The 985,572-nt window shown below is 36.4% G+C and overlaps 1 protein-coding gene, 5 long non-coding RNA genes, 1 other non-coding gene and 1 pseudogene across 12 annotated transcripts; 4 read left to right on the top strand and 4 right to left on the bottom strand.

The window, feature by feature from the left end:
* Nucleotides 1-45,118: 45,118 nt before the first annotated feature.
* On the top strand, nucleotides 45,119-51,355 carry LOC128316296 (uncharacterized). The gene is made up of 3 exons (XR_008299943.1): nucleotides 45,119-46,030; nucleotides 47,471-47,570; nucleotides 50,098-51,355. It is a non-coding gene; the product is annotated as an uncharacterized LOC128316296 (long non-coding RNA).
* A 31,205-nt stretch (nucleotides 51,356-82,560) lies between these two features.
* On the bottom strand, nucleotides 82,561-837,241 carry MALRD1 (MAM and LDL receptor class A domain containing 1). Of its 3 annotated transcripts, none has more exons than XM_027074220.2 (41): nucleotides 836,876-837,241; nucleotides 818,077-818,217; nucleotides 802,595-802,689; nucleotides 802,345-802,506; nucleotides 792,491-792,587; nucleotides 772,743-772,844; nucleotides 771,959-772,105; nucleotides 764,046-764,212; nucleotides 758,716-758,808; nucleotides 755,406-755,613; nucleotides 744,962-745,108; nucleotides 738,542-738,639; nucleotides 730,599-730,772; nucleotides 720,902-721,022; nucleotides 718,555-718,695; nucleotides 677,977-678,129; nucleotides 677,462-677,567; nucleotides 676,408-676,775; nucleotides 672,556-672,968; nucleotides 601,072-601,159; nucleotides 590,901-591,077; nucleotides 587,528-587,690; nucleotides 532,014-532,170; nucleotides 528,142-528,252; nucleotides 523,842-524,055; nucleotides 493,648-493,895; nucleotides 489,770-490,061; nucleotides 414,292-414,537; nucleotides 412,552-412,709; nucleotides 342,768-342,951; nucleotides 313,157-313,285; nucleotides 304,076-304,237; nucleotides 275,038-275,195; nucleotides 249,711-249,912; nucleotides 234,047-234,310; nucleotides 222,547-222,672; nucleotides 215,249-215,315; nucleotides 121,304-121,383; nucleotides 121,114-121,210; nucleotides 85,588-85,663; nucleotides 82,561-82,874 (listed from the first exon to the last, which is right to left on the bottom strand). In XM_027074220.2, the coding sequence occupies exons 1-41, from the start codon at nucleotides 837,051-837,053 to the stop codon at nucleotides 82,794-82,796; spliced, it is 6,591 nt and encodes a 2,196-aa protein (XP_026930021.1). In that variant the 5' UTR covers nucleotides 837,054-837,241; the 3' UTR covers nucleotides 82,561-82,793. The 3 variants fall into 3 exon arrangements, with proteins under 3 accessions (XP_026930021.1, XP_053081342.1, XP_053081343.1); XM_053225367.1 differs by having other exon boundaries at nucleotides 718,555-718,653; XM_053225368.1 differs by lacking the exons at nucleotides 755,406-755,613; nucleotides 758,716-758,808; nucleotides 764,046-764,212; ... (5 more) ...; nucleotides 818,077-818,217; nucleotides 836,876-837,241 and adding an exon at nucleotides 751,167-751,417.
* LOC128316295 (uncharacterized) lies at nucleotides 106,721-165,240 on the top strand. Of its 4 annotated transcripts, XR_008299940.1 has the most exons (7): nucleotides 106,721-106,777; nucleotides 108,705-108,809; nucleotides 118,875-118,957; nucleotides 119,698-119,796; nucleotides 132,229-132,322; nucleotides 133,296-133,340; nucleotides 134,182-134,510. It is a non-coding gene; the product is annotated as an uncharacterized LOC128316295 (long non-coding RNA). The 4 variants fall into 4 exon arrangements; XR_008299942.1 differs by lacking the exons at nucleotides 106,721-106,777; nucleotides 108,705-108,809; nucleotides 134,182-134,510 and adding an exon at nucleotides 163,734-165,240 and having other exon boundaries at nucleotides 116,398-118,957; XR_008299941.1 differs by lacking the exons at nucleotides 106,721-106,777; nucleotides 108,705-108,809; nucleotides 134,182-134,510 and adding an exon at nucleotides 163,775-165,238 and having other exon boundaries at nucleotides 116,400-118,957.
* LOC128316298 (uncharacterized) lies at nucleotides 181,734-188,280 on the bottom strand. Its single transcript, XR_008299945.1, has 2 exons — nucleotides 185,811-188,280; nucleotides 181,734-185,572 (listed from the first exon to the last, which is right to left on the bottom strand). It is a non-coding gene; the product is annotated as an uncharacterized LOC128316298 (long non-coding RNA).
* LOC113603766 (U6 spliceosomal RNA) lies at nucleotides 279,993-280,095 on the bottom strand. The gene has a single exon (XR_003425453.1). It is a non-coding gene; the product is annotated as a U6 spliceosomal RNA (small nuclear RNA).
* Nucleotides 535,829-544,059, top strand: LOC106979860 (ribosome biogenesis protein NSA2 homolog; annotated as a pseudogene).
* LOC128316297 (uncharacterized) lies at nucleotides 726,414-731,803 on the top strand. The gene is made up of 3 exons (XR_008299944.1): nucleotides 726,414-726,476; nucleotides 728,469-728,539; nucleotides 731,180-731,803. It is a non-coding gene; the product is annotated as an uncharacterized LOC128316297 (long non-coding RNA).
* Nucleotides 837,242-866,022: 28,781 nt separating the features above from the next.
* On the bottom strand, nucleotides 866,023-898,556 carry LOC128316293 (uncharacterized). Its single transcript, XR_008299938.1, has 4 exons — nucleotides 898,267-898,556; nucleotides 893,760-893,863; nucleotides 874,829-874,910; nucleotides 866,023-866,945 (listed from the first exon to the last, which is right to left on the bottom strand). It is a non-coding gene; the product is annotated as an uncharacterized LOC128316293 (long non-coding RNA).
* Nucleotides 898,557-985,572: the final 87,016 nt, after the last annotated feature.

Raw genomic sequence — 985,572 nt, 5'->3', positions numbered from 1 at the left:
CAATTCTATCCCATTAATCTATATGCCTAGCCTAGTGCCAGTACCAAACTGTTTTGGTTACTGTGCAAAAATGGTAGTTGGAATTCTAGTAGGGATTACATTTAATCTGTAAATTAATTTGGAGACAACTGCCATTTTGACAATATCAAATCTTGTAATCCATTTACATGGGATGTTTTTCCCCTCTTTCAAAATTGTTCTGAAGTTTCAGTGCATTTGACCTTGCACTTACTTGCTATATTTATTGCTAAGTGTTTCATTATTTTGCTACTATTATGAATGACATTGTTTTCTTAATTTCACTTCTAAAGTGTTCATGGCTAATATATTAGTTTCCTAGGCAGCCAAAACAAAATTGCTACAGACTGGGTGGCTCAAACAACATAAATTGATTTCCTCACAGTTCTGGAAATGAGAAGTCCAAGATCAACATCTCAGCAGGTTTCATTTTCTCTCAGGCCTCTCTCTCCTTGGCTTGCAGCTAGCCATGTTCCGTACCCTCATGTGGTCTTTGGTCCATGCAAGTACATCCCTAGTTTCTCTCTGTGTGTCCAAATACCCTCCTCTTATGAAGACACTAGTCAGATTGGATAAGGGCCAGGGATGCCCGGCTGGCTCAGGCAGTAGAGCATGTGACTCTTATCTCCAGGTATAAGTTAGAGTCCTCTTAAGGTGTCGAGATTATTTGAAAATAAAATCTTGGGGCGCCTGGGTGGTTCAGTTGGTTAAGCGGCCGACTTCAGCTCAGGTCACGATCTCACAGTCCCTGAGTTCGAGCCCCGCGTCGGGCTCTGGGCTGATGGCTCAGAGCCTGGAGCCTGTTTCCGATTCTGTGTCTCCCCCTCTCTCTGCCCCTCCCCCATTCATGCTCTGTCTCTCTCTGTCTCAAAAATAAATAAAACGTTAAAAAAAATTTTTTTTAAAATAAAAATAAAATCTTAAAAAAAAAAAACTGGATAAGGGCCTACCCTCCAGGCCTCATTTTAACATTAATATCCTTTTTAAAGGACCTATCTCCAAATATAGTCACATTCTGAAATACGGGGATTAGTATTTCAACATATGCATTGAGGGAGGGGATACAATTCAGCCAATAACAGCTAGTATATAGCAATAGAAATGATACTTGCTTATTGTTTCTTTATCCTGCAACCAACCTTACTGAACTCACTAATTAGCTCTAATAGTTTTTTTTAATGTGTGTATATTTTTTTAGAGTTTTCTATATGTAATATCATTCTATCAGCAAATATAGTTTAACATCTTCCTTTCCCAAATGAATGCCTTTTATTTTCTTGCCTAGTTACCCAGGCTAGAATCTCCAGAATATGGAGTAGAAACGTTGAGTGGGCACCTTGTCTTGTTTTTAATCTTAGAGAGAAAGCTTTAGTTCTTTCACCAGTATATGTTATGCTAATTGCAGGTTGTTCATTGATGCCCTTTATCAAGTTGAGCAAGATACCTTCTATTCCAGTTTTTCTTTTATTATGAATAGGTCCTAGATTTTGTCAAATTCCTTTTTCTATATTTGTTGATATGACTATGCATTTGTTCCCTTTGTTCTATTGGTATAACATTGCTTACTTTTTGTAAGTTGAACAAACCTTGCATTCATGAGATAAATTCCACTTAGTAATGAGAAACACTACTTTTACTAAGATTCTGTAATCAATTTTCTAGTATTTTGAGGATTATTGTAACCATATTCCTAAGGGATATTGGTCTGTATTTTCTTTGTTTTGTGTGGTCTTTTTCTCATTTAGTATCAGGAAAAAAATGAACTCATAGAATGAGTTAGGAAGTTCTCCCTCTCCTATTTTTCACAAAGTTTGAAGAAGTGCTATTAAGTTTTGAAACACTTGGTTGACTGCACCAATGAAGCTACCTGAGTCTGGGTTTTTCTTTGTGTAAAGTTATTTTGATTAATAATTCAGTGTTCATAAGGGAAGGGAAACAAACATAATATAAAAACAGGGAGGGGGACAAAACAGAAGAGACTCTTAAATATGGAGAACAGGGTTACTAGAGGGGTTGTGGGAGGGGGGATGGGCTAAATGGGTAAGGGGCATTAAGGAATCTACTCCTGAAATCATTGTTGCACAATATGCTGACTAATTTGGATGTAAATTAAAAAAATAAAATTAAAATTATTTCTGTAAGTTGGGTGGTAATGTCTACTTTTTCATTACTGATACTAGTAACAAATCTTTTATTACTGGTCAATGGAGCTAAAGGTTTGTCAATTTTGATCATCAAAAAAGAAACTTTTGGTTTTGTTGATTTTCTCTATTTTTCTCTACATTTAATATTTTTTCATTTATTTCCTTCTAATATTTAGTATTTACTTCATTCTGTTTCCTTTGGGTTTAACGTACTTTCTTTCTCTAATTTCCTATGGTAGAAAGTTAGATAATTGATTTTTGGTATTTTTTCAGCTTATTGAGATATACTGACATATAACATTGTGTAAATTTAAGATGTACAGTGTGATGATCTAAGAATATACTGAGAAATGTTGGGTATGTCATACCCAATGATGAGTATCTTCCTCATTTCACCTAACCCTCAGTTCCTGGCAATGACCACTCTACTCTGTTTCATGAGTTTGACTTTTAAAATTCCACAAATAAGCAGAATCATACATTATTTGTATTATTCTCTGACTTCTATCACTTTTATCACTTAGCATAATGCCCTCAAGTTTCATCTATGTTGTTGCAAATGATAAGATTTTCTTCTTAAGGCTGTATGATATTCCAGTGTGTGTGTGTGTGTGTGTGTGTGTGTGTACATACACATTTCCTTTATTCATCCATTTACTGACAGACATTTAGGTTGTTACTATATCTTGGCCATTGTGAATAATGCTGCAATTAACATCAGGGTATAGATACCCCTTGAAGATCTTGATTTCATTTCCTTTGGATATATATCCAGAAGTGGAATTGCAGGATCATATGGTAGTTTTCTATTTAATATTTTAAGAAGCCTCCATACTGTTTTCCTAATGGATATTCTAATATATATTCTCATCAACAGTGCACAAGGATTTCATTCCATTTTCTCCATATCCTAGCCAATACTTATCATTTACCATTTTGATAAATGCCTTTCATACAAGTATGAAGGGATATCTTATGGTTTTAATTTGCATTTCCCTGATCATTAGTGATGCTCAGCACCTATTCATGCAACTGTTGGCCATTTATGTCCTCTTAGAGAAAATATCTACTCAAATCCTTTGTCCATTTTTAATCTCATTATTTATTTTTGTTTTGCCTTTTTTTTGGCTAATAAATTGTATAAGTCCCTTAAATATTTTGGATATTAACTCCTTATCAGATATATGATTTGCAAGTACTTTCTCCCATTACATAGGTTGCCTTTTCATTTTGTTGATCATATCTTTCACTGCACAGAAGCTTTTTCTTTTAATGGAGTCCCACTTGTCAATTTTTTTTATTATTATTTTGTTGCTTGTGCTTTAGGTATCATTTCCAAAAACATCATTGTCAAGACCCGTATCAAGAAGATTTTTCCCTATGTTTTCTTGGAGTTTTATAGTTTCAGGTCTTACATTTAATTCTTCAATCCATATCGAGTTATTGTTTGTAAGATAGGTATCTAGTTTCATTCTTTGCTACGAATATCCAATTTTTCTAGCACCATTCATTAAAAAGACTGTCTTTTTTTTCGTTGAGTCTTCTTGGATCATTTGTCAAATACTAGTTGACCATACATGTGCAGGTTTATTTCTGAGTATCAGTTATGTTCCACTGGTTTATGTGTCTGTTTTAATGCCAATGCAATATTGTTTTGATGACTATAGCTTTGTAATATAGTCTAAAATCAGGAAGTATGATGCCTCCAGCTTTGTTCTTTCTCACGATTGCTGTGGAAACATGGGGCCTTTTGTGTTTCCATCTGAATTTTAGGATTGTTTTTTCTATTTCTGTGAAAAATGCCATTGGAATTTTGTGTGGAACCCATAGATGGCTTTGGGTAGTATGGACTTTTTATTTATTTTTTAAACTTTATTTTATTTTTTATTTAAACATTTTTTAAATGTTTTTTGATTTTTGAAAGAGTGGGGGGGAGGTGCAGAGAGAGGGAGACACAGAATCCGAAGCAGGCTCCAGGCTCTGACCTGTCAGCACAGAGCCTGGCATGGGGCTCTTTGCTCACGAACTCACAAACCATGAGATCATGACCTGAGCCAAAGTCAGATATTTAACCTACTGAGCCACCCAGATGCCAGATGCCCCTAGTATGGACTTTTTAAATGTTAACTCTTCTGAACCATAAACACAGGATATCTTTCCACTTATTTGTAGTTTCTTCAATTTCTTTCATTCATGTCATAGTTTTCAGACATTTGATTTATTGCTATTTTATTGTTTTTGACTCTACTGTAAATGGCTTAAAATTTTTTTTAATGTTTATTTATTTTGGGGAGAGAGAGACATAAAGAGACAGAGTGCAAGCCGGGGAGAGGCAGAGAGGGAGACACAGAATCCAAAGCAGGCTCCAGGCTCCGAGCTGTCAGCACAGAGCCTGATGAAGAGCTGAAACCCACGAACTGAGATCATGACCTGACCTGAAGTTGTACGCTTAACCAACTGAGCTAAACAGGTGTCCCTATTTTCCAAATTTATCTTTTACAGATAGTTTATCATAAGTATATAGAAGTATCATAAGTATATAGAAAAGGATATATAGAAAAGGATATCAATCATATGTTCATTTTGTATCTTGAAACTTTACTGAATTTGTTTATTAGTTCTAACAGTTTTTTTGGTGGAATCTTTGCACTTTTCTATATGCAAGATTATGCCAGAGACAATTTTACTTCTTCCTTTATGGTTTGGATGTCTTTTACTTCTTTTTCTTGCCTAATTTCTCTTAGGACTTCCAGTACTAGGTTGAATAGAAGTTGTAAAAGTGGGCACCATTGTCTCGTTCCCGATCTTAGAGGAAAAGCTGTCAATTTTTCATCATTGAGTATGATGTTAGCTATGGGCTTACTGTGTATGAATTTTATTATGTTATGTTTCTTCTATATACACTTACTGAGTTATTATTATCAAAGAATGTTGGGGGTGCCTGCGTGGTTAAGTCAGTTAAGCATTGGTCTTGTGATTTTGGTTCAAATCATGATCTCACAGTCTTGAGATCCAGCCTCATGTCAGGCTCTGTGCTGGGCTCTCTTTCAAAAAACAAAAACAAAAACAAAAACAAAAAACAAAAAACAAAAATCAAAACATGAAATTTGCCTTTAAAAAATGTTGAATTTTGTCAAATGCTATTTCTGCATCTATTGAGATGATCATCTGATTGTTACCTTCCATTCTATTAATGTGGTATACTGTATTTATTGATTTGCATATTGTAAATAACCTTGCATCCCAGGGATAAATCCCACTTGATCATAGTACATGTTCCTTTTAATATGATGTTGAATTCAATTTGGTAATATTTTGTTGAGAATTTTTGCATCTATATTCATCTGGGATATTGTCTGTAGTTTCTTTTCTTGCAGTATGTTTACCTGCCTTTGTTATCAGGGAAAGTCAAGCCTCTTAACATGAGTTTGGGAGTAATCCCTATTCTTCAATTTTTGGAAGAGTTTGCAAATAATTGGTGTTTACCCATGGAATTCACCCATGAAGCCATCTGGTCCTGGTTTTTTTGTTTTGTTTTGTTTTTTTGGTGGTTGTTGTTGCAAAGTTCTTGATTACTGATTAAATCTCTTTACTTATTGATCTATTTAGATTTTCTATTTCTTCATGATTTAGACTTGCTAAGTTATATGTTTGTTGGGATATATCCATTTCTTCTGGACTGTTAAATTTATTGACATATAATTGCTCATAGTAGTCCAGTATGATCTTTTGTATTCTTGTGCTATCAATTGTAATGGCTCCTCTTTTTTTCTAATTTTTTTTTTGAGTTCTCTCTTATTTTTTGGTGAGTCTAGTTAAAAGTTTGTCAGTTTCGTTATTTTTTTTTTTAAAGCTCTTAGTTTCAATGCTCTTTTCAATTTTTTTTCTATTCTTTAGTTCACTTATTTTTGCTCTGATCTTTGTTACCTTTTTTGGCTAACTTTGGTCTTCTTTTTATATTTCCTCAAAGTATAAAGTTAGATTATTTAAATTTTTTTCTTCATATAGGGATTTATCACAAAATTTCCCTCTTAAAATGGTTTTTGCTGCATTCCATCAGTTTTGATCTGTTGTGTTTCCATCTTCATATAAGGTATTTTTTTGATTTCCTTTTTTATTTCTTCTTTGACCTATTGGTTTTTCAGTAGTGCATTGTTTAATTTCCTCATAATTGCTAACTTTCCCATTGTCTGCCTATTATTGATTTCTAGTTTCTTATCATGTGATTGGAAAAGATACTTAGCATAATCTCAGTCTTTAAAAATATACTCGGACCTGTTTTGTGACCTAACACATCATCTCATCTAGACAATGTTCCATGTGTGCTTGAGAGGAATGTATATTGTGCTTCTATTGGAAGAATTATCCTCTACCTGTTAGGTTCATTTGATCTACAGTATAGTTCAAGTCCATTATTTCTTTATTCTGTCTGATCTATCCACTGTTGAAAGTGAATACTGAAGCCCCCTATTATTATTGTATTATTATCTGTTTCTCCCTTCAGATTTGTTAGTATCTGCTTAATATATTTAGGTGTTCTAACATTGTGTATATCCGTATATACAACTGTTATATCCACTTGATGAATTTGCCTCTCTACGATTCTATTGTAATTTTTAATTAAACAATTTTTGTCTGATATGATATATGCATCTCTGCTCTTTTAAACTTTCCATTTCCATGGAATATCTTTGTCTATCCTTTCACTTTGAGCCTATGTTTATCCTTAATCTGAAGTGACTCTTTTGTAGGCAGCATACAGTTGGCTTTTGTGTTTTTATACATTGATCCATTCTATACTTTTTGATTGGAGAATTCAACAAATCCATTTACATTCAGAGTAAATACTAATATGTTAGGACTTACTATACCATCTTGTTTTCTGGCTGATTTGTAATTCCTTTCTTCTTTTCTTGTCTTTCTTTGTGATTTGATGATTTTCTGCAGTGGTAGATAATGATTGCTTCCTCTTTATCTTGTGTATATCTACTGTAGGTATTTGCTTTATGGTTACCCAGAAGCTTACATAAAACATTTTATAAATATAACTGTGTTTTAAGCTACTAACAACTTAGATCATGTTCAATAATTGCTCTTTTACTCCACCCACCATATTTTATGTTTTCATGTCACAAAATTTACATTTTTATATTGTATATCCATTAATAATTGTAGATGTAGCTATTTTTAATACATACCTCTTATAATCTTTATGCTGGAGTTAAGTGATTAACACACCCCCATATTACAACATTGGAGTGCACATTTTGAATTTGACTATACACTTTACCAGTATGTTTCCTACTTACACTCGTTTTCATGTTACTAATTAGTATTCTTTCATTTTAGCTTGAATAATTCCTTTCAGCATTTCTTATAAGACCGGTTTAGGGGTGATGAACTCCTTCAGCTTGTATTTGTCTTGGAAAGCTTTTATCTCACCTTCATTTCTGAAGGACAGCTTTTCCAGATATTACTGGTTGGCACATTTTTCTTTTCAGCACTTTGAATATATTATCCCAGTCACTCCTGACCTGTATGGTTTCTGCTGAAAAACTCTCTGATAGCTTCACAGAGTTGGTTCTCTTGTAAGTGACAAACTTCTGTTGCTACATTTAAGATTCTCTCTTTGATTTGTGACAGTTTGATTATAATGTGTTTTTGAGAAGATCTCTTTAATTTACTTGGGGATCTATGAGCTTCATGAACTCGAATGTGCAAATCTCAGATTGATAAATTCTCAGCCATTATTTCTTTTTTTTAATTTAATTTTTGTAATATTAATTTTTGAGCGAGAGAGACAGAGTGTGAACAGGGGAGGGGCAGAGAGAGGGGGAGACAAAGAATCCGAAGCAGGCTCCATGCTCTGAGCTGTCAGCACAGAACCCAACACAGGGCTCTAACTCACAACCATCAGATCATGACCTGAACCAAAGTCGGTTGTCTAACTGACTGAGTCATCCAGCCATTATTTCTTTAAATAAGCTTTCTGTCTTTTTCTCTTTACCTCTCTTCCTCTTTTGGATCTCCAATAATGCATAGATTGTTTCTCTTGTCAGTGCCCTATAAGTCCCAGAAGCTTTCTTCATTCTTGTTCATGCTTTTGTCTTTTTGATCCTCAAACACAATAATTTCAAATGATGTCTTTTGGAGTTCACTGATTCTTTCTTCTGCTTGATTCAGTCTGTTGTAGCTCCCTACTGAATTCTTTAGTCATTGTATTCTTTATTATAAAATTTTTTTCTTGCTTTATTATGTTTTCTATTTCTTTGTTGAACTTCTCACTGTGTCCTTCTATCAATTTCCCGATTTTGTTAAGTTGTTTATTTGTGGTTTCCTATAGCCCTTTGGGCAGCGTTAACACAATTACTTTGACTTATTTGTTGGCAATTTGTATATCTCCATTTGTTTGGGGTCAGCTACTACAAGTTTATTCCATTCATTTGGTGGTGTCACGTCTTTGTGGTTCCTCTAGCCTTGCATAGGTATCTGTGCATATGAAGAAGCATTCACCTCTTTCAGATTTCAGGGAATAACTTTGGTAAGGAAATATCTTCACCCGTGGATGGGGAGCATGCTGGAGTATGCTGTGACCCCTGGTTTAGTGGTGTAGAGCACCAAGTGCAGGGGTGCACGATAGCTTTGGATCCAGAGGTGAGTGTGCGATGATTTGTTGGCTCAGACCACTGTGGTCCACAGCATTGATAAAGCAGGATCCCTATTGAGAGCTGTTGAGGTTCCCATTAGCAGCAAAGGCTACTGGAGTCCTCAGCAGCACCTCTAGTTCCAGTAACTGGGGTCTAGCAGGCAACAATGTTGCCTGGAGTTGGTGACGTGCACATGGCGGGCTGTGAGGGCCAGCTGTGGGAGCCACTGTGTAGTAGCAGGGACTGGCTGTAGACACATACTAAGTAGTGTTTATTTGTTCATTTGATTTTCATTTGTTTTCTTAAATTCCACATGAATGAAATAACATGCTATTTGCCTTTGAGTTATTTCACTTTGCGTTATATATTCAAGTTCTATCCATGTTGTCACAAATGGCAAAATTTCATTCTTCTTTATGGCTGAGTAGTGTTCCATTGTGTGTTTGTGTATCTCACTTCCTCGTTATCCATTCATCTGTGGATGGGCACTTCAGTTGTTTCCGTATCTTGCTTATAAATAATGCTGCAGTAAACATAGGGGAGCACATATCTTTTCAGATTAGTGTTTTCATATTCTTTGGATAAAAATCCAGAAGTGGAATAGCTTGATCATATGGTAGATCTATTCTCAATTTTTTGAGGAACCTTCATACTAGTTTTCAGAGAAGCTACATCAATTTACATTTCCAACAAGAATGTACGAGGGTTTGCATTTCTTCACATTCTCTCCAACATTCGTTATTCCTTGTCTTTTTGATAATAGCTATTCTAACAGATGTAAGATGGTATCTCATTGTGGTTTTGATTTGGATTCCTCTAATAATTAGTGATGTTGAACATCTTTTCATGTGCCTTTTGGCCATCTCTATGTCTTCTTTGGAAAAATATCTAGATCCTGTGCACATTTTTCAATTGAGTTGTTTGGGTTTTTATTGAGTTGTATGTGTTCTTTATATATTTTGGATATTATTGGATATATCATTTGCAAATATCTTCTTCTATTCAGTAGGTTGCCTTTGCAATTTGATGATGGTTTCCTACATTGTGCATAAGACTTTTAGTTTGATTCAGTTCCATCGTTTATTTCTGTTTTGTTTCCATGCCTTTAGGTCAGATTCACAAAAATATCACTAAGACCATTGTCAAAGAGTTTACCACCTACATCTTTTCTTCTAGGAATTTTAAGGTTTCAGTTTTACAGTCTTCAATTTTGTGTTAATTTTTGTTTATAGTGTAAGACAATGGTCTACTTTCATTAATTTTTATGTGGCTGTCCAGTTTTTCCCAACACCATTTATTCAAGACACTGTCTTTTCTCCATTGTATGTTCTTATGTATGTTCTTAGGTTCCTCTGTTGTAAATTATTTGTCCGTGTGTGTGTGTGTGTGTGTGTGTGTGTGTGTGTGTGTGTGTGTATACATACACACACACACACACACACACAGATTTATATACAGGCATATTTTCTGGGTTCTCCATTCTAGTCTATTGATCTATATGTTGGTTTTCATGCCAATACTACATTGTTTTGATTACTGTAGCTTTGTAATATATTTTGATTAGGGAGGGTGATGGTGATACTACCAGTTTTGTTCTTCTTTCTCAAGAATGCTTTGTCTAGGGGCATCTGGGTGGCTCAGTCAGTTGAGCATCTGGCTTTGGCTCAGGTCATGATCCAACGGTTTTGAGTTCGAGCCCCGTGTCAGGCTCAGGTCATGATCTCACGGTTTTGAGTTCGAGCCCCGTGTCAGGCTCTGTGCTAACAGCTCAGAGCCTGAAGCCTATTTCGGATTCTGTGTCTCCCTCTTTCTCTGCTCCTCCCCTGTTCGTGCTCTGTCTCTCTCTCTCTCTCAAAAAATAAATAAACATTAAAAAAATAAAAAAAAAAGAATGCTTTGTCTATCCAGGAACTTTTGTGGTTCTATACAAATTTCAGAATTATTTGTTCTACTTTTGTGAAAAATCCTGTTGGAATTTTGATAGGAACTGCCACTGAATCTCCAGAAGGTTTTGGGTAGTATGAACATTTTAACAATATTAATTCTTCTAATCCATGAACATGGAATATCTTCTATTCATCTGCATCTTCTTTAGTTTCTTTCATCAGTACCTTATAGTTTTCAGGGTACAGGTCTTTCACTTCCTTGTTTAAATGTATGCTTATAGGGGCACCTGGGTGGCTTGGTCGGTTGGGCGTCAGACTTCGGCTCAGGTCATGATCTGATGGTCCGTGAGTTCAAGCCCCGTGTCGGGCTCTGTGCTGACAGCTCAGAGCCTGGAGCCTGTTTCAGATTCTGTGTCTCCCTCTCTCTCTGCTCCTCCCCAGTTCATGCTCTGTCTCTCTCTGTCTCAAAAATAAATAAACGTTAGGGGCGCCTGGGTGGCGCAGTCGGTTAAGCATCCGACTTCAGCCAGGTCACGATCTCGCAGTCCGTGAGTTCGAGCCCCGCGTCGGGCTCTGGGCTGATGGCTCAGAGCCTGGAGCCTGTTTCCGATTCTGTGTCTCCCTCTCTCTCTGCCCCTCCCCCATTCATGCTCTGTCTCTCTCTGTCCCAAAAATAAATAAACGTTGGAAAAAAAATTTAAATAAAAATAAATAAATAAATAAACGTTAAAAAAATTTAAAAAAATGTATGCTCATATATTTTGTTTGATGCAACTGTAAATGGGATTGTTTTCTTCACTTCTGTTTGATAGTTCATTACTGTATAGAAACACCACAGATTTCACATATTGATTTTATGGCATGCAACTTATTAATTTTAACAGATTTTTGGCAGGACTTTAGGGTTTTCTATATATATAGTATCATTTCATTTACAATTAGTGACAGTTCTACTTCTTCCTTTCCAACTTGGAAGATTTTTATTTCTTTTTCTTTCCTTATTGCTGTGGCTAGGACCTAGAGTAGTATGTTGGGTAAAAACGGCAAGAGTGGGCAACCTTATCTTATTCTTGATCTTAGAGGAAAAGCTTTCAGTTTTTCACCATAAAGTGTGGTGTCAGCTGTGTCTGTCAAATATGTCCTTTATTATGTTGAGGTACATTGCCTTTATACCCACTTTGTTGAGAGTTTTTATCATAAATGGATGTTGAATTTTTTCAAATGTTTTTTTTCTGTATCTATTGAGATGATCTTTTCATTTTTAGCCTTCATTTTGTTAACGTGGCACATTATGTTGTTTTTCAGATGTTGAACTACGTTTGCATCCCTGGAATGAATACCAGTTGATATGGGTATATGATTATTTTACTGTATTATTGAATAGCCTTTGCAAATTCTCTTTGAGGATTTTTACATCAATGCTAATAAATGATATTGTTCTGTATCTTTTTTTTTTGTAGTGTTCTTCTCTTTGTAACAGGGTAATGTTGGCCTTGTAAAATGAGTTTGGAAGCATTCCCTCCTCTTCAATTTTTTAGAAGAATTTGAGAGGGATAGGTATTCAATCTTTGAATGTTTGACAAATTAACCACCGAAACTATACGGTTCTGAACTTCTGTTTGTCGAGAGATTTTTCATTACTGATTCAATCTGCTTAGTAGAAATTGGCCTATTTAGATTTTATATTTCTTCATGATTCAGTCTTCAAAGATTATATGCATCTAGGAATTTATCCATTTCTTCTAGATTGCCCAATTTGTTGGCATATAATTCATCATAGTAATTTATAATGATCCTTGGTATTTGTTTGGTGGCAGTTGTGACTTCTCTTTCATTGCTGATTTTATTTAAGTCCTTTTTATTTCTTGATGAGTCTAGCTAAAGATTTGTCAACTTTGTATTTTCAAAGAACTAGCTCTTAGTTTCATTGATTTTTTTCAATTTTCTTTTTAGTCTGTCCTTCATTTATTTCTGCTCTGATCTTGATTTCCATTCTTCTTCTAACTTTAGACTCTGTTTGTTCTTCTTTTTGGAGTTCCTTTCAGTGTAACATTAAATGGCCTACTTTTTATCTTGTTTGTTTGTTTCTGGAGGTAGGCCTGCATTGCTATGAACTTCCCTCTTAGAACCATTTTTGCTATATTCCTTGGATGTGGTACACTCTATTTGTTTTTATTTGTCTCTAGGAATTTTTTTATTTCTCCTTTCATTTCCTTGATGACTCAATTGTTCAGTAGCATGTTGTTTAATTTCCACATTTTTGTGTTTTTCTTTCCTGTTTTCTTGTAATTTCTACTTTCTTACCATTATGGTTAGAATGTTCCATGCACACTTAAGAAGAGTATGTATTTTGCTCCTTTTGAATGGAATGTTCTTTATGTATCTATTAAATTATCTATTAAGTCTATCTGGCTTAATGTATCATTTAAAGTTGATGTTCCCCATTGATTTTCTGTCTGGATGATCTATTCAGTGATGTAAATATTGTGTGAAATTACCTTGCTATTATTTTATAGCTGCCAATTTCTCCCTTTAAGTCTGTTAGAATTTGCTTTATATATTTTGGTTCTCCTATGTGAGGTGCACATATATTTGTAAATGTTGTATCTTCTTGCTGGACTAACTCTTTTCTCATTATGTAATGAGAAAATTTTAGTACGGTGTTTGTTTTAAAGTCTATTTTCTCTGATATGAGTATAGCCATGCTGTCTTTCTTTTCACTTCCACTTGCATGGTATCAATTTCTCCATCCCTTCACTTTCAGTGTGCATGTATGTGTCTTTACTTCTAAAGTGAGTCTCTTGGAGGCAGCATATAGATGAGTCATGTTTTTTAATCCATTTAGCCACTCTGTCTTTTGATTGGAGAATTTACTCCCTTTACATTTCAAATAATTCTTGATAGTTTTGTACTTACTGCCATTTTGTTGTTTTGGAGCTGTTTTTTTAGTTACTCTCTTTCCTTTCTTCTTTTCTCTCTTCCCTTGTGTTTTGATGGCTTCCTTTGGTGTTATCGTTTTCTTTCTCATTTTCTTTTGTATATTTATTAAAGTTGTTGCTTTGTGGTTAACTAGGAGGTTGGTGTACAGCATCCTATACACACATGCATGCAGATATGTGTGTGTGTGTGTGTGTGTGTGTGTGTGTGTGTGTGTGTAGGTCAACTTTAGTTGACAGGGATTTAATTTGAACCCATTAAAACGTACATTTTTAGACCCCACATACTATATTTTTGATGTCACATTTTACATGTTTTTATTTTATGTATCTCTTCAGTAATTATTATAGTCTTAGTCAACTTTACTACTATTGTCTTTTAACCTTCATACTTTCGCTGTAAGTGGCTGATCTTACTATGTTACTATATTTATCTTCACCAGTGAGATTTTTACTTTCCTATGTTTTCTTGTTATTAATTAATGACTTTTACTTCTGGTTGAAAAAAAGTACCTTAAACATTTCTTGTAACGCTGGTTTAGGGGTGATGAACTACTATAGTTTTTGCTTATTTGGAAAACTTTTAATCTCCCCTTGAGTTCTAAGTGATAACCTTGCCAAATAGTGAATTCTTTTTGTTTTTAATGTTTATTTATTTTTTGAGAGAGAGAGAAAGAGAGAACATGTGAATGTGCACACAAGCAGGGGAGGGGCAGACAGAGGGAAAGAAAGAATCCTAAGCAGGCTCTGTGCTGTCAGTGCAGAGCCTGATGAGAGGCTCAGTCTCACAAACTTTGAGATATAACCTGAGCTGAAATCAAGAGTCAGACACCACCCAGGAACCCTGGTAGTGAATTCTTGGTTGGAAGTTTTTTTTCGTTTGGTTTAGCATTTGAAGTATGTCGTGCCATTCCCTTCTGACCAGCAAAGTTTCTGCTAATAAATCTATTGACAACTTTATGGGGTTTCCCTTCTAGCCCTTAGTGCTTTCATTTATTATTATTATTTTTTTAATGTTTATTTATTTTTGAGAGACACACAGAACCCAAGTGGGGAAAGGGGGGAGAAAGAGGGAGACACAGAACCCAAAGCAGGCTCCAGGCTCTGAGTTGTCAGCACAGAGTCAGATGTGGGGCTCAAACTCAGGAACTGTGAGATCATGGCCTGAGCTGAAGTTCAATGCTTAACTGACAGCCATCCAGGTGCCCTCACTTGGTGTTTTTAAATTATCTCTTTAACTTTTACCATTTTACCACTTTTCCTTTAGCTCTTTGAACATATTTAAAATAGCTGATTTAAAGTATTCATCTAGTAAAATAAACATTTGAGCTTCCTAATATATTGATTTTATTGATTGCTTTTTAATCTACGCATGGACTATTTTCTTGCTTCTTGGCATGTCTCGTATTTTTTTTTGTTGCTACAACCTGATTTTTAAATAATCTATTGTGACAACTCTGTAAATTAAGATATCTACCCTCCTCAGGGTTTGTTGTTACTATTTTTATATAGCTATTATTTGGTTAGTAATTTTCCTGAATTAATTCCATAAATCTGTATTCTCTGTCATGTGTGACCACTTAAGTCTTTACTCAGCTCAGGGATGGCTAATGATTGAACAGAGATACATTTAAACAAATGGAACCAAAAATGCTCTCATTTTTTGCTGAGTGGCTCTATGTGCCTGTTGTATGCCTTCAAACCTAGCCAGGGCAGTTTACAATTCCATCTCAAGTCTTCATTTCCTGCTTGTTCATGCCCTTATGTTCAGCCAAAGGTAAGCAGTTATAGCCTGGTAAGGACTCTCCTCAGCAGGCACACAGTTCTACATATGCATTTGGCCTTCTAGATTCCCAGGAATATGTTGGAATTTTATGAAACCAATATAGATATATCATTTTCCAGTTTTCCTTTTTAAGATTTTTGGTTAGTCTATGGTTTGTCCCAACAGTTATCAATCTTCCCAGACAGCTGTGATGGTAAAACCCATGCCTGTAATTGTTTCTGATAAATGCTCCTTTACCCACCCTCTACAGTGCCACAAGGGAGAAGGCTTTTAGTACAGAGTGTGTCTCCCAAGTCAGCCTTGTAAGTCAGTCTCCCAGGGACCCTTTAGACAGATAAGATAATACAAATTCTTGGGAAATGAGGCTTTGAAAGAGATCCGGCTATATTTACTCATCCATTCCTGTGCTGGGAATGCAGACTGTTATTTTTCGTGGCTACCACTGAGCTAGAGAGCTGGGGATTATACTAAAGCAAGATAAAATGCCAAAAAACTGTACTGTTCTTGTTGAGATTCAACCACTTTTTCTTGAATAGACACTCTCTAACTGCTGCAAACCTTTAGTTAATTTTCAGAATTCTAAAAAGATTCTTCTGATAATTGTAGCAGTTGCTATTATGGAAGAGCAAATTTGTGGAGGTCTTTACTCCACTGTTTCTGCTGATATCCACCTCTGCACATTTTACAATAGTCTAAAGATGTCTGAGATCATGAAGGGTTATAAATAAATAAATCTGAAAGAAATTAAATATCACAGAAGAATATTATGTAAAGTCTAAAATACCTGATTTAAATTTTAAGTAAGTTAATTCTTTTAAAATGTGGGAAAGGAAAATGGGATTACACTTATGTATTTTTATTTGAGAAAGCTTGTTAAGAGATTTACAACATACACTGATTTTCTCTTACCTTTACTATACTTTGCTTTAAAAAATTTTATGTATGTCACAGTGCTAAATGTTCATATCTTTAAACTCAGCGGCCTCATGGAGTCTGCTCCCGTACTACGCAGCTTTGCCATCTACTGCTTAGCCCTCCTTGCATAATTTTTAATTAGTTGTTCACTTTTAATCCTTAAAAGAGAAATAAACTACATGCACGGAACTTATTTGTTATTAGACATCCCAGCATATAATTGAATTAAATTTATAAATTTTATCTTTTCACTTGGCTTTTTCTGAAAATATCTTCTTTAGCAAATAAAAATCTTTTCCTAGTCCAGTTTCAACAAGTGAACAGATAAAGAGCACAATACAGGATTCTGAATATTTCTTTTGAGATAGGTGTTTCTTTATATGCAAATTTTCATTAAAATGATCAATTTTATTAGATCGCAGCTATTTTAAGCTAACTGTTGTGGACTTTGGCCCATTCTTTTGTGTTTCTGCACGCGTTTCCCAGTTGGATTTCACCAGGTCCTTGAAATGGCTTTAAAATCTCAAATAAGCTCAAGATGCTTCAAGGTGTCAAACTCCTTTTTTTAAAAACTGTGGTAAGATACATATATAACATAAAATTCCCATATTAACCCTTTTTCAACGTATGAATCAGTGGCATTAAGTACATTCACACTGTTGTACAGTCAATACTGCTATTTATATCCAGAACTTTTTCATCATCCCAAACTGGAACTCTGAATCTATTCAACAATAATTCCCACTCTTCCTTCCCTACAACTTCTACTGACCACTATTCTATTTTTTGTCTTACGAATCTGCCTGTACTAGGCACCTCACTGAAGTGAAATCATACAGTATATGTTCTTTTACATCTGGCTTATTTCACTTAGCATACTGTATTGAAAGTTCATCCATATTGTAGCATGTGTCAGAACTTCATTCTTCTTAAAGCGGAATAATTTTATTGTGAACATATATACTCTAATATATACGTGTGTGTGTACATATATACACACACATGCCACTTTTTTAATCCATTCATTGCTCACAGATATTGGAGATTATTTCAACAAGGACATATAATAAGTCTATATACACAATCAAAAACTCAGTTGGAAAAAAAAGAAAATTACAATCAGCAAGTTAAAAATCACACTGAATATAAATCTCTTAGGAGACATTCATGTATTATGATACCACATCTACATGGCTACTATGTAGAAAAAATGGAATTTTCATCTATTCGGCTGGATATGGATGCAATACTGATTTGCTGGCTGAAATGCAACTCTTACCTGTTTTTTGTTTGTTTCATGTTAATATACTCTATGTAAAAATCTGTAATTATTCTCAACATTAAGATTCACAAAACACACACCAGAAGTCTTAAGGACAACTTGATAATATATCCTGTTTGGCACCGATTTTGCAATAAGCATGTTTTGTTCTGTATCCTGTTAGTCCGGTTTCATCTTTTATTCTAACCTAGGTTTCCAATGACATGTTTCAAAATTTTCCTGGCAATCTGGTTTCCCCCTGAAGCTCTGTTTTGCTTCCTAAAACATTACTATTTTTTTCTTTCTAGAGATTCTATTTCCATTTCTAGTCTCTCTTTTCTTTTATTCTTCAACAAGAAAATATCATAAGGTTGGTTTACTATAAACACTTTATCACAATTAGGAAAAAAAAACTCATAATACAAGTACGCACTAAATTTAAGAAGTGTTAATGGGTTATCACAACTACTGCAACCTTTACTGAGGAATGAAGGCCAAACCTTCCGGAATTTGGATGATTAAAATCAACATATGTTACAGGCAGGATTGCTCATGCAATGTGATGTAAAAGCTTGAAAAGTCAAGAAAGGGTGTGGTGAAAACTCTTTTCAGCTGTACACTCAGTCAGCTGAAACTTGATGGCTCCAGCAAGTTTCTACACACCCACATAAATAAGCTAATGTCAACCAGTAGCTGCCCTTTTTTGGTCAGAATGAAAGTAAAGCCACTATTTTTTAAGAGATCATATTCACTTCACATGCAATCCTCAGCAGATCTGAACTAAAATTTCAAAAGTTAAAGACAGTATATTTTTATTCCTTCTTGCTCTGTTAAATAAATATTCGATAGATACTATCATCCTGGAAGAGGATTAGGAGACAAATATATAGGAAATTAGTTCAAGTAATCTAGTGGGCAATCCCCATTTTAATGGAAAAGAAGTTTCAAATAGGTTTCAAATAGGACTGATGAAGACGGTATGGTCAATTGAGTAGAGGATTCCTTCCACCATGTTTTACAACCAGGTAGATGTAGCCAGCATCTTTCAAGAGAGGAAGATGCAAAATCCTGGTAAGAAGGCATTGTGTTCGAAAGGTCCAAGCATGTCATTTTAAAATTTTAATCTAGAAAAAAATATTCCTACAGCATATACATTGTGAAGTATGTTAATATCATAAATAAATTGCCAGGACAGTATAAAATACCTTTTTATTTCATTATACAATTGAAATTGTATGTATTAAAAAAGAAAAAAAAGATTGTCAAAAGAAAAACATAACAAGCATTAGTATTATATATTGAATGCCTATCTAAGAGCAGACTATTAATAACCAGAACTTTAGGGTGAAGGGTGTTTCAGAGAGCTACATGGCATAATAGTACAGTGATTTAATAACTACTTTAACTATAAACAACAAGAGCAACCAAAGTAATCTCTAAGTATTGTCCACTTTGAGATTTCCAACAGATTTCTGCTGAGTTTGTCACAGTAAGTTACTTTCAAACATATAGGTTTTGTTGTCACTGTATTTTTGTGATAGAACATTAGTATTATTTAATTGTGGCCGATTCACTGAAATATGCAGTATTTATTGAAATTCTGCAAAAAAAAAGAATGATGGAACATTCAAATTCAGGTATTTTATGACCTACTTAAAATGACAGAGAAATCACAGTATAGTTTGTATAGTGAAAAGCAAATGGAAGCTTTAGAAACTCTTAGAGCATCAAAAAAAACTTTTTTAATGAATGCTAATGTGCTATTCTTAATGAATGCTTTTTGCACACAACTGGAAAAGTCTATTAATTCCTTTTAATACTTAGAAGATTCCATTTATTATTAAAGAATCCAATAAACCATTTTTTTCCCAGCTCTACAGAATTTGGTCTAACATATTTTACTACCTGTGTGTGTTCTCTTCTACTGATTTAATTCTAGTTGTCCTGATTAAATCATCCATCATTTTTAGGAAGATTTTTCTTATTGGTTTTCTGGTACTGCCTCACTGGTTTTAGCTATTTGCTCCTTTCTCTTCCTGATATGTCACTTTGAAAATATTTCAGTGACTTTCTTATATTAAATTGTCTAATAGCATTTTAGTTTCATTTTAGTGTCAGTTCATTTTTCTATTTCTTATCCTTCATGCTTCCTGTATCTTTTCATCAGGTGTTGAAATTTTGGATTTCTATTTCTATTTGGGAACCTTCGTTAAAATAAGCACCCCTCCCCCCATAATAAATGTTATGCCATACTATCATTACATAGCTTGTAAATATTCCATAAACCTTAAATCCTGTGACACTTAGGAGTAAGAATTTTCTAATGTATTGGATTTGGATGATTATAGTAGCTGCTTCTTTTTCCTTCTTTTATTGACTAAGGAATGTTTTATATTAACCCTGAAAAGACCATACAAATTTTGTGTTTTGTGCAACATGGCAAGTAAAGAGATATACTTTATGGGGATGGAGGATTAACTCTTCAACTTACCCAATGAAGGTCAACCAAGATCAAAATCCACACCAGAAATGTGTGTTTGGCAGTACACAGGATACATGATAATTAGGTTGGCAATATCTAAACATGGACCCAGAAAATGTGTGGAGGTAGAGGAGTAGAAGAACTCATGCCTCAGTGAAGAGAAGTACAGGGAAAGGTAAAAATCGAGAGGTTGCATTTTAAAGACTCAGAAGATCTTAAGAAGATACGAGGATGGATGGTGGTTTAGGTAACACATACACATTAGCAAATGGTGCCCATGGGTGACTGACATGTGAAATAGTATACAGCGAGTTTCTGGAAATGGCACCAAAGAATGATTCCAGGTAAAGGACAAAAAGATATACAGAGAAAACATCATTAAAGATAGTCATGAAGTTACAACAATATGGTATTTTTTTCTCTTTCTCTCTTCCAAGTGATACCCCAAAGTCCTAGCATCATCAACTAACCTCATGACTTGTGGAGTCAATCTTGTGAACTGTAACACTGGGTCCAAGATTAATAATTGCAACTTGAATCAATATCTGTATTCTAAGCTGATAGTATTTTATATAAATGTAATTCTCAATAGGATGAGCTTATTATTATTTCTTGTGAGACTAAAGGATATTTGAAGAAAGAAGGCTGTAATGGCAGAAAAAATAATTAATTCTGTATTGGGGAAGCGAAGAAAATCTACTTTTAAAAATACAAACTACAGAAGTAATATCTTCTCAGCCAACTGGAATATAAAAAAAGGTCATGATCCTTCACTGGGGCACAGCTGGCACACACTGGAAAGGGTCATATCAGAATTTTCATGGGAAAAGAATAAGGTTCTTGTTTATCAAAGGAAGTCATGAAATAAAGAAGAAAATAATATCAGTGTTGCATAATGACTAACTCAGTGTTGTCACTCAAATTACAGCAGTCAACAATTGAGTGGCTTGGATTGGCCTAATGATCAAAGTAGAAATTGGGCTCATTTAGTGGTACTTAAGAATCCGTAATTATCATCATCATTATAGGTAGTTCCACAAATTGTCAATCCTCAGTTTAAAACTGATACCCACAAAATATACGACAGACACACAACTGACATTATATGAAAGTGTACTTTAAAGATCTATAGAATGTGGGGCACCTGGGCGGCTCAGTCAGTTAAGCCTCTGACTTTGGCTCAGGTCAGGATCTTGCGTTAGAGAGTTCGAGCCCCACACAGGGCTTTGCGCTGACAGCTCAGATTCTGGAGCCTGCTTCGGATTCTGTGTCTCCCTCTCTCTGTGTCCCTCCCCTGCTTGCGTTCTGTCTCTCTCTGTCTCAAAATTAAATAAATATTATAAATAAATAAACAAACATTAAAAAATAAAGATCTATAGAATAAACGTTAGAAAAATGTGACATTAGCTCCTAAAGCAGTGTTGCTTTGAGATCTCTCCTTGAACTCTATCAGTATCGTCAAGTATGCTGGGTGTGCACACAAATTTCTGATCCATGCCTCTGCCTGCTGAGTTGGCTCAATGAACGTGAGTTGGGGTGGAAGGGTGGAAACTCATTCTTTAAGAAGCCTTTTAGGTGATTAAGTGAAGCAAGTTACCCTGACCCCGCATTTGGAGAACACTGGCCTAGAGTAAGGGATGACAGTAAACATCCCTTTCATTGTACATGTGTATATAAATGCATTTTTTTACTACCTGTCAATTGTTCGTGCAAACAACAGTAAGCTTAAAAGAAAAAAAAAGAAATTGTACCCTTATATTATAATAATACACAATATATTTTTTAAAAGATCTTCTCTAGCATCTAAATTTCTGAAGTCAGTTTTATTAGTCAGATGAGACAGTAAGAAGCACAAATTAAAAATTAACTATAAAGCACATTCCTCTAAGATTAACTTCATTTATATAATGAGGTGTTGTAATTCAGAATTTAGAAAGTAACAGCCAAGTTGAGGACAAGCCCTTCTCATTTAATTGCCCCTCCTTGGTTGGTTATCAGTCAGAGCTTAAATCCTTTTGCTTCTAAAACAATAGTTTCACTTTCAGGGCTTTTTAGAGATATTTGTGGGAACTTTTCTCCCTCTTGTTTCATTGATCAGCATAAAGAGAAAATATCTATATGGGGCAGGCCATTATTCATATGTTTTAATTATTTTAAAGAGAAATATAATTTCTGTCTAGCAAAAAGATTACCCTCTTAATTACAAATAAAATCTCTCACTGTGTGTATATGTATAGCATGTAGACAGACATCTATTTAGCTATTATTCATTTTGACTCTTAAAAATTTTTTATTAGTGAAGTTGTTAATAAAGCACATTGTTCATATCTTTATCTGAAAAGATAGTACTTACTGGTTTTATTGTGAACTATAAGAAATAAAGTATTTTGTGTTTCTAGTGTTGCACAAAAACCACTTTTAGCCTTACTAATTTTTTTTTTTGCTCATTTGCTATTCTATAGGGATTAATGCCAAATGTGTACCATTCCAATGATGTATTTCCTACTTTGTGGTTCTTATATAATTTCTATTATGTAAAAATTTAAGTGTGAGAATATTTTTACATTGGCCAGGGTGAAAGAATTGCTCTTCAAAATAAATCAAAATGATTGTTTCAATAAAAACTGACAACATCATACATACAATTTGGAATGTAAAAGCTATTAAAAATTACAGACCTTAAAAATATCTTTTATTTGAGACATTTTTATTTGGTGGGTCTATTAAGTCAAACTTCTAGTTTTGTGATATCTTACAATAAGAATGAATCTTCATCCTCACAACTGAGTTGTGTTCCGTTTAAGTAGAGGGTTTGCCCAAATTATGACCAGGCTTGACAAAGAGACCTATTCTCAAACTGGATTGTAAAGTAGCCACTGGGACACCCTAACAAAACAGTAGAGTTACAGTAAGGGAAACAATACCCTTTTCTTCCCAGTTCAGAACACAAGCCAATTTGACTAATTTGGGAACTGTGACAAAATTAGTAATGGCTTGTACGTGCATAATCTGAGGATTTCATATGTTTAACTTATATTTTAATACTTTGAATGTAAGGTAAAATAAACAGAAAATCAAGAAGATTCACATATTGCTGAGTCCCAAAGTGTTATTGTAATAAACAAGCTATAATTATAACTGTGGCTATGCGTCTTCAAGTTTTACTTGAAAGAAGAAAATCCCGGTGCTTGCTTTATCAATATATGCATACATACATACACACACACTAAAATTGGAACAGTACACGTAAGATTAACAGAGCCGTGTGCAAGGATGATTCACACATTTGTGAATCATTTTGTATTTGTCACTCTTTGTCCTAGAAGAGATGGGGGTGGGGACGCAGGATGACAAGGGTGATTAAAGGGTAACTAATCTCTACAACTTATATTTCATTCATTCTAACATATAAAACACCAGTGCTACACCACCTTGGTGTATGAATACAGTGTTGTATGATTCTCTTTACTTTCTCTGTACTTTTAAATATAAAAATCTATCACCATAGTTGTCAATTTCCAAACCTATGAAAATTATCAGAAGTGCATATTAAGATTTATTCTTAATGATACTCTATCCTGCAATATCTGTAATAGGGAAAATTGGAAACAATCTAAAATTTGAATACAGGAATGGCTAAGTAAATTAGAGTAGATTAACATGATTATTGTGTATTTATTTGGAAATCTTATTTTCTATACTAGTTCCCTATTGCCACTATAAAAAATTACCACTGACTTAGCGGCTTAAAATAACACAAATTTATTACCGAACAATTCTGGAGATTGCAAGTCTGAAATGGACCTCACTGGGAAAAATGAAGATGTCAGTGGGGCTGAATTCTTTCTGGGGAGAATTCTTTTCCTTGCCTTTTTCACCTTTTAGAGGCTACTGCATGTGCTGCCTCTTGGCCCTTTGCTCACATCACTCCAACCTTTTGTTTCCATCCTCACTTCTCCTACCACGGACTCTGACCCTCGCGTCTCCCTCTTAGAAAGATCCTTGTGATTACACTGTGCCCACTAGAAATATCCAGGAGAAGGTCCCCATCTCCAGGTGCATTAAATTCACCACATGTGCAAGGCCCCTTTTGCCACGTAAAGTAACATATTCACAGGTTCTGGGGACTAGGATGTGGGCACCCTTCAATGGCCGGCGGGGGTGAGGGGGGTTGGTTGGTATCCAGCCTACCGCATTTTGTAAGCAAATAAGAGCGTGTGAATATTTGAAGTGTTTAGAACAGTGCCTGGAACAAAATACCATCCACTGTGATTTGTAAAAGGAATGGGTGGATACATGAACTTCTCACTGCTTTCACAGACTGATCTAAACCATCATCTCTTGCCTCAATAATTCCAGCAGTCTCCTCACATGCCTCCCTGCTTCTACCCTCACCTTCATCTAGTCTCAGCAAAACAGCCAGTGATCTGTTTAAAACATAAGCCAGATTGCATTTCTCCTTTGCTTAAAACCCTGCACTGTTTTCCCCCATTTAATTCATCTCTTTGGGTGACCTCCATAGCCCTACACCATGTGCTCCCTCTAATGTGACCTATTTAAACAAACTACACTTTTATTTGGTCTGCTACACAGTCCCCTTGTTGTTTCTCCAAAACACTAGCCTCATCCCCACCTCACGACTTCTTCACTTGTGGTTTCCCCTGCCTAGAATACACTTCTCCTAGATACTCATTTGGCTCATACCCCATTTCTTCATATCTACTCACTGAGGCCTACCCTGGCCACCCATTTCTATGCTCCTAATCCTCTTCTATTATTTTTCCATAGCACAACACCTTTTGGTATTCTATACATTTTTTTATTTTTTTTAATTTTTAATTTTTATTTTTTTTTAACATGTATTTATTTTTGAGACAGAGAGAGACAGAGCATGAACGGGGGAGGGTCAGAGAGAGGGAGACACCGAATCTGAAACAGGCTCCAGACTCTGAGCTGTCAGCACAGAGCCTGACGCGGGGCTTGAACTCACAGACCGCGAGATCATGACCTGAGCCGAAATCGGACGCTTAACCGACTGAGCCACCCAGGCGCCCCTCTCTCTATATTTTTTAAAGCTTGTATTTCCATATCCCTGACTGAAATATAAATTCCAAAGGACAAGAAATGTTGCATGCTTTGTTCAATGATGTATTTTCATTTCCTTGAATACTGTGTGGCACACAGTAAGCACTCAGTAAATAACTGCTGAATGAGTGATAAGATCCTACTACATGCCAGGTTCTGTCTTAAGTCCTGAAGGGCCACATGAATAAACTCGACAGAGAATTTCTCCTTTACTGGAATTGATTTCAAGTTGTCTATCAAAATCTACTCTGCCCAAGTCTCCACGTTGACCGAGAGAAGAAAACACTTGATGGGTAGTGGTAAGACTGGAAATTATTAATTAGCCTTGCTTTCTTTACAAACCATCACCACCCTTACCACTCCTATACTTCTGTCCCAATTACTGGATATTGTTTTACTGATGTTTTGGAGATTAATTTTAATGGATGTAGTTGTTAATTGATGGCTCCACCAAAAACAAACAAAAAACAACATGGTAATCTGTCTAAGTGTCACAGAATAAACCAGTGGTAAAATAGTCTCTTTAACATTACATTATTTTACACACACACACACACACACACACACACATACACAGAGACACACATATTTTATATATACACATATATATCTTACTTATCAGATATATATATATATATATATATATATACCTTACTTATCAGATATATTCACATATTGAGGTAGAATTGACTACAAAGTGAATTAGCCGTTTTCAAAAAATATGTTCTTATGGACTATCATATTTAAACTGCATAAGTATACTGGGGTGCCTGGGTGGCGCAGTCGGTTAAGCGTCCGACTTCAGCCAGGTCACGATCTCGCGGTCCGTGAGTTCGAGCCCCGCGTCAGGCTCTGGGCTGATGGCTCAGAGCCTGGAGCCTGTTTCCAATTCTGTGTCTCCCTCTCTCTCTGCCCCTCCCCCGTTCATGCTCTGTCTCTCTCTGTCCCAAAAATAAATAAACGTTGAAAAAAAAAATTAAAAAAAAAATAAACTGCATAAGTATAAACCTCTGTCTGAAGTGCATCCTTTAGTAAGTTACATCAGTCCTGACACTTGTCAGGTGACTTTAGGTTGGGATTTTTTCATGTGTTTTTCCACACACCACACAGATAGCAGCTGTCTTTAGAAGTCAAGCAAAGCAGGGAAATAAATCATTAGTAAGCAAAATGTTTAAACCAGCTGATTCACACTTTGCCATTCATTTCTATATATCAAATACAGTTAAATTTTAGAAGAAAAAGGCTGACGCTGCATCATTCCAAAATTTCTTTAAAGGTTATTATCTTTTAAAATTTACTTTGAGAGAGAGTGAGAGAGTGGGGGAGGGGTGGAGAGGGAGGGAGGATCCCAAGCAAGCTCCACGCTGTCAGCACAGGGCTCAACATGGGACTCGAACCCATGACCATGAGATCATGACCTGAGCCAAATTTAGAAGTTGGACACTTAACCCACTGAACCACCCCAAGCACCTCCCAAAATTTCTTTAAATCAGAGAGTGCAGGGCCAGAATACATTGAATGATTGTCATGCAACTTCCAACTTTCTGATCTCAACCATCAGGCTTCCCACAGATGAGATTAACAAAGACCAAAGAATTTAATGTGCTGTTCTACTCAGTTTTAATTTTTTGTATTGCAATCAATGTCTTATTCAAGTTGCCAAGTGTAGGTATCAAAGAATACTATGTTTTAAAGATTCACTAAAAAGCAAAATTTGAAGAAATTCAACACTATGGTTACTACAGCCAGTCATGTCCTCTTGGTTTAAAATACTCACCAAGACATTCCCTTCACATTTTGTGAGAAAATATGAGCAAGTATCAGTATCTCCTCTAATACTCATCAGACATTTGAAAACTATGAAATCTTAAAGGGTGTCCATTATTTTATGTACTTTTGTTCCACGAAAATTACTCTTTTTAAAAAAATATTATTGAGGACTTTTAAAAAATAAGATTTGAGAAGGCACCTATATTTTTGAAATGTTGGTAAATTCTGACTCATTCTATCATCAACTATAATTTTAGTATTTTCATATGTAGATATTTTCTAATTACACTCCCAAGGCAATAACAATAGTGTAATTAAATAAGGGACAGTTAAATACTCATCAGATAAATTCGTTTTAACTTTTTTATGTAGTGATATTTTATAGTTTTATACAGAAATTATATCTTGCTTATAAACTCAAAATGGATGAAAGGCCTAACTGTGAGACAAGAAACCATCAAAACCCTAGAGGAGAAGGCAGGCAACAACCTCTTTGACCTCAGCCACAGCAATTTCTTACTCGACACATCTCCAAAGGCAAGGGAATTAAAAGCAAAAATGAACTATTGCAACTTCATCAAGATAAAAAGCTTCTGCACTGCAAAGGAAACAATCAACAAAACTAAAAGGCAACCGACGGAATGGGAAAAGATATTTGCAAATGACATACCAGATAAAGGGCTAGTATCCAAAATCTATAAAGAACTTACCAAACTCAACACCCAAAAAACAAATAATCCAGTGAAAAAATAAGCAGAAGTGATGAATTTAGACACTTTTCCAAAGAAGACATCCAGATGGCCAATAGACACATGAAAAGATGCTCAACATCACTCATCATCAGGGAAATACAAATCAAAACCACACTGAGATACCACCTCACACCGGTCAGAGTGGCTAAAATGAACAAATCAGGAAACTACAGAGGCTGGCAAGGATGTGGAAAAACGGGAACCCTCTTGCATTATTGGTGGGAATGCAAACTGGTGTAGCCGCTCTGCAAACACGTGTGGAGGTTCCTCAAAAAAATTAAAAATACAACTACGCTATGACCCAGCAATAGCACTACTAGGAATTTATCCAAAGCATACAGGAGTGCTGATGCATAGGGGCACATATACCCCAATGTTTATAGCAGTGCTTTCAACAGTAGCCAAATTATGGAAAGAGCCTAAATGTCCATCAACTGAAAACAGATAAAGAAGATGTGGTTTATATATACAATGGAAAACTACTTGGCAACAAGAAAGAATGAAATCATGCCATTTGCAGCAATGTGGATGGAACTGGAAGGTATTATGCTGAGTGAAATAAGTCATTCAGGGAAGGACAGATATCATATGTTTTCACTTGTATGTCGATCTTGAGAAACCTAACAGAAGACCATGGGGGAAGAGAAGGGGAAAAAAATAGTTACAAACAGAGAGGGAGGGAGGCAAACCCTTAAATACAGAGAATAAACTGAGGGTGGATGATGGGTTTGGGGAGAGGAGAAAATGGGTGATGGGCACTGAGGAGGGCACCTGTTGGAATGAGCACTGCGTGTTGTATGTAAGTGATGAACCCTGGGAATCTACCCCAAAAACCAAGAGCACACTTTACACACTGTATGTTAGCCAATCTGGCAATAAATTATATTTAAGAAAAAAGAAATTATATCTTGCTTGAAAACACAAATGCTAAAGTCCACAACTTTTTTTTTTAATTTTTTTTTTAACGTTTATTTATTTTTGACACAGGGAGAGACAGCATGAATGGGGGAGGGTCAGAGAGAGAGAGGGAGACACAGAATCTGAAACAGGCTCCAGGCTCTGAGCTGTCAGCACAGAGCCCGACGCGGGGCTCGAACTCACGAACCGCGAGATCATGACCTGAGCCGAAGTCGGATGCTTAACCGACTGAGCCACCCAGGTGCCCCATAAAGTCCACAGCTTTATCAATCACTGATATCGTCTAAATAACTGACCATGATTATTCATGTTTGTTTTTGTTTTTTCCTTATTTTCTAGTTTCAATAAAGAAATCTGAGAGTAATTTATTAGTAATGTGTCGCAGAATAAGCCACTCAGTATCTCTGAGCATCACTTCATCTATGATATGCAGATAATTACTTCTGACCTACTTCACAGGAGGGTTGTAAAAATGTAGCAATATGGAGGCATGTTATAAGCGCTACAATAACTAGAAATACCATATTATTTTCTATCAGAGATATTAAATGCTTGGGTAAGTGTTCTCAGCTTAAGTATAACTAAAATGTTCTCCCCCCTCCTTTTTTTCAGATTACCTTTTTTTAGAAAATGGGATGTCATGAGATACATAAAGACAACTATTGCATAATTCCACTTATATGAGGTAACTAAAATAGTTGAATTCATAAAATCAAAGACTGGGATGGTGATTATCAGGGGCTAAGAAGGAATGGGAAGTTATTAACTAACAGACACAAAGTTTCAGTTAAGGAAGATGAATAAGCTCTAGAGATCTGCTGTACAACATTGTGACTTTAGTCAACAATACTGTATTATACACACAAAATTTGTTAAGAGGACAGATCTCATGTCAAGTATTCTTACCATGATAAAATAAAAAAGAAAATACACTATTGTGTGATTATATGATTCCACTGATATGAAATATCCAGAACAGGCAAATCCATAGAAACAAAAAGCAGATTTGAGGTTATCAGAGACTGGGAAGAGGGAATAATGGGGGGTTAATCAGTATAGAGTTTCTGTTTGGGGTGATAAAAATGTTCTGGAAATAGTGATGATTGTACAATACTGTGAATGTAATAAATGCCATGGAATGGTACTTTTAAAAATGATTAAAGTGGTAAATTTTAGATTATGTATATTTTACCACAATAAAAAAGGAAAGAAATTAGGGGGTCATGAGGGGCTCCTGGGTGGCTGTCGGTTAAGCATCTGACTCTTGATTATGGCTCAGGTCATGATTTCACACTTCCTGAGATAGAACCCCATGCTGGGCTCTGTTCTCAAAGTGTGGAGCCTGCTTCAGCTTTTTCTATCTCTCTCTCTCTCTGCTCGTCCCCTGCTCATGCTCCCTCTCTCTCTCAAAAACAAATAAACTTAAAAAAATAAAAGGAAAATAGGGGGCCATGAAATTCCTTTTTTTCTCCTCGATCAATTATCCGACCTTAAAATAAACACAAACATGCATCCACTCAACAAATATTGAGTGCTGATTTTCAGCTGGCCTTTCTTTAAAGATACCCTAAGCAGCCACTGTTTTCCTATGTGGGGAATACAAATGCTTTAAGTTAGAGGTATTCACAAATTCTAACTCTAGTGCTAAAGCAAGAATTTCTCACTTTGATGCTGACTCTGTATTTAATGATTTTTGATAATAAAGATCCATGTCCCTCACCTGTTTCTTGCTTCACTCTCACCTTTACTATGATTTTCACAATGGCGAAACCATACTGACTCTAAGAAGCTCATGGTCACTAAAAGAAAATGTAAGTTTACATACTTTTTGTACCACAACTCTCCCAAGGTCTATAGTTCCACTTGGTTACTCTGTTGATGTCTCAGCATCAATAGGACTCAGACTGCCCTTATCACCTCCCTTTCCCACCCTTAAGCTCCTCTTTCTGATTTCACTATCCCTATTAATGTCAACACCATTCCCCATGGCCCCCTAGTTTGAGAAGTTTTTGTGTCTCTGACCTCACATTTTTGCTTTCCTCTTCCTTCCATTCTATCACTAACATTGTTTCCCATTTTATGAATTTCATATTTGGGGCACATAAAATCTTGGGCCTGGATTATTTGCAAGTATTAATAATGATAGTTCTTCCTACAATTCTTCTCCACTCTATTGCTATGGTAATTTCTTGGAGAATTTATGCTCTTTCCCATCTCAGAAACCTTCACTACAGCTGAGCCTCCTTAGACTGCATTCAATGCTATCCTTAGGATTGACCATCTTTCTAGGCTCTTCTCCCAGTAGCCCTGAAACTTGACTACCTGTTCTTTGTGCCAAAACCTGTTATTTTTTCTGTTTTTATTTGCTCTTGTCATTAACTTTTCCCAAAATGTACATCCAACCTCTTATTGCATCTTTGCTTCTTACTCTACTCATTACTGAAGATCTAATCCATCACCTTTATGAAAGAAATCCTGGTGCAGACTGATTTTTCTCTATCTGTCCATTGCTTTTTAAATGATCAATGGTTTGCATGCATAGGATTTGCTTTTCAGAACTCATATTTTATCTGATTGACAATATTGGTGCTAGGCTTAGGACATATCTTACAGTGTAGAACCAACAGATTGACTACAAATGAAAAAAAGAAAAGTCATGAGGGAGGATGAAAACAAAAGTTGAGAGAGAGTTTTGATATACTGGGGAAATAAGTCATTATCTGAGACAGAGGAGAAGACAATTTTGGGGAGAGAAAAAAATATATTGAAGAAAGCAGTAAGTATGTATAACAAAGAAATGAAAAGATCTACATTCTTCCCTTGACTGTTGGATTTTGTTTGTTTTAACAGTTACCCTTTGTGTTCCCTGGAATATTTAAAGGTTTTTACAGTGCTAGGTAAATGAAAGAAGTGGGCATTCAATACTAATTGTTGGTTCATTTTCAGATAGAAGTCCTTTGAATCTTACTATTTCTGGGGAGTTTTCTTGTTTCACCAAGTAAAGATAATAAGAGTAGTCACGAGTCAGTACCAATTTTAATCTTTGGATTATAAGAAAATCTATAAATATCTTGTTCATTGTCTTATTCTTTTAAAGTTCTTATTTAAACTCTAATTAGCTAACATACAGTATAATATACATTGTTTTACTTTTTTTTTTGTTTGAGAGAGAGAGAGAGAGAGAGCGAGAGAGAGGAGAGAGAGAGCACGAGTGGGGAAGAGGGGCTGAGGGAGATGGAGAGCGAGAATCCCAAGCAGCCTCCATGCTCAGCACAGAGCTGGACTCGGGGCTCAATCTCACGACCCTGGGATCATGACCTCAGACAAAATCGAGAGTCAGATGCTCAGTCGACTGAGCCACGCAGGTGCCTTACTTTTAAGAAAGAGCTGTGGTTTAATAATTAACTTACTCATTGTTTTAATTATTTGAGTAATTGTCACAGATTCCCAAGACTCCATTGTTGTACACTTAGAAACTGATTAATGCTTTCTTAAGGACCAGGAAAAAATATGGAAAGGAAGTTATTCTTGCTTTTAATTTTTAAGGTGTTTTGAAGGGAGAACGTTTACTTTCATTAGACTGTATCCATGTTTTAAACACAACAGTAATTTGCTCCAATACATTATAACTAGTATAACAATACCTATTGAATGTCTGCTATATGCCAGATGCTCCATGTAACATAAGTCTTCACAATTTTCACAATGATACTGATTGATCATCTGCACATTTTATAAATGAGGAAACTGACTTTCTATGTAGCTAAGAAACTAGCACAAGGTTATGTGGATGAACAAATTTGTAAGCACACATACACATTTCCCAGGATGCCATGTTATGCTAGTCAGGCTATATCTAAGGTTAACAAATCTCAAGTCGCTGGAGCTTTCTACAAATGGGAGAAAAAGCATACAGGTTCAAGAATCTCTGAATATTTACGGTCCACAGCAGATGTCAACCCACTCTAGGTCCTCTCACTCTACCCACAGGTGTGCATTGCCTGAGGGCACCTTTAGGTGTCGCTAGCAGGCCTAACGTATGAGTGAGGAAAAAAAAAAAAAGCAGAGAGGAACAATAAAGGTGAGAGAAAAAAAAAAAGAAAAGAAAGAGATAAAGGGGAGGGATACTTTTGGTGAGAAGTGAGACTACCACAACCAACTAGCTACTAGATACCCCCATTTGTAGGTTACTTTCATACCTAATGCATTTCTGCAAAAAGCGTATCAAAAGTCTCATGTGCAGTACCCAAATAATAATTAAACATAGTGAGTTTGTCTTCCCAGAGAGTTTAAGCAGGGAAAAAACTACCTCTTTTTTGTTAGATCTAATTTTAAATGGTAAAATTCCAACATTACATAAACGCTCTTAATTTTTTTTTTTTTGCTTTAATTTGGCAATCAGACGCATAGTAGACTTGCTTAAATCTCATGAGAATCTGGTTATAATGTGATTTTTTAAAACTGTTATCTAAAACCTATTAATTAGGTTTATAAGAGTCGTACTTCTTGTCAGCTGAGCCAGCACATTTGTTTCCGGTTTTCGTATTTTTCATAAAGTGATAAGGACAAAATGCAATGATATTAAAATAATTACAAATACTGTTGCACATAAATGGTGATGTTACTGAAATTAAACTATAGCCTAAGAAGAGTTCCTTTTTGTGACAGCTTGAAATGTTTGTCAGCTGATCATGAAGGTCTAAATTCAGAATACTAAAGGCTGTTAGGGATGCTGATGTGTAATTTGTGATGATGAAATTTCTATAGAAGAACGATGAACAAGTGAAACAACAAACTGCCTCTCATCACCTACCCTTTGTCCTCTTGGTTTAATCTGAGGCCATCCAGTGTTCCTTTAATTATAATTCATCAAGGACAGGGCTGCTTTTTCAAATCTGAAGGGGTCAAAAGTTCACTTCATCTCTCTTTCTTTCTTTCCTTTCTTTTCTACATTCATTAAGGTGGTTTTTGTTTTGTTTTGTTGTTGTTTTTGTTGTTGTTTTTGCCATGAAGTTACCAACAGAGTAAATGCCCTCCTCCAGGCACCATGGAAGAACATATGAATGAGGAAGCAGTCTCCCCTCAAGGGACTACAAACTCTGAAGTCCACAAGAATGCAAAGACTTGGTTGTTCACTGCTTGTTCTTATCTCCTTCACTGTTGAATCCCAGTAAGGAACAATGGCTGATATACTAGCAGCAGGCACTCAACAGATACTTGTTGAATGGATGAATATATCTAAAAATAGGAGAATGTGCTCATAGATAAAGAAAGGAAGGAAAGAAGGAAGTGGGAAGGAAGGGAGAGAGGGAGGGAAAGAAGAAAGTTTCTTTAGAAACTTCCCTTCGTTTCCTTAGAAAACTATAGGATCTTCACCTGGGGAAGCAGGTTATATAGCAGTTATATAGTCTATGTAAACCAAACAGGTTATTCCATCTAGTAAGTGAGAGTTAAGATAAAATTTTATTTATAGTTCTCAATACAGCATTTTCTCAACATTACAGTGGAATAAACAAATATGTATTAACTACTTAAGAAGCACCCAACCAGAATTAGGCTTTATAAAGGATATAGGAAGAATAAGATATTAACTATATTCTAATCTCTGCATTGTACAGTGTTTCACAATAAATGGAATCTATTATTATTAAGTAGTTTATACCTAGAATTCTGAGAATGCTTCATATTAATAAAACTGTAGCTACAAATACCTGTCAAGAAGTAACTAGGAAAATAAAAGATGAAAGAATCATCAAAGCTAATTTAAAATAGCACCATAACATTACTAAATTTTGCAATGCTTAATATGATATTAGTCTTGGTTCTTATAAATAAACAGCTTACTAAACATCTTTCAATATCATGAAGCATTTATTCTTTCAGATAAACTAGAGCTATTAACTGTTTCCTTGTTGAATTCACTTATACCTTATCTTTAGAGCACTGTGGAGTCCTTAAAGTTTTTCTGCTTTGATTTTCTAAAGGTGTCTTTTACTGAGGCTGCTACCTTGTAAAAAGGCAGATTAATCAGCATACATCACTTACTGCTCACTTTCTCTGAAGTAAGCTAAGTAGAATCCCTAAATTAGACGGAGTGTTGGAAAGGAACTTCCTCAATAACTACACAGTAATGGCAGAAATGCTTGGAAACTTGCTTCAGAGAAGGTGGTTTTCTTTATTAATTGCTTTGTTTGCTTTTTTGTGGGTTATTTTGGTATTTTTTGGTTTTGGATTTGTTCTTGGTGTAAGTACTAACAAAAAAGGTGAATCGGGATGGAAGGAACTTTTTACTGTGAGAAAAAGTGACTACATGAATTGGTCTATACAGCAACTACACAGAAGGTCATGATTATATCTAGTATAATATACTAGCTGTATAAAGTGTGGGGGCAGATTATATAGCATTTATAGTAGTAACTCACATCTAATTTATGTATCTTTGTTAATGCTTACCAAAGTCTGGGCTAAAATACAGAAAATGTAGTTTTCTCTAGTTCCCATTTTGGATTGTGAACTCCTTGAGGTTACAGTGAATGCCTAATTTGTTTGCTACCTGATGTTCCTAGCTCATTTCTTATATATTATAAGTGCTGGTGCAAAATATTAGTAGACTTTAACTATTTAACTTCGGACTTCATAATTATATATTACAAATTATTTAATGGTGTCACTAAAAGAAATTTTTTAACATTCAGAAGCAATCCATGTTTGATACAGAATATTCAAAATATAGTATAAACCATAATAAGAAATAATAATAAAAAAAACCCCTCATAGCCTCACAAATAAGAGGTGCACTTGTTCATTCAACAGTATTGAGCACTACCAGGGTTTAGGCAGATGCTATTCCAGGTGTGAGTGAAATGGGGCGGGTGGGGGGGAGTTCCAGCAAGGCACTGTCTTCATGATGCCTATGTTTCAGTGGTGGGAGACAGACCATAGAGAAAACAAACAAACAAAACCTGAAACAGGTAGAAGGAGGTGGCACAAAGGTCGGAAGTGGAAAGAACTTGATGTGTATGAAACTTTGTGGCTAGAAAAGGTGAACAGAGGGCAAGAACACAGGATGCTCAGGCAGGCTGGCTGCTATAAGGATGACAGGGGATCCAAACTGGCAGAAGAAAAGCCTACAGGAGGCCCCTGCAATAATATATCTACCCAAGCAATGAGAATGGTTTATATTAAGCGAGCAGAAGAAAAGAAGGAGAAAAGATGATAGATTCAAGATGATACTTTGATAATAGAACTAAGAGGACTATCTGACAGATAGGACTCGGGAAGGAATCATGAATGGTCCTAGGGTTTTTATTTGAATAGACAGATGGATGATAGTTCTATTTACTGCGATGGCAAGGATTAAAAGAAAAATAGTGAGTAGGAAACCTCTACTTGCCACAAAGTACCAATTTTCCCTTCTTTCTTGGTAACACAATTCAAATTTTATTAATGATGGAAATAGGTCCAGCTACATTTTTCCATTACCTTCCTTGCAGCTAGGTGTGTGCCCTTTGGCCAAAGGGATATATTTGGAAATATTGTGTAAGAGTTTGGAAAGGTTGCTTCAATCTGAGTGATGTGCCCTTTTCACCCTGTTATCTTTCCTGACTTCCCTCCTGAAACTTTGGCAGGATGGGCAGCATGCCAAGACAACCATGGATACTGAAGTGATCTGACAGATGGAAGCACCTGCTAAGACAGTGAATCAGAAACATAAAAAGAAACCAGATGACCAAGGAGACTTCATAATATCTCTGAACGCAGACCTTCACCATATAAGAGTAACTATATATATATATATAACTATATATAACTATATAACTATCTATATATAACTATCTATATATAACTACCTATCTATATCTATATATATATAACTATATATATATATATAGCTATATATATATATATATATATAGCTGCGAGTAAAATATATATATATATAACTACCTATCTATATATATATATAACTATATATATATAGCTATATATATATATATATATATATAGCTGCGAGTAAAATATATATATATATATATATATATATATATATATATATATATATAACTACCTATCTCTATATATATAGAGAGAGAGATAGGTAGTTATATATATATATATATTTTACTCGCAGCTAAATTCAGACCCACTGATACCAAATGGCTTAAGGAAGAGAGATGAAGAAAATCAAGAACGATGTTTTAAAATGCTAATTTGAGGGGCACCTGGATAGCTGGGTGGGCTAAGCGTCTGACTCTTGGTTTCAGCTCAGGTCATTATCGCATGCTTATTTCATGGGATCAAGGCCTGTACTGGGCTCGGCACTGACAGTATGAAGCCTGCTTGGGATTCTCTCTCTCTCCCTCTGTCTCTCCCCTGTGAACACATTTTTTTCTGTCTAAATAAATAAATAAAAATAAATAAACATTTTAATAAATAAAATGTTAATTTGAGAGGTCTATTTTAGACACTCAGATAGGATGTCAAGTAAAGCAACTGGATATAGAAATCTTATCCTAAAATGGAAACAAAGGTGGAAGACGTAAATTTAGAAAACACTGGGCAAGTTAAAGCAATGGGACTGATGAGATCTTGTAGGAAAAAAGCGTAGATAGAAAAAAGAGTCCAGCATTGAGCCCTGGGTCTCCTGACACTGAAGTAGGAGCACAAGAGGAGGCAGGGAATGAGGCTAATAAAAGTTCAGCAAAGTAGTTTAAGAATTTAGAAATTGTGGTTTCGTATCAGCAAAGAAGATACACCAAGATCCAGGAAGTTGTCAAATGTACTGAATGGAGAGAAAGAAAATATCTGTAAGACTGGCTAATGGGGAAGACATTTTATCTTTGACAAGAACAGCTGCAATGGGATGGGGTAGTGGAGAGAGGGAGAAGGAGTGATGGGAGGGCTTTAGTTTCCTGCAATGTGGAAACACCCAAGTCTTACAAAGCCTCTCAACAAAAAACTTAGAAATGCTGAACAAAGCATAACAAACACCTTCTTAAATGTACAGCTAAGCTATAAGAAACTAAGGAGAATCCTAAAGGGCAGAGCATGAAGAAGGATGAAGAGGGACCTAGTTGCCAGAGAGAGAAGCTGCAACTGTAACTGTATAGTTGCCCTTGGGTAATTAGCCAATCACTATTTAATTTTTTCCCTCAAATATTAAAGAGATAATGAAACTATTTATTAGCATTGGTAATGTATGGAAATAATCGTGATAAAATGAATACTTAGGACATCTTTTAAAGTCTCCTTTTTGCCCCCTGTTAATACTACCCCTCTCTATCCCCGCTCTGAATTAACCCAGTCCTGAATATTTTATTACTACCTTCACTTTCTTTATAGGTTCATCAGAGTCGTAACCCCAAACAAGTTACTGTTTATCACTTATTCATAACAAGCTTTAATCTATATTTAAACAAATTCACAGTCTTTATCTTCTAATGCAACTTGCTTTCTTGGGCTTACTAGTACTTCCCTGGTGTTTATTGATGCTGTTACATGAAGACATAATTCAATAGCTAATGACAAAAGTAACATTGCAGAGCTGTGGAAAAAGGTGTTTTTGTCCATAAATGCATAGGCAAAATGGAAAATAAAAATGTAACCCCTACTTCACTCATCTCACAAAAAAATAAAAATGGTGGATTCAAGATCTAAATATAAAACAATGAGATTCTAAAAGATTACACAGGAGAAAATCTTCATAACATTGGGTATGAATATATTTCCTAAATCAGATGCAAAAATCATTGGTCATAAAGAAAAAGACTGATAAAAAGGAACACATTAAAATTAGAAATTTTTGTTCATCCAAAGACTACTAAGAGTGAGACAGTGGAGAAAAGCATTTGCAACATATGTATCCAACAATGAGTTTCTAATGAAAAATATTTAAAGAATTTTTACAAACCAATAAGAGTCTGGCAACCCAACAGAACATTTAGTAGTAAGTCTGACTAAGAACTATAAAAGAAAAGAGAAAAGAAAAATAAGGGTACCTGGTGGGTCAGTAGGTTAAGCATCCAACTCTTGATTTCAGTTCAGGTCATGATCTCACGGTTGTGAGATTGAGTCTGCGCTGGGCATGAAGCCTGCTTGAAATTCTCTCCCTCTCTCTCTGCTCCTGCCCAACTTACTTTCTCTCTTTTGCTCTCTTGCTCTCTCTAAAAAATATAAAATAAAATGAAATGAAAATAAAATAAAATAAGATAAAATAACATAACATAAAATAAACTATAAGAGAGTAACTGAATGGCCAAAATTTATAGCCAAAGGTTTTGACCTCTTTACTCATCAGGCAAATACAAATGAAAACCTCATGAGTTACACAACAGAATATATACAATTTCAGATGACAATTCTAAATGTTAGAGAAGATGTGGAACAACAGAAATTGCTATGTTGGTGGGATAATAAATTAATACAGAAACTTCAGAATGCTCATTGGCAATTTGTATTAAAGTTAAGCATCCATTTATCCTCATACATGGTGTTTCCATTCTTGGGCACATACCTAGCAAAATGTATATATATGTTTACCAAGAGGTATATCCAAGAATGATCAGAGAAGCATTACTCACAACTCCAAACCAAAAATATCCATGAATGGTAAAACGGATAAATAATTTTTGATATATCCCTATATCCAATACTTTACAATGGAAACTGTTGTAAAATTTGACAAATGAATAAATGTCACAAATAAAACGTTGAACAAAAAGACACAAGAAGTCAAAAGATTAGTTACCTTTGGGAAGAAGGCAAGGCTAATGATTGGAAAAAAAACCATGAGGGATATTTCTGAGTGCTGGTGATGTTTTGATCTGAGTGATATTTACATGAATTGTCTTATTCATTTCTGCAATTGTAGCAACTTATATAGGATCCAATATTACAGGTGTTCATTAAATAAGTTTGTTGAATACATTTTGTTGAATTTAAGGTGAGAAGGAGGAGTCTTATCACTGAGATCACAGTTGTATTATTAGTCATATTATTTCAGCACTCCATAATATTTCCCTTTACTGAAACTAAGAAACCCAAAATGGTTAGACTGTGATTCACATATCTTTCTTAAAGCAAGAAAATATTTGTCAATCACATATATTTTTCAAAATCTAAATATTTAAATTAGAAAGCTTAAAGTTTCTGGGAATTTTCTTATTCTGATTATTTTTTTCCCTGACAATTCCAGATAAATGAGGTAGTAGAAGTGAAAATATGTGCATTTGGTTACTAAATTGGTTTCTAGAGGGGATAACCAAGAATTAAATACTTTTCACTGAATTTCAGGAATGGAGTATTAACGTTAACTCTGGAAGGTTAGAAGGTGCCAAGAGAGAAAAATAGAGAAACTTAAATATGTCCCTAAAATAATAAGGCTTCCAACTTCACAATAATGGGGTCTAAAGAATAAATTAAAAAGCTTAGAAAGCGTGACAACATAACAAATTAAAGTATTTCCTTCTTCTAAATTCTCTCAGAAAAACACACAAAAGTAAGCACTTCCCTAAGAACTACCAAGCCATAAAAATTCAGAAGATTCAAATTTATGAAATATGAAAGCCAGTAAGTTTTACACATGAAACAAAAAAAGTTTTCTAATAATCTTTTGTCTCCATAGGAAAGATGAAGTTCAAAGGGAAGGGGAAAAAAACAAGTTTGCATTATTATGCTCTTTTCCTATAATCAAATTTCAGGTTTTCTACTTGTAGGTAAAGAGTGGATTCCCTTGTATAGTATCATGTTGAGGGAGAAGGAAGAACTCCAGTTACACTTTGGAGTAGACTCAGATTGTAATACTACTTTATATTCAAATATATAGAGATTGTTAATAGATAAATGCCTGAGATTTAACAAGAAAACCTAACGCTCCATAGCTACAGCCCATTCTTCCAGCTCCAGGCAGCCATCTCCATGAGGGTGCTGCTATTCAGAGGAACCAGGAGAGAGAGTGTAAATGATGTATGTTAGAGCATCAATTAAACTCATTTAAAAATATATTGTCATTTATTATCATTACTATCACAAAATGCACACTGTAAGAGGCAGCTAAGTCTCATGGCTCAGAGTACATTCTCTAGAGACAGACTGAGTTTGAATCTTGCCATAGGGGGCCAAGATTAAACACTATTGTTGGGAATGCCTGTGGGGGTATTTCTGGATGAGATTAGCATTGGGATTGGTGAACTCAGTAGACTGCACTTCTCAATGTGTGTGGGCATCATCTGATCCACTGAGGGCCTGAACAGAACGAAAGACAGAAGAAGCAAGGATTTGTCCCTTTTCTTGGGATCTCATCTTTTCCTGCCCTCAGACTGGGATTCATACTACCAGCTGCCCTGTATCTCAGGCCTTTGGACTCAAAATGAATTACATCACTGATTTCCCTGGGTCTCTAGCTTGCAGACAGCACATTATGGGACTTCTCAGACTTCAAAATCATATGATCTATTTTTTTCATAATACACATAGTATGAAACAGAACCAATAGGAGGTATATGCCTGGAGGACGCTGACTAACACAGGGGTTAATCAGTTAATATATGTAAAAAAGTATATGCTTAGTATCTAGCTTTTAGAAAGTCCTCAATACATGTTAATTACCATCATTATTATTTTTATTACTACTACCGTGTAAGCAAGATAGTAGGACAAGCTTAAAGACACAAGCAAGCATTGCACTGGAAACTAGGGCTGCTGTGGGGCTTGAATGTGCAAGATTCAGTATCCAAAAAGGCTTTCTCCGTTATTTCCTGGTCTTTAAGGCAGATATTCTACTAGCATGGAAGCAATTTCAACTCTTTCTTGTGCACAGAGAGTGGAAAAAGAAATGGAAACCTCGGTCATAAGATTCTACCCAATACCCATGTGAAAGGAGACAAATAAATTGTAAGGCTGGTGGTAATGCCTTGAGGTCAGGTAGTATGAAAGCCGCCCAGACTGAAGAGTGAGAAATGAGGCACGGGTGAGACCAGTGGAGGGAAACTGGGGCACACATTCAGAGTCTGACATTGCTGTAGCAACTTGCATAAGTTTTAACGTTTTTGTCACACTTAGACCATCTCTTCTGTGCACCCTCCCATCCCCTGCCTAGGTGATGGCAGATGCCTCAAGCCTTCCATTGGTAGCTATGGGGTTAAGATCCAACCTCGGTAGCTATCTGCTTGAGTTCCTGACTCTCCCATGCAACTTTGCCAAAGACTTCAGGTTTAAGACTTGTGGTAGGAAAAAAAATGCCTCATTAGGAGGGAACTGCAAAGTGTCTAGACTTAATGAAGTTTGACTTTCATTAAAGGTAGTGGCAAACGGGAATTTCGGCAATCTGTTTTTTAGCACTTGGGACACAATACTCTCCTCAGTTATGCATTACTGAAACAATGTGCTACTAGTGGAGGGTGAAGGGCAGGTGTGAGGGTAGATGTCCTGTCTCTGGCCCAGCATCTGTTAAAGATCTCCCTTTTTGGCTCAAAATGTCAGAACATCTTGTGAATATTTAAAAGGAAACACTTTTTTTTTTTTTTTTTTTTGGATACAGATTCAAATAAATAACTTTATTGTAGAGCAGTGAACTCTTTTTTTTTTTTTTTGGCCAGGATCCCTTACCTTTCCCCCTGTTCCCCATAGACTCCAGGTGCTTTTGTATGCATTTACTTGTGCTACAGTTTTAAGTACAGTGTGAGTGTATATATCTCCAGTTCTTTTGTTGTGTGTGGTAGAGAGGGATGGCATGGGGTTATAAAAATGTGCCTTATTCTGTTTTAAAAAATTGTAAACTGTATCAATTTTCTAAGCTTCTTGCCCCATTTCTATTTGTTTTGACACAGAATTTGTTTCATCAAATGAATGAGTTGTGGTGAAACTGTCAAAATATATAGATACACGGTTGCCAAAGAGCCTTGAAAAAAACAACTATGTGTTCATCACGGGGGAGTGCATTAGCAGAAACATCTCTCTATCAAATCATTGAGCAAGTATTTTTAAAATCTATAGTGGGATGCATGTTTTATATCAAGATTACAACAAAACAACAAAAACCCCAGAATGTAATATATACAAGGCACCATGCTTAGCACATGGGCATGAAGATACATGCAAAGACCCATATTCACCAGGTATGCAAAACAAAGCAGAAGCAATGGGAAACGAGAGGTTTTCATTCCTGCTGTGTAAGGCTATGAATTTGGGCTATCTGCTTAATCTCTCTGGATGGGCCTCAGTTTCCAGTTTCATACAAAACAAGGTTGAACACCTCTGTGATTGTTTTTACTCTGCTAATCAGTCTAACCAGAATGGTCCAGTGTGTGCACAGAAAACTTAGCCAACAATGTCAAGATATAAAGAATGGCACCTGTACGGTGAGTGAGTTCAGAGGAGAGTTTGCTGCAAGCTGAGTGCCGGAGGGAGGACTTCGGCTGGATAGTAAAGACAAGGTACGAACTGGACGGCAGTGAAGACAAGACGCGGAGTTTTAATTGGTAATCATGGCAGTGATTTTTAGTGATGAAGGCCAGATGCAGTAACATGAAAAAAAACAAAAGTTTTAAGGAGAATTAGAAAGCACAAGAAAAGTTTGGGCAAGTATGTTGCAGTGTGCCCACTATCCATCCGTTCCCCACTCTCCTGTGAAAAAAATCTCAAACTAAGAAACAGAGTGCTCTATGGAATGAACTCATTCTGGCAATGGTATAAATTGCTTGTTTTTGTAGTTTTCTAATTGCATTATGTACTTAATGGAATATGAAACTGAAAAAATCACTATAACATTTTCCATTTTGGATTAATTTCATACAGTAAACAAATGGTATCTCTGTACTAAAACCCCTTAAAGCACTGGATGATATTAAATATCAAATAAAAATAATTTTGTGATATATATAATTGGTCTCCTAGCAAAAATTCATTTGGTACCTACTATGTGCTAGGCTCTGTGGTAGATGTGGGGGCAGATATAAATAAATGGTCTCTGAGCAGAATAAGAAACACTAGTTTTGGTTATTGACAATGCGTCAATCAATAAAATAATATAAATAGGTCTTTCTAGGAACTGAAGAGTATTGCAATTTATATTTACTTACTTTATCCCCTCCCAAAATCTGAAAATTTTTTTACATTGATTTATTAACATTGAATCTTTCTTGATACATGATTATTACTTTCATTAAACAAATACATTTTTATAATTGTCAGTCAGGATATTTAAATTATATTGATTATTCCTAGCTTACAGAGGTGACCAAATTTATCATGTAACTATTTATTTAGAATTTATAATATTCATTTATTGGAAGCAAAGGAATAAAAACTTTAGAAGATTCATAAATGCCAATGAGCTACTTGTTTCCTTGTCTACAAACTAAAAAAGGTGGTGACAGAATTCTGACATTACTTCCTGTGAGAAATTTTTACAATGTGAAATTGACAGTGCATAAACCCAATGTCATCAATTTTCAGAGTGTTTTGAATTTTCCTCGTAAAAATAAAAACGACAGCAGTAGTCACACACAACCTGAAGTGCCATAATTTCTTCTCTAAGAAGAATTTGTTAAAGGTGATGGCTCTAACCAAGATTTGGTCCTTTGACTTGTTCCTACATCCCTTTCCTTCCCCCACTTTTCTAGGGACTTTTCTTCTGTAATTAACTTCTCTGAATTAACAAAAAACTTCATCATTTTTATCCTACAAGTGACTAAATGTTCAAATTCTAATTATTTTATGTAAGTGTTTAAAGTTGGCATCAATAATGGTGGTTATTTGTGTTGGGGGGAGTGAATGGGACTGAGAAGATGGGAGAGAGGGGTGACTTGGCTGTTTTGGGGACAGAGATGGGACAGAGACTTCTCACTTATATGTCTTTTTTTCTTTTTTTTTTTTTTTTTGAGAGAGTACAAGCAGAGCAGAGGCAGAGAGAGGGGGACAGAGAGGATCTGAAGCCGGCTCTGCGCTGACACAGACTGACAGCAGAAAGCTCGATGTGGGGCTGGAACTCACAAACCATGAGATCACGACCTGAGCCCAGCCGGAGACTCAACGACTGAACCACCCAGGTGTCCCCTCACTATATACCTTTCAATGCTTTTTGGTGTTTGAAGCACATAATTGTAGCCACTTAATCAGACAACAGCAGCAGTAACAATAACATAACTGGAAAGAACAAAATTATCCTTCAATTTCAATGAGAATTTTAGAGTGGAACTTTGTAGGAGCTGCAACATGTAGCAAATGTTGCTGGTTATGTGTGTATCAATTAGACAAGATACTTGAACTGCAGGCTTTTCCCGCAGAATATTGAGCTGACGCATTTTAAAATTTCTGCTTAGCATGTTTTTAAATATTTGCTTATTTGCCACATTAGTAGCATTAGCCACCTTTCCCTACACCAACTTCCTCAGACCATACAGCTATCACTATATTTACATGGGAAGCACCAACACAATGTCTCAAGGCTTGAACCAAGGTTATAGGTTGCATTGCATACTTAACTGGAGTCCAGACGCAGGTGCCGGCAGGAGCGGAGACAGCAGCGCTCAGGACACCAGCCAGGTAGGGATACCTGCGAGCCAGGCAGACCACGGGTCAGGCTCCTGGGACGAGAGGACACGTGGACAGGTGTCTACGGCAACAGGTGAACGATCGGCTCCAGTAGGACTTCTGCAAGGGTGTGGAGGCCACCCACTACATAATGCAGGTGACTACTTGGGATTGGCCTGCCCCTCTCAACCATCGTCCGGGCCTAGGCCACACCAAGACATGGTTCCCTGTCCCGGATCTGCCGCGAGGGAGCGGGAGGAGCTTGCCGTCTCACAGCTTTGGGCACCCAGCGCAAGCCATCCTGAAGTGGCTGTCCTCGTCCGGCACCAGCTCCGAGGAGCTGTGCAACACGGCGTTTGCAGGCGCGAAGCTGACCCTGCGGCTCCCAGCTGCGCTGAGGAAGGCGAGTCCTCGGCCGAGGGCGGGACTCCGCGCTGAGTGCGCACGTGGTGCTTCCGGTTCCTCACGCCGCGGGCGCCATCTAGGCTGGCCGTGCCTGTGCCGAAGTGGGTTACTTCCGCCTCCGTGGCTGGAGGCCTAGGGCTCACGGCCGTTCCTTTCGCCTTCTTCCCCATTTTCCTTCTCTGGAAGCCGAAGCCCATCTCGGCCCGCTGCCCTTGCTAGCTGTGCTCTGAGTGGAGAAGGGCCGCCCGGAGAGCATGCCGGAGAGCAGGGACGCGGGGCTCCTCCGAGAACACCCCAGTGCTTGCCACTAGCCGCGGGACTCCAGAAGAAGGTGGCAGAGGGGATACCCGAGTGAAGGCCGGGCCAGGAGCTGCAGACGCACCTGGCGAGGCCCTGCGCCTGGGTGGATGGAAACTGGATGGATGGAAACACAGCCAGAACGGTTCTTAGTTCAAAAGACGCCGAGGGGAGCCTACTCTGTGATCATGTGTGATGGTAATTTCAGATTTTTTTCGGGCACACGGTTGTACGTGAGAGGAAAGACGGATGTGGGTCTGAGCTTGTTTGGAGGTCCGATTGGCCCCTTCCAGCGGCTGCGGCCACAGGGAATTGAGGGTACCAATTGGGCCAGGAGGTTCCACAAGCTCCTCTTGTTTCTGTGCACGTGGCAGGCTCACTCTCCTGGAACCCTCCGCTCTAAAACTGCACCGTGTTTCAAAAACCCACTCGAAATGAGGAAAAGAAGTCCCTCCTGGCCAAAAAGAAAAGTGTTCAAACCAGGAGCGTCCATACATCACTCAGTATGGTTTTCTATGTGTTAATTCACAAAGAAAATAAATATTTCCCAGGTGTTTTCTATTGAAAAAGAAATTATCAGGGGGTCTGGGTGCCTTAGTTGGTTAAACATGGGACTTTGGGCTCAGGTCATGATCTCATGTTTTGTGAGTTTGAGCCCAGCATTAGGCCCAGTGCTGACAGTGTAGAGCCTGCTTGGGATTCTCCCTCTCTCTCTCTCTCTCTCTCTCTCTCTCTCTCTCTTCCCCTCCCCTCCCCCACTTGTGTGCACCTGTGTGTGGTCTCTCTCAAAATAAACCTTAAAGAAATAAATAAAAATTTAAAAATAATAAAAAGTAAAAAATTCACTTTCAATGATATCTTAAGGGAGGAATCTTTCTCATCCTGTTACATACTAGTGTTCTAGTAAAGGTAACAGTTTAAGAACGTTTGCCTTTCTTGGATCCAAAGGAAAGTGCTAGATTAACAAGCACCGGGTTATCGTGCCTGCTATACTGCCTTACATCTCTAGAGTCTTCCATGTGAAACTTTAGATACTTCACATTTATAGTACTGTAGTACTATTCTTATTTTATGAATAGTGAAACAAAGGCTGAAGACTAAGGGACTATCCATGATCACAGATCATGGAATCATAGTAAGGAAGTAAATTCTCAAGAGTGGATCCTCACTCAGTCATTTTGTTGAGATCATCTGACCACAGGGTAGAGAAAATGACTTGTACAAATATGACAATGAGTTTGCCTACAAGGATTAATAAATGCTCTTATTTGAGAGGTTTTCTGACTCAAATATACATTTTCTTAGAGCAACCGAGGCTGGTAGGCATATTCTCCCTAGTCATTATTTTTCACGAGGTACCGCAGGAACAGCGCTTAGAGACTATGGGTATTCCAAGAGTCTAAGAAAATGTTTGAGAAAGGGGACAATATATATGGGAAAATCACAAAATTAGTCAACTTTTAATTCATTGTCTGCAAAATGTAGCATTACGGTATTTTGGCAAACGTGGTTTGACTCATGATTTTGTGTCAGTTATAAAGTGTATTTTAATATCTGATGAGTACATTTGAAACATGTTTGATGTGACATTATGCGTTTCAAAGAATGCCTAGAGCTTATGAAGGACCTCTTTCCTAGTGCCACCTGGAGACAATTATTCATCAAATGCCAGCTCAAGTGCCACTTCCTCTGAGAGCCGCTCACTATTCTGCATTTCTGCTTCCTCTGGGCTAAAGAGGTAAGCACTTACTTCTTGGTGTCCTGATGATAATTTGTTCAGACTGCTATTGTAATAGTTGATTATAGTTTTGGATTGTTTGTTGGTTGGTATGCTTTAACATACTGCCTGGATTCTTAGTTTATCAAGGGGAGGGACCAAATATTACTCCTCTCTATTCCCAGTATTGAGAACAGTACTGGTAACATGATAGGTGCCCCACGGTTGTTTAATGATTTAAATTACTTTTCTGTGCAAATAACAGAGTATCTAGAAGTCTCCCAGTACAATTATACTTCTTGGGGAATCCACATGTATTTATGAAATGTACATAATTTTGAGACTTATATTGGATTGTTTTACCTGGTTCGCTTTGCATCTCTAGCAGTTTTTGCTAGAACTACCTGGGTAGACAAAGAATGTTCGAATTAGGTTCGATCATTTAACTTTCTACCAGTAGCCTGAAACTTCCCCAAAATGCCTCCCTCCTCCATTCTCTTATTCTATTTTCTCTTCCCACCATGTTTCCCCCTCTTTACTGCTTCCATTTTGGACCAATTTTGAATGAATTTTTGGACCTAGCATCAGTTCTTTTGAGAATTATTTATGTGTAAGAACTCTGAAGATTCAAGATTTTCTCTCCTATAAACCTTTTCATAATTTTCTCATTCTTCTAAGCTGTTTGTTTCCTATTTACCTGGAGGGAAAAATGCAAGAGAGAGAACATGAGTGTTCTCTTAATATTTTTACACTTACCCATTCTCGATTAATTACAATGATATGCTGCAGATGTCCAGCATAAACTGCATCATTTAATGTGTAATTACACCTTTTAGATGAATTCCACATCTTATTGCTGTTATTTTCCATGGACTGGAGCAGTTATGTGCCTGAGCAGAATTAAGTTTCCATCATCCCGTGTCATAGGATATTACCTCATGGAAGATGAGAGTGAAGGAGAAACTAGCATGAAGAAAAATTTTTCTTAAGATAGAAAAAGTGGCATTTTGGGAATTCTTTGAGGTTACTAAAAGATAGGAAACTGTCAGATACCACTATTAATTCATGTATAAAAATAATCTCCATTTTACATATAGTGAAACTGTACACATGACAGTGAGTAATATTGCCTCTAGAGAAATAGGTTTTCAAGGAATATTGTATCATGGACTTGGTAACAATACTGTTCATATGCTTCAACTTTATTCATATGTGAGAATACCTATCTTTTAAACCCAAGAAAAAAAATTTAGTGTTCAAATGATAAAAGGGTAAAAGCAATATATAACATAGGGTTTTTTTTTTTTTCTTCATCTTGAACCTCATTTTTTATGTTGTCATAGAATTAACAAGAAGTGCAATTTTGGGGTGCCTGGGTGGTGCAGTTGGTTAAGCCTCCGACCCTTGATCTTGGCTCAGGTCATGATCTCACAGTTTGTGAGCTCTATCCTGGCATTGGACTCTGTGCTGATGGAGCCTGCTTGAGATTCTCTCTCTCCTCCTCTCTGCCCCTCCCCCGCTTATCCTGGGCAGGTTCTTCTTCCTTTTCTAGCCTTGCAAAATGCTGGTAACAGACACAGGCCTGTAGGGCCCCGGGCAGGTCTGTACCTCCTCTGGCTTACTGAAGACTGTTCTCTTCTGCTCCCTTCCCCTGCCTGCCGCCCAGGAAGCTCAGGGAGCTGGTTCTGTGTGGGCGATGGGCAGCTTCCGGCATAGGGATGGGACTTCAGGGCAGGCGTGCAGTCTGTTGAGTCCCTTGGTTTTATGTCTACATGTGTTTCTTCTAGTAGACTATCATCTCTTAAAAGATAAGACTCGATATTTATTTTCTGACAACTGCAGTACAGAGCATTGTATATAGAAATGTTGCTAAATAAACAATTGAGTTAATAACACATTTCTGAATACACTAGAAATTTAAAGGACAATGAAAAACACAGATTACTTTAATAAGGTCTGGGCATATTCATACTTAATACTATTGTTTAGATGTAGAAAGCTTAGGAAGATTTTGTTGTTTTCTCCCAGTCTTCCTCCTAAACTGCACATATTGTAGTTTTACCATCGACAAAGTAGTAGAGTTAAATGCTTCTTAATGTGAAAAATAAAAACAAATTATAACTAGGGCGCCTGGGTGGCTCAGTCAGTTAAGCATCCAACTTCGGCTTAGGTAACGATCTCATAGTTCGTGAGTTTGAGCCTCACGTCGGTCTCTACTGACAGCTCAGAACCTGGAGCCTGCTTCAGAGTCTGTGTCTCCCCCTCTCTCTCTGCCCCTCCCCTGCCCATGCTCTGTCACTCTCTGTCTCAAAAATAAATAAATATTAATAAATATTTTTTAAAAAACAAATTATAACTTAGCATATATAGAAAGTAAAGAAAATATCACTCCCAACCTAACAGTGTAAAAAGTGCAGACAACCTACAAAACCAGGATTTGGGGGGAATCTACTAGAAAGCTGAGGATGTAAAGTAAAGCAAGTTGATTAAATTCCTTAGTTGTCTCTCAAAGGAGAAAGAGGACAAAACAACTATTTTGTCTTGACAGAATGAAGGTGATAGAGATGACTACCATACAAGTCGGTAAGAGGGAAAAAAAACTCTGGACATGGCCCCAAAGACAGATAGTGAGTAAAGAAACATCTATTTAAGAACATCTATGACAATTCAGTAATAAAGGTGAGAGTCTGTAGTGTTTGAACCAAGACTTGTGTCTTGCTCCCTGTTCCCAGCTCAGTGAGGCAGATACTCTGTTCCACACTACTACTTTCAAGAACACCAGACATCTTCCTCTCAGCTCCAAGAGGGAGACTTTCTTCCCAGGAGGAGTGGAGCATTGTTGTTTCCCTTTTCATCCCCAGCTGCTTGTTACTAAGGTCATGTCCTGGGTGGGTGCATTTGAGAGGCGGATAGGTCCCTTCTTCTACTCAGCCCCCACTCATGGGACAGACTCTGCCTTGGGTGCCGCACACTAAAATACTGGGGCCCGGTCAGTTTTGCCCTGACTTTGGAGCTGGTGGTTTCCCACTAAGAGAGACAAGCCAAGAGAACCCTGTGCTCCTGTTCTCACCTACCGAATGCTGAATTCCTAGAGCATGGTGTCACTCAGAAGACTGCCATTGTCCCTATCCTTAAATCCAGAACTTTGGCTCCGAAATTTTGCCTTAGCAAGAGAAACAGGCCAAAAAAACAGACAGCTACTAATTTCTTCCCAAGGCACTGACTTCATTTGCAACAGAGTGAAGAAATTCCAGGCTAAACTCAATTTCAAGAATAATGGAGGTTGTGGTGAAGCCATTTGGGAGGAGATTCAAGCTACAGGCTAAACTATAGGTCAGTTTATTTCAAGGAGAGAACTAGGGAATAATTCAGGGAGGAGAAGTCCTGGCATCAGAACAAAATGAAATGTTTATCAGAAATTGTTCCTTCAGAGGAGTCATGTTTGATTGGATTCGTTTATAGAACAAGTTATGCCCCAGGGCATTATTAACAAAATAGATCAGCTAGCTGGTAATTGGTAAAGTTTAACTTTTAGAGATGATTAGGGGAAATAGATGGAAAAAGTCCTACGAGTACCACTGTCATCTCAGTGTGACTGGGCATACCTGAATTTGTACTACCCTGGGGAACAACATCACAGGCTGACATTAAGGGTAGGGAGAGATTAACTTCACTAAAATAATCCAGTAAGTCACTAGACAAACAAACAATAATAATAACAAGCCCAATGGTAAGGGGTGGAATAATGTGCAGAGTTGCTACTATATATTATATAAAATTGCCAGTTTCCAAAAGAAAATTATGAGAATGTAGAGAAACAGGACTATATTGGTAAAAAGGTCAATCCATCAAGATAAAATGATTATAGGCATATATGCACTCAACATGAAGCAAAAACAAGAGAAGTAGGTAATTCAACAATAAGAGAGACTTGAACATCCCATTTTCAATAATGGGTAGAAAATCTAGATAGATCAGCAAATAAATAGAAAACTTGAACCACACTATAAACCAACTAGAACTTCAGACATTTTTGGAACGCTCACCCAACAAAAGCAGAATATGCATTCTTCTCAAGTGCTCACAAAACATTCCCCAGGGTAGACCATATGCTAAGTCATAAAATGAATCTCGATGACTTTAAAAGGATAGAAATAATACAAAGTATGCTCTCTGGCCACAATGGAATGAAATTAAAAACTGATAGCTGGAAAATTTTGGGAACTCATAAATATTTGGAAATTAAACATCACGCTCCTAAATATCCAATGGGTCAAAGAAGGAATCAAAAAAGAAATAAGAAAATACTATGCCATTAATAAAAATGAAGACAACATACTAAAATTTATAGAATGAGACTAACATAATAGAGGTAGATTTATAGTAGTAAATGTCTATATTAAGAAGAAAGATTGAAAATCAGTAACCTAAACTTTCACTTGTGAACACTGAAAAGATACCTAAACCTAAAAGTGAGCAGGAAAAATAAAATAATAAAGATTAGAGCAGAAATTAAGGAAATAGTGAATAGACAAACAATAGAGAAAAATCAATGAAACCAAAACGTTGGTTCTTTGAAAAGGTTGCTAAAATTAATGTCTTTATCTATATTGATCAAGAAGAAAAAGACTCAAATTATTGGAATCAGAAATGAAAGAGGGAGCTTAACTGCTGATCCTGAAGAAGTAAAATGAATTTTGGAAGAATCCTGTATAAACTTGTATGCCAACAAAATAGATAATGTAAATGAAATGGGAAAATTCCTAGAAATGCACTAACTACCAAAACTGACTCTGGGAGGAAAAAAAAAGACATTTGAACTTGATTTATGTAATATGTGAAAAGATTGAGTAAGTAATTTTTTTTAAATCCACCAAAGAAGCCCAGGTGACTTCACCACTGAATTCTACCTAATATTTCAAGAAAAATTAAATCCAATTATTCACAAACTTTTCTAAAAAAATTAGAAGAGGAGGGAATACTTCACAACTCATCTTTGAGGCCAGTATTACTATAATATCAAAATCAAAGATATATCACACAAAAAAATAAAACATAAGTATCCCTATGAATGTAGACAAAACCCTCAAAATATTAAACCAAATCCAGAAACATTAAAAAAAAAAAAAAAAGAAAAGAAAAAGAAAAACACACCATGACCAATGGGATTTATCCTGGGAACATAAGGCAGGCTCAACATTTGAAAATCAATGAATATTATATATTACAGTAGTACAATAAAAAAACAAAAATAAAAAATGGTTCTCTCAATAGATGTAGAAAAGGCGTTTGACAGAATCCAATATCTTTTGATAGAAAAGGCACTCAACATACTAGGACGAGAAGGGGATATGCCTAACTTGACAAAGAGCATCTATTGAAAAACCACAACTAATATGACATTTAATGATGAAAAACTGGATGTTTCCCTTAACATCAGAAAAACATAAGGATGTTGTCTCAGCTTTTATTCAGCATTGTACTGGATGTTTCAGGGCAGTTACGCAAGCAAAAGAAATAAAAGATACCAAGAATGGAAAGGAAATAGTAAGATTATCTCTATTTGCAGAAGACATCATTTAATACATAGAAAATCCTAAATATTTCACTAAAATGAATTAGAATAATAAATAACAAGACTAATTGAACTAAAATAATTAGAACTAATTAAATGAGTTCAGTTAAGTTTGCAGTATACATGATCGATATACAGACATCATTTGTACTTCTGGCTGCTTGGAAATAATACTTCAAAAATGAAATTAAAAATTCATTTGTGATCGTGTAGGAAATAGTAAATTATTTAAGAATGAATTTTACAAGAGAAGTACAAAACTTATAAAAGGGGAAAAGCTAAAGAAGATGTAATAATTGGAAAAATCCTATGTTCATGGATCAAAACACTTAATATTAATTTTTTTATGATGGCAGTACTCCTAAAACTAATCCACAGATGTAACATAATCCACATCGAAGTTTCAATGGACTTATTTATAGAAATTAACAATTCGATTCTATAATGCATACAGGATTTCAAGACCCCAAGAATAGTCAAAATAAATTTGAAAGAATTACATATAGAAGACTCACATTTCCTTATTTTGAAATTAACTTCAAACCTTGAGTAAACCAAGACAGTGTCATACCGGCACAAGGATATACAGATCAGTGGAATAGAACGCCTGCACATCTGTGGTCAACTGGTTTGCAACAAGGGTGCCAAGACCATTCAGTGGGAAAGCAAGAATCTTTTCAACAAAAATGGCTGATACAACTGGATTTGCAAAGAATAATTGCCCCCTTCCTCCCACCATATACAGTAATTGACTCAAAATGCATCAAAGCCTAAAGGCAAGAGCTACAGCTATGAAACTCTGAGAAGAAAACAAAAAAATAAATGGGTCAATGTATTTAATGTACAGTGTTCTATTAGTTTCAGGTGTACCATAGAGTGATTCACCAATTCTATACATTACTCGGTGCTCATCATAAGTGTATTCTTTTTTCAATTTTAATTCCGGTGTAGCTAATGTTGCGTTGTATTAATTTAAAGTGTACAGTACAGTGATTCGGCATTTCTCTATATTTAGTGCTCATGATGGTAAGTGATCACCTTCACCTATTTCACCAGTCTCCCGTCTACCTTCCATATGGTAATGCTGCAATAAACATAGGTATGCATATATGTATTTAATTGGTGTTTTTGTGTTCTTTGGGTAAATTCCCAGTACTGCAATTACTGAGTTGTAGGGTAGTTCTATGTTTAAATTTTTGAGCAACCTACATACTGTTTCCCACAGTGGCTGCCTCACTTTGCATTTCCACCAACAGTACCAGAGGATTCCTTTTTCACCACATCCTTGCCAACACCTGTTATTTCATGTGTTTTTGATTTTAGCCATTCTGACAGGTGTGGGGTGATATGGTATTTTTATTTATTTCCCTAATGATTAGTGATGTTGAGCATCTTCTTCTGTGTCTGATGGCCATCTGTATGTCTTCTTCTAGAAAACTATCTGTTCATGTCTTCTGCCCATTTTTTATTTTGATTATTTGCTTTTTTGGTGTTGAGTTGTGTGTATTTATATATATGTGTGTGTATACATATACATTACATATGTGTGTATACATATACATTTGTATACATATATACATATATACATGCATACATATATGTGTGTATACATATACATTTGTATACATGTATACAAATAAATATATGTATACACATATATATGGCAAAATATATATATATATATGTGTGTGTATATATATATTTTCTTTTTTTGGATACTAATGCCTTATCCAATATGTCATATGCAAATATCTTTGCCCACTCAGTAGATTGTCTTTTAGTTTTCTTGATTGTTTCCTTTGCTGTGCAGATGCTTTTTATTTTGATGTAGTCCCAGTAGTTTATTTTGATGTTGTTTCCCTTGCCTGAGGAGACATTTCTAGAAGAAGGTTGCTATGGCTGATGTTAGAGATATTGATGCCTATGCTCTCTTCTGGGATTTTTATGGTTTCAGGTCTCACATTTAGGACTTTAATCATTTTGAGTTTATTTTTGTGTATGGTGTAAGAAAGTGGTCCAGTTTCAGTCTTTTGCTTATAGTTGTTCAGTTTTCCCAACACTATTTGTTGAAGAGAGTGTCTTTTTCCCATTGCATACCTTGCTTCCTTTGTCATAGTTTAATTGACCATATAATTGTGGGTTTATTCTGGGCTCTCTAATCTGTGCCATTGATCTGTGTATCTATTTTTGGGCCAATACCATACTGTTTTGATAATTAAAGCTTTGTGTAGTATATCTTGAAATATGGGATTATGATGATTACTGTAGTTTTGTAGTGTATCTTGAAATCTGCAATTGTTATACTTCCCATTTTAGTTTTCTTTCTCAACATTGCTTTCTTTGGGGTCTTTTGTGGTTTCATACAAATTTTGGGATTCTTTGTTCTAGTTCTGTGAAAAATGCTGTGGGTATTTTGATAGACATTGCTTTAAATATTTAGATTTCCTTGGATAGTAGGAGCATTTTAACAATACTTGTTCTCCCAATCCATGAGCATGGAATATCGTTCCATTTGTTTGTGTTCTCTGCAATTTGTTTTATCAGTGTTAGATAATTTCCTTGGTTAAATTTACCTCTAGGTATTTTATGATTTTTGGCACTTGTAATTGGGATTTTCTTAATGTCTCTTTCTACTACTTCATTATTAGTGTGTAGAAATGAATATATTTCTATATATTGATTTTGTGTACTTAGACCTTACTGAATTCATTCATCAGTTCTAGTAGTTTTTTGGTGGAGTCTTTAGGGTTTTCTATAGATAGTATCATGTGATCATCCAATAGTGAAAGTTTCACTTCTTTGTTATGAATTTGGATGTCTTTTATTTCTTTTCTTGTCTGATTGCTGTGGCTAGGACTTTCAGTGCTATGTTGAATAAAATGGTGACATTGGACATCCTTTTCTTATTTTGTCTGTTAGGGGAAGAACTCTGTTTTTCGCCCTCCAGTTTGATGTTAGCTTCGGGTTTTTCATATATGGCCTTTATTATGTTGAGGTATGTTTCCCTAAGCCTACTTTTTTGAGGGTTTTGATCGTGAATGAAAATTAAAAACTTTTTTTGCTTATAAGAACACCATCTAGAAGTAGACAACACCCAGAATGGCAGAAAACAATTGCAAATCTTGTAGATATTGCTGAATATGAAGGTGAAGCTGGAATGCTTAGAAAAACTTTGGCACCTCAAGCCCCATTCTAAGTGCAAGGTAATAATAGCCAATAGTATTTGAAATCTGTGGCAAAGAGAAGGTTATGAGATAAGTAATAAAACCCATAAATAGTCAAACTGCTGATTAAAATAACAATCCCACATACCGGCAGCATAACAACAACAACAAAAAAGTCATGCTGCTTTGTAGGCATAAATACTACTTTGCTCAGTCTTGACTATTCCATATATGATAACCAAGAATTTAGTAAAAAATTATCAGATAAAAAGAAAGCCAATCAATAATGAAGAGACAAGGTAATCAAAAGATCCAGTTTCAGAATGACCCAGATGTTGAAATGATATGAAAATTTTATTTCTCTAACCGTGGCTTTTCCCAGAGGAGTAAAAAAAAAAAAAAGAAAATTTTAAATAACTTAATGAAGGACACCTGGGTGGCTCAGTCAGTTACGCTCCTGACTTCGGCTCAGGTCACGATCTCATGGTTTGTGAGTTCAAGCCCTGTCTGGGCTCTGGGCTGATAGCAGTCTGGAGCCTGCTTTGGGTTCTGTGTCTCCCACTCTCTCTCTCTGCCCCTACCTCACCCATCCTCTGTCTCACTGTCTCTGTCTCTGTCTCAAAAATAAATAAATATTAAAAAAATAAAATAATAGCTATTGAAAAACTGGGCATCATGTAGGAGCAGGTGGCAATTTTCAGAAGACTGGAAGAAACTTTTTTTAAGCATCAAATAAGAATACTAAAACTAAAACCTATAACATAGAGATGAAGAATTTCTCCAGTGGGCTTATAAGCAAACCAACCATAGCTGGGGAAAAAATAACTAAATTTGCAGGTAAATCAGTAGTCATTACCAAAACAGAAACCCATGGATTAAAAAAAAAGAAAGGAAAAATAGAAAGAAAAAATCATCCAAAATAGAACAGAGCATTCAAGAACTTCAAGACAATCACAAGTGGTCTAACATACATGAAATTGGAGTCGAGAGAGAGAGAGAGAGAGAGAGAGAGAGAGAGAGAGAGAATGAATCACAATGTCAAGAGATAATGTCCTCAATTTTTTCTAAAAATGTATGGGGAAAATAAAAGCCACAGATACATGAATTGCAAAAAATCTTAGTAAGATAAATTTCCCACAACACACCTATATACATCATAGTCAAATAGCTACAACTCAGTGATAAAAAGAAAAATTTGGAAAGTAAGCAAAAACAAAAACTACATACAAAGAGACAAAGGTAATAATTTCATCACTTTCATTGGAAAGTGTACACGAGAATAAAATGAAAGGACATCTTTAATAAATGAAAAATCTCTCAATTTAGACTTGGTTACTCAGAAAACGTCTTTATTTTTTTTATTTTTTTTATTATTTTTTTCAATATTTGAAGTTTATTGTCAAATTGATTTCCATACAACACCAGTGCTCATCCCAAAAGGTGCCCTCCTCAATACCCATCACCAACCCTCCCCTCCCTCCCACCCCCCGTCAACCCTCAGTTCTCAGTTTTTAAGAGTCTCTTATGCTTTGGCTCTCTTCCACTCTAACCTCTTTTTTTTTGTTTTCCTTCCCCTCCCCCATGGGTTTCTGTTAAGTTTCTCAGGATCCACTTAAGAGTGAAACCATATGGTATCTGTCTTTCTCTGTATGGCTTATTTCACTTAGCATAACACTCTCCAGTTCCATCCATGTTCAGCAAACATGTCTTTAAAAATGAATGCAAAATGGGGCACGTGGGTGGCTCAGTTGGTTAAGCATCTGACTTCTGCTTAGGTCATGATCTCATGGTTCACAGGTTCAGGCCCCGTGTCAGGCTCTGTGCTGACAGCTCAGAGCCTGGAACCTGCTTCATGGATTCTGTCTCCCTCTCTCTCTGCTCCTCCCCTGCTGATACTCTGTCTCTCTCAAAAATAAATTAAAAAAAATTAATAAAAAATGCACCATAAAGACTTTGTCAGGCAAACAAAAGCTGGGAGGATTTACTGCCTCAGGCCTGTGCTAAAAGAAATGTGTAGGCAGTTCTTTAGACAAAGGAATATTCTGTCATATAGAAATTGAGACCTCCTCAGAGAAATAGTGTAGCAGAAAGCATAAAAATCATAGTAAGATATGGGCACCTGGGTGGCCCAGTTGGTTAAGTGTCCAACTTCAGCTCAGGTCATGGTCTTGCAGTTCATGAGTTGAAGCCCTGCATTGGGCTCACTGCTGTCAGCACAATGCTCACTTTGGATCCTCTGTCCCCCTCTCTCTGCTGACCCCCTTCTCTCAAAAATAACATTAAAAATTAATGGTAAAATATAACAGATATTTTACATAATCTTAATTGCTTTAAGAGATAATGCAGTAGTAGTAACAATGCCTTACACTATATATGAAATGATATTTGAAGGTTGATTATGATACATTAATGATGTGTAGTCATTAGTCATCATTAGTGATGGCAGTCACTTAAAATAATTTAACAGTATTCCTATCTAGTATAGGAAAATCTATGGAAAAAAAAATGCTGTAGTCTAAAAACAAGTTGTTAAATAATGAAGACCTCATCGCTTCTTAAAATCCATTTGTTATGCATTGAAAATACAAATGCATTTTAATTGTCTTTAATCCCCAAATCAGTAAACTTTCCCTAAAATACCTGTGATTAATATGGCAAAGAATTTAGTGGAAAAGGTGACCACCATTTTTTTCTCTTCATACTTACAGCACTATCAAAGTTTAGAAATATTTTGTTCTAAACAGCAAGCAGTAAGATGAGGTCTTTCCATTCCTTACTATAGTAGGAAAAATAGTGAATTTGCATTATAAAATCACCTTTCAGGACATCATGTTTCAAAATATAACATCAAAAATCTGTAGACAGTGTGAAGAGCCCCAGGCGATAAGAGGAATGTTAAATGTAGAGTTTTCCATGTGAGGAAATAACACTGGTCATTTTTTCCTAATATTTTTTATTTTTACTTACACTGATATTTTGGATCCAGAAGACATTGGAGAACTAGAATATTTGTCTTTCCAGTTGTCATACAACATATTTGGTTCCAATGGAACAAAACAACAAGTTGAATTTTTAATCCTAATACAAACTTTCCTGGTTTTTAAGCTTTCAGATTATAGTTATTGTTGTAATATGATTAATAGAATCACGTCAAACATTTTTTTGGCATTAATTGAACTACAATTTATTTCAATCTTGGGTTTGATGATGTTTTTATGCTCTACATGGGAATAGTAGTGACTGGTTTTCTGCAGTGTCTTTCCATCCCCCTTTCTTTTCAGTTCTGCCTCTAGATGCTGCAGTAGATCAAAGCTTTTCAGAAGCAGCATCGTGCTCATTGTCTTTCGAGTCATGGTACGATAGAGAGTGACAAAGAAGAACAAGAATGTTTGGAACAGCTATAATAGTATCTATTATGCATCAATCATAGAAGGACAAGCTGAATTGTGTGGAATTGATATGTGCCTATTGTCAAAGCTTTTTCTGTAATATCAGATAGAAATAATCATTCTGAGGCAGGCTTTCCTGGGAAAGATATCCTCTGTCTCTTGGACGTGCATTTTCAGTGTGGTAGGTGGTTCTGTAATTACCGTAAGGCACAGAAAATGAGTAATTCAATTTCAAAGAATTGGTTTTAATTACTGTGGCAATACTAAATGATCAAGCATTGAAATGGATAATACTACGCAATGAACTGGCAGTCCTCTGAATTAGAAATTGTCTATTTTCATATATATTTTTTTTATCTGGCAAGTAGCTTAAATGTGGAGAAATGCAAATGCTTCACAGAACTGCAAGTGGGTATCTGCCAAGTAGGTATGCATTAAGAGTAAAATGTCTGACGCTCTTAAGAATCTTGAAATTTGTTTTCAGAAATCTCTAGGTCACAAATGTCCTACCTGACACATGCATAATTTGTCTTGTATACATACTTAGGGCACAGGTTACTTGGCACCATTTTCTTATGTTCACATTTATAATTTAAATGAAAATGTTAAATATTTTATTCTAATTAATCTTATAAAATATCTGATTATGGCATATGTCATCAAATGTCCTTCAAAAAGTGAAATTCAAGGTCTTTTTCTAACAGTTTTTCAGGGACTCATTAAAAAAATTTTTTTTAACGTTTAATATTGAGGGACAGAGACAGAGCATGAACATGGGAGGGGCAGAAAGAGGGGGAGACATAGATTCTGAAGCAGGCTCTAGGTTCTGAGCTGTTAGTACAGAGCCCAATGTAGGGCTTGAACCCACAAACTGCAAGATCATGACCTGAGCTGAAGTCGGATGCTTAACCAACAGAGCCACCCAGGCGCCCCTTCAGGGATTCATTTTGTAGGAAGATATACAAATTTATTAAAAACCTTTTATTAAATAAATAAAAACATTATTTAATAAATATTTTTATTAATTTAATATTTTTAAATTTAATAAATATTTATATTTATATTTATTATATTTATATGACATATCATAATATATCTATATAACATAATAATTATATTTATTATTTATTAATTTAATATTTATATGTATTTATAATTAAATATTTTATTTATTATTTATAAATGAATATTTTATTTACTTATTTATAAATATTTTTACTTATTTATAAATATTTTATTTATTTATTAAATAAAAATATTAAATTAAAAACATTATTTATACTTTTATAAGGTACAAAAAGCATAATTTTTCAATAGACACATTATTGGTTTTTTAACATTTACTCATATTTTGAGAGACAGAATGCAAGTGGGGAAGGGGGAGAGAAAAAGGGAGATAAAGAATCTGAAACAGGCTCCAAGCTCTGAGCTGTTAGCACAGAACCTGATGCTGGGCTCAAACCCATAAACCGTGAGACTGTGAGCTGAAGTTGGATGCTTCACTGACTGAGCCAACTGGGTAACCCATAAACACATAATTAAGAATGTAAATTAACTAATTTTAGATTGATGAACAGTTGTTAATAACATTGTATGTTAATTATACTTAAATAAATAACATTTTAATTTTATTTCATTTTCTAATTTTAATGAAAATAGAAAAAAGGCACAAAGATGAGTAAGTTCTGTGGATAAATTTTACAGCATGGTGATTATATTTAATACCTTATAAAACATACTCAGAAGTTGCTAAGAGGAAATATTAGGGGATCTCATCACAAGAAAAAAGTTGTAGCTACAGGAGCTGACAAATGTTAACTAAACTTAACATGGTGATCCTTTCAAAAAAATGTATATATATCAAATCATTATATATATATGTATATGTATATATGTATATGTATGCATATATGTACATGTATATATGTATACATATATATGTGTATATGTATATATGTATATGTATACATATATGTATATGTATATATGTATATGTATGTGTGTATATGTATGTATATACATACGTATATGTATGTATATGTATATATGTATTTGTATATATATGTATATGTATATATATGTATACGTATATATGTGTATATGTATATATAATGATTTGATATATATACATACATATACACATATATATATACATACATGTACATATATACATATACATATATATATCAAATCATTACATATATATACATACACACATACATATATATAGCAAATTATTATGTTATATAGTTTAATACAGTTGCTGTATGTAAATTATGACTCAATAAACCTAGCATAAACATAATTCTTCACCATAAAAAATAATTTGCGTTACTGAATGCTAACAAGCTTGAAAATCCAGATAAAATTGGTGATATTCTAGGGAAATTCCAGTCACAAAAAATTGATTCAAGAGATGATTGAAAAGTATGTAGTAACCATAGAGGAATTGATAACTCAGAAGGCACAATTGGCTTCCAAGGAAATCACATCAAATCTTCTAGGATCAGATTTCTATGCTATTTAAAATTTTCTTAACCACCTTCCCCTTTCCAGTTATAATACCTGCATTACACCGTTAACAAAACTAGAAGATGGCAAAGAAAAATATAATTTTGACTCATGTCACTTATAAAAATTGACACAAATATCTTGAATTAAATTTTATCTATTCTCAGGCCAATTTAGTTCTCTTTGATGGGAATTTACATCTTAAGCAAAGACACATGAGAATGAAAGGTGGTTGAACTGAAAGTAATAGAAATAGATAAAGCCTTGATGATTGTGGCCTCCTTCCTGCTACTAACTGTGATATTCAGAGCAACTCTGCAAATACTTCACATGTTCTTGTTATTGTCGTTTTTCTTTAATTTTGTGAACTTCCTAGTATTTTTGCAGTATACCCTTTTGTCTTGCTTAATTAAGTTGGGCACAATCAGTTTTTGTTGCTATCGTAACAATTAATCATAAATTAGGGCTTGCCTTTGTCAGCTGGAAGTGCCTTTACAAAAATACCTTACACTGGATGGCTTAAACAATGGAAATTCTTTTCCCAGTTCTGAAGGCTGGGAAGTCCAAGATCAAAGTGCTCACAAGGTAGGTTTCATCCTGAAGCCTCTGCTTTTGACTAACAGGCAGCTGCCATCTCACTATGTGCTCACATAATCTCTTCCTTGTGTGAGGGGAGAGAGCAGGAGAAGTAGGCTTTCTGTTCTGTGGAAGGGGTTCTATGAGGGTACTAGTCACATCACAAGGCCTCTACTTCATCCATATCAAATTACTTCCTAAAGGCCTCATCTCCACATACCATCAAGTTATGGTTAGGCCTTTCATATGTGAATTTTGGAAGATACAAGCAGTAATGCTGTTACTACTCTTATTATATAGAGCCTGCAATGTTGTTGTTGTTGTGTGTGTGTGTGTGTGTGTGTGTGTGTGTGTGTGTGTGCTGTTAGCTCACAGTTAATAGAGGGGGGAAGTAAACTAAGAATTGGCTGAAAATAGAATAGAATAAGAACGTAAAGTTCAGATTCTGATTTAGAGAATGACCTGTAATTACAGACCAAGGATGGATTAGGATACTTACCCCTTTAGGTTCCTAACAACTCCTTCAGTCTTCTTTACAGATAAATTCTGCACACTGTCCACTATTATGGATTAATTGTATTAATCAAAAGTTAAGTTTTTAAAAAGGAAATTAAAGTAATATAAAATATCTTTGTAGATTTTCAGAAAGCTTTCTGTGATATGAAAATAACATGTAAGAGCAGGACAGATAAAAGCAACTTTCTTTGGAAACTACTTTCAAAATGAAAACTCACTGGTGAAGGTAAATTAACACTGAATTAGTAAAGTTATTAAACTGCTTTTAAAATAAACAATGACGAATCACAGTATTTGCCAAATTTTCATAGATTAGATTTAGTAGAATATACTTCAGTTTAACTTTGCCATTGTTTTCATTCCCAACAAATACAATTCCACTTAACATTTACTTTCTAATAAACATTCTGTGGTGGAGATTTGGAAATATGTTATTCCTCAGTAACCAATTTATAGGGTCTTGCTTTTATTTCAGATGCAAATCTGTCAAGTATTGAACTACATTAAACTTGGAAGCCAAATAAATAAAGGCCTAAGGGGCACTTGGGTGCCTCAGTCAGTTGAACATCTGACTCTTGATTTTGGCTCAGGTCATGATCCCAGGGTTGTGGGATCAAGCCCTGTGTTGGGCTCCATGCTGAGCATGAAGCCTGCTTGCGATTCTCTCTCTCTTTCTTTCTCTCTTTCTCTCTCTCTCCCCCCCTTCCCTCCCTCTCCTTCTCCCTCCCTCCCTTCCTTCCTTCCTCTGTCTCTCTCTCTCTCTCCCCCTCTCCCTCTCTCCCCTTGTGCCCCTCAGCCACTCATGTGTGCATGCTGTCTCTCAAATAAAAAACAAAGGCCTTGATATTAATCTGTACATGACAATAATTTTCAAGAAACGAGGGGTATTTAATGCCAAGTTACAATTATCAAGAATGATAATTTATGTGTGTCCACAAATTAGGGATGATCTCCCAGCTTCAGTTAGCAGGAAATGTATGCATTTAAGGGACATTAGTTCTGTGCAGGTAGGTAAGTAGCCCACTTAATCCCACTAATTCTATGCTATGTCTATAATCAGGTACGACATTAAATAGAAAGAAAGGAAAAGTCTATGTCTAGACAATGTGTGATTCAATAAAGAGATTTGTAGTGATGGTACAAACTATCGATACAAGTCTAGGGCTGTCAAGAACAGTAAGGATATATATGTAGATGCAGTTATTAATAAAGGTATCTGTATCAGTGCAGATTGGTATATATAGATCTGTGTGTAGGCAGGTAAGTTGGCAAGTAAATAGATCTAGAGAGAAAAAGATCATATGCTGGTTTGTGTCTGATCTTGAGATTCAGGCCTGAATCCTCTCTTTTGATACCTTTCTTTAGTCTATCCAAATCTAAGTAAGACAGCTTTACCATGGCCTCATAGAGAGAAGTCACTTCTCCATACCTGCCTACCTGAGCCAAGACAGAAAGTGCTCTTGATGGTCAAATTCTTTTATCAATCACCTCCTCTATGTTTGCACAGTTGTTGGGTTTAAGAGCTTTGCTGCTCAATAAGGACCAATTGTGACGGTCCAGAGGCAGATCTTTCCCATATAGGTATCATAGGGAAAAATATTGAAGAACTTACAGGGAAGTTTAAGGGCAGCTTTTACAGATTTTTTCCCTTTTTAATCTAAAGTTGGTTGATTTACATCCTTAATAATGTGTCTTGGAAAATTATGTTTTTTGTAGTACCTATAAAGCTATAGAAAACCCTCTAGATTTGGCCTATAGTTTTGTTTGTTTGTTTTGTTTTTGTTTTCCCCAAGTGTCTTTAACTGGTCTTGATATCAGGGTAATGCTGGCTTTGTCCAATTAATTTGGAATCTTTTCTTCATCTTCTATTTTTTGCAATAGTGTGACAAGAATAGTATCAGCTCTTTAAATGTTTGGTAGAATTCACCTTTGAAACCATCTGGTCCTAAACTTTTATTTATTAGAAGATTTTGATTATTGATTCAGTTTCATTGGTAGTAATTGGTCTGTTCAGATTTTGTATTTCTTCCTGATTTGAAGGTTATGTGTTCCTAGGAATTTATCCATTTCTTTTAGGCTGTCCGCTTTGTTGGTGTATAATTTTTCATAAGCTCTTTGATCCTTTGTATTTCTGTGGTTTCAGTTGTTATTTCTCCTATTCATTTCTGATTTTATATATTGAGTCTTCTCTCTTATTGGATGAGTCTGGAAAAAGGTGTATCAGTTTTTTGGTATTAAAAAAAACCAGTACCTGATTTCACTGATCTGTTCTCTTTTTTTCTCAATCTCTGTTTCATTTAATTCTGCTCTAATAGTTACTATTCTGTTCCTTCACCTGGCTTTGGGCTTTGATTCTCTTTTTCCCCTCCTTTAAGTGTAGGGTTAAGTTGCTTATTTGAGAATTTTCTTCTTGAGATGGACCTGCATTGCTATAAACTTTCCTTTTAGAACAGCCTTTGCTATATCCCAAAGATTTTGGACTATTAGGTTTTCATTTCCATCTGTTTCAATGTATTTGTTGATTTTTCTTTGATTTATTGGCTGACCCATTCACTGTTTAGTAGCATGTTATTTAGCCTCCATGCATTTGTGTTCTTTCCAGATTTTTTCTTGTGATTACTGTGTACATTCAGACCATTGTGGTCAGAGAAGAGGCATAATATGATTTCAGTCCTTTTGAATTTGTTGAGATTTGTTTTGTGGCCTAACATGATCTGTTCTGGAGAATGTCCCATGTGCACTTGAAAACAATGTGTATTCTGTTGTCTTGGGATGGGATATCCTGAATATATCTATTAGATCTATCTAGTCCAATGTGTCACTGTCGATTTTCTGTCTGGATGATCTATCCACTGATGTAAGTGGGGTATTAAGGTCCCCTACTATCATTTTATTACTGTTAATTTCTTCCTTAATATCTCTTAATAGTTTCTTTCTGTATCAGGTGCCTCCATATTGGGTGCATAAATACTTACAATTGTTATATTCTCTTGTTGGATTGTTCCCTTTATCATTTGGTAATGTCCTTTTTTTATCTTGTTACAGTCTTTGTTTAAGGTCTATTCTTTCTGATATTAATTACTGTTACCCAGCTTTCTTTTGACTTCCATTTGCATGGTAAATATTTTTCCATCCCTCTGCTTTCAAGCTGCATGTATCTTTACGTCTGAAATGAGTCTCTTGTAGGTAGCATATACATAGGTCTTGTGTTTTTTTTGTTTTGTTTTGTTTCAGAGAGAGAGAGCGCGTGTGAGGCAGGGGGGTGGAGAGAGAGAGAGAGAGAGAGAGGGAACATCTTAAGTGGACTCCATGCTGAGTATAGAGCATGATGTGGGACTCAGTCTTATGACCATGAGATCATGATGGGAGCCAAAATCAAGAGTCAGATGTTTAGCCACTTAATCAGCTGTGCTGCGCAGGTGTCCCCTCGTCTCACTTTTTGTCCTTTCAGTCACCCTGTGTCTTTTGATTGGAGGTTTTAGTTCATTTACATTCATTTACATTTAGTTCATTTACATACATTATCATTGTAATGATATTTACACTATTAATAGTTGTATACTTATTGACATTTTGTTGTGTTTGTGTGTTTTTTCCCTGTGTCTTTCTTTTCTTGCTCTCTTGTAGTTTGCTGGCTTTCTTTAGTAATGTGCTTGGATTCCCTTTTCTCTATTTTTTGCATGTCTTCTACAGATTTGATTTGTGGTTACTGTGAGGTTGACATAATAGCGTTCTGTGTATAGTAGTCTACAGTAAGCTGATGGTCACTGAAGTTTGAACTCATTCTAAAAGCACTAAATTTTCAACGCCCCCAACTTTTTATACATGTAATGTCATACTTTATATCCTTTTATTTTGTGAGTCCCTTGACTGATATTCTCAATGTAATTGATTTTACTGCTTTGGGGCTTTAACTTCCGTACTGGTTTTATGCATTATTAAGCTAGTACTTATGTTTGTGTATACCCATAAAAAAATTTCTTTTAGTAATTTTCTTCTCATTATGGCCTTTTCTTTACACTTAATGTGTTCTGCAAGGCTGGTATAGTGGCAATGAACTCTTTTGTTTGGGTAATTTTGCTTCTCCTTGTATTCTGAATGATAGCCTTGGTGGGTGGAGTATTCTTGGTTTTATTTATTTATTTATTTATTTATTTATTTATTTATTCATACATACATACATACATATATACATACATACATACTTTCCATACTTTGAATCATGCCACTTTCTTCTGGCCTGCAAATTTTCTGCTGGAAAATATCCACTGATAGTTTTATAGGGTTTCCCATAAAATAGTATGTAACTATTTTCTCTTGCTGCTTTTCAAATTCTTTATCACTACTTTTTGTCATTTTAATTATTATGTATCTTGATGTAGACTTCCTTGGGTTGATTTTGTTGGGGGTTCTCTGTGCCTCTTGGATCTGGGCATCTTTTCCTTCCCAGATTATGGACATTTTCAGATATTATTTCTTGAAATAAATATTTTGCCGTATTTCTATCTCTTCTCCTTCTGAGATCCCTATAATGCAAATGTTCTTTTGTTTGATGATGTTGCTGGATTCCCTTAACCTATTCTCATTTTTAAATTACTTTTTTCTTTCTGCTGTTAAATTTGATTGTTTTCTATTACTCTGTCTTCCAGTTCACTGATTGGTTCTTCTTTCTCCTCTAATCTGTTGATTTTCACTAGTGTATTTTTAACCTCGCTTATTGAATTCTTCATCTGTGATTGGTTCTTTTTTTGTATTCTCTCTGTTGAATGTTTCATTGAGGTCTTCCACTCTTTTCTCTAGGCCAGTAAGTATCTTTATGACCGTTACTTTGAGTTCTGTATCAGGTATATTGCTTTTCTCTGTTTCATTTAGTTCTTTTGCTGTTATTTTGTCCTGTTCTTTCATTTGGAACATATTCCTTGGTCTCATTTTGTCTAACTTTGTGTGTTTGTTGCTGTGTATTAGGAAAGTCAGTTGTATCTTGTGATCTTAAAGTGGTGACTTTATAAAGCAGAGTTCCTATGGTGCCTTGTAGCTCAGTGTCCCCTGTTCATCAGAAGTAGGTGCTTCAGGGGTCTCTCCTATGTGAGTTGTATGTGCCCTCCTGTGGTGGCTGACCCTCATTTGCTTTCAGTCCAGGAGGCTGCGATGACCCACTTTGCCTATTTTGTGCACGGTTTGGTTCTTGTGCTCTTAAGAGGCTAGTCTGGGGCCACTGTGAGCTTGTACTTAGGCAGTGTCAGCAGTCAGACCAGAGGTCTTTCCCTGTCTATCTGTTGTGGCTGCAGTAGCACGGAGTGGCATGGTTTTCTCCCTACCTTTGTCCCCTGAGAGACATTTGTTGGTGGATGGAGCCAGCACTTAAATCAGATGCTGCCTGGGCTGCAGGTGCACTGACGGTCAGGGCACTTTCTGTTGTCAATTACACGATTTGGGTGTCAGGACTTCCAGGGTACTGGTATGTGGGGTTACCTTTCCCTTTCCTCAGTGCAAGAATCCCTTTGATGCCTCTGATGGGGCTGCTTGCAGTAATGGGATGTGGCAAGAGCTGCTTTGGAAGGACTCCTGCTGATTAGGCTGGTTAGATGGGGCAAATCTGCAGGAAAATTGGAGGGAGGGACAGGAACCACGCTGTTAGCAAGTTAGGTAAAGGGTGTTACTGTTATTTCCTGCAGTGTCTGGCTGTCTATGTTGGGAGTCAGGGGCAGAAATGGCATTTGTGAGCCTTTTTGTTCTTGGAGAAGGCCCCTCCAGCTTGAGTTCTGAGATTCGTAGTGAATCTACTTCCTGTGTTCTCCGGGTGCTTTTCAGATTGCTCTCTCTATGCTCTATCTTGGCAGCGTTGTTTGTTATGCTTTCTTTCTCTAAGGGCGGGACCTCAGTTTCCTGTCACCCTCCAGTTATCCCAGAGTAAGCCTGCTCATTTTTAAAGTACCCAGATTTAAGCCCTGCTTCTTTTAAACGCTGGCAAAGTTAAGCTCCACTGGTTTTCAAAGCCAAATGTTAATGGGAACTTGTCTTTCCAGTGCAGATCCCTTGTATCTGGGATGCCTACTGTTCGATCTGCTCTTCTCCCTTTTTTGTGCTGTGGTGTCCCTCCAGTTTATAGTTAGTCTTTTAGGAGTTTGGTTCATGACAGCATCTCTGCCCTTGTTACCCTTTTTGGTGTCATCCTCTCTAGGGTTAACTGTGGAAAGTCTGTTCTGCCAGTCCTTTGGTCATTTTTCAGGTTGGATGCACTGATGTACCTGTTATCTAGGTAGGTCCCTGGAGGTAGGTAAGCTTAGGGTCCTTCTATGATGTCATCTTTTCAGAAGTAGAGTTTTGTATCTTTTACCTATTTTCTGCCACCCCTAAATTCCCAACACCCCATTTCTGGCAAACAACAATCTGTTTTTTTGTTTCTGTGAGCTTTTTGTTTGTTTGGTTGGTTTTTTTCCACATTCAGTGTTGTTTTTCTTTTTGTTTTTTTGTTTTTTCTCTCCTATCTGGCTTGTTTCACTTAGCATAATACCCTAAAGGTCCATCCATGTTGTTGCAAATGGCAGGATTTTCTTATTTCTCATGGTTAAATTATAGTCCATTGTATATACACAGCACACAGCATATTTCCTTTATCATTCATCCTTCGACGAACACTTAGGTTATTTCCATGTCTTGGCTATTGTAAATAATGCTGCAGTGAACATGGGGTGCAGATAACTCTTTGAGATAGTGACTTTGTTTCCTTGAGGTATATATCCAACAGTGGAATTGCTGGATATTATGGTACTTCTGCTTTTCCTCTTTGAGGAACTTCTATACTGTTTTCCACATGACTGCATCAATTTATATTCCCACCTACAGTGCACAAGGATTCTCTTTTCTCCACATTCTCACCAACACTTGTTACCTCTTGTCTTTTTGATTACAGCCATTCTAACAGGGGTAAAGTGATAGCTCAGTGTTGTTTTAATTTGTATTTCTCTGTTGATTAGTGATGTTAAATACCTATTCATATACCTGTTGGCCATTTATCTATCTTCTTTGAAAAAAAATGTGTATTTAGTTCCTCTGTTCATTTTTTAATTCTATTGTTCATTTGTTGAGTTGTATCAGTTCTTTATATATTTTAGATATTAACCCCTTCTCAGATATATGATTTATAAATTTTTTCTCCCATTCTGTAGATTACCTTTTCATATGGGTGATTACCTTTTGCTGTGCAGAAGCTTTTTATTTTGGTATAGTCCCTCTGCCTCTCAAATTTCAAAATCTGCCCAGTATTTGTGAAAGTTTTCTCTTTCTCATTCTTCTTGTTTTCATATGTATTTTCTTTAGTTCATTAGACTAAATTAATGGCTTATTTCTTTTATTATGTTGCTGTAGTGCATGGGTTTTTTTGTCAGTTATATATATGTGTGTGTTAACAGTATTTTTAAATTGTGCAGTTAGCCTTCATTAGACACTTTTTTATAGAATTTATTGGTTCAATTTGTTGTTCTTTTTACAATTTAAATTGACTGTATAAGTAAATTCATATTTATTGGTAAAGAATAATTAAAGTAATAAAATTTCATGTGCACACAGCTTTGGGATAACTAATACAAAGTTTTATCATTGTTGTATGTGTATTTGTGTGTTTTTTTTTTCCGTCTCCATATATTACACAATTGAATAGTTATTTTTCCTCTTTTTTTACCTGGTTTTGGGTAGTGAGTCAGTTCCATCCATCTGTGCTACATGTCATATGACCCTCCCACAGTGCTTTCTGTGGGATAAATGGAACACTGGGGAGCTGGCACCTTTATCTTTTGCCTCTTGACTGCACTGTTTCAATAAGTGAGTAAAGATTTGATTGGTATTTTTAGTTGGGCTTGTTATCCTAATGGACTATTTCAACACCTGACAGCTTGACAGTAAGGTTCAAAATGTCTTTTGATTTTACCCAGAGGTCCCATTTTCAACAAAATTTATGAGGCTTGTAACGAAGAAGAAAGTATAATACAAAAAAGCAGTCAATACAAATTCCATCTGAAGAACCTTAGATGTTGGACTTACTAGACAAAGACAAAATGATTTAAACTGTGCTCGAAGAACTAAAGAAACTATGTGTAAATAACTGAAGGAAAGTATGAGAATGATATCTCACCAAATAGAATCTCAATGAAGAGATACAAATTATAAAATGGAACCAAATTGAAATTAGAAGAAACTAACTGAAAAAAAATTTACTATCAAGGCTCACCAGCAGGTTCAAGCATGCAGAAGAAAGTAGTAGTGCACTTTAACATAGGACAGTTTTCCACTATAAGAAACAGAAAGAAAAATGAAAAGCTCACAGGCCTGTGGGATACCACTGGGTATGCAAACACATACATATAGCAGGTAAAGAAGGCAAGGAAAAAGAGGAAAGGGGCAGAAAGATTATATGAAGAAATATGGGCACATTACTGAACACATTTATAAAGCTCAAGAAACTGTATAACTCTTAGAAGAAAACATAGATATAAAACTTCTTGACCTTCCAAGTGGCAAGAGTTTCTTAGATATTGCACCTAAAGCATAAACAAAGGAAAAATAGATAAGTTTGATTTCAGCATAATTAAAAAAATGTACATTGAAGGGCACTATTAAGAAAGTGAAAAGACAACACAAACAATGGCGGAAAATGTTTGCAAATCATTTATCTGATAACAGTTTATTATTCAGAACATATGAAGAATTCTTATAATTCAACAATAAAAAGAATCTATTAAAAAATGGAGAAAATATTTGAATAGACATTTCTCCAAAGAAAATACACAAATGGCCAAAAAAGACATAAAAAGATGCTCAACATTATAAATTATTCAGGAAATCCAAGGTAAAATCAGAAGTACCACCTCATAACCACTAGAGTTGCTATAATAAAATATATGGGCAATAACATATCTTTGTGAAGATGTTTCTTGGTACTTGAAAGAGTCAAACATAGAGGTACTATATGATCCAGCACTTGCACTCTTTAATATATAACAAAAGAACTGAAAGCACATATTCACACAAAAACTTATACATGAATGTTTATAGCAGTTCTATTCAGTATCAGCCAGAATATGGAAACAGTCCTGATGTCCATCAACTGATGAATGGATAAACAGGTGTGGTATAGCCATACAATGGAATTTTATTCAACAGTGAAAATCACACGTCTCTATTTTTCCTTTGTTTATGCTTCAGGTGCAATATCTAAGAAAGTCTTGCCACTTTTCTTCTAAGAGTTATACAGTTTCTTGAGCTTTATAAATGTGTTCAGTAATGTGCCCATATTTCTTCATATAATCTTTCTGTCCCTTTCCTCTTTTTCCTCGCCTTCTTTACCTGCTATATTCAACCATGAAGTATTGATAAATGGTACATAATGGATAATCTTAAAAACATTACCCTAAGTGAAAGAGCCTGACACAAAAAATCACAGATGTATTCATTTATGTTAAGTGTCTAGAATTGACAAATCAATAGAGACAGAAAGATTAATGATTGCCAAAGAATGTAAATACATAAAAAATCCTTGATTTTTGCAATTTAAAATAGAGAACTTTCATCATGCTTTTGATTTGTATTTCCCTAATGATGAGTGAGATACCATCTCACACCTGTCAGAATGGCTAAAATTAACAGAGTACGTAATAGAGTTATTGGTGAGGATGTGGAGAAAGGAGAACCTCTTACACCTTTCCAGCCATTCTGGAAAACAGTATGAAGGTTCCTCAAAAAAGTAAAAAAATAGAACTACCTATGACTCAACAATTGCACTAGTAGGTATGTATATACCCAAAGGATACAAAAATACATATTCAAAAGGGTGCATACACCCCAACGTTTATAGCAGCATTGTCAACAATAGCCAAACTATGGAAGGAGCCCAAATGTTCATTCCAGGTGAATTGATAAAGAAGATGTGGTATATATACACAATGGAATATTACTCAGCCATCAAAAGAAGTGAAATCTTGTCTTTTGTAATGTCATGGATGGAGCTAATGAAGTAAATCAATCAGAGAAAGACGGATACCAGATAATTTCACTCATGTGGAAATTAAGAAATGAAACAGATGAACCTAGAGTAAGGAAAAAAAGTGAGAAGCAAACCATCAGAAACTTTCTTAACTATAGAGAACAAACTGAGGGTTCATGGAGGGAGGTGGATGAGGGATGGGCTAAAGGGGTGATGGGGTATAAAAGAGGGTAATTAGTGTGATGAGCATTGGGTGTTACATGTAAGTAATGAATCACTGAATTCTACACCTAAAACCAATTTGACCATGTATGTTAACTAACGAATTTAAATAAAAACTTGAAAAGAAACTAATAAAATCGTGAATTTTATGGTATATAAATCATATCTCAACTAAAACATTTAAAAATGCATAGTTTATTAATTTTCACAATGATAATACTTATGTAACAATAATTAAGCCAAAAAAAAGTAGGGCATTGTCAATATTGCATATCTCCTTTTGGGGCGCCTGGGCAGCTCAGTCGGTTAAGCGTCCGACTTCTGCTCAGGTCATGATCTTGTGGCTTGTGAGTTTGAGCCCCGAGTTGGGTTCTGTGCTGACAGCTCAGAGCCTGGGACCTATTTCAGATTATGTGCGTGTGTGTGTCTCTCTCTGCGCCTCCCCTGCTTGTGCTCTTTCTCTCACACAAATAAAATAAAACCTTAAAAAAATATTGTATATCTACTTTAATGTTGTTTTCAAGGTTTTAAAATCTATGTTTGCACACCAAAGTACTGTATTACTAATATATATGATGTTTTTGCCTATACCCTATTACTCAAAATTATGCATGTGAGGTTCATTAAAGTTGTTGCAAGTAGCTATAGTATGTTCACTTTCATTGCAATATATTTTTTTCTATTTTATTATACTACATTTGATTTAATATATGCATATTCAGTTGACAGAATTTGGATTTTTTGTATTACAAATAATGCAGTAATCTTGTATATGTTTTTTGATGCACATATGCATCAGTTTTGTTGATTGCATATTTTTTTGGATGTGCATATGAATGCGATTCCTAACAGGCTGAATTGCTGGATTATGGGGTATACATAAGCCTAGCTTTAGGAGATAATGACAAGGAAATTTATACCATCACCAGCAAGTATAAAGGGTCCAGCTGCTTTATTTCTTTAGTGTTGTCAACACTTTGTTTTTGCAGAATACTTGGTATTTGCTTACTGTTTTACTCAGCTCTGGCTGCTGTATCACAGACCAGGTGGCTTAAACAACAAATTTCTCACAATTTTGGAAGCTGAAGTCCTCTATTAAGGTGCTGGAAATTTAGGTTTCATTCCGAGGCCTCTTTTCTTGGCTTGCAGGCCGCCACCATCTCACTGTATGTTTAACATGATCTCCTCTTTGTGTGCTTATGAGAGGAGAGAGAAAAGCAGGTTTTCTGGTGTCCCTTCTTAAAAGGATGCTAATTCCGTAATGAAGGACTCACACTCATACCTACTGACCTCCCAAAGGTCTTATCTCAAAATACCATTACATTGAGCATTGGAGTTTCTTTTTTTTTTTTAATATTTATATATTTTTGAGAGAGAGAGCAGGAGCAGGGGAGGGGCAGAGAGAGAGGGGAGACACAGAATCCGAAACAGGCTCCAAGCTCTGAGCTGTCAGCCCAGAGCCCAGTGTGGGGCTTGAACTCATGAAGCATGAGATCATGACCTGAGCCAAAGTCAGATGCTTAACTGACTGAGCCACCCAGGCGCCCTGAGCATTGGAGTTTCAAAGTATGGATGAGGGGAGAGGGACACAAACATTCAGTCATAGCAGTAATTAGCATTGTCAGTCTTTTTTAATTTAGCTATTCTGTCTGACATGGTAGTACATATTAACCTAATATTTACTAGTACATAGTATACATTTAATTTAGATTTACCTGATGATTTATAAGGTTGAAGATTTATTCATATGTGTATTGAATCTTTTGTGAATTTTATATTCAAATGGCTTGCCAACTTTTTGGTTGCTTTTTTTTTCTTTTTTATGTATTTTTTTAGTATGGTTACTAGAAATGTTCTTTTTAATTTTTTTAAAATTCCAGTTCAGTGAACATGCAGTGTTATATTAATTTCAGGTGTACAATAAAGTGATCAGCAACCCTATACATACATTACTCAGTGCTCCACACAATAAGTTTTCTCTTAATCCCCTTTACCTATTTCACCCATTCCCCCCACCTACCTCCCCTCTGGTAGCCATCAGTTTGTTCTCTATAGTTAAGTGTCTGTTTACTGGTTTGTCTCCTTTTTTCTTTGTTTGTTTTGTTTCTTAAATTCCACACATGAGTTAAATCATGTGGGATTTGTCTTTCTCAACTGACTTATATCACTTAGCATTATACCCTCTAGGTCTGTCCATGTTGTTGCAAATAGCAAGATTTCTTTCTTTTAATGGCTGAGTAATATTCCTGTGTGTGTGTGTGTGTGTGTGTGTGTGCGTGCGCGTGCGTGCATGTGCACATGTGCACGTGTACACGCCACATCTTTATCCATTCATCTATAGATGGACACTTGGGTTGCTTCCATAATTTGACTTTTAGAAATTATGCTGCATTAAACATCGGGGTGCATATATCTTTTTGATTTAGTGTTTTCATATTCTTTGGATAAATACCTGTGGTAAGTCTATTTTTAATTTTGTGAGAAACTTCCATACTGTTATCCACAGTGGTTGCATTAGTTTGCATTCCCACCAACAGTGCAAGAGGGTTCCTTTTTCTCCACAACCTTGCCAACACTTGTTTCCTGTGTTTTTGATTTTAGCCATTCTGACAGGTGTGAGGTGATATCTTACTGTGGTTTTGATTTACATTTCCCAGATTATTAGTGATGTTGAGCATCTTTTTTTGTGTCTGTTGGCCATCTGTATGTCTTCTTTAGAGAAATATCTGTTCATTTCTTCTTCCTCTTCTTCCTCCTCCTCCTCTTCCTCTTCCTCTTCTTCCTCCTCCTCTTCCTCTTCTTCTTCTTCCTCTTCCTCTTCCTCCTCCTCCTCCTCCTCCTCTTCCTCCTCCTCCTCCTCTTCCTCCTCCTCCTCCTCCTCCTCTTCTTCCTCCTCCTCCTCTTCCTCTTCCTCTTCTTCCTCCTCCTCCTCTTCCTCTTCTTCCTCCTCCTCTTCCTCTTCTTCTTCTTCCTCCTCCTCTTCCTCTTCTTCTTCCTCCTCCTCTTCCTCTTCTTCTTCTTCCTCCTCCTCTTCCTCTTCTTCTTCTTCCTCCTCCTCTTCCTCTTCTTCTTCCTCCTCCTCCTCTTCCTCCTCTTCTTCTTCCTCCTCCTCTTCCTCCTCTTCTTCTTCCTCCTCCTCTTCTTCTTCTTCTTCTTCTTCTTCTTCTTCTTGTTATTTGGGAGCGCCTGGGTGGCTCAGTCGGTTGGGCCTCCGACTTCGGCTCAGGTCATGATCTTGCAGTCCGTGAGTTCGAGCCCCGCATAGGGCTCTGAGCTGACAGCTCAGAGCCTGGAGCCTGTTTCAGATTCTGTGTCTCCCTCTCTCTCTGACCCTCCCCCATTCATGCTTTGTCTCTCTCTCTCTGTCTCAAAAATAAATAAACGTTAAAAAAATTATTTGGGTTATTTGGTATTGAGTTGTATAAGTTTTTTGTATATTTTGGGTACTAACCCCTTATCAGATATGTCATTTCCAAATATCTTCTCCCATTCACTAGATTGTCTTCTAGCTTTCTTGTTTCCTTTGCTCTGCAGAAGCATTTTATTTTGATATAGCCCCAGTAGTTTATTTTGATTTTGTTTCCTTTTCCTCAGGAGACCTATCTAGAAGAATGTTGCTATGCCTAACATCAGAGACATTGCTGCCTGTGCTCTCTTCCAGGGTTTTTTATGCTTTCAGGTATTATATTTAAGTTTTTAATCCATTTTGAGTTTATTTTGTGTATGGTGAAAGAAAGTGGTCCAGTTTTATTCTTTTGCATGTAGGCCATTTTTCTCAACAGTGTTTGTTGAAGAGAGTATCTTTTTTCCATTAAGTATTCTTGCGTCCTTTGTCAAACACATGGGTTTATTTCTGGGCTCTCTTCTCTTCCATTGATTTATGTATCTGTCTTTGTGCCAGTCCCTTACTGTTTTGATTACTTTATCTTTGTAATATATCTTAAAATCTGGGAGTGTGATACCTCCAGTATTCTTATTTTTCAAGATCAATCTGGTTGTTCAGGGTATTTTATGGTCCCATGCCATTTTTAGGATTCTTTGTTCTAGTCTGTGAAAAATGCTGTTGATATTTTCGTAGGGATTGAATTAAATCTGTAGATTGCATTGGGTAGTATGACATTTTAGCAATATTCATTCTCCCAATCCATGAACATGGAATATCTTTACACTAGTTTGTCATCTTCAGTTTATTTCATCAGTGTTTATAGTTTCAGAATATAAACTTTCACCTTCTTGGTTTAGTTTATCCCTAGGTATTATATTATATTTGGTGCAATTTAAACCTGATTGTTTTCTCAATTTCTTTTTCTGCTACTTCATTTTAGTGTATAGTATTGCAACAGATTTCTCTATATTGATTTTGTATCCTGAAACCTTATTGAATTCATTTATCAGTACTGGTAGTTTTTTGGTGGAGTTTTTAGAGTTTTCTATAGATAGTATCATGTCGTCAGCAAATACTCAAAGTTTTATTTTTTCCTTACCAATTTGGATGCCTTTTATTTCTTTTTCTTCTCTGATTGCTGTGGCTAGGATTTCCAGTACTGTGTTTAATACAAACGGTGAGAGTGGACATCCTTATCTCTTCCTGATCTTAGGGGAAAAGCTCTCAGTTTTTCACTACTGATTTTGGTATTAGTTGTGGTCTTTTCATATATGGCCTTTATTATTTGGGGGGAGGGCTTTATTATGTTGAGGTAAGATCCTTCTAAACCCACATTGTTGAGAGTTTTTATCATGAGTGGGTGGTGCATTTTGTCTGATGCTTTTTCTGCATCTATTGAAATGATCATGTTTTTTTTTCTTATTAAAATGGTGTATTACGTTGATTAATTTGTGAATATTGAGCCACCCTTGCATCCCTGGAATAAATCCCTCTGGATCATTGTGAATGATTATTTTAAATGCGTTGTTGGATTTGATTTGCTAATATTTTGTTGAGAATTTTACATCTATATTCATCAGGCATATTTACATATATTCCTCTTTTTTGGTATAGTTTTTATCTAGTTTTGCTATCAGGGAAATTCTGGCCTCATAGAATGACTTTGGAATAAATTTTGGTTGTTTTTTTTCTTACTGATTTGTAGGGTTTTCAAATATATTTGATGTATAGGTACTTTTTTGGTTTTATGTGTTGTAAATAACTTCTTCCGCTCTGTGGTTCATTCTCTGTTGTCTCTTAATGGTGTATTTTATTGCACAGAAATTTCTAAAGTTAATGTCTGATTTAATATTCTTTTCCTTTATTCTTAGTTATTTGATTGTTTCAGAAAGTCTTTACCTTCATGGAAATAATTATCACGTTTTTCTATATCTTCTATAACTAAGTCAGTATAGGATGTTTATTATTGTCTGTTTTGTGTTATTGTTTACCTTTATGTATACATCAAAATACACCTAGAATTTATTTGCATGTAAAATACATTGTGGGAATCAGGTTTACTCCTTTTTCTTTAAAAAAATTTCTTTAAGTTTTATTTATTTGAGAGAGAGAGAAAGAGAGAGAGCATGAGCAGGGGAGAAGCAGAAAGAGAGAGAATCTCAGGTAGGCTCCATGCTGTCAGTGTGGAGCCCAATACAGGGCTCAAACTCATGAACTGTGATCAGAATGTTAAATGACATGAATCAGTGTCCATTTTTAAGTGGATCTTTAAGTTATTTATTTATTTTTGTGACTGCTTTAACTGATTCATAGTTATAGACTTCTTCATTTCAAGATGTGTGTGTCTAGTTTCACTGAAATTTCACAGTGGGTGCTTATAGAAGTGTGTTGCCTTTCCACTTGTAATAATTAAAGAGCAGGATCTTGAGTTTGATGATGACTTAGATATTAACCCTTGCATCTGTTGATAGACACATTAGCAGTGAAATGGAGAACATTTTGCAAGTTGATACAAAGAAAACCAGAATAACATTAAGTTTCAAAAAGATGTCATTGGTTTGACAGTGAAAATACATACTTGAAGTCTTGTTTTTAAGAGGTGTGTTGGAAACAAACAAAAAATCTCACAGTCTTTTTATGGATTTTTCCTGTTTCTTATTTTTAAGAATTAAATTTAAGACTACTTACTGCAAAAGATATTGCCATGAACATAGCTGTTGGTTTACCTGAAGCACATGCCCTTAACATGCTAAACACAAGGCAGTTATTTAAAGGATGTGTGAATCTTCAGTTCTTATTGTGACATACGTGAAAAATGATTGATGGTCAAGAAGATTAATAGAGCAAAACAAATTCTTACACAGTTTCTTCAGGGTACCATCTAAATGTAGAAAAAAGAATAGGCAAAGATGAAATGGTATAATAGAATGATATATGACATTTATATGTCAAGAGAACAGTGTTAACCTGTACTTGTTTATCACATATTTGCTAGTGTGCTTACAGATAAATATGCCTTGTCTTATTTGTAATTTATTAATCTAGAAATTGGTCAGGTCTAGTTAAAATACATATATTGGGAAATATTTTTAGCACTTATTAGGTTTATAGAGATTACTGTTGTGCTATTTATAAGAAAATATTTCAACATTGTTCTAAACCAGTGCTGAGAGAACTTTATGGGATGAAAATGTTCTCAGTGTTTTCCATTATAGTGTTTACTGGCAACACATGGCTATTGAGCACTTGGCTTGTGACAAGTGCAACTGAGGAAATGCATTGTTAAAATTTTATTTAATTTTAGTTAATGTAAATTTCACATTAAATGTCCACATGTGGCTGATTAGCATAGTCAACAGCATGCTGTTTTACATTTATCTAAGTTAAAACATGTTAAAATACTTAGAACAGTATTTTTTAGATAATCAGTACTTATCACTTGTTGCTATTGTTATTAACATTATTATCTGCTTATAGTGTATTTTGGGAAATAGGTTGGTCACATGAATCCAGTTAACAAGATATTGTCTTAAATATTTGTGCACTAAAAGCTCTAAGAATCTGTCAGCAGTACTCTTTGGTATCCATTCTCCTGACATCCACTGGCTTAAAAAAAATGGTTTCATTGGATTCTCTGGTGTGAAATTTGAGATCTTTTCATGATTTAAAAGCTGAATTATATAAATTGTGAACTCTCTATACTTCTTGTTCTTTCTTTATTTTCTTATTTCTTTTATATTTTTAAAATCACAACGGAGAAGATTTGGATTTACATCAGTAAGTTAGAGGAAGAACAATGCAAATAAAAATAAGTTTTTTATTTCTGAATCTCACATTAAATGATGAAAACAACATAAGCACATACCTCTGCTATCTACTGGATAAGAAAAATCAGTTTTGTTCTTTAAGTTTCATAGAATTGCAATATTTATTTATTTATTAATGTTTATTTACTTTGAGAGAGAGTGTGTGAGCTATCAGGGGGAGGGGCAGAGAGAGGGAGAGAGAGAATCCCAAGCAGGTCCACGTTGTTAGCACAGGCCCCATGCAGGGCTTGAACTCACCAACCAGAGATGGTGACCTGAGCTGAGATCAGGAATTAGACACTGAACCGCCACTCAGGTGCCCCTGCCATATGTATTTATAAGACCTCACAAAATGTTTGATTTAAACATTTTAAGAGGCACATAACTTGCACCTGAAGATAATTTTAACTAAGAATACCCTCATTTCTAGTCTGTTGATTTTCTGTTGTTATCCTCAGTTTGGAGCTACCTCAATATGAGGTCATGAATTCCCTCAATATTCCTGTGAAACAAGCCAATTTAATTTGGATAATCATTGCTATTATCTTTTTATTTTAATTGCACTTCTGCATTTTTCATGTAGTAGCCTTGAGGTCCTTTACAAAACCATATTTAGATTTTAACCTTCTGCTGTTCTATAAGCTTAGGCAAAGATCCTGAATGTATCTGGCTGATAGTTTTAAGCTATAATAAATGCAGCTTCCCAAAATGCTTATGTCCCACAATGCCAGAGGCCAGACTTCAACAACAAGAATAACTGATCCTCTTTTGTGTGAAGTTTTCTAGGACCAGAAATTGTGATGTCAGTAGGAAAGCAGCAGTTAGGAAAAGATATTCATAGAGAGCACAACTAGAATATAGTTAATGGGCTTCAAAAAATTAACTGCGATAAAATTTGAAATTAATCTATTGCAAGGCTGATCAACAATAATATGTATTTTTTCTAGTCTGTATTCTCACAAAAGGCACTAATGTTGGTAGTACAACTTACACTGAATACAACTGACCTTATTTAGAACAGATGCTGATGGTTGCTTACTTCCTGGCTGTGTCCCCTTGATCCTAACTGTCCTCTGATTTTGTTCAAGGATCTACCTTCATATACTTGTCAGTGAGCTTCATAGGTCTATTCTCAGCCTAGAGGTGAAGGGTGTCAGCCAGCCATGTTGGCCTCATCACCTTTGAAGAGGTTGACTTGGCATGGGCTCCATGTCTCTCCTGGCCAATAAGAGTGCTGTTGCTGGGAGTGCATCCTGAGAAGGGTTTTTTTGTTGGTAAAAAGATACAAGAAAAAAATGGGCCCTGTTCTGCCTCTGAACTTCACTGGGAATACAACAGTGATGCAGCTTGTGTAGCTATCATCTAACCTGTCAGGGAGCTAATTTGAGAACATAGCCTATGAACTGAAACTTGTAAATAACCAGAGTCCTTGCTAAAGGCATGGAGCTTTTGCAATAACCAAGCAAAAGAAGTGTTCTCCCAATTTCCCGGTTTTGTGCATAATAATTGCCACATTATTTAAACCATAGGAGTAGGGATTTTCAGTTTCTTGTGGTCCAAAGTTTCATAACTCATATATTTCAGTATTATTTTTATGTTTAAATGAAGGTAGGTGTTAATAATTATTTGAATAAAGGCAAGTTTAGGATGATAATTTCACATTTTTTTCCAGATACAGAAATATCTTTTACTCATGGTTATCTGGATTAGGATTACTATGATCTGTCCATGCCTGCTAGCTTGTATGCTGAATTAGTTCACCTTTTTGTTTCTAAGTTCTATCTCATATAAATAAGAATTTTAAAACTTATTTAATGTTCAGGATATAAAGCAATTTGATTTGTGTTTTTTTAAATGACCATGATAAAATCAAAGGAAAACAAGAACATCAATTAGAACATTTTATTAAAATATTCAGATGTATAATGAACTTAAGGTTCTGATTCAGATGCCATGAAAACATTTAATATATTCAGTAAGAAAATTTATTTGTAAGTGTAATAATTAGTATTCTGAATCCCTTCTATTTCTACTATTGCATAAGATGAGTTTCCATCAGATTTCACAGACTAGAATTTTCTATAAACTACATACCCTAGATCATACTTGATCTTGATGGTACTATTTCAGATGATTAGATATGGTCTCCAGGCATCCTGATGTTGTGCCATATAACGGGTTTGAGAAGGAGTATACAGAACTCTAAAGAAAAACACATTGAAAAGGTTAGGATTTTAGGCATTAAAATAACAGACCTCTTTCTAGATCATGCAGAATGAAGTGAGCATTCCTGACTCTCCGCTAGTACCTTTAGTCCACACTGCCTGCACTGTTGACAGGCCTAATGTTGGTGTGTGTATCCAAGGCCATTGGGGCATAGGACTGCCTTATCCTCACCTCTGGTGAGACAGGGGAGTGCAGTGGCCAGAAGCTTGACTCTTTCTAGGGTGCTGGTTTCTCTAAGTCTGCTGTATTGATCACAGTTGAGTTAAACAAAACAAAAAAAAAAATACAAAACCACTACCACCGCCAACAACAAAAAACCCCAGCTTTTAGTTGAGAGACTTACAGTTTACAGAATATATTAGGAAACCTAAAATGTGGAGTTTTTTTTAGGACAGACACCTTGATTGCTTCAACAAATAAATCACAAAGAAAACATGAGAGAGAAAGAAAATGGAACCTAGAGGTTAAGAGTCTTAGGAAACATACCTGTCAATTTGGATGTATATACCATATATCTATCCTGATTTTAAAAATACAGCAACAACAGCAGTTGAACATTGAATATTTGATGATATCAAGGAATTGTTATTAAATGTTTACATGTGATATTTTCATATTTTTTAAAAGTCTTTATTCCTTAATGGTACAACTGAAGTCTTTACATGTGAAATTAAATGATACCTGGGATTTGCTTAAAAATACTCTGGTTGACACCAAGTGAGCCCTAATGTAAATTATGGACTCTGGATGATATGGAGATACAGATTTGTCTATGTAACAAATGTACCACCTCTGGTGCAGGATGTTGATAATGGGGTAGGCCATGTGTGTGTGAGGCAGGGGAGGGGATATATGAGAGCTCTGTGTGTCCTCTGCTCAATTTTGCTATGAACCTAAAACAGCTGTAAACAAAACAAAGTCTTAAGGAAAAAAAAAAAAAGCAAACCACCATCACCACTCTGATGTGTAGTGGGAATGGGTAGCAGTAGAGGTGAAACAAGAATGACCATGGGTTGGCAATTACTGAAGTTGGGTGATGGATATACAGAATTTCATTATACTGCTCTCTCTATATCAGGATATGAGAATGTTCTCTGAGTTTTTAGAGGAGTATTTTGGAGAAGTCAATTTCACTGTTACAAAGTCAGGAAAGGTACATTTGGTTTAAAATAACGTTATTGTTTCTGAAACAACAGAAATCAAAGCAGCAACAAAGTTCAAGAACTATGACAGATTTCTTCTCTAGCCTTTCTTAATGGAAAGGAAAAAAATGTGAAAGAGGAATTGTTTTTGATTAGGATAGAGAAAAGGAAATTGTTTCCAAGGTTCTCCAGAGTCACTGACTGCACTCATATGCATACATAGTAGAGTCTTGAAAGCACCTTGAAGGGTGGGTCTTTGATATGAACCCCTACCTGTGTGCCAGAGAAGCCATTTCTCAATAGAAAGAAAAAGATGTACAACACCTTCCTAGCAGCTTTTTAATTACTACAAGTTTATAAGATGTTAATATAAAAATGCTAAATTTAAAAGACTACATTTTATTTCTTATATCATTTATATCTTTCAGATACTAAATGTTAAAGATTTAAAAAAAGTAAATTTTCCTTCCTTTACTAAAAATGAAGTAGCTTTGTGTTATGCATATCTACTTTGCCAGGAAGATAAATTACATTAGGCCTCTTAAATATCCATTTATTTATTCATTGGAGGGGCTACATTTTAATTTTTGCTGTGTCTTGATTGACTTGAAGTACCATCCAAATTAATTCTCTCTGTGCTCTGTGAAATATTTTCTTGTTTTCATTCCTACCAAAACAATACTAAAAGTATGTATGACATCATTAGTAAATAAAACACACAAAAAAGCCAAGTGTTGTGTTAACCTTCAGCCATATCAACCAACTCTCCAGAACTACTAGAAACTGTCTGATCTGGCACCTTGTTACTCATTTCAGTAATGGTAACAACTGTTCATGGCTTATTTTCATTTAAAAAAAATGGGGGGGGGGAATCAACACTTTGTTTTCTATATGCTCACTTTGACAAGAGAATGAATCAGATATATTTCTAAAATCGGATGTAAGGAGGTTTTCATAGATAAGAAGTGACATGTCAGGCTAATCCTATTTTATACCCAAATGAATGCTCATATTACCTACTTAAAGAGATGAAAAAGATTTTATTGCCCATTTTCTCTCTAGACTACTTATTGCACTAAATAAGGAATGACCCTAAAAAGGCTCAAGAAAGATGTAATACACTTTAATTTTTCCTTTAGTCTTCTGAGTTATCAGGTAATAGCTCACACCTAAATTTAAAGGGAGCACAGAATGCTATCCTTCCTTTTGTTTTTGGGAATAGAATACAAAGTCAATAAAGAGTTACTACGGGTAGCTGACTAATACTCTGGGTTAAACTGATATTTTCCAGATTTGTCAGCTCTCGTTGAGTATGAATAGTGACCACAAAGCCACTTAACAGTGAACTGACTTTACAAGCAGATTGAATCTGTCCTGGAATGGAAAATTCTCACTGCACATTTAGAGCAACTGAAATTCCTTCCCATTTCCAATGAACTGACTCTGCTAAAACATTCCTCTCAGCCATGATGTGGAAACATGTCCAGATGACCCTGTGTGTGTGTGTTTCTGCTTCTGAAACAATACAGTTCACAATTAGCACTTACCTCCGTTTTCTCTGGGTCCCTCCAGTTCCCATAAACTGGATTAACAAATGCTTGGTTAACACTTGCTTTAGTTTTCCTTAAAGCACACAGGGCCATTAACAGAAAAGAAGAAGGAGAAGGGGAAGGGGAAGGGGAAGGAGAATTAAATGTAGCACCGTCCTTTTTCAGGTTATTATCTGATAGACATATTTGAGAGACACATTGTCTAAACAGCATACTTATTTTTATGAATGTATTATCATAAGTAAAGTTCTTTTTTTTCTTTTTCTCTTTTTTTTTTAAGGACTCCAAGGCAACCACATTCTTGAAAGCAAATGTAGTTTGAACTCTGGATATTTAGATCCAAATAAACACAGGCAAATAAAAAGTGGCATAAATCAGTATTAAAGTTGATTTCTTAAAATGTTACTCAAGTAATACAAAGGATACAACATTAAAAAGTGCTGCCTATATGGAAAGGCCACCTCAGACTTCAAAAGTACCAAACCACCAAATCCTGAGGACTATTTTTCATGACAGTGTCTGTTACAAAGATCTATAGCAATGAATCAGTGTTTAACATTTTAAATAGTAAATGCCAATCTGAGTGTTTTGAAGAGTTCTTAATGTTAGTGTTTTTTCTTTAATGAATCATAAGAAATATGTGTTTGATAATGTCCTTGATAATCTCACATAGTGGTCTAGGTCTGCTTAATTGACTCTGATTAACTGCACTCCTAATGATCACTTTCTTTATATTCTTAATTACTTAAGGGTCAATAGACTTATTAGAAGACAACAAGCCCTGGAATAGTTGGCCACAACTGGAATAAAAAATGTATTCATGACAGGAACAAAAAAATATAACCAGATAACTAAAGATACTTCATTAAAGATTTCTGGAAAGATCCCATACATGGCATACACACACACAATGGAGAATGGAAGACCAATTGTAGGATACTTGCCAGTGTCTTGAAGGCAGCCAGGAGGGAAAAAACAAACATATATAAATATATGTGTGTGTGTGTGTGTGTGTGTGTGTGTGTGTGTGTGTGTGTGTGAGTGAGAGAGAGAGAGAATATTTTTGCCTAGTCAGGGTATAATGGCAATAAGTCTGTCAATAATATACCTGTAAATCCTAAGGGAAAAGGTTATGAAGACGAAACTCTTATCATTTGTTTTTTCAAAAGAAATTGTCAGAGTTATAACCTCTTATTGTCATTTACCAAACCACATAATCCTCTTCTAAGAAATGACAGTATTAGTGAGTCCAGCAGCCTAATCTGGGTAATAGTGTTTATTGGCAATACATTTCTCCTGTGGATTCAGTCTTCAAAGCTTCCTCATTTCCACTATTTCTATACAATTGGCTTAAATATTCAATAGCTTAACCAGTTCACACTTACTGTGTCTGTGGCTATCAATGCATAGGGACATATATACCATCCATATTTGTGGATTATTATTTGAAAGAAATCATAGAGACACTATTAAATAGTGAGGCAACAAGTATCTGTTAATTCCTTAACTGTATCAAGTGAATACTTATGAGTTGCTACAGTTAGGTTGAATAAATGGTATTTGATTCTTTGCCTTTCCCTCCTCCAAGACTAGTAAATCAAAGTTCTCAGAGTAGTAAGCTCAGTAAATGATGTAGTTAGGCACAGGCCTCAGCAGGGCTGCTTTTAGAGTTGAGACTGGGTAGGGAGTTGAAGAGAAGTTTCAAGATGCCAAAACAAAGGCTGGAGAGAGAGAACATGGGGGTAGGGAGTAACAAAACAAAATGGAAATTAGAAACTAGATAAAGATCAGACAACTGCAGACACAGCTCAGCACAGCTCAGAAAAATTAATCTCAGCTGAAATCAGGCATGGAATCAGGAAGCAAGAGGAAATCTAAACCATAGGGTTAGACAGGACAGATGATCCAAAAGCCAGGCAGACAACCGGGAACTGAAGGAATAGGCTTGGAAGTCAATTGGATAGAAGTGAGGAACAGGCAACACAAAAGATCTTGATGTGAGACAATTATTTTTGGCTTTGCTGGGACCCCAGGTGACCTATACCAAGATTGGCAGGCAGAAGGAAGGTAAATTGATCAATCTTCCAGTCCTGTTAAATTCAGCTATGGGAGCTACTTCTGAGAGAATTTTAGGTCTTAACTAATGTTCTCTTAAAATGACAAAAGCAAAAAAAAAAAAAAAAACCGAAAAACAACTATAGGTGCCTAGCCTTTGGGGATTGGGTGACCACAAAGAAAAAAAGATGATACTTAAGGATGTGAAGTTGTAGTAAAAGAGGAAAGGGTCACAGTATGAGTAGTATGTGAGCAATGGTAAATTCTTCCTACTTTAAATTATGTTTATTAGCAACCACAGACGACTGTTTTTCCCACATCAAAGCTATGTCTCCCAACATTAGAAACTTCTGAATTGTTAGGCTTAATTCTTAATAGCTTTCCTGTTTATAGGGTAAAATATTACCCATCATCCATAGAGGTTCCATTAAGTAAATTACTAGCTAGTGTCAACTCCATACGTTTACTATTTTAAGTACTATAATTTTCCATCTGTATCAGTTACCTATGTTTGATATTCAAACATAATTTTACTTAAAATGATAGAAATGAAGAAATCTTAAAATGAAAGAAATGATTCCCTTGCCTTTGGGGATGTGTCAAGTAAGAAATTGCTATGGCTGAGGTCAGAGAGGTCTTTTCCTGCTTTCTCCTCTAGGGTTTTGAGGGTTTCCTGTCTCACATTCAGGTCCTTTATCCATTTTGAGTTTATTGTGGTTTATATACACAATGGAGTACTACGTGGCAATGAGAAAGAATGAAATATGGCCCTTTGTAGCAACATGGATGGAACTGGAGAGTGTTACGCTAAGTGAAATAAGCCATACAGAGAAAGACAGATACCATATGGTTTCACTCTTCTGTGGATCCTGAGAAACTTAACAGAAACCCATGGGGGAGGGGAAGGAAAAAAAAAAAGAGGTTAGAGTGGGAGAGAGCCAAAGCATAAAAGACTCTTAAAAACTGAGAACAAACTGAGGGTTGATGGGGGGGTGGGAGGGAGGGGAGGGTGGGTGATGGGTATTGAGGAGGGCACCTTTTCAGATGAGCATGGGTGTTGTATGGAAACCAATTTGACAATAAACTTCATATATTGAAAAAAATGATAGAAATTAAAATGAGGAAAACAAAATGTTTGATTATCAAGTTTTCTGCCATTTCTACCATTGTATGGTACAGTGATAAACCTGTATTAGGCTAAAATATGCTATGTTTAACTTACTGTATTTTTCAATAGGCAGATGGCTCTAATAAAGTTGAGGTTTCAAAGAATCTCACCACCTTCAGGAATCAGCAAGGAATTGACTTAGAATTTCAGAGTAGAGAGAAAAGGTAGCATGGATCACATGAGTTTTCCATCTATAACTTAATCTTTCATTCACTTAAATTATTATTAAGCTTCTGTATCCAATATGTACAGACACTGTATACAGTGGCATTTTGAGTGGGCTAAAGAGAGATGTCAGTGTAGAACTAGCATAATTCTGATGGAAATTTCCACTTTAAATTTAGTGAGCATATGTGTAACTCTAAAGGAATTCACTTCATGGCTTATTAACTAACAAAATTGTTTTAGTGTTGATTAAAAACATGGAAGTATTGGGGCACCTGGGTGGCTCAGTTGGTTAAACATCTGATTTCAGCTCCGCTCATGATCTGGTGGTTCGTGGGTTCAAACCCTACATTGTGCTCTGTGCTCACAGCTCAGAGCCTGGAGCCTGCTTCAGATTCTGTGTGTGTCTCTCTCTCACTGCCCTGCCCCTGCTCATGCTCTGTCTCTCTCAAAAATAAAAATAAATGTTAAAAAATTAAAAAAAAACACGGAAGTGTTTATCATAGGTATCTGAAATTATTGTAAATGGTCAATGAAGAAAAACTAAAAACAAAAACTCATCTATGTTACATCCATTAAACATGACTTTGAGATAAATGTTTATTATATGTATTTATTAACAGCTTTATTAAATTATAACTCATACACCATAAAAATTTACACATATGAACATGTAATTAAATGTTTCTTAAAATTTTATTATTAATTTTAAATACTGTGGTGTGTGTGTATATATATGTATATGTATATATATACATATATATATAACATAAAACTTGACATTTTACCATTTTTCAGTGTATAATTCAATGGCATTCATTATATTCATAGTGTTACGCAACCATCACTTCTACTCACAAAATGTTTTCATCACCAAAAATAGAAATTTTCTAACCATTAAACCATGATTTCCCATTTCTTCCCATTCTCCTTTTCTTCCAGCCCCTTTTCCTTCTTTACCCCTGCTTTACTTTCTGTCTCTATGAATTTGCCTATTCTAGGTACTTTGCATAAATAGAATCATTATAATAGTTACCTTTTTGTGTCTGCTTATTTCACTTGGTATAATGTTTTCACGATCCACCCATATCGTAGCATGTATATAAAGTTCAGTGATTTTTATGGTCGAATAATATTCCATTGTGTGCATATGTTGTACTTTGTTTACTCATTCATCAGATGATAGACACTTGAGTTGTTTTCACCTTTTGGTTATCGTGAATGATGTTACAAATGTTGGCAAAAAAATGTTTGAGTCCCCATTTAAGTTATATATCTTTTCATTTGTATGTTTGCATTTGTATATCTTTACTGAAGAAATGTCTATAAAAGTCTGCTTCTTTTAATCAGGTTGTTTTTCTCTGTTATTGAGTTGTAGGAGTTGATACATATTCTGGATATTAAACTATTATCAGATGTATGATTTCAAATATTTTCTTCTGTAGGGTGTTCTTTGACTTTTTGGATAATGTCCTTTGATATATGAAAGTTTATGATGAAGTCCAGTTTATCTTTGTTTGTTTGTTTGTTTCTTGGGCTTTTGGTATCATACCTAAGAATACATTGCTATCTTTTCATGTGTCTGTTGATCATCTGTATGTCTTCTTTGAAAAAATGTTTATTGGGGCGCCTGGGTGGCTCAGTCGGTTGGGCGTCCGACTTCGGCTCAGGTCACGATCTCACGGTCCGTGAGTTCGAGCCCCGCGTCGGGCTCTGGGCTGATGGCTCAGAGCCTGGAGCCTGCTTCAGATTCTGTGTCTCCCTCTCTCTCTGCCCCTCCCCCGTTCATGCTCTGTCTCTCTCTGTCTCAAAAATAAATAAAACGTTAAAAAAAATTTTTAAAAAAATGAAAAAATGTTTATTCATGTTCTCTAACCATTTTTTAATTGGGTTGATTTTTGGATGTTGAGTTGTATAAGTTCTTTATATATTTTGGGTATTAACCCCTTGTCAGATCATATCATTTGCAAATATCTTCCCAATCAGTAGGTTGTTTTTTTGTTTTGTTGATGGTTTCCTTCGCTATGCAAAACGCTTTTTATTTTGGTATAGCCTCAACAGCTTAATTTTGTTTTTGTTTCCCTTGCTGGAGGAGACACATCTAGAAAAATGTTTCTGTGGCTAATGTCAAAGAAATTACTGCCTGTGTTTTCTTCTGGGACTTTTATGGTGTCAGGTCTCTATCACATAACCAGGGAGATGCAAATTAAAACCACAATGAGATAATACCTCAAACTTGTCAGGATGGCTAAAATAAAAAGAAATAGCAATTGTTGGAAAGGATGTGGGGAAAAAGGAAACTTTGTGCACTCTTGATGGAAATGAAGATTGGGATAGCCACTGTGGGAAAACAGTATGGATGTTCCTGAAAACACTTAAAAAAAATGGAATTACTATATGATCCAGTAATTCCACTACTGGGTATTTACCCAAAGAAAACAAAAACACTAATTCAGAAAGATACATGCACCCTATGTTTATTTCAGCATAATTTCTAATAACCAAGATATGGAAGCTACACAAGTGTCCATACATAGATAAAGAAGTAATGTGTGTGTGTGTGTTACACATATATTGGAGTAACACAGCCATAAAAGAAAAGAATGAAATATTTTAAAAAGGGGGGATGAAATCTTGCTATTTGCAGCCATGTGGGACCTAAAAAGTATAAGGCTAAGTGAAATAAGTTAGACAAAGAGAAATACCATATCATTTTACTCATATGTGGAATTTAAGAAACAAAATGAAAAAAAAAAAAAAAGACAAAAAACCCAGACTCTTAAAGACAGAGAAAAAACTGGTAGTTACTAGAGGGGAGGTGAGTGAGGGGATAGATAGATAAAAGGGGAATAAGAGTATGCTTATCTTGGCGAACACTGAGAAATGCATAGAATTGCTGAATCATTATGTTGTACACCTGAAATTAATATAGCACTGTATAATTATGTTTGAATGAATGAATTAATAAATATCTAAATAAAAAGCACTGCTAAATACCAGGTCTTGAAGATTCACTCTTACATATTCTTCTAAATATTTTTGGTTTTAGCTCTTATATTTAGGTCTTACATCCATTTTGTGTTACTTTCTTGTGTGGTGTGAGGTAGGGGTTTAACTCCATTCTTTTGCATGTAGCAATCCAGCTGTCCCAGAACCATTTGTTGAAGAGACTGTTCTTTCCCCATTGAATGGGCTTGGTTTACATTTGTCTTCTCATTTTTAGTCCACTGATCTACATGTATATTCACTTGCCAATACCAAGTATGTTGTTTGCTGTAGCTGTGTGGTAAGGTTTGTTTGTTTGTTTGCTTGCTTGCTCGCTTGCTTTGTGGTAAGTTTTGAAATCAGAAAGTGTGAGTTCTCCAACTTTGTCCTATATCAAGACTGTTATGATTCTTTGTTGCCCTTACAATTCCAGATGAATTTGAGGATCAGTTTTCCATTTCTGCAAAGAAAGGTTGTTGGAGATTATGTTCAATCTGTAGATCACTTTGGGTAGCATTGACATCTTGACAGTATTAAGTCTTTCTGTGAATTGGAGATGTCTTTCTATTTATTTAAGTTTTCTTTAATTTCTTTTGGTAATGCTTTGTAATTTTAAGTGTAGAAATTTTTCACTTCCCTGGTTAGATTTATTCCCAGGTATTTTATTCTTTTATATGTCATTGTCAATGGGATTGCTTTCTTAATTTCTTTTTCTGCTTTTTCGTTGCTGGTTTAGGAGCACAGCTGATTCTGTGTTTTGAATTTGTATCTTGCAACATTGCTGAATTCATTTATTTGCTTTAGGTGCTTTCTTTTTTTGGATTCTTTAGGATTCTCTATGATCATGTCATTTGTAAATAGAGATAGGTAAATATTTTCCTTTCCAATTATTTTGTCTAATTTCTCTGTTTAAGTTTCTTATTGATAAATACATTTATCTCTAGCTTCTTGGGGCTATAAAACCTTTAATAATATAAAACTAAATTGTAATGATACTGTAGTAGAAAGATTATTATGGCAGTGTTTGCATAGTGTTATGGTAGAATCTGACTCACTTAATGTGACCATCTTTAGACTCGATAAGTGAGTAGTAACCTTTATGTAGGTTGAAAGTAAAGGTGACAGTGAGATTAAGTATCACTCTGAATGTTGAAGAATGGTTGTCAGGAAAATGATAGGAAAGACAGTGCCTAAGGTGTTTCTGCTGAAAAGTCTATGTTTCAAAATGAACATCTGTTTACACACATCAGAAGTTTATTAATTAGTAATTGTAATCCACTTTTATAATTAGTTTTATTGGGAGTGTCTTATATTACTTACTAAATTAATTGCTATTTTTGGCTATCAGCGGGTTAATTTCTTTTTATTAACAACAGACTGTTTTTCTCTAAGCTACTAGTATGTCATTTGTGTGTCTGACAAACTAGTCAGCCTTTTAGTCTAATCAATCAAACACCTTAGTCCCCACTACTATCTCATGGGAACAAGCTGTCACAGTTTTTTTCTCATATTAAAAAAAAAGGCTTAGAAAATGCATAGAGGAAAATGAGCTCAAAAATTTAGTACAAATTACAAAAGTAAAAGGAAATATCATTTGAGACGGCAATGCATGATGATTCCTGTTACATATATGTGGACAGTATCATAAAACTCTGTTGTACAAACCTCTATGCTAAAAAGTATGGAGAACTATTGTCTCTGAAATTGAGGTAATGCAGCTATCAAGGTGATTTGAAGGAATAAACATAATTTATTTACCAAATATATTGCTCTTTGTGTGTGTGTGTGTTCTGTTCTCATTCTTCCACTAATGAAATTATTTGTATATATTGTTTCAAAATGTTGAAGAATATTCTAAAATACAAGAAATGATCATTCTGAGTTAAGTGCCTGAAGGAAAATTATGCTCTACAAAGTGATGACTCATTTCTAAAGATGTTCGAATGATAGAATGTTGATGATGTTGTTTATATTTTATATTTATTTAAACGTGTCCAATAATTCTAGGACACATACTATGTACTAAAATATTGTGTTAGTTCCTGGACTTACAGAGTTGTTCAGTATATGGTTCCTGCCTCTAGAACTTTTTTTGGAGTGTGGCAGCTACTGGACTTCTGTCTCTCAGATGAAATTACATGTCTGCACAGTGCCTACCACAAGAAGGTGCCCAGTAATGGTTGAGTGCTATTCTCTTTACCTTTTTTTCTTACTCTTCCCTCCTTTTGTATCTGTATCTTTCTTTTAAGTTTCCTGCTTCTTTCTCCTGACCTCAAAGCCTGATTTCAATGAAGGGGCATTGGGATAAATAAAAATAATAAGGAAGTATCAAATTAGTAATAATAATCAGTGTAATACTTTTTAAAAAATATATCAATTTACTAATTTTAAGAGCTAGCAAGACCTTTGCAGTCATCTTGTTCACACCTATTTTACGGATAGGGCAAGTGAGACTCTTCTACTAAACCACAAGTGTTCTGGTAGATAAAGTCTTGTCTGGTTTACTCTTCTATCACAGTACCTAGTGCAGTAGGAATCAACTGAATATTTATAGAAAGAATAACTTAGTGAATGCATATACTCCAAAGCATTAATGATGATGGAACAAAATCCACTAACCTGCTCTCTGTTCTGTTCCCTCATGTCCACTCCCAACAATACACTTCATCAATACCCAGAGAGAAAAGGTAATCATTTTTACTATTGTTGTCATGGAGCCTTCCACTTAGCCCAAGACTTTAAGTGAGCCAGGAGCCTACTTTTGCCCTCTCTTTGCATTCGTTTTTCAGTTCATTAAGGGCCAGCCCAGAGGAGTAATTTGGGGGCTTCCCTGAAGATGAGTGGAAAAGAATAGGTGTGGACCTTCTATCTCTTTCTATGACATAGAAACTGAAACAGTCATATGATTAGAGAAAAACTAATTTGGTACAAATAACTCATATTAAAGTATTTGAAAAATACAGGTCTGAGTTCCTCATATGTCATATGTATCTCTGAAAAATGAGAGGTATGAAATATCCATGTATAAATACAAGGATCTTGAAATAAATTTCCAGGCTATGAAGTATTTGATTTGCTACTGCTGGGGAAAAATGTTTTCTAACCATAAAAGTACATGTGACCTTTTTTTAAAAAAAGGATCCATCTCAATTATGAAATACAGTCATTTAAGAGATTGAAATAGAATTAATTTATTCTGGGAATCATGCCTATTATGTTAAATTTTGCTTAGTCTGATGAATGGTGAATCTGTGGTGTCCCACAGAGGTAAATCTCAATTCTACTCTTCCTGTTTCCACCTCTGTCATTTAAAACTATTTAATTTGGTTTTTCCAAATGTTCCCAGTCTTAAGACTTTGTTAGTATGCCTCAGCCTTTCTGAGTGTGCTAATCTTCAGATAAAAGGAAAATATAAAATCTTAATAAAATAAAGTATTTCTGGGTTACCACTTTTATTCATCTATTTTTTTAAATATTCATTATTTTTGAAAGCAAGAGAGACAGAATGTGAGTGGAGTAGGGGCAGAGAGAGAGGGAGACACAGAAAGTGAAGCAGGCTCCAGGCTCTGAGCTGTCAGCACAGAGCACGACACGGGGCCTGAACCCACAAATCATGAGATCATGACGTGAACCAAAGTTGGATGCCTAACTGTCTGAACCACCCAGGCACCCCTTATTCATCTGTTTTTAATTTCATTAAACACATTTCTCTCTGTCAAGAAGAGATCTTTTTAAAGAAATACTTGTTTCTTAATTTGGGTACCACTAATTTTTTTCTCTGTCCCATCATGCAGATTAATGAATGATAATTTTTTTTGCTTCCTGATTTTAGATTGATGTAGTGTGTTTCCTATGCAGTTGTCAGTGCCATATGATTCACATATATCATCTTTTTTTTTCTCTCAAAGCCTTAAACAAGTTTTATTTTATACCTGCTGTCTGTTCATTTCCAGTTCAAATTTTAGCCAGTTTGAATAAACTGTTTTTAAGGAGAATTATTACAAATTATAAAATTTAGACCTTATTTTGTTCTTTTTGTAGTAAGGACATATTTTCCTTGCAGTTTGCAAAGATAAGTGCAATAGAAGAATGTAAAATAAGTAAGAAGTACATAGGAAGTTGAAGAAAGGAATTCTGATAACTGGAAAATAGAGCCAGAGGTGAGGAGATGGACAGTACATGAAATGGATATCATGAGAGTCAATATATTTACTAACTGAAGGATACAACTTTGACTTTCAGATTCTTCTTTAAATTATTTAAATTTAAACTTAAACAGGACAATCAGCTACATAGGTAGTACTTTCAAGAAGAAACAGACCAGGTACTTAAGTAGCACATCTCTAACTCAGGAGAAAAGACGTAAATATCTGTGTATCTTCTTGGTGTAATCTAGGCTAAAAGAGGAACAAGTCCCCACAACATTATTTAAGAGAGGACATAATGGGTTTTACTAGGTTGTTTCAGTTGATATTTTTCAAAATAATCATACTGAATGCCAAAATGTGCTTCAGTAAAAATTGTCTAGGCGAGAACACCAACTTGTGCTTCAGTAAAAACTATCTAGAAGAAGGTGGTAGCAAGGAGGGGGCTGAATTTTATGGAATCCTTGAAGCACTACAGTGTCTCAGAGAACTTGATTTGGGGGAGCATTTTCATATGTTTGTATTTATTACCAAAAAAAGTCAACACCGAGATTACTTTTGTTGTAGGTAATTATAGAGCAAACATTAAATGTGTTATAAGAATCTATTGGTAGAATGAAATCACATGACACCATGAGGCATTATAAGAATAAGTTGAGTCTGTGAAATCAACTTTTTTATTGAAAGTATACTTCTATAAAATACTATATAATCTGATTACTGCTAAAGAAAAAAAATCATGAAGTGTGGCAAATGGAAATATCAGCGATATAATAGTCTCTATTTCTAGCAATATATTGACTTTTTTTTTAAGAAGACAAACTAGGAGGGAAAAAAGGAAAAAGAAGAACCAAGCCAATTTTAAAAAAGCAGGAATAAATTAGGGGGGAATGTCTGTGACCTCAAGTTTTCATTTCCAACTCTTTAAGGAACAAGCTGAACCAAATGTTTGGGTGAAAAAGTTCAGAAAGAATTGGGTTTGCAAACATAACCAGAAATGCCACAAAAAGGAGAGGAAAGGATTAATCATCTGGGGTCACAAAACCAAACAACTGGGACACTGAATTTTGCTAAACTCATTCACATGATACAGCAGCTGCCATATTTTTCTCCTACTCTTTTCAGGCAGGAAATAAATATCACTGACTACAAAACCTGTCACTGTTCAATGCGATCTTGCTGTGGCAGAGTGCCTAAATGGGAACGTGCCCAGGAATATGGACACAATTAGTATGAATAAAGCTGACCCAGGTTCCTGTAGCTTAACCTTAAGGAGACCCCATGCTGCCAATGTGAGGTAGTCTCTACTTGGCTTCTCCTCATCCGAGTGCAGTGTTAGCACATTCACAGCTGCCTAATGCGAACCAGATGCAGACCTGGGGTTCCTGTGGAAATGTGTTTGATAGCACACTCTGAGAATCTTTCCTGACCTAGTAAAATTATTAGGAGTCAATCTTTAAGAAATAGAAAGGAAGACAAAGATTTATACAGAAAGAGGCTCATCACAAATTATTGGTAATAATGAAACATTAGATACAACCTAAATGTCTAATAATAGGAAAATGGTTAAATGATGATACATATACTTGAGAGAACATTAAATAGCTCTTTCAGGTAATAATTGTTTAAGGGCAGTGTTTCTCCAAGTGGGGTCTGTGAACTACTGGGGGTCCTAGGACCTCTTAAGGAGGTGTACAAATTCAAAGTAATAATAATAATAATAATAATAATAATACCCATTGGTAAAGATCCAAAGTGTGAGCTAGATCAATGAATTTTTATTTTAACAGACTTTTTCATTGTGTTGATATTTGCACAGATGGTGTAAATGCAGTGATGGGTAAAACTGTCAGTGGCCTTGGCAGGACATGAGGCGATGGTACCCACATGTACATTGCATTCTTCACCACCACATATTCAGAGTAAACTTTTTGAAAAGTCAGTTTCATTTCAAAATGACCTTGATGAAACAACAAAAACTGATTATATTGAATCTCAACTTGTTCAGGTAATTTTTTTAATATTATGAGAAGTATGCATAAAGTACTTTTATGCCATATTAAAGTGCATGTTACCTTGTGGAAAGCACTGCAAGATTGAGTTGCATGCTAAACTAACTTCTTTTTTCATGGAATAACATTTGTATTTAAAAGAATGACTTACAACCTGTGGTCATTCAGACTAGAGCATTTGGCAGACATTTTATTGAAAATGAACAAGAAAGGCTGATAATCTCAGAGAAAATACCTGACAAGATCTCTTGCTAATGATGAAATCTGAAGTTTCATACAAAAATTAGAATTTTGAAAAACTTACATTTTCTATCATGAGCACAACAGCTTCCCATCATTTTTAAGACTTGTCTGATGAGATTTTTTTCTTAAGTTGCATAATGAATTGTTTCAACATTTGACAAGCTACATAACTCACTGAACTGGTAATTTTCTAAATGAAAAATGTGTGACACTACAAAATCATACATAGGTAAAAGATCTATACAAACTGCTAGATAGACCAATGAATTTTTAATGTAACAATGCAAAAACTTTACTGATAGGATTTCAGATTCCACTTTACAACTACACTTAAGAAACTACCACAATGTCAAGTTTTGGTGTAGTAAAAACTATCCATGATTACTCAAAAAGATATAAAAATATACCTCCCTTTTCAAAAAAAAATATACACACACACACACACACACACACACACATATATATATACACAGATATACGTAAGATTGAATTCTTTACCTTGCTAACACATACTTTTCCTTCAGTAAGATTTTGCTATCTCTTCTAAAAATATTTCCTTTTTCTTTACCCTATAAATGTGACGCCATAAGTCCTACAGTTGATAAAGGTCACTTTTCATAAAATGCTATGTATATAACATATATATATATATAAAATTATGTTTATAATATGTGTTTTTCTTAACATTTAGTGGATGTATTTTAAAATGAATTAACATAATTTAAAATTCTTCTCAAATTTAATTTTTAATATAAATTTCCCTAGCTACAAACCACATGAAAAATTCTTTGGGGTTCTCAATAACTTTTAAAGATGTAAAAAAGGTATCTTGAGAGTAAAATATTTGAGAATGATCAGCATAGGGAAAAAAGAAAATTGCAGACAACAACTCAGATTTCAAGATGCAAGTGTGTGCACGTGTGTTTATGTGTGTGCACACTGACAAAAGTTTGGAAGAAAATCCATCAAAATGGTAACCATATGTATCTCTTAATGTGACATTACTATTTTTATTTTTTTTATTTTTTATTAACATTTATTTATTTTTGAGACAGAGAGCATGAACAAGGGAGGGTCAGAGAAAGAGGGAGACACAGAATCTGAAACAGGCTCCAGGCTCTGAGCTGTCAGCACAGAGCCCGATGTGGGGCTCGAACCCACGGACTGTGAGATCATGACCTGAGGCGAAGTCGGACGCTTAAGCGACTAAGCCACCCAGGCGCCCCTCTTAATGTGACATTAAAGATAATTTTAAGTTCTTTTCTGGCACTTTGTTGTATTTCCCAATTGATCTTCATTAAGTTGTTATGTATTAGAATCTTGCGGGAGGTGAGATGGTTTTACAATTTGCAGGATACCAGGAGGCATTTCCCCTGCTTGAGCTTTGTACCACCCTGCCCCAACCCCTGGGAAGTCATTTGCCTAAGCTAAAATCTGTCCCCCTCACCAGTTTTTCCTGATTGTCCTCTGTTAGCATTTCTTCTCAAAGTTTACAGTTCAGCCTTGCTGCACTACTTAAAGTTTTTGGAGGGCTGTGCTTTTTCATAAATCTTGCTTTTGCTCTTAAGTGCTCTCTTCACTGGCCAGACCCTTCGTTCACTCTGGAGCCAGATAAACTTCTCTTCTTTGTATTCCAGTGCGTGTGGTGCGTTTTACTGTCAGAACATATAGTACTTTTTTAATTGGAATGAAATATTTTTCCATGTAAATTGCTCTATATGAAAACTCTCTCTAATTTCCTTATTGAATTCTCTTAGATACATAATCTCTTTGATTGAAACTGATTGCAATGTTGAAGTTAATTATCAGTCTTAATGATTTCCCTTAGCAATCACCTAGCAACTTACCGCTTTTTAAATCTTTTTAGACAATTTAAAACTTACAGCATTATATGAAAATCTGTCTAGAAAAAAATGGGCTTATTTTATTATGACTCATGAGTTTCCACAAATTTTTAAAAATATACTCTATTTTGGGGGATGCCTGGGTGGCTCAGTCAGTTAAGTGTCTGACTCTTGGTTTTTGGCTCAGGTCATGATCTCATGATTCGTGGGTTCGAGCCCTGTGTCGGGCTCTGCACTGACAGTGTGGAGCTTGCTTGGGATTCTCTGTCTCCCTCTCTCTCTGCCCCTCCCTTGCTGTCTCTCTCTCTCAAAATAAATAAATAAACATTTAAAAATATATATGTACTCTATTTTGGATTTATTAATATATACAGTTAAAGCTCTCAGATCTATGAATAAGTTTAGCATATACTTTAAAAAATAGGAGGAAAATAAAATTGTATTTTGTTTATTCTCAAACAGCCTATTTTAAAAACATAATTAGAAATTATAAGCACCCAAGCATACAAATTAGCATTTTATATAGGTTTCTTGCAAATAATCATTCCCTGTTGATGCCCAATAAATTTCCCACCATTTTTTCTTACATTACCTTTGTTTTATTCACACTAACCATGCTGTTCTCTGTCACAATTTGTGCCTTTACACAAGTTGTTCTGTCTTTGTGATGTTCTTCCTCCTTTCCATCTGGTAGATTTTAGTTCATGAATTCAGATTTGATAAATACAACACACCCTTCAATCTCTCCACCATATTACTCTCACCTCTGAAGCAACATGAGCCTCTTTACCTGTGTTTCTCCATTTCTGTGCAGGAAGTGACTGTATGTGCTTAATATATGCTTCTTGAAGAATTGGAATTATTTGCTTTTCTATATTCCTTCTTCACCAGAGTATAAATTATTATTTATTTTTGTATTCCCATCTTTAGCACAATACCTACCACAAAATAGGTGCTTAATAAATGTTTGCCAACAAATACATGGATGGGTTGCTAACAGTTTATGAATTATGGGTTTCGTTTTTATAAAGATGCATATAAACTGGTCTTTTACATTCTGTTGTCATTCTGTCTTTTGATTCATTAGTGAGCTAGAAATTTTAACACAGTAAACAGATTGTTGAACTAGTAAGAGTATCCCTAAGGATGCTTTAAGGGGAAATCGTGTGAAATATGGTTTGAAAGCAGAAAAGAATCTCTCAGGAGGATAGCAAAGCAATTATTGAAGAAAAATTATGAAACTGATCCCATCCTACCCTTTAGTAAACTCTAATGAAGAAAAACATTTAGCATTCTGATTCTCCAAAGGTGCTGAATGTGTCTGCTGCATGCCGTGGTAAAACTATATGATTTACTAATAACACACCCCCTCACTTATCTTCTGCATCCTGTCCTTTCTCATTGAAACAGGCTACCTCTTTCGAGGAGCAACTCTGATTTTCCTACAACACTTTCATCCACTTTGATTTCTTGGACAAAGGAAACAAATGAAACGAGGTCTTCTTGCTATGTAAGATTTATAGTAAACAGGGACAGGTTGCTGTGAAGGTCCTTGAATCCTTCCCTGGGGACTGTTTCTACCAAACAGTCACCTGTATTAATATGGCAAAATGCCTGTCTTCAGATCAAATAATTAGAACGTGGGGCTGTTATGCAGTAGAGTGCACTTTATAAGTTTTACACAGATTTTATTAGACTAGTTGGAGTCTGTGTCCAATGACTATAGATTTGAAATAGGATAGTTAGCAACAGCAATATATACACTTATACCATAAAGCTTGCATTATTCAAGACTTGTATTACTCATAATTGCATATAAACTGATTTTGTTTAGTCAGTATCTCAAATGATCAGGGAATTAGTTATTTAAAGAATTACTAGATATTTAGTACAAATAGCAAATGTATTATAAATTCAAATGGAATTTCTAATTTTGTTCCTGTATAAAATATGAATATTACTTTCTTAAAAAGATTTCATCTATACACTCATTTGGAAAAGATTTCTCTAAGAAAATAGAATGAGAGTAATAATATAAATAAAATTGTTAATCAGATTACCAATCAGAATGATAAGATTAGGTGTCAGATACCAGGCAGTGTTTTCAGAAACTTCAGGGCAAAATCTGTCATATGGATAGACATCTCAATGAAATGGTCTAGTATGAGGACAGTATTGAGAGCGGACACAATTACTCTTTCAATTAAATTCAATTTCCTGAAATTCCCAGGCTTTTGGATGCTCAGTTTTTTCCATAAATTTTAAATGATTATACTTGTAGGTTTTTTGGTATCCTCTAATGTTTGTTATTAATATTCTGGGATTTAAGCTTCTGATTATGGACTGAATTTGTAGCCCATCATGGGCCTCACTAATGAGTCTTCCAAGGGTTACACATGTAGGCATCATTTGGTATTCCTTTATTTGCTTTCAGCTTCCACAGAATATGATACACTTCAGTCAAGCTGGATGGAAATTCTTCAGGAAAACCCAACAATGATATCCCAATGTTTAGAGTCTTCTGCAAGGATTCTAGTACAAATAAATTCTGGAGCACTAAGGCAAGTAAAATATTGCTTTGGAATATAAAATGTTCATTTGGATTCCAACACCCTATGGTAAATAGTTTGAAAGATTCAATTCAATAAAATCATTACTGAAATGAATTCCTAATTGCTACTTGTTGAATTTAGGAATATAAATATGAATAGAACAAGGATCCTGCCATCAAGAGGCTCAAAATATGTTATGAGGCATCAAACCAAAAGTCAATATGGTAAGTGAAAAACAAGGCTGAGAACAAAGCTTTGAAAGCTTAGGAGTGGTTACTTCTTTCTGTCCAAGGTGATCTGGGAAGATTCACAGAGGATGCCACTTTTGTGATTAGCCTTTGAAAGTCTTCCCTTTTACATTTTATTTCTATGGAAAGGAAGAAGTAAACATAGCATTTCTGGAAACTTGCCCTATATTTCTTTGACTAATAAGTTCTTGGCCATTATAGTATGGAAAGATGGCAACTGGAATCACTCATTCTATGTCTTGGGCGTATTTAGCCCATAGAGCCTCAGTCCAAAGACTCATATATTATTGTAAACCTACAGATCCAAACCATCTGATTTTTCATCTGCCCTACATGTTATTTATGAAATTCATAGTTTGTGTTAGGCTGGGTACAGGATAAACAAATAATGCTGTCCCTGCTTTCCAGAGATTTATCCACAAATAGAATTATGAGTGAGTTCCAGACATTGTTGTTTTTAACCATCAGTTGTTTGGTCAAGACCACCATACAAATAGATTTGTCAACTATCTTGTCTAATAGTTGAATTGTAATTTAGGAATTTTTTTAAATAAGCCTTAACCTGTCTCGGGGTGCCTGGGTGGTTCAGTAGGTTGAGTGTCCAACTTCAGCTCAGGTCATGTTCTCACAGCTTGTAAGTTCGAGCCTTGTGTTGGGCTTTGTGCTGATAGCTCAGGGCCTGGAGCCTGCTTCAGATCCTTTGTCTCCCTCTCTCTCTGCCCCTACCCTACTTGTACTCTCTCTCTCTCAAAAATAAATAAACAAATTTAAGCATTAACTATCTCAGGGAATTATAATACAAATATAAAGGTAGGACACCACTCAGATTGAAGACACCCTAATATCTGAAGGTGTAATACAGTTACATTACAACCAGAGAATAATCAGGGCCTAAAGAACCAAGTTCAATATTCTGTTTGAATAATGCAGTTTTGGAGATGGGAGAAAACTTTAAAATAATTTATTATTTCCCATTATGTAGAAGGTGTAACGTGGGTTATAAGAAGGAATAATTTGTGCAATATTAACATTTTAACCTTATAGTTATATTTTATATTAAAGGTGGGACAAAAATATATGGATGGCACTTCAAAACCATGCTTTCATGATTAGTGTTTCTTAGGAGAAGGCTCAGTACAAAAAAAAAATCTAACTAGAGATAAATATATGAATAAGAGTGATAGTAAACATAATACATAGGCCCTAAATTGTGGGGGCAGCCTGTAAATGATTATAGTTTGGGCAAGACTGACTTTTATACATAAGAAAATACAGAATATCAAAATAGTTTTCTTCCAGTTGCCCAAATCCATCTTTAGTCCTGAGTTTTTGGATCTCTGTTAGTGGTGTTACCAATCATACAGCGCCTAAGTACAATACTCTCAAATCAACTTTGACAGTTGCTTTTTTCTCATCTCCTATATTAAGGCATTCATCACTGTTTAGGTTCAAGTATTCATCATCTCTCATCTAAACCTCTTGAGTATGAAGGGTTATGTCCCAAGAGATTAGATCTTTTTCTAATCTATTCTCATGCTCTGCGTTTTGTTTTTTTTTTAAACACAGATATGATCTTGTCATTCTTCTGCTTAAAACACTTTCCTAGCTTGTATCAGTTAAGGCCTTACCAGAAAATAGCTGACATACTCAAATTGGGAAATTGAGTATTTGATAAAGGGAAAGTTTGCAAAGGTATGGCCAGGGTGTAGAGAAACAGTAAGCGATAGCACAGTAGACTGGGCCAGTCATCAGGCCTGTTATCACCGTAGGCTGGAAGGAGGAAGAAGAGAGATTACTGGAGAAGGTAGCTGCAGTTTGCATAGGGCCTTTTGACAGCCCTGTGACTTCTAGCAGCCAGCAGGAACTTCATTGCAGGAAGCAGCCAGGGTGATGAAAACCCAGCTCTTCTCTTTTTCCTCCCTCAAAGTACCTCACTTTGGCCAAACATAATGTAAATTCAGATGACAAAGAAGCCCATAAATGCAATCCCTGAAGGCCAAGTCTCCAGACTCACCTTCTACCTTTCTCTACCCTCTTTAATGGAAAAGAGTGGAGGGGTGGACCTGAGGGGAAGGACAAAATGGCCAGCACTCAGCTCTTTTTTTTTTTTCTTAAGTGAATTGAAATCTCCTAAGTAGGTATTCAAAACCCTAATCACCTCTCTACAACATACTTTACTATCTGTAATTTATTGTTCCCCTCCCATATTCTATAGGTACATGAGCCATTTTTTAAACATGAGTTTCTACATTTTCTTTTTTTTTGAACCCCTTTCCACATCTCCACCTGGTTTATCTTTCAAGTCCCCATACAAATTCCATATCCCTTTTGTAGCCCTCTTCATCTATCCATCTGAATTGCTAGCTCCCTTGAATATGCTGCCTCCATGTGATGGCTCAAGACTTGACCCGTGTACCACTCACCCCACTCACATGAGAGGAGCTCTGGCTCCAGGAAGTCTCTGGTCACAGGGTAGGAAGTGGGTTACAAGAGGAGTAGAAATGTGACAGTCTTGGGACAAATACTTTTTCCTCTAAATACTCTGTCTCTTTTCTACCATTTCAGGAAAAGAAAACAGACGAGAATTAGGGGAAAAGTATCAGGGAACAGGTGGCCTAGGCTTCTCTTTAAAATAGAGAAGAAGAGAGAGGCAGAAGAGGAGGGATCACATGTGACCCAATACCATTTTTAAGGGGAGGATTTTGTATTCATTGATTGACTCATTCATTTGTGAGAGAGCAGGGGAGAGAGGCAGAGGGAGAGAAAGAGAAAATCTCAAGCAGGCTCCATGCTCCCTGTGGAGAAGGGGAGGATTTTGAAATCCTGTTCTCATTTCCCTTTTCTAGCTCAAAGCAAACAGTTAGCAAGATTGGCAGGACATGGCTACAATATACGCAGGGACTGAGATTGGGGAGTTAGGTTCCTAGATCTTAACAGCAGTATTTCTTGTGGGCAAATGCACAGTGGAAAGAGAAAAGGTTTGCAAGAATTATGAAATGACCTTGATTGTTGCCCTGGGACCAGGGCAGGCTCACTAGTGACACCGTAGCTGTAAAAGCAACTGAATTCCTTGAGGCATAGGGTAAGTGGGGTTTCGATTTTTGTTAAGGATAAGTATTCATTCCTGGGCCCAAGTTAGGTCTATCCAGGGATTTCGAACTAGAAGAAGAGCTAAACTTTCCTCCAAAGGTACACATTATCAACATGGTGTTTGTACTGGCAAAAGGTCCGGTAGAGAGGATATAATATTATAGGGATAGATACGTTATTTAGGGGCCAGGGCCACTCATTCACCCATCTCAAACAATAAGAACATCTGCATCTCCCATGGGGTTACAGGCAGCTGATTCAGCTTTTGGGATCCTAATCACCTCCTTTCTTATCAGAAATACAAATAGCAACCATTCTCTTGATTATTCTTTCCTTCCATCTTACCCCCCAAATATTTTGGTTTACATTTCTATTACACTCATCACAGTTAAACATGTATTATGAGTCAGAAAGCAGGGGTATCATATATCTTGGAACTTTCTCAAGATTAGCACATCTTAATAAATGTTTGTGGAGTTGAATCATTAGGCATTCCCAAGATCGCATTCAGGTCACATTGTTTATTTTTAACTTTAATTAGTGTATTTATTAAATTAACACAATCCTTCATGAGTAACTACCACAGTGCAGCATAATAAACAGCTATATTGCCATTTTTCCCCAGGTAAAGAAGATATCATCTAAAATAGAAAAGAAGTGGGTGTATTATATGGCTTCAGGTAAGGTAAAAATAAATAGTCCACCATTTGTATTCTTTATACTTGATTTCTAAGTATATGTTTGATTATCACATCTACTTTTTTGATTAGTGAAACAACTCTAGAAGGCTGCCATATTTGTTACTTCCTCTAAAGTAGCAGGAGTATAAATCTGCTAGATATTGGGCCATGGGGAAAGGGATACTAGATACCTTACAGAGACCTTTCATGATGACCCCCATATGGCCCCACATTACAGTGCCTTGTATAGAGTCCCTGCAGTCATGTTTGTAGTACTGGCCCTACCTCATATCTCTTCCATAGTTAATTTGACCAGAAATGGAGTCTTGACCCCAAGTAGGCTAATCAGAAAATCTACCTTTGGAATATGTACTGGGGACAAAAAGATAAAGATTTAGTTTCTCCATATGTCTGGACATGTAATGGGTACTGATACCTAGCTACTAGGAGAAACCATTTAGTAATAAAGACAGGGAGTAGAGGAAATATGTCTTCAGAGAGAGAATCACCAAGCAGAGAACCAAAAAGAAGCAGAGATGAGAAGCAGATAAGAATACCATTGGGTCCAGGTCTTCCCATCCCCATTCATTGCTATCTTTGAGCCCTGGGAAATGTACATTTTTACACTAAATTCTTTGTTTTGATTAAGCTAGCTTGAGATTCTTTCTTCCCCTGCAAAGGGTCCTCACTAATATATTTGGTAGCAAGTAGCTAACAGAAGGATCACAGAATGTATAATAAAATCTAGGAAACAAATCTCTGAAAACAACTTTAAGAGGCTTATTGCTGTATGTAGCACTGAGCTTGCAGTGCTCCATCCTATGTTTTTAAAAAAATTAATAAAATTTCTTTCAAGTCATTGAAGGGTTTCTTATGCTACAGATTGTTTTTATAAAATCTAATGGAAAATCATAAGGTTTATTTAGAGAGAGTGACAAGTTTCCTACTTACATTTATTCCTGTGCAACGCAATTTGGTATTATTTTCAGGGAGAATCAACAGACTTAAAATTTGACATGCAACTTTTTTATTTAAATGTAATCAATAGACACAAGCAGTGTTTTTGGTGATGCTCAGAAGAAATGATGGTCAATAAAGTGTCCTGTATTGGGCACCGATTATGCATACAGAGGTAGATACTGGGGACATAAAGACTGGTTAATATGGAAATAGTTAAGTAATAACACTACATGATGATGCTGTAATTGTCTTCCTGAGGACAACATTCTGACAGCTCAGTGACTAAACCTGAAGGAATGCCAGGATGTTTTTGCTTGGTATCCAAAATATATGGGTTTTGATAGCTCTGCCAGGCAGAAGGTGTGGAAAGCCACATGTTTTGGGGAAAAGGTGAGACTTTAGTCAAGTGTAGGGGCTGGAAGGGGCGGGGTGGTGGAAAGTTAAACTTGGTACAGTGGTCTTTGAACACTGTCACTTGAGTCTAAGTAACTTAGAAGAAAAAAACTATGCATCTCCTCTTATATGTTTAAGCTAGCATCTAAAATCTTTATTGTAGGTTTCGTGGTTGCAAAGGATATAATTTCTGAAATATTTTATGTGAGCTCTTTCAAATTATTGAATTTGTCTGCCATGAAATCTAAATGACAAAGTCAGTCCTGCTTTCTAATCAAATAAAACTTGATTTTCAGAAAAAGACGGACTTCATTGTTCAACTCAAATAGATATGTTAAAATGTGTTCCAGAGCAATCATCTCAATTAATTGAAATTTCACATTCTAAGTGGGAAAGGAGAGAGAAAAGTAACTTGGCAAAAGATTTCTCTCCTGCTCCCCCTTTCAGTACTTCTTAACTCCAATATCTTGCTACACGAATCTCTTTTTGGGAGGCTATATTCTCATGTCATGCCTCTATTTGTCTGCCCCCCCCATGTCCTCTCCTGTCCTCCCCCTTATAATTTATTTTAAAGAGATTCGGGATAGGTGTGAGGTAAAGCGACCACCTGTGAAAGAAGAAAGAAGAAATGAGAGAGGAGAAGTGGCAGGCCGGATGTACCTTTCTCAGTCGGAAGAAGGTATGTGAAATTTGAACATCACCTAGAAAGTGCTTGTGGCATGTACCTTGGAGAAGTATTTGAGACTTCTGGTAAGCATCCTCCAGTCAGGAGACCCCTGGTAGAGAGAACGGGATCAACTCCAGTTCTCGTCTCTCTGGTTCCTTTGAGGGGCTTCTCTCCTCAGCCCCACAAGTGACCTCAGGGCAGATGTGTAGTGAGCAATTCAGAAGATCATTAGCAAGACTGAGAGTACAGTCCTGAGTGATATTATTGTTAGGCAGTAATAGGGAATAAAACCTTTTGAGATTTTGGAAATTAGAAGAGAAGGTACTACGAAGTGTAAAGTGGACAGGGAGGTAAATCAGAGGGTCACAGACAGAGATGCTGTCTGGAACCTCAAGCACTGGACCTTGCCTGCCTCTTCCAGAGAGGTAGTTTAAAAACATCAAAGTGCTTGTTTTCATTTACAGTCATTTACTTCTACTGTGTTCTATCATCATTCTTTGATCTTGGTCCAGTTCACATATCTTGGGCAAATTTTATAACTATATTGTCGCTTTTAATGATTAAAAGTTTTTAATGATTAAAACATAGTCCAGTCCACTTGAAAGCTGTAATATCAGATTCTAACCTCAGTTTGTGTCCTGCTCCTTTCCCATTTCACACTTGACATTTGACCATGAGACACTGCTTATAGTAAGGAAGATGATGAAGGTCATGATCTGGCTTTAAGACACCCTATCACTTTTCTCGAGGGTTAACTTTCTGGTGTGGACACAGAAAGAGAGGAAATGGGAGGCTGAAATATCCTTTTTTTTTAATGTTTATTTATTTTGTGAGAGAGAGAGATTGAGCATGTGCAGGTTGGGGAGGGGCAGAGAGAATGGGAGAACAAGAATCCCAAGCAGTCCCATGCTCAGCACTAAGCCCCACACAGGGCTCCAACTCATGAACTTGAGCCAAAATCAAGTCAGAAACTTAACCGACTAAGCCACCCAAGCAACTCTGGAATATTCTTAATATCTAGTCAACTATCAGTAGGGGGCCCCCACCCCACCCCTGCCCATTGCACAATGAGTTTTTGTAGTTCTGACTTGTTTAGGTGGACTTCCCCTGTCATGGACTCCATGGTGATAGTATATGGATTATGTGTGTTTGTGTGTATGTGTGTGTTTGTGTGTGTATAAGTCAGCTTCATTTGGACCCCTTCTATCATTAAATAAAAGAAAGAAAAGAAAGACAGTTGTGTCAGCCTTCAGCTCAGCCTGGCCCCTGCTTCCCTTCCAGGAGGGGCATTACCTCACCTAAACTGACAGGTACCCAAACAACCCTACAACTCCAGTTTATCTCCGTTCTCTGTGCTTTTTCAAATGGACTGAAGAAGGAAGTTCTAGGTTCTCTTCCATTCCTTTGGAGGGTTGTGCATAACTGTGATACAGTATAATCTCTATTCCCATCTCCTGCCCTCTTACTGTTCCAGGATATATTATGCCACAGACCTTTAAGGCCAGCAGATGCAGAATACTCCCACATGGCTATCTATTTTCAGAACACTAAGCCAAAAATTATCTTAGTGTCTTTCTGCAAAAGGTACATGTGTCAAATACTCCTAAGAACTTTTCTTCTTCTACACTTTGCTTTAATGAGCACTAGGAAGCAAATTTTGCAGATTTTTCACCTTTCTTCTGGGCATTACCAATCCGAACTGTTGATTCTCTTGGGAGCCTCCCATCGTTTGATATTGGGTAGAGCTAGTGGTTGTATATCCTTCCCTTTCTTCATAGGAAAGTGGTAAAACCTCTTACCATAAATATTGCACTACCCCAAAGACAATGACTCCAAGAATGCCTTTATCTCTTCTTTCCAGTCCTTTCTTTATGGTAGACTGGAGAGATGAAAGATTGGGTGATGGCAGTATAAATGATTCTACGTCTTCCATTAGTAAGCCTCAGTGGGTTGTATCTGACCCCAATTATTAGTAGTCTTTGAAAGTTCTTCAAAATATGTGTTCTGTGGACCCTCTTATTTGCAGAATGTAGCCAGTTCCACTGAATTTCTTGTGACTCTTCTGTGAGAGGAGTTATTATTGTCACCTAAGAGTTTGATGTGTTCAGACAGGGTGATAAAGGCAATCACTTATATCTAAGCTTTTCAGCTTAAATAATGAAGTTACCCTTTATTGTTGGGACCTCAAAGTTAGGTTCCAGAATATGGAAATGACGGATACTAATGTCTTATGATGTGTAAAGTCAATGTATCTAGAAAAAAAAAAGTCCATGTGGAAGTGTAGGAAATGGTTGAAACATAATATGGATCTGGAGCTTGGAACAGAATTTCAGGAAGAGAAAGATGATTTGAAGCCATTAGCATATAGATGGCATAAAGCCTTGGAAATGAATGACATCTCCATGGAGAATGTGTAGAAGGGGAAGGGAAGCAGATATAGAGGCAAGGCCTGAGGAACATTAATAAGGTTTGGAAAGAAGGAGAGAAGAGACCAGAAGTTGAAAAAAAAAAAAAAAAAGAAAAGAAAGAGAGAGGAAAGGTTAAGAGAGAATGAACAAGGGCTCCTGGGTGGCTCAGTGGGTTAAGTGTCCAGCTTTGGCTCAGGTCATGATCTCACCACTCCTGGGTTCCAGCCCCACATTGGGCTCTGTGCTGACAGCTCAGAGCCTGGAGCCAGCTTCACATTCTGTGTCTCCCTCTCTTGTGCGCCCCACCCCGCTTGCACTCTGTGTGTGTCTCTCTCCTAAAAATAAATGTTTAAAAAAAAAGAAAAAAGAGAATGAACAAAGAAACAGATGAAGGGAAAACAGAAATAGAGTTCCTTGAAGAAAGAGTATGAAGAACAAGGACAAAGGGAAAGTATAAAACTGAAGGACAGAAATGGGAAAGAAAAGGAGAAATGGCTGTCAGGCTGTGGCATAATGCCAACGGAATTTGCTTGAGAGATGTCTCCATAGCCCCAGTTATACAGGCTGTCCCACACACATCTGTAGGAGTGAAATTTAGGCTTCTTTTTGAATGTTCTCATGAGTTGTGTTAATATGAGAACTTATACATATTGTGATGTTTAATTTTATATGTCAGCCTGGCTAGTCTGTAATGCCCAATTGTTTATCCAAACACTCATCTGGATGTTGCCATGAAGGTCTTTTTAGGTATGATTAACATTTTCAATCAGCCAAGTTTAAGTAAAGCAGATTACTTCCATAATGTGGGTGGACCTTGTTTAATCATTTGAAGACTTTAACAGCAAAGATTGAGGTTTCCAAAGAAGGAACTCTGCCTCAGGGCTACCATGTAGAAACCTATATTTGTTTCTAGTCTGATAGTTGCCTGACAGATTTTGGACTCAAGCTGGCACCATCAACTTTTACATGAATTTCCGACTTACCAGCCTGCCCTACAAGTTTCATGCTTGGCAGCCCCCATGATCACATGAGAGAATTTTTTAAGATAAATCTGTTTCATATATTAGTATTTTAAATTATATTAATACACTTAAATGATTATGTCATAAGTATATTTTATAGAAGTATGATATAAATGAACATATCTTATAGAAATATGTTTATCTTAATATATCTTATTCTGTTAAAATGTATTAATATGTTTATGTATTAATGTCCTATATTATGTATGTTAATATATTAAGATATTTAAAGATGTACATATACACACACAAGGAGAAACGTTACAATACTCATCCAATTATTTCTGTAACTCTGGAGAACCCTAATATAAGTGTGCATTCTAGCACAAAATCAGCATTTCATTTAATAGCTTTGTGTATATCTTTCTCACTAGATTACAAATTCCTTTAAGTCCAGACTGTTTCTCATTCATGTTTGTATCCATTTTGTCTGGTATATTTTAGGCACATAAGAAATTAAAGAATTAATAGATGAGTAAGATCTTCTTGATAGTAATAGATTGAAAATGTCATATCTCTTTTTTCTGATGAACACCATAATTCTGTAATGACTTCCTTAATTGATGATGTCAAGATTGGTGCCTGCTAATTACCATGATTACAGGCTGGAGATCTGAGAAGAATTCATCAAGTAGGAGTCATACAAGTTGGCACCAACGCAAATGCAGTTATCCAGTATTCTGTGACACATTGGTGTTGCTGCAAATCTAAATCTTTGATCGCAAATTCTGGCATGCAAGAGATGATATATTTTTCTTTAATTTCTTAAACTTTCACTAAATCTAATTCTGAGTCCTTATCTTGCTCAGTTCATGGAAAAGTCAATCACTTTCATTATCTGGGTGACCTGTATCCCATATGGGTGGATAGATGGGTATTGGGTAAGAACTCCCAGGGTCCTCAGTGGCACTGTAGATTGTAAGGTCTTCTTGGTTTTTTGTTTTTGTTTTGTTTTGATTTGATTTTGAATTCAAATATGCAAAACATACAGCCTTATATTAAGTTTCAGGTATATATTATAATGAATCAAAAATGTCTACACATTTCTCAGTGCTTATTAGGATAAGTGTACTCTTCTTCCATTTTATCTATTTCACCCATTGCCCACCCACCTCCCTGCGACAACCACCAGTTTGTTCTCTGTATGAGTCTGATTTTTTTGTTTCCTTTTTCTTTGTTTTGTTTATAAAATTACACATATGAGTGAAATCATATGGTATTTGTCTTTCTCTGACAAACTTCTATCACTTAGCATTATACCCTATAGATCCATCCGTGTTGTTGCAAATGGGAAGATTTACTTCTTCCTTAAAGCTGAGAAATATGCCATTGTGTGTGTGGACAGAATACTGTCCGTCTATAATGGACACTTGGGTTGCTTTCATAATTTGGCTATTGTAAATAATGCTGCAGTAAACATAAAGATGCATATACCTTTACTGGGTAAATACTCAGTAGTGGAATTACTGGATCAGATGGTAATGCTATTTTTAATTTTTTTTGACGAACCTCCATACTGTAGAGTGGCTGCACCAATATGCATTACCACCTGCAGTGTATGAAGGTTCCTCATTCTCCTCATCCTCACCAACACTTGTTATTTTTTGTCTTTTTTTAATTTTAACTATTCTGACAGCTATAAGGTGATATCTCATTGTGGTTTCAATCTGCATTTCACTTATGATTAGTGATGTTGAACATTTCTTCACGTGTCTGTTGGCCATCTGTGTCTCCTTTGGTAAAATGTCGTGACCTGACACTGAGGACCTAAATGGTCAGATCCCCTGCCCGTTATTAAGTAGATTGTTGTTTGGGTGTTGATTTATATAAGTTCTTTATTTATTTGGATATTAACCCTTTATCACATATATCATTTGGAGATATCTTCTATTCAGTAAGTTGCCTTATTGTTTTGTCAGCTGTTTCCTTTGCAGTGCAAAAGCCTTTTTTATGGTATAGTTCCAATAGTTTAATTTTACTTTTGTTTCTCTTGCCTGAAGAGACATATCTAGAAAAATGTTTCAATGGCTGTCTTCAAAGATTACTTCCTATGTTTTCTTGTATGAATTTGTTGGTTTCAGGTGTCACATTTAGATTTTCAGTCCATTTTGAGGTTCTTTTTTGTTTGTTTTTGGTATGGTCAATTTCTTTCTTTTGCATATAACTGTCCAGTTTTCCCAGCACCATTTATTGAAGAGATGTTCTTTTTCCCACTGTATACTCTTGTCTACTTTGTTGTAGATTAATTGACCATATAAGAATGGGTTTACTTTTGGGCTCTCTATTCTGTTGATCTATGTGTCTGTTTTTATGCCAGTAGCATACTGTTTTGATTACTACAGCTTTGTAGTTTATCTTGATATCTGGGATTGTAATACCTCCAGTTTTCTTCTGTTTTCAAGATGACTTCAGCTATTTGGGGTCTTTTGTAGCGCCATATAAATTTTAGGATTATGTGTTCTAGTTCCATGAAAAATGATATTGGTATTTTGATAGTGGTTGCTTTAAAACTATAGATTACTTGGGTAGTATGGACATTTTAACAGTGTTGGTTCTCCCAGTTCATGAGCTTGGAATGTCATTCCATTTGTTTCTGTGATCTTTAATTTCATTCATGAATGTGTTAAAAGAGGTTTCAGAGTAAGGATCTTTCACTTTGGTTAAGTTCATTCTTGGTATTTTATTATTTTTGGTGCAGTTATAAACAGGATTATTTTATTAATTTCCCTTTCTGCTACTTCATTATTAGTGTATAGAAATGCAGTCGATTTCCAAATGTTAAGTATGTATCTTGTAACTTTACTGAATTAATTTATCATGTTCTGTTAGTTTTTGGTGGAGTATTTAGGGTTTTCTATAGATAGTATCCTGTCATCTGCAAATATTGAACCTTTTACTTCTTCATTACAAATTTGGATGCCTTTTATTTCTTTTTCTTGTCTGATTGCTATGGCTAGGATTTCCAGTACTCTATTGAATAAAAGTGGTGAGAGTGGACATCCTTGTCTTATTCCTTATCTAATGGGACAAGCTCTCAGTTTTTCACCATTGAGTATGTTGTAAACTGTGGGGTTTTTTTCATATATGGCCTTTATTATGTTGCGGTATGTTCCTCTAAACCCATTTTCTTGAGTTTTTATCATGAGTCAGTGTCATACTTTGTCAAATGGTTTTTCTGCATTTATTGAGATGATCCTATGGTTATTATTCTTTCTCATGTTAATGTGATAGATCATATTGATTGATTTGTAAATACTGAACCACAGTTATCTCTGGAATAAATCCCACTGGATCATGGTAAATGCATTTTTAGAGGTATTGTTGGATTTGATTTGCTAATATTTGTTGAGGATTTTTAAACCTATGTCATCAGAGAGACTGGCCTGTAGTTTGGTTTTTTTGTAGTGCCTTTAAGCTGGTCTTGTTATGAGGGTAATGCTGGCTTTGTCCAATGAATAGAAATCTTTTTTTCATCTTCTATTTTTTGGAATACTTTGAGAAGACTAGGTATTAACTTTTCATTAAATGTTTGGTAGAATTCACCTTTGAAGCCATCTGGTCCTGGACTTTTGTTTGCTGGGAATTTTTTTTTTGATTATTGAATCAATTTATTTGATAGTAATTGATCTGTTCAAATTTTGTATTTCTTCCTGATTCAGATTTGAAGGTTACATGTTCCTAGGAATTTATCCATTTCTTCTAGGTGTCCAATTTGTTGGCATATAATTTGTCATAATTGCTATAATCCTTTGTATTTCTGTGGTTTCAGTTGTTATTTCTCCTCTTCATTTTGCTTTTATATATTTGAGCCCTGTCTCTATTGGCAGAGTCTGGATCAAAGTATATAAGTTTTGTTAATCTTTTCAAAAAACAGTACCTGGTTTCATTCATGTGTTCTCTTGTTTTCTTGATCTCTCTTTCACTTAGTTCTGCTGTCATCTTTATTAATTTATTCCTTCTACTGGCTTTGGGCTTTGTTTTTCTTGCTCTTTAGGTGTAAGGTTGTTGCTTATTTGAGACTTTTATTCTTGAGGTAGACCTCTGTTGCTATAAACTTCCCTTTTAGAACAGCTTTTGCTGCATCCAAAATATTTTGGCCTGTTGGGTTTTCATTTACATTTGTATCAATGTACTTGTTGATTTTTATTTGATTTATTGGTTTAGTAGCATGTTATTTAGCTTCCATGTATTTGTGTTCTTTCCAGATTTTTTTGTAATTGATTTATACATTCATACCATTGTGGTCAGAGAAGAGGCATGATATGATTTCAGTTCTTTTTGAAATTGTTGGGACTTATTTTGCGGCCTAACGTGATCTGTTCTGGAGAATGTCCCATGTGCCCTTGAAAACAATATTTATTCTTTTGTTTTGGGATAGAATGTTCTGAATATACTTATTAGATCCATCTAGTCCAATGTGTCATTCAAAGCCACTGTTTGTATGTTGATTTTCTGTCTGGATGATCTATCCATTGATATAAATGGGGTATTAAAGTCCCCTAATATTATTTTATTACGGTAAGTTTTTTTCTTTAATATCTTTCAATAGTTGCTTTATGTATTAGGTACTTCTGTGTTGGGTACATACATTTTTTTATTTTTTATTTTTTTAAATTTTTAACATTCATTTTTGAGAGAGAGAGCATGAGTGGGGGAGGGTAGAGAGAGAGGGAGACATAGAATCCGAAGCAGGCTCCAGGCTCTGAGTTGTCAGCACAGAGCCCCGACGCAGGGCTCGAACTCATGGACTGTGAGATCATGACCTGAGCTGAAGTCGGATGCTTAACTGAATGAGTCAACCAGGCACCCTGGGTACGTACATTTTTACAATTGTTTTATTCTCTTGTTGGATTACTCCCTTTATCATTAACTAGCTAATGTTGTTGTCTCTTGTTACAGTTGTTGCTTAAGGTCTATTTTATCTAATATCAGGTACAGTTACCCAACTTTTTTAGTGCTTCCATTTGCATGGTAAATGTTTTTACATCCCTTTGCTTTCAATCTGCATGTGTCTTTAGGTCTGAAGTAAGTCTCTTGTAGGCGGCATGTATATAGGTCTTGCTTTTTAATCCAGTCACTCTATGTCTTTTGATTGGAGTTATTATTCCATTTACATTCAAAGTAATTATCAATAGGTATGTCTTTACTGACATTTTGTAACTTGTTTTATGGTTGTTTGTGTAGTTCTTCCCTGTTTCTTTCTTTGCTTGCTCTCTTCCCTTGTGGTGCTCTGGCCTTCTTTAATGATATACTTGTCTTCCTTCCTTTTTATTTTTTTGCGTATCTGCTATAGATTTGTGATTTGTGGTTACTATTTGGTTATATATAACATCTTATGCATACAGCAGTCTACATTAGATTGGCGGTTGCTTAAATTGGGATCCATTCTAAAAGCACCAGATTTTTACCCCCCTCCAAGTTTTATGTGTATATTTTAAACATCCTTTTATTTGTGAATCCCTTAACTGATGTTTATACATATAATTGATTTTACTGTTCTTCTGTTTTATCTCTGTATTTGTATCATATGTACATATCTAGTACATGTACTTATTTTATTTCACTTTAATTTTAAATTTATTTAATCTCTACACAGTGTATACAGAGCAAGAGTCATATGCAGAGATCAAGAGTCATATGCTCTTCCCACTGAGCCAGCCAGGTGCCTCAAATCTGGTACTTTTCTTGTTTTTATTTGCTTATGCCAGATTTTTTTCATATTTTCTTCTGTTTATAGCCTTTTCTTTCCACTCACAGTCCATTTTAACATTTCTTTTATGACTGATTTAGTGGTGATGAACATTTTTAACTTGTGTCTGTGAACTCTTTGTTTCTCTTTGTATTTTGAATGATAGCCTTGCTGGGTAGAATATTTTTGGTTGCAGGTTCTTTCCCTTTCAGCACTCTGAATAGATCCATCTCCCTCCTTTCTGGCCTGCAAAGTTTCTGATGAAAAAATCAGCTGACAGCCTGATGCGTTTCCCTTGTAGGTGCCTGTTTTCTTTTCTCTTGCTGTTCTTAAGATTCACTTTTTATCACTACTTTTTGCCATTCTAATTATTATATGTCTTGGTGTGAACCTCCTTGAGTTGATTTTGTTGGGGTCTCTCTGTACCTCCTAGATTTGGATTTGTTTCCTTCCCCAGATTAGGGAAGTTTTCAGCTATTATTTCCTTAAATACATTTTCTCCCCTTTTTTCTTTCTGTTCTCCTTCTAAGATCCCTATAATGTGATTGTTATTACACTTGATAATAATCCTGAGTTCCTTTAATCTGTTCTCCATTTTTATTATTATTTTTCTTACTGCTTTTCAGCTGGTTGCTGTCCTCCAGGCTGCTGATCCATTCTTCTGCTTCCTTTCTAGTCTACTATTTATTTCCTATATGTAGTTTTAAATGTTTATTTATTTTGAGAGACTGAGTGAGTGGGGGAGGGGCAGAGAGAGAGAGACTCCCACGCAGGCTCTGTGATGTCAGCATGGACAACAACGTGGGGCTCAATCCCAGGAACTGTGAGATCACAACCTGAGCTGAAACCAAGAGTCCAACACTCAACCGACTGAGCCACACGTGCGCCCCTCCCTATAGTGTATTTTAATTTCAGTTATTTAGTTCTTCATTTCTGATTGGTTGTTTGTTTATTTTAGGTTTTCTGTCTCTTTGTTGAAGGTCTCAGTGAGATCCTCCACTCTGTTCTCTCATCCAGTATCTTTATGACCATCTCTATCAGGTATATTGCTTATCTCCATTTCTTTAGCTCTTCTGTTGTCATTTTGTCCTCTTCTCTCATTTGTGATCTATTCTTCTGTCTCTTCATTTTGTCTAAGTCTTTATAATTCTTATTATGTAATAGGAAAGTCAGTTATATTCTGACTTGAAATTGGGGCCTGATGAAGAAGAGGTCCTGTGGCGCTTTGTACAGCACTGTGTCCTGTTCACCAGAGCCAGTGACTATAGAGGTGACCTATGTATTGCATATGCCCCACTGTTGTGGCTGAGCCTCATTTGCCTTCTGTCCATTCAGCTGCAGTGGTCCCCTTTCTCTTTCGTGGGTAGAATTTGGTCCTTGTGCTGTTAAGGGGCTAATCTGAGTCTGTCCTGGACATTAACTTGGGTTAGACCAAATGCCTGCCATCAGCCCATTTTCTGGGGCTGTGGAATCATGAGATTGCAGGACACTCTCCCTGCATTGTCCCCTGAGAGCTTTTCATTGGTGAGTGGGGTCTTCAGTGAGACAAAATCTCTGCCCCCTATGTATTAGGGTTGCAGTTACCCTGAACTACAGGGCTTTTTCCTTGTGCTGTCCCCTGTGAGGTTTGTGTTGGTGGGTGGTGTTGGCAGTCTGATTAGATATCTGCCCACAGTCCCCTGCTAGAGCTGCAGTGGGATTGATGTGTGTGGTAATTTTCCCTTTTCCCCAGAGCAGGAGTCACTTCGGAGTGGTGCTGTTCACAGTTGTGTTGTTTGCAGGGTGATATTCATCAGAAGCTATGGAGAGAGTCCACCCCAGTGGAGCAGGTTGAATGGAGTGAGTCTTCAGTAGAACACAGGGCGTGTGGTGTTAGCAAGGTAAGTGGAAAGTGTTACCGGTTCCTAGCAGGGCTACGTGTAGAATGAGACTTGACAGTCGCTGCTTTGGAGTGACTCCTGCCCAGTTGTGCAGGTATGATGAGGCATATCCATAGGAGGACACTGGGGCAGGGTATGTAGTGTTAGAAAGCTAGGTAAAGAGTGTTCATACTCATTCTTGAGGGTGTCTGGTTGTCTAAGATGTCAGGGGGGAGAAATGTCACCTTCTGGCTCTTATTTTCTTGGATAAGTCTCCTAATGATCCCTGCCCTTCCAACATCCATTCTGAGATTAGTAAAGATATCTACTTTATGCATACTCCAGGTAGTTTAGCATAGAAGCTGCTGCTTCTATGCTGTATATTTTGGAGGGTTGTTTGTTACACTCTGTCTTTAAGGGTGTGGACTCAGTTTCATACTGTCCTCTAGCTCTTCCAGAGTAGAGCCTGCTGATTTTTAAAGCACCCAATTTTAAGCTCTGCTGGTTATAAAAACTCCAACAGTTAAGCCCCACTGGTTTTCAAAGTCAAATACTATGGGGACTTGTCTTTCCAGTGCAGGACCACCATGTCTGGGGTGCCTATTGTGAGGTCTGTTCATCTACCTGCTTTGTGATTGTGGTATCCCTCCTGTTTGTGGTTAATCTTGTGGGAGTTTGGTTCCTGACTGTTCTCTTTCCTTTCTGCCATTTTTAATGTGGCCTCTGCTCTAGAATTAACTGCATGGGGCCTCTTCTGCCATTCTTCGGGTCATTTTCTGAGTTAGTTGTACTGATGTGGCTATTATGAAGTATATCCATGGGAGGAGGTGCACTTAGGATCCTCCTTCTCTGCTATCTTCCCAGGCTCTCCTTCCAATTGGGGTCTTGTTGGTTTTGCATTAGTTCCGTTAGGCGCAGCAGCTATTGGTCTCTGTTCTGTATATTACTTGGACCATGGGAGTCTTAGCCTGAAACACTGATGTTAAGAGTTCACTGGGAGAGCCAAGAAAATATCTGTTGTGCAGTTCCCCAGGCATCACCAGCAAGTGGGACACTCATGTCTTTTAATCTGTGCAGAATGCCACTTTCCCTTTCATGTCATTATCAAAACTACTTTTAACATAATGTGAAAAGTAAACTTAAGGCTTTTTACTGAAAAAAGAAGAATGATTATTGTTAAGGAGCTCCTACATCATGCCCAGAAAGAAAAAAATCCATAAAGTATAGAAACACAAAGTTACCTGCATATAAAATGGAGTAAAAGAAAAATAGAGCAAATGAAATGTTTCAGAAAATTGTTTTACCACAGTACCTTTTACTCAGTAATCAAAGGCTTACCTGACTGGTCCTTTTCTGTTTGCAAGAAAACACAAGACTGCAACTGTAATATGAATCATCAAGAAAGCTGATCCAATGCCCAGGAAAGCCCATATGTCTGGAATTTCAAACCAATTAAAAAGATAAATATGTAGTGAAAACCATTACAAATTCCAAATTCAAGGAAATATTTAGTCACAATGTCACCTACTATTCTGAGGGTATATGAAATCTGCAGGAGAAGGGTTAACCTTGATGTGGCATCGATTTCCTTTCCATCCTTGTCTACAACTGAAAATAAGATAAAAACTTAAGTTAAAAAAAGTAAGTGGAAACATAGTTTAGCAGTACTGTCATGTCAATAAATAATCGTACAAGGGAGTATGGGTAACTTTGATAAGAAACCAAAAATATTAAACCAAAGCAAAAGCAAAATTTTTCTGTTTTCATAATTGTATAAGATGACTTTCATAAAACTATTTATTACCTTCTTGGGGTAGCTGGGTGGCTCAGTCAGTTAAGCATCTGGCTCTTGATCTCAGTTCAGGTCATGATCTCATGGTTCATGAAATTGAGCCCCATATCAGGCTCTGCACTGACAGCATGGAGCCTACCTGAGCCTCTCTCTCTCAAAATAAATCAATAAATTAAAAATATATATTTATCACCTTCTTGATTTTATTTATAAGATAGGAGCTCAGCTTTCACATTCTCCTTTGTTGTTTTCAAAAGTGTGACTTGATTTTTGCAATCCCTATCAAAATAACACCAGCATTCTTCACGGAGCTAGCATAAACAGCCCTAAAATTTGTATGGAACCAGAAAAGAACCTGAATAGCTAAAGCAATCCCAAAAAAGAAAACCGAAGCTGGAGGCATCACAATCCCAGACTTGAAGATGTATTACAAAGCTGTAATCATCAAGACAGTATGGTACTGGCACAAAAACAGACACTCAGATTAGTGGAACAGAATAGAGATCCAAGAAATGGACCCATAAACGTATGGCCAACTAGTCTTTGACAAAGCAGGAAAGAATATCCAATGGAATAAAGACAGTCTCTTCAGCAAATGGTGCTGGGAAAACTGGACAATGATATACAGAAAAATGAACCTGAACCACTTTCTTACACCATACACAAAAATAAACTGAAAATGGATGAAAGACCTAAACATAGACAAGATGCCATAAAAATTCTAGAGGAGAAATCAGACAAAACCTCTTTGATTCAGCCACAGCAACTTCTTACTCAACATGTCTCCAGAGGCAAGAGAAACCAAAGCAAAAATGACCTATTGGGACTTCATCAAAATAAAAAGCTTCTGCACAGCGAAGGAAACAATCAGGAAAACTAAAAGGCAAGTGACAGAATGGGAGAAGATATTTGCAAACGACATATCAGATAAAGGGTTAGTATCCAAAATCTATAAAGAACTTATCAAACTCAACACCCAAAACAAAAATAATCCAGTGAAGAAATGGGCAAAAGAATGAATAGACACTTCCAAAGAAGACATCCAAATGGCAAACAGACACATGAAAAGATGCTCAACATCACTCATCATAGGGAAATACAAAGTAAAACCACAATGAGATACCATTTACTCCAGTGAAAATGGCTAAAATTAACAACTCCGGCAATGACAGATATTGGCGAGGATGCGGAGAAAGAGGATCTCTTTTGCACTGCTGGTGGGAATGCAAACTGGTGCAGCCACTCTGGAAAACAGTATGGAAAGTCCTCAAAAAATTAAAAATAGAACTACCCTACAACCCAGCAATTGAACTACTAGGTATTTAAGTGATACAGGTGTGCCGTTTTGAAGGGGCACATGCACCCCAATGTTTATAGCAGCACTATCAACAGTAGCCAAAGTATGGAAAGAGCCCAAATGTCCATCAGCAGATGAATGGATAAAGAAGATGTGGTATATATAAAGAATGGAGTATCACTCGGCAATCAAAAAGAATGAAATCTTGCCATTTGCAGCTACACGGATGGAACTGGAGGGTATTATGCTAAGTGAAATTAGCCAGAGAAAGACAAATATCATATGACTTCACTAATATGAGGACCTTAAGATACAAAACAGATGAACATAAGGGAAGGGAAGTAAAAATAATATAAGAACAGGGAGGGGGACAAAATATAAAAGACTCTTAAATACGGAGAACAAACACAGGGTTGCTGGAGGGGCTGAGGGAGGGGGATGGGCTAAATGGGTAAGGGGAATTAAGGAATCTAGTCCTGAAATCATTGTTGTACTATATGCTAACTTGGATGTAAATTAAAAACAAAAAAAGTTACTTGATTTTTACCAGTGTCCAATCCAATATTACTTTATTGATCATTTGTCTCAAACCTTAAAGCTAGCACTCTTTTCAGTAGTGAATGGATTTCTGTTTTCCAATACTGATGGGAATATTCAAATTGAAGATTTACATATCAGAGAGAACATTTATCCCCAAAATCAGGATGATCCTCCAAGTACATAGATTTGAAATCAGGTAAATAATCTCATTGGATATACCTATACTACTACTAGGATTTAATTAACTCTGCTTTATTTAGGGATGTCATAATGAAATCTAGAACACTGGGAGTATTTCTTTTATGGGTGGCTTTCTGAATGTTCAGAAATGGGATTAGTTTGTACATCAAAGGGAAATAAGGTTTATTCTTAAGCAGTAAGTATGTCATTTTTTTTTCTGGTATAAATGTGTTTGCATGGAAGTGTGAAAACTTACTCATTTTTTCCCAAAAATATCAGAATAGAAATGATTATTTGTATTTATGTTTGGTTGAATATTCTGCCAAGTTCATGGTACATGCTACAAAACAGGATTAAAAAGTAGCTTTTGAATTTTTGTGCTTTAAAGCTGTGTGTTACAAGCAATGCTTCTTCAGTACACAGTTATTGTATTTTCCCTCAATATTTTTGAATTTGAAAATTTGAATGCTTTTTAATGTTTATTTATTTGGAGAGAGAGCAAGCTGGGGAGGGTAAAAGAGAGAGGGAGGCAGTGGATCCTGAGCAGGCTCCTTGCTGTCAGCACAGAGCTCGATATGGGGCTCAAACTCATGAACCATGAGATTATGACCTGGGCCAATACCAAGAGTTGGACACTTAACCAACTGAGCCACCCAGGCGCCCCTAGAATTTGAAGGCTTAATGGCAATTCCTTCACAAAAGCAGTAGCTTCTTTAAATATAGAAAGCTTACTGATTCAAGAAAGTCCATAAGAATGCCATTTTTCCTTCACAGAACTAGAATAATACTAAAATATATATGAAACCACAAGAGACCCTGAATGTCCAAAGCAGTCTTAGAAAAGAACAATGCTGCAGGTATCACAATCCCACATTTCAAGATATACTACAAAGAAGTAGTAATCAAAACAGTATGGTACTGGCACAAAAATACATAGATGAATGGAAAAGAATAGACAGCCCAGAAATAAACCCATGCTTATGTGGTCAAGAAGTCTTTGAAAAAGGAGGCAAGAATATACATGCGGAAAAGACAGTCTCTTCAATAAATGGTGCTGGGAAAACTGAACAGTTAAAAGCAAAAGAATGAAATTGAGCACTTTCTTAAGCCATACACAAAAATAAACTCAAAATGGATTAAAGACTTAGATGTGAGACCTGAAACCATAAAACTCCTTGAGGAAAACATAAGCAATAATTTCTTTGCATTGACCTTAGCAACATTCTTCTGGATAAATCTCCTCAGGCAAGGGAAACAAAAGCAAAATTAAACTATTGGGACTATACCAAAATTAAAAAGCTTTTGCTCCGCAAAGGAAACCATCAACAAAAGGGCAAGTTACTGAGTGGGAGAAGAAATTTGCAAAAGATACATCTGACAAGTGTCTGCTTGAATGTGTCTATTAAGATAAATTCCAGTGGGAAGTACCTTGGAATACCAGTTTAAAAAAATACTGGAGAGACTTCTGGGTAAGATGGCAGTAGGAAAATCCTAAGCTCACTTCATCCCACAGATACATGTAGGTAACATCCATATCAATGTAAATAACCCAGAGAATGATCCAAAGACTGTCAGAACAGACTCTCCACAGCTAAATGTAGAGAAAAGGTCATTTTGAAGAGGGTAGGAAGGGCAGAGATCAGGTTGGAAGCCAAACTGATCCATGAATGTATGTGGGAGGGACGGATGCAGGTGTGGAGAGGGGAGAGGAACACACCAGACACCCAGACAGGGGACCTTCACTGGGAAGAGGAATCCATTTAAAATTTGGCTTTGAAAACTAGATAGGCTTAACTTCATGAGTTTTTTAACAATCACTGGGGCTCGACATCTGAAACTTTAAAAATCATTTTGTTTTGGGGCACCTGGATGGCTCAATTGGTTAAGTGTCTAAGTCTTGATTTTGGCTCAGGTCATGATGTTAGAGTTTGTGAGATCAAGTGCCACATAGGGCTCTGCGTGACAGTGCAGAGCCTGCTTGGGATTCCCTCTCCCCCCTTCCCCCCCCCCCCCGCCCCACCTCACTCACACTTTCTCCCCAAAGTAAATAAATTTAAAATAAGTTAATAAATTAGTGGGTTTGGCTTTGAGAGAGCCAGAGGGCTATAGGAAACTCAGTCCCTGCCCTTAAAGGGACGGCATAACAACCTCCCTGAGATACAACATAGAAGCAGCAGTTTGAAAAACACTGGGGTATATGCGAAGGAGATTTGTTTACTAATCTCAGAACATTTGCTGGAGGGACAGGGATCTGGGAGACTACTCCAAAAACAAAAGAACTGGTGGCACCATTTCCTTGTACCATCCCCTGCCTAGATAACAGTGATACCTCCATGAACCAGCACAGCTTGAACACTCACGACCTAGTTAGTGGCTCTACCCCCACCCACTCAGCAGTTTTCCAAAGCAGCCACAGGTCCCCTCCCACAGCTGACCAGTGCTAACCTTGCTAATACCACTTACCTTGTCCCTGCATTTTTCTCTGTACCCACCTCCTCCCTCCAAACTGGTGTTGGCAGGAGTTTCCAAAGCAATTTCAGGCCTCCTCCTACAGCCAACTTGTACAAACCTTGCTAACACTGATGTCCCTCCCTTCCCACTGTGTTCTCCTGTGGACCTGCCCCTTTCAACATGCACTTGACTGGAGTCCATCCAAAGCTGTACCAAAGCGTGCACTGTGCAAGCAGCACAGACAGGTACCAGCACCCCTTCAAAGTCCTGCACTGTGGGGAGGGGAAAAGAAAACAAAACATACCAGTTCTGTGGTCACAGCCGTAGGCTGGGGGCAGACATCTGCTCTGGATTCAGGCTCTGCCCACCAATGAAAGCTGCTGTGGGGACAGCACCAGGGTGATACCACAGCTCTGGCAAATGCCCAGTCTGATCCAACTGAAGCCCAAGGAGACCCTAGACTGGCCCTTAAACAGAAGGATCAACTCCTGTCCATAGCAAGAAAAGAGAACCATTGCAGGCAACTGGAATGAAGGTAAATGTGGTTCAGACATATTGATAGGATGTATATAACATATCAGATACACTTCTGAAGCATCAGGTTCTTACGAATGGGGGACATTGTAGTATAAAGCTCTATAGGGGTTCTTTTTAATAATGCCAGTACTTTCAAGAGAAGGAGATATATCTGAATTTTCTAACACATAGAAACAGACTCAAAGTGAGTTAGACAAAATGAGAGAAATATGTCCCATATGAAAGAACTGAACAAAATCTCAGCAAGAGAGCTAAACAAAATGGAGATAATATGCCTCATAAAGAATTCAGAATAATGGCCATAAAGATACTAAACTTGAGGGAAGAGTAGAGAATCTCATTGCCACCTTCAGCAAAGGGATAGAAAACATAAAAGAACCAATGAGAGATGAATTAATATGTGAAATTAAAAATATACCTGAGAGAATAAATTGTAGACTAGTAGAAGCAAAATAATGGATTAGCGAGCTGGAAGACAGAGTAATAGAAAGCAATGAAGCTGAACAAGAGAAAAAAAGTGAGATAGATTAAGGGAACTCAGCAACACCATCACGTGTAATACTATTCACATTATTGAGATCCTAGAAGAAAAAGAGAAAAGGGAGAAGAACATCTATATAAATAAGTAATAGCTGAAAACTTCCCTAATCTGGGGAAGGAAACAGAAAACCAGATCCAGGAGGCACAGAGAACCTGCAACAAAATCAACCCAAGGAGCTTCACATCAAGATACATAATAAACTGGCAAAAATAGTGATAAAGAAAATTCTAAAAGCAGCAAGAGAAAAGAAAATAGGTACCTACAAAGGAAACCCCATAAGCTATCAGATGACTTTTTAGCAGAAATTTTGCAGGCCAGAAGGGATGTGGCATATTCAAAGTGCTGAAAGGAAAACAACAACAACAACAACAACAACAACAACAAAACCAACCCCTAAAACCAAGAATACTTTAACCATCAGGGCTATCACGCAGAGTAGATGAAGAGTTTTCCAGACAAACAAAAGTTAAAGGAGTTCATCAACACTAAACCAGTTTTACAAGATATATTAAATTCGGACTCCTTGAGTTGAAAAGAAAGACCATAAGCAGCAGTTAGAAAAGTAGAAAGCACAAAAGCAATAAAATTAAGTATATTAATAAAAATCCATCAATGGATTCACAAAATGAAAGAATGTAAAGCATGAAAGACACCATATACCTAAAATGTGTGGAGGAGATGGGTAAAAAGTTAGTGCTTTTACAATGGGTTCAAACCTAAAGTGACCATCAACTGAATACAGTCTGCTATATGCATCAGTGTTATATATAAACCTATTGGTAAACACAAATCAAAAACTGGTTATAGATACATGAGTAAAGATAAAGGAATCCAAACAAACAACTAAAGAAAGCCAGAAAAGCATGAGAGAAGATAGCAAGAGAAGGAACAGAGGAAGAACTATAAAACAACCATAAAACAAGTAACAGAAGGATAATAAGTACCTATCAATAATTACTTTGAATGTAAATGGACTAAATGCTCCAATCAAAACACACAAGTTTGACAGAATGGATAAAAAAGCAAGACCCATCTATATGCTGCATACAGGATACTCAATTCAGACCTAAAGACGCATGCACATTGAAAGTGAAGGAATGGGAAAGCTTTTGTCATGCAAAATGTGAATGAAAAGAAATCTGGGATAGCAATACTTATATCAGAGAAAATTGACTATAAAATAAAGACTGCAACAAAAGACAAAAAAGGATAGTACATAAAGGGAAAAATCCAACAAGAAGATATAATGATTGTAAATATTTATGCACCCAACATGAAAGCACCCATATATTTAAAGCAGCTATTAACACAAAGGAAGTAATCAATAGTACAATAATAATAAGGCACTTTAACACCCCACTTGTATCAATGGACAGATCATCCAGACAGAAAATCAGCAAGGAAATGGTGGCTTTTAATGACACACTGGACTAGATGGATCTAACAAATATACTCAGAACATCCCATCTTAAAACAGAAGAAAACACATTCTTTCAAGGGCACATTTCCAGAATAGATCCCATGTTAAGCCACGAAACAAGTCTCAACAAATTCAAGAAATTGAAGTCACACCATGTGAAAATTTGGACCACAACAATATTAAAGTAGAAATGGACACCAAGAAGAAAATCTGAAAAGAACACAAATACATGGGGTTTAAATAACATACTACTAAACAATTAATGGGTAAACCAAAGGGCAAAGAGGAAATAAAAAAAAACACATGGTAACAAATGAAAATGAAACACAGTGGTCCAAAATCTTTGGGGCACAGCAAAAGTTGTTTTCAGAGAAAGGCCTACCTCAAGAAGCAAAAAGAATCTCAAACAACCTAACCTTATTTCTAATAGATCTAGAAAAAGAACAAAGAAAACACAACTAGTAGAAGGAAGGAAATAACAAAGATTAGAACAGAATTTAAAAAAAATAGAATCTAAAAAACAAACAAAAATAATAGAACAGATCAATGAAACCAGCATCTGATTTCTCAAAAAGATCAATAAAATTGATAAACCATTATTAGCCAATCTAATCAAAGAGAGAGGGAGAACTCAAGCAATATCAGAAATGAAAGAGGAAAATTAACCAATATGACGGAAGCACTAAGGATTATAAGAATATTTGTTATGAAAAATTATTTGCCAACAAATTGGTCTACATAGAAGGAACAGATGAATTCCTAGAAACAAATAACCTCCCCAAAATGAATCAGGATAGTCCAAGACCAGATGGCTTCAAAGGTAAATTCTGTCAAACATTTAAACTAATGTTAATACCTATTCTTCTAAAACTATTTCAAAAATAGAAGAGGAAGGAAACTTTTCAAATTAATTCTATAAGGCCAGTATTACCATGATATCAGATAAAGACACTATAAAGACACAGATCTACAGGTCCACATTTCTGATAAACAAAGATGCAAAAATCCTCAACAAAATACTTCCAAAGTGAATCCAACAATACATTAAAAAAATCATTCACCACAATCAAATGGGATTTATTTTTGGGATGCAAGGATGATTCATTATTCACCAATGTGATACATCACATCAGCGAGAGAATGGTTAAAAACGATATGCGCATCTCAACAGAGGCAGAAAAATCATTTGACCAAGTACAACATTCATGATAAAAGCACTCAACCATCTACATTTAGAGGGAATATATCTGAACATAACATAATAAAGATCATATGTAAAAACACCCACAGCTAACATTATACTCAGTGGTGAAAACCAGAGCTTTTCTCCTAGGATCAGGAACAAAACACATCATCAGTTTTATACAACATGATAGTGGAAGTCTAAGCCCAGCAATCAGATAAGAAAAAGAAATAAAAGGCATTCATATTGGTAAGGAAGAATTAAAACTTTCACTATTTTCAGATGACATGATAGTATCCACAGAAAATCCTGAAGATTCCACCCCCCCCCAAAAAAAGCCCTAGAACTGATAATTGAGTTCTGTAAGGTCATTGGATACAAAATCAATAAGCAGTAATCTGTTGCATTTCTACACGCTAATAATGAAGTAGCAAAGAGAAATTAAGAATACAATCCCATTTACAATTACACCAAAAATAATAAAATACCTAGAAAGAAGCTTAACTAATGAGGTGAAATATTTGTACTTTGTTTTTGTTGTTGTTTGCTTGTTCATAAGTAACCTCTACACCAAACATGGGGCTTGAACTTACAACCTTGAGATCAAGAGTCACATACTCTACCACCTGAGCCAGTCAGGTGCCACCTGAACTTCACAAGCTATTAAAACTTTGATGAAAGAAATTGAAGATGACACAAACAAGTGGAATGCTATTCCATGATCATGGATTGGGAGAACATTCTACCCAAAGCAATATACAGATTTAATGCAATCCCTCTGAAAATACCAACATCATTTTTCACACAACTAGGACAAACAATCCTAAAATTTGTGTTGAACCACAAAAGACCCTAAATAGAGTGACCTTGAGAAAGAAAAAACAAACAAACAAAAAAAAACTGGAGATATCACAATTACAAATTTCAAGATATACTACAAAGGTGTAGTAATCTAAACAGATACATAGATCAGTGTAACAGAATAGAGAGCCCAGAAATAAACCCACAGTTATATGGTGAATTAATCTCTAACAAAGGAGGCAATAATATGTAATGGGAAAAAGAAGTCTTTCAACAAATGATGCTAGGAAAACTGGACCACTTTCTTATAGCATACATAAAAATAAAGTCAAAATAGATTAAGGACCTAAATTTTAGACTTCAAACCATAAGATTCATAAAGAAAACAATGACAGTGATTTCTTTCCATTGGTCATTGAGTCTTTTCTAGGTAAAGTGCAGGCAAGGGAAACAAAACCAAAAATAAGCTACTGGGATTACATTAAAATAGAAAGCTTCTATAAAGCAAAGGAAACCCAATGAAACAAAAAGGCAACCTACTGAATGGAAGATGAAATTTACAAATGATCTATCTGATAAAAGGTTAGTATCCAAAACATATAAATAACTTCTACAACTCAACGCCAAAACCACAATAATCCAGTTTAAAGGTGGGGAGAAGACATTAACAGACATTTCTTCAAAAAAGACATACAGGCAGTCCATGGACACATGAAAAGATACACAGCATCACTAATCATCAGGGAAATGCAAATGAAAACCATAATGAGGTATCACCTCACACTTGTCAGAATGGCTAAAATAAAAAAAAAAAATACAAGAAATAGTTGGCAAGGATGTGGAGAAAAAGGAACTCCTGTGCACTGTTGATGGGAATGCAGATTGGTTCAACCACTATGAAAAACAGTATGGCGTTTCTTCAAAAAATTAAAAATAGAATTACCATAGGATCCAATAATCTTACTACTGATTATTTACCCAAAGAATATGAAAACACTAATTTGAAAAGATATAGGCACCCCTATGTTTACTGTAGCATTATTTACAATAGCCAAATTATGGAAACAACCCAATTGTCCCTCCATAGATGAATGGATAAACAAGATACATATGCACACACAGGAACATTACTCAGCCTTAAGAAAGAATGAAATCTTGCCAGTTGCAACAACATGTATGTACCTCGAGGGAATAATGCTAACTGAAATAAGACAGAGGAAGAAAAATATCATATGATTGCATTCATGTGGCATTTGAAAAACAAAACAAAGGAATAAAGGAAAAAGACAAAAACAGACTCTTAAATGAGGAGAAGCAACTGGTGGTTGTTTACTAGAGGGAAGTGTGTGGGAAGGATACAGAAATTGGTGAAGGGAATTATTTGTGCCCTTATCATGATAGGCACCGAATAATGTATAGAATTGTTGAATCACTCTATTGTACAACTGAAACTAATATAACAGTATACATTCACTGTACTGGGAATAAAAAAAAAGGGAGAAAACACAAACCATATGGGGAAGTACTATGCATCCTCCCTGTGCACCTCCTACCTATCTATATCTCTTTTATATTTAGCTATGCATATGTATTTATAGATTTATATATATAAAACCTGGTGGTGAACAAATGGGAATATTGCATGGCCTCTTCTTTGACGTTTCTTTGAGGAGTTTATACTGAAAAAATTTTGACGTTAATTCTTTTTCAGAAACAGGTATAAATGTGATGGATAAAAGGAAAAATAAAAACAGACTCAGTTGAAAGCTTACCTATGAAAATAACAGGAAATAATCTTCCTTTCAGTAAGTACATAAATATATCACTGAATTTTTTTGTTTATTTACTTATTTATTACTAAAGATCAATTTTGTTAAAGTACAGGTCAAAGTCATGTAATCATCTCAGCTAATATGAGAAAAGTAATGGGAAGGAATGTAGTTTAAGGGTCAAAATTAGTTTCAAAATTAGTTTCAAAATATGCTGAATTTTGTCACCTTTGCCAAAGGAATTTTGAATTTAAAAAGTATGAATGAAATTTTGATTTAGGCACTTACACGACAAAATCCTTCAAAGAAGATGATTATATTACAGGAAATTGAGTACACTACTACAGAAAAGTCTCACTTGTCTGCCATCCTGAAACAAATTATCTTCTATGCATGTTTCCAGCAGGGCTTATCTTCTGTAAATTTTGATAGATTTCAATTAATTTTGAAATAGTAAAAATTACTGGAAATTAAAAATTACATCATGAAGTATAATCTAATCAATAAGTGTGAATATAAATGAAGTAAAAATTATAATCTTGACACCCAAGTGATTCTCAAATGATTACTTTTTTCTCAATTGATATTTCTCAGATTAAAAATAATACATGCTTCAAGCCTTAAATGAAGTTATGCACAAACATGTTAAAACATTAATCATCCCCATATGCACTTTCATCCTCCTGATGTAATATAATATAAACAGCCAGATATGCCTCCTTCCACTTCTTTCACTTTGTCGTAGAACACACACATGCATTGTGTATATATGGGTGTTTGTGTGTGTGTGTGTGTGTGTGTCCATTGTAAGAGAAACATCTACATCTCTCTTTAAATAGCTTTTACTTTGAACAATTGGTGAACTTTTTTGAGGTCAGGTATCTATATAAACAACCCATATAGACATGTAATTTTCAGAAATTAGCATATTATATATACATTTTTAGTTCCATCTTTCTCTTATTCTTGTCCTTCCCTCTTCACCCCAATATATTGGATGGATGAAAAGGAGGAGAAAGTAGAAAAATAATTGTTGGGCTGCAGAAAGAGGCAGGTAAGAATATTTAACATTTTCATCTATTTTTATCCTAATCCTCTTCCACAGGTTATTCAGTGTTCAAAGTATTTACAGCTGTCTAAACCCTAGACTGTTTAAAAACATCCTTGAAAGGGGTAGGTAGGTCCTCAACCCTTGCAATGAAGCGGTGAGGCCAGCAGTAATGGGATACAAGAATAGCACACTGAAGTTCCATCCATCCTTTGAGCAACAACAATGAAACTAATATACTCCCCCCAATCCACCCCTTGGGACTATGAGCTGGAGGGGAAAACAGAAAATTATGTCTGCTGTAACTACAATTTGGTGGATTCTTTTCCTCCAAGGTAACCATAAATGTCTACTAAAAATCATTAAGGTGTTTTCAAAGGAAAAGGGTAGTCTTTTTCTCTATTATTTTTCATATGCAGTCTTGGTGGCGAAAGATATCATAATCAACTTCATTTTTGCTTAGCAAATCAGCAGTATCAGAATAAATGAAAATTAAGAAAATTTGTAATCCTGAAGAGAGAATGCAAAAATTGTTCCCTTTAGTACTAGCAATGTTGGGTGTTTTTAGACTTGTTGGGGGTAAAGGTTCTTGTGAGGAGAAATAGGGTAGGAGAAGTACATGAGGTATTGAACAGAACTTGGTGAGCTGTGGCTTTGTGAATGCCAACCAGAGACTGTGAGTGTGCATTCTAGACACATGTATACGGAGCTGGGTGGCCATTAATGTAGGGTAGGTGTGGAGACTGCTGCAGATTGTCTAATGCCACCAGTGAGGTACCTAAAAGAATGGGGTAATGAGATTCACCTTATTTGCTTGACAATTAAGGACCAGAATTATCCTTTCTAGGTAATCTCCTGGCTATTTTAGGACTAAACAAGGATGAATGCAATTGTGGTTTTTACCTCATATAATCCAAAAGGATCCATGAAGACCGTGAACATTATTTAATACTTGTGTTAAGATTGAAATGCATCAATCTGAATTAGAATGCTTTTTTTGTTTTAATGTCAAGAAGAATGAAAATAAATGCTGGACATGATACAGTTATTTTGGAGGGCTGTTATTTTCATAGTCATTAGAGCCAATTTAATCAATAAAATTAATTGTTAAGTTTGAGAAAGGGAAGAAAATCAGTTGTTAATTTATTCAGAAAGCACCCATAAGGAAAAAGTATATGAGGAAAGTAATTTATTGTAATATAGGGCTATTTTGTCATTTATTTCACCTACCTGATGAATATATACTGACATTGGGGTATTTCACTTTTATTTTTACAACTATGGAATTTCACAGTACTACCCAATTATAGTCCATGTTGTGGCTGCCTTTCCCAGATTCATTTAACCACCCATGTTGTTTCCTTTCCTTCCACCAAATCATAAGCATTTCTGTGGTTAGATTGGGATTGAACCCTCACTTGACCTCTAGGATTATCTCATTCCCATGGTGTAGTGTTTGGATTTAGGACCCTGTCCATCACCAAATGACATTTCTAATCAACAGGGATTGATTCACTAATATGACAAGATAGGAAGACCCTGAATTCATCTCCTTTATATAACACAGCAAATTACAATTATAGAAGAATTCCTGAAGAAGAATGGAGAGCCAACTGAACAGCTTCCACACAAGGAAAGAGAGAAGAGTAAAAAAAGAAAAGCAAGAGAGATGGAGAAATGCTAACAAAGGGAACACCCACCTTTAACACTGCAAACTGCAGTGGGGAGGGATAGTATTGAGGGACACAGGAGAGATTCCTTTGTCCTTAGGCACAGGAAAAAGAAAAAAAAAGCTGCAACTGGTTTATAAAAGAGCCAACCCTGGAACTCTATCAAATGGAGAAGCTACTAGAACTCTCTGGGTCAAAGGGACTGGAAAATGACATAATTTATGTGCCCCCCCACCCCATGTTGAAAGTGCATACTGGAGCAGGGTCAGCACACCCTAACCTGATTGAGCTTCAACAAGGCCAAGTGCCCTAGGCCACACCAGCTCTGGTTGTGGTGAGGCACAGAAAAAAAAACAAAAAAAAAAAAAAAAAAAAGAAAAACAAAACCAGGGTTTAAAAGAATAATGAGCATATAAAAGAGCCAGCCCTAGAACTCAATCAAGTGGAGGAAGCTGCTGAAATTCTCTCCGGGTAGGAGGGGCTGCTGGACACAATCTGTGCTCCCCCTATACCTTGACAGCAGGGACCAGTGGACAACCCAGGCGCCCTAACTGGCCTGGTACCTCAGTGAACCCTGGACCCCTAGCTCACACCAGCTCCAGTTATCCCACAAGAAGGCCACAGGGTGGTACACAGTGGGATACCCCTGGTTAGTGCTTACTACTGATCCAGCCTTTAAGCCAAGGTGACACAGGCACAAAGCACCATGGAACGCTCCAAGCCCACACCACTTTACTTCAGACAGCTTGCTAGGGCACCCCTGGTTCAAAGTGCTCCAGAACCTGCTGTGCTGCCAGGGTGCTCCTGTATAAAGCACCCCAAGAACCCCTGGCCCTTGCCTACATTATTTCCCTTTACCCGGCCAGGGGGTTACTTCCTGTGTGGAGTACATTGGGACACTCCCATCCACAGTGGCCTCAGCTCCAATCATATGGCTAGGGCACCACCTGTGCTGAGCATTCAAGGACATTCAGCTTTTACCCACTTCAGGTGGCCGGTCAGGGCACCCTCAGAGTGGAGAGCCCCAGGACAAGGCAGCTTGCAATCACTTCAGCTTCAGCTGTTCTGACAGGGCAGACTTTGCACAAAGAGCTCAGAGACCACACTGGCCCATACCCACTTTAGATTTAGCTGTCTTGCCAGAGTGCACCCTACACAGAGTGCCCCAGAATCCCCTGTGTGTACCCTGCCTCAGCTCTAGCCACCCACCTCTCCAGGGAACCCTCTGTGTGGAGACTCCTGGAACATGCTGGTTTACACCCACTTCACAGCTTTACTTATCCTGCCAAGGCTTCCTCTACATGGAGCGCCTAGAGGCACCCAGCTCGCATCCAGTTTAGCTTTAGCTGTCCTGCCAGGGCACCCACAGTGTGGAGAGCCCAGGGACTGCACTGCTCTGTGCCCACTTAAACTTTAGCTGCCATACTAGGATGCTCACTGGGTGGAGAGCTCCAGGATCCCCAGCCCATGCCAGCCACAGTTCTAGCCAACCAGGAAAAGTGACCAAGAACACACAGTCTACATAGGGGATGACCATACACAAGACCATTCCTTTAAGTTCAGAAGTAGCTATTATACCTAATCCACAGAGAAACAGAAAGTATAGGAAAACAGGAATATTCTGCAAAAGAATAAGACAAAGTTTCAGACAACTAAGTGAAATGGAGATAAGCAATGTACCTGATAAAAAAACTTAAAAGTAATGATTGTAAAAATGCTCACTGGGCTGCAGAGAAGACTGGGAGAAAGACCTTCAATAAAAATTATACACACACACACACACACACACGTATATAATAACCAATCAGGGGTGCCTGAGTGGCTCAGTTGGTTAAGCACTTGACTCTTGATTTTGGCTCAGGTCATGATCTCACGGTTTGTGAGAGTGAGCTCCAGGTCAGGCTCTGCACTGACCATGCAGAGTTTGCTTGGGATTCTCTCTGTCCCTCTCTCCCCACCCCCCACTCTCCCGTACACACATGCACCTTCTCTCAAAATAAATAAACATTAAAAAAAAACAATCATAGTAGAAGAATATAAAAAAAATATTCTATGGGGCATATGGGTGGTTCAGTCAATTAAGTGCCCTGACTTCAGTTTGGATATCTCACGGTTCATTGGCTAGAGCCCTGTGTTGGGCTTTGTGGAGCCTGACATTGTGGAGCTGCTTGGGATTCTCTGTCTCCCTCTCTCTCTGCCCCTCCCTACTCTCAAAAATAAACATTAAAAAAATCCTCTAGAGGGAATCAACAGATTAGTGGATGCAGAAGAATGTATCAGTTGTCTGGAAGACAAATGAATGGAAAGCACTCAAGCTGGACAGCAAAGAGAAAATCATTTTAAAACATTAGGAATGGTTAAGGGATCTCTTGGACAACATCAAATGAACAAACATTTGCATTCTAGGGGTCCCAGAACCAGAGAGGAAGAGGCAGAAAACTTATCTGAAGAAATAACTGAGTTGGTCTAACCTGGGGAAAGAAATAGACATCCAAGTTCAAAAAGCACAGAATTCCAAATAGATGAATACAAGGAAATCCACACCACAACACATATTAAAATGTCAAAGGCTAAAGTTAGAGAATTTTAAAGGCAGCAATATAGAAGCAAAAAGTTACATACAAGGGAAACCCAAGTAAGGTTCCCAGCTGATTTTTCAGTGGAAAACCTTCGCAGGAAGAAAGTGACATGATACATTCAAAGGCCTGAAAGGAAAAACCTACAACAAAGACTATTGGACCCAGAAAGGCTTCATTCAGATACGAAGAAGAAAGAGTTTCCTAAACAAAAAAGTGAAAGAGTTTATTATCCGTAAACAAGCCTCACAAGAAATGTTAAAGGGACTTCTTTAAGTGGAAAATAAATGGTCATAATCAGATATAAGAAAGTTATGAATAAAAAGATGTAAAGTATAATAACATATACATCAAATGTGGAGGAGAGTGTAAAAATAAGAGGCTTTTTTTCAGAATGTTTTTGAGCTTAAATGATCATATATTTAATACAGACTGCTGTATTCTTGGGGTGTTATATATGTACCTCATGTTAACCACAAACCCTAAACCTGTAACAGATATACACACAGACCAGAAAGCCACACATAAACACTACAGAAACCCACCAATCACAAAGAGAACACATGAATAGAAAGGAACAGAAAACTATAAATATCATTAGAAAACAAATAAAGTGGCAATAAGTACATACTTACCAATAATTACTTTAAATGGCCTAAACGTTCTAACCAAAAAACACGTTGGCAGAATGATTATTAGAGAAAAAAAAAAAAGACACATCTATATGTTGCTTACAAGAGACTCACCTCAGACCTAAAGACACAAGTGGACTGAAATTGAAGGGATAGAGAAATATTTACCATGCAAGTGGGAGGGAATAAAAGCCAGTATAGCAGTATTTATATCAGGGAAAATAGACTTTGAAACAAAGACTGTAACAAGGGACAAAGGCATTACATGATGATAAAGGGATCAATCCAGCAAGAGGATATAACAGTTGTAAATATCTATGCACCCAACAATGGAGCACCTAAACATAAAGCAAATATTAATGGACATAAAGAGAAAAATTTATAGTAATACAGTATTAGTACAGGACTTTAATACTTCATTTACATCAGTGGATAGATTATCTACGCAGGAAGTCAATATAAATGTCTGATGCTTTAGACCAGATGGACATAACATACACACACACACACACACACACACACACACATACACATACACACACACACAGAACATTTCATCCAGAAACAACAGGATTCTTTTCAAGGGCACATGGAACATTCTGCAAAATAGATCACATGTGAGGCCACAAAACAAGGCTCAACAAATTAAGAAGATTGTAATAATCCCATGTATCTTTGCCACCGCAATTGTATGAACGTAGAAATAAATCACAAGGAAAAAGAAAAAACACATGGAAGCCAAACAACGTGACACTAAACAACCAATGACTCTTTGGAGACAACAAAGAATCCAAGAGGAAATTAAAAAAAAATACATTAAGACAAATGTAAATTAAAACACGATGGTACAAAATTGTTGGGACAGAGTGAAAACAGTTCTAAGAAGGAATATATATATTAATACAGGCCTAACTCAAGAAACCAAAAAAAAAAAAAAAAGCTCAAATAACAATCTAACCTTACACCTAAAGGAACTAAAAAAGAAGAAGAAATGAAGCCCAAGGTGAAAGACAGAAATAATAAAAATCAGAGCAAAAATAAATGATATGGAGACTAAAATTAAAAAAATAAAGAAACCAGCAGCTCGTTCTTTGAAAAGATAAAATTGATCAACTTTTATCTAGACTCATTAAGAAAAAGGAGAGAAAGGACCCAAATAAAATAAGAAATGGAGGAGGAGAAGTAATAACTGACTCCACAGAAATACAAAGGATTAAAACAGAATACTATGAAAAATTATATGCCAGTAAATTAGATAACCTAGAAGAAATGTGCAAACTTCTAGAAAATACAAACTTCCAATACTAAACCATGGAGAAATAGGAAATCTGAGAAGACTGATTACTAGTAATGAAATTGAATAAATAATCAAAAACTGTCAACAAGCAAAAGTCCAGGATCAGATATCTTCACAGATGAATTCTACCAACCATTTAAAGAGGTGTTAACCAAAACTGAAAAGTCACTACAAAAATGAAAATTACAGACCAATCTCTCTGATAAACATAGATGGGAAAATGCTCAATAAAATATTATCACACCACATTTAAAAATAAATTAAAAATACTATTTGCCACAATCAAGTGGGATTTATCTTTCAGATGCAAGGATGTGTCAGTATTCACAAATCAATCAACATGATATACCATAGCAACAAAACAAAGGATAAAAATCATATGATGATTTCAATCGATGCAGAAAAAATATTTTACAAAATTCAATATCCATTCATGATAAAGATTCAACAAAGTAGCAATGAGGAAACATACCTCAATATAATATTTCATATATGAAAAACAATAGCTAACAGCCTACCTAATGGTGAAAAACTGAGAGATTGTCTCTAAGATCAGAAACAAGACAACGATCATTCTTACCAGTTTTGATCCACAAAGTACTGGAAATCATAGCCATGGAAATCAGACAAGAGAACTAAACAAAAGGCATCCATACTGGTAAAGAAGAAGTAAAACTGTCACTATTTGTAGATGGCATGGTACTATTCATAGATAACCCTAAGGACTCCACCAAAAAATTACTAGAAGTGGGGCGCTTGGGTGGCTCAGTTGGTTAAGCATCTGACTCTTGGTTTTGTCTCTGGTCATGATCTCATGGTTCGGGACACTGAGACCTGCATCAGCGCAGAGCCTGCTTGGGATTCTCTCTCTCCCTCTCTCTGCCCCTCCCACACTCATGTTTATGTTCTCTCTGTATATATATGAGTAAATATTTAAAAATTTACTAGAACTAATAAGTGAATCAATGAAGTTTCAGAAATAAGTACAGTTTCTACACACTAACAAAGTAGCAGAAAGATAAAAAAAAATTACAGTTGCACCAAAATCATGAACATATCTAGAAATAAATTTAACCAAGGAGGTAAAAGACCTATATCTGAAAACAATAAAATAGTCATGAAAACAACGAAGATGACGCACACAAGTGGAAAAACATTCCATGCTCATGAATTGCAAGAATAATTTTGTTAAAATGTCCATCCTGTGGAAAGCAATCTATAGATTTAATGCAGTCCCTATCAAAATATCAATAGTATTTTTCACAGAACTAGAACAAATGATCCTGAAATTTGTATGGAACCACAAAAGACCCCACATAGAGCAATCTTGAAAAAGAACAAAGGTGGGGGTGTCATAATCCCAGATTTCGAGATACATTACAGAGTTGTGCTAATCAGAACAGTGTGGTACTGGCACAAAAATAGACACATAGATCAATGGAACAGAATAGGGAGCTCAGAAATAAACCCAAATTTACATGGTCAATTAGTTTATGAAAAAAAGAGGCAAGAATGTACAATGAGATAAAGAGAGTGTTTTCAATAAATGGTGCTGAGAATACTGGACAGATACATGGAAAAAAGTGAAACTCAGCTACTTTTTTACACCATACACAAAAATAAACTCAACCTGGATTAAAGATCTAAATGTGAGACTTGAAGTCTTTATGAAGAGAATATAGGCATAAATTTTTCTGACATTGACTATAGCAACATTTTTCTAGATAAGTCTGAGGCAAGGGAAAGAAAAGCAAAAATAAACTACTGAGACTGTCAAAGTAAAAAGCTTTTGCACGGCAAAAGAAACAAATCAAAAAGGCGGCCTACTGAATGGGAGAAGATATTTGGAAATGATATAATGCATAAGGGGTTAATATCAAAATATATAATTTATACAACTCAACACCCAAAAATCCAATTAAAAAATGAGCAGAGGACCTGAAGAGACAGTCTTCCAAAGAAGACATACAGATGGCCAAAAGACACATGAAAAGATGCTCAACCTCATGAGGGGAATGCAAATCAAAACCACAATGAAATACCACTTCACACCTGTCACAATGGCTAAAATTAAAAAGACAAGAAATAATAACTGCTGGCAAGGATGTGGAGAAAAAGGAACCCTTATGCATTATTGGTAGGAATGTAAGTTGGTGCAGCTAATGTGGGAAATAGTGTGGAGGTTTCTTAAAACATTAAAAATAGAAATGCCATATGATCAAGTAATTTCGCTACTGGGTATTTACCCAAAGTACATGATAATACTAATTTGAAAAGATATATGCACCTCTTTGTTCATTACAGCATTATTCACAATACTGAATTATAGAAGCAATCTTAAGTGTCCATTGAGAAATGAATGGATAAAAAAGATGTGATGTATACACAGACACAGGAATTTCATGCAGCCATATAAAAGGATGAAATCTTCCATTTGAGACAACATGGATAGGCCTCGGGTGTTTTATGCTAAGCACAATAAGTCAGACTGAGAAAGACAAATACCATATGATTTCATTTACATGTGGAATCTAAAAAAGGAAACTAATAGAACAAATGGATGGTTGACAGAGGATAGCAGATGTGGAGGGATGGGCAAAATAGATTAAGGAGGGTGAGCACTATAGACTTCCAGGTATGGAATGAGTAAGTCACAGGAATAAAAACCATAACATTTGGAATATAGTCAGTGATCCTGTAATTGCATAGTCAGGTGACAGTAGCTGCACTTGTGAATGTAGCATAACATATAGAGAAGTTGAGTCACTGTGTTGTACACCTGATACTAATGTACTAATGTAGCATTGTATGTTAGCTGTTTTAAAAAAAAATAAAATAGGGATTCATTCATAGACACAGACTTACATTTTTCCAGGATCAATTTTGTCAGGTGTACATTTTGTTGGATAAATGTGGTAAAAGGCAACCTCTTTCCAACTCTGATGTGCAAAAGGAAGCATGTATCTTTGTTAAGCTCAGGAAGTACTCTTGTTACCATTTTGGTACAAAAGCCAGCCTGAAGATAAAATAATAGGAAGACAGAGACTGGGGAATCACTGAGAAATGGAGGAAAAACCTTAATGGCATTGCAAACATCTCAGTCAGTTCATCTTTCAAGAATGCTGCTCTACATTTAGACTTTTTTTGTTATACAAATTAGTAAGCGTTCTTTATTATTTATGTCAGTTTGATTTGGGTCTTCTATTATAAGCACATATAGAACTTTAATTTTTCTGCTTTTCCATTTCGATCTCTAAAGTTTTCTTCATTAAATCAATATTGATTTAGTGATTTAATCAATGATTTAATATTGATAAGATATTTATTGAATGTCTACTATGTACAGGGTACTCGACTGGATATGTAAAGAATGGAGAAGATGTGTTTGAGAATTTATAGCGTCATAAATTTAAAGAAATAAAATAATTTAAAAATTAAGACAAAGTAAAAAATATATATGACTATAAGAAATCTTTAAAAAAACTGCTAAAAATAAATAAATAAATAAATAAATAAATAAATAAATAAATAAATAAATAAAAAAAACTGCTGAAGGAGAGAATGAAAGAATTGCTTAAAGAATCTTTATTTTCTCAGACACAGAAAATTTAAAATGTGCTATCTCAACTAGACTTTTATGGAATAGGTGATATATTTATTCCAAAAATGAAGTGCCTGTATATGTATTATATAACTGTCTCAGAAAAACTGGTTATGTAATATATACATAAATCATCTATACTCATGGGATCTGAAGAGATATGTTCAAATTGTGTTCAAATTGTTAATGGGATCCTAAACTAACCTAGATTTCCCAATTCTTTATTGCAGTATATTTTTTCAGCTAGACTTACTCTAATCTTACAGTTTTTTTAATAATATAGAAAGAAAATCCCTTCAGAAGCAGCATGCATTTTGGATATATTCCAGATTAGATTTACAGTATAATAGCATGAGACTTTTTTTTCTGTTTATTAGGCATTTCTGTCATAACATCATGTATATTAAATTCATGTTTATATTTTTGTTTGTTTATAGAAACATGTTTAATTCTACATTTACATTCCATGCTTCAGAAAACTCCAATATACAAAGCCCAATAGGAATTATGTATTGAATGCCTGCCATATGCTAAAAATTTCTAAATACTCTAATATCTTATTTCTAATAGAGTAATATTACGAGATAGGAGTTATTTCCCCATTTGATAGTTGAGTAAATAAAGGCACAGAGAGGTTGAGTAGGAAGTCACCCAGAGGTATACTCTGAGTTTTATATTATGTCTCTGGCTTATCAGGATATTCTCTGTTCACTGCCTGGCTTTCCTTCCCATTATTCTTCCTGAAGTTTATAATGGTGGTTAACTTGACAATTTTTGCCTGCTAGGACAGAAACACTGGGAGAAATTTTTTGTCTCAATGGTCTGAAAATGTCCCTTTTCACATTAAGGCTCACTCTGGAAGCATCTCTAGGTGTAGAGGGCACAGATGTGGCTCAGGAAAAGAAAGTAAATAATAATATCAGGGCAAATGGATTTGAGGCTAGACTCTGCCACTTTGGTTTTGGAAGAGTCAGGTAATTTCAGTTTCCTGTTGTAAGCAATAAAAATTACAACTCACCTCATAGAATGTAGATGAAAATTAAATAAAACAGTGACAAGAGAGCATACTGTTAACTGTAAAGTGTTATCTATGCCAAGTTGTTCAACACCCAGTCTTCTACTTTCTAGTATATATCGTGGTCACGCCTGTTCCTGCTGATTTTATGCCCACATGCCCTAAACAGATTGGTCCTTCCATACCTGCCCTATTTCCCATTGTTGCCTGAGCATCAGTTAAGAATTAGGAAACAGGGAAAAGCCTTTGCCACAGACTCTGTTTTTGTGGCTTTTTAATTATGCCATTTTTTACATATGAATATGCCTAAAGATTCTTCATCCCATACAAGGGAAGAAAAAGCAGGTATTGAAGATGCTCACTGCCTGCCATGCTCATTCCTCTTCCCAATACCCCCCTGTGGTTTCTACCCATAAGAGTACTGCAGGCAAGGAGACAGGAATGCTATCTCAACGAAGCATGAAAGCCTCAGCTCAAACCAAGTGTTTTCTGGGTCATGTGCTGAGCCTGTGTCAGCAGAAGGGGAATGGGACAGTTGAGGTACATCCTTAAAAGTCTTCCTAATTACCATGGGTGAATTCATTTTAATAGAAAACAACAACAACAAAAAAGGAAAAGCCACTAAATAATCTCTGAGCCACAAAGCTCTGAAATTCCACATTGAGCACTGGTGATTAATTTGTTTGGACTAATTTCCTCTTGATTAATTAGCTCCAGCATATTTTAACCATTAAGTATTAGGTAGAGTCCACCTGAAACAGAAAGATAAATGTCCCACCCCATTCATGCATAAGGGCCTGTTTTCTTAGCACAAACAGGAGAGAAGGAGAAATAAAATATAATGAGACTCTTTCAGTCAGAGCCAACACCTTACTCTTCTCTAAATTCGAACAGGTCTTCTGCTATTAATAGGTTATAACCAAGGAGTTACGAAACAACTTACTTCTCGGTCTGTTTGGTAACACCCATTCATCACTCACTAACACCTGAAAAAAGCTCTTTCCATCCTTATTTGTGTGCCAGGCCTAGCTTAAATGTCTCATTGCCAGGGAAAACAAATGAGGACCTATACATTTTCTAAGCATGTGTTCATGGCATAATTTGGTGGGAACTGGCAGAGGCTTTACTCTGTTTTTTTAAACTATTTGCATTGTTCTGATAAGTATAAAGTAATAAAAAGACAAATCAAGTGCTAATGTAGAGGCACAGTAATTTCATAAAATTGTAGATACTGCATATTCAAATTTAGAGGAGATTATAAATATAAGTTAGCTGATGTGATCTAGTATTTTTCACTGATTCAGGATAAGGGGGAGAATGCATTTGACTGCATTTTTCCTAACAATTATGAAACTAAAGGGAATCTTAATCTGATTCTGAAATAGGACTTTCAAAGCATCAGAGATAAGAATTTTATGCTAAAAAATATGTATAAACACAATTTTTGAATTCCCATATTCATTTCTCCACGTCATCTCAGTCACAAAAATTCCATAAAATTACTTCCTGAATGTCTAATATATGGCCTCCTGCCCCATTCTTCTCCAACCATGTGGCCAAAGTCACTCATCACACTAGTAACAGGTTCGTAACTGGATGCCTTGCCTTCAGACTGATGTCACATTGTATAATTTTACTAGTTTAAGCCCTTTACCACTTTCTCATGATTTTCAGAATCCTGTCCAGATAAAGCAGTTTTACACAGAGGCTCATATCTGATACGACCTCTTGATAGCACAGCTGGTTTGATTTCAATTCTCCTCTTGCTCATCAAACCTTTACTCTAATTTGAAACCCCTTCACCTGAGAGATATAATCTTCCACACTTCTAGGACTTGCCATGACATCTATTCTTACTGGCCAAGATGGCTTCACTCCTTATCAATCTAGCTAATTTATATTTACCAATAAGGCCATAGACCAAACAGCATTTACCCTTGAAGAGCTTCTTTTGTGCCCTGAGTTAAGTGTACCATCTTTGGTCCCATGGCACCTTGCAAACTCCTATGACAGCACTTACCATACAGTACTGCAATTGTCCGTTTTCTTATAAATGCTAAATTATTGAAGGGAAGTACTGTACCTATTACACTCTTGTATAGTTAGCACAATTCTTCTCATAGATATTTGCTGAAAATATTCCTTACAGTCATCATAATAGTAGTTAACATGTGGATAATGTGTTACAGTGATCAAAGTACTTTTATTTTCACATGCATTATCTTGTTGGATCATTGGAACACTTATTTACAACTTGTAGATGCATCAAAATTACCTGGAAGTTTTGTTACATCGCAGATTCTTCAGTCAATCCCCAGAGTTTCTTATTCAGTAGGTCTGGGGTGACCCAAGAATTTCACTTTTAACAATTTGCAGGTGATGCTAACTCTGCAGGGCCACACTTTCAGAACCAGTGCCTTAGAACGTTCCTGTGTGGTTAAATATTATTATCCCCAATTTACAAAAGAAACTGAAGCTCAGAGAGCAATGACTTTGTAAGTGGTGAATTTGGTTCCTGGGAACTGCTTAGGTTGTGATCTGGTCATTGTTCCATATGAACATTTGTGAAATACTTACTATATTCCATTTCCTCATAAAAAGCAGTATATATAGTATCAGATTCTGTCCTTAGGGGAGAAAAATTTGATAATGCAAATGACATTCTGCTGTGTGACTTCTATTGCAATTCCACTTCAGCTGGTAGTCGAGTGGTAGAGGGTTGCAAATGCAGGAAGGAAGCACCTTAATTATTTCACATTATAGCACCACAGAAAACCCTAATTGCTTCACAGTAAAAACCAAGCAGATAAGAAGTGTTCTTGGGTTTTTCTTGTGTTCAAACAGATTGGTGTTTGGTGTTATAGCTAATGTAATACAAAAAAAGAAAAATCCTCAAGTTGATGTTTTGAGTTTTCCACTTCTACTTATTTTTTTCTTCATCTGTTATGAAGTAATATTTCCCTGGAGTTGAATGGAAGGGGGGAAAAAAAGGAAGAAAATAGCAAGGAAACTAGATAATTCACAAACTGGGCAACTGAAAGTGGGTTACAAATCAATAGAAAGTAGTCTTGTTCTAAGATGAAGAAGGTTAAAGATGTTATTTTGTTTTTTTTTTTTTCCTGTGGAATATAGTACTAGCAAGACATAGGTTTTTGAAAATTTTCTCTGTCATCATACAGAGTATGAAAGAATTTTTCTGTAAACCACAGGTTGTAATTTAGGACCAGCAAGATCATCTTCATGGTTCTTCTCCTTCACACTGAAATACCCACAGACACACACACAAGCACAAATGGTAGGGCTCAAAATTGGGAAGAAAAGGCAATGGGTTGTTGGGCTCTAGAAAGAACTTCCACTAACCACAGTATCCTTAAAGGCCAGGTTTAGCATCCATGGGTGTCCAAGACTCACAGTGACCTTTTGGTAAAGTAACAAGGCCCTTTATTTGCTCAGTACAAAACAAAGAATCTTCTAATGGCTTTCCATCAAACTGAGAGAAAAGACTAGACTCTGTACTCTTTATTCACTAAGTCGTTATTGAGTGTCTTCTGTTTGCTAGGCCTTTTCTAAGTGCATCACTGTCTATTAAATCCCATGCTTTCTGACCTATAAACTCACTCACTTACAATATGGTAATGTTCTTCCCTAAACACACTAAGTTTGTTCTTGTCTCAGAGACTTCATGTTTTCTGCTTCGTCTGATGGGTAAGCACCTTGCCCAAATTATGGACTAGCTTAAATTTTCATGGAATTATGTTCTTGGCTCACATTATACTCTCTCAGAAAGGCCTTAATCAACAAGTCTATCTAATATACACCACTGCCATCATTCCTACCCCATGCCTTTCCAGTAATCTGCTTACCTTAATTAATTTTCGTCATTACATTTGTTACTACCTCAATTTTATGCACACACACATGTACATCTATATGTAAACATTTAAAATGTATTTGTAAGTATTTGGAAATACAGATTATATATAATATATATGAAAAGTAAATTTATATATTATGTAAAATTATATGAATAGAAGCTTGAAAATCTCAATGAATGATTTTGCAATGATAATATAAATTATAAAATTAATGTTAGCGGTAAAAACTCAGAGTTCAATAACACTTAACACATGATACTGAAAAAGTCTTAAAAATTGTTTCAAGATGAGGCCATTTTGCAGTTTTGTTCTATCAACGTTTCAGGAAAAGGTAATTCTCATGCTTTACATGCTGTTTCAGAATATAAAAATCTACCCAAATTATTTCATAGAGCAAATGTTTGCCTGATAACAAAACCTCAAGAAATAATTTTTCTCAGGAGAAAAACTAAGAACAATGTCACTTATAGATGTCAAAATCCTAAATAAATTCCCAGAAATCTAAATACACTGTGCTATAAGGTTTAGTAAAAATTGCCTCTTCCCTGGGTTATGCAGTTATAATCCATGAAGAATAGACAAATCAATCTGTATAAGGAGCAGGAGGCATTGTGGGTTAGTAGGATAAATATAGCAGAAAACCCACTATTCTATGTTACCAGGAGATTCCTTTCAATAATGTTTCCATCTTGAAGTCACTTTACTGAATATTCTCAGGTTCTAAGTGAATAAATAATCTTTGTGTTATACAACTTCTCCTAAATATATAAAGTTGGTAATAGCATTAAACTATTTTATTATTAATGAAAAATCCTTTAACGTATTTCTTGGGCTTACATCAATTTCTTGATGAATTCTCTCAAATTTCTTAATAAACAGATAATTCCCAGATTGTATAAACCCTTCTAAACATATGAAAAGATGAAGGTTATTTAATTTGTTTCATAAAGCTACATGTATCTGGTATATAAATAACATCTAGCATATCCATAAAAGCATAGATCGATCTCACTCAAAGATGCAAAATGCAGGAAAAAAATTCTATTAAGGAGTCTAAACAGTGGACAGCTGTGTGTGTGTGTGTGTGTGTGTGTGTGTGTGTGTGTGTATGTGTATAATTCCATTGTTTATAAATATGGTAGAGTATATGATGATCTTTTAGGACTACACATTCTTGGAGAAAATGAAGAATGGTAGTCCTTAATGTGTAGCTCTGGTGTTGATGGAACTTTAGGTAACCAGCTGGAGTTGGCACAGATGCAGAATCTCTGAATAAGAATTGGCGGTGTGCCCACATACAGAAGCCCAGGACCAGATGGCTTCACAAGTGAATTCTACCAAACATTTCAAGAGTTAATACTTACTCTTCTCAGACTCTTCCAAAAACAGGAGAGTAAGGAAAGCTTCTGAATTCATTCTGTGAGGCCAGCATTACCCAGATACCAAATCCAGATAAAGACACCAAAAAGAAAAAAAAAAAAAAAAAAGAAAAGAAAAGAACTATAGGCCAATATCTCTGTTGAAAATAGATGCAAAAATCCTCTATAAAATACTACAAACCAAATCCAACAATACATTAACAAAATCATTCACCACAATCAAGTGGGATTTATTTCTGTGATACAAGAGTGGTTCACTATACACAAATCAATGTAATATATCAGTAAGAGAAAGGATAAAAACCACATTATCATTTCAATAGCTGAAGAAAAAGCATCTGCATTATCAATTCATGATAAAAACCCTCAACAAAGTAGGTCTAGAGGGAACACACCTCAACATAATAGAGGCCTTATATTAAAAGTCCACAGTACACATCATACTCAATGAGGAAAAACTGAGAGCTTCTTCTCTAAAGACAAGACAAAGATGTTCACTCTCACCACTTTTGTACCACATGCTACTGGAAGTCCTAGCCTGAGCAATTAGACAACAAAAAGAAATAAAAGGAATCAAAATCAGTAAGGAACAAGTAGAACTTTTTTTATTTTCAGATAACATGATGCCATCTATAGAAAATTCTTGGGGCTCCTGGGTGTTTCATTTGGTTCAGCATCCAACTCTTGGTTTCAGGTCATGTCATGATTTCACAGTTCATGAGATTGAGACCCACATCAGGCTCCATGCTGACAGCATGGAACCGACTTGGGATTCTCTCTCTCCCTCTTTCTCTGCCTCTCCCCTACTTGTCTCTCCATCAAAATAAATAAATAAACTTGAAAACAAAATAAAGACTACCAAAAAACTACTGGAACTGTTAGGTGAATTCACTAATGTCATAGGATGCAAAATCGATATGCAGAAATCTGTTTCATTTCTATACACTAATTATGAAATGGCAGAGAGGGAAATTAAGAAAACAACCCCACTTGTAATTGCACCAAAATAATAAAACACCTGGGGAATAAACTTAACCAAAGTGGTGAAAGACCTGTACTGTGAAAACTATAAAACGGTGATGAAAGATAATGAAGATGACACACAACAAAATGGAAAGATATTCCATGCTCGTGGATTGGAAGAACAAATATTGTTCAAAAGCAATCTACAGATTGCATTTTTCACAGAACTAGAACAAGCAATTCTAAAATTTGTATGAACACAAAAAACCCCCCAAATACCCAAAGAAATCTTGAGAGAGCATTTGGTGTTGTATGTAAGTGATGAGTTACTAAATTCTGCTCCTAAAACCAATATTTCAATGTATATAAACTAAATTTAAAAATAAAAAATGTTAAAATACCAAAAAAAAAAAAAAAAAGCTAGCAGTATCACAATTCCAAACTTCAAGTCACATTACAAAGTGGCAGTAATTAAAACAGTATGGTACTGGCACAAAAATAGATACATAGATCAGTGGAACAGAATAGCCCAGAAATAAACCTAAAATTATGTAGTCAATTAATCTTCAACAAAAGAGGCAAGAATATGCAATGGGAAAAAGTCTCTTCAACAAATGGTATCGGGAAAACTGGACAGTTACATGTAAAGAATGATACTGGACTACTTTCTTTCACCATACACAAAAATAAGTGCAAAATGGACCAAGGACCTAAATGTGAGACATGAAACCATAAAAATCCTAGAAGAGAACACAGGCAATAGTTTCCCTGACATCTGCCATAATGGCATCTTTCTAGAAGTATCTCCTAAGGTAAGGGAAACAAAACTACAAGTAAACTATGGAGACTATATCAAAATAAAAAGCTTCTCTGGAGCTCCTGGGTGGCTCAGTTGGTTAAGCATCAGACTCTTAATTTCAGCTCAGGTCATGATACTACAGTTTGTGAGGTTGAGCCCCATGGCGAGCCCCAGGACAGGCTCCACACTGACATCACAGAGCCTGCTTGGGATTCTCTCTCTCCTCCCCTATCTGACTCTCCCCCATACACTTTCTCTCAAAATAAATAAAGTTTTTTTTTTTTTAAACCTTCAGCACAGCAAAGGAAACCATCAAAAAAACTAAAAGACAGCCTACTGAATGGGAGAAGATACTTATAAATGGCATAGCCAATAAAGGATTAGTATCCAAAATATATAAAGAATTTATACAACTCAACAGCAAACCCACAAATAATCCAATTAAAAATGGGCAGAAGACATGAACAGACATTTCTCCAAAGAAGACATACAGATGGCCAACAGACATGAAAAGATACTCAACATCACTCATCATCAGGGAAATGCAAATAAGAACCACAATGTATTATCACCTCATACCTGTCAGAATGGCTAAAATAAAAAACACAGAATAAGAAGTGTTGGCGAGGATGTGGAGAAAAAGGAGCCCTCTTGTACTGTTGGTGGGAATGCAAACTGGTGCAGCTGCTGTGGAAAACAGTATGGAGATTCCTCAAAAATTAAAAATAGAACTACCCTATGATCCAGCAATCACACGACTGGATATTTACCTAAAGAATACCAGAACACTAATTTCAAGTGACATGCACTCCTATGCTTATTGCAGCATTATTGATAATAGCCAAATTATGGAAGCAGCCCAACTGTCCATCAGTTGATGAATGGACAAAGAAGTGGGTATGTGTATACACACACACACACACACACACACACATATGTACATATTATATACGTGTGTGTGTGTGTGTGTGTGTGTGTGTGTGTATAATGGAATATTATCTAGGCATAAAAAAGTATGAAATCTTGCCATTTGCAATGATATGGATAGAGCTAGAGAGTATAATGCTAAGTGAAATGCTAAGTGAAGAAACAAAATAAATGAACAAAGGATAAAAAGACAAAAAAAAATCAGACTCTTAACTATAGAGAACAAATAGATGGTTACCAGAGGGGAGGTGTGGGGGAGGGGGATGGGTGAGAGGTAAAGGGGATATACTGTTAATAGTACACTTATAGTACCCTTATTTTGATGAGCAGTGAATAGTATGTGGAGCTGTTGAATTTACTATATGGTACAGCTGAGACAAATATAATACTATATTTTACACCAGGGTTAAAAAAATAAATAAATAAAGGGTGGTGTGGCCAGTAGAAGAAAAATTACTTTTAGGGACTATTTCCTGTTGTACAAATCTCATAAACTTAAGGATAATATGTCATTAACCACCTTGCCAGGGATATGCTAGGTGCATAGGGTGAAAGAGAAAGTGTAGAAAAGAAAAAGCAAAAAGAAAAGATGCAAGGCAAGAGCCAGCTGATGATGCTGATGCATCTTTACTAGAGACATTGTCTTATAGTCTTATGTTTCAGCAGTTTTGTTACAATAAATCCTGCTAATAAATGATTTTACTGCCCTCCATCTATAGAGCAACAGGTACTTCCTGTTAAATTTGAAATGTTTAGTTTTAATTATTTCTGAGCACTTTACCACATTTGCAAGGAAACAAAGATGTGCTAAAATTCAGATTTTTAGGGATTTTTAAATAAGCATAGATTGAAAAATTTTATTTAAGTAACTGTTGCACTGTTCTCTACTGTGCACCACACAGTATGTACTAAAACATCTTTTTAAAAAATCCTTGAGTTGTTTTGAAATAAGGATTTTATACTTGATTCATTTGTTTAAAAATATTTATTGGAGGTGATGCTAAGTCCTAAGGGTTAGGATAGCAGCACAATACACAGAGTCCTGAACTCATGAAGTGTATATTTTATTGAGGAAGGTGTGTGTGGAGAAAGACAATAAGCAAATCTATAAGTAACTATGATGCAGTCAGAGAGGTTGCAATGCCAATGGAAGGACTGAGTTGGAAACAGTGAATATGAACAACCCTTTTGAGAATTTTTATTATGAGTTGGAGAAGATGACTGCTGGAAGCTGGAACAGAAAGTGGGAACAAGTGAGAGTTGTCTTCTTTTTTTCTTTTTTTTTTAAGAGTATACCTACAAGAGCATTGTTTATTAGTAATGAAGTAAACAAGAAGAGGTTGGTGTTTGATGAGAGGGGTGACATAAGAGAAATCCCTGGGATGAGAAGGAATGGGTTCCAGAGCCCATGGAGGAACAGGGTCTTTTCTGAGAGAAGACCTGGAACATGAAAACAGATCATTTGCTGATGGAACAACTTGGGAGTTCTCTGTTAATGAATCTTTTAAAGACATTGGAGGGTAATTGACAGAGATGATATAATGGGGGTGGGGACTGGAGAGTCAGGGGAGAAAGAATAAAATTGGAGGAATTTCTGACTTTGAGAAAGCACTCAATCTAGAAACACAATGGTATTTTCATGCAGTAGTGAGTGCCTGTTCGAGGTCAAAATTGTGTGTGTGTGTGAGAGAGAGAGGAGAGAGAGAGAGGGAGAGGGAGAAGGAGAGGGAGAGGGAAAGAACAGTGGGCATTTTGCTATATGTAGATTTTCATAAATTACTGCATACAAACTGTTCAGAAACTCAGACTTAGGCTCCTAAGTATTGTCCTAAGACAAATACTTTCAATTTCTGTAACTGTTTTTCCAGTGTGAACTTCCATTTTTATTATTAATATACATATGTGTTTTTTTATTTATCTATTTTATTGCATTATATAACCAGCATCTCCTTACTCTTACTCACTGCCTCTTAGAGACCTCCCTCCACCACTCAATATAATTAAATCCATATTCAGAATTTTTAATGTTATTACTAAGTAAATATTGCTGTTCATCACTGAGCCAATAGCATACGAAGAGTAAACATCCATTTCCTTTTTTTGCTTTCTTTCTGGAATTAATTATCCAGTTTATTTACATTTATTTAGTTTTCTGTGCTTTGTGGCTAATTCTTGAACCCTCCAGCCCTCCAACAACTTCTCAATACAATTTTCCACCAGATTAAAATATCAGATAGATTATTAGTACTCTATTTCTTTTGGAAACTTCCAAAACCCCCTCTTCTGTTAGGCCAGCCTGGACCACTTACTGTGTAGGCTGCTTTTCAAGAAGTTCTAAGACTTTTGTTCACCATCAACCCTGTGTCCTGGATCCCATTTTATCCTGTTCTTTAGTTTCCTCCCTCATTTCACTACGTCACAGGGTGCATGGGATGTTCATTTTTAAAAATCTATTGTTTGAAATACTATACTTGTATTCCGTTTTTGGTTTGGCTGGTTTTGGAACTCAGGTTTGAAAATCATGTCCTCTAATCAGTCAGAAGATTTACTAATTTCTAGATATTTCCATTATCTTCTAGTTTCCAGTATTTCTCTGATTATTCTTCATTCTTTGTATGCAAACTTTACATTCACATATAGTGTTGTCATCCCAGGTTTTCTGAAATTTCCCCATGGAGAATCTTAGTATAATTCTTTTTTCATTCACAGTACCTGACACTTCACAGGTTTTTTTGTTTTTTGTTTTTTGGGTTTTTTTGCATTATTTCATCAAAATTCTTTTTTCTCTGCTTTCTTTTCTCTGTTCTTTCTTTCTAGAACTCTTTGTGTTTGGATACTGAACATCTTGAATTGATCCTTAAATTTTCTTACTTTTATCACTTACTTCCTTGTTTTTATATATATTTATTTTAGAAGAATGCTCTGATTTTACATTTTTATTAATGTTCAAAAATTTTAATAATTATATTTCCTAAAGCTGTTTTTCTCTATTTTTATAGATATCATGCATACTATATTTCCTTACTTTCTGAGAACACTGAATAGAATTAAACATTTTCTTTAGATCTCCACATTGTTTGTTTCATATATGTTCTGTTTTTCTATTTGAATCTACTGATTCTGTCTTTCATATTAGTGTCTTTGCTACACATTGGTTACTCTCCAGCTTTTTAGGTGTATTTAAGAGTAAAGTCCTAAACAAGTTGATAGCTGGGTGTCTGGCATTGACTGAACTGGTTCATTGAGGGAGCTAAAGTTTAAGGCTACAGCCTCCTTTTTTTGGCACTGCCCTGTTGTAGAATTTATAGTTCTTTATTTTGCTGCCATTTAGCCTCTCACTTGAGAGAGATTTCAATCTTTCACATTGTGGTGAGGGTGGGAATTTGACATGGGGAACATATAAGATTAACTGCTGCTGCTCTGGACTCTGAAGGAAAGGAAAAATGGGGATTTCACCATGAAACATGCAAAACAGGCAATTGTCGGAGTAGCACTTCATGACTGCTCTCTGCTAAACCTGTTCTTCCTGTATCCAGAGTCTTTGGCACAATTTCTTCAGAGACTAAATCTCCTGAATGTGAGTATGCAGCTGCAGGGTCTGGATATCTTTTTTTTCTTTGTATTATTTAGATTGTTTAAAATTTAATATAATTTGTTGTCAAATTGGCTAACATACAGTGTGTACAGAGTGCTCTTGGTTTTGGGGGTAGATTCCCATGGTTCATCGCTTAATACAACACCCAGTGCTCATCCCAACAAGTGCCCTCCTCAATGCCCATCACCCATTTTCCCCTCTCCCTTACCCCCACTCCATCAACCCTCAGTTTGTTCTCTGTATTTAAGAGTCTCTAAGAACTCCTCACAGACTTTCAAAAAGTTATTTCACAGTTATTTTCCAACTGACTGTTCCATTCTGACATTGAGGTACTCAGGTACTCAGTACCTCTAACTACTGGGCATTCTAGGGTATTTGTAGAGTGAATGCACTTGCACGTCATTGGGACCTCTTCTGCATGTGCTTAGATTTCAGTTTGTTCCACTCAGGTAAGTCACCCTCCACCTATATGTTATCTCCTAAAAAGTTATCAACTTCTCTTGTTCTTTGTTGTCCATTCTTCATTGCCTTGTCCTTATAGATTTATATGACATTTAATTTTTTTTATGTATAATTTATTTTATTTTGAAAGAGAGAGTCAGGGAAGGGCAGAGAGTGAGGGAGAGAGGGAATACCAAGTAGGCTCCATGCTCTGAGCACAGAGCCCAACATAGGAATTGATCCCACAAACCTGAGATTATGACCTGAGCCGAGATCAAGAGTCAGATGCTTAATGAACTGGGCCACTCAGGCACCCCAGATTTATAGGGCTCTTATTTGCATTATTGTTGTTATGTTGGTGGGTGTGGAAAGAAGATGGGATAAATGCATCTGCTTGACCTACCAGCTTTTATAACTTTTCTTCATCTACATTTAGCTGCTCTGGTGTACTCATAGAAAAGACACATATTCAGTTTCACTCAGAAGTGAGTTTTGTCCCAACAAATGATTCAGAAAAAAAGTTGGAAAGGGAATTGACAATATCACGAAGAAAATACTTTCAATAATGGACCATGGGATTTTAAATTTGGTAAGAATGGAAGTAAAGACAGGAGGAAGATGATCAAGGATGTAAAAACTAGTTTGAGGTCAATGGTTTGGGAATCTGAATAAGAATAGAGAATACTGGAGTGAATATACTATGTAGATTCTGTGGTCTGGACATTATAGGGCACTGGTCAAAAAGAGTGTTATTTGAAATCTAAATAATGTAGCTGTAGGTGGTGACAATGTACAGAATGTGACCATAAAAATGAATAGATCTGCAAGTATATATAAAAAAAAAAGCTAATTGGGGAGAACTCAGAGAACTGAAAGGATTGCGAGTATTTTTAAGATACACTCACTGACTCTTAGCTCACCAAGAGTGAGTACGGGAATGTAAATGAATACAGCTAAAAGCCAAACCTCTTCAGGGAGGCAGATGCCAGGAACAGTGCAGAGTGGCCAATGGCGAAGCCAGATAGCACAGTTGTCAAGGGACAGTCTTTTTTCTGTTATAGCACAAAAAAAAAAAATCACTCTAGAAGATGTTGTGGTCATGGGAAAGTTTGTTGATCACACTCTGCAGATGGAACAGAAGGAAATAACCCGGGAAAATAGAGGTGGGGTTTGATTTCAATTAGCCAATATATTTCACAAAATGAGATTGAAAATCCTTGGTCATAATAGATGGAAGACAAAATGTAAAAAAGTTAAAGTTTAAACTAATGTCTTGAATGACTAAGTTTTGGTAGGGTTCTAAGCAGCTGCTCTATTCAGTAGTGTAAGGTCATGAGCTGTCTTAGGGGAGGAAGGGAATGAACATAATCAATCCAAGTAAGTGCTTGTTTATCTACCAAGACTTTGGTAATGACCTTTGGATTAAATCTAAATTCTTGATGATACATGAAATCTTAGTATTATTTAAAAATAATATTTGTAATAAAATGCAATAAAATGTTTATAATAAAATGAAAAGTAAAAATGTTTCAATAGTACACAGTATGATTTTAATTTTAAAAGTAAAGATACATCAACGTATTTATTGGTGCACTTCTGAATTTTACATTTTTCTACAATAAATACATTAAAATATTACTTTTTTTATAAGAAAGAAAAATACAGGGGGAGGGACTTAAGATGGCAGAATAGTAGGAGGATCATGGCCTTGCCTCACCCCTGGAACACAGTGAGAGCACAGCAAATCATTTTGAACACCTAGGAAACTGATCTGAGGCTTAAGAGGTCCATCTACATAATTTGAGAGAGAGAACCTGGCAGTCTTATTTTAACAAACAAATGAAAACACTCCCCACTGCAAGCAAGGAGGAGTTCTGTAAAGGACTCACCTGTGGGAAAAAGCAGCCAAATCAGAACAGCAGAGTGCACACAGCATGCACCAGAAACACTCCTGAAGTGCTAGGCCCTGGACAGTGTATCACCCCTTCTTAACATAGCATTACTCTCAGGAGCAGGAAATATAACAAGCTTTCAGGACCTGCGAAAGATAGAAACCTAGACAAAATGACAAGACAGAGGAATTCTCCCCAAAAGAAAGATCAAGAAGAAACTACAGCCAGGGATTTGCTCAAAACAGTTATAAACAATACATCTGAACAAGAATTTAAAGCAACGTCATAATACTATCTGGGCTTGAAAAAAGCCTTGCTAGGCTTGAAAAGAGAAACCTTTGCTGCAGAGATTAAAGACCTAGAAATTAGTCAGGCTGAAATTTAAAATGCTGTAACTAAGTTGGAAAACCAATTGGATGTAATCATGAGAAGAAGGAGAGGGATGAATAGGTGATATAGAAGATAAACTTATGGAAAATAATGAAGCTGAAAAGAAGAGGGACAGAAAACTTCTAGATCATGAATATAGACTTAGAGAACTCAGCAATTCCATAAAGCACAATATCTGTATCAAAAGAGTCCCAGAAGAGTGGGAACAGGGGGCAGAAAGTTTATTTGAACAAATTACAGCTGAGAACATCCCTAATCTGGAGAAGGGAACAGGAATTCAAGTCCAACAGGCACAGAGAACTCCCATTAAAATTAACAAATATAGGTCAGTATCAAGATATTTCATAGTGAAACCTGCAAAAAAGAGAGATTGTGAAAGCCGCTAGAGTCAAAAGGTCCTTACCTATAAGGGTAGACACATAAGACACACCAGGACAGCAAACCTGTCCACAGAAACGTGGTAGGCCAGAAAGGAGTGGCATGATATATTCAATGTGCTATGGGAAAAATATGTAGCCAAGAATACTTCACCCAGCAAGGCTGTCTTTCAGAATAGAAGGAGAGACAAAGAGTTTCCAAGACAATAAAAACTAAAGGAGTTCATAACACTAAACCAGCTCAGCCAGAATTATTAAGGGGGACCCTCTGAGTGGCAGAAATACCAAAAGCAACAAAGAAGGAACAGAGACAATCTACAGGAACAGCGACTTTACAGGTAATATAATGGCACTAACTTCATGTTTATCAATAATTACTCTGGATGTAAATGCTCTAAATTCTCCAATCAAAATACACAGGGTACCAGAATGGAGAAAAAAAAAAAGACCCACTGATAATGCTACTTACAGGAGACTAATTTGAGACCTAAAGACACCTCCAGATTGAAAGTGAGGGGGTGGAGACCATTTACCATGCTAATAGACAATAAAAGAAAGCTGGGGTAGTCATACTTATAAAAACTATAAAACAAAACTATAATAAGAGATGAAGAAGGGCATTATATCATAATAAAGGGGTCTATATGACAAGAAGATTTAATAATTGTAAATATTTATGTCCCCAACTTGGCATATATCTATATAAATAAACCTAAAAATATAGATATAGATATATAACAAACATAAACTCATTGATAATAATACAATAATAGTAGGGGATTTTAACACCCCATTTACAACAATGGACAGATCATCTAAGCAAATCAACAAGGAAACAATGGCTTTGAAGGACACACTGGACCAGAGGGACTTATCAGATACAGTCATAACATTTCATCCTAAAGTAGCAGAATACACATTGTTTTTGACTGCACATGGAATATTTTCCAGAATAGATCACATACTGGGTTACAAATCAGGCCTCACCAAGTACCAAAAGACAGATCATGCCATGCATATTTTCAGACCACAATGCTATGAAACTTGAAGTCAACCACAAGAAAAAATTTGGAAAGACCACAAATAATGGAAATTAAAGAACTTACTACTAAAGAATTAATGGGTTAACCAGATATTTAAAGAAGAAATTAAAAGTTACATGGAAGCAAGTGAAAATGAAAACATGACAGTCCAAAACCTTTGGGATGCAGCAAAAGTAGACATAAGAAGGAAGTATATAGTAATACAGGTCCTCCTCAAGAAGCAAGAAAAGTCTCAAATATACAAACTAAGCTTACATCTAAAGGAGATTAAAAAAGAATGGCCAAAAGATTGAAAAAGAATTGGGCTTTATAAAGCCCAAACCAATAGAAGAAAGAAAATAGTAAAAATTAGACTAGAAATAAATGATGCTGAAACAAAAAAAAAAAAAAAAAATTAAAAAAATAGAACAGATCAACAACAATAAAATAGGAGGTGGTTCTTTGAAAGAATTAACAAAAGTGATAAACCCCTAGCCAGACTTATCAAAAAGAAAAGAGAAAGGACCCAAATAAAATATGAATGAAAGAGGAGAGATCACAACCAACACCACAGCAATACAAACAATTATAAGAAAATATGATGAAAAGTTATATGCCAATAAATTGGGCAATCTGGAAAAAATTATGAAATAGAATCGAACAGTACATTAATATAATGATTCACCACAATCAAGTGGGATTTATACCTGGGCTGCAGGGGTGTCTCAGTGTCCACATATCAATCATTGTGACACACCACATTAATAAAAGAAAGAATAAGAACTATATGACCCTGTCAATAAATGAAGAAAAAGCATTTGACAGAATACAGCATTCTTTATTGATAAAAGCCCTCAAGAAAGTATGGATAGAAGGCATAAACCTCAAGATCATAAGGGCCATATATGAGAGACCCACCGCTAATATCATCCTCAGTGGGGAAAAACTGAGAGCTTTCCCCCTATGGTCAGGAACACATTAGGGATGTCCACTCTCACCACCGGTATTCAACATAGTACTGGAGGTCCTAACCATAGCAATCAGACAACAAAAAGAAATAAAAGGCATCCAAATTGGCAAGGAAAAAGTCAAACTCTCATGCTTCACAGATGACATGATATTCTATGTGAGAGACCTGAAAGAGTCCACCAAAAAATTGCCAAAACTGATGTATGAATTCAACAACACTGCAGGATATAAATTCAACATACAGAAACCTGTTGCATTTCTATACCTCAATATTGAAGCAACAGAGAAATCAAGGAATCAGTCCCATTTACAATTCCACCAAAATAGGTATTAAGATACCTAGGAATAAATTTAACCAAACAGGTAAAAGATTTATACTCTGAAAACTATAGAACACTTATGAAAGAAACTGAAGAAGACACAAAGAAATGGAAAAGTATTCCATGCTCATGGATTGTTAAAATGTGTTTACTATCCAATGCAATCTACACATACAATGCAATCCCTGTCAACATAAACCAGCATTTTTCACAGAGCTAGAACAAACAATTCTAAATTTGTATGGAACCAGAAAAGACCGTGAATAGCCAAATTAATCTTGGTAAAGCAAGAGTCATCGCAATTCCAGACTTTAAGCTGTATTACAAAACTGTAATCATCAAGATAGTATGGTACTAGCACAAAAACAGACACATAGATCAAAGGAACAGGATAAAGAACTCAGAAATGGACTCACAACTATATGGTCAACTTATCTTTGACAAAGCAAGAAAGAATATCCAGCATAAAAAAGACAGTCTCTTCAACAAATAGTGTTGGGAAAACTGGGCAGTTACATGCAGAAGAATGGCCCACTTTCTTATACCATACACAAAAATAAATTCAAAATGATTGAAAGACCTAAATATGAGACAGGAAACCACCACAATTCTAGAGGAGAACACAGGCACCAAAGTCTTTGACCTTGGCTGTAGCTACTTTGGCTGTAGCAACTCTTACTAGACAGATCTCCAGATGTGAGGAAAACAAAAGCAAAAATCAACTACTGACTTCACCAAGATAAAAAGCTTCTGCCCAGTGAAGGAAACAACAAAACTAAAAGGCAATTATGGAATGGGAGAAGATACTTGCAAATGGCATATTGGATGAAGGGCTAGTATCCAAAATCTATAAAGAGTTTCTCAAACTCAACACTCAAAAAATAAATAATCCAATTAAGAAATGGGTAGAAGACATGAACAGATATTTCTCCAAAGAAGACTTACAAATGGCTAACACATAAGTGAAAAAATGCTCAATGTTACTCATCATCAGGGAAATAGAAGTCAAAACCACAATGATGTACCATCTCACATCTATCAGTATGGATAAAAATTAACAACTCAGTTAACCACAGGTGTTGGTGAGGATGTGGAGAAAGGGGAACCTTCTTACACTGTTGGTGGGAATGCAAGCTGGTACAGCCACTCTGGAAAAGAGTATGGAAGTTCCTCAGAAAGTTAAAAATAGAACTACCTTACGATCCAGCAATTGCACTGGTAGGTGTTTATCCAAAGGGTTAAAAAATACTGATTTGAAGGGGCACATGGACCCCAATGTTTATAGAAGTAGTATCAACAATAGTCAAATTATGGAAAGAGCCCAGAAGTCCATCGAGTGATGAATGGACAAAGATGTGGTATATATATGCAATGAAATATTACTTAGCCACCAAAAAGAATAAAATCTTGTCATTTACAATGAAATGTATGGAACTAGAGTGTATTAAGTGAAATAAGTCAGAAAAAGACAACTACCTTATGATTTAACTGTGGAATTTAAGAAACAAAACAGATGAACATAGGGGAAGGGAAGGAAAAATAAGATAAAAACAGGGAAGCAAACCATAAGAGACTCTTAACTCTAGAGCAGAAACTGATGGTTGATGGAGGGAGATGAGTGGGGGATGGGCTAGATGAGTGGTAGGCATTAAGGAGTACAGTTGTTATGATGAGCACTGGGTGTTATATGTAAGTGATGAATCATTAAATTTTACTCCTGAAACCAGTACTATATGTCTATATGTTAACTGACTTGAATGTAAATAACATCTTGGGGGGAAAAAGAACTTTAAAAAGAAACAACCAGAATCTTTAAAAACATATCACACCATGAATTAAATCATTTATTTATTTATGTATTTATTTATGTATTTATTTATTTTTATCTTTTTAATATGAAATTTATTGTCAGATTGGTTTCCACATAACACCCAATGCTCATCCCAACATGTGCCCTCCTCAATACCCATCACCATACCCAATGGAATACTATCTGGCAATGAGAAAGAATGAAATATGGCCTTTTGTAGCAACGTGGATGGAACTGGAGAGTGTGATGCTAAGTGAAATAAGTCACACAGAGAAAGACAGATACCATATGTTTTCACTCTTATGTGGATCCTGAGAAACTTAACAGAAGACCGCGGGGGAGGGGAAGGAAAGAAAAAAAAAAGAGAGAGGGAGGGAGCCAAACAATAAGACTCTTAAAAATTAAATCTTTTATTTAGATACGGCCTTACTTAAAAAAAAAAAAAAGTTACTGTGTGAAACCTTCAGATTAATAAACCAGTTCACTTTGAGATACACAAAGGTCATGACACTTTCATCATAACATTGAACAAGAACTTTAAATCAATGATTTCCAAACTGGACTTAACATCAGCGTCACTAAGAAAACTTTTTTTTTTTTTAAATGAGAGAAATAGAGCACTATCTAATGGCCTCACCTGAGAATTACTGAAGTGAGGTGTCTTTCTGATGATTAGCATTTTGGAATGCTGTTATAAAACAACATAAAATGAAGAAATACAGTATAAAATGATAATTATATTGAATCTAATGAATCATTTAATGATCTAATTAGCAGGTAAACTGAACTAGTTATCATGTGGTTTTTTTCCTCCTTTTTTCTTGTTTTTTTGTTTTGTTTTAACACTAGAATCTTAGGTGGAGTAAAGGCATGTCATTTTACTCCTCCAGCTTACCACAAGAAAACACTGTGGACAAATACCAGAGTCACCTTCAGAAGATTGTAAATGGAAAAGAACAGAAGGCTGTCTGGCTAAGGAGCCAGGGATGGAGTCACCCCGTGGAGATGAGTCTCCTATTGCTTTGTTTATTTTTTCCTTGCCTCTGGTATATATCTGACTGGGAAGTAGGAAAGACCACAACCCCATAAATAAATATCCATAGTTTTAATCAGTAAAGACTCCCTGCAAAGCCTCCTCTCTCTCTATTCACAAAACTGTTTTGGCCAAAGTTGGCCCAGCAGAACAAAAACCGTTTAACCATACCGACCTGTTGCCTAGACCAATACCAGGGAAGAAATTGTGCCCTTTCCCCATCCCATGGGGTGAATTCTTTTGAAATTATCTAAAAGCACCCAGATTGTGAGCTGGGGAGCCAATGTCTCTCTGAGGGTTGGGGGAGTCCTCTGGACACTGAATATAGTCTTTGCTGTGAAACCCGGGTTCTGCTTTCCTTTTTGAGATTCCATTAAAAGTTCTGTGGTAGGACCCACTCAGCCCAGCCATGATCATGCTCTTGCCCCCCACCCCCCCCGCCATGATCAAACTCTTCTGTGGGCTGTCATATTAGATGAATATAAGACTTCTCTCTTGAGGGTTTTCACCTTGACATTTTCTAGAAAAACCTAGTCACCTCTTCACCTCATTTATCTACAAATTAAAGGCTATCATGGAGAGTTTTCAGATTAACTGATTCACTTTCTTTGCCCTTACTGCTTTTGTGACGGAGGTGACTTAGGTGACAGGAAAAGCCTGTGATGAACTGTAATCAGGAATCATGTTTTACTAAGTTATATACAGAACTGCACAAAATAGTGCTAAAGCACGAGCAGTTGGAAATGTTAAAATCTGACTTTCTTTGGGTAATTTGATGACCTTGAGTAAATCATTTAAACTCTCTCTTACCTTTGTCTGCAAATACCTACAGTATACTTTTTAAAGTCCCAGAAATGCTATGAATATATAATTGTTTCAAGAGTGGAAAACTATTCTATTTCAAAAAGAATGACAGTATAAATTCAATAAGAATGTATGATTTCGTGCAGTAATGAGTGATGAATAAAAAGATTCTCTCTCTCTTTGCCTTTTTCCGGCTGCACACTGGTACTCTGAAATGTACTTGTTATGCCTCGTCCTTCTCCACACGGAGCTGGTTAGGCACAGACTCAATGAATAGATTCACCTTTAATGTTCTTTAAGTTCCATTCAAGCCACCATTTCACTGTATGCACTTTACCTCAAATAATAAGTTCGTTTACACGTATTCAATTCTAAATACAATATAGTGCTGGTATTGAATAGTACCTAATCAGTAGCAAAAATATGTGACAAAGCCTTGTCCACTTAACTTTTTTCTCTCCAGACTGACTGTAGTAGGTACTAATTACTATACTCTTTCATATTAAAGTAATCTGTGATTCTGTTAACAGATGCTACATTTTTGACACATTTTTAAAAATGTAAAGAATAAATAAAGAGTAAAAAAATGGGCGTCACACTGAATCTGTTCACACATTAGGAAGTTATTCGAAACCTCGGATTTTCTCACAAAAGCATGTGACACTCTTTTCCTTGGTTTGTTCTCTGTGATTATATTGTTGTTAAATATTAATCTGTATTTGTTTGTCTTTCTACCAAAGAAAAATTGCTAAGTGTGGTAGGTGTGATGGGATTGGAGTAACTGAAGCCTCTACCACCTCTCCTGCATGGAAAGACAGTTTTACAGGCAAGAACAGTTCTTTAAAGAACAGTGATCACTGTTCCTAATTAGGTTTCTCTTTCATAAAAATGTAAAGAAGTATTAATGCCACTATTTTTATAGCATGCAATTTTTTTGATCAAGTGCTCATGGGAGAAAACATTCAATATTTTGAAATTTGAATTTGAAAATATTCAATATTTCAAGCAAGTGATTACAATTGCTTTGGACTCTCAAAAGCAAAGGAAACCAAAGAAAAATAAAACCGAGGGGCTTGGGTGGCTCAGTGAGTTGAGGGTCGACTTCAGCTCTGGTCATGATCTCATGGCTTGTGAGTTGGAGCCCCGCGTGGGGCTCTGTGCTGACAGCTCAGAGCCTGGAACCTGCTTCAGATTCTGTGTCTCCCTCTCTCTCTACCCTTTCCTCACTTGCACTCTGTCTCTCTCTCAAAAATAATAAACATTAAAAAAAATTAAAAAGAAAGAAAAATAAAACAACTTTTTCACATGGAGAAAGATGAAAGTAGCTTATAAAATAATTAGGACATTTTGAAATGATACCTGACTACCATAAATATGCCTAGTGTCCTGTTCTCCCATTTTCATATACTCAGAATTCAGATATAACAACTTATTAACGGTGTTTTTGGTTTTGTTTTTTGTTCCCTCCTAACCTCTAAAGCCTATGAAGGCAGCAGTAAAGTCTGTCTTGTTCACTGGTTTGTTCACCACAGCCTGAGACAAGAAGCACTGTGTGGTCATCCAGGATACACATTTTAAATTAAACTATTCTAAATGCTTGTAACTTCTTGTATTGGTATCTCTGATGACTCAGAAAAAGAAGAAAATTCAGAAACCCAAAACTAAGACTGATAACCCACCTATTGCCAGACTGGGTGAAATTTGCTCAAGTAACAAATCAGGCAGATTGAGACAAACATACCCAAGCTTTAACATCTTGTATAGGCAGACCTGAACTGTGAGTTCACAGTATGTGCCTAGCAGAGAACAAGGAGTCATTCTGTCACTGCCATGGTGTGCTTTTATCTCTCTCTGTCTTTTTCTGCGTGATTCCCCCACCCCCACCCCCAGAAAGCAACATGACACAAAGATACTGATTGGGGCACATTGTGTCCTGTGAGATAATGTCGCCACGGCTCAAGTCACTGAAGGTAGGGATGGAGTTGGGGAGAAAATCCTCACAATAACTCAGGATATGCATTGTTCCTTACACAATTCAGTAACTGTGATTCATCAATCCAACAGATCCAAGGGCCAGCTGGCAAGGATAGGAAATTCTCCAGCTGAATTTCTGAGGGGAAGCCAGAAACCAGACTGTTTGTGCCCATCAATATGTTCACAGTTTGATTTGCAATGGATTTCAAATCACTGGGGCAAAAGTGGAGAGGGGACAAGGGCAACTTATATTCTCTATTGTTCCTAATCCACAAGGAAAAATAAATATCCCTAAAAAATTACATCAGGGAAAGCTGAAGAGAACAGTATCCTAAAGATCCAGAGAATGATCTACTGAAAGAAGAAATGGCTTCTATGAAGCAAACCATTGATGAAGAGAGAAGAAAATGAAATAGAGATATAAGATAAGGAAGATTATGTGGAAATTTAAAACGAGTAAAAAAATTAAAATTAGAATACATATTGGAGGTAGTGGATATAGAAATAGATATTTCTTTTTTTTAATTTTTTTAACGTTTATTTATTTTTGAGACAGAGAGAGACAGAGCATGAACGGGGGAGGGTCACAGAGAGGGAGACACAGAATCCGAAACAGGCTCCAGGCTCTGAGCTGTCAGCACAGAGCCCGACGCAGGGCTCGAACTCATGGACTGCGAGATCATGACCTGAGCCGAAGTCAGCCGCTTAACCAACTGAGCCACCCAGGCGCCCCAGAAATAGATATTTCAAAAAATAGTTTATTGGTGGAGAGTAAACTCAAAAATCTCATCCAGTATGTAGAACATAAAGATAATTACTTAATCTATTTGTGCTTCGGTTTCCTCATCTATAAAATACATAAACATAACACCTATATTATAGAGCTTAACCAATATATATCAATGTGCTTATAATTGTACCTGGCACATATTAAAGAAGTCTATTAAAATTAGATATTATTATCACAAAGATTTTATTAAGCTCCTAATGTATGCAGTGGACAGTGCTGTTAGAAATACAAAAGCTAAAGCAACTGACATATTAATAAAAACTTAATCAAATGCCTGGAAGAGTAAATACCAAATAGGTAGGGAAGAGCTCCCTGCCCTAAAATAATACCGATGGCTTAGAAGGAGAAAGTAGGAAAATACATAGACAAGTCATTTTTATGGTCAGTTTGGCAAACAGTTTTCCACTTTGTGAGTTAAAACAGAAGATATCAAACCATTTGTTTTCCACATTAAACATTTAGATCTGCTGATTTTTCATTTTTTCCCTAAAAAAAATATGGTTTTTTAAATGCCATCTTTCTAACAAAATCAGTGCAGCAATATGATTATTTTGAGAGGTAAACCACCAAGAGAGACCTAGAGTATTTTTCAACTGTGGCTAACATTACAGTGAAAAATAAATGATACAAAATTAGAGGTCACGCCAAATACCATGGTGGGTATATAGGAGAGAGTGATAAACGTATACACTGAAAGAGCCCTGCTTGCTCTTCTGGTCTAAGTCAATACCTCTATCCCCATTTACATGTAAGGAAACTGGAGATCAGAGAAGTGAAGTAAGCAGGTAGAAATGACCCAGCTTGTGACTGAGCAGCCATCAAAACCCACAACTCTTTAAGAATCAAGATCTCTCTACTATTCCAAAGTGTTGAATGCTTTAATTGTCATTTGTTTGAAAATGGAACACAGAGACAAGAAAATTTCAGTGACCTCTTCTAACATTTATTGTGGTTCATTACATTTCTGCCTCTCACAATTAAGTGTCTGTGATGTCTGTACTCTCAGGTTTTATTTTGGACTGACAAGAATATCAACAATTTATCTACAAGATCCAGGAAAAATGACCATACAGTTATAAGGTAGTACTATTATTTTCATTGTACATAGGATTCTCAAATATATTTTGATCTTTTCTTAAAAATTTAATATCCTTTACCTGAGTATCAAAATATAACACACATATACTATTATTGTGAGTTTAATCAACAAATACTGGCTGAACACCATGAGCGGAGTGGAAAAGATATCAAGAAGTATAAAAAAAATAGACTCTTCTCTTTCAAAACCTATCATCTGTTTGATGTCCTATATCTACATAATAGAATTTTCAGAGAACTTCTGTACATGTTATTTTATTCAGTTCTTAGAATAGCCTTATGAAGCACCCAAGGCAAATACTGTCATCCCATTTTAAAGATAAATTAATATTTACAGAAGTCTCACAAATAATAATAGCAAAAGACAGGAATAATCACCTAAGCTCTTAGGTGACCATGGAGATTTTTAATGATTCATGGTTTGTTCATTCTGAAATTAGTGGTATATTTAAGCAGTTACTGAATAAATATGTATATAATCTGTAATATTTGATTACGCTTTCTTACTTCCTTTACTTCTACAGTTAAACAAAACACTATACTGTCCTTGTAGTCATATCTTGGTGACTAGGCAGGCCTCCTTTTTGACTAGGTCTGCCAGATCTCGAGATGCAGAGGCTGCTGACACAGACACTGAAATATGCTTTCTCTTGGTTTTTTGGGGGAAGTCGCTCTGAACTCTGCGTTCTGAAGAAAGAGAAAAATAAAGCCCCGAGGACTGTGTAGAAGAATATACATTGCTAGGATGTGGAAGAACAGAATTAATTCAACAAAGAATAAAAATCTAAGTGTAAAGGCCAAATCAGACAATAAAGCAGAGCTGGACAGGTCAAAGAGAAAAAGGATTGGATTGGATAACCAAGAGTGGTTGGACAACTGTGATCAAAAATATACCAAAATATAAAGGTAAAGTAGGGAAAAGATTGTGAGGGAATGTGGGGTAGCAGGTTTAATCTACAAATGGAGGCATTTGGTGATGGAAGGTAGCAGGTATACAAAAACATAACAATTTTGGCCAAATATTATTTGATCCATATCTATATTGGTATAATATACGGATTTGGCAGCAACTATCCACTTACATCTTACAAACTAAAAAAAAAAAAAATCTAAGAGCTGGTTTGCAATAGGACAGAACTACAAGGGTTTGCAAGCAGAGTGAGGAAAGCCACTGAGTGAAAAAGATTGAGGATGTCATAAAGGGAAGAGTCCCAAAGGAAAATGTTTCCTGAAGACAAGGTCAAGAGCAATATTGGGCAATCTGAGGGACAACAAATGAATAAATTGTTGCCTGCTGTAAAATCATCATGTTACTCATAAAGTATATAGCTTAGAAACATTTCCTAGAATGCCAATTTTTTGTCTCTTTAGGAAGTTTTTTATAAGACTACATGGAGGCTGCAGATAAATAAATGCATAGGGTCGAAGATTAGTTTGGGTCAGACAGAAAAAAACAAAGTTCATTGTGTGAAATATTGCCAGAGTTTTCTGGGCCACAACCAGGAAAAGGAATACTGAGAATTAATAGTGGTAATTCAGCAAGAAGTAATTGGCCCTTAATATTATTTTAATTCTATTTAATAAAGAAAAAATATTTATTTATAGAATTAGTAAATTGGAAAATTTTGGTGAATATGCCTGATTATTGTTCTCACAAATATTAATTATAACAGCACTATATTGACTATTGTGAACAATATAAAATAAAGCATTCTAAGATAATTTATCTCGTACAGATATTTTTCAAATATGATGTTAAATCTGGTTAGCATAATTAAGCATAAAAATGACCTGGAACCATTAGACACTCTAGGATATATTAGGTCTAATATATTTGGGTTAGGATATCAGATCTAGTTCTCTGTTTTTTCATAACCTCTGTAATACAGAACTTTTTCTTAATGCCAATCCACCAAAATAATTATCATAGCTGCAAGAATTGATATGTGCTAGGCATTGTTTTCAGCGTTTTACCAACATTAACCCATTTAGCCTTCACGCCTACACTATGAGGTAGGTTCTATTACAGTCTTCAATTTTCACATGATAATTTTAAAGGTAGTAATGAACTTGCCCAAGCTTATGTAGCCAATTAGCATAAGAGCCAGGGTATATCAATTCAGACACCCTAAATCCCAAACTCTATGCAGTCAATCATGATATTCTACTGTCTTAAATCAAGATTTTTTGCAAGTTAGTTCAGTATTGTGACTCTCTAGTAAAGCAGGAATCTGTGGAAATTATAAGAAGATAAATCAGAAATGTGATAGGTCTTCCTATTAGAGTCACTACCTACCTTAAAAAAATTATATCGTATTTTTTAGCAATGCCTATGTCATATGTCTAGATGTATCTCATATAGCAACCATTTTATCTCAGGTATAATGGGAATGATCTTGGATAACACCATTCATTGTCTTATTTCCACAAATATAATGACTTTTTGGATCTCTGGGTTCTTTAATATTAAGTGTATCTTCACCAACAGAAGACTGTGGGGGAGGGGAAGGGGAAAAATGTTACAGAGAGGGAGGGAGGCAAACCATAAGAGACTCTTAAATACTGAGAACAAACTGAGGGTTGATGGGGGGTGGAGGATAAGGGACAGTGGGTGATGGGCATTGAGGAGGGCACTTGTTGGGGATGAGCACTGGGTGTTGTATGGAAACCAATTTGACAATAAATTATATTAAAATAAATAAATAAATAAATAAAATCAAGTGTATCTTCAAATCATCAAAAGAGCTGACCCTTAAACAACATGAGTTTGAACTGCTTCGGTCCACTTAAAGGCAGATTTTTTTTCAATAAATACAATACAGCACTGCAAATGTATTTTCTCTTCCTTAGGATGTTCTTTATAACATTTTCTTTTCTATAGCTTTCTTTATTGTAAGAGTACAATATAAAATATATATACAAAATATGTTTTGATTGACTTTATGTTATCAGTAAGGCTTCTGGTCAATAGACTATATTGGTAAAGTTTTGGGGGAGTCAAAATTATACGTGGATTTTTGACCGTGTGGGGGGTGGCAACCCTAACCCCTAGTTTGTTCAGGAGTCAACTGTAGTTACACTGAAGGACAGGCGTAGAGTAATAAATAATATGGAGAAATTAGGGCCAGTAATGGTGTATCAAATCACTTTTCTGTGTGTATAAATGGCAAACTACTAGAAACGACCTTTCTTTCAAATCTTATTGGAGAAATTAAAAAATTCTTGGGGCGCCTGGGTGGCTCAGTCGGTTAAGCATCTGACTTCTGCTCAGGTCACAATCTCGCGGTCTGTGAGTTCAAGCCCCGCGTCGGGCTCTGTGCTCACAGCTCGGAGCCTGGAGCCTGTTTCAGATTCTGTGTCTCCCTCTCTCTGACCCTCCCCCATTCATGCTCTGTCTCTCTCTGTCTCAAAAATAAATAAACATTAAAAAAATTTAAAAAAAATTCTTTAATTTGTATTTTTAAAAATTAATTGAACAGAAGACTGGGAGAATAACCACCACCGGAAAATCCCCAGACTGATGCATAGGTTACTTTTTTTAAATCTCAAATACAGTTCTTCCCATGTTTGCAGCTTTATTCTGTCTACAGATTTTCACTATGTGTGATTTTTATCCCACAGAACATAGCAAAATATTGACCAATTGCATCATGTGTCCTTCTCTCTAAAATGAGTCTTAAGTTTCACCAACTTCCGTGAGTTTAATTTCAAGTTATTTATCAGAGGAGGACTATTCCTTTGTGTTAAAAAAAAAAAATGGAAAATGTTATAGTTCTTTACTCTTCATCTAAGCCAAATACGTCATATCTTCTTAAGACCTTTATGTAGTAGGTGTGGCAGGAACTGCAACCATCCATAAATATTCAAGAACTTAGCCCCAGTACCCACTGCTGTGTCTCTCTTTCACATTTCTTTCTTGCATCTGATTCTCTTGATAGTCACTCCCTGATTTCCCCTCTGTCTGTGGATATTTTCAGCTTCAATTTTCATGCTATCTCATTTTCTTTTTTTACTGTATTCAACGACAAAGGTAGTTTCTTATGGGAACTTTGTTCCCTAACCTCTTTTTACTTTAAGAACATTGAATTTTAGATTCAACTGAGTTATTTGTTTGCAACTGGGGGTAGTTAATGCAAAGAAACTCAGCCATTTATTACAGCAAAGGTTTCCTTTCCAGAATATAGTGAGAACAAGAAACTGCACTATTTAATAGGACTGTTCTTTTGAGTTCATCTATGTAGAAATATGAATAATGGTCATTTGTCCCAGCCAAAGACAGCCTTTATATCTATTTTCTTATATCTTCCTTACTGATGCTTACCTTATAAATCAGCAAAGCATTGATAAACAAGCCTTCACTTAAAGGCTTGAATTATGACTGTGTCTGGTGAAATGTACTATGCTGTACATCCTAATAAGATGCATAAAAAACCACAGTTTTTGATAAAATTTTTTCTTTCACTTCTCTTAATCTTGGTTTAGTTTTTATCCATCAAAATTGTTTTCTTTTGTTTTTGTTATTGGAGGGAGCCTGCCAGGGGAAGCATTACTCGTACCAGGTGGATGGCAGTGCATATGGGAGGTGATAAATCATTTTGTCATTTCAAGAAAATCACAAATTCATCTGCTCCCACAGGAGACAATATTATGCTATAAAGTCTGTGCTGCCTTTTACTAATGCTATACATGTCAGGAGGACACTCAGTATATCAATGATAATCCTACTCATTGTTAACAAAAAGCTTAATTAAACTGTTAACATGTGATTACAGTTCTACTTGGATTTGACCCTCGGGGCGACTGCTGGGATCTGGGATTGCTGCTCAGGAGCAGAAGAGTGCTCAAATCATATCCTCATTAAGGTTTCAAAAAAAAAAATAGACAAGAGAGAAAAGGCCTAAGTGATACTGAAAGTTCCTTTGTATCATCCCTATTTTTCTCTCTGTTTCTACTACCCTGTTCCTCTCATTACAAAGTTAATTAGTTAATTAATTAAACCCTAAACTAAGTGTGAGAGCTGTAACGGTGAAGAAGTCATATTTATCTTCATGGGTAGTCGGTACTTTAGCGAACTGAAAGGCACAGGGGTTTAAGGGTAGGATGTCTACAATTTGTAGAATATCCAAAGGATGTCACAGGAAAACAGACTGGATTAAGTCTTTAGACAACTGAAAACTTTATGCATACATTTATATATATATATATATATATATATATATATATATATATATATATATATATATTCATAAGGGTAATTAGGAGCCACACACAGTGGTATAGAATTTGTTTTTATTAATAATGGAAAACTATTAAAAATTTTTAATGTTTATTTATTTTAAGAGAGAGACAGCACAAGTGGAAGAGGAGCAGAGAGAGAGGGAGAGAGAGAATCTCAAGCAGGCTCCATGCTGTCAGCACAGAGTCTAACATGGGGCTTGATCTCATAATCCAGGAGATCATGACCTGAGCTGATACCAAGAGTCCAGCGCTTAAGTGAATGAACCACCCAGGTGCCTCAATAATGGAAAAACTATGTTAAAATAGATCACTATGGGCCATCAAAGAATAGCTGAGATGATATCTGAAGGTTAGACTATTTAGAAGTTGCCTTTGAATTATTTGCGTAGAGGTAAAGAAGAACTAAGTCTTCTAAGAGTACTATGAAAAAATTACAAGTGAACAAAGAAAAACTTGAATAGAAAGGGGGAAATGAACTTTAAACTCTTTCCCAAGGATTCGTCTCTATCCGCCCCCCCCACCTTTTTTTTTTCTGCTTTTAAACCTGTGGAAAATGGAACTTTGATCTGAGGGAAAATAATATTCATTACTTGTTTAGTTTTATTCTCGCCAGGGATCTAGAGGATTCTTTGCATTTTTAGGCTGAATTTTCAGTTTTCTCCTTTTTAACAAATTGTTATTAACTTCTCGTGTTTACTCCATACATTTTTTGAAACATTTATCACATCTAAATCCCGCGTACCTCCCCAGTTCACTGAGACTGCTCTAAAGTTGCTAATAGCACTGTAGTTGTTCACAAGTGGACATCTTTCTGGGCTCTTTGGACAATTCAGATGACTCCTATTGAATCTTCCCTAGGATTTCATGACACCAACTCTCCCAGTTACCTTCTTTACTCAGATTGTTCCTTATATTCTTTTCTACACTCCTTCTGTCCCTTGCATTATATTCTGATAACTTCAAAATTAAAACCTCTAGTTCTAAATGTTCAGAGCTACCTGCTTAGCAGGTATAGATTGTGATTGATACATATTTCTTCATATATATGAACGCTAAAGGTAGAAGTTATTCCCATTTTATGGTTGAAAAAAAGAAATGCAGAGAGTTTAGGTAACTTCCATAGGTCACACAGCCTGTGGTGACTCAAACCAAAAGAAGTCTGACCAAAACCATCAGCCCTTGCCACCACAATGCACTGTTTCTGATCAACCATCTCGTCTAAGCTGTTTATACTGAACTCTCCAGAAGACACCTCCATGTGGCTATTCTACAGGTGCTTCTGGGTCACTATATCCAAGGCTGAATGCAACATCACCCTGCAAAACCTTCTAATATCTGCCTCACTTTTTTCAGAGACGGTCACTCGTAGCAGCCTAGTTGTGCAAATCTGAGCATTATCTTAAGACATTTCTTTTCACTCATCCTTATACCTTATCAGTTTTCAAATCCTACTGATTACTCTTACATCTATATATCATCTTTTGTTCCCATAGTTATAACTAACCATCATCCAGTCTTTCATCTTTCCTCACCTTAATTTAGTTCAGTAATTTCCTAAAAGATCCTTCTTGCTTCTGTGAAGTACTCATCCAAACTCCATTCTCAGAGCATCCTTCACCGTGCATGTGGGGTTTTACAACATTTGCATCCAAGAATATCCCTCCTCATTTCTCACAGGGTAAGCCTTACCCTTCTTATCATGGCATATATGAACTTCCATAATCTTGATAGTGCTTGCCTTTAGAATTTTACCTTCCATGCCTCTCACACATGGGCTATGTTCTTGTAGCACATTTGAGAAAACTGTTTTTCTTAGAATATATAACTCCTTGTCTGCTTAGTAAATATCTATTTATTTTTCAAGATTCACCTCAAAAGTGCTTCCTGTCATAAGTGAGAGGCAGAACCCACATTCCATTATAGAAATTGAACACTCCAGATGCTTGTTTTTCCAGCTTCCATGGCAGCCAAGATGTCAGCCTATGACTTAGGCTCTGCCGAAGAGAGGCTCTCACTCTAGACTTTGAATTTGGAGCTAGTGATGCATCATGGGCACCCTTGCTGGAGGTGTTGGCAGTTTCATCATCTGTTAGTTTCTGGGACAATATTGTGCAACAGTGCTATAGGCTCAACGCTGGTTTTGCATGGCAGCCATGGTGATGCCCTTTTACCATCAGTTCAAGCTCATGAAGTTGGCCATTATTCCTGGCTTCATAGCCCCTGAGCAGTGTTCTTCAGCCCTTCAAGTGTTTCTGTAGATAATGCAATATTTTTAAAATAAATTCCTTTCTACTTAAATTTATCAGAGTCATTTCTGTTGCTTGCAACTAAGAGCCTTGATTGTCATGCCCAGGCAGAATTAAGTAAGCCTACCCTGATCTCATAGCATTTTTTTGCAGAGCTGTTATGCACATCTTTCATTATATTGTGTCTCTCATGCTCATCTGTTTTCTCCACTATATTAATCATTCTGAAGCTAGGATAATTGCCTTCTTTATGTTTCTGTCTACATCCTATCACAGGTCCTGATACATAATAGTGTTCAGTAAGTGTTTAAGTGTTTGTTTGTTTTGAATGAGGATACTATTTAATGAATAACCAATTATGATTCTGAAGTAGTCTGCTTTTCTACTTTATGCATTTTCTCCTTCAAATAATGACCTTCTTTTAAAAATAACAATGAAGCCTAAGTAAGCTCAATCTGCCTACATTGAATCTGATGATTTAAAGTGTTTTCTAAAGATACAAAAAGTTGAGAAATCAAACGACACTGTTTATCTTGTAAAAAATGTTTCTGAAATTAAGATATAGATTAAAATAGGACATCTCGACTAATTCAAAGGTGTTCCAGTCCCAATCAGTTTTACCAACTCTTCTTAACTAGAAATATCAATTTCTTAACCATGATAGTTAACTTTAAAAATTACTCTAATTACACTAATGCTTAAATTATTTGCACTTGTGACCATTTACTTTTTTTTTTAAATAGGAAAAGGAGAGAAATGGATTATGGAAAGTATTCCATTACTGACTTCAATTATTCCATTTGGTTCAAGAATAGAGACTGCCCTTTGATATGGACAATGCTTCTGGAGAGGATGCAGAAACGGTTTTCTACTGACCACTCAGTACATTTACAAACAACACCCAGTACAGTCTAGTAACTGTCAGGACTGACTGTCAGGTTGAACTAACACCAATTCTCACTCTCAGTAGGAACTGTTGTTGCAGATTTAACCTAATGGGACACAGAGGAAGCAGTTAGTAGAGGCCTAGCTGACTTAAAAAGATGCATATGAATTGGTTGGGAATCTGGATTGTTAAGAAATACCAAAAGGCTATTACAAAGATATTTGTTGAGGCCGAAATCTAATTTCATTGACCTTAAACAACTCTGTATTACAATTATAAATTGATGTGTCTGTCTCTGCCACAGTTTCTACCTTGAGGATAAGAATTTCATAGGATTTTGTCATTCATCTTCATATTTCTAAGAATAAGTACTGTGCTTGGCAAATTTTTAAAAGTAAATAAGCCATGATAGGATAAAGCCCATAGGCCAATTCTTACAGTTTAAAAGCTGCTTTCTACAAGTCAATTCATTTTTTTTTCTATGACCCATTTAATGGGTTAGAGACTATTCAATAATATCCACTTTATCCTTTCCAGTGATTTCTATATTGTTTTAACCTGTTTTTTTCCCTTTTATTATTCTAAGAAATGCTAAGCAATATTTTGCTTTGGTTTTGTAGCATGTGAAAAATTTAACAGTACTATGATCATAGCAGACAATAATAAACATATGCAAACTTAAAATTTTAATTAATGCTAATATATATGATAATGTTATTTATTAAACATAATAAACATCTAAAATACTTAACTGATTTTCAAAACAAAACATCTTTCTCAAATTCAAATACCATTGTAGGGCTACCCAGATGATACACAAAGAGCCCAAAGGATGAACTGTTCAAAACACCAATTTTTAAAAGAAATCTTTGTCACAAAATTTCTGAGGCACACTGACAATGTGGATTGGCCCTTCTGAATCTCAAGCCCAAATTGGATCACAGTCCTGGCTTTGCTTGCTGCTAATATTATGAACTTAAATTGTTTCATTTCCAAAAGTTTTGATTTTCTCCTCCCTAACATGGGGGTAGCCATAGTATTATTTCGTAGAGAAGCTGTGAGGATTAACTAAGATAATGCATAAAAAGGGCCCAGAAAAATGCCCAGTGCTGTAAAACACCATATATACATGTATATGTATACACATATACATGTATACACACACACACACACATACATACATACACACACATTAAATATACACACACACACACATATATATAAACCCTGCTTAGGGTTCTCTGAGCTTCCTGGATCCATGGTTTTGTGTTTCACATTAACTTGGGGAAATTCTTAGCCATTATTTTTTTCAAATATTTCTTCTGTTCCTTTCTTTCTTCACCTTTGGGTATCATTATTATGCATATGTTACAAACTTTTGGAACTGTCCTATAGCCCCCTTGGATATCTTATTCCGTTTTCTGAGTCTTTGTTTTCTTTGTTTTTTTAGTTTTTTGAGGATTCTAATGATATATCCTCCAGTTCAGAGAGTCTTTCCTCAGCTGTTTCCAGTCTACTGATAAGCCCATCAAACACATTATTTCTATGATTACTATTTTTTTTTAATTTCTAGCACTTCTTTTTGGTTCTTTCTTAGAATTTCCATCTTTCTACTTACATTTCCCCTTTGTTCTTGCATATCATGTACTTTATGCATTAGAGCCCTTAACATATTAATCATAGTTGCTTTAAATTCCTGGTATGATCATTTTAATACCCCTGTCCTGTTTGGCTCAGATGCTTGCTATGTCTCGTAAAATTGTGTTTTTGCCTTTTGGTATGCCTTATATTTTTTTCTTCCACAGAGCCAGACATTATATACTGGGTAAAATGAACTGCTGCATATAGATAGGCCTTTAGCAATGAGGTAGAGAGGCACAGGGGAATGGGAAGCATTCTACAGCCCTATGGTTACATCTCTGTCTTTTGGTCTCTGGACTTATGAACTTCACAAGTGTTTCTCAGATGTTTGGTTGTTTTTCTTACCCAATGTGACACAGGATAGCTAGAATGGGCTAGAGTTGGAGATTTCTCTCCCTCCAGGTCAGTTAGGCTCTGTTTAACTAGTTTTTCCTGAGTGTAGTCCTTGTTAAGAATAGAATGGTCTGGAGTATTTTAAAATAGTTTCTTTTTTTTTCCCCCTACCCCTGCTGGAAGATTTCTATGATATTCATCATGGGAACCATGTCAATCTCCTGGAGGTAAATCTCAGAATATTGTGAAGATTTGATATGACTATGTTTCCCTAGAGTTTTCAACTCTCAGACTTGGCCACGGTGACCTCTAGCAATTTGTCAACATAATTCAGGTTCTCCTCTACCAGCACTGATTTCTGCAGTGGTTTCTGCTCTTAAGTCTCTGCTCTAGTAAACCTAGCCTGCCTGTATCTGCCTGTCTCTTCAATCCTGGAAGCATCAGTTTCCTTTGTGTCCTACCTTCTCTTGTGGCTCCAAGAAGAGCTGTTCGTTTTTCACTCTGTTCAGCATTTAGCTTTTTTTTATAACCTAATTCATCTCAATTTTTTAACTTAGTATAGGTTCCAAATATTTGTTCTGTAGTTGTTGAGTGTACTGTTCTATGAATATCATTTAAGTTAATTTGGTTGATAGCACTGTTCAGATAATCTTTATTCTTAATTTTTGTATACTTGTCATTTACTGTGTGACTGGCATTTAAAATCTTCAACTATGGTTGTGAATTTATCTATTTCTCACTTTAGCCACTGTTGGATTTATGAATTTTGAAGCTCCGTTATCAGTTAAATTATTTATATCATTAGGCCTTCTTAGTTAATTGTCCCTTTTATCAACATAAATGTCTCTCTTTATTTCTTGCAGTACTTAAAGTCTACTTTACCTACTAACAGAGCCATTCCATTTTTATCATTCTTTCTGTTTGTATAATATATCCTTTCCTATTCTGTTACTTTCAATATAGTTGTGCCTTTAGAATTAGTATCTCTTGTAGACAGGATACAGTTGGGTCTTGCTTTTTTATCCAATCTGAGAATCTCGCTTCTAATTTGAGTGTTTAGTCCATTTACATTTAATATAATTCAATACAACTATTGACATTTTTTCCCATTCATTGCTTTTCTTGCTTTTTTGTTTGTTTTTGATTCTTGTAATGCTTCAATCCTACTTTTAGATTTTCAGGGTTAATTGAATATTTTTTGGTGGTACATTTTAGTTTTTCTATTGATTTTTTTAGTTATACCTTTTTAAAAATGTTTTAATGTTTATTTATTTTTGAGAAAGAGAGAGGGAGAAAAAGTAAGCACATGTGCCCGAGCAGAGGAGGGACAGAGAGAGAGGGGGAGAGAGAGAATCCCAAGCAGACTCCATGCTGTCAGTGCAGAGCCCAGTGCAGAGCTCGAACTCACAAACCATGAGATCATGACTTGAGCCGAAATCAAGACTAAGACATTTAACTGAATGAGCCTCCCAGGCACCCCTAGTTATACCTTTTTATATTGTTTTAGTAATTTTTCTAGGACTACAAATAATGCATTCTTATCAATTCTAATTAGGGAGGCTTCACACTTCTACTTCCCACTTAAACTTCTTATTCCCCACTTTACAAATGTAATAAACTCAAAACAGTATAATTTCATTTACACATTTCAACTTGTCCTTTTGCCATTATTATTTCTCTCACTCCCATTTTTTTAAAGTTTCCTACCTCACAATGTTACTATTTTCCTTTAAACAGTCAGTTGTCTTTTAAGGAAAAATGAGAAAAACATTGTATTTTTATTTATTATTTTCCATTCCTGATACCCTTATTTTTCTCTGTAGATGCAAGATTCCATCCCATATTTCCATCCCATTTCTCTTCAGACAGATATTCTTTTATATTTCTTATACTGCATGGCTGGTGATAATTTTTTTCAATTTTCAATTTTTGTTTATCTGAAAATGTACTGTATTTCACCTCTGCTTTGAATGATATTTTTTACTGAACAGTTTCTTTTTATTTCATCACTAGATTTTGGCCCAACATTATTTTTGCTTCTGTTACTTCTGACAGGAAGTCAGCCTTAATTTTTATTACTGTTTTTCTGTATATAATGCATTTTTTTTTCTCAAGCAGTTTTCAAGATTTTTTTCCTTTTTTTTAAATTTGATTTTCAGCACTTTTACTATGATGTACTTGATGTGGCTTTCTTCATATTTATCTTACTTGGCGTTTGCTAAGTTATTTGAATCTGTAAATTTGGTTTTCACTAAATTTGGTAATATTTTGGTCTTATGTACTTAAATATTTTTATGGGCAATTCCCATTCTCTTCATCTTGGATTCTTGTTACAAGTATGTTAAGTCATTTCATATGTCAGATTACTTAATATGTTCCTAAGGCTCTATTCATCTTATTTGTTATTTTTTTTAAGGGGATAATTTCTATCCTCACTGAATTTTTTCTTTTGCCACTTCTACTACCCAGGGAATTTTCATCCCAATTATTGGAATTTTAAGTTCTAGAATTTCCATTTTGTTCTTTTTTTAGTAGTTTCCATTTCTCTGCTGAGATGCCATGTCTGTTTACAAATTAAGACCATATTTTCCTTTAATTTCTTGAACATATTTGTAATAGTTCCATTATAGTCTTTGTTAAATGCAACAATTGGAGTATTTAGGAATTAGTTTCTACTGAGTACATTTTTCCTTGACTATGGGTAATCTTTTTTTTTTTTTTTTTATCTCTGCATTTTTGTATACTGTATGATTGTTCATCACATATTGTAGAGACCCTGGTAATTTTCTTTTGAAGAGTGTTGATCTTCTTTTGTTTTTCTTTCTTTTCTTTTTTTTTTTAGAAGACAGTTCAATTACTGTTTCATTACCTTTAAACTTGTAAAGTCTTGGTTTTAAGGTATGTTAAAGCTGATCTGCTCCTCAAAGAATTTCCCAAGCTCCTCTAACTTGGCATGTCTCTACCTTCAAACTTTCTCCTTGGCATATTTGCTAAGGTTTGGTTTTTGACTTTGTTAGAATAGAGTAGATTAGGCCTTATTTGGGAGTGTGGTCCTTAATCCTAAAATGAGGTTTTACTGAGAACAAATGGAGGGTGGATGGAGGGGAGGGGATGGAGAGAGGGGAAAATGGATGATGGACATTGAGGAGGACACTTGTTGGGATGAGCACTGGGTGTTGTATGTACAGCAATTTGACAATAAATTATATCAAAAATAAAAAAATACATTGAGGTTTTATCTCAGATCTGATTGTATGTGTTTCAGATGAATGCCAGTGGTATTAACAAGGTGTTAACAAGGTCTTTCTAATGTGGCTGAACCAGATTCATGACACTGCCATCAGCACTACTTGACCTCTATAATTTCTCTTCCATTTTTGACCCCTTAACAATTGTTCTCTGGTAATCCTTAAGTAGTTTGACACTGTGCCTATAGAGTATAACATTCACAGATTTCTGGACCTCTCCCCTTCATAGCTTCTTCTTAAGTGGTGCCCTACTTTGCAAATGCCAGTAGCTTCAAATGCTCTAAACATCATGCTCTGCTTAGACGCCTGCTTCCTGTGCCACAGTTGGGAAATTATGTCCAGGCAGAGAGTGTATGAAATCATGAGGCCTACCTCATGAGTTTCCCTTCTTCCAGGTAATATAGACTTGTGCTGCCTGTTAAGCCAATATTGAAAAAAATATTTCCATCATATTTTTTGCCCAGTTGTATCTTTGCTTACAATGAGATGGCTAGTTTGGTATCAGTTCATCCAGAATTGCTGAAAGTAAAAGTCCTAATATTTTATATTGTTGATTAAGATGTTCCACCTAGTCTACTTCCTGCAAGTATTTTTGATATATAAGATGTCTACATTCCAGTCTATGACTTTCTTGCTTAAGCAGATGTACCGAGAATTTCCATATATAACTTAGATTACTATATGTTCTGGTGTGATACAGTAGAAAATATATATGTTGGTCACTGTCCTCAGTTCCTGACACAGTTTCTAAAACTCTTGGAATTTCCTGAGTAATACAGGTGACAGGAATATCATTTGGTATTCATAACCAGACCCTTTCAACCATAACTGAGTTTATCCTAATGAGGTAACTCTTGGTAGGTTCCTAGATAGCTTCAGCCTAGAATATGGTTGCCAAAGAAACCCACCACGCGAATTTCAGCCCCATCCCTGGACCATAGGAGACAAGGGTTGCAGATTGAGTTCAAATACCAATGGCCAATGATTTAATCAATCATGACTGTGTAATAGAAACTTGATTAAAATAAAAAATACTCTTAAATGGGGTTGTGAGAGCATCTGAGTTGGTGAACACATTGAAGTGCTGTAGGATTGCACACTAAGAGAAAGCATGTGAGTTCCATGCCTCTTTTCCATACCTTGTTCAATGCATATATTCCATTTGGTTATTCCTGAATTTTATCCTTTATTACTAAATTGTTTATAGTAAGCAAACTGTTTTCCTGAGTTCTGTGAGTTATTCTAGAAAATTATTGAAACTGAGGAGGGGGTTGTGGAAAGCCCCAATTTACAGCTGGTTGGTAAGAAGTGTGGGAAGCTCAGCACTTATGCTTGGTACTGGAAGTGGGGTGCCTGGGTGGCTCAGTCAGTTAAGTGTCTGACTTTGGTTCAGGTCATGATCTCATAATTCATGGATTTGAGCCCTGTGTCAGGCTCTGTGCTGACAGCTCAGAGTCTGGAGCCTGCTTCAGATTCTGTGTCTCCCTCTCTCTCTGCCCCTCCCCTGCTTGCTCTCTGTCTCTCTCAAAAATATTAAACATAAAATTTTTTTTTAATTTTGTAGTGGGGGCCATCTTATGGGACTGAGCCCTTTAACTTGTGGGAACTGAATTGTTAGACACCCAGCTGGTGTCTGAAGAGTTGCAGAAATGGTTCGTGTGAGGAAAATACCCACACAATTGGTGTCATAAGTGTGAGCAAAAACAGGTCAGGCCTGGTTTACCTGGGACAGTCTTGGCTAGTTTATCTTGCCTAAGTGTGCCCTCTTTGATATTCAAACATGTTCTAGTTAGGAGAATAAATTATATGGTCATTCTACTTAGTGATATAACCCTGCTCATGGGTAGTTAATCCATAGTAGTGACTTTTTAATAATGTAAAGCTTAATTGTCATGTATGCCCAAAGAGACTGGGCATGTGGGACTCCTTTAGGTTAGTTTTATTCAAACACATCGGTATAAAACTGGTATGCTAAACATGATAGAAATGTCATATCTAACTTTGTGGCATCAATTATACTAAAAGAGTTTTGGAAAACATTATTATAACATAGACAGAAAACAGATATAATATGGTACATATTGTAATTTTTTCTCTTTTTAAAGATAAAGCAGGAGACTATCAGGAAATGACACACTTGCAATGAGCTGCTCCAAGCTGTACCCCTAAAACTTCTCAAGGGATACATATTTGTTTCTTTCTGCTACTAGAGGTCTTTTGGTGGGAAAAAAAATTAAGGAAGACTTACTTCTAGGTCATTTGAGGGTATTTTTCAAGTCTTACCCAGCTTTTAAAATTCTCTCTGTGCTTTTCCTCTGCCCAATAACCTCTCATAGGTCTTTTAGCACTCAGTGGTCAGCACAGCTGTTATAACTTTTCTGTTAAAGACTACGTATATACCCAGCACATTTTATGTCTTCAACAACAAAGCAATGCATACTTCTGTCCCTGGTATTCCTGAACCAGGGAGAGGGAAAGGCTATCCTAAGGTTATCTCATTCAATACAGAAAACAACTTTAGGGGGCGCTTGGGTGGCTCAGTCGGTTGAGCATCTGACTTTGGATCAGGTCATGATCTCATAATGAATTCAAGCCCCTCAATGGGCTTGCTGTGGTCATCACAGAGCCCACTTCAGATCCTCTGTCCCCCTGTTTCTCTGCCCCTCCCCTGCTTGTGCTCTCTCTCTCTAAAATATTTAAAAAAAAAGAAATTCGTGAAAAAATTTCTTCTTCTTCTTCTTCTTCTTCTTCTTCTTCTTCTTCTTCTTCTTCCTCTTCTTTTCTTCTTCTTCTTCTTTATTATTATTATTATTATTATTATTATTATTATTATTATTATTTTCTTTATTACTTTTTTAAAGCACACATGTGCCAAACACTGTCCTGAATGCCGGGGACACAGACATAAACACGTACTCAGCCCTGTAATTGAGAAACTAACAGAGGAAGCTTTAAAACCTACTTTAAACCTAAAATATTTTATATTCTACAAATATTTTGGGCCAATGGTTAACCAAAAGTTGGAAACAATGCAGTAGATGAGACATTAGAATGAGTTCCCCTATTAATAATCCCAGCCAAAAGCCACATGCCAGTACCCTTCCTAATGAAAACTGCTGAAAAAGGAAATACTAACCTTTGGATGTGTCCCAGAGAAAATAAAAGAAAAACAGTGTCATATTTTTAAAAAGAAAAGAAAGGAAAAGTGCAGGATAACTTCATCCACATTCCAGATAACAAAACTTTGCTTTTCCTTATTTACATGAGCTACAAAACTTGTATGTAGTTAACAAAAGAAATGCAAATGAAGGACAATCAGAATCTGTTTTTGTAGGAAAGAAGATACACTGTTATTTAACATACTGTTTCAGAGTTAAGAAAATAATTTGAGGGGTGCCTGGGTGGCGCAGTCGGTTAAGCGTCCGACTTCAGCCAGGTCATGATCTCGCGGTCCGTCAGTTCGAGCCCCGTGTCAGGCTCTGGGCTGATGGCTCAGAGCCTGGAGCCTGTTTCAGATTCTGTGTCTCCCTCTCTCCCTGCCCCTCCCCCGTTCATGCTCTGTCTCTCTCTGTCCCAAAAATAAATAAACGTTGAAAAAAAAATTAAAAAAAAAAAGAAAATAATTTGATTCCTACCCATATCTTATTTACTGAATTCAGAAATCATTGTCCAAGATTTTGTAAGATACAATGAAACTATTAAACATACAAAAATGATGAAAATTATTTGAAAATGTCTTTGAGTTAGAATTGATATATAATTTATGCCAAGTTCTAATCAGTAGCAGATAACTGTTTATATGCAGCTATCAACATACAACTTATTTTATACGCTCTGTTACTTACCCCTAGAGGGACAATGAATGGCTTTATAAACGGTTGCTTTTCTACAAATGCACCAAAACGCTAATCATGAGATTGATTATTAAGAGATTATTATTTAGAGTCAGTTTCAGTTTATATTCCAGTTTTGCTCCTTGTTGCTACATGATTTGAGAACGTTAATAAAATGTTTGATCCTCAGGTCCAATATCTGAGAACAACACCCTCACGGATTTTTTTCTTAAGTGAGACAGTCCATCTCATATAGGTCAGTGCTACCTGACCTAAAGTATTATAGAAAGTCATCATCATTAATTAGGTGAATACCGTCTACTAACACAAATGTTTCGGTCTTGTCATGAAGTTAAGATCTTCTTGGAAAATGCTAATTTTAAGGATTTTATCACTTAGAATCTGAAGATGTCTTGCATGTAAGCATAAAGTCATATAGGTATACATATTTACATCAGTATAAATGGCCTTCCATCACTGCACATGGCCCAAATGAATGAACTGTCTCCTTGTGTCCAACTCTGACACCCACAAGCAAAGCACCGGGAGGTGTAATTTCCTTTTAGCAAAGCAGACTGATAGGCAGTTATGGTGAGCATCTGCTGAACCTTGATACAAACTTCAATGTCTTTGTCAAATGAGTAACAACAAGGCTTCTTTACCAGACCAGGTATCTAAAATGAATTCAGGAAGGTACTATCCCACCGGATCTCTGGTTTCCATACTTAGGGGCCCTATAAGCTTACGAGCACTACGTTTGAGTGTTCTCACTCCTTCAAATCAAGAGTTTGGAGGAGAAGTGTTCAGTCAGGGGTGTAGCAAGAAACAGATGACATAGACAATTTTGTTTATTAAGGAGGGTTTGTTAAAGGGAAATTTTGTAAAAGTGAAGGCAAGGCTTAGGCAAAGCAACAAGGGGTGGAACAGTATAGGAAGACAAGTACCAGCAGAAAGTTTGAAGAGGCAGAAGCAGGGAGCTCTTTGCTGAGCTCAAAAGTAGAATTGTGGAAGGAAGGGCCCCCTGTCAGAAACTATGTCTCAGAACGGCAGTCAGTCTGCAAGATCCCAGGAGGGAGTGGGCCAGGGAAAACACTCCTTTCACCCTCTGATCCCCACTAGTGCATCCCACTGGCCGAATTCAACTAGAAGCCAAAGGGCAAGGGTACCTGTTGATGCAGTCCGTGAAGGTCAGCATCCCAGGCACACAGTGTGGGAAAAGAGGGTGGAGAATAGAGTGGGGGTGGGGGATGGAATGTATGCTTCAAGGAGGCGACAGAATATGCATATTTCTATTGTTGATACTGCATATTAATAAAAAAATCTTTTGGAAAAATCATAATGTCAAAATTTAATTTGATGTGCTAGTGGAGTCAAAGGCTAAAATTGTAAGAATGGGTGCTGACTTCTCCCCTCTGTTGTCAGAATTAATAGAAGTTTCCATTATAAAAAATACGTTAAAATTATTGGCCAGTTTAGCCAAGTACAACTGTGGTTAACTCAGTAAATATTATGCATAGTCTTATTATGACGAGTTTTTTTAAATTTTTATTTTACCAGGATTACTAGTAATTATGCTAGTTGGTATACAGAAAATTTTCCTACAAATAAGAATAAACAAAGGAAATGCAAAGGCAGAGTGGACGTGATCATTGTCCAAAAGGGAATGAGAGATAGCTAACTATAAAATCATTATAATTATTAAGTAATACTAGGAATCAAGTTCAATGAAAGCCCCAAGAAGAAGGAGCTCTCTGGAGTCAATGGTAACACCTGTGTTTATATAAATCTGAGACTACTCCCTAAAGACAATCAGAAACATTTTCTCTCATGGGTTCCCTCTAATCTCACAATCTCATATCCCTTATTAGTAATACATGGATGCCAGAAATGATGGATTCTTTCACCTTAGGCTCTCAAACTTGAGCACCTAACAAAGGACTTCAAATTTTAAAGGACCCATATTTTTAAGGAATCTTATCTAAATCGAATTTCAGGATTTCTATATAGATTGTGTTTTTCTGTTATTTGTTGCTCTTGTTGTTCTTAGATCTTTCTAAATTATTCAGAGTATGGTGCCTGTCTTAAATACAGGCTTGTCTAGTTGAATTATATGTGTACTTACAGTACTAATTATTTTGATCTCCCCTCTTCCATTCTGTTCAGTACATTTCTAGCTTGTTTATATATATATAATATATATTATGATTATATATGTTATGTTATATTATATTATACTATATTAATATATATTATATATACTATATATTATATTAATTAATCACATTAAATTAATTATATATAATTAATTTTATATAATTATTGTAATATATTATATTATATATTAATATAAATATATTTATATATTTAATATATTATATAATTTATAATACAAATATAAATTATTATATAATTAATTATATATATTATGTGTATTATATATTATATAATTATATATTATTATATAATATATATTACTTTCTCTTTTTATCTTTCTCTTTTACTGATAAAGTGGAAAGTCAACTATGCAGGTAGATTGGGTTTTAATAAACAAACTCACTATTATTGGTTGCTTAGCTTAGCATTTCATAAGTACTTTCTGTGGCTCTAAGTGGATTTCAAAAGCAAGAGCACATTTTGCTAACCCTGAAAATCATGGAATCTGATATACCAGTATAGCAGAATGACAAGACAGCTCAACAGATTTTCTGAAGTAGTCTGTTACCTGTTTCCTGAGTGAACTGAGCCAATATAGGGAGATGCATACAGAAACCAAACCAATTGTTTTGATTGACATAACCCTTAAAAACAAACTAAATTGTATAGTTAATGATAAATTTAGTATAGGATTAAGCTCAAAATCCATCATTTGAAGATCTATTTTTAAAATATGCTTCAGATGACCAACATCAGTTTTCATTTTGAGGGAGAGTACTTATTAATCTTTATTTTGCTCAAAGATAATCTCCAACTCCTACCACTATAAGCTTACTTGTTATTACCAAAAATAAAAGGACATGGCGTGGAGATATGGACTGCAACACAACTTGTGTTATTTCACATACATGAGTATTGAATTTACCATTTAACTTTGGGAAACTCATGCCTAGTGATTGGGAAATATTTTATAAAGCACACTTGTCATAAAATTTAGGCTGCTTAGAACAGGAATAAAATCAACTAATGAGCTTGCATAAGAAACGGGCAAATTCACATTAGACTGTAAGTAGAGGAACACAGCTGCAAGGTTCATTCTCTCCTAACAAAAGCTTTCCACTCTAGGAATGTAGCAAATGGTTTCTAAGATTCCTTGAAGGTATTATTATTGTTGCATTCTTTTTTTATTGGGTCCTATAATCTATAATGGAGAACTAGAGCACCCCTAACAAAAAAAATCCTAAGTAAAGTCTAATGTTGTGAAGGGAAAAATAATTTCTTCAACAGGAAAACAAATTAATAGGTTTCAAGATTCTATGCTTATAAGTACCACACTTTTTTATAAAGTATTATCCACTTCCATTTTAATTGTATTTTAGAATAAACCTTTTCCTTTTTCATGCAAAGTCTTTGATGAGAAAAGGGCAATGAATGTGCATATAGTTATTGCTTGGCACCCTAATATGTATACTTTATTTATAATATTTTCAGTGTTATGCATTATTCACTTTCATCATTTTATCTAACAATAATATTTTGAATGTTCTAATGTTCTAAATGTCAGTATGCATTACTTGTGGCTTATCACATCCATCATACTATGTATGCTACCATATCAAAACATAGCCCACCATCAAAGAAACTATACTAAATATATCTTTGGAGCAACCAGAAAACAATTAACAAAATGACAATAAGTACATAGCTATCAATAATTACTTTAAATGTAAATGAACTAAATGCTCCAATCAAATGTATAAGGTGGTTAAATGAATAAAATAAATAAGACCCATTTTTATGCTGGCTACAAGAGATTCACTTCAGATCTAAAGACACACACAAACTGGAAGTGAAGGGATGGAAAACGACATTCCATTCAAATGGAACCTAACAGAAAACTGGAATAGTAATACTCATATCAAACAAAATAAGAGTTTGAAACAAAGGCTGTAACAAAAGACAAGGATAGTACATAAAGAGTTCAATCCAAGAAGATATAATATTGTAAATATCGATGTACTCCAACATACACATTTATATGTATAAATATATATTATTCGTATATATAAAGTAAGTATATATATGTATATAAAGACTAAATATATAACACAAATAGTCATAGACGTAAAGAGAGAACTGATGTAATAAAATAATGGCAGTAGACTTTAATACCCCACTTACATCAATGGATAGATCATCCAAATAGAAAATAAGTAATGAAAATTTGGACTTAAATAACCCATTAGGCCAGATGGATTTAATAGATATATACAGAGAATTTCATCCAACAACTGCAGAATACACATTCTTTTCAAGTGCACATGGAATATTCTCCAAGACGGATCACCTGTTAAACCACAAAACAAGTCTCAATAAATTTAAGAAGACTAAAATCATATCAGGCATTTTTTCCAACCACAATGGTATGAAACTAGAAATCAATTTCAAGAAGAAAACTGGAAAAACACAAACATGTGGAAACTTAACAGTATGCTACGAAACAACCAATGAGTCAACAAAGAAACTGAAGAAAAAAATACTGTCTTGAGACAAATGAAAATGGAAATATAACTTTTAAAGATCTATGAGATATAGCAAAAACAGTTCTAAGAGGTAAGTTTATAGTGATACAGGCCTACCAAAAAAAAAAAAAAAAGAGGGGGGAGGGGGAGAAAATAAAACCTGAAGTTAGTAGAAGGAAGAAGATAATATAGATCAGAGCAGAAATACATGAACTACAGACAAAAGAAAAAAAAGGAAATATCAATACGAGTAAAAGATGGTTCTTTGAAAAGTTAAAGAAATTCACTAAATTTCTAGCCACACTCATCTAGAGAAAAGAGAGAGGGCCCAAATAAAATCAGAAATGAAAGAGAAGTTACGACTGACACTACACGAATACAGATGATTGTAAGAAACTACTAAAAACAATTACACACCAACAAATTGGAAAAGCTAGAAGAAACGAATAAATTCCTAGAAATAAACAACCTATCAAGACTGAGTCATAAAAAAATAGAAAATTGAGTAGATCATTTACAAGTGATTAAATTGTATCAGTAATTTAAAAACTCCCAGGAAACAAAGGTCTAGGACCAGATGGCTTCACAGATGAATTCTACCAAACATTTAAAGAAGAGTTAGTATCTATTCTCCCCAAATTATTGCAACAAATTGAAGAAGGAACACTTCCAAACTCATTTCATAGGCATTACCCTGATGATAAAACCGGACAGTCACCACAAACAAGGAAATTATAGGCCAATATTCCTGATGAACATAGTTGAAAAATTCCTCAACAAAATATTTATAAACTAAAGTGCAATAATAAAGTAAAAGGGTCATACGCCTTGATCAAGCAGGGCTTACTTCAGTGATGCAAGGATGGTTCAACATCTGCAAATCAGTCAATGTGATATATACCATTAGCAAAAATGAAGGATGAAAATCATCGTATGATTTTAATATATGTAGAAAAAGGGAAGTACCTAAATTCAACATCCACTTAAGATTAAAAAGAAAACTCTCAACAAAGTGGGTATAGAAGAAATGTACCTCAACATACCTCAACATAATAAAGGCCATATAAGACAAGCCCACACCTAACATCATACTCAGTGGTGAAAAACTGAGAACGTGTCCTCTAAAGAACAAGACAAGGATGCCCATCCTCACCATTTCCATTCAATACAGCACTGGAAGTCCTAGCCGTAGCAATGAGGCAAGAAAAAGAAATAAAAAGCATCCAATTTAGAAAGGAAGAAGTAAAACTGTCACTATTTGCAGTAACATGGCACTATATACAGAAAACCCCAAAGACTCAAAAAACAAAACAAAACAAAAAAACAAAAACAAAAATTAAAACCTTAGAGACTCCATCACAAAATTCCTAAAATTAATAAATGAATTCTGTAAAGGTGCAGGATACAAATCAATATACAGAATTCAGTTGCATTTCTGTGCACTTAATGATGAAGTAGCAAAAGAGAAATTAAGAAAACAACTCCATTTACAATTGAACAAAAAAGAATAAAATGCCTAGGAATAAATTTAACCAAGGAGGTGAAAGACCTATACTTTCAATACTGTAAAACACTGATGAAAGAAAGTGAACATAAGACAGGTAAATGAAATGCTTTACTGTGCTCATGGATTAGAAGAATTAATACTGTTAAAATGTCCACTCTATCCAAAGTAATCTACAAATTCATTCTAATTGTCATCAAAATACCAATGGTGTTTTTCACAGAACTAGAAAAAAATCCTAAAATGTATATGGAAACACAAAGATCCTGAATAGCCAAAAAAAAAAAAAAAATCTTAAGAGGAACAATGCTGGAAGTTTCACCATCTCAGATTATAAACTGTACTACATAGCTATAGTACTCAAAACAGGATGGTAGTGGCACAAAAACACACATAGATAGATCAATGGAATAGAACAGAGCCCAGAAATAAACTCATAAATATACAGTAAATTAATCTGTGACAAAGGAGCCATGGATATACAATGGGAAAAACATTCCCTTCAATAAATAGTACTGGAAGAATTGGACAGCTACATGCAAAATTATGAAATTATTTTCACTACCGCTACCTAACACCATATCCAAAAATAAATTCAAAATTCATTAAAGAGTTGAATGTAAGACCTGAAATTGCAAAACTTCTGGAAGAAAACAGGTAGTAAGCTGTTTGATATCAGTCTTAGCAATATCCTGGGGGGCCAGTCTCCTCAGGCAAGGGCAACAATACAACAACAGCAAGGACAACTGGGATTATATCAAACTAAAAAGCTTCTGTATAGTGAAGTAAACCATCAACAAAATGAAAAGGCAGCTTACTGAATGGGAGAAGACATTTGCAAGTCATACATTTAAAGAGAGGTTAGTATCCAAAATATATGGAATTTATACAACTTAATTTAAAAAAATAAACAATATCACTAAACAATGAGCAGAAGACTTGAATAGACATTTTTCCCCAAATAAGGTATACAGACGACCAACAGATACATGAAAAGATGCTCAACATCACTAATTATCAGGGAAATGCAAATCAAAACCACAATAAAATATCATCTCATTCCTGTCAAATTGGTTATTATCAAAAAGACAAAAAATCACAAGTACTGGCAAGTATGTGGAGAAAAAGGAACCTTTATGAACTGTTGGTGGGAATGTAAATTGGTGCAACCACTATGGAAAATATAATAGAAGTCCCTCAAAAAATTAAAAATAGCAATGCCATATGATCCAACAATTCTACTTCTGGGTATTAATCCAAAGAAAACAAGAACACAGTTAAAAAAAAAAATTTAACACTTATTTATTTTTGAGACAGAGAGAGACAGAGTGTGAGCAGGGGAGGGGTAGAGAGAGGGAGACACAGAATCTGAAGAGGGCACACAGCCTGATGTGGGGCTAGAACTCATGAACTGTGAGATCATGACCTGAGCCAAAGCTGGATGCTTAACTGACTGAGCCACCCATGTGCCCCCAAAACCACACTTTCGAAGACATATGTACTGCTCAATGTTCATTGAAGAATTATTTATAATAGCCAAGATATGGAAAACTTAAGTATCCACTGAGAAATAAATGGACACATACACATACACATAGGAATATAAATCAGCCATAAAATATAAATGAAATTTCTCCATTCGTGACAACATGGATGTACCTAGAGGGTATTATGCTAAGTGCAACAAGTCAGACAGACAAAGACATATACCATTTGATTTGATTTATATGAGGAATCTAGAAATCAAAACAAATAAACAAAACAGAAACAGACTCATGTATCTACAGGAACCAAACTGTTGGTTACCAGAGGGCAAAGGCTTTGGGGAGTGAACAAAGTGATTAATAGGTACAAATTTCCAGTTACAAAATAAATAAGGAATGGAGATGTAATGTACAGCATAAGCAATAGAGTCAATAATATTGTAACAACTTTGTATGGTGACAGGAGGTAGCTAACTTATTGTGGGCATCATTTTGTAATGTATAAAAATATTGAATCACTATGATGTACATCTGAAACTGATAGGATATTGTATGTTAACTGTACTTCAAAAAAAACTTTGGGGGGCGCCTGGGTGGCTCAGTCAGTTGAGCGGCCGACTTCGGCTCAGGTCACGATCTCGTGCTCCGTGAGTTCAAGTCCCGCGTTGGGCTCTGTGCTGACCGCTCAGAGCCTGGAGCCTGTTTCAGATTCTGTGTCTCGCTTTCTCTCTGACCCTCCCCTGTTCATGCGCTGTCTCTCTCTCTCAAAAATAAATAAACGTTAAAAAAATTTAAAAAACCCCAAACTTCGGGATGTTTAAGTCTTATAAATTTATAAGAAACATAACTTTGGGATATTTGAATCTGATAATTTTAGCCTCTTCCTCTTATTTAAGCCTATATATTTTCTTCCTTTTATTCATTAACAAAAGTGAATATCCAAGAAAAATAAATACACATGGCATTAAGATGATAATAATAGTAGAAAGCAATTCCCAGATGACTTCTAGTTGGATATGAAAACTATGTAGCACCATGATTTTTAAACAAAACTCCATTATTGTCACAAGTTCCTTATTAGTCTTTTTTGTTCTTTTTATTTGAAAAACAAAACAAAAAATTATTCTATAATTTTCACATCACAGCTCTTTTGTTGTGTAATAACATGAATGTGGTTATTTCTAGATTGTGTAGAGAGGGGAAAGGTAGAAATGAGAAAAGTGCAAGAAATGAAATGAAAGGAACTTTTTAACCACAGAATAACTGACCCAGAGAGATATGAATCAGAATTAGATGCTGTTGGATACCACATTTTCCAAAATAGTCCAGTGCTATGAAACCCCACAAAAGAATGTGATACAGATATGTTTAGGGTGGCAAGGAATATTAATAAAATGTTGGATATTCAGTTTCAATTTTTTTTGAAGACTTCATAGACATTTAATTATTAAAACAAAAACTAAGCTTTTTTTTCTTCTCCTTCTCCTTTTTCAGGATTGGAGACACCCTTGGTTACTACAATCTTAGACGTCAGAAGTAACAGCTGAGGAGCAGAAGACAAGCAGTACCCTCTGGTGGGCATCATATTCAATGGGGAATTACTGCACTGAGGGGAAGGGAAGTGACCTGAGCTAATTCCAATTTAATTTGTGCAGCTTTGCTGTAGAAATAGACTCTATCACCACTACTGCCACTCCCCCCCCCGAAAAAAACCCCATATTTTCTGATATATTGATACAAAACCACACATTGACTTTTTAAGGCAGTAGCAACTCTAAGGTTTAATTAATGGTGACTCAAACTACAGCTTGCCCTGTTGAGTTGAAACTATTTAAAGTATCTGTGTTCTGAAAGTAATACAGTGGTTAGCTTCTGGCCAGAGGCATGTACATTGCAAATATGATAGGAGAAAATATTAATGTTCAATTGTCATACATTCATACTCTCTTATTTAAGTCCCTCTGCCAATAAAATAATTTGTAAGGCATTTCTCACCCTGATTTTATGCTAAAAGACTAGAAATGCATGCTGATTTCTGTGTACTAAAGGAATGGAACACTGAGATATCAGTGGCTCCTTCAGGAATATTGTGGAAGGCCAAAGTCTGATTTTGAAGTGTTATTTTATTTCTGTTATTGATTGTTGATTGTGTATTTCCCAAAATGTATAGTATGAGCTAGGGGAAAGTTGCTTCAAAAGGGTATGGGAGCCTCCATGTGTGGTGGGCAGAGAGTTATTTCAAAGGATTCTTGTGGATGACTTCCACAAGTCATCTCTTTGACTAAGAGATGTGTCCGTTGAACTATTTCATTTCAGCCATTTTCCTAATCAAGACCATTTAAAGATGACTATACCATGCCACGGTTCTACAGAAAAATAAACATGTAAATTTCATCCACCTATATATAATTGAACCCTACCTGATGATATAATGGATGCTTTTTCTGAAATAAAAGCAGTCTTAAGACTAATTTTTTTCTTTGCTATACAGTTTCTTTTTTTTTATGAGGAGAAAAATGTTACATGTTTTTGACACTATTATCTGTCTCTGTATTTGAACTGCTGGGCCATTCCTTACTTCTATTTCCTAACTTACTTTCTGTTAGTTGTATACCTTTGAAGCTCTGAGCTATTTCTTTCTTTCTTTTCCCTTTCTTTCTTTCTTTCTTTCTTTCTTTCTTTCTTTCTTTCTTTCTTTCTTTCTTTCCCTCAGATAAAGCAAAGTTTAGGAATTTAGTTTTCATGAGGCTTCTATTAAAACAACAACAACAACAACAACAACAACAACAACAACAACAACAACAACAGACAACCAACCTTCCCATTACTCTGGTCACCCACATGACAAAAAGGAAGTTGAACTGTTTGCTGACGTGTTTCTCATGGTTTGAGTCTGGGCTTCCTTCACAAGGAGTCTTGCCAAACACTCAGCTTCCACAGACAATCTTTTGTGGGAGGTGACCTCACTGGAATCCAAGAGCAAAGGCTAAAAAAAAATATGCCATCATAATTGCAAACAAACCCTAGCTCTGGTGAAGGATTGCTTGGTTCACATTCCTGAAGTAGCTGGAAATCTACTTCCTGGATAGTTTAATAGAATAGTAGGTCTCTTCTCTTAAAAACAACTCTTCTTCCAGACATTCAAGTTCCGGCTTCAGTGCCACCATTTTCCAAGTTATTAGAAAGGGTTTAGGATAACATTTGAACGTTCCTTCTTCATCATCCCTCACTTCATATTCAATTAATTATTAAGTTCTAACATATCTTTTCCAAAATTAATCTTCTGCTACTCTTTTACCACGGTATCACTTTACTTTTAGACTAGCGGTGTGCCTGTTAAGTTTTATGATTAATTTCAATCTCTCTAAACATTCTCTCCACTTTCGTCTCCACTCTGTTTATCTTGTGCCTTTAACACATTTGACATGTTTTCATAATCCGTGGAGAGAAACCAAGAAGGAAAAAAGAAGTGACCATTGGCACATGGCCTTGTTCACTGCCTTGTCTAAATGCTGCTGGACTAACACTTTTGCCTTCTCTCCTGAATTCTTTGACCTGTCATGTGCTACTGTCTTTGTAGCACTATGTGGTTCCTCTCTATGAAAGTGATCTTAAACTTGTTTTGGAGATTGCATCTATCCAGGCATACCAGTATTAGGACTTAACGCCAGGTGCTCATCACATCATATGGCTGGTATATCCGTGGATTCATTTGCTATTTCTGTGAAGGGAATGGGACATTGACCTTCCTAAAATAGAATTTTGACGATATGGCTAATGTGGTAATAAACCATCAATGACTCCCCTTTGACTCTGATTCTGGACCCAGGTAGGCCCAGTATCCAGTCTTGTCACTCACTAACATGGTGGCAAGCTCCTGAACCTCTCTATGACTAATTACTTCGGTAACAATTGATAAATTGCTTGCAAATATTTCATTTTGGATTTTTGCTCTTGTGTCTGGAAGTAAAATTGGTCTATAATTTCTTTGCTCTATCCTTATCCACTGTTGGTATCAACATTATCCTGTCTCATAAAATCAGTAGGATGGTTTTTCACTCTCCCTTTTACATTTCTGAAACAATTGGTATAAAATTGGGATTATTGTTCCATGAAGATTTAGTAAAATTCGTTTTAAAAATCACCAGATATGGGAGTTTGCTTTGTAACTGTTTATGAAGTTAACATATATATTTTATTCAGTTTTCCTCTTTTAAATATTTTATATCCTTTAATTATGTCCTTTTCTTTACTAATTTTTACAGGTGTATTTTTTTTTGGCTTTTGTGCTTGCTAGTTTTCTTATTCTTATGTTTCTTTTCTACTTACAGAGTCTCCCTTAACATTTCTTTTTTCTCTTTTAAGTTTTCATTTAAATTCAAGTTAACATACAGTGTAATATTACTTTCAAGTGTACAAAATAGTGATTTAACACTTCCATACAATGGCCAGTGCTTATCACAATAAGTACAAGTGCACTCCTTAATCCCAATCACCTCTTTTCATCCAAAACCCCCACCCACCTCCCCTCTGGTAACCATCATTTTCTTCTCTACATTAAGAATCTGTTTCTTTCTTCTGCATGCTGCTGTCTAGAAGAAACAGACTCTTAACTATAGAGAACAAACTGAAGGTTGCTAGAAGGGAAGTGAATGGGGCGATGGGCTAAATGAATGATGGGGATTAAGGAGTGTACTTAAATGATGGGCCCTGAGTGTTACATGTAAGTGATGAATTTTACTCCTGAAACCAATATTACACTATAAGTTAAGTAACTAGAATTTAAATAAAAACTTGAAACATTAAAAAGAAAGAAAAAAAGCAGCACAATAAACAATTGAAACCTTATAGATAATGACACCCTTAAAAAAGTCTGTTTCCTGCTTTTCCTTTCTGTTTCTCTCTTTTTTTTCCCTTTTCTCATTTGTTATGTTTCTTAAATTACACGAGTGAAATCATATGGTATTTGTATTCTTCAGATTGACTTACTTTGCTTAGCATAATCCTCTCGAGCTCCATCTGTGTTGGGGTAATTGGCAAGATTTCGCTTTTTTATGGCTGAGTAATATTCCATTGTGTTAAATATTCCATGCCACATCTTCTTTATCCATTCATCAGTTAATTGGCACTTGGGCTGTTTACATAATTAGGCTATTGTAGATAATGCTGCTATAAATATCAGGGTGTGTGTGTATCCCTTTTAATTGGTATTTTTGTATTCTTTGGGTAAATACCTAGAGCGCAATTGCTAGATCGTAGGGTAGTTCTATTTTTCACTTTTTGAGGATCCTCCATACTGTTTTCTACAGTGGCTACACAAGTTTGCATCCCCACCAACAGTGCAGGATGCTTCCCCTTTCTCTACATCCTTGCCAATACCTGTTGTTTCCTATATTTTGATTTCAGCCATTTTGACAGATGTGAGGGGATATCTTATTGTAGTTTTCATTTCTATTTCCCTGATAATCAATGATGTTGAACATCTTTTCATGTATCTGTTGACCATGTGTATGTCCTTTTTGGAAAAAAATTTCTATTCATGTCTTCTGCCCATTTTTAAATTGGATTATTCATTCTTTGTTGAGTTTTATAAGTTCTCTATATATTTTGGATACTAATGACTTATCAAATATGTCATTTGCAAATATCTTTGTCAATTCAGTAGATTGTCTTTTAGTTTTCTTGATTATTCCCTTTGCCCTGCAGAAGACTTCTATTTTAATATAGTTCCAGTAGTTTATTTTGATTTTGTTTCCCTTGCCTGAGGAGGCATATCTAGAAAAATGTTGCTATTGCTGATGTCAGACATTGCTGCCTATGTTCTCTTCTAGGATTTTTATGGTTTCAGGTCTCACATTTAGGTCTTTAATCCATTTTGATTTTATTTTTGTGTATGGTGAAGAAAGTGGCTCAGTTTCATTCTTTTGCATGTTGCTGTCCAGTTTTCCCAACACCATTTGTTAAAGAGACTATCTTTTGTCATTGGATAATCTTTCTTGCTTTGTCAAAGATTTAATTACCATATAGTTGTGGGTTCATTTCCAGGTCTTCTATTCTGTTCTATTGATCTATGTGTCTATTATTTGTGCCATATTTCACATTAAAAGACATAAGAAAAATGTGTCTGGTTTCAATGGCCAATTGATAGGGACATTGTTTATCAGTTTATCTAAAGGTGATTATTTTTATTTCTTCATGTCATTTTGTAATTTTTTTCCAGATAATTCCCAATTTTATATTTAAAAATGATTAACAAAGTAATATAGTAATCTCATATTTTGAAAAATATCTACTCTATCTGTACTTATATTCTTTTTTTCAATCAGGGAAATAAATTTTCCTTTTGATCAATTTTTAATATATACATTTTGATGTTGTGTTGTCATGTGTGTTTAAGTTCATGAGGAACTGTTCTTTTATCCACTTTTATTCCTGTTATAGTTTTCCTAGCCTTTTTGTTCCTATCTTAAATTAATTTTTGCCTCATTTTTGCTTTGTCTACTGCTATAGCAGCACTATTTTTATTATTTTGTTCTTAGATATGTTTTCCAACCAATTTCTCTTCAATCTGTCTGTATGTATCTCTTTAAGCAGCAGACAGCTGATTATTTTTAAAGCAATAATTGATACGATTAGATAGCTACTTTTTACCTATTTAAATGTATTGTAATTACTGATATTTTAATATTTCTATTATTTTATTTTGTGCTTCCTATTTAGTATTTTTTAAATATTTTAAAGTTTATTTACTTACTTTGAGAGACAAAGAGAATGTGAACAGGGGAGGGGCAGAGAGAGAAGGAGAGAGAATCCCAAGTAGGCTCTGCCCAGTCAGCACAGAGCTGGATGCGGGGCTTGAACTCACCAATGGTGAGATCAAGAGTCGGACGCTTAACAGACTAAGCCACCCAGGCACCCCTGTTTAATATTTTTTTATGTTTCTTTTTTTTCTCTTCTCATGGTTTCTGTGGCTGGTAGGCTATTTTTTTCCTTTCCTTTTCTTCTGCTAATATTGGAAATTATATGTTTTATTTTTATTCTTTGGTGGTAATCTTTAAGGTTTAAAATATATTCAATATTTGAAACCAGGGACTTGAAAAGATATTTTACACCCACGTTCATGGCAATATTACCAAAAAGTGTAAGCACCAACAGTGTCCACTGATGGAGGAATGGATAAATGAAATTGTGGTAGGTGTATTAGAATATTATTTAGTCTTAAAGAGGAAGGGAATTTGGATGCATGCAATGACAAGGATGGACCTTGAGGCATTATACTTAGTGAAATAAGACAATCACAGAAGTACAAATACTATATGATTCCATTTACATAAAGTGCTTCGAGTAGTCACATTTATAGGAGGCGAAGTAGAAGGTGGTTGCCAAAGGCTGGCAGTAGGGTGGGGAGTTATTTTTTAATGAGTGGGAGTTTCAGTATTACAAAATAAAAAGTGCTCTGGAAATGAATGGTGGTGATGGTTGCACAACAGTGTGAATATACTTAATAGTCCCTAACTCTACACTTAAAAATTGTAAAATGTACATTTAATGTTATACATATTTTACTGCAATAAAAATGAAAAATGTATTTATAACATGTTTATAAATGTTATGTAAATATATTTCTCAGATTCTAATTTTGGAATGTCTATCTTCTGAAAGGAAAAAGGAATTGCAGCACATGTAACTACACTCTGAACTCAACTCTTTCCTTTTTTTCATGCTATTCCTTTCTAGATTTTAGTTCTGCCTTTTTAAAACAAATTTTAAAAATGGGTTATTATTTTTAGAGTTAATAGTTAATAAGTATATAGAAGACTTTACCAGTTTCTTTAATCATCACTGTTTTGTGCATCCTCACTTTCACTTTGGGCTAAACATTTCATTTTGCTTAAGTATTTCCCAAGGAATTATTTATTTTTTACAAAATAATTTTTCCACTTTATTTATTTTAGAGAGAGAGAGTGTGAGTTGGGGAAAGGGGTACAGGGAGCAAGAGAGAGAATCCCAAGCAGGTTGCACACTCAGCACAGAGCCCGACGCAGGGCTCAATTCCACTACCCTGGAATCATGACCTGAGCCAAAATGAAGAGTCAGTTGCTCAAACCAGCTGAGCCACCCAGATGCTCGAGGAATTATTTCTTTTATTGGAAAGTCTATGTGTAGTAAATATTCCTAATCTCTTTATGATGGAGAGTGTTTTTTATCTCAATTTACTCAAGTGTAAAATTCTAGTTTGACAATTATGTTCCCTTAGCGTTCTCTGTTATCATCTGATGTCTATATTCCTGAGAGAATTCCATGATCAGTTTACTTGCTAAAACTTCATCAGTACTATGTAGATTTTCTTCTGAATACTTTTCAAATATTCCCTTTCTCATGATATCCTACAACTTTTTCATGCCACATTAAGGTGTGGATTTTAGTTTTTTGCTTTGTTTTGCATGCACATGTGTGTGTAGCATTTTATGTGCTAAATTTGAATTCATGATTTTATTAAATCAGAAATATTCTTAGCTACTTTATTCTTTCAATATTGCTTTTCTAATATTCTATTTTCTGTTTTAAGATATTATAGTGGCATGACTAAAGTTCATTAATCTGTCCTTTATATTTCTTTATATATTTTAACAATTATTTCATATGTTTACTTTTTGTCTTTCTGTGTTATATTCTGAGTAATTGTTTTAAAATACCTTACAATTATAAATTCTCCCTTTAACTGTGTTCAACTTAGAATTAGATTTTATTTTTAATTTCCATGACTACTTTTTAGTCCAATTTTTAAAAAATCATAGATGTCTAATTACTTAAAAAACTTATTTTGCATTTTATGGATTGTATTCCTTTCTTTAGATTTTTGAGAACCTTTAACATACCTATTTTAAACATATTTTAAATTGTATTTTTCTTTTTATTTTACCAGGAGTATATTTCCCAGTATTTGATTTTGCTTACTGTGTATTCTATCATTAGATTTTCTTACTGCCTTTCAGCTTCACTTTGGGGGCTCATCTCGCATTGGAGTTTTCTCTCATGATTCTTGCCATGGAGTTGTTTTAGGTTACCTTTCTTAGGTTGTTGTCCATTGTCCAATCAGGTCTCTGGAATCAACCTGTTCTTAGTAAATTTTTATAGTTTACTTTTTTATTTCATCAATTTTTTTATAGCTGTGCAGTCATATTTGAGGTCCCCTGTCTAGTTCATCCTGCTCCATTTGTAGAGGAGTTCTATTTAAGAGACTTCTTGCTACCTAGCCATATCCATTTTCTCCTTCTTCCTCACCAGAAGAACCCTGAAAAACTCCTAGCTGAAAAATTATTAAACCTGTATCTTAAATAAGCATGGATTTTGGAATATAGTAAAAATAAAACCCATTTTGTCTTCCATAATCTTCAAATCTACATATACATCAAAATACTAATAGACCTCATGACTCTCCTGCTCAGTTTAGGTAAATTAGTAATGTGATGGTCACTTTAAGTGATAAAATCATCATGTTGGCAATTTAAATGCTCAATTTTCTGTAATAATCAAAACCCTAAACTTAAAGTTGTATTTCTTCCATTCTCTTAGCAGGAGCCAGCCAGGAGGCTGGAGGGTTGCCAAAATTTGGGAGCAGGTTGAGTTGGCATTGTCCTTCTCCCTCAACTACTTTGGTTCATCTGGCACTGGAGTCTGGGAAGCAGATAAAAAGCATCCTTCCTTGGGCTGTGCTTCCAGTTCTCCGGGCCTACCAAGCTTTTAAAGAATCTGTGGATTTTTCAGAAAGCTATTTTGTCCCTTTACTTTCAGGTTCCCTCATCTTCTGGCAAAACCACTCTGGGGAAACATGTTTTGTTTTGTTTTGTTTTGTTTTGTTTTGTCTTGTCTTGTTTTGTTTCGTGTGTCAGAGTAACATTACTGAGTAGAATTCTGTCTCCAGGATTTGCGTACTTTTGACCTACTTCTAGGGAAGGCATACAGTTGTTTTCCAATGCCCCGGCTACTGTTTCACTGCCTGCCATTATAAGGCGATAGCCACCACCAAGGACCTCTAGGTACCTCGTGCGTATGACAAACACTAGTCCCATGAGCTCTTATGACTAAGGGAACTATATCAGTGCTCTCTGAGAAGTCTCTTTGAAGCCAATCTCACTGTGCTTTTCCTTGAGGAATAGGGTGGGACTCAGTATGGCCAAGAAAGCTTCGTAAATCAACTCCCTCGAAAGTCCTCTCTAAACATTTTTAATAACCTCAGTGTTGCACAAGGTGTCCAAAAATCAGCCTCTTATAATTTGATATTCTTACTGATCTTTACCTCTTAATCCAAACTTCCACTGAAAAATCTGTCTCAGTACATTTCTTAGGAAAATGAGATATATGTGGAAATTGTCATGTGAGATTCTGGTTAAGCTCCTTTCTCCTTTCTGCCTTTTTTTTTTTTTTTGAGTTGACTAGGAAGGGGTTACGATAGAGTACCAGGCCTAGGCTGCAAGGTCAAGAGAATCACAGATTTGCTTTTGGCATCCTTGAACAGGTGAAATGATGCCAGTAATCATTTATCTCTAGAATTTTTATAAGAAAAATAATTTTCCTTAGGTTTTAATTTCACTATAGCCAGGTATCTTTTACTAGAAGCTGAATGGGCTTTCTAACTGATACACATACAGAGAGGTTCAGAGAATTGCCAAGGTCCGTCTGCTGCCTCAGACCCCTTTCTATGCTTTAATCTGTGGCCTGGGAGAAAATTGCTCAGGGTGCATCCTTATCTCTGTTTCCTTGTTGTCTTTCTTTTGGGTTTAGCCAATGGAGGACTGAAGCTGGAGTCTGGATGGTAGAAGGAGAGAAAATTTGAGTACGTTTTGTCTGTTTCCTTCAGCTTCTCTGCCAGGGCAGTGCAGCATCTTCCCCAACTGCCCTTCCTCCTTCAGCACTGCCCCCACCACCCGCACACACACCCACACCCCTCTCCCCCCCCCCCCACCACACACACACAGTTCCAGCTCTCACTGGGAACTGGTTATCCATGATCTACCCCTTGGCTCTCCAATTTTGGCTTTCTACTGCTACCAGTCTCTTGGAGTCCCAACACCCCTTGTCATTACTTCAATCTTGCCTATACCTTCATTAAAGTAAGTATTCTTCAAAGTTTTGTTATGTTAGCCATCTGGGATGAATTATCTTTTCTGGTGGGTCCCTGACTGACACTGCTATGTAAGTATTAAGTGTAGTCAAGGCAGAACTTGTAATTCCAAGCCTATTCTTCCTTTCCTTGCACCACACAGTATTTCATAAACTGGTTTTCAATGACTAAGATTTATATATTGTGATGTTTTACCACTAAAAAAAAACAAAGGACCTTGGCAAAATACTTGTCAATGTGAATACATATGTGTTCACTAGGGTGATCTAACCTGGTAAGCAATATATTCTAAAAATAATATAACATATACCATTTATCAACATACACCTTTTTATATATATAGCTTGTATTCCCTCAGCATCATAAAATGCATAACAGGAAAACATAATGCATTATAATTTACCTTGTTACAGAGAAAATTCTTATAATATCGCTTTTAATTCCTACAGAGTAGAAAAGAATAATATATGTAAAGCCTTATTTCCCATATTGAAATCTGTTTTCAAACTGAACGCATTCTCAGTCCGACACTCTAACAAGAAAATGGTGCTTTTTATTTTTTATCTACAAAATGCAAAATGCAATTATTAGAAGATATTTATTCCAAAATTAGAATTCTCCATGTATATGTTCAGCAAGCATGCCCTTTTAGTTGTCAGCATTGTTAGATGGTGGGAACCTTAAAATGAAAAAATTGGCTGTGAAGTGATCTTATGTGTTTTATTCTGGATCCTGGAGCCGTAAATTCAAAGGGTATGCATTTCTCTTTGTTCAGTACTAAAATGCGTGTTCTCTCGTTTTGTTTTTTTTGTTTTTTGCTGCTCTTGTGGCATTTGCTACAATGCATTTGTGTGTTCAGTTATTGCCTCTACACATAGAGAATGAAAAGGCAAGTACGAGCTCTATCAACACTACCACTGTAATCTCTAGACAATTATTTTTCTATATTGTGTGTTAAATTTTCCGATTTTTGTATATGTGTCTCTCAACATTCTTTATTTTTCAGTACATAGTAAACAGAAGGATAATATGGACCTATAGATGAATAGATCATATAAAATCTAGCCACTGATCATGAATAGTCATAATTTAATCTTAAACTTGAAGACATAAACAGTTTCCATTACCACCTCCTTCCTCCTTATGAAAAAAAGGAAAATAAACTAAGTCTATGAAGAAAACAAAGAGATGCACTACATCTCAGAGGTATAGATGAACAGCAGATTAAGGCAATGGCAAACATAAACTAGGGCTTTCAGAGGGGGTTTCAAAATTAAAATGCATTGAACTACTTAGATCTGTCAACATTTCACTAGTAAGAGGGATAGGTTCAAAAAGTTCTACCTCATTTGCTAGATTTTGCTTCTGTAAGGCAGAGATCAGCCACCTAGCAACAGCACAAAAGATTCTACTCTGACATAGTTAAACTCATGCTGGCTGAGCAGGAAGAAAAGCTATGTAGGATCAGGGCAGAGCTGGATGGCCCGCAGTTCCCGTGCCACTAGGGAGCCTGGTTTGGGAAATTGTGAAATCCGTTCTGAGGAATGACTTTTTCTCAGCATTCTTCCAGGCTTGGGTCTCTGAGCACCTCTACTGGGCTGTGCTTTACTCTCCCATTCAAGAGCACACATACACAGCATGCACAGCAAAGAAAGAAAAGATGCCATTTCCAATCAACTATCCCATGAAAATGTGGTCATGCACATGCTAGGAAAACTGATCAAATGAAAACTGTGTGGATGAAGAGGAACCATTTTCCTATGCAGCTATTTTAGGGGCGGTTTTTCAAGTTCCTGCTCCTTATAATATAGACAGCTATCTCTTGTTCTCTCTTCTAAAGCAAGTCCTTTGGCATTAGATACTGCCCCAGAAATAACCCACCACTTTTCTTCCAGGAGGAAAGAAATATCTACTTAACAGTCAGGTCATACCAGAGACTTTGGAAAATATCTGGATCACAAATCCCTTGTCACCAATGACCAGTAAACGAAATCTGGGCCATGTCTGTCCTTGCAGAATGCCCTCCCTGGATGAGTCAACAGGTCATTCAAGAGGCACTTACATCAGATTGTCAAAGCAATGCAGTTTTCAGCTGTGAAAACGTATGCCTGGCATGAAAAATCCAAAAACAATTCAAGTGTACAAACACGTCACAATGCTTTCTTTCTGGGAAAGGGGCAGTGAGGGAAAATTAGGTATTACTGTGCTTTTCATTTTCATGACTCTTTTGGCATATGTGACGAGAGAAGGATCCAGCTTTGGGAGTGAGACAGGGAGGGAGCCTTGGGGAGAGGGGTTATTTGCTTCATCTTCAATCACATTCCTAGTCTGTCTGGCTTGTTTGGCTCTGCACGAGGCAGAAAGTGTGTAATACTTTCTGACAACAGGGGAAAAAAACCAAGGGACAGGCCCATTTATCTTGGAGACACTGTGAAAAGCAGCCAGTTGGCTCTGCCTTTTACTGTAAGCGATGTTATTATTTTTTTAATACTGTAACTGTTTTTAAGGCCTTTTTAAAAAACTGCATTTCTAAGTTACAGAAGGAGTATTGGTTAAAATAAAAATGGAGAAACTAAAATATGAAATTGCTCTCTCTCCCAAAGCTAATCTCCTTCTGGAGAGCTCACTTACAACTATTAGTACTTTGATGTGCACACTGCTAGACTCGTTTTTCATTTTCTACACTCACATTTACTCATCTTCTTCCCCCATAGAATTTTAAAGTGCATATTATTGTGGAATTTGCATTTTTCACCTAACAATGTAGACACTTTTCTATGTCAGGATTTTTATTTTCCATTAAAAAAAATGGTTCTATCATATCCCATTACACTATTTTGAACACTGAAGTTTGTTTCCAAAACACAACCATAAAATACCAATTTCAACACATTTACCTACATATTTCTTGTAAGTATGTCAGCAGGCTAGATTCCTAGGATGGAGGTTGCTGAGTTAAACACTGTGAATATTAAAATCTTGAATGGGTATTTCCATTTGTCTTTCCTAAAAATTTCTTTACCTAAATGTTGTATATTTAGCTTCCTAAATATACAGATTATATCCCCATAATCTATGTATAAAAGTGCCAGGGCTTCTACACTCTCGTAAATAGTGGATATTATTAAACTTATTTTTTTTTTTGCCACTTTAGGTAAAACTAGGATTTTCAAGGGTTACCTTGTACTTACCTATTAATGAGGGTTGAATTTTTTTCAGGTATGTATTGACCATTTATATTCCTTCTTCTGTGAATAACCTTTGCCTAGCTGTCTATTGCCTAATTTTTATTGTTTTGAGGGAACACTTTAACATAGAAGTAAATAATTAATACAATAATGAATCCCTATCTATAGTATATACTTTATATATATTTTTGTGGCCTGTTAATTGTGTTATTAATAAAATTTATGATGTCTTTCACCATACTGTAGTTTTCATTCTGCTTAAGAATTATCCATGTGGTCAATTTTTCAAATCTCTTCATCTTTTCCTTTATGACTGCTAGTAAACTTAAAAATGACTTCCATGCTTCAAGATTTAAAAAGAGTCCTTTATTCTGTGTTTTCTCTAAAATTTTTTATAATTTTTTCCCTGTTCATCCCTTTATTAAGTCTGGGATTAATTCCTCACATGAAATATCAATAATAATTTCTATTTTAAATAAATGGCTAACCAGTCGTCCTAATATGAATTATTATTAGTCCAGCCCACCCATTCTCATCTACCTGAAATGCTACCTATTTTATCCTAATTTCACATAGCTACATTAATCTATTTGCAGAAGCTTTATTCTGTTGCAATATCCTCTTTGTCGTTGTGTCCTGGCTCCTCAATATATATTACCCATGACTTTATAGCAAACTTTAATTATCAAGTACAATAAATACCAATTCTTTATTTTGTCTTTAAATATTATATTTGTGTTCTCAGGCGAACATTAAAATCCACTGGTCTATTTGAAAAACAAGCAAAAACCTAAAACACTGAGAATGTTCTTTGGTTGTCATTTGTACACTACTGAATATTGCTAATTCTAGAAAGTAAATTCACCCATATCTTTTTCCTATCTATGGAATCAGGTCTTTGGACATCCTTCATTTGAGCTTTTCTCTTTTCTTTATGTAGGTCTTCAACATTTACTGTTAAGTGTAGGCCTGTATATATTATAATAATTGCTGCTATTTCAGAATTGAGTTCTTTTCCAATTATCTTATTCAATCATCATCCCTACTGGTAAAAAGGAAATTTACCTAGTCTTGCATACTTTTCATGTATCCATCTACCTTGCTGAACCTTTTTTTAAATATATCATTCTAAAAGTATTACAGTTAATTTACTTGAATCTCCTAGGCTGTGAGAATATGCAACAGTATTTGTGTTGCTTCTTTTTCAATACGTTTAACTCTTATTTCTTTGCGCTTGTTCATTTGGCTAAAACCTCTTAAGCAAATAGAAGAATCCCAGTGCTAAGAGACTTCTTGTTCTTATTCCCGGCTTTAAGAGAAATGCTTGAGATTTTTAAATAGATATACACATTTAAATTTTTTGGAAGAGAGGAACTACACTTTTGACTTTTAAAATTTCTACTATGTCACTCAATCTATTCAATTTTAACATCTCCTCTTCTTGGGACAATTTTGGTAATTTATATTTAACCATGAAATTGTTTCTTCCATGTGTTGGATTTGAAAAACATACACTCTCATGGCCTCTCAAGCTTATTGCACAAAAGACAGCTAAATGTCCTCCTCTTTAAATAGACTTTTTGAAATTTTGCAATGATTTTCATTTCCAAAACATTCAAGTTTACTATGAATATTTGTTAGTCCTTAGCACTTGAGTACTGTGTGTGAAAAAATAACATCAGAGGCCATGATCTTAAATGTTTATGCCTTGTTCTGTTTTTGACCTCATAAAGAACTACTGTTGGTTGCTATGGAGATGATGTTGATGATGTTAAATAAGAAATTAGCAAAAAGATTACTAATGCTTCCCACTTAGATACAACATTTTAAAAATGTTCTTAAGTAAATAAAACAATTACAAATTGTACATTTCAGTAATACAGAAGCCCTTTTCAATTTATAGCTCCATTGTGGCAGAGAACGTTAGTTCCTTAGTATATAGTCATTTTCCTTTTTCTCCATAGAAAAAGGTTAAGTAATTTATTCAAATTCATGGCATTAGTAAATGGTGGATGGAATTCATATCTAAACTCAGGTACATATGTTTTTAGATTCATATCTCTACATGGCATACAGGATATGAGTCATAAGCATGTGGGCTCAGGGAAAGTTCTAGAGAGGAGGTTTGGACATGATAGATGAATCTGGAATTTTTTCAGGTCGTCCAGGTGGGAAAGTGCAAAATGGGCAAAAAGGAACAATATGAACACTCAGAGGAATAAAAATGCACAGTGTATTAAAAAGCAGCAAACGGCCAAGTACAAATAAAGCTTAGTTCTAGATTTTCAAAATTTTTTTAATGTTTTATTTTATATTTGAGACAGAGAGAGAGAGAGAGAGAGAGAGAGAGAGCATGAGAGAGCACATGAGTGAGTGGGGGAGGAACAGAGAGAGAGGGACAGGATCTGAAGCAGGCACCAGGCTCTGAGCTATCAGCACACAGCCTGACGCAGGACTCAAACTCACAAACTGTGAGATCATGACCTGAGCTGAAGTTGGACGTTTAACTGACTGAGCCACCCAGGCACCCCTAGATTTTCTTTAAGCATTTGATTCATATCTCTACTCACAGAATCTTGCAATCATAGAATCAGGAACCATCACATCAAATCTCCAAAGAGGAAACATGCCACAGGGGGTGATAAACCTAGGAGTATAGACTTTGGCAAAAGACTTAGGTTTGAATCTGAACTCCATCATTTTCTTGCTTTATGTATCTGAGAAAATTACTTAATTTCACTTTTTTAATATTTTTTCCAAAAATTATAGTTTTATTAGATATTTCCAAGTCTCATTTCCTTTACTGCTCGGTTAGTACACGGTCATGTACCTTGCAGGTTTATGTGAAGGCCAAAGGCATGACAAATGCTTAAGAGGTTCTGACATATTATTGTCAACAATAACATACCCTCCAGATTTTTAACATTTAAGTCAAATGAAAGAACTACAGAAGAGTTCCAGGAACAATTCTACATTTCTTCATTTTCCTTTAAGCTGCCCCAGGCAATACCTTTCTTCAGCTGGCTTACAGAGCACTCCTTAACCACTCCATATTCCAGTTAGACTCCATCATGTGGTTTACTCTGCTATACGTGGGCATTTAGGTTGTTTCCAATATTTTGAAATTATAAAAATGCTGCAGTGAGTAATTCTGTGGACATACATTCTTGTAGTGTTGGAGCTGTACCAGTAATATAAATTCTAGAAATGATACTGCCAAGTCAAAAAGGATATGGATATGTAGTTTTTTTAGATATTGCCAAAATCATCTCCATAGAAATTATACCAATTTACACTTCTCCTGGCAAAATGCTTGTTTTTTCACATCCTTACCCACAGAATATGTTACTCGTCAGAGAGGCGAGAAAAAAGCGTGTTAGTACCATTTAAATGTGCCTCGCTGTTATGAGTTGAATTATTTTCAAATGTTCGATCATCATTTTATGTATTTCAAAAATAATTGTCAAATTTTTAATATGAAGGTTGGTCTTTTCCCATGTCTTAAAATAGTTCTTTAAGTATTAGGGATATTTGCCCTTTTCCTGAGATATCTGACATACGTATTTTCTTTCAGATTGCCATTTGCCTTTTGATATTGCTTATGGTATTTTTTACAATGCAAAAAATTCTTTTTAGTCAAATTTTTTATGTAGTCAAATGTATCAACATTACCTTTGATTGCATTTAGGCTTGAGTCATTGAAAAAAATCATTTTCTTACATTCAGAATATAGAGAATTTAACCATGTATTTCTCTAGTATATATGTGGTTTCAGCCTGCATTCTGCTCCACCTGAAGATTATTTTTGTGTGTGTATGATGTGAGGTATGGTTCTAATTTTACCTTTTCTAAATAGCTAACTTGTTGCCCTAACATTTCTTGCAAAAAAGTCCATCCTGTCCAATGATTTGAGATGCCACTGTTATTATTTATTAGCTTTTCATACGCACTTGAATATATTTCTAGATTTTCTACTCCGCTCCTCTAAATGCTTTCAAGTGCCTGTACCATACTGCTTTAACAAGAGGAGAGTTACTCCATTGCTTTCCTTTTTTTTTTTTTTAAAGTTTATGCATTTATTTTGAGAGAGAGAGAGAGAGACAGCATGCATGCAAGTAGGGAGGGGCAAGGAGTCTAGTGGGATAGGGTGGCTGCGGACAAGTTGTCTTCAAAGTCTATAAATTAACCCAAGCTTTAATATTTTTCTTCCTACCTTCACTAACTACCTTCCTTTTTTTTTCTTTCTGTTTTTCTTTCCTTGTAACATCTTTCTAATCCTTTAGAATTTATATTACGTAGCTCAGTTTATTTTCCAAACATATCGATATGTCAAAAAAATGTAATAATCAAGCCTCCTTAGGTGAGGGATAATTTCCCTCTTTTGGTTCATGGTTTGCTTCTTCAGGCCTCAAACATGCCGCATTATTGGTGTTCCTCAAGAAATGGAAAACCATGATTCATCTAGTAGTTTCTACTCTTGTGGATAATTGTAAACTTCTAGCATCCCAAATGGTATTTTTAAAAGTCTCTTCTACTGGATCATAGGTAAAAACTGAAGGCCTTTCTCAAGGCACCCAAGATCCAAAGAGAAAATCCAGAGGCTTTGGTGATAGGCCCCCTCTTTGTGACCATGAAGTTCTTATATTCACAATGTCCCAGATGAGAGGTGGGCTTGAGTTTTCTGGCCTTACGTCTCTGGGTGACAAAGATCTAGAATTCCCACATGTGGGAATGATAGGGGTCTGACATAAAGCCATCGTCTTTCCATGATGCCCTATATTCACTCTAAAACTTTGTATTCTAAAGCCATCCTCATTTAACCTTAAATCCAAAAAAGAACACCTGTGTGTGACAAATGACGTGGATATGGCATTTAATTGGAAATGAATTTGACACTAAATGCAATTAGAAATAATTTACATTGTTATTTTGCATTTCAGTAAGATATGTTACACTTAAAGAATTGTGCAAGGATTAGTCAAAGGATGGATGTTACCTGTAAAAGCAAATACTTAATATTGGAACTAAACAAGCATTAATAGGATTCATGAGGTTTTTAAATGATGGCACACCCTATATTACACATTGCATACTACACAGAATTTTAAAAATTATATAATAGTTCTGATGGCTAGTATTCCTGTAGTATCTTTTTAGGTCAGGCATGGTACAGAGCATCTTAAACATATTAACCCCTTTAAATTTCACAACTACTCTAGGAGGCAGGTGCTATTCTTTTCTCCAACTTGCCAAAGAAGAAGCTGAAACACAGTTAGATTAAGAAACTTGCCCAATACTACACAGCCAGTAAGTGAGAGATCTAGAGCCATATGTACCCACGTGCAACAGCAAAATATTTTATGAAGAGGAAAGAAAAACATAAACAAGGTGCAAAGTGAATGTGTAAAGTATAATTCACATTTCTGCAAGAAACAAATGCATGCTTATGCGTGTACATGTGTTTGTGAAAGGAAAACCATATTCAAGTGGATATAAACCATAATCCTAATGAGTAGGATTTAAACATCGGGGATTCTGCCCTTTGCCTGATACACTACTGAACATCTTCCAAAATTTATTATAATATACACATAGTTACTTTTGCAGTCCACAATTTTAATGTTATTAGAGTTTGTTTGGAGAAACTACCATATTATATATAATATGAAAAAAACCCTTAAGTCATTTCTCACACCTATGTTGTAAAGAACACTAATTCCATACATTTGTTTGTGTGATGGTCATTAGTTATTTCACTATTTGAAAAGTATTATTTACTATCAAAAATATGATTTTAAAATATCTGATTGGTGGATTTCTTTCTACATTTTGCTGCATCGATTTCCTGCCTCTAGTCCCTTTGCCTCTTAATCCTCCCATTGAATCTTCTCCCCCACGTTAGAGTTTTCTCATGTGAGAGAAACACATTTCAGATGTCACCATCTGGATTTCAAGTTTTAAAGTTTATTTAAGTACAAGAGGATGTTGCCAAGAATGCAAAACTCTGCTTGCTCAGCTGAGACTAGCTACAGTCGAGAACTGTATTGTCTATGTGGGCTAGAGGAGACCAAAATGCAAACCTCCTTACTGTAAACAGTTGACACTAAATAACATTATCCACTCAGCTGGCATTCAATAAATATTACTTATGGCATCATTCTCACTTTCTTTCAGAAGACATTTAGAAATTAGTACTATGTATCCTGTCCTTCCATCAACATGCAGCTTGTGACAAGTTAATTTCCATGGAAACTGATACAGGAGAAAGTATAATTTTGTGGAGATGTAAAACAAATTACATAATGAAATAGACAAAACACTTACAGAAACCCACTAATAATTCAGTTTCGACAATGTTAAGACAGTGTCTGAACTTACCTCCTCATAAAAAATTTTTGTTGTTTTAATTGGTAGAGATTTTTGCTTTTTTAAGGGATAAACAACTTTTCCTAAAATATGAGTGTTGACTCAGACGGATGTAAGTATTTAAACAACTATTAATCAGTCTTTTCCAGATACTGCAATATGTTTTGTTATGACTTGAGTATCAACCTACAATCAGTTGTCTAATAAGCAGAGCAATATATCCCTTGGTCTGCTAGATTAAAAAGTCATAAACACAAATATAATGGACTATGCATCATTTCCTTTGGAATTTATGAAACTGTTTTGCACAATTCCCTAAAGGGTGAGGGAAAAATCAAGCAATCTTTGATATGCAATATAAATAATTCCCCAAAGAAATCACAAGGACTGTTTTTGTTTATTTTTGCCTTAAGTATGCAAATATATTCCTTATCTGTACCTTAACTTTAGCTGCTCAAAAACATCCATTGCATAAACTAGAAAAAGATCTTATTTATGAATTAATTTTATCCTTTGTTGTTAGAAAAGAGAAATATGAAATGTAAAATGAAAGGGGAGTCAGGAAACACAGACACTAAGTTCATCTGAAATAGGATGACACCCATATAAAAATATAGCCTCGTATAAATATTAAAAACAAGAAATAATGGCTACTATTAAAACTATGTCCTATACAAAATGTTAAGATATAAAATCATGTTAAGTAATTGAATTTTTTTTCTAAAATATACTCATATCTTCCCTTCTCTTGTTCAGACAAATGCATAAAATGCCATTATCCACTCTGTTTACCTTAATAACTTCATGTTCATTATGATGTATTGTATCAGCTTCAAGAAAAAATAAGGAAGCCAATGGCAATAACTGGTAGGAGAAAAAGTAGATGATGTTCCTTACCGACACATAGGGCCATTCTTCTCCACTACACAATTCCCACCATTTCTGCAGTAACCCAATGGACATTCTAAAAGGAAGCGTCATAAAAACAACAGTTAATTATAAATATTATTAGGAAGGAGGAGGACATATTACTGTTAATTATTGTATTAAATCTAGTCATTGAGAGTATTTCTTCCCATTTGCTACAAGCACAAGAATTCTCCCAGACTACTTCCCTGTACCCCACAAATTTGTTCAGTGGCCCTTGCTGCCCTTGATGTGTTCATTCTCTTCACATGCCTGAGTGACCACAAGAGAAGACTTTTTTTTCCCCCCTGGATTAAGTAAAATCTACTTATTTAGAACATGTCTGCATGACATACTTGTAATTATACGGAAATTTGTTCTTTAATGGAACATTGATTGTCTTTCGTTCCACACAGCAGCCACCATCATGGCGGACACTGCCCCGGCCCTGCTCTTTGCTGCTTGTATCATTCCCTACTTCTAGGTTAGCATGAACATTTATTTTCAAAGGTAGTTTGCTTATAGACTAAAAAGAAGGTAGATATTGTCCCATAGTCATGACTCTGGAAGTGGTTAGTGCCTTTAGGTCTTCAGGGTTCTTTACAGTCTCTTTGTAACTTCACCAAACCATTCTGATCCACAAAGACCTATCACTTTCTCTACTCACTTACCCCCCAAATCGCTCTCCTTGGCTTTTTTGACACCTTCTCTCTTGCAGGATACCATGTTTCCCTAGCTGGACTATCCTAACTCTAATACTTGATGGAAGCCTCCACTTCCTTTAATTTGTAATCCAACACACCGATTCTGAACACCTATTAATGTCTGGTACTAGGCTAGGCACTGGATATGTACTATTAAATAATCTAGGAAGTTTACATAGTTGCTAAAGCTGCAGGCACCAGAGACAGACTGTCTGAGTAAGAATCTCGACTCAATTCACTTGCTGTGTAATATCAGCTAAGATTGTTAATTTCTCTATGCCTCTGGTTCTTCTCTGTCAAACAGGGTTAAAAAGAGTACCCATCTCATAGAGTTGTTGAGAATGTTTGGAAACAGCCAGCTCATAGTTTTTAAGAAATGTCAACCTAAAAAAGATACAAGTGCGGTCTTTGCTCTCATTGGTCTTCCAGCTTCATGGATAATGCAAAAAAGTGACTAGGGCATTAAAATACAGTAGTAAAGGTAATATAATTTGGGATGGATATAATAAGGTTTATGAAAATACCAAGGAGAGCACCTAAATCAAATTTGGGGAACAAAGAAAAGCTTTCCAGAAGAGAACCAGGCATTCATTTGGGGAAGGTAGGTGGTGTGTGTGTGTGTGTGTGTGTGTGTGTGTGTGTGTGTGTGTGCACGTGTAAAGATAAGCATAAAGACTCAGAGGCCCAAGAAGAGAGTGTGGTGTGTTTGAGGAACTGAAGGAAGTTCAGCCTGATTGGACTGATAATGTGAAGCAAGTATGAGAGAAGGTCACAGACACACAGGGGCCAGATCATATAGGCTCAGTGAGGAGTTTAAACTTTAACCTAGGAGGCCATAATTTGAAGACAGGAGGTGGATGTTTCACGCTTCAAAAAGACAATTCTGGATCCAGTATATAAAGTTAACAGAAGGGCTAAAACTAAAATTTGGGAGCCCAGTTAAGAGTTTTTGTAATAGTCCTATAAAAAATTATAGCTGCCTGAATGAAAGGGGTGGGGTGGGGAGTTGAGAATTGTGGGGATTGGTGAGATATTGAAATGCTGAGATCAAAACATCCTGGTGATCATTTGGAGGAATCAAGAATGATGTTCAAGTTTCTGGCTGGGCCACAGAATTGGGGGATTTGTGGGGAATGGAGAATTGTTTTTTTTTTAGGGGAATGGAGAATTTAAAGGGAAAGACACTTGTGTTTGAAGTGCCTAAGGGGACATCAAAGTGGAAGTATTCCTTGGACAATATGATTTGCAGGTATGAATTCCAGGTAAAACACAGCCTAGGGCATGGATTTGAGGCCTCAGATTTCTTCCTCTGCCTTTCAGGCTTGCCCCCTCCTCTCCCCAAATCACTTGGTATCATGTTTTTAGGTGTCATGGCATTACAAAGATACAGTGTTTGTCTTTACAGGAGCATGCAAACCTTAGCAGAGAGAGAAACCATTATTTGGGCAGAGAAAGGCTGATGATTATGAACAGTAGTAGAAAAGTAATAAGAAGAAACAGAAAGTTTATACAGGAAAATAATCCATTGGAGGAAAACTCTGAAGGTCAACTATACAGAGTCAGATTGTGGAGCCAGTCATTGAACATTAGAAGGGGATGGATGGGGCAGGAGGAAAGAGGAAAAAGCAGGAAGCAGAGAGGTTGCAGTGTGGGAACAGACTCACAATATACCATATGTCTGGTGTTCTTTTTGTTTTTAAAAGTTTCCAGTGATTTGCTTTTCCAGGGGTACACAGTTGGCCCCTGAACAATGTGGGGGTTTGGAGCATTGACCCTCACACAGTTAAAAATCTACATATAACTGGGGCTTCTGGGTGGCTCAGTCAGTTAAGCGTCCGACTTCTGCTCAGGTCATGATCTCGCGGTTCATGAGTTATAGCCCCGTGTCAGGCTCGGTGATGACAGCCCAGGGCCTGTAGCCTGCTTCAGTTGTTCTGTCTTTCTCTCTCTGCCTCTCCCCTGCTCTCACTCTGTCTCTCTCCCTTTCTCTCTCTCAAAAATAAATAACAATTAAAAAATTTTAAAATCCATATATAACTACTGATTCCCCCCCAAAGTTAACTACTAATAGCCTACTGTTAACTGGAAGCCTTAACAGATAGGTAGGGAACACATATTTAGTATGTTATATGTATCATATACTGCATTACTGCAATAAAGTAAGCTAGATAAAATGTTATCAGGAAAACCATAAGGAAGAGAAATTACATTTACAGGACTGTAAAAAATCTATGCATAAGTAGACCCACACAGTTCAACCCTGTGTTGCTTAAGAGTCAACTGTGTATCTCATCTTGCCTTCCCTTACTCTTCCCTATTTAACTAATAGGAGAGTGTGCTATTAAATATGGGAATACAGCTACATCCCTCAGGCTTCCGGGGCATGCTCTACTGAACAGAACAGATGTGAAATTTCCTTCATAAACAAGAAATTAGCTGGTTTGACTAAAAATAGCCCACTAGTATGATAAAGCATAAATATCTACAAACCTTTTAGATAAACCATTTTATGCTCATGTTTGGTCTTAAGTACAATTTTACTCTTCCTCACATAAGGGCTTTGCTTTTTTTGAAGAAAAACCAGTAGAGTGTCTGAAACTGCAGAACATCAAAATACACACAGCTGCACATTTTTTTTCCTAGGGTCATTAATATTTACTTTGACTGCTGAGAGTAAAACTGAGGCTTGCTTTACATCAAAATAATTCTGTGGAAATTTACATATATAATCTCTTACGCCAGATAATAGAACACAGTGGAAAAAACACATGCATTGGCCAGAACAAGGAATAATGCTTGGTGTTTTGGAGGTCAGACAATTTGTAGATTACCTCTACAAGAAGTTCTTTCCAGTTTCTGCTTAAACCCAGGTTCTTTGTCCATAAGATGGAAAGGCACAGTACAATGTAATATCACCTTTAATTTACTCAAAACAATTTAAAGTAGAGAACAGATAAAATGGAGGAAGGAGATACATATGAGTAGTTAGCAATGAAGAGATGTAATATTTCCAGTAGATAAGTAGAGTTTCAAATGGGAAGTAGGGATCTACGGGGTTGATACTAGAATCAGTGGCTCTTTAGCCACATCAGTGTCTCACTGCCTTGTTCCCTCTTGTGTTGGTTATTATGACCATGTATCTGCAGGCCAATATGATTCAAATGACTACACAGAAATAGCATTCTGTAAAGAATTCAAGTTCAATTCCACTCTGGCGTATCACTCTGGAAAAGCAGGAAAACATATAAATTGGACACCTATCTTTGTGTGTGTGTGTGGGGGGGGTGTCTCTTTCAGTGTATATGGAACCCAGGAAGTGACAGCTATTGTATTGTGGATTGCTGAGAAGACTGATAGTCACATGAATCCTGGTTTTCCCTCATTGATACCTTGCTCAGTTAATGTGTTATGGAACTTGGGGCTAGGTACTTCAAGTATAAAGTTTTATGTATTTAAAGTGAGGATTGTATCACCTTGCCTGCCAGGGCTGCTGAGAGGATAAAATGAAATGTATTTATAGTATTTCTATACTATTGAATGGTATGCATAACACATTAAATAATCGTTCTCACCCAGTTCTCTATACTTGGAAGTTCTTTAAATTGCCCGTGAAACCTAATTTCCATTACCATTGCTCTCTCCATCTTTTCCTTTTCTCCTTCTACCATCAGGAACACCATTACCACTCCATTTACTGAAGACCTGCTCTGTGTCAAGACTGTCCTAAGACTTGTACTGCCATTACCTCATTCAGTCCTCATAGCATTATGTGATATATCCCATATATACCTTTTTTTACATAAAAGGAAAATGGTTAATAATATAACTTGCTCAAGTGAACAGCAAGGGAACAGCTAATAATGAACTGAATTCCAGTCCTCTAACTCCAAAGCCTGTTAGTCTAAACATTTCAAATGATCTGATGCTATTCAGTTCAGAATTTCTATAACCCCTTACTGTTCCCGATATTATGATCATAAACCTCTCTGAATCATAAGGTATTTATGCACTGTCATGGATTAAATATATGCATACACAATAACTTGCATAGTTTCAGGAGCTGTACGGATCTAAGAGTCTTCCAGAAAACCAAATGTTTTGGTGCAGGAAACCAAATTCCCAGTAGGCAGGGACTGTTCTCTTTATCTTGAAATCCCAGCACAGGGACTGCAGGGAAGATTAACTATGGCTTAGAAATTTGGAATAGCTCCATAGTACTTTACATGAGAAGTTTTTATTTTGGTTTGGTGTATGCTCCAAGTACAAAAATGTTCTTGTTGAAAAAAAATAATTTTAACTGAGGGTACCCATTTAAAATAGAGCATATCAGAGGGTAGGTGGGGGGGGGTGTGTGAAACAAGTTGGGTGAAACAAGATGGGAATGAAAGAGTACACTTAACCATGATGAGCACTGAGTGATATATGGCATTGTTGAATCACTATATTGTACACCTGAAACTAATATAACACTGTATGTTGACTATACTGGAATTAAAATTAAAAAAAAACTTGATAGAAAAAAATTTTTAAAAACCTTCTGGAACGGTTTTAGGCATTATTATTATCATTATGTTGTTGTTGTTGTTGTTGTTGTATTGCATTCATAATACCCAATCCTACAAGTTTATATTTTTAATGCCTTTTCCTAATTCGCCTTCAAATGGACAGCTATCATAGTTGTAGTATCACCTTAACATAACTTTCATTAACCTCTACTACTGCAGATGACTGGAAAGTGACTCCCTATTTAAATGAGGCCAGACACATCCTGCTCAATAATTTTCTGTTACATAAGCAACCAAAACTTGAAAATAATATGCCTTTATAACATAACTTGGGGACACACAGGCCTTGTTGAAATCTACTTAACCTGAAACACCTATGCAGAGTCTGAGGTCAATGTTACTGTTAATGACTTAAACCTCAGGTGAGGAGAGACCAGATGCTCACCACCTGCTGTGTTACCAGAGATGTTATTGGACGCTGTCAGGATTGGTCTTATAAAGTCTGTGAAATGCTGACCATAAAGGGATATAATGTTTGAAAAGAAAGAGGAAGGCGTCATGGGCATTTTAGCATGGATTAAGCTTAGACGCATTCTTAAACACAGAAGTGTTGACTTCATCATATTAGTTTGGCAAACTAAGAAGTACATACAATATAAATAGAGAACAAAAAATATAATGTGGATTTTATTTCTGAAAAGTGTTTCATTAGTTCTTCATATTACTATAACCCAGTACCTGGGGCAGTATGACCCATACTTTGTAAATGAACTGTGTGAGTGAACTGGTGAATGACTAAAATAGATGGGGCAGCCAGAATGTGTTCTCTGTTATTACCTACAGGTTGTCGATCACTCAGGAAGGCTAATCACTCTTCTGTTTTTCTGGCCACATTTTAAAAAGTGGAATATGTAAAATCAGACAATAAACCATAACATGGTGTGATATATTTGTTCTCCTAGAGGACTCTGCTGAACAAAATCCCATCTTTATGAATATAAATTTGGATGCTGGACATCAGTGCTTTTTCTTAATAGTTTCAAAGAATGAAACTCATTAGTATCTTTCTTACTCTGAAAAGAAACTGAAAGCGTTTCCTTTTGGGCATCAATCTGATAGAAAAGCATGCCTGGTACAGAAATAATGGCAAAGAGCATTCATCTTTGCATATTTTATGGGACCAGATTTGCTTGCTTCTTGATTTCCTTTTGTAGTCATAAAATTCAGTGCCCTGTGAGTATTCATTTCAGCAGTACAAAAAAATAAGATTTTTTTGCACTGTGATTTGATTGTAATTACCATGTTTTTGTCACTTATAATAGTCTTCTCTCTTGAAAGATACGAAGAATATATTCTCACCTAGTTTCGATATTAAATATCTCCAATTTGTTTAGAAAATACGATTGAATATATCTTTTATTACCAATTTATATTACCCATTAGTTGTGAGAGATTTATATTGACCCTATCTATTATTTTATGCCTCCTGCATGAAATAAAAATTCAATTACTAAGGAGAGATGTTAACAATGGACTACAATAAATTAGAGAATTTAAAAGCAGTTTGATAAAAGTATAATCACAAACATCCATTATCAACTCTTATAAATATTCCAGAGTCATGAGAGAAAAATGTTTAAAAGTCAGCCTAAAGCTTAATAAATTGGCTTTTTAATCATGACTAGATCATACAAAAGGATGGCTCTTAATGAAGTGGGAAAAATTACAATGAAAAAAATTAACATGTTAGATTGCGCTTCCTTATTTCAGAAATCAAGCAATTCACATCAAAGGGACTATCAAATACCAATAACTTTAAGTTATATTGAATTAAAATTAAGGGTGTGATTTTTCTTTACTTGGAGACCTTGTTTATATAGAGTAAGCATGAGTCCATTATATTATACAAGTTTTTATACGTGTAGCCATGTTAATATCCTTCCTGCCCCCAACCAATACTAGGAATTCAGTTATCCCATGCTTGCAATTATTTAGAATTTCAGGTTTTAATATTTGCATCATCTACAAGGTTAAGTTACTGGCTTATATCGTAAAGAATATTTTACTGGAAATAGAATACCTGAGCAGCTGGACTCATCAAGCTGGAAATCCGTGCAGCTGGCAAAACCATCACAGCGCTCGTGCACTGGGATACAGCTGTTCAAGGAGGGACACCTCAACGCGCCATCAGAACAGCTCTTATTGGCTGCAAGAAGAAGAACAATAACCATTTTTTAAATGAATTTCTTCTAATGAAATAATAAGACAGTTTATTGCATCACCCTTCATCTTTCTAGTCCCCTGTTTAAGTTATATATTATAGTTGTTTTTGCTTCTTCAAAAAGAAGTGTTTTGATAGAATCGTTTCCCAGCTGTGCATCCTGCAGTATCATACAGGTATGTATGTATAAACTACACTGTGCACACTATGTAGTCTGAATTGTTCTTAGACTAAACTTTTACTCCAAGGCAGAGTTCTCTGTGCTTCTATTGCTCCCCTAAGGTCCCTGACGTTATGTGCAACTGAAATGACAGCAACCATTACTTGTTTGAATGTTTATCAATTTCCAGATTGGACGTCATGGATAGTCACTGGATACATGACGTAGGTCACTGCAGCTCAATGTAGGATGACTATGTGCCTTTATAGCATGGTGCATTGGGCTAATTCCAGAGTCTCTTGTAAGCCTGACTTCAAGAGACAAGAACAGGTCTCGCTCTTCACATTTGGGTTGCTTCAGAAAGATGACTTCACCGATGGTGATCAAGAGGGCTGATCCTTCAATAGCAATCTAGTCCTGCCAAATACTTAACTTCCCCTGGATGCTACTCTTAGTCCTGAAACTGTATTTCTCTCTTCCTCTCTCATTGACTCATTAGGACTACAATTTCCTAAAGCAGTCATAATGTTTAGGCTTTTTTTTACAAGTTAGAGCTGAATCAGAGCCCTTCACTCCAGGCTGCCATCAGGCATCTCTTGTCTCCTGTTTGCTCAAGAACCTGGCAACCAGCAGGCCTAGGTTTCAGTCCTGATCTCTGCTCTCTGGTTCTACTCCAGTTTTGTCCCATGCTGGTGTCTGTCATGTCTCTGAGCCTTTTTATGTGCCAGCTGTTCTATCTAGCATTGCTCTGTGTTTGGAATAGAGGGAATGTTGAAGCATGAACCCATTGCACCATCTCACCAGGAGTTCTGGATAGATTTGAAAAGTACTAAATAATAATGATATTAACAAACTTAATCCAAGTCCAACAAGAATGGCTGTGCTTTTCTCGACTTATCTAGTAGTGTCATGCATAATACCTTATTTGAACATTTTAATCTAAACCTGCTGTTACAATTTCAAGAAAGGATTTACCTGGGAAGTCACTGAAACAAAGACAATTAAGTTTAAACTTCTCAAGCTAAATTGATAGTTTAGAACACTTGGGAATAAATATCCTCATGGACAGGTCTTACAGATTTTGTCAGTATCATCACGATTTCTTTTCTTTCTTCAAGTATATTTATGGGCTGGAATTGTTGAGTTGTCATAGGTTACTGATACAGTTTGACAATTGTCTATCAAACTTAATTTTCAAGTTGGACATAAAATGATGCTTTTAAGAGTGTGTCTTTCTACTGACTAAAAATACCAGCTCTGAAAATTAAAGTGATGGGGTGCCTGGGTGGCTCAGTCAGTTAAGCGTCTGACTTCGGCTCAGGTCATGATCTCACAGCTTATGAGTTCAAGGCCCGCATCGGGCTCTGTGCTGATAGCTCAGAGCCTGGAGTCTGCTTTGGATTCTGTGTCTCCCTCTCTCTCTGCCCCTCCCCCGCTCACACTCTGTTTCTCTTTCTCAAAAAGTAAACATTAAAACATTTTTTTAAAAATGAATGAAAATTAAAATTAAAGTGATGCTTTTCATTGAGTCATCTTTCCTGAGGTACTAGAACATCAATTCCCACTAATAAATATTATTATTGAGCTGATGCTACATGTGAGACTATGCTTAGCACTTTAACTGGAGAGTACAGGGGACACTTTTTAGAAAGAGTGATCAGGACATATACAGCAACGAAAGCAAAATGAAAATAGAAAGCAGTTAACAGTTCAAAATAATAACAAGAGAAATGCCATAAGTCCAGGCTTCATTGGTAAAGCATTGGTACAGATAAGCATTATAAAAATAAGAGATTCCTTTATTGCATGGAAGTATATAAAGACTGAAAGAGTAGAGTCTTGAAATGTTTTAAATTTTCATGTGTCCAGTAAAAACTCATTCAGCAGAGTGAGATTAAATCTATAAATGAGGCATCAGTAAGTTTGGCATTGGAACAGTGAGCAAAGCGGTTTGCCTTTCCCTGGGAAGTTTGTGTAAGGAGGCAGCACAGACAAACTTAGAAAACAAGGCTGAAACCAGATTGCAGAAATGGCTAAGATCCCAGAAGAGATGATCTTTAAGCTTTTTCAAGAGGTCAAATAATTTTAAGATATACATTGGCAAGATAGATGATATTGCAAACCAAGTGAACTAGTATATCAAATAATCTAACTCTTATAAGAGGTATTTGTAAAAAAAATGAAAACGTATGTGCATATATATATAAATATATATATATTCATGCATTTATATGTGTGTTTGTGTATATACACACAATTTTATCACCATTATTTTGCATTGCAAGGGGCTGAGCGTTCATAAAAGATGGCAGTTTTAAGGTTTTAAATAATAGGTTGAGATTTGCATACAAAGTTGATAATACAGATCTAGTGTCGAAGCATTATTTTGAACACATCTACTTTTGAGAATACTAATCCATCCATATTCCTTCACCCAATTTCCAGGGTGACTGATAGCTTAGTTTTCAAGTTAGCTGTACAGTGAAGAGCCCTAAACTGTATGAGGTGTAAATCCTCAACTTTGGCCCAAATAGTATTGAAACACATAAAAATACGTAAGCAAATACATTGTTTCGATTTAGAAAAAGTTTTACTTTTTCCCTTTTATAGAAAGTTTACAGTTAAGAGTTAAAAAATATTATGAAATTTAAAACTAAAATCGTAGTTTCTATGGCATTTAAAACACTATAACATTAAAGCTAATGGATATTTATCAACTTCCTTCTAAAAGCAGGTGGCAAATTATGAATGCAATCAATATTTATTGAAACCCACACAGCAATGGACATTGTACTGAAAACAGAAAATAAATTAAATCATTACTTTCTTTCTCTCCTTCACTAGTACCACATAGACAACAAGGACAAAAAATAGTCTAAATCATCTATATATAAAATTTATAGGCAACTAGGATTTCAAAACGTTTCCCTGGACAATATCTACTTTCGCCACATTCAAACATAGTTAATGTCTATAAAAACACTTATTTCAATCTGTCATCATAGAGGTTGACACTCATTCATACAAAAATAAGCCAGGTAACACAGAGCATGCTGTGGCTTTTAGTTCTTTCACTCAAGTGTTAGAGATACATTAAACAGAAGCAATTCATGCATCGTTTACTGGAGTTAAATTTCCCTAAAACAAAATTCCTTTTATAGATTATAATTGCTGTTTACAAAATATACGCAAAAGTAAAGTACATGTTACTAGGGGTGTGTATCCATTTACTATTAAGATGAAAACTCACGTATGCAGCCCACATTTCTAAGAGCAGAGCGATGTGGTCTTGAAACCTGAGAATGAAGGCTATCGGTCCTTTAAGGCATATACGTACCCAGTACAGGGAAGGATGGATTTTTACTCTCTCCTTAAACTAAAACAAACTACTACTCTTACTGAACTATCTTAGCAGTTTGAGTAAATTTTGTAAAACTCTATAAACAATTTAATGGGGAAAGAGTATTAATTTATTATGAGTATTATGCAATGCACCATAATCATCCGATTCTTCAGTATCTCTGTAAAAGAGACAATCACCACAATTTTCATGCTGAATAAAACTGAGCAACACTTTTGTAAGAAGCTGTCAAATGCAGAGGGATAATCTTTACAGTATTATTGATTGGGAAGTACCATAGGATGCTGGAATCCCAGCTAGTATATTTAAAGGCTAATAATAAAAATATCCTGATGATAAAGGTTGATTCATAAATCTGAGGAGTGTGACCCATTGTAAATCCTCTAAATGGCACTCAACTACATAAGACACATCAACTACTACTGGAATATAAGTTAAAGTTAGAAAGCAGGCAGACTGTCCACTTCCCTATCCTTTTCACAGTCATATCCGTCAGTGACAGATAGCTTCTATGTGCCTCTCCTCAAACATTCTGCAACCCCTCTCTCTGTTCCGGATCTAAAGGATGAACTATAAAGATACATCAGCATGCCTCTTGCTCACTAGCTACTCGTTGGGTTTGGCTGATGTGTAGAACCAGCAAGAGATAACATGGAGGGAAGAGACTGGAAGATCGCTAGCTGTTCCCAACCTTTTATCAAGCCATACCTTTTTTTAAAATTTGTTCTAGTTTTATTTTATTTTTTAATATGAAATTTATTGTCAAATTGGTTTCCATACAACACCCAGTGCTCATCCCAACAGGTGTCCTCCTCAATGCCCAACACCCACCCTCCCCTTCCTCCCATTCCCCATCAACCCTCAGTGTGTTCTCAGTTTTTAAGAGTCTCTTATGTTTTACAAGCCACACCTTTTATCAAGTAGCTCTCTCTGATTCCAGGTTAAGACACATCTTCCCTTCTCCCACATGCTTTGGTCTATGGGTGATAACAGCTTCTGCTTTTACCATTTGTTGCAGCTTCTTTATGCATGCTAGTTCCCTATGCACAACCTCTTTATGAAAATATTTTCAAATTTTAAAACATCCATGTGCCATGTATGTCTTGTCAGGATATTGACTGACACAACATCTGATGAAATGGAGGAATATTGGTAAGAGGAGTGCTCCTAGTTTGGTGCTCTGTTCCCATATAATTAAACCATACTTACTTTTCCCTTCTTTCTTTCTTTTTTGTTTTTTTTTTAAGGGAAAGGCGATATTTTTGGTAAAGATGTACCCCTTCAGTTTATTTAAAAAAACATGTTTCCACAGGAAAGACTATGGAATATGAATTATTTTTAAATGTTGAACTCACCACAGGTTTGCATAAACGTTCTGATAACTAGAATATTTATCTTTGCAAGAATAAAAGGCCTTTAAAAACCAATTGCTATTGATTTCCCTGCTTAAACTGTAACCACTTCAGAATCCTTATTCCTACACCACATTTAAACATGTGCAGGCCTCTCCAAACCAAACAACCAACCAAAAAACCTCTTACTTTGTCCTACATCACACTGTAGGTGCAAACTTATCGAAAGGGTTGTCTACAGTTGATTTCTCTCCTTGCCTACTTTCTCTACAAAAGGTTGGCATCAGAATTCTGCCCTTTCCATCCACAGCAAGTTCTCTCTCCAAGCTCACCAGGAATTATGTTTGCTTTTCTCGATTTATATATTTTTAAGCCTAAGCTTACATGATCTCTCAGAAATATTCCAACCTGTAAATACTCTCTGTACTTAAGGCTTTCTAAATTTCATTTATGGTTATTATTCTCTTTTTTTTCTGGCTTGTGTCTGTGACCACATCTCAGTGTCTTTCAATGTTTGCTTTTTCTAAACTGTCTGCCACCTTATGTCTTCCTCTCTATATTGTCTCATCCATACCCACAGCTTCAAGCCTTGTATGTATACTGAAGGCCATGTGTCTTCTATGCCTTCCCCTCTCTCTCTCCAGAGCTCCACATATCCATCCTGAATACATTCTGAACATTTCTGTGCAGATGTGCCACAAATGTCACAAACACAACATGTTTAAAAATGAAGTCACAATCTTCCACTAAGAGGTACTTCTCCTCCCATTTTCCCCAGCTCAGGAGAAATGGCACATTAGCTGTCCTATTGCCCAAATCAGAAACTTGGAAACTCTTGATCACACACTCTTCTCTTCACCTGAGTGTCTCTAAAGCCTAGTCAAAATCTTTACACATTGTGTTACCCAGTCAATTCTTTTATACTTCAGTTGTGATATCTCCTAACCAGCCCCCTCCTTCACTCCAGTGTATTCCATGTACCACCTGAACCGCAGCTGGCAGGGGCATGATGGGCAAGGAGGGACCCTTCAAGATCTGGTCCTGCTCATCTCTCCAGACTTATTTCTACATTTCTCACCATAAACTCTACACTAGTTATACCAAATATGCTTCAGGCAAACAACTTTTTCTCTATTTCTGGAACATTCTTTTTTTTAAATACTTTTTTTTTTCATGTTTATTTATTTTTGAGACAGAGAGAAAGAGAGGGGGACAAAGGATCCAAAGCGGGCTCTGTGCTGACAGCACAGGGCCCTATGCGAGGCTCGAAGTCACAAACTGTGAGATCATGACCTGAGCTGAAGTCAGATGTTTAACCAACTGAGCCACCCTGGCACCCCTATTTCTGGAACATTCTTTAGGGGAATCAAGCATCTCTACCTCACTTGCCTAATGACAACCGTCTTTCCGAATTTGCCTCTGTGAACATTTTTCTTATTAAAATTTACAGATTCCCCAGCACCACGGTTAGGAAATACCCTATGTATTCAATAACATTTATCTCTGCATTTATCTCTGTCACAGAACTTATCACATTTTATTTTCAACTATCGCTTACTAGTCTCCTTCAGGAATATATACTGTATTTACAACCTGAGTTGGTCTAATACCACATCCATCTGTATCATTAATGGCCAATACAATATGTGGCATAAATTACGTAAATGAGAGTTTATGAATGAATAAATGAGTGTGAGTTAAAAAAACAAAACAAAACATACCCTTCTAAATCAATAGGTAAGCCCAGAATAAAACAAAACAAAACAAAAACCAAAAACCAAACACCAAAAAACATACCTTTAATTGTTTGGTAAACTGTCATCATTAGAGGCTTTTATTCTGTAAATTTGCCCTAGCATTTTTTACTGTAGTTGATTTTGACACAGTTTTTTCTATAGAGTCATAACTTAATCAAATATTTTAGAGATGGACAGAAGCAATACTCTCATGATACCAGTCTATTCCTAGCATGGGCTTATTTCCCTTTAGGAAGAGAACTTCCTATGTTCCTACTTCATCAAATGCCAATTTTGCAATGAGTGTCTGAAAGTATAAGGATACTGTACTTTCCTAAGCTTCTATTTAAATAGCATTCTTATTTGAAGTCAAATATCATATGACTATATTGAACTTAATAAGATTTCTATCAACCAAATTACATTAGAGCCCTGATGGGAATAGGGATAAATAATTTGGCAGGCTTTCTCTTCTTCATTCTCTTCCATTTGTTTACCTTTCTCTAAGAAAATATTATAAAACTTGACAGGTTGGCTTTATTACAGGAAGAATGTCACAGGAAATAACAGGAACATGGAAAACCAATCTCTAGGCCTAAACTAGGAAAAGAAGTTCACTTATTTAAGACTGAAACCTTTAAATATCCAAACGCTATCTCCTCTTTCTTGAATTTGTCTGTACTCCTTTTCCGATAGTTTTAATTCCTGATGTCCAACCTAAACAAGACACTGAAATAGCCTTATATTTCTTTCAATATCCATTCTTAACACTCACAATTCAAGCTGCTTTTTACTACTTAAAAATAAAAAGTGGCCATTAGCATGTGGTTTATGTAGTTCTATCACTGCCAACTATGCCAAAATATATAATATAGTATAATATAAAACCAAACAAACAAATAATTAAATGTTAGTGGTGCTGTGACTCACTATGCTTTCATGATCGCCTTAATGATTTGTGAAATTACTTCATAACCAATACTCTTCCTTCCCTACATGACATAGGATAGTTATAATAAAAGTAGAAAATACTGAATGCAGGACTGAGGATTTCATGTATTCTCTCAAATCCTCACAGCCCTATAAGGTAGGTATTACACGAATGATGACTGATTCTAATAACTTTTCCAAGTTTGCATAGGTAATAGGTGACAAGAATGAGATTCAAGCCTATGACCTTAGGATTTACTATTCCATGGACTCTTTTTTTTGGATTGGTAACAATTATTCTTTTTTAATGTTTATTTGCTTTGTGAGAGAGGGGGGACAGAGGAGGGACAGAGAGAGAGAGGTAGGGAGAGAATCCCAAGCAGGCTCCATGCTGCCAATGCAGAGCCTGACATGGGGCGTGATCCCACGAACCATGAGAACATGATGTGAGCCAAAATCAAGAGTTGGACACTCAGCCAACTGAGCCACCCAGGTTCTCCCATTCTATGAACATTTTTAAGTTTCTTTATTTATTTTAAGAGACTGGGGGTGGGGGCAGAAAGATGGAGAGAGAGAGAAAGAATCCCAAGCAGGTCCTGCACTGTAAGCATGGAGCCCAACACAGGGCTAGAACTCATAAACCATGATCTCATGACCTGAGCCAAAACCAAGAGTTGGACACTTAACTGACTGAGCCACCCAGGTGCCCTTCCATCCCTCCATGAACTCTTAATGACATGATATCTACCTACATAGTGGTCCAGGTCCAACCCCTAACTACATACCCCATATAATACACACACACACACACACACACACATATATATGTATATACATATATATACATATGTATGTATAACACACATACACACATATATATGTATATACATATATATGTATATACATATGTATATGTATGTATACATATATGTATGTACATATATATGTATATACATGTATATACATATGTATATGTATGTATACATATATATGTGTGTACGTACATATGTACACACACGCATGTATGTATACATATATGTATACATATGTATATATACATGCGTATGTATGTATACATATATGTGCACGTACATATGTACATACACACGTATGTGTGTATGCATGTGTATATATGTATACATATGTGTGTGTGCGTACACATGCACATACATACACATGTATGTATACATATGCATATATACATGTGTATGTGTGTATACATATATGTGTACGTACATATGTACATACATACGCATGCATGTATACATATATGTATACATATGTATATATACATGTATATGTATATACATGTATATATACATATGTATATATATGTATATACATATATATGTGTGTGTGTGAAATAAATATATATAAATTATATATATATTAAAGTGAATATTTGCCTAGAGTCCTATACTTGAGCCATCTTCATAAATATTAATAACTACATGTCCACAATCCATTTCCATAAACATTTGTTAAAAAGATATCAAGTCCCATTTACAGCTGCCTCAAAAAATACCTAAAGGGGCGCCTACGTGGCTCAGTCGGTTAAGTGTCCACCTCTTGATTTCAGCTCAGGTCATGATCCCAGGGTCATGGGATGGAGCCCCGCATCACGCTCTGTGATGAGCATAGAGTCTGCTTGAGATTCTCTCTCTTGCTCCCTTGCCTCTCACCCCTGATCATGCTCTCTCTCTCTCTCTAAAATAAAATTCAACTTAAAAAATATATCTAAAAGTAAATTTAACCAAGGAGGTGAAAGATCTGTACTCTGAAAACTATAAGATATTGATGAAAGAAATTGAAGACAATGCAAATAAATGGAAAGATATATCATGTTCATGGATTGAAAGAATTAATATTGCTAAAAGGTCCAAAATACTTAAAGCAATCTACAAATTCAATGCAATCCCTACCGAAATACCAATATTATTTTTCACAAGACTAGAACAAATAATGCTAAAATTTGCATGGAACCACAACAGACTCCAAATTGCCAAAGCAATCTTGAGAATGAAGAACAAAGCTGGAGGTATCACAATGCCAGATTTCAAACTATACTACAAAGCTATAATAATCAAAACATTAGGGTACCAGCACAAAATCAGATACACAGATCAATGGAATAGAATGGAGTTTAGCAGTAAACCCATGCATATACAGTCAACTAGTCCATGCCAAAGGAGACAAGAGTACACAATAGGGAAGAGACACTCTCTTAAATAAATGGCACGGAAAGATGGGACAGCAACATGCAAAAGGATAAATCTGGACCATTTTCTTACACCATACACAAAAATAAACTCAAAATGGATGAAGGACCTAAATTTAAGACCTGAAACCATACAGCTAAAAGAAAACATAGGCAGAAACTTTTGGACATTCGCCTTAGCATATTTTTCTGGATTTGTTTCCCCAGGCAAGGGAAACAAAAGCAAAAATTATTCATTAGGACTACAGGAAACTAAAAAGCTTTTGCACAGAGAAGAATACTACCAACAAAACTAAAAAGCAATCTATTTAATGGGAAAAGATATTTGCAAATGATATACTTGATAAGCGCTTAATATCCAAATATACAACTCAACACACACACATACACACACACGAATAATCTGATTAAAATTGGGCAGAGGACCTGAATAGAAATTTTTGCCAAAGAAGTCATCCAGATGGCTAATAGACACATGAAAAGATGCTCACCATTACTCATCATCAAGGAAATACAAATCAAAACTACAATGAGATACCACTTCACACCTGTCAGAATGTCTAGTGCAAAAAAGACAGGAAATGACAAGTGTTGTTAAGGATTTAGAAAAAAAGGAATGCTTGAGTACTGTTGGTGAGAATGTAAAATGGTGCAGCCACAATAAAACAAAAATAAAACAAAACACAACAACACAAAAAAATTCCCAAGAAACAGTACAGAGGTTTATCAAAAAATTAAAAATAGAACTATCATATATATGATCTGGTCATTTGACATCTGGGTATTTACTTAAAGAAAACAAAAACACTAATTCAAAAAAATACATGCACCCTATGTTTACTGAAGCATTATATACAATGCTTCAACGTTTTATTATATATGGAAACAAACCAAAAGCCCATCAATAGATGAATGGATAAAGAAGATGTATATATACACAATGGAATATTATGCAGCCATAAGAGAGAATGAAATCCTGCCATTTGTGACAATATGGATGCACATAGAGTGTATTAATGCTAAGTGAATTAAGTCAGACGGAGAATGACACATACCATATGATTTCACTCATATGTGGAATCCAAAAAACAAAACAAATAAAAACAGAAACAGACTGATAAACACAGAGAACAAACTGCTGGCCGCCAGAGGCGTGGGGGTTTGGGTGTTGGGCAAAGTAAGTCAAGGGGATTAAGAGGTACAAGCTTCCAGTTATAAAATAAATAAGCCACGAGGATGAAAAGTATAGGAAATAAAGCTAATAATACTATAACAACTTTGCATGGTGAAAGATGGTCATGGCAACCACAAAAAAAGATAACAAACACATAGTAGCATTCCCCCACATGAATGGCCCAGATGTAAATAAAAAAGGAAGTCAGAGAAGTTTAACAGAGATTAGAGTGACTACAAACAGAATGTTTCCAGATATGCTAAGCAAGGTCTACATGCTTTGTTTAGTAACACAATACAAACCACTATGTTATGGATGCTAGGATCATGGTAAGACTATAGAGAAGTTTGTTTCACCTGTCAAGCTCTCTTTATAATTTCTAAACTGCATTTCTTCCCTGGCACACTGAGTTAGTGAAAATAACTCACAGCAGCTGGATTCATCTTCATTAAAGTGACAGTCAGGCACTCCATCACAAAGCAGGAGGGATGGGATACATTCACCGCTCCAGCACCGGAACTCCATTTCACCACAACGCTGAGAAGGGGGGCTGAGAGAACAACCCATTTCATCAGAGCCATCTACGCAATCTTCCTGTCCATTACATTTCCCTGAGAGAGGGACACACTGGAGTGTGTAGATACAAGAAAATTGATCGGCTTCACAAGGTGATGGCTGTGGTGCCACAGGACCTAAAGAGAGAGCAAGTCATTTTCGTATTAGGAGAATCATCACCCTGTTTAGTGTTGAAACATCATAGGATACATTTATTCTTGGGTAAAAATGAAACACTTTGATAATTTAAGTAATTTAATTTCCAGTGAGGAATAACATGAGCTCTACAAAACATCCAGAGGCTATTAGAGAATATGCCTCATCTTAACCTCAGAAACAACATTCTTTTTTTTTTTTTGAAACAACATTGTTAAAAAGGGTATCATTGTCATGAAAAATGACACATTGAAATTAAAGAAGAAATTTTGGTTTGTGGATCTTAAATTTGACCACTAAGTCAGATTTTCCCTGAGAGTAAAGACATTTTACACAGCAAGTTAAGCACTTTGGAAAGCTGAATTCATCACTTTAGAGTTTTGTGAAGGGATTGTCATCTAGTAAATGACTCCGTTGGATTTGAACCACATTATCTTCAAGGTTCCTGCCAGTGCAGGATTTCATCTTGCCATCCATTATGATTTCATTGGTGCTTTAGATATGGCAGCACATGACCTTTGAGCTGTCATCAGGACCGAAGGTCAAAGAGCAGTGTGACAAACCCATAGGTGACATCTACGTCTGTGACTCAGCCCTGACCAGGGTGTCAGAAGCCAAATTTCCCAAGTTGGAGGCACAAAAGTTTTTAAAAACTTGAAGATAATGTGGTTCAAATCCAACTGACCCATTTTACACATGAGGATACTGAGTCCCATAAATTTTGGGAGTCCAAAGACATAATACTAGTTTAATAAATTTTTGACACATGAAAGTATTTTGTAGCAAAGGTTTAAATCAACTCTAAGCCAAAACTTAAAGCATGAGCAAAGAATGTTGACTTGCTGCTGTTTTCAGTGGTCAGAGAATATACATAATTACACTAACATGCTGGACCATTATTAGTGGAATGGTTCTTACACTTCATATTGCCTCTGTGACAGTTGTTGATGGGCTCATCAGTATATTAAGGGAAAAAAATAGGTAATAGCGGAGATCAGTTCAGGAATCGTTTTGTATTCTTTACATTTTAAAACAACTTTTATTTATATATTAGTTAAATTACATATAAGATTATATATTATATCTTATATAGAATATATATGTAAGCTATATATTCTATTTAATATTATATAAGAATGATCTGTTTGATGCATAAACATGGTGCTGTGAATTCATTTAAACTTAAATTTGCAAGTTCCTCTTCCTCCTCACTCACTCAGTAGTGGTAATGTATCTAGAATATATTTACACCCAAACTCTGCAGTGAAAGCCATATATTTCAGAGATCCTTTCATGGAAACCAGCATATTTAACTGGGGTAAAAGCGTGACTTTGAGACATTATTACCGTGTTCTTATTTAACGGCTAATAGGTCACAGCAGCACATACAGTTGTAGGGCTCAATGTAAACATCCTGAACTCAAACTGAGAAAGTAAGTTAGATTTAAATTTTTATACCTTCATGTATGTATGTGTGTATGTATGTATGTGTGTGTATATATCCCTTTATATATATTTTCTATACCTTTATATATATAATTATATTTATATAATACAGCTCTTATAATATTTAACCATGGTCAGATAGTTTATTTTTTTTCTTTCCACTAATTTCACATTTCAGAAAATGCGACAATCCTTTCTTTTATTTTTTTCTAAAATATTTTATACACTGAACTCTTATCTTTATGAACTCACTGAAGGTTGAGAAGTTTGGATAAACTCTGTGTATGATAAAAATTCAGAATCAGATTTAGTTATACACCTAATACTTAGCTAAGGTACTAACCCTTTCTGGAAAAAAAAAACATTAAGGAAGTAATTTTACCCCCTTCATGATTTTTTACTCTCCTGTTCAAAACAGTGTGTGTGTGTGTGTGCGCGCATGCGCGCGCGCTCTGTTACTTTTTTCTTTATATTAGATACATAAATACAAAATAATCTCTTTTATGTGGAGGCAGTGATTCCATTATTCTAGAATTATTTATATCAAAAGGTAGTCAGAACTCACTTGTCCTAGGTCCTTCTTTACAGGGAAGCTGGTGGGCTTATATTGACTTTCATGGACTCTTGTCTTGTGCTTCCCAGGTTCTAACAGCAAGATCAAGGTGTTAATTCCCACAGCTCCTGGGAAGTTTCCCAACAGTTCACAACTGAGTCCAGCCCCAGGAATTTCCCTCTAAAGTTATACACCCTCCGAGGATCATCTCCATTCACTGCCTGGTGCTCTGGGGATAAAATGGCCCGGCCCCTAAGCCTCGGTTTGGGACATCTATGAAAGGGATGGTGCAGCCCCAGAACTCCCGTGACATCGTCTGAGGCCCCTACTGCACCTGCATCTCAGTCCAACTGTCCCCCTACCCAGTCCAGTTTCCTCCACTTCGCAGGGGGTGCTGCTCACAGAATTTCCAATAACCTTGTGCATGAGAATCTGTGCCTCCGAGTCTGCTTCCCTGGGAACCCGACCTAAGATGCTCTCCAGCCATCAAAATGTATTTTGTTTTAAATTGAATTCCCCTGAATCACATCTCAAATTTTCCACTGAAGTGTTTCTGATGCAAGAGGAACATGAACTTGCATCCCTAGGGGAGTCTAAACAGGCTCTTAGCCAGAAGCAGTTTTCCATAAGCTCAGCATTTCTCTTAAGTCTCTTGTTTTCTCTAATGAAAATTCTGTATTCTACTACGTAATATATCCATGCTTTCTTCATATAAAAAAAAACTTCCTCCAGGTATTCAAATGAAACAAGTACTCAGGGAAGATGTAGTGTATTAATCTTCTGAATTCAATGCATTCTGCTCTATAATCCCTTTGAGAAGTTAAAAGAAGTTCTCCTAAAATTTTAATAACGATGTATTTATTCTTGGGTGTCACCCATGGAGTTAGCTAATCATTACAGGTAATGTAATTCTCATATGATTCTGTAAAAAAGGAACAATATTGGGGTGCCTGGGTGGCTCGTCGATTAAGTGTCAGACTTCAGCTCAGCTCATGATCTCACAGTTTGTGGGTTCGAGCCCTGCGTCGGGCTCTGTGCTGACAGCCTGGAGCCTGCTTCAGATTCTGTGTCTCCCTCTGTCTCTGTTCCTCCCCCACTCATACTCTATCTCTCTCTCGCTCTCAAAAATAAATAAACCATTAAAATTTTTTTAAATGAACAATATTAATTGTTCTCTTTTATAAACTGAATATTCTCAGTACCACCTTAAATACATATTATTAAATGAAAGAAAAAAAAAAACAAAGTCAATCTGAAAAGGCTACATATTGCCACATTCTAACTGTATGATATTCTGGAAAAGGTGAAACTGTGGAGACAGAAAAATGATCACTGGTTGCCAGGGGACCAGGGGAAAGAGGACATAAATAAGAGAAGCGCAGGGGATTTTTAGAGCAGTGAAATTATTCTGTATGACACCGTAAGGGTGGATACATGCCACATCATAGGCTGAATGTGTCCCCCCCAAATTTCATGCTGAAATGGGATGATATTTGGAAGTGGGGTCTTCCGGAGGTGATTGGCTCATGACTGATGGGCTCATGAAGGCAGAACCCTCATGAATATACAAATAGTTGGGGCGCCTGGGTGGCACAGTCGGTTAAGCGTCCGACTTCAGCCAGGTCACGATCTCGCGGTCCGTGAGTTCGAGCTCCGCGTCAGGCTCTGGGCTGATGGCTCAGAGCCTGGAGCCTGTTTCCGATTCTGTGTCTCCCTCTCTCTCTGCCCCTCCCCCATTCATGCTCTGTCTCTCTCTGTCCCAAAAATAAATAAACGTTGAAAAAAAATTAAAAAAAAAAGAAAAGAAAAAAAAACAAATAGCTCTTGCTACTTGAACCTACTGAGGACACAGTAAGAAGGCATCATCTAAGAGAAAACAGCCACAATATACCTCAGAATCTGTATTTTAGCCGGTAACTCATATTTGATGTTTGACTTCTGAAATTTCTATGTTCTGATTTCTCCTAATCCATTTAATTAAATTAAATTAATTAATTAATTTATTTATTTAAAATTTTTTTAAATGTTTATTTTGTTTTGAGAGAGCGCGAGCAGAGGATGTGCAGAGAGAGGGGGAGGCAGAATTTGAAGTAAGCACCAGCTTCTGAGCTTCCAGCCCAGAACCCAATACAGGGCTAGAACCCACGCGCTGGGAGATCGTGACCTGTGCTGAAGTTGGCCGACGGAGCCACCCAGCTGCTCCTCTCCAAATCCCTTTTAAAATTCAACATTTAGGGGCCCAGTCAGTTAAGCATCTCGCTCTTGATCTCAGCTTAGGTAAGATCTCACAGTTCGTGGGTTTGAGCCCCACATGGGCAGGCTGCTGTCAGTGCGGAGCCTGCTTAGTATCCTCTGTCCCTCTCTCTCTATCCTTTCCCCACTCATGCTCTCTCTCTGTCTCAAAAATAAATAAAAGTGCTGAAAATAAAATACAACATTTAAAATATGCGATACTTTGACAAATGTAGGGTGCATAGGTCAAGCACACTGGCCCATGACTTACCACACCCGGTGAGCTATTTAGTCAGGTTGTTTAGAAACAATGGAACTGAAGTGCAAGGCCAGTGAACACACGAGGGGAGGAATACCAGATCAGCCCCAACCCTAGGAAGCTTCCTTGGAAATGCATGTTGTTCACTATGTGAGAGAGTTACTCTGCGTGACAGCATAACGTGATCAGGGCAAAACTGAAACCAGGAAATCAAGCTGAAACAGCCCATTCAGTGCCCAGAGTGTCATTTTAATATGCCCCAAGGAGCATTGTTAGAATAGGGAAAAAAATGAAAGAAAGTAAGAGAGATAGAGGGTGGTTGCTCACAAACTGGAGACTGTGAAGGAGGGAGAGAGAGAAAAGCAGGAAGAGACACTCCAAGAAAACGTGGACTCATTTTGACAATACAATTCACTGTTGAATTTAACGTTGTTTCTTCTTGTTGTTGTTAAGCCAACATTCCTGAGGCTGTATCTGATTAGAGATATTGACCAGACCTGATGCTGGGGCAGGAAGGGGAAAAAGGCTGCTGTGAAAATTTAGTGTACATGCATGCACACACGCACACGTAGACACACTAATATACTCTCTCATATTAGCTGTAGGGGAATGGTTCTCAAATGAATTACAAGTCTAAAGTGTGCTGGGATCAATAATAAAGTCTATCTCAAGTTGTAGCTTGCAATGGATTTTCTCTCTGGATGTTAGAGCTGATTCAAACCTGTACCAACAATAAAGTTACACTCACTCGCTGTACCCCACCAAGTATGCTTCCTCTAGTGGGGAATAGGTGTGCCTTTATAGCGAGCATTATAAATTATACATAAGTCACTGCTCTCTTGTCTGTATCGCATGAGGAGTATGATAAACACATGAACACTTGCTTCTGTGTGTTTCAACGGGAAGTAAGTTAGAAACACTGCTTTAGAGTGCAGGGGATTTGTAGGCAAGCTGATTTTGAGAAAAGTGATTCTGAAACAAGCAGAAAATCCCACAATCAGAGCTATACTAGCTCCATCAAGAAGTAAAGTGAAACCAGAAAGAGAAAGAAAGAAAGAAAGAAAGAAAGAAAGAAAGAGAGAGAGAGAGAGAGAGAGAGAAAGAAAGAAAGAAAGAAAGAAAGAAAGAAAGAAAGAAAGAAAGAAAGAAAGAAGAAAGAAAGAAAGAATCTGAAACCGGCAGAAAATCCCAGAATCAAAGCTATACTAGTTCCATCAAGAAATAGCAATTCCATCCTTGCCACCATATATTTTCCAGGTCTTTGCCCATTTCTTGCTCTGACTTGTGATTTCGTGTTGAGTTTGGACATTCCAAGTCAGAGATGCAAAAGTTTCAAACTTCTCTTGAAAATACAGTGACATCTTAATGTCCAAAGAGTTAATGGCAAGAGGTATGTATTCAATAAATAGTTCTCAAATTGATGAATACTAAATCAAGGAAATTGTACTTTCCTTGATAATAGGCAGTTAAATAACAAAAATGGATAAAATAATGAATGAATCGACAAACTATTTCCATTGGTTTAATAAGCCACAAAATAGGGTAGATCAGAAAAAGAGAAACTGGGAAGTTATTTAAAAAATATCCTCCCAACAGATTTTAATAAACCTTTAGCAACTAAAGCTATCATACATTAATATGGACATTATGGGTTTTTACCAACTGCTTCAGTAATTTCATGAAATTCTACATAAAGGACTTTTGCAAACAATGCTCTCTCCAGATATGAATAAATCTGCTCTTTTTGTTTTGTAGTAAGTCTCAGGATAGGGAAAAGGAAAAACAAAAGCTAAAACACCTGAGATAAGGGGTGAGGAACTGGCATTGTTAACTAACTTTCATATTCCCAGTAACTAAGACATTCCTCTCATCACCGCCTTCTGCTTCATTCTGTGCTCTACAGAAAGTTACGATTCCTGATGTTTTGGGTCTTTCTTTGTCCTACAGGATGTTGAATTTCACTGTTCACTCACTTAGTTTGGGAAGCAGTTGAAATACCTTTCTTACAGCAATGAAAATTATTTCACACTGATAATTTATACTGAAACACAGTGAATGCTTTTATGATTTTCATAGAAGTTCAATAAGAACCTTAAGTCTCAAGGATAATCTGATGGATTTTTATCTTTATGATTAATATGTTTAATGAAAGAAAAATTGATTTCCTGTTTTGAAAGGAACTTCAGTTTTAAAGGGCAGGAATTAAGCTCTTGCCAAATATTGCCATACTCAATGACATAAATGGTAAAATGTTCATTACAAAATATATCAAATATAAATTGGTAATTGTCTCCAACATATATCTCATTAATAATACTCAAAAATATCACAAAAAGATCACTGTAGGACTATAGGAGGGGGAAAAGACTTTACACACACACACACACACACACACACACACATATATATTTCAGAATTCTTGATTGGAGGATATTTTGAGTTATAATTTTATGTTCCTATTCCCTGAAGGACCCTTCATAAAGTACAAAAATTTCCATTTCTTTTTACATTAATAATAGTTATCTCTAATTGGGAGTATAACGGAATCATTTTGGTCTTATTTAATTTCAATATCTAATAGCTGAAATATTCCCAGAAAGATGGAATGCGACCTTTGTTTGGACTAAAGGAAACAGAAGTCTGTGGCACTTATAGAGATATGTGGGGAACATGCAGAGTATTTAAGTCAGGAGGGCTAATCTGGCTTGTCAGAAGGGCTACATGAAAGAGAAAAGTCAAAAGTCTGACAGAAGAGACAAAAGTAAGGGAAATCTAAAATTTTCCAGAAGTTGGATCCAGTGTGGAAGCTGATAAGAACCCGAGATGCCAGATGCCAAACAGAAAGTAATCATTATTTTCAAAGTGAAGAGCTATAGCCACTCAAGACTAAGCTAAAATAAATACAGGAGAAAGCTGAAAGAAATTCAAAATTTATATATAAATTTTGTGCAGGCATGCACATGCACACACCGGAGGGTTGTTTGAAGCCATAAAGCTCTTCACTAGTGATAGAAAGGTGGAGAAGGCCTGGCAGGGGATATTGAGCAACAGAAGCAAAAAAACAAGAACAAAAACAAAAACAAAACAAAAACAAAACACAAAAAACCTGAGACTGTGATAGAGGAGTGAATACCCGACCGCTGGATCTCCTGCTCTCCCCCAGCTCATATGGAGGTTTTGAAAGAAACCTTGAAAGAAAATCAAGAATATATTTATGGAAAATCAAGAGCTGAGGAAACAGAACATACTTCAGAGGCCCCCAAAGAGTTATCACTTCTACTCAACATCAAGGTTTGCTACGATTATATCAAACCGCTTCCTAACTACAAAAACAGTGATAGCACGATAAATGACTGAAATTGCATAAATGAAGAATTTTCTGCCATCATATAACCCCAAATAATCTAAAACGTGTGTGAATGTGGGAACATATATAAAAATATAAAATGGTAGAGTTGCTGCTGGTCATTTGTTTTTTGTCATGAAGCCTGGAACCCAGAGAGACCCTAGTGGATAACAGATTCATTCCTATTTTATCATTTCCAGATGGTGCTACGCTCCTGGTCAGATATATCTATGCTAGCGTGACCTCTACTACACATGATGTTGGACCAGGTTACGTACTTGACCTAATTTAATGCTATTCACTTGATGGCTCTATCCCATATTAACTGCAACTTTATTTAATAGTTTAAAAATTCCCCAAATGCTGAACTCTTGACTTCTAAATTTGGGGCCATTATTATTAAATGCATTCCTTTTTAAATTCATGCTTCATATTGCTTCCAGTATACATTTCCCAAAGGAAGATTCCTGCTCAAAAATGGTTCTCTAGTGCCTTACAGGATTAAATCCACTGTCCTTACAGGATGAAGTACCACTGTCCTAATGCCTGACTCAGCCTCACCTATGTTCTCCCTATCAAATCTAAAACTGCCAAGGAATAATGAATGTGTCAGATATGACGGTATTATACTCTTTGCTGGCTGGGAAGGGACCAGGAAAGAAAATGTCATTGTCAATCCTGTGAGTGGGAAAACTTTTACTTAACAGAAATTTTGAGTATTTTGGCACCGATCAGTTACTAGATTTTTTCTCTAAGTGTAGAAGGCTTGAGATGGAGAGTGGGAAGCTCTCTCTCCATCACACTCCATATACAACTGAAGGACATCTATAAAGAGTTTTAAGCAATCTGTGAGGGAATATTGTTCAATTTCACACACACTTTGGAAATAGCTGCTGTACATGTCTCGGGAAGGTCAAGGAGAGAGAGATGATGGCTGGTGGTAGAGAAGACCAGTCAGGAGTCAAATATAATTCTACGTGGTCTTTCAGAGACCTCTCAGTTGTAGTATCTTGACCACTTCTATGAGCCAACCAGAGAAAGTGGTTGTGATACCACAACTTCCATTAATAGGGCACTGGCACTAAAGACAGAGATAAACATAGCTGTTTAATTGAATCAGTATTAACTTTTGAGAAATATTAATAAGTAGCTTTACCTAAAGTTTGTAGTGTTGAATTTTCATTACTTAAAAAACACATAATTTTTAAGACTAATTTTTGCCTTTCTGATAAAATGATTAAAAGTGATTACTAGGGGCTCCTGGCTGGCTCGGTCCGCGGAGCATGTGACTCTTGATGTTGAGGTTGTGAATCTGAGACACCCATTGGGTGTAGAGATTACTTAAAAATAAAATCTTTAAAAAAAGTGATTACTTTAAAATATATTGGGTTATCTTGTCCCATATGCGATTCTACAGAAGGCATGACTAGCATTATGTTAATTATATTACAATCAAAAAGACCAGAAGGGGCAAAAAAGCAAGGTCAGTATATTTTAGAACTTGGACTGATTTCCTAATTGATTAATCATGTGCTCCATCTGGCATAAACAATCTAGCCCACCATTTCTTTAGACCTGTTTTTACCAAAACCTGGTTATTTCTCTAACTTCATGTTTTCTATTTTAAGTTTATATTAGCGAAAATAACTCATACATATAAACCCATTTATTCTTTGTTAAACCAAGAAAGTTGTGTGTTTTATTGGTTTGTTTTCTATTTTTCCCATTTCCAACTGTTTCCACAAAGAGTGACCAGTTCTTTCTGGGTAAAATGTTCTCACATGCCAGTAAGATGTTATCAGAAAAACTGTTATCAGAATTGTTGAAGTCACCTGATTTTTAATTTAAAAAAACTTCTTAAAACAGATTTTTTAGTGAAGCAGTGTCACTTTCTTATTCAATTTCTTAGGCAACAAACAAACAAACTTGTTTTCATAAAGTCTGGATATTTTCCAGAAAACAACATATGTGTTCCAGGGAATCAGGAAAACCATAATAAAAGTAGACTCTAATAGCCCAAGAGAACAAAACAGAGCCAAATTGACCTTGGCAATGAAAAGCTCCCAAAATCTCTCAGACACACTTGGCCTGGTAAAACAGTTGGCCTGCTGAGTATTTCTGAGTGAAAAGAAAGGATTTAGCAAAGGTTATGATAATTTCCAAAAATGACTAGGAATTTAGGAATTGATTATTGTTTCCATATGATAGAGAAATTACAAAATCACCACACCATGATTATATATATACATATATATATATATATATATCACACATATACATAACACACATATATATAACACACATATATATAATGTATATATAAAACTTATACATTAAATATTATGTATACATTTATATATCATACATATATATGCATATGTTTATATGATCATAAATAAATATGTTTATATGAAAACATCAGTGTTCACATAAAAGCATTAATCTTTAAGACAGAGAGTTAGAACAGTAACTTGTGGTTTATCTTCAGGTTCAGTATAAGGTACTTGTCAAATACAGGCTAATGGAGTATGGTTCATATTGGGACTGATTTTTCTATGGTTTTCATTTGGATTTCTTCCCCCTAATTTAAAACATTCCTTCCAGCCTGACGATCAGCAGGAAATCAAGCAAGAACCATTGCATAGTATAATATTCAAGTTTCCCCAAATGTAGTGAAGGGGGAATCCGGGTCTTGCTCCCATAAGTCTGCTTGGTATTAGCTTTTAGTGCCATTTTCTGGTTCTTGTGGTGTGTGTGTGTGTGTGTGTGTGTGTGTGTGTGTGTGTGTGTGTTCCTTTAAATGTAATGTCCTTCCCAGAGTAAAACGGAATTATCCCATCCTTTGATAAACTATGAGGACTTCATGGCCCACAATAATAGATATAAAGGCTAACAATATCCAAAAGCCAGTAAGTGAACTGGGGTTGACTGATTTTCATTTTCTTTTGGCTTTTTGTACATTAATCACTCTTAATTTTAAAATTAGACCCATGATCACTAAATGAATCAAAATTATAAGAATGAACCATACATTAAAATGTTTTAAGTAATTTCTCTACAATTGCTCTACCACTTCTGATATAAAATGAATATCTACTCTGTATCATATACTGATTTAAATTTATTTTATATTTTTCTCCAGCAACCTAAAAGTTAAAGATCACTCATTGTCACTAGAATTAAAACACACACACACACACACACCACCACCACCACCAACAACAACAGCAACAATGACAGGATAATGGCAATGGGGATTTTTCAACATAGAGGACCCCAAAAATGACAGAAAATAAGCTATGCATATCACAAAATACCATGTAAGCTGTATTAGAGGAGAGCTGCAAAGTTCAAGTTAAGAGAATCTGCAAAAGGGGCTGGCTTCCTGTGGGGAGTATTAAGGATAAATTCATGAAAAAACGTGGCTTTGATCTGCCCTTGAAAGTGGAAAAGCATTTATACAAGAGGAGGTAAAGGGCAGGGCATTCCCAGCCAGAGAAGTAGTAGGACTAAAATCATGGAAGTGAGAGAATATGGGGCACAGCTGAATAGAAGCAGGAGGTCCTACTTTAAGGGATTATTTTGTGGACAGAGACAGATAAGACAGGAGTTGTACTAAAGGATAAGAAATATATTGAGTATGCAATTGAGAGCCGCTATGGATTTTTCTTCTTCTTTATAACTTGTATGAATTTGTATATTTTGATTAGTTTCCCTTTTATTTCTTCTCTCTACATTGAAGTACAGACAGATAATTTATTATTCCTGGTCAGCTTTATAATCTGGTCCATATACTGCAGACTATCCAAGCTTGATTATGATTAAAAGAAGAAGAGGAATGGCCATCATTCCTCTTGTGGATGATGTGGAGATTAGATATGAACGAGTATAGCTTTTAGGGGACTCTAAGTATGGGCTTGGTCAATGCTATGCTTCCAACCAGCTCTTTTAATTATGATGGAGTGACACAGGGACCATTAGAGATTGTTCATAGTGTGCATGGCAGGGGAGTAGATAGACCAGCTTCCTAAACAAATCTTCAAAGACAGTGGAATTAGCCAGTTTTACCCTCTGATTTAGTTCATCTTACTTGCTTCCCTCTCATTTTTCTGTGTTAGATTTTCAGTATTACGTTTAATTTTGGAACTATCCAAAATCCTTCCAATAAACTTAGCTTCTACTTAGTTAGCCCTAGTCAGATTGTGTGGCTTGTAATAAAAAAAAATTATTTTTGATGTGTTGAATAAGAAAGATGTAAGGTCTACTTTTCTGGAACTTACTTTATAATAGGTGCTAGAAGATGAATTTGGTAGCAGTATAAGTGACAGTAAATTAGATAAATCAGTTATGCAGCCATTATGGAGATTCCTGTGAATAATAAGGATGCCTTGAACTAGAGTTTGGGCAGTAAAATGGAAGCAGGGGGTGGGGCACGGGAAGAAGGCAAAATCTATAGAATTCGCTGCTTGAGGTGTGTTTAGAGTAAGGGAATGCAGGGGTAAACACACACACACACACGCACACACACACACACACACACACACACACACACACCAAAACAAAAAAACTTATATTCTTATCTTCCCTTCCAACCCCAATCCAGGAGAGCACACAGCACATTCTCGACAAACACTGACTCAATAAAGGGCAGGTCTGCTCAACTTCACAACACACTGTGCAGTGATGAGTCTTCTCTAACTACAATGACCCCTCTGCTTTCACCTGCCGGCCCTCACCCCTGAAACCTCCTTAACTGCACCCCTCCTCCTACTCCCTGGACTCTCTCCCTCTCTTGGTCATTCTCTATGCATTCTTCTGCTTTCCTGATCCTCTTGTACAAATCCAGTCCTGATCATAAAATGGCAGGTTTGGAAGGGACTTAAGAGATCATCTACTTCATTTTCCTGATGATAAAACATGGTCTCAAGAGCTAAAATGATTTTCTCAAAATTATACACTTAGGCATGATTTAGACTCATGTCTCCAATATTTTAGTACATTTGTCACCTCTCCACCATGTTTGCTCAATGTCATGTTTGCTCAACAAACTCACTCAATACATGTTTGCTCCAAATGTCAGATATAACACTTTAGGTAACTACTCTCTCCATACCTTCAAGTAGATCCAATGAGGTTGCAACTGTTTATTTGGTGGTGTTGCATGCTCCCTGGCATGTCACTATGGGGTTCCACATACCCCCATTTGAGAAACATTGGTTTAATGCAGGATTTTCTAAAAACATCTGCTTGAATCAACCATGAAGCACTGTTGTAAAAATTATGCCTAGAGATTCTGGATTTTGGATGGGGACTGGGTGGGGGGGTTGGTGGAGGCACTTCTTTTACAGAAACGTACAGAAAGAAGACAACTTGTGGTTTAATGCCAAATGTCTTACTGTTTCTTTTTTTACTACCCTTGAAAGCATAATCTGTTCTGTAATATAGTAGGCAACAACCCAATTATACTGACGAAAATGTTAGAGACCCTGCTCACACGATCAGTTATAACCATTACCGTGATTATTTAGAATACTGACGTTTCAGCCCATGTTTCCTACACCTTGTGATGGGTTCTGGAGATGAAATAGACATGTTTCTCCTGCTCTTGAGGAGCTCAAAATTAGTCAGAAGTGATTAACGCATGTATGTGTACGTACATAAATGCATGTTTGCATGTGTGTGACAAGAGCTAAGAATAAGTAGGGGAAGGAAAGAAATGGAAGGAAGGACAGAGAAGGCTTCAATGGAATGGTGACTGGGAGGAGCTAAGACTAGAAATGACCAAGAACATTTACTGTTGGAAAGACAGAGGTTTGTTTTTGTTTTTTCCTTCAGACACATGGTGACAACAAAGAGTGTGGTTATGGATACAGGCACATTTGCAGGTGGAAAAGAGGTTTAAGGGAGTTTGTTACAAATGCCAGTTATTTTCTATTCAAAGGATACGGGAACATTGGCAGAGTGAACAAAGTTCAAGGGAGCAGCTGGGAGATTTGAGAATTGTTGTAGAAAAGCAGTGCCAGGAATGGGAAAAAGATGTGTGCAGGACCCTGGACTGCCCAGCTAAGGTGATAAACCAACATTTTTAATGGCCTCAACAGCATGACTAGCAGCAGCCTGGAAAATACAAAGGGTTATAGTAACCCAGTTTCGAAGACTGGTAAGGTCATTATGACTGAGAATGACACAGATACTTGTATTTATTCTACAGAGTTGGTCTGATAAATAAATGTGTTAATACATGCAAAGTAGTCAGCACAATGCCTGGCACATAATTAGAACCCAAATTTATCTCTAAAAAATTGGACATAAAATAATTCAAAGTGCTGACTGACAGTGGAATTGAGATGTTGGATCATTAGATCTGGGATTATTAGCGGGAAAAGTATAAAGAAGCTGTTTTATTGGGGGGGCGGGAAGCAGGAAGTATTGAGAATCTGGGATTATATTTTTTCTTATTATGCTGGAAAACAGGTTTAGGAAGAGTAATCAGGAAGTAGAGGATATAATGATCAGATGAGATTTTCAGCCCTAAAATTTCAGATGGAATGATAGGACCCAGGATGTAAGTGTGGGAGCTGGTTATGGAGGAGGAAGACTTATGAGGGTGACTAGAATTGAGAAGGTTAATATTTCACATAGGCTGAATAACCTGGAAGGTGAAATTGCCCAGGATTTAGGTTCCAGAGAAAAACCATTAGTAGGATAAGAACCCATATCTGTGGCCTTAAAAAAAAACGTTTTTACGTTTTTAAATTTTTAAAAATTTTTATTTTTTTAAACTAATCTCTACACTCAATTGGGGCCCAAACTTACAACCCCAAGATCAAGAGTTGGATGCTCTACTGACTGAGCCAGCCAGGGATCCTCAAAAGAAGAAACTATTAAATAGTTCTATAAAAATAAAATTTTGAAAGAGGCATAGCATAGCCATAAAGGCAATAACCCTATTATTTAACTTTGAAAATCTGAAGACTTTATAAAGAACATATGGCTACTTCAGTGGGAGCATCATAAACAGCAGAAATTCAGATTTCAGTTCAGCGAATTATTTCTTACAAAAAGAGTTACTGACAAGATTCTAGGATTCTTTATGCAATAAAGAATTCTAGAATTCTAGATTGTACAGTAGAAACACTGAAGAGAAGGGAAATAGCCTAGAGAATGAGGGAAAGTGAATGTGGATGGAAAAGATGGTTTGGAAGATGATGGGTGACCAGAAGAATCTTTACCTTGTATACTATTGCGAACCTTCAGAAATAAAGAAAGCAGACAATAATGCTCTTTTAATAGAATTAACTTTCCTCTATGTCTCTTAAAGAACTGTAATTGAAGTAATTTGGTTGCCTAGAGGACATGAAAACTTTATGGTTAAGCTCATTGCCAGAAAAACTTTACCTCCTACAACATATTTTGTTCTTCCTTCAACGGACGAATGGTACTGTACCTGGACACAAATGTTATTCATCAGGAATTCCCAGTTCTTCTATTTTTAGATAGTAAAAACAACACTTGCACATCTCATCTACTGACAAAACTACTCACCTCCAAAGACACATTCTGGGGTGAAAGAGATGTCATCAAGGGCTATAAAAACGTCTTCACTTCCAGCCAAATCAGCTTCAAATGCCACTTTAAATGCACTGTTACTAGAGAGCGGTACATATCCATACATCCAACCAGTTCTTTTATTTCCAATCACTGACCACACCAGGATGTTCAGCCCAGATTCCTCAATGGTATATACCTAATAATGGGATGGAAAAAAAAGAAAGAAAGAAAAGAAAAGGCAACTCTTTATGGTTTGCATGTTGTACGTATATGGCATCCTGGTTTAATGAAAGAATGGAGTCTGGCAACGTGACAACACAACACCTTGACTATGATATTTCTATCTGTACATAAGGGGATTACAAAGTGAGTTGTGTTTTCTTTAAGTTGTTAGACCTTCGTTTGGTTTGGTGTTGTCACGTCAATTTCCGTGTATCATATTAGGTATGGCCAAAACCTAAACTATCTTAAGAATCTATAAGAGCTGGAGAAAATATTAAACTAGAATTTCTCATTGCTAAAGGACTTCGTCCATGTTTCACTGAGGTTGTTTTAAAAGAAGAGAACGCTTACAGTAAGTGAAGATGATCGTATACATATTTATGTATATGTACCTGTGTGTGTACATATACATACGCATTTCAGAAGCCAAAACAATGTGCAGAACATACTATTTTCACAAACAGGAAATCTTCCTGAATTAATTAACATCAGTATCTAAGACCTTTTTTTTTAAGTGCAAGGACTAACATATTTAACAAATAAAAAGTGAAACAGAAATAAAGTTAGCTTTAAAACCAACCACCATGCCAAGTCCCAATAATCTTTTTAAACTGTAAAAACAATTCAAAACAAAACAAAAAATGCCACTTCCTAGTGTTCTTCAAAAAAATCTGTATTTTAAACAACAACAAAAACAAGTAAGGTTGTAAACATATTTTTCTGTATTACCTTTTTGTACCTAACTTTCAGTTATCATTTCCCTAGAAATGATAGTTATATATATTATAGTTTGTAATATAATTTAATAATCACTTACACAACTCTTTCTTTTACACAGGAAAAAAAAATGACCCAGAGGAAAGAAAACCCATGGACAGTAATTTTCTTCTATCGCAAAGGTGTTTTTGTCCAATGACATTCCTCCCTACTAAAAAAGTCTTACTTTCTCTCTTAAGATCAAAATTTATCTAAAGATAATTTATCCTATAAAAGTTTATCCAAATTTTATACTACCAGGAAAAAATGATACCACTCATTCTGTTGCATGTAATGTTAATACTGGCATTCCACAAATATTCCCAAGAGCCACTAAATAATCTAGAGTCAGAAATTAGCATGCTGCTAATGTTCACTATTACAAAAAGTCTAAGTCAGAAATCCATAGATATTTATCCAAAGGATACAAAAATGCTGATTCGAAGGGGCACACGCACCCTGATATTTATAGCAGCACTACTGACAATAGCCAAAGTATGGAAAGAGCCCAAATGTTCATCGACTGATAAATGGATAAAGAAAATGTGCTATATATATACATACACAATGTAATATTAGTCAGTGATCCGAAAGAATGAAATCTTGCCATTTGCAATGACATGGATGGAGCCAAAGTATATTATGCTAAGCAAAATAAGTCAGAGAAAGACAAATATCATATGATTTCACTCAAATGTGGAATTTAAGAAACAAAACATATGAACATAGGGGAAGGGAAGCAAAAATAAAATAAAAACAGAGAGGGAGACAGACCTTAAGGGACTCTAAAATACAGAGAACAAATTGAGGGCTGCTGGTGAGGTGTTGGGTGGGGGGATGGGCTAAAAGGGAGATGGGCGTTAAGGAGGGCACTTGCTGGGATGAGCACTGGTGTTACATGTAAGCGACAAATCACTAAATTCTATTCCTGAAATCATTGTAACACTATATGTTAACCAACTCAGATTTAAGTTTAAAAAAAATCCACCTCTTAATGGAAGCTAAAACAATAAAAAATACATCAAGATGATCATAGACAAAGAAAAACAGAAAAAATTGCCCAAGGTTAGGAAACATGAAAAGTGAGATCTAACATCAACAGTGTGGAAAAGCACACATTTTCTAGCAAAAAATCACTTTTTATATTGATTCCTCAATAAGCGAAATAAGCTGAGTCAATATGAAAGGAATTTGGGTCATTTGAGTGTTTCCCATCTCACACCTAAGCAAACACTCATCCCAAAGAGCATTCAGTTCAAGGATCTGGTGGGTACCTATTTCTAAAACTAAATTAAAATTTTTAAAAAGAATTAAAAAGGTAAAAAGCTTCCAATTCAATATAATAACAGGACAACTTTACAAAATCAACCTAAATTGAACTGTCTCAGTCTCTCTCTCTCTTTTTTTTTCTTCATAAATCCTAGGTTACATCACAAAGATTTAAAAGGGGATGGTTTTATTTTATTTATTTTATAACTCTTTCTGGAAAAACCAATTTAGAAGATCAAATTACATGAAAATAAAACCCAATACTTCCTGTTTTTCAAAACCCTAGTATAAATGTATTTTATTAATATATCTATTTTTATTGTTTTTCACCTCATTTTTCTCTCTGCTTTCAGTCTTCTTAATCTTCAGTTGATCTTACATGCTCATGCCAAATTCCATTTCCTCCATCCTTCTTTTACTCTGCTTCTCCCAAATCCACCACCACATCCCTGCCTGTTCTCCCTCCCCCTGTGCCCCATCAAGCCTATCAACTCTCCAATAAACTTCAACCCATGTCATCTCATTATTTCACCCTAGTATAGTCCACATTAATTCTGAGCAATTTCACCAATTCATTAGTTAATGCCAGTGAGACTTTTTGACAACCTCATGGGCTGTTTCAATCGTAACATGTATTATTAAATTGAATAATTACATGTTATGTCCAGTGTTTCTGTAGCCACAATGGCCAATGGTAAAAGTAAGAGGATCATGTAAAGATTCCAGATAGTGATTTTTTTTAATATGGCCAATGAGAAACCCACAAAAGGATAACATTATGTGTTTCTGTCTTTCAATGAAAATAATGTTCACTGTCCAGAAAAATTGTTGTGATAACCATCAGCAAAATAATTATGTTTAAAAAACTTTTTAGGGGCACCTGCATGGCTCAGTCAGTTAAGTGTCCAACTCTCAATTTTGGTTCAGGTCATGGTTTCATGGTTCCTGAGATCGAGCCCCATATCGGGCTCTGATCAGCTCAGAGACTGCTTGGGATCTCTCTCACCCTCTCTCTCTGTGCTCCTGAACCACTAGTGTGCATGCACATGCACACACTCTTTCTAAATAAATAAACTTAATTTTTTTAAAAAACATTTACTTCTTTGAAAAAGTAGAATGGCTAATATCCTTGAAAAATAGTTTAATTTGTTCCTAATTTTATATTTTATCACACATATTTTACTGAAAAACAATTTATGTTGCAATAATAACTTACTATTTGAAATAGCTTCTCAAATCTGCAACTGGACAAATAATTTGGCTACTTCTATTTTGATATTCTAAATTTTGGTTGGATGCTTACCCATTGATATCATAATAGTCAACATTATACGTTATAAAACATTTTATCATGATTTTTATCACAAAACAAAATGGATTCAAAGAAATATATAAACACATTATGTTTAGACATTATAATCAAGATTATATTATATTCAAAGATGATGTCATAACTGAAACTATTTATGATACAGGGCAGGGAAAACTTGAAGAGAACTTGCTATATCAAAACACAGAATAGAATTATGTGTCATATACATACAAATATTATAATAATATCCCATTAAATTTATGTTAAGTTTTTTGAGGAGGAAACTCCTCCACATTTACTTAGTACAACCATACCTTTGGAGGAAAATATCAACAGATATAAAGAGGTAATAGAAAATATGAGTGTTAATAATTAAATTACAGGACAGTATGGAAATGAGAGAGAAGCTATTTCGATAACGTCCGAGTATGTAGGTTTTCCAGGTAAAAAAATTGGAAGAGTCTGAATAGTAGATTTTCCTGAAGTTCCTCTCCTGAAGCCAGTCAAAATCTCTAAGGGCCTACAACACAGAAGGTAGGCTGATGCTGACTTAAACTCTCTTAATGGACACTTCTGGATATTAGAAACAATTTATCTATTTCACTATATATTTATCTTATTGAAATTAGTGCATGAAATGCATAAGTAAGATGAAACCTTGCCTATACATGGTCCCAGTAATTCCCAGCTATTCTGCTAGATGTCTGTTCATTAACAACCACTGATAGCACAAAGCAGTGAACTGAGCTACACTTAATCCATATCAGTGCAGTTTCTCTTGATTCATTTGCAAACACTTTAATTTATATAATAGAAGAAAGAAAAAATCAAAAGCAATGGAAGAAGAAATTTGCCTCAAAAAGAAGTTATAGGCTATAAACTCATTTAATTAAAGATAGAAATAATCCATATTAATGAGAATTTAGTACATTTACATACATTATGTTATGTGAACCCTACTACACATGTGGGCCTATTGACTGCCCTCTACAAATCTGGATTCGAGTTGTAGAGAGATATTAAACAATTCATTAGTCGTACACAGCACAGACTTACAGTCCTCCATATAGCATGTAAGGAGATTAGAAATCATCATTCCAGTCTTCGCAACAAGGAAAAGGCTGAGCTGAAAACCAACAATTGTTCTTAGATCCATCAGATAATTATTGTCACAGAGTAATCATGACCACTGCCCCCCAATTTGGGGAGAAAAATAGGCAGACACAAAGAATCACAACTTATCAGGGCAGAAGCCCAGGCAAAGAAACTCCTGTGGGAACCAGTAGTAGGGTAGGAGAATCTGGATTGAAATTGATGAATTGCTGGACTTGTCACTATGGATAAGTTTCAAAGTCAAACATTCTTGAAGGGATCCCACACTTTTGTGAACTTGACTTCTAGGAGCCCTACCAGTCTCTCACATTGAAAATCAGAGAAAATTTTGGCAAATAAAGAGGAAAAGTAGCCATTTTGAAATACACACAAAGCATTCTGTTCTTCCTGGCAAGACTTGCCCTTAAGACAAACTACTTAAAGAAAACAACCTCACTGGAGAAAAGAAAATACCTAATTCCAACTCCTGGTACCTTTCCAGGTGGGGAAAGAGAAATTCCAGCCACGTCTACCCTTCCTGTCTTACATCAGGAGTGGAAACACAAACAAACAAACAAACAAACCAAAAACTGGAAAAGCAATTGTAAAGGATACAACCCACGGATACTAAAGGACTCACTGAGACCTAATCATAGGCTCCAAACTTACCAACACATGAGGAGGGCTTCTGTGTAAGAACAGGGAAATACAATGAAATAATAGCACACTGAAGGCCTTGTTTAGAAATAAATCTCTCTGGGAACCCCAAGATAACAGGGAAGACAAAAACAAAGACAACAGAGGAAATTATAACTGACATCTATAGTTACAACAGAGAGTAAACATATCCTAACCTCTAGCCAGATACACATAAAACCTCACATAAAAGGCCTAATTCCTTCTACCCAGTACATCATGGCAGTCTGTCAAAAAAGACAAAAAACACAGTTTGAAGAGACAGAGCAAGCATCAGAAACTGGTTTAGATATACTACAGACATGGGAATTATCAAGCAGGGAAGTAATACAAGTATCATTAATAAGATAAGGGCTCTAATGGAAAAAGTAGACAGTAGGCAAAAATAGATGGATAGTATAAACAGAGAGATGGAAACTCTAAGAAACAATCAAAAGGAAATACTGGAAATAAATAAAAACACTAAAAGAAATTAAGCATGCCTTTGATGGGTTCATCAATAGACTGTACACGGGAAAGAATCAGTAAGCTTGAAGGTATGTCAAGAGAAACCACCAAATCTGAAATGCAAACAAAAAAAAAGACTGAAAAAAAATGGAACAGAATATTTAAGAACTGTGGAATGGTTACAAAAGGTATAATATGCATAATGTAAATACCAAAAGGAGAAGAAAGAGAAAGAAAAGAAGAAATATTTCAAGTGATAATGAATGATGCTTTCCCAAAATTAATGACAAATCCCAAACCATAGATCCTGGAAGATCTCTGAACACCAAATATTTGTCTACACCTGGTCATATGATATTAAAACTGCCGATATCAAAGACAAAAGTGAAAATCTTGAAAGAAGCCAGGTTGTGGGGGAATACCTTACTTATAGAGAAGCAAGGATAAGAATTACATCAAATTCTCTTTAGAGCCATGCAAACAAAAAGACAGTGGAATAAAATATTTAAAACACTGAAAGAGAGAGAGAGAGAGAGAGAGAGAGAGAGAGAGAGAGAGAGAGAGAGACTCTAAATTAGAATTCTGTATCCAATAAAATTATTTGTCAAAATAAAGAAGAAATAAAATTTTTCTCAAACATGAGTTAAAGCAATTTTTCATTAGTACACTTGCCTTGCAAGTAACGTTAAAATAAATTCTTTAGAGAGGAGGAAAATGATATCAGTCAGAAAATCAGATCTACATAAAGAAGGATGTTAGAGAGGAATATATGAAGTTAATAAAATAGTTTATTTTTTATTATTAATTGATCTAATAAGTAAGAGTTTGTTCAAAATAATAATAGCAATATTGTATTCAGTGATTTTAGTTTTGGCATAAGTGAAATAAATGAATGGCAGCATATCTAGGAGATGGAAAGGAGGACTTGAGAACATTGTTTATAATGTACTTACACTACCTATAAAGTGGCATAGTGCTATTTGAAAGTGGACCTAGATTTACAAGGGTAAATGCATACTGCAAACTCATGGGCCAAAAATTAAAAAGAAGTTAAAAAGTATAACTGATATGCTATGAAAAGAGAAAAAAAAGGAATTCTATAAAATGCTCAATTAAGACAAAAGCAAAACAGAGTGGAGGATGAGAAAGAAAGAAAGAAAAAAAGAAAAGAAAAGAAAAGAAAAGAAAAGAAAGAGGCAAAGGAAAGAAAAGAAAGAACAACATCTCCCAGTATAAAAGAGAAACAAATACGCTAGATATTAAGCCAAGTATGAACAATCACTTTAAATGTTAGTTTTCTAAATATACCAATTAAAAGGGATTGTTATAGTGAATTTTAAAAAAAGACCCAACTATATGTTTTCTATAAGAAACCCAGGTATCAAGGCACAGATAGATGAAAAGTAAAGGGATAAAGATACACCATGCTAATATTAATGAAAACAAAGCTGGAAAACCTATCTTAACTTTGGACAGAGCAAATTCAGAGAAAGGAAAATTATCAGGGACAAACAGGGTATAACATAACGAAGACAGTGGACAAATCTCTATGAAGACATAACAGTCCTAAATGTGTATGCAGCTAATAGCACATCAAATACCTGAGGCAAAAACTGGAAGAACTACAAGGAGAAATAGATTAATCCACTCATACAGTTGGAGACTTCAACATCCCTCTATCAGCAATCAGATCAAGAAGCAGCAAATCAGTAAGGTTATAGCTGAACTGAGCAGTATCCGTCAACTTTACGTTTGTAGAATACTTCAGCAACAGCAGAACTCATATTCCTCTAAAATTCACGGGGAACACTCAGAAAGACTGATGACATTCTGAGCAATCAAATACACTGTAGTAAATTTAAAAGAATAGAAATCATACAATATATGATCTCAGATCACAGCGGAGTTTAACTAGAAAACAGTAACAGGAAAATAGCTGGGAAACCCAAATCTACTCGGAGATTACACAACATACTTCTTAATACCACATGGGTTAAAGAAGAAATTACAAGAAAAAAAAACCTAAAATTATTTCATACTAAATGAAAATGGAAGTAAAATTAATTAAAATTTGTGGGACACAGTGAAACAATGCTTATGGGGTCATTTTATAGAATTAAATGCAGGTAGTAGAAAGGAAGAAAGATCTAAAATCAAGCATCTGAGCTGCTTCTTTGAAAAGAGTGATAAAACTTCTAGTCAGGCTACCTAAGCAAGAAAAAGAAGATGCAAGAATAAATATCAGAAATGAAAGGGGAGCTATCTTTACTGATCCTGTAAAAAGATAAGAAAGGATTATTAACAACTCTATGTCCACAGATTTGATAAACTAGATGAAATGTACTAATTCCTTGAAAAGGCATATCTTGTCAAATTTCACACAAGGACGAATAGATAATCTGATTAGGCCTATAATATTAAAGAAATGAAATGAATTATTTAAAGAGAAAGCACCAAGCCCAGACAGATTCATTGGTGAATTCTACCACACATTTAAGAAATTATACCAATTATCTACGATCACAACCCCAAAACAGAAGCAAAGGAAACATTTCCAAATTCATTCTATGAGGGCAGTTTTACCCTAACATCAAAACCAGGCAAAGACATCACTAAAAATAAAACCTATACACCGAGATCTCATACAGATTCAAAAATTTCACCAAAATATTGGCAAACTGAGTCAAGTATTGTGTAAAAAAATCATAAATAACATTAGGCGAGATTTATTCCAGGTATGCTAGGCTGACAAACATTGGAAAATCAATTAATGTAATCTATTATGTCAGCAGATTATAGAAGAAAAGTCATATAATAATATTGATAGATGCACAAGAAGCAGATGACAAAATCCTATACCTATTCATGATAACAACTCTTAGGAAACTAGAAAAAGGAAAGAAGCTTCCTCAACTTGATAAAGAACATCTTTAAAGAACCTAGAGAAAACCCCATTCTTCATGGTGAGAAACTATACACTCTCCTGCTAAGATCAGGGAACAAGCAAAAACAAGTGCCTTCACTGCTTCCATTCAACATTGTACTGGAAGTTCTAGCTAATGCAGTAAGAAAAAAAAAGATATACTGATCATGAACAAATAAAAATGCCTTTGTGTGCAAGTGACATGATCGATTATATAGAAAATCCCACGGAATCAATAACAACAAAAAACTCCTAAAACTACTAAGTAATTTATAATAAAGCAAGGTTGAAGGATACAAGGTTAATATACAAAAGTCATTGATTTTCTTATAATCCAGCAATGAACAATTGGAATTGAAATTAAAAACACAATACTATTTATATTAGCACAAAAGTACATGATTCATATGAAGAGCATTATAAAACTAATGAAAAGAACATGGAAGGTCTAAATAAATGCATGATATTCCATGAGGCAGCCTCAATATTGCCAAGATGTAAGTTCTCAACGTGATATATAGATTAAAATCCCAGTCAAAACCTCAGCAAGTAAGTGTGAGGCGTCTGTCAAACTCTTTTCAAGTTTACAAGGAAAGACAAAAGACATACAACAGCCAATACAATATTGGAGAAGAAGACACAAAGTCAGAGAACTGATACTACCCGACTGCAAGACATTTTAAAGCTACAGTAATCAAGGCAAGGTGGACTGGAGAAAGAACAGATGAATGGATCAACAGAACCGAAAAGGCAGCCTGGGCACAGACCCACATATAGTCAACTGATTTTTGATAAAGGAACAAAGGCAACTCAATGAGGAGGATTAGTATTTTCAACACATGATATCAAAACAACTTATTCCAATTGCAAAAAAGGCAATCCTAGATACAGAACTTCCATATCTCACCCAAATTAATTAAAAAATGGCTTACAGACTTAAATGTCCACTGGCAAACTATAAAAATACTAAGAGATGATATAGGAGAAAATTCTGTGTGGTCTTGGGTTGTGAGATGACTTAGCTATAAAACCAGTATCATGATCTATGAGTGAAAACATTGGTAAGGCGAACCTCACTGAAATTAAAAACTTCTGAGGTGCCTGGGTGGCTTAGTTGGTTGAGCATCTGACACTTCATCTCAGCTCAGGTCTCCATCTCAGTGTTTGTGAGATAGAGCCCTGCGTCAGCAGGGAGCCTGCTTGGGATTCTCTCTCTCCCTCTCTCTCTGGCCCTCCCCCACTCACACATGCTCTCTAAATAAATAAACAAACAAACATTTAAAAAAGCAATTAAAAACTTCTCCTCTGTTAAGGACACCCTTATAACAATGAAGAGACAACACAAAAACTGAAGAAAATATTTTAAAATACAAATCTAATAAAGGCCTAGATCCAAAATACTAAACTCTTATAACTCAAAAATAAGAAAACAAACAACCCAATTACAAAAGGGACAAAAATCTGAACAGACACTTCACCAAAGCAGCAATATAGATGGCAAAAAAGCAGAGGAGAAACACTCAACATCAGATATCATCAGGGAAATACAAGTTAAAACAGCTAAAACACCTATGAGGACAGCCAAAACCCAAATCACCGAAAACATCAAATCCCAGCAAAGAACTTTTTATCATTGTGGATGGGGATGCAAAATGGTATAAATACCTTAGGAGCCAATTTTACAATTCCTCACAAAATTGAACATACTCCTACCATATGATCTAGCAATTCTGCTCCCAGAGGAGTTGAAAACTCACATCCATACAAGAAATTGCTCCTGAATGATTAGAGAAGCTTTATTTATAATTGTCAAAACTTGGAAGCAACCAAGAGGTTCAATAGGTAAATGGGCCAACAAACACTGGTGCATGTGTACAATGAAATCTTATTTAGGGATAAAAGAAAAATGAGCTATCAAGCCACACAAAGACATGAGGGAACTTAACTGTATATTTCTAAGTGAAAGAAACTAACTGGAAAAGGCTATAAAACTTCTAGAGGTAATGTAGGACAAAATCTAGGTGACCTTGGGTTTTGGTTTTGGTTTTGGTTTTTGTGTGTGTGTGTGGGGGGGGGGGGGTTGTTGTTGTTGTTGTTTCTGGTTTTGCTGGTTTTAGTTTTCGAGTAAGAGACAAGTTTATGGATAATAGTATGAAACAGAGTGGGTCGATGTCAGGGCTTGTAGTAATGAGCTTCCCAGTAATAGACAAACAGACAGGAATAGTCCAGACAGATAAGCAGACAGACAGAGGGACAGGAAAACAAAGCCGAATGGGTAAGAGGCCAGGACCAGCCTCCGCACCTGTCGATGGGCTTCAGATCCAGTTCTGCCCTAGAGACCTAGAATACGGGCAGGGCTGGCATGGGCCTCAGTTCTCATAGTGTTCTTTCTCTTCACTCTATCTCCTCACTCCTTGAAGCCAGGGGACATTGTCCCTGTGGTTTCCTAGACTATGGAACAGTTGTTCCAGGAGTACAGGGACACAAAGGGTCAAATGTCTTGGAGACTCCCTGGGGAGGTGGAGGCCTGGGTGATGTGGGGTTAACAGCAACAAGGGGGAGAATACACTCAGTAGGACCCCTGTGTCTGGAAAATGTCCCCCACACCCTGTCCACCACACCAACATGGTGGGGTAAATAAAGTTTCAAGGGTAATTCTAACTTTATAAATTTCTGGAACATGTAAAACTATAGACATAGTAAGGAAGATCAGTGATTGCCAGGGACGTGGGAGAGGGAGGGAGGGAGGGAGGGGGTGGGTGAATAGGTTGAGCATAGGGAATATTCAGGGCAATGAAACTATAGTGTATAATATTGTAGCTATAGGTCATTACACATATGTGAAAATCTGTAGAATGTACAACACCAGGAGTAAGCCCTAATGTACTCTACAGACTTTAATAATAAAATCCTAAGGGGCACCTGGGGGCCTCAGTTGAGCCTCCGACTTCAGCTCAGGTCATGATCTCACAGTCATGGGTTTGAGCCCCGCGTCGGGCTCTGTGCTGACAGCTCAGAGCCTGGAGCCTGCCTCAGATTCCGTGTCTCCCTCGCTCTCTGCCCCTCCCCCACTCGCATTTTTTTTTCTCTCTCAAATGAACATTAAAATTAAAAAAAATAATAATAATAAATAAATAATAATACTGACTCCTCAATTACAAAAACGTGTGTCAAAGTAATGTAAAATATTAATAATCATGGAAACTTGATGTGGGAGGTATATGGGAACTGTGTGCATTCTGCTCATTTTCTCTGTAAACCTAAAACTGCTAAAAAATAAAGTATTAATTTAAAAAATACTAAAAAATACAACTATACACAGTATAGAAATTATGGAGCTAATATGGAATTTTCCTTATTTTCTTTAATTCACTCAATTGCCTAGTTTTGAAAGGTTTATTTATTTTTGACAGAGAGAACAAGAGCAGGGGAGGGGCAGAGAGAGAGAGAAAGAGAGAGAGAGAGAGAGAGAGAGAGACAGGGACAGAGCATCTGAAGCTGGCTCTGTGCTCACAGCAGAGAGCCTGATGTGGGGCTTGAACTCATGAAATGTGATATCATGACCTGAGCCAAAGTCAGAAACTTAACTGACTGAGCCACCAGATGCCCCCACTCATTTACCTATTTTATTGGAAAAACATAAATGTCTCATTCATTTCAACACCAATTAAGCACTATTCAAATGGTCACTTGGTCTTCTAAACACATTCGCTCTCTCTTTTCTCCCTTGTCTCATTCCATCAAGCTTTCTACTTCCAGTATTAGACATGTAAAAAAGTCAGGTGGCACACAATCTCTTACCTTACAAAGGTCAACTACTTACCCCAATTTCCTCTAAAGAAACCAAGCATCTTTGCCTGATCAGAGGCAGATTCCCCTGATCAAAGTAGCAGGTATGTTAAGCTAGCAGTTTTCTAGAACTGGGCCTCACAACACAGGTAATAAAAATGTCCTTCCAATGGTATCAAAATCTCTTCAAGCTCTCTCTGCCCCACCCCTTCTTCCACATCTCACTACTCTCTCCATGAGGATCCCTTGCCACTCCTCCTAAACACCAGGGACACTCCCAACTTGGAGTGTTGCACTGTTGGTTTTTTTTTTTTTACTCTCTCTCTCTGTTTGAAATGTTCTCCCATCTCGGCCCCCATATTTGCATGGCTCACTCCCTGGTCTCTTTCAAGAGTTGGGTCAAAATTTACATTCTCAGTGTGGCCCCCTCTGACTATACCCAGCTCTACCAATCCTCTTACTTGGCCACACTTTTGTTACATGGTCTTTTCAAAGACTACCCAACCTACTTATTTATCACATTTCCTGTTTAATGTCTGTCTCCTCATCATAGCATATCCTCTTGGGGCAGGGAATTTGTTTTGTTTACTTAGGTATGCCTAGAATACTGTCCTGTACATAGCAAGTGCTCAGTAAACATTTGCTAAAAATGAAAGAATAGAAAAGTTCAAGATTTAAGAACTTTAGCGTTGGAAAGCCATTTCAGAGACTTGCTAGTCAATAACTTCAGAGAGGACCAGGGAGAACGCCTGACTCACTAGTCAGTGATGGAAGCAGAAACTCATGTTTCTCATTGTGCAGTTTCTACCTTAGCAGATTCACTATTTTATCTGAAAAAGAAATATATCTACTTATAAAAACCAAGATTTTTCAGGTACTGCACTGACAGTTACCAATGTTCTCATCACTAAGTTTACAAATAATTGCTTGTTCACAGTAAAACATCACCACAGCTTTTTGGGCTTGGAGGTCACTGAGTTATAAATAACTTATGGTGTCTTAAAACATGGAATTTACCATAGGTTAAGTAGAGGAATGAGTGGCTAAAAAATGAACAACAACAACAACAACAATGAACACCCCCCCAAAAAAAAACTTGGAACAATCAGAATTTGAATTGAAGAACAATCTACATTTCAGCTCTGTCTTTAAAAGTTGAAGAAACATATCACTCTTTTCTCTTTGTCTTTCTCATTTGAGATAGGAGATACAGAACCCCAGCCTGTTATCTAATATCTCAAAGAAAATAAAATAACTTAATTCACATGGAGTCCTTGTTAAAATTTAAAAGGACTACCCAAAATTGGTTGGTGATTATTTGTGCTATAGGGAGGCATTTCTGGTCATCTATTTCATATTTAAAAAGCATGAAGCCTTGCTTTAGTGTTTAAGTTACCTAGCAATAAGAAGGCTGAACCTTATTATGATCAGGGGCTAGAACCCGATTCTAATCCTGGCCATGCCAATACTAATTGGATGTCTTAGGCTGAATTATTTAATCTCTTTCAACTTTGATTTCTTCTCTATTAGTCAGAAGAAATATTAATCCTTATTTGATAAGTACAAATTAAAATAATGTATATAAAGTAAGTACCCTTCCTTTTTATGATTTATTATTCATGTGTGTGCTATTAAATATCCTATTTTGCCTATTCTAAAAAAAGATTTAATGTATCAGGATAAGTATGTTAAAGAGAATGTTAACTGGATGACTTCATTATGAAAAGCTGATACTCTTTCGTGGAATTTGAAAAAATGATTTCAGGATGCAATTTCAGGTTTTTCAGATCTTTTACAAAAGCACTTTAAATAAAGGAAACAAGAACCAGAGAGTTTTGGAAATATTCTAAGTTTCCAGTCATTAGTAACTTAGAAAGCTGGGTCTGGGACACAGGTTTCCTATATTCCAGTTGATTACTTTTCCTGAAAATCACTCAGTTTTCAATAAACAGCACAGGCTATATCAGAGAAGGATTTGCTGAGAAAAATTACAGCTACTATCCATGTAGCAATTGAAATGGCTGATTTGTATGTAGTTCTACAACATTAACTTCACTTTCTTTGCAAGGGGCAGACTATTTAGGAGTAATCAGAAATAAAGAACCAACCAAATGTTTCTTAATAGCAGAATGACCTGGGTGGCATTCAATATTAGGCTGGTACTCACACATGTTTTTCTCACCTAACAGTATCACTGTACAGATCAACTTCAAAATGCTTTCCAAATAACTTCTCTCAAAGTGAATGAGAATTTACCCTGCAGAACAGCAAAGAGGAAAAAAATGGAACTGTGACCTGATTTACTTTTAGAGTATCCTGCAAAATTGTAAATATATGGAAAAAAATGGTCTCTGGTTCTGATGGCTCACTGAAAACATATATTTACCTTATATTCCTCAAAAATATTCCACCACAAAGACAGGAAAAATCCTGAAATAAATCCACAGAACCACTGGAAAATCATGGGTACAGGTACCAATATACAAAAAAAAAAATAGTTTTTTAATGACTTTCTGCAAGTTTTAAACCAACGGGAAACTGGGGGCAGCTGGATGGCTCAGTCGGTTGAGCGTCCGACTTCAGCTCAGGTCATGATCTCACAGTTGGTGGGTTCGAGCCCCGCATCAGGCTCTGTGCTGACCTCCTGCTCAGAGCCTGGAGCCTGCTTCAGATTCTGTGTCTCCTTCTCTCTCTGCCCCTCCCCTGCTCACGCTTTGTCTCACTCTGTTTCTCAAAAATAAATAAATGTAAAAAAAAAAATTTAAATCAAAGGGAAACTGATAAAAATATACAAAATTAAGACACTTACAAACATATAGGTGAAATAAAGTTGAACAAGAAAATGTTCCCAGAAGAATTTCAGAATAACCTGAACTGGTGGAGAACAAATTGAAGGAGCTGTGCATGTGTCACCAAGTTAATCAAAGAACTTTCTAAAACCTAGATTGGGGCGCCTGGGTGGCTCAGTCGGTTAAGCGTCCGACTTCGGCTCAGGTCATGATCTCATGGTCCGTGAGTTCGAGCCCCACGTGGGGCTCTGTGCTGACAGCTCAGAGCCTGGAGCCCGTTTCAGATTCTGTGTCTCCCTCTCTCTCTGCCCCTCCCCTCTCCCCTGTTCATGCTCTGTCTCTCTCTGTCTCAAAAATAAATAAACGTTAAAAAATAAAAATAAAAAATAAATAAAAACCTAGGTCAACCCTTTGTGTGAGAAGCTGTTGATTCTAGCATTCATAGCTAGAACACCCAGGATGGGTAAACTCACTCATGAGTTTCCACGAGGGGACAAAGGGACCCCAGAAGTGAGATGATAGTCTCTTATGACTGCTATGAAGAACTTTACCTCCTCCAACAAATAAAGAAGGTACCAGTGCACCTTTACGCTAGAGCAAAAAACCAGAGATCTTGAGTCAGAACACGTATTCCCTGCTCGGGGAACAAAGTTTCTTACTGAGCCTGAGGTAATAAAATACATACAGTAATAGTATTCAGCCTAGATTTATCTACATATAGGAACAGAAAACTGATAGTAAATAACCTGAGAATTGAGAAAAATTCTTAAGGAGAGACATTATATTCAACAGAATACTGAACACCATGAGGATGGCTGCTAACAGAATAAATGGGAAAGAAAATAAAGAAATATCATTAATTTCCTTGCGATATTTGGGCATCCATCATTTCTATAAAATAGAACAGGCTGATATGAAAAAGAAGCATTTAGAGTTCCTAGAAATTAACAAAATTATTGCTAAAACAAAACCCTCAGAGAACTGACTAGCAGAATCAATGCAGATTAAATTCCAAACAGTAGATTGGAAAATGAAACAAAGCGATCCTTCTAAGACCACAATATCAGAGAACCAAGACAGGGAAACTTTGAGAATATTTACGAAGGGTTAGCAAGGATAGATACAGAATTTTCCACATGTATTTCATAGACTTTTCTAGAAGAAGATAATCAGATAAATTACAGATGAAAATCTCTCTGAGATGAAAAATAAGGACCCATCCAATTTCTGTAGGGATTTATGAACTCCAAGGATAAAAAGAATATTTACCCACTTCCTGAGAGAAAAGTAAAACATGTAAAAATCCTGGAGGAGAAATAATCAGACATTGGTCTTCTATAAGGCAGGTGGATAATGGATGTTAGAATACATTGCAGCAATGCCTTCAATTACTTAAGAAAAACTAATTTCGAACCAAGAACAATCAAATCACCTTTGTAATATAGGTGTGTGTGTGTATGTGTACATAAAAAAATGTACACATTTTTTTTTTCAATTAGGAACTAAAAAAGTGTACTACCCATGCAGTTTCTGAAATGTATGAGCAAAACATGTTAGGACTGAATATGCCCCCACACAGAGTTCATATATTGACCCCTAAACCTCAGAACTTTAAAAGATGACTGTATTTGCAGATAGGGCCTTTGAAGAGGTGAGTACATTAAAAGGAGACCATTAAGATGGGCCTTAATCTAATCTTGCTGGTGTCCTCATAAGAAGAGGAAATTTGGACACAGGAAGACATATGGGGGACACACACAGAGGAAACACAACATGAGGCCATGTCTAGAAGGCAATCATCCGTATGCCAAGGAGAGAGGACTCAAGAAATCAAACCTGCCTATACCTTGATTTTGGACCACGAGCCTCCAGAAGTGTGAGAAAATAAATTTCTGTTGCGTAAATCACCCAGTCTGTGGTATTTTGTTAAGGCAGCCCTGGCAAAGTAATATACCTTCTCAAACAAAAATGAGCTTCTAACCTCTCGCCATATATACACAAAATGAATTATAAGTGGCTTAATTAGTTAAGTCTAGAAATCAAAATTACGTCGTAATAACCAAAACTAATGAGAATATTTAGTTACTTTATGACAGGAAAGGGCTTCCTAAGCAAAGCATTAAAATCAGAGTCTATAAGACATTGACAGCTTTCTCAAAATAAAAATGTAAAAGAAGGTTGCTTTATCTTCGACTATGTTAATTTTTTTTTTAAGAAGTCATATTCAGCTTGGGACTCAGACTTCTAGGCAAAGCTGACTTTTGGTTCTTCCTCAAGGTGACTTTGCACCGAGTCTGTTTGTAGGCAGGTGTAAGAAATACCTTCTTCGGCAAATTCCCACATCTCTGTCTTAAAACTGTGACTTGATTTTAATATTTAGCAGCACAGCTCTTTGACTTGAGGTCACTCTTCTTTTGATGCTTTTATTATATTCTAAAAGGAAAGTCTAATTTGAAGGTCAGCTTAGATTAGCTCCATCTCTCAAGCGTCAACCATTGCATTCTCTGTGGTACTTTTCCAGCCTCATCATTTATGATTTAATAGCAACTTAGGTAAGTGTTTTTACCATCCCAAAGTTAATTTTTCTATATTCTACGATGGAGGATACACAGCACAAGTCAGCACAGAGCTATCAAAGTATCATTGCTGGGGCACCTGGGTGGCTCAGTCGGTTGGGCGTCCGAGTTTGGCTCAGGTCATAATCTCACGGCTTGTGAGTTCAAGCCCTGCATCTGGCTCTGTGCCGACAGCTCAGAGCCTGAAGCCTTCTTCAGATTCTAGATTCTGTGTCTCCCTATTTCTGCCCCTCCCCTGCTCACACTCTGTCTCTCAAAAATGAATAAACATTAAATTTTTTTTAAAGTATCATTGCTGTAAACATCTGCATGCCTACCTTTGCTAAGCTGTTCACATAAGCCTATGATTCTTACTATGTGAAAGGTAACACGTGTGTGTTTGACCCACTCTCCTATATGTAGCCAATCACAGGGGCCTAAGTGGTAAACTACCTAACAAAATGCCTGGCACACAGATATAATCTTACCTTTCTCTTCTAATCAATGAGACCTATCAAGTTAAAATACAGGATACTGATATTATATAGGAAGACACTTGACTATTCTCAGGGAGGACATTGTTAAAAAAATACAATGGTTCAGGGCACATGGGTGGCTCACTCAGTTGGTTAAGCGGCTAACTTCTGCTCAGGTCATGATCTTGCGGTAGGTGGGTTTGAGCCCTGCATCAGTCTCTGTGCTGACAGCTCAGAGCCTGGGGCCTGATTCAGATTTTGTGTTTCCCTCACTCTGCCCCTCCCCTGCTCACACTGTCTCTCTCTCTCAAAAATAAATAAAAATTAAAAAATTAAAGTTAATCACTAGAAACAACAGAAAAGAAGGATTAAATGATACGTAAGATAAATACCTTAGGCATTCCCCCATGGCATCTCACACACACTACACATTTAAGGAGGCACATCTGACCATTTAAATAATGATTATGTCATTTTTTTGTAAAACTTGCAATTCAATATGAATTTATTCTGAAAACTACAATATGCAGAATTAGAAAATATGCAAAGTACCTTTTAGAGAATAACTATTGGTATAAAATAAAATATGACTTTGGGTTTTTTTAATGTTCATTTTTAATGTTTGAGAGAGATAGACAGTGCAAGCAAGGGAGGGGCAGAGAAAGAGGGAGACACAGAATCTGAAGGAGGCTCCAGGCTCTGAGCTGCCAGCACAGAGCCCGATGTAAGGTTCCAACCCATGAACCGTGAGATCATGACCTGAGCCGAAGTTGGACACTTAACCAACTGAGCCAACCAGGTGCCCTGAAAATATGAGTTTTAATAATAAAAATATAGAGCATAAAATGCACCATAAAAGTAACCATCTAGTTCTAAGAGGCAGTGTAGCAGAGTAATTAAAAGTGCAGATTGGAGCCAGTGGATCTGGGGACACCCTGGCCTGCCATCTCCTAGCTCTATGACCTTTCACAAGTTCCTGGAGCTTTCTTGATCTCATTTTCCTCCTGTGTTAAAATGTACATAATGTCAGTATCTGCCTCACTGGAGGTTGTGAAGATTAGATTGATCTATCTAATCTATGTATCTAATCTATCTATCTATCTAGGACTTCAGTGTATGGCACATAGTAACCATCTGATATTTTTCCCAGTCTTTTTTTTTTCCCTCTGCTTTTACTATCTTGCTAAATGTCACATTAAAACAAAACAAGACATGGGGCGCCTGGGTGGCTCAGTCGGTTGAGCGTCCGTCCGACTTCGGCTCAGGTCATGATCTCACGGTCCGTGAGTTCCAGCCCTGCGTCGGGCTCTGTGCTGACAGCTCAGAGTCTGGAGCCTGTTTCAGATTCTGTGTCTCCCTCTCTCTGTGACCCTCCCCCGTTCATGCTCTGTCTCTCTCTGTCTCAAAAATAAATACACGTTAAAAAAAAATTAAAAAAAATAAAACAAAACAAGACAAAATTCACAAGCATGGTCCCACAAGAACAATAGTTTCCTGAGTGGAACTTCTACACGGTAATTTCCATAGGTTTTAGCAGAAATCATTTGGGTCTAAAACTCAGCTCTAAGGTAAAGATCATCTTATCACAGTAGGTTAACTTCTCTGAAATATGAACAATCGGCTCCATTCAGATGTATTGATTCATCTGTTATTGCTGAGGGAAGTTTTAGGAAGTAGTTCATTTTTTCCCCCTGAGCAATTAGAAATTTCTGTAAATGACAAAAAAATGTTATGAAAAGTACCAGTTCCAAAAGTTCCCTCATTTCCTTTCTGTGTCTTTAAAAATGAGTCTGGAATAATAAAAGGATATTGGTCATTTTTAAAGAAATTCTCTTTTCCTGTGACAAACTTTACTGCTTTTTGTAGATATTAAATAACTCACCTGAATTAGCTAAATTTCAAAACAAGCCAGAAGCTAGGAAGCTGAACTAATGGAACTAAGTAATCTCACGGGAAATTATCTGGTTCACTCAGGGCTCTATTAGCAATGTGGATCAAAATGTGACCAGCACCATTTTAAGGAGTGCTTTTAATTTTGTACGTAGGTAGGTAATTGAAAGACAGAAAAAAACTGACCTAGAAAATAAAGTATGTTTTACTATTATTCTCTTATTTCCCAAGACTTTGAATCAAAGAACACTGATGTCTATATGAACATTTTATTATTCCGAATATTATCCATTTACTATTCCAAATATTACTCCTTTAGATCAGGATTCCTAGTTTCTATAAAAAACATGCCTTCTTTATGCAGGCTATTTTGCCAACTTTGCAGGCTGGGATAAATCTGAATTGTTTGACTTTTTATCCTAAAATGTAATAAAAATCATAATTGAATTTCACCTTGATCTCATTGACTGTACATGTCTTATCTACTTTGGCTTTATATGCTACTCTTCATTAATACACTAATAAAATTAGAGCGTGTTTTATTTAGAAAATAATCTATGCCAGTGAAGATCTAAATATTCATCATGTGTAGAAATTGCTTACCAGTTTATCCCTAGACTTCACTGTAAATGAAGCCACATCTTCTCTGCTCTGGACTCCTAGAAATCATCTTCTAACTCGCCTCCTGTTGCCCTGCTGCATCTGGCCTCCTCCCACCCACCAGTCCCCACCCCTTCCCACACAGCAGCCAGACAGATCTTTTAAACTTTCAAATGAGGTTATATTATTCCACAATTTAATACTCTTGCTACGGACTGAACATGTCCCCCCAACCCCAATTCACGTATCAAAGCTCCAAACCCCAATGTTTTGATTTTTGGAGGTGGGGTTTTGGGGAGGCAATTAGGTCATTAGGGTAGAGGCCCCATGAATGGGATGAATGTCCTTATAAGAAGAGACATGTGAGAGATGATCTCTCTTTGTGTCAGGTGAGCACACAGCGAGAAGGCAACCGTCTGCAAAACAGGAAGAGGGTCCACACCAGGAACCAAATTGGTCAGTACCTTAAACTTGGACTTCTCAGCGTCTAGAAACGTGAGAAGTAAATTTCTGTTGTTTAAATCACCCAGTACGCAGTAACCTGTAATAGCAGCCCAAGAGGACTAAGACCGTCTCCAATGACTTCCTATGGTTCTTAGAATAAAATCTAATTTCCTGTGTCCCTACAAGGCCCCACACACATGAGCTGGATCTTGCCTGTTTCATCATCTCGTTCTCTCTTGTTTATTTTGCTCCGGCTATACTGGCCTTCAGATACCTTCTATGTTGAGCTTTTTCACTAGCCTGTTCTGTCTCCCTAGAACATTCTTACTCCAGATGTTCGCAAGGCTGGCTCCTTCTTTTTTTTTTAAGCCTAAAATCAAATGTCATCTTTCTCAGAGAGACTTTCCTACCATTCAGTGTAAAATAACTGTCTCAGCAGACCATGAGTAACTATTTATTGCAGAAAACTGTTTTATTTGCTCCAGAGTATTGTATCACAAATTGAGGTTTTCATATTTGCATTTTTTAAAACTGTGTTTTCTGTCTTCCCCAGCTGAAGGGCAAGTTTTTAATAAGTTAATATAAGGAGGACAAATTTAAACTGACTGGGCTTCAGTCAAATTTTTTCATTACGTTACAAGTTAATATTTTCAAAAGATTTGTGTTTTCTTTGGGGCGGGCACTTATACCAGATAGGGCCAAACTAGAAAATATAAACTAATCTAATCTATTTCTTCTTTGACACTCTAAAAATTTATTATTAATTTTTTTAATATAATTTATTGTCACATTAGCTAACATACAGTGTATACACTATGCTCTTGGTTTGGGGGTAAATTCCTGTGATTCATCACTTACATACAACACCCAGTTCTCATCCCAACAAGTGCCCTCCTTAATGCCCATCACCCATTTTCCCCTCTCCCCGCCCCCCCCCCCCCGCCACCAACCCTCAGTTTGCTCTTTGTATTTAAGAGTCTCTTATGGTTTGTCTCCCTCTCTGTTTGAAACTATTTTTCCTCTTCCCTTCCCCCATAGTCTTCTGTTAAGTTTCCCAAGCTCCACATGTGAGTGAAAACATATGATATCTGTCTTTCTCCGACTGCCTTATTTTACTTAGCAAAATACCCTCCAGTTCCATCCATGTTGCTGCAAATGACAGGATTTCATTAGAGAAATCTTAATGTAGAGAACTGGTCACAAAGCTTATGGAAAAGTTGAGAAATCACCAAGGAAATCATGAAGTACTCTAGGAACATAGTCTCACTTCTAACACTAGAGTCAAAGGGAGGTAGTCACTGAAACTGAGTTGCTTAGAAGATGGAGTCTGGCAGCCACACTTAGTGGAGGGAGGGCTTGTCTGGGTCATAAATGGAATGCAGTTAGAAACTCAGCCTAGACAAAGGACATGAGAAAGGAGGGGAAGGGTAGAACAAGAGGAGGAGGAAGAGGAGGGAGAAAGGAGGAAGAGGGGGAGGGAAGGATAGGGGGAGGAGAAAGGCCTGTCTAGTCTTCCTGCTCTCAGATCTTTGGCTAGTGCCTTCCACTGGCCAAACCCATGCAGGAAAGCAGAGAGCAAAGGAGCTTGGGAAGTGGAGTTCTCTGGGATACAGAACAAAACACAGAAGGGCTAGGGATGCCTAGCGCTTCATACAATTACATAAAATTTGTGCGGACCAGAAAGCATCCTACCACAAACTAGAATTTTAAATCTCTCTTAGGTGTGCCTTGCTATTGGTATTGCCTCCTAGGCTCTCTACTAAAAATCTTCACCTTAGGTATTTTCTTTGCCATATCCTTTCTAAAGGATTTATGTAATTAACTTAAGAAATAGTTTCAGGGGCACCTGAGTGGCTCAGTTGGTTAAGCATCCGACTTCGGCTCAGGTCATGATCTTATGGCTCGTGAGTTTGAGCCCCGCATCAGGCTCTGTGCTGACAGCTCAGAGCCTGGAGCCTGCTTCAGATTCTGTATCCCTCTCTGGCTCTGTCCCTCCCCCACTTACGTTCTGTCTCTCTCTCTCTCTGTCAAGAATAAATAAACATTAAAAAATGTTAAAAAAAAGTTTCAGATGAGCATAATTATACCATGTGCTTCAGAACCACATACATATACATATATAAATATATAAATGTATATGTGTATATATATATATACACACACACACACACACACATATATATATATATACACACAAGATTTTCCAGACCAATAGTTGAGAAAGTGAGACTTATCCTTATGTTCATCAGCGACATAAGGATACATCATGAAAACAATTTCTCTTAGATTTCTGTTACACTTAGGACTTTTCAGTAGCAAGTAACAAAAAGAGAATTTTATTGGCTCAGACACAGTAGGATCCAGGATTTAAACAGAGCAAAAACCATTCTGTTTCTTCCTCTTTCTTCAGTCAGAGTCCTTCTCCGTATTAGCTTCTTTCTCAATATCTCTCCCCACGTTGGGAAAGATGGCCTCCAATAACCCAAATCCAGCCTACAACCTTGTGCCTTATAATACAGAAGAAAGACAAATCCTCCTATCACCTGCACCAGCTATTGGAGAAGGCTATGCCTTGAGTCAGCTGTCGAGGTGGGAAAAGCAACCTACAATGATGGTCAACCCTATCAAAACAATTTGTAGTACGGAAGGGTGATTTCTCTACAAGAGCCAGATGTCAGGCTTTATAATTTCCCCTATTCTTCTCAGGAGACCTGTCTGAAGATTACCTGGAGCATAAAAGCATTGCTACACTTACCTGCCACTCTCTGGTTAGAAAAAACAATAGTCACCAAGAGCAAGGTCTCAAAAATCAAGACTTGAGGGCAATGTTTCTTTTCAAAGTTTACATATTTATAGAAACACGGCTAAAAGCAATGGGTAATGGAAATAGCTGTCTTAGGATTTCACACATGAATTTGGTGGTGGTGGGGGAGTTTTAGTCTGTAGTACTAACTAGCTGGTGAACAGCTACAAGAAATAAGGATGCTCTTTTTGAATAAAGAGCGTTTTAACATAAACAATAGACTAATCTACTGAGTTTTCATATATTGTATATAAAAACAATGAAAAAAAATCCAAAATCCTCACAAGATCTTCATTTACTCACCTTTTGAAACTGTTAATAATGAATCTCTCTCTCTGTTGTTTTTTACTGGTTTCTCTTTAGGAAAATAGACATCCATGTAGAATCAGTACAAATTCTCTATATTTTTACTTGAAAAGCTCCCTTTTCTATCAATGGCTAGTTTTTGTATTGTAAAATTGGGGAAAATACTCTACTTCATGAGGTGAATGGAAGAATCAAAAGGGGGAGCGCACACAAAGTTTAAATACCCAGCCTGAAAGATAGGAATCACTTACCAACTGCTATTGTTTACAAGGGACAATGTTTGAGATAAAGTCAATGATTCCAATTATATTTATTCAGACAACAGGTGGTTGTATAATTACAAAGCAATAACACCAGGTTCTGTGTTCTGATGTATAATCTTTCAATTAGAAATCAAGATTTCAAAATTGCTTCTGGCTGATTGAAAAGCTTGCTGATATTTCATATGATGAACGAAAAATGTAGCAACCTGCTTCTTCAAAGACATTTGTGTTTGAGGCAGATTCTTGTCTTAAATTAATCAAAAAGGGAGCAAGCCTACTGTTTTTAGGGTAAGCTGAGATATGCTGAAGATCTTAAATGTCTTTGCCTTTACCTTGTTTGGGGAAGAAAATTCTTTTTATCATTATCCCTCCCATCACAGTTCTTCATTTTCCCTATCTAAATTGTTAGTAGAGGACGCATGCACAATATGCCCATACTCTTTTATCTCTAGATGATCTTTTAAATAGCATGCACCATAATTGAGTTCAGGTGGCAGCCATGAATGAGATAAATCTTGAATGAGATTAAGATGAATGACAGGACTGCTTGCCAAAGTCCCACTGTCCCAGAAAGAAATCAGAGATTAATGGAATCAGCATTGGTGTTGTGTGATTTAAAAAGGAAAAAATGTTGAAACACATTCTATGAATATTTCAGTGAAACAGAAATCGCTCCCTTCCTTCTGTACCTTTAATATCCCCATATTCCTGGGATCAACCATGTAGAACCAGAACCGAACAGTACACACTCCGAGGCTTGCTGGAAAGTATTGGGAAGTAGTGATTCTTGCCGTGTAGCCTTCTTTGGGGCCAGATGAGTTGACATACAGGAAGTGCTGGCCACTACCTTGAAACAGATGAATACAACACTATCAGTACAATGATATGTGTTATAGCATGAGGAAGAATATATTTAAACCATGTGCAAATTTCACCCCCCCAACACACACACACAATTAAACACAACTCATTTTCTTTCTGTGGAGTCATATATCAATAGGGTTCAATTCTTTTGAACCAAAAAAGAAGAAAAAGAAAGTCACTACGATTATATGATTCACAAAATTCACCTCAATAGGTGACTCTTGAATTAAGTGATCAGATATTTCTGTTGACTCTGAAGGTCTATTCCTTTTCTTCTAATTTGCTCAAACCTGTCAGTTTCAAGTAAGTAAAATATTTTGTATGCTGTGAGTAGAGCAGGGACACAGGGTATTAGAGGCTGATTGGTATTGTATCTCATTTTCAGTTGCTCTGATTCCCACACTGATCAGAATAGTAGTGAATGTAATGGAGTACCAGTATAATTCTAAACGTGCCCATACTATTTTTTTCTTAGTGATAACTTCTTTTCTCCTCAACTGCATCAGTATGTGAAAGATCTCTTCATTTAAACACCAATGGATCTTTTTTTCTACAGACATCATTGTCATAATTCATCATAGCTACTATTCCCTTCATGGCTTTTACTATGAAAGAATGAAAAAACTATATATATATATATATATATATATATATATATATATATAGTTTTTTAACATATATATATATATATATATATATATATATATATATATATATACATACACACCTTTTCTTAGGTTAAATATTTGTAGCTTTAAATCAAAGCTATTAAAATATTTTCCAATTAAAGGTATTCCTTTTTTCCTGTGACATTTTAGTATTGTTACTGAGATACGTGGTTTCAAACCATGAATTGTGAGTTAATAGTACAAGAGGCTTCTTTTATGAAGCGTTCCTATTTAAGAGCTGGTTGTCAGGTAAATTTAGTACCCTCTGAGGAATCAGTATGTTAGTTACCTTTATCTGCCCCAACACTGAATTCTTCAATGGAAGGAACACTCATGCATTACACCCTTGAATAGAGTTAAAAATAGAAGTAGCCAGAGTGAATTGCAAAGGAGAGTTAGGTGACCACATTCGCACCAACTGATGCCCTGAGTTTTTGCCTGTTCATGTTCATAGAGAACATTATTTCACCATATGGATTGTTGGTAAATACAAATATGTGGCAAATGAGACAGCCTGGTTGTAGTCCTCATACGGCCTAAATAGAGATGAAAGTCTTAAGGGATTGCTTGATCTTGTGCCCATTAAAAAAAAGTAATAATAATGGGCTTTATGTTTTTGAGCAGTTTTAAGCTTAAAGGAAGTTGAAAGGAATCACAGAGTTCTTTATACTCCCTCCTCCTCCTCCTCCTCTTCCTCCTCCTCCCTACCACATGTAATTCACCTATTATTAACACCTTGCATTAGTGCAGTACATTTGTTACAGTTAATGAATGAGCCAACATTGATGCATAATTATTAAGTAAAGTCCATAGTTTACATTAGGGTCCATTCTTTCCCTTGTGTATTCCATGGACTTTGACAAATTTATAATGACATGCATCCACCATTACAGTATTGTACAGGATAGTTTCTCTGCTCTAAAATCCCCTGTGTTCCACCTCTTCATCTTTTCCTCCCTCTCTCCCCACCAAACACCTGGCAACTGATCTTTCAAGTATATCCATTGTTTCATCTTTTTATTCTGCCATATAGTTGGAATTATACAGTATGTAGCCTTTACAGTTAGCTTCTTTCACTTAGCAATATGCATCTAAAGTTCTTTAATATCTTCTTGTGGCTTGCTAGCTCATTTCTTTTTATCACAGACTGAATAGTATTCCTTTGTACAGATATACCACTGTTTGTTTATTCATTCACCTATGAAAAACATCTTGGTTTCTTCTAAGCTTTAGCAATTATGAATAAAGCTCTGAGAGCAACGGTGTGCACATTTCTGTGTAAACATAAGTTTTCAATTCGTTTGTGTATATAATAAGGAGCACAAGTATTGGATCTGATAGTAAGAGTATGTTTAGTTCTGTAAAAAACTGCCAACTTGTCTTCCAAAGTTGGCGGTACCATTCTGCACTCCCATGAACAATGAAGGAGAGTCCTCATTCCCCTTTATCCTCATCATCATTTGGTGTTGTCCGTGTTCTGGATTGCAGCTACTGTAATAGGTATGCACTGGTATCTCATTTTCATTTCAACTTGCATTTTCCTGATAACATCTTGTCACCATTTTTGTTCTTATACTTCTCTGCCACTTGTATATGTTCTTCAATAAGGTATGTGCTCAGATCTTTAGTCTATGCTTTATTGGGGTTGTTTTTTTATTGTTATGTTTAAGCATTCTTTTTATATTTTGGGCACAGTGCTTTCTCGGATATGTGTTTGCAAATTTTCTCCCAGTTGCTGTCTTATCTTTTATTTTTCTTAATAGTGTCTTATACAGACCAGAAGTTTTCATTTATTTTTTTTTCTAATTTTGAGAGAGAGAGAAAGAGTGCGTGTGAGCAGGGGAAAGGGGTGGAGGAAGTGAGAGAAAGAATCCTAAGGAGGCTCCATGCTCCTTGCAGAGCCTGACATAAGGCTTGATCCCACGACTCTGGGATCATGACCTAAGCCAAAAGCAAGAGTTGGATGTTCAACCGACTGAGTCACCCAGGTGCCCCTAGAAATTTTACTTTTAATGAAGTCCAACTCACAAACTCTTTTTCATTCACAACTGTGGTAATGCATCTGAAAAATCATCACCAAACCCAAAGACACCTAAATGTTCTCCAATTTTGTCTTTTAGGAGTTTTATAGTTTTACATTTTACTTTTAGGTTTATAATCCACCTTGGTTAATTTTCATGAAAATTTTAAGTTCTGTGTCAAGATTTTTTTTTTTTTTTGGCATATGGATGTTCGGTTGTTTCAATACCATTTGTTGAAAAGACAATACTTTCTCTATTGAATTACCTTTGTTCCTTTGTCAAATATCAAATGATCCTATTTGTGTAGATCTATTTCTGAGCTCTCTGTTCCATATCTTTTATCTATTTGTCTATCATTTTGCTAATATCACGCTGTCTTGATTACTATAGCCTATGGTAAGTCTTGAAATAAGGTATTATAACTCCTCCAACTTTGTTTTTATACTCCAATAGTGTGTTGGTTTTTTTGGGTCTTTTGTCTCTCCATGTAAACTTTAAAGTAAGTTTATTGATACCCACAAAATTGTGTGCTAGAGTTTTGATTGGAATTACATTATACGTATACATCAAATCAGGAAGAATTGATATCTTCAAAATATCCATTCTTCCTATCCATGAACATGGAATGTATTCCTATTTATTTAGATATTCTTGGTGAGTGAAACCATATGGTATTTGTCTTTCTTTGATTGACTTACTTTGCTTAGCATAATATAATCTAGCTCCATCCATGTCATTGAAAATGGCAAGATTTCATTCTTTTTGATGGCTGAGTAATATCCCATTCTGTGTGTGTATGTGTGTGTGTGTGTGTGTGTGTGTGTGTGTGTGTACACACATACCACATCTTCCTTATCCATTCATGAATTGATGGACGTCTGGGCTCTCTCCATAGTTTGGTTATTGTTGATATTGCTGCTGCTGTAAACACTGGGGTGAAGGTACTCCTTTGAATCTGTATTTTGTATCCCCTGGGCAAATACCTAATAGTGCAATTGCTGGATCATAGCATAGTTCTATTTTAGTTTTTTGAGGAACCTCCCTACCTCCAGAATGGTTGCACCAGTTTTCATTCCCACCAACAGTGCAAGAGGGTTCCCCTTTCTCCACATCCTGGCCAAAACCTATTGTTTCTTGTGTTCTTAATTTTAGCCAATCTGACAGGTGTGTGGTGATATCTCATTGTGGTTTTGGTTTGTATTTCCCTGATGATGAGTTATGTTGAGCGTGTTTTCATGTGCCTCTTAGCCATCTGGATGTCTTCTTTAGAAAAATGTCTGTTCATATCTTCTGCACATTTCTTAACTGGGTTGTTTATTTTTTGGTTGTTGAGTTTGATAAGTTCTTTATAGATTTTGGATACTAATCATTTATTAGATATGTCATTTGCAAATATCTTCTCCCATTCCATAGGCTGCCTTTTAGTTTTGTTGATTGTTTCCTTTGCTATGCAGAAGCTTTTTGTCTTGATGAAGTCTCAATAGTTCATTTTTTGCTTTTGTTTCCCCTGCCTTCGGTGTCGTGTCTAGTAAGAAGTTGCTGCAGCTGAGGTCAAAGAGGTTGTTGCCTGTGTTCTCCTCTAGGATTTTGATTGTTTTCTGTCTCACTTTTAGGTCTTTCATCCATTTTGAATTTATTTTTGCATATGGTGTAAGAAAGTGGTCCAGTTCCATTCTTCTACATGTTGCCATCCAGTATTCCCAACACCAATGGCTGAAGAGAGTGTCTCTTTTCCATTGGATATTCTTTTCTGCTTTGCTGAAAATGAGTTGACCATATAGTTGTAGGTTCATTTCTGGACTTTCTATTCTGTTCCATTGATCTATGTGTCTGTTTTTGTGCCAGTACCATACTGCCTTGCTGACTACACAATTGAAATATATTTAAAATGTACATGATGATTTGATACACATACACACTGTGAAAGGATTCTGACAACTGAGTTAATTCACACATCCATCCATCACCAAACATATTTATTGTGTGTGTGTGTGTGTGTGTGTGTGTGTGTGTGTGTTTGTGAATACTTAAGATATACTCTCGTAGCAAATTTCAAATATATAGTATGGTATTATCAATGATAGTCACCATAAAAATATGGAATATATATATCATGAATTCATGTGTCATCTTTATGTAGGGACCATGCTAATCTTCTCTGTTTCATTTAAATTTTACTCTGCTGCAGAAGCAAGCACTGAAGATATTCTTTATCAAGTTAGGTGCGTTCACCTTAATTCTTAGTTTATTGAGGTATTTTATCACAAATGAATGTTGGATTTGGTCAAATGCTTTTTTCTGCATTTATTGATATGACCATTACATTTTTCTGCTTTACTCTGTTGATGTAAAGGATTAAACTAATTGCATTTCAAATATTAAACCAGGCTGACATACTTGGAATAATTCCCACTTGGTTGTGCTGCATATATATATTTGTTTGCATTAGATTCGATTTGCTAATATTTTGTGGAGAATTTTTGCATCTGTGTTAATGAGAGATATTGATTTTTAGTTCTCCTTTCTTGTAAGGCCTTTGTTTTTGATGTGAAATGCCAGTCTCATAGAATAAGGTCAGAAATGTTCCCTTTGTTTGTATTTTCCGGAATATATATAGGTGGTATAATTTCTTCTTTAAATGTTTGGGAGAATTCACCAGTGAATCCATTTAAGTCTAGTGATTTCTGATTTGGAAGATTTTTAATTATGTATGCAATTTTTTATTAGATACAGGCTTGTATCAGATTATCTATTTCTCATGTGAATTTGGTAGATTGTGTCTTTGAAGGAATTCATCTACTTAGATTATCAGATTTGTGGGCATACAGTTGTACATAATATTTCTCTATTATCCTTTTAGTGCCCATGGGTAGGTAATGACGGTTTACCTTTTATTTCTGATAATTACAAATTTTTTTAAATTTATTTTTAGTTTGTATGGCAAGAAGCTCTTCAATTTTATTAATCTTTTCAAATAACTAGCTTTTGGCTTTGATTTTCTCTATGATTTTATGTTATGTTATTTTATTTTATTTTAAAGTTCAAGATTTAATTTAAATTCTAGTTAGTTAACATATAGTGCAATATTAGTTTCAGGAGTAGGATTTAGTGATTCATCACTTACATATAACACCAAGTGCTCATCACAAGTGTCCTCCTTAATACTCATCACCCATTAATCTATCCTCTCACTCACCTCCACACCTGTACCCCTCAGTTTGTTCTCTATAGTTAGCAATCTATTCTATGGTTTGCCTCTCTCTCTTTTTCCCCCTGTGCTCATCTCTTTCATTTCTTAAATTCCACTTGGGTGAATCATATGATATTTGTCTTTCTCTGAGTTATTTTGCTTAGCATAATACACTCTAGCTCCATCCACATCATTGCAAATGGCAAGATTTCATTCTTTTCATGGCTGGGTAATATTGTTATATATATATAAATGTATGTATATACACACACAACTTCTTTATCCATTCAACAGTTGATGGACATTTGAGCTCCTTCCATATTTGACTACTGTTCATAATTCTACTATAAACATCATGGTGCATGTGCCCCTTCGAATCAATATTTTTGTTCCCTTGGATAAATATCTAGTAGTACAATTGCTGGATCATAGGGTAGTTCTATTTGTAACTGAGGAACCTCCATACTGTTTTCCAGAGAGGCAGCACCAGTTTGCATGTCCACCAACAGTTTAAGAGGGTTCCCCTTTCTCCACATCCTTGCAAAACAACTGTTGTTTCCTGTGCTGTTAATTCTAGTCAATCTGACAGGTATGAGGTGGTATCACATTGTAATTTTGATTTGTATTTCCCTGATAATGAGTGATGTGGAGCATTTTTTATGTGTCTGCTAGCCATCTGGATGTCTTCTTTGGAAAAATGTCTATTCATATCTTCTGCTCATTTCTTAACTGGATTATTTTGTGATTTCCTGATTTCAGCTTTATTAATTTCTACTTTAATTTTTACTACTTCTTTTCTTCTCCTTATTTTGGATTTAAATTACTCTTATTTTCCTAGTTTCCTAAGTACAGATTATTGATTTTTATATCTTTCTTCTAATATATGCATTCAATGCTAAAAATTTCCCTCTATACACCACTTTCACTGGATCCCACACATTTGTATAAATTGTATTTGCTTTTTTATTTAATTCAAAATATTTCAAAATTTCTCTTGAGATGTTTTTCTTTGACTCATGTTATTTAGAAGTCTACTTGTTTATTCTTCAAGTATCATGGAATTTTCCAGTTATATTTCTGTTATTGATTTCTACCTTAATTCCAGTGTGGTCTGATAGCACACGTTTAGGATTTAAGTTTGTTAAGTGTGTTTTATGGCCCAAATGTGGTCTATCTTGGTGAATGTTTCATGTGAACTTGAGTAGAATGTATATTCTGCTATTGTTGGATGAAGTATTCTATAGATGCAAAAATATCCGGTTGATTGATGGTGTGGTTCAGTTTAACAAGTCCTTACTGATTTCTGCTTGGTAGCCCATTTACTGACAGAGGGATGTTGAAGTCTCCATCTATAATAGTGGAGTCATCTATTTCTCCTTGCAGTGCTATTAGTTTTTTGTGTGTGTGTTTTGAAGGTCTGATGTCACATGCTTACACCATGAAGGGTGTTTTGTCTTCTTAGAGTAATGACCTTTTTATCATTTTGTAATCCCCACCTTTATCCCTGATAATTCTCCTTCCTCTGAAGTCTTCTTTGTCTGAAATTAATGTGGCCACTGCTACTTTCTCTTTATTAATGTTGACATACTACACCTTTTTCCATTCTTTCATTTTTTTCCCCCATTCTTCACCTTTAATTTACCTATGTATTTATACTGCAAGTGGATTTCCTACTGATGATATGTGGTTCTTTAGTTTTGTTTTGGCTTCATCTTCTCTGTCTCAGTCTTTTAACTGGTGAATATAGATCAGCAACATTTAAGCTGATTATTGAGATAGTTGGAATTAACATTTACCTTATTTGTTTATTATTTGCGAATTACTGCTATTGTTCTTTTGTTGTTGTTCACTCTTTTTTGGTCTTTTCTGAATTTAATTGAGCATATGATTTCATTTTTTATCATCTCTTATTCCTACCAACTGTTTATAACCTTTTAAAACTTTTTCTAGTAGTTGAGAGTGAGTTTGCAATATACATTACCATTAACCCAAGTTCTCTTTAAAATATCACTATGCCACTTCATGAACAGTACAAGAAACAACAGAATTTCCCAGTAATCTCTCCCATCTCTTAAACATTATTGGGTATTTCTTCCCTGAGGTCAGTTAGGTGCTGGTAAAATAGCTTCTCTTGAAGGCAGGCTTTGTTATGAAGTACAGAATGCTCTGGGAAATTTTCAGAATGGCTATTTTTCCCCTCCACTTTCTGAAAGTAGAAAGGACTTTCCTCTTATCCTCACTGTGAGAAACTAACAAGACGCCTGAAGTCAAAACTGAGAAAAGTGTGGGGGCTCCCTAACACTGAATCCCCCTGGACTATCTCTCCAACTTATCCACATTGAGACTGCAGCAATCCATTGGTTACAGTTTAGGATTTCTTGCCCCATACTGACTCCTGTAGAGGTTTCTGTTCATGGGTGCCTCCTCCAGTAAGTTGTGATTTTCTGTTTCCACCTTCTCATCTCCAAGCTGGGGATTGTGGTTTGCCTTGAGACCTCAATTTTCTAATAAATCTAAAAAAAAGTTGTTGATTTTAGTTCATTCAGCTTTTTTATTATTTTTTTCTTATTAGGAAGAAGGGAATAATGACTTCCAAAATCCTTAAATGCCAGACTGGACACTGGAAGAAACTTGCATCTATTTTTTTTTAAGTTCCTTACTGAAAATATTTTCTTCACTCAGAACGCTTCATAAAGTCTGGAAAAATAAAAAAAAATCAAGAAAAATAACCAAGGAACATGACATGTGAATTATTGCTGCAAGATTTTCCTCAATATAAAATAGTGGTGGAAACAAGTTGAAAATTTTCCTGGCTTACATGAGTGAACTGTTTTCTATCCTCACTGTTTTATGAAACACATGTACTAACAAATATTGGATTAGGAAAATTGTACACAATTTTTAGTGCAGCCACAGAAAGGTATTCTTTCCTATTTCTTTCCAAAGATGTCATATGTTTGTTTTCTTATTTGGAAAATGAAAACATACACATGGCATCCACAGCCTAGATACACCTAGACTCCATCTGTCAAATCTACTAAAAACTATGGCTTATTCATTAAGAACATCCATTCTTTAAATCTATGCTATCTTTGATTAAATAAGAACATCTAAATGTTCCCTCATTTTATTGCCTTTTACACCCTTAAGGATTCCCAATGCATCTGGAATACAATATCAGACAAATTTTACATTATCCTGAATAAGGATAATACAGAATAGCCCAACTAGCTCAATTATAACTTTACTTATATAGTTAAAGCATATCATGGAATCTACTCATCCTATTTTGGGTATGAAGAAATAGCCCTGACCTAATTCCAAATAAGGCAAATTACCTTTAAGTATGTTTGTATAAAACTGCATTTCTTGGGGCGCCTGGGTGGCTCGGTCGGTTGAGTGTCCGACTTCAGCTCAGGTCATGATCTCACAGTCCGTGAGTTCGAGCCCCGCGTCGGGCTCTGTGCTGACAGCTCAGAGCCTGGAGCCTGTTTCAGATTCTGTGTCTCCCTCTCTCTGTGACCCTCCCCCGTTCATACTCTGTCTCTCTCTGTCTCAAAAATAAATAAAAATGTTTAAAAAAAATTTAAAAAAAAAAACTGCATTTCATAGCTCAGCTCTTAATTAGTATGACATACATAATGAGAACTAATATACTTCTATCTCAAAAGCAAATCATGTATAACTCGGACTTTAAATATATATCTTTCCATGCTTTACTTCTTACCTGATGTTGAAAATCAAATAGAGCAATGGAAAAAGAAATGATTGTGTTCATGGGCACAAATTTAATCTGTTTTAAAAATTAGGAATTCTGGTTTAAAACCTTGTATTATGGTAAATTTCTTCCTTTAATTGCATAAATGCATTAACCTTTCACTAACTCAGATGTCTCTTTTGAATAATTTTAATCATGTGATATTTATTTTTAAAAGGTAGGTTTTACGTTTGCATGGCAACCCGAATGCAGTCTACCCAAATTCTCCATCCTTTGTCACTGCCTATGGGCTCCTCATGTAACTCTGGTCACAGCATTCTCAGGGTCTCAGTAATTTTTTCATGGCACCCCAGATGGGAAGCAATATTTTGGTTTTGTTTATTAAGTAAGTAAGTCCAAACTACTTAATACTTGTTAATATTCTAACAACACTGCAGGCATTTGAAAGACTAATACACACAGATTGAAAAAAAAAAATCATTCCTAAATAACTACAATCACTTGCCCCTGGAGAGTGTACTTATTAGGCAAGGCCTGAACTCTCAAACCTTGAAATCAAAGTGAACATCACCACCTTTATTTCCTATCTCACTCTTATTTTCCCAAGTACTTACTTTTATCATAGTAACTACTGAAAACCAGTTTGGTAAACATATGACGCCATTGAAAGGAATGTAGAACAATGTAATGTTTGCATTTAGGGCTGTATCATACATACGTACTTAATGTAAAAAAAAAAAGTAAATTCACTGGGGATGATAATAATCCATCCATTCACTGCAGTATATTTATTTCAGCACAAGACAAACAGTGTTATGTAAGACTCAGCATCAAAGGCAGCAATTCCGATTATTAGTTAGGGGACTCTGGGTGAGTTTTCAAAGTCTACTCCACCTAGCCTCGTCTAATTTGCATATTCAATTTGGTCTAATAAAATCCTGCAGTCAAACACAAAAATTACCAAAGTTAGTTCCTGGCTGATGTATTAATGCATGCAAATGTGAACTTTTATCCATCTTAAAATTTAAGAACACAAAACTATGCCTGGCAATTTAGAAGCAACCATTGCAAATATAGTCATTGTGGATTTTTAATTCTAGAACTCTAGCATATCCAAGCTTGGTTTTGTAAGGGGAATGGATGTGTTGCAATGCCGTATTTTTTCTTCAGAATCATAAAGGTGAAAAGTTGCTTAGCCTCTTGAAATTATTAATAGAAATATATGAATTATCCAGGAACTATGTACTGTATCACAAAGTTATAAAAGCTTACATTGAATTATATTTTCAGAAATAGACTCATTTTTTATCTAGCACACTCAGACTAGACCCACTTTCAAACATTTATAAACTTTCAGTTGCTCCATTGAGAGCCACCTATTTATATATGTAGCAAAATCCTTGGGGAAGGTCAATCTAGCTTCCCACACAAAGTTCCGAATTTGTTAAAGCAGATAATAAAGCTTAAAAGTCTCAACTGCCACAACATATTTAGGATTTAATGGTAAATCATTGAACCACTTGACTTTATCTATATGTGACTCTGGAATGATCAACCACCTTCATTTCTTATACTACATTTATTTTCCCCAATGCTTACTTTTCCCAACATTCATGAAATACACTTCTATGGAAGCAGAATTTTTTGATTGTTGGTTTTTAGACAGTTTTACAGCTTTCTGCTGGCCATTTTAAAAGTTACTTAATTCTGACATATTGTATCAGAAAGTGTTCACTTAGGTTTGTAAAACTAGAATTAAATACTGCCAGATGTAGTACTCTGCAATGTGGGCATTTATTATCCATGTCTGAATGTTACCTCTCTCTATACCCAGCCTCCTGACATTTTCTTTACATTTCAGTGTAATATTTCAATTTTGCTTGTACAGGTTTTAGGATTACAAGTTCTTAAGATTCCTAGTGTACAGATTTTATATGTCAGATCTTAATTAGTTAAAATCAGGCACTGGATGGAAGCTCCTCATTAATATGCAATTTTTACCTTAAAAACTCTAAAGAATTACACACATTTTAAAAAACTGGGGCCACTTAGTGTGAAATAGTATAAATTCAGCATCACTTTGTTCGGAATACCATTGTTATTTGACGTTAGAGTGCCAAAATATATTAGCCACCTTCAGAATCTATCAGTGTGCTTCATGGCCATTCTTTCTCACTTTGGGGTTGGCATGCAGTAAAGACTCCAATTTGCCTTTTAGATGTTATTAGCTACAATCTTGAGTTTTTGAAAATGTTTCATCAGGTTATTATGTCATAAGGTAATAAATTTGACATTTCTTTTATAAAAAGACAGTTAATACCATATTTTTTTCAGCTCCAGTGCCCTCAGAAGAATCATACTCACTTGTACTAGGGTCACATCATAAAAGACAATTTCCCACTTCAAGTGATCTGAATTCACTTCCAGCTTTAAATTGTAGGCAATTTTAGTCTTTTTTTTTCTTGCTCATAAAATAAAGCTGCCTAATGGTTTTTTAAAATGTGATGCAGTATGCCTCTCTTTCAAAACAGCAAATGCTCCCTTGTTCAGAGTTAGACTTACTTAGCTTGATTCCATATCCTCTATAATTTCTGCCTGTCCCTCAATCTACAACAGAGGGGATACAATGATTATCTGTTGAAATGCCCTCAATCTCTTTTCATCTGCAAGTTTTAAAGGCTATGAAATGTAAACATGCTCAGAGAGAGAACAAAAATTTCCTTGAAGTTGTCAAAATGGCAACCACAGATACTGTGACTCTAGAGTCAAATGAAATTTTTTTCATGGTATTTGATGAAAATGTCTTTCAATATATCATTTCGATTTGCTTTTTGAAAAGCTGTATAATGAATAGATTTGGCATTTCTTTATTTCTACCTTTTCTAACAGTTTATTTTTCAGGCATCACTCTCTGTTGAGAGTAATTATTACCTATTTAAAAAAAATACTTTTCACAGGGATGTAGCATTTTAATACCATTCACCAAATTTTGGTTCTATAAACTGTCCCCTCTCAAGTAATCACTGATCTGATATAAAAATGAAGCTTATAGTTGAGACACGCCAAAATGGGATATATCCGTCTTATGGTGAAAGCTTTTAATTTGCTCAGCAGCAAGAATACCTCAATCACATGAGGGTGCTATATGAATCGAATTAGTTGGCACTTCCTATAAGTCGAGGTAGAGACAAACTATTCTGAATCTCTTAATGTTCATAATGAAAGAACCCTGAAGAACCTCTTTATATATCATGGTCTTGTCAAGATGCCTTTAGAAACGTGCATTTGCTTAATAGCATTTATGTAACTTGATTTTATTTGCCAAATTGAGATTAAAAAGAAAACTTGTTTCCTAGTCATGTAGAAAGGCAGAATTAATAAATCATAATATAATCCCTTTAGGTAATTGAGAAATGGTATGAGTTTTGCCATTTTTCGATTTCAGAGCCATTTTACCTGGAAGAGCATGAAAACATATGAGAACAGAGGAAGATTTATTTTCATTGAAACAGAAAACAGTATTGGCGGTTATTTTAATGAATATGTAATGAGCAGAAACTGTAGGCGGTGTTGTCCAATGGTTAAGCTTGCAGGCACTTTAGCTGAAGGTTTCCATTCAAATCCTGACTACACCGCTTATTAGGTATGTGACCTTAGGCAACCTATGTAAATTCTCTCAGACTGAGAAGCAAAAAGAGATTATTATAGTAAATAGATACTTGACCTCATGGGGTTTATATGTGATACACTACATGTAAAGTGCTTAGGCCAAAGGTGCAAATTAGTGCTACTCTCCTGGGAAATTCAGAAAATGGCTATAAAGATGATTCTAGTAGTACAAGAAAGATAACCCATCCCAAGTTATTGATTGGATAACTACTACAGAGAAGGCACCAAGTCCTGTATTTGGATGTTAAGGATATGGACAAGTTATAGCTGCGAAAATATGAAACACACCCGAAAGAATCTAACAACAACAAAAAAGCTAGCAGCAGATAGTATTCAGAAGACAAATTCTGGGTCAGACTATCTGGGTTCAAATCCAAACTCTGATACTTGCAAGCCTTGTGACTTTGGGAAAATCACTGAATTCCCACTATGTCTCATATTCATCATCTATCAAGTAGGATGATAATAATAATAATAATGATAATAATAATAATAATAATTATAATAAAACAGCTCACTGGGTTTATTGTGAGCCTATAACACTAAATGTTGATGTAGGTTGTAAATGCCATGTAGTTCAACTGGTAAAAGATGGCTTAAATTGGGAGACTCAGAATAGACTTTATAGAAGACATGTCATTTTATTAACATGTTAAAGAATATAATGGAGATTGTAATAGGCAAAGAAAACAGTTTAGAGTGGCAAAAGTTCATTCTTAAAAAAAAATGAGTAAGAGGATACTTCTGGTTTCCACTGTAGCATGTAAGAAGCTTAGGCAGCACACTCTCATCTTCACAACAACAAAAAAGCCAGACAAAATAAAAATTAAAAACTCTTCTTAGATCTAGCAGAGAATTAGAGTCGACATCACAGGGAAAACCACTGGAGACAGAAAGGCAGATACAGAGAATCAGAATTAGTGCAGCAAAACCACAGGAGCAGGAACCACTAATGGAGCCAGCCAGCCCTGGGTGAGGGAAACTTAACCTGTAATTAAGAAATTGCTGGAGGCTTATTGTGGAAAAGCTTGAGAGATAAGAACTCCCTGGGGATGAGTCTAAAGGGCATCTCCAAAGTGTTATCTCCAGAAGCCCTACCAAATTCCCACAGTGAAGACTGTAAAAATCCCCTCTGTTTCCTTCCCGTGGGGAGGGGAAAAGTAGCCATTTTGACATGTGTCTATTTTTCTTAAAATGGTCTGCAGAGCACCTGGGTGGCTCAGTTGGTTAAGTGTCTGACTTCAGGTCATGATCTCATGGCTCATGAGTTCAAGCCCCGCATCAGGCTGACAGCTCAGAGCCTGGAGTCTGCTTCAGATTCTGTGTCTCCCTCTCTCTCTGCCCCTCCTCCATTTTCTCTCTCCCTCAAGAATAAACATTAAAAAAAAATTTTTTTTTAAATAAAAAAAAGGTCTAGACTTCCTATCTTACCTAAGAGGGCAGGAGAACTGGGAAGCACTTGTGGAGGTCCCAATGAGAGAGCACAAGCTCACTGGAAGACTGAAAGAACATAGAATCCTGAAAGGCTTCCATTCCGATGACCTTTCCACTCACAGCCTCTAGTCTTTACCACCATGTCAATAGGATCCTATATATTAGCAGGGGGCTGCAATGGAATTAACTCCATCTCTCAGGCCTTATTTTTTATTTTAATTAAGTTTATTTATTTATTTTGAGAAAGAAGGCAAGTGGTGTAGGAGCAGAAAGAGAGACGGGAGAGAGAGAATTCCAAGCAGGCTCTGCACTGTCAGCACAGAGCATAATGTGGGGCTGGAACCCAAAACCCTAAGGTCATGACCTGAGCTGAAATCAAGAGTCCACCGGCTGCTTAACTTACTGAGCCATGTTGGCACCCCTCTCTAGCCTTATTTAAGAAGTTGCTAGGGAGGGGCACCTGGGTGGCTCAGTTGGTTGAGTATCTATCTGACTCTTGATTTTGGTTTAGGTAAAAATCCCAGGATTATAAGATCCTGTGTTGGGCTCCACACTGAGCATGGAGCCTGCTTAAGACTCTCTTTCTCTTGGGGTCCCTGGGTGGCTCAGTCGGTTAAGCATCCAACTTAGGCTCAGGTCATGATCTTACAGTTCATGAGTTAGATCCCTGGGTTGGGCTCTGTGCTGACAGCTCAGAGCCTGGAACCTGCTTCAGATTCTCTGTCTCCCTATCTCTCTGCCCCTCCCCCCCAAAAAAAACATAAAAAAAATTTAAAAAGAAGATTCTCTCTCCCTCTGCCTCCCCCCACTGCTTGTGCACGCACACACACACACTCTCTCTCTAAAATAAAGAATAGAAAATAAAAAGAAATAGAAGTTGCTAGGGAAACCAAAACACAAGGGAGATGCCAGAGGAACCAGGATGTCAGAGGACGTTATACTTTCTGACTTCTGCAGTAATAGTGTAAACAGAATATAGTAAACATGACCTTACTTCCTTAAACAGAAAAGTTCACAACGTAGGCCTGTTTACCTTAGTTCCTTTTACCTGGCACATTGCATCCACTATCAACCACAAATTACAAGTCATGCTAAAACAATGATATGACCGAAAACTGACATTTATAACACCCAGAACACATCTGAGGAACAAGAACACAGAGTTTGTGGGAGAATACAAATCAGAAATTCAACTTGGGGAAGGACTTGGAAAGCCCTTAATGATGCCCTAAAAGTCAATGAAGGGCTTCTGATCATTTGCAGGATCAGGAGTCACCATTCAAGAGTATTAATTCTGCATCTGTGTGAAGAGTGGCCTGGTTTAGGAGAGTATTTGCATTGGAGATGAGTTTCTTTGACATTTGCAATAGCCCAAGAGTGACTTAAGATGATAGAAGTGAAAATGCAGAGAAGTAAAAACACGTAAATTGAGAATAAAGAGCTGAATGAACGTGAAAATGAGGAAGAATTGTGTTAAACAATAACAATGTCAATCACAGAAATATTAGGAGCAGGAGGAGGCGATTCTATCTTAAAGGAAGGTAAGTTTGAGTTTGGATATGGGACTTGGAGACATCGGAAATTATCCAGCTGACAACTGAAAACGTGAGAGCCGAACATGGAAATAGAGACTAGAGGCAGGCAGAAATTTGCAAATTTTGAGCATGGAAAGAATAAAAACTCTGAGCCAGCAAAAAGTATAGGAAGAGGTATAAAAAGTAAAAGTCAGAATATGAGGTTAGACTCACATTTAGGTTTTGGAAGGAAGAAGAGAAAGCATCAAAGACATATGTAACATTAGGAAATACACATCACAGTCCACTGCAGGTGGAAACTTCAAGAAGATGTACTTTATCAGTAATATAAAGTGCAACATGAGAAGAATCAGTTCAGTATGGTTATAAAATCATGAAGTCTTCAAAGAAGCTAGGACATAAGCTCCATGAGACCTGGGACTATATTTGGGAAACACACCTCACTACAGTGTGAAGATCAGTGATCAAGAGGGGGTGGCCAATAATTATTTGCTGAGAAAATAATTTTTGTAGAAAACAGATTTTAGGGAACCAAAGATGTAAGTTGGTATAGAATATAAATAAATGTGTGGGGAAAGGCAATTTGAGATATGAGAAAAAAAAACAAAAACAAAAACAAAACAATAGTACTTTAAAGTGAAGTTAAGAGATTAGTTTTTTGGGTTTTTTTTTCAAGGTAAGAGAATTGTGATGCTTGAAAGCAAAAAGTATGATATGGTAATAGAGAGGCAGTTTGAGAACACTTAGAAAAAAAGGAGTTAATACAAAGAGAAAAGTTTTTGAGAAGATAGAAATGAATAAGTTTAATGGTTCATTATTTTACTGAGAAATAGTCTATAAATAAATATGAATTTGGTAAATTCCTTTTAGAGAAACTATAATGCCCAGATACTTATAAAACGATGAAATAATGAACCTGAAAATTATGGAACAAGGTAGTATCATATTTGGGCAATAATGCCAAAACCATTATTTTTGGACGTGGAAATTGCTGATATCATAAGAAGACTGTGCCACTGTTTAATGGATGTACTCTGTTAATATACATAATGAAATATTCTGAAGATAATATATTGGACTAAATTATTATAATTACACCACTTTGCTTTATAAGCAGCTTCCTCTTAAAGGAGCTTGGAAGCTGAATAGATCATCTTTGCAGGTCTTAGCTGGCAGAGTGTGAATTCATAAAAAAGAGATTGCCCGTCTTCAAAGATATCCAGAGACGTGTACTTTCCAGTATTTCTTTAGTCGAGGCTAGTGTTTTAGTCACTTTGTATACAAGAAAGTCTTCCCTATGTGTGTGTACTACAGAACAGGGCTGTCCAATAGAAACATACTGTGAGCCATATATGGAGTCTTAGAATTTTTAGTAGCCACATTTAAGAGAGTAAAAAGAGGGGCTCCTGGGTGGCTCAGTTGGTAAAACGTCTGACTTCAGCTCAGGTCATGATCTCAGGGTCCATGGGGCTCTGTGCTGACAGCTCAAAGCCTTGAGCCTGCTTTGGATTCTGTCTCCCTCTCTCTTGCCCCTCCCCCACTCGCACTCTGTCTCTCTCTCTTTCTCTCTCTCTCTCAGAACTAAATAAACATTAAAAAATTTAAAAAAATAAAAGAGTAAAAGAAATAGGTGACATTTTAGTAATATATTTTATTTAACCCAATGTATCCAAAGTGTGATTTCAATATATAATGATGAATATACAAAAAAAATTGATATATTTTTATGTTGTTTTTTTGTACTCCATCTTTGAAGTCCAATGTGTGTTTTACTCTTATAGCACATCTCAATTTGGACCAGCCACAGCTCAAGGGCTCAACAGTTTGTGTGGCTAGTGGCTATCATATTGGACAGTGTAGGCAATAGAAGAAAAGTCTTTTGAGTCAGAGAGTTTAATATTCAAGTCTCCCTGCTCAGTCACACCTGGACTTGATCAGCTTTTTAAATCTTTCTAAGAATTTATATCTTCCACATCACAATATTTTAAAAATATTAAATCAGACAACATGCCTATCTTCTTTTACACTGCCTGATTCTTAGGAGACATTTAACTGATTTTAACACCCTTTTTCTACACCCCTTTGAAATTTCTCCTCATTTTGTTTAAAAAAATTATTTTGCTTCGATTGGAATGAATGGATAAAAAGAGCAACTATTCAACATCCATTCAACCCTTTATAAAACTGAAAGCAGTAATGCAGGCCCCTTCATTCCAGTGGCTCCACATGAACATTCCTTTAATTTACCTGCCCTTCCCTCAAGCCCAAAACTCCTAAGCCACGCCCCCCTCCCCCCACCCCCCCACCCCCCGCCGGTCTCTGGCTCCTGATCGATTCTTCTTTTACCACTCTACTTTTTCCATTTTCCCCCCATGGCATTTATCAACTTCCAACAAATTATTATATATATATTATATATTATATAAATTAATTAACATATATTAATATAATGTTAATATATTAATATATTATATTAGTATAATATTAACATATCAATATAATATAATTAATATAATATGGATATATTAATACAACATAATTAATGTAATATAAATATATTAATATATTTAATTAATATAATACATTATAATATGATATAATTATATTAATTATAACAATGTAATTAATTAATATAATCAATTAACATATATTAATATAATTAATATATTAATTGATATTAATATGATTAATATATATTTAAGTATTATATATTAATATATTATATAATTTATTTATAATGCTTGATATTGATTTCCTATCCCTCTGCTACAATGTTAGCCATGTGATGGCAGAGATCATTCTCTGATTTGACCTACATGTATTCTAAGTACCTAAAACAGTGGCTGACAGAAATGGACTCAACGATTATTTGTTAAATGAATGAATAGGGGGAAAAAAAAGCCACTTTTTCACCATGCCAATGAATATCATTTTGTTTTCCATTTAGTCACATGTATTTTTAAAGTGGTGGCTGAAGCATCACACAAATCACATTTCCTCTTAATACTCTTCTCAGACTTTAATGTGATTATTATTATTACGGTACATTAGTAATTAACTCCCCTTGGAGTATCCAAAAAACATCCAATTTTAAACAGAAATCTGTTCTGACCTGGTATCATAATAAAGTCCAATGTATTACTGAAGGATTAGATAAAAGAAGGATTTACAAATTACAGTCTTTGATCTCAGTATAATTTGAAGATCTAGGGAAAAGATTAGTTTTATTATTATCATTTCTGTGTCTTCCCTTCTACCTGTTTCCAACTCCTTTGGTGTTTTCCTACTACCTAGTTCTTATTTCATGCTAGATGTCATACTGTCAGTATCTCTCACTTTGTTTATTTATTTTTTTACATATCTATTCATTTTTTCATATTTTGACTTTTTATTTTTTTAATATGAAATCTATTGCCAAATTGGTTGTTTAAGTCACATTCATATTTTGAGGGAACAATTTTTTTTAAACATCTTTTCTGGAAAATCTCAAATTTCTACCAAAGTAGAAGAAATATTATAATGAACTTCCACCTACTCAAGACCTTGCTTCAGTAATTTCAACCCACAGTCTGTCTTGCTTCCTCTATATTACCACCTATACCCTCAACACCACTAATTTTGAAGTAATCCTGGATGCCAAATTAGATCTCCTTTAAGTAAATCAGTATATAGTTCTACAAGATTAGACTTATTTTTTTCATAACTAGCATCTTATACTGAAAAATAACTATGTTTCCTTTTTATAATTACATTTTTGGTCCATAGTATGCATATTTTATTATTTAAAATTTTTTTATTTTAAGTAGGCTCTATGCCCAATGTGGGGCTTGAACTCACAACCCTGAAAGCAAGAAGAAAATATAACAAATGTCCACTACATTGAGTCATCCATTTCCTCCAGGGATAACTGTTCTTTTCACATTTTCATCTCTCTCTTTTATGATACTGCTTGTCTTTAATTGCCTGATGAGTTTTGGTTATTCAGTGAAAGTGCTGAATGAAGGCTTTTATTGCTTAATGTAGGTAACTTGAAAGAATTTCCACTGCTGTTAATACAGAACTGTTTTCCTGAAAGGCTTCTCCTTTGGGAGAAGGAAAAGCAGGTGCTATAGAGGTGGGCTGGGGATGTATGCTTTCCTGTAGGGAAGTAGTTCCTGACCTCAGCTACACACTAAAATCTTGGGACTAAGTCTTAAAAATCTTGATGCCTAGGCCATGATACTAACCAATTAACCAGGATCTTTGTGGACAGATACAGATACTAGTATTTTTTTTTTAACTCTTCATATGGTTCTGATAGGAACCCACATTTGAGAACCACGTTCTTTGGTGGGGGGACTAAGGGGTAAATTAGTAAGCAAGCAGACAGGCAAACAGCGATGCCCCTATTTTTTCTTCTTGGATGAGGTTTTCTTTCTTTATTTCCCCCTGCAAACCTATAGTGTTGATCCTGTGCAAATCCAAACATGACTTTGCCTCTTTTTTATGTTGTAATTACGTCATGATAATCTCTTCCTAGGCCCATGTCCGATTATCTTTAGATGGCAGTGATCTGATTTTACTTTATGAGTTAAAGCACTTCTGTGGTCATGGGAAGGGCACACAACGGGACCTGAGTGCTGGTTTTCAGGGAGCTCCTCTGAAGAACTCTTCACCACCTTTGTTGGTATTTGTATGTCAGTTCAGCCTGCCCCCCCCCCCCAAAATGCCACAAACTGGGTGGCTTAAAAAACAGGAAGTTATTTCCACACAGCGGTGGAGGCTAAAATTCAAGATGGAGGTGCTAGAGGGTTGGATTTTCCTGAGGCTTCTCTCTCTGGCTTGGAGGCTCCTCCTCATAGCCTCACATGGTCTTTCCTCTGTGTGTGCATATCCCTGGTGCCCCTTACTCTTTTTATAAGGACACTAGTCCTATTGGATTAGGGACCCATGGTTAAGACCTCATTTAACCTTAATTACTTTCTTGCCCTATCTCAGAATGTAGTCACATTGGGCGTTGGGGCTTCAATATATGAATTTTGGGGTGAAACAATTCTGTCCAGAACAGTATTTTTTACTTTGATCTTAGAATATCTGTGTAGCTTCCCTGGAAAGACATGTAGTGAACCATGCTTCCCTGGGCTGGAATTTCTCCTGTTTTTACTCAATTCATCCTGATCCCATCTTGCCTGTCTCTTCCTGGAATATCTCAAAAATTTCTGGTCCAATAATTAGATTTTAAATGTGATTATTTAAAAAATGTGATACAGTACAGTTATTTTATAGTCTCTTTAATAATAACTGATAACCGTGTGTGTGTGTGTGTGTGTGTGTGTGTGTGTACATGAGTGTATGCGAGTAAGATCAGTGAGTCTAGTAAACTATTGAATTAAGGTTGGCTTTAACAAATTTTTTTTATTTATTGTGAATGACAGAGAGAGAGAGAGAGACAGTGCACAAGCACACAAGCAGGGGAGAGGCAGAGAGAGAAAGAGAGAGAAAGTGAGAGAGAGGATCCCAAGCAGGCTCTGTGCTGTCAGCACAGAGTTCAACGTGGGGCGGAACCCACAGACAGTGAGATCATGACCTGAGCCAAAAGCAAGAACCAGAGGCTCAACTGACTGAGCAACCCAGGCGCCCCACAAAGGCCGAGTTTTATATATCTAACTCTGTATCCTTGACCAAGCCCCATCCCAAGCAAATGAATATGAGGGTCTCCCTCTACTCTGTCAGAGACCAGAGTGAGATGGTAATATTACCTAGACCAAAATAGAGATTAAGTGGCCCTAAATATAGAGATTAAGGAGATTCAAGCAAGAGCTTGATATATCATAATTTATAACATTATGTAATGGTAAACTCCTAAATTATTTCCTAACACTTTCACTACAGTAAACAACACAATCGTTAATACCCATTAAGGGCAAAGCATGCTACCAGATGTCCTGGAGTGGCCTTGGATTAGGCTCCATACACCAGGGATTCAGTTCTGGCTTTGATATTTGTGATACAGGCTTACACAAGTCATTTAGCTTTTCTTGTTCGTCATCTGTAGGAATAATAATAATGCCTGTACCATCTACTGAAAAGGAAGTACAATTATCCTCTGTCTAGCCCCCAAAGCTCTGTCAACCAAGTATCAAGTAAGTTATATTTGTTGAACACTCAGTACTTTAAACTGCTATTGTACACATCAAAGCATTAGTATCACTAAGATTGTTTTGGAGTATTTTTTGACCTTGTGTGGTGAATACTGAATTGCACAATAGTAACTGCATGTGGGCTATAATCAGCCAGCATATTTCATCCCAGTTATTTTACAAACATCTAGTTAATTCATACCCTCAGTTAGCAACGCGCTGTGTATTTAGCAGGCACTCAGGAAATGCTTGTTGCATTCATTAGTCCGAAATACATTGCTGTTAATAAATACAGAAAGAGACAGACAACCTGCATAAGTATTTATCAAGTGATTTTCAGTCTTAAATGCTGGAGGGAATATAAAAAGAGCAAAATATGTGACTCCTATCCTACCAGATTTTAGAGTTTAATTGTGGATATGGTCAATTATACCATTAAAAAGAAAATAAAGTAGTGAAGAAAGGGGGGAAAAAAAGAGACAGAAGCTTTTGTTTTATACCTTCATTAGTTCATGTCACCCAAATGTCACTCTTGCCATTAAGGCCTGTATATACTAAGCCTAAACACTATTCATGGGCGCACGAGAGTGGATTAATGTCTGTAGTTTCTCTCCACAGCTTCTGCAATGGCTCCAAAAAGACTCATAAATAGGCCCGTGATGGGCATTGAAAATGTCCTCCTTATGGATCTAATTCTTCATCTTGGTAACAATAAGTGAAAAGATCCATAAATACAGTTTTAATTAACAGCAACGTTGAGATGTTTAGAAATAGACTGTAGGCCCTTTGAATCTGTTTGGCCTTCTCATAAAGAATTTTGTTTTTCCCAGAGGGTCAAAATTAATTAATGTCCCTACAATTTATTTAGCAGCCCATTGTTTCAGAGATGCCTAAACAAGTTCAGTGAGCCGTATTAGTGTATCAGGGATGATATAATCAGGCTGCTTTGAAGAGACTGCTCTGTAAAAATATCCTGTCTCAAGTACTGATTAACAGGGGGGGATAATAAAGTATTCTGTCGGAATGATTACTTTTCTTTATCTGCGGACAACATTACTTGTGTACAATATTGCATAATGACCAGATTCAAAACTTTTCATGTGGCCTCTAATGAACTCACACAAGCTATAAAAGTTCAGAAAAGAAAATATAGCCATCAATAGTCTTTAATTATTCCATTAAAAGGTATTAACTGATCACTTATGTCTGTTTTTTTTTTTCTTTTGAACAATGCACAGAACTTTTCCCATGTCCACTGATTATATTATTACCTTTTCCTAAACTGAGCCTAGGATACTTTTGTGCCATTAGCAAGTGTTATACTAGCAGCCATGCTCTGTAATTTTCAAATACTGTCTTAAGATAAGGAGATATTGTCATCTAGAGACTTCACAGACATTGTATGTAAATGACACTGTCTAGATCTTGGTTGCAAAAATGAAAATTGGCTTCTTTCTCATAAGTTCTCATGGGAGAGAAACAAGTATTTATCCTCAAGAACTATCATAAAAGTAAAAAAACAAATATTCATCTAAATGTATATTCACTATTGTGATGTTTACTATAGTGAAAGTGTTGGGAAATAATTTAAGAGTTAACCATTAGATCACTTTATAAATTACACAATATCCCAAAAGTAGAATATCATGTTAAAAATATTTCATAATGTATAAACTTGTTCATGAGACATTTATCAAATCACGGAATCTAGTAGAAACCTATTTTTATTTGAAAATATGTATATTAAGAAAGAATGGCAAGATACACAAACTAAAGCTTAAAAACAATTATATTTCTCTATTGGAATTACTAGACAACTTTTTTTTTCTACTTATTTATACGTTTAAAATTTTAGAAAAAGATGTATTACCTAGTAATGTAAAATTGATGAAAAGAAATAATAAAGAAAAACTAAATATTAAAAGAGTAAAAAAGATGGTCATTCATTGTTTTTAAGTGGTAAAATTAAAAATATCCAGCACATTTTCTGTGGGGAACAAGCTTAGGGATTCCCTGAGCCGGCACTGATGGGTTAACAAGGCATAAAGAATTAGAAAGGCACATGATGAACACACCCAAGTTTGGGTAAACAAGATTAGGTAAATGGGGCAAAGGCCTCCAGTGTAGGACAAAGGTATAGGACAATAGCAGAAAGCTGTTTTCATAGGAAGGAAGGACCAAATTAGTAAACAGGTAAAAAGGCCAAAGACCATAGCAGGGCAAAGTTTCCCAGAGGGGAGCTAATTAGCAAAAGAAAGATGCCTTATTGACCCTCAGGTAGCAGGCTCTTTCTTGTTCCCTAGGCCAGTTTAGGTAATCAGAAGTGGGGCCTCTTGTTTGCTTTAAACAACCTTCCACCCAGCACTAGAATCTTGTTTTGTATTGACCCAAACCCCTAACACCGCATATCTCCAAACCGCCTTTTCCCCATGCCCATGAGTTAATATTCATGGCCATGAGTTAATGTTTACAGTTTCATTGTCTCTCTGTGCATGCCCATCACACCCATCATGCTTGTAAGCCTTCTGATCTTAATAAAAGCAGCTCAAAGACGCTTATTCGGGGCTCTCATCTTCTCCCAGACGTTAGCCTCTCTTGCACTTTTAATCCTGTGTCCTGCTCTCTTGCCGGACAAGAGAGAACTCCAGACCCAGAGTCTATGACAATTTTCCACAGACACATGTAGGTGCTACCATCATGTATGTTAGATTTTCTTTTGAGGTGCAATTCCTGTTTTTACTTCTTTTCTTTCTTTCTTTTTTTTTTTTAGACTTATTCTCCCTCTCCTCTACTCCAACCCTATCACTCATCCAAGTAATCCAAGTTAATAATATATATATCCTTTTTTAAAAAATCTTTCTCTTCATGCTTAGTTATTCATAGAAATATCTCTGTAGAATTATACACGTGCACAAATAAAGGGGCATGAGTCATTGTTTTAGAAAAAAATTGTATCATACGATAATCATTTTGCATATTGCTTTTTGCCTTTAATACATTTTGTAAATCCCTACGAATCAACTGTATAGTGCTAAACTCACTCTTTTTAGTGGCTGCATGATGTTGTATGCTTGGATTTAACAAGTTACATGGGCCTGCAGGCTGTTCCTCTAGTTCCCAACAGGGGGCAATGTTGTCCCCAGGAGATAGCTGCCAATTTCTAAAGACATTTTGAGCTGTTGATACCAGAGAGAAGAACGCTAGTAGTATCTAGTGGCTACAGGCCAGGAATACTGCCAAACACTATGTAGTGTATACGGCAGCATCTCAAAAATTAATTAAATTACCTAAAACATCACTCGTGGCCATGGGGCGCACCCGCAGACCATATTCTGATCTCAGGGCACTAGGCATTGGCTGTCTCTCTGACTGTAATCCTCCTCCCTTAGGAATCCAAATAGCTCATCTGTCACCTCCTTCAAGTCTTTTTTGAAGGGCATCTTCTCACTGCCACCTATCTAGCCAGCCTATCTACTGCAACACACACAACTATCCGTATGCCTACTCAATCCTACTTAGTCTATTCCTTTTTCCACTCAGCTTCTAACGGGGGACATAATTTATTTACTTACGATATATGTTCAATGATCTCTTCCTTTCTTCTAGAATGGGAACTCTACTGTGGAAGGTGTGTTTTATATTCACTAATGTATCCCCAGTACCTAGAACAGTGCCTTGCATGCAACAGGCGAATAAATGAATAAGAGAACAAATAACTGATTGTATGAATGAGGGACATTCATTTCTTTTCCCATTATTTTAAAAATTTTTAAAGTTTTTATTTATTTATTTTAAGAGAGAGACAGCATGAGTGGGGGGAGGGGTGGAGGGGGGCGTGGAGAGAGAGAGAGAGAGAGAGAGAGAGAGAGAGAGAGAATCCCAAGCAGGCTCCACACTGCCAGCACAGAGCCCAATGTAGGGCTTGAAATCACGAAACTGCAAGATCATGACCTGAGCTGAAACCAAGAGTTGGACACTTAACCCACTGAGGCACCCATGTGCCCCTTCCATTATTTTTAATGACAAACAATGCTGAAGTCAATATCATTATACACATGCGCTTATGTGTTGGTTTTTTATTTCTGTATGGCCAGAATGCTTTCCAAAAGGACATTTCCCCATAACTATGTATGAGTATCCTTCTCCAGCTACCGACTCTCCATTCCTCAACCATCTGCTGATGGCTTTTGAAAACCTTTCCCAGCTGCTTATTTTGATTTGAATTTTTCTGATGACATGTGGACTTGGGCATCATTTAATACTGTTGTTGATTATTTGAATTATATCATCTGTGAATCGGTTATGCAAATCTTTTCTGGTTGTTGAAATTGACACCTGTAGTTAAGTCTGTAAGTTATCCATATGTATCCTACTTGTAATTGGCACCATTTTTTTTTGTCTAAACTATCGTTTGCCTGTTGATTTTGTTTATGGAGTTTTTAGGCCACAGCTGTAATTTTATACCATCAAATATGTACATCTTTTCTTTTATAGCTTCTGGGCTTTTAGAAGTGAGATCCTGACTTTAAAGTGCATATAGTTTTTCCCTCTGTTTTCTTACAATAGTTTTATTGCTTTTATTTGTTGCATTTAAGCCTTTAATCCATCTGACTGCATTTCTGTATATAAAAGACACAAAAGAAAACCTGGGGTTTAATTTCATTTTATTTCAGCTGTATAACCAGATATGCCAAAACCATACTAAAGACTGTATCTTTTACCCCACGTAATCGACCTTTGTTACATATTAAAGTCTCCTAACTACTGACCTCAGTGTCTTAATTTTCTGTCCTGTTTGTTAACTTATAATCTAGTGTATACTAACTTCATGCTTTTTAAGGAAGGAAGGAAGGAAGGAAGGAAGGAAGGAAGGAAGGAAGGAAGGAAGGAAGGAAGGAAGGAAGGAAGGAAGGGAGGAAGAAAGAAAGAGATAAAGAAAGAAAAAACTTGGTGAGGAAGAGTAAATACAACTTGGCAGGTCAAAAGGAATAAGAATATTCAATTTGGATATGAATTAGGGACCAAATTTAAAACAAAAAAGGACAGCTACACTGTAATTGAAGGTCATATTATTTTCAAGCTGCCCAAATATAGAAATAAAAGTATTCTTCTCTTTTTACTACCATAAAACGGCTGAGACAATTACCCATACTTTTTTTTGAAAAGTCATTTTAATTAATTCCATAAAACCTTGTTCTTTTTTTCATTGGACCTATGCTTCAACTGTTTTGACTGATATTGTATTAAGTAGAGTTCTCTGGAGAAGCAGAACCGATAAAATATGTATGAATCTAGAAAGACATTTACTATAAGGAATTGGCTCACATAATTATAGAGGCTGGCAAGCCCCAAATCTGCAGTGTGGGCTGGCAGGCTGGAGACTCAGGAAAGCCAATGTGTCAGATGAAATCTTAAGGCAGGCTTGTGGGGAATTAAATCTGCTCAGGGAGGCCAGTCTTTTATGTTCTATTTAGGCCTTCAACTGATTAGATGAGGCCCACCCACATTATGAAGGGTGATCTACTCAAAGTTCACTGATTTAAATGTTCACCTCATCCAGGGTGCCTGGGTAGCTCAGTCAGTTAAGCGTCCGACTTTGGCTCAGGTCATGATCTCGAGGTTCGTGAGTTCGAGCCCCGCATTGGGCTCTGTGCTGACAGCTCAGAGCCTAGAGTCTGTATCAGATTCTGTGTCTCCCTCTCTCTCTGACCCTCCTCCGTTCATGCTCTGTCTCTCTCTGTCTCAAAAATAAATAAACGTTAAAAAAAATTTAAATGTTCACCTCATCCAAAAACACCATCCAAGTTGACACAGAAAAGTAACCGTTGCAAATATCTAAGGTCATTTTTTATCACTAGAAGAGCTAGATTTTATCCTTAAGAGAATTTAGAAAAGGTTTATCCCCTAAGAAAAGTTAGATTCCTAAGGGGGGAAAATCACAGAGTATACAAGACTTCAGGGTAAAAGTAAATAAGAATAAAAGCTGACTTCCACTCTGACTCTATTACCCATAAGACCATGAAGGATTACATTAACCTCAAATCACAAGGAAGGGGGCAAAACTTGTGAAAAGTATGCTGATGTTCATTTTTACCATCATCACTTTATGTCTCTGCCCCTACATTTCAGAGGGACTGAAACAGAATTGGTGGCTGCATCATCAGCATGAGAACTCTTATTACTGCTAATTGTACATCTTTGTACAATATGCATTAATCTGAATGCCCCTACTTGTTCCTGTCCCAACTGGACACTTTTTGACTCCACCTTTATGGGATAGTAAATAAAATCTTTGAGGCTCTTAAAACATGAGTCGTGGATTTCCTTGGTGTGGCAATGTCAGTTCTGAGTCTATTCAATAATCCAGAGTTTAAAAACAAGGACTAACTTTCTTTTCATGAGTTCTACCCACACACAGACATAAGGAATATTCTCTGATACTCATCCAAATTGTTAATACAGATTTCCATGAGTGGATTATTTGGCCTGTGTGTCTCTGGTAGACTTACCTGGTGTGTGATCAAAGTCTGGACTCAATGCCTCTGCAGGAATTCTACTGCCAATGGCCCAGTCTAAGTCATCTTGAGAGTCCTGAATAAGACTGCAGGCTGTGGTCCAGTTTCCCGAAGTTGTTTCAAAATTACAACTTCCCATTGTGCTCGTATACTGGCCTAAGGAAATGAAAATATTAACAGAATGTTCTGAAAATATATATTCTACACTTTATCACACTACACTTGTGATTATTTAAAATTAATACTTGCATATTTTAATTATTTATTAATAAATGTAAAGAACCAGGACATTTGCACCCATTGGTAATATCAATTGTACACTGTAGGTTTTTTTTTTCTTTTTTTATCATAAAGTCTAGAAGTAGTACATGAATACTGTCATTTATCCATGAAGGAGTTCTATGGGTTGACTAATAATATTATAGATGATTGATAAAACTGTGTCTACACATGAGCAATGAACATAATATTATGATAATACAGATAAGTCAGGTCAAATAGATCAACAGCTCCAGTTGTCTAGATGTTTAATTCAGTCCCTCTGTTTACTCTGGTGTTTGAACAGCACAGACCATTAGAGGGGCAAAGTCATTAACTAAAGAAAAGGTGCCTTTGGAGAAGCAGTAAACTGCAGAGGACACAAATGCTCTCGGCATACCATACCAATAATCCACATACATTTCAGAGCTAGTCACGAAATACTGAAAAAAGTTCTCTTCTAAGTGTTGATTGATAACTCATTAAAAATTATTTACAATGAGAAAAATTACTATTTAATAACTGAATGTCTACTACCTAGTCATCTATGAAAAGTACCATCATAACATGGTGATATATACTTTCATTTTTCTTTATTTTTTTCTTCTTTTCCTTGCACAACAGTTATTATTTTTGAGCATTCACTGTAAAACTGTTGTACAGACAGAATGATAGGGTTATTTAATCAGTATGAATCTATTGAGATTGTCATTGATTTTTTCCTTCCTTTTTAGAAAGATGAAGTTTGAGTTACTTTTAATATTTCTTCTCTGGAGGGTTTCTCTCCATAACTTCTTCTTAACATAAAATTGATACTAGCATATAGAAACTTCATCAGAAGAAGAACTTGCTGTTCAAATGGATGCCAAACATATAGCAAACAAAGTTTTAATATTTCTTCAGAAAATTTTCTGGATCCCTGAAAATATTTCACTAAATATCCATATTTTTACTTCTCAGGCATGATTGCATTTTATCCCTAAATTCTAGAATCATTTTTAATTATGTACATTTCTTTCATTCATTCTACATGACATATAATGCATTTAATTCTATATTCTTATTTATGGGCTCTCTATATCCCCTTTTTATGTTTATCATTCCAGTATTGTGAAAAAATAAGTTTATATTATGCTATACAATATGGCTAAAAGAAATCCAGTTCTCCAGCTGTTTAGCTAACACACCCACAAACATGCCGAATATGCCAATATAAATACAAAAAACAGCCATATGTGTTCTTTAGAATGATGTCACATACAGCTTCTGCACTATTGCATTTCTATGTAACTGACTCCCTAACACATACGACCTACAATAATTATTCTATATCCTTTTTGAGTCTCTGTAACCACTCTTGAACCTTCTGTCCCACCTTGTCTAATATATGACTTTATGTATGACTCTAAAGAGATCTATACAATCAAGATAAAATTTCTCTTATATTTCATTCTCTCTACCTCAAATTATGCCATTTTCCTTTCTCTTTTCCAGAGCTAATCTCAGTTTATGATCTCAACACCTTACCAAACACTGCTATTAGCATCCCACAGCTTCACTGATTTCAGTTAGAAAACTTTTCCAGGCCCTTCCATCTCACATTTTCTACCAACTCCTGTCTTATAACTTGCAGACATAGCCAGGTGCCCCTCTTGATTTAATTTTACATGCCTAAATTTCCCACTCTGTATAGATAGCTTCACTCACCCTGGCCCATGGTCCTTCACACTTTCATGCAGATAGCCTACAAATCTGCAGCCAGGATGAAATGGAGATGTTTATCTTCAAATGTGGGCTGAATATTCCACTTGGAATCTGCAACTGTCATCTCAAAACCAAAAGGCCTAAAGTGAACTCATCACTCACCTCTTGAAATTAGTTCTTCTCTTTGAGATTATTGCTTAGTTTCAGAGCATGAATCTTCTCTCTCTTTTTAAAGATGTTAACTTTGGAGCTATCTTTGATTCTGCTTTCCTCATTTCCATGTCCAATCTATCACCAACACTTGCAGGTTCTCCCTTCGAGAACTTAACTCACTCTTTTCCTTGAAGTTCATAACCCCTATTACAGTTCCATTGGTTCAAGCCCCTGGTTTATTTTAAGAGTCTACTTTTTTTTTTTTTTCAGTATAGCCTTCATCATATCAACTTTACAGATCCGAACCACATTAGTTATCTCTAAGAAAGCTCTTGTGTTATTTCCATTGCTTAAAATATCCAGTTTTTCACATTGTTTGAAAATACTCTCTTAAACCCCTCGCCTTGCATACAACAACCTTTCCTATGATGCAAAGTGTTCTTGAAACTCAATCTCAAAATTGTCTCTATGCCAGATAAATTTTTTTATAAAATTGTCTCTTAAATAAAAACAGATTTTTTTTCAACTTTTATGTTTAGGACTACTTTTCTCTCTTTTACGAATGTTTCTCTCACAGTGGGATCCTCATTTATCAGTCATTTCTTCCCTCTCTTGTAGAGGACAGACTGCCATTGTATTTGACTATTCATCTTCATTCACTCAGATATCTAGAGATGACTTATAATTTATTTAAGCAATTGTGAGGTGCAATGTTCTCTTCTTTCCTTGTATTGATTAGTTTAGCCATAGTCTTGGGATACAATTCTAGACAATGAGCCATATTGTGAAAAAGGGACCTAGGAAAAGTTTGCCTTGTTCTTAAGAACAAATCAAAAGAAAGAAAATCTGTTTATCCTTTCTGAGGATATCACTATAAACATGTGATCCTTGGGACTGAAGAGATTATATGGATAGCTGACTTGATTAAAAAGTCAGTTGGGGCGCCTGGGTGGCGCAGTCGGTTAAGCGTCCGACTTCAACCAGGTCACGATCTCGCGGTCCGGGAGTTCGAGCCCCGCGTCAGGCTCTGGGCTGATGGCTGATGGCTCAGAGCCTGGAGCCTGTTTCTGATTCTGTGTCTCCCTCTGTCTCTCTGCCCCTCCCCCGTTCATGCTCTGTCTCTGTCCCAAAAATAAATAAACGTTGACAAAAAAAATAAAAAAAAGTCAGTTATATGAAGATGGCAAGGATAAAGAAGGAAGGAGTCCATATAGTTCTAATATTTTGATAAGAAAAGTTGTTGCATTCACCAACTTTAAGCCTCCTTGCTTTTCACTTCTTGTTATTTGAGATAACACATTTTCCTTATTATATCAATCAAAAATGCAGTTGGTTCCCACTAATAAGTGTACTACTAAACCCAAGTAATAGTAGCTAAAACACACAGGAATTAATTTATCTCAATTAAAAATGAGTCAGGAAGTTGTCCGTGTAAGTATGGCATTGTGGTTCAACTGTGTGGTTGTAAAGCATATATTTTCCATCTTTTCTGTCATCTCGTCATCCTCAGGCTCTTCATGGTTGCATGACTGTTGTTCTTACCAGTATCACATATATTAAAGGCATTAAAAGAAGTGGGAAGAGGAGGGGTATCTGGGTGGCTTAGTTGGTTGAGCATTTGACTCTTGAATTCCACTCAGGTCATGATTCCAGGGTCGTGGATTGAGACCCACATTGGGCTCAGCACTGTGTGTGGATCCTGCTTAAGACTGATTCCCTCTCTGTCTGTGCTTCCATCCCTGCTCATTCTCTTTAGGAAGGAAGGAAGGAAGGAAGGAAGGAAGGAAGGAAGGAAGGAAGGAAGGAAGGAAGGAAGGAAGGGAGGGAGGGAGGGAGGGAGGAAGGAAAGGGAAAGGAGAAAAGCCTGTTTGTTTTTAACTATCCTGGGGCTTTTCTTTCTAAAAGGGATACCTTCTCAAAATTTCCATGTATATCTCATTAGCCTCTGATGGCTGCAGGGAAGTCTGGAAAAGATGGCATTTGTATTTGGTCACAAAGCTGCCCCAAATAAAACCAGAGTTCTGTTTTTAAGAAACAAAAAGGGGTGCTAGGCAACTAATAGGAACTACCATGATGTCTAAACTTGTTGAGGTTGAAATTTCTGCTACAAGCATATTAATTAATGTATCTTTTCCATTCCGCCTAGCAAATCCTACTCACCTTTGAATGCTCGATTTATGTCTTATCTTTCCTTTTCAGACCATTTCAGTTCTCTGATATTATGTGTACATGTGTGGTTTATGGCACTTAACAGCAACTATAGTCATTAGTATTCATTTGGAAATTCATTACTTCTTCATTGTAGATCGTCATCGTAATTGTTTATCATTGAATTACTATAAACATTTCTATGTGAGTGGTATTACTACTTAACCCTGTTACAACCATAAGTGCTTTCATATAGAACTATTAAATGATAGATGATACAAGGAACTCTGTAATATTACTTGGTGATGATTATGTGGTCAGTATTTTTTTAATGGTTACTGTTTTAGAAAAAATATTTTCTAAATTGTGACCTTTGTCATGATTCCTCGAATAGATTCAAAGCATTACTAACAACATTTAAACTACTGGCATTTTCTCAGTGGGAGGGTATTCAGCCACATGGTTGTATGGTTAGTGTAAATTTTGGTCAATTTACATTTTTTCAGAGCTGGCCCTGTAATTGATTATTTTTCATTACTCATATCCACATATTTGCCTTATTTTGCTATACCATAATGCATCATACTTGAATATTTAATACTTTCTCCTCAGTGTGAAATTGCTTCATAGAGCACTACATTGATAAGAATCTCAAAGAGTCTCGGTTCAGTGGGAAAGAAGGATCTGACTGGATAATGATGTTTGTAACTGTTGTAAAGTCAGGCGAGAGTGTTTTCACCCACACCTTGCACATCCCTAGCCTAGAATACAAAGCACACTTAATACAAGCTTTAGGTGACAATGTTCTTCCAAGTAAGAAAAGAGCACATTTTTTAAACAATTTTTTTAACGTTTATTTAGTTTTTGAGAGACAGAGAGAGACAGAGCATGAGAAGGGGAGGGGCAGAGACAGAGAGGGAGTCACAGAATCCGAAGCAGGCTCCAAGCTCTGAGCTGTCAGCAGAGAGCCCGACAAGGGCTCGAACTCAGGAGCTGTGAGATCATAATCTGAGCTGAAGTCAGACACTTACCTGACTGAGCCACCCAGGTGTCCCAAAAAGGGCACATTTTTAAACTCAACTGTTTATTTTAAAAAGAAGTGATTTCATTTTTTCTAAATGGTGCATTTTTGCAACAGAAGTTAGAGATGCAAAAGAAAATTTTATCTTTATTTATAACGTGCAGTAAAAATTTACTCATGAGGAACAGCTGCATTTAACTTCGAATAAGTATAAAGTACATGAAATATATACACTATGACTGATAAGTTTCAAGAGAATATAAAAATAATGAAATGGAAGAGGCCAACATTATTAATCCTTGAAGACTGAACAAATATGTTCTTTATGGCATTTAATTCTCAAAGCACTCTATAGGTTGGATGTGATTATACCTAATATAAAGATGAGAAAATGAATCTCTGAGAATTTAAATAATCATTCAACATGTGAGGGTCAATATCAAAATGAAGACTTCAGTTTAATAAACCAAAGGTCCATTTCTTCCTTCTATTTCTCCAAAGGTCATTTAAAAATTTTTGTCATTTATTTCATCATCCACAACAGATTATCGGATTGCAGGAATCTAACCCTGGTGCATCCAATGTATCCCAAAGACTATCAACATAAAATTCTAACGGTCAATTTGCAGAATCAATAAGTCACCTGTATACCCCTGTGTGTGGATGTGAACAACATCTATCAAAAGGTCTTTAGGAAAGTGACTATTTCATTTGTCTACATATTGTTTTAATTTTATTAAATTCAAATACAGCTTGCAGTTGTCCACCAAAGCTGTAGGTAACACGAACAAATATAAGTACATAACGGACTCAGTTTCTGAAAATCAAAACTGCCTTTGTATGGTTTCACATCAATACCTCATAGAACTGTGGGAAAAATAAAAATCACACAAAGCAGTCCGAGAAGAAAAATGAGTGAAGGCAAGGAAAAAAAAGCAACATTCATATTTGAAAACCAAAATACCTAATAACTATTTATGTTTTATAAGCCTATATTGCATGGGCACATGTAATTCTGCAACTATACTTCCAAAATAAACCATGATAACCTTATTATTATTATCACTTGTTACATTTCAAAAGTAATAAGAATTTGTAAAAATTATTACCAACTATAAAAAAAAAACAAAGAACACTATATTTTACTATATTCCCCCTGCCCTGCCGCCCCCCCCCACACACACACACCGGTTTTTCCCTCCACCGTTACTACGGTTATTGAAGTTTACCACAAAGTCTTATTCATTTTTATACATTCGTTGTTTAGAAAGTTGTTCCTAGCCCATACTAAGAATAGGAATAAATGGAAGAATATATTCTGTATGTAAATGTTTTCAAAACATTCCTCTCTTAAAATGAGAGAGAGGAAGAAAAATTTTTAATTCTTTAAATTAAATTAAATTAAATTATTTAATTAAGTAATTATTTTTCTATGTGCATGTGAGAGCTGTCCTTTCTCCTCACTGGATTATGTATATCAATGTCATAATGTTCCAAGTATTTTTCCTTAGAATCTTTCTTTGTTTTGCTGGCGGTTATTGAATACTCTACTTGTTAGGCCCGGTGGAAAATTAGTGATTTCACAAATGGTTTGGAGCATTGTTTTAGAGCACCATTGGAATCAGTTGTCTACTGTCAGCATCAAAAAAATATTTTTTGGTGCACCTAAGGAAAACAGCTGGAAAGAACAACTAACTGGAATTTAAGTAAAAACTTAAAAAAAAAGAATACTAGAAAGTATTTTTCAATGTATTACAAATTTTGTTGGAATTGCATATATATTATAAGGGAAATAAATAATAGTTTATAAAATCAAGATTATTATAGTACTGTGGCACTGACAGTACCATTTTAAGAAGTGCCTATGATTTTCACTCCCTTTTATATTTTGATTTTAAAATGAAAGTATAGGATTAATGTTGAGAAATTTATGCTAAATGAAATAAGCCAGTCACAGAAAGACAATTACTGCATGACTCCAAATACTGTGTATTTGTTGTCAAATGCATAGAACCAGGAAAGAAAATGGTGGCTTTCAGGGGCTGGGAGAGGGAAAATGGATGATTATTGTTTAATGGGCACAGAGTTTCGATTTTTCCAGATGAAGAAGTTCTGGAAATGGATAGTGGGGAAGTCTACAATAATGCAAATGCACGTAAGGCCACTGAACTGTACAGTTAGGAATGGTTAAAATGGTAAATTTTATATTATGTGTATTTTACCACAATTTAATAAATGCAATAAATGAAAACAAAGAGAAAATGAACACTTCAGAAGCATCATTACTATAAGATGCTGAGGAATAAAAACGAATTAAGTTTAAAATAAAAACTTAGACATGACTTCTGTGGTTCTCCCTTCCTATACATGCATGACATTTTCCCAGGGGTGGAGTTGAACCCTTTCTCTCTTTGACACTAAGACCCTTTGACTCTTTGACTCTAAGCTTTTTAATTTGAATGACCATTAGAAAGAACCAAGAGTGACATTCTAGACTTTCCAAGGCTAAGCCATAAGAATTCTTGTTGTTTTTTTCCTATGGATCCTAGAATGCTTGCTCTTTTTTTTAAAATTTTTTTAATGTTTATTTATTTTTGAGACAGGGAGAGACAGAGCATGAGCGGGGGAGGGACAGAGAGAGAGGGAGACACAGAATCCGAAGCGGGCCAGGCTGTGAGCTGTCAGCACAGAACCTGATGCAGGGCTAGAACCTGTCAACCGTGAGATCATGAGCTGAGCTGAAGTTGGACGCTCAACCGACTGAGCTACCCAGGCGCCCCTAGAATGCTTGCTCTTGAGATCCTTTACTCTGGTAAAAGCCAGTCCCATGCAAGATATCTGATTGTCTTGTGATAGCTATGTTATGGAAAGCCCAAGCCACATTTGATTACCCTGGAGGATGAGACGCCATGTCAAACCAAACAGACTAAAGAGAACCAATGTGCCAAACATGGAGGGGATACAGCTATCTTTAAAGTGACTCTCCCGTTTCAGCTATACTAGTTGAAGACATGTAAATCAGAGACAATTGGCATTGCTGATTCTTTTCGCAGTTAATGATCCACAAAATTAAAAGCCAAATGAAACTTTTATACGCCCCTAACTTTTAGCGTAGTTTCCTATGCAGCAAACACTGTAACAGGTAGCCTGTATGGTACCAAGATTCCATTCGAATGCTCGCCAGTAAGAAATATGAAAAAAACTTCTTTGGATTTAAATACATACTCACATTTTAAAATTACGTACTTGCTTTTATACATGACTTTTAGACATCACTTGAATTAAAGCTTCAATTGAAAAAACAAAAACAAAAACAATGTGGCCAATCTAGTCCTCTTTTCCCAGAGCAATGTAATTGATAAAATGAATCATTAAACTAGTATTTATTTAAAGTGCTCATTTTTAACCTCATGTATAAAATCAACCATCTTTTGGAAAAGGAATGGAAAAGGAAATGAAAAGCAATGAAGAAATGTAGATGGCTAGGTCAGTTTCTGGCAATTAAAATTCTGACCCCACACACAGTTCTGCACAATGACATGTTGAGAAATTTCTGTGACGAGATTTGCTGCAGTGTTTAGTATGGGGGTAAAATGGTTTAGAGAGCTGAAATTTAGATATGTGGAGAGAGAAGTTGGAGAAAAAAAAAAAAAACATTTCGGCTACTTTAAATCTACTCTAGTGCATGAAAAGAACACGTCCTCTCAGTCACCAATGTCGATATGTTACTTTCCTAATAAAATGCAAATCTGTGCTGAATGGGCTGCATTAGAGCAGCCAAGTCCACTTACCACAGTGAGCCTCATCAGACCTATCGGAGCAGTCTGGTTTATAGTCACAGACAAGGTGAGATGCAACACACTTGTTGTCATGGCACAAAAAATCAGTGGCTTCTGGGCAAATCTCAGAAGTCTCTCCCACTGGGGAAAAAAGATAAAAACAAAAAGTCATTTTTATAATATTTTATTCAATATTAGTGGTCTCTTAGTGGTTTTATAGATTCCACACTTAAATAAATGACTGATTTTAATAGTTGTCCAAGGCAGACTTCTAGACAACCCCACCCACCTCAGTACCACATCCAATTTCTCAGCAAGTTTATGTGGATTGCACTTTCAAAATCACCTTTGATCGGTCGAGGGTTGACCATTATCTATTATCTAAATAAGTCTTATTCAAGACCCTAAAAATGTTTTGCTTTGGTTCTGGCTTAGTTTTCTAGTCTCATTTTCTGCAACTGTCCTCATGAGCACCTCCAATGAAACTACCGTATAAGGTTTCACAGATAGATCACTGGCTCTTCATCCTTCCACGTGTCCACATACACTGCTTCCTTTACCTACCCTGACCATTCCCTCCTGTGCCCCTGGTGGTCTGCTCAACCTCAAGACTCAAGGAAACAGCGGCTCTGTCCCCTTGTTTTGCCTTTTCTTTGTCATCCAAGCCCCAGGTTGGGTACCTATGTTTAATGTCCCCTAAGAACCATTCTATTCCTATGTGAAATGTTTACCACCTCATATAAGAGCTGTATCACATGTCTGTCTGCCCTCCAGTCTCCAAACCCCTTGGAAACCCAAGTGGTGGATGTGTTTTCTGAGGCCAAACCCAGCATCTAATCCGTAGTTTGTACTTAATAAATGCTGGGTATAATAATTGAAGACATAATGGTTTCATCTCAAGGAAGCTTAGGAAAGTGAATTAACACACAATTTTCAAAGCAATTCACACCTTTTAATTGAACATATAATGTTCAATTAAATTAATTGAACATAATTAACATACAGTGTTATATTAGTTTCAGGTGTACGATATAAAGATTTAATAATTCTATACATTACTCCGTGCTCATCAACGTAAGTATACTTTTAATCCTCTTTATTTCTTTCACCCACATCCCCACCCACTTTCCCTCGTAATCATCAGTTTATTCTCTGTATTTAAGAGACTGCTATTTTGTTTGTCTCTTTTTTTTTGTCTGCTTGGTTTGTTTAATAAATTACACATCTTAGTGAAATCACATGGTATTTGTCTTTAGCATTATATCCTCTAGGTCCATCCATGGCTGAGTAATATTACATTTTATTTATATTCCACATCTTTATCCATTCATCTGTGGATGGATACTTGGGTTGCTTTGATATAGTTGGCTATTGTAAATAATGCTGCAATAAACATAAGTGTGAATACATCTTTGCGAATTAGTGTTTTCATTTGCTTTGGATAAATACCCAGTAGTGGAATTATGGGATACTACAGTAATTCTATTTTTCTTTTTTTTTTTAAGTTTATTTATTTATTTTGAGAGATAAAGAGAGAGAGACAGAGAGAGAATCTCAAGCAGGCCCTGGACTATCAGCACAGAGCCTGATGTGAGTCTCAAACTCACAAACTATGAGATCATGACCTGAGCTGAAATCAAGAGTCCGCTGCTTAAACCACTGAGCCACCCAGGCATCCCAATAGTTCTACTTTTAATTTGTAAATTTTTGAGGAAACTCCATACTGTTTTCTGCCATGGCTGCACCAATCTCATTCCGATCAATAATGCACAAGGGTTCTTTTTCACTGCATCCTCAAAAACATTTGCTATTTCTTCTGTGTTTTGTTGCTGTGTTATTGTTTTTTTTTTCCTTTGAGTCATTCTGACAGGTGTAAGGTGATAGCTCATTGTTTTGATTGCATTTTTCTGATGGTTAGTGATGTTGAACACTTTTTTCATGTGTCCTCAGGCCCTGTGTATATCTTGTTTGGAAAAATGTCTATGTGTCCTCTGCCCATTTTTAAAATATGATTATTATTTTTATTATTCAGTTTTTGGTGTTGAGTTGTGTAAGTTATTTATATATTTTGGGTATTAACCCCTTATTAGACATATCATTTGAAAATATCTTCTCCCATTGAGTAGATTGCCTTTTTGTTTAGTTGATGGTTTCCTTTGCGGTGCAAAAGTTTGTGGGTTTTTGTTGTTGTTTTGTTTTGTTTTTAGGTCCAATAATTTAATTTTGCTTTTGTTTCCCTTGACTATATATATATCTTCCCTTCAGGATATATATATATAGAGAGAAAAACGTTTCTATGCTTGATAGCAAAGAAATCGCTGCCCATGTTTTCTTCTAGGAGTTTGTTTCAGGTCTCATATTTAGGTCTTTAATCCATTCTGAGTTTATTTTTGTGTATGGTGTGAGAAAGTGGTACAGTTTCTTTCTTTTCCATGTAGTTGTCCAGTTTTTCCAACACCATTTGTTGAACAGACTTTTCCCCAATGTATATTGTTGCCTCCTCTATTGTATAACTGCTGGTTTATTTCTAGATTCTCCTATTTTGTTCTATTGATGTATGTGTTTATTTTTATGCCATCACCATGCTATTTTGATTACTACAGTTTTGCAGTATATCTTGAAATCTGGGATTGTGATACTCCAGCATTGTTTTTTTTTCAAGACTGCTTTGGTTACTTAGGGTATTTTGTGGTTCCATACAAATTTTAGGAATATTTTTTCTAGTTCTGTGAAAAATGTCATTGGTATTTTGATAGGGATTGCATTAAATCTGTACATTGTTTTGAGTAGTATGGCCACTTTAACAATTTTAACAAGTAAATTCAACCATTAAAACTTTTTAAAATGTTTATTTATTTTTGAGAGAGAAAGAGAACAGAGCGTGAGTGGGGGAGGGGCAGAGAGAGAGGGAGACAAGGAATCTGAAGCAGGCTCCAGACTCTGAGGTGTCAGCACAGAGCCTGACACAGTGCTCTGGCTCACAAACCATGAGATCATGACCTGAGCCGAAGTCAGATGCTTAACCAACTGAACCACCTAGGCACCCCAAATTCCACCAAAGATTTAAAGAAGTGTTAATACCAATTTTTTGCAAACTATTCAAAAAAAGAAAGAAAGAAAGAAAGGAAGGAAGGAAGGAAGGAAGGAAGGAAGGAAGGAAGGAAGGAAGGAAGAAAGAAAGAAAGAAAGAAAGAAAGAAAGAAAGAAAGAAAGAAAGTTTCCAAATTCATTCTATAAGGCCAGCTTTACCCTGATACTGAAACCAGATATAGACAATACCAAAAAAGAGAACTACAGGCCCATATCTCTGATGAACATGGATGTAAAAATCTTCAATAAAATATTAGCAAACCAGATCCAGCAATACACTAAAAAAATCATTCACCACAATCACGTGGGATTCATTTCCTGGATGCAAGGATGGCTCAATATTCAAAAATCAATTAATATGACACATTACATTAAATAGAGAAAGGACAAAAACCATACGATCGTCTCAACAGATGCAGAAAAAATTATTTGAGGAAGTACAACATAAATTCATGATAAAAACTGTCAACAAGAGTAGAACATACTTCAACCTAATAAGGGCCATATATGAAAAATCCACAGTTAACATCATACTCAATGGAGAAAAACTAAGAGCTTTCACTCTAAGATCAGGGAAAAGACAGGTTGTCCACTCTCACCACTTTTATTCAAGGTAGTACTGAAAGCCCTAGCCATAGCAATCAGACAAGAAAAAGAAATAAACAGCATCCAGACTGGTAAGTAGGTAAAATTTTCACTATTGGCAGATGAGGTGATACTATATATAGAAAACCCTAAAGACTCCACCCAACCTGCTAGAACTAATAGATGGATTCAGTAAAGTCACAGCATACAAAATTAATATACAGAAACTGTTGCATTTCTATACACTAATAATAACATTGCAGAAAGACAAATTAAGAAAACAGTTCCATTTACAATTGCACCAAAAATAGGGGCCCCTGGGTGGCTCAGTCAGTTAAGCAACTGACTCTTGCTTTTGGCTCAGGTCATGATCGCACAGTTTGTGAGCTCGAATCCTGCACTGTCAGTGAAACCCTGCTTGGGATTCTCTGTCTCCCTCTCTCTCTGCCGCTCCCCCTTTATCTATCTCTAATAAATAGAATTTAAAAAAAGCAAAAAAAAATGCACCAAAAATAATAAAATACCTAGGAAGAAACTTAACCATGGAACTGAAAGACCTGTACTCTGAAAGCTATAGAACATTGATGAAAGAAGTTGAAGATGATACCAAAAAATGGAAAGATATTCCACTCTCATGGATTGGAAGAACAAATATTGTTAAAAGTCCATATTACCCAAAGCAATCTATAGCAGTTCGCATATCTGAATATCATTGTAAATGATATTAAGTCCAATGATGATACTTCATACCTTCAAAGAAGTATGCATTAAAGGTCCCAAACTACTTTTGCCTAACTCAACAAATTAAATAAAGCTCAGCAATCCCTTTGTTACATAGATTATTATAGGTTCAGAGCCGGTGTGCCTAAGGGGAGGGTAATTCATTCAAAGGGAGGGTAATTTTCTCAAGGTTCGGTAAATCTCTAAGGATTTGATAAAAATTCATTTCCCTAGTTTTGGAATCATCCCCATAATACAATAGTTAAAGCCTGTATAATTTCTAGAAATAATTTACCAGTAAATTGCAGTATAAATATAAAGAATGAAGAGAAGGCATCTGAGAAAACAGCAAATATCTTAACTGTGGGCATCAACAAGAAGAACTAAAGGTCATGTTCATTGAGTGGTTTAGAATCTTTGCCACATAATTTTTAATTAACACTAGTGAGAATTTACAGTTAACCCAGAGCAGTATGTGGATATTATTTAGTATGCAAGTCTGTGCATTGGAGATTATTTTATTTTTCCATGCCATAGGCTGTGGAGCCATATATAATTATCCCACAGAGGAAATGTGTTTTGACTTTAAATACGTAGTTCTTTAGTTTTTAAAAATGACTCAAATAGACTACATAACTCAATGAGGCTTATTTCCTTAACAATATGGAATAGCAAAACAGGAAAAGAAATCAAGTCTGTGCTTTGAATTGCAGCAAACCAAGCAATGACTAATTTCTATAGCATATGAGTCTTACCAAGAAAAAACAAAAAAGAACCTATAATTCTTAAAAAAAGGTAGATGTTCTTTAAGACAAGAATATAATCAGACAGTTGCTACCAAAATCATTGCAATAAATAGAAAAGGTAGATTATTTTAGTGAGAATGTCTTACATGTATTTATCCATTTTCAATTTATTAATTCAGACAAACTGATAAAAGCAGTATTTACTAACCGGGTTGACAAATATACAAAAATAAAGATAATCCCACATATTCTGTATTTAATAATGTAAGAATGGAAAGAACACTGGTGTTCGGAATAGAGAGTTGAAGACAATTTGGCTGGCAGAAAATGGCATATAAAAACCACTAGATTAAATATTTATTTTAGAAAAAAAACCTGACAGAGTCCTAAAGACCTAAAACTAAAGCCTAAACTTAAAAATCCTAGAAAGAAGAACAGGTCTATAATGTACTATAGCTGTAACATAAAATATTGGATCCCATAAAAGCATGATGTATATGTAAAACTAATCCACTGTGGATTTGAACAAACTGCCACCAACCTGAAAAGAATTCCAATTTAAAACAGATTTTATTCTGCTCTGAAACAGAATTTACAACTAAGAAGCTCTTGTACCTTTAATTTTATGTATGGATTAAAATAATTTTATACACAGGGTTCATTATACATAACGAGATATAATCGTTCTATAGACTATATTTGTGGGCAAACACTAGTTTTATCATCTTTTTCAAGGCATGATATTCAATATGTTCTTAGTTTCAGACAGTAAGTTTCATGTGGGCATGTGTATTTTAAGCACCTTCATTTTTCATGCAGAATATACTTATCATATGCAAGACATAAAAGACATAATGGGCATATTCCCTGCCTTTGAAGACCATGCTATTGAGTTGGTAATGTCATGTCTTCTTAGGTGACTCTTCACTCTGACAGTTTCTCAGGTTTCCCAGGTTGCTGATGACTTACATTTGGAGAGTACTGGCCAAGTATTTTGTAGGATACCTTTCTACTGGCATTATTTTCCCCCTCCTGATAGAATTAATGGGTTTGAGGAAGAAAGAATACAGAGGTGTTATTTTCATCACCTAATGACAAGGGTACACGCTATTAATATGACTTGGCACTGTTTCTGTTGACCTTGTTCCCCTGTCTGGTGAACCATGATTCTCCACTGTAAAGTTACTCTTTTTCTATCCCTTTCCATACTGCATTCTTTGGAAGGAAATTACTGGGTGTAGGCCACATCTAAGGTGAACTATGCTCTCTTCCTTCGGGGCACAGAATCTACATTAATAATCTAAGTTAATTATTTGGAATTCTTATACATGGGAACGTTGTCTCTTCTCTCTCATTTATGTATTTATTCAGTCAATATTTATATCGGTATGGACTCAAGAACATGTATAATTTGAGTCATAATACAAGGCAACTTTGTTGCTCAAACTGTTCAAGCTTTGGCCAAGAGGAGCTCTTTTAACTGGCTCCTCTGTCTCTTTGACATACCCCATCAATGTAAACTTTTCTCCTTTTTTTACAACGTAGACTTTTCTTCTTACATACTACCTTATTTTCTAGCACTATTGGTTGCTTCACACTCATCTTGTATGTTTCCTGGCCCAGTCCTAGAATTTCTCCAAGAAGCCCTGATTCTTTTTAATGGAACATGCTATCAGAAACCAATCTCTGGGGACTACATTGCTTCTTGCCATTAAGGTGTCATTGTTCCTAAGCTATAATGACTATATGTTTACATCCAGCGATGTTATCAATTTAGAATCTTATTTATTCATCCTAGAAACACGTATTGAGCAATTGCCAGACAACATGGTGGATACTGCAACAGTTCTTACCTTCAAAGAATTTACAACCTGGTGATAAAAGTGTATTAGTAATACATGTTTAGCCCTATAATTAAACATATGCATGTGTTGCTCTCAGACAACAGTAAAAAGTAGTACTAGCTTATAGTGTCACATTAATAAATATTTAATACAGTTGATTTAATTCAGTTGATGGCCTTTCAAAGTGTCTATCATCTCAGTTGGTCATTTAACCAATTAGAAAGATAGACCAGACCACCTGACTGAGACCAAGTACTTTCTTACGAATTTCCTTTTTAAAACTCCATCCTTGTTGGTTTCCTTAACACGTCAGTTTGGCAACATGTTGAAAATATGGAAGATTCAGATCTGTTTGAAGAAAGAGCAACATCTGGTGTAGAGAAGAAATAGGCTAAAGAGTATTTTGGGAAAAAATCATGCACCTCAAACCTTCCTTCACAGATGAACTGCTTATTTCGCTTGAGTGCTCTCTGGTTCTAGAAATGCTATCAGGGGCAAGTTTGCAAGTGAAAGGAGATCTCAACACTGCTGAGGGCTTAATATCGCCTGACCTGTATTTTCAAGCATCCGGAAATTAACAATACCTTCCATAGTTTCTATTCAGCAGGAGCATTTAAATCCATCTTATGTTAGAAAAATCGCTAGGTTTTAAGAAGGTCAGTGCACATATCAGACAATTCACAGCAGGACTTCTGAAAATGCAACCTCAGTGATCTCGTGTTGAAATTATCGGAAGTGTTATCAGAGCTACTTGGCCATGTCTTAGTGTTTAGGGACACATAAAAAATGAGATTCGACTGGTGATACACAGAAGCAAGGTGCACACTAAATGGGAAATATCCTAAAGACTGATTTTTCATGTTTGTATGCAAAAAGGCGACTTTATAAACTGCTCCTATGCATGAGACTCAGATTTTCAACTTTTAAGATTTTTTTTTCTTAGATCTGGACATATGTTAAATATCCAGTTTTCTTTATGGACTCTTCATATTATTTAAGAGCAATAGAGACACCTGGGTGGCTCAGTCAGTTAAGCATCCGACTTAGCTCAGGTGATGATCTCAGTGTTCATGGGTTTGAGCCCCGCATCGGGCTCTATGCTGACAGCTCAGAGCCTGGAGCTAGCTTCGGATTGTGTGTGTCTCTCTCTCTACCCCTCCCCCACTCATACTCTGTCTCTCTATCTCTCAAAAATAAATAAATACTAAAATAAAAAAGAACAAGAGATTGCTGAACCCTACGCCATACACACATCAAGTCAGTGACTTAACGGTTTAGACAAAAATTATTATTAGAAGGCCCGAGAAGAAGGAGGGAGAAATGAGAAGAAAACAAAACACCACCAACAACAAAACTCAGAATGTGATACCTTTATGCAAGAACAAACACTTTCAGTGGTTTAGTGATTCAGACATCCTCACTCTCTCCCACCTCTTTTCTATCCTTCATATCCTTGTTCAGCTATCTGATGAGTACCTGATTGCCATTTTAAAAGAAGCATCAACCCTTTCCATTATGGACCTCACAGTTGCCTCTGATATGCCAAAAATGCCTTCTTTTTCTAAACCCTCAGTTCCTTTAGCTCCTTGGCTAAACAAATGAATCCTTTCCCGCTACTCTGCCATTTCTTCACCTTCCTTCTCATCTTGGCTCCTTTTCCAGGGCAAGTCTTTTAAATGCTAGCAGAACAAATTGTAACCCTGCTCTATTTTCCTCTGCTCTTCCTTGGGCATCATGGTTTTATGTGCCACCTGGGGGCTGATAATCTGATATCCACATCTCAATCTGAATGTTTTCCTGAGTTGAGAACCTTACGATACATTGTCTGTTGGATTTTTCTACAACATGTCAGACATGCTAAACACGACAAAAAGATGCACATGCTGCCTTCTTTTGCCTGTTACTTTATCTTTCCCTACTTCCGGCCTCACAAATATACTTCGTAATGCTCACCTATGCATGGTCCACAGATGCACATCTTTTTCACCCATTTTTTGCCTTTATTACGTTTCTATGCGCTCATCTCATAATCATTAGCAAAAATGACCTTGATTTTCTTAAGGTTGGTAAAATTGGTTTCAGAGAAAGAAACTCAAAAAGAATATAAGCAGTTAATCGCATCTATTATTGATCTATGTTGGTCTGACTGTAGAAGGAGGAGGACAACAACAACGGTCAATAATACACGTAATAAAAAATAATCCCATGTAAAAAAATATACAGCCTTCCTAAGTTTATAAGGTTCTAGCGCCTCTCTGATTTCTATATCATTAATGGACTTTAATGAAGAATAAGAGATTTTGAAATGCTGGACAATCTAATTCAGACTTTTTAATTAGCCCATCTCGTCTATTATTTATGTAGTAAGGTTACTCCAGGACACTGTTATATAATTTTCAATTTATGTGCAAATTTCAGGGTCAAACAATGATCAAGTTATGCTTTTCTGCATAAAGTGAATACAAACAAGTCTAATAACAGTAAGTATTATCTTTGACCCTTGCTATTGAACTCCCTCATATTTGTAAGATGTATAAAATTTTATTCTGCGCTCTATCGTCAATAGAGTATTTCGATCAGATCTTCAGAATTTAATAGGAGCACTGTGGACCAATGATGATTATTAAAGTTGAGACTCAAACATTTGGAGGTACTATGTAATTATAAACTAATTTACAAAAAATTTCAATATTTAAAATATTTTTTAACAAAATCTTAAAATCTGCCTGAGTAAAATCTGTAATAGCTGTGTGATTTGGTTAAATTAATTGATCTTTCTTTTAAGTTTTTTTTTAAGTTTATTTATTTATTTTGAGAAAGAGAGAGAACAGGGGAGGGGCAGAGAGAGAGAATCCCAAACAACCGTGAGATCTCACAAACCGTGAGATCATGACCCAAGCCAAAATCAAGAGTCAGATGCTTAACTGACTGACCCACTCAGCCACCCCAAGTACTTGATCTTTCTGAGGAGCAGAACCCTTCTCTGACAGATGCAGATATTCAAGTTCCTATATGGATTTGATGTGAACATTAAATGAGATAATGTATGCAAAGTTTTCAGTATACGCTGGACAGTTTGGTAAATGTTCTACTAATGTTAGCGTTTCCATATTTTCTTGATTATTGACTGCTTGCCATCTCAAAACCTTAGTTTCTTTATGTATAAAATGGGTTCTTATAAGATTTAGCTGAAATAAAATATATAAAGCTGGTGAAATTGTCCTTGATTTATAGGTGTTGGAAGTCGTAATTCATTCATCCTACGCCAGCATTCTTTCTATAACAAAACACTATTTGTGAAAACATTAATAATATTTTATATTATCATTTACTTTTTTAAAACATTTTTTAAAGTTTATTTATTTTGAGAGAGAGAGAAAGCACGAGTTAGGGAGAGGCAGAAAGAGGGAGAGAGAGAGAAAGAGAGAGAGAGAGAGAGAGAGAGAGAATCCCAAGCAAGCTACACATTGTGAGTGTGGAGCTCCATGCAGGGCTTGAACTCACAAGTCATGAGCTCATGACCTGAGCCAAAGACAGATACTTAACTAACTGAGCCACCCAGGCACCCCTATAGTATCATTTACTTTCTAAACAGAATTAGAAAATGATATCAGTATTAACAGATTGTACTAATTGTTCATTACAATATGCTATGTATTGTTTTAATTACTCTGCAAAGATTAAATCAATACATTTTCACAGTAACTGAATTTTATAGAAAAGGCACAGTGTGGTTAACTAACTTGTCCCAGTCCACACAGCTGAGAAATTGTAGCATTAAAATTCAAACTCAGGCAATGATTTCAAAGCCTATCAGGCTATATAATATCTAAGATATTGGTTTTCCAATCAAAAGAAATCAAAATGAGAATATAATTAAAGTGCATGTTCTATGCTTTTAAGGAAATTTGGAAAATGATAAAAATATTTAATAGTAGAGGTTTTCTTAGAACACAAAATAATACTTTTAGACTAGAAACACCTGGGTGATCAATCGATTCACTGTCAAACTCAACATTGTATTTAAATTGCTTAATATGTTTCATAAGTTATTTTAAAGAAAAGCTCACCAAACAGTACATTATTTCCTAAAGACTAAAGCAAGACTGACATCTGAGGAAAAGATGTACATTTTATATGGCTAAGCTTTTTAAAAAATATATTATAATTTTTCATAATGCATGTTACAAAACATCCCAAACACCTTCATGTTAATACTGTATTTGACATTTTTAAAAATATTATGGACAGAAAATCATTTTTCGACTAGCAGTTTTGGCAGTGTTAGATTTTAGTCACCTTATTAAGACCATCTAAGAGGAAATATCTACATTGTGTAACAAAATATTGAAATATGTTTTCACATATAGGAGTGTTCAAAGCCAGAAACAGAATGGATTCAGCCAATTGGAAACTGCTATTGAAATCTGCAGACAACTTCCCTGGCTCGGAACCTACTCATGGCAGGGATTTATTGGAGCCTCCCACAAAAAAGTGAATAGCCGACTTATACCTGCTGCCTTAGAGTTAATGGGAAACCTGCCCCTGAGAAGTGGTAGATGGATACATATGGACATGAATATGGATGTATATACATATGGCCATACATATATATGTATATGTATGTGTGTATATCTGTATGTGTATGTATATGTATATGTGTATGTATATGTATACGTATATATATGATATCCAGTATCATATACATATGAATAACAAAAGGCAAACAAAAAGCCAAGACACTCCTGTGAAAGATCAAAGTCAAGAGACTATATACTTCAGATAAATAAACTTAATTAAACATTATAATAAGCAAGATGGTGTGGAAATAACGAAGGGGTAGACTGACAGACCACTGAAGCATAAAAAAAGACCTAGAACTAAGCCTCATGTATTTAGGAATTTGATTTTTGGCAGACCTGACATGTAGATCGGAAGGAAAGGAATGCACAGGGACATCAGAGAGTACGTAAAGATTTTACAATAGGGATAAAGGAATAGAGTTTTAAGGAAACTGATCTTTAGAACTCCATTTCTAAATATGAAGCTTCTTAAAATGGACGTGCCCGTGAAAGCACCTGTGATCAGCCCGGCTTTCCTCTGTGCACTTCATTTTGGAACCATCCTTGACACTTTACAGAAGACAGACCTTTGCATCTTTCCCTCTATTTGATGTTCAGAAATATATATAGGCAGGCTGTGGCAGTAGAGATGTAATATTTTTAGCTCATTTAATGTCTCACACGTTTTAGCCCCTATTTTTAAAAAAATGCTTCATTTAGACGGAATTTCATGAGATTGAAATTTAAAAAATTAGCATGAAACTATTTATACAATAGTATTTACTGCCAAAGCACATAACTAAAAATAAAGCTATTTTTTTTAATTGAGAAAGCTGAAATACAAATTTAAATAAGTTTGATATTTACAGGCTCTCATCCACGTTGCCTTTGGAAGTTTATACAAATCAGCACTGCATACAGTAAAAGCTAGAGAAGTTGACACATCTATAGAAAAATGAAAATGCTCACTATATTACTAGTAGCTACAACTTGGAAGTTCAGTTCATCACCTCACAAAACTGATTCTCTATAATGACATCACTGTCCTTGAAGAATGAATATTAGAAGGCACTGTTCAACAGACTGTGTCACAGACTATGGGAGATCAAAAGAATATATGCATGAGAGCAAAGAAATTATGTTACTGACAAGAAGATAGACAAATGGCCAATTAGCACATGAAAAGGTGCTGGCCATCACTAATGGAAATTAGAAAAATGCAAATCTAAACCAAAATAAGATACCACCTCATACCCATTAGAATGACTATTATTTAAAAAAAAAATCAGGGGCACCTGATCTATTAAGCGACCGACTCTTGATTTCAGCTCAGGTCATGATCTCACCGTTTGTGAGATCGAGTCCCATGTCAGGCACAATGCTGACAGCAAGGAGGCTGCTTGAGATTCTCTCTCTCCTCTCTCTCTGCCCCTCCCCCCAGTCTTGCTTTCTCTCTCTCTCTCTCTCAAAATAAATAAACAAACATTTTTAAAGATATCAAGTTTTGGGGGGAATATGGAGAAATTGGAATGCTTGTGTGCTGCTGTTGAGAATGGCTCAGTGACCACAAGTAACAGAACGGTGGCCTTGAAAAAACTAAAATATGATTACCATATGACACCGCAATTCCACTTTTGGACATAAAACTAAAAAGCAAACAAACCAACAAAAAAAAACCAGAATGAAATCGAGGCCTCAGGTATCTATACACCCACATTCATAGCAGCATTCACCATAGCCAAAAGGTGGAAGTTATCCAAGTGCACACTGACAGAAGAATGGATAAATAAAATATGTTATATAACTAAAATGGAATATAATTCAGCCGTAAAATGAAGGAAATTCTGGTGTATGCTACAACATGGAGAAACATCTTAAGCAAGTGAAGTAAGCAAATCGCAACACCTATATGAGGCACTTAATCAAATGCACAGAAACAGAAAGTAGAATGCTGGTTGCCAGGGGCCAGGGATGGGGGGAAATGGGGAGTTACTATTTACTGGATACAGAGTTCCAGTTTTACAAGATGAGGAGTTATTAGATAGATGATGGCGATGGTAACACAACAATGTAAATATCTTAGGGTCATTGAACTGCACACTTAAAAACGATTAAGATGGTAAATTTTATGTTCTGTGGATTTTACCACAATTAAGAAAATTTTTAAAGGCAAAAATATTTGCTGATTGTCTACTGAAGGCTGGGCACTGTGCTAGGAGCAGGTGTTATGCAAAGCCTGGCTTTATGTTCAACTTAAATTTGGAAACAGTTTTACATTTTAAGTACACATAAGAAATTTCCAAAGTATAGATAATGCGCTTAATTTGTGGACAGTAACTTGGGGAATCATTTTATTCTAACATTAAGCTGAAGATATAATTTAAAATACTCTTCTTTTATATGTATAATCAGGGCTCACATTACTGGCTACACATTAGAATTACCTAAAGCCTGAAAAATTATGGAAGCCTGAACTCCATACCCAGAGATAACAGTTTAATTGGTCTGGAATGAGGTCTGGGTAGAGATATTATTTTAAGCTCCGCAAGAGATTTTAGTGTGCCGCCAGGGTTGAGTGCCACAATCACTGATGCATTTCACAAAAGGAAGTAAAATTGTTTTAGCAAGTTCAGCAAAGAAGAATGAGAGAGAAAGAGCAGGGCAAGAGAGAACCACAAAAAGAGAAAAAGAGAAAGGAAAGAAAACAAAGGTTTGCCTTTTCACAAAAACACAGTTTTCATACTAGACTATGTCTAACATTAGCATCAGAAACAATGAGAAAAAAGGCTATAAAATTACTCAGGGAGAGGACTGATTTCTGGACATGGGCTTTCTGGGATCCTGGACAACTGGAGATTCTAAATTTTTCAGGTCATCTGATCACAGGCTACAGTTGACCTTTTGTACAAGGACTCCACCTGCCTCACAGCGCATATGTCCTCATGGTCTCTTGAAGACATTCGATAACTTATGGGCAAGTGCATCCCATGCCTCCCAAAAGCTGTATTCCACTCAACTTCATTTCAAAGTACTTACAATATTTAATATGTACTGAGATAATATTCAATCAATGACTCAATTCATAAAAGTATATCTAGGCGTAAAATAGCTCATGCTAATGATGATCTAGAGATATATTAACAGTAGTAACAGATCAATTAGTGAATAATAAAATGATGAACTTAACATTTTCATTTCTTTTTGGTTTACTTTCTTTGTTTTATAATTCAGTCAACATATTTAGCTTTAGAATAGATTAAAAGAACCTTTTAATACTTTGGATTATGCTTATATTTAAAGCAATTAAGAAAATGAAAGCATCACCCTTCCAAATGAATTCCTATGAGTCCTTGATAATCAGGATAATCACCTAATTCCACATTTTAGTTTCCACCAGAGTAAGACAATTAAGAGAATTCTAATTAACCACTAAGAAATAAACAACGAAAATGAAACCAGGGTGTTCCCTCAGTGCAAAGCACAACAAATTAAAAAATAAAATAGATCACACTACTAGGAAAGTAAAATGTACCAGCATGTTGTAAAAAAGAAAACAACAACAACAACAACAACAACAACAACATGGTGAATTGTTTGGGTAGGGAACTTGGGAAAAAGGAACAACAAAATATATAAAGCATAATAAAAGTTAGACAAAATATGGTGATGGAGAAGTATGGTGCAAAGACATTTCAATATAAGCACTAAAATATAAAGATGAAAAACAGAAAAACATGAAGAACATTTTTAATTTCAGAGTATTTCTTAATGACAAAAGCAAACCTATAAAGTAAAACCTTCATTAAATTAAATTCAATTAAATAGAATAGAATTAAATTAAACCAAGTAAATGAAATGTTCTCAGTGAAAGTTCTATAAACAATATGAAAAGACAATTAAAAGCATGAAAAACATGTTTAGTATATATCTTATAAAATGGTTTATATAATCAGTGAAGAAAGAGCATGTCCCAAATAACACAAGAAAGCAAACAACTAAATAGAAATCTTTGGCAAGGAAATGAATGGGCAATTCTCTCTCTCTTTCTCTTTTTTTTTCTGATTTTATTTTTTTATGTCAATCATACCCCAATAGAGTGGTTTATTTATTTTTTGTAGATCTTTTTTTAAATATAATTTAGTGTCAAATTGGCTTACATACAACACCCAGTGCTCATCCCAACAAATGCCCTCCTCAATGTCCATCACCCATTTTCCCCTTTCCCCGACTCCCCCAACCACCCTCAGTTTTTTCTCTGTATTTAAGAGTCTCTTGTGGTTTGCCTCCCTCCCTCTCTGTTTGTAACTATTTTTCCCCCTTCCCTTCCCCCCATGGTCTTCTGTTAAGTTTATCAAGACCCACATATGAGTGAAAACATATGGTATCTGTCCTTCTCTGACTGACTTACTTCACTCAGCATAATACCTTCCAGTTCCATCCACGTTGCTGCAAATGGCATGATTTCATTCTTTCTCATTGCCAAGTAGTATAAATTGTATATATAAACCACATCTTCTTTATCCATTCATCAGTTGATGGACATTTAGGCTCTTTCCATAATTTAGCTATTGTTGAAAGCACTGCTATAAACATTGGGGTAGAAGTGCCCCTATGCAACAGCATTCCTGTATCCCTTGGGTAAATTCCTAGTACTTCTATTGCTGAGTCATAGGGTAGTTCTATTTTTAATTTTTTAAGGAACCTCCGCACTCTTTTCCAAAGTGGCTATACCAGTTTGCATTCCCACCAACAGTGCAAGAGGGTTCCCATTTCTCCACATCCTCGCCAGCATCTGTAGTTTCCTCATTTGTTCATTTTAGCCACTCAGACCAGTGTGAGGTGGTATCTCAGTGTGCTTTTGATTTGTATTTCCTTCATGATGAGTGACATTGAGCATCTTTTCATGTGTCTATTGGCTGTCTGGATGTCTTTGGAAAGTGTCTATTCATGTCTTCTGCCCATTTCTTCACTGGATTATTTGTTTTTCGGGTGTTGAGTTTGGTAAGTTCTTCATAGATTTTGGATATTAATCCTTTATCTGATATGTCATTTGTAAATATCTTCTCCATACTGTCGTTGCCTTTTAATTCTGTTGATTGTTTCCTTTGCTGTGCAGAAGCTTTTTTATCTTGACGAGGTTGCAATAGTTCATTTTTGCTTTTAATTCCCTTGCCTTTGGAGATGTGTTGAGTAAGATATTGCTGAAGCTGAGCTCAAAGAAGTTGTTGCCTGCTTTCTCCTCTAGGGTTTTGATGCTTTCCTATCTCACATTTAGGTCTTTCATCCATTTTGACTTTATTTTTGTGTGTGGTGTAAGAAAGTGGTCTAGTTTCATTCTTCTGCATGTTGCTGTCCAACTTTCCCAGCACGATTTGTTAAAAAGACTGTCTTTTTTTGAATGGACAATTCTCAAAAGAAATATGAATGACCAATAATGACCATATTGGTTAAAAAAAAGATTTAACCTCATTATTAATTGTGTATGCAAATTAAAACACTGTATCAATTCACTTACTAAATTAGAAAATATTTCCTGGTCAAGAAATTACGAAAAAGGAAAACAATCTTGAGGGAAGACAGGGGGGTTTAAGAAAGGTTTAAGGGGATGACTTACGGGGAGACACCCAAATTCTGAGAACTAAGCAGTAGTCACCCTTAGCAGAGAGCAGCATATGGAGAAACAACAAAGAACAGGAGGGTTTGACAATATACCTTTAAAGTCATAATTCTGTATGCTCTTAGGCTGAGAAATTGCCTAGTAGGAACTTCTGGTAGGCTATTAGGTCTCTATACAAATACCCACTCCCTTCTTCTTCCTTAGTTTTAAATAAACACATGCCTTGGATTTCCTCATGGTTTGAACATGCGACAGAATTTTGGCTAATTAGTTATAAGTTAAATTGATATGCAATGTTTATAAGGAAAACTTTTAAAAAATTTTAAAGTTTATTTGGTTATTTTATTTATTTTGAGAGAGAGGGAGGGAGACAGAGAGAGAGGGAGGGAGGGAGGGAGAGAGAGAGGTGGGGAGCATGGGTGGGGAAAGGGCAGAGAGAGATCCCAAGCAGGCTCAGCACTGTCAGTGCAGAGTGACACAGGGCTTGAGCCCACGAACCATGAAATCATGATCTGAGCTGAAACCAAGAGTCAGATGCTCAACTTACTGAGACACCAGATGCCCCGTCTTTTAAATTACGCTTGGTATATCCTCTTTGCCTCTTTCTCCACCTTTTTTTTCTTCCCTGCCAGCTGAAAGGTACACATAAAGACTAGAGCTGAAAGTGCCTATCCTGAACTGTCATCTTCCCCACAATTCTCCATAGACCCTTCCCCCCCTTCTCTGTTCCTACTGCATACTCTAAGTCGATAATGAATAATCTATTCATCTGTGTACTATACTTCAACACTTGTCTATGGGAAGTATTATGTTAATATTTGTTGAATGAGTGATTTGTTGCGTGAACATTCTAAGAATATTGTCAATGTGCTCCCCATGGACTTGTTTATTGTTTACCTCATTCCCTTCATGTGATGATTCCCTCTCATCCAAATGGTCACCAGGCTGGGGTCCCAGTAGGCTTATGTATACCATATGTCTGATGATGGTCATTTGACACAAGCTCAGTCAATCAGAGTCCCCTAACAGAGAACTTAGAAATATAACTAATGGGTTTCTGCAACAATTATGAGGTGTAGTCATGTGTTCTGCCTATGCATGGTGAAGCAGAGAAAGCTGCTTCCACAGAGAGAGGGCAGTGAAACAAATGTACAGAGAGATGCAGTTAAGAGACAAGAGGCCCAGAAAAAGCACAACTCAAGATCCCTCTTCAATCTTGGTTTTAGAATGTTCCTGAAGCTGGACTGTGTTCCTGATCTTGGGTTTCCTCAGATTCTTCCTATCCTTAAATAAACTCCCTTTGTGCTTAATACTATTGGCAATTAAACTAGACCTAATTAACCTAAAGACTTCCCAGAAATTATCATGAGAATGTATAAAGACCAAAAGACCAAAAAGCAAACTAGTGGAAAGAAATCCAAACCACACTTGGTTTCTTTTGCTGAGCTCCTTCCTGACCTTTGAATCAACAATTTAAAACTCTGTATTTCCCAAATCCACTGAGGCAACTCTCCAATCGGTGTGACTTATTTTGCTCAAATCCTTCAAGAACCCATTCTGTATTAAACATCTTTATTCCTTTCTTAAAAGAAACTATGTATGTGCAGGGGTCTGGTTTGACCTTGGCACCCACTAGGTGTCCAGTATGTATCAGTTTCCTTTTACTGTCTCCATTTTTACATATGCAATGCATGTTTCCGTAGAACAATGGAGATTGTATGCAAGTGGCCAGTGAGGGAATTGGGCCAATACAACACAGAAGTAGTGTTGATTCCTACATGATTTTCTTCACTAATGTCTTTGCCACCAAGGAGGTATAGCAACACAGCTGAGCCAGAGAGCCAAGAAAGGATACAGGCTGTTCAGCAAGTTCTTTACCTAGTCCACTCATTCTCCACACACTCTCTTTTGGAAGTACTTACGTACTGCATAGTTTTCCCAGTCTTTGGGCACTTTTTCCTTGTCTCCAAAATTAAATGGTCTTAATGTTTAAGTTTATTTATTTATTCTGAGGGAGAGAGCCAAGAGTGAGTGTGCATGAGTGCGGAGGGGCCGAGAGAGAGAATCCCAAGCAGGCTCCTTGCTGTCAGTGCACAGCCCAACATGGAGCTTGATGTCACGAAATGAACTGTGAAACCATGACCTGAGCTGAAACTAACAGTCTGATGCTTAACCAACTGAGCCACCTAGACACCCCTTAAACTTTTTTTATACCACCCTTCCATCACGATTTCTTGCTTGCCAACTCAACCCCCTTTTGAGGTAAAGTAATACATTTACTGAAAAGTTCCTCTATTATAATCTTAAAATGCTTTATACTGTGCTAGTATTTTTATTATGGTTGTTATTGTTTATATTAGCAGTCTACAACTCAGTTACCTATGCTTATAGTGGCTTGCCCCAATCCTATTTTCCCATAAGTCCTTTTTCTCATGTGATTATTCAAAATATGAGGTTTTTCAGAAACTCATATATGCCTCTGTGTATATGTGTTCCATCAAATAGACAAGAAATTTCGTTTCTAGCCTTGGCTTAATATATACATACAAATTTTATTGAAACTTAGTTCTTTATGTTTGATCCAATTAAGTTTCTTGAGTTCTACCTCTATTTATTTAAAGTACACCTGTAGCTTGTATATATATTTGTAATAATGTTTCAAAACTGAAGAACATACCATTCAACTGAGTAATATAAAAATTAAAAAAGATTTATCATTAATTTAAAATGGACGTCTTATTGATATGAATATTAATTTTGAATAGAAAATAATTGTTAAAATATAGTTCAGTAAAAATTGAAGTGCCATATCATCATAAATACTCTATGCAATGGTCTTACTGGCCAGGATATTAAATGTGGAAATGTTCATTGTAATTAAAACAGATTCTAATTAGAAACTACATGAACCAAGTATAATGTTAGTTTTCAGATTTATAGTGGCCTTAATAGGGGTATTTCAAAGGATATTTCAACCATACTGAAATGTATGCTCAAATAATTATTTTCCCTTAATATTATGAATGAATCAAGTTATATCATTGTGCCTGGATCATAATCAAGTATAATCACATCAATTATAGTATTTAGTTTATTGCTGTGATATGATTATAATCACAGCTTTAAATATGGACCTTTTTGACAATGGAACACTAATCTTATCAGTCATACTAAAAGATAAATATCCGATTATTTTCTAGGTATGTAATAAATGATTTCAATATAATATTGAAGTAACTGGATCTATCCATGTCTTTGATTTTTTTTAATTTAAAATAGCTGATTAAAAATATAATAAACTCAATTGCATAGTTCTGTGTTTAAAAATATGGGCATGGGACCAGGAACAAGAATCTATGCCCTGATTTTACAAGAAGCAAATAAATCAGTTCTAAGGCTTATTGAAGAACTATGTTGGTGGTTGACTGTGACAATGAAGCATCTCTCCTGAGGCCCTCTCAAATCAATTCAAGCAATAAAACAAAATGAGGGCCATAGCCGGCAATGATTGGGAGCAGGGGGTTGGTTCCAGAAAGACTCTCCACCTCTTGGTTCTGAATTTGGCTTAGTGTCAACTTTTTTTCTCCTGACTACTTTCCCCACAAGTCTAGAGCCAGGGTTGCTGAAAGTTCTTTCTTAAAATATTTAGAATATTAGAATTGGAAAGGTAAGTATCCTTCTCTTTTACATCTTCAGCTTGAGAAAATCTGCAAAGGATTGATAGCTTCGTTGTGATGTCTTTTTGCTCATTAGTCAAGCCACCACAATCCTCAGGATGTAACCTCAAAGACAGAAACGTATCTGCTCCCAAGGTTACAATGTTGGACAACCCAATGTCAAATACAACCCTACATATGTATAGTATAATTCTATGATAGCTCTAGCTATAGAAGTATTCCCCTCTGGAATACGGGAAATCACATGGCATGTTAGGTAAGACTAAGTAGATTATAGGACACAAAAAAAAATAACCCTCAAATATCAGAAACAGCATTTTTAGAGGGTCACTTAGTATACATATCTGAAAAAAAAGTGTGAGAGAGACTTTCTCCTGGGACCAGGCAGATGGAGACAAAACATCTGGAAAATAAGGCCTCCTCTACCACAGCATTAGGAGGGAGACCCAGAGGGTTGTCCACCAGCTTGTAAATGCCTCTGCCTGGAAATGACATGTCACTTACTGAGAGCACATTGGCCACCTCTTTTCACATTAATCCACATACCCAGAAGGGTCTGGGAAACATGGGAAGAAATGGATATTTTGCAAACAGTAAATAATCTCCACAACAAACAATGACAGGCTTAAAAAATCTGTAGTCTTTGTTTATAAGTCAGCAAACTGATATCACTTTTCTGTATTGATGAAGAATCAAAATTTTTGAGTCCATAAAAATCAGTTACCTTTATTCGACTGAAGAGTCAAAATGATGAGTTTTTACATTATATGGCATATATTAAATAAAATACGCATTTATATATGTCCATGTTACTAATACTGATAATTTAAGTTGGAAGTATATAAACTATGACAAAATATCTTAAAATTTGCCCTTCACACTTTTTTAAAGTTTATTTCTTTTGAGAGAGAGAGAGAGAGAGAGAGAGAGAGACAGAGAGAGAACAGGAGGTGCAGAGAGAGAGAGGGAGAGAGAAAAAATCCCAAGCAGACTCTGCACTGTCAGCGCAGAGCCTGAAGCGGGGCTCGAACTCCTGAACTGTGAACTCATGACCTGAGCCACCCAGGCACCCCCGCACTTTTTGTTTTTAATAAAAGATATTTGCAGGAATGTGAAGTATTTACTTTAAATAAGGCTAATTTTTCCATTTAAGAAACAATGGGCATTTTACCTAGCCAATAGATAAAGTTTAATTTGAAGTACCAGGTTTAAAGATATGATCTGTGCTGATATAGAGTATATTTAACAAATTTGGGGTATTTACCAAGAGGAAATGAAAACACTAATTTGAAAAAAATAGATATGGAAGCAGCCCAAGTCATCTATAGATCAATGGATGAAGAAAATGTGGTATACACACACGAAGACACACACACACACACACACACACACACACACACACACACACACATGCACGTGCTGGAATATTAGTCATAAAAAGAGAATGAAATCTTGCCATTTGCATCCACATGGATGGACCTAGAAAGTATGATGCTAAGTAAAATAAGTTAGTCAGAGAAAGACCAATACCATATGATTTCACTCATATGTGGTATTTATAAAACAAATGAACAAAGAAACAGAAGAAACAAACAAAACAAAACAAAACACAGGCTTTTAAATACAGAGAACAAATTGCCAGAGGGGAAGTAGGGAGGCAGATGGGTGAATCATTATGTTGTCCACCTGAAATTAACATAACACTGTATATTAATTAGACTTAAAGTAAAAGTTCAAAAAAGAGAATGGGATTAGCATCCCACCCCTCTCCCCACCAAAAGAGTATATTTAATAAATTTATGTCAAATCTTGGCAGAAAATTTTAGCCTTAGACACAGAAGATATGATGCAGTTATAAGGAAACCTAGAATAAAAATAGGCAGATATTATCAGATAAAGAAAGAACTTCCTTGAACTGGAACTGGTTTAGTTTCTATAACATTTGTACATCAGGTTTACTTTCTTTTCCCTCCCCCTCCTTATTGATTTTTTTAATCCAAAATAAAATAAGTCCGTAACAATAAGAATTTGTTGAATATTAAAAACTTTAAAAACAGGTTTTACAATGTTTAAAGATACTTCAATTAGTATTACTGAAACACTCCTATCAGCTGATATGCTTGATGTTATATTTTAAGAGCATTTGAAATTATAGAGAAGGTAGATATGACAGGTCCAGAGTGACTGCTTTTACCCCTACAGCATTTATCGTGATTTTAGTAATATTCCATGCTGTTGTGGCTCACTATAGCTAAGGTCCTATGCTGTTAAGCATCAGTAAGGAAATCTACCTGTCTGGTATTAGTTATTACAACCTCTGGGTACCTCAATTTTCTGGCAGTTTACTGAAAATTAAACTAAATACAATGGTGATGATTATGATGATAATCATATGCTTAGCACTTATTGACTAGTCAACATACAGCATTTCTCCTCAAAGCTCTTGGCATATATTAATTTGTTAAATCCTCACAATTACCCTATAAAGTAGGCCTCATTTTTATTGCCATAGAGAAACCGAGGCACAGAACTGATAAGCATTTATTTAAGGTCACAAGGCCAGTAAATGGCAGAGACAGAACTTAACCCTAGGGAGACCCGACTCCAGCCTGCTTGCTTAACTCCCGTACTGTCAGAAGATCCCCAGTACAGAGCAGGCATTTCTGATGACAAATTTCTGAACGCTGAGACCCATTGCTATCCCCCTACCCTTTTTTCCTTCTGCTCCAGCAATGTGCTTTTCTCCTAGTAAAACTGCCTGGCAGGTCCTGAGGCTGAGGAATGCTTCGCTGAGATGTTTGCACAGTCACCTCTTATTTCATTTAAGACCTTGTTCTACTGTTACCTCCAAAGGGACTGTTTCTTACCATTCTAGTCAGGGTAATAATTCTCCCTCACTTTCTGCCTGTATTATTCATAGCATCTATAATCACATGACACAATATTACATATAACTTTATTTATTATCCACAACTGCCACCAGAATGTAACTCAATGAAGCAGAAACTCGCTCTGATCTGAATTTTCACATATATACCAAGATTTGAGTAAATGGTTTCTATTAATCAACCTGTCTGCCCATCAATCCAGCCGTCCGTCCATCCATCCTTATGTTCTATGGTACTCCAAATTATGTATCCATTAGTTATTAAAAATGGGTGGCTTTTACATATTTCATTAGGGTGAGGTGTTTAATTATTATTATTTTTTTACTCATTGCCATCATGGCTTTCTTTTTTTTTTTTCCTTTTCTTCCTGGAAACATATACTTTAAAAGAAAATTGTTTGAGATCTAAAAGCAACACTTGCAGCACTCATATGTTGAGCAGAAATACAGCTTTTCATCTAAACTAAGTAAAGAAGGTTAAGTTTTGAAGTCAAACTCTACAGGCTTCTGTTTATAGATTTATGTATTCGTGAACTTTATATAGAGCAATCACTGTTTTGTGATCTCCCAAGTTCAATTTGAATCCAGAGTAATGCTGCACTGAAATCATCATCATCAAGCCACTATTTTTCACTCCAGATCAATTACTGTTTAAAGGACACTTAGGAGTCATACATACAGTTTTTGAGGGGAAAAAAATGAAAGGTGTGAAAGTGGTTATAATAAAAAAGAAAGCCTTTTCAGGTTTCTGTGAAGACAATTCACTAGACATCTAAAATTATAATGATGCTGGCTTCTCTTACTTTACTCCCAAGGTATTTCCTTCCATTCACATTGAGGATTATTTGGGGAGCATGATGTGTTTTGCTCTGTAGGAGTTTAGAGAAAGACAGAGTAGCTACTGTGCTACTGTCTACTTAGAAGATTTTATTGACTTCTGGAAGCATTTTCTATTCCCTAAATTACTCCTTCCTTTTCCCTGAACTAAAATCTGGTCATCATTCAGTTGAATCTTCTAGATATTTTAGTGAAAAAGGCAACATCTTACACTGTTATTGGCTTCCACCCTAAAGTATGAGGTTTATGAGTTTCTTGGAGACAAATCACAGAGCAGTCCAGGCAATACAAGGCACAGGGGGCATATAGGGAAATGCCCGCAGTCAAGAAAGGGGCACTGAGAGGAGAAATGGAAAATCAATAAAGCCAAACACTGTATAACACATGCATTCCAGCCCTGTTGTGAGGAGATGTTCATAGTACATTGCACAGAGTTTTCTGCAATCCTAGAAATCGATAAATGTTTGCTGAACATGTGAACAGAACAGAACCAGATCTTAAACGATGATACAAAAATTGTTCTGCCTAAAACAATTATCAAGTCTTCTACTCTTGTTGTTCCTTTATGCTTTCAGCTAACAAATATTCGGTGTTTACAGTATCTCATGCATTCTTGAAAGCACTTCGCATAAAGTAAACGACCTAGTTCTGTGAGAGGTCTATGAGACGGAAGCAGTATTTTTATGATTTTAGAGCTGAGAACAATGAGACAAAGGAAGATCCTGTGATTTGCCCCAAACCACAAAGCAGATAGCAAGAGGGAAACCTAGATTGCACCTAGAGGTCTTGAAGAACAGGCTCCCCAGATCTGACATAAATGCTACTTAGTATTCATGCTAAACTCTGTAAGTATTGGCTGAATGATTATACTTAATAGGTAATATTCTGCTTGAAAACTGAGTAACTATTTAAATTGAGAATTGACACTTTTATAATTACAACAATGGACTATTTCTTTCCCGTCTATATAAATTTCATTCCTACTTCTCTCTTGTATAGAATGGCAGTTTCATTTTATCAGACTTTGATTAAAAAATACCATTTTAAATCAACTTGAATTTAAAAAGAGGAGATATCAAGTTCATAATCTGTCACTTGTTTTTCTATGAATAAGCTACTTGCTTCCTTGTTCCCTTATCCAAAAAGGAGATACACTTCTTAATGTGTCCCTGGACGGACCAAAGACTAGGCCTAGGCCTGTGCTTTTGCCATATTTTTCTTTTTAGACAAACACAATAGATTTGATAGTAAATTGAAGATAGTGCCATGATGTATTCTGAATGTAAAGAAATAAAAAATAACACATAGAGCTTTATGTGGGCCATGTACTAAATATTATCTAATAAATTGAATTGTAAGTTTTTGAATGGAAAGTAAAAAGTAACTATGAAGCTCAAAAAGTTTTATTTGCGGGTAAAGTAGATAACCACCAAATATAAATATAAATATAAATATAAATATAAATATAAATATAAATATAAATATAAATATAAATATAAATATAAATACCACATATATCCTCTAACTCCTTCCACATCCACTTTTAATCAATTTTAAACTTTGTTCTCAATTATTCTGAAACTTTAAAAATATGCATAGATTCTAGAGTTGTCAGATGGTCCCAGGAAAATCTCAGAGATAGTCTATCATGATCCTGTCATTTTGCAAACGAGAAAACTGAAGCTCTGTAACAACGTAGCCAAAGTTAGAGGATTATTGCTAAACCCCTGAAAAAGATTGTGAAGCTATATAAATCTATAAGAACATATGGTGCCTTGCTTTCTGAGATTTTTCTAGCTTGTCCCCATTCCCTACTTTGATGTGGGTCTTCTCTTCCCTTCATTTTTCCCTAGTCTACTCGGTGCCATGTCTGCTCCTGTTTTCGTTGGTTGGTTTTTGAGTGTGAACTGCTGGAATGGAAGAGACTTATGGTGGCTCCAGTTTGAGAGTTCATGGCGTCAACTGCTCCAACCCCTCAGAACCTACCACAGAGCCCTCGGGCCCACTCATTCTATAAGTGAGTGAAACCCTCCAGTTCCAGCTGTTATTCTCAAACCACCTGGCTGCATTTTCCAGTGAATAGCTGCTGGCTCTTTGATGATTCTCCTCTTCTCCCTTACAGACATAAATACTACACAAGTCGTGTGGTTGTTGGTGGTTTGTCCCTATTTGCTTGTATACTGGTTTGATAGGGATGCATTTTCACTTAATTTTGTTGTCTATATTTCCCGTGACTCACTGACTAGGTGGTCTGTTTAGATGTGCGAACTTGGGAAAATCCCAGAACTACTCTGCCACCACATCCCCGTAACTCTCCTGCTTTATATATTTTTTAAAAACTTCACTGATTTATAATTTAGAATTTACATACCATTAAGGTCACCTATATTAAGTTTACAATTTAATAGCTTTGGAATATTCATGAAGTTGTGTAACAATTGTCATAAAAATAGAGAATATTGGGGCACCTGGTGGCTCAGCTTGTTGAACGTCCAACTTGGGCTCAGGTCATGAGTTTGGTTCATGAGATCGAGCCCCACACTGCACTGGCTGCTGTCAGTGTGGAGCCTGCTTTGGATCCTCTGTCCCCTCCTCTCTCTGCCCCTCCCCCACTTGGACGCACACACTCTCTCTGTTTCTCTCTCTCTGTTTCTCTCTGTCTCAAAAATAATAAACATAGAAAAAGAAAAAAATGTATTTTCATCATCCTATCAAAAAAAGGCCATATTCATTAGCAGTCACTCCCCACCCTTTTTTCCTTCAGCCCTAAGCAATTACCTCTACGCATCTGCCTGTTATGGATATTCCCTCCAAATGGTATCATATAATATATGCTCTTTTGTTAGTGGCAGTAGGTGGCAGAAAAACAAATATGACGTCATGTTTTAAGTTCTTTACTTTAAATGTCAAATAGCAACAATTCCATGATAGACTTTATGGCAACGTGTTTGCATATGATTTGAAGTAGGTTACCTAGTGCAGGACAATAAAACACCATTTGAAAATATAGCATGGCCGATACGAATGGTGACATAACTGTAACTATAAAATGTGATATGTAAGTTTCACTATGTATCTGGACTATTCCAAGCACGTCACATACACGAATGTATTTAACATTCACAGACATTTATGATGGAAGTACTACCATTATCATCTACATTTTATTGATAAGGAAACAGAGGCAAAGTAAAATAAAGAAAGTCACCCAAACTAGTCAGTGGCAAAGCTGATCCCAAACATAGTTTGACTCAAGTCTCCTAGTTCTTAACCACTCTTCTATAGTGCCTGAGTTGTAGGTGTTTAGTTAAATGCCATTCTCTTCTAAATTGGGGATAATGTCGAGCAGTTTAGGGTAACATATTCTGAGTAATTGATATTTTACTGGAAAATAATTTAAACCTAAGTGGACAAAATAATCATAATTTTTTAGTTCCATAAATATTCTTTCAAACTTTCCTGTAGTGCCTTTTTCTTCTATCTTAACTACAACATAATTTGAAAGCCTTCATTATCTGTAGCAGATGGGGCTTTAATTGTTTTCAATAAAGCAATGGCTACTTTGTCCTAAAACATATTTGATATACAACTGACCATATTTAAATACAATTGGTTACCACTGACCTCTTTATTTTGATGACATAGGAAGAACTATAGACCTAAAAGAAGTTGACCACTAAACATAAGATATTAAAATATTTCTCAGTAAGCTCAGCATTAGATTGAGTTGAACAAAATTAATTATAATCAAGTAAAATCTCATAGGACTTTACAAGAAAGGGGGAAAAATAGTGCAGACTTCATAAAACTGGCAAAGTTGGAATAACAACTCTCAGATTTCTTCTGTCCTGAATCAACCCATCTAATAACCATTCTGCCTCCCGTGGGAGGAAAGGAATCTCTCCTGTTTAATAAAAGCTTATTTCTTTCTAAAATCTTAGAAAAGGGAATTGAAGATTTCTTTTGAAGTTACCAGGATCAAGAACTAACTAAAATAGAAATTTAGCAAATTACTAGGAAGGTGACTGGCAAAGAGTGGAGGAAGCACAGTCTTCTAGAATAAGCAGATATCTTCTAAGATACATTTTCACAATAAATGTTCAGAACCTCATTTTCTGTTGTCCAGCACCCTGTTCCAAACATCCCGGAGCCCAAATCCCATCCCCTTCTTGATGCCCATGCCCAGAGCTCTGTGCTCCCTAGATCACCTGGGATCTTTGACACAGCCCTGCTCATAAAAAGAGCAGCCGCTGTAACATCGCCAAATACCGAAACACACTTTTGACCTGCCTCGGTGACATGATACTTTAACGTGGGAGCAATAATAAAATTAAACAGTACTCAAGTTTAGCTGCCAGTCCCAGGAGCTCGCCTAGAAGTGAATCAGTGTCGAATTTGTTGGCGGGGTGCACTACATGGCACTATTTTGGAAATCAGATGGAATAGTGCCTTCTCAGAAAGAACTTTGCCAGTTGTGAAATTGTGCAAGTGAATTTATAATTATTTTTGACATTTTCTGGGTAGTTCCGTAAAGAAAATCTAAGTATAGTTATACTTCACATTTGGAAGTGTGATAAATGATAGTCAAGTTTTTCAAGTTGCTGTTCACTTGCTAGAGTAGCATTTTAAATATCCAAAGCCTTGCTCTCACAAGTTCTGCCTGAATTACACCTGGTTGAATTCATTTCGCATGCATCCACTAAGTGCCAGCTCTCTGACAAGTTTTTACTAGTTCACTTCAAATTAATTTGGATAAATATATGTAAATATTAGGCATGCACTTTAAATCGTGTTGAAAAATAAATGCAACAGGGAACACTTCTACATGAAGGAAATTGATGGTCTGAAAGGAAGAAAGGAATCAAGAGCTTGGGTGGTTGCGGAATGGGGAAGCAATCCTCTCTTAACATGTCAGTTCGACAATTAGGAGATTATCTCTTTCAATTAATTTTTATGGATGCACCAAATATACAAACAGCAGGACATTTTATAAATGAGAAGATAAAATGGCTGGATGAGGAAAGTGGGTCCAAATGGAAACGAATTCCAGAAACTCACCAGTTGTGCAGTTTTCAAATCCAATGTCGTCAATGGCGGCTCCTCCTCCCAGATCCCTTGTTCTGATGCCTTGAAATATGACTTCAAAATTCCTTAACTTGCCTAGCAGGATGACTGCCTTTTGCCAATGATCACCGGAGTTCTGCTCACTTTCTTGCCACACTTTTGACAGTCCTTTCTCCGTCTGAAGGGAACAAGTTTGCATCAGAGAAAAAGAAGAAAAAAAGCCAATCGTTTAGAATGGAAGCATTTGATCAGTGAAAACTGGTGGAAAAACAGACACTGGAATGCTGACACTTTCCATAGTGTTTCCTAGCGGACGTACTGGTAACTCTGTTTGGGTGTTTTCAGAGACACCATTATTTAAAAGTATCCTACTCAGTCCATTCTGCCTCTCCCTTGTATGCACACAAGCTTCTCGATATCTGATGGGATCTGAACATTTTACAGAAGCCCTGGATTTTAGCTTGGGATGCTCACCCAAACGTCTGTTCATATTCTGTAATTATTTAGACTGCATCGCCCTTCAAAGAGCTGAAATAACTTACATGCGCAAAGAGAAAAAAGAGATGAAAGGAAGAACGTGTGGGAGAAATCATTATCTCTGATGATATGACAAAGGAATTATGAAATGAGCCATGGTGGCAAAGTGATGATTTCTAAGATCCGTAGGATTTCAAAAATACTATTATTTGTTATTTTGGCTTAAAAAAATCTATTATAATATGATTGCTATGTGAGCATCAAGTACAACTATCTCTACACCACATTTTTCACTTGCAAAGGAAAAATAAATTTTCTGAAAAAATTATATAAGTATCTCCTCTGAATGTTTAAGGTTGGTTTCATTGTTCTTTGCTATTCTGGGCCTAGCTCCTCCTGAGAATTAGATGTTTTCATAAATCATGATGATGGACACATAGCAAAGAAAGAAAGAAATAAACTATACATTTACTATATATAGCATTATACATATATATATACAGACACACACATCCATCCATCTATCCATTCATCCATCCATATATGATTATGTTTATGGTTACCCCCAAATAATTACTATCTCAACAGAAAGATGTATTGAGGGGAATGGCAATCAGAAAATCAAGCAAGCTGTTCCAACAGATTCACAGCAAACAGCTATGAAATACATAATATACAGGTTTTTTTTTAATATAGGCTAAAGAAAAAGAGAAATATTTGCAAAAAGAAGATCCAAAGGAGTTATATTTTCATAGGTTTGTGCTTTTAGGGCACTAATGTTGATAAATATGGCTGACACCTTGTTCTGCTGAGGGAGACACAATCAAGCAGTTCCTCCTCGGTTGAATTACAGAGAAAGTGGAACCACGTATCAGTTAATACAAAATTAACCTTGCAAAAACAACTAACGGTGTGTAGATAGATCTTTGAACATCTTTTCCCAAAAAGATGACAAATCTTCACACCCAGAGACTCATGTAACTTTTGCCTTGAAGGGGATGGGAAATTCACACCTAATTAATGGAATTTCATATCTTTTTTGATGACTAAAGAAGAGAAGTCTTTTTAAAAGTTAATCTTTGAATGTCAACGATGTGTTGGTGATGTGGAATCAAAGGAATGATTAGTTAAATTAAAGATTAAAGTAGAGGGGGACTGTCTGACACATAGCAACATAACAGCCATAGATATTGATAAAGTCTGTCTTAATTTACAAACTCAATTCACTTTGCTAATATTTCCTATTAATCAACTTCTGAAGTTTGCAGCGCTACTCATTAACTACGACAAGCCCCCAAAGGGTTTTCCACAAATACCATCACAGAAGATTGTGTGATCACTTTAATCAATAACATAAAAACCATTTCTTAAATCTTACAACTGACCTTCTAATAAAAAAGGATATTTGAATAATATATCCATTAGCATTTTATGTAGGAAGAAATGAAAATGAGGGTGAATTCTTTTGAAAACCAACCATGGATCAATCTAATGGCAGGTTACTGGAGAATATCATTCTAATATATTTACTATTATTTCACTTTAAATATAACATATCAAATCTTATCCACATAATTATCAAAATTATTCATCAAAATGTAAAATAGAGATTTACTTATTGACCTATATGTCCATTTATTCATTTATTCAGCAAATATTCGATGTTCACACGTACTGTAATGTTAGATATCAGGAATAAAAAGGTGGAAAAATAAAGACAGTCTAACCTGTGGAGGTAAAGATCTATTATGAGAGAGTCATAAAAATGACTTACTATAAAAGGGCAATATAAATATAAATTTTATTTATTTAATATATTTGTTTTCTGATATATATCAATATATACCAGAATACTTTCTAAAAAATTTTTAACATTCATTTATTTTTGAGAGATAGACAGATCATGAGTGGAAGATGGGCAGAGAGACAGAAAAACACAGAATCCGAAGCAGGCTCCAGGCTCTGAGCTGTCAGCACAGAGCCCAACGTGGGGCTCAAACCCATGAACTGTGAGATCATGACCTGAGCCAAAATTGGACGCTTAACTGAATGAGCCACCCAGGTATCCCAGAGTACTTTTTAAAAAAAGAAGTTAAATATCAATTTAATTTTTGTTCCACACACATTGTTGCTTTATTTATTTAGTTAATATTCTTATTTTAATTGTTTCTAAATTAAGAAATGAAAAACCTCTGGCTTTCAACTCATGACTTTGCCACTGGCCAAAGATTTATCTCATACATTCATTCATAAGGATGTTCAATTCAAGAACCCAAGGCAATATACATTAAAAATGATTGGCCATGCTAATAACAGTAAAAATAGACATTAATACAACAATGATTAAATTATAGAAATCAAAGGAATACTCTCTTCTTCTTATTTAGCCTTTTACTCAACTTTGAACTGATATTCCATGTATTACACATATTGACTCTTTATCTTATATATTGCATATTTGTTATGGCAATGTATTTGACCGCATATTTTATGTCAGCGTTTCTCTTTTGTGCTATGAAAAGTAGTAAGAAATACTAAAATGATAGAGTACCTTCAAGATATACATTAATAAGGTATACCATTTAGAATATTAGTTTCAGAGGTTTGAGGTGAATATATAAAATTTTCCTAGATATTAGCCATTTTTTCAAAACCCATGGATCAACAAATTTCTATCAGCTGACACCTTTTTCATATTTGGAATCTGTTTCTGGAGTTTCTGTATCAGTCTCTAATCTCTCAATTGCTCCATCAATGTCATACTTACTAAGTTACCATATTTTCTTTTTCTGGAAAGATTTGAACAGTTCTGTTTTCCATATCCCTCCTCCTAATAATAACAATTCAAACCCTGAACATTACATATAGTTTTATATAAACATAAGAAGGTTCTGAAAAGTAGAGAGAAGACAGACTACCTGGGAACCTCAGGACTCAAGGAATCATAAAATGGTGAGTTTCCTAAGTTTTCTTTTTGTCTCATATATTGCCAAATGAATATGTGAATCTGGCAACATGAAAATCCAACAGGCATAGACTACTCTCTCTAGGCAGAGGGCCAGGAAAAAGAAAATCAAGCAAGAAAGAAAACATTTTGATAATGACTGTTCTGTAACAGCCAGACATCATAGAAAATGTATACTCTATCCCCAAACCCAAAAGCAAAGGCTGAGCAGAGAGCCTAGACTTCCACCCACATCAGGGCCCAGGGACCCCAAGACTCCTCTTCCCAAGACTTTTTCAAATGAAGGAAAACTAAAAATCTGTCACCAGTAGACACCCCTTAAATGAATGGCTAAGGGAATTTCTTTAAGCATAAAAGAAATGATAAAAGAATGAATCTTATACTATCAAATAGTGACAAACACAGACACACACAGACAGACACACACACACACACACACAGCAAAAATGAGTAAATGCAATAAATTTCTTATCCACAGGGTTCGGATGAATGCAGATGTTGCTTGTTCTGTATCTCAAGGCCAGAAAGATGAGTTAATTCCTGAAGGAAATGACATTGAACTTACATCAAGCTCAGTTTCTTTGATTCAGCAGGCCACAACAGTTAAAAACAAGGATATCAGAAAAATTTTGGACGGTATCTATGTTTCTAAAAAAGGAACAGTTCCTCAGGTTGATGAGTAAGATCTAAGTTGTCCAGCTATAGAAACAGTAAGATGCCAGATGATTTTTCAGACTTATTTGTGATACTTTAATGATATAATAAAAACTGTATTGATTTCAGGCTTTTTCTTAAACAGTACATAGATAGATAGATAGATAGATAGATAGATAGATAGATGATAGATAATTTCTGATGGTTGAGGAAAAATTAAAACACTGTCTAATATGGTTCTTAATGTATATAAAGGAAAGAGTTAAACATTATGAATACAAGAGAGTAAACACATAAAGGGAGGTAAAATGTCTACACTTGAGTCTATTAAGTCTTAATGTTACATTATAATAGGTCACATTTTCATCCTAAATTTTTTTCTTTTGTTTTTCTCATATATTCATTCTCCCAAAATGAATCATAGAGTAATTTAATGAATAACCAAAATATTGAATTGTTTTACCCTGAGATATCATATATTTTTTGACTTGTTCAGGACTGTATGCCACTTACTAAAATTTTAGTCTTTTTAATAAATAAGTTACCTACTTATTATAATGTTTATTTAGATATATGACGACGTGTTTTACAATGGTGAGTGGAATACAGCAAATGACTGGCCTTCTTCCTTTTCATAAATTACCAGAGACAGCAACTCACATCACTATAGATGCGTGAGTTCATAGGCCACAGTTACTAGTCTCTGAGAGGCCAAATAAATATTAAAAGATGACGATAAGCTGAACAATATAATACCTAATGCAGAATTTTAAAAACAGATGGAATCAGAGTTTTAGTACTGGGTACTGTATGGAAGTGTTCAATCACTATATTGTACACTATGTTGTATGCATGAAACTAGTATTACACTATATATCAACTATCTAGATTTTAAGTAAAGACTTTAAAATATATATTAAAAAAATAAAAATAAAAGGCTTCATGCATACACCTAAGAAGAGAACTGAAGACATGGCAATATAAAATAAAACTGGAAATAATAAAAGTAACTAGAAATATTGCATATGAAAAATATAATATGTACATAAAGAACAAATAGGTATAAAATAGCAAGATGGTTACAACTGAAGAATTAATAAATGAGTAGAAAGATTCAATTCTGAAACTCAGAGAAGCCAGCAACAAAATGAAGAGTAGGAATTGTTTTAAAAAATCTAAAGAGTATTTTAAAGATAAAAATAGAAAGGCCCCTATATATATAAAAGGAGTTCTATAAAGATTAAGAAATAAGAGGAGAAATGGAAACATATAAAAATAATACAGATAATACTTCAGAAGTGAGGGAAGACTGAAAGAGATCATGAAGTGCCAAACAAGATAGAAAAGGAAGACAAATGTACTTATGTGCTTATGATAAAATTTAAGGATATGAAAGAAGAAAATGCAAAAAGTTTCCAGAAAATAAAAGGTCAATAATTATATGGAAATCAGACTTCTTCATAGTAACCTTGGATACAAGAGGATAATAAACTAATAACTGCAGGAACTGAATGAAATGATCTTGAACCTTGAGTTTTATATCCAGCCAAATTGTCAAATATGAAAGCATAAAAAAAATTACCATAAGATATACAAGAACTCAAATTGGTCATAAAAAAACACATTACAAATACTGGAGCAGATGTTAAAACAAGGAAAGAAATCCAAGGGAATCTTGCAAAAGATATAGAAAGTAAGGGTTGTCTTAAAACACAGAAGTTGGGACCAAAGAATACAGAAAGTCATCACAAATACTCCAGAGCCAAAAATCTAGAAATTACTAACATTTTCAGTTCTTCTGACAGTGGAAAGGAGCATAAGAGAAAGGAAAGGACAGAGATAACATTGTCATGAGAGCATTATAAAGGGCTTATCTAGTTAAGAGGAAGAAATTAACAGGGGTAAATAAACACAAGTATGTGTTTTTAACTCAAAGGCCAAAACCATCCTAAAAACAAAAATCAAATGTAAAACTTAAAGAGAAATGAAATAATAGCCGTAAGACTTACCATAAGAACAATAATAGAAATATAAAAAGGTTAAAGACTAAAACTAAATCATAAAAATAGCTCCAAAAAGTCAATAGGAAAAATGAAAGAGCAGAAAAAAAAATATCTAAGAGATATTTACAAACAATTTACATAAGAAGAAACTTTAAAGATCAAATGACATATACGGAGATGTTCAGACTGTGGAAATCAGGCAATGGCAGGGTGAATTGATAAAATATGATGAGTACACCTCACAGAGTGTTTTGCAGCAGTAGGAGATAATTAACTGGATGCATATACCCAAACAAAGATGGGTCTTTAAGATACAGATTGAAGGGGAAAGAGTAATAAACAGAATGAAAGTTAGGACATACTAAAAAAAAATAGGACACATATTATAAAATGCATTTAGCCAAGCGTATATATTAGACTGGTTGTCTGGAAAAGAAGATACATGAGACAAAAAATGAAGATAAAAAAATAACTAAAATAGATACAATACACAGTGAAAGGACAAACTCAAAACAATAGCACACATAAATTAAAAGTTGGCTAAACTATGATTTTTTTTAAACGTTTATTTATCATGGAGAGACAGAGAGACACAGAGAGTGAGCAGGGGAGGGGCAGAGAGAGGGGGGAGACAGAGAATCCGAAGCAGGCTCCAGGCTCCGAGCTGTCAGCACAGAGCCCGACGCGGGGCCTGAACTTACAAACTGTGAGATAATGACCTGAGCCGAAGCCAGTTGCCCAACCAACTGAGCCACCCAGGCGCCCCTATGAGTTTATTTTTATATAACTATATTGTCCTTGGGTAATGTGCTGATTCTAAGTAGTTGTACTAATTTCTCAATATACAGTATTAGCATTTTGTAATGAGACAATCATATTGTCTTTTTACATAGGTTTTATTTGATCCTTGATAATATTTATTCTTCTGTCTTTAAAATTTTTTTTAATGCTTATTCATTTTTGAAAGAGAGAGACAGAGTGTGAGTTGGGGAGGGGCAGAGAGAAAGAGAGGGAGACACAGAATCCAAAGCAGGCTCTAGGCTCTGATCTGTCAGCACAGAGCCTGATGCAGGGCTGGAAGTCATGAACTATGACCTGAGCCGAAGTTGGATCCTTAACTGACTGAGCCACCCAGGCATCCCAGTTCTTTTGTCTTTTTATGTTACTCTTACACTGCCTTGAACTTCCAGAACACTGTCAAATAATGGGCATGATAGTGGTTGTTTCAAGCCACTTTAAAAGAAATAAAAATTATCACAAACAAAAGCTTAATCTATAAGCATTTTAGAAGTATAACCTGTGAAAATTTTGAGGAAATTACACCTTGAATACACATTCATGACTTAATCACTCCCCTGGTTCCCTGAAGAAGAGGCATAACCATGAGGATAGACAACCAGTGGTGTCAGGGAAAAAGTGACCTGCCAGTGGAAGTTGGATGTATCTTCCCCATACCCAGGAGGGCACTGGGCAGACCTTGTGGGAGTTTCTATGGACCATTATTCACATTGAAATTTCCAGAATGGGTTGTCTCTCTATATGAGCTGGTATGGGTCTAGTGAGTACAAGGAAAACTCATTCATCATTGAAGAGGACTCATTAGTTTAGCTGGATATTAAAGTGAGCAATCAAAATAACATCAGGGTGACCTCACCACTATTAGAATGGCTACTATTAAATAAAAGAATAAGAAATAAATAAAATAACCAATGTTGGTAAGGATGTGGAAAAACAAAGCCTTGTGGACTGTTGTTGATAATGTGAAATGGTGCAGTCACCATGAATTACAGTAAGGCAATTCCTCAAAGACTAAAAATATAACTACAGTATCATCCAGCAATTTCTCTTCTAGCTATATACTGAAAGGTATAGATCTTGGAATCAAAGTCTTGAAGAGAAATATTTGTATATCCATGTGCATAGCAGCATTATTCACAATAACCAAGATATGGAAAAACCCAAGTGCCTATTAACAGATGAATGGATAAATAAAATGTAGCAACACATATAATGAAATATGATTTGCCCTACAAAGGAAGGGCATCTTACACATCCTATAACATGGATAAACCTTGAAGACATTATACTAAGTGAAATATGCCAATCACAAAAGGACAAAAATACTGTATGATTCCACTTACATGAGGCATCTGAAGAAGTCAAATCCAAAGAGACAGAAAGTAAAACAGTGACTACCAAGGGCTGGGGGAGGATGAAAAGGGGGTTCTTTTTAACAGGCAGAGAGTTTCAGTTTTCCAACATGAATTCTTAGATGGATGATGGTGATGGTTGCGCAATAATGTGAATGTACTAAGTACCACTGAATTGTACACTTGAAAACTGTTAAGAGCAGAGGGAGGGCACCTGGGCGGCTCAGTCATTTGAGCATCTGACACTTGATTTCAGCTCGGGTCATGATTCCAAGGTTGTGGATTGAGTCCCGCATCAGGCTCTGTGCTGAGTATGGAGCCTGGTTGGGATTCTCAATCTCCCTCTCCCCCCCGCCCCCCGCTCTCTCTCTGTCTCTCTCTCTAAAATAAAATTAAATTAAAAAGCAGAAGGAGAAGTATTCTTACAAAGAAACTATCAATGATAATGGAATACATTTTTTAGGGAGACATAACAATTCTTAACATGTGAGTGCTTAACAGTAGAGCATGCCAATTACACAAGGCAAAAACTGATAGAACTGCAAGGGGAAATGGAGGAATCCACTCTCATAGCCAGAGAGCAACACCTCTCTCAGAAACGGACAGACCCGGCAGGCAGAAAATCAGTAGAGACATACATGAACTCAACAGGAGAATCCATCAGCTGGACACACATGATATCTATAGACTACTTCATCCAAAAACAGCAGAACACAGATTTCTCTCAAGCTTACATGGAACAGTCACCAAAACAGATCATGTTGTGGGCTATAAACCAAAACTATCAAATTGAAAAACGAGGACAAAAAGAAATCATACGGTATGTTTTCATACAACAATGGCATTAAACTAGAAATCAGTAACAGAGAGATAGTAAAAAATCCTTAAACACATGGAGATTAAACAACACAGTTTTAAGTGACACATGAGTCAAAGAAGAAATGTCAAGAGAAATTTAAAAATATGTTGAACTAAATGAAATGAAAACATCAAAATGTGTACAATGCAGTGAAAACAGTGTTTACATGGAAATTTGTAGCATTAAATGCATGTGTTAGAAAAGAAGAAAGATCTAAAACTAATAACCTAACTTTTTATTTACCAATATAGATGTCTCTTATTTCTTTTTCTTGTCTGATTGCTGTGACTAGGTCTAGAAATTTCTATCTTGAAAACTAGAGCAAGAAGAGGAAATTAAATCCAAAAAACAGAGAAAAAAAAAAAAACTTCAGCAGAATTCATCGAAATTGAAAATGGAAAATGAATAGAGAAAATCAGTGAAACCAAAGCTTTGTTTTAAAAACAAAAACAAAAACTGATAAATCTTTAGCCATGGTAAGACAGAAAAGAGAGTGTACAAATACTAATACCAGAAACGAAAGAGGAGACATCACTGTAGAGGCTGTGGCAATTAAAAAGATAATAAAAGAATGCTATGAGTAACTCTTTGCCCACTAATTTCACAACCTAGATAAAATGTATCAACTCCTTGAAAGACACAATCTGCCAAAACTTACACAAGAAGAAACAGATGATCTAAAAATGCCTGTAGCTATGAAAGAAACTGAATCAATAATTAATAACATACCAAAACTGAAAGACTAACCCAAATGATTTCATTTGTGAAATCTACCATATATTTGAGAAATAAATTATATGAATTATCTACATTTTCTTTCAAAAGAAGCAAAGGGAATAGTTTCTAATTCATCCTATGAGGACAGGGCTATCCTAATAGCAAAACAGACAAAGACATTATAAGAAAAGAAAACTATAGACCAATATCTCTTGTGAACATGAATGCAAAAATCCAGAACAAAATATTAGCAAACTGAATCTCACAAAAGTATAAAAAGAATTTTATACCATGACCAAGTATAATTTATCCCAGGTATGCAAAGCTGGTTCAACATTTGAAAATAAATTAATATAATCCATCACATGAATAGACAAAAAATAAAAATCACATTATTATATCAAAAATGCAGCAACCATTTATGATAAAAACTCTCAGTAAACTAGGAATATAGGGGAACTTCAACTTGATAAAGAATATCTACAAAAAATCTACAGGAAATATACTTAATGGTGAGAAACTCAGTTTTCCCACTTAAGATCCTGTATCTTAGGCAAGAATTTTATCTCTTACCATTCCTTTTAACATTGTACTCTAAGTCTGTGTCAGTTCAATAAGGCAATAAAAGGCAATAAAAGATAATACAGATTGGGAAGGAAGTTATTAAACTGTTTTTGTTCATAGATGACATGATTGTCTATGTGAAAAACTTGAACCAATCAAAAAACAAGCAAAAACAACAAAAAACTTCCTGGAAAAAAACATGATTAAAGCATAGTTGTAGGATATCAGGTTAACATACAAAAGTCTATTGCTTTCTTATATACCAACGACAAAGTGGGATTTGAATTAAAAACACAATGCCATCTACATTAGCACTGCACCCCACTCCCCCCAAAAGAGTCTAACAAAATACATACAAGATCTATATGAGGAAAACTACAAAATTCTGATGAATGAAGTCAAAGGACTAAATAAACTGAGATATATTCCATGTTCATGGATAAGAAGACTCAATATTGGCAACATGTCATTTCTTCCAACTTGACGTATAAATTCAACGCAACCCCAATCAAAATCTCAGCAAGTTATTTTGTGGATACTAACAAACCTATTTATAAAGTTCATAAAAAGACTTAGAACAGCTAACATAATATTAAAGAAGAACAAATTTGGAAGATTGATGCTATCTGACTTAAAGACTTACTATAAAGTTATAGTAATCAAGACAAAATGGTATTGATGAAAGAATAGACAAACAGATAAATAGGACAGAACAGACTCCTGAAGTAGATTTCCACAAACAGAGTGAGCTGATCTTTGACAAAGAAACACAATCGAGCAAAAAGTCTCTTTAACAAATGGTGCTGGAACAAATTGGACATCTATATGAAAACAAATGGACCAAGACACAGACCTTACACCCATCACCAAAATTAATCCCAAATGGATAATAGACCTATATGTAAAATGTAAAACTAAAAATCTCCTCAAAGATAACATGGGAAAAATCCTAGATGAGTTTAGAGTATGGTGATACCTTCTTAGATACAACACCAAAGACAAGATCCATGAGAGTAGTTAGTTGATAAGCAGGACTTCATTAAAACTCAAAACACCTGCTCTGTAAAAGAGAATTAGAAGACAAGCCCACATTGGGAGAATACCATTTGCAGGAGATACTTCTGATAAAGGATTGTTATCCAAATTATACAAAGAACTCTTAAATTCAACAATAAAGAACTCAATTAAAAAATAGCAAAGACCTTGATAGTTTACCAAAGAAGATAGTCAGATGCCAAATAAGTATATGAAGGGGTGTTCCACATGATATGTCATCAGAGAAATGTAAATTAACACAATAGTGAGATACTACTACGCATCTATTAGAATGGCCAAAATCCACAACATGACAACACCAAATGATGGTAAGGATGTGAGCAATAGGAACTCTCATTCATTGCTTGTGGGAATGCAAAATGATACTGCTATTTTCAAGACAGTTTGGCAGTTTCTTCCAAAACTGAACATGCTCTCATAATCTAGCAATCGCGTTCCTTAGTATTTAACAAAATAAGTTGAAAATTTATGTTCACATAAAAATCTGCCCATGGATATTTAATTGCCAAAACTTGGAATAAATCAAGATGTCCTTCAGTGGGTAAATGGATAAACTTTGGTACATCCAGACAATGGAATATTATTCAGTGGTAAAAAATGGGGTGAGGGGAGTATAAAGACATGAAAAGACATGGAGGAAACTTAAACGCAAGTTACCATTAAAAGAAGTCAGTCTTCAAAGACTCCAATCCACACTGTATGATTCTAACAATATGTATTCTCAATAAGGCAAAATTAGGGAGATAATAAAAAGATCAGTGTTTCTGGGGCTAGTGGAGTGAGAAATGAATAGGTAGAGCACAGAAGATTTTTATGGCAGTGAAAATACTGTTTTATAAATGTTCCTTGTCATTATATAACTTTTGTCCAAATCTACAGAATGTACAACATCAAAAGTGAACCCTGGGTAAACTATGGGCTTTGGATGATGATGATGTGTCAATCTAGGTTTATACTTGGTCAAAAATGTACCATTCTGTTGAGTGATAATGATAATGGGGAACACTATGCATATGTAGGAGCAGGGTATATATGGGAAATCTCTGTACCATCCTCTCCATTGTATTATAAACTAAAAATTGCTTTAAAAAATAAATTCTTAACAACAAGAAACTATCAAAAATCTTAAGGAAGTTCATTAAGTAATTGAAATGGGTAATTTGAGAACATGAAGGATTGGGGGATATTAAAAAATCGTTTCAGGAAAAAGCTAAAACTAAATCAGAGCGTTAATATTTCTAGAAGCCAAATATGTTATGCAATATATGAAATGGAGTTATCTCAAAATACAGGATGTGGAATACTTATGTGTCTCCAGGCTTTGAAATCAGACTCCTAGGTTTAAACCTCAGCTCTTCCTGTTGCTAGTAGTTATTCAATCTATAAAATGCATAGTAAATGTGTTTATCTCATCAGGTTGTTGTGGGGATTAAAAGGAAGTAATTTTAATAGAGCTGCTACATTCATTATTGATATCATAATGTTTACCATTATTTTTTGAGCAAAAATGTAAAGAATTGAATACTATGAGTGAAAGAAAAGACAAGAGATGTGAAAGAGTTAGGAAACCCATATTTGAATATAAGAGTTCCAAAAAGAAAGGAAAAAGTAAATTGAGGAGAAGCAATAATCAGAAAAAATAATAAAAGAAAACTTCTGAGCTAAAGAACAACTCAAAATTTTAAGATCAAAACATTATTGTGCAACCTCTAAACTCTAAGTTTAAGAGAAACTGTCACAAACTTCCAGAAATAAGAAGTAGTTTACATACCAAAAAATGATGATTATATTGTTATCAGGGTCCTCTTAAATGAAACATTAAATATGTAAAAAAATAGAACAAAATTTTCAGGCCTCTGAGAGTCACAAACAAAAAGAAAAAGCAAGACAAGACAAAAAATTAAAAAAGGTGATCCTAGAACCTATAGCTAAGCCAACATATTTTTGTGTCAACTACAAAGATTTAAGCACATTATTGTGTTCTTGTCCTTTGGAAGTGCTTGTCATTTCCTCCTGTCATGGAACTGTGTTTAGCAAAAAAAAAAAAAAAAAAAAAAAGAAAAACCACACTCCCTTTTCCCAATATTCATAATGCCTTTAATGTTTAAAGAATCATTATAGTCACTCCAAAATGCTTCTGTAGAAGACAACTGTCATGGCATTCTGGAAAAGCCAAATCTATAATGATGGCAAACAGATCAGTGGCTGTCAGTGTGTCAGTGGTGGAGAGAACTGAATAGGGGAAGCACAGGGAATTATTTAGAGCAAAAATTTTTCTGTATGGTATAATGGTAAATGAGCATTGAGCATTTGTTAAAACCCATGGAACTTTATGGCACAAAGAGTAACCTTAATGTATGTAATTTAAAAAATCCTGTAAGAGGTTGAAATATCCCAGGAAAGAATGCATAATGTGACAAAACAACCTAAATGTATTACAAGTAGATGGAAAAAGCCCACTGAAGGGATGGGGGAATAAGGTGCTCACCCAAGTTAATTTGGAAATGAAGAGACACAATGACTAATGTGAAAGAACTGCACATTAGCACTATATTCTATTTGTTTCCTGTGGGAGTAGGGGTGAGCAATTCTAAGCTACTACACATGTATACTACAATTGAACAATTAATTAAATGTATAGAAGATGGTGGGAGTCAGGTTTCTCATGGACTGAGAGGCTACATATAAGCTAAGTGAGAAGGCTAGAATAAAGATGTAGTGATTGATTATATAGGAGACAATATAAATTTGTATTTAGATTCATATAGATATAGATGGTCACAAATAGAAATATTTATAGATATGTGTATATGTACAGATTAGTATACACACACATATCTCTTAGCTCTGTCAGCTAAGAGATCCTACAAGCAACAAAACCCCATTAGCAAGGAGCATGCCTAGTGTCCAGATCTACTTTCTTTAATAAAAGGCACCAGGGGTCCTTGGAGAAACTGGTGATTATAGGACTGGGTCAGAAAATATACAACATGAGCCTGGGGCATCTTGTAGTACCAGAAATGAAATACTCACCCACAACCCCCACCAAAAAAAGGAAAACAAAAACAGAATACCCACAATGATGGGAGCATGTCAAAGGGACACAGGAGTTCCCAATGCCCAAAGCTGGAACAGCGTGAGAACAAAATAAAGCAGTACTGGATTATAACCCACAGTCTAAAATAAATATTAATTAGTCCATACTGATATAAATAAACGGTTGAATAAATTAGACAAATCTATAGTGAAAAATCGCAAATAATTAATGTATATATTCTACCCTTAAGAAGGAGTACACTAACTTCTCACTTCTTTAATGTGAGCTGCAAGAGTGCCATTCCAAAGTTACCATACGAAAGGGGGTAAAGAGTAAATTTCACCTGCCAAACCTGCCAAACATTACCTCAAGCCATGTGATCAAAATTAACATCGCAGTGATGTTTCCTTTTGATAATACATACCTTTAATATAATAATATGTTAATCACAACACATTATGCCCAGCCTAATCATAAGAAAAACACCAGGTTAAATACTAATTGGTGGACATTTTATAAAATACCTGACCAATAATCCTCAAGATCATCAAGGTCATGAAAACCAAGGAAAGCCTGAGAAACTATCATAGCCAAGAGGAGGCTAAGAAGGCATGACTGCTGCAACAGAAAAATGATATTAGGGGAAAACTGAAGAATTCTGAATAAAGGGTGAACTTCAGTTACTAATAATATATGACATTGGTTAGTTAATTGTGACAAATGTGCCATACTAGCATGAGATATTAGTAATAGGAAAATCTAGGGTGTGGGTATACAAGAACTTTTCATACTATCTTTGCAATAATTACCATAACTCTAAAACTATTCTAATACAGTTTAATAAATGCAATTTTAAAAATCTATCTCTCTATATATAAATGTAATTATATCTGCATATATTAATATATATTAAGTATTTTATATAATTTTATATAATTCCCATGAGAAACTAGAATTTATCAAATCAAATCTATGAGGCCAGAAAAAAAAAACAACTGTAAGAACTATTTGACGTTTACTCATTTGTAAGATAACAAAGCACAGTTTCCAAATACTCTAATTAAACTTTTTGTGTCTGGTACATCCATGATTTTTTTTTTTTTTTGCTACTTTTTTTCTAATTTTATCAGTCAAAAAAAAATTTAAATATGTTTAAATAAGCATTATGCTCATAAAAGATTGAGGACATAAAAGATAGGTTAAAAGATGAAAAGTCATATAGGAATCATTTTGAACCTAACCAATACAAGAAAAATCATTTAATACATGGCTGGCCCTAATCACTGGCATAGCAGCCTAGTTTCATCCTTTGCCTCTGGACAACAGTAAAACATTGAAAATTTGAAGCCACATGGATGATTTTACTGGTATTAAAACCTTCCAGAGTTATAATGTTTTAAAATATCTTTTAAGGGATGGAAAGGAATGGTTGAAACTTAGAATAATACCTGTATCAAGCAGATAAATATATATAGTTCTGTAAAATAAAATAGAAAATATTTTCTAAAATATTCAGTATTTAAAAATAAATGCTGGAAATTTCCTTACAACTGCAAACATATTGTTTATAGTCTATATAGAGGTTAATGCTATTTTGAATTTTCAAAAATAGAATGAAATCATGTGTAGGCTATTTTTAAATTACATAAAATCTCTTCCACAGAAATATCTTACAAACAGTCATTATACTTGGGGTAATAATTTTAGTCAGTGGCTTTTGTGTTTACAGAAAGTTTTCTGCTGGGGGGCGGTGATAATACTGAGAATTAGATCAATATACTCACTGGGTAGACATATGTGGTTTTAAATGTACATTTGGTGAAACCATTTTAAAAAGAATACTGTTACATTTTTTGCTAGAATATTGTTCCTTTAAATCCAAAACATGCATTTCTTGACAAATTTCTTTAAAAGGTAAGGCAACCGATGTGTGCCACTTAAGTAAACAGTTTAATGCGAATATAGAGAGCAATGAAGCTGAAATTGTATAATTAATTTCTTATGATCACTTTCATTTTATCATACCAATTCTTCTGTTTTCCATGATTTCCTATTACAATCATAAAGTTATTTACAGTACACAACACAGAAAATTAGTTTTTCATTTGTAAAAACATATAAGTCTGATATAAATATCCTTATTTACATTCCTATGTATTTTTGCCATATCACAGCTGCTGAAAGCTCTTCCAGGATCTTCCTTTGGGACTGGGAACCACATGTTTACACAGTCTAGAGAAGTTCATGCAATGTTTGTCCCCTGTTTGTTTACAGAATGATCACAAAATCCCATGCATGACTCTTACTTGAGTTTTTCCATTTTCCACACAAATATTATTTTTTTCCATGTTCACAAGGCCACTTTCTTTCACGTTCATTGCTGAAAGTCAATAAAGTGATACCTAACAACTGTCTTTAGGTCTTCAGATATACTTAGTAGAGCTAAGGAATTTCTCTACGACAATGGCCTAAAATGAATTGTCCCTGTTCGTTGGGTTTAGACATCAAGAGTGCCACAACATATCTGAACCATGACCATTTGATCATTCAGTGAATAGGTCATTAAGATATTCTTTAACCAGGGGCATGTGGCTGGCTCAGCTGGTTAAGACATCCAAGTCAGATTTCAGTTCAGGTCATGATCTCAGCGTTGTGAGATTGAGCCCTGTGTTGGCTCTGCACTGGGTGGAGCCTGCTTAGGATTCTCTCCCCCCACCCCACCCCTCTGCCCCTCTCACACTTCCTCTCTCTCTCTCTCTCTCTCTCTCTCTCTCTCTCTCTCTCAAAACAAAACAACTTCTTTAACCAAGAAAGCATGAAGTGCTAGTGCGCCATCTTGTAGGCCAGCTGTCACATGGACACATCTATCCTGATGGTAGAGAAGATCATGAGAAGCAGTGCATACATTCAATAAGCAGTATGGCTGACATGCTGTTAAATAAAATTTGGCCCTATCAAATGATCTCATAAAACCAATGTTCACATGATGACATCAGGAGGCTGCTATGCTCGATTAGCAGACACTTTCAGTGTCAACATTAAAGTGGCTCAGAGGTGCCCTGCCCAACCTGATTTCCCACCAGGCTTCTCTTCCTTCCTTCCACTTCAGCAGTCTTCTAATGGCCCACACTCCTTCCCATTTCAACACATGTATATGAAATGCTCTTTTTCTTTCCTTCTTTCAATCTAGTTAATTCCCACTCATGTTTCAATGGAATCATCACTTCCTCCTGCAGCCCTCATTGATCTCAACTAGGATCATACCTCCCTGCCCCAGACTCTGAGAGCTCTACGCACTCCTCCTCCACGGCACTTACCACACTTTAAAATATATAAAATCGTCACAAGTGTGGTGATCAGATAAATATCTGTCTCTCCCATTAGATACATGGAATTCAATGCTGGGCAAAATCCAATAAATGGTACCTGGCACAGTGCTTTGCCTATAGTAGGTGTTCAATGAACAACCACAAATGGAATGTTGTGTCTATGTAGACATATTTGTGTGAAAAGGAAACAAAAGCACCTTATAACTGATACTGAGTATGTAATATATAGAATATATTCTAAAAATGTTTTTGTTATAAAGCATCTAATATATTTCGATTTCCTTTTCAAACTGTTGGCAAAGACCCAGAATATTTTGAGTTTGGGGGAGGAAGAAAGGAAAAAACTGTATCAGGAATCCAATTCCTGGAATTACAGAAATGCTATATCTAGTGATTGGATATTTTTCTTCCAGGATCAACTTGGAGAAGTGGATAGGACTTTCAGGGTGGGTTCTCTCCTCACTCAGTAGTATCACCCTACTTTGTCGTTGATAGTGACTTTGACTTCTCATTTTTCAATACCATCTTATGTTTTAATTACATCAGTATTTGTTCATTGTCGGTCTTTCCCACCATAATTTAAGGTCCATGGGATTGAGCTTTCTCCGTCTTATTCACCTCTGTGTCTTAAGGCCTAAAACAGAGCTTGGCATTGGGTAGGCACTAAAAAAAGCATTTCTTTAATTAATTAATACATATTTAATTTCAACTTGGTGAATTAAGATACGCATGGAATTGCTAGTACTAGCTGAAAACTGGCTCAAAATTTCCCTATAAAACTTCTATTCAATTTCAGATTCTCTGATACAGGTAAACACTAATTTTAGTATGTTTAAATTGCATAACTTACTGTAATAAACATTTAAAAACTCACCCAAATGTATGTTTTCCAAACAGTGAGTTATTACATTCATATAATTTTCCTGAGACATACTACAATTATTCTAAGTTGTAGGTGATACACAGAGGAGTAAGAATTATCCATAATAAAGAACAGGCCAGGGAGCCGACAAAGTTATCCTCACAATGATCCTTGCAAGGTCTTTACCATTCTCTTTATAGGAAAGGCTCACTAACCCAATTAAAATTCCCAGTCTATGATATTCAAGGTGATTTCCTACTTAGTGGTTGATGGCTGGTTTCTATTGTCTTTCACGCTACATTTGGTTCTTGAAGGAGAAAAACATTCATGTGGTTGAACACAGAAGAACAATGGGAAAAAATAAAAATGAGAAGTCCTTAGGAAGCATCTGACAGGAAGAATAATCAGAGGAGGCAGCAAGGTCTGGAGCAAAATGTCAGTCGTGAATGATTGTATCTGTCCCTTGGCACAGTGCTATTCATGAGAGTTGATAACCATTCAATGCAAACAGAGGAACAGCGTTTTATGACAAAATTATTGGACATAACTCAGTTTGCTGTCTTCCTTGAGGGGTGGGGAATAACGAGAGAGAAAATAAAACAAATATATGAGTGTAAAGCAGCAAATGTGCAAATGAATAGCAAACTTGAGCTAGGATCCTTGTACAGATTTTTCACCCCAAAGGAACACCAGTATACACTGTTTATAAAATATGAATACAAATCTTTCAGTAGAGTATTAAAAGTAATATCCTCAATTCAAAATCCTCTAAAAATTAATACTGTCTAATGAACACAGAATACAATGGATGAAAGTATTACTACTCAGGAAAGTATATATTATGAATATATAAAGAATGGGAGAATTTTCTTGCCTGAATAAATCAATGGATTCCCCCAAACAAGAACATTTGGTATTTAACAGACAAGTAAAAAAAAAATGCTCAAACTTTTACTCTCAAAGTATATAATAAGGAAATAAAAAGATAGATTGAAAAAAAGATTATAAACCTAAAATGTGAGCCCAAACATGAAAGACCAAACTACTATGAAAATTGAGTCAATAATAAAAGAGATAAGACTAGCCATTAATTCACACAGGATAGGAATTAAATTGGGTAAACAATGGTTTATTAATTAAAGATTAAAATCCCAACATGATAATATGAACTTACTCATTTTTCTACTTACTTAAACCATATATTGAGCACTGACTCTAAATCAGGCATCCTTCTACTTGCTGATAAAATGTTATAATGACAGAAACAAAAATTTTAAGTTTGTTTTGCATCAACTCAAAGGAGGCATGTTTAAATTGCTAACTACATTTTAATATTCCCTGATGCATGTGAGGACAAGTAATGAAATCTGAACAGATATGATTCACATGAATGCTGTATTTTAATTTCAATCAATTATTATTAGCTATCTTTTATATGCCATTAATTCAGCTGAGTGTCAAGAAGAAAACTAAGTGAAAATTTAAAGGCCTCACAAATAAAAGGGAAGAAAAACACTACATTGCACTTGAATGTGAACAAATTCCCTTGTGTGACAGAAAATGGTACAGTGCTTTGGAGAGGTTGTAGTGAAATGAAGGGGCTGTGTGAAATTAGCAAGATGCATTAAACGATGTAGGATTTCAATTGAGCTTTGAAAAGTGAGCAAGCTACTACTAAGTACATAAGGTATATGAGAACATTCCAAGCAAAGAATTACCACGTGATTAAAAGCACTACTATATAGAACTATTTGAATATTTGGGAAGCCTTGAATAGTCGGATGTAATTAGAATATCAAAAGTGAATTAAAGGGATGCCTGGGTTGCTGAACCAGTTTAGCACCCAATTCTTGATTTTGGTTTAGGTCATGATCCTAGGGTGTAGAATCGAGCTCTGAGTCAGGTTCCTCACTGAGCATGAAGCCTGCTTGGAATGTTCTCTCTCATTCCCTCTGCCTCTCTCCTCAAATCATGTGCTTCCTCTCTCTTAAAAGAAAAAAAACAAACAAAAAGACTGAGTAGTCAAGACTAGCCATATAGACCAAGTCCATATTATGGAAAGAGTCATTAATGCTATTGTGAGAATTTAAGACTCAGTCCTACAGCTAATAGGCAGCTACTAATAGCTACTAATAGCTACTAAGTAAGGGAGTAATCTAAATTACTCCCTTAAATCTCATTAATCCAGGATGGATTAATGAGAACTAGTCATGGAGTTATGGAGAAAAGAAACAGAATTACAAGTGGGTTGGGATAGGGTAAGGTCATCACGAAGGTATGAAACTTGAGGAACAATGGCTGAGGGGTCGGGGAGTAGGTACAGCTTTATAACAAACAGAAAACTGGAAGGGCTACATGGATGACCCAACTGAAATTGGGTTTCATAAATTCATTATGAAACAGATCAATATAAGTGCATGGATTTCTCAGCAGCCTGAAACTAAGAACTAGAAATCACACAAAGATTGTTGAAAATATGAAGGTAAAATGCATACAGCAGAGTTCTGAAAACTTATGGCTACAGCATTTATCAGAAGCTGCATACCTAGAGATCAGGTTCCAGAGTGACTTTGGAATCTTAGTTACGTCACTTACTAGTGTGTGACTTTGGGAAGGTCGCTCCATTTATTTCGGCCTCTTTTTCCTTAGCTGTAGAGTGGAGATGACAGCAATACTCATTCACGGTCTGTTATTTCAAACTTTTGTGCTCGAATATGTTTTTTAATTCAGAATTTTTCAGATTTTAGGAAGACGTTACAGTACGCATACCATATTTTAGGTGTATAGCCAGTGAGTTTGTATAGTCAATTCCATAATAAGATATATGAATACTTCCAAAGTAAAATATGACTATTTATGTTCAATTAATAATTAAAGACTACAAATAGCCTCTTCTCAGTTTGTGTCAGGTTTTGATGTCAGATTAGTAAAAAACATTGTTTTTAATTTTCAGAGCTTTTTAGATTTTGAATTTACAGTTAGAGAAGCGTGGACCTGTGGCATCCAATACGTAAGGTTATGATTCAAAGAGATAATACATATAAAGGATTTTGTAGACCACCAAGCATGTGGGAAACGATCCTCTTATGATGAGGATGCCTGTGGTGGTCATGATGGAGAAGAAGAGGCAGAGATTAGGAGAATGAGGAGGACTTGGGGACACCAGGAATAGAAAACAATATTTAGTGTCTTGAAAAAGAAAATGATAGATGGTAGTAATCAGAGATTAGAACTTCAGAGTTTTAAAGAATGGAGACTTAGAGGAATTTGAGGTAAAGAAATGCCTTTTGAGCAGTTGCCTTGTGGGAAATTTAAAGAGAAGGGAAAAGAGGAAGGAATCCACCAAATATGGAGCCTGCAGTTAATGGCCACTAAATCTTTTCAAAAACATCCACTCACCTCCATACTGCCAGTACTTCATCTCCCAAAGCCTGTCTCCTCACCCCAAGAAGACATAAAGGTAAGTAAAGGAAAGTAATGTGGGGTCAGAATCTGCCCACAAGGTAGGAACAATGACCTAGAACAGTTGATACTGGTCAGAGATTCTGGACAGGTGATGAGAAACAGGTGAAGTATTTATAGCTCCTGATGTTTCTAGTTCAGGAAATTACTGCATGTGATTTGATATTTTGTCTGCTTGTATGTGTATACATATAATTTTAGTGTATATATACATATATATATACACATATATATATGTGTATATATATATATATATATATATATATATATATATATATATATATGTATTTATCTTATTGGGATGAATTCCTTCATGGGAAATTCCATGTCTTATTTTTCGGCGTTCTTCTATCAAAGATGGCATGTAAAATATCTCCTACATAGAATTATAAATAAATTGAAGTTTTTGCTCTCATATATGTATATGCTATACATGAATTATAATAATATTAACATAATAATAGCTGTAGTTCTTCTGGGGTCGTAGATTCAGTCTTATAATGATAAAAACAACCATATTAATTCACTTTATTATTTATCTTTATAAATAAGAAACCGGAGTCTAGTAGTCAGGAGCCTTGAAGCAAGCAATTTCAGGGTATAACTCAGATTTGTCTGAATCTAATGCCCATGCTGACGCCTACTACCTGGAATTGGAGAGCTATGCTAAGAAGAGGCCATCTGTAAGACATGGCTTATGCCCTTTCTAAGCCAAATGTATTATTTCTCTTTAAAAAGATAGTAACAACATTCACTCTGTGATTTATTATCTGGGCACTTTAACTGTTGAAATGCTAGAGTAAGAACTAAAAATGAAAGTTTGATTTGGTTTAGCCTTTCAATTTAATATATATGCATATATATAAATTTATATATGTAAAAATACATACATTATATATAAATATAATCCCAGAGCCATACTAAGGTTTAATATTAAAGAGCTGTGTGTGTCCCTTAAAGTCTTGGGCAACAGCACTGAGACACAAATGCCCATTTGTTGTGAGTTAATTACTCAGCGATAGGTGGGAAGAAATTTACTAGGAGAAGAACACTACATGTAAGGAATAATTATAGCATTTATTTACTCGCATTCTTGTTCCAAAATTTAAAAATGGAGATACTAGGGTAAAACTAGATAAAACTAAGACATAATATTATGGTTAAGAAAAAAATTGTATTTAAAATTAAGTAGATCCTAGTACACTGACCTAGATGTCAGCCATTGACATTCCTCATGGCCACATTCATTAGTGAAAAGAAGCTGCAAATAGACACACACACACACACACACACACACACACACACACACACAATGAAATGAGGAACATAATTAGAAACATATTAGGTGAATATATTAAAGAGAATAAAAGTGATATAAAGTTCTATCCATAGAGTTGAGATGCCAAAGTTTCTTCTCATTTATCAAAAGCTGAAAATTCCAAAACTACATGTGGGCTTAGCAGAAAAAACAATTAGTGATGCCTTCCATGAGACTTAGATGGGAGGGTAGTGCTGCTGTTTCCCCTAAACCACATGGTCAACGATAGAGGAATTGGAATCTCTCACTTTTTTCAATTCTGACTCAAGTATTTTGAGCTTTATTTTGAGTTCAATGGAGTGTAACAGAAATAACCCAGTTCTCTACTAATTAGACATGTTTTTAACCACTGTGAGCCTCCTCTTCTTTATGTGAAAAATGAAAACTGTCATATTTACCTTGTCTTTTGTGAGAATTAGAGATGGAGCATTTGAAGCTTTTAACACAATGCCTGGCATGTAGAACGCATGAACATTTTACCAACATATTCACACATGAATATTTAAGATTATTATTAGTAAATGAAAAATAGATTTATAAAACAGAAATTATCATTGTGTAAACAACGTCATCTCTCATCCTATTTTCTTTCCAATGAGATGTTTTGGGAGAGAGACGAAGAAAAATAAAAATAAGAAAAACCTGTAAGTACAAATATATAAATATGAGATCTATAGATCTCTCCTCAGTCTCGAGGATTAGATTAGTGCCCTAGCATTCCTGGCAGTGGGGGTGGGGGGGTGGGGGGGGGAGGAGACTAACAAATGAGCTGGTAGCTTGTGACTTGAAGGTCACTCTAAGGACAAAACGGTTACCCTGCAATCAGCCTGCTGCGTGATGCCCTGGACCAGAGAGGTCTGCACATTTGTCCTGTCAAGAAGGAGAGCCAAATGTCAGCTGGATATCTTTTCCCTCTTACTTCCTTCTACAGTTCTAACTGTCTCAGGAGAATGCCTGCAGCTCCTTTAAAACAAGAGACCAAAGAGGCACCGGGTCATTCACTTCTGCTCTATGCTTGCAGCTTACCACAACCCGCTAAGAACATTCATATCCTCCCTCTGATCTACTCGTTCGGGTCCACTGAAAGTATATCTATGTGTACGCATGTATATACATACATGTACGCACAGACACATGTGTATATATGTATCGACTATACCATGTATGTACACATGTGTATATATCTACTACCACACCGTGTATATGTACACACACATATGTATATCCACCAGAGCCTTTTCAATGCTACTGTTCCTTGAGGGTCACCAAAGCCATTTGCTTTCTCATAAGGGTAAGTCACTAATGATGAAAGAAGAGAGAGATCATCAGTAACAGGTAAAGATCAAACTGGGGTGAAATAAAAATAAGCAGCCCAAAATCAATTATTGAGGCTAGGAATAAGACTGATTTTTTAAAGGACCGATAAAGAGGGAGGTAGATTACATTGTCATTTAACAGCTGTTTTAGGGCAGATCACTACTGCCTTGGAAACGACTCTGGCAGATGAAGAAAGGAAAGACATAGCCCCCAATCACTTTTTAATGATGTGATTATATATACAACTACAGTGTTTAAAAAGACAAACCTCAAAAGCAATTCATGTCAACCATTAATATCTTTTATGGAAAGTGGTCTTCCTGTTCTAGTCCTATCCTCTTCCCCTATGTGGCATTTTTTTTTTTGTATTCCACTCTTGGAATCTCGACCTCCAATTTTAAACAGCCACCCATTTTCACCCACACTTCCAAGATTCTCTGGTATCTGATGTTAATCTGTTTTCTGGCCAAGGAAACTCAGCTTCAAATTTTGTCGCTTTTGGATGAAGGCCATTTCAAGACTTAGAGAGCAAGAACTTGTGATTTTTAAGCCAAATGTTAATACTGAACACCAAGCACAACTAGAGGAACTTCTAAACACGAAAGAAGAAATAGTGAATTGCCAATTTCACAAAAGTATCAAATGCATTTCTGTAATATTTTAATTGCATACTGAAAATAACTTTTTGGAATGTCTCTGTAAAGAGGCAGATCTCATAGTAATGTCTCTGTCTCTCTCTGTCTCTCTGTCTCTCTCTCTCTCTCCCTCTCTTTTGGTACTGCTTGAGTTGAAATTAGTTAAGATTCCATTAAGGAACAATTGGCATAATTCCAGAAATATGAGCTAGATTTCCAAACTCTTGTTTCAATTAATTTAATTAAATATATATTCCAAACAAATTGATTTCCTTTTTTTCTTTTTTGCTCTATTTTAGACTCTACACATTCTATCAATCTCTTCTTTGACTCGTTTCATTTATATTCTTACATTGTCATCCCTAATTAGATTAATGCCAAACATAAATGATCCACATGACATGGTCATCTCATTTCATTCTTGTGATATTTGTCAGCCTCTTCCTATGTCACACTGTGTTCATTGGTAGGATGGTTGTCCTTATGCTGATTGAAATCAGATTCCCTGCTGGATCCTGGCCTTCATGAACAGCAGAAGGAGGTGCTTCAGGGTGACATGAAGCTGCCAATTATACAAGTCTCTCTTCAGCTTTGTTAAGAGTTAGGCTCTGGGCATCAGGTGTGGAAAGAATGCTCGACCTTCTTCCCATGGCCCTAATCCATTGATTTCTCTTCTCTTCATTCTTGGCGTCAGGGGCGGTTGGTTGTCTCATGGCTGTAAACACATGGCGACCTGCCATTGGGGTCTCTCAATACTGTGATACTCTTCTGTGGGCACTCAGAGTGCCACCTGCACTACATTTCTTGCAAGCAGGATACTTATGATTTAATGCATTTAGTTTAAACCTTGATATCGTCATTTGCATAGAGGACTTCATTGTAGGGTGTTTGTTTTTGGTTGCTTCTGTATCATATTAACTTTAAAGCCTACTATTCCTAAATCATGGTCAATTTGAGGTAAGATAGACTATTTTAAAAGTAGTAGAAATAATTATTATGGTATTTGTTCACAGAGTTATAGTAAATTTCTGTCTCCAAAGAAACAGATTCAGAGTAAAACTTAGGAAATAGGATTGCATTTTACCACAGAATGGCAAGAGTATAAAATATGTAGATCTATGCTTTGTTGGAACAATATAAACAATTACCACCTTATACAATCTTCTAAGCCAGATTTAGCTGAACTTCATATAGCAAACACTAGGCTTCACAAAACTTCTTCAATTGGAAGGAGCACATTATTTTTTGGCTGCATCTCTCATTGTTTCCATCCTAAGGGGCCTCTTCCGATCTGAGAGCATAACCCAGCAGCCATTGAATACAGAGTGAGCATGGCAAGGGCTTGCAAAGCTCATCAGGGGCTTTGGTGCTTAGGAGAAGATTAGTTCTGATCACAAGTGAGGGCAGAGCCTGGTTAATGATGGAATTGCCCTAAAGTGGAAGAGAAAGAAGAGTGCAGACCCAAACTACTTCCCTTGGGGGTATACTTGAAGTACAAGAGTGAAGAATGAAAATGCTATCATTATTCCACATGTGGCATTTCTCATAGAAATTTCCAGCCCAATTAGTGAGGCTTCATCAACTTCCCACATTGAAGGGAAAATGGAAACCCAGGCAAATAAACTTTAGGAAAGAATTCTGGGTAAGAAGTAAAATCTGGCTTAGAAGATTATATAATGTAGTCATTATTCTACATTGTTCCAATAAACCATAGATTCAGAATATTCTACATCTCATCATTGGGTATAAAAATGCAATTCTCATTTGTTAAATTTCGCTCTAAATCTGAATCTTTGGATTCAGAAAGCAATTACCACTCTATGCACAAATACTATGTGGTAATATGCACAAATATTATGGGGTAATGATTATCTTTGTCATTCGTACATTCTAAAGTGTTGTCTCAGAAGCGTTCAGGTTTTCATTTCATGACCTCTCCAAGTATTGTAGGTCTTCTGGTTGTAGTCTACGTGTTATGTTTATTTTCTGTATATTACATTTTAAATATCTAAGATATTTATCTTGCTAATACTTTTATTATTGTTTTGTTTGAATTAATTTCTCATGCATTGATTACTACGTTCTGGCATAAGGGTATTTTATTGATCATAAAATTGCAAAGATATTGCACAGTGACATTCCATCTCACTGGGCTTCATCGTCAATTTTACTAAATATTCTTAGTGCCAGCATGAGGTTAGAAGAGAATATAAATTGGGCAGAGCCCACATAGAAACAGTGAGTCTTCTTTAAAGGCTAAACAAATGGATTTCCTTTCTCCAAATTTCTTCCTGGAAGAAACGCTGTTTTTCTGCACCAGTATCTTTATCAGCCTTCCAGAGGATTTTGTTCACTACTGGGATCATTCACTGCTCTTTGTTGTGTTTTAATTATTTTTTGTTGCATCATCAAAGGCAATTTGCTACAGATGGGTCCAGTCATATGCTCCTTCCATCCTTCTTCTTGGCACAAACATACTAACTTTGGCTCTGGTCTTTGAAATCCCTGTAACTAAGCCAATCTTTCTACACGTCTTTCAAGTTGAGGGTTTTAACCCTGTCCTGGTTTCAAAGAAAGGAAAGACGATGCAATAACCGTCTGCCTTTGAAGACTGGGAGGAATACAATGAATTATAAAAATCTTCTTTATGAATTACTGACAAGCCAACACTCTGAGAGTGGATGAAAATCGGTGAATTTGTAACCATATTAATTTGAATAGGATATACAGGATATAGTAACAGAGCAGCAATTAGCCACTGCTACATTTGGTCAAATTTGCAATGATAAGATGTGTTTCTTTCTTATACCCTTCAGTGTATAAAGCTTTTAAACATTCTCTAACCCTGGAGTAATTATCCAGGGACACAGTAATTATAAGACTTTGGTGTCTATAATGTCTTGTACTTATTTCACTGTGGCCTCTAACCAAGAATTAAAAGTGCCCTCTTTTAAGACTGTCTTGTCCTACAACGACCCCAAGTGAATTAGGTATTACTTGTTTTTCCTTATTTAAGTTAGTGAGTTTCTTTGCACATCTCCAAAGCCACCATTATAATGTCACTGCTCGGAACCAGAGTGCATTAGAGAGCCAGGGTTCAAATCCTGGTTCTCATTAACAGAATTTCTAGAATACAGTGTGTTACAAATTTCAGGTTCAAATAATACACATGCAAACACACATGAGTGCGCGCGCGCGCGCGCGCGCACACACACACACACACACACACACACACACACCGAAAACATTTATAGTGAACAGAAAAAGATAATACTAGTTTATTATTGTTTTGATAGGTTTGGAAAGGAAGCCCTGTGAGACATGGAAATAGCACAGGATCTTTCCCATTAACTTAGCTACTGTGCCCTTCATATCTTTAGTGAGATTTATCTTCATCTTTGAGAATCCATGGTGGACCAATAGATAGAGCCATTCTGCAAGTATAAAAAAGGGTCCTCAGGTAAGTTATGTGAGTAAAATAAAAATGAAATAACAGTAGCCCTACTTTTTTTTTTTTTAAGAAAATGGAATGTACACATTTGATACTAGCGGTGAAGATAATTTCACACTCCCATATACTTTGTAGTTTCTCATAGGAGGGATGTCGTGAGCCTTTGGACACATCACTGCCCTCTTTGCACTACATTTGTTGTTTAAATCTTCATTCCTGAAAACTTCTGCAAAGAAAATGTATTCTTTTATTTTACAGTATTGCTATCCAACATGGACAGCAATGATCTGATCCGGGCAAAGAGAACAAATGCAGAGAAGACTGTAAGAGACACAATAATAACAGGGCTTTAAAGACAACATGCTCCATTTCTAGCTGAAACTTGATTAAATGACTTGTAACCCAGACCATGATTCACTGATGAACATTAAAGACAGAGATGATGTGAGAGAACACTGGTTCTTCTCTTCTTCATATTTGATGAAGAAAACAGTGATTCCACAAATAAGATACCATGGAGACAAAATGAGTGATTGCTCCTCTTTCTGCAGATAACTTCTCTATTTACATTTAATAGAGGGCAGGGAAGGGGCGCCTGGGTGGCGCAGTCGGTTAAGTGTCCGACTTCAGCCAGGTCACGATCTCGCGGTCCGTGAGTTCGAGCCCCGCGTCGGGCTCTGGGCTGATGGCTCAGAGCCTGGAGCCTGTTTCCGATTCTGTGTCTCCCTCTCTCTGCCCCTCCCCCGTTCATGCTCTGTCTCTCTCTGTCCCAAAAATAAATAAACGTTGAAAAAAAATTAAAAAAAAAATAGAGGGCAGGGAAAATAACACTTCATTTCAGGTCTTCTTTTTATTTTTTCCCTTCCTAATAACAGCATTGTATTTAGTCCACTGATCCATTCAATAAACATTCATCATGCCTGGCCCTGAGCCTATGACTATGGAAAGTTCACTGGCTTTAGGAACTCAGAGACTATGGGAGAAGATATAAACATTCTATATAATATAAAATACTACAACTAATACAACTGAAGTATGAGTAAAATGTACAGGCCACCTGTGTTTTTGGCTGGAGCATTTCATGGAAGTGGTGCTACTGAATTGGTTTTGAAGAGTAAGAGGGATGGATTTTTTTTTTCATTTGAAAGAAATAATATCATTCTGAAAGGACCATGCATAAGACTATGAACACCACAAAGGAACATCCATTGCTGAGGGAGATGTACATATTAACAGACCAGAGAGGCTGGAGTATAGACCGTGTGGGACTCAGCTGGCAGTGGAGAGAGTTGGGAAAACAAAGCAGCTAGCTAGAGAAGGTTGTGCATATTAAAACCATTTGAGTTCATCTCTAGGGCTACAGGAGTCTGCCAAACAATTCTGAACAATGAAATGAACGGATCACATATGTGTTTCCGAATCCTGCTTTCTGTGGATGGATCAGGAGGCAAATTTTGGACAGAGACTGCTATCCTGGCAGTTGAGGGACATGCGAAGACAGAACGTAGAGAGGCTAGTCTCAGAGTCTCTGTGTGATGGAGACCCGACCTAAGATGTTGGCCATAAGGAAGGAGGAAATTATAAAAGGTCTGTGGATTAAATTAATAGAAAATCGAGACCAATTTAAGAAATGAGATATACATTTGTTTTCCTTACATTCATGGATAAGGAGACATTCTCTATATGACTCTGGAAAGAAGCTTTTCATCATGTTTAATGCATAGAATATGACAAGTCTTCATTTTATAGTAATTTTAGTAACTAGAGATGGACCTAAGGAAAGCCAAATGGCCATAACAACGTGGCTACCATCCTACTCTGGAATTATTATCAGTGATACAAAAGTACTTGGACATCATGGGAGGCACTAGAAACCAACAGTTATTATAATTTTATCACACATTAGACACTAGCATGGGTATTGGAGCTTATTTGAAGAACAAAACCTTAACCCCAACCTCCAAAATGTTTATGCTAACAAACAAATTCTATAATATACAAACAAAATATAAAATATACCTAAAAATAGTGACCGAGATTGAAAACTATCATCTTTGTTTTATTTATTTTAGTTTAGAATCTTCTAAACTATGACATTAATGTTTGGAACCAGTGCACATGTATGTATAGGGGCAAGTGATGTGTATTTTATCCATCTGTCTCTATTATCTAGCTAGGTGAATCTCTCTCTCTTTTTTAATTTGAGAGAGAGAGAGAGAGAGAGAGAGAGAGAATGAATGAATGCTGGGGAGAAGGGCAGAGTGAGAAAGAGAGAGACTCTTAAACAGGCTCGAACTCAGCATGGAGCCCAACACAGGGCTCAATCCCACGACCCGAGCCGAAATCAAGAGTCGAACACTCAACCAACTGAGCCATTGAGGCACCATCCCTGAAAATATATATATATATATATATATATATATATATATATATATATATATATATATATATAATCTCACAAGCACCTACATTATGATAGTTATCTAGGGTGATCTACATTTATCCTGAATCTTTGCATTCTTTGTGATCATAATATTCATGAGGTCATGAATATAAAATTGTTAAGATCTTTCTTAGGTGACTCTATTTGCCTTAAGAAAAATTAATCCAGAGGGCAGGGGTCTATGCATGTATGTGTTTGCTGTAACCCCAGTGCCAGGCACACTGTAAGTACTTGGTAAACATTCATTGAAACACAAGGAAACGATATTAACACTAAATATTAACACTATACCACCAATGTATATGATGTGATATGTATTGTAATACATATGTCGTCTATTTTATCTATGTATCTACTATGTATGTACTATGTATGATATATCTATCATCTCTCTGTCGTAACTTTGAAATGAGATCCCTATACTCTACATTGTGGCAAAGAAATGCATAAAAATAGCAGTAAAAATAACTGCACAAGGCATAAATAAAAACGAATGGGGTCAATCTAGGAAAAGCAATTTTTACTCATTTAAGCCTATCATGAAAGCATATTCTCTCCATTCAAATCTGTTACATGTGCTTACTTTTTAGATATTTCTGCCTATGTAAATTATTACAGAAAGGTTAATTAACAACTGTACTTAGAAGTAAATTTGTTTCATTGCCTAGAGCTAAGACTGCATTTATTTTACAGTTTATTCTTCCTTGCCATATTGATACATTAATTGAATTAGAAGAATATTAAGCACCAATTTCTCCTTCTTGTTGTGTTGTATGTCATGACAAATATAAAAGTGTAAAATCCAATTTCAAAAGTAAGTATTTACAACCACTCTGGGGTAGATAAGTCATACATACATGAAGGTATTATAAAAATAAGGGAGCATAAAAGCATGCATCAAAATCAAAGCTTAATTTGGATATGCTAAACTTATTGGCAATCAAATTTTTTAGGTAGTTTGTGTGAGACCAGCAAAACAGTGGACATTTAAATTATATGAAAGGACAAAACAACATAGGGATACATGAAGAGAAAAAATGAGGACACAAGGATTATGCCCTGAGGTCGCTCAGTATTTTACAAGTTGAGCAGAAACAGAAGAATTTGGAAAAGGATATGAAAAGGAAAAGATAGAGGTGTTAGATTAAAACCATGAAGGTATCGCATCCTGTAAGCTAAGAAGAGAAAAAAAGAGAGTGTTTTTACGAAGGGATGGACACAGATGTCGAATACTGCCGAGCAGCCAAGCGATTTGGGCGTAGAAAAGTGTTAATTGGCTTCAGTGAGATAAAACTGGTAACCTTTCCAAGAGAAGATTCAGGGAAGTTTCAAGGGGTGAATACACATTGGAGAAGTGACAGCAGGGAAGCCAAATAAAGAGATGGTAACTGAAGTAAGAAACGAGATCGATAGAGGATTTTTAGAAGATATTTGCGTGCTGACTTGACGACGCAGCGAGAGGGTGAGACTGAAGGCACAGGAGGATGGATGCTGTCAAGGAAGCAAACAGAGGGAGGAGGAGAAGATTGCAATCCAGAAAAAAATACTTGGATGGAGATGAGAGCAATTGTCTGAGATGAGGAGGTGAACGATGCTTTCTGTCAAACCGCTGAGAGTGATTTGCAAGGATTACAGGTTTGAATTTTCCTTTTTTTTTTTCACCTGGGCAGGAGGCACTGATGAATATATATAAGCAAACGAGAACTGTTAGAATTTACATCAATGTAGATTAATCTGGTAGAGGTTATCAGGCCTTCCCTGTGGCAGCTAGCCTCCCGAGTGGCCCCTAATCCCCCCCCCACCTAGATGGTAAAAGACTTCTGCCTTGCTCCCTTGGGCAAACTAGTTGCCATGCAATCAGTGCTTTCTTACAAACATATAGACAATTTGTTTATAGCCAGAAACAAACAACAAAACTTCCCTTAGATTATTTTTCCTTAAAAGCCTTATTCATTTAGTAAATAAGTAGGTGAGTGTCTCTACTACATGCATTTCCTGATGCTTGGAATTTGTCGATGTCCAAAACAGACAAAAAAATCCCTGACTATGTCAAAACAAGTTAACTGCTCAAAGATCATAAAAACCATGAGCATGCCCTTTCCTACTGGCAGTATTGCATAGCCAGGGTTTTTCACTTAAAATTCTTTTGTTATCCCTATTAAATATGAAAACTATCCTAGGATCTTTTAAAAGGTAATTCTCATGTGAAAGTCTGCAGAAATCACCTACTCCCTAGGATCTCTTTCTTAAAAGAGCACACTCACGAATTAGAAAACAAACAAAAACAGCCATTAAAATGGTCTGGTAATTGGTGTAAGTCCTATTAAAACAATTCTGCTTTCCTGTCTGATCTACATGTAGAAATGCATGTTGGTTGCCATTTATCACGTTTAAATATGTGAATCAACTCAATTAGCCTGTAGGCCATGTAATAATGCATTATTTATGAGAAGACAAATCATTTTAACTAACAGAGTCTCAGAAATTGGATTGTATCTTTAAATTATAGATTTTGCCTAATAACTCAGAAGGGGGAATCCCAATACCATTAACTATTTTTCAAAAAGTTTATGCAACTAACCTTCATTTAAATGAATACGGATCTTATATTGATTTGAAGACACGATCAATGCCCAAATAGAAAAATCCCTTTATGGGGCGCCTGGGAGGCTCGGTCAGTTAAGCATCCTACTCTTGATTTTGGCCCAGGCCGTGATCTCACAGTTCATGAGTTCAAGCCCCACACTGGGCTCTGGGCAGTGCAGATCCTGCTTGGAATTCTCCGTCTCTCCCTCTCTCTCTGCCCCTCCCATACACTCTCTTGCACGCGCATGCGCACATACTCCTTTTCTCAAAAATACATAAACATTTAAAAAAAGAAAAAGAAAAATGCTTTTATGGCTGTGTCTTGTTAGTATGTGTGCTTAATTGGTCGGTCATCCATCTGGGTAGCTATTAAGGCTCTTATCATCTTCACCCAAGTTCTGCATACCCTGTCCATCTCCTGTCAGCCATTCTCTTAAGTTTAGCTGTTGGAATCAGAAGACTGGATGAGCCATCTTCCATGCCCACACACATGATTCATAGGCCTTCTTCCCATCCCAATCCTACTTCCTTGGTTTTGAGGGTATAATATTATTTTTGGTAAGAGGCCATAGTGCCCCACAATCAATAGTTTAAAGCAGTTCACTGAAACCTTCGTAACATCTTAAGTCCTATGGTTTTGTCCACAGCTCTGGGGTAGATGAATTTGAACACAGAACTAGGAAGTGCCATGATTTGAGTTTCTCAGTGAGAGACATCTGTCAATTAAAAGGGCAGTGTCATCAATGTGAAGACCTGGGACTCTGAGCTCAGATACTGAAGTCCAGTCAGAGACACAAAGCAAAACAAACAAATATGTGACAGAAAAAAGAAGAATGATGGGTCAGAAAGGACCTTCCGCTGTGGAAGCAAGGAGAAAAATAAATATGGAAAATATAACAACGTAAAATAGAGAAAATTAATCCACCGGAGAATTAGAAGAAATTTTAACCTCAAAGCGTTAGGAGAGACAGTCAGAAAAGTTTGGTGTTTTCAAATAAAAACATTTGCTTTAATTATAATTCAAATAATTAAAGTGAACCCAACTGTTGGTGTTGGCAATATTCAAAAGCCAAGGAAAAAAAGCTGAAAGTACTGAAATAAAATTAAATGAACAGAAAACTACAGTAAACGTTCAAGGACTTTGAGATTGCCCACAAATTCCTGTTAGTCTCCATATCTCTCTATTTATCACTCCCAAAATAAATTTAATTTTTTCTCAATTGTCCACATCCAAAAGTAAATCTACAAACCCATTTTACTCAGGGCATATTTTCCATTTGGTTTACTTATCTCTAATTCAACACTTTTAAAACTTATTGTATCTATTGAAGGTTATTTTGTCTGTCCCATGTGCTTCATCATATTTTTGGTATTTAAAAACAAGAAAAAGATGTTTTCTATACCTATTATTTTAACTTCAGGTATAGAACTGCATTATAGTTTCAATAGGGTTTTATAGACTGGTTTCTGAAACAAGCCATGATTTACAAGATTGTTTCTACAGAAAAATGTGTTGCAAGTTCCATTCAGCTGATTTACTGATGATCCTTTGAAAAATAAAACATCCACGCATTTGGGGCTGCCTAACATCAATGTGAAGAAGGTCTGGCTTGTAGTATAAAGACTTACAGTGTATTCAAGATGCTTTCTTCTCTTCTTACATTTATGTAGAAAGTTATGCCATTTATAAATTTTGTAAGAAATTTTATAAGACCCATGATCGTCCAGAAAATTGCTAAGCTACAGAGTTCTTAGAGGAATACGTGGCTCAGAAGATGCTGATTACAGTACTGATTGTCAAAAGCTGTCCCTTATTAACCTTTATGTCCCTTGGCACAACTTTAGTACGTTTCTGAGTTAACTACCAATTTTTCACCTCCCACTTCAGCATCTTCCTGGCCACAGCTGCACAATTCAAATTACACGTTCCATGTCATATAAGCACTAAGACAAAACCTAAAACTAATTCATCATCTTCCTTCCTAAAATTAGTTTGGTCCTCCTCTGATTTCTCTCTTCTTCCTACTTATAATTTTTACCCTGGCCACTCAAATTCAAAACGTAGGAATTTTATATTTCTCTTTACATGCCTTTCCAATTCCAAGTCACAAAACACTTATTTAACAATATATTTTAAAATCTAATTCCCATCCTATTTGTGACAAAATGGCTTATCAATAATTACTTCATGAATTTTACATTACACCTGAACAGACTTTATTCTTTCTCTCCTTCAAGTGCATCCCATGTGCTACCATTAGAACAACCATCTAGAAAAGGAGTAGAGATATTTATCCACAAGTCTAATTACTGAACACAGTATGTTATCATATAAAGGCTATACCATCAAGGAGACTGAAAAAAAATACTGAATAATAAACTATATTTAAAAGGAAATTAGCTCACTGGGAAGGAGTGGGAAGCAGTGATGAGGAAAGAAATTGGTAAATCCACAATTAAAAAAACAAACAAACAAGAAAACCAACCCACTCATTGTGCACTGGAGTAGAAAAACAAGGAGAAACCAGAGAATAGTAACCCAACAGATGAATGGAGAAAGCTGGGAATGCAAATAAACATTTTCTAAAATTCTTACATTTTTCACGATTAAAAGAGAAATAGTACAATTGAAATGTGTTCACCAAATAGAAAATCAGTATATATTTTTCTAAGCACATATCAAAAATTGTGAATAAAGAGAATCTCTCAAAACCAACCTAATAGAAAATAGGGAATTGGAAAGCATAGTAAATTGAGGATTAATATTGAAATATCATTGTGCTTTCTCTGAGAATTTTAATCTATCAATGTCTCAGAACTAAACTGAAGTAGTGTTGCAAAATGATAAAATAAGTAAAGGGATTTTATAAAATTCCAGCATAAAATTATCAATAGCTCCCAAATTTCAAAACTATTTAGTAGTTCATTGTTATCAAAAGCTATGATGTGAGATTTAAAATCTTTGTGTCTTGGGGCACCTGGTGGCTTAGTTGGTTAAGTGTCCAACTTTGGCTCAGGTCATGATCTTGCAGTTCATAAGTTCGAGTGCCACATCAGGCTCTGTGCTGACAGCTCAGAGCCTGGAGCCTGCTTCAGATTCTGTGTCTCATTCTCACTCTGTCCCTCCCCCACTGAGGCGCGCTCTCTCTCTTTCTCTCTCTCCCTCTTTCTCTCTCAAAAATAAATAATAATAAAAAAACACTCAAAATATCTGTGTTCAGTTCCACATCTGTAAAATGTAACAGATAACTGCTTCATAATGTTTTTAAGGAAATCACAATACATCACATATATTGTGCAATGTGCCTGCACAGAGAAGGTACTCCATAATTGGTATTTACTATGACTTTCTATTCAAAGATTTCAGTCTGGGTATATCAAGTGGGCTTAACATGTAAGAATAAGATTATCTTCTAAAATGCATCATACAGGAGACTCCTGGGTGGCTCAGTCGGTTAGGCATCCGACTTCAGCTCAGGTCATGATCTCATGGTTCGTGGGTTCGAGACCCGCATTGGGATCTGTGCTGACAGCTCAGAGCATGGAGCCTGTTTCAGACTCTGTGTGTGTGTGTGTCTCTCTCTCTGCCCTTCCCCCACTCATGCTCTGTCTCCCTCTGTCTGAAAAATAAACATTAAAGAAATAAAATAAAATAAAATGCATCATACAGAAATGACTTTTTTCCCTTTCTCTGTAAACTTCGAACTTGCTCAATGTTTTAAGCATCTAACATTTAACATGACCATGAGAGAGAACAGTGATACGCCAATCATGGAATTCCCCAGATGGTAGGCAAATTTTCATGGAGAAACATGGAAAGATATAATCTTGGGAACTGAAATGGCATGATAGTTCTTTGGCTTTATGACACGTGATACAGACTTGTGGTGGCTCACTTACTATCTTGGTTTGTCATTTCTTCATTGCAAATCCATCCTTTGCAGGAGGTTGTGTGTTTAAATTGTGACCACGTCCTTGTAGGACATTAAGTTTAGCCGTAAAGTTTCAAGTTGTCCTACATTCCTTTCGGTACTTATCTTTCAGTTCAGTATGTCTCCCCCTATGCAGATAATGTGCATTGAGACTTAACACTGAAGCATTTTACAAATCTGGGTTTTCAAGTTATTTCAGAGACCTTCTAGGCCCCACACACCTCCTGAGAGATGGTGAACATTTTTGTTGCCTTTCCTTGCTAGTTGATGTAGTTTTACTTGTACAATTTCTATTGATTATTGGTTAATGCAATATATGTGGGCTAATTATATGAGCCCAAACTCTTACCCTTCTTTAAAAGTGTGGATTCCAAGCTTTTTTAAATACAGTGTGAGTTACAAATTTTACTTACACAATAATCATTGTGAAATAAAGGTATCATAAATGTATCAGAAAAATGTGTGTATATCTCCCACACAGCTCATACTTTGTTTAAAATTCGTTAATATAGTTCTAAAGTTGAGTAGTAAAATGTTCCCTTACCAAACTACAACTCACTATTACACTCAAAGAATTCTAGGAAAGTACTTAGTGCCCTTTGGCTGTTTGCTAGATGTTGAGTGAAGGCTGTGTGCAGAATGCGTAAATCTCCAAGTCCTACAAGTTGAGAGGAAGCTGCGGTGATGGTTAGAAGCCTGAATCCTCAAGTTGGACTGTTTCGACTTACACTCCAACACTTACTAAGTGGAGCAAGTGAATGAGTACTCTGGAAGTTATTCCATCTAAGTAAGAATATAATAATAATGCCCTCTTCATAGAGTGATTGTAAGGATTAAATGAGATAATGGATTAAGTTAAAAGAGGGTTCAGTTAGTAAGAACAGATGACTTAGCCACCACTGTTCCATTAAGCATACATTTATTCATTGCCTATTAAGTGTTTGGAAGTCTTTGGGTAATTTCGATACCCATAGTGATAGCAATACTGGGTAAATAAATACTAGCTGCTGTTGACGCTGCTACTTGTTTTTAGAACTAGGCGCTATCTATTCGCAAACCCAAACATTTCAAGTTATGTTCTTCATATCGTTACTTAGCTCAAAATGGTAAACGGAAGGAGTCTAAACAATATCTTCTTACAAGCCTGAATTGGAGACATTGAGGGTTGCTCCACTCATCCCTGTAGACAACTGCTACAGCACACTTCAAAAATGTCCTTCTTGGGGCACCTGGGTGGCTCAGTCGGTTGAGCGTCTGCCTTTGGCTCAGGTCACGATCTCGCCGTCCGTGGGTTCGAGCCCCGCGTCGGGCTCTGTGCTGACAGCTCCGAGCATGGAGCCTGTTTCAGATTCTGTGTCTCCCTCTTTCTCTGACCCTCCCCTGTTCATGCTCTCTGTCTCAAAAATAAGTAAATGTTAAAAAAAAAAAAAAGTCCTTCTTCTACTTGCTTTTGGCTAAGAGGGTAACCCAATATTCAACTTCTTCTTAAGCAAAAAACTGTCCAATCTGATATCATATTTAATCACGTATTCACTGATAATACTTCTCTGAAAATGAAATGGTAGCACATTTACCAAAAAAGCCCAGTTATGAGAGAGTCAGTAAAATAAACCTGGAAGAAAAATCCTTATGGCCAAATCACTTATCATGAGAGACTATGTTGCTAGGAAATATTGTCACCAAGAAGGTTCTTTCTTTTTTATGTTCTTTTACACAAATTCAGTTTTCGATAGACTGGGATCCAAGTGTGAAATTTGTGAAGTACCCCAGGAACCAAAAAGAATTCTTAGAATATTAAATCTGTCATCTATTTGCTGCTGCCATGCGACATTTATTCCCACATGTGCCCAGTTTAAAGTAGGTCCTCATTAAAACACCGGAAGGAAGGAGGAAGGAAGGAAGGAAGGAAGGAAGGAAGGAAGGAAGGGAGGAAGGAAGGAAGGAAGGAAGGAAGGAAGGAAGGTGATCAGTTCATTAGCTTCTGCCTGTTTTCACCTTCTCACATCTATTACCAAGGTTATTTCCTGAAGTGCACAATGTTCACACTTAGCTGAGAGATTTAATTTAGATTTCCAGGGGTCAAGGGCTAGGCTTGTACTATGCAATTCTTTTGGTTTGAATTACCTGACTACAGATTCATCAGAAAGTGAGAATTATTTCACCTAAAATTTCAAAGAACTGAGAAAAATGTCTGTTTTCTAGACTTCACATTTGTGACAACTGCTTCGAGTTTCATTTAGAGTGACTGTATGTAATGATGAAAAAAAAAATTTCCAAACTGAACTTGGGCCATGAAATATCAAAACCATTTAGCATCTACCAGTTAAAATCTAAAACTTCATACAGGGTAATATAGATAATACGAAAAGCAGAGAGTGTGAAGATATACATTTGTAAATATGAATTGCTGAAATAAGAGTAAAATAGAAAAGACACTATAAGTAGCCAGGGATATTATCTGTGTACTAATTTCGAGACATGACCTGTAACATACACAGAGCAAGCTTCCAATTAACTAAAATCTGGAATACCATAAGCTAAAATTATTATGGTGTCCATTTTATGATATCATGAACTATAGATCCTACAGAGCTAAATCTAATGTCACAATTAAGAAGATGGAAATCCTGGGGTGCCTGGGTGACTCAGTCAGTTAAATGTCTGACTTCGTCTTAGGTCATGATCTCGTGGTTAGTGAGTATGAGACACAGGTCGGGCTCTGTCTTGACAGCTTAGAGCCTGGAGCCTGCTATGGAGTCTGTATCTCCCTCTCTCTCTGCTCCTTCCTTGTGTGCACGCGCGTGCTCTCTCTCTCTCTCTCTCTCTCAAAACTAAACATTAAATTTTTCTACATAAAAAGAAGAAGATGGAAATACCTTCAAATTGTATAAATGGCAGAGATATCTTAGTTGTACATAAGGTGAAACACAACCACCATTAGGATTTGAATTAAATACTTACAGTTCTTTTTGTTTGTTTTTGCTTTTTTTTTTTTTTTAGAGGGAGAGTGAGTGTTCATTCCACTGGGGGTGAGAAGCAGCAGGGGCTGAGAGAGAGAGAGAGAGAGAGCACAGAGGAGAGAGGGGGGAAGGAGACAGAGAGAATCTTAAGCAGGCTCCACACTTAGCAAGGAGCTGAATACAGGGATCGATCCCACAACCCTGGAATCATGACTTGAGCTGAAATCAAGTCTGACACTCAACTGACTGAGCCACCAGGTGCCCTGCCCCCCACCTTACAGTTATGTTTTTAATGTCTATTTATTTTTGAGAGAGAGAGAGAGGAGAGAGAGAGAGAGAGAAAAAGAAAGAGAGAGACAGACAGAAATCAGGGAAGGGGCAAAGAGAGAGGGGGACAGAAGATCCGAAGCAGGCTGCTGACACAGCCTGATATGGGGTTCAAACTCATGAACATGACCTAAGCCATAGTCAGACATTCAACCAACTGAGCTACTCAGGCACCCCTATAGTTATTTTTAATTGAACTTATTTTGAGATAATTATAGGTTTACATACAGTTTTAAGAAACAATGTACAGATGCCCTTTACCCAGGTCCTCTGGGAGAAACTACAGCACAGTATCTTCACCAGGATACTGCTGCTGATCCAGAATGTTTCTACCACCTCAAGGATCACTCCTATCCCTCACTGTTCTCTCCCACATCCAGCCCTCCTTATCTCTTAGCAACCACTCATCTGTTAATCATTATTTTTATAATTCTGTTACTTTGAGAACATCATATAAATGGAATCATATAGTTTATACAGTTTGAGGATTGTCTTCTTCACTCAGCATAACTCTGGAGATACATCAGTTTGCTCCATGTATCAATAATCTGTTCCTTTCCATTGTAGAGTCAGTATTCCATGGATGGGCCACAGTTCAGTTAATCATTTGCCCACTAAAAGAAACAGGAATGATTCCTAGGCTTTGACTATTACAAGTAACGCTGCTGTAAACATTTGTGTGCAACTTTTTGTGTAAACATAAGTTTTCTTTTTTCTGGGATGAATACCTGAAAGTTCAATGACGAGATCATATGGTAGGTGTATGTTTTTATAGTCAATTTGTTTCAAGAAAGTGCCAAGCTGTTTTCCAGTGTGGCTGTACCATTTCATATTCTCAGCAACACAGAATTGACCCAGTATCCCTACATGCTTCTCAGCATTTGGTGTTGACATTATTTGTTTTTATTTTAGCCATTCTGATGGGTGCGCAGTGATATTTCATTGTGGATTTAACTGGTATTTCCCTAATAGCAAGTCATATTGAAAACCATCTTGTGCTTTTTTTCCCCATCTATATATGTTCATCAGTGAAATATGTCTTCATGTCTTTTGCCTGTTACCTAATTGGATAGTTGAGTATTTTGTATGTTAATGTATTTCACTAATGTATTAACATTGTGTTTACATATCACTCATTACTTAATTGAGTCTACTTATGCATGAAGAGGACAGGTTAGGTAATTCCTTGAAAATATTCAAAGGAGGGTCAAAACTGCAGTAAAGGAGCAAGGCTGAGAACCAGAATGTGCTCAAAGAGGGAATCCATGTGTGAAAGTTTGATATTTATTTTTCCTTTTACATTAAGGGAATAGTCATATTTGATCATTCTCTTATTGTCTGATACTTGGGTCGGTCCCAGCTTACAACTTCTATAAGCTCTTGGCTTTGAATTATTTTTTCATGACTCCTGGACACATGAGCAAGTATGTTTGTGGAAAATGTATAAAAGAGAAACACAACCAAGAGAATATGCACAGCTTCAATTTTACTGAATCCAACCAAGTTATTTTCCAAAATTGTTATACCAATTTACACTCCCACCAGGAGTGTTCAAGTCTTTCATTGCCTGTTCTGCATTCTTGGCAATATGTGGCACTGCCTTTTAAATTTGTTGTTTTTGTATGGCTTTGTTATTGCTGTCATTTTGGTTCTACAATGCCTTTTGAATTTTTTCTCAACAAATGAGTATGAAATAAGATCTGCCCATGTTTTGATTTGCATTACCTTGATTACTACAGTGGTAAGCATCTTTACATATGTTCAGTGGCCATTTTGTACTTTTGCTTGGGTGGAATACCCACTTATGACTTTTGCTCATCTGGCTATCCTTCAACAATTTTAGGAGTTATTTATTTATAGATGAAATAGGATATGATGGCTAAAAATGAAGATTCCAGAGCTTAAATTTGGAGATTTAATCCAGGCTCAGGTCAAGCCAGGTTCTAGGATGGGGGCACAATCAAGACCAAAGGTGGAGGACTTAGCCTACATCAGGAGGAGATACCCCTTCACCATTTAAGACAGGAATAAAAGCCATACATGTATTTGGAAGTGGAAGATAGACACAGCGTTATACATGGAAAACCAACAAAAAAATCTAAAATAAAATTAATCATTAGATTATCCTTCTCATACTCAGTGCTTTTATGAAGAACTGGCATTCTGATAACATGTGAGCATTGTAGTTTTTTCTGGGTAGAGAGCTACTAAAAGAGTTGTCCACAGCACTATGTCATGTTAACGTTCTTCTACCTGTGAGATGTGGTGATTATTTGAAAATGCATCATGTGAGAAAAGGGAAATAATGCTTTTTTAATAGGATATGTCGACATACCTCAATGCCCTCACTTTACCTTAAAAGCAAACATCTTATTTTTACCTAGGTATGTATTTGTCATGAATAACCCACCCCACAACAACATTCTGCTTTTTTTTTTTTTAACATTATCTCATAATTGGTGGGCATCCTTAGCCAGGTTATGGGAAGCAAACAATAAAAGCTTATACTCTAAGCTTAGCACCTGACAGAATCTCATCAGGGCTCAGCTACCAGTGAGCACAGGGACAAGGTTCCATGCACACCCATCCAAGCAGACAATGTGTGAGAATAAACACAGATAATGAGTTCTGACATAAAAAAAAAAGACACTTAAATGGTACCAATAATAAAACTCTCAGTTTTTGGACTGTGTGTGTGTGTGTGTGTGTGTGTGTGTGTGTGTGTATCTTATTTTTAACAAAGTAACAAAAATAAATAATTCTGAATTATTCATTTCTATCTTTCTTATGCTTACTTTCCATTAAAAATTTTAAAAATGACCTAAAACTTATCAAATGCTTTAGAGTTTCCAAAGCACATTCTCACCCATTATTATAGCATCTAATGCTCCTAAAACTATTTTAGTTCATGTTATGACTATCATTTTATATAGAGCAACATGGATGCTAAGTGATTTGCCCAAGGTTATGAGTAATAAGTGGCACAACCAGGATTCAAATCTAAGTCTCTCCCTCTCTGGCTACATGTCCAATGTTCTTTTATCATATTCAGAAGGCCACTGTGACATTCTTGCCAGATAAACACCTCATACTTTGGAAATGAGCTGATACAGGTCATGGCACTTTTTAATTGCTCTGGAAAAAGGGAGGAAATTGCATCCCAAGTCAAGATCAATTGCTATGTTTAGGGGATGGTGTTATTTGAAACTGGAATCTATCTGTGCACTGGAAGGATAGATCATGAAATTCTTTAAAAGGCTCAAAGGAATGTCAAAAGTGAAGCAAAAAATAAGGCTCTGAACTAGTTTTGTTTCCCTTCCTATGTTCTAAAATTCAAATTAGATTCAAACGTTCTGTAAAATCTATGACATACACGTAAGACTTGTGTTGGTGGTTTAGTTTTGAATTACTGGATGGGATCAAAGGGGAATGTAATTTTCTTCCTTGGTTAAAAACAGCAAGGTGACTACAGAAGGGTATCAAGCCAGGGGCCTGAGTCTCAGATAGCAACTAGAAGAAAATAATCAATGGCCAAAAATTTTGTTGAGAGTTACAAGTAGAAGTACATAATGCTGAGAAGCAGCTTCCTGGTGAGCAACCCAGTGGTAGATATAAAAACAATACCAAAAATACTAGGAAATTGTTACCTTTTAAAGGGGTGGCCTTTCTTGTCCAACATAATTTTCTATAAAAGTAATGAATTTGTCATATAGCTTCTTATACATACTAATAGTACTCCCTTCCTTCATCAAAAATAACAAGGAAGGAGTCTCAAGTATCTTACAAAATTCACATATATAAAGAAAATTAGAGTAACATGAATATATACAAAATAATCACTAATGCCTTATTTCAAAACTCACTTTCACAAATTTTATCAAAGTACTGATTTTTTGTTGTCATTATAAAATACCTATTGAATAAGATGCTAATTGTTTTCATGAATGCATATATAGACTTTGTATTTATGAATATATTCACAGGAAACTATAAGGAAAAATCAGTAACTTTGCTTTCTTTTCTCTGTATATAGAATTTCATATATATTTGCAGTGATTATCACATATAAGAAGGCACAAAGGGACTGAGTACTGTGCCTTGTATAATGATTCTGAGCTTAGCAATTCACATTGAAGTTATTAAATTGGACAGAACTCTTATAAGTGCTAACTTAAAAGAAAATATAAGTAATTTACATTATGTGTGTACAATATAAAATATAATATGGAGCTATCATTCCCCCAGAGATCTAGGAAAACAAAATGAATCTACAGTAACCCGTCAGTCAGTCAGAATAACATCCTGCCATTTATCTGTCTTTAGCTCAATGTCTGACTATGTCTGCATTCATAAAATTTTGTTAGAAATTTGTATAGTGTCTAAACTACTCTAAAAAATTCCATATATTTGGAACTAGAGAGGTTGGAAGGAAAAATGAGATATTTTCAAAAAAGCAAGATATATCAGAAACTTCTCATAGGAAATAGAAGGTACTACCTCTTGGCTACAGATAAATTATCTGGAGCTCCAGTTCAATAATTTGCCTTTAATTGTTTTACAAAGTACAAAAACATTTTTCAAGTACTGAACTATCTGTTTAAAAGTATCATATGAGTTTTTCCTAATGATGTTTATTACTGCATGGATGGGAAAGTAAGAAATAATAATAAAAAAGCATAAATACACTCTAAAATCACTACTGCCTGCATACATATAAAGATAAACCTGTTCATAATCTCTTCACATCTAAGTAAATAAAATAAATTGCAAAAAAAATTCATTTCTATGGCCCATCGTATTTTATGCTCAAATGTAGGAAGAAAATGAAAACAAAAAAAGATTTCCTATAATTTTGACTATTTCTTTTTCTATGTATCTTCTCTTCAGACATTCTTTGGAATAAAAAAAAACCCTCAAAAGGAACAAAATTGCTTTCAAAAGCTTAGCTTATTTAATGCCATTTAAAGTTATATTTTCTACTTTTCAATTTATGTGTTTGTAGATGTATATATTCTTTTGACTACAAAGGAAAGTTAGCTCCAATTCTAATGTAGCTAAGACAGTTATTAACTTCAACATTCTACCTTATAATTTAGAGCTTTTATCAAAAGTAATTTCAATGAACTCTCTCCCCACCCCCATCGCCTCCACCAATTAAGTCCTCCCCCTATAACTTGAAGAATTTTATCACCATTCTGTCATTCAGGGACCATAGGCACTTCTAATGTTGGTGAGATTTTACTTGCTGACTGACCCCCAGTGAAGTTAAAGAGTCAAGATAACTCATTAAAAATATGACCCCTAAAATCCTTAGGGGTCCTGCATGCTGATGAAAAGAAATCCATGAATTCACAGAAAATATCATTTTACCCTTCTTTTTAACCTCAAGTATCTATGTCACTGCCACACTAGCACTCAGAATAATGATCCCTCAGCTCATAAAACTGAAGAACTAAGTACTCTCTCTTGCCACCAGCAAGTTAGCATAAAAGAGGACAGAGCGATGCAGAATGATCATCTACGGGACACAGTAAATGGCGTGTACTGAGTGAAAAATAAAATTTACCAGTGTTTGAACCCATATCAAAGTCTTCAACGAGTCATTCATGGAAATGTTATATGCATGATCTAATCCATAAAATAAATCCGCCAATAGATAGTCTAATTAATAAAAAGAACAGTGTTTCAGCTAAATACACTTTTAATATCTATTTTTTCCATTCTTAAGAGAAGGATATTAACCACAACATGAGAGAATATTTTAAATTAGGGCCACAAAAGTAGTGGTTTTATATAGCATGAACAATCTGTTTAGATTGCATAGGTGATTCTGTCTTCGCTCCCAGTCAAAATTTACCCCAAATCTTCCACTTTGCAAATTCCTGTTATTATGTATTTATATAGTGTTCTCCTTGCTTATATTTAAGCTTTTTGAGACACTGAGAATCTGGCTTATTTTTTCTAACAAGTTTTTTTTTTAATTTAAACATTTCACTGATGTACTAGGTAATAATATACTTAGGGTAATCATACACTTTATCACCTAAACTGGGATACTTTTGAGAATGAAAGGGGAGCTACTGATAATTACATGGGGACAGGTTACACAGCGGCTGTCCCATGTAAAACAGATTTCCATCATCCTATGTCTATCACAAGTCTGTGCAAATCTCTCTGAAGTAGTGCTATGATCACACTCCGAACATACATCAGACTTCCGTGGTTAGGGACTAATCTAAGTCTTCTCTATAGCAATGGTCTTAACCTAAACAACAAAATGCTAATCTAGAGCTGATATTTTAAAAATCAAGGCAGGAAGACCGGAAATCACACAGGGAAAAATACAATGTTAACAATTATGATAAAGGTTGATATAAAAACCATATGGATATGAGGTTGAAGAGCACACAAATCGTAGAGTATCTCAGACCTATTTGGGAAAGGGTGGGTGTGGGCACTAGGTCTTGATGCTGAGGTGGTATTTGTGACAGGTGGCCCATCACTGATCTTCTAGAAACCTAACAGATACAGGTCTTTCCCTTCTCCCTTACCTCACTTAGAGGATGATGACATAGAATGTTGTATTAGTTCCAGGTTTACAACATACTGATTTGACAACTCTATACTGTATGTTAATCAATGTTCACCATAACAGGTGTAGTTACCATCTGTTACCATACAATGTTATTACAGTATTATTGACTATATTCCATATGCTGTAATTTTCATCTCTATGACTTATTTATTTTATAACTGGGAAGTTGTACCTCTTAATCCCTTTTATCTATTTCACTCATCCCCCTTCCCACCTCCCCTCTGGCAACCACCAGTTTGTTCTCTGTATTAAAGAGTCTGGGTTTTCTTTGTTCACTTATTTTTGTTTGTTTGTTTAGATTCCATATATAAGTGAAATCATATGGTTTTGTCTTTTCCTGACTTATTCACTTAGTAAAATACACTCTTGATCCATCCATGTTAGTGGAAATGGGAGGATCTCTTTCTTTTTCTGTGGTGATAGATAGATAAACACATAGACAGACAGACAGACACACACACACACACACACACACACACACACACACACAATCTTCTTTACCCATTCATCTACTGATGGGGATGGGGGTTGCTTCCATACCTTGGCTGTTGTAATAATGCTGCAATAAACATAAGGTAAATAATAAGTATTTCCTCTAATAAGTATTTTACATACCTACAATGAGTCATTCATTATGAAGGACATAAAAGAAATTGTAGTTCTATCCTACCTTCAAGATAGTGGTAAAAAGTGACAAATACCAGCAGAATGTAGAAAAAGACATTGATCTTTTAAATTATGAATAATAAAAGGCATGCATAAGAGCATAAAAGATAAATGTGTATGGGGATGCTTGGGTGGCTTAGTCAGTTAAGCACTGGACTCTTGATTTTGGCTAAGGTCATGAACTCACTGTTCCTGAGTTCAAGCCCCATGTCAGGCTCTTAGCTAACAGTGTAGAGCCTGCTTGGGATTCATTCCCTCTCTCTCTCTCTCTCAAAATAAATAAATGTTTTAATTTTTTTAACGTTTATTTATTTTGAGGGAGAGAGAGAGACAGAGCATAAGCAGAGGAAGGGCAGAGACAGCGAGAGACACAGAATCTGAAGCAGGCTCCAGATTCTGAGCTGTGAGCTGTCAGCACAGCGCCCGATGTGGGACTCAAATTCACGAATCGCCAGATCATGACCTGAGCTGCAGTCAGGTGCTTAACTGACTGAGCCACCCAGACACCCCACTTATTTTTAAAAGATAAATTTGTATGATAATATGTGGCTGTATTTTCCAGATGAAAAATATTTAAAGAGCAAAAATAAATTTAGCAATGGTATTAAGTTAGAAAGCTTGTCCTGAGCAAAAATGGAAAAAGATGGCCCACAGAAGAGGAGGAGGGACATCATAATTGAGATCTTCAGAGAGGCAAGTAAAAGAGTATAACATGCTTCTTTAACGTGGCCAAAAACTGGTTCTTGGGGATTAAAATTTTAGATATCACAAAGGTTTGAGGACTTCCAAAGCTCAATGTTACCCAGAAAAATCTTATTCATTAATTACTTAATCCTATTGTTTTTTAATCACATGAATAGCATTGACATGGAGTTCTTAAAAATTACATAAAATGTAAACAAGATGGGTGTTACAAAATGTTGGTAAATTGATGGCTCTGACTAGAGAATCCTCTCTTGACTGATTTCTCAATATTAAAGTCATATCATGAGAAGTAGGCATTGTGTGTCTTTGGCTGCCATTACCTATTTTTATCAATGCTGTGTATATTTGATCTTAGGAGATTTTACCCATAATTTGAACTATGAGAACTAAAATTTATATATTTTTAAATTTAATTCTACGAAAGTTGCCCAAACCATCATGTCAATTACTAAAATAAAATTTCGACAATGCTTGGAGGAATATATAACACCTTAGTTGAAATTTGTTTTCTCATATCAAGCAAAATTTAACAGTTAAATTCATTAAAAATAATCTTTAAGAATTTAATTTTCAAGTGTTATCCTTTTGCTCTTCCAAAAGCAGTTTGAATTACCTTTAAATTTGATTTCAAGTTGTTACTAGTGTTTACACAGATTGCTAATTTCCAATTATAATTTGATGCATTACAATTTATTTATTGTGACTCGATAAACATGGTTATAAAGTTAAGTTAAAGCTACAGATGGCCCAGGCACCATATGCTCTGGAACCCTCCAGCCCCGCCTGCATCCAATCCAGCCTCTTCACAAATATGATCCTCATGTGAAGTGATCAAGGATACCCCAGGTAGTACCCATACCATCTCTAAATATCCTGCAAAACTGGCCCCAGTGCAGTGTGCCATGGGACTCTCCCACCAGACCACATCTTCATCAGCTCCAGCTGGCCTGCCAAGGTACATCAAGCAAAATGTGACCTGAGATCCTACCAAGGTGGTTCTGGCACAGCGCACCCAGTGACCTCACAGCCTACACCCACTCCAGCTGCAAGTGTCCTATCAATGTGGTACTGACCCAGTTTGCCTGCCAAAGCCACCAGGGACACCCAATCTACACAGGGGATGCTCCTACCTAAGGCGACTCCTAATTTATAGAAAAAAAAAACAAGTCAAACAAAATGAGGAAACAGAAAACTGAGTCCCAAATAAAAGAACAAGATAAAACTCAGAAAAAAAAGACAATGAAAAAGAAATAAGTAATTTTTTTGATAGTTCAAAGTAACAGTCATAAAGATGCTCACCAAACTCGGGAGAAGAATAGAGGAATACAGTGAGAATTTGAACAGAGTTAGACAGTTTATGAAAGAACCCATCAATGCTGAAAAATATAATAACTAAAATGGAAAAACAATAGATGGAATCAGCAGCAATTTAGATGATGCAAAAAAAAAATCAGTGATCTAGAAGATAGGGTAGTAGAAGTCACCCAATCAGAACAACAAATACAAAACAAAATTTTTTTTAATGAAGATAGTTTAACGGAGCTCTGGGACAACGTTAAGCATATGAGCATTCACATCATAGGAGTCCCAGAAGGAGGAGGGAGGGAGGGAGGGGCAGAAAATGTACTTTTAAGAAATAATTGCTGAAAACTTCCCTAACCTGGGTAAGGAAAAAGACATTCAAATACAGGAAGCACAGAGCATCCCAAAGAAAATGAACCCAAAGAGGTCCACACATAGTATAATTAAAATGTCAAAAATTAAAGAGATAGTCTTAAAGGAAACAAGAAAAAGCAGATAGTCACAAACATGTAAAACCCCATAAGATAGGTGATTTTTCAGCAGAAACTTTACAGGCCAGAAGGGAGTGGCATGGTACATTTAAAGTACTGAAATGGAAAGACCATCAGAAATACTATACCCAGGAAGGTTATCATTCATAACTCAGAAAGAAATAAAGGGTTTCCCAGATAAACAAAAACTAAAGGAGTCCATCGCCATTAATCAGGTCTCATAAGAAATGTTGAAGTGTCTTCTTTAAGTGGAAAAGAAAAGTCCATAAGTAGAAACCAGAAGTATATTTAAAAAATTCACTGGTAAAGAAAAATATATAGTAAAGATAGTAGGTAGGTCACTTAAAAAGCTAGTATTGAGATTAAAACACAAAAACAGTAAAATCGACTATAAGTACCTAAAATTAATAAAGTAGTGAAAGGATACACAAAATACAAAGATGTAAAATATGACATAAAAATATGGAGTAAAAAGGTAGTACTTTTAGAATGTGTTTGAACTTGTGACTATCAAATTAAACAGATACTCTATGTAAAGACTGATATACATGCACATTATGGAAACTACAAACCAAACACAATAGATGCACAAAAAATACAGAGGAAAAAAAACCCTAAACATAACACTCAAGAAAACCATCAAACCACAAATGAAAAAACCACGAGAAGACAAAAGGAACAGAGAAGAACTACAAAAGGAAAAAAAGAAAGAAAGAAAACAATTAACAAAATGCAGTAAGTACATACCTATCAATAATTACTTTAAATATAAGTGGACCAAATACTCTAATCAAAATCATTAGGTGACTGAAGGGATAAAAAGAAAATAAGATCCATCTATATACTGCCTATAAGAGATGCACTTCAGATCTAAAATACCCACAGATTACAAGTGAAGGGAGGGAAAAAGATATTCTATATAAATGGAAATAAAAAGAGTGCTGGAGTAGCAATACTCAGAGACAAAATAGTCTTTAAGACAAAGACTGTAACAAAATGCAAAGAAGAACATTTTAATAAAGAAGTCAATCAAACAAGAGGATACAGCATTTGTAAATATTTATGTGCTTACCATAGGGGCACCTAATATATAAAGCAAATATTAACAGCCATAAAGAGAGAAATTGACAGTAATGCAATAATAGAGACAATGTTAATACCTTAATTACATCAACAGATAGACTACCCAGACAGAAAATCCATAAGGAAACATTGGCCTTAAATGATACATTACACCAGATTGACTTAATGGCTGTATGGACAACACTGCACCCAAAACAAGTAGAATATACATTCTCAAATGCACAGGCAACATACTCCAGGATAGTTGTCATGAAGAAAAAAAAAACAATAAAGCAAAAACATGTAGGCTAAATAACATGCTACTAAAAAAAACCCAACGAGTCAACGAAGAAATCAAAAAATCAAAAATACCTTGAGAAAAGTGAAATGGAAATACAACTTTCTATCATCTATGGGATGCAGTAAAAACTGTTCTAAAAGACAAGTTCAGAGGAGTATAGGTCTACCTCACACAAGAAAAATCCCAAGTCAGCAATTTAACTTTACACCTAAAGGAACAACAACAAAACAAAACAAAAAAAGGCCAAAGTTAATAGAAGGAAGGTAATAATAAAGATCAGAGCAGAAATAAATTAAAGAGAGACTAAAAACAAACAAACAAAAACAAAAAAAATAGAAAAGATCCATAAAATCAAGAGCTGGTTCTCTGAAAAGATAAACAAAATCGACAAACTAGCTATAATCATCAAGAGAAAAAGAGAGCCCAAATAAAATCAGAAATGAAAGAGGATAAGTTATAACTGACACCACAAAATACAAAGGACCATAAAAGACTGCCACAAACAATTATATGCAAACAAATAGGAAAACCCAGAAAGAATGGATAAATTCCTAGAAACACATGATCTTCTAAGACTGAATTAAAAAGACATAGAAGACCTTAATAGGCCAATTACAAACAATGAAAATGAATCAGGAATAAAACTACTCCAAAACAAAAGTCTAGAACCAGACAGCTTCATAGATGGATCTACCAAATATTTAAAGAAGGGTTCGTACCTATACTTCTCAAATTATACCAAAAAACTGAAGGAAAATAAGAATGCTTCCAAATTCAGTTAACAAGACCAGCATTACCCTGGTATCAAATCCAAAGACACCATACAAAAAGAAAATTATGTGGCAATATCTCTGATGAACATAGATGCAAAACCCCTCAACAAAATATTGGCAAACCTAATTCAACAATACATTAAAAGGGACACAAACAAAGCTTAAGTGGGATTTATTTCAGGGATGGAAGAATGATTCAACACCCACAAATCAACATGATATACCTCTTTAACAAAATGAAGGATAAAAATAATATGATTTTCTCAACATATGCAGAAAAAGTGTTTAGGATAAAAACTCTCAACAAAGTCGGTATAGCAGGAAATATCTCAACATAATAAAGGACATATATGTCAAACCCACAGCTAACATCACACTCAGTCATGAAAAACAGAGCTCTTCCTCTAAGATCAGAAAAAAGACAAGGATGCCCAACCTTGCCACTTTTATTCAATATATTAGAAGTCCTAGCTACAGCAATTAGATAGTAAAAAGAACCTAAAAAAAATCCAAACTGAAAGAAAGATGTAAAACTTCTTTTCAGATGGCATTACACTATATATAGAAAACCCTAAAGACTCCAACAAAAAACTATTAGAACTAATTAACGAATTCAGTAAAGTTGTAGGATACACAATTAACGTACAGAAATTCATCATGTTTCTATAGACTAATAACTACGAGAAAAAGAAATTAATGACGCAATCTCACTTACAACCACATCAAAATAAATAAAATCCCTAGGAATAAATTTAACCAAGGAGGTGAAAGATCTGTACTCTGAAAACTGTAAACATTGATGAAACTGAAGATAACACAAACAAATGGAAAGAAATATCATGCTTCTGGATTGGCAGTGTTAACATTGCTAAAATTTCCACACTACCCAAAGCAATCTACAGATTCAATGCAATTCCAATCAATATAACACTGACATTTCTCATATACTAGAACAATAATCCTAAAATTTGTATGTAACCATGAAAGACCCAAAATATCCAAAGTAATCTTGAGAAAGAACAAAGGTGAAGGTATAATGGTCTCTGATTTCAAATTATACTACAAAGCTATAGTAATCAAAACAGTATGGTACTGGCACAAAACAGGCATGGAGTTCAATGAAATAGAGAGCCCAGAAAAAGCCCCACACGTATATGGTCAATTAATCTATGACAAAGGAAGCAAGAATACATAATGGAGAAAACACATTCTTTTCAATAAATTATTTTGGGAAAACTGGACAGCTACATTTCAAAGAATGAAATTTAGCCACTATCTTATATCATATACAAATATAAATTCAAAATGGATCAAAGACTTGAATGTAAGCTTGAAAACATAAAACTCCCAGAAGAAAAGAGGCAGTAAACTCTTTGACATTGGTCCTAGCAAAATTTTCTGGATCAGTCTTCCAAAGAAAGGGCAACAAAAGACTAGAATAAAAAAAATGAAATGATATCAAAGTCAAAAACTTTGCACAGTGAAGGAAACCATCAGCAAAACAAAAAGGCAACCTACTAAATGGGGGAAGCTATTTCCAAATCATACATTCAATAAGGGGTTAACATCCAAAATACATTAAGAATTTATACCATTAAGAATTTATGCATATATATATATGCAATCTGATTAAATGCAATCTGATTAAAAATGCATAGAAAACTCCAATAGACATTTTTTTCCCCAAAGAGGTCATACAGATGGCTAACAAGCACATGAAAAGATGCTGAACATCACTAATCATCAAGGAAATGCAAATCAAAACTGTGATGAGATACTACCAGTCAGACTGGTTATTACCCAAAAGATAAAAAAGTAACAAACGTTGGTGAGTCTTAGGAGAAAAGGGAACTCTAATGCACTGCTGGTGAAAATGTAAACTGGTGGCAGCCAATATGGAAAACATTACAGAAGTTCTTAAAAAAATTAAAAATGGGGGCCCCTGGGTGGGTGGCTCAGTCAGTTAAGCTCTGACTCAACTTCGGCTCAGGTCATGATTTCACGGTTTGTGGGTTCAAGCCCTGCATCAGGTCCAGGACTACTGGTGCAGAGCCTGCTTGGGATTTTCTCTGTGTCCTTCTTCTCTGTGTCTCCCCTTCTCTCTTTCTCTCCTGCTCTCTCCTACTCTCCCTCTCTCTCTCTCTCTCTCTCTCAAAATAAATAAACTTAAAAAAAATAGAACTATCATATGATCCAGTAATTTCACTTGTGTTTATTTATCCAAAGAAAATGAACATGACAATTTGAAGAAATATATGCACCCTGTGTTTACTGCAGCATTATTTATAATAGCCAAGGTACAGAAGCAACCTAAGTGTCCACTGATAAATGAATGGATAAAGAAGATGTGGTATATATATATATACAATGGAATATTAGCCATAAAAATGAGTGACATCTTGGGGCGCCTGGGTGGCTCAGTCGGTTGACTGTCCAACTTCGGCTCATGTCATGATCTCAGGGTTTGTGGGTTTGGGCCCCGCATCAGGCTCTGTGCTGACAGCTCAGAGCCTGGAGCCTGCTTCGCATTCTGTGTCTCCTCTCTCTCCCTGCTCCTCCCTGCTCACACACTGTCTCTCTCAGAAATAAAGATTAAAAAAAATTAAAAATAAAATGAATGACCTCTTGCTATTTGCAACAACATGGATGGACTTGAAGGGTAGTATGCAAAGTGAAGTAAGTCAGACAGAAAATGAGAAATACTGTATGATTTCACTTACATGTAAAATCTAAAAATCAAAGCAAACGAAACAAAACAGAAGCAGTCTCACAGGTACAAGAAACAAACTGTAGGTTACCAGAGGGAGATGAGTTGGGGGAAGCAGGTAAAATAGATGAACTAGATTAAGAGGTATAAACTTCCAACAAAATAAATAAGTCATGGGGATATATTGTACTGCACAGGGAATGCAGTCAATAAATAATATTATAATAAATTTGCACAGTGACAGATGATAACCAGATCTATCATGGGCATGATTTTGTAACATGTAAACATATATACCTGAAACTACTATTATTTTGTATATCAATCATACTTTAATAAAAATTAAATACATTCATAAAATATAGTATCCCCCCCAAAGGACAAAACGTAAAGATAATACATCAGAAACAACTGTAAATAATAAATACAGTAAATTTAAGCAATACTGTGTTAAATATAGTAGCTTCACATGATTAAATATAAACTGAAGAGTTAATTAATGCTTACTTTATTATTTGCATTAATATTATGTCTTTATTAACTGATAATTGGTAAACTCAGGGCCAACTCAATACACCTTATGCTTCTCTACCTTTATGTGTTCTCTCATTTGAAATGCTCTCTCTTCGAGCCAAAGCATAAGAGACTCTTAAAAACTGAGAACAAACGGAGGGTTGATGGGGGGTGGGACGGAGGGGAGGGTGGGTGATGGGTACTGAGGAGGGCACCTTTTGGGATGAGCACTGGGTGTTGTATGGAAACCAATCCGACAATAAATTTCATATATTGAAAAAAAATGCTCTCTCTTCTTTCCTCTATTTATTTAAATTCTTCTTGATTGTTAAGATCTAGTTCACTTTTGTATTTCCTCTGAACACTTTCAGTTCATAAACATGTTAATAGCTTTTGAACTCCTACGATGTTAAATGTTTTTTGTATATAATTGGCATTTAATTATGCACCGCTCATACTTTCACTCATTCAATTAAAATACCTACTGTACACAAGGCACTATGCTAGGGCTAGAAATAGGACAGTAAACAAGGCAGATGCAGTCTATGTGTCATTAAAGCTCCCTGGTCATTGGAAAATAGAACTTTATACACAAGGTCATCGTGCAGTGAAGTAGGACCACAAAAAAAGACCCGGTGATATGAGAACACTATGCCACTCAATTAGGACCCATCCCATGAAGCTTGGAGCAGTTCCTGTTCCAGGAATGCAGCACAGGAAGTCATAAGTCACCTTCTCAGAAAGAGGATAATTTCAGAAAGAGGACAATTAAATATTGAAGAACATCCAGGGACTAATGGGAGAGCTCTGACTGTTTCTGATAGAAAGGCTGAGTGGCATACTGCTGCTTTTTGCAAACAGCTAATTTCACTCTAAACCCACAAGCTCCATGTCAACTAGGAGTGTATTTAGTAGAAGCTCCCTACAGATGTGTTCGAATGCATGAACTGGAAGCAAGTGGTGGAAAATGTGGGGACTAGGCTAGAACTCGGTGTTTGCAAAGGAAAGTTGTAGTCCTCAACTAAAGAGATTGTTAGTTAGCAAAAGACTATATAAATCAGTGCATAGTATATCCCAAGGTACCCTGATTTTCTTTTTCTCTCACATAATGCTATCCATAGAAGTGGAATCACAGCAGAATTTACAAAAGGCCATTGTTGAAAAAAACTAAACATCAGTAGAAAATATGTGAAGATGGGAAGAGATGCACTAATCTGTAAAGTGTAAATTTAAGCATAAATATTTACTCATTGTTAAAAAATAGGTTTTAAACATTGGTTTTTACTGAAATTCACCAGAGACTACAAATAGGATTATTTGATACATTCATGTCTTACAGAGCAAAGATTGCTAACATTATTAGAATTTTATTTTGATAATGCATATGAGGTGAATCATGGGGGTTTTCTCTACTTCAATTCTGTGATCTATAATTAGTAAACACATATTGGAAATCTTGTAGCAGCCTCTGAGTCAGAGATGCAATTCAATTAGAATAATCAGCCCACAGACAAGCAATTCTAACCTATTTTCACAGAAGGCTGTGTCACAAACTGCACAGAAAATTCACAGCACAGTTATTAAAAATTAATAGCACAGTTAATTCTGGAACTTATGGGTTCCAGAAAGACTTACTATCATGTGCTGAAGACTATTATGATTTTCCAGTCAATGTCCTTAAAAAAAATGTAGTGAGAGGAAAAAGGGCTGCTTTCCCACGATGTTTGTTTGAAACAGTTAAAATGCAATCATCAGGAAATAAACAAGTGTGGAAGTGAAATTAACTAGCACACAGGATTCCTACATAAGGCAATTCTGTACAAAACTGCCCCAATGACTTTTCTGTTGACAAGTGATCAGTAACCCCATGAAGCAATGAGCTAATTATACCTTAAACTAGGTAAATTACAATACTGTTTTTCTTCTCTGCCTTCTCCCGTATCTTACATTACATAAAAACTCAACAGCTATGGCTACTTATGACATTTGAAAAAACACTCTGTAATTCGGATGACAAATCTCAACATATTAACCGACTGTACCTGGCTATAAGCCTGATGCACTAGTTCTTTGCCATGACATCACCTACACCTATTTACAATTAGCCTGTTTGGAACTTGGCTCAGATAGAATGTCATCTTTGGTGCCTTTGTGCTTCAATTACAGTGAAACCTTGGTTTGAGAGCATAATTCATTTCAGAAACACATTTATAATCCAAAGAACTCGCATATCAAAATGAATTTCAAGAACCATTGGGTCAGTTGTGATCATGTGACATTCAGTGTCAGGTACTACTCCTGTTGCAAGACATGGATCCTTTATCAAGTTAAAATTTATTGGAATGTTTGCTCGTCTTGCAGAACACTCACAGGACAAGTCACTCGCAATCCAAGGTTTTATTGTATTGGGAATGGAAGGCACACTGATTTTTCTTAATAAATAATTATAAACGCTGAACATATAAGAGATACTCTTATAAAATTAAAAAATTTTCAAGGCCCCTTACATATAAAATACTGGTTTTCAAGAGGTTGTAACATGGATGAGAGAACTATGTCTTTATTTTCACTAGCTTCAATTAAAATTTGGTATTTTCTTCAATCATAAATTCAAACAACAAATCATTGTTTTAGTAGTACCTGTGACTCTCTAACAAATAATAGCAAATATTTTAATATCACATTAGAGTGATGAGAATATCTCAAAAATGTCATTTATGCTTATCAGTCCTTTAAAGTAATAATATTATAGTTACTCTATCCTCCTTCATATCTTGTCATTTAACATACATTTACGAAGTCTAAATTTGGGATTTTAAAAAATATTTTAATAATTGGTATTATTTTGTTTCCTTTGTAATGCTAGCATTTTATTTTATACATTTAAAACAGTATTATGAGAACTAAGAAGTTCTCAGACTGCCAAAGAGGTCTGTGACACACAGAAAGACACACACACATGATTAATTCTGCTTGTAAATTAGAATGTCTCTGTTTTCAGAGGGGAAAACTGTCATTGACCAAGTTTGACCATACTAAAAAAGCTGAGAGAGGAAGACTCCCAAAGAATAGATATGTGCAACTTTTTATTTATTTCTTTAATTAAAAAAATGTGTTTACTATTGAAAGACAGAGAGAGTCAGATCATGAGCGGGGGAGGGGCAGAGGGAGAGGGAGACACAGAATCCCAAGCAGGCTCCAGGCTCTGAGCTGTCAGCACAGAACCCAAAGCGGGGCTCAAACTCACAAACCGCGAGATTACGACCTGAGCCCAAGTCGAACACTTAACCGATTGAGCCACCCAGGCGCCCCTATATGTGCAACTTTTTAAAGTTGTCATGTTTGAATAAAAATTAATATAATTAAGGGATTTTCTCTAGTTTTATTCTTATAAAAATCAAATTATATTATTTCTAATTCATTCTTTCCTCATTAACATTAATGTGCAGCTATTAAATATGATTTTGTAATTTTTGAATTATAGAGGTGAGGAAGAATGATTGAGAAATATATATTATTACTAGCTGTTGACAAGCTAAGTTAGAAAATAAATAAAACTATAATGGTTGCTGAACATAAAGTAATCACTTCCTCTCTCTAACATATGTAGATCAATACTGTAGATTAATATGGAGAGAAGGAAATCTCTAATTTGTATGATCAGACCCACTGGAAAACATTGATAGTAACATCACTGCTTTCTGGATATGAGAATGTTTTCAATTTAATAGTAGAAGTTGAATGTAGTGGTTTAGAGGATGGATTTTGGAGTTAGAATTGGCTTTTAATGCTGATTATACCATTTACCATTTATGTGACCTGGGTCTCAATTTTGTGGCCTGAAAAAATTAGGACAAAATATCTACCTGGCAAATTTATTCTGAAGAACATTAAATGAGCTAACAAGTGTAAAAGAATTAACACATCATAGGAAAAAAGGAATCAGTTAATAACTGGAAGCTAATCACAAGATTAGCAGCCGTAGTGGGAAGAGAAATGGAAGGAAAATAGCAGATATGGTATGGACAAATATTCTTTAGAATTGGCCATATGATTCTCTTGAAAGAGAAACTAGTGTAATCAATTAAATAACATTGTTAGCATCTCTTAAAAAATTTTTTTAATGTTTATTTAGTTTTGAGACAGACAGAGACGGAGCATGAATGGGGGAGGGTCAGAGAAAGAGGGAGACACAGAATCTGAAGCAGGCTCCAGGCTCTGAGCTGTCAGCACAGAGCCCCACGCGGGGCTTGAACTCACAGACTGTGAGATCATGACCTGAGCCAAAGTTGGAAGCTCAACCGACTGAGCCACCCAGGTGCCCCTAAAATTGTTAGCATCTTAACAGGACCCCTCTCTTCATGACACAAGGGGGTCCAGGGGCACTGGCTGCTCAGAGCCCTGGTGGGTAGCATTAGAGGCATCTGAAAGAGGTAAAGGATGTGGGGATAAAAGCAAGAACTTTAGGAAAATCTTACTTAGTCAACAATATGCCTGGAACAAATACTGCCACATTCTCCAGGTTGATAAAAAAGGAACAATGATTTTATATAAATCAGGGCACTGTAAGCTTGTGACAACAAATTTAATGAAACTCTGGAAGTACCGATATCTCATATGCTATAGCTTAAAATGCAAAAGTCAAACTGTTTTCTCTCTCAATTTGGTCCAGGTCAATAATATAATACAGCCCAAACTATGTAGATTGAATTGTTAACATGCTGAAACAATTCTGGAATAGCAAGTGAAGTTCTGGCACTAAAGGTTCAGTTTAATTGATTTACAGTCCAAAATCTACAAGACAGTCTTTGAAAAATCAATTTTCTATATCCAGATTCTATGTATCCTCTCTGTCCATGTTCTCTACATCCTTAACTCTGAAATAATGACTAATATGCCAAGATGACTAAAATAGTATCAGATGCTCAGTAGGCTGAAGAGATGAAAATACGCCTAAATCTGAAAATGCATCTGACACACTCCAATAGTTAGACACCTGTAGTGTTAGCAATTAGTTGTAAATCTGCGCAGATTAAGACTGTAGTGAGCATATGTGTAGGGGGATGGGGTAATGGTGAGTTAGGAAGGACAGAGAATGTTCACTTCTGTGGGTTAACCCTTACACACAACGGAGGTGCATTGCTTACTAGACTGAGGGTAAAAGCAGACCTAGAACAGCCACAGTCTTCTAAGTAGACAAAGGAATCTGGCCTTTCATTCGTTGATTTGACATTTTTCACTGAACAAAATCTGTATTTCCATATTGAATATGATCTTTACAGAGAATTTCCAGGTAGACAAATATCAGAGCTCTCAATCAGAAGTCAGAAGAAAACTGGACTCATACTCTTTTTCTTAAAGTACCATGTGAGCTGGAGCAAGAAATATAACCTCCATAATCTTAGCCCCTTCATCTGTAAATGAAGAGTTAAGACCGAACAAATTACAGGCAACCCCATCTGCTCCAAAATTCTCTGAACCACTAAGCAAGATAAAACAATGAACTCATTTAGTAATGGTTTTTCAGCATAACTCATTTGCTATAATCAGGAGGCCTCTCCTGAAATACATTATTTTTTCTCCACTTCTGGCTTGAATATATTATTTTTTTCTATCATAACAGTATAACGGATAGTCCTGAATGCCTTCAGTCAAATATATTAAAATTCCCTACAGCACACAGTCATCTTGATTAAAATATCAACAGTTTATTACAGATGGAGTAGTTCCAAAACATGATAATGCTCTTCAGGTAGCAGGTGTTCCTGGGTGTTATTCAAATGGCTAGCTGCAAAGATGCAAAAGTCTTTTGTTTCCTGATGAGGCTAGATAGACTTTTACCTATGGAAACAAACTGTCAAACACAAGTAAACTTAAAAATCCCTATAACATTGCTTTTAGTGCATTAAAATCTGTGTATTACTCATTTTTAATTAACCCCATCAGAAAACAAGTCACTAGAAAAATAGGTAACATTAAATATATATGTAAGAACAAGTTAACTTCTATGCCATAATACTCTTATTCTACCCCTAAGCACTTATTTCATTTCTTGTTTTAAATCTTAGTTTGAAAAGCAAAACATTTAAATTTAATGAGATACTTAATACTGAATGTAAATGAGATAAAATAGGTGAACATGATATCAAGAATAAGTTTACTATTTTTTAAAAATATTTATTTATTTTTGAGTGACAGAGACAGACGAGCATGAGGAGAGAGAGAGGGAGAGACAGAATCTGAAGCAGGCTCCATGCTCTGAGCTGTCAGCACAGAGGCCAACATGGGGCTTGAACCCACAAACTGTGAGATCATGACCTGAGCTGAAGTCAGATGCTTAACCTACTGAGCCACCCAGGCGCCCCCAAGATTATTAAAAAAAGGGGGGATTACAACATTTAAAAAAGACCTATCCAATGCATATTAATGTAATTATCCACATCCAGTTTTCCTCTATAGAAAGAAACAAAACTGATTGTATAACATTCTAATTTTTAATTTTTACATCACCTGAGTTCAAGTCCTAGCTCATCCACTTATAACCTTGAATTTAATAAACTAAGTCCATCTAAGTTTTGACTGACTCACCCTAACTGAAGGCAATGAAATAACAGAAATCACAACCAGTTCCCATGGACTAAATCCCACTCACAAAGTGGTTTGGCCCAAGAGATGACTGATAGTCAAATTTTCTATGTGGGAAATTATTCAATCTTATAAAAATTACTTATATTTTCAAATTTATTTCTCTTGAAAAATCCATTTGATCACGTGTATGTGTGCTTACAAATGTAACTAAGCCAAACTCAAAGGAAAGAAAAAAATAAAGTTACGATCTCAACGAAATACTCTTTCCATCTTCTTGTAATTCTCACAGCACTTCCAGACACAAAGATTACATTTGTTCCAGATACATCTCTTTAGAGAGAATTAGTTCTCATGTGACTGTAAGCAAGAAATATAGAAGTATAATATATACAATATGGATAACTGTAATGTTCTTTACTAAATGCTTCCTAAAAAACAGCTTTGCTGTGCTGGTCTTCCCCTAAATTCACTCCTTTATTACAAGAGTCTGTCACTGACTGGTTATATAGCCATAAGAGGGTTAGGTTGTTTCTATGAGACCCCTTTGGCCACCCTTCAGTAAAATAGGGTTCACATTCTTTAACTCTGAGGATTGCACTATAAGAATTAATTACATGAAATCGGGGTGCCTGGGTGGCTCAGTCCCTTAAACATCCGACTCTGGATTTCAGCTCAGGTCATGATCTCACAGTTTGCAGGTTCAAAGCCCCACTTCAGGTTCTGTGCTGACAGCTCAGAGCCTGTTTGGGATTCTCTCTGTCTCTCTCTTTCCCTCTCTCCTTCTCTCTTTCTGCCCCTTCCCCCTGAAATAAATAAACAGACTTTAAAAAAAGAATTACATGAAATAGCATTACGTATTAAGCGTCCATGTTCAACAACTGGTATATAGTTGGTGTTCAATGAATAAATCTATACTGTTGTTAAATTATTGCTCAATGGTTGCATGTGTCTGGCATGCGATTGCATATATATATTTCAGAGTTCGATAACAAAGTCTCCAGATGAGACTTTTTATTGAATTATACCTGACATACAATACTATACTAGTTTCAGGTTTATGGTATACTGATTCAATATTTTTATGTATTATGAAATGATCACCTCAAGAAGTCTAGTTACCATCTGTTGGTATACAAAATTATTACAGTCTTATGACTGTATTCCCTATGCTTTGCATTTCATGCCCATGAGTTATTTATTTTATAACTGGAAGTTTGTACCTCTTAATCCCCTTCACCTATTTCAACTGTCCCCTTACCACCACCTTTCTGGCAACCATCAGTTTGTTCTCTGTATCTATGAGTCAGTTTGTTTTGTTTTGCTTGCTTTTTTAGATTCTACACATAAGTGAAATCAGATGGTACTTGTCTTCTCTGACTTACTCACTTCGCACGATGCCCTCAAGGTGCATCCATGTTGTCACAAATGGCAAGATTTCATTCTTTTTTTTATGGCTAAACAATATTCTGTTGTATAAATATACCACATCTTCTTTTACATTTACCTATCGATGGACACTTAGGTTACTTCCATATCTTAGCTATTGTAAATAATGCTGCAATAAACGTAGGCATGTATATATATTTTCTAATTAGTTTTTTTTGCTGCCTTTGTATAAAAACTCAGAAGTGGAATTGCTGGATCATACGGTAGTTCTATTTTTAATTTTTTGAGGAAAAGTTCATACTGTTTTCCACAGTGGCTGTACCAGTTCGCATTCCCACCAAGAGTGCATGAGGGTTCCCACATCCTCATCAACACTTGTTATTTCTTGTGTTTTCGATAATAGGCATTCTGACAGAGGTGAGGTGATGTCTCATTGAGGTTTGATAAGGCAGCATATCGAAGAATCTGCTTTTTCTTATCCATTTAGGCACCCTATGTATTTTGACTGAAGAACCGTCCATTTCCATTTAAATTATTGATAACCATGTACTTACTGTCATCTTTTTAATTGTTTTCTGGCTGTTTTTGTTGATCATCTCTGTTCTTTCCTTGGTCTGTTCCCCATATTTTGTTTGTTTTCTTCATATTTAGATTCTTCTGTCTTTTATTGTTGGGCTCTTAACTATAAGATTTTTCTTTGTAGTTACTGTGAAGTTCATATATATTATGTATATAAAAGTCTCTTTTAAGTTGATAGAAAGTTAATTTTGAACATATGCCAAAGCTTTATATTTTTACTTCCCTCCCCTACATTTTGTATTTTTGATGACACATTTTACATCTTTTTATTTTATTTATCCCTTAACTAATTATTGTAGTTTTAGTTAATTTTACTACTTTTCCTTTTCCTCTTCATATTTGTTGTATAAGTTGTTGACCCACTACCTTGATTACATGTCTTTTCCAGTTAGGTTTTTAACCTTCATTTGTTTTTTTTGTTTGTTTGTTTTTACCTTAGAAGAACCCCTTTAACATTTCTTGTGTGCTCAGTTCAATGGTGGTGAACTCTTTTAGCTTCTGCTTTCTGGAAAACTCTTAATCTCTTCTTCAATTCTGAATGATAACCTTGCCAGGTAGAGAATTCTTGGTTGGGAATTTTTCCCTTCAGTACTTTGAATGTATCATGCCATGCCCTTCTGGTCTATAAAGTGTCTGCTGAAAAACCTACTGATAGCCTTATGAGGGTTCCCTTTTGTACAATATGTTGCTTTTCTCTTTACTGCTTTTAATATCTTCTCTTTATTATTAATTTTTACCATTTTATTTTTTTAATGTTTGTTTTTCAGAGAGAGAGAGACTGACAGAGTGCAATTGGGGGAAGGGCAGAGAGAGAGGAAGACACAGAATCGGAAGCAGGCTCCAGGCTCCGAGCTGTCAGCACAGAGCCCAATGTGGGGCCTGAACCCACGAACCATGAGATCATGACCTGAGCTGAAGTCAGACGCTCAACTGACGGAACCACCCAAGCGCCCATAATTTTTACCATTTTAATTTTAATGGTCTCGATGTGTTTCCCTTTGGGTTCATCCTATTTTGGAACTCTCTGGGCTTTCTGGACTTGAATATTTGTTTCCTTCCCCAAATTAGGAAAGTTTTCTGCCATTATTTCCTCAAGAATTTTCCTGGCCCTTTCTTTCTCTCTCTTCCTCCTGGGATTCCTAGAATGAAAATGTTATTCTGCTTGACACTGTCCCTTAAGGGGACATCCTGTCTTTTTAAAATCATTTTTTTTCCTTTATTTTCCTTCTGTGATTGGGTGCTTTCCATTGCTTTCTTTCCAGTTCACAGATTCATGCTTCTATTCCATCAGTTCTGCTGTTGAACCCCTCTAGTGTATTTCTCAGTTCAGTTTTAAACTTCTGTTTGGGGGCGCCTGGGTGGCTCAATCAGGTAAGCGTTGACTTCAGCTCAGGTCACGATCTCGTGGTCCGTGAGTCTGAGCCCCGCGTCGGGCTCTGGGCTGACGGCTCAGAGCCTGGAGCCTGCTTCCAATTCTGTGTCTCGCTCTCTCTCCGTCCCTCCCCCATTCATGCTCTGTCTCTCTCTGTCTCAAAAATAAATAAACGTTAAAAAAAAATTTAAACTTCTGTTTGGTATTTTCTTATATTTTCTATCTGTTTGTTGAAGTTCTTGCTGTGCTCATCCACTTTCCTCCCAAGATCAGTGAGCATCTTTACACCCATTACTATGAATTCTTTATTGTGTTGCTTATCTCAGTTTCGTTAAAGTCTCTCTGTGGGGATTTCCCTTGTTGTTTGGTTTTGGATATATTCCTCTCTCTCCTCTTTTGCCTCTCTCGGTTTCTCTGTATGTATTAGATGCAGTGGCTCCCCCTTCAGTCTTCAAAGAGTAGTCTTGTGTAGGCATTGTACAGTGTGAGCCAGAAGCACAAACTCCCCACAACCTCCCCGCTCCATGGCCCCACTCTATGGGCATCTGCTGTATGGGCTGCATGTGCCTGCCGGCTATGATACGGCATGGTTGCTGTGCAGGGAGGTGAGGGCTTATGTCACTTACCCATCCCAGTTCTGCACAGGGAGGGCAGGGCTCAGAGCACTCCTCTGATCTAGCTGTACCTCGGCTGCTGCATGGGGAGGATGGTCTTTTTGCAGCTCTCGTATTGCCCAGGGTGGCTGAAACGTGGGGTACTCTCTCAGCCTGGTTATGTGGTGGGGAGGGCAGAACACGCCCTCCATGTGTTAGCAGGCTAGCGGGAGGGCACCAAAAATGGCAGCCATTTACTCCATCACCAGGAACTTAGTTGCAAAAATGACTTGTACTAGCACTTCCATCCCTGGATAAAGTCCTTACAGGTTGCTTCCTGTAAGGCAAGAACCTTTAAAATCTGATAGTCCCTTTAAAATCAGTAAGGTACTTTTCAATCTGTTTCTCTTGTGCTAGATCTCAGGTGAGTGGGTTTGCATATGAGCCCTTTAAGAGTGGGATATATGTCCTCTAGAATTCTATGATTCTTCTGGTCTTCATCCCCATTTCTTTTTTAAATCAGGCATTGTGTGTGTGGCGGTTCATCTTTCCAGTGCTAGCCCTCAAGGTAAGGGTACCTGATATAGGGTACTATCTCTTTACTCCTTGTGGGAAAATTCCAAATTTGGAAAACTCTCCCAATTGTGAGGTCACTACATTTGGGGTGGGTTCTCAGGAAGGCCATGTCTCTGTCTCTCCTATCTTTCTCAAAGTATTTCTTTTGTGTTTTGTTGTGAAAGTGTTAGTCTTCTAATTCTCAAGGTTTTTGTTTGTTTGCTTGTTTTCAGAGAAAAATTATTACATATGTAGCTATAAGTTTGTTTTATCCATGGAAGGAGTTGAACGCAGGGTTTTCCAACACCACCATCTTGAAACACCCTCCCCCCCATTCCCAGAATAGAACTTATCGTCTTGTATGTAACACATAATCAGCCACTTTTTTCAAAAGAACTGTCCCCAAAAAGGATGTCCTGAGACTGGCAGTGGGCTCTAGGGGGCCACCACTTTTTTTCCTGCAGTCCTTTCTCTGAAGAGATAAGAGGGACATAAAGACTAAAATCTCAAGGTCTTGCTCTCAAGATTTAATGACCTGTCTATTGAAAGACAGTTGAACATCCAGTGAGAAAGAGGAATTTCTGGAGCTGTGAGGGACACTCTGAGAAAGACTAATCATGACAAGCAAAGTGGTAAAGGAAAGTTTTGTGAAGGGCTGAATCTACCAGATTGTGTTGGGCTTGGTGTGGAGGCAAAAGAGGGAAACACAGAAGGAGGCATTCCTGAGAATAGACAGGGGAGACTGAGCCAGAGGCAACACATGCATAAATTCAGACCATTTCAAAAGATGAGAAGTAAAGAAAGAAAGAAATAAAAGGCAGAATCCCTGCCCCTATTGTGTTTGCCATCTGGCCAGGATGCTTTCAAATTAATGAGCAGGTTAAAATCCAGCATGGTTCCACACAGAGAGTAGCCTAAGAAGTACTTTGTAATGATGATCAAAAATATGTATCATATTAATTACCAAAATAAAATGATTGCCCTAAAATTCCTGAATATAAAATCAATATATGCTATGAAATATTTCTCTTTTGCAGTAAATGTCACTAAATGGGGATAAGCATGTTTTTTTTAAACAAGTGTGACTGTTTGTTTGTTTTCAATATGGTAGGAAGATAGTTGCTTTAAAATGCTGTTAAATGTCCATAAGACATTCTTCCACTGGAGGAACCATAGGCATTCAACTGAACTTGATAACAAGACATATCTCAAAATAGTTTAATTTTGCATTTTATAGTAATATAAAGTTTGCTACTAGGATATAAGAGAGATTAAAGGTGACTATGAGTGGAGCAAATAATAAAAGCAAAGCCCACAAAGTGGTACAAAGTCCTTCACATGGTAGACACCACATCATCAAGTATCCCATTCAAAGGAGTACCAGCAAAATACTCTTGTGAGAACTTTAGGCATTATATTTAAGCTTCCCTATTTAAATATAAGAAGAAATCACTGTGGTATTTGCTGCATGTATTTTATTAGGCAGGCATTTCTGATTATAGGAGAACCCTAAATTATAAAGTTAACTCAAGTTTCAGATAAAACATGGACGATGCAGTCATTAGCCATTCAGATGTAAGAGCCCTTTGGTATTGTGGTCAGGCATTTTCCATCAGTGCAAGGCACTTCAGCAAAGTTCGTGTGTGATAAAACAGCAATGGCCTCTAGAGTGTGTTTTTAAAGTGAGTTTTCTCAGAATTCTAACTAGATTCTAGAAATGAACAGACACACGCGTACACACACACACACACACACACACACACATAATCAGCCATACACACGCATACACACACACACACACACATGCACGCACGCTCATCTCCTTTTTTGCTGCCGTTTTAACTTGCCAAAGAATAAAGGTATATGAACCAAGTCTTATTAATATTAATATATACTTTGTTAGTTTGCTCCCTGAACACTGTCACTTTGTTATACTAAATTAAAGCCCTGACAGAAACATCCAATTAATCCTCACTAAGAAAATGCATTATTGTGTCATCATTAATAAGCGGTTCAATGTAATCACACCTTGATCATGCTCTTGAGTGGGTTCAGTCCTTTGCACGGCGTGCTTAGAACCAAAATGTCTAATATTAGTTCCCTTAATGATCATTCACACAGGAGTTAAAATGGATAGTCACTCTCCTTTCGGATGTACAAATCATCTATTTTCTTTTACTGAGAAGGCTAGGGAAGGAGATGCCTAAACAGAAAGGAGAAATTCATGAGTCTTAGACTAACCGTTATCATAAGAGGAGACTCTGGGATTCAGTCATAACCACAGGGTATGATGTTGAGCTCAAAGCTAGTTCCCATGCCCCGCTTATCAAACCCCGCCGAGCATTTGAACCACAAGTGGAAGCTCCCCGTGATGAAAGGAAGCTTCCTCTGGCCAAGTTAGCAGAACTATGATAAAGTCCCTTTGGCCATGTGCTGCCTGTAGGAAGCCTCGCTAAGCTCAGAGGCATCACAGATGAATACCCTACCTTAATGAGAATCTGAATGGACCCTGTAGCTTTTGCAGATATGAAATACCAGAAGCTTATGGTGCAGGCAGCACTGGATTCCTGCCACACAGCACTCTTGAGGTGTGCTTCTTCGCCCTGAAGGCCCACCGGAGTAGCCTCCAGATACAAGAAGTGCCCTAGGAACAAGGATAGCATTCACACAGGACAGAAATAACGAGGGGATCATTTTAGCTTTTCCATCTTAGTTAGGGTTTTTAATTATATTTCATATGATATGAGCTGCCAAAGGCATTTCCATTTGAAACAGAAAGAAAATCTAATAGCCTTGCTTCTAGCTCACTGACAGAACAATTTCCAACTGTCTGTGCTTTTAGCAAAGTACTTCACAGTATGCAAATTAACCGATCTGACAGGATATTTGTGCCGCTGAATCAACAAGATAGTTATAGAAATCATATAATGGACTCCTCAAACTATCGAGTTCTTGTAAAACAATGGGAAGATACTACCTATGAAATATGAATAAAGGAATATGATGTACTTTTCAAAACTTCACTCATCTATTGAGTATATAAATAAAATGCTGAGAATTTTAATATGTAACATGAAAAGTACATTATACTTATGTATCTAAGACTCAAAACATTTTACATATGTAGAGCTGAGTGTTTGCATGGGACCCAGACCTTCCTTTCTCTGTTGTGGTTATTTTGGCTTAGATGGCTTTGTTTTATCAGAGGCCTGTGGAATTTCCACCCTTAGATACCTCTTCTCTTATTCTGTGGCATCCAGGAATTCAGGGTCCTTTCTTCATTCTGCTAACGTCCTCTGTCCTTTGACCAATGAGTCTGAGACTTGATCTCATCTACTTACTGCAAAAATGAGGCATTCCCAACACTTCCGACATATGTGATCTTACGGTTACAAGTGCATGGCACTTCTAGTTTTCAAATTGCTTTCCCTCCATACATGTCATCTCGCTTCTGTAATCCCTGTTTGGTACACAGGGAAAACTTTATTCTCTCCATATGCAGATGGGAATTTTGAAAATCTGAAGAGCTACATGATGTGCTAATGATCAAATAAGTGGCAGAATTCAGCAATACTAATTATAAGCACGTGTCATTGAGGAAAGGTGCCTCTATCGATATTACCATGTATCTACAATGATCAGAATCATATTAAAATTTGGTTGCTCCCTGTTATATGTTGAATTGTGTCCCCCCCGAAGATGGTGAAGTCCTAATTCCAGTTTCTGTGAATGTGACCTTGTTTGGATATAGGGCCTTTGTGGATGACCAAAGTAAAATGAAGTCATCAGGGGGGCCCTAGTCCACACTAAGATTGTGTCGTAATGAAAGGATAAATTTGGACATAGAGGCAGACATGCATAGAGGGAAGACAGTGTGAAGACACAGCAAAACATCATCTACAAGCCAAGTAATGTCCAAGACTACCAGAAGCTAGGAGACAGGCATGCTATAGGTGATTCTCTCTCTCAGCCCTCAAAAGAAACCAATTCTACTGAGACCTGGATTTCAGACTTCTAGCTTCCAGAAGGGTGAGACAATGTCTATTGTTTCCATTTCTGGTAATTTGTGATAGCAGTCCCAGGAGACAAATATATTTGTGAAATGCCTGACTTGCTGGCCATGGTACTATGGTAGTCTCTCTGGAGCTCTCCAGTTGCTGTTGGGGAAACAATGAGATGCTCACTGTGAATATGATTAGGACTGCTGTAACAGCCTAATAACCTACCATATTTGTTTCCGAGTGTGTGGTCTTTGGGAGGTCGTAGGCTTTGATGAGAGCCAACCCCCAAAACCCAATCAAAGTTTTCAGCCAGGGAGTTTTGCCAGCCACACCAGCCTTTCTCAAAAGTACAGGAGGTACCACATTCATCTTCATCAGTGTAATCTCCACAGTCATCTACGAAATTACAGCTTTGCTCTGGTTTATAACATTTGCCATTCTGACATTCCCGATAGCCATGAGGGCAGGGACCTAAAAAACAGAAAACAAATGAAGATGATGAAGATGAGGAGACACTACTAACACATCACTGAGGTTAATAGCTAGTAAAATGGATTCACTTCAACATATAACGAAACATGGTATTCTTAAGAGTTTGAGTTATCTGACCCCCATCTCTTTTCTAATCTCCCTCAGGGTTCCGGCCAATAGATCACTCACAAGGATTATTCAAAATGAAAAAAAAAATCAAGTATCATTTTACTGATCGAGGAAAGTACCTCAAGACTCCTCAAATAGAGCATTTCCTGTAAGCTGAGTTCAAGAATATATATTAGATCTGAAAGCCAAAGTGTGGCTTTCCATTTTTTAGCCTGAAACAAAATCTTTAGGGTATTAAGAGCTTATGTATTATGGTGTATTTGGAAGTAAATTCCATCACCACCCATGCATTTCAATATTTATCAGAAGCCAAATACTTATATGGTACTTACTCAGAAGCAGGGGTATGAATATATAAGTAATATTCAACTTTCTAACAGATTTTTTTCTCCAAAATGCATATATATCTGTCAATTGTTTCGAATTTTAGAAGCAATTTCCCTACAAAGCAATGTCAACAATAAAGACTTTTTTTTCCAGAAAGCTTAAAATAAAAAGCAATGTTTTTGAAGATCTGAGTTTGAACTCTGGTATTGATACTTCCCAGTTATGAGACTTGGATCATACCTACATTTGAAGAGCTTTCTAAAAAGAAAAAAAGAAAAAAAAAAAGGACAGTAAAACCTACAGAAGGTAAACTAACTAAAGAGACTATTGTTTATATCCCCAGTACCTGGAACAGTGCCTGGCCATGAGTAGAGGATCAGAAAATATTAGTCAAATAAATGAATGTGTGAAATACAGTGCTCTGGAAACAGCAAAGTAGTTCAATATGCACATTCAAGGTATTGTTATTATCCTGCTCCAGTATTACAACAGAGCATAAGCACCAGTGTCCCAATATTTCAGTAGGAAAGGTTGTTCAAAGATCCAACTTGGGATATCCACGTCCCAACTGCTCTATGACACTATGGCATCAGAAATTTTCTTCCTTCCTGTCCTCCCCACCATCTAGGGAGAGAAGCTGATAATGCCTCCCTACTTCACTTCTACATGGTAGCTTCCAGGGCCTGGTGTTGTCTGGTGGTTGAGGACTGGTGTGGATTAGAGCTGGGAGGTGACTCAGGGATTTATTCGAAGGTGTTCTGGGAGCTGGAAACTCCTGCTGATAAAATCTCATAAAGAAGATTTTATGTCCTGGATCAGTCTCACATTTTAGGAAATAGACGGCTAAGAGGGAAGAAGTGGGAGGAGATGGTGGGATGCCATGTAGAAACCGCTAGGGAGAAGAATGGTATTCCAAACGCTTCCAGCCATTTTGTGTGCTAAGCTGTTTCTGGGTTGTTTCTTCAAAATTGCCTAATTAAATGCCCTTTACACCTGCAAAGCCTTTGAAAATAACTTTCAACCATGCATTTTGCCTTTAACAAAACTTTTTTGTCTGGGTTAATTGCTAACATTTTCCTTTCTTGTAGCGTGGGATTAAGCTATTTTTATTTAGGCTCCCAACTCAGTTTTAGCAGATTGGGGGTAAGCAAAAGACCTTTAATGTTTCAATCACAGAACTTGACTCAGAATCATAACATTAAAGCATTTTTGAGCTACACAGAAATGGATATCACTTACATTAACTCTCATTTATAGATGAAAAATAAATGAGAATTATAGATGTTAAATGGCTTGATGATTTTTCAAGAGCAGAGGTGCAATTTGGACACAGGTCTATTGTCTTCTGATCTATTTTTTAAATCTATTGACTTGAAAAGAAGAGCAATGATACAAGTCAACTATCACAAGACAAGCCCACCAAGGAACAAAAATGGTGGTGTTGACTACCAGATGCATTATTTCTCAGGGGACTGTTGAGAATCTGCAAAATTACTAGATCATTTAGTTTTACACAAGTTGGCATTTGTATTGATTCTGTCAATTCCAATTTGTTTGGGGAGTAAAAGCAAAACTGGTTTCTAAGATTATTTTCTCCAAAGACACCAAATCAAGCTAAAATTTAATTCTTTCAAGACAAACAAGAAAATATTTTGAACATGTTTCAAAACGGAAACACACCATAGACCCCAATATATTACACAATCAATATAGAATCATAAAAATTAAGATTATTTTTTACATTTCTAAAACATAAATAGCTACACAATTTAAAAAAACACAACAATTCAATTATTACACAAGATAAATTTTGAACAGAAAGCCCTTTTCACTGCTATCATAAAATATTTTTTTGCTAAATATCAAGGAAAATTATCAGTTAATGTTATTTCCTTATTTCCAAATTATTTCCCATGCCTGTTGTTTCATCCAACGAAACCAGCTACTTACAGGTAGAGTGTATATCTTTAAGTGATTGTGATATGAAAGCTTTTATGCAATTGTATAACTTTGATTTTTAGTAAAAATATATTCTTATTTCAATTAGGCAGAGACCTTCTTAGTGGGCACTTTCTTTCTATAAAAAAGAACAAATTATAAAAGCCAAAAACCTACAATGTAAATAAATCTTAAAGACATCTGAAGCTTAACAATGTTAACTGCAAACTCTGATTCTTCCCCTCCAAACTTTTCCAGCGAACAGACTTCCTCAACTGGGTTTATGGCAATTCTATAACTACAGTTACTACAAATCTTCTAAGGGGCTCTGTGTAGTAGTGTAGTAGAGTCTGATTCTACTTTTTGATGTTTGACGTCATTGCTGAAACATAGTAAGGTAGCCCCAGTGCTCCCCCTATTGGCAGGAGGTTCAAATCATTACATGCCCTTACCTGTGCACAGAAATTCTCACCCCAGTCCCATCAACCACGATGAAACTCTACCCCAGTTTTCCCTTCTCACTCTCTAAAACTACTTTTAGACATGCTTTGAAGCTACTCTAATGTCCCAGGAAGCCTAATTATGTAATAGACATTTTCAATCCTTTTAGTATTGTCAGTCTTAACATCTGAACCCAATTTCATTATCAATTTTCTTTAAATGATTTTATTTATTTTTGAGAGAGAGTGAGAGAGAGAAAGAGAGAGAGAGAGAGAGCGAGCATGAGTAGGGGAGGGTAGAGAGAGAGGGAGACACAGAATGGGAACTAGGCTCCAGGCTCTGAGCTGTCTGCACAGACCCCGACTCTGGGCTCAAACTCACATGAACCATGAGATCAAGATGTGAGCTGAAGTCAGAGGCTCAACTGACTGAGCCACCCAGGCACCCCTACATCTGCACCAAAGTTTGAATGGAGGTCCACCTTGTAACTGAGGATGGGCCCAAGTTTTAAACACATACATAGCATATGAGTTATGCTATATATATGTGTGTGTGTGTGTGTGTGTGTCTATATAGCTTATATATATATAGTTTATATATATATATATATATATAACTCATATATACGTGTGTGCATATATACACACACACACACACACACATATATACATAATTTTTAATATCATAACTCATATGCAATCTTCCTTCACAATTACTATTTCGGTCCAAGCAACCAACATTTTATGTGAGTTTATTACAATTCTTTCCCTTCTGATCTTTGTGTCCTACCCGTGACCCCTAAGGTCCATTAAATAAAAAAGAACCATGTGATATTTTAACATAATTGAATATCACTCCTCTGTCCCAAACTCTATTTAATTAATATTCCCCACTAAAAGGAACCAGGTCTCCTTGGGAAAATGGTCTATTTGGAGCTAAGAGCAAAAATGTTCAAGATGAGCCTAGATATTCTTTGTCACAGAAAATAACAAAGTACTCAAATATTACAGCATTATGATGAAAGGTTTAAGGAGCCAGGTTTTAGAGAAACTTACTGGCCAAATCAGAGACAAATTGAGTATCAAAGTAAGTAATAAGACCTGCTCCCAGCATATGCACAGTAAGAAAGAGTAATAAAGTATGAAATTATCCTTCGGCAATAAACAACTAAAAACTAGGGCAAAACATATAAAACAAGTATTTTCAAACATCGGACATCAGGAAACACAGGATGGTGATCCCTTAGAAAAATGAAAAAAGACACATCCTATGATCACCCCTAGATTTCTGCATGGAAGCATGTTCTAGACTGTAACTCTCAAGGGTCAGCCCATCATAAAATGGAGTAACGCTGAGTTGAGATACAGTCTGGGACAGCTAAAATTTTCAATGTTCGGTTGTGGGAGGAAAGGGAGCTATATAGAAAAGGAGATCAAGAGACGCTTAAGTCTTTGTCTGAATTCTAGCTTTTATATTTGTAGGATAAAATCCAAAAAGAGAGACAGAGAACAACTAAGAGAATAATAACTAGGAGGTATAAACTGAAAAAATTACCAGAGTCCACAAAGGGCTACATAACTTTGAGTTTCTACCAGCCAGGGTGAGTGGAGTCCTTGGTGAATACACAGGGCATTCAGTATGAATTCCAGAAGGGTACATTTTAGTATGGGGCAAAGTAACTCTTGAAGGAAATAGACTCTAGACTATGCATTGGATTGGCAACCTACAGTCTTGGGACCAAATCTGGCCTACCACCTGTTTAAGTAAATAATGTTTTATTGGGACTTAGCCATGCCCGCTTGTTTACACATTATCTATGGTTACTTTCACACTAAAATGGCAGTTAAGTAGTTGCAATCAAGACCATATGGCCTGCACAGCTGAACATATTCACTCTCTGAACATATTCTTTTAACCTCAACTTGTTTTTACAGTAGATTACTTTAAAAAGAAGACTTAAGTTTCCTGAGTTAAAAAAAATACAGAAAAAAATTTGTGAAGAGGAAAGGGATAAAGAGGTACAAACTTCCAGTTATTATTTTTTAGGTTTTTTTTAATGTTTATTTATTTTTGAGAGAGAGAGAGAGCAGGGGAGGGGCAGAGTGAGAAGGAGACAGAGAAGCCGAAGCAGGCTCTGCACTGACAGCACAGAGCCCAATACAGGGCTCAAACTCACGAACTATGACATCATGATCTGAGCTGACGTCGGATGTTTAACTGACTGAACCACCCAGGTGCCCCGAAACTTCCAGTTATAAAATAAATAAGTCACAGGGATGAAAAGTACAACATTGGAAATATAATCAATAATATTGTAATAAATTTATATGATGAGAGATGGTAACTGTTATTGTGGTGAACATTTTGTAATGTATATTAATTACACTTTTATACATTTTGTAATGTATAAATCACAGTGTTCCACAACTGAAACTAATATCGTACTGTGTTTATACTTCAAAAAAATTAAATTAAAAAAAATGCTGACTTCTGTTCTACACCTGTCTTTAAAAATTGTTTTAAATAAATCACAAAGGACCCAAACAGTACTTAAGTACCTCTAAAACAAAGTTCAATTATTTTTAAAGGAATATACAAAGCCTTAACACTTAGCAACAGAGAATTCACAATTCCAGCATCAAATTAGAGATTACTAGGCTGTGAAGCAGGGAAATGTGATCAATAACCAGGAAAAAAATTAGTCAATAAAAGTAAATATAGATACAAAGAAGATGATGGAATTATCAGGCAAAGAAAGCAAAGCATAAATGTGCTCAATACATTCATCTAACAATAATACAAAATCTACAGAAAGCTCTTGTAATAACAAATAATTTTAGCAAGATTATATGTCATCAATATACAAAATCAATCACATTTCTGTATGCTAGAAGTAAACAACCAGAATCTGAAATTTTTAAAAGTCCTTTAAAAGAGCATTTTAAAACATGAAATTATAGGGATAAATTTAAAAAAAATAGATAGCTGGCCTTTACATTGACAACTACAAAATATTGATAGGACAGAGACTCTAATTACATGGACATATATATCAGGTTTATGGATCATAAACCTTAATATTGTTAAGAACTCACATCTCCTCAAATTTACCTATAACTTCAATATAACCTCTATCAAAACTTCAGTAGGATTTTGTAGAAATTAACAAAATTATTCTAAAATATATACAAAAAGGTAAAGCACCTAGATTAGCTATGAAGTTATCAAATATACAACACATGATTTCAATAAATACTATAAAGCTATAATAATTAACACTGTGTAGTACTGATTTATGTATAGACAAAGTGACCAGTGAATCAGGATATATCATTCAGAAATGGATTCAGAAATATATGATCAGGGCACCTGGGTGGCTCAGTCGGTTAAGCATCCGACTCTTGGTTTTGGCTCAGGTCATGACCTCACAGTTTCAGGAGTTCAAGCCCTGCGTCAGTCTCTTCGCTGACGGTGTGGAGACTGCTTGGGATTCTCTCTCTCTCTCTGTCTCTCTCTCTCTCACTCTCACTCTTTCTGCTTCTCCCCCACTCATGCTGTCCTTGTGTCTCTCAAAATAAGTAAACTTAAAATAAATTAAAAAGAGAAACACGATTAATGGATTTTCAAGGAAAGGTGACAAATTAATGTAGTATTTTCACCAAAAAGGAATGAACTGAAATTAGATATAAGGAGAAATCAACAAACACCAACTGAGGGATACTCTACAAAATAAAAGGTGTATACTTTTCAAACATGTCAATGTCAAAGAAGACAACGAAAGGCTTAATAGTTGCTGTATATTAAAGAAATATAAAGATAATTAAAACCTAAAAGCAGTGTATGATTCTTGAAGAGATCCTGAACCAGGCAAAAAACAAAAATTACATAAAGGACATTTTGAGGGAAATTCATAAATTATGAATGAAGCCTATAAATTGAATAATAACACTTATCAATGTTAATTGATTATACATGTAAGTGAATGTCCTCTATTTTAGGAAAGAGACAATGAATTATTTAGAAGTAAAACGGCATGATGATATCTGCAACTTGCTCTGAGATGACTGGAAAGAAAGTAAGATTATATATAAAATAAAAGGGCAAACTGATAATAATCTGCAAATCTGTATGAAATATAAGTTCTGTATAGTTATTGTGATATTTCCGTGAATTGGAAACTATCCCCAAATTTTATAAAAATATAAAAGTTAAAAAGTTAAAAAAATAAAACCTTCCAATGTCATCCCATCTCAATCAGAGTAAAAGCCAAAGTTCTTAAAATGGCCCACAAGGACTCCATAATCTTGACCCCATTCTCTCTTAATTGTCTTCCAGCCAAAGAGTATCAGGCACACTGTAGTTGAATAAAATTGGGTTTATCATTTGTTGCAGTGATGGAGAAAAAATACCATGGGGAACCATGGGGCCATTCAGTGAGAGCGCATGAAAAATGATTTATGGGATTAGGGCTTTGGCTAGGTTACTTTGGGGGAGGGTCGAAGGAAATGGAGTTTTGATCCAGATTGGGTGCTATCAGGAAGCAAAATAATTATGTGATTGGATACCTTAAAGATTCTTACCTAACAAAGGGAAGACTAGAATAGGCTAAAGTTGTAATTGGTTGGAAACACTCCTATGAGTCAAGACACAGGGATGTTTGGTCATTTCTGTGGCTGGGACAGTGTTTGTGTATCATCTGTGCTCAGTCACAATTACAAAAGTGATCTTGTTTTTACTGTGATCCACGGTTCCAGAGTGGCTTTGTCCGACGTTGATGTTCTGTGAAATTGTTCATGTTCAACAGGAGAACCACCAGCTCATAGCAACACTGAAGCCTAAATGATACAGTAGTAGGCCGGGTCCCAGATTCCAGGAGCTGCTTTTCTTGCTCTCACTTTGTAATTCTACTTATGTAGCAAGAGAGTTCTGTGGAGCAGCCAACCCTTCTAAGAGATATAAGGATAGAATATAAAACTCTTATGGTGCTTCTTTTTTTTTTTTTTTCTTGTGGCAGGTTAGAAAAAAAAAAAAGGTAGACCAGTTGCTTTGAGAGATCCTGAACCATTTCAAAGGCCTTCATATTTGTTATTTTTTAAGCCCCTATATATTTACCCTTAGTAGTTTGCAGCAAAAACCTGAAAATGTGAAGGTGCTATGGCATTTACTTTAATGTTAGCACAAAAGGAGGTAATGTGTGGAAAGAAATTCCATAAAATATAATCCTAGCCATTAGGAATGGACAAAGAAAACAGGGAGAGGAATTGTGATCTGCATTAAGAAAACAAGAAAAACACAGAAGGAAGTCTAGGCAGAAAAGAAGCCCCTAAGCTTTGAGGAGAAAGGTCTACCACAGTTCCAACTGGCTTACTACTGCAATGTGGCTGAGGCTCTCGTTCAGAGGACAGCGGGTTCTGTTTCTATGTTTCCTAGGCAATGTTCACTAGCCCTGGGCTCAGCCCTTGACTGAAAACAAACTGCAAATTGGCTCAAATACTGTTCCTGCAGTTTCTATCTTCATTCCAAAAGGTTCCAAGTCAAATATTCAAAGGACACTTTCTACAGTCTTGATCAGCATGGCAAAAACTTACACTACATTGCCACTCCTGTCATTCAAAAAAGTATTTCCAGAAACAATGGTTTATTCCTCAGTTTTTTAATTACCCAGTTTTAATAGTTAACAGTTAAGAAATGTTATGCTAACATTGCATGCTAACATTCAACTAGTTCTAACTCTCTGCTGTAAAAGCACTAAAACAAGAAATCCAAAGGTCTATTTAAAAAAAAAAATCTATATTCTTTCATGATTCTGACTTGGAGGAAATTTCTGATGTTTTGGTGGTGAACAATTTGTGTACCTGGGTTTCTAGTGTATCATATTTAAGAATGTAAAGTAATGAGTTTGAGCATTAAAAATAATTATTTTTTGAAGTTTCAAATTCAACTACCAGGGATAACACGAAGACAGTCGAGTAAATTCTTTCTCCAGTGATTATGATAATCTTTTATTGTTTTTCAATATACCTGATAGAGGCTCTGAATATTTAAAGAGAAATGGTTATGTCTCTAAGTACATTTTAAATGGAGCTGCTACCATGAGACGGAACTAGAGTTAGAAGTATGAGATAGGGATAAATCTCAAGATCAAAACACTTCAGGAAAATTATATTTTGTACATTTATGCAGTCAACTTTGTCAATCTTTCCTTTTTGTTTTTTGACAATCCAATAGTAAATGTAATTCTCTCATATTTTTTCTAGTACTTGTGATTGCTGTATAATTTCATTTTTTTCTTTAAATATTTTAAACTCTTGAGACAAGTGAAATGTACTTGGTATATAGAATAAATGACAATATTTTTAAAGTGAGAGGGGGGAATACATACACACCCACAAGATACACACATGCTGGTGTATTTAGTGAATGTTTCTGGAAAGATACATAGGAAATAAGTGGTTCCACTGGAAACAGAACAGAACATAAAAACGGAAGTCAGAAGAAAAAATTTTTTTAATCTAGCCCATCTTTGACAATACTACATGTGTGTATTTAATTAAACGTTTGTTTTATTTAAAAACAACATGCCAGGGTGTCTACCTACGATAAAGAAGGATTCAAGTAGTAGAGTTACAGTTGGGGAATTCAAACCAGGCTGAAGCTCCTTTGATGAGTATTAACCTGGACTGAGGGACAAGAATGTTGACAGTTTTCTGGAAACCATGATTTATGCCAAGTGGAAGCCTGCACGCTCTCCACTCCAGGGGGCCGTGGAGGAAATGGCTAAATTAAGGAAGAACCAAATTCCAGTTTAGAAAAGTAGATATAAGGAATGAAATACTCTATGAAATATCTAAGATCTGTACTAAATTTATAGTTGAGTATGAACTGCAACAGGTAGAAGAGAGAAGGTAGGTAGTGGTAAAAGAATTCAGGAGAAATTGAGTTAGTCATCCTCAATCCCTGTTTCTCCTTCATTTCCCATATTCAATCAATCACTAACACCATCCTATTTTACTTCATAAATTTTCCTGAATCACGCACTTCTCAAGAGAGAAACTCATGTCTCTCCTTGACTAATGAAACAGCTTCCTAACTGATTGCTCTGCATCCACTTTAGTCTTCCTGAAATTCATATCCTACATTGTAAACAGAGTAGTTTTCAAAATGCAAATTGGATCACTATGCTGCTTGAAAGTCGTTAAATGGCTTCCTACCAGAGTTAAGATGAAGATCAAATGTGTTAATGGGCTAATGGACACAGATTCAACTCAGAGTCTGTGTGCTACTCATGTTTCCAGCCTTATCTCCTGTCATGGTACCTCTCAACTCCTCACAACAAAAACCTACTAACCTTCTTACAGCTCCTCCAACCATAGATACCTTACATATGCTGGGCCACCTGCCTCTAGAAATCTCTCCTTGAAAATCTTGCAGATTTCAGCTCAATAGCTACTTTCTGCAAAAATCTTGACTGGTCAACACCATCCATTACAGTCTCTCACCATACCAGGTAACTCTTTTTTACACAACTTTAGTAACATTCAGCATCGTACTTGTCTACATGGTTATGTGCATAATGACTATCCCCACTGCTAGTCCACAGGGCCCATGGGGGATAGAAACTACCATATACTTAGAAAGCGTGCACTATACATTCTCCTGGGTACACAAAGAAATGAATGAAGGAACAAATGAATGAACTGAAGAAAGCAAGGAGGAGGCACATGTATCAGTGAGTGAATGAGAGATTCCCAGGAGATGGCTCACTAGAAGATAAGTTGCCATTTTGGTTTTTGGACAAAAATGACAGGGATAGAGCTGTGTCTGGATTGCTGAACTTTGAGATGCCAAGAATGAAGGTATTAGAGAAAGAGAATCAATCACCTCTGACTTATTTACTGTGATGAAATTGACAAACATTTCTGGGTTTCTTTCCTCTGTTTTAGATAGTAACAGCAGCTATTCAATTTGTTCAAAATATGCATTTCTAACACTTTCAGCAAAGACTTCCCTATTATGTCTGTAGACAGAATTCTACAATCACAATCCCAATTTAATAATACCTTTGTATAATTTGATCTATAACAAAGCAATTTCCATTTTTAAACCTTGCCGACCTGGTGAAAACAAATTCTATGTAATGTAACCAAGACAATTATCTAATTCAAAGTGGAAAATAAAAGAAAACAAGTCACCTAAGCTAAATTCTGTTAAAAGGAGGCGAAACAAATGCATGGTATTTGTATGCCTACATACCACTCCAGTATGTTCACAATTAACTGTGATAAATTATATTTGAATTTGTTTCAAGGTATATATTTTTTTACTTTGTATTCATCATTCATAATGAATAGAGCACAAACTTCTTTTAAACAGGATTAGGAGGGCTCTTTTTCCTTAAAACGTACTATCAAAAATAGAGTAAAAGTGTTCTCCAGTATTTGTGTGTGTGTATGTGTGTATACACACACATTATTTATGGGTGTGTGTTACATAATTCACACATATTACATACAAATGTGTATGTTGTGCATGCATGTGAGTATTACATACATGAATTCGCATATGTATAAACGATGTCGGTAAAATCACCACAGAGCAATGTAAAAGTGGCTGAAAACTACTTTTTCATGATGATAACTACTATTTATTAATCACCTCCTACATGCTATGCTTTTCGCTGGGTACTTTATGAATATTATCTCTAATCCTTATAACAACATTGTAAGAAATGTTAATTACCTCAAAAAAATTTTTTTAAGTTTTCAGATTCCAGTTACCATATGGCAGAATGTTAGTTTCAGGTGTACAATATCATGATTCAACCCTTCCATACAACACCTGGTACCCATTACAACAAGTGTACTCCTTCATCCCTATCACCTGTTTCACCCACCTTCCCTCCAGTAACCATCAGTTCATTTTCTATAGTTGAGAGTCTCTTTCTTGGTTTGTCTCTCCCTCTTTTTTTCCTCCTTTTTTTCCCTTAAATTCCACAAGAAAGTGAAATCATATGATTTTTGTTTTTCTCTAACTTATTTCACTTAGCATTATACTCTCTAGCTCCATCCATGTCATTGCAAATACAAGATTTCATTTTTTATGGCTGAATAATATTCCTTTGTGTGTGTGTGTGTGTGTATATATACTGTATATATATATATACACATACATATATACACATATACATATGTATACATATGTATACACATATACATATGTATACATATGTATACACATATACATATATACACACATTGTATATATATATACATATATACAATGTATATATATATGCATTGTATATATATGTATACACACACACACAAACACACACACTGTATACACATATACATATATACATATACATATATACACATATACATTGTATATATATATTTACACATACTACATCTTCCTAATCCATTTATCAGTTGAGGGACACTTGGGCTATTTCCACAATTTTAGTTACCTCTGTTTTCAAAAATGGCAATTAAGGATAAGAAGGCTTAAGTGTAGGGGAGCCTGGGTGACTCAGTAGGCTGAGGATCCAACTTCGGCTCAGGTCATGATCTCAGGTTGGTGAGGTCGGTTTGTGAGTTCGAGCCCTGCATTGGGCTTTCTGCTGTCAGCACAGAGCCCGCTTCAGATCCTTTGTCTCTTTCTCTCTCCGCCCCTCCCCTGCTCGCTCTCTCTCTCTCTCTCTCTCTCTCTCACACACACACACACACACACACACACACACACACACTCTCAAAAAGAAACATTTAAAAAGTTTTTAAAAATTTTTAAAAAGAAAGTTTAAGTGCAGTTTCCAACATTATATCTAGTATGTCTGACTCCAGATTCCCTAACTTAATTAAAATTTATCAAATATGTACAAAACAAATAATAAAATAATAATAGCCAATAACATAATAATCAAGTATTTAATTCTGTCTGGCCCTGCCGTAGGTGTTTGCTATATATTATGTCATGTAATTATAAAAATCACCTTATGAAGGGGATACCACTGGTACACAGAACATCTATCATGGTGTTGTGCTAGGGCTGGACAATTTATCTCACTTTATCAGTCATCTAATCTGATTAAGCCACTCCAAACCAATATGCTCCAGGGAAGGGCTAACAGCCCTAATGTCATATATCCATTTGAGCTGGGAATTCACACACTATGCCCCTGTTTTTGTTGCTGTTCCCACTCGTGACTCTTAGAATAATGCAAAGACTATGATTGTTCCATTCCTTTATGTGGTAAAGAGAAGGGAAAGAATATCTGAACCCTTTGTTTAACACTGAATGGGTAGCAACTATCATGAATATGGGAACCTTGAGTACACTGAATTCAGGTTTGCTGGAGAATCTTTCAACAAAGTGCGAGAAAAAACAGGTTGAGGAGTCAACATGTTAGAATCACCAAAGATTTCATCTGGCCAACTCCAGCCTCTTGTATCAAGAAAGTCTTTTAGTGTCTTAAATCCAGATGAGTTGGTACACACGTCAAATAATGAATAAACATGATTTCAGAGATTAGCATAGATATGTTTTAGTATTTTGTTTCTTTTCCATAAGAATTGAAGGGGCCAAATGGGTAAATTAATTGAATCACCCTATATAAGGAGAGACTAGTACAATGAATCTGGATACAAACTTAGAACACAAAAATCATCCTGCAATTATAATAATAGGGATACAAGATCATTCAGAATAATACAAAGGGAGGCATAAGGAATTATAAAGCTGAGTATCTGTAAGATAAAGTCACACTATTTGCTTAGGAGAAACATAGCACTCCTTGACACAATGCTGCAAAGAAATTTCTCCCATGGATCTTCAATATTGTAAAGTGCATATCAGAAAGAAAAGGAGAAGGAGAAGGAGAAGAGGAAGAAGGAAAAGAGGAAGAAGGAGAAGAGGAAGAAGGAGAAGAAGGCGGCAATGACAACATTGAACCAAGGGAATTAAGCTTTTTATAAAGCTTTTGATGAGACCAAAAGTACCACAAGAATTTTCACGTCATTGCTTTCCTTATTCCTTTATACAGTAAAGAAGTAACAATTGTCTCCTTTGTGCTCTGGCATAGGGAGCATAGTGTTGAAGAGGACCGTGTTTGTCCCCATGGTGTTTCTCCTCCAATGAGGAGAAAGATAATGATGGAACACACACACAGAAGAAGTAACAGTAAATCATGTGTGGGTGGAAGAGGAGATGGTCCTTTGTAGTCATCTCTAAGGATGTAACATTGGAGTAAAGAACATGAATAAAGTGAAAGCAGAAAGCCATGCACAGTAGGCCAAGAGAATCACAAGTTCAAGGCCTTCTGGTGGGAAAAAGCTTGGAGTTATGGAGGGTTGTCAAGAAGCCCATGTGGCTAGATCCTAATGAGAATGGTTCTAAGTCATGGGAAGAGAGAGAGAGGAGACCAACAGAGGGGCTCCATGGCCATTGTGAGGACTTTGGCTTTACTCTGTGATGGGAGCTACTGGCAATTCTTACTTAGAATAATGGGATAATAAATAACATAAAAAATTCTAAAAAAAAAAAAAAACATTGGCTGGCACATGGAAAGTGGACAATAGAGAGTAACATGAATACATAAAAAAGGACAAATTAGGAGGCTATTATAGTAACCCAGTTAGGCAATGAAGTAGATTCACACTAGCAGTATTAAGAGTTATTAAGTAGGCAATGCCTGGAATATAGTAATTATCCAATAAATGTGAGATATCATTATTATTGTTAGAGTGACTACAGGGTTGATAGTGAAAAGGCATTAAAATTTGAAAATGTTTTGAAGATAAAATCCACAGAAATTGCTGATAGATTGCAGACACATAATCAGAGTGGGAGAAATCAAAAATGGCATAAGAAACTGGGTGAATGATGTAAACTTTTACTCAAGTTGGGGGAGGGGAGAAGTTTGAGGCAGAATAAAGTTCTATTATTATATGTAAAAAGAGAGATTAGGATCATACTGGAAAATAATATAAAACACTTATTTTTATAGGACATTAACATGTATTATTTTAATTTTTTTTAAGTTTTTTTATTTTGAGAGACAGAGAGAGTGGAGGAAGTGCAGAGAGAGAGAGAGAGAGAGGGAAAGAGAGAATCCCAGGCAGGCTCCAGGCTGTCAGTGCAGAGACCAGCACGGAGCTCGAACTCACAAACCATGAGATCATGACCTGAGCCAAAACCAAGAGTCAGACACTTAACCCACTGAGCCACCCAGGTGCCCCTTAACATATATTATTTTATATTAGTCTCATCTCAATTCCCAAGGAGATGCAGAGACCAGGATCCTTTTGTATAGATGAGGAAATGGAGCTGGTAGTAAATATAAATGGCTTCAAAGTCTATAAATCAGCCAAGGTATATTATCACAGCTAATTATGCCTTAGCAAATATTGACTATACCACCGTATTCAACTGTAATCTCTGGAGAAGGATAATGCTGAACTTTCCCTGAAATTTGCTGATGAGTAACTATATATATATAATGTATTTATAAAGAGAAAGGGAAATAGTCATAAATTACAAAGAATACATTGAGAAATTAATTGAAGGAGAAAGTAATGAAGGTAATCAAAGGTACCTTCCTTTTAAAGGTTTTAAAAAATATAAAACTTTTACAAATAACAATCAATGTAAAGAAAAGCTATTTTTTGAAAGATTTTTGGCTGCATAATCAAAACGCCAAATAATTTTGATGAATATGTACAAATGCCAGATAGTTTCAGCACCACAAATTTCACTTTTGGTATAAGAAGGCTTTGGAGGAAGCACAATAGTTAACTAAGCCTAGAACCAAAAATCACCACACTGAGGTCAACTCACAGAGCTTCAGCAACTCAATGTCTAATCTTAATCAGTTCTTTTAACTTTTCTGTATAAAAATGTTTCCATTACTAAAACAGTTATTACAAATGACCGCACTTACAAAGCTGTTTTGAAGTCTAAGTATATAATTATAAAATATTTTGGGGGGAAAACCCCAGATCACTACTTAAATGACTATATCAAAAGAAATTTAGGTGAATATATGTTTTCACTAAAAAAATGAAAATATTCATTAGTAGTCATCCCTTTCATGATCATAGCTAAAATTAATTGAATGCCAACCAATACCAGACATTTTGTATATATTATTTCTAATACTCCAAGTTTGAAAAGTAAATATTATCTTGATTTTACACCAAAATTAATTAAATTGGACATATTCATATTGTTGGCACATGGGGCAGTTGGGATTTAGACTCAAATGGATCTAACACTGAAATTGTGTTCTTTTTCATTATAGTCCATTGTCTAAAATCCTAGGCCAAACAGAAAAAACTAAGAAGTAACAAGAAGCAAATGGTTACATCTCTGTCCTAACGGAGTTAAAAAATAACACCCGTGTATGCAGTTACAGTAAAGGTTCACTAATAACACAGTTCAATATATGGCGAGAGAACTGAATGACAGTCAATGCCGGAAAAGACCGCTGACACCAGAAGACACAACACTGAGGTCACTGGGGTCACAGCAATGGCTCCGCAGAGGCAGTAGATGCTAAACTGCCTTAATAAGAAGACTGGAGTTCATGGGAGAAATACAGAGAATAGAAAAAGCATTTCCAGCAATTGAAAACTGACATGACTAATAAAAACAGGCAAGATTCACAGCATACTTGTGGATTAAGAATCAAATCAATCTTGTTTGAGATCCAAACTAATATTTTTATAGCACTTGATAATTTACAAAGCATTTACAATCCGCGTGCATGTGTAGAAATATATGCACACGTACGTGCATGTACATACACAAGTGTATGATCACACTTGTTCTGCATCAAACTTTAAGAGCGACCATGGAGAGAACAAACCAGTCAGTACTGGAGCCGGAATTCAAATTCCATATCCTCTCAGAGACTCCAAAATTCACGTACGGAATTCATGGACGTAAAACCATATAGGATTTTTAGTTGTCTGCTTCATGGCCAAAGCATTTCCTCATCCCCATCTTCACTGGGATTTATTGATTCTCACCCCCTGAGTATATTACTCAAAGCCATTCACAAGCCAGGCCCATCTTTCTGGCATTATTCCAAGTCCTTGCCACACCATCTACCTTTCATTCACACTAGGCATCTTTCCATTTCTTTAAATACACATGGACTTTTACGCACCTGAGTCCTTGATCTTCTTCCTAGTTTTAGGTATATCTTTCTCTATTTAAAGGTTACTTTTAGATCCAAATAAATGAACGTTACCAGTTACCTTATTCTTTAGAGAAAAGAGATAAAGAAAGGAGCTGAGTGTGGTAGTCTAAATAAAAATACCTGCTCAAATCTCTGCAAATGTGTTACTTCACATGGTGGGGGGAAAAATGTGATTTTAGCAGTTGTGATTAAAGGTAAGGATCTTGAACTGGGAATATTATCCTGAATTCTCCTGGTAAACCTAATCTTATAAATCCTGTAAAGTCCAAGAGGAAGGCAGAAGAGTGAAGCAGGAAAACTGAGCGGCGGAAAATATTCAAATTACGAGAGGGACTTGATCCAGTGTTACTTGCTTCGGAGATTGAGCAAAGAGAGCCACTAGTCAAGGAATGTGGGTGGCCTTGAAAAGCTGGATATAACCCTCAGATGACAGCCAGCAAGGAAACAAGGAGCTGAGTCCTACAACCATGAGGAACTGAATTTGGCCAACAGCCTGAATGAGCATAGAAACAGATTCTCTCCTAGAGCCTCTAGAAAGGAATGCATCCCTCAGACACTGTGATTGTCCTTCAGTGAGACCTGAGTCAGACTGCTGACCCTACAGAGCCATGAGATAGTAAATCTGTGTTATTTAAAGTTACCAAATTTTTTTTAATTTTATTTTTTATTTTTTAAAATGTACATCCAAATTGGCATAGAGTGAAACAATGATTTCAGGAGTAGATTCTCTAATGCCCCTTACCCATTTAGCCCATCCCCCCTCCCACAACCCCTCCAGTAACCCTCAGTTTGTTCTCCATATTTATGAGTCTCTTCTGTTTTGTCCCCCTCCCTGTTTTTATATTATTTTTGTTTCCCTTCCCTTATGTTCATCTGTTTTGTCTCTTAAAGTCCTCATATGAGTGAAGTCATATGATTTTTGTCTTTCTCTGACTGACCAAATTTGTGATATTTTCTTATGGCAACCACATAAAAGTAATACAGTGGGGCATGGATGTTGTAATTGGGCAAATTTGAGCGTGAATCCCACTTTTCTTTATATGATTTGGTAAGTCATGTTTTCATGAAATTATATCATTTGTAAAAAGAAGATAATCTTTCACAAACAAATGTATCTAAAATTCCAAACAGTGCCCTGATACACAATACATAGCAGGCTATCAACAAATGATGGCTATTATTATTATTATTATTATTTTAATTATTTCCTTTTGGAGGATCTTCATAATGCTTATATTTATCACAGTACTACTGCACATAGTGTGATATTTTAAAAATAATTACTCGTTTACAAGGATGTCTCGCCTAACAACAAGAAACTGTAAGTTTCTTTAAAAAAAAAGGAAAAGTTTATGGCATTCATCTTTGCATCACTAAAGCCTAGAATATTATTATATACATAGTATCCATTCAATAAATGTATGGTGAATTGAACCAAAGTGCATACCTATCTGAGAAGCTTGAACTTTTATCTTTTAGCAAAGGAAAGCTATTCCTTTCTCAGCACGGGGGTGATGTGGTCAGAATATTGTTCTAAGAAGTTTAATCTTTTAAAAGTGAAAAATGAATTGAAATTTGGAATGGCTACAGGCAGTAAGACTAGTTAGGTCTCAATTAGTTTCTTTCATTTGAAATTTGACACATTAGAAAACTGGCAGAGACTGAAGTCACTTACTTAAGGCTACATTTTTAGCTCTGAGGAGACAAAGGGCTAAAACTCATTAAAAAATCAACTCCAATATTTTTCCACTGTATAGCATTACTGCACATGGTTTAGAGTCTGGTGGTGAACTTAATGCAGAAACTTGAGAGGCAACATCACCTGCAAACAGTATCCAGTTTCCAAAGTATAATGGAAAATTAACTAGGGACAGCCTTCCCTGGCCCAGCTTAATTTGCAAGGAAGGACTGATTCAGGGGGCTGAAGCTGGACATAAAATCATGCAGATATTTCTGTGATCTATGCCAACAGTAGCTTTCGGTTACATTAGGTCTCATAAGACTCAATAATTTTAAGACTCATGAAGAACCAAATATAAGAATCATTACTGGAGGCAGAAGCTATGGATAGGGATCATCCAGGCTAACAGGATTCTTTAAATCAGAGACCCATCTCTCAGGAGCCAACACCGGTCCGTTCTTTCAGTGCATCTGATTGGGACAAATAGACCATGGGGCTTTGCATCAGGACACAGCAAGAATTCACCACTCATTAGCTACACCCAACCTTCAGTCAATGAGTCATCTAAATATTCTACTAACAATAAGGTGAACTGTTGTGTGATCTTATGATTATTTTTTTAACCTTTTATTTATTTTTGAGACAGGGAGAGACAGAGCATGAACAGGAGAGGGTCAGAGAGAGGGAAACAGAGAATCTGAAACAGGCTCCAGGCTCTGAGCTGTTAGCACAGAGCCTGATGCGGGGCTTGAACTCACAGACCGCGAGATCGTGACCTGAGCCGAAGTCGGCCGCTTAACCGACTGGGCCACCGGGCATGATTATTTTTTTTAAACAACTTATCAGGATGTTAGCTGTTCAAACGAGTGAACTAAGACGACATGCTTCAAATGCATTGAGGCAAGATACAAAATGAAAGCATATTCTTAAAAAATTAAGATTCAACTTAAATTCATCTATAATAAATGATAAATTCATCTATAATAAATGATAAATTCTTTTAAAATATGTATATTGAACCAGGAGACAATTCTAGGACCGGGCATGGAAACGTGTGATATGTAAGATCTGACTGCTACCTTCTATGAGCTTAAAATCTTCCTAGTAAAATAAATCATCTATTTTTTAACAGATTAAAAATCTATTTTTTAATAGATCAATAAGCCAATCTATTGTGTATGTGAAACATACACAATAAAGACTGCGGTTTGCAGACTACTGGTCTAAGGGAAGAATAATAGTCTTTCAGCGTAGTTACTGGGACTGGATGACTGCTGCCACCCAGTGGACACCAGCAACTTTTAGTCTGGCCAAGCCATCAACAAACCAAGTCCAAGTATCCTCAAGAAATTCCTGGAAGCAGGCTCCCAAGGTAGTCAAAGACTTCTGTTCTTGGTTAAGGGGGAACTGAAAGCCTCTAAAGATGTGCCTGTGACTATTCTGCATGAAGAATAACTGCAGAGATGGCTCCTCCCTTGAATGTACCGTCTCCATCTAGCAAGAGAAGACCGCTGAACCTTTCCAAGTCTGCAGTTAGCACCTGAGTGTCCCCCAACCCAACATGGGACTATCCAGGCACAATGTTTCCGCTGGAAATCCTGTGAAAGGTATGTGGTCTCCAAGACTTCCCAGCAGTAGACCAGTACCTATTTCTCAAATGAATGTAGCAGTAGGCCTACTGGGAGGCAATGCATCCCATACCTATAGGAAACCACCAGGCAGAAGCTGCCTCCTTTTTCCAGAGGCTCCAACCACTGTAGTCATCAATAACAGACACCTGCAGTTCAGAAGGAACCTTGGGGAATTTAGGCCCCAAGGCAAATGCTGCTGAGACAGCCAGTTGCACTGCCTCCAGTGCTGCGTGCTGCTCAAGATGCCAGCTACACGGAGCACATTTTCTGGTCAGCTTGTACAAAATCACTAGATGAGGCAAATATGGTCTCTAATATCCAAACAGCCTGATTAGGTGCTGGGCTTCCTTTATGGTATTGAGGGCCACAGGGCCAAGTAAATCTTCCTGTCCTGTCTCAGAGATCAAGCTTTGATCCTTAAACCTATATTGCTCCTTAGAATCTGACTTGGTTGTCAAGAACTGTGGAGGGTTTGCAAGTTTACCCTCACTGCAGGCTAGTAAGTTATCCTGCCATAGTTTTATGGATGTTATTAGAAAACACAGCACTCTGGGATCCAAGATGAAGGACAGTTCAATATTCACAGTAATAGCAGTAGCCAGAGCATTATCACTTTGTGAAGTGTGTTAGTTCCCTGAGTCTCAATTTCCGTGGGATGAGGTGAATAAGAGTTCATGGCACCTGCACAAGAACTGGGTTGCATTGAAGGAGAGGAACTCTGAGCAACTCACGGGAGCTCTGTGACCTCCTTTTCTCCTCTTAGAATGTTATATTCGTTTTTTTTATACACAAACAGGAAGCCTATTTGATGGTTTTATGGGCACTAGTCCTGCTACTGCCTCCCTAGGAGATGCTCTTTGTAATCAGAAAAATCCCACTTGGACTTGATGAGCATTCATAGTACAAGCAGGTAAAACATCAAGGTCAATTATGTGTTGAGTAGCATGCACAAGAGAAGATGTAAGAGTCAGAATGATCGTAACCCAAATGATTGTAGTTACCTCCCTTGCTGATATCACTCCAGTTCCAAATCCAGCCAACTGAATGCTTGGCTTACCACTCTCAGAAGAACCTGATATGCAAAGGGCACAAATATTTGTATCTATCACTTTCTGCCCCTACCCCACTGTAAGTTCACTGGGAATTAAGGCTTTCTGTCTCACCTGTAGTTGGGAAACCTAAGGTCCACCCTGGTTCTCCCTTTTCCTTAAAGGCTGTCAAATGAGAATACTGACGTCCAAAGGTCAGATAGTGGAGAAGCCCAAAGATTAATTTATTCTAAGAGCCACACCCTTGGTTTCCCCAGTAAAGGAAGATTTATTTCTATGGAAGAATTTGGTTCTATACAAGTGCCTTCACTTTCAACTAGTTGCGTAATTGCCTGATTGTCTTGGATTGTCTTCCATGCTTTGCTTGGTTTAGGGAAGAGTCTATCTTTGCCCTGGGCATCTTTTGGCTCAAAATGATGAAGGCCTGCTACACAGGGCTTCCTGGTACTAGCAACACGTTTAGTGAAGTCCTCCATTATTGTGGAGTAGGGTTAGGTGCAGCAGACCTTAAAACTTAAAAATTCTCTGTATGAGGGACTCATGGTCAGAGCTGTCATTCTGTCAAATTATACAGCCAGAATGAAGCAGCTTTCACTAGCATCCTCTACGGGATTGCATGGAATTTTACTGGCCTTGGAGAAGTGTCCCTGTGTTAGCTATAATATAATCATAGAAACAGATATCCAAAGTAGCAAGCTCTGTTGCGGGGCAGATTTGGTCCTCAAGTGAATAACAGTGGCTTGAAGCATAAGGTCATGTCTGAGGTGGTTGCCATTTGCCCTCTAAGAACACAACCATTTTTTACTGCTTCTTCTCACAGAGGCATCAGCCAAGGCTCTAACATCTCTGCAGTCTGTTAGCTAAAGGGGTCCTGGATTTCCTTTTTCTTTGCCTAATTATAGATCAGCACCTCAGTAGCAAAGGGGCACTCTGACACCCAGTGATGGCTCTCCATGTGCCACATCTGAGGTACCCAAGATCCCAGGCTTCATCCCATTTGTGATAAGCAGCCAACAAGCCAGTTCTTCTCCCCTAGGGAGAAATCAGTCACAGGACAGTCACTCTTTGGTCATCTTGCCCTACCTAATTGCCTTTGTAATTAGCTACAGGGAGTGCTCAATGTCAAGGGACAGTCTGGTACACTCGTCAAGAACATGAGATGGGCTGATGGTAGACTTTCTGTCCCAATAGTACGTTAAAACTGAAAAGTAGCAGTTGAATTACTTCTAGAAGGAATGATAAAATGGAACCAACTGGTATCATGTGATGCAGATTCTACACACCCCACTTTTCTGGATTTTAACACTATTTATTGTAATAAAGTTGATAAACTTTGATATGGCAAAGTAAAGCCAATAAAAATAGACATCTGTAAATTTGAAATCAAGCTGTAATTTTTAGTTAATAATAAGTTGATTTAATGGATCTGCTTTTTAATGAAGGATACAAAGTTATTAACAAAAACAAACTCAAGAGTATACAGATCTGGCCTTTTGCTGAAGGGAATAACAGATCACTGCACACGTGAGATGTGCCCCTTTCACTCCTCCGTCACAGCCAGTCCACCGTGGCACCTTGCCCCTAAGAACATGAAAAATAAACAAAAGCCAGAAAGGAACTTTTGTCCTTTTCTCACGTTTACATCATAAGACAACTTACATATGCTCAGTCACCTGAGCCTCTTGTTCTGAATACCTTAAGCAATACCTTCTATGTTTCATAGATTTACAACGGCATCTGTAAAGGGAATCATCTGATTCACTCAAAATGGAGACTCAGTAAATACCAAATGGCACTGTAATTGTATAGCAATCACAGCCCACACACGTCTTGTGGGTAGTAGGTATTCTAAGTACTTAAGTTGAACCACATTATTGTTCTAAGAATAATCTACCGTGTTGATGAGAATTGCTCACGTATGAATAGGTTTGTCCTGGAGCAGTCAGAATATAGGTAGAAAATGAACAAAATGAAATAAAATGAATACTAGTCAAACTACCAAAAATGTTTTAAGTAGCGCTACAGACATAGAGAAGTCCACCTTGAGAGGTCTGCTTTTGGAGAGCAAAGACAGCTGGGGAAAATCTTATGATTTATTTAGATGTGCTTTCAGTGCAATTCCCTACGTGGCTACAGGCTATGATTCCAGTTTTACTATCCACATAAAGCATATATTATTTAAAGTGAAGAGAGGGGAGGAGGAAAGAAGGGAAAGGAGGAGGAGGAAGAAGTTTATTTTAAAACACTTACTCTTGGTTCTTTGTTACTGAAACAAACAAACAATATTAACAACCAAGAATAATGGTGACCTGGTACACAACCACGTGCTCGTAAATCCTGGTCTTCCAACCCCCTTAGGCCTGTCGCTCCTGTAGTTAAGGTTTTGGTGTTTGGTGTGTTTTATGGTTCCTCGTTCTCCAGGCACATGACGCTTAGTGCTATTTTCTGTTACGTACTCACCAAAGAGAACTATTTCTCCTCTATAAACATGACCATCATTTAAGGTTCTTTCAGGGAAGGAAATGAATGGCAGCATGACTTCAACCAGGTATTTATGTGGAAGTCTACAGACTGGCCTTAGTGTGTAAAACAAACTCTGTGGCTAGTCTGTAAACAAAGAGCTGAGAGCTCTCCTTGTTGCCTAAATTCACAGTGGAGCAATTCATTTATGTGGCTCTTCTCTTCCTATTTCTTTAGCGTTAGTGGCCTCTGGGCTGTGCACTCACTTGGCAGGGCAGCATACGAAAGCACTCTTACTCCCAACAACGGGTTGTAGAACAAAGTCTAGAAACAATTTATTTTCAGAAAGGAATGGAATTCAGAAAATCGAGGTAAACGTGACACTTATTTAAAGCTGGTTAAGAGGTCCACGCAAGGAGCACCTACTGTGATCATTCGGATAGGCTGTATTTTCAGCTCAAAACGTTATCAAGTTTCCCTTGTGATTTCTTCTTTGATGATCGATTTATTTAGAAGACTATGACTTAATTTTGTGTATTTGGGATATTCCAAGTATGATAATATTAATGCCTAATTAAATCCCATTTTGTTTAGAGAACATGCTATATGATTATGATAATTAGCTGCATAATTTCCATTCATTTAAATTCACTGAGACTAGTCGTAGGGTTCAGTATCTTGTTGAATGTTTTATGTACACTTGAAATCAGTGTTTCTGCTATAGCTGCATATAAGCCTCCTACTGTCATGTTACAGATTTCCTGAAATTTGGCAACTTAACAAGACCCATTTATGATCCGAAAGTTTGGGTTATCAGAAGTCTGGGTCGGCTATACTGGGTTTTCTGCTTCAGGTCTCACAAAATGAAATCCAGGTACTGGTCAGGCTGAACTCCTATCTGGAAACTTGGAGAAAAATTTACTTGGAAGCTCATTCAGGCTGTTGGCAGAGTCCAAATACTTGCCACTGGAGGTGTGAGGTCCCAGGCTTCCTTCCTCAGGGACAGCCAGGGATTGCTCCTCAGCTCCTATTCAAGCGCCCTCCTTCATTCTCAGAGCCAGCAACAACTTCTGCCCTCCCGCCAGAAAAATCCCTCTACTTTTAAAGGGTCATCTAAGTAGGACTCCAGAGGCTTATCTTCACGTCAACTGACATGAAGCTTGCATTTGTAGACAAAACACCAGGGTTCGTGTTTGATTGAACAAACAGGGAACAGGAATCTTGATGGGGTGGAAGGACATCATCAGAATTCCGCCAGTGACACACCAGGGGAAGTGTCCTAAAGATACGAATTGTAACAGTACAGTTGCTATTTTTTCAAATCTAGATGTTTCCTGATTTTGCTCTCGTTCTCTCAATTACTGAGAACACTCAAATCTGGTACATATATAATTGTTCTATTTCTCCTTCCAGTTGTCAGTTTTTCACGTGTTTTCATGTATTTTGGAACTTTGCTGTTGAGCGCATACACTTTTAGAAATATACGCCTTTATGATGAGTTGACCCTTTTATGATAAATTCTTTTTTCCTGGTAATATTTTTTTGCTGGTAATATTTTTTTGTTTTAAAATCTATTTTGTGTGAAATTATTACAGTCATTCCAGATTTCTCCTTATTAGTGTTTGCTCTCTATATCTTTTTCTCTTCTTTTTTTTTTAAAAAAAACTTTTTTCTTTGTTTTTCAAGTAGGTTTCTAAAGTTTATTTATTTTGAGAGAGAGAGACAGAGAGAGGGAGTGCAAAGGGAATGGGGCAGAGTGATGGAGAGAGAGAGGATCCTAAGCAAGCTCTATGCTGTCAGCACAGAGCTCTAACTCACTAACAGATCATGACCTGAGCTGAAACCAAGAATTAGACACTTAATTAAGTGAGCCACTCAGGCACCCTAAAGTAGGTTTCTTATAGAAGCATGCAGTTGAATCTTGCTTTTTAATCCAATACTTGGATGAAGTGTTTAGGGTAAAGTGTTGGTGATTAAACTTAAATCTCCCTTATTAGCAACTGTTTTCTATTTGCCCTAAGGATTCCTTGTTCCCACCTCTTCCACATATTTGTTCACTTCTATTTTATATTTTTTCATGTTATTCAGCATTATTTTGCATTTCATCTCTTACACTACTTGTTCCACCTGTCCTTCATTCCTTCTTCTCTTCTTCTTCCTTTTTTGCTTCTTTTTTTTTTTTTAATGTTTTATTTATTCTTGAGAGACAGAGTGTGAGTCGGGGAGAGGCAGAGAGAGAGGGAGACACAGAATCTGAAGCAGGCTCCAGGCTCTGAGATGTCAGCACAGAGCCCGACGTGGGGCTTGAACTCACAAACTGAGATCATGACCTCAGCTGACATCAGATGCTTAACTAACTGAGCCACCCAGGTGCCCCTCTTTTTTTTTTTTTTTTTGCTTCTTTTGAGTATTTGTAATAATTTACTTATCACCTCTCCCGACTTACTGATTTACTGTCTTTTTTTTTTTTTTTTAGGGAATTCCTCTTTGATTTAAAATATGCATCTTTAACTTATAATAGTCTACTCTCAGCTACTGTCATCTCTGTCAATAAACAAAAGTAAGAATCATAAACATATACATACTTCCTCACCTATACCCTCTCTGTGCCTGTGCTGTCAATATTTTCCTAGTTTATTACTGCTTTGGTAAATTTATTACAATACATTTTAGGTATTATTCCTTTGAACAATTATCTTTTAAAGGTTTTTTTTAATGAGAAAATGATGCTTATATGTATAAAAATATTTAGCATTTCTGGTGTTCTTTCTTTTTAAAAATTTTTTTTTAACGTTTATTTATTTTTGAGACAGAGAGAGACAGAGCATGAACGGGGGAGGGTCAGAGAGAGAGGGAGACACAAAATCTGAAACAGGCTCCAGGCTCTGAGCAGTCACCACAGAGCCTGACGCGGGGCTCGAACCCACGGACCGCGAGATCGTGACCTGAGCCGACGTCGGATGCTTAACCGACTGAGCCACCCAGGAGCCCCAAGTGTTCTTTATTTCTTATTTACATCTGACTTTCTAGATGATATCATTTCCTTCCACCTGTAGAAATCCCATGACCAATTCATGTAGCACATGTAGGGTGGTGAAGAATTCTCTCAAATTACAAAAGATCTTTCAGTTTAATTTTTAAGGCTAATTTTACAATTCTCTTTCAACATTGTTGTAGCAATTAGATTGCTTATCTTAGAGGCTTTCTTTTTATTTACCCTGTTTGGTGCCCACTAAAATTTTGAGTCAGTGGGTATACAGAATTGATCAAATATGAGGATGTTATAGACATTTCCTCAAATTATTTTCTACTTTCCCTTTCAATCTAGGATTCAAACTAGCAGTATTTTAATTCATTTGATATTGTCTTGCAGGTTACTAAAGTTCTGGGTTTTTTTTTCTTTTAATCTTTTTCTCTCTCTGCTGCAATTTGGATTATTCCCTTTGCTATGTCTTCAAGTTTACTGGCCTTTTGGTCTGCACTAACATTCTGTAAATCCTATTGATTTTTTTTTTATTCTTTGTTAAGATTCATTTTTTTTTAATTTAATTTGTTTTTTTAATTTACATCCAAGTTAGCTAACAGATAGTGCAACAATGATTTCAGTGCAACAATGATTAAGGAGTTGATTCCTTAATGCCCCTTACCCATTTAGCCCATCCCCCCTCCCACAACCCCTCCAGTAACCCTCTGTTTGTTCTCCATATTTGAGTCTCTTATGGTTTTTTTCCCCCTCCCTGTTTTTATATTCTTTTTGCTTCCCTTCCCTTATGTTCATCTGTCTTATATCTTAAAGTCGTCATATGAGTGAAGTCGTATGATTTTTGTCTTTCTCTGATGGACTAATTTCACTTAGCATAATACCCTCCAGTTCCATCCATGTAGTTGCAAATGGAAAGATTTCATTCTTTTTGGTTGCCGAGTAATACTGCATTGTGTGTATATACCACCTCTTCTTTATCCATTCATCCATCGATGGACATTTGGGCTCTTTCCATACTTTGGCTATTGTTGATAATGCTGCTATAAACATGGGGATGCATGTATCCCTTCAAAACAGCATACCCGTATCCCTTGGATAAATACCTAGTAGTGAGTGCAACTGCTGGATCATAGGGTAGTTCTATTTTTAGTTTTTTGAGGAACCTCCATACTGTTTTCCAGAGTGGCTGCACCAGTTTGCATTCCCACCAGCAGCGCAAAAGAGATCCTCTTTCTCCGCATCCTCGTCAACGTCTGTTGTTGCCTGAGTTGTTCATGTTAGCCATTCTGACAGGTGTGAGGTGGTATCTCATTGTGGTTTTGATTTCTATTTCCCTGATGATGAGTTGTGTTGAGCATTTTTTCATGTGTCAATTGGCTATCTGAATAGACACTTCTCTGATTGAATTTTTTATTTCATATTTTTCATCTCTAAAAATTCCATATATTTTTCTATATATATTCTTTTTCCTGATTATGTTCATAGTTTTCTTTAAAACTTTGATTATAATTACTTTCTTAATTTTGTTCTCTATTAATGATTCTATGATTCTATTTTTTGGTTACTATTGATTAATTTTTAGTAGTGTGTGTGTGTGCATTGGCCATATCTAGCAACTTCTGATGGAATAATGGGCATTGGAAATATAACTTTATTGATTATCGTATCATTTCTTTCATTTAAAAAGTCTGGCCTTGAGAGGGGCATCAGCAAGATGGCAGAATAGGAAGTCCCATCCTTGTCAGCCCACACAAACACTTCAATTTACCACACAAACAATTTACCAAAAATATATGGACCAAAATACCTTTATGAGAAGTCTAGATCCCAGTTAATTGGTTACAGTACTCCAGACAATCACAAAACTGACAATAATTGACTTAAAATGCACTAGAAGAGCAATTTCACTCTACCTGCATCAGCCCCTCCCCCAACATGGCAGAGCTTAGTACCAGGAGAAAATGTATCCACTTTCAATTTCTTCTTTGGGGAAAAGAGAGTGGAGCACGCATCCAATGTTCCAGCCGTCTAGTACACTGCCTGAGAGACTGGATCCTAACTCACATCACATGGAGCATTGATGGAACCAGAATGGTTTTGAAAGATGGTGGCAGCTAAGATCAAAGAAATGAGGCAAGCAACTTACTGCTGCCTGCATGATTCTGTAGGGCTAGGAGAAGGTGCAAAACTTTGTAGCTTTTCCCGTAGGAGATAAAAAATATTGGAGCTTGTCTAACTTCCTGTCTTTCAGTGCACTGCCCTAGGAACCAGTTTATATCTCTTCTTACCTGGAGTGCTGAGGGAATTAGCATAGTTTAGATGCCTAGGGACAGATCAGAATAAAGTAAAGGTGTGGGCAGCTTACTGAACCCAGTATGGTTCTTTAAGATTGGGAGAAGGGGAAAAAAAGATTGTAAGATGACGCAAAACCTTGAGGCTTCTCCCCCAGGCAGAAGAGAGAATGGTAGAGCATGCCTCCAAAATCCCATCCTTTCAGTATACAGCCCTAGAGACTGGTTTCTATCTCACCTCACTTGAAATGCTAATGAAAATAGCAGGGTTTGGTGAGGACAGAAAACATGGTCAGCATTGTACTGTGCCCAACACACCTTTGCCCCAAAGAGGAAAGGAGACGAGTAGAGAATGCCTTCAATGTGCCATACCACAGCATAGCAGTAAGATGCCACAAAGAGGAAGAAATCATGGGATCTTGAAAAAAAAAAAGAAGAAAACAGGATATCCTTATATTTAGAAATTTATACTCATAAATCCAGAGAGTACAATCCCTTGAAAAGAAATGAGTAGCTCCTGGAATCTCAAATTGGGCTCACTGTTGAAGCCAGACTATAAAGCTGGGAGAAGTGACTGTTTCTTCAAGTGACACCAATACTAAGTTACAAGGAACATGAAGAGTCAAAAAAAAAAAAAAAGACAAAAACAAAAAACCATGACACAAACAAAGGAACAAAATAAATCTCCAGTAACCAACCGTAATAAATGGAGATCTATGGATTTACTGACAAATCATTTAAATTATCTTAAAGTGCAGTGAGTTACAAGAGAACATGGACAAACAAATGAATTCAAGAAAATAATACTTGAACAAAATGAGGACATCAGCAAAGAGATAGAAAGTATAAAAAGGAACCAGACAGAAGTTCCAGAACTGAATAATACAGTAATAGACTGAAAAAAAAAAACCATCCACAGAAAGCTTCAGCAGCAGATTTGCTCAGACAGAAGTGTCAGCAAATTCCAAAAGAGGTAATTTGAAATTATCCAGTCAGAGAAGCAAAAAGAAAAATAACGAAAAAGAGGAGAGAATAAAAGAGGAGTTATAGGACAAACATCAAGTCAACCAACATATATATTATGGAAGTCCTATAAGGAGAGACTAAAGAGAAGGAAGCAGAATGCTTATATAAAGAAATAATGGCAAAAAAAAGCCTTCCAAAATCTGAGGAAACAAATGGACATCCAGATTCCTGAAACCCAAAAGACTCCAAAGAGGATGATTCATGAGAAGTCTACATTAAAACACATTATAAGCAAACTGTCAAATTTAAACACAAAGACAAATTTGAAAGCTTCAAAAGCAAAAATATTCATTACATACAAGGGATCTTCCATAAGACTATCAGACTATTTCTCAGCAGAAACCTTACTGGTCAGCAGGAAGTGGAATGATATATTCAAAGTGCTGAAAGAAAAAAACCCTGCCAACCAAAAATACTCTATCTCATAAAACTGTCCTTCAAGTGTGAAGGAGGGACAAAGACATTCACAGACAAACAAAAGTTGAGGGCATTCATCACCACTAGAACTGACTTACAGGAAATGCTAATGGGAGCCCTTCATATAAAACTGAAAGGGTGATAAACCACAGTAAAGCATAAAAGTATACAATTCCATGGCAAAGGCAAATATATAGACAGATACAGAATACTGTCGTAGTGTTACAATTATGTGTAAATCACTATTAATTCTCATATGAAAGCTAGAAGACAAAGTATTAAAAATAACTACAACTATAAAAATCTATTAATGAATACACAATATATAAATATCATTTAGGAAAATAAGTGTAAAAACATCTGGTCCATAATATCCAGTGTTTTATCTACATATACCAGTGTACCTGAGACTTGGCTTCTTCTTCCTTTTCTCAATAAAATTAGCTTACAAGAATTAGAAATAACTACTTCTACTAAGCACAATAATCCCTGGTGAATATTCCAGAAAAAGGAACTAACCCAATATTAATTATGTGCCTTTTTTTTTTTATTTTTCCCTGTGTCTCACTGACTTTGCATTGGTGTCTTTAATATCTCAGCACAAGTCAGTTCTTATTTTTGTACCTATAGCAGAATGTTTATCTTTATATCGTTATATTCAATTCCCTCAGCATTATTGTGTGTCCATTTATTTTTCATTTTCAGATTATGCTGTATTTTCTATGTATGCACACTTTTCTAGCAAAAGAATTCTTAACTTTAAATTGTGATGATACTCCCATGTTTATTGAATTAAGGAGCCAGGAAGTAAGTGTAACCCTTTGCTATTAACCTCATTCTTTTGTCCCTGCAACGAACGCTTTATTTAGGCCTAGTGTTTGCCCAGGACAATATTAAGCACAGTGGTTAGAAATACAAAACACTCCATTTAAAAAAAGAACTAGATTTCTCTAGCATCTTGAGGATTGCAACAAGAATTATTTCTGTGTACAGCATCTTGTTTTCATTCAGCCCTAAATATTTCTGATAGTTATTTTTAATGCTGTCATGTCTGAGATTAAAGCATATGACTACATTTCAATAATTATGGCACACAGCCCTTCATGGATGCAAAATATTTCCTTGATGGCCTCAGTGAAAGCTCAACTCATTGTGAGAAATAAAATAGCTATAAAATTTGACTGTCTCTTGAGCCTTTGGTAACTAAATCCCCATGTGTCTGTTTTGTGTGGAGTGTTGGCTATTTTCAGATTATTCTTGTGGCTTTCACTTCAGACCTCCAGTCAAGTTTACCCATCCTTTCAGCTTGGCATGCCTTCACTAGGCAAATAACCCACTCAAAGCAATTGTTTTGTAAGTGTATTTGTGCTTCTGTCACCTGTTAAAGGTCAATGTTTACAAAATTGTTGAAGCTTTTTTTTTACATTTGTGCAACTTCTTAATACATCTGTGTGCCTTATATACAAAGCATGTATGTCAGCAAGAAGCCACACATACTCAACTATCATGAAGGCAACAGCATTAGCAAAGGGTTTTGTTTTGTTTTGTTTTAAAGAATATGCTTGGAGTGGAATTGTGGCTTTTGCATCCATCCTGTCTCTCTTCAACTGTTTGACACACACTAAAATGTCTTTAATAAAACTGTAACCTACCAGCATGTTTGTAAGGACTAATAAAGGTAAGCTTTCTAGCAATGTTTGTGGCATAGTTACTCAGATTTTTTCTCCTCAAACCACCATTATGATGGGGATGGTACATGTCTGTTATGATATAATCCAGACTGCTCTAATCTAGTTGTCTACAAGGTACCCAGATTTTGGGGGTCACTATTTCCTCTAGTATTTAGAAAAGAGACTAGATCAAGCATCCATCTCATGTAACATGGAAAATCCGAGCCCTCCTCAAGATTTCTCTGGATGATAAACATTTTTAATTAGTCAATTCTCCACTTACATAAATTCTGCCTGTTCTGGTGAAGTTATAATACTGACTATTTTGCTTCTTAATCCAGAATCCCAAGATTTATCTTGATTATATCCCAGGTTCTACCATTCTCTATCTCCAGTAGCTTCTACGATCCAATTATCTCTTTAATTCATTTCTCACTACAGTGGGCAATGGTCAAATATATTCTGGGCTATTGTGTTAAGGAAAACTATCCAATATTTTGGAATAAAACACAAAAGAGGGCTATACATACTTTCAGTATCCTACTGTAATATTAATAAGCTCATCCAAAAATTATTTAATTTTTCGCTTTGCTATATATTATTAAAGGATAAGACTCAATGACAGTATATGGTGACATGTAAACTTGCAACCAGTAGAGACACAAAGAATTTTGGTAAAAATATATAGATTGATAGATGCAAACAAAGATTAGACTTTTTTGTCCAGTAGGAAGTTAACCAGACTAGTCCTCAAATTTAAAGAAGAAGAAGAAGGAGGAGGAGGAGGAGGAGGAGGGGGAGGAGGAGAACAACTCAGTTCTAAAATGCTGATTGAATCCATTTTAAGATCTTGCTGAACTGCTCATTAACTTGTTAAATAACTTTGACCTTTATTCCTTCTATGAGATTTATCCCTTCCAAATTTCTATGAGTTGTGTTTTTAACTTTTGAAGATTACACTGTGATGATGAAAACAATCTTTTTGCTCATTTTAATATGGTTTCCAATACTGCTGCTGGAATGATATATCTAAAAAGCAAATCTCATCATGATATCTATTCCTTGCTCATTTTTTTGTCTTATTATGCTTTTATCTTATTTTAGTAACTAGGATTTCTAGTACAATGTTGAAAGGAAATAGTGAGAAAGGACATCCTTGCCTTGTTGCTGATCTTAGCAACATTTCTCATCATTAGTTATGATACCACTCTAGGTCATTTTGTAAATGTTCTTTATCAAGCTGAAGAAATTCCCTTCTATTCTTTTTACTGAGAGTTTTTTCATGAATGAGTATTGGGTTTTATCAAATGTTTTTTCTGCATCTGTTGAGTTGATCATGTGATTTTTCTTTTTAGCCTGTGGATGTCATGGATTATATTAATTGATTTTTGAAATGTTGAACCAGGCTTGCTTACCTGGGATAAATTCCACTTGGTCAGGGTATAGAATTCTTTTTATACACTGTTGGATTATAATGTTTTCTAATACTCATCTAATGTTTTGTTGAGGATTTTTGCATCTATGTTCATGAGGAATATTGATCTTTAGTTCTCTTGTAATGCCTCTGTGTTGGGTTGGTTGATATTTGTGTAATGTTAGGCCTCAAAGAATGAGTTGGGAAGTACTTCTATATTCTGGCAGAGACTGTTGAGAATTGGTATAATGTCTTCCTTAAATGTTTGGGAGAATTCACTAGTGAACCCATGTGATCATAATGCTTTCTGTTTTGGGAAGTAATTAATTATGATTCAATTTCTCTAATAGATATAGGCCTACTCAAATTGTCTATTTCTTGTGTGAGTTTTGGAAGATTCTGACTTTTAAGAAATTGGTCCAGTTCATCTTAGTCATCAAGTCTTTGGGAACGGAGTTGTTTATAATATTTTTTATTATCCTTGTAATGTCCATGTGATCCGTTGCAATGTTTCCTCTTTAATTTCTGATACTAGTGATTGTTGCCAAAAGATTCAGTAACATGTATTAGGTCCTACAAACAGATTTATTTCTGAAACGTGGTAAGATTCTAATTATTGAAGACATAGTATACATTCTTTTAACTTCTGGAGAAACATTGAAATTCCTAATGGAATTTCATTATACAAGCAAGCCTCTAGATTGTTAGACATTCATGTGTACAAAAGGGTCCTACTATCTGTACCTTCTGGCCAATTGAGGTTAGGGTTCCCTGACTTTATAAGGACTCCTACAGCAGACCAGGAAAGTTTGTGGAAAGCACAAAGTACATATGTAGAGCAAAGCCAGGATCAGGGCCTTTATCTGAAGTAAACAGCAGGTGAAAATCCCAAGTTATTACTTCATCACCCCTCTATTATATAAACCCAAAACAGGACAAATGAAACTGTATTATAAAAATCAGAGTTATGAAAATTAAGAGACATAAATACGAAAATATGGCACCTAGGATGTAATCATATAAACCTTAGCAGATATGCCAAGAATATAACCATTCGGCTAATATGACTTTATGCCAATGCTCCTTTACACACTCTTCCTTTCTCTCTCCATCTCTCAGACAAATAGACATGCATACCACACACACACACACACACACACACACACACACACTTCTGTCAAATATCAGATGTTATATACATCACAATATTGTACAAGTTGAAAAGGTATCAAACTAGCACATTGTGAAAGTGATCTTCAGTTATTTGGATTTTTTAATGCAGTGAGATCTAAGACTATCATTGTCCTTAATTGTTAAAGTCAGGATGCATTTAAAAGAAGGGAAGTGTTTTTAAGTTCAATAATCTATAAGCTGTTTTTCAAAACTACACACACCTGAATATATATACATACAAGTTATATAGCATTTGTGATCATGTTTTAATAGATAACAGATACCAGACAATTTAGTTAAAACTTCATTCAAGTAGAAATACATGTTTTTCCCTGAACTCTTCTATTGCGTTATGTTCCAGGAAATTAACAATAACCTTATTTTTAACAGAGGCAATAAGGAAAATTATAGAAAATCAGATACACTATAGATCTTTAAGGAGAACTACTTGGAGATAAAACATTTGACTAATGTGCCTGCAACAGTTCCAGTAACTTAATTGACTACTGTGAGATGAAATTTAATGCAAGAATTTGTTCAGCATTCTCTCCATCAGATTAGGTGCATTCATCTTCTTGGGAAAATATGTAAATGAGATTTACATACCTTCAATCTTAAATGTAATAGTATGAAAGTAGCAGTCATAGTATAATCTATATTGTATTTTTATGAATATTTTACTAAGATAGAATGGCTACAATTCCTAATGTGGATAAGATATTATTTCTTCCATTAACTCTGATTTCACATACATTAGCCCTTGAGATAAAAATGAAATAGATTCTATAATGGAAAATTTAAATCAAATAAGAAGTGGAGTTGGTACCATTTCTTCTTTTCTTTGCTATCTTGTGCTAATTATGTTCCCTTAATTTTTTTCAAATCGTTGACAGTGGAAAAACAACTGGATAATACCCAATTTTAGTATTAAAAGTCCTTTTAGAAAACAAGAAATTATAATACTACATTTATATGGTCATATAATTTATACAATAACAAATAAAGTTAACTATTTATAAATAACTGTCTTGTATCCTATTTTGTTGCTGTAATATAAATTTACATGCGCTTTTTTTTCGGGGAACTCAGGAAGTAAGAAAGACCCATTCATAGTGGACATTTTCTGTCCATTTTCCACTATTAAAAAAAAAGCAGAAAAATTCTCAAATTATTAAAAAGAGGTGACCACCACTGTGGAAAATCCCTATCCCTCCAGTAAAAATCACGCAGTGAGGGTTCCCTTTACAAGAAATATAATACAGAAGGCCTTTTGGGGTTCATGCCCAAAGTAATAGATAACAATTTTATGAGTGATAGGAATAAATGTGTAAGGACAAAAATTTAAAACTCATGTGTGAAGTGCATGGATATTAAGGCATAATGAGTTGTTAGGCTGTAAAAAAATCTGGTACATTATATTGTGCAATATGATATCCTAAGCTACTGAAATTGTACAGGACTTGGGCAATGAGATACAAAAGTAATACGCCAAGGTGTCGCAAGAACTAGATAGTTTGGTGGCAGTTGGATCAGAATTGAATGATACTAGATATTCACCATAGAGAATCTTTTCCAAAGAACTAGAGGATTCACAAACCACAAAATTCACCAGGGGCAAGGTAACGACCTTGCTCCCTAAGACATGACTGCTATGTATAAACCATACACGTATGGACATGTGTAAGACCATCCTCTGGGCACTGTGCAAGGTGTTGTGGCAAGAGGGAATTGGCCTAGCGCTTGATGAGCAAACTGCCTGGAAAATATTAGTGCTGTGATAGGATATATCCACTGATCACAGAGAATCAGTTTCTCCTATGTAAATGCAGGGTCAAAACGTGAAGTAATGACACTGGCTGTATATGATGATTAAGCTGAGGCTTGAGTTCAATTTCTCCACACTTTCTATAACATTCTGAAACCTCAAACAATCCTACAGAGTGGAAAACAGATCCTTGACAATAAAAGCCAAACTATGATGATCGGTCTTTAGTCCTCTTAATCTATACTTTCATCATCAATAAACACATTTTCTCACTCATTGTCTGAATATGCAGCTGAATTTGTAGTCAAGACAAAGCCTGTATTCACCTTGTCTTTCCAGAACTTTAGACTCCCTATATATAACTGCTTAGCATATTTCTCTACCTGAAACCTCCTTAGATATCTAGGACTCAACATGTCTAGAACTCCCTGGGCCTCTGATCCCAATTGCCACATAGTAGGTTATACAAAGGGACCAAAGAGAAATCATAGGTTCATTATGGTCAATCCTCTTTTGTCTCTAGTCCCCAAACTGTGTTGTTTCTACCCAACACTTCTCAAATATCTCTCCCCATCCTATCACACTGCTGTGATTCATATATTCCTTATCTTTCATCTAGAATACTTTGCTAGCTTTTCCCTTCCTCTTCATTCATCCTACATGTTTTCAGTCTATTTTTCTAATTAACAAATAAATATATCACCCCCAAGGACCTAAAAAGCCTTATGCTATCCAAAGGTTCAGGAGCTCCATCGACTCCAACATGAATGTTCGTGCTCTACCATATCATTAAAGGCCTGTTTCAAGTGTATCCAAATTATCATTCTCATGTCCAAGGTCTCCCCGCCATGAGCCAAACACATTCCCTTTCTGCATCCAGATCTCTGAGCATTCCTTTCTTTCACTGTGGTCTGGTTTCCTTCGTGTTTCTACTATGCATTCTTCAAGCTTCGGCTCAAATATCATTTGTTTATTGACAACTTTATTCCTAATTTGTGCTAAGTGTTTTTTCATTCTCTGTAGTCCCATGGTATACCAACAGCACAACCACTGCCTCACTCAACATGCTGAATTTAATTATTTTAATTACCTAACTTAGTCCTTAACACATTACATATGCCAAAATGCTTTTGAATGAGTAAACAAATAAATAGAAGAGTGAATGAATGAACAGTGCTCCAATATTGAGGATGGAATCAGGAGACCTGGATTTTAGTCACAGATTTGCTACTAACTAAATGTGTAATCTTGGAAAAGTCATTTAAATGCTGTAGGACTCAATTTTATTATCTCTGAAATGCAAGGCTTTGTTAGGTTACCTCATTTCTTAAGTCATCCGTGTCTCAATCAAAATACTGCTTTGTTCTATATCTTAAATCAGGAGACAAATGATTAGTCATAATCTCGTGTCTGTATTTTTCTCCAAGCAAAGGGGTGATTCACTTACACTATATGAGTTTGAAACCTGTTGGACCAGAGAGAAATGTCGGTAGCAGGGAATGTTTAATTTTCACTTATTTACTGGGATGTCACCACGATTTTCTCATGATCAAAGTTTGGTTTACAATATATTTCACATATTATTTACATTTATAGTCTTTCAGAAAAAGCTCCATTTTTTTTTCTTTTTTACATTTCTTTATAAATGCTATTCTCCTTAGGCTGAAATTTTAATCTTTTGTAATGGTGTTATCTGTACATTCAGTTAAGAAGCCACATTAATTTAATTTCAACTCACAGAGATGTGAACAATGAAAACAACTAATGTAGAAAATACCTAATGTAGAAAGAAAGTCACAGAAGAAACACAAGTAGATTTTTCTTAGCTGGATGCTCAGTTTTGAGACTGAGAACCCCTGTTTGCATACCTGTGGCTGCAGATTCTGTGGAAGCATCTTCCTAGCACTTGTGAAGATGTGTAAGATGTATTGTCAGATGTGATATGCTGATATGTACATAACTAACATATTTGAAAAATGTATGTGGCACTTCTATTTCTAGGAAATTTTGTGGACCTTAAATTCTGAAAACCTACTACTATACAGCATTTAACAGTGATTATCAAATAGTAAATTGAAAATTAAATTAAGAGCATGCACATACATAGACCCATTCTTACAATGAGATGAGCCTTTACAGCATGTAAGTAGAACCCACTGAGGTCAGAAAGGGAACAGAAAGAAAACCCAGCAGTGAAGCTGCTAAATCCACTGAGGAAATGTAGAGAACCATGTGGAGTAAATCAATGTTTCCCAACTTTCCTACTTCATGACACATGCAAAAATTAATTTTATTTATTTGCCGTGGTAAATGGTTGGCTAATTACTGGTAGAAGCAACCATCCTAAATGCTCTGGCTTGCCTAATGCAGTAGGCTGAACGCTTGCGAGCACCCAAACTGTATATGCTGAAGCCCTAATCCCCATGTGATGGCATTTGGAGGTAGGGCCTTTGGGAAGTAATTAGGTCATGGGAGTAGAGCCTTATCAAGAGTATTAAGGTCCAACAAAAGAAGAAGTCCGAGTGCTAATTAGTTCTCTTTCAGCCATGTGAAAACACAGAAAGATGATAACCTTCTATGAACCAAGAGTAGGGCCCTCACAAAAACCTGACTACGCTGGTACCCTGATCTGGTACTTCCGATCTCCACGAGAAACACATGTTGGTTGTTTGAGCTACCCATTTCATGGTATCTTGTGAGAGCAGCCAGAGCTGATTGAGACACCCAGTCCAATTCTGTCTGAATTGAGGGTTAAGGGGATCAACGGCTTGGCACACGCTAAGCCGATTAAAACACACCCACATACTATGAAGGGCCAGCTGGGAAGCTCTAGCCAAGGGCTTTGTAGTGAAGAAGACTAGAGTCAACCCTGGCCCTTTGAAGTTGCCGGGAGCTAAGAAACAGACAAAAGCTCATAAAGCTGGAGCCAAGAAGAACACTATTCAAGAGAACAAAATGCACTGTTTTTGAAAAACCAGCATAAAAATCATTGTGTGTTTAGACCTCAGGTATAAATGGAAGTAAAATTCCTTGACAGTTAAATATATATGTGTGTGTGTGTGTGTGTGTGTGTGTGTGTGTGTGTGTGTGTTTGACTGTCTACACTACCTGGCCAGTCCTTTAGACCAAGCTGAAAACTACATTTGAAACCACACAGGCACAAAATGCCTGGAGCAAAATTATATCTGCTTGGGGTAACACAGACTTAACCTCAGCCTCAGAGAAATCACACAAGTGACCTTCTACCAAATATTAGTTCACAATCAAAATTCAAAACATATCCTAAGCCAGTGTGAGCAGAAACAATCACCAAGCATCTGAAACAGACTCACAAAGACTTCAAAATGGATGTTACTAAAAACAGAACATAAGACAAATACATTTAATAAGATTTAAATAAAAGAGGAGATTGCAAACATGACACTATCCAAACTGTCCGGGGAGAAAAAATTTAGTAAAATTTATAGACTCTGAACTTAAACTCCAAGAGAAATACTAAGGAGAAGATTATGTACGGGTGAAATAGCAATTAAGTAGGAATGCAATTCTGAAGTCCTCATCTCAAATGAAACAAAGACAAGAAAATGGAAACATGAAACAGTTTGAGAAAGAAAGTGATAGACTGGCAACAGTTAATCAAAATTCCAGGTGAAAGAAGAGTTAAATAAAAAAAAATACCATCAGTGTTAAACACACCCACACAAACAGAAGACATTAAAAGGACCTGCAGTAATTACAGATTACTTAATAAATAATAATATAATGAATTCTCAACAGCAACAGCAGAATCCTGAAATGAGTGGAATGACATTTCGAACCCCGAGAGAAAATAGTGGTCAACCCAGAATTGCATGCCACTGAAACTGCCATCAAAAATGAGTGAAGGGAGGGAAAGAAAAATAAGATAAAAACAGAGAGGGAAGCAAAGCATAAGAAACTCTTAAACACGGACAACAAACTGAGGGTTGCTGGAGGGGCGGTGGGTGAGGGGATAGGTTAAATGGGTGATGGGCATTAAGGAGAGCACTTGTTGGGATGAGCACTGGGGGTTATACATAAGTGATGAATCACTGAGTTCTACTCCTAAAGCCATGACTACACTGTATATTAACAAACTTGATTTTAAATTAAAAATATCATAACAAAAAATTTTTAATGAGTGCTTATTAAAGACAGTTTAAGGTAAAATGTAAGTTTATCATCTAAAGACCCCTGCTATGGAATACTAAAAGCTCTTTTCTAGGAACAAGTCAAATGATCCTAGAAGAAAAATCTGAGATGTGAGAAGAAACATAAAGAAAATGCTACAGGGAGGGTAACTATTACAAAACAATAAAAGCAATAAGGTCAAATTTTGATGTAAAAATATCAAAATAGAAAGCACTTGAAAACAACTTTATGTAAGTGATTAGAAGGGAAATGGAGGTTAAATGATTTTAAATTGTATGTAATATTCAGAATATATCAAATTAAACATAATACATGCACCGTAAAATTCTAAAGTCTAAATTCAGTGTATATTTTCCAAAGAGGTAGGGATAAAAACTGTGTAAAATAAAATTTAAAAATCCTTTTGTTAGGGGTGTCCGGGTGGCTCATTCAGTTAAGTGTCTGACTCTTGATTTCAGCTCAGGTTATGATCTCATGGTTCATGAGATACAGCCCCACATCAGACTCTGAGCTGACAGCACGGAGCCTGCTTGGGATTCTTTCTCTTCCTATCTCTCTACCGTTCCCCCACTTGCTCGTGCGCTCTCTCTCTCTCTCTCTCTCTCTCTCTCTCTCTCTCTGTCTCTCACTCAAAATAAGTAAACTTAAAAATCATTTTTTTTTAAATAAAAGGCTAAGCAAAAGGCAAAACAAATCCTTTTACAGGTCTGGGAGATCTTATGATTCCATGCCATTAGGATAAAGAGAATAAGTAGAATTCAAGCTGGGAAATACTTCCAAATGCAAAGGGGGGCATTTTACAATGGTAAAGGCTAATTTAACCAAGAAAACATAACAGTCCTAAGTGTACATGCACCTAACTAAATAAAGCAAAAATGGAACAGAGCCGAAAGGAGAAATGACAGGCAAATCACAGTATTAATTGGGAATGATACCACTTCTCTTCCAGTAGAACAAGTTTAAGGATATAAAAGACTTGAACTCATTATCAAGCAAGTTGACCTAGTTAACATTCATAGAACAGTGCACCAAACAAGAGCAGAATACACATTATTTTCAAGGGCATTTGGAAGGGTCACCAAGTAGGACCACATGCAGGGCCATGAAAAAATTTAAAGAAAGGAGATCATACAGAGTATATTCTCTCAGCACAACAGAGTTAAATTAGAAGTCAGGAACAAATATATATCTGGAGAATCCACCAAATGTCTGAAATTTAAAAAATGCTTATACATAAGCCATGGGTCTAAAAGGAAACACAAGGGTCATTTCAAATATATTTGAATTGGATGAAAATGAAAACAGCTCTTCAAAATTGATGGGCTGCAGCTAAAGCAGAGTAGGTGTATATATATACCTTTAAGTGCTTACATTAGAAACTTTTAGAAGGTCTAAAATCAATTGTCTAAGTTTCTACTATAAGAAGCTACTAAAAGCAATTTAACTTATAGAACGTAAAGGAAGAGAAATAATAAAGAGAAGCCAGTGAAAGAAAAAAGAAGTGAAAAAGATTGGTGAAACAAAAAGCTATTTCTTTGAAAGTACAGTAAAATTGATAGTTGCCATTTACATTTATCGAAAAAAAATAAAAATGAGATGCAAATTACTAACATGAGAAATGAAAGAGGGGCTATCACTGTGTGCTGTGCAGACATTAAGAACATAATTGGTTGGGGGCGGCTGGGTGGGTCAGTCGTTTGAGCACCTGACTTCAGCTCAGGTCATGATCTCGCGGTTTATGAGTTTTAGCCCCCATCGGGTTCCCCACTGTCAGTGCAGAGCCTGCTTCGGATCCTCTCTCTCCGCCCCTCCCTGACTCACCCTTTCTCTCCTTCTCTCAAAAATAAACAAACATTTTAAAAAAGGGTTTTTTTTTTAAGAATATAATAGGATTTAGGGGGGGTATGGAAGACTCAGTCAGTTAAGCATCCCAATCTTGATTTCAGCTCAGATCATGATCCCACAGTTGTGAGATCCAGCCCAACATCAGGCTCCATGAACAACAGGCTCCACGCTTAGCATGGAGTCTGCTTGAGATTATCCCTCTTTCTTTCTCTCCTTCTCTGCCCCCACCCCCCTGCTTGCATACGCAGGCACACATGTGCTCTCTCTCTCTCAAAAAAAAAAAAAAAAAAAGATAATAGGGTTTATCTGAATAATTAAATCCTATTCACAAAAAAGATCCTAAGATAAAATTTAGCTGATGAATCATATCATACTTGGAGAGAAAAAAGACTATCAATCCAATATTTCCATCAAAAAGAAAAAGGGGAAGTGTATTTTATGAAATCAGTATTACTATAATGCCAAAAAATTAATAGATCAATATTGCTCGTGAACCCGGCACAATATTCTCTGATAAATTAGTGAATAAAACCCAGTGATATATATAATAATGAACATGTTGATGCCAGGATGCACGGAATTTCTCTGAATGTTAACATGAATAGCCATACACACAAAATAATGGGGGAATAAAAAGCACAAAATCTTAATAGATTCAGGAAAATATCTTACACGTATCAGGGCAAGAGCTAGATGACACAGCTGGTGACAGGCTCTATTCTCTTCCAACTCACCACAACACCATGGGCTCTCATTTCTGTTGTCCCTTTGCCTCTGCAAATCAGGACGCTTCCATGGCAGCTACAGAAATACATATTTGAACTGGAAAGCATCTGCTGGTAAGGTGGTACAAAGGGAGTCTAGAAAACACATTTCCCTCCAGCAAATCAGCTTCTACCAGTGGACTGTATCTTACCATCATCAGCATCATCATAAAGTGCATCTAGGAAATCAGAGTGGAGAAATCTCTTCTGTTCAATGAGGCTTTGGGAAATTCAAAACTATTAAATGTCTTTCAATGAATTTAATACATATTATTAAAGCTTCGTGTAATTTTAGTTCCAGATACAGAGGTGACTTCCATACAATATAAATTCTAGTGCTTGGTCTCCAGGAATCTTAATTTTGGTGTGAAAACATCATACACATTCAAAAATTAAATGATTAATGTTTTCTAATGAGCTATGTAATGGGTGGTAGGGAAAGATAGTGTCAGTTAATCCAATTAAGTTTTTAAATCTGTATATCACGTTTATTTTATCATGAAATCCCCGATGATTCATAGGTTAAAAAAACGGGGGAAAATGTGAATTAAATTCCATTGGGATTTTATTACTGGCAATTACCAATAATGTCGTAAAACTGAGGAAATCCCTGCTCAAAGAATATTTAAAAATCTACTAAAAATAAACTATATATTAATTTTATAAACTTTGGGTTTATTAATTGTAGATTGTTGACAGTACTAAAAAAAACCCTCAGAAATCACAATCTACTATTTCTTCAAATCACATTTAAACTATACTTGCTACTTTCTTTGAAAATAAATGCTCACAGTAACAAACCTGGCCCTAATTCAACAACAGTCAAGTGATGAATGGTAATTATTAATATCAATAACAAAACAATAATTATGACTAACACTTATAAAGAATTTACCAATAAGGGGTGCCTGCATGGCTCAGTCAGTTAAGCGTCCAACTTCAGCTCAGGTCATGATCTCACAGCTCATGAGTTCGAGCCCCATGTTGGGCTCTGTGCTGACAGCCCCCAGCTTGGAGCCTGTTTCAGATTCTGTTTCTCCCTCTCTCTCTCTCTGCCCCTCCTCCACTCATTCTCTCTCTCTCTCTCTCTCTCTCATAAATGCATATAAAAATTTTTTTAAAAAGAATTTACAAATTGCTAGTCATTCTTATAAATGCTTTACATATCTTATTCAAGCTTTACAGCACCATGGGGTTGATTTGCTTAGTCACCCCATTTTACAGGTGAAAAATATTATGAACACGGGTAGAGTGCCTTGTTCAGGGCCACACAGCTAGTAAGGAGCACAGCTGTGAGAGGTGTATCCAAGTAATGTGGTTCAAAAATCCATATTCTTTTTTTAAAAAAAAATATTTATTTATTTATTTTGAGAGACAAAGATTGGGGAAAGGGCAGAGAGAGAGGGAGAGAGAGAGAATCCCAAGTGTAGGCTTACAGGACCCCCCACACTGGGCTCAGTCTCACAAACTGTGAGATCACGACCTGAGCCAAAATCAAGAATCAGATGCTTTCACCAACTGAGCCACCCATGTGCCCACCCATATGCCTCCGAAAATCCATATTTTTTTTAAGTTTGTATATTTATGTTGAGACAGAGAGAGAGAGAGAGAGAGACAATCATGCAAATTGGGGAGGGGCAGGCAGTGAGAGAAGGAGAGAGAGAATCCCAAGTAGGCTCCGCACCAGCAGTGTGGAGACCAATCTGGGACGTGAATTCACAAACTGTGAGATCATGACCTGAGCCAAAACCAAGAGTCAGACATTAAACCAAGTGAGCCACCCAGGAGCCCCTGAAAATCCATATTCTTTTTTTTTCAATATATGAAATTTATTGTCAAATTGGATTCCATACAACACCCAGTGCTCATCCCAAAAGGTGAGCCCACCCTCACCCTCCCCTCCCTCCCACCCCCCATCAATCCTCAGTTTGTTCTCAGTTTTTAACAGTCTCTTATGCTTTGGCTCTCTCCCACTCTAGCCTCTTTTTTTTTTCCTTCCCCTCCCCCATGGGTTTCTGTTAAGTTTCTCAGGATCCACATAAGAGTGAAAACATATGGTATCTGTCTTTCTCTGTATGGCTTATTTCACTTAGCATCACACTCTCCAGTTCCATCCACGTTGCGACAAAGGGCCATATTTCATTCTTTCTCATTACCATGTAGTACTCCATTGTGTATATAAACCACAATTTCTTTATCCATTCATCAGTTGATGGACATTTAGGCTCTTTCCATAATTTGGCTATTGTTGGGAGTGCTGCTATAAACATTGGGGTACAAGTGTCCCTATGCATCAGCACTCCTGTATCCCTTGGGTAAATTCCTAGCAGTGCTATTGCTGGGTCATAGGGTAGGTCTATTTTTAATTTTCTCAGGAACCTCCACACTGTTTTCCAGAGTGGCTGCACCAATTTGCATTCCCACCAACAGTGCAAGAGGGTTCCCGTTTCTCCACATCCTCTCCAGCATCTATAATCTCCTGATTGGTTCATTTTGGCCACTCTGACTGGCGTGAGGTGATATCTGAGTGTGGTTTTGATTTGTATTTCCCTGATGAGGAGCGACGTTGAGCATCTTTTCATGTGCCTGTTGGCCATCCAGATGTCTTCTTTAGAGAAGTGTCTATTCATGTTTTCTGCCCATTTCTTCACTGGGTTATTTGTTTTTCAGGTGTGGAGTTTGGTGAGCTCTTTATAGATTTTGGATACTAGCCCTTTGTCTGATATGTCATTTGCAAATATCTTTTCCCATTCCGTTGGTTGCCTTTTAGTTTCGTTGGTTATTTCCTTTGCTGTGCAGAAGCTTTTTATCTTCATAAGGTCCCAGTAATTCATTTTTGCTTTTAATTCCCTTGCCTTTGGGGATGTGTCGAGTAAGAGATTGCTATGCTGAGGTCAGAGAGGTCTTTTCCTGCTTTCTCCTCTAGGGTTTTGATGGTTTCCTGTCTCACATTCAGGTCCTTTATCCATTTTGAGTTTATTTTGGTGAATGGTGTGAGAAAGTGGTCTAGTTTCAACCTTCTGCATGTTGCTGTCCAGTTCTCCCAGCACCATTTGTTAAAGAGACTGTCTTTTTTTCCATTGGATGTTCTTTCCGGCTTTGTCAAAGATTAGTTGGCCATACGTTTGTGGGTCTAGTTCTGGGGTTTCTATTCTATTCCATTGGTCTATGTATCTGTTTTTGTGCCAATACCATGCTGTCTTGATGATGACAGCTTTGTAGTAGAGGCTAAAGTCTGGGATTGTGATGCCTCCCACTTTGGTCTTCTTCTTCAAAATTACTTTGGCTATTCGGGGCCTTTTGTGGTTCCATATGAATTTTAGGATTGCTTGCTCTAGTTTCGAGAAGAATGCTGGTGTAATTTTGATTGGGATTGCGTTGAATGTGTAGATAGCTTTGGGTAGTACTGACGTTTTGACAATATTTATTCTTCCAATCCATGAGCAGGGAATGTCTTTCCATTTCTTTATATCTTCTTCAATTACCTTCATAAGCTTTCTATAGTTTTCAGCATACAGATATTTTTGAAAATCCATATTCTTAAACACAATGCATACTGTTGCTTGCTTAATGTCATTAAATGTGTCTTCATAAAAATTTTTTAGTTCAGGAACATACCCTTGTTAATTTTTACTTAATGGATAAAAATCACCAATATATCTTTTAATTTTTCCTTATTTTTCTAAATAAAATATCAAACCATCTTTTTTTCTATTTTTGAAATGGCCCTAAGCTTTCTCTCCATTTTATGAACATTAATTAACAAGTTATATGGAGATAGCCAAAAAAATTAAAGTGCTTGAATAATGTTTTGAACTCCAACATTTTGCCTAGTTTTGTTTATGCCTCAACATATTTGGCAACAATATGTTAAACTGTATTTTTTAAATTTTTTAATGTTTTTTTAATTTTTTTTAATTTTTTAAACTTATTTTTGAGAGACAGAGAGAGAGAGCGAAAGCAAGCATGAGCAGGAGAGGTGCAGAGAGAGAGAGAGACACAGAATACGAAGCAGGCCCAAGGCTCTGAGCTGTCAGCACAGAGCCCAACACAGGATTTGAACCCACGAACCACGAGATCATGACCTGAACCAAAGTCAGCCACTTAACCAAGCGACCCACCCAGGTGCCCCAATATGTTATACTTTTTAACTTACCATTTTGTACTAACAGAGAATCATGTTGCAAGAATTGTAGAATATGTTTTATGTATCTTACTATGCCAATCTTCTCCTTAGATTTAACAAAATTTGAAAAGAGAGTCCCTCTTCTATTTCTATGTAGTTTTCTTCTTGATAAATCAAGTTAGTACATTCTCTCCGTAAGAATGAAATGAATTCCTCCCTTCTAAAATACTGTCCCTTGAATGGGATAATACATCAACTCCTTGGCTTTAGAACCTTTTTATTCTCAATTGTTCGAACAGTGCCCCACATCAAAGAATATCCAGCAAGCTGCTGTAGGGAAAGTAAGGCTATGGTTTCTGGAGACCTCTCTTTTGACATTCTTTTGCCACCACATGTAATTGCTACTTGAGGGGCTCCTCAGATAAGCAGAAACTCAGTGCAATACAACCTGAAAATCCTTGTATTAACTGCAGAATCATTAGCCCAGATTAATTTGGGGTAGGAATTTGATGAAATAAAATATTTCACACTTACAATTTGAAGGACATGAGGATAGGGAAAAGAAAGAGACCTTCTTTAAGCACTTTGAAGAATTTTCCAGGGAAACCATGAAAGCCTGAAGATTTCACTTTACAGAGCTTTGTAATTATTAACTCAAGTCCTTTAATGGTTATAGTGCTGACTATTCAGGTTTTCTATTTCATATTGGTTGACTTTTGGTAGTTTATGGTATTCAAGGAATTGACTTCTGTCCCTTCTTATAATAAGGAAATGAAATTTCTGACATCTATACCAATGATTCTCAGCCACATCATGTATCAAAATAACCAATGTACCCCTTAAAAAAACACAGTTAGCCAGGCTGGGCTTCAGGCCTTCCAACTTAATAAGGGGCTATGAGGAAAGGGTCAGTGTGTCTGTATTTTTATAAGGTTTTGCAGGTTATTTTGTCATGTCAACATAGTTCAAACTATTATCATAAAGTCCAAAATACTTTTCTATGATAACAGCCTTCTCTTCTCCCAACAGCCCCTTCTCTCACCATCACAGTAAAATTCTTTCTCTGTAATAAACATTACACTAGATCAAACTGCACCCTCCTATATCTATCTATGCCAGCTGCCTTATTTCTTACTCTTCTGAAGTTGCTATTGATGAACTTCCCCTTGGCATATACTGAGAAACATTACTCAAACACCTGAAACATTAAAGTCACCTATTATACCTACTGCTGGGAATTCTGAATGTATGCCAGTGGAAGACACTATCAGGCCCAGAACTAAGGGAAACGATGTTGCTATTGAACTGATTATCGATTACAGCTATGCGTGCTATATCTTACCATAATTTTATTTTCCCTTCGGTCAATAAGAGGCTTATGATATCATTTCTGGTCTGCCTATAGAAAGTGTGGAATACTATAGGGCATGAATTTCTCGTGGTGACTCTTACTTTACAATATACGATTTTATAGCACAGCCCTCTTTGCCCCATGTATTGTGCTCTGCTTCTGTTGTATAATTTTTGGCTGGACACAGGGCTACCCAACAAAAAGTCCATTTCCCAGAAACCTTCAGTGTGATCATGTGACTAGGTTCTCACCAACGCCAGGTAACCCCAAATGTGCTGTTGCAACTTCCAAAATGTTCCTTAAGGTAATTTTCTCTATCTCTTCATCCGTCATTTTCACCACTTTTCCAACCATCTCACTACCACCATCTTGGATCATGAAGACTGAGGACTATGAACAGTTGCCTTAAATGGAGAGCAGTGACTTGGAAGAAACTTGGGTCCCTACTCCCTTGGTTGAAAACTCCCTCTCTCTCCCTCTCCGTCTCTCTATAAGAGTATGTATATATGTGTGTGCATATATACTTAAATACACACATTATGTACATGCTTCTTCAAATCACTGATGAAATAATATATGATACTAAAGAAAAGCTTATAACTGTCTCAAAAAATTGCACACAACTTCAGAAATGCTAACTAAGTTGGTGATAGCTTATAGAAAACAGATGATACCATCTGTGCTACTGGGCTTCGTACCAATTGTGAAATCTCTAATGTGAACATTTATCATGAAAAATTTCACATTAGAATTTTTAATTTATCTGAAATAAACTATAGCATTAATATAAATTGAAATCTCAGTTATATGCCCCAGCAAGATTATACAATATAATTTCTAGTATATTAAAATGTTCTCTATATTACAAGAAAATGGATTTCTACATCAGGACTTTATTGTACTATGCATGCAGTCTGTCGAAAGCATGTACAAAATAGTAGTGTGTGCTTCTATATGCAGTCTGAGTCATTGAAAACATTTAAAAAGTAGCTAACGCATGCACATGTTTAAATGAGCTTTCTTTGAAAAGGCAATAAAGATGTCAAAATTAAAGTCCCTTCACAAATAGCTTCTCAATTTACCAGTATAAACAATAATTTATGCTAAGTGAGCAGTAAAGAACCGCATTTCATTCAGTTCAATCGCTTTTGCACTGTCCAACATGAAGAAAAAACATGCTGGTCACAAATTGTTTCGAACTAATAAATGTGTTTTCTTGAATATTCAGTGCAAATCTGACAGACGATTCCAAGTTTTCTACTTCCATGCTGAACTATATTCTTACTTTGATGCCTGGGTCACAGCCACACAACAGTGCAAAAAAACTTCCAAAGCCCCCTGGATTACTGACCTTTGTATTTTTAGGAAAACACTGTGAACGATGTTCAGCCCACAGATCCAAGGGCAATTCAAAGTGAGGAACAGTACATGCAGAAGTGTAAGAGGGGCTCCAGTTCAAGATGGCCGTGGAGGAGATTCCTGAACTCATCTCCTCCTGCAAACACAGTGAAAAGGCAGCTACATATGGTACAACTTCCTCTGAAGAAAACATAAAAATTGGCATTGCAACTCCTTTGTATCAGTGAACAAGAGAAGGCCCACATTAAAGCAGATGGTAACACTGACGACCGGAGAGGTGAAACCTGTGCTGGAAGCCACACCCTGAATGCAAGCTCCATGAGAGCAGAGTCTGTTTTACATTCCACTGTATCCCCAGGGCCTACAGTAGAAACTGCCTCATGAAGTAGGAGCTCAATAAATCACTGTTGGGGAGGTGGTTCAAAATGGGGTCATAGGCAGATCCTGAAATGACCTCCTCCCATAGACACGTGTACAGCTACTTACAGAAACCATTCCCTCTGAGAACGAGCTGACCATCTCCTCCACAAAAGTGGATGAAAGGGCCACAATCAGGCAGAGAAGAGGCATAGGCATTACCTCACCAAATCCCCACCCTTGGCACAGATTGCCACAAGTGTGAGGGATCTTCGAATATGGAACTTCTCCCTTTGCAACAAGGGGTTTGTGTTCCACGTCAGGCACCCCCAGCCTCGAAACCTGCGTGACAAACACAAGCCTCCAAAATGTCTGGCATTTGAAAAGCAACTGGACTTAACATCCGGGAGAACTACAGGTCTGTGAAGAATGGAGATTCTGCTCCTAAAGGGTTACACGCGGATTCACCAGCCTCAAGACCCAGTGCAAAAGCAGTGGTTTGAAAAGAATCTAAATCATATGCAAAGGAAATTCATTCACGAATCTTAAAGAGACTGCAAGAGGGGCAAAGAACTCCTGGAACACTACCCAAGGAAAGAGATGCTTGCAGGCACCATTTTTATGTTCTCCCTTGACCTGGTCAGTGCTGCCATTGCCAAGCACAATTTTTGCACATTCTCTCCAGCTAGTGCCTGCCGCCTTTCCCTACCCCCTCCGCCCTGTGCCCAGGTGCCGTGGCCCTGCCAGAGGCAATCCGTGAGCACCACATCCCCATGTCCTACTTCCACAGCCCCGAGCACCCCACTCCCCCACACTGCCCCACCACAGGCAGTAGGTGAGTGCTTCACCCCCACCACTCACACAGACCTGCCAGAGGCAGCAGGCAAACACTCTGTCTACCCACTGCCCTTGTGGCACCCCAAAGCCACCCCATGCAGGGCCCACCCAAGGGCTAACCCCTTGAGCACCAGCTTGTAGTGGACAGGTATGATTGCATTTCTGTACCCAAGGGGTCTGAATCAATCAGCGAGACAGTATGAGGGACAACCAAGGAAAAGATCAAATAGTAAGTTACAGCTCTCACAACAAGGCCACCTATTCGGGAATGGGAAAGATAGATATTATACAGAGAAACGAACACAGAGTCAACCAAAATGAGGAACTGGGAACACGTTACAAATAAAAGAATATGATAAATCCCCAGGAAAAAAAAAACTTTATTGAAACGGAGAGAAGTAATTTACTTGATAATGATACAGAATTCAAAGTAATTGTTATAAAGAATGTTCACTGACTTAGGGAGAAGGATGGCTGACTGCAGAGAAAACTTCAGCAAAGAGACAGCAAACATGAAGAAGTACCAGACAGAAATGACAGAGTTTAAAGTATATATAATAGCTGAACTGAAAAATACACGGGCGGGATTCAACCACAGACTGGATGAAGCACAAGACGTATCAGTGATTTGGAATTCAGGGCTGTGGAACTCACCCAAATGAGGTACAAAACAATAAAAATAAAACTTTTAAAAGGCGAAGATAGCTTACGGGATTAATAGAACAATATCAAATGAAATAACACTCATACTACAGGGCTCCCAGACGGATACATGAAAAGAAAGCAGGGTGGGGGGGTGCCCTTTCTTCCCAAGTGCACATAGAACATTCGCCAGAACACATCACATGCTTATCACAAAACAAGTTCTAATAAATTAGAGATTTTTAAAACTTTTTGTAATGTTTATTTATTTTTGAGAGACAGAGAACGAGCAGGGGAGGGGCAGAGAGATGGAGAGACACAGAATCTGGAACAGAAACATATTTGCAGAAATGATGGCCAAAAATTTCCCTAACCTGGGGAAGAAAACAGACATTCAGTTCCCGGAAGCCTATGGAGTTTCAAATAGTAAGAACCAAAAGAAACTCTTAACACACATTATAATTAAAATGTCAAAAGTTAAAAAGAGAAATTCTTTTAAAAAGCAAGAGAAAACAACTTGTTACATACAAGGAAACACCATAAGGTTATCAACAGATTTCTCAGCAGAAATTGTGCAGGCCAGAAGGGAGAAACATGATATATTCAAAGTGCTGACAAGAAAAAACTTGCAACCAAGAATTCTCTACCAAGAATACCCTATAAAGAGAATTGGAAAAGTGATAAAAAGTTCTCCAGACAAGCATACACTAAAGAAGTTCACCACCAATAAACAAGCCCTACAAGAAGTTTAAAGGAACTGCTTTCAGCTGAAAAGAAAGGGTACTAAATTACCAATAACAAAACATAAAGTAAAAATCTCCCTGGCAAGGGTAAATATATAGGCAAGGGGGTGGACTAATTACTTATAAAGCTAGTACAGAGGTTAAAAAGAAAAAGGAGTAGAAAAATAGCTCTTTTAATTAGATGGGGGAGACATAAAAATGTAATATGAAAAACATATTGATAGGAGGAAGTGAAAATGCAGGTTTAGAATGCATTCAAACTTAACTTGCTATTAATTTAAAGTAGACTGCTCTCTCTCTGTGTGTGTGTGTGTGTGTGTGTGTGTGTGTGTGTGAGTGTATCTCCTCTTCTTATATGTGACCTTCATGGTAATCATAAAGCAAAAATCTAAAGAGACGTAAAGGGTAATGAAAAAGAGATTTAAGCATAATACTATAGAAAGTCACGAAACCACAAAAGAAGAAAAAGAAGAAAGGGATAGTGAGAAACTACAAAACATCCAGAAAACAATGAACAGAATGGGCTTCTCAATACCATACCTATCAGTACATAACCACCAGTAATTGCTCCATATGGACTAAACACAGACTAAATCCTCCAATCAAAAGACTGAATGGATTAAAGAACAAGACCCAACTATATGCTTCCTAGAAGTGACAGTGTCAGATGTAAGGACACACAGAGATGGACAGGAAAGGGATGGAACGAGATGTTTCGTGCAGATGGACACCACAGGAAAACTGGGGTAACTACCCTTCTACCAGACAAGAGACTTCAAAACAAAGACTGTGATGAAAACAAAGAAGTGTATTACACAACGAAAAGGGGTCAATCCAAGAAGAACATATAGCACTTGTAAACATTTATGCACCTAACACAGAGGCATGTGTGTGTGTGTGTGTGTGTGTGTGTGTGTGTGTGTGTATATATATATATATATATATATATATATATATATATAAAGCAAATATTAACAGACCTAAAGGGGAAAATTGACAGCAATACAATAATATTAAAGGACTTTAGTATCCCACTTACATCAATGGATAAACCATCCAGACAGAAAATAAATAAGGAAACATAAACGTTGGCCTTAAACGACACATTTGGCCTAAAGGACTTAACAAATACACCACACTCTACCCAAAAGCAGCAGAATACACTTTCTTCTCAAGTGCACATAGAACATTCGTCAGAACATATCACATGCTTATCACAAAACAAGTCCCAATAAATTAGAGATTTTTAAAACTTTTTTTAATGTTTATTTATTTTTGAGAGACAGAGAACGAGCAGGGGAGGGGCAGAGAGATGGAGAGACACAGAATCTGAAACAGGCTCCAGGCTCTGAGCTGTCAGCACAGAGCCCAAGGTGGGGCTCAAAATCACAAACCGTGAGACCATGACCTGAGCTGAAGTTGGATGCTTAACCGACTGAGCCACCCAGATGCCCCCAATAAATTTAAGATTGAAATCGTACCAAGTAATTTTCTGTCTACACTGGTATGAGATTACGAACCAATTGTATGAAGAAAACTGGAAAAATAAAAAATATACAATGATTAAACAACATGCTACTAAACAACCAATGGGTCAACAAGGAAATCAAAGGAGAAATCAAACAATATTTTGACACAGTAAAAATGTAAATACAACATGCCAAAATCTGTGGGATACCCCCAAAAAATCTGTGGGACACTGCAAAAGTGGTTCTAAGAGAAAAGTTTACAACACCACAGGTCTACTTTAAAACAAGACAAATCTCAAATAAGCAATCCAAATTTACACATTAGGAACTAAGGGGGAAAAAAGCCTAAATTAGGTAGAAGAAAGGAAATAACCAAGACCGGAGTAGAAATAAATCAAATAGGGACTAAAAAGACATTAGAAAAAAAGTCAATAAAAGATGGTTCTTTGAAAAGATAAAATTGGCAAACTTTTTTCACTAAGAAAAAAACAGACATGGCCCAGATAAATAAAATTGAAAATGAGAAAGGAAAAATTAAAACTGATACCATAAAAATATAAAGGATCATAATTATAGACCAACAAATCAGACAACTAAGAAATAAGTGGATAAATTCCTAGAAAGAAACAATCTTGCAAGACTAACTCATGAAAACACAGATAATCTGAATAGGACAAATATTAGCAAGGAGATTAAATGACAAATTAAAACACCTTGAAACAAGAAAGGTTCAGGACCAGGAGGTTTCCCTGGTAAAGTTTAGCAAACATGAAAGTCTTTAAGTTTATTTTGAGAGAGAGAGAGAGAGAGAGAGAGAGGGAGGGAGGGAGGAAGAAAACAAGCACACGTGAGCAGAGGAGGGGCAGAGGGAAAGGGAGAGAATCCCTACACACACACACACACACACACACACACACAAATAATAATAATAATAATAATAAAGTAAATAATTAATCACATGCCAATAATCCTGGAAAACAGAGGCAAAAATCTTCAACATAATATTAGCAAACTGAAATCAACAGTGCACTAAAAGGATCATCCATCCTTCAGCAAACTGAAATCAACAGTACACTAAAAGGATCATACATCATCATGAAATACGACTTATATAGATGTAAGGATGTTTCAACATCTGCAAATCAAACAATGTGATACAGCACATCAGCAAATTAAAGGACAAAAATCATGTGATCATCTCAATAAATACAGAAAAAAGCATCTGATAAAATGTTAACCTCATTTAGGACAGAAACTCTCAGTGAGGTGGGTATAGAGGAAACATATCTCAATGTAATAAAGGTCATACATGACACTCCACACTAAAATCATGCTCAACAGTGAAAAGCTGAAAGCTTTTCAATTAAGACAAAGAACAACACAAGGACCTCCACTCTTCCCACTTTCATTCAACATAGTATTTGAAGTCTCGGCCAGAGCAATTAGGCAAGGAAAAGAAATTAAGACCAAGCTGGAAAGGAAAGAAGACTCCACAACACAACACAACACAACACAACACAACAAAACAAAAAAACCTGTTAGAATACATGAATTCAGAAAAGTTTCAGGGTACAAGATTAATATACAAAAATATGCTGTATTTATATAAAAACACAGCATAAACTAACAAAAACTATCAAAAAGAGAAATTAAGAAAATAACCCCATTTACAATTGCTTCAAAAAGAATAAAATGCCTGGGAATAAACTTAATCAAGGACTGAAAGACCTATATTCTGAAAACTATAAGACACTGATGAAATAAACTGAATAAGACACATAAATGGAAGATTATTCTATGCTTATGGATTCGGAGAATATATTGTAAAAATGTCCATATTACCCAAAGCAATACACAGATTCAATGCAATCCCTATGACATTTTTCACACAATAGAACAATCTTAAACTACGTATAGAAACACAAAAAAAAATCCTCAGTAGCCAAAGCAATCTTGAGAAAGAACAAAGATAAAGTCATTGTGCTCTCTAATTTCTAACTATATCACAAAACTATAGTAATCAATACAGTATGGTATAGGCATAAAACACATAGAACAATACAGCAGAGAGTCCAGAATGAACACAAGCAGACAGAGACAATTTGTGACACATAGGCAAGAATACACAATGTGGAAAAGACAGTCTTTTCAACAAACGGTGCTGGAAAAACTGGATGCCAATGCAAAAGAATGAAACTGGACCACTATCTTACATCAAACAGAAAAACTAACTCGAAATGAATTAGAGACTTGAATGTAAGACCAGAAACCATAAAACTATTATAAAAACCTATAGATGGGGCGCCTGGGTGGCTCAGTCAGTTAAGTGTCCAACTTTGGCTCAGGTCATGACCTCACAGTTCATGATTTCGAGCCCCGTGTCGGGTTCTGTGCTGACAGCTCAGAGACTGGAGCCTGCTTTGAGTTCTGTGTCTGCCTCTCTCTGCCCCCCACCCCCGCTCATATTCTGCTTTCTCTCTCTCAAAAATAAATAAACATTAAAAAAAAAAAGAAAAGAAAAAACCTATAGAGGGTAAACTCCTTGGCTCTGCCCTTGGTGATAAATATACATTTTTTGTTACCTGACTCCAAAGGCAATGACAACAAAAGTAAAGATAATAAACATATGGGACTACATCAAACTAAACAGTTTCTGCAAAGTGAAGAAAACCATCAACAAACCGAAAAGCAACCTAATGAATGGGAGAAGATATTTGCAAATCATATATCCAAATAAGGGGTTAATATCCAAAATATATAAAGAAATTATATAGCTGAACAACACAAAAACAAACAATCCAATTAAAAAATGAGCAGATGTCTTAATAGACATCTTTCCAAAGACATACAGATGACCAACAGGCACATGAAAAGATGCTCAACATTACTAACCATCAGGGAAATGCAAATCAAATCCATAATGAGATATCATCATACTTGTAAGAATGCCTATTTTCAAAAAAGACAAGGAATAACTAAGTGTTGGTGCAGGCATGGAGAAAAAGAAACATTCATGCATTATTGGTGAGAATGTAAATTGGTACAGAAGCTATGGAAAATGTTATGGACGCTCCTTAAAATTAAAAACAACTGCCACAGTGCAGAAATTCCACTTTGGGGTATTTATCCAAAGAAATCACAATACTAAGTCAAAAAAGGTATATGCACCCCTACGTTCATCACAGAATTATTTAGAATAGCAAGATATGGAAACAACCTGTCTATTTATAGATGAATGGATAAAAAAGATGTGGTGTATATATACAATGAAGTACTACTCAGTCATAAAAAAGAATGAAATCTTGTCATTTCTCCCAACATGGATGGACCTTGAGAATGTTATGCAAAGTGAAATAAACCAAACACAGAAAGACAAATAACATATGATTTCACTTATGTATGGAATCTAAAAGGCAATACAAATAAACAAATACAACTAAACCAAACAAAACTCATAGAGAATAGATTGGCAGCTGCCAGAGAGAAAGGAGGTTGGAGGGGGTGGGTAAAATGGTTGAAAGGGATGAAGAGACACAAATGTCCAGTGATAAAATAAATAAGTCATAAGGATACAATATACAGCAAGGTGATTAAAGTCAGTAATATTTAAAAGTTGCTAAGAAAATAAATCTTAAAAGTTATCACAAGAAAAACGTTATAATTTTGTATGGTGGCAGAGGCTGAAGAGACATTGTGCTGATAAATTTTCAATATATACCAATGTCAAACCTGATGTTTTACACCTGAAACTAACATAATGTATGCCAATTATATTTCAATTAAAAAGTAAGAAACTTATAAGAACACATTTCCTTAAAAAGTTTTATAGAAATGGTTCCTTCATGCTTTACATTATCATCCTCTTTCTTTCTTTTTGTATTTAGTATTTACTAAAATGCAAAAGAAACCTTCAGTAAACAAAAATGAGATGAACGTTTATCTTCATGTTCTACTGAAATAGCATATGTTTTAGCAATGGCTTACTTTTTTCCAAAGAGTGTAAATTCACATTTTCTAAGAAATTTAATCTTTAAAAGACCACTTGAAAATATTCATTTGGCCAGAGGACTTTAATTCACAAGAATATTGATTTTTGCATCATTAAATGATCTTAGATTATTTATGAACACTATAATGACAAGGAAAAATACACTGTCTGATTGACAATCCCAGTCTTAAGAAACCTGATGACTTTTTCTAAACTAGACAAGTTTTATCTTCAGTATATATAACCTTCTTATCCAGATAAAATTTACTTTGAATCAATTTTTGTTTTTTATTAAAATAATACATGTATGGAGTTTTAAAAGTTGAATACTATGTCAGATAACTCATGTCTCCTTCCACACTAAGTCTATCACTATTACTTTAGACCAATTCATTTTCAGTTTTCTTTATCTATTTTGTCTGGTATTTTCTGCATGGCTATAAATAGAATATTTATGCTAATCTTTGATTTTTTTAATTTTAGGTATAATCTATTGCTTTTGTCCTTTGGGAAATAAGGACATAAGTCTTACACTACTCTTTTCTCCAACACATATACTCATATATTCAAAGGTTTTTATAATTTTTGGTTAAATTTATATTCGGTGTTCATTATTATTGAAAATATATACATATTGTCCTTGACTTAACCACATATATATTTAAGTTTATTACACTTAATTTATACAATTATTACTTTCCCTGTACTCAAATATTCCCTATTTCTCTTTCACTTGATGGTAAAATAGAGATACAATCTCCTCTGAATATAGTCAAATCTATGATTTAATTCTTCACTTATATGTTTTCTTGAAGATATTGCTTCTGAAGTTTATGCCTCCTCCTGACCCAATCTTGGCTGACTGCCTTGTGAACCAACTCCATACCCACATCTGTGGGGATTCCCTTTGCCTTTCTCATTAATTCATTTAGAAAATAATTATTGAAGGGTGCCTGGATGGCTTACTCGGTTAAGCATCTGACTTTGGCTCAGGTCATGATCTCACGGCTTGTGGGTTGGAGACCCACATCGCGCTCTGTGCTGACAGCCTAGAGCCTGGAGCCTGCTTCGGATTCTGTGTCTCCCTCTCTCTCTACCCCTCCCCCATTTGTGCTCTGTCTCTCTCTCAAAATAAATAAACATAAAAAATTTTTTTAAAGAAAATAATTATTGAGTTCCAATTATGTGCCAAGTGGGGGGGGGGGAGAGAAGGAGTTTTTAAATTGCCTGAAAACATGCAATAAAATTACAGGAGAGGATATAGAAATATATAAATGAATGTGATATATGGACTATAAAAGATGAGATAATTGGAGACAATGTACAAAATAAGAAAGTTACAGAACAATGCTTTTCATTTATATATATGCAAAATCTCCAATGAAACTTATCAACTAAAATCTAAAATGTAGACAGGACAGCACACTCTAATCAAGTGAGGTTCAACCTAAGAATGCAAGGCTTGTTCAAGCTTTAAAAATCAGTTAATGAAATACAGATACTAAAGGAGAAGCAGCACACAATTTTCTTCATAAATCCAGAAAGAACAGTTGACAAAATTTACTATCCGATCATGATTAAATCTCTCAGAAGATCAGGAACACTAAGAAACTTTTTCAAACTAAAAAGGACTCTACTTTAAAAATGTACAGCTAACATCATCCCTAAGGGAAAAAGGCAGACTGCTTCCCCCTAAAATGCGAAGCAAGGCAAAATGTATCTGCCTTCCACTTATTTTGCTGTTGTCTTGGATATCCATTCTGGCCAGCAAGAAAAATAAATAAATAAAGCTTTCAAAGCTTGCAATGGAAGAATAACACTGTCTTTTATCATGTTCAATGGTTTTAAGTCCTAAAGAATTTATGAAAGGTGACTAAAGAATTAACATGTGAATTTTGCAAAGCCATAGATATAAACTCATCATACAAAGTCAAATATACTAACAATGAACCTCTGTAAAATAAAACAGTACCACCAACAATAGCATTAAAAAGTTAGAGAGAACTGTTTTACACAAGGACAAGACCTATACAATTAAACTAGAAAGTAGTACTGAGAGAAATGAAAGAATATCTGAATAATTGGAGATAGGTCATGCCCCTGGATGGAAAGACTTAGTATTATTCATATATCAAACCTCCCCTAATTGACAGGTATAATGCTATCACAACCAATATTCCAGTAGACTCTAACATTAAGATAAAAATATACAAGATGTAGAATAAGTGGTAAGAGTAGACAAATAGACCAATGGGAGAGAATAAAGTGCCAGTTTTAGTTCTACACTTATATGATTAATTTTTGACAAAGGCTTTCAGGCAATCAATAGGTAAATAAAAGTCATTTCAATAAATGACTCTGGAACACATACATGACATTAATTTATGATAAATCAGAGACCTAAATATAAAAGCTAAAGTCCTAAAATATATGAGAAAATATAAAAGAATATCTCTGTGACCTTGGGTAAGGAAAGGTTCCTTCATAAGGCCGAAAGTATGAACCATTATAGAAGAAATTGATAAATTGGACATTTCTCATTAAAGAAATTGGATACCAGTAAAGTAGGACACTAAGAAAAAATTGATATATATATATATACATATATATATATAACATAGGTATATAATATATATGCATATTATAGACATACATGTGTATATATATTATATATATATATATATATCTCAGTATTAAACATACAAGTGGATAAAAAAATACATAGACATTCTATAGAGGAATATATACAGAGGATCAATAAGCACAGGTAAAAACCATCAGGTTAAAGTAAACTGAAAACACAATGAAACATCACTTCATACCCTCTAGAACTGCTAAGATTAAAAAAACAAACAAACCAAATATTGGTGAGGATAAGGAGCAACTTGCAATCTCATACACTGCTGTTGGGATTATAAAATAATATAATCATTACTTTTTTTCTTGTTTCTTATAAAATGAGACATACATCTGTCCTATGACCAAGCAATTGCAGCCCCAGGTATTTACAAGGAGAAATCACATGTCGACAAAATGATGTATACACAAATTTCAACAGCAGCTTAATGCACAGTATTCAATAATCTGAAACAACCCATGTGTTCATCAACGTAATGAGCGCATAAAAATATATTCACACAGGGGCACCTGGGGGGCTCAGTCGGTTAAGTGTCCAACTTTGGCTCAGGTCTTGATCTCACGGTTTATGGGTTCGAGCCCCACTTCAGGCCCTGTGCTGACAGATCAGAGCCTGGAGCCTGCTTCAGATTCTGTATCTCCCTCTCTCTCTGCCCCTCCTCCATTCGTGCTCTGTCTGTCTGTCTGTCTCTCTCTCTCTCAAAAATAAACATTAAAAAAATAATATATTCACATAATAGAATACTATTCATTGATAAAAATAAACAAATTAGGAATACACTTGACAATATAAATTTCAAAAATCTATGCTGAGGAATCCTTAGGTGGCTCAGCTGGTTGGGTGTCTGGCTCTTGACTTCAGCTCAGGTCATGATCTCACGTGTTTGAGGGATCAAGCCCTGCACTGGGCTCTGTGCTGATAGCGAGGAGCCTACTTGGGATTCTCTCTCTCCTTGCCCCTCTGTACCTCCCCTGTTCACAATCTCTCTCTCCCTCATAATGAATAAACAAACATTAAAAACTATTCTGAGAAAAAGGAGCCAGATATACCATTGATGCAAAACTCATGACAGAAAAATATAATATATAGTGATAAACATCAGAGCATTGGTTGTCTCTGACTGGCGGGATAGGGGAAGTATTTTTTTAGGGGACAATATTAATGAGGAGAACAAGGAAATGTCTGGGGTGATGGAAATGTTCCATATTTTGGTGTGGTTTGGGCTATACAGGTATGCATTTGTCCAAATTCATTGCATTATATACTAAAATGTGTACATTTCACTATATCTAAATTGTACTTCATTTTTTAAAAGGAAAAAGAGATGAAAAGACCCAAAATAAGTTTCCAGAGATCTAGAAAGAAAAGACTGAATGGGGGAAAGCAATATTCAAAGACATAATAGCTTAGAATGTTTAAGAATTTACAAAGCACATCAATCCCCAGGTTCAGAAAGTTCAATGAATCTCAAGCAGGATAAATAAGAGAACTACCTGAATTCACACAATTTAGTGGAATACCAGAAAAAGAGAGAAAATATTAAGAACAGAAAGGGAAAGAAACGTTACATATGAAGGAATAGCAATTGGATTAGAGCTGATTTCTTAATCTCAACAATAGAAGCCAAAATACCGTGGGAAATGTTCATTAAAAATATTTAACAGAAAATAATAGCCAAACTAAACCTGTATGCCCAATGAAACTATCTTTCAAACATTATGCTGAAATTAAAGCATTTAATCAAATTAGAATTTATTATCAAGAGACCATCATTAAAGGGACTTCTTACAGATATATTTTAGGAAACAAGAAAATAATCTCAGAAAACAATATCAGAGATGTAAATAGGAATAAATGAACAAGAAGTCTGGATCTAAAACTGTTACAGCTTCTTTCTGAAAACATTTTTTAGATGAAAAGATTTCAAAGATAGAAAAGGCATTCTGGCATACAATTTTATATTAGCAAATGTGGTATTTCAAATAATATTCTGATTAAGTAATTTTATTTTGGTTGTCTATCCATATGTCTGTTAAAGCAGATAATGTTCATTGGAAATTCCAAATATGGTTAAAATAATAGCCCTCAGATATCCTAATTTTCAGTATTCTTTCCACAAAATAAAATAAATGGCTCATGTGGAAAAATCCTAAATTGAATACAGGACATTTTGTTGGACTATAGTTAAAAGTTAAAGTATTTTAAACTGCATCTCTCCATTACTACATAAGTAGGGTAGAGCCAATTGGCAGTTCAAATGAGGCTGAAATTTCCCAACATATTAAGTTCATTGGGTCGTGAAATATATTTGATTTCACATAATTATATTTTTCTTCCAAGAGAAACATAATCTCTGTTGTTTCACTTACACTCTACCATTCAAACAGCTTATCATATGACCGTTCTTAGTTTTTATTTAACTAGAATATATTTTGGGGGCTCAAACAAAAAGAATAGTTTAATTTTACTTTGATAACCAAGATAATATGCTGATAGTGTTATGATTTCTAAATTTGATTATAATATAAATATTCTAATCAGGATCAAGTTTACAAAAAAACACAAACACATACATTACTTAAGAGATCATAAATGTAGTGTTCTTTTGTAGGGTTCTTAAAAACCAAACTGTTAATGCAAAGGAACATACTTAAGTCACAAAAGCATATTTTTGAGAATTATGTAATGATATCACTATCACTGATCATTTAACAAGAAATGAAATAATCATTATAAACTGGTTTATTGGGTACTACACTTCAAATTATTTCAGTACTAATTCAACAAATACAGTACAAAGTGCTACCTGTGCAAGGTTCAAAGAACACAGTCTTTAGTTAATTCCATTCTCGATTTTCATCATTTCCTAACACTTCATCCGAAAACCAGTGATTTCTAGTGTCCAATCCTTTCTTATTTTCTCATATAAAAATGGTTTTCCCTTCTTCCCCTATGCTCTTTTTTTAAACTTAAGTATCTTTTTCCAACATTTCCCATCACATGCTATAATTCTATTTGTAAGCAAACTAGTCCATATTCTCAGAATCAGAATGGCACAGTTAGAAAATTCATACCACAGGTGATCAAAACAATAAAATAAAACCTTTGGTACCAAATGCTTGATCAATCAGGATTTAAAGGCAGATAAGATAAATTACTGTAAATACTTTAAACAGAAGGTGATTTAATAGAAAGAATTATAAATATTAAAAATTATTGAAATAGTTAAAGGAGTTATCTGTTGTGTGGTCCCCCAGGAATGACTCCAGAAATGACTTCCCAAGAAGCCAATTACCAACACAGAAATCATAGAACATCTTTGCTGGTGACATGTGGAAAACTAGAGATCTTCTAAGTATAACTAGAGACAAGCCAATGTGCAGATAAACATCATAATATGCAGCACCTAACAAATGCAGCAAAACTAAATTCAACAATACATTGAAAGAATGATTCACCATGATCAAGTAGGATTTATTCTGAGTATACAAGAGTGATTCAATATTATCAAATCAATCAATGTGATACATCGCATGAACAAAATAAAGGACAAAAACATATGATTATCTCAATAAATGCAGAAAAAATACTTGACAAAATACAATATCCATTCATGATAAAAACTCCCAGCAACTTGGGTTTAGAGAAAGCATACCTGAACTTAATAAAGTCCATATATGAAAACCCCACATTCAATGATGAAAACCTGAGAACTTTTGCTCTAAGATCAGGAAGAAGACAAGGATGTCCCTTCTCACCACTTTTATTCAATACTACCAGAAGTCCTAGCCACAGCTATCAGACAAGAAAAAGAAACAAAAGATCCAAATTTGTAAGGAAAAGTAAAACTATCACTATGTGCAGATGCCAAACTATATATATCTGTGTGTGTATACATATGTGTGTGTGTGTGTGTTTGTGTGTGTGTGTGTGTGTGTGTGTGTGTGTGTGGCTAATCATTTCACAAAAAACCTCTGAATTTAGTAAAGTTAAATACAAAGCAAAATACAAAATTAACATAAAGAAATCTGTCATGTTTCTAAAACTAGAAATAAAGTAGGAGAAAAAGAAATTAAGAAAACAATCTCATTTACAATTGAATCAAAAAGAAGAAAATACCTAGGAATAAATTTAACCAAGGAGATGAAAGACCAATACTCTGAAAACAATAAGATGCTGATAAAAGAAACTGAAGATGACACAAACAAATGGAAAGATATACCATGCTCATCAACTGGAAGAATTAATATTGTTACAATGTCCATATCATCCAAAGCAATCTACAGATTCAATGCAATCCTTATCAAAATACCAATAGCATTTTTTACAGAACTAAAAAAATAATGCTAAAATTTATATAGAAGGGTACCTCGGTGGCTCAGTCAGTTGAGTGTCTGACTTGGGCTCAGATCATGATCTCACAGTTTGTGAGTTCAAGCCCTGCATCGGGCTCAGTGCTGACAGTTTAGAGCCTGGAGTCTGCTAAGGATTCTGTGTCTCCCTCTCTCTCTTCCCCTTCCCCCACGCATGTTCCATCTCTCTCTGTCTCAAAAACTAAATAAATACTTAAAAATTTTTTAATTTATATGGAGCCACAAGAGACCCCAAACAGCTAAAGCAATCTTGGTGGGGGGGGGGAACAAAAATGAAGGTGTCAGAGTCCCAGATTTCAAGAAATACTACAAAGTTATATTAATCAAAACATTAAAGAATTGACACAAAAGAGACCCAAAGATCAATGTAACATGAGAGAGAGCCCAGAAATAAAGCCACATATATATGGTACATTAATCTATGACAAAGGAGGCAGGAATACAGAATGGGGGGAAAACAGTCTCTTCAATAAATGATGTTGGAAAACTGGACAGTTACAAGCAAAAGATTGAAACTGGCTCTCCTTCTTATACCATACACAAAAACAAACACAAAACAGGTTAAAGACCTAAATGTATGACCTGAAACCATCAAACTCATAAAAGAAAACGTAGGCAGTAATCTCTTGGACAACAGCCTTAGCAACATCTTTATAATTGTTTCCTTTGGAAAGGTAAACAAAGGAAAAAAAAAAACTATTGGAACTACACCAAAATAAAAAGCTTTTGCACAGCAAATGATACCATCAACAAACAAAAAAGCAACTTATGGAATTTTAGAAAATATTTGCAAACTTTATATCCAATATGGATTAATAGCCAAAATATATAAAGAACTTATACAATTCAATAGCCAAAAAAATATGATTTAAAAAAAGGCAGAGAACTGGGGCACCTGGGTAGCTCAGTTGGTTGAGTGTCTGACTTCCGCTCAGGTCATGATCTCGCAACTAGTGAATTCGAGCCCCAATCGGGCTCTGGGCTGACAGCTTGGAGCCTGGAGCCTGCTTCGGATTCTGTGTCTCCCTCTCTCTCTGCCCCTAACCCACTCGCATTCTGTCCCTGTCTCTCAAAAATAAGTAAACATTAAAGAAAAATTTTTTTAAAAAGGGCAGAGAACCTGAATAGGGATTTTTTCCAAAGACATACAGATGGCCAAGAGACTCATGAAAAGATATTTAACAGCATTATTCATCAAGAAAGTGCAAATCAAAACCAAAATGAGATATCACCTCCCACCAGTCAGAAGGGATAGTGTCAAAAAGACAAGGAATAACAAGTGTTGGCAAGAATGTGGGGAAAAAGTGAACCCTCATGCACTGTTGGTGGTAATGTAAACTGGGGCAGCCACTATGGAAAACACTGTGCAAGTCCATCAAAGGAGTAAAAATAGAAATAGCATATGATCCAGAAATACCACTACTGTGTATTTACCCAAAGAAAACAAAAGCACTAATTTGGAAGGATATATGCACACTTATGTTTATTGCAGCATTATTTACAAAAGCCAAGATATGGAACAACTCAAGTGCCCATCAATAGCTGAATGGATAAAGAAGATGTGAGATACAAATACACATGAGTGCACAGACGCACGCGCGCGCACACACACACACACACACACACACAAATGGAATATTACTTAGTCATAAAAAAGAATGGAATTTTGTCATTTGCAACCACATGGATGGACCCAAGGATGTTATGTTATGTGAAATAAGTCAGATAAAGACAAATACCAAATTATTTCACTTATATGTGGAATTTAAAAAACAAAACAAATGAACAAACAAAAACAAACACACTTAAATACAGAGAACTGGGTGTTGCCAGAGGTGAGTGGCATGATGGGCAAGATAGCCACAGAGAATTAAGAGGTGCAAACTTCCACTTATAAAATAAATAAGGAGGTCAAAAGTACAGGACAGGAAATATTGTCAATAATATTGTAATAACATTGTATGGCAGCAGAGAGTGACTACATTTAGTCGTCATCACTGAGTAATGCACAGAATTGTTGAATCACTATGTTGTACACTTGCAACTGATATGACAGCGTATGTCAACAAAAAAAAATAATGAGATTCTTGCTTTGGCATTTAAAAAATATTTAAAATGTATAGAAACTTCAAAACATTACTGAGAAAAATTAAAAATCACCTAAATAAATGTACTTACCCTTGCCATATACAAGGTTAATGTTATAAAACATTAATTGCTTGTCCGTACACCAATGGAAAACTAAAAATGAAATTTCAAAATGATACCACTTACAAAAACATTAGTGTCATCAGCATAAAAATATTAAATACCTTTACCATGAAACTATAATATACTATTAACTCTTTCAATCCATGGTAATAACATGTTTTTCCATTTATTACAACAGAGAAATGCTATGTGTCTAACTAAATATTGAGAGTTTTATTACTATAAGAAACAGAAAAAAAATGTCTATTTCAGAATAATAGCAGACTAGCACACCTCCAATCTTGGGTGATTCAATAAAACAATAACACCTTATTTTCATAGCAGCACTTACTTTTATATAGTTAATTTGTGTGAAAATATAGTGTAATAAACCTTTATGAAAGAATAAATTTTCAATAAAAAATTCATTGGTTATCTCAGGGCACCTGGGTAGCTCAGTCAGTTGTGTCCAGCTTCAGCTTAGGTCATGATCTCACAGTTCGTGGGTTTGAGTCCTGCGTCAGGCTCATGTGCTGACAGCTCAGAGTCTGGAGCCTGCTTTGGATTCTGGGTCTGCCTGTCTCTGCAACTCCACCTGGTCATGCTCTGTGTGTGTCTCTCTCTCTCTCAAACATAAACATTTTAAAAAATTAAATATTCATTGGTTGCCCTAACAACTAAAGAAAAGGTGTTCTTTTTATTTTTTAAATATTTATTTATTTTAAGAGAGAATGTGCATGTACATGCATGTGAACAGGGGAGGGGCAGAGAGAGAAGGAGAGAGAATCCCAAGTAGGCTCTGTACCCAACACAAAGCCTGAAGCAGGGCTCACTCTCATGACCTTGAGATCATGCTCTGAGCTGAAATTAAGAGTTGGATGCTTAACTGAGCCAGCCAACTACCCCTAAAGAGAAAATTTAAATTAATACAATGCCAATATTAGCAAACATGTAATATTATTTGCAATATATAACATTACTAATTTCTACTAACACATTCTATAATTTTGTAAGAAGTATTGATGTCATGAATTGAAAACTGATACATGGGATAAGTAACATGGAAGAAGCTGATGAATAAATATTTATAAACCTGCTTACTATGTTATGATATATCCCAAGCTGATTTCAAGTATTCTAAACATATTGGCTAGCATTTCCAGAGAGGTTCTTTACACAAGTTGTATTGAATTTTGTACAATATCTCCTGTATAACCTGTGAGGTTGGAAGAAGGAACATTTATAAAATAGAGTCTATCACCAGCAGTAGAGAAATGTGGGACATGAGAAAGTGGAAGGCCACGCAGACACCTAGCTGCCATAATGAGAAAAGTTTTGTTTTTCCTGGAATATAGAAAAAAGAAGAGTTCCAGAAAAATTAATTGTATTAAAGAAGAAAGGGGAGGCGATGGAGTTAGTTACACTATTAGTTGTTACATCCATGAAGACAGATATTTTTTTCAAAAGACCTACATGGCACAAAATAAAGCAGAACTTTTAAACTTGAAAAGGCCCAGTCCATCCCTGACGGCTCAAATTTGAACTCACAAGTCCAAGCGCGGGCTAACTGTATCCATCACTGTGTCCCACTGGAAACAAGCTAAGCATAGCCCCTTCATGCACACTGTTAGTAATATGTTCCTACAATGCAGATAATGGGTTTAAAAATGCTATATCCATAGCTAATTCTCCATTATTCAGAGGGGAAAATGACAATGCAATACACATAAACCCATCCATCTACAACTAAGTTCTAAAAATGCAAATGAAACACAGTGAAACACCAATGAAGGTATTGTATTTATTACTGTGTTTTGAGAGCCATAAATTCATTTGAGCCAGCAATGTCTATCAGTTTGATTAGCTGGTCTTCTGAGCCTTCATTTTTGTCCTTCTGAGACTAACATTACATGTTATATGAACAAACTTAGAAGTGAATCAATCAATGAGAAATTCTAAGAGTTCTCTGTTTTATGTATTTAAATTTTTTGGTCTACCTCTTCAAAGCCAACTCTCCTTAGTCAAACTGTTGTATTTTAATTTCTCTTCTCTTCTATCATAATCTCTTTCACTTGCTTTGTTTTTCTCTCCACAAATTTCTTCAATACTTTCTCAATTTCCAGGGGCATTCATTGTCCAAATTGGACAAAGCATGACTACATGTGAAAGTCACTGAAAAAACATAGTCGCGACAAACATACAATGAGATAATAGCTTGCGGTGCATTTGCTGCTGTGATAGCCTTCTCTTAACCATAAAAATGTCCAAGATGAATATCTGTATTGCTACTGCATGAAATTTTGAAAACATCTTTGTCTACCAATAGTATTTGGAATGAAACCTGAGACTCTTCCTGTACAATATATTACCTAAAGAGTATTCTAATGGGTTTGGGGGTGATGTAAATATATTTTCCAGTGTAAATATTAGTGCCCCTCCTAATAGCAAAAACTGAGAAAGAAGAGATACAAGCATTCTATGAATTTGAGTATTAAAAACTCAGTTTTTTAATTGAGGTGTTCTAATGTAACATTCACTTTGAAAAGTATTCTGGAGAGTATGCCTGTATATTTCAAAAAGAACTTCTCTCCTCTTCCCTATCCCCACATCATACCCAACCAAGTCATTCACTTCTGTGATTCTCATTAATATTTCTTTCCTCTCCATTGCTTACTATGAATAATAAAATTAAATCAGAAAACTCAGCAATTAGATATTTGGGGCTTTTGTGAGAGCAATTTCCTTGAAGGAAATGAGAAGGGAAGAGGAGGTATGAACCCTTGTTTTGAGCAAAAAGTAGAACATGATGGAGAGAAAATAGCAAGTAGGCAATATGCTCTCAATAAATTTCAATGTATGCAGAGTTAAATTTCATAGTCTCTCTAGCAGGGAAGAGGATTAACAGAAAAAAAAAAAGAAATGATATTTGCCGAACACCAACTATTTGCCAAGTATTGTTTAAAATGCATTATATAATTATCTTAACTATTTTTCAAATCACTCATAAGTAGATTCCAATAGTCCCATTTAAAAATTTTTTTAAACATTTATTTTTGAGAGACAGAGTGAGACAGCGCACGAGTGGGGTAGGAGCAGAGAGAGGGGGTTACGCAGAATCCAAGGCAGGCTCCAGGCTCTGAGCTGTCAGCACAGAGCCTGATGCGGGGCTCGAACCCACAGATCACGAGATCATGACCTGAGCCGAAGTTGGCCGCCCAACTGACTGAGCGACCCAGGTGCCCCAGTCCCATTTTTAGACAAGAAAGGTAAGAATTAGAGAGGTTAAGTAGATCAGGTGAAATCATACATGTAGTTGGCCTTGCAAAGATCCAAGTTTATGTCATTAAACCTCAGGCACACATACTTTGCTCTAAGTATTGTGTACAGGGTTCACTAAATTAGAGCCAAGCACAATCAGTTAGGATTTTCCTAACTCAAGACTCTGCCTGAGCTGCTGTGCCGGCATTCTCATCAGTAGGTAGCAGCCCTTTAAACTACTGCCAAATATTTCAGGGAAATGAGTGACCTCAAAGAGGAGCTAATCCATTTAGTCCTCATTGCCTTGCATACATTTTTTAAAGCAAAAGTTGATTAGCATGTGATATCCCAAAATATATTTGTTGTATAACTCATATTTGGAAATAACTGTGGGGATTTAAAACATACATGCACACGCACACACGTGCGCACACACACACACACACACACACCTGGTCTCTGCCTTCATTATGCTTGGAATTTTTAGTATATATCTGCCAATACAGAGAATATGGCAATGGCTAAGTTTGCATGTGGACGTTTAGAAGAGGGATCTTGGTTGCCTTTTTCTTACTAAAATTCATTAAACAATTATTTTCATCCATTATCATTTAGCAATTAAGAAAACTGCCATCATGATAAGCTCTTAAATATAACTTCCAGAGACTTAATAATAATTTAATATTACTTTTGCTAATAAAGCCTTGGGTCTTACTTGACTAGTTAGAATCACTGATAGCAGATTCAGTTCAATTATGTCTTCCTAAATGTTTATGTTTGCCTCCTCTTGTCTTCCCTATTTTAAGCTATCCTTGATGGAGTTATTAGCCCACACACATGAAAACAGATGAAAAGGAGGTGAACAAGAGTCATCTCCAAAAGTCTAATGGATGTAGCCACTGTCTGTGGGACATAATGCCATTTACCCTTCTTCTATCTGTGCAAGTTCCAAGTGTTTTTGCAGTAAAGAGTAATTAACAACCATTAAGTATTTCAAAGATACACACATACACACACATTTTCCATGACACATTGAAAATACCTAATTAGAGAGGTTGTCAATAAATGATAAGATTGAATGATAACAATGCAATAAAAAAATTAGATGCTTGTGCTCTATGCAAGAAAAACAATTTTGTCAAAACCAATGGTAGAAACATGTTCTTAATAAAGTGCAAATAATGGAGACTTATTCTCAAATATCTATACCACCTAAGGAATACTGACAAAGACACCCAAAATAAAGAATCATATAAAATTAGTTGACTTTATTGAATAAACATCCACCCTGTATCAGACATGAGACTAGGCAAATTACCATAGGCAGTGACCTCTTTATTCTCAAGGGCCTAAGTTGTAAGTAATATTCTCTCTGCTTTACGGATGAGGAGACTCAGTCTCAGAAAAGTTGTACAATACACAGCTAGTGAGAAGGGAGTTGGAGATTAGCATCTAGTGCATTTGAACATGGCACCCATGGTCTTGAGGTACCTATTTGTGCTTCTATTTAAATAATAACACAACTGCAATTCTTGGGAATTTACAAATGGTAACCTAACTAATGGAACCCCATTGTCAGGAACAGACCCGAAAGTGCCCTAGGATATTCACTTCACCTCCTGTACTGTCCACTAGGGTGGCCATTACCCTAAGTGTATATTGAGCAACTGAAATGTAACTAATCCCAAATGAGGTGTGCTGTGAGTGTAAAACGTACATGGGAGTTAAAGACTTAATATGAAAACAAGAATGCAAAATATCTCATTAATATATTTGTCTTGTTTTATATTAAAATGATATTTTTGATATACTGAAGTAATGAAAATATATTAAAATTATTTTCACTTTTAAAAATATAACTTCCAGAAAATGCAAACTTACATACGTGGCTTACATTTGTGACCCTTTTTATACTTCCATTAGACATTCATGATATCAGTGATGTGTACAGGATATCACCCTCCTCCACCCCCCAAAACCTATACAAAGAGAGAGACAAAAACTGTATAACTATTTGCTAAATAAATGAAAATTAAAAATAAATAAATAAATAAAAATAAAATCATCAGTGACTCCAATAGAGTCCTCTAAATTCATGATGAAGTCATAGTTTGTCAGAATCACTACACAGTTCAAGTCTAAGCAAACTTTCGCTTTTCACTTTTACCAAGAGAAAGCATATACTTGAGCGCTCATAATAGTATAAAGACCTCTGGGTTTTGTTTTTTTGTTTTTGTTTTTGTTTTTTTCCTCTTGGGGTCTTTCTACTGCAGCCATTTCTACCAATGATCATACTTTGTATAAATGAATACTGTGCCTCCTTTTTACCTTGTACTGTTTTCTTTGCTCTCTCTCCCTTTCTTTTCTTCCTTCCTTCCTTCTTTCTTTTTTATTTGTTTCCCAAGCAGTCAATACATTTTCAATGTATGATCATTTGGGGAAGAAACTAAAACAAACTAATATTCAACGCGGTCCCAGTTTAGCTCCCTGCTTCCTTTGTAGTATTATCTCAGCGCTACTAGGTTCCTGCTTCAACCGAATCACCCACTCACAGGCCACCTTGGCAGCCTGTGTGTCACCATCTCTGATCTGTCTCATGCCCTTATTCCTCCCCACATTGGTTATTTGTTCCACTGTGCTCACACTTGGCACCCCTATCCCGCAAAATGAAGGAGTCTTTCCTTCAAATAAGCCCCAGGTATGGTTCCAAACTCCTGCATGCCCTATAAATAAATCTCACATCCGATGTCCTCAGCTGGGTGTTTTCTTCATTTGCTTTGCACCCTCATAAAGTTTTACGTATTTCTCCTGGCATTTAATTATATCATACCACATATTAGAGTTATTTGAGGTGTTACTCGTATTCTCCCCTCACCATAATACTGAGTTGGTCTTAAAAGCAGACATTCTTTTTATTTTCCATTCTTCAAAAAAATTTAATATAGTACCTTAAATATTGTAAGGATATAAAAAGAACTCTACCTTTATTAATATGTGCCCTTCATTTGATAATCAATATATATTTTATACCAGTTTATAGATATTTTAAAATTTTCCTTTGGAAATTTTTTAAAATAAATTTTATTGGAGATTTCACAAATTTAAGAATCTGATATTCCCAACAAGATTGATTTGTTCCTCATGCATTCCATTTCGTTTGTTCATTAAAGTTGGAAGCAATTCAATGTAAAACTTGCTCCCTCACTACTCAGAGCCTATATGATAGGTTTTTTTTGTTTTGTTTTTTTTGGATCTATACCCAAGTTGATACACCTGCCATCCAAAGAGTCAACAGAGAATGGAAAGTAAAGCTTTTCTCAAGGAAGTAGATTAAGTCTGAGGTATCTGAAATGCTCCTGCATTACATTTACATAAGGATACTAATCCCTAAACAGCCTTGAAATATGTTTGTTTTTCTCTATAGTATTCCACATATTGCTAGAAACAGGTCAGGGGAAAACTGTTCAACTAGTTGTCTACTGGGGAATGCTCTCTTAACCAAATTAAAATACTCCCTTTGGCATGAATGGAGAAGTCAAGGAAGAAACACAATGTTCCTTATTTCATCTGCCATGCTAAAAGCCAGAACAAACATTCATTCTTTTTAAAGCACTATTGTATTTTACCAATTATAAGAGATAAAATTTATATACCAAAGGAATGGCACTTTTGGTATCTACACGAAACTAATAGTTTAACTATTAATATGTCGTATCAATTGACAAAATTTGCTGTCTTGTCATTTTAATATATATACCATATTTGTTTTCATTCCATCCCTCTATATATCATATGGATTAATGGTGCTTGTTATTTCCACTGCTTACAATGCTGTCACTATGTGTGTATACTGTGTATATGTGTATATTGAACATCATTTTAATGTTTTAATATTTTAATATTATTAAATAAAAATTATTAAATAAAATTATTTAAACATATACATATTATATTTATATATATAAATTATTAAATAAAATGATTTAATATTTAATATTTTAATATAATTCTTTAGGCAAATTACCACAAGATATTTTAGTTTAAAAGACTTTAGGAGCATATTCAATCCCTTAAACTATTTAAATATGTAAACTCAACCATTCAAATCGCAATGTCCACTGGTCTAAAAAGGATAAAGTAAAAGGTCCGTCCATAGTAATGCCCAATTAAAATCGAATAACTCTGTTCTCGATGTTCTTATATTTTATTGAGAAAATTGATATTTGTTAAGGATTGAATTCAATCGTACAACAAACAAAGGAGATTTCTCTTATTTCACGGATCTAAGATGCAGCTGACTCAACAGAGAACTCAGACACTGGTCAACATACTGAGGCTTGGAGAAAGCCTGGAAGACAGTGTGATGAGTCTGAGCTTGAAAGATTTTTTTTGTTAGATTCAGAAAGATTTTGTTCTTTATGAAAGCAACGAATCACTAGGTGTTTACATCATTTCTTTTCCACTTCTTTCCTTCCTTCCCACCTTCTATTCTGTGAAAATACCAAACAGTCACAACTTAAAACGTACCTGTTGGGAGAGGTGCTGCTGGTTCTCCTTTCATGGACCAATGGGACGGCAGACAACTCTTTGTAAGCACAATGTCATCCAGGGCAATATCACCACGGTGTCCTTCCCCAACTCTACCTTCAAATTTGAGTTGGAAGTCCTCATCGCCAGACAGTGATATTTCTTTCCGCTGCCAGAAATTGCCCTGTTCTACAGTGAGGTTAAGTAGGACCTTCGTTTGGTTTGAGATGGACACCTGGCTCAAGGTGAGCGCCCCAATGCCATTTCCATACATGTGATAATGAAAAATTATCTGTAACCAAAAACAGGAATATTATATATAAATAGTACAATTGATTCCATTTTACTTTCACGTATATCATATTGTTCTCTCCGTCATTAACAGAGTCAAAGGAACACGAGATCTGCATATCCTAATGTTCTGTGAGTACTCTAATACTGAGTGAGGTTAGGCCCACCTAAATCCTAAGCTATAATACATGGGAGACAGTGTAGTCAGAATCAAATAGAAATTTAGGTGAGAAAAAAATGAGCAGATTTTATTTTCTTTCTCTGACTTCTAAATGCATAATTCCTCAATAAACTCTTAAACTCCACTGTCAAAGGAATAAAATATCATTAAAAATTGATCCATCATTTAAAGACTTTTCATGATTAAGCAATAGCAGGAACTAAAGAAGAACATTTCCACTCTCATAAATCTTAAATCATTTTCTTTGAAAAAGTAGAGTATTCTGTTGCTTATTCTAATACATTCTTGTACTTGGAACACATTTTTTAGTTCCACAAGATCTTTAGGGCTCCACCATATACCACAAAACCACCAAACAGCAGCTATCCAAATTTAGTTGAAATGCTAGGAACATGATCTAGGATAGCAACCTTGGGCACTTCCCCCCCAAGAAAAATTAACAGAAATATTTCCAAGGATTAACATTTCAGTGTTTCAAAGGTGGACTTCACCAGATTTTTACTAACAGTTACACTGAAGGGAAAATTCAGGGAGAAATTCTAGGAGAAAAAAACAGTGCCAGTTAGAAATAATAAGAACTCAGAGCATTTTAAAGCTTTTGTCTTGTCATTTGTATGAATGAAGGAACACAGCAAAGGTGAGTGATCTCCACACAGGAAAAAGACATTTCTGAACACTAGCAGTCAGCGATGTTATTCTCTAGAGAAAGAAAAAAATGAATGTGCTTAAAGGGTAAAGCATATGATTAAATAATATATGCAATGCATACTTCAAAAAGCATCAATTTAACATAGGCAAGCCATGTGCAAGTGACTCTACTGAGATCTCCTAGTTGATGGTGTTCTTCTAGGATCCAAAATTGTTTCTTCTGTTGATAGACCTTTCCAACACGAGCTCTGTGACCATTATGACATGCTCTGGGAGAGGACCCATGGAATCTGGGTTCTGTGACTCGACTGGGTAAGAAACATAAGGGGCCCAAGGACAACCTCTTGACCAGCAACAACCAGCCCCAGAAGAAATGGCATGATGGGCATCACACACAGCTATGTGGAGCCCCTGCTGCCACAGAGATGGTCTTTCTAGTGCTCTGCCTTGTTCTGTCTGATTTGAACAACAAATCTGAGGTCTAAGTTTCATGTCACAGTAAACACTTCCCTACCTTTTTGAGGACATTTGTTGAATGGTCCCATCTGGTTAACATGCAAACAAGCATAAAAACACCTCCATTTCTATAGAAAACATTTGACAACAACATAGTCTAGTTTCAGGGCACCGTGAGGGAATAAAAGTCTTCTAAGCACCAAATTCTTCTGACGAGGCTCTTTCACTAGAAATTTCAGAGTTACTCAAAGGTCCGTATCTCTTCCCTCCTCAATCTGTCTCATCCCTCCCACTACCTATCCCTCAAAAGGAAGAAAAATCTTCCATTTGACTTTTTTTCTGCTTGAAGGTATTCCACAAGGTCAAGCGACAGAAAGGATTTTCATGAAAATCCAGGAGGTCACTCTGCTTACCGATGTACATATTTTTTATATGAGAGACACAATCATTCCCAGCATGACCTTTCCTCACTTCTTTGTATTCAATCTATATCATAAATATTCATAAAATGAACCATTCATCATTAATTTTTTGACATTTCTTCTAGGCATATTTCATTATTCTCACACAGATGTTTAAAACAGTGGGGACTACAGTTCCAGGACCAGGGAAAGAGAGAGATGGATGAAATCCTTACTTGCTACAGTATGAAAAACAAATCTTTTTCAGCATCTTCAGACAAAGTCTAAATAGAAAAGTTGAGAAGTTAAGCTAGAATTCTATATGGTATGCTTAATTTCTAATTAGCTTTCTAAGACTAAAGCACATTTGCAAATTTCAGAGTATCTACGGGTATAGAAAGAGAGATTTATAGATAAAGACTAGGCATATAAAATCTGGTGTGTTTGGGTTTGGTATTTTTGAGAAAATACCAAGTAATTCGGAAAACAACAAAAACAAACAAGAAATGTATTTGATTAAAACTCATTTTCTTTGGCCAAACTAATTACATAAAGTTTAATGTTATTCTGTATGATTTGTTACATCTGCTCGAGACTGCTGAGTTATCTCTCTAAAACTCTGATCTGGGCATGTCACTCTCTTACAGAAAATTCTATCAAATGCGCCTGTAGAGATAAGAGAAATGAGGTTTACCCCCCAAGAGTTAAACTATAAAATCAACTTAAGATGAGACAGAAAAACTTCCAATACAAGCTAAAGACTTAACTTCTATTAAGACCATGACAACGGTAGGAAGAGAAGGCTGATCAGCACAAAACAGAGAAGCAAGCATCTGTAATGGGTGCAGGCAATGTGGGGAGCCTTTGAGCAAAGGCTAAAAACAACTCCTTCCAAGGGGTAGGGCTCTCACTATTGTGGAGTCAGGTACACAAGAATATTATAATTTGAAGACAACAAAGATTAAATCACATTATTGTCTCCCAGCCCGATTCTTTGATCAACTTTCTAGACGTAATCTGCTTTCCTTTCAGTGTTCAGACACTGGAGAACACACCAGTCAGAATACATGTGTCCAGATCTTATGGAGATCACATTTCTCATTGTAAGTATAAATAAATGGCACATTTATTCACGTACCATTCTCTTGTAAGCAAGATTCTTGAGAAGTCACCTCTGAATGTTTCATTTACATTGTATGTAAAGCTAAGTTTAGTTCCTAACTCAGCTGGCTCAAATCCTTCATGAAATTAAAAACAACCAATCAATAAAGAAAAAGTAGAGGACCTGAAAATACACACTCATCATAGGAGGCTGCTTGTCCTGAAGAACCATACAATCCTATTTATAATTTTAATAGTACAAATGATTTCCTTAAGTTTCCATAGGATAGTGGCCAAACCATCTTTTCTTCTTGCCTACAGAAATTCTTCCTTTTTTAGGGATAATTTTAGCCTTTCCTTTTCCATAAAGACTCTTCAACCATTTTACAGTAGCTCCAACTACTTCTGATACTCATTCTTGGAAATATGTAACTATCTACTACTTGTTGTTGAATTTTCCGATGACAGAATTCTCATATGCCCAATAAGTACTAAATTCCTTGAGTGGAAGCAACTTGATTTTACTTTTCTACTATCCATAGTGACGGATAATAACCATGAAGCTTCCCAGTGGTTTCCAAAATTAGAATATCTATGGAATTGATTGATATGATAAATTCTTCCCACAGTTCTCACCATCCTTCCCTTTTCTCCTTACTTCACTTTCTCCTTCCCATACATATCCCAGGTTGAGTAAATTTAAAGTCGGCTTTTGCCTGGTCCTGGCCATTCCATTTTTCTGTATTAGCTCTATCAGCAGTCGCTTACAGTATTTGTTTTGCTTCATTTTTTTTCCATACCTTGCAGTTTTTGCTTCTTCTACTTATGACTGGGCTTGAGATTCTGGCTGCTCTCATGGGCTGCTGAGGGAACAAGCTCTTTATAAAGATGTAATGACCAGAGGAGTTCCGGAAGGTGTGATCAGCAGCTGGTTCCGTGCCTGCAGCAGGGATGCTGCTAGCTTTCAGATTCCAGTCAAAGTCATCATCCTGTTCCTGCTCCCAGGAACAAAGGTCAAATTCAAAATCACAGTGCCCACTGGAGGTACCTGGAAAACATTTCCCAATTTATGGTAGAGAGAAAAAGGAAATTAGCTGACTTTAGGACATACAATGCAAATTATAGTGATCTTGACACATCATGTAATATTCAATACCTAAGAATATTATCCTGACACTAGCATTAAAAGAGACTATTTTAAACCCATGTTTAGTAATTGATGTTTCAGCATTTTATCTTATTTGGAAAAGACTTACACATCCAATGAATTCAACCCAATTTATCATTTAACTGAGCAAAACTTCAAAGTTTTAGGTTACCAAAGATTTTGAAAGCTATTTAACAGTCTATAAACCTTTTTTTATCTTTCAGCCCACTTGTTCTTTTTTTAAATTTTTTTTTAATGTCTACCTATTTTTGAGAGAGACAGAGTGCAAGCAGGGGGAGAGCAGAGAGAGAGAGAGGGAGACACAGAATCTGGAGCAGGTTTTAGGCTATCAGCACAAACCCCAATGCAGGGCTCAAACTGACAAACCTTGAGATCATCATGACCTGAGTAGACGTCAGACGCTTAACTGATCCATCCGGATGCCCATCCACCCTCAAGTTCTTAACAATTACCCATGAAAATGTCCTGAGACAAAATAAACCATTATCTTAAGTTATTTTTGCTGGCAATTTGCACCAGGTACAACATGAATTCAACTAATAAATTCAGATAGAATAAAAGCTGATTATCCAGAAAGGCTTGGGGAGACACAGGAGTAGGGCAGCTCACAATTGTTTACTACTTAGGTTTTATTGGGAACTAAGGTTTCTAAGAGTTAAAATTCTGGTAAATGTAATTAAAATTCCAGAATGGATAAGGGAAGCACTATGTATTTTGGAAAGTAAGATGCGTAAGAAAGGCATAAGCAATGAAATATATTTTTGTTAAGGGGAAAGAGTAATTTTGTCTTAAAATGGGACTAGTTATTTAAATAGAGAAGGCTTACAATAAAATCTGAATTGAAACTTGTGAAACGTTTGTGAAGGGGAATCTTTGGAAAAAAATGTATCCAAGGTTAGAATGGACAAAAATTGGAATAAATGAACTTTATTTTATTTTAATTTTTTATTTTAGAGAGAGAAAGAGAAGGGAAGAGGATTAGAATGAAAGAGAGAGAGCCTCCACACTCAGTGCAGAGTCCAACGCAGGGCCCGATGTGGACTCAACAAAGGACTTAACCCCATGCCGTTGATATCATGAACTGAGATGAAATCAAGATTGGGATGCTCAACCAGCTGAGCCACTCAGGCACCCCAGAATAAATGAATTTTTAAAGTACACTGCTATAAAATTGAGATCTGGCTTTCTCTCTGCTAAATAGGTTTCTTGGATTACTTCTCTGTTCTTAATAAGAAACTGTAAGTAAAGTTTCTGTTTTGTCTTTATCAGTTCTTTAATTACATGAAACAGTTAAAACTTAGCAAAATAAAAGGAGCAAAGTTTTGCTAACAGCGAGACAAGCCAATGCTTTTTGAGTTTGGAATCCCTTGTTGCCAGCTTGGTTAAATAAACAATGAAACAAGTTTTATAGTGATCTTTGATCCTATTTAGGCATGTGCTTTAGAACCTTCTGATATTTTATAACAAACTTCCCAAAAATTCAAAATTCTCAGTAAAGTCTTTTTGACTACAAAAAAAAAAATGTATGTGCACACACACACACACACGTATGCACAAACACACATGTGCGTGCACACACACACACACACACACACTATTTTAGTTTCCTACAGAAAGCTATTTCCATGGCTTGTACAAGTCTATTTCTCTACAAATCTGGTTCCCAGTCTCAAAATCAATAAGAAGATACTTTAGCATTACACACACATTTCTTCCCCCAAGCACCTATTTGATCAATGTAATTTATATCTTCTCTCTTCTCATCTTTGCTCCTCGGGTCCTGGTAGAGAATTTAGGAAGTTTCTTGTTCTACTCAATACAGCTTGGCTTGGAAACTGCTGCCTAAAGCAAAAGTTATTAATCACTGCAACGGTTTTTAAAACATAATCCTTATTTTAGAGATGAGAACATTGTGCAACAGGAAGGTAAAGAGTGTGTTAATTGGAATTTATGATAATAAGCTGTAGAAATTAAAAATGTTAATTTGCACAAAACAGCAACTATCTCCCAGGCTCTTAAAATTATTTCCTTACTAACATTGCTTAAGTCTTTTCTTCCGCTTCCAGGATAGCAAGAATTACTGAGTTCGACTATGACCTTATTGGTTTTCTGCCTGCTGGATCTATCCATTTCTGATACAGGAGGGCGGAAACCCCCAACTACAATAGTGAGCCCATTGATTCTCCTTGCAATTCCGTTAGGTTTTTGCCTCATGTTGTTGGACATTCTATTGTCAGGTTCGTACACATTAGGGACGGTCATGCCTCCTTGGGGAATGACTCCTTTACTATTATGTAATACCTTTATTTACCCTTGGTTACTCTTAAAAGCTTTTATTTTACCTTCACTCTCCAAAGCTTTCTTTCCCTTATGCAAATCTGAGTTTCTAATCTATACCGGTTTTCAATCCTCTAAAAACAAAGAAGGTTTTCTGGCAAAAAAAAAAAAAAAAAAAAATTCCCTCAGTCTGTGTTTGTCTGAGAAAATTTTTCTTGACTCTTCACTTTCAAAGGAAAATTTCAGAATATGAAATCTAGGTTGGTAATGCTGTTATTGTTGTCCCCCCCACACACACATCTTAAATATTTCACCCTTTCTTTTTACTTGCATAATTTCTGAGACATCAAGTGTAATCCTTACCTTTATAGTTAAAGTGTCTTATCCTTCGGACTTCTCTCAGGATTTTACTTTGATTTTCTGTGGCTTGAAAATGATATACCTAGGTGTAGTTGTTGTGTTTTATTTGGGGGGGTGTTGTGGGAGGTTTTTGGTATTTATCCTGATTCATGGTTTCTGCGCATCTGGATCTGTGGTTTTGCATCCGACATTAATTTGGGGAAATTCTCAGTCATTATTCTTTCAAATATTTCTTCTGTTCCTTTCTCTCTTTCTTCTCCATGTGATACTCCCACTAAGTACATTACACCTTTTGTTGTAAAGTCCTTGGATATTCTGTTGTGTGTTCTCAGTCTTTGTTCTCTCCACTTTTCAGTTTTTGAGGCTTCTATTGTGATGGCCTCTAGCTCAGGTATTCCTCCACTGTGTCTGGGCTAATAAGCCCACCAAAGCCATCCTTCACTTTTGTCACAGTGGGGTTTTTTTCCCCTTGATTTTATTTTATTTCTTTATTTTTGTTACTGGATCAGATGATTTTTTTTTATTCTCAAGTTAGTTAACATAGAGTTAACTTGGCTTCTGGAGTAGGGCCCAGTGATTCATCACTTACGTATAACACCAAATGCTCATCCCAACAAGTGCCCTCCTTAATGCCCATCACCCAGTGCCTCCCCTGCCCCAGCAGCCCTCAGTTTGTTCTCTATATTTAAATGTCTCTTGCAGTTTGCCTCCCTCTCTGTTTTTATCTTGTTTTTCCTTCCCTCCCCCTATGACCTTCTGTTTCTTAAATTACACATCTGAGTAAAATTATATATTTATCTTCCTCTGACTTATTTCGCTTAGCATAATACACTCTAGTTCCATCCATGTTGTTGCAAATGGAAAGATTTCATTCTTTTTCATTGCCAAGTAGTATCCCATTGTATATTTTGACCACATCTTAATCCGTTCATCATCAGTTAATGGAAATGTGGGCTCTTTCCATAATTTGGCTATTGTTGATAGTACTGCTATAAACATTGGGGTGCATGTGCCCTTTCAAAACAGCATTTCTGTGTCCTTTGGATAAATTCCTAGCAGTATAATTGCTGGGTCATAGGATTAGTTCTATTTTTAATTTTATGAGGAACTTCCATATTGTTTTCCAGAGTGGCTGCACCAGTTGGCATTCCCACCAACAGTGCAATAGGGTTTCCCTTTCTCCAAATCCTCTCCAACTTCTGTTGTTTCCGGAGTTGATAATTTTAGCCATTCTGACAGGTATGAGGTGGTATCTCATCATGGCTTTGATTTGTATTTCCCTGATAATGAGTGACATTGAGCAGCTTTTCATGTGTCTGTTAGCCATCTGGATGTCTTCTTCGGAAAAGTGTCTACTCATGTCTTCTGCCCATTTCTTCACTGGATTATTTATTTTTCAGGTGTTGAGTTTGGTAAGTTCTTTATAGATTTTGGATACTAATCCTTTATCTGATATGTCATTTGCAAATACCTTCTCCCATTCAGTCGGTTGCCTTTTAGTTTTGATGATTGTTTCCTTTGCTGTACAGAAGCTTTTTATCTTGATGAGGTCCCAACAGTTCATTTTTGCTTTTTTTCCCTTGCCTTCAGAGACATGTCAAGTAAGAAGTTGCTGTGGCCGAGGTCAAAGAGGTTTCTGCCTGTCTTCTCCTGTAGGATTTTGATAGTTTCCTGTCTCACATTTAGGTCTTTCATCCATTTTGAGTTCATTTTCATGTATGGTGTGACAGTGTTTTTGATTGCTAGGATTTCTTTCTGATTCTTTCTTAAGATCTCCATCTCTCTGTTTACATTGCCCATCTTTCATTGCATGCTCTTTTATCCACTAGAGGACTTAGCATATAGTTTTAAATTCCTGGTCTGATAATTCCAACACCCCTGCCATATCTCTTTCTGATGCTTCTTCTGTCTCTTCAAATTATAGTTTTTTTGTTTTGTCTGTTTTTTGCCTTTCAGTATATGCCTTGAGATATTTTCTTAATAGCTGGACATGATATATTGGGTAAAAGAAACTGCTTTAAATAGCCCTTTAATGTGGGGAAAGGGGATATTCTATGATTCTGTTATTAGTTCTCAGTCTTTCAATGAACCTATACCTCTGGACTATGAAATTCACAAGTGTTTCTCAGATTTTTTTCTCCCCCCTTACATGGAACAGTATAACTAGAAAGGTGTAGCACTGGAGATTTCCCTTCCACAAAGTCAGTTAGGCTCTGATAGTACCCTGGCAGTTTAGAATTTCATTATCTGAGGGAAGACCTTGTTACGAACAACAGAGTTCTAATATATATATATATACATATATATATATATATACATATATATATATATGTGTGTGTGTGCGTGTGTGTATGTATATATATGTGTGTGTGTATATATATATATGTGTGTATATGTATACATTTGAATATATATGTATATGTATGTATATACGTATGTATATATATGTATGTGTATGTATATATATTTGAGAGAGAGAGTGAAAGACTGTGCATGAGCAGGGGAGAGGAGCAGAGGGAGAGAGAATATTCAGCATGCTCCAAGCTCAGTACAGAGCCTGACATGGGCCTCAATCCCACAAACCACGAGATCATGACCTGAACTGATATCAAGAGTCGGACGCTCAACCAACTGAACCACACCTTATAAGGTATCCCTAGAAGGGGGTTTCCTGAAGGTTTTCGCTCAGGCTTGTCCACACGGCAACGCTAGAACTTCATCAGCATCATTTCACCTTTTCCTACCCAGGTGTGGGTTCCTTTAGTGGATTCTTCTCCTGAGTGCCAGGTCTGATAATATGTGACTCCCTGTGTTCACTTGCCTCTCTCCAATCTTGGGACAGCAATTTGCTCTGTGTCCTCCCCTCTTTTATGGATTGAATAAGAGTTGTTGATCCTTCGGTCTGTTCAGGCTTTGCTTGCGAGAAGAGAGCTATGAGTTCCAAGCTCATCATACACCAAGCTGGACAATAGGAATTACACAAACATCTTCCTATAATTTTGCTGGTAAATTATAAAGCTAATAATGTAAGTGAAGATGTTGTAAAACTGAGCATTCTGCTACTAAGAGTTTGTATCTTATAAAATTCTGCTACTAAGAGTTTGTATCTTATAAAATTATATTCAGGATACTTTTCATGTTCTTTATTTTTAAATGTATATGCATGATGCAACATACAGCCCATGAGTGATTCATTTGATCATACGTAATAAAATGAACTATTTAGAATTCTTTGATAATAGTAATTCTTTATTAAGTTCTCCCTGAATATTAAACTGAAAATGAAAATCTTGAAAACCATAATTATAGGTGAGATGGTACCCCAAAACTAAAAATACTCAAGAACCTAATTTGTAACACGTCAATAAGTATCTATATAAAGATTTATCTCTTTAAAAAAAAGCTTATTTGGGGCGCCTGATGACTCAGCCCGTTAAGCATCCAATTTCAGCTCAGGTCATGATCTCAGGGTTTGCAGGTTCGAGCCTGGTGTTGGGCTCTGTGCTGACAACTCAGAGCCTGGAGCCTGTTTCAGATTCTGTGTCTTCTTCTCTCTGTCTGCCCCTCCCCTGCTCGTGCTCTCTCTGTCTCTCAGAAATAAATAAACATTAAAAAATAAAATTTTTTGAAAAAGAAAGCGTATTTGAACAAGTACCCAAAAAATCTCCGGAAATTTAATGTAAATGAGAGTAGGAATGATTCTGGCAACAAAGCTCTCAGGGACCTGCGCTCTTAAGTGCACCAAAGGAAAGCAGGTGCACATCCCAGCTGAAGCCACAGCCATTCTGGGACAAAGATTCTACGCTATTCTTTTTCTTCTCTTTTTTTAATGTTTATTTATTTAGAGAGTGCATGCACACAAGCGGGAGAGGGACAGAGAGAGAAGGAGACAGAAAGTCCCAAGCAGCTTCCGCACTGCCAGCACAGAGCCAGACCCTGGGCTTGATCTCACAGGCCCTGAGATCATAACGTGAGCCAAAATCAAGAGTCAGTCACTTAGCTGACTGAGCCACCCAGGCACCCCCTACACTATTCTATAACAAAAAACTCTTTAAGAATTTCCAATTATGCTAGGCATAAAAATTATGTCTTTATGGACCTATTCTTACAATTAGCATAGGTCAGAATAAATGAAATACACAAAATACCTTCTATGTTATTTGTGCCTAATAAGGTGGAAAATTTTAAAACACATGGGCGTTATCATTATTTCAATACCATTTTGGAGTGTAAAGACCACTAAGATGAAAGTTAACTTGGGGTACCTGGGTGGCTCAGTCACTTAAGCATCTGACTTCAACTCAGGTCATGATCTCACACTTCATGAGTTCAAGTCCCACACTGGGCTCTGTGCTGACAGCTCAGAGCCTGGAACCTGCTTTGGATTCTGTGTCTCTCTCTTTGCCCCTCCCCAGCTCACACTCTGTCTCTCTCTCTCTCTCTCTCTCTCTCTCAAAAATAAACATTAAAAAAATTTTTAAAGTTAACTTTATCACAACTTCCAGGAAAAAGAAAAAAAAAACACTTGCCAAACAATGAAAATATCGTTTTCAGTTTTCGAGATAATTAAAAATTAATAAAGTTAAAAGGCATCAAGACTAATGTGCTTTTAAAAATGGTTTAACAGCCAGGCTAACACTGATATCTAATATTTTCAAGGATACAGAATTTTCTGCCATAATTCTGTCACCAAATGAACAAGATGGCATTTACAATCCAATTGCTGATTCAACTTTAAAATTGTATTTGAGGGGCACCTGGGTGGCTCAGTTGGTTGAGCAACTCATGTCATGATCTCAGTTTCGTGGGTTCAAGCCCCCATGTCGGGCTCTGTGCTGATGGTATGGAATGCGCTTGGGATTCTCTGTCTCTCCTCATTCTCTGCCCCTCCCCCACTTGTGCTGACTCTGTGCCTCTCAAAATAAATAAATAAATTTTAAAAAAAGAAATAAAATAAAGTTACATTTGAAACTGATTTCGGTAATTTACTCTTTCTGAGAATAGACTGTATACAGTCTGTTAGCTCAGAATACTAAAGTTCTCCTAGGTATCTTTTCAGAGATCTGGGAGGTAAAAATATTCAGCATCATGTTTAGAATCTGAATAGTTACCTTAAGCATTATAAAATGAAGTGACTAATTCAGTTGACCTTGTATTGGAAAATTTAGCAGCCCATGAAGACTAGATTGCCATATAGACCAGCATCTATAAAGGCCACTTGTATAAAAAATAATGTGTGCTGTTGAAAAACAGAGCTGTTCTGTTTTTAAAATCATACAAATGCTGCTACATGAATCTCTATCATTTAAATTCTGTATTTCTTTTGAAATTTACTATAGTTTTGAGGACGTGTTTCCTTGGAAAGTTTAATTGTAACCTATCAGTGGGGAAAATACAATAAGCAGGCCTAAGTAGTTTGGATTTCACATCACTGTGGTGAGAGGGAATAACTTATAATTTCATATTCCACAATTTCCTATGGATGCCAAGTGAGGAAAGCAGCAAATAGTCTTCCGTGAAGATGCCAATTCCTGTCATTTCATGGAGCAATTAATGCCAGTGCCAGGCAGGTGTGCCATCAAGAAGAAAATGACCACCTTTGTCTACAGCTGTATCATCAATCAAACCAGTTTCTACCTTTCTAAATGCTATCATTCTTCCATCTATCACTATCTTCAGGAGTATGAAATATCGGTTTCATTAAAAAAAATTCTTAATTTTGGAAGACCATAACCTAATTCTTTTTAAGACCCAACTAGCGAATTCCTAAAATTAAGTTCTCACCATTCTATTCAATTATTCATTTAATATAAATTTATTGAGCATATGCTATAAGTAAAGCACATTTAGGAAGATAAAAACACTGACTGGAAGGGGGGCTACCGTGCATTGACCATGCGTGCTGGGTGCTAAGTATTCTCCTTATTTATGTTATTTTATTTAAGTCCCACAAAATCTGAATATAATAGTCATTATTCTTCTTTTGCTTGATGAGAAAGCTGAAGTTCAGAGTATGATCCTAAGCAAAGTATCACACTGTAAGTAGCAGGGCTATGAGTTGAATAATGACATGATGGAACCCTGTACTACTACTCCCCTTTATACTGTGGTATGCAGCACTCCAGGGGGAAGGCTTCACAAAAAAAAAAAAATTGACAACTACTACAGGATAAGAAAATGTGTCTATGAGGAAATTCTTGAAGGGATCTCTTTGTCTATAGGTAGGCAGCCATGAAAATATGGCGGTTATCCACTTCGGCTTGATTTTTCTTGAGATAGCATGGCACAGTTTATCAATTCTTTGTTCATCTAAATTTGAATGTCCTCGGGCACCTGGGTGGCTCAGTCAGTTAAACATCTGGCTTTGGCTCAGGTCATAATCTCATGATTCAGTTTGTGAGTGTGAGCCCCACGTCAGGCTCTGCGCTGACAGCACAGAGTCTGCTTTGGGTTCTCTGTCTCGCTCTTTCTCTGCCCCTCCCCTTCTCTCTCTCTATCTCTCTCTCTCTCAAAATAAATAAATAAATAAATATTTAAATATGAATGTCCTGCAGATGCCAATTTGCCATCCAAAGGAAGAAGTTTCTGCAGTCAAATGAGTATGATGAATCCTATAAATTATATCTCTCTTTGGGAGATTTAAAAACACACTAATATATTATTAACACACTAACTCTAAGAATTCCCACAGTATGGAAACTATTTCTTTATATAAAAAAATTTTTTAACTTATCTAAGGAGGCAATGTACTTTTTTTTTCTTTTTTTTTTTTTACTTATTTGTTTAATAGAACCAAGAATATCATGTCGATTGCTACCGTGGTGATGCACAGGACAAGTTTTACAAATACTATTATTAAAAGAAAAAAGAAAAAAAAGCATAATTTGAGAAATTAGTTTCCAGTTCTAAATGGGGTAACTTCTTGGCCGTGTGACCTTAGGGAATGCATTAGTTTCTTAGCACTCGCATAATAAAGTACAACAAAAAGGGCAGCTTTAAACAACCAAGATTTATTCCCTCAAAGTTGCTAAGGTTAGAAGTCTGATATCAATGTGTCTACAGTTCCATGATCTCCCTGATGGCCCTTCCTTGTCTCTTTGCATTTCTTGCTTACCAGCAATGTGAGCATCCCTTGGCTTGGTTTGTACATACATCCCTCCAATCACATGGCATTCTTCCCTGTGTGTTCCCACACCAACTTCCCCCATCTTCCCTCTGGGTGCCTATGTCCAAATTTCCTTCCTCTTAAAACAATGCCAGTCACTGGGTCAGGGCTTATTTTAATCTAGCATGAACTCATTTTAATTCAGTACATCTGCAAAGACCCTGCTTCCAACTAAGGTCACGTTCACAGGTCTTTGGTGGACATGAGTTTGGGGGAGCCACTATACAGGGCTGGAATGTTTACATAGTTTTATGTTATTCTCTTGGGCTTTTGAGATATATAATCATATCTTTAGAAAATTATTACGATTTAGTGTTACTATATTTTATTTTATGCCTTACATACTGACTAGAACCAGAACAAGAATATTAAATAATAACATCAATAGTAAGTACTCTTGATATAACCTTGATTTGAATGAAAATACTTCCATTCATTCCTTCACATTCCTATCAGTTATGATATTTTCAGTACTTCCTTTACATAGGGTAAGACCCTCACCTCAAAGAGTATGATATAATGATTCTGTTGCTGAATTTGGTTTGCTAGCATTTTAAGTTCTTCTACATTTATATTCACAGGCAGTTTGAACTATAGTTTTCTTACTTTTCTAATTTTTGGAGGCTTCATTATCAGTGATATATTAGCTTCATAAAATAAATTTAGTCATTTTATATGGTTAGAATAGCTTCTTTGGCCATTATCAGGTCATTAAAATGTGATAGAACTCAGTAGTATCTATCTCAAGAGACAAAATTGAAGGATGTTTGTTGATAACTTTATTTGAAAGTTAATAGTCTGTTGAGATTTTCCGCTTCATTAGTTAATTTTGGTCATTTTTCTCATAGAAAATTAACTATTTCATTGACATCTTCAAACTTTCACAGAGTTATTGGTCTCTACATGGTTATTAATTCCCCTACATGGTTATTAATTCCCCTTTAACAAGTCTACATTATTTAAATGTTTTCTTCCTTTTTAAAACTAAACTTTGGTGTTTTATCATTTGTCTACTTTAAAAAATAAAATACTTCTCTATTTATGATTTGAATTTTTTGTCTTCCAAACTAGTACCTCTTTCTCCTGAGTTTCTTTTTTTCTTTTTTCTCAGTTTCTTAATATTATTTCATTTCTTATAAATTTTTATTTTTAAATAAACTCATATTTAAAGAAACATTGTAAGGGTAGCACAGTACCAGAAAGCCTATTGATATTTAAATAATAGAAAGGAAAAACCATTATGAGTAATAAATTTATTCTAAAAAATCAACAACTTGGAAGAAATGAGAAAAATACCTGTAAAAACACCTTAAAACTAAAACAAATCTAAATGACACTCTATTAACAAAATTGAACTCAAAATAAAACTTTTTCCACAAGCCCAACTTTCATTTCAGATGGCTTGATGGGTAAAATCTACCAAACATTTAACGATGGAATGGTACCAACTGACACAAACTCTCAGGACATAAGGAAAAGAGAACTCTTCTCAACTCTCTTTATGAAGCCAGTATAATACCAATACCAAAGCCAGACAATCAAGTACTAGAAGAGAAATTTAGAGACCAATATCGCCCACAAACATAGGTGCAAAATCTTTAACAATACATTTTATCAATAAAGTGTTTGACTTACTGCTCAAAAATCAAATAATGTAATTCATCACTTTAACACAAAAGGAAAAAATATCATATGATGTCTTCATCTAGATGCAGGAAAGGCACTGATAAAATTCAAGACTTCTTAATGCAAAACTTGATGTAAACAAGCTATAGAAGGGAGCTCCCTCAAACTGAAAAAAGTGACCTGTGAAAAACATACAGGTCATGTCATATTTAAATGTGGAATATTGAATAATTTCACCCTAAGACTGGAAATAGGGTAAGGTAGTCCAAAAGCACCCCTTTTATTCAACAACTGTCCTGAAAGTTCTGGTAGCAGGTGTTCAAAGTAAACATCAAGAATACTGTGACATATCAATATCCTAACTCCTGATATGATGTACTGAGAAGGACCCATGATTATATCTGTGGTATTCGTGTTAACACAGTGAATATTTTTCATAGTTATAAGATTAACAGAGATTATGATTGTGATATGACTATACTTGTGAATATTTCTATTGTTATGTTAATTCTTTCGTATTTTATTTCATGCATTTTGAAACTCTATTATACATGCACATTTCTGACATAACTTGATAATTACTTTGTGATAATACAATTTTCCTTTTACTATTTGTAATGTTTCAAAACTGGTATATCAATTTGGATACTCTATATATATTATATTCACTATTTGTAACAGGACAATTTATTTATTATTTATTTATTTATTTATTTATTTATTTATTTATTTCATTTGTTCTCATAATAAATCTCTGAGAGAGAGTGGGGAAGGGATGGGCAGAGAGAGGAGAGAGAGAATCCCAAGCAGGCTCTGCACTGCCAGCACAGAGCCCAATGCAAGATTCAATCCCATGAACCATGAGATTCTGACCTGAGCCAAAATCAAGTCATATGCTTACTGACTGAGCCACCCAGGCACCCCCAGAACCATTTCAAATATAAATTCAGTGATAGTTTGAAAGTAAAAGGTTAGAAAAATATTTATCAAAGAGTTGTATCATGCTTTTTTAACCAATCAGAAACGTTTACACTTTAATTGGTATGATTAGACTAGTTGCATTTGATATAATTAATGTTATAGAAAGATTTATCTTTCATTTTATTATATTTTTGTATTTAAAAACATTTTCACATTTGTTTTTTATTATTCTATTTCTCCTGTGTTTTTAATTTTAATTCTTAATTCTCCATTTTAATTCTTCTATTTGGTTTTTATCTGTATCTCTTTACAGTTTAGTGTTGGTCAAGTGATTGCATGTGCATACTTTACCATCACTATCTAGAGTTCATACTGTTCTTCATACAAAATTTAAAAACTTTGGTACATTTTAATTCCACTCACTTCCTGTTCCTTGAGCAATTTTTGTCATATTTATCTGCACTGGAATATAAAAGCTACAAAATATGTATGTTTTATTTAGAAAAGTCACATACCTCTTAAAGAAGTTAGCAAAAGAGAAAATGTGGTCTTGTATATTCACCCACATAATTATTATTTATATTTTTCTTCATTCCTTGCTGAAGATTCAAGTTTCAATCTGCAACTTTTAGCCATAAACACGTCCTTTAACATCTTTTACAAAGAATGCTGATATCTCTTGCTGTTCATTTATTTTAAAATGTCTTTAAAAAAACGTCTTCACTATGTTTTCATTATTGAAGGATGTTTTCTGTAGATACAAAACTCTATGTTGGTACGTCCTTTCCTCTTCCCCCATTTGAGTATTTAAAGTCATTCTTCCAATATAATTAGGCCTTTTTTTTGTTTGTTTTTCTGATGAGAAGCTTTCAATCATAGGATTGTTAGATTATATATGAATTATTTTTCTGATGTCTTCCAAGATATTCTCTTCATTTAAAATAAATTTTTATCAGTGAATTAGGAGGTACCAAGATGTACCAATTTTCATTTATGTTGTCTTGATCATCCTAATCACTTTAAGGTGATGTTTTCCACAAATTTGGAAAGATTTTCATAATTATTTGTTCAAATATTTTGCTGCCTCATTTTTCCTCATTCCCTTCTGTTGTTTCATGTACATGTACATAAGAATATATGATGGAGTTGTGTAGATCACTAAGGCATTGATCAGTTTATTTTCTTTTTTTCTCTTCTTAATTAGATAACTTCTAATTAGATCTGTCTTCAAGTTCAATGATCTTTCTTCTGTTGTCTATGTACGACTAAGTCCATCCAGCAAATTTTATTTTAGATAATGCATTTTTTAACCCTAGAAGTTCCCTTTGTTTATTTATTTTAGTATTCTTCCTTTTTCCTTTACCTCCTCCTCTTCCTTCTTCCTCACCCTCTTTTTCTTCTCCTCATTCTTCATTTTCATTTCTCCACTGAGGTCCTCCAAATCTGTTTGTTTATTACAGCTATATTCTTATTTAAATCTTCAAAGACATTTGTAATACCTGCTTTAAATCCCTTGTTTATTAAATCTAAGTTTTCCATTATCTTAGGTTCAATTTCTATTGACTATTTTTGTTCTCTCAAATGTATGTTAATTTTCCTGTTTCTTGACATGTGTAATTTTTTTCTTTTTACTTATACGCTGAAATTGTAGATGGCACATTATAGCAAATTTGAGTTATGTCATGCTCCTTAGAAATGTTTTATATTTTTTACAAACAGTTAATTTTTGACAGATCCTTTTCATCTAATCAGGCTATTTTTTGATTAGGTATATTAAAATTTTCCACTTAATCCTACATTATGTTCTGTATTCTTTAAGAAAGTTTAATGAACTATACAAAAACACAGGCAATAACTAAACAAGATTTGGAGAACAATGCATGAACAAAAATGAGGTGTTCAACAGAGAAAGAACAGCCGTCTCACACACATACAAATTCTATAGTTGAAAAATACAATAACTGAATTGAACAATTCAATTTAGAGTTTAAAATATATTCAATCATTCAGAAGAAAGAATCAGCCACCTGGAGAATAAGACAGTAGAAATTATTCAGTCAAAAGAGAAAGAAGAAAAAAATGAAAAAGAGTGATGTAAGTCTATGGAAATATGGAACACATTGAAAAGAAACAGTATGTACTTTGTGGGAATTCCAGAAAAAGAAGATAAAGAAAAAAAACCAGAACGTATATTTAAAGCATTAATGGCTGAAAACTTCCCAGGCTTGGGAGAGAAATGATCATACAGATTCATAACACCCAAAGGACTGTGAATACATTGGACCTTAATAGGGCAAGACTGAGACACAGTTTAATTATAATTGTCAGAAGTCAAACACAAAGAAAAAATTTTAAGAGCAGTAAGGGAATACAGAAAAGCTATAAACAAGGGAATCTACATAAGACTTTGGTGTATTTCTCAACACAAACTATTCAGGCTAGGAGAGAATGGGATAACATATGTTAACGTTTTGGAAAAAAATATAATAATAACTGTCAACAAATAATTCTATACCCAGCAAATCTGTCCTTCAGAAATGAAGGAGGGACAAAGATTTTCCGAAACAAACAAAATGTGATGGAGTATAATGCCACCAGACCTGCTTTACAAGAAATGTTAAAGGGAGTTGAGTGGAAGTAAAAGAAAGCTAATTAATAACAAAAACACAAAACATAAAAGGTGAATCTCACTGGTAATGTTAACTATGTAATTATAGTTAGATTATGCAATATGCTAATAATGATGCATAATTCATTTACAATTCTAGTTTAGAAGTTTAAAAAATATAATGAAATCATGATAACTACCATAATATGTTATTCCTTTCATAATATTTTTAAAACATGTAAATTATGACATAAATGATTTGAAAATGTAAGGGGAGGGAGCACCTGTGTGGCTCAGCTGGCTGAGCATTCAACTCTTGATTTTGGCTCAAGGCATGATCTCATAGTTGGTGGGCTGAGCCCTGCATTGGGCTCTGCCCTGAATTCCCTCTCTCCCTCTCTCTCTCTGCCCATCCCCTGCTTGTTCTCTCTAGCTCTCTCAAAAATAAATAAACATTTTTTAAAAATTTGGGGGGGGAATCAAAAGTGTAAAATTTACTAATATAAAAGTTAAGTTGTTTTCAGTTTAAAATAAGGTGCTAAAATTTAAGAAATTTTATGTAAGCCCTATGGTAACCACAAACAAAATTCTGTGGTAAAAACACAAAAGAAAATGAAAAGTTGTTAAAGCATATTGACATCAAAAGATATCAAAACAGGAGCGCCTGGGTGGCTCAGTCGGTTAAGCATCCAACTTCAGCTCAGGTCATGATGTCACTGTTCAGGAGTTCAAGCCTCACATTGAGCTCTCTGCTGTCAGCATAAAGCCTGCTTCAGATCCTCTGTCTCCCTCTATCTGCCCCTCCCCCTACTCCCTCTTCCTTTCCTACTGTCTCAAAAATAAACATTTCAATAAAATAAAATAAGAAGATATATGTTAGCTGAAACTGTTGTGGTATCATTTCACAATATATGTAAATAAAACCATCATACTGTACACACTAAACTTATAAAAATGATGTAAGTCAATTATTTCTTAATATAACTGGAATAAATTGATTGATGATAGAATGAAGATATGGGGAAGGTGTATAACCATTCAACTAGATTGTCTGTTTACACTGATTATATGAGTTTGGATAGGCTCAATGATTGGTAGAAACTTTGATAATGGAATTTTAATATCAATACGTGGCAATTCCTACTTTTCAGTTTAAATGTAAATGGATGAGATAGGTATCATCCAGAATGACTGCAGGTGGGGAATAGATTTAAAACCACTGCATATTAACAGTAATTTCCAAACCCATATTTCTATCACTTTCTGAAAATGACACTTGGTGATTGCCAATTACCCACTTATTATTAAATCTAACAGAGATTTTTCAGTACTTATTTGATGTTTGCATCTTTGATAATGTTACCCACTTTTTCCTTTCAGAATTATAACTTTCCTTGTCTTCTATGACACCAGGATCTGGGTTTTTTTCTTTCCTTTTCCTTCTAGTTACTTCCTTTCTCTGTCTCTCTTATAAGATTCTTCCTCATAAATATTGGTATATTCAGGGTTTGATCCTATGCAATTTCTCCTCTTCACATTGTACATACCCTCCTTATGTGATATTATCCATTTGATTATGTTAATTACCGTCATATATTGATGGTTCCCAATTTTATGTCTGCTGCAGAAATGCCTTCCCAAGCTTAAGATCTATTTAGCCATCTGTTTATTGGACAGATCTCCATTTGGAAGGCCCACACACATCTCAAACTAGACAAATCAAAAAGTGAAATAATGTACTTTAAAATCACCTCATTCTCGTTTCATTAATTAAGAAGAGTAAATGAAACTTCCAGTTACTCACTTATCCAACCCAGAAATCCTCCACAGTTAACAATCACATTTATAGATTTTTCTCTTCTAAACATGTATTCACTTCTTTCCATCTTCATTGAATGTACCCTGAAACTATTATCTCTTTAATGGAATACTAATAGAGTTTCCTGACTAATCCCCATGCCTTCATAATTACTGTCAACTACACTGCTGTCAGAGTGATTTTTCTAAACACTAAATTTTATTATATTATTTCCCTATTTAATATCCTAAAATGACTTTCTGTTACTCCAAGTTAAAACACAAATTTCTTAAAGTGGACTACCAGATTCCCCTCCTTGTCTCTCTGAACTCATTTCTAGCCATTTCCACCTCTTAATCTAAATGCTCCATATGCTAAGATTTCTATTCCACAAACTCACCAGGTGATCTTTCTTTCCTTTGGGTCTTTCCTACTATCTTTGTAATTCTTACTATTTGGAATCTTCCTTATTTGTTATTTATTCATGCAACTTCCTACTCATTGTTGTTAGTCATGATCAACATAAGACTAACTAAAAGAATAAAAAGCTAAACTCCTAAAATTCCTAGGCTGTATGAATCTGTTACAGTAGATGAAACAAGGGGGATACTGAATATTTTTGTGATGGTCTAATTCTAATTAGAGTACTGTGGTATTTTCTGAATACTTAATTCTCATGTTTAAGGGAAAATTTGAGAATTGAAACCATACATTAAGAGGAAGGCCAGAGAGTAGAGCTCTAAAATCATGCATATATGATGTTATTAAAGAATTCAAGAATATTTATACAGACACTATGACTACAAACATCAGAAAGAAGAATAAGATGTGCAGAATCAATGGTATCTGTTACCAATTCTTAAAGTTTTATCATAGAGAATTACAAGTAATAAGAAAGATTATCATTAAAAACCCATACTGTGCAAATATGGAAATACAGATTCAATATTAGGAAAAACATTATGACAAGGGATTCCTTTAGATGAAAAGAGGTAGTGTACTATTTCGTATGAAAGCATTTAAGCAGGAATTGGGTGAATCTTCCTTCCCGCCTACTTTGCCAGGTTAGGGAAGTTATAGAAATGATTCCTTTATTCGTTGGTAATTCATTTATCACTAGCAGTAGCAATTTAAACGTTGGGCTGATCCACCAAGAAACATGTCCTAGTGGATTTCTCTCACATTTTAATAGAGTGTGATATGTGCTAGGATGGAAATATAGGACCAATTGTAATTGAGAAAAATGAGTCCTTAGCAGAAGTCTTAGTGTTAGATCCTATTCCAAAGAGGTTGGACTAACTTCTTTTACCCTCTCAAATTCTAAGATTCTTTGTTTTTATAATTCAACTACTTGAACTTTGAATCATATCTTGACAAATTACTTATGTTGTATTTATAAAAGGGTTAGTAGCTATGTCTCCTCTTTAATTAATTGGCATTTTCAATTAAAAAAATGATTAGCAAAGCAAAGAGAAAGAAGACATAAGTCACTTATAGTAGGAATGAAACAGGATATATCAAACCTTGTGGGTATCAAAAAGATAACACAACAATGATATAAACAACTCTACATGCACACTTGACAACTGACATGAAATGGACCCATGCTTTGCAAAGCACAGACTTGGCCAATACAAAATAATTTGCACAAATTCATAACTATAAAGGAAACTGAACTCATAATTTAAAAATCCCTGAAAAAGAAATCTCTAGGCTCAGATTAATCACTGGACATTTCTACCAAATCTTCAAGGTACAAAGACCAGAAAGGAAGACTTCCAACAGTCCCAATTTTCAGATGATATGTCTACAGAGGAAATCTAAAGAATGTATTGTAAAACTCTGAAAGCTAATAAATGAGTCAGCAAGGTTGCAGGATACAAGTTCAATATATAAAATTAGTTGTATTTTTATGTACCAACAATGAACCCAAAGAAACCAAAATTAAAAATGTAATAGCCTTGGGGTGCCTGGGTGGCACAGTCGGTTAAGCGTCCGACTTCAGCCAGGTCACGATCTCGCGGTCTGTGAGTTCAAGCCCCGCGTCAGGCTGTGGGCTGATGGCTCAGAGCCTGGAGCCTGTTTCCGATTCTGTGTCTCCCTCTCTCTCTGCCCCTCCCCCGTTCATGCTCTGTCTCTCTCTGTCCCAAAAATAAATTAAAAAAAAAAAAAGTAATAGCCTTTGGGCACCTGGGGGCTCGGTCCATCAAGCCTGCTTTGGATCCTCTGTCTCCTCTCTCTCTCTGCCTCTCCCTGGCTCTCACTCCTATGCACACTTGCACTCTCTCTCTCAAAAATAAATAAAAAACAAAAAATATGATAGCATTTATAATCCTTCAAAAAATGAAATATTTAGGTGTATATTTTATAAAGAGGACAAGGATAAGTCACCCCAAGTTGGGCCACTCTGGCAGGAAAATTATTTTGCATTAAAAGCAAAAACCCAGCAGATTCAGGGAACGCTCTTTACCTCTTGCCCCTCAACTGCCTGCTTGTACTATGAAGACAGCTATAAACAGAGATTCCTCCTTCCCTAAGAAACTCACCTACATAATAGGGCAACCTTTGCTTTCCAAACATCTTCTCCCACTTTCCTGCTAATGTTCTTTCTCACCTTTGCAACCTCAAACCTCTATCATCTCCTTAGCTCACCGAAGCATCATGTTGCCTCTGTTTTTGGAATTTCCATGTCTGTGTTGATTGTACATACACAACAAAAATTTTCTCCTGTTAATCTGCCTCATGTCAATTTGATTCTTGGTCCAGCAGAAGAACCTTGAAAGGCAGAGGAAATTCTTACTCCTCAACAGTATGTGTGGGACTTTTAAGATGAAAACTACCAAACAATGATGAAAGAAAGAAAAAGAAATCTAAACGATGAAGAGACATACATACATACTGTGCTCAAGGACTGGAAGACTCAACATATAAAGTATGTAACTATCCCCAAGGTGATATATGTGCTTCATGAAATTTTTATGAAGCTAAACAAAATTTTATTTGTATAGAACAGGATTTTTCTAAAATTTTGATGAAAAGTCAAAGGAACTAGAATAACATTATTTTGAAAAAGAGGAATATTAGGAGGAATCACTCTACCCAATTTCAAAATTATATAGCTAGCTTTAGTTAACAAGACTGTAGTAATGATGGAGGAATAGATGCCTGGATCAGTAAAACTGAATAGAGAACCCAGACATAGCTTTACACAAGTACAGCCAATACTTGGCCAAAGTACAAAAACACTAAAATGAAGGGAGAACAGTCTTATCATTCATGATGCAGGAATTAGATAGTCATAGGGGGAAAATATCTTGACCTAAACCTCACACCTTAAATAAAAATTTAAAACATAAGTCATAAATTTAAATATAAAATATAATGCTATATGAGTTTTAGAACAAAATACAGAAAAAAATTAGAGATTTCAGACTTTGTATTTTCAGATACGTTATCAAAATCATGATCTCTAAAAGAAAAGATCTAAGGGTTGTACCAAAATAAAAATAAACATTTGCTCTTTTCCTATTAAGACTATGAAAAGACAATTTAAAACCTGGGGGAAAGATTTGCCACTCACTTATCTGTCAAAGGACTTATATCTATATTTATAAAACCTTCAAAACTCAACAATTTCAAAAAGTTAAATTAGAAAACAGGCAAAAGACATGAGGAAACATTTCACCAAAGATGATATATAGATGGCAAAGAAACCTACAAGAATACATTCAACATCACTAGCTGTCACAAAAGTGCATATTAAAACCACGATTAGGTATTATTACTCCACACCAGAAAGCCAGCGAAAATAAAAATAGTTAAGATATTAAATACTCACAAAGAACCATATAAACTGCATCTCTCATGCATTGTTGGTGGTAATGTAAAATAACACAGCTGCTCTGAAAAATAGTACATCCATGCCACGAGACATGACTCGGTACCAAAAAAATAATAATAAAATAAAAAATGACTTATACATACAATTTTGACTGATCACAAGAGGTTATGCTGCATGAAAAAAAAAGTTTCAAAAGGGCACCTACTGTATGGCTCCATTTACATAACCTTCTCAAAATGACAAACCATAAAAATGGGTAACAAAGTAGTAGTTTCCCAAGGCTGGAGGTGGGAGAAGTAAGTATAACTATGAGCGAGTAGCTCAAGGAAGATCTTTATGAAGATGGAGTATCTTTTTTTAATGAATATGGGATATCTTGATCGTGGTAATGCTTACATGAATTTACACATGTAATACATTTCCATAGAATTTACACAGGCATATGAAACCAATGTCAGTTTCCCAGTTTTAATATTATAGTAGCATTGAGGGAAATGCAAGAAGGGTACACAAGATTTCTCACTACTATCTTTGTAACTTCCTATGAGTTTATAATTACTTCAAAATTCAAAGTTAAAAAAACATCATTTTCCAATTTTCATTGGATGACATCACTAGCAATTTAACTTCCTTTGTATTTCCGTATTCTATCAAGTAATAATAATAAATTCTCTAAGAAAAATTTTCCAGACTGTTTCACAAAACAAATGTTCAGTACAGAATATATTTGTTCCCATACAAAAAGGGTTTGGGGGACAATTTAGAAAATTTTATTGATAGTACCAACCTTTTGAAAATTTGCAATGCACAAATTGATTGAACAATGCTCCTAACACAGAAATTGTTTTTGATAACTACTTGATTTCAAAATATAAAAAATACTACCCTAACACGTCTCTTAAAACACTGGGATAGTGAGAGCAGGGACCAGTATCGATAATTTTGGAAAGACTGTAAGGGTTAAATTGTAGTGTAGGGCTAACGCTTAGCTTGAAAAATAACAGCTTTGTGTTGATACTGAAGGTTAAGAGATAACAGCCTTGCTTTACTCTTGTAAATTAGGCTTCACCAATTAGGAAACAAAAGTTCAAAGAAAAGAGCATCAGAGGCAGGGTCAAGGAGATCCACTGGTTGCAACTTAGAGGCAGAAAGTCTAAAATAAACACCTCATTAGGCAACTGTTTCTAACTCATCTGGCAACTGTTTCTGACTCATCTGGAAACTGTTTCTTTGTTCTGTTTCCAGGTGATGATAAAACGATGTGATCGGCTATAAAAACTCCGTACCCCGGCTGTTCAGGCCGCCCTCTTATCAAGAGTGTTGTTGGTCCCTATTGGTCGGCCTTGCCTCTCATTGTAATAAACTTTGTTGTGACTGTCACTGGTGCCCGTAGCATTCTGTTTCAGGAGTCGTGTGGATGCAACAAGACAAGAGCTTTCAAACAAGAGCTTTCTGAGCCCCATTCAGCTACAGTCTACAATAATGAATCTCTGATGCTTAAGACATCACAGGAAGCCTGCTTTTTTAACACATTATGATACCTGGCCTGCTTCTCGCATAATCTCCCAAAGAAACCAAAAGCTATTCACAATCTATGATTAATAAAGTCTCTAAAAACACACTAGTTGTTTTCAAGCTGATGTATTACTTTTGAAAGGTCAAGCTGGGATTAGTATTTCATATATAACTAAATTACCTCCCCTTATCCCCTCCAAAAGTGATTTGTACTTATTCTGACTCTCATTCATAATGCAAATGTTTGTACCTGTCTCTTTTACTAGACAAGCAGTGCCACAATTATTTAGGTTGTATCTTGTTTTTGTTTGTTTATGCTCCAGGGCCATTTATATCAGTGGTACCCAATGTTTACCAAATAAACAAATGGAAAGTAAATTTGTGTTAATTTACAAGTGCTTGTTAATTACAAAGTGCTTTAATTACAAGTGTTAATTACAAAGTGCTTGTTTAGACTTTATATGATCACTGACAAAGAATGAAGTAATTGTCTAGGTCAGTGGTTTTCAGTGATGTGCCTTACTGCACTGTCACCCTCCTACTGGGGGATCCTACACTTTGAATTGCATTTTTGCCACAATGAACACAAATTCTGATATGCTAAAAAGTTTCGTATGGAGCACTCAACTGGATATGGTAGATAAGCAATTATATATAATCTTACAGTCAGCAAAAAGTAAAACATATATCAGAGTATCAAACCACACCCTCTGGTCCCCCAAAATTCATCAAAAATGTGCAAATTCTGCTATAACAAATGAGAGAGGGAAGTCAGGATATAAATAAGTCAACTCAAAACAAACAAAATCCTAAAGGATAACTAAGTGTGTTGGGAAAATATAGTCACACATTTATAGAAATCAAAGGACATTGCTATTGACATGGTGAAAATATAGAAAGGATTATTTTCATTACTGCTGACTTCTAAAATATTTTTTGACTGTCTTAAAAAATTCAGTCACAAATACCTGATATAACTTAGCTTAACCATTTTTTTCACTTTGTTCAAATTTTAATTTCTCAATAAGGACTTCTGTGACTGCCCTATTTGAAACTACAGCCACCATTCCAGACATTTTTTCTACTTTTCTTTATTTAACATCTTGCTAGAGCACTTACCATTATGAAATAAATCGTGCCATTTTACTTATTTCGTTTGTTTGTGTCCCTCCGCACCACCGGAGTGACCACCCAACCAATGGAAATTTGTCTACATCATTGTCTACATCAACCAATGCAGGAAATTTGTCTACATCATTCACTGCATCCAAACCCTGGCACATAATAGATGCTACATAAATATTCCTGAATGAATGAATTAATGGTCATTTAAAATTTTTCTTAGTATCTCCAAAAAACTGTATCTGGTAATCAAATACATACATAACCACTAAATCCTGACTTCAATATAACTGTACCAATTAAATTCATCAAGAAGATATACACAAGATTATTTTATTTTAAAACACTAGTTATTGCCAATGATTAAAAGCCTGATACGTGTGCATGTGTCAATAAGAAAATAACAGTTCTCTCTTTTCATCAGACAACTTTTTCAAAATTGTGTATTCTTTAGATTAGCGCTTCTCAAATTTTAATGCACCTACAACTCACCGAAGAATGTTGTTACAATGCAACTTACAATTCTGGGATGGGTACTGAACTCTAACAAAAGATTTATTTGTCCATAGACCCAGATTTGAGTAGACGAGTTTAGGTTATTTTCTAACAGATAAATTGCACGCTGATATAATATTTCTACAAAATGGTATTTTGAGGATGATTTTATTCAGTAGGAAAAATGTGTTTAAAAATACTTGTAATGACTTTAATGAAACTGTTATTTTGTAATTGAGTATAAGAGTGCACTACATTATTTATCAAACATCCTTTTACCATGAGGGAACCTGAAGTAAACTACGGAATGTGAGGGACACATTGATGTAGGTTCATTGATTGTAACAAATCACCACCCTGGTGGGGAACACTAATAATGGGCAAGGCTGTATGTGTATGGTAGCTCTGATTTGCTGTGAATTTCAAACTGCTTTTAAAAAAAATTCTATTAAAAATAAAAAGTAAAATAAAAATGGCAACCTACAGAATGAGAAAAAATTTGCAAATCATGTATTTGATAACAAGTTAATATCCAGAATATATAAATAATTCCTACAACTCAACAATAAAAGACAAATAATCCACTAAAGAGATGGGCAAAGGATTTTGACATTTCTCCAAAAAGACATATAAATGGCTAATAAGTGCAAGAAAAGATGCTTAACATTATTAGTTAGTAGGGAAAGGCAAATAAATCAAAACCATAATGGGATTCCCCTCTATACGCACTAAGATGGCTATAATAATTTTTTTTAAAGGCAAAGAACATGTATTGTCTAAGTCCCAGACCTGCCTCAAAGATTTGCTTGTACATTTTTCATCCAGGTCTGTTCTTATCACCTCCTTAATACTGCAATTTGCACTCCCTCCATTTATGGTGTCCCTCAATTTACTGTTTTTTTTTTTTAAGTTTATTTATTTTGAGAGAGAGAGAGAGAGAGAGAAAACGAATAGTGTGGGGGAGGGGCAGCAAAACAGAATCCCAAACAGGCTCCGTGCTCAGCTCAGTGTAAAGCCCTACACAAGGCTTGATCCCATGGCTGGGAGATCATGACCTGAGCTGAAGTCAAGAGTTGATGGCTCAAGGGATTCAGCCACCCAGCGGCCCACACTGTATTTTCTCAAAGTACTTGTCACCTTTTAACAAACTCTGTCATTTATACACAAATGTGGCGGTGGGGCAGGGGGAAGGGGAGGAGAACATTTTCTGTTTAAATCAAGAAAATGAGGAAAAGGATTTTTGTCTGTTTTACTTACTGATGTAACTAGGTGTCTTCAACACTGCTTGACACGTAACTTCTCAATAAATTTATGCTCAAATTTATTTGCTATTTCTGTTTTCTCTACTTCCCTTGATCATTCTTGACAGGGTTTTAAAATTTTATGTCTTTTCTAACCCTCTCCATCTTAACAACTAAGTTCTATTCCATTAATTTGCACTATTAGGTAATTAGTTTCTAATATAAGGAGTTGAGTCTATAAATTTTCCTTTAAGTACTCGCTTAGCTAAACGGCACAAGATTTTTAAGCATTGTTATTATTACTATTTATTTAAAACCTTTTCTTATTTTACTGTAATTTTTTTTGGAGGGGAAGCATAGGTTATTATTAAAAGTGTGTTTGTCCCAACCAATAGGTATTTTCCTGCTTTTGTTTTCCAATAGATTTCAAGCCTAATTAAAAAGATAGGGTCTATGTCACTTTAATCCACTTAAAACAATTGCAATTGCCTTAATGTTTAATAATATAATCTCTCTTTTTTGGTAAGTATTCTGTGTGTGCTTGCAAACAATCGATATCTGCAGATAGTAAATACAGTGTTACATTTGCCCATTAAGTTCAGATTACTTACTAATTGTGTTGATTAAATATCCAGCATCCTTACTAATTAGGGTACAGAATTAAATCATTTCCAGTATGAGTGAGACCCTCTTAATTGTGTATGAACAATAAATATGCTAATGGGAGTATATGGTGAAACAAAAAATATGGCTGCTTTCCAAAGGTGCATCTATATCAGTGGCAAAGATACGTTCAGATAAGATTTTAGAGTTGTTGGATGTACAAATCACTTTCTTCTTTGACCACATCCCATATTTTAGACATGTTATTTACATAATAAAGCCAAAAATAACATTCTCATCTTTCTGCTGAATTTTGTTTTCAGAGTCTATACTAATCTACAGAAAATTAAAGCAGCAAGTGCTTTTGTTTTTTAAAGGATTCTTTTATAAAATGATATAAAATATTACATTATCAGAGATAATCCATTCCTGTAAAAAGAGTTTTTAAATTCCTTCCACTATTCCTCCATGGTGTATTTCTACTTAAGGATACTTTGGAAATTAGAGTCATGATATATGATCAGTCTTTACCTAGAATTCTCAAGAAACCAACAATTAAAAACCCCAAATACAGTGGAATTTCAGGCTAAATATTTGACTAGTTACCAGCCAAATTTCTTGAAATCAGTTGCTATGGTAATTGTCAAGATTTTTTCTTCCTATTCTCCTGGGTCTAATTAAAGCATCAAAGTTTACATTATACACAGGATAATAACTCATAATTCATGTAGCATATTCTAGCCACTCTATAAATAAAACATTTAATCCTGTAGAATGGGAATATAGGTGAGTTTTTTAAATGTTTGTTTATTTTTGAGAGAGCGGAGCTCCTCACAAGCTCCTCTTGTGAGCAGAGGACGGGGAGAAAGAGAGAGGGACAGAGGATCCGAAGCAGGCTCCGCACTGCCAGCAAACAGCCTGATGGGGGGCTCAAACTCACAAACTGTGAGATCATGACCGGAGCCAAAGTCAAATGCTGAAGCCAATGACTCACCCAGGCGTCCCTAGGAGAATTTTTAAAACTACATAATAAAGGGGCACCTGGCTGGCTTAGCAGGGACAATATGCAACTCGGGATTGTGAGTTCAGGCCCCACATCATGTGTACCGATGACTAAAAAAAAAAAAAAAAAAAAAAAATTTAAATAACTTAAAAAAATACATAATAGGAGCACCCAGGTGGCTCAGTTGATTAAGCACCTGAGTCAGTTTCAGCCCAGGTCATGATCTCCTGGTTTCCTGAGCTCCAGTCCCACATCAGGCTCCCTGCTGACAGTGCAGATCCTGCTTGGGATTCTCTCTTTCTCAGTCTCTCTCAAAATAAATAAATAAACTTAAAAAATAATACTTAGTAAAAATAAACAATGTTATTTGAAAAATCATACTCATGAGGGTGCCTGGGTGGTTCAGTCAGCTAAGTGTCAGACTTCCAACTTGGGCTCGGGCCATGATCTCAGTCAGGGTTTATGAGTTTGAGCCTCACATCAGGGGCCGAGGATCTGCTGTCTCCCTCTCTCCTTGCCCCTCCCCATCTTGCACTTTTTTTCTCTCTCTCTCAAAAATAAATAAAGATTAAAAAAACATATTAATGTATGAGAACCAATATCAAAATGTGGGTTTCTTTTTAGGGTTTGTTCTGACTTTTTGTTGCCGTTGATTCGTTCTAAGGAACTGAAAAAGTTGTTCTTTTTTTTTTCTATAAGCTGTAATATCTAGAAGCAATTCAGCCGTCATGCTCCAATATTACTGATATAAGTAACCCCACCCAAACTTTTAACAAGAGTGATCCGGCAATCGATTCACTAAAAAGCACCTTCTGGTACAACTTTCCCTCCAAAGCCTTATGATTACTTTTTTCTTTGTTTTCATACAAAAGGACTACCAATATTATGCTAAGTGAAATAGGTCAGAGAAAGACAAATACCGTATGGTTTCATTTATATGTGGAATCTAAAGCACAAATGAAGAGACAAACAGAAAGCAGAATCAAACCTATAAATACAGAGAAGAGACTGAGGGTTGCCAGAGGGGAGGAGGGGAGGGGGAGGGGCAAAATGGATGAAGGGGAGTGGGAGACCTAGGCTTCCAATTATGGAATAAGCCATGGGGATGAAAAATACAGCATAGGGAATATAGTCAATGGTATTGTATCAGCCTTGTATGGTGACAGATGGTAGCTTGTGAGCACAGCATATTGTACACAGTTGCTGAATCATATATTGTACACCTAAAACTAATCTAAGAGTATGTGCCAACTATACAAAAACAAAACAAAACAAAACACTACCAAGACAGTAAGGTCCCAGATTTTCAGACTCTCTTAGTACATCAGCATCCTTTCCTAAATACAGATAAAGCATTCCTAGAAATAGTTACAAACTTAGAACATAAATACACAGAGTACAGGGAAAACTTAACCATAAATAAATCGATACTTTATTAAAAAATGGCATCAAATTTGATCTTGAGAAAGAGATACATTTGCCACATGACTCACAAAATTCAAAAGCAAATGTCTGTTCTATCTGACTGATAACCTAAGAGATTTCTGTGAACGGAAATGAAAATTACAATGAAGAGAATGTAAAAGCATCTGATGCAGAAAGTAACTAAATATGAAGAAAATATTTATAAGGTAAAGATATATATTAATATAGAATTCAAAAGTCGCCAAATAGTTTTGCTTGGTTCATCTGTAGTAATAATAGATGTAAGAAATAATCCACAACTAAAGGAACAGTTACATGATATAAATAGGACATCTACATGTATAACATTTTTATATGTATTTTTAAGGTTCAGTTTTACACATAGCTGGAAGGGGAGCTTGGACAAAGAAGTGAATCATAAAATACCTGATTCTATGACCAATTCTGTCAACATCAGTCTTAAAACTGACAAAACATAACCACATCTGTTAAGAGCTTCATCTATGGAATGCACTAATAATATGTGTCCCACTCACCCTGCAGGGCTTCTGTGAAGATCAGGTAGAGATTAGTAGATAAAAGGGCTTTGAAATGTAAAAGTTCTATACAAATGTGAGCTCTTCTTATACTGAAGTTGTTCTGGATATTCCAGATTTGGTTCAACAGACCAAAAACAAAAACAAAACAATAAAAGGCTCAAACTATAATATTCTTGCTCAGAAATTATTACAAATAGAATAATTTGTCAACCCTCATTTTGACAATCTGTATTCAGCTCATTTGCAGTGAGATGAGGTAATCACTGGACTGCATTGCACAATTTACAGACTTACCCAAATGAGCATATATGGCCCATTTAGCTGAGGATATCTTAATAGGTGCTGTTTATTACGAGTTGGTCTCCTACAATATCATATAATTGATACGTATATCCTTTAGAAGATCACTTTGTCTAATATATTATCTGGCTATTTATTTTTTTTAACAATTTATCACATCTCATAATTTACATAAAGGGATGACAACTCTAAAATGCATCAAAGGATAGAGGCTTGTCAGCCCTGCATGAATTGGCTTTGACGGATGCTTTGCTTGTCTTTTCTCCAAAACTTGTCTTCACATGAAAAATATTTGTTTCCATTCTGTTTGTCTTTGAAGACGCTTGTTTCCCAATCTATAGCCAGTTATCTCAAACACACCAAGCTCCCAACTCGATTTTTAAATGTTTATTTATTTTTAAGAGACACAGCATGAGTGGGGAGGTGCAGAGAGAGAGGGGGACAGAGGATCTAAAGCAAGATCTGTGCTGACATCAGTGAGCCCGACGCAGGGCTTGAATTCATGAATGCTGAGATAATGACCTGAGCTCAAGTTGGATGCTCAACCGACTGAGCCTCCTAGGTGCCCCCACCAACTTGTTTTAATGTTTTTGTTTGTTTTGACAGAGACAGACAGTGAGTGAGGGAGGGGCAGGAAGAGAGGGAGACACAGAACCCGAGGCAGGCTCCAGGCTCTGAGCTGCCAGTACAGAGCCCGATGAGGGGCTCGAACTCGTGAACCACGAGATCATGACCTTAGCAGAAGTCAGACGCTTAACCGAATGAGCCACCCAGGCACCCCCACCAACTCATTTTAAAATGAATTACAGTTCTAAATTTAGTACTGAGAGAAAGAAAGAAACATATTTAAATAGGTCAATCACCTTACCTGCTCTGGGTGCTGAACCATACATACTTTTTCTATGTTTCAGCAATTAACACACCACATACAGTGCAAGGTTGCAGGAGATAAAGGCAAAAGCAAGGAAACAGAAAACTTCCACTTACTGCAAATGAAAGGAGACTCATCTGAATTATCAGCGCAATCATTCACAAAATCACACAGCTTGTCCTTTGCAATGCAGTGCCTGTTTGCACACGTGAATTCTTGAGCAGTACACTTTCTGTCTGGGCTAAGTAGAGGGGAACAATCTTGAAAGGAAATATCATCCACTGCTACATCTCCCATGTAACTGACACCACGCTTTGCCCTGAGGACAATCTTTAAAAAAAAAAAAAAGAAAGAAAGAAAGAAAGATGTCAATTGAGCCGTCCAAGCATTCAAAAATTGAGGCAAACATTAAATACAGGATTATCAGGCTGGAATCTCGTAACGATACTCCCATAATGAAACTGACCCAGGAAGTCTGAGGGTCATGTGATATCTGTGCCACCCTCAACACCTAAAATGTGAAAATGGCAATATCAGTGCCTCTTGTTTAGATTTTTAGGACAGGTGGCACCGAAAACCTGTAGGAGCCACAAACCCACCCACTGCTGCCTCTGTGGTTCTCTGATCCAAAACAATACCTGCTCATTTCTTACAGCCTCACTGCATATGGAGAGGAGGCCAATCCGGTGACAGAGAGCACCAAGAGAATGAGGATGTGACACACCCTGTGTTCTGCCCAATTCTTGCCACTCCTCAGATCTATCCATCCCAACTATGTGAAAGCAAAGATATCAAACCTCAATAACATGAGCTGTTTTTTTTTTTAATTTCCCACATCTTTGAAATTAGAAAGATTTGGATTTGCCTTTGATTAATGTATGTGGTGAACAAAATCCTTACGTGTTCCACTGTTTGACAGCGAGCTTCCATTTATATGGAATCCAAAAGAATTAGAAATGATTAGAAATAATAACAGGAGTTGCTAAAATGTTTAGAAATCCCACCTTCAGTTTGTGACATTACCACTGCTTAGACGAACAATGAACACTATTTCATGGAACGTAAATAGTCACAAACTGTTTAGTTTCAAATTTCTCAGTGAGATTAACTCAGAGTACTTCTGTTATATTTCTCTGCGTGCCAAATATCTGTTTGTGTGTTAAGATAAGAAGTATTCATAAATTTTATTATTTTTTAAGTTTTGTTTTTTTGTTTTTTTTTTTTGTTTTTTTTTTTGTTTTTTTTTTGTGAGAGAGAAGGAGATAGAGCGTGAGAGAGGGAGGGGCAGAGAGAAAGGGAGACACAGAATCTGAAGCAGGCTCTGGGCTCTGAGCTGTCAGCACAGAGCCTGACGTGGGGCTAGAACTCACGAGCTATGAGATCATGACCTGAGCCAAAGTCGTACACTTAACCAGCTGAGCCACCCATGCACCCCAGAAGTATTCATACATTCTAAAGAAAATTTAGAACAGTTAGAAATGAGTTAACAAGGACTAAAGATTTACCTCAGTGATTTTATACAAATATTTATTGTGCAAACTCAAGAGCACCTTTTCACCAAATCTAAACAATCATTTTTCATGAAAGAATTATCATTTTCCCTAAGATGTGTTATCCTTTTATATGACTATATGAAAACCTACATGTTTTCCTTTTAAGATGAGATGATAGAATAAATGCAAATAATGTCTCTCAAATTATCAAAACAAAAAATAAAAATTAAATTTCAAAAATTCATATAACAAATTTATATAAATTGTTCTTCATAACAGATATGCTGGAAAAGAAAAATAAATTTGATAGACTGAGAGATTGGAAATTATTAAAAAGAGGCAAAACTGGAAAAAATAATAAGGACTACAATGTTTTTATAAGGAAATACTGATACACAAAAGGAAAAGGGTTCTCTATTGTCTGGATACATCTAACCATTTAAATATGTGATGCAATGTTCTGTAAATAAGAAATCAGATAAGTGTTCCTTTATTAATTTGTTCATGTGCAGGCCTATAGACAGAATCTCAGGTGTCTGCCATGTCCAAATGATCAAATCATTGCTTATGATCCCAACGGTCCATAAAATGTTAAGAGTCCATAGACTTGAATACAGATTACACTTTTCTAAAAGAGTAATTATATTTTTTTTTCAGTAGAATAAAAGCAGGGTCAACTATCTTGGAAAAGCTGGGAAGCAATATGGCATAGCAGTTGGATTATGGACTGGTAGATAAACTGTCTATGTTTAAAGCCTATCTAAGCCATTTTGTAAAATACAACTAGAGTAAGTTTCCTAATGTGCAGGTCTTTCTGTATTCTAACCTAGAAAATGGAGACCGTGATTATGCAATTATTGGAAACACTAAAGGAATAAACATTTCGGAGTCATGGTATAGTACTTAGCATTTATGAAGAGCTATGTGAATGACTGTTCTAGTTATATACAAAACATTTTAAATAAATACTCTGTTTAAGTTTGAGGGCTCCCAAATAAAACTCTGAAAACCACCCAGTGCTGATTCAGATATTTCAAAAAATATCTTCTACTCTTACTCAACGATTAGAGGTATTCCTCTTTCTGAGGTGAAAGGGAATCGTATTGTAAAAATGGAAGAATCATGGAGAGTATGCCTGGCTCATCACTCTATCTCCAGTGCATGGGAATGAGCTTTGCCCATGGTAGGGTGCTTAATAAGTTTGTATTGTAGGAATGAGTGAATCACAAAAAACATCAAATATTTACAAGCCATTAATATCTAAGTTTAAGATTCAAACAACATGGGCATATTCCTCTTCAATAAAATTTCAATAAATGACAAACCAAATTTCAGAAAGGCTAAATTAATAATTAATTCTTCCTGCTGAAATCTCGTTTCTTATTTTGAACATGATTTTACTATATAAGCATTCTGCTTGCACAGAACTAGGTAAGAATTCATTGCTTGGGGTAGAGCCTCTGTCTGGCAGCAGCAAAATCTTCTACATGTTCTTGCTGAGTCTCAGTTAAAAGACCTTGGACACTGAACAGGTGGAATCATTTTGATATTAAATTTCATGTTGTGTAATATGAAATTGCAGTCCAAAAATTGCACCTTCAGGGTGAACTTATTTCTTCTCAGTTTACTAAATTAAATACAAATGACCCATAAGAAAAATGGACTCCAGTGAGAGATCAAAAATATGTGGAATTCATGGGGTGCCTGGGTGGCTGAGTCAAGTAACCGTCAAACTTCGGCTTAGGTCATGATATCATCGTTTGTGGGTTCAAGCCCCTCATTGGGGTTTGCACTCACATTGTGGTGACTGCTTGAGATTCCCTCTCTCTCTGCCCCTTCCCCACTTGCACTCTGTCTCAAAATAAATAAACCTTTAAAAATATATATATGGAATTTATAACACCTAACATTCCAAGAAATTGGGGACAATGATCTCTGTATCAATGCCTTTAGACAGCTGTAGCTAGTCTGGGCTTCCACTGGAATTGAGAAGGGCTGATCTATCAGACACAGCATATGACTGTACCTCCTGAATATTCACAGGATAACTGGCTACTATTTCTACTTATGCAGAGGACCGGAAACACAATAATTAGCCAAGATATTGTATCTTCTATCTAGAGATAAATTGTTTTAAATTCATGAGATTAAGCTTTGTGCAGTTAGACTAAGAAATGTTCCCAGCATAAATACCTCTGGATTCTCACTCTCCAGATCCAGGTCTTAAAAATCTTAATAGCTAAGCCTCATCTTCCAAGAAAACCCCTCTTCTGCGAAACACACACACACACACACACACATCCATGAGCTCTTATTTTCTTGATAATCCATAAAAACCAAAACCCATACCAATTACCTTGGCAAGTAATTATCTTCAGTTCAAGCATTTTAATCTATGCCCTACGTGTTCTTTTTGTTTTAATTATTAGATACATATAGGTCTTATCCTCCTAATATTATTGTCATCTCCATGAAGGCAAAAATACAGCATCACACAATTTCGTGCCTCCCCAAAATATTTTTGAATTAAGTAAATTATCTCTAATAAATTTCAACAACATAATGTGCTTTCAAAAGTCTGTCGTTTTAATTAGGTTTAAAATAAATTTACATAATTACTCCAATGTCCCTGAGAATACATTTGTTAATAGGGGGAGGTGTTCTTTATATGAGGTAGGCCGATTATGAAGTGGAGCATGGTTGGCATTACATATTCCTAGAATATGGTTGCCTAACTAGGAGGAATTAGGACATCTGAAGCTGTAAGTTCCTTATGGAAATTCTACATGGAGTGGCAGGCATTCACGTAACACATCAGAAAGGGGATGGGAGGGCAGGAAGGCCATGAGCAGAGGAAATAAAGTAGGATTAGAGAAAAAAATCAACAGAATTTCTTCATCACCCAACTACTTGGATTACAAACCTGTATATGTGATTGAACGCCTAAAAACACTTCTACTCTTTTCCACTGTGCACCCTGCTGTCCACTTTGAGCCCACAATTTAGAAGTAACATTGTCTTTCTTGCTGAGTACCTACAGAAATAAATCAAGTAAGAGGTGTTAAAATATTCTGTCTTGATAAATTTTAAACATTTCGAATTCTCCCAGTGATTTTTTTTAAATTTTAATATCAACATGAATTCCCTTGGGGAAATTTTTCATTAGACGTCTTTGTTTTCTGTACAGCAATGTGTCTCCAGGGTACCTCACAAGCTTTGTGTAATAAAAGTCCACATGAATATCTGTCAGTCAAGTCCAAAGGATCTGGGCAACATTTAATTAAGAGCTCTTAACCACATCAGCTTTTAAAAACCTGACAGCAGTAACTATTGGAATTTTATGAATTAAATAATATTCATGGAGTCGACTAAAAAGCACTTATTACTTCACTTATTACTTACTAAAGCGCTTTTTTCAAGATGACTTTACTTCCTTATCCTCTTGGGTTCAATAGGGAAAGTGGTGTTATAGTGGGAGCCCATTCAATATTTTTAACAGCACACGTGGGTGGTACGTGTGGGCACTGACTCATGCTGTGATGGTAAGAGCTCCCTACCCAAGAGCCTTGAAAGCTCAAATTCTCCCCAGTACTATATCCTTATTCTGAAGGGAAATTCAGATTTGTCTTAGGAGACAAATTATCATGGCTCTCTCCTAGAATGCTACAAAATGAGCCAACAAGAGAGTAACTGAAGAGAACAGGGACAGGATAAAACAATTCCACATTTTAAAGTTAATTGACTTAGATGGCTAATTTAATCATATCACAACATTACTTTTTAAAAATACAATGTGTACAACCAAAAGAATCATTCTGGTAAAGGGTTTGTGAAGGTTTTGACTTTCGAAAGTGGAGGTAATCCTGTAATGGTTTTGTTATTGCTTTATTTATGGTTAAATTCAAACAGTTATTTTTCTTGGAGTATAATTAACAAACTATTATAGCAGTAGAGTTTCTAGACCCTTTAGAATTTCTAATATGAGACTAACAAAAATACCACCAAAGTTTTGCTACATATATAATTTAAGTTAAAACAACGTATTTTCAAGGTCAAGAAAATACAATTTCTAAAAAAATAAAAATCATTTTTGATGAATACTTTTAAAAAATATGGGAAATAGATCTTTATACATATACCACTCTATATATAAATCACTATGAAAATGTATTCATGCACAAAAAATATCACACATTACTATTTTAATTATTTGAAAACTAATTACTTATATTTTAATAATATCATAATTTTTCACCTACTAATACAAACTTGTACCTGAAAAAAAGAATTTTTCAGATAATTAATTCTTAATCATAAAATATACCAGCTAAATAATTCTCATTTTTCTGATGAAAACCCTGCAGTAAGTTGTACTGATTGTTTTGCCAAAAACCATTTTTTGAAAGCCAATGTAAAAGAAGTGATAAGCTGTGGAGTGCCTGGGTGGCTCAGATGGGTAAGTGTGTGACTTCAGCTCAGGTCATGATCTCACAGTTTGTAAGTTCAAGCCCTGCATCGGGCTCTCTGCTGTCAGCACAGAGCCTGCTTGGGATCTTCTGTCTCTCTCTCTCTCTGTCTCTCTTTCTCTCTCTCTTTCTGCCCCTCCCCTGCTCATGCTCTTTCTCTCTCAAAAATAATAAAAGCATCTAAAAATTTCATAGAAAAAAAGTAAGTTGTAACTTTAATTCATAAGACTCCTGAATGGTTTTAGATTATTAAATATGGACACATACTTCTTTAGAAACAAGTTTATTTTTAAATCGTTACAGGTAAGGAGTCTGACCTATAATGAACAAGATAATTCTTCTAAAGCTGATATATAAATTTAACATATTTCCAGGTAAACAAGTAAACAATAAAAACTACCTATATTTGTGAAATATGTGTATCTAAAACTTATTTGGAAAAATAAATGTTTAATACAGTCAGGAAAATCTTAGATTAATAGAGTGATCAATGGAGAGCCAAAGTACCTAATATTAAAATTATACTCAAGGTATGGGGAAGATGTGGTTAAGCAGCTGGTCTGCAGTCTGTTTCTCTCTCTTCATTGGACAGCATGTAACCTAACTGTAAACTCTTGGCAAATATGCTAAACATGAACTTCTTGGCAAACAAATTGATTGTATTTGACAAGGGGAGAGCCCTTTTCTGTGCCTGCTTTTAGCAAGATATCCCTGCTCTAAAACTGCTCGAGCTAAACAATTCTAGGACTTTGGGATTTATCGTTCAGACATGGCTTCCTGGAAAGTGCTGCAAAGGCTATGAAACAGTACAAATGGAGATGTTTGAAAACTGAGTTGGCTTATTCTGTGTAAATGATGCATCTCTACATATTACTTAAAACCTCATATATTATATATGGCACAGCCAATATGGGAAAACAGGATCTAGGGATCTGCATTGAGATTCAAGAACCTCTCTCTGGTTTGCTTGTATAACTTGGTCTTCTAAAAGAAGCCAGGACCCTCTGGAAAAACAGATAACTCCAGGGATGGAACAGGATAAAAGTAACAGAAGTCTGGAACATCTGCTTAGACAGACATGAAGGAAATGCTCAAAGACTGAAGGGCTTGTCAAAGAGACAAAAAGTCAGCTTAAAGAGTATCCTATGAGCATATCTGGGGCAAGGTAACAATCAATAAATAATAATAGATGATAACAAACCGAATACAAAACGAACCCATGAATCCACACTGATTTAAGTCAATAAATGGAGAGCTAAATGGAGAAGTGATTTGGTTGTTGGTGGTGTGGGTGATGGTGTTTTGTACAATAGAAAACCAATGTACAAATGTAAACAGAATAATGGAGTTAAAAAATCACAATTAAGCCATCATCACAGTCAAACGAATTCCAGCGAAAAATATTAAAGAATGCAAAAACTAGCAAGTAAAATTGACTTGAGAACAGGATTTTACATACCATCAAAATCTCTCTTCACAAAATATTTATTGATAACACAGGGTATAAAAATAATGAGACCTATAGACATCATAAACTACCACTAGGATGCAATTAAAAGAATACAATATTGATGATATTATAACATACATATTTAACATTAAATCTAAAATGAGTAGATTCTACATACTGGATTAGACTATAATATTTTAAAATACCAAGGTCCTAAGAGTCTAGAGAAGATTAAGGAATTATTCCAATTTGAAAAGCACTACAAAGAAATAACTGGATATGATAAGTGATCCTGTATGGAATTTTTCCTATAAAAGATAATACTGGGACAATGGACCAAAAAAAAAAAAAAAATAGGAACTCTGAGTAAAGGTTATATTGGAGTTATCTGTGAGATTATTGAAACAGTTTGAGACAGTCTAAACAGTAATTCTGAAAACAGTTTAATTTTTTTCACAAGGAAAAAATTGAAAAAAGATAATTGGGAAACATAGCAGCAATACCATCAGTATGAAGAGTGCACATCCAAACATCACCAAAGTGTGTCTAATCCATATGCACTATTCTCAGAACATTGGTATTCTTAGAACATTGATACTAAAGCCTACATGAAACATTTCAAGTACAAAACTGTATTACAGAAGCTGTAACCTCGTAGTAAAGATAATAACCATAAACCAAATAGTAAAACCAATATCCTACTAGCCATTCAGGTCCCATTCTGCTAAAGCTCTCTTTCAATCATACCATGGTGAACCTAGTAAGGCGCTGACAATTATCCATTGTCACTTATTAGCAAACTATATTTTAATACCACTAGACTGTACCGTATGAGTTTTTATAGAGAAGTTTTAAAAAGTACAATTGCTTAAGTAATACCTGGAGAGAACCAACCGTCGCCCCATTCATGTGAGTCCAGAACACCAGAGTACATTTTGGTCCCATGCGTGAAATAACAGGAGTGAGTATATCAGCCATATCACCAAACTTTCCATTTGAGCTATCAGCATACAGATACCAGCCATCTGTGGTATTTCTGGGGAAAGTACAAAGCATTTATCAGATTAAAAAAAAAACAATAAAACAGAAGAGAATCATAAACTATAATACAGTTCATCATTTTTTGGGTATACTTTATATAGTTCATCATTGACCACAATTTATTGCTCTATAAGTTTTCCTAAAGTATAATAATGTTTTATAGCATAATGATAACTCATAATCTTCAACAGAAATAATTATTGTACTGCCTCTTACTTGTAGCCAAGAGGTTGCCACAGTCTGTTCAAGACTGGCTACATCTGACCCCTTTCTGGGCACTGGGGACTAAGATAGCAGGCCTTGGCCTCATCTCATCCCTGAGACATTAGGACAGGAGAGTGGGAATTCTTTTCTCCCACCCAGACGAGTTTTGCCCCCACGGATGCCTTTCTAAGGGAGTGTATTCAATGTTCATTTAAGACATAGCCTATTTGGGGGCACCTGGGTGGCTCAGTGAGTTGAGCATCCAACCGACCCCAACCCAGATCACAATCTTGTGGTTCACAAGTTCGAGTGCCACCCCTGGCTCTGTGCTGACAGCTGGGAACCCAGAACTTAGAGCCTGGAGCCCGGGCCTGGAGCCTCTTCAGATTCTGTGTCTCTGTCTCTGTCTCTCTCTCTCTCTGCCCCTTCCCACCGCGTCCTCTGTCTCTCTCGCTCTTTCAAAAATAAATAAAACATTTAAAAAAATGTTTAAAGTGGGGTGCCTGCGTGGCTCAGTCGGTTAAGCGTCTGACTTCAACTCAGATCACGATCTCGCGGTCCGTGAGTTCGAGCCCCGTGTCAGGCTCTGGGCTGATGGCTCAGAGCCTGGAGCCTGCTTCCGATTCTGTGTCTCCCTCTCTCTCTGCCCCTCCCCCGTTCATGCTCTGTCTCTGTCTCAAAAATAAATAAATGTTAAAAAAAATAAAAATAAAAATAAATAAATAAAAATGTTTAAAGAGCCTAATTACAGCTGGAGGAGAAATGTGCCCAACACTGGTGGAGATCTGACTCTCACTAGGGCCCTGGCCTCCTTCACAGCCCTGCCAGTAGTGGTCCCAGAGCAAATGATGGCAGAGAAGGGCACACACCCAGCATTCCCTCTGCTCCCTAACCCTGGGTTGCTAAGATCACTCAGCAGACTTTCTCACAGCCTTCTTGTGCCTGGACATTCCGTGCCTCTATCATTCCCTTCCTCCAAGATTCTCAACTCCTTGACATATTGGCTGACTCCTACAAAACCAGTGTTTGGAGCAATATGATTATTTTTGCTTCAGCCTTTTTTCTAAGAAAAGGTAAAGAGCGGGCATTGTGGGAATCTTCCTTCCACGCCTTTGCAGTGTACCTCTTCAAGAAGAGAGATTTTAATAGGATGGATGTCTGAGTTTCAACCTCAGAGTACCTTTGGTAAAAGTACTCCTTAAGGAGGGAGACCCCTAACTCTCTGCCCTCACCTTGCTCCATGTTGCCTGGGCTTCCAGCCCCGCCCACCAAGTGCATCTCTCACCTTTAATCCTGGGTGCGCACTACCCATATCTGGGGCATCGCTGGCTCTTGGGTTATGGGTCTCCCCTGACTCCTTTCCCCTTCCTTGGTCTGTGTGGTGGCCATACAGGCACAGCACTACTGGAGTCACTTAGGAACCAGCAAACTGACAAAGGCCAAGCTTGGGGCTGAGGCCCAGAGATGGTGCCTCGGCGATCCTTCCACACCTGGCTGGGGCACAGCCTTCAGGATGCCAGGCCCGTCTCTGATCTTGCCCGCTAGGCCTGGAGGACAGGGACTCCTGTCTAGAGAGAAGCCTTCGGAGGGGAAACCAGGAGGTGGGACTTGAGGGTTGGCTATCATAAGCTGCCTCAGCCACCATCTAGAGGTGAATGCACTGCCACCCATCGCCTGCAGGTCCCCACATCTATTTCCACGAGAGGCCACAGAAGGGAGGGACTTTATTGAAGAATATTTTAAAGAAATCTTTTGTACCCCCTGGGACTCCTTCATCAAAACAAGGGACTATGTGGCAGAGTTTTAACGTTCATGTGCGGCTGACTTGGGTGCAAGAGAGGTTTTGACCCAGGCTCAAAGTTAGTTTCAAATACTACTTAATAAATCTATTTTTCTTTATTTTTTTTTTTCTGGCACAGAAGCTGGTAATCTAGGACCTACATGTGAAGAACTTTATGTGAATATTTTTTGTAGTTAGTTTACTTGGGTTGGTAGGACACATTATATTTAAATTCCTTGAACACTGTGGATCCCCCTAATGTGTATGAATGACTAAGGCTTTGTAAATTAAGGAATGTTGGCGAATAAAGTTATTTGACGGGATCAAAGAAACCAAAAAAAAAAAAAGAAATAATTATTCTACTCTTTTGATTTTAAATCCATGCATCATTAGTACAATGTGCACAAATTATGATAAAGGCTGAAATTACCAAATCTAGTCTGTAATAATTTGGTTGTGTGGGTTTTTTTTTTACAATAATACTGCCAATAATGTGGTCAGCTTTGTACAGCGTATTTTCTTTTTTTTAACATTTAATTTTTTATTGTAGTATAATTGACATACAATGGTATATTAGTTTCAGACGTACCACATACTGATTTGACAATTGTATACATTACTCAGTGCTCAGCATGATAAATGTAGTCACCATGTGTCACCAAATATTATTACAACATTATTGATGATAGTCCCTAAACTGTACTTTTCATCTTTGTGACTTACTTACTTTATAACTAGAAGTTTAAAGTATGTACCTCTTAACCCCCTTTACCTATTTTGTCCATTCCCCGCCCCCATCCACCTCCCCTCTGGTGGCCACCACTTTGTCCTCTGTATTTAGGAGTCCATTTTGTTTTTTGTTCATTCGTTTTTATAGATTCCGCATTTGAGCGAAATCATATTTTCATGTGGGTAGAATGGGCCCTAAAGAACTGAATATGTTTAGAAGAGGCACATAAAGAAGAAATTATATACATACATATATATACATATATATACACACACATATAAATGTATACATATATACATGTCTATATGTGTATACATTTGTATATACATATATACACACACACACATACATATATAAAGCATGGAAAATAGAAAGGAAACTGGTCTGGGGTTCTCCTTATAGGTCTAAAAGGCTTTCAAGTCTCAAATTTAGTCTCTATTAATTTAGGTCAATTTTATTTAAATATATTTTAATAAGCTTATAGGTAATTTTTAAAATGTGTCTTTCCCTTCCTAGCTCTAAGTCAAAGACAAAGAATCAGGATGAAAACAATTAAATATCAATGTAATCTTGCCATAAAAGACAGAGTTTATGCTCCCACTTTAAATATCAATTCAAAAAAAGAGATAATAAAACATTAAAGACATCTAGGTAATATACAGCCTTTCGAAGTATTAAGTGAAGAGGTGATTTCTCACAGTATGGGCATTCTGGCACTCTGATTAATTAGATTTCTTACCACTTTCTCACCTACAGATTATGCTAGATACTATAGAATGTAAATTTGCTACTTATTAAAACCATTTTTATTTTGAAAGTTATATCTTTTTTCTTTTTTGAGGAAAGAAATGTGAATCACCAATAGCAAATGGATGGAGAAGTTACCACATAGTTATTGAGTGGATCTTTGCAGTCTTGCCTGCCCAAGTCACTGGGAACATGATTGTGAGAAGCCCACAACAGAATTTGGCCTCTGGCCTGATCATTTACTGGGTAGACAATATTAGGCAGGTTAGTTAATCCTGCTGAGTATGTTAGTTTCTTCATTTATGAGATGTTCCATGTATGGTCTTAATAAGAATCAGAAATAAAATAAGGGAATATCTAAAAGAGTACCTAGCCCATTCTATGTATTTAATAAATTACAGTTGTGATTTGCAGTTATGTTTATGTCATTAGTTGCTGCTAATAGAATAAAGGATTTAGTGTCCCATAAACCACAGAGGGTATGAATTAAGACCGTTTTTAAGAGGCAGAACTATTAATCTGAATTATGTCTCAATAAGTAAGCACTTCCAGTTTTGTTCCTTGTGTGTTTAATATCCCAAGATCCTAGGGATAACAAGAACAGAAATGAATATATAATTTATTCATAGATTCACTGAGACCCAGCACAATTTCCACAGACATTTCTTCCTAGTTATTGACAGATTCTAAGCTTCATCTAGAAATCTAAAGGACTAAGAATAGCAAATTTTAATGTACAGAAAAACAAAGAGAATTTAATAGGTCAATTCATTATAAATGTGGAATAATCAAGACAGAGCAGTACTGAAGTAAAGATAGGAAAATGGACCAGATAAATGGACAAAACACTCCTGAAACCAATTCACATATATTTGTACACCCGATTTTGAAAAGTTTGATTCTTCAAAGCACTGAAGGAAAAGACAAGCTTTTCAATGTGGACTGAATAAATCAGGTAGCAATGTGGGGGGAAAAACAAAACTTGCCTCTATTTCACAGCTTTAAAAAATAAGGAATTCCAGGTAGATTGTACCTTGAATATAGAGGGTGAAACAATAAAGTTTCTCTAAAATAACCTAATAGGGGCACCTGGATGACTCAGTCTGTTAAGCATCTGACTTCAGATCAGGTCATGACCTCACGGTTCGTGAATTCAAGCCCTAGGTCGGGCTCTGTGCTGACAGCTCAGAGACTGGAGCCTGCTTTGAATTCTGGCCTCCTTCTCTCTCTGCCCCTCTCCCACACATGCTCTGTCTCTCTCTCAAAAATAAATATTAAAAAAAAAATAAAAAAGAAGATAACCTAATAATATCTTTATGATGTGGAAGAAAGTTTTAATAATATATAAAAATTGCTAACCATAGGGGAAATATTTAAAAATGGGACTATATTCAAATTAAGGATTTCTGTTTATCAAAGATGCCAAAATGATGATCATAATCATCACTGAATCATCATTAGCAAATGGGAGGAAAGCATACATATCACATACATAGAATATAACACGTACTGACTGCTTACTATGTACCATGCTCTATGCTAGATGTTCAACAATATGTGTGTGTGTGTGTGTGTGTGTGTGTGTGTGTGTGTGTGTGTGTAGGGACCATGTCTATTTTGTTTCCTATGCAGCAAACTGGATCACAGGCCCTCAAAAAATACTTGATAAAAACTTGATAAATGAGTTTAAAATTAGTAGAACAAATGTGGAAATAAAAAGAATAAAAAGACCAAGGGAGTGACAGAACTATAGATTCAGATCAAATCATTCATGAAAAGCTGATAATGTGTTTCATGCTGGGGGGAGAAAAACAACATAAGAAAAGACAAAACAAAGTGAACAGATCTGGAGACCATGGAGGAACGAAGTGACTAAAAGTCATTCATTCTGGCAATGATAAAATTATCAACAGTTCTTCAACTGGAGGTCTCTGTATGAATTGTCCAGAATTAAACACAATTAAAAACTATTCATGTGTAATTTTCCCAATCCAATATAACTTGATATAATTCAGTCACAAAGATATATATAAATTACTAAAGAAATTCCTTGTAAGTATATATCCCTGAAATATCCCCCATCTGCAAGGAAAAGAAAAAAGGGACACATATCAGGAGATTGACTTGCAAACCACAAACAACAAAACTACATTTGTGCCTTCACATCATACTATGAACACAGAACACAGCACTGCATCCTGTGGTCACCAATATTACATGCGTTAATTGTGGGCACGTGATGTATGCATGATTCCTAGTGGAAACTTGAAGAATTACACAAACACTTGCTTGTGTTTGGGATGAGATCATCCAAGCACGTACTTTCAGAGGAAATCAACCCACCCCATGGAATGGGCAAAGCAGTAATGACCACACCTAACAATGCTGTCACCCACAAAATATCAGTGTCTCTCTACTGGCCTTAAAATTGTCCTTTCTCATATAAGGTAAGAAGTAGGATGTTTTATAGGCACATATATTTTCTAATAAAACATATCGTAAACCACATAGGAAGTGTTATAAGACAAAGAAAGTATTACACACCCAGAAGTTGCGCAAGGAAAGATACTGGGTGATGATGTACAGGTCATTTAAAAAGTGATTATAAAAAGAGATCTTACTTACCGTCCGCGTTATTTTTTAAAAAGTCTCCTAGGCCTCATAGGATAATCAGTTTCTAAAGTCTTAACCATGACATAAATTAAGCAATTAAAATATTGAATATTTTCCCTTATTTGAGAATCTCGTGGGTATTCACCCTAAATAAATTAGTAAGAAAAAAAATACCCTTGCAAGGACAAGTCAAATTATTTCTGGGTGAGATAAACTGACCTGTGATCCTGTACGTATACAACATCAGGGACATATTGTCCAGGAGTATTTTTTGGGTTGAAAAAATACCTTTTAATTCATTCTGATACTATAGGCCTTTTTTTTAACATTTATTTTTGAGACAGAGAGAGACAGAGCATGAACGGGGGAGGGGCAGAGAGAGAGGGAGACACAGAATCGGAAGCAGGCTCCAAGCTCTGAGCCATCAGCCCAGAGCCCGACGCGGGGCTTGAACTCACGGACCGCGAGATCGTGACCTGAGCTGGTCAGACGCTTAACCGACTGAGCCACCCAGGCGCCCCACTATAGGCCTTTTTTTTGCGTAACTAGTGAGATATGATCTACTAAAAGCTGTCATGGACTTTATTAGCTTCAGGAGTAGCAGAAAATACAAAGTGCTCAATAGTGCAGCTCTTATAATAGTTTCCATAGCACTACCCTAATATCTGTAGTGAACCATTCTCGTGGTGTGAAACTAACCGTTCCCCTCACCTCAGCCAACAACTTCTCTGTAGAAGACAAAATCCCTGACCCACCAACTGCTGCGGTAGGCTTCCTAAGCAAGCCAGACTAATCAGCGTTCTCCTGTGGGATTTTTAGAATATAAAAAGGGAAAAGGAACATTCCCTCTGCAGTGTTAAATCTTACTAGCTGACTCCCCAAGTTGTGAAACCAGTTCTGCCTGATTCCAAAACTCCACACATGGCTGTCTACACTATGCTTTAGTGATGCAGAAGAAGAGTCCAAAAAAAAAAAAAAGTTTCTATTGACTTTATTGGGCCTTTCTGAAATACACATCTGATTCTACCATCCTGCTTAGAAATCTTCAATATATCCTCACTAACTCAAAGTAAGACCCTTGAACTAAACTGTATGCTATTGGACTACAATACAAAGCTTTAGTGAACTATACATCTACTTACTACACACACTGTCCAGATCAGCTGACATATTTTTTTCCAGAGCACAGCTTTCTTGATAAAAGAAGCAGTGAATTAACTTGCATTCTAGTATTTGTAACTAATTCAAGTATTTGTAACTAATAGTCCACAGACTGATATTCCACACTGCAACGCTACATAACTGGGTCAGATTTTTTTTTGTGAAGGCCATATAGTAAATATTTTAGGTTTTATGGGCCATAAGGTCTCTGGTACAACTATTAAACTTCTGTCTTTGTAGCATGAAAGCATCCATGAACTACTTAAATGAATTGTCACATTCCTGCTCCAATAAAACTCTATTTGCAAAAAACAGGCTTCAGGCCAGAATTGGCCCACAGGCCATCCTTTGGTCACCACTATTCATTCTATGGATAAAGTCTCAATTCACTGGGATCTGACGAATAACTTTCTAAAAAAATCTGGCATCAACTTTCATACATTACTCACTCAGATATATACCCAATGCATATGTGTGTGTAATTACTTGAATACATCATGCCCTTTCTTTTCTCTGTCTCCCTTATTCTGAGCACTCTTCTTCTGAGCACTCTTATAACCTGTGCTGTTGGTCTTTCCTCTATACTACTTTCTCAACATATCTCCACAACATATCTCAAGTATATTCTCATTTCCAAGCCTTTTTAGATGCCTAGACTCAAAATTCCTTGATTCAAAATTACCCCCTTATGGAAGAATTTCAGAGCACTTATACACAACTTTTTAAATGTATTTTTCATGTTACGTTTTAATTCACTGAATATAAAGCTTTATTCCCCAGTAGATTCTATCCATATCATGACACAGATTTTAACTTATTTATCTACCTCACCTTGTGTATCCAGAAAGCCTTGTAAAGCGACTTAAACTCAATTGGTACTCAATAAATATTTCCTGAATCTGTTGCTTAACATTAAATAAAAGTGTTAGAGAATTCTTGCTTTTCTATAGCAAAATTCTCCTTTACAAGTGCAAGGAATCTCAATTTAAAAAACACACACACAATTTTAGCAGAATGCTTTTGGGTTTTTCTTTCCTAGTCTCATGAAATATAAATGAAGTAATGAACAACATTTGCTGAAATTTTATATAACCACCTGGGGCTTTACCAACTCAAAATTCAATATCAAATGTATCAAAGCCAACTATTTTAATTAGGCTCCCCCACAGTTCCTGTTTCAATATTGTATGACATTCACTGCAGAAAAACTCTTTGTGAGTCAAACAGAAACACACACACACACACACAAAATAACAATGGATAAATCTTAAAGCTGAAGAAATTACATAATGTGGTTGTATTTACTTATTTACTTTCTCTTTTCAAAACAGAATTTTTAAAGGCTCATTAAAGTAATTATATTCTTTGTAAAACAGATTTTAGGCCAAAACCCCATTAGTTTCTGAGATACATAAACTAAAGTATCTGAGGTTTTTAGATCAGTCTTTAAATTGTAAGTCTTTCAATGAGGGAGTATTAAGTGATAGTTTGTCATTTAATATTTGTAACAAATCTGAGAGGCAGGATTATAACCACTACTACTTCACAGAGAAGTAAAATTAAGTAACTTGTCAGTGAGATCCTTCTCCCACGTTTTATATTCTCAACTAGTTGTCCTCTAACTATGGGGTCAGAAACAGCACATCAGGATTACCTGAGAACTTAGTTTAGTCACTAGTTCTTGGGCCCTAATGCAGATATACTGAATCAAGAACTCTGGGCTAAGAGTGCCTGGGTGGCTCAGTCAGTTGAGCGTCCAACTTGGGCTCAGGTCATGATCTCCTGCTTAGTGAGTCCCAGCCCTGCGTCGGGCTCTGTGCTGACAGCTCAGAGCCTGGAGCCTGCTTTGAATTCTGTGTCCCGGGCTCTCTTTGCCCCTCCCCCATGAGTGCTCTCTCTCTCAAAATAAATAAACATTAAAAAAAAAAAAGAACTTTGGGCCAGAGCTTAGCCATCTGTTCAACAAATTCTCCAACTTACTCCTGTGCATGCTAAGTTTTGAGATCCACTCTTCAAAACCACTTACGCTAACAGCTAAACTAGTACCTTCAAGTCCAAGATGCAAAATCAAGATACCAATCCAAAAGGAATACTTAGAAAAGTAGACACTCATGGGGTGCCTGGGTGGCTCAATCAGTTAAGCAACCGACGTTGGGTCAGGTCATGATCTCACGGTTCCTGGGTTTGAGCCCCGCATCAGGCTCTGTGCTGACTGCTCAGAGCCTGGAGCCTGCTTTGGATTCTGTTCTCCCTCTTTTTGCCTCTCCCCTACTCACACTCTGCCTCTCTCTCTCAAAAATGAATAAACATTAAAAAAGAAGAAGAAGGAAAAAGAAAAGTAGACATTCAAGCTTAATTTTTCTTCCCAAAATAAACACTCTGGGGAAAACAAGTACTTGTAAGATTAAAGAATTTTTTACACTTGTTTTTCTGGCACCTTATTTTCTATTTCATAGTGTGTAGAACACAGGCACTGCATTTGACTTAAAAAAAAAAAAAGAAGAGTTGACTGGGAAGCGTACGATTTGGAATTCTTAGTCAAATATATTTGAGAAACTCAATGCACAGTTCCAGAGTACCATTCACACACACACACACACACACACACACACACACACACACACACACACAGAATTTGATGTAAATAATTCTTTAGGAATTGTGTAATCAATTTCCATTATACTCTCTCTTTATATAACTCACATATCCTTAATGTATTTGACCAAAAAAAATGTCTGTCACATGATAAGTACTCAAAAATATTTGTCAAGTTGAGTGAATGAAACAAACAACTGAAGGCTTATTTTTGAGCATTACTAGATAAATAATACCTTCTAACAAAAACTTATTGACCTAAATTTCAAAAAATAATTTAGTAATTTAAATTTTTGAGATTTTAAAAACAATTTTTAGAATTAAAAAAATACTTTATCAGATATGACCATTATTAATCCAAAATGTATTCCCGTGTTACTTTGAATTGAACGTTCTATTTGTTTAAGAAATGGTTTTTTTTCAGGCTTCAAGGCAAAGAAAATCATCAGGAATAAAGAATTTTATTACATAATGATAAAAAGGTCAATGGTACAAGAAGACCTAACAATCCTTAATGTTTATGAGCCTAAAAACAGAGTGTCCAACTATGTGAGGCAAAAACTAACAGAATTTTTTAAAAAAGCAAAAAGCAAAAACAAAAAACAGATGAATCCACTATCATCATTAGAGACTTCAACACCCCTCTTACAGAAAAGGACACATTTCACAGTCAAAAGATCAGTAAGGACAAAGGTGAACTCAACATCATTAATCAGCTGGATGTAAATGATGCCTAACACTGCTTTATCCAATAACATAAGACTATACATTCTTCTCAAGCTTACAGCGAACATTTACATCTAATAAGGACTGTTAAACAAAACATACAGAAAATTCTTAATACTTAACAATAAGAAAACAGACAACTGATTAAGAAATGGGCCAGGTTTGGCGGTGCCTGGGTGGCTCAGTTGGTTGAGCGTCGAACTTTAGTTCAGATCATGATCTCACAGTTTGTGGGTTCGAGGCCCACATGGGGCTCTGTGCTGACAGCTCAGAGCCTGCAGCCTGCTGTGAATGTGTCTCCCTCTCTCTCTGACCCACTCACAGAGTCTCTCTCTCTCTCTCTCTCAAAAATAAATAAAACATTTAAACAAATTAAAAAAAAATGGGCCAGGTGTTTAGAGTTGTGTCTTTCCCGTCATGGGTTTTGTAGAGTGAGCTTGTGGGTCTGTGAGACCCAAAAATTGAGAGCTGCTTCACTCCCAAGCAGCTGCACCCAGCATCTATGTGGCTGTCTCCAAGCCACAAAACAAATACTGGGAGCACAGTGGATTTCTTTTGTATTACCACGAGAAAAAGGGAAAGAAGGAAGCTGGAGAGGCTCATGAATGTTCAAAGAAGGCCAAAAAAAAAAAAAAAAAAAAAGATGATTAGTCTGAAAGCTAAGCTTTTCCATAAACAGTGCCATACTGAGAAAATACAAATGAAAAAGACTATCAACATGCAGTAAAATAAAAACAGTAAACAAAAGGATGATGAAAAGTTTCCACAAGGAGCACTACTTGCATACCTCCTGGACAGGGAGGGACAGTCCCCAGCTAAAGTACTTTGCAACATGATTAAATAAAAATGAAGAGAAAGCAGGAAAATGGGAATTCCCTTTGCCCAAAGCTCATGCCCACGGACAAATGGAAGTATTAACAGTTATTCGAACAGGAAAGAAAAAGAAAAGTAGACATGGTAGAAGATGGTTTCTAAAATTGCTTTGCTGGAGATGGCTTTACTCGAAAATCACCTAAATAAGAGTGATTCATTACGTTAATGACCTTACATCTCAAAAAGGTCCATGTAACACATCCTGAATTGAAAGCCACTTTTTGCCTGCCACTACTTGGTATAAAAAAATCCTTCACCCACACTATACACAACTTTGGGTATTATTACCAAAGGTACGATCACTGAGGTGTAAGTGAGTGACTTGGGCCTTGTGACACAAGAAGGCAAGGTTGTATGGGAGAAACACAGCCAGGTTACACAATCCTGAAAATGATGGATGCATAAATGCAGTCTTGCTGGTTCAACAGCAGTTTCAGACAAATAACTCCTTATAAGTACTGAAGACTACACACCAATCAGGAAAACCACTATGATTGTGCTCGTTCTGAATACTAGCAAATAGCCTTATATACCTGCTGTCATCAGAATTATTTATTCCATTGTAAAAGAAATAAATTAAAACATCCCAGTTTTACAAAAAGAGAAAAAGAGAGGGGCACCTGGGTGGCTCAGTAGGTTGGGCATCCAACTTTGGCTCAGGTCATGATCTCATAGCTTGTGAGTTTGAGCCCCACATGGAGCCTGCTTTGGATCCTGTGTCTCCATTTCTTTCTCTGCCCCTCCCCTGCTCGTGTTCTCTTTTTCTCTCCCAAAAATAAACTTGAAAGAAAGAAAGAAAGAAAGAAAGAAAGAAAGAAAGAAAGAAAGAAAGAAAGAAAGAAAGAAAGAAAGAAAAAGATGGTGAGAAAAAAAGAAGAGACCAAACACCTGAAAAGACACCTCATGAAAGAAAATATACAGGTAGCAAATAAGCATATGAAAAGGTGCTCCATACATATGTCATCAGAGAAATGCAAATTAAAACAACAATGCAATATTACTATATACCTATTAAAATGGTCAAAATCCAGAAACCAACAATATCAAATGCTGGTAGGAATGTGAAGTAATAGGAATTCTCATTCATTAATGGTGGGAATCCAAAATTGTATAATCACTTTAACAGGCTGTTTGGTAAGGTTTCTTACAAATAAATACACTCTTAATCATATGATCCAGAAATTAGGCTTCTTGGTATTTATAACCAAAGGAGATGAAATTTATGTCCAGACAAAAACCTACACATGAATGTTTATAGCAGCTTTATTCATTACTCCAAAAACTTGGAAGCAAGCAAATATCCTTCTGTAGGCAAATGGATAAATAAACTTTGGTACATTCAACAATGGAATATTATTCAGCACGAAAACAAAATGAGCTATCAAGGCATGAAAAGACAAGGAAGAAACTTAAGTCTATATTAATTATGAAGTGAAAGAAGCCAATTTGAAAAGTCTACATGCTCTATGATTCCAACTACATGACATTCTAGAAAAGGCAAAACTATTGAAACAGTAAAACATTAGTGGTTGCCAGGGCTTTGGCAGGGAAAAGGGAGGGAGGAATGAACAGGCAGAGCACAGAGGATTTTTAGGACAATGAAAGCACTCTGTATTGTGCTATAATTCTGGATATATGCAATTACGCATTTGTCCAAACCCATAGAATATATAACACCAAGAGTGGACTATAATGTAAAATATGGATTCTGAGTGTTTGGATAAGTCATGTAGGATCATCAATTGTGAGAAATATACTGGCATTAATTCTAGAGAATGAAGCAGGGTTCTCCTTGCACATAAGGGAAGAATCTAAAGGTACAGAAGCTGATACAAAGCAAGAGGCATTACAAATAGAAATGAAATAAAAGACAGAAAACTACTTGATAAGTTTCAATCTGTTACACAAATGATACAGCCATTATTCAATGATTTCAATTTGAGGCAAAAATAAGTTAAAAGGGATTTTTTTAAGTTTATTTACCTTTTTTGAGAGAGAGAGAAAAAGCGAGTGAGAGTGAGAGTGGGGGAGGCACAGAAAAAAAGGGGGAGAGAGAATCCCAAGCAGGCTCTGCTCTGTCAGTGCAGAGCGAGATACAGGGCTTGAACTCATGAACGATGAAATTACGACCTGAGCTAAAATCAAGAGTAGAATGCTCAACAAACTGAGCCACCCAGGCATCCCTAAGAGGGAATTCTTACTATTTTCTGAAACAATATGAGCTAGCCATGTTTGCAGTAAATACATTTATTTATTAATCTGACCTGATTTTTTTAAAAAAATCAATCTTTCCAGCACTGATCTCTAAGGCTATTTATTCAAAATTCTACTTGTAACCTCACTGGGATTTTGAAAGTTCCCTGTAATGAAACTAGCAAATTGGATTCTGCTCACTAGATTCATGACTTTATCCAGTTTTATGAAATGGACTTATAAAATTTCAGGATTGTGAAATCAATACAAGACATAGCCAAAACTTACTTTGAAACATCTTATAGATGAAATCCCAGTAGGAGAAGGGATTGAAATGGCTGTGCACTCTCTCTCCCCAGAGATAACAATTGTAAATATGGCATAAAATATATAAAGTTAATTCTAAAATACAAACCAGAAAATTTCCAAAGCAGACAAAAATCAGAGGAAAGCATAATACACATACAAACTTGCAACTCAAAGTGGTGAGAACAGTGAGTTTGTGTATTTTTGATCTGAAAAAATTGACAATCTCCCTTACCCTTTGGCTATGTTTGTAAAAACTGACACAATGACAGTCTTACTGGCTAAAGGAATGAGAGATCAGAGTTCAGAAGAAAATTTAAAAGAGAAATCCTAGAAATCTTAACAGCAAAGCTACACAGTTACAGGGGCGACAACAGGAAGCATGGCAAAATGCAGGTAGGGACCAGAGAAAAAACTATGCTGAAAGATTAGAGCTATGTGGACACAATCTTCAAAGGTAAGGTTTTTTTTTAACAGTATAGTTTTTAACCGTATATAGCTCAAACACCAGAAGGCACAAAGCTTTATGTCCTTGTGGACTTGAAGTTTCAGAAAAGAGAGTCTGAAACTGACACAGCATGGATAAAGAAGAAATGCACAAAAAAGCAACACTGGAAAATGATAAAAACAGAGCAGAGAAAGGAGTAGCTACATTCGGTGCACTAGATAAAGTTTACAGTTTAAAACCAAGTACATTAACTACCTATTGAAACAGAAAACAAAAATCTTAACACGAACATTACAGAATCCAGAGTCACTAAAATGTATTATCAGTAATATCTAATTTTCAATCAAAAACCTCTAGACATACAGAAAAAAATGTAGTATGATCATTACCGGCTAAAAATAAACAGCCAATAGAAAATCACTCCATGTGGGTCAAGATGTTGACTGTATCAGACCAAGATTTTATAGTACCTGTCATAGATACATTCAAAAAACTAAAGAAAAATTATTCAACCAACTGAAGAACATTAGGTATCAATGGATGCATAGATAATCTCAAGAGTAAATGGGAATTCTAAAATAAATAACCAAATGATAACTCAGAGACTGAAACCTACAATAACAGAAAATAAAAAATAAGATGCTAGCTGGGTTGAATAATAGATTGGATATCACTGAAGAGGAATGAGTAAACATGAAAATACATTAGTGAAGTTATCAACTCAAGAATCACAAAAATTGACAAAAATTAACACCATTCGAGACTTGTAACACAATATCAAACAATCCAAAATTGATATAAATGGAATCTCAGAAGAAGAGAAGACGAAAGATAAAATATTTGAAAAAATAGTGCCTGGAAAGTTCCTAAGTCTGGTAGAAAACAATTAAAGATCTAGTAACCTTAATAGTAGATACACCATAGCCAAAATGTTATAAGCCAAAGATACAGAGAAAATCTTATAACTGAACAAAGAAAACAAAGAAAAATGATGCATAAAGAGAAACATCAATACGACTAACAACAGATACTGTTTCTGAAACTAGTATAGATACTGAAATTATATGTTCACAGTGCTGAATAAAAATAAACAGAAAAATTAATTCTATACCCAGTGAAGCCTTCTTTTAAAATTGAAAAGGAAATAAATTTTTAGATTGAGGAAACAGGGAGAATAATTTGCCAGCAAACCTCTACTAAAAGAAATACTAAAGAAATTATCTTTAGAAAGACTGATGAAATAACACCAGCTAGGAATCAGATTGAATAAAATGATAAATATGTTATATTAAAGTATATGTGTATATAATTTATGTATCTTACACGTATATATTTTAAATTATATAAGTAATATATGTGTGTGTGTGTGTGTTCTTTTTTTTCTCTTAATCCTGCTGAAAGACAAAAAGACTGAATGAAGCAAAAATAATAACACCGTTTTGATAGATTTGTAATTTATATTGACAATATATATGACAATAATAGCACTAAGAATAAGTAGGAGTAAATAGAAATAAACAGTACTAAAATCCCTATATTTAACCTTGACTAATTCAATATTAACACTAGGTACACTGGGTCAAATTTAAGATGTTTGCTTTAACATCTAGAGCAGCCAATAAAAATTGCAAAGATATATAGTAAAAATAGAATGATAAATTTTTTGAATTAAAATTTAAAAAAAACAGGAAAGGTAAAAAGAGGGAATTCTAAAAACTGAGATACATTTAAAAAATAAAAAATAAAAAACCTAAATATAAGCATATCAATAATTACATTAAATGTAAATGGAATAAATACCCCATCAAAAGACAGAGATTGTTGGTTAGAATAAAAGAGCAAGAAACAACTATATATTATTTACAAGACATTTTAAATACAAAGACAAATGTAAACTGAAAGTAAATAGCTGTGAAAGAAATACTGGTAACCTATGAGCATAAGAAAGCTAAAGAAATTATATTAATATCAGACAGGATGGATTTCAAGACTGATATGTATCAGTCTATATCATGTACATAAGATATGTATATATGTATCAGTATATATCATATACATATTAATTGAAACTGAATCAAAGCCTTGAATGCAAAATCTAAATAATTCTCAGGAGAAACCGAGGGGAAAGACCTCATGACTGCATTTGGCAACAATTTCTTGGATGTGACACCAAAGGTAAAGATAAAAATAACAACAAAAAAAAATACATTGGACTAGATCAAAATTAAAGCTTTTGTGCATCAATGGACACTACCAACAAAGTGAAAATTCAACCCACAGAATCTGAGAAAATATTTACAAATCATATTCTGAAAAGAGATTAAAATCCATAATATAAGGAACTCCTACAATTCAACAACAACAAAAAATAAAAACCTAGTTCAAGATGGACAAAGGACTTGAACACACATGCAAATTACCAATAAGCACATAAAAGGATGGTCAATGCCACTATCCTAAGAGAAATGCTAATTAAAACCACAAATCACTTCACATGCATAAGATGGCTATTGTCAAAAACAAAACAGAAAATAAGTGTTGGCAAGGATGTTGAGAACAGGAACACTTGTTATATATGCGAAATTTTATGTTACATATATTTTAAGAAAGAAAATTTTAATTAAGAAAATTTTAAATTATTTTACCAGGATGCCAAGTTTTTATTATACTTGCTTAAAAAAGCATTAGTTCTATTCAAATCCAATATTTAATACCTTCCAATATTTCACTTTACTTCTCTTACCATAATAACATAAAGAAAACATAGAGATTTTATCTTAAATATTATATATATAAATAAACCCTCAAATCTCCTGTAATTTACCCAAAGTATTACTAGTATTATCATTTCCTATAGGATTAAGAAGTGCAGGGTGTTGGGGCAGCTCATTCTGTTGAGCGTCTGACATCAGCTCAGGTCATGATCTCACAGTTTGTGGGTTCGAGCCCCCCATCAGGCTCTGTGCTGACAGCTCAGAGCCTGGAGCCTGCTTCAGATTCTGTGTCTTCCTCTCTCTGCCTCTCCCATGCTTGCATTCTGTCTCTCTCTCAAAATTAATAAACATTTTAAAAATTCAAAAATTGGCTTAAAAAAAGTACAGTTATACTCAAGCCTCCTTTCCTATTAATTGGCCAGTTAATTTAATTGTAGGAATATATGAAATAAAAGCCAAAGGAGAAATTGAAGGGAGCAGAGATACAGCATGGTCTCAAAAAAGTAATATCTGTAATGGAGATATTATTGAAAACTACTATTGCTAAAGATAGGAATATGGCAGCATAGGAGGATGGTGGGCTCACCTCGTCCTGCTGATCTTTTAGATTCCACCCACATCTGCCTAAATAACCCAGAAAAATGCCAGAAGACTAGCAGAATAGACTCTCAGGAGCCAAGGTAGACAAGAGGCCCATGGAAGAGGGTAGGAAGGGTGGAGAGGCAGTGTGTGCTACAAGGACTGGTGGGAGGGAGCTGGGGCGGTGGAGGGGCAGCCTGCCAAGCAAGGCAGAGCCCCTAAAGTCTGGCTTGCGAAAGAGGAGGGGCCGGACTCCATGACTTCTGACAGCCAGCAGGACTTAACATCTGGAGAGCAGGGAGTGCGATAGGATGCGGGGAGGGAGAGTTGTTAAGCCCCAGAAGGACAGAGGTTGGTGGGGGAACAAAGGCGCTGGCAAGCGCCATTTCCCTCTCCCATCCCCTGGCCAAAATGTCAAAGGGAACCAGTTCCCATCACCCAACTTGAGTGCACCACACAAACACCCAACATTGTGTTTCTGTGGATCCATCCCTCCAACGGACCTGCCTCCCTCGTGGTGCTGCAGGTCCCCTCCCGCAGGGGACTACCCATGGCAAAACTAGCTAAGCCTGCCCCTCCCGTCACTTGCACCTTGCGGATCCACCCCAGCTAATATGCCAGATCCCATCGAAGCAGCACCACAAGCCTGGCAGCGCACAAGAAGCCCAGATAAGGGCCACACCACTCCACAGTGAGTCCTGCCCCTACCAGAGGGGAAGATAAGGTACACACCAGTCTGACTGTGGCCCCAGCAGCGGGCTGGGGGCAGACATCAGGTCTGACTGCAGCCCTGCCCACCAACACAAGTTATTCAAACAGCACAGGGGAAGTGCCCTGCAGTTTGGAGCTACCACAGGGAATACCCAAAATGATGAAACGGAAGAATTCTCCTTAAGAGAAACTCCAGGAAGTAGCAACAGCTAACTGATCAAAACCAACTTAAGCAATATAAGGGAACAAGAATTTAGAATAATAGTCATAAAATTAATGGCTGGGCTTGAAAAAAAGCATAGAGGACAGCAGAGAATCTATTGCTACAGAGATCAAGGGACTAAAACATAGTCATGAGGAACTAAAAAAGGCTATAAATGAGGTGCAAAATAAAATGGAGGCAGCCATAGAACAGATTGAAGAGGCAGAGAAGAGGTGAATTAGAAGATAAATTTATGGAAAAAGAGGAAGCTGAGAAAAAAAAGAGATAAAAAAAAATCCAGGAGTATGAGGGGAGAATTAGAGAACTAAGTGATGCAATCAAATGGAAAAATATCCATATCACAGAAGAAGAAGACGAAGAAGAGAGAGAAGAGAAAGGGGCTGAAGGTGTACTTGAATAAATCATAGTTGAGAACTTCCCTGATTTGGGGAAGGAAACAGGCATTGAAGTCCAGGAGGCACAGAGAACTCCCTTCAGACAACCTGAATCAATCTTATGCACAACATATCACAGAGATCCAGAAGAAGAGAGAGAGAGAAAGGGGCTGAAGGTGTACTTGCATAAATCATAGTTGAGAACTTCCCTGATCTGGGGAATGAAACAGGCATTGAAATCCAGAAGGCACAGAGAACCCCCTTCAGACATAACTTGAATCGATCTTACGCACAACATATAGTGAAACTGGCAAAATACAAGGATAAAGAGAGAATTCTGAAAGCAGCTAGGGATAAATGTGCTCTAACATATAAAGGGAGACCGATAAGACTAGTGACAGATCTCTCTACTGAAACTTGGCAGGCCAGAAAGGAATGGCAGGAAATCTTCAATGTGATCAACAGAAAAAATATGCAGCCGAGAATCCTTTATCCAGCAAGTCTGCCATTCAGAATAGAAGGAGAGATAAAGGTTTTCCCAAACAAACAAAAACTGAAGGAATTCATCACCACTAAACAGCCCTACAAGAGATCCTAAGGGGGAATCCTGTGAGACAAAGTACTAGAGACATCACTGCAAGCATGAAACCTACAGACATCACAATGACTCTAAACCCATATCTTTCTATAATAACACTGAATGTAAATGGACTAAATGCTCCAACCAAAAGACATAGGGTATCAGAATGGATAAAAAAAAAAAAGACCCATCCATTTGCTGTTTACAAGAGACTCTTTTTAGACCTGAGGACACTTTCAGATTGAAAGTGAGGGGATAGAGAACTATCTATCATGCTACTGGAAGTCAAAAGAAAGCTGGAGTAGCCATACTTATATCAGACAAACTAGACTTTAAATTAAAGGCTGTAACAAGAGATGAAGAAGGGCATTATATAATAATTACAGGTTCTATCCATCAGGAAGAACTAAAAATTATAAATGTCTATGCACCGAATATGGCAGCCCCCAAATATATAAAACAATTAATCACAAACATAAGCAACCTTATTGATAAGAATGTGGTAATTGCACGGGACTTTAATACTCCACTTACAGTAATGGATATATCATCTAGACACAGGATCAACAAAGAAAAAAGGGCCCTGAATGATACATTGGATGAGATGGACTTGACAGATATATTTAGAACTCTGCATCCCAAAGCAACAGAATATACTTTCTTCTCGAGTGCACATGGAACATTCTCCAAGACAGATCACATACTGGGTCACAAAACATCCCTTCATAAGTATACAAGAATTGAGATCACACCATGCATACTTTCGGACCACAATGCTATGAAGCTTGAAATCAACCACAGGAAAAAGTCTGGAAAACCTCCAAAAGCATGGAGGTTAAAAAACACCCTACTAAAGAATGAATGGGTCAAATGTGTTGGGATGCAGTAAAGGCAGTCCTCAGGAAAATAAATTGCAATCCAGGCCTATCTCAAGAAACAAGAAACATCCCAAATACAAAATCTAACAGCACACCCAAAGGAAATAGAAGCAGAACAGCAAAGACAGCCTAAATCCAGCAGAAGAAGAGAAATAATAAAGATCAGAGCAAAAATAAACAATATAGAATCTAAAAAAATGTAGAGCAGATCAACGAAACCAAGAGTTGTTTTTTTGAAAAAATAAACAAAAGTGATAAACCGCTAGCCAGGCTTCTCGAAGAGGACAGGACCCAAATAGATAAAATCATGAATGAAAATGGAATTATTACAACCAGTCCCTCAGAAATACAAACAATTATCAGGGAATACTATGAAAAATTATATGCCAACAAATTGGACCACCTGGAATAAATGGACAAATTCCTAAGCACCCACACTCTTCCAAAACTCAACAGGAAGAAATAGAAAACTTGAACAGAGCCATAACCAGTGAAAAAATTGAATCAGTTATCAAAAATCTCCCAACAAATAAGAGTCCAGGACCAGATGACTTCCTTGGGGAATTCTACCAGACATTTAAAGCAGAGATAATACCTATCCTTCTCAAGCTGTTCCAAAAAATAGAAAGGGAAGGAAAACTTCCAGACTCATTCTATGAAACCAGCATTACAAAAGCACCATGGCATGAAATACTTTGAGAATAAACAGGTTTGTTGGATGGATGGGAGAGTGGGCTCGTGATGAGGCCAAAATAAGAGGGCTGAGTCCAACAAGTAAAGATCCTAATGATGGGTATGTTAACCAATATTGTTGTGATAATACTCATTTTGCAAAATATACCTTATAGAACCAGTATTTCTTACACCTTAAACTTATACAGTACTTTATGACAAGCATATTTCACTAAAGCTGGAAGCAAAACAAAGATTTCAAGCCCAAGTTGGAGATGACGAACATCTACGTGGATGTCTGCTGGGTGCATTAAAGAACTCAAAAATAAAATCAGGTATCGTTTTTCTGTTTCCACAGAAAATTCCTAACTGGACTCCTGTGAACCCAGGTTTCCAAGTTAAAAACTAATGGTGCCCTTTAGTGGCTATTTTTCACCTTGTATTTCCAATTAATCATCAAATTGCACTGCATTTACTCATCTGTGTATCCTATCAACTTATACCATCTTTCTTCTTTATTGTTCTTCCTAATTTTGCCCCTTACTCATCACTTAGAGTATTTCAACAATAAAATAGTTCCCAGGCACAAAGTAATACACTACCCCAATCAATGTTACCAACGACTTCTGTTTAAAAAAATCTAAGCACATCTTTCCTTCATGAACTCTTATCACTCTACTGTTTGAAGAATGGTCTCAACTCTGAGGATCTCTATAGAATGCATCATCCAGGCTCCATTAGCTTCTGACTTCCAATTCTATTTGGCTAATGTAAGACACTAGCAGGAGACTGGAGGGTGAGAGGAAAAATTTTCAGGGTATTTACTCCCATAACCCCAACCACTTTGCTCTCTGCCTCACCATGGTAGGAAACTGTGCTCTTTTGAGGGTTTACCTCTTTTGGGGCAATTCCTCTTCTACAGCTCCAGGTTTTCCTAGATTTCTATGACCCAGTCTCCTTCTTTCATCCCTTCAAGCTTAGAGATGATAATGGTTTCTTTTGGGTGGTCTTTGGGTGCATCACCAGCTCTGCCCGTGACCAGCTTGAGTTCATCATGAATCAGAGAGGCCAACTGCGTATTTGGCAGTAACAACTAGCATAGAACCAATTTTTCCTATTACACTGTAAGCCCTTTAAGGGTAGAGATGTGTTTTTTCTGTCTCAGGCACTTCAGATTCCAATACAATGTTTGGAACAAAAGAGCTCAGCTAATGTAAATTTCCAAATTCAGAGTTAAAAAAATACAATTTAATCTTCAGAAAAAAATTATTTTGCACTAAGAATATGATAAATCAAGTAAAGTTAAACTAAGAAAGCAATGCAATGAGCTAATATATGAAATAAGATTGCTTTGTTTTAGAACATTGAAGGAGTGATGCTACACTTTGCAATCCTGGTTTTCAGCTTGAATTGCAAGTCAGAATTATGAAAGACAAACAACTGGAAATTACAGAGTTTAAGGTCTTCCTTCCTATTGCCATAATTCTAAATTTAACAGTTGTTATATAATTGTTAAAGGAACCAGAATTTCTATTGTTTCTGTTTGCCAAGTGTATTTCCTCTGACAGAAGAGATGTGTGCAACTTAAATTTATGAATACATGGAAATCAGAGTAGAACTTGCATTTTCTCTAACATGGTGTTCTTGACTTTCTAATTAGAACTTCCAAAGAACAACAGCGACCAATATTTAACGACTTATAATATCTCTTATTTTCTTTGTTTCCTTACTTCTATTATTTACTATGCATCTTATAAGACAAGGCATTTTTACCAACATGTGTCTACTTATATTTCTGGCCATATTTATATTTGTTCACATTTATGTCTCTTAAATTGAAACTTATTACAAGTGGGATTCTCTACCGTGTATCACTGTAGTACTATGTCAGACTCTATGCAAAGTTTCCTCGATTTGGTTTTAAAGTTGTTCATCATTTACAGACTAATGCTAAAAATCATCTCAAGATTATGGAACCACTGAAGAAAGTAGAAGGCGATGAATTTAATGACTGTATGTACCTTTGTTGCTAAAGTTTATTGGTTGAATAGTGGAAGATTTTCATAAAAATTTACAGTAGTGGTAACTCCAATTCAAGATTTCTTTAAAACAAAAGGAATGCTTACCAAATTCTCAATAATCAAAGAAAACTGACAGTGTAATTTACATTTTCTCACCTATATCAACATCACATTTCACATGAACAAACTAAACCTAAAACTTCAAAACATAAAAAAAGCTCATTTATGACCTATAACCTAGGTCACAAAGGTGAAAAGCATAAGAATTGAAGCTTTTCATAATACAGATTAATACAGATTAATACAGATTAATAAGTGATATTACATGTTTTTATAACATAAATCAACATGTAGCTTAATTTAGATATAACTGATAGCACTATATAAACTGTCTGCAAATCTACAATAAGAATTTCAAGAATGATTTGCTGATATTGATGAATTTAATTCAGGACCCTGAGTTCACCCTGTTCCACATTTGCAACTAGATATTGTCCACATTCAAGTCAATAAATCAGAGTGATCCTAAGCCTGCCGGGACAAACTCCACAACTAAATAAAGACAAGAAGCAGCATGTGAAAGATTAGGAGGTTCAGAAAGGTACAGGGAGGCTACCTGAAGGGTGGAGGAAACTGCACAAGTAGAAAGGCCAGTGAAATGGGCCCTCACAACAGGGAGCTGACATGGGGAAGACTAATCCTCAGAATTGTTTGGCCTTAAAAACCAGAGAGGTTGAATTCCATGAGTTTGTAAAACCAGTGGGACTTAGAACATGGAGCTTTGGAGTCTGGCTGACTCAGCACTGGGAGAGCTAGGAGGGCCTGGGCCAGATGAGTTGTACCCCTTAAAGAGAGAGCAGCCTGTGTGGAAGGGCAACATAAAAACAGCAGTTCACACAACACCAAAGGCAAATGAGAGACAGATCATGTTGGGGGACTTTGAAAAGAAAGGGGCTGGGCAGGTGCCATTTTCCTTCCCTGCCCCTCAGTGTGAACACAGAGACACCTGTGGGAGGTTGGGCTGCATAGACACTTGTAGCCTTGGCCCAGGGCTCAGAGCAACTTTGGTTAAAGCTGTGTGCACAGACCACCCAGCCACCTGGTACACAGCTGATGCCATGAGCCCTACCCACCTCCAGATAAAGCCCAGCTGCACACCACCAGACACTTTCACATGCCAAGCTTAGCCTGCCTACCCATCATGGCATGCTCAGCCCAGCCTCCCACCTGCAGCAACAGCCCCCAACCACCCCAATGCTTTGAGATCGGGCATAAGACTAGTGGCCCTATGCAAATTTTGCTCACACTGCCACCCCACTCCCAAGTTCCTCAGCTGGCACCTCTCCTCAGAGCACATCCCCTCCTGCCTAGGTCTAACATCACAGAGAGCAAGCACAGCCCACAACAGGCAGAGAGTCTGTGCAGTCAAAAGAAAAAGTGACTCAGATACAACAGCAGGCTGTAAGCATCACAAATAGGATGCTCTCACAAAGTGACAGACTCTGATAAACAGAGGACACTGCACTGCAGGGCACTCCAGGACTTCCTCTTCATATAAACACTATGTCCAAGAGCAGAGGACATAACTAATTTTCTTAACATATAGAAACAGACATAGAGAGACAGACAAAATGACGAGACAGAGAAATTTATCCCAAATGAAAGAACAGGATAATACCACATCCAGAGATCTAAGAAAAGCAGATATAACTAGCATGCCTGGTAGAGAATTTTAAACAATGATCACAAGGATACTCACAGGACTTGAAAAAGCAGTGCAAGGCATGAGTGAGGCTCTTAACACAGAGATAAGAAATAACATAGCAGAGATAAAGGGCTCAATAAACAAAATGAGAAACACGCTTGATTGAATGACTAGCAGAACTGAAGAAGCAGAGGAATGAATTAGTGACCTAGAAGACAGAAGAATGGAAAGTAATCAAGCTGAACAAAAGAGAGAAAAAAGAATTACACAAAATGAGAATAGACAGGAAACTCAGTGACTCCATCAAACATAATAGCATTTATTTTATAGGTATCTCAGAAGAAGAAGAATACAGAGAAAAGGGGGCAGAGAATTTATTTGAAGAAATAATAGCTGAAAATTTACCTAATCTGGGGAGAGAAATAGATGTTCAGATCCAGGAGGCACAGAGAACTCCCATCAAAATCAACAAAGCAGGCCAACACCAAGACATACTGTAATCAAACTTGCAAAATACAGTCATGAAAAAAAAAATCTTAAAAGCCGCAAGAGAAGTCAGTAACTTACAAGAGAAAACCCCTAAGGCTAAGCAGGAGATTTTTCACCAGAAACTTTGCAAGTGAGAATGGAGTGGCATGATATATTCAAAATGCTGAATGGGAAAAATCTGCAGCCAAGAATACTCTATCCAGCAAGACTTTCATTCAGAGTAGAAGGAGAGGTAAAGAGTTTCCAAAACAAAAACAAAAGGAGCTCATGACCACTAAACCAGCCCTTCAAGAAATATTAAAGGTAGTTCTTTGAGTGGAAAGGAGAGACCAAAGGTGATACCGTAAAGGTAGGTGTCAGGCTCTATGCTGACAGTTCAGAGTCTGCTTTAGATCCTGAGTCTCCCTCTCTCTTTGCCCCTCACCTGCTCAGGCTCTGTCTCTCTCTCTCTCTCAAAAATAAAATAAAAATTTTAAAAAGGGTTTTTATAAAGGTAGGAAACACAAAAGCAGTAAAAATGAGTATTTCTGTAAACGAATAAGTCAAGGAACTCACACACACACACACACACAAAAAGGGTATAAAATATAAGAACATGTACCTAAAATGTGGGAGGAGAAAATATGGGTTCAAACTTAAATGACCAAAAGTTTAATGTACACTGCTATATGCAGAAGAGGTTATATACAAATATAACAGCAACCACATATCAAAAACCACTAATAAATATGCAAAGAATAAAGAGAAAGAAATCCTAACATATCACTAAAGGAAACAGCAAAACATGAAAAAAGACAAGAAAGGATCAGAGAAAATCTTCAGCAACAACTAGAAAACGAGTAATAAATCGCAATAAATATATACCTGTCAATAATTACTTTCATTGTAAATGGACTAAGCGCTCCAATCAAAATACACAGGGTGACACTATGGTTTAAAAAAGAGAACCATTAATATGCTGCCCACAAGAGACTCATTTTAGACCTAAACACCTGTAGATTAAAAGTCAGGGGATGGAGAAACATTTTTCATGCAAATGGGTATCAAAAGAAAGTGGGATAGAAATATAGCAATATTTACATCAGACAAAACAGACTTTAAATCAAACACTGTAACAAGAGACAAAGAAGAACACTGTATAATAATAAAGGGGACAATCTAACAAGAAGATGAAATAATTGTAAAACTTATGTGCTCAACAAAGGAGCACTGAGACACATGAAACAGTTAATAACATAAAAGAATTAAATGATAAGAATACAATAATGGTAGGGGACCTTAACACAACACTTACATCAATGGACAGTTCATCTAAAAATAAAATCAATAAAGAAACAGTGGCTTTAAATGACACACTATGGGGGGAAGGGGCCAACATGGCAGAGAAGTAGGGGGATCCAAACTTCCTTCTTCTCCCAAACAAAGAAGTGTTGAAGCCAAAGGACCTTGAATCCCGAAAGTCTGGGAGGAAAAGAGGCAGTGGTGCTTCCAGGGACCCATCGGGACAACCTGATGGGCCATAGGTGCATGACTGCAAACCAGCAGAGATAAAAACAAATGGAGGGGAGGGATCCGCTTCTGTGGAGAGACAAAGGCAAGATAAAGAGTGGCTGGGGAAGCACAGGACTGTATCTGGACAAGAGAAAAAATCTTGGACTGGGATAGAGAAAGATCCAGTCTATAACTGCGGGGCTTTCTCCGGACTGGGGCCAGGTGCCCAGATCATGAACCTGGAGAGGAGGGGAGCCAGCCCTGGGCTCCGTGGCTAGGTCAGGAGCACAGTCCGAAGTAAGAGAAAGAGATCCCCTCCCTGGAGTGCTGTGGGACAGGACAAACGCCGCCTGTGTCCACCAGCCTGGGACCACATATCGGGCTGCATCCCAGCCAAGCGACAGGCACAGGAGCCCACGGAGTGAGACAAACCACTAAGTTTGTGCCTGAGGCACAGTGACGATGGCTCGAACAGAGTGGTTTGGGATACCTGGTCTGTGGAGGAGAGACTGGGATGTCACGATTTTTCTCCCTATCACCAATAAGGGGAGACTTCAGCAAATGGACAGCTGGGTCCACAGCGGAGGCACGACCCGCCTACACCAAACCACGCCCCTCCACGCTTGGCAACTGTGTATCTACAGGAGTGGGATTGGCACTGAGGAACCAGACAGCCCCTCCTCCAGACCTGCACTGCTGCATTGCCTGGTTTAATTTTCCGACAGTTATTATTATATAGATACATTATTCCTTCCTTTTCTCCTTCTTGTCTCTTCTCTCCTCTAGACTGGTTACTCTGGTTGTTGGTTTGTTTAAGCAGACCTATATAATCCATTCTCTTGGCACATGTTCCACACTTCCTTCTTTATTGTCCTCTCTCTCTGGAATAAGCCCTATAGTTTCTCTGTCTGGACAACTTTATCTTCTTTTTCCCCCACCTCCTTAATTTTCCTTCTATCTCTCTCTGGATTAAGTATTATAGTTTCTCCGGTCAATTTTTATTCTTCCTTTTTCCCCATGCCTGTCATTTGTCCCTTTGCAACTATGTGGATGGAACTGAAAGGTATTATGCTAAGTGAAATTAGTCAGAGAAAGACAAAAATCATATGACTTCACTCATGTGAGGACTTTAAGAGACAAAAAGATGAACATAAGGGAAGGGAAACAAAAATAATATAAAAACAGGGAGGGGAACAAAATAGAAGAGAGTCATAAATATGGAGAACAGACTGAGGGTTATGGGAGGGGTTGTGGGAGGAGGGATTGGGCTAAATGGGTAAGAGGCATTAAGGAATCTACTCCTGAAATCATTGTTGCACTATATGCTAACTAATTTGGATGTAAATTTTAAAAAATAGAAAAAAAATTTAAAAAAAAAGAAGAGTTGGTTTTTTGAAACAAAATTGATAAACTTCTAGCCAGGCTTCTCAAAAAGTAAAGAGAGATCACCCAAGCAGATAAAATCCTGAATGAAAATGGATTTATTATATCCAATCCCTCAGAAATACAAGCAATTATCAGAGAATACTATGAAAAATTATATGCCAACAAACTGGACAACCTGGAAGAAATGGACAAATTCCTAAACACCCACATACTACCAAAACTCAAGCGGGAAGAAATAGAAAATTTGAACAGACCCATAACAAGTAAAGAAAATGAATCCGTTATCAAAAATCTCCCAACAAATAAGAGTCCTGGACCAGATGGATTCCCTGGGGAATTCTATCAGATGTTTACAGCAAATTTAATATCTTTTTTCTCAAGATGTGCCAAAAATAGAAATGGAAGGAAAACTTCCAGACTCATCCTGTGAATCCAGCATTACTTTGATTCCCAAACCAGAGACCCTACAGAAAAGGAGAACTACAGGTCAGCGTCCCTGATGAACATGGATGAAAAAATTCTCAACAAGATACTTACTATCAAATAGAATTCAACAACATATAAAAAAGTTATTCACCACCATCAAGTGGGATTCATTCCTGGGCTGCAGGCCTGGTTCACTATTCACATATCAATCAATGTGATGCATCACATTAATAAAAGAAATGATAGGAATCATACAATCCTGTCAATCAATGCAGAAAAAGCATTTGACAAAATATATAGCATCCTTTCTGAATAAAACCCTCGAGAAAGTCAGGATAGAAGGAACATACCTAACATCATAAATCCATATATGAAAAGCCCACAGCTAATATTATCCTCAATGGGGAAATCTTGGAGCTTTCCCTCTGAGATCAGGAACTCAAAAGTGATGTCCACTCTCACCACTGTTGTTTAACATAGTATTGGAAGTCCTAGCATCAGCAATCAGGCAACAAAATCAAATAAAGGACATCAAAATTGGCAAAGAAGGAGTCAAACTTTCACTTTTCTCAGACAACATGATACTCTACATGGAAAACCCAAAAGCCCACCAAAAGACTGCGAGAACCGATACATGAATTCAGCAAAGTTGCAGGGTACAAAATCAACGTACAGAAATTGGTTGCATTTTTATACACCTATAATTAAGCAACAGAAAGAGAAATCAAGAAATGGATCCCATTTACAATTATAGCAAGTACCATAAGATACCTAGGAATTAACCTAACCAAAGATGTAAAAGATCTGTGTGCTGAAAACTATAGAAAGCTTATGAAGGAAATTGAAGAAGACACAAAGAAATGGGAAAACATTCCGTGTTCACTAATTGGAAGAATAAATATTGTTAAAATGTCAATACTACCCAAAGCAATCTACACATTCAATGCAATCCCAATCAAAATTGCACCAGCATTTTTCTCAAAGCTAGAACAAACAATCCTACAATTGTATGGAACCACAAAAAACCCTGACTAGCCAAAATAATACTGAAGAAGAAAACCAAAGTGGGAGGCATCACAATCCCAGACTTTAGCCTCTATTACAAAGCTGTAATCATCAAGACAGCATGGTATTGGCACAAAAACAGACACATAGACCAATGGAATATAATAGAGAACCCAGAATTGAACCCACAAATGTATGGCCAACTAATCTTTGACAAAGCAGGAAAGAGTATCCAATGGAAAAAAAGACAGTCTCTTTAGCAAATGGTGCTGGGAAAACTGGACTGCCACATGCAGAAGAATGAAACTAGACCACTTTCTTACACCATACACAAATATAAACTCAAAGTGAATGAAAGACCTGAATGTGAGACAGGAAACCATCAAAACCCTAGAGAAAAAAGCAGGAAAAAACCTCTTTGACTTCACCTGCAACAATTTCTTTCTCAACACATCTCCAAAGGCAAGGGAATTAAAAAGCAAAAATGAACTATTAGGACCTCATGAAGATAAAAAGCTTCTGCACTGCAAAGGAAACAATCAAAACCAAAAGGCAACTAACAGAATGGGAAAAGATATTTGCAAATGACATATTGGATAAAGAGCTAGCATCCAAAATCTATAAAGAACTCACCAAACTCCACACCTGAAAAACAAATAACCCAATGAAGAAATAGGCAGAAAACATGAACACGCTTTTCCAAAGAAGAAATCCAGAAGGCCAACAGACATATGAAAAGATGCTCGATGTCACTCATCATCAGGGAAATACAAATCAAAGCCACACTGAGATACTACCTCACACTGGTCAGAATGGCTAAAATGAACAAATCAGCAAACTGTAGAGCAAGGATGTGGAGAAACGGGAACCCTCTTTTACTGTTGGTGGGAATGCAAACTGGTGAAACCGCTCTGGAAAACAGTGTGGAGGTTCCTCAAAAAACTGAAAACAGAACTACCCTATGCCCCAGCAATAGCATTGCTAGGAATTTCCCAAGGCATACAGTGTTGCTAATGCATGGGGGCACATGTACCCCTACAGCCAAATTATGGAAAGAGCCTAAATGTCCATCAACTGATGAATGGATAAAGAAGATGTTTATATATACAATGGAATACTACTTGTCAATGAGAAAGAATAAAATCATGCCATTTTCAGCAACATGGATATAACTGGAGGGTATTATGCTAAGTGAAATAAGTCAGTCAGAGAAAGATAGATATCATATGTTTTCACTTATATGTGTATCTTGAGAAACTTAACAGAAGACCACAGGGGAAGGGAATGGGAAAAAATAGTTGCAAACAGAGAGGAAGGGAGCAAACCATAAGAGACTTAAATACAGAGAACAAACTGAGCATTGATGGGGGGTAGGGGAAAGGGGAAATTGACTGATGGGCGTTGAGGAGGACAATTGTTGGGATGAGTACTGGGTGTTATATGTAAGTCAATCTGACAAATTATATTAAAAAATAATAAACAAATAAACAAACAAATAAAATGCCACATTGGAACAGATGGATTTAACTGATATGTTCGTAACATTCCATCCTAAAATAGCAGAATACACATTCTTTCCAAGTGTACATGGAACATACTACAGAAGAGATCACATATTAGCCCACAAAACCAGTCTCAACAAATTCACAAAGATCAAAGTCATATTGTGCATGTTTTCTGACCACAACACTAGTTCTGACCACTATGCTAGTTTGTTCTGACCACAACACTTCTATTAAACTAGAAGTCAACCACAAGAAAAAATCTGGAAAGATCACAAATATATGAATGTAAAACAATAGGCTACTAAACAATAAATGGTTCAAGCAGGTAATCAAAGAAGAAATTAAAAAGTACATAAATCAAATGCAAATGAAAACACAATGGTCCAAAACGTTTGGAATGCAGCAAAAGTGATTCTAAGAAAGAAGTTTAGAGCAATACAGGGCTACCTCAAGAAGAAAAATCTCAAACAACCTAACTTTACACCTAAAGGAGCTAGAAAGAATACCAACAAAACCTAAAACCAGGAAAAGGATGGAAATAATAAAAAGCAGAAGTAAATGGTATAGAAACTGAAAAAACAATAGAACAAAGCAATGATATCAGGAGCCAGTTCTTTGATAAATATCAAGAAAATTGATAAACCTCTAGCCTCATTTACCAAGAAAAAAAGAAAAAGGACTTAAATAAATAAAATCACAAATGAGAGAGGAGATATAACAACCATCACCACAAAAATACAAACAATTGTAAGGGAATGGTATGAAAAACTAAACGCCAACAAATTGGACAACGTAGAAGAAATAGATAAATTCCAAGAAACATATAAACTGAAACAGGAAGAAACAGAAAATTTGAACAGACCCATAACCAACAAATAAATTGAATCAGTAATTGAAAGACTCCCAACAAACAGAAGTTCAAGACCAGGTGGCTTCACAGAGGAATGCCACCAACATCTAAAGAGGAGTTGATACCTATTCTTCTCAAACTATTCCAAAAACAGAAAAGGAAGGGAAACTTCCAAATGCATTCTACAAGGCCAGCATTACCTTGATACCAAAATGAGATAAAGACAGCACTAAAAAAGAGAACTACCAGCCAATATCCCTGATGAACATGCATGCAAAAACCCTCAAAAAATACTAGCAAACTGAATCCAATGATACATTAAAAATATCTTTCACCCTGATCAAGTAGGATTTATTCCTGGGTTGCAAGGATGGTTCAATATTCACAAATCAATGGGATACACCACATCAATAAGAGAAAGGATAAGAATCATATGTTCATTTCAATAAACGCAGCAAAAGCATTTGACAAAGTACAACATCTATTCATGATAAAAACCCTCAACAAAATAGGTTTAGAGGGAATATACCTCTAAAGAATAAAGGCCATATATGAAAAACTCACAGCATCATCCCTAATTGGGAAAAACTGAGAACTTTTCCCCTTAGGTCAGAAACAAGACAAAGATGTCCACTCTCACTACTTTTATTTAACATAGTGCTGGAGTCCTAGCCTCAGCAATCGGACAACATATAGAAACAAAAGGCACCAAATCAGTAAGGAAGAATTAAAACTTTCATTATTTGTAGATGACATGATACTACATAGAGAAAATCTGAAAGACTCCATGAAAACCCTGTAAGAACTGATAAACAAATTTATTAAAGTCACAGGATACAAAGTCAATGTAAAGAAATATGTTGCATTTCTGTACACCAATTATGAAGCCACAGAAAGGGAAATTAAGGAATAAATTCCATTTACAATTGTACCCAAAATAATGAGATACCTACAAATAAACCAAGAGGTCAAACACCTGTACTCTGAAAACCATACAACACTGAAAAAACAAATTCAAGACAACACAAAGAAATGGAAAGACATTCCATGCTCATGGATTGGAAGAACAAGTATTGTTAAAATGTCTATACTACCCAAAGCAATCTACACATTTAATGCAATCCCTACCAAAACATCAACAGCATTTTTCACAGAACTAGAACAAACTATTTTTAAATTTGTACAGAAACACAAAAGATCCCCAATAGCCAAGGCAATCTTGAAAAAGCACAGCAAAGCCAGAGGCATCACATTTCTAGACTTCAGGTTATATCACAAAGCTGTCATGATCAAGACAGCATGGTACTGGCATAAAAAATAGGCACATAAAAGAGGTTAGAGTGGAAGAGAGCCAAAGCATAAGAGACTTAAAAACTGAGAACAAACTGAGGGTTGATGGGGGGTGGGAGGGAGGGGAGGGTGGGTGATGGGTATTGGGGAGGGCACCTTTTTGGGATGAGCAGTGGGTGTTGTATGGAAACCAATTTGACAATAAACTTCATATATTGAAAAAATAAATTAAAAAAATAGGCACATAGATCAAAAGAACAGAATGGAAAACCCACAAATAAACTCAACAATTATATGGTCAATTAACCTTCAACAAAGCAGGAAAAATACCCAATGGGGAGTCTCTTCGACAAAAGTGTTAGGAAAACTGGGCCACTTTCTTTCACCATACACAAAAATAAATTCAAAATGGATGAAAGACCTAGATATGAGACCTGAAACCATAAAAATCCTAGAAGAGAACACAGACAGTAACCTCTTTAACATCGGCCATAGTAACATTTTTCTAGATATGTCTCCTGAAGGGAGGCAAAAGCAAAAATATAGGGACTCCATGAAAATACAAAGCTTTTGCACAGTGAGGGGAAAAAGTCAACAAAACTAAAAGGCAATCTACAGAATGGAAGAAAATATTTGAAAATAACATATTCTATAACGAACTAGTATCCAAAATATATAATTTACAAAACACAATACCCAAAAAATAAACCATCCAATTAAAAACTAGGCAGAATACATGAAGAGACATTTCTCCAAAGACGACACCCAGATGGCAAAAAGACACATGAAAAGATATTCATCATCACTTACCATCAGGGAAATTCAAATCAAAACTACAATGAGATATCACCTCCCACCTGTCAGAAAGGCTAAAATCAACACTCAAGAAACAACAGGTGTTGGTGTGGAGAAAAAGGAACCCTTGTGCACTGTTGGTGGGAATTCAAACTGGTGCAGCCACTCTGAAAAATAGTATAGAGGTTCCTTAAAAAGTTAAAAATAGAACTACCTTATGACCCAGCAACTGCACTGCAAAGGTATGACCCAAAGAATACAAAACCACTAATTCAAAGGGATACATGCCTTGGGTAAATTCCTAGCAGTGCTATTGCTGGGTCATAGGGTAGGTCTATTTTTAATTTTTTGAGGAACCTCCACACTGTTTTCCAGATACCATATGGTTTCACTCTTATGTGGATCCTGAGAAACTTAACAGAAACCCATGGGGGAGGGGAAGGAAAAAAAAAAAAAGAGGTTAGAGTGGAAGAGAGCCAAAGCATAAGAGACTCTTAAAAACTGAGAACAAACTGAGGGTTGATGGGGGGGTGGGAGGGAGGGGAGGGTGGGTGATGGGTACTGAGGAGGGCACCTTTTGGGATGAGCACTGGGTGTTGTATGGAAACCAATTTGACAATAAACTTCATATATTGAAAAAAAAAAAAGGATACATGCACCCTATGCTCATAGTAGCATTTACAATAGCCAATATATGAAAGTAGCCCAAGTCTCCATTGATTGATGAATGGATAAAGACATGTATGTGTGTGTGTGCTTTATATATATTTATATAAATATGTATATATATAATGTATTATATATAAATTATTATATTATATTACATAATAATATAATATATAATATATTATTATATATAATATGTATATATATATAATACACATATACATACAATGTGATATTATTCAGCCTTAAAAAAGAATGAAATCTTGCCACTTGCAACAATGTGGATAAAAGCTAGAAAGTATAATGCTAAGCAAAATAAGTCAGAGAAAGATAAATACCATATGATTTCACTCATATGTGGAATTTAAGAGACAAATAAGCAAAGGTAAAAAAGGGACTGAAAGAGACAGAGACAAAGCAAGAAACAGACTCTGAATTAAAGAGAACTGATAGTTACCAGAGGGAAAGTGGGTAGAGGGTTGGGTTAAATATGTGATGGAGATTAAGGTGTGCATCTTCTGTGATGAGCACCGGGTGATGTATGGAACTGTTGAATCACTATATTGTACACCTGAAACTAATATAACACTGTGTGTTAACTAACAGAAATTAAAATACAAACTTAAAAGGGGCACCTGGGTGGCTGAGTCAGTTAAGGGTCCAAGTCTTGATTTTGGCTCAGGTCATGATTTTATAGTCATGAGATCTATCCCTACATCGGACTCCGCACTGAGCATGAAGCCTGCTTGGGATTCTCTTTCTCCTTCTCTCTCTGTCCCTCCCCTCCTTGCATGCATGCACATAAGCACTCTCTTTCTCAAAATAAATAAATAACCATTTTTAAAACACTTAAGAAAAATACAGTTGTCTTTAAATTTCTGATATACCTCTTTGAAACTGATGTTAATAACACTATGTTGGTAAAAGGGTTAGAGAATGTATTTAACTTGAATAAATGAAGTTTTGAAATGATATGCTGTTGCTTTAAGGTTAAAGTGGTTATTGTGAAAACAATGAACCAATTTCTCAATATGACAACCTGAAAGGAAAATAGTATTTTCATATTGAACTCAAGTATATCTGGAAAAACTTGAGTATCTGAATTTACTTTTTCAACTATAAAACTTGTGAAGTCTACATAGAACACAACTATTCCCAATGGATATTTAGTATTCAAATTGCAATGTGAAATGTAAAATTCACACTGGGTATTGAAAATTGATCATAAAAAGACTCATATAATATCTTAATTTTATATTTCTTGTATGTTGAAATGAAAAGTTTATACATACTGGGTAAAATATATCAGAAATAATCTCATGTATTTTTATTTCTCTGTAATATGACAGCTAGAAAATTTTAAATTACACATGTGGCTTGCATTATATTTCCACTGGACAGCACTAGAATAGCATTCTAAATATATGGATTAGTTCAAGTCAATTATATGGCTTACTTTTTTACATACTTACTGATTTTTGTTCAATGTCCTTCTGAGAGAGCTGTGTCAAAATCTACCATTTTAATTAGAAATTTGTGTATTTGTATCTTCTGATCACTCTGCAAATTTTTAGTTATATATTTAAGGGTAAGTTATAAAACACACAAACTTAGAACAGCAGTCTACGTTTGGTGTAATGTCTATCCGCTCATTATCAAACGGTCTTCTACTTCTCGTAGTATTTTTGACCTCATGTCTATTTTCTCAAATGTTAGTATTGCCACACTAGCTTTCTTGTTTTGGTCTTGGAATGGCATAAGTCTGTTTTTTCTCATTCATACTCTTTTGAAACTTGCTAAATTCTTATTCAATGCATTTGTCTTATATGTACCATATAGTTGGGTTTTGTTTTATGTTCCCTTTGATCCAGTCTGACTATCCTTCTCTTTGACTTTAGTATTTAGTCCACACATGTTTAATTTAAACATTGCTCTTTAATCTACCTCCAGATCATTTTTTCCTTTGTTCCAACATTTTCACATTTCTTGTCCCTCCTTTCATCCTTCTACTGAGTTAGTCAAGGCTTTTTTTTTTTTTATTCTGCTTCCCCCTCCACTCTATTAGCCCATCAGTTACAATATCTTTTTAATTTTAACATCCTTTTAGAGATTAAAACATTCTTGATTCAATTGTGTCTTTAAAAATTCACTTCAGACCTACTGAACATGGGAGTCTAAAATAAATTTACCCCTTTCCTGTTTATTTTTACAATAGCCTTATTGAGATGTAACTCACAAATCATAAAGTTCACATTTATAAAGTACATAATTCAGAGAATGTTAATACACTCCCCGAGCTGTGAATCCATTAACACTATTCAGTCTCACAACATGTTAATTACCCCCAAAAGTGGCTTCCTATCCATCAGCAGTCACTCTGCATTGCACCCGCCCCCATGTGGGTAACCATGTAGCTACATACAGTATCAACAGATTTGCCGATTCTGGACACTTCGTATCAGTGGAATTATAAAATATGTGGCCCATATATATGTATTTTCTTCCCCTTTTCTAGCCCTGCTATCTTAAAAGAAGATACTCTATAGTCATGTTCTTCTCTTACAACAAAGTGACCACATTAACCCTTTGGCATCGATGATTTCCAATAGTCACAGAGAATATACACACATATGCCTAAGGGTGTATGTTTCTTAATACAGTAGAATGTTCCCTCTCCGACAACATTTTTCTTTCTTTGTCTTCCTTATCTGCTGTCTTGCAAATCATCTCCTCATGGGATCTTCATTTCTGGTTTTGTTATCACTACTCTTCCAGTCACCAAGGCACTGAATCGGGAAATCAAACATTCCCTGCCAGCCCCTTGCTCTGAATTATTAAGTTTGTATATAACAAAACTCATGTTTATCATCCCTCCATAAGGGATGTAACCACTACTTTATCTTGGCTTGATGAAATTCTGTGCAGCTCTTCAAAGCCACTTCAAAAATTACCTTTTTCATAATGCTTTTCTTCTTTGTGCGCTACAAAAGGATCCCTCCTCTGTGCCAGATAACAAGGTACTTTCTTTACGGTCTTTAAATTTTGTTTTAAATGATACGGAATTTTTAACATCTATCTTATCTGTACTCCTAAGTTTTAAGACTCTTGCATCTCCTTCTGTTGCTTATATAAAGCATTTCTGGGAACTCGTGTGCAGAATTATTTCTTAAATTACATTTTAACAAGTCTTTAGAAGTAATGTTTCTTAGGGAATATAATGTTATAGTTTTCAAATTTATGAAGCTGCCTGTGTAGTCACTACAGTCGTACAAAAATCTGACTAGATATATAGAGACAATTCCAAAACAATGGCAAAGATGATACACTTTTTAAAATCTAAAATCTGAACCCAAACCTCATTATCCCATAAATTGCATTACGTGTATTGTTGTGCCACAAAAGAACCAAAGCGTTTTCAGTTGCCTAAAGAAATCATCTACATATACTCGCTCTTTTAATCTTATGATTGTATAATTTTAAGAACTCTTTTTAATTATTTTATGCTGAATAATGAGGAAAATGAAATTACTTCATAACAATGAAAACAATTATAAGTAAATAATAAGGCATTTCAATTAAAGCAAAGTTCACAGAAATAGTATATTTCCCATGGGAACATTAACATCACCTGCACTTCCTCAATTTACTTTTTATTACTTTAAAAACCTCACCTTGTTATCAAAATATAATGCTATTTACAAAAATACAAGTGATAAAGTGTGATATTGTAAACTAAAAGGCACACATACACAAATATACAGATGAGGTAAGACTAAAAGGAAATAAGAGTTGAAACACTAAAAGGAACCCCAGATAAAACCAGGTCACAAAATGCATTCTCTAAGTTTTACAGAATCACTAACACGAGACTAAATATGTGATTCTGAGCTTTCTATGAGCTCATATGATCAGGGGGGCATAAAAGAGTAAGAGAATTCGGAGCCTCAAGGGAACCCCAAACTGAAGAGGCTACATTAGCCCTTTGGCATCAGTGAACACACACACCCACTGTTGATGGGCTGCATTTCTCAATACAATAGAATGTTGGTAATCATGAAACGTGATCAATTAGAAGCCCATTCCTGTATGAGAATCAGGGCAGGAAAGAGTCCCTGGAGCTTGTGTTTTATCTGTATGGGGCCTGGATCTCCATATCTTTTAACTGTGTCTCCAGGTAATTCCAATGAGCTACCAGTTGGGAGAACCATATCTTGACTAAATAAATGAGAACACAAAGTGTGGCTCCCAGACTAGCAGGGAACTACGTCACCTGGGAACTTGCTAAAAAGGTAAATTCTTACAGTCTACCCCAGACCCACTTAATCAAAAATTCTGGAGTGAGCCCAAGATTCCTGTGTTTTAATAAGCTCTCCAGCTGATTGTGATGCATGCTTGAGAACCACAGGACTAAAACAATCCTTGGCAAAGAAGAATGAGATCACCTTGCCTGGCTGATGGCCATAAAATTTGAAGTCTTGACATTAAGAAAGAAGGAAGGCAAAAATGGTTTTGGGTGCTGGACATTTCCTGATGACTGTTTTCTCTTCAAGTCACCATCACTAACACTTCACGGATCTTATCTGCCTTTTTCTTCAGAACTATAGACTACCATTTTCCTCTCTTCCCGTCTCCTGTCAGGGCATAAAACTGAAATTAAATCACATCATAAATCTTTTAAATGCTTAGCTTTTAAGCAAGAGAGATTCACGACAACATGTAGGGCTGTGTTTAAGAGCACAGACTTCAGCATCTGTGAGATTTGGATTTAAGGGTTCCAGCTCACAAGCTGACTAAATTGTGGGCTCCTGGGCAAGCCGGTGAACGTTACACTTGGATTTGCTCACATGTAAAACAGGAATAATTATACCACCTCTACAAGTTCCCTGTGAGGAATAGACGTGATTATGTATGAAAGGCATCCACACAAAGCCTGTGATGTAGTAAACACTCAATTAGTATTGTTTTCACTTCTAAGATGCTTCATTATATGAAAGCCACCACTTTTGACATATCAGACCTGTCTGTTAGCTTTGCGTTATCAGAGAGGGCATGCTGGAAGACATACACCTACTTAACTATCAGAATTTACTTATAAACTCGGCATTTCCCCCCATTTTCTTTAACATCATTCAGTTAATTGGGTATTATTCTTTGAAATAGGCAAAGTAATGGTAGGTTTTAAGTATAAACCACAGACATAATTTATTGTTATTCTATTTTAACTTTGCTACTCACAAATAAATCACTTGAAGTCTCCAGAGGAAAATAATTCAAAGCAGAAATCATTGAGCTAATATAGTTCTTTCCATTAGCCAACACATTTACATTTTCTATGAACTGGTAAGCACATTGGTGCTAGGATCTATTATGTACAAGACTATGCATTTTTTTTTTACAAATACAAAGATAGATTTATTTATTCATTATTTATTCATTATTTATTTATTTATTTATTTATTTATTTATTTATAAGAAAGAGAGAGCATGAGTGAGAGTGGGAGGGGGGAAGGGCAGAGGGAGACTCTGAAGCAGGCTCCACGCCCACTGTGGCTCAATCTCAAGACCATGAGATCATGACCTGAACTGAAATCATGAGTCAGTCACTTAAACAACTGAGCCACCCAGGAGCCCACATTCAAATATTTTCATGGATACCTTTTAAATAAATACTGTAGTCAATCTATAGAGCGAGTCAATCTATGGATATATTAATGAATTCATGAAAAATAATATTCTATAATCTTTATTATGTCACACCTCAATCTTCTATTTGGTTACAAACAGAACAAATATATAAAACAATAAGAATATAAACAAACCTTTTGGTAATCGACTATTTAAAAAAAAAAAACTGATCTGACCCCTTGGTAAACTAAGGCAATACCACTCTTCTTGTATACTAATGTCACTAAAAACTTGAAGAAAATTAGTTCTAAATAGCAACCCTGCTGAAAAAAATCCATGAGATTTATCCATGAGATTTATCCATGAGATAAACGAACTGTATTTTGAATTTCATTATGACTGTAGCTCTAAAAGATAGACTTTGTAAGATCAATGCAAATAGTACCTCGGAGAAAAGGTCTGTGCCAGACAGGATTACTAAATGAAAACTACCTTTGCTCCTAGTTTATGGTTTAATTTAAATATCACATAAACTCTCAGGAATAATTTATATTCTTAATGTCAGTGATATTTGGATGGCTGCATTAAAGTCATACCATCCTGCAAATAAATATCTTTTTAATATGCAAAACATCAGCATTAGATTTAAGCAAAAACCTTCACTCCATAAAGAAAATGCAATGTCCTCCCTTACCTGTATTTCTGTGCCTACTGAATGCATAGACAACAAATGGAGGAGATACTAGAGCTTTCTTTTCTGCCTTATTAAAGTTCACCCTGTGCTTCTTATATTAAGCCTCATATAGATTTTGTTAACTTTTGCTCAATTATAGTATCTCAAAATCCCCAATAAAGTTTCAATTCAACTGAGTTTCTTTTAAATAGACAGAAGTCCAAAAACCTACTTTTATGGTAATACTTGATGACTGAAAATATTAAACTAAATTAATAATGTTTATAATGAAGATTGAAATGTCAGATTGCAAGTAGAACTAAATCAAGCAGGTGCAGGTGAAGAAATGTTCCCATCAGAATAAAATCATCTAAGAATGCAGATTATAGTAAGAGATGCACTTGGCTAAATAGGAAGCCACTTTATAAAGTAAACTTGAAGCATTTTCAAAACACTTTTCTTAGTGCTAATATTTAAGAAAGACAGGAAAGGAAAAATATTAAGGCCACTGGGGGTATTTGGGTGGCTCAGTTGGTTGAGCGTCCAACTCTTGATCTCAACTCAGGTCATGATCCCAGGGTTGTGGGATCGAGCCCCACATTGAGCTGCGTACTAAGCACGGAGGCTGCTTACGATTCTCTCTCTCTTACTCTTCCTCCCTCCCCTGCTCACTTTCTCTCTCTTTTTTGCTCTCTCAAATATTTTTTTAAAGAGTTTTAAGAAAATATTAAGGCCACTGGATTCTAACGAGACTTGCAACCTAGTAGGAGAAAGAAAATAAACCCACATGGATATATGCAGAAAACTCAACTGATGGAATTAATGCTAAGTATCGGTATAATAAGGACAGCCATAAAGTATATTACTGAAATAAATTATAATTCCAAAGTCAGGAAAAAAGTTCTCTCTTTCCATCTCAACTCCACTTGCAGATACAGCTTACTTGACAAACATTCTAAAGCTTAAATGCTACCATTCATTTCCTTCTTAGCATCATGACCATAGCAAAATATGTTCTCCACTATCCCAGCAACCTCTAGTCAAGATTCTCATCTAATATAATTCTGATAGAAATATTCAGTGCCCTTAGACTTTAAAATAATGGCATTGCTTTGGGGAATCAGTAGTGTTATTATCTGGACATATTTGGTCCATAGTATTTTTTTACGCTGTCTTCCAAACCATCAGATATGATGCCAACCCCAGAAGCAAAAGTTCCTTTTACTTCTTTTCCTTGTTAACTCATTTTCCGTCTTTTCTAAGTAGCACCCTTTACTTTTGTGAATTTCTTTATTGCCTTTTAGAAGCCCATCCTCTTCCCATTAGGGTTGATAGTAATTCATAACGTATTGGGGATGAATGTATATTAAAACGGAAAATTCTCCTTTAGTACTCTGAAGAGGCAATCATTCATAATTAAGGGTAAAAAAAATGGCATGGCTTCTGCCTTCCTGGAGCTTATGATCTGGAGAAGACACATAAGGTCTTTACTTTCCAGAGATACTGTTTTTCTTTAGTTCATGTCAATAAAAGGCCCTCAATAATTTCAACTATTTGCTTCCCTCCTTCTTTTCTCAATCCTCTTTACACTCAGACAACAGAACTTTTAATGCCCTTCTATTATCTTCTGACTCATTTGCATGAAGCCTAAATGATTCCTGTATGCCCCAACTATCTCCCACTCCTGCCAATATTAAACTAAATCGATGAAGAAACCAAAATGGAGAGAGTTCATAGCATCACCTATATCCACACAGTTAATGAATGCTGGCTCTGGGATTAAATTTAGTATTAACTTCGTTTGTTCACTACAGTAAGTTAAACAGTGCCCCTCAAAGATATCAGATCCTAAACCCTGGAACCTATAAAATTTGCAATCGTACACAGCAAAGCCTATGCAGATGTGATTAAATTGACAGTCTTCAGGTGGGGACAATTATCCTGGATTATCTGGATGAACTCTTCATGTAATCACAAGTGTCTTTTAAGAGTGAGGCAGAGAGAGATTTGACACAGACAGAAGACAAGGAAATAATGTGACCATGGAGGCATAAAATGGAGTGATGTGGCCACAAAACCAAGAATGTTGGCAGCCAACAGAACCTTCAGAGTGGGAGTACCCTGCCAATACCTTGATTCTGGCCCAGGAATACTTATTTCACATTTTTGGCCTCCAGAACTGAAAAAAAAATGATTTCTGTTGTTTAAAGCCACCAAATTTGTAAGAGTTTGTTACAGCAGCCACTGGAAACTAACACAAGAACTGAAACCCTGTTTTTACACTGCCACCTACAGGCAAACCCTCTGGTTCCCCAGTCAGAATCAATCTCCGTAGGAATTAGAATGATGGCCACAGAACTAAGTTCAAAGGCATTACTTCCAAGTGTGTAGTAGCTTGGATACAAAAATCAAACAGCCCAAACATGAAGGAAAAGGGGGCCCACAGGCTGAGAACACTCATCAAATTAGAATTAGAGAGGCATCAAAGAAGACATAGGCCAAGAGTAACCCTAAATACTCATGTTAGCTTCCTTTAGATGTTCTACTGAAAGAAAAGTTGGTTCTTGAACTTCGTAGGGCTAACCCCACAAGATGGAAACAGCTGATTGTTCCTCAAGTGGGAGATTTCCATGTAACAGCAAACTAGTAAGGTAGGTTGGATGGATGTAGTCACATGCATGCATTGCCGGATAAACATAAACATGGCAACATAAAAGCAGAGCCCTGGTTGCATGTGACAAATAGAGCTTTGGCTGTGGCTTTGACTGATGCTATTCAACATGTATCAATAAGTGTCATCAATACAAAGACACCAGGATAAGATGTAGATTTTGTCACCTAGGGCTATACGTCTTTCCGTGACAAAGTATAGTAAGTTAAATCAGATTGCACTTATAGGAGCACCATGGAGACATTGGGGGTTCAGTGCCAGACCACCACAATGAAGCAAACATCGCAATAAAGCAAATCAAATGATTTTTTTTGGTTTCCCACTGCATATAAAAGTTATGTTTACACAATATTGTTGTCTCTTAAGTGTGCAACAGCATTACGTCTAAAAAAACAATGTACATATCTTATTTTAAAAATACTTTATTACTAACAAATGTAAACCATCATATGAGCTTCCGGGCGGTTGTAATCACTGGTCATAGAGCCATATAACAAATCAAGTAATAATGAAAACAGTTTGAAATACGGCAAGAATCACCAAAATGTGACATAGAGACATGAAGTGAAAGAATGTTGTTGGGGGAAAAAAATGCCACCAATAGACTTGCTCAACACAGGGTTGCCACAAACCTTCAACTTGTTTAAAAAAAGAAAGTAGTATCTGCAAAGCACAATGAGGTATGTCTATGCCCATATTAAAAAGTGTTAAACTGATCAGTTATTAAGGAAAAAGAGGTATTTTTTCTCATAACATTCACCAAAATAAGTTGTTAGATGAATTAAGTACATAGTTGCAAAACACTGAAACTACTCAAATACAGTAGAAAATACAGGTGAATTTGGTATGAACATGGATACAAAAGGCCTTTTTTTTTGTTTGTTTGTTTAGGTTTATTTTTTTTCAATATATGAAGTTTATTGTCAAATTGGTTTCCATACAACACCCACTGCTCATCCCAAAAGGTGCCCTCCTCAATACCCATCACCCACCCTCCGCTCCCTCCCTCCCACCCCCCATCAACCCTCAGTTTGTTCTCAGTTTTTAAGAGTCTCTTATGCTTTGCAGAAGGCCTTTCTAAGCATAAAAGATGGAGTGATGTCAGTAAGATGGCAGGAAAAATGGTTTGTTCAGTCCCCTTCAAAGAAAGACCTTCCAGCAAGTATCCACAGACAAGTCACCTTTGTGAGAATCCCAGAACCAAGGGTGAGGCTCAACTACCCCTTCGGCTCACAAAAGAAGAAAACAAATGCATTTGAAGAGTAAAAGAAGCAGTTTCACTTTGACCCGATCACCCCTTCCCAAAGCCAGCACAGCATGGCACCAAAACGTATCCCTAGGACCTCTGGTTTCTCCAGTGAGAAAAAGAGCCCAAGGGGGGCATTCAGCTTTCTCAGTGTTACGAGTGCTTCCAAGAATGCCCACCTCAGTCTCAGCTCACAGGGATCACTGGGGAAATAAATGGGGTTAGACCTCCAGGTATCAGGACAGAGAGGAAAAAGGAGCTCATAGCACCTAAGGCAGGGATCATGGTGAGCTGTAGTCCTGCTGGGGGTAGCACCTGACCAGACATCTTGGCCAGTGTCTCTTCCCATTTGCAGAACCAAGACCATGAACACTCTGGCAAAAGAGCTCAATAGGCTGGGTCTGGGTCCCCAACCAATGGTCCCTATAGACAGAGACAATCTTATAGTCTGCCCATACAGGGAAGGAAGTGAGCAAACCCACCCAATGGCTGAACACTGCCTCTGGCCCTACCTGACCAGGAAGCCTAATCGTTGAGCCCTGGAAGGTCCCACAGCCCAGGTTATGACCCCACCCAGACAGGGAGCCAAGCCAGTAGCTCTTCCCAACTGTTGACCAAAGACTACAGTCCTGCCTAACCAGGACATATGAATAGTGACCATGGGCAGCCTTAGAGCTCAACATACAGTATTGCCTGGACACAGAGCATGGCCAAATGCCCTGGATGGCAGTGTAACCCAGCCCACAGCCCTGCCTGATTGCTGACCACAGCCTGAGGTCCCACCTAATCTCAAAGTGGCCTTACCTCAATGCTGAGTCAAGCCAGGGGCACATTTGGATGGGGAGCACGAGCTGGGTCCTCACCCAAGCAGGGCCAGTTGCAGAACCCGTCCTGCAGCCACACCTAAATGCAGAGTCCATCCAGTAGCACTACTCTGCTGGGGAACACGGACTGTGACCCCAGCCAACCAGAGGTGAATGCTGAGTGCAGCTAGTAGCTCCACCTGACCACGGAGCCAAACCAACAGCCACTCAACCAGGGAGCCAGCCAGTAGCCCCGTTTGAAAGCCAAGCTGAGTCAGCAGGCTCACCCAATCGCAGAGTTGAGCCAGAAGCACTCCCACCTTGAAGAACAGACACTAGCCCTACCTAATTAGAGACCCTGACAGCAAGCCTCTCCTACCCACAATTACTACCATCTGACCCATCTTAGCCCAAAGGTGAGCTATTATTGGCTTAAAAGAGAATGCTGAAATTCGAAGATAGTTTATGTATACCTCATGGCAACAATGAAGAAAAAAAACCTGTAGTAGATTAAACCAAATATTGAGATGAGGAATCAAAGCAAACCACTACAAAAGTCATTATATCACAAAAAGCAGCAAGAGACAAAGAAAACAGCATAAAAGAACTACAAAACAGTCAGAAAATAATTACCACAATGGCAATAGTAAGTCCTTACCTAGCAGTACTTTACCTATCAATTACTTTATCATAGGTTGATGAAATTCTCCGATTGAAAGACTTAGGAAGGCTGAATGGTTAAAAAGCAAGAAATTAGATCAAACAATATGCTGCCTGTGGGGAAATAGGTTCAAGAATTCCTTACACTTAAGGGTTAAAAAAGCTTAGGGCAGAAAGCTGCCGCCACAGGATGAAAGCGCCCAAGGTTAGTGAATGAGACATTATAAAGGGATCATGAGTAACTTGTTACAGGAAACTACTTTCCATCTGGCGCCAATATTCTATTGTGCTCTGATCACAACTCCAAATGCCACTTGCCCTCCAGACCCTTAGCTTCTTACACACACAAGTTATTGATTACTACCTGATTGTTTTCTTCACGTCTACCATGTGTGTAAGATCTTGAGAGCTCAATAAATACGGAGACAGAAGCCCTGTTTGGGGCTCTTGTCTTCTCCCAGACACTGGCCTCTCTCATATTCAATCCTGCATCCACTCTCTTGCTGGACAAGAAAGAACTCCAGACTCATAGTCTGCAACAGTTGTCTACAAGAGATTCACTTTAGTTTTAAGGACTCACATAGGCTGGGAGCTAAGGGATAAAAAAGATTCCATACAAATGGTAACCAAAAGAGAAGAGGGGTGGCTATACTTATATCAAACACACTTTAAGTTAAAAATAGTCACAAGAGACAAAGAAGGTCATTGTATAATGATGAAAGGGTTATTAATTCATAAAGAAGGCCTAACGATTGTAAATATTTATGCATCCACTATCAGAACACCTAAATATATAAGGCAAATAATAACATAACTGCGTGGAGAAATAAACAACAATACACTAATAGGGACTATTATTATTAATATTCTACATCCAATAATAGATGGATTACTCAGAAAATCAATAAGAAAACAGCACTACAGTGTTATTTGAGTATATATATGACTGTATATAACACTTGACTATGTAATATGACTATATATTATTTGAGTTAACACTATATAGTGTTAATAGAACAACACTATAGACCAAACAGACATAGCAGACATATACAAACATTGTACCCAATAGCAGAAGAATGCATATTCTTTTCAAGGGCACACAGAACATTTTCTAGGATAGATCATATGTTCAGCCATGAAAAAGTCTTAACAGATTCAAGAAAATTAAAATTTTATCACATGTCTTTTCTGACCACAATGGTATGAAATCAGATAGCAAAACAGGAGGACATTTTGGGAATCTACAAATATATAGAAATCAAACACACTTAAATAGAGCAAATGATGGATCAAAGAGGAAATCAAAAGGAAAATTAAAAAAAACATTGATACAAATGAAAATGGAAATACAACATGCTAAAATTTATGGGATGTGTTAAAAGCAGCTCTAGGAAGAAAGTTTACAGTTATAAACACCTACATTAAAAAAAGAAAGATCTCAAACAACCTAACTGTATACCCCAAGACCTCAAGGAACTTGAACAAAGTAAGGTTAAGTTTAACAGAAGAAAAAATAATTAAGATTAGAGCAAAAATAAATGAAATATAGAATAAGGAAAATAGGACCAACTAGGGGTTAATTTTTTTGAAAAACTAAACAAAATTGACAAACCTTTCACTCGACTAACCATGAAAAAAGAGATAAGACTCAAATGAATAAATTTATCAGTGAAAGAAGAGACATTACAATTGAAGTCACAGAATTCCAAAATATCAAAAGAGACTACCACAAACAATCGCATGCTAACAAATTGGATAATCTAGATGAAAGTGATAAATTCCTAGAAACTCACAATACACTAAAACTGAATCAAGAAGAAACAGAATATCTGAACAGACTAATACTGAGTAAAGAGATTGAACCAGTAATCAAGTCTCCCAACACAGAAAAGCTCAGGAGCAGATGGTTTCAATAGTGGGATTCTACCAAACGCTGGTGAATTTAAAGAACTAAAGCCAACACTTCCGAAACCCTTCCAAAAAACTGAAGAGGAGGGAATACTCCAATATTCATTTTATGAGATCAGCACCATCCTGATATTAAAGCCATATAGACACTAAAAGACAATAAAACTATAGGCCAATATTCCTGTTGAACATAAATGCAGAAATTCTCAAAAAAATACTAACAAATCAAGTTAACAGCACATTAAAAGGATTATATACTGTGATTAAGTGGGATTTATCCCTGGGATGCAAAGAAGGCCCAACATAGTCAACAAATGTGATATACATATTAGTATGATGAAGGATAAAAATCCTATGATCTTCATAATACATGAATAAAGCATTTCACAAAATTCTTTGGGAATGAATTGTGTCCCTCTCTCGTCTCAAAAATAAACAAACACTAAAAAATATTAAATTATAAATCAAATGTTTCAAAAATGTATAAAAATTCTACCCTGTTTTTTTTTAATTCTTAGGACATAATCTGCAATGTGTACAAAACCTGTATATTGTTCAGGAAAGACTAAATTTGTGCATAATCAAAAGCAACTCATAAATCAAATAGTGAGGAAATGAATTAGTGAATGATGGTACATTCATTTAATGGAATACTACTGGCTCATTAAAAGTATTGGTGAATAGTTGTTTACAGATTGTACATAAAATTAAAAGCAGATTAGAAGACAATATGGTCATTTTTATTAAAAATGCATATACACACACAATGCTTTTATCAGGATGGTTTAATTATCATTGATGTGGTTTATCTTTCCTACCTATATTTAAACATTTTCCTACAATAAAAATGAATTTCTTATTTTGTGGTAAAAGGAAAAAATTCTTGTAGAAATAAAAAAAAATTAAGAAATTCCTAAGGGAGTCAGTACGTGGTCTTTACCCAGAGTAATATCTTAGTTTATTTGTACTATCCAATAACATCCAAAACTAGAGATTCCCCTCAGGTATTATTAAAGACACATACCCAACCAGGGGCACCTGGGCGACTCACGGTTAAGCATCCGACTTTGGCGCAGGTCATGCTCTCGCAGTTGGTGAGTTTCAGGCCCCCCCCCCCCCCAGTTGGGCTCTGTGCTGACAGCTCATAGCCTGGAGCCTGCTTTGGATTCTGTGTCTCCCTCTCTCTCTGCCCTTTCCCCGCTTGCACTCTGTCTCTCTCTCTCAAAAATAAATAAACATGAAAAAAAATTTAAAGACACATGTACAACCAAGATAGACTTGAGGACTTGATAAGATCTTTTCTGCGCCTCCCAGTGGAACTCTCTGTCAAGCAAGTAACCCTTCCCATTACACATTACACATCTATTCATGTGTATGTCGGTTCCATGTGTGATTAAGTTTTCTATTCTCAGGAAATACATGCCTAATATAACAAATTGTGTGCCCTAACCAGAGCTACCCCTGCATCTTACAGACCATAAAGTTCTCTGGTGTTTCTTCTAGATTATGTATAACAATAATAATTCTGTGCAGGAGATAGAATAAAAGTATATTCATTACATTTTAATGTAGTCAAAACATTTATTTTTTTTTAATGTTTATTTTTGAGACAGAGACAGAGCGTGAGCAGGGGTGGACAGAGAGAGAGGGAGACACAGAATCCGAAACAGGCTCCAGGCTCTGAGCTGCTAGCACAGAGCCCGACGCGGGGCTCGAACTCATCAACTGAAAGATCACGACCTGAGCCGAAGTGGGACGCTCAACTGACTGAGCCACCCAGTCGCCCCCAAACACATATTTAAAAAATTACACAATTAAAAAGCATTTTTAATTTCTGAATGCATTTATAACCATGATATAAAATTATTTTATTATTAAACAGTGATTTTTGGTAACAACATCATACACTGTATGATGAATATATTCTTAAAATTTTACCTTGTATAGCAAATATACTACCTAACCATTATATATGTTATTTCAGCTTTGGTTTACAGGTATTATTTTCAGCATAGATTTTTTTCTTAAATTCCATGTTTTTAAGGCACTGTAGTCAACTTTTAAAAATTACTTATCAAGCTAAAATACACGGAATAAAATTACACTTAAAATGATTTAATTCCCTTAATTAACACAAATTATTAATATGTATGCAAATATAAAGAATAGTTGCTTAACTCAAGTACAATATAAATAAAAGCAATTTTGCTTGTGCTTTAGGTTTGCTTCATACTCAAGTCCTGTGGTCACACTGCCAGAAATGCTGTTTCTCACAAGGATTACAACAGTTAAAAGAAAATAATTACAGTTAATTTAGATTTTGACTGCACTTTTATTTTTATTTCGGCAAAACTGTTCCTAAAGCCTTGTATTTAACCATTATTCTAAATTTATAAAACTGGATCTTTTAGAAATTATGTTGAGAGAGTGTTAAGGCATCTAAATTGGCCTATAAAATACTAGCTTATCTTCTTACCAGAGAAGGCTCTAAGAAAGCAATAATTCTGGTCTTTAATGTCTAAGAGATTAAGGCTTTGAAAATTGTTATTGTTGCAGAGCAGAAAACATTAAAATATTTTCAGTCTCACTGAAGCTTTTATTCACATTTACATCCAGCACTTAGATACATTATGATATGCACAGTTATGTCATAGGGACAGTTTGCATTATTTATGTAGCTTTTAGTTTATAATGAGGTTAACTCTGCACAAATGCATAATATATACAGGAATGTAGGTACATTTGCAACAGTGAGGACTATAACTCATTTCCACCTGAAAGACAATGACAAGTGTTGTGAAATAAAAGGAAAAATCTAAGAGAAAGTACTTCTACTTGACAAAGAAAACACTGAAGAAACTGTGTTCTATACATAATCTGCATTTTTAATGAGATAGTTCGTATTCAAATAGTTTCTCAACAATCTATAAGCAAACTCTAAAATCTAGTATGTTTTAAAGTATCTGTCTTTTCCATATAGGCAAAAAGGCCTGAGAAAAAAATGTTGGGTATTAGACAATGAATGAGGCAATATAGAGGGGGTCTTGAAATTATCTCTTCTAGACTGGGGGAAAAAGTTTCTTGCACACTCTTTCTCAATTATAATACTTATTTTGCAAGACAAAAATCTTATTTTTAAATGCAATTACCTTAGAACAATGTTTTTCTTTCTCCTGAAACATTTTGTACTATTTTTTTAATTAGTCACTAGATTTAGAGAAAAATGAATCTGCTCTGAACAAAACTGGAAAAGCAAAGTGAGAAAGCCATCCTGTCTTTCAGCTGTGCTTACAGCTCAGAGCCTGGAGCCTGCTTCAGATTCTATGTCTCCCTCTGTCTCTGCCCCACTCCCACTTGCGCTCTGTCTCTGTCTCTCAAAAATGAATAAATGTTTAAAAAATTGGTAATTAAATATATACAATATTTTTAAATTTTTAAATTTAAGTAAAATATAGTATAAATAAATTTTTAAATTTAAATATTATTTATCATTTATAAATAAAATATATTAAAAGTTTTTACATTTAAATAAAATTTTAAAACATTTACATATATATACATATATGTGTGTGTGTGTGTGTGTGTGTGTGTGTGTGTGTGTGTGTATATATATATATATATATCTGACAGTGTTCCCTGATCACCATTTTGAGAAACTTCCCTAACTAAGGCATCTATGAGCACAGTTAGAAATCACCAATGTAGAATAGGCACCCATATTCCCCTAGACATCATTCCATATCAACAGTGAAGTGTGGAGAACTTAATTATGCCTGAAGGGATGATTTTATATTCCTGATAAATCTTAATATTAAACCTCATTCAACCAACAGATGGGCATTTAGTCAAATAAATAGGTATGAGGGCCACGAACTCAAAACTTTGCTCTCCTTGCCTTCTAGTAGTAAAAATCAGTAAGTTGAATCAAAGGCTTTTTCCAGGACATAAAAACAATTATAAATTTATGGTACTTAGCTACGAAACAATTTATATATTATGGTAAAATGGCCGGGCTAAAAGATTAGGCCAATTAAACTGATTCTAGAGGTAAGAGTCCAGAAGTCAGAGATCATATAAAACTACAAATGGAGAGAAATCATTACACAACAATTCCAAATGTACAATATCCTAAACATATTTAAATCTCAATTAGCTACAAAGCTCAGGTGCTAAGTGATCAAATATCTTAATCCAATGTTAAGCAAATAACAATTAAAAAAAATTCTCAGCTGAGTAGGAATAATGTTTTTGCTAAGTTCCCTAGTAGTTCCTGGAACAAGAATGGATATATACTCACTTCTCTTCTGCTTTTCTTTTCTTTTTTTACTATATTATGTTTCTTTTTTCAAAATACTAAGAAAATAACTTTTCAACTAAATTTTCCGTTACTGTATAAGTTAAAAGAAATGCAAATTTTACCCATACCCAATCTCAAAAAACATGCAAATTGCAATTGATGATATTTACAATGAATGAATTTTACTTTATTAAGTCACCAGAGTATAGCTGAGAATAGTATTATTTCTATATGCCTTGATTTCAATCCTATGAAAAAATCATGCTTGGTGCCTTTATTTGGGCCCTGCTGTGCAAGGTGAAGAAAGAATCCACTCATCAAGTCCTGTGCCCAGGCCATGACTACATATCCCCAGCCGGAGAAGAGGTGTCTTTTTCTAAGTCATGTCAAAGTGTTGAATAAACCAATTGTATGGAATGGTGTTAACCCTCCCCAAGGTGAAAAATAAAGATGTAAACCCCCCACCGACACTTTTTGTTAGACCACAAAGTTCACTTCAGATATTGAGATACAAAGCTTACTGGTTCATTAGAGTGTGAAGGCAAAAAAGCAGAATGTCACTTGGAACATCCGTTTATGCGTGAAACACACACATTAAGATCTGACCACACAATGAAAACTTCCCTACATAATCCCACACCACCATAACTTTTCTAGACTTTTTATTGCTTCATTAATATGTGAAGTGAGAGAATATTTTGAAATATAATAATGTGCTCTTTTTCTTTTGCACTTGTTTATGAATGGTCTTCACCAACCTGAGCCTGAATCAATCTTTGCCACAAGGAAAACTGGGATCACAGAATGTGAAGACGGAGAAAGAACTAGTGCAGAGCTTTTTGATTTTCAAAATTGGTCTTGAAAACTATTTCTAACACAATGGTCTTAAAAACCTGGCTTTAAATTTCTGGAGCCACACACCTGAGAGAGAAAAGCATTTTTCTAAATTAGAAAAGCTTTCCTTTAAATGTGAAAAATAAAATTTGGAAAATAGAGTTTGGAGATTTACTATAGGCCAGTGAGCAGGCTGGATATTTGGTGCATAAAAACTATTTCTTACGACAAAGTGAAAAAATGTCAAACCTTCCCTGGCTGCAGAAAGAGCCTGGAGAAGAGAGGAGAAGAAGTCTAGGGGAGATACAAGCTTAGGGACTGCTCCCTTCTCCTGATTCATTGTCATGTGGAACACATCTATTAAACATTATCTGATTATTAAATATTCTCCTTTAAAATATATTTTTTTTTGCTTTGCAGCATATAATTATAAAGCATAAATATATAAGTTCTTATCATCAACTAATTCATTCAACAAATAATTATGGAGACTTTTTATATATCAGTCACTTAGAAATAATGCAATGAAAAGGGAAGTCACAGACCCTGCTACACCTCAGAGAATGTGCAGTCTATTGGGGGTTGCAGGGAGGGGAGAGACAAACAAGTTAGAAGCAAAGTATATTTCTGTGTTTATAATAAGCTACCACATTTCTATGTATACCTTTCCCACATACAAGTGAGATTCTAGTCTACCTTTTTCTTTATGGAAATACACATGATTGACTCAGTGTGGTTTATTTGCAGGTGCCAGAGAAACTTTCTGAAATTATCCTTTGCTTTTTTATTAGAAGCAGCCCAAGGAAAATTTGTATACTGAAATTTCCAAAATTAATCGCCAACTGTCAAACATGATCAAAACACTTGGTATTCATATCTGCTACTATATATATACTTTGGGCAACATGGCTGCTAATCCTGAAATTGAATGATAGTAAAACTGGAACCATTTTAACAAAACAAAACCACAAAAGACAACTCAGAAAATCAGAGTGCAAAAGTCAGCCCAGAAGATATTGTAGCTCTCCCTGAGTACCAGGTCACGTTGGGCAAGGCAACGATGGACTGGCAGTGGACACACCATTAGTTTTCTTTGAAACAGAAGCCACAGAAGTGGGGCTCATGAAACTTTAACTGCAAAGAGGTGTGAAGGTACAAAGGTTTTGAAAACATTCTTGGTAATACAAATGGGGATCCCTTTGTTGTCTTCGGTAGTCCTTCTATGAAATCACTAAAAGGAAAGAATGAAGGATGGGATCTTAAGGAAGTCAGCACTCAACGTATCTGTGGACTCCAAAACAGGGTAAGGTATGAGCTATGAAGCCTTGGAAACAAAAGACCAAAATAAATGAAGATCAAAGACTGGAAGAGGAGGAAAGGGTTAAGGAGAAAGATGAGCTAGAAAAGGAGGAAACAGGGAAAACAGATTTGGGGCACGGGGTGGGGGAAGGGGAGAAAGGAAAGAGTAGATAATTTTATTCTTTTTAATTAAAAAAAATTTTTTTAAATAGGCTCCATGTCTAACATGGGGCTTGAACTCACAACCCTGAGATCAAGAGTCACATGCTCTACCCACTGGGCCAGCCAGATGCCCCAGATCATTTTGAACAATATATTAACAGTGCTTTTCAATGAGTGGTGATACTACAAATTATTTTTCTTATACTTTTCTCAAGTTTCTATGACTTTTACAAGAGTATTTACAGCTTTTTTTAACTAAATAATTGGTTTTATTTTCAATTTTATATGAAAGAGTGCACTTAGCCCACTTACTCTGTAACTTAAACATTCATCTTTATAATTGCATTGGCTTTTGGTAAGGTGGTATGTCAGGAATTTGGGAACTGCTTAACACACAGTTCTTAAGAGACATGTTCAAAATATGTAGTCACTTACGTTGTATGATCCACCGATGGCCTGTGATTCTCTTCCCCATGATGAATACTGGTTCCATTGCCAAGTCCCCACCTGAATGTGTTTGAATCTCGAATTAGATTTTCTGGGATTGGCTGGTACCATTCACACAGGCTTCCTTTTTCAAAGCTGCAAACTTTCATGGCTTGAAGAGAAAAGAACAAAGACAAGATGAGCTAATCACAATAAATGTGTCAATAAATGGCAATTTCTACCTGCATCAGGCACTTTCTTACTGTTGGGTTTCTTTATTATTATTATTATTATCATTTAAGCATCATTAAAATAATTAGGCAAATGATTTGTATAGTTACTAGCAGAGTTTTAAAGAAATCTACGTGTACTATATTCAAATATCTATAGTAGCTATAACATGGGAATAAATGCAAAAACTAAAGACTTTGCTCTGATAAGGAGGTGAGATTTCAATTAGGTCCTAAAGCAGCAATCTAAGCATTGGCAGTTTCTTCTCACATAATACCTACATTGCTTACACGACCCAAGTTCTGGTAAGTCTGTTCTGTAACCACAGTATTATTATAGAGCTAAACTTGACTTCGGTCTCTGAAGGAATTAGTCCAAATTCCAAACTACTCAAGTTTCAAGCAATAATATTTACAATAACTTCTATATTGGACCTCTTTCCTTGAAAGTTTTCAATATTCTTGTAATGACTATGTTCTAATATCACATGAAATTACAAGTCCACTGATTTTTAAAATACACAGGTTGTGTGTGAAATGTTTTCTTCCTCTTTCTCTCTGAACATGTTCATGTGCCTTTTGGTCTGTCTTAAATTATCCACTGTTCTTGTGTATGCCATAGAAGATGTAGTGGACACATCAGCTTTTAAATGGAATTAGCAGTGTTAGCAAATCACTATCATCACTGAGTTCATGATTTAGTGTAAAGTTTGAGAAGGAAACACTCCATCAAAAATAAAAAGTGATTTTTAATCATGACATTCAGGTGTGTTATTTAATCTCTGACGTTATTATTGATCATATAATTATATTTATCTTATGAAGAGATTTAAAATTCAGTAGAATTTTGTTTTTCTTTTAAATTTTTTTTAACGTTTATTTATTTTTGAGACAGAGAGAGACAGAGCATGAACGGGGGAGGGGCAGAGAGAGGGAGACACAGAATCCGAAACAGGCTCCAGGCTCTGAGCTGTCAGCACAAAGCCCGACGCGGGGCTCGAACTCACAGACCGTAAGATCATGACCTGAGCCGAAGTCGGACGCTTAACCGACCAAGCCACCCAGACGCCCCAGAATTTTGTTTTTCATATCATTAAAAAAGAAAAGAATCACTGTTGTTTTTTTTTTTTTTAATTAGAAGGCATAAAGTTTCAGTCAAGCAAGACAAATGAGCTCAAAGATTTGCTGCAAGACACTGTACCCAGAGTCAACAATAATGCATTGTACACTTGAAAATTTGTTAAGAGGGTAGGTCTCATGATGTGTTTTTTATACACAATAAAAAAACATTGGAAAATGTAAGACCAAACCGGCAGATTTTTATAGTTCATCTTACAGAAAGATGGCGGAGGCAAGAGCATATAATTTGTTCAGAATTTAATAATTCAGTTCATGGGTATTTAAAATAAATAAATAAGGGGCACCTGGGTGGCTCAGTCAGTTGAGCATCTGACTTCAGCTCAGGTCATGATCTCACGGTTGATGAGTTTGAGCCCCGCGTCAGGCTCTGTGCTGATGGCTGGGAGCCTGGAGCCTGCCTCAGAGTCTGTGTCTCCCTCTCTCTCTGCCCCTACCCTGCTCGTGCTCTGTCTCTCTCTGTCTCAAAAATAAATAAACATTATTTTTTTTTAAATAAATAAATAACACCATGCTTTTAAAATAATAATTTAATAGGAGCCCTTCAGTCAGGACATTTGAAGAACTTTCTCAAATCTTCCCACCCCATCATAAATTACATTACTAAAATTACAAAGTTGAACTAAGAAGAAAGTCAGTATTCGCTAAAGACATTCATTAATTAACTAGATTTTGTGTAAACTTTTAGAAACGCCACAACTTAGGTACCATCCTGAGAGGATGTTGTCTCCCCATGAGGAAGTCTGAATACTACACAATCTTCCATTACTTTATCTTCCATCTGCAATGCGTAGCCTATATTCCTCGCCAACTTGAGTTAAGGGTTAAGAACCTCTTATCCACGCAGTGAGTTAGCTTTGATTTTATGAGTTTTGGGTCTAGATTAATTTATTGTATATTTGTACATTAAAAAGCATTTCTCTTCTTAAATTAAATATGAACCTTAATTGACTTTGTAAGTTTTAGAATTTCTTGACAATGCTGACAGAAGACAAATTACAGTTTCAGCTATACTCTGTATTTTCTGCATGGTCCGAACCCTTAATATCATCAAGACACTTGAGAAATATTACAGTAAATTCATATACTATCCAATATACAGTAGGGAAGGGGAATAATGGGAAAGTGTTCACTCCTTCTGCTCTATCTTGTGCTTTGTCCACTCAGACACAGATTAAATTTTCTTCTCTAAGATTGTGTCTTTGCCTGAGAAGTTCACTCTTAAATTACAAATTTGCCTTAAATGCCATGGATTGGCAGATGCCAATAAATGAAAACCATCTTTCAATGGGACACAGGTACTGAAGCGTTCATTTGTATTGGTTCATATGAATTCTACATATTTAACATAGCATTCATTTTATATTTTGGCAATGGAAAACTTGGACAAATTCATCTAATTTGAGGGTTTTATAATACTTGCACCTTAAACATTCCCATTTCACGAGTGTGAGGAGTAGAAGAGAAACAAACAGGGATGGATAGAAAAGAACTAGTAAACTGTAGTCTTGGAGTCGAGTACAGTCCATGAAACGAGTGTTTTTAATCTTGGGGCGCCTGGGTGGCTCAGTTGGTTGAGCGTCCGACTTCAAGTCAGGTCATGATCTCGTGGTTTGTGAGTTTGAGCCCCACATTGGGCTCTGTGCTGGCAGCTCGGAGCCTGGAGCCTGCTTCGGATTCTGTGTCTCCCTCTCTCTCTGCTCCTCCCCTACTTGTGCTCTATCTTTCTCTGTCTCTTAAAAATAAATAAATGTTAAAAAATTAAAAAAAAAAAAAAACAAGTGTTTTGAATCCAAAAAATTCAATTTAAAAACACTTACCTCTTGTTGAGCAGCACAGAAGAATGCATGCTGATTCTTCTACTATAATTTCCTATATGAATAGCTTTTATATTAAAACCTGCTCTAAGCCAGGTTGAAAATTTGTAACTAGGACACTAGGCCATGCTACTTAGAGCTTATACTAGTACTGTCTGTTTTGTGGCTATATTTAACACAAAATAGGAATTTACCTACCACAGAATGCTTCATCTGATTGGTCAGGACAGTCATATCTAAAATCACAGTTCTGGATTTTTTCAACACAGTGACCACTGGACCTGCAAACAAATTCACTGTCTGTACAGTTGTGTGGAGGTAATGTGACTGGAGCTGATATTTCAGGTGGAGTTGGGAGGTCCACTGGCAAATTACCTTGATAAGAGATAACATACAGGCATCATTTAGCAGGTTTTTCATGTAAGATTTCACACAATAAGCTTTTCTACAGATGTTTCACATTCAATATTATGAAGAATGTTTGGTGGCCTTTGGCGATATGCTGAACTTTATGTAAGCATGTAAGCTGGAGTTCTAGGTCTTAGCAATAACAAATAGCTGGATATAAACAGATGAAGGTACAGATGGAAATTACAGAAAAACTACTCAAAACTTGCTGAATAAATGGAAGGCTCAAGGACAGGGCTAGGATCACTGGGAACCAAGGGAGTCTCAGATGCTAGCATTAGGAACCAGAGTCAAGGCCTGGTTAAACCTTCTGGGACACTAGGTAAAGAAACTTTGTTCTTCCACCTGCTACAATTAATCCAACATCTCCTCACCCTGTTTCAAACAGTCTTCAGATATTCAAGATTCAAAGTTGCAAGACAGAACTAAACCAGAAGTAGTCACCTGGATGTATTTACATAATTAAGATAATAATGTATGACATTACAGAACTTAGAAGACATTTATAGAATTTACACAGCAAGTTAGTCCATCAGCATTTATTAACAACACCCTGTGCCACGGACATGTGGGTACAATGCATTGAAAGCCAAATATGCCATCATGGTTGTAAAATAACTTACTGACTAGTGGATAAGGCACTCAGGTAATCTTTCATTATGGTTCCATGGGATATGTTTATGATAAAGATTATGACGCCATAGGGGGAAGAACGACACCTACCCTTTTACTCCTGCATTCATAGCACAATTCCCAGACCACAGTACATGGTGGCTAGACAATCACTGTAGAATGAGTTAACAGACAGGTGGAAAGATGGATGAGTGGATGACACGGTAAATGAACAGATGGACAAATGGAAGACTTCCAGAAAAGTAATGCTTAAGTTAAAAGTTCTTAGCTTTAAAGGATGATGAGTTACTGCCAAGACGAAAAAAGGTACAAGGTCTTTTTGGATGATAAGAGAAGATTTGTGTGAAGGCAGAAAAATATACTGGCCTGTTGTTTTTTGTTTCACAAAACTGTGAGAGTTTGGCACAGAGAACATCTCGTGATAGAGTAAGAATGCATAAGATAAAGTCACTAGATGTGGAACTAGACAGTAGACAATTACCACATCATAAAGGGCTAAGTGGGTCCAATTTAGGGCTTGAAATAAATACAAAAGCTGGTAGAGAAATGCCAAGGTATACAATTTCCACTGTAAGAAATACTTTTCTAGCATCAGTGTGAAGAATGATTTGCAGGTGGTTCTGACACGGAAGAGAAGAGCGAATCTTTTACTTTAATCCCAGGGAACTAATAAACCAAAGCACAGGGTTTGGAGAAAAGAGCAGAGACCTGAGCAATATCAAACATCCAGTACCCAGAGGACTGGGGATTCAGGTGCTATTGGGAATCTGGGGAAAATCCAATAAGTAGTACTTTCTTTCTTAGCTCAAGTTTTGCAGTAATTAAGAGCTAAGACTGAAGCAGATGGGAGATCAAAATATCAACTTGTTATGATAATGATATTGGTAATGATATTGATGAATGATAATGATTGATAATGAAATTGATAATGATGAAAATGATTTATACCTATAGACAACTGGTCTTTTAACGTATAAAACTCATGAAAGAAACAGCCTAGGTTATAACCTGTGCTGAAAACTTCCAGCTCTTCCTGTACGGAAGCTTACCATTGAGAACTACAGCAAGAAGCGAAGCAGATTTCATGCCCCCTTCAGCTAACTAGCTCCAAAAAGAAAAGAGGAAACTAAGAGGACAGGTATGCATGCCCAGGCCTTCCTTGCAAACTCAGCAACCCATTGTTGGTTTTCCACAACTGACATTAGGATTCACTCTTGGGTTTCATTTTACCCTTTTCCTCCCTCTCATCTATTCTATATTTTCTTCTTAATTTTGACAGTCATATTATGTCTCCTGTTCTATTTTTCCATATTTGGCTCCTCTCATCTGGAGATTTCTCTTTTTTAAGCTCAATTTAACATTTAAATAAATGCGTGTTTGACATTTCTAGGTGTATACAGTATCGTAGTGTTCAGATCACCTGGTCTGCCATATTATTAAAACCAGTTGCCATATTTGCATCCTTAGGCCTGATTTCAATTTAAATGAGGTAATAGTTCCCCTTAAGAAGATATCATGAACATGAGTGGATGTCTTAGAAAAAGAAGGTTGATGAGCCAATGCTCAGGAAAAACAGAGACAACTCATTTAGTCTATCAGAAGTGAGCCAGGAATGATAGGTAAAAGGACCAGTACTGTAAAAAGAAATTGGAAGATCCTGAAATTCTTTGTCCTGTCCTCATTATTCCTTGTTATTCTGCCAGAATGAGTACATCTTAAAAACCAAGTAAGTCCAATATGTTTGTATTTAAGAGTAAACAGAGGAAGTGTCTCTTACTCCTGAGCCAAACTTTGGAAACGGTGGTGTTTATAACTATGGAGTTGTGTGTGCCTGATTCCTTGGCATCTGGCATGCACAAGAAAAACAGAGGCCTGAAACATCGTTAGGCCAAGACTCAGTTTGGAAACTGAGGCATGTAAAGGACTGCAAGCTTTCTGACACATTCTCCGGCCTGTGAAGATGGCCCAGACTTTCATCTAAAGACCATGAAAGTCAACTTGTTTTACTCTGCAATGACCTCAAGCAGTATTTCCTAAAGTATCATACTCTAACTCAGGGGATACTAGAAATTACTTCATGTAGTATATGGATAAGTTTTGTTAAGTTTTTAAATATGAATTTTGAACAATTTTAATAGTGAAACATATCTAGAACAATAAGCCTATCTTAGTTTGGATTGCTATAACAGAATACTGTAGACTGGGTGGCTTAAACAACAATTTATTTGTCAGAGTTATGGAGGCTGAAAGTCCAAGATCAGGGTGACAGCATGGTTGGATTCTCGGGTTCTGGGTATGTCCTTTCATGGCTTTCTATACTCATGCAGAGAGAGAGAGAGAGACAGAGACAGAGACAGAGAGACCCTACGTCTCTCCTCTTCTAATAAGAGCACTAATCCCACCATGAGGGCAGCACTTTTCATGACCTACTCTAGTCCTAATTACCCCTAAAAGGTCCCACCTCCAAATACCATCACATTGGGTGTGAGGGCTCCAACATATGAATACTGGGAGCATACAAACATTCAGTCCATTGCAAAAGTTATGACAATTATTTTTAACCTATAATTGCTTAAAAGGCTAGAGTTGATGGCAATGATAGAGTTCAGTGTCTTTGAACAAAATACCACAAAAAACTTTTCATGTTAAACAAAATTGGAAAGGTGAAATGTAAGTGACTGAAATTTACACTAAGAAGCAGAGATTAGTCTGGTTTGAGCTGATCTTCTTCCACATCCCTAAGCCACAGGGAAACCAACTCACCTGTGCACCTGTCCTCATAAGTAGGTGACTCAGGCTCCAGAGGGACTTGGAGTTCTTGCTCTGTGAATGCTTGTAGCAACTATACTTCGTGCTACCCTAATGTAATCTTTCTGATAAAACAGATTTTCCATTTATTTTATATGAGACTCCACTCCCTACAGCCATTCCCACATTGGTAATTAAGAAAATAAAACCGATATTTTAACACTTCTAGTCCTTAATAAATTATTGCCAGCTTCAACGTACCATAAATGTGTGAACTTTTTGACTGATATGTCTAGTTGATTTTCATCTATCTCCAGGTAACAATGTCTACGGTTTTCCTGGGACTTCTGATGGTAAGATATATATTTAATTTAAAAAATCTAAAAGTCTACTTGAGGTTTAAACATGATCAATCTTCAGAAAATTTAAAAATCTGAAATATCTCCAGGATAAAAGTGTATTTTTTTTCTTTTGCACTGAACACAGTAATATTGTCCTACCCACAAGGCGAAACAACTATATTCAGCATAAACGTACTGAATGTCTGTATAAGGTCTCCTTTCCAGGAGAGTAGGTTTTGCTAAAAGTTAGCTATTCTTTGAATAGAATTTATAACAGCTATGTGATACACTGTTTGCCACATATTTTGGAGGTGTCTTTTTTCTCGTCTGCAACGACAGATTAGCTCTTTAGAAACACTGTTGCTTTCACCCATGCATTCAATGAAATTTTCTAGGTGGTACAAAGTATTTTCCATTTTTACAGACACTATATTGTATATCAAAGTGACTACAAATAGACGGAAGTAGTAGTTGAACAATTTTCAAGCTAAAATCTAAGTATTTTAACAGCCTTGTCCATTTTTGGTATTTAGCATTTCTCTCAAATAAAAGATGACAAAATTGTAAATTTTTAACTTTAAAAAAGGTTAAGTTACTTAGTTGTCCAATTTCATTTTCTAGAAGCACAATTAAAATACTAAATTGAATGGACCACAGGCTTTGGCCAACTTTTTTCCTATATATTTTCTATATATTTCTGTATATTGCTAATATTCCTATAAACTTCCTATATTTTGCTAGACTACACCAAACATGCTAAAACCAGAATATTTAAGACTGCAATCATGAGTGTCAAATTTCTTGATGCTGCCTTGAAGTCTTTTATCAAACTGTAAGTATTTCCAATAATTTGTATTTTTTCGGGGTATGTGTTGTATTTCCTTTAGAAAAATATGGTAGAAAGACCTTAACACCAGTGCTTTTATGGAATGTATTGTTCTGAGGCAAATGTAACAAACACACCAAACAGCTTAATATTATAAGGTAAAAAGCTGCTGGTGAGATCTTAAAAGTAAACACAAAAGTACCCATACTTTTTCCCTTGCCTTTTCATTCCCACTGAAACAAACATTACTGTTTGCAGAAAGAAAGGAGCCCTCAACAAGCACTTATAGATAAAGCTGATGAGACATTGAGGTTAATGAGGAGGGATGCCAAGAATCCAACCAAATCAATCAGTTTAACAATGAAAACAACCAAAACCATTCAGCGGGTGGGAGAAGACATCAGAAAAATTGTGCTGAAGCATCCTACGGTTACTGTAACTTCTCAGTTTTAAGCCATCATCAGTTGCAAGACATGTCGCTGACTTAGTAACAATTTGCCAGAGAGAAATAAAACACTAAAATCTTGGGATGCTGATATTCATTCTAATAATTGATATTTGTAGCAAGTAATAATTCTGATAATGCGGAAGTCTAAATTTTTAAAATAGGATGGATGAAAAGTGTTTGGGCAGTGTTTTTCCCAGTTTGTAAGCAGTATGTTGTGAAGCCATGTAGTTATGGCTTTAGTTTTACAAATAACCCAATTATCTCACGAATAACCCTTGATGCAAGATAGAAAACTGTCATATGTGTTCTTCTGAAGGGAACACTAGTCTTGCTTTTCTAATGTTGTTTGGACAAAAGAAGAATGCAGAACAGATAATTCTTTGGGATACTTATATTTGAATCTGAATGTTGTCTGGCAACAATTCTTACTTGAGATCTACTCTGAAGATCGGATTCAAAGTGAGGGGATTTAACTTTGCCATCATTCTCCATTATTACGTACTCTGGAAATGAGTGACATCATCATACAATGATGCCAAAAAATTCACAGGATTCTATTGCATGGCTAAGTTTGTCTACTTTCCCTAGAAATGTGATTAACCTTGCCTAAAAAGTCTTCTCTCCAGTATCCTCCTGGATTAGTTTTAAAACAAGAATCTATATTCATCAAAGTATTGAAACAAAGAAGGTACAATCCATAATAGAGAATGGATTTGAAAATTAAGTTAGAAACAACCAGAAGTTAGAAAAGGAGAAAGAGGTGACCTGGAAAAGCACATAATTGATGTTCTGGGAAAAAGTGAAAGGAAACTAATTTACAGCATACACACTTTGGGGGTAAAATTAGTAAAAGTTTGTGGTTAAAAAGCTTACCATTCAAGTCAACGCTGCTCTGAACCAAGGTAACAAGGGGAAAAAACAGAAGAGATGGGAGAAATATTTTGGAGACAGGTCAGCAGGATTTGCAAGTGAGCAGTTTTAAAGGGAATGTCAAAGAATGCTGTGGAATTTCAAGCCTGGGTTGCTAAAGAACAGTGATGTCATGAGAAGGAACAAGAAGGAATGAAGGAAAGAGGTTGATTTTGAGGGAACAGGTAAAAAAGAAATAAGTGACTCCTTATGGTCACTTTGAGTATAAAATAAAAGTTGTAGGGAATGAGCCAATCCACACACTGGGGGATCAGGTCAATATTTTGCATCTGTGTGTATGTGCTTTATAAGTTTTTGCTTTATTTTGTTTTATTAGCCAAGGAGGAAAAATGCTGTAAATAAATAATCAGTTTATATTGAAAACAAATCGACGTCTGTAAGTGAATCTATAAGTGCTGATCCCATGTCAGCTAACAGGAGAAAGAAAAACTGGTAATCATCAAGAGCAATATTTTTATTGACAATTTTTGCTTTTATTTTACATCTGATGGCAAGATTACATCAAATTCCTCTATGAAACCTATAGCTTCAACAGGCTTTGTGGTGTCAACCCCAGGTTTCTTTTGCTATGAAGCCAATGTTAAAACCACACTGTTCAGGCAGCTTTTTAAAGTCCATATTGTTCTTCCAAAACTTGAACAAGAAAATCAGGACTAATGGTCTGTAACTGATATTTCTCATCTCCGCCCCTAGGTCTGGCAGCTCTTCTCTCTCTCCTTTGGAACTACTGGTCACAGAAGCTAATTATCAAGATAACTGGAGTAGCAACAGGATCAACCGCAACTTGTTTTCCCTTTCTATATTCTTTCGTGTTCCCCTCTGCCACGGGGGGTCACAGTGATGCTCCATAAGTTCAGAGTTGGAGGCCATTTGGGAAAACCCTGGTCACTAAAGTCAAACACACTTAAGTGAAACTCCCATTCTTTCCCTCAACTGGGTATTTTCATCCAGGTCTCTTGTGCGGTGTAATTGTTCATATCTATAAAGTAGAAATTGTATTCTCTTCCTTTAGAGGTTAGTGTATTTGATGTGTGGTATGCCAGTGGTTAGCACTGTGGTCCAAAGAAGCAGATGTACTTTGCCACTCTCTAGCTAGGTAGCCTTGGGCGGATGATCCCCTTCTCAGCTTGCTCCATAAAACTGGGATAACAGAACCATCAATCCTATCCAACATTTAATATCTCTTCACCTGCAAAGGACTAGACATTATTCTAGACTCTTAAAAATGTTAGAGGATTATATAAGATGATACATATGAGTGGTAAACTATATTATTGTGCCATTTATCAGCTCTCGCTCTCTCTCTCATAAGGACTGTCTGTATTCCCTACCCTTGCCAAGCTTCTTATTGTAGAGGATGCTTCCCCCTTGTTAGGCTTGCCCACATGACTTGCTCCAATCACTGGACATGAGCAGATATAATGCATACCACGTCTCACCAGAAGCGTTAAGTGCGCTTTCTTTTTTCCCACTCTTCTACTCGACAACAAAATGTCAGATAGACCTTCATCCTTTAGCTTTGGTCCCAGATAAACACAAGCAACAGAAATACACAGCTTGAAGCTCGCTCTATAGATTTATAAAGAGCTATGGACAAGAAACACATACTCTTTCCATTATTGGTTTATGCCCACCCACATAGTTGAGAGCAAAAATTAAATGCTTGTAGTTATAAGCCACTGAGCTTTGGCTTTCAACAAATCTGGCATATAACAGAATCTTGCATATAAAAATAACTAATATTCTAGCAATAATAAGAAACTAAAATACATACCAAAGGCATATAAAGTATTTCAAAAGACAAAGCCATCTATCCACCCATTTATCCAACAAATGTGTATTGAGTAATATTACATGCCAGATACTGTTTAAGTTTCTGGAGATAAGGCAGTGATCAGATAAAATTCCTGCCGTCATGCAGTTAACACTGTTGGGGAAAACAGAAATAAAACTATAAGGGTGATAGGTGTTACAGAGAAAAATAACACAGGGGAAGGAGAGAGAAAATGTCAGACAAGGAAGAGACTGTGAACTGTGTATGCGTGTGTAATGTAGTGTAGTGTTCAGAGAGGTCTTTACTAAAGAAGAAACTTTGGGGCAGATCAGAAAGAAGCAAGGAAGGGAGTCAAGTGCATATCTGGGTGCAGCACAATCCAGGATGAGGGAAAAGAAGGTGTAAATGCCCTGAGGCACAAACGGACTAGAGTGTTGAAGGATTAGCTAAGAGGCCTTGTAGTGGAGAGAAGTCAAATGGAGGCACAGTAGTAGAAGGCGAATTCCAGAAGGGATGAGGGGACCAGTCATGGGAGCTACTGCAGAAGTCTGGCTTTTGCTCTGAAGGTGATAGGATGTCATAGGTAGACTCTGAAGACAGGATGACATGGTCTTATCTAAGTGTGAAAAAGATCATTCTGCCTGCTGTATTGAGAATCGATTATACAGTTCAGGGGTAAAAGCAGAGATCATCTAAAAGACAATCTAACAATCCATGCAGAGACGATGGTGGCTGGCACTAAGGGAAGAGTACTAAGAAGTAGTCAGCTTTGGATATATTTGAAGCTAGTGGCTAACCAGATTTGTAATGAAAGTAAGCACCTAGAAAGAGGCTGTCATTTACTGAGAGAGGGAGGCACGGAAGAATGGCAGGATCGAGGGGCCAATTAGTAATCAAGAATTTACTTGCAGCCATTGAGAGATGAGGGCAAATTGTTGAATTCTGATTTCCTTTTTGCTGGCTTTATCCAGGGAAGGATTTGGCTTTCTGCAGAGCTCTGTGGAAACCACTGCACAGAGTAGTTAAAGCCATTAAACGTGCCAGGATGATGAGATAGAGGAACAGAGCTGAGTCACATGTATACAACCAAGAGAACTGGAATCGGCCCCCCGATGATGTCTGGGAGAGGCTGGTGCCCTTCTGACTAATAACACTACAGTGATGGCTCAGGGATGAAGGTGAACTTTTCAGCACTCAAGCGTGCTCTCTACATGGATTATTGCGACTGATTTTTAAATTAACATGCTTCTGATCCCTTCAGGAAGGACACTGCTCCCTCTTGCCATGCAATTTAAGAGCCTCCAACTCAGCACCAGGATTATCCACCAAGAGCTTGATGCCCAGTCCTATTAGAGCACTATGCACTGGCCTGGAATGCGTTTCGCCCAGGGTGTTGGTTTTAGTTTTATTTGAGTTTATCATAGCTTGTTTTAGGCTATTTTCCTTTATCGTCTTTGAGGTGTCTACTAAACATCTCAGTTGAGATGTTGAGTAGGTAGGTAGTATAGAAGTATGGATTTCAGGTTAAAGGTTGAGAATGGAGATATAAATATGGGAAACATATATTTGTTTTTAAATAAAAGAAATGTGTGATACAGAGAAGAAATGGTTCACAACAATCCTTAGGAATATTTCACGTAACCTGACAGTAAAACATCTCTGAAGGTAACTGAGATTAACACAGTCTCCAAAACAATGTAATTATAAGGCAACCAGTTTGGGTTATTATAATCCCTCAAGTATAATGATGTTATAGTTTAGCTTCAGATGTGATTTCCTAGTGTTTTCCATGTGATGAGACATAAGCAGCTGATTGAAACCTCTGTACTATGTTTGCAAAGTCGTTAAGACTAATTACCAGCAGACTCACAATAATTTCTCCCAGGGTTAACAGATTAGAACAGAAGTGAGGGTATATTTAGAAAACTTATAGAAATGAAATACTGATTTCCTTGACAGTTTTTTTTTTCAAGTAAACAGTTTTGAAAATGCTCATATATTAAAATATTCTTCCTGGGGCACCCAGGTGACTCAGTCAGTTAAACACCCGGCTTTGGCTAAGGTCATGATCTCATAGTTCATGGGTTTGAGTCCTCTGTCAGGCTCCGTGCTGACAGTGCAGAGCCTGCTTAGGACTCCTTCTCTCCCTCTCTCTCTGTCCCTCCCAAACTCGTGCTTTCTCTCTCTCTCTATCTCTCTCTCTCTCTCTCTCTCTGAAAATAAATACATAAACTTTAAAAAAATTAAATATTCTTCCTTACCAGGGTAAAGGGTACAATCCATGAATGACAAATCATCAATTGCAATGTCTCCGGTGAAGCCATCTCCTACTGAAGCCTCCACCAAAATCTAAGAAAAATATAAGAAATTTGTTGATATTGTGAAGGATTTTAATTTATGGAAACTCATGGTAGAAAAAAAAATCAGAATTTACTTAAACAAAATTTTCTTCTGAACCACTAAAAACAAAAATTGCAGTAGTATCTATTAGTAGGCACCTTGGCTCTACCTAGATGCTTCCGGTAACAGGAAGCTCCTTTGCTTCTTGGGCCCATTAGACCCATGAAGCCCATCGTGTTTCCGGCGATTTTCTGAAACTATAACATATCAAATGTATATCTACTTCCCTATAACTTTCAACCTTTAGTTCTAGACTTGCCATATTTTTTCATGACCCTTTAAGTATCTGAAGGCAAATCACAGTCTCCTCTTCCCACCTTTGCCCAAGGAGTTCATCTGTTTCCAAGGTTAAATCTCCTCATTGTTCAAGAAATCCAATTTGTGGCCACAGGTACTTGCTAGAACGTACATTCTTAAGACTTTAAAATTTTTCCCACGCTGACCTTATTCTGTAACACTTTATGAAACTGGCTAATGGTTATTAGATCTCCTTCAGAACCACATTAATCATGGGGAACTCAGATGACATCTGTGCTGTTACAGGAGCTGCAATTCCACCAAAACTCCAGTAAAATATGAAATACTGACAAACCACTACAGTATATGGCAGATTGTGATTAGGGCTGAAATTTACTATAATAGAATTAATCATGATAAATTATTTTAACACTTATGCAAATTCAGTAGCATACTGAATAGGAATCCTGCCACAGTTTAATAATGAAGAACTTCAAGCAAACTCAAACTTAAAAAACATTTTTTTCTGCCACTGTTATATGAATATGTTTCTGTTTTCATTTTTCCTCACAGATGCTATATGTAGAAGGCGAAATTTTATTTCATTTTTTTAAAATTCTGTGCTTCTATTCAAAGTTATCTCACATGATTTATTGATGTCTCACTTGGAGAAAGTTTTCAAAGATCAAATTACTGACCCCAAACCTCTTGACATCTTCCCCCAACTTCCTAGTGTTTCTTGAGAACTACCAGAATTTTCTCCGTAATTTGTCAGTAAGGAAATCAATCAACGTGGGAAAAGTTTATGGATCCAACTAACGGGCAAATATAACCCACCTAATATTGCCTGAGGAACATTTATTAACAGTGCTATCCACAATCATGAATCAAAGAATAATACAGGCCAGGAAAACAAAAATGCAGAAAGAATACTCAGTACGAAATCATACAATTATTCTAATAAACTAAAAACCAGCAGTCAGAATTTAGCAGAACACATTGTAAGAAAATATTTTTTGTTCTATTAAAAACAAAGACTGCAGTTGGGTAAACAATAGGAAAAAAGCATATGCAAAGACTGATTACTAACAAATTCCCTGGACCTGGACCACTATGTCTATCCCACTGCAATACAACATAGGACATTGTAACAAAGACTCAGAAGATGCAAGAAAATGGAAAAATTAGGGTAAATAATAAGAAACACTGCCTTTGTTACACTGCTCATGAATAGAATAGCTTATTGAGAAAGGACAGAAAATTGATTATCAAAATCTCAAAGTTTATGGAAAGTACCATTCTTATACATAAAAATATCTGTAAGCTAACCGGGGGGATATACACATACAAAGCTCCACATGAGAGTACGGGCTCAACTGTTCCAAAGTATTTTCTTTTGTTGCCATTATGTAGCCACAAATTTAAAAACTGGGCCATGTGAGGGGCACCTAGGTGGCTCAGTCGACTGAGCAGTTGAGCATCTGACTTCGATCTTACCCCTCATGCTCTGTGCTGATAGCTCAGAGTCTCAAGCCTGTTTTGGATTCTGTGTCTCCCTCTCTGTCTGCCCCTCCCCCGCTCACACTTTGTCTCTCTCTCTCAAAAATAAATGCACATTAAAAAATTTTTTCTTCTAAATGGGCCATTTGTGAAAATTACAAATTTTCTCATTTGTGGGCCGTACCAGGTAAGCAGCATCTGAGTGGATGCTATTTGCACAAAGCTTTTTTCTAGAGTTCATTGTATATTACGTGAGAAGCATTTTGAGAGTGCTTGTCTCACATTTAGATACCAATAAGAAGACACAAAAATAATTTGAGGCAGAAGACACTTGGGTCTTGCACTAAGACACAATGTAATCACAATTTTTGCCAAAATATATTCAATTTCTGAACCCTCTAAATGTTAGCATTCTTGAGAATAGACAACAGCTTCCACTTAAAATACTAAAACTCTCAGTTTGTACGTATATTTGCAGTTCCAGCCTCTTTTGAATATTAAATTAAGTCAGCCATTTAAAAAAAAGCCTATTTGATAACACATCACATCTTGAGAAAAAGTTACGAACGTTCAAGCTTAATTCTACCTTGGCCCTATATTAAATGTGGTCTTGCAGAAAGCTTGGCATGTTAGCCTAGGAAACTAGTCCTAAGAAAATAGTCACACAAAAAAAGAACAAACCCAAGTGTCTCTGTTCTGGAAAATTCACTTTCATTTCTGGTGTTTTTCCCAGAATAAATGGAAGGATATTAAAACACAAACATTATTGTATGCAGGGCAGTATTGCCATTTTAGAAATCAGAGAAGCCACATTTCACTCTTAAGTGCCATTAGTACCTTACTGAATTACTTAAAGGGCAACTGAAAATTCCAGTTTGGTCTAAATGACCCGAATTATCTGTAGAGGCCAATTCTATTTACATTAGAACTATCACTGGCTTGGAAATTTTGTAAAGTCATCCAGCCCTTCTAAGTTGTTCTTTTCATGGGCTGCCACATCTAGATGCTCCAACTAAAGACAGAATGGCCTTGTCAACTATATTGCAACTTTTAGTTTTACTATAACCAAAGATTAATAAGGGTCTAAAGACTTGCCTGAACTCATCTGTCTCTATATTTAGGAATCTCTGAATTACTGACCAAACGTTTTAAATGATCTGGAAACTACTGTCATTGTATATGTGTAACACACAATTTAATCATAATCTTACTATAATATTTTCAATTTACTGACACATATATGTATATATGTGGGTGAATTAACTCATAAGAAGGAAAAAATGGCATTAACTCCCCCTGACACCTACTGCTTTAGCCATCCCGTGTTTGTAAAAGAACACAAAATTCAAGAATATATCAATTTTTACTATAATGCATCTTCAGAAAGACTTGAAAGGACTTCTTCTTTGAAATTAAAATGTGTGTACATACAGACACACACACACACACACACACATACACCCAACATGAAGCATCTAGAACTCCAATGCATTGTTGATGGGAATCTAAAATGGCACAGCCACTTTGAAAAATGGTTTTTCAGTTTCTTTTAAAATTAAACACACTTCCCTATAATGTGGCAATCCCACACATAAATATTGCTTATCCAAGAGAAATGAAGACATACCAAACAAAAACCTGTTCACAAAGTTTACAGAGCTTTATTTATAATCTCCAAAAGCTGAAAACAATCCAAATATCCCTCAACTGGTAAACAGTAAGGCAACTTATGGGAAATCTTTACAATGGGATTCCACTCAGCAATAAAAAGAAACAAACTAATGGTACATATAACAACAGCTGTGAATCTCAAAAGCATTATACGAAGTGGGAGAAGCCAGACGCAAAAGGCTACGTGCTTGATGAAACCATTTATACAACAATGTAGAGCAGGAAGAACTACGGATAAAGAAATCAGATTAGTGTTGCCAGGGGCTGTGTGGGGAGGAAGGTCATTGATGACAAAAAGGAATGGGGAATCTGGGGGGATGATGGAAATACTGTCCTAGTTGTGGTGGTGGTTACACAAGTGTGTAAGTTTGCTGAAATTCATAGAGCTGCTCACCTAAACAGGTGAATTTTAATTACATGGACTATACCTCAATAAACAAATAAAAACATTTATTCTATACTTATTGCCATAAATCATCATTATCTTGAGTAGTATTTTCACTGTTTCCTAAATTGCTAATTTCATGCATGGCATTTTATAATTAGCACATAGTAATCCCAAGTATCTCAATGTATTTTTAAATTTAGCTATGAAAATTCTCTTGCTATCCACTAATATTTTTCCAGAGTATCTGTTTTTCCTTACTCTTCTTAGTGATGCCCACTTATATTCATTTACTATTTCCGTAATTACAAATGAAGAAACAAAGAAAATGAAAGACATTATAAAATTCTCTTTTCCCATGTATTTTATAGTTGACTAACAGCTGAGGTAGCCAAACTCCTATAAACTCATTCAGACAACTCACCAATATTTTACCACATAACCTATAATTTTAGGGGCTCATAGAAAGCCACTTTAGGATCTCAAACTTTCTAGGCTAATACTTAGGGAAATAGATTCAACATAAAAAAGGGTTTTGTTTTGTTTTGCTGTCTTTGTTTTAGACACAAAGCATGAGTGGGGGAAAGGGGCAGAGGGAGAGAGAGAATCTTAAGCAGGCTCCATGTTCAGAGGCTTGATTCCATGACCCTGGGATCAAGACCTGAGCTGATATCAAGAGTCTGATGGTCAACTGACTGAGCCACCCAGGTGCCCCAACGTAAAAAGGTTTTTAAATCATTGCTGGAGTTTTTATATAACCTTGAAACTAAACTCTATGAAATAAAACTTAGATTTCTGCCTGGCAAATTTTACTTTTCTGAATCTCTTTCCTTGTATGTTTCTGGCCACATCACATACAAAAAAAGTGCAAAATAATTCGAGTTTTCCAATTTGTATATTTGTATATACATGTGAAAACCATTTATCATTAGACATGGGCCACAAAGCTCTAACTAAATTGTGTATACATTGAACACAGAAATGGATAATAAAAAATAAAATAACGGCACTAGCAGAGATGAAATAACATGCTGGGACACAGGTTAGTAGGACAAGCACTATAAAAGAATTACTTAAAAGAAAACATCTGATGTCTGACTCATCTGTGTAAGACCCTATTTGGGAAAAAAATCATGGCAAAATTTTTGTTGTTATTTTGGCTTTTCACCATATTTCTTATTACCATATTTTACCATATTTCTTCTGAGCTAATGTCAGGCAATGTCATATATGGCCTGCTAAGATTTTTTTATTCGTCAATGACTGTGTGCTTCGGTATTATGCCAAGTGTTTCCATGGTAACCAAAAAGAATTAAAAAAAAAGTCCATCCTCCTGGTTTCTCACCATCTAGGACAGAAAAGACTAAATGGTGACAACTAGGGTGGAAGGAAGCAGGGGTGGGGGAAGCAGGGAAAATGGGTGATGGGCATTGAGGAGGGCACTTGTTGGGATAAGCACTGGGTGTTTCATGTAAGTGACGAATCACAGGATTCTACTCCCAAAGCCAAGAGCACAGTGGATACACTGTATGTTAGTGAACATGACAATAAATTATATTTAAAAAAATAAAAGGAAAATGAAAGAAGAAAATTACTAATCGACATGAAGTTTTGGAATTTATTAGGTCCTTTATTTATCCATGCGACCCTTTTTTCCCATTTCCATAGATGATTATTCACATACAGCTTAGAAGGAAAATTTTGAGTTTAGGAGATTGCCACTTTTTTATAATTAGAGTCTAGATAATTAATAAATTGAACCTTAACTTTGAGAATCTTCACATCAGGTAAGATATAAACGAAAGTCTTCAGGGAAAACTGATGACACTTTAGGAAGATTTTCTTAAAATAGGAAGCAAAGCAACATGCTCCTGGGTTGAGAATACTCATTGCAATTTTACCCTAAAGCAAGTATTTTACTTTTGATATAAAAATCTTCAAAAATAGGGTCTGAAATGGAACTGCTGGCAAATTCTTGGCTACAGAGTTGCTATTTGGTACAACCATAATGACTTCCATGTTTCTTTGTGAAGGACTTGAAAGCAGCAATAATAAAGCTCAGTCTTATAATTAAAAACAAAAACAAAAACATAACTCTGAGGCTGAGTGTCAGCTGTCATTTATTATTTAACACCTGACCGACTTCCGATTCCTGTCCCTTGCCTGGTTCCCATAGGCATCTGAGTTTGCCATTCCTTGTGCATGTTGGGTCAAAGACCATGAAGGATCTCAAAGTTTACCCTATTTGCAGACTAACAAGGCAGCCTGCCACTGTTTCATAGACACATACCAGGTCCTTGATTTAGAGGGACAGCAAAGAGCACCAGCCAGAAAAATACCTTCCACTGGTTCCGCAATTCCCAGGGGCAACATGATGATGCCCAGGTGTCCCCGCCACGTGAAGTGGGTAGTACCATAGAGAAGGATCCCAGACATTAGGAGCCTAGCTCTTATAAACTGCTGGTACACCTGCTTCTCTTCAACTCCAGAGAGAGACGATAGGAGGAAGGAAGAGAGGATGCTTAATCTGGAATTAGTGAGCAAATGTCTCAGGGTAAAAGCTATTCACTCTTTACTCAGAGGCTGAGCTGTGAAGAACATAAGAAATCTATGGAGAATTATCTTACAACAGTGAAGACGGATGGTTGCTACACTGCTGATACATTTAATTTGCGGAAGCACCATGACTCCCCTTAATGTATGTGTAAATTAAAATGTTTATATCAACTCAGCCTCCTTTTCTCTTACATAATACCTAATTTCATACTATTTGGAACAAAATGGGCATAATTTGTTGTAGTCTTCCAGAAAAGGCCACCCACTTGCCGTTGGCCTAGCTCCTTTTACACCCACAGTATCTTTTCCCGTCAGAGCTTCTGTTGTGTTGAGAGTAGAGATTAAAAAAAAAAATCAAGGAAGGAGAATGTGGTTAAGGAAATAAGGTCATTCAAAATATCATTCATGTTTCTTTATTTAGATAGAATTCTTTCTGTTACTCTTGAATGAAAGAAACAGAAACCTTAAAAAATAATTTCTAAGTATTCAAGTCATATGAAATTGATTTGCTTTCCATGGTTGTGAAAGGGTTGGCAAACTACAATTATTCTGATACATTTCTTTCCAGGTAGTTTCAGATGTACAAAAAGGGCCAAAATTTGGGTGAGTCCCCCCTCCTCCAATATAGTCGCCTAATATGCCTCAGTTTAAAAAAGAGAAATGTTAATCAGTTTTAAACTAATTTGCTACTTGACACTCTACAAACCCACATGCTATTTTAAAGTATCCTCCAGAGACTCATATATCATCCAACCCATTTCACATCTCATCTATTATTTGAAAGAGGACAAATGGTACTCAATTTCTTCAGTCCTAAGAATTTATGGAACCTATTGGATTGGAGGTTACAAAGAAGCATTTAATTGAAAATAGCCTGGTCGATATTAGAGAGAAAAAAGTCAAGAAGGTTTGGAACTATTAATTTAAAAGTTCATGAAAATAGGTTTTTATCATTTAAAAATGATACAAGATGTATAATAAGATTTTAATAGAATGCAACACAATACTGTCCTCGTGACTGGTTCATACATGCCAGAGTTAAGTTCTCATTTAAATGGCATAGGTCTAAAATTCATAAATGCTATTTTTTACCCAATAATCAGGCAAGTTTTTCATCCCCTACACCACTAAAGATAATACTTAGAGGAAAATAAGTGATGCTGCAATTTATTATTTTAATATACAATGTCTTTTTGCAACACTAGTCATCTATCCCTCATTCTTCCTGTGTGAAAGGAGGCTCCAAATAATAACCCCTACTTCTATGTGGCAATTTAGAACTGACCCAGGCCTAAAGCAACAAAAATTAGGTCACAGATTAAAACCCAAATGATAACCCTCATTTACCTTTTGCTTTGGTTTAATATCCCATTAATACTCACCTAGTAGTTATTGCGAATTAAAAATCCTTTTTCAATGTTACTTCCTCAGAGAAGCCTTCACACAAGCTCAAGAAATTTCCCTTTACAAATTTCTCATAACTTTTAATTGTATCAATATTTGTACATTTAAATGTTTGTCTCCTGTAGGAGACTTGAGGGACGGGCTTCATGAGGTTCATTGAGGACACACAGCATTGTAAACACACTTAACAAGTACCGGAATATTTTTAGGGAAAAATGCAACTTCTAATTTCAACTGAAATTACTGATGTTATTCAATGCCATCCCTATCAAAATGCCAATGGCATTTTTTCATGGCACTACAACAAAAAATCCTAACATTTGCATGGAACCACAAAAGACTTGCAATACCGAAAGCAGTCTTGAGAAAAGAAAGTTGGAGGCATTACACTCTGTGATTTCAAACTATACAACAAGGCTATAGTAATCAAAACAGTATGGTGCTGATACAAAAATGGACACACAGACCAATGGGACAGAATAGAGTCCAAAAATAAACCTACACTTATACAGTCAATTAATCTTTGACAAAGGAGGAAAAAATATGCAGTGGGAAAAAAGACAATCTCTTCAATTAATGGTGTTAGGAAAACTGGATAGCTACACATAAAATGAAACAGGACCACCTTGTTATACCATGTTAAAAAGTAAACTCAAATGGATTAAAGATTTAAATGTAAAACTAGAAACCATAACATTTCTGGAAGAGGGAATAGGCAGTAAGCTCTTTTATACTGATCTCAGAAATATTTCTTTAGATCTATCTTCTCAGGCAAGGGAAACAAAAGCAAAAATGAGATTATATCACACACATTGCACAGTGAAAGAAACCATCAAGGAAATGAAAGCTCAACCGACTGAATCAGAGAAGATATTTGCAAATGGAATAACTAATAAGGGGTTGGTTATTATCCAAAATATATAAAGAACTCATACAATTCAATACCCTGTCCCAAAAAATCTTTTTTAAAAAATGAGCAAAGGACCTGAATAGGCATTTCTCAAAAGATGACAAACATATGGTCAACACACACATAGAAAGATGCTCAGGGTCACTCATCATCAGGGAAATGCAAATCAAAACACCAATAAGATACCACATAACATCTGTTGGAATGGCTATTACTGAAGACAAGAAATGACCAGTGTTGGTGCATATGCGGAGAAACCTAGGGAAGGAACCCTAGTGCACTGCTGGTGGAAAGCAAAATGATACAGACACAATAGAAAACAATATGGAGGTTCTTCAAAAAATTTTAAATAAAACTACCATAGGACTCCCTAATTCCACTTCTGAGTATTCATGTGAAGAAGATGAAAACACTAATTCCAAAAGATATACATACCCCTATGTTCACTGTAGCATCATGTACAATAGCCAAGGTATGGAAGCAACCTAAATATCCATCAATAGATAAATGGATAAAGAATATGTGGTGTGTATATGTATGTGTGGAATCTAAAAAAAAAAAAAAAAGATACAGATAATAATCTGGTGGTTGCCAGAGGGGAGAAGGGTGGGAGATGGGTAAAATAGGGGAAAGGGATTAAAAGGTACAAATTTCCAGTTATAAAATAAGACAGAAGGATGCAATATACACCATAGAGAACATAGTTAATCATATTGTAACAACTTTATACAGTAACAGATGGTAGCTAGATTTATCACGTTGATCACTTTGTAGTGTATATAAATGTTGAATCCCTACGTTGTACACCAGAGACATAATAATGTATGTCAACTATATTTAAATTAAAATAAAACTATTGATGTTACTCATAATGTAATACCATACTGCCCACGTTTCACATGACACATGATTATCATATAAACAGAAAAGCACAGTACATATTGATTTGTCCTTGTATTTCACACCACATATCTAAATTACAGACAAATTCTGCTTCCTTCTTCTTTTACAACTCCCTATATCTTTCCCTTCTTTACACAGCCTTGTTCCCATTTTCCAATTCAACTTCTACCTGTATTTGTTTGGCTTTCTTATGCTTTTCTCCCTTTTCCATTTCTAATGCAGATATATCTGCACTTCCAGGTTCTTCCATTTAACCTTCAGTCATTTTGGAATCATTACTTTCTTTCTGTAATAGTATACATTCCATTTGTTACAGGGATTTTATTTCCATGTATTTGTTAGCTGTCTCAATTGCAGACAGTCTTGCAACTTTTTTTTATTCTATAATTTAGGCACGTAGCATCTGGAATCCAAAACTCTTATTTTCTATTTAAATAAATGAGACCCAGAAGGTTTAAATAACTCACCCACAGGTCCACATATAGACTCTGTTGGTAAAATGATGTCCAAAACATTCACAAAAGAGTCTAATTCTTAACTAGTTTTAAAAATTCAAAAACTTTACTCAAAATTTAACTTTTCATTTTTCTTTTTCCCTTTATTAGGCTTCTAAGTTTTGTTTTGTTTCTGTTTTCTGTTTACTAGTCAGTGACTGATAGGAATTAAAGAACAGGGGAATCTATGAAAATAATCCAAGATCAATTTAGATAGTTCTTTGTATCTAGATAATTATTCTGATTACAAATTTGTAACAACTGAGTATTGTAGCACTGTTACCCTACTAATATAATGTCTTCCAAACATGCCATACTTTAATTTTCATGGTCCATTATATTCATTATGTATTTATACTTCAAAGTCCTACCATAGATGAGATTTCCTCTACACTATACTTCAAAAACCAACACTTTTTCCAAGTTAGATTTTAAAATATAACGTTAGTTAAAATAGTAATTGCTTTTGAAGCCAATGCTTTGAATTACATTCTTTCTCTCTAAAAACGTAATACACCATTTGCAACACAGCTTTAGGTGTTTGCCACTATTAGGCGCACAGGCACTTTGCAGATGCTCTTAAAATCTGATTTTAAAGTCATCTTTATTACCCACATGTGGAAATATGAGTAACCATCCCAACTATTTATTGCTGAATAGATATTTGAGAGTATTGGGGCTGGTAAATTTAACATAATGGGCATTATGATGTAGCTTCAGCAGGGGGAATCTAGTTCATCAAAATCCCTGATTTCACATATATTCAGGCTTCGGCTAAAATATATAATGGACCTCACTAAACCACAGAATGACAAGAACAACAGACAGGAATATCCACAGCTGTTGCACACCCTTTCACACAGTAATTAAATATCCCTTCCTAAATGTTTGGAAAAGTGGATAACTTTAACTACAGAGACCTAGAGTAAAATCCACACTGTATTTTACATCCGGGAAGTCCCTGCAACCCAAGTGAAATAAAAATAGAAAGCAGATATCAATTTCTGACAAATTAGTATGTTACTTCCCCTTGAACACAGGGAATTCGTTATCAAAACCTCTGTGATGGCACTTTCAGGTGGGTCAGCTGGATGGCCCTTTGTCCCAGTTCTGCTTGAGGAAAATACCCAAGCACAAGACACCTCGGCTTCAACTGATGGGAAATAAGCCTGAATTCTCCTTTGTTCTCTGTTTTGTTCTTCCCTCTGGTGGCCAGTCTCTACCCTGGGGCTTCTTTTCAAGAGAACGAGTTAGTGTCCAGCAGTGTTTCAAATAATAATTTACTTTAGAGTGCTGGGTCGGAAATCCCAGATCAATTTACATCCGGGTTTTCTCCTTCATACCGAGCCACTCCACAGCCGAAGAAAATAAACACTAAGGTCTTGCCAGCCTTCTCTCAATATCTGCAACTCAGTACAGTCACCTTGAGTCTGGTCTTTAGTGACCCAGGCATTTGTCACAGAAAAAGAATAGAAACCAAAAAATGCCAATTTATTAATATAAAATTTAGCAGCAGAACTGGAAATGTGCCTCAATACCTATGTCAGCTGGTCATCAAATAAGGTTTTCAGGAGAGGAAATCAACTTGAACAAAACCAAGATCAGAAGCATGTTTAGTGTGCATACAGAGTAGAGGGAAGGTGGTGTGGAATATTCTGGAGAGACCATACCAACAAGCTAACATAGTCAGTTGTCCACCTGATTGAAAGGCATAGCATCCTTTGTGTAGCACACAGATAAAATCTTCACCAGTAACAGAAGCTTGTATTAGGAGTATAAAACATCAGGTTATTATAATTCAACTATCTTCCAGTAACTAAATCTAAGTCAGTGTCTTTTTAAGGCAATTAAGAGAGAATATAGGCCCCTTGATGCCATTTGAGAGATAAGCTAAATGCAATAATCACATTTACAAGTTATCTCCAGGTACTTTAAAAATAGACTCAGACATGAAAATAACCGTGGCTCCTAATTTAGACATCATTTAATCCAATATTTCCTAAACTTGTTTTACCATCAGAATCACTAAGGGCTTTTGTTAAAAATACAGATTCTTAGGACTTCCCTCTGGAGCTTCTGGTATGATATGTGTCAAGACTGAGAATCTGTATTTTTCTTAAAAGAAAATATCAGACGGTTCTGATAATTAGGAAAATTTCAGAACTACTAATCTAATCCACATTCTGTGTTTAAAAGGACAAGGTAAATTCCTAGAAAAGTTAAAGCCCTTTGCCAGATGAGGTGTTAAAATGCATTTTATATATGTATGTGGGTATGAATATAAACACAGACAAATGCCCTAGAGACATAGTAGTCTGCCTTATAGTAGAGATAAGACATAGTATAAGAATGCCTTTTTTTTTATGTTTATTTATTTTTGAGAGAGAGAAACAGAGCGTGAGCGGGGTGGGGCAGAGAGGGAGACACAGAATCCAAAGCAGGGTCCAGGCTCTGGGCTGTCAACACAGAACCTGATGCGGGGCTCAAACTCACACACTGTGAGATCATGACCTGAGTCGAATTCTGACACTTGACAGACTGAGCCACCCAGGCGCTCCAAGAATGACTCTTAAACCAGATTTTTGTCCATTCAATGTTACCAGAAAGCATATATTATGCACAGATTTATTTATTGCTCAAAAGGATTTTTTTTTTCTTTTTCCTAAACTCTGGAGGATTCCTAGTTGTATCTTGCAGCCTCTTGTATGCCAACTAAAGCCTTAGGAGAAAACTGTTTTCCATTTAGATAAGCTCCCTGTTCAGTTTCTACTACCTAAGAATCCATTCTGTTTTCTCTAGTTCTCCACTGCTGCCTATAGTATACCTAAAATAATACTGTCTCACAGTGAGCTCTTAGCATTTAAGCTTCTAAGGAATAGAAATCTCCTTTAATGACAACATTTTAATACTGAAACAAAACTAGAACACAATATGAAAGCTACTTAATATAGAATTTATTTAGATGTGCTTTTCATTCCCAAGATTTTGAAGGTACATTTACTTATACTATGCTTCAAGCTCATGGATAGAAATCACAAGTTACCGAAATGCTAACTAAAATCAGTTGAGAGACCATCGTCACCACCCGGGTCCTGATCATCCCAGCTCACTGTTCCCTGAGGAAGGTACAGATGACAGGAACATCTCACACCCAAGGCTGCAATAGTTTCATAAGTGCTAAAGAAACCAAGATCCAGAACGATCAGTTGACATTTGGTCTGGCAGATGAAGTCTGCAATAACTAAGTCTCAAAGTAAGTCTAAAATCTAAGTGTACATATATAAATTAGCTGGCTTTTGAGTGACATATTGACATGTCTGCCAGTTCTACAGAAAATACAAGTAAATACTGGGTGGCTCATTCAGTTAAGTGTCCAAATTTGGCTCAGGTCATCTCGCGGTTCGTGGGTTCAAGCCCCATGTCAGGCTCTGCTGACAGCTCAGAGCCTGGAGCCTGCTTTGGATTCCGTGTCTTCCCCTCTCTCTGCCCCTCTCCCATTCATGCTCTGTCTCCCTCTCTCTCAAAAATAAATAAATGTTAAAAACAATTTTTTTAAAAAAAGAAAGAAAATGCAAGTAAGCAATGGCCTTTTAACATAAGTCATTAGCCTTGGAGCTCTGCTAATTTTGAATTGCATGGAAATTGGAAGTTTCACCTCTCACTAATCACTTAAAAACTATTTTTACATAAAATTATCTAAGCATTCAAGGAAAGGTGATACCACAGGAAGAAATCAGTGGGGGGATAAATGTAGTAAATCATATATGAACAGCATGACATAATGTGGTACTAAAAAAGAACGTCACCTAACGTGTTTTAAAATATGGGTAAAAGGGCTATTCTTAGAACACTACAGATTAGTTTTGAATGCATTTTTAGATAGGAGAATAAACAGATTAAAAGGGATTCCTTCAGCTTAATTTAAGAAGAGGACATTCACTTGCATGCAATTCGTAAGAATCTTCGTGCTAAAAGGAAGGCTTCCCTTCTCAAACCCTCACTTTTATGCCCTCTTCCATCTCCTTCATCCTTGTGTTAGTGACCTCCTTCCAATCTATTCTGTTAAACTTTCTGAAAATAAAACAGATGTGCTCATCAGAGAACCGTCACTCCACATCTTAGCCTTCTGAACCAGAAAAGTGGTTCTACCCCGTTTCTTCTTAGTATATACAGTTGATCCTTGAATAGTGCAGGAGTCAGAGGAGCCAACTTCTGTGCATTTGAAAATCCTGGTAGAACTTTTGACTCCTCCAAAACTGGACTACTAAACCTTGACTACTACTTGACAACAACAAACAGATGATTAATACATCCTTTGTATGTTATGTGTATTAGACAGTGTGTTTTTATAATAAAGTAAGCGAGAGGAAAGAAAACATTAAGAAAGTCATAAAGAAGAGAAATACTGTTACAGTACTCTACTGTATTTATGGGGAAAAATCCACATATAAGTGGATCTGTGCAATCCAAATCCATGTTGTTCAAGGCTTAACTGCCTTCCCAAACCTAGATGACAAAGAGGTACTGATATAGCAACATACCTTTCAGTTAATGAATGTGTTCTGTTCTCCCAGGTAAGAGGGAAAAGGCCTGCAAGTGTTGGTTATATGATTATGGAACCATTGAAATAAATCTAAACAGGGGCGCCCTGGTGGCTCGGTCAGTTAAATGTCTGATTTCGGCTCAGGTCATGATTTCATGGTTCATGAGTTCGAGCCCAGCCTTGGGCTCTGGGCTGACAGCTTGGAGCTCAGAGCCTGGGGCCTCCTTCAGATTCTGTGTCTTCCTCTCTCTCTCTCCCTCTCTTCCGCTTGTACTCTGTCTCCCTCTCTCTCTCTCTCTCTCAAATAAACATTAAAAAGAATTTTAAAACAAGAAAGGAATCTAAACAAATCATAATGCTTGAAAATATTCAGAAGTTATGTTGAAAGCAGTAACCAATAATGTGGCAACCTGGGAAAAAAAACAACAAAGAATCATGACTAAGGATGACTTAGAATTTCTAAGATCATCAACAACAGCAAAACACTCTTCTTCTATTATATATTGAAACAATATAATAATCTTGTGGAATCCACAGGGACTCATTATAAAGATCACGGCTCAGCAAACTTGTAAATATTTGGTTTTTTCTTAAACTGGAAGTCTTATGGGGAAAAAAGAAGCTTTTTCTTTAATTGAAACATAGCCATACCAACTTGTCTTGTGTTCTCTTAAGCTGCTTTCATACTACAGTGACAGAGTTGAACAGTCCTACCAGTGACTCTAGAGCCGTAGAGCCTAAAATATTTACTACCTAGCTCTTGGTAGGAAAAGTGCACAAATGCCTGCTATAGATTACAACTGTTTTGACTGTCAGAATCAATCACACAATGACAAAGCCCTTTAGAACCTCTGAGTTTTTAAGTAAATAACTGAAAAATATAAAAATATGCTAACAAATCGCTTAATGCTGAATAATTAAGGCTACACTATTTTAAAGTTGCCCTTTTAGGATCCATATTTCTTTTCTATCAAAGTAAATGTTAAGAGCTTTGTGTTCAACTCAATTGAAAAACTGCAAAAAAAAAAAAAAAGCATTGGAAATATCTGTTGATCTTTGCAATTTTAAGACTCCTAGCTAAACTTGTGAAATACAAAATGCATTGTATATAACATACACTTAGGTGAAAGCAACTCCTAGGTGAGGCACACAAAAAAGGAAAAGGATATCCGCAATACTATTTAAGTTATTTTAGAAAATTACAACTTCATCTGTAAAGCCAAATTTTCTACATAGCAATCTTCTATTTCATGTGCTTGTGGTGGCTTTGTAGGTAGAAGCCCTAATTTTAGAGATATAAATATCTCCAAATATAAATATCTCTAAAATATCAAAATATTTTCCCTACCCTTGGGGCGCCTATGTGGCTCAGTTGGTTAAGCATCCAACTCTTGGTCTCCACTCAGATTATGATGCTGTGGGATCGAGCTCCGAGTTGGGCTCCGTGCTGACAGTGCCAGGCTTGTCTCTGTCTTCCTCTCTTTCTACCCCTCCCCTGGTCTCTCTCTCTCTCTCTCAGAATAAACATTAAATTAAAAATTTATTTTTCCTAATGTGACGGAAAGTATTGAAAGATGGCATGTTATCTGAGAGATTAACTCTGGCAGAAAGAATGACAGGCAGAGTGAGACAGGGAAGAAAGGGTGGCTTATAAGGATTACTTAACTTGTCTATCACTGTGCCAGGACCTAACGGGCCTTCTGAGGTACCTTAAGAAATAATTTAAGAATTCTCAATCTGGAAGGAGAAAAGGGCTTCATCCCACTCATGAATGGCCTCATGGGCACAAACTCTCCCTGACTTCTGGGTTGCACCTGTAGGAGTATCTCACCTCCTACTATGACAGAACCATGAGATGTGGGCCAGTTCAAGCATATATACCGACACCATCTGGTCAAAGCCTGAGATCAAAATGTGTGCTTGAAAAGTCACCTGTTTCTGCTGTCTTTATGTATTCTCTCTATATATTCTCCCTGCGTGATCCAGTTCTGTATTTTCAACTACCACTGACATGTTGAATGATTATCCCAAATCTTACTTCATAGGTATCTCTGCCCTAAATTGCAGACTTTTCTCCCAAGCACTTGCTGGGCATTTCCACTTTGATGTCTCACAGAAATGTCAAAGTTTTAAAATGTTTGAAACGAATCATCTTCCTCCCTAAAACTCCCTCTCCCTTTCTCTATTCTTTCAACCAATGGCTCCTAAAGTTGTCTCTGCCAGAATCCTGAATGATCTTTGACCATTCCCCCTCATTTATGTCACATATGCAAGCTCAATGACATCACTTTTTAAATATTTCTTGAATCCTTTTCACTCCATCTTTATCTTATGTTCCCTTTTTAGGCCCAAATTGACTCTCACCTGGACTTATATATTTGTGTATATATACATTAAAAATACACATATCATATATTAAATATGTTATGTATATGTATATAGTACACTATATATATGCCATTATATATAAATATAATATATAAATATATAACACATATTTAATGGTATGTATAGTATATTATGACATACATATTTAATAGTATATTTAATGTTATATATGCCTGCATATATTTAATGGTAGCCCTACTTCAAACATGTCCTCCTCACAGGCATTAAAGTGAATCTATATAAAATTCTCTTCTGATTAACTCAGTTAATGGATTAAAAGCTTTAATGGCTCCCATCACCTGCAGATCAATGCATTCATTCTTGAACACGACATGTGAGACATTCCCTGATTTGGCTTCTGTGTACTTCTACCTGCCTCAAGCTTTATGCACCATGAATTCTAGAACTGCTTAGTGGTTGTTCACAAGAGCATGCTTTGCATGGTTTTTAAAAAATGTTTTAATGTTTATTTATTTTGAGACAGAGAGAGAAAGCCAGGGAGGGGCAGAGAGAAGGGGAGAGAGAATCCCAGTGTCTACACTGTCAATACAGAGTCCAACATGGGTCTCAATCTCATGGACAACGAGACCGTGACCTAAGCCGAAATCAAGAGTCAGACTCTTAATAGACTGAGCCATCCAGGTGCCCTGAACATGCTATCCCTATGTGTGTATATTTGCATAGGTTTCCTTGTCTCCTTAATCTCTGATCCCCACCCCAACATGGTCTTCTCCTAATACTTTAAGATAGAAGTCATACAACATCTTCATGGAAACCAGCATGCTAAGTCAGATGTCACTCCCTTTTTTATTGTAATTATGTGCTTGTCTCTGTCTCACTTTGTCCCCTGTGTGCACTATGAAGACAATAATCATCTAGCATTCATGTTTGTATCCTCGCCAAATAGCACAGTGCCTAGGGCATTGTAGGACCTAATATCAGTGAACAAATGAATGTATCAACAGACATGAATTAACACTTGAATAAAAAGATTACCTTTGAACTAAGTTAAAATTTATACAGGGAGATTATACTCTAAAGTTTTTTTTTATTTTTTTAATGTTCATTTACTTTTGAGAGAGAGAGACAGAGAGAGACAGAGTATGAGCAGCGGTAAGGGCAAAGAGATAGGGAGACACAGAATCTGAAGCAGACTCCAGGCTCTGAGCTGTCAGCCCAGAGTCTAATGCGGGGCTCAAACTCATGAACTACAAGATCATGACCGGAGCTGAAGTCAGATGCTTAAATGACTGAGCCACCCAGGCACCCCTCAAAAGTTATTTTTTGCTATTTATGTTCCATTTCTTTTAGGAAATTAATTATTTCCTTTCATTATATCAATATTTTTCGCATATAAAAAAGAAAGAGGAAGTATAATGGCCTTATCTAAGACTATGAAAGTAGAGTTCTTGACATCCAAGAATAAAACTTGAATTATCTGAAATTAGAAACACACTGTGATCTTAAGTGTATTTTAGATACTTAAAAATAATTGGAATTTGTAGTAGTTTATACTAGAAATTAAGGAAAGCTTTCTTTAAAGATATGATAAAGCTAAGTTTAAGTTTCTAGTAAAGATGGTTGCTACTTAAAATATACAAAAAATTATCAGTTGTGAATTTAATAACTGGAATTTATGGAATTTTATAATTGAAATAGTTTGTAGATCATTTCATTATTCTAATAAGGCATTAAGTAAGTGAAAGATTAAGGAACATCTATAAGATCACAAGGTCCCTTAGTAAAAACTTTAAACATATGAATTGAAGTATGGTAATTCCTGGCTTAAAGTTATTTCCACTTTATCATATTGTTTCTCCAGTACTTAAAAAAAAACCTGCAAATAGTGAAAGTTCTACTTCTTTCTTACCAATTTGGATGCCTTTTCTTTTTTGTTTGTTTGATAAATAAAAGTAGTGAGAGTGGATATACTTGTCTTGTTCCTGATCTTAGAAGAAAAGCTCTAAGTTCTTCACCACTAAGTATAATGTTAGTTGTGGGTTTTTCAGATATGGTTTTTATTATGTTGAGGTATGTTCTCTCTAAACCTACTTTATTGAGAGTCTTTATCATGAATGGATATTGTATACTCTCAAATGCTTTTTCTACGGGCACCTGGGTGGCTCAGCCAGTTAAGCATTGGACTTTGGCTCAGGTCATAATCTCCTAGTTCATGAGTTCAAGCCCCACATCAGGCTCTATGCTGACAGCTCAGAGCTTGGAGCCTGCTTTGGATTCATTCTCTCTCTCTCTCTCTCTCTCTCTCTCTCTCTCTCTTTTCAAAAATAGATAAACATTAAAAAAAGGCAAATGCTTTTTCTATATCCATTTAGATGATCATATATGGTTTCTATCCTTTCTCTTGTTAATATGATTTATCACATTGGTTGATTTGCAAATATTGAGACATTCTTGCATACCAGGAATAAATCCCACTTGATCATAGTCAACGTATTTTTATTGTTGGATTCAGTTTGCTAATACTTTGTTGAGGATGTTTCCATCTGTGTTCATGAGACATACTGGCCTGCAGTTTTCATTTTTTGTAATATCTTTATCTGGTTTTGGTATCAGGATCAATGTTAGCCTTGTAAAATGAATTGGGAAGTTTTGGTTCCTCCTCTTTGGAATACTTTTGGAATACTTTAAGAAAAATAAGTATTACCTCTTCTTTCAATGTTTGGTAGAGTTCATCTGTGAAGCCACCTTGTCCTGGACTTTAGTTGGGAGTTTTATGATTACTGATTCAATTTCACTGCTAGTAATCGGTCTGTTCAAATTTTCTATTTCTTCCTGATTCAGTTTTAGAAGGTTGTATGTTTCTAGGAATTTATCCATTTCTCTAGGTTGTTCAATTCTTTGATGTATAATTTTTCATAATATTTTCTTAGAATCCTTTGTATTTCTGTGGTGCCAGTTGTTATTTCTCCTCCTTCATTTGACTTTAAGTGCTCTTTTTTTTTTCCTTTTAAATAAGTCCTTCCAAGAGTTTATCAATTATGTTGATTTTTTTTCCAAGAACCAGCTCTTGGCTTCACTAATCTGCTCCATTATTTTTTAGTCTCTATTTCATTTATTTCCACTCCCATCTTTGTTATCCCATTCCTTCTGCTGGTTTGGGGTTTTATTCTTATTTTTCTAGCTCCTTTAGGTGTAAGGTTAAGGGCTTTGAGATTTTTCCTGATTTTTGAGTAGGCCTATATTGCTCTCATTTTCCATCTTAGAACAGATTTTGCTGCATCCCAAAAGATTGTGAAACATTATGTGTTCATTTTCATTTGTTTCCATGCACTTTTTAAATTTCAATTTATTGGTTGATACATTAATTATTTAGTAGTATATCATTTAGCCTCCATGGATTAGTATTCTTTCCAAATTTTTTCTTGTGGCTGATTTGCAGTTTCATACACTTGTGTTCAAAAAAGGGGCATAACGTGACTTCAAACTTCTTGAATGTATTGATATTTATTTGAGATTACATATAAAAAGCCTGAAAGATTAGACCAACAATTGATTTGAACTGATGAATAAACACAGTAAAGTCACAGGATACAAAATTGGTATACAGAAATCTGTTGTATTTCTATATACTAATAAGAAAGAGAAATTAAGAAACCATTCCATTTACAATCACACCAAAAATAATAAAATACCTAGGAATGAACTAAACCAAGCAAGTGAAAGAACTGTACTCCGTGAACCACAAAATGTTGATGAAAGAAATAGAAGACGACACAAACAAATGGAAAGATATTCCATGCTCATGGACTGGAAAAACCAATAGATTGTTAAAATATCCATATTACCCAAAACAATCTACCACTTTAATGCAATACCTACCAAAATACCAACAACATTTTGCACAGAACCACATCAATCAGAAAAGATTCCCAAAGCTAATTCAATCTTGAATGAATGAATGAATGAATGAATAAATAAATAAATAAATAACAAAGCCGGAGGTATCACAATCCCAGATTTCAAGATATATTACAAAGCTGTAGTAATCAAACCAATATGGTACTGGCACAAAAACTGACACAAAGATCAATGGAACAGAATAGAGGGTCTAGAAATAAACCCATACCTGTATGGTCAATTAATCTACAACAGGGAAGTAAGAATATATAATGAAAAAAAGGCAGTATCTTCAACAAATGGTGGTAGTAAAACTAGACAGCTTCATGCAAAAGAATGAAAGTTTGTTTTCTTACACCCTATATAACAATTAACTCAAAATGGACTAAATACCTAAATGTGAGACCTGAAGCTATAAAGCTCCTAGAAGAGAACACAGGCAGTAATTTCTCTGATATCAGCCACAGAAACATTTTTCTAGACCCAGCTCTTCAGGAAAAAATAAACTATTGGAAATAAAAAAAAAAAAGCTTTTGCATAGGAAAGGTAACTATCAACAAAACTAAAAGGCAATCTACAGAATGAGAGAAGATATTTGCAAATGACAAATATCTGATAAAGGGTTAGTATCCAAAATGTATTAAGAACTTATACAACTCAACGCCAAAAAACAAATAAACAAATAAAAACCAAACAACTTGACTAAAACATGAACAGACAATCGGAATAAACATTTTTACAAAGAAGACATACAAATTGCCAACAGATACATGAAAAGATGCTCCCTATCACTAATCATCAGGGAAATGAAAATTAAAACCAAAGTGAGATACTATTATACATCTCTCACAATGACTACAGTCAGAAATACAAGAAATGACGAGTGCTGGTAAGGATGTGGAGAAAAGAAAACCCTCATGCACTGTTGATGGGTATGCTAATTGGTGCAGCCACTGTGAAAAGCAGTATGGATGTTTCTCAAAAAATTAAAAATAATTCTACCATATGATTCAGTAATTCCACTGCTGGGTATCTGAATAAAGGCCAGAAAAGGACTCATTTAAAAAGATATGTGCACTTCTATGTTTACTGCAGTATTATGTACACTAGCCAAGATATGGAAGCAACCTAAGTGTCCCTTCATAGATGAATGGATAAAGAAGTGGTATGGGTATGTATGTATATAATGGAATATTATATGGTTGTGTGTATATATACATATATAATGGAATATTACTCAGCCATAACGGATGGATCTAGAGGGTATAACGCTAAGTGAAATAAGTCAGTAATAGAAAGACAAATATCACATGATTTCACTCATATGTGGAATTTAAGAAATAAAACAAAGGAACAAAGGATAAAGGGGACAAACACACAAACAAACAAAAAAACGGTCTTAAATACAGAGAACTGGTAGTTGCCCGAGGGGAGATGGGTGGGTGGATGGGTAAAACAGATCAAGGGAATTAGAAGTATGTTCATCTAGATGAGCACTGAGAAATGCATAGAATTATTGAATCATTATATTGTACACCTGAAACTAATATATCAATGTATGTTAGTTATAATTCATAAAAATGAGAAATTCAATTTGCTTTACATGTGTAACACCAAATATCAAATTCAGCATAAATGCATAACAATCATGTATTTATCAAAAACAAAAGAAGAAAATTCCATATTAAAAGCATCTTAAAGTAAATGAATGTAATTAATGGGGTAATCAAATAGGAAAACTTCTTACAAAGGTATTTTTCTCCCCCCCCAAAAAGAAACATTGAAGAAATAAGATAAATTCTTTATAAACGTGATGCAATATAAGCCAATTCATTTTAATTCAATGCTTCAAACTGAAGCAAATTCAATTTGGAGTTATTCTCATTTTTCATTACAATCTTGGTTTCATTACATTATGCTTCATACAAAATATAAAATCTATTTTTCATCTTAACACGTGCTAGAATTACAAAGGTTCACCATGTTGGAATCAGTATGAAGAATTATTTGTTTCCAACTAAAATTTTTTAAAGCTTCTTACAAAGGTTTTATAATTGAACGTCTTTATTCAAACAAAATGATTCTTCCTTACCCCAAGAACTCAGGTTCTTGTACTCTGTAAGGAAAAGGAAAAAACATCTTAAAGGTGACAAAGCGTTAAAAATATCATGTTATTAACTATAGATGTGGCAGGACAAGCTGGCATTTCCATTTTTGGAACATGAAAAGCAAGAGGTAAGAGGTTGGAGGTCATTTACTTAGGCACTTATTTGGGCATTGTCACCACTATATTCACTGAAATTCATCTGCATGCTTCCATACATACTTTTGATTCTAGCTGATATGGCGAAAATTAAAACAAATCAGTCCCTGTTAAAGAAAAAAAAAAAGAAATTGGTCCCTTTTCTTAGGTAATTATAATCTAAGTGCTAATATTAGACTGATAATTTGCATAAAAACTAATATCCATTACAGAACATTTCAGCTGACTACTGTCTGAATACACACTCCATTTCACTCTGTGCAAAAAAGGGCACAAATTCATGTCATAATGTCCTGGTTTGAGTCCAAGAGAACTTTTATTTTAAAAGCAATTTAAATTAGTAATTAAGAACTTTAACTCTGAAAGCCACATTCTAAATCTTAAAAACTTGGTTCCACTACCCAATATTTCAAACAAATTATTTTGTCCTAATTTTAAACTTATAGAAAAGATGCAAAAATAACACAAATAGTCTCCTATGTCCTTCTCCCGACTTCCCCTACGGTTAACATTTTAGTGAACAATCCTCATTTTCTCCATGAAAAAACAGAACCCTCGTCTTGGACTTTAGAAGGATAATGGAAAGATAATGTCCAAACACAGCACAAAGCACACAGAAAGAGTTAAGTACTAGCTATGGCAATTGTTTTGTTTTATGCCTACAGGAATAAAGCTTTGGTAGAAACAGAGGCTAGACAGAAAAACAAAGGTGAAACTCCATAATCCGGATTTGAGCTTCTAACTAATTAAGGTTATGGCCAAAATCTAACAGAAGTATGTTTCAGGCCAGATTCCTGAAAAAGAGGATTGAGATGGAAATTTGGGTACAAAGAACTCCCTTGGCATCAAAGCCTGCAGAGAGTGAAAGAAAGAGGAGTGGGTGGAAGGAGTTCAGCTGCTATACAGTCACAACAGACGCATCAGCCAATCACACAGGGAGCTCAGGAACTGGGATGCCCTAAACTAAAGCAAGAGTAATGAACTTTTATACCTGGCAATGGCCATCCTTCTGATACGGGCTGTCTCCACAGAGAGGCATCTCCTTGGCAAATCAATTCTCTTGAGGGAAATTTCTAAAGAAAATCAGCTGGGAGACACTAGCTACCAACAATCACAGTATTTGGGGGAGGAATACTTCCACCTGAAAAGCATTTGGGTCATGCACAACAAACTATCCAGGACAAAGTTTTCACAAGAACACACTTCATGTGGGCAGAGCTAACTCATGGCCAGTGAATCAAAACTACATCTCTTCTGTTAGGTGACAGACATCAAAAAGATAAATTGAAATCTATAAGTTACTCCTCAAAGTTGGCTGAAACATTTGTCTTCTTCTATGATTTCTTTCTTTTGCTCTTCTTTATTTGTTTAAAACATTTGCAGAGAAATAATTGCTAACCTAATACGGAACAGCACAGAGTAAGGGGAAGAGAGAGGCTAATTCTCTCAACTGTGTCCAGAACTCAAGAGCATTGAGGATCTTAAGCCTCCTAAACTTTGTCAGCATTCACTGATGACACCTGTGGATTGTATATAGCTACGCTTTCTTTCAATGGGCAAAGAAGTCTTTGGGTTACATTAAGAAATTTTATAAGTAGTGGAAATAAAGGTTGAATCTAGATATTTAGAACAAAGTGAATGATGCGATGACCACAGATAGAAGCTGTTTGTTTTGTTGCTGCGTTGTTTTGGTCATGCATGGACCACAAAAAACTGGAGGTCATAGTTAAGAGGAGAAGAAAAAACTTGTTTTATGTAGGTGAAAGCTACTGATGAAATAAATTTAGGTCACGCATTATATGCAAGTTCAATAGAGTCCTGGAAGGCAAATATAAGGCAGTAATTAGAATAAATATCAGCCAGAAGAACAACGAAAATGCCCCACCCAGAGAGGCTACAGAAGTCCTGGAAGCAGGTGCCTTCTCTATTACCAAAGCTAATGAAATGGAACTCAAAGAGAAATGTATTATCACATATAAGTGGAAGACAAGCACATTCTGAAATAACTTGATTAATCATTGGTAATATATTTTGGTAGAAATTTCTCCTCTAAATATTTCAGAAAAAAATACATAAAGCTAAACTCAGGTCCCTTCTAAGAAACATATAGCTTTCCTATGCCAGTTTATTTTTTCTTTATCCAACACTTTCTTATATGTAATTACATGAGTTAATGATGTATGGTGAAGAATGCACTTATGCAGGCAAAACAAACCTTTTACAAATTCCTTTAGCATGCTCCTTCATTTTTGTTTCAAACATAATTTAAAAATTACACAACATCAAGTCATCCAAGAAGGGAAGTCCAAGACAGCAATGCACGAAGGTCCTGAACTCACTCTATTTCCATGGACACACAGAGTCTGCACTTATATACAAAGCCATTCTTCCAACAAAAGAAAAACAAAAACCTAAGGGTTGACTGAACAGCTTCTGCACAACAAACAATACAAGGACCACAGAAAAAAAAAGGTATAAGAAAAGACAAGGTAATCATAGGAACTCCAACCCCCAATGCTACAGTAACCTGCAGTAGGAAGGGAAAGCATTGAGAAGCCCATGTGCAGACTCACCCACCTTAAAACACAACCAAAACACTGCAGTTTAAAGAGCAACTATATTATAAAGGAAAGATATCCATTTCATAAACCCAGAGCATCTACCAAATGGGCAAGAAAGTTTTAACTCTCACCAGCGGCAGAGGTACCAGCAAATGCCATTTTTTATACATTCTCTCTCCATTTTGATAGTGGGAACAGGGTCCAGGTGCTCTAGTAGGCCTGTAAGGGCCACCCTAGTGTGCCCTTGGTCCCTGGCTCATACCAGTTCCAGCCATCCCCAAAGAAGGTTTCAGTGAAGGGTGCCTGGGGACAGCACCCCCCCCCCAGCCTATACCCACTTCAGCTATGCTGTCCCACCAAGCAGTCCTGGTGTGACATGACCTGGGAACCCTGCCCACACCCACTCTAGCTCTAGCCAACCTACCCAGCAGCCCCAACACAGTGCGCTCCAGGACAATGCCCCCATTGTCATGGCCTATTCCCCTGGCCCGTGCCTCCTCCCACTCCAGCAGGCTGGCCAAAGCCACCAGGCACATACAATCTCCACAGTGAATGGCCCTACACAAGGGCACTGCTTCAAAACCAGGAGAGGTGGAGGTAGCTGTTCTGCCTTATTAACAGAAACAAATACAGAAAGTGAACCAAGATGTGGAGAGAGAGGAATAGGCTACAAATCAAAGAATAAGATAAAACCCCAGGAGGAATGAAAAAAAAAAAAAAAACTAATAAAACAGAGACAAGTAATTTGCCTGATAAAAACTTCAAAGTAATGGCCATAAAGATGATCACTAAAATTGTGAGAAGAATAGAGAAACAAGAACTTCAGCAAAGACTTAAAATATCTCAGAAAGAATCAATCAGAGCTGGAGTATAATAACTGAAATAAAACACACACCAGGGTAACCCACAGAAGATTAGAGGATGCAGAATACAAATCAGCTATTTAAGACAAAATAATGGAAATCACACAAAAACATAAAAAGGAAAATAAATTTTAAAAACTGAGGATAGCTTAAGAGTCCTCCAGGACAATATTGAGTGGACTAACATGCACACCATACTACTCCCAAAATGAGAAAAGAGAGAGAAAAAGACAGAGAACTTATACGAAAAAATAGGGGCTGAAATTTTCCCTAATCTAGAGAAGGAAACATACATTCAGGGTATGCAGAGGATCTCAAATAAGATGAACTCAAAGAGATCCACACAAAGACATGTTATAATTAACTACAGAAGTTAAAGATAAAGAGAATCTTAAGGCAGAAAAAAACCAAAAAGCAAAAAACTAGTCACATAGAAGGGAAACCCCATATGACTATGAGCTGATTTTTCAACAGAAACTTTATAGGCCAGAAAGGAGTGGCAGGATATTTATTTAAAGTACTGAAAGGAAAAAACTTACAACCAAGAATACTCTGCCCAGCTAGCTTATCATTCAGAATTGAAGGAGAGAAGCAAAACTGAAGGAGTTCATCACCACTAAATCAACCTTACAAGAAATGTTAATAGTTTTTTTTTTAAACCAGAGAAGATCCATAACCAGCGAAGAAATTGAATCAGTCATCAAAAATCTCCAAACAAATAAGAGTCCAGGACCAGATGGCTTCCCAGGGGAGCTCTACCAGACGTTCAAAGCAGAGATAATACCTATCCTTCTCAAGCTATTCCAAGAAATAGAAAGGGAAGGAACACTTCCAGACTCATTCTATGAAGCCAGTATTACTTTGATTCCTAAACCAGAGACCCAGTAAAAAAAAGAGAACTACAGGCCAATATCCCTGATGAATAGGGATGAGAAAATTCTCAATAAGATACTAGCAAATCGAATTCAACAGCATATAAAAAGAATTATTCACCATGATCAAGTGGGATTCATTCCTGGGATGCAGGGCTGGTTCAACATTCGCAAATCAATCAATGTGATACACCACATTAATAAAAGAAAAGATAAGAACGATATGATCCTGTCAATCGATGCAGAAAAGGCATTTGACAAAATTCAGCAACCTTTCTTAATAAAAACCCTCGAGAAAGTCGGGATAGAAGGAACATACTTAAAGATCATAAAAGCCATTTATGAAAAACCCACAGCTAACATCATCCTCAATGGGGAAAAACTGAGAGCTTTTTCCCTAAGATCAGGAACACGACAGGGATGTCCACTCTCACCGCTGTTGTTTAACATAGTGTTGGAAGTTCTAGCATCAGCAATCAGACAACAAAAGGAAATCAAAGGCATCAAAATGGGCAAAGATGAAGTCAAGCTTTCGCTTTTTGCAGATGACATGATATTATACATGGAAAATCCGATAGACTCCACCAGAAGTCTGCTAGAACTGATACATGAATTCAGCAAAGTTGCAGAATACAAAATCAATGTACAGAAATCAGTTGCATTCTTATGCACTAATAATGAAGCAACAGAAAGACAAATAAAGAAACTGATCCCATTCACAATTGCACCAAGAAGAATAAAATACCTAGGAATAGATCTAACCAAAGATGTAAAAGATCTATATGCTGAAAACTATAGAAAGCTTATGAAGGATATTGAAGAAGATATAAAGAAATGGAAAAACATTCCATGCTCATGGATTGGAAGAATAACTATTGTCAAAATGTCAATACTACCCAAAGCTATCTATACATTCAATGCAATCCCAATCAAAATTGCACCAGCATTCTTCTCAAAGCTAGAACAAGCAATCCTAAAATTCATATGGAACCACAAAAGGCCCCGAATAGCCAAAGCAATTTTGAAGAAGAAGACCAAAGCAGGAGACATCACAATCCTAGACTTTAGTCTCTACTACAAAGCTGTCATCATCAAGAGAGCATGGTATTGGCACAAAAACAGACACATAGACCAATGGAATAGAATAGAAACCCCAGAACTAGACCCACAAATGTATGGCCAACTAATCTTTGAAAAAGCAGGAAAGAATATCCAATGGAAAAAAGACAGTCTCTTTAACAAATGGTGCTGGGAGAACTGGACAGCAACATGCAGAAGATTGAAACTAGACCACTTTCTCACACCATTCACAAAAATAAACTCAAAATGGATGAAGGACCTGAATGTGAGACAGGAAACCATCAAAACCCTAGAGGAGAAATCAGGAAAAGACCTCTCTGACCTCAGCTGTAGCAATCTCTTACTTGACACATCCCCAAAGGCAAGGGAATTAAAAGCAAAAATGAACTACTGGGACCTCATGAAGATAAAAAGCTTCTGCACGGCAAAGGAAACAACCAACAAAACTAAAAGGCTGGGGCGCCTGGGTGGCTCAGTCGGTTAAACGTCCGACTTCAGCCCGGGTCACGATCTCGCGGTCCGTGAGTTCGAGCCCCACGTCGGGCTCTGGGCTGATGGCTCAGAGCCTGGAGCCTGCTTCTGATTCTTTGTCTCCCTCTCTCTCTGCCCTTCCCCCGTTCATGCTCTGTCTCTCTCTGTCTCAAAAATAAATAAACATTAAAAAAAATTTAAAAGGCAACCAACGGAATGGGAAAAGATATTTGCAAATGACATATCAGACAAAGGGCTAGTAGCCAAAATCTATAAAGAGCTCACCAAACTCCACAGCCAAAAAACAAATAACCCAGTGAAGAAATGGGCAGAAAACATGAATAGACACTTCTCTAAAGAAGACATCCGGATGGCCAACAGGCACATGAAAAGATGCTCAACGTCGCTCCTCATCAGGGAAATACAAATCAAAACCACACTCAGATATCACCTCACGCCAGTCAGAGTGGCCAAAATGAACCAATCAGGAGACTATAGATGCTGGCGAGGATGTGGAGAAACAGGAATCCTCTTGCACTGTTGGTGGGAATGCAAATTGGTGCAGCCACTCTGGAAAACAGTGTGGAGGTTCCTCAAAAAATTAATAATAGACCTACCCTATGACCCAGCAGTAGCACTGCTAGGAATTTAACCAAGGGATACAGGAGTGCTGATGCATAGGGGCACTTGTACCCCAATGTTTACAGCAGCACTCTCAACAATAGCCAAATTATGGAAAGAGCCTAAATGTCCATCAACTGATGAATGGATAAAGAAATTGTGGTTTATATACACAATAGAATACTACATGGCAATGAGAAAGAATGAAATATGGCCCTTTGTAGCAACGTGGATGGAACTGGAGAGTGTGATGCTAAGTGAAATAAGCCATACAGAGAAAGACAGATACCATATGGTTTCACTCTTATGTGGATCCTGAGAAACTTAACAGAAACGCATGGGGGAGCGGAAGGAAAAAAAAAAAAGAGGTTAGAGTGGAAGAGAGCCAAAGCATAAGAGATTGTTAAAAACTGAGAACAAACTGAGGATTGATGGGGGGTGGGAGGGAGGGGAGGGTGGGTGATGGGTATTGAGGAGGACACCTTTTGGGATGAGCACTGGGTGTTGTATGGAAATCAATTTGACAATAAACTTCATATATTGAAAAAAAAATAAAAAAATAAAACAGAGAAGATCCTAACTGGAAATGAAATATCTGAAAGAAAAAAAAATCTCAATGACAGGGGCAAGTAGAGAGTAAAGGCAGTGAGTGGATTAGTTACTTTAAATCCTAATATGAAGGGTAAAAGGCAAAAATAGTAAGACCAACTGTAATTGCAGTAAGTGATTAAGGGATACTCAAAATAAAAAGAGGCAAAAAAAAGTAAAAAATGTAAAATGTGAGCAGGGTAAAAATATAGTGCTTTTATAATGCATTGGAACTTATCAGCTTAAAATAAACTGCTACAAATACTGGTTGAGTATATGAACCTCATGGTAACCACAAACCAAAAACCTACAATCAATATATAAACCATAGAAAGTAGAACCCAAATACAACACTAAAGAACCACAAGGAAAAAGACTAAGAATATTAAAAAAGTAACAAAGAACTACAAAAACAGAGAAAACGATTTCAAAAATAGACGTACATAATTATCATTAATTACTTTATTTTTAAATTTTTTTAAATCTTTATTTATTTTTGAGAGAGAGAGACAGACAGACAGGTTGCAAGTGGGGGAGGAGCAGAGAGAGAGGGAGACACAGAATTGGAAGCAGGCTCCAGGCTCTGAGCTATCACCACAGAGCCCGACGTGGGGCTCAAACATATGAACCGCGAGTTCATGACCTGAGCTGAAGTCAGACGTTTAACCAACTGAGCCACCTAGGCTCCCCTATCATTAATTATTTTAAATGCTCCAATCAAAAGATAATGGTTAGCTGAATAGATAAAAAAAAAAAAAAAAAAGAAAGAGAGAGAGAGAGAGAGAGATCCAAAATATGCTGCCTACAACAGACTCACTTCAGTTCTAAAGACACACACAAACTGAAAGTGAAGAGATCGAAAATACCGCATGGAAAAGGAAACTAAAGCTGGAGTAGCAATATTTATATCAGACAAAAAAGACTTTAAAACAAAGACAGAAACAAAGGATGAAGAAGGTATCACATAATGAAAAAAGGGTCAACTCAAGAAGAAAATATGGTATTCATAAATATTTATTCACCCAACACAGAAGCACCTAAATATATAAAGAAAATAGTAACATATATAAACAGAGAAAGTGACAATAATACAATGACAGGGGACTTTAATACCCCACTTACATCATGGATAGATCACCCAGACAAAAACAATTTAAAGCCTTAAGCAATATATTAGACCAGATAAATAGATACATACAGAACGTTCCATCTCCAAACTGCAGGATAAACATTTTTTTCAAGTGCACAAGGAACATTCTTCCAGGATAAACCACCGTGTTAGGCCACAAAACAAGTCTCGATAAATCCAAGATTTAAATTCCAACAAGCATCTTTTCTAACCTAACAATTGTACAAAACTGGAAATCAATTACAAGAAGAAAACTGGAAAAACACAAGCATATGGAGACTGAACAACATGCTACTAAACAACAAATGGGTCAGTAAAGAAATCAAAAGGAAATCAAAAAATACCTGAGACAAATTCAAATTTGTGAAACACAAATTTGTGAAACACAGCTTTCCAAAATCTATGGGATACAACAAAAGCAATTCTAAGAGGGTATTTCACAGTGATACAAGCCCACCTTAAATATACAAAAATGAAAACCCAGGGCACCTGGTTGTCTCAGTCAGTGAGCATGTAACTTCTGATCTCGGGGTTGTGAGTTTGAGCCCCAAAATGGATGTAAAAGAATACTTAAAAATAAAATCTTTTTTTAAAATATCTCAAATAAATAATCTAACTTTTTATCTAAAGAAATACAAAAAAGAGCAAAGCCTAAAGTTAGAATGAAATCAAAAAGATAAATGTGGAGATAAATGAAATAGAGACTAAAAAAAATAACAGAAAAGTTCAATGAAACTAAAACTGGTTCCTTGAAAAGACAAACGAACTCAATAAATCTCTAGCCATACTCATTAAGAAAAGAAGAAAGGGCTCAAATAATAAAAATCAGAAGTAAAACAGAAGTTACAACTGACACCACAGAAATACAACACTATTATGAAGAAGAATTTGCCAATAAATTGGAAACCTAGAATAAATTCCCAGAAACACACAACCTTCAAAGACAGAATCATGAAGAGACACTGAATACAATGATAACAAGTAATGAAATTGAATCAGTAATTTAAAAACTCCCAATACACAAAAGTCCAGGACAAAACCGATGCACAGCTGAATTCCAGCAAACATTTAAAGAAAAGTTAGTACCTATCCTTCTCAAATTATTTCAAAAAAAAAAAAACTAAAGAGGAAGGAGCACTCCCAAACTCATTTTGAGACCAGCATTACCCTGACACTAAACCAAAGACACCACACACAAGGAAGGAAGGAAGGAAGGAAGGAAGGAAGGAAGGAAGGAAGGAAGGAAGGAAGGAAGGAAGGAAGGAGAGACAGAAAGAGTGAATCTAGGCCTATATCACTGACAAACTTATGCAAACATCCTCAAAAAAATATTAGCAAATGGAATTTGACAATATGTTAAAAAAGATCATACAACAAAATCAAGTGGGATTTATTCCAGGGATGGAAGGATAGTTCAATACCCACAAATCAATCAACAACATACACCACATTAACAATAGGAAGAATAAAAATCTTATGACCAACTCAATAAATGCAGAAAAAGCAAATGACAAAACTCAATATCCAGTTACAGTAAAAACTCAACAAACTGAATATAGAAGGAATATATCTAAATATAACAAAGGCTATATATGGCAAATGCACCATACTCACTGGTGAAAATATGAAAGCTTTTTCTTTAAGATTAGAAATAAGACAAGGGTGCCCAAACTCACCACTTTTATTCAACACAATATTGGAAGTTCTAGCCACAGCAATAAGGTATGGAAACAAATAAACAAAAGCATCTAAATTAGAAAAAAAGAATTAAAACAGTCACTAATTGTTTATGACAATACTATACGTAGAAAACCCTAAAGACCTCACCAAAATAAAATAAAATAAAATAAAATAAAATAAAATAAAATAAAATAAAATAAAATAAAATAAAAAGAATAAAGATTCATTGAGGTCACAAGACACAAAATCAACAGAGAGTAATGGGTTGCATTTCTATATGTTAACAATGAGATGTAAGAGAAATTTAAAAAATAATCCCATTTATAATTGCACCAGAAGATTAAAGCATATAGAAATAAATTTAACCAAGGAGGTGAAAGAATTGTACTCCGAAAAGTATAAAACATCAATGAATAAAAAACTGAAATCAGAAACAAATGGAAAAATACCCATGCACTTGAATTAGAATTAATGTTGTTAAAATGTCCATATTACTCAAAGCCATTTATGCATTCAATGCAATCCCCATCAAAATACCAATGGCATTTTCACAGAACTAAAACAAATCATCCTAAAATTTGTATGAAACCACAAAAGGCCCTCAAAGGCCAAAGCAATCTTATAAAAGAAGAACAAAAATGGTGGCATCATTCTCCCCATTTTAAACATAGCTACATAGCTATAGTAATCAACAGTACATTAACATCACAAAGCAGACACACAGATCAATAGAACAGATTAGAGAACTCAGAAATAAACCCATACTTACCTAGTCAGTCTATGACTGGCTATGACTGTCTAAGAAGGCAAGACTATACAATTTGGAAAAGACATTTTCTTCAATAAATAGTGCTAGAAAGACTAGACAACAACATGCAAAAGAATGAAACTGGACCACTATCTTACAACACGCACAAATATAAATTGAAAATAGATTCAAGATGTGGATGTAAGACCTGAAACAATAAAACTATTAGAAGAAAACATAGGCAGTAAGCTCTTTGACAACAATCTTAGCAATATTTTTTGTATGTCTCCTCAGGCAAAGGCAATAAAAAGTAAAATAAATAAGATTATATCAAACTAAAAAGCTTTTGTACAGAAAAGGAAACCATCAACAAAATAAAAGGACATTCTACTCAATGAGAGCAGATACTTCCAAATCATACATCCAGTTAGGGATTAATATGCAAAATATTTAAAGACTTATGCAACTTAATATCAAAAAATAAAAAATTAACAAAATGGGCAGAAGATCTGAATAGACACTTTTTCAAAGAAGACATAAGGATAGCCAACAGGCACATTAAAAGATGCTCAACAATAGTCATCATCAGGGAAATGCAAATCAAAACCACAATCAGATATCAGTTCATACCAATCAGATTAGTTGGTATCAAAAAGACAAAATAAAACAAAACAAGTGTTAGCGAGGATTTGGATAAAAGGGAACTCTTGTGTATGTACTATTTGTGGGAGTGTAAATTTTTGCAAACACTATGGAAATCAGTATGGGGTTTCCTCAAAAAAAAATAAAAATAGAACTACCTCAGGATCCAGCAATTCCACTTCAGGGTATTTATTCAAAAAATATTAAACACCAATTCAAAGATATATATGCATCTCCGTGTTCACTGCACCATTAGTTACAATAGCTAAGATATTAGGCAACCTAAGTGCCTACCGATAGATAAATGAATAAGGACGATGTGGTGTACACACACAGTAGAATATCCCTCAGCTATAAAAAAGAATAAGATATTGCCATTTGCAACAGCATGGATGGACCTAGAAGGTATTATGCCAAGTGAAATAAATTAGACACAGAAAGACAAATAGCCTATGATTTCCTTTCCATGTGGAATCTAAAAAGCAAAACAAACAAAATAGAAATAGTCTCAGACCCAGGAAACACACTGTTGGTTGCCAGAGGAGAGAGGGGTAGAGGGGACAGGTGAAATAGATGAAGGGGGTTGGAAGGTACAAACTTCCTAGTGTAAAATAAACAAGTCATAGGGGATATGATATACAGCGTAGGGAGTATACTCAATAATACTGGTTTATCCTTTCATCTGTTGATAGATACTGTCATGAACTTTCAACACGTCATTCCTTTGTGCTGTCATCCTTTTATAGCTTTGTGTTGACATGTCTGCACAGGAGTGGAGCTGCTTGGCCATAGGATCAGTTGCATATTTAATGTTATAATAAACTGACAAATTGCTATCCAAAGTAGCCGTTCCAGTCTGAATTTCCATCAGCAATGGGGAACACCAGTTGCTTCAGACCCACACCAACATGGGGCATGGTAGGTTTTCATTTTGGCCATTCCAAGGGATGTGAAGCAGTACTTCAATGTGGCTTTAACTTGCATTAAACTTGCATTTCCCAGAGGATGAGAGACGTTAAGCACCTTTTCATTTGCTTATCGGCCATCTGTATGTCTTTTTAAATAAAATATCAGATAATTTGCCCATTAGGTTGTTTTCTCATTATTGAGTTGTTACTTATTCCTATGTTCCAGATACATGTACTCGTTGGGATATATTTGAAATTATTTTTTCCTAATCTGGGCTTTGCTTTTTCATTTCCTAATGGTGTTTTCAATAGCAAAAGTTTTAATTTTGAAAAGTCCAATTTATGATTTATCTTTGCTTTTCTTCATTAGAAAATTTTCCTATTTCAAAATCATAAAAACATTTCCATCAATAATTTTTATAATTTTATATTTACATTTATGTATATGAAAGATCTTGAGTTACTTTGAGCCTATAAGTGTTGAAGTTATTATTTTCCATTTAATATTCAAGTTTAACAGCACCATTAAAAAAGATTATTTCCCCCATTGAATTATTTTGGTGACTTTGGAGAAAATCAGTTGGCTATATAAGGGTGAATCTCTAAGTGTTTTATTGTTTTACTGATACAGATGTTTTATGTCAATACAATGCTATATTGCTTAATTCAGATTTATTCCCTGAAATCTAGAATGTGAAGTCCTCCAACATTGTTCTTATTTTAAAAAACATGCTTTGGCTATTTTAAGACCTTTGCATTTTCATAGAAATTTTAGAGTGAACTTTGCAATTCTTCCAAAAAGGTTCACATGGTCAGATTGAGAGAGCGCTGATTCTAGAGATCAATTTCGAGAGAATTATCATTTAATAAGTATTAAGCTTTTATCTATGAACTCAATATATATTTCCATTTATTTAGGCTCTCTTTAATATCATATGTCAGTGTTTTATCAATTTCATACCAACACCTACTTCCTTAAATGTATTCCTATTTTATCATTTTTCACTTAGTGTAGTGGAATTATTTACATAATTTTCTAATTTCTTATTGATTATATATGGAAATACAATTAATATTACTTACTAACCTTTTTATCCAACAAGTTTGCTAAACCTACTTATTAGTTCTAGAGCTTTCCTCAAATTACTAGGGATTTTCTTTGTATACATTCATATCACTTGAGAATAGTGTTGCTCTTCCTTTCTTGTATGTATGCCTCTTCTTTTTCCTTCCTTCCTTCCTTCCTTCCTTCTTTCCTTCCTTCCTTCCTTCCTTCTTTCCTTCCCTCCCTCCCTCCCTCCCTCTCTTCTTTCTCCCTTTTGCACTAGTTTGAGCCTCAGTACAATAGTTAAAATAATAGTTCAAAGAACCGGGGGAGAGAATATCTTTGCATTTTCCCAGTCTTAGGGAGAAAGCAGTAAATCTTTCACCATTAAATATTATGTTAGCTGAAGATTTATTTTTAAGTTTATTTATTTATTTTGAGAGAGCAAGAGAGAAAGAGAGAGAACACAAGCAGGGGAGGGGCAAAGTGAGGGAGAGGGAAAATCCCAAGCATGCTCGGAACTGTCAGCACAGATCTCCATGCGGGGCTCAAACCCACAAACCATAAGATCATGACCTGAGTTGAAACCAAGAGTCAGACCGTCAACTGACTGAGCCACCGAGGCACCCTAAGATTTTTTGTAAACACATATAATTGGCTTAAAAATATTCCCTTCTGTGGTCAAAAAATATTAACTTTCCATTATAAAATAATTCCTGGGGATATAATATACAGCATGGTGACCATATTTAATACTGTGTTGCATACTTGAAAGTTGTTGAGATCTTAAAAGTTCTCATGACAAGAAAAAAAATATATAATTATGTATGTATGAATGTTAATTAGATTTATTGAGATGACTATATGAGACATGCCTGGTTGGCTCAGGCAGTTGAGCATCCAACTCATGATTGCTGCTCAGGCCATGATCCCAGGGTCATGGGACCAAGTTCTGCATCTAGTTCTGCACTAAACAGGGAGCCTCCTTAAGATTCTCCCCCTGCCCCCAGCTCACACACACGTTCTAGAAAAAAAAAATCTATATATCTATCTATCCATCTAATCTATGTATATATAGACATACATCAAATTTTGTACACCTGGGGCTCCTGGGTGGCTCAATCAGTTGGGGGTCCAGATCTTGACTTCAGCTCAGGTCACAATCTCAGGGTCATGAGATGGAGCCCATGTCAGACTTCACACTGGGTGGGGAGCCTACTTAAGATTCTCTCTCCCCGTCTGTGCCTCCCCGACTCATGCTCTCTTTCTTAATCTCTCTCTCTCTCTCAAAAAAAAAAAAAAGTTATACACTTGAAACCATTGTGCTATATGTCAATCATAATTTTGAAAAAAAAAGAAAGAAAAAAGAAAAATGTTCTCTATTGTTAATTTGTTGAGAGATTTTAAGGTAAAAGGTTGTTGCATTTTGTAAATTCTTTTTATGAATCTATTGAGATGATCTTGTCTCCTTTCTTCTCTTAATGTGACAGATTTTCAGATTTTCATTACAGATATTGCCTTCCCATTTTTTTCTCCCAGGTCATCTCTGGTCGTTTTTCCTGTCAGGATAATATTGGTCTCAGTTGGAAATGTTCCCCCTCCTTTTTTTTTTTTTTCTTTTGAAAGGCTTTAATTTAATAAATGAATATACCTGGGCCTGGAGTTTTCCTTGTGTGAAGTTTTAAACATGAATTGAATTTCTTTAATACAGGGTGCTTTTGAGTTTCCTAGCTTTTCTTGAGTCAGTTTTGGAAATTTGTGTTCATTTCCTCTAAATGGTCCAATTAATCAGTATAAAGTTCTTCAATATTCCTTTGCTGTCCTTTGAATGAACTCTGTCATTATGTACCCCCATAACTGTCATTCAGTACTATTATCACATTGACCTTTTATCATTTATACATAACAAGAAAAGGAACAAGCAGTTTGTTCTGGCTACCATCAAGAAATGCTATTCTTTCTTTAATTAGAATAATTAGTCATGAAGAGAGAAGAAATGCTTTTTATCTCCTCAACCATTTAGAAAGGGAACAGACATATAATGTTAATTCTAGTTTGGTGACAATCTTTGATTTTCATTTTTCAACTTAATTAATATCTATTATTATTTTTACATATAATATGTTATTGTTTTATTTTATTGTTAACATTTTGGTAATTACTGTATGGCTGCCTATTTTCCAAGTATATATAAATATATGTATTAATAAATATAAATATATGTAACATATATTAGTGGATGCAATCTTCACAAAAACTATGTAAGGTAGGTACTATCGCTATAACCAATTACAAGTGAAGAAATTGCAACACAGAGAGAGCTTACATAATTTTCCTAAGGCTACAGTAGCTAATTACTGACATAAAGGATTTAAACTTTAGTAGTTTTATTCCACAGTTCATATGGTATCTTGTTCAATAGCTTGAATTCACTCTATAATAAAGTAAAAACTAAAATTTATTGTACCAAAAATACAACAGTAGCTCCAAGTTGATGTAAAGTTATGACATTGTATAAGCTGTAATAATAGCATACTACTGTAATTTGTAATGTAAGTATAATACTAGAAACTGTAGTTATAAGGTATATAAGGCCTACTTAGAATGACACTCATGTAGAACGTCTACTTCTGTCATTAGCAGCTGTATGAGCAGGGATAAAGTCAAGAATTATCAAGGAGGCTGTCATTACCTATAAGAGCAAAGACAGCAGAGAAGCCAAGAGAGAAGCATACATAAATCTTAAAATGTGATCAAAGATCAGAAAGCCAGGGACAACAACACAGGAGGAGCCATAGGGTCTTAGAGGTCAAAACAAGTATTTCTATGATAAGGAAACATAAAGCCTTATCCTAAGATAGAATCTGGGTGGCTCCCTGGAGATTTAGCACTTTTAATTGCTGTGCTATAATTTAGATGAAGTTACAGCCAGAGACACTGGGTGAAGGTCTGCTCTGTGACGGATGAAAGCAACAATAGGAACACTTTAAAAGGTTAACCATACTAATAATACATATGAGTCAAAATCATGGTAATCATGTTAATGACAAAGAAAATACTAACATACGTATTTACACACATACAGATGATCACACAACTGTGAATTTAGAGACACAGGAATATGGAAATAGCCATACCTAATAAGGATTGCTATGTACAGGGATACGCATTCCAGATTTTCCAGAACAATCTTCACTTCAATAGGCTAAGAAGTTTCTAGAGACCTCTCAAATATCCTGGAGGTTTAATGGTTCCAAACATAAATGAAATTTCCAAACACTGCAACTCACACAGATACTGGGAGAAAAAAGTCCTTTCTAAGATATTCAGTGCAAACAGAGGCTTTACGTACATCATGAAATTCCCCCCAAAAGATCACGGGTTCAGCGTTATGTTGAGTCATACTTCTATTTTTATCATTTTGGGGACTTTCCTCTGTCTTTATTCTCTACTCTTAATCCTCCTGGAGACTGGTTCAGAAATCCATAAATAAGTTGAACACTAAACATTTCAGAATTGCATTCAGTCATATATTTGCTGTTCTACCTTTGGCAGAAGGCTTTACATCATAAAATGTAAAGAACATCTATATAAGTACAAAGCAGGACTAATAATTTTTAAGTTCAATAAAAAGTTCAATATGGTAACAATGAAATAATGTTTCCAACAGAAATAATGACATCATAAAGCAAACTAGAATGTGTATTTGAGTAAAAATGTACTTGAAAGATAATATCTTGAATTCCACTTCAAGAAATTAGTTTTCAAAAGTTTATAATCAGATTTCAGTTTGGCAATAGTTGACAAAGCTGTTTTGAACATAATTTCAGAATAGCCCCCAGAGCAGTTCCAAATGGCAATCCCAATATAAGTAAGAGAAATTTTGTTAAGACCAAGAATACTGAGTTTCTTTTCAGACCTTCAAATTCTGGGAAGCGCTGGAGTAACAATCACCACAGTCTCCTTTTAACTTATAAATAAGTATTTTTACCAAAAATTTTAATTAAAAAAATGGATATGAACCAAAATCATCAAGCTGAAATATTTAAGAAAGAAAAAAACATTGTGTTCCTAATCTATAAAGTTGATAAGTTCCATAAACAATTCTGGAAGGAGGCTGCACTGAGAGCATAAATTGATATAGATCGCTTTCTTTGCTCTCATAGCAACACAATATTTTTTGCTGAATGAGAAAAAGTTTGAAGGCATAAATCAAGATAAAGCAATCATCTGACAAAGAACTACAAAAAAAAAAAAAAAAAAAAAGGTCCCATACCTTTTCTTAGTGAACACTATGACACATTGATTTTCTACTGAAGATAAAAGCCAAAATCATGTGTCATCAATATAAGCAAGCAAAACTATTTGGTTCGATATGTTATACTTAAAAAAAAATACAGGAAAAAGGTAAATTGGAAACATTTCACATGATTAAACAAGTTTAGATCAGCAGAGGAAAAATACCTTTAAAAGAAATTTCATATAGGTTATTACTACAGAGTCAACAATACATTGAAGGAGAATAAATGGTGGCTGTTATTTGCCTAGCTCGATAAAGGGATACTATCTGAATAAGAAGATTCATATCCAGTGTGCTTTGTGAATGCATAATTTTTGGCAAAATAATTCAGCCTTAATAATCTAATGTACTTTACTTCATATGGCAGCTTCACACAAGTACAGTTAAATACCTCCTTGTAAAAAAAGAGGCCAGGAGGGCAGCTGTTAGCATATCCAACACTTCTGCATAAATTCCAAAATGGCATGTAAATTCCACAAGTGATGACTTCAAGCCCACCCTGGGCCCCTTAGCTGGACAGCCCTGCTGCGGCAAAATTTGCAAAATCAAATATGGCAGCTCCCCAATTGGGTCAATGTTTTCTCATTCCATTCTACTAAATCTAGCCAGAAGGCACAGTAAAGGGATTTGGAAGTATTCCTGAGCAGAAAGGGCCCAAATAGTTTATATCTGCAACACCAGAGACAAAAAGAAACAAACAAAAACATAGTTACATCAAGTTTCAAAATAGGGCACAAACTGAAAAAGGATAAGAAACACTGGAATGAAAGCATTCATTTGTACTTAATAGTTTTCTAACTCTTGTTTTACAAACCAATTGCCAATTAAAAAAAATTCAACCCAACAACCAAAATCTCATTTTTCTTTCTTTCAACATGGGTTATAAAAATATTTGGATATTACTAGATGATACACTAATTTTTATGATTTTCCAATGCTTAATGACCTACATTAATATTTATTATTAATACATATAAAGTATATTTCCAATATTTAATGACCCATAATAATATTCTACTGTAATTTTGGAGGGTCAAAACATTAGATGTCATTTAGTACTATAGAAGTCATAACAGGGGCGCCTGGGTGGCTCAGTCGGTTGAGTGTCCAACTTCGGCTCAGGTTGTGATCGCACGGTTTGTGGGTTCCAGCCCCGTGTCGGGCTCTGTGCTGACAGCTCAGAGCCTGGAGCCTGCTTCGGATTCTGTGTCCCCCTCTCTCTCTGCCCCTCCCCCACTCATGTTCTGTCTTTCTCTGTCTCAGAAATAAACATTAAAAAAATTTTTTTTAAAGTCATAACAAATAACAGTAGAATGTACATAATGGATTTGCTAGCATATTAGACTGGTTTTCTAGTCCATACACTCTTGTAAATAACCTCTACCTAGCCTTTTCTTCTCCCCTTTAATTTGTTCCTCACACTGAAAAGCAATCTCATTAATTTGCGTCAGAAATTGATAGAGTTGACATATTAAGCTGTGGACATTTGAATTCAGCTGAAGAAGATAGCCTGTGAGAAACAGAAGACTGTGAAAGAAGATTTAGTATGCTGTTCGGTAAGCAACAAATCTTTGAGTATTGCTCACACAGGCTTCAAGCCAGCAGACTCCATCCAAAACCTTTCAATGCAAATTTCAGCAAACTACACACACTTGGAAGAAAAATGTTATGTGAGGCTGCATATATAATTTATACTTTTAGCATTTCTGTGTGTAATGTCACAGAAAGTGGGATCAAGCAAAAATTATTAAATACGATCCTGCTTTATTTACAACATAACTCCAGAAACATTTTTTCCTAGAAGTAATGAAAAATGATGCACCATTTAAAATTTAAAGGCATATGCCACAAACAAAAAAATTAGGATTAAGATTTTTTTTTTTTTACATCTTTCACCTCAAATCTACCTGGGAAAAGTCTGTTTTTCTTTATTGCTGAAGGATGTTATCAGAACACAACAGATTTTTTCAGATTTAATCAGAGAGTTCTATGGCATTGAAAAGTCTAGCTGGAGAATCCTTTCTTTGAAAGCCCGAGAGGCTTACCTCATACATAAATATACACTTGAGGAAAAGAGGTCATGTTAGGAAGAAGTGAGCTCAAGATAGTAAGTCCCAGTTTCTCTGGTGCCAAAGAATTAATAAGTTGAATTAAAGTGTTTTTTTTTTTTTGTAATACTTATCAGGGAATACTACAATTACTGAATTCATGCCAAGAAACTCAATTATCCAAGAGAAAAGCCAAAGAGAGGCAGATTTCAATTCTGTAGAAGAAAGCATTTTCTGTCAGTGTGTCCTCGAGTAAGATAGAAAACAACATAATGTAATAAATTCTCAACACTAGAGGTACTAGAATAGATCTGGGTCAAATATGTAGAAAGGAAGTGCTTAGGCTAATTTGGCTGTGGCACAATTACGAATATTTTATGATTCTGATGTAAAGTTTGTGGTGTATTGACAATAATATCAGTTGAGAACATCAGACAACAGCTACTTGTGTGAGATAGTCAGTTTTCATTATGTACCTAGACTCTCATTTAAGTATTAGTAAAAATGAGACATATATGTAATATATAATATAAATGAGGCCAGATATAATAAAGAATCTCACTGTATTTCCTTTGTTAGAAACAGTCCTTTTAGAAAGTCAGTAGTAAATTCACTATTATAAGAGTTGAAACCTCTTTAAAAGTTATAACTGGAAATTTTCTTCAAAATAGTTGTGGTAAAGTATCATTTCTCTCTTATTTTCATTCAATAGCTTCTACAATTGAGCATGACTCAAATACCTTTCCTTTTTGATGTATGAATGTCCCCCAACACATAGGGTGCTTTATAACAAGTTGCTTCGCTATATTGATTTTTCATGGAAAATGCATGCTAGTAATACAGACTCAAGAGAAAGAGAGGTATCTCCTATATAAGAATCATTCTGGAAAAATGAAATAGCAGTAAGTTTTAAGAAATTCTAAATAACTTCCAAAATATTGAAGCAAGTATTAGTGAACACATTAGCTAAAACCAGCATAGATAAAGTAATAAAAATCTTTCAAAAGAAAAAAACTAATAGCTGTCTGGACTTCAAAAATTTAAGACCACCAATCCAAGAATGATCTAGGATAACAAGTATAGTAATCTGTAGCGGACCCAAACTTTTATGTATTTATGTATGTATGTATTTACTTATTTAGTTACCTATTTATTTTACAGTTTATTTATTTATTTTGAGAGAGACAGAGAGACAGTGAAGGGGTAGAAACGGGACAAACAGGTTTTACTCTGTCAGCACAGAGCCTGATGCAAGGCACGAACCCACCAACCCTGAAATCAGGACCTGAGCCAAAACCAAGAGTTGGATGCTCAACTGACTGAGCCACCTAGACACCTCCGGACCCAACGTTTTAGTGATAGAGTTTAGTTATATTCTTTAGTTATATGGTGGTAGTATTCTGAAATAAATGGAACATCTATTTATCACATCCGAAAGTATCCCACGATATTAGTATGCAGGATCACAGATTTACACGTACTATCTCATCCTCAGATCCACACTTCTAAGAGTACACCATTTGAAATACAAAATATCGAAGAATATCTTTGGAAAAGGAAACATGCCCTACAGCTGATACACCCTACATATACAAACCATTTTTCTGCAGTATTCTGTATGATTTCATTAAGAATATATCGTTTAATAATTTAGTATAGTATATTATTCAACCTAACATTACACCTAAAGAGGCTGGAAAAAGAACAGCAAATAAAGTCCAAAACCAGCAGAAGGCGGGAAATAATAAAGATTAGAAAATTAATCAATGATATAAAAAAAAAGAGTAGAGGAGATCAATGAAGTGAAGAGCTGGTTCACGGAAAGAATTAACAAAATTGATAAAACCCTAGCCAGATTTATCAAAAGAAAAAAGAAAGGACCCAAATAAATAAAATCATGAAGGAAAGAGATCACTACCAACACTGCAGAAACTTGAACAATAAAAAGAGAATGTTATGAGCAATTATATGCCAACAAATTGAGCAATCTGGAAGAAATGGACAAATTCCTAGAAACATAAACTACCAAAACTGAAACCAGAAGAAATAAAGTTTTGAACAGACCCATAACCAGTAAATAAATTGCATCAGTAATCAAAAATCTCCTAACAAACCAGGAGCCAGGTGGCCTCCCAGGGGAATTCTACCAAACATTTAAGGAAGAGTTAATACCTATTCTTTTGAAGCAGTTACAAAGAAAAAAAAGAAAGAAAAGAAAAGAAAAGAAAAGAAAAGAAAAGAAAAGAAAAGAAAAGAAAAGAAAAGAAAAAAGAAAAAAGAAAAGAGGAAAACTCCCAAACTCATTCTATGAGGTCAGCATTACCTTAATTCCAAAACCAAACACCCCACTAAAAACGAGAATTACAGAGCAATTTCCCTGAACAACATAAATGCAAACATTCTCAACAAGATAGTAGCAAATTAAATCCAACAGTACATTAAAGGAATTATTCATCATGATCAAGTGTGATTTATTCCAAGCCTGCATGGGTGGTTCAATAGCTGCAAATCAATAAAAGTGATAAATCACATTAATAAAAGAAAGGAAAGGGACCACATGATCCTCTGGGGCACCTGAGTGGCTCAGTCCATTAAGAATCTGACTGAAGCTCAGGTCACGATCTCACGGTTCGTGGGTTTGAGCCCGGCATCAGGCTCTGGGCTGACAGCTCAGAGACTGGAGCCTGCTTCAGATTGTGTCTCCCACTCTCTCTGTCCCTTCCCGTCTGTCTGTCTGTCTGTCTCTCTCTCTCTCAAAAATAAACATTAAAAAAAAAAAGAACTACATGATCCTCTCAACAGATGCAGAAAAAAGCATTTGACAAAATACAGCATCCTTTCTTCATAAAAACCCTGAAGAAAGTAGAGATAGAAGCACCATAACTCAAGATCATAAATGCCATATATGAAAAACCCACAGCTACTATCATCCTCAATGGGGAGAAACTGCTAACTTTACCCCTAAGGTCAGGAACATGACAAGGATGCCCACTCTCACCACTATGGCTCAACATAATACTGGAAGTCCAGGTCCTAGCAATCAGACAACAAAAAGAAATAAAAGGCATCCAAATCAGCAAGGAGAAGTCAAACTTTCACTCTTCGCAAATGACATGATACTGTACATGGAAAACCCAAAACCTCCACCAAAAAACTGCTAGGTCTGATACATGAATTCAGCAAAGTTGCACGATATAAAATCAATGTACAAAAATCGGTTGTGTTTCTATACAACAATAATGAAGCAGCAAAAGAGAAATCAAGGAATTGATGATTCCACTTACAATTGCACCCCAAACCCTAAGATACCTATGAATAAACCTAACCAAAGATGTAAAATATCTATAGGCAGCAAACTACAGAAAGCTTATGAAAGATACTGAAGAAGACACAAAGAAATGGAAAACTAATCCCTGCTCATGAATTGATTGGAAGAACAAATACTATTAAAAAGTCAAATCTACCCAAAGCAATCTACACATTCAATGCAATTCCTCTCAAAATAACAGCAGCATTCTTCACAGAGCTAGAATAAACTATTCTAAATCTTGTATGGAACCAGAAAAGACCCCAAATGGCCACAGTAATATTGAAAAAGAATACCAAAGCGGGAGGCATCACAATTCCAGACTTTAAGCTGTACTACAAAGCTGTAATCATCAAGATAGTATGGTACTGGCACAAAGAAAGACACATAAATCATTTTTTTTATTTTTTTCAATATATGAAATTTATTGTCAAATTGGTTTCCATACAACACCCAGTGCTCATCCCAAAAGGTGCCCTCCTCAATACCCATCACCCACCCTCCCTCCGTCCCACCCCCCATCAACCCTCAGTTTGTTCTGTTTTTAAGAGTCTCCTATGCTTTGGCTCTCTCCCACTCTAACCTCTTTTTTTTTTCCTTCCCCTCCCCCATGGGCTCCTGTTAAGTTTCTCAGGATCCACATAAGAGTGAACACATATGGTATCTGTCTTTCTCTGAATGGCTTATTTCACTTAGCATCACACTCTCCAGTTCCATCCACGTTGCTACAAAGGGCCATATTTCATTCTTTCTCATTGCCATGTAGTATTCTATTGTGTATATAAACCACAATTTCTTTATCCATTCATCAGTTGATGGACATTTAGGCTCTTTCCATAATTTGGCTATTGTTGAGAGTGCTGCTGTAAACATTGGGGTACAAGTGTCCCTATGCATCAGCACTCCTGTATCCCTTGGGTAAATTCCTAGCAGTGCTATTGCTGGGTCATAGGATAGGTCTATTTTTAATTTTTTGAGGAACCTCCACACTGTTTTCCAGAGTGGCTGCACCAATTTGCATTCCCACCAACAGTGCAAGAGGGTTCCCGTTTCTCCACATCCTCGCCAGCATCTATAGTCTCCTGATTGGTTCATTTTGGCCACTCTGACTGGCGTGAGGTGATATCTGAGTGTGGTTTTGATTTGTATTTCCCTGATGAGGAGCGACGTTGAGCATCTTTTCATGTGCCTGTTGGCCATCCGGATGTCTTCTTTAGAGAAGTGTCTATTCATGTTTTCTGCCCATTTCTTCACTGGGTTATTTATTTTTTGGCTGTGGAGTTTGGTGAGCTCTTTATAGATTTTGGATACTAGCCCTTTGTCCGATATGTCATTTGCAAATATCTTTTCCCATTCCATTGGTTGCCTTTTAGTTTTGTTGGTTGTTTCCTTTGCTGTGCAGAAGCTTTTTATCTTCATGAGGTCTCAGTAGGTCATTTTTGCTTTTAATTTCCTTGCCTTTGGTGATGTGTCAAGTAAGAGACTGCTACGGCTGAGGTCAGAGAGGTTTTTTCCTGCTTTCTCCTCTAGGGTTTTGATGGTTTCCTGTCTCACATTCAGGTCCTTTATCCATTTTGAGTTTATTTTTGTGAGTGGTGTGAGAAAGTGGTCTAGTTTCAATCTTCTGCATGTTGCTGTCCAGTTTTCCCAGCACCATTTGTTAAAGAGACTGTCGTTTTTCCATTGGATGTTCTTTCCTGCTTCGTCAAAGATTAGTTGGGCATACGTTTGTGGGTCTAGTTCTGGGGTTTCTATTCTATTCCATTGGTCTATGTGTCAAAAACAGACACATAAATCAAAGGAACAGAATAAAGAATCCAAAATCCACAAATGTATGCCCAACTGATCTTCAACAAAGCAGAAAGGAGTATCCAATGAAAAAAGACAGTATGTTCAGCAAATGGTGTTGAGAAAACTGGGCAGCAACATGCAGAAGAATGAAACTGGACCTCTTTCTTACACCATACACAAGAATAAATTCAAAACAGATGAAAGACCTAAATGTAAGTCAGGAAACCATCAAAATCCTAGAGGAGAAAACAGGCATCAACCTCTTTGACCTTGGCCACAGCAATATCTTACTAGACATGTTTCCGGAGGCAAGAGAAACAAAAGCAAAATGAATTATTGGGACCCCAAAAATGAAGATAAAAACCTTCTGCACAGCAAAGGAAACAATCAGCAAAACTAAAAGGTAACCAATGGAATGGGAAAAGATATTTGCAAATGACATATCTGATAAAGGGTTACTATCCAAAATCTACAAAGAACTTATAAAACTCAATACCCAAAAACCAAATTACCCAGTGAAGAAATGAGCAGAAAACATAAACAGACACTTTTCCAAAGACGATATCCAGATGGCTAACACAAATATGAAAAGATGTTCAACATCACTCATCATCAGGGAAATCCAAATTAAAAACATAATGAGATACCACCTCACACCTGTCAGAATGGCTAAAATTAATAACTCAGGAAACAACAGTTGTCGATGAGGATGCAGAGAAAGGGAAACCCTTATGCACTGTTGGTGGGAATCCAAACTGGTCAGCCACTCTGTAAAACAGTATTGACATTCTTCAAGAAATTAAAAATAGAACTACCATACAGCCCAGGAATTGCACTACTAGGTATTTATCCGAAGGATACAAAAATGCTGATTTGAAGGGGCACAGGCACCCCAATGTTTATAGCAGTGGTATTAACAATAACCAAATTATGGAAAGAGCTCAAATGTCCATTGACTAATGAATGGGTAAAGAAATTATATGTATATATATATGTACATATATATTATATGTATATTATATTATATTTTACATTATATAATATTATATATATGTACATATATATGTGTGTATATATAACATTATATATATGTACATATATATTATATATATATATACACACACACGCGCACACACACACACACACACAACACACACACACATACATATACACACACACACACACACAATAGATATTATTGGGCGATCAAAAAGAATGAAATCTTTATTTGAAACAATGTGGATGGAACCAGAGTGTATAATACTCAGAGAAGTCAGTCCGAGAAAGACAAACATCATATGACTTCACTCATATGTGGAATTTAAGAAATGAAACAGATGAACCTAGGAAAAGGGAAGCAAAAATAAGATAAAAACAGAGAGGGAAGAAAACCATAAGAGACTCTTAAATATGGAGAACAAACTGAGGGCTGCTGGAGGGGGAGTGGGCAGGGAAATTGGCTAAATGGGTAAAGAGCATTAAAGAGGGCACCAGCTGGGATGAACACTGGGTGTTATACGTAAGTGATGAATACTAAATTCTACTCCTGAAACCAATACTACACTACATATTAACTAATTTGGATTTAAATTTAAACAATTTAGTATAGTGTACTATTAATATTAGCATAGTACATTATATAACTAGTATAAATAACTAGTGCTACAACAACCAAACACATCCCAAAAATAACTAGGATCTCCAGAAGTTATCATAAATGCCATTATTCTCCTTCATATGGCTGTTATACCATAATTTTTTCTGTATCATGAAAATCTGAAAATGCCCTCTAAAATATATCTAGAAACTATGTTTGCAAATTAGCCTTTTGGAATAAATAAATTCTCTATGGCATATAAACACATTGTTCAGACCACAAGGGCAGCATCTGGAACAGTCAAATTTATTACTTTACAAAATTGTTGTATTTATTGGAAAAATGGTTTACTCAAGGAATCACTGGAATTATTGATCTTTGAGTTGCTACATACTGAAATTGGAGATCAAAATATGCAACATTATATTTCACAGTATAATATTTCTTAGTACTTTTGCTCATTTAATATGAAATTATGTTTAACTATGTGAGTAATGTTGATTAGAGTATTATAGTATCAAGACTGTTGAGTTGAATTGTCTACTCTGTCTTTTCAAATACCTGTAAAGACATTAGAGAGATTTTTCTGGATCTTCTTTTTTTCACCTATATAATAAAAGGGTTGTCCTAAAAAATCCCTTTCTGCCTGTAAGTTTTCTAAATCTATGACTGAGCTTCACCTAGAAAACAAAGTCTATCTTCTATACCAATTAATGATGGAAATGAAGACAACCATGTCTTATGAAATTAACCTTATGAATATTAAAGTCAATGGCTCTAAGGGACTTAAGTGCATGTGTCACAGGAATTCTAAAATACTACAGAACTAAAAGTAAGAAGTACAACAATTTTTACATGTCTGAAGAAGATTCAAATACTTTATATGTACACAGTAGCTTGCACAGAAGAAAAAAGGAAGGCATTGTCAATGTCTAACCAGAACTTTTACTACTTCAAAGTAAATCTAAAATGATACTCACCTGCCATAATAAACGAGTACTTTTCAGGTGAAACATAGCTTGATCTTATATTTTAAATGTACATAATAAGCCAAAACATAGGGAATCAATTAACAGAACAATTACTGAAACTTAAATAAAAATTCCAAATTATGAAAGCCCCTTGCATGTGTAAGCCAATCACTTTTTAAATCAATCTGACATAATAGCTCCATAGTTTCAAATCACTAAGAAACTATCATAAATACACAATAAAGAAACCAAAATTAAGTACAAAAAACCTCCAAAGAACTGGAAAGGAGTCCTGGATCTCTATTCACTAAACAGAACTTCATTCATGCAGCCAAATAGTTATTCAACATTTCCTACACATCAGCCAGATCTGATGTACTGTGCTATATGCTGTGGCAACAGAGACATATTTCTTGCATTGACTGATTTCATTGTCAAGTGAATAGATACACATGAAAACTGTATGATGAAACTCTGTCTACAAAGAGTACATGAGAACGAGTGGCCAATTCCATGGAGGCGTATGGAGCCATTAGGAAAAACCTCATAAAACAGTAAAACAAACTGAAGTAAAAGCTAATCTGAATATAAAAAAGATCAGTGGCTAAATTTCAAGTATGTGGGGAGAAGGAAAGGTGCAAGATGAAGTCTTCCCAACCATAGGAAGAGAATGACCTTAGTGCACTCCTGACAACTACTGACATTCAGGAAGCAGGAGTAGACTTGGACAAGGAGAGAAAGTTGAAATATGGAGACACATATAGGAATTTGGACTCCATCCCATCAGTCATGGAAAACCACTAAGGGTTTTTAATTAAGAAGTATCAAGACCATGTCTTTTGCCCATTTCTTCAATGGATTATTTGTTTTTTGGGTGTTGAGTTTGATAAGTTTTTTATAGATTTTGGATACTAACCCTTTATCTGATATGTCATCTGCAAATATTTTCTCCCATTCTGTCGGTTGCCAAAGAAGACATCCAGATGGTCAACCTACACATGAAAAAATGCTCAACACCACTCATCAACAGGGAAATACAAATCAAAACCACAATGAGATACCACCTTACACCTGTAAGAATGGCTAACATTAACAACTCAGGCAACAACAGATGTTGGTGAGGATGCAGAGAAAGAGGATCTCCTTTCCGTTGTTGGTGGCAATGCAAGCTGGTGCAGCCACTCTGGAAAACAGTATGGAGGTTCCTCAAAAAACTAAAAATAGAACTACCCTATGACCCAGAAATTGCACTATTAGGCATTTATCCAAGGGATACAGGTGTGCTGTTTCGAAGGGACACATGCACCCCCATGTTTATAGCAGCACTATCAGCAATAGCCAAAGTATGGGAAGAGCCCAAATGTCCATTGATGGATGAATGGATAAAGAAGATGTGGTGTATATATATATATACAATGGAGTATTATTCGGCAATCAAAAAGAATGAAATCTTGCCATTTGCAACTACGTGGATGGAACTGGAGGGTATTATGCTAAGTGAAATTAGTCAGAGAAAGACAAATATCGTATAACTTCACTCATATGACGTCTTGAAGAGACAAAACAGATGAACATAAGGGAAGGGAAACAAAAACAATATAAAAACAGGGAGGGGGACAAAACAGAAGAGTCTCATAAATATGAAGGACAAACTAAGGGTTCCTGGAGGGGTTGTGGGAGGGAGGATGGGCTAAATGGGTAAGGGGCACTAAGGAATCTACTCCTGAAATCATTGTTGCATATATGCATTGTGTGCATTCTATGTCTTAATAAAACAACTTAAAAAAAAAGAAGTATCAAGATCAGGTTTTCATTTCAGAAAGATCAATTTTGTTTCAGTGAGTAGGTACAAGAATGATGGCAGTACCAGTTAAAGAGGACTAATACAATTAGCCATGGTTGGAGACAACCTCAACTGAGGTGAAACTACTGACAAGAAATATGAGGGAAACGGGGCTCCTGGGTGGCTCAGTTAAGTATCTGACTCTTGAACTCAGCTCAGGTCATAATCTTGCAGTTCGTGGGACTGAACTCCACATCAGGCTCTGTGCTGATAGCATGGAACCTGCTTTGGATTCTCTCTCCCTCTCTCTCTGCCCCACCACCCGCGCTTGCTGTCTCTCCCAAAATAAATAAATAAACACTAAATTTTTTTAATATTAAAAAAAATTAAATGAATTTGAGGGAATGAATTTAAGAGCAATTGGCTTAGTCTCCCCCTGTATCTATTTCTACATCTGTAATATGGGAATTTAAAAAAACCTATTACCTGAACCTGAACTTTTATTGTTACTTGAAGATTAAATAAATAACATTTTGTAATAACAACTAATGTTCAAGAAATATTCACCAAGTCTTGAGAATTGGAAAGAAGAAGAAAGAAAGGAAAGGAAGGGAGAAGGATAAAAGTGAGGAGGGAAGAAAAAAAGCTTAAGGAGAAAGAGAAAGGTAGAGTATTGCATAACCAGTTAGCAGAGGCTTCCTCAAGGAAACTGCATTTTTTAATACTCTGCCTTTCTCACATTACTGCAATGGAAAAAGGCAGTGAATAACTGACCAGTCAGAAAGAACAGGTAAAGTACCATATTGGTGAAGAACCACTAGAAAGACTTAGAGGTAACACTTCATGTACTCACAAAGGTCCAGGAATAGCACCTATTTTTACCAAACTAGAAAAACTTTGTTTTGCAAGGCATTCTCCAGGAAACACAGAAGAGTCTTTCCTCAGTAGTGGGAAATAATTAGCACTAAACTGAGTACTGATATGATCTCACCTAATAAATCTTAAAAGCAAGACCAGAAGTGATCAAACTCTTTCCAACTAATTTAAATGCGTACCAGCACAAGCACAGGAACACAAACACACAGACAGACAGACACACACACACACACACACACACACAGCATCCAGTAAGATAAAATTTACCATATCTGCCATCCAGACACTAATTAGAAGGCTTTTCTTAAGTTTATTTATTTATTTTTGAGAGAAAGAGAAAGAAGACAGAGAGAGAGAGAGAAAGAGATGAGGGGAGGGGCGGAGAAAGAGAAGGAGAAAGATAATCCCAAGCAGGCTCCACACTATCAAAATAGGGCTTGAACTCACGAACTGTGAGATCATGATCTGAGCTGACTGAGCCACCCAGGTGACCCCACAAGGAATTTTTAAAAAGCAGGAAAATATGGCCCATGGTGAGAAGAAAAGTATTCACCTGAAAGTGACCCAGAACGGGTAGTATTCACTAACCATTGCTAAAAATATTGGTGAAGGGCATTAAAACAATTATGTTTTCCCAGCTTCATTGAGGTATAATTGACAAAAATTTTATAGATTTAGGGTTTACATCATGACTTAACACTCACACACACTGTGAAATGATTAGAACATCTATCATCTCGCATAGTTACCATGTGTGTATGTGTCTCTGTATGATGAATATACATATGATCACTCTCAGAAAATTTCAAGTATGTAACACAGTATTAACTATAGTCACCTTTCTGTTTATTAGATCCCCATAAGTTATTCGTCACTGAAACTAAATCCTTTGACATTTCCCCATTTCCTCCACTTCCCAGGTGTGTGTGTGTGTGGGGGGGGGGGGGGGTTGAGTTTACACTTTAAGATTCCACACATAAATGAGATCATACAGATACAGTATTTGACTTTCTGTCTGACTTAACTCAGTATAATGTCCTCCAGGTTCACTTATGTCACAAATGATGGGATATCCTTCTTTTTTTAAGGCTGAATAAAATATATAGTGTATACATATAGCATATTTTCTTTATTCATCAACCGACAGACACATAGGTTATTTCCATCCCATGCCTATTGTGAATAATGTGGCAACAAACAAGGGAATGAGGATATCTTTTCAAAATACTGATTTCATTTTCATTCAATATATATATACTAAAAAGTGAAACTGCTGGATCAGATGACAGTTCTATTTCTTCAGTAATTTTTACATTATTTTCCAAAACGGCTGCAGCAATTTACAATCCTACCAACAGTGTATAAGAGTTTCCTTTTCTCCACACCCAACACTTTTTAACTTTTGATGTTTTGATAAAAGCCATCCTAACCGGTGTCAGATGATATCTCATCATGGTTTTGAATTGTATTTCTTGATGATTAATGCACATGCAAAAGAATGAAATTGAATCCTTATCATATACAACTTGCAAAAGTTAACATGGAATGGATGAAAGGATTATACGTAGACCTAAAACCATAAAATTTCTATCACACAGAGAAAAATCTCCTTGACAATATTCTAGACAGTGACTTTTTTCATCAGATACCAAAAGCACAGGCAACAAAAGCAGCAATAAATGAATGGGGCTATAACAAACTTTTCTTTTGCACAGCAAAGGAAACAATCAACAAAATGAAAAAGGCAACTTACAGAATGAGAGAAAATATTTACAAACCACATATCTGATAAGTGGTTAACATTCAAAATATTTTAAAGAACTCCTACAACTGAATCTCAGTTAAACCAATAAAACAATTGAAAATGGGCAGAGGATCTGAATAGACATTTTTTTTAAAGAAAGCATGTTAGATGGTCAATAGGTTTATGAAGAGTTGTTCAATCAGGAACAGTGATACCTCTAGCTTTGTTCCTATTTCTTTTGGCTATGTGGAGTCTTTACTGGTTCCACACAAATTTTAGGACTTTTTTTCTATTTCAATAAAAAGTGCCAACAAATGTCTATTGGAATTGCATTGAATCTGTATGGACATTTTAACAAGAGAAATGCTTCCAATTATTGGAAACAGTGTATCTTTCAATTTACTAGTCTTATAAATTTTTTCATCAATGTTTTACAGTTCTGAATGTATAGATGTTTAACTTTCTTGTTAAATTTTTCCTAAGTATGTTACTCTTTTTGATGCTATTGTAAATAAGATTTTCTTAATTTTGTTTTCAGATCATTGTTTGTATAGAAAAGCAACTGACTTGTATGTTGACTTACATCATACAAATGTACTGAATTCATTTATGAGTTCTAAAAGTTTTTGGTGGACTGTTTAGGGTTTTCTATGTCTAAGAGCATGTCATCTAACAAACACAGACAATTTTATTCTTTTCTGATATGGATGTGTTTTATTTTTTTCTTGTCTAAATGCTCTGGCTAGGACTTCCAGTAATAACTTGAATAGAATTGATGAAAGTGGGCATTCTCAGTGTTTTTTCCTTGCTATTAGAAGAAAAGCTCTCAGCTTCCACTATTGTTACATTAGTTGTGTATGTGCCATATATGGCCTTTCTTATGCTGCATTTCTTCTATAGCTAATTTGAAAAATCTTTATCATGAAAAGATTTTGAATTTTGTCAAATGTTTTATCTATAAGTATGACTTGTATCATATGACTTTAGTCTTCATTTTGTTAACATGGTGTATCACATTCATTGATTTGCATAAAATCAACCATCCTTGCTTTCCAGAGATAAATCTCACTTGATCATGTTGTATCTTCTCTTTTTTTTAACATATATATATATATATTTAAATTTATATCCAAGTTACTTAGCATATAGTACAACAATGATTTCAGGAGTAGATTCCAGTGATTCATCCCCTATGTATAACACCCAGTGCTCATTCCAAGTGTCTTCCTTAATACCCCTTACCGATTTAGCCCACCCCCCCACAACCCCTACAGCAACCTTGTTTGTTCTCTATATTTAAGAGTCTCTCCTGTTTTGTCCCCCTCCCTATTTTTATATTATTTTTGCTTCCCTTATGTTCATCTGTTTTGTATCTTAAATTCCACATATGAGTGAAGTCATATGATATTTGTCTCTCTGACTAATTTCACTTAGTGTAATACCCTCCACGTAGTTCCATAGCATAGTTCCATCCATGTAATTGCAAATGGCAAGATTTCATTCTTTTTGATTGCCAAGTAATACTCCATTGTGTGTGTGTGTGTGTGTGTGTGTGTGTGTGTATACACACCACATCTTCTTTATCCATTCATCTGTTGATGGACACTTGGGCTCTTTCCATACTTTGGCTATTGTTGATAGTGCTGCTATAAACATGGGAGTGCATGGGCCCCTTCGAAACAGCATACCTATATCCCTTGAATAAATACCTAGTAGTGCAATTGCTGGGTCATAGAGTAGTTCTATTTTTAATTTTTTGAGGAACCTCCATACTGTTTTCCAGAGTGGCTGCACAAGCTTGCATTCCCACCAGCAGGGCAAAAGAGATCCTTTTTCTCTGCATCATCACCAACATCTGTTGTTGCCTGAGTTGTTAATTCTAGCCATTCTGACTGGTGTTAGGTGGTATCTCCTTGTGGTTTTGATTTGTATTTCCCTGAGGATGAGTGATACTGTGCATTTTTTCATGTGTCTATTAGCTATCTGGATGTCTTTTTGGATAAGTATCTCTTCGTGTCTTTTGTTCATTTCTTCACTGGATTATTTGTTTTTTGGGTGTTGAGTGTGATAAATTCTTTATACATTTTGGATATTAACCTTTTAATACGTCATTTGCAAATATCTTCTCCTATTCTGTCGGTTGCCTTTTAGTTTTGCTAATATCATGTTGTATCTTTCCAATGTGCTATTAATTTTGGTTTGGTAGCATTTAAGGAGGATTTTTACATCAATAGTCATCAAAGATACTGGCCAATATTTCTTAAAGTGTCTCTGCTTTGATACAAGGATTAATGTTGGCATTGCAAAATAAGGTTACAAATATTCCTTCCTCTTCTATTTTTGGAAGAATTTGAGAAGGATTGGTATTATTTTTCAAAGTTTGTTAGAATTCACCAGAAAGACATCTAGTCCCAAACTTTTGTTTGGTGGGAGGTTTTTGATTACTCATTCAGTCACCTCATTACTGGTCTGTGCAGATTTTCTGTTTCATCATGATGTGTTCTTCTTTGGTTGTATGTTTTTAGGAACATATCCATTCTCTCTAGGTTATCCAATATTTGATCATATATTTGTTTATAGTAGTCTCTTTTAACTGTATTTCTGTGGCATCACTTCCATGTCTCCTCTTCCATTTCTGATTCTATTTATTTGAGTCTTCTTTTTCTTAATCTATCTAAAATTTTGTCAATTTTGTTTTTCTTTTCAAAACATCAGGTCAAAGTTTTATTGATCTTTTCTATTATTTTTCTAATCTCTTCTTCATTTATTTCTACTCTTATTTTTATTATTTCTTTCCTTCAACTAATTTGGGGATTAGTTGTTTTTGTTGTTTGTTTGTTGTTACTGTTATCTAGTTCCTTGAAATAATGTTAGGTTATTTGAGAACTTTTTTTGTTCCAATATGTATTTATATCAATATTAATTTCCCTCTTAAAGCTGCTTTTGCTGCATCTTTTAAGGTTTAGTATGTTGTGTTTCCATTTTCATTTGTGTTAACATAACCCCTTATTTCCTTTTTTAATTTTTTTTGACCCATTGGTTGCTCATAAGTGTGGTAATTCCCACATATTTGTGAACTGTCCACTTTTCTTCCTGTTTCTGATTTTTAGTTTCATAGCATCATGGTTATAAAAAAATATGTGACATGATTTGAATCTTCTTAAATCTACTAAGAACTGTTTTGTTGTTTAACATATGATTTATCCTGGAGAATGTTCCATGTGTGCTCGGGCAGAATGTATACATAGCTGAATAAATGTCTACTAAGTCCACCTGATCTGATGTAGGGTAAGCCCATTGCTTTTTTATTGATTTAATCTGGATGATCTATCCACTGTTGAAAGTAGGGATTTGAAAGCCCCTGCAATCATTATATTGATGTTTTTTCACCTTCCATCCTGTTACTATTTGCTTTATATATTTAGGTGTTCCAATGTTGTGTGCATATATATTTACTGTTGCTATATGCTCCCAAAGAATCGTCCCCTCTATCCATTACTTAATGACTGTATTTGGCTATTGTGACTGTAAGAGTTTTTATCAGATATATGTATAGCTAGCTACCCCTGTTCTCTTTCGGTTACCATTTGAATGGAATATCTTTTTCTAACCCTTCACTTCTAGCCTTTGTGTGTCCTAAAATTAACACAAATCTCATTGCCATCATATTATGGTATCTTGCATCTTATTTTTAGCCATTCAGTCACTCTATGCTTTTGATGGAAAAATTTAGTCCACTGTAATAATTTAAAAAATTATTGATAGTTAAGGACTTAATTTTTCATTCTTTTCTTACTATTTTTTTGCTTTTCCTTCCTTCCTCTCTTGCTGTCTTCCTTTGTAATGTTTTGTAGTGGTATGTTCTGATTTCTTTTTCTTTATATCTTGTGTATCTACTGGAAGTTTTTCTTTGTGGTTTCCAATGAGGCTTGAATAAATCATCTTACAGTTATAACAATCTATTTTAAGCTGATAACTTCAACTGCATTTTATTTATTTATTACATACGTGTATATATTTTTAACATTTATTTATTATTGAGAGACAGAGAATGAGCAGGGGAGGGGCAGAGAGAGGAGGAGACACAGAAGCCGAAGCAGGCTCCAGGCTCTGAGCTGTCAGCACAGAGCCCGACACGGGGCTCAAACTCACGAACCATGAGATCATGACCTGAGCTGAAGTCAGACGCTTAACCAACTGAGCCACCCAGGCACCCCATAACTTCAACTGCATTTTATAATTCTACAAACTTACTGCTATTCTCCCTCCATATTTTACGCTATTGATGTTTTACATTGCATATAAATTGTATCTCTTTATATTGCATATCCAATAACAAGTTATTGTAGCTTCAGTTATTTTTAATACATTTTTATGATTTTGTACTAGTTATACTAGATTTGTTCACCACTACAGTATTAGAGCAGTTTGAATTTGACTAAATTTATATTTACAGTAAATTTTACACTTCCATCTGTATTCATGTTGTTACTTATCATACTTTTATTTCAATTTAAGGAGCCTCTTCCAGCATTTATTGTAAGGCATGTCTACTGGAGATGAACTCCCTCAGCTTTTGTTTATCTAGGAATGTCTTATCTCTATTTCATTTAAAAGAATAGCTTTACCATGTATAGTATTAGTAGTGGGCAGGTTGTTTTGTGTTTTTTTTTTCTTTTAGTACTTTGGATATATCATCCCATTCGCACCTGGCCTGTAAAGTTTCTGCTAAGAATATCACTGATAGCCATGTGGTGGGAGTTCCCTTGTGTGTGACAAGTCACTTTTCTCTTGTTGCTTTCACAGTTTTTGTCTTTAACTTTTGGCAACTTGAATATAGTGGGTCTCAGAGTAATCTTTGAGATAATCTTGCTTTGGAATCCTTTGAGTTTCATCACCTGAATGGTCAAATACCTTGATGATACGGGAGTCTTCTGTCATTTTTCTTTAAATAAGTTTTCTGCTCCTTTCTCTCTTCCCTTTGTGGGACTCCTATAATGCATATATTTTTCTCTAGTTGAATGTCCCACAGTTCCTATATGCTTCTTTCACTCTTGTTTTTCTTTCTCTTCCTCTCAGTGGCTAATTCTGAATACTCATGTTTAAATTCCCTGACTCTTCTGCATGATAAAGTCTGCTGCTGAAGCTCTCTAAAGAAGTTTTCAGTTATGTCACTATTCTTAAGCCTCAGACTTATTTGGTTTTATATTTATGATTTATATTTCTTCACTAAATTTCTAATGTTGTTCATGCACTGTTTCCTCAAATTCATTTAGTTGTGTAAATGTGTTCACTTTAATCTCAGTGAGCTTAAGATGACTGAATTTTTTCGTCAGAAAATTTGTAAATTTCCACTTCTTTGGGGGTCAATTATTGGAGGTTTATTCATTTACTTTGGTGGCACCACGTTTGCCTGAATCTTCATGATCCATGTGGCCCTGCTTTCCATCTGTGCATTTGAAAAACCTAACCCTCTTCCAATCATTATGGACTGGTTTCAGCAGTTAAAGACCTCCTTCTGTCAGGTCCTCAGGCTTCCAGTATGCTTCCAACATCACAGTTGACCAGAATTAGAGCAAGGTCATGTGGCTGCCCCTGAATCCTCAGTGGGTTTTGCAGTTGTCAGGCCTGTTACCAGAGGCCTGGGTTGACATAGATCACGTCTGGTTCCTGATTGGAAAGAACTTCCTCCAGAACCTTGATCAGTATGGCTGGCACAGGACCGAGGTCTGCCTCATGGTCTGTATTTGGGACTGTAAATGCGGGCCTGTTACCAGGTGTGCAGATCAATGTGGTTCCCACGTGGTTCTTCAGAAGGCTCCCCTGTCAGGTAACTGGGAAGGTCCCTGGGTGGAAAGGAACACCCCCTGAGCATGACTGTGAGGAGTTAGAACTGGGTTACAGTTAGACCAAAGTTGGAAGGCCTACCTCCAGGAGAATGGATGGACACAATCCTGGTGAGTCCCTGGGCAGGTAGGATCACTCCTGTACCATGACTGAGAGGGAATGGAGATTTTATACTGCGGATTCAGGATCTATTGTTGGACTGAGACTGGTGGGGCAACTTTTTGGGGCATGGATATAACCTCTGGCAGCTCTCTGAACAGGCAGTACAGTTCCCAGCCTGAAGTTGGATCCCAAAGCTCCCTCAAAGTCATCTTTGTCCTTGGATGATTACCAAATCATTGTTGGGAGGGGCACAAGCAGGAAATCTCCTTTACCTGTATCTTGTTTCTATCACTTCAAACATCTAAAACACTTATTAAAACTATTCTATATATTCTAATATAGAGACAGGGGAACTAAAGGCCAAAATCAAAATTTAGGTATAAAATTGACAATGTAGGAGATGAAAACATACACTGGAATGGATTAATAGATTAGTCATTAAGATATAAAGGTAGATACTATACAAAATAAAACAAAGAAGGAAAAGAAAATTAGGAAAAAAAACTGACCAGAGTAAGAATATGCTCTGGGACAACAACTTCAAGCAGCTTAATTTACATGTAATCAAAGTTCACAAAGGAGAGGAGAAAGAGGAGATGAAAGCTTAGGGGATCTGAGTTAGTAATAAATTGGACTTCATCAAAATTAAAAAGAGTCTCTTCTGTAAAGAATCTATTAAAAGAATTAAAACACAAGCTACAGACTGGGAGAAAAAGCTTGTAATTAACATATCTAAAAAAATGGGCTTGCATCAGAAAATATAGAAAAGCTCAAAACTCTATAGTAAGAAAACAAAAATCCAATTTAAAAATTGGGTACAAGATTTTAAATAATAATAATAATAGGGGGAAAGATTTAAATACACACTTCAAATTATGTTCCATTCAGCAAGCATAGGAAATACAGCCAACATAATTAATGCTTAGGGCAATGCAAATTAACACCACATTAAGATAATATATACTTCTAACACTAAAATTAGGAAGACTGATAATAACAAGCACTGGGTAGATGTGGAGGAACTGGAACTAATATATTCCACTGATGGGGATAAAACACAGTTCCTGCGAAAACCTGTTTAAGAGTCTCTTAAAATGTTAAACACAATTCTAGCATGTGATACAGCCATTCCACTCCTGGGTATTTACCAAGAAAAATAAAAATAAATGTTTATATAAGTACTTATATGCAAATGTGCACAGCAGATTTACTTATAATATCCCAAACTATAAGCAACCCAAATACTGATCAATAATTAAATAGATAATCTGTGCTGCATCCATATAATACTACTCAACAACAGAAATAAATGAATTACAGATACACTGTGTAACATAAAAGAATCTTCTGAATGCAGTAAGTCAGAAAAAGTACATACTGTACTATTTATATAAAATTTTGGGAAATATAAATTAACGTGCACTGAGAGAAACCAATTCAGTGGTTGTCAGGGAATGGGAGTGAGGACCCAATGGAAGTATTACAAAGAGACATAAGGAAACTTTTAGAGGTGAAGCATATTTATCTATTATCTTGATCATGGTGATGGTTTAAAATTTCATTATTTTTAGTTTGTTATATGTCAGTTTTACTTCAATAAAGATTATAATAAAAATCAGTTAGAAGTTTGGCATAAGTTTTACATGTAATGACCAGCTGAGCCTTTACAGACCATGCCACACATAATAGCAGTGGTCAGTTACTTCAACTGACATTAATAAGCCGAACAGTTCCTATACCTACATGCACAATCTAGTTCTATCCTATGTATTTCACTTTAAACAAGCAATCGTGAATTGAAAGCACACAAACTAAACAGCGGAAAGCTAAAAGAACTTTTAAAAAGTGGGGGGGGGCAGTTTAATAGATCTCTTGGACAACATTAAGCAAACAAACATTCACATTATAGGGGTCCCAGGAGAGGAAGAAAAAAGTGTGGAAAACTGATTTGAAACAATAATAACTAAAAGCCTTGCTAACCAAGGGATGGAAATAGACATCCAACTCCAAAAACCAAAATTCCAAATGAGATGATCTGAAGGAGGTCTGCACCACCACGTATATTCATTAAAGTGTCAAATGTTAAAGAAAAGAGAATCCCTTGTTGACCTAGGAAAGTAGATAGAGTAGAAAGGCTCCAGGCTCACTTCGTCCCATGGATACACCTAGATAACACTTATATCAGAGTAAATGAACCAGAAAATGACCGGAAGACTGGCAGAACAGATTTTCCACAACTAAATGTAGAGAAGAGGTCACGCTGAGAAGGTAGAAAGAGTGGAAATGTGGCCAGGAGCCCAACTGACTGGTGGGATTGTCTGCAAAAGGAAAGACACCAGGACACAGAAAGGGAGATGATCAGACCCCACACCAGGCACCCCAGGCACAGGGGACCCATCTGGGAAGAAAAATCCCCATAACATTTGGTTTTAGAACCCAGAGAGGGCTAATTTTGTGAGTTCTTACAGTGAATAGGGCTTAACCCCTTGAATTTTAAAGATCAGCAAATCCAGCTCCAGGAGAGCCACCCAAAGTGCAAGAGGAAACCGAGTCCCTGCCATTAAAAAGACAGCACAAGAAACAGCCCCCACTGAGATACAGCATAAAAGCTGTAAAAAATACAGAAAAAATACAGAAAAAAGCCTGGGGTATACAGGAGGGAGATTTATTTATTAATCTCAGAGCATGTGCTAAAGGGCAGGGATCTTTAGAAGACTACTCGAAGAATAAAAGAGCTCATGGGAAAGATTTCCTTGGCCCAGCACCCAGCCTAGATATATGGACACCTGCAGGATTCAGTGCAGTGAAAACACTCTCCACCTAGCTTCCTAAGAGTGTACCCAACCTCTGTGATCGTCTGTAGGCTCACCCCCTAACCATGGCCTGGCCTCAGCATGGGTTTTCCCACTGGGCTACAGGTCCCCTTCAATGCCTGGCACCGTGCACCCTACCTCCATGTTGTCTTATGGACATGCGCCCTTCAAAATGCCCTTTGCAGAAGACCATCCAAAGTGGGGCCACAAGCATGGCAGGGTGCAATCAGACCTGACAGGAGCTAGCACCACTCCAAAGTAACTCATGCCCCAGGAAAAGGGGAAGGTAACCACACATACGTGACCGTGACCAACAGCGGTGGGCTGTGGGTAGACATCTGATCTGATAAGAGGCCTCACCCACCAATGAAAGTTTCTGAAAAGACACAGGAAGAGTGCCCTGCAGTTGGGTGCTAATGCAGCTCTGGCAAACACTGGGTCTGGTTCAACTCAAGCCCTAGGTGGCCCCAGACTGGCTCAATAAAAACAAAAGGAACAAACTCTGCCCAAAACAGGCAGAATTTCCCTAACACATCGAAACAGACACAGATTTAGAAAAATATGGAGACAGAGGAATATGTCCCAAATGAAGAACACAACAAAATCACAGCAAGAGAGCTAAATGAAATGAAGATAAGTAATATGCCCAATAGAGGATTTAAAGTAATCGTCATAAAGATACTCACTGGACTTGGGAAAGGAGTGGAGGACCTCAGTGAGACTTTCAACAGAGACGGAAAATATTAAAAACGGAACCAATCAGAGATAAAGAACTCAATAACTGAAATTAAAAATACACAAAAGGGAATAAATAGTAGATTAGAGGAAGCAGCAACCTAGAGGACAGAGTAACGGAAAGCAATCAAGTCGAACAAGTGAGAAAAGAAAAAATAAGAAGAAATGAGAATTAGATTAAGAGAAGTCAAGTGACACCATCAAGCATGATAACATTCATGCTATAGGAGTCCCAGAAAAATAAGAGAGAGAAAAGGGGGCAGAAAATGTATTTGAAGAAATAATAGCTGAAACTTCCTTATCTAGGAAAGGAAACAGACATTCAGACCCAGGAAGCACAGAAAGCCCCTGACAAAATCAACCCAAGGAGGTTCATACCAAGACACATAAGAATCAAAATGATAAAAATAGTAATAGAAAATTTTAAAAATACCAAGAGGGAAAAAAACTACATACAAGGGAAATAAGACTATCAGCTGATTTTTTCAGCAAGAATTTTGCAGGACAGAAGGGAGTGGCACGATATATTCAAAGTGCTGGGGGAAAAAAACAAAACCCTGCAACCAATAATACTCTATCCAGCAGCCTATCATGACAAATATCAGGAGAGATAAAGAGTTCTGCAGACAAACAAAAATAAAAGAATTTCATCACCAATGAACCAGCATTAGAAAAAAGGTGAAAGGACTCCTTGAGTGGAAAGGAAAGACCATAAGCAGGATTAAGAAAAGTAGGAAGCACAAAAGCAGAAAAATTAAATATAATTATAGAAAATCAGTCAAGTGATTCACAATAAAAGGATGTAAACTATGGCAGTATATACTTAACATGTGGAAGAGAAAGGAGTAAAAATTTAGTGATTTTAGGATGGGCCAAACTTAGTGACCGTGACTTAAAACAGACTCCTAATAAGATTCTATACATAAATGTAATGATAACCACAAGTCAAAAAACAGTAATAGATATGGAAATAATAAAGAGAAGAAATCCAAGTACATTACTAAAGAAAGCTAGCAAACCCTGAGAAAAGAGCAAGAGAAGAAAGTAATGGAGAATACAAAAACAATGATAAAATAAGTTTAAAAATGCAAATGATTATGTACCTGTCAATAATTACTTGAAATGCAGGTGGACTAAATGTTCCAATCAAAAGACATAGGGTGATAGAATAGGTAACAAGGAAAACCAATGTATATTCTCCCTACAGGAGACTCATTCCAGTCCCAAAGAAATACACTGATTGAAAGTGAGGAGATGGAAGCATTTATCATGCAATGGAATTGAAAAGAAAACTGGGGAAGCAATGCTGATGTCAGACAAAATAGACTTTAAAACAGGAGATAAAGGACACTATATCATAATAAAGGAGACAATGGAATAAGAAGACAGAACAATTAGAAATATTTATGCACCCAAAATGGGAGAATCCAATGACATAAAGCAGAATAACAAACATAAAGGAGGTAATCAATAGTAATACAGTAATAGGGACTTTAACAGTCAATTTACATAAATGGACAGATCATCCAAAGACAAAATCAAGAAGGAAATATTGGCTTTGAATGCCACAGGGACAAGACGGATCTAAAAGATAATTCAGAACATATGAAGAGTGGAATGTACATCCTTCTGAAGTGAACATGGGATATTCTCCAAAACAGATCATGTGTTGGGCCATGAAACAAGAATAAACAAATTCAAAAAGACAGTCATACCATGCATCTTTTCTGACCACAATGCTATGAAACTAGAAATCAACAGCAAGAAAAAATCTGGAGATTACACAAATACATGGAAATTAAATAGCATGCTGTTAACAATTTCTTGGCCCACCAAAAAAATCAAAGAAAAAAAAATGTTTAAATGCATTGAGACAAATAAAAGTGAAAATACAACAGTCCAAAATCTTTGTGATACAGCAAAAGTGGTCCTAACAGGGAAGTTGATAGCAATACAGGTCTACCTCAAGAAGCAAGAAAAGTTTCAAATAAATAACCTAACCCTACACTTAAAAGAACTAGAAAAAGAATAAACAAATCCAAAACCAGGAGAATGAAGGAAATAGCAAAGAGCAGAAATCAATGAAATGAAAGAACAACCAAAAAAAGTGAACAGATCAATGAAAATTAGGAGTTGATTCTTTGAAAAGGTCAACAAAATTAATAAACATTCATCCAGAGTCACCCACCCCCAAAAAGAGTGAGGACTCAAACTAGAAATGAAAGAGGAGAAATAATGACTGACATCATAGAAATACAAGGGATTATAAAAGCATATTATAAAAATTTTTATGCCAACAAAATGGACAACCTAGAAACATGGATAAATTTCTAAAAACATATGACCTCCCAAAACCAATTTAAGAAGAAAAATGTAAATTTGAACAGACCAATTACCCGCAATGAAATTGAATCAATAATCATACAACTCCCAAAAAACAAAAGTCTAGGACCACATGGTTTCACAGGTGAATTCTACCAAGCAGTTAATATACTTCTCAAATTATTCCAAAAAATAAAAGAGGAAGGAAAGGTTGCAAATTCATTCCATGAAGCCAAACCGGATAAAGACACAACAACAACAACAACAAAGAACTACAGGTCAGTATCTCTGATGAATATACATGAAATTAGCAAACTGAATTCAACAATACGTTAAACAAATAGTTCTCCACAATTAAGTGGATTTTATTCCGGAGATGTGAGTGTGGTTCATTATTCTCACATCAATCAATATAAATAATTTACCATGATCAAGTGGGATTTATTCTTGGGATGTAAGAGTGGTTCAACATTCACAAATCAATCAGTGTCATAAATCATATCAATAAGAGAAAGGATAAAACTATATGATCATTTCAATAGATGCCAAAAAAGCACACTACAAAGAACAAAATCCATTCATGGTGGAAATCCTCAACAAAGTAGGTTTCAAGGGAACATACCTCAACATAATAAGGGACAGATATGAAAAACCCACAGGTAACGTCATTTTAATGGGGAAAGACAGAGCTTTTCCTCTAGGATAAGGTGCAAGACAAGGATGCACTGTTTTATTCAAAATAGTACCAGAGTCCTACCTACAGCAATCAGACAAGAAAAAGAAATGAGGGGGACCCATATTGGTAAAGACGAAGTAAAACCTTCCCTATTTGCAGATTATATGAAAATACTGAAAACACTACCAAAAAACTACTAGAAGCAATAAATGAATTCAGTAAATTTGCAGAATACAAAATCGATATCCAGAAATTGGAGGTGTTTCTATACATTCTAAATGAAGTAGCAGAAAGAGAAATTTAAGAAACAACACTATTTAAAATTGTATCAAAAACAATAAATACCTAAGAGGTGAAAGGTCTGTACTCTGAAAACTATAAAACCCTGATAAAAGGAACTGAAGATGACCCACACAAAAAACAAAGATATTTCATGTTCATGGACTTGAGAAATTATATTGTTAAAATGTCACCTCACAGATTTAATGCAATCCCTATGAAAATGCAACAGCATTTTTCACAGAACTAGAATAAAAAATACTGAACTAAAATAGAGAATACTGAAATTTGTATGGAACCACAAAAGACTAGAACTAGAATAAATAATACTGAAATTTGTATGGAACCACAAAAGACCCACAATAGCCAAAGCAATCTTCAGAAAGAACAAAGCTAGAGGTATCACAATCCCAGATTTCAAAATATATAAGCTGTAGTAGTCAAAACAGTATGGTACTGATAGAGTAACAAACATATAGATCAATGAAAAACAAGAGAGAGCTCAGAAATAAACACATGAGTTTATGGTCAATTAATCTATGAATAAGGAAGCAAGAATAAACAATGGGGAAAACATGTCTCTTCAAAAACGGTGCTGGGAAAACTGGACAGCCACATGAAAAAGAATGAAACTTGACCACTTTCTCACACCACACACAAACTCAAAATGGATTAAAGACTTAAATGTGAGACCTAAACCATAAAAATCCTAGAAGAGAGGACTAGTAATTTCTCTGACCTCAGCTGTAACAATATTTTTTAAAATATATCTCCTGCGGCAAGGAAACAAAATAAAAAACAAACTATTGGGACTAAATCAAAATAAAAAGCTTTTACACAGCAAAGTTTACCATCAATAAAACAAAAAGAAACCTACTGAATGGGAGAAGATATTTACAAATGCTATATGCAATAAGGGGTTAATATCCAAAATATATAAAGAAATTATACAACTCAATACCAAAAAAAGACAAATCAATTAAAAAATGGGCAGATGACATACACAGACATTTCTCCAAAGACATTCAGGTGGCCAACAGACACACAAAAAGATGCTCAACATTACTAATCATCACGTAAATGCAAATTAAAATCACGAGATATTACTATATAGCTGTCAGAATGGCTAAAACCAAAACACAAAAAATAAAAAGGTTTAGTGAGAATGTGGAGAAAAAGGAATCCTCATGAACTGATGGTGGGAATTCAGACTGGAGCAGCCACTGTGGAAAACAGTATGAAGGTTGCTCAAAAATTAAAAATAGAAATATCATATCCAATAATTCCATTAGTATTTACCCAAAAAACACACTAACACTAATTTCAAAAGATAGTCAAGATATGGAAGCAAACTACATGTCCACCAATAGACAAATGGATAAGAAGTGGGATACAGACACACACACACAAACACACACATATACACACAATGAAATATTATATAGCCATAGAAAGAATGAGATGTGCCATTTGAGACAACATGGATTAATCTAGGGGGAATTATCTTAAGTGAAATACACAAGACAAAAACTATATAATTCCTCTAAGTGGAATTTTTTTTAAAAATTAATAAATAAACAAAAAGCAGAATCAGACCTATAAATACAGACTGGTATTTGCCAGAAGGGAGGGTATTGGGCAAAATGGTTGAAGGTGAGTGGGAGATACAGGCTTCTAGTTATTGAACATGTTAATTATATTGTAACAGCAATAAATTAGGACAGGTAGTAGCTACACTTGTGGTGAACACAGTATATAGTCTTGTTGAATCACTATGTTGTATACCTGAAATTAGTGTAATATTGGATGTCAACATACATCCGTGAAGTTTTCTTTTAAACAAACATTAAATGAGTACCTGTTGTCTGCTGGACTGATAGTAGGTAATTTCACCTACAATATCGGAGTTAAATAAAATCTTGCTTATTCCTGCTGTTGCAACAACTATGTATACTCATTATTCAATCAAGAAAAATATCTAGTTGTTTAAATTAGACCCAATTTTTACTATCTTGGATAATTAATCTACAAAGCATGCACAATCTGATTTCACCTTTTCATGCCCGAATGTCATTGAAAAAAATAAAAAGCCGAGAAGAACCATTGCATAAAATCAAACAGAGCACTCCATGTATCATCCAAAATGAGTCTCAAACTTCAATCTCTGTGTTTTAGATTCACAACCAAAGCATTCCTTGGAAAGTTCCATATTCATCTGAATGTGAAGCAGCCCCCTTGCCAAGGTTATTTTCTCCTGGCAACCGATTCTTGAGTAAATATCATAAGGAGAGTTTATCTACTGAATGCCAGTTTGACCCAAATTACAATTCATCTGATTAAATATTAATTTGCAGTGGATGAGCCATTATTAAATGAAAGTCAAAGAACCTTCCTTCAGTTTCATTTCACATCATTACAGACATCTTACCATTATGGCTAACAGGAAGATAACACTCTACATATGGCAGATTAGTTCCCATGATTACAGCTTATGTCTGTCTGGACACATCACCAGTCTCAATGCATTCTCTAGTGAGCCAAGTACAATACATATCTACCATGGCTCTTAACGGGTGGCTTGGAGCTAAGCTCTTGGCTATAAAACTGTTAACTCAAGACATTTAAATAGAGACAGTGCTCAGGGCACGTGGGTGGCTCAGTCATTTAAGCATCTGACTTTGGCTCAGGTCATGATCTCACGGTTCATGGGTTCGAGCCCTGCGTCGGGCTCTGTGCTGACAGCTCAGAGCCTGGAGACTGCTTCAGATTCTGTCTCTCCCTCTCTCTCTGTTCCTCCCCCGCTCACAGTCTGTCTCTCTTTGTCTCTCAAAAATAAATTAACACTAAAAAATAAAAAATAGAGACAGTGCTTTAAATTAGGGTACCAAAGAAATTTAGTACATGTAAAAAGGAAAAAAAAATTTCGCCTGGATAGGTAAGAAGTTTCTCCTTGTATATTATACATAGATCTGTTAGAGCAAAGGGAAAAAAGAATATTCAACCCTCCTCCATGTGACAGGCTGTATGATATATTACAAAGGGAATGAACGTGAATTAATTGGAAATTGTGGGTCCCAGCCCAAGTCCCCATTCTGCTGCTCAATATGTATTTGGCTAGATATAAATAACCTCTTTGAGTTTTTTTTCTTTGTATCTGTAAAACTGACAAAAAGGATCTCTGACTTACCCACTTCAGGGAATTGCTGAGGGAATCAAAGGGATAGATAATAGATGCTAAATTCCTTCACAAAACGGAAAAAGCCACATAAGCATTTAAACTGCCAGTCCAAGTTTTCCTTTTAGGTAGGAGAAGGTAGGTGAGAATCAGAATAAAGAATATTCCACCGGGAGTAAGGAGACCTAGATTAGCTGTGTGTTTTATGCCCCAGAGTAGCTGTGTGTTTTTCCAACAAAGCATGCACTCTTCTTGAATTTTTGTTGCTTACCTATAAAATGTGGCAAAAGTCAAATGAAGTATTCAAAATAACAGACTGAAGAATCTGAACTTTTGGCACAATACCAGAATTTGTGCAAAACTCCTTTCCCTCCAGATTTTTTTTTCAGTAGAAAAATTACTTAAAGTCAGAGGGACCTTCAGCTGCTTCCAGTGACATGTGTCCACCTTTAGAAATGTTAATCACCCATTATTAGGGGTATTCAGGGAGAAAAGCAACTTAACAAGCTCTGGTACCCCCTTAATTGAATGATAAATGTGTACTGAAGTAACTTTGATCAAATTCCACTTGCTTTTCATTCAAGAACACAGCAATCCTTCATATTCCCTAGACATCCTGATGCATTTTAAATACATATTACAAAATCCATTATCCATACCTGAAAAGGCCGCCTGCTGGAAATGTTGAGGCGTGTCCTTGTCCATCTGTTGCCTTGGTTCCCAAATATCTGCCATAGCAGCTGTCCTCTTGTGTTACTCCAGACCCGCTGGTAGATGGCCAGCCTGTAAATGTGCTTCCCGAACATGTGGTAATAGAAGCGGAAGGTGCAGCTGTCTGCATCAGTGGCATTAAGGACAGGACTGAGCAGAGCGGCTCTGTTTTGGAAAACCTGAGGCTCCGAAGATTCTATGTAGAGATAGTGCCCTTTAGCTGTGCCCCAAGTATTATCCTTCATTGGCCCTGTATTAAGTGTTGGGGTTGGACCGTGCTTCCTGGTCCAATCAAAGTCATCTTCTGTATCTTGTTCCCAGTTACAAATTCCATTTTCAAAGTTACACTGTAGCTCGGGTACTGCAATTGGCATTAAACGAGAGCAAAAGAAAATTAAGGACAAAAATAACTATGATTAAAAATACCAGTTGATATTTTGCTCCTGCCAAGGTTAACCATTTTAACTTTTTTCTCAAATGCAACATTAAAGTTTTTAAAAAGTGAATAAATCCTAGACTTAAATCAAGTAATCATATTTTATAGACTGAAGGTGGCATCACTTCAGCCATTATTTTCCAAATGCCTTTTATGCCCATCCCTCCACCATTTCTAGCACTATAACTCTATGCAAATGGTCATGACACCATGGCTGACCCAACACAACAAACTTCTGGTTCAGCTGATTTCAACCTTAGCCGAATGTTTCAATCCCCAGTGAGCATGAAAAATCAAAACAAAACACACTAAAGCCGAGAATTCATCTCCGGAGATGTTGATTTAATTGGTACAAACAGTGCATCTGGACTTCAGGATACTTCATCACCTCCCTTGGTGATTCTCACACACGGAACTGAGAACTGTCATATTTTCATAGGGTCTCAACCTTTCAGAATCACCTGAGGTGCATGGTATAATTGCTTAGTCCATGGCAAAGTCCTGTACAAATTACTCGTTTGTCAGACATGGGGTGAAGCCCAGGATCCATATTTTAATAAGCACCCAAGATGATCCTGATGCCAGTGTTTTCCAGACCCCATGCTGAAAAACTCTTCTTTCTGGCATCATCTTGCCACAGTAACACGCCAATGCCAGAATGACCATTCTTCCACGGCAGTTTATCATTTTCCTTCTGTATTCAAAATCCTTCCATAGGTACTCATTTCAACTTAAGCCTAAATTCCTCTATCTTTCAAGCTTCACCTTTCCCAAGTTAACTTCCTGTTCATACCCTTCCCCTTGGCATAGGCCATCTTCTACATGTGCCTTAAACACCTCGCCCCTCTCTCCTTCCTCTATTCATGCCTCCTGCTGTGCTGTGTGCCCAGTGGACTCTTGGCTGTGTCTCCTGGGAGGCATTTTTTTTCTTCTCACTGGATTGTAGCACCTTTGAGCCGGAGCTTTGAAACTTTCAGTCACTAGAAGGATTCAAAGCACTTAGGAAAAACTGACTTGTCCCTTGTCAACTAGCTGATCTACCTTAATTTCTAGGATAATAGAGGAATTCACTTCTCAGGAGGTGAGCATTTTGTAGACACCAAGGATTGGTTTAGAATAAATGCAACAGAATGTACATCTAGCATTAATTGGGGAGGAAAAAAAAAAAAAAACAGGAATTAGAATTAACGAGTAGTTCTACATTTTAGCTTCATTTACATAAGCTAATATTTAAAAAAAAAACAAATGTCAGTTATCTTTTAACTATTCATCTTAGTGAGTGCACTTGGTGCCAAAGGTGAATAAATATGCTGAAACAATAAATACAAGCATATGTGGATAAATGCAGCCAGGCAAGAACAAATCATCTGTCTTTGAAAACCACAGAACAGGGGCTTAGACCTAATGAAGGGAACCAAGTGAGTAAATGTCAAATGGGAGATGAGCTTTCATTTGATATTTCCTCACTTGTGACTAATCAAGCCCAGCTGTGACGTGAACTGGGGCCCCACAGTGTACTCTCCAGGTGTCAGTCTGTGGCGGTGGAGCAGAAGGAGAATGTCAAGCTGTGAAGTTTTTTGACATATAACTGGCACTGAAGCCAGGAGATTTCGATACTGCCTGTCTTCATACTGACTGCATGCTCAGTCTTTACTTCAAAAGGGAATACACGTAGCTCCACCTTCAAATAAAATACTATGTCTCTAAACATAGGAACCTTTAGGAAATACAACACAGATTTCTGGATGTCTAACGCATTCTATGTAATAAAGTAACAGGTCTATATGGAGAGCTGTAGGAGAAACTGACAGTCTAATGCCACTATGGTTTCCTTTCATTAGTACTTCGTCACTGAAAGTATTTTGCTATTACACTTGTATGGCCATAATTCCCTGCTACTAAGTTACTACTGGGTAGTCGGAAGGATAATTTGCTTCTTTCCAGCAACAGATCAACATTTTGTGGAGGTGTAGGATTTGGAGACCTTGGAAAAGATGAAAAAGCTTTCTGAATTTGCAAAAAATAAATTGCCTCAATGACAAGTAACACTTCTTATGTCAGCCCATGTCTAAATTATCAACTTTATTTATATCCACTCAAGGTATTAGTTGTGTAATGAGACACATGGTAATTCTGACTTCAATCTACCTATATAAAAATCACATATATGCAACAATCTCTACAATAATTTATATGGAAATTTCTTGATGCAGTGTTTCCTATGATGTACCGAGCATATTATGGCTTCCTTTTGGTTTATAATTAGCCTCACAATTTAATAGGCAAATAGCTTGAATTTTAAGAACTGTTGCTATTTCTAGACAAGGAAAGATGCAAACTCTTTTTCTGACTGATTTTTGAAATCTGAAAAAAAAAACAACTCTGAGCTTCTAATTCATTTTCAAGATCAACTGCACTGGGCACGATATATCTGGAGCTAGGTTTATTAAACTGCAAACCATATACAATCATCCGATACCATAAATGTTTTGGTGAATTTAAACCAAAAAGTCAGGACGTATCTTTGACATGCCACTCTCTGCTCCCTATAGCCAAAACACCATCAAATGTCCCTCCTAAATATCTCCCCAAACATCAGTCCCTCCATCACCATCACTATCGCTGGGACGCAGGCTGCCTTCCGCCTCCTTAGTTGACTACCACAATGGCCTCCTGATCGGTCTCCTGAAACCTTTCTCCTCCAATCCGCTCATCACACTGTATTTACAGTGACATGGTTTACAAGCCCAATTTTATTATATTACCCTCCTTACTAAAAACTTTCAAATGAAGAAAAACCTCCTTAATACGGACTACCAAGATCTGCAAACCTAGCCTCCCCCACATCTCTGTCCTTATGCTGCACTCTGTCTCCCCTTGACCTCTCGACTCCAGCCACACTGGCTGGCCTCCACCTGCCATGCAGTCACATATCAGGGCTTTTGCATATATGCTTCAATTGACTATTTTTCAGATCTCAGCTAAATCATCACCTCTAAAAAATTCAATACATTATAAAAATTCAGAGCATCTCCCTCTGTAATGCCTATCTAAGCTGCCATTTTGTAGTTAATTTTTAAATATTTGAACAATATATATCTCCTCAGTTAAACAGTAAGCTCCATGAGGTCTGAGACTCGGTAGTTGTGTTTCATCACTGTGTCTCTGGTATGGATTTTATGAGTCTACATAACAAATACTGGTAGCCCAATTAACTGAACAGTCATCAACTTTGGAACAATGCTTAGTGTCTTTGCTTTGATTGCCTAGAAAACAGTGACCTGATCAAGGTCACCACTATCAATATAAGGACCAAAACAAACAAACAAACAAACAAACAAGCAAAAAAAAAAAAAAAACTTACCACAGTTGGCCTCATCAGTGTGATCACCGCAATCATCCACCAGATCACATAACAGAAGTTTTTCTATGCAAGCCTTGGTGTGTCGACACCAGAAAAAATCTGGCTCCTCACAGCTCTCCGCAGGAAGGGGAAGAGTGCAATTTTCAAATCTGATGTCATCAATAGCCGAGACCCCATCATAAATGCCAAGACTGACTTTATCTAGTGACAAATGGAAGGGCTGAGTAAGGCGTCCAAGCTGAATAGTCGCCTGTGACCACTGGTTGCCCTGGTTATATAATACTCTCCAGAGTACTGTAGGGTCGCTAGAATTTTCCACATGTAGCTGTAGCTCAGCTGCTCCCACTGATAGACCATAGTTATAAAACCTGAAAAAGAGCAAACACAAGAAATGGAAATGATTTATGGGATCGACTAAGTATTTAACTTACAGACTCTTTCACCTGGTTAAAAGTCAATTAATTATTAGTTATCATAATGGATGCCTTTATTTCTTGCAGTAACTGTGGTTGCTCATATCTGCTGAGGTGCATTCTCTGGAGTGCAGGATCCCAGGAGCCTGTCTCAAGGAGGTCAATCCAGTGTTAAATCAAAGCAGTGTTAACTCAATTATAATCCCTTGTTGGAGGGGAAGAGTCCCTTTCATCTAAAGAAAGAACACAACAAATATGGATAATATACTCCAAGTAAAATGCTAACTGTATAAATCAAATGCAATAGCTATTTTTAAAGCCAAACCCAGGGCAAATCTGAAAGTCCAGTAAGTTCAGGAGTATGCCTGCAACCACTGGGCTGCAAGGGTAGTTGACCACAGATTTTAGTATTTTTTTTTTAACGTTTATTCGTTTTTTGCGAGACAGAGAGAGACAGAGCATGATGGGGGAGGGGCAGAGAGAGAGGGAGATACAGAATCCGAAGCAGACTCCAGGCTCTGAACTGACAGCATAGATCCTGACGCGGGTCTCGAACTCACAGACCATGAGATCATGACCTGAGCCGAAGTCAGATGCTTAAATGACTGAGCCACCCAGGCATCCCGGATTTTAATATTTACCAGAAGGAAAGTGTGCATCCAGGTCCTGCCTGGCTGAAAGTTGGGCTCTGGAGTTTAGCAACTTGTGACAAGCTTCTGCTTTTCTTCAGAATGAACATAAAATGTCCTATTGAAATACAAATACGTAAATCAGCCAACTGAGTTGAAACACCTGCCTTTTAACCCTACACTGAATTCTACACCTGACAAAAATTAAGACTATACAATTAAAAATCAATAACAGTGATTGTGACTCAAGTCTACTCTTATAAATACTAAACTAGTATCTACATCTATGTGAAAATGTCCACAAAAGTTAATAATTTCAGTGAATTCAGTCAAAAAGAGAACTGGACTCCCTCCCCACCACCCATAAAGGAGTCATTTCACATTGACAACGTAAGAATAATTGCCAATATTCAAATGTCATACAATTTGTCTTAGTAACGTAGAACTTTAAATGCTTCTCTTTCTCTTCTCAGACCTGACCCAGGGTGAATGGAAGTAGTAACTAAGAACCTCTCCTTGTGTCTTACCTTGAGCTGTTCTGTGAGTATGATCCCAAGGTGGAGCCTGTTGTTCAAATTCAGCTGAAAGGTTACTTCTAGAGTTCCATATCCAGTCAAAATGGTCACCACTAATTGCTTCAAACCAACCACAGCTATTTGCTTCAAAGTCACATTTGGAACCTGAAGAACAAAATGGGACTCTTAGGGTGACTCTCCAAAGTATTCACACGCTTTAGAAAGGATAGAGATCAACTGAAATCACCTTATTATACTTCTCTAAATACTTTAAAGGACACATTTGAGGAAAAAAAGGATCCTATCTGATCTAAACAATTAAAACACAACAGAGTTGTTCTTTTCATACTGGAAATTGATAAAGCAGAATTACCAAGAAATTAAACTTTTTTCCAAATATTTTTTCAAGGAAACAGCATTCGTCAGCCATATTGATTATAGATTTGCCAAGGTTTGCCTAATTTATCCTGATACTCATGTTACTTCTCCGCCACTATTACATCACCTGGAAGATTTAATTGTTCCTACAGATTATTAAACACTAAAACATGAAAAGTAGCCACTTTAAAAATTTTTAGTATTTAAGAATTCCAGATTATATTTAATATGATGTTCACCAGCAATTTTGTAGAGCTGAATTATTTACCACAGCATCGTATGCATTACGTAATTTGTGCAGGGCAGAATAATTTGACCCACTTTTCAGGTAAATATGTAAGAAACAGTTAATTTCCACAAAGCCATAAGAAAAAAAGAAAGAGAAGGACTGGGAAGTCATAATAATAGTGTCAAATTATGGCTGATATATAGCAGATACCTTATGTCATAGACTCTGAACCAAGTGCTTTATATAGATCAAACTTTCACAATAGCCTAGAGGAAAGTGTTATTGTTGTAGTTGTTTTAAAGAAGAAAAAAAGAAAGTTCAGGAAAGTTACTAACTTAACCAAGATCACAGAATTATGAAGATGTAAAATGGTCTGAAATCCAGATATTTTCACTCCAAATCTAATATTCTTTCTGCAACTATTGACAATAATTTTTAATTGTTGTGAGACTGGAAAAAAAGATAAACCCAAAAGGCACAATCTGGGTTTGTTCAATGTGGACATTCAGATATTACTATATATCCCAATGCAAAATGAGATTTGATGACTTTGCACTGGAATCCTTGGCCATTAGTTATTTTTATCCAAGGAAAGAATACTAAACTGCATAGATGTGCCTTTATAAAAAGACTTAGGTAGAAAGCAGGAAGCTTAGGGAATAAAAGTATAAAGTAAATCACTCAATAAGATTATAAAATTCAAACTCACAAGGGAATTTTAACCTAGTGAAAAATCATTTTCAATTTTGAAAATACTATACTTACACAGAGAGGAAGGTGAGGTGAATTGTAACATTATAAACATAAAATATTATAAAATGACTTACAAATACTATAAATCAATATTATTTCTTAAGTTTCTGTAAAATATCTGATTTCAAAAATATACCTGCTTTCTGTCAGGTTTCCTGACACAAAATGTGACCAAAAGTCAATGAGAATGTATAAAAATAAATACCTTTAAAATTAAATACTTTTTTAAATATTGTATCAACTTTAATAAGCAAGGAATAACTCCATTTCATTATATTAGGAACCAGAAAAATCAACAAATTACTGCTATATTTAGAATGAGGATCTCCCAAGCAAAGTTTAGAAATTTATGGTGAAACAAAATGAAATGCTGCTCAAGAGCAAAAAAAGAATCATGATAATTATGAGAAATTAGGGATAAATGTTAAGAATATTGAAGACTTTGCATTTTTAAAAGCCATCTCTGTTTGCAAATGCATAATAAATAAATAACCCATAAATATACATAGATTCCCGTGGTTTCAAAATATGTTGCCATTTCAATGTTCAGTATTCAAATGTTGCCATTTCAATCCCTGGGAAAGCAATGCTTTTGATTCCTATTTCAGACAATCCAAAGAAAAAAAAAAAGGATCCAGGAGTTCTTGTTATGCAAATATAGAAAGGAAACAAGTTATTGCTGCTGTATAATAGCTATTGCACATAGCTTCCTGGAAAGGGAGCCTTATTGACTACTATCCAGAGAAATACTGATGTAGAAATAAATGAATGTTCTAATGAGAGTAAAATTTTAGAAACCATTATAGCAATTTGCTAGTTCTCTTAGATAAGGTCCATCAAAGATGACAACTTTTAACAGATTATGTTGTTTAAATTCAAATATGCCTGTTTAATATATTTTGTTCCTAAATATTTAGATTTCTACACACATTTTAAAATCTCACCTCAGTTAATCAGAGAATGCAATAATCAGCTGAAATTGATCTGGTTAGCTGTTAACCAAATATAGATTTATTAGGACGGCTTTAAAAATTATATATGTCTTATTTTTAATGTTTATTTATATTTGAAAGAGAGAACGCAAGTGGGGGAGGGGCAGAGAGAGAAGGGGCAGAGGACCTGAAGCAAATTTCCCGCTGAAAGTGGCAAGCAAGGTGGGGCTTGAACTCATGAAACTCAACATCACGACCTGAGCCAAAGTTGGACGCTCAACCAACAGCACCACCCAGGTGCCCACATATGTCTTTTTCTGTCTTAGAAATATAATATCCTGGATACGTCTTAATAACTGAGGTTCAAGGATTGTTCACTTTTTTTGGAACATCATTATCGACTTTCTCAATTATCCTCATCACCAGAAACAACATAATTTGCACAAACATTTATAGTCACCACTACCTCAGGGTTTATTGTGTACCAACTTTGTGCTAGGGGCTGGTACGTTCATAAGTGGATACCTGTTGACATAAAGTTTCTAAAAATTAGTTGTCTGTTTCTATGGCTGTGGGTAAAAAAAGCTAGTGACTCTAAAGCAGATTTAAATTATTTTGAGTAAAACTATCTTTGTTGCCTCTATTAGTTATTTAAATATAATCACAGTAGCTGCCCCTGAGGAAAGGGTACTAGAGGATATTTGGTGACTGACAAACAGGTCCATCATCCTACACTATCACTGTCATGTTGAGAGCTTTTCACTGAGACAGAAGAAGATAAATTTATATCGGAGTTAAGGAACCTGCAGAAGGGAAAAAAATACAGAATCAGTCTGTCTCATATCAGAATCACTGTTGGAACTTCTTTGATGGTTTGGGATAATGCCTAAAAGCGGTCATGTGTAAGAAATAAACATGAAAGGTACAAAGCGTCTGAGCTGATAATTTGGGTCTCACACAAAGACTTAAAAATTTATACGAGAGTGCTCCTTGATACTTACCCAAAGGAGCTGAAAACTTATGTCCACACAAAACCTTCACATGGATATTTACAGCAGCTTTATTCCTAATTGCTAAAACCTGAAAGCAACAGAAATGTCCAGCGACAGAAATGTCCCTCAATAGGTGAATAGATAAATAAACTGTCATACATCTGGACAGTGGAATATTATTCAGCACTAAAAAATGAGCTAGTGGGGTGCCTGGGTGGGTCAGTGTGTCAAGTGTCAAACTTCAGCTCAGGTCATGATCTCATGGTTCATGGGTTCAATCCCTGCATGGGGCTCTGTGCTGATAGCTCAGAGCCTGGATGGAGCCTGCTTCAGATTCTGTGTCTCCCTCTCTCTCAGCCCCTCCCTCCCCTGCTTGTGCTTTGTCTGTCTGTCTCTCTCTCTTTCTCTCTCTCTCTCAAAAAGAAATAAACATTTAAAAAATTATTTAAAAAATAAAAAATGAGCTATCAAGCTATGAAAAGACACGAAGGAATCTTAAATGCATATTTCTAAGTGAAAGAAACCAATCTGAAAAGGCTCTATACTGTAGGCTTCCAACTATATGACATTCTGAGGGAATGTCAACTCAGTTGGTTAAGTGTCCAACTCTTGATTTTGGCTCAGGTCATGATCTCATGTTTCGTGAAACTGAGCCCCATGTGGGGCTCTGTGCTGACAGTGTAGAGCCTGCTTAGGGTTCTCTCTCTCCTTCTCTCTCTCTCTCTTGCCCCCCCCAATAAATAAATCAACTATATGACATTTTTCAAAAGGCCAACTGTGAAGACAGTAAAAAGAACAGTGGTTGCCAGAAGTTGGAGGTGGGGGGAGGACTAACTAGGCGGAGTACAGAGTATTTTTATGCCAGTGAAAATATTCTGTATGATACCATGCTGACAAATGGATTTTACTCTCTATTCTTCCAAACCCACAGAATGTACAACAGCTAGTGTGGACCCTAATATAAATTATGGGCTTCGAGTAATTATGATGCATCAGTGTAGGTTCCTCACTTGTAACAAATGCCCCACTCTGGGGGGAAAGGCTGATAGAGAAGCTGTGCACATAATGGGGGGGGGGAGGTATACATGAAAACTCTGTACTTTTTCTGTGACTCTAAAACTGCTCTGAAAAAAAGTATTAATAATTACCTAATAAGTTAATGTAAGTACTACAAAGAAAATCAAAACAAAAATTTATAGGAAAAAATATGTTCTGATACATCATGTACTTGAACCCCAAACTCCCTCTGTTTTTAGTCACATCAGCAAAAAAATTCTCAGATTTTAGGGGAAAAAGGGAAAATGGCTAAACATGTAAGTGGTTAATTATAAAAATTAAACCTGAAGCCCAGCTGAAGGCCAAACTGTGGTTTGCAGAGAGATCTAAACCAGTAAAGACATAACTGCAGTGTGGGGGACATCCATTTACTACAAATGTCACATCTTACCTAACTCTCATGAAATACAGAAGATATTATTTTCCCCATTTTAGAGATGAGAAATATAAGGTTGAAAGGGGAATAACATAATTTCTCAGTGCTCATTATTACGGACAAAATTCCAACCCAGACCTAATGTCAAAGCCTGTGCTTTTAAAAAAGTATGCCGCTTCTTGTAGTTAAAAAAAAGTGATAATAATGATAGCTAACAATTTTAGAACTGTTACAGGCCATGCCCTGTGCTATGTGTTTTCATGCAAGATCATATAAAATCTAAACATGTGTAATCACAGACACGCTCTGGAAGTAGACTTTAAACTATACAATACTAAAGGCATACCTTGTTTTATTATGCCTCATAAATACTGCATTTTTTTAACAAACTGAAGGCTTGTGGCCGACAGTGATTAAGTCCATTGAATCCATTTTTCCAACAGCATTTGCTCACTTCATGTGTCTGTGTCGTATTCTAGTAATTCTCACAGTATTTCAAACTCATCAATTATATTTGTTACCATGATCTGGAATCAGTTATCTTTGATGTTACTATTTTAATTGTTTTGGAGCACCATCAGCTATGCCCATACAAGATGGTAAACTTAATAAATGTGTCTGTGCTGGCTGCTTCACCGACCGGCCACTCTCCCATCTCTCTCCTTCTCTTTTGGCCTCCCTATTTCCTGAGACACAAAATACTGACATGAGGCCAATTACTAACTCTACAATGGCCTTTAAGTGTTCAAGCAAAAGGAAGAGCCACACATTTCTTACTTTAGGTCAGAAGTTAGAAACGATTAAATTTAGTGAGGAAGATGTCAAAAGCTGAGATAGGCAAAAAATTTTGGCCTTTTGAGACAAACAGTTAATGAAGATGTGGATGCAAAGGAGAAGTTCTTGAAGGAAATTAAAAGTGCTGCCAGTGAACACACAAATGGTAAAAAAGCGAAGCAGCTTTATTGCTGATGTGGAGAAAGTTGGAGTGGTCTGGAGGGAAGATCAAACCAGCCACAGCATTCCCTGAAGCCAAAGCCTCATCCAGAGCAAGGTCCTAACTCTCTCCAATTCTATGAAGGCTGAGAGAGGTGAGGAAGATGCTGATGAGGTTAAAGCTAGCAGAGATTGGTTCATGAGGTTGAAGGAAAGAAGCCATTTACATCATATAAAAGTTCAAGGTGAAGCAAAAGGTGCTGATGTAGAAACTGCAGCAGGTTATCCAGAAGATGTAGCTAAGATAATCAATGAAGTGAGCTACACGAAACAGGGGACTTTCTGGGATTCCTGGTGGCTCAGCTGGCTAAGCTTCCAACTCTTAATTTTGGCTCAGGTCATGAGCACAGGATTCATGAGGTCGAGCCACATGTAGGGCTCTGTGCTGACAACGCTCAGCCTGCTTGGGATTCTCTCTCTCTTCCTCTCTGCCTCTCCCCACACTCACCCTCGCTCTCTCAAAATAAATAAACTTTAAAAAAATAGTGTATTTTCAATGTAGATGAAACAGCTTTATAGTAGAAGAAGATGCTTATGGACTTTCATAGCTAGAAAGGAGAAGTCAATGCTTGGCTTTAAAGCTTCAAAGAACAGGCCGACTCTCTAGTCAGGGGCTAATGCAGCTGGTGACTGTACATGGAAGGCAATGCTCAGTTACCATTCTGAAAATCCTAGGACCTTTAAGAACTCTGCTAAATCTACTCTGCCTGTGCTCTAGAAATGAAACTACAAAGCCTAGATGACCATGCAACTATTTACAACATGGTTTTCTGAATATTTTAAGCCCACTGTTGAACCTACTGCTCAAAAATAAAAGATTCCATTCAAAATATGGCTACTCCGTGACAATGCCTCCAGTCATCCCAGGGCTCTGATGGACACATACGATGAGATGAATGTTGTTTTCATGCCTGCTATTACAACACCCATTCTGCAGCCTGCAGATCAAGTAGTCATTTCAACTTTCAAGGCTTATTATTTAAGAAATACATTTCATAAATCTCTAGCTGCCATATATAATGATTCCTGGGATGGATCTGGGCAAAATAAATTGAAAGCCTTCTAGAAAGCACTGACCATGCTAGATGCCATTAAGAACATTTGTGATTCATGAGAAGAGACCAAAATATCAACATAAACAGGGGTTTGAAAGAAGTTGATTCCAGTCCTCGTGGATGGCTTTGAGGGGTTCAAGACTTAAGTGGAGGAAGTGACTACAGATGGGCGGAAACAGCAGGACAGCTAGAATTAGACACGGAGCCTGAAGATGGGACTGAAGTGCTGCAATCTCTGATGAAACTTTAATGGATGAGTAGTTGCTTCTTATGGATGAGCAAAGAAAATGGTTTCTTGAGACATAACTTGCTCCTACTCATGGAGAATCTGCTGTGAAGATTGCTGAAATGACAACGAAGGATTTCAACTACCGCACAAACTTAGTTGATAAAGCAGCAGTGGGGTTTGAGAGGACGGATTCCAATTTTGAAAGAGGTTCTACTGGGGGTAAAATGCTATCAAACAGCATCACATGCTATGGAGAAACTGTTCGTGAAAGGAAGAGCCAATTAATGCAGCGAATTTCACTGTTGTCTTGTTTTAACAAATTGTCATAGCCACTCTAACCTTCACCTACTACCACACGATCAATCACCGTCAACACAGAGGTAAGACCTTCCACCAGCAGAAAGACTCCTTGAAAGCTCAGATGGTAGCAATTTTTTAGCAATAAAGCATTTTTTTAATTAAGGTATGTACACTGTTATTTTATTTTATTTTTTTTTAATTTTTTTTCAACGTTTATTTTTATTTTTGGGACAGAGAGAGACAGAGCATGAACAGGGGAGGGGCAGAGAGAGAGGGAGACACAGAATCGGAAACAGGCTCCAGGCTCCGAGCCATCAGCCCAGAGCCTGACGCGGGGCTTGAACTCACGGGCCGTGAGATCATGACCTGAGCCGAAGTCGGACGCCCAACCGACTGCGCCACCCAGGCGCCCCATGTACATTGTTATTTTAGACATAATGCTACTGCACACTTAACGGACTACAATAAAGTATAAACATAACTTTCATACGTGCTGGAAAACCAAAGCATTAATTTGATTTGCTTTATTGTGATACTTGTTTCACAGCAGTGGTCTGGAATTGCACCCACAACATCTCTGAGGCATGTCTGTCATAACTGTGAGTCCAACAGATTAACTCTCCTTGTTTAGGTCTTTTGTTTTGTTTTGTTTTGTTTTTGTCTCTCTAGATTTCATGACCCTCCTGAAAGTTGCATGAAGGAGGACAAAAGTTAACTGAGTATTCCAGTACACTGGCTTAAGTTCATTGAGGTTGTACTTTATTCGATTAAGCTGAGGTTATTATAAACTTCAAAGGCATTCATACCATATATACTATTTCAGAACATGTTCTCTACTAATAGTATTTCTTTGAGTTTCAGGCTTTTCATGCATTCATATGGTTATATGTTCACAGTTATGATGTTAAAATAATTGAAACACAGATGTCATCAATAGTTAATATTCATCAGTTGTTTAAAACATAAAACAGGAAGCAAATATTTACAAAATCGCCATGAAATAAAAAAGATGTCTATATAAATAAACAGAAGTAATGAAATAGTTTAAAGGAGGACCAATGCATAAATAACAATAACATTTGTCATTCAAAATACTGAACTTGAAATGAAAATGATTAATAACATTATCCTACATATGGTTTTAAGGGTCTCCTATAATTTGACCAACAGAGACACTCTTGGGACACAATTCACAATGGGTCTCTTATGTTTCTGCATGTCTTACAAACTGTCATGAACCGCCCCTTTGTTCCAGGCCATCTTTTTAAGGATATTTAAATAGCAAACAGTTATGAAAAACAGAGGTAGTGACTCTGTCTATAACAGAGAGCAAATTATTATCTTGTATGATATAATAAGGAAAATGTCTTCCCCTAAAACAAAGGTCAGACACATTTGCTTGAATCACAATATAAAAGATTTGGGTTCTATAAACTCAGGCTTTCTTAGCTGTGATGCAAAACCCACTTCATCCACCTGGGCCCCTCTGTGTTGCTCCTGGGACTCAGGGAACAAGAGGAACCAAGGCAAACAGGATGTTTATGCTGTGTTATACCATAAGTAGTACTACACCCTTTGTCTCTGACCCAGGAGTCTCACCCGTTCTGCCAGCATCCATGAAACTATGGCAGACTAGCTTGTAAGAAGGGTAAATGTCAGACCTTTCACATTTCTCAACACACATTACATTAAATTATATATTAAATTATATATGTATATATGCATAAGTATATATATATACATATATATACACATATAATACATAAGTATTTTGTGTGTGTGTGTGTGTGTGTGTGTGTGTGTTACCTTTACCTTTCATGAAAGAGGAAAAATGATTCAGAGGGAGAAACCAGTAGTCCAGATGTGGAAAAAAGAACCCAGATCTTGCAACCAAATCAAGGAACTGCAGCTAAAATTTTCCCAGGTGAAATTTCAAAACTGCTTTGAGCCAGTGCCTTGTTTACCTTCCATTCTCTCCTTCTCTTTTTTGAACTAAAATGTCAGGTGTTGTCCTGATGCCTGTCTTATGACTGCATGTTAAGAATGTTGGATGCAGATCACTTACATCCTTAATTTCACAGCTCAACAGATGGAAGGTATGATGCCAAGAAGCTGTACCACATCTAAACCCAAGTAGATACTTAAGTGATGATTTCTAGACCTCCGAACTCACTACATTTAATTGAGCATTTAGACCTTTTTACTATGGCTCTAATGGGGTGAGATCCTTGGAAATCGTGGGAGATGATGAACAGATTTTGCATATGAGAGAAATCACAGCGACCAGAGATTAAACTATAGTAAAGCAGAACTATAATATAGCCCTCATGGTCTCAAACCCCTGCTGCTATAACTTTATTAGGTTATGTTACACGGCTAAGGAGTTTTGCCAACATAACTAAGGTTACTAATCAGTTGACCTTATGATATGTGAAGATATCTGTGTAAGCCAACCTAATCAATACATCCTTTAGGAGAGCATTTGTCTCTAAATGATCACAGAATTTAGAGAGGTTGGAAGTGTAAGTGTCTGCCATTGCAGGTTGAAAGATGAATGGGGGCATTAACAACATTAATGTCATTTCAAAGCTTTCATCTCTTGCTAACATGTTTTTCTGGAAGGAAACTGATGCCCCAAATACCAGCAGCAAAAACAGTGCCTTCTAAAATGGTTGTGTGCATGTATTTGATCAACTGAAAAAAAGTCATGACCAAAACTTAAAGTTAGCTTTTTCTTTGAAACTAAACACAAGAATATTCTCATTATAATAGAAACTCAAAGTGGTCTTTTGAGCAAGAATTCAAATTTTAATTTCTAAGTTTTTCTGGCATCATGCTACATACATAATCTAGCACACTATCATAATAAATAAGTCCCCAAATAGTACATATGATTATTAGGTTTTAAACATTAGCAATAAGAGATCATATCCTCACTAAATCCCCACATAAAAAAGACTGAGTAGTTTGAAAAAGTAATCAAAAAACTAAAACAGTAGTGGACGGGGAATGAGAAGGAAAGGATGCCACATCAGTAATCTTAAAGCTGAGTTCATGTAGTCTTTTAGGAAAGCAGTGAACTGAGGCAGGAAAAAAATGTAGAATTAGGTGGATCAGTCAAGGAGAGGCACAAGTCTAGAAGGGGGCTCCTGATGTCCTGACCACTACTCACATGTCTTGTTGGGCACGAAAGTCATTGCAACCCTTTTAAAACCACAGAGTTCATCCATTCTGTTACTCTTCTAAGAAGAGTTTCTGTCTACAACCATAATAGGTTTCTGATTCACATGTTCTTCTCCTCTCAGTTCCCAAATCTACTCTTCTCTACTTGGTTGCTAACAAGTAAGTCCTCTGTGTCACATGAGACAATGTGCATACCAAGTGTGTACAATTTTTATTTCACTTATACTTCTCCTATATATCTCCCTGATGACAGAGACTCTCTATTACTTCATGATAATTCTAATCTAGTCGAGGGAATTAAATAAGGACTCAAACAATGTCTGATGAACAATAAAGCAAATAAAAGAACTGTATGTTCATGAGCCACATCACAGTCACTTATAGTTTCTTATCTCTTTTGTAGCCACTCCAATTCCAGTGCTTGGTGGCTACCCAGAAATGCGAGCACATAAACTCTGACAGCATCACAATTACTTACTGAATATCAAGTACATTCTAGGCCTTAAAATAGGGACTGGAGATAAAAGAAACTATAAACTTCTGTATCCCCTACTGGCTTACGTTCTGGTAGATCACAGCATTGTTCCTATTTAGTGCTTCCCAACTTGACTCTTCACCTCTGTAACAAAATCTTGGTCATCACTTCTGCCCTATCGAGTACATCTAGTAAGTCAGTAACAACCCATCCCACATTACCAGAGCACTAACACTCTTCTAAAAAGTTTAACTATAGTAATGACTATTATTAAAATGTACTCAATAATGAAATTTCACAATCGAAATGTAAATATGGTGACCCTTAGGGATGATGAGCCTGAGTTAAGTTACATTTATTTCTAAATATATATTTATAGCACATGCATATGCACACACACACTCACACGCACACATATAACCCAAAGAAAATAAATGCAGGTTCTTGCTAAGCCTAAAAATTTGAGAGGTAGTGACATCACCAAGATGGTGACATAGGCCATTCCTGACTTCACTCTTCCTCACAAAAACAACAACTAACTACTCATAAAGAAGAGAAAATTCCAGAACACGGGGATGAAACATCCCCTGCACCACAGAGATAAGACAGACTACACTCAATGGTTAAGAGAAGAGACTACACACTGACGGCTTTGCCCCTCTCCCAGACAAGATCAGTAACCCATGGAGAAGTCTTCCCGAAGCCTCCATTCCTCCAATGGGAAAAAAGGACACAGGGGGCCAATCACCCCCTTGCGTTGTGGATCACTTCCTGACAGCCCCTACTCTAGCCTTGCCTCATTAGAATTGCAGGGGAAACCGTGGGGTTCTCCCACAGGAATCTGACAGTGACAGTGAAGGCAGGGTAGCTTGCAACAACCAGCATACAGATCTTGGCAGATGTAGTTTCTGACTACAGCACCCCAAATAAAGTAGTAATCGAAGTAGTAACCCTACCAGTAGCTTTGATCATCATCACTAGAAACAAGTCGGGGACATACTCTGACCAGAGAACTCACTGAAGGGCAGATCTGCCTGATTTGGGTACTCATACAAGGAGTGTTGCTGACCCTAGATCCTGGCTTGTCCGTGCCCAAGCGAGGAGTCATATCCCCCCCTCCCCCGCCACTAGGCACAGTGTCTCCTGGCTCCATCTGGCCAGTGTGTCTGGCAAGAATACATGGAAGCTTTACAGCTCCACAATACTCCAACCAAGAGGGAGGTGGATGGAGCTGATAGCTCCCAGAGCAAAGCCAGTACAGCGTATGAAGAATTCCCCTACTACAACACACAGCCAAGGCTGAGGGCTCTTCGTGGCCCATGGTTTCAAAAGGAAAGCTTGTTTCTAGAAAATGTGAGCTAAGCCAGGAGTGGCTCCTCCCAATCCTACCCAAGCAAGTGATCTGAAACATAGCCATACCCACTGTGGCTCCCAGGCCCCACCTGACCAGAAGAGCTGGCAAGACACCTGAAAGCTATGTAACCAACAATGCTTAAACCAATAAGCAGAAAGGCAGAGTCAAGAGCAAAGCAGAGCAAAGCCAGCACCAGGTGTAAAGGGGTGGCCTGCTATACCTAGGCAGGGGGATTAATTCAAAGCCAATATAGAGGGTAGTTCCTGACCCCTGCTGACTGAAAAGACTGAGAAAAGCAGAGAAGCCTGGAGCAGCCCTCCACTCTCCCATCCAGAAAAGGGAGTTGAGACAGTCCCACCACTGTAGATAGTGTCTTCCAGCCCCAGCTGATCAGAAGGGCTGGTGAAAATACCTGGAACCATATAAAGCTGGCAATGCTACAGCTAAGAGACAGACAGGCAGAGCCAAAAGTCAGCAGAGCAAAGACAATGACCTTACTTGGCCAGGGAACTTGGGGCATAGGTTAGCTCAAGTTAAGACAACAAGCAAAGAGCTTTACTGCCTATAGAGGTGCTTTTCCCAATGCTCCTGGGCAGAGAAACAAATTCATAGGCCCAAATCATTGCTCATATAGCCTTCAGCCTGTGTGACTGGAGAACCTAACCAGAGCACATGGGGAACTGCCACATAGTCCGTCCAAAATCCCTGCTTCCAGTTGCACTTTAAAAGAGAGAACAGCCTATGGCTTTCTCCATTTCCAGAGAAAACTGTTGGCCTTACATGACCAAGAAATTCAGTGTGCACTCTTGCATTGATTCAGGCCTCCCCAAATGAGCTATACAGATCCTGTATCCTGTCCTACTATCCTGCTCATGAAGGGAAATTAACTCACAGCTCTATCTACTACTAAATATAGTACCCATTACAGACCATCTAGTCAGCCTGACCAGAAAATCCGGACAACTGGTGAGACCATCCAAAGACTCACTTGTCTAGAAAACCAAGACAGTAGTCCTATCTAACTGTTCTCAGACGGTAGCACAACTCCTTCCCCACAGCCAACCTTACAACTCAGACAGTTGCCTTGTCAAAAAATAGACCGTAATAGCATTCCACACCTGCCCAAAGTCACAGGCCTAGAAATCCAAACAGAGCTGACTACTGAAGATCTGTGTCTGCCAAAGCAAATCTGTAAAATCTGGAAGAGAGTCCCAATTATTCAAATGTGTAGATACCAACGTAAGAAATCAACAATAAAAAAACCATCACCGGAAACATATAAAGTTCCAAAAACTGACTCAAAGAAAATAGAGATCTAGGAATTATCAGAGAAGATTTCTCATAATTATCTTAAGTTTAGATAACCATAAGAGTACATAGACAATTACATGAAGTTAGGAAAATAATGCATAAACAAAACAGTAAGTTTGACAAAAAATACAGAAATCAATAGAAATCCTAGAGCTGAAAAAATAATTAAGCTGACATATTCAACAGAAAGTTTCAAAAATACAATGCAGAAGAAAGAATTAGTGACCTAAAGCATAAGACATAGGAAATTATCCAGTCAGAGAAACAACAACAACAATAACAAAAAGATAACAAAGACTAAAGTAAGCCTATGGGACTCATAGACTCAATGGGAATTCCAGAAGAAAGAATGATACAGGGATGGAAAGTAAATTTAAAGCAATAGTGACTGAAAATTTCCCAAGCCTGGGAAAGAAAATGGACATCCAGATCCACGATTTCCAAAGTACCAGAAATACACTGAACCTGAGGAGGGCTACACCAAGACACATTATAATTAAACTGCCAAAGCCAAGGAAAGAATTTTAAAAGCAGTAAGAAAAAAAAAAAGAGAGAGAAAAGATACATATATGGGAACCTCCATAAGACGATAAGCAGATTTCTCAAGAGAGACTTTTAAGGCCAGGATAGAATGGGATGCCATATTCAAAATATTGAAGAATATAACCAAGAATTCTATACCCAGCAAAACTATCCTTTATAAATGAAGAAGAAACACTTTCTCAAACAAAAGATGAGGGAGTTCATTACCACTGGACCTGCATTATAAGAAAGACTTAGAGAATTATTTGAGTGAAAGTAAAATAACATAAACTTCATAAAAATATAAAAAGAAAGCATAAAACTCACTCACTGGTAATGGTAAATACAGAGTCAAAGTTAGATTCTGTAAGATGGTGATGACAGTGAGTAATTCACTTACAACTCTCATGTAAAAGTTAAAACAAATGTAGTAAAAATACCATAACTACCGTAATTGTTATTAGTTACACATATAAAAAATATGTGAATTGTATCAGAAATTACATAAATATTAGGGGGAAAAGAACAGAAGTGATAATTTAAGGATTTTTATGAAGGAAAGTTGTTATAAGCTTAAAGTAGGGTTTATAATTTTATGATGTTTTATGTAAGCCTCATGAAAACCACAGAAAAAACCCTGAACCAATTACACAGATAAACATGACAAAGAAGACAAAGCATACTATTATCAAAAGACATTAAAACACAAAAGCAAACAGGGATATACAAAGCATGGAACAATACATCTATAAAGCAACCCAAAAACAATTTTTGGAATGGAAAAAATCAACAGATATAAAAATTGTAGATATTGACGGACCCAACATCAAAGCATCATAATAAATAAAGCAAAAATTAACAGAGGTAAAAGGAGAATAAACATCAATACAATAACAGTTGAAGACTTTAATACCCCACTCTCAACAATGGACAGATCATCCAGAGAATGAATAAGTTAATAGATTTGCGCAACACTAGAGACTGAATGTACCCAATAGGCCTATACATAACATTCTATGCAACAACAGCAGAATTCACTCAAGTGTGCGTGGAACATTTCTAGCATGAACTATATGTTAGGCCATAAAACAGATCCTAGCAAATTCAATGTGACTGAAATCATACCAAATACCTCCTCTGACCATGATGGTATGAAAGAAATCAAAAATATGGAAAACTAGAAAATTCATGAATACACAGAAATTAAATACACATTCCTGAACAACCAATGAATCAAAGAAGAAATTAAAGGGGAAATAATAGTACTTCGAGTTAAATGAAAATGGAAACATAAAAGAAATTAAAGGATGGAGCAAAAGCAGTTCTAAGAGGAAAGTTCATAATATTAAGAAGAAAGATCCCACATAAATAATCTAACTCTATCCTTAAGAAATTAGAAAAAGAAAATAAACTGAGCCAAAGGTTAGGAGAAGAAAAGGAAATAATAAAAATTAAAGCAGAAAAGATGGAGAAATGAAAAACAATTTTAAAAATTAACCAAAATGAGTTGGTTCTTTAAAAAGATTAACAAAATTGGGGCACCTGGGTGGCTCAGTTGGTTAAGTATCTGACTTCAGCTCAGGTCATGATCTCACAGTCTGTGAGTTCAAGCCCTGTGTTGTGCTCTGTGCTGACAGCTCAGAGTCTGGAGCCTGGTTCAGATACTGTGTCTCCCTCTCTCTCTTCCTCTCCCTTACTTGCACTCTGTCTCTGCGTCTCAAAAATATATAAACTTTAAAAACAATTTTTTAATAAAAAAAAAGATTAACAAAACTGACAAACTTTTAACAAGTTTAAAAGAAGTGGGGGGGGGACCCAAATTATAACATTACAAAGGAGACATTACAATGGATACCACAAAAGTACAAAAAATTATAAGGGTTACTATGTACCAACAAACTGGACAACTGAGAAGAAATGGAAAAATTCTTTGAAACACACAATTTACTAAAATGGAATTGGAAAGAAATAGGAAAACTGTCTCGACTAATTACTAGTAAGGAGATTGAATCAATAATTAAAAAATCTCCCAATGAAGAAAAGCCTACAACCAGATGGCTTCACTGGTGAATTAACCCATCAATTTTCTCCAACTTTTCCAAAAAATCAAAAAGCAGAGAATACTCCCAAATAAACCTTATGGGTCAGCACTATCTTGATACTCAAAGCCAGATGAGAACCCTACTAGAAAAGAAAACTATAGGCCAATACCCCTGATGATTAGAGATGCAAACATTCTCAACAAAATATCAGCAAACCAAATTTAACAGCCTATTAAAAGGATCATTCACCATGATCAAGTGGGATTTATCCCTTGGATGAAAGGATGGTTTAGAATATGGAAATGAATCAATGTGGTATGTTGCATTAGAATGAAAGAAAAAAAATCATATGGTCATCTCTATAGATATAAAAAAAGTATTTGACAAAATTCAACAGTCATTCATGATAAAAACAGTTCACAAATTAGGCATGGAAGTAACATATCTCAATATAAAAAAGGCCATATATATCAAGTACACAGCTAACATCACACTCAATGTGAAAGGTTGAAAATTTTCCTGTAAAAACAAGAACAAGATAAGGTGCCTACTCTCACCACTCCTATTCAATACAGTACTAAAAGTCCTAGCCAGAGCAAACAATCAACAAACAGAAAAGGCATCAGAATTCAAAAGGTAGAAGTAAAATAGCCTCTTTTTGCAGATGACATGATTCTATACAGAGAAAATCCTAAAAATGCAACCAAAAAACTATTAGAACTAACTAAAAAACTCAGTGATGTAGCAGGATACAAATTTAGCATACAAACATCCGTAGAGTTTCTATATTCTAACAATAAATTTTCTGAAAAGGATATAAAAAATTAATCCCATTTACAAATGCATTAAAATAATAAGTTTCACTAAGGAAGTGAAAAATCTCTACCTTTAAAACTGAGACTATGATGAAAGCGATTGAAGAAGACACAAATAAATGGAAAGATATCCCATGTCTGGGGATTGGAAGAAAATTATTAAAATGTCAGTACTACCAAATGCCATCTATAGAGTCAATGTAATCACTATCAAGATTCTAGTGCACTGTTTTTTTACAAAAGTAGAAAAAATGTTCCTAAAATTTATGTGGAACCAATAAAGACCCCCAATAGGCAAAGAAATCCTGAGAAAGAAAAAAGCAGGAGGCATCATACTTCCTGATTTTAAGATATACTATAAAGCCATAATCACCAAAACAGTATGGTATTGGCATAGAAATAGACAAAGAGACCAATGGAATAAGGAAAGGGAAATAAACCCAAGCAATACAGTCAACTAATATTTGACAAGGAAGCCAAGAATGCTCAATGAAAAACTGTCTCGTCAACAAATAATGATGGGCGAACTGGACATTTACACGTAAAAGAATGACAGTGGACCCATATCTCACATCCGTCACAAAAACTAACTCAACACGAAATAAAGGCTTAAATGTGAGACCTGGAACCATAAAACTCCCAAGAAAAACAAAAGAAAAAAGGTCCTTGACATTGGTCTTGGTGATGATATTTTAGAAATCACACTTAAAGGATAAGCAAAAAATAAAAAATAAGTCAGTAGGACTATATCAAACTAAAAAGCTCTACACACCTGAGAAAGCCTTCAACAAAGTGAAAAGACAACCTACAGAATGGGGAAAAATATTTACAAACCATACATGTGATAAGGGCTTAACATCCAAACCACATAAATAATGCACATAGCTCAACAACAGAAAAACAAATAACCCAATTTAAAAATGAGCAAAGAACTTAAAAGATATCTTCCCAAAAAAGATCTACAAATGGCCAACAGACACATGAAAAGATGTTCAACATCACTAGTCTTTAGGGAAATGCAAACTAAAACCACAATAAGATATCATCTCACACCTGTTAGAATGGCCATCATCAGAAAGACAAAAGATGACAAATGCTGGCTTGGATGCAAAGAAAAGAGAACCCTGTGCACTGTTGGCAGGATTGTAAATTGGTGCAGCCACTGTGTTAAAGAGAATGAATGTTCCTCAAAAAATTAAAAATAGAACTAGATACAATCCAGCAATTCGATTTCTGGGAATATATCCAAAGGAACGGAAAACACTAACTAGAAAAGATAAATGCACTTCCCTATAAATAGCAGCATTATTTATAATAGTCAAAATGGAGAAACAGCCTAAGTGTCCATCGATACATGAATGGATAGGGAACTTTTGGTATATACAGGTGTCCCTGAACAAAACAGGGATTAGAGATGCTGATCCCGCACACATCTGAAAATCTGCATATAAATTTCAAGTCTCTAAAAACCTAATAGCCTACCATTGACTGGAAGCCTTACAAATAACATGAACAGTCAATTAATACAGTTTGAATTATATACTGTATTCTTACAACAAGGTAAGCTAGAGAAAGGAAAATGCTATAATGTGTTCCTTAAGCCTCATACAGTGATGCATGTCAACTATTTCTCAATAAAACTGGAAAAAATAAGATGAAGAAGTGTACAATTCTCACTTACCTTTTTTGAAATATTTGCAGTAGCCTATTGACTCCTCTTTCCTGAAGGACCCTAGGGGCTTAGTAGTCCAAATTGGGAGTCATTCATCCAGTGAGTGAAAAAAATGTGTTCTTCTTTTTTTATTATCAGAGTCCTTAGTATTACCCAAGAAGCTTCTACTTCCTCATTATTCCCAGGTACCAAAGCAAAATTTCCACAATTATCATCACCACTCCTCCCCACCTTCCAGTGTCTATCCTTATATGCTCCATCTTTCCTCTGTTACCACAGATAAACTGTTTGGGTTCCTAGCTGAGGCCATTTTCTTCTCGTGCGCTAGATGACATCCTCTGCTGGCTACCTAACTGCATCTCTCCAGAAAATCCTCCCTTCTCTCATGTCACACACTATCCCTCCCTATTCTATCTTCCCCATAAGCCCATAGAAACCTGCTGTTAAACTCTCTTGACCCCATTTCATTGAACACCACCCACTTTATTTCTCAATTTTCCTTCCTAAAGTCTTAGAAAGAAACTCATGAAAGTTGTTCTCTTCTCCAGTTTTCTCCTGAGCCCCTTCCCATCAGGCTATACTCCTCATATCGAGAGCCACAATGACCTCATCACATATTATCCCAAGTCGATTCTCAGTCCTCACCTTGATCAGCAACAGATGACAGTTAACCATGTTTTCCAACTTCTTGAAACACTGTGCATACTTGGCTTCCAAGAGAGTAAATCCTCTGAATTTCCCTCCTCCCTCCCTAGTTGTTACTTTCTTCATCTTCTCTGCTGGTTCTTCCTTTCACCCTTGCTTCTAGACCTTTAGATCTTTTACATTCATTACTTCAGAGAATTCTAGGGTCAGGATTTAAATTCCATCTATATGCTGATGTCTCACCAATTTATATCTCCAGCCTGAACCTCTCCCTTGAACTCCAGATTCATATGTCTAATTCTCTATTAGACATCTTTACCTGAGTATCTAATTGACATTTCAAATGTAATACAACCAGGATTAAGCTCCTGAGCTTTTCCTTCAAACTAGTTATTCTTGTAGTTTTCCCAGGTCAGAAATGACAACACCGCCCTTCTAAGTTTCTACAGGCAAACACCTTGATTGGACACCTTAACCCCACTCTCTTGCTCTTCCCCCACATCCAATCAAGAAATCCTTTTTCTTCTATTGCAGAATCCATCCTGAATCTTCCCATTTCCCGCCACCTCCACTGCATCATGCTGGTTCAAGTCACCATCATATCTGTCTTCAATTTTAGAATATCCTCCTGTTTGGTCTTCTTGCTCCTAACCTTGCCCCTGATGGTCATTAGTTGTCAGCTTTCCTGGCCATGTCAGCTAGATCTCGGTGTTACCAGAAGCTGGCCTGGCAATAACAGCAGGGCTACCGTGCTCTTCTGTTGAACATGATTGTCACATACCATGAACCTCAAGGACATCATGTCGAATAAGAAAAAAAACAGACAAAAAGAGGACCACTGTATAATCATATTGGAGCACAGGCAAAAGGATCACTGTGCCAACTCAAAAACTGTGTAAATATCCCACTCTCCCGGCTAACATGAGTAACTGTTGGATCTTTACTGTTTCATTTCTCTCACTTTCCATATAAAATTTATTTAGACACACAATCATAGAATTATCCTGGTTTTGTAAACATCCAATCCAGAGTGAATTCCAGCTCTCTTGCACCCTCCCGCAAATCGTGCGACAAAAGCTCAAATGCTATTACAAGTTCCTCCCAACACTTCCTTGCTGAGTGTTCCACAGATCCCCAAGGGAAGCCATTTTCCTTGTTTACCAACTATCAATAAACCCAACTTTGTAATAGGTATTTTATTGGTGGTCTTTGATGCACATTAATGCTATCCTGTTTCCCCTACAGCAAGCATAGTAATTCTGTTAAGTCAGATCCTGTAAATAAATGTTCCAGTACCTCCCCATCTCATTCATTTAAAAGCCAGTGTCCTTACAATGACCTGTAAGGCCTTTGAATGACTGTGAACTTTGGTTGCTTTTTTTCTTTTTTTAAGTAGGCGCCACACCCAGCATGGAGCCCACCATGGGGCCTGAGATTGAGACTTGAACTGAGATCAAGAGTCAGGAGCTCAACCAGCTGAGCTCACAGGCACCCCCTTGGTTGCATATTAAAATCACATGGGGAGCTTTAAAACTGACAAATGCCTGGGTACCACCTCCCAGTCGTTGTAATTTAATTGGTTATGGCATCCAGAGCTTTAGAAGTTCTCCAGGTAGCTTTTCAAAAGAAGCCAAGAATGCGAACCACAGCTCTAGATGGGCTTCTTATTCCTTTCACCTCATATCCCACTTTTTCTCCCCATAAACACTCTTTTCCATCACATTGGTCCCCTTGCTATTGCTCAGACTCACCAAGTATGTTTCTGTCTCAATTCCTTCTTTGTGTCTGACACACTTTTACCTAAAATATCCTCAGGGCTTATTTCCTTACCTTTTCCACTCTTTGCTTTAAATCACTTTGTCATTGAGACCTACTATAACCACCCTACTTAAAATTGCAGTCTTTTGCCAACCACCACATCATTGCCCCATAACCCTTACTCTGCCTTGTTTTTCTCTTTGGCACATATGCCCTTCAAAAATAATGTGTAATTTACTCATTTATTATAGTTTCAGTACCTCCCCAATTAGGAAGCAAGCTCTAAGAGCAGGGGGATCTCTGCCCATTTGCTTACTACGGGATCTCAGATCATGCCTGGCACATAGCAGGCATTGTTACGAGCACTAACGACTTTCCTTTTTCCAGTATGAATTTTTTTTTCCTTTCTCATTTTCCCCCAAATTCTTGGTTTTATTAGAGAGTTACACCATTTCGTTGGTACCCCAATACAATCCTACTTAATAGTCCATTCACTCCTAATTTTTTCAAAGGTTTATCTTTCCTCATATTCCCCTGATTGTGAGTTTCTCCTTAGGGTTTGGTATTTGAACCTTTATACTTCCTTATTTATATTTACCTTAATTATCACTCTCCTCTGAAGAGAGGATACTTCATCTTTCATACTTCAGCCAGAATGGAAAACTTCAAGTGGTGCCACCATGCCAAAACTGTGGTTAAAAACACTGGATCTTTCTCAATACTCTCTCCCAAGTAAACCCAGCATAGTATCAAAGCTTCAATTACTTTCTGTCAATAAATCCAAAAATTACTTCTCTAACGGAGTGTTCTCTTGTTAGAACTCCAAACAACAGAAAATAATGATCTTCTCCCTAAATCCTGCTCCCCCCCCACTCTACATTTTTAATTCAAGACAAAAACTAAAGAGTATTACTTATAACATCCCTTTTCCCTTTCTCCCAAAACTCAGCAAAGTGTTTCTTTATTCTACTTAATAAATTTTTATTATGACATATCTCTACATGTCACTTTTGTTCCTGATAATCTCTTACCCTTCCTTTAAAACCCTCCCAAATGAAACCATTATTTCCATACTCTCCCCTTCAATTCATTCTACACACTGCAGCCAAAGTATAAACACTCAAAGACTTTTAAAATTCAAACTTAATCATGAAACTGAATAAAAATCCTTAAATGGATTTCCTATTGTTTAAGTATAATAATCCTTACCATGGTTAAGCTAATATTCAACAATCTCTGTGCTTCTCTTGCATTTATGCTTAAACGAACTCTATTATCACAGTTTCCTTAATAAATCAAGACTACTGTCCTTCTCACTCATTTCAATGCCTTACCACAGACCATTTCTTCTGTTTGGAACCCCCCATTTATGTTCACTTAGCTATTCAATTATATTCTATCACCATTCTTTTAAAAGATAATGAGACTCAAATATAGTCACAATTGATCTTGACAAAGGACTAGACAATACATTGGGAAAAAAGTATTTTCAACAAATGGTAATGAACAACTGAATATCACATGCAAAAAACTGAATCTAGACACAGACTTCCCATCCTTTCCAAATATAAACTCAAAACAGATCACAGTTCAAAACATAAAATGCAAAACTATGAAACTTCTGGAAGAGAACATGGGAAAAAATGTAGAGGACTTTGGGTAAAGCAATGATTTTTTAGATACAACACTAAAGCACAACTCATGAAAGAAATAGCTGATACACTGAACTTCATTAAAATTAAAATTTTCTGCTCTGCAAAAGACAATGTCACAAGAGTAAGAAGACAAGGCACAGATGGGGAGTAAATATGTACAAAAGTCCCATCGGATACAGGACTGTCATACAAAATATACAAAAACAAACTATTTAATAAGAAAAAATATGGGCCAAAGACCTGAACAGAGACTTCACCAAAAGAGATTTACAAATAACAAATAAGCATACAAAATGATGCTCCACATCATACGTCATCTAGGAAATGCAAATTAAAGCAAGATACAACCAAACATCTACTAGAATGGCTAATATCCAGAACACTGTCAATGACAAATGATGGTGAGGAAGCAGAGCAATGCTGGTGAGAATACAAAAATGGTCAGACCATTTTGGATGATATTTTGGCAGTTTTTATAAAACTAAAATATACTTAAAATAGGATCCAGAAATCATGCTTGCTGGAATTTACCCAAAAGAATGAACCACTTTTGTCTACACAAAAACTTTTACATGGATGTTTATAGCAGCCTAATTTATTTGGAATATCGAACAATGTAATATTACTCAGTGAAAAAGTAATGCGCTTATGAGACATGAAAAAACATAGAGGAAACTTAAATGCATATTACTAAGTGGAAAAAAATTTGAAAATACTATATACTGTGTGATTCCAACAACATGAAGTTCTAGAAAAGGCAATAGATATTATGTAGGCAGTAAAAAGATCAGTGGTTGCCAATGGTTGGGGGCAGGAGAGGGATGAACAGGCAGAGCACAGAGGATTTTTAGGGCAGTAAAAACACTCTGTAGGATACCATAGTGATGTACACATTGTTGTACATTGGTCCAAAGCCACAATTTGTACATTTGTACATTGGTCCAAAGCCACAATACCAAGAGTGAACCTTGAGGTACCTCGTGGACTTTGGATGACGATGATGTGTCAAAGTAGGTTCATCAGTTGTGACAAAGGCCCCACTCTGATTGGGGATGTTGATAACGGGGAAGCTCTACAAGAGTCAGGACAGAGGCTGTATAGGAAATCCCTGTACCTTCTCCTCAATTTCGCTCTGAACCTAAAACTGCTCCAAAAAAGTCTTCATTACAGTCCCCTGGGTAGTTCAGTCTGGTAAGTATCTGACTGACTCTTGATTTCAGCTCAGGTCTTGATCTCACAATTTGTGAGTTTGAGCCCCACACTGGGCTCTGCACTGACAGCTGCAGAGCCTGCTTGGGATTCTCTGTCTCCCTCTCTCTCTGCCCTTCCCCCACTCACTCTTGTCTCTCAAAATAAATAAATAAACATTAAAAAAAAGAAAGAAGAAACATTAATGCACTTTTATATTTTTTTTTATTTTTTAATGTATATTCATTTTTTAGAGAGAGAGACAGAGAGACAGAGCACAAGCGGGAAGGGGCAGAGAGAGGAGACACAGAATCCCAAGAAGCTCCAGGCACTGAGCTATTAGCACAGAGCCCGATGCGGGTCTCGAACTCACGAGCGTGAGATCATGACCTGAGCTGAAGTCAGACACCCAACTGACTGAGCCACCCAGGCATCCCATGTTAATGCATTTTAAAAACATGCTATCTCCACACTAGTGCTAATCATAGAGTAATCATAACTTTCACGGGCGACTCTGTAACCTTATATACTGTGCATCAAAACTGGAATTACAGGGGCGCCTGGGTGGTGCAGTCAGTTAAGCGTCCAACTTCAGCCAGGTCACGATCTCGCGGTCCATGAGTTCGAGGCCCGCGTCAGGCTCTGGGCTGATGGCTCAGAGCCTGGAGCCTGTTTCCGATTCTGTGTCTCCCTCTCTCTCTGCCCCTCCCCCGTTCATGCTCTGTCTCTCTCTGTCCCAAAAATAAATAAATGTTGAAAAAAAAAAAAAAACTGGAATTACATATGGGTTGGTATAGACTGTAATCTCTATGAAGTTAGAATCCACATATTTCTTGTTCTCTCTGCAAACAGTTATAGACCCACGTATACTGTTTGATAAATATTTATTGAATGAAGTGACCCCTGAGGACAAGGGTTTTATAACACCTGCGTCCTATTATTATCCCATCTCTCCAGGTGCCCTCCTCAAGTACTCACTCCTCCACCACAGTGATATAAAATTAACTTCACAGGTAAACCTACTCTAACCAAACTGCCTCACTTTCATTTTAAGCAACTCAATTCTCCAACTGAAACCATGCTTCTGGCCAATTCCCCTGTGTCTTACGGAATTTCCAAATGATGTCAAAAATGCCTTTATTCCTAAACTTTTCATTAATGCCCTCCTTGTGATCCTTATCTTAGACCTTTAAAGATTCCTGTCCTAGTCCAGCTTTTATTATCCATGGAACAAAACCAGCTTTTTCTAGTCATTACTTTTTTGTGTATATTTTTTATCTTCACGTCTTTGCATACTCTACACAATTTCTTTCAGCAGGTATTTAAAAAGTTTCTTATTATTATTATTAACAATTATATTTGAAGGGCAATAGATTATTATGGCTTCTTTTATGCACATATGTTTAGATTCTCTCTCAAGATTCTTTTTCCCTAAAGGAAAAACTCCTTTCTATGTCTACCGTACAAACCTAGCAAAATGACAGAAATGTTCAAACACTCTTGAAATATAGTCAGGGGAAATTAAGATATATTAGCCTACTTAAAAGCCTTCCTTTTAAAATCCCATGAGTGTAAAGAGGTTTATGTTGTTTGTGAACCATACACATTTAATTGTTCTGGAAGACTTAGTGAAAGGAAAAGCAACACTAAGACCCATTTCACACTCCCACCCCTACCCTGAAGTAACTGTGTAAAAAGTGCCATGACATTCATTCTCTTTATGCCTTTTCTTAACTGTAAGTTAATTAATACATATAAATACATTCCAAACAATATCAGGTACAACATAAGCGTTTTATAGCTAACTGTGTGTTAGTATTTATATTATTATCATATGGTATCTTTAGGCATCTTTAAATCTATACCCCAGGCATAGATGTCAAGTGTCTTTAAATATCTATCCCAAAGAGAGAGGTTTACATCAACACTGGAAGGAAATGTAAATTTCACTGTCTACAGTGATAAAGTTCTACAAGGCTAGGAGATATGGATTGCTAAAAGCACGTGGTGTTGAATAGGGGAAGATCATTATCCATTTTTATACTTTTCATCACACACATTGCTAGTATGAAAAGAGAAATAAAATGGACAAGAGCAGTACTTATGGGAGAAAAGGACTCAAGACGTTCTGACATACAAGCAAAACAATGTCAATTATGGTTCTAATTTATAATTTTCAGAGTGAAGAACAATGATCTGCAGAAAAATAAAATCCAAATGAGCTCAAAGTAATGACAGAAAAAGAAACCTACTCTCTTCATAACATCCCTAATATAATTCATTGAAATTTAATCTTAAATACTCATAGAAAAATACTGTATTACTAAATACAGATTTTATCCTCAATAGAATTTTCAACTGAGAAATAAAAAAAAAAAAACCTTTATTTTTTTTTGTCTCGGCTCTTTATCATGTACTTTATTGTCTATTTAATTATTTTATCTCTACTGTCCTGAATTTCTCTAATCTAACAACAAAATTGTCTGCAGCAAAGATTGTTCATAATACCATGGGTTATTTACCAGATTTTACTTGTCTACAAAAATATCTTCCCCCCACCACCCCAGGGATCAGTGACTCCATAAATGAGAATGGACTTTTTCTCCACTCACTTCTTGGTTTTATGTCACAGTAAAGATGAGCCTTTACCTCAACAATTTCTCATTCCAGTCTTTTACAATTACCTTTGTCTAGAGAAGTGTTTTTGTTGACTGCAAAACAGTGTCTAAATTATAATTTGAGGGCAATATGACTAAAATAGTGAAAATTCTGTTTACTAAGAAAAACATAACTAGATATCCTTTTTTCTACAAGGATTTATTTGCTAATATACACTTAATAAAAAAATAAGATGCTCAATAATTAGCAAATTTAGGTTTATTTTGTAATTAGGCCTACAGAAAAGAGCAGGAGCTGGAAAGGAGAAAATAGTAGCTTCTATTTCTATTAAACCAAAAAGCAGTTTGTAGTTATACGGAGAGGTGCATTTTAGAAAGCCTTTAATTCTATAAGTTTAAATATGTCAAATCTCACGCAAAAAAAAAACACCTTCTGAAAGCATTTTTTTTTTCAGAATACATGCAGAAAAAGCCAGCCCTAAAGGATCAAGATACACACACACACACACACACACACACACACACACACACACACTCATATTCTGAATAAAATACACAGCAAAAGAAACATAGCTAGGGGTAATTCAAGCTTTCTTCCAATGCATGCATGAGTTAAAAGAAGTTGCTAAATCTCAAAGCACAATACAAAAGCTCCTACTGGAGTGTAATGAATTTCTGATACACATGGAGGTGGCTTCTGAAACACCAACACATAAACTCATTAAGTCTCTGTTTTATATCTCAGCTGCAGATGTGCTAACCAACATTTCTATATTTAGCATATATAGTAGTTTGGCGGAAATATACAACCGGTATTTAAGTTTGAAAAAGTAAATCAGAAAAATCATAAATCTTTCCTTTTTCCTATACTGCTCAACCTGTCTTTGCCTAGTCTTTACTGAATTCAAATACTAAGTATTGACTCAGGTGGTTTTTCCTGTGAGCAGACAGAAAGTAGAACATGAGAAATGGTTTAGATCTTTAAAAACAAAACAAAAAAATCTCACGTGATAAAAGTCTGTAGGCAAAAATAAGTTACAGTGTTAAAAAATATTGTTTGGGAATATTAAAATATCTTTACTATGTATGGAGTTGTTTCTGAAGTGTGGGCTATCTCATCTACATTACATAATGTGGATTAGGACAAAATAATTTACATATGTCCTTTTGATACAGTGTGGACTTGAGAACAGGAACCACTGATGCTATCTTCATTTTCCACTCTGTAAGTTACTTTCCAGACCTAAAGCAAGCTCTGTGTAAAGTAATATTACCTATTTTAGTCTTTAAGAAAGCTAACAATTGTTCACAAAAATAGAAACTTCTGAAGAGTATCTTCATGACCATGAGAGAAGGAAAAGAAAATTTTAAAATGCACTTCAAGCCCAGAGAAACTAGAACACTTCCAACTTTGCTAGTATGACTATTTTTTAACCCCTAGGCACAAAAAAAAAAAAAAAAAAAAAGGCAGGAAGACAGGCTTCATTAGGTATACTTACATTGTAACCAAAGTAGTTGTAATTTTATATTATAACATAAACAAGGAAACATTTCATTAAATGATCCAAGATTACCAATAATCTGCAAAATGCCATAACCTCTACACATTCTCAACCTCAAAATAAATACTAACTTTGTTCCCTTACCAAAATTGAGTTAAAACATATATTTGGTATTTTTTTTCTAAAAAATTTGAAGAGATTTTGGAGGCACCAAAAACCTAAATTCATTGGAGTTTAATAACCCTTTTGAGGTAAGTCATAATTTGTCTCATCTAAAAAAAAAAAAAAAGAAATCAAATTGGGTTAGAGATGCTTATGAAAATGAGAAAATTAGAATAAACTGCATTAAAATATTAAGTATCTGAAATTCTAGAATACCAATATTCCTTTTAAGGAGGATTCATGTTTATGAAGAGAAATCCTGAGGGTGGTATTGTATTTTTCTCCTCAGAGGAAACGCGTGTTTTGTCAAGCAATTAAGTTCTCCACAGGGAAACTGATATGCTAGTCAGTGCGGTGCCAGCCTCTCTGCCTAAAATCCACAGGCTTCCTTTTCTCCTTTTGCTACAAAAAAGAAAAAAAGATCCCTACCCACACTTACCCCCCTAAATTTTTTTAGTGTCTTTACCTCATCTCAACTCGGCATCAGAAATTTTAATGCATAGATTCAAAAAAATGGGGTAAAGGAAAAGAATTTCTATAAATAAACAGATTCACAGTGTAAAATTAACTGCAAAAACAAAGCAGGCAAAGAAATGAAAACAAAGACACTAGAAGGCTGGAGTTCATTTACTAATTTTTTAACTCTATTCACTATGATCATGGGGCCATTGCCAAACCATGGTCTCCTATCGTCTTTCCATGTCTATAAAACTATCTTATGAAATGCAGTGTGATTAAACAAATAATTACGAGAGGATAAAGTATTCTTTTTATAAAAAATAAAACAAAACAAGGAATGATGTCATCAAGATGGGAACATAGGTTATTCCTTATACTTCACCCCCTTCGTAAGAATTACAACTAACAACTATTCTGCCTGGGTGGCTCAGAGGGGAGTCTGCTTGGGATCCTCTCTCTCCCTCCCTCTCTGCCCCTGCCCTGCTATGTGCTCACCCTCTCTCTCACCTAAATAAACTTAAGAAGAAATGAAGAACAGAACATCACATCCCTAGAACAAGGGAGTGAGGCTGAAGCACTCCCTGCCCCTCAGACACAAAGACAGACTGCCTGGGAAGAGAGGCAGCAGTATACTGACCACACTGCTCCCCTGACCCCTAAGCCAGCTCAGCACCACCCAAAGGTCTCCCCTGAGCCGCTGGTTCCTCAAAAAGAGCCCAGGCACAACTAACTCCCCAACTCAGCACTGGAGGTGCTTTGTGGGAGCCCCGACTCTGATCTCACACCTGCACAGGGACTGCAGAGAAACTATGGGCTCACATATTGGGAATCTTCCATACATATATTTACCTTATCAGAAATGCTACAGGAAGTTCTTTGAGTAAAAGTAAAAGAACATCAACTAACATCATAAGGCATAAAAAGATAGTGCCAATCTCACTGGTAATAGTAAACATACAGTCATAGATTTTGCAATATGGTAACGGTGGTGGTGAATTCACTTAAAACTCTAGCTTAAGTTTAAAAAATGTAGTAAAAATAACCATAACTATAATCTGTTACTAATTATACAATGTAAAAATATGTACATTATACCAGCAGTAACCACAAAGGAAGAGAGGGAGTAAAAGTATAAGGTTTATAAATTTTATTGAAGTTGTTACCATTTTAAAATGAGTTGTTAGGGATGCCTGTGTGGCTCAGTCAGTTAAGCATCCAACTCTCAAATCCAGCTCAGGTCATGATCTCACGATTTGTGAGTTTGAGCCCTGCTTTGGGTCCTGCCCTGATAGCATGGAGCCTGCTTGAGATTCTCTCTCTCCTTCTCTCTCTGCCCCTTCCCTGTTCATTCTCTCTCTCTCTCTCTCCCTCTCTCTCTTTCTCTCAAAACATATAAATATACTTTTTTCAAAAATGAGGTGTTAAAATATATTTTATGGAAGCTTCATGGTAACTACTAGGAAAATCCCATAGTAATTACATAAGACATGATAAGAACTCAAAACATACTGATACCAACAGGCACCAAAGCACACACACACACACACAAATATCAGGTTTAAATAAAAAATAATGGACATACAAAACAACCAGAAAATGAACAAAATGGCAATATTTAGTCCTTACCTATAAATACCTTAGTTGTAAACAGATTTCTCCAATTAAATGGCACAAAATGGCTGAATGGATTAAAAAACAAGACCCAACATTATGTGCCTAAAAAAAGACTCACTTTACTCTCAAAGGCACACAGACTGAGAGTAAAAGGATGAAAAAAGACATTGTTAGCAAATGGTAATCAAAAAAAAAAAAAAAGACTAGCTTTTACTTATACCAGATACCAAACTGTAAACTAAAAATAATAAAATAAACAAAGAAGGTTATTATATAAAGGGGTTAATACACTAATACGACACAACAATTATAAATATTTTGTGCACTACATTGGAGCATCTGAATATATAAGGCAAAAACTGACAAAGCTAAAAGGAGAAATAAACCATATTACAAGGGATAGATCATCCAGAGAACCAACAACAGTGGATCTGAAAAACACTACTGACCAAAAAGACCTGACACATACACAGAACATTCTCATCCACAACAGCAGAACAGATATTTTTCTCAAGCACACAGGGAATACTTTTTAGGACAGGCCACATGTTATGCCACAAAAGAAGTCTTAGCAAACTCAGGAAGACTGAAATCACACCAAATATCTTTTCTGAACACAATGGCATGAAACTAGAAATCAATACTAACAGGAAAACTGGAAAATTCATGAGCACATGTAAATTAAGCAACATTAGCCTAAAAGCCATTTGACCAAATTAAAAGCTAAAGGGGAAATTGAAAAGAAAGGTTTTTTGAGACAGACAAAAATGAAAATACAATATACCAGAACTCATGGGATTTAATAAAAGCAATTCTAACAAGGAAGTTTATAGTAATTAACCTACATTAAGAGGCAAAAAAGATCCTAAATAAGTAACCTAACTCTATGCCTTAAGCAACTAAAAAAAGTAGAATACAGCTCAAAGGTAATAGAAGAAAAGAAATAAAAATTAGAGCAAACATAAATGAAATAGAGAATAGAAAAACAATAGAAAAGAGTAACCAAACTAACAGTTAGTTCTTGAAAACATACATATAATTGGCAAACCCTTAGGTACGCTAAGCAAATAAAAAGGGAAAGGAAACAAATAACTAAAATTACAAATGTAAAAAGCACATTACAAGGGACACCACAGAAATACAAAAGATCATAAGGGGCTGTTATAAACAACTATCCACCAAAGAACTGGAAAACCTAGATGAAATGAAAAAATTATTTGAAACACACAAATTACCAAGACTGAGTCAGAAAACAATAGAAAATCTGACTAGACCATTTTCTAGTAGGAGGACTGAATCAGTAATCAAAAATGACCCAAAGGAGAATAAATATTGTTAAAGTGACCATACTACTAAGGCACTCCACAGATTTAATGACATCTCTATCAAAATGCCAACAGCATTTTTCACACAACTACAAGTAATCCTAAAATTTGTATGGAGTCACAAAAGACCCCAAATAGCCAAAGCAATCTTGAAAAAGAAAAAACTAGAAGTAGCACAATCTCAGATTTCAATTTATGCTACAAAGCTGTAGTCATCAAAAATAGCATGTTGCTGGCACAAAAAACAGACACTCAGATCAAAAGAAAAGAATAGACAGCCCAGAAATAAACCCACAGCCATAAGATCAACTAATCTTCAACAAAGGAGACAGGAATCTGCAATGGGAAGAGGACAGTCTCTTAAAGAAATGGTGCTGGGAAGACTGGACAGCTACCTGCAAACAAATGAAACTGGACCACTTTCATATACCATATACAAAAATAAACTCAAAACGGATTAAGGACCTAACTGGGAGACTTGAAACCATAAAAATCCTAGAAGACAACATTCATCATGATGATCACTAAGTAATGTATAGAATTGCTGAATCACTATATTGTACATTTGAAATTAACACTGTACATTAATTATAGTAGAATTTTAAAATTAAATAAATTTTTTAACGTTGCAATTTCCATCCCCACATGGGCATCTCCCATTACCATTACCTGATTAATTTTCCTCAAATGATAAACATTTTACTTATTTCTTGTTTATTGTCTATATCCCACTTTTTTTTAACGTTGATGTATATTTAAGAGAGAGAGGGAGGAGAGGCAGAGAGAGGGAGACAGAACCTGAAGCGGGTTCCACGCTGACAGCAGAGAGCCCGATTCAGGGCTCAAACCCACTCTGAGATCATGACCTGAGCCAAAGTTGGATGCGTAACTGACTGAACCACCCAGGCACCCCTACATTCCAGTTCTCAAATTCCACTAGGGCAAAGAATTTTTGTCACTTTGTCCAATGCTCACTCATGGCACATAAAAAGTGTTCAATAAATATTTGCTGAATGAAAACAAAAATGCCTGAAAGAAGAAAAGTCTAGGGCCAAACGGCTTCCTTGGTGAATTTTACCCAAAATTTAAGAAAGAATTTACATCAATACTTCTCAAACTCTTCCATAAAATCAATTATGAGACAATACTTCCAAACTCATTTAGGAGGCCAGCACTATCCTGACAACAAAATCAGAAAAGAACTACTAGTAAAAAAAATTACAGGCCAATAAACTGATGAATACAGACGTGAAAATTCTCAACAAAATACGAGTACACTGAATTCAGAAGCCTATTAAAAGGATAATTCGCCATGATCAAGTAGAATTTATCCCTGAGATGAAAAGATGGCTCAAAATATGGAAATGAATCCATGTGATACATTACATTAATAGAAAGAAAGAAAAAAACTCATATGATCATTTCTATAGACAAAGGAAAGTTACTTGACAAAATTCAATGGTCATTCATGATAAAAACAGTTAAGAAATCAGGCACAGAAGTAACATATCTCACTATAATAAAAGACATATATGAAAAATCCACAGCTAACATCACCTTTAATGGTGAAAGGTTGAAAACTTTTCCTCCAAAATCAGGAACAAGATAAGGTACCCACTCTCACCACTCCTATTCAACATAGTACTAGAAGTCCTAGCTAGGACAATCAGTCAAGAAAAAGAAATAAAAGGCATCAGAATTCAAAAGGAAGATGTATGGTGTCTATTTGCAGATGGCAGGTTTTTATATAGAAGAAATCCTAAAAACTCAACTAAAAACCTGTTAGGGCAACCAACTAAACTCAATATAGTTGCAAAACACAAAAGCAACATACTTTAAAAGTCAATCGAGGGGCACCTGTGTGGTTCAGTAGGTTAAGCATCTGATTCTCGATTTCACCTCAGGTCATGATCTCACATTTCCTGAGTTCCAGCCCTGTGCTGGGCTCTGCACTGACAGCACGGAGCCTGCTTGGGATTCTCTCTCTCCTTATCTCTGCCCCTCTCCTACTTGTGCCCTACTCCTTCTCACAATAAATAAAAAGAAGTCAATAGAGTTTCTATACACTCACAACAAATTTTCTGAAAAATAAAGAAATTGATCCCATTTTACAATTGTATCAAACACAATAAAATACTTAGGAAAAAATTTAACTGAGAAGGTGAAAGATCTCTACTCTGAAAATTTTAAGACACTGATGACAGTAACTGAGGAAGACACAAATAAATGAAAATATGGATTGAAAAAATTAAATCCTAAAATGTCAACACTACCAAAAGCCATCTATAGATCCAATATAAACCCTATCAAGATTCCAATGGCCTTTTTTTTTATAGAAGTAGGAAAAACACACCTAAAATGGAACCAAAAAACAAACAAACAAACTCAAATAGGCAAAACAATCTTGAAAAAGAAGAACAAAACAGGAGGCATCACACTTCCTGATTTCAAGCTACAATCACCAAAATAATATGGTACTGGCTAAAAACAAAGAAACAAATGGAAAGAACAGAAAACCCAGAAATCAACCCAAGCATAGACAGTCAACCATTACTGACAAAGAAGACGAGAATACTCAATGAAGAAAAGACAATCTCTCCAATATATGCTGCTGGGGTAACTGGATATTCACATGTACAATGATGAAACTTGGGCCCATATCTTATACCACTTACAAAAATTAACTCAAAATAAACTAAGACTTAAATTTGAGACCTGAAACCATGAAACTCCTAAAATAACCATAGAACTTAATTTTCTTGGTATAGATCTTGGTGATGATTTTTTTGGATATGACACCCTATACACAAGCAACAAAGTCAAAAATAATGTAGTGGGACTACATTAAACTAAAAATCTTCTGCACACCTAACAAAACCATCAACAAAGTGAAAAGACTACCTGCAAAATGGGAAAAACACGTATTTGTAAACTATCTCCCAAGGGGTTAAAATACAAAATATAAAGAATTCAAGGGCAAAAATAAATAATCGATTAAAAAATGTGCAAAGAACATGAATAGACATTTCTCCAAAGAAGATATACAAAGGTGTTCAACATCACTAGTAATTAGGGCAATGCAAATTAAAACCACAATATTACTTCATACCTCTTAAAATGATTATTACGAAAAAGACAAGAGAACAAATACTGGAGGGGACGTGGAGAAAAGTTGCGCACTGTTGGCAGGAACATAAATTGGTGCAGCCAATATGGAAAATGGCTTCGAGGATCCTCAGAAAACTAAAACTACCATGCGATCCAGCAATCCCACCTCTGGGAACATAGCCAAAGGAAACAAAAACACCAATTCAAAAAAATATCTGCACCCCCATGTTCACAGCAGCATTATTTACAACCGGCAAGACATAGAAACAACTTTAATGTCCATCAATGAGTGAATGGATAAAAAAGTTGTAGTATACATACATACGTACACACATATACATATATAGAATGGAATATTATTCATAACCAAAAAAAAAAAAAAAGAAATCCTACCATTTGCAATAACGTGGATGGAGAAGACACTGAAGACATTATGCCAAGTGAAACAAGTCAGAGAAATACAAATGCTGAATGATCGCAGTTAGATGTACAATGCAAAACAAACAAACTCATAGAAAGAGATTAGACTTGTGGCTCCCAGAGATGGAGGTTGGAGGGGGGTGGGAGGAGAACTGGAAGAAGTTGACCAAAAGGAACAAACTTCTGGTTACAAGATAAATAACCACTAGGGATCTAAGGTACAAAATGATGACCACAGCTAACACTGTCATACGATATGTAGAGAGGCTGGTAGCCAAGTAAATTCTAAGCCTTCTCATCACAAAGAGAAAAGGGTTTTCCTTTCTTCTTTCTTTTTATTGCATCTGTTTAAGAAGATGAGTGTTAGCTGAACCTACTGTGGTAATCATTTCACAATATATGAAAATCAAGCGATCATGCTATATACCTAAAACTTATACAGTGATGCATGTCAATTATTTAATAATAAAACTGAAGGGAAAAAAAAGAAAAAGAGCATTAGAGTTATAGTCAGCATTTACCATTCCAGTGGTAAATGACCTTTGGAAAATGACCACTTGATATCCTAGGGGCCTGAGGGCATGATGCCTCCTCCAAAACTGAAGTCTTCATCACTGGCTTCATAATTCCGATTGCTCAAAGTGGATATGAGGGCAACCATTCATTTCTGAAAAGTACCAGTCTTATTTTAATGATGCCTTTGAAAGGCTGTATGATGTGTGGTTAAGAGTGTGGGGTTTGGGGACGCCTGGGCGGCTCAGTTAGTTGAGTATCTGACTTCAGCTCAGGTCACGATCTCACAGTTTGTGAGTCTGAACCCCGTGACAGGTTCTGTGCTGACAGCTCGGAGCCTGGAGCCTGCTTCAGATTCTGGGTCTCCCTCTCTCTGCTCCTCTCCCCCTCTCGAAAATAAACATTAAAAAAAATTTTTTAAGTTTGGGGTTTGGAAGCTGACTGCCTAGATTCACTCTGAGCTTCCACCGCTTACAGACCTGGCAATGTTAGGCAAGTATGCACATCATAAATTTATTAGCCTCAGTTCTAAATCTACCCTTCCTTGCCCTGCTGGACTTTGTAAACATTTCTCTTTTGAAATGCTCATATGATGTCTGGTTTTGTTAGTAGCAACACAGGATGGATACCACAAAGCACAGTAGGGTAAGAAGCTTCTCTTTTGGAGTCCAAGTACTTTGGGGGATTTTGTTTGTTTTTGCCCCACACCTTCCCGCAATTTAAAGTGACCCACTTACAGTCACCTTTCAATGAGTTTTGGAGGCTTCTTGATGGATAATTTCTTCCTTGGCCTACCAGCTATTAACCAAATCTAGCTCACAACATCCCAGCAAATTTCTCTACCTTCCAATGGGTCCCAGTAACACCCTCTCCAATAAAGTATAAATGTCATTGTTGGGATATGGGGAGGCTGCACTCATCCAATTCACTCCTCCCTTGGATTCTCTGTCTCAGCACTAGAGGTAGTAGTTGGTCCACATTCGCCATTCCTTTCTTTATTGCTCTTTTATTTCTTGCTGTAGATAACCACTTTTTAAAATTACATAATTCTTTTCATTACACTTGCCTTGTTCAAACTACTAGTGTGGTTTCTGTCTCCTGAATGGACGCTAATCGTTAAGAAAGTCTGTAAATGAGGCTAATAATAGTAACATCTTAGATTTGTTTTGATGATACAGGAGTTCATATGGAAAAAGTTCTTAAACCATGTACCTTTGGTAACAGTCTTAATGTATTCAGAGACAGGCTTACAACTCTTATTCCCTGGAAGAACTTTCAAAGGACAGTTCTTCTGATATGGCAAGATAAAACAAAACATTTTAAGAAATTTCTGCTGAGAAATGATCTACTTTCTAAGGAATATGATCTCCAATCCTTAGAGTTGTAAGAGAAATTTATACACCTAATTATACTGCAACACTATTATACACAATGTATTTCTTCCTCCAATGGATTCTTGAGGGAAATCATCACATTTTATTCTTTAGTGAATCTCTTGGTAAAAATAGATGCTCAATATAAGTGGGTGATGAGTCATAGCACAGCTCCCTTGCCAATGTATCATAACCTAACAATGCCCCTGATTTTTCTCATAAATCTGATCTATATTCTTTTATTTTTTACATTTATATATTTTTGAGAGAGAGAGACAGAGCATGAGTAGGGGAGGGGTCAGAGAGATACAGAGACAGATTCTGAAGCAGGCTCCAGGCTCTGAGCTGTTATCAGAGAGCCGGGCACAGGGCTCGAACTCATGAACTGTAAGATCATGACCTGAGCTAAAGTCAGACACTTAACTGGGACACTTAATTGGGACACCAACTGAGGCACGAGGGGTCCCAATCTGATCTATATTCTGCATGGATTGTTGGAAGAGTCTATCCAACTGGATGCTCCATCAAGCCTCATAAAAATGCCCATGACGCTACACTGTCTTGACTGAAAACTACTTGAGCTTCATTTCAGGTATGGGTGATCAATAGAATGTGATATTCTTATAACCTTCCCTCTTTTCTGACCTCATTGTCTTCAACAGTTTTTTTTTAATTTTTTAACATTAATTTATTTTTTGAGAGAGAGAGAAAGTGCGAGCAGAAGAGCAGCAGAGAGAGGGAGAGACAAAGGATCCGAGGCAGGCTGTGCGCTGACAGCAGACAGCCCGATGCAGGGCTTGAACCCATGAACGCTAAGATCATGACCTCAGCCGAAGACAGATGCTTAACCGACTGAGCCACCCACGCGCCCCTTCAACAGGAGTTTTTTAAATACTTTTGCAAATATTGTCCACCAACACCATCCCCTTCTTTTCCTTCTTTAATAATTTTCCACGGATGGTAGGATAACTTTAGACTCATAGAAGTTTAATGCAGAAAGAACAGATGCCCCGCCTTCAGAAAAGAAAAAATTAAAGTAGACTCTTAAAGATTTAAAAACATACAGAACTAGCCAAGATCTATGGTTTTAGGACCAATTTATTGGTACTATAGTTTGAAAGAACGTTCTTAGGCATTATACAGTCCTCTGCTACTAGAATGGCAATTATTTAGAGGAAGAGTACATATCCAAAAAGAATTTAGGAAAGGAATGTCTTCAACACACTCCTGTTCCTGTCTTTTGAGTTCTATCTTGCATTTATTTCAAATTCTATACTCCAACACAGCAAAACTGAGGGTTACAGAGGTCTCTTCATTTTTTTTTCCTACTGTTTTAAAGCTAATCTGGTTTGCTTTCAAGCACAAGTCATTTCAGTTGTATAGAGGTCTCCATTCTGACTGTCTTCATTAAACAATATTCACCCGAGTAGTGCGCACTTTACATTCAGAGAGTAAATACGTACGTTGACCCAAGATCAACCACAGTTAGGAAGCTGATGATCCTTTTTCTGATGTATAGCCCAAAGGTCAATAGTAGGTTGCCTTTTAGTTTTGCTGATTGTTTCCTTCACTGTGCAGAAGCTTTTTATTTTCATGTAGTCCTAATACTTCGTTTTTGCTTTTGTTTCCCTTGTCTCAGGAGACATCTAGAAAAATGTTGCTACAGATGATGTCCAAGACATTACCGTCTGTGCTGTCTTCTAGGATTTTTATGGTTTCAGGTCTCACATTTAGGTCTTTAATCCATTTTGAGTTTATTTCTGTGTGTGGAGTAAGAAAGTGGTCAGTTTCATTCTTTTGCACATAGCCATCCAGCTTTCTCAACACAATTTGGTGAAGAGATGGTCTTTTTCCCATTAAATTTCGTTGCCCCTTTTATCAAAGATTAACTGACCACATAATTGTAGGTTTATTTCTGGGTTTTCCATTCTGTTCCATTGATCTATGTGTTTATTTTTGTGCCAGCACCATACTATTTTGATTACTACAACTTTGTAATATAAGTTGAAGTCCAGAATTGTGATACCTTCAGCTTTCTTTTTCAAAAGAAAAACAGGTCTATTCGAGGTCTTTAGTAGTTCCAGATAAATTTTGGGATTTTTGGTTCTAGTTCTGCAAAAAATGCTGTTACAATCTTGATAGGGACCATATTAAATCTGCTACTTTGGGTAGCATAGACATTTCAATAATATTTGTTCTTCTAATCCATGAGCATAGGATGTCTTTCCAATTCTTTGTGTTGTCTTCAATTTCTTTCATCAATGTTTTATAGTTTTATAGTCTTTCCCATGCTTGGTTAGATTTATTCCTAGGTATCTTATCATTTTTGGTACAACCTCCTGAATGGGAGAAGATAGTTGCAGATGACATATCCAATAAAGGGTTAGTATCCAAAATATCACCCATCATCAGGGAAATGCAAGCCAAAACTATGAGGTATCATGTCATATCTGTCAGAGTAGTTAAAATCAAAAACACAGGAAACAAGTGTTGGCGAGGACGTGGAAAAAGGAACCCTTTTTTCACGCACTGCTGACAGGTATGCAAACCGATGTAGCCGCTGTGGAAAACAGTATGGAGGTTCCTCTAAAAGGTAAAAATAAAACTACCCTATGATCCAGCAATCACACTACTGGGTATTTACCCAAAGAATACAAAAACACCAATTCAAAGGGATATATGCACCCCTAGGTTTATAGCAGCATTATTTACAATAGTCAAACTACGGAAGCAGCCCAAGTGTCCACTGATTGATGAATGAATAAAAAAGATGCGGTATATTCGTACTCATATTTGTTCTATATTTATTCAGCCATAAAAAGGAATGAAATCTTGCCACCTGCAGTGACATGGATGAAGCTAGAGAGTATAATGCTACGTGAAGTAAGTCAGAGAAAGACAAAGACCATATGATTTCACACATATGTGGAATTTAAGAAACAAAACAAATGAGCAAAGAAATAAAAAGAGAAAGGAACAAACCAAGAAACAGACTCTTAGCTGCAGAGAACAAACTGATGGTTACCAGAAGGGAGGTAGATGGGGAGATGGGTGAAATAGATAGTGGGGATTAAGGAGTACACTTCTTGTGATGAGCACCTAGTGACGTATGGAAATCTTGAATCACTATATTGTACAACTGAAATTAATATCACACTGTATTTTAACTATACTGGAATTTTTTTTAAAGGTCAATAGTAGCCTAATACTATGTCACAATGACTACATTGTTCACCTCATTTCATCCCATCAAGGAGGAATTTTATCAACTCACATCATCACAAGAAGGGTAAGTACAATAGGTATTTGAGAAAGACCACATTCACACAACTTTTATTATAGTACACTGTTATAATTGTTCTATTTTATTATTATTGTTCATCTCTTCCTGTGCCTAATTTATAATTAAACTCTATCATAGATACATATGTATAGGAAAAAACATAGAATATACAGGATTTGGTACTATCTGTGGTTTGAGGCATCCACCGGGGGTCTTGGAATGTATCCTCTATGGATAAGTGGGGACCACGGTGCACATAAATCTTAGCCAAATGACTAAGTGATTAAAGTACTGACTCACCACAGTTGGCTTCATCTGCTCCATTTGGAGAATCAGATGTAAAATCACAGAACTTGCTGGATGAAATAGAGCCTGCATCCTCACGTGGCACAAATCCAGCTTCAAAATTAAGAGATGGAGAGGATAAAACATACTCTTCCCCTTCAGCGAATAAATGGAATGTATAATTGCTTTATGAATACTAGTTTTTAAATATGCTAAGGACACAGAAGCAAGATAAAAAGGCCAAATCAGAATTCTGTTTTCATCCCATGGATGGTGCTTCAAATGCATACATAAGGCACTAAGAATTGCTCTTAACTGTTATAGCCATTTGCATGCTGATTAAAGCCTTCCAAGGCTTTAATTCAAACACAGGGTCTAGGTAAATCTCTGGCCATTCTGCCCCACAAATATAACATAATTCATTACCAGTGGGACTTGCCTTATTGTTTAATTCCTATTCTAGTGCCATCCCTAAGTTTCTGCCTGGTAATACCACTAAATTCCACCAGGGAGATCTTATAATTACCTATTGAACAAATCTACACAAACAGTAAAAAAGGTTTTCGGTTTTTTTTTTTTTTTTTCTCTTTGTGTAAAACAATTGGCCTTTCAGGAAAAAGTCATAAAATTTTGTCCTAATTAGAATTATGCTCTAACTTGGGGCACCTCAGTGGCTCAGTCAGTTAAGCGTCTGACTTCGGCTCAGGTCATGATCTCACAGTCCATGAGTTCCAGCCCCAAGACGGGCTCTGTGCTGACAGCTCAGAGCCTGGAGCCCACTTCAGATTCTGTGTCTCCCTCTCTCTCTGCTCCTCCCCTGCTCACACTCTGTCTCTCTCTATCCTTAAAAACTAAATAAACATCAAAAAAAATTTAAAAAAAAATTTATGCTCTAACCAACTAAGATGATACTTGGATTGAAGAACACATAAATTGAGTTTTGATTTACTTTCTGAAAAGATTTCTCTGTCAGTGAGATCAAGTACTCTCAGAGACTTCCGCTAATGTTAATTTTAGTGATAATTTAAAACTTTTAACCACATTGTTGCCTCCAGTTGCATTCTCTTCAATGTCAACTTTCTGCAATTCCAATTCTGGTCATGTGGTATTTGATTCGGGGAAGGAAAATGCTAATCAAATAACATAAATAAGGTAATTCTGGTTAAACCCTCAAAAACATTAATCATTAAATCTGTTGCTTTGCACTCCTCAATGTCTATATCAAAACCACTACACATACAGAGCTTAGAAAGGTTTACTGTAAATTCAGAACACATGTTCTGAGTAAATATATGGCACCATATAAAGTTAGTACACAGACTTGTACAACCTTACCATTGAAAGATGTCTTTAGAAAAAAGGACTATTAATTAAAATTCTTCAATCCAGTTCTCAATCCAGGACTGTTTCTCCTATATTATCCTTGATGACTGCACTTGGTTCCTGGAAGAGTGCTACTCTTCCATTTACTAAGTATGTTGTTTAATGAAACATAACTTCAGAATGTGATGTGCCTGATTTCCAAATGCAAATAATATTCGTGTATACAGACAAAAAATAAATAAAGTGCGGTGGTTTGCAGGCAAAATCTTTAATGTTGTCTATTTACTCCCTCTGGAGTAGGAGGGATCAAAGGCATCAGTGTTAGGATGACAAAGTATCCACAGGCATAATGTATGCTGTTTCAACCCATTCTCAGAGCCGAAATAATGGTTGGACTTTCAAAAATGCCTATATGATTTTTATGACAATCTTTCTGTACCTTAATTGAAATGGTCTATGAAATATTTAGTCAAAGAATTAGCCAAACTCCATCTGTTACTTGAAAATACTATGTTCTGAATTTAAACAGAGAATTTTAGGGTCAGCATTTAAATTTCTGGCTGGCCTTAAATTACTTTTCCAAACCCAGTAAGTTGTTTTTTTTTTAACTCCTAGGTAATTCTGAAACATGAATTTCTCTATATTTTCATTTGAAGTGCCAAACAAAATTAGGATAGAATTAAATTCTTACATAAGTGTTTTTATAATACGCAAAATAATTAAAATTCTTTCATAATTTTATAACTAAAAAACTGCATGTGACAGTTTTAGCCACAAGGATAGAATATTATTGGAAGAGTCTCTAAAGCCTAGACTGTGAAACAGCACATACATATTTCAAAAATATGTTTCAGTTTTGAAGGATATGTGATATAATCCACATCCTGGTATTAGCTATTAGTGAGCCATATTACTGAAAGACTCTAATATATTTTAAATTTTGGTATCAGGAGGAACTAATTATTTTAATGTTTAAAACTGCAGGAACTACAAAAAACAAAAAAACAAACAAAACAAAGAAAACAAAAAAACAACTCACCTTTCTTTAGTATGCTGGTACCTGGAAGTGACTTATCTGAAATTTCACATTCCTGAGATATACCGATGTCATCTAGAGCAACAGTAGCATTTGATGATAAAACAGTAGCTTCTAAAATCAACTATAATTACAGAAAAACAAATCATTAAAAATATACCATAAGTGTCTTACAATCCTATATCTTTGTGTAGAGAAGCTCATTTGCATCTGTCCCACCTTTCAACCTAATTTTAGAAAACCTTTTTGGCCAGAACATTCAAATTATAAATTTTTAAAGTCATAACGGCTCTGACAACATCTTATGTAACCTTAATGTCTTAGGTAACCTTGTTTCAATTAAAAGTTGAAACATTCATCACGACTGAAGGGTTGCCTTCCCATTGGAGCCATTAAGAGTCATATGCATTTAAAATGAGCTCTTTGGGGTAATCAACTGTGTGGTTTACAACTCAATTTAATTGAGATATGAATTCATTTGTAATGGGTCTGCTGGAGGCAGTGATTTGTTTTTGAATCAGAATATTTAAATACTTATATTATGTATACATATAGAGAAACCCACTTAATGAGGTAAAACAGAATCAATAACCACACAGAGTAGTTAATATTCATAAATTAAAACACTCAGAGGCATTTAAGTTTAATTTATTCTAACACTCTGAATAATGACTGATATAATTTGTTTTCTTTCTTGTTAATCACATTATTCTGTTGTTAATCCATCATTTTAAAAAAAGAGAGAGAGAAATTATGTCTGGAGTCTTAAAGATATGTAGTGGGACTGCCAGTCTAGGACACCGTAGGTGACCCTTCCCCATCTTATCAGCAAAGACCTCAGATCCCAATGATCTCACAATTTACTTGGTGTGATGCATTAACAACTCAACTATACCGCAAGTGCTCTACAAAGACACACGTATGTATAAGACACTAGGAGCATCAAAGAAAAACACTTCATTATTTCTGTCAAGCAGGTGAGACAAAATATGAAAAAAAAGTTGGTAAAAATATTAATTACCTAATAGCCAATAATTAATTACCTCAGTTGCAACTGCTGTTTCAGATTTTGTTGGAGAAACTGGTAAGGTTACAAGCAAAAGCAAGGAGATGTGAAAGTGTATGGTAATAATTTAGAACGCTCTGGGTGAACGGCTCACTCCGGAGCACATATACTAGAACACTCTGGGTGTTGTAGGATTACGGGGTTCCAGACATGCTTTCCCAAAATATGGCACACCTTGGCATATTGCATACTTCAAGTTGGAGGAATTTAAGAATTGGCATGTGCAGGACCTGACTTTCTGATCGCGTCCTGAAGCAGATCGTAATGCCTTCATGGAAGAGGTGCCCGCCCTCCCTATAACTGGAGGAAAGGAGCATCCTTATTTGGGAAAACAAAACGACACACACACACAGAGGAACCTGGATGAACAAGCCTTGCTAAGTTTCTCCCTGTTTACTACACACAGCTCACACTCTTTGCCCTATCACATCTTTCCACGGCTGTCCACTCTTCATCAAACCTCGTGTAAAAGGCTCAGGATTAACTGCTTCTTAAGGTCTTTCTGTCCTTATTAAGGCTCCAGTGTCAGGTAAGATTTACATTAAATAATTTTGTACATTTTCTCCTTCAGTCTGCTTTGTTAGTTTAATTTTCAGACCCAGCAAGGAACCGTTGGAGGGAAACAGTTTCCTCCCCACACGCAGAAGGATTTTAAGAAAGCGATGAATTAAGTAATAGGAGGAACAAACTGACTGCATTAACTGGTGCAGCCCAACTAGAGGGCAAGTTGATGCCATCTAGTAAAAAGAAAAACAGCACACACTACAAAGATTAAGCTCACTTCTCAGCATTCACGCTAGAGAGACATTCATACGAATACACACGAAGGCCTGTCCTGGAATGTTTACTTCAATGTTGCTTCTGATAGCAAATGAATAAAAAATGTAAACGCAAATCAAAAAAATAAATAAATGGCTGGTTATATAAACCATGGATTACCATGCCTGTTAAAAATAATATCTATGTGCTAATATGGAAAGAACCTTAATATGTGTTTCTCGGTGAAAAATTAAATTACACAAAAAAGGTTTTTTTTATTAATTTTTTTTAACGTTTATTTATTTTTGAGACAGAGAGAGACAGAGCATGAACGGGGGAGGGACAGAGAGAGAGGGAGACACAGAATCGGAAGCAGGCTCCAGGCTCTGAGCCATCAGCCCAGAGCCCGACGCGGGGCTCGAACTCACGGACCGCGAGATGGTGACCTGAGCTGAAGTCGGATGCTTAACCGACTGAGCCACCCAGGCGCCACCAAAAAAGTTTATAGTATGATTCTACTAGGCTAAAATCATAATGGTTTTGATTTATAGATATATGTAGTGCATACATATATATTACATAAATAGAACAGAGTCCAGAAGTAAAAATAAACTAATGTCTATACTAACCTCAAGATAAAGACTCCGCGGTCAGGAGGGACTATTGCCTTATCTGCAATTTCTGATACTTTATAATGAGATGTATATAATTTTAATGATTTTTCAAATTCTGATTAGAACTGGGGTTTTTTTTGTAGATTCTTAACCAACTAACAAATTTAGACTTCATAAAAATGCAGAAAATAATAACAGGTTTTAAAAAAGGATGTTGAGGTAACATATACAGGCACTGTAATAGAGAAATACAGTATGCTGAACGGCATTAAGTTATTGTAATTTATTTTGGACAGTTCTAACTTTGAAACTTTTTTTCCTTTTATTCATTATTAGAATTCATCTTGAACTAAAGTCAACTAAAATACAGATGCTTAATTCTTCGGACTCATTAGACAAGCCCTTATTGACCATCATAATTTTTCAGGCTCATTACCTTTATTGACCACCATATTTGAAGCTCTGCACAACTTAAAGGAAAGCTGAAAAAAAGAATGTTTGGGGTATTTCTCCATGCCTCTAGAGAGGTACATGTTCCTATTCTTTGAATAAAGTGGGTGGGGCCCTGGGACAAGTTGAAATAGCACTATGGAATAGGTCTGTTCGATATGGTTATATCTTTTTGTCTGAAGGGAACCACTAGACTTTTGAACATTCATACTAAAATGTTAGTATATTATTTTACTTCCAAAGCCAAATAAAAATGATTTTAGGTCATCTACACCTCTGCTTGCTTACTTCTATAGAATTAAATTCAGAACTATAAAATGAAAAATTATAATTCTACCATGAATTAAAATCTTCCACATTTAAAAAGAAAAATGATCCCTTCCTTTAAAAATGTATCTTACATCTATAAATAATACCATCTGATGATTCCAAAATCATCTTGGCTCTTTCTCTTTTGTGTTGCTTGTTTCAGCTAAGCTGATCTTTTGATTTGTGACCAAAGGCAGTTCCTTTTGGGAAAATACAGAACCAATTACTAATCAGTAAATGAGAAAGAGTTCACTCAGAAGAAATGTTTCAACCATGGGTATTTTAACCATGAATGAAGGAAAAGCGAAAACTTCATTTTGGAAGATTCTCAAGCAAATTTTGAGAATTTAAATTTCAAGGGATGGGCAGAGGTCTCTCCTTTCTAAAACTATTTTTCAGGATCTTGCTGATACTTGTTTTATTCAGTGATATTATATTACTCCCTGAAAAAGCAAAATAATTTCTTGGTTTTGCTTTCAGGAACCAAACAATCTATAAATGTTGCTTATAACCAAGTGATTACTTTGTATATCTGAAAGGCCAAGGTAAGCCTTTCCAAAGAAATACTCAACTAGCACATTGAGATTTTGATTCTTTGATACCTTGTTTTAAAAGAAAAAGGACTAACAAAAACAAACAAAAAAAAAATACAAATCTAAGAGGAAATGGAGAATGTAGGATTATACCAAGTAAAGAAAAACTGGAATATAGCAAGTTTTGAATGATGGTGCTATCAATAGTAAGAGGAACCACAAACTTCTCTAAAGCTTACTACATACCAAGAACATCCACTTATTTTAGCCTTGTGAAGACGGTGCTATTTTCATCCTCATTTTAAAGCAAAAGAAACAGAAGTTTCAGAGGTAAAGCAATCGGTTGAAGGTCACACATCTAATAAGAAAAATATGTAACCTGAGCCATTAATGATTATGCTATACTGCATTGCCAGAATAAAATAAAAAGATAACTGGTCTTTAGCAGATACTGCAGAAGAGAGCTGTCTGGTGAAACAATATTCAATGCAGTCCTAAATTAAGAAGGCCGAGGACACTGTAACGTTACAGAGACTAGACCAGCTTTTACTATTGTATTATAAATCTTACTCTTCCCTGAATCTTCAAATAATGTCAGGAAATTGTTATTGATTTATATCATGGACTGATACAGAGTGAACATGGCATCAATCATTGTGGAAAATTTCACAAAAGGGTTGTTTTAAAATGAAGTCTAAAATATGACACAATTATGTATTAATAGGAAACTCAGAGTAAATCAGCTGGAAATCAATGGGGAGTACTCAGAAGTACCACCTTTAGATATTAAAACTAAGAACAGCAGTTAGGGGGGAAAGAAAGTGTAAATGAAACGAATAGATTTCTGTAAAAGCTCAACATACCGAGCAAGCAGGCCAACTTAAAACTTAGTTAATAAGATTCTTCTCAATTTTTCAAGTTTTAAGTTTAATTTGACTTCCATTCTTCCAATAAAAACCACACAGGAAATGGAGAGAATATTGAAATGTTGTTAATTTGCTGTTCTTACAGAATAGAGTCAGCTTTCTCTTTTTCCACCAGGAAGAATGAAAGACCTACCTAACTAGGGGTGTTTATTCCTAAGAAACTCAAACTGATTTGAACTCTGCTGTGATGTCTACCAGAAACAGTAAAAGGACCACACTGCACCAGAAGTTCATGGCTTGAAGGGCACACAGAGGTCGGACAGTTTGATGCCTTTCTCCTTTCCAGTGTTCGGATTGGATTACACTGTATAAATATATTCCGAGGTTAGTCACATGGCAGGATAACTAGGTGCTGACTAAGGTCACTCTTAAATGACTCAGTCTACTAAAGTGCCAAAGAAGCTGGTTTCCAAGATATAAACTTTAAATATTTGAATATTTAAAAGCTAGACTATTTGTAGGTAGAGTACCTTCTGTTTTTGTTGTTGATAAAAGAATGAAGGAGAAATGCAGCGACCTAAGGACGCCTGTGTGGCTAAGTAAGGTAAGTGTCCGACTCTTGATTTCAGCTCAGATAATGATCTCAAGGTTTGTGAGACTGAGCTCCGCATCGGTCTTTGCACTAACAGTGCAAAGCCTGCTTGGGATTCTCTCCCTCTTCTCTCCCTGCCCCTCCCCCTGTTCATGTTCTCTCTCGCTCTCGCTCTCTCTCTCGCTCTTTTGCTTTCTCTCTCAAAATAAATAAACATTAAAAAAAATTGCACCTACCTAGAATCCTTATGCGTATTTTGTATTTTTAAAATGCGTTTACAGAAATCAGATTAAAGCCAACATAATATCTGCAATTTTTTTTCCAGCAGAGGACAAGGAAAAGAAATGGGTACAAAGAGGACAAAAGCTGTATTTCTCACATGCAAACAGGTATTATCATTATAAGCAAACAAAATGCGAACAGTTCGTTCGTGGTGTGAACACAAAGATGTTTGCCTCGCTCTGTACTTTCTCCTTGTTTGAAATATTTAATATACGTGTAATAATAATGTATTAAGTACTACCACGTGCATATTAGTTGTATTAACTACAACTAATCTTGAGTGACTATCAATGTATGACTGTGTATTTTTACATATCATGTGTTTGTGTGTCTGTATAAAATCTGGACTGATTCACATCAAAATATGAACACGGGCCAGCGATTCCTTATCTCAAGTATTTGGGGCCAGCTGGGTTTTGAACTTTGAATAGTTCAGAGCGGAGAATGTTAATCTAACACATACTGTGTGTATCACATGATACTCTCAGGGAGATCGGGGTGGCACTACATGCAAACAGCTCACTAAATGAACTCTTCAGGGGAGGTCATGTGTGATCTCTAAATTCGTTTTTCAAAAGCTTACTGTTCTCCAAATTTTAATTTTCCAAATTGTTGATTAGAGATCGTGGACCCATAACAGGCTTCTTAATGATGAAAGCTGAGAAGATTCTTATTTTTCTTTTAACTCACCTGCAGTTTCTAAAACAAATGTGTCCTACAGCCACGTAACAGGATTAAGGGGGACAGAAGTGGAGACTATAAAAACTTCTCCAGGGTGAATTAAGACCTGGCAAGAACCCAGGACCGTTCCCTCCCCTCAAAAGCCACCGCAATTAAAACTGAGGCTGATTGGTGTGGATTAGGATCCCCACCTGGAGAGAGAAGCCCACACAAGGTGCTGAGACACCAGGAGAGGGATAGGACACAGCAGAGCCAGGCTTATTTAGGAAGCATCACAAATTAGGGCACCTGGGTGATTCAGTGGGTTAAGCACCTGACTCTTGATTTTGGCTCAGGTCATGATCTCATGGTTGTGAGACTGAGCCCCTCAGCGGGCTCCATGTGGAGCATGGAGCCTGCCTGGGATTCTCTCTCTCTGTCCCTCCCCCAGTCATGCTCATCCGCAATCTCTCTCCCTCAAAAGAAACAAACATACTAAAAAAAAAAAAAAAAAAAGACAGCATCACAAATCCACTGCTGCCAAATTATAAAATCCTATCAAACCACTGGTCAACCTACAAAGCAGTTAATACGCCCTGGGTAATAAAGAGTAATCTCACTTTGCACTACAAAGCCAAACCAAACAAAAACCAGAACCCCAAAGGAAGAAATACTAAAGAGGAAAACAAAATGAACTGCTGAATCTCTTCAATAACGTGATGGGTTAATGAGTGCCTCCAGGCCTGGAAAGGAATGGCATGTATTTTAACTCAAAATATTTCTCAAATAACCAGTTCTAACAGAAGACATTCTGGTTTCATTTATTAAGATTTTTAGAGCAGTTTTAGGCTCACTGTAAAACTGAGGAGACGGTGTTGAGTTTTGTGCTACACCCCCTGCCCCAACACATGCACAGCATCCCTATCAGCATCTCCCACGAGAGCGGGACATTTGTTACAATTGATGAGCCTCATAATCACCCAAAGTCCATTGTTTATATCATGGTCCATTCCTGATGTTGTACATTCTGTAGGTTTGGACCAATGTAAAATAACGTTTATCCATAACCGTATTATCATACAGAGTATTTTTACCACCCTAAAAAATCCTCTGTGCCCCATCTGTTCACCCCTCCTTTCTCCCTGCACCCCTCCAACCCCTGATCTTGTTATTGTCTCCCCAGTTTTGCCTTTTCCAGAATGCCATATAGTTGGACTCACAGAGCATGGAGCCTTTTCAGATTGGCTTCTTTCTCTTAGTAATATGCACCTGAGGTTCCCCTGTGTTTATTCATGAGTTGACAGCTCATTTCTTTTCAACACTGAATAATATTCCATTGTCTGGATGTATGACAGTTTATCCATTCACCTACTGAAGAACAGGGATGCTTCTAAGTTTGGGCAATCACAAGGAATTCATGAATAATTATTCATGTGCAGGTTTTTCTGTGGAGAAGGACATTCTAATTCCCAAGAAGTCAATTAACAATGGACTCTCAAAGATCTTCACAGTAAGTTTCATTCTAACCAAAAGCAAACCTAGTGAAAAAACTGTTAACACAGAATATAAATAACTGAAGCAAAGGATTGTTCTGATTTTGTCTGTCCTGTCACATGTGATGGGGATCGATGCTTAAATGATTCCATGACTGGCCTTTACTGCTTTCCTATGAAGAATCACTAGATTCATAGTATTTCTTTCCACCAAATATTGGAGGGGAATCATAAATACGATCCTTGAGAATCAGGGATTTTAGAGACCTTCACTGAGTGAAGCAGTTTCTAATCATTGAACCTAGAGTTCTGATGAAGAGGAGACTCCTCTTCCAAACAAAGAAGACTAATATTTCTTGAGTGCCTACTATTCCTAGACAACATCCAAGTGATAATCACAGGAATAATAATGGCTACCTTTGTGTGTTCACTCTATGCCAGAATACCCACTATGTGCTTTATGTGTATAAATCATTCAATCCTTACAGGAGTTCTATAAAGAATACTGACAGGAGTCCATACTTATTCCCTATTCCTCCAACTTCCAGGGACAGGAACTTCCCTGCAGTAACACTGCTGTTACTTACCCATGACTCTCCCATGGAGAGGAGGATCTAACCAATTAGTGATGTTAGAATAAGCCAGATGTGCTAAACATGCTCTTTGCCTCTCCTTCAACTCCCACTCTTAGATGCACGCATCCTGATGTTAGCTCTGGCTAATAGGAAAAGGTTTCTCCCAAAGTGTGTGAGTCCTGGATTTCCCTGGCAGAGTCCGTTGTTCTCTGGGTGAATCTATTTATTCTGAGGTGAAGTGTTATTTAAACATATGGCTGAAAATTGTAAGGCATCTTCTCTAAAATTTTTACTCTCTGTTTGACATCTACATTTATCTTAACTGGTACAGAAATGAGGACCAATAAGGTATGTTATCAGGGGCTCCCAACACTCCAACAATGACCCTCACCCCCATTCACAGAATGAACAAATGCAGAGGGATTAAGCACTTACCTCATGATTATACACCTGGCTTGAACCCCAGACTCCAGAGCCCATGTTCATGGCCACCATTTTAACTTTCTCTTTAATATTTGGACTCCCCGAAAGTACTGCTCTTACCATCACTATGTGTTTTCACAGATAGAGAAATGTGAGGCTCAAGGATGTAATTTGTAATCGCTTAGCAACCCACGAGCAGAACAGAGATCAGAACTCAGACCACCTTACTCCAAATACTCTGTGTTTTCATCTATATTATAGATATATATATATATCTATAATCACTATAATCTATAATCTATATATAATCTATATATAATCTATAATCTATAATCACTCCTTTCAAACGTCATTCAGAAGGTAGCCATGCCCATTTGGGCAGCCATTTGATTAACTACAGTTCCCTTCTTTTATTATTAGCCAAGAAAATGACACAAAAGGTTGATTAAAAGTCCTCGATATTGGGGCAGGTGGGTGGCACAGGCAGTTAAGCATCCAACACCTGAGTTTGGCTCAGGTAATGACCTCACAGCTCTTGAGACTGAGACCCGATCGGGCTCTGCACTGACAGCACACAGAAGCTGCTCAAGATTCTTTCTCCCTCTCTCCCTCTCTCCCTACCCCTCCCTGTCTTGTGTGTGCACTCTCTCTTTCTCTCTCTCTCAAATAAAAATCATTTTTTTAAAAAATCCTCAGTATCAATGGAAAGCAGAAAATAAAGCACCAGAATTAAAATGTGAGCATGGTCAGGTTTTTTCACTACCTCATATAATCCACCACCCTCACTTAAAAAATAAATATTTTCCTATTATTCTTCTCTTTGCCATGCCATCCTATTCAATTCTTTGTGTTCTTTTTTTCCTCCTATTCAATTCTTATCTCCACTTTTGCTAAGCCTCCACACATAAGTCTTGAGTACTCAAACCAGTTTAACATCTGTACTCATCCGATTGTGAATGTGCCTGTTTTATTACTATCTGAACAACTTATATGTGTTATGTATGTTGTTCTCTGGAAAAAAAAAGTAGTATTAAATTAGCATCCTCTGTTGAGTTGTATTAATTTCTTACGTGCTTACCTGAAAAGGTAGAGTAGATTCTCCAGGCTTCACATAGAGATTGATTTTTGCTTGTTTCCACTGAGATGTGGAGATTCCAATCAGATCACCTTGCTTTTGCAAATCCCCAGACAGTGATGTTCTTGTAAAAACCGAGAGATGTGAATGCCAAGACAAATAATACCAAAATCGCACCTGTTGAAAATGTTTTTGAATGATATCAATATTCCAGTTACCTGTCTCCAGGAGCTTTTCTATAATTAAAAATATCACACCCATGGGGGGAGGGGAAGGAAAAAAAAAATGAGGTTAGAGCGAGAGAGAGCCAAAGCATAAGAGACTCTTAAAAACTGAGAACAAACTGAGGGTTGATGGGCGGGTGGGAGGGAAGGAATGGTAGGTGATGGGCCTTGAAGAGGGCATCTTTTGGGATGAGCACTGGGTGTTGTACGGAAACCAATTTGACAATAAATTTCATATATTGAAAATATATATATATCACCTACCATTCTGGTGTGCAATAGAATCTCCCCAACTCCCCTTTCCTCCAAACACGCAAGCCCAGAAAATGCTAACTCTGTCCTTTGCATTCTGCCCTTAAGAAAAGGCTCAGGGTAGCCCTACTATCTGGTAAAGCGGTTTAACACCTACTGTAAAGACGTCTAGGGAAATGGGATACTAGCAACCAAGACAAGTTTGAGGACACGTATTTGTCCGCATCACCACGGGCAGTTCCACTCTGCTTCCAGAGGAGGTTCCATGCTCTTTCCTTCTATGAAAGGACCTTTCTCTCTTGCTTCTCATGAATCTAGGGAGATACACATTCTTAGTGTACAAGATCAGGTTTGACTTATGTATTCCCTTTGCTGTCTCAAACAATAAACCAAAAAAAAAGTTTTGTTGAAAAATTATTTTCTCAAATAAAAGAAAACTGTAATGAGTACTTTTCATTAATTTCTTCTCATGGGGACATTATCAAAGAACTTGGGAGCTCCTATAATACTGTTAATTCATAATTTAATTCAAGTAAAGAAAACATCCTTTTTTGGGAGTGGGAGAGTGATCCTTTCACCTCCTAGTCATTATCAAAGATGACATAATTAATCTAAGGGTTTGAGCAGTTAACTGGGTAGTAAAGAAAACGTAAAGAGAGAATTATTTTGGGTACTGACAGCAGTAGCAACAACATCGAATTCAGGACCCTCATTTAACAAATACATATTTAGGGAGCATTTACTAAGTAACAGGTACTGTGTGAGGCAGGACCAACCTCAATAATGGGATGATTCACTCTATAAAACATGTCAACAAAATCTCCATAAAAACAAGTTCAGACACAGGGCATTTTTTTTTCTTTTTCTCATTGGGTCTTTGAAAAGTGCAGCCTTAGGATTTGAAGAAAACACAACGTTCAGAGATGAGGCCTCTCAGAAATAAAATCCTTCTCTTTGGATTAAAACAGACTCCTTTTCAGTTTTACCATATTTTAAATTCTTGGGTTGTTTTTTTTTTTCCTTCACTGCTATCGTTTTATTTTGTTACATGGACAGATTTTAGTACACGTATGGTCTGCCCATTTATTTCATTGTTGGTACCAATTCCAGTGGAAATTAAAGTTGAAAAAATTTTATATGCTCTTTTAAAAAGTTGTCCAGCTTTAAAAGATCAAGCATTCTCTGTTCCAATGTAGTGCACAGTTTTCCAGTGTCCACTTAATGGCCACAACTTGATCAAAAAATTCTTTCTGGCTATTCACTTCATTTTAGACATGACTACCATGTTCCCCTAAACTCAGGTAAGCAAGGCAGGTAAGTAAGAAATGTAAAGGCAAACAGAGTGTTTGATTAGATTTTATGGAAAGGGAGGATTTACGTTCCTCATGGACAATTAAATTTTAGATCCCTGCTAGAGTCTCAGCCTATTCCTAGCTTGTAAATATGCAAAACAGAGCTTTAAACTTAGTAGTACAAGAGATATGCATGCCCTATCAGAATTTCAAGCTGTCAAACTGTCATTCAGTACATCACCAGCGCTAAGGTATTTCAACAGTGTATTAAGAGTAAATACCAATGGGATCCATATTTCACAGGATAAGAGCTCAAGACTTATATTTAATTTACTACTTTAACAGACTTGGCATTGTAAAGAATTAAGGAGAATTCTTCAGCTTATTACAGACAAAGAAACCTTCCAAAGTTTTTTTTTTTCAAATTTAATATTGGTAAGAGTGAAATCATTGAACAAAGTTATTAATACAGCTGTGATTTCAGATAGGCACCTGTCAAGTGCACAAGCTCTGTGCCTTTCAATCTGCTACCCACTGGGAGTAGAACACTAAGTCATGAACGTCAAATCACCATGCGTGTCGCGAATTCCTTGCAGAATACATTACGGCAGTTTGTATTCAGATTTTGTTAATAGGTACTTTTTGGAAAAGAAGAAGAGGTGAGCAGGACCATTAGCATCAGTGCTTACGTAAACATCTGTAAACTTCACCAGAGAATGAAAAACACTGCTCTGTGTCAGAAAAGGTACAAAGCATTAGGTGTCCTTAGGGACTCCAGAGTTTTATGGGGGAGAATGAAAACAAAAGGGAACAATTAACTAGAATGCATACAGTGGCAAAGATATGAACATAGTGTGGTTATTTACACAAAAATTAATTAAAATGAAACCAAATGAAAGATCCACTTCCTCAATTATAGTCATTACAACATATGCTCAAGAGTTATATGTAGTGAGTTGCAACCATTCTGGACATAGCAAAGAAAAACTTCTATTATCATAGAAAATTCTATTAAACAGAACTACAAAAACAGGTATGTTAAGATTATACCAACCATTTAAAATGTATTTACTACTTACAATGCTAAAAGGAAATTATTTTTGTCATCCATGCCTGATTCAGTAAAAAGTAGTAAGATAAATGTTTATATTTATAAATGTTTTACTTCTCTTGGTTTTCACTAAGGCATGGTTTATATGGAGTGTGACTGGGCAAGGCACTGAATTAGTGTATTCAGGACAATTTCATGTGGTTAAAAGAGCTTCCAACAAAGCAGTTCCTTTAATTGCAAATTGGAGAGGGAAAAAAAAGAGGGGGAAGCTCAAACTATTTTATTGGTTTTAATTGCATCCTCTGTGCATTATTTATATTTTTTAAAAATATCCAATCATCATTTTTATTACCAAAGGAAAGGACAGCTTTTCAGGTGACTTACGCTAATAGTTACGAGTACAGGTGAACAACTAAGCTTGCAAGGGTAATGGCCTTGGCTACACCACTTGCTCTTTGGTTCCTACAGTGCCCCGTGACATTCTCCGGAAGAGTGCCCAGCTCTACAAAGGAGTAATCAGGCTCTCTGATATTTAACTCTGTGAAGTGACCTAACAGGGCATTATTTAAGAGTTTATTAAAATGATTTCTTCCTATTTGTTTCATTTGATTTTGGTCTGTGCCCAAATGAATCTCTACTCTTCAAAAATTCTGCTTCTTTCCTGAACTTCCCTAGAATCTTTCTTTCAATGGCTCCTCCGTCTTAGAACTCCTTGGCCGGATCTTCATGCCCTTTCTAAGCTGCATTCCAAATGCTTGGCTACCCTGCCTTCTCTGCCTCATATCGGACCCTGCCTAGTATGTTCAGTACCTGTCTTATCTTCAAGATATAGAAGAAAGAAGAAGAAGGAGGAAAGGGAAAGGAAGAGAAGAGAAAAAAGAGGCAAGAAAAAGAGAAGAGAGAGGAGAGAGAAAAAAGAAGGTATCTGTAGCTCCTCCAAACTCAGCTGGGAATTAAGTCCATGCTGGGTACAGGATCATTCATCACACACGCACACGCCCGCACACACACACCCGTAGTGATTTTTCTGACTCCTAGTCATAATTATGTTTTTGCCTGAGTATTCTTCCTCTGAATAAGTTTAATTAGAAGTTTAGAATCTCCAGTAAAATATAATCTGTTGTCGGGGTGCCTGGGTGGCTCAGTCGGTTGAGCATCCGACTTCGGCTCAGGTTGTCATCTCGCAGTCCCACATTGAGTTTGAGTCCCACATTGAGCTCTGTGCTGACACCTCAGAGCCTGGAGCCTGCTTCAGATTCTGTGTCTCCCTCTCTCTCTCTGCTCCTCCCCCAATCACGCTCTGTCTCCCAAAGATGAACGTTAAAAAACAAATTTTTTTAAACATAATCTGTGGTTTTAATTTATATGATTAGCCTCCATGTGTTTTGCTCACGCACAGGTGGAGAGAGTACCTGCTCTACTTTCCCCCATACCATGTTGTTTCCTCTAGAATCCATCCCATATGCTAACATCTATCCTTGGATTAAACAAAACGATCAGGGAACAAAGTGTGGTTGCAACGTTCCAATCCCCACTCCGTTATCACTTAATTTTTTTTCTTCTAAATTTCTCGTTGAATGTGAGTTCATCACTCTATTGGGAGAACATTACAAGACATGGTCTTTCAAAACTTGTTGAGAGAACTGTTATAAGTGGATTATGATTGTTATGCTGTACTCACCCTCTTGGAGCACTTAACACTGAATTGCCATCGGAATCCCTAAAACCGACATTTCACTGGGGCAAGCGCATACTTAGGTGGTCCCTATTGCATTCCAGGCATCCAGGCTGTGAGCAGGCAAGCAATGTGTGTGTACTGAGTCAGAGAAAGAAGGTTTACGTTGTGATCACCATGTACACTCAGGAGAGAATTCCCCAAAGAACTATTTTTGCTTTGTAATTTTTACCACCTTGAATCTAAACCAAATGATGGCTCATCTGTCTCTACTGGTTGCTGGAAAACTTAGTTCAAACGTGTAGCCTGGCTCTAATAAACTTTATTTGTGGGACCAACCCATCTCTTGCTTCATCTATCTTTTCCCTGATATTCTCATTCACTTTAAAAAAAAATTACAATTTCTTTTGAATTCAAGAATATTAAAATAAGTGCAAAACAAGCTGAAATTTATTTTTAAACAGATGAATATGCCAACTAGCTCGAAAGCAGAAGCTTTGTATTCTCAATCTTCCTGCTTTTGATGAATTGCGAAGTCCTAAAAGTAATTTAGTACAGTAACTCAAATATGAGAACTCAGAAAATATTAATACCTAGCACAAATATCCTTCATATTTGATATTTCCTAGTTAATTCAAAACAGTAACTACACTTCAACATCAGTAAGAAATGGGAGCCTCTGGTTCCCATGTGTTGTTCGTCCTATCTCCCGGCTATTCCAAGGAAACGTGCTGAGTTTCCAACAGTGACTTGAAGGGACTTCTGATACTTTTAAATTAAAGTCCACATCTTGAGCAAGGTGGGGGAGCGGGGGGAGGTGTAAGAAAAATTGTGCATGTTGATGCCATGTGCTGGCTATAGGTTAAGGACAAGGGAACTTGTGCAAAATGACTCCACAAGCCTATTGTTAGAAAAGAAGTCTCAAAAGAAAGCTTCATGTTTTCAAAGTCCTTTCGAAAAAAATGTTCTCAAGTGTATCAGCTTCATATGATTATGTAGGGAAAAAGTGTCATTTCATAAAATGAAGACATTAGTCGTATCAAAGCACCCAACTATAGTTAGCTCACTGCCTCAGTTTACCATGTTATAATGAAGAACAGTGCTATTCCACAAGTATAACTATTATCAATATGTTCCAGTTAGGAAAATTGACAAGATTTTCTCATTACTCAAGAAGATACGAATTTGGTTGTTTCACTGTTCTGTAAAGTACCACACATTACCACAGACTTATAAAAAAGTAATACTATATTCTTAGAATACTTTGTTGGGAAAGAACATTAGCTTTGTGTATCTCAGACTATAAATAACCTTCCTCCTCTAGCTAATTCTACTTCCTAGACCAAAAAGTACTATAAAATAACCCAAATATCCCTTCCTCTAACTCAAAAGCACTAACATTCAATCAGAAACAGACAAAAGGGGAAAAAAAGAAAAAGAAAAAACCAGATACCTCTTCTGGCAGCCTGTAATGGCTCCTTAAAACACTCTTCCTTTTCCAAAAAGCAAGGAAAACCATTAACACTGAAGCCTTGGGGGGTTGAGTACTTGGTTCTGAGAAATAAATCAAGTGTCTAAACTGCCCATGGCTTTCACTGAGGCCCCACCACAGCTAAGCTCCAAGTTTAAGTGACAATAGAGAAAACTGTTCCCAAGTGGAAGCAATCATAAATTGATACATAATCCCACTGACCATGAACTAACGGCTACCAGCGCAAAACAATAGGAAATGTAGGTCATCTTTACAAAGAATAAAATATATATGATTTCTAATTGAGTCTCTGGAATTACTAATAAGCTCTTAATGTTTACTTCCGAATTTCTGCAAAACAGGAAGAATACATGTTATTGTTTTGCATCCCATGTGTTATGTATACAACAGTGACCACGATCACATCACTTCAGTATATGGCCTTGAATTAAAGCTAAGAAAGTTTGTGACGTACTTTTACAGATCGAGTAATTGTTTCAGGAGTTCTTAAAAAAAAAAAAAATCCGTATCTATTGCATAGGATTTAATAGAAATAAAACAAAGGTGGGCAAGCGTAGAGTGTATTTGGGTGAAGGGGAGTCCAGGCAGGTATTTTAAATATAATCCCCATAAAGAAATGGGCAGGAAATAACAAGGGGAGGGGGCAGGAGGGGGAAGAGGGAGGACAATCCATTAGGAGTTCTGGGCACTCCTATTCAGATTTATATCAAGCTGCACATATAATTAGATTTATACCTCTGAATGATACATAATTTGTCACCAGGAATACCGGAATAAACTGCTGTACCCGTACACTTACAGATGATGAATTCAGTGTGCTGCAGTATCGAGCTCCATTACTTTCTGATAACTAAAAAAATAAACTGGAATCCTAAAGGGCTTATGGGCATGCTAGAACTCTCAAAAGGACTGAAAACAAGGCACGCTGAACAGAAACGTCTAACATAGGTGTTCATTTTGTGGAAAACAAAGGAATTTTGTTTAGTAAACATCTACGTGCCAGATCCTTTGTCGGGTACTTTATTTAACGACATTTTAATCCTGACAACCCTGTGAAAAAGGGTTGTGAAAAAGCTAATACTAGGCTTCCAGTGTGGATGCTCTCCAGGAGAGTAAGTTATCTGTGGCAGAACTTGTGGTAGGATCCCTACCCTAAGGAAAAAAAAAAAAACAAAAACACAAGGCAACCTGGCTATACGCATAGGTGACAACATCCCTCAGGACCTTGTAACATGAAACCACTTAATCAGACTACATGTTTGTGTGTTACCATATAAAAAACTACGCCACATGGCATTTGGGGCTCAGTTCTTCAGTACGCGCCCAACCGAGAGGTGCCCGCACAAATAAAGTTGCTTCCTGGAAAGAAAAGCCTCGGTGTCACGACTGTGCGAGAATCCTGCTACAAACTGAGATTTGAACCAGGTCTGCCTCCAGGGCCCTTCTCTGCTTCCTTCTCTCTTGTGCTGTTGAAATGGCCTGAGTATTGCTTGGTCTGTGTTTACTTGGCACCAGAAAGACTAAATGAAAAAATAAAATTGCACAAAATGGAATTCTTTTTTTGTGCCCGTGTTTATCTCCCTTTTTCCACCCTTTCATCTTACTCTCAACAAGCACTTGTGTAGATTATTTTGTTTTACTCAATTAACACTGTTGGCCAAAATAATCAGCAGTTTTGGCAGCATGTATCCAGTTTGGGATTCTTGAAAGGGCTGCGTGGAAAGAATACAAAATGACAGAAAAATTCGTTAATAGGCCCCCAAAAAGAACCGTTGAAGTTATATGTTGCAAATGGTCTTTTGGAAGGACATGACATTTCATGCTGAAATAGCTCATATAAATCTCTCAGTTCATCATGAAAACAGTAGTAAAAGATAGCAGGCATTTACTGGCAGCAGTAACCCACACCCAAAAGTTTACAACCACAGAATGGTCAATGCAAATCCCAATAACTGGTTACCTGACATGGGGTAGAGGCAGTGCGTACTTTCGTAAGAACAGGACTTCCAAGTTTGGCCACTCCTGGAAATTGATGTGACCTGAAATAAATGAATGATCCTACAAAAAAAAAAAAAAAAAAAAAAAAAAAAACTGTAAAGGCACATGGATATAAATTCTACTATCGTATATTTAGTAATTCTTTGCTCTTAACACCTTATCCTTGCACACATTCAACTGTTAATCAGATAAAGAAAATTACATTTTTACTTATGTACCATTTAGCTCTGTAGATAACCAAAAGTTCTTTCAAATGGATAACATTAAATATCTAAAATAAAATCCAATGGATTAAAATCAACTCTTGGTCTAACCCCCCTAAACAAATATTTTTATTGGCTTACGTCGTGTCATAAATAGAATCTGAAATCAAATTAAATGAAGCTTCTAAGTTTACAATTGGATATCCAACATGCCCTTATGAAATTCTCATGAGAGCATGATTTTTAAGTTTCTTCACAAAGTACTGAAGGATGCCAGCCTGTGGAGTTTGGTTTCTCCTGGGGCTTACATGTTTGACATTGTTGTCTGTGCTAGTGGGGATGAAAGCTTAATTAAAGATCTAATCTGAGCGTTAACAAAATAACTGCTTTTAGATTTTAACTACAGTAGATGTGCTCATGGCAAATGTACAAGGAGATAACATCTCTTAGCAGCTCAAAAGATCACATAGTCTGAACTGCTGTCAGGGGTAGCCTCATTGAATATTGAAAATTTACAAGGAAGGCTATGCAGAACAATGTCAAGGTCTGATCCTGCCCTTTGATAATCATGAAGTGATGGGCAACTTGGAAAGCCAACTATTTTGACTGAAAAATACCATATTCAGAAGGTGATTTTCCTAGATACAAGTACGCAGGAAGGAAAAGATTTCATAATTAAAATGTATTGTTTTATAGATACCACCATGTATTTAACCGAACAACCAGGGCTGCAAATCAGCAGTATCATCTCTGAATGAGAAAAATAGGACAGTTTATATGGGTTTTTGTTTTTTTTTTTAAGTAGGCTCTACACCGACCTAGTCTCCGCATCCAATGTGGGACTTGAACTCATGACCGTGAGACCAAGAGTCACATCCTCTACTGACTGAGCCAGCCAACCACCCTTATACAGGGTTTAAAATCCCAAAACCAACAGGAAAGAATAAAACCTCTTATTCCCTAATTTCAAACTAAGAGTGATAAAAACTATATAAGCTCATTAAATGGTTTCACCTATAAAATAATAGCATAGGCAAAGAGGATTTTGAAAAAATTATTCCAGCTTAAAAATCCCCAGGTTCAAGTAAAACTCAATTGAATACTTTTAAAAGACAACCAAAATTCTACAAATTAACAAATACTAAAAATCTTGGTCCCCTGGTCATTTAAAAACAATATGCACAATTTCAAACAAGCAGTTAATTGAAGGATGGGACATACAAACTAAAACTGCAAAATCTGAAAGAAGCAAAAGGTTTGAATAAATTGGTTTTACCACAAAAATGACTTGTAAAGTGATGAAAAAAAAATCTTATGGAAATGTCTGGCGCCACAGGTGACTTTTAATCAATTTTTAAGGAATATTTGTAACATTATTCAAGGGATCTTAAGTCTTAGAGATATATGGAGCTCAACTCATTTTACATTGCCAGATAGCTCTAATTTAAAAGTTATGGAAATAGGAACATAAAAAATAAATTGCAGAGCAACGTCACTCATGATCATAGTATAAAATTCTAATTAAGAACTTATCAATTACATTCGAAATCCTTATCCAAAAAATATGTCCTGACCAATCAGTGCTTTCCAAGAATGGAAGCTTGGTTTAATCTAGCCACTCTATCAACATAGTCAAATAGATCAACAAATTAAAGGGTAAAATCAGACTTGGATCAACAAATACTGAAAATCCTGTGGCAAAAAAAAATAGCCATTGCAAAGAAAATAACCTTAAGAAAGTATTAAAAGTAGGGGCACCTGGATGGCTCAGCCGGTTAAGTGTCCAACTTCAGCTCAGGTCATGATCTCACAGCTCGTGAGCTCAAGCCCCACATCGGGCTCTATGCTCACAGCCCAGAGCCTGGAGCCGGCTTCAGATTCTGTGTCTCCCTCTCTCTCTGTCCCTCCTCCACTTACAATCTGTCTCTTTCTCTCAAAATAAAAACACATAAAAATTTTTTAATTAAAAAAATATTAAAAGTAAACAATTAAATGAAGATTAATGATCAACCCCAAAATAAATATCCTAAATGGCAAACAACAAAGTTATTTTCATTAAAATGAAAAAGTAGAGATTTATGTCATGATTATTAATAACAGATAATATTAATTATCTTAGACTAACATTATCTCATAGGTCTAGTGAATGCAATTGTCAAGAAAATAATATATTTAGTAATCATAACAGAAAAAATAGAGACAGTTTCCATGTTTTGCCAATAATATATTCCTAACAGTAGATACCCCCAAGACTTACATTTTTATATAATGACAAATATTAATAAGAGAATTTGGTAAGGTTAAATCATTTTTTTTAACTTTAACAATAAAACCCTAGACATAAAAATGGTGAGAAATACTCTCTTCACAATTACATTAATGCAAAATATGTAGGAATAAGTCTAACAAGAAAAGGACAGAACTTTTATGAAGAACATTATAAAAACTTGTAGAAGACCATAAACCCTGTTATTAAATAGAAAGAGATATAGATAATATATTTTTAAATGGAAAGATATTATAAAATTATTAATTTAGTGAAAATTTATTTGCAAGCTAAATGAAATCCTAAGAAAATTTTAATATTTCAAAAACATGGAATACAGTCTTAATATTTATATGGGCAGGTAAGGAGTAAAGAGAATATGAACTCTGAACCCAGACCCAGGGACTTCTAAAAATATGTCTCTGGATTTATTTTAAGTCTGGTTTGCAGAATGTACTAAGAGAACTATGGAATTATAGTATATCGAGTAGATTGTTCCTGGTAATCTGCACAGTTCATTGTAAAACACTTATACACACCCGAGAGGGGTGACAGGAAAAACACGGTATAAAAATTAAACAATGAGGGGATCAGCCTCTGTGGGTTAAACTGTCCATGCCAGCCTCAACCTCATCTTTTGCAAAGCATGCATCCGCTTTTAATGTAATGGTCTAGAAGGGACTACTTACATGATGTGAAAATATTAGATAGAGGACTTGATAATGAATCAAATATTATATAAATATCACAAATATTACCATAAAGAATAAAAAGTCATGAATACAACAAGTAAAACCAACCAAATGAGATTTGGTTCATGAATGCAAGGGTGGTTTAATATTGAAAAATTCATGTTATGAATAAACAAAAAAGATCATATGGTGACCATATGACTATCACATGTTGAAAAAACGTGACAAATTTTAACATACATTCATATATATATACACACAAAAAAACACATTATGAATAGAAGGGAACATCGCTATCTGATAAAGCAAAATAATCTTTCAGCAAATATAGCACTTAAGGTTGAGTTATTAACAGCTTTCTTCTGAAATAAGAACAAGTTTAGAAGCTATCACCTGTTCTATTCAACATTTCCCCAGAATAACCAGCCAGTGCAATGACACAAAGAAAACAGAAGGCTTCACATTCAGATAGAAGGAAATAAAATTGTCATTATTTGCAGATAAAATCATACATATATATTCACAATTATTTTAGGTTCATACACACACACACGCACACATGCACACATGCACACATACACACTTAGCTATAATAAATAAAATTAGCAAGGTCATTGGGTACAGGATCAATATTTAAAATACAATGGCATTTCTCTATACCAGCAACCAAAAACAGTTTTTAAAATATTATAAGAGCTGAAAACCTATCAAAAACCTAAAAAATATTTTTAAAATATATACACTGAAAGCTTCAGAATTTTAGAGAAATTAAAGAAACTCTAAATAAACTAAGAGATTAGAAATATTTGAAAAGATCATTTTTCAGTAAAATACAATAAAGATTAAAAATGAGCAACCATTTTATACTCACAGATTAGAAAAAAAATTTTTTTTTATTTTTTTTTCAACGTTTATTTATTTTTGGGACAGAGAGAGACAGAGCATGAACGGGGGAGGGGCAGAGAGAGAGGGAGACACAGAATCGGACACAGGCTCCAGGCTCTGAGCCGTCAGCACAGAGCCCGATGCAGGGCTCGAAATCATGGACCGCGAGATCGTGACTTGGCTGAAGTCGGACGCTTAACCGACTGCGCCACCCAGGCGCCCCCAGATTAGAAAAATTTAAGAGACTATAATGCCTGCTGCTGGTAGACAAATGGGAAAAAAGCCCTCTTGTTTTGCTACTGGAATTTTAAGTGTTAAGATTTGAAGGGAAAGTACATATCTTTCTGCAAAAACCTAGTAGTCTCACTCATAGCTGTTCATTGCATAGAACTGAAAGCACCCTATATAAGAAGGTGTGTGCAAGAATGGATTTTAAAGCACCGTCGTGATATTGTCACTCGATAAGAGGATAGCTAGATATGTCATAGCATATCCAGACCAAAGAAATGAAGCAAACAAACAAAAAGAACTTTAAAAGTAAGACAATGAGTACGTAGGATCACAGGACAATGATCTCTAAGACAGGGAAAATAAATGAGTTATGCCATACAATTTCCCCAGCTTACTGCCTAAACAGTTTCCAGCTGCCGTGTAGGGAGTGGGGAGCCAGAAGGAGTGTGACGGTCTCTTCAAATTGAAAAGATGGAGGTGCCACTTTGGGGACACTCAACTGGCTAGAGTCCACAAGGCAGAGGACAGGAGGACAGGGCTGCAGAGAGATCCAGAGATCCACAGAGTCTCCCCCTCCCCCAAATCTCCACCTGAGTACTGACCAGTGCATGGAGGTGAGGAAACTTGAGTGAAGCTGGAACTTCAACTTCTAAAAGGCGCAACTGGAATATTTCCCAGAGGTCAAAAAGGGCCAGAAATCAGAGGCCCTTTCACTCAACACCAGAAGGAAAACATTAATTAAACAAAGGAACTGGATAGAGTACTCAAGTCAAATGAAAACTTATGTCCAAAAACAAAACAAACAAAAAAAAAGGTATGCAAATCTTACAGCATGTTCATAATCACCAACATTTAGAAACTAAAATATCCTTCAACTGATCAATGGATAAACAAACTGCGCTTTATCAATGCAATGGAATACTACTCTGTAGTAAAAAAGGAAGGAGCTGCAATCAACAAGGATGAAAGTCAAATCCATTAAGCTAATTGAAAGAAGACAGACTCAAAAGGCTACATAGGACATTAGTATATTTATATGACATTATGGAAAGGGCAAAAGCATAGGGACAGAAATCAGATCAGTTAGATGCTGGTGGCTAGAAGTGAGATGAGCATTGACTGCAAAGTGGCATAGCATTTGGGGGGAGAATGGAACTCTTTCAGATCTTAAGTTTTCTGATAGTTATACAACTACATATGTTTGTTCAAATTCTGTGAACGGTACACCAAAAAGGTTGAATGTTGCTGCATTTAAATTACACTTTAACAGATAGACAATAATGAGTTGTCCTTTCTGTTTCAAACTTTAATCCACTCCATCACAAAATCTTAAAGGAAAAATAAGGTTAACAGGCGTGCACGTGTGCGCGCGCACACACACACACAAATTAGGACCTTACTCCACTGTGAAATAATAATCTGAGTTTATAGTTTTAGACAACAGATGGACGGTCAAAGTCTCTCTCTCCATCCATTGACATGCTCCCCCACCAACCCCAGTTTGCAATGGCTATAATTTAAAATACAGCCAACACTGCTAGCTTGGCATACTTCCTTGGAAATCTCAAAGGAGAGACAGAATAATGTTCAAGAGGCTTGGATGAGCTTAAAGAGGATTGACAATATCAGAAGACTCCCCCCCCCCACCCTCATGCCTTCAACCCTGTAAAAAACGTGGCAACAGGGGTGCCTGGGTGGCTCAGTCAGTGGAGTGTCCGACTTTGGCTCAGGTCATGATCTCATGGTTCATGAGTCTGAGCCCCACATCAGGCTTTCTGCTGTCAGCACAGAGCCAGCTTCTGATCTTCTGTCCCCCTCTGTCTGCTCCTCACCCACTTGTGCGCTCTATCCCTCAAAAATAAACATTAAAAAAATTATAAAACAAAAAGTAAAAAAAATGTGGCAAGAAAAACATTGTTTATTAAAACAATGTTCTTTTCGGGAAACTCAATTAATTACAAATTATCATGTTGATCATGACAGTTTAAAGCAAGACAAACCAGAGTTCTATGTATATAGTCTATAGCTAGAAATGAAAATACATAGTAGCACCATTCTGCAACATGAAAGACAACAAACACTTTTTTAAGAGGAAAATGTCCTACCATTATTTGTGTTTGCTATGTGATCAGCATCAGGTAGGTGGTTGTCTCCACTGGCCAATCCTTTCATGAACTCCCAGTGTGAATCTTCTATGAGAAATGGTTCCCAACCACAGAAACCAGACTCAAAATCACACGTGAGATGATGTGCTGTTATGCATGGGGGGAAAAAACAGATGAGGAGGAATTAAGGAGGAAACATAATTCCTGAAATACAGACTTTATATCAGCCAATTAACTTCGGAGGGCAGAACAATCGTTCCACTTTGTAATAATCATTTTCTGAATATCAGAATAGTTTACTTTTCCCTCAGAGTTTTCCATGTGATGTGTGAGGCATCGCCCTTCTACATTCTTCTAACTACAAGTTTGGCACATTTCATTCTGGCTGTGGTCATCTCTACTGTGCTCAGTGATGCACCATCAAAGTAGAGCTTTCTTTGCAGGGAGTAACTGATTCCTCTGCCAAGACCAACAAGATTCAACAGCTCAGTCAGTAGTTTAAAAAGATCCATTTGAAAGAGGGGAATTGATTCTGGATACCCAAACAGTTTGCGGTTGGTGCCTTGGTATTCATTCTGTTACACTATTTTAATAGTTTCTCAAAAAAAAAAATTGCCTAGTCACAGTGGAATTGCAGGTAAATTAGACATTCTGAACTTTGCTTTTCGTTTCCCTCTTAATACACAACTAAAAAGTCAGGAAATACTTATGTTTCTACATTAATCACAAAAGAAAACAGTATGGAGGTTCCTCAAAAAAGTTAAAAATCAAACTATCATATGGCCTAGTAACTGCACTAGTAATTGTAATTGTACTTACCCAAGGGACACAAAAATACTGACCTGAAGGGACACATGCACCCCAATGTTTATAGAAGCATTATTTACAATAATAGCCAAATTATGGGAAGAGCCCAAATGTCCATCAACTGTTGAATGGATAAAGAAGATACGGGGTGTGTGTGTGCGTGTGTGTGTGTATTCTTCAAAAATAATGAAATCTTGCCATTTCCAATGACATGAATGGAGCTAGACAATATGCTAAGCTAAATAAGTCAGTCAAAGAAAGGCAAATACCATATGAGTTCACTCATATGTGGAATTCAAGAAACCGATGAACGGGGCGGGGGGAAGAGAAGCAAACCAGGAAACAAACTCTTAAATCTAGAGAACTGATGGTTACTGGAGGGGAGGTGGGTGGAGGGATGGGTTAGATAGGTAATGAATATCAAGGAGGGCACTCGCCTTAAACACACTGGGTGTTGTATATAAGTGATGAATCACTAAAATTCTACACCTGAAGCTAATATAACAGTGTATGTTAACTAACTTGAATTTAAATTAAAACTTGGGAAAAAAGTAATACATACATATATACATAAAATAACTTTAAAAAAAGAACTAGTTCTAGATTAATTCAATGTGTGGGGTAAGCTTCATAGCATCTTTACCACTTTTGCCACCAAATTAGTAAGAAAAATGCAGCAAGACTGGGCAGTAAACTAGAAATTGCAACAACTTGACTTGTGCTTTTGAGAAATTAGTTTTTATGAGCTTAAATTCCCTTTACCTACAATAAGAATCATAGCATCAGGCTATCTTAGGTAATAGCTTGGGGAGTAAATTAATACAATTTAAGAATTTATTTCCAAATACTCCTTTTCATGCATATGCATTTTTACAGCACTGGGACAAAATAATTCTTGGTCAAAACATACCCGAAGTTTTGACAAACTCCAAGTTTTAACAAGCTCCCTAGGATCAAAATGCTATCATCTTGGGGCAGCTGGGGGGCTCAGTCAGTTGAGCATCCAACTTCGGCTCAGGTCATGATCTCGTGGTTCCTGTGCCGGAGCCCTGCATCGGGCTCTGGGCTGACAGCTCAGAGCCTGGAGCCTGCTTCGGATTCTGTGTCTCCCTCTCTCTCTGCCCCTCTCCCACTTGCGCTCTGTCTGTCTCTCTCTCTCTCAAAAATAAGCAAACATTAAAAAAAAAATTTTAATCCTATTATCTTTAGTAATAAGAACAACAGACATGTGACTGGAAGTACCCAGAGTGGTGCCGGGGATTTTGCATACAGTACCATTAGTCCTCTCAATTACCCCACACAGTAAGTGTAATCACCCCTCAAAGAGAAAAGCAGCTCTAAGTACTTGTCTGTGGTAAATTTAATAAACAGAACATCTGGGCTTTGAAATGTCTGTCAACAAAGCTCTTTAACTATGAAGCCTCCCTAAACCAGGGACTACACTACCATATGTCTGCTCCTAACCATTATTTTCAATTTTAAATAATATGACCAAAGTGACCAGTATATTGAATGAGCTCACTATATCTTAATAATCAAAGGATCTTCAAATTTCTATAAACAGGGATGCCTGGTTTCATGACCAGATAGTTCATCACTAACGTGTCAACTCTTAAAACACTGAAGTCCACTATGCAAGTAACACTACCACTTAAATTTTCTCTACATGTACACATTTAGATCTCAGAGCATGCTTGTTTAGACAGTCATATAACTGATATATAATGCTATTTTTTTCTTTACAAGCAAATATTGTCTTCTCCCTGAAATGGATTTCCCAAAAAACAAACACGACTACATTATAATAATGAAAAGATGTTGCATACTACCTAATGGTGAATCCACATGACAAGGAAACGCCATTCACCCATATACTTAACTGGAAACCTTCTGGATGTGTTTTTCTTTACTCAGCTCTGGCTACAGAGTTCAGAGGGTACTACTGATAAAAAGTTAATCCTCAAAGAAGAATCTCTTCTGGTTTTTGACAGTCTTAAGCACCAATAACAAGCTGTGACTGTTTCCCAGGCCATCTGGAAAATCCTCTGGTCTAATTCCTTGGTTCTCTATGAACTTTGCCACTTATTAGGTGACCTCAGACTCTTCTCAGTTGGTAGAGTGTAGAAATACGCAAGACTCAAAATACATACCTGACCTCTGAAACGTGCTTAAAAGTTCCAAATCCTTGGTTTTGGACATGGTAAGGAACTTTTCCACCTACTCCCAAGGGTACCCAAAATTCTCCCCTGGAATACACCTCCCTGGAATAGAAAATCTTCCATGGGTGGGGTGACCACCCATCTGGGTTGCCACAGTTTATGCCTGTTGTCCTAGCATAACAATTAAAACCTCTTTTTTTCTCCCTCTCAAGCATTCCTGTTTGGGTAATAAATTCAACATTGCCCTGTTGGGAAATACATATTAATATACAAAGGAAATAAATCCGTGCAAATAGCAATCTTATTCACTGCAGGTAGCCACTGATTTAACCAGTAACCATCCTATTGCCCAACTAGGCAATACTGTGAATTGGCAATAAGACCAATAACTGTGGATGGAAAGTACAATGTGACACAAACATCACCCCACTGTTCCATAGGCTCTTCACAACTGTGTCTATGTCACTGAAAGGCAAAGATATAAAGAGGATTTCAAGACAAAATAACTTTGGGTCATGTAAATGTTGAAATGTGGCACTGGGAGAAAAATTGATCTCTTTCATTATCTGGACGTTTCACCAGTTAAAATGTCAATCGTTGCACTTTCCACAAAACATGAGAAACACCCTGTCCTTTGAAAAATGAACATTTGTTTTTGAAATCCATCACCCTAAAGATAGGTGGATGTGGAAGCAAAATGGTACAGTCACCTCCGTATAAAAATCTTGCTGAATTGCTCAGCTGTTTCTACCAATGACAGTCATCCCAGTATACTTCAAAGGACATTTTTTAAAGTATTCTAGAATTTATCTGTGCTATAAAATATAAATCAAATTCCAGTCACCAAAGTTTAGGTTTTTCCATTAAAATTCCCCTACATAATTCAAAAAGTTTAAGTTGCAATTATAAATATCTGAAGAAAACCAGAGGAGCCAAACACATTTTGGCCACTAATAAATGCCTGACACCATATTGTTAAATGCTAAGTATTTATAAAATCTAAAAAATCATCTATTCATATTATAAGTGTTCATTACAGTGATTTTTGATTATTTGGTTGCTTTTATATTAACTTCCCGTGATTATAGAACACACTTCACTATTTCTAATCAGAGCATGAGAAATGGCACTGTTCATAATTTTAGCAAAATTTTGCTGAGTTCATCAGAGTAATATTTTAAAATTATGACAAAGCTTTCTCTTGCATTTTTAACCACTGCAGCATATTGGCCAAAGAAAAAATTCACTGTAGCAGCTGAGGAAAATTCTTCTGGATTAAGAAAATTAAAATATTTATGAATCTTCTAGTTCAGAAGTAAATCGCTTTTCCGTTATATAAGGGGGGAGAAGTATGTATGGGAATAAATGGGGAATGTTGCATTCCATAAGCATATATTAGATCTTAATATGATTATATCAGGTAAACATTTTAATACTTACTGTAAAGCCACAAGGATCTTTTCTCCACTACATATATTATTTCCCTTGCCTGCAGGAAATTTTTAGCATAACATTTTTCTTCAAAATATGAAAGACATCCAGAGACAGCACCACAGTGAACATTAAATGCACTGCATTGGATTCTTGGTTAAAACTTCCTTCACTTGAACACTGTATCAACTTCTCCTTTATTTTTTTCCGACTTCTCCTTTAAAGTGTACTTTAAAGTACTAGCATTTTAAATGCTCTGAAGAATCCTACAATTAAAAGAACTTTTTGTTTCCACCAGAGTTTCCCATACTATTCGATTCCGACAGAGATCTGTCCAACCTTGCATCCTTTTTGAAACACATATACAGTCTTTTTCCATGTTATGATTGAAAAGGGTATATAAATTATTGTATTTTTGTGTGGTAAAATATAGGTGGCATAAAGCTTATCTTTTTAACCATTTTAAGTGTAGTTCAGCAGAATAAGTACATTCACACTGTTGTGTAACCATCACCATCAGGCATAGTCCAGAACTTCTTCATCTTTACAAAGTGAAACTCTATACCTAGTAAACACCAACTCCCCATCTTTCCCTCCCCTCACCCCGGCAACCCCCCTTCTGCTTTGTTTCTATGAATTTGACCCCTCTGTGTACCTTGTGTAAGTAGAATTATACAATATTTGTCTTTTTGTGACTTGCTTGTGCTATTTAGCATAATGGCTTTAGGGTTCATCCACGTGGAATGTGTCTAGAAATTAGGTATATTTTATATGTAAATTGTTCCACCTGCGAATGTATATGCCTTTAGATATGTTTGGAACAAGGTATATTTTAATTATTTTATTAGAAGTATTTAAAAATAGGGGCACCTGGGTGGCTCTGTCTGTTAGAAGTCCAATTCTTGGTTTCAGCTCAGTTCATGATCTCACAGGTCCGTGGGATCAAACCCCACATCAGGCTCTGCGCTGACAGGGCAGAGCCTGCTTGGGATTCTCACCCTTTTCCTCTCTCTCTCTCTCTGCCCCTCCCCCACTCACGCTTGCTCTTCCTCTCACAAAAATACATAGATAAGTTTTTAAAAGAAATATTTAAAAATACATTGCAATGCAATGTCCCTCTTTTATACAGGATCATATTAGTAAATGTCAAAAATCTATTGTTTGGAATCATGCGGTATTTGTCCGATAACTGGCTTATTTCACCTAGCATAATGACTCCGCTTATATGAGGTATCTAAAATATTAAAACTCCTAGAAGCAGAAAACAGAACAGTGGTTATCAGGGGCCAAGGGTTCAGGGAAATGGTGGGTTGTTGTTCAATGGGTATAGCGTCAAGTATGCAAGATGAATTCGTTTAGAAGTCTCCTGCACACTACACAGTCAACAATACTGTGCATTTTTTTTTTTTTTGCAATACTTCTATTTAGGGCTTTGTCGAAAATACGGCCTTTCATAAATTATTTTCAGAACGGAGAGACAGAAAAGGGGCATGGGAAGAAAAAAAAACACACCTCACTTAGCTGCTCGCTAAGACACGTTCGGCAGGACCGTTTTTCCCCCTCGTTTAAACGATGTATTTGAAGCTCAAAGTGCTGTCACAGGTGTTTGCCTTTGAAACTCCCCCACAAATCTCGATGACAGGGACTTTTAGGGTCGGCGCGGCGAAGTTTTACGGAGCAGAGGCATGGAGTCTGTTTACAACTTTGACAGGTGCTCTCTTCCACTCGAGAAAGTTCTAAGACTTCTGTCTGACAAGTTCTGCAAGCCTGCCCGAAGGAAACCTTGGGGGTGCCCTGGACCCACATACCTGGGCACTGCGCCATCGGCTGCTGCGGTCCTTGCAGTAACCGCCCCATTTCTGCTCGAAGAACTGGAAGCGCGGGAGCTCCCGGCCCGGCGGGGGGCTGCCCGGCGGGACGCCTCGCTCCCTCGGGGCTGGCTCCCGGTGTCACCGTGGTCCCGGGCCTTCCCGCCCGCTCTCCCGGGCTCCGAGCACGCGGGCGCCCGCCGCTGGGGGCCGCCACGCCTCCCCGCATCCCCCGGCCTGCGCCCGCTCGCCGCGGGGTCGCCCCCTTCCGGGAGGCGGCGCGGCGTCAGGAGGCCACGGGCGAGGCCACGGCCACAGCGCGCGGGAAGAGCTCGAGGCGGAGGCGGAGGCGGAGGCGGGGGGAGTGGGGGGCGTGCGGCCGCCGCCGCCCGCCGCGAACGCGGGGTCGGGGTCGGGGTCCCTGCACAGCACGTTAAGTGCTTCCCAGCGAACACGACCCCTAGACCTCGCGGCGCCGGTTCACCGGCACGGCCCGGGGGCGGCTGCTGGGTCCGCGGGGAGCACCCACCTGCTGGAGGGCCAAGAACGGCGCCCGCCCGCCGCGAGCTGTCGAAGCCCAGGGCGGCCGTCCGCCGCGGGGAGGCCTGTGAAGACCGCGAGGCCGCGGAAGAGGAAGCGGGAGGGTAGTCCCCGCCCAGGTGCCGCCCGCCGCCCGACACGCTGCGCCCCGGGCCCAGGGCGGCGAAAGGTGGCGGGGCGAGCCGCCCGGGTATGAGTAGGGGGCGCACGCTACGGTAACCAGCCAGCGTCTGTCCCCATCTGTGCGGCCACACGTGCTGCCCCACCACGTTAAAAGGGTAAAACTCTCACGTTCAGTGTTCTTACAAGAAGGACACAGAAAAGCTCCTGGACAAAGCCTGGGTGTATAAGTCAACAATCACAGACATTAAGTATGTGCATTTGTTGTGCGTCCATTGTTCTTCAATAAAACTGTTTTTAAAATCTATCGTTCGGGGTGCCTGGGTGGCCCACTAGGCTAAGCATCAGACTCTGGGTTTTGGCTCAGGTCCCGATCTCGGTTTCCTGAGTTCGAGCCACCGTTCGGGCTCTGCGCTGACAGTGTGCTTGGGATTCTCTCTTCTTCTCCCTCTACCCTTCTCCCACTCGTGCTGTCTCTGTCTCTCAATAAATAAATTTAAAAAATAAAATCTATCGTTTGGTATTATAGTGATGCTCTCAGGAATTAGTTATGGGAGTTTTAGCTTCTGTCGTGAAAGCTCTCTTGACTAGTTTGCCTTAAGTCTATTTTTTATATGCCATTTGTTTTCTCTCTCAGCTGTGGCTCCATTTCTGAAGACTGTTTGGCTCAGCGGTTCTCAAACTTTAATATGCAGAGGAACCACCTGAGACATTGTTAATGGCCAACTTTGGGTCCTGTAAGACTGGGCTATGGCCTGAGGTTCTGTATTTCAAAAGAGCTCCTAGATGATTCCGATGCCACTGGTCCACAAAGTACACCAGAGTAGCAAAACTCTAGCAACACTCCTTTACACTTAACAATTAACTGCTTTATAAAAGGCATGGGGCTAGAGGCTCGGTCAACTACTCTTGTTAAAAGTATCTAAAATTAAGAGGAACTTGGTAATGAAAGAACACCTGAGTGAGTGTGACTTTTGGGAAAAGCACACTGACTACATAATCCCAACTAACCGTATTCTTTAGTTAATATTTCCTGAGTCTCCAGTAAGTACTCGTGCTATTCAAACTGCATATATAAGCTACACAGTCCTAGAGATCCATCCTCAAATGGGATAAAAGGAAGGTATAAAAGCATGTTGCTTGTGCTTTATGAACATGGGAAACCATAAGAAAAGTTTGCGTTACAAACGCAATTTGTAAAATACAAACTTAAAGTAGGCGTAGAATGTTTCAAGGTGGTTTTAAATTTCAAAGGGAACAATATATATAAGCATGTGTAACGATATATATAAGCGTGTGTATATATGCACAAATATATTATTTTAGCACAGAAAATAGTGTAATACAAATTCTAGTAATTCAATTGCTTTATAACTTCCTCAAAACAAAAATGATTGAACAAATATATACATGAAATACTCATGTCAGCATCAAATATGGACATATATGCATCAATATATAAATATTTCATAATATGTAATATGGCTACATTTTTATGTCACACTCTCTACATGAAGTTGGTCTCAATCAAGCAAACATGCCAGGTTTTCTTTGTTCAAATGAAATGGCATAATTTGGAAAATTTAACACAGTAGGAAATAACACTATTTGTTGAAAAGCACAGACATCTGTCCCTTCACTCCAAGGAAATAGCAGAATGGTATCAAGATATACTCCCCTGGAAAAATCCCAACTATGTAACCAATGAAACTACAAGAAAAAAAGAGAAATGGGAAAATATGTTCAAAACCAAATGCTAAAATATCTACTGATACTCCGAGTGGAATTTGATTTACAAAAAAAGAAACAATTACAAGGAGAACATAAAAAACCCTTCACTGGAGGGGGAAAAAGGGAGGAAAAAAGCTAAGTGTCAATATGTGCAATTGAAAAGAGAAGAAATATATTTACTTTCGGCCAATGAACCCAAGAATAATGCAAACTATTAGTAAGGTGAATTTCTCCAAAAGAAATGACCCAAATTTTTGTAAGAAATTTTAAGGCACAGAAAAGACATTGACAGGGGTGCCTGGGTGGCACAGTCGGTTAAGCAACCTACTCTTGATCTCGGCTCAGGTCATGATCTCACAGTGAGTTCTCAACACCTGCATCAGGCTCTGTGCTGATGGTGTGGAGCCTACTTGGAATTCTGCTTCTCCTTCTCTCTGCCCATCCCCCACTGTGTGCACGCACGTGCGCTCTCTCTCTCTCAAAGTAAATAAATAAGCTTAATACATTTTTTTTGAAAAAGAAAAGAAACTGACACATTAGAGAAAATGAATTGTCCTCACATATTTTTTGAGTGATAAAAGACTGTACCCAAAAATTCCACCAAGATTATACTGGTAAGTTGATTTTTTTTTTAATCTAGTATTAAAACCAAGTGTCTGAGGCATTAATGGAATTGCTGTTTAAAAACAGGCAGAGGGGGGCGCCTGGTGGCTCAGTCAGTTAAGCGTCGACTTCGGCGCAGGTCATGATCTCACGGTCCGTGACGTGAGTTCGAGCCCCGTGTCAGGCTCTGTGCTGACAGCTCAGAGCCTGGAGCCCGTTTCAGATTCTTTGTCTCCCTCTCCCTCTGCCCCTCCCCTGTTCATGCTCTGTCTCTCTCTGTCTCAAAAATAAATAAACATTAAAAACAAAAAATTAAAAAAAAATAAATAAAAACAGGCAGAGGATTTCTCCCTCGCTTTCCCATCTCCTCTTTCCTGCATCCTGTTCCGTTGCTCTTAATAAAATCCCTACCGATCAACAGAAGCATTTTGTACAAAGAACTTTTCATTTAAAAAGCGACACGTTGCAATATTTCTTTCAACAAAATACATCGCTAAAACTGCAGCAAAACAAATGGCAAATTTTTAATAATTAAGAAAACCCACTTGTTTGTGATATGGGATTTGGAATAATTTAGTTAGAATTCATTGTTTCCAAAGAGATGCAAGTATCTTAGTTGCTAAGTTACCTCATATGGGAACCATCATTTGGGTTTTAAATTAAATTGTATTTCCTTTCAAATACAACTAGACTTGAATAGTAATGGGACTTCTTGTCATCACTCCTATCAAAGCCTCTCCATAAAAATCCTAAAAGGGAGGTGCTGGACCTAAATTTTGCCCAGTCATGAATACCAACCACAGCTGACATTTCTACAGGCATCATGGCTGCCTAGAAGGCAATGGCAGCCCTCCTCTTGAAACCCTCCCCACAGCTTTCTGTCTAATTGGTCAGAATGCAAAATGCCCTACACTTAATAAAGGTCAGCAATCCATAATATATGTCTCCAAAGGGAAAAGTATAAAGGGGTTGCCCTTCCCACCCATTTTCCTCTTTAAAACACACACATACCATAATACAATTACTCACTTGTTCAACAAAGTTTGCAGTATTAACAAAAAGTACCAAAGTCTTAAATTAGCTTAGAGACCCCCACAAAGAATAGTGCTAATAGCTTCAGAGTGAGAATAAACATTCATCGTATTTCATACATGTTAACTTTACCTCACTCGATGCAAAGACTTTTAAATCCAACCACAGTCATGAATGTGAGCATGTGAAGAAGTAAATCATTAATTCACTTACAGCAAGTTGCCGGGTCTTCATCACTGTCATCAGAACAGTCTGGCTGAGAGTCACAGACCAATTCCTGGGTGATGCACTGGCCACTAGCACAAGTGAATTCCTCTGTAGAGCAAAGCTTTCTGGATGGAGCACGTGCACAGGCATAGACCCAGAGCTGATCCAGCCCAATAAAACCTTTCTGGCTCAGAATAGTCCCTTCAAAGATAATCTTCAAAAGGAAAAACATGAACAATTTATGAGTTGATAATCTCCTTTAAAAGAACCCTCCAGGGGCACCTGGGTGGCTCAGTCAGTTAAGCGTCCGACTTCGGCTCAGGTCATGATCTCGCGGTTTGTGAGTTCGAGCCCGCCTCGGGCTCTGTGCTGACAGCTCAGAGCCTGGAGCCTGCTTCACATTCTGTGTCTCCCCCTCTCTCGGCCCCTCCCCCACTTATGCTCTGTCTCTCTCTATCAAAAATAAATAAATGTAAATGTAAAAAAATAATTTAAAAAAATAACCCTCCAAAAAAGAATAATAGACATTTAATAGTTACTGAGAAAAACACCTGTTGAAAGAGAAGCAAATACAACCAATAAAGTTCCTACTTGAGAAGCCTGACCCACATGTATAATTGGTCTGAATGAAAAAAGCCCTACATTTAAGAAAGGTCAGCAGTCCATAATATATGCCTCCCAAGGGACCAGGACAAAGACTATGGGCACAGCAGATCCACTGACACCTCTGAGAACCCACCCATGAGCAAAAGAAATACTACATGCCACTTCACCCTTGGCAATGTCCCTGACTGCAAATTTGTTACTTGAGCATCATCTTCACTGCTCTCTTTCTTTAATATTCAGGGAAAAGAATAAGTATGATCACTACTTAGAGACCAAAAGCTATGACCGCATCTGGTTTTTAAACTACTGATATCAGCATTGGAATGCAAGGGAAATGTTAGGCAAATAGTAAGGGGACACAACAGAAGAATAGAACATTTAAAATAATAAATATAAAAATCTATTTTCAGAGAAGAATTTCTCTAATAATCAAACAAGTGCTAATTAAAAGAAATAAGTCTCATTGTCTCCAGCTGAATTGCGAGGTTTTTTGAAAGTATATGGTATTAGCAAGTGCAATGACCATACTTGCCAGTCCAATGTAAGATAATATCAAAGTATTATCCTTGAGCTTCTATCAAGAGCAATGGCTAGCTGTCCACCAGAGTGGACAAGAGTTATGAATACCTGACGCTACTAAATAACTATTTCTCTGCCATCCAATATGGTAGCCACAAGCTAGAAAGGGCTATTTCAAATTAAGTTAATGAAAATAAAATTAAAATTCCATTCCTCAGCCACACTAGCCACATTGTAAGTGTTCAGTAGCCACATGTATTATCATACCACATGTATGGTAGCTACTGGCTACCATATTGGAGAGCACAGATACTTAAATCTCCCCTTATGACAGAAAATACTATTGAACAGCAATGAACAAGATGTTGTTAATGTGTAAGATACTAGAAATAAAGACTAATTCCTTTCACTTTCTTCCAGCTTAAAGTCTCTGAATATATTTTCTCCTTTGCAAAAATATGAATATGTATACATATACATATATATATGTATATACATATATTTGTTCAGAATTACTTAAGGGGGCACCTGGGTGGCTCAGTTGATTGAGTGTCCAACTTCGGCTCAGGTAATGATCTCACCATTCATGAGTTAGTGCTGACAGCTCAGAGCCTGGAGCTTGCTTCAGATTCTGTGTATCCCTCTCTCTTTCACCTCCCCCACTCACACTCTGTCCTCTTTCTCTCTCTCTCAAAAATAAATAAAAACTTAAACAAAAGAATTACTTATGATCAAGTTTCAGTTTGTAAATATATCTAACAATTTAGTCTAGAAAATAATATTAAACTTAAATCATATCTAATAATAGAAAAACTTTGTATGCTGCTGTATACCATTCTACATATGAATATACTATATATATAGTATAAATATATATAAATTATTGGATCTACAGTTGTATATTTTTATAGCAGCAAGAGATCAGATGTGCATAAATAATATCAGTTTGGGTTTCAAAATTGATGAGTTTAAACTTAGATCTCAAAAGGGTGCTATTATTGAAAAGTTAATTACATTTAATATGCACTTGGAAATCTAGAATAGCTCCCAAATTACTCCCTTTATATTTTGTTTTATCTCTGAGTTAAATAACAAAACAAACTTTAATATTCAGTTTATGTAAAAAGAATGAAACTCTAATCATTTAGTACCTCTTTCAGAAGTTATAAAGATAAATATCGCTTAGAAAATTAAAATAGTGCCAAATGTTATTGCAATAGGCTATGATATAAACCTCAACTTTGCTGTGATTAATACAAAAATGCTATGGTTCAGAAATTCCAATCTGAGCAGTAAATGGGATTCTAAAATCTGCATGGTTATACTTCAGTTTCATTCGGGTTCTCCCTTTCAAACCTAGAAAGATGTACATATGTGGTATTATCATAAAGGAATGAAATGGGTTTCATGAGCCACATGTACAATCAGTCTTTTTATTTTATACTCACAGCCCAGCAAAAAAATATTTATACACTCTATATACAATAGGAAAGGAATCTTAAATAAAATAATGCACTTCAAAAACAAAATTATGAATGGCAATTAATAATACCAGCTATTTAAATGTTGATCCTACTGACATGACTACATTTTACAATATTGCTATATTAGAAAAGAAGGAAATGACAGGTAAATATTTAATATGAAAGTTAAAAAAATATCAGATATGCTTTTCTGCACAATCTCAACTCTATATACAACATGGAATCTTGAGTTAATGTGCTTAAGAGATAGTATTCCCACTGAGCACATGCACATTGCAGACATATCTTTGCAAAGGTAGAGTTATCCATGTTTCATAAAGATGTGAATTACTGCATTCGAAACATTTGCATAGTCTTCACTGATTTTCAATACCAATTTATTATTTATCTGCTTCGTAATGCAGTTTGCTTCCTTGTTTTCAGTGCATGGTGTTGGAGGTGGGGGGTGCTAGGGAGGGAGCCCGTGTAAAATGAGGACGCTTTAAACATGAGGAGTCACACTCTGGCTCTTCTACTCAGAGGAAACGTGGCCTGAGAAGGGCTAAGTACAATGAAAAGAAGCAGGCAATGGCTCTCCCCAAATATAGAAATCTATATCATTAATTTAAATGCTAATTTAAACTTAGAAATGGATGACAAAATTCACTACTGCAAAACTACAAATTAAATTTACGATATAAAAAAGTACTTGTTTTTCCATTTTGTACCTTAAATGTCTTCAGTCCTTCTGGTATTAAGACTTCTGCTTTCACCCATTTTCTGTCAGTTGATGTGCTATATGTCCAAAATATTTCTTCTTCCTTTGATTCAAAGAAAATGACATTACTAATTCCCCAAATTCTACTCTCATATTCATGCATGTGGTCTCTCAATTACATTTCAGTTGATATGAAAATATTAGGAAGCCTAAAGTACTGGTAAAAAGGTGTTTAACATTTTTTAAAGGAACAATAAAATGGAGGCAGGGGAGGATGAAAAGGCAGAGCCCAGAGGATTTTTAAGGCAGTGAAAATACTCTGGATGATAACATACAGTGGATACGTGTCATTGTACATTTGTCCAAACCCATGGGATGCACAACACCAAGTGGGAACCTTAATGTAAACTATGGACTTTGGGTGATGATGATGATGGTCAATGCAGGTTCATCATTTATAACAAAGGTACCACTCTGATGGAGGATGTTGATAATGGGGAAGGCTGTGCACGCATGGTCCCAGGGGGAAAATGGGAAATCTCTGTACCTTCCCCCTAATTTTGCTAAGAACCTAAAACTGCTCTATAAAAACAGTCTTAAACAAATAAGAAAATAAAGCATGTCTATATATTTATTTTTTAACAATGGAGAGTAAGGACAGAACAAAAATTTGAACAGAATCTTAAATAAAGTATTGTACTTCAAAAATACAACTCTAAATAGAAATTCATAATGCCAGCTATTTAAATGTTGATCCCGCTAACACTACTACACTTCACGATATTGCCATGACATTAGAAAAGAAAGAAATAACACGAAAACACAACATGAAAGTTTAAAATACAACATTAGGGGCATCCAGGTGACTCAGTCAGTTAAGTAGCTGACTTCAGCTCAGGTCATGATCTCAGGGTTCATGAGTTCCAGGCCCATGTTGCGCTCTGTGCTGACACTTCAGAGCCTGAAGCCTGCTTTGGATTCTGTGTTTCCCTCTCTCTCTGTCCCTCCCCCACTCGCACCTGTCTCCCTCTCTCTCTCTCTCTCTCTCTCTCTCTCTCTCTCTCTCAAAAATAAATAAATAAATAAATAAATAAATAAATAAATAAATAAATAAATATTTAAAAAAACGATGTTATCAGATATGTTCTTCTGCACAATCTCAACATATTTTTTCTATGGGAGAATTCATTCCAAGTTCCAAACAATACAGTTATTGTCTGGAGATTATATTTCCATTCGACTCTCTTGTTCTTTCAAAGACCTTTTTGTGACTTCTAGAGCACAATGCTCTGTCATGCACTGGTAAAATGATCATCTTCCAGGTTACAAAGTACATGCAAAATTATGCTCCTATACACTATGAGGTAAAAGTCTATAATGTACTCCAAAATGTGGCCTATGTTATTGTGCCTTATGACTTGTGACCATGCTGTTACACTCTGAAATAACGTATTTCTTTAGATTCTGTCCAACATGCAAGTTAATTTGACACTTCCCTGCTAAAGATAGACCAGATTGTTCATAATGTTTACCCATAAGATGCATTGATTATTTCAAATTTCAATAGAGTGAATATGCAGAGTGGCATAAATATGTCTCAGGTTGAGCTCTGCGACTGCCTGTGCCCTCCTTCCACCGTGAGATAGAAAACAGCACCAAAAGATAACATCTCGTTGTAATTCAAATTTCACATGACACTTACACTTTTTCAGACTCTTGTAAGCATTTATCTCCCCTCAGCCTCACTTATTTCATTCATAGCCAACACTTTCTAAAAACGAATCTATTTTCAACTCAGTCCTTTACCCTCTGATGTCTACTCCAATTTCCAAGTCTTGAATATTTCAGAAGATAGTCTAAACCCATTAAAAAAGTACTTCATTTTATTACTTATTCATATCAACTATTAAGACTTCCACTAGACAGTGAAACATCCACGGCAGACGTATTTTCAGCTGACAGCCTCCAGGTCACTTCAGGATGAACCAGAGCGACCCAAAGTTGGGACACACAACTAATTTTTCTTTCAATAATTTCCTACACAACCTCAGTTATCTAGCATCAAGACACTTAACGTCCTCCACAGACGCTTTTAGTGACACTGCTTGGCAAGTTGCATTCAGCACGTCCCTTCACTTTCATTTATGAAGATAACTTAGAGCAATCCTGCTTTTTTTCCAATGACAAATTAATTCCCCTCTATTCTACCTGAAGAAGAATGTGTTTACAGTTTTTTGAAGTGCGCAGTATTCTTCTTAAACTTAAATGGCTTTTTGTACAATAAGTTAACAGTATGTTGTGTATGAAATACAGATTTTTCTACACATTTTCCTGTCTGACAGCACAAGTAATGAAAAAGAAAAATAATTTCTTCCAACTAAATAAGTCAGCTTTTATTTTATTCTCTCCTCAATCCCAGACTCTTATGTAGTTACTTTCAACAGGTGCCAATGAAAAAAGAAACCCTCGGCTCAGAAAAACGTTCAAGTGAAGTTCTAATTTTCCGTTATCTTAAAATCATTCAATCAATCAATAAATACAAATTCTGAAAATGTCCTTACTCTCCCAGACCAGGATCAATAATGCCATTTTACCTTTCAAGGAAAAAATGACTATATCTCCTGGAGACCTCAGCTTCTCCTTTCCTCTTCCAGTGAAGAAATCAAAGGTACCAAACTCAAGGTTGTTGTTTTTGTTCTTTTTAAACTACTTTCTAAGGCATTTTCGTCCCCGCCTGCCCCAGCTATGTGTTCTTCCCATTTGACATTTGGAAGGTTTTTTGTTTGTTTGTTTGTTTGTTTGTTTACCAGTTTAAATTTTTTTCATTTTTTCCCAGTTTTATTGTTATAACTGACAAATAGCAATGCATATGTTTAAGGTGTACAATATAATGATTGTTGTAAAATAATTACCACCATAAATTTAGTGAACCTCCAAAACATCATGAAGTTACAAATTTTTTTTCTTGTGCTGACTTTTAAGATCCATACTCTTAGCAAATTTCAAATATACAAAACCATATTGTTAGCTATGATCATAATGAATAACCAGTTGTTTTTAATGTTAATCAGAATATGTACAACGTACCACAGGCTGGCTCATTGATAATGGAAACTCTCTTCAGAATAAAATACAGGCTGTTACTATGACTATTACTTTATAGATGATAAAGACCTAATCTCAAGGATCTCTATATGGTAGAAATTAGAACTGCTACACACGTAAGCTGACCCTAAAAAGAGTCAACTTTTTATTTAACAACTTCCCTGTATTTTCTACTTCTCAAATTCTAATGTCCTCTGAAAATAAAGAAAATCACCTTCAGCATTTTACTAGATATTTCTTGATTTACCTGCATATATCCTAAGGGTTGTTTTCTTTATTCTATTCATGGAAGATACAAATGATCTTTTCATCAAGAGCTATTTTTTTTTAATTATAGGATTGGATTCCTTTTTAAGTTTGTGATAAAACATCAACATGTAATTTAAATGTATTTTGATGCAGATTTTTCATTAGTGACCAATATGTTATATGTTATGTATACAGAGCAGAGCAAATAGAGTGTGAGAAAAGATAGGATCTTGCCTTGCAGAATACTAGGTAAACTAATGAACCAAACATCACTCAGTACTCAAAGATTTACACCCAACTGGTTCTGATTAATACATTAGATCAATTCTCCATGATTAACTTCTTTTCTTATAATATGGGAGATGGAGTTTTGATTCCTATTCTTATTATATGGTGTATCTGAAGTCAATTTGTTTATAATCTTTTCTTATACAGTCCCAAAGTCACCAGAACACTGATATTGTTCACTTTCAATGATTCATAACTTATATATATAATATATAGATGTTATAATTTCTTAATAAATTTCTGAGTCTGAGATTGAGGAGAGAATAAAATAAAAGCTGACTTGTTTAGTTGGAAGAAATTATTTTATTCTTCCAATTTCCACTTCCAATTCACTTATCCAATTTTATGCTTTAGAACTCTGTGAATGTTCTGGAAAAGAAGAGGTCAAAGAAAAAAGACTGGATAAGAAGAAAATGACACAAAAGAAAAAGAAAGGGGTGTTGTGATAGAACTAGGATAAAAAAAGAGAATTTCTCTGGAATTTTCAGATCTCTTAGTAATAGGTAATAGGCAATACCCGAGGATTAATTATGATGGCACTTCAGAATTCAGAAGAAAATAGAACCAAAAAAAATGCTATTGACAGATGGTTAGTGATACTTGATAAGAACAAATGCTAAATTAATAAACTTTTCTTGGAAAATGCATTTGGCTGATGTCAGGAGGAAGTTACAACTAGATTTATTCAAAGCACCTCAAGCCAAAAGAATTTGACTTGGATGCTTCTACTGTCTTTTTCCTATGTAAGAATTCCTGCAATTATTTTCAAATGTTTCCCATTGTTAGAATGACCACTATTTACCCCTATGATTTTTTTTTTACTTCTATCAATAAATAAATTCTTCTTCACAATAGAAATTCTGAAAGCATCTCAGATATTTTCCCACTGGTGGGGGATTGTTTTCATTTCAAGTTAGGTTGAGAAAAAAGGCCTGGGGCGCCTGGGTGGCGCAGTCGGTTAAGTGTCCGACTTCAGCCAGGTCATGATCTCGCGGTCCGTGAGTTCGAGCCCCGCGTCAGGCTCTGGGCTGATGGCTCAGAGCCTGGAGCCTGTTTCTGATTCTGTGTCTCCCTCTCTCTCTGCCCCTCCCCCATTCATGCTCTGTCTCTCTCTGTCCCAAAAATAAATAAACGTTGAAAAAAAAAATTAAAAAAAAAAAAAGAAAAAAAAAGGCCTAAATTTGTTCTATTGCTAATATTACCACTGCAACTTTCACTCTACCCAGTGAGCCTTTCTTTGCCCATTCCATTGACTCATTTGTTTATATTTATCAGTAATTACCAGTCTCTAAAAACTGTATCTACTGGTACCATAACAAGTAATTTGTTTCCATCGTAATTATAGCTCTAGATATGTGGATCTAAAATCCAAAACAGATCCCATCAGAATGTCAACACAGAGCCAACATAACAGAATCTCAAAAATCTCATTTTTATTAGATCTATTATTTCTTTAATATATCTCCATGAATTTTAACAATTCTGTAAAATAATATGGTGCAAATCATCACACGAAATTGTCTACATGACAGTATCTCTTAAGCTAGTTCTTAACATTTCTTTTCAAAGCTATACTAAATAAAGTCAAGTTAAAGACTATCTAAAGCCTACGCACAACTGAGAAATAGAAACACAAATTGCCAAAAGAGAAATTTCACTTATTCAATGAATCTGAAATAAATGCAAGTTTCTTCTCACCTTATTACTATATAGTCCTACTCTCAGAACACTGTTTTCCATAGAGTAATAGAATTGAAGATGGCATCTCTTGCCCAGGCAGTGACACACAGAGCTATTTAAATAAGCCTTGCTGTCTAAATGGTTAAGAGTAGAAGCATCCTTAGCTCCTAGCCACATATAGTAACCTGAAAAATAAAGGGAAATGAAGCAATTTAGAAAAATCAGCTGCTTTCTGTTTGGACAAAATTATTATATTCCCGGGGTTTCCAAAATCAGGCCTGAAAGACAAAGATTGTATTTAAAAGGATATGCTGTCGTAAATGATTACATCAATTACAAATTATAGGTTTTCATTTCCATATGTATTTTCAAATGCATTAAAATTGGCTCCTAATTCCTGAAATTAGGAAATTTCAATTCATTATTCTTATAAAAATAAATCTGCTGATATAAAAATCTCTATGCTACAAATCATTATCATTTTCTTTAAAATGTCACAATTCAACCTTTCTTTAACCAAGAATTCCACACCTTTCTTCCCAGAATTCTTTCCTCTTTTATTTCTCTTTTACTTTTTAGGTTTAGAAAAACCTTAATAGTTTCAAGGGACTTTAATTTGAACTGTCCTCTTTCTTACCAAACCACATGAAAGTATCAGATATCTACAGCCCTATTAATCTGCACCTATGAATTTCATAGTATGTGAAAATATTGTCAATCAATTTTAACACATCTGATACTTAAAACCAATTTACACTGTTCTTAAATACAATAATATAGACAAGGTGAAGTTATTTCTATGATTTTACAACTTCACCTTTCATTAATGAAGCCTTTTAATTCTTTATTTCTGTAAGTTAGCAAATATTCCCACAATTTCTAAAAACTATGAATTTAAGCAAAACTCTTATTTATTTAAAATGTAAGAATTTAAGCAAAATACCATAGCAAGTTAATACTTTGCCTCTGATATTTAAACAAAGAAATGATAAATAAGATAAAAAACACATTTTTATAAAAGTTGAGACAGATCCATTGCAAAAAAAAATATCTAAAAAGATAAGGAAAGAACAAGTATGGTGAGTAGGGTTGAAACCACAGAACTCTTGAACTCTGAGACCAGACTCAGGCTCTGGTAGCTTAGATTTTGACTAATTTCAATATTACCAAAAAAGCTGGAAGAACAGTCAAATTCTCTCAATGAAGTTGAAGACTAGAGTTGGGGAATTCTGCTCTTAATCTGAGGTGGAAAATACACCAACATTCACTACCTTGGGCTACAACTAAGTGACAGGATATGCAAAACTCCAACCATTATCGCGAAGTACGAAACCCTAAACTAATATTGTTACTAAGGTTGGTCTTAAGGAAATACACCTGAGAATACACCTGGATTATTCAGGTATTAATAGCAAGGTTTGTACTCAAAAGTAACTATTTTACCACCACGTTACTAACTGGAGTTTGACTAGAGCCTAATTGACCTAGGAGAAGAGAGATACCAACTCCAGCAGGCTCTAGCCTTCCACAGGAGAGGAGGAAAATACCCAGATCCAGCCCTGTCTAGCTTTCCTGTCTCATCTAAGGTTGGGGAAGGAAGCATTTTTGAAGATCTTGTAACAGAGGAACAATTTCACTAAAAAACTGAAGAATATTTTTCCTCCACCTCACAATTTATTACCATATAAAAGGGGATCTACCTATAAGGGAATACTATTCAAAGAACCGTAGGTCTCAGATGTCATTTAAGAATATGTCTCTAGGGAAACCCAAAGACAACAAGTAAGATAAAATCAAGAACACCCGGTGAATTTTTAGCCTCAGGCATTTACAGCTGCAGCAAAGAGTAAAGAGTCTAATCTCTAGTTGCTAAACATAAAAGGTCATTCATGCTAAATACCTATTGATCTTAATTACTTTTACGTAGTACATCACGTCTGGCTTTCTGCAAAACATTACAAAGCATACTGAAAGGCAAAAAGAAAAAGAAAGCCATAGTTTGAAGAGAAAGAGCAAGTATCAGAACCAGACCCAGATATGGAATTGTCAGACTGGGACTTTAAAACAACTATAATTAATAAGTTAAGAGCTCTAATGAAAAAAAAGTAGAAAATATGAAAAATAAAAAGACTGACAAATGTAGTCAAAGAGCTGGAAATTCTAAGAAAAAAATATTAAATGCTAGAGACAAAAAATCAAAACAAAAAACAAAAACCACTCCAACAGGAATGAAGATTGTCTTTAATGGGGTGACTAAGTAGACTGGTACAGCTGAAAATATGTCAACAGAAACTTCTAAAACTAAAAAGCCAATATATTTTTAAGTGGAAAAAAAGGAATAGAATATTCAAGGACTGGGGAATGACTACAAAAGTGACATAGCATAATGGGAATACAAGAATGAGAAAGACAAAAAGGAACAAAAGCAGTATCTGAAGCAATATCGACTGACAATTTTCCCAAAATTAATATCAGATTTTAACCACAGTTCCAAGAAGCTCAGAAAATACAAAGCAAGATAAATACCCAAAGCCCTACATGTAAGCATGTCATATTCAAACTGCAAAGGATCAAAAACAAAGAAGAAACCTTAAAAAACAACAACAAAAAACCAGCAAAAAAAGGAGGGGTGCCTGGGTGGCTCAGTCTGATAAGTGTCCAACTTCAGTTCATGATCTTGTGGTTGGTGAATTGGAGCCCCACAGTGGACTCTGTGCTGATTGCTCAGAGCCTGAAACCTGCTTTGGATTCTGTGTCTCCCACTCTCTCTGACCCACCTGTGTTCATGCTCTGTCTCTGCCTCTCAAAACTAACATTAAAAAAAAGAAGAAGAAAAGAAAAAAAAAACCCAATCTGGAATTCTGCATCCAGCAAAACTGTTCTTCAAAAAATGAAGGAGAAATAAAAACTTCCTCAGACAAATGAAAATTGAGAGAGTTTGTAGCCAATAGACCTGCTTTGTAAGTAATGTTAGGAGAGGAAGTTGGCAGCAGACTAGGAGAACCCTAGACTCATCTTATCCCATGAACACAACTAGGTAACTATCAAATCATCTTAAACAGCCCAGAAATTGAGGCGAAGACTGGCAGAACACACTCCACAGCTAAAGGGAGAGATGAGACCACATAGAATAAAGTAGAAAGTGCAGAGACATAGTTTAGGGGAGAAAGAGACCACAGGTGCTGCAGAGGGGAAGGTCACAGAGAAGGGCAAGCAAGAGAGGAGTGCACAGGGGAATGCACGAGAAGAAAGTTGCAAAGAATCATTGGCCTGGAAAAGTAAAGGAGCTGAATTCTGTGAGTTCTTGCAACCAGGAGGGCTTAAAGCCTGGGGTTTTAAAGGTCAGTGAGCTTAGCTGGGATAGAGCCCAGAGGGCACTGCACTGCTCCTGGAGAGAAGGCAAGCAAACAACCTGAGGGCAGACAGCACCAAAAACACCTGGGGAACACAGGGAGGAGATTATTCGTTCTTCTCAGAGTACATCCCTGGGAGGCAGTGTTCACAGAGATCCCTCTGTGAAGAAAAGGAGCTGGCCAGCACCATTTCCTCCCCTGCCCTCAACATAAACACAGAGCCACCTGCAGGAAGCAGTGTAGCTCCAACACTGGGTGCCTAACCAGCTTACACTGAGCCCCAGCCCCCTCAGTGAAGCTTGTCTTGGTCCCAGCACGGCATCCCCTCCCCCAGAAGACCAGCACAAACCCCTACCCACACCACATCTCCTGACCATGGAGTTCTGCGGGGCTTCAGTTCTGGTGGAAGTGGTGTCAGGTTTCATTTCACAAGCAGACGAGAGCACACATAGTTTAAATTCACCACATTCAGGCCAGACACCCAACACTGCCCACACGCAGCAGGTGAGAAGAGCCTCTGCAGATGACTGACCTGAAGGACAGAGCAGCCAAAACACAACAGCAGAGTTCATCCAGCACATACCAGAGACACACACTAAAGCACCATCCCTGGACACTGCATGACCTCTTCTCCATATAGCCATTATCATCAGGAGCAGAAGACATAATCGGCTTTTCTAACACTGAGAAGAAGGCAGAGAAGGTAGAGGGATTGATCCCAAATGAAAGAACAAGCTAAGGCCACACAAGAGATCTCAGGAACACATATGAGTAACATTTCTGATGGAACATTTAAAGCAGCAATTGTAAAGATACCCACTGGGCTTGGGAAAAAATAGAAGACATCAGGGAAACCCTTACCACAGAGATAAAAGTTAAAAAAGAATTAATCAGAGACAAAGGGCACAATAAACGAGATTGGAAACAGTCTTGATGCATTAAACATCAGGCAGGAAGAAGCAGAGGAATGAATTAGTGACCTAGAAGACACAACAAGGGAGAACAATGGAGCTGAACAACAGAGAAAATTATGCAACATGAGAATAGATTTAGGGAATTCAGTGATCCCATCAAACATAATAACTTTCATATATAGGAGTCCTAGAAGAGGCGAGAGAAAAGGGGGCAGAAAATATATTTCAAGAAATAATAGCAGAAAATTTCCCTAATCTGGAAATGGAAACAGACATCCAGATCCAGGAGGCACAGAGCACTCCCATTACAATCAACAAAAGCAGGCCAACACCAAGACATATAATTAGATTTGCAAAATATAGCAACAAAGGAAAAATCTTGAAAGCGGCAAGAGAAAAGAAGTCCTTTGCTTACAAGAGAAGACCTTTAAGGCTAGCTGGAGATTTCTCAACAGAAAACTTGGAAAGCCAGAAGGGCATGATATATACAAAGTGCTGATGGGGAAAAAGCTGCAGCCAAGAATACTCTATCCAGGAAGGCTATCATTCAAGGGGAGGAGAGATAAAGAGCTTCCCAGACCAACAAAAACTAAAGGAGTTCATGACCACTACACCTGCCCTGCAAGAAATATTAAAGGAGACTCTTTGAGTACAAAGCAGAGACTAAGAGTGACAAAGACAAGAAAGGATCAGAGAGAATCTCCAGAAACAATGACAAAACAAGTAATAAAATGGCAATAAATACATATCTATCAAGAATCACTTTGAATGTAAATGGGCTAAGTGCTCCAATAAAAAGACATAGGGCATCAGAATGGATAAAAAAACAAAACCCATCTATATGCTGCCTACAAGAGACTCATTTTAGACCTAAAGACACCTGCGGATTGAAAGTGAGGGGATGGAGAAAAATTTATCACACAAATGGAAATCAGAAAAAAGGTAGAGCAGCAATATTTAAATTAGACAAAATAGACTTTAAAGCAAAAACTGTAACAAGAAATGAAGAAATGTACTAAATTATAATAAATGAGACAATACAACAAGACAAAACAATTTAAATATGTATGCCTCGAATATGATAGCACCCAACTATATAAAACAATTAATAACAAACATAAAGGAACTAATTGATAATAATACAATAATAGTAGGGGACTTAAATACCCCACTGAAATCAATGGACAGATCACACCTATACAGAAAATAAACAAGGAAACAATGGCTTTGAATATAAGTAATGTTAAAAGAAATTCTTCAAAGAGAAGGGAAGAGATTAGTCATAAACTCGGATCTAAATAAAGAAAGGAACAGTACTAGGAAAGCAATAAATAAAGCAAATCAGTTACCTTCAAATTTTGGCAAAACCTTTTAATTTTAATATTCTGAATTGATCTAAAAGAGAGCAGTAATAAATAGTAATAGCCACAATGTATTTGATGATTATAGTTTGCATGTAAGTGAAATGAGTGATAACAATGACACAAGGGACAGGAGGCAGAAATTAGGAATATTTTATGATTATAAGACAATGTGCACTTTGTGAAGAAGTATGAAGTTATTTCTTTTTTTTTTAACGTTTATTTATTTTTGAGACAGAGAGAGACAGAGCATGAATGGGGGAGGGTCAGAGAGAGAGGGAGACACAGAATCTGAAACAGGCTCCAGGCTCTGAGCTGTCAGCACAAGGCCTACACGGGGCTTGAACTCACAAACCGTGAGATCATGACCTGAGCCGAAGTCGGACGCTTAACCGACTGAGCCACCCAGGTGCCCCAAGAAGTATGAAGTTATTTCAAAGTGGAGTTGGATTAGTTGTAAATATATTTCATAAACTCACAGCTAGCACTAAAAAAAAGGAGTAAAAATGGAAATATAATTGAGATACTAAAGAAGGAAACAAAAAAAGAAGCATATAAAATCCTCATTGAAAACTACAAAGGCCTAACAGGAATGGGAGACAAAAATAAGAACAAAGAATAAGGGCAACAAATAAAAAACACTAACACACAGGCCCCCAGGACATGTATTTAATAGGAACTCAAGAGGACAAGAACAGAGGGACTGAAAGAAACTTACCAGAAAAGAGTTAACATACCATGTCCACAAATGATAACATATATGCATTTTGAGCACTGAAAATTTTAAATAAAATATATTCACATCTTTACTAATCACGATGACATTTCAGACAGTAGAGATAAACATTTTATTAAATCTTCATAAAATGGAAAAAAATTAGATGAGCTCAGACTTCATGATGACTACAGTAGATATCAGTAGCTAAAGAAGAACCATCACTATGTACTTAGAAATAAAATGAACAGATTTTCATTCAAAAACTGTATGACTGAATAGATTATTATTTAGGAGTGAGGCCATTAAAAACACTTGAAGCTTATAAATGCTTAGCAAGACCATGACCACAGATCTTTTCTGAATAAAAAAATAAGTGAACCTATTCAAGAAGGAAAGGAATCAAGGGCATGAAATAAAAGAAACAATGGTGAACAAAGAAAATGATAAAGATAAAAGACCAAAACCCAAAGGCCTTAACAGACACCTCACAAAAGAAGACATACAAATGACAAATAAGCATCAGAGATGTGCCATATCATAAGGCATCAGGGAAATGCAAACTAAGACAAAGAGAAATCACTACACACCTATTTGAATGGCCAGAATCCAGGACACTGACATCAGCCAAATGCTGGAGAGGGTGTGAAGCAACAAGATCTCTCATTCATCGTTGATGGGAATGAAAAATGATACATTCTCTTTGGAAGACAGCTTAGGAGTCTCTTAGAAAACTACACATATTCTTACTAAACGATCCAGCAGCCATGCTCCTTAGTATTTACTCAAAAGAGTTGGAAACTATGTTGACACAAAAACCTTCACATGGATGTTTATAGCAGCTTTATTCATAATTGCCAAACACTTGGAAACAACCAAAATGTCCTTCGGGAGGTGAATGAACTCTGGTACATCCAGACAATGGGATATAATTCACTATTAAAACAAAATAAGCCAACAAGCCACGAAAAGGACAGAGAGGAAGCCTAAATGCACATTACTAAATGAAGGAAGTGAATCTTAAAAGGCTACCAACTGTATAACTCCAATTATATGACATTCTGGAAAAGGCAAAACTATGGAGAAAGTAAACTCAACATGGAGGTAGAAAAAATAGCTATTACTTTCTGCTGTGGCAAAATTTTAAAGTACTAAATTAAGAAAAGACTAACAATACCTCCTCAAAAAAAGAAAGAAAGAAAAAGCAGTGGAAAGAAAAATAAACAGACACCACAAATTTAATGTTAGGTGAAAAGAAAGAAAATCATTGATAACACTAGTGAAAAGGAGAGCTAGTCAGCTTTATAAAAGCGTTTTAATACTTTACCTTTTTCTTCCCACAATATCTACTATCTCTTGATGATTAAATAATAAAACTTACAAAATTAAAAGTTAACCTAGTATAATTCTTTCTCTACACTGTCAATAATATGGGTTTTTTTACTTTCAATATCTATGCAAATATAGCTTCAATAAAATACACTCAGTATATACATCCAGATCCCTGATGAAATATCTTCATACTACCCACAATAAATCAAAATTCTAAAAATCATACATACAGAAGATTATTTTTTTTATTTCCTACCTTCATCATCACTACTTTGATCCTGCTGAGGTATAGATTCTAATGCAAGAACCTCTCTTGCTTTTGTGCGCATCCAGGAAATTCGCCCAGCAGATGTTTCTGATGCCCAGTCACACATGTCAGATTCAAATCCACAGACGTGACATACTACAGAAAGCCAAAAAAGATCTTGGTGAACCATCACAGTGTACTAGAGTAGCTGCTTAGCCATAGTTATGTATTATAATCAAAGCTTAACACGCACACACACACACACACACAATTTCATACCTACAAATTTCGGTTCAATAAGCCTTAGAATATGCCAGCAAATGTGTTTTTCAAAAGTTCCTCCCTTGATCCAGATAGGCATCCTCCCAAATGGAAACCACTGCCATTCAAAAGTGAAAAGATGTTTCCGTTTTTTCTTGTACACTGCTCCTACTACAACTTTTTAAATGGCACATATATATAATCTGACCTTACCTACCTTATGAAATTAGTTTAAATCACTTGTTATTCATAATCACATGGAAATTTTAAAGAAGAAACACTCTATATAATTGAAAGCTGGTCTTTAATGGAACTACTTTATAAAACATCACCTTAAAATTACATATTTAGTATCTTTCCTGTTTTGAATAAACCATAGACTTCCAACAACACTCCAGCTAAAATTAGGACATAAATGTCAACAAAGGTTGGCAGGTGAGTATCCCTCGTAGTGGTCTGAATTCCTAGCAGTGGTCCAAGTCTCGTGGATGGCTACATACCGTCATGGTGGGCATCTCGATTTAACACTTACACCTCAATCCTTCATCTGTAGAATCAAAATTGCAGAGACGTGAATCTAGATGGCACAGTTCCTGCTCGGTATTCAGTGTTTCTTGACATGGTAAAATTTCATCTGTTAAAGTTAAAGAGAGGCAAGAAGTGAGATGTAGGTACAACTGGAAAGACTCATGCATTTCCTAAAATGTTAGCATTTGTTCTGGAAAGCACTCTTCACCCAACTCCTCTCTGTAACAGCATCTCTCCCCAGGCAGCTCCATCACACAGAGAGTCAGAGAGAATAATACAACGATGCCAGTGCTTCTGGGATTTAATCGGATCTCTGTGGTGACCGCCAAGCCCCCAAACCAAACTGCCCATGTCTCCATGGAAGTAACATGGCCTAATGTGGAAACAAGGAGCCTATTATTAGAAGGATAGTTGTACCTGTGTCAACTATGACATATGCTGATATGCTGTCTTCTTTAACTGGAAGCTGATCTCCTGGAACTGCGGTCCCTGAAATCCTCTCCCTGCTTGGTGTCTGTTTTTCCCTCCACTGCCCGCCCAACACAGGGCTGGAAAGTGGACTGGGTATCCTCCCTGCTCCGTTGCCACTTCCAGACAATTCTCATTCTCATCTCCCCAGCCACCTCAGCTTTGAGTCTCCCGACATCAGATGACATCCCTCGTTGTGCCAGCTTGTGGCAGTCACCTACAGACACTGGTGCACCACCCCTCCACCTTGAGGATTTTGACTCTTGGCAGTCATCGTCATTTTAATAGCTACTTTCATCTTGTCTCTTAATCTCTTGCTTTTTTCGTATTGATGGTCATGAAGAAAGGTTGAGGAAAAATGACCTCTGCCACCACGCCTGTGAGTACCATCATTACAAGTGGTAACATTTCCTTTATCTTAATTACAAGTGGCCCACTCCTCAACCATCACCTCTCTCCACTCATTCCCTCTAGTATCAGCGCTAACAATTTTTGACAGCACAAGGTCCCACAAGCTACTGGTCCGACAGTTTTCCAATTCCTTTCGTCCTTTTTCATGTTCTCTTTTCCTCTCTCACAGACATTAGAGCCACTCCATCTGGCACTCCTGTGCTTCCTCATACTCTCAGGGCAAAAACTCTGGTAAGTACAACCCTGCAGGTACTGTAGGTATCTGACAATTCACTTTTTTTTACATCATAATGTGTTAAAGAACAAGAATTCAGGGCATCTGGGTGGCTCAGTCGGTTAAGCATCTGACTTCAGCTCAGGTCACGATCCTGTGGTTTGTGAGTTTGAGCCCCACTTCGGGCTCTCTGATGTCAGTTCAGAGCCCGCTTCAGATCCTCGGTCCCCCTCTCTCTCTGCCCCTCCCCATCTCATTCTCTTTCTCTCTCAAAATAAATCAATAAACTTAAAAAGACTTTAAATAATGTATTTAAAAAATAAAGGACAATAATTCAACCAAATGAATTTGAAGATCTGATTGGTTTCATTAGCAATAAATTAAAGCAATAATCAGACAGCACCCCAAGTAGAAAGCAGAGGGGAGCCCTGAGGAGCCATACCAAATGGCAGGTTTTTATAGGAAGGAGTGTAGAACAAGACACTTATTAGCAAAAGAAAACAAAAGATTGTTCCAGGCAAGGTCACGTTCCCTTGGAGAAGGTCAAGGGATCTTACTAGGTGGATTACATCATCTTCCTTTGGAGGATGGAGAGGGCCCATGTCATAGAATACCTCACTAGTGCTGATCAGAAGGTTCCTGATTGACAGGTTAAGACTGACATTTCTGAAGAAGTTGAAACTGTAATTAGGTTAGATATTAAGCCCCAGTTTGGTGACTTAGCCTAGTTCAAGTGACACCATTTTAGGCCTGTGGTTTTCTTTTTAACAGATGAGAGTGCCTGATATTAAACTTTTGATGGCTGAGGGCGCCATTTCAAAGATATCCATCTGGAATAGACACATTGCTAGCCACACAGCTAGATCAGGAACCTCTTGAACTCAATGAAGGCAGACCCCTGGATCCATGGTCTCTCTCCACAACCTTGCTGTGTTGCCCTTGGACATTCTGTACATCCTCCAGGACCTATGTGTAATGAAACTTGTTTTCTCAGAGTTCCCTGATGGTTGTTGCTGAGGAGTGTCCTGCAATCCTAACAAGAACCACAAGGTCTGGGTCAGCCACAACACGGGCTCTGATCAAGGAAACACGTGTGGGGCTTGTCACAAGCAGCGTGGGCCCAGATGACTGCCCCAGGCATTTCCAGCCCAAGACATGGCTATTGGTAGGCTGAGACCACCAGGGAACTGGTCACCCACTCCAGCCTGCATCTGTGGGGCTGAAGATGAGTGATGAAGAGCCCACCACCATGCTGATTAAAATGGTTTTATGTTTATGACTACTCACTCCATCTCATCGTCCACCATGTTTCCCCTTCTTTCCTTCTCCTCCATTTCCTCTTTCCTTTTCCTCCTAGACAACTATTCAAAACTCTTTACTTCCTCCTTCAAATTCCAACTCCTTCTCTATCATCCTTCTCAGCTAATATTCTTGCTCCACATTTCATCGGGAAAATGAGAGGAAACAGCAGAAAACCTCCCAAGTCCCACTACCTATCTCCCTGAACTGCTGCCTGAGTACCTTTCTTCTTGTAACTGTGGGTCAACCAGCCATGCTCTTCTCTGGGCCCCTCTTTGTTTCTACAAAAAATCATCTCCTCTTCCCTGTTTTAGGAATTATTCCAGTAATTCCCTCCCCTCTTTTACATCAACAGGTTTGCTTTTCCCTTCGATACACAAAGGGGCCAAAATTTCATCCATCTTAGGAAAGCCCTCTGACCCTCCAACCCCCTGCAACTAACTTCTCTAAGCTCTGCCTATTCACACTGACTCCAACACCAATTCTCCCCACATCCTTCCTTGAACCTGCTCTAGTGACGTCTTTTTTTTTTTAAGTTTTTTTTTTTTATTGAGGTAACATTCACATAACATAAAATTCACCATTTTAACCATTTTAATTATTTTAAAGTATACAGTTCAGGGGCTTTTATTCATAATAATTGTGCAGTTATCACCACTAATTCCAAAACATTATCACCCCATAACCCATAAACCCATTATATATAAAACCCATAAATTATATAAAACCCATAACCATTATATATCACTCCCTTTCTCTGCTCCTCCTTGGACTCTGGCAACCACTAATCTCCTTCCCATCTCTATAGATTTCCCTATTTTGGATATTTCACATAAATGGAATCATGCAATATATGGTCTTCTGTGCTTGACTTCTTTCACTTGGCATAATGTTTTCAAGGTTCCTTCATGTTGTAGCACATATCAGAACTTTTTTTTTTCTTTTTCATAACCTTACCACTCCACGGAAAGTGCATATATCAAGAATGACCTCTGTATTGTTAAATCCAACATTTAATTTTTCTTCCTTATCATACCTGACATGGCAGTAATATTGAAACTAGTTGATCACTCAATCTTTCTTGAAACATTTTCTTCACTAGGTTCTACAACATAATTCTCTCCTGGTTTTCCTCTTAAATTACTGGCTGTTCATTCTCAGTCACCTTTGCTGGTTTTTCCTCATCTCCACATGACACAAACATGAGGGGGCTCTAGACCTCAGTCCTTGGATTCCCTTCTCTTCTCTACACCACAATCTTGTTAATATCACCTCATCTCATGCCTTTAACACATTTCCTTCTTATCAAATTATATTTTAGGCCTAGTTTCACTGGTCTCCAATATAGACATCCTGTTGCTGTCTTGGCCCTTTCACTTGAAGAGCTAACATGATTCTCAACAGAAATAGGTCTAAAATTAAACTTCTGATTCTTTCCTCCAAAGCTTCTCCTCCCACTTCCCTCCCCATCTCAGTTCGTGATAATTCCATCCAACCTATTTCAGGAGGAAATCTGGATCCATGACCCATCTCTCGCTCTCACCCATCACGCAATTCATCAGCAAAGCTTTGCTTTCCCTATAGAACACATCCAGAATCTCATTACATCCTACTGCCTCTGCTACTACTACCAATTCTGACTCAAGGAATATCACTCTTTCTGGATTACAGTAATAACTTTGTATTTTGCTCCCTTGTTGCTGCCCTTGTCTCCCTCTGACCTTTAAATATATGAGTCAGATCACATCTCCTCAGCTCAACATCGTTACATGGGTTTCTGTCCTTCATGAAATAAATACAGAAGTCCTCACCATGATCTTCCTCATACAGACAAAGCTGACTCTTGCCTTGAGACCTTTGTATTTATAGTTCCTTCCAAAATATGCATGGCTTTCTCCCTCAACTCCTTGGGGTTATTTTGTTGTTGTTGTTTAGAAACATCTTTTCCATGTGACCATGCCTGACTAAAACTTCACTTTACCTTCATCTATGGCTCTTCTTATCTTGGCTTTCTGCTCTATTGTTCCCCACAGCACATATCACCACTTGACATAGTTTTTTTTTTTTATTTGCTTAGTATCTTTCTCCCTTTGACTAAAATGTAAGTTCCACGAACACAGGGATTGGTGTTTGTTTTTCGTTGCTGTCTCCCCATTGTCTGAAATAACTCTTGGCACAACGTAAGTGTCCAATATATAGTTGTTTAAGGAATGAATAAATATAATTCAACAAAATACTTGACAATATCATAGATCCTATGTAAAGTGCTTACATTTTTATTTGGAATACAATTGAAGCAACTGGTTATGAAACAATTTATGAATAACACCCATAAGCTGATTTCTTATAATAGGAGCTTACAAATAATGAATATGCAAAGCCTTTGAATGTAAGATCCTCTGAAAATAAAACTGCATATGCAATTAAGGGAGTGTAGGTAATAAATGAAGCTAAGATTGCACAATAACAATTAACATGAAACAATTAAAACTGTAATTTTTCTTGATTCACATAATAGCTGCAGATCTTCTGCTTCCTGGAGCTAAATAATTAAGTATTGGCCATAGTTCAATTAAATGTCGTATATTATCTCTAATTTTTCACTATTTATACAAGAAAAAAATTCACAAAAGTACTATAAACAAAAATAGCAAAATAGTCAAGTATCAATTGCATGATATTAACAACATAGCTTGTGTCAATTGGTATTAAATATCTTTCACCAATGTCAACCATTTTTACTACGTTCATTCCCCAAACTGGAATTTGTAACCGTAAAAACAGTAGATGGGGGTATAAGTTGACAGGTAATCTTCTGGACACTTCTTTTTCTTTTAGTGCATTCAATCTCAGAGCTCAATACTATTTCAAGAAGTCAGTTATCTATATTTACATTCATACGCATTTTTCCTACATCCCCACCCTCTTTCTATCTCATTCTTACATTGCACCACAGTCTAGCAGCAGAAAATTACTTTGAGGATTTTAAAATCCTCCATCCATGATACATGATCATCAGCATGAAGCTTTGCCAATGTTTCAAGGTCTCTATACCAATGAAGCCACATTTCCTTCAAACCTTATCTTGTACAAGCAGGTTGTATAAAATTGGCCAGACTCTCTCTCAGATGGTAGAGAATGAAGTGCAAGTCTCAAGGCCATTGCAGTAAAAGTAATAACTGACACCCACTTTTGACTCCAGGGACTTAGGACAATTTCTTTGTCAATGTTCTTAAATTAATTATGAATTTCAAGGGACAGTTATTAGATCTTAAAAGGTAACTAGAAATTAATAGGACAAAAAAGGGAACTAGGTCCTTAGTTATTTAGCTGGATAATATGTATGCACCATTCAGGTTCTCATTAAAGGATGATTTGTATATTTGGGGCCTTCATAAATGAGACTAACGCAGTGTCCTGGCAAACCAATCTAAAAATATTCAGAGAATATTCACAACATTCTGATTATGAACCATAGCATGCAATTTTTATAAAAAATGATAATAAGCAATTTATTCAAGAATCAGTGTCATTCAAGAATCAGTGACTAAACACATTTGTATTCACAGTCACGAAGCTCGACTTTTTTTCACACATGCTACTTTGGTAAAGTCTAAAAAGATTCTCTTTCAATGAATGTGCAGCGAATTTTCTTGGAAAAGGGCAGTATTTAGCATGATACTGTTTGAAGGTGTGGGCATAATCTAAAAGATTTCCCTAATATTAGAAAAAGAATTTAGTTGAATTTTCCAACTCACAAAGAGTTCTGAAACCATAAAGATGCCTATACCTATACTGTAAGCACTTATATAAAGTTTACATGTTTACGATAAAGAGAAATATGTAGAACAAAACTAGAAAGTTGTGCTTTTTCCTTAACGGTAATACTACCAAGGGCTCTGTGTAGCAGCTTCCTCACCATGAGAATCTTTTCAGCTTTAAAAAGTACTATTTCTTCTTTAAATTTATTTAACTTAACATACAGTAAAATCCATCCTTTGGGTTATTCAGTTCTATGAGTTTTGACAAACATAGACCCATGATCTTTCAATCAATCAATACTCCATTTATTTAGTCAGGTATTCTTAATGTCTTTGATCATTATTTTGTAGGCTTCAGAATACAAATCCAGCACATATTTTGTTAGATTTATATATAAAAATTTACTTTGATTGTATTACAAATGGCGTCATTTTTCTAATGTCAGTATTCAGGTGTTCATCGCCATTAAATAGAAATACAACTGATTTTATACTGACTTTGTATACTGCTACTGTGATAAAAATAAAATAATTTTAAAATAATTTTTATTTATTTAAAAATAAATTCTGTGATATTTTATCCATAGACAATCACGTTATCTGCAAATACGGCAAGGTTTATTTCTTCTGTTGCAACTGTATGTGTATACCTTTACTTACATGTCTTGCCTTATTGCATTGGCTGGGATTTCCAGTAGGTCTTGAATACAAGTGGTAAGAGTGGACATCACTGCCTACTTCTCAGGTTTAGAGGTGAAACACTCATTCATTATGGGTATGATGTTAACTGTTTGATCTTTGTATATGCTCTTTATTAGGTTAAAGATGTTAATAGTTTGCTGAAGTTTTTAATCATGGCTGTTTGTTGAATTTTGTCAGTGCTTTTTCTGCATCTACTGAAATCATCACAGGCTTTTCTTCTTTTGTCTGATTACATGGTAAATGACATTGATTGTTTTCTAAACATTGGACCAGTTTAGATGATTGTAATGTAATCTCCTGGATGACTGTAATGTAATCTCTTTCTAATGTATTACTGGATTCCATTTGCTAATATTGTGATAAAGATTTTTTTTGTGAAAGAAATGTTGGTCTGTAGCTTTCTTTTCTTATAATATTTTTGTTCAGTTTGGGTGTTAGGGCAAAGTTGCCCTTATAGAATAAGGTAACAAGTATTATCTTCCCTTATATTTTCTGAAATAGAATGTATAAAACTGGTGTTATTTTTTCCCCTAAATATTTAACACAATTTTCCAGTGAAACCGTGCGGTCCAGGAGTTTTCTTTAATGGAAGATTTAAAGTATGTGTCCTATTTTGTTAATAAACATAAAACTATTCAAATTATCACTTTCTTCTTGAATGGCTTTTGATTATTTGTGACTTTCAAGGAATTTGTTCATTTCACATACATTGTTAGATCTATGTACAGAGTTTTTGTAGTATTTCCTAATTACTATAATCCTCTAATACCTGTAGAGTCTTTAATGTTAGCTCTATTTCATTCCAAATTAGGTAATATGTGTCTTTCCTCTTTTTGTCTTGGTCAATCCAGCTAGAACTTTATCATTTTTTATTTACCTCTTCAAAGAACCAGCTTTTGGTTTCAATAATTTTCTCTACTACTTTCTCATTTTAAATTCCATTATTTATTGTCTCTATATGTATTATTTTCCCACTGTTTGATTTAGCTTTTACATGTTCTTCTTTTTCTACTTTCATTAGATGAATAGTTAAATTTACAGGCTTGAGACCTTTTCTTTCCTAACAAAAAAATTTATATCTATTAATTTTTTCCTCAGCACTGCTTTAGCTATCTTACACAAATTTTAGTAAGTTATATTTTCATTTTCTTTCAGTTCAAAATATTTGGTTCTTTCAAAGTATGTTTTATTTAAATTTGTGACATTTAATTTCCAAATGATTGTGGATGTCCCAGATTTGTAGTTTAATTTCATTTTGCTCAGAGGATATATTTTATACCATTTCAATTGTTTTAACATTCTTAAGATTTGTTCTGTGGCCCCAGTAGTACTGCTAAGCCATATTGGAGCCTGGAAAATTCAGTAATACTAATACTATCTTCATTTAACATTTTTATATTTTGTTTATCATTGATTTTTTCATTAATTGTGAGCTTTTAATGTGTGGTATTAAAATGTTACTTATCTTAATTAGCGCTTGTCTTACCCTGCTTGGGCTGCTATAACAAAGTACCTAGACTGGATGGCTTAAGGAGCAAAAATTTACATTCTCACAGTTCTGGAGGCAGGAAGTACAAGATGAGGTTGCCAGCATGTCTGACTTCTCGTAAGGGTCTTCTTTCTGGCTTGCACTTGGCTACCTTCTCACGGTGACCCTCACATGACAGAAGGACAGGGAGAGAATAAGAGAGAGGATGACAGAAAGACAGGGGTGGCGGGGAGGGAGAGAGAAAGCGAGAGCGAGATCTCCTCTTGTTATAAGGCCACAGTTCTATTAGATTAGGACCCCACCTGTATGATCTAATTTAATCTTAACTACCTAAGACACTATCACCGATATAGTCACATTGGGGTCTAGAGTTTCAACATATGAAATTTGGAGGGGGGCACAATTTGGTCCATAACAAATTTTTAGTGTCCCCTTAAATTCTGCATCTGGGGGAGGATCTCCCATGCCTCCTTGAGTCTTGCCACTGGGCCCAGGCTATAGTCTTAGTTTACTAGTGAACGTTCAGCATGCACTGAAAAGAAGAAGTATTCTGCTATAGTTTTAAATTACTTGTTTAAAATGTCAATTATATCAAGTAGGTAGATAATTTTCTGCCTTTCCGTAGATTGCCTTTTCATTTTGTTTCTTGTTTGTCTCTTTTGCTGTGCAGAAGCTTTTTAGTTTGATGTCTAGTCCCACTTGCTGATTTTTTTCTTTGGTTGCTTGTGATTTTGGTGTCACATCCAAACAAGAAAAAAAGGTGCCTAGGTTAATGTCCTAGAAATTTTCTCCTATGCTTTTTTCTAAGAGGTTTATGGTTTCAGGTCTTATGTATAAATCTTTAATCAATTTAGGGTTAATTTTCATTAGTGGTATAAGGGTTCAATTATCCCAGCACCATTTATTGAAGAGACTATCCTTTCTCCATTAAGTATTCTTGACTCACTATCAAATGTTAGTTGATCGATATGCAGTGTTTATTTCTGGGTTTTCTATTCTGTTTCATTGGTCTGTGTGTCATTTTTTATGCCCGTATCAAACTGTTTTAATTAGTATAGTTTTGTAGTATAATTTAAAATCAGGAAGTATAATGCTTTGCTGTTGTTTCTCAGAATTGCCTTGGCTATCTGGGCTCTTTTGTGGTTCCACAGAAATTTTAGGGTTTTTTTCCCCCACAGGTTTTGCAAATTCTTGCTGACTTTTTTGTATACTTTTTCTGTTGATTCCTGAAAGATGTGTATGCAAGTCTCCTTGTATAATTGTAGGTTTGTCTATTTTTCCTTTTAGTTCTAACAGTTTTATCTGTAATCTGCTTGACCTAGGTCACACAATAATAAAGAAAGTTTAATTTTGGAATTACACTTACTCTACCTTGCCACCAGTCACTGTTTCCCATGTACTGCTTTTATGTGCGTACTAGGACTGTTCTGTTTTCTTAATGAATTTACCCTTTTATCATTATGTAATGTTCCTCTCTATGCCTATTAATTTTCCTTGTTCTGAAGCACATTTTGACATTAATATAGCCATTCACCCTCCTTTTAATTACATTGCTTAATGTATCTCTTTTAATATCTTTAGGTTTTTTTTAGTTGCTCGTTTATTCTTTTTTTTAAAGTGTAGTTGAAACACAATGTTACATTAGTTTCAAGTGTATGACACACAGATTCAGCATTTCGCTACATTATGCTCACAAGTGTAGCTACCATCTGTCACCATACAACACTATTAAAATACAATTGACTATATTCCCTGTTGTACTTTTTAACTTCATGATTTATTCATTCCGTAATGGAAGCCTGTACCTGCCACTCCTCTTCACCCATTTTTTTTTTTAACTTTTTTATTTATTTTTTTGGGACAGAGAGAGACAGAGCATGAATGGGGGAGGGGCAGAGAGAGAGGGAGACACAGAATCCGAAACAGGCTCCGAGCCTGACGCGGGGCTCGAACTCACGGACCGCGAGATCATGACCTGGCTGAAGTCGGACGCTTAACCGACTGCGCCACCCAGGCGCCCCTCCTCTTCACCCATTTTATCCGTCCTTCTATCCCGACACCCATCAATTTGTTTTCTGTATTTATGGATATTTTCTGTTTTTTTATTCATTTGTTTTATTTTGCTTAGATTCTACCTATAAGTGAAATCATATGGTATTTTCCTTTCTTAGTCTGACTTATTCACTTAGCATAATACCTTCTAGTTCCATCCACGTTGTCACAAATAGCAAGATCCCATCCTTTGTTGTACCATCCTTTGTTATAGCTGCATAATATTCATATATATATCAATATATATATGATCAATATATATATATATCAATATATATGATCAATATATATATGATCGATATATAATCATCTTTATAAATGTTATACCATCCTTTGTTATAGCTCCATAATATTCATATATATACATATAAAATCATATTTATCCATTTATTGATGGACACAGGTTGCCTCCATATCTTGGCTAATGTAAATAATGCTGCGATAAACATAGGGGTGCATAGATCTTTTCAAATTAGTGTTTTTTTACATTGGGTAAATACCCAGTAGTGAAATTACTGTATTGTATGGTACTTCTTTTTAATATTTTGAGGAATTTCCATACTGTTTTCCACAGTGGCTACACCAATTTATGTTTCTACCAACAGCGCATGAGAGTTCTTTTTTCTCCACATCTTCATCAATACTTGTTATTTCTTGTCATTTTGGATTTTAGCCATTCTGACAGGTGTAAATGATATTTCACTACAGTTTTTGATTTTCACTTCCTGGATGATTAGTGATGAGCATTTTTCATGTGTCTGTTCGCCATTTGTATGTCTTCTTTGGAAAAATGTCTATTCAGGTCCTCTGCCCATTTATTAATTGGATCATTTGTCTTTTTGACTGTTGAGTTGTATAAGCTCTTTACATATTTTGATATTAACCCTTTATTGAATATATTATTTGCAAATGTATTTGTCCATTCATTAGGTTGCCTTTATATTTTGTTGATGGTCACCTTCACTGAGCAAAATCTTTTTATTTTTGTGTAGCCCAAATAATTTATTTTTGTTTTTGTTTCCCTTGTCTAAGAAGACATAACTAGGAAAACACTGCAAAGGCCAATGTCAAAGACATTACTACCTATGTTTACTTCTATGAAATTAATGGCTTCATGTCTCTTATTTAGGTCTTCACTCCATTTTGAGTTCATTTTTGTATTACGGTGTAAGAAAGTGATCCAGTTTCGTTCTTTTGCATGTAGCTGTCCAGTTTTCCCAGCACCATTTATTGAAGAGGCTATCTTCTCCCCATTGCATATTCTTCTTCCTTCCTTTGACATAGATTCATTAACTATATTTGAATCCCTTAACTTTTAATTAATCTATATCATTATTTTTTAAATGAGCTTTTGTAGTCAAAATGTAGTTATTTCTTATCTTTTATCTAATCTGACAACCTCTGACTCCTAAAAGGAATATAAATGCCACTTATATTTAATGTAATTATTTTATCATCATAACTAATTTATTATTATTTAAATATCAAATAGTAATTTATTATCATATAACATTAATAATATAATAATTAAAATTATTTTTTTCAGTTTGTCTCTTATCCACTTATTACCCATTATACTCTTTGCCACCACCCTGCTATCATTTCTGCCTTCACCATGTTTTTATTTGTCTTCTAATGGATTATTTCAATATTTTAATATTTTATGCTCAATTTTAATGTATCTATTGTTCTTTATATATGCCTGTTTAGCATTCACTACAGGCACAATAATATGCACACCTCAGTTTAACCCTGTACATAGAGTTTGTTAACGTTTTAAATAAAATGTAAGAGTCTTAAACCTATGGATTTCTACACTCCCAACTTTATGATATACTTGTCACATATCTTACACCTACATGCTTTGAACCCACCAAAAGGGTGTTCAAATATCTGTTTTCAAGAGTCCCGTGTACATTAAAAATCTTTACAGAAGAAGAACATTGCATTATATTTACTCTGATATTTATAACTTCGGCTTTTTTGTTTTTTGTTTTCAATAGGCTCTACACCCAGCATGGAGCCCAACACTGGGCTCAAATTCATGACCCTGAGATCAAGATTCAGAAACTTAACTGACTGAGCCACCCAGGCGCCCCTCAGTTGTTTTTTCTCTCTTTCTCTCTCTCTTTCTTTCTTTCTTTCTTTCTTTCTTTCTTTCTTTCTTTCTTTCTTTCTCTCTCTCTCTCTCTCTCTCTCTCTCTTTCTTTCTTTCTCTCTCTCTCTCTCTCTCTCTCTCTCTCTCTCTCTTTCTCTCTCTCTCTTTCTTTCTTTCTTTCTTTCTTTCTTTCTTTCTTTCTTTCTTTCTTTCTTTCTTCCTACTGATACATTTACCTCTGATATTTTCTTTGTTCAGCCTGCGAACTAGCTTGCGTTAGCATTTCTTTCAAAATAAATTTGGTGATGAAGCCTATTACTTTCTCTTGATCTGAGAATGTCTTTATTTTTTTTCAATTCCTGAAGGATATTTTCAATGGATATAGAATTCAGAGTTACTTAGTTTTAGCATTTTAAAAATGCATCCCTATATTCTGGCTTCCATACTGATGGAAAAACTATAGGCTTACAGAAAACGTACAGACTACCATCTCTCCAAAGAAGAAACTGCAGTGGCTACAGATGAGAAAGAACTCATATGTCGTAGAATTAGTTCAGGAAAGCCTCTATATTAGTTTGCTAGGGCTGCCATCACAAAGCACCACAGATCTGGTGGCTTAAACAATATAAATTTACTTTCTCATGATTTGGGAAGCTAGAAGTCCAAGATCAAGGTGTCAGCAAGATTGGTTGCTTCCGAGGGCTGCTCCCTTGGGTTTGCAGATGACCATCTTCTCCCTGGGCTTTCCTACAGTCTTCCCTCTGTGTGTTTGTTTGAATCTCCCCTTCTTAGAAGGACACCAGTCATTTTAGATTAGTACCCACCCACGTAACCCCATTTTAACTTAATTTACCTCTTTAAAGACCCCATCTACAAATACATTTGCATTCTGAGGTACTGGGGGTTAGGACTTCAATATATGAATTTTGGAGGGTGGACATAATTCGGCTCATAACAGTCACTGAACAAACAGTAACAATAAAAACAATAATAACAGCAAGAATATGTTCCTGAATGGCATGTGTTATTTATCTTTGTTCACTTTTAACAGTTTTTCTGTACTGTTGATTCTCAGAAGTTTGATTATGATGTGTGTGGGCATGGTTTTTATTTCAATTTTCCTGGTTGGGGTTTGTTGAGAAATCCTTGGAATTGTGATGGCCATGAAAACCAGCAGCCCAGGAGCTTCATTTTGGCTTTATTTGACCTGATTCTGAGCTCATTCATCAAAAAGAGCCTTTTCCCAAAGGCAATTAGTTGATACCAGAGCTACCTGGAGACAGCCGTTGCAAACTGGGGCAAACAAAGAGCTGACCAAAACAACTTAAAGGAAAAAGTCATAGAAGGAGACGTCCAAGGGGGGGCTTTGAGAAGCTCTGACATATCCCAGGATATATAGGAAGCAGAGAGAAAGTGCAAGTTTATGCACATGCCCAGGAAAGACCCTTGAAGACTCTATTCTCCCATGTGTGGGTGACCTTGAGACTCTGCACAAGCAGGAAGTGAATGTTGAGGCAGTGTGGAAAAAACAATCTGACCTGCGTTAATGGTATGCTCCCGTGCCACACTGAGCCCTTCAGCACTGCTACAATTTAGTTCATTACAATAAGTGATTATTACAATAAGACAATAAGTGATTATTACATTTGAGCAGTTATTAATTTCTCCTCCCACTGATTCTAACATTCTTACTTTAAAATATAGCTTTCATTATTACTTAGGAATGTAAAGGCCAACACATCAGAAGATAACTACCATTGAGAAGATAGTTTGTTTTCCTCACAGACTCCAAGAAGATGGGGTACACCATGCAATGAGTTAGGGGTGGGAGGAAGTACATGGGAAAACACCAGGGTTAGTCAGGAGGCAGAGGGAGAGAGGGGAAATATGGGCAAAAGCATTTCTTGTGGATTTTTGGGAAGGAACTGGTAAGGTAGGGTATGTAGGCTTAGAATTGTCTGGTGGGAATAATTTCAGCATGCTCTAGGGCAGAAGGGACTGTCCTTTATTGTCTGGTACCTTGCTATTACAGGATGAATCATCTCCCCATGACCCACCAATTCATATGTTGAAGTCCAACCCCCCACTACCTCATTATGTGACCATATTTAGAGACAGGGTCTGTAAGGGGGTAACTAAGATAAAATGAGGTCATGTGGGTGGGCCTTAACTGAATATGACTGTCCTTATAAGAAGAAGAGTTTAAGAGACAGATACACACAGAGGGAATACCATGTGACAACAGGGACTAGATTGCCATCCACAAGCAAAAGAAAGCAAACTTGTTGAAATCTTGATTTTGGACTTCTAGCTTCCAGAATCATGAGAATATAAATTTCTGTTGCTTAAACCACCCAGTTGGAGTTATTCTGTTATGGTAGCCCAAGGATACTAATACAGCGACCCTGGGGTGATTATGGCAGGTGCAAAGTGCCCAGAGAGTGAGAGCCTGAAGAGGTGGTTGGGGATAGGGGCCCTGGATGGGTTGGTTTGCATTTGCAGGGTGAGCTGTTTTTTGTAGCTCTAGGAATTGGCTAACCCTGGAAGAGACAGTCTTTCCAGGGTCAGCAAGGCCCTCAGATATCAAAGCATCAGAATATGGAAAATAAAAGGCATGGTTCATCGAATTCTCTCTAGTTTTTAAAAAAAATCAGAACAAAACCTTGAAAGCACAATAGTTTGAAGACATAAAAAAAAATAAAGAAGTCTTGTCAGTATACCTTACCATCTTAAACAAAAAACCTTTTTATAAACCAAAATGATCTATCAAAAGATAACTATATTAGAGCACTCATTTCCAACTATTACTCCTTCCTAAGTACTATTTTTCTGCTACAAAATGACAAAAACGTCTATCTTGCACTAAAATATAGAAAATGCTTGGTCCAGATTAAATCTCAAATAAAATCACATTAAGTAGCTTGGGGACATACCTTCATTTTTGATATTAAAACAGAAACTGAAAAATCACATATATTCTTAGCATAAATATAAGTCCTGCTAAAAAAAAAATAGTCCCGTGATATTCTATTTAAATCTGTGTTCTGTGAAATGGAGCATATATAGCTCAGAGAAAAGAAGAATTTATTTGAATTCCTGAATAGTTGGGTTCTTAGAGGACTGTAAAGGAGGAAGTTGGACTGGTGTGCGAGAGCAGGGTCACGGTGAGCTTAGAAATTCGAATGTTTGAGAATCCGTTAGAAATCTGAATTCTATCCTGGAGGCAATGAGAGTGACTGACAGATTTTAACAAAGTAGAGACTGGTCATATTTGCATGTTAGAAAGTATAATCTGGTGGACAGTAGATAGTACTGGATGGTAGAGTTGAATAGATCGAAACCAGAAGTTTTTAAAATTCAGCAGGAAAAAAATATGCCCTTAAATGAAATCGTGGTTGGATACATAATAATAATAAATAGGGCAGATAATTTGAAAAATATAAGGACACGCCCTCAATACTATTTTTTGACCAAATTAATACAGGGGAAAGAAGAGAGGAGAATGATTTAAGAATGACCGACTCCTAGACTACTAAGTGAGACCAGATGTCAATAATCTAAAAAGGGAAATATAGGCAAGGCAAGATATTTTGGAAGAAAACTGAAATTTACTTCTAAATAAGCTGATGTTGAGTTTCTCTGGAAAATATGTTTGCTCACTCAATTCATAAACCTGTTCTCCTTGCCTGCCTCTATTACAGAGGCTAAATCCAAATACTCAATTTTATTAGTCTCCCTAGCAACCAAGGTTACCACGTGACAATCACCTAGCCAATGGCATGGCCAAACACATTGCCCTTTCCCATTTCTGCCTTCCTCCTACCTTGGATGTGAGATGTATAGAATCTCAACAGTCACTTTAAGAACATAAGGTGACAAGCATGAAGCAAATACCAAGGAAATCCCTTAGTCCTTGACTTTAATAGTATTAGAGTTGAAAATCTATGCCATAACTGTCCATCTCCTCTGTTTTCTTAAGTCACCTAGGAAAACTTGTCTCTTTTCTGGCATCCAAATGCATTCCTAACTCCACTCTCCACTTGATTAAGATTTCTGACGGTGATGTCTGGAAGACGTTGAGTGGGCTTCTGCCCCCATGTCTCAGATGCACCCTGATCGTCACCATCAGGACTGCATGAGACTGAAACCACTGATTCTGGTCAGCTGGAACTCTGTCTCAGGGCAGTCACTGTGAGTGTAGCAACCCAGGGACCAGGCTGTGTGGCATACAAATGCTAGTTTGGTTCTTAAACCCAAGGTCAGCTGGCTTCACCGAAAGTGTCCTGAGTGCCTTATTTAAAATGTAGGCCTTATCCTCAGTGATTCCCATCTAGCAGGTTTGGAGTAAAGCCCAGAATCAATCACTCCTCTTTGTGATTCTGGTGACTGACTAGGGTTAGTCTATCATGATAGCATCTGAACTTGACTGGAGAGCATCATTTGCAAATTTAATGTTATATAATTTTACCATATCTCACATTCCTACCATGTACAAAATGCAACTCCATCCATGTGCTAATCCTATTCCATGACACTTTATTCTTTTTCTCCGTTATTAATCCTCATGCTGCTGTGTTTTCCTCCCAAAAGTTTAAATGTGCCATCAACCCTCATTCTATTTGAAGAACAAAAAATAAAACTCCTTGCACCCTCACCTTCAAAGAACATACTGTGTGATCCTACCTAAATAAATAGGTAGGATCCTACCTAAATGAATACTGGCTTTTTTTCTTTTTAATTTTTTTAATGTTTATTTTTTGAGAGAGAGAGAGAGAAAGAGACACAGTGTGACAGGGGAGGGGCAAAGAGAGAGGGGTCCACAAAATCCAAAGCAGGCTCCAGGCTCTGAGCTGTCAGCCCAGAGCCCATGCAGGTGCCCCATGCAGGTGGGGCTCGAACCCACGAGCAGTGAGATCAATATACTGGCTTTTTCTAACAACAGACTAATTCCTTTGCAATTGTCCCAAGGGATGGCATCCTTTCCCAATGCCCCATAAAACACAAGGCCTACAATTAAAGTTGCCACTCTTCTAAATCCCCAGTGTCGATTCATTTGTTCTTCCATGTGTAGAAATATCTTGGCTCCTAACACACAACTTACTTCCCTAGATCTAGGTTCATGAATCCATATTCATGGAAGACTTCAGTTTGGGATGTCAAAATCTTCTCTAGCCCCACACCTAGTAATGTTGTATACGTTTAATAGCCATGTGAAAAGGTTAGCCGATAACTTAGCTTTAAAATTCATGCCTAATCTTCAGTAAACTTTATTTCCCCACCACCTCAAAAACAATATGGTTATAATATTATCTGGAACTATTGTCTTAGAAATTTCAGACACCAATATTTTTCTACTTGACCACAACCTTTCATTGAATGTCCAGCTGGCTGATGCTCTCACTCCTGTGACCACTGCTTTTTCACTTCTATAGTGATTTTATAGAGCTCTTTTAAGTGCTTACTAAAAACCTGGCATTTGTCTTCTGAATATTTATCATGGCCCATCTACATTGGCCTTTGTCCCAGTATATGGATCACAGGTAATTAAGGAAATGGCTTTGGTTCCCAGGTCCAGAGATGCAGAGAAAGGTCATGTCTGAAATGATAGCAGAGTCCTATTACAGGCGATATCAAGTCCCAGGCACAACCCCAGCATGCTCCTGTGTACATCTGTAATGCAAACAAAGCTTCAGAGCAGCGGCCAGTTCCTAATTTTCCTTGCAATGAGGCAAGTCCAGCCAACAGCTGACCTCATTCCTTATTTTCTTTCGGGTTGATTGAGCTAGCCTGAGCAATAAATAGGACTAGTTGGGGATCATTTAGTTTGGCAGACCTCAGTTTCTGCAGAAACTATAAAAATGGGATATATAAAGATACTGCTAAAATGATCACAGTTAGGGACTAGCTGCCTCAATAAAAATCAAGCATAAGCTGGCTGCTCTCTGGACCCGGGAATACCATGCAGGGTACCAGAAGAGAGAGCATTAAGGGAGACTGAGTGGTACAGTAGTCAATAGTTGAGTCTGCGCTGCTTGTAGTCAACAGTGTATTCTACACTGATACATTGCTGCCCTTCTGTTAAAGCCAATAAACGTTATCTTCTGTTGGCGAAAAGACATTAAGGTTAATACTTCAATTATTTACTTCTAGGAACAGGTGGAGGTTACCATCCGCTCCTTTCAAGTTCTGCAATTCAATGTATCTATATTTCAATTTATCATATAGTGATTTCTTACCTAATATAGACTGAGAACTGATAATATAAAGATGAAAAAAAATTTTTATGTGTTCCAGTGTGGAAGGGGCTGTCATTGGCTCCTATAAAACCCTACCGTGGTCCAAGGGGCAAGACACACATTCTTATAAACACTCTTATCAGACCAGCAGAACTGCTGTTCAAAATCCAAGCATAAATCAGACAGCCTTTATCAAGATTCCTTGGTCTCCTTTCAGGTAGACCAACTCATCTTTGCTGTTCTTGAAATATAATTTACACAACTACCATACTTTGTACAAAATTAGAACTTAGAAGCCTCTCTACAAAATAGCTATCTTTATTATCCTATATCATACTACAGTATAATAACATTTAAAAAGGAAAAACGATCTATCAACTACCTATAATCATATACATATGATTCTTGTTTGAATATTAGACTAAATTAATTTTATCCTGACCAATGGATAATTTTAACATTAAACTGTTCTATTGAGACCAATGTGCATGGTGAATTGAATATTATTCAGTTAATATAATCAAAGGGCCAATAATGGATAATTTTTTTAGACCTGATATATGTGGCTTATTGATCGAGTTGTTTGTCTCAAAAGAAAATAGATTATAGCTAATATCTTTCTCCATTTGTGTGTTTCAGTGGAAAAGTCAAGTCCATTCCCCAAGAAGACAATTTCAACCCTATGGAGGCCAGCTTTCACTTAGTCTGCTAGAAGGCGGGAAGCTCTCCTGGTGATTTAACTGGCCATTTTAATTTTGTAACATTGCTACAAAGTTTCAAATCTGACACTAAATTACCCCTTTAGCTCTCTATAGCATCAGAATCGGTGGAAAAATAGACTATTTTCACTTCTAGCATAAACCTAGACTTTGTTATACAATGTAAAATAGCCCACTTTAAAACATCGGGCCAAAAAAAAAAAAAAGCAAAGAAAGAAAGAGTAGATGAAAGTCATTACACAATGTTTAAATTGCACTGAATTTATATACACAATAAGGATCAAAATGAGAAAAAGTTCTTACCATTTGCAGGCAAACAGCCTGAACTGAAAGATATATCATCAATAGCTATGACTTCATCTTGTTCAGGAGTTGAAACTATTTGACCTTGAAAAACAACCTGCACAAGAGAAACAAGATGAAAGCACAAAGCAAGGAACATCACTGTCTCGAAGTCTTACAGCACAGAGCCTACCAATGAAAAACTTATCACTTCCTAGAAGCATTTTGGTGACCATTTCCAATTCCAACTGGAAAGAGATCTAAGCATACACTCTTAAGGACAAGAAAATGTAGTCATCCATGCATCTCAAATAGCATACACCAGCTCTTTAGTATTTACCAGATCTTGGACCCAGCTGCCTCTTGATCTCTGGTTTTTTGCCATTTTGCAACTGTGTCCCATTTCCACTTCTGGTTCTCTAAATTTTGCTCACAGACTTGGATGTCCTTGTGCTATATCCTCCTGTGCATTTTCTGCTATTATATAAACAAAACTTGGGACAGTGACTGGAGATGGTTGTTCAGCGACTTCTTATTAAAATGAGTGAACGTGATACTGGGACATGAAGGCAACCCAAGTATGCACCAAGAGGAAATACTCTGGTATAATAAATCTGAGAACCTTAGAAAGAAACTACTCTCCAATTTCCTAGTTATTTAAATCCGTTGAAAATTGGTGTGTGGGTGGAGAGTTTTATCCCAACCTCACTAATGAATACCAATGATGTTTGAGTCTTAATCCATGGATGCATTAAACTTGTGGGCATTGTTTAGCCTTGTTTATGACATAAACATCTTATTATTTCAAAATGTCAGCACTGTTTTTTAACTTAACCGTTAGTCTGCATACAGTGAATACAACTGACCCTAGGAGATCATTTTGCTGTGGTGCATTCTCTTTTCTTTCCTATACAACATGATGTACTGATATATTTCCTTTCAAACCAGATGTACTAGACTATTAAAAATATGATGTGAAACACCCACAACCTATCGAGTAATGTGTCAATATGTAGCCCTAAGAAAGTCAACTTTTCTTCACATAAAACAGAATGACCACGTGACTACTTGTAAAGCAGGGCCATGTTGGAAAAGACCTATCAAAGATTGCTGCGTAGGCAAAATCATCCACTTGGTATCTAAAAAGGTGAGTGCTGGATATACATTTGAAATAGAAAATTTTGAGCAAAAATAAATAGAATGGGAAAAGTACTTGGCAAACAGTAGTAACCAACTCCAAATGTTTTCACTCCAGATTTGTGTGATCTCTGGTAGAGACTAGATCTTTTGGGGAATACATATATGCAAGTAGGTTAAGTGTGACTAACCTTATACCACACCTAGAAGACAAGAGTTACAAAGAGTTTAGTCTCAAGGTTTATTTGTAGCACCCAGCAGATCATTTGCAAAATCCCTTCATAGTACATTAGTATCAGAATCATGAGTACAATGGGAGAGTTTTGCAAGCATACTAACTGATACTTTCTCAGTATGTATTTTTTCTCACTACTTCCAGAATTCTCTGTAAACCCAACTCCTAGGTTTATAGTTTTAGTCATTCTTTGACAGTTTCTAAAAATTTAGTTTGTAGATTCCATTTGGAAAGAAAATTAGTGGATTTTCTTTTCCAACTTAATGCCTGAACATTATTTCTGATGTTAATATAGTTTTGGTTACTAGATTTTGGCTACTATTTGTTTTCAATGTTTATTTATTTATTTTGAGAGAGACAAGGTTGGGGCAGGGGGGTAGGGGCAGAGAGAGATGGAGAGAGAGAATTCCAAGCAAGCTCTAGCTTTCAGCACAGAGACCAATGCGGGACTCGAACCCATGAACCATGAGGTAATGACCTGAGCCGAAACCAAGAACCAGATGCTTCACTGACTGAGCCACCCAGATGTCCCTGGGCTACTCTTCATCATGGAATAATCTTATTTTGGTATTGGTGTAAGATTCGATGAATTACTTTAGTTATGTGAATCTAAGAGTTATACTTCAACCATTTTGCATCCCTTTTGTGACCTAATTTATAAACATTTAAAATCATGTTGCAATTTTGCTTTGCTGTTTCATAAAAAGCTGTTTCAGAGGATAAGAAAGGAAAAAAAAAAGACTGCTATATAGGAATGGTTTTATGTGAGGGCAGTAGAGCATAGTGATTAAAGTATGTATTTGGAACTAGACTAATTGGGTTCAAGTTCCAACTATACCACTTAATAACAACAGGACCTTGGAGAAGTTATTAACATCTCTGTACCTCAGTTTTCTTCTTTGTAACACTGTACTGATAAAAAATAATAAATTTTTACCTATATGAAAAGATTTTCAAGGACAAATGAATTATTACATGTATATCAGCATTTAGTATATAGTTTACATTAAATAAGTATTAGCTCTTATTGTAACACAGTTATTAAAGTATTTAAGTATTAAAGTATTTAAGTAATAAAGTATTTATAAAATATTTATAAAGTATTAAGTATTACATGAATGTTTACAGATTTCCCGTTGGATACATTCCTTTGTTCTTGCCAAACTAAGAACACACCTGCAGTAGCCATATTTAAAGAGAGAAGCAAACATTAAGTGTTAACTCATCACCAGTCTCTTCCTTCTTTCTCCACACTCTCCCCACAAACCCATCAATCTTCAGGGTTCCAACTGTCACCCAGGCTGATAAAACACAAATTTATATCCCAAAAGTCAACCTCCCCCCTGAGCTCTCTGCGCATATCTCCACAGACTTCTGGGCATTTTTACCAGATGACACAAAACCACTTCTAAATCATAATGTTTTTCCCCTCAAACTGGACGTGTCCCTGACTCCTTTTCTCTGACAATGGCACCAGAAGACTGCCACTTTTCAACGCTCAGAACTCCAAAGCGACTTGCAGAACCACTTTCTCTTCCAGCCACATCTCCAGTCCATCAACACCTGTTAAGCTTTAAGCCCTCTCTCCACTCCATTCCTACTTCTACTCCTGTATCTTCCCACCTGATCTAGTGAAAAGGCTTTTAAATTACCTTCTCGCCTTCAATTCTCTCCATCAGTTTGCAATTATGTATATTTGTTTGATTCAATTAAATCATATGTTAATTCTGTCTAACTGAAGTAAAGTCAGAGGGAAAATTGGCTGCCATTTGAGCCCACTGGTCCAGCAAGAGGAAATGTTTTTCTTAGGGAGAACATTATTTCTCCAAATGTAGGAAATTCACCATTGGGTCTGTGTAGCTATAAAACATAAGACCTATTGGGCATAACTTGATACTCTAGTTAAATATATTTAAACAGAAAGACATTCCAGAGATTTTGGCTGGGATCCTGAAAAGAAGGATGCGTTGAACTAGCTCAAGAAAGTGGAACCTCGAGATCATGTTTTTCAAAAAGCCAGAGATGTGGTTGGAAGCCATATTTGTGTATGATAGCTGTATTTCTAAGAAAAGTGATGCCTACCATTCCTTGTTTTCCTCAAAACTTTGGCAAATACGTTTTTCCAAACATCTACCTCATTTTAACTGTTTTGGGGAAATCAAGAAAGAATAGCAAACTAGCATATAATGAAGTTAGAAGTTGGGCAACATCACAGAAGTCAAGTATGGCCTGCACTGGTCCAATAGTAACTAGGACACAAGTTGCTTTCACGTGAAACATTTTAAGAGAAGATGGCCTCTGAGGGAGGCAAGGGGTCAGCGCTCAAGCCACTTGATTTAAATTCTCGATGAAACTTTGACAGTAGCGAAATAACAGACATAAACTGACTTGAATGACACTCGTAACTACATGAACAGAAACTCTTGTAGTTGTATTTATTGTATTAGACTTTTCTTAATTAGTAGTGTACATTCAATATAATTATCAAACGTGTGAAACAGAAAAAGATGAAAGTAATTTTTCACCATCATGTGTTCACATAGTAAATGTTTTTTCTTTTTCTTTTTTTTTTTTTTGAGAGAGAGAGAGAGTACGCACAAGTGAGCAAGGGGCAGAGAGAGAGAGAGAGAGAGAGAGAGAGAGAGAGGGAATCCCATGAGGTGCAGAGAGAGAGGGAGAGAGAGTGCAGAGCCCAGAGTGGGGCTCGAGCTTACCCGATGAAGGGCTCGAACTCACAAACCGTGAGATCATGACCTGAGCCAAAGTTGGATGCTTAACCGACTGAGCCACCTAAGTGCCCCAATAGTCTTAAATTACAAGGTAAAATGCCTCAGTTATGCTTTAGAAAAGTTTGCGAGTAGAAATTTTTTTCAGTTAATGATTTGTATCTATTTTTATGAATAACTTCTCTTCTGTCTGTGTTAATAAAACGTACTATTTCTGAATAGGACACTGCTAAACACCCTTTGGCGTGTCTAAATGGAATATCAAAGAACTGACAAGCAGATAATTGCATATGAAAAATGTTGCAGCATTTTTTAAAAATCAGGCAGTAGCTTCTCATTTACTTTAAGAGTCCAAACATTCAACTTGAAAGCCACGGTCAGGGATGCACTTAGTAGTACAGTATTCCTTCCTTCCGACCCATAAAACTAATACTTGAGCTCTTTTCAAGAACAAAGAAAAGGAGCGCGAGAGAAGGTGTCACTTGCATCTGAGCCCACATTTCTGCTACAGGTTGAGCGTGGTTTATTCTTTGCTTCTGCAAATATTTTAGGACAATAGCAGAATTAACTGGTTAAGTCTACAATTTTGAGTAATGCAATTGCAGTCAATCAGCAGAATAATGTTTAATAATGTTTTATCCAACACAGCAGACAAAGGAATGCTTAATGAATCACATGCAACGTATTTAACCAAATCTAGAAGTTGGATTTTTTTTCTTTTATAAAGCCTTATAATGCTTTAATATGATAAAAAAAAATTTATCATGGCTCAGTGAGTAAATGATTGAGATGTGAAATCACACTATACTGGGTTCTAATCTGGATATGATTTAATACGCTATTGCACTCTCTAAAGCTCATAATCCTCATGTAAACAGTGGGGTATATTATAATTTGGATTCAGAGGACTGCCATGAAGGATCAATAAAATAATATACACAAAGGACTACGTAGTGCTTTACACATAGTAAGTGCTCAGTAAATACTAGATGTCATTATTCCTTAAGCACCTTCTGAAATTTTCTTCGATGCTGCTATCTTTGTTGACTAAATGCATAAACACCATTCTTTGTTTATGTAGCAGTATTCCCTCAGAAATGAACGCGCTTCAATTTTATTAAGGGATGAACTTAGTACTTTACAGATAAAGGTGATAAAGCCCTCACATGGCAGCTAGATCCAGAGGCTTTTTCAAAGGAGGGATTTTTTTTTTAATGTTATTTATCTTGAGAGAGAGACAGAGAGAGCATGAGCAGAAGAGGGACAAAAGAGAGACACAGAATCTAAAGTAGGCTCCAGGCTCTGAGCTGTCAGCACAGAGCCTGACATGGGGCCCGAACCCACGAACTGAGAGATCATGACCTGAGCAGAAGTCGGACGCTTAACCGACTGAGCCACCCAGGCACCCCCAGAGTTTTTTTTTTCAGAAACCCCTGCTAAGTGAGGGTCCAGCTGAAACTAAAGTCTCTTACATGGACATTTCTAAAGGAAAAGCACGAATGGCTTTAAAACTGTCAGAGGCAGCATGGAGAAGAAACTGCAGAAAGCAGAAGAATTCTCAGAGGCTTGTAAACTGACGAGGCAGCAGATATTGTCTGGAGATGCTGATTACAAAATGCCCTCGAATAAGCCTCTTGCTAAAGCTGTTCAGGACGAAGCTTTGAGAGGGTGTCGGGCAGCATGAGACATGCAGCACATCTCTGTGGCTCAGCTAAAAAAAAGCATGTGAACCTCTGCTTCCCTGCTGACAGGAGAGAACTAAAACATACCTGCCATCTTAAGGACCGGTGTAGCCCAAGGATCCCCAGAGAGTCATACGGCTTCCCAAGTTTTACAAAGCCTCTAAGGTAGAGGCACTGTTTTCATATCAGCAATAAAGTATTTTGGCAAACAAGTTAATATATTGCACATGCATCTGCTTTCGTTGGAGCCACTGCTGTATTTTAAAGCACTCAAGTGAATAACCACACTGCCTCAGCTCCAGCTGAATGGCCCTGGAGGTGATATATTTGGGAGTTTTAAGTTTTATATCTAGTGGCTACACATATTTAATCATCAACCCCTGCAATGTGCCATTTGGGAACGGATAGCTGTGAAAAACGAGGAAGTTGCTTTAAAAGGTTTAACGCTCAAGACTCAGCAGGTTCCAACTGTAGCCAACATCCAAATAAATCTCTGTTGGGCTACTCACTAGTAAAGACCCTGACCTTCAGTTAGAGACAGAGATGAGAAGGCACAAAGCTTGGCGAAGATAGGTTAAGACTCTTTTACCATCCACTCTGTTTCAAAGTTGGAAAATATGTGTAAATGCTGACAAGGTTCATACACAGACAAAATTCCATTTCTGCCATTCAGGTGTATATGGGCACACAGGCAGAGGGGACTTCAGCAAGTCCACCCTTTAGCATCTAGTCAGTGTGACTCAGTCCCCTCAAAAGCACTCTTGGCTCTACTCTGTTGCTTTGTTGTTGTTGTTGTTGTTGTTGTTGTCGTTGCTTTTGTTGAGAGAAGACAGCCATAGGGGAGTAGGAAGAGAAGTGTTAAGAAATAAACTAGAAACTTCTCTAGTGGTTAATGACACCTGAACATCCACGACAAATTAGATGCATTATTGGTACTCAAGGCTCTCATTCTGCACACACACCCTCAAAGCCAGGAACACATAGCTTCTCTCCCACATGCCTATCAAAAATCTTCTCCTTGCAAACCATTTATCAGATAAGGGGTTAATACCCAAAATACATAAGAAACTCATACAACTTGATAGAATGAAAGAAAGAAAGAAAGAAAGAAAGAAAGAAGGAAGGAAGGAAGGAAGGAAGGAAGGAAGGAAGGAAGGAAAGAAGGAAAGAAAGAAAGAAAGAAAGAAAGAAAGAAAGAAAGAAAGAAAGAAAGAAAGAAAGAAGGAAGGAAGGAAGGAAGGAAGGAAGGAAGGAAGGAAAGAAAGAAAGAAAGAAAGAAAGAAAGAAAGAAAGAAAGAAAGAAAGAAAGAAAGAGAGAAAAGATCCCCCCCAACACACACAAATAAAATGGTTAGAGAACATCACTGGAAAGATATAGACATCATTTCAAAGAACACATACAAATGTCCCAACAGGTACATGAAAAGATATTCAGCATCACTTATCATCAGGGAAATGCAAATCAAAACCACAATGAGATATACTTCACACCTCTTAGAATGGCTGTTATCAAAAAGACAAGAGCTAATGTGTTCATAGGGGTGTAAAGAAACAGGAACCCTAGTTCACTGTTGGTGGGAATGTAAACTTGTGCAACCATTATGAAAAACAGTATGGAAGTTCTTCAAAAAATTAAAAATAGAACCACCATATGATCCAGCAGTCCCTTCTAGGTATATAATCAACGGAAATGAAATCACTATCTCAAAGACATATCTACACTCTCATATTTATTGAAACATTATTCACAGTAGCCAAGACATGGAAACAACCCAAGTATACATCAACAGATGAATGGATAAAGAAAATTTAGTGTATACATACAAAGGAATAATTTAGCCAAGAAAAGAAGGAAATCCTGTCAGTTATGACAATATGGCTAGACTTTGATGGTATTATGCTAAATGAAATAAGTCAGAGAAAGACAAATACTCTATAATTCACTTATATATGGAATCTATCAAAGCCAAATTCATAGAAACAGAGAGCAATTTTTTTTTAGAGAGAGAGAGAGAGAGAGAAGCAGAGGGAGAAAGAGAGAATCTTAAGCAGGCTCCATGCTCAGTACCAAGCCCACCATGGGGCTTGATTTCATGACCCTGAGATCATGACCTGAGCTGAAATCAAGAGTCAGATGCTTAGCTGACTGAGCCACTCAGGTGCCCCCCAAAAGAGTTGTTTTTAGTTGGAAGGGTCTGCATGGTGTGGGAAATGGGGAAATGCTGGCCAAAGGGTACAAACTTCCCACTATAAAATGAGTAGGTTCTGGGTATCTTATAAGCAGCATGGTGAATATAGCTAATAATACTTAAGAGAATAGAAAGTTGTTAAGAGAATAGATCTTAAATGTTTTTACTGCATGAAAAAAAATTGTCATTATGTGATGTTGATGGATATGTTAACTAACTTTATTGTGGTAATCATGCCACACTGTAGGTTTATCAAATTATCACATTATACACCTTAAACTTACACATATATCAATTATATCTCAATGAAGCTGGGAGAAAAGTCTTTTCTTTACATGTACTAAGAACATTCCCTGAATCCCACCTAGTGCATCCTGAGTGTCCCAAGTGAGTCTTTGTTAAATTAATGAATTGGTCATTCACAGGAAGACTTAACTGCCTAATGGCTTAAGATACCCTGCCCAACACACATCAATATACCTGACTTCAACAGAGTGCAAAGTTCTAATGACAGAATTGTGTTTCCAACCATACTGTTCCTCTGAAGGCTTATCATCTGCATGTCATTTAACCATCCACTAAGTGATTTTCTTTGATCCTCTTTGGATCCCCATTTAGTTTACAAAAGCCTGAAATTTCAAACTCCAGGGAATTTATGACAGATCAATTAAGAAAATGTACCATTCTCATATCTAACAATACAATTTTGTAATAGAAATCCTGCTCATTCTCCCATCCTTCCTCTTAGCCACTCAAAATAACTGAAGTTAAAATTCAATCCAATTCAATCCCTATTCTTAAGCAAGTGCTAAATCCATCACATATCAGATGATTTTCTACTCTGTATCAAAACTATAAAATTGATTACTATACTATTCAAATAATAGATTATAAAGGAAACCTGCTTTAGCCGAGTTGGCTAAATTGGCCTGCAAACCAGGTTTAAAAAGCAAATTCATTCAGAATAAAATGCTTTAAGATCCTGTTTTTAATGGGAAATTTTTCTTGGCTTTCCCAAATGTAAAAATATGCAATGCTTTACCAAGAACTCTGGTAATAATCATTAGATTATAATTTCCACCATACATAAGTTTTATTAGGCTGCATAAATAAGTTTGTCTTTTATGGGCTTGCTTAGGCTTTCACTCTCAAAATTATTTTGGAAAATAAAGGCTGTATTGAATAATTTGAGACTAACCATGAAATGAATATGACAATTATTCTACTTCAACAGCATTTGGAATTAGTATTTAAATCAAATAGTCTATTTCCTCATTACACAATATAACCCCCTTCTCTCAAAAGCATGAGAGAAGTCGAGAAGACAAGTAATTCTTAAGAATAAAATGAAAAGAAAGAGAAGGTTGGGATAGTAAGAGAAATATCATTAAAAATTTATATTTTACTGAAATATTAATATGTTAGTAGGTATCAACTCTAGTTCTTATGCACGTATTTAAAATCTTCCTTTAAATTTTTGTAATGTTTATTTATTTTTGAGAGAGAGAGACAGAGACAGAGACAGAGTGCAAGCCGGGGAGGGGCAGAGAGAGAGGGATACACAGAATCCGAAGTAGGCTCCAGGCTCTGAGCTGTCAGCACAGAGCCCGAGGCGGGGCTTGAACCCACGAACTGTGAGATCATGACCTGAGCCGAAGTCGGACACTTAACCAAATGAGTCACCCAGGTGTCCCTAAAACCTACCTTTAAAAGTGTTTTTTAGGGTGACTGGCCATCACAATATCCTAAGACTGCTTGGTTTTGGTGCTTTAAAAGTCCTGGTAAATCCCTCAGTCCTTGGCCAACTGGGGCAGGGGTCATCCTACTTTTAATTCACCTACCGATAAATATCTGTATTTTATCATTTTTCTTTCAATGATAAGGTTAGCAAATATACCGCACATACCTGAAATTTCTGGTTGCTCTGGATGCTCATGACATTTCTCTCCCACTGATTCTGGAGCCCAGCTGTGTTTTGCCATAAATGCCGAACGGGCCCACCACATGTAGTTTGAAGGCCAGCTCTTAATTTGCCACCCACTTGACTGGAGAAGTAATAAAATGTAATCTGTGAAAAATAAGGAATGTCCAAATGATTATAAAACAGAAGTTCCCAACTGTGAAAAGTATTGAAAATTCTGCGTGTTTTCAAATACCTGACAGGCATGTTGGATATTCGTAGGAAGAAACACTCTGCTTCTTAAGTCTGAGGAAGTAGAATCCACCTTGGAGACCAGTGACAGGAAGTGGGCTGTTAGCAACAATAGTCAGCGTGTTACAGTCAGAGCAATCCTTGGCAAACTTATTTAGCACACCATGCAAAAATTCAGGCCCATATGCACATTAGGTCAATATATTTCTGTTTAAAGAATGAAACATGTAACCCCATCATCTGCTTTTGCAAATGATCTGACTGATAGTTTTACTTCATTAGATAACCCGGCAAAATAGCTCATTGTGAGTATATTCCCTATAACATTATCATTGGCTGCAGTCCACAACCCAATTTATCTCCTGTAACATAGAAAGTTAGAGCCTTGCAAAGATGGTATCCAGGGAGAACATGATACTGGGACTGCCCACCAAAGTAAGCAATTCAATGAAAGATGCAAAGGGGTTCACTGTTTGCTGTGATTTTCTCTAGAAAGAATTGGATCAAAGAGTCGTAGCTTTCCCCGGGATCATAGAGAACAATGCAGAGCCCTGACGTTCTCCCGCATAGTGCGGTAGGGACTATGCCAGCGGACGGTTACTGTTTAGAAGACTATAAAATAAATGGAGAACATTCCCTGGGCTTTCATAAATTTCCACAGTGCCTGACAAGGTTATAGTGTGTAATTGGGGAACCGCTGTGTTCTACTACTCTATTTGGCGTTTTGCTATTTGTCAAAAGGAATGACAAAATGATATTCATGATTATGACAACCTATCTACTGAGTTATTCATGGTAGTTTAAAGCTGGATTGGAAATCAAATTTAATTATCACATCGTTGTGAGAATCGATAGCAAAATTAAGAAACCTAAAAAACCTCTTCTTCTCTACACCTATTCCAAAACTGTACCCTAATTAAGTAGAAAATAATGACATTAATGATTGTTATAAATATGGCCAGAGGCATAACTGAAGTCCCTACAATAACGGAAAACCATTCTGAGGATGTATTCCCTGGAATAATGACATAAACATAATTTAGATGAGCTGCTGGTATCACAGTGATAAAAGTGGACAATTACTAGTTGGCTCTTGCTTCATTTTCAGAAGGTAAAGCAAATGTCAAGCAAGTAAATAATCAACTAAGCATATGAGATATATTTATTTTATATTATTATTTACATACAAGTGTTATGTAAATAATATTAGCAATGCAAATGGTAATAGTATTCAACAGGCCCTAAGTTATTATTTATAAGTATTCACCTATTAAAACCATCGATGAGATATACAGAAAATTTTCATTTATCAAGGAAATTACTTGGGTAATTTTCATTTATTATTACTCGAGATAAATTTTCATTTTTCAAGGAAATTACTCAATTACTTGAGTTTGGGCTTAAAAATAAGATTTGACCCTATTAAACAATAGGGTAGCATTTACAATAAAATAATAAATTATTTCAATACTTAAGTAGCATGTTTTATAAATATAAAGTACATCATTTGGTACACAACACTGTAAATTATTCTGTATTTTGTCAAAAAACCTAAACACTCATCTTCAGGTTATCATAAAAAGAAAACTTTGAAATTCAGAAAACAGCTTGAGATCTTTTGACACTTATCGAGTAATAAACTTTCTTTTCATGGTTGAAAACAAAAACAGCATTCAAAATGCACCCAATACCAATATCTATTTTCTACCTTCAATTCCAATTTAGTGGCAATAGGAAGCATTTTTTGAAATGCACACTCAATTTTCCCTTGCTCCCTATGGTGAGTATAGAATTTCTTTAATTCATAGATGAAGATGTTCCTCAGGGACAAATACCATCTTATAGAAAACTCCCTCTTGTTTTCCATAGGACCTTAGTCATCATGTCTACGGGTATAAAAGAAAGAAGCACATTTTTGGCAGCATAAGTTTTTCCCACATGTCCCATCCTTCATCTTATACCCCCTCCTACTGCTGTGTCCGACCACTGAGAAGACACTTAGGAAGCTGATAACCAAAAATGTATCCAATGTTTTCTGTACACACCCCTCTCATCCCTTATAGTAGCCCTGTGAGCAATCACATCACACACATATACAAATATAATTGTCACCGTTGTAAATTGTCTATTAATCTCTACCATATTCATTTCAGTTTGTTGATATCATTCATAAATTCCCATTTTATACCTGCATCCATAAAAGCCACTGCATAGCATATCTTTAAAACGTATTTCAAAGAATCTCATGGAAAATTGCTAATTATTCAAATGACAAAATAACAATAGTGTCATTTTATTGATAATGTTAAATGTTTATATTAAAGGGCTTTCAAAAAAAATTTTTTTTTCTCAGTTGCTGGGTAAGTGTTGGAATAAAATCCTAACATAACCCAAGATTGATGACCAAAAAAAAAAAAAAAAAGGAAGTATATAAAATATGAAAGCAACAAAAACCATGAATCAAGTCTGCAGGGCTAAATCCAATAACTTCGGCAGCGCATTTCACCAGCCTTGATCCTCAGGAAAAGATAACGTAGAATTTTCAGTGTCACTGTCTTCAACTATTATTGACAGCAGCCTTGCATTTCTTCCTTTTCCCAAGTTCTAAGTGATTAATAGGAATGCGTGGGAGCAGAAGGAACATAAATCCTACTGGCATGTTACAGAGTAACCAACTGGCTCAAAGGAACTTAAAAAAATTGAGTATTCTGACAGTGAGATAATATCAGTTCTCAAGAACATTTCCCCAAAAATCAGTCTGCAGGAATGGATCATCATGACAATGTCCAAGGCCCGAAGCAAAGGTTAAAGCACCAAAACTTTTGGAAAGGCAAAAGTGTCCTCTTCTATGACAGAAATGTGGCTAAGTTCAGATAACAGAGAAGAAATAATAGTCTTCGATATAAACTACTTCAAGTTGTTAAGTTCTATGTGTTAAATTCTCTTTCCATTGAATCATAAGTTTGTCTCATACCTGCTTGTTAAACTAACAAGCTCATCACAACCACATAATATTTGCTAAAACTGTATCTCCTAAAGGATGTCCTCAAATACTAATCTCTTAAAATGGCTGGCAACGTATAACTGAATGCAGCCATATCAATTTAAGCCTGCCTCAGTGATCAGGAGCTAGAGGAATCACTTTCGTGGATCATAAAACTTGATTTTACACATGAGGGTGATGTTAACCAAAATGCCAATGAAAATACCCCTCAGAATTTACTCCTCTGTAAAGGCAATGGGAAAAAAAACTCCCCCCCCCCCCCGCAAAAAAAAAAATGGCCATAGCAAGGCTTAGCAAACTGGAGAGCTTTTATTGAAGAAATAGTGGAATCTCAGTAAAAACAGTGAGTTTTATGGGTTTTCTTTTTAACTCGTCTTATTCCCGTTGTCCACTTCCAGCTCCAGAACAACTTTGAGACGTAGCAGCCCAGCATGGCATCCACAACAATAAGCAGAATAGAGTTAGAGCTCTGTCAAACCTTCATTACCAATAATTGTCATCATTTGACATGTGTGGTATTTCCTGAAAGACCCCACTTACAAGGCTGTCTGAAATTCACCCTATTAATACCCAGTCCACCGAAAAAATTCTTCTTTGCAGCAAGCATTCAAGCCAGTTGGTCACTCTGTGACATGCAGTAGATTTATGTTCCTTCTGCTCCCATGCATTCCTATTAATCACTTACAACGTGGGAAATGGAGGAAACCCAAGGTAAGTAGTTTAACTGTACATTTGCCTGAGGCTGTGGATAATAATAGTTGGGGCTTAAGTAGGCTAACCAAAAAGCTTAAAGCAAACTCTGAGGAATGAGATGTCACATAGGAGCTTTGAAATCCTCCTACTTTTCCTGCAAATCTAGATAGACATGTTCATGCACAGGGCTGTACACATGCTCTGGAAAGACCTGAAAAGGCCCTCTGCCCTCATCTCTGGCTGACTTTGAGGCTCTATGAAAGCAGAACGTTAAAACTAAGACAGAGTTGTGAACTTCCTGGTTTTACTGAAGGTGCATCCCAACACGCATACAAAGTCCCTCAACAAACACTGGGGGATTTATTGATTCCAGGGATTTAAGGAACTCTCTTTTCTTTTTTTTAAAGTTTATTTATTTATTTTTGAGAGAAAGAGAGAGTGAGAAAGAGTACAGGGGAGGTGAAGAGAGGGGGAGAGAAACAATCCCAATTAGGGCTGGATCTCACAAACTGTGAGATGACCTAAGCCAAAATCAAGAGTCAGATGCTTAACCGACTGAACCACGAGGTGCCCTGGAACTCTCTTTTCAATCATTAACTGACCACTAATCTGACCATGCAGAGAATTTAGTGGCTACACATGAAAAAAAAAAAAAAAGACTACAGAATTGGTCTAGAAAAGTAACTAAACTAAAAAACAACAAATAAAACAAACAACTATAACAACAAAATGTGAAAGGGAGGAAGCAAGACTCTCAGATTTGTCATGTTATACTGTTTTAAATGTCCATGTTGCAAAAGAAATTGTGAGAAATGTAAAGAAACAAGAAAATATGACCCGTGCAGAAGAAAAACAAATCAATAGAAAGTGTCTCTGAGGAAGCCAAGGCATTGGACCTACTGGATAAAGACTTTAAATCAGCTATTTTAAATCTTTCAAAGAGCCAATGGAAACCATATCTAAAGTACTAAAAAAAAACCCGTATGAATGATGTCTCACGAAATAGGGAATATCAATAAAATAGATGATTGAGAACATCAAGAAATATAAACCATAAAAATCAAAAACTAATCATTATAACTGGTTGTTATAATTGATAAAAATAAAAATTAGAATTCACTGTTGATGGGCACACAATATATAAAGATGTACTTGAGGCAGTAAAGGTATGGAAAATGGAGATAGATAAGACAAATATCCTTAATATACTACTGCAATTAAATTGGTATGAATCCAATCTAGTTTGTTGTAATCCCTAGGCAGCCACTAATAAAATAATTCAAAAAATACATAGTGAAAAATTAAATTAAGATGATATACTACAAAATATCTGTGTAACAGAAAATAGTAATGGAGGAAAAGGGTAACAAGAAAAACAGGAGACAGACAGAAAGCAAATAGCAACTGGCAGCTGTGAAGTCCATCTTATAAGTAATTATGTTATATGTAAATTGGTTAAAGTCCCCAGTCAAAGCTCCAAGGTTGGCACATTGTATAAAAGTATGATCCAATAATATAATTATCCAAAGAGGGTGAAAATAAAGGGATATGAAAACCATAATATACAAATAATAACTAAAGAAGATCTGGAAATTCAGGAAAAAAATGAACATGCACAAAAAGATTTGCTATTAGAGACAAACAAGTACAATTTATAATGATAAAAGAATCAACCCATCAAGAAAATATAATAATTACCAACATATGTTCCTCAAAATAGAGCCTAAAGTATATGAAGCAAAAGTCAATAAAAACAAAGCGAAAATAGACAATTCAACAATAAAAGTTGGAGACTCCAGTACCTTACATTTAAGATTGGATAAAATACTTAGAATATCAGTAAGGAAATAAAAAACTTGAGCAACATGATACTCCTCTTAGACCTAACAGACATATAGAACACTCCATCCAACGACAGCAAAATACATATGCTTCTATGGTGCACACAGAATATTCTCCAGGAATGACCACATTTTAGCCATAAAACAAGTCTCAATATATTTAAGAAGATGTGAATTAAACAAGTAATGTTCTATAGCCACAATGGAGTCATTTGAGTCAAGAGCAGAATGAAATGTGGGAAAATCACAAATATGTGGAAATCAAACAACATACTCCTAGGAACTAATGGGTCAAAGGAGAAACCAGAAGAGAATTAGAAAATACTTGAGATAGGGGCACATGGGTGGCTCAGTAGGTTAAGCATATGACTTCAGCCAGGGTCATGGTCTCCCAGCTCCTGGGTTTTCTCTGAGCTGAGCCTGGAGCCTGCTCTGACTCTGTGTCTCCCTCTCTCTCTCTGTCCCTATCCTGCTCGTGCTCTGGGTCTCTCTGTCAAAAATAAATGAACATTAAAAAAATATTAAAGGGGAGCCTCGGTGGCTCAGTTGGTTAAGGGTCCAACTTGGGCTCAGGTCATGATCTCATAGTTCATGAGTTTGAGCTCCCTGTTGAGCACTGTGCTGACAGCTCAGAGTCTGAAGCCTGCTTCAGATCCTGTGTCTCCTTCTCTCTCTCTGCCCCTCTCCTGCTCACACTCTGTCTCTCTAAAAAATAAATGAACATTAAAAAAATATATTAAAACAAGAAAATACTTGAGATAAAAAAAATTGAAAATACATTGTATCAAAATGTATGGGACACAGTTAAATCGGTGCTTAGAAATAAATTTGGAGCTCTAAATTACTAAACTTAAAAAAAGAAAGTTGTAAACACAGTCTAACCTTCCATCTTACAAAGCTAGTAAAAGAAGAGCAGACCAAACCCAAAGCCAGCAAAGGAAGAAAATAATAAACATTAGAACAGAGCTAAATGAAATAAAAAATAGACAACAGAAACCAATTAAACCAAAAGTTGGTTCTTGGAAAGATCAACAAAATTAACAAATCTTTTGCTAGACTGACTAATAGGGGGACAAAAGGACTCAATTTGCTAACTGAAGAGTCAAACAAGGGTCAGAACTACCAACTTTATAGAAATAAACTGTAGGGTAATATCATCAACATTTGCAAGCCAACGAATTAGATAACGTAAATGATATGGACAAATTCTTAGAAAGACACAAACACTGACTCAGGACCAAAACTGACTCAAGAAGAAATATAAAATCTGAATAAATTATAACAAGTAAAGAGAATGAATCAGCAATCAAAAAACTTCCCACAAAGAAATTCTCACTCATGGCAGGATTCACCAGTGAATTCTATAAATCACTTAAACAAGAATTAAAACCAATACTTCACAAACTCTTGCACAAATTGGAAGAGGAGAGAAGACTTGTCGACTCTGTGAGGCCATTATTACCTTGGTATCAAAACCAGCCCAACCTATGACAAGAAAACTATAGATTGATAACTCTAATTAATATAAATGTAAAAGTACTAAACAAAATACAGGAAAGCATGCAAGATATGAGATCATGCAAGATATGAAAAGGATTATTCACCATGACCAGGTAGAATTTATCTCAGGAATTTAGTTAGCTCAACATATGAAAACCCATCACTATAAAACACCACATTGATGATCAAGGAAAGGCCAAAACCACATGATCGTCTCAACAGATGCAGAAACACATGTGACAAACTCTCATGATAAAAACACTCGATACATGAGTCACAGAAGGGAACATCCTTACCTAACAAATTACATCCGCAAAAAACCCTCACCCAACATCATACCTGATCGTAAAAGATTGAAAAATTTCCCCCCTAATAGGAGTAGGATAAGAATATCTGTTACTACTTCTGTTCAACATTGCACTGGAGTTTCTAGACAGGCAATTAGATAAGGAAATGAAATAAAAGGAATCTAGAATGGAAACAGAAAGTAAAACTATCTCTATTTGCAAATGACATGATCTTACACATAGACTTTCCTAAGGAACCATGTGATTACACTGGGCTCACTTGAACAGTCCAGATTAAATTTATTTTAAGGTCAGCTGATTAGCAACCATGGTACATCTATAAAGTCTTTTCACAAAAGTACCTAGATTAGTTTTGACTGAAAAACCAAGGGTTGGGAATCTCGGGAGGTACATCTTTAGAATTCTGCCTACCACAATTAGGTAGGCATTATTTGGTTCTCCTGTTCCACTTGCTACATTTTAGGGTAGCTGACCAGTCTATGAAGCCTAAACTAGCTGAGTTCTTGTAAATTCTTCCTTGACTAATTCAGTTGTAGGACACATTGAATCAATGTATCTACTCATCAGTGTTGCCAGACTTCATTTGCAAAGAAATGAAATCCCCTGGGTCCTTTCCAACTGCTTTAATTGGTGAAATTCCCTGCCCACTTTCATTTGGGAACATGGCCGGCTACTGGCCATTTGGCTGTGGTTCAAAAGATATATTCTTTGAAATGTGTATTATATTTATTTTAATACACTACTATTTGATTTTATGAATTTCTGTTGAGTATATACTTTTTCACTTATGGCTAAATTAATTTGAAGAATATATACCCACATAAATTTAACAAATAAACAAGCCATCTGCCTGTAAAGATAAGATTCCTGCCAAAAGAAAAACAAATGATACATAGGAATAAAATTCCGTATTTTTACAGAGAAATTATGGAATGTGTTATTTTTAGCTCCAATCAGTGGAATAATATTGCTTACTTTAAAAAATTTGACAGCTTGACTACTTATTGTTAAATGGAAAAATTTCATTGATGTCCTATCAGTTAATTCAAATAATCATCTAAGTTGTCAACTATGATTACCTGACTGGTGTATTACTCTGAATTTTAAATAAAAGAATTGGAATTGGGAAAATAAACAGATATTATATTATCTAATAAAAAAATAGACATCAATTTTGTTCAGGAATTCTGAAAACTTCACGTAGCTCACTAATTTAAAATGCACATGCATGCAGGCACACATCCAGGACCTTGATATTATTAGCTTGACAATCAAAGAATTTGTGGAAGAAATAAAGCTCTCTGCAAAATACTACCGGAGGCAGAATGAATCATTAAGTACCAAATATGTATGCCCTTGAAATTCTTTGTGCAACTTCTCAGACACTGCCACACATCCATCAATGTCTTTCATTTCTGCTGCCTGGTTGGCCAGCAGCAGAAAGAGGACCGTCAACTGTGAAGGAGTTGGTAGAGGAGGGAACACAGGGAAGGCAATGGTACTGATGCACGAAATCAGTAACCTTTGGGTGACATAGTTCTTGACATTCCCAAATATACTTTTGGCCTAATCTTCATTTCCAAAGACAGTATCCTCTAGCCAGAACAGACTGTATATCACTGCCTGAGCATACCGATACACCGAGCATCTCTACATGGTCGTTATGTGGTTCTTTCAGTAGCGAATATCATGTCTTTCACTTCCCTATTCACTGGAACACCACTCATCTTTCAAGTCCCTTCTCAAGCCCCGTCTTAAAGTGATGACATCAGGGGGTGCCTGGGTAGCTCAGTTGGTTGGGTGTCCGACTCTTGATTTCAGCTCAGGTCATGATATTGGGGCTCCTGGGTTTGAGCCCTACATCGGGCTCTGTGCTGACGGTGTGAAGCCTGCCTGGGATTCTCTCTCTCTGTCTCTCTCTCTCTGTGTCTCCCTCTATCTCTCTGACCCTCCCCCACTTGTGCATGTGCTCTCTCTCTCAAAATAAATATAAACTTAAAAAAAAAGTGATGACATCAGTTCCCATTTAGAGTGGCTTTCTTTCCAGGGTCAGAATTTGCCTACATCCACAGAATAATATGCTCCGACTAACATCACAGCATTTTTCAAATTTCCCCTGTATTATAATTAATTGTTTTATTCTCAAGAATGCTTTCCAAAGAGATCATTTCATATGCAACATATATTTCAATAGTCTTTATAGTATTCACAGCATTTGTCATGATGGCTTACACATTCCAGGGTCAAAGCTTTTGAACTGAAATTCACAATTGTCACCACGTTATATAAATACATGTACATAAACATAAATTTTCCATGTTTACTTATTTTTTTTACTTTTAAAATGGTGTAACTACAATATTGAAAATGGAGCAAATAAAAGAATATACTGAATTCCATCCATAATACAAATCTTGTTTTTAACTTTATTGTAGGGAACAGGCTTAACTACTAAAATAAAATCTCCTCCTTAACTGAAAATTCAGGTGAATTTTTAAGTAATAGCATAATGAAACTGATTCTTACACAGAATCAGAGATTACATCAAGGTATACCTCACCTATGTTTGCTACAAAAGTGAACACTAATCACTAAAATTAAGATTATAACTTATTTGTTAGTTCTTGGAGGAGGAATTTTATTTTAGACTCATATATCCCCAGGAGTGCATATTGTCAGATGCAAAAACGCTCAACTAATGTTTACTGACAGCAAACTATGACTCATATATAAATCCCACTTGTTACCAGATTTTGTATAGCCTGAGAGCTAAGGGTTTTTACGTGGGTTAAATGATTGAAAAAGTTTAAAAGAATAGTATTTTCTGACATGTGAAAATTATATGAATGATCAACTTCAGGGTCCATCAATAAAGTCTTATTATAACACAGCCATGCTTAATCTCTATGTATTACCAATGGCTACTTTCACAGTGTAATAGCAGAATTGAGTAGTTGGGACATAAACTGTATGATCTAAAAAGCCAAAACTATTTACTATCTGGTCCTTGAAGGAAACAATATGCAGATTCCTAGAACAGAAAAGGTATAAGGTTTATGTCTCCATCACTAGATTGCGAGTTCACTGGGACAAGAACTGTGTTCTATACTCTTATACCTGCAGATCCTATAATATATGCAGAGCAATGTAGATCCTCGGTAAAAAGTGTTAGAAATAATAAATATATAAAAGAACAAGTGAACATTCACTTTTCACTGATTTCAGAGATGAAGACTATAAAGACTGAGAAAACTTGATCTAGGAAGTGAATAGGAGGTTCTTTCCAGTTTTTGTCTCCTGCTATTTATTAGTAAAATAATACAACTCACTGTCTAAATAATGCAGCTCGCTAAGTAAGTATTCAGAAATACATTATGATTCCTAGTGCCCTTCACAAAGGGCAGCATGGAACAATTTAGATATGCTGATGTGAGAACACCCAATGATAAACAGAACGCTTATACAGAAAAACCTACAAGTTGAGATCTCAGGAGGCTTTAAAGATAAACCAAAGCGGCATATTTTTATGAGAACAGAAACTTGGAGGAAGGGATCAGAACAAGGTAGATTCCTTCGAGCTTTGGCCTGAGGTTAGGCTGTAGTGGTAGCTGGAGTGTGAGGCTAAAATTCTTTTTTTTTTTTTTAATTTTTTTAAATGTTTGTTTATTTTCGAGAGTGAGAGAGAGACAGAGTGTGAGAGGGGGAGGGGCAGAGAGAGAGGGAGACATAGAATCAGAAGCAGGCTCCAGGCTCTGAGCTGTCAGCACAGAGCTCAACGCAGGGCTTGAACTCAAGGACCGCGAGATTGTGACCTGAGCTGAAGTTGGACGGCCAACCGACTGAGCCACCCAGGCGCCCTGCGGCTAAAATACTGATAGAAAGACTGTTCTCTTCTTGGCCAGAAGAATCAGCCAAAGGAAGCTAGGACAGCCAGGTCTGCAATGAATAAAGGGAAGAATTCTGGGAAGATGAGAGCCAGAAAAAGAGGTAGCCTGTGTTCTATGAATAAACTACCCAAATCTCTGGCTAAAATTAAAACATGCGTGTGCAGGGAAGGTGTACTTCTAGTAAAGGTTAAAAGAACTGAATTGATATTTGAACTACTGTGCACAACAAACAAAACATCTTCAATTGGAGGCTAAGCAAATTAACCAGCCACTTAAACTACATTAGAAACACCTTAGAGAAAGATCTGGCAGTTCTCGTAAAAGTGAACATACATCGACACAGCATTTCACTTCTATGTATTTACCCAAGAGATTTAACAACAGAAAGACACAAAGACTTATATAGAAATGTTTATAGCAGTTTTCTTCATCATATTTCAAAACAGGAAAAAACCATACATGTCCTTCAATGGGAGAATGGATGAATAAATTCATATAATTGTATACTACCTAGCAATAAAAAAGGAAAGAACTCATGATACATGATACATGCTACAACGTGGATGAATCTGAAGCATTAGGCTAAGTGAAGAAAACTTTGAACAAAGTGTGTATACTTTATGAGTTGATTTATATGAAGTTCCAGAACAGGCAAGACAAACCCACGGCAGAAGAAATTAAAATGGTGATTATATTGGGAGTGGAGGATGGGAGCAAAGGTTGACTAGGAAGGTATAGGAGGGAACTCTGTGGCATGATGATAAGGCTCTACATTTTGTGAGGTGCTTGGGTTGCACAGGTGAGTGCCTTTGTCAGAACTTATCAAATAGTACACCTATGATTGTGTTTGCATATAATGTAAATACGACTTCAAAATTTAAAAAAAAAACTGTAATGAATATTGAATTCTAGCACAGGGCAAACACACTTTTTCTTAAAGTGCCAAGTAGTTTAGGCTTTGTGGACCATATGATCTCTGTCACAACCACTCAACTCCAAAGTTGTAGCACAAAAGCAGCCACAGGCACTTTGTAAATGAGTAGGAGAGCCTGGGTTGTGATAAAACTTTCTTCTGGGGTGTCTGGGTGTCTCAGTCAGTTGAGCTACTGATTCTTGGTTTCGGCGCAAGTCATGATTTCACAGTTAGTGAGTTTGAGCCCCGAGTCGGGCTCCATGCTGACGGTGCAGAGCCTGCTTGGGATTCTCTCTCTCTCCCTCTCACAATAAATACATAAACTTTAAGAAAAAGGTTATAAAAAACCCACTTTATTTACAAAAACAGGAAAATGACCCACAGGCCATGTTTAGTTGACCCCTGTGTCTAGATACTCGTATACTTGGGCAAAGTGATTCCTGCAACTTCTTTGGAATGCATTGAAAATATGATGGATTGATAAATGGAGAAATGGATTGGCAGATGGATAGATATTTGATAAAACAAATACAGTAATTTTAGATGTATAACCTAAATTGTGGGTATATGGCTATTTATAGTAAAGTTTTCTGGAAACTTTTCATATACTAGAAATAACTGCAATAAACTGGGATGGGGCCATACAAATAAAAAATAAGTGGACATATAGACCCTGCTTATAGCTTACTAGGCAAAATAGAGTTAATATGGCCATGAATTAAGAAACACAGTGTAAACAAAACTTGCAAAGCTATTATATGCTACCCAGCAATCCCATATGATCAAAAAACTGCCCAACAATGGGTCATTGCAGGTGTGGCCATAGAGAACAGGGGCACTGGCTGGCTCAGTCAGTTAAGCGACCAACTTTAGCTCAGGTCATGATCTCACCATTCATGAGTTTGAGCCCCGTATCAGGCTCTGTGCTGACATCTCAGAGCCTGGAGCCTGCTTCAGATTCTGTGTGTGTGTGTGTCTCTCATAAATAAATAAACATTAAAAAAAAAACAACCTCATGTATCACCCTTAATATCACCTGAAGTTTAGAATTATTTAAAACTCTATATTCTGATAAGTTCCAAGAAAAACTCATATTAATTCTTTTTTTTTAATTAAAGTTTTACCATTGTTGAAAAGATGTATTGGAATTTTTGTAGTGATACCATTTCATCTAAATGCGATGCTATATACTTTTTAAAATCAATATTATGTTTTAATCACTGTGCCCTGGGCTTTAGTAGACTTCAAATATTGACACAGTGATGTTTTTAATGTTCTGATAGATTTTCAAACTTAGCTCTGAAAACTTCTCAAGGCATTGATTACATGATGAAAAATGTTATTTTGGAGCACTACCAAATTATTTCAAGAGTAAATTAATCAAAAATTTTATTAATACTCATGAAATAAGGATTTTTGAATGAGGTCAAGATTCCAATAAGATTATTTTTCTATAAACATTTTCAAACAGCTAATATCTAAAGGCAGAACATTTGCTTATTTAAAATTATATGTAGACAATACTCATATTTTAGCATTTAATTGTAGTTACAAAAGATGCATCACTATTATTAAAATCATCAGCCTTCAATAACTTTGCCAGGCAATATTTTGCCGCTTTTTCCTATGAGGCTTTTCTTATGATTATTCCCACTTTACAGACAAGGAAATTGAGACTACACAACTAGCAGTTTGACAGGCAGGGTTCAAACCCATCTAGTCTGACTCCAGAGCTCTGAACTCAGACCAAGTGATCTCACTACAATGGTGTCTGTCTATATAACATCACAATTTTGATGTGAATTGCCCCCATTTTATCTCTTGACTATCAAAAAAATCAGCATGAGAGAAGAGTAGGAAGAAAAACAAAGAAAAAGGGAGGAAATGGAGGAGGGAAGGAAAGAGGGAAGCCGGAAGCAGAATGACGAATGACAGAGATCCTGGTTGTCTAACTCCAAGATGAGGAGGCCCAAAAGAAGAATAGAACAAGAGCCATAGGCAACAAAAAGATAAAATATCAGATATTCTGTCCAGGAAGAAGACTAGGATAAGTAAATGTATGCTGTGAAAAGTTTTTAAGTAAAAGAAAGAAGCAGCAGGGAGATTCTAAAGGAGAGAGACACAGAATCAAACAACTGGCAAGGTATTGCAATGGCTAAAAATTGGGAACCAGATTCAATATCATCACCATCTAACATAACTGAATACGTAATAAAAATGTTATATATTGCAGTGAGTCATTGCTCCTGTTTGTGAAGTTGGTCCCTTGTTTGAATAAAATTGGCTTATTCCTAACAATTGTTAACCGTTATTTTTGAAAAAGTATTTTTGCCAAACAAAATAACAAAGCCAAGCAAAGTAACAAACTCCAGTTCACTTATATCGAAGTTAAAGTCAGGAACACCAAAATTATTCAGAAATGTACTAAATAGCAACTTTTTTTGAATATCAGATGTTTTATGGCAAGTTTTACCAACAACATCCCATTTAGCTCTTATATCAACTACCTACAGATTAAGAATCATTGTTCCCCTCCTCAGAGCTGAGAAAAACACAGCTTAAAAAAGTAAATTGCTCAAGATCATATAGCTTGTAAATGATGGAGCCAGGATTCTAATTCCACATGTATAAGTATTCGTGGAATTGTATGTAAACATTTGTAAACATACGTAAACGTTTCCAAAGAATTAATGCCTAATACCCAAAGATCGGCTTGCTTTAAATTATCTCTAGGGAAATACTCACATTTAAAATTTGATTGTGTTTATTTGAGAAAAGCATCACTTTTACAAAAAAATCACCAGCCTTCAATTACTTATGCCAGGCAATATACGACCTCTTTTCATATCAAGTATAAGCCCATCAGATGAGGAAAGGCATACAGTTGATTTTTGTTCACTAAAATATCTTAATCACAATATTGGCGAATGAATGTGAAGTTGGTTAGTTACCAAATAAAGAAATGAATAATGTCTGGCCCCGGAGCCACCTCAAGGGCTACTGAGCAGCCCATGAGAGCTGAAATCAGCATCGCCAAAAGCAAATTAATATGATTAATTAATCTATGTAGCATTATCACATTAAATTTTACATTTTCCATGAAGAGTCAAAATAGCTAGAAAATCCCAAGGATTATTTAGATAGACCTTTAGGACCCCAGGAACCCAATTTTGAGAATCCAATGTGATATTTTATATAATAAATATCTTGAAAGTGGTTAAAGAATACATAAAGTTAGACATTATAATAATTGATAAATACAATCACCCAATAATTGCTATATAAATAATCAACCACTTGACAAAAAAAAAAGAAAAAAGAAAGAAATTCGAAGATTTACCAGACATATTACCACTGTGATCATAAAATGGAAGTGAGTGACCGGCCATCCCATTTCTCTTTGTCCAACCAGGTTGCAGACTCTGATCTTGTGTCATACTACAGAGCCCATTCTCAAAATCACATCTTTCATAATTGGAGCCTAATTGAGAGAGGAAAAAAATTAGCTTTCAGAACGCCATTTGGCTTAAGAAATCAGACAATAATAGAAAAAAAAAAAGCTTAGCTGCAAATGGCAAACGTAGATTAACATAAGGACTATTTTCCCCATTTTAAGTCTACTTTATTAATGTAGAGCTTTTTCTGCAGATGGCATTCCAATAAATCACCACACACAGAAGCCCGTGTGGTCAAACAGAAAGAAGGCCACTTAGGGTCAGAAGACTGAGGACCTAAGCTCGGTTTTGTCTCCTCTTACCCGAGCGCTTTAGCTAAACCACTTAACCACAGCAAGCCCTTTTCTTCCCTTGTAAGATTAGAATAACGACATCCTGCCCTCTCTCGCTCAAATGATTGCTATGGGAATCTAATGACATAATTCATATAAAATACAACTCTTAGAACCATAAAATATGAGGAATTATGATTGTTATATCTTCAACTCCACCTTGATATTCCCCAGGCATATCAGAATTTCAGGAGTGGGCAGACCAAATCACCCAGGACTGAAACTCAAAGATCCATAGCTGTGATGCACTCCTGAAACTAAACAGAGCACCTTCCTGTTACATATCATTGTTCTTGGAATTCTTGGTGCTTTTATCACAACAAAGGTGATTTCTAGCCCTTTTTGTATTTGTCCTGAGTTTAAGTGATCCAAGAGGCTTGGTAGAAGCTGAAGGGTTTGGACATTTGGTTGTTCACAGTAACAATCAGGTAGGGCTTTATTTCATTATCCAACATCTGCAAAGGTCCCTCTCTAAAAAATAGATCATCTCAACCACAAATAGCCCCTGCTGGACTATACTTCTCAGCAACTGTGGAGATTTTCCTTTGACAAGTTTGTTCTTGCCCTGACTGGTTGCATTAGCCACCGTGGGAATAGATATGCTGGTTAATAGTTAGGCTGTGCTTGGCAACCCAGTCACGAAATCATAATTTGACTTAAGCTCCTTTTGGGAAAAATATTATATAATAATAATAGATCTGGTGCATGTTCTTGAGATCATACAGGAGCACTGAAAGCTGATTTAGAAATATCACTTAATGACATTAAGTAAACGTGCTTTCTTACCGGTGGTCTATTTCATTTATTTTACGCTTAGATCCCTTATTTTGAAAAATTTCATGGTCCAGCTATATTCTGTAATAACAGGAATCTTAATAGCTACAATTTATCAAGGTAGTTTGTTCTGTGCTAGGCATTCTATTTACAGTAGTTTATTTATTCCTTACATCAACCTTATGAAGGAGGCATTTTCTTCGATTTCAAAAAGTGAGGAAACTTGGGCCATGTGTCGTTACAAGGCATAAAGTAGCTCGCCCTAGACAGAATAGCTAGTGAGCGCTGGCACTAACATTAGAACCCAGGTCTTTCTGACCTCAGAACATGAGTTCTTAAAGCTCATCTTCTGAGGCCTAATTATTAGTCCGCTGTTCTATTTTTATCAAAAGCCTACAAAGTTCTATGAGAATTTCTAGTCGGCCTGAGGGAACCAGTATTTCCAGACAGAATTGATGTCATCCCATCCAAAAGCTAAGAAATTTGATTAGTCTATGAATCATACCATGGCTAAATTTACAATTGCCATAAGGCCTTTGAAATATTTAAAATAACCGGAATACGCCAATTATTACCTCATGGACCTCTCGTAACCCAGAGAATCTGATTGAACAAAAAAGGAATTAAACTATATAATTATTTGTATAAATGTGTGCGTGTCATTCAATGAACTATGCATGTATCTGCATTAGTATATTTTCAAGTTTCCTGTAGTTCCCAGCAATTTTTACAACAATCTATTTGTGATTCTAAAGTATTCTAAACTGTTTTTATCACCAGGTTTCAGCAATTGTGTGTATAAAATGTACATACATTCTCACGTAAGTGTCAGACATTTTTTAAATACCAAGAAATTACTTTGCATTACAATTACTTCGTTGACGTCTATTTGCAATGTCTTTTGTTCTTTTTAACACACAAAGATTATGATAATGATTTCTGGAAGTGTTAAAACTAGAAAAATAGCTAAATAGAACATTTTTCCTTTGCAATAGTCTCAACAGGGGTTTTTTTGTTATAAAATAAATCTAATGAGCACACATTTTCAAGTAATTCTTATAAAAATCATGAACTTCTAATAACCACTGGATTATTCAAAAATCGCATCCGAAAATTTTCTATTTATTTTCCCCCAACAGAGAATTGTATATTTTAAACCGTTTGAACAATGTTTCTTGAATTGTAGCTGATTTGCCTTTTTATTCCATATGCCACACATCTACATTCAAGTCTGAAACTATTTGTTAAAATCTGCCTACATAGAGATTTTTGCCTCCACAGCCATCACTAAATGGTGTTGAGTAAGGCCACAGTTGGACAGGATATGGAACAATAACGAGCAGTGTGCAAGAACTTATCAGTAGAATCCATGTTCCTGGGCTATTTGAGTGCGTGGAACTCATCATTTTTCCAATTTTGTGATCTCAAAGGTCAGACATGCTGTAGTCATAGAAGGAGGGTGTCTCCATGTTGTGATCTGAGGGTGCTTAGAAGGCCCAATTATCCCCTGAATTGTCTTCCACAGTGCCAGACTCGCGTTAAAAATTCGCTTAAGTGTTCCTCATAGATTCAATCACTGACACCATCACAGGAAGAAAAATATTAACTTATATTCCTCAGTGATAGTTGATGTAGGGCACTTTTCTGAGAAAATGTGAAGGAACAGAATAAACTTTTAACAGTGGTAATGGTGAAGAAATTGGTACAGACTTCAGGATTGGGTATATCATCACAATATAAAGTTCTTAGAAGACAGAAAATATAAGAATTAGGAAAAATCTAGAAAGGGAGAGGTAGAAGATACTAAAAGCAAGCCACTTATTTCACAGTTTTGCTTGGGCCTATATTAATAGTGCACACCTCTCTTCCTCCTAAAAGATCTACGAGGCACAATTGTAGTCTTAATGATGAGTCCTGTTCTTTTCTGAAAAAGTGTGGCCAAATACACAACACAAAATGTACCTTTTAACCATTTTTAAGTGTACTGGTCCATGGTACTAAATACATTCACATTGCTATGCAACCATTGCCACCATCCAACCCCAGAGTCTTTTTTTAGTGACCAGTGATGTTGAACTTTTCATGTGCTTACTCACATTTGTATATTGTCTTTGGAGAAATATCTGTTCAAACCTGTGTTCATTTTTAAATGAGGTTGTTTGGGGGTGCCTGGATGGCTCAGTTGGTTAAGCGTCTGACTACAGCTCAGGTCATGATCTCACAGTTCGTGGGTTTGGGCCCTGAGTTAGGGGTCTATGCTGACAGCTCAGAGCCTGGACCCTGCTTCAGATTCTGTGCCTCCCTCTCTCTCTGCCCCTCCCCTCTTTGCACTCTGTCTCTCTCTCTCAAGAATAAATAAACATTAAAAAATTAAATCAGGTTGCTTGTAGTTGTTGTGAGAGTTCTTTATGTATTCTGCATATCAACTTCATATCAGATATATGACTTGCAAATATTTTTTTTCTGATTCCATGGATTGCCTGTCATTCTGCTGGTGTCCTTGGATACACAAAAGTTTTTCATTTTGATGAACTCTAATTTATCCAGTTTTTTTTTTTTGGTACCTATGATTTTGGTGTCATATCCAAGAAATCATTGCCAAATCCAATATTGTGAAGCTTTTCCCATGTTTTATACTTACAGTTCTTACATTTAGGTTTTCAACCCATTTTGAGTTAGTTTTGTATACAGTGTAAGGTAGGGACCCAACTTTAATTTTTTTTTTTTTTGCATGGAGATATACAGTTTTTACAACACTATTTATTCAAACGGCTGTTCTTTCACTACTGAATGGTCTTGGCTCCCTTGTCAAAACTCATTTGAGCACATATGAAAGCTTATTTATGGGCTCACTATTCTATTCCATTGGCTTATGTGTCTGTCTTTATGCCAACACTACACTCTTATAACTACTGTAGCTTTGTAACAAGTTTTGACATTGGGAAGTATAAGGGCCATAGCTTGGTTTTCTTTCAAAATCATTGCGGTCATTTGGGGTCCCCTGAGATTCCATATGCGTTCGAGAATGGATTTTACTATTTCCACAAAAAATATTCTCTGGATTTTGATAGGAATTACACCGAATCTGTACATCACTGTGGATGATACTGACATCTAAAAAAATATTGATTCTTCCAATCTGTGAACATGAGATGTCTTTCCATTTATTTGTTTCTTCTTTAATATCTTTCAGCAATAATTTTTAGTTTTCTACGCACATGTCTTTTGCCTCCTTGGTTATGTTTTATTTTGTAGAGGAAGAAGAAATGTATTTTTGTTGAAGTATCATTTACATACAATATTATATGAGTTTCAGGTGTACAACATAGTGATTCAATATGTATACACCTTGCAAAATGATCACCACAAAAGTCTAGTTGCCATCTGTCACTGTTCAAAAATTTTACATTATTGTTTTACATATTCTCTATGCTATACATTACATCCCCACGTCTTCTTTATTTTATAACTGGAAGACTGTACCTTTTAATCCCCTTCACATATTTTCCTCTATCTCCTCATCCCTCTCCCCTCTGGCAACCATCCGTTTGTTGTCTATATCTATGAGTCTGTTTCTGATCTATTCTGTTTATTCACTTGTTTTACCCTTTAGACTCCACATATAAGTAAAATCATATGGCATTTGTCTTTCTCTGCCTAACTTATTTCACTTAGCATAATACCCTTTAGGTCTATCCATGTCATCACAAATGGCAAGATTTCATTCTTTTTTATGGCTAAGTAATATTTCATTATATACCACATCTTTTTATCCATTCATCTATTGCTTGCTACAAGTGGCTTCCATATCTCGGCTATTTTAAATTATGCTATGATGAACATAGCAGTGCATATATATTTTCAAATTAGTGTTTTCACTTTCTTCAGATAACTACCTAGAAATGGAATTTTGGGATCGCATGATAGTTCTATTTTTAGCTTTTTGAGGAACTTCCACACTGTTTTCCACAGTGACCATACCAATTTACATTCTCACCAACAGTGCAGAAGGATTCCCTTTTCTACACATCCTCACCAACATTTGTTACTTATTGTCTTTTGAAAATGGCCATTCTGACAGGTGTGAGACAGTGTCTCCTTGTTTTGATTAGCATTTCCCTGACAATTAGTGATGTTGAGCTTCTTTTCATGTACCTGTTGCCAAATCTATGTCTTGTTTGGAAAAATGTCCATTCAGAACCTCTGCCCATTTCTTTTAAAAAAAATTTTAATGTTTATTTCATTTTTGAGAGAGAGAGAGAGACAGAGAGTGGGCAGGGGAAGGGCAGAGAGAGAGAAGAAGACACAGAATCTGAAGCAGGCTCCAGGCTCTGAGCTGTCAGCAGAGGCCAACATGGGGCTCAAACCTGCGTCATGACCTGAGGCAAAGTTGGACACTTAATGGACTGAGCCACCCAGGCACCTCTGCCCATTTCTTAACTGAAATGTTTTTGTTTCTTGATATTGTGTTGTATGAATTCTTCATATATTTTGAATGTTAACTCCATATCAGATATATCAGTTGAGAATAGCTTCCCCCATTCAGAGGTTGTCCTTTCATTACGTTGATGGCTTCCTTCACTGTGCAAAAGCTTTTTAGTTTGATGTCAACCCATTTGTTTATTTTTGTTTTTGTTGTCCTTGCTGGAGGAGACAGATCAAAAAAATATATATATTTATAAGACATGTCTAAGATCTTACTGCCTATGTTTTCTTCCAGGAGTTTTATGGTTATGGGTCTTAAACGTTTAATCCATTTTTAGTTCATTTGCTTATATGGTGTAAGAGAGTGGTCCATTTTCATTATTTTGCATGCTGCAACCCAATTTTCCCAACACCATCTATTGAAGATATCTCTTCTTCATTGTATATACTTGTCTTTTTTTATATACATTAAGTGACCATATAAGTGTACATTTCTTTCTGGGCACTCTATTCTGTTCCAATGATTTATGTGTCTGATTTGTGTGTGTGTGTGTGTGTGTGTGTGTGTGTGTGTGTGCATGAGTACCATTGTGTTTTGATTGTAATAGGAGTGTAGTATAGTTTAAAATCTGGGAGCATGATACCTCCAGCTTTGTTCTTCTTTCTCAAGACTGCTTTGGCTATTTGGGTTTTTCTATGGCTCCCCACAAATTTTAGGATTATTTGTTCTAGTCCTGTAAAAAAAACTGCCATTGATATTTTGATAAGGATTGCATTGAATCTGTAAATTGTTTTAGGTAGTATGGACATTTTAACAATGTTAATTCTCCTAATCCATGAGTATAATATATCATTCTAATTATTTGTGTCACCTTCAATTTCTTCATCAATGTTTGTGGTTTCAGAGAAGGTCTTCCAACATCTGGGATAAAGTTATTTATCTAAGTATTTTATTCTTTTTGACGCAATTATAAATTGCACTGTTTTCTTAATTTCTCTTTCTGATAGTCTGCTATTAGTTTGTAGAAACTAATTTCTGTATATTAATTTTGTACCCTACAATTTTACTGAATTCATTTAGTAGGTATAATAGTTCCTTTGGTGGAGTCTTTATGATTTTCTATATGCAGCATCATGTCATGTGCAAAGAGTAACAATCTTAGTTCTTGGATGCCTTGTATTTCTTTTTCTTGCCTAATTGCTATGGCTAGCACTTCCAGCACTATTCTGAATAAAAGTGGCAAGAGGGGGCATCTTTGTCTTAGAGGAAAAGCTTTTCTGCTTTTAGAAGAAAAGTTTTCAGTTTTTCCCCATTGAGTACTGATGTTAGTATGGGCTCATCACATACAGCCTTTATTATGTTAACATACAATCCCACTATAACCATTTGGTTAAGAGTTTTTATCATAAATGGATGTTGAATTTTGCCAAGTGCTTTTTTTTCCATCTATTGAGGTGATTCCTAAGTATTTTATTCCATTTGATGCTACTGTAAATGGAACTGTTTTCTTAATCTCTTTTTCAGATTGGTCATTGTTAGTATACAGAAACACAACTGGTTTTTGTGTATTGATTTTGTATCCTGCAATTTTGCTAAATTTGTTTATTTGTTCTAACAGGTTTGTTTAAAATAACCTTTGAGTTATCTACATTAAGATCACATTTTCTGTGAAGAGATGATTTTACTTGTTCATTTCCAATTTGAATACTTTTCTTGTCTAACTGCTCTGACGGGGACTTTCAGTAGTACACTGATAGAAGTGATTAAAGATGGCATCTTTGCTTTGTTCCAGATCTTAGAGGAAATGCTTTCAGTCTTTCAACATTGAGTATGATGTTAGCTGTAGGTTTCTCATACATAAACTTTGTGTTGAGGTAATTTCCTTCTATTCCAAGTTTGTTAAGTGTCTTTAACTCCTTCCCTGTTTGAGCAAAGCTCTGTATTACATAGCCAAAAAATTTTACATGCCACTTATGTTACTATTTAGAGAATTATTTCCTTCATGTAGATAACATATTAAAACATTTTCCAAAAAAATTATCTCCCTCACTCTCATTTAACATAAAAATCAGTGGCCAGTTCCTACAAGGGATGAGAGGAATCTAAGATCTTCCAATTAAATAAAAGTAAAATTTAATTATTCTGAAAAGTAAATTTCAGTGAGTTTGCTCTTATTTGGCCTCATAAATTGAAAATATTAATTAATCTTTACAAGGAAATATTTATCTTTCACACTGAATTAATTTTAATATTTTCATTGAGACAGAAACAGGAAAAATCCTAACTCACAAAGGTGCACGATGGTAAATGGAATTAGCACTTTCAGAGCTCACACCAGAATTATCCAATATTATTTTGGTTAGATTCTTGTCGTATAATCACCTTTATTCTCAAGTCATTGAGACTGTCTTTGATAAGAATTGAGTCATTGATAGTATCAAGACAATGAGAAAAGGATACCCAAACCATGTTTAAACTTTAACATTGTTTCAGGATTAGTAAACTTCAAAGAAGTTCAAAGGAATGTTTGTGTGTGGTGATTTCTGTAGAAATATTGACAGGGCATGGCATTAACTCCGGGCTACAGCAGTATTCACTAGAGTCTTATAAATGTTGCATAGCTGTTTACATATAATTTTCTATTCCAGAGTAGTAGCTTAGCCAAAGCATCTTATGGCTTTTCAGTAGTATCTATAATGGTGAATACAGGGACTCTAATAGAAAGTTATATCATCTTGCGTGAAGGAACTTTGCATGACATAAACTAATTTGGGAACAAATAAACTCCTGTCATGTTTTTTTCCTTCCCTAAATAGGTTTTCAATTTCTTTCAAAATAAGCAAAATTTTTCTTCCAAATCCAACCAAGCATTTCAAGAGCTATGCATTCACTTGAAAGTCACAATTATTTCTGGGTAGTAAAGAACATTATATTTTATTCCCATCTTTTATGGAAACTTATTTAAAAAGTTGTGATTCAAGGTTATTGCCTTCATAAATTTGGTAACTTTAAAAACAGAATGCAAAGCTTTTCTCAGGATTCCTAGCCAAGCCTTTAGTGTCAACATACACGTGTAGAAATGGTGTTTTTTGACAGAGAAGGTACGTAGGATGACAAGAATTGCAGGAGTTCTGACTATGTATATATTTTGGCTTCAGAAGATACTTTGCTTGTGGAAAAAACAGTCTTCTATTTGGTGTCACCAGGTGTCTTTGAAAATTTTTAAGGGAACTGGGACACCTGGGTGGCTCCGTTGGTTGGGTGTCCGACTTCAGCTCAGGCCATGATCTCACAGTTCATGAGTTCGAGTATTCTGTCAGGCTCTGTGTTGACAGCTCAGAGCCTGGAATTTGCTTCTGATTCTGTGTCTCCCTCTTTCACTCTGCACCTCCCCCACTCATGCTCTGTCTCTCTCCATCTTTCAAAAATGAATAAACGTTAAAAAAAAAAACAAAGACGATGTTTAAGGGAACTCATAAACCAAATGTCTTTCTTGGACAAAGTCAATTTGCACACTTGGGTTTGCAGAACAAGCAGGGACTGCATTCTGAGACCGAGTAGTTTCATCCAATTCCATGATGAAAGAAAACAGGGCAGCAGATAAATTCAACCAGTTAGCAAACCAGTAATTAGCCAGTCTATCTAATATTTACGGACTCTATGTGCCAATCAGTCTTCTAGGAAATGGGGTGAGCGAGGCAAATTTCCTGTCCTGATGAAGTTAATATTTTACTTTTCCATGACCTCCTTCAAAATATTAATGAAACTGTTGGCAGCTCTGGAAGGCTCACACCCATGTCAGCAAAGACTGGAGCCTTCAAAGAATTGGGGTGCTTTCGTAAAGGTCTTATGAATCTAAAACCTACAACCCTCTTGGGTCATCTTAAGGACTAGAATTCTAGAATGAGGACCTGTTCCCTTCTGAAACCAAATCAGAATATTGTATCTTAACCCCACTCCCCCACACCCAAAATGAGTATTTCTCTGGGCTTACCTAAAAATTCAGACACAAATTCCAACTTTTGGAATATGAAGATAATTCTTCATAGTCTCACTGTTTGCTCCCCAGTGGAGCCCAATGCTGTGACTGTGTATTTTGGTGAATTCCACAGATATGCCTGTGATGCCCAGGCAGAAGAAAAATTGAAAAAGCAGTAAATTGGAATATATAAAATAACAGTTTCAGTATATCAAAAGTGTTACAAATAAAATGAAAGAGGAACAATGCTTTCAATGTATTTGACAAATAGTTCTCTTTCAGGTAAATATATCAAATGAAAGATGTGGTCTCTCATGGAAATATGGGTAAAAGTTGAAAAGGCAACTCACAAAACTTTCAGAAAGGGAAACAACCACATATGATGAAGTGATCAACTTCACTAGCAATCATAAGTCACAGTTGAGTTTTGAGGGAAAAAAGAGATAGGAGAAAGAGACTAAAGGAATTCTGGTCAGCATCATGTCACCTACATGTCTAATATGACTTTGCTTTCACTTCTATAATAAGCACAATAGAGCAGCTAACAGAAAGCTATTTATTAATTGTAAAATGCCATTTTATTTTCATTTTAAAAACAATATATGCTATTTTAGAAAAGTTGAAATATAAATATGCACAAAAAAGTCACTAATAAGTCCAACACATAGCCATTATTCTGTCTAGTACTTTTTAAAGTTTATTTATTTATTTTTTGGGGGGGGGAGAGATAGTGAGAGAAGGGACGGGGGAGAGAGAGAATCCCAAGCAGGTTCCACAGTGTCTGTGCAGAACTGTACTGGGGGCTCAATCTCACAAACTGTGAGATCATAACCTGAACTGAAAACAAGAATCAAATGCTATTTGACAAAATTCAGCATCCTTTCTTAATAAAAACCCTTGAGAAAGTCGGGATAGAAGGAACATAACTAAACATCATAAAAGCCATTTATGAAAAGCCCACAGCTAATATCATCCTCAATGGGGAAAAACTGAGAGCTTTCCCCCTGAGATCAGGAATACGACAGGGATGTCCACTCTCACCGCTGTTGTTTAACACAGTGTTGGAAGTGCTAGCATCAGCAATCAGACAACAAAAGGAAATCAAAGGCATCAAAATGGGCAAAGATGAAGTCAAGCTTTCACTTTTTGCAGATGACATGATATTATACATGGAAAATCCGATAGACTCCACCAGAAGTCTGCTAGAACTGATACATGAATTCAGCAAAGTCATAGGATACAAAATCAGTGTACAGAAATCAGTTGCATTCTTATACACTAACAATGAAGCAACAGAAAGACAACTAAAGAAAATGATCCCATTCACAATTGCACCAAGAAGCATAAAATACCTAGGAATAAATCTAACCAAAGATGTAAAAGATCTGTATGCTGAAAACTATAGAAAGCTTATGAAGGATATTGAAGAAGATATAAAGAAATGGAAAAACATTCCATGCTCATGGGTTGGAAGAATAAATATTGTTAAAATATCAATACTACCTAAAGCTATCTACACATTCAATGCAATCCCAATCAAAATTGCACCAGCATTCTTCTCAAAGCTAGAACAAGCAATCCTAAAATTCATATGGAACCACAAAAGGCCCCGAATAGCCAAAGTAATTTTGAAGAAGAAGACCAAAGCAGGAGGCATCACAATCCCAGACTTTAGCCTCTACTGCAAAGCTGTAATCATCAAGACAGCATGGTATTGGCACAAAAACAGACACATAGACCAATGGAATAGAATAGAAACCCAGAACTAGACCCAGAAAAGTATGGCCAACTCATCTTTGACAAAGCAGGAAAGAACATCCAATGGAAAAAAAGACAGTCTCTTTAACAAATGGTGCTGGGAGAACTGGATAGCAACATGCAGAAGGATGAAACTAGACCACTTTCTCACACCATTCACAAAAAAAAACTCAAAATGGATAAAGGACCTGAATGTGAGACAGGAAACCATCAAAATCTTAGAGGAGAAAGCAGGAAAAGACCTCTCTGACCTCAGCCGTAGCAATCTCTTACTCAACACATCCCCAAAGGCAAGGGAATTAAAAATGAACTATTGGGACCTCATGAAGATAAAAAGCTTCTGCACAGCAAAGGAAACAATCAACAAAACTAAAAGGCAACTGACGGAATGGGAAAAGATATTTGCAAATGACATATCAGACAAAGGGCTAGTATCCAAAATCTATAAAGAGCTCACAAAACTCCACACCCAAAAAACAAATAACCCAGTGAAGAAATGGGCAGAAAATATGAATAGACACTTTTCTAAAGAAGACATCTGGATGGCCAACAGGCACATGAAAAGATGTTCAATGTCGCTCCTCATCAGGGAAATACAAATCAAAACCACACTCAGATATCACTTCACGCCAGTCAGAGTGGCCAAAATGAACAAATCAGGAGACTACAGATGCTGGAGAGGATGTGGAGAAACGGGAACCCTCTTGCACTGTTGGTGGGAATGCAAACTGGTGTAGCCACTCTGGAAAACAGTGTGGAGGTTCCTCAAAAAATTAAAAATAGACCTACCCTATGACCCAGCAGTAGCACTACTAGGAATTGACCCAAGGGATACAGGAGTACTGATGCATAGAGGCACTTGTACCCCAATGTTTATAGCAGCACTCTCAACAATAGCCAAATTGTGGAAAAAGCCTAAATGTCCATCAACTGATGAATGGATAAAGAAATTGTGGTTTATATACACAATGGAGTACTACGTGGCAATGGGAAAGAATGAAATCTGGCCTTTTGTAGCAACGTGGATGGAACTGGAGAGTGTGATGCTAAGTGAAATAAGCCATTCAGAGAAAGACAGATACCATATGTGTTCACTCTTATGTGGATCCTGAGAAACTTAACAGGAACCCATGGGGGAGCGGAAGGAAAAAAAAAAAAAAGAGGTTAGAGTGGGAGAGAGCCAAAGCATAAGAGACTCTTAAAAACTGAAAACAAACTGAGGGCTGATGGGGGGTGGGAGGGAGGGGAGGGGAGGTAATGGGCATTGAAGAGGGCATCTTTTGGGATGAGCACTGCGTGTTGTATGGAAACCAATCTGACAATAAATTTCATATATTAAAAACAAAAAATAATAAATAAAATATAAATAAGTAAATAAATAAATAAATGAATAAATAAATAAAATAAAATGCTAAACTGACTGTCCCACCCAGGTGCGCCTATCCTATCTAATATTTTATGGGCAATGCCATACTATATTTTTAAGTGTATGTGTTAATCAGTCATGGTAATTTTTCCTTTGACAATATATCATGAGCTTTTCCCCATTTTCAAGTAGCATCGAAAATTGATAGATGGCGTGCAGATGTCCAAAGTACAGATGTATCCTAACTTCTTTAAGCATTAACCTAATATTATGAAATTACATTATATCCAATTTCCAGCATTTTTTTTAGATGTATGTTTATCTTTGAGAGAGAGAGGGAGAGAGAGCTCACACGCGCTCAAACGGAGGAGGGGCAGAGAGCAAGAGAACCCGGAGAATTTGAAGCATGCTCCTCACTGTCAGCACAAAGCCCAACATGGGGTTCCAACCCACAAACCATGAGATCGTGACTTCAGCTGAAGTCAAATGCTCAACCACTGAGCCATCTGGGTGCCCCACCCACCATCTTAAATAATGCTGTGCTGATACCTTTGACATGAACTCTTTCTAAATGCTTTCTTGGAATGAATTCCTATATGTGAAATTACTAGTCAAAGCTATGAACACTTTAAACATCTTATTCGTATTTCAAAGACACTATCAAAAATGTAAGAGTTTGTACTACTCCTGCCGACAGTACATAAAAATTCTCACGTTCTCATACCCTTCACAAACATGGACGTTCCTTTTTGTAATTTATGTTTAATTAATTTTTAAAATATTGGGAGCTTTTGGTTTTTGACTGTGACATATGATTGACAGTGAAGTTGATCCTAGGTGGTTGTTTCCCTTTCTGTAAGTTTTACAAGTTGCCTTTTCAGAACTTTTACCCATATTTCTATCAGAGAATGCATCTTTCATTTGACATATTTACCTGGAAGAGAACTATTTGTCAAATACATTGAAAACATTGTTCTTCTTTCATTTTATTTACAATGCTTTTGATACACTGAAATAGTTATTTTACATTTTATATATTCTGATTTACTGATTTTTGTACTTTCTTCTTTACATGTAAAGCATAAGAAGGCCCTTCCTCATCCGAATATTTATACAATGTCAATATTCAACAAATATATTTTGAGGATTTATTATACCTCAAAGCAAAAGAGAAACTTTTCCTGACTTCAAAACTTACCATCAAGAATAAAGACTACGGCTTTACTTTTCACATTTAACACTTCACCTTTTGGAAGTCTTGATATGTGGAATAAATAAGAAATTTATTCCATGAAATGGCCTCATATGCATTTGTTGCATATAAAAACACAGTCAGTGTTGTATGGTGGTTAGAGTTCAGCGTTCTAGAATCAGACAATTGGCTGTGAATGTCAGTCCTTCCACTGAATAACTCTGTGTCCTTTGGCACTTTAGTTTACTTTACCTGAGCCTTATTTTATAAAGCTGTAAGTTGGGACCTATGATAGTTCTTACTATCTGGGTGTTTGGTGAAGATTAAATGAGATACTCTATGGAAATTTCTTAACAGTGCTTGGCTTATAAGAAGTACTATAAACTGACTTGGAATGCCACCATTATTTTTTAATACATTATAGATATATTTCTTAATGTTTCTTATATATAGGAAAGCTGAATATTTCTAGTGATCAGATTCTTTTCTAAACATGAACTGCCACAATGTTGGGGTAGTTTACATGATACCTATTGCAAACCTACTAATAAAAGTTATTCCCTGTTGTTAATCAAATTCTTCTCCCCCTTTCTAGCTATTCTCACTCATTTTTCTGGATGACTTTGCCAAGTCCCTTTGATCAGATTCCAAAATTTATCCTGGTTATACTCTGTATTAGAATTTAACTAGATTGATTTCATGAACATTAAAATGTATCTATTTACACTGTTGAAACACCATATTAAGAAAACAATCTTATCATGAGTCTTCCATACATCAGTAATTTTTTATAATTTTCTTCAGCTAGGCTCTATAGATTTATTATTAGATTTCTCACATGTATAATTTTGTTGTGCTATGGACTGAATATTTGTATCCCTTCAAAATTCATAGGTTGAGGGGCACCTGGGTGACTCAGTCAGTCAAGCATCTGACCTGATTTCAGTTCAGGTCATGATCTCGCTATTCCTGAGATCGAGCCCCACATAGGGCTCTGTGCTCAAAGCACAGAACCTGCTTGGAATTCTGTCCCCTCTCTCTGCCTCCCCACCCCTGCTCACATTCTCTCTTTCTCTCTCTCAAAATAAACAAAGTACAAAATTCATATGTTGAATCCCTAATCCCCAGTGTTATGGTATTCGGAGGTGGAGCCTTTAGGAGATGATTGGGTCACAACTATGGAGTCTTCATAATGGGATTAGTGCCTTTACAGAAAAGAAAGAGAAGCCAAAGTTCTCCACCCCCCCCCCCCCCCAGGTGAGGACACTGAAAAACAGCTCTCTGCAAACCAGGAGAAGCTCCTTCATCGGACATGAAATCTGCCAGCCTTTGATCTTAGACTTCTCAGCCTCTAGAACTCTAAGAATTAAATGTGCTTTTTGTTTAGGCCACCCAGTTTATGGTATTTGTTATAGAAGCTCAAACTAAGACATTTTGCTTAGGATTTTTAGTTGTTTCAGGAAAATACGCATCAAACATTTTGCATACAATGCAGTAGTAACTTAAACATTGTAGGTGAAATCTCACATTTCACTCTATTAATGCTTTAACTTCAAGTATTTCAATGAACCAATTCCTTTTTCAGGTAGTTGACATGTCACCCTATTGAGGAAGCAATGTTTATACTTAACATCGTCTGATTAAACCCTGTCACCTCTCGGATTTTGAGAACGCACCTCTAAGGTAATCTTTACCTATTTCACATAAAAAATTAGATTTATAAAAAGTAAGTACCTTTTGAAAAAAACTCTTGTTTCTAAATTGAAAAAGTGTGCAAAAGAAATAAAGTAAAACCTCAAAATCTTGTGATGTATCCCATCAAATCAAAGTCTAAAAATAGACACCAATTCCCTATAAAAAATACTAGACCGAATGGGAAGTTCTTAAGTATGACATGTAGGTAGGACAAAAAAATGCCAGATTAACGGAATATATATGTTTTTCTTTTGAGTCACAGTCAATTTACCTCTGAAAGTGAATATATAACAGTGAATTTTAATATTAACTTCTGGTATGCAAAAGTAATTATCTAAGAATATTTTCTGACAACACTTCAGTGGTGAGGATCTGTTGCATGGGATATATCTCCACACTGTATCAACAGTTTATAATCTTCTGGTTGACTTGGATCTGAATGGTAGCAATATAAGCAAGACTATCTTTATCTCCAAGTAAAAATACAAGAGTAAAGCCTTTGTACTCAAATAATTTTGAGAAATTGCTAGGAAAGAAGCTAGACTCTCTCTATACTTGGTATGATTCTGATATTAAATTAAACATACAAATCAAAGAGAATGAGGGAAAATGGGCAATGGGGGTCAGCAAGGAAGCAGACAATGCAATGCTTGGAACATGATTTTAAAACAAAATACCCAGGGGCCACCTGCGTGGCTCATTCAGTTGAATGTCTGACTCTCGCTTTTGGTCATGACTGCATGGTTTTGTTTGTGAGTTCGAGCCCCACGTTGGGCTCTGTGCTGATGGTGCAGAGCCTGCTTGAGACTCACTCTCCCTCTCTCTGTCTCTGCCCCTCCCTGAGACTCTCTTTCCCTTTCTCTCTTTCTCTCTCTCTTTCAAAACAAATAAATAAATTTTTAAAAAATTTTAAAAATGAAACAAAATACCCAGTACTACAGCATTTATTTCCTTGACTCAGGATGTCAATAAATTATAATGAAGAAGAACTCTTGTCAACACTATAGCCAAACAGTTGTTATACCTAAAAATTATTTTTCTTGATCACTATATATTAAGTGCTTGATCTAAATAGAATTTATTTCGTTGTGAAGATTCAGTCTTTCTAAATAAACCTCATATCTTAAAAAAATAATTATGCATCAAACCAACAGGTTCAAGTACTCTGAAAAAAAGAGACCCATCATGTAAAATAAGAAAATTCTCAAAAACCTATTAATAGGATCAGTTGCATCTGAAATTCAACTATGCCAATTTCATTAAGGAAAGTCAACATAGTAATCTATTTCTTTAAAGGTCACACCATTTGGATGCTAAAAAGGGGCACAGACTGACTTTTTTTTCAAAAAGTAGCTATTTTACCATCATTATAAAGTTAGCTTTAAAAAAAATATCTCATCCATAAGTTTCGCATCACAAAATTTTAGGGGAAAAATTGGCCATCATTATTCCTTCACAGTATTTCCCCCCTACTGTGGTGTCCAAAAGAAACTCACACTTCAAAGCGATTCTTGATTTTATCTACAGGTTATGGTCCACATTTGAAATAAAATACCAAAGTGGAAACTTCTCAGAAATGAAAATGAAAAGCGAAACGCCAAAAGGTGATCTCCTAATGTAACGCTGAAAATGAAATCTGTTTATTCGACAGATCTGTTCCTTCATTTTCCTCCACAGCCGTGAGTTATTAGAATTTTTCATGCATCAAGACCTTTCGCACTCAGCTGCTTCCTCCTTCTTTCACATTAACCTTTCCTGAAGCAGGCCCGTGCATGTTATCACAGCAAGCGTGCTAAAGGAAGCTGCGTGGAGATTAATAGCGGAAGGGACTTTGCACTTGTCAAACCAGCCAAGTGGTTCCTCTTTGCTGCTCACCAAAGAGCAGTGAGGGCTTTCCTAGGCAGGTCAGAGACGGACAGTACACCCACATTCAGCCTCTCTGGGTAAATTGGACACATATAAATGAATCCCTGTCTTCGGCTGCATTTTGTATTTAACAGTCACTAACAGCACCATTGGTGTCCCAAACTATGGGAGACAAATCAATAGCTCGTTTTCTTCTGCAGAGAAGAAATTTTTCACTATTCACTGTTCTTGTTCTAAGATCATAACAACTGAATATGTAACTGGAGGACAACAATAGCAAAACTGAATATATAGAAACTTGTTTTAGCAGAAGAAAATGAACAATTCTATAAACATGGATTCACATAGCATCCGAAAAAAAAAAGAAAAGAAGTGCAAGGTGCTCTAAAATACTAGAATTAGTGCCTCCAGGTAACTGACTCAATAGTTACTCTGAACCAACAGTGAACCAATTTAACTTGCTGAAAATGTGGTTTACAACGGGTGATCGTATTGTAAGAAAAGCACGAGTTCCACTGATGAAATGCAATATTCCTTCAAGATGTCACGTTACAAGGGAAACTAGAGAAACATACACATCTTCACCCATGTCTTTCCTTGGTGAACAGGCTCCTTTTTCATACTAGACCAGTAAGCAATGGAGCATCTTCCCACTGCTGAGAGTCAACGTATCTTCCTTTACAACCATTTGTAATGAGAAGGAGGTACAAGATCACACAAATAGCACATGGTTTATGCGGGATCCAAATCTAGGTCCTGACTCGCAAGCTGGTGCTGTTTCCTGTGCCCCAGAATCAAAGGATACAAGCCAGAGTTGTGCTGTGTGTGCAAATCCGTACCAACTCACTTGGAGCTAGTGTCCTACGAGCAAAAATAAAATCTACTCATCCAACCTAAAATTCATTTTGAACATTTCCATATTGAATCTAAGTTTAAGCTCATCATTTCCATCACAGCATTTTTAAGCTTCAGTAATGAGCTTCTTTTGAATTTTGCTTCCCTAATACATTAAAAGTTATATTACTGCTTATCACTTTTTTTTATAATCCATAAAAACTGGTTTAAAATACATTCCCTCCAGCTAGAATCTTAGCAGTTGTATATTGTTTGAGTCACTTTGATGTATGAACCCATCTCTTTATTAAAAAGTATATTTTAGTTTCTGATTTACACTGATTTCACGTGTCAGTGAAGTCCATACGGGCCAGGTATCTAGCCGAATCTCCCTGGACTGCCCATCAGCCCCTGGTTTGAAGGTGGAACTGAAACTGGAGAAAGGAGAAGAATGACACTTACATTGCTGTTCATCGCTCTTGTCCCCACACTGATCTGTAAAGTCACACACGTTGTCAGGAGGCAAGGACAACCCATTGCTACACTGAAAGGCTTCGGTTCCTTGCTGAACCCACAGAGTGACGAAAACACAAGAAATCCAAAGGAAACAAAAAGCTTCATTCCTTGGGAATGCTACCATTTCGGCCAAGCAGAAGAGCAGCACTGGATAGGTCTCTGGGAGATCAGGCAGTTGTAATGGGTGAATCCATAATCAGAAACATCGTTTCTCTTTTCCCTACACTTTCTTTTCCAGATTTGCCTCTTACCAGCGAGCGGGTAACTATTGGTAACTGCCTGCAACTCAAACAAGTGACTCCCAAAGCAGTTCACTTACTCTTCCAGAGGAGTGTCTTTAGAAAATATTTAACCTGAGCAATTGCACCATTTCTGTATCTAGCTAAACATGGATATTTATTGCCCTGTGTATGTCCTATTTAAACAGTGTCAGCCTTTATGACCATGCTATCTCCTGAAAGAAAATTTTAAGAACCAAAGGGCAGGCACATAAATGGTGTGGGGCTACAATAAAGTTATAAGTCACATAGCAATGTGCTTTTTAATTCCTATGCCTCTTTAATTGCATTCATGTAATTTAGAACATCGTTGTGGTTGCTAAAACATTAAAATATTTCAGGCCCGATTATTAGCATCTCTCTGTGAGCATGAAATGCAGATCCTTAGTTATTAGACAGAAACCCTGTACTGCTTGTTTGGATGAATTGAGAACCATAGGATTTTAAAAGCTGGAGGGACATTGGAAGTCATTGTTTTAAATATCACACAACTTGGGCGCCCAAAGACGTTAAGGGTATTTATGGGGAAATACAGTAACTTGGTGTTAGAAACTAGAAGGCAAGTTTCCGACGGCCGAGGGCAGTATTCTTGGTTGTCTAGCACCCTGATCCTCTTGTCAGCTCATCTTAATTTGCTGCACAACCAAAACATGATTGCAGAATGCATATTCACAATGAACAGTATTCTGAAGTTTGGGACACACTGATGTATTCATAATAAAATTCCCTGAAGCTGAATAATCATAGAAATCATATGAAGTTGAATATTCAAAATGTCCCTTTACATTTGATTTCTTAAAGGCATATTGAAGCTCTTTCTCAACCACTTTGTTGTCATTTCTGCAATATAACCACAAGAAACAAAGCTACTCCATGAGACTGTAAGAAGCAAATGGGGAATGTGGAGTGAAAAGGACCACAGATCAAGGGCAGGGATGCATCCACCCATTGAATAAAAATGTTGGGAAAGTAAGATTTTCTCCATATTCTAGAAAAAGGACCCACTGTATATATAAAGTTCTAATGTGTGGGCATTCCAGATTCTAGGGGGAAAATCCATAATTTTGCCCTATCGTTGAGCATCCCATGCTCAATCTGGCATTTCATTGTTCTGTGCTTTACTCCAATTTCAGAAATACTTCTCCTTACCTCTGTTTTATACATGAATATTAATTCATACCTAACCTACTTCTCTCTTTTGTGTGTCTCTTAAATGTTGATTATCCTCATAGTTCCATCCCAGTCTTTCTCTTTGCTCAGATTATACTTCTTTTTTCTAGGCTTTTTCTTCACTCTGGTGATTCTGAGCATTATCTATATATTGTCCCAAATCTATTTCTGAAGGCTGATAGGATATGTTCCCCAAATCTGTACTGTAAGTTTTCTTTCTTTTTTAAAAATTTTTTTAATGTTTATTTTTTGAGAGAGAGAGACAGACAGACAGAGAGATGGAGCATGAGTGGGGAGGGGCAGAGAGAGAGGGAGACCCAGAATCCGAAGCAGGCTCCAGGCTCTGAGCTGTCAGCACAGAGCCCAACACGGGGCTCGAACTCACAAACCGTGAAATCATGACCTGAGCCGAAGTCCGATGTTTAACCAACTGAGCCACCAAGGTGCCCCTTTCTTTTTTTATTTGAGAGAGAGAGAGAGGGAGAGACAGAGAAAGAAAGTGCATGCATGCACAGGTGAGCGGGGGAGGGCAGAGAGAGAGAGAGAGATTGAATCTCAAGCAGGCTTCAAGCTATCAGCACCGAGTCCGATGTGGGGCTTAACCTCATCATCCTGAGATCATGATCTGAGCAGAAATCAAGAATCAGATGCTCAACAGACTGAGCCACCTAGGTGCCCCATATACTGTAAGTCTTCTTTCTTAGTGCACACACGCACATGCTCGCACTAACACACACACACACACACACACACACACACACACACACACACACACCACATAGCCAGGTGGCATAAGAATGCAAAAGTAAGCTCTTCTGCATTCCCCAACCCACTCAGCTAGCTAATACCCACCTTCTATATTTCAGTGAATGGCACCTTCTTCCGTCCCAAACCAGGGAATTATGCATTGTTCCTGGACCACTCTTGCCCACTCCACCTATTAATCATCAAGTCTTCCGCATTCTGTATTTCAGTTAAAGACTCTATCAAATCTCATCTCAGCAACACCATGAACCAAAAGTCACTGCTACCCACACTCATTTTCCATCCCTCAGTCAGAATCATAATTTTAAAGCACAAAGATATTCCTACATATTTTCCTCTGAAATCAGTATAAATGTCATATTCCTTAGCATGACCTAGAAACATAGCTTGTCTTTCTAGGTTCATCATTATGCCCTCTGTTATGCTCTCACTCACTATATTACTGAATTATGGGGGCACCCGGATGACTCAGTTGGTTGAACGTCTGACTCTTAATTTCAGCTCAGGTCATGATCCCAGGGTCATGGGATAGAGCTCCACATAGGGCTCTGTGCCGAGCATGGAGTCTGCTTAAGATTCTCTCTCTCTCCCTCTGCCCCTCTCCCCCACTGTGTCCTCTCTCTCTCTCTCTAAAATGAAAAATAATATTACTGAATTACTGTACTGGCATTTTTCTGAACGTGCCATCTCTTGACTCCTGATCTGAGATTTCTTCCCCACTCCATTCACCAGAAAGAAAATTAATACTAATTTTTCTTTATTTTTCAGCTTTGGGGACTTTCTCTAAGTCTTGGCTGACTCCCCAAGGCCGAGCTAAGTTTCACTCCTGGATTTTCTCACAGGCTGCTGTTCCCAGGACCTACAGCTCTGGAATGGTCACTATGTGTTTATTTCAGTGATGCCTCTGCTAGTCTGTGAGAATAAAGCAGGACAGTGACTTTTTCACTGTTATATCCCCAGTTACTAGCACAGTTCCCAGCAGATAGTAGTTGTTCCATAAGTAATTGCTAATTGAATGGAATTAATGAGAGCTTTACAATCATTTTAACTTGTGCTAGGCACATATAAATACATGCAATGAAGATGTGAAACTTTAAAACACCAGTACATAAAAGATTTATATTCTTGTGTTTAGTGCTGTTTTTCCATTCCCGAAGGGGACAGGGAGGTACAGGCTTCCAATTATGGAATGATTAAGTCATGGGGATCAAAAGTACAGCATAGGGAATATAATCAATGGTACTGTAATAGTTGCATTGTAAAAAAGCAATCGATCTATGAAGCTTGTGCTACTTTAAAAAGCCTTTCAGATTTTGAAATTGCTATTTTTTATTACGTTAGCAATGTGCCCCACCATCCTCCCTGCACTAATTAAGTAAATGTCAAAGCTCATTTCAGGTTCCCTCCGGAAGGAAGGAGGGAAGGAAGGAGGGAAAGAGAGAAGGAGGGAGGGAGGGAGGGAGGGAGGGAAGGAAGGAAGGAAGGAAGGAAGGAAGGAAGGAAGGAAGGAAGGATGGAAGGAAGGAAGGAAAAAAGAGGGGAAGGGGGGAGGGAGGGAGGAAGGGAAGAAAAGAGGGAGGATGGGAGGAAAGAAGGAAGGAAAGAAGGAAGGACAGGAGGGAGGAGGAAGGGAGAAAGTGAGGAAGGGAGGAAAGAAGGGAGAGAGTGAAAAAGAGAGAGGAATAAAGGAGAAAGAAAAGGAAGACAAGAGGGGAAGAGGGAAGGGAAACAAGAGTAAAGAGACATACAAACCCAGAAACATTTCAATTTTATATCCTGATTCTGAATTCAGGCCCTGTGACATTGTATACGTTCACTGTTTTCCATTTAGAAAAAAGAAATCACATATTTTGTTGCTGCCATAGCTGTTTATTGCCTCGTTTCAGCTGGAAAACTCCTTTATTAACTGTTACTTCCTACTAAAAATAACATTCCCCTATACTGTTTCAAGTGGCATTCATCATTTAGACAAGAAATGAACTAGAATCACCCAAAATAAATCAGAATAATCCAGTAGAATATTTTATAAGGCAAATTTATATTTTGTTGCCAAAAAATAAAATTATTTTCAATTGATATTTCCTTATCACTTTTTCTCTACATGCACTGAAAAGGACAAGGAATAAATAGACATTAATAGCAAGGTTCTCCCTACCTGTTTTTCTGAGGAAGGGATAAACGCCCTGTAGATCCCAATGTTCTATCCCTGAGCCAGGTGCTTCATACGTACTGTCTCATTATGTCCCAAACACCCTCTTGTGCTGTCTACTTTTGCTTTAAAAGTGTCACTCACTTGTCCAGTATCACATGAGTCTTAAATGATGGGGCTTGGCTATGACCCAAGATAGAAGAAAAACGACCACACAATGTTAATTGAATTATATGGTCAACAATTTCCACAAGGCATTTAAAAACCTCTGAGTGAGACTTCCAAGTAGCAAAATATTCAAAAGTGACACAGCAAATTCATTTTCAAGTAGACACACTGTTTATCTTTTTTTTTTAAGACTGAGCACCTACTTATACTAGACCCTGGGAGTGGGGGCAAGAAGACAGGAGGGGTACAGTAAAGGGTAAGACAGTGTCCAGACTTAAAAGAATGTACAACCTGGGAATGGAGATCTAAGACACTTATGAAAAACGTACACATGCTACTTCCAGTTTTGGCAACAATGGACTCTACTTTCTGTAAAAACATATAAGCCAACTAACTATAAAAATGTTAGATGCGGAATATAAAATGCCTTTAAATGTATAACTGAGTCCCGAGGCTGTAAAACGTAAAGCAAATCCCAAGACCTGAAAGGGAGATGAGAGGAGACCAAGTCAACGCAATAGACAGTTTATTACTGGATGACCATCGTCAATAACATTTTCAGAACAATTCCAGAATTGATGCAAAATAATCACTGGGAGATGTTAGAAAATGCAAGAACAGTGAGGAAAGACAGAAGCTGTATTGCAGATGAAAGCAAGCTAGAACCCCAGTCACGAACGTGGAACTGAGAAGGATAATAAAAGAATTGAGATCTGCATAAGATTAGAAACTAGAACTGACATGTTTGCATAAAGCCAGAGGAAGAATCTGCTGGGAAAAAAAATCCCTAGCACCTTCGTAAGGCATGTCAGAATTTCCATAAATTATAGTCATCCAAATAAGGGCTCATGGTGAAAAATTAACTGGCAAATGACACACACATCTCTTATGATTCAGAGCTAGCACAAATAATCAAATGAACAAAGGCACAATAAGATACCCAGATGTTTCATACATTGGCATTATGGGATAATGAATATAAAAAAATTATGTACCAAATATACACAAGATTAAATTTTAAAAATAAGCACAGGGAAGAAAAGACCAGGTATGATTTTGCAGAAGTGACCTGGAAAAATATAATCATTCAAAATAAAGACAATGAATACATATACTATATGTATATTTCCTATTTATGCCACTTGTTTTTTTTAATTTTTTAATAATTACTCATTTTTGAGAGACAGTGTGGGGGGGGGAGGAGCAGAGAGAGAGGGAGACACAGAATCTGAAGTAGGCTCCAGGTTCTGAGTTGTCAGCACAGAGCCCGACGCAGGGCTCGAACTCACAGACTACAAGATCATGACCTGAGCTGAAGTCAGACACTTAACCAACTGAGCCACCCAGGCACCCCACAGACTGGCAGGTAACTTTTCAACAGCAATGATATAAGCCAATAAGATAGTGGCATCTGTAACAAATGTAAGATAATGGAATGATGGTTTTATAGTGATGAGAAAAAATCACAATGGAACTTAAGAGTTAGCCGTGACCGGAATGTTTATTCAGGATAGGGGATAAAATAATTTTGAAATGATTGAAAACTGACGGACTTTGTTTTCAACACACCCTGAGCAATGGATATATTCTAAATTCTGTACCCAACAAGAATACATAGAAGTAAAATACGAGTCCCATAACACTAATTTCAATATATTTCAAAGACTTAGTGTTACCCAGATGACTTTTTCTGCTGGCAACGACATTCAGTGAAGAATCAGAAAATTGAAAAGAAATTAAAAAAAATAAAGGTGCAAATTTTAAAAATGCCATGAAGGATACAGCATTGTGAACAGATGCCCTGGGAGTGTGAGCCATCTGCTTGTGGCGCTTATCTGGGACTTCAGGCCCTACTCAACTCTGTCTTGTATATACTGCTTTCCCTGATGATGGATTGCTGCTTGGCACACTCAAATTACATCACCTTCAATTTATTTCAAGTGGCTCAACTTGCAGGGTCATTGCTGTTGCTTGCTCAGGAATTCAGTCTCAATCTGCGCCCAACAACTACTTCTTGAGAGGAAGATACCTATGCGCTGGCTTTACTCCAAAATGATAGGAACCTATAATGTGATTCACTGACAGAGTGGGACATACTCTTATCAAGGCGGCTAAATGTTCACAGATTCTTTCACTGCGCTCTTAACAAATTCAAGAACATTGCCTTGTATTAGGTACTACACAGATTTATGTTTTGTTTTATACATAGCTTGTATCTGAAACTCAAATAAGCCAACCAAGTTTCCTGTATCTTTCTTAGAGGTATAAAATGCAAGACGAGGTGAATTTTCTCTCACTGTAAGAGTTATCTTTCTTTATTCCAAGGAACTTCATGAATGTGTTAGCACTCTGAATATCTATGGGGTTTATTACCCAACCTATATGAACTTCTATATGAACTTCTGAATATCTATGGGGTTTATTACCCAACCTATATGAACTTCTATATGAACTTCTGAATATCTGTGGGGTTTATTACCCAACCTATATGAACACCCTATGTGAACTTCTCCCAAGTATTTTAAAAAGCTGCCCACCTGTGCTTATCAAATTCTGTCAGATTATTGCCATGTCTGCAGTGAATGAGCATGATGTGCCGTGCAATGGTGAGACAATCCGTGCATCTACAGACCATATATGCCTCAGAGCAAGTGAGTTGATCATGCTCTGCAGTACAACAATGAAGGCATATTGTTGTCCCTCCTGACTGAAAAAAAAAATTTGTCTAGAGTTCTCTGCTTATTGGAATAGAACAAATCCATACATCTTCCACAGACACAGCTACACAGAGGCTTTGCTGACTTGCTTCAGTAAAGAAACTACATCTAAAGAGCACCGTTATCAAAATCATCATCTGGTTATCCTTTCAACAATCATCCATTACTTTCCAAGGCTCAGCCACCTCTGCAAAGGACAAAAGGCAAGTCAAATTAGTTGACAGGAATTAGTGCCCATGGTGGTACCAATCTGTGCAATTCCCCCAGAGGTGGGGTTTCACTTTATTTATTCCTACCAATGAAGAAAGAGTTAACATGGCAGGACCAGCTAATATCCGTGTTCAAAAGGCATACTTTCAATGTTGGCCCTTGGCTAGCAGCTAAGAACTACCAGTTCCTACCATTCTAACCGATTAAGAGGAGCTCACTCTGCCTAAACTGTTTGTACAAACAAAAATATAATTTATGCTGAACACCTGCTTTCCTTCTGGGAGTCTAGAATTTTAATATGTTCCAGGCAGAAACTGCTTGCATGATCAACCACCAATAAAAAAGTCCATGGCACTGAGTATCTTAGGATCTCCTCTGGTTGTCACCATTCCACCTGTGTTGTCACAACTCATTGCTGTAATTAAGTGTGTTCTGTGTGTGACTCCACTGGCAGAAGACTCTGGAGGTGTGCCTCTGGTTCCCCCTAGACAGGGCCCCATATATCTTTTCCCTTTGTTGATCTTGCTCTGGGTTTTTTCACTGTTGCCATGAGTACAACTATAGGCTGAGTCCAGTGCGTCTCCCTAGAAAATCATTGAACTGGGTTTTGAGGACCTCCTGACACACTACCATAATAGAAGTCATTTAATGGATCAGGAATAAGTGGGAAGATACTACCAAATATTGAATACGTCTGCTCCAACTACTCCTTCAGCTAGTAGAAAAACAACCACAGCATGGCTTTATAGAATCTGTGAGCCACTGAGAAGTGGACTTGGACCTAAATTCCACTCATCACCTATCCTTCATATGTCCCACCTCTGACCAATAGAACCATGGTGATTTTCTAGATATCCAGGAACTAATACCAGTTTAGAACTAGGATTGGAGTATTTCCCATTTTCCAGCGAGCCATTACCATCCAACGGCACAGGCACCAGACTCAGAAGAGTTTTTTGTGGCTGTTTTTACATCAGGTCATGTAGGGTTTTCATAAGTGGCCCACCTCTTTTATTGCTATGGATCTCAAGTTCCATTAACCACCAACAAAGTTCCCAAAATTGAGTACCTGGCTTTGCTGACTACTATGATAACCTTGTAGTAACCATGCTAACCTGGCCCCTAACAATCGCATTTTGTTACTGGCCAGCATCACTTTGAGATACCATCATCTCCACTTTATGTGAGATCTGAATAGGTCAGCCATTACAGCATTTCGTAAGAATTCTGACAGTCTCCTCAGCAAACTACTTCTAAATGTTTTCCTACCCGTGGTCTTGCAGGACATCTCAGTTTATATGGAACAGGAGGAGAATAAACAAACTACACCAAAAATGCTATTGGTTACCATTTGGTATTGGCTACCAGACAATCCATGCCAACATTCCTATTTTCCCAAATCTTGAATTTCTGTCTCTTCACTATTAGCGTCTCAAATTCATTTATTGTAAACCTCCAGAAGGTCCAGGTCCCAGTCAGTTGAACTGAGCAACTGATTAGAAGCCCCTCTAAATGCTCAAAAATAAAGAAATCTTCAACCCAATTCGAAATTGCGTAACTGAACCAGGCTCTTGATTTGCACACATAGTTCCCATTTTCTACTGATATGAGTTAGCAAATAATCAAAATCCTTTTTGTGTGTTAGTTTGCCCTTCACAGATCTGCTTCTAGTTTGGACAGCAATGAGGATGGTGAGAATGAGACATAAGGAAAACTTGCAGGCACATGTGAGGTGATCCTCAAATGAGGTGGTGCCATATCTCCTGACAAGGTGGAACCAGGCTTATCAGAGGAGGAAGGGCTACTTCGTTTATCAAGAGAAGCTGGTAGTGAGGGTATCAGGCATTAGAGGAACTTCCAGTCATCCAAATGCTCCCCGATTCCCCATTCCAGTTCTTAGGATCTCACATTCTCATGAACAATGCCCTAGCTTTTTCATAAGAGGCTTAAGGAGTCTCTCAATTCAAACTACATTTGAAATCAACAAATTGCAAAAGCTAACTCAGTCTACAACAACAGCAATAATACCTACAGAGGTTATTTTAGGGAACCATAAAGTTTCCTGGTCCTCTCACTATGCCTTGGCCCTATTTTTTTTTAAGAATTGTACCCACCCAATACTACAATTCTTGAATTCCTCATTCTCAACCATAATGGTTTTCACAGCAGCAACCTGATCTGCTAAAGCGACCTGATCACCTTCAGTATGTCCCACAGTCCATATTGACAAAGAAGAAATTGTACCACTCTTTGCCACAAAATGTTAGTGCCACGTCTAACGCTAACAGGATTTTCACTGCTTTAAACCCCAAACAAGGTCAGATACACAAGATGGCAACCATCCTTGTGAACAAGTGTATTACCAACCAAGGATCAGTAGCAAACAATAGAAAGTATTCCATCGGTTTCAGCAGAAGTAATTTATTATAAGCTTTTAGATAGTTTCAAAATAATATGCAAGGGCTGAAGGAGTAAACTTCACAAGGCATTTCTAGGAATAACTCACAGATTCCAAAATCACAATTCTGTCTTGGAGTCTACTTCTTGAAGGACTGTATTAACACACCCAATATAAAGTACACCTAAGTAAATGTTCATAGGAACTTTGAGGAAGAGTTTGGAGAATAATCATAGCCGGTATTTGTCCTGTGAGCACAATTATTCTTCCCAGCGATCTGGACACTTTTTCAGTCAATGTGTTACAGATATGAAAATTGACTCAAATCAGGCCTATATTTAATAAGGAAATACAACTAACCAATAACTTTCCAAGCAGAAAGCATCAGGCCCAGATGATAACATTGGCAAACTGTACCAAACATTTATGGAAGAAATAATTCTAATACTCTACAAACTCTTCCAGAAAATAGAAACAGACAAAATAACTCCTAATTCATCATTAAGACAGCAATACCCTAATACCAAAACCAGACAAAGACATTTAAAGAAATTCAAACCAATATGTCTCATGGACATAGATGTAAAAATCCTCAACAAACTTTTAGCAAATAAAGCCCATCAATATGTAGAAACAATTATATATCTGACCAAGTGAGATTTATTTCAGGTATATTATACATCATGACCAAGTGAGATTTATTTCAGGTATATAAAATTAGTTCAACATTCAAAATCAATTAATTTAATCCATCACATCAACAGTCTGAAGAATAAAAATCATATAATCATATCAACGGAAGAAAAAGCACTGGACAAAATCCAACACCCATTTACAATAAAAACTCTTAGAAAACTAAGAACAGAGGAGAATTATCAACTTGATAATTAATATCTACCCAAAATCTACAACTACATCATACTTATTGATGAGAAAACAAATGTTTCCTCTCTGAGATCAGAAACAAGGCAAGGATATCCCCTCTTGCCATTCCTATTCAACCTCATACTGGAAGTTCTAGCTAATGTGGTAAGATAAGAAAAATAAATAAAAGACACACAGATTGGGAAGGAAGAAATAAAACTATCATGTTCAAAGGTAATGTAGTTTTCTATGTAGAATATCTTTAAAAATCACATAAAAAAAACCCTAAAGCTAAATGATTATAGCAAGGTTGCAGGATACAAGGTTAATATATGAAACTGCTTTCCTATATGCCAAGAATGAATAATAAAATTTGAAATTAAAGACAACAACAAAGCTATTTTTATTAGCATCCCAGAAATGAAATACATAGGTATAAGTCCAAATCTATCAAGATATGTACATAAGCAATGTGAGAAAACCAATAAAATTCTGATGAAAGAAATAAAAGAAAACTTAAACAGAGAGATATCCCATGATTATAGACTGAAAAATTTAATGTTAAGTTGACAGTCCTTCCCAACTTGATGTACAGATTCAACACAAGCACTGTCAAAATTTCAGCAAGTTATTTTACCTACAGAGTGACTGTAAAGTTCTTATGGAAAGGCAAAGACCCAGAATAGCCAACACAATACTGAGGAAGAAGTGTCAGAAGTGTGACAGTACCTGACTTCAAAAATTAGTGTAAAGCAGTGTGGAGGTTCCTCAGAAAATTAAAAATAGACCTACCCTATGACCCAGCAATAGCACTGCTAGGAATTTACCCAAGGGATACAGGAGTACTGATTCATAGGGGCACTTGTACCCCAATGTTTATAGCAGCACTTTCAACAATAGCCAAATTATGGAAAGAGCCGCAATGTCCATCAACTGATGAATGGATAAAGAAATTGTAGTTTATATACACAATGGAGTACTACATGGCAATGAGAAAGAACGAAATATGGCCCTTTGTAGCAACGTGGATGGAACTGGAGAGTGTGATGCTAAGTGAAATAAGCCATACAGAGAAAGACAGATACCATATGTTTTCACTCTTATGTGGATCCTGAGAAACTTAACAGAAACCCATGGAGGAGGGGAAGGAAAAAAAAAAAAGAGGTTAGAGTGGGAGAGAGCCAAAGCATAAGAGACTCTTGAAAACTGAGAACAAACTGAGGGCTGATGGGGGGTGGGAGGGAGGGAGGGTGGGTGATGGGTATTGAGGAGGGCACCTTTTGGGATGAGCACTGGGTGTTGTATGGAAACCAATTTGACAATAAATTTCATATATCGGAAAAAAAATTAGTGTAAAGCTACAGTAATTAAGACAGGGTGGACCTGGTGAAAGAATAGACATATAAACCCAAATAGATCAATGGAACAGAATGGAGAGTGCAGAAATAGATCCACATTAATATAACCAACTGGTTCTTGACAAAAGGGCAAAAGCAACTGAATAAAGAAAGGATAATCTTTCCAATAAATGGTTAGAAAAATATTAATATAAAAATACTTTTAAAATATTGATATAAATACAAACTTTAGACTTTTCACAAAAATTAACTCGAAATGGGTCATAAATCTAAATGTTAAAAACTTAAATATAAAATTTCCAGAAAATAACGCAGGGGAAAATCTAGGTGACCTAAGGTTTGGCAATGATGGCTTTTTCTTTTCCTTTTTTTTTAAAAAGTAATCTCCATACCCAATGTAAGACTCGAACTCACAGCCCCAAGATCAAAAGTCACATGCTCTACCAACTGAGCCAGGCAGCTGCCCCTGGCAATGACTTTTAATATACAACATCCAAAGCAGTGTGCAAGAAAGAAAAATATAGATATGTTTGATTTCATTAAATTAAAACTTATTCTCTCTGAAAGATGCTGTTAAGAAAATTAAAAGACAAGTGACAGACCAGGAGAAAACCTTTGCAAAGCACATATCTGATAAAAGCTTGTATCCAAACTAAGAACTCTTAAAATTCATTAATGAGAAAACAAATAATCAAATTCAAAAATGAGCAAAAGAAAAATGAATTAAAGACTTGAAATGTAAACTTCTAGAAGAAAGCATGGGAATAAGGTCCTTGGCATCAATCTTGGCAATAGTTTTTTGGATTTGACACTAAAAGCAAAGGGAACAAAAACAAAACAAGCGGGACTACCTCAAACTAAAAAGCTTCTGAAAAGCAAAAAAAAACAAGAGTAAAAGGCAACCTACCAAATGGGAGAAAATATTTGCAAATTATATATTGGATAAAGCATTAATATTCAAAATATGTAAAGAACCCATACAATTCAATATCAAGACAAATAATCCAATTAAAAATAGGCAGAAGAACTGAATAGACATTTTCCCAAAGAAGATACACAAATGGCAACAGGTACATGAAAAAGTACTCAACATCACTAATCATCAGAGAAATGCAAATCAAAATCATGATGAGATATCACTGTTAGAATGGCTATTATCAAGAAGACAAGAGATAAGTGTTGGTGAAGATATGGAAAAAAGAGAACCCTTGTGCATTGTTGGTGGGAATGCAACTTGGTGCAACCATTTTGGAAAACAGTATGGAGTTTCCTCAAAAAAATTAAAAATAGAAATGCCATATCATCCAGTAGTCCTACCTCTGGGAAAGTATCCAAAGGAAACAAAAAACAAGATATTGAGCATTTAAGATATTTAAGCATTATCGCAATATCCAAGATCTAAAAATAACTTCAGTGTCTATCAACAGATGAATGGATAAAGGGGAGTGCCTGGGGCGCTCAGTCAGTTAAGTCAGACCTGGGCTCTGGTCAGGATCTCGCAGTTCATGAGTTTGAGCCCCACCTTGGGCTCTATGCTGACAGCTTGAGCTCTGTGTTGACAGCTTGGAGCCTGAAGCCTGCTTCAGACTGTGTGCCTCCCTCTCTCTCTGCCCCTCCCCCACGCGTGCGTGTGCACACACGTATGTGTGCGCGCATGCACGCACTCTCAAAAACTAAACATTAAAAAAATTTTAATAAAGTAAATAATTATAAGATATTATTATAACCATGAAAAAGACGGAAATCCTGTCATTTGTAACACTACGGATGGACAAGGGCATTATGCTAAATGAAATAAAACAGACAAAGAAACACAAATACTGTGTATCACTTATATGTGGAATCTAAAAAAAGCGAAACTCATAGAAACAGAGAAGAATGGTGGCTACCAGGGGCTGTGGGATAAAATAAATGGAGAGATATTGGTCAGACAGTACAAACATCCAGTTATAAGAAAAATAAGTTTTGGTGATCTGATGTACGGTACAGTGATTATAGTTAATAATATTATATACCTAAAAGTTGCTAAGAAAGAATTTAAATCTTCTTATCCTGAAAAAATAAATGGGAATTATGTGACACAATGGAGAGGTTAGCTAATGCCACAGGGGTAATCATTTTGCAACATATAAATATAGCAAACCAACACATTCTATACCTCAAACTTACACGATGTTATGTCAATTTTATTTCCATAAAGCTAGAAAAAAATTTTAAATGGCAAAAGACATGAACAGACCCCTCACCTAAGAGGATATACAGGTGGCAAATAAGCACATGAAAAGATGATCAACAATGTGTTTGGAAAAATGCCAACTACAACAATGATATACTATTGCACACCTATTAAAATGGCCAAAATCCAAAATAGTAGGAACTCTCATTCCCTGCTGATGGGAATGCTAAGTGGTATAGTCACTTTGAAAGACGGTTTGGCAGTTTCCTACAAAACTAAACATACTCATACCATATGATGCAACGAGCACATTCCTTGGTATTTAACTAAATGACTTGAAAACCGTCCACACAACTCCTTCACATAAATATTCAGAGCACTTTATAATAACCAAAACCTAGAAATAATCAAGATGTCCTTCAATAGCTGAATGGATAAACCAGTCGTAGTACATTCATACAAAGGAATATTATTAAGCGATAAGAAGAAACAAGCTCTCAAGCCCCATAAAGACACAGAGGAAATTAAATGTTTATTCTAAGTAAAAGCAGCAGGTCTAAAAGTTATACACTCTTTGATTCTGACTATATGACATTTTGGAAAAGGCAAAACTGTATAGATAATAAAAGATCAGTAGTTGCCAGGGGTTCCAGGGAAGGAAGGGAGGGAGGAACGAATTTTTGGAGCACAGAGAATTTACAGGGTGCTGAAACTATTCCATATAACACTGTTAACGGTGGGATACATGACATTATGGGGTAGGGGAGAGAGGGTATCTCAAAGCTCTCTATAGTTCCTGTGCAATGTGCAATTCTCTGTGAACCTAAAATTGCTATAAAAAATGAAGTCTATGAAGACAAAAAAAAAAAAAAATATTGGCATGAGTTCAGGAACTGAGCAAGTGACCATGATTTTCACTGTGCCAACCACCCTCAACCTTCTGCGTCTCCATGTTTGCTTTCCCTGTTGGTAGATGTTAAGCAGCACCCTCACTGGCTGCCCATCTGTGTTTCCCCTTAGGATGCCAAGTCCTACTGACCGTGTTCACAACTCCCTGTGGGTCAAGACCCCTTGGCTGCCTCTCTGACCTTGAGAATCATTATGGACCCTCAACTGCAGCCTCTGGGCTCCTGGCAGTCAGAATCTACCACCTGGTCTCCATTTCTCCAGGACATCATCATCCCCGTGGGTAAGAATGAGCCCAGTTCTGTGACCGCTTCTCCGGCCGAAAGCTCCAGCCTGCAGAGGAAGCTGCCACTGAACGTGCTCATGTATTACTCAGTAGCACATTCCTCACGGTCTTGGCAGGTGATGTGCCCTCTGTGTCCTCCCAGAACCCTCTAATGCATCTCTCTCCATTTCTATCCTCTACCAGGGAGAGACTCGGGCTCTTGCACTCCACCTGCCTTTGGCCATCGCTTTCTCCAGGCTTGTAAGGGTCACCCTAGCTATGAGTTCTCCCCATCCCCTGGGCTACTTGCTAGGGTTAAATATCCTGTGTTCTGAAAAAGTTCACCCAAGTCAATGGATTACTGCTTATTCGGCCTTACATCCTGCCACCTTCAAAATCCAATTTTGGAGGGCATGGCGGAGCGCAGTGGGAAGGCATGTGGGGAAAGGGACACCATGGACAAGAGAGCGCACCAAGTGCAGCCGGTGTAGCCCGGACAGGAGCCCCCTGGAGCCACCCTGGTGAGTGACTGAGCGAACAAGGAGATGGTGGCCATATCATAGAAGACAGTAGAGTCTGACCCACCATTTCTGCAGGAACCGGCCCAGGAAGTTAAACCACAACTGCCATGGTGACTGACACAGACTGCTTAGGACTTGCTCCACGACCACCAGCTTCACTCCTTTTTTGCTCCTGCTTCCAAGCGGGGATCAGCCAGAGATAGTCAAGTATGTTCCCCAAACCAATCATATAACAGGACTCTTAGTTAGCTAGGCCACCTCCCCATGCCAGCAATGTCCAAGCAGGGCAAGCCTGAAGCCCTTTCTTCTTTCTTCATTATACAGCTTCCCTACCCCTCTGCCTGCCTTTGAGTCTCTCTGCAATGGCTGACTCTCTTCCTATAGCAAGCTCTGAATAAACAGGCTCTTTTGTTCTCATTTGGGTGATCTTTGTTCATTTCCACACTGGTAAGAGGGTTAACGCTTCTGCCCCCCCAGCCCGCTCCAGCTGTCCTGCCTGCTCTGTGAGAGAAAATGCATCAGCTCAGGAACTTGAGGAAGAAAATGCATCGGAAGTATTTAAAACCTCATCTTACCACCTGTCTTCTTAGACCACTCACAGTACCATGTGTTACTCAGGTACCCTAGGAGTAGATACTAAAATGGAGGACAAGAGGTTGATTAGGGCACCAATAAATAAAGGGCTGGGAGCTGGAGAAGAAGGAAGTGTCTTCTAATACCTTGCAGAGAAGAAGGAAGGGGACTGGGCAGCAAGGATCTGAGACTATTGCACAGAGAAATTTTCAGAAACCATCTCTTAACTGTTTAGATGTGATAACTACCTAATGAAACCACCTTAGAGAAATAGTATTGTATTATAACAGTCATTTTTCCCCCAAACTAAACATATAATTTTTGCCTTTAAGACTTGAAAATGTTTTGTTGATGATTTCGTTCCCACAGGACTTGGGCATATAGTGTAATGATCACATTCCTAGTTGAAGAAGAGCCATCCGGAGACTCTGGAGTAATCAAAATTGTATGATCTCTCAGACTGTGGAATTCTACCGCTTTCCTCCGCAGTGGGGTGGGTGTCTGTTATTATTGGTTTCTGCCATAAAATAAATATAACTCTACAGAGAGCTAACTGTGCAGAAGTGAAGAGAGTGTAAGAGAGGTCAGATTTCCCACACATATTAGACTTTCTCTTTTCAAGATATCTATTAGCACACAGTTACACTTTTCCATCCCCTTCTCACTCAGGGCATTTAGGATTTTGACTTTTTTCTTCTTCAGTAGAAGACATGACCTGCACCAACCCGGTACGTCTGACCCGAGTCCCCTCCCCCCCCCCCAGAAAAACCAGAAGCTGATCTGGGCAGTACCACCCCTCCCACTGGGCCTCTGGACTGGGAGTATTCACTCCACAAGGCAGAGGCCCAAGAAAAAATTATTCCATAGATTCTATCAACCTGTGAATAAGAAGGGAAGAAGGAAGAGATGTTGAGTTGCTTTGAATGTTAAATCTTTGTGGCTCCTCCCTCCTCTCTCTCCTGAAACCCCTTCCCCACCTCCCATTTCTATTACTACCCAGTAACGGAACAAGTGTATTGGGTTGACAAGGCGGTTCTGTTCAGAGTTTACAAGCTGGCCTCTTTTCCTTTCACCTCCTCCATTCTATCCCTAGATACATAGCCTTGTGTCACTGCAATGCCTCACCTGGCCTTCCACCTTCACAACACCCAGTTACCTAAATCTCCTCACTCTGCCCTCAGAAAGTCTTTCTGATACTTCCAAGTGCTAAGACATCTACCCTCTGATAAGTTAATTCACCTTGAGAAAACAATGGATCTCCCAGCGAATTTGCACTGTTTAATGGAGCGTAAAAAGAAAATAATGTATTTAAAGGTGTTGAATTTCGAACAATATTGAAAAGGGTCAGGCTCTCTGGCTACTTGGGGGAAACAGGTTCCATCAAGAGGAATTCTCATACAACCAGACTCATTTAATGTTGTAACATAGATGAAGAAACTGCTTCAAAATATCAAGAATAACACAAGCATTATTTCAGTCTCGTTCTGTTAGTTGCCAGTAACAGCATTATTCAAGTCACCTCCAAAGATGGGTAAGGAAGAAGGATTTATTGGAAATACCTATTAGGACTGGAGTTAATTCAATCTATCCATTTCTAACTGATAGCCAAGCACTTTTCTAAGTTTTAAGGACACAATGATAAATAAGTCAAATTTCATGTTTTGTGTGCTCGTATTTTTTTTTTTTGAGACAGAGAGAGAGAGAGAGTGTGTGAGCAGAGGAGGGGAAGAGGGAGAGGGAAAGAGGTAATCCCTTTTTTTCCCCAAAGGTGTTTTCTTCACTATTTTATTTTACTTTTATAGAGAGAGCACGCACATGCACACACGAGCAGGCAGGGGCAGAGAGAGAAGGAGAGAGAGAATCCCAAGCAGGCCCTGAGCTGTCAGAGTGGGTCCCACTCTGACATCTGATGACCATGAGATCATGACCTGAGCTGAAATTGAGAGTTGGACACTTAACCAACTGAGCCACCCAGGTGTCCCAGTGTACTCATATTTTAATAGAGGAGTCATCCAAAGAAAACTTAAACAGTTAATATAGAAAGAAGAAAGAGAGAATAGCAGGCAGGGATGGGAAGAGAGAAAATGAAGGAAGAAAATAAGGGAGGGGGGAGGAAGGAAAGAAGGAAGGAAGGAAGGGGAGGAGGAAGTTTTCAAATACTATTAAGTTCTATGAAAGAAACAAGATATGGTGATAGAAAACAGATAGCAAGGTGATTTTTCAGAAGGTGCCTTTTAATCTGAGGGTTAAAGAGGCACCATGGGAAGATCTGGAGGAAGTGTATTCCAAACAGAACGGCAAGGGCAAAGGCCTTGAGGTGGGAATAAAAATGAGCCCCTAGGACATATAAAAGAGGGAACAATGCAGTGTGTTTGGGGGCACAGGCAGCCTGTCAGTGCAGCTGAGTCCATGGATGAAAGAAAAGAAGGGCCAGCAGTGAGGCCAGAGAGGTGGGAAGGAGCTAAATTACAGAGGGAGTTTTGCCTTTAGTGTATAAGCAAAGGAAAGCCATTGGGGAATTTTTTTTTTCAGAAGCAGTCCATCAACTGATCTACATTCTAAAAGGTCATGTTGGCTCCAGTTTGGAGAATGGGTAGATGAGGAACAGGAGTGGAAGCAAAGTAATCACCCAGAAAGCTGTAGCAGGACAAAGGTGATGATGGAGGGCAGTCCGCGTGGGTATTGGAGGAGGTAGATGAGAAATTCAAGAGCGGAGATGTCTCTGGAGATGAACGACTTCTCCCACTCTCTCTCTCTTGTTCTCACCCTGGTAGTTTGCACACATGGAGGTTTCCAGGCCAAAGAGCTGCAGGTTTCCCCCTCTCTACTGGGAGCTTCAGGTGTTTATGCATAGACTTTGCTTCCTCAGCTGTTCAATTGTGGCTTAGAGATAATCCCTCTCTGGGCCACTCTGACACCCCAGATGCCAGAAGCTTTCAGTTTTAGTTTTATCCCTTCATTCATTCAGTCTTGATGCTGATTAACCCATCTTTCCTAAACAGAGTCACCCAGCTCTTCATTTTCTGCCAGCCCAGTAAAGTCATGTCAGTAGCCATCCTAGTGATGGTGGGTCTGGTCTGGAGGTACTCCATGGCCCAATCAGCTACCCCAAGAAAGGATGATTCCAGAGCCAGAAACATGGTCCTTTCGGGAGCACAGGCTGAGGTGAAGGCAAAAGAGGTCAGAGGGCCCCTTTATTCTCCCCTCCAAGTTCACCTGTCAATTTGTTTCTTCTGTACCCATTTACTTATTTAACTTTTTGGAGAGACCTTATAGTTTGTTTGTTGCATAGTTGTTTCCGTGACAGCCAGCTTACATTTCTGTTCTAGACTCCATTTTGGGAATTTCAAAGTCTGACCCTCTCCTCTAAACTGTGTGACCTCTTTAGGACTTTGAAATTATTCATCTATGTATCCTCACTGCTAAGTATAGCATTTGTCACATATCAGTGCCCTATAAATATTCAATGAATGTATACATGAATGAATAAGCATTATATTATAAAAATAACTGCCTCTAATTCTTACTGGGTTTTTAAATTTTTGTTTACCTGCCTAGCATACATTTCACCCTTTTGATGATAGCAGACTCATTTTTTTTCCTTTGAGAAACCACACAAACTAATTCTGAGCTCCTGAGATTTCATAGGAGTTGGAGATATGGATGGAGGACTCAGTCCTGGACAGTCAGACCCAGCTTCCCTCCTGGCCACAGCAATTTGTGGCAGGGCAAACATGTGACCCAAGCTAAGCCATGGAGGAGGAGCAAGTCCCAGACTTCAGAAACTATCAGAAAAAAAAAAGGGTGTTCCTTGTGCTGAGGTGGCCAGACCAAGACACCATAGGCCAGATTGTCTGGTGGCTGTCTTTGGTAATATTTGAAGAGAACTTCTTTTAGACTGAGGCCAATACAGACACTAGCTGGGCCCAGAGATGAAAATGGATACATTTCTGTGTCATTGCTTAGGTCCCTAAATACCGCCATGCTGAAAGCTGAATCCATACCCGAGGTTGTTCATTTACATAAGCTGAGAGAATTTTGTATTTAGTTGGATTTCTCTCCTGGTCAACCAAAAATGTTTGGACTAGTACATACAATTTTCTTTCAATATATTTAATATTGATTCTTAATTTAAGGAAAAAGACATATTTCTAAATAAATCTCTCCTAGTTCTCAGTTTGTCTCTATTTCCTAAAAATTATAACCAAGCCAGAGATTTATCTCACGGCCTTCAATATGAGGCTACATAAAAGAACGGTTTGTGTAAGATAAGTTTACATTACGATATGATGAGAATGTCAATAGCACACTCATGGGCTTGCTGGAAATTCATAGGAAATCTAATCTCATAGCTATATAAAATTTTTTGGTTTTTGGAAGTTGAAAGTGACTCTCTGATAAAGTATGATGGTAGAGAACCTAAGTAGTAAATACAAGAAGGTGATAGGGCCCTTCTCCTAATAGGGGTGCACTCCATGTAATACTCAGTTTCATTGTGAGCAGGACGGAGCAACCAGCAGGTGTTCATTGGGTCACAAATCCTAGAAGAGGAGAAAATAGAGTACAGTACTTGAAGTTCAAGTATAAGTCTCGCCGTCTCCTGTTGGAACGGGAGACAAGCTGGAAGAGAAGCTTCTCCACATTTCCCACAAGCAAGACAACACAATCACGTAAGAACTAGGATATGGTATGGTAAGGTGGGAAAACTGGGAAGTTATCCATGCCCAATATTATTTTATCTGAGGTTGACTCAATTAATTTTGTATTATACTGTGAATGTTACATAAGGAAAGAATACTCCATTTTCATATAAACAGATATTCCTGGGTAAAATCTATACCAAAGAAAGCTTGTGGGTATATGAAATCCTTAAACTTGGCAATACTGAAACTCTATTTTGGAAAAAGAATCCCATTTAACAAAAAATGGAATTTAACTTGTTAGCTTAGCAAAATGTATGTTAAATCTATAAATTTACCATCTAAGAAATACCTGCTATTCCAAGCACTCCGCTTGGCACTAGGTATACAAAGCTACTTACAGCACTATCCCAACTTCATGGAAGTAACAGTAAGTACTCAAGACCCACACACCAATCTATCCCATAAAGAATGTATTTTGATGGATTCAGTCTACATTCAGAATTCGTATGAACTCTGTGGAAGACACAGAGAATACTTCTTTTAGAAGGACATCAACAACACTGTAAGTGGCTCTCATCTCTGCAGACTGTATTGCAAGGGCAGATGACATCCTCATTTCTCTCTTTTAAAACTCCCTCCTGGTGGTAGGTTATGGATAATTTTTATTTAACTCATGTGATTTTAAAAATTTGCAAATATTAATAAATACGTTTCAAAATAAAAATAATGTTACAAACTATACATTACACGATGTAGCTAAAAGCACAACACAAAATCTAATCTAAAGAAATGACAATCATTGCAGCAAGGGAAGTATGAGTTAGTGCTGAGAATCTGATTCTAGCTCAAGGGAAACACTTGTATGGCAGCAAATTTATTTTCAAGGGATGAAATACAGTCTCAAAGACTCAAATAGATCACAGGAAAGAAGTTTGATTTCATCCCCATCACAGCCCCTATATAACCCATCTACTGAAATCTAGGACTTACTCTGTCTCCCTGATATGGAAGCTAATACAGTGGGTTATAACAACATATGCCCAGGGCAATACTTTTTAAAACTTCTGAATGATTTAGCTCCATTGAGTGACATAAATGGTACTCCGTACACAAAATGCAGTCAGCTACTGAAACTAGGAATTCACCAGACCAAATGAAAAGAGTCACAGAGTTTCTTTAAGTAATGATGCTTTCAAAAGTTTCTTGAAATATGACTTTTGAACACTTCTAGTAATGTCAAAATGTTCCAATTTTCTTTATCTTTCTTGCTTAATTAATGCTTAAACAGAAAATCCACACTCTGGTCTTAGAATCCAGAAGCATTATTGCTGTGACCTTACTTAATTAAAAGTATATCAGTCTATATTGTGGGTTTTCTGTTAAATCCATGTAAGTCTTAAGACTTCCTTTCACCCATAAGGTTAGCTCTGCACCCATCTGATAGATGGCAGTGAGATAATTAATGCCTCTAAGTCAGTTCGACTCTCCCAGAATACTGAGACAACTCAAGGAAGACATTACAGCTGGTCATCTTTGCAGAGACTTAAAGCCGGCAGGTGCCTCAATGTGGCTGCCACACAAATGAAGCCTTGCCTAGTATTAATCTCATGCTAATTCTCAGTAATCATATAATCATGTATCATGCAACGACCCACGTGCCTGCTCTCCAGGAGAACTAAGGACAAGGATGAGATCTTCCTCAGTGTGTCCTCAGTGCAATGACAGAGTAACCCCACAGAAAACGTACTCACAACTAATAAACAATGGCAACTCTACAAAGTGTAGGCTAGGGTTTGATATCGATCCAGGAAAACGTTTTAGAATAGCTGAAAGTGTAATGACCATTAAGGAAGAAAACAGTCCTGATTTCACCTAGTCCTTTGATAACCTCTGATATCGGGAGTTAGCTGAGAAAAATGTGTGTCTGATGTGAACTACAGTTATTTAGAATTCCCTTCTCATTTTAAAAAATGTTCCAAACAATTCCAAAATATATGATGTCAAAGTAAAAGTAGATAGGTAATTGCATGCTGTTCTACTCTGCTTTGACCTTACTCCTTGCTTAGATGAGGGACTTCTGAAGACATTCTCCAATAACCAGAAGCTGTGGAGAATAGCTAATAATTTAGATGACAGAATCAGGTTCCTAATTTAATGTCTTCTACTCAGCTTAAAAGATAGCATTTTCAATGCATGCCAAAAATCTTTTTTTAACCAAGGCATACCATTTCTACAATTTTCTCTAAGGCAAGAGCAAAACTGTTCAAAAACTTTTTGTATTTCTTAAAATAGGAGGAAATGTAAATAGTGAAAGAGTTTAAGAAACATGATACTCACAGGGGTGCCTGGGTGGCTCAGTCGGTTAAGCATCAGACTTTAGCTCAGGTCACGATCTCGCGGTCCGTGAGTTTGAGCCCTGCATCTGGCTCTGTGCTGACAGCTCAGGGCCTGGAGCCTGCTTCGGAATCTGTGTCTCCCTCTCTCTGCCCTTCCCCCATTCATGCTCTGTCTCTCTCTCTCTCTCTCTCTTTCCCAAAAATAAACATTTTAAAAATTTAATAAAATAAATAAATAGGATACACACATACATTTCAGTTACTGAAAAATCATTATATAGACCAGAGTTGGCAAAATATGGGCTGCAGGCCAAGTTTGGCCCGAGGCCTGTTTTTGTATGGCCTGTGAGTTAAAAAGTGGTTTTTACATATTTGTAGCTATATAAAACAAAAAATAACAGCAACAAAACAAAGAACCACTATGTACCAGAGCCTGCACATATCTCATGAAGCTCAATAACATACTTGCTATCTGGCCCATTATAAAACAAGTTTGCTGAACCCTGATAAAAATGGACACGAAAGGATGTTGGTATAATAAGCAGGATACAAGATAGCACGTGTAGTACTTCATTTTATAAAATTCTAATGTGTGTGTATACACACAGAAATATCTAGAAGAAAATATCTGGCAGTGGTAACTTCTGGGTTGTGAAATTGTGCCTTTTATCTTTTTCATTAACAGACTGGTTTTTAAAGTAATGTTCAGGTATCATCTTTACTATAAAAGCCTGTTTTCGTTTTGAAAAAGAGAGCCACTTTTAAATACAGTAAATGCTGATACTTATCAGCCTTCTTTTATACATCAGCCATGGCTCTCAGGACTTGGCATGCATTTCCTCACACGAACCCTTGTGATGGCCAATAACACATACACTTTTCTAATCTTATTTTCAATTTCAAAACTAAGAGAGAGTTAGTTACCTGTCCAAGTTTGCACTTGTAGTGGAGCTGGGGTTATAATCTCAACAGGGCTGTTCCTAAGACTACGTGTCTAACTAGACAGTAGTGCCCTAGAAAGACAAGGATCAGATGTGGCCTCAAGGCAAGGCTGGGGCAAAACTCTTTGGTCTTTTTTGATATCAACCTTTATGCAATTTACCGTGTGATATGACATCCAGAAAAAGATAATCGAGTCTTCTGTTTCATAAGCAGTACCCAGGACCCAAGTTCTAGTTCTGCTCCATTGTCTAGAGCATCTGACAAAATCCTGAGAATTGCAATCAGTTCTGAACATCCTGCTTGGGAGGAAAAAATGACAGTCTGAAACATTTCAAAGGGAGAACAAAAGAATCATCAGGATGGTAAAGCAACCCGGATGTCTGTCCTAAGAAGTTTAGCAGAAGAGAGAAATTAAGGAAGAGCACACAACTGTCTTCGCTGTTTGAAGACCATGTATAAAGGAAAGCTATCTTGTTCTCTAGGACCTCAGGTGTAGGAATAAGACCGTAAGGTACAAATCATGAGGAAGTAGCTCTTACCCAAAAATCTGTAAGAATGTTTTTTCCTAACACCTATAGCACAAAAGGGACTGCTCACTTTAGTGGTATAGTGCTTCTCCAAAACTTATTTAAAAAAACACAAAAACAAGGCTGGGACATTCCTCTAAGGGGAATGCGTGTGCCAGCTTAGTCACAAATGGCATTGTGAAAATGGCACAGGCTAAAGGGTAAAATTCCATGCACTAGAAATAACCTGGACACCCAAAATTTGACCAATCCGATCAGTGTTTTCAAACTTCATCCTAGGAATACCCACCATTGGCTCAAAAGTAATCATCTCTCTCTTCATGATGAGGATGTGAGAAAAGGCACATTTATTTTTTGGCAGTTTAATTCTTCAAGGATATGCATAAGGCAGAAAGTGAGCACCAAAACTGTCAACCGCAACACTCAGCCCAGATTTTGAAACCAAAACCACACCTTCCTATCTTCATAAACATGGCTCTGCTACCTTTTACTATTTTCATTACCTTTTGTTTACCCTTCAGGACTGCCCTTGGGTTTGCACCCTACAATGCCTCGAATCACTGCTTCAAAACCCTCACCCTGCTGTTCCCAACAATCCTGAACTCTTGTATCATGACTCTTACCCAATTCTAATCAAGTCTTTGCATTGAAAGACCTACCTCAAGCCAAACTGCAAATTCTCTGAGATAGTGCCAAAGCTTTGTGAAGAGGGCTTCTCTCTTCCCATGGTAGGCAATAAATTCAGCTTTGTCTTATCAAAAGGCTTTGTTGTGGGGTGCCTGGGTGGCTCTGTCGGTTAAGTGTCTGACTCTTGGTCTTGGCTAATGTCATGATCTCATGGTTCGTGGGGTCGAGCCCCAGGTCAGACTCTTCACTGACAGGGCAAGGCTTGCTTGGGATTCTCTCTCTCTCCCTCTCTGCCCTTCCCCTACACTCTCTCTCTCTCTCTATCTTAAAATAAACATTTTTTTAAAAATCCTTCAATTCAAAAAAAAAAAAAGCTTTGTTGTAATGTTTCGGGAACTGGCTTTTGACAAAGGCAGCTGGAGAAGAATGGAACGAAACAATAAAGATTACAGAGAGACACAGAATTAGAAATTGATAACATAAGGAAGATTAAAGTACTAAAGTATAAACAACTTGGCAATGCTAGAATGATGATAGACGCTGTACGGTCTGGTGGTCAGTTCAGGAAATACGTGACTACACATAAACAAATTAATTTCACGTCTGTGTGTGTTTGTGTTTAGGAAAAAAAAAAGTGGAAGTTGGATTATGCTACTTTTGTTATCTAACAAATGACGAAGAGTCTTATCCCTCCACATGACATATGGAAGACCCAGCACTGTAGGCTTAAAGATAGAAGCTAGACAAATAAATCAGACACGGAATATGCCAAATGTCGTGATTAAATCTTGGTAATGCTCGCTTTCTTGACATTTGCTTTTGTACTTGCCCTTTACCCTTTGTTCCTTGGCAAGAGAGCAGAGGTAGGAGCGCGAGGAAGGGAGCCATGGGATAAGCCGCTTATTATTACAAACTTCATAGAATGGAACTTGAAAGGCTTGAAAGAGAACAAGAAGATGTTCAAGTGAAGAATAGAGAATGATTTTTTTTCTTTCTTTTTTTTTTTTTTTTTTTTTTGCTCTTCAGTGGTAAACAAAGACACGTCTGGTATTTCTTACTCTATTCACCGTTCCATTTGCTATTACTTTTGCTTCGGCCTCTTAAAGGCCCAGCTGTGTTAAGAGTTCTTAGAATCACAGTTGAACAAGCTCAAAAGTCAGAGGATATAAGATGTGTATGGTATGTGCTTGGGGTGAGAAAGTGTGTGTGGATCAGAGACCATTGCAGCCAGACACTGAAAGCTACATTTAAAGCAGATGATTAACCAAAGCAAGCTGGACTGGGAAAGAAAACAGAAAGATTCACCAAGGTAGAGAGAAGATCAAATCACCAATAAGAAGCTGAAATAGCAGCTATATTGAAGGTTAGGTAACTATAAGGGTTTAACTAGAAAGTGGAAAGTAAAATGAAGAAAGAGTGGGGGGGGAAATGCCATCATTTACTGTGTGCAGGTATGTTGTAGAAACATAAAGAAATCACTTATGAAATGATCCAAAGGTACACAATGAGTATAATTTAACTGGGTAGACGGATACAGAGCATCCAATCCCAAAGAAGATTATAGAATACGATTTTTGTGAACAATTCTGGAATCTAATGAAAAGATATACGCTATTTTCATCAAGGCTACGTGTGGAGCCTTTTACAGGAAAATGTGAATGGTATTCTTTGCTTATTCTCACTCCTGGAAAAACTGTGAAGAAGTAAAGAAAACTAAAGCACCAGGGGATGGAAGAACAAAATTGACTGTGATAAGAGAGCCAATAAGTAGGAAAGAGGAAAGAATTCAAACACTGAATCTCAGCGCCAGGTGATGTTATCATCCCCTGCTGGGTTGCAGAAGTATGAATGGGTAGCGCGAGCGGGAAGTCTCCGGGTGGCATTAAGAGAGAAGCCTCTTGTGCTGTGCTAGTCCATTCGGGCTGCTATAACAGAATATCATAGCTTGGGTGGCTTATCCACAACAGAAATTTATTCTCACAGTTCCGGAGGCTAGCAAGTCCAAGATGAAGGGGCATCGGGCGTCCGGTGAGGACTTGTTTCCTGGTCCATGGACGGCCGTCCTCTCCATGTCCTCACATGGGGGAAAGGATAAAGGAACAATCAGTCTCTTTCATAAGTGCACTAATTTCATTCCTTATGACCTTATTACCTCTCAGAGGCCCTACCTCCAAATACCATCACCTCGGCGATTCAGTTTCAACATATGAATTTCGAGGAGACACAGACTCAGTCTATGCGACACAGGAGGCAAAACCCAAGAGGTACAGGGGTGTGGGATGAAGATAATGCAGAGCTGGAACGAAAGAAAGAGTCTAAGGGGATCTGAAATGGCACCCAAGAAAAGCTGATATACGAACAGTTTTGAAAGCCATGATATAGGATGGGGAGTAGCAAGGCAGTAAGAGGAGAAACTTTCAATCTAGGGACACTTCAGTGTTCCAAGGTCAGAAAGATAAGGAACAGACACGGCAGAGAAGCAACAGCTGGGGAGGTAGGATAAAACAAAGGACAGTGTGGCATCCCACGAACTAAATTAAGGAAGGAATTCAAGTGGACACGGTCATTAACTATGTCAAATGCAGCTGAGGGAGAAGATGAGAAAAGAATGGACGGCCACAGCAACAATGTGAAGGTTAATGGGGACTTTGTCAAGAGCCTACCAGGGGTTCAAGACTGGATGCAAGGAGAGGAATTTGGGGAAGTGATGAGACGTAACGTTTTCCAAGAAAATGGGAGAGTTACTGAAAACAGACGTGAGATGAAAGGAGCTTTTTTTTTTAAGAATAAAGAAATAACATGCTCCTATGTGTATGAGGATAACGCAGAACAAAGGACAAAATTAATCATGCAAAGGAGGAGAACATTGCTTCAGGATCACCTCCAGTCTTCAGGGGTAGGAGTTGCTGGGCCAATAGGTCCAGATTTACTGGAGATGGGTCAGATGATATACAGATGCAGACTGAGGTAGGCAGACAGTTCATAGCGGTGGAGTTCTCTTTGGATTACTTTGGTTTTCTTGGAGACGTAGAAAGCAAAATCAAGAGTGGAGAATGAGCACAGAAGAGGGGATACTAGAGGCCTGAGATAAAAATGAGAGGCATACAACGGTCCTACCAGAGAAGAGGGGAGAGTAAATGCACTGAGGACAACCATACCACAGCGAGACAGCATTCAGAGCCCCCTGGGAGATGACACGGGGCTTAGAGCACAGACTCCAGAGCCAGGGAGCTCCAGGGAGGCGGAGAAATCAGCCTCCAGCAGCTTGTACTGTCAATTCCAATTTTTTGAAAACTTTTAAATATTATGTTGCATCATATAAAACCGCTCCTTGTCTACAAAAACTGAATGCAATTCAACTATTATGTTGCCTAATTTGCGTCAGACCCACTTTAGCAGAGTGACCTAAGCCCTAAGAGGCTGTGGGTTTTTCAGGGCTCTATTGCCCCAATGCCGAAATACAACTGCCTTCACAACCTCTCCATATCTTTTCCTGAATCTATTCCTATTTTATTCTAGAACCTCGCGATATTCACACACACACACACACACACACACACACACACACACACCCCACACAACTCTAAAAACTGATTTTGAAAAGAAAAATCACTGGTGAGAAGCATTTTTTTTTAATGGAAGAAAGAGACATCTAAGTCAGTCAGGAGAAAAATGAGTGATAAACTCTCAGAAGCTGAAAAGGAAGTGATGGATCCTGTGAGTAGAAAGACCAATTGAGGCCTGGAGGGAGCAAACGGAGCTTCAGCAGGGACTACTCCGGGGCCCATGCCTGAAACAGATTTCCTGGAAAAATATCACAAAGATGACGGATGACCCACAGGAGAGGCAAAACCCTCCAAACAAGAACAAACCAAACCAAACCAAAACAAAACCCTAAAGCAGTCAGCACTCACTGAAAAAAAAAAACACACAAAAAAACACAAAACAAACCAAAAACCCTCCAGTCTGAGACAATATGGCTTGCATTGTTTTTCCTGCAATACATAACTCCATGGATTCCCCTCGCTCAAACATTTGTTCCATGCTGAAATTTTCCAAATGACAGTGCAATTAGCCAGTTTGGGTCACGAGAGTCCATTAAAAAGGCACCTTAACTCTTCTGAACAGGTTTAGGTATAGAGCGGCCGGATAATGATTTACTTAAAAAAAAAAAAATGCGGTCACAGTTTCTGAAGGGCGAAAATATCATTTAAATTCAATCTGCTGCTTCGGTTGTAAGGGAGGCCGCGTTTGCTGTCCCTCCAAGCTGCCTTCCTTTAAACCGGGGAGAACGCCGGGCGGATGTTCAGGCTGCAAAGTCTCCTGGGTCTCTGGGCTTGAGGAGAGCGTTTCTCCAACATAATCAATTTTAAAATATGCAAATGTCTGCCTATGTTTACACAGAGACGATTTCATCTTCTACCTTAAATGACAAAAAAAAAAGTTATATTTCCAGAAGAATTCACTACTAAACTACTTCATGTTGAAGTTGAGTTGCCAAGATGCATCATGCATATGTAATTTATGTAATTTCTACACATTTTAATTGCCAAATTCAAACGGAATGAACTATATTAATGAAAATCCAAGCAGTTGCAGTAACCCTTGGCTTGATCCATATTTAACAAGTATTGACAGGCTTTTTTTTTTTATTAGGAAGGCAATAATCACACACCATCTGCTGCCAGTTAAATGGAACTAATTCAATTGTTAAATCACAAATGTAAAGGACTGAGTTATAAATATGTTTGATTAAAATGGACCCTGGGCAGATTTCTTTCGGTAGTGTCAGGTGCCACCATCTCTCAGTCTTTTAAGGGTGGATAATTCAGTTCCTTGCTTTCTTTCTTCCTCTGCTTTACAGTTTCAGGGTATGAACACTTCTGTCAGAAAATGGGCAAGAACAAGATGTGACAAGTATACGTACATCCGTGCAAGGTGTATGACTCCATGTTAAAAGCAGCAACGATGCATTGTTTGGACTTGTTTTTAAAGGACAAAAAGTGGCCAAAATGCTTGGCTGTATCTAATAATAAGCCTAATTTATCTATATAATAATCTAATAATAAGCCTCCTTATGGCAAACGCAAAACAGAATTTTTCATTGGACCACAGAGTGTTCAGATTCATGAATTTCTACACTCACAGACATATTTAGTAAATAAAATTGTTATGAATCACCACTTAATTTATTCCATCCTTTCTGAGTCCATTTATGAAATTTATATTCTCCATGAGTCAACTTATAAAAATATCTAAGAATTTTGGTTAAACATAGCAGATGGTCTCTTTGAGTCCTGAGCTAACTAATACAAGAATGAAAAACCAAATATATACACACACACACACACACACACACACACACACACACACACACACACACAAAGAGATCAGGAAAGAAGAGACTAGTGAAAATGAGATTTCAACAAAATTTTGAAAGACAGAAAGTAGATGGAGAAATTGTTCAATGATTTCACAGAGAAGAGGACAGAAGGTTACACATCTCACAGAAATCCTGAGAATTTCAGCCATTGGAGACACTGACACCATGGAAAGCAGAGTTGAGTTGCAGGAATAAAAATTAGGACTTTATTAAAGCTGGTATATAAATCATAGCCTCTCAGGTCTCTCCTTAACCCAGCAGAGTCAGGCCACTGCCCTAAAGGCAGTCCTTTTTCTTTCCATTCGTTACAGGGAAAACTGAAGTCTGACCTCAAAGAAATTCTAAACTTTCCACGTGCAGTTTACTTGCATCATCCATAAATGAGAATAGAGCAAAGGAACACTAATATTTCAAGAAGGCTCAGTGCTAGATAGCCTCCATTTGCCTCTCCAGAACCACCCCGCTATCACAAACACTCCAGTATGACTCAGGAAACCAAGCCCTACAGACTGTATCATCCAGGCTCCCCAGTCCTGCCTCCCGTGTGAATTAGGTGAATGGGAGGCACCAGCCACAAATCACGGGTGAAGGAACAGTGGATTTCTCCCCCTCCTGGGCCACAGGTTAGCAGTAGCAACATTCCCTTGTCAAACAATATATTATTTATTCAACAATCTAATAATGACTTTTTTAAATATGAAATTTATTGTCAAATTGGTTTCCATACAACACCCAATGCTCATTCCAACAGGTGCCCTCCTCAATGCCCATCACCCTCTTTCCCCTCCCCCCCACCCCCCCCATCAACCCTCAGTTTATTCTCAGTTTTTAAGAGTCTCTTATGGTTTGCCTCCCTCCTTCTCTTTTCCTTTCCTTTTCCCTTCCCCTCCCCCATGGTCTTCTGTTAAGTTCTCAGGATCCACATAAGAGTGAAAACATATGGTATCTGTCTTTCTCTGTATGACCCAGGAATAGCACTGCTAGGGATTTACCCAAGGGACACAGGAGTGCTGATGCATAGGGGAACTTGTACCCCAATGGTTATAGCAGCACTTTCAACAATAGCCAAATTATGGAAAGAGCCTAAATGTCCATCAACTGATGAATGGATAAAGAAATTGTGGTTTATATACACAATGGAATACTACTTGGCAATGAGAAAGAATGAAATAATGGCCTTTTGTAGCAACGTGGATGGAACTGGAGAGTGTGATGCTAAATGACATTTTTTTTAAGTTGCTACTTTCAGGCAACCCTCCTCTCCAGCGACCACTATGATTAGTGATCTCTCCAGGTTCCAATAATTTCTCCCTCCCCTGCCTTTTAGGCCTCAGGGAAGTAACAGCTCTTTGCAGCTGCTAACCTCTGCTTTTCACCATTCCTTGTTGTTAATCCTTAGCCCTACAAACAGACCACACTTGAGTGTGCCAACTGTTACCTACCAGAAATCCTATCGATACAGCCTCTGACTTGAAAGTGACTGAACAAGTCAAACAAGCAGAAACATCTTTTAAGAAATAGCTAGTAACATAGGAACAGAAAACATAAAAAAAAAATAACATCAGAGAGTTAACAATGGTATTAAGATAATACATTTAATAAACAATAATAAGAACATAATGCTAGAGGAAAGAAACCATCAGAGAACCAAAACACTCTCTTGGAAATTAAAAATTTACATAACTGAGACAAAAACATAAGATAAAAGACAGAACAAAGAAAATCTACCAGAAAATAGATCAAGAATTACCAAAACGGGAAAACAGGAGAGAAAATATACAAAAATTTGAGCATTAATCCAGGACATAGAATATCCCACAGATAGGTGTTCCAGAAAGAATGAAGAGAGAAAACAGAAGGAACAAATTATCAAGAAAATAATTTTAGAAATTAGGGAATCTGTGTGAGGGATGGACAAGAATTATTTGTACTATTTTTGCAACTTTTTTATAATGTTAAAATTATTTCAAAATGAAAAGTTTATTTATATAGTATATGTACACACATATATAACATACATAAAATTTTATTTGGCTATCTACAATGAATTAAGAAAAAACATGCAATATACAAAGAATCAAAATGGCCCTGGACTTCTCAAAGGCCATGAGGATGTGAAAGTAATAAAGCAATAATGTAAGCTTGGCTTTTTAATATTAAGTGCATATATTAATTTGATAAAAATAAAATTAATTGAAAAATAAAATAAAAATACAATGACCAAATACTTACTCCTTATATGTCCTATCATTAATAGTAAGATCTAGTTAGATCTGCATTATTTGGATATCTATATCCAAAGATAAGCTGAATTAACTTCAAGAAGCTTCTTGGTGAAATAAATAACCTGTGGCATGGAAATAATGATGTACCTTAAAATCACCTAGATAAAAGCTCATCCGTACATACCTTATTTGATTTTCCAGAATAGTCATAATTTCAAATATTTCATCCTACTGTCTTGATAAATATGCTTATGGTTGCCAGATAACGTGTCCTAATTTTCTGATTGAAAACTATTGTTACTCTACCTTTAACCTATCACTAATGTGATTTAGACACATCAAAGAACTTAATGCTGTGCTATCACAAACCTTTTACACAAGATACAGAAAAATCTATTGCCTATGTCTTCAGTGTGATAAAGGTCACCTTCAGACAAAACAATCATCACGCTGTTTTAGCCTTGGCATTTAAAGAATTACAGCTACGGTTCTAGAAATATAGATCCATTTCGAAATCACCTGCCACAGTTTGCTTAACCTTTTCAGATAGCTAAATCATAAGGTGTGTTGCAAGTAAAGTAAAGAGCTTTAAAAGAAAATATATAAGTGGTTGATCATGAGGCAAGAGGAAAAAAGAAGCATCAGTGCTTTCATATCCATCTTCTCACTGAGTTTTCTTTTTTAGATATTTTTATTGAGTTTTAAATTTAATTCCGTGTTGTTAACATACAGTGTTACATTAGTTTCAAGTGTACAACATAGAGGTTCCACAATTCTTTACATTACTCAGTATTCATCATAATAAGTGTGCTCTTAATCCCCTTCACCTATTTCACCCATTCCCCCACCTACCTCCCCTCTGGCAACCATCAGTTTGTTCTCTTGTAGTTAAGAGTCCGTTTCTTGGTTTGTCTCTCTCTTTTTGTTTTCCCTTTGTTCATTTATTTTGTTCCTTAAATTCCACACATGAGTGAAATCATATAGTATTTGTCTTCCTCTGACCAACTTATTTCACTTAGCCTCATTTTCTCTAGTTCCATCCATGTCATTGGAAATGGCAAGATTTCATTCTTTTGTTATGGCTGAGTAATATTCCAGTGTGTGTGTGTGTGTGTGAGTGTGTGTGTGGGTGGGTGTGTGTGTGTGTGTGTGTGTCACATCTTCTTTGTCCATTCATCTATCAATGGACACTTGGACTGCTTCCATAATTTGGCTATTGTAAATAATGTTGCAATAAAAATAGGCATGCATGTATCCCTTTGAATTAGTTTTTTTGTTTGTTGGTTTTTTTGTGGGTTTTTTTGGTAAATACCAACTAGTGTGATTACCGGATGATAGGGTAGCTCTATTTCTACCTTTTTGAGGATCCTCCACACTCTTTTCACAGTGGCTGCACCAGTTTGCATTCCCACCGATAGTGCAAGTATCCCCTTTCTCCACACCCTTCCCAACACCTGTTGTTTCTTATGTTGTTGGTCTAAGTCATTCTGACAGGTGTGAGGTGATATCTCATTTTGATTTTGATTTGCACTTCCCTGATGATGAGTGATGTTGAGCATCTTTTCATACACCTGTTGGCCATCGATCTTTCTGAATTTGTTGAGACCTGTTTTGTGGGCTAATATGTGACCGCTTCTGGATAATGTTGCATGTGCACTTGAAAAGAATGTGTATTCTGCTACATTAGGATGGAATGTTCTGAATATATCTATTACATCCATCTGTTCCAGAGTGTCATTTAAAGCCACGGTCTTCATGTTGGTTCTCTGTTTGGATAATCTGTCCATTGATGTAAGTGGAGTATTAAAGTCCCTTATTATTATTATATTATTATTGATTAGTTTCTTTATGCTTGTTGTTGGATGTTTTCTGTATTTCGGGACTTTCTTATCGGGGATATAAATATTTACAATTGCTGTATCTTCTTGTTGGATTGTCCCCTTTATTATTATATAGTGTCCTTATTTGTCTCATTACAATCTTTGTTTGAAAGTCTATTTTGTCCAATAAAAGTATTGCTACTTCAGCTTTCATCTGACATCCATTTACATTCAAAATAATTATTAACAGATGTACATATATTGCCATGTTGTCACTTGTTCTGTGGATGTTGCTATAGATTTCCTTTAATTCTTCTTCTCTTGCTCTCTTTCATGGTTTCCTGGCTTTCTTTAGGGATATACTTGGATTCTTTTCTCCTTATTCTTTGCATATCTATCACTTGTTTTTGATTTGCAGTTACCATTAGATTTGTATATAACATCATCTGCATATAGCAGATATATTAAGTAGATGGTTGCTTACATTTGAACCAATTCTTTATTCCTCCCCACCCCCCAACACACATTTTAGGTATATGGTGTCATATTTACAGGCTTTTATTTTGTGAATCTCTTTACTGATTTTTTTTTAATTTTTTTTTTAACGTTTATTGATTTTTTTGAGACAGAGAGAGACAAAGCATGAACGGGGGAGGGTCAGAGAGAGGGAGACACAGAATCTGAAACAGGCTCCAGACTCTGAGCTGTGTCAGCACAGGGCCCGACATGGGGCTCGAACTCATGGACCGCGAGATCATGACCTGAGCCGAAGCCGGACGCTTAACCGACTGAGCCACCCAGGCGCCCCTCTTTACTGATTTTTAAAGATATGCTTATTTTTACTTTTTATCATTCCTAATTTTCATACTCTCATTTATAGTCTTTCCTTTCTACTCAGTGTCCCCTTTAATATTTCTTAGGGCTGGTTTAGTGATCATGAATTCCTTTAGTTTTTATCTGTTCGAGAAACTCTTTACCTCTCCTTCCATTCTGAATGATAGCCTTGCTGCATAGAGTATTCCTGAATGAAGATTTTTCCCTTTCAGCACTTTGAATATATTATGCCACTCCCTCCTAGCCTACAAAGTTTCTGCTGAAATATTCGCTGATAGCCTTATGGGGCTTCCCCTTGCATGTAACTGTCCTCTTTTCTCTTGCTACTTCTATTTTTTTTTTCTTTATCACTATGTTTTGCCATTTTAATTACCATGTGTCTTGGCAAGGCCCTCCTCGGGTTGATTTTATGGGAAGATCTCTGTGCCTTTTGTATCTGGATATCTGTTTCCTTCCCTAGATTAGGGAGCTTTTAACCTATTATTACTTCAAATAAAATTTCTGACCCATTTTTTCTCTCTTCTTCTTCTGGGATCCCTATAATGCAAGTGTTATTTTACTTGATGAAGTCACTGAGTTCCCTAAGCCTAGTCTCAATTTGCATTTTTTTTTCTATCTCACCTGCTCAGCTTGATTACTTTCTATTATTCTGTCTTCCAGGTCATTATTTATTCCTCTGCTTCCTCTAGCCTACTATTTATTCCATCAAGTGTATTTTTAATTTCATTTATTGTGTTCTTCATCTCTTGTTGTTTCTTTTTTATCTCTTTGTTAGGGATCTCACTGATGTCCTCCACTCTTTTCTCAAGACCAGGGAGTGTCTTTATGATCATTACTTTAAATTCTTTATCAGGCATGTAACTTAAATCTGTTTCACTTAGGTCTTTTGCTGTGGTATTGTCCTGTCCTTTCATTTGGGACACATTCCTCTGTATCCTCATTTTGTCTACCTCCCGGTGTCTGTTGCTGTACGTTAGGCAAGTCAGCTACATCTCCTGCTCTCAGTGTATTTTGCCTATGTTCTGTTGTGTCCTGGCCACTTATCCCTTCAGTCCAATCATCTGCAGAGGCTCTCTTTGCCTGTTGTGGGCAGTGTTTGGTCCCCAGCCAGGTGGGGTGCATTTTAACAAGATGCATGTTGGTCTGCCTGCAAAATGAGACCTACGGTTGCCACCACCAGGCACCCCATGATTCATATTTTCTTAATCCAACAGCTTTTATCCATTTGTTCAAAATGTTTGTTGAGCCACTACTATGCACCAGATACTGTTTCTGGATGTTGGGATATGGCACTGGATAAGAAAATGCCTTTGGTTTCACAAGTTTACACTCTATTAGGAGGAGATAGATAAGAAAATATGCAATTAAAATGGGAAATTTCATGTGGTAACAAATCCTTAAAGAATACACACACACACACACACACACATCTTCATCCATTCATCAGTCTATGGACACATAGGCTCTTTCCATAATTTGGCACCTGGGTGGCTCAGTTAGTTGACTGTCTGACTTCGGCTCAGGTCATGATCTCATAGCATGTGGTTTCAAGCCCTATGTTGAGCTCTGCACTAATAGCTCAGAGCCTGGAGCCTGCTTTGGATTCTGTCTCCCTCTCTCTCTGTCCACCCCCCTGCTCACACTCTGTCTGTCTGTCTGTCTGTCTCTCTCTCTCTCTCTCTCTCTCTCTCAAAATAAATAAACATGATAATAAAAAAAATTTTAAAGAAAGTACGAATCAGATACAGAGAATTCAGTGGTTTCATGGAGAAGTAGGCATCTATGTAGAATCTTAATAGTATCGGTGGGGGTCACCACAAGGAGAATGATATTCTGTCCAGCAAGCCAGCCTCCACAATTTTGGTAGCTGTCACCATACAACATTAAAATTTATCTTGATCTTGACATATTGGTGTGAGACCTTTACATCTCACCCAGCAATTGTTTACAAGGGACAATACCATCCCCTTAGGGCATATTTTTTTTGTTTTATTTTGCTTTGGCTGTGGGGTACTTTTTGACAAATATATACAACGAACAGTACCTGCAGAGTTTTGCTGGCCTGAGACTGAGGAATCTAAATATCCTGAAATGTACTGGGCAATCTCTCACCATGAAGAATTACCCTGAAAAAAAAAACAAAAACAAAAACACCAATATTGCTTCTCTTAGAGACATTGCAGGGCTAAGCTTCGTAGCTTCATTGGCTGCTGTGACTAGGAACCAGAGAATTCGAATGCTCTCTTTATGAACAACTATACCTGCTTACTCTCTGGCAAGAGAATTCTCTTCCTCTGCCGATACGTCTACCCTTAGCCCAGAAACATTTCCTGGACTGCTTCTTCCAAGAATTCCTTACTTCTAATTAAGATAAACCTCCTTATATCTCATGCCTTAAATGATCAACATTTTAGTAAATATCTGACAAATGATTTTTTCCCACAGTCTCTATTCTCAAAAGGAGTTGAACTAACAGCATTATAGGTCTTGAACAAAATTTTTAAAAACAAGGTTTTTAGATGATGATTCACTCATTCATGCAACAAATATTTCTTAGTGATTTCTACATACTAGGTGTTCCTCTGATAGAGCAATTAACATCAGAAACATTGCTACTGTCATGGCAGTCCCATTGTAGCAGAGGAAGATTAAAAAATAAATAAAATAGCAAATAAGCAATAAATAAAAGATAAAGCATAACAGGTGGTCATAAGTGCTCTAAAGGAAGAGTGGACAGAGAGGGAAAACAGCAAGTAAGAAGGGCTGGTAATAGAATTTTAATAGAGTGATGAAGGACCCAGCAAGGAGGTGACATTTGAGGCAGGCCTAGGGGAAAAAAAAGTAAGAAACAGGTCATGAGAGACAACAGGAAAAGCAAATGCAACAAAGTGGGAGCCTCCCTGGCATGTTCAAAGGATAGCAAGGTAGGGAGGGGAGTAGATCATTAAGGAACCTTGCAGGCCATTGGAACAATGTTGGCTATTACTTGTAATGAGATGTGAAACCATTGAAGGGATTTAAACAGAGTAGTGTCATGATCTTACTTACATTTTAATAGAAACATTCTTGCTCCTATGTTGGGAATAAATTTAAGGCCAAGGTGGGAGCAGGGAGAACATCCACATGAGAGAAAACCTAGATAAGAGAATGTTGGCTTGTACCAATGTTGTAACTATGAAAGTTGTGAGAAATGGTCACAATGGGAGCATATTCTTAAGTTAAAGCTGCCCAACTATGCTAAAAAATTATTTCTGAAGTCAAGAATGATTCCTACACATTGCCCTGACAACTATAAGAGGTACAGGGCTATTTCTTATGGAAATGGGAAAGGCCACAAGAAGAGGACATTTGGGGGTACGCTTATCCTAAGAGGGTAAGGTGAAATCCTGGGGGTTCTAAAGATCCATCATGGTTCCCCCTAAAGCCTCAACATCAGGTCTACATGGCTTTAGGGCTTTCCAGTGCTTAAGAGTAGAACTCTACAAAGCAAAGCAAAGTATTCCCTGTCTGGTCTAAAAGCCCCTCCCAAAAGGAGAGTGAAAGTGGGAAATCTAGAAAGGCATGAAAGAGAAAGGAAATCCAACTCTGGTCCATGAAACGCAAAGAAAAGGCATATGACTGTCAAATTTCAGACTGCAATTACTCATCATCCAAAATGCAACTTTAAATCCCTAGTGCACAGGAAGAAGGAAGTTAGATGAAAACAGTATTAAGAGATGGTAGAAGCAAGAGGGTATCACAGAGAGAATTCAGAATGACAGATAGCCAAAATGAAAGAAAGGCAAGCAGGCAAGAAGGGATGGAGGCAGTGAGGGAGGGGGGAGTCACCAGAATGATATCAGCACTCAATGCTTTTGTGTCATTTCAAATACCTTGTGGAGAACAAAACTAGAAGACCTTTTCCTAACATTACTTGCAAACGTGCCCTTGATGGTTGCTGGTTACTTATTAGCACTCATTTTAGTCTTTCCCCTTCTTCCTTTTTGGCCAAGAGTGTTCCCGCAGTAGATACTAAAATGTATCTTCTATCCCTCCATTTTTCTGCTCCTGAGGGCTATTGTGCTGGTACCTAATGCTTAGGGCCGCGACAGCTGCCCAGTTAGAGGTGGCAGTGATATCAGGAAGACATAACCAACACTCACCGTCACGGCAGGAGTAACAGAGTGTGGGCCCTTGAAGACCCTGTGCCAAGGAACCAACTCTGGGACTTTAGGTTTCTGGATTTCTTCTTCCACAGGATAATTTCTATTGTTTGAACCACTGAAGTCAGGGGTTTTATTATTTGTAACATAAAGCATTCCCACCCGAAGCACTTGCTCTGTACCACTGGTTCTCAAAGTGTGATCCTCATACCAACAACAAGAGTCTCACCTGGAAACTTTACAAAAACACAAGATTCCCCAGGCCTACCCTAGCCTCTGGAGATGAGACCCATCAATATAGTTTAACAAGCCTTCCAGGTGATACCCCTACAGTTCTAGAACCCCTGCACTGTACTTTAAGCAGCAGGGGCAGAAGGATATGAAAATTTTCATTCAATTCTCCTGAACTCTGACTCGGAAGTGCAGGGTCTATCAGGGCAGAACAAAGAATCTATTTCAACAGAAAGATCTATGCTTATATTTTGGAGACTGTAAGCAGTAAACCTATGGGCAAAATCATGAAACATTTGAAACAGCCCCAGTCTTTGCCACTTTCCTGAGTATAATTATTCATGAGGGATATTGAAAACTTAACTACAAGGAGGAGAAAAAGGTATTAAGTCCTGCTACAGGCTCAAGAAAGGTCCTTCCCCTCAATATGCCACATCAAGGCCGAAGCTAATTTCACAGCCACTGCTAATACCCTTTCTATATGCATATTTTAACCACCTCACCTATAATCCCAAACTTGGTCCCAGCTGTTAAATTTATATATCAGTTGCTGGCAGCAGCTAAGTTTTTAAGCATGGCCAATCATATTCTATACATTCTGAATTTAAAACATTTGAAACTAATTTAATGGTTATGTCTAGCATTAGATATTTTAAGTGCCGCAATAAAGTCTTATTGCTTTCCTGACTTGTGGAACACATAATACAATTGCCACTGTGTGTTTTGACTGTCAAAATGATTCATTACATCCTGTATGAAACTTTTTTTTTTTTACAAAGGGAGAACAGTTACATCAAATAATTTGGACGGAAGTTTAAACCCAAGGTCATCAAAGTGCTTGACACACCTCTTGGAATTCATTGAAATTCAAGTACATTCTCTGAAATGATTTGAAGTCTCTTCCCAAATACACCAGTCTCCTGAAAGCCACAACTTGCCATCGTGCTAACTGAGCTGTTAAGCAATTATCAGTGACAGCTGTAGCTCAGGGATACGCCAAGCAAGACCTGCACGCAGCCAACTTTTCGAAATTCTTTCAGCTGACAGTTACTGGATTAACATCTGACACAGTTCAACTAGCTCCACTTTATTTGTGATAATGGGGTCCCCAGATACAAAATCCGCTGAGCACCTACTAAGTGCCAAGCTCAGTGCTGCATAAATCCACACATATGACCCCACACACATTTGTCATCACAATCTCAAGAAGAGGAAACTGACTGTTACCACAACTCTAGAACTCAAGATATTTGAGTTCAGATGTCTCTGATTCCAAAGGGCTGCTGCTTTTTTTTTAAGGTTTTGTGTGTGTTTAGGGTTATTTTTTCCCCCTAGGGTTTTGTGTATAATAATTTGCCTAATTCTTAAAACCGTTTTGTCACATGAGAAGCCTATATCCTAATGTTTAAGAAATAGGACACCTTCCACATTTCACTGTAAATTTGAGAACGAGATGTCCCATTTTGAGCCAGTCCTCGACTAAATCATGACTACATTAAGCTCAGGGGCTGTCCCACTTCCTTTAGGGAGAAAAGAGAGTAGAGAAAGAGTGGGTAAAGAAGGAAGGCAGGCAAGGACCCAGGCACTCACCCAGTCCCTACCCTGTGGTAGCCATGGTGCCTGATCATTTCTGCACATGTTAATTTATTTAACATTATTCTCCCCACTACCCAATGAAGTAGATATTTGTTCCAGTGGTGAAGCTGAGTCTTAAATTGCTGAGATAATTGCCCGGAAATTAGAGGAAACTACTCAGAGGTACAACTGGGATTAAAATTTAGTTCTGCTTGATCAAAAGTAATTGCCTTTCCCTTCACACCTTTAGGATATATGCACTCCCTCCTCCCTCTCTTCCTGGAGTAAAGCTCTAATAATAAAATTTTAGGCAACAGGGCAAGTCCCCTATTCCCCACTGTAGACAAATGCTTCCTTTGGCCATGCTGGCTTTGGTCCCGATTAATACTGAAAAATATGTGACTGCATCAATCAAAAACTTCATTTTTAGCCAAGCACTTGAACTGCTATTCTCTTTACTGCTGAGCTCCGTACTTGGGTTTCACCATCTTTGATTTCCCCCGGGCATCTTTTTAATGGATTCACCGTGAAAGCAGGGTTGAAAAGAGGAAGACAACCAACTAATAAGTTTACAGTATTATGATTGGAAAATCAATGCAGCTCCCTTACAACACATACATTTTATTTAAAATGCAAATATTAATTACAGATTGATTTACATGAAGTATTGCGCAGGCATTTTCACTAAGAAACTGCTGGTTTGTGGTCCATTCATTCCTTTACCAGATAGGAACTTTACAAAATCTAGGACGCATTAAAGGGACTGCTTTATAAAATCAGAGTAGAAAAATTCTTACTGTAATGTTTTCCTTCATTTTAACAGGATTCTCAGCAGTTTCCCATGCTGTACTTCTCAGCACTCATTTATCAAAATAAAGAAGGTTTAGACCTCCACATACAGTTAATCTGCAATGATTGTCAAATGTATTCTAATTGATTTAATGCCCATTAAAATTCTATTTTGACATATAAGACACCCAGACATGCAATAAATAAATGATCAGTCATCTAGCACAACCAGAAAAATCACATTGATTATAAATTATTCAAAGTGAAATGGTGTCTCAGCAAAATCTTTAGACCCTCTCTGAGAATTAGATAAATAAGGAAGAAGAAAAATCAAGATTTTAAATGGATTTGCATGGCCAAATTGGTATTATGCTTCAAATGCCCATTAATAGTTACAAGAAAATAAGGCTACAACAAGCTTAAGTATTTACATTACTCTTGCTATATTCCACGAAAGAAGATAAAATCAAGAATGTTTCATTAAAATTATGAAGATTTTTTATTTTGAGGTTTAATGTTAGACCAACTACTTTCCCAGAAATCTAATATGCCATGAAATGAATCTTGAAAAGCATGAAGATATTTTCAAGGAAACAAGATGAATTTTGTGCTTGTGAGAAAAAAAAAAAAAAGGAAGCAGACACACAAGACTTAACACACGTTAAGCATTTCACTCTTTGAGAGAGAGTATGTGTAGATATATCTATACATCAGAGAGAGACAGACAGAGAGAGGGAGAGATCAAGGGAAAGGGAGAGCATGAGAGCAGAAAATTTGGAAACATATGAAAGATTTGGCATATTTGACCATGTTAAGTGTGGTAAGGAGCTTGTCAGATGATAATTTACAAAACTGGATTGGATGAATCTAACAGCCAAGTGAAATGGGCTGTGTGCTCACCAATCATCATTTCATCATTGGGTTCTCTTGGGTTAGGCTAAATTTATGGGAATATTCAGCAAAGATCAGAAACACAAATCATCTGATACACTGTGTCACATATTTATGTACAAGGATTGAAGTAAAAAGAAAAAAAAAAGCTCAGTTAATGTGTGGTGTTCATTGTAATTTTGTCCAGCACATCTAAGTATTCATTCCTTTGGGCAAACTCACTTTCCCAGCCCTTCCAGGATGGCTTAACCACATGTGGCTCAAGAGGTTCAATCTGTGCCTGAGACTGAGGTGAATAGGTTACAATTATTGATTCAGAAATACATAGGTGACTGACTTCCTATCACTAAGATGCAAGAAATTTATTGTGGCTTCTAAAAAGGATGTTTACGCACCCTTATGAGAGACTTTCTAGAAGGGAACTTCTCTCTCCCTAATGTTGACCAGAAAACATCTATCCCTGGGAATGGTTGACATCATTACTTAAATAAGAAAAAAATAAGAATAAAGCTGACATGGGGTGCCTGGGTGGCTTGGTTAAGTGTCAGTTAGTGTCCAACTTCAGCTCAGGTCATGATCTCGTGGTCTGTGGGTTTGAGCCCTGCTTTAGGCTCTGTGCTCACAGCTCAGAGCCTGGAGCCTGCTTCAGATTCTATGTCTCCCTCTCTCTCTGCCCCTCCCCTGCTTGCTCTCTGTCTCTCTCAAAAATAAACATTAAAAAAATTTTCAATAAAAAAAAAAGAATAAAGCTGACACTGTCAAAGGCAGTACAAAGAGACATAGATGAACTCAATAGCTGATGAACTGAAAGAGCCACTATATCAAACCAGGCTCAGAGACTCTTACCTTTATATTTACTGATATATAACCAGTGAACTATCTTCACTGTTCAGGTAAGTTTGAGATGGTCTTCTCTTACTTAGAACCAAACCCACTAAAAGTGATGTAATTTATAAAGTGTCAATTCAATCAAAAGCATGTATTTAGCTTCTACTTTTAAAAAGGAACTAACATTTTGGGGCACCTGGGTGGCTCAGTTGGTTAAGCATCTGACTCTTGATTTCAGTTCAGGTCATGATCTCGTGGTTTCTGAGATCCAGCCCCACATCAGGCTGCATGTAGACAGCGCAGAATCTGCTTGGGATTCTTTCCTTCTCTGCCCCTCCTCACTACACACGATCTTTATCTATCTCTCTCAAAATAAACAAACTTTTTAAAAAAAAAAGGTACTAACATTTATTAAAATAAAAAGGGTCATACTTCCAGACTACATCCAGATGATAAAATAGAACTCCACATCACTCAGCTTTTATTACATTACATGATCCTAAAAGACCACCCCAAGATTCCATGGCTTATATCAACACAGGATTATTTTTCACTTTGGTTACAAGCCCATTATTGGCCTCCCCCATGTTGTCTTCATTCTGAACACCTGTTTTTGTGGTGTAGCCTTGGAGACTAGCTTACAATCTCAACAAGCAGCAGAGCCTAACATATGGATCTGCCCAATTTCTTAACACAGTCTCCAGCCCCACTCATCTGTGGGGTATATTTAAAGGCCCTCCCCAAACAGAGAGACTGAACAGTGACCTTTACCAAAGACAAAACACAAGGAATGGCCTACTCAATTGCAAAGCTTACCCTGAATACTGTTAGGGCACAGCCTGAGGCTATATCTGAACATCAAGTCATGCCAGTAGGACCATCCAGGCAAGGAATACACCCTAAGACTCCACCCACCTAGAAGTGATTGTAGATCATGGCACTCAGTCCTGCCCACTGTGGAACACAACTAGTGGCACCACCCTGCCAGAGAACATGGCCTAAAAACCTACCCAACCAGAGGAGATTACAGAACCTACCAAAGGCCCCATCTGGTTGTGGTAAATAGCCAGCAGGCCCACTCAATCAGCGATCAACCCAAAAGACCCACTTGAAAACAGAACCCAGTCAGCAGGCTCACTAAACCAAAGAGGCCACCTACAGGCACCCCTCAACCCCTCACAATTAGAGCACAGTCAGTGACCTTGCCCAACTAGAGACCCCAAAAGCAAGACTCACCTGTTCACAGATACTACCAGATGTACCATCCAGTATGCCAAGCTGACCTACTGGTAAAGATCTTTCCCTGCTGAAATGAACCTATAAAGTCTGGAAGAGGAGACCACTTATTCAAATGTACAGATACCAATGCATATACAAGGATCATAAAGAATCAAGTAAACATGACACATAAAGGTAACTAATAAAGTTCAATGACTGATCCTAAAGAAATATGGATCTATAAACTCTTTGAAAAACTAAATTCAGAATAATTCTCTTAAAGAAGTTCATTGAACTACAACAAAAAGGCAATTAAGCAAAATTAGGAAAACAATGCATGAACAAAATGAGAAGTCCAACAAAGAAGCAGAAACCACAAAAACAATCTGAGATGAAGACTATAATAGTTGAACTAAAAAATTCAATAGAGTAAAACAGCAACTTTATTACAATATATAAATGTATCAAAATAATGCACTATGAACCTTAAATTTACATAATGTTACATGCCAAATTTATCAATAAGAAAAGAATTCAATAGGCAGTTTCAATATCAGACTCGAAGAAGAAAGAATCAGTGAAGTTGAAGACAGATCTTTTGACATTATCTGAATTATATGGATTATGCAGAAGAGAAAGGGACAGAAAGCACATTTAAATAAATAATGGACAAAAATTTTCCAAATTTTGGGTGAAAAATGGACATCCACATGCATGAGGCTAAAAGGAGCCCAAATAAGTTGAACTTGAAAAGTTCTATACTGAGACACATTATAATTAAGTTGTTAAAAACCAAAGATGAAGAAAGAATTTTGAAAGCAACAGTAGAAAAGCAATTCGTCACAAACAAGGGAGCCGCCTCCCCTCCCCAATGTTATCAGCAGTCTCACAGTGGGAATTTTGCAGGCCAGGAGACATGGAAGATATATTCAAATTCTCAAACAAACAAAACTCAACCAAAACTATTATATCTGGCAAAGCTGTCCTTTAGAAATGAAGTAGAAATAAAGAATTTACCAAACAAACAAAATCTAAGGAAGTTCATCACCCCTGGACCAGCTGCACAAAACATGCCAAAGAATATTCTACAGTGGAAATGAACAGAGGCTAATTAATGTTATAAAAACATATGCATGTGTATAACTCATCAGTAAAGGTAAATGTAATCAAACTCAGGTTCTCTAATATTGTAATGGTAGTATGTGAACCACTGTAAACTCTAATTTAGGAGTTAAAAAATAATAAAAATAAACTAGCAACAATAGTTTGTTATTAGAAACACAATATAAATAAGATACAAATTATAACATCAATAACCTAAAATGTGAGGGGGCGAATAAAAATTTATGTATTCTATAAATTTATTATCAGCTTAAAAATGGGATGTTCTAAGGTATTTTATGTAAGTCTCCTGGTCACTGTAAAGGAACAGCCTTTAGTAGAAATACAAAAGATAATAATACAGGTGTCAAAGCATACCACCACAATATCATCAATCATAAGAAACACAGCAAAAGAGGAAGCAAGGAACAAAGTATCTGTAAAACAGTCAGAAAAAAATTAACAAAAAGGCAATAGTAAGACCTTATCCATCAGTAATTACTTTGAATGTAAATGGATTAAAATTCTCCAATCAAAAGGCCTAGGATGACTGAATAGATTAAAAAGATCCACAGAAAGCTGCCAACAAGAGGTTCCCTTCAGCTTTAAGGTGACACATAGACTAAGAATAAAGGTGGTCAAAAGGTACAAGCTTCCAGTTATAAAATGAGTAATTTCTGCCAATCTATTGTACAGCAAATATGGTCTTGTATTGAAGGGTAAAAGAATAAACTTTAAATGCTCTCACCAGCCCCTCCCAGAAAAGGGTAACTATATAAGGATGTGTTAACAAAATGAAAAAGAGAGAGGGAGAGAGAGAAAAGAGAGAAGGAAGGAAGAAAGGAAGGAAGGAATTTTCAGTGTACTATAGATATAAATGAATCCTATATGTCTGTAGAAGAAAATAAACACACACACACACACACACACAGGATTGGAAACTGCAATGGCATGAAACGTCTCCCTGACAACCCTAGACAGTAAAAGTCATTCTATCACTGCTTTAAAATTACGAAGTAAAAATAATTTTTTAACCTAGAATCTGTGTGGTCCTAAACACTCAAAGTTAAGGGGAGAATAAGGATATTTTCAAACAAGGTCACAAAAACTTTGCTTCCAAAGTAACTCTTCTCAAGAAGCATGGAAAAGACATGCTTTACCAAAAGCAGAACAACCGAGAAGGAAGAACACATGGGAGCCAGGAAGCAGTAGTCTACACGAGAGGAGCGCAATGTCATCACCTCGTACGTGACACGTGGCGTAGATCTAGAGAGCAGCAATCAGCATTAGAGGAAACAGGTAGAAGTCTCTAATCTCCAGGACTGATATCCCCAAGGGAACCGGTGGGAGTTGCGTCTGATTGACTTGAGAGGCCAAACACACAAAAAAGGCAGCATCTTCCAAGGAAAACAAGACTGTACATCAAAGCAAACATTATCACTGAGTGCAGTGTAGTTCACTTGTCGATAATATTTACATATTATCAATACTATCATATTAACAATATTACCAGAGGATGGGGACAGGGAGCTGCTTTTTAAAATTAGAATCCTCATGGTACTACTTGACTTTTAAATTATGTCCAGCTATTTCTCTAACGTAAAATATTAAATTTAAATAAAAGAAGTAACGAGAATAATTTAAATGCTTAAAGTTCTTTCCACAGTTTTCAGTCTTTCAAACGAGCTTCATTTCCTGTCTCTAAGACGAGAAGCTGGGCCAAATTCTTTCTATGTTCTCTCCCAATTCTATTATTTATTCTGTGTCCATGTGTCCATAGTTATAATTTATCTCATTCCACTGGTGAAGAATTATGAATGTGTAAAGAAATACACCAGTGGATTCATTTTTTTTTCCTTGAGACTTTTTCCAGAGTTCACATTTGCTGAGTTAACAGGTTGTTTTTCAGGAACCATTTAGGCATTGTCCTTATATTTCTGTTGGTGTAATGTGGCTAATCTTTATCTCTGTACTCCAACCTTTAAGAAGACTCATATCCTTAAAAGCTGACAAATGTCTGTGAATTGCATCATAGAATGATCTTTTAGGAAGGAGATGGTTCCCTGGATACCAAGTAGTTCCCATTTCCTGAATTTGCCCACATTCTAAGTGACTTTTAAGACATATTTTTCTTTTTCTGAATTTATAGTTACATTTTGAAAATGAATCTTGTGCTAAAACTAATGATATAGAGACAACCCTGACGGCTTTATGACAAGGTGAACTCCAAAATCAAAGATGCCCAATTTCCTTTTTCACATTAAAGGTCACATTTACAAAATGTCTCTCAAAGGCACAAGTATGCTTGTCATCTTTATCAAATAAGATCTGGATGTATTGATTCAGTCATTTTGATTGGTTACCCAACTATAAAGGATATGCCCTACCAGGAAGATTACCTAATGCTACATTACATCCTTTTTACAGATACTAAAGCTGAAAAAGCAGAACCAATTTGGCAGAGTTGCTCCTGAACTCTTTTATGGTACATAAGTTTCACCTTTCTTATATAAAGCCTCTTAGAACCCACGAGCAATTATATCTGAACCTTCCCCACTGAGACAACTAATGCTATATTATAGAGATGATCATGTGAATTTGGCCTATATATTTTATGGCTAAATCAATCAACCTTTTTTAACCTTTTTTTTTTTTTAATTTTTTTTTTCAACGTTTATTTATTTTTGGGACAGAGAGAGACAGAGCATGAACGGGGGAGGGGCAGAGAAAGAGGGAGACACAGAATCGGAAACAGACTCCAGGCTCTGAGCCATCAGCCCAGAGCCTGACGCGGGGCTCGAACTCACGGACCGCGAGATCGGGACCTGGCTGAAGTCGGACGCTTAACCCACTGCGCCACCCAGGCGCACCATCCTTTTTTAACCTTTAATGAATGGAGATATCCACATTTTTTCTCAAAATAGCAAAGAATTTTTTAAAATACAATGGAAATGCATCTGATGTGCATTTGCAGTCAAAATATTCTAAAACAAGGTAAGAAGTACTGTACTTTATGTAAAATATTTTCAGCCTTAAATAGAAATTTAAACAACCAGAAAAACTGTTAAAGCTAATATTGAAGTACTGGTTGAGCATCTCCTTGGTAACAGTCTGTGTGTAACGAGCCTTGATTGGCCAGAGGTTAAACTTCTCACAAGGTCAGGAAGGATTCTTAGTGTATTCCTCCTTCAAAAATAAATCACTGCCCACTTGTTTCTGTATTATGCTAAAGAAGGTAAAATGGGAGTTTTAATGCTAAAGCATTCACTGATCCTGAAATTTGAAACTTGCAATGGTTAAATATAGTTTAGTTTTAAGAGTAAAAACCCTGAGTAAAATCAGCATTTTTTTAAAAAAAGGAAGTTATTATTTATATAGCTGAAAAGTCCAGTCCAAAGTGTGAAACGCTCTCATAGGATTCAGTTTCCTTCTCTCAGCAACGCGTTCTTTGTGTTGACTTCATTCTCAGATTGTATAGTTAAGAGAGCCAGGTATGCACCCTTCCTGACAGCAAGGGGCCAAATTTAGCAAAGAAAGCACATGCTTCCCTCCCCCCAACAGTCCCAGCAGACATGCCCTTGGCTCTGGTTGGTCTCAAGCCCATCATTAAACTAATCCTTGTGGCAGGTGAATGTGTTGCTTGAGGGGTCCAAGACTGAGTTACAGGTCTGCCAATTCAGCACACAGACTAAGAATGGGAGTGTGAAATAATAAGAAATATATATATTGGTCTCTTCCCCGGGTTCCTGCTAATATTTTGTTCTTGGTCCTGTTTTCTGACACAAAGCTCCTAAAACCCTTGTAATTTCTTAAGTGATACAGAATTCCTAAATCTCTTGGGATTTCTTTGGTGTTACAAGTGTCTTTTGTTCTAGGGATGCCTGGGTGGCTCAGTCAGTTAAGCAACTGAATCTTTTTTTTCTAATTGTTTTACGTTTATTTATTTTTGAGAGAGAGAGAGAGAGAGAGAGCACACCAGTCAGGGAGGGACAGAGAGAGAGGGAGACAGAATCCAAAGCAGGTTCCAAGCTCTGAGCTGTCAGCAGAGCCCCATGCAGGCATCCCATCATCTGAATCTTGGTTTTGGCTCAGGTCATGATCTCACGGTTTATGAGACTGAGCCCCAGCATCAGGCTCTGCGCTGACAGCACAGAAACTGCTTGGGATTCTCTCCCTCCTTCTCTCACTGCACCTCCCCCACTTGCACTCTCTTTCTCCCAAAATAAATAAATAAACATTAAAAATAAAGAACTCGGAGTACCTGGGTGGCTCAGTTGGTTAGGTGCCCAACTTCAGCTCAGGTCACGATCTTACAGATCACGGATTTTGAGCCCCAGGTTGGGCTCTATGCTGACAGCTTGGAGCCTGGAGCCTGCTTTGGATTCTCCGTCTCCCTCTCTCTCTGCCCCTCCCCTGCTCATTCTCTCTCTCTCTCTCTCTCAAGAGTAAACATTAACCTTTTTTTTTTTTCTAAAAAGAAGTGTCTTTTGTTCTAATAAGGTGACTCTCAGTGGGCTCTTGTGTGGGTGCTCGTCACCAGAGGCCACTCCATTATTAGGAGCTTGGGACTTTTAGCTCTACCTTCCATTTCCAGAGAGAGGAGGAGGGAAGGAAGTTGAGTTTAATGAATCGTGTCTACATAATGAAGCCTCCATAAAAATCCCCAAGGTACTGAGCTCAGAAAGCTGCCTGCTTAATAAACAAATCCACATGCCTGGAGGGAGGTGCATGTGTGCCTCAGACCCTTTTGGACCTTAGCCTATGTTATCTCTTCATCTGGCCACTCATCTGTATTCTTTATCATATCCTTTATAATAAACTACTAACCTCTCAGTAAATATTTCCCTGAGTTCCGTGAGCCATTCTAGCAAATCACCAAGTCCATGGTTCCCAAGATTTTCCATTTATAGCCAGTTGGTCAGAAGTACAGATAACAACCTGAGACTTGAAATTGGCATTGCAAGTTGGGGCAGCCTTTTGAGACTGAGCCCTTAACTTGTGGGATCCGACACTAACCCTCACAGATAGCATCACAATTGAACTGAACTATAGGACACCTGGCTGGTATTTTAAAAAAAGTCAGTGTGAGAACAACCCAACAACTTTGGGGACTAGGAGTAAAGTATTTCGTGTAAAGGAATGTACAGTGGACTTTTTTCTAGAGAGGAATGTATGATTCTCCAGAAGAAAAATGGAATATTTGTCCCCTCAAAAAATAAATGGATACTGGATAGCAAAACCAAAAATCATCTGTTAAAGGCCCTGACTGCTCTCTCATTCACTTTCTACCTAAGTACAACTTCCAATTTGCTCCATAAATTTTTTTTAGAAAGTTTGTTCACTGCTAGAGTTTTGTCAGTGCTGTACCAGAGAGGGCTCATAATCTCCTTGATTCACAGTTTCATCTAAAACATAATTTTTGTGCACCACTCGCCTCCCCATGCTATTATAAGTTTAAGAGGCACAAATGAAGTTCTTAACTATGATAACGACATAACAATAATCACTGGTGTCTTCTATTCATGGTATATTCTAGTGTGCTAAAATTTCTGACGCAAATACACGCATTTCAAAATTTCGATCCTTAAAACCAAGAACTTAATGTTGTCATATGTCACCTTTAAAGGGCATAGTAAATTCATTTTTCAGATTAAATATTAATGACACACTGGTTTAAAAGCAAATTTCCACTTTCAAAAAAATAATCAATAGTTTTCTTTTACAAAGGACCTTCTAATCTGTATGTTCCTCAATTGCATTTGAAGAAGTAATTGCATATATCACCTCGAGTTTTACAATGAGGCATGGTCAAATTGCTTATCATATAAGATTATGCAGCAGTTAAGACATAGGACTGATATCCAGGAAAGGAAAAGCCCAACAACTCCGTCCAGTCAATGAAAATCCAGGGGACAAATGGCATCCCATAAGCTGTTGTCAGATCTTCAGACAAAGAAGTAGTTTCCAAAGCCCTTTTCAATTTCATGACCTATACAGAGTCACCTTTACATGTGACTTCCATGCATTACTATTATTCAAATAAGACTGTAGGCTCTTTTGACCACCTCTTTTGAAATAATCATTTGAAAACAAAAGACTTGACCTACTACATCAGACTGGTCTGCTCAGTCTAGATTTCTTTCTGACTGATTCCAAGTGACTTCATGTGACACGATACTCTGCAGTGAATACATCTTTCAAACACCCTAAGCTTCCTTTGGTAACATATTATATATAGTTAATTCCCACTATTCACTATAGTTATGTTGTGTAAAGTCATTGTGAACACTGAATTAATGAAGACTGAACCATTGCTTCTAAGCAAACCTCAGGATATGGGTCCTATGAGTCTCAACCAATCAACAGATAATCTTGTTCTACGTGTATTTCTGTTTAAAGCCCCCCCCCCCCGTTTTTTGTTGGGGGGGAGGCTTTAAACAATACATATATTGTTACACATATTGTTGAATCATTAACATTGAACTCACAGCCAACAGCACTAGAATTCATGCCTGAAGGAAGCTTATCTAACACGTGTATTTTCTCTGTAAAACACATTGTGCTTCCTTGCACTTAGGTACACTGGCCAGCACTAGGGCACTATCCTTGGAGATCACTGTAATGACAAAATCACCAATGAAAAGCATGAACATGTGGAATCTCCATACTGTTTTCCACAGCTTCTGTATCACTGTGCATTTCCACCAGCAGTGTACAAGGGGTTTAATTTTTACACATCCTTGCCAACATTTGTTGTCTTTTGTAATTTTTTTGATAATAGCTGCGCTAACAGGTGTGGTTTTGATTAGCAGTTCCCTGATGATTAGTGACACCGAGCAAAAAACATGGGACTAAACAGACCATGAAAAGGACACTTGTTTACAGTATGAAGGCTGAGACAAGAAGGTGTAGGCATCACTTTGTTCAACGTCATTTGGGAATACAAGCTCCAGGTGACTCAAAGTTTTTGCGAATCTGCACATACCCACGCCTGCAAAAGCATGGTAAGTATTAATTAATCGGGGGATTACAAATAAATTTTAGCATGCAGGTAAGTTTGAAAATATGGTGTCTATGAATACTGAAGATTGACTATATCTTCTATCCATGACTTTTTTTAATCCTTCTTTAATTTTTATAATGTCCTTGTTTTACTAGCCACTAGGTAAACCAATATTTTATTTATTCTGAATTTATCACTCTTAAAGCTTTTATAGCCATCTTTTCGTTACTCCCCTTTGCTATTTTTTAAAGATTTGAGCAAGGTATGTTTTGTTTTTCACTGTTTCATATTCCAACTCCATTTTGACGGAACTAGCACAATGTACACGTTCATGTGCGCTAATACGTGACATGCTGCCTTACTTTAGCTTTTTAGATGCTATGTTGCCCTGTTTCTGTGTTAATAGCTCAGTTCACGCCATAAATTAGACATCAGTTGAGATTTTTAGGCTTCTCTAAAGTGGCAGCTTCTAAGGACTTGAGGCCCACACGAGATTTACATGATACTGGTCTCTTTCTTCTAAATCCACACTGAAGACACAATCAACAGGTACCTCAAACCAGAAATACGAGGCCAAGAACCAACTCTGAAGTACTTCGACCCCCTCTATCATAAAGAGAATACTTTTTCTTAACTGTATAGTTTAAGACTATGGAGAGCCACCAAACTCCCAGCACCTTTAAAACTGGGTCCCCAAATCCATTTCAATTCCTGCTATAACTCTTTTCCACTTGCCTGTGCTAATTAGCTGTATTTTTAAAAACGGGAGAAAATATTTCATATCTTAACTTTTAGTAAAAAAAAAAAAATGTCAAATATTCTACACCTTTCCCTTTTACCAAAGTATTTACTTGTAAAGGATTAAAATAGTTACTTTGTGTCCAATCTAGATTGTACTTTGAAATATTAGCCTGAAGATATGTGAAGAAAGAATCCTTTTGTTGAAATGGTGCTCAGAGACTTTCTTGAATTTTCTTCATAGCTCCTGTTTCTAAATAGCTTTCTCTTATCCTTTCTCCCTGCCTGCCAACACATGATACTTTTTTGCCTGGTGTCATCTCACTTGCCGCTCAGCGCAACTAAATTTCTATCCCAGAGAAGCTGCAGCAGATCAAAGTTCAAATTTATGTTGCTTTATCTTTGTTCCTTGTGTCTGAACCTTGGCCTAATAATCCACAGCATTCATTCTAACCACAGGGAAGATCAAGATGGGGATAAGGGTTGAGTTAGTGCTGTAAAAGATAAAAGAATCAAAACCAACATCGATAGTGACTTTTGTTTGAAAGTTAGCAGTCCATAGGTGGTTCTTATCTAAGCTACAGTTGACCAGTTATTAAACTTAGATATTTTGTGTGGTCTGTTTTGTTTTGTTTTTTACCTATTTCAATGTTTGAGGAAACTAACTGTTCTCTGGATTTGCCGTTGAAAGCTCAATCTTGGGAATGGAAACTATTATTTTAGATGTCAACAGCATAGGTAAGGAAGTCACATAAATTTGAAATAAGAATGTAGGCTGCTCTATATTATCTGTTACATAAAGGACCTCAAAGTTGAAGGCAGAGTATCCTAAGGACAGAAAATCCAAAGAGGTCATCCTACTCATTTTCAACCCTCATGACATCTGTCCCTTTACCACTGGAGGCAGATATCAGGACGGGCACACTCTGACTCATAAGAGCTCAGAGGTGTGCATCTCTTCCCAAACTCACTGTCAATAAATTTGCAGTAGCTTGAAATTGGCCATGGTGGAGAATTTACAACTCAAAAATCAGAAATGATATGAATCAGGCTTCTTTCTTGAAAAGACACTTACTAAATATTTACCAGCCCACCACTGTTACAGCTTATTCTAGCATTTGTAAAAGGAGAAAATGTCTATTTCCCAGATCAGCTGGCTTCAGAAAGGAGTAAGACCACAGCTCAGTAGATTGATTCATTAGGTGTTAAGCCTTCTGGCTTTTCCCTTCAACCTACACAATGTGAAAGTCACAAATTGCCCCACAGGCTACTGAGTGGTTGTGTGATCGTCTGTGATAAAAGGTTACTAGACAAACACTGCTCCAGATGTCAGAACTGGACACCCAGGCTCCTTTCACACAGTCCAAGATGGCAACCTCCACAGCCCAAGCAGAGCAGGATGAAGGAAGGAACAAAGAAGAGAAGGTGAATGGCAAGGACTTGCGACCTCCTGAAAGGGGTTCAAAATGATTATAACCTATTACCCAGAACTTGGCCATACCAAATTGCAGAGGAAATAGAAAAACAATTTTACCAAGTATTTATTTATATGTACTAATATGACATGTTTTTCTTCCCTTCATATATTAATGTAGAAAACTATATTGACAGATTCTCTAGTGTTAAAGTTAAATCACTCTTGAATTTCCGGGATCGTTCTGTCAATTTAAATTTTACCACAAAAAGATGTTGGTTTATTCCTGGTTTTTTCTTCTTGACAAATTTTTGCAATCTGTATTTTTCTTTTTTTTTTTAACGTTTTTATTTACTTTTGAGACAGAGAGAGACAGAGCATGAACGGGGGAGGGTCAGAGAGAGGGAGACACAGAATGCGAAACAGGCTCCAGGCTCTGAGCTGTCAGCACAGAGCCGGATGCGGGGCTCGAACTCACGGACCGCGAGATCATGACCTGAGCCGAAGTCGGACGCTTAACCGACTGAGCCACCCAGGCACCCCAATCTGTATTTTTCTAGAATATTGTACATTTCATCTGTGTTCAAATTTGTGAGAAAAAAAGGTATTCAGAGTGTTTTCTTACGCCTTTTGAAGTTTTCAGAGTGTCTGTATTTATGAGTCCTTTTTCATTTCTAAAACTATTTAACCGTGACAGTTTCATTTTCTCAGTAACATCTGATGGCATTTCCTCTGTTTTAACTAACGTAAATTATTTTATTGCTTTATAACCACACTGTGTTGACTCTCATTTCCTACTGGATTCTGGTCCCTTCATAACCTCCCAACCAGACTGCATACCACTTAAGTTAGTAAACAATCCCATTTTAATATTTAATGAGCGCTTACCTATTTGTATTTGTCAAATTTATTTTTTAACTTATTAATTTTTAACTTATAATTTAATCTCAAAATTAGTAATCACTATATTGATTATTATTGGTGAGGTAATTCTTATTGCTGTTTGTCACAGCCAATGGTTAGATAGAATTACTCCTATACTTACCAGTTCTTTTTACACATGATTGCTTCTTAAATCCCACTTCCTATTTCTGGGATCAAGGTCCTTCTTATTGAAGTACAACCCATAGTAGCCCATTTGGAAATTATCTGAAATTTAAAAAAAAAAAAAAAAAAAAAAAAAAAAAACCTTCTCAGGCTCGCTTCAGTTATTCCTTTTTTACTTCACCCTTAAATGTTACGTTAGCTGAGCTTTGACTTTTAGGTTCCAGCTTCCAAAGACACTGTTCCTTCTAAAAATACTCTAAAGATAAAAGTCTGTTATCAGTATAACTGTCACTCTTTTTAAATAATTATCTTTTTTCTCTGGTTGCTTTAAGTTCTTTGTCCTGTGTTTAATATTCTGTAGTTTCATTGCAGTGTCTCTACACAGGATCTGTTCTATTTATCCTATGTCTTAAAAACCAGGGAGTGTGTGGAGTTCAGATTCTTGTCTTTTGTTTATTTAAGAAAATTTCCACCCATTATGTCTTTGAGGACTGCCTCTCCCCTAATTCTCTGTTTTCTCTCTGTAGACTTCTAATTGATTACATTTGGTGATCTATACGTTCCATTCATATTTTTTAGTCTGCCATACTTTCCATTTCTTTATCTTTCTGGAGTCTATTCTGAGCCCCTCAGCTACATCTTCTGGTTTACTAAATCTCTTTAGAGCATTGTCTAATATTTTCTATAACCATCAGTCATTGCTAATTTCAATGACTATATTTTTTATTTCTAGAAGTTCTGGTTGGTATTTATAACAGTACTGTCTATTCTTTCTTCATAATCTTCATTATAGTTTCAATTTTCTATTGCTGGAAAAATTTCAAACTGATGTTGTATACTCTTAGATTTTTATTTCTAATTTTGAGAGTGCCAATTCTCCCATTACTACATCTGTTGACTTTACCTTCCAATGGTTCCCTTCCTTGTGAGGGTTATAATTTTTTAATTGTGCAATTGCCTTTAATGCAGATTGCTCACTTTGAGAGTCCAGTGTGCCTAGTTCATGGATATGTCCACATGTAGACTGCTTTCTCCTTCTTTTTCTGGAGAATCTGTTATTTCCCCTCTACTGGATTAATGTTTAAGGCTGAGTTTGGGTTTTCCACAGCAAGCATGTTGTGTAAAATCAAACCTCACTTCCATATCTTGGTATTTGCTCTCAGGGAAATTCTGTAATTTTTTCACTGACAGTTTGAGATCTCACTGCTTCTGCATGTTCCATAGTTTTTCTACCCTGCTTAATTGACTGGGAAGCTCTTCTAGGATCTCAACTACAAAACACTGGTTGCAACTTTCCACTTAGTGCAGGACCAAGACCATAAACCCTGTTCCCATGTTCTGGTTAAAATTACAGCCTCCTCCAAAGGCTTATATCCTTGTCTAATGCCCTATGGATTGCTTTAACATCCACTATAATTCACAACTATTCTTTTCATCTTTATCTTTTAAATCTGGAAATGTCTCCTACCTTTCTTCTTTTCTCATGAGCATAGTAATATTTAAAAATTCTTTTATTGGGGCACCTGGGTGGCTCAATTGGTTGAGCATCCAACTTTTGATTTTGAGTCAGGTCATGATTCCAGGGTCATGACATCAAGCCCCTTGTTTGGCTCCGCACTGGGCATGGAGCCTGCTTAAGAGTCTCTCTCTCTCCCTCTGCCTGTCTCCCCTGCTTGCTCTCTTTCTCCAAAATAAAATTTTAAAACATAGTTTTATTATATTGTATTATATCCAGAATTTCTCTGCATTTGTACTAGTAGCCTAGGTATGCATCAGCTTAGACCATCTTTAGAGTTCGTCTTTTATAAAAGAATTTCCAGATTCCCCATTGCCTAAAATATACATGTAAATCAGTGGAGGGAATTTCAGTTAACAGACACCATGTTATGTGCAGTATCACCCCACCCCGCGACAACTGCTCTAATTTGTAACTGGGTCAAGCTTCTCCGCCTGACTCCCTCCTCTTTTTTGGGAACAGTTCTCCTTGAGGAAGCATCTCAGTCCCTCAGGCAAGATCTTAACACATATTCCCTATTAGTTCTCAGACATGTCTCATGTAGTTTGTACACTAAGCATAAGCTCGATCTGGGAACTCCTTCTATGCATAGAGAGCATCTCATAAATGAAATATGTATGAACAAAGTAAAAAGGTCCTCAATCAAACAGTGCACATCATAGTGCAGAGAAAGAGATAAGACAGTATGAATCATGAAGAAACAAAGAAAAAAGAATACTGTTAAAATCAGTACCTTAGTCACTCTAGTTAAATGACACCACAAAAGTTTTCTTAATGAAAAGGAACTAGACACATCAAAATCCAAGGCAGGTCTTTTACTTTTCAATCTGGTCTTTCGGGTTTCTCTGTGAATGATTTTATCTTCTTTCCAGTTGTGTAACCAGAACGCAACACTGTTGGTTTAATTGGATTAATCAATCCTTGGTTATTGGTCATTATCAACCAATGCATGGCCTTACTTAATTTAGTGAATTTAAAAAATATAATGGCCAATTTTAATTTACTGTTCAAAACAAGTACTTGTAAATTAAGAATAATTTAAATCTACCTATGAACTCCTCTTTTCTTATCCCATGCCTAGTTCTCCCCCCTTCAAACCTCCTCCTGGTGATAACACCTAATCTGAATTTATGCTAATCATTTTCTTCTACATATACCAAAACAATACGTTGCTTACTCTTTCCAGCTTTCCAACTGTGTATCCAATTGTACAATTTTTCTTTCAAAATTATACAATGAATATTATCTATTATTACATATATTTATAGCTGAAGTATCCCATAGTGGAAACATACAACTTATCACTATTAGATAAATATTCAGGGTTTTTTTTTTTTAATTTTTTGCTCTTAAGAAAAGGAACGTGGGGCGCCTGGGTGGCGCAGTCGGTTAGGCGTCCGACTTCAGCCAGGTCACGATCTCGCGGTCCGGGAGTTCGAGCCCCGCGTCGGGCTCTGGGTTGACGGCTCAGAGCCTGGAGCCTGTTTCCGATTCTGTGTCTCCCTCTCCCTCTGCCCCTCCCCCGTTCATGCTCTGTCTCTCTCTGTCCCAAAAATAAATAAAAAAACGTTGAAAAAAAAAAGAAAAAAAAAAAGAAAAGGAACGTTACTTTTCATTTCTCCTGGTGCTTCTGGATAAAACTGTCTCTTGAATACATAGCTGGGATTGGAATTGGTACATTTTAGGGCGAGCAATCAAAGTAGAATGGCCAATGCTTTTACGCGGATTTATTCCCAGCATATAAACTACCAGCAACATGTAAAGGATCCAGCTAATCCATATCTCAAAATTGGCAACTGTCAGACTTCTCAATTGTTGCCAGTTTGAATTTCTCCTTCTGTGAAATACCTATTCAAACATTTTACTCATTTTTATGTTGTGCTGTGTTTTTATTGATTTGTAGAAGTTTATTTAAATAATCTTGTCACTAGTATTATGTCAGGTATTTATATTATATTTCCTAGATTATAGCCTCTGTTTTCAGGTTTTTCAAGGTGTTTTTGGTAAACAGAAGTTCTTAATTTTAATATAACAAAAGTACTCATAATTTCTCTACCATTTGGCTTTTTTTTTTTTTTTTTTTTTGCATGTCTTAAGAAATCCTTTGTAATCCTAAAACCAGCAGGACATTTCCTTATATTTTCTCCTAAAAGTTTTAAACTTTGGCTTATGGTAGTATGTCTTTAATCCATTAAGGATTAAATATTTAGTGTGGTGCAATGTAAAAATTCAATTTTCTTTTCTTTTCCTATGGTTAACCAGCTTTTCCAATTTCATTTAGGAACAGTGTCTCCTTCACCAAGGATCCATTTTGTCACTTCTGCCAAATCATCAAGTTGCAAATATGCACGGTCTATTTCTAGTCACTCTATTTGTCCATCTCTGCATGAACACCATACTGTATTAACTACTATAGTTCCATAGGAGTCTTAACATATGTTAAAGTAAATACTTCTTCATTCTTTTTTGTGGTGTTTTGACTTTTCATAAACCTTTATTCTCCCTTATAAACAAGAAAATTATCTTGTCAAGCTTCATGAATAACTCCATTGGGATATTTTCTAGCCCTGCATGGATTTTATAAAGAAATTAGAAAAAAGTGAATTATTAATGATATTAAATCTTCTCATCCGTAAATTGGATATAACTCATTTGCTGAGTCTTCTTTAATGGCTTTAATAAAATTTTATAATTGTATATCTTGCTCATCATTTGTTAGATTCATTTACATGTATTTTATAACTTTGGTCGCTATTATAAATGATGCTTAAAAACTTTTTTCTGGCAAATTAGGATATAGTTGATTTGTTTGTATTAATCTTATATCCAGTCATCTTGCTCACTTTTTTTTTTAGATCTAATAACTTCAAATAATTCATCAGATTATTTTAAATATTTTTAGGTAGACAATTATATCAAGTAAATACAGCAATGGTTGCATTTTCTACTTTTTAATCTTTATGCTTGTACTTTCTTTCTGTTGACTTACTGCATAGCCCAAACTTCCGGTTAATTCTTAAATACAAACAATGACAAGGGCATAATCTGGATCTTTGTTGCTTTTTAAAGGAATTCTGCTCATGTTTCTTCCTTTAGAAAGATGACTGTTGGGGGCACCTGGGTGGCACAGCCAGTTAAGCATCCAAGTCTTGATTTTGGCTCAGGTAATGATCTCACAGTTCGTGAGCTGGAGTCCTGCATTAGACTCTGCTCTGATGCTTGGGATTCTGTCTCTCCTTCTCTCTGCCTCTCCCGCATTTGTGCTCTCTCTCTCAAAATAAATAAATAAACTTTAAAAAAAAGATGATTGTTGTATCCATATAACAAGTGCTGTATATTATTAGCATTATCTATAGCCTTTTTATTGTTAGCTACTTTGTTAACTATTGTTAACTTGATTTTAAAAAACTGCATTCCATTCTTATTAATAATTTCTGTATTTTCCCTAGTATTTATAGTATATTTTTAGTACAGTACACTATAGTAAATACTATATATGATAGTATTTACTCTTAACATTTACACTATAGTCTTTACAATTACTTTTGCCTTCTTATCATCCTTCCTTCCTTCTCTATAAAAAAAAAAAAAAACAAAAAAAAAACACAAAAAAACAGAATAGGGCACCTGGGTGGCTCAGCAGGTTAACCATCTGAATTCAGCTCAGGTCATGATCTCGTGGTTCATGGGTTTGAGCCCCACATCGGGCTCTGTACTGACAGCTCAGAGCCTGGACCCTCCTTCGGATTCTGTGTCTCCCACTCTCTCTGCCCCTCCTCCATTCACACTCTCTCAAAAATGAATAAATGTTAAAAAAAATTAAAAACAGGATACATTTTAAATGATTTATGCAGGAATGAAGTTTCACCTACCCCAACCACCAACCTGAAAAACCAGTACTTTCAAGTTATAGTAACTGCCAGCTGAATAAGAAGCCATCTTGAGTAAAACCGCAGAGAAAAGGAACATTTACCTCCTTCTAAGATCACAGGCGCTGAGGACAATGTAAACCAGGAGTACAAGGAGTCAGCTTGGCTAAGATGTGCAGAGAGCCTGCCTGATAATTAATAAGCTACCCAAGAGGGAAGTGAAGCTGGGAAATGGAGAGTGACAGTTCCCCGGTCCAATAATGCTTGAAAAATAACCTTCACCTTTCAGTTATACGTGCCCAAAACTCCTACCCACATCGACCACCTTTATCTCGACCATGTTGATTTTCATTTCTTTCACTTACAGTCAAAAGAATGCTAAACATCACTTTGGTTTTTTTTAAGTTTATTTATTTATTTTGTGAGAGAGAGAGAGAGAAAGAGAGAGAGATGAAGACAAGGGGGTGGGGGGGATGTCCCAAGCAGGCTCTGCACTCTAAGCACAAAACCCATCAGGGGCTCAGACCCAGCAACCCCAAGATCATGATCTGAGCCAAAATAGGACACTCAACCACCTGAGCCACCCAGGCACCCCTGTTGTGTTTTTCTTAAGTTTTTTGTCCAAGTTTTTTATTAAATTCCTGTTAGTTACAGTGTAATATTACTTTCAGATGTAGAATTTAGTAATTTGTCACTTACATACAACACCAAGGGCCCTTCTTAATACCCATCACCTATTTAACCAATTCTCCCCCACACCTCCCCTCCAGCACCCTTCTGTTTGTTCTCTATAGTTAAGAGTCTCTTTCCTGGTTTGACTCTTCCCCCACCCACATTCATCTGTTTTGATTCTTAAATTCCACATATGAGTGAAATCATATGGCATTTGTCTTTCTCTAACTTATTTTGCTTACCATAATACTCTCTAGCTTTATCCAACTCATCACAAGTGGCAAGATTTCATTCTTTTTATGGCTGAGTAATATTCCACTGTGTGTGTGTGTGTGTGTGTGTGTGTGTGTATGTATATCTCGTATCTTCTTTACCCATTTATCAGCTGATGGACATTTGAGCTGTTTCCATAATTTGGCTATTGTAGGTAATGCTGCTATAAATCTCAGGATACATGTATCCCTCCAAATTAGTATTTTTGTGTCCTGCGGATATTCAGTAGTGCAATTGTTAGATTGTAGTGTAGTACTGTTTTTAACTTTTTGAGGAAGTTGCATACTGTTTTCCTGAGTGGCTGCACAGTTTGCATTCCCAGCAACAGTATAAGACAGTTCTGCTTTCTCCACATCCTTGCCAACACCTGTTGTTTCCTGTGTTGTTCATTTTAGCCATTCTGACCAGTCTGAGGCAAAATCTCATTGTAGTTTTGGCTTGTATTTCCCTGATGATGAGTGATGTTGAGCATCTTTTCATGTGTCTGTTAGCCATCTGGATGTCTTCTTTGGAAAAACGTCTATTCATGTCTTCTGCTCATTTGTTAACTGGATCATTTGTTTTTGCATGTTCAGTTTTATAAGTTCCTCACATATTTTGGATACTAACCCTTTATGAGATGTGTCATTTGCAAATATCTTCTCCCATTCTGAAAGTTGCCTTTTACTTTTGTTAATTGCTTCTTTCACTGTGAAGAAGCTTTTTATCCTGAAAACATCCCAGTAGTTCATTTTTGTTTTTGTTTCTCTGGCTTTAAGAGACATATCCAGTAAGAGGTTTCCATGGCCAGTGTCAAATTGGTTATTGCCTGTGTTCTCCTCTAGGATTTTGATGGTTTCCTGTATCACTTTTAGGTCTCTAAACCATTTTGAATTTATTTTTGTATATGATGTAAGAAAATGGTCCAGTTTCATTCTTTTGCATGTTTCTGTTCAGTTTTCCCAACACCATTTCATGAAAAGAATGTCTTTTTTCCATTGGATATTCTTTCCTGATTTGTCAAAGATTAGCTGATCATATAGTGTGGGTTCACTTCTAGGTTTTCTATTCTGTTGCATTGATCTCTGTGTTGCTTTTGTGCCAGTACCATACTCTCTTGATCACTACAGCTTTGTAATACAACTTGAAATCTGTAATTGTGGTGCCTATAGCTTTGTTTTTCTTTTTCAAGATTGCCTTGGCTATTCGGGGTCTTTAGTGGTTCCATACACATTTTAGAATTATTTGTTCTAGCTCTGTGAAAAATGCTAGTGGTATTTTAACAAATATTGCATTAAATTGCTTTGGGTAGGTTAGACATTTAACAATATTTGTTCCTCCAATCCATGCATGGAATATTTTTCCATTATTTGTGTCCTTGTCAATTTCTTTCATCAGTGTCTTATAGTTTTCAGAATACAGATCTTTTACCTCTTTGGTTAGGCTTATTCCTATGTATCTTACGGGTTTTGGTGCAGTTGTAAATGGGATTGATTCCTGGGTTTATCTTTCTGCTGCTTTCATTATTAGTGTATATAAATGCAACAGATATCTGTGCACTGATTTGGGGTCTTGTGACTTTACTGAATTTGTGTGTCAGTTCTAGCAATTTTTTGGTGGAGTCTTTTGGGTTTTATAGAGAGAGAATCATGTCATCTGCAAATAGTGAAAGCTTGACTTCTTACTTGCTGATGTGGATGCCTTTTATTTTTTTGTTGTTGTTGTTGTCTGATTTATGAAACTAGCACATTCTAGTACTATGTTAAATAACAGTGGTGAAAGTGGACATCCCTGTCTTGTTCCTGACTGTAGAGGGAAAGCTTTCAGCTAATCATCACTTAGTTATTATTTAGTCTCTGTATACCTCAGTGGTCCATAAACTATGAAAGAAGAAGCCATATCTATTCTACTCACCACTGTATTAATGGCACCCATCATAATGGCTGGTACATAGTAAATAGTTCATTTTTAATGTATCAATGAATAGACTAAGTATGTATGTTAAAACTATATTTATTTTTCTATATAGAATATAAGCTGAAATATTCTCATATCAATCTAAGTTTCTTTTGAAAATGTAATCTTTTATGTAAAACCCAAGAATAATAAAGAATGGATGTCTCACGAATCTTTTCTGTCATTTTATGGTTGTCGCTCTTGATGGTCATTTTTTTCTCCTGCTCTTATTTGAAGGTTGTGAACTCTTATTACTGGTCTTGTCCTTCTCTCCTTCAAACATTCAGTCACAAAGCAAGTAACCTATGCCCATATTACACCATGTTAGATACTTCAGAAGGCTCAAACTGAATAACATATATTCACCCCCTTCAAAAATCATCTCTATTTTCTTCCCCATGAATTCCAAATGTTTTATGTGAATATCACAGAAACAAAGTACAAGGAGCGGAAGAGAACTGTGGTTACCATATGGCTTTCTACTAATCCAAATAATAAAGGGCAATAGGTATGTGCAGAGGTAAAGAAGAAAAACAATAACAAGGCGAGGGAAGGGGAGTAATATGATGAAGAGGTAAAAAATAAAGAGAAATGAAGACAGCCAGAAACATTTAATTAGAATGGAAACAGATGCTGAATTGCCATCAGCATCTTTAAAATCACATTTTACAAAAAGCCAAATGTTTCTAAAATCTTAATCTATAATCAACATTTTTTCAGACAAATGCCTATATTTAGCTAGAACTATAGGAGTCTGCATTTATGCAGTAGACCCAAGAAAGCAATGATCTTATACTGAACTTAAGCTGTTGTTGCAATTATTAATTTGGCCATTTAGATACCAGTGAGGCAAAATATTAAGCCTCAACATTTTCATCTGGAAATGTAAAATGGGGAATTTACAACATTCTAACTAACATGGATATTGGGAAATAAATAAAATGATGCATTCAAAAGCACAACACAATGGACTTGATAAAATTAAGCAGTGAAAATGGAGGGGTCACTACATCAAGAGAAATATCTTCTACCAAAACAAAAGAAGTGTCATAAGTTCTGTGTGCCAAGCAAGACTTTTCTAGGTTATCATCAACCCCAGAAACTGTTCTTTTCTTTTCCAAACCCTATAAATTCCTCCCACTAGCATAGCATGGATCAGATAGTTTATGGAACAGTGATGCAGACAGAAATCAATAGTGGATAAAAAGCCCATTCCTAGGATAACAGGGTGAAGGTGCTTCTCAGGGACTTTGATAAAGGAGAAAGAATCTTCTCATGAACTGTCTTTGTTCATATACTCACAAGTCATCAAAATTAAGTAGATGTGTTCGCTGACTCTTAGTAACCTACAGAGACTCTTTGCCTAGATCAGCACTGTGTTCCTTGGTGAGGCCGCCCCACTATCCTGCTGTAGGTGCCCGGACACGTTAAACGAAAGCTGAGCGCTCTTGTAGATGCATTACGAGTTGACAAAAATAAAGGACAACATGGTATGAAGACGAGGATCAGAAGATGATGGCATGGGATTAGGCTGCAGAGGTGGAGCCAGAGTAGAGGCAATAATGTCTCACCGACTGGTTATGAATTCATCAAGATGTCCATACTACCCAAAGCTATCTTTAAGTTCACTGCAATCCCTATCAAAATCCTATGACATTTTTCAGAGAAATAGAAAAAAATATCTTAAAATTGGATTCAAAACAGGATGGTATTAGTATAAAAATGGACACATAGATTAGCAAAACAGAATCTAGACCCCAGAAATAAACCCGTATATAAGGCCAATGAGTATTTGATAAGTTAACCAAGCATACTTAATGTGGAAAAGATAATCTCTTCAGTAAACAGTGCTTTAAAAGGATAGCCACATGTAAAAGAATGAAAAAGCAATCCTGAGAAAGAAAATCAAAGCTGGAGGCACGACACCTTTTGATTTCTAATATTAGATAAAGTTATAGTAATCAAAATAACAACCACAAAACTTGAAATGGATTAAATATTTAAACATAAGACCTCAAACCGTAAATTTCTAAAAGAACACAGAGAGAAAAAAACTTTTTGACATTGGTCTTGGCAATAATGTTTTAGATAGAACACCAAAACAAAGGCAACACAGGCAAAAATAAGTGGGACTACTTTAAACTAAAAAGCTTCTTCCCAGCAAAATATACAATTAGCAAAATGAAATTACGACCTACGGAATGGGAGAGAATATTTGCAAACATATCTCAAATGAAACGGTTAATATCCAAACTATAAGAACTCCTAGAACTCCATTACAATTCAACTGAAATCCAATTTAAAAATGAACAGAGGAATTAAAGAGACATTTTTTCAAAATAAAACATCTACAAATGGACAACAGGTACATGGAGAGATGTCTGACATCACTAATCATCAGAAAAATACAAATCAAAACCACAATGCCATATCACCTCTCACATGTTAAAATGGCTATCCTCAAGAAGACAAGAGATTACAAAGGTCTGCAAGGACACAGAGGAAAGGAAATCCTTGCGCACTGTTGACAGGATCCTTGTGTACTGTTGGCAAATTGATATATACACTACAGAAAACAGCATGAGTTTCCTCAAAAAATCCAAAATAGAACTGCTATGTGATCCAACAATCCCATTTCTGAGTACATATTCAAAGGAAATGAAAACAGGATCTTGAAGAGACATCTTTATTCCCACCATTTCTATAGCATTTGCTACAGAAGTAAAGCTGAGATATGGAAATAACCTAAGTGTCTATCAATGGATGAATGGATAAAGAAGATGTGATACACACACACACACACACACACACACTGGAATATTACCCAGACATGAGAATGATGGAAATACTGCCACTTAAAGCAAATGGCTGAATCTTGAGGTCATTTGGCTAAGTGAAATAAGTCAGACAGAGGAAGAAAAATGCTCTATGATATTATTTATATGAAGAATCTAAAAGAGCCAAACTCATAGAAACATAGAGTAAAATGGTGGTTACCAGAGGTTGGGGTGGGGGAAATAGGGAGATGTTGGTCAAAGAGTACAAACTCCCAGTGAGAAGATGAACGCATTCCATGGACCTAATGCACAGCACTGTGATTGTAGTTAGCAATACTGTATTATGTACTTGAAAATTGCTAAGATAGATCTTAAATATTCTTACCATGTTAAAGAAGTGGTAATTATGGAACATCATGGACGTAGTAGCTAACACTGTGGTGGTAACCATGTTGCAGTATATAAATATATCAAATCACCATGTTGTACACCTTAAACTTACACAATGTTATCTGTCAATTATATCTCAATAAAGCTGGAGGAAAAAGACATTTGTTGTATCTATTTGATTATATGAAAATGTACATGCATATAAATATACATGTACCTAATATGTACATACATATACACACTCATATATATTCATGTTTTAGCTAATTGCTAATAATTAAGCTGGTTGGTAAGTAAAAATAAACAGAGCTTATCTCAAGTGGACTCAGTCATTCAAATTAATTATAAATATGTCTTTAAAACCTTAAATTAGGGGCACCTGGATGGCTCAAGTGGTTGAGCATTCAACTCTTGATTTTGACTCAGGTCATGATCCCCAGCCCACGATGGGCTCCAGGCTGAACATGAAGACTGCTTGAGATTCTCTCTCTCTCCCTCTGCCCTTCTCCCCTATTCATGTACTCTCTCTCTAAAATAAAAATAAAATAAAATAGCTAAAGAGCACCTATATTTTTTTCTCAACCATATTCTATATGCAGTGTTGAAATTATAAATGGTGTTTCTTTCAGTTGTCAGATCAGGATGATGAGAACATTCAGGACGGTCTAGACACTTGGAAGGAGAAGACGGGGAAGAAAGCTACTTAGAAGTAACAGGGAAACAGCCTTCTCACAACCAGTTCAGAAGTATTTGAATATTTCAACAATTAGTTGACTGGATCAGTATGTACCCTATATGCATCCCCAGTGAACAAGTGCAGTTAGGATCATGGCACCCACAGCGGACAATAGGCAACACCCCTTACAGCATGGTAATGAGCTCTGAACAAGGTCTGCCCCTGCTTGGCAGAATTATGGGAGAACCCCTTATATGGCCGATCAAGAAAACAATAAAATATTCCCTATTTTGTGCAAAATAAATATTCACATGTTGTCTAAGTATTCTGGGGAAGGGAAAAAAAAGATTCTATTAACCCACCAATATTACAGCATGTGTTTCAATCTTTTTCCAGCAATGATGATGGCCAAATGCTTGTTTCCAGACTCCTGCAATTTTCCCCATGACAAACAGCTGTATCCCTTCATACAAAGTGGCCAAGAGAAGCGTTCAACATGCCTTGTGTTCCACCAGAAGCAGACCCGGAGCAAAGATTCAAGTGCCCAGTAGTTTGACAGGCTCAGGAAATTATTGTCAGGGTTGGGACGTAACAGCAAAAGGAAAGCAGACAGAAAAGGTTGTGCCACTAAGCCAGCCACTGATGTGGTTGCAAGATGATTTAGAACACACCTGCAGAGTTATCCTCCAGAGGCCAAGAGTCAGACACCATCAGCCAGTGTTTGAGAGCTGCTGAGGGTGGAGACAGCGCTGGTAAATTTCTTGGCATTTCCCAGACTGCAGACTGAGCTGATGCTTCAGAGAAAGCCTTCAGACAAGTTACAGTAATTGGAGTTGAAACATAACCTTCAAACAATGAAGTGGGGCCTTAATCAGCTCAGGTTGCCACAACAAAATACCATGACTGGGTGACTTAAACAAGAGAAATTTATTTTCTCACAGTTCTGGAAGCTAGTAGTCCAAGATCAAGATGCCAGCAGTCAGTATCTAATGAAATCTCCCTCTGACTTGTAAATGGCCACCTTCTACAAGAAGAGGGGATGGGGTAGGGGTGCAAGCTCTTTTAAGGGCACTGATCTCATGACGACGGCTCTGTCCTCATGACATTATCTAAGATTATCTCCCAAAGGTCTTATGTCCAAGTATTATCACAGTGGGGTTATGGCTTCAACATACGAAATGCGGGGAACACGGTTCAATCTATAATATTGGTAAGGCCCTCAAAACATAGGCAGAATACAGGCTACATATTTCCAAACCTAACTTGGCCACATGGAAACAGGCTACAATCTTGATCTATCAGTCTTCTGGTCTAACCATACACAGTCAAGAGACACCCACCTTTGCATCAAGGGCAGACTTTAAATGTATCTCTCTCTAAAGTGATTATAATCATACTTTCTCATGAATATTTTAGGAACATTTTACTTACAACTATTCAAAAGTCAGATGAACTGAATTACAATGTCCCCATTTCCCTATGCAAATGTAAAGTTCACAAGTATTACGTGGAATTTAAAAAAAAATAATTGGCAATGAACATTAAATCTTATCCTAAAGACTATTCCTTTTTATGATAAAACAAAACTTTATGATAAAACTTTATGATAAAACAAAAATATCAGTGAGGATGATTGGAAAATCATTCACTGTGTAATAGAAGCACCAAATGGATTTGTAGATGGAAACTAAATGGGCTGGAAATGAAGGAGTAATGTAGTAGGGCTGCTATTCTTGATGCAATGTTTCTTGTATCTGATGGAATCTGAACTGACCACCTCCCCAGCATCTCATGAGATGGGAATGCCAACACTGAAAAAAATGCTATAACTAAAATTCTTATTGTTCATGGAATTCATTTATCTTAACCACATGAAGTTTAGAGCATCGATGATCTTTCCAGGTACAAGTATATTATCTACCTGCAACTAAACTACAAACCAAGTTCCTTGAGGATTAAGGCCACATCTGAACAGACCATACCTTTACTTTCTTAAAACTATATAACAATTCAACATTAACGCGATTGAGAATACACAGTGATGACCCTTACTGCAACCAATCTAACATGGTGCACATTTTTTTCTGTCTTCCTTTGAATATCCTCATCTATATTCACACAGCTTTATACTCATCATGACACCTGACATATAATTTTATGTTGCCAGGTTACTATAGTGCCTTCAAATATTCTACCAAATTGATTTAACAATTTATATAACCATTTCCCTTTGTCTCTAATTTAGTCTTTTCAAAACTTTTATATTACAAATAACTTTGCAACCAAACACTCCATGCACATAGATTTTACTTTATTTCAAATTAGGTCCATAGGATACGTTTCTGGAACGGTTTACATTTTCTAACCCAGCACTGGGGTCTGGAAATGCTTTGTACACAGTAAGCACACAATAAACATTAATCATAAAACTGGAAATACTCAAGGAAGAACATCAGGAATCCTTAAGAATCTACAGGAATAGTGATCTTGAAAGCTGGCCACTGAAAGAGGGCAGTGGGACCATAAGGATCTCACAAAGCCTACTAATTGAACCCATTGGATGAAAATAAATATTTTGCATTGCCAGGAGGAGGGATGTAGAATGATTTAATAAAATAAGGAAAATATAACACAGTTTGAAAATCTAATGATTGAATGCTTATAATATAGTTTGTGAAAGGTAATATAATGTTGTCTGTGTCTCAGAAATGCTGCTCAGCAGGTGGTTGTCCTTTGACCCAACTCCTGGCCCTCCACAAGGTCATCCTTCACCTGCACTCTGTGTACCCTGCCCTTTTGGATGACTCCACAGAGTTTCCAGGTTAGTAGCTGAAAATCTGCATTCAAATACATTTAACACTCACCCCTTCAGGGTAAATTCTCTCTATTCTCCTCTCTTCCATTTCAAGTAGAATTAACCAGTGAGATAAACTAATTTAATAGGATTTTAGTAATGTCTCCTACCTTTGCTATTTCGACTCTTCCAATTGAAATAACGAAGCCGACAGGGAAGAAGGCAACACTTGGACAGCTCAGTAGGAAAAATATCTTTTGATGGGTAAACAAGACCTTGCTGAATATGACCTAGAGATTATTGCATGGCCCACCTAATTTTGTGTAAAAGAAACATTTATGTTTATTTAGAGTCTATTTAGTATCACATAATCAATTCCAAACTAATAGCATGAAAGAAAAATAGAAGCCCATTCACCCAATTTCATAGTTTTTATACTTCCAGGAAGATTAAGAAGGCAGAATAAGAAGAACCTAGACTAGGGGGACTTCAAACAGGCCTGGGGCCACTGGACATCCAGGAAAATGGAACAAGTGGCCGCACAGAATACTGAGTGGCATAAATTTGTGTAGCCCTTTTGAAAAACAATTTGACACTAGCTATCAACAGACATCTTAAAAAAATTTTCTTATCTTTTGATCCACTAAATTTACCTTTAAGATAAATCCTAAAAATCTCGTATGTGAAAAGTTTCATGACCAAAACATTCTTCTTAGAAATATTCATAATTAGAAAAATAATTATAGGGGCACCTGGGATGGCTCAGTCCATTAAGCAACTGACTCTTGCTTTCGGCTGAGGTTGTGATCTCAGAATTCCTGAGAATGAACCCCGTGCTGTCAGCACAGAGACTGCTTGGGATTCTCTCCCTCTCTCTCTCTCTCTCTGCCCCTCCCTCCCATGCTCAGCTCTCCTTCTTTCTCTCAAAATAAATAGATAAATGTTAAAAAAAATAAAGAAAAAGAATTATAAACAACTTACATGTCCATCTTTAAGACTTAAGTATAAATCTTAGTTCTTCCATTTTCTAGCTGTATAAGTGTAAACTGTGAGTATACACTTAAAATGGGTAATATGGTAAATTTTATGTAGATTTTACAACAATGAAAAAAATCTCAAAAATAAGCAAATAAAATCACATAATTAACAAACTTCTTTGTTCTTGGGGAACATAGTTAACTCAACTTGATCATAATACTAGGTTAAAAATGAGATCATTCTAAAAAATTTTTGGTGTTTAAGTGAAGATAGATATTTCTTAATTGTAAATCTTTTTTTTCCAGTATATAATATTTCTTCTCTGCCTGTTTAATAGTGGAGGTTTCCAAGAAAGGCAGAAAAGGAGATAGAGACAGAAACAGAGAGATCTCACCAGTATAAATGGGAGATAAGAACTTAGATCCTTAGATAGAGAGTAAAAACAGTCAATTCAATCTGGCATAAGCAGTAAAAGCCATTTATTTCCCCAGGTTAACTGAAAAAAGCAGAGGTGGGCAGAAGTCAGGTTCAGCCTATTCTGCTTGTGGGATTTCCTCAGCCTCCCCATCGTGTGTCTCAGCCTTGACCTCACACTTGGATTCTAGAACAGACACAGAGAGAGGAATATCCTGTCCTTGAAGCCTCTAGTAAAGCCTGTCTTTAAAGGTTATTGTTTCAAATTAGATCACAAACCCATTCCAACCCCTGGCCAAGACAGTGTTATAAAGTAACCAGCTGAAACTTCCAAATCCTGAACCTACCACCATGGCAAGAGTAATCAAATTACCCAATGGCTTAGATTTTTTTTAATGTTTATTTATTTTGAGAGTGGGTAAGAAGAGGCAGAGAGAGAGAAGGGAGAAAATCCCAAACAGGCTGTGAGCTGTCAACGCAGAGCCCTACGTGGGGCTAGAACTCATGAATGCATGGGATCATGACTTGAGCCAAAATCAAGAGTTGGACGTTTAACCAACTGAGCCACCCAGACGACCCCCAATGGCACAGATTAACAAGTATCCTTCTCCCTGAAGTTGGAGTCCATGCTCAAGGGATCACCTGACTATTTATATAAAATAAAAGAAACAACCACAATGATGCATTAAATTCTTCATTTTAGGGGCGCCTGGGTGACTCGCGATCTGTGAGTTCGAGCCCCGTGTCAGACTCTGCGCTGACAGCTCAGAGCCTAGAGCCTGCCTCGGATTCTGTGTCTCCCTCTTTCTCTCTCCTTCCCCTCTCATGCTCTGTCTCTCTCTTCTCAAAAATAAATAAACATAAAAAAAATTTAAATTCTTCATTTTATTTCATATCTTGGAGAAAGAACACAGTCATCATAGTCTAATATCTCTGCTTGAGCAAAAACATTTGTCAAGTAACTACCATGTTTTCTTTCTAGGCAGCAGGGACATATATGAATGAGATGGACAGAGTGTAGCCCAATGGGAGAATGGGAATTAAACTTAATTATACCAGTAAATGATTAATTCTATTTAAATAAATGCTGAAGGGGAGAATCAGCATAGTGTGAAAGCTTAAACGTGGGGTAACTTATCTGCTCTGGATGTCTTCATGTTCTGAATGACAATGATTTTAAGCTGAGTTCTATAGGATAATAGATTAAAGAGCCCATGTAAAGACTCAGAGAACCATTGAAGCCTGGCCTATTTCAGTACCAAAAAATGCCCACTGTGTAGATGGTGAGAGAAAGTCCACCTACACTTTGCCTTTTAAGCACTTAACAGGTTTTCTTTAATTGTAGTCTATTACTATTTATTTATTGGCATGATTTTATTTATTATGTATCTTTCTCAGGAGATAATGAGTTCTTCAAGGAGGGGCTTTTTCTATCTTGCTCTCCATATCTTAGCATGTAGCCACACACAAATGAAGTGTGTTCCACGAATATTTGTGGAAGGAGGGAAAGTAGAAAGGGAGAAAGGGAGGGAGGGAAATAGATGGAGAGCACTGGAATCTGAGGTTTGGCTATTTAACACACAAATACTAATACAACAGCCACTGTCAACAATGGCAACCAATCAATCAATCAATCATACAGAATCAGGTAAAACCACAAAGTGGGAAATTTTGCAAACTTCACCAGATCCCATATAAATACTGACACAGCATCTTTGCCTCAAAAATAAAGGATCTCAAGCACAGAATACACCCCCAATAGGATTCAGCGTTCCTTGTCAAGCTTAGATAATAAAAATGAAGTCTTGATTGCTGTGGCAGAAATCAATCATAAAATTAGAAAATAAAACCAAATGTTACCAATTTTAATTTTTCAACTTTAAGAAGGGAGCATCTCAAAAGGGAAAGTAATATTCAAACAATCAGACAAATAATGAGTCCAGTCCTAAGAAGCGGGCCTTGTAGCTTGAACAAAGAACTCTTATGGTAAGTTAGAAATGGAGTAAATCACTATGAAGGGAGTTAGTGGAAGGTGTTTTAGCAAACGTCCCTTTAGCCATGAGTTATTTGTGGATGATCTATGAACATACCACCAGAACTGAGGGTTCTCCCAAGTTTCTGGCCCTGATTCCACTTTGATCGTAGTTCAAATTGTCCTTATTTAAATAACATATTACATTTTAGATTTTTTTATATTAAAATGGACTTCTCAGAGGAATTGGTCTAAATTTATACCATATAACGTCCATCTTACAACATTTGTGATATTCTTGAGGTACCTAAAGGGAAGGATTCATGCTGAAGGTCTGTAGCATTTTTTTCATTTCAGTAGAGCCATGAGCAGCTCAGAGAAGATTGCTTCTTCCTTTTCAATTTTAGATATTATCTCTTAATCCTTGCCTCCATCCCTGCCCCCAAAGGATACCTGGCTCAATGGTTTGGGGGAAAAAAAACCCTCAATAAACTCATGTACCCAGGGGTCCTCAGAGAGTTGATGCATTTCTGAGAGAAACAGGATGTCATCCTCAAGGATGACAAGATCAGGGCCTTGGTTTAATTTAGGAAATGTAATAAGAAGTTAAATAAACTTAACTAGTTGGCAGCTCTCATGCGAAATATGTTGGAGGTCAGCAAATACTGGGAAATTGTGGAGTGGAGCTATGGGGCTAGACCTTGATGCTTCATTCTGAACTTAATAAATATTTAACAAATTGATTGATGATGACAACCTTAGAAGTCAGGTGGAAGATAATTAACAAGTGAATTTCCCACGAGTGGTTTTGTTGATGGAATGAAGGTGGGAGGGAGAGACTTGTAATATTGGCAGCAGGCCTGGCCAGAGAAAAAGGCGATTTTGGACTATATTCAGGGGAATGTTAGGAAATATGGAAAGCTGAGACAGAACAGATTCACATTGAGAAAGTAGAAATAATTCATGGCTGTGAATTTAGGGAACTAGGGGAGTAAGAGGCAACTTCCAAGACCAGGAATCTCTGATTCAGAATGCAGGGGCAAGAAGAGGGTGAAAGCAATCCTACCAATTTAGGAACAAAGGAAGAAGTTGAAGCCATTATGGTCCATTAATGGGATGATGGGAAGTGGACGTTTGTCCTTCCTTCACTTTGCTATTTCTGCTTTGTTTCTGTTCGTGTGCTTTGTTTTGTTTTTCTCTCTTCCTCTTACAACTTTGAAACTCTAGTTCATATCCAGTTCTTATTCTTGTACTTTCTGATTAAACAACATGTTATTAAATTTTGAATAACAAAAGTAGTTTGAATGTTGCCTATATTACCCTATTTTTTTTTAATTATTTTTCTCGTATAGAATATGACCGTACTTTTACTTTTATTCTTTGGATAAATGACTCTCAATAGATACATGTTCTAACTTTCTTCTATGCAACTATAATAAATTTATTAATTTATAATAATTTTTCTGATCACATTGTTTTATAGCACCAAAAGAAAGACCTTCTGAATTAGTATCAGTTGTTAGAGCTGTATTATTTCTGAGAATGATATAAAGCTCTAAAAATAAAACTCTTAAATAATGTATTGTTTTGCATTAACATATTCCTTGGAATTTCGTTTCAAGGTAGTAATTAATGAAAGACAACATAACCATTTAAAAATATTCTTAAATCAACTATACCCACCTACATTCAATTCTTGTGACTAGTTTCAAATCTGTAAAAGTTCTTTAAAAAGTAAAAAAATCATGTAATCTTAAAATCAATAATATTAAATACATTCTGACACCTGTCCAGAGTGCTAAAATCCCAGTTCAGAAGAAGTTTAAAAACCATAAAACTATTATGATTTTCCAAACACAGATTTTTGTACTGGATATTTGTTGAGTTTGGGCTATTTACAGTCATTCCACCTTCTCTGATAATGACAACCTAATTTCCTTGTGCAAAATCACTTCTTCCCTATTTTGATAACAGGAAGGAATTTTAATCAAGGTAAAACTTGCTAACGCTTATTTGTTCCAGCTATAATGACCAGAGCAGAATGATCCTACCTTGCCTAATAAATAGTTGCTAGCAGACCTCAACAGCTGTCCTAGCCTCCATCCATTACCAAGTCTGGCTCTCCAAACTTTCCATCCATCTGGGAGCTCCTTGATTTCCTTTACCCATCTCATGAGTTCCTTTCTTTTTTTCTTTTTTTTTTTTTTTTTAGGCTTGTAAAGTTGGTTTCTGTTGCTTGCAATTGAAACAGGCTTTGAGTCAATACTTGGAATTATGTATTTCTATGAATTCATATTTCTATGAATTCTAATACTGATGATAACAAAATCATTGCTTAGCAAGGAGAAACACAGAAATCGATCAGAAAATCTTACAGACTCACCATGAATGAAGTATGGCAATGGTTAGGCAACCCAGAATGATCACAGAGGTTAGACAGCTTATAAAAGAAAGATCCCTGGGTAAGTAGCAGGAAGTGACTCGAGTCAGACTGCAGGATGATGAAGACCAGGTAGCCACAGGAAATCCACTGGACCCAAGGAAATGTCATTGCCTGGGATAGCAATATCATTTCTAAACCCATACCTACCTAAAGGGTAGTTGAAGGACATTCACCTTCAAAACCTAATGTCAACATCATTTTACTTTTCAAGTTTAGAATTTGCCAGAACATCCTATACATTTCACAAAAGTAGCGAATGTAATTTTAATCCACTGTAACAAAAAATAGAAATATATATATGCCATATCACCCTTATCATAACAGATTAGCTGTTTAGGTGCCCATAAGAAACTTACTGACAATTCTCGATGACCTTCATATTTGCAGTAACAATGACAATCACTGTAATCTATTGCAATCTTCTCTTCTTCCAACAGTTTAAAAAAAATAGCAATGAGTTTGATTTAATCTTCTTAATTTTTGATAATCAACCTTTACTAAAAGGACCAAGAGACATGCAAGAGGAAAACAGTGAAATGGGAGGAACATGAAAAATTCACAAACTATATAATCATCTGCTGCAAAATTAGAATTGCCTATAAAATGGCCATCACCACCTGGGTGGCTGAGTCGGTTAAGCGGCCGACTTCGGCTCAGGTCATGATCTCGCGGTCTGTGAGTTCGAGCCCCGCGTCGGGCTCTGTGCTGACAGCTCAGAGCCTGGAGCCTGTTTCAGATTCTGTGTCTCCCTCTCTCTCTGCCCCTCCCCCGTTCATGCTCTGTCTCTCTCTGTCTCAAAAATAAATAAACATTAAAAATAAATAAATAAAATAAAATAAAATAAAATGGCCATCGTTTGTTCAGGAAGACAAATTAAACAGAATAAGGAATGACCCAAACAATCATGCAGCTGCTATGAGTATATAGCAGCCTCCTGTGAATGTGGAAGTCTCCTCGGACAAAATAATATAACTGAATATTTAGTCCCGGCGAAAGGTCAAGTCCTCATACAGACTGGCAGAAATGTTGAAATTTTCTTTCTGGCTTTATGAGTCTGAGTCTGTGAAGTTAAAGATTCCAAAAACTATTCTTATTATTTTACAGACGCAGTTTAGCCAGAACACAAATGCAATTGTTACAGCATCTCAATCTCACAGTTCTCAAAGAAAATTTCTTCAAAAATACCTTGTCAGACACATTCAGGAATGGAAATCTATTCTCTTAGGAAACAACAGAATACTGAAAAGGCAATAAGAAATCAATTCTATCCAAGTCAAAGAAAAAAATGAAAGCTATTTACTTCCTATGTCTACATGTATGGCGTTCAGACAATGTGCTGAAAAATAAGTAAACACACACACCAAAAAACAAAACAAAACAAAACAAAACAAAACCTAGGTCTTTTGTTTTAGAATCTCTCTCAATCTCTCTGTCTCTCTCTCTGTCTCTCTCTCTCTCTCTCCAAAATTGTCAGGAGCAAGAGATCAGAAAGTCTAAGGTAATAGAAGCGTTCACTCGAAAACACTAATCTATAACCAAACGCCCAAATGTTTCTATTCTTAGCACCATCTAGTTTCTTTCTCCTAATTTGAAAAATCATAATTCCTAGCCTCATAAAGATATACCTACAGCACAGAATTTTTAACAATATTTCAATAGAGAAATTATACGAAATGAAAATATTGATCTAAAAAAAGATTATCACAGAAGACAGATGGAGATCTTACTGGTTTCAACTAGAATGAAAACAATGGCATGTGCAGGTGTGAGATTTTAAAATATTTAGTCAGTGAGATCACCAGATGCTGGAGAGTGTTGGCATCTAATTCTGTAAGAGGATACTAAAGAGGACCTTCCTATTTTATCTCCGTTTCCATTTGGTCCAACTGCACAGTTGCCGTGGTCAGCTTTTCTCTTTCCTGGCTCTACTTCCTCCCCCATCTTGAGCTGCTGTTTCTAATCCTCCCAGCATTTTTCTCCGGAAAAAGGGTATCGGTGAAAAGGCAAGTTTGCAGGGCTATGTTTAGATTTTATCTCACGGGCCCTCTGGAGTGGCAATGTCCTCAGGTGGCCCTTTCTTCTGTTGGTGCACATGTGTGTGTGAAACACACAAACACATCTCCTCTGCTGGCCATATATAACTGATGTGGTCCCTTTTTTTCTCTGGGATGTCTTAGGTGGCATCCTAAAAGGACCACAGAGTGCCCTCCTCGCACATGCACACATGTGCATGTGGGCCAGTGACACTTTTGCATAGCAGAGGTGAAAAAGGAGATTATCACAATGATGTTCAGGTTTCCGATCGAAGCAATGGTGTAGATACTGCTATTACATACTGAAGAGTATGGTGACCATGAGAAGCAGGGAAAGGCGACACAGGTAAAGGTGATTTCGGTGTGGGACATACCAAGATGGAGTTGCTCGAAACTGCTGGTGTAGTCAGGGAAGCAGTAGCTGGAAAGAGAAGAGACCTTAAAACAAAGCGCTGAAGGATCTATTTGAACGGCCAGGGAAAAGAGGATGAGTCAATAAAGGAAGGTGAGAGGTGGCTCAAAAAGTAGGAAAAAAAGGAAATGTGTGGATTTCAGAAGAACCCAAGAAAAAAGATGTCTTTTTTAAAAGTTTTTTTAACGTTTATTTTTGAGACAGAGAGAGACAGAGCGTGAACAGGGGAGGGGCAGAGAGAGGGAGACACAGAATCTAAAACAGGCTCCAGGCTCTGAGCTGTCAGCACAGAGCCCGACACGGGGCTCGAACTCACAGACCGTGAGATCATGACCTGAGCTGAAGTCGGACGCTTAACAGACCGAGCCACCCAGGCGCCCCAAAAGATAGCTTTGAACACGTCACAGTGGGCAGCTACACAAATGTCTGTTGAGACGTCAAGTAAGCTGAGGACTGAAATTGCTGATTAAATTAATCCCTGAGGAAGTCATTTGTGATCTAAATGTATTTGGTTTTATGCAGCAAGACTCATCAGCTTGACTGCCGGCCAGGGGAAGGGTGATAATTAGGTTCAATCAGGAGTAGGGCTTTTGCCTGAAGTTGTGGCAAAGATGGGAAGGGAAAAAGAATTTAGTTCGTATTTTTTTACTAAGTTAATACTACATATTGCTTTGTTTGTTTTCTTTTTAATTTTATGGATATTGTGCTATAGTAAGGAGAAAACAGGTGAAGAAAGAGAGAAGGCTGAAGAACTCAGTGAAAATATCCCCTTCCCAATTTCGCCTCAGCCCTACAAAGAGGGAGCTCTTCATAACAATAGACAAGAGGAGGTCATCAAGGCCAGACCCCACTCCACTGTAAGTTCTAAGAAGGATGGTAAGGTAGCTGTGGTGCTCACTGCTCTCCATGCAGCATCTTGAACGGATGGCAGATATTCAAAACATTTAACAAATAGTTAAAAGCTGAATATACATCAGGTGCAACTTTTTAGGAACTTAAGGGAATGCACATATCTCTCCCCAACATGTTTCAAAATACTGGGACTATATGTGCTTCTGGGGACACCAAAAGTCTTAGTGTCTCCTATTTAGAGCCAAAGTAAATGTCATAAATAAACCATGTGTGTGATTTTTGTGAACGACTCTAATATTATGTATTCAACAAACTTGTGTACCTAGAACAAAAATTGAGAAAGCAATCTTCTAATATAAACTGGGAACGTTTCTATGACAGCCTCTTAAAATATCTAAATATTGACTTTATTTATACGTAAATACCTCAAAAAATTGAGGGAAAAATTGCGAAAGAAAAATTCTAATATAAACTGGGACCGCTTCTACAAAAGCCTCTTAAAATACCCAAATATTGAGTTTGAGATCTCAATTGAGGTCACACAACAGAAGGTCATCCCAAAAACCGAGACACAGGCACACAACCACTCACAGAGAATCACAGTACACCAGGAGCAGAAACCATCATTGGAGCCAATAACTGCGAGGGAAATTTAAAGGGTAATTAACTTATTGCTGCAAACTGAGCATGGACAATATTGAAGGACAAGAATTTTGGGGAACCCAGCCTTACAGAGATTCCCCCAAACACTTTCATGAGTTTGCTTCCAGGAGTCTCACTGGGTTCTTAAGGTAAAAATTGGGGAGAAAATCCCTACATGTTTCCAGCAGGGGGAGGGTGAAGTAACCACTTTGAAATATTCCCAGAGCTCAATTTTACCAGACTGTAACTGATATGGGTTCCACTAGAGCCTCCCAACTCCAGGCAGCCCTCACCTGTCTGTCTCCTCCAGGAGGATGTAAGGGATGCGGAAGACAGAGAAGCATTTGTGAAAGTTATAGCCACAGATACAGGTTCACCAAAACACTGAGACCCAATCATAGGATTACAGGGATTCCCCCTCTCTACTTTACCAACCCATTCATCAGGCTCCTGTATAATAGCAACAGATTACAGCTGAAAGAACTGGAAACCTATTTAAGAAGAAATTTCTGAGGAAACCCAAAGACAACACGCGAGATGAAAACAAGGCGGCCAAGGGAAATTTTAGTCTCTAAGACTGACAGCTACAGCAAAGAGTAAACACAGCCTAACTTCTAGCCAGATAAACATAAAACCTCAAACTAAAAACCTGTTTACCTCAGTTCCTTTTACCCAGTTCATCATGTCTCCCTTTCAACAAAGCATTACAACGCATGCTAAAAAGCAAGAAACACAGGCTAAAGACATTAAGCCAGCATCAGAAACCGACTTAGATGGGGCTGAGATTTTGAAATTGTCAGATGGGGAATTTGAAGAACACCTATGAAGGAGCTAAGAGCTTGAATGGAAACAAAGCTAAAGGAAAGAACAAAGTTGGAGGACTGGAATTGCCTGCCATTAAGACTTACAAAGCTCCAGTAATCAAGACAGTGTAACATAGACTGAAAAATAGATTCATTGAACAGAATAGACAGCCCAGAAATTGCCCCACACAAATATAGGCAACTGATCTTTGACAAAGGAGCAAAGGCAATTCAGTGGAGAGAGGGAAAACTTTCCAACAAATAGTGTTGAAAAAACAAGACATAACACACGCGAGAAAATGTATCCAGAAAGAGATGTTACACCTTTCACAAAAACTAACTCAAATGGATCATACATCTAAATGGTAAACGAAAACTACAAATCTTCTAGGAGATAGCATCGGGAGAAAATCTAGGTGATCTTGGGTTTGGCAATGACTGTTTAGCTAAGATAATAAAAGCATGATTCACAAAAGAAAAATAAATTGATAAGTTGGACTTCATTAAAACTAAAAGTAATCCATCAGCTACATTCCTAAGTATTTACTGAAATGAGTTGAAAACTTATGTCCATACAAAAGTCTGCACATGAATGTTCGTAGTACCTTTATTCGTAGCTGTTAAAACTGGAAACAACCAAACCATCTATAGATATGAATAGATCAATAAGCTGTGGTACATCCATACAAAGGAATATTATTATTGAGCTGTCAAGTCATGAAAAAACATGGAGAAATCTTAACCACATATTGCTAAGTGAGAAGTCAGTTTGAAAAGACTATATGCTATATGATTCCAACTCTGACAATGTGAAAAAGACAAACTACAGAGACAGTGAAAAGTTCAGTGGCTTCTAGGAATTCAGGGATGTCGGGGGGACAACGAGTACAGAAAGCACAGGGCAAATTTAGTGAAGTGAAGCTCCTGTATAATACTGTCATGGTAAGCCATTGGCATTATGCATTTTTTCAAAACCCACTGAACTCTACAACACAAAGAGTAACCTTAATGTAAACTGTGGACATTGATGAATGAAAATGCACCAATACTGATTCGTCAATTGTAACACATATACCTACTAAGGCAGGATGTTAATAGTAGGAGAAAGTATGTGCAGGCGAGAGAGGGGGGATATGGGAATTCTCTGTATTTTCTGCACAACTTTTCTGTAGATATAAATGTGCTCTAAAATGTGAAGCCAGGGGCGCCTGACTCAGTTGGTTGAGTGTCCGACTTCAGCTCAGGTCATGATCTCATAGTTTGTGGGTTCAAGCCCTGCATTGGGCTCTGTGCTGACAGCTCAGAGCCTGGAGCCTGCTTCGGATTCTGTGTCTCCTTCTCTCTCTCTGCCCCTCCCCTGCTGACACACTCTCTCTCTCTCTCAAAAATAAATAAACAGTAAAAAATATATTTTTAAAAAAATATGAAGTATATTATTAAAATATAGTAAAATCAAAATATAGTATTATTATGGAAATCATGTAATCTATAAAGACTGTTAAAATTACCTGTAATAGTATCCCCCGGAGTCCAACACTATGATTTTTTCTACTTCTAATTAATATCTTCTGTTCTAGCTATAAGTAGAATAGGTTATGCCATATATTCATTCATCTATTCTGCTTTCCTCATTTAATATTATGCATCCTATGTTTTACCTATAAATAAAAATTGTACAAAGATGCCAGTTTTCATAGATTTTATGTTCTGAATGTGTTTACTTATTCTCTCTTCCTGTTGTTGGTTTTCATTGTATCTTCAGGTATGGGTTGTACCTATTACTCTGTATCTTGAAACAGTAATGTGGTAGAAATCTCTCTCCATTAAATTTTGCCTGTTTTTTTCATCTTTAAAAAAAAAAGAAATTCATAGAAGTAGAATTACTAAGACTAACACTTAAGGAATTCCTTAAGAGGGTGTGCTTTACACTTAGAAAATCTCTTATGAATATTTTAACTAAATATTTCAAACGTTTCACACAGAAGATATTACTAACATTTGGCAATAGTTCTGATGCTTGCCATTCTTTCTCAATCAATGAAAACATGAAGGGGGAGTCTGGGTGGCTCATTCGGGTGAGTGTCTGACTTCGGCTCAGGTCATGATCTCGAGGTTTGTGAGTTGGAGCCCCGCGTTGGGCTCTGTGCTGACAGCTCCGAGCCTAGAGCCTGCTTCGGATTCTGTGTCTCCTCCTCTCTCTGCCCCTCCCATGCTCATGCTCTGTCTCTCTCTCTGTCTCTTAATAATAAATAAACATTTAAAAAAAAAAGAAAGAAAGAAAACATGAAGCTATTTGGTAACTCAAACATAATTTTAGTGCTATTTTGCTAAATACAAATGTAAGTGAATCAGTTATAAACAGCTACATGTTGAAGTAAAACTAAAGTATAGGATTTTTAGATCAGAATTTTTGCCATCAACGCTACACAAATAAATAAATGAGATCAGGAGCCAACGACAAAGAGATTGAACATTCAAAGGAGTTAAAATTATAAAGTACTTGAATGCTTTCATTCAGAAAGCTATCATAATGGTCTGTCACTAGCCATTTTGGTCACATTTTCAATCCAGCATCTCCAATTATAACAATCATCAGAGTAAAGTTTACAAAATGGTTTCTATTAAAATTTCCTATTTTTACCAGCATATAACCCCTTTGAACAATCTCCGTTGGTTTTACACATTACCTTTCCTGGTTGTTGTTGAATGATAAATTTGAGAGATATGGTAAAAATTATTTTAGCTATAATTAGTTTCATCTGTTAAACCTACTATCAAATTAACAGAGTCAAAAAGAGACTTTTCCCTTTTTTTTCAAATTTTGGCATATTGAAGCATTGGTAGTATAAGGAGGAAAATACATGGAAAAGATGATGTATAAACAGGGGTACTATTAATGTCTGAAGATGGTAGTGTGTTTCATGTGACTTTCTGATTTTCTAACGCCATAAAATCTATGCCATTCATTCATTGTATAAATGGGTCCTTACTACTTGCAGAGCACGATGCCAGGTATCAGTAATTTATGTGCAAACCCGATAACGATTTCAGTATGACCTTTAAATAGGACATGTTGTGTGTCATGGAATGATTGAAATATAAAGTTACTTTAAGAGCTATGTCGGGGAGCCAGGTGGTTAGGTGTCTGACTTTGGCTTGGGTCATGATCTCACGCTTTGTGAGCTCCAGTCCTGAGTCCAGCTCTGTGCTGTCAGTTCACAACCCGGAGCCTGCTTTGGATTCTGTGTCTCCCTCTGTCTCTGCCCCTCCCCCGCTCATGCTCTGTCTCTCTGTGTCTCTCAAAAAATGAATAAACTTAAAAAATTTTTTTTCTTAAGAGCTATGCCATTCCTGGAGCACCTGGGTGGCTCAGTCAGTTGAGGGTCCAACTCTTGGTTTTGGCTTAGGTCATGGTCTCGTGGTTCAGGGGTTCTAGCCCTAAAACAGGGCCTGCTTGGGATTCTCTGTTTCCCTCTCTCTCTGCCCCTGCCCTCTATCAAAATACATAAAAAACAAACAAAAAAAAAACCTTAAGAAAAAAAAGAGTTATGTCATTCCTAAGTGAAATAAGTCAGACAGAGAAAGATAAATACCATATGATTTCACTTATATGTGAAATCTAAAGAACAAAACAAATGAACGAACAAAAAGAGTCAGAATGGGGCTGGATGGCTCAGTGGGTTGAGCATCCGACTTCAGCTCAGGTCGTGATCTCACAGCTTGTGAGTTCGCGCCACACGTCGGGCTCTGTGCTGACAGCTCAGAGCCTGGAGGCTGCTTCCGATATTGTGTCTCCCTCTCTCTCTGCCCCTCCCCCGCTCATGCTCTGTCTGTCTCTCTCTCTCAAAAATAAACATTAAAAAAAAAAGAGTCAGACAATAAACACAGAGAACCGCTGTTTGCTAGAGGGGAGGGGATGAGGAGATGGGCAAAATGGGTGAGAGAGAGAAGGAGATACAGACTTCCGGTTATGGAATGGGTAAGTCACAGGAATACAAGGTAGAGCATATGAAATATAGTCAGTGGCATTATAAAAGTGTTGTGTGGTGACAGATGGTAGCCACACTTGTGGTAGGCACAGCACAATGTACACACTTGTCGAATTTCTACGTTGTACACCTGAAACTAATGTAACACTGTATCAACTACACTCAAATAAATAAATAAAGCAATAAAGTAAAACAAAATAAAGAGAAGGGGGAAGAAGAAGGAATTCATCAAAAAAGAACAACTGTTCACAGGGATATCATGTAGGGCAGAGTGACTCCAGTTAATAATACTGTATTGCATATTTGCAAGTTGCTAACAGAATAGATCAAATAAGTCTTCAACATAAAAAAAAGTTTTGCAACTCTATAGGATGATGCATGTTAACTAGGCTTATTGTGTTGATAATTTTGCAAAATATATGAATATTAAATCATTGTGTGGAACACTTCAAATTTATATAGTGTTATATGTCCATTATACCTCAATACAACTTTTTTAAGTTAAAAAAAAAAAAAAGTTACGTGATCCCATCTTCTTGAAGACAATACCGTCCTCAGGGTTCAAGGGACTTGCCCAAAACATATTCTCTATTTCACAAGTGATAGATGGGAACATCTGGGTTCATGAAAAATTAAAAGTATCCTGTTTTTCAAATAATTTACTGATCTGTACTGAGTTTTAGCCATCTGGGTTTTTTGCATGAGGCATGGGAGAAAGGAAGAAAGAAAAATTGGTATGACTTTCAAAAGGAAAGGGCCAGAAATACACCAGATATAGAAAGAACAAAACCCACTGCGTTACAGCCATTTTAAAATAAAGACTTTACTCAGGAAATCAAAGAACTGGTTCTGTTATGTAAAGCACTTCTGCTTTTACATGAAAGGAACACAGACTCAAGGCGGAGGACCCAGGAGGAGGAAATAAAGGGGAAATATCACAGTAGGACAAATAAGAAGTCTTTACTAGCTTCTAGTAACAGGGGCGGGGATGCTGTGGAGTTTTCTCAAAAAATGAAAAAAGGACAAAAAACAAAAAAACAAAAAACCCAAGAAATCTACTTTTAACAAGTTTTAAACTATCTTTTCATGTCTCTCTTCAGGGTTTACCACAGCATATAGATTAATTAGTCAATAAAACGGTGGCCTTTATAAATACTTGAAGGTTTTTTAAATGCATAAACATATCTTCATAAATGTCACCAGTGTCCCTGTTTCAGCATTTTCCCCTTGCCCTATCAGGACCAAGGTTCTGATCATTTTTCACCATTCCTTTTTTGGACATCAGCCCATCTTCCTTACCAGTAGAGAAATCGAGCCCAGCCCCATTATTCAACCTTCATCTTTAGAGCTGAACTTTTCAGATAAATCATATCAAAAGTAAATGCTAAGAGCTTGGGTGTCATTAAGGTCTTTTCCCCCTAGGTCCTAAGTACACACCTAAAACTCATTTCCACACCTGTCTTCTCTTCGGCTGCATCTTCTGGAACTTTCTACCTACTGCCTAGCCTAATAGGGCTTGTCTCGCAAGTAAACACGATGGGTCCTAATCATATCTACCCCATACTCCCTAAGTACACATTAGTGTGTAATTTAGTATTTCTCATCCTCATAATTAAATTATTCATCTTGTTTTGCATTTCTTAATGCCTAGTATAGCAGCAAACAATCAAACCATACTATTTGATTGATTTGATCTTGTTAAAAAGAAAGAAAACAAAAATAGACCTAAAATGGAGTCACTTGTACCCGTGACAGCAAACAGACTTTAACTTCAGGAATGTGAGCTTTAAACAGTTAAAATGGGATCTCCAGATCAGCAGAAGTAAAATCATCTGCATGACAGACTCCTGCCCTTCCTTTCTTTTGCTGGTAACTTTCCTGTCCCACCCCCATTACTATCTTTTACGGAAGCCTTCCATTTGTACACCTCCTCAGGGCTCTAGCAAGTAGAAAGGAGCTGAATACAGCCAATGAGATCTTCAAATTTAATCAGAAACATTTTGTTCTTTAAAAATCTTAAGGTAATTCTTCACCGCATCCATTTCGTTTCCTGCATGCATTTCCAGGTAAATAGTGGACGTGTTTTATTAAACATGGAGAAAAAAATTATGTCCTTTCCAATCAATATAAACTTTAAGTCTTTATCTTAACGTGCTATTAAATAAATTGCCATTCTACTTCTCTTCTGTGCTATTGGACTCCCTCCTGCTATTTTTATTCTCAGAAAGGGCAAGTCTGGTAAAATGGACCATTTTATTTGTTTCCCCTGCACTTCACTTCACTTTGCCACTTTTATTACTCCATTTTTCCTTTAGGTAAAAATGTGGGCCAGCCAACAAGACAGCTCAAAGAACCAGTGTGTGTGTGTGTGTGTGTGTGTGTGTGTGTGTGTGTGTGTGTACATGTGTATGCACACTCGTGCGCACATGCCCAAGCACACATGCACACTATTTATACAGAGAATAAGTAAAATATAATTTTACATTAGCCTTAAGTAATTTTGTGTTACTTGAGTACATTCCATATAGATGCAGTATACAAAAGATTTTGATGTGAAATATTGGGGTTCAGGAGTGCACGGTGAAGAAACGTACTTTGGTGCAAAAAAGGTTGTTTCATTAAAGCACAGGGACAGGACCCATGGGCAGAAAGGAAAGCACTGGGGTTGTGAGGAGCGACTGATTACATACTTTCAAGTTGGGAGTTAGGGATAGCGGAAGTCCCTAAGGAATTTGGAAGCAAAGTTTCCAGAACTTAAGGGGTCATTTACTACTGTCTAGTAAAACCTTAGTCATGAGACCCTTCAAATGTATATCAGCAGGCCATAAGCTTGGGGAATGATCCTTAAATATATCCTGGGTGGGGGAGGGCAGAGGTAAGGAAGTTTCGAAAGGAATTTTTATATGTTAAAGAAGATTTACAGGATCCTGGAGGCTGGGCTAATGTCAAGCTAAGGCTGCCTTTTGTCTCTAACAAAGTATTAACAATGAGGCAGATGGGCCCATTGAGGAAGTCTCTCTTCCTGTCTTAAATTGTAAGGAAATTTAATTTTTTTCTACATTTCTTCTTCCTTTGTGCTCCACATCAACTTTGAGACATTTTCACAAGGTGGGCCCTTTTATTTTTCTAAATGTTTACAAAGACATTTAGAGCACAGGTATCAAATGATTATATTTTGAATTGATTTGAATGGAGGAAAAAAATCCTCTATAGGCTTGGATATACATTTCATTATGTTTTTTATTTTTTCACTCTGAAGAAAGAACTTGCAAATTTGTTGGAACTATTTTATGAGAGTGTCTTTGGGTGCTACCTCTAATAATTCCAATAAATCTGAAAATTCTTAAAAAGCAGATTAGAAACAGTAGACGGTTAACTAACCGGAATTTAAAGGAAAACTTTTAAAAAAATAAATAGAAAATTACAACTTTTATCTCATAGAAAACTATAGTAATTTCAATTAATATTGTTACAGGCAATTGAGCAGAGCAAAATGATAAGCTTCACAATGCCCTTGCCCACATTTGACAAACAAAAATATAAGACACACAGCAGCTTATTACTTAGAAGGATACTGAAGCTTGAAGCACACGCATTAAATTTGGGCAGTCTTGGTGAAAATGAGAACGGGTTTCCTCATTATAAAATCTGACATCCTTCATCTAAAACCAAATGAGATAATAAAGTAAGAGAAACGAGACATATTTTCTGCATAAAGAACCATATAATCCTCTACCTCGTTTAAATAACAGATTCATAATTTTGTTCCAACCAAACTATTCATGAAACATGAACATGTTTGATAATGCCACATGCTTGAAATATACTTCCTATTTCTGTATAAATATAAAGTGCCCAAGTACTCGCATGTTTTGACTTGGGGCTAGTTATTTTTATGGAGCTTCTCGTGTGCCACATATTATAAACTGTGGGAATATAAGGAGGTAATTTTTCAAAAATAGGACAAACTACTTTTATATAAAACCGAGTCAATGAGACTGAACTGATGACATTAAATGCACCCATGAAAATGTTAAAATAATGTGTACCAGTCTTAGAAAATCTCATTTAGAAATGGAATTTTTAATTCCTTAAAGAGAAAAAAGAGAACCTTAAGCAGGCTCCATGCTGAGCACAGAGCCTAATGCAGGGATCAATACCATGATCCTGAGATCATGACCTGAGGCAAAATCAAAAGTCAGATGCTCAGCCGACTAAGCCACCCACGCACCCCACTCTATTCTTATACCTAAAAACCGCGAGATCATGACCTGAGCGGAAGTCAGACACTCACCCGACAGAGCCACCCAGGCACCACTGAAATATTTCATTATTTGAAAATAATTTTAAAACACAAGTACCAACAAAATCCCTGAAACTCAGAATTTTATAAATGATTATGCTTCCACATTCAAATATTTAATACAAAATGTAAATATAAAATCTACATAACATAAATTATAATGCCTAGTACAATATCATGCTTCCAAGTATGAGCTAGCAGACACATCACAATCCCATTAACCCTACCAGTTTCTCTCCACAATTCTTAAAAGCAAATAATACCTATAAAAATTAGTTTTCTAAGATCATTGAGCCAAAAGATCTTTAACATTTTAGTTACTGTTTTTTCTCTCTTTGACAACCCTTTATGAAGTCACAAAAAATGAATTCCTTAATTCAGTTCAGCAAATAATACCAAAAAGGGATCTTCTCTAGGAACTCACTATCTAATGGAGCATCATAATATAGCAGCAGATACTCACGGAGGTTTGTTTTTTTTTAAATGTTTATTTATTTTTGAGAGAGACAGAGATGGAATGCGAGTGGGTTAGGGGCAGAGACAGAGGGAGACACAGAATCCCAAGCAGGTTCCAGGCTCCAAGCAGTCAGCACAGAGCCTAAGGTGGAGCTCGAACCCATGAGCTGTGAGATCATGACCTGAGCTCAAGATGGACGCTCAACCAACTGAGCCACCCAGGCGCCCCTCATGGAGGTATCTTTATGAACTATATTTTATTTTCAATAACTTAAATAGACTTCACTTTTACTGACATACATATGCTAATAAAATTCTAAAAGAAAAAAAATATATCTATCTCCAAATCCAAGGTGAGTGGGAATATGGTACCCAGAAGCTTTGGAGTTCCTAAAAGCTTTAGTTGTGAGAGTGGGGATATTGGGCTCCAGCCAAGATACAGAAAGACTTACCATCATCTTTCCTCTGCTGGTCCCATCAGCACCATTATAATGATCTGCACATTAAATCCCTCTCTCCTCAAAATATGCAGAGTGGTTTGTTTTCTCTGAGTGGACACTACTGACTGATAACACTAGTAGGAAATAGAGCTGCCTATTTTATTTTAATTTAGGAGGGCAGTTGGCAGTTTAATTTAGGAGGGCAGAAAAATATCAACCAACTACACTACAATTACAGATAAATCTTTGCTGTCGTTATTTTACTGTATTTTTCATTTTTTTGTTGTCATTATTTTATAGAAGCTACATAGATATAAATGGAAGAACGCAAGGTCAAAAAAAAAGACTACAGTCTGGAATAAAGGGCAAATGCATAATATGCTATATTCCAAACAATTTATCTTCAGATTCACAACCAACAGTCCCAACGTATATTAGGTGAAGGAAAGACCATGAGCACTAGGGTAGGGTCCGGGGCACCTCTCCTAAAATGAGACAGGTGGGTGTCCACTCACTGATGAAGAGCCCTTCAAACAGAATCCCTGTCAATCTGAATAATTGCAAAACGCTCTGTTCTTCAACACACTGCATTGTAGCTGCCAGAAACAGTAAACAAACAGCAATCTAAATGTGTTAACATGTATACAATAAAAATCCCATGAGAAAGCAGGAGGGGAAAGTCAGTACATTTAGGTAGGTCACTGAAAGCTAATGTTATATTTGAAAATTCTAACGGCCTGTGCAAATATGGAATAGATTACTATCATTCCATGATTTTTTTCTGATTGACAGTTTATTAGCTAAGAAATATTAGAATCACATTTATTATTTTAAAAATATATTTTTAATAACCCTAGCTTTCACTCTTCATTGATTTAATGTAACATTTATTGATTTTCTACTACGTGCTAGGAATTCCAAATATGAAGAAAGCCAGAATAATACCAATTGCCTTAACAATCTCAGAGCCTAATCATTTTCCCCTTAAACAATAGTCTCCCTGGCTATGTTTCAACTTTAAGTTATGAAAATGTGACACTCATTTTGAAGCAGGAAGACCTGAGTTTGTTTTCCAGAATCAGTATTTTACTTGAAGAATAAAGTTTTTACTTACATAATAAATTATTATACTTCAAAACAGAGAAGAAATTCAGTTAACATTGAAGGGTTTATATTAAAACTCTCTGCCATTAAAATAATGTGTAAAGTGTTAGAAATTATGAAAACCCAATGATATAAGTTATCCTTCGTTGCTTCAAAGAGATATTGATGGTAAAACACACCATTTGGAAAACGAAAATTTCTTGTGTGTTTACTATGTGCCATTCAGTACACTGGGGTACTGAGGAATACATTGCAGGTCTATCTCTGAGGCACTCACAGGTCCAATACAAACTCTCTTTACGTGTAAAAGTTGTCACTTTAAGGAACCTCAAAAAGAAAAATGCAAAATTCTTACTTAAAATGATGATATATAAAGTACATATTACGTACATTTGCACAAGTCCTGTAATATATCAGAGGCTTGGAGGCTGGCTTCTACCTTAATTATTTCTTGCAGTAATTCTGAGAAATGTAGGTGGACTGAAAATATAAGTGATCATAAATATAATTTTCCACTGAAAGTGATTTGGACCCAAATTACCTCTGAGAAACATTAGGAATTTCAAATTATATATTTGAAGCCTTGTTTTATTATGAGCTCTGTATTTTGCTTTAAAAAATGCTTACTGTGACTTTTTTTGTTTCTCTTCAATTTAAAATATTATCTACTCTAACTTATTCCTCTAGGGATGAACATTAGAAAAATGGCATTGTTCTATAAGATATGGTAAACCAAATGTGCTTATTTCTATAAGATAAGCTACTTTGTGTCATAAGGCTGGCAGTAAACAGTAATATCTACTGACAAAATTAATATCCTGTAAAAATTTAAAAATGATAATTGATTATTATATCTTACATGAATTCATTATCAGGTATGCCCAAAACATTAAAATTTGCTATTCATGCTGCTTTTCAACATCCTACAAAAGCATATTTTCAATGTGAGGAAAAAGTGCATAATGACTATTTATCTCGGTTAGCTCATATTTAAACAAATACATATAAAACTCATTTCATAAAAATTGCAGCCTTTTGGCAGAAAAGGCAAAGAAAAAGAAAATGTGACTTAAAAGAGAATAAACATCACCTTGAATCTGTCCCTGTTCTCCATTCCTGTCAAACTTTAATTGGCTTCAGTGACATGAGAAAGGAAATACCTGGTCATCTCAATGAGGTGTTTTGAATTACTTTTATCCATACTCATCTCCAGGTTCCATACAAATAGATTTCTTCAAAAAAAAACAAACAACATTTTTCCACACACACCTAATCCTGAGTACCCACATTCTGGGTTGTCATTAACATTTCTTTTTTCACATGTTTTTACTGATCAATGACCTTTCAAGTTTACGTAAGAATCTAGCCATTGATAAAGCAGATAATTTACTATGTATTAGATAATTTTGTCTAAACACATAGAAGTTACTTTGTTTCGGAGAAACTGCATTAGGTACAAGCTAGAATATCTGTGATTGATTTCTTGCACAGTCTGAACTGGGTGAGTTACAAACAGAAAACATTTATTGTTTGATCATTTTTTAAAAACCTCTGACTTCAAAAATGCTTTTTGTCTTTCCTTCCCAAGATGCCTTAAGACAGATTTTATAATTTATACTTTTCTTTATTAAAAGTCTGTACAGATTTTACTTCTAATAATGGTAGAGTAGACGATTCTCCAATGGATAGCAACTATGTACTCTAGACAAAATATGAATAAAAACAATCCTTTTAAGTTAAGGCACTAGAGAGTGAGCAAAACTTTGGCAACTTAAGGAGAAAACACCTATGAAAGAGAGTAAGTGCACTGAGTGAAATTTATGTTCGTGCAACTTTGTTTGAGAGGGCACTTCCCAGTCTGAACAGCCCAAGACATTGTGTACTCAGATGATGGAGTGCAGTTCTAAATGGGAAAATCCCCAATAAAGAGAACTATAAACAAAAGAGAATAAATCTGTTTATAAATCCTACCCAAATCCCTGGCTGATCTCTGAACTACACATACTTCAGGGGACCAGGCAATAAAAACACTTGAGGCTCAAAGAATTGATGGGAAATTTTAGCTATTTGCTCACCAGCGTTGTGGTAAAATTTGAAGTTACAATTTAGCTAAGTTAATTGCCTGCTAGGACTAAAACCAAAGTTTTACAGTGTAAGACAAAAAAAAATCCAGAACCCCTAAAATACATCAACCACAATGCCCAATATACAATAAAAAATTACTTGACATTAAAAAAAAAAGCAAACAGCAAAACAAAAAGTGTCCTACAGTCAAGAGAAAACCAGTTAACAGAAAGCAACCCCAAGATTTCCCAAATTTTGGAGTTGGCACAGATTTCAGAGAACCTATTATAAACATGTTCAAAATACACAGAAAAAGAGATTTGGAAGCTATAATAGTGAACCAAATGGAAATTAGAGAACTGAAAATTACGATGTCTAAAATTAAAATGTTGCTGGACAGTCTTGCAACAGATTTGACCTTCCAAATGAAAGGCACAGAAAACTTGAAGAGAGATAAATTAAAATTTTCCAATCTAAGGAATAAGAGAAATATTTTGAAAGTCATTGAAATCATTCCTAACAAAATTTAAATTATGTCATTCATAGAAATAGAAAAAACAACCCTAAAATTTGTATGGAACCACAAAAGACCCCAATTAGACACACAAATCTTGAGAAAGAGGAACAAATCTCAAGGAATGACGCTTGCCAATTTTAAAGTATATTACTAAGCTATAGTAATCAAAACAGTACAGTATTAAGATAAATATACACATATAGATCAATAGAACAGAATAGAGAACCCAGAAATAAGCCCAAACATATATTATCAATTAATTTACAACAAAGGAACCAAGAACATACAACGGGGAAATGACAGTCTCTTATATAAATGGTATTAGGAAAAGTGGTAACAACTTGCAAAAGAATAAAATTGGACCACTATCTTACAACATACATACACATTAGCTCAAAATGGATTAAAGACTTGAACTTAAGGCGTGAAACCATAAATCTAAGCTTCTTGACTGTGGTTTTGGTGACAACTTCTTGGATTTGACACCAAAAGCAAATGCAACAAAGGCAAAAATAAACAAGTGGGACTATATCAAACCAAAAAACTACTGCACAGCAAAGGAAACTGTCAACAAAATGAAAAGGCAATCTATGAAATGGGAGAAAATGCTTGCAAATTGTATATCTGATAAAGGATTAACTTCCAAAATATATAAAGAATTCAAACAACTCATTAGCAAAAAAACAATCTGACAAAAAAAAAATGGGCAGAAGATCTAAATAGAATTTTTTCCAAGGAAGACATACAGATGATCAACAAGTACACAAAAAGGTACTCAACATCACTAGTCATTAGGGAAATGATTATCAAAACTACAATGAGATACCACCTCACACCTATTAGAATGGTTATTATCTAAAAGACAAGAAACAACAAATGTTGAAAGGATGTAGGTAAAATGGAACCCTTGTGCAGTAGTTATCTCTCTGTATCTGGCTTATTTAATAATTTTCTCTAAGTTCTTCCATGTTGTCACAAATGGCAGGGTTTCCTTCTTTTTTAAGGATGCATAATATTCCACTGTGTGTGTATGTGTCATTTTCTTTATCCATTCATCCACTGATGAACACTTAAATTGTTTCTAACTTTTCAAGGTACTATTTTCATTTTCTTTTGATAAATACCCAGAAGTCGGGTAGGTAAACAATACAATAGTTCTATTTTTAATGCTTTGAGGGAACTCCATAGTGTTTTCCATAATGCCTATACCAATTTATAATCCCATCAACAGTGTACAATGGTTCTCTTTTCATCATAATCCTCAACAAAATTCTGACAGTGCAATTCAACAGCGCATTAAAAGGACCACATTCTATGATCAAATGAGATTTATGCAAGAATAGTTAAATATATGCAGATCAATAGGTGTAATATACCATAATGACGTAAAAAATCATACAATCATCTCAACAAATGCATAAAAAGCAGTTGACAAAATTCAACATTCTTTCATCATAAAAACCTTCAACAAATTAGGCATAAAATGAATGTACCTCAAAATAATACTGTATACGAGAAACCCATTGCTAATATCATCAGACCAACTAACAAGAAGCTGAAAGCTTTTCTTCTAAGATCAGGAATAGGACAAAGAGGTCTACTCTTGCTACTTGTATTCAACATATTATTGCAAGTCCTAGCCAAAACAATTAGGCAAGAAAAAGATATAAAAGACATCCAAGTCGCAATAAATTTTAAAGTATTTAAAGAATACAGATTATATTCTCTGTCCACAGTAGAATTAAATTAGCAATCAATAACAGAAAAAAACATGAGAAACACCCAACTATTTGAAAATTAAACAACACACTTCAAATTACATAAGTCAAAGAATTCACAATGGAAAATCAGAAAATTTCTTGAACTGAATGTGGAAAAAAATTACAACATATCAACTTTCAAGTAATGCAGCTACAGTAGTGTCATCTGGCCCTTCTCACATTATCCTGCAGGAATTGAGGCTCAGAGAACCCAGACCAGAAAATTATGAAACTAAAGCTACTGTTAATGGTGCGAGTAATAAACTGTCCTTTGCCTCTGACCTAGGAGTCTTGTATCTTCTTCCAACACCTATAAAACTGTGGCAGGCTAATTTGTCAACTTATAGGTAGGGTAAAATCTCAAAGCCTTCATAGTCCTTGACAGAGACCCATTAAACATAATCCAGAAATATATCTAAGTGTACTTGATAAGTTCACATTTGACAAAGGAGAAATTTTAATGCAGTGAAAAACCATGACTTATTTAACAAATGATAATGGGAAAATTAGTTTTCCAGCTGGGAGACAATTAAAGCAAACCCATTCTTCCACCAAATACATAAATAAATTTCAGAACTAAATATTTAAATGTAAAACGTAAAATTGCTACACGATATACAATCTAAGGAGATTTTTCTTTACAATGGATAAAAACTCGGTAGCTATAGAGGAGGAGATAAACTTCTTTGAGATCTAAATTTTAAAAAGAAGTAATTTTGTATGATGTAAGATACCAGAACCTAACGGATGAACAAGAGATTTTGAAAATACCACACAAAGAATTAACATATAATATAAATAACATAATAAAATTCTGACAAATAGCCAAGGAAGAGGTTAAACTACCCTGCAGAAAACATACTAAGGACATGGAAAAGCAATTCACAGAAGATATCATCCAAATAACATAAAATGCATTAGAAAAATATATCCAACTATAGTAGCAATAAGGGAAGTGTAAATTAAAGTTACTGTGATATATCACCTATTCCCATATAATTGGCAAACACTATAAATTATCTTATCTCTTACAGATAGAATGTAAAGGAAACTTACTCTCATATGCTTTGGGGAGGGGGGGAATTTGACTTCTCACAACTCTATTGGAAATCTTTTGGAAAGCAATCTATCAACAACTATTGAAATTAAGAATATCATACCCTTTCAGGGTGCCTGGGTGGCTCAGTCAGTTAAGCCTCTGACTTCGACTCAGGTTATGATCTCACTGTTTGTGGGTTCAAGCCCTGCATAGGGTTCTGTGCTGACAGCTCGGAACCTGGAGCCTACTTCAGATTCTGTGTGTCTGTGTCTTCTCTGCACCCCCCGCCCTGCTCACACTCTGTCTTCCTCCAAACATAAATGAAAAAAAAAACCTTAAAAAAAAGAATATCATACCGTTTCAAACAGCCGCATGAAGATATATGTATAATACTGTTAATTGCAACACTGTGGATAGTGCTAAAGTTGCAAACAAACTGACATGCCCATCATCCAGGGAATACTGGACAACTTACAGTACACCCAACCATGACATTATGTAGCAAATAAAAAGAATGAATGACAGCTAAATCTTTGAATTTGGAGAAACTTCCAAATGCCATTGTTAAATGAGAAGAAGTAAAATGCAGAAAACTGTGTGTATTTCAATATGATTATTATTCACATCCATGTATATGTTATATGATTATATAAGCATGAAGACAATAAGAAGAATGTGTTGTTAGCATGGCATACATGTGTGTAGATTGAGCATCTGAGTCATGGGATGGGAGAGGGATGAAAGTCGGAGAAGTTCAGCAAAAAACATATAGGAGGATGCATAGTATGATAACATGAATTTATGGCATATGTGTGTGTGTGCATGCATATGTGAAAACTTTAAACATCAAAAAACAGAGGACTGTTTGAATATCAGGAAGTAATGGGCTCTCTAAATCATAGTAGTAAAAGGGGGTAATGTATTCATTTCAGTTAAGTAAGTTGGCTTCAAATTTTGCTTTTGCAGGTTACTAGCTATATCACTTTAGATTAAATAAACTCCTAGAGCCTCAGTTTCTTAATTCATCAAATTTACCTGGAAATGCAACCCATTATCTACTCTCATGGCATTGTTACAAAGATCAAATTCTACAAGGCACATACAATTTAATAAATTGTAAAATTTGCACTGCACAACTGTTGTTATTATTGTGTTAGAATTATATAAATTATAGATTTTTGTCATGGTATTTTCCATACCCACTAAGGTCATCACTAAATAGAAATTATACAGTCTTACTTTTGAAGTAAGGTAATGAGGTCACCAAAATGAAAAACAAAAATGATCATCATAAACATACAACCAGGCAGTATTGTACTATAAGCTTTTCCTACAATTACCACGATTGTCATCATCACTCACTCCCAAATTTTAGGTTAAGTGTAGGCCAGTCTAAACTTCTTCCTTCAGAAATGTAGATCATGTACAATTTGTTCTTTTTTTTAACTCTGTATTTATTTATTTATCAAATTTTAGTTAACATACAGTACAATATTGGCTTTAGGAGTAGAATTCAGTGATTCATCACTTTACATACAACACCCCATGCTCATCCCAAGTGCCTCCTTAGTAACCATCACCTATCTAGCCCATCTCTCACCCACCTCCCTCCATCAACCCTCAGTTTGTTCTCTGTCATTAAGAGTCTCCTGTGGTTTGTTCAACTCTCTCTTCTTCCCCCACCCTACTTCTCATACATATATCAGTTTTGTTTCCTAAATTCCACATATGAGTGAAATCATATGGTATTTGTCTTTCTCTGGTTGACTTATTTCACTTAGCATAATGCATTCTAGCTCCATCCAGGTCATTGCAAATGACAAGATTTCATTCATTTTGATGGCTGACTTACATTCCATTGTGTGTGTACACACACACACACACACACACACACACACACACACACACCATATCTTCTTTATCCATTTATGAGTCGATGGACATTTGAGCCTTCTCCATAGTTTGGCTATTGTTGATAATGCTGCTATAAACATCAGGGTGCATTGCCCCTTCAAATCTGTATTTTTGTATCCTTTGGGTAAATACCTAATAGGGCAATTGCAATAGGGTAGTTCTATTTTTAGTTTCTTGAGGCACCTCCATACTGTTCTCCAAAGTGTCATGCACAATTTGTATTTTACCATGTTCATGAGAAAATTATTTAACAGACATTATGTTTTCTGATCCTATATTACTGCACCTCAAGGGTGGTCATTGGGAAGGGAGGCAGCACATCTCTGTACAAGTTCTCCCAGGGGCCACTGGTACCAATGGCTGTGCTGCTCAGCCCCAAGCAGTGTCAAGGACAACCAGCACCAGTGGTTGGAGTAGTAATGAAGAAGAGGCTAAGTATAGCATAGGAGTGGGAAACCTTGCTCTGGGGATACTTTGGGAGACTGGCGTAGTAACAGAGGCAGGGCTCTTGATGCTCTGTGTGAACAGGGGTTGTTAAGGGTCAGCACACAAAGGATGGTTGGTTTTGAAGCGATCCCTTCCGGACCCTCATACTACCTCATGTTGCCTCATGTGACTTGGAGAAATACAGGTTACATTATACGATATCTCTACGTTTTTGTCTTCTAGGACAGAATCTCAGTGTGGTTAAGCCATTATTTCTTACAGACTTCTAAATTTTTAGGGCAGAAGAGTTTCTATGTGTTCAGCATATTTTTCCACTTGGAAGCAAAGCACAGTAGATTGACTTACATAGTACTAGCGGTAATATTTATAGTTAATGAAAGAATCAGCTTTCATTTTTTAAAGCTATTTTTCCAGGATGACAAAAAATGATTGCTAATATATTATCTAGCTTTAGACTACATTTTTTCTTGTCAGTGACAATGAAAGCGTACTGTTTTTTATATGGAGCAGGTTTAAAAAGATGTTTTCCATATTCTTAATTGAATTTGGTGATTATATAATCATCTCTCCTCTGAGGGAGACCAATAGCACTATATTTTTTTTCCCACTCTCTGAACTAAACTTCTACAATCAAACAGGGAGAAGGCAGGGCAAAAGTGTATATTCATTTATAAGTAAAATAAATTGAACCTTGACTTATTAGGAAATGCAATTTGAGAACAGAAAAATTACTTGCTTCATATAATGGTTTGCCATTTCTCATCCTTGCATAAATCTGTTCCTTTTAAACTCTTAGCTTTTAGGCCTTGGCTGCTCTCATTATATTTAGGAAAATTGTCTTCAATTACATGACCCCAAACAAGGCCCTGGGCTTTTTACAAATCCATTTCTAATGTGTCGATCTTTAGGCTGCACCTTAAGGGCTCTTGTATCTAAGACTGAATAGAACTGCATAATGGCAGAGAATTATTATTCCCAGCATCTTAGACACCAAATGAATAGTGAAGCAAAACAGAATTCTCATGTTATGTAAAACTGTCCCTGAGAAGCTAAAACACAAGATTTTCCAGATCTCAAGTATGAGCCCAGTTTCTCCTTTCCCATAACCTTTGTTACATTCGGGACTTATAGTATGGGCTATAAACAAATTTTTGACATTTATTCAACACAAATTTATTAAATACCTACTATGTGCTAGCCACCGATCCATGTATGGGGTTAGGGGATGAACAAGGTATATGGAACTGTTAATAATTATATGTGACTCAGTGTTATTCTTTATTGATTCTATTTCTATTTGTAGATCCTGGAAAGAAAAAATGACATATGCTAGTTTTGATTAATTTTTAAAATGAGACTGGGTACCAGTTTTTATGATTTCAACACATGCTAACAAGAATAAATATAGTATAAACTACGGTATTTATCTGACATTATATGCCATTCAGCTCCTTAGCTTCTACTTCTCCTTATTGGATCTCACTTTAAACCACTAAGAGGAACAAAACAGATTTGAAAGAAGCATATTCTTCCCTCTTTACTGATTCAACTGTAATTCAAAAATCTCAAGTTGTAGGCCCAAAACATTGTTTCCAAAGGCAGAAAGCAATAAATTGAGGAAAGCAGCCTTCTTGGAGTTAAGTAAAGTTTTTGATGTTGTGGCATTTTTTTTTTTTTTTGGTTTTTTACTATACACACTTTCTAATCTTTTCAATGAAAAATAAAATTCTAGGCTTTCTTGGAATGTATTCCTATTGAAAAATTAAAATGTGGGTATAAATAAATGCATAAAAAGATGTACCTTGGATCAGTGTTTTAACAATGAAAACTACAGGTACCATCAGAGTCCATCATGGGATCATATTAATAAATTTTAATGCAACCAGATTGTAAGGTACTATGCAGAATTAAAATCACGCTACATTTGAATTGTGGCAGATTGTATTAATGACTTCAATTTTTCACATCTCCCCATACTCATATCCCCACACTGACTCTAAGCTCGGCTTTCTACTGTCAATAGGACAGTAGCAAATGTGAGGCAAACAGAAGCTTGACCAAAATTCTTGTATGCTTCTTCATCAATTCTTGGATCCCTGCCTCCATGATTATAACATGCCCGAGCTAGCCTCTTGAGAAATGTGAAAGATCCTTGGAGAAAAGCCAAGTTTCCCAGTTGAGGCCATTATACACCAACAAGCTCCTAGCTGACTTGCCAGCAGATGCATTCAAAAACCAAACCAGGATTAGTCTAGATCAGAAGAACCATCCAGCTAACAACAGATGCATTAGAAATAACAAATCGCTGTTGTTTTAATTCACTAATTTATGGGGTATTTTGTTACACAGCATCACTGTGGCAACAGATAATTGAGAAATATACTAGCACATAATAATCTCAAAGATATATAATTGAGTCATAAAAGTCAGTCACTGGAAAATGATTATAGAATGGTTGTGTTATATAAAAAGTAAATCTGATTCATGTATTTTTTAAAAGCTAATCTGGAAGGATAGAAACCAATGTTGACAATATTTACCTCTAGGGAGAAAAGTAGATTATATATAATGGATAAAATAAAGTCTTGCCTTTAAAATCTATGTAATCTTTATTGATTAGTTGTTTTTTCTTAGCAAGCCTATTTTTACGCGCTACTTATGTAATGTTAAGAACACCATCAAAATAAAGCATAGCTATAGGAAACTACCACAACAAAACAGATTTTTCTCTCTGCTGAGCTCATTGTTAAAAGAATATTATGCTGTGGATGATAAATATTTTAGTGAAATTTCATCTGATTTGCAGAACATCTTGAAAATCTAGGAACTTGGGGCGCCTGGGTGGCTCAGTCGGTTAAGCGGCCGACTTCGGCTCAGGTCATGATCTCACGGTCCGTGGGTTCGAGCCCCGCGTCGGGCTCTGTGCTGACGGCTCAGAGCCTGGAGCCTGTTTCAGATTCTGTGTCTCCCTCTCTCTGACCCTCCCCCGTTCATGCTCTGTCTCTCTCTGTCTCAAAAATAAATAAATGTTAAAAAGATTTTTTTTTAAATAAAAGAAAATCTAGGAACTTGAAAGAGACTCTTCAAGGAAGGCATATGATAAATAGGCAGACAACAGAAAGTAAGTGTAGAAGAGTAGATCCCCTTTTTACTGAATTGTTGATACTATTTAATTGTGGCTTTAATTTTGACAGATGGGCAAAAATAGACACAGGAAACTGAAAATCATCTTAAATGACCTTGGAGAATCAGCATTGTCACTACAATGGATATATTTCCTTGATCCCAGAATTTTCCCCAATACAGTTTCAAGACATGTATCATTTTAGGGCACCTAATTCTAAAATATGTCTATTAAAGGAGTTTCCATTAAGAAAGCTGCTATGGTCTGAATGTTGGTGCCCCCCAAAATTTACATGTTAGAATCCTAATGGCCAAAGTGATGATATTAGCAGGTGAAGCCTTTTGGGGTGCTTACGTCATGAGGGTAGAGGTTTAACAGATGGATTAATGTTCATCTAAAAGAACCCCAAAAAGTTACCTTGTTCCCTGTACCACGTGAGGATAGAAGGAGAAATATGGGACCAGGATGAAGGCCCTCACCCAACCATGCTGGCACCCTGATCTCAGACTTTCAGACTCTTAAGCCGTAAGAAATAAATTTCAGTTGCTTATAAGCCACCCAGTCTGTGGATTTTTTTTTTCAGCCATCCAAGCAAACTAAGACAGAAGTCACAGCTTTTGGGTTAGAGAATCGAGTATTTGAGTCCGACTTTGGCCACTTTTTTCCTCAACTTTTTGAGCCTAAAATTTTTACCTATTAAAAAGAACTTAATTCCATGCTCTCACAAGATAATTGTGAGGATTCAATAAGATATGTAGGGGAGGAAAAAGTTTGCCTTGACCCTCTTAGGGTGTTCCCTGCTGGGTCTGAAAATTAAACTGAAAAAAAGACAGATTAATGGGAGAAAAGCATACACATGTATTTTATAAATTTTCTGTGATGTGGGAGCCTTAAAAAGGGAAGGGCAACCCAAAGAAACAGGTAGACCTGAGTACTTTTATGCTACATTTGATAGAGAGTGGACAGTCATGGAAGAATGTGACAGGTTAAAGTCAGGAGGGCAGCATCAGGCATGTTTCCTCAGCTGTCCTCACAGCAGTACAGAGTTTAGTCTTCTTTGACCCCATCTCAACCAACTCGGGTGCTAAAGAATAAGATCTCATTGGTGGATGTGGGTGCCATATCAGTTTGGTAGCCCCATGACCACACAGAAACCACTATCTCTTGTAAGAGTCCTAACAGATACAGCTTTCAGGGACTCGAAGAGGCATGTCCAGTTACATGCATCACCACACTCATGTAGCCCAGAGCCATGGTTTCCCACTCATAATTCTCCTAGACCAGACACAGTATAGCAACAGCGGCCCATTTTACCATTAGAAATATTTCCCAGTAACATAGTTGACATTCCACCTTTATCAGGTTCTGGTGGGGGGGCGGGGAAGCCCTTGGTTCATGATAAAGCTGTCTTGTAAAACGGGCAAAAGTTTTGTTAACTCTTTATTCTCAACCTAAGTTGAAGGAACATGATCTCATCTTATAGGCAACAGAAATGAAGCCAACCAAACTTGCCCTTTAGGAAGAACATTCTGGTAGCAATGTGAAGGACAGACTGAAGAGGAATGGGAGGCCTGGGTTTTGAGAAACCAATAAATAATTCATTGCAATAATCCCTAGGATCATAAACTAAGGTAAAAATAATAGAAAATTGAAAGGAGTTGATGGCTAATTCAGGAGAGGAGGTGGAAAAGAGGCATATGTCAAAGGTAACTCCCACATTTCTGGCTTTCGTGACTTTCAGTTACTAAAACAGAAAATATGGGGAAAGGAATCCTGCCAAAGGTTGTCCTTACAAGAGAAAATGAATAGCAACTCAGCAGCATTTACAAAAGAAAAACACAAAGCAAATCTTGATTTATATGTCTTATGTGATATCTTGACCTGGAAAGAATGCCTTCGTTTTTAGCTTAGAGCTATCTAAATATAGAAAGGAGTGGTACAAAATGCATTCATCGAAGTCAGAGCATTTTATATTAGAACTAAGAGAAAATGAGATTTTGCTATTCTAGTGCTTACCTGCAGAACTCTATAAATCCAACCCATTTGATGTAGTAGCTCAGAGGTCCTCTCATTAATAAGATGATGGTCTGATGGTGAAGGGAAGATCATTCCTGGTGCTTAATTCATGCATTGCATACACCCCAAATCTTGGTGTTTTTCCTACGTAAGCCATATGTTTTGCACTTGAAACATATATGTTTATAATAAGACTGGTCATTGCCTTAAAGAGGGAATGAAAATTGTAAATATTTTAAAAATAGGCAATATTCTCCTTCTAGACCACAGTTACTTAGGTTAATACTTTCCAACTAATTTCCCAACATGAAATACATATAGCATGGTCATGTTTGTGAGGAATACTATAATAAATGGGGAAAACATTTCCATTTCCAATCTGACAACCCTACAGTCTACTGGTTTGGGTGCTGTACTTTAGATTGCACACGTAATCTTCACTTTCTACTATCTCCCCAGCTTCCATTTCATTTGAGACCCAAAGCCAACCACACAATCTGTTTGAGGAAGGATTATTTAAGGCCTGGTGGGCCTGGGCTTTGAGACACATCTCTGAACAGTCACTAAACCCGTACCTTTCCTATTATCGCTCTAGGTGTAATGCATTCTATGCCTTGAATAGCAGAAAGACAAGAGAGTAGAGTTGACTAAGAGAAAAAAAAGTCTCCTTTCGATCAATCCTTCACATAAATCAGATAATCCTTCATGGATTCTAGAAGGATGCACAGAACAATGCTTTCCTTCCAACAGGTCATCTATTATTATCCACAGAGTCTACCTAGAATGCCTTCTCTACTTGTCTCTAGAATGCCTGTTCTACTTGTCCCAACAGAATCTTAACAACCCAGGGAGGATTTCTATGCTTTTTCTCAGGGTCATTCAGAAAAACATCACCTTCTCCTGGCAGTTCATATTTGAATGGAAGGAAAGTACAGTCCATAACTTCTCCCAAAGTCCTTCTGACAGCTAACAGATTACAGTGTCTGAGTCTGCACAGATAGGTAGAGCAATCTTTCACTACAGATTCATGCCACATCAAAACCCATAAATCGCCCCATTCAGCTCAACCTCTCTGCTTCTTACAAAGCTGACAGGCCCTCATTTTAAACTGTAAATATTTCCAAAATTTCTCTTTTCTCCAGTCTCTGTGATAAGGATGTTTCTATGTTTTAAAAGCAGTTGTTCACTCAGCTTCTTTTCCTCCCTTGGGAGGTGAAGATATTCTGTTTCTATCAAACTTGCTTTTTCATTATTTTCTTTTGGTTATTGTTGCAACATCCAAAAGAATGCAGAGAATGACAGTGAAGAAAGTAGGGAAAACACTGGAAGAATTCAGAAGAGTCACTAATTCCAATATTGAATAATAATTTTTTTTAATCTGGGAGAGAATGGAGAGCGAGACAAAGACCTACATGGGAGTTCCTGGCACATGTCATTCCTGGGGAGTCGTTGATGGGGCTGCATATTGGCACAATCACAGCCCCTTCTCACAAACCTCAAGGTTTCCTGAGGCTTTAACCTTCCTTAGCCTTTGGTATTTCCATTTATATCTTACAGTGAAGGATGTCTGCCCATGTCAGCAACTCTCTCTGCTGAGCAGCAAACATTCCTGAGCTGTTGCTCTCTGCTCACACTGATGTAAACAAAGGGCTCCCTCACTGCAGGTGGGAGTCTGAAGACCACCAGGAAATGAATGGCCACCATAAGAACATTTCTGCACAATTCTTCCAAAACAAGTGAATTAGAGGGCTAATGACGAATCTAAACCTCATGAAATCCCCTTTCCCTATTAGAAGCAAATTGGGCTATTACTATTAGCCACATTTCTAATCTCTATGAACTTGATGCTTTAACATCTGTCCTACAGGAATATGCTGGACATGCCTTCTTCTGGACAACCTGACAATACACCAGAGTCATCATGCCTTGGTCTCCTGCTTCTCTCAGCATCCCCTTCTACCTTCCATCCCCTTCCCTGGAAGCAGACCCCCAGGGGGTAACTTTTCAAATACAAACTAACCAAACCAGAGTCCACACTCCCAACCACCTTTCTTATTGAATTATCACACTCCAGGCCACTATAACCTGCCTTAATCACCCCAAGGCCAGGCACCAGACCCCTAGGGATAGCCGTTCTTCCCCAGGGCCTGATGAAATCATCCAGACTAGCCAACCCTAAGCCCGTTTAGTCTAACTCACCCATTGCTTCCTGTAGAAGCCTCAAAACCTAAGCTCTTGCCCACAGTTCCCCCCTCCCTCTGCCTCATGACCAACTCCAATGCTTCCCTGTGTAGTTCCCACTGGCATGGCACCCCCCACCCCCACCGGGAATTGTGGGCAATAAACTTTTTAATGACAATTGTTTCCAGAACTGTTAGCCTTACTATATCTCAAATTTTTCATTAACACAGTGTATTTTAGGGCAGTCACTCTCACCATAATATAGCACTGAGAATAGAGTAATCATAGGGACTGGAAGAGAAATGTGTAAGCCAGGCATTAAAGCTAAAATGTTCCTCCCTAATAACCGCCATCTGGAAGGAAAGGCTGGCAGGGAGCAACCTGTTTCCCAAGCGGCTTTGTGGCATTACCTCCTCCTGCAGGAGAACAGAATAGTGTATCAAGAGTCAAACTTCTCAAGCGTTAGCAACCCCAGGCTGGCTTCAATGCTTCCCTGATTTATTTGACCATCTCCTTGACTGTATAATATGAATAAGATAATGGTTTCAAACCCATGGTGTGTGTGAGAAGTAAAGAAGTAACCACGGTGGAGTTCCTGTTACAGTGCTTGACACACAGTAGGTATAGTCAATAAATGGTAAATAGTGTTACTGATGTTGTTAATATCACCATAACCATTTTTTAAAAATTTTTATGTAATGTCTCCCTTGTTGCTGAAATGGTAAAGATCCGACCAGGTCTCAAATTTCTGAAGTGTTTCAAAAATTTTTTAAATGAATGAGTCATCAATCAAAAAACCCACAAGATTTGTCATTTCATCACTAACTCATCAATTCAAAACTCTGATTTGCTTTCATAATAAGCAGGCTGCTTGTCATGTTACAGCCAATATAAGTGGTAAAGTGTTCATTCTGAAAGGGAGAAAAATCATCATGAATGTGACAAGGCAAGAAACCATCAAGCATTCAGTAACAAAAAGACATAAACATACCATGAAATCTTTCAGTAAAACATTTAAACTTCAATAAATCTTAATTAAAAATATCACAGCATATAGAACCTAGGTACGCATAATGCTGGTGTGATGTCTGATGGTTTCCATGCTGTGCTGGTTAATTTTATGTCAACTTGACTGAACGATGAGGCGCCCAGGTATTTAGTAAAAGATTCTTGGTGTTTCCATGAGGGTGTTTTGGGATAAGATAAACACGTAAAGTGGTAAAATGAGAAACCAGTAGACTGAAATGTGTAAATTGGCAGATTGACCTCCCAAATATGGCTAGGCCTCATCCCTAAATCAAAGGCATGAATAGAACAAAATAGTAAAATAGGCCTGTCCCTACCCTAAGTAAGAAAAAATTCCTCCTGCCTGACTGCTTTCCAAATGGGACATTGACTTGGAACTCAAACTGAAACATCAGATCTCCTGGGTCTCTAACTTACTAATTCACCCTGCAGATCCTGGGGCATGTCAGCTACCATAATTACGTAAGCCGATGCCTTAAAATAAATAGATGATAGATAGATAGATAGATAGATAGATAGATAGATAGATAGATAGATAGATATAAATCCTATTGGATCTGTTTCTCTGGGGGGAAAAACAGACTAATACATGTGTACCAAAGCATGTAATAATAATGAGAATAAATAATCACAGAAAGTTTACTATGTGCCAGACACTGTTCTAAGTTCTTTCTAGAAATTTCTGCACTCCTTACAAACAATCTGATGCAGCAGGTACTAGTGATATTCTCAGTAGGGAAAACAGGTAAAATAATAGCTTAACAGCAGCTTATACAACCAGAACTTGAACCTACACACTGTGGCTGCAGTATTTGTGCCTCTCCTTCCTCTGTTGCCTCTATCTGTGCCTCTGTTTCCACTATGGACAATTCTGTGTGACTGCAGTCCCATACTCTTGTCTTCTAAAAAATGAACGGGGGGGGGGGGGGGGGGCGGGGCTTGGGTGGCTCAGTCGGTTAAGCACCCGACTTCGGCTCAGGTCATGATCTGGCGGTCCGTGAGTTCGAGCCCCACGTGGGGCTCCGTGCTGACAGCTCGGAGCCTGGAGCCTGTTCCGGGTTCTGTGTCTCCCCGTCTCTTTGACCCTCCCCCGTTCATGCTCTGTCTCTCTCTGTCTCAAAAAAATACATAAACGTTAAAAAAAATTAAAAAATAAAAAACGACCAGTAGGAATTTCATAAAAATTAAAATATTCAACTCATATGAATGCTTACCATATTTTCCTAACACACTACTGGTACTTAATGACCGTCACTTCTTTGTCCCACTGTGAACAAAATCCGTATTGTAGTTTAATAAACATACACTACAGTAACCTGTGAGCATTTCTCCTCACCAGGAAGCAATGCACTTCTATGTCCTTTCACCCTTTGCTCTTTTCATGATATAGCTCGTGTTCACTTTCAAAATTAGCAGTAAACATAAAAGCAACTCAGTTTTAATACCCACATTTTTAAAAACTTACACCACGCTTGCCATGTTGTAAAACAAATTTTCGTAATTTTACATTATAAAATGAAAAAGATCTTGCATTCTGACATTTAAAATAATACGCCTTCTCTAAAAATAATATACCTTCTCTGAGAGCTCTAACTTTGGCCTCACTGATGTGACAGGTTGTTTTGCAATTCTAGTCATACTTTATGCGGGAAATTTACTTGTCAGACGAACTATATACAAATTGCATTGTTCATTATTCCTTATAAAACAGAAACTACAAGAGCTCATAATTTTCGCACCATGTGAATTGATATCAGTAGCAGTAATGTTTTGTATACCTTGCTTACAGAAAGCTCACTACATTAATATCATTAGTACATTTTCATCCAGAGAGGAGTCAAAGTCATATCCATAAGTTAACGTGTCTGCAGCTAAGGAAATGCCAATGTTTTCCCTTCAGCTTTTTATTCTTGCTTGGCTTCAATTTGAATCTAGATATATAAGCAAATGCAATCCTTTTTTTAACCTAGGTTTTGAGGCTTCTACAGGAAGCAATGGGCGAGTTAGACTAAACAGGCTTAGGGTTGGCAAGAGTCTGGATGATTTCATCAGGCCCTGGGGAAGAACGGCTATCCCTAGGGGTCTGGTGCCTGGCCTTGGGGTGATTAAGGCAGGTTATGGGTGGCTCAGTCAGTTGAGTGTCTGATTCTTGATTTCGGCTCAGATCAGGATCCCAGGGTTGGGAGACTGAGCACTACATTGGGCTCTGTGCTGAGTGTGGGGCCTCCTTAAGATTCTCTCTCTCTTTCTCTCTCTCTCTCCCTCCCTCCCTCCCTCCCTCCCTCTAACCCTCCCCCACTCATGTTCTCTCTCTCTCTCAAATTAAAAAACAGATTTAACAGCTTTACTGAGATATAAATGACGTACAAAACACTGCACACATTTAACTATATAATGATATGTTTGACATATGTATACAACTGTGAAACAATCTCCATAATAAAGATAATAAACATCACCTCCAAAAGTTTCCCTCTGCCCTTTTGTAATCTATCCCCTTTTTCAGCAGTCCTTCCATCTCCAAATGTGGTGCACAGACTCCAAGGTGGCCTCTTATTCATGCTCTTGGATAATCTCCTCCTCTTGAGAGCAGGCTGCACCTGGGACTTGTTTCTAACCAACAGAATATGCAACCATGATGAGATGGACATGATTACATGTGCATAAGTAATGCACATGGATTGTGATACACGTAATGTCTCCTGCTAGCCTTGAGGAAGCAAGCGACCAATTTGTGAGTTGCCATATGGAGAAGGCCATGAGGCAAGGAACTGAGGGCAGGCTCCAGCCCCCCACCAGAGAGAAACTGATACCTCAATCCAGTAGCCTGTGAGGAACTGAATGCTTCTAACAATTGCATGAATTTGAAAGTGGATCCTTCCCCAGACTGGCCTCAAGTAAGAACCCAGTACTGGCCAACACCTTGAGTGCAGCCTTGCATTCAATAAGCCTTGCTTATTAACAGGACCCACAGTTAAGCTGTACCCAGACTTTTAACCGAAAGTGTCAGATAATAAATGTCATTTTAAGCTGCTGAACTTGGGGTAATATTCTTACACAGCAATAGATAACTAATATATCACGCAACCACTGATCTGCTTTTTATAACTGTAGATTAGCCACATTTTCTAAAATTTTATGTAAAAGAAAATAGAGTATGAACTCCTTTGTCCACCTTCTTTCACTGAATATAATTATTTGAGATTTATCCATGTTGTTGGATGTATCAATAGTTTTCTCCTTTCTGTTGTTGAGTAGTATTTTATTATATGGATACCCCATAATTTGTCTGTCTATTCATCTGACAGTAGACATTTGGGTAGTTTCCACTTTGGGATTATTACAGATAAAGGTGCCATGAATGTTCATGTACAAGTCTTTGGCTATACATTTTAATTTCTCTTGGGTAAATACCTGGGAGCAGAATGGCTAGGATTACATGATAGGTCTTGGTATTTCACGTCCCCAGCAGCAGTGTGTAAAATTTCCACTTCTTCCACATCCTCACCAGCACTGGACATGCTCAATCTTTCGAAAAGGTGTGTAGTTATATCCATTGTAGTTGTAATGTGCATTTCCCTAAAGGTTAATGACACTGAACATCTTCTCGAATGCTTATTTTCTATCTGTATGTCTTCTGTTTAAATTTTTGGCCCATTTTTTCAAAAATCGGGTTGTTTGTTTTCTTAGTAAATAACTGAATGCTGATACTTCTTTATATATTCTGGAGGCAAGCCTTTTATCAGATATGTTCTCTGCAAATATTTTCTCTCAGTAAGTCTCTTCATTCTCTTAATAGTGTCTTTCAAAAAGTAAAAAAATCCATTTTGATGTTCAATTTATACCTTTGCTATTTTGTGGATTATGCATCAAACCAGACTATTCATTTCTAAACAGATCACAATCATGAGGACTTTAACCAGTGTATCTTTCTACTTATAAAAACCAGGTCACTTTTCAAGTTCTAACACTACCTTAACACTGAATCACATCAGTCTTCTGCAGTGACTTACTTTAACACTATGATGCTTATTGCCTGTGTTTTTCATTTGCACCTCACACATGCAATCGAGTACAGTGATTATCAATTCTTCTTATGAAAGCAGTGATCATGTGTGCCTCTAGTCGCTACTGTATCATAAAGACCTAATGTAGAGAGGCAAACCAGGAAATGGACTCTTAACTATGGAGAACAAATTGATGGTTACCAGAGGGGAGAGTGGTGGGGGACAGTTAAATAGGTGATGGGGATTAAGGAGTACACCTCTTGTGATGAGTACCGGGTGATGTGTGGAAATGTTGAATCACTATATTGTACACCTGAAACTATACTGTATTATACTGTATGTTAACTACCTGGAATTTACATAAAAACTTAAAAGAAATAAAGACCTAAGGCAATGCCTGGAAAATAATAAATAGTCAATAAATATTTGCCTTCCAAAATATAACTTTCTTTTGTATTTCCAACCACTTCATGCTAGGTGGGGATCTAGTAAAGTCAGCTGTATATGATGATGATTAATAATAATAAAGAAAATTAGAGAAAAATGGAGAGAACTAGCAAAAGAAAAGAACAAGATTGGTGGGGAAATGCAAGGACTAAGTTTTTTAGTGACAATTTAATGTACATTTTTCCTTTCAATCAGTGATCATGGTAATCATTTGATACTGAATTAAACCTTGTTTACAGCATCTAGTTTTATACCATCTAGCACATACATAATAGATGGTTTGTCCTTATTGTTGAAAAAATATTTAAACTGTCTTCTATTTATATTTAGCTATTCACATTTATATTTAGCTATTCACACAGCACCTAAACTGTTAAAAAAAAAAAGGCTAACTGATCTCAAACTACAGCTTTTTCTTCCCATCAGGTCAAATCAATATGTATCTCCTGAGTGGTAGGGATAGACAATGAATAGGAATGATCATTGTCCTGGAGGAAATTTTATTTGCAGTGTGGACTTAGAAACATAAGAAGATGATTCCAATAAAATGTATTAAAGTACAATGAGAAACAACTTCAAGGACTTAAAGCCTGCAAAGCAGGCAAGTAGCTGTGTGTATGGAGTTATTTGCCAGGTTTTATCAGAAATATGTTCACATGAGTTTGGTCTTAAAACTTTGTCATCCTGCTAGAACTGTCCCAAAATCTAAAGGTTTAAACTATAGGATAAGGGAATTTGAGCACAAATTCAAGAGGAAAATAATATGCAGAATTCTTCTTTTATCACCATCCACAGGTGATACACACCTCCACTCAATGTAAAAGGTCCATGCATTCTGTTGAAGGGGTAATTATATTAAAATCAGGTAGAGGAAAAGCCTCTACATTATTCCGATTAGGTTTGTTAGAAGTTCAATTATCACAAATTAAATACATATAAATATATATATTATAAATATATGTATATATATTTATAATATATAAAAAAAAACCAGAAGGCTCCCTAAAAGTTTTTTAAAGGTCCATAATTGACACCACGTGGCTAATGAGGCGATTTAAAAATTACATGGCCAAGACCTAAATAAAGAGAGATATTCAAAGAGGTGAATCTAGCATGTAAGGCTATTTTCCCCCTATGGATATTTTCTAATTCCAAAAGAGGCAGAGAGAGAGAGAGAGAGAGAGAGCGCGCAGCTGAACAGGGCTTTGCAAAATTCATGAGGCCTGGGGATCAAAACTTGGAGTTCAAGACCAGCTGAAAAGGGACTATCAATATACTCTTCCATGGCCTTCCCACCAGATTTGAGGCTGTCACATCATGATAACTCAATTCCAAGAGGAAGAATCTCAAGAATAAACATGTCAACAGCCCAGGTGGAAGTTGCAAGGCTTCCTGTGACTTGCCTCAGTAGTCATGTGGCATTACTTTGTCCATGTTCTACTGGTTAAAACTGAGTCACAGTGTCAGCCCAAACTCAAGGGTAGGAGACTACACAATGTGTTGAATACTGGAGGTCATGATTCATTGAGGAGAGCATCTCTGAAGGCTACTTACTACAAAAGGACTTTAGGTTATAGGAAAGTACACTCCCAACTGACAACCAGCATCGACTGCCCACCACATGAGGAAGCCATTAAAAACACCCATCCTAATTAAGCCTTCAGATGACTGTAGCCCTGGTCATCATCTGACTAGAACCATATAAGAAAACCCACGTGAGAATTCTCCAGGTAAGCCCAGCCACCACAAAACTATGATAAATAATAATAAATTATTGGTTTAGGGCATTAAGTTTTGTGAAGGTCTGTTATGCAAAATTAGATGACAGAAACATCTTTCATTGTCCAGACAATAAAAATGAGGTTAGAATGTATGCTATAGTATGCAGGCAACAACTTAAAAGAACAGAGAAGTGACTGTATAACTAAAAAGTCAATAAAGAGGGATAATAACCAATGCAGATAAACGAGTGTATAGCTATTTTACAGTAGACCAGAGCTCTTGCAGCAAAAACTAGGAAAAAATTATTTGAATCAATTTTTAAAGGTACTAGATAACTGCAGAAGCAAAGAATTAGACAAAATAAAATTCCAAGAAGAATTCTAAAGCAAAGTATCTAAGAGGGTAAATTTTCTCAGGGGAGCCAATAACATCCAGTTATTTCCCCTACAGAACATGGGGTAATGTCAGTTATAGAGTAAAGATCTAGTTTGTCCAAGCTTCAGGTTTACCTAAGTATAGAGCCTCTAATGGGGGGAAATGTAAACTGGAAAAGTGTGGGTAATCATTGAAGAAACAGCAAATTGAAAACCTGAAGGAACTAGAACAATAGCTGATATATTCATAGGGCTTATCGTGCATTCTGAGGCCATGATGGTACAAATGGGCATGGGTTAAAATCTCCTAAAGGCAGATTGAAATTCTCTCCATTTCTCAAGCTTAGGAAACAAAAACTTGCTTCAAGCACATTGTCAACTTTCTCTTTCAATATTTGCCACATTTTGAAAATATGCAGGGTGTGAGCCTGGAGAATTGGCTCTGAAGGATAGAACCAGAACTACTACAGTGGTCCACATCTGACAAAAATAAGATCATTCAGGCCCTAAGTCAAATGTAAGTCAGAGGTAGACTGTGTAAGTTAAACTCAAACTCATCTATAACTCAGTTCAGCTTTGAACTGGATTAAGACTCTTGCTCTACCTGCTCAACAGAGGACAGAGAAAATCCTTCACACAAAGCTAGAAGATTAAGAGTAAATTAAATCCAAAAAGTAGGTGGAAAAACTTTAAAAGAACTAAAATTAATAAGATAGAAAACAAAACATAAAGATCATCAACAAATTTCAAAATCACTTCTATGAAAAGACAAATAGCAATAATACACAGCTAGCAAGACTGAGGAAAAAATGAAGACAGCTCAAATAAAATATGTGAAAAGGGTGCATCACTACAGATCCAACCAACAAGTAAGATACCTTAAAATAACTTTATAAACAAATTATAACAATAATTTAGACATGTTACATTAAGTTGACAAAATCCTTCAAAAATGCAACCTAACAAAACTGACACAAGAAGAAATATTAAATCTGACTGCATTTACAAAAATTTGAAATAAAATTCATACTTTTAGGCTGCCCACACAGAAAACTCCAGTTCCAGATGGCTTTACCAGCAAATTCTACTAAATACGTATTTAGTAGAATACTTAGGAAAATACGTAACAATCTTATTTTCACACTTTCAGAGAATTGGAGGTGGGAGGATGTTGAATGGAAGAAAGAAGTAGCTAAACAATTTTCCCATATCGTATTATGAAATTAACATAACTTTGATACAAAAACATCATAAGGATATCACAACACAGGAAAATTATTGGCCAATCTTATTAAGGAAAATAGATGCAAAAATACTAAACAAAATAAATGTAATCTGAATCCAGTTGTACATAAAATGTACACACATTTTATGTGTGTACACATACATAATATGTACACATATTTTATGTGTGTATCACACAATCAAATGGGTTTATTTCAGGAATGCAGGGTTGGTTTAAACATAAAAATCAATGAGATTTATTTACTACATTAACAAAATAAAGAATAAATATTTGACCATCTCAAGAGAAGCAGAAAAATAATTTGATAAAAGTCAACATGCACTTATCATTAAACAAAATGTATAACAAATGTAAAACAGAAAGCAACTGCTTTAAGTTAACAAAGAGTGTTTACCTTAAAAAAAAAATCCCAAACATCATACTTAAGGGGGATACAAAGCTTTTCATAAACGAGAAAAAGAATGCTCAAATCATTATTTCAAGTCAATATTTTACCATAGGTTCTAGACAGTATGGTAATGCAAGAAAAACAAATATGTGAAAAAGAGGAACAAATGTTCTTACTCAGAAATAACTTTATTGGATATTTAGAAAATCCAAAGGAATCTACAGTCTAATTATTAGAGTTAATAAATGATGTGTAAAGTTTGCTGGGTACATGACTAACATAGAAAAGCATTTCCATGTGATACCAATAAATAACAGAAAATGTAAGTTTAAAAAGATTTACAACGGCAACAAAAAAATACCAGAAATTCATAAATAAAGCTAACAAAACATGTGCAAGACTACTATAAAACATTCAGAGAAATTTTACAAGATATAAATAAATGGAAAAAACGATCGTGTTCAGAGACAGGAAAACTCAATATAAAAGATGTCAATATCCCATATGATGAATCTATGGATTAAATGCAATCACCAAAATATTTCAATACTTTTTTTGTGGAAATAAATTGATTCTAAATATTTTACAAAAGCAAAGAGCCAAGAACAGTCAAAATGCCCTTAGAGAAAAAAAAATTTTTTTGAGAAGATTCACAATGCCAATATTACAACTTATTATAAAGTTAAAGCAATGAGGGGTGCATGGGTGACTCAGCTGGTTAAGTGTCTGACTTCGGCTCAGGTCATGATCTCACAGCTCATGAGTTCAAGCCCCACATCAGGCTCTATTGCTGATAGCTCAAAGCCTGAAGCCTGCTGTAGACACTTTGTCTCCCTCTCTCTTTCTCTGCCACTCCCTGGCTTGTACTCTCTCTCTTTCTCTCTCAAAATTAAATAAGTAAAAAGTCAAAATAAATAAATAAAGCAATGAGAGCACTGTGGTATTGGCATAAAGGCACACAAAAACTAATGGAACCAAAGTAATAATTCTAAAACAGACTCATATTTATAAAAACACTTTACATATGAGACAGATGGTACTATGTATTACTGAGGAAAGGACAGTCCTTTCAATAACTGGTCCAAGGTCAAGTGGATATCCTTGGGGGAGAAAAATAAAACTCAGCATACTCACAAAAAAGTTTAGCATGGACTGTAATTCTAAGTATAAAATATAAAATACTTCTAGAAGTCTAAGTATATTTTCAGAATGCTTTTAGAAGCTTTTAGTATATTTTCAGAATATTTTTCTGACCTTAAAATATGAAATTATTTCTTACACAGAGACACAAAAAAAGCACTAACCATAATGGAAAAGATAACTACATTGGGCATTAAAATTAAGAATGTCTTTATATCAAAAGACAGCACTAAGAAATGAAAAGCCAAGACACAGAGTGGGAGAAAATCTCTGCAACAGTTACAGCAAAACAAATCATTCAAATGAAGATATAAAGCCATTCCATACATTCAGACAGCCTAATTTAGAAACAGACAAAAACTGGAAACGGTACTTCAGAAGAGAATATCCAAATGAACAACAAATATGGGAAATAATACTTAACGTGATTCTTACCACCATTAGTCACCAGAAACATAAAAATAAAATTACAATAAAAGACCACTAGCCATCCACTAAAATGGCTAAATTTTAACATGCTGACAGCACCCGATTTTGTTGATAATGTGAGAAAACAGGATACCCTTTTTTAGAAGTTTATTTATTTATTTATTGTTTTAATATAATTGTCAAATTGGTTTCTATAAAACACCCAGTGCTCATCCCAACAAGTGCCCTCCTCAATGCCCATCACCCACTTTCCCCTCTTCCCCACCTCCCATCAACCCTCAGTCTGTTCTCTGTATTTAAGAGTCTCTTATGGTTTGCCTCCCTCCCTGTCTGTTTGTAACCTTTTTTCCTCCTTCCCCTCCCCCATGGTCTTCTGTTAAGTTTCTCAAGATCCACATATGAGTGAAAACATGGTATCTGTCTTTCTCTGACTGATTTATATCACTTAGCATAATACCCTCCAGTTCCAACCATGTTGCTGAAAATGGCCAGATTTCATTCTTATTGTCAAGTAGTATTCCACTGTATACATAAACCACATCTTTTTTATCCATTCATCAGTTGGTGGACCTTTGGGCTCTTTCCATAATTTGGCTATTGTTGAAAGCACTGCTATAAACATTGGGGTACATGTGCCCCTATGCATCAGCACTGCTGTATCCCTTGGGAAATTCCTAGCAGTGCTATTGCTGGGTCATAGGGTACTTCTGTTTTTAATTTTTTGAGGAAACTCTACACTGTTTTCCAGAGTGGCTGCACCAGTATGCATTCCCACCAACAGTAAAAGAGTGTTTCCATTTCTCCACATCCTCACCAGCATCTATTTGTTCATTTGCTTTGTTCATTTTAGCCACTCTGACCGGCATGAAGTGGTATCTCAGTGTGGCTTCGATTTGTATTTCCCTGATGATGAGTGACATTGAGCATCTTTTCATGTACCTGTTGGCCATCTGGATGTCTTCTTTGGAAAAGTGTCTATTCATGTTTTCTGCCCATTTCTTCACTGGACTATTTGTTTTTCAGGTGTGGAGCTTGATGAGTTCTTTACAGATTTTGGATACTAGCCCTTTATCTGATATGTCATTTGCAAATATCTTTTCCCATTCCATCGGTTGCCTTTTAGTTTTGTTGACTGTTTCCTTTGCAGTGCAGAAGCTTTTTATCTTGATGAGGTCCCAATAGTGTATTTTTGCTTTTAATTCCCTTGCCTTTGGAGATGTGTTGAGTAAGAAATTGCTGTGGCTGAGGTCAAAGAGGTTGTTGCCTGCTTTCTCCTCTAGGGTTTTGATGGTTTCCTGTCTCACATTCAGGTCTTTCATTCATTTTGAGTTTATTTTTGTGTATGGTGTAAGAAATGGGTCTAGTTTATTCTTCTGCATGTTGCTGTCCAGTTCTCCCAGCACCATTTGTTAAAGAGACTGTATTTTACCATTGGACACTTTTTCCTGCTTTGTCAAAGATTAGTTGGCCATACATTTGTGGGTTCAATTCTGGGTTCTCTATGCTATTCCATTGGTCTATGTGTCTGTTTTTACGTCAATGCCATGCTGTCTTGATGATTACAGCTTTGTAGTAGAGTCTAAAGTCTGGGATTGTGATGCCTCCCGCTTTGGTTTTCTTCTTCAATATTACTTTGGCTATTTGGGGTCTTTTGTGGTGCCATACAAATTTTAAGACTGTTTGTTCTAGCACTGAGAAGAATGCTGGTGCAATTTTGATTGGGATTGCATTGAATGTGCAGATTACATTGGGTAGTACTGACATTTTAACAATATTTATTCTTCCAATCCATGAGCATGGTTCAATATTCACAAATCAATCAATGTGATACAACACATTAATAAAAGAAAGGATAAGAACCATATGATCCTGTCAACAGACTCAGAAAAAGCATTTGACAAAATACAGCATCCTTTCTGAATAAAAACCCTCAAGAAAGTCGGGATAGAAGGAACATACTTAAACATGAAAAGCCCACAGCTAATATCATCCTCAATGGGGAAAAACTGAGAGCTTTCCCCCTGAGAGCAGGAACATGACAGGGATATCCACTCTCACCGCTGTTGCTTAACATAGTGTTGGGAGTTCTAACATCAGCAATCAGACAACAAAATGAAATAAAAGGCATCAAAATTGGCAAGAAGAAGTCAAACTTTCACTTTCCACAGATGACATGATACTCTACATGGAAAACCCAACAGACTCCACCAAAAGTCTGCTAGAACTGATACATGAATTCAGCAAAGTTGCAGGATACAAAATCAACATACACATATTGGCTACATTTTTATACACCAATAATGAGGCAACAGAAAGAGAAATAAAGAAACTTATCCCATTTACAATTGCACCAAGAACCAAAAAATACCTAGGAATAAACCTAACCGAAGATGTAAAAGATCTGTAGGCTGAAAACTATAGAAAGCTTATGAAGGAAACTGAAGAAGACACAAAGAAATTAAAATAGGATGACCTTACTGAGTGCTGGGAAAAGTGGAAATTGGTAAAGCCATGATGGAAAAATTGCTGCCTACACTAAAGTTGCACATGTCCTCTTGTGATCCAGCAATTCCATCCTAGATATATAGATATCCAACAAACTGCGTGTGTATGTGCAGCAAGAGACATGATAGAATGTTCATGAGTGGCATGGTCACTGATAGCAAAAAACAGGAAACAACCTAAATATTCCCCCCAAAAGTAGAATAGATTGTGATATATCCCTATAACAAAACACATAAACTGAATTAACCATAGCTAGTCAAGACAAATCAATCCACCATATAGGCATATGAATCAACAAAAAAACAGACCCACATAATACAAACATATGATTCTAATTAGTAAATATACCAAAGCTAATAAAGGAGAAACTAAACTATAGTGTCAAAGGTAAAGATTGTGATTCTCTTTTTAGAGAGGAAACAAGAAGGTTGAGTGAGGGCACTGAAGAGTCGTATGTGATGCTGGCAATATTCAGGTTTTTTTTTTTTACCTGGATGGTGGTTATAGACTTCGTGGCAATTCATTCAGTTGAGCACTTATGATTTGTTGGGTATTTTGGATGGGTATGTCAATAGAGAAATTTCAAGCCATATAGATCAATTTGTTTTTAAAAGATTTTAAATAAATCAACATCTGATTTTAATAAATCAGCTGAAGCACTGGGTGTTGTATGTAAGCAATGAATCACGGGAATCTACCCCCAAAACCAAAAGCACACTTTGTACACTGTATGTTAGCTAATTTGGCAATAAATCATATTAAAAAAATAAATAAATGAAAAATAAAAATAAAAATCAATCAATAAACTGATATATTAAGCAAAGATTTATGAAATAATTCTTCCAGCATATATCTTTTTGGCAAAGAAATGTAAAGGCAACAAGACAATGTGGGATGTAGGAGCAAGGAATGAAAGAGGGATAGTTCCAAGGAAAGACAGCCTGCATTGGAGATGTTTGTTAAAAGGCCAGTCTATGAAATTTAATACCAAACCATGATATAATAACATAAAATCAAACTGAAGTTTTCAAGTAATCACTGAAGAAAAATGCATTCTACTTGTTTTCCTCCTCTACAGGAATTCATTTGACTAAGCCTGTGACATAAACGAATAGGCACTTGCTCTCTGGTATACAATCACAAAGTTTGGGGCAGAAAATTGTCTATTTATTTGATCTTCACAAAAGATGTCACATTTAGAAACTCCTATGATCTTGATCATGTCAGTATCTAATTCTATTAGATTTATTATTTGAACAATTATGTAGGGATTTGCCTTAATAACTACTAGGGAGAGAGAGGAGCAAGTAGAACATCACAGTTATTCAGCTGGAACTTTGTGTAATTCCTTAGTGAAAGTCTGATTATGTACATCAGGACTCCAGAACTCCAGGCCTCCAGATCTCCAACTCAAAGGTGTCAGGCAAAAAATTTTCATTTGCCAAAATAACAATGATAACATTTAATGTTCCTGACACCATGCTACAGTAGAGACACAAAAATAAAATACATGATAACATAACATTATCAAGTGTACTGTGTTTAAATGGAGCTATGCTTATCTAATTATTCTCGGGAAAATAAGCTTGTGATACTGTAGGAAATATATGCAAAGGCACGGAAGAAGTTTAAATTTTTAATTAATTGAAAGCAATATATTTTAATCTGATATGAGACGTGTCCTTTTCTCCCAACCATTCTCCTACATGCATAAAAAACAAATTAATTGCATTTATGAAGCACTGTATAACTTCTAAACTTTATGTTCGATATATTTCTCTATAATTTACATACTTCCTACCTTTCATTTGTATCCTATTTTTTTTAATAATTTCAGCTTTACATCATTAGAGGCTAGTTTATTACCAGCAAACAGAATGTCTTTAATAAATTCCACTTACTCAGAATACAAAAATGTAAGGTTCTGGAGCACTAAATTCAACCAAAAAAAGTAAGACTTAGTATGGAGATTTATAAATCTTACTAAAAGTGATCGAACAAGATTTACATAGGGGTGCCTGGCTTCCTCATTCAGTTTCTTTTTTTAAAAAAAAATGTTTATTTCTTTATTTTTAAAGATAGGGAGAGAGAGCAAGAGCACACACACACTCATGCAGGGGACAGGCAGAAAGAGAGGGAGAGAGAGAATCCTAAGCAGGCTATGCACGGTCAGGTAATGATCTCATGGTTGGTGAATTCAGTCCCTGTGTCAGGCTCTGTGCTGACAGCTCAGGGCCTGGAGCCTGCTTCAGATTCTGTGTCTCCCTCTTGCTCTCTGTCCCTCCAATGTTTGTGCACTTTCTATCTCTGTCTCTCAGAAATAATAAATGAATAAACTTAAAAAAAAACAAGGTTTACATAAGGCAAATCCTTGTACTACTATTTTAATTGATAAATGATTAGTATCAAGGATATATAAACAATTCCTACAATCAATTAAGAAATGACACATGAGTCAGTAGAACTATGAACAAACAAAATAGTAATTTCACAGAGAAGTAAGAAAGATGCCAGTTTCTTGACTTAATTAATAATCATGGAAATGTAAATTAAGGCCAAATATATCATTTTATACTCATTAGATGGGCAAAAAATAAGAAGTCTGGCAATACTGTTTTGGCAATAATGTGGAATCATGGGATTCTGATGGGACGGATGTAAATTGTTATAACCACTTTAGAAAGCAATTTGGTAATTTCTGGGGCACCTGGGTGACTCAGTTGGTTAAGCGTCTAACCCTTGATTTTGGTTCAGGTCATGATCTTGCTGTTAGTGCGATCAAGTGTCGTGTCAGGCTCCCCTCTGATCATGCAAGCTTGCTTGGGATTCTCTCTTTCCCTCTCTCTCTGCCCATCCCCCATATGCATGTATGTACTCTCTCTCTCACTCTCTCTGTCAAAATAAATAAATATTTTTTTAAAGAGAAAGCAATTTGGCAATCTTATGAAGTTGAAAATGTGCATATCTTCTCATCAATTTTATACCTCAGTATATGACCCATAGAAATATTTGCATATGTGCATCTAGATAAGAGTATGATAAAACAGGCAACTTTGTTAGTAATAGCAAAAAGATTCACTTCAAACAACACAAGTTCCAACAGAAAAATGAAAAATTATGGAATATTCATGCAAACCATATTTTATAGCAGTGAAAAGACTGACCTATTCAATATATGAACTATTGGTATTGAACCTCTCAAACATAATCTGAGTTTTTTTCTTTAAAAAGCTATTTTAATAAAGCTTGTAAATAAACAATATGAATTAATATATCGTTTAAAAGAATGGTAAATACCAAAATCATAAAAATAGTTACTGTTCAGAGCAAAGGTACAAGGGAAGGGAATGAGGAGCTATATTGGTAGGGGTCTCGCTCAGGGGTCAGCAGGATATGACCATAGGTCAAAGTTAGCCACCCAATTGTTTTGTAGTTTTATTGGAACACATTCATTAACACAATAGAGCACAGTGGTTTTTCCTGCTACAAAAGCTGAGTTGAGTAGTTGCAACAAAAAAACCCACAAAACCTAAATATTTTCTATCTGGTCCTCTAAAGAAAATATTTGTGTAGCTCTGTTCTAGTTCATAAATTATAAACAGGTTCTTGGCTTACTATGCTTCATAACTTTCAGATATGTTCAATTTTTTTTGTAGACATCGCTACATAATTTTTCAAAAAGGTGGTTCTTACAGAAATGGTGCATTTTTAGGTTACTTGAATTCACATGGCTTTATATTAGTGTCGCTGAGGGTGAACTTGATCATGCCAGCCCTCCTTTCTAAGGTCATTGCTTACTTTTCATTATATCAACCATGCAAATTACCTGGTCTCAATCATGGGGAAAATCAGCAGATTAGACATAACATAAATTAAGAGAGAAGTAGGAATTACAATAATAGTAATGCTAAAAATAGTTGGTATATTAATTTGCTAGGGCTGCTGTAATAAAGTACCACAAACTGGGTGGCTTTAAACAAAAGAAAAATTTTTCTCCTACACTTCCAGAAGACATAAGTCTGAAATCAACTATGTAGGCAAAGCCGGTTCTTTCTGGAGTTTCTGAGGGAGAATCTGTTCTGTGTCTCTCTCCTAGCTTCCGGAGACTGCCAGTGATTTTGGTGTTCCTTGGCCTATAGTCATATAACTCTGATATTTGCCTTGGGAGTAACATAACTTTTGTATTGGACATCAGTCATTAGACTGGAGCCCTCCCTAATTCAGTATGACCTCACATTAACTAAAAACATTATGGGATTCCAGGTGGACACAAATTTGGGGGGGGAGGGGATCTATTCAACCCAGTACAGCTGGTATGCCCCAAAGGAAGTAATTGTGCTTCTATACTAGAGTACAGAAAAACATGTTTTCAAGTTTATTTATTTATTCTGAGAGAGCACACACATGAGCAGGGGAGGGGCAGAGACAGAATGCCAAGCAGGCTCCATGCTGTCAGCACAGAGCCTGACACAGGGCTCGATCCCACAATGGCAAGATCATGACCTGTGCCGAAATCAAGAGATGGAGGCTTAACTAATTGAGACACCCAGGCACCCCTAGAGTACAGAAAATTCTGAAAATCATAATTATAGCAGGGGAAAGTATATCATTCAGGGACCTCTCAGGGAGACAGAAACTGCTCCAAATATTTAAAATAGAACTAAATTAAAGTAACTGGTTACAGTGGTGTTTGGAGGGTTAAGGACGTCAAATGGGAAGATGAGGCAACCCAGAAGCCACTTCCACTCATAGACTGGAGAGACAAGCGAAGTGATGTTACCAGAGTCCAGGCATCAGAATCACTCACTCCACAGTAGGTAAAGCAAGCGCAGGCATGCCAAGCCAAAAGGGTGGTTGGTGGGGGGCAGGGGGTTCCTTGAGACAGGGCAGCTGGCAGAGATAGATCAGGGCATAGGAGCACAGAGGAGAGAACAGCTGGGGATAGCCTGTAATTTCCCACCGACATCCCATTTGCCATACCCAGCTGGAAGCCCACAGCACCTGGAAAAAGCAGCTTGCAGGTGTTGACCCCTACTGCCAAGGTAAGAGAAAGTCTAGGAACGGCTGGAGGGCAAACAGGCCATAGCCAACCCAGCAAACAAGGAGAAAGGTAAAAATTCAATTTCCCAGATGTGACTCATTTGGATGGAAGACTGAAATCAAACCTTTTAAGAAGGAAGGCATGGCCTCAAATGTTTCCACTCTGTTCAATCTTCTCACTAATAGGAAATGTTGCTTTATTAATTCTTAGAAAACTGACAATTTTTTAAAAAAAATTTTAATGTTTACTTATTTTTCAAGAAAGAGAGAAAGCAAGAGTGAGCAGTGGAGGGACAGAGAGAGGGGGGGACAGAGGATCCAAAGTGGGCTCTGCCATGACAGCAGAGTGCCCCATGTGGGGCTCAAACTCACCAACTGTGAGATCGTGACCTAAGCTGAAGTCCAACATTTAAATAACTGAGGCACCCTGAAAATTGATAATTTAATAAAATTTATTTAGTGGATTTAGGAAAATTCTTAAAGGAGTTTAGTATATTTTTAAAATGTTGACTACCATGTGTAACTTAATAGAATAATATGTATTGACCTAAAATTCTAAATACCTGTTTTCTAATTTTACCTCTTCTCAAGGCTTGTTTTGAGCTTATGTAAAAAAGCATTTTATATACGAATATAAAAGCATTTTCTGTAAGAATAGCCACATTAATAAAGCAAATAATGAAAAGTCCTTTTCACTTCCTCTTTCTTCCCCATTGGAATTAAAGAAACATAAAAGTATACTCCTTGAAAAAAGTATAGTCCTCCTTACACATATACCAGAAAACAAATGATCTGATTAAAAATGGACAGAAGACATGAATAGACACTTTTCCAATGACCACACACAGATGGCCAGCAGACACATGAAAAGATGCTCAACATCACTCATCATCATGGAAATGCAAATCAAAACCACAATGAGATATCACTTCATACCTGTCAGAAGGACAGTATCAAAAAGATGAGAAATAACAAGTATTGGAAAGGATGTGGAGGAAAAAGAACCCTTGGGCACTCTTGGTGGGAATGTAAATTGGTGCAGGCACTGCAGAAAAGAGTATAGAGTTTTCTCAAAAAGTTAAACAGAGAAATACAATATGATCTAGTAATTCCATGGCTGAGTATTTACCCACCCCAAATGAAACACTAATTCAAAAATATATATGCACCCCTGTGTTTATTGCAGCATTATTTACACTAGCTAAGATAGGGAAGCAACCTAAGTATCCATTGATAGATGAATGGATAAAGACGATGTGATATATGACAGCTATACATATAGGTATCTGTGTAATGGAATACTACTTAGCCATTAAAAAAATGAAATCTTACCATTTGTGACAACATGGATGGACCAAGAGGGTATTACACTAAGTGAACAAGTCAGAGAAAGATAAATACCATATAACTTCACTTACAAGTGACATCAAAAAAACAAAACAAGGAGAGGCCAAGATGCCAGAATAGCATGGAAGTTTTGTTGCTGGTTTTTTTTTTTGCATCTCTCTCCCTGAAATACAGCCAGATAAACACTAAACCATCCTGCACACCTAGAAAACTGATTTGAGGATTAACACAACAATATGCACAACCTGAACCAGAGAACTCAGAAGGTATGTGGCACAGAGAGGTAAACTGGGGGAGAGAGAAGCCACAGAGGGCAGAGAGCTGTTTTGGCTTGCAGAGAGAGGACAGACATGGGGAAGGAGAGTACAAAAGCAGCTGGAGAGAAAAGAAAGAGTACATAAGGGACTGAACAAAAAAGGGAGAAAGGAGAAAGGAGAGGGTTTAAATTCCATTAAGACTATATTAACAGGGGAGCCCAGGTCTGAAACTCCACAGCTTGATACCTGGTGGTGCTCTGGTGGGAAGGGCAAATCCCCAGGAACAGAGTGAAGTCCAGAAGCCTTCAGGCCACATAGGGAGAGGTGGTTCCCATGCCAGGAGGACATCTGGTAGAGGCTGTGGGGTCCCCACAGGTAAAGGCCAAGTGGACCCCGGAGAACAACCACATTCATTGATGCTGGAACAAGGACATTAAGGATGAAGCCTGGTGCCAGATGTGTGTTGTGATTTTCTATAATCCCTGAAACACTGATGCTACACGATTTTGTGAACTTTTTCAGGGGCGGGCTGGCAACCAGCCACAGTTCCTAGGCATCGTCAGCAGCACAGCCCCATGAACATTCTTGGGTGTGGCCAACACCCAGCCATTGCTTAGCAAGACCCTCCCTGAGAAAGTCTGAGTGGGTCAAAGTTGCAGTCCCTCACAAGTGAGGGGTTGGGGAACACAGCCACATCTGAGATAAAACTCAGGACAGAGATGCCGCCTGGCAACATGACAGCTTGGTCACAAACAGTGTAAAGCGGGGAATTGACGGAAGCTGGAGACAAAGGATGAGTGCACGATTGCTGATGGGGGAGAAAAGAGTTCCAATACTACAGACTGGGTAATTGGGTGATACCATTTTCACCCCTCCCACACATGCGTGTCCAACCTACATGCACCACTACAATCCACCCCAGTAAGCTAAGCACCATCTACTGGAGAACAGAGCCATTACACTAAGCCTAGCCCAACTGGGCCAACCTCGCTCTTCAGGAATACCACAAGTCTCTCTGCCTGCTTAGCTTATGGACTATAAAGTGCTTCAAAGTTTGACTTCTGGGAGAGACTGATGTAAATTGTATTTCAGTCTCTTTGTTGATTCATTCGTATTTCAGTCTGTTTGCTGGCCCATCTATTCAATTTTTTTTTTCTTTTCTTTTCTCATTGTTCAATACAGAAAGAGAAAAAAATTATTTTTATTTCCCATTTTATTAAAAATATTTTTCTTTAATTTTTTTTCTACTATATTTTTTACTTTCCTGTAAATTTTTCAAATTCTATTTTACTTCCATCATTTCATTTTATTCTATTTCAGTGTATTCATTTTTTCAAATTTTTTCAAATTTTCAAACATTTTTTTCCTTATTTTTCCCTTTTTCGTCTTACCTATCAAGCTCTTTTCAACAATCAGGATCTAGGATAATTTATATGAATTTTTTTGTGTTATTTTTAATTTTTTAAGTTTAATTTTCTTTACCTTATTAATTCTTTTTCTTCCTTCAAAATGATGAAATGAGAAATTCATGCCAAAAGAAAGAACAGGAGGAAATGACAGCCAGGGACTTAATCAACATAGATACAAGCAAGATGTCTGAACCAGAAGAATCATGATAATAAGAATACTAGCTGGGGTTGAAAACAGATTAGAATCTCTTTCTGCAGAGATAAAAGCTAGTAAGGATAAAATAAAAAATGTTATAACTGAGCTGCAATCTCATATGAATGCCACAGCAGCAATGATGGATGAAGCAGAGCAGTGAGTCAGCGATACAGAGGACAAATTATGGAGAACAATGAAGCAGAAAAAAAGAGGAAGACTAAGGCAAAAGAGCACAATTTAAGAATTATAGAAATCAGTGACTCATTAAAAAGGAACAACATCAAAATCATAGAGATCCCAGAAAAGGAAGAGAGAGAAAAGGGGTAGAGGGTTATGTGAGCAAATCATAGTGGAAAACTTTCCTAACCTGGGGAAAGACACAGACATCAAAATCTGAGAAGCACAAAGGACTCCCATTAGATTCAACAAAATCTGACCATCAACAAGGCATATCATAGTCAAATTCACAAAATACTCAGACAAGAAAAGAATCATAAAAGCAGCAGGGGAAAAAAGTCCTTAACCTACAAAGGAAGACAGATCAGGTTTGCAGCAGATCTATCCACAGATACTTGGTAAGCCAGAAAGCAGTGGCAGGATATATTCAATGTGCTGAATTGGAAAAATATGCAGCCAAGAATACTTTGTCCAGCAAGGCTGTCCTTCAAAATAGAAGGAGAGATTAAAAGTTTACCAGACAAACAAAAATTGAAGGAGTTTGTGACCACTAAATCAGCCCTGCAAGATATTTTAAGGGGGATTCTCTGAGGGGAGAAAAGATGCAAAAAAAAAAAAAAAAAAAAAAAGGCCAAAAGCAACAAAGACCAGAAAGGACTAGAGAATACCAACAGAAACTCCAACTCTATAGGCAACATAATGGCAATAAATTCATATCTTTCAGTACTCACTCTAAACGTCAATGGACTAAATGCTCTAATCAAAGACATAAGGTAATAGAATGGATAAGAATATGCTGTTTACAAAAGACCCACTTTAGGGGCACCTGGGTGGCTCAGTTTGCTAAGCGTCCAACTTCGGCTCAGGTCATGATCTCAGTTCATGAGTTCGAGCCCCACACTGGGCTCTGTGCTGACAGCTTAGAGCCTGGAGCCTGCTTCGAATTCTAGGTCTCCCTCTCTCTCAGCTCCTCCCACACTCATGCTCTCTTTCTCTCTCCTTCAAAAAAAAAAAAAAGAGAGAGACCCACTTTAAACCTAAAGACACCTTCAGATTGAAAGTAAGGGGATGGAGAACCATCTATCATGGTAATCGTCACCAAAAGAAGGCCAGAGTAGCCATACTTAGACAACATAGACTTTAAAATAAAGACTGTAACAAGAGATGAAGAATGGCATTATATCATAATTAAGGGGTCTATCCACCAAAAAGATCTAACAATTGTAAACATTTATGCTCCAAATGTAGAGCACCCAAATATATAAATCAATTAATCACAAATGTAAAGAAACTCGTTGATAAAAATACCATAATAGTAGGGGACTTCAACATCTCCCTTACAGCAATGGAGAGATCACTTAAACAGAATATCAACAAGGAAACAATGGTTTTGAATGACACACTGGACCAGACGGACTTAAGAGGTATATTCAGAATATTTCATCCTAAAGCAGCAGAATACACATTCTTCTCCAGTGCATATGGAACGTTCTCCATAATAGATCACATACTGGGACATAAATCAGCCCTCAGCAAGTACAAAAAGATTGAAATCATACAGTGCATATTTTCAGACCACAATGCTATGAAACTCAAAATCAAGCACAAGAAAAAATTTGGAAAGAAAACAAACACTTGGAGACTAAAGGCCATCCTACTAAAGAATGAGTTGGCTAACCAAGAAGTTAAAGAGGATATTAAAAAGTACATAGAAGCCAATGAAAATAATAACACCACAACCCAAAACCTCTGGGATATAGCAAAGGCGGTCATAAGAGGGAAGTATATAGCAATCCAGGCCTTCCTAAAGAAGGAAGAAAAGTCTCAGATACACAACCTAACCTTACACCTTAAAGAGCTGGAAAAGAACAGCAAATAAAACCCCACACCAGCAGAAGACAGGAAATAATAAAGATTAGAGCAGAAATCAATGCTATCAAAACCAAAAAAAAAAAAAAAAACAGTAAAACAGATAAATGAAATCAGAAGCTGGTTCTCTGAAAGAATTAACACAACTGATAAACCCCTAGACAGTCTGATCAAAAAGCAAAAGGAAAGACCCAAATAAATAAAGAATGAAAGAGAAGACATCACAACCAACTCAGCAAAAACACAAAAAATAATAAGAGAATATTATGAGCAATTATATGCCAATAAAATGGGCAAGCTAGAAGAAATGGACAAATTCCTAGAAACATATAAACTATCAAAATTGAAACAGGAAGAAATAGAAAATTTGAACAGACCCATAACAGTAAAGAAATCGATTTAGTAATCAAAAATCTCACAAAAAAACAAGAGTCCAGGGCCAGACGGCCTTCCAGGGGAATTCTACCAAACATTTAAGGAAGAATTAACACCTATTCTCTTGAAGCTGTTCCAAACAATAGAAATGGAAGGAAAACTACCAAACTCTTTCTATGAAGCCAGCATTACCTTGATTCCAAAACCAGACAAAAACCCCACTTAAAAGGAGAACTATAGACCAATTTCCCTGATTAACATGGATGCAAAAATCCTCAACAAGATACTAGTCAACTGGATCCAAAAATACATTAAAAAAATTATTCACCACAATCAAGTGGGATTTATACCTAGGGTGCAGGGCTGGTTCAATATCCACAAAGCCATCAGTGTGATACATCACATCAATAAAAGAAAGTACAAGAACCTCATGATCCTCTCAACAGAAGCAGAGAAAGCATTTGACAAAATACAGCATCCTTTTTTGATAAAAACCCACAAGAAAGTAGGGTAGGATCATACCTATAGATAATAAAAGCCATATGTCAAAGACCCAATGTTAATATCATCCTCAATGGGGAAAAACTGAGAGCATTCCCCTTAAGGTCAGAAACAAGACAGGGATGTCCACTCTCACCACTGTTACTCAACCTAGTATTGAAATAGCCTCAGGAATCAGACAACACAAAGGAATAAAAGGCATCCAAATCAGCCAGGAGGAAATCAAACTTCCTCTCTTCACAGATGACATGATACTCTGTGTGGAAAACCCAAACGATTCCACCAAAAAACTGCTAGAACTGACTCATGAATTTAGCAAAGTTGCAGGATATAAAATCAATGCATAGAAATTCCTATATACCAATAATGAAGCGACAGAAAGAGAAACCAAGGAATTGATCCCAGTTACAATTGTACCAAAACCCATAAAATACCTAGGAATAAATCTAACCTAAGAGGTGAAAAATCTACACACCGAAAACTACAGAAAGCTTATGAAAGAAATTGAAGGAGACACAAAAGAATGGAAAAATATTCCATGTTCCTGGATAGGAAGAACAAATACTGTTAAAATGTCAATAATACCAAAAACGATCTACATATTCAATGCAATCCCTATCAAAATAATGCCATCATTCTCCACACAGCTAGAACAAACAATCCTAAAATTTGTATGGAACAACAAAAGATCCCAGGTAGCCAAACGAATCTTGAAAAAGAAAACCAAAGCAGGAGGCATCACAATCCCAGACTTCAAGCTATACTACAAAGCTGTAATCATCAAGACAGTATGGTACTGGCACAAAAACAGACACTCAGATCAATGGAACAGAATAGAGAATCCAAAAATGGACCCACAAATAAACGTATGACCAACTAATCTTTGACAAAGCAGGAAAGAATATCCATGGAATAAAGACAGTCTCTTCAGCAAATGGTGCTGGGAAAACTGGACAGCGACATGCAGAGAAATGAACCTGGACCACTTTCTTACACCGTACACAAAAATAAACTCAAAATGGATGAAAGACCTCAGTGTAAGACAGGAAGCCATCAAAATCCTCGAGGAGAAAGCAGGCAACAACCTCTTTGCTGTTGGCCTCAGCAACTTCTTATTCAACACGTCTGCAGAGGCAAGGGAAACCAAAGCAAAAATGAACTATTGGGACCTCATCAAAATAAAAAGCTTCTGCACAGTGAAGGAAACAATAAGCAAAACTAAAAGGCAACTGATGAAATAGGAGAAGATATTTGCAAACATTAGTATCTAAAATCTATAGAGAATTTATCAAACTCAACCCCCAAAATCAAATAACCCAGTGAAGAAATGGGCAAAAGACATGGATAGACACTTCTCCAAAGAAGACATCCAGATGGCCAACTGACACATGAAAAAATGCTCAACACCACTCATCATCAGGGAAATACAAATCAAAACCACAATGAGATACCACCTTACCCCTGTCAGAATGGCTAACATTAACAACTCAGGCAACAACAGAGGTTGGCGAGGATGCAGAGAAAGAGGATCTCTTTTGCACTGCTGGTGGGAATGCAAACTGGTGAGGCCACTTTGGAAAACAGTATGGAGGTTCCTCAAAAAATTAAAAATAGAACTATCCCATGACCCAGCATTTGCACTACCAGGTATTTATACAAGAGATACAGGTGTACTGTTTCGAAGGGGCACTTGCACCCTAATGTTTATAGCAGCACTATCAACAATAGCCAAAGTATGGAAAGAGCCCAAATGTCCATCGATGGATGAATGGATATAGAAGAGGTGATACACACACACACACACACACACACACACACACACACAATGGAGTATTACTCGGCAATCAAAAAGAGTGAAATCTTGCCATGCAACTACATGGATGGGAGTAGAGGGTATTATGCTAAGCTAAATTAGTCAGTCAAAGAAAGACAAATATATGACTTCACTCATATGAGGAATTTAGGATGCAAAACAGATGAATGTGAGGGAAGGGAAGCAAAAATAATATAAAAACAGGGAGGGGACAAAACGTAAGAGAGTCTTAAATATAGAGAATAAACAAAGGGTTGCTGGAGGGGTTGGGAGAGGAGATGGGCTAAATGGGTAAGGGGCATTAAGGAATCTACTCCTGAAATCAATGTTGCACCATATGCTAACTTGGATGTAAATTAAAAAAATAAATTATTAATTAAAAAATAATATAAAAATAAAAACAAAACAAACAAAAAACCCAGAAACACTCTTATAAGAACAGAGAACTGTTGGTTGCCAGACGGGAGGGAGGTGGGCGGTGCTGGGTGAAAGAGATAAGGGCCTTAAGAGATACAAACTTCCAATTATAAGATAAATAAGTCACAGGGACGAAAAGGGCAGCATAGAGAATACAGTCAATAGTATCGTAATAACTTTGCATGATGACAGATGGTGACTACACTTATTGTGGCGAACACTGCATAATATATATATAATTGTTGAATCACTATGTTGTACACCTAAAACTAAGATAATATTGTATGCCAACTATACTTCAATTAAAAACAAAAAAAAAACTTTAAGTTCTAAAGTATTCAAAGCATTTCAATTCTCCTTTAGAAGTGCAGAAAGAATGTTTTTACCTCGCATTGATTTGATTAAAAAAAAAAGTATGGAAACATTATCAAGATTGACATTTGCGAATTGTCTATAACCTGAGTACAATTCAGTATCCCCACTCAGAAAAAGCGAAAAAAGAACTCTGAAGAAATGGATTGCTTCCAAAGCTATTAAAACCTTTCATGTTTTGGACGGATGCCAACTGTTTGCTCTCTGCCCATTTAAAATATTCATTGTTACCCAAATAGCTTGGATGCAAACCCATCCCCCGAATGACAGCACAACAAATTACTGGGACTTGTGGTGATTTCTTGGATTTAGTGATGGCAATATTACATATAAAAATAAAAAAGAAGAACAAAATGAGATGGCTGAGCTAAGGACGGTGTTGGAGAATTTGCAACCTAAAACACTCTTGGCAGATGGTGCCGAGTTGTCCAATCATCCTTGGGAAATAGCAAGAGATTTATTTTAAAATTTCCCTTCAGATCTTAAAGACTTGGCAGACAGCAAGAACTCACGGCTGTGGGGTTCTTCACCAGCTGAGCTTTGGCGGGTCATTTGCCCCAGTCTCAGCATAAACAAACAAATAGCAAAACAAGTGGTTTATACATTGTTTAATGATGACATTTATGAAAAGTACCCACGTAATAATCTTTCGTTAAAAATCATCCAGAAAAAAAATATCGTTTAGACAAATGCACGGTCAAGCTATCTTGAAGATTTTCTTAAATAAATAACATAATTTTGTGCTTTCAGACTATAAAAGAAATACGTTTGAGCACTGCGCTGTGGTCTCCAAAGGTATAATTTAAATACAAATCAATGGACTTTCAAGCCCAGTAAAATGCTTTCCTTCCCTTTTATTTATGAGAAGATAATGCAGTCACATTTGCTTTTACAAAAAGAGAAGTATTCTGAGAGTAAGGAGAGCGGATAGAAGACAGATCTGAGATATAATTACAATCCATTGATCAAACAGGAAATTTTACCACAAAATTTAAGCACTGGCTTACATAACAAACAATTAAACATAACTGAATTCTTCTTTGGTTTGAATCCATAATTGTTTTAAGGGGTGGCTTGCCTAGCCAGATACAAGCTGTGTAGTGTTGAGAAACCCAGGCTTTGGAGTGTAGTACAACCGGATTAGGAATTGAGCTCCACAGTTTATGACATGTGTGACCTTGGGAAGTCACTTAAACTATGCTTCGGTTTCATTATTTTCAAAATGGGATCATAATTGTATCTCCCGCATTTCTTCTAAGAAATAAATGACACAGTTTATCAAAAGGGCTCTCAGAGTCTGGTACAGGGTAATTGCTCAGTAAATGATTGTACTATTGCTTTCTATTGTTATTGAAGCATGAGCTTGTAAGATGACGAATTACATGGTTTTCTCGAACTGTGGCTACAACAAGTGACTTTAAATGTCAATCAGATCCGTTGAGTTGAATAGTATGTCCTTAAAAATAGCTGAGGAAAATCTTTTATGAGAGGACAAAACCCAACCAGTATCGTTCTAAGAATTGTTTGCTGTTCAAATTCTCAGAAGGCTCAGAGGAAGAGGTTGTGCTGACCACGGGGCAGAGCAGGGCCCCAGAAATAAAGTGGCAGTTCAACAGCTGTTCAGTGGACAATCTGAATTTAGCAAGAAGGGTGGGGGGAAATACCAAGGTGTGGTAAAGGTCACAATGAAAAATGTTTAGTTCTTCAAGGTCTTTTAAACATACAATTTTATGATGCCAATAAAATCATTACTTCCTAACAACTTACAGAAGAGAATGAACTATAAGCTAAGCTTTGTGGGTTTTTTAAAATGTTTATTTATTTTGAGGGGAGTAGATAGCATGAGCGGGAAAGGAGCAGAGAGAGAATCCCAAGTAGGCTCTGTACGCAGGGCTCCATCTCATGAACCCGTGAGGCCATGACCTGATCCAAAAGTGGCCGACTGAGCCACGCAGGAGCTCCAACTATAAGCTAAGTTAATGTGACCTTAAATGTATTAAGGTAAAATCTATACTGTGATTACAGTCATTAAGATTAATGCAGGGATATGTGGAAGCAGAGGAAACAGGAAAGAAAGTGTGAGGGAAAACATTTCAGCAGAATGTTCAAGACTGGAAGGAAGATGGAAGAGGGGTTTAAGATGAGAGTAATTCCTTCATGAGGTTAAGGGTAAAGAAGTCCTTAACCAGGAATGGCTAGGGTTTCCCACCCAGGTTATTGCCTAGTTAGTTTTGTTTGTCCGTCTGGTCAGATTAAGAGCGTAGGCTCTGGAGTCAAATGTAGGGGTTTGGAGACCTTGGGCCAACCCTTACAGCCTCGGTTTCCACACTTGCAAAGCGAGAATAAAAACGGCTGTCTCTTAGGACTGCTTTGAGGATTAAAGAAGATAATGTACGAAAACCCTAGTACAAATCAGTAGTCGTTCAACTGATCACTATTCTTCTATGTCCGCCACTGATGTGCTTCCATAATTCATGTTGAATTTCTCACATTTGCATTTGAAAGGAATAATAAAAGACTCTCCAACTCCTGCATTTCCTACATTCTCAAGGCTAATGCAAGAACTATTAGGAACAAAAGTAACTAGAAATGATCCATTCATCTCTTTTCTGGTAATATTTCCTAGGGGAACAATCTGAAATATTAGCAAAGGTTTATGTACAAAGACATGAATATACTTAGAAATTATGCTTACCAGGAGTTTAACGCCAGAGGAAAACTCTAATATTGCCTGAGAAGAATAAGACTCAAAATTTGATCTGCAGTCCCCAACTTAGCTATTTTAAGACGCACAGAGAAAAAAGGATGGAAACAAAAATATGCTTTGAAATTGACCTCTACCTTCCATACAATGCCTGGGACCACAGGCTTTCTTTGTGTGAAGGTGAAGTTTTTTTAGACCCTCCTGGTTTTCGGCAGTGGCATTGTATCTTCCGGGCCAAATGCTGCCTGAAAGACTCTTGCATTATTCAGAACCTCACTGCTTTATGAGTGCCCCTATCCTTTGCAATTACACACGGCCCGGCTCTAATGGTGGATATAAAAATCTGTGCCACTGCTCCAATACTGCACCGTAGCATATGAAGTTGTGTTGACCCCATGCAGGGGAATTATTTCTTCGGTCTTTGGAATTCTTGAAACGGCAATAAAAACCATTGCTTCCCCGGATTCCTTCTGTTTCCACTATGCCGGGAATGCCTCACACCCAGACTGAGAGAACTTCAGCACGACTGTTCCTTCTAACAAACTCCATCTCCCTCACCCACTGTGCAACCACAAAGAAATAACATATCCTAAACCAAAACGTTAATTAGATTATTCTCACAACTTATTTCCTAACTAGCAAAACCCATACTTCAGGCAGTTTTGCCTCAGACCCCAGTGTGAATTTTTCAGCCAGACCGTGCCGTCCAGAACACAAGAGAATGCCTCTCCATCCTCCTGTCATAATACCTCTTCACTGCCTCTAATTTTGCTCACAACACTCCCTCAGGTTAGAACAGTCTTCCCATCTTTCCTCTCAGTCTCATTCTGCTCAAACTGCCCTCACAGTTAGCTTTTTGACTCTTCCTGCCTCCACAGTTGACGGCACACCTACTATTTCCCGCATGGCGGCCAAACTGACGTTTAGCAATTGGCTCTTCTCACTGCCAGCGACTTCTGATGACCTCAGAGTAAGGTCAGCAGGACATGTGGGACACCAACAGCCCAGCTCCCCACACATCTCCCTCTGAACTGTCCTCACTGTCCTCAGCACTCCACGCTCATTCCCAACCCTGGGTCTTTTGCTGCCCGTCAAGCACTGCAAGTTCATTCCAGCCTCTGAGCCCTTACACCTGCTTTGCCCTCCACCAGAGACATTCTTCTCCCTCCTCCACTTACCTCCCAAACTCCTCACAGCTTTCTCCTTCATAAAATTCAAGTTTCTGCCCAAAGGTTACTCTTCTCTAACTGCTCCGTCTAAAATAAGGCCCCTCCCACTTCTTGATCACACTTTATTCCTTTCCCTGATTACTTTGGCATTTATTTGTATTATTTGGAGCATTTTCTTATTGAAAGACTAAATGTACAAATAAACAGTGACTAGATCATATGCAAGAACAGAGCTCTGTCCCACAATCTACTTCAACCAGCCCAAGAAGCCAACCTATTATCTACAAATGAGACTTGTAGAAAGTCCGACTGCTATCTCTAACAACCCTTCCAGGAAGCCAAACAATAAGAGCCTCCAATCAGGGCCTACCTGAAGCCTACCCCTTTTCTCTATTATAAAGGTTTCCCACTGCTCTGCTGGATGCAAGTAATGGTGGTGGCTCACTTCCTTTGTTATAGCAAGCGCTGAGTAAATATCATTGGCTTATTCTCACTATTATCATTGGTCTCCATTCATTTCTACATTGTCTATCTATCTTGATCTATACATGAAATCTCCAAGGACAAAGTGTGGCTCTCTTATCCACCACTGATTCTTCATTATGCAGAATGCTATTTGGAACATATGCTAGACTAAAATATTAAAAGAATAAATGAGTAAGCATCTTTCCTGAGTATAAGAGCCAGAATTCACCCCTTATTCCTCTATAATCCCACATAATCTATCACCTGTGGGGACCCTATCAGACTGCTCTGTAGTATAGGACCCCATACCCTATATTGTCTTCTCCTAACTGTAAATCACTGGAATACAGAGAATTGTGCATTTATATATATTTTTTCACGGTAACAGCTCAGGCTGTCCTCTAATCATGTCTTCGATAGTTTGGTACATGTCGGTCTTGTCTCTAAACAGGACTGTTCTCATTTTTATTCTCCCTTAATTTATGGTATGACCTCAGGTGAGGCAAAGCTTCTATGAACTACAGCTGGCTTGTCCGTTAAAGGCAATGGTTGGACCATATGATCATCAAAACCCCTTCTAACTTCACCAAGCTATGATTATCTTAGGGCCTGTGGTAAAAGACCAAGAAAGCAAGAAGGGTCCAGATTTCAAAATGACTTTCCATTTAGTGTATTCCATTAATATGCAAGTTGTAAAGTCAGTTGTTATGCATTGCAGGTAAAGCTTATTTATATTCAGAGCATTGGGAAAGTTTCCGTGTAAAACACAAGAAATGTCTAGCATGCCAATGAAGTTTCCGTCCTTCGAGGACAATCCAACTTGAAAAACAGGACAACAAAACTAAAGAATTGCTGGAGGTAAAATGTGTCAATCTTTCATGTCTTACGGCAACAACACTAAGGAGTTTCCCATCAGACATAAATAAAATTCATTAATGCAGACAGAGTTTTATCATCTCCCCAAATTATGCAGCCCAAACACCAAAGGAAAGTACATTAGTAATAGATGTAGAACTTCTGAGACCTTTGTGTTTAAGTTTTTCTTTAAACCACCACCTATTAATTGTGAATATTAATTCACCATCTCTTTACTGATACCTACTGTATCCAACTCTTGGCTCTGCACTACTAGCTATGTGAGTTTGAGCCAGTTATTTAAGTTACTCGTGCCCTAGTTTCCTCATCAGTCAAATGGGGATGATAGTACTCAATTCATGGAGTTGTTGTATGGATTCAGTGAGTTAATATGTACAAAACTCTAAGACAAGGACTAGCACATACTTAATATTTAAGGGATTCATATTATTGTTGGTGTTACTGTTGTTGTTCTCTTACTGTTCTTTTTCCATGGAAAGCATTCAGCTTAATAGGTGGGAGAATTACAAAAGAGATCATAAGGGAGAGGAAAGGATAAATAGGTAGAGCATAGAGGATTTTTAGGGAAGGAAAAGTACTCTGTATGATACTATGATGCCAGATACATGTCATTATACATTTACCTAAACTCAAAGAAAGTACCAAAGAAACACCAAGAATGAACCCTAATGTAAACTATGAACCTTGGGTGATTATGATGTGTCCATGTAAGTTCATCAATAATAACAAATGTTCCACTCTGGCGAGGGAGGTTGATAATAGGGAGGCTGTGCATGTGTGGGAGAAGGAGGTATATGGGAAATACCTCCATAGTCCCTTCAGTTTTGCCATGAACCTAAAACTACTCTAAAAACTGTCTTAAAATTTTTCAAAATAACATAATATCCATTCTTGCCCCTCAAAAACTTTGAAGTCATAGGAGAGGTAAATGACTGTACTAAAAGGTAAAAATAATAATGCCACATGACAGATTAAGATAAAATGCTACGAAAATTAAGGAAAAGAAAGAATCATTTGCATACATTTCCACTGGAGCCCTTACCACACCATGTGATTTTTTTTTACATGCTGTGTGTCCCTCCTCCCCACCCCCACTAGAATGAATGTCACCCGGAAGGTAAGTATCACGGCTAATTCATCTTTGACTCACTTGTCTCATGCAGAATACAATATAAAAAAAGGCTTCACAACAGAAAGACAAATAAAGAAACTGATCCCATTCACAATTGCACCAAGAAGCATAAAATACCTAGGAATAAATCTAACCAAAGATGTAAAAGATCTGTATGCTGAAAACTATAGAAAGCTTATGAAGGATATTGAAGAAGATATAAAGAAATGGAAAAACATTCCGTGCTCATGGATTGGAAGAATAACTATTGTCAAAATGTCAATACTACCTAAAGCTATCTACACATTCAATGCAATCCCAATCAAAATTGCACCAACATTCTTCTCGAAACTAGAAGAAGCAATCCTAAAATTCATATGGAACCACAAAAGGCCCCGAATAGCCAAAGTAATTTTGAAGAAGAAGACCAAAGCAGGAGGCATCACAATCCCAGACTTTAGCCTCTACTACAAAGCTGTAATCATCAAGACAGCATGGTATGGCACAAAAACAGATACATAGACCAATGGAATAGAATAGAAACCCCAGAACTAGACCCACAAACATATGGCCAACTCATCTTTGACAAAGCAGGAAAGAATATCCAATGGAAAAAAGACAGTCTCTTTAACAAATGGTGCTGGGAGAACTGGACAGCAACATGCAGAAGATTGAAACTAGACCACTTTCTCACACCACTCACAAAAAAAAAACTCAAAATGGATAAAGGACCTGAATGTGAGACAGGAAACCATCAAAACCTAGAGGAGAAAGCAGGAAAAGACCTCTCTGACCTCAGCCGTAGCAGTCTCTTACTCGACACATCCCCAAAGGCAAGGGAATTAAAAGCAAAAACGAACTACTAGGACCTCATGAAGATAAAAAGCTTCTGCACAGCAAAGGAAACAACCAATAAAACTAAAAGGCAACCAACAGAATGGGAAAAGATATTTGCAAATGACATATCGGACAAAGGGCTAGTATCCAAAATCTATAAAGAGCTCACCAAACTCCACACCCGAAAAACAAATAACCCAGTGAAGAAATGGGCAGAAAACATGAATAGACACTTCTCTAAAGAAGACATCCAGATGGCCAACAGGCACATGAAAAGATGCTCAACGTCGCTCCTCATCAGAGAAATACAAATCAATACAAATCAAAACCACACTCAGATATCGCCTCACGCCAGTCAGAGTGGCCAAAATGAACAAATCAGGAGACTATAGATGCTGGAGAGGATATGGAGAAACGGGAACCCTCTTGCACTGTTGGTGGGAATGCAAATTGGTGCAGCCACTCTGGAAAACAGTGTGGAGGTTCCTCAAAAAACTAAAAATAGACCTACCCTATGACCCAGCAGTAGCACTGCTAGGAATTTACCCAAGGGATACAGGAGTACTGATGCATAGGGGCACTTGTACCCCAATGTTTATAGCAGCACTCTCAACAATAGCCAAATTGTGGAAAGAGCCTAAATGTCCATCAACTGATGAATGGATAAAAAAAATTGTGGTTTATATACATAATGGAGTACTACGTGGCAATGAGAAAGAATGAAATATGGCCCTTTGTAGCAATGTGGATAGAACTGGAGAGTGTGATGCTAAGTGGAATAAGCTATACAGAGAAAGACAGATACCATATGGTTTCACTCTTAAGTGGATCCTGAGAAACTTAACAGAAACCCATGGGGGGGGGGGGGAAGGAAAAAAAAAAAAGAGGTTAGAGTGGAAGAGAGCCAAAGCATAAGAGACTCTTAAAAACTGAGAACAAACTGAGGGTAGATGGGGGGTGGGAGGGAGGGGAGGGTGGGTGATGTGTACTGAGGAGGGCACCTTTTGGGATGAGCACTGGGTGTTGTATGGAAACCAATTTGACAATAAACTTCATATATTGAAAAAATAAAAAATAATAAAAAATAAAAAAATAATAAATTAAATAAAATAAAAAAATTTTAAAAAAGGCTTCAATAAATCTTGATTAAAGGAAAGTAAATGTGACTAAGTTCAGATTCAGATAGATGGCATTTGACTGTAAACATGGCATCCACTTAGAAATATCTAACAAGGAGTTAGAAACAGCAATTAATTCAAGTTTTCTTGTGTGAAAAAAGGGCCATTGACTGAGATTTGTACTTTAAGAAAATATTCCGATAAGGACGCCTGGGAGGCTCAGTCGGTTAAGTGTCCAACTTCGGCTTAAATCATGATCTCAAGGTTTGTCAGCTCAAGCCCCTCATCAGGCTCTGTGCTAACAGCTCTGAGCCTGGAGCCTATTTGGGATTCTGTGTCTCCCTCTCTCTCTGCTCCTCCCCTACTCACACTCTCTCTCTCTCTCTCTCTCTCTCTCTCTCTCTCTCTCTCTCTCAAAAATAAACATAAACATTTTTAAAAAAAGGAAAATATTCTGATAGTTGTCTGTAGGATGAATTGGATAAATCAGGAAGCCATTTAGATTTTCCAGTGTTATTACAGTGTAAAAAAAATAATTCATGCAACATATTTTCAATTTTCCTTGAGGTTTACGTCTTTAACTAATACTTATAGAAAACACTTCAATTGCATTACTCAGGTGGTACTATTTGCTTCATTATTAAAATCAAAGGAGAACGTTCTAAATGCGGCCATTCAGCAGATATGAACTTTCATTAGTTTTAAGATAATTCATGTTGTTGGGGCTCAGTGGCTCAACAGTGAGCCTGGGTGGCTCAGTCAGTTAAGCATCTGACTTCGGCTCAGGTCAGGATCTCACGGTTCATGGGTTTGAGCCCTGCGTCAGGCTCTGTGCTGAAAGCTCAGAGCCTGGAGACTGCTTCTGATTCTGTGTCTCCATCTTTCTGCCCCGCCCCTGCTCACACTTGTCTCTATCTCTCAGAAATAAAAATTAAAAAAAATTTTTTAATTAAGATAACATTCATGTTGTAGATACTGTCAGAAAGAAGGATCTTAGAACAGAAACATAGCTAAGAAAAATGTATCAGGGAATCTATGATTGAGATTTTCCACACACCTAGTCCCTTCCTTGAGGCTTGGACTATAACCTGAAGCCATTAAAAAATAATTTAGGACAAAGGCTTCACAATTACACAGAGAACAGAATTATTAAGTCAGCCTCTTCTATCTAGAAGAAACCGTGGTTAAAGTAAAATGTCCCCTGTAGGAATCACATGACGCCTCCCAAAATTTTGGTGTTTGCAACATACCTTCCCACACTGCAAGGCAGTTATTTATATTCTTTATTTCCTTCTTCCCCAGGAGCTCAGACTAACTGAAATGTTGGTTCCTTATGTTTCTGAAAAGATGATGAGACTTTTGTTTCTAGCCACTTGGGAATTAATACTCTGAACCCACTACTCCAACCTGCTGCATTAAAAATAAATAGATGCAGGGGCTCCTGAGTGTCTCAGTCAGTTAAGCATCCAACTCCTGATTTCAGCTCAGGTCATGATCTCACAGTCCATGGGATTGAGTTCCGTGTCAGGCTCTCTGCTGATAGCACAGAACCTGCTTGGGATTCTTTCTCTCCCTCTCTCTCTGCCCCTCCCCCACTTGTGTGTGTGCACACTCTCTCTCAAAAATAAACATTTAAAACTAAAAAAACATTGAAGAGGGCATCTTTTGGGATGAGCACTGGGTGTTGTATGGAAACCAATTTGACAATAAATTTCATATATTAAAAAATAAATAAATAAATAAATAAATAAAAATAAATAGGATATGGAAAGAGCCTAAATGTCCATCAACTGATGAATGGATAAAGAAGTTGTGTTTATATATACACTGGAATACTACTTGGCAATGAGAAAGAATGAAATACAGCCTTTTGTAGCAACATGGATGGAACTGGAGAGTGTTACGCTAAGTGAAATAAGCCATACAGAGAAAGACAGATACCATATGGTTTCACTCTTATGCGGATCCTGAGAAACTCAACGGAAGACCATGGGGGAGGGGAAGGGGGAAAAAAGTTACAGAGAGGGAAGGAGGAAAACCATAAGAGACTCTTAAAAACTGAGAATACACTGAGGGTTGATGGGGGGTGGGAGGGAGGGGAAAGTGGGTGATACGGGCATTGAGGAGGGCACCTGTTGGGATGAGCACTGGGTGTTGTATGGAAACCAATTTGACAGTAAATTTCATATATTGAAAAAAAATTTTTTAATAAAATAAAATAAAAATAAAAAATAAATAGATACTGGACACATTAGAAAAATCATATTTTTCAAATGCATTGCTAATCTAAAAAGAAAGTCTGGGAAAAAAATCCCAAAAGGCAAGAAATAATGATGATAACAATAGTAATAAAAGGCTAAAAGTAGAATAAGAAAGAGAACATAAGAAGCTGGAAATGTTCTGGGGACAATGACAACAACAGGAGTCTAGAGCACTGGGCATGGAAGTCTCACCAAGCTGGTAAGTGAGGAGAGGACCCTGGGCCTTTGCCAAGATGGAAACTGCTAAACATAAAACCCCACACAAAGAAAGAACTCTAACCAGGATGAAAGGACAAGTAGGCAATCCAGCCCTGCCACAAAGGGAGCTAAAAAGAAAACCTGTCTGTCCCAGCCTTGGTGCCAGGGGTGAAATAAAGAAGAAAAATGGCCTCATAAAAAATGTTAGCCATAGACCTGCCAGCACATGTGTCCTGGGCTTGATTTCATATTATATGTATGATTTGGGAGAGAAGCAGCCAAAATATTAATTAAAGTCAACCTAGAATGATCACACAAATCCTCTCTGGAGGAAATCTAATCATCATCCAGGTAGACCCCATAGGATTTTCCCACAATCAAATATTAGTCCAAAATAATTACCAAATGCATACTAAAACAAAGTCATCTAGGGTGAGGGACAGGAGAAACAGAAACCACAGATTCAGATACGTAAGGATTCTATTATCAGAACACACAGAAGAGAAAACAATCAAGTAATAAAATAGTTAAGAATAAAGAATCAGACTATAGCCAAGGATCAAGAAAATATTAAAAACAACCAAGCCAGTTTGACAAAGAACCAAGTAAAAGGTCTTTAAAAAAAAGGAACCATTGAAGTTCAAGAGTCAAATAGCACACAAAACAAAACCAAAGAGAATTAATAAACTAGAAAATAAATCTGAAGAAATTACCCAAAGGCAGCATAAATAAACAAGAGATTTAAGAAGTACAGAAAATAGAATGAGAAGCTTTAACATATATTTCTTTCTGTTGAAAGAATCCAGAAATTGGAGTAAAAAAAAAATCTAAAGAATGGTGCCTAAGTATTTTTTAGATATGATAAAACACACAAACACTGAAGCAGGATTTAAAGAACAGAAAACCACAGCCTACATACACTACATTTAAAATGCAGAAAACCAAAGATACAGAAAATGTTCTTTAAAAATTCATTAGAAAAGCATAAATCAATGTAAGATAAAGATCAAAGCAGAATTAATAAAATACAAACCAAAAATAAAAACACAAAGATGTTCAATTTATCCCTGTCATACCAATGAGCACGTGACTCCCCAGTGGGACCCTCTGGAATAGGAAGCTCCCAAATCGACCATCATGTACATGGAAACATGACATATGACAGAGAAGGAATGCATTGCCAATCAGGACAGAGGAACAGGAGCTTAAATAATGATGCCAGAAAACGGATCAATAAAACAGTGATGCTGGAGTACATGATTACACACATTACACAAAAAATGGAAACTGTATCTCACACCATACAGAAAAATCAATTCTAGAAGATAAAAGACTTAAATGTGAAAAGACTCTCTTTTAATTTATGTAATAAGTAAATAAATAAATATGTATATGTATATATATGCACACACACACACACACACACACACAAATATCTTCACCTGCAGTAAGTATGACTATTTTTTTTTTAGAGAGCATGTGAGCAGGGGAGAGGGGCAGAGAAAGAGAGAGAGAGAGAGAGAGAGAGAGAGAGAGAGAGAGAGAGAGAGAGAGAGAGAATCTTAAGCAGGCTCCACACTCGGTGCAGAGCCCATGCGGGGCTTGATCCTACAACCCTGGGATCATGACCTGAGCTGAAATCAAGACTCAGATTATCAACTGACTAAGCCACCCAGGCACCCCTCTTTTTTTTTTTCTTTAAGGGTATGACTTTCTTAAACAAGACACAAAAGCCTAAGTCCTGGTTGATAAATAAATACATTTGACCTATTAAAATCAAGATATCTTTACATCAAAAGATATATTAAAAGAAAATGTAGAGGGGCGCCTGGGTGGCGCAGTCGGGTAAGCGTCCGACTTCAGCCAGCTCACGATCTCGCGGTCCGTGAGTTCGAGCCCCGCGTCGGGCTCTGGGCTGATGGCTCAGAGCCTGGAGCCTGTTTCCGATTCTGTGTCTCCCTCTCTCTCTGCCCCTCGCCCGTTCATGCTCTGTCTCTCTCTGTCCCAAAAATAAATAAACGTTGAAAAAAAAATTAAAAAATAAATAAATAAAAGAAAATGTAGAATCAACAAAACTAGAAGATACATTTGTAATCTGTAGAGCATACACCAGGGTACATAAATAATTCTTAATAAAAAAGAAAAAGATAAACAACCAATTGAAAAATGGGCAAAGGGAGACATATAAATGCCTAATAAAAAGTCAAAATGTGCCCATTCTCATTTTTAATCAGAGTTATGCAAGTTAAAACCAGGAGAGAATATTTTGCACTCACCAAGTTGGCAAAATTTAAAAACCTGACTCTAGCAAGTAGTAATGGGTACAATGAAGAGCAAACAATGCCTTGTTAACGTAAGGTAAATTGATTCTACAATTTTGGAAAACAATTTGGCTTTATTTTGTAATGCCACTTGCCTGTGAAGCGTATCACACTTTGCTTTAATGCTTATTCAATAATAAAATTGTTTTCTTTCTCTTCTGCCTTTGTGGAGAGGTTTCCTGGGTTGGCAGGAGTTCTTGTTTTGAATTACATTTCCTCAACAATAGCAAAAGAAAATCACAGAAAAATACCAAGTGGGATATCATGTATGGATAATTCAATATCCAAAACTGATTAATATAATGTTAAAGATATGTACAGGGGCGCCTGGGTGGCGCAGTCGGTTAAGCGTCCGACTTCAGCCAGGTCACGATCTCGCGGTCCGTGAGTTTGAGCCCCGCGTCGGGCTCTGGGCTGATGGCTCGGAGCCTGGAGCCTGTTTCCGATTCTGTGTCTCCCTCTCTCTCTGCCCCTCCCCCATTCATGCTCTGTCTCTCTCTGTCCCAAAAATAAATAAACGTTAAAAAAAAAAAAAAGATATGTACAAAACTTTTTAAATGCCATTGAAAACAATGGAATTATAAAACAAAAATCAGAATAGATATTATTGGGAAGGGGAAGAAGAGAGTTTGAATGGAAAAGGTATACAGGGAGCTACAGCATTATTGGTTTTATTCTCCTCCTTGATCTAGTTGGTGAGAACCCTGATGTTTGATTTAATATTCTGTGTACTTTTTATACACACTTTTTGTACACTTTTTATACTTTTTATGGGTTCAGTTCATGTGCACCCAGATCCAAGCCTGTCTTGGATCTTGCTGTCTCAACAGAGGAACCCTCTGAGATGAGGGCTCCTAGTCTCTCATGCCTGTCTCAACACACCTCATCC

The sequence above is a fragment of the Acinonyx jubatus genome, chromosome B4 (genome assembly GCF_027475565.1).
Source record: "Acinonyx jubatus isolate Ajub_Pintada_27869175 chromosome B4, VMU_Ajub_asm_v1.0, whole genome shotgun sequence".
In the NCBI taxonomy this organism is placed as follows: Eukaryota; Metazoa; Chordata; class Mammalia; order Carnivora; family Felidae; genus Acinonyx; species Acinonyx jubatus.
The sequence above is the reverse complement of the archived record's forward strand: the minus strand, read 5'-3'. Positions and strand labels throughout refer to the sequence as shown.

Coding starts and splice junctions, on each gene's coding strand:
- MALRD1 (XM_027074220.2), bottom strand. CDS start 837,053: ATGGTAGCATTCCCAAGGAATGAAGCTTTTTGTTTCCTTTGGATTTCT. Junction 764,213..771,958: donor TCAAAGTAGTGATGATGAAG/GTAGGAAATAAA, acceptor TTTATTTTTCAG/GTTACTATATGTGGCTAGGA. Junction 678,130..718,554: donor AGCAGATGAAGCCAACTGTG/GTGAGTCAGTAC, acceptor TTTGTTCTTCAG/GTTCCAAATGTGACTTTGAA.